This window comes from Schistocerca americana, chromosome 2 (genome assembly GCF_021461395.2).
Source record: "Schistocerca americana isolate TAMUIC-IGC-003095 chromosome 2, iqSchAmer2.1, whole genome shotgun sequence".
Taxonomy (NCBI): domain Eukaryota; kingdom Metazoa; phylum Arthropoda; class Insecta; order Orthoptera; family Acrididae; genus Schistocerca; species Schistocerca americana.
The window spans coordinates 346496382-347649814 of NC_060120.1; the positions used below are offsets into that span (position 1 = coordinate 346496382).

The 1153433-nt window shown below is 41.8% G+C and overlaps 1 pseudogene; it reads right to left on the bottom strand.

Annotated features, from left to right (window-relative positions):
- Positions 1-1134117: 1134117 nt before the first annotated feature.
- Positions 1134118-1134235, bottom strand: LOC124597252 (annotated as a pseudogene).
- Positions 1134236-1153433: the final 19198 nt, after the last annotated feature.

The window sequence follows — 1153433 nt, forward strand, 5'->3', positions numbered from 1 at the left end:
TGTTCCTATTTCTGTTTTAATTGTTCCTATTTGTGAGTCTAACCGTGTTCCCAAATTTAATATTGCACTCATCAACTGCTCCGTATGAACTAGTTCAAAATTCCTTTCGCCCCTAACATTTCCCACAAAACCAGCATCCTTCATCATAGCTGTAAGGCCATCTGTGTTCGATACTATCACAGAATCTTCTGTCGTTAATCTCGTATTCTGTGAATTTTCTGATTGAGAAAAATTTTGAAATGGTTCCGGACTATTTTCCCGACTTATTACATTGTTTTCCACTTCATTATCCATCATACTGTTTTCCTGTGTTGGCGAGTTCGCCATGTTAACAATTTCGTTGTTCTCACTATTCATCATTTTTGCCTTTTTCATTGATCGTGTAATCATTTACAAAATATACAAAACTCGTCACTGTACGAAAATTACACACAATGACTCCTTATCTCAAACAATACCATTCACACGAAATGTTTCCCTCAAACACGATTAACGATCAATTGAAATAATTGCACTAAATTGTTAAGCTCGTAGACAAGACAACACAAATTAAATTTTGAAAAATACCATTAGAAGAATGACAATTACCAAATCTACACATGCAAAATAGACTACAATTACTAAACTACAAATTACTACAACAATACTACTGTCTACTATTTTTAAAATCAGAAGAATTCCAAGGGACGATCTGAAGCAGCGGTCGCCGCGTGCATGGGGGCTTAACTATTATTAATGAAAATACTTTTTAAATTTTTAGTGGCTGTATGTCCGATTACGCAAGTCTCGTAAATGGTTGGCCCTGACTAGTTTTAGTACGCAATCTGACTGCATAGAACAACAACAAAGAATGAAATGAAAATTTCCTGTTAACACAATTAATTAATTAAGTCCCCAGCAACTATAAAACCTACAAAACCAAGGCACAAGTGTAATTGTTCTGTGTGTGGGGGTGTCACTCAACGTACACATCTGGCACGGTTCTTCTTCAATAAGACAAGAAATTTCAAATACCATTGAAACGTCCCCTTTGAACAATTTATATAGGACTGTGCTTAACCTGACACACAACACTTTGTTAGCGCAACGCAATCTGACTTTCAAAATTCCCTACAAAAGAATGGCCCTGACTAACATTAAACTATACCTTTCACAAATCACTTACCTCACAAAAATCTTCGCTGCTCAAGCTACTGCAATACAGCAAGCGCCACTACTGCCAGCTAAATAAAAGATTCAAACTACTAAAGGCACTAACTACTGATAGGGATAGTTAGCAAATGAAAGATATTAATAGAGAACAAACAATGTATTTACCTTAATATCATCACAAGTCATAATATATATATCAGTTCATGACAAATTGCAAACCTCCGCCATCTCTCTCCCCACATCCACCACTGCTGGCGGCTCACCTCCAACTGCGCAACGCTACGCGCTGTTCACATCCAGCTGCCGCTGCCCAACACTACAATGGCAGACAACAATGCAAACTAGCCACAGACTGCACACAGCCCAGCCAGTGATTTTCATATTGAGCGCTACGTAACGTTGCCAATAAGAAAACATAAACAGCCTACTTACATAGAGAAAACATAAACAGCCTACTTACATAGCCCCCATGCTCCCCACACAAAATTTTACAAATTTTTTTTGGGCAGTGGCCAATAATGATTTGATAAAATTTTTCATAATTACAATAACAAAGAAATCAAATGCACACACTTATTGATACAATGTTGGTCAAAAGCTAAAAATTTCTCACAGTCTGAGCAGTAAAAGAAAATGCACACGGAAGTAGTGGATTTCCATGCAGTCTTGAAGAAGTATTGTTGTCCTTCCAATGGAAAGACAGTGCTGACTCTCGACATGCAGACAGGTAATGGGCCACAACAGAGCAAACCCACTGCAGAGTCAGTCAAAGTTTTGATGAATATTGGTAGGTAGGTCATCACAGAGCAGACCAACTGTAGTCCTGGTAGAGATTACGGTATTGGTGGGCCACCAGAGGTGCAGACCCACTGCAGTCCTTGTAGAAATAATGGCATTGGTGAGTCAGCAAAGGTGTAGACCCACTGTAGTCCTTGTAGAGATGGCCAGCAGCCATCTGTTGTGACTGTGCAGGTGCACAATCACCATTGAAGAGTCTTGCGGATAATATAGCAAGTCCATAAACCACCACTTGTGCACTCACAACGTTTTTGGAATTGTCCTTAGAACCAGCAATGCTGTTATCCAGTCCCTTGCTGAATTATTAACACACGTGCAAACACTATCAGTCCCTACTTCTCACATATTGTCCATATACTATGACCAACAGAAACGTGTGCAGTGAAATGTAACTTACAAGTTAATAATATGATGAACTGGTGTCAATTACAATTTTATAACATAAGAATACAATAACAAAGGTACAAAACACATCATTAAAAACATAATAATACAGATAACGTTTGTAGTAATAGGGCCTTTACAAAAGAATAGAAATAAACATATACATCAGTGTTACAGGAATTATGACATAAGTAAATACATAAAAGATCAGAATAACTTTTGAAACATCAACTTTACACATGAGCATTAAAACAAAACAGAATTAATAATGTCTAACATCTTTACAAAGTAAATAACATAGTATCAGAAAAATTCTACAATGTAACTCATATCCGCTAAACACATAAAGACAGGAAAAACACAAATATACAAGAGTACACAAACACATAGCAGAATAACACAAGAGGAAAGGGCAGGGTTTGTTTTCAGTGTAACATTTGGTACTGCAGTCCAACCCAAAACTTCATATATCTTTCCTCTTATTTCATCCTTTGTTTCCACAAAAAAATTCTAACTAAGCATGCTTTCTGTGTTTATATGTTCACACATTTCGTACATCATTTTTATTTTCCATTATCTTACCTCATCATTTATTTCCAAGAAAATCCTACCTAAACCTGTTTTCTCAATGCATTTCTTCCAATTCATCGCAACTCATTCTCTTAGAGGCTACCCCCTCTTAAGCTAACTTAAATCTACTGAGCTCAGATGCTAAACTAAGGGACGAGGCAATGCAGCAGCACAAAACAATTAATACAAACAGCAATGAAAAGAATGCAAAATGGCAAAGCTAGCAGCATAAATGAGCAAAAGTCAAATTCAATAACACTATGCCTGGCAAACAGCAGCAACTTATACCTAAACATGACATAGCGCAAGCAGAAAAAATATTACACTAAAATGGCCATGTCTAATACCTATGTCACATCTTAACATTAGAGTGATGCATCACAATTTATTCTACGAAATAAATTACCAAATATTGTAAAGAAAATTATGTATGCAGTTCCTGTGAAGGGAAATATCTTTTTGTGCTCCCTCATTTTTTTGAAATATATCACAAAACTATTATTTACTGGATCTGTAGACAGAAAATATTTATATTAGTACATCTATAAAATTTTATTTGAACCAATGCAGCAGTGCAGCTAGAAACTAGATATCAAATGAAATAAGCAACTATGTACACAGCAAAGCATAAGAACATCGTTCAATAGCCATGTGGCATTTCATAAGTTAGTAGAAAAATCTCTCAACTAGAAAGACAGTAGTCATAATCAGGTGTATAGACATAAAAATATTTCTCGTCATTTCATTAGGCATCCAGTGTAATCATATGTTTTCAAGTTCGACCGTGTAGTTTTTGCGATGCTTTCTACAAAGGGATGTCAGAAGCGAGGTTAATGGCGTCTTTTTTTATTTTTTTTTCTACCTGTGCCGCTGAAAAGGGCTCGCAATAATGGCTTTTCCTCCAGGCAACTGGCACACCTGGCCGCTCCCAACGCATTACGTCACGGTCACTTACCTTTCTTACCGACATATTTACGACAGCAGTTTCCGCTACAATGACAGTCTCATATAAACATTTCACAGGTCGAAAATTTGCGTAACAAATGTGTAGAAAAAAAATCCTGTAAATATAACAGTGTTCAAAAAATTTTCGCCAGCATTGTGATACATTCACGCATATACACACATTTCATAACTCTTAAAGTACGATTCTTGGTTTCCAACATCCTGTTTCACAAGTCAAGAGTCCCTACCCACTACTCATTACTCCTTACCTTATTACACATATATATATATTCGTCGACACGCCAATCTTGCGACGACACTTCAATATTTCATCATAATAAATACATAGCATAACCAAATTCCTCATATAGCATCATCTTATTGATCATAAACATATCTCAACAGCATAATACACATTGTCGTCGTAATAATAACATCATAACACCTCAGTCAACTCTCAAAATCGTCGTAGCTTCCTCCAATAATTTCAAAACCTAAAAAAATTCTCTGCTCATTTCAATAGTGTCATCTACCTCAAACGTACTTTAAAAATCATGATCTCACACCAAATACATCATTCAAAGCTCTCATAGCATCACAATGGTTCCGAAAAAATATGAGCATTTCACAAAGTACAGACAAAATACAATTTCATAAGTGTGAAGTTATCCAACTGTGTAATTGCGTAAACATGTGTCACTGACATCATTAGGCATTTCAGTAAATATCATAAATTACGAGCTCCACAGTATGCTTTCAACAAGGAGATGTCAGTAGCGCGGACAATGGCCTTCCCTTTCTTTTTTTTCTACCTGTGCTTCTGACGAGGCACTCACACTAATGGCTTGTTCTCCAGGCGTCTGACACACCTGGGTGCCCACGACGCATTATGTGCAGGTGGTCACTTAACTTTCGTACGGAAATATTTACGACAGCAGTTTCCGCTACAGTGACAGTCATATATACAAAATTTCACAGGTCGAGAATTTACTTTGCAAATGTGTAGAAACAAAATCCTATGAATATAACAGTGTCCAAAAAAATTTTCAGTGGCATTGTGATACATTCACACATGATTCACACATGTACACACATTTCATAATTCTAAAGTACAATTCTTGGTTTCCAACATCCTTTTCCATAAGTCAGAGTCCCTAATCACTATTCATTACTCCTTACCTTATTACACATATATGTATCCATCGACACTCGTCAATATTTCGTCATTATAAATATGAAGCATAATCAAATAACTCATATAGCCTCAGCCTATTAATCGTAAACATACCTCAGCAGCATAATACACATCGTCGTCGTAAAAATAACATCATAACACCTCAGTCAAATCTCAAAATCGTCGTAACTTCCTCCAATAATTTCTAAGCCTAAAATAATTCTCTGCTCATGTCAAAAGTGTCAGCTGCCTCAAACGTACTTTAAAAATCATGATCTCATACCAAATACATCATTCAAAGCTCTCATAGTATCACAATGATTCCGAAAAAATATGAACAGTTTACAAAGTACAGACAAAATACAGTTTCATAAGTGTGAAGTTATCCAACGGTGTAATTGCGTAAACATCTGTCACTGACGTAGTAAAAAAACATGTTTATCTCTCAGTTAAATGATCAGATAGCTGTGTAATTTGTGTGTTAGAGAAATATGGTACCGATGTGTAAAGTTGTATAAGCAAATACCATATTAGCTAGGGCTCCTTGTGCTTGCCAAACACATGGTACACAAAGTAAGCGTGTACCCCCCTAAGGATTAATGTAATTATACCCTCAGGTGTTACAGATTACAGCAATGGAATGAAATGTATCACGGAAAACTTTCTTTGTAATTCAAAAATCTTTAAAAATAAGTGTTTTAAGTACAAAATTAATCACTGAAATGCGTGTCCTGTAGAGCTAAATGTGCATCTTGTTGTAAGATAATCTCTGTGGAAGTGTCGTAGTTATTTTCCTCCGAAAGCTAAGTTCTGCAGAAGCCAATGTACTTACCTCATGATAAACAAAAGTGAAATGCTTTGCGTAGAGATATCTTAGTTATTACGCTTATTGTTGTGATGATGAAAGTACTGTGCTGTAACGTATTGTTGTGCTATGGAAAAGGCTGTCTCCTTGTAGCTATACCACAAAAGTTACTAATAAAACATGTTTTGATTTCCAGAAGAATTCAGAAAAACTGTGCAGATATAAAACAGATACACTGCAAAAGCAACAATGTAAATTGTCACACATTAGTAACGTCGTGATATAAATCGTGTAGTTGTCCCATAAACTAACCACTGTGTCATCTGGTATCTCACTGAAAGTACTTTAAATACAGAATATATTTTCAAGTAAACCAAAATGTTGCATTAAAATCTCATTAGCAGTACTGGTAAATGTTCTAAGTATGTAAGCCTTATAGTCGTTCCATAATCATGCAACTAACAAGCAAGAATGTACACACACAATAACACTGTGACGTCTGTTCACTATAACAATGCATTCGTCATTTCTGTTTCAATAAGTTCTCTTGGTTCTTGACTGGATATTTCACTTCAAACATTGTTACATGTTAACAGATTCTAAATCTGACAAAGCATACTAGAAATGTGAAGTGAAAAGTTTGATGGCAAAGACAAAGTTAAAAAGCAGATTATCTTTCAATAAACGGTTTTACATGTGAAATCTGGTGTAAACCTTTACTCTTCATAGTACTCAGAGTTTGAACTTGAATGCAATTGTCATGCGGTATACGTCGGTAAAGAATACTGGAATTTTTCTCAAGGTTAGCGTCTATGTTATTTTTCCCTGAGCCAGCCGGCGCACGCGGCTGCCTGCGGTGCGAGTCATTGTCTGTCTCTTTGTTGGCGCGCGTTGTTATTGGGATTAGGAGACCTAACTTTCACAAATTCGCCTTGCCGAGAGGGCCCAGCTCTGTTTAAAGCTCGCCAGTTCTGATGGAATTCAGGTCTGTCGTTATGTCGGTAGTTTACATAGTTTCTTGTTTGTCGGTCATGTGGTGGAGAATTTCTCCCTGAATTGTAACTGCGCGCTGAACTGTTGCGTCTGAAAGTATTCTGTCTCCCTTGAGAATAATAGTTCTGGTTACCATATTGTCTGTTTCTATGATTGTTTCTGTCACATTCATTACTTCGGAAATGCGATCTTTCTCTGTAACTATTACTCTGCCAGTGGTTGTCATATGGGTGGTGTCTGTTTTGGTCACGATTTGTGTTGTGAGAATAGCCTTGTCGCGTCCAGTTATTATTTCTTTCATCGCGGATTTGCGACGGATGTGACCTGTAATTGTTGTGTTCCTGGTTTCGCGTTCCGCGATTGTCAGTGTCAATTTCTAATTCTTGTAACAGTCCCTGAAAAGCTTCAATGTCGTCTTTGTAACGTCCTGCTAAAATAATATGTCGTAAATGTTCAGGTAATTTGATTAAGCAAATGCGGATGAGTTCTGAGGGGCTGTATGGGTTTGACAGGTACTGATTCTTGTGCAACATGTCTTCAAAATATTTCACAAGACTGGAGAATTCAGATTGTTCGAAATGTTTCATCATTATGATACCATGTTTTACGCGGTCTTGTGTGGCTTGAGACCAATATGCTGAGAGGAAGGCATGGTAAAATTCTCCCTCACTGTGGCAATCGTGAATGACCGATCGCATTCTTACAGCTGGTTCATTCTCTAAGTAGCCACACATAAATTCTAATCTGTGTTCTAACGACCAGTTGGGAGGAAAACAATGAGAGAATTGATGGAGCCATGCTTGTGGATGAATGTCGTTGCCAGAATTCTTAAATGTTTTGAATTTACGTGTAGTAATGAACAGCTTATAGTCAAAATCATCATGTCGGCGAGTCGCATATCGGTCATTGTTAGGTCGTGTCGGCCGTTCCATCTCAAAATTCGGTGCACATTGCCAATTTCTTTCATAACTTCCGAAATGCCCTGTGTTATTATTTTGTGTCTGTTCCGTGTTTGTATGTCCCTCTTCCCGTATTGGGGCGCGAGTGTCCTCTGAAATACGTAATTCTTGTACTACTTGTGCCAACTGATCTTGCACTTCCCGGATTTCTCTTTTGTACTGTGTATTGATTTGATTTTGATTTTGTTTGAATTTTCTAATTTGTTCATACTCTTCAGTGTCCATGAAAGCTACAGGTGTTGTGTCATTCAGATCATCATCTACCTTTGTAGATAAGTTAGTGAACTGATCTGAAAGTTCGGCTACTTTATCCGATAGTGAAATCATTTCTTCTCTATGTTTTTCTGAACCAAGTTTCAGAGTGTCCATTTGTGTTGCAATCGTGTCTACTGTGACCTTTAAGTTTTCCTGAGTTTTTGCAAGTTGCATAACCGTATCGGTAGATGCAACTGAGTCAAATTTTGCTTGCAAGGTCTCATGATTTTCATGAACAATAGTTTGCAGTTCTTTTATAGCTGCTTCGTGATTCTGTAGTGCATTTTCATGACGCGAAAAAATAGGTTGGAAATGCTCACAAATTTGTGTTTTTACGTCATTACAGACTTTTTGACATTTCGATTCAATGTGATGTAACTCAGCAGTTAAATCCTCACGTGTTCGTTCAAGAGTTTGCTCCAATGAGTCTAACTTTTTAAGATTTTGTTCCATTGTGTCTAACTTTTGAAGCTTTTGCTGTGTTTGTCTCTGATTTTGTTCCATTGTGTCTAACTTTTTGAGATTTTGTTCCACTGTGTCTAACTTTTTAAGATTTTGTCCCATTTGTCTCTGATTTTGTTCCATTTGTTGCATTAATTGCAATAATAATGTATTAGTGTCTGGAATCTGTTTCTCTACGCTTTTCGGCAGTGCATTTGCACCGGCAACATTCACATTTTGACAAGCAGAAAATGCGTCTTGACTTATTTGAGAAAACGGTGATAACCCAAAACCTGAATCTACAGTATTTGCGAGATTGTTTCCTGTCATTTCGGATTCCTGAGGCGAGCTGTTGCCGACCGACCGTTCGATAATGCGTCCCTCTTCACTAATTGTTTCACTGTCCACGCCATTGTTTGCCGCCCGCTCCATTTCCCTATGCACAGTTACCAAATTACTACTTTGAATGTCTGTTAATTCATTACTCTGCGGCGCTAACACACTGCTTTCATCTTCACTGTCATTTCTCAGTTTACTTTGGAGCCTAGTATTACGTTTTTCACACGCCATTATTGTCACAGTATTTCACACGACAACACAGAAAAACACAATTTGAAGAGCAAAATAAAATAACGTAGCAATGGAAATAATGTCTAGTTAATTGCAGCTGCGAAATACTTGGTGCAAATCTACATGCATGCCACAACTGTTTTACTCTACAACAATGAAAAACTACAACTACAAAGGAGATTCTCTCTACAATTACGCGCTAGCAATAAGCAAAAGCTACACTAAATACACAAACTACAAGAAAAAAATCAGAAGATTCCAGTGAGGTATCCTCGGCTAAGGGTCGACATATGTAACGTCCCCTTTTGTACTATTTATATAGGACTGTGCTTAACCTGACTCACAATACTTTGTTAGCGCAACGCAATCTGACTTTCAAAATTCCCTACAAAAGAATGGCCCTGACTAACATTAAACTATACCTTTCACAAATCACTTACCTCACAAAAATCTTCGCTGCTCAAGCTACTGCAATACAGCAAGCGCCACTACTGCCAGCTAAATAAAAGATTCAAACTACTAAAGGCACTAACTACTGATAGGGATAGTTAGCAAATGAAAGATATTAATAGAGAACAAACAATGTATTTACCTTAATATCATCACAAGTCATAATATATATATCAGTTCATGACAAATTGCAAACCTCCGCCATCTCTCTCCCCACATCCACCACTGCTGGCGGCTCACCTCCAACTGCGCAACGCTACGCGCTGTTCACATCCAGCTGCCGCTGCCCAACACTACAATGGCAGACAACAATGCAAACTAGCCACAGACTGCACACAGCCCAGCCAGTGATTTTCATATTGAGCGCTACGTAACGTTGCCAATAAGAAAACATAAACAGCCTACTTACATAGAGAAAACATAAACAGCCTACTTACACCATTTATACTGACGTGATAAAAAAAATTAGAAATACTATAATTGCGCAAGAAAACCAAAATTACACTCTAATACAAGAACACACGCCAGATGCTTTGTTGACTGAACCTGTAATGACGCATTATTCAGGACACTGAAATAATGAGAGAGAAAAGAAATTTTTTTTTTTTACCTTTATTTATATTGATCAAAAGCACTCTAAACATTACAATCTCTCCACACCGACTCGCTACTACCACATCTCAACAAGAACTTTTCAGTATCATATCTCAGCAAGCACAGCCTACTACGAGTTCTCCCCAAGCACTGACTACTACGAGTTCTGCCCAAGCACTGACTACTACGAGTGCTCGACAGGCACTGCCAGTGGAGGCGGCTGAATAATACTCTTTGGCGCAATCTCTGGCGCTGTGGCTCAGTGTAGCCACCTTTCAAGCACCACCAACTTCTCTCAGCACAATAAATAACTTTCTAGTCCATTTACCATCCAGATTAACAGTCGGCATAATTGTTTCCGAATGCGTTGAAAATGTGCTTTTAGTTGATCTGGTACATATAATTTCCAGGGTTTCTTTCATGTGCGTCTTCTCTTCCAAAGCCAACTGGTCAGAGAATTAAGCAATTTCCATACTGAACGGTGGGATAAGTTTGCTTATCTCGTATAAAACTTTTCGAGCTGATTCCACAGTTTGCTTTGCATCGTCAAGTTGAAGCTTTGTTTAAAATTTCGTTATCCTATATTTCTCAGTTCTGCAGCCCTGTTTAACCTTATGCAATCAACAACTTCTTACGTTGAAATCACTGTAATGGATGTTGCACGCAATATTATGTGCATAACATAATAGATTGCTCTGATGCACATCCTGCAAGTTGTGTCGTGTCATTCTTGAAACGTGTAAACGTCAGTTTTTGTAACAAGTGCGTTTTGTCCTCCATTGAATACCGGTAGTAGTTTTGATGCACTACAGGGTCACATTGCCGCGGACTTAAGTGATATCTGTTCAGAATTGGTTGTTACTGTGCAGTGGATCATCTTCCATGGACGTAATTATGTTTAGTACCCTCTCCTAGGACAACTATTGTCCTTTACTGGATGTCACTGGAGACGGGGTTTGTAGCTCACTTTCCGGTAAAGATGATGAAGTACAAGGCCCAAAATCTGTTTCAATACCACTTTCACTGTATTCCTCATGTACATTATCCGCACAATGGAGCGTATAGTACACTACACATTCCACTGATTCACCTTGCAGAAACGCTAATATTTCATTTGCCACTTCATTCCCACTCTGTGAAATTCCTTGAGTTCCTTTCTGAGGAAATGTAAATTTTGGCAACTGTTGTTGTAGATATAATGCAATGTTTCCTTTTCTTCACTTAAAACTTTCAGGCTGATAGGCCGTGGTCGAAGTATAAAACTCTGCCCTGACGTTTCGGCCCCGACTGCGAGCGACTCCTCCCTCGAGCATGGGTGTGTGTGTTGGTCCTTAGGTTAATTTGGGTTAAGTAGTGTGTAAGCATAGAGACTGACGACCTTCACAGTTAACTCTTATAAGATTTCACACACATTCCCACTCCTACGACTGCGAGAGACATCCTCCGAGGTACAGCGGCGAACTGCGAAGAGAACTCGAGGAAGCGCTGATTATACAGGCAGTACAGAGGGCGCCACTGTCGATCACGTGGCGTCGGCTATGAGATTGTCTCTGGTAATGCCAACATTCTCAATTGAAAATAATCGATCGTCTCGCTTGCGGTGCAACGCTGACATTCAAATTTCATCCACTTTAACACCTTCGTCTTTCCTGTTAAAATTATTACTGTGTTTATCAATCTCGATAGCCTCTCTATACATGCGTGCATAATGATGCGAGGTTTTTGATATTTTGATATGACGCTCGTCTCGCTGAATTTTATTTCATGATCACCTTCCTGGTAAACATATTCTGCTACGGCCGATTTATCCGTGTGACCCAGGCGGCAAATCCTCTTATGTTCAACAACGGGCATTGTAGATTGCCAGTAGGAGACCAGCCAAATGGTATAGCTATGTCAGTGATACGTTCGTAGTATGGACACACGGAGCAGAGGAGTTGGATGCCTTCCTGACACATTTAAACAGCATTAATCCAAAAATCCAATTTACTATGGAGACGTAAAGGAATGGGCAATTGAATTTCCTATATGTGTCTGTGATTAAACGACGGGACGGGACGTTGGGCCATAAGATGTATAGGGACGCCACACATACTGATCGTTATCTGCATAAAGATTCAAACCACCTCCCTAGACAAAAAGAGGTGTAATGAAAACCATGGTAGACAGGGCGTACAAAATTTGTAAACCTGTTCATTTAAAACATGAGATTGAGCATCTACTGTCAACTTTCGTGAAGAATGGCTATGCTAGCAAGGACATAGATGGAGCACTTCACTCTAGGCAGAGAATCAGGAGCAACGACGAACAACAGTCTCCCAAGGGCAAAGTTTTTCTTCCGTTCATTAGTACTGTCACAGATCGCTTTCGGAAAGTTTTAAGCAAGTATGGGGTGGAAACTACACTCCTGGAAATGGAAAAAAGAACACATTGACACCGGTGTGTCAGACCCACCATACTTGCTCCGGACACTGCGAGAGAGCTGTACAAGCAATGATCACACGCACGGCACAGCGGACACACCAGGAACCGCGGTGTTGGCCGTGAATGGCGCTAGCTGCGCAGCATTTGTGCACCGCCGCCGTCAGTGTCAGCCAGTTTGCCGTGGCATACGGAGCTCCATCGCAGTCTTTAACACTGGTAGCATGCCGCGACAGCGTGGACGTGAACCGTATGTGCAGTTGACGAACTTTGAGCGAGGGCATATAGTGGGCATGCGGGAGGCCGGGTGGACGTACCGCCGAATTGCTCAACACGTGGGGCGTGAGGTCTCCACAGTACATCGATGTTGTCGCCAGTGGTCGGCGGAAGGTGCACGTGCCCGTCGACCTGGGACCGGACCGCAGCGACGCACGGATGCACGCCAAGACCGTAGGATCCTACGCAGTGCCGTAGGGGACCGCACCGCCACTTCCCAGCAAATTAGGGACACTGTTGCTCCTGGGGTATCGGCGAGGACCATTCGCAACTTTCTCCATGAAGCTGGGCTACGGTCCCGCACACCGTTAGGCCGTCTTCCGCTCACGCCCCAACATCGTGCAGCCCGCCTCCAGTGGTGTCGCGACAGGCGTGAATGGAGGGACGAATGGAGACGTGTCGTCTTCAGCGATGAGAGTCGCTTCTGCCTTGGTGCCAATGATGGTCGTATGCGTGTTTGGCGCCGTGCAGGTGAGCGCCACAATCAGGACTGCATACGACCGAGGCACACAGGGCCAACACCCGGCATCATGGTGTGGGGAGCGATCTCCTACACTGGCCGTACACCACTGGTGATCGTCGAGGGGACACTGAATAGTGCACGGTACATCCAAACCGTCACCGAACCCATCGTTCTACCATTCCTAGACCGGCAAGGGAACCTGCGGTTCCAACAGGACAATGCACGTCCGCATGTATCCCGTGCCACCCAACGTGCTCTAGAAGGTATAAGTCAACCACCCTGGCCAGCAAGATCTCCGGATCTGTCCCCCATAGAGCATGTTTGGGACTGGATAAAGCGTCGTCTCACGCGGTTTGCACGTCCAGCACGAACGCTGGTCCAACTGAGGCGCCAGGTGGAAATGGCATGGCAAGCCGTTCCACAGGACTACATCCAGCATCTCTACGATCGTCTCCATGGGAGAATAGCAGCCTGCATTGCTGCGAAAGGTGGATATACACTGTACTAGTGCCGACATTGTGCATGTTCTGTTGCCTGTGTCTATGTGCCTGTGGTTCTGTCAGTGTGATCATGTGATGTATCTGACCCCAGGAATGTGTCAATAAAGTTTCCCCTTCCTGGGACAATGAATTCACGGTGTTCTTATTTCAATTTCCAGGAGTGTATTTTCAGACCACTCAGGAAAATAAAAGAATATTTAAGATCGGCAAAAGATGCACGATACCCTTTGGCTACACCGGGGGTATATAAAATTTCTTGTAGTTGTGGACAGGCTTATATTGGTATCACAAAGAGAATTGTGAACACAAGAACATAAGAGGAATTGCCGCCTGGGTCACACGGATAAATCGGCCGTAGCAGAACATGTTTACCAGGAAGGTGATCATGAAATAAAATTCAGCGAGACGAGCGTCATATCAAAATATCGAAAACCTCACATTATTATGCACGCATGTATAGAGAGCCTTTCGAGATTGATATACACAGCAATAATTTTACAGGAAAGACGAAGGTGTTAAACTGGATAAAATTTGGATGTCAGCGTTGCACCGCAAGCGTGACGATCGATTAGTTTGAATCGAGAATGTTGGCAATACCAGAGACAATCTCATAGTCGACGCCACGTGATCGACAGTGGCGCCCTCTGTACTGCCTGTATAATCAGCGCTTCCTCGAGCTCTCTTCCTAGTTCGGATGGTGTCTCCCGCAGTCGGAGACGAAACGTCAGGGGAGAGTGTTATACGCTCCAGTATTTGAGAATGAGAGCACTTAGTGACTTTTAACAAATTTCACACATAATTTCACACTCTTGCCAAATCTTTTCTCGCTGGCAACCGCACAAAATGATAAAAGGAAACAGATTTATCACTCACAATGTTTTCGCTGTTCAAACAGTAAAGTTGCCGTATGAAGCATGAAGTTTTATTTTATTTCTCCTTTATTATTAATCATAATCGCAGCACATTCTGCATTCTGCAGGCAGTATTCGAATTTGTTATTTTGCGACAGAAAGATCAGAAGATATCACACCAAAAACTCTGAAACACAGAGATTATTGTACAAATACGTGTGAAATGTATTAAATATATGTAAAATATGTCTTTCCATGAGATATTGCCCCTCAACGCTTATCTATTCAAAAAATTTCATACTACCGTCTCCAGCTGCTGAGTGTATGAATAAGGTATGTTACCAGCAAGTCAAGAAGGTAATATAACATGCGTGAAATACGCCTGACATGTACATACGTGGGCAAAGCCAACGGTAAAGTGCTCTTCCTAAGCCCCTGGAACGATTTCAGCCAAAAGTGGTAAAAAAAAAAAAAAACAATTTAGGGTTGGTGGGGGGGGGGGCTACGGAAAGAGCAGAGATGGACAGAGAATTAGGGAGGGGTGTGTGGTGGAGGTGGACAGAGAGAGGGGCTGGATGATACAGCAATAGTGGGGCTGAAGGAGGAGGTGGACAGAGAGAGGCGGAAGGAGATGAACTAATGGAAGGTGGAATAAATATATACCTAAATAACGCCGGGAACTCAGCTAATTACGTCATACTCAAGAGACAGTTGTCTGTTTGTATATCCTGATAAAGCATCAGCATACTGCAATCATCTGCACTTCGACAGGTATCAAAAATAAACAATGTTTACAATGTGAAATGCTTTGCTATTTGAGGCAAATCAGATATTTTAACTTCTAAGTTCTTTGCTAGACAGAAACACAGTAATCAGCACTGTAGAATCGAAAAAGATAAAAACAGGACAGATATATGGAGAAGTCAACGGATAAAGTGAAGCTAATTCCTATTATTGAAGCGTATTCCTGGAAGGGCTGCTGTTTACTGACAGCAAGGCGGGATGCCTACACGTTGCTGTAAGCCGCGGTCATGTCATTCCCGGCGCAGGCAGTGGGCAGCGATTCCATTAATTGTGCCCTGACAGCATTCCGAATAGCTGACCGCTGACAAGCGCCGCCCACGTGGCAGGCGGTTCGCTCTCAACCGACAGGCATTCCGCCCACGCTCCGTAAGTGCGCCAAATGTGTCCCACATACATCGTGGGACGGGCGGCAGCCATCACTTGGAAAGCCTCTGTGCTCCAGTGACCTAAGATAGACTGCGACTAGAATAGCAACAAGTTCTATCTCGAAATCTATGTGCGAGTGCTATTTCTTTTCTCTTTTTTACTTTTTCTAAGTTAAATGGGTCACGAAATGAAAGCCACAGTGAAAATCTGATGAGGCTATGAGTAGAGTCACTAGTGCGCTGTCGACAGCGTCGCGTTGCTCTCCTCACTTCTGAGAGCGCAGTGAACACGTAAACATGGCTGTATCAATAGTCTCCGCCAAGTGCTAAGTGCGAGCTGTATTTCGGTTTCTTCATGCTAAGAGGTGCAATGCAGCCGAAATTCATAGACGAATGAGTATATGTATGGCAAAACTTTCATGAGTTACAGCAAAGTGCTGCAACGAGGCAGAAATTTTGAAGCAGGTTGTACAGATATTCATGATGCAGGAAAGGAATTGAGAGTCAACCAATGAGCTCTTCAGTGACCAAACAGCTGCAACGAAGGCGCTCCGGCAGCGTTTTCGATGGGAAGTGTTTGATCACCTACCACGCAGCCCGGACGCTGAGCCCTCGATAGTACACTCCTGGAAATTGAAATAAGAACACCGTGAATTCATTGTCCCAGGAAGGGGAAACTTTATTGACACATTCCTGGGGTCAGATACATCACATGATCACACTGACAGAACCACAGACACATAGACACAGGCAACAGAGCGTGCACAATGTCGGCACTAGTACAGTGTATATCCACCTTTCGCAGCAATGCAGGCTGCCATGGAGACGATCGTAGAGATGCTGGATGTATTCCTGTGGAACGGCTTGCCATGCCATTTCCACCTAGCTCCTCAGTTGGACCAGCGTTCGTGCTGGACGTGCAGACCGCGTGAGACGACGCTTCATCCAGTCCCAAACATGCTCAATGGGGGACAGATCCGGAGATCTTGCTGGCCAGGGTAGTTAACTTACACCTTCTAGAGCACGTTGGGTGGCACGGGATACATGCAGACGTGCATTGTCCTGTTGGAACAGCAAGTTCCCTTGCCGGTCTAGGAATGGTAGAACGATGGGTTCGATGACGGTTTGGATGTACCGTGCACTATTCAGTGTCCCCTCGACGATCACCAGTGGTGTACGGCCAGTGTAGGAGATCGCTCCTCACACCATGATGCCGCGTGTTGGCCCTGTGTGCCTCGGTCGTATGCAGTCCTGATTGTGGCGCTCACCTGCACGGCGCCAAACACGCATACGACCATCATTGGCACCAAGGCAGAAGCGACTCTCATCGCTGAAGACGACACGTCTCCATTCGTCCCTCCATTCACGCCTGTCGCGACACCACTGGAGGCGGGCTGCACGATGTTGGGGCGTGAGCGGAAGACGGCCTAACGGTGTGCGGGACCGTAGCCCAGCTTCATGGAGACGGTTGCGAATGGTCCTCGCCGATACCCCAGGAGCAACAGTGTCCCTAATTTGCTGGGAAGTGGCGGTGCGGTCCCCTACGGCACTGCGTAGGATCCCACGGTCTTGGCGTGCATCCGTGCGTCTCTGCGGTCCGGTTTCAGGTCGACGGGCACGTGCACCTTCCACCGACCACTGGCGACAACATCGATGTACTGTGGAGACCTCACGCCCCACGTGTTGAGCAATTCGGCGGTACGTCCACCCGGCCTCCCGCATGCCCACTATACGCCCTCGCTCAAAGTCCGTCAACTGCACATACGGTTCACGTCCACGCTGTCGCGGCATGCTACCAGTGTTAAAGACTGCGATGGAGCTCCGTATGCCACGGCAAGCTGGCTGACACTGACGGCGGCGGTGCACAAATGCTGCGCAGCTAGCGCCATTCGACGGCCAACACCGCGGTTCCTGGTGTGTCCGCTGTGCCGTGCGTGTGATCATTGCTTGTACAGCCCTCTCGCAGTGTCCGGAGCAAGTATGGTGGGTCTGACACACCGGTGTCAATGTGTTCTTTTTTCCATTTCCAGGAGTGTATTTTGGCACAGGGAACGAGCAGCCGACCAGCGTAGAGGATAGGCTCAAACCACCTTGTGGCTGCCTTTTATGACGAGAGTACTGGTAAGAGTCTACATCTACGTTGCAGTGACGACTATTTAGAGAAGTACCTGGAAGGTGCAACTAAATGACAAAAATAAAAAGTATTTGATTTTCGCTGTAGTTTCCATTTCGTAACCAATCGGAGAGAAAGTAGCCAATAGTTACTATTAAAATCAGTCTTGATTACAAATTTTGTGTTTAAGACTGATTTTAATAGTAACTATTAGTAATAACATTGATCACTGTCTGCTCCCACGACGTATTAAAAGTGCGAAAATATCCAGGTAACAATGATTTAATTTTCAAAGTTGTAGAAAACGTCAACCATAACGTGGATGGAAACGAAACATAAAAAACTCATTTTTTAAACTTAATAACGCTTCTGCTGAGTGACGTTCAACAAGATTTATACCGAGTCTATGTTCATTAAAGACACTCTTCTTCACAAGAGTCAGAGTCCTGTAGGGAGCAAAATCATTCAAGTCCAGCATGTAGCCACTTGAAAATTAGACAAGAATGACAGCAGAGCTCGCACCTCCTTTGGCGAGGAGGCCACGAACACTCTAAGTCCACAGCTGGAAACTTCCAGGGTCGTGAATGAAGAAGTGAACAGCAGTGACATCTCAGAAGTAGCTCTTGTGTGAGAATCCTGATTGAAGAAATCCTTGCAGAATCGGCGCCTGCCCCAGGAGGCTCACTCAGAGTGAAATGGTCTTGTCTGTCCTGAGTTTCTCCCTAAATGTCAGCCGGTACTAGAATACAGCTTGGCCTATTTACGATCATGTGTCTTGCAGAAGAGAGTTGGTCTGTACGGTGCCTGATATCTAGCTTTGGTCGCGTAATGGAACATTGTTATCTACCTTCCTGAAAACTGTCTCCAGTGTATTACGCATCTTTGAACCACTAAGGTGATGTCGGTTGCTAAAACTGTAGCCTCGATGCAACAGAGCGTTTGTGAGTGTAGAGTTTTTTGAATGTGTTGGAACAGGTGTAGCAGCATGCTTCGAATGGGATCTAGAGGAAAGGCCATAGGATTTTTGGGCTCAAGTTTGTGGATGGTATTTGTGGATGGTATAGGCTGTTCAAATTTGTTCATTGTGGCTGAGGAGAGGTGAGAATTTGATGAAAAGGTAATGGATATATATGGGAGAACACAAAACGTTCTGTTTCTAGTACGATGTGGGTATAAATATCATTTTCAAGTGACAGAAATCAATTCTCACATATCTGACTGTGGATTTTAAAATATTTTCTAAGAACTAACAATTGTTCGGTAGTGCTCCTGTACGCAGCGGACAAGTTACCTCGTCTTGCCGCTGCAACTGTGTGATTAGCAATATGACAAAAATATTTCAAAAGCAATACTGCGATCCACGTAGTGTGCACTGCATGGTCATAACTGCAGCAACTAGTGCCATGATCAGGGGGGGGGGGGGGGGGAGTGTTTGGTCACTAGCCTTAACCGGTGTACAAAAAAATGAAAGAAACCAACAAAGACTTTAATTTTACTTTATTAGCAAAACTGATACTTTAAACACAACCAATCTTTAAACAGACCTTAATCATTCCACAATGTCTGTATTCAATAAACACGGCTCTGGCCACAGCAAATATACGAATATTACTCTCAATATATGCATTCACAAATTTGACAAACTCCTTCCAGTACGGAAGCAAGCAACAACTACGTGCAACAAAAAGGTAAATTACCAAAACTCCTCAATTAACAGCAAGGTCTCCTCCGACGTTACTAGCACGATCACGACACGCTGCGCCCTCTTATGTCGCGCAGCTTCTCTCCGCCGCAGACTGCGTCCGACCACTTCTGACTCCTTATAACAACTGTTCCCTCGCTACTACTCGCGATAATAATATCTCAGATTCAGAGTTTGTGTAAGCAGACCATAGCAGAATTATTGGTCAACTTTGCAAAGAAGTGTATTAGCGTCTTAGTTTCAACTTTCCATGTATGCTCTAGCGATTAACTAATACTACACTGAAAGTTTCCCTTCTAAAAACAAATTCTACGACCTCTAATTAACGCTACCGGGAATCACCTTTCTCTGAAATCAGGACACCGAGTGACTTCTCTATCCACATGTGCTGAATACACGAAGTCACAGTTCACTAGAAATAAAAATTTTCTGAACTATCGATATTTCGACTTTTAGATAACTCCTCTGGTATCGACACGATCATATGTTTGAGAGAAAATATTGACATTAGGGATATACTTTCTAACAGTAAAATGCAAACAGTAAATTAAGGTATTTAAGTGACTAACACAGAAAACAATTCGCTTTACACTTAAAATACAGACTATTCCATTACGTGAAACTTCCTGGCAGATTAAAACTGTGCCAGACCGAGACTCGAAATCGGGACCAGGAGAGCTTCTGTGAAGTTTGGAAGGTAGGATACGAGGTACTGGCAGAAGTACAGCTTTGAGGACGAGCTCAGTTGGTAGATCACTTGCCCGCTAAAGGCAAAGCTTCCGAGTTCGAGTCTCGGTCCGACACACAGTTTTAATCTGCCAGGAAGTTTCATATCAGCGCACACTCCGCTGCTGAGTGAAAATCTCATTCTATTCCATTACGTTTCGGAATTTCAGTCGGATGTCGTCGAATTCTTGACACAATATTTCGGCTGACAACCGTTCAGCCATCTCCAGATGAGTGTTCGGCACCGGAGACTGCTAATTCTCGTCACTGTCTTTATACCAAAAAACTGGCGAGGAGACGCATACGCAAAGGCAACCGCTACATGAGTGACCGCTGCCGAGTTCCTCCCCTGCTTCGAATATGGCTTCATCTATGGCACGCCCATGAGTGATGATGATACTACATGCGCGCTGTCTGTCGAAATGCGGGCTTGTGGAGACAAGATTAAGATGTCAAATTAATAAAATTAGTTGTCACAGGACATGTCACTAGCCATAAAACGTTTCCTTTATGTAGAAGTTAAAAAAAATTAACCCGTTCTCACGCCTTATCCAGTTGAAATCACGGTTAATAAGATTTTCCGCCGAGGCCACGATTTCCGTGGCAGAATAACAAAGGAATGTCGTGTGGCGATCAGTATACCCTCCATAGATGGAACAGTATTCGAAGAGGGCTTGAAACTCGAGGAAAGTGGCTGATGTATCGGCTGTCTTGGAGCATGGGTGTCTGCGCCAAATTTTTGGCACAGAGTCAGCTATGTGACCTAAGAATCACCAGTGTTAGACACCCACCTGAAGATGGCTAAATGGTTGGCAGCCGAAATATTGTGGCAAGGAATCGACATCACTCAGCTGCAGTCCCCAAACTTCATCGAATACACTTTCCGCCAGGAAAATTTCAGAAATCACAGAATGCAGACTGTCGGAATGAAACATCAGTTAACATCATTAACTTTGCTGTGCTTTGGCCTGCAAGTCATGAAATATCTCTTAGTGTTTTTACAATACTTCTTGACTACGCAAGTTAAGCTTAATTTATCCAAAGCCTTAATCATCATTATTTTTAAATTGAATTTATTGGTTTGATAAGGACAAACAGAATCTCTGTGTTTAATGGTTGCCTGTATCTCGTTGATTACATTAATAAACCCTTCTGAAGGTTTTCATTTTATTTACAGGTGGATAAAATCTGGCTTATCTCATATTGCTATGTTATGTGAAGTATCGCCATACAACGTTGTTTTATTTTCTGCCACTACACTGTGGTGACAAAAAGGTCATGAGATAGAGATATACATTTGTGCAGATGGGGTAGTATCGTGTACACTAAGTGTGAAACGGCGTTTCATTGGCGGAGCTGTCATTTCTATGCAGGAGATCAAGTGAATTGGTTTACGACGTGATTATGGCCAACGAAGGGGAATATCACTCTGAACGCGGAACGGTATGCTGGACCTATAGACATGGGAAATTCAACTTCGGAATTCATTAGGAATTCGGAATTCATTAAGAAGCTCAATATTCCGAGATCCACAGTGTCAAGAGTGTGGCGAGAATACCGAATTTCGCGCATTACCTCTCATCACGGGCAACACAGTGACCGACGACCTTCAATTAAGGGCAGGGAGCAGCGGCGTTTGCGTAGAGTTGTGAGTCCTAACAGACAAGCAACACTGCGTGGAAAAACGGCGGAAATCAATGTAGGGCGTACGATGAACGCATCGGTTAAGACAGCGCAGCAAAATTTGCCATTAATGGGCTTATGGAACCAGACGACGGACGAGAGTGCTTTTGCTAACAGCACGACATAGCCCGCAACGCCTCTCATGAGACGTGACCGTATCGTTGGCCACTAGACTTCTGGAAAACCGTAGCCTGGTGAGTTGAGTCCCTATTTAAGTTGGCAAGTGCTAGTGGTAAGGTCCGAGTGTGGCGCAGACTCCTAAATGCAATGGATCCAAGTTCTGAACAAGGAACTGAGAAAGCTGGTAATGGCCCCATAATGGTGTGGTCTGTGTTTACATGACATGGTCTGGTCCTCTGCAAGTGAACCTACCATTGATTGGAAATTGCTACTTGGACACCATCTGCAGCCATTCGTGGACTTCACGTTCTCTAACAACGATGGTATTTTTATTGATGACAGTGCCCCATGTCACCGGGCGACAGATGTTGGAACTTTGTTTGAGGAACATTCTGGACAATTCGAGAGAATTATTTGGCGGCGCAGATCGCTAGACGTGAATCGCATTCAGTATTTATCGGTCATAATCTAGAGTTCTGTTCGTGGACAAAATACTGCACCGGCCTCACTTCCGCAATTATGGAAGTCTATAGAGGCAGAATGGCTAAATATTTAAGCTAGGGGCTTGCAACGACTTGTTGAGTTCATGAAACGTCCAATTGCTGCACTACGTCGGGCAAAAGGAGGTCCGCGGTGGTCTAGCGGTTCTAGGCGCTCAGTCCGGAACCGCGTGACTGCTACGGTCGCAGGTTCGAATCCTGCCTCGGGCATGGATGTCTGTGATGTCCTTAGGTTAGTTAGGTTTAAGTAGTTCTAAGTTCTAGAGGACTGATGACCACAGATGTTAAGTCCCATACTGCTCAGAGTCATTTGAACCATTTGAACCAAAAGGAGATCCGGCACGATATTAGGAGGTATTCTACGGATTTTGTCACAGTTTATTTTGTGACTGATTTACTGAGTGCAATGGACATGTGTGCCTGGGAAGAAAACTTTCCACTTTTCTCACTAGCAATGTATGCTACTGGTGTCGTCTCAATTCCTGTCTGTCTTCAGGACACGAACAGTGGGTCTCATTAGGAGTGGCGAGTATTTCCGTGGAGTTGGACAGTTTTGGACTCCTGTCTGCTCTCTGCTGTTGTTGATAGAGCTGGTACCTTTCCTTTACACTGGGCAGAGGACACAGTGCCACTGCTGCTGCCCCAGAGAATACCTGAGCATGACATTTTTGCGTCTTCTGCATGCCTATCGAAGGACGGGATGCCGTGGCGACACCTGACTGATATGGAAAATTCAACTGCTTTCGGCCGAAACTTTTGATGCTCTAAGGTCCAACCGAAATAGTGACCTATTATGAGATGCCTCTCTAATCTGCACCGATTGAACTCTGTCGTATCATTGTGCAAATAGCTCCCCACAAACTCATATGTAAAGTGAGAAGCTGTCGCACGACGGAAACTTTAGAACAGTGATAGTCCAGTATGTGGTCATTACAAAAATTAGTAGTAGGAGGGGAGTTGGTGGTGTTCATCTAGCAACTGAAATTAAAGAGTGATCAAAATAACCAAAATTTTGTTATAAACATAATTTCATTCAAAAAGTCGTGGTTTGATTATAACACAGCATTAATTCCAGATTATCGTAAACAACAAAAAACTGAAACATAAAATCTCTAAACAGGCTCAATCAGATGCAAATGTAATATGACATCGCCCATGGGTTATCGGGCAAAGGAAAAGATCAGATTATTGATTCACAACTCATCGTAAAAACAAGTAAATACATGACTCCCCTTGAAAGCATCGATCTGCTGTCACGTAACGAATGTCACATGTAAGCTGACAGAGTGCCGGGATCATCTATGAGTCCCAGTTACTAAGAGCACTTCGGAGACAAGATCCCATAAAGTAACAGGGTGACGTGCCACATATCCCTAAATGCTCTATGTTCCTGTCACCTTTGAAGTTTCCTCTCTCCTGCTATGAGGACTGTATATGTCACCTTTACACTGGGCAGAGGACACAGTGCCACTGCTGCTGCCCCAGAGAATACCTGAGCATGACATTTTTGCGTCTTCTGCATGCCTATCGAAGGACGGGATGCCTGCATAATGTGAGACCCCTCGTTGCATATGAGTCCAATCTGAAGATTACTGTCTCCAAATTTGCCTCTTTCCACTACTCCGATACTTCTTCCTCTAAAAGCCAGGAACTAAGTGAAACTGTAGTCTTTGTCAGGTGGCTCCCTGTTTTCTCGTCAAAGTCTCTGAAAAATCTTCTCTGCTCCCAGTTCTTCATAGATGCCCCACTGAAATACACTCGGCAATAAATCACTTTGTTTGTTCGCTGTTACTACAGTGATAAACGTCACAACAAAACTTTCCATCTTGAACATAACACAAAAAGGCGGGAAACTATATCGTCTGGAAGAAAATGCTCAAACAAAATCTTAACTGAACAAACTGAATTAAAATATAAAAACTACATCGATACCTTTATTGAAACTATCATGTATAAATAATTCAGTCAAAGATAAAACCACCAGTAAACAATACAAACACAAAAACGTCACATTGAACCATAGATTTACTAACCAGATAACAATAATAACAATAATACATAGCTTATAATACTACCATAGACCATATGTAACATAGAACGCACATATCCCTATCTTTGCCCTGTTAAGGCTTGAAACCAGCTTCTAAGTCAAGTGACTCGAGGCAGAAAGCCGGGTTCCTGTCATTAGGCGCTGTGAGAAGTGGAGTAGACAGTTACGGTATTTCTCATTTATAGCTAAAATCAAGGATTGATTTTGACATTTCCGCAAACGGTAGTGCTAATGTTACAGATGTAGTGGTGCGGTTAACCCAGTCTCTTCTACATTCCTGATCCTAAAGCAATGGATATAGTTTTTTCTACATGTCATGTAGTCATTTATCAAGTTTCATATCGAAGGACCAATATCCATCCCAAATTTCAAATAATGAAAATAGCTCTGCAAGGATTTTGAAAGAGTTCCCATTTACAATTGATATTTTCATCTGTTTGTGAAGTGTGTAGAGTCGAAAGAAGACTCCGCTGAGCGTATATGAAGGTCACTGATTATGCTGCTAATAGAAAGCACAAAATTTGATTTGTGACAAAATTACACTTTAGATGCAGAATCCTTACGGATGTAAACTTAGTCAAAATCTACAGATCTACAGTAACAACAAGCAAATTGTAGACAGTCTGTATTAACATTAATGTACCTATCTCTGTAATGGATTGTTATGTTCATCCCTACAGCAGAAATAATTCCAAGAGCCTTAAAAAGCGTTCTGCACAATGTTTAGTTACCTGCTTTACGCAATAACCTTGCTGCTCACTCCTGGTGAACAGACACTATGTACTAGACATGTCAAAACACTTTATTTAATTGAAGTGCCCTGCTCCAGATGATTCTTTTACAGTGAGTGAAAATATACCAACACCAATTCCGAGCACCCCCACCTCCTCACCCATAAAAAGCACCTTAATTTACATGGACAGCCATGTACACTCACAACACTTTGTATAGACATTAACCAAGCTTGATTCCACTGTGTTTGTTTTCATATTATTGTATATTTCTTATAAAGGAACTGCTCTCTCGGAAGAATAATGTAAACACACTTTTTTTTTTACAGGATCGTTGTCAGTTTCATAAATTCTTTGAGATCTGCAATAGGCTATATTACGTGTGTGTGTTAAGGTTGCAGCTTTTTCCGGTTAAGTGTCGGAGGGTTAGATTTCTGATGAGAACATTTTCACTTCCTAATACAAAAGATGGTAATAACAAAAGTTCTTAATTTATTACAGAATGAAAGCACTTATGCATAGCTTATATCCTTGTACTGTAGAAGTTCATTACTGTATCGCTTAACACAGATCATCTAGAATCAAATTTGTTTAATTCAATTTTTGCTGCAGAGGAACTCGGTGTGAGGGGCCAGAAGAAGAAAAATGGTGGAGTCATCTTACGAATTAGGGTGACAACACAGTTGTAAGGCGTAGAAATTTGGAAACTGATTTTCTGAATTACAAACTGAAATATATATATAATGCATTAGTTTCTAACCTCTCAGAAAAAGAGATTAAGAAAAATGCAGGAAAAATTTGCCAATTGCGACTCAAATTCATTAATTTATTTCACATAAACAAACTCGAGAACTGCAGTTCAGCTGTAGGTGAATTGACTTCTGCAGCTGTAGGTGCCACCATATGTGTATGTAATTCTGTTTTCAAAACAATCCCAGAATCACTGATTATTAAATAAAACTACTTTTGGTGTGGACACTTCTTTTCAGAGCATGGTGAAGCTTCTTGCCTTGGAGTCTCACTTCATCACATAGCCTTATTTTGCAATACTCCATCAGTACAGCTTTTTTTAAGTTGATGTATGTGATTATGTAGCGGAGGACTGTTTGGAACATGGTTATTCAGTTGAAGGAAAGGATTATCCCTTATGTCCTGCAAAGAGAAAGATTTTTCACATGAAAAGCGGACATTTGCCTAATACTTTCTGGCCCACTTTGCACAGATAAACATGATCTTTGGGCATAACAGATAGTCCACCTCTACTTTTCCTGTTCAAGATACTGGTGAAATTTGACAAATGTGGCTCTCCAGTTTTGGGTCAGTTTCCTAACCAAATGCAAAGTGTAAGAAACAGGATGAGGTATGTAAAACATAGTCGTTATTTATCAAAATGGCAAAGCAATCAGCACTGGCACATGTACCAATCTCAATGTGTACGAAACACCTCTCTGCTGGATTGCTTTTCTGCTCGTCCACGACTTATCACAGCATTAAAAACACTTCCAGCAGGTCTTCAGTGAGTAGATATACAAGTATGGATGTCCTTCGTAGTGCAGATCTGCTTCTGACAGCGTCATACAAACGAAAGATGAATGTATTCTATTAATTATGCATATAAAATCTGTTATTGTTGAGTGAACGAGTTAAGTTCCCTCAGAAGATTCTTTTAAAATAAACTGGTAATGTTGTACTTCGGTGTCACTAAGTGACAAAAGTCGTAATATATTAAAGCTTATTTTGCTTAAATACCAGACCTTATGCGCAAAAGCATAACTAAACTTTTCACAGGTTTTGCCGAGGACTTGTAAGAAAAGTAATGTTGCCTGCCAAACTGATATCTACATCTACAGGGATACTCTGCAAATCAAATTTAAGTGCCTGGCAGAGGGTTCATCGAACCACCTTCACAATTCCCTATTATTCCAATCTCGTATAGCTAGCGGAAAGAATGAACACCTGTATCTTTTCGTACGAGTTCTGATTTACCTTATTTTATCGTGGTGATCGTTCCGCCCTATGTAGGATGGTGTCAACAAAATATTTTCGCATTCGGAGGAGAATGTTGGTGATTGGAATTTCGTGAGAAGATTCTGTCGCAACGAAAAACTCTTTTATTTTAATGATTCCCAGCCCAAATCCTGTATGATTTCTGTGACACTCTCTCCCATATTTCGCGATAATACAAACATTGCTGCCTTTCTTTGAACTTTTGTGTTCCACAGTGGGAACGGTTTACTAAAAGACTCACAGTGCAACAAAAACAAGCCGGCCTTGGTGGCCGAGCGGTTCTAGGTGCTTCAGTCGGGAACCGCGCCACAGCTACGGTCGCAGATTCGAATCCTACCTCGGGCATGGACGTCTGTGATGTCCTTAGGTTGGTTAGGTTTAAGTAGTTCTAAGTTCTAGGGGACTGATGACCTCAGATGTTAAGTCCTATAGTGCTCAGAGACATTTGAACCATTTTTTTGAAAAAAACGGGTATTCATGGAAAAATTTTAATTTGTTGCATTTAAACGGAACTGTCGGTACATCTAACCTGGAGGAACGATTATCATCGCACTAAAAATATATGGAATTTCAGTGAGATCAGATTACTACTATATGTGTAACAGGAATAAGGCAAATTGTTTGCTTGTTAAAATCAGTGATTGATTTCAGCTATAAATGAGGAAAACTAGAAGTGACTACTCCTTACAGTACGTAATACCAGAAACTCGGCTTCCTGCTCCGAGTCTCGTGACTTAGATGCTAGTTTCAGTGTTTAGACGTTACGTTCAGTCTATATTACATATAATCTAAGGTGTTATAGCATAGACCATTGATAACATAGACCGCACACGCACTCACGCACCAGTCTCTGCCGTGTTGACGTTTGAACTTAACATCTAAGTCACGTGACTAGGAACAGAAAGCTAAACTCGTTGCAGTAAGCCTAATCTTATTAAGCGCTATGCGAAGTGGAGCTGACATTTTTTCTTGTTTATACCTGAAATCTAGCATGCGTTTTAACAATGAAACGACTTCCCGTACTCCTATTATACGCCGTGTACTAGTACAGTTAACTTATTTTTTTCGAAATTCCTAATAATAATGTGATGGTTATCATTATTACACGTGGCCATTTGAAAAGTATTTACTATTCTTTTCATAAACGACAGAATTATTGTTGTTTGGTGAAGGCATGTTTTCGTTGCACTATCAGTCTCCATTTGCCGCTTCCACAGGAGTAGAAGACGAACTATTGGTTTGGCAGACAGCATTAATGTTCTGACACTTCCTGAGCAATATGTATGAAATATTTTATTACGCTTTTATAAGAAATGAAATCCGTTTAAATCCATAATAAGCACTTGTATTTTATGACTCTTAAAAATATTGTACAAAATTCCTCTAGGAATATTAACGCTCTGTCATTTTAAAACGTTAGTCTTTCATCCAGTTTTACATCTAGGGATCAACATACATTCTAATTTTCAAATCATGGAAATGTCTGCTAGTATTTTAAAGTAGTTCGCTTTCAACGCTGAAATTTTGGTCAGATTACCTAATCAGCAAGCTACAAAACAAGACTTATCTGAGTATATGTGAAGGTCATTACCTCCACTTCTAGTACAAAGCCCAACATTTGATCTGTAAAAAGAATATAAAAAAGTGTGCACTATAAATGCGTAATGACAGTACTCGGCTTCGTACCAGAGTCACTTGTCTTGGATGTTGGTTTCAGTAAAATGGCGTCATGCACAATGTATGTTATCTGTGATCTATAGATAACAGACCCAGTGAACAATACAAAGATGACAATATGACACAGACGATATGACACAGAGACCCCCAATATGACATAGATATGTAGATAAATAAATTAGAGAAGTAATCGTTGTATATCGTTACCAAGCGATCAACAGAAATTGTCAATTTTAAAAACGATTCAGTCATGTCAAAAAATAAAAATATTAATAAAACGCCATCAACTTATTAACATATAATAAGTATAGACAGCATCAGTGACATCAGTGAGCTAAAGACATAAGTACTTCCAAGATGTAAAGACTGTAATGTAATTTGTAAACGCTCACAAATTGTGTACAAACGTCTTATATGATTTCAGGTAACTTGAAAACGACTGTGCTGTCGGAATGAGCTCACAGCCATAAGAACAGTGAATAAAATATTATTACAGAAGTGTTATTGGTTAAAATTATTTAATAGCTTTAAACGATGTTTACAAAGCTGCAAGCCCATGAGAAGTAAAAACATCAGGTTTCCTTAATTGATGATCTCTGCAGTCATTTGTATTACCCACTTTCATAACAGTTTGAACTAATCGAGAAAAACAGAGAGAGTCTGTCACTTGCTAAATGAATTATTAAATGGAACGACAGTCTGGCAACGGAATGACGCACATCAGTAGCATGAGGTCCCCCACCACCGAGTTTGGCGCAAAGAGACCAGCCAATAGAGGACGAACTGTTGAAGAGGAATATCAACTTAGTGTGCGTTAATGTACGTTTTGTACACAGATGGAGGGAAATTTCTGCTGCTTTACCCTATTTATTTCGTACAATAAGCTATATTTCGTCACATTGGTAGCAACATTGAGTTGTCACTTCCACGGAGATTCTTATCTTAGTGAACAGTTGACAGTTTTGAGCCAAGGTTCTGGGCGACATGTCTTCTGGCCGCCATCTGGTACTGACCGGCGCACGCTAGCTGATTTTGGGGAAATGTAAACTCGCATTTGTGGTGGAATGATCCATATCCTGAGTAGTTTGCTACTTACTTATTTTGGCATGTAACATCTGTTACTTAAGTGATCATAATTTGTGGCTCCCCTTCGTCCTATTAACATAGAATTCGCTAGGAGATCTTGTGTTTTCTATGTACAATCTTCAATATAATTTAGCACCTCCCCAAAACGTTTGTGTAATTTTGTAATTTGATTCGAGCTTTCGAAGGACTTCGCTCTCTGGTAGTGAATTATGTCAGTAACCAAGAGCAAATAAATATATATTACTCTCAGTCTTGACTTACATATCGAGATCGATTTCACTTGATTTTTATTGTGCGGTTTCACTCCCAGTGACTCTGCAGAAGCCAATCAGTACCCTTTTAGAATTATAGGTGACCCTTTAGTTGTTCTTTACCAGACATAATTTCTTCAGGATTTGACCACCAGAGTATTCTGTGTTTTTATCTCCAATATTTTGCATTCGAAGATTAGGTGCTGTTCCATCACCTTTAACACATAGCCTGCCTACTGGCTTTCGTTTACATACCTACGGTGTGTAGGTGTTCTTGAAATTCACATGGCCTTTCACTAGTCTTAACTTGAATTTAGGCTGTCTCCCGTTCAATTGGGAGATTACAGAAGAGTATTAAATCAAGACTCATTACTTTCCTACAACGTTTTCTTTGTTTGCGAATCACAAATAATAAATATAGCTCAGAATATTCCAAAGCTATTGGTTTCACTATAATTACGTTTTCGTTGTGCAAAGGGGCTGAAATCAACGATTAGTTACATAAAAGTTCATGGAAGGTAATGAGCATTGTACTATCTGGTCTTGTAATGTTTATTTATTAGAGAAAATGGTTTCGATTTCATTTTGGTCTATAGCTATATTCTGTGTTGTCTCATGATACTACGCTAACGAACTGTAAGACAGACATCACAACTTTCAACTGTCACATTCACACTAAGGTTCTTTTCGTACGTGTATCCTACGAAGATGAGTATGATGCATCGATTAAGATAAATGTAAATGTCACGTGACTGGGGCCTTCCGTTGGGTAGACCGCTCGCCGGGTGCAAGTCTTTCGGTTTGACGCTACTTCGGCGACTTGCTCGTCGATGGGGATGAGATGATGATGATGAGGACAACGCAACACCCAGTCCCTGAGGGGAGAACATTTCTGACACTAACTCGCGCTGACAATTCAGCTACCGGGGGCGGAATATCGATTAAGATTATAATGCTTTTGCTTGCTTCATCTTTGCGGAATCAGGGCTTAGAGGAAGTGTTCGGCTTTATTTGTCCATAATATTTTCGTTTAATGCTTTGCGATACTTGATATTTATTGTGTTTTGGCGTCTTTCTCTTATATGTGATGTTCGCCTCAGATTGCTCTATCTGGATACTTTTAAAAGCACGATTTTGATTGACAGTTCTCGCTGTAATAGACGGTTTAATTATAGTCAATGTTAGTTTGTCCCTCCATCCATGTAATTTCTACATTCTTCCCGACATTTTCCACTTCCATTATGGTTTATAAAATATCCACCACCAGTGGATTAATGTTCTAGACAATGGCTGACGTCTTTACGTAGTGGACCAACATTCTGCAGTCCGTGATCATTAGAAGGTTCACTCTAAGACAAAAAACGACACATCACGAAAGATTTACCCAAATGTGACGGAAATCGGTATATGTACGTGTATAGACAAACGAATGAATATAGTTTCAGAAAAAAACTGGACGACATATTCTACAGAAAGGCTTCATAAAGTGTGCAAGCCAGTAACGCGTCGGTTCATCTCTGTCCCGTACACAGGCAGTTATTCGCCTTGTCATTGATTGACAAAGTTGTCGGACGTCCTCCTGAGGGATATCGTATCAAATTCTGTCCAATTGGCGTGACAGATCTTCAGAATCACAAACTGGTTGAGATCTCGTCATAAAACTCCAAACGTTCTTAGATGGAGAGAGATCCAGCGACTTTCATGTCATTGGTAGGGATTGGCAAGAACGATCAGAAGCATCAGTAACTCTCGCCGTGTGCGGCGGTCATTATCTCACTGAAATGCAAGCCTGCAATGGCTTGCCATGAACGGCATCACAGCGGATCGTACAATATCGTCGATGAATCGCTGTGATGTAAAGATGGCGCGGATGAAAACCAAAGCGGTCCTACTGGGAGAGGAAATCGGGCCGCAGAGCATCACTTCTGGTTGTCGAGCAGGACGGCGAGCAACAGTCTGGTTGATACCGCACCACTGTCCAGGGCGTCTCAGACGCGTCTTCGACCTGAAGTCCCATTGACTGGAGTAGAATGATTCCCACTTCGGACTGCGCCCCAATGACCATCGGAAACGTGTCTGCAGACGCTCCGGACAGCCGTAGGATACCAACCTTACAGTCGCCCGACGCCCCGACGACCAAGAGTCTGGGGTGCTGTTACTGTCCACAGCAAGACCAATACGAGGCACTTTCGCAGCACAGCGTTAGTCAACGACATTCTACGCCCCCTTTTGCTGCTCTTCATGGGAAGCTATTGTAGGCCTACATTAAAGCAAGATAATGCCCGCCCATGCACGGTGAGAGTTTCTACAGCTTGTCTTCTTGCTTGTCAAGCCCCACTCTGGCCAGAAAGGTAGCCGGTTCTCTCCTCAATTGAGAACGTTTGGAGCATTACGGGCAGTATCTTATAACCTGCTAGGGAATTTGACGATATAAAGCACCATTTAGCAAAATTTGGCACGATATCCCTGTGCAGGACATCCATCAACAGTATCAAACAATGTAGAGCAGCATAACTGCTTGTATAAGGACCATAGGTGGACCACCGCGTTATTGACTTGTTCAGTTTGTGAAGTTCTTTGGCTTGGATAAATTATCAATTTTTGTCTGTAATTGTAATCATTTGTTGGTTTCTACATGAACATCACATCTACCGATATCCGCCTCATTCTGATAATTCGTTCGTGGTGCATCGTTTTATAAGTCTTAGAGTGTATTTTACTATGTGCTTTTGTATGTAATATGAAGCATCAGGTACAGCTATGACTTCTGCAGAAAAACTAGAGCTCTCACTTGGCAACAAAATCAATTCTTTGTAAACACTGTTCTGACACAGGAATGCACAACGTACTCTGTCACTAGCTGTGATTTTAGAACCGTGAAGGGGCGTCTAGGGATACTTTGGGAAATTATTTGAAACGCAGTATTTTGTTGATTGCCGTACTCTATCTAGTATTTTAGTTCGGAAGTAGAAAACGTTGACTGTTGAACTTATGTCCAAGTAAACAATATTTAAGAAGAAAACGTTTAAGAGGTGAGCAGGAGTAGCACGAACGTCTACAAGTGATTACAATAGCGGAAATATAAAAACGTATACAGTTGTATTGCAATAAAGAAAACGTATGTTTGTCAGTAGATGCCGTTCTCACAGATATCGTGAAATTATAGCTGGAAAACGTTAATTTCATTGCAGTAGACATTAATGGTGTTCCCTAAGTAGCGTATACACACGTCTGTCACGAAATCAAATGGTTCAATTGGCTCTGAGCACTGTGGGACTTAACATCTGAGGTAATGAGTCCCATAGGCTTAGAATTACTTAAACCTAACTAACCTAAGGACATCACATACATCAATGCTCGAGTCCGGACTCGAACCTGCGACAGCAGCAGTCTCGCGGTTCCGGACTGACCCCCCTAGAACCGCTCGGCCACAGCGGCCGGCGTCAGGAAATCAGTACTACTCAATGCAAAAAAGTCTGCTCTTTGCCGAATAATCACACTGACTTATGCGTGCCCCGATTCCTGATGTCCTGTTTTCCAATGTACATTTTCCTCTTGTGCATACGACTTCCTAACACAAGAAACTGTAAACAGCCTTGGAAGCGAGCTGCAGTGTTTGCAGGTGGGTATTTCGCGCTACGGTGCGCCAACTGTTGGACCTAAACTAAAGCAGCTGCGCATTCCCATAGACGTAACGGTCGCCATAAAACTAGCTCGATTAAACCGTGGTCTCCGCCCAGCACGCCTTTGTTCGTTAACGGCAGTTAACGCCCGCAATACCGGCTACCTGTGATCACGGACGTACACACCTACACCACTTCAAACGTTCACAGTTGCAGTTTCGCTATGTGTAACGCATCGTTAAGCATCACTAATTAAGGTGAGCCGTTATTTTGCGAATGTCTGCAGGAACATAACTGTCTTACCCGTTTACATGCAGAATGAACCAGAGCTCCATCGCCAGGCTTTCAGGGACACTTTCTCAGTAGTTCGGTATGAGGGACCAATTGTCGTCGGCCGCTCATTACAGAGTAATAATGAAATTATGATTATTCCGTTTCGAGCCCTGCTAAAAATTGCTGTTTTGAAGAGCGCGCCGCAGCGCGTAGTGTGAAAGCAGTCTCCCTGCGTTTCTGGCGGTAGCGCCGCTGTGGCAGTCGCAGCTTTGGTGTCTCCCTCTGGTGGGAAAGGAGAAAGGTTGCCTGTTCACGTGCATTTAAGTCGGTCAGTCTGGAGTCAGTCTGGGTTAGTCTCTTGTCCCCAGCTTGCTAGTCTGTCTCTCGTCCGAATTTGTGAGGCAGTTAGTGTCTGTCTGCCGTCCGGAGTGTTAGTATGTCTTTCATTCGGATCAACCTTTAAGGCTGCCTAAATGAGAATCTTTCCTCTCTGCCAGTAAGATAACTCATCGAGTGGTCCCCCTGTCGGAGCTTAGCTCCTGCATCTTAGTCTGCGCGTTAGGCCGCCAGTCTGCTCGAGTTTGCTCAGGCAATGGTCATTGGCGGTTGGATCGATCAGTTGGTCGGTCGCGTACTGAGGCACAAGATGACTTGTCCGTCTTGAGCGTCGGCGTATTTGAGGTCGCCACGTGAGTCCAGTGGGCCGCGGCGGGAGTAGTCACTTCGTGGTCGACACGAGAGCAACAGGAGTCAACCCACGACATCGGTCTGGCCAGAGCGAGCTGTGACGCTGTGAGTCGGGAGATCGGCGCGCCTTCCTTCGTCCGTTGAAGCGGCTGGCAGCGGACGGTTCGGGAGAGCGATTTAGGCGGCTCTGCGCAAGGTCTTGTCGAGAAATAGCAGTTTATTAAAAGTTAAGTTATTGGAGATATGTTGTTTGATTTACTCTTGTGAAATTCTACTTGTTTTCTTGGTCAGTCTCTCGTCCCCAGCTTGTTCGTCTGTCTCTCGTCCGCATTTGATAAGCAGTTAGTGTCTGTCTGTCGTTCGGAGCTGCCTCTGTCATGTTTGTCGGATTTGGTGTGTTAACGGTTTTATTGCTTGGAGTGTAACGGCCTAAAACCTGAAATATGTTTTGATCTTGCCTATCATCTTGAGAGGCGGTATCTGTGTACTGCAGAGCATGTTAATTTGTCTGTCGAACCTTGTAGAGTTTTATATAAGATTCCATTTTATAGGCTTTTATTTAAATGATCATTTTAGTATATAAAGTTGCCACCCTTTCACCGTCAGACTTTTCTTAGAAGTTAAAATCAAGTGGCACCTTCGGTGGAAAAATTAATATTTTAATTGTTAGTGTTTTATACCACTTCCACCGCTTCTACGGGGGTGCATAGTTTGTGTGCTGATGTAAATAGTGAAAACTTTTAGTTTAAAGTAATCTGGTGTGTTGCAGATTTGCACCAGTGTAGTCTTTCAGAGGCTGTTGTGAGCGGTCGTAACTACGGCCGTGTCAAGAGGGAGCGGCAAGGTTCTCTGCCCAATAGGTCATACAGTCAAAACTTGTTTCTTTCTGTCTCTGAATAAATTGTAACTTGATATTTAGAGAGTGCTTTCTGATTGTAATTTTAAATCTGTTTCTGTTTTTAAAGAAAATGCTTTTAGGTACTAGTAAAGTGAATAAAATTCCCATTTGTTAAAAGCAATTTGCTTGTGATTCCATCAGTTATTCCCTGGCAACTACTTCCACGCTTAAATAGTGTGATTAAATGTGTTAATGTTCTTGATGAATCGCTAGTAAATAAAATAAATTCTTAAGAATATTCTTTGAAAATAAATCATGGTTCAGGTTTGTTACCGAAGTCGCTCTTCTTTCTGTGAACTTATCCTCATATCAAAGAAAATGAGTGTATTATGTAATCAACGTAACACGGAAGGACTCGGTATCTCGTATAGGCCTGTGTAGAGAAGCAAGAGTTCTGTGATGAGGTTGCCGTCTCTGAAGAAACAGCTCGGCATAATCTTACTGTACCGCTCTCCCATGGCATTCAGTGAACCCACACCCAAGGCCTAATCTTAATCACTAAATCCATCCCTACTGCTATCACTGTCAATGTATAACCAACACTGCCTGAAAAAAAACCCGAGGTATAACTCAGCAACGCTTAATGCAAGCTCTATGGTGTTGACTAAGGTGGTCGTTAGTACCGTCAGCAGAAAGTACCGTGGGTACCAGGGAAAAATTTGTTTCCGGTCAATATAGAAAACACATACCGTAGACGTTTCTCCTGTTGTGTTTTCATTGCGGTCTGGATAAAGAACTAACTAGGGCAAGAACTCAAACGAAGTGGAATAACTCTGTAACGAGCCGTCAGAAACCATAGGTCCCTTCTATCAAATTTCTCAGAATGTATCGTTGAACCACCTCTGAATGTTTTCGGTGGTCTTCTAGTTCGCCATGTACATGCGTGCCTTAATGTAGCAAATGTTGCAAGAATTCATATGACTCGCAGAGTGCTGCTAACTTCTCTTAATTTAAGACATGTAGACAACTTGTAAGTCTGATGTCTTAAATTTTCCTGTCTCATGTAGTTGTCTGTATTTAGCGTGTGTACAGCGTAGAGTGTAAGGCAAGGATGTAATCTTTCGCAACTATTGTTCAGTATATACATCAAAGAATCAATGACGAAAATAAAGGAACGGTTCACGAGTGGGATTAATATTCAAGGTGCAAGGTTATCAATGATAAGATTCACTGACGACTTTGCTATCCTCGGTGAAAGTGAAGAAGAATTACATGATATACTGAATGGAATAAACAACCTAATGAGTACAGAATATGGATGGAGACTCAATGGAAGAAAGACGAAAGTAATGAGAAGTAGCAGAAATGAGTACAGTGAGGAACTTAGCATCAGGACTGATGGTCACGAAATAGATGAAATTAAGGAATTCTACTACCTATGCAGCAAAATAACCAATGACTGACGGAGCAAGGAGGACATCAAAAGCAGACTAGCACTGGCAAAAAGGGCATTCCTGGCAAAGGGAAGTCTATTAGTAAGAAACATATGCCTTAACTACAGGAAGAAATTTTTGAGAATGTGCATTTGGAGCGCAGCATTGTATGGTAGTGAAGCACAGACTGTGGAAAAACCGGAGCAGAAGACAATCTAAGCATTTCAGATACGGTGCTAAAGACGAATGTTGAAAATCTGGTGGACTGATAAGGAAAGGAATGAGGAGGTTTTCCACAGAATCGGCGAGGAATGGAATGTATGGGAAACAGCGAGAAGAAGAAGAAGAACTGGATGGTAGGAAAGCTGTTAAAACATCAGCCAATGACTTCCACGGTACTATAGCCCTCTATACATGGTAAACATTGTGCATGAAGACAGAGATTTCAATACTTCCAGCAAATAGTTGAGATCGGAGGTTGCAAGTGCTCTCTGAGATGAGGAAGTTGGCACAGCTGAGGAATTCGTGGCGGGCTGTATCAAAACTGTCAGAAGACTGTTGACACAAAAAAGGCGCGGTGTCTCGTTTTTGTTGTGAATGAAGAAGAAGAAGAAGAAGAAGAAGGAGAAGAAAAATATGATATTGAAGATTTTTGAGTAATGTCAAGTGTAATACCACCACCCCTGGTGAGGAGGTAAAGCAGTCAGCATTTTACCGTATCAACATTCATATAACTCCATAAATGCTCTATGTGCTCTTCCTATATTGATAACATTGAAATAATTTGTTTCATACAGCGCTGTGTTTGTGTATGTGTGTGTTCATGTCGATTCCGGCCGTTCGTTAAGTTTCCCTGGTCTTGGTTTCTATGCAACATGTAAGCGCCACAAAGGGGAAGCAATGCGGATTTTTGAAGGGATTTATTCATACACGCACATCCCTGCGAGGTCTTGATCTGTTGGTTGTGTCGGATGCGAACATGGGTCGTTCATCTAGTAAAGAGGCCCGGTCGCCGCGTTGTGGTTGGCGATCCCTTATTGTGGAGTGCGTGCCTACGCCATTTGAAGTATCACTGCTTCTCTCAGCCCACGTGGTAGAGTGTTGCGTCTTCTGAGTCGGGAAAGTACACTTTTCAGCGGCCTTGGCAGTCGATGTGGTCCTGCCAGCATTCCTTACTTCACCAAGGTAAGTCATAGAAGTACATGGTGAACACCTTGTCTAGCGTTTCATTTAGCGTTAGATGAGATATGCTAAAACTCCTGACTTTTACAGAGCCCATGTCACTAAAATTTACGTTCTCAGGCATAATTACGTGTAGCTTTCATTAGTGGCCATTATTTTGGCCCTGGTTGTTAATGTGGACTAGCATTTATGGTAATCGGAACACCCATAAGTTATTCTTAACATTAGAAAAAGGGCTCCGGTTTCGTCCAGTTTTATTTACATTAGTTCCTGATTGAGTATAAACTTTGATTGTATAAAACTGTAAGTCTTTTATTTTGAATGTTTATGAGTTGAACTTGTTATAAAACATCTGTCTTTCCATTTGTCTGTTATTTTTAAATCTCTTCTGTATTACATGGTCACAGTTTGTCTTGATTTAAATTTACTGTTCCAAGGTCAGAGAACTGTGTGCAATCTGTAATTTCTTTCTGTTACATAATTTTAACACGGATTCTGTCTACGTTTTAGAGTGAGCTGAACCAAGGTACTGTGTGGTGTAGGCTGAACATCAACCAGTATTTTATATTGGTTAAAGCATTCGTTTTCATCTTTCTTATTTTTTAAATCTATGATTCAGATGCATTTGTTTTTGGTCATTTGTGTTTTATCGTTTTAAATTATCCACTTTCTTTTTAAATTTAAATGTCGTAAGTTTCATTCAAACTTTAATTACAGTATTTTAACATCTGTTTTGCAAGTAGTCAAAGTAATTAATAACTTTTAATTATTTTCTGATTTTATGTAGGGCAAAGTGTCAAACGCTTCTGAGATTTAAAAATCTGCAAAAAATGGAACTGTGGTTAGATAACCTTGCGTCAGTTAAATTACCATAAGTTTCTGTAACTTCGTGGTTATTAATATTTACAATACTCTAAGCTGCTGAGCCAAAATAAAGAGGTTAAGGTTTCGTAACTTTTATACAGAGCACCATATCACTTGCAGATTCATGTTGCCTGCCATTTCCTTAGTAGAAGAGTGTGGTTTTGATATGTGGGGTATTTATAAATAAGAAACACTCCTGGTATGGAAAATAATGTGTTTTGTGTTGACAAAGTGTATTGCTTGGTCGTTGGTTTCAGGTGACTGTAAGGGTGGAATCTGCGATGGAGTGCGAGTTGTACTGGGAATGTCCTACCTCACTAAAATGCAACTGTAAAATGAGTTCCCAATACATGGTCTACCCATAGAAGTCCACACTTGCGCAGTGCACTGGACCACCAATTCTATATTATTACTGGCAATATTGGCAATGTAGGTGCTACCCTCATTGTGTACAGTAGTTTACTTTCCAGGGTACACGTGAATGTTGAACATTACAGGAGACGTCATTTTCACGTTCAGAGATCTTTAGAATCCAGGCACACTTAAACCACTTACGTAGACACGTACATAATTTAAGCCTGGAGCATACTGACTCCTTGTTCCTCAAGAACTTCGCGATTAAATCAGTCACTTGCAACTTGGTACCAGTTTGCTGCACTGGCAAGATGCCACAGACCCGATTAAAGTTGATGGCTATCCTCTTGGCCCAATTGTCCAAGGAGACGGTTTTGAAACCGCTTCACCAGTTTCCGAATGTCCCTACCAACAATTTAGAGGTCACGAATAGCTGATCAAATTCCTGTGTGCCAAGCTTTCTGCCGTTTCTTTCCTTCTAAGTGAAGAAATTACTCAATCTGACGCTGCAGCATGAACGGATACGTCAAGGAATATTTTTATTGATAAACCTATGTTTGAAAATACTCATACGACGTGAAAAGTTTCTATAGATGATAATGTTTCTGTTTTTATTAGGGGACGTGGTGTTACTGCGAAGTTTAAATTGGCAGATGATTTGACTTTGTATAATATTACCTATTTATAGCACATCGAAAACGTATGGAACTTAGAGACATTACAATAGATCAGCTTACGGCTGGATGTTTGGGCCAACATTTCCGACGTATGTGTAACCGACCCAGCGCTTGGTATTATCGAACGATGGTAAAACTAACGGGCACTGAAACACAAGCTGGTATTGGAGTCTGCCCCCATGCCTGATCTCCACAACAGTTTCAGTTTGTTTGTTGGGGTACAGTATTTTACAATTCTTTATCTTAATCAGGCTTATCATCAAGTGCCTTTGGCCGAAGAATCTGTCTCTTACTGCACTTACGTACAGACTGAAATTTGTTCTAATATAATCGTGTCGCTTTTTGTTTGGTCACGGCGCAGCTGTACTGTTACGTACGCTGCATTCAGTTTTAGATTAAATTAAGTTTATATCCATTTACAATAATATTCACACGTAGTAATGTGTGCGGTTGACAGGGGATTTCAAACTGATTTCATGTGTTTAGATTTCCAGAAGGTTTTATAGACCATTCCCCACAACACACTTCCACTTTAAATCCGAACATTTTTAGGTTAGGCTTTACCGTGACTGTTACTGACATTAAATGAAACAACAAGTTTACTGTTACCAGTAACCGTTTTATTCGTTTCCACGACGCGTTTCGAAGGTTTAAATCTCCATCATCGGGTGGACTTAAATTCGTTACCCGGGTTCCCGGGTTCGATTCCCGGCGGGGTCAGGGATTTTCTCTGCCTCGTGATGGCTGGGTGTTGTGTGCTGTCCTTAGGTTAGTTAGGTTTAAGTCGTTCTAAGTTCTAGGGGACTTATGACCACAGCAGTTGAGTCCCATAGTGCTCAGAGCCATTTGAACCATTTAAATTCGTTAGTATTACATTTGTGTGGGTGTTGTGTTACGATTTTTGGAGGAACTTGTGGCACTGCCTAGTGGAGAAACAAGACACTATTTCAGAATATGGTTTAGGATTACTTTTGACAAAAGATTAAACTGATATCTAATGGTAAACATCAAATAAGTAAACTAGAGTACCTCCAGTGGTCACAGGTTGCTTTTGCTGTCGTAACACATCACATGTATACTGCCACATTTGTAAACAAATATGGCGTCTGGAATCAGCTGGTGCATGGTTCGTATAGCAGAAGAGAAGATGTAACCGCAAAGTGCAAAGAATATACATCGTAACAACATTATTACAGAATAATTGTTTAAAGCATTTGGAGGTGTTAGTTTTGAGGTGTCGAATATATGTGTGTGTACTTCAGGTGGTACATAAATCCAATTTGACAAGTTAAACAGCTAAACATTCGTACTCGTTTATACAAACAGGTGAAATATTAAAATGGCTTAAACTTCATACTTGTTAATAACAAAAGGCATTACTGCCTTCAGTCGTATACACAGTACAAAACCAGTATGCGTTATAGAACATACGCAAATCAGATAGCAAGTGGAAGACCTCATAGGCCTCCCCCAAATCACCACGGAAATACAACCCAAGGGTTGAAGGTGGTGAAAGTTCTTATTTTCAGGAATACAAAAATAGTTAAATTTACAAATGCACGGACCAACTGTGGTAAGCGAGAATTACAATCAAATGAGCATTAGACTTAAAGACGTTCACGATGCTGATTCACCATTGATGCATCGGCCAAACAGCGGCCAGTAGAATGATCCGAAAAGAATAACAAACGCCATTTAATGATGACAGAGTAGCCAACTTCTTGACACGTCATCAACACATTAACATCCACCATACATGGAGTTCAGGAAGTTTCTTGCGTTAGGCCGAAGTCAATCACGGACGATGTAGGTTGTAATGTTAACCAACCAAGCCAACGAGGAACTTGCAAATACGAAATACAGCGTGTAGCCTCGTCACCACACATATAGAGTAACACACCTGCTCCTCAGTAGACGTAGGTGCCCGCGAAGTAAGCACAGCCGATCCAAGACACCACGGCACAAGCCACGATTCCAAACCTGGCTCCGTCCAACGACTAAGTCCTTGCCGACCCATAGCCAATTGCACCCTGAGCAGACAGCCCAGCTGCGGGATGGGTGAGCACTTAAATAGTCCAATCATTACTGCCGAAGTTCTACTACACTGAACATCAGAGAAGCTGTAACTTAGCAGCGCAACCAAATAAGCCCAACGAGTACCAGAATTTATATCAGGGCACGTGCACGGCTCAAAACTAGTACTTCAGGTAATCCGTATGTGGGGGATATTTGAATACTCACTAAACCATCATGAATATCAAGGAGCATCTGACTTGGACTAGTTGGAACGCCGACGTAAGGAAGTTTGTTCGCCAATATCAGGAGTACAGAATGGATTCACTTAATTACACTATCTACCAGGGCTTCTTAATTTTAGTCGAGTAGAGAAGCATATGGATAAGCTTTGAAACGTCCAACAATTATACATAAGACTGTGCTTAACCTGACACACAATATTTTTAGCGCAACGCAATCTGACTTTCAAAATTTCCTACTAAAGAATGGCCTTGACAAACATTAAACTATACCTTTCACAAATCACTTACCTCACAAAAATCTTCGCTGCTCAAGCTACTGCAATACAGCGAGCGCCACTACTGCCAGCTAAATAAAAGATTCAAACTACTGAAGGCACTAACTACTGATAGGGATAGTTAGCAAATGAAAGATATTAATAGAGAACAAACAATGTATTTACCTTGATATCATCATATGTAAATATATCAGTTCATGAAAAATTACAAAACTCCGCCATCTCTCTCCCCACATCCACCACTGCTGGCGGCTCACCTCCAACTGCGCAACGCTACGCGCTGTTCACAGCCAGCTGCCTAACACTACAATGGCGAGTATTACAACAATGCAAAGCAGACACAGACTGCCCACAGCACAGCCAGTGATTGTCATACAGAGGTGGCGTTACCAATAAAAAACCTAAACAGCCTACTTACAGCTTTTTGTTGATTATCGGAGGCCCATTCCCGTACTAAAACCTGCAGGAGGTACACATTTGTGGTGGTTGATGTATCTAGTTGCTTCGTTGAGCTACTTGTGAGTAAATCTACACTGAAGAGCTTCAGAAACTGATATAGGCATGCATATTCAAATAGAGAGATATGTACGGTAAACAGGCAGAACACTGCCCTGCGGTCGGCAACGCCTGTATAAGACAAGTGTCTGGCGCGGTTATCATGATTTAAGTGAGTTTGAATTTGGTGTTCTAGTCGGCGCACGAGCGATGAGACACACCATCTCCGAGGTAGCGATGAAGTGGGGATTGTCCTGTACGATCATTTCCCAAGTGTAACATGAATATTAAGAATCCGGTAAAACATCAAATATCCCATATCGCTGCTACTGGAAAAAGATCCTGCAAGAATGGCACCAACGACGACTGAAGAGAATCGTTCAACGTGATGGAAGTGCAACCCTTCCGCAAATTTCTGCAGATTTCAATGCTGGGCGAACCATTCAACGAACCGCCATCGATATGGGCTTTCAGAGCCGAAGGCCCACTCGTCTACACTTGATGACTGCACGACATAACGATTTACGCCTCACCCGGGCCCGTCAACTCCAACATTGGACTGTTGATGACTGGAAACATGTTGTCTGGTCGGACGTGTCTCGCTTCAGATTATATCGAGCGGATCGACGTGTCGGGTATGGAGACAACGTCATGAATCCATGGACGCTACACGTTAGCAGGGAACTGTTCATGCTGGTGGAGGCTCTGTAATGGCATGACGCGTGTGCAGTTGGAGTGATATGGGACTGCTGACACGTATGTAAGCATCCTTTCTGATCACCTGCATCCATTCATATTCGTTGTGCATTCCGACAGACTTGGGCAATTCCATCAGGACAATGTGACACTCCACGCGTCCAGAATTGCCACGGCGTGGTTCCAGTAACACTCTTCTGAGTTTAAACACTTCCGCTGGCCGCCAAACTGCCCAGACATGAGCATTATTGAGCATATCTGGGATGCCTTGCAACGTGCTGTTCATAAGACATCTCAAGCCCCTCGTACTCTTACGGATTTATGGACATCCCTGCAGGATTCCTGGTGTCACATTCCCGCCAGAACTACTTCAGACATTAGTCGAGTGCATGCTACGTCGTGTTACGGTACTTCTCCGTGCTCGCGGGGGACCTACATGAAATCTGGCAGGTGTGCCAGTTTCTTTGGGCCTTCAGTTTATAACAACCTGGATTAAATTTCAGCATTTGTGAATAATACTTTGCCTTTTCCTCACCTAGTTTTCTAGTAATACAACTGCCTCCAGTGCTGTTTCTCTCATCACGATCATACCTTATTACTCCCCACCATAATTTGCAGAACGATCCAGTTTTAAATTTAAATATGCCGTTATTGTTTCTCACTGTCAATCTCAGGCAAATCAGGACGATTCTATCAAGTTCCTTAATTTGGCTTCCATTGCGGCTGTGCATCAAAATCTTAGGACGACACCCACTAACTATCCATCCAACTCGTCTTTAATCTATGGTCGATAAACGGACATTCTGTCTGGACATTAATTCCAATGACAGAAGAGAAAACTGTCAAGCTGCTAAGAACAATATTTGCCTTATTATCAGGATAGAGGTTGCAAGGTATAACAGGAGCAGGCGTACTATCTCGCTATAGGTCGGTGGTGTAGTTCTTTAAAAAAAACTTCTTGGCACTTAGTAACGGTAGTCAGCAGCTTTCAGCCAAGACGCTTCTCCTCTGTGGATGGTGGTATAACGTCGTGAAGATTATAACCCCAGTCAACTATCTTGTCAAAACAGAGCCACAAAGGTTAAGGCACATATCAGAGATGGCGGTTGGTGCTGAAACTTCCAGTTTTGAAATACATTTTTTCAGGTGACTGTCAACATCATCGATGTACTTGCGGAAATGCGTGGTACACACTGTGCTGTCGTACAATACGTTTATTCACATTCGGTTTCGATCACTGATCGTCTTCACAGTGGTAAAATATTGTGTTGTACATGCTAGAAAAGACGCTATAGCTGACTTTCAAATACGAAAGAAAGATGATTCAGTCCCTAACAACGGGTTAAGCACGCAGAAAACAATGAAATCATGAAGCCATACAAAAGCAGTAAGTGCACAGCCCCATTGCTCAGGCGCGTGTTTGACATATGAAGTCGTCAAAATGTTTCTCCACTGTGAAGATGACCGTTGATCGAGACCGCTTTTGAATATTGAAAAATTTCGACTCTTAGTTACAAGATACGTAGTATCAAAATATTATATTAAATAGGCGGATGAAAGAAAACCTTATCCGTCCGCTATTGGCTTCTTTTCTGGGAAAAGGATAAGTGGATGAATACTACAAAAAGTCTTCAGTTTCTTCTGTCTATCCGAATTTTTTAAACTCTGCTCAAAAAAATGTTGTAATCGGGAAATCATACCACAATTTGGGCATTGTGAATAGTCGGTACTAGAGGGTGGCAGCTAAAGTTGAGAAATGTTTTCCTGCTAATTTTTCTGCTTTCAAGGTCGGTAAGCAGGTAAAGGCATATTATGTAGATAAAGGCAGCAGCTACATTCTATTTTTATTGTATACAATGAATGAACGGTTGTTAAATCCATAAGTTATTAGTGTATCCATAATTTTATAGCTGTTTTATTATTTCATAGAAATTGCAGGAAAATTATAAATCTTTTATAGCAAATGAAACATTGCACTTCATTGCTACGTCATTTCATAAAATATTTCGAGACTAGTGTTGGTGCCATTCTGCAATACAACGAATACCCGGCAACGACGGCGAGAAATTATACTACAGACGATGATGGGACAAGTCTTGCACACTGCACGTACGGGCATACCGGTACCTCAAGCAACGAGGAGGAGGAGATCAGTGTTTAACATACAGTCGTCAACGAGCTGATTAGAAACGGAGAACAAGCTCGGATTAGGCTAGGATGGAGAAGTAATGTGGCCGTGCGCTTTAAGAGAAACAATACAGCCACTTGCAGTAAGCGATTTAGAGAAATCGCGGAAAACCTAACCCAGGATGCTCGGACACGGGTTTCAACCGTCGTTCTCCCGTATGCGAGTCCAGTGCGCTAATCACGGCACGCTATCCCACTAGCGAAAGGAACGACACATGGCAAGAGGGACATCATTGTCCCAACAATGCTGTACCAAATCTTATGCCACGTGTTTGTTACTCGTTTCTGTCGGTATTGTTATTACAATAGCACTGATCGCTTTTTTCACTTTCTGTAACAAGGCAATATTTCAATATAGCGCACATATTACCAGTAAGGATTACCCCAGGTTCAAAATAAAAAAAAAGTTTACTTTTACGGAAAATTTCAGCCCTGCTGCTGTGGCTAATTTCTAGTTCGGCATTTTTACTTAGTTGTTAGTAAGAAATAAAAATCATATAGTGGAACCGAGACCTAACAAATACCGAAAACTACCAGTTAACTGAACTAAAATACCGGTATCGGTTTTAACAGGCTGGTTTTTTCCATCCCTAGCACATACAAGTCACTTGTGGTTAGTTCTTGTGGTCGGAATGCTGGACCACGTGATATTCCATAATTTATTGGGTCATGTCCTAGACATTATTCCCTATTAAAGGGATTGGTGGATGGGGCGGAGGCGGGGGGGGGGGGGGTGAAAAATTGAGCCATGTCCCCACACTGATCTATTTTTCTTTGTTTACCAAACCGCCACTCAATGATTTTATGGGGCACGTTGGTTCCATTTTTCCGCATGACACCACCAAGCTCTTTAATGTGTTTTTACCACGAGCTGCTTTATGTGTAATGGCTATTTCTACGAACAACTGAAAGGTAACGCCATGGATAGTCCACTCACTTCATATGCGTCCAGTTTCTTTATGGTACATTTAGAAACACGGGTTCTGGGCTTAGCATCTTAAAAACAAAATGTGTACTACAGGTACGCGGATAACACCTTCGTTGTGTGCATCCATGGTGCAGAATAGCTCGGTTACTGTCAAATCACCATCCAAGCCGTATACTTGTAATGCGCATATGGAAGTAAGACTGAACAAAGATCAAGACACTCTCCGATGATTTGCCAACCTAGAATAGCATTCGACATTGTAAAATGTTGCAAGATGCTTGAAATTCAAAGAAAAATTGGGAGTAAGGTACGGGGAAAGATGGGTAGTGTACAACGTATACAAGTACGAAGACGGAAGAGTAAGACTGGAAGACCAAGCAAAAAGTGCTCGGATTAAAAGGGATGTACGAGAGGGTTACGGTTTCTTTCTCCTACTGTCCAATCTATACATCGAAGAAGCAATGATGGAAAAATGGTGCAACAGTAAGATTAAAATTCAATATGTAAGGATATCAATGACATGATTTGCTGATGACATAAACATCCGCAGTGAAAATGAAGAAGAATTACAAGATCTGATGAATGGAATGAATAGTCTAGTGATTACAGAATATGGATTAAGAGTGAACTGGAAAAAGACCAAAGTAAGTAATAAGAATTAGCAGAAATGAAAATAATGAGAAATGTAACATGAAAATTGGTCACCAAGAAGATAAGGAATTCTGCTACCTTGGAAGTAAAATAGCGTGAGATCAACGATCCAAAGTGGACTGCCGGCCGGGGTGGCCGAGCGGTTCTAGGCGCTACAGTCTGGAACCGCGCGACTGCTACGGTCGCAGGTTAGAATCCTGCCTCAGGCATGGATGTGTGTGATGTCCTTAGGTTAGTTAGGTTTAAGTAGTTCTACGTTCTATGGGACTGATGACCTCAGAAGTTAAGTCCCATAGTGCTCAGAGCCATTTGAACCATTTTGAAAGAGGACATGAAAAACAGATTAGCACATGCAAATAAGGCATTCCCGGCCAAGGGAACTCTGCTGGTATCAAACATTGGCCTTAATTTAAAGGAAGAATTTCCGAGAATATACGTTTGAACCACTGTTCCGTGTGGTAGTGGATCATGGACATTGGGAAACCCGGAACAGAAGAGACTCGAAGCGTTTGAGATTTGATGCTTCAGAAGAATGTTGAAAATTAGGTATGATAAGTTGAAAATAAGATAAGAACTGAGGAGGTTCTCCACAGAATCAACAAAGAAAGGAACATGTGGAAAACACTGACAAGAAGAAGGGTCAGAATAACAGGACATGTTGAAACGTTCCCTTTGAAAATTTATACATGACTGTGCTTAAACTGACACACAATATTTTATTAGCGCAACGCAATCTGACTTTCAATAACACCTACAAAAGAATGACACCGACTAACATTAACCTATACCTTTCACAAATAACTTTCCTCACAAAAATCTTCGTTACTCGAACTACTGCAATACAGCGAGCGCCACTACTGCCAGCTAAATAAAAGATTCAAACTACTGATAGGCATAGTTAGCAAATGAAAGATTTCAATAGAGAACAAACAATGTATTTACCTTAATAGTCATAATATATATAGCAGTTCATGACATCCATTCTTACAAATGTACTGTTTCTAATAGACACACCTCCAGATTATCCATTCTCAAAAATCCGCCATCTCACTTCCCCATATCCACCACTGCTGGCGGCTCACCTCAAACTGCGCAACGCTACGCGCTGTTAACATCCAGCTGCCCAATACTACAATGGGAGATAACAATGCAAACTAGCCATAGACTGCACACAGCACAGCCAGTGATTTTCATACAGAGCGCTACGTGGCGTTACCAGTGTAAAAACCTAAACAGCCTACTTACATAAACACACATGCAAACACTAACAGTCCCAACCTCCCACATATTGTGCATTACTATAACCAACAGAAACGTGTGCAGTGAAATGTAACTTAATTTGAAGAACTGGTGTCTATAGAATTATAAATTTACAACATAAGAATACAATTACTAAGGTACAAAATACATCATTAAAGAACATAATAGTACAGACAACATTTGTAGTAAAACAGGCTTTACAAAAGAATAGAAATAAACATGTGCATCAGTGTTACAGGAATGATGACGTAAGTAAATAAATAAAATAATCAGAATAGTTTTCGAAACATTAATTTCACACATGAGTATTGAAACAGAACAGAATCAATAATGTGTAAACATCTTAACAAAGGAAATGACATATTATAAATGCAAATTATATTTGAGGATAACAATATTCCTCATGATAGTGAATGTAGCTTAGTACTAGACAAATTCTACAACATAAATGTTATTAACTAAACACATAAAGACAGGAAAGAGACAAATACACAAGGATACATAAACACATAGCGGAATAATACGAAAGGAAAGACAGGGTTCGTTTTCAGGGTAACATTTGGTACTGCAGTCCAACCCAAAACTTCATTCCATATATCTTTCGTCTTCTTTCAACATTTGTTTCCACCAATAAATCCAATCCAAGCTCGCTTTTTGTATTTATTCATCCTCTTTCGAAATAATTATTCTTCATTGTACAGCATCTTTTCTTTTACAAACTTTTTTTCGTATAACTTCTCAATGCATTTCTTCCAATTCATCATAACTCATTCTCTTATATAGCCTACCCCCTCTTAAGCTAACTTAAATCTACTGAGCTCAGATGCATAAACTAAGGGACGAGACAATGCAGCAGCACAAAACAATTAACACAAACAGCAATGCCAAAGAAAATGCAAAGTGGCAAAGCAAGCAGCGGTAAATCTAAATTATCAGAGCAAACACTACATTACAATTAATATGAGCCAATGTGCAGCAACAAGAAAAATAAATCAGTAGTAAAACTGGCTTAACAGAGTAATACAAAGTGACATTCAGAGCACTATGCCTGGCAAACAGCAGCAGCAAATGCTATAACTTATACCTAAACATGACAAAGCTCAAGCAGAAAAAATAGTACACTAAAGACAACAATGCAGATAAGGGAAATATCTATTTACGTCGTAATATCTATGTCATTAAAGTGGTGCACCACAAGAAGTTACTCTACCAAAGAAATTACCAAGTACTTGAAAAGAAAATTATGTATGCAGTAACTGTTATTAATCCCTTCTTATTGTTCTTTCCTTTCCAAGTGCTCCGTTTTCGAAGAATGTGGATCATAAAATTATTCTTAATAGATCTGTTTACAGAAAGTTTCCACATCAGCAAATGCATTTAATTTTACTTTATAAAACAAATGCTGCAACTCAGCTGGAAACCAGATATCAAATGAAATAAGCAACTATGTACAAAGTAAAGCATAAAAATATCATTCAGTAGTCATGTGACATTTTATAAGTTAGTAGAAATTCTCTCAACTCTCGTAGAAAGACACTTGTCATAATCAGGTGTGCAGATGTGAGAATACTTCCCATCAGTTTATAAGCATTTCAGTAAGTAGCACAAAGTATGCGCTCCACCATATAATCATATGTTTCCAAGTAATGAGCGTGTCGTATTTGCGATGCTTTCTACAAAGGAATGTCAATATCGAGGTTAATGGTCTGTTTTTTTCCACCTAATGGCTTTTTCTCCAGGCAGGTGGCACAGCTGGGCGTCCATGACGCATTACGTGAAGGTCACTTAACTTCCTTACAGAAAAATATACTGCAGCAGTGACAGTCTCACATAAAAAAATTTCACAAATCGAAAAATTACAGTAGAAATGCGTAGAAACGAAATCTTATGAATAGCAGTGTAGTGATACATTCATGCATGGACACACAAGTCATAACTCTTAAAGTACGATTCTTGGTTCCCAACATCCTTTTACACAAACCAGAGTCCCTAACTTCTATTCATTATTCATTTACATATAAACACGTAATCACATTCCTCATATACGGTAGCATCAGCTTATTGATCATAAACATACCTCAAAAGCATAATAAAAATCGTCGTCGTAATAATAACATCATAACATCTCACTCAAATCTCTAAAACGTCGTAGCTTTCTGCAATAATTTCAATAGTGTCATCTACCTCAACCGTACTTTAAAAATCATGATCCCATACCAAACCCATCATTCAAAGCTCTCATAGTATCACAATGGTTCCGAAAAAATATGAACAGTTCACGAAGTACAGACAAAATACAATTTCATAAGTGTGAAGTTATCCTACTGTGTAATTACCTAAACATCTGTCACTGACATAGTGTAAGTAGGCTGTCTATGTTTTCTTATTGGCAACGTTACGTAGCGGTCTGTGTGAGAATCACTGGCTGTGCTGTGTGCAGTCTGTGGCTAGTTTGCATTGTTGTCTGCCATTGTAGTGTTAGGCAGCTGGATGTGATCAGCGCGTAGCGTTGCGCAGTTGGAGGTGAGCCGCCAGCAGTGGTGGATGTGGGGAGAGAGATGGCGGAGTTTTGAAATTTGTCATGAACTGCTATATTTATATATGATGATATCAAGGTAAATACATTGTTTGTTCTCTATTAAAATCTTTCATTTGCTAACTATCCCTATCAGTAGTTAGTGCCTTCAGTAGTTTGAATCTTTTATTTAGCTGGCAGTAGTGGCGCTCGCTGTATTGCAGTAGCTTGAGCAGCGAAGATTTTTGTGAGGTAAGTGATTTGTGAAAGGTATAGTTTAATGTTAGCCAGGGCCCATTCTTTTGTAGGGATTATTGAAAGTCAGATTGCGTTGCGCTAACAAAATATTGTGTGTCAGTTTAAGCACAGTCCTGTATAATTGTTCAAAGGGGACGTTTCATATGTCGACCCTTAGCCGAGGATACCTCACTGGAATCTTCTGATTTTTTCGTGTAGTTTGTGTAGTTAGTGTAGATTTTATTGTAGAGAGAATCTCCTTTGTAGTTGCAGTCTTTCATTGTTGTACAGTAAAACAGTTGTGGCATGCATGTAGATTTGCACCAAGTATTTCACAGCTGCAATTAACTCGATATTATTTTCAGTGCTACGTTAATGTGTTCTCTTATTTTTGATCTTCAAATTGTGTTTTTCTGTGTTGTCGTGTGAAATACTGTGACAATAATGGCGTGTGAAAAACGTAATACTAGGCTCCAAAGTAAACTGAGAAATGACAGTGAAAATGAAAGCAGTGTGTTAGCGCCACCGAGTAATGAATTAACTGATGTTCAAAGTAGTAATTTGGTAATTGTGCATAGGGAAATGGAGCGGGCGGCAAACAATGGTGTGGACAGTGAAACAATTAGTGAAGAGGGAAGCATTATCGATCGATCGGTCGGCAACAGCTCGCCTCAGGAATCCTAAATGACAGAACACAATTTTGCAAATACTGTAGATTCAGGTTTTGCGTCCTCACCGTTTTCTCAAATGAGTCAAGACACATTTTCCGCTTGTCAAAATGTGAATGTTGCCGGTGCAAATTCACTGCCGAAAAGCACTGAGGAACATGTTTCAGACATCAGTGCATTGTTATTACAATTAATGCAACAAATGGGACAAAAGCTTGAAAAGTTAGACACAATGGAACAAAATCTTCAAAAGTTAGACACAATGGAACAACACCAGAGACAAACACAGCAACAGTTAGACGCAATGGGACAAAATCTTCAAAAGTTAGACACTACTCTTGAACAAACACGTGAAGATTTAACCACTGAGTTACATAAAATCGAATCGAAATGTCTAAAGGTCTGTAATGACGTAAAAACACAAATTTGTGAGCATTTCCAACCTATTTTTTCGCGTCATGAAAATGTATTACAGAATCACGAAGCAGCCATAAAAGAGCTGCAAACTATTGTTCATGAAAATCATGAGACCTTTCAAGCTAAAATTGACTCAGTTGCATCTACCGATTCGGTTACGCAACTTGCAAAAACTCAGGAAAACTTAAAGGACACAGTAGATACTCTGAAACTTGGTTCAGAAAAACATACAGAGGAAATAATTTCACTATCGGATAAAGTAGCCGAACTTTCAGATCAGTTCACTAACTTATCTACAAAGGTAGATGATGATCTGAATGACACAACACCTGTAGCCTTCACTGACACTGAAGAGTATGTAGAAATTAGAATATTCAAACAAAATCAAAATCAAATCAATACAGAGTACAAAAGAGAAATCCGGGAAGTACAAGATCAGTTGACGCAGGTGATACAAGAATTACATATTTCAGAGGACACTCGAGCTCCAACACGGGAAGAGGAACTTAGAAATACGGAAAAGCCACAAAATAATAACACAGGGCATTTTGGTAATTATGAAAGAAATTGGCTATGTGCACCGAATTTTGAGATTGAACAGCCGACACGACGTAACAATGACCGACATGCGACTCGCCGACATGATGATTTTGACTATAAGCTGTTCATTACTACACGTAAATTCAAAACATTTAAGAATTCCGGCAACGACATTCATCCACAAGCGTGGCTCCATCAATTCTCTCATTGTTTTCCTCCCAACTGGTCATTGGAGCACAGGTTGGAATTTATGTGTGGCTATTTAGAGAATGAACCAGCGGTAAGAATGCGATCGGTCATTCACGATTGTCACAGTGAAGGAGAATTTTACCATGCCTTCCTCTCAGCATATTGGTCTCAAGCTACACAAGACCGAGTAAAACATGGCATCATAATGATGAAACATTTCGAACAATCTGAATTCTCCAGTCTTTTGAAATATTTTGAAGACATGTTGCACAAGAATCAGTACCTGTCAAACCCATACAGCCCCTCAGAACTCATCAGCATTTGCTTAATCAAATTACCTCAACATTTACGTCATATTATTTTGGGAGGACGTTGCAAAGACGACATTGAAGCTTTTCAGGGACTGTTACAAGAACTGGAAAGTGACACTGACAATCGCAGAACGCAGGAGCACAACAATTACAGGTCACATCCGTCGCAATTCCGCGATGAAAGAAATAATAACTTGACACGACAAGGCTATTCTCACAACACAAATCGTGACCAAAACAGACACCACCCGTATGACAACCGTTGGCAGAGTAGTAATAACTACAGGGAAAGATCACCTCTCCGTGGTAATGACTATCACAGAGACAATCAGAGAAACAGACAATATGGGAACCAAAACAATTTTTATCAAGGGAGGCAGAATAACTTTAGACGCAACGGTCCAGCGCGCAGTTACGATTCAGGGAGAAATTCTCCACCACTTAACCGAGAACAAAGAAACTACAGGAACTACCGACATGACGACAGACGATATGATCGTAACGACAGACCTGAATTGCATCAGAACTGGCGTGATTCAAACAGAGCAGGGCCTTCTCGACAGAGTGAATTTGTAAAAGTTAGGTCTCCTAATCCCAATAACGGCGTGCGCCAACAAAGAGACAGACAATGACTCGCACAGCAGGAAGCCGCGTGCGCTCGCTCGCTCCGAAAAAAATAACATAAGACGCTAGCCTTGAGAAAAATTGTAGCATTCTTTACCGATGTATACAACATGATAATTGCTTTGAAGTTGAAACTCTGTGCACTAGGAAGAGTAAAAGATTGTACCACATTTCACATGTAAAACCATTTATTGTGAGATAATCTGCTTTTTAACTTTGTCTTTGCCATAAAACTTTTCACTTCACATTTCTAGTATGCTTTGTCAGACTTAGAATCTGTTAATATGCAACAATGTTTGAAGTTCAATATCCAATCAAGAACCAAGAGAACTTATTGAAACAGAAATTACGAATGCATTGTTATTGTGAACAGACGACACAGTGTTATTGTGTGTGTACATTCTTGCTTGTTAGTTGCACGATTACGTAACGACTATCAGGCTTACATACTTAGAACATTTACCAGTACTGCTAATGAGATTTTAATGCAACATTTTGGTTTACTTGAAAATACATTCTGGATTTAAAGTACTTTCAGTGAGATACCAGATGGCACAGTGGTTAGTTTATGTGACAGCTACACGATTTTATCACGACGCTACTAATGAGTGACAATTTACAATGTTGCTTTTGCAGTGTTTCTGTTTTATATCTGCACAGTTTTCTGTTTTATTCTGGAAAGTAAAACATGTTTTAGTAGTAACTTTTGTGGTATAGCTACAATGAGACTGCTTTTTCCATAGCACAACAATACGTTACAGCACAGTACTTTCTTCATCATGGCAATAAGCGTAATAACTGAGATATCTATACGCAAAGCATTTCACTTTTTTTTATCATGAGGTAAGTACATTGACTTCTGCAGAACTTAGCTTTCAGAGGACGACAACTACGACACTTCCACACAGATTATGTTGCAACAAGACGCACATTTAGCGCTACAGTACACGTATTTGAGTGATTAATTTTGTACTTAAAACATTTATTTTTAAAGATTTTTGAATTACAAAGAAAGTTTTCCGTGATACATTTAATTCCATTGCTGTAATCTGTAACAGCTGAGGGTATAATTACATTAATCCTCAGGAGGGTACACGCTTACTTTGTGTACCATGTGTGTGGCAACCACAAGGAACCCTAGCTAATATGGTATTTGCTTATGCAACTTTACACGTCGGTACCATATTTCTCTAACACACAAATTACACAGGCTGTTTATGTTTTCTTATTGCCAACGTTACGTAGCGGTCTGTGTGAGAATCACTGGCTGTGCTGTGTGTAGTCTGTGGCTAGTTTGCATTGTTGTCTGCCATTGTAGTGTTGGGCAGCGGCAGCTGGATGTGAACAGCGCGTAGCGTTGCGCAGTTGGAGGTGAGCCGCCAGCAGTGGTGGATGTGGGGAGAGAGATGGCGGAGTTTTGAAATTTGTCATGAACTGCTATATTTATATATGATGATATCAAGGTAAATACATTGTTTGTTCTCTATTAAAATCTTTCATTTGCTAACTATCCCTATCAGTAGTTAGTGCCTTCAGTAGTTTGAATCTTTTATTTAGCTGGCAGTAGTGGCGCTCGCTGTATTGCAGTAGCTTGAGCAGCGAAGATTTTTGTGAGGTAAGTGATTTGTGAAAGGTATAGTTTAATGTTAGTCAGGGCCCATTCTTTTGTAGGGATCATTGAAAGTCAGAACGCGTTGCGCTAACAAAATATTGTGTGTCAGTTTAAGCACAGTCCTGTATAATTGTTCAAAGGGGACGTTTCAGTAGTAATTCTGTCATAAAGAAATATGGTACCGATGTGTAAAGTTGAATAAGCAAATACCATATTAGCTAGGGCTCCTTGTGCTTGCCAAACTCATGGTACACAAGGTAAGCGTGTACCCCACCTGAGGATTAATGTAATTATACCCTCAGGTGTTACAAATTACAGCATTCGAATGAAATGTGTCACGGAAAACTTTCTTTGTAATTCAAAAATCTCCAAAAATAAATGGTTCAAGTACACAATTAATCACTCAAATGCCTGCCCTGTAGCGCTAAACGTGCATCTTGCTGTAAGATAATTCTGTGGAAGTGTCGTTATCGTCCTCTGTAAGCAAAGTTCTGCTGAAATCAGTGTACGTACCTCATCATAAACGAAAGTGAAATGCTTTGCGTATAGATATCATAGTTATTACAAACCTTACCGTGATCAAGAAAGTACTATAATGTAATGTATTGTTGTGCCAGGGAAAAGGCTGTCTCATTGTAGCTACACCACAAAAGTTACGACTAAAACATGTTTTCCTTTCCAGAATAATACAGAAAAACTGTGTAGATATAAAACAGAAACACCGCGAAAGCAACATTGTAAATTGTCACTCATTAGTAGCGTCGTGATAAAATCGTGTAGCTGTCACATAAACTAACCACTGTGTCATCTGGTATCTCACAGAAAGTACTTTAAATCCAGAATGTATTTTCAAGTAAACCAAAATGTTGCATTAAAACCACATTAGCAGTACCAGTATATGTTCTAAGTATGTGAGCCTTATAGTCGTTACGTAATCGTGCAACTAACAAGCAAGAATGTACACACACAATAACAATGCACTCGTAAATACTGTCTAAATATGTTCCCTAGATTCTAGGCTGGATAGTTAACTTCAAAACATTGTTACATGTTAACAGTTTCTCAGTGTGACAAGTTGTACAAGTAGCACGATGTGAAAAGTTATATGGCAAAGACTAAGTTAAAAAGCAGATTATCTTTCAATAAACGGTTTTACATGTGAAATGTGGTGCAAGCCTTTACTCTTCCTAGTATGCAGAGCCCCAGCTTTAACGGAATTATCATGTGGTATATGGTACATCGATAAAGAATGCTCAAATTTTTCTCAAGGTTAGCGTCTATGTTATTTTTCTTTGAGCCAGCCGGCGCACGTGGCTGCCTGCGGTGCGAGTCATTGTCTGCTATCTATTTGTTGGCGTGTGTCGTTATTGGGATTAGGAGACCTAACTTTTATAAATTCACCTTGTCGAGAGTGCCCTGCCCTGTTTGAATCTCGCCAGTTCTGATGCAATTCGTTACGATTATGTCGTCTATCGTCATGTCAGTAGTGCCTGTAGTTTCTTTCTTGTCAGCAAAGTGGTGGAGAATTTCTCCCTGAATTATCACTGCACGGTGGACCGTTACGTCTGAAGTTATTCTGTCTCCCGTGATAATAATTATTTTGGTTCCCATATTGTCTGTTTCTCTGATTGTCTCTGTGGTAGGCACTAACACGGATAGGTGATCTTTCCCTGTAATTATTACTACTCTGCCAACGGTTGTCATACGGGTGGTGTCTGTTTTGGTCACGATTTGTGTTGTGAGAATAGCCTTGTCGTGTCCAGTTATTATTTCTTTCATCACGGAATTGTGACAGATGTGAGCTGTAATTGTTGTGTTCTTGTTTTTGTGTCCCGCGATTGTCAGTGTAAATTTCCAATTTTTGTAAGAGTCCCTGGAAAGCTTCAATGTCGTCTTTGCAACATCCTCCCAAAATAATATGTCGTAAATGTTCAGGTAATTTGATTAAGCAAATGCGGATGAGTTCTGAGGGGCTGTATGGGTTTGACAGGTACTGATTCTTGTGCAACATGTCTTCAAAATATTTCACAAGACTGGAAAATTCAGATTGTTCGAAATATTTCATCATTATGATGCTATGTTTTACTTGGTCTTGTGTAGCTTGAGACCAATATGCTGATAGGAAGGCATGATAATGTTCTCCTTCACTGTGACAATCGTGAATGACCGATCGCATTCTTACAGCTGGTTCATTCTCTAAATAACCACACATAAATTCTAATCTGTGCTCTAATGACCAGTTGGGAGGAAAACAATGAGAGAAATGACGAAGCCACGCTTGTGGATGAATGTTGTTGCCGGAATTTTTAAATGTTTTGAATTTACGTGTAGTAATAAACAGCTTATAGTCAAAATCATCATGTCGGCGAGTCTCATGTCGGTCATTGTTACGTCCTTTCGGCGGTTCCATCTCAAAATTCGGTGTACCTTGCCAATTTCTTGCATAATTTCTAAAGTACCCCATGTTATTATTTTGTGGCTGTTCCGTATTTCTATATCCCTCTTCCCGTGTTGGAGCGCGAGTGTCCTCTGAAATATGTAATTTTTGTATTTCTTGTGCCAACTGATCTTGTACTTCCTGGATTTCTCTTTTGTGTTGAGTATTAATTTGATTCTGATTTTGTTTGAATTTCCTAATTTGTTCATACTCTTCTGTGTCAGTGATGGCTGCAGGTCTCGTGTCAGTCAGATCATCATCTACCTTTGTAGATAAGTTAGTGAACTGATTCGAAAGTTCGGCTACTTTCTCTGATAATGAACTAATTTCCTCCATGTGTCTTTCTGAACCAATTTTCAGAGTATGTATTGCGTCCTTTAAGTTTTCCCAAGTTTTTGCAAGTTGCGTAACCGAATCGGTAGATGCAACTGAGTCAATTTTAGCTTGCGAGGTCTCATGATTTTCATGAACAATAGTTTGCAGTTCTCTTATGGCTGCTTCGTGATTCTGTAACGCATTTTCGTGCCGCGAAAAAATAGGTTGAAAATGCTCACAAATTTGTGTTTTTGCGTCATTACAGACTTTTTGACATTTCGATTCAATGTTATGTAACTCAGTAGTTAAATCTTCACGTGTTTGTTCAAGCATTGTGTCTAACTTTTGAAGCTTTTGCTGTGATTGTCTCTGATTTTGTTCCATTGTGTCTAACTTTTGAAGTTTTTGCTGTGTTTGTCTCTGATTTTGTTCCATTTGTTGCATTAATTGCAATAATAATGTATTAGTGTTTCGAACCTGTTTCTCTATGCTTTTTGGCAGTGCTTTTTCACCGGCGACATTCACATTTTGACAAACAGAAAATGTGTCTTGACTCATTTGAGAAAACGGTGAGGACCCATAACCTGGGTCTACAGTATATGCAATATTGTGTTCTGTCATTTCGGATTCCTGAGGCCAGCTGTTGCCGACCGATCGATCGATAATGCTTCCCTGTTCACTACTTGTTTCATTGTCTACATCATTATTTGCCGCTCGCTCCGATTACCAAATTACTACTTCGAATGTATGGTAATTCATTACACAGTGGGGCTGATAAGCTACGCTCGTCGTCACTATTATTTCTCAGTTTACTTTGGAGCCTAGTGTTACGTTTTTCACACGCCATTATTGTCCTAATATTTTATATGATAACACAGAAAAGCACAATTTGAAGAGCAAAAATAAGAGAACACATTAACATAGCACTGAAAATAATATCTAGTTAATTGCAAGCGCAGCTGCGAAATACTTGGTGCAAATCTACATGCATGCCACAACCATTTTACTGTACAACAATGAAAAACTACAACTACAAAGGAAAGTCTCTCTATAATTACGTGCTAGCAATAAACAATAGCTACACTAATTACACAAACTACAAGAAAAAATCACAAGATTCCTGTGAGGTATCCTCGGCTAAGGGTCGACATATGAAACGTCCCCTTTGAAAAATTAAACATGACTGTGCTTAAACTGACACACAATATTTTTTTAGCGCAACGCAGTCTGACTTTCAATAATCCCTACAAAAGAATGGCCCTGACTAATATTAACCTATACCTTTCACAAATTACTCACCTCACAAAAATCTTCGTTACTCGAACTACTGCAATACAGCGAGCGCCACTACTGCCAGCTAAATAAAAGATTCAAACTACGGAAGGCACTAACTACTGATAGGCATAGTTAGCAAATGAAAGATTTTAATAGAGAACAAACAATGTATTTACCTTAATAGTCATAATATATATAGCAGTTCATGACATCCATTCTTACAAATCTACTGTTTCTGATGTACAAACCTCCAGATTATCCATTCTCAAAAATCCGCCATTTCACTTCCCCACATCCACCACTGCTGGTGGCTCATCTCCAACTGCGCAACGCTACGCACTGTTAACATCCAGCTGCCTAACACTACAATGGCAGACAACAATTCCACAGACTGCACATAGACTGCACACAGCACAGCCAGTGATTTTCATACAGAGCGCTACGTGGCGTTACCAGTAAAAAAACCTAAACAGCCTACTTACAATGTCTTAAGACATCAGCGAGTAACCTCTGTGGTACTAGAGCAGATATGCTGCCATTATTAGGCGCATTCCAGTTACACGCACGAGACATTACAAAGAAGTGTGACAACTTAATGCCGTTCAGGCAAAATAAAGAGGTTCAATGGTGGTAGTGTGTCTACTCAGTACGCTACTACACCGAGATCCATGCTCTCTGACATTTAAAATATGAATAATTGATGTTAAAAGGAATTTTCAATTTTTAATTTCACTATTCGGATAAAGAACAAAATGACGGCTTAAGAAGATAATAATTTAGCATCGTTTTGAATGTTTTGGGATTTTCCATTTCCTGATTTTGTCAGTAGTGATTAGGGAGGTTGGAAGGGCTCATTGATTATGTAAGTTATTCTTAAAAAAATTTATTAAAACCAAATAACACATAACAATTCTCAAGCGCACAATATTAAATGACAACAATTTATTTCAAGATTGCTTACAAAAATATTATTTAACGCAACTGCCCAGCCACAAATGTCAACTAATTCTCTGACACAGTGTCTTCAATAAATACTTTTTAGACTGTATTTACTTGCCAAAATTATATTTGAATTCAACTACACAGGACATAAGAACACATAATTATCGGGTGCAGTGCATAAAATGAAAACAGTTTAGTTTAAATTTATTTAAGACCAGTAAAACCGATTCAGCTGCCCAGGGACCACGGCCATTTGACTCTGTAGGGGCCTGGATTGAGATCTCTCTGGTATCGGGATGATGGAGCGTGCAGTGCGATGAAGCAAGCCAATCGGCACATTGGGCGCTACTGATGCAACATTAGTGAAACAAGAATTTATTACCTTGAAGCATTCAGATATGCATGGTTCTCTGTCCGCCAAAGAAAAGTTCAGCTCAGCAAGCCGGAGGTCGAAGTTGCCAAATCTTGTAATCAGTGTCTGCGAGGTCGGCAGCTCACATGGACTGAGTACGGCTTACCAGAAACATAGCAGTCTAGAAGACGGAAGTCATCGTGGCCAATGGTAGCAGTATCCCCCTCCCCCCCCCCCCCCCCCCACCAACACCCCACGACCAGGTTCCGCCTCATAAGTGCTGTACTACTATGTAAAGACGGAGTCCAATGCTCCGAAGCCTGAGAATTTACTGCTGCCTGTATGAGGCAATGACGTTACGTCTGGCCATCGTATGTAAGAACACAAATGAGTTACACACATTGGGCGACCGGGCAATGATTGAAATCATCCGACAACAGTGGCCACTGCTACTGCATGTATTGCCCTAGTATGTCTCCGGTCAGACCAAAGCTGTCAGCTTATTCACACTCTATTAATGTAGTCCCCCTAGTTGCTGATCGAAAAAGGCACCACATATGTATGTAAAGTGGCAAGAAGCAATCAGTTCTTCAGTGCGCGGTGCCAAAGGTGATGTTACTGTTGACAGTGCCTCTAAAGCAGAGTTTCTAAACACGGTTCCTTCACAGAAGAAGAAGAGGTAAAGAATCCAGAATTAGAAACACGAACAACTGCCAACATGGGTAACTTAGAAGTAGATATACTCCGTGTGTCAAAGCAGCATAAAACGCTTAAGGAAGAGATGGCTTCCGGTACATATTGTATGCCAGTCAGGTTGCTTTCAGAGTCTGCTCATACAACAGCTCCATACTTATCACTTATATATAACTGCTCGCTCGTAGAAAGATGCGTTCCCAAAGACTGGAAAGTTGCACAAGTCACACCAGTACCCAAGAAAACAAGTAGAAGTAATCCGCTGAATTACAGACCCAAATCACTAACGTCGAATTGCAGCAGGATTTAGAGACATACGCTGGTAAAACTGCCTAATATCGTGTAGGGCCCCCACGAGAGTGCAGAAGTGCCGTAACACGACGTGGCATGGAATGGACTTATGTCTGAAGTAGAGCTGGAGGGAATTGACACATTGAATCCCGCAGTGCTGTCCATAAATCCGTAAGAGTACGTGGGGATGGATATCTTTTCTGAACATCACGTTGCAAGGCATCCCAGATATGCACAATTACGTTCATGTTTGGGGAGTTTGGTGGCCATCGAAACTGTTTAAACTCAGAAGAGTGTTCCTGTAGCCACTGTGTAGCAATTCTGGACGTGTGGGGTCTCGTACTGTCCGGCTGGAATTGCCCAAGTCTGTCGAAATGCACAATGGACATGAATGGATGTAACGGATCAGACAGGAAGCTTACACCCGTGTTACTTGTCAGAGTCTGTCTAGAGGTCTCAGGGGTCCCATATTACTCAAACTGCACATGTCCCATACCATTACAGACTCTCCACCAGCTTGAACAATCCCCTGCTGACATGCAGGGTTCATTGATTCATGAGGTTGCCTCCATACTCGTGCACGCCCATCCGCTCGATAAAATTTGAAACGAGACTTGTCCGACCAGGCAACGTGTTTCTAGTCATCAACTGTCCAATTTCGGTGTTGACGGGCCTAGACGAGGTGTAAAGCTTTGTGTCGTGCAGTCACCAAGGGTAGACGAGTGGTCCTTCGGCTCCGAAAGGCCATATCGATGATGTTTCGTTGAATGGTTCGCACGCTGACACTTGTTGATGGCCCAGCATTGAAATCTGCAGCAGTTTGTGGGAGCGCTGCACTTCCGTCACGTTGAACGATTCTCTTCAGTCGGCGATGGTTCCGTTCTTGCAGGATATTTTTCCGGCCGCTGCGATGTCGGAGATTTGGTGTTTTGCCGGATTCCTGATATTCACGGTGCACTCTTGAAATGGTCGTGCGGGAAAAACCCCACTTCATGGCTACCTCGCAGATGATGTGTCCCACCACTCATGCGCCGACTATAACGCCACCTTCAAACTCCCTGAAATCTTGATAACCTGCGATTGTAGCAGCACTAACCGATCTAACAACTGCGTAAGACAGTTGTCTTATATTGGCGGTGCCGATAGCAGTGCCGTAATCTGCCTGTTTACATATCCATGTATTTGAATACGCATTCCCATACCGGTGTCTTTGGCGCTTCAGTATACAGGGTAATTCAAAAAGAATACCACAACTTTAGGAATTTAAAACTCTGCAACGACAAAAGGCAGAGCTAAGCACTATCTGTCGGCGAATTAAGGGAGCTATAAAGTTTCATTTAGTTGTACATTTGTTCGCTTCAGGCGCTGTTGACTAGGCGTCAGCGTCAGTTGATGCTAAGATGGCGACCGCTCAACAGAAAGCTTTTTGTGTTATTGAGTACGGCAGAAGTGAATCGACGACAGTTGTTCAGCGTGCATTTCGAACGAAGTATGGTGTTAAACCTCCTGATAGGTGATGTATTAAACGTTGGTATAAACAGTTTACAGAGAATGGGTGTTTGTGGAAAGGGTAAAGTTCTGGACGGCCGAGAACGAGTGATGAAAATGTAGCACGCATCCAGCAAGCATTTGTTCGCAGCCCAGGAAAATCGACTCGCAGAGCTAGCAGAGAGCTGCAAATTCCACAATCAAGTGTATGGAGAGTCCTACGAAAAAGGTTAGTTATGAAACTTTATCGTCTGAACGTCAACTACCCGAGGCGCCAGGCAGCCCGTGACAGAGCACTTCATCACTGGCCTCCAAGAAGCCCTGATCTTACCCCCTGCGATTTTTTCTTATGGGGGTATGTTAAGAATATGGTGTTTCGGCCACCTCTCCCAGCCACCATTGATGATTTGAAACGAGAAATAACAGCAGCTATCCAAACTATTACGCCTGATATGCTACAGAGAGTGTGGAACGAGTCGGAGTATCGGGTTGATATTGCTCGAGTGTCTGGAGGGGGCCATATTGAACATCTCTGAATTTGTTTTTGAGTGAAAAAAAAAAACCTTTTTAAATACTCTTTGCAATGATGTATAACAGAAGGTTATATTATGTTTCTTTCATTAAATACACATTTTTAAAGTTGTGGTATTCTTTTTGAATCACCCTGTATACTGTGCTCGAGTGTTGTGAATCACCTCGAAGAAAAAGATATATTGACGAATAGCCAACACAGATTCAGAAAATGTCGTTCTTGTGAAATACAACCAGCACTTTATCCTCATGGAATAATGAGTGCTATCTATAGGAGATGTCAAATTGATACCATATTTTTAGATTTACAGAAGGCTTTAACACCGTTCTTAAGAAGCCACTTCTAATTAAACTGCGTGCCTGTGGAGTATAGTCTAGTTTTGTGACTGAAATAGTAATTTTCTGTCAGGAAGGTCACAGTTCGCAAGAAATGACGGAAAGTCATCGAGTAAAACGGAAGTAATACCTACCGTTCCCCTAGGAAATGTTATAGGTTCTCTGTTTTCCAGATGTAAGGAAACGATTTAGGAGACAATCTGACCAGCCCTCTAAAATTGTTTGCAGATGATGCTGTCATTGCCGTCATGTAAAATTATCAGATGTTGAAAACGAATTGAGAAATGATTTAGAGATGATACGTGTGTGGCGCAGAAACCGGCAATTGACTCTAAATCACAAAAAGTGTCACGTCATCCACATGAGCGCTAAAGTTAATCCGCTGCCTTTCAGTTACACGACAAATCACACAAATCTAAAGGCTGCAAACTCATCTAAATACTTAGGAATTACAGTTACAAATAAATTAAATTGTAAGGCTGACGTGGATAATGTTGTGAGGAAAACAAACCAAAGAATGCAATTTATTGGCAGAACACTTAGAAAATCTAACAGGTCTACGGAAGAGACTGCTTACACTATGCTTATCCACACTCTTCTGGAGTGTTGCTGTATGGTGAGGGATCCGCATCAGAGACGACTGACAGAGGACATCGAAAAAGTTCAAAGAAAGGCAGCTCGTCTTGCATTATCGCGAAACAGGGAAATAGTGCCACAGATATGATACGTGAATTGGAGTGGCAATCATTAAGACAAAGGCGTTTTTCATTGCGACGGGATCGTCTCACCTGTTTTCTGCTTCCATTGCGAAAAAATTCTGTTGGCACCCACCTGCAAAAGGATAAATGATCATCACGATAAAATGAGATAGATCAGGGCTTGCACATAAAAATTTATGTGCTGGTTTTTTCCGCAGCGCCGTTTAAGGGGGAAACGGTAGAGAAGTAGCTTAAAGATGAATCGGTGAACACGCTGCCAGGCACTTAATTGTGAACCGCTGACTAATGATATAGATGCAGATGTAGGTCGATGACTGAATGTGGCATACTTTTCCAGGCTCGTCAGCTTGTCTTCACCACCGCTCCATTTAGCAAGAATGGCTTTCAGGGCTTCAGCTTCTCTTTCCGCCATACCAGCAGGCTGATAGTAGTTATTCTGAAACGTTTACTGTTTCTTAGAAAATCAAGGGGTTCGAATGATTTGTCGTCTTCTGCCTGCTGAGGACAAAATGGCTCTGAGCACTATGGGACTTAACATCTATGGTCATCAGTCCCCTAGAACCTAGAACTACTTCAACCTAACTAACCTAAGGACAGCACACAACACCCAGTCATCACAAGGCAGTGCTGAGGACATTTTGCTGACTTTACCATTCAAGACTCTTGCTCGTACGAGGTAAAGCAATATCTCCTGGGTTTGTTCTACTTTTCGCAATGTCGGCGTTCTGTCTCTTTACCGTTTTGATTGTGACATGGGTCGTTGGCTTGGACTGCGTTAGTTTGGTGCTGGCTGAAGAGGACTTTGAGACAGTTTACATATGTGTACAACAAATTTCTGCTGTGTTACATCTCACCTTCTTTAAAAATTCCGTCTCGATTGGTTCTTAGTTTGCCTCTGAAACAATCTCTTGAAATTCATGTTGCTTAGAGAATTATACACAGTATAATGCTGTGTTACTTCAACGTTTGAAAAGCTATTTCGCAACTTTTTTGTCTGTTCTTAATACTATACTGTCTCTGATGAGTCCCGTTCCTCTACACAAGTTTGCAATCTTTCTCTACGTTAAACTTTTTCATTCTTTATTACTACTATTTAGCTACCTGACAAGTATTTTATGGATTGACGTGTCAGGTGTGTGATTGGTATTATGCTACCAGCAAAAGTAAAATGCACACACTGTTAATAGAACATCAAATTTGAAGATGTTGTCAACCATCTTTTTTTAAAAAAAAATTGTGTTAGGGATTTAAGACACGTACTTATTTCGTACTTATTTCTTCTTTATTTCAGTTGAGTGCTAGTTTCGGCTACCAATCTACCCATCTTCACGTTCAGGATATAAAATATGTATTTCCATGTTGCCAACAACAGCTTACAGGAATGCACATAATACTGTAACAGGCTTCAAAAGTATATACTCGAATTATATACCATAAGACACTCTTCATTGATGTTCGAGCAATTACGGCTTCACACATTAAAATCTTTCTTATAATGCCAACATCCAAATATGACAAGTAAATACAGTCTTTCAGTGTTCGTGGCCAGTGTAATTGAACGATGGTCTTAAAACTGGAAACATGCACTTATATAGAGAAGAGACAGTGAAAATAAAACAATATTTGCGTGAGGAATTATCCACTAATTTTACTGATTATAAAAGATAGCATCTTACCAAAGGCGTTATGCCTTTACAATTAAGCAAGTGACATCATAGACGCTGAATAGCCAGAACATAATGACCAAAGATCTGCTATCGATATAAACCCGTCCAGGCGATAGCAGCGTCACCTAGCGAGGAATAACAGACAGACGCATGCACAGTGCATAGTGAACCTCCTGTCCGTGTGTAGAATGTAGAAGGCGCACGATCTATCTGAGTTTGACGAAGGGCAGATTGTCATGGCGTGGAAGGTCGGTACAAGCATTTAGAAGAGTGCTGTGGTGCCTTCAACACGTGGCGAATCCAAGGTGAAACCACATCCAGACGTCGTGGGGTTCGGCGGCCATCCCTCATTACAGACGTCGGACGTCGTATGCTAGGCTGACTAGTAAAAATGGACAGGCGGCGACATGTGGCGCAACTAAAATCAGATCCTGAAGCTGGGCAGTGTACCAGTGGGTTTGCCCACACAGTGCAACGTACACTCCTAACGATGGGCCTCCGCAGCCGGCTACGCAGCATGTGACAATGTCAACACCACGCAATTGGCAACTACTACAGCAATGGCCACGTGACCATCAGCACTGAACGTTGGAGCAGTGACAAAACGTTGCATGGTCTGATGAATCCCGATACCTTCTTCATCACGGCGCTGGGAGGGAGGGAATCCGCCGTTTTGCAGGGGAGCAGCTCCTTGACACCTTTGCTGCGGGACAGAGACAAGCTGGCGGCGGCTCCATTACGCTGTGAGGATCATTCACGTGATCATCTGTGGGTCCAGTGGAGCTCGTGCAAGACAGTACGACGGCCAAGAAGTACCGTACAGTGGTTGCACGCCACTCACACTGCTCAATGACGATCGTATTTCCCAACAGCAGTTGTATTTTTCAGCAAGGTAATGCGCCACGTTACAAGGCCCGGTGTGTGATGGAGCGGTTTGACGAACGCAGTGGCAGGTTCAGTCGATGTGCTGGCCTCCCAATTCGCCAGATTTGAACGTGATCGAACACATCTGAGACGTGGTTGAACGTCGCATTAGAGCTTATCGCCCCCATCGCCGGAATTTTCGGTAATTAGGTGACTTGAGTATGCAAGTGTGGTGTTACCTACCAAGGCCTCACTGCATCCATGCCACGACGCGGCGCCGCTGTTATCCGTGCCTAAAGTGGACATTAGGTTTACACATAAAATACACACGTGTGGCCGGCGCTGTGGCGAATGAAGCGTAGCGGTCACTGGATACTGCCATGATACTTGCGGCGTAGCCGGTAAGTGGCGTTAGCATAATACATAGAATGGACATGTTCTAATGACAATTTAAGGAACAAGATGCTAGGGTAGCTAAAAAATGGTTCAAATGGTTCTAAGCACTATGGGACTTAACATCTGAGGTCATCAGTCCCCTAGACTTAGTACTACTTAAACCTAACTAACCTAAGGACATCACACACATCCATGCCCGAGACAGGATTCGAACCTGCGACTGTAGCAGGCGCGCGGTTCCGGACTGATTCGCATAGGACCGCTTGGCCACAGCGGCCGGGTAGTGTAACTAAAATATAATAGTTGACATCAATAAAGCTCTTCTTATAGTTAAACCAACAGAAGCTTAACAATAACCACAAGCATGATAGGAATCTGTTGGCGTTATATAATCCAAGTCATATAATTTCATGTAATACTTTAACGCTTTCATACTTTGCGGTGCATTGCTGGCCTTAGCCAGTTTCAATACGTGTCTACGCAAGAAACGAATTTATAAGAAACATCGTCAACGCACAAAGCTATGGGAGACGTTTGAGGTAGAAATAATGACTGACGTGTGATAGGCATGTGGTAGAGTATGGTACAAAGTTAGTCACAGACTCATAGATTTCTGTAAGGGATGTCCAGAAACGGCACATGGAATGTATACGATTACGATAACTTCCAAGAACCTGAACACTGAACTTTTTTATCTACACTTGATAAACGTCAAGCCAAAGAGCTAAATGCAGTTTTTATTGTCTTCTTTTTTGTCATGTCTCCTTATATTCTTTACATTGTCTTATATTTTGTACTTCTTAATTTTAATAAATCGAATCTGTGGTTGTTACATAGTACCGGCGAAGGAATAAATATTGCCTGGTATTGTTTCAACCTTTTTTTTAGTATCATCATGTATTATGAGTGAAGCTCTTTTAACCCTGGATTCTTATTAAGACATGTACCACAATATGCTTTAGAAATTCCGTTTATTAAAAATGTGAGTTGTCACACGGTCTACATCCTTCCCAGGTTATTACTTGCATCATCAATGAAGGAAAATTGTCTGTCAACTGATACTCATCACCTGTGGCACATAGTGTTGCGTGTTGGCGATGTTCCTGATAATTTTGTTCGTTGTGTAGATATGTGTTGAAAATAAAAAACATTTAAAAGACACTTTGAGACAATGGCTAAGGCCGGCAAATCCATTGGAAAGTATCGATGCGATAAAGTATTAGATAAAATTATATTCCTTGGTTTATATAGCACCAGCAGATCCCATAATGCTAGTTATCGTTAAAGTCCTATTGGTTTAACTATAATACGAGCTGTGTTGAACTCTTTAATTTTAATTACATCAGCATCTCGTTCCTTAAATTGTTATTAGAAGATGTAAGTTAAGTAGCCAGCTGCTTGTGCCACTCAGCAGTCTTCGCCTCGAGCGGCGTGTCAATACCTAGGGTCCTTTAGTTTCCATTTTGCCGCAGTACCGGCGAAACAGTGTATACCATGATACGCCTAATGTTGCGTTTCTTGAACATTGTACTGGGCATCAGCTGCCATTCTAGTCACATGTATCACGTCATAGCAAGAGCCATACGATGACCTTGTAACCTCCCCCTCACTTATCGACCTTAATGACAGTAAAAAATTAAACCGCGTGTACCTAATGGAAATTTGGGAAAAAGCAATCGTCACCGAAGTTAATCTGTCGGTATAGAGGGAGGAAAGGGTTACATCTAAATGAAAGGAAAAATGCAAATGAAACTGGTGGAAATTAATTTTGAAAAGGGGTAAAGTTAATGAAGAAAGTAAATGTGCGGCCGTTACGTTAACAATTAACTAGCGGTAATTAGTTATTTGAGATTTGGGGGAAATTACGGTCGCCAGTCCTAAGGACAATTACTATAGTAACTGAAAAAGAAAGGTAATTACACATATAATTAGCACTAGAAGCGTGGCAACTGAAGGTTGACACGTGTAGTGTGAAAACTGAAAGTTTGTCAGAAGTAATAAATTTCGCTGCACTCTGACTTAATTTAGCAAAAGAATTAATAAAACCGGACAACTGAAAGTTAACTTAGTGACTGAAATTAATAAGAAGCTTTCTTTCTTAAGCACATCGAAATTCAGTAGAATACGGTTAGTCTTGGACTACCTCAACAATCATTTCAAAAGCTACTTGAATGTACGCAATTTAGAAATAAGAGATTTAGCTTTGAACTTGAATTAAATGATTCCGAACAATTAACAACAGTAAAATTTAGTACGTGCCAAGCTGAGCTGCAGTCACAGGTAAGCTAAAATACGCTAACAAAACTCGCACTCTTAATTTGTGCTTGCGTAATCTAAATATTGTAGCCAGCTATGAATACTTAAACTGAACTTTGAAATTAAAGCAGTGAAATGGAATTATGCTGGCGTTTGAATTTCAACGACACTCGGGTTCATTTCTGAAAAGGAAGGGACCCTGCTTGGTAATGCACTTGGGACAATGACCAACAAAGGTTCATGCTAAGTAGCTGTAATCTTGTGATGCAACAATTTTAAAGGTTTGAAAAGCTGAGGTCTGCCATACAGTTCTAAAACTTTACGTGCTTCCAGTCTTCCTTGTTGGTTGATTGAAGGTTTGAAGCCGTCGATCGAGGATGTGGCGACAGTCACTCATTGTCGGCCGTCGCTGTTGCAGAAGCTGGATGTTGGCGCGCCTTCTTCTCGACACAGTCACCAGACGAAACGGGCTCTTGATGTGCGCCAGCTAATGCTTCCCGTCCGCGACACCATGTCAGAAACTATCATCGCAAGTCGAGCGCAATTACATGCTGCCAAACCCCGAAAGCGCGGCAACTCCGGGGAGCTTCACACCACACCCCTGCTCCACCCGCTGCTCCAGCCAGACTCTCACTGCTCTGCTCGCGCTCCACGCGGCAGAGTTAACACTACCAAAGATCCTACACACTTTGATTCTTCACACGACCTATCGATGTAATCGTTCGATAGCAGTTTTCCCTAGGCAAGACCCAGCGTAAAAATACAAATAATATTTACGAAACAAACCAATTATACATCGACATAAGTGCATAAATATATATATATATATATATACAAACAGTAAAACAATTACAATATATAAAGAGACAGAAATGTCATATCTTGAGGTAACAAAATAAGGAAAAAAAATAATGGTACAATAGATGGAAATAGGAGGATATGCATTTCCGGCGTTACAACCTCTGTTAAGAAATGAAGTTATTTTCTAGGTTGCAGCGGTATAACCCCTTTGGCATGGCCAGATCTTAGTAATTATGCAAGTATTGTTTTATTCTGATTGCCTCTACTCTACATTAATGTAAGTTTTCAGTTTTGTGACCATCGTACTTTTCTATTGGCCATGAACCATTAAATGCTGTTTCAAGTTGTCATACATGGGTGATCCGTTTTTAGAACTATTTTAACGATGTGTGAAGCTGTAATGGCACCGACACTAATGAAGAATCTTTTGTTGCATATATGCTTCAATTAATTCGTTTATATACTCTTGGAGCTTGCTAGAATATTATTTGCAGTTCTGTAATTTATTGTGTGTTGCTGACAATGAAAAAATCTTTTTTATGTCCTAGATCTGAAGATAGACAGACTGTTTGCCGCAGTCAGTCCAAATAAAGAAGAGTTCATATCTGATCTCGACTTGGTGTGATTCAAATATCTAACGTAGTAGAACTGAAACAAGCTGGTAGAACCAAGCTGTGACTGGCAGTAAAATGCAAAGGATCGTAATGTTACAATTTTGTTTACATCTACAGTTTTGTATGTCCTGGAACAATTGTTTTGCCGACATTCATCATTTTTTATACTCTGCTAGGTTGCGTAATAAGCGTACTATGCCAGGGTTCAAGTTCTGGTGATGAATGCCAGGCTCTGTGTGGGCAACACTTTTAACGGTTTTTCCGGCCAAGTCAACGCGTTTTGCAACTGGATCTTTGTCGCACTTGTATTTGTAGCTGGAAGACGAAATTGTGCTCCTGCTGTATCATACGTTGTACCATTTATTAATATACCACTGTTTCTTAGATCTACTTTGGTCATACCCAAGAGTTTTCCATTCTAGAACGGTTTACAATGCCAACTTCCGGTGCTAAAATGAATAAATCCAAGGTGCTTCCACAGTCCCAAAATATGGGTGTAGGGCTAGCACTTTCTTTGACTGTCTGATACTTCCATTTACGCTAGTAACAGCTGTACCTCACATGCCTGTGCGTTCGTACATCGCTCTGGCTAGACAAATCGTTAGGCTTTCTGTTATACAGGACTGTTTCTCTGCTAATGATATGAGAACGTAAGCTTCCCTTTGTTTCGAGATTGCTAATAGTTCTTGCCTTTTTAGTTATATCTACTTGTTGATCGTTCCCCTTTTCATCAGCTAAGTGTGTATGGTAAAACACTTCTATTGTGCATTCACGAATACCATCTGAAATTGAATGGATAGATGTAGTTTTCTTTCCGAATTAACTTAATGCACTGCCTGAGTCTGCGTTCTTTCCAAGCTACACTCCTGGAAATTGAAATAAGAACACCGTGAATTCATTGTCCCAGGAAGGGGAAACTTTATTGACTCATTCCTGGGGTCAGATACATCACATGATCACACTGACAGAACCACAGGCACATAGACACAGGCAACAGAGCATTCACACTGTCGGCACTAGTACAGTGTATATCCACCTTTCGCAGCAATGCAGGCTGCTATTCTCCCATGGAGACGATCGTAGAGATGCTGGTTGTAGTCCTGTGGAACGGCTTGCCATGCCATTTCCACCTGGCGCCTCAGTTGGACCAGCGTTCGTGCTGGACGTGCAGACCGCGTGAGACGACGCTTCATCCAGTTCCAAACATGCTCAATGGGGGACAGATCCGGAGATCTTGCTGGCCAGGGTAGTTGACTTACACCTTCTAGAGCACGTTGGGTGGCACGGGATACATGCGGACGTGCATTGTCCTGTTGGAACAGCAAGTTCCCTTGCCGGTCTAGGAATGGTAGAACGATGGGTTCGATGACGGTTTGGATGTACCGTGCACTATTCAGTGTCCCCTCGACGATCACCAGTGGTGTACGGCCAGTGTAGGAGATCGCTCCCCACACCATGATGCCGGGTGTTGGCCCTGTGTGCCTCGGTCGTATGCAGTCCTGATTGTGGCGCTCACCTGCACGGCGCCAAACACGCATACGACCATCATTGGCACCAAGGCAGAAGCGACTTTCATCGCTGAAGACGACACGTCTCCATTCGTCCCTCCATTCACGCCTGTCGCGACACCACTGGAGGCGGGCTGCACAATGTTGGGGCGTGAGCGGAAGACGGCCTAATGGTGTGCGGGACCGTAGCCCAGCTTCATGGAGACGGTTGCGAATGGTCCTCGCCGATACCCCAGGAGCAACAGTGTCCCTAATTTGCTGGGAAGTGGCGGTGCGGTCCCCTACGGCACTGCGTAGGATCCTACGGTCTTGACGTGCATCCGTGCGTCGCTGCGGTCCGGTCCCAGGTCGACGGGCACGTGCACCTTCCACCGACCACTGGCGACAACATCGATTTACTGTGGAGACCTCACGCCCCACGTGTTGAGCAATTCGGCGGTACGTCCACCCGGCCTCCCGCATGCCCACTATACGCCCTCGCTCAAAGTCCGTCAACTGCACATACGGTTCACGTCCACGCTGTCGCGGCATGCTACCAGTGTTAAAGACTGCGATGGAGCTCCGTATGCCACGGCAAACTGGCTGACACTGACGGCGGCGTTGCACAAATGCTGCGCAGCTAGCGCCATTCGACGGCCAACACCGCGGTTCCTGGTGTGTCCGCTGTGCCGTGCGTGTGATCATTGCTTGTACAGCCCTCTCGCAGTGTCCGGAGCAAGTATGGTGGGTCTGACACACCGGTGTCAATGTGTTCTTTTTTCCATTTCCAGGAGTGTATTATTCATCCTCTGCACGGTACCTTTATATACTGCGATAGTTCTGCAGTCAACGTCGTATATTTTTCAACTGCGTAGTATGTCATTATACTGTCGATCTAGTAGTATCCCGTATTGCCCACATTTGTTCTACGATATTACTTAAGTTTTGTGTATATTCATTGTCTGCTGCGTTGAATACTTTTCAGTAACTTCCTTACTGCATCCAACCATACTCTGTTGTTCCTGATTACCGTCTGTCATACTGTTTTTGTCAACTCGTTTAATTGTACTCTCAATTTCGCACATGAAATTCTTAGCTTGAGATGTTTGTTTTTTACTTAATCCAAATAATCTTCTTTATGCACTTCCTCATTTAATTCTGTGAAAGTCTATTGTAGCCTGCGTACGTCTTTTCCTATTTCCCACACGTCAAAGGTTGGTCTTAACGACTATCGACAAATTGTTGATGGTACATACGGTTGCCTGGAGAACAATATCACAAAACTGAGCGGTTGTTTTGAGCTATATTCGGTACTCCTTCCTTGACAAAGTGAAGTGTTATCAGGGCTACCACAACCATCACGTACGCCATAGTGTTATGACAACTAAGGGAAACGAATATTTCCTCATTATCTTCCGTTTCCGAAAATTTCTACATAGTGAAAAAAAAAGAAAATAAACTCTATTCTACTCAATACAAAATTTAAACTCTATCTATATGACTGTCAGTAAATACACAACAACACTTACAGATAACGAATGTACAGCAAACTCTAACACAATATAAAAAATCTGATCACAGCCTCTCATTTCGCTATTTGAGTGCATAAGGCATATTTTGTATCTCTTGATCGTCATTAGATACGTGTTTCGTCTAGTGTTTGGATGGTTTGTTCGTGACTGGTGCCACTGAGGGAATTTGTGGTGTAGCGTTAACAGATCCGCTGAATTGTTTTACCGTCCTTAGGTGAACATCAGATGTTCTCATTGCAACTTAACATTTACCAGTGATGTCATTTCAGTCACTTGGTTTGGGCTGCGATATGAGTTAAAATTTTTTATGGTTTTACCTTTTGTTGTATATGGGTTTGTTAATAGTAGCCACTGACCAACTCCATATTGTAGTAACTTCAATATGTATCGGCCTGTCTGTTCCGAGCATTATAAATGCTTGTATTTGCTCTTTTGAAATGGCGCCAACCTTCACGCAGGGGTTAGTAAGTAATGGCCCTGTAGCATTCAGTAATTCGAAGATCAATAAATAATATGCGACGGACTATTAATAAGACGATAAATGTCAAACACCTGCGCGAGAGATAAATACACTGTGGAATTTAAGCATCTCCGAGCCAACTCGATAACAAAGTTATACAGACTGTATTAAGCTACGGCAAAGAGATAATTATTCCATGTTGGACATTGGAAGAGAGATGTTCTATGTCGGATTGAGAAGAGGTGGTCGGCAGCCGCCATTAAGGCAGTAATCTATGTTTTATGGTATTGAAGAAAATGAATACACATAAAAGCACAAAAGGAGTATCACGTCTGTAGAGTTCATAACCCTTAATCATTTTAAAAGAAATATTCAGTGATTATAAAGACGCAAGTCGTTCGGAAGTGTTGTGTGGTTTGATGGTGCGAACCTGCACTTTTACACGGTTTTGGGATTCGTCGAGAATATTTCTCCGAAGACCTAAATAATTTCACGACATAAAGTTGGACGCCATATTCCATACACAAGACACAACATAGCACTTGGCTGTACCGATCGATTTCCGTAGAGCGATGAATTATCTATAGCGATTTCAGGTGGAGAAGTTCCAGTAAGGAGACGGAACGAGATATGCTGCTGCGAAACGCATATGGTATTACCGTATTCTTTAACTTACGGTGACCAGTAAGCAATATGGACTTCATAACTACCGCAAACATAAATAAAAGGACTCCACTTAAATAAAAGGAGCAAACCGTGGAAAGGAATCGCTGAACCAAACCATAAATAAAAATCAGTAAATAATAATACACAATCACATTAATAAAACTCTCATTAAATAATAGAAAAAATTAAAATCATATGATGAAACATTTTAGCTGGTGTAAGATTTAGAACTGTATGCTGAAATTATGAGTACTAGGTATATGTCCCAATTATCATGATAGCTATTACTCGAATCAAAGTGACTGAACGTATGGAAATCATCCTGTTTCTTTCGTTTATCCAAGTGCTTGCGGATGAAAAGGACTTTTTCTTAACTTGCTAACGTGAAGCAAATGATACAACGGTTTCTGTAAATCTAATATGAAATTAGCATCTTGATCATTTATTATAGTTTCCGTTACTTCAAACTTCAGGATCCCATTGTTTATTAAGGATGCTGCTACTGTGCTAGCTTGTTGTTTGGGAATGCTGCCACTTCAATCTACTGGGAAAACTGGTCTGTTAGTGTTAATATTTTGACTTGTTCCCTGCTGGCTTAGTGTTAAATAATTGTAAGACATCCAGTCCACCGAATGGTTCGTTCTCCTCTGTTAATCTTTGCAATGGAACTCCTCGATGGCTAAGATCAGCCGTTTTTGTGCAAAGCCTACAGTTTTAAAATACTCTTCCGCATTAAGTTTCCAAGTTTTCCACCAATGTATTTTGGAAACTCTCCAAATGTAGTAGTGCGACCGCCAATATGTGCTAAAATGTGGTCATGCACTTTTTGTATTTCTTCGTCCCTGCACGCTGTTGGTACGACGTGTGTTCTGCACTTTGTCGACGTGCAGAGTAAGCCAAGTGCATTAGAAACAGACTGCAGTTTAAATGCGTGACACTACTTCACTTGTTTCTGCCTTCTGCCATTCAGCTAGGCTTTTAGCTACTGGTTGCAGTACTCCGATTTTTCTGCTCATTGTGTCCGCAGTTTCTGGGCCCATATCCTTAGTCTACTAGCATGATTCCTCAATCCTAACAACCGTTTTAGAAATGCATGCTTCGTTACTACTTTCTAATTTTAGCCATGTGCATAACAATGGAAATAAGTAATTCCATAAATTACTGCTAGCATCCGCTTTTACGTTATGGAATAATTCCATTCTTCCTTGCTGAGTTGTCTAGATGCATAGGCCACAGCATGTTCTTCTTTACCTTCCAAATTTAGACTGAGGATGCACCCCAGTGCTCTATTACTAGCATCACACAAAGTGATGAATTATTTTTCGAAATCTGGGGATACCAGTACTCCATCTGAAGCCATTATTTTCTTCAATATCTCAAATTCTGTTGGACATTCTGTCGTAGATTAGACTTGTACACTTCTTTGCAACAACTGATTGAACAGTTTGGCAATTTTTGTAAAATCTGTAATACATTTCTAATAATAATGGCACAGGACTAGAAATGACTGAAGTTGTCTGTTTGTTTATGGTACTGCAAAGACGCAGAATACCACACTAAGACGAGGATCAGTTTTTACTCTGGCACTTACCATGTGGCCAAGGTATTTAACTTTTGTTTGTGTCAGTTGGCAATTATCTGCGCTGCGAGTCTTATGTCCTGTTTGTAGTCTAGTAAATACTTCTTCCAAATAATGTGTTCTTCCATATCTCTCGAAAACACGTTGATGTAGTGTAAGTACAGCATATACTTCTTGGGTTTTAATCCACAAAGTACAGCATCCATCAGCCTCTGAAATGTAGCTGATGCATTTTGAAGTCCAAATAACATTCGTCAGTCCTGGTAGTGAACTGATGGATTTGTGAAGGTAACTTATGGTCTATCTGCTGGAACTACTTCCAGTTGGTGGTACCTTCTTCTCATGTCCATTGTTGAAAACCGTTTGATTTGACCCAAACTGTTCAATTTCTTGTTAATATTGAGAACAGAATATGCACCAGCGATGGTTTTGGCATTCAGGTACCTGTAAAAGTAACAGGACCTATACTTCTTAGTAGCATCTGGTGACTTTTTTGTGGTGATGTCATTTGCTGCCTGCGAGCTTTCGTTATGTTCGGTTACATCCTCTGCCAGTTTCTGGTCAGGAATTTCTGTCATCAATAGTTGTAAATGCTTGGAACCATACTATGGTTTCCAATAAACTGGGGCGTTTTGTTCTTGTTCATGTGATATAGTGAAACGTGCATCACTGGTAAAGGATCATTAATGTTAATTAAATCTAAAAATTATAGTAACAATACTTCCATCGCTTACTGATCTTTTCCTTGCAAGTGATTCATTTTGTTACGTATTGCAGATGCATTAACTGTTTGCTTGAGGCTCTACGCATCACATGACCTGTCACTCTCTTCTTAGTCCAATGAAAATCATCACACCCTGTAGTAGACTGACCTCGTCCATGCCAAAATTATCTAGGCTAACAGTAACCACTGTCCCTCTATTTATATTACTAATACGTGCTACACTTCCGTGTACAAAACAAAGCAGAGTATCTAACTCTTCGTTACTTTCTAGTGTTTCAGCTATACACCACACTTCCTTGGGTACATCAGTATCTAGAGGAACGCAGTCTCACTTTCTTGTACCTGGTGCTACATTATCATAGGAACAAATCTTTAGCTTATGTGCTCGCAGGTTAATTTGGTAACACCATCATGACTGGTGTGCCATGTGAAATTGACTCACTTGCAGTTTTTGTTCCTAATGAAGAAAAAGTTCCACTGATTGCAATTGACCGCTGTAAAAGATCGATTTTATCATGTTGTTTATCCTGAGGTGTAGTACGAAAATTGCAGAATAACCTACACCAACGTTTGGCAACAGTTTCATGTACTCTCGTTAACTGTTGGCTCCACTGTTAAAGTCAAACAGTGTTGTCCATAATGACTGCAAGCCATTGTCACGTACCCCACGTATACGCAGTGACCTATGTTTCTTCCAGTCTAAGAGATCCAGAATTGACACGTGCGCACCTGTGTCTACTAGAAACTTACGTTCCTTGCGCAGTACTATGCCTTACAAGGCGAATTCCATCGTTTTATAAGTATATGCAGTATTCCATTTTACTAGTCGTGCCTTCCGACAGGCAATCTGTTCCTGTCTTTAACGGTCGCTTTTTGTCATGATGTTCCCGTGTTCCTCATTCCTGCACACTCAAGCCTTATGAAGACTTCAGCACACTCGTAATAATCTGGTTGGGGACATTGTTTCTGCAGATGACCCTTACGTCCGCATCCGTAATACCTGACTTCAAAGGCGAAGACCCTATGGTCATTACTCACTTCCGTAGAAGGCGAGGGATGTCGATGGCTGCTTACAGATACTAGTCGGGGCAACAGCTGTTAGCATCCCTCACGAATACTGCAACCGGTAGACTACACACCAAACACTATCATTTATAGAATGAAAAATCCTCTTCAGTTTGTAACACCAGAGCTCCATAGCTCTACTGACATAAATTTTTCTGTTTTATCTGTTCTACCTTCTATCATTAAGATATTGTAAATATTGTTTGATTGCATTAATAGCACAAAGTGTTCACTCTTTTCTTTGTAAAAACTTTGATGTCATAGTTTGATTCTATGCAGTGTAGTGTATGTATCATATAAATTCTTTGTCTCATTTGGAGGGAGACAAAACTTAATGGATATAATTGTAATTTTTTTAAATAATTTTTTGTAGAAATGTCAATATATGCAAGTGTTATGTTTTATTTAAAATATTTGTTTGCTGTTATGTAAACTGCTGACCGTCACTTAGGGTTCTTAGTTATTTTGTATGTAAAAGGTGTTGTGGTTCCCCTCCAGAACAGACCTGAGTAGCGCGCGCAAATTGTGGTTGGCATAGGAAGAGGAGGTGGATTAAGAGTCAGTCGGGGACGAGCTACCAATCTATCAACTACTCATGTAAAAGTTGTGTATTGTGCTGGTTCCGGGAGAGGCTTTTCCTGACGCTTTCCAATGCCTCGGATGGATGGATAAGGAGCTGGAACTATTCTGAAATTGGTATCTATCATCGCCACCAAGAAATGACAGAGTCCAGCAATTCTACCTGAAAATCCATCTACCAACATGCAATAGCCATCACATTGAGCAATCACTGTAATGGAACACTACAGTAACGTACAGTGAAGGATCAGCTCATAGGATGTTATGGTGTACTCAAATATAAGGTAATACATGCATGAATTTATGTACCAAACTTGACTTTTTCTTTGTCATAACACCTCTCAGGTTCCTCTCCGTTTGAACTAAAGTGATTACCGAGTGTCCTTTATTGAAAGCATATTAAAATTAATATGACAATAGAGTGTGCTAAATTTAATATTCTTTGTTGAAAGTATCTTACAGATATCTCAAATTTGTGTTTCACTGAAGTAAAAGTTCAGAACTGTAACTGTTGAGAGTTATTTGTTCATGCTTGCTAAGTACTTGTTTCTCTAATGTATGGAAAGTATGTTTAGTTTGCTCTGCTACAGTGGTCAAGATTAAGGGCCCCCTCCATTGAAAGTAGTTCAAGTGCACAAAGTTACTTAAGTATAGAAAGTTTTAATTACTCTTGCTATTCAAGTCAAATTATGTACAATATTGGGTTCCTCTTGTGTATTGAAAGTGCATATTAATAGTGTAATAGGATCCACAGTTTATCCTTTATGCTCATGATAAATAACAATTAATAGAAAGGCCACTATCTATGAAAATAGTAACATCTTTATTGAAAAGACAGTAAGAAGTAATTTGTTAGTTAAATCCATTTCATTTTCATTCTTAGTAGAAAGATATTAGTAGTGAGAGACTTAATCTATGCACAGTAACTAAATTTGCTGTGAATCATATCCATATTTCGTGTCAGATAGGAACTTGTTTGAAAAGTAATACTAAACCTATGTCCAAGCTACGATTCTACAGTGAATATTAAGAGTAACGTTATTGAGACCATTCAGTTTGACTAAGTCGTCAACATAATAGTGTGTTTTGTTATCTGTTGTATTTATGCAAATAGTTCGTTCTGATCTGTTAACTCCAACCTTAACGTGAACATACTGTATTCAGGTGACAGAGTTCATTGCACTTGCGTGAGGCAAAGTATAGGTTATGTTAGTTCGTTAAAGTTACTCATACCTATTTTCTTGAACTAGAATGTCAATCATTCTCTTGCCTAATTAGGCTGGCGACCGTTTTCCTTAGTCTTTGAACAGTGTAGATAGGTAAAATATTGTTTGTTACTATATAAATATTTGCGTAATTCTGACTTTCACTTCCGATAAGCCACCTCCGTTAGGTTCAACACGGTCAACATAACAAAATTGCTCTTAGAGGGTAACACTGCTCTGCTTCTTTATACTATAATTGCTTGAATAAAAATAATTTCATTATACGAACTACCTCCAGCTTTGAGGTTATAGAATAACAGTAGCGGACAGGAGTGTTTGCTTTTCCGTGACAGGACTATTTGTTCTGTTGGGGCATAGTACCTAATAAAGCAAATTTGGTATTTGATTACACAAGCTACGTAAATGCAGTTATAGTGTTATAAGTTGTCATTAATTTCTTAATTTATTGCCTGACGGGTTACGAAGCCTAACGCTTCATCTTCAGGTTCCACCAAATAATTATGAAAAGTTAAATGTGTGACGATTGGTCCCGTCAGTCATGTGGGGTCTCGTCCATGTCAAACAAGTGCTTGAAAACGTAGGACATGCAATCATGACGCCCACTAGAAGGTACGACACATGTTGAAATTAACTCCACAAGAATGAAGGCTACATAATACTCAGATGCAGTTCTGTAAATAAAAGCATTTCATTTTAAATAAATTTCACGAAAGTAGAAATCTGTTTAACTGCCAAGATGGTACATAATTCTCATGCACAATGACTAAAATAAAAAGAAAATCAAGATTACATCTATCTACGAAAAGTAAAATTGAATTTACCTACCCAGGCTCAGTAACATACAATTCTCAGGAGCAGTATCTAGAATAAAAGCAATTACTTGTAAATGTATATATCAAAAGTGAAACTCAATACAATGGCTATGCCCATTGCCACTTAATTCACAGGGCTGTGAATTTCATTGCTCACGCAATTCGCAGGTGATGAAACTTGGATGAAAGCAATTTGATTTTAATTTATGTATGGGAAGTCACATTAAATTGAACTTCCCAGATACAAAGCGATATATTCTATGATGTAGTACCTTAAAAAGCATTTTTGCTCTTTATTTATTAAAAGTAAAGTTGAATATAACTGCCTAGAACAACAGCACATGTTCCTCCAGTACGTTGTCTTAAACATAACAATTTTGTTTCTTTCTTTACAAAAATTAAATTGAAATTCACTATCCATGCACAATGGATACATAATTGTAGAGGCTGTAAGAGGTATGCGATGTATGCGCTGCCTGCAACAGGCAAGATTTAGGAGAGTCTCTGACCAGAGAGCAGCATGTAGTTAGTTGTTGCTTGTCGCTAGTCGGCAGTAGTCTTCTGTAGTCTGCGTGAGTCGGTAGTAGTCGGCACGTGTCTGCGCTTGTGTGCAGTCTGCTCTGGTCGGGACTCTGGAGGATGAGTATTATTGTAGAAGGTAAAGAAGCAGCCTTGTGCATATCTAATAATGTATATTAACTGTCATTTAATTTCTTTCAAAAAATGCCCCAATAATAGTTTTTATAATATAAAGTAATTTTTTTAAAAAAAAAGCATTCATTTCAATTTAAAGATTTTATCCAATGAATAATTAATTCCTTTCACGAGTCACTAAGCATAGGGCAGCACTGCACAGAGCTGTGCCGAAAATTTTGTAGGTAAGAGCAGATATATTCGCAGTTTTATTGAGGTAAGAATTTTTGCTATTTTATTCAGAGTACAGGGCAGTGGCGCAGCGTTGCTGTCGTGATAAAATTTACCAGGTTACTGAATTTTTTTTGTTATTTCCTGGTTTAGGAATTGAATTTTGTGGTTACGTTAAATGTGAATGCATTTCTGCACAGAGATTATAAATGGGAGCCAATTTTGTTAAGAGGTTACATTATTTAAAATTCATTTAATTATTATTTCCGTGGCGAGGTTACACATGGTTCATATTTTAATTTTAAATATTATTGTGCGGAGGTTACACTTGCCGACATCCGGCCAGGATCGTATTTCTTTGTGAATCTTCTGAGAAGTAGTCATATATCTGCTCTTATTTACTTAAATGTAGTTTGCATCTGGCGCAACACATTTACTAATTTGCACTCTTTCTTTCATAGATCATCGGTAATTTGTTGCTCTTTCTTATAATTGTGTTTGCTGCATTTTGCATTGTCCTTGTTTCATTTGTGATTAATTTTGATTAGTGAAAATGCCGCAAAAAACTGTTAACAGTACATCGCGATGTATAATGAGTGAAATAGCCGACTCGAATAATTTGACCGATAGTACTAGCGACACTCAGTGTAACGATGATAATCCCCTAATTGTAGACAATCAGTGCGTGCAGACCACTAGTAATGATTTTGATCCTAATGATCAGCAAACAAATTCAATTGTGTCCACTGTTAATTTAACGACAATTGATGACGCGGCACGTTCTGTTACAATGAACGCTGCCCAGTTTAACACACCCGCTTTGCAAAATTTATGTAGCGAACAGAAAAATTTTCCTAACGAAAATGAACAGTGTAATCAGAATACGTCAGATTTATTTGATTCCAAGGTAGTGACTAACAGTGCACATCCGATTGGCAAACCTTTTCAAGAATTACAGAATGACCAAATGGTTACAGAAAACGTGACAATTGCAGGCATGCCATCAAACAGTACAGAGAATAGAGCCGCTAATTTTGGCTGGGATCAAGTTATGGCACTATTGCTACAAATTAATGAATCGTACAAACAGCGGAATGAAAATTTCAAACAACTTAATGAAAAATACGACAAACTTAATGAATCGTGCAAACAATTAATTGAAAGTTTCAAACAGCGGAATGAAATACTAGATAACCATTTCAAACAGTCGACTGAAAAACACGACAACCTTAACGAACAGAACAAACAACTCAGTGAACAGATTACAGCTGTTACCGGGCAACGTCATGATACTAAAGAACAATTACGTGACGAAATTAAGGGTTGTGCTAGTAACAGTAGTGAAGAAATTAGAACTGTTGCACAAGAATTAGGTAATAGACATGCAGGCACAACAGAATCAATTAGAGATGAAATTAATGCAGTCACTGAACAATGTTCAGAAAACGCAATACAGATATGCAACGAGTTTAATTTAAAGTCACCAGAATTTTTACACACTCTGGATACGGAAGTCGATAAGAAATGTGGACAACAGAACAACCAAATAGACTAACGTATTAAAGTGACAGAAATGAAAAATATTTCAGGCACTAACATGTCACAGCATACGGCACATTCCGAACATTTGTCACACTCACACAGCCAGTGTAACTTAGGTAATTTACAGAGACTACATGACTTAGAATACGAAGTGACACAGAGAAACAAATTGTTATGCAATCCTGAACCTGTTCACACATTCAGAGACGATAACGTTCATTATAAGCAATTTTTATCCGTAAGAAAATCTAAGGTATTTGAAAATGACAGAACACAAATTCACGCTTTGAACTGGATACGACAATTTGCTCTTCTATTTTCAACAGCATTGCCTGTAATGCAGAAACTAAAATTTATTTGCAGCGCGTAATTAACCTCAGGGAATTCACTACGCTTTAATGAATATGTGCCGTAGCGTGCACAGGGCCCCGAGCCATAGTAGTGCTGTTTCATCTTTAGTTTTCTGCACTGCTGCCTTCTCTTCTACTATCCTTTACATCTATTAAAACAGCGCTTCAACTATCGATCCATCTATAATTATGAAAGAGTAAAGAAAACCCGATAAGACAACTTTTACCGAAAGTGACAATTTTTCATTAGACGCTCCAGAAATGACAACCACGAGAACTTCAATAACAGACAAAAATTTAATCATCAGTATGTGTAAGATTATCAGCAACAGGAACCACGTTTTGGTAACAATAGAGGTTTTTCACTGCAATAGCAACAAAACCAACCGGTTAGCATACCTAACCAACAATGTAATGTACAAGGTCAACCAAGCTTTAATGTTTCGCCGCCTACACGTATAGCGTCAGCTCCAACAAATAGTAACGCACAGCAACAAGGGATTCAGTATGTACAGAAAACACACCATTTCAATTCCTCTCGCAATGCACCGTATAGGAATGACTATCATGTCAGACGTCAAAGTAATGAGCACAATTTTCAGCGTACGTTTAATAACAGTCAGTCTTTTCAGCAGCAAAATCATCCGCAACAACATATTATCAAGAATGAACCAGACAGTAGATATCATCCCGAACTTAATACGTCAGGAAGAAATAACAGAACAGTTCAAATAGTCGAAATGCCACAGCATCCTCTCGCAAATAATAGCACGTCAGATAGAATTTGACTAGATACAGTACTGGTGGCATCTTCCAGTAACGCAAGCAATACTTTTGACACGCAGAATATTGTTCACGAAAACGTTATTACTTTTGACGACATCTGAGACACTCTTTTGCAGGAAAGACCAGTTATTCAAAAAGCTATTTCACACCCTGTCATCGAAGTAAAAATTGGATCATCCAAATTTTCAGCAGTAACCAATTCTGGATCTCCTATGTCAGTCATAAATGAAGAAACTTTCAACGAATGTAATAAAGAGAATGCCTATCCTACGTTACCATTAGGCAAAACTTAAGTTAAAGGAGCAGTATCTAGTAAAGGAGTAGATGTAAAATTACAGACACATTTATAATTTTATATTGCATGTCATACATTTCACTCAAATTTTTGGATTGTTCCCTTATTGACGACAGACGTTATTTTAGGTACGAATTTTCTGGTACAGCACGACGCAATTATTGACTTTCAAAACTCCTATTTAATGTTAAAGGATGGAAACGTATAACTGGCTTTAGAATTTCAGCAATCTTTATCTGCGGAAGAACAAACAATTAATCGTACAGAGGTCATTTCCACATCAAGTAACATAGACCGTCATTCCACATTGTTCACAGATACGTACGTACACAACTATAATACTCCAGACGAAGCCGACTATGACGTTATACAGATGATTTCTGATAAAGTTAAACAGAGCAGTGCAAATACAGACGACGAACGCACGCAACTACGCAAAATTCTTTTACAGGAAGCTCCAGTTTTTGACAACGTGCCTGGTACTATGTCCGTTTTTATGTATCAATTTCAAGTTAAACAGCGCGATACGTTTAAAGCCAAACATTATCCCATTCCGCATATTTACAGAGAACAAGCTAAGAAAGAATTGCAAGCTATGCTTGGCCAAGGAATTATTGAACCGGCAGTTAGTCCGTACATAAACCCGCTCCATATTGTTAAGTAAAAGGATGGTTCACTTCGCCTCGTACTAGATTCGCGGCACATCGATGACATTATTATTAATGAAACGGATCGCCCTCAAACACTAGAAGAACTTCTACAGAAATTTCATGGTACTGCTATTTATTCCACATTAGATTTGAAATCGGGATTTTGGCAAATTCAACTCCATCCGGACTGCAGAAAGTACACGGCTTTTCTCTGTTTTGGTGACTGTTATCAATTTTGCAAATTACCGTTCGGCTTAACTATCTCTTCAGCAGCATTTATTCGCGGTTTGAATACAATACTTCCGACAGAACTTAAAGACAGAGTCACAACGTATGTAGACGACATTCTTATTGCAGAAGCTAACTGGTCTGAACACAATCTAATTCTTGAACAACTGTTACGAACTTTTCGTGCACAAGGACTCACAGTTAATCTCAGTAAATCGCACTTTGGCAAAACTTCTATAAAATTTCTTGGACATGTAATTTCAGCAGAAGGCATTGCGCCTAACCCGAAAAGACTTCAAGCTTTACGTGACATTACTGTTCCTACGACTAAGAAACAACTACGCAGCTTTTTGGGTTTAAATAACTTTTTTCGTAAATTTATTCATTACTCTGCTTTAGACACCCCTAGATTATGTCAATTGACAGGTAAAAACACTAAGCAAGCACATTCTGAATTTATGAACATGAAACATGCTTTGTTGAATGCACAACTTTTATCACACCCACATCTTACTAGAAATTTTTCCATTGCCACCGACAGTTCTAACACCGCTTTAGGCATACACATTTTTCAGGAAATTGAAGAAGATGGCACTACAGTAATTAAAAATATTGCCTTTGCGAGTCGCATTCTGTCATCTGCTGAACGCAATTATTCTGTTACAGAACTTGAAACATTATGTGTTGTTTGGGCAATTACGAGAATCGGCATTTTCTTTATGGAAGACATACGACCGTTTACACAGACCATAGAGCGATACAGTTTTTACTTTCCGCTAAATTTACACATGACAGATTAAGTAGATGGAAACTTTATTTGCAGGAATTTAATTTTACAATTGTTCACATTCCCGGTACACAAAATATTGTAACAGACGCACTATCCCGTTCTCTCAGCAACAATCAGCAAGACATCGCAACCAACTTCTGCAAAGCAAATTTCAGCGTCATGTACATTCAACAAGTTGCATTTGAGAATTTCATTTCGTCGTCATTACAAGACATAGCACAAGAGCAGAGTAAAGACAACGTATGGAAAGAATTTAAACACCTTTGGCCAGATAAGAATAATGTTACCATTAGAAACCATTACACTGTACGCAATGACAGTCTGTTTCGCCGCTCTCACCCTGACAGCAACAATTAGATATTATACATTCGTGACGAACTTGTTAACAAATTAATCTGGTATACACATTTAAGTTAGGCACATTACGGAGCCAGAAAATGTTTTCTTATACTGAGACAGAACTGTTATTTTACCAACATGGAGAAACGTATTCGACGAGTTTTAGCATCATGTAAAATCTGCCAGAAAGCTAAGTCAGATACGACTTCACATATTCCTCCATTACATCCCATTGTACCTGTTAAATTGAGACACATGGTTGCTGTAGACATTTCTGGTCCGATTCCCAGAACTAATAGAGGTTTTTGCTACATCTTTGTCGCTGTTGAACTCACTTCAAAATTTGTTACCCTCACTCCGTTACGCAAAGCTACTGCTAAAACTGTTTCGAAAGCATTTGTAAAACATTTTCTATTTCATGTAGGGCATGTATTGAAAGTAATTTCCGACAATGGATCACAGTTTCGATATGCTGTATGGACACGTATGTTACGAGCTAGAAACATTTCTCCGATCTATATATCGAGGTACCATGTTTCTTCGAACCCTTGTGAACGATTAATGAAAGAAATTGGTAAACTGTGTAGAATATACTGCCATAAAAAACTTATTGATTGGGACACACACATACTCTCATTCCAGGATGTAATTAATTCCATACCAAATGAATCTACTGTGCTATCTTCATCTGTTATACTGAAAAATGTTGAACCACCTAACAAAATTAAAGATTTAGTAACCTTTCCTACATATCGTCGACTACGACACCATGAAATCATTGACATTGCGCTGAACAACATCAAACGTGCCGCAGAGCGCCGGAGAAGACAGCAAAAACAGGTTTGTACACGCTGTGACTTTCACATTGGACAGAAGATATTAGTACGCACACATTATTTATCTAATAGAGGAAAAAGGAGATGTAGAAAATTTGAGCTTCTATATGCAGGTCCATATCGAATTCGCAGCATTCCTCACCCCAATGAAGTATACGTCGAAACTCTGAGAACCAGAAAAACCAAAGGCAATCACCATGTCTCCAACATCATACACTTTATTGAATGAACATACTTCATGATTTATCACACTGTAATGCCATTTCCTGATTTTTTTATGACCACTTATGCAATATATTCACATGAACACTTACTTATGATTATCGTATTTTTTCTTGGCGAGTGCCCGGCAAGGTAAGGTTAACAGGTCGCATTTCTTGTCGTTACGCATCAGACCGTGTACATTTTTCCAGATGAACTTACACATTTTATGACCACTTATGCAATTATATTTATGTGATTACTTACTGATGATTATCGTATTTTTTCTTGGCAAGTGCCCGGCAAGGTAAGGATAGCAGGTCGCTTTTCTTGTCGTGACATATCAGACCGTGCACATTTTCCATTTTTTATGTATGTGTGATTGTTTTACTGTTTTGTTTGTATGCACTATGAAATATTTAAGATGTAACAAACACCAGTTGACTTTGACATTATGCCTTATGATAGCTCAACATCGTGACTATTTTACAATCTTTCTTTTTTCTTTTTTTTTTTTTTTCCTGCTGCATTGTGATACTCTGTGTACAATTTTGCATCTGAACACTGTCTATGTTTTTGACATATTACGTTTTCTGTCATGCTATGCTGTATGCTCAATTATATCACTAGAAACCAGCTTTTATTAAATGGGTATATGATTTAAATGCAAGACATTAATCATTGTTCATCATGTTCAGAAAGAAATAACGTGTAAAAGAAATAAGTTAAACAGAAATGGGAATTTCACCTTCGCAATGCACGAAAGAAGATACAATACCTCGTCACGAAGAGTAAATGGATCAGAATTAACAAGCATTAACAAGAATATACTATACACATCGTATGATAGCAGTCTTAACTAATTTTTTCTTTCAGAATACGAGGCGATTGATGCAGGCTGTCAGACAGAACTACACATCTTAGGTTTAGTGATGAAATATGCTAGAAATAAGGAACTCTATACTATGAATGGTTGTATGATGAAGTGTCTTTTTGCAGATGATAATGAATAGTGATGAAGAATATAGTAATATGAATAATGAAGATTTTCTTTACAGGTGATGATAATAATGGAGTTATGGTGAAATGAATAATGAAGTTTTTGTTTACAGGTGTTGATAGTGATAAACTTTATATGGCCACTAAACACGCCACTTTTAAGTTTTTCTTTGCAGATGAGGATAATGTTGAAGTTTATGTATTTATGCTACGTAGTTATTTAAGTATTTGTTGCAGTTCGTCTTGACAGTATGTCTTATGTCGCATGGTATGATGACTGAAGGTTTTGGAAAGGACAGCTAGAGAACATATATATTTAATACACATTTCATTACCTGTTAATTCGAAGTTCACTACTTTTCAGCATAATATGCGTCTCTTCTTTCAGCTTAATAATCCATTTTGTATTTTTTTCAGGAGAAGCTATTCATGAAATTAATGTGCTATAAGCAGTTGGTCATTAAACCAGTTCCAGTACTTGCATTTTTTTACCTATTTGTGTGTGTCATTCATGAATGTGATCACATATACTCTATTTGTTTAATAACCTTGCTACAGCTGACTCATGACGAATGACGTTACACATCTTCATTTGCAGCAGTAAGTCAAAAGCAAATATTGTTATGCCCCAGAAATTAATTATCGATCCCAACACAATGCATTGCTAGCACAAAAAAACGTATTACCAGTCCCAAATAATGCTACCAATTTAAAAGAGTTATGAGTAATCCTGTATGATTTTTTTTCAACCACAGACTTGAGTAATAAGTACAGAGTGTTACATTTTAATTATGCTTTATGTCACTTAAATGATGAGTTCTAAGTAATAGTGAATGATATTTTCTAATAATGCATGCATGCTCTACACTCTTTAACTCTTGTTTTAACTGATGACTTCTGATGTTTTGTAACTGGCCAATGAGTGCCAATAATGATTTTTAAATATGTCATATGTCACTTGAATGATGAAAAACGTTTTGTAATATTCAATACTTGCTGACCAATGAATGCCACTGTTTCCTATACTTAAAATTTGTATTATGTCACTTACATGCTATATATATGAATACCAGTAGCTTGATACTACACTCATTAACTCCTGGTGATTTGTAACTGGCCAATGAGTACCAATAATTATTTTTAAATATGTCATATGTCACTTGAATGATGAAAAATGTTTTGTAATATTCGGTAATTGCTAACCAACGAATGCCACTGTTTCTTATATTTTAAATTTATATTATGTCACTTTCATGCTATATATATGAATACCAGTAGCTTGATGCTACACTCATTAGCTCCTGTTTTGAATGATGACTTCTGATGCTTTGTAACTGGTCAATGAGTGCCAATGTTCTCTGCAAATAGATAACTTACGAACATTATTCTGTAATACTTCATACATGGTACAGAAATGTTCAGTAACTGGGCGATGAGTGCCTCCAATTAATCAAATCAGTTGATAGACTAGTAAATATCAATGATGACTGGCTTAAGACTTAATGTCCTTCACCTTCTACATCTACATCTACATCCATACTCCGCAAGCCACCTGACGGTGTGTGGCGGAGGGTACCTTGAGTACCTCTATCGGTTCTCCCTTCTATTCCAGTCTCGTATTGTTCGTGGAAAGAAGGATTGTCGGTATGCCTCTGTGTGGGCTCTAATCTCTCTGATTTTATCCTCATGGTCTCTTCGCGAGATATACGTAGGAGGGAGCAATACACTGCTTGACTCTTCGGTGAAGGTATGTTCTCTAAACTTTGACAAAAGCCCGTACCGAGCTACTGAGCGTCTCTCCTGCAGAGTCTTCCACTGGAGTTTATCTATCATCTCCGTAACGCTTTCGCGATTACTAAATGATCCTGTAACGAAGCGCGCTGCTCTCCGTTGGATCTTCTCTATATCTTCTATCAACCCTATCTGGTACAGATCCCACACTGCTGAGCAGTATTCAAGCAGTGGGCGAACAAGCGTACTGTAACCTACTTCCTTTCTTTACGGATTGCATTTCCTTAGGATTCTTCCAATGAATCTCAGTCTGGCATCTGCTTTACCGACGATCAACATTATATGATCATTCCATTTTAAATCACTCCTAATGCGTACTCCCAGATAATTTATGGTATTAACTGCTTCCAGTTGTTGACCTGCTATTTTGTAGCTAAATGATAAAGGATCTATCTTTCTGTGTATTCGCAGCACATTACATTTGTCTACATTGAGATTCAATTGCCATTCCCTGCACCATGCGTCAATTCGCTGCAGATCCTCCTGCATTTCAGTACAATTTTCCATTGTTACAACCTCTCGATACACCACAGCATCATCCGCAAAAAGCCTCAGTGAACTTCTGATGTCATCCACAAGGTCATTTATGTATATTGTGAATAGCAACGGTCCTATGACACTCCCCTGCGGCACACCTGAAATCACTCTTACTTCGGAAGACTTCTCTCCATTGAGAATGACATGCTGCGTCCTGTTATCTAGGAACTCCTCAATCCAATCACACAATTGGTCTGATAGTCCATATGCTCTTACTTTGTTCATTAAACGACTGTGGGGAACTGTATCGAACGCCTTGCGGAAGTCAAGAAACACGGCATCTACCAGTGAACCCGTGTCTATGGCCCTCTGAGTCCCGTGGACGAATAGCGCGAGCTGGGTTTCACATGACCGTCTTTTTCGAAACCCATGCTGATTCCTATAGAGTAGATTTCTAGTCTCCAGAGAAGTCATTATACTCGAACACAATACGTGTTCCAAAATTCTACAACTGATCGACGTTAGAGATATAAGTCTATAGTTCTGCACATCTGCTCGACGTCCCTTCTTGAAAACGGGGATGACCTGTGCCCTTTTCCAATCCTTTGGAACGCTACGCTCTTCTAGAGACCTACGGTACACCGCTGCAAGAAGGGGGGCAAGTTCCTTCGCGTGCTCTGTGTAAAATTGAACTGGTATCCCATCAGGTCCTGAGGCCTTTCCTCTTTTGAGCGATTTTAATTGTTTCTCTATCCATCTGTCGTCTATTTCGATATCTACCATTTTGTCATCTGTGCGACAATCTAGAGAAGGAACTACAGTGCAATCTTCCTCTGTGAAACAACTTTGGAAAAAGACATTTAGTATTTCGGCCTTTAGTCTGTCATCCTCTGTTTCAGTACCATTTTGGTCACAGAGTGTCTGGACATTTTGTTTTGATCCACCTACCGCTTTGACATAAGACCAAGTCAGTACATAGAACTTTACTTTCGAATTCATTGAACGCCTCTCGCATAGCCCTCCTCACACTATATTTCGCTTCGCGTAATTTTTGTTTGTCTGCAAGGCTTTGGCTATGTTTATGTTTGCTGTGAAGTTCCCTTTGCTTCCGCAGCAGTTTTCTAACTCGGTTGTTGTACCACGGTGGCTCTTTTCCATCTCTTACGATCTTGCTTGGCACATACTCAACTAACGCATTATGTACGACGGTTTTGAACTGTCCACTGATCCTCAACACTATCTGTACTTGAGACAAAACTTTTGTGTTGAGCCAACAGGTAGTCTGAAATCTGCTTTTTGTCACTTTTTCTAAACAGAAAAATCTTCCTACCCTTTTTAATATTCCTATTTACGGCAGAAATCATCGATGCCGTAACCGCTTTATGATCGCTGATTCCCTGTTCTGCGTTAACTTTTTCAAATAGTTCGGGTCTGTTTGTCACCAGATGGTCTAATATGTTATCGCCACGAGTCGGTTCTCTGTTTAACTGCTCAAGATAGTTTTCAGATAAAGCACTTAAAAAAATTTCACTGGATTCTTTGTCCCTGCCACCCGTTATGAACGTCTGAGTCTCCCAGTCTATATCCAGCAAATTAAAATCTCCACCCAGAACTATAACATGGTGGGGAAATCTACTCGAAATATTTTCCAAATTATCCTTCAAGTGCTCAGCCACAACAGCTGCTGAGCCAGGGGGCCTATAGAGACATCCAATTACCATGCCTGAGCCTGCTTTAACCGTGACCTTCACCCAAATCATTTCACATCTCGGATCTCCGTCAATTTCCTTCGATACTATTGCACTTCTTATCGCTATAAACACGCCTCCCCCTTCACTGTCCAGCCTGTCTCTGTGGTATACATTCCAATCTGAGTTTAGGATTTCATTACTATTTACGTCTGGTTTCAGCCAACTTTCTGTCCCTAGTACTATATGAGCGTTGTAACCGTTCATTAATGAGAGCAGTTCTGGGACCTTTCTGTAGACGCTCCTGCAGTTTACTATTAGCACATTAATGTTGTTATTCCCTGTTGCATTTTGCCTACTCCTACCTTGCTGCGTCTCAGGAGGCGTCTTGTCGGGCCTAGGGAGGGGATTCTCTAACCTAAAAAAAACCCCATGTGCACTCCACACGTACTCCGCTACCCTTGTAGCCGCTTCCGGCGTGTAGTGCACGCCTGACCTAGTCAGGGGGACCCTACATTTCTCCACCAGATAGCGGAGGTCGAGAAATTTGGACCCCAGATCTCCGCAGACTCGTCTGAGCCTCTGGTTTAAGCCTTCCACTCGGCTCCAAACCAGAGGACCGCGATCGGTTCTGGGAACGATACTACAAATAGTTAGCTCTGATTTCACCCCGCGAGCGAGGCTGTCCGCCTTCACCAATTCCGCCAACCGCCTGTACGAACTGAAGATGACCTCTGAACCCAGACGGCAGGAGTCATTGGTGCCGACATGAGCAACAACTTGCAGTAGGGTGCACCCAGTGCTCTCTATCGCCGCCGGTAGGGCCTCCTCCACATCTCGGATGAGACCGGGCGCTGATAACCTCGCTGTTGTGCGCCCTAAAACACTAATCATCATCATCATCGGATGAGACCCCCCGGAAAGCAGACAGAGTGAACACTGGCCTTCATCCCCGACCTTCCCGCTATTTCCCTAAGGGGCTCCATCACCCGCCTAACGTTGGAGCTGCTCGGACTTTGCTGAAGGAGCAGCCACATGTCCACTCACAGGCAGTGCGGGCGATGCCACACGGCCAGCCTCCACATTGACCCTCCGCCTCGTGCGCCGCGAACGCCGCTGAACCCGCCACTCCCCTTGGGGAGAGGGTGGCCCAACCGCACACAGTACACGCGAAGATGTCTCGACAGTAGGGACAGTGGGTGAAGCATGTAACACCTGGGGTGTACCTTGCGACGTACCAGACTCCCCACTGCCGCTACACTCCGAGGCAGCAGCCTGAAGACGGCTGACCGCGGTCATCAACACGCTCAGCTGTTCGCGAACAGTGGCCAGCTCCTCCTGCGTCCGTACACAGCAGTCACACATCCTATCCATCCTAAGGAATCAATTTACTGAAGAGAGTTAATCAACCTTTAACTAGACTGCTAATTCACTAAAGGCGGCTGTTTATTCACTAAACTGTGGTTGCTAGGCACTTCTTGTAGAAAACAATGAAAATAGCACTACCTGTCTGTGGACTGTATTGAAAACAAACACTAGCACTACTGGCACTATGGTTGACTAAAGGGACTCTCTCTGACTGTCTTCAAAACAAACACGAAATCTATGGAATTATTAATAGCACTCGACAATTAAAGCTTCCTATAAGCAAATACACACGGAAGAAGAAGTGACAAGTAAGAAAAATACAGATAATACTTAAATTAAGGTAGCTCGCTGCACAGCAGACGTGAAGCAGACCGCAGTTACGACGACACTCTGATCTAATTACCAGAAATTACTGTAATATCCGTTTGTCCTGTCTATCCTCATGCTCATGGAGCGCTATATTTGGTTATTGCACTAATTATACGTTGGTGTACCTTACAAGAACGTAGTGTTGACACGACATGCTGTCCACCACCTTGAGCAATGGAGATGTTATTATGGTCCCACTGTGTACCTAATGTACTACCAAAATGATAACATGGAATATTACTACGACATTTCAGTGTCTTGGCTACATTGATTAATACTTCAAGGAAAAGAACTTCAGATTGTCTCACTTGGTGTTGAGCTTCTGTAGAAAGATATGGACTTTCAGTGCAGCTGCGTGCAACCTAATGTGCCACAACCATGATGCAATCCTTCCCTTTCCTATCCTAGTTCTTGTAAAATAGTAAAAAAAAAAAATCTACAGTGCGTGTGCACTTTTGATTTGTATTCACTACGTATACATTTTGTGATTTGCTGATATATTCTGAACTACAGTGCGTGTACACTAATGTCATTTGTTAATATGATTTTATCTATTGCGTATACATTTTGTGATTTCCTGATATATTCTGAACTACAGTGCGTGTGCACTTTATGTCAATTGTTAATGTGATTTGTACTCATTGCCTATACATTTTATGATTTCCTGGTATGTTCTGTACTACAGTGTGTGTGCACTTTTGCCATTTGTTAATATGTTTTGTACTCATTGTGTATACATTTTGTCATTGCTTGATATGTTCTGTACTCTGTGCATGTGCACTGTGTTATATTTCATGTTCTGCACTTATATATATGTATATATTCTGTGATTGTAAACTTAGTTAATTAGGGAAAATTTGTTGCTCATGGCAAGTCCAATTGACTCACCACCGCTGCGAAATTTTTGCTCCCCCCAGTGGAGGGTTATGTAAGAGGTATGCGATGTATGCGCTGCCTGCAACAGGCAAGATTTAGGAGAGTCTCTGACCAGAGAGCAGTATGTAGTTAGTTGTTGCTTGTCGCTAGTCGGCAGTAGTCTTCTGTAGTCTGCGTGAGTCGGTAGTAGTCGGCGCGTGTCTGCGCTTGTGTGCAGTCTGCTCTGGTCGGGACTCTGGAGGATGAGTGTTATTGTAGAAGGTAAAGAAGCAGCCTTGCGCATATCTAATAATGTATGTTAACTGTCATTTAATTTCTTTCAAAAAATGCCCCAATAATAGTTTTTATAATATAAAGTAATTTTTTTTAAAAAAAGCATTCGTTTCAATTTAAAGATTTTATCCAATGAATAATTAATTCCTTTCACGAGTCACTAAGCATAGGGCAGCACTGCACAGAGCTGTGCCGAAAATTTTGTAGGTAAGAGCAGATATATTCGCAGTTTTATTGAGGTAAGAATTTTTGCTATTTTATTCAGAGTACAGGGCAGTGGCGCAGCGTTGCTGTCGTGATAAAATTTACCAGGTTACTGAATTTTTTTTGTTATTTCCTGGTTTAGGAATTGAATTTTGTGGTTACGTTAAATGTGAATGCATTTCTGCACAGAGATTATAAATGGGAGCCAATTTTGTTAAGAGGTTACATTATTTAAAATTCATTTAATTATTATTTCCGTGGCGAGGTTACACATGGTTCATATTTTAATTTTAAATATTATTGTGCGGAGGTTACAAGGCCACTGGTTTTACTGAAACAAATTTAGTTTAACTTATTTTAGCCAAAGAAGCAATTAATTTCCCTCCCTGGTTCTCGACCGCTTTAGACCCTTTGCCTTAAATAAAGGCAATTTATTTTTAATTTATTTAACGAAAGTAAAATATAATTTCACTGCCTAAGCACAATCGCCTCATAATTCTCAGACCTAATGACTTTATCGAAAATAAATTAGTCAAAATTTATTTACCAAATGTAAACCTGTATTTAACAACCCTGGCAGAATGGCCACATAATTTTCGGGCATAGGGCCTCAACAAGAAACGATGTAGTGTAAATTTAATTGCCAAAAGTAAAACTGAATTTGAGGCCTGAGTCTCTCCCGGAGTATATAACGTTCAAAGTAACTTACGAAAGTGCAGCCGGATGACTTTGTCGACAACGGCCGATATTTCGACAGGAACACACTCTGCAGTTTTGTAGCCGTTGTTGACGACGTCATCCGGCTGCACTCCCGTAAGTTGTTTCAATATTAAATTAACCTGCGTGTACAACGGTCTCATAATCCTAAGACACAGTGCCTTGAATGGAAATATAATTTTTTTCAAATGTTTTTAACAGTAGTGAAATTGAAATTAACTACTCAGGCACGATGGGCGCAAAACAGGAACTGTAACGCAAGAGGCTATCCCTCAGTTATTGAAATTCTTAATGAATTTGAATGGTTACATTCACAACACGACGTCGCCTACTGTTTCAAAAGAAACGTAGTCTTCTCCAGATTCGTCCTGGCTTTCAGATAGCATCTTTAGGATCTCTGTTTTCAGGCCGTACAGAAGAACCCTGCCACACAGTGTTAAGGCTTTCAGAGAAGAGGTGAATCCATAGGTTTCTGTCAGCTGTGGTCGTTACCGGCGGTCGACGCACTGTTGCCCCCTTTCTGGTCGGCGGCAGACGTCGTCCTCTCCATGTGCTTCTGGTTCCTCCACAGTGCACAATGGCACAGAATAGACAGTATACCGTCTTGTTCTGTGGAAATGGCCTCGCGGCCTCTTCACGCCCGTGCGACGCTACGCGCGGCTACCGTGAAATCAAAGTTGCGCAGCTGGCAGCCGCGGAGCAGTGCCATGTTCATCACGGCACAAATCTGAATATAAATCTCTAAAAACTAGTTTTCTAGTATTACGTTGGTGAACTTCGCAGTTCACTTTTATTATTACCTACAGCTAAACGTACTGGCCAGTGTGTGTAAGATTCCAAAGGACTGTGAAGAGGCTTCTGTGAGATGTCTGGCTAGCAGTTTTGCGATGTTCTTACTGCACACTTCCGTAGAGTAATAATTTGTCCTTGACTTTAGCTGCAGAACTCCAGAAGATTGGACGGTAGGACAATATAAATTGAAAGCATTCAGGAGACCACCTCCGCAGGGCAACTCAGCGAAAAAGATTTCTACATTCAATGCAGAAGCCTCATCAGTCTTTTCTTTAGGCTAAGGACCAATCATAGCACACATCATGGAAATACAGTGGAAAAGTTTCCCACAGCAATTTTGTAAATCTATAATGACTGTTCCTTGAAGATAAATTAATAAAGCAAATCACTAACGAAAATTCGTAGTTCGATGTCGTTAGCAGTTACTTTTTTTATTTTTTCTTGTTCATGAATTTCATTTATTTAAAAACAGAAATATGTATTCCTTGCGTCTCGTGTTTAACTGTATACCAGAATTTCTTACTATTTATCTATCCATGAATGAACCCAGCGTACTCGTGGAAATAAGATGCTCACATAGTCGTTCTGTTATGCCGATCAACATTCTAGCCGCCATCGTAAAGGTCAGACGTCAGCATAGTGGATTTGCCACTTCACTAGCTCCCCTTGAGTTCTTGCATAGTGATATTCATTGTACTGCAGTTATCAGCTACATTTTTGGCTTGAGTTCAGTGCTAGAGATGATGTCCAACGCTAACAATCTTTCTGAATTGTATTTATATTGTCCGGTAGTATCAAACGAAGGGCACTAATTAAACTGTGGCAAGTGGCAACGCGACGCTGTGTCCCTCCGGACGCTGTTATTACGGCCTCCCGAGACATGTCTGCCTAGTGAACTCCATCGTTCCGCTGGCAGACTACTTGTACTGGTAACAGACAAGAATATGGCAACCCGTATCCATCGTTGCGATTCACGCTTTTGGGTCGTTCGATAGGCCTCTCGTAACCTCCTCTGTGAGGTCCTTAGTATGTGAGCTTCTTGGAAATGTATGGCATTGCAGCGCTCAATATCGTGTCGTGGTACAGCTCACTCGCTGGAATCTCCCGACTGCAGTTTTCCCTTATTTGCTGTCAGTCTTGTGTTAATAGGTCACCGATGTACATTACACTGTTCAATCATATTAATGTGATCACCGGTCAAAAGCCTGAATAACCACATTTTGCAGCGCGGATCGCTGCGAGATGCGCAGTAAGAGAGTCGGTAGGTTCTGAAATGTACAAAAAGGGGTGTGGAACCATGACAACTCTATTTTCATGGCCGTCTGCGCGAGGTTTACCGACTGATGATCCTCGATTGAGTTTAAATTTGGGGAGTTTGGTGGCTAGAGGAAACCAGTAAATTAACCCTGGTGCTCTTCGAACCACGCTGGTACAATGCGAGCTTTGTTAGATGCTGCGTTGTCCTGCTGGTAAATGACACCGTGCCGAGGAAACACAACTGCATGTAAGAGTGTAATGGTCCCCAATGAGAGATACATAGTTGTGTTGACCCATTGTGCCTTGCAGAATGACAAGATGACCCAGAACAGCCACGAAAATATTCCCCAGGTCATAATGCACGAAGGATTTTCACTTTAAGACGTCTGGCACCGTTCATGTCAATGGTCATCTGTCGTCACACGATGGACGTCCAGTTGTGGTACTGGCGTGAAAATTCAACCTTCTTCGCAGATGAAGAGTAGTCGGCGTGGGTGCATGAACCAAGAGTTTCACCTGAGGCTCCTAAGCATCGACTTTTGCTGAAGGTCTTTGGTAGCCCTTGGTCCATCTAGGTGGCGAGTTGCTGAACTGTTGCATGTGTGTTCGCCCATACATCTCCGTGCATCTGCCGTTCAGCCCCGTCATCTATCCCCTTGGGGATCGGTATTGGGTAGCGTCAGTTTGCCATGCAAGGTAAAACGCCGTGCTAAACCTGCAGGACAGGACAGGTAGTTTAAATTTTGGAAAGACGACAATATTAGCGGCTGTCACTTACTGTCGAACATACAACTTTATTAATTTGACCAAACATTAGAAGAATCAAGAAAACTAAAAAAAAAAAAAACAGCATTAATTTTTGGATGTGCCATACAATCTCATGCCTTAAGGGCAAGCCCACTTTAATTTAAAATCGGCTGAAAGCCAATAACTTAATACTCAAACCAAAATCAGAAATCTAAAAGGCAGAAGGCCTTACCTCAAATCAGTTCTTTCAATTAGGCTGAAGGCCCTAACAATCTCACACTTTAAGAGCAAAACAACTTTAATTCAAAATCGGCTGAAGGTCCATCACTTAAGACTCAACAAAATTAAATGTTTTAAAAAGGCCAAAGGCCTTACTTAAAATAGTTCTTTAAATTAGGCTGAAGGCACAAACAATCTTACACCTTATTGGCAAAACAACCTTAATTAAAAATTGGCATACAAGCCATACAAATACAAACAACAAGAACAAATACGAAAAGGCAGTACACCCAACGGCGCTCAGAAGTTTCCGAGGGTCGGCCGGAAATTTAAACACTAACGCTCGCTTAGGTGAGACAGGCAGTCCGCCCAACCATTCTCGATCTGACGACAACCCAAACGACAGACAGTCAACGGACCCACCGGCAAGATAACTTCTCCTCCACCCAACCAGCACGCAACAGGGAGTTCAATGGAACAACGTAGAAGGTATTGGCGCCCACAACCAATTATACATTGAGCTGTCAAACTACACAACACCATGCTGGACAGCGACAACACGATGAGGAAAATACACTGCCTGAATTTACGTCTACGGCCAAGGAAGGTAACCGGAACGTTAACGGTCACAAGGCAGAAGATTCCGCTGTTGCACCTCAATTCAATATAACCAAGAACAGTTAAACTTCACTGGAGGGTGGCTAAAATTTGCCAACTTGAAAACACACGTTGTTGCTCGTGGGAATGTCCCAACAGCCGACAACGAACTCCAAACGACACAGTGTGAACAGTCTTGACATGCTGGTAGGTTAAATCGAAACTCAACTTTCGTGTCCAGGATCGGTGGCCACGGACCTCGTAGCAATGGGAACAGCACCACACACTCCGACCGCGCGTGGACGCCGCCAGCGACCTCGACCAAACTACGCAACGCGGAGATTTCCTCGCTGCTCCACGACAACCGACCAACTGCTCGTACACAGCAAAACCGGGAACTATAAGCGCCAGGCCAAAGATAGTACAAGGTGCGAATATTGATGCACCCACCGCTGCCACTTGCGGAGAGAGAGAGGATAACAGCATAATCGCGATAACCGCGGGAGACTAAACACAGAATAGCAACCAAGGTTTAATCCAACGCATAACATGAGCCAGCCACGGCTCACACGGTATACTTTAACCAAGGCTGCACGCAGAAAGTTCACAAACCAAGTAGTTTCGGAAATGCTTCTACTCTTGTCCCGAAAGCTGACGATCATGCTCATTTGGACTGTAAGACCACTTTTCTACACATTATTTCTTTGTGTGTAAAATTTTGTGTGTGCTTGTGCAGAGGAAGATGTAATTGATTATCGATTAGGGACCAAAGACTCAATATGGCAAATAATTACACAATCTGTGCAAGTAAACGGGGGCACCGCCATCAGTTTTTTTTTCGAGGCAGCTAGGAGGTGCCTGGATGTTCGCTTTTTTTTTTTTGTTTTATCACCCTGATCTTCGTCATCTTTACTTGCGAATAGTTACCAATACATTAAGCTAATTTTCATTCAAGCTGAGTTTGAATGCTTTTCTTAGAATAGCAGTCCGCGTATTTATGTTAATAGTTATTGTGCTGCTAGTTCCATTTTTCACCTTATTTGTCGGAGGGATGCAACACTTCGACGTGGCACCGAAACGCCATTTTCGTGACTTTGTTACTAATTCGAAGGAGCAGTTATAAGGTGGCGACATGCAACTTGCATTTTCAAAAATTCTATCGGTGAATATCTTTAGTTGCTTTGCACCCAACACTAGTCTTGGAAAACTAAAACGTCTATTCTTAAAGTGCCTCAGAATTGATTTACTGAGCCGAAGTGGAAGCCAACTCACAGAACGTTCAATAAATCGCTCCATTTCGGCATTAAAACAGCCTGTCGTCTGTTACAGGTTATTGCTCGCTGGCGTCGAACATAGGTGCTCGTCACATTCATGTGACTCAGCAATGTATTTTGCACTCAAGGCTGTGTAAGTAGAATCGACATGCGCGTCGCACGCTTAGTGAAACCGAGCTTCTATATGATTTTGTTGCGACTGAAATAAACTTATTTGATACCTTCTCGACAGAACAGTTTCCAAACGTACAGCGTCTCCTTCCACTTGTGGTAAGTGGGCCATGTGCGGTTGTCCCGTCTCATTCACTTCTCTCTTTAATTTATGAACTTGCAGTGCATCAACCAATAGTTTTAACATATGCAATATTAACCGTTCCTTCTACGGACGCTTCTCACAGCTTACTCTTGGGGACTTACCACGCACCAAAGGCACCCAGTTCAAAGTAGTAATCACATTTACTAATAATTAAAACTGTCTAAAGGGAGCTATTACGCTAGTGGAGGCAGTCAACTACGATTTGTGGCCTGAAAGTACCAGCACAGTGGTTACTGAAATAGGAGCTAATAAGACTTGTTCAGTGTTTGTTTGAGGTTTACGGGCGCTAAACAGCGGGGTCATCAGCGCCCAGACTTGTTCAGAATGAGAAATTCGTTTCACTGGGTTGCTAATACATGGAATTGCTTAATTACAGCAGAAAAATTACATAGTATATGTGCATCACACATGCAATCCTGTGTGTGATGGAGCCATTTGGCTGTCAAGATTACAGAAGGCACGAGATATACTAGTACAAAAGAATTTTCTGAGCATTTAGCAATGAGTTCCGTAGATGTGACGGTCCTCTAGTTGTTTGCTATGCTCGTCTCATGTGTAGGTTGGAGGCCTGGGATAGCAATACCTGGAGCAACGAAGCCTGGAGGTGTGACACAGCTGACTACTTTTACACGGCCTCTGGTTCCTTCACCTCCTCACCCTGTCTAGATGAAAGTTTAAACAGCCTCCCTGGGGATTTATGATGTTTGCAGTCTTTCCTGTTTTGTACTTTTGAATATTTCATATTGTGACTTACATCTGGGAAGCGGATTTCCCACTCCTCTCCGTCCTACATTTCAAGGATATTAGTCATCGTCAATTTTATAAAAGGTAATTGGGATACTGTGTCTAAAAGCTGCTACCAATGGAGGCGATCTTCAGTAGGTTATAAGCTCTTAGACCGTGCTGCATTTTGCGAACATCAACTATCACAAATTTTACTGCAGTTACTTGTAATGCATTTAATAGGAGGTAGAGCCCATATGCAGGATGATAGTGGAAGTGAACAGCTGTGACTGTGTGCCTAGTAAGCAAGACATGCCACTGTTAGACTGAAGTGTCCTCACGAAATGACCAGAATGAAAAAAAATCGAGGAATTAGAACTAACGCACGGGCTTACCGACAGTCATTTCTCCAAATGCAGTTCGCAAGTGGAACAGGGAAGGGAGGTAGTGGTAAAAGAGGTACTCTCCGCCACAAACTGTCAAATTGCTTGCGGAGTATTGATGCAGATAAAAAAAAATACATAAACATAGCCACTTGTTACACCCCAGGACAGCATCCCCAGCAGACACTAAAATTTCATCGAAATTGTACCTTGGCAGCTGCCAGAAGGTGAAGCGCCGGCGTCAGTGACCAATAGATTGCAGCTGGGGAAAATGGTGAGCGAATTGCAGCAGACAAGGAAACTCTCGCAGGACAGAGGAATTACTGCGCTTCCAGGCCTGCGAGCGAGGCGGAATGACATGGAAGCAGAGAGATACCGTCATACTAGTGACAAAGCAGAGTTTTTTGAGCAAGGCTAGGTACAAAGCAACGTTAAGTGTCTCTGAGCACTATGGGACTCAACTTCTGAGGTCATTAGTCCCCTAGAACTTAGAACTAGTTAAACCTAACTAACCTAAGGACATCACACACATCTATGCCCGAGGCAGGATTCGAACCTGCGACCGTAGCGGTCGCTCGGTTCCAGACTGTAGCGCCTAGAACCGCTCGGCCACACAGGCCGGCGCAACGTTAAGTATTCACGTGTCAAGCAAGCAGAAAAGAGCCTCTGAAAAGTGCAGTTTTGAAACTCTGAGGTCACAAGGAGAGCTGACTGCGGGAGAAAAACAAGACACATGATGTCTTAGACATTGTTACCACTGTAGGGTGCGCGGGAACCGCCAACAGAAATGCCCCACTCGTCTTAACAAAGGTCTGACTGCTGAGTACTGATTGCCGACTGCACAGTACATAGTCTCAGCTGTTGTGCCTGTTGTAGCCATTCAGCGGGTGGGGAGGCTGTGGAGGTCGACCCTCAGCATGACTAGCTGTCTCTGATCGTCTATGGAATCACGAGCGTTGCTGAAAGGACACTGCTGTTACCACCTGCACTGCCAACTTCCGAGTTAACACTGATCGGGCGTGGATTTCGCCATTACTTATAGGCCTGCTGGAGGCCTGAACTGCGTGATCTGGGCACTCTCCGTCATCTGCCTTCGAGAGGAGAAGCCACTCATTTTGCTCAACTCGTTCTTGTGGCAGACACTGATGCTGCCAGGTCCTGTTGTTTCCTGAACAGAGGATGAGAACCGCCCCATGCAAGCTAGGGAGTATTTCAGGTGGACCTGGTGTGAGACTTCTGAGTGCAGATTTGCGACATCAATGAGAGCAGTTTTGAGATCTATATCTAGAACTGCAGGCCGCCAGGGGCCGCTGCACCGGTCACCACGTGTCGTAGTAGCCACCACCCGACGCTTCACTTCGCTGGCCATATTGCAAGTCGAGCGCACGACAGCTTCCCACGCTGACGAAGCGCTGTTCTGCCAGCCCATCTGTGGCTTGCAGAGCTTTGGATGACAGACTTGTATTATGCCTAATAAAGGTGTTATTGTCAACGCCGTTTTCTTGGTGCTCTCGAGCGTAACTGGGTCCCCACCATCGTATCCCGCCCGGCTCTGTCCTGACGACAGTTGTTTATTTGACAAGTGATTCTGCTGTAACCTCAAACTTGTGCCGGGATCTAAGCTAGATGGCAAAACTGCCAATGCTGGCAGATTACAGTAGCAACAGGCATCCACCACCGGCATCGTTACGCTTGCCGGAATACATCTGGAGTAAATAAATACACAGGCCGGGGTATACACTCTGATATGACAACCTGTATACCCGCCAGACTGCATAAGGCTTTGCTGAAACTCGCAGCACTAACATCGTCTCCAGCGGTGCTAGAGCGACTCGACTACTTTCTATACGCGAGTGACGTGCCGAACAGAGACGTAAACTTTTGCCCCAGTATGAACTTAAGAGACCGCCCGACACCAGGAAGGCCAGTTTCATCTGCGTCGTCAGTTCAGGATCGCCACTGCTCGAGCATATTCACGAGCATGCAAAGTGTAACCAGCGTAAAGCCAGCATATTCAACGCCGACCACTCCAACATTGGACTCAGATTACATTCCATCCATCCAGCAAGTTGCTAAGCTGTCATCAGCCTGTCTCACCCACTGCCCCACTAGATCCTTCAGTCTACTAACAGTAAGCTACCAGTTGGTTAGATTCAGTACTGAACTTGCCGCCGGGCTTTGCCAAGCAAGGAAAAGTAATCGTAACTTTGAGACTTTACTGAAAAGTGATCAGTTACATTTCACTGAGCTTTGTCCTGCAAAATGAAAGTGTCATTACATCTGTCTCTAAGATGGTCGTACGTTGTGTTCCAAAAATGAACAGCATAGAGACAGAGGTAATGACTCTTTCTGCAGGACCTGACCATCATTTTGCAGGACAATGCTCAAGCACGTACAGTGGAGGCTGTTACTGATTTGTTTGACTGATGGGGCTGCTAAGTGCTATACCACCTACTGCACTCCCCTGCCTTAAGCCCTCGTGAGTTGATCTCGATTTATAAACTGAAGGAAACACTTCACGGCCTTCGCTTCAGAACTGCTACTAATTCGTCGGGCAATAGACCGCGCCGCCCGAACTCTCAACTCAACTGACAGTGCTAAGAGTATCCTACGACTTCCACATCGCTGGCAACGGGTTATACACAATACTGGTGACTAATTTGAAGGTCAGTAAAACTTCGAAAAACGTATCTATTTTGTACGAGCAGTAAATAAATAGTTGCCACTATTAAAGTTCCTACCCTCGTAGTCAGTTGAATTCCAAATTACTAGTTGTTTATTGCTTCAATTAAATCATCATTGGCTTTAATAAGTGTTGTTTATGCATTTTCAGCAGGGGATATCAGTTATAATATGTATTTCTTCTTGGTAACAAGAAATTCAACCCAAAGGGATCTAGTTCGCATTCTCACTACTAGTTACCGTTACAATACCATTTTCACTATGGACAGTGTCATTCTCGATATTCCCCCATGAAAACCACAAAAACTGATGAAATCTATTAAATAAGTAACTGTTTCTTATCACTCAACACGCTTGTTAGCCTTATATACTTGAGTGAACTTAAATCAGAACACTACTTCTATAATTGCTCCATTTTACATATTTTCGTCTAATTTATTAGTTAATACTTTCTGTCTCATCCTATTTTAACTCCTCTACATGTCTATCCCAGACTCCTCTTTTGTAATCATCAACATTTCTTCCGACATCAGAACTGTGTGTTTGTTTCGGTTTGACTATAGTAACACGCTGGCACGATGAGAATGCATCCACATTCGATAAAAAATAAAAAATAACAAAACCCTCTCATTGTCAGCACAAGAGTCTCAACGAATGCACGCCTAGTTACCACGAACTATGTCGCGCAACACATGCCACGCTCACTAGCCCAAGCAATATCTTCACATCGCAAGCAGAAGTTGAAGGTAATATTGCAGTGCACAGTGTGATCTCGTCGTTAGTAGATGTTGTAGAGATAAAATGGATGGCAATCCCCAAATTTTTAGAATATTTTGTGACATCGTTATATATGGTAGTGCTCCTTTTTCATATTGACCTTTGACATATACACTTGGTAGAAAGCCAAATTTCACTATTATTTTCTGTTTGTAGGCCATTAACAAGAATAGTTTCCCTATTTTAGCGCGTCATGTGTGTTTCCATCCATTATCCTTTAGCAGAAGCCTGTGCCTTTTTTTATTTTCATTCCATTTGTTATATATTTGTTATTTTAAAATCTCAGTTTAGAATGTTTCAAGTTTGATTAACATTTCTGCACATCAGTAGTGTCTACAGACCAGTAGATGTATGTAAATCATGCCTTGTAACTGGCGACAGCAAAGCTGGTCACAGAAAAAATTGTAATATTGCTGTCAGTAAGCTTCGAATAAACTGTTTCGCATAAACTATCTGAGGATATTTTCTGTAATACCGTTATTAACACCATTTTCACAAAGTAAATAACATTTGTTGTAAGAAATACTAATGACGTGCACACGTTTGTAGGTCATTTGTTTTAGGAGCGCTAGATTATTAAGTCCATGGGAAAAGATTTTCTAGGTGATAAGACTAAAACTGAGAAAAGTCAAACGTTGTGTGTTACCTCTTCAGTCTTAAAGCTGACAACGTAAAAAATACCTATAATTTAGGTAAGAAATAGAATTTTCGTAATAATAACCCTTAAGGGCGACTAATCAACGAAGTTCATGTTTCAATTTTCTATATCAATACCTTGAAAACTATTAGTATGGTCTTCAGTTCAGCATTGGTTTGAAACATTTCTCCACGGCAGTCTACACTGTGAAAGCCTCTTAATCTCTGTATAACTGCAGCAACCTACATCTATTTGAACCTGCCTGCTGTATTCAAGTCGGATCTCCCTTTAAGACTTTTACCCCCACACTCCCCTCCATCACTGAATTAACTCCTTGATACTTCAACATACTTCAGGTGATCCCTTCCCTTCTTTGGTCAATTGGTGCCACAAATTCTTTTCATCCACAATTCCAATAAGCACTTCTCCATTAGTTATCCGATATACACTTATAACTTTCTTCCTTTCGTAGTATCTCATTTCGATATTTATATTCTCTTCTGGTTACATCTGTTTATGGTCCACGTCTCACTTTCTTAGAAGATCTTTAGAAACACTTCCCGACACTTAAATTTATATAGGACTAGCGAGTTGAGCCAGATTCTCACGGGTAGTAATATCTGCTCCTGGACGAATTGTCTAGTCTAGTGGTAACAAATTACATACACCGTGTGGTTATAATTTAAGTGCACTGCTCATAGAGGTCCAGTGTGGGCTGCAATTATCGTAGGCAGCGAAACTTGATAGTACGCTAATGCGTTAATGTGGAACCGATTTACGTTAAACAAAAACAAAAAAAAATGTTCAAATGTGTGTGAAATCTTATGGGACTTAACTGCTAAGGTCATCAGTCCCTAAGCTTACACAGTACTTAACCTAAATTATCCTAAGGACAAACACACACACCCATGCCCGAGGGAGGACTCGAACCTCCGCCGGGACCAGCCGCATAGTCCATGACTGCAGCGCCCCAGGCCGCTCGGCTAATCCCGCGCGGCTGTTAAACAAAAAGTAGTTACAATTTTGGCCACCAGGTGTCAAATTGGAGCTGTGATGGGAAGAAATGTTTCCTTATGTAATGGATTAGGAACAGGACGTGGACAAGAAAGGTCAAACAACTGTTGACTTTGTTATTAACCGCTGCTTATTCAGTTTGTCCAATATTGGCACCGGAGACGTCGACGAGATGCAGCATCCGTAAAATGACGTGATGTACAACACCAGATTTATACCTTTTGATCAGAATTGGAACTAATTTTCTCGAGCGTACATCGGTTCCTCTTTGAAGCATTAGCATATCTACAACGTTTCGCTGTCATACGATAATTACAGCTCACACTCGACCTCCGTGAATAGCTGAATTGTAATCTCGCGGTACAAATCTTCCACCTGAATCGGTCTATGTGTCATGCAAAACCTCCCCTACTGTAGTTTCTCAGATTAGCCTTCACAGACAGGTAGAAAAACGCAATGGTAACCTTAATTCATAACATGTGTAGATAAGGAATATAAATAAGCGTCGAATTTTTTAAAGTAATCCACGTACAAACACAATCAGCAAGTCTTTATTCCCACCGGCAATAGCACAGGCGAGAACAAACAGACGGATTACCGGAAGCGACGAAGCGATGGAGCGCGCACTTGACGTACCGCCCCATCGATCCTCGATAGCGTCTGTGTTCCGGTGCAGCAATCGCTGACGGCGGCCAACCTTTCCTTCGGCTTCGTTCCAGTGCTCTGGTGCTCCCTCATCGCTATAAATTCCTTCCAGGACCCGCAGCTGTCTGGAGGCTTAGGACGGACCGAAAGGAGAGCCTGTAGCTGTGGTAGAAGCCCGCGGGGAATAGGAATGTGCCAAAGGGAATCGTACCTGATCAGCGCACTCGTTTCTAGAGGATAATCGAGTCTAGCATGTGAATTGTCTCGTTACGTCCGTTAAGGGGACCCAGACCATCCCGTGTCCGTCCGTCTCATGAGTAGGAAATAAAAATATGCTAAAAAATATTTTTGGTGTTTCATAGTTGGATATATATAATCAAAGTGATGTCAGTTCATTCATAATTACTTTTTAGGTAAAAATTTTCATTCCTGGAATTATAAAACGAATCCTTTTATCCACCTGTGTCGTTAGAAATTTTTTTACATATTATGAAAAGGCTATGGGAAAATTCGTAAACTGATATGTTGCGGAAACACTGGAAGTTTCAGGTCTTTATTCCTAATTATTCATTTAAAAATATCTCTTACGCGAAAAAAAAGGTTGCCAGAAATGGTGTCTGATGAATCAGCTTACAGTTTATTATAGTCTTGGACGTCAGAAAGGATTTTCTGAGTCTTTAGACAATATTGCACCTTCACTTTTCTTTAACAACTTTCGCACACTGCCTCTCCATACTTTGTTTCCTTTCAGCAGCCAACTTCCTCTCATTGTCAATTAATTACGTAGTAGTTATCATCGATTTTGGAGAGCACATGCCTCAGGACTATATTTTTTATTGTATATGACAATGACGTCATATATCAAGAACGGTAGTGTACAACGTACTGTGTCTACAAATCTTGAATTCTTAGATTTAGTACGTCCAAAGAGACCACGGGAATGGGGCAAATGCAACTGAGGATCAGAGTATGTTTCCCCGCGGGGTCAGGGACTTTCTCTGCCTCGTGATGACTGGGTGTTGTGTGATGTCCTTGGGTTAGTTAGGTTTAAGTACTTCTAAGTTCTAGGGGACTGATGACCATAGATGTTAAGTCCCATAGAGCTCAGAGCCATTTGAACCATCAGAGTATGTTTACACGTACCACCACAGTCCATCAAAATTTCTCATGGACTGAATGAGGCCAGGTTTCAGAGATCTGTCTGACGAGTTATTGAAGAAATGTCATTATAAATGAACAAAATTTCACAATGAGAGTATGGACTATATGATTTACACGAGCATTCTGGTCCCCAGATCCGTACAGAATTTTTTGCACTCGAGTCATAGTTTAAAGTCTCCTCATGCATAACCTCATTGTTGTTGGTGCTATTGTGCGTAGTAAGACACTAATATTCCTCTACTTATAGACCTTCCTGGACGATTCTTCGTTTTAGGAACACAATTCGTGCTGGACGTGCAGACCGCGTGAGACGACGCTTCATCCAGTCCCAAACATGCTCAATGGGGGACAGATCTGGAGATCTTGCTGGCCAGGGTAGTTGACTTACACCTTCTAGAGCACGTTGGGTGGCACGGGATACATGCGGACGTGCATTGTCCTGTTGGAACAGCAAGTTCCCTTGCCGGTCTAGGAATGGTAGAACGATGGGTTCGACGACGGTTTGGATGTACCGTGCACTATTCAGTGTCCCCTCGACGATCACCAGTGGTGTACGGCCAGTGTAGGAGATCGCTCCCCACACCATGATGCCGGGTGTTGGCCCTGTGTGCCTCGGTCGTATGCAGTCCTGATTGTGGCGCTCACCTGCACGGCGCCAAACACGCATACGACCACCATTGGCACCAAGGCAGAAACGACTCTCATCGCTGAAGACGACACGTCTCCATTCGTCCCTCCATTCACGCCTGTCGCGACACCACTGGAGGCGGGCTGCACGATGTTGGGGCGTGAGCGGAAGACGGCCTAACGGTGTGCGGGACCGTAGCCCAGCTTCATGGAGACGGTTGGGAATGGTCCTCGCCGATACCACAGGAGCAACAGTGTCCCTAATTTGCTGGGAAGTGGCGGTGTGGTCCCCTACGGCACTGCGTAGGATCCTACGGTCTTGCCGTGCATCCGTGCGTCGCTGCGGTCCGGTCCCAGGTCGACGGGCACGTGCACCTTCCGCCGACGACTGGCGACAACATCGATGTACTGTGGAGACCTCACGCCCCACGTGTTGAGCAATTCGGCGGTATGTCCACCCGGCCTCCCGCATGCCCACGATACGCCCTCGCTCAAAGTCCGTCAACTGCACATGCGGTTCACGTCCACGCTGTCGCGGCATGCTACCAGTGTTAAAGACTGCGATGGAGCTCCGTATGCCACGGCAAACTGGCTGACACTGACGGCGGCGGTGCACAAATGCTGCGCAGCTAGCGCCATTCGACGGCCAAAACCGCGGTTCCTGGTGTGTCCGCTGTGCCGTGCGTGTGATCATTGCTTGTACAGCCCTCTCGCAGTGTCCGGAGCAAGTATGGTGGGTCTGACACACCGGTGTCAATGTGTTCTTTTTTCCATTTCCAGGAGTGTATTTTGGAATTGACATCTTACAGCTCAGGAAAGTTATTAGTAAGTAAGTTGTGAGTTGATGATATTTCGATACTTTTTTACACACAAATGACTCTCTGGATGAGAGATATTTACGTCTTTGTGTTAATACGACTACAGCACGCTAACTATTTTCAGTCCATCTGAGAATATCCTCTAACAAAATTTATTTCAGCGTAATTCTACAACAAAAAACTCTTTGCTATATCGCACAACATTAGGTTGCGTTAAATCTTCGAACTCGCCATAAATATTGCAATTCTAAATTTAGTTACGTGTAGTTCTTTGGTAGAAGAGATTGTGACGGAGGTATGTGAGTAATTATTCTGCATACGCTCTGACAGTGACTACACCTAAATAAGAGGGTCATTCAATAATTAAAGAGACAAACTGGTTCGGGGAAAAATCTGTTAGTAGGGCAAGTTTGGTACTTTGTTGTCATAACTGGGATGAGCCATGATAAGCTGATGCATCAACATTGTTTTCTTTATAACCTTAAAAAAAATACATTTCAAGATAGTGAATCAGCTTGGAATGTCCACATTAGTTGAGCAATTTTCTGTTATTCGTTTTTTACTTGCTGAAGGCAAGAAACCAGAGAATATAAACTGCAGTATGCCTAAAGTTTATGGTGAAGGTTATTTGAATAGTGCAAATTCTTGCAAGTGGGTAGGGCGCTGAAGACCTTGCTGTCGTCCGCCCAAAAAAAACCCTCTACTACTATTACTGCTACTACAAGTGGGTAGAGCAATTCAAAAATGGTCGCGACTCAGTGGCTGACGAACATCGTTCTGGCCGACCTGTTGCAGTTTCAGTTCCCTCCCTTGAAACTCGAATTGATACCCATATTCGTACCGACAGCCGTGTGACTTTGGAAATAATAGTTAATAAGTTTTAAGTAAGTACTGGTACCGTTCATAACATTATCTGTAACACGCTGAAGTACCGCATAACATGTGCAAGATGGGTCCCAAAGGAGTTGACACGGCTACACAAGGAAACAAGGTTGAGAGTGTGCACAGAATTAAAGGAACGTTATGAAAGAGAAGATGAGCACTTCCTCAACAAAATTTTAACTTGTTATGAAACGTGGACGCATTGTTATGCGTCAGAATCAAAAAGACAAATCATAGAGTCGAAGCACACCGACTAACTTGTCAAGAAAAAATTCAAAACCCAGTCATCATCGGGGAAAAGTCATATTGACGGTGTTATGGGATGCTGAAGGTCCAGTTTTTTGTGATTATCTCGAAGAGCAACGGATAATGAACAGCCAACACTACTCGGATTTGCTTTTAAACAAGGAGAAGCGAGCCTGAGAGGGAGACGCTGTGGATCTCAGAGGAGAGGTGTGATTCTCCAGGAAGACAGCGCACGCCGTCATATTGCTCAACTAACCCGTGAAACCAATGATAAAATGGGCTGGGACGTACTACCTCACTCCCCTTACAGTCCTGATTTATTACCTACTGATTTCCATTTGTTTGGTGCATTGAGGGAGCCTTTATGTGGGAAGAGGTTCTAGGACAACGAGGACGTGAAAAAGTTTGTGGTAAATTGGTCCAGACTTCAAGCTAAAGAGTTCTTGGCAGCCGGAATATAAAAGCTTGTAGCCCGTGGAACAAGAGCATAAATGCTCAAGGGAATTATGTTGAAAAGTGGAAAAAGTATTGTTTTTTATGAATAAACGAAATTCTCCAGAGCAATTTGTCTAATTATTGAATGCCCCTCGTATAAGTACTATCTGTTGCTCGCAATGTAGTGCACAGATGCAGAAGAGTATGGATGTCATAGTTACATGTGGAAATTGCGTTATTAGTGGCAGTATCCTAGTAGTGGTGTGTGGTGGTGACCGTATTAGTTCTCTGTGATCAGTTTTGCTACAGAATATTGCTATGTTGTACGTATATCACTTCTTTTAACAGTAAACGTTTATATACACAAATCAACCATTATATCACTGCATAGTAAGCCACAACAACGTGCAGATGACTGTTATACAGCTTTAGAGAGGTCGGAATTGATGAAGATAATTGACATTTTGGTCATTTAACAGGAGACGAGATGGAAATTGCTTCTTATTAGTAAGACTCTGTACCTCGTAAAGCTGAGCTCAGTGGTCGACTACGCACAGCATTCAGCACCGTGGCGGCTCTTTAATTATGCATTCGCTGAATCTAACGAAGTACAGAGAAGCTGTTTTCGCAGCTCTCTCTCGCCGGCTGTGTCGCTAACAGCTGTAATACTACATTTAATTTGTACATTTTCAGCAGCTCAAGCGTTCAATTAGCGGAACACTTTGTGGCTCTACTGAAAAGGTTTTAATCCCTGGGCCCGAAGGAATTCACAGCTGCGTAAGAGCGGATAGGACCATTCGTTTATCACAGCTAACCGTAACAAGTTACTAAGTTATTGGGACATTGACATTCCTCTCGCGTACCTGTTATGATTGTTAGCTGCTACCCATCAAGTTACATATGGTCTTCATTATTCCCGTACAGACATACTCGTATAAATAGACGTGAAAACACAAAGCAAGGGCCAGTACTGTCACAAAACCAATCTCCTGAGCGTAGATAAACATATATGGTCTTAATATATGTTTTTCTTCATTAATAAAATTGTGAACCCACAATAGAATATTTTGAATCGAAGTCATCACACACTTCATGCGAGTAAAATGTCAAACTGCTCAAATGTGATCTGGCATCATAAATCAACCAGCTGAGATTCCAAAAACATCTGCCGTGCGAAACGCTATTTTTGACATTTTGAAATCCATGGATTAAGGCAGTCTGGAAGGTGCAGTATTTCTTGACCTCCGAAAAGCATTTTCATCAGTATCACACAGACCCATAAAGTCGACAGTACGATTGTATGTGGTATCGTGCGAAATTTGCAAATGGTTTGATGATTTCTTTGCAGAAATGTCGCTGCGTGTTGTCTTGGATGGCAAGTCATAAGCAGATGTGGAAGTAACTTTAGGCACACTCCAGGGAAGCATGTTACAATCCTCGCTGCTCATATTGTACGTTAATGATCTAACAGACTGTATCAATAGTATCCTTATACTTCACGCACGGGCACTGAAGTGAAAGGTGTCTCACCGTCCAATGGGGGCAAAGCGGAAGAGGATCGTCATTTAAAAGATGTCGATGGCTAAAAGGACTGTGCCCAATCCGTAGTTAAAATTACCTCCTCCTGACGATAAGGCCGGGAGGAGGAGGTCCTAGCACAGGTCAGAGGTTTTATGTCCTGTAATTCACTATCGGGAAGTGCAGATCAATATGTGTGTAGCCGGCCGGAGTGGCCGTGCGGTTCTGGGCGCTGCAGTCTGGAGTCGAGCGACCGCTACGGTCGCAGGTTCGAATCCTGCCTCGGGCATGGATGTGTGTGATGTCCTTAGGTTAGTTAGGTTTAATTAGTTCTAAGTTCTAGGCGACTGATGCCCTCAGAAGTTGTCGCATAGTGCTCAGAACCATTTGAACTAACCAATATGTGTGTCATAAAAGAGCAACAGGATGACATAATACGGTCTGCAGATAGGCAAAGGGAACCATGTGAACAGCGGGCCGAGGAAGAGAGACTGCAGCCTCTATATTGGCTGCTTCGTCCACGGATACGAACATGCCCTGGGATCCAGAGGAATGCCACAGAGATGGCCCCCAAGTGAAGCATGTGGAGGTAGTCCTGAATTTGTTGGACAAGAGGGGGGAAGGGATAAAGAGATCGGAGGTTGAGAAGAGAGCTGAGCGAATCTGAGAATATAATATACTGTATCCGCTTATGGCGATGAATGTGTTGGACAGCCTGGAGAACAGCGTAAAGCTCCGCAGTAAAAACAAAATACTGGTTGGGAAGCCTAAATGTAATAGCGGTGTTGCCAACAATATAGGCACTCCCAACAACAAAGGTGGTCTTTGAACCGTCAGTGTAAATAGAGCAGCAAATTCTCGACGCCGAACGATAAACTGTAAGGGGGAGGCGGGGGGGGGGGGGGGGAGGTACTATTGTTGGGAAGCTGGCAAAGGTCACAGAGAAGGCAGGTCTGGGGGCGAAGCCAAGGTGGCACTGTACACCCTCATTTGTCAATAAAATTTTAGGAAATTGGAAGGGAAGGGAATGTAGCAGCTGACGGAAGCGGACTCCCAGTGTTAGTACAGTGGAAGGGCGGCCTGGATAGACTAAATCCAAGCCGGTGTCGGAAAAAAAGGCATGGGTTGGATGAGCAGCATGGAAGACAGATGACTAGCGTAACGACTCAGAAGGGCAGCTCGCCGATTGAAGAGCGGAGATTCAACAGTCTCGGCATTAAGGCTATCCACAGAGCTGGTGTAAAAAGCTCCAGACGCTAAACGCAATCCACGGTAGTGGAAGGGTCTAGACGCCGAAGAATAGGTGGCCGTGCAGAGAAGTAAACTATGCTTCCATACCAGAATGAGATTTTCACTCTGCAGCGGAGTGTGCGCTGATATGAAACTTCCTGCCGGATTAAAACTGTGTGCCCGACCGAGACTCGAACTCGGGACCCGAGTTCGAGTCTCGGTCGGGCACACAGTTATTCCGCCAGGAAGTTTCATATGCTTCCATAGTCCAATTTCGAGCTCACCAAGGCGCGATATAGGCAGAGGAGGATCACTCGGTCCGCTCCTTAGAAGGTACCACTCATAACACGGAGAGTGATGAGGGATCGCAGACAGCGAGCAAAAAGATATGAAACGTGGGAAGACCCGCGCGGTTTTCTGTCCAACGTAAGTCCCATTAGTTTGGCGACGTCCACAAACGAAAGGTCAACATGGCCCAGATGTAATGAAGGCAGATAAAACTCCGTACGACGCCAAAAATTTACACATACGATCTTACTGGGAGAAAATCGGAAGCCAGTATCGATGCTCCATGAGTGGAGGGCATCGAGACATCCTTGAAGACTTCGTTCAGGAAGTCTGGTCCATTGAGAGCTGTGATAGAATGGAATATCTTCGACAAAGAGGGAGCCCGAGACATCGGGAAGGAGAGAATCCATAATTGGATTTATAACGATGGCAAACAGTAAAACACTTAGCACTGAACCTTGGGGCATCTCGTTTCATCGGGAGGAAGTACGGGAGATCGCAGTGTTCACCCGCACCTAAAATTTGGGCTTTGTCATAAACTCACGGATGAAAAGGGGTAGCCGACCTCGAAAGCTCCAAGGGAACAGTGTGACGAGTATGCCTGACTTACAACACCTCTCGTATGCCGTCTCCAGACCACAAAATATAACTATCATTTGGTGTTTCCTAAGGAAGTTGTTCATGACATATGTGGAGAGAGCATCAAGATGGTGAACTGCAGAACGATGCTTTCGGAAGCCGCATTCGGCGGGTGTTAAAAGCATTCGAGACACCAGCCACCTGCCTAAACGGCAATTTACCATACGCTCCAAAACCTTACATATACTACTCGTAAGAGAGATTGGGTGATAGCTAGAAGGGAGATGTTTGTCCTTTCCAGGTTTCGGAACAGGAGTGACGATAGTTTCCCGACATCATCTGGGAAAGGTACTGTCGGTCCAAATTCGAGACAAAGGCGAAGGAGGTAGCGCAGACTATGGTATGATAAATGGAGCAACATTTGGACGTGGATGCAATCTGGTCCTGGGGCGGAACAGCGAGAGAAAGAGAGTGTGAGTTGGAATTATCGCATAGAAAAAAAAGATGTATTACAGCTTTCGCGATTTTGAGAGGAGAAAGCAAGAGGTCGCACTTCCGCTGCTCGTTTCTTTGGGAGAAATGTGAGTAATTTGCAGAGCTCAGAATCTGAGCAACTGTTGACCCATTGAGTTAGAAATTGCGAATGGGTCCACTAAGGTATCTCGCATGACAGTTAGCCCAGAAATCGGGGAGAAACTAGATGTGCCGGATAACCGTCAAATTCGACTCCAAACTACACATGGGGGAGTGAATGTGTTAAAGGAGCTTGCCTCCTTGCTATCGTGTATGATGCGACGGCATCGCGCACGTAACTGCTTAGAGCGGATACAGTTGACCAACATGGGATGGTGGCGGAAAACGCGAAGAGCATTCCTGCACTCACGTATTGCGTCAGGACATGCCTCGTTCCACCAAGGAACTGGGGCTCGCTAGGGCAAAGGGGAGGTACGAGGTATTGAACGTTCTGCGGCTGTAAGAATAGCTTCCGTAACATGAGTGACTTGATCGTCGATGCTAGGAAATTGACGGTCATCTAACGTTGCTAGAAAGGAGTATATTGTCCAATCGGCTTGGGAAAACTGCCAGCGTCTTGGGCCCATAGATGGCAGTTGTGGCTGTAGTCGAAGTACACAGGGAAAATGATCACTCGAGTGTGTATCAGCAACAGCAAACCATTCAAAGCTCCGAGCTAGCTGAACAGTACCGACCAAAAGGTCCGGATGAGAGTAGGTGGCGCAGACAAAAATGTAAGTTACCAAGTGTTGAGGCAAACAAGATCCTCTTGGTGGAAGACGTCAATTAATATGGAGCCTCTCGGACAAGGACACAGAGATCCCCAAACGGGGTAGTGGGCGTTGAAGTCCCCAACCAGCTAATACAGGGGTGGGCGCTTAACAAGGAGGTGAAGGAGATCAGATCTTGCCATTGGTGTGGTGGATATAATGTATATGGTATAAAGACAGAAAGCGTATCCCGAAAGGGAAAGATGTACAGTGGTAGCTTAGAAAGGACTGTGTAAGAGGATTTGGTGATAATTGGTAGTATAATGGAGGGGAATCATAAGTCCACTGTGTGCTGGAGCGCCCTCAACAGAGGGGAGATCAAGCCAGACTGATTGGAAATGAGGGAAGACAAAAGGATCATGGGGATGTAGCTTTGTTTCCTCAATACAGAAGATGAACAGGGAGTAGGATCGTAAGAGGATCGACAATTCATCCCTATTGGAGCGAATTCCAACGATATTCCAATGGATAATTGGCGTAGAGTGGACAGAAAAGAGAAGAATCTCACCACAGTTGCCGTCAACTCAAAGACCGCTGAGCGCCGGCAGCCGATGGCGTGAAACAGCATTCAGTCAAAGGCAGAAGGTCCTGATCCATAGGTTGTTAGGGGACAGCTCCTGCCACCAGTGATCGGCTGGATGATCGGCCGCCAGCAGTGCGTTGCGGCGACATGTAAGATGGCCGAGGGCAGCTACCATTGGGTGGCGCTGAGAAGAGACATGCCATGGCAGAGAAGGAGAGGAATTTTGTTTCTTATGAGCCTTCTTGGAAGCAGGACGTTGAGATGAGGGAGGAGTTGTGAGGTTTGGGTATATAAAAAATCTTCACTAGTACGCTCTTTTTTGGAAGTCCAGGCGTCCGATTTTGGGGTCCATGGTTTGGGAGGAGCTGATGAAGGTTGAGCCTTACAGTAATCAGGTGATAGTGGGGAGGTTCAACAGGTGATCTTGCTGATCTGGCGACCATGGCGCTAAAGGTGAGATCACAAGTCTGCATGACTACATCAAAAAAATGCCTCTGAGCACTATGGGACTCAACTGCTGTGGTCATAAGTCCCCTTGAACTTAGAACTACGTAAACCTAACTAACCTAAGGACATCACACACATCCATGCCCGAGGCAGGATTCGAACCTGCGACCGTAGTGGTCGTGCGGTTCCAGACTGTAGCGCCTTTAACCTTTCGGCCACTCCGGCCGGCTGACTACATCCTTAGCAGGTCGAGGAGAGGTGAGGACAGTGCTATATTTACCACTTGGTAGCACAGTAAGCTTTCTACTGGCGAATAACTTATGAGCAGCAAAGGTAGACACCTTTCCCTTTCCTTTTTCCTAAATAACTCGTTCATCTTTAAAAAGAGGCCTATCTCTAGAGGAAGCAACGTGGTCGCCCATGCAGTTGATGTAACAAGGGGATTGACGTGAACAATCAGCCTCATGGGCATCCCTGCCACTGGTAACGCATTTGGCCATATTGGAACACGACTGACTGGTTTTATTAAACCTGTGACACCGATAGCGACACGTAGGGTTGGGTATGTAAGGGCGAACTGAAATTATCTCTTTTCACACTTTAACATTCGATGGAAGTTGATCACTGTCAAACGTCAAGAAGAGAGTGTGGGTAAATACCAATCCCTTTTGAACCCTTTCCGTGATTCGACGTACAGCCATTGCACTCAGATCAGATGGTGGTTTTCTAATGTCCTCTTTGGATAATCAGTCGAGCGATGTTGTATAAACCACCTCGCATAGAAAGTTAAAGTACGGCGCACTTCCACCCAGACTGGGGAGGTGTATAGCAGTGTAGTTCGAAGAAATTTATGTGGCTGGAGGGCACCGTCTGTTTCTAACAGCAAGGTGCCATTTTGTAACCAGGAACAAGACTCTACAGGACCCGCAGTTGCGTCAACAGCTTTCTGAATAATGAAAGGTTTCCTTTCTTGGAAAATCTGTCAGAACGAGATTTGTGAGATAAAAGAAGACTAACCACGGCTTACTTTCCTAAGCGTCCGCCTCCGGACATAGGCGCAAAACATACTCGCAAAGAGAGGGAGAAGGGGAAGGGAAGGGGTGGGAGGGGGGGGGGGAGGGAAGGATCGGGGATAGGTAGGGATGTGGAAAGGGAAGGTATCCATCCCACAAAGGAAAGAGAGCTGCACTAACTCGAGGTCCCATGCTCGCCACAAAGTGTGATAAAGTTGTTACAAATATCTGTGAAACAGAGTATTTGTATCTTCTTTTGCTAGATTTTTACAGCTCTCCAAATTGCTATGCAAAATATCTACCAAATATTAGAGCCTCTCTCTTACACAAATGCCTTACTATTGGTTCAAATGGCTCTAAGCACTATGGGACTTAACATGCGAAGTCATCAGTCCCCTAGACTTAAAACTACTTAAACCTAACTAAACTAAGGACATCACATACATCCATGCCCGAGGCAGGATTCGAACCTGCGACCGAAGCAGCCGCGTGGTTCCGGACTGAAGCGCCTAGAACCGCTCGGTCACTGCGGCCGGCCGTTACTATCGTAGTAAATGAAAATTATTTCCTCTTCTCTACAGTATTAGACTAACTGCTTGCACAATGTAAGTGTTATAATGTTAGTGGTGTTGTGGGGGAAAGGTACATAAAGCTCCGAAAATGTAAGTTACGGGAAACATGAATCAAAGATTTGACAGTGTCTGATAAGGCCTTACCTTACCTGAGTGAACTAGTGCAACCATGTACATTCTCTTCTTCATCCTGAAGAACTAATCTTAGGTTAACCTGATTTTCGAACTGAGCAACAATAATGTCAGCTGCACTAGTTCTTCTATTATCGATTTCCTTCAATATCGACAGTGTGAAAGCTCCTGGATCAAATCCTAGCCTCTGTAGAGTCCGTAGTCTGCCAAGACTAGCACAGTAAAAAACTAAACAAACATCATATCCTGCAACTTTATTAGTAGTTGTGGAAACAAATGTTGTCTACAGACATGGTTTTCTATCAGAGAGTTGTAGCTTTCATTTGGATTTTGAAGTTTGCCATACGCACAATTTAGTAGAAGTTCCGGATCCGCTAAATACTGAATTATTTCCCAAATTGTGAGCACATAAAAGTAGAAGAAACAACTGCGGGAAGAAATGAGGAAACACAAAACAACAAAGGGAAGTGGCCCCGTGAAAGCTTTGTTAATAATTATTTTTATGGCACTTAGCAATGGAATTGGAGCGTAATATTCAGGAATTGAAATTTAAATGCCATGAAGTAAACGAAGATCCAATACAAAGTTTTTCACAAGTTTGGTCGCTTACGCGGTTTGCCAGCGCGTTTCACATCTAGTATAAGCATTTTAAAATTGAAAGGCCCAGTTTCGGAAAAGATTTTTCGTCCTTACTCTAATGATGAAGACAGTTGAGCAAATTCGTCTCTCCCGAAGAAGAAAGTTAAAAGATATACAAATTTCAACAAAGCCTGGTTAGAAAACAATGGTTCTTACACACAACTGATGAAAGAAAAGTCTGTCATTTGTCCCACTACGTTTTCCATACTATTTGAAGGAAAAGAGCTGTAGTGGATAATCAGACTACACAAATCATATTCTGGCACAACAGCAGCGTAGTAAAAATAACAAAATTAAAATTGTATTTTTGAGGAAATATACGGTTGGAGATGATGCCGCGATACACGCTGAAGTTACATCTCTTTATCATGGTGAAAAATACGGCCGTATCAGCAGTTCATTCGAAGAGCAATAGAAACAGCTCTATTCCTTTTCTTCAGACAGTAATAGTGCACCTAAAACTTCACGTGGAAGGGCTTCTTTGCCCATACACCTTCAAAAAAGGTTTTTATTTTTCTGTCTCCTCAAATGATTCAAACCGAGGAAATATAAAACTTTTCGTTATGCATTTAAGGACTTCGGTGTTAACAACAGAATTTTTGTGAAGTCGAACGATGACTAATATGGTATACGCTTTTTTGTTGTCTTTCGAACCATCTTGCTTGAGATAGGCGCCGTGAGTCTGGTTCCTCTACGGTTATCTGGCTGATAATGACGAACCTGACCAGTACAGCCTAGTGTGTTCTCAGAGCACGCAAGTCTCACGACCACATCGATGTCACATGGCCACGGGAGATTTATATTTTTTAATATTTTTTTATTTTTACTATTTTGTTATTTTAATTTTTTTAATTTTCTTAAATTTTGTTATTGTTTTCTTTTTACTGTTTTGTAGTTATGAACGATATATTCGTATACGCGTCAGACTATATAAGCAGACACATGACAAATAAACATAAATATTTAATACAGTGCACAAAATAACAGCAAACTTACATATGATACCGAACGAAATATTAAATATTGTGCGGAGGTTATGATAATAATGTGCGGAAGTTGTGTACATTACACAGATAAATTTACGGAACGAGAATATTACATAAACTTCCTCAAAATCTTATAATATCGGAAGTTGAGCGATTAGCGCAACAAACAATAAGCTATTGAAAAGCATATATACTAAGAAACTGCCGTTGGAAAACCCCACGTGAATAATTTTCGAACGACAAGTTGCAGCAAACAATCCGAATTAAGTGTATAATAGACGGAAGAACTGCGAAACAATGTCTGCACGCAAAATACAATCAACTTTTCAACCCAAGACGAAAATATTCTAAAAGACAGCATAGTAGTTTTTGAAGAAAACGCAGTAAAACTTTTTCTGCTCTTTAGAAAGAAGTTGAAACTTTTTTCTCACAATTATTTTTATAGCAATTTTCGGTTAGCTTAACTTTCTCCGTTGTTATCGATTAAGCTTCAAACAGAACATCATTTTGTATATGGCTGGGCATAATTCTCACTTCGTATATGCATTGTCTCGCACTTTCAAAGATTTTTGGATGACTTTAAGCCGCTGGTGAATAAAAGCTAATGTATAAACAATGAAACGATAATCAACGGCCCGCCGGGGTGGCCGAGCGGTTATAGGCACTACAGTCTGGAACAGCGTGACCGTTATGGTCGTAGGTTAGAATCCTGCCTCGGGCAGGGATGTGTGTGATGTCCTTAGGTTAGTTAGGTTTAAGTAGTTCTAAGTTCTAGCGGTCTGATGAACTCAGAATTTAAGTACCATTGTGTTCAGAGCCATTTGAACCATTTGATAATCAACTGCAATAATCAGTTTTTTAATTATATCCAAATGAAGCGATTACTATGTAACGCATTGCTACGAAACACAGTTTCATGAGAACGCCCATGATTTTTCGCACGTAACATCCGGACGATGAAATATTTTTGCGAAGTGTTCTTATAATTACCGTTCTTGTCGTTGTGGTCTTCAGTCCAGAGACTGTTTTGTTACAGCTCTCCATGCTACTCTATCCTGTGCAAGCTTCTTCATCTCCCAGTACCTACTGCAACGTACATCTTTCTGAATCTGTTTAGTGTAGTCGTTTCTCAGTCTCCCTCTACGATTTTTACCCTCAGTGCTGCCCTCCAATAGTAAATTGGTGATCCATTGATGCCTCAGAATATGCCCTACCAACCGGTTCCTTCTTGTAGTCAAGTTGTGCCACAAATTTCTCTTCTCTCCAATTCTATTCAATACCTCTTCATTAGATATGTGATCTACCGATCTAATCTTCAGCATCCTTTTGTAGCAACACATTTCGAAAGCTTCTATTCTCTTTTTGTCTAAACTATTTGTTGTCCACGTTTCACTTCCATACATGGGTACACTCCATATAAATATTCAGAAAAGACTTCCTGACACCTAAATCTCTACTCGCTAAAAACAAATTTCTCTTCTTCAGAAACGCTTTCCTCGCCATTCCTAGTCTACATTTTATGTCCTTACTACTCTGACCATCATCAGGTATATTGCTCCCCAAATATCAAAACTCCTTTACTACTTTAAGCGTCTCATTTCCTAATTGATACCCTCAACATCACACGATTTAATTCGGATACATTCCATTATTCTCGTCTCGATTTTGTTGATGTTCATCTTATATCCTCCTTTAAAGACACTGTCCATTCCGTTCAACTATTCTTCCAAATCCTTTGCTGTCTCTGACAGAATTACAATGTCATCGGCGAACCTCGAAGTTTTATTTCTTCTCCATGAATTTTAATTCCTACTCAGAATTTTGCTTTTGTTTCCTTTACTGCTTGCTCAATTTACAGATTGAATAACATCGGGGATAGGCTACAACCCTGTCTCACTCCCTTCCCAACCACTGCTTCCCTTTTATGCCCCTAGACTCTTATGCCGTCTTGTTTCGGTACATATTGTAAATAGCCTTTCGCTCCCTGTATTTTACCCCTGCCACCTTCAGAATTTGAAAGAGAGTATTCAAGTCAACATTGTCAAAAGCTTTCTCTAAGTCTACAAATGCTAGGAACGTTGATTTGCTTTTCCTTAATCTATTTTCTAAGACAAGTCGTAGGGTCAGTATTGCCTCACATGTTCCAACATTTCTACGGAATCCAAACTGATTTTCTCCGACGTGGCTTCTACCTGTTTTTCTATTCATCTGTGAAGAATTCGAGTTAGTATTTTGCATCCGTGACTTATTAAACTGGTAGTTTGGTAATTTTCACATCTGTCAAGACCTGCTTTCTTTGGGATTGGAATTATTATATTCTTCTTGAAGTCTGAGGGTATTTCGCTGGTCTCATACATCTTCCTCACCAGATGGTAGAGTTTTGTCAGGGTTGGCTCTCCCAAGGCTATCAGTAGTTCTAATGGAATGTTCTCTACTCCCGGGGCCTTGTTTCGACTTAGCTCTTTCAGTGCTCTGTTAGACTCTTCACACACTATCATATCTCTCATCTACATTTCCATAATATTGTCCTCAAGAACATCGTCCTTGTACAGACTCTCTATATACTCCTTCCAACTTTCTGCTTTCCCTTCTTTGCTTAGAACTGGGTTTCCATCTGAGCTCTTGATATTCATGCAAGTGGTTCTCTTTTCTCAAAAGGTGTCTTTAATTTTCCTGTAGGCAATACCTATCTTACCGCTAGTGATATATACCTCTATATCATTACATTTGTCCTCTAGCCATCCCTGCTTAGCCATTTTGCACTTCCTGTCAGTCTCATTTTTGAGACGTATGTATTCCTTTCTGCCTGTTCATTTACTGGAATTTTATATTTTCTCCTTTCATCAACTAAATGCAGTATCTCTTCTGTTACCCATGGATTCCTATTAGCCCTCGTTTTTTTAACTACTTGCTCCTCTGCTGCCATCACTATTTCATCTCTCAAAGCTACCCATTCTTCTTCTACTGTATTTCTTTCCCCCATTCTTGTCAATCGTTCCCAAATGCACTCCCTGAAACTTTCTATCACCTCTGGTTCTGTCAGTTTATCCAGGTCCCATCTCCTTAAATTCCCACCTTTTTGCAGTTTCTTTAGTTTTAATCCACAGTTCATAACCAATAGACTGTGGTCAGAGTCCGCAATTGCCCCTCGAAATGTTTTACAATTTAAAACCTGGTTCCTGGATATATATTTTTTACTTCCTCCTACGTCACTTTAACCCATCTCAGCACATGCTATTAGTTATCGTCTTATTTTATGTGCATTTTATGGAAAACTTCAGACCACTATATCTTGGCAACGGATAAATCTTCCACAAGACGACTGGACGACCGTTAATTACACCTTTACATTTTCATAAAATTTGAACCGATGTGAACATGTTTGAACACCGAGGTGGGGCACATAAAAAACTCACAAGAAGGTGTTATTTGCACGTAAAATCCGAATGCAGCTATATGTCTGAAAGCAAGTTCCCAGTTTAATCAGAAGAATTCTTTTTTTTTTTTTTTTTACTTCTTTCCGTTTGAAGCCATTCCACTCATTCATTTCTCTGCTACATTTAGCTCGATTTTGAACCATTGTATCTCGAAGGGAATGAAGATTATTGGACAAAAAAGTCGTTCTGACTTTATTCATTTATCTGCCTCCATGCAAAGTTTGAGTCGTATCGTACATGTTTAAAGTATAGAATTGAAGCTCTCTAAAAACCTCCCAGAAAAATGTGTTTTCGAACGTAAGATCTAGATAATATAAGACTTTTTCAAAAGGTTAAAACGCATATAAGATCAAGGTCTCATACACTGGTGGACTAGATTTTGACCATCTGTCTCGCTCCCGTTCAGAGTTATTTAAGGTGACTCTTTTCGCAGGTAAATGACGAACGGTGCACATATAAATGGCGCCATCAGGTGAGCACTAATTTCAGTCTTATTAATATATTTCGCAAAAGGAATTAATTGATTCCCATGATTTTCGTGGGCGCAAGCTCCGGTTAGTTGTTGAAACCTTGCCTAATATACTGTTACATAACTACAGTAAGACGTATTTTCGAACGGCTATACAAATGCCCGCTGGTGCTGGCCAAACCACAGAACTTTTCACACCATGGTTCTAGCTCGAATAGGAATGGATCACCAAGAGCTTCCCCTCCCAAAGCAGCGATTCTGCACCCGCCTTTTTTCACACGTATTCGACAGCTTCCATCGCGCTTGAAGGATCTGTAGAGGGTAAAAACTGGACAGAAAGACAAAGACAGACATTTTTCTAGTAACTGGGAAACACCTCCAGAGAATCATCTAGGAACACAGTGTATGCAAACCATTGACTAGAGGAGACATGATGATGTGTGTGTTGTCAAAAGAGTAGTGAACACTTCTTTCTCTTTTAAATGGATTGCTCTGTCGTATTTAAAAATTTGGCTTCATGTCCTACTGATTTAGGCGCCAAAATTCAGAATCTTGAGGCCCCACTGTGAGAAACCAGGTAATTTTGAGGATAGCCTGCTAACAGCCTTAGTAGAGATTAGTAGAGGACGCGATCAAATCGATTTAAGGAGACTGAAAACTGCGAGTTTTAGTGGTAAATTCAGTAGTAAATAAAGCAATACCTTTAAATACAGATGAGGTGTTCTTAAGTGCTACAAAAAACAGCTGTTGTCCTCAGATCTGTCCAAAGAATATCGTCCATGGTACTACTTGAGACGTAGGGACCAAAAGCTTTAGAGGAAGAGAGACGTTGGAATATTTCTAAGAAACAGTCTCGGTCATTCAGTGTAGGTGGTAGCCTGAGATAAAAGGTTTGGAACAGGAGGGAATGCCGCGGCCGGCTGCACAGATCAATCAGTGAAGTCATGACTAAAAAAATACAAATACGCAGTACGTTATTCTTCTGTAAAATAAAAACCGTGCAGACTACATTAAATCTAAATATATCGAAAATAAAGCTGTGATGTAATGATGAAACAGTACCAAGTACATAATTAACGAAAAATTCTTATTTAAAGTATCCTAGTCAATGCGTGGTTAATTATTTTCTCTACGATTTTTCTTTGATAAAATTATCTTTTTCTCTAATTAGCGTTCTAGAGACGAATGGCACTATATTGTGCAAAGATTTTTCTATTACCTTTCTTGTGGTGTGCTCAGAGTTCATTTCCCTTGTACCGATTGCTCTCATTTAACCTATCATCATAAGGGCTCTGGGGTCAGTAATACAGGTATTTCAAAGGCATGTGAATATATATATAAAAGCACTCCGTCTTCAGGTCACGTGTGGCCTACCGGGACCATCGGACCGCCGTGTCATCCTCAGTGGAGGATGCGGATACGAGGGGCGTGGGGTCAGCACACCCCTCTCCCGGTCGTGATGATGGTATTCTTGACGGAAGCCGCTACTAATCGGTCGAGTAGCTCCTCAATTGTAAAAAAAAAAATTATTTCTATTGTGTACTTATCATATCGCCGACTTTGACACGTGTTTGAGTTTAAATTCAATTTCATGTGAATTGATAACTGAAGTTCATCAGTGCATTAACACGATTAATTTCTAATAACGGTAATCTAATGCAACCATCTCCACAGAGTTCCAGACTGCTTCTGAAGTGCCACTAATTGAACGTTTGCCGGTCACTCTGTCAGTTTCTGTTTGCGTGGATATTAATTTTCTAATAAAGCACCTAATCTTATGTGCTATTTAATATCAAATTTTACACTCCTTAATGCTTTCGTCGGATCAATTTATGATTAATATTTCGATCATAATGTTGTACTACGTTTTATTGTGGCTCAATTGGCACTGGGAACTGTCATTCTTGCAAGTATTAGACCCACATATCTATACGCATTTGCGACACGACTGACTATTGTGTGACTACTCGAGCGCAGCACGTAATTCTGAATTAATATATATATGTCAAAGAAGGATTATGAGGTGGAAGAGTGTTTTAGTTGCATTCTTAGACTCTTCGTATGTGATATGGCTGCCCATGGGCATGTGTAACCAGCCATTTGTTGTATGTCTCAAAAAGTAGTAACCTCGAGCGAAGACAGCCGACCAGACTGCAATGTAGGCTTATGAAAAATTGTTCGCTTCAGGAAACGTCGAAATGAAATAGCGTTTGACATGAGAAATTAATCATAGGTAGAGCCAGTCATATCTTACGTGAGGGTAGTAGTGTGGAGACACGTGGAATGATACGATCGCATATTTCAGTTGTACATAGAGCAAATTCAGATTTATGTTTATTCCAGAATGCTGGGAAGTGAAGTTGATTTACAAAAGGTCCTTCTTACAAACCAAATAAACTGGCTATCGTGAAATATTACTCAAGGGCTTAGAACTCATATAAGGTTTCACTTACGGGAGACAACTGATTTATGTACGGAAGTGTGGCTTGAATTATTTTACTCGTTGGTACTAGAAATAACGGTAAAAAATGCAGAAAAAACTTAATGGACGGTCACTCAAAGAATAATGAAACTATAACTCTAGAAAAGCACCTTCAAAAATTTTTATAACAGCGTAAAGGATGAAATTTCTCTATATCACTCTTCTGGTCCACCAGATAATAATCCTTCACACACAGACATACGTCATAACCTACTACCAAATTTCATCCATGCACAGAATAGAAGAAAGCCTCAGTATGTTGCAACATAAACCGAAGCAAACGCGAAGTTAGAACTATAGTTACAGTAATTACCATGTGTTTCCTTAACTGATCAGGCGGTCGTGCAAAATACTCTCGCCTTAAGGTCTAGGAGTGAACTGCAGAATTTACAACATAGTGCATTTATATTTATTCTGCGTTTCCAATACATGTAGTACTAGTTATTTGCCATTCGAAAACTGACGTAATCGCATATCAGTACCATGAATAGATCGATCTCTTTCACGTTGTCTTGAATATTCGTAAATGAAAAGTCGTTTCTCAGTGTCAAACACTGAAACGCCAAAGAAATGGTGTAGGCACGCGAGTTCGAATACAGAGATGTGTAAAAATGCTGAATGTGGTGCTGAGGTCAGCAACGCACATATGACACAATAAGTGTCTGGCGAAGTTGTTCGATCGGTTACAGCTGCTACAATGGTAGGTTATCAAGATTTAAGTGAGTTTGAACGTGGTGTTATAGTCGGCGCACGAGTGGTGGGTTACAGCATCTCCGAGGTAGCGATGAAGTGGTGATTTTCCCGTACCATCCTTTCACGAGTGTACCGTGATTATCAGGGATTCGGTAAAAAATCAAATCTCCGACGTCGCTGTGGCGGGAAAAAGATCCTGCAAGAACGGCACCACGTACGACTGAAGAGAATCGTTCAACGTGACAGAAGTGCAACCCGTCTGCAAATTGCTGCAGATTTCAGTTCTGGACCATCAATAAGTGTCAGCGTGCGAACCATTCAACAAAAGCAACACTGATATGGGCTTTCGGAGCCGAAGGACCACTCGTGTACCCTTGATGACTGCGTGACACAAAGCTTTACGCCTCGCCTGTGCCCATCAACACCGACATTGGACTGTTGATGACTGCATACATGTTGCCTGATCGGATCAGTGTCGTTTCAAATTGTATCGAGCAGATGGATGTGTACGGGTATGGAGACCACCTCATGAAACTATGGACTCTGCATGTCAGCAGGGGACTGTTAAAACTGGTAGAGGCTCTGTAATGGTGTAGGGTGTGTACAGGTGGAGTGATATGGGCACCCTGATACGTGTAGATACGACCCTGACGGGTGAAACATCACCAGCATCCATTCATGTCCATTTCTCATTCCGATGGACTTGGGCAGTTCCAGCAGGACACTGCGACACCATACATGTCCAGAATTGCTAGAGAGTGACTCCAGGAACATTCATCTGAGCTTAAAGACTAAGCACCCAAGACATGAACACTTTGAGCATATCGGGGATGCCTTGCAACGTGCTGTTCAGAAGAGATCTGTACCCCTCGTACTCTTAGGGATTTACTGACAGTCCTGCAGGATTCATGGTGTCAGTTCCCTGCAGCACTACTTCCGACATGAGTCGAGTCCATGCCACGTCGTGTTGCGGCACTTGTGCGTACTCGTGGTGGCCCTACACGATTTTAAGTAGGTATAACAGTTTCTTTGTCTCTTCGGTGTATATGTGCACATCAGCACAGTAAGAAAATTTAGAAGTTTTATCTTCTGCATTCTTTTCTAAATCTGGTGTCTTACCACGATTATGGCCTTTACATTAACGAATGGAGTTTTATTGGCAGAGTTGCAGGAAACAGTTTTCCGACGTAAATTGTAGGTACGGTAAGCAGTGGATAACGGGCCCATCGAAATAAATAGGAGTGGCACTTTTTCTTCCGGAGAACCGCAAACTTCCATTTCTGAAACGAGCTGAGTGTTTCGTGAAGACGCCAGAGTTTTCTTTCTCCGCCTACTTCGGAGTGAAATAAATTTCTGAAGCCTTTCCGAACGGCATAAGCGGATTATCTGAGTGGAGCACTAAGCGGAGATCCTGGAGGCATCTCCCGTCAACAGCGGCCGCCGCCTCGTAGCGGCGCAGGGATGCTTTGTTTTTTGTCGCAGCTGTCTCTGCCCGTTAAGTTAGCCACCAGCCATAAGAAAATACATAACATAAGGTGAGAGGCGCGAGATTTAGCATTATAGTAAGACACTGCGGTAAGAGTACGCTGGTGGCTAAATGTACACAGGGTAGATCCACGCAGTTGGCTAGACTGTTGACGGCGCTGCCACATTCGGTAATCCTCACTTGAAGATCTTTAAGCATCCCACTAAGAGGAGCTAAAGGCAAGTACTTAAACTTCAACTGCCTGCTGTGAGCATCAGTACTGTAATTATTACTACGAATAACCACTTTACGAAGTACTGTAGGACGCATCGTGTACTGATGGTACGCGAAAACACTGCATACTAGGTGCTTCAACTGCCCCCAACTTTGGTTTTTATGAAACCCGCAACGCTTTCAAAAACCAGGCGTGAGATTTTCATATTCTCTCGCATTCTACACTTAACCTATTAGTCCTACAGAAAAAATAAATGAACAGGACCTTTTTGACCCCTTTATAGCAAATGTAATGTGGCTAAAGTTCGTAGTGGGATGCGTTTTCGAGGGAGCCGACGGGTTTCGAGTTATTTAAGAAAAACGAATTTACAGCTCACTGTTGTAAGTTTTCGTTGAATAATTCGAAAACAACGGCCTCTAGTGGAAACGTATGTTGTTGTTGTGGTGGTCTTTAGTCCAGAGACTGGTTTGATGCAGCTCTCCACGGTACTCTATCCTGTGCAAGCTTCTTCATCTCCCATTACCTACTGCAATCTACATCCTTCTGAATCTGTTTTATGTATTCATCTCTTGGTCTCCCTCTGCGACTTTTACCCTCCACGCTTCCCTCCAATACTAAATTGGTGATCCCTTGATGTCTCAGAACATGTCCTACCAACCGGTCCCTTCTTTTAGTCAAGTTGTGCCACAAACTCCTCTCCAGTTCCATTCAATACCTCCTCATTAGTTATGTGATCTACCCATCTAATCTTCAGCATTCTTCTGTAACACCACATTTCGAAAGCTTCTATTCTCTTCTTGTCTAAACTATTTATCGTCCACGGTTTACTTCCATAGAACGCTACACTCCATACAAATACTTTCAGAAACGACTTCCTGACACTTAAATCTATACCAGCAAAAAATTTAACTACATTAAATTTCCTACAAAGGAGTCCTGTTCATTTTTTTATGTAGGACTAATAGTTTGCTCGTAACGGGCAAGACAATATGAAACTTTTCCTCATGGTATTTGAAACCGTTACAAGTTGCATTAAACCTATTGGTAGGGCAGCTTGATCACCCTGACATGCATCGTCTGCACAAAATGCAGGTATGTTTCTGATGACTATACAGGGTGAACATTAATAAATAGGACAATCTGTAGGGACAGATTCCTGCCTGGAAATGGATAAAGAAAGATCGTAGGCACATGTGTGCAGGAATGTGTCGTTTACACAGTAGATGGCGCTGCCGAATGAGAAGTTTGCTTGACCACCTGCTGTGTTCCTTATGTATTGCACGCTGTGTGATTTACACAGCGTACTAACAGCAGCAGAATGCTCCAGTACTCATATCGGGTACAAGCCAATATTGTGTCTGTGTAGGCCAAGCAGATGGAAACGGTCGAGAGGCAGCACAGGTGGCCTCACTAGCACCAACCACATCACACAACATGTCAAGCACTTTTTGGGCGTTTGTGTGATCATGGGTCCTTTCAGACAGACGAACATGCAGAGAGGCGTCACGCTGTGCGTACACCACATCTGGGTAGGGTTCTACAGGGCAATGAGACGAACCCTAGTACAAGCTCCAGGAAAGGGGCCGAACAACATGATGTTAGTCAAAATACAATTACGTGTGTCCTGCACGACAACGGCGACATGTGAACGCATTCATGGATTCCTGTGGTGGTCACTATGAACATCTCCTGTGACGTGGATGCGATGCAGCTATGTACTGTGTTCCCAGGCGATTTGTTATCGTTGCACGCACACCGTCAATTTCCGGACACAAGGTCATAGGACCTTGGTGTGTCTACAACAACAGTTGGAGAAACTATACTGCCAACGGCCTGCTCAACTTCATTTACATTTCACATGGTGAAAATGTTTTCTGTCGTTTGTATGTAATAAAGTACACTAAGATTTAAGTTCTCCAGTTAATTGCGGAAAGAAGGTTTTCCTTCGCACGTCACAGTACAGTAAATTTTCAACGTAACTGTTCGAGTGGGAGTTCTTTGTCTGAACGATGCTGAAACTAGCAGTGATTTTGTAAAATGCTACCTTGGAGGACAGGAGTACACAACAGCTGTTCATTGCGTATTTCTAGCCCCAGAATATTTCCTTCTTTTCCATGTCAATTTAAAATTTTAATGACTGACGAACTGATAAATGTTTAGAACTCTCACGAAAACACTCGACCCCTTGTGGAAGCAAGAGCTGAATACTGCTATATCTCTTGTTGCTATCAGTACGATTTCTGCACTTTCTCCGGTCGAGGTAAAATGAGGGACGAGTGAAATGAAGTGGAGATCCGTAGAAATTTAATGGATCGTTACCTCAACGTACCATTTACTGAAGATGTGGGAACTCATCTTCTGAGGACTCGCTGCAGTGCGGTTTATGAAGTGAGAATGCTGCACATACAAAGGTGGTGCTGCTCTTACATCTTACTAATGCTCATGGATACTCTTAAAATTAGTCAGCCAAGAGCACAGACTTAAATTGGTGCCACGCGGGGTAGCAGCACGGTCTAGGCGCCTTGTCACAGTCCGCGCGGCTCCCCCCTTCAGAGGTTCCAGTCCTCCCTCGGGCATGGGTGCGTGTGTTGTTTTTACCGTGAGTTGGTTTTTTGCTAGATTAAGTAGTGTGTAAGCGTAGGGACCGATGACCTCAGCAGTTTGGTCCCATAAGACTTTACCACAAATTTCCAAATTTAAATCTGCTGCCGGCCGTTGTGGCCGAGCGGTTCTAGGCGCTACAGTTTGGAACAGCGCGACCGTTACGGTCGCAGGTTCGAATCCTGCCTCGAGCATGGGTGTGTGTGATGTCCTTAGGTTAGTTAGGTTTAAGTAGTTCTAAGTTCTAGGGGACTGATGACCTCAGATGTTAAGTCCCATATGCTCAGAGCCATTTGAACCATTTGAACGGTACTATTCCATTAGAGGTAACTAATGATGGCACAAGTGTCTGTGACGTAGCGTGGTCCGTCCAGAGTTTCCGTCAAGATCAATCACGACATCTCGTGGAAATCGGGTTTTCTGCCGGATATCAGCGTCTTCCAAACACAATATTTCGACGTCATTACTTAAAGTCTTCATCAGGTGTTCCCTGAGACTGGCTGCTTACTGGACCGGGTCGCATATTTATGCCTGCCCGGAGCCTGGTTTCCTGTCTGCCGTTCCCTAGTCGATCCGCGCCCGCGAGTCGCGTTATCCTGCGGCTCAATCGCCGGCAAAGAAATTACATCATAAGATCAATCGTGACCTTAAGTCATATCCGATGGCCTGCAACCATTGACGATTTGAGTAACGAGGCAAACCGTCTCCAAAACTTTCAAAAAATGGAACTTCTTCCCAGGTAACCACTATACTCGCCTACGATGGCCATCGGTTATATCCCTGTGCAAATGGTTCAAATGGCTCTGAGCACTATGGGACTTAACATCTCTGGTCATCAGTCCCCTAGAACTTAGAACTACTTAAACCTAACTAACCTAAAGACATCACACACATCCATGCCCGAGGCAGGATTCGAACCTGCGACCGTAGCAGTCGCGCGGTTCGGGACTGAGCGCCTGAACCGCTAGACCACCGCGGCCGGCATATCCCTGTCTTATATCTTTTTTAATCCGTCCACTTCGTTCTTGCTCTTCCACTCTTCTTGTCCCTCTTGGTCCTTGCAAATGTTGTACATTACCTATCTTTCCCTGCAGCGTACCCATCATTTTCTCAGAATTTCGAACATCTTGCTACATTTTACGTTGTTTAACGCTTTTTCCAAGTCAACGTATCCTATGACAGCGCCTTGGTTTTTTTTTTTTTCAGTCTTACCTTCCATTATCAGCCGCAACGTTTGAGCGGCCTCTATGGCGCCTTTAGTTTTTCCAACACCAAACTGATCATCATGTAAGAGAACCTCAGTGTTCTTTTTCGTTCATCTGTATATTATCCTTGACAGCAACATGGGTGTATGAGTTGTTGAGCTGAATGTGCGATAATTCACGCACCTGTCGGCTCTTGCTATCTTCGGAATTGCGTGGATGTTGTTAGATCGGTTACTGCTGCTAAAGTGGTAGGTTATCAAGATATAAGTGAGTTTAAACATGTTGTAATAGTCGGCGCACGAACGAGGGATACAGCAAATCTAGGGTAGCGATGAAGTGCTGATTTTCCTGTACCACCTTTTTAAGTAACGTGGATATCAGGAATCCGGTAAAACATCAAACCTCCGACGTCGCTGTGGCGGGATAAAGATCCTGCAAGAACGGGACCAGCGACGACTGAAGAGAATCATTCAACGTGACAGAAGTGCAACCGTTCTGCAAATTGATGCAGATTTCAGTGCTGGACCATCAACAAGTGTCAGCGTGCGAACCATTCAACTAACATCACCCTTGATGATTTCAAGACACAAAGCTTTACGCCTCGCCTGTGCCCATCAACAGCGACATTGGACTGTTGATGACTGCAAACATGTTGCCTGATCGGATCAGTCTCGTTTCAAATTGTATCGAGTAGGTGGATGTGTACAGGTATGGAGACTACCTCATGAACCTATGGACTCTGCAGCTCAACAGGGGCTGTTCAGGCAGGTGGAGGCTCTGTAATGGTATGGGGTGTGTACAGTTGGAGTGATATAGGACCCCTGATGCGTGTAGATACGACCCTGGCAGGTGAAACGTTCGTAAGTATCCGGTCTGATCACCTGCATCCATTCATGCCCATTTTGCATTCCGACGGACTTGGACAGTTCCAGCAGGACAATGCAACGCCACACATGTAAAGAATTGCTACAGGGTGACTCCAGGAATACTCTTCTGTGTTTAAACACTTCCGCTGGCCACCAAACACTCCAGACATGAACACTATTGGGCATACCTGGGATGCCTTGCAACGTTCTGTACAGAAATCTGTACTCCTCGTACTCTTACGGATTTATAGACAGCCCTGCAGATTAACGGTGTCAGTTCCCTCCAGCACTAATTCAGATATTAGTCGAGTCCATGCCACGTCGTGTTTCGGCACTTCTGTGTGCTCGCTTGGGCCCTCTACGATATTAGGCAGGTGCACCAGTTTCTTTGGCTCTTCAGTGCATTATTGTAACGTGTAAAAGGCGGTGGGAGCGAATTACTAACTTTCATTTGTGTATTTAAAAAATAGAAAGACACTTCTAAATGTTCAGTATGTAGCCATATTTACAAATTAACTTGTGATATGAATGTAAAATGACTCGTTCCACATCAGTGCGATTTATCCTGTCAAATGATCCATGGAACACGAAACCAAATAACAAACTAACTTATGTCTGAAAAATTCGGTCGCCTCTGCGGATGATTTTTATTCAGAATGGAAGCAGTGGCGTATTTTGAACCCAAAGACATTATCCATAGACCATGTATGAATACGGCACCAAATTTTGCTCGCTCAGTGGCAGGAGTGGGTTGAAGGAATGGGAAAAAACAGTGTGTGTGTCAATCAGTGTGCAGCTGCTGTGCACTGTTGTGGTTTTCGTGGTTACAGCATGTTCTAGAGACAAACTTTGGATGACTTCACAAGAGGGAACTTGAGCAAGGAAGAACTGTGATGAGCGGAGTTCTGGAATTTGGCACTGCTTACACAGCTGTTTCACGTGGATGGAGACAGTTTTGAACCACAATCGAGGCAGAGGAGGCGGTCGATCAGGGTGATCTACATGAGCAGTTGACCACTGCGTTATGTAGCACGCAAGAAGGGACATACCCCAAATAGCGGGTCCAATTAAAGCCAAATATAAGAGGCACACAATCGCACGCTCCGCAATTGCATGGCGACTGGATGAGGGTGGTCTCCTTGCGTGACAAGCAGTGTCTTGAGTCCCGTTGACGCCAGCAAATCAGCGACACAGTTTGTGATGGTACGTAGAGCAAATTGAGAGGACCGACTAGGATTGGGGCCGCTTCCTCTTCTCTGATAACAACAGATTCAGTCCGAGTAGAGATTCTGGACGCACCCTCAGAGGCTAGAATATTGTCCAAATGATCGTTTTTGTGGTCTAGGTGTTACGGTATGAGGAGGTGTAATTTTCAATGAGCGTTCTGATACGCAAATCTTTGAACACCATATACTCACCACTCAACATTATTGTGACTCCCTCTCATGTGCGTCTTTCCAGAAGTGCTTTAGGGCCTGATTTCATTTTTACAGACAGCAATGCGTAACCACATAGATGAACTCAGGTGGGCGGACTTCTTTCTACCAGAATATATTCAGCGAATGGACTGGTCTGTCGTTTCACCGGCTCAAAGCATATCGAACACATTGGGGAGACGTATTGCTAGCAGGTTCGTACACGCCATCGATCGTCCAGCAATTGTCAGTCATGCTGGTGGGGGAACAACAAGAACTCCTTACAAGCCTTGTAGCCAGCATGGGAGCATTGTGGTCTGTGGTGGTTAAACACCCTATTAAGAACCCTGTCCTGGCTTTTGTAATGACCAGGGGACTATTATAATGCGCGGAGACGTCAGTGTAAATTGTCTTTCAATAAAAGTTTCATTTTATCGGTGTCATTGCGCATTTCTTTTAGCTATCGTCTGCACAATGCAGTAGCAGTTCTTTCTATGTATGGGCCAAGTTTCATCGAGCTATGTTCTTTGCATGACACATAACGCGAAAATTATTTTCTGCGTTAGGTTTTGCATACCAGCGTATGATTTGATTGATAACTTAGATACCACTTTACATTTACGATATAAAGCGGAGAAGAACGTACACAGGTCGATTAATGGGATGGTGGCCTTTCGCAGTGATGTAGCCGTCAGTGGGGATTGTGGAGCAGTGTGGTGTTTAAAAGTATTTGAAGCTTAAGATGAATCAAAGCGGGCGATGTAACTGTAGTTCCCATATTACCGCTCTGGAAGGTGAAAGTTACACCTTGAAGTGTAACACTAACGATGCACATAGATTCGACGTATTAGCTGGGGCATTACAGTGAGTGAGAATCAAAGCAAAACTGCCAAAGTACAGTGTAAGTAACAGAAGCAGAACGCTAGAATAGCGAAGTCGACAACACAAACTCGACCTACCATGTAACAACGATGATTAACCTGCATCTATAAATATAATCCGTGAACCACAGGAAAGAGTGAGAGGGATGTTTGAAGAGCAGCCGGAATTTGGAGAATAACACGCTTCGGCTGTAACAAGAAAATTTCTTCTGGCGCCTTCCATGTTTGTTTAATATTTACTGTGACGCCTTTGCTCTAATTAAAGACACCTGGGATTTTCTGAAACGTAAAGAACATTATTTGGAAAAAGTAAGCGATAGCATGTTCCCTCGAAGGAAGTTTGTTTCTTAAAGTTGTTTTTGGATAACGTCACTTCCACCTGAGCAGAAGCACAGAGAGAGTTTTAATGCTCCACAGACCGCTGTTCCATTTACATAGCGATTTGTGCCAGACTTCGGTACGTGACTTTCCCTAACTCTCTCACTCTCTCCCTTTCTGTGCCTTCTCTTTCCTTAATGATATGCTGTAGCCGTGCATCGAGATCTTTCACAAAGTTTTCTGAAAGCTTTCTGGTCTCTGAATAATGTATTACCTCAGACATATTATTTTTTATGGTTTCCGCTGCGGAAATAACACTAAGAGGAGTTTGTGCGATAAGAAAAAATGTAGTAATAACTGTTTGTAAGCAGTTCTGATACGAAAGGGAAAATTGAAGACGTCTTCAAGCCACTTGTCTTCTTCGATTGATGGACTTTCACAACCTTTTGAATACGAAATCACTCTCATTTAACACGTTGTACTGAGAATCGGCCAACGGACTCAGCATTTAAAGATGACATTGCTAAAGCTGGAGAAATTAGTTACAATGTACAGAGTAACAGCTAACCCTGTGTTCTACCATAACTTCAAGATATACAAGCAAACCATATATATAAAGGAAACTTCGCTATTTATCATTCAAATGATCGTTACACACGAATATGAGGTAAGTACCTCACCACACTGTTCTACCACTCCTGTAAGAGATTGCAGACCCTTGTGTTTGTCCTTACTCTGGACCGACTTATGCAGCCAGTTACAAGATGACCTGCAGTTTAACATGGACCCTCAAGCACCTTGTTGTTTAACAGGTCAGTGACGGAGGTGAAAGAAGTGGTAAGTAGCTGAAACAGAGCTAGGACCGAATGGAGAGTGAGCTCCTGGATTCTGAATTTACTGACAGTTGCTTACACAGCAACAGAATCACGAAATGTAATGATCATGCGACAACCGTCATTTGTCACACTAACAGTTGTTTAACCCATGCTGGACCAACACTGTCATCCCGATTTTCTGCTCTCTGCGAGACGTAGCCTCATAACTTTTTTCGAAATAATTTGTTTTGCGTTTGGTTGACATTTTGTTTCCCTCCTCTAATTACAAGCCCATGCCATAATCACGTTCTCTGTCTTGCTCTTACGTAACTTATTTCGTTTTCTATTAAATCAGGTAGGCTATACGCTACCCTAAACACTCGACGATAACCCTTAACATAACAACAAACAAAAGTAAAAAAATAGAAGCATCTCTTGTCTGTCTGAATCCTGACGTTTTCCAGAGTATTATGTATTTCATAATGTTTCGTACTGCAGCCGAATGACATCCACATCTTACCAGTTTATCTCGGCTGGCAACCAGGCAACCAATTTCAGAACAATTTTACCCTGGAGCTGAGATAAGCCGTGGCTGCTTGACCACTCTTCCGTCTAGTTTGACTCCGTCAGTTCAATATTGCCCTATGAGAGACGTACAGGCCCTTTCGTACAGTTTTTGTTGCATGCCTGCCCTCTTCGTAATTCCGGGCTCACTAACGCCTGAAGATGACTCATTGCAGCGCCGAAACTAGTAGCTACGCAATAAATAAGATAATGAGGACGGCTGTAGGCATTTCGTTTTCTTACAATAGCGAACGGCTGTGGTCCTCTAGACCTCCAGACAAAAGGATGGATATACAAAAACTTAAATTCAGTCGTCAAACATAAAGAATTGTTTAAAAATAGTCGCGACTCAGCAATGGGCCCGATCTCCACTCCATGGAATAGAAAATGAAACATGTGTACGGAGATCTGTGAAATGTCTTCGGAAAGCAATTAAAGTAATCACCGGATACCATCCTTTAATCAGTAGAAAGACGAGACCGTGATTAGTAAGTAATTCCGCCAACCATACTTACACAAACTTTTAACAATTGATTCTTAAAGGATTAAGTCGTAACCTAGATTTTCGACGCAGAACAAACTATCGAATGTCTTCTGGAGATTCAGTGGTCAGATCTGTATTACTTGCTGGGTTGCGAAGACAAGTGTGACAACCATATCCGATGTACCTTCCATGCATTATGCATATGCTCTGAAAAGTGTAGGTTTCGTCAGTCGGACATGGCATTGTGTAGATTCCTGTGTTCTAGAAACCCAGATCATATGTTACCAAGCGGAGGAATGTTGCCCACATACGGGAGAAATGTCCCGGACGTGAACAGCTCCTTATCCTGTTTATTTCGTAATTAGTCACATTCACTCATCGCGGCTGATGTGCTAATATCTTACGAAGTCCACATGTTTCCCTTGAACAAATATATTAAGTAATCAATCTCCATTGCAAGGCTGTCCCTATCAGACGTCACATGGGCCTAGTGCACCAGTAGTTTGTGAAGGACGGTGGCAGCTAAGCGCCTGCAGGTAAATATGTGAGCTTAAGGTGATCGAAACGCCTTAACAACCAGCCCCCTTTCCTACTGACTAAGACTTCTAGAAATGGTATGTAGTGACCTGTTCCCACATCCACCACAAGTAGGATACTCTTGTTTATGTAATTAAATGCTATAACAATTTTGACAACACTTCCCTTTTGGGAGGCCTCACTAGAAATGTATCATCAACACATCGCCTGGATTTTGGCTTCAATTCCACCGACACGAGTGCCTTCTTGTCGAAGTCTTCCACAAAACAGTGTTCTATCGGAAGTGACACGGTGTTGTCAATGACAACAAGCCCAGTTTGTTCCAAATAGACACTGTGAATAAAAATGAGGATAGGACATGAAGAAACTGCGCTTTTTCAAACTTAGTGTCAATGGGTGATGACGAATCGGTGAGAAGGACCGCAACAAAGAGGGAGAAAACATCGAAATGTACTAACTTTAGTCGTAGCCACTTATCCCTATTAGTAAAATCAAAAGAAGTGCGCATATGGTGAAAGCATCTCCCCTAAAATGGTCTCAGTAATAAAACGACATTCTTCGCTAGGTTGTACGTTGGTGCACTAATGTTGGGCACAATTTGTCGTAAGGGTAAACTTTCCGTGTGAGCTATCTGGAGAACTTGATGGCCAGAACAACAAAGTCAACATGTGCACTTGCCTTATCCTCTTGAAATTTCATTTCACGACAATCTTGTGATGTCTCAGGGGGCAACATCACATTGAGTACTAAAAACCCACGAGCACGTCGTCTGTGCTCTTGACCCTGCAACATGCAAATAGGCACGATTGACAGTAACAGTTGCGCTGAAGACAGAAGGTGCATGCACATGGCATCAGGTATCTGAATAGAACACCTCTGGCAACCACTTATTTTCCTGTTAGGGCTATAACTGCAGTGTGTGGCATTACGATGACATCCTCTCCGTAATTAAAAGCCCGATTGTCTTACGGTATACAGGGTTTACTTTCTATGAGTAAACTGAATTGCATATTACCAAGAATTTGGTTCACATTCACCTTTCCTAAAAAATTAATGTAAACTGAAGAGCTGAGGGAAGAGCATAGTGACAGTAGGGGTGGCATGATCACCTCAAAGTGCAGTAATTGACCACAACACGTCACAAATGTAACGCCTGTGATCCAAATTACAGGCTATGTGAGACTGATGAGTATGTTGTGAACTGAATGGCACCTCGTATTATATTGCTAGGTTCTGGGCCCGTGTGACGGTGATGAATGCACTGTGGTTAGATTCCGTCGTGAAACTGTAAGCTGAACTAGGATTTACGTGGTAAGATGACGTACTGGCACTTCGTTGTCCTGTGTCGTCGTCGGGTGCCTTCAGGTGTTTACCATCACTTGCGCTCATGACCAAACCCTTCGATGACTTCTCAGCAAATGATAAAGAGATTCTCACCCGATCTCTCTCTCTCTCTCTCTCTCTCTCTGTCCCTATCTCTCTCTCTGTCCCTCTCTCTCTCTCTCTCTCTCTCTCTTCCTCCTCCTCTCAGCTTTCTCAACAATTGGCCCTCGACGTTTCCTAAGATCTGGATAAAATTCTTCATCTCGCCAAACGAATTATTTTTTAGCGACTTTTGTTGCCCTATGATAATATTCACCTTTACCCACACTGAAAACATATTAGCTCCCAAAATGTGTGTAGCAAAAGTGTTCAATTATAATGCTTAATGATCATTGTCTCACAATTGTCATAAATCTCGAAAAGAAAAAAGAAAGACCGTTGGTTCTAGGCTTGGCCTTCCCATTGTGCATTGTCGTTGCAGGATTGTCAGCTTAATAAGTGGAAGTCCTTCCTGCAATTATGATGGCTGGTGGAGACTAGGCTAGTGTGCCATTGTATCACGATATCTTCCAACTTGACCGTTGCCTCGACACCCTCCCATCCTCTCAGTATATGTGCTATCGGCCGTAATTAAATTTTCTATCACTGATTACCCCAGCTCTACGTATTCTCGGTCGTACGCCACAGATCCTTTGCTACGATTTAGACCATATCTTTGATTCTATACAATGACAGGCGTCTAGAGACAACAGCATATAAGGGACGCTCAACTACCGAGCAAACAGACAGATGTCACGAAGGTCACGCTACTGTGATCCCTTGCGGCTGTAGTCATCCCTTGGAACCCTGAATTACCAAGCGAACCGATAAATGTCTGTGGTAACGCCGTGGTTTGTTTTTTGTGATGTAAACTACGGTATTTTTGCCGATTAATTCAATCAACAGCTTAAGAAAACCGGTTAGGCAATTCGGATTTCTGAAATGTGTCTTCTACTGTGGAATATATATGCATACAGTTTGAAAATTCACCGGAAATCTTGGAACTCTAAATAAATGCTGCTGCTGAAACAATGGTTCAAATGGTTCTTAGCACTATGGGACTTAACATCTGAGGTCATCAGTCCCCTAGTCTTAGAACTACTTAAACCTAACTAACCTAAGGACATTACACACATCCATGCCCGAGGCAGGACTTGAAACTGCGACCGTAGAAGCAGTGCGGTTACGGACTGGAACGCCTAGCACTGCTCGGCCACATCGGCCGGCCAAGAGTGCTGTAATGCAATTCATAAAAACTTCGGTTTCCCAAGTTAAACGAAATTATGATGTATTAAAAGGGGTTAGCGTGTAGCAGGGGACCCCCTACTGAAGTTTAAGTTGTTGTGACAGGCTGATATGTAACCTAGCCCAAACTGAATCCGTCATTGTATAAACGTCATGAGCCAATTTTCTTTTACAAAAGTGACTTATCTATTGGAACTGTGTGGCGATGGGTAGCCAGATTAATACATACGGTATTAATACATACGGTAACAATCGGGTTAGCAATTCACCACAGAATATCCAAAAAAGTTTTACAGTGAAATTAATGAAGTTTCTAAACGCAGTGGAAAGGAAAATGCTCATAATATCTGTGGGGTGAAGATGTCTACAAGCAAAATTTACCTATTCCAGGATATCTTTTATTTGAAAAAGATATGGGCCAATGCTTCCGACATACGGAATTTTAAACCTAATCACTCACATTATGAAAGGTACCATGACCGCGAAACCAAGAAAGCTGGAAATTAAAGTTGCTCATTTCTGTACCATTGCATACAGAAAAAAATCCAAAAGGATGTGAATGAGCTTCACCTGATCTCCAATAGGTGTTCCAGTTGGGACAAGAATAGCACACTGATTCAGTTTTGTTTAAATCTTGTATCAGTTGAATCATAGAAGAAGATGAAACATTACTTCCCTATAATAGAAAATAACTCTCTACAAAATGATGAAGGTGGAACTGTAAAGAAGTTGGTGAGCCATCATCCAAGGACCGACACTGATGATCCAGAACATTATGACCACCGACCTACTATCGATATAGAGCCGCTCACGTGATAGCAGCGTCATCAACGAGGAATGACTGCTGGACAGAAACACGCTCGGTGCATGTCGTATCTGTGAGAGTGCTGTCCGTGTGTAGAATGGGGAGGCGCGATATCTTTAGGAGTTTGATCGATGGCATATTGACATGGCCCGGAGGCTCGGCATGAGAATCTCGAAAACTGCAGGACTTGTAAGGTGTTCGAGGAGTGCGGTGGTGAATGTCTTCAACAAGTGGCGAAACCAAGATGAAACCACATCCAGATGTCGTCGGGTTGGGCGGCCAGCCCTCCTTATTGATGTCGTACGTCGTAGCTGGGCATACTGGTAAAACAGGACAGGCGCCGAACAGCAGCGGAACAAACATCGGAATTTAATGCAGGCAGAGTACATTTGTGCCCTAATACACAATGCACCGAGAGCTCCTAACGATGGGCCTCAGCAAACGACGACTCATCCTTGTGCCAATGTAAACACACGACATCGGACTGAGACTAAAATGGTCACATGACCGTAGGAGATGGACGTTGTCGCATTGGCAGAGCGTTGCATAGTCTGATGAATAATATTTCTTTATACACTTCTAAATGGATGCCATTTAAGTATTATGCACGTTATCTCGGGCAAGTGAAAACAGAGAAGCTGAGAATCTTGCACTTCCCAATGAGTTAGCATATCGAGAAAAACGGGGGCCCATCAATGCCATAAATATAAAAGGCATATTGAAAGTGATAAGATATATGGCACCTCAGTGTATTAAGTTTCATGTGCAATTGCAAGAATGTCCAAAAGCAGGGGAAACAGGAAATCGTAATGATGAAGAAGAAGGGTAAATTGTGTTATCGTGTTTTGCTTGAGCACTGTTGCAGTAAGTGCAGCAACAGCTCGAATGTGAACAAAGTAATAATAGTCTCCTTTGATTATGCAGTTCTCCGTATGTATAGATTTTGTGATAAAATCAACACTTTTCCAAATATCGCAGTCATTTATTGTAACAGATATTTGTGCACTGGAAAAAGGTAATCAGTCAGCGATTTTTAAATTTGATTTCAAGCTAAACTATAAATTACAAAACAGAAACATACAATGATACAAAATCCTTGAAGACATTGAAATAAGAAATACACAAATGGCTTATCCTGAAGGAAGTTTTTGCCTTCTGCTGTAAAGTTTTGCTTTTATGACTTATGAACTTTTTGAAATGACCAATTTCATTATAGGGTAGATTGGGACGTAATAGTTTCGGTTGTGAGTCGGCAAAGCCAACGAATATGAATGCTAAATTAAGCTTGTGGCAATAGCTGGACCTGTTGAGTTACCTAATGTTTAGTTTGCGTTAGATGTGGCCCTTTTTAGTACATTTGACGAATCTTTAGCCATAAAAACTGAAATTGCTAAGTAAATTCAGATATTATGTAGTAGACCTCGGACACGTTTAAGGTGTGGGGTCTACAACGTTATTTTTACCTTAAAAGAAAATCTTAAAAGCGCAAGTACGTAATACAGATGGAAATATTCATGTATTTTGCAGTTTGTAATAAAGGATATATTTTGAGAAGAAATGTGGGCGTATGAATACAATACCAAGATTTACGATGTGGAGAAATGTCACACTATTCGCGTTAAAAAAAAAAAAAAAAAATTCAACGTAACTAGTGTGTTATTTCTTCACATCAGCATTCTTCAAAAGCAGTTGCTGAAAATGATGAACAAAAACCTAAATTACGAAATTGGTGTTTGGGTGTGGGTGGACATGTGTGAGGGGAAATGCTGACCTAAACGGCACTCAGAGTTACCGACAGAGACTACAGCTTTCAGTTTCAGCAAGCAATTTTGACGGTGACTTTGGTAGAAATGAAAAAAAAAATAATAATAAACAGGGAAGTCGACATGAAGTTTGCCGGACAAATCCGATTTGTGACGAAACCGAACGATAGATCCATTGGACACTTTCAATTGTGCCACTTAACTGCAGTTGCTGTTGTTAGAAAAGTGGTTAGCGCCCAGCCTGAACGTGCATCGTCTTCCTTTCAGTTCTTGCTCTAAAGGGGATAGGCAGGCTGATAGCTTGTTGATGTACAGAATATCTAATAACAAATTAATAGTTACATATGCAGCTCTGAAACAGGAAGGGTATTTACAATGTGCAACGGATATTTATGTAGGCAGGTAAGTCGCTATTTTTTCCGTCGTTATGTCGATATATCGATAAAATTCTTCGATACATCAACTCTCGCTAACAATATATTTTAAATATGAATCTATCGGACTTCCAGTATTTTTAAAAATATCAACAGTCCTAGTTATAATCCTATGTTTGTACACCTTACTTTTCTTAAAACAGCCGACAACACAAAAGTTGTGTAACATACCACGTGTTATGAAACGACCCCTTAAAAAAATTATGAATTACTGTGCTGGTAAACGTCTACGTTATTTGATTTTTAAACAGCTGAGCAGAACTCAACGAACTCAAACAGTTTTCTCTTTACTTACTCTGACCATCACTAAACTGACACACAATATTTTTAGCGCAACGCAATCTGACTTTCAATGATACCTACAAAAGAATGGCTCTGACTAACAATAACCTATACCTTTCATGAATCACTTACCTCAGAAAAATTATTTTCGTTACTCGAGCTACTGCAATACAGCAAGCGCCAATACTGCCAGCTAAATAAAAGATTCTAACTTCTGAAGGCACTAACTACCGATTGGCACAGTTAGCAAATGAAAGATTTTGATACAAAACAAACAATGTATTTACCTTAATAATGTTCAAAAGTCATCATATATATCTATACATTCATGAAAACCATCTCTACAAATTTCTTTTTTCTCTCGGACACACGTCCAGACCGTCCGCTTATAGTAAACTCTCAAAACTCTGGCACCTCTCTCTCCAAATCCACCACTGCTGGCGGCTCCCCTTCAACAGCCCAAAGCTACGTGCTGTTCACATCCAACTGCCCAAAACTACACAAGCGAATATTCCAACAATGAGCCCAACCAGCCACAGACTGCACACAGCACAGTCAGTGATTTTCATACAGAACTCTACGTGACGTTACCAACAAAAAAACCTAACCAGCCTACTTGCAGTTGTAGTTACAGAGCATCCCTTTATGCAATGTGCAACAGTGCCCTTCGACTGCCACTCACAGAAGGCAAAGAGATTTAGGACTTTTTTTATCACGTAGCAACAGTTAATGGATATAGGACACAAGACATAATGCGTATGTTTACGGAAATTAAAGACAAATTTACACCACATGTAATGAGAGTAAGAAGATTAAAGTTAAGAAAAGTTTCATTACTTTGAGCTACAGAGGGAGTTGGGAGAAAATAATTGCCAAATTATTTGGTTAAGGCATAGAAAAAGCAGGAGAAAAAAATACAAATATAGTAGTTCGGCGGTGAACAAGTTTAAACACGCAGAAAGGAGTAAGCATAATTAGGCTGGACATGGCGATGAATTGAAATTCGTTATCAGGAACAATGCGGTCACAATAACCGGATAGTGTTTGGAGCGCAGATAAAAGAAAGCAAAAATGAAATAAGCACAGCAGGTGAACGAATGAGGATATTAAACAGTCTTTATCTGAATATGATCCAGGAACTGCAGATATATATTAAAAAAAAAAAGCTGTTGTACACATAGTAATTATTATGAAATTTTTATAGACATGTTTTAGACTTACTTCGGGATGAAGCAGGACCTCTGTCATAGAACGGCCTACTGGCGGTTGTGAAACCGACACCCTGAAGAAAATTTCATCGGGGTGCTGTTTTCAACATGGAACATACTCCCTAAACTTTTATCGAATGGAAGGAAGAGAAGACACAGTTTTTAAAGTTGTTTGGATTTTTATTGATCGTAAAAACATGTTGCTAAGGCTAGGAAACCCTAATTAATATTTTGCGTATAATGCCTTGGAACTTTTTATGCATCATTGATCTCTGTATGGTACTTTAATCTATGTAGAGGTCATTCTATAACTCTATAGGTGATGCAGACCAACAAAAAATTTAAAAAAAAACGAAATATAAAAATGTTTTAAATTTTAGTTTGTTTACAAGGCGTTTCAGACGTAATACTTAATGACTTTTTTATGTATAAAGTCCTTCAATATTGTAGTTTTCATGCGTTTCAAACTGATAGAGAACACTCTTTAACGCTCAAGGCGTTTGCACCAATCAAATCAATGCACCCAACCTCAAACCACACGCCTTATTACTATCAGTAAGTGCTTGTATACACTGAAGAGCAAAAGAAATTGGTACACCTGTCTCATATCGGAATACACGATATACATGAATGGATGCACGTCATCAGACAGGATTCTTTCCCATGTCACCTGCCAGAGTGGTATCTAGATGTATCCGGAGTCCCATATCATTCGAGCTCCACACGTTCCATACCACTACAGTGCTTCAACCAGCTTGCACAGTCCCCTGCTGACATGCAGGGTCCATGGATTCATGAGGTTGTCTCCATACCCGTACATGTCCATCCGCTGGAAACAATCTGAAACGAGACTCGTCCAATCAGGCAACATGTTTTCAGTTACCAACAATCTCAGCAACAATCCAATGCTGGTACTGACAGGTCCAGGATAGGCGTAGATCTTTGTGTCGTGCAGTCGTGAAGGATAGACGAGTGGCTTTCGGCTTCGAAAGCCCATAGCGATGATGTTTCGTTGACTGTTTCGCACGCTGATACTTGTTGAGGACCCAGCATTGAAATCTGCAGCAATTTGCGGAAGGGTTGCTCTTTTGTCACGCTGAACGATTCTCTTCAATCGGCGTTGATCCCCCTCTTGCAGGATCTTCTTCCTGTCGCAACGATGTCGGAGATTTGATTTTTTACCGGATTTCTGATATTCAGGTACAGTCGTGAAATGATCGTAAGGGAAAATCACCACTTCATCGCTGCCTAGGAGATGCTGTGACCCATCACTTGTGCGCCGACTGTAACACCACATTCAGAGTTATGTAAATCTTGATAACCTGACTCTGTAGCAGCAGTAACTGATCTAACAACTGCACCAAACACTTATTGTCTAACATAGATTTTTCTGCCTGTTTTCTGTATTCTGTATTTGAATACGCATGTCTATACCAGTTTCTCTATCGCTTCAGCGTAATACGTTCCGAATAGCTTCAGTACAGAAAGTTAAAATGTGTGTAACAAGTACTCTCATTGATATTAGCCTACCTGTCTACTGTTGGGTTAGACTGACGGACGAAACACAAAGTTATCCAATTTCCTCAGTACTCGACAGCTTCAGACTTACCATCCTGTGGCACCATGCTTCGAATCGGTACGACATGTGGTATGTTACACACTTTTTTGTGTTGTCTTCAGTTGTCAAAAGAATATGTAAGCTCTGTAACCATAGCTTTAGAACAGAATTGTAATTATTTCATTGTTTAACATATGTGAAAATGGGCGACAGTGTTTGGAATGTGTAATTTGGAAATAAAGAGCAACCATCTGCTGACTGAAAAATTTAAATTTTTTTGGTGTACATAAAAATCGCTTCTTAAATTACTGAGTATCAAGTGCGGTAAAAAAATTAATGTCTAACTGAAGCTGTAAGGAAAGTTAAATCCCTCGCCATTCGATAGAAAACAGAGTTCACATCGTGTACACACGCCGCACTCTGTCTCTTTTGAGTTTGAAGGTGCCGCGTAGCACCGGACTAATTACGTCGATATGTCTCACGTTCCTCTTTGGTATGTGGGTTATCAACTGAATCACGGTCACGTGGAAGTTTCCATTATCTGTTGTTTTCATTTCATTAGGAGTCAAGCGGAAACGTTTATCACGAGGCCACTGTAAATACACGTGCAAGGTATATTTGCCTTTTATACTGATATTAAAAGACAACCATGCGTGATAAGCTATGATTGACAACATTCAGCAAAAATGATGTACAGTTCAGTAACATTACATACATTTTTTAAAGAATGATTAAATTGCATTGTCACACAAAAAGAATGTGATTAATTTGTAAAAGTTTTCAAATTAAAAGACTCTAGGTTGCGTCCCAGGACGATAGCGACGTTGCGTTTCGCACAATGTACTCCCATGACAGGCAGCTGCGTGATGACGGCGTCCAGCGACAGTAACGATGATGATTCTAGCGACGACCTGGGTCACGACAGTAACTAATGTGATGACTGCGATGACAGTGACGACTCTGAACTGGCGGCGGCGCTGAGTAACACAGGCTCTGAGTCACTCGAGTGCCTCATGATTTTCGATGATGACGGCTGGCTGCCGACCATTAAATACTCCTTCCTGCCACTGATGTCTGTGGTTCTTCTTCCAGAGCAGGTCGATGGAATATTCTGCTGTTGCTCGGCTGGCGTAACTGACCCGATTACCGCCCTCGGTGTTGACACCCTAGCATTCGGCAAGCTGCTGCTTTTCACGCCGTCCGCTAGTCGATGACATAGCGTTCTCCTTCATGCTGCTTAACTCAGCGCTCTGCCGGCCCACTTGCATCATTTAACCATACCAATGAACTGCGCAACAGAACGTAGCATATATACAACTTATAGCTCCCCATATTCCTTCACATTTTAACTAGCTTCATTACTGTAAAACTCATCCCGTTTAAATAACTCCATGGCTCTAATCATTCGACCCTCTTCGCATGTTATGATCATCGCCAGACCATTAAAACTGCGTGAAAAGCGTAATACCGAACTGTAGAGAACAAGACGTAGGTATAAATGTAAATAATGTAACGATTCCACGTCTGCCGATGATGATGGCTTATGTGTGCATGCGTGTGTGTGTGTGTGTGTGTGTGTGTGTGTGTGTGTGTGTGTGTGTGTGTCTGTGTGCGAGACAAGGAGCAGCCCGCTACGCAGTAGCTACAAAACTAATGCATCTGCTGTCGCCCACAAAAAGTTATATACAGCCAGTGGTTACAGAGTTCGACGTAATTTAATAATAACAATGCTGCGGGGTGCAATTATTTTAGATGTGATATTAAGAAAGATAAATATTAAACGATATATGAATTATGCAATGAAAAGAAATTTTATTCACAATAGAGAATCCAAAAGAAGTGTTACCCCGTAACATAACGTATTTACGTATTTCACCTCTGTAGGAGGTTAGATTTGTTATGCGTAGTTCAAACGTGGCCAACAGGACACTAAGTGGTTACCTAGAATATGAAACTTACTGTTATCGATCAGCGATGTTACAGGATCAGTGACAGTCAGACGCAAACTAAAATAAACTGGAAAATGCGTCACCACCATCTATGACAGTATTTCATTGTTAACAACTACCTAAGCTTAAATTGGGCGTAAAAGTACGTGATTTATAGTAAATTGAAAGTGAGGTTGCGTAATCCAAATGTAAGCTATAACGTTACAAGTAAAATACAGGTTAAGCGTTCCTGTGACCGTAAAAATAAAATAAAATAAAATAAGAAAAATAAAAAATTAAATGCACATAAGTATTTGACACTTTAGAATTATGAAAAAGTGGCGATAACAGAAATTACCAAGGCGTCAACGGTTATTTTGGAAGCAAGAATGGGATGGATTATTGTTTCCTGTCAGTTGACACAGCTTGTACAATGAAATATTCACAAGTATTTGTAATAATGTCTAAAATATGGCATAATATGAACGCCAATTGCTTATCTAGGCAACAAGACACAGTCTAACTGTTTCATCTTCAGTAGACAAAATCATAGGAGTTGGCGCTGGACGGACATTGGCCCATCCTATAAGTAACAGAACAATAAAAAGTTTCACTAAATATCACAGACTGACTGAACATCATAAGTATTTGTACAATTATAAAAAATCCTGACAGCGCGAAATCGATAACTAGTTGCGAAGGGATTGAGGCATGCTGGAACTGTTTTAGCCTCGATTCGAAATCACACACTGACTTGTGGTGGTTCAACACTGGCCCACTGAATAGGTAAGTGGGTCATGACATTTGCACCATCATTCTTGTCGTCTGAAACTTTATATTACCCATTTGTCAGAGATTTAATGATGATCGAACAACGATAGAAAGCAGTCACCTGATAAATAAATATATTTTCTCAACTTACACGTGATCGTAGCCTGTTTTTATTAAAAACTTTTAGTCTAATTTTCGATCGCTGTTTCCCAGGCACAATGTTCCAAAAGGTGGTAGTTAATTTATGCTGTCTTCTTATCGTTATTAATGTCGGTCGTTAACTGTGACACTGTTCATGCTGAAGGCCCAAATGAAGATATAACGTGCTTATTTTTATTAAAACAGGGAATAATGTCTAGAATTTGACCTGTTTTGTCCATAGCTGCTTGTTTAATAGTACACTGGACTAAAGGATTACATCACAATTCACGAAAAAGGTGGTGAAATTGTAAAACGATGGATTCATAGTTTCCAATTTAGGTTTTCCGTCGTTCCGCTAAAGCGCTTAACACAAATGCTGCGATAAATTGGTTGAAAAGGACATGGACAATTTCCTTCCATATGCTTCCTGCATCTAAGCTTCTCCTCCGTCTCTGGTGACCTAGCCATCTACGGAACGATAACACCTAATCATCACTCCTTTTCCGCCCTTCGGAATTGAATATTAACTAGTTGTAAGAGGTCCGAGCAGATGTAATTTCGATGTATTGCTCATGCGCTGCCTGCGATATGCAAGGTCTCTGACCAGAGAGCAGTGTTGACTGCAGTAGGAACTGTGTAGCTGTAGCAGTAAATTGTTGCTAGTCTGGAGTCCGCTCTGGCCTGGTCTGGTGTATCGTGTTGGCTGGCCCGGTCGCTGTGCAGCGATGCCGGAGCCTGAGTATTATTGTATAAGGTAAAAAGCAGCCTCGCGCATATGTAGTAATGTTATCTCAAGTCGCATGTAAATGTTTTAAAACTCTCGTAATAATAATCTTCCTCATAAAAAGTAACTTTTAACAACCATTCATTTCAATTTAATGAATTTACTAATTTCTCCCATCCATGATCATCCCGATTATTGCAATAGAAAAATCAGTTGCTCCCTTTCATAAATGACAGATAGGTCGGCCAGCATTGCACAGAGCTGTGCCGGAAAAATTTATTGTAAGAGCAGATATATCCGGCGACTTCGTTGAGGTAAGAATTTTTTCCTTTTTTTATTCAGAATGCTCTTTCAGGGCCATGACGCAGCACTGCTGTCGTCCAAAATTTACCAGGTTAAATTCACAGTGAATTATTGAAAAGTCATAAGTGAGCGACAATTTAATTGAGAGGTTAGTTACAATGTTTTATTACCAGGTTACTGAATTTATTTTTTTTATTGGGACGTTACACTGAATGTGATCGACATAATTATAATTTTTACTGTTGTGAGGTTTAGGAATTTTTCTGTTGTGAGGTTACGCTAAATGTGAATGAATTTTTTGCTTAGATTAAATCAGAAAGAATTTTTGTGTGTAGGTTAGTGAGAAAGAATTTAGTAGTGAGGTTACAAATGAGAAAGAATTTTGTGGGAGGTTACACCGAATGAGGATATTTAAAAATATTATTTATATTAAATTATTGTGGGGAGGTTACATAGTCTCTTTTGTAAGGTATAATTGTATAAATCAGCCGCATGATAAAAGATGTAAATTGTTTGTAACAATGCGAGGGTAGGATTTATTTGGAGAAATATAGTACATTTATGACGATAGTGTCGGCAGTGTCGAAAGGATTATTAACAACTGTTCCAAAATGTTCGTTATATACATATATATATGTGTGTGTGTGTGTGTGTGTGTGTGTGTGTGTGTGTGTGTGTTTGCGGCAGATTACTCAGATCTTCCGTGAGAGAGAGTTCAGAGTGTAGAGGTCAATGCATTTACCCTGCTGTTGACAGATATTCTCGGTAGTAGTTCGCAGCTGTTAACTGAAAAGAGTCGATGAAATAGTGGTTTGCAAGACTCGGCATGTCTGGCATTAAGATATCAGTGTTCCATAGTGACGACTATAGGAATTGGACAAAGGAAATCGAAATTCTGAAAATGAAGGTATGTTGTACAGTGTCTTCAAGAGCAAAAACGAGCACGAATGTCACGGATACTTGGGAAGAAGAAAACCTGACTGCAATGAACTAAAGAAATTTTATACATTCATGACTATGACATCCACTACAGTAGTACAATTTTTTACTGATTGAGGTCTTTGCACTGCAAAGTTTCAGGGACTCGGCCCCATCTTCAGACCTATCTACAAATAGCATGTCAAATCGTCTATGTCAGAGCTAACTTACAAAACACATCTGCTGCACATCATTCATCAGGTTTAATACTCAAATATTTCATGCGACAAGCACCTTACAGGTGTAACTGGCGTAAGACACTGTCATACTGAAAGAGCTGGCGAAACGGCATGGACAGAAATGACCAACCAATCAAATGTCTATGTAGCGCTGTTACTGGAAGCCCGCATGCAGGTAACAAGTACCACAAGTACTTAATAGGGGCAGAGAAGGATGAAATGGTTATCGAGAAACTTGCCGAATTCTTTGAGCTATATTGGGAACTTAACCAACATTTTGAGAGGAAAATCACATGTTTCGATGCAATAAAAAATAAAATTTTAATGATAGATTTGAAGGACAAGGATGGAAGGTGTAAAATGGAATGCATTTCACGCTGCAAATGAAACCAGTACGAGCTACCAGAAGTAGTGCTGTTATAGATGTGGCAAACAAGGGCGTTTGAAAAGGGACTGTCGGTAGTAATGAGCAAGCAGACGTTCATGGACTTGTGACATCATCAAGGACGAGGTCGAGAAAATAGTTAGGTGATCAAAATGAATTAAGAGAAGATTCAGACAACTCTATGGCGCTATAGGTACAGACACACAGATAGGGAGAGACAGAAAAAGAGAGAGAGATAGAGAGAGAGAAAGAGAGGAAGAGGGAGAGAAAGAGCGAGTCACCGACATGTAAAGCGATTTGAGGTTGCAGTCATAACACAAAAGCATTTTTCGAGCTTCTCACGAAATTTGTTATCAACTTTTTTCTTCGTACATAGGCGAAGTTAGCAGAAAAATCGCAGATCCATTTCTAAGATTGTCCACTTTTTATTTCAGAGTGGGATACCACAGAAATATTCTGGGCATTGCATTGGACGATACTGTCTAAACTGCACAAGATTTCTATAAGCCAGTTTCATGTCTTCTTCCTCTTTATAATTACTCAAAATGTCTGCCTTTGAAAAATTATACACTTCTGGGTGCATTAATGGCGGGCAGCGGTGGTCAGGGTTGGGCATCTGGCAGCAGACTGCCAAGCCTGATGAATGCCTGTCTGAACTCGCCTCCCAAAAAGGTCAGCGGTGGTGGTGTGTAGAGTGTGTGGTGAGGCGATATGGCTCTGTTAACTGCAGATCGGCTTATGGCAGGCTCACGAATTAGACCACAGTATTTAACTTTTACAGGAAAACTGTGGTTATTGGCAGTCGATGTAACTATGCTGTATAGAGTTGGAGAGAGAAAACGTTCATTACACACTGAGGTCAATTCGGTTTTCAATTCATTTCAGTTTATTGCCACAAAATTTAGACCTGTTAACTGCAATCTCTAAATAGGGCATAGATATTCAATAATCATCGTGACATACAATGTTCTGTATTATGTATGTAGGAATACATCATGTTTACAGCAGTCAGTGGCAATATTAATGTAGCGACAAAACAGAACATTTGAAAAATAATAGTGAGATTAAAAAATAACAAAATAAAAGGAATTAACTCATGTTTCAAGTGAATGACTTCCAGGTTGTATTACTAAATATTTTATTTGGTAGTCTCGGAAGAACTCGAGCTTTGTTGACTATCTACTTCTAAACCTACTTCTAAACCTACTTCTAAACCTACATTATTACACATCGCCCACATTGGTACGTGCATGTCTCGGCAATCCTTGAGCCTATCCATGTGGCAGGCCATAGCTTTCTTCCTTTTCTTTTTATTTTTATATCATTTTTCTTATATATATATATCTGTGTGTGTGTGTGTGTGTATTTGAAGTTTTCCTTAATTGAATTTATAAGTGCGTGTCGTTATCTAATGTCCTGATATCCAGAGCGTCCACTTGATCTCAAAGACTGAAAGTTAAGCAGCTGGTATTTGATATTCGATGTGCTATCATACCATACTGGCTATAGTCCATAAGTTTTGGTTACTTACAGTTGTTTGCAGCTAGCAGTCTAATGGTCCGCTGTCTCTTTCTACTCCTGAAAAAAATGCATCATAGAGCGACTGATCAGTGGATCCTTCCTCTCCAGATTCACAGATTGGTGTGTTACTACATACCACTCGATGCACTGAGATGACAGATGTAATGGGATAGAGATTTAGACATATACAGATGGCAGTAGTATGTTGCACACGAGGGAAATTAAGGATCTTTGTACATGGCGTGGTAGTTAGTCCTAGGCGCACAGGACATTCCATTTCGGAAATCGTTAGGAAATTCAGTACTCCGAGATCCGCAGTGACAAGAGCGTGTCCATAGTCACTGCAGTGACCGACAGCCTTCACTTAACGAGCGAGAGCAGCGATGTTTGCGTCGATCTATCTTGCTCCCAAACAAGCAACAACGGCATAAAATAACTATGTAAATCAGTGAGGGACGTACGACGAATGTATCCCCAAAGATAGTGTGACGAAATTTGGCGCTGACGGGTTATGGCAGCAGGCGACCAAGGCGAGTGCCATTGCTGACAGCAATGCCTCTCCTGGGCTCGTGACCATGAGTCCCAACTTCACTTGGTAGGAACTAATGATAGATTTCGAATACGACCCAGACCCCACCCAAGCTGTCAACAAGGCCTGTTGTGGCTCTATGATGGTGGGGGCTGTATTTACAGGGATTGGATTGGATCCTCTGGTTCTAATGAACCGGTTATTGACTCCAAATGGCTATGCTCGGTTGCTTTGAGAACTTTTGCAGCTATTCATGGACTTCATGACCCCTAACAACGATGGAATTTTTATGAATGACAATGTGCCACGTCATCAGGTCACAGATTTCAGCGATTGGTTTGAATGAAGATCATTCCGGAGAGTTCAAGCAAATGATTTAGCCACCCTGATTGCTAAGCCCATTGAACATTTACGGGATATAATTAACTGCTCAGTTGGTGCACAAAATCCTGCACTGGCAACAGTTTCGCAGTTATGTATGTCTATAAAGGCAGCATCGCTCAATATTTCTGCTGGCGACTTCCAACATCTTACTGAGTCCACCCCACGTTGAGCTGCACTATGCCAGGCAAAAGAAGTTCCTTTAGGATAACGGGAGATATTCCATGGCTTTTGTCACCTCAATAAAGTTACTTGAATGTGTATTCCTTCAAGATGTGTTCCTGTTCTTTGAAATGTGGAAGCTATGTATGATGACACCATAGAGGTGGAGATTCAATACATGCATCAGAGACTGCATTACATTGTCCTTCATTATACACATCTAGAACGACACATAGATTTGAGATCATACACTTCGTATCGTACAAGCGAAATATGGTAAATATTATCTTACCGCAATTTTTTCCGTCCTGGACTGATTTGTAACTCATGTAGAACTGGTGGAAACCTGCTTACTAACCATTTTACATGAGATAATATTATTTCTTGAATATGCATGCGCAGTTTCTCCTCCACCTTCACAACTTGCTGATTCAGCAGGAAGGGGCTATAAAAATTCGTCTGACACTTGAAGCAAGCTGCCATCATAAGCATCAATATTGTTTAGTGCTTTTTAAACAGGAAACAACAAAAAATTTTAAGCCTTATATACATGTATATTACTACTCACAATCTTACATCTTTCAGTTACTCATTCTTCCTCCTCAAACGCTTCTGATTATACATTTTATTCACGAAGTCACTTCCAACCACAACGGGAAGGTTTCATACAATCTCATCTCTTTGATTAGGTTTCATTGCCTCATCAGTTTAATTACATGACATACATTTATGTAATGGTGGCACTGAGCAACCATAAGGTATTGCTACAATGGCTAATGCAAAGATAATAATAGAAATGTCCTCGTATCTTTAATTCAACCAAAAGTTCCATGAATTATTCAGATACTAGAAATCTTATTCACTTAAGGAAATTATTTTCAGAGCACGAAATGTAAGTTAGCCTACAGAACGTAAGGGCAGCTGCGGTATTGTCATGCTGATAATGTTTTGTGATAACGTTACATTACTGGCTCACACAGAACGTGTATTACAGACTCATGACTCAATTTTCGATTCTGAAATGTATCCTGATGATTAAGTGCAGTCTTGATGTTCCTCATGGGATGAAAACTTAGGTTCAGTAATGGGAGAATTGATCAATAGTAAATCATTTCCCGTTTAAAAAATATATGTTGTGCTAAGTATGTGTCTCTCTGATGAATCATACATGAGGACAGTCAGACCATGTCATAAAATTATTTTCTTTTGGAAATTTTTCTTTTTACAAAGGGAGCATCTTACCTCAGGACATTTTTAAGTAGAATTTTAATATCCTTCACTACACGTAAAGGACTTTGCTTATTCATTTTCATTTTAGATTTTTTTCCCAGACTCCATACCATCACAGATGCCACGTTCAGTGAATTGTAATTGTTCTTTCACCATAACAAGTTTCAATTTTACATTAGTAGCTTTGAGTTACACATCCCATGCAGAACCATGTGAGGTCACATAATAGGTGAAATCTGGATCATATATTTTAAGACAGAGTGTGCAAATGTTTACAAACATTGATATGTCCCCTTTTGACCATTTATACATGACTGTGCTTAACCTGGCACACAATATTTTTTAGCGCAACGCAATCTGACTTTCAAAATTCCCTACAAAAGAATGGCCCTGACTAACATTAAACTATACCTTTCACAAATCACTTACCTCACAAAAATCTTCGCTGCTCAAGCTACTGCAATACAGCGAGTGCCACTACTGCCAGCTAAATAAAAGATTCAAACTACGAAGGCACTAACTACTGATAGGGATAGTTAGCAAATGAAAGATATTAATAGAGAACAAACAATGTATTTACCTTGATATCATCATATATAAATATAGCAGTTCATGACAAATTTCAAAACTCCGCCATCTCTCTCCCCACATCCACCACTGCTGGCGGCTCACCTCCAACTGCGCAACGCTACGCGCTGTTCACATCCAGCTGCCCCTCTACAATGGCAGACAACAATGCAAACTAGCCAGAGACTGCACACAGCACAGCCAGTGATTTCATTTTCATACAGAGAGCGCTACGTGGCGGCGGCGTTACCAATATAAGAACCTAAACAGCCTACTTACATAAGAACCTAAACAGCCTACTTACATAGCCCCCATGCTCCCCACAAAAAATTTTTACAAATGGTGTTGGGCACTGGCCAATACAGATTTGACAAAAATTTTTCACAATTACAGTAACAAAGATATAAAATGCACACACTTATTGATACAATGTTGGTCAAAAGCTAAAATTTTCTCACAGTCCATAAAGATAGTCCTGATCATTCATCATAATAGTAATTACAGTTTCTCATTAGTAAAAGAAATTGCACATAGAAGTAGTGGATTTCCATACAGTCTTGAAGAAGTAGTGTTGTCCTTCCAACGGAAAGACAGTGCTGACTCTTGACATACTGACAGGTAATGGGCCACAATGGAGCAAACCCACAGCAGAGTCATTCGAAGTTTTGAAGAATATTGGTAGGTAGGTCATCACAGAGCAGACCCACTGGAGTCCTGGTAGAGATTGTGGTATTGGTGGGCCACCAGAGGTGCAGACCCACTGCAGTCCTTGTAGAAATAATGGTATTGATGGATCATCAAAGATGTAGACCCACTGTAGTCCTTGTAGAGATAGCCAGCAGCCATCTGTTGTGACTGTGCAGGTGCACAATCACCATTGAAGAGTCTTGCGGATAATATAGCAAGTCCATAAACCACCACTTGTGCACTCACAAAGTTTTTGGAATTGTCCTTAGAACCAGCAATGCTGTTATCCAGTCCCTTGCTGAATTATTAACACACGTGCAAACACTAACAGTCCCAACTTCTCACATATTGTCCATATACTATGACCAACAGAAACGTGTGCAGTGAAATGTAACTCACAAGTTACTTAATTTGATGAACTGGTGTCAAGTACAATTTTATAACATAAGAATACAATTACAAAGATACAGAATACATCAATGAAACATAATAATACAGATAACATTTGTAGATAATAGGGGCTTTACAAAAGAATAGAAATAAACATATACATCAATGTTACCGGAATTATGACATGAGTACATACATAAAAGATCGGAATAACTTTCGAAACATCAACCTCACACATGAGCATTAACACAAAACAGAATAAATAATGTCTAACATCTTTACAAAGTAAATAACATATTATTAATGCCAATTATATTTGAGGATAACAGTATTCCTCATCATAGTGAATGTAGCTTAATATTAAAAGAGGAAAAAATTCTATGAAACTACACAGAGACAGGAAGAAAACAACTACACAAGGGTACACAAACACATAGTGGGATAACACCAATAGGAAAGGATAGGGTTCGTTTTCAGTGTAACATTTGGTACTGCAGTCCAACCCAAAACTTCATATATCTTTCCTCTTATTTCATCCTTTGTTTCCACCAAAAAAATTCTATCTAAGCATGCCTACTGTATTTATATGTTCACACATTTCTCACCTCAACATTTATTTCCAAGAAAATCCTACCTAAACCTGTTTTCTGTACTTTTTTTTGTATAACTTCTCAATGCATTCTTTACCTATTCTCCATAGTCAGTTTCTTATATAGTCTACCCCCTCTTAAGCTAACTTAAATCTACTGAGCTCAGATGCTAAACTAAGGGACGAGGCAATGCAGCATCACATAAAACAATTAATATAAACAGCAATGAAAAAAAATGGAAAATCGCAAAGCAAGCTACACTAAATCTAAATTACCAAGCAATTCAACATTACAACTAATATGAGGCAATGCGCAGCAAACAAAAAAATAAATCTGGCTTAGCAGATTAACACAAATTAAAGTTCAGTAGCGCTATGCCTGGCAAACAGCAGCTTATATCTAAACATGACATAGCTCAAGCAAAAAAAATAGTACACTAAAGATAACAATGCAGATAAGGGAAATGTATAATCACATCTTAATGTCTAAGTAATTAAAGTGGTGCACCACAACAACTTATTGTAAAAGAAATATTACCATGTACTTGAAAAGAATATTATGTATGCAGTTACTGTTACTAGTCCCTTCTTATTGTTCTTTCCTTTCCAAGTGCTCCTTTTTTGAAGAATGTGGATCACAAAATTATTATTTAATAGATCTGTTGACAGAAAGTGTTCACATTAGCAAATGCATTTAATTTTATTTTATGAAACCAATGCTGCAACACAGCTGGAAAACAGATGTCAAATGAAATAAGCAATTACGCAAACCAAAGCATAAAAATATCATTCAATAGTCATGTGGCATTTCGTAAGTCAGTAGCTCTCAACTCTCGTAGAAAGACACTTGTCATAATCAGGTGTGCAGATGTACGAATATTTCCCATCAATTCATAAGCATTTCAGTAATTAGCACAAAGTACGAGTAACCATATGTTTTCAGGTAATGAACGTGTAATATTTGCGATGCTTTCTACAAAGGAACGTCAATAGCCAGGATAATGGCCTCCCTTTTCTTTCTACCTGTGCCGCTGAAAGGCTAATGGCTTTTTTTTCGGGCGGCTGTCGCACAGGTGGGTGCCCGCGACGCATTACGTGCAGGTGGTCACTTAACTTTCTTACGGAAATATTTACGACAGCAGTTTCCGCTACAGTGACAGTCTCACATAAAAATATTTCACAGGTCAAGAATTAGCGTTGCAAATCTGTAGAAAGAAAATCCTATAAATATAAGTGTCCAAGTAAAATATTCGTCAGCATTGTGATACATTCACGCATTTACGCACATTTCATAACTCTTAAAGTACGATTCTTGGTTTCCAACATACTTCTTATTCCTCATATACGGTAGCATCATCTTATTGATCATAAACATATCTCAACAGCATAGTACACATCGTCGTCGTAATAATATCATAACATCTCAGTCAATTCTCAAAATCGTCGTAGCTTCCTCCAATAATTTCAAAACCTAAAAAAAATTCTCTGCTCATTTCAATAGTGTCATCTACCTCAAACGTATTTTAAAATCATGCTCCCTTACCAAATACACCATTCAAAGCTCTCATAGTATCACAATGATTCCGAAAAAATATGAACAGTTTACAAAGTACAGACAAAATACAGTTTCATAAGTGTGAAGTTACCCAACTGTGTATTGCGTAAACATGTGTCACTGATGTAGTAAAAACGTTTGTCTGTCTCAGTTAAATGATCAGATAGCTGTGTAATTTGTGTGTTAGAGAAATATGGTACCGATGTGTAAAGTTGTATAAGCAAATACCATATTAGCTAGGGTTCCTTGTGGTTGCCACACACATGGTACACAAAGTAGGCGTATACCCCCCTGAGGATTAATGTAATTATACCCTCAGGTGTTACAGATTACAGCAATGGAATGAAATGTATCACGGAAAACTTTCTTTGTAATTCAAAAAATCTTTAAAAATAAATGTTTTAAGTACAAAATTAATCACTCAAATACGTGTACTGTAGCGCTAAATGTGCGTCTTGTTGCAACATAATCTGTGTGGAAGTGTCGTAGTTATCGTCCTCCAAAAGCTAAGTTCTGCAGAAGTCAATGTACTTACCTCATAATACACAAAAGTGAAATGCTTTGCGTATAAATGTCTTAGTTATTACGCTTATTGCCATGATGAAGAAGGTACTGTACTGTAACGTATTGTTGTGCTACGGAAAAGGCAGTCTCATTGTAGCTATACTACAAAAGTTACTACTAAAACCTGTTTTACTTTCCAGAATAAAACAGAAAACTGTGCAGATATAAAACAGAAACACTGCAAAAGCAACATTGTAAATTATGTCACACATTAGTAGTGTCGTAATATAACCGTGTAGCTGTCAAAGAAACCAAATACTAAGTCATCTTTAATCTCACAGAAAGTACTTTAAATCCCAAATGTATTTTCAAGTAAACCAAAATGTTGCATGAAAATCTCATTAGCAGTGCCAGTATATGTTCTAAGTATGTGAGCCTTATAGTCGTTACGTAATTGTGCAACTAACAAGCAAGAATGTACAAATACAACACTGTGTCGTCTGTTCACTATAACAATGCAATCGTAATTTCTGTTTAAAAATGTTCCCTAGGTTCTAGACTGGATAATTAACTTCAAACATTGTTGCATGTTAACAGATTCTAAGTCTGACAAGCATACTAGTAATGTAAAGTGAAAAGTTTTATGGCAATGACAAAGTTAAAAAGTAGATTATCTTTCAATAAACGGTTTTACATGTGAAATGTGGTGTAAACCTTTACTCTTCCTAGTACGCAGAGTTTCAACTTCACCTCAATTATCATGTGGTATACGTCGGTAAAGAATACTGGAATTTTTCTCAAGGTTAGCGTCTATGTTATTTTTCTCCGAGCCAGCCGGCGCACGCGGATGCCTGCGGTGCGAGTCATTGTCTGTTCCTTTGTTGGCGCGCGTCGTTATTGGGATTAGGAGACCTAACTTCTACAAATTCACCTTGCCGAGAGGGCCCAGCTCTGTTAGAATACCGCCAGTTCTGATGACATTCACGTCTGTCGTTTTGTCGGTACTTTACATAGTTTCTTGTTTGTCGGTCATGTGGTGGAGAATTTCTCCCTGAATCGTAACTCTGCGCCGAACTGTTGCATCTGAAGTTATTCTGCCTCCCTTGATAATAATTGTTCTGGTTCCCATATTGTCTGTTTCTCTGATTGTCTCTGTGATAGTCATTACTACGGAAATGCGATCTTTCTCTGTAACTATTACTCTGCCAATGGTTGTCATATGGGTGGTGTCTGTTTTGGTCACGATTTGCGTTGTAAGAATAGGCTTGTCGTGGCCAGTTATTGTTTCTGTCGTCACGGAATTGTGACGGATGTGACCTGTAGTGATTGTTTTCCTGTTTTCGCATCCCGCGACTGTCTGTGTCAATTTCTAATTCTTGTAACAGTCCCTGAAAAGCCTCAATGTCTTCTTTGCAACGTCCTGCTAAAATAATATGTCGTAAATGTTCAGGCAATTTGAGTAAGCAAATGCGGATGAGTTCTGAGGGGCTGTATGGGTTTGAAAGATACTGATTCTTATGCAACATGTCTTCAAAATTTTTCACAAGACAGGAAAATTCAGGTTGTTCGAAATGTTTCATCATTATGATGCCATGTTTTACTCGGTTTTGTGTGGCTTGAGACCAATATGCTGAGAGGAAGGCATGGTAAAACTCTCCTTCACTGTGGCAATCGTGAATTACCGATCGCATTCTTACAGCTGGTTCATTCTCCAAGTAGCCACACATAAATTCTAATCTGTGTTCTAACGACCAGTTGGGAGGAAAACAATGAGAGAATTGATGGAGCCATGCTTGTGGATGAATGTCGTTGCCAGAATTCTTAAATGTTTTGAATTTACGTGTAGTAATGAACAGCTTATAGTCAAAATCGTCATGTCGGCGAGTCGCATGTCGGTCATTGTTACTTCGTTTCGGCGGTTCCATCTCAAAATCCAATGCGCCTTGCCAATTTCTTTCATAATTTCCGAAGTGTCCTGTGTTATTATTTTGTGGTTGTTCCGTATTTCTATGTCCCTCTTCCCGTATTGGAGCGCGAGTGTCCTCTGAAATACGTAATTCTTGTATTACCTGCGTCAACTGATCTTGTACTTCCCGGATTTCTCTTTTGTACTGTGTATTGATTTGATTTTGATTTTGTTTGAATTTTCTTATTTGTTCATACTCTTCTGTGTCAGTGAAGGCTACGGGTCTTGTGTCATTCAGATCATCATCTACCTTTGTAGATAAGTTAGTGACCTGATCCGAAAGTTCGGCTACTTTCTCCGATAGTGTACTTATTTCCGCCATGTGTCTTTCTGAACCAATTTTCAGGGTATCTACTGTGTCCTTTAAGTTTTCCTGAGTTCTTGCAAGTTGCGTAACCGAATCGGTAGATGCAACTGAGTCAATTTTAGCTTGCAAGGTCTCATGATTTACATGAACAATAGTTTGCAGTTCTTTTATGGCTGCTTCGTGATTCTGTAATACATTTTCATGACGCGAAAAAATAGGTTGGAAATGCTCACAAATTTGTGTTTTTATGTCATTACAGACCTTTTGACATTTCGATTCGATGTTATGTAACTCAGTGGTTAAATCTTCACGTGTTTGTTCAAGTGTAGTGTCTAACTTTTGAAGATTTTGTTCCATTGTGTCTAACTTTTTGAGATTTTGTTCCACTGTGTCTAACTTTTTGAGATTTTGTTCCACTGTGTCTAACTTTTTAAGATTTTGTCCCATTTGTCTCTGATTTTGTTCCATTTGTTGCATTAATTGCAATAATAATGAATTAGTGTCTGGAATCTGTTTCTCTACGCTTTTCGTCAGTGCATTTGCACCGGCAACATTCACATTTTGACAAGCAGAAAATGCGTCTTGACTTATTTGAGAAAACGGTGATAACCCAAAACCTGAATCTACAGTATTTGCGAAATTGTGTCCTGTCATTTCGGATTCCTGAGGCGAGCTGTTGCCGACCGATCGATCGATAATGCATCCCTGTTCACTACCTGTTTCACTGTCTACACCATTGTTTGCAGCCCGCTCCATTTCCCTATGCACAATTACCAAATTACTACTTTGAACATCAGTTAATTCATTACTCGGTGGCGCTAACACACTGCTTTCATTTTCACTGTCATTTCTCAGTTTACTTTGGAGCCTAGTATTACGTTTTTCACACGCCATTATTGTCACAATATTTCACACGACAACACAGAAAAGCACAATTTGAAGAGCAAAATTAAGAGAACACATTAACATAACACTGAAAATAATATCTAGTTAATTGCAGCTGCGAAATACTTGGTGCAAATCTACATGCATGCCACAACTGTTTTACTGTACAACAATGAAAGACTGCAACTACAAAGGAGATTTTCTCTACAATTACGAGCTAGCAATAAACAAAATCTACACTAATTACACAAACTACAACAAAAAATCAGAAGATTCCAGTGAGGTATCCTCGGCTAAGGGTCGACATATGAAACGTCCCCTTTTGATCATTTATACATGACTGTGCTTAACCTGGCACACAATATTTTTTAGCGCAACGCAATCTGACTTTCAAAATTCCCTACAAAAGAATGGCCCTGACTAACATTAAACTATACCTTTCACAAATCACTTACCTCACAAAAATCTTCGCTGCTCAAGCTACTGCAATACAGCGAGTGCCACTACTGCCAGCTAAATAAAAGATTGAAACTACGGAAGGCACTAACTACTGATAGGGATAGTTAGCAAACGAAAGATATTAATAGAGAACAAACAATGTATTTACCTTGATATCATCATATATAAATATAGCAGTTCATGACAAATTTCAAAACTCCGCCATCTCTCTCCCCACATCCACCACTGCTGGCGGCTCACCTCCAACTGCGCAACGCTACGCGCTGTTCACATCCAGCTGCCCCTCTACAATGGCAGACAACAATGCAAACTAGCCAGAGACTGCACACAGCACAGCCAGTGATTTCATTTTTATACAGAGAGCGCTACGTGGCGGCGGCGTTACCAATATAAGAACCTAAACAGCCTACTTACATAAGAACCTAAACAGCCTACTTACATAAAGAAAACATAAACAGCCTACTTACAACATATCTGTCGTAAGCAAGGCTCCGGTTTTCAAATATAAAATTTACAGCAGCATAGCGGAGTTGCAAAACCTAGACCCTATTTGGAGAGACATAAAGAAATTTATATTACAGGATCGAACCATTGGTTTGAGTGATAAGTACCAATTAAAGGATAACGTCTTTTCCTACAGAAAGTGTTGAATCTGACGTGTGCTTTGTGTACATTCCACAGTTTGTGTAGAAAATTTTACCTGGTATACACACTTCACCGGGGGGCGAGAAGGCATTGGAAAATGTGTTGCAATCATAAAAAAAATATTGCCATGTCCCTAATTTGAATCACGAGAACCTGCGACATTTGTCGGAAGGCAAAGCATGTAAATAGGTCCTGTAGAACACAACTACATCCTGTAGTCTCCTCATATCCACTATAGTTAGTATCTCTAGACATAACTGGATGTTTACCATACTGTAAGAGGAAGGTTAAAATATACGTCAGCTGTAAATGACGCATTCTGCAAGTACTTAAAACTGTAACCTATGACAACATCTACAGTAGTGCCTATTGTCAAGAATATCGTGAACGGCTTCATACCAGAGGTAGGTAAGCCGAAGGCTATTTTCATAGATCAAACAGCATACCTTACTGGGTATCGCTGGAAATCTTTCCTTAAGGAACAAGGAATAAGAAATGTCTTAATATCACGCTTCCACGCAGAATCAATCCCCGTGGAACGAATATTTAAAGAGTTCACTAAATTCTTTAGATCCTATATCCATAATCAGCACACTAAATGGGCATATTATGTTACAATATTAGAAAGAGTCCACAATAATCTACCTCACACTGCGACTGGCTACACACTGAAGTACTGTTAGACAAAGAGGGAAGAAACGAGTGGATTACACCTTTACCTCAACTGCGAAAACCAGCAAGATCCAAACAAAAGACAATGGACGAGGTTTTTTCAAATTCAACGAGTTGTGCTCAGATTAAGAAATTAGAATATGACAGGAGTGTAAGAAATGGACTAAAATTTTATATCGACGATTTGATGTTATTGTTGAACCACGCTAAACCGTCAGCCTTAAGTAAGACAAATAACAAGTGGTAACCGCTATATGCAGGACCGTACAAGGTAAACAGTGCCTCACATGGGTGTAGTTATTTACTAGCAGATGTAGAAGTTAATAACATCAAGGTTTTTCTATCCATACGAGGATACTAAGTTGAAGCATAGTACTTACAAGTGATATCACACGTCAAAAACAGTTTTACATCACCCCAGTTAACAGAACTCCTGGCGTTGACGTTGACTATGGATATTGTATCACAAACACAGTCCCTTTGACTGTTCAGAGATATCACTAAATCCGCCCAAAGATGTAAACAACCATGCATGAACGGCGCTTATTAGACGGAGGGGGTCCGACAGCCAATTAGTTCCAGTCATTCCACCAGGAAGGAGGTACACGGCTCGCTTTGTCTGTAGTTCAACCATGCCTAGACGGTGAGTACCGCGATTCGATCGCCTCCGCATTGTTACTCTGTGCCGTGAAGGGCTCTCAACAAGGAAGTGTCCAGCCGTTTCGGAGTGAACCAAAGCGATGTTGTTCGGACATGGAGGAGATACAGAGAGACAGGAACTGTCGATGACATGCCTTGCTCAGGCCGCACAAGGGCTTCTATTTCAGTGCATGACCACTAGCTACGAATTATGGCTCGGAGGAACCCTGACAGCAATGCCACCATGTTGAATAATGCTTTTCGTGTAGCCACAGGGCGTCGTGTTACGACTCAACCTATGCGCAATAGGTTGCATGATGCGCAACATTACTCCAACGACCATGACGAGGTCCATGTTTGCAACCACAACACCATGCAGCGCGGTACACAAGTGCCGAATGGACTGCTCAGGATTGGCATCACGTTCTCTTCACCGACGAGTGTCGCATTTGCCTTCAACCAGACAATCGTCGGAGACGTGTTTGGAGGCAACCCGGTTCAGCGAGTGCAGCAAGGTGGAGGTTTCCTGATGTTTTGGGGTGGCATTATGTGGGGCCGACGTACGCCGCATAGAAGGCTCTGTACGATATGTGAATGCTGTCCTCCGACAGATAGTGCAACCATACCGGGCACATATTGGCGAGACATTCGTCTTCATGGACGACAATTCGCGCCCCATCGTCTTCCTTCGGGATAACGACATCGGTCGACTAGAGTGGCCAGCATGTTCTCCAGACATGAACCATATCGAACATGCCTGAGGTAGATTGAAAACGGCTGTTTATGGACACCGTGACCCACCAACCACTCTGACGGATCTACGCCCAATCGCCGTTGAGGAATGGGACAATCTGGACCAACAGTGCCTTGATGTGAAACTTCATCTACATCTACATCTACATCGATACTCCGCAAGCCACCCAACGGTGTGTGGCGGAGGGCACTTTACGTGCCACTGTCATTACCTCCCTTTCCTGTTCCAGTCGCGTATGGTTCGCGGGAAGAACGACTGTCTGAAAGCCTCCGTGCGCGCTCTAATCTCTCTAATTTTACATTCGTGATCTCCTCGGGAAGTATAAGTAGGGGGAAGCAATATATTCGATACCTCATCCAGAAACGCACCCTCTCGAAACCTGGCGAGCAAGCTACACCGCGATGCAGAGCGCCTCTCTTGCAGAGTCTGCCACTTGAGTTTATTAAACATCTCCGTAACGCTATCACGGTTACCAAATAACCCAGTGACGAAACGCGCCGCTCTTCTTTGGATCTTCTCTATCTCCTCCGTCAACCCGACCTGATACGGATCCCACACTGATGAGCAATACTCAAGTATAGCTCGAACGAGTGTTTTGTAAGCCACCTCCTTTGTTGATGGACTACATTTTCTAAGCACTCTCCCAATGAATCTCAACCTGGTACCCGCCTTACCAACAATTAGTTTTATATGATCATTCCACTTCAAATCGTTCCGTACGCATACTCCCAGATATTTTACAGAAGTAACTGCTACCAGTGTTTGTTCCGCTATCATATAATCATACAATAAGGGATCCTTCTTTCTATGTATTTGCAATACATTACATTTGTCTATGTTAAGGGTCAGTTGCCACTCCCTGCACCAAGTGCCTATCCGCTGCAGATCTTCCTGCATTTCGCTACAATTTTCTAATGCAGCAACTTCTCTGTATACTACAGCATCATCCGCGAAAAGCCGCATGGAACTTCCGACACTATCTACTAAGTCATTTATATATATTGTGAAAAGCAATGGTCCCATAACACTCCCCTGTGGCACGCCAGAGGTTACTTTAACGTCTGTAGACGTCTCTCCATTGATAACAACATGCTGTGTTCTGTTTGCTAAAAACTCTTCAATCCAGCCACACAGCTGGTCTGATATTCCGTAGGCTCTTACTTTGTTTATCAGGCGACAGTGCGGAACTGTATCGAACGCCTTCCGGAAGTCAAGAAAAATAGCATCTACCTGGGAGCCTGTATCTAATATTTTCTGGGTCTCATGAACAAATAAGGCGAGTTGGGTCTCACACGATCGCTGTTTCCGGAATCCATGTTGATTCCTACATAGTAGATTCTGGGTTTCCAGAAATGACATGATACGCGAGCAAAAAACATGTTCTAAAATTCTACAAGAGATCGACGTAAGAGATATAGGTCTATAGTTTTGCGCATCTGCTCGACGACCCTTCTTGAAGACTGGGACTATCTGTGCTCTTTTCCAATCATTTGGATCCCTCCGTTCCTCTAGAGACTTGCGGTACACGGCTGTTAGAAGGGGGGCAAGTTCTTTCGCGTACTCTGTGTAGAATCGAATTGGTATCGCGTCAGGTCCAGTGGACTTTCCTCTATTGAGTGATTCCAGTTGCTTTTCTATTCCTTGGACACTTATTTCGATGTCAGCCATTTTTTCGTTTGTGCGAGGATTTAGAGAAGGAACTGCAGTGCGGTCTTCCTCTGTGAAACAGCTTTGGAAAAAGGTGTTTAGTATTTCAGCTTTACGCGTGTCATCCTCTGTTTCAATGCCATCATCATGGTAGGTTAAAACTGTGTGCCGGACCAAGACTCGAACTCGGTACCTTTGCCTTTCGCAAGAAAGTGCTCAACCATCTGAGCTACCCAGCACGACTCAGGACCCGTCCTCACAGCTTCAATGCTGCCAGTACCACGTCTCCTACCCTCCATATCAGCGCACACTCCGCTGCAGAGTGAAAATCTCATTCCAGTGCCTTGATGAACTTGTGGATAGTACGCCACGGGGAATATAGGCATGCATCACTGCAAGAGGAGTTGCTACTGGGTATTAGAGGTACCGGTGTGTACAGCAGTCTGGACTAACATCTATATATCGTAAAGTCAGATTCGAGTCTGCGAACCTAGGCACAATGATTCAGTAATCGATTATTTAACATGGTGTGTATAAAAGAACTAAACATTGTATACTATTGTATCATATACGGACCTGTACACAAAAACATGTTAATCACTCTCGTCTGTGAGAATCTTGCAAAATAAAGTTTCTTACAAATGCGTCGATGTAGAGTGAATTAAAATGGACTTTTATAAGAAAGCTAGTTGGTGGCTCAGAAATGTGTTAAATGTATGCTGAGACTGCACAAACAGTGGTTAGTGAACTTGGTGCAATGTGAACTGTGTTCTGGAACAGAGTTACGACGATGTCACGACGTCAAAACACGGCAGTGACGACCAGAGTTTCAAACTTGAAGCGTGCGAAACTACTGTGAAGTGACATTACGTGAAGTGTGCGCAGTGCTTTCTTTAATGCATGAAGTCCGCGGGCAGCGGTTTCGGAGCTGCTGCGAGTTTTGCGCAGTCAACAAACAGCGTCCCTCGCCAACAACAGACGCGACGGTGTAAACAGTTTAAGGTAGCGGCGCTGATTGTTTTGCAGATAGAAAATGGCAGAGGAACCCTCACTAGTAGACGAAAGGTAAATGATTTCCTGCTTTTATAGAAACTGTTTCATTGTTTCTTTATTTATACGCGAAATGCAAAATTGGTATCAAAAACTGTGAGACAAACTTACTACAGAATGTCACTATACAAGATTTATGGACCCGTGACACCCGAGTCAAGCAAAATCTTTCAGAACTGGTTCTGTGCTAGAAAATAACCAGCCATAATGCGTTTTACCCACAGCGCTAATGTCAGAGCTAGTGAAGAACGAAATGCCGTATTCTGGGTTTATTTCATGCGCGTATCTGACTGAGTGGTCCACTATAAGTAGATTCCATTAAGCATGAACGAGTCGGAGCAATACGAGACATCTACGCCAGCACCCAAGCAGACCGCAGCTGAGGGTCTTGGACTCGTATACAGAAAGTACAATAGGAAGTTGAAGGAATCTATAAAGCGAAATTTTATGCCGCCATAACAGCACACTGTCACAGATTTAGTGAATCTTTCTATTTTTCCATGTTTATCGCAATTGCAGAAACATGACCTAGATTTATTGAAGCCATTTCTTGTTGCTATTAATGATTATAAAATGTGAATCGTAGATAGACTGTGTAACACAATATTCAAAGAAAAATTAATTCTACAGTTAAAATTACAAGTATCATGCACATCACCCAGAAATTTGCCTATAAAATGGCAGTGATCTCACATCTCTTTGAACGAAGTGTTCCTTGCACATGTGGCGTATTTCTGCTGTTTGAAAGGCTCCTTTTCCTCCTCCTACTGCCAGCGTAATATACTGCTTGCTTTACCGTAGGTAAGTTTTATGCACTCTGCAGTCGGATACAGGACTTTCCTAAACAATTCCATGCAGTCAGCATCTGAGTATACATCACTGAAATTGCACTGCATGGATAATACAATTCTGTTCTATTTGTGCTCGTGAATTTCGTTATTAAAACCTGACTGCAGCAAGCATTCAATGTTTGACAAATGGTAACTTTTATTGTTTGTTATACGACTCTAATTTTGAGAAATGTTTTTCCCCTTTGGGGGTGACACTTCTGGCTGGTTTTAATCACGAATTATCAACGAATTGTGGAGCCAATTTCTCCCTGGAATTGAAGTAGTATAAACGATGCTCAAGTACACTAAGTGAATGCTGATTAGCAGTAATTCCACCACAGGAATGGTTAATATCTGTGTCTGCTATAGGTATCATAAAAAGACTCCAATGCTTCTCACGTTCCTGATATTTAGAGACAAGCAATGGAACCACTTGAAACTCATTTCCTTTGTACTCTTTTGTCTCTCTAATAAAAATTCGTCCATGCTCAGAGTACTGACTACCGTACATATTAACAGAGATAGGCAATTAAACAGTTTTCCTCGCATGTTTCCATAAGATTCAATTCAGTAGAAATGTTTGAAATTTTTTTATATTTCTGAATAAGGAGTACCATTAGATCCACAGTTGACCTGGCCGTTTGCTGAATAGAAATCGGCTACAACTGACCCCTTTAAACAGTATTTATTGTTGTCCGACTGAACGTTTGTCAGGGCTTTTCTATTTCCACTAATTTCGGAAATTTTCTGTGCTTTCCGGCATAAAATACTTCATTTACATTATAACGAAGGTTCATGGTTTAACGCTTACACAAAATCCTGAACTTCTTAAGTACCCATATTGTTAAAAGTACGTCCGTGACAATGGTTGCTACCAGTCATTGATCTCGTAAGACAGCAATAGGGACGTATTCTTGCTGTTCATATATACTTCCCTAACACCACCAGGCTTAGGCAGTAAGTATTTACAGACATTTCAAATATTTATCTTAACACATTGATTTAGCTTTATAACTTTTTTGGTGAAAATCAGGGAAAATGCACAAACGATATATTTGGGCTCTTCAAACTCCTAATTATTGGCTATTACGCCAGTACTTATACGATTTTTGAAAGCAAAATCAACACAGACCTATTGCAGACAATAATCATTTATTTCAACACACTTTATAGTTGGCTCAACCATTATCTATATTTGTATAAGGCACTACGTTCTTCATCTTAAAGTCACTGATGGTAGTTGTTACTGCGTAAAGTCAGGTGCCGGCAAACCAGTCGGTAACAGTAGAGAAGAGACGGCTATGACAGGCGTCAGCCAATCACACGTTGACCGACCCCTCTCCAGGAAGCCAACGCGACAGTAGCGGCCCCTACATGAAGAGGACATAAACGCCTCGACTGACTGTGACGGCCCAGTTGAATAGCAGCTTCAAGATTAGCGAGTTCTATAGCGGCATCAACACAAGACATTTCGCTTGTACTCTCTATGTAGCACAGACTCGGAATTGTTTACACTGAAGAAGATAGATTATGCCGTATGTTGCCCTTTGATTACGAAACATGTGTGTAATTGCAAAAGTTATAATTATCTCTATTCTTATTGTAATAAACTCATTAATATTATTTGTTTGATTGTTTATCCACCGAACTGGATATGCAGGCTTCCTAGACACCACAGTAGTGTTTACAAAGTTCAGCCTAACAAGAGACTTCTCTGTCGGCCGTCTTTGTCGGTCTTCTTTTTCATCAATCGGGCACTAGCCACCATAGTCCTTCGATCACTGCTTGAACTAATACCAAAATGCTGCTCCTTGTAGATTCTGAAGTACTGAATGAAAAGTATGTCTGTTTCAGATCAACTAGGTGAATTTGGGAAAGACATGATACACTGTCCAGTCAAATTAAAAGCGTATACCAAGAGGACAAAGTGATGTGTTACACTGCTTGCGGGGTACATGCGTGATTCGAAGAGCACCAGAATGAGTTTACCATACTTACCTGGTCACTAGACTCTCCAGATTAAAACCCAGCCAAGAATTTGTGAGACCACCTCGATCGGGTAAAATCACATCATAAGCCTGAATAACTGTCTATTGCATCTCGCGACGTGCAGGAAGAGAGTCAGTGAGATTCTGGAAGGGAACGACAGGGACGTGGAGCCATGTCGACTCCAGTGCCTTGGCCAACTGCCCAAAGTTTCTAGGCCGAGGATCATGGTGCGAACAGCCCGATCGAGATGGTCTCATAGATTCTAGATTGGGTTTAGATTCAGGGAGTCTGGTGTCGAGAGGAGTACAGTTAACTCATCGTGATGCTCTTCGAACCACGCACGTACGCTATGAGCTGTGTGAAGAATTATGTGGTCCTTATGGTAGATGCCATCATGCCGATGGAAGCAAACCGCATATGGGGGTGGACATGCCGCCAAGGATGGATCCAATGAGCTTTCAAGAATGGAGAGATCACTCAGAGAATTCCACGAAAACGTTTCACAGACCATGTAAATGGCCATCTGTCGCCACTCAGGCAGACGCCCAGTTACTGTATTGTCCTGCAAATCACAGTCTTCGTCGACCGTGAACAGGAATCAACATAAATGCATGAACCAGGCGCCTACTGGACAGGCACTGTGGTGAACAGTCGTTGAGAAGACACTGTTGTTAGCCCCTTGGTGCATGTGGGCGGTCAGTTGCTCAATCGTTGCATATCAATTTGCCTGTGCTCATCTCTGCAGCTTAATTCACCCCTGTCATCACAGTTGCCTTGGCGCCCGTTTCGGAAAACACGATTTTGTTATGCACGGCATAGTTTAACCATGGAAATATGAGAAAAGATTACGAAACAACTAACATTTTTCACCCTTGGCCCTAAGACCAATGATCATAGCCTTTCCACTTCAAATAAATTGCTCCGATTCCGCATTACGACAGCTGCACTGTTTTCTGAGCCACCCCAACACGCTTTATGTACCTTCCATTGGTAGTGCTGCCGTATGTTGTCTGTGAGAGGTTATAGCACGTTAACGTTGATTGTAGGGGGTGATCACATTAATGTGACTGTATAGTGTAGCTGCATTCACAGATATGACCAGTTCTGAATAGACTCGAAACTCCTAGAAAGAATACAACTAACAAAAATGTTTAACAAATGTCTGAATAACTGACTGTAAATGGTCTGCATAAGCAGAAATGCTTCAAGATGTAGGGGAAGAATAAGTAGGTGACAGATGTTAGTCTTGTATTTTTCCATTTTTTCGTAGAGTTGCTGCACTTGTCACAGCTCTCCCTCTATCTCCTTGCGGAAACCTGAATATTAAGTAAGAAAAAGGCATATTGCGTTACAGTAAGTAATTGGAAAGTGAAATGTGTAAGACTGTTAATAGTAATGTATGTGACAGAGTTACGTTTCTTGGTTGCAGACGTATCCTCATAAGAATAAACACTGAACGATAATAGCGGCTATGGTGTCATGACAACAATACCTGTGTTGGATGGAGTCCCCACTTTTATCACCCCACCTTGCTGCTGAGTCATGAATTTCAGAGGGGGGGGGCAGGGTGGATCGTCGATTATGCACATTAACATAATTTCTTACTTCATGTGAAACACCCAGTCAGCAGGATTCACCTGTTCCAGTTATGTCCTGCCCTGTTGCAACAGGCCTAAAATTTACAGTATCTCCTCTCGTCAACGTAAGTTACACATTTTCAAGGAACATGTTCTTGGGATTAGGCAACATATGCATAGTATTTCCAGCTCTCTACTGACGTAATATTCTTCTTCCACATATCAAGCAACAGGAAACCAGTATGCACATAACTTAAACGCAGAAGTTGTCCCTCTGTTACATTTGCCGTTTTTTAGCAATATTTATAATGTCGCAGTGAAAGTAACCTTGGCTGTCTAATAATCACCAACACGGGAGCGAATCTGTCAAGCTTTGTTAACAGTGTCTTATAACCAACACTTGTTGCCGACCAGTGCACCGGCAGCTGTCAGGCATCTGCCGCAGTTTCCGAGCTGTCAGAGATGGCGTGGTGCTCTGTACAGTACATTTTATGTTACAAAGAACTAATTCAAGGGAAATCGTGGCGGAGCAGGACATATCAGTTACTCATAGAAGACTTAAGGTTCAACAAAGCTGTCGTCCAACCTTTTTCAGAAGATGGATATTTGTTCGCGGGAGAAAATGGATATATATTCACATTAAGGGCCATTCTTTTATTAATGGTTTATTTGGGTGAAACGTCATGGCAGACCTACCGGTATAAAGACTGTGCCCCACTGCAAACTGCAATGTATGAGCATATGGAATAGGTTCCCAGATATGTGAGTGGCTCTTAAGTAATGGAATCCATTATGTGGTACTCGACGGCGAGTGGCTCTTAAGTAGTAGAATCCATTATGTTGTCCTCGACAGTGAGTGTTCGTCATACATAAGGGTATTGTCAGGAGTATCCTAAGGTAGTATGAAAGGATTGCTATTGTTCTCTGTACATATAATTGATGTGGCACCAAGGCGGGCACCAATCCGTGGTTGATTGCTGATGATACTGTGTTGTATGGGAAGGTGTCAAAGTTGAGTGACCGTAGGAGTGATAGTTGGCTCTGTATGTAGAAAACTGTAAGTTAATGAGGAAATGTAGAAAAACAAAGTCATAATGTTCGGATAGAGCATTAGTAGCGTCCGACTTGAGATAGTCCCATTATTTAAATATCTGGGCGTAATGTTCAAAGCTATATGGAATGGAACGTGCATTTGAGGCTTGTGGTAAGGAAGGCGAATGGTTGGCTTCGGTTCATTGGGACAATTTTGTGGAAGTGTGGTCCATCTGTAAAGGTGATCGCATATAGGACGCTGGTGCGACATTTTCTTGAGTACTGCTCGAGTGTTTGGGATCCGCAGCAGGTCGGATTAAAGGAAGATATCCATACAGCACGCTAGATTTGTTACCAGTAGGTTCGACCAACACGCAGATACTGTAAAGATGCTTTGAGAGTTCAAATGGGAATCCTCAGATGGTAGGCGACGTTTTTTCGAGGACTACTATTGAGAAGATTTAGAGAACCGGAATCTGAAGCCGACTACAGAGTGATTCTATTGCCACTGACATAAATTTCGAGAGAGGGCCACGTAGATAAGGTCCGAGAAATGAGGGTTCATACAGATGCATATAGACAGTCATTTCCCCTCTCGCTCTCTTTGCAAATGGCACAGAAGGGAAATTAATAGTAGTGGTACAGGACACCCTCCACCTCGCATCGTGCATTGACTTCCAGAATATGTAGATGTAGATAAAAAGGTAGCAGGTAGTTTTGTGTTGTTAGTAGAGAAGCAGCAACGGCAGAATGGTTCACTCAGGAGAGCTCAGGACTTCCTCTGCGAACTAGTTACTGGATGTCACCTGAGTAACAAGCCCATCACAGACATTAACCCTTCTAACACTGCCAAAATCAAATGTCGCTAATGTGTATTGTAAATGTAAAGTAACAACAACTGAATCTAAACCAGGACGAGGCTGACCTCATGTACTGACAGATAAGGACGGTCAGACTTCGTGGAGCCTAGCTGTAAAGAATTGCTTGAAACAAGCAGCAGAAACCATTCGTGAGTTCCGAAGTGCTACCGCAATCCAGTTCAATAGCCGTACACAGGGAGTTAAAAAGAAAGTGGTACAGTCGCTGAGCAGTTAACGCCTCAGGTGTCAGTGGAGTGAGGTAGAGCAGGTGTGGAAGGTCACAGATTGGCGATCCAGTACACCAAATAGCGTAACTGTTCTCTGCTAAGTGTGTATTTCCAAAAAATAATGTCTAAATCCTACCTCAAAACAATAATCCATTACGGGCTTGTTTGTTTTTGTAATAGTTTGTGGATCCCTAGACAGGGTTAGAGGTTGTGGATCAGAGTTGGATGGTATAAGCAGAAACAGCAAGTCACGCCCGGTAAGCAATAGGTGTAAAACATTTGGTTAAATACCGAAATCATGGCAAAACGTCACAAAACCATTAAAATTCTGTTATGACATGTTCTTCCTAGATATCTGTGTTTATACTTACAATGTAGTTGAACTACGTCATTTCATAGAATAACTGGTTGAGATTTTACCTTACCTATCATGGTGCAAGTACAGATCAATGATTGAAGTCATTTTCATAGGCATATCGAAGACTCGTGTAAAGCTTTGTCACCTGTACTGGAGAAAAACCAAGTCAGTATGGAATGTTCTTGTAGTGGTGGAGGAGCTGAGAGTGGTGATAATGGGTGTTGTAGTTTCAGAAAAAAACAGTTTATTGCAGTTTGGTTATATTTTGATAGACATTTTTGATATGGTTTGGCAGACTTTTGATACACTTGTAACCTCTCCCTTACTAATCGGCCTATCCTACTTGCGATGTAAAATATGACCGTGGATCGCGTGTATACCTAATGGAAATTTTCTAATTGGATAAGGCTATCTTTCCCGAAGAAGTGATACCGATAAGTAGGGGGAAAGTGTACAACCGATCTTTCTGATAGAAAAGTCTACTAAAATAAAAAAGTAATTAAACCGAACAGGGCTACAATTTGGAAAAATGAAATTTATTTTGTGCATTCACTCACGAACAACACTGGACAGAAAAGGGGTACCACTGATTATGTATCCAAAAGTTACATTAATGAATGAAAAGGAAGTAATTGCGGTCGCCAGCCCAATAGGGCCATTTACATCGTAAATCCTGTACAAGATGATGGGAAAGAAAAACATTTATTATTAAACACTGACGTGGCAACTGAGGGTTTTCACATTTTTTGACACTAATTTTAAGTGAGTATGTAATGATAAAGAAAACTGTGAAGTCACATTTACGTTAAGTTTGTCATTAAATTTAGAGAAAGGCAATCGAGTAACGATTGGAAAATATCCAGTTAAACTGTAAGTTAGTACTAAACTTCGTTACGTGAATAACGACTATCAGAGACCTCAACATAGCGTCATCAAAGAAATTTAGAGTAAGGCAAGCACTTTTTACTTTGCAGTTACTTAATTGTCAAAGTGGATTTCATATTATTGTCTGAACAACTGAGTCATTTTTACTGGCTTCAACAGAATTAAATACTAGAATGCGTACCAAACCACACAGCCATGTGCTCCAAGCTATATGTAAAATAAATAAAACTTCCGCCCTCTTAATTTGTGCATTTTCTTTAGATTTGGATTTTTTCCAGTGATAGGTTCTCAAACTTCGGTTAGCATATAAGGAAAAAAGGGAACAAGGACCCTGCTTGGTAACAATGTCTGGTGGCAATAAGGACACAATCGCCCTGCATTTAACTGATTATTATTTAAATAAAGTTCATTAATCAAATCACATTCAGTTGTGCTGCTGATTTAGCCGTTAATACTTTCTACCAATGAAGAGTCTAACTTCAGTGCTGTGCGTGCGACGAAACTCTGAACCGACGACGAATCTGTGTTTCTGGAACTGCTGCTGTTGTTGAAGACGGTAGCATCTTGTGGGGCCGGGGCTAATTGCAGGAACGGGACATCGTAATTAATACAGCCTCTTCCACCCGTCCACTGTCCCTCCTGCTGCTAGTCATCTGGCCGGCGCGCGTACATGATGCCGCCGAAATGGTACTCTCTACTGCGAGAGCGTCAACACCACACTTCCGCACACTACAAGTGCTGGAACCCGTCTCTCGCTCTCACCGCGCGCTCTGCGCAACAACAACCTACCCAAAGATTTTACAACGCACAAGCACTGCTGTTATCGTTGCTAGTCGATGGAAATAACAATTCCTTTGGCTTTTCCCCCAGAGCTTATAAGTTTCACAATAAAACACAGATAAATACAATGAAAAGTCAAGAGACTTCAACTTATATGTACACATACAGTGAAGCAATGTCCTTACTTATTAAAAGAAAGCGTTTAAATTACAAATATTTACATACAATTCAAAAAAATTATACATCTCTGTAGCAAGTGCCATGCATCCTGCATTTTCGGCGTTACGCACCGTTAACCTACCACACACTCAAGACCAAGAAAAGTTTAGAAAGTATGCTCTCTCTCCATTCAGTTTCAATTACCCACTTGTAAACTACGTGGGGCTCCATAACACTGACTCCAACATACACAATATAAGTATCAGATAGTAGCGTTATATTAAAGGAGGCGAAACATACTTCCCATAACCAAGTACAGCATTCTCCATCAGGTATAGATATTCCTGAATTAGAGTGGTTCACGCAATACTTTTTCCAAAAGTATTAATGAGAGGAACCAATGTATCAAACAGACTTTACTGTTTCCTAGTTATGAAATTACTCTCCTAAGCACAGATAAAGTGTTATGTGTTCCAAAAAGTAAACTGGAGCAACATGACATGAAGTCATGAAACGAGAACTAGGTATACGGCGAAGACAACTGTGACTGAAAAAGAAAGAAGAGCGAATTGCAGATGTGCGAGGAGAGTTTACATATTGCTTTAAATATCGTGTATGGGGAAATCTAGTTATGATGGGGGAACTATTTATATTTACATTAAACTGGAATGGCTAATGGACATATGTTGGAGTACTGACTGAAATCGGGACCGATGACCTCTGCAGTTTGGTCCCTTTAATTCTTAAACCAACCAACCAACCAACTGACCTGCGTTTTTTTTGGGGGTGGGAGGGGGGGGGGGGGTGAGTGGACTGATGATACGTATATATGTATTAACAGTACACCTGCTGTCATACCAAGGACTGCCCTAATGCAGTTACGCATTGTAAGCCCTAGGAATTATGCACCTTGAAGGATGCAGAGCGCTGTATTGATGTTGACTATTTCCAAAGATTTTGAGATCAGGCCTCTTAATGGTGTTCGTCCTGAGTGACTTTTAAGGGCCAAATCCTTCCAACAGAGTTACTGAAGTCCCCATTACAGGTTTGCTAGTTCAAGCGCATTTTGGATGAGGTCTGACTTTATTGTATACATACATCTTTAGGATCACACACACATAGAACGTTTCAACTTTTGGTTGTATGCTTGAAGGGTTGCTCATTCTACTATTTCAGTCAGTGTCATGCACACGTTAATAGTGGAGGAGTGGTTTAATAATGATGCAGAAAATGAGGACCATGCTGCAATGTTATCGGCTGAGAGCATCACGATATCAACCCGATGAGATGTTTTGTTGACATGACAAGTTGTCGAGAGCAGCGGTTTGAAACTCGAGTAATTGGGTAAAATGCCTTGAAATTATTGGAAGACATGGTAAAATTTCAAAAATTCGTGGAAAATACGTAAAAATGAGTAAAATAAAACCAAACTGAGGGCACATATACATTCACCAGCGTGTAAGAAACTCATTCTATTCCTCCAACAGTCTGACTGACAACTGATGGTGCATACTATCCATGCTCTATCGGTATAAGTCTTGCACAATACACACTGTTGCACGTGTGTTTATGCACTGCTAACCATAAAAAATCAAAGATGTATCGTCAAAAGTGATGATGAACACTAGACCACCAAAATGGTGATAATATAACTGGGTGCGATATGAGGAACAAGTGCTTTTGGTCTCTTTGAAAACAGAACACTGAGACATTTGACACCCAACTACTGTGGAAGATGAGAATAAATGTAGAGGTTATTACGTTTGGACAGCTGTTTGGAAATGTTCCACAGTGCTGCATGCTCTTCTAGTTTCCATATGCTGTGATGTCTTTTAAACATTTGTCAAGATAGAACTCCCCCTCTATTTTTCATTTTCACTTTCCTATGTATGTGTGTTATGGGAGCAACACACCTTACAACATATGATGTCCGTCTTAGTGTGATAGCCAATTAATCGAAATGTGTTAATGTCAGTTTGGCACCTGACGAAGACCTCAAACTCGTAGTATGAAAAGAGAATGGATGGCGATGTACATATGGCGATGTACAAAGCTGTAGTCATACACTGCTTGAATATATTACAGCCAAAAATAATGTGTCGAACTGCTTACGATAGTACAACACAGGAAGCCTCTATTTTGATTGATGGTCTGTGGGATATGGTCTTCTTCCATTACAGGTGACAAAACGTCGCACATGTCTCTGGAAGCGACCTCGATTACTGGCCACCCTCCCCAATGGACCAATACGTGTATATTTAGTGGTATTTCAACATAAGCTCGATATCAGCATACAGACAGCATTTGATTTTGATATATTGGAAGAGAGAGATGCTACAAAAGTGTTATCGAGTTCTCTACCAGGTGATATTAGTGAAGTTTTTATGCTTTCTGGTTTTACTCTGTTAGATGTTAAAAAAATAATGAGGAGAGAGAGATGTGAAATGTTGCTTCCTGTTAAATGTAAAAATGAATGTGGTTTTTTTCTCCAACATGCGAATAGATAGCGTGAAAAATACTGACTGTATTGATATTTCATGTAACTGAAGTTCATGTAATACCCACGTGCATGACTTCCACACACACACAAATTTTTAATGTGAGGATCAGGAACTGAAAGAAATCGGTTGTGTCTGTTCCAATGAAACTATGATTGCTTTATTATCATTGTGAATGATGTTTTTCGATTATAAGAGGTAAGGTGACGTCAGATACAACTGTTCCACTGAAAATTTCCGTTAAACAACAGCTTATAACACAAATGTTTCGACATACTGAAGGTTCTCTGAAATTAATGTTCTCATTATTACTCAAATGGATTTCCTGAAATAACATGGACATTGTGCGGTGATCGGTAGTTTCCACAAGAAAACAGTGAATGTTTTCGATTCATTTCAGATGTGTTATCAATTTTGTACAAAGTAGACATGTACAAGAGATGTGTAATAGGTTATTACATGTATCAGATGTACTATTATAGAGCTCTGACCTCAGCAGTTATCTCATCGATTATCCAGAAGAGTATTGTAGACCAAGTTGGTAATTTTGCTCAGTTGGATGTTACAAAATAACGAGGATAGGGAGGGACGTGAATTGTACCATACTTTTTGTTTCAGACATAGTGCTAGATACCGTTAAAGCCGCTGTTTTGTATTGATATTTGTGCATTTGTGCATCTGGAATGTAGGGAATACTCATATACATGGCAATTTAGTAAAAACCTTCCACATATACTAATTTTTGGTGTTCGGAGAGAGCTCAGGCTATGGGAGGCTGGTGGAAGCGGCCAGCAGTTGGCAGTGGGTGTGGGTGGGCATAAGGCAGCAACATACTGAGCATCGACTGCACGCTGCGGCCACAAGGCTGCTGGTCACAGTACACAGCCCTCTGGCGAGTGCAGCCCCTGGTGCTGCCTCTTTCTTCTGCGAGATGTAGTCGAGTGCCATGCCACGCTGCTAGCCATTCTTCTTCCGGAGAGATGCCTGTGACAAAGAGTCAAGTACTACATTACTGTTCTAGGGGTCGCGATCTCCCAGTAATAAATTTAATCTCTGCCACTCTGAAACAATATATCATTGTTAACCCAACACTGAAAAAACCACAAAGCCACCAGCAGATGAATCTCCTTGTGCACCATCAGCAAGAGGTTATAATACTCCTGGGGAAGCAGAACCACTACCAACGTTATGATCCAGATACAGGCTGGATACAGTAATCATTGTCAACCTCACAAATGCAGAGCACCTGAAATGGATGGACTCTTTGTGTGTCATAAGTGACAGAACAGGCCTGGAAAATCCCTGGCAAGGGAGGAGGGGGGGGGGGGGGGGCGGGAGGAAAGAGGTGGAGAAAGGGAGGTAGGAGGCGACCTAAAACTTGTTCTAAGTTTCTTAGTCTGTATCTACACATCTAGGTGAAGACACATGCACTGTCCTGGTGAAAGGTTTTTTTTATGGTTGCATGATGTCTTCCTGTAGAACCAAGGGCGGGATGTACTCGTAGTATAAGATAGTCATTGCTGTTGCATGTTATTTCTTCTATTTAAAAGAGTTTCTCACTTGTAAGCTCCTAAGGTACACTGGATCCTATTGCAAAAAAAGATATCTACCTATTCCAGATCATTCACTCAATATTAGTTATCATGCTGTTTGTTCCTACCAGCATTACGTTATTGGTGAAGTCTTCTACTCACCATAGTGTGTATAACTTACTGGCTGAATGTATTTTTAGGCACGGTTGAATGGTGTTAAGACCTTATACTACAGTTATGTTCAACGTAGGATTCAATGTTCTGGTTCCAATATTCATTGTAGCAAGCAAATGTTCATACCTCAAAAGTGAGTTTACACTTATTTAGCTGATGATTTCATTGATTTTCGTACTGTGTACGCTATTTGTATTGTTGCAACCACAGTAGCCATTTTAGAAGCGTAGGACTATTCCCTTTACATAATATGAGGTGAGGTCTGTCAGTAAAATAATCACTGTAGCAAGCAGAAGAATCACACTGGGAGAATACATGATAGTAATACTTCGAGCAGAGAATGAGTGTTTACGTTAATGCGGCACTTTTTTCAAGCAAATGAGCAGACTTTACAGCAGTTGAGCTGTTAAGATTGACAGCACTTCAGGCAGACACACTGTGTGTTACTCCCTTCAGAGCTAGTGACCTATGTATAACTCCTCCACCTCCTTTTTTTTCACTGTCTGTAAAGCAGGAAACTCACCTTACCACAGTACATGAGAACACACACACACAGCTTTTACACCGTACAGTCGAGTGTCTGAAACCTCTGGCAGACAGCCTTCGGACAGTTTACCTGAATAAGTGGAATAAATGTGAGCGCCGATGGGCTATAACGACATCCAAATGCAGTAGTGGAGGATAGCAACTGTAGAGACTGCTCTCCACCTGTTGGAGGCAGAGCAGGCAGATCGGCGCGCAGTGAGATGACTAGTAAACAGTTCCAGGTGTATCTCATTTATGTGGAACACATTAATTCAATGTTTTTCTTACATGAGACTGATTTCACTTAGCCAAGGTCCACTTGCAGACAGTGCTAGTACATTTAGAACATTTGAAAGGCGCCGCTGTTGATGGCTTGCTTCTTTCTTCATGACGGCTAATGAGGTATTTCACTATTGTTCCAGGCGGTGGCGGGGGTCGGATCGTGGGTCGGGGGCGCGGGGGGGGGGGGGGGGAGTCTTTTCGAGAAATATATTGAACAACTTGTGGGAAGCGTCTTGTTCTTGAGTCTTTTCTCCATCTTTGACTCTTTTATGCAGATCGGAGATTTCACCTCCAGCTGATTTTATCTCTTTGTGTTCCCTCAGTGACAGGTTAGAACATGCATCGAAAACTGGTATCCCTACTTACTGGGAGTCAGGAGGGAGGGAGGACCAACAAGGAGGAAGGATGATGGGAGGTAGGGAAGTAGGGAGGTAGGAAGCAGAGTAGGTAAGACAGGTTCTAAGCATCTAAGTCTGAATTCATGTAGCTACGTAAACACAGGTGCAGCTGCCTCCACTCTCTCCTGAAGATGTCTTTTGGGTTCAAGTTTTGTGACAGTTGTGTGATTACAATAATTCTCTTCAATTGCCGGTGTACCATGTGTGTTGAATTATGCTCTGTTGCTTATGAGTGATGGTTTTTTCACGATAATTTTGATGTGTAATTACAGAAGCAAAGCATTTGCCATCACTTATGGTACCATGTATTGTTATTCCTACACTTCAGTTTGCTGCGCTATCGCTTGTTAGCACATATCTGTATACAGCTTCCTCAGTAGCTGTTTCACTGGCAGATCGGTAGGAGACTACTCTTTCAACATTTTGGTGATAGTTTGCTGTCCTATCCCTTCAACCATGTATTACAAGTGTTACAAGTTCCTCAGTAGCTATACGCATGTAGATCAGTACGAGGCTATTCTTCATACACTTCTGTAATTGTTTGCTGTCCTACCCTTCTTATCACGCATTTGCAACTATTTCAGTTGTACGAGTTTTATTGTGTCACCACTTCATCGATGTTTTTCGATGAGTATCTTTTTATACTGCACAGACAGTTCTTAAATACATTCCTGGAAATTGAAATAAGAACACCGTGAATTCATTGTCCCAGGAAGGGGAAACTTTATTGACACATTCCTGGGGTCAGATACATCACATGATCACACTGACAGAACCACAGGCACATAGACACAGGCAACAGAGCATGCACAAGGTCGGCACTAGTACAGTGTATATCCACCTTTCGCAGCAATGCAGGCTGCTATTCTCCCACGAAGACGATCGTAGAGATGCTGGATGTAGTCCTGTGGAACGGCTTGCCATGCCATTTCCACCTGGCGCCTCAGTTGGACCAGCGTTCGTGCTGGACGTGCAGACCGCGTGAGACGACGCTTCATCCAGTCCCAAACATGCTCAATGGGGGACAGATCCGGAGATCTTGCTGGCCAGGGTAGTTGACTTATACCTTCTAGAGCACGTTGGGTGGCACGGGATACATGCGGACGTGCATTGTCCTGTTGGAACAGCAAGTTCCCTTGCCGGTCTAGGAATGGTAGAACGATGGGTTCGATGACGGTTTGGATGTACCGTGCACTATTCAGTGTCCCCTCGACGATCACCAGTGGTGTACGGCCAGTGTGGGAGATCGCTCCCCACACCATGATGCCGGGTGTTGGCCCTGTGTGCCTCGGTGGTATGCAGTCCTGATTGTGGCGCTCACCTGCACGGCGCCAAACACGCATACGACCATCATTGGCACCAAGGCAGAAGCGACTCTCGTCGCTGAAGACGACACGTCTCCATTCGTCCCTCCATTCACGCCTGTCGCGACACCACTGGAGGCGGGCTGCACGATGTTGGGGCGTGAGCGGAAGACGGCCTAACGGTGTGCGGGACCGTAGCCCAGCTTCATGGAGACGGTTGCGAATGGTCCTCGCCGATACCCCAGGAGCAACAGTGTCCCTAATTTGCTGGGAAGTGGCGGTGCGGTCCCCTACGGCACTGCGTAGGATCCTACGGTCTTGGCGTGCATCCGTGCGTCGCTGCGGTCCGGTCCCAGGTCGACGGGCACGTGCACCTTACGCCGACCACTGGCGACAACATCGATGTACTGTGGAGACCTCACGCCCCACGTGTTGAGCAATTCGGCGGTAAGTCCACCCGGCCTCCCGCATGCCCACTATACGCCCTCGCTCAAAGTCCGTCAACTGCACATACGGTTCACGTCCACGCTGTCGCGGCGTGCTACCAGTGTTAAAGACTGCGATGGAGCTCCGTATGCCACGGCAAACTGGCTGACACTGACGGCGGCGGTGCACAAATGCTGCGCAGCTAGCGCCATTCGACGGCCAACACCGCGGTTCCTGGTGTGACCGCTGTGCCGTGCGTGTGATCATTGCTTGTACAGCCCTCTCGCAGTGTCCGGAGCAAGTATGGTGGGTCTGACACACCGGTGTCAATGTGTTCTTTTTTCCATTTCCAGGAGTGTATGTGGCAAACAGTTTGTTATTAGAACAGGTGTCTTTTCGATGAGATTTTCGGAAGTTTTCCTATGTATTTATCGATTTTTGAGGTTTTTTCTATATGTGAACAACTGTTTTTCCACGAGAGGTTTTCCTGTGATCCCGACAGTTTTGAGCAGCTGCATTTATTTGAATTTCAAACAGCTAGGTAGTAGGGTAGCGGTTGTTCCCCACTAAAATTGAGGACATTCTTCTAGCAGGGTAATAAATATATAAATAAATGAATATAGTTCCCAAGACAGAGCCTTACACCCTTTCTCTCCAGCAGCTCAGCACTGGCTTCAGTCTTTCTCCTAGCAGTCGACAAGTGGGGGAGAGGAGGGGAAGTGGGGAAATGGGTCAATGGGTGAGGAGTGGAGATGTGGGGGAGTGGGAGGAGGGGTGGCTACAATGCACATAGCATCAAGTGAACATTAGTCCACTACTCATGTGTGGACGAACGCTTCGAATTCTGAGTGCCTCAGAATACCTTGCAGAGTTTATAGATAAGTCTTTAAGCATGAATTCCAAATGTATCACAACTTGAACATCCCAGAATAGTGTGGACATGACTTTGCCTGCTGATACCATGTGCTTCAAGTTTTTTGGCGCTGCTGATCCTGCATGGTGGAAGTCTGTTGATGCTCTCTTGTTATTGGAATCAAAATGGCGAACCCAGTTTTCATCACCTGTCAAACGGCAAAAGAAATGGTTGACAGATGATCAATCTCTTCCGTTTCAGGTCAGGTTTGAGCATTCGAGGTACCAACCATACAAACAGTTCTCTGCACAGCCATGTTTGATACTACAATTCAAGGTCTTGCAGAGGGTAGCATCTTTCGTCAGCCGAGCGGGAAAATCGACCGCCTGATATGCATGACGTGTAATACTTCAAGCGATTTTGAGAACAAAATAAGTATATTCGGAGGCATTACTTTTCAGCGCGCTGTCGAAAATTGTAATCGTAGCTTTATGTCACTACCTCCTGAAAAATGGAATTGCAATAAGTGTGTGAGAATGTAAAAACGAAATGGTTCAAATGGTTCTGAGCACTACGCGACTTAACTTCTGAGGTCATCAGTCGCCTAGAACTTAGAACTAATTAAACCTAACCAACCTAAGGTCATCACACACATCCATGCCCGAGGCAGGATTCGAACCTGCGACCGTAGCGGTCGCTCGGTTCCAGACTGTAGCGCTTAGAACCGCACGGCCACTCCGGCCGGCAATGTAAAAATATTACACATGATTTGTGACATATTTAACGTGACACATTCATACGGAAAATGTCCTTCTGACTGGCTGGATTAAATTCACGTTCATCTGGAAAATATATTATCTTGAGTTCGTATGATCTGAAGTACGATGTAGCTTTTCGAGCGAACATGTAAAAAAACTAAGCGAATGTATAAAATGGAAATTTATACTGCATACCCTCTCTTAGTGCATTAATGCAATGCTCATCGTAAATGAATTCCACTTATCCATATATGGTAATAGCAGAAACATTCCATGCTGAATATCTTTCTCAAAATCTATCATGATTTGCTCACATAAGATTGAGATCAAGAAATAATTATCGTAACTGCTCGTTCTGTAGAAATATAAAAACTAAAACTGAATCTTCAGTGTATGTGTGAGACATGAAGTTGATGAATTTTATCGTCTGTATTTGTGAAAAAAAGTAATTATAAAAATGGATTTAATTTGGAAAAAGATTAAAGAATTTAAGCTCTGCATATCCCATTTCATACATAGTCAGACTGCAAGTGATAGATTTTTGTTTGAAATATCATCTTTCTTTACAATGATTTAGTGAACCCAGCAATGCTTCGCAGATGCTAAATATATATTGGGGTTGGATTTATGTCTTAATCGTCACGTTGTGTCACAGTAGGACACATTACGAGAAGAGTTGGAAAATTTTACCATGGTGTAGTTTTTATCTATTCTACGTTACAACATGGAATGAAAGTTTGGGCAAGCATGAGCATAACTTGCAGTGACTTGGTTGTCTCATCGTTGCCTCTCTTGGCTAGTCTCATTATTTCTCGTAATTTTTGTCATATGTGTTGTCATAAATCCCATTATATATTCTCCAACTGATGTTTTACGTTTGAAAATGACGACGTAGTTCTTTGAAACCGGTAAAGCAACCCTTTTTAAAGAAAAAATTTTATGTACTGTGACTATGGTTTCACTATTGTAGTGTGAAATTAACATTTAAGTTATATTTTTGTCACCCTCCTTACAACAATTATGCCAGAATATAGAATATTATTAGTGCCCAGACGAAAGGAGACGAGATTATCACGTTTGCGACTTTTCGCACATGGAACCGATCCAACTAACTTCACTATGGATCAGAAACGCCGTACGGTCTCTTCGATGTGTTTGTCGCAGTTGAAGATGACCGCCAAGGCCTGATCATGAGAATACGTATATAAAATATCTGTGGGATGCACTACGAATATGAACTGAGCTTGCCTTTCACCACGACGAGGTTTCCAGGCAGCCACGTAACTATTTCACACAAATGTAAGCGCGGTCAGTCGCACTCTTCGACTTTAACATTCTTACACACATGCCACAGGCGCAAGAGATAAAGAGCTTTAATTATGTTCGTGTGCTCAACTATCCTCCTTCGAATCGCGTGGTAGCCTCCGTTTCTCCAGCAAACTACAGTAAATTGCTCTCAGACTCAGAATTACGCCCCTCTCATACTCTGTATACAGTCCTACATAGTGTTCAACAAAGGACTCCAAGATTTTGAAATTAAATTATATGAGAACTGAGATCGATGTAAGAATTTACCGACAGGTTTGTTTCATGTGAAATGTGTATTAATTTTGTACAGGAATTGCTAAATAATAGTTACCTAAGCCGCTAACAGATGGAACTTATGGACCACAAATAGTAACAGAATCTGTATACCAATTTGCCATCTGCCAGCTTCTTTGTAACCACATGACAGAGCTTTTCATAATGCACACAGCTGGCAGTAGAGTGGTGTTCCAACTGAGCAATGAATCATGCCCACGCCATGCTCCAGCGTTTACTGTGTGGCGCTGTGGCGGTAAGATGTTCCTTAATTGCAACACAAGGTTCACTACACATCAATTCCCGCATTTAAAAAAATGGGGGGGGGGCGATAATGCATTTACCGCAGACGAAACGGCATCGCAAATAATAACTTTGGAAAAATGCAGTGATACCTCTAACCACAAAAATGAGGATTTTAAGAACGCCAAAATCTTCATTCACGATTCCATTTATGTGCAAGTGATATGTGAACCAGATGCAGCCAACATCGAGGCTTTCATTATCAATTACTGTGAGATTCTGATTCGCAAAATCAGCCCTTAATGCCACAGCGGCTACATGGATAACCTGGTGACGGGAATTTTAATAGAAACGCTCCCAGACGGTCTCTCAGTATTGCATGTGTGCTGGTAACGTCAAACGAGCTGCAGTTCTTGGAGCAGATTTCGCGGACGTTGCGAAGTAAATCAAAAAACTGTGACGAAATCTTCAGAATTAATTACAGTTGACCTGCGGTCATCATTGCCCGCTGGATCATGGGTGTCCAACCCGCGGCTCGAGGGCCGCATGCAGCCCAAAGAAGTTATCTGTGCAGCCCAGGAATTGAGTAGCTATCACGAGACCAGAAAAAAATCTATAAAATTACAGTTATGTGAGGCTATGATAAACGAAATGTTTTCGATCTGAAATTCTCGCCACACGAATTTGTTATTTCGTTAATGCATCCAGTTTTTCTTTTCCCTGAGCAGTTATTGTTAGTAGTGTTGTAAAGTGCATTGCGTGTGGCCCAAAAGTACACGTCTTCATCCAATGTGACTCAGTTAAGCTTAAAGTTTGGACACCTTTGCTGTAGACTCTCAGTCACGCTACCCGACCATTCGAGTTTTACGAAGCATTTCCAAAGGATTTTTGTGTCAATTTCTTCTGGAAGAAAAACTCGTTTTTGATAACTGCATCTCATTGCCAGAGCAATGTGTTTTAACCCACGACATTCCAATAGCATAAACATACGTTCTTCAGTGGAACAAATGATTTCAGTCTCATCCGACACACTAACCTACTTTCTCGTTTCAGCAGCGGAACTGATCGCTCGAGGGTTCGGAATACTATTTATGGGCACTACATGTTGCGGTTACAGCGCCATCTGCCACACTAAACATACTGTTTGTTTCATTCTTATATCGAAATTTATTTTCAAATTACTTAATTTTAAAACCTGAGATTTCCTTTTTGCACACTCTGTTTATGTATCTCAACTCCATATGCCTTTACTCTGCTAAGTGAATTTAATTTATTTCTGTCCGTCATCATTACCTCAGTATCTTCCATTCGGCATTCGTGTGATGATTTACGTGTGATGATTTAAAGAAGACTTCTTGTTACGATCTTCGCAGTGAAACATTTTCGGAAGACGAAAACCGGTTTCGGTGAGAGTATTCCTCTTGATATTGACGTTTTCAGAATCAGTGCAGAGAGAGAGAAATGTGTTCTCTTGTGAAGATGCAAAGGGGTTTAAATTGAAGAGATAAAAGTCTTTCTTTTCAGAGCTGCGAAACCCCTTTCACATTGTCAAGAACATTCACTATGATATCAAGTTACAAGAGCTGGGCGCTGGGCCAAAAGAGGCGATAACCCCGTTAACCGCATCTGGCACTTCCCCTCGGTCTGCTCTCTGCTCTTAATGTCGGCTTTCTCACACTGCTGGCTCCAGCACGAATGGGCGATGTAGGTTTTAAAGTTGACAGGAGAAACTGTTACTCGCGACCTCTGATTTCACGTGTGCATGTGTTTCTGCTTATGTGGGTATGTACTGTCCATTTGTTTATATTCCGGCCATTTTTTACAAGCAGTAGTTGCAGTTATATATATATATATATATATATATATATATATATATATATATATTACCACCCTGTGGTTTCACTCAGTGACTAGAAGAAACTATCATGGAGTTCGGAACCCTAAAAGTTATCATTACCCAAAACTTGCTATTAGAAGTTGTGCCCCAAACGGACCAATTATATCTTATTTCTTAGATTTTATATTAAGTTATGGAATTTTGGCCTCTCGCCGTAATTCTTGTGTTCTCCTAGAACGTTAAAGCACAATAACTTTCTCTCTGGAAACACTGGGATATTCCACAGACTTCACGAAATGGTCTAAATGAAATATAACGGTACTTACTAGTATTATGTAAATGTCTCTCATTCCACGGCTTGCTTGAAAAATGTTGTTTAATACAACTTTGAGTTAATAATAATTTTGCTTAAAGCTTCAGCCCAGTGTAACAAAGTTGGGAGCCCTTATTTCCTTAAGATGACGAGATTCAGGGATGAATGCCGTAGTATTTTAACTGAGCCTGTTTTCCTTCACACCAAAGAGAATTCAGTAGCGCATTGGGTTCAAGCGATACAGACATGTGGGAATACTTGCATAGGAAAGGTGGTAGGCCCACCTGCGAAGGCAAAGAGCGGAAAAAACAGGTCAACGCGGGGGAAGCTGCGTGTTCCCATAACGTTGTAGACACTATTGGCCTTTGTAAACATTTCGCCTTACTAGGAATACATAGGGAAAATCGCTTTCGGAGGTGTAGATGTCAAATGAGGACACGAAATATTCTGTTAACTTGTCAATTCAATTCAAATTTGTGTAGTCCCATACTGTTAAACGTTTGTTAATGATCCTTAGTGGGTGGGTGTAGTTGGTAACTACTATTGGCGTAAGGTTGTCTGGAAGTGGAAGGACCGGGCCAAATGCAGATTGAACTGCATTCGTATCAAGATTTTTGTTTACATTCATCGGGAAAAATAGATTTACCAATTAGGTCATCAGGACCTTTACATATTATGACAAAACTATGCACAAATTTAAGAACAATTACTGATAACCGATCAACGATATTATAAAATATTTTAGTCAGATCAAATACCAAAAGTTTGAGTTAATTCATATACTTGCTCTCAACTCTCCAAAAGTCATTAATGGGCACATGAAATATGGAAGTTTAAATGTGCAACAAATGTTATTCTCTCTCTGAAAATATACAAATTTTGTGTGCCATTGGTTACTACCGTCGAAATATTTGAAGCGAATTTCAGTAAGAGAAGCACGACAATATTTCGGCAATTGAAGTTATGTAACGATCTCTTCAAAGATTCTATGGAAACAGTCTTCAAAATAAGGAGACCACAGACATCTTTAGAATGTGTCTCAATAAAATACAACGAATAAAAGAGGTTCACTTAAAAAGGAGATATTGAAACGACATAAGCAATTGAAGTTGCTTGATATGAAACCATCATACTCCGGGCAATGTGATCTGGACGAAAGGACCCGAAATTACACAAGGAAGGCCCGGTACGCTCCTCACCACACTCCTTCGCTTCTAATCAACACACCCCGACACACAAACATTCAATAATAGCCCGACTAACAGAGAAGTGATTTTTAAGTAAAGCAAGTGAAAATAAACTCATCAGATGACACACTGGCAGAGCAGACAAAACATTTGCAAAAAGTAGCTGAAAGATAATAAAGTAACTGGCCAAAGCAAGTACCCTCACTTACACCCGATAGTACAGGAGGTCAATGGCTAACCGAGATTGAGCTTCAAATCACGACACGAGGCGGAAGCGATAAATACTTGACAGTCGTGCGGGATAGGAAACATAGATGGGTGTAAGGAAGACTGGAACGATTGAGGTGATGAACCTCACCTACGTAAACACAGGCTCAGCTTTGAAGCATAACCGACCAAAATACAAGCAACAAGATTTGCCTCAGTGAGGAGCACAAGCTTGCAGACTCAGAATAATTAAAGAAAGCGACTTTTCAATTTAGTACACAAGGTACTAAGCAAGAAGAATGTTTTGGACGTCATAATTAATGGCACCGAACATAAAAGAAAATCACGAAACTTCAATAATTTGAAAATCACAATCAAATAATTACTCTATGGGAATTATCAAATGGAAACTATTATATACGTTAGCGATTGGAGCAGAAGAAATGACTTAAAATTCGTGTTGGGGCAAGGACTCGACCGCGGGTCTTCCTGCTAGCAAAGCAGAAATGCTAACCATTACACCACCACAGCACGCTGGTCTACAGTGGTGCGCAAACTACCCAAGTTGAGTGCCCTCCTAACACAAACTTCAATTTTTGCTTATTTCACCCTTACATTGTCGGTACTGCCAGGGCTCTCCGACACTGGAGTAGCACCCCAGCGTTGGATGTAATGGGAAAGTCCTGTACATAAGTGATCTTATAGATCTTTTAATACGAGCGACAGACTCCTCAAATCTCCTGGCTAGACGCAAGAACAGGGAACAACAACAACAGTAGTCCAATGTGGAAGCAGCAGGTCACAAACAGGCACGGGAAGCAAGACAGTACCGTTTATCACGCTCACGCGCGGGAGGAAGATCAGTCTTTACGAACGCCGCGTGGTCTCGGCACCGAAGCTTCGAACTGAAAGTATTTCTTAAGAGACATCATAATCGCCGTTGACTGTATAAAATATTTATTGTTACTATAGTAATTTCGGCCTTATGGCCGTTTTCAAGTAACACTGCAAAGGTACATTCTGTCAGAATATAAAACTATCTGACACGAGTACATGTCGTCGTCAAATGGAGCCTTTTGACTGTAAGAGTCCCACAGTCTGAGAACGTGGTGTTACGATATGGGGATGTTTTTCGTGCTCTCATTGCCCCTGAAAAAACAGTAAATACGGAATGATATGAACACATTTTCAGCTTACTGTAATGCATAGAGCTCGGAGGCGATGATTGTTTCTATCAACATAACAATGTTCGTTTTCATAGAGCAGCATCTGTGAAGCATTCTTCTGTGGACTAGAAGATTACTAAAATGGACTGTCATAACCTGTCCCGACTAGAATCCCTTTGTGATGAGTTAGAACGTCGACCTCGCTCCGGACTCCGGCTTCCTATCCCACTTCTCTGGCCACGGCTCTTGAGGAATAAAGGGCTGCGAATCCTCCAGAGACATTTACACACGTCACTTCGTTGAAAGTGTATCTTTCAGACAGTAAGCCATTATAATGGTGAAGGGTAGGTACATACCATAGCAATGTCCACTATTAAATTTCCGAATAGTTATGATCAGAAAGCGTACCTGCATGAGTCCTAACACAACGTCTAGCGCTCTTTATTTATTCGGTGTAGCAAAACAAAACAGATCCAGGTTAACGTGTTTCAGTATCGTGTTTGTTAAGTAGTGTATGTCTCAATGGTGAGTGCAATTTGACCAGTTCAGACTGAGAATACTTCAAGTTCGTAGTTCTGAATCAGACCACTACAACTATAGTACGGGTAAGTGATTTCTGACTTCGGCTTCGCATTTGAGAGATTTTAGATTCTGCGAACTAGTGACACACAGTGATAGGCTATTGTCTGCCTTATAATGTTTCCTGTTGTGACAATAGTTCCTGAATCTGTAGGTGAGAAGAAACTTAATGTCGAAAGCAGTTACATCTTGTCAGAACGATAAAGAGCTCCGCAAGGCAAGTTGAACCCATGTTAAATTAAGTTTAGGGGGTCATTTCTTATTTGGCCTTTTAATTGAACTCCAACTAACTTTCATCCTACTGCTGATTCTCTCTTATGAGTACTTAGCTTATAGTTTCAGAGGTAAGGTTTGAGTTTAGGGAAGCACTAGGGAAGCAGATGTCTGAGGTCAACATCTTCTGTGTTCCTGCTACTCAGCTCCCGAACATTTCTATCACGGCAAACACGTATACCGATGCACAGCTGATTTTGAGAGTGTTGTGGGCCTCACCAGTGTAAAACCAACTTATTAGCTAACATTTCCTACATAATTTTGTGGTCAGTTATGTTTTTTCCAGGCCTAATCTTTTTGGGTACTTATTTAACAGAATTCAGAGCATACATGAACAAGAGCGCTGCTGAAGGTCTACTATGTTGATAATACGTTGTTCAATGAACCTTGACGCCAGTGGTCGGTCTGTTGGCATGTAATTTTGACCAACTGTGTACACCGAATCATCGAAGTTACTGTACATTGACACGAAGAAAAATGTGACTTCAATAATAAACAACTGCATTATGTAACAGTAGCTTCAAGTGAGCACACTAACCCGTGGTCTAGGGGTAAGCCGGCACGGTAGCTCAGCGTGTTCGGTCAGAGGGTTAGATGCCCTCTGTAATAAAAAAAACTGAGTTTATCGATGAACAACGAACTTAAACGGATGTCTTACGACGTCCGCCCCGAGCAGATGCAACGAACAAAAGCGAACAGATTGAGATTTAACAAAAAAAAAAAGGGGGGGGTAGCGTCTTTGATTCATAATTAAAACGTCTTCGGTCCCGGGTTCGATCCCCGCCACTGCCTAAATTTTGATAAATAATCAGCATTGGTGGCCGAAGACTTCCGGCATAAGAAGTCAGCCTCATTCTGCCAACGGCCTTGTTAAAGAGGGCGGAGGAGCGGATAGAGGTTCAGGGCACTCTCTTGTCCTAGGGGTGGGAAATTGCCCCTAAAGGCGGAAGAATCAGCAATGATCAACGACATGAGGCTGCAGAAGGCAATGGAAACCACTGCATTAAAGACACGTAACGTGTATCCACAGGACATGTGGCCTGTATTTGAAGAAGTGTCATGATGATCTCTCCATTGGCAAAAGATTCCGGAATAGTCCCCCATTCGGATCTCCGGGAGGGGACTGCCAAGGGGGAGGTTACCATGAGAAAAAGATTGAATAATCAACGAAAGGATAACGTTCTACGAGTCGGAGCGTGGAATGTCAGAAGCTTGAACGTGGTAGGGTAACTAGAAAATCTGAAAAGGGAAATGCAAAGGCTCAATCTAGATATAGTAGGGGTCAGTGAAGTGATGTGGAAGGAAGACAAGGATTTCTGGTCAGATGAGTATCGGGTAATATCAACAGCAGCAGAAAATGGTATAACAGGTGTAGGATTCGTTATGAATAGGAAGGTAGGGCAGAGGGTGTGTTACTGTGAACAGTTCAGTGACCGGGTTGTTCTAATCAGAATCGACAGCAGACCAACACCGACAACGATAGTTCAGGTATACATGCCGACGTCGCAAGCTGAAGATGACCAGATAGAGAAAGTGTATGAGGATATTGAAAGGGTAATGCAGTATGTAAAGGGGGACGAAAATCTAATAGTCATGGGCGACTGGAATGCAGTTGTAGGGGAAGGAGTAGAAGAAAAGGTTACAGGAGAATATGGGCTTGGGACAAGGAATGAAAGAGGAGAAAGACTAATTGAGTTCTGTAACAAGTTTCAGCTAGTAATAGCGAATACCCTGTTCAAGAATCACAAGAGGAGGAGATATACTTGGAAAAGGCCGGGAGATACGGGAAGAATTAGATTACATCATGGTCAGACAGAGACTCCGAAATCAGATACTGGGCTGTAAGGCGTACCCAGGAGCGGATATAGACTCAGATCACAATATAGTAGTGATGAAGAGTATGCTGAAGTTCAAGACATTAGTCAGGAAGAATCTATACGCAAAGAAGTGGGATACGGAAGTACTAAGGAATGACGAGATACGTTTGAAGTTCTCTAACGCTATAGATACAGCAATAAGGAATAGCGCAGTAGGCAGTACAGTTGAAGAGGAATGGGCATCTCTAAAAAGGGCCATCACAGAAGTTGGGAAGGAAAACATAGGTACAAAGAAGGTAGCTGCGAAGAAACCATGGGTAACAGAAGAAATACTTCAGTTGATTGATGAAAGGAGGAAGTACAAACATGTTCCGGGAAAATCAGGAATACAGAAATACAAGTCGCTGAGAAATGAAATAAATAGGAAGTGCAGGGAAGCTAAGACGAAATGGCTGCAGCAAAAATGTGAAGACATCGAAAAAGATATGATTGTTGGAAGGACAGACTCAACATACAGGAAAGTCAAAACAACCTTTGGTGACATTAAAAGCAACGGTGGTAACATTAAGAGTGCAACGGGAATTCCACTGTTAAATGCAGAGGAGAGAGCAGATAGGTGGAAAGCATACATTGAAAGCCTCTATGAGGGTGAAGATTTGTCTGATGTGATAGAAGAAGAAACAGGAGTCGATTTAGAAGAGATAGGGGATGCAGTATTAGAATCGGAATTTAAAAGAGCTTTGGAGGACTTACGGTCAAATAAGGCAGAAGGGATAGATAACATTCCATCAGAATTTCTAAAATCATTGGGGGAAGTGGCAACAAAACGACTATTCACGTTGGTGTGTAGAATATATGAGTCTGGTGACATACCATCTGACTTTCGGAAAAGCATCATCCACACAATTCCGAAGACGGCAAGAGTTGACAAGTGTGAGAATTATCGCACAATCAGCTTAACAGTTCATGCATCGAAGCTGCTTACAAGAATAATATACAGAAGAATGGAAAAGAAAATTGAGAATGCGCTATGTGAAGATCAGTTTGGCTTTAGGAAAAGTAAAGGGACGAGAGAGGCAATTCTGACGTTACGGCTAATAATGGAAGCAAGGCTAAAGAAAAATCAAGACACTTTCATAGGATTTGTCGACCTGGAAAAAGCGTTCGACAATATAAAATGGTGCAAGCTGTTCGAGATTCTGTTAAAAGTAGGGGTAAGCTGTAGGGAGAGACGGGTCATATACAATATGTACAACAACCAAGAGGGAATAATAAGAGTGGACGACCAAGAACGAAGTGCTCGTATTAAGAAGGGTGTAAGACAAGGCTGTAGCCTTTCACCCCAACTCTTCAATCTGTACATCGAGGATGCAATGATGGAAATAAAAGAAAGGTTCAGGAGTGGAATTAAAATACAAGGTGAAAGGATATCAATGATACGATTCGCTGATGACATTGCTATCCTGAGTGAAAGTGAAGAAGAATTAAATGATCTGCTGAACGGAATGAACAGTCTAATGAGTACATAGTATTGTTTGGCAGTAAATCGGAGAAAGACGAAGGTAATGAGAAGTAGTAGAAATGAGAACAGCGAGAAACTTAACATCAGGATTGATGGTCACGAAGTTAAGTGAGGTTAAGGAATTCTGCTACCTAGGCAGTAAAATAACCAATGACGGACGTAGTAAGGAGGACATCAAAAGCAGACTCGCTATGGCAAAGAAGGCATTTCTGGCCAAGAGAAGTCTACTAATATCAATTACCGGCCTTAATTTAAGGAAGAAATTTCTGACGATGTACGTCTGGAATACAGCATTGCATGGTAGTGAAACATGGACTGTGGGAAAACCGGAACAGAAGAGAATCGAAGCATTTGAGATGTGGTGCTATAGACGAATGTTGAAAATTAGGTGGACTGATAAGGTAAGGAATGAGGAGCTTATATGCAGCATCTGAGAGGAAAGGAATATGTGGAAAACACTGATAAGGAGAAGGGACAGGATGATAGGACATCTGCTAAGACATGAGGGAATGACTTCCATGGTACTAGAGGGAGCTGTAGAGGGCAAAAACTGTAGAGGAAGACAGAGATTGGAATACGTCAAGCAAATAATTGAGGACGTAGGTTGCAAGTGCTACTCTGAGATGAAGAGGTTAGCACAGGAAAGGAATTCGTGGCGGGCCGCATCAAACCAGTCAGTAGACTGATGACCAAAAAAAAAAAAAAAAAAGCTTCAAATGTTTCAGAGGCATTACAAGTTCGCTGTAATCACGTCTTCGTTTATGCACAACTACATATCTGTTCCCTGCATATAATTGTAGATAATTTTTCGTTAATCCTTGGTTAGTATAGGAATAGAAACTTCTAGATATCGGCCTGAACCAGTCAGTAGTACATTCGTCAAACAATAAATATTGCACCTCCATTGTCTTGATATTTCAGGCCGAGGGAAAATGCATAGCAGCTGCACACAACATCGTAAGAGATGAGTGAGGTCAAGGGCCAGCTACATTTTGTGAGACCATATAAGTAAGTAAGTATTTATTTGCTTATTTATTTTTTATTTGATGGTTGAATTCCTCGATACTTGTCCATTGGCCTCATGCCGAATTTCTCACAGCAAAGGAAATAGAAATTGTTATTGAAGAATTGTGACGAGGTCGTGGTATCCTCATGTATGAAGAATATGGTGCTACGCAGATTTGCTGTGTGAACTTTGGTTGTACTGAGATAATTGTTAAAAGCCATAAGTAAAACAGTTTCATTCAGAACCCTCCACACAAAGAGATGTATTGGGAGAAGGGACCATATTTCTGAGTGAATTAGATGAATGATCATAATCCCAATTACAAATACTGAGTTCCAGTTCAAGGTAGTGTATATCAATTGTTCTTCAAGCTCTGTCAAAACTTTCTCTTGTCCTGATGTTTCTGCGATAACACGTAGTGCCCGAGACAAGTGGATGTGGGCAATTATTCTTCAATCAGTTAGATGATACTTATAACCTATTTATTTACTGTTGTAAAACTTTCGTCCAAAAACTCTTGCAAAAGATATTTCGATAGCTGCTGTTGGCCATATTAATTTTATCATTATAAATTTATTAGTTTTATCATTATAAATTTTTATGCTACAAAGTGTTTTAAATATGTGCACAAATTTCATCACATTTGAAATGAGGATTACAAAATAGCCCAAGGCCCGTCTTATTGGGTCTTCCAGAGTGTAAAAGATATGTCGAATACTTTTGCCTTAACAACATGAAAAAGATTAAAGGATGACCACAAATTAGACTCGTTGACATCGACCTCGGCAAAGGGAGCCACTGACTCAGCTGGACAAAGACATCGTCTGAATCTTTTCTTATCGCTTGCAGTCCATCACAGTATGTCCATAGCACACACACATCGTGCATTATGTGCATTATCTGAATCTCATGAGAACTTATTTTCACAAGCGCTTACGGACTCGTTCTGTTAAGCTTTTCCATTAATGGCTGAGGTTTATCTCCTGTGGATGTATACAGAACAAAGCCGTCAGCTAAACGGACGTGACTCTTGCATGATCAATTCGTTATGTATTCCTGTGTGTAAGTCAGGAATTCTATCATTTCTGTTTCAGTTCTGAATTTTCCTCTACCCTGACGAAGTTTAATGCTCCATGTACCACCGACGTCGACAGTATTAAGTACACTAATACAGTTTTGATCTGTCTTTGTTGAAACAGAGTCAAAACTTTCTGAGAATCTATCAATTCGAGGCCATAGTAAACGATAACCATACCTTTTCTTTACAATTTTATTCGTAAGTTGCAAATAATTCCTTATGATATGTAAAATTGTAAATCTAGCTCTTTTCATTGCTTGATTAAAGCCCTTTGTCCATCCACAAGACAATTCCACGTTATTATATCGTGCCCAGTCTGTGTCCAATTAATAAACAGGAACCAAGCCTGGAACGATTAGAGTTAGGTTTTTAATTTATTAAACCTAAATGTAATTTAATTGTAAGCCGTGATTTGTGTAAAATCGTACGATAACATGCTGGTGCATTTGTGAAGGAATAGTCTCACAGTTAGAAACAAGATTTGACTTTATATATTTGTCGTGACCTTTGCAGCAGTTTCGATGGTGCATTTCTCACCTTATTACCTTGGTAATTTCAATTACAATTACCGCGTCCATCTTCCGCAAGGTGCTGTGTGGTCTGTGGCGCAATCTTTCCACGACCAGTGTGTGTTGGAAGAATGAGAGTCGTAAACCTTGTTAAAGCTTCTCTGTCAGTAGACACAAGTCATCACCACAGATGGGATACAGCTTAGTCGCCCGCATTCGCAACATTTTCAATCTATGCACCAATATGAGTCAGAACAGTTCGCAGATCTCGACCGCTCTCAATACGGAATCGTTGTGGTGAGACTGGTTTTCTCTACAAACAGCTGTGTAGTTCATAGTGGAGGGTATTTGCTGCTGTTGTTTCACACACTTTCTTCCCCACTGAACTCAGAAAAAGAGCGTTGGAGAAATGACTGTCTGTAGCTATTCTCATACGAGCACTCATATGATTTGTCCTGCTCTCTTTTGGCAACACACGCTGTGCTCCAGGACAATCCTGTTGGTGCCGCAATGGACGCGTCTAAGGGAATTAACCAGCTCTGAATGCCGCTACCCGATCCTGTGGCCGAGGCTGAGCCGCGACCGTCTACATCAGGTACATCGTCACTGCAGAAGAGGAGGGCGACAACACCTGACAGCGCCCAGAGTTCGCGTTGGGGGAAGAAGGCGGAAACGACCCCCTTAACAGCTGTTGACGGTTTCGTCATGCCAAAGAAGACGACGAGAAGAGCTGCTTCTTTCATCATACTAGCAGAAAGACTCACAAACCTTGCCAAGTCATGGGTACCAACCCAGAGACCACGACAAAGGAAGCAAGACCTCCGCCAGCCGTCGTCCTCTTCGATAAAGATTACGACGAACTTTGTTGTCTCCTCAAATGACTCGTAGGGATCCTATGCCTAAGCAGTTAACTGTACGGGAACGGCCCTTTTTGGGTCTCTCAAATACGCCGTTGCCTACAGGATGGTCATTGCAGCCTTCTGCGAAAGCAAGATGCCCTTCTACACCTACTCGTTCTCGACGTACAAAGTGCAGAGGATCGTTTTCCGCGGCCTGCCGCACAATTTCAGTCTAGACCACGTGAGGCAGCACTTAGAAAACATGGGCTCTGGCTTCGGCCTAAGCTGTCTCCAGGCTCCCATCGCCGAAAACTCATCGAGAGACGCCCCTGGTACACGTCGTCACGAATCACATCCCAGAGGATCGATGTATCCACTGCATCACGTAGATCAGCACCTCCCCCGTCACGCTGGAACATCTTCAGTTCAATAGAAGCTACCCACAGTGCTGAAACACCACTGGTACACGTCATCACGAATCACATCCCAGACGATCGATGTATCTGCTGCCTCACGGGGATCAACACCTCCCCGTCACGCTGGAACATCTTCGATTCAAGAGAAGCTACCCGCAGTGCTAAAACGCCACTGGTACACGTCGTCACGAATTACATCCCAGACGATCGAGGTACCTGCTGCATCACGTGGATCAACACCTCCCCCATCACGCTGGAACATCTTCGATTCAAGAGAAGCTACCCACAGTGATAAAACGCCACTGGTACACGTCGTCACGAATTGCATCCCAGACGATCGAGGTATCTGCTGCATCACGTAGATCAGCACCTCCCCCATCACGCTGGAACATCCTCGATTCAAGGGAAGCTACCCACAGTGCTAAAACGCCACTGGTACACGTCGTCACGAATGACATCCCAGACGATCGAGGTATCTGCTGCATCACGTAGACCAGCACCTCCCCCGTCACGCTGGAACATCTTGGATTCAAGAGAAGCTACCCACAGTGCTAAACTCGCACAATGTTGTACACGTCGCCCGATGTTGCTCCATGCCGATGCAGAGTGTGAAATGCGCTGGTAGCAGTGCCAGTAGCGACTGCAAGCAACCTAAGACCGGGCAGGGTGCAATAGGACACACGACGCCAGCTACCGCGGTTGCTTCCGTTTTAAACAACAGCGGCCAAAAGCACAGGTCAACGCCCGTGAATACTCTCAGCCATCAGCCCTGTAGTGAATTTTGCTGTGCTGCCTGCTGCCAGCCTGCAATTCCGGAGTCACATAGGTCAGCAGAGGCGTCTAATGGGTCACCAGCATTTGCCGCGAAGAATGGACAGCCATAACATTGGCCCCCTCTGCTGCCTGTAAGAGTAGGCGAAAGAAGACATCCCCACTAGAGGAAGTAGGTGGCGGAAGCAATGCCTCTTCTGCATATCTGACTATACTGCTACCTGCTGTAGTCCCTGCTACTGTTGAAGATAGTAAGACACCCGTCCCGCTCCTCCCCAGCAGGAGGAAGTAATTGCCAGTATTCCACCACTACTGTCGCAGCAAAATGAGTTACAGGTGGAGCAAGGAGTCGCCACATCTCTGTGAGATGACATACGATCTCATCTCCACAGCAATCAAAGAGGCCATCCAGGCTGCTATCACTGGATCCCTGTAACTTCACCAAAGCCTGTATTTTACGACAACTGACCATCTGTGGGTGTGTGTGTGTGTTTGTGTGTGTGTGTGTGTGTGTGTGTATGTGTGCCTGTGTGTGTGTGTGTGTGTAATGCCGATGGCTTCCACACACAACACAGGTAATTTCATCAGTTCCTACTTCAGAAATCCATCGGTGTCTGCCAGGTGATAGAGACACAGATCAAGTCAAGTGTGCATGTTTAACCTGCACCTGGACCGACAGCCCTACAACAGGCAATGGGATGACAGTTAACATGTACAGCTCTCTCACTCGCCACCTGACACACCTCCTGCTTCAGCAAGAAATTGGGACCGCCACAGTTGTCATCACTGTGTCACACCACTGCGTCACCTTCACAGTGGCTCACTGCCTGGTAATTTTGAAATTCTTTCTCCTCCAGGCAAAGTCTTCGTCAGAGAGAATTCATAGCGAAGCACAAAGCGTCGAACTCCTGCCTGAAGAATTTCTATGGCACATGGCTGCTCCACACCACTGAAGACTTGGTGCAGTTGTGGGTCCTACTGACTTTACCATCTATCTGAGGACAGATCACCAATTAGTCATCCTCGATGTGAGAGCTCATCAAACGACTACCCTTCATCATCTCCAAGAGCATGTGGGTAGTCTTCTGCCCATGGTCTTTAATTTGGAAATCGTTATGGTTCTAACACCCACCACAATTATGGTTGATAACAGAGTTACTCTCTGAGGTCCTCACTATTGGACTTACTCCTGCTGAGATCGGCTGCGATGCATCGTTAAGCCATCTCACATACCAGGCTCTGGAAGCTGCTGCCACCATGGCGTTGCCTCACTGCTAGATCTTCCCAGACAACTGCAGACAACTGCAGTCTGCACATCCTCGTGACAATCACTGTAGGAACGATTCATTTTGGGAGTGTCGCTGGATGCAGATACCAGTCACCAAATGCTGGATGTGGTGTGAGATCAGTGCTACCAGGACAGGCGAAACTGGCTTGATATGCTTCGTGTCAGTCAAGGAACTGTGTGGTCAGCCATGAAAGCCCATCTCCGCTATTGACACAGTCAGCCGCCACTTCAAGTCAGTGTCAATGTCATCAGCAAACTATCAGTAAAAGCCAACATCCTAGCCAGCGTCTTTGAAGCAAACTTTAGGCCGATCGCTGAACCAATCGATCCTGTTCACGTCGTCTTCGCTGAGTGGCAGCTCCCTATCTTCATAGTGGCTGTTGATGAATAACAACAACAGGTGGAAACGTTTGGCGCAGAAGAGGTGGCACCACCTCTTTGTCATCTCAGCCTGAGGGAAGAAAGAGGATCTGACCAATTCACCAACCAGCTGCTGCAACTGATGCCCCTTGCTGCAGCGATCATCACTAATGTTCTCCAGACTGGAGTTGGCAGCTTGAAAGAAGTCTGATGTGGCTGCACTTCTTCCTGGCAAGTTCCATCCCATGAACAAACTGTTTGAGATGATCTAAATGTGTCATCTCCTGCAGCATGTCACCACTGGGAGTATTTCGCAGCGGCACTACTTGACATCTCGAAAGTGTTTGACTTGGTGGGGCATGAGGGACTTATAACCAAGCCCTTCGCTATCGGAATGATCACGTTCAGCTGATTTGGTCTTACCTGGGGGGGGGGGGGGGCTGCATACAAATTATCAACACTGATGATCTACAGAGGGAGTCGTATCCTTGTCAGCGTAACTCAGGGGTTCCTGTTCGCCTCTACACCCTGGACACTGCTGACATTACAGAGACCCCTCAGGTGCAGGCATCCCTCTACGCCAACGATACGTCGCTCTACTCAAGGCATATGAACGCCGTCAATGTCCAGTGCGGCCTTGAGCGCGCCTGTGATGTTTTCACCCAGTGGGCCCAGAAATGGAGGCTGAAATTTAGTAGAGTAAATATGTGGGCCTTGGTCATTGCACATCAGCCAGTTCCTAGAGGGACAGCAGTGCATTAAGACCACACTAGTGATTATCATCTACAGTGATCTCACCTAGTGTCTGCACTTTAACTCCTTCGACGAGAAGGCATCAGGATGACTATGGATGCTGGCAGCGATCTTCACCAATGTTCTCCAGACTGGAGTTGGCAGCTTGAAAGAAGTCTGAAGTGGCTGCGGTTCTTATTCCCTACCTTTGAATAAGCAGCTGTCGTCTGTGATATCGCTGTGCACACACAGCTTCAGCAACTACAAAACCTGCAGAACAAGGTGATCTGGCTCGCAGTCCACGTGCTGTGCGGTTTGAGGACGGAAAAGTCTTTTGGGTGAGTCAGGTGGCTCCCTGCCGAAAATGCTTTCGTCAGACTCCACAAGTCTTCCACCAAAGGCTGCCCACTTGCCACATTCACACATTCTCTCGTTAGAACATGCATGTAGTGTATGATCACCACTCAATAGTCTCACCTCCTTCGTGTCTAAGCCTCTGGTAGTGACCATACTGAAGCCAAAACACCAACAAAAAAAATAATGCTGAATTTCGTCAGGATTGGGAGGTGAATAGATAGATAGAGCGATAAGTTCCACAGATGAAACGTGAAAGGAGACCAGCGTACCGAAGGAAGAGGTGGAAGTTACGTCGTCCATTGAACAACGTGTTTTTCTGGTACTAGAATACCAGTTCTATGGCAACAAGGTTGCTCAGTTTTGAAACACGATTTTATGTTGCAAAAAACACCCATCTCCGAAACCATTCACTGGGTCTTCGCTAAATTCCAAAAGAGAGGCAAAGTTGCTGATGACTTCGCGGGGAATATTGATCTCGGGCAAACTAGAATTACTTGTGAAAATGTCGGCACACTTTCCGGAATTATTCAGCGAAAACCAAGGAAATCCGCCCGGAGAACTGCAGTAAATATTGGTTTGAAACGTTCCAGCTCACAGAAAATACTGAGCCAGAGCCTACAGATGTTTCCATTCTGTAACCAAAGCCACCAGGCTGGTTCACAGATGAAGCACACATTCACCTCAATGGGATCGTGAATAAACAAAACAGGCAGTCCTGGTGTTCCCAAAATCCCGTTTGCGTGAATCGTAACTACTGTATTACTCCAGAGTTACTGTCTCGGAAGCGGTATGCATCACAGGATCTATTGGCCTTTTTTCATGCGAGAAACTATCTCAAGCGAACGTTACATTGCAATTTTGCAAAAATTTGCAGCCACGTACTCACACGATCTGACACCTTTTGAGTTCATCTTTATGGGGTACATTGAAAGACATTGTGTACTGGAACCAACCCACCACACTGGGCGAACATCTGAATCCATTTCTGCTGAGACACTACAGGATGTGAAGGCAAATTTCATTGTTCATTTGTGCCGTCTCCAGACTGCAAGTAGCAAACATTTGAAAGAGATTGTTATGTAATTGTCCAAGTCTTAAAGCATCGACTGCCCAACGACGAGCACAATGTCGTGAAACACCATCAAGAGGGCACTGACCTGCACGCCAATGGAAATAGCGGGTAGCACCACACCTCCAGGAAGAAATTCAGCGTCCCCTTGTCAGGGCTTACTTAAATTACCCAGCCATCGCTGGTAGAGTTCAGTCCGGTTGGAGACTTCGAGAGCATCGGTACTGACTAATAAGAACACGATACTTAGTCCACGCTCTGCTAGAAATAACAGAGTGTAAATGTAGTTGTATGTAGGACAGAAGTTATGTTTCTTTCCTTTTTAGAAATAAAGTGTCCTAATAATCTGCCAGTGTTATGTACAGATCGATGTGGATCGCTGCCTTCGGCCCTCGCAACTTCTCACCTTCCTTGTTTTGTTGTTGCTGACTCCCATAATAGTCGACACAACAGTAATTGCAAAGACTGCTGGTAGAGGACGAGGTTAGCTATGCACTCTGATGCTATACGAGCTGCACAGCGTACAGTACCATCTCTCAGCAGTTTTTAGATTTATTTCTAAACTAAAACTTTTATCCATTTTGGATGACGAACATTTATTTCGAAACTTCCGTACAAAATACTATAGCTTGCGCAATAACCACACCTTTTTTTGCACTCATCTGTCGATCTGAGTTTTTTGAGATCTTTAATTTTTTAATCAGCAACTCCTTCTCTCGACAACCTGTACCAACAACATTTTTTCTAGCTTTTCAGAACAGCGTCTGTAAAAAGAAGACTAACCGTATCCATAACAATATTATACTAGCTGAATCAACTGTTAACTGTCAAATAACAAGCTTCACATTTTCAGGTTCAAACATTTACAAAATGGTATATAGAGTAACGCTCCAGAATAAGACACAGCAATGGCATGTGTATGGTATCGTGTCTTACTGCGCAGAAAGCCCTGCTCCCGGCAGCCCTCCTCTACCCCCACTCCCGACATCACCCTGGTCGAGCTGCCGTGTTATTTGCCGCCACTAGCACCCCTCCAGTTCTCCCTGCGCTGACAGATTAATGGTCACTTCGCACAGACACAAGCGTTGCTTCCAGAGGTGCATCTCCTACATTAGGGCTGGAAATTTATAACTCCATCCCAGAGTTTGAAATTAAATCCCGTAAGTCGGGAAAGAAGTTACTAACAAGTTCATATTTTTTCTTGTAATTTTTCCTTATTTCAGTTTCTTAACTTGTCGCGATGCCAAAGGTAAACGATTGACATCTATATTAAAGATATTTTAAACCGTATATCGGACTGAACATCTTAGTAATGCCTTCGTTGATCCATTATGGACTGTGGGACAGCGGCTGGCATGTATTTATTGATGCAATAATTTTCCAGCAGCCGTATGTATTGTAGAAATTAATTTTATGACCTTCTTATGTGGTACCAGTTTTGGCATTACAGTGATGCCTAATGCCGAAACTGGTAGCACATAAGAAGTTCATAAAATAAATATCTACAATACATACGGCTGTTGGTAAATTATTGTGTCAAGAAATATTAGAGATGTGTGTACATTTAACGCAGTATATACAAAATCCGCTGTGCTGAGTAGGTAGCAGTCTCGAGTTCCTATTAAAAAAATAATGCAATGAGAGCCAGCATGAACTAGATATTTCTTTTTACTGTAGAGGAAGATAGGAGTAAGCAAAGACAAAAGCCTCGAATTGCCAATAGTAAATGTGGAAGGCTGAATATTTTGTGGGAAGTACGAGTATCACCGGTCACACTAAGAGGCACCACAGCACGGAGGATGCTGCTGATCGAAGTTATGGCACTGAGTACTGTTTCCTGCTTTACATATGAACACACATTCATTTCATGCAGAGTAGTCGTTCACACAAGAATATTTTACCCCCACACCTCTTCTAGAATTACTTACTGAAATCAAAGCAGTGGACTTTGATTATGTGTAATACCGATAGAGAAATACATTGGTACATTAAAGTAGGTTTGCAGTCTCTAACTTTCAGAGGATGAGGGCTCCAGTAATGGTTAAAAAGAAGAAAAGAAAAAAAAGAAAGAAAGAAGATGAGGGCACAACAGAAAACAACACATAGCTGGTCATGTCATAAGACTAAATGTTTCCACGATATTGTTTTCTTTTTTTAACGATAAATACAAATTCCATCACGTATGATGAAAATGACCACGTATAAAATTGGCTTTCTTTCTTTGTGCTTGGTATGTCTACATCTACATACATACTTCGCAAGCCACCATACAGTGAGTGGCGGATGGTACTATAAGTAGGCTGTTTAGGTTTTTATATTGGTAACGCCACATAGCACTCTGTATGAAAATCCCTGGGTGTGCTGTGTGCAGCCTGTGGCTAGTTTGCATTGTTGTCTGCCATTGTAGTGTTGGGCGGTTGGCTGTTAACAGCGTGTAGCATTGCGTAGTTGGTGGTGAGCCGCCAGCAGTGGTGGGTGTGGGGAAGTGAGATGGCGGATTTTCGAGAGCGGGTGATCTGGACATGTGTCCATCAGAAACAGTACATTTGTAAGACTGGATGTCATGAACTGATATATATATATATATATAATATGACTTTTGGACAATATTAAGGTAAATACATTCTTTGTTCTCAATCAAAATCTTTCTTTTGCTAACTGTGCCTATGAGTAGTTAGTGCCTTCAGTAGTTTGAATCTTTTATTTAGCTGGCAGTAGTGGCGCTCCCTGTACTGCAGTAGTTCGAGTAACGAAGATTTTTGTGAGGTAAGTGATTTGTGAAAGGTATAGGTTAACGTTAGTCAGGGCCATTCTTTTGTAGGGATTATTGAAAGTCACATTGCGTTGCGCTAAAAAACATTGTGTGTCAGTTTAAGCACAGTCATGTATAATTTTTCAAATGGGACATTTCATATGGCGACCCTGCCAGGATACCTCACTGGAATCTTCTGATTTTTTCCTTGTAGTTTATGTAATTAGTGTAGCTCTTGTTTACTGCTATCATGTAATTATAGAGAGAATTTCGTTTGTAGTTGTAGTTTTTCATTGTGGTACAGCAAAACAGTTGTGGCATGCATGTAGATTTGCACCAAGTATTTCTCAGCTGCGTGTTCAATTAAGTAGATATTATTTTCAGTGCTATGTTAATGTGTTTTCATATTTTGCTCTTCAAATTGGGATTTCCTGTGTTGTCGTGTGAAACAGTGTGACAATAATGGCGTGTGAAAAACGTAATACTAGGCTCCAAAGTAAACTGAGAAATGACAGTGAAGACGAAAGCAGTGTTTTAGCGCCACCGTGTAATGAATTAACTAATGTTCAAATCGTGCATAAGGAAATGGAGCGGGGGGCAAATAATGGTGTAGACAGTGAAACAGTTAGTGAACAGGGAAGCATTATCGATCGATCGGTCGGCAACAGTTCGCCTCAGGAATCTGAAATGACAGGACACAATTTTGCAAATACTGTAGATTCAGGTTTTGCGTCGTCACCGTTTTCTCAAATAAGTCGAGACACATTTTCTGCTCGTCAAAATGTGAATGTTGCTGGTGCAAATGCACTGCCGAAAAGCATAGAGAAACAGATTCAAGACACTAATACATTATTATTGCAATTAATGCAACAAACGAAACAAAATCAGAGACAAGCACAGCAACAAATGGAACAAAATCAGAAACAATTAAAGAAACACTTCAACAAACACATGAAGATTTAACTACTGAGTTACAGAAAATCGAATCGAAATGTCAAAAAGTCTGTAATGACGTAAAAACACAAATTTGTGAGCATTTGCAACCTATTTTTTCGCGGCATGAAAATACATTACAGAATCACGAAGCAGCCATAAAAGAACTGCAAACTATTGTTCATGAAAATCTTGAGACCTTGCAAGCTAAGACTGGCTTAGTTGCATCTACTGATTCGGTTATGCAACTTGGAAAAACTCAGGAAAACTTGAAGGACACAGTAGATACGGTTTCAACACAAATGGACACTCTGAAACTTGGTTCAGAAAAACACGCTGAGGAAATAAGTTCACTATCGGAAGAAGTAGCCGAACTTTCGGATCAGTTCACTAACTTATCTTCAAAGGTGGATGATGATCTGAATGACACAAGACCTGTAGCCTTCACTGACACAGAAGCGTATGAACAAATTAAGAAATTCAAACCAAATCATAATCAAATTAACACGCAACACCAAAGAGAAATCCGGGAAGTACAAGATCAGATGACACAGGTAATACAAGAATTACATATTTCAGAGGACACTCGCGCTCCAACGACGTAATAATGACCGACATGCGACTCGCCGACATGATGACTTTGACTATAAGCTGTTTATTACTGCACGTAAATTCTAAATATTCAAGAATTCTGGCAACGACATTCATCCACAAGCGTGGCTTTATCAATTCTCTCATTGTTTTCCTCCCAACTGGTCATTAGAGCACAGGTTACGATTTATGTGTGGCTATTTAGAGAATGAACCAGCTGTAAGAATGCGATCGGTCATTCACGATTGCCACAGTGAAGGAGAATTTTACCATGCCTTCCTCTCAGCATATTGGTCGCAAGCCACACAAGACCTAGTAAAACATAGCGTCATAATGATGATACAATTTGAACAATCTGAATTTTCCAGTCTTGTGAAATATTTTGAAGACATGTTTCGCAAGAATCAGTACCTTTCAAACCCATACAGCCCCTCAGAACTCATCCGCATTTGCTTAATCAAATTGCCTGAACATTTACGACATATTTTGGCAGGACGTTGCAAAGACGACATTGAAGCTTTTCAGGGACTCTTACAAGAATTGGAAATTGACACTGACAACCGTGGGACGCGAAAACAGGGACACAACAATTATAGGTCACATCCATCACAATTCCGTGATGACAGAAATAATAACTGGACACAACAAGGCTATTCCCACAACACAAATCGTGACCAAAACAGACACCACCCGTATGACAACCATTGGCAGAGTAGTAATAATTACAGAGAAAGATCGCATTTCCATAGTAATGAATGTGACAGAGACAACCATGGAGACAGACAATATCGGAACCAAAAGAATTATTATGAAGGGAGACAGATTAACTTCAGACACAATGGTCCTCTGCGCAGTTACGACTCAGGGAGAAGTTCTCCACCACGTAACCGACAAGAAATTAATTACAGAAATTATCGACATGACGACAGACGATATAATCATAACGACCAACCTGAATTTTATCAGAACTGGTGAGATTCAAACAGGGCAGAGCCTTCTCGACAAGGTGAATTTGTAGAAGTTAGACCCCCAAATCCCAATAACGACGCGCGCCAAAAAAGAGACAGATAATGACTCGCACCACAGGCAGGCACGTGCACCGGCTGGCTCAAAGAAAAATAACATTTACGCTAACCTTGAAAAAAATTTTAGCATTCCTTACCGACGAATACAAAATGATAATTGCTTGGACGTTGAAACTCTGCGCACTAGGAACAGTAAAGGTTTGCACCACATTTCACATGTAAAACCCTTTATTGAAAGATAATCTGTTTTTTTTTTAACTTAGTCTTTGCAATAAAAGTTTTCACTTCACGCTACTAGTACAATTTGTCACACTGAGAAACTGTTAACATGCAACAATGTTTTGGAGTCAAATATCCAGTCAAGAACCAAGAGAACTTATTTAAACAGTAATTACGAATGCATTGTTACAGTGACGACACAGAGTTATTGTGTGTACATTTTAGCTCGTTAGTTGCTCGATTACGTAACGACTGTAAGGCTCACATACTTAGGGCATATACCAGTACTGCTGACGAGACTTTAATGCAACATTTTGGTTTACTTGAGAATACATTCTGGATTTAAAGTACTTTCTGTGAGATTAAAGACTTAGGATTTGGTTTCTTTGACAGCTACAAGATTATATCACGACGCTACTAATGTGTGACACAATTTACATTGTTGCTTTTGCGGTGTATCTGTTTTATATCTGCACAGTTTTTATGAATTCATCTGGAAAGTAAAACATGTCTTAGTAGTAACTTTTATGGTATAGCTACAGTGAGACAGCCTTTTTCGTAGCACAACAATACGTTACAGTATAGTACTGTCTTGATGACGGTACTGTAAGTAATAACTAAGATATCTGTACGCAAAGCATTTCACTTTTGTTTATGGTGAGGTGAGTACATTGACTTAGCAGAACTTTGCTTACAGAGGACGATAACTACGACACTTCCACAGAATTATCTTACAGCAAGACGCAGATTCAGCGCTACAGGACACGCATTTCAGTGATTAATATTGTACTTAAAAAATTTATTTTTAAAGATTTTTGAATTACAAAGAAAGTTTTCCGTGATGCATTTAATTCCATTGCTGTAATCTGTAACACCTGAGGGTATAATTACATTAATCCTCAGGGGGGTACACGCTTACTTGGTGTACCATGTGTTTGGCAAGCACAAGGAACCCTAGCTAATATGGTATTTGCTTATACAACTTTACACATCGGTACCATATTTCTCTAACACTGAATTACACAGCTATCTGATTATTTAACAGAGAAACAAAGTTTTTTTTACAATGTCAGTGACGCATGTTTACACAATTACACAGTTGGATAATTTCACACTTATGAAATTGTATTTTGTCTGCACTGTGTGAACTCTTCATATTTTTTTGGAGCCATTGTGATACTATGAGAGCTTTGAATGATGTACCTGTATTTGGTAAGCGATCATGATTTTTTAAGTACGTTTGAGATAGATGACTTTATTGAAGGTCTTGAAATTAACGAAAGAAGCTGCGACGATTTTGAGATGTGATTGATCTGTTATGATGTTATTATTACGATGATAATGTGTATTATGCTGTTGAGGTATGTTTATGATAAATAATCTGATGCTATATGAGGAATCTGATTCTGCTATGTATTTATTATGATGAAATATTGAAGTGTCGACTCAAGATTGACGTGTCAACGAATATGTATATGTGTAATAAGGTAAGGAATAATGAGTAGTGGTTAGAGACGCTGATTTGTGAAAAAGGATGTTGGAAACCAAGAATCGTACTTTAAGAGTTATGAAATGTGTGTAAATGCGTGAATGTCTCACAATGCCACCGAAAATTTTTTGGACACTGCTATATTTATAAGATTTTGTTTCTACATATTTGTAACGCAAATATTTCGACCTGTGAAATCTTATTTGTACCAAACTGTCACTGTAGCGGAAACTGATGTAAATATTTCAGTAAGAAAGGTAAGTGACCTTGACATAATGCGTTTTGGGCACCCAGCTGAGAGATAGTCGTCTGACAAAAGAAAGCCATTAGGTGGAGAAAAAAGGAGCCCATTATCATCACTATTGACATTTCTTTGTAGGAAGCATCGCAAATACAACACGCTCAAACTTGAAAACATATGATTACACTGTGGAGCTCTTAATTTATGATATTTACTAAAATGGCTAATGAAATGATGAGAAACATTTTACATCTATTGTCTTTGTAGTTGAGATATTGCTCATTTTGTTTAATATCTAGTACCTAGCTCCACTGCAGCATTGGTTAAAATGAAATTTTATAGATGTACTAATATAAATATTTTACAGATGCCTACAGATCCGGTAAATAATAACTTTATGGTCTACTTAAAAAAAACAAAGGAGCACAAAAAGACATTTTCCTTCACAGGAATTGCATACATAATTTTCTTTTCAACTACTTGGTAATATTTTTCGTAGAATAAATTGTGGTGCACCACTTTAATTACATAGACACTAAGATGTGAATATACATTTCCCTTATCTGCATTGTTGTCTTTAGTGTACTATTTTTTTCTGCTTGTGGGTTTGTCATATTTAGATATAAGTCATTGCATTTGCTGCTGCTGTGTGCAGGCATAGTGCTACAGAAATTCGCTTTGTATTACTCTGTTAAGCCAGTTTTACTACTGATTTATTTTTCTTGTTTGCTACATATTGCCTTATATTAGTTGTAATATTGCAATTGCTCTGTTAATTTAGATTTACTGTTGCTTGCTTTGCCAATTTGCATTTTTTTGTCATTGCTGTTTGCGTTAATTGTTTTGTGCTGCTGCATTGCCTCATCCCTTGTAATATTGCAATTGCTCTGTTAATTTAGATTTACTGTTGCTTGCTTTGCCAATTTGCATTTTTTTGTCATTGCTGTTTGCGTTAATTGTTTTGTGCTGCTGCATTGCCTCATCCCTTAGTTAAGCATTGAGCTCAGTAGATTTAAGTTAGCTTAAGAGGGGTAGACTATATAAGAGAATGAGTTGCGATGAATTGGAAGAAATGCATTGAGAAGTTTTACGAAAAATATTACAGAAAGCAGGTATCGATAGCACTTTTTGAAATAATGAAGGACGAAGGGAGATCTCCAAGAAGTAAAGAAAGTTATGTTTGCAAGATACTGCAGTAAAACAAACCCTGTCCTTTCCCTTTCTGTTATTCCCCTATGTGTTTGTGTGGTGTCACCGCCAGACACCACACTTGCTAGGTGGTAGCTTAAATCGGCCGCGGTCCATTTAGTACACGTCGGACCCGCGTGTCGCCACTGTGTGATCGCAGACCGAGCGCCACCACAAGGCAGGTCGCGAGATACGGAAGAGCACTCGCCCCAGTTGTACGGACGACATTGCTAGCGACAATACGGACGAAGCCTTCCTCTCATTTGCCGAGAGACAGTTAGAATAGCCTTCTGCTAAGTCCATGGCTACGACCTAGCAAGGCGCCATTAGCCTTACCTAGTTTGAGATTTATTGTATAAATGTCTCAAGAAGAACGTGTAAACCAACAAAGATTAAAAGTTAAGTATAAAGCAGCTACGTACTTTTCTTGCTACCATTCAATAGTTATCCTGTTCCAGACTTGACGCCAGTTGGCGTGTGTGTACGCGTGCCTTTCGGCTCCCTTCTCAATGTGGCGTAGCTAGCTTGTTACGCCACAACAGATTGGCGACGAGAGAAGTGTTCTTTCTGATTGCTTACATTTACTTGTGTCATGGCTTCGCCAGATGTACTGTCCGAATTTTATCGCTTGCAGAATCAGCAGACGCAGGCATTATTGGATGCCCTTGGACAGCTCGTCCAGGGTCAATGTGCCATTCAAACCGATGCGGCAGCCGCCGCTTCACCGCTACCGCAGCCACAACTCGCAGTTGCACCGCCTTTTAGGCACTACGATCCAGCACAAGAATCGTGGCCAGAATGGTCCCGACAGTTTGGTTTTCATCTAGCTGCCTACAGAATTCAAGGTAATGAGCGGCAGCCGTTTTTGCTTTCTTGTGTCGGTGTGTCCACCTACCGTGTTTCCCCGACGCGACGTAGCAACTCTGTCCTGCGAAGAAATTTTGTCTGCTTTAGATGCCTATTTCAAGGAAACAGTTAATGTGGTTGCAAAAAGGTATACTTTCTTTCGTACAAAACATACGGCCGGTCAAACTAATAGGGAGTGGGTAGCAACATTGCAAGGACTTACTAGGGACTGTGCATTTGAATGTGACTGTGGCCTTTCTTATTCAAATACAATGGTGCGTGATGCAATTGCACAGAACGTTTCTGATGTTCGCATATGGGAGCAAATTTTGAAACTAGTTAATCCCTCCCTTCAACAAGTGATAGACATATTGGATAGACAAGACACACTTGACTGTGCTCAGGAATCTTTTGAAACTTCGCCAGCAGTGTGTAACGTTAACCGGCCCGCTGGACGCGCTGCGCGGCCCGGTAACCTGCCCTCGCGCACTTCGACGCAGCTGCCGCCGCGCTCTAAACCAGGTGTGCCGCGTCAGCACACAAATGCAGTGAAATCATGCCCGCGGTGTGCTACTAGACATTCGCGTGAACATTGCCCATCACGCCAAGCTATTTGCTTTTTCTGCAATAGGAAAGGACATGTTCAAAGTGTTTGGCAGAAAAAGCTCAGATCAGACAATCACAACCATTCCAGGCCCTTTGCTTCGCGCCGCAATCGAACCAAGGACACTCAAGCTCGTGGACCTTCGCCCTTGGACATTCATGTAGTTACTTCCACCCCGTCCAGTGCCACTTTCTCTAACAGTGACTGTGTTCATCCCACAAAAAGTGTGCGTTGACGTCGCCGGAAATCACATCAATTAGCAAGTGATGCTGTACCTGTATCAGTTCACATTGCACAAAACAGTCGCTCTTGTCGTCAGCAGGACAATAAACTTTTTGTGGACTTAGACTTTGACGGCAAAGTGATACCATTCCAGCTCGATACCGGCTCTGCAGTATCATTGCTCAATCCCGACACGTACAAACAACTGGGCGCACCTCCGTTGCGTGCCGAAAATGTTAAGTTACATAGTTATTCAGGACAGCTCATCCCTGTGTTAGGACAGTGCACTCTTCTTGCAACATACAAGGGACAAACAAAACTTGTGTCATTTTACGTTCTTCATTCTTCTACTGCAGTGAACTTGTTTGGTTTAGATTTATTTCATTTGTTTAACATGTCTATTGTAAATCAGGTACTATCAGTGAATCAGACTGTGCCTTCAGACAGTGTTTCTCGTCTGTGTGAAGAATTTGCAGACATTTTTGCACCGGGCCTTGGTTGCGCTACGAATTATGACGCACATTTGGAACTGAAAGTCAACGCGCAACCGAAATTTTTCCGAGCGCGCAATGTTCCCCACGCATTGCGTGATGAGGTCGCAAGAACATTAAATGATTTAGAATCACAAGGTGTGGGTGCATGTGCGCAATGCCTCTTCTCTTTCAGCTCCGCTTCATTGCTTACGCCGTACAAGTGTTCCGTTCGTCTGGACGACGGAATGCGACCGCGCCTTTCGCCAGTTGAAATCGGCGTTGCTTTCAAATGCTTGCCTTACGCCATTCGCTCCCCAGAAACCCCTTTTGTTGATGGTAGATGCATCGGATTTCGGGATCGGTGCTGTGCTTGCGCACAAAGTTGGCTCGCATGATCGCCCTATTGCCTTTGCGTCAAATTGCTCTCGTCTGCGCAAAGAAATTATTCCCAGATAGAGAAAGAAGCTTTGGCTCTTGTGTTTGGTGTTACTAAGTTCCATGATTTCTTGTATGGTCATCACTTTACCATCATCACAGACAACAAACCTCTGACATCGCTTTTTCATCCGACCAAGCCTGTACCTCCACGTACAGCGCAGGAATTCATTCGCTGGTCTATTTTCCTCTCGCAGTACCGCTACGATATCTTGTATCGGTCCACTGCTAAGCACGGAAACGCCGATGCGTTGTCCCGTTTGCCTGTTGCTGAGGATAGAGCATTCGATTCTTCCGAACTTGCTTGCATGTTCATTGATTCGGAAACCGATGAAGTGGTCGAATCGTTTCCGATTGATTTTCGTCGTGTAGCTACAGCCACCGCTGCTGACCCTGTCCTTGCTACCGTTTTGCGTTTTGTTGCTACGCAATGGCCTTTGTCAAAGTCTCGGATCGAGGATCCGTTGGTTCGCCGATTTTTTGCTCGCAAGGAGAGACTTTTTGTTCGACGTGGTGTTTTGTTGTTGCGTTCTGATAACGATCAGTCCAGAGTAGTGGTCCCACGTTCGTTACAGTCCTCTGTTTTACGGCTTCTTCACCAAGGACATTGGGGTATAGTGCGAACGAAACAACTTGCTCGTCAGCACTGTACTTGGTTCGGAATCGATGCTGCGATTACGAATATGTGTTCTTCTTGCATGACGTGTGCCGAACAACAATCCGCGCCGCCGCGGAAAGTCTTTGCATGGCCAAAAGCCACTTCCCCTTGGCACCGCTTGCACATTGATTTTGCTGGTCTATTCTGGAATGCTAGATGGTTGGTTCTGGTAGATGCCTTCAGTAATTTTCCTTTTGTTGTCCGGATGTCTTCCACGACGTCCTCCGCCACCATCCAAGCGTTGTCTGCTATCTTTTGCATTGAAGGTCTTCCGCAGACTATTGTTTCCGACAATGGCCCACAATTCATGTCCGCAGAATTTCAGTCATTCTGCCAGGCCAATGGTATTCAACATCTGACATCCGCGCCGTTTTCGCCTCAGTCAAACGGTGCCGCTGAGTGATTGGTCCGGACTTTCAAGTCACAGATGTTGAAATTGAAAGAGTCGCATTCTCGGGAGGACGCATTGTTGCTCTTTTTGTCTTCGTATCGCTCTCAGCCCCGAGATGGTCGCTCGCCGGCTGAGTTGCTCCACGGTCGTCCTCATCGAACCTAGATGTCTTTGCTGCATCCGCCGCATCAGGTTCCTGTGCAGCGGCATACTCCTGCTTTTGCTCCAGGCGACGTTGTATTTTATCGCAACTATCGCGGTTCACGGCGTTGGCTCGCAGGGCGCATTCTTCGCTGCCTCGGCCGCGCGATGTATTTGGTTTTGGGGGCCTCTGGTGAGGTGCGTCGGCATCTCAATCAGCTGCGCCTCTGTCGTCGCACGGGTTCTGCCGCTCCCCGTCTGCTTTCAGCGACGATGCCGTCCGGTCAGCGCCCTGGGGACCCATCTACTGGCTCGCCTCATCCCCAGGTGTTACCGACGATGCCTTCCATTTTGCCCCATGGCGACGCGCCGCCGCAGCCGCCGCCGCCGCCGCCTGTTCTCCCGCCCGCGCCGCCCGCATTCGACGCTTCGCTGCAGCCGCCAAGCGCCTCCCTGGGTCACGCGCCGCCGATCGCTTCTCGTGACCAGCTGTCCTCCGCCATGGAACTCTTGCCTGCTCCGGACCACATGACGTCTTCGCGTGTCGGATGCCCCAACGCAATGGAGGTCGACCCTTCGGCCCCTCCTGTCTCTTTACAGGCGCATACACCGCATGTTGACGTGCACCCTGGACTAGGTTTTCAGGCGTTTCCTAGCTCCCCTCGGACCGAATGGCCGGGTGCGGGTGGCACAGCCTCGCCTGTTGTTAGGCTCCCCACCTCATCGCATACGTCAACATGGGGTCCTCCCCACGGCGGGCGGAAGCCTCATCACACGACCGTTCGCCGATTTGCGGGGGAGGAATGTGGTGTCACCGCCAGACACCACACTTGCTAGGTGGTAGCTTAAATCGGCCGCGGTCCATTTAGTACATGTCGGACCCGCGTGTCGCCACTGTGTGATCGCAGACCGAGCGCCACCACAAGGCAGGTCGCGAGATACGGAAGAGCACTCGCCCCAGTTGTACGGACGACATTGCTAGCGACAATACGGACGAAGCCTTCCTCTCATTTGCCGAGAGACAGTTAGAATAGCCTTCTGCTAAGTCCATGGCTACGACCTAGCAAGGCGCCATTAGCCTTACCTAGTTTGAGAGTTATCGTATAAATGTCTCAAGAAGAACGTGTAAACCAACAAAGATTAAAAGTGAAGTATAAAGCAGCTACGTACTTTTCTTGCTACCATTCAATAGTTATCCTGTTCCAGACTTGACGCCAGTCGGCGTGTGTGTACGCGTGCCTTTCGGCTCCCTTCTCAATGTGGCGTAGCTAGCTTGTTACGCCACAACAGTTTGTGTACCCTTGGGTATTTGTGTTCTTCCTGTCTTTATGTGTTTAGCTAATACGATTTATGTTGTAGAATTTTTCTAGTACTAAGCTACATTCACTATGATGAGGAACACTGTTATCCTAAAATAATTTGCATTACTTGTATGTTATTTTCTTTGTAAAGATGTTTATAGACATTATTTATCTGTTCTGTTTTGTTGCTCATGTGTGAAGTTGATGTTTCAAAAGTTATTCTGATCTTTTATGTATGTACATATGTCGTAATTCTTGTAACACTGATGTACATGTTTATTTCCATTCTTTTGTAAAGCCTGTTTTACTACAAATGTTATCTGTACTGTTATGTTCTTTCATGATGTATTTTGTACCTTTGCTATTGTATTCTGATATTATAATATTGTAATTGACACCAGTTCATCAAATTAAGTAACTTGTAAGTTACATTTCACTGCACACCTGTTGGTTATAGTATATGGACAATATGTGAGAAGTAGGGACTGTTAGTGTTTGCACGTGTGTTGATAATTCAGCAAGGGACTGGTTAACAGCACTGCGGGTTCTAAGGACAATTCCAAAAACTTTGTGAGTGCACAAATGGTGGTTTATGGACTTGCTATATTGTCTGCAAGACTTCTAAGGACAATTCCAAAAACTTTGTGCATGCACAAGTGGTGGTTTATGGACTTGCTATATGCTCCGCAAGACTCTTCGATGGTGATTGTGCACCTGCACAGTCGCAATAGATGGCTGCTGGCCGTCTCTACACGGATTTTAGTGGGTCTGCATCTTTAATGGCCCACCAATGCCATTATCTCTACGAGGACTACAGTGGGTCTGCATCTTTGATGGCCCACCAACACCATTATCTCTATAAGGACTGCAGTGGGTCGGTACCTCTAGTGGCCCACCAATACCATAATCTCCACTAGGACTACAACAGGGCTGCTCTGTGATGACCTACCTACCATTGTTCTTCAATTTCGACTGATTCTGCTGGGGGTTTGTTCTGTTGTGGCCTATTACCTGTCTGCATGTCAAGAGTCACCACTGTCTTTCCGATGGAAGGACAACACTACTTCTTCAAAACAGCATGGAAATCCACTACTTCCGTGTGCATTCTCTTTTACTGCTCAGACTTTGAGGGGAAAAAAAAAAACACTGCGATTTTACTGTGATGAATGATCAGGACTGTCTTAATGGACTGTGAGAAAATTTGACCTTTTGACCAACATTGTATCAATAAGTGTGTGCATTTGATATCTTTGCTATTGTAGTTATGAAAATTTTTATCAAATCATTATTGGCCACCGCCAAAAACAATTTGTAAAATTTTTTGTGGGGAGCATGGGGGTTATGTAAGTAGGGTGTTTAGGTTTTTATATTGGTAACGCCACGTAGCGCTCTGAATGAAAATCCCTGGCTGTGCTGTGTGCACTCTGTGGCTAGTTTGCATTGTTGTCTGCCATTGTAGTGTTGGGCGGTTGGCTGTTAACAGCGCGTAGCGTTGCGTAGTTGGTGGTGAGCCGCCAGCAGTGGTGGGTGTGGGGAAGTGAGATGGCGTATTTTTGAGAGCGGGTGATCTGGTGATCTGGACGTGTGTCCATCAGAAACAGTACATTTGTAAGACTGGATGTCATGAACTGATATATATAATATGACTTTTGAACAATATTAAGGTAAATACATTGTTTGTTCTCTATCAAAATCTTTCTTTTGCTAACTGTGCCTATGAGTAGTTAGTGCCTTCAGTAGTTTGAATCTTTTATTTAGCTGGCAGTAGTGGCGCTCCCTGTACTGCAGTAGTTCGAGTAACGAAGATTTTTGTGAGGTAAGTGATTTGTGAAAGGTATAGGTTAATGTTAGTCAGGGCCATTCTTTTGTAGGGATTATTGAAAGTCACATTGCGTTGCGCTAAAAAATATTGTGTGTCAGTTTAAGCACAGTCATGTATAATTTTTCAAAGGGGACGTTTCAGTACCAAGCACCACAACTTGTCGCTTTCTTTCTTGTTCCACTCATATGTAGAGCGGCGGAAAAGTGACCGTCTGTATGCCTCCGTATGAACTCTAATTTTTCGTATCTTATCTTCATGGTCACTAAGAAGAACGTATGCTGGTGACAGTCAGCTTCAAATGAAGGTTCTCTAAATTTTCTCAGTACTGTTCTTCTAAAAGAATGTCTTCTTCCCTCCAGGGATTCCCACTTGAGGTCCTGAAGCATACCCGTAACATTTGCATGCTGATAGAAACTACAGGTAACCAATCTAGCTGCTCACCTCTGCATTGTTTCGATGTCTTCTTTCAATCCGACCTGGTGTGGATCCCAAACATTCGAACAGTACTCAAGAATAGGTCCCACTAGCGTCCTACGCCCAGTTTCCTTTTACAGATGAACTACACTTTCCTAAATTGATGCCAACAAACTGAGGTCGACCATTGGACTTCCCTACCGCAATAGCAAATGCTCCTTCCATTTCGTATCGCTTAGAAACATTACGCCCAGATATGTAAACAATATGACGATATATGCGTCAATCAGGACACTACTAATGATGCATCTGAACATTACGGGCTTGTTTTTCCTACTCATCTGCATTAACTTATATTTTTCTACATTAAGAGCCAGCTCCCATTCATCAAATCATCCAGAAATTTTGTGTAGGTCATCTTGTATCAACACACAGCCACTTATCTTCGACACCTTCCTATACACTACAGCAATATCAATGAACAACCGCAGAGTGCTGCCTACCCTGTCTGTCAGATCATTTTTATACATCGAAAACATCAACAGTCCTATCACCACATCGTTTTTATGTATCGAAAACATCAACAGTCCTATCATACTTCCTGTGGCACTCTTGGTGTTACCCCAGCCTCCAATGAACACTCGCCGTTGAGGACAACTTACTGGTTTCTATTACTTAAGAAGTTTTCAAGGCAGCCAAATATCTGGGATCCTGTTCCGTATTCACACACCTTCTGTTGTATCCTGCCTATTAGTCAAATATAGCGTGCCTAGGAAATGTGCTTCCTCGGATTGCTAGACATCAATTCAAGAAAATCGTATTAATGATCTTTATTACAGAAAATAGATGGCAGTAATTAACTTGGTATTTATACAAACGGGTCGCAAACAAAGGACGACAGACAAAATAAGAAATCTCTTCAGTACAGCAGTTTCGTAATACAACAGAAGTAATATAGTTCTGCTATACAAGTGCGTATTCTTGAAGCCGCTGACAAAGTTGGCGAACTGCTAGTCTTCACCTGGGCCACAGCCTGGTGGCGCGGCGCTTATGTCCTCTTCGTGTCGGGGCGCTGCCGTTTGTTTGCCGTCCTAGAGTGGGGTCGGGCCACATGCAATTGGCTGACGTCTTATTCACAACCCTCTCTGCTCTAAAGTTCCCGACCAGCGTGCTGGCGCTCGACTTTACGCCGGACGCCTTTGTTACCAGTCTGCCCTGAGGTAGTGTGTCGAATGCTTTTCGGAACTCTAGAATTATGGAATCTGCCAGTTGCCCTTCATTCTTAGTTCGCTGTATACTTTACGAGAAAGCCAGCTGGGTTTCGCACGAGTGATGCTTTCTAGGGCCATGCTGACTCGTAAACATGAGCTTTTCGGTCTCTGAGAAATGTATTATATTCGAATTCAGAATGCGCTCTCGAATACTGCAACAAACCGATGTTAAGGATATTGATCTGTAATTTTGTGGCTCCATTCTTTCACCTTTGTTGTGTACAGGAGTCTCCTGCGCTTTTCTCTAGTCGCTTGGCACATTGCAGTGGTCGAGAGATTCGCGATAAATGCAAACTAAGTAAGGTGCCAATTACGTAGAGTACTATTTGTAAAACGAAACTCGGATTCCATCCGGATCCAGCCACTTATTTGTTTCCAACTTTTTCAGTTGTTTCTCTAAACCAGGGATCTTTATGTCATTCATACAGGACTCTGTGCGACGGTCAAACGACAGTACGTTTGTACGATTCTCTTGTGTGAACGATTTCTTAAACATGGAATTTAATATGAAATGATAATTAAGTCGACACCCTAGCTGCAAACAGGCGTTGGTATACATCATTGGGGACATGTTGAAAATGTATGCCCCAAACAGGACTCGAACCTCTCCTGCTTATATGGCGATGCTCTATCCATCTGAGCCACCGAGGGCACAGAGGATAATGCGCCTGCAGGGACTTATCCCTTCTAAGCTCCCGGTAAAATCCACATTCCGCACGTGTCCAACACTACATTCATAGGGCGCCTTTTAGATAGACCGTCTGCCGTGTAAGTTGGAGATCCCGGATTCGAGTCCCGGTCGGGACCCAAATTTTCAAGATGTCCTCAATCACGTATATCAACGCCTGTTTGCAGCTAGGGTGTAGATTTAATTAGCATTTCACTCTAGAGAAGATGCACAGTCATCAATGGTATCTGTTCTTTTGGGAACAGATACTACGTTCATATATGGAATTTAAAACTTCGGCCTTTCTGTTGCTATCTTCTACTGCCAAACAAGACTGGCCTACAAGTGAGTGGGTGGAATCCTTAGACTCGTTTGCGATTTTACACAGGACTACAGTTTTTTCAGGTTCTCCGCCAGATATTTAGCCAAGGAATGACGGTGCAAGGTATTGTATGCTTCGTGCATATATCTTTTCATAGACACACGAATCTCTGTTAATCTGTGCCTGTCGTCATTTGCGCCTCCCTTTTTGAAACGAGAGTGCGACAGTCTTTGCTTCCTCAGCGTTTTCCGAATTTCGTTATTAAACCACTGTGGGCCTTTTCTGTCCTTAATAAACTTACTTGGCACATACTTGTCCAGACCACGATTTACAATCTGTTTAAAACTAGCCATAATTCCTGTATTTCCATCATTCTGGATCTAAATGATTGCAATTGATTGTTTAAGTGAGATGCTAACAAATGCTTATCTAAACTGTTGAAACAAAATACATGTTTCATACTCGAAATCACTCGCAGACGATGAACAAACAATATTGTCTTCAAAAGAATACATTGTCAAGCCATAGAATGGGCCTCGTAAAAGCACTCTATCGGTAAGTATCGTGCGTGGCATCATACATCGCATCCACCTCAAATCGTTTGAATAATTTTGAAACGGAATCTTGTTGTGTGATTAAAAATCCGTATGCACTTTACTCACTACTCTTATTTACACTAGTTGTTGTAAAATTCAACATCAAAATATCTCGGTACTTTCAGATTCACGTAATAATTTGACGTATCTTGTTAGTGATATTTTAATTCTGCATCGAAACTAATCTTTCAGCAGTATTTGAGAAAACTTTGGTCGCTAAAATTTGAAAATTATAAAGTAAGCTGTTAATCTCTCATGTTCTGACACGAAGTAGTTTTAGTGTTTCTTTCATTAAGTAGAAGGTTTATTGAATTGTTCACTACGTTTTACGGTCTTGGTGTAAACCGCTTAGTATGTCGTTATGTACAAGGGTTGGAGAAAATTATGGAAACACCGCGAGAAATGCGCGCTTGAACATAAATGCAGATGCTGGCCTAGCCTGCAGATTGTGCTGTTGTAACTGACCACGTACGGCAACTGTCAAACGTCTTCAATACGTCGCAAGTGTTATTCGTGCCAAGAACAGTGTTTTGTGTAGTTGTGAGTACATTACGTAGGACCTAAGTCTGCTCCAACTGGGTGAATTGTTGGTGCTTCTGTAGCTAAAGTGTTCGATGCTTTAAGACTTATGCCACATACCTATGCCACAATTTGGAAGAAGGTGTGTGTTCAACGATCGGGATAGACGGTCATTGAAGTGGACTGTGTCGAAAAATAGTTGGATGACAGCTGTATAAGTCACTTCAGAACTGAGTGACGTACTCGCAAAATCTGTCAGCACCAAATGAACACGAAGGGAGCTCCGTAAGCTGGTAACTGCAGGGCATACAGGAATTCTAAAAACACATCTCAGTGATGCAAATGCCCTTAAGAGGAAAACGTGCTGTTGAAGTAATGAAACCTGTACTATAGTGCATTACAAGAAAGTCGTTCCTTTCGATGAGTCTGCTTTCACACTGTTTCCAATTTCTGGCCGAGTTTACGTCTGGCTTACGCCGTTCCAATCGTACGGGGCTGACCGCTTGTTACCAAGATGGAAACATAGCGCGGGTTCTGTGATCATTTAGGCAGCCATATCATGGTATTCTATAGGCTCCAGGAGTTACTCTGGGTCACGTTACAGGCAAGGACTACATGAGCATTCTGGCCGGTCGGGTCGCTCCTAGTACTGTATTTGATCCCCAAAGATGATGCTATGTTTCAAGACGATATCGCCACTATTCATACAGCCTGGACCATTTTTGTGAGAACGACGAAAAATTTTCGCCTCTCTCCTCGCCATCAAAATCACCACATTTCAATGTTATTGGGCTTTTGTGGTCTACTTTGCTAAGAAATTGACGTGATCGCATTCCACCTCCATTATCGTTAACTGTACTTGTTCGTACCCTTTCTGAGGTGACTAGAAGCATTTTGAACGACAGTGGTTTTCTTACATCGTACTATATACGGTAATGTGTTATGTTTTTCATGTTTCCGTATTTTTGTCCCCGTCCCTTTACTTCTACGTATCGTTCACAATTAAAACATACAGTTTTTCACAATATATCGATGCTCCCATGAGGAAAGTATATCAAGAATTTTCCACCTCTGAACATAGATCCTCGCTTTAACCAACAATTTTTTTAAAGAAAAGAATCCTTTGAAATTGAAATATTATAAAAATGAACCTTATCAGATCATTTTAAATAAAATTAACAACATGATTTATAATGAAGCAAGTTAAATATTTATTGCTTTGTTAAACAGGCATTTACGTTTACGAATAATTACAGAAAATTATACAAAAGCACTCTCAAAAAGTGTTCTTACCCAGAAAAATATTACAGTGCCTTGAACTGATCTTAAGCTATTCGTTACGTTTTTGTCACTACGATCGCTCTTTCACTGCATAGAAGAACTTATGCTAAATAACGAAACGCACTGTTCCTTGCCTGAATCTCAGCAAGGGAAGACTGATAAATTTTAAACATCTTCTTCACCATACATAACTGTTCTCCAGTACTTTACATAGCAGCAGTTGACGTTTTTGAAAACATTATAGATCAAATACATTTTAGTTGTTTAATTATGTAGGAAACAATATATTTTTTCACGGATTCAAACTGTGCTTTCATTGCCTTTTTTTTTTTACAGACATCGTTACTTGATCCAGTGGCACTTAGGAAGTGATGGATTAACCTACATTCCGTCGGATCTCACATTCATCACCTTCATAGCCAGCAGGAACGAATTACAGAATGAGTCAACAAGTATGTTACTACTGCCTTATTGTCTACTGTACGCATTGTAAATACAGACATAACTTTGTAAAAAGATACGTAACAAAGGTGCTGTTTCGTGATAATCCAAATATAATCATAAACACTATGGAAACGATAAAATGATCATGTAAAAAACGCATAATAGATAACTGCAATGAGGAAGTATAGTAAATAAGGAAATATGACAAAAGGAAGTGAGAGTTCTGCTTGCGTCACTGTGTCAGATGGTTCACTAGAAAACGCACATCTTCCTAAAGGCAGGAGAACAATGCGCCACCCACATACTGAACATATCTCTAGTTCGAGTTTACTAAGTTGACAAATGGTCGTTTAAAACGACTCTCTAGGACAAATGGGTAAGCAAATATATCGCAGCCTCCGTTTCAGAAACTACAACTCATTGAACAATGGCCTAAAAACGTTTATGGATAAAAACCACCCAGGAGTGGGATGTTACGCTTTCTCACTATTTGTGCCTTTTTGAACATAGCTGACCGTGAATTATTAGAAAAATGAAAGTTATCAACGATTTAATCACAAGTAAAGAAGCTTTATCTGAGGTGCTGGAAGGTATGTACCCCTTTCCCGATACCCACTCCCATAAGAAAACATTCCCAGAAATATGAAGTGTCCCTGATGACTTATCATGCTGGGCGCGATGAATGGGACAAAATAATCTTAGCAGATATATTCTGCTAGTTGTGGGGGACCCACCTGAGACCACACCCGTCAGTTTCCCTCCACTGTTTAAAAATTTCTCCTCCTCGTTGTCCATAAGACTGGAATATGTATACCAGTTGCTGTACTACTGTAAAGTTTCTGTTTTAGATGCGGCTCTGTTGAGGGAATATCATGCCACAAGTTTCAAGACCTCTGTGTCTCGTATGCAACAGTAATTGTAAGAACTTTGTCCGTGAATATCTGTACAAGAAACTTTGATTTTGTCTCCCGATGACCCCAACAGGCCATCGGTTAAAAACTGATCACAAATCAATTGGAAAAAGAGCTAAAACTATAGTTCCATTATTATGTATGAAATTACTGCTACGAAGTAGGTATGTGTAACCTGAGAAAACCAAGAGAAAGACTGGAATGAAATATTCACTCTGCAGCGGAGTGTGCGCTGATATGAAACTTCCTGGCAGATGAAAACTGTGCGTCGGACTGATACTCAGACATGACACCTATGCCTTTCGCGCGCAAGTGCTCTACCAAATGTCGGTGGGCACACAGTTTTAATCTGTCAGGAAGTTTCAAGAGGAACACTCTCTGACGTTGCTAGTCTTTGAGAATAACACTTAACGACGTTATCGATACTTGAGAAAATCATCTCCTGTTCAAACAAATTCGTCAGTCTCAGTTGGTCCCATCGTGGCCAGGAGACTTTGGCTGGTTAAGTAATTGTCAATGTCAATAAAATTCACCAACAGCCATGTACTCAAGGCTACCATTATTGACAGTTCATTATGCCGTCTTCACGCCCCATACGCTTCTATCCAAATAAACCAACTTGTCGTATACCACCATAAATAACTGGATGTTGTGAATTCAATCGTTATACAATTGCTCAGCTCATTATCTCAGTCACTGTCACGTCTTAGATTGAAGCAATTGTATAACAATTGAATTCACGATATTCAATGATTTATGGCGCCATACGACAAGTTCTTTTATTTGGATAGAAGCGAATGGGGCCTGAAGGTGACATCATGAAATGACGAAACTGGTAGCCTTGAGAATAAAATAAAAAAATATATTAAAGTACATGGCTGTTGGCGAATTTTATTGACACTGACAAATTCTCCAGTGGTTGTGTAGATGGAGTTTAAATGTAAACTTCAGATAACAGTGTTTCAGGTTGTTAAAAGAATAAAACAGGAATCACCTCTATTAACTGCTGTAGGTTTATACTAACTAAATGCAGTGAAGAGAAAATCAATTATAGTAGTCGTAATGCCAGTCGCTGAGTTACTGAGATGCCCAGAAAGCAATTTTGATCGTCACTTTGACGTATGCGTGATATCTGCAGTTATACACAGTTGACCGACGCAAAATATTATTCCCGAAGCTTGTTCACGAGTTCATTGCCCTCTATGAGCAGACACACATGGTAAACGAACCATTGCCCTCGAAAGTAACAAAAACAAATATTTCGATGGCGCGATATCAAATTACCCCACCTTCAATATTCAGTTTATTTGCTATTCGATTGTTTTCTCCCCCAGGAATACTTAAACGTCTAGTAATTCTTTGTTATGAACTGTAGTTTATGAAACGGTATTATACACAGTTTCATTCTGAAAACTGTCAACATGATTTCTGGCAATAAACGACATTCCGTTTTCGAAAAGGATGACTGCTTACTATGAGATATTATTTTTTTTATTTTTGACAAAATCATTTTTATGACTGTGTCATAAAAAAGGGATTGTGTCACAAATAATAAATGATACGTAATAATTTGACTCTTCTGTGAACGTTGTCCGTATCTGCACAGTGAATCGGCTGTACTCCGAGCTAATTATCATAATTTCATTTTATCATCATTGGCACAGTTCGTGTTGGGAACACGCTGCAGCCGGCCGGAGTGGCCGAGCGGTTAAAGGTGCTACAGTCTGGAACCGCACGACCGCTACGGTCGCAGGTTCGAATCCTGCCTCGGGCATGGATGTGTGAGATGTCCTTAGGTTAGTTAGGTTTAAGTAGTTCTAAGTTCTAGTGGACTTATGACCACAGCAGTTGAGTGCCATAGTGCTCAGAGCCATTTTTTGAACATGCTGCAAGTAAATCGGGTTAAGGAATATAAATGTTTAAAATGTGTGGTTTATAGACTGCTGTCATAGAGTTATATGGAAAAATTAATTGTTCCACTGAGGTAGGTAACCTTGATTCATTGTTGTGTCTTCCTCATTATTTTGGAACGAATTGCTGCAAGCTTCCCACTAATAATATCTGTGCGGATAAAATCTCAACCTCAGATATTTAACAAGCAAACCCTACACAAAACAGTACATATTTAATTAATACTACTTTCTTGTTGAGAATACGCCCTCTGTACTCGTGACATGTTTTTGACATAACCGAATTACTTTTAGAGCGGTAACGGTGGTACAATAGACAAGACGTGGACTCTGATTATAGAAATGTAAGACTTTAAACACTGATTATCTCATCCTAATTCAGGATTTTCGTTAATTCCATACATATTATCAGATTAATACTGGGACTGCTCCTTCATTTACGCTAAGCCAAAAGTCTCCTACTCCCTTCTTCCGCCTTTTCTGTCGAGCTGAAACGATGCCTAGTTTCCAACTTCGGCAAAATAATAAACACTAAATCTTGTGTTTCTTTTCTTATTTAATTTCTTCGTAAATGTTGTTACAGTGACATCTGGCGGTTCATGACTCGTCAGTTTCATAATTCTTTCAGGCATGCATTTCTGTACATAGTTGGAGAAATATAACAAATTCATGCGAAACAGAGACCACTTTGTGTGGAATTACTAGAATGAAGTTCATGCACTGGTGAATTTTCGTCGAAGCAACTCTCTTGATTTTTTTCAGTCACTTCGGGAAATACCGGAACTGAACTGCTGATTTCAATTTTGTTTCGAGAAGAATTTCTAATAATCTGAACAATACTTCAACAGATACCTTGTTCATGAATCATGATTCGTAAAAGAAAAGGGATACAAACTGCAACAGAACCATCGAAATGCGTGTAAAAGTTATCGAAATTAGGATTTCGCAATAACAGAGAATTATTCTTGACATCCAAAAATAACCATCCTGGGAATGGAAGGAGAGATGACTTTTGAACGCTGTGTACTTTAATTATAGCTGTTTTAACTTTATGCATACTACAGTAGAACTGGTGGCTGGAGAATAAAATCGTGTGAAGCTTCATGACAAGATTAACATTGTAAAAATTATTTTATGAAGCAACACAACGAAATGACGATATCACTAACGAGACCACTGATGATGAGCAGAGGGGTTCTAAATTACGGTAAGGTAGTACGTCTGGTATGAGAGCTTAGTCGCAGTGGTGTGGACTCCTACGATCACAAATCATTTCAGGGCTGCTATGCAGGAGGAAACCTCACATTCTCGCTAAATAATTAATTACCTGAGAGACAGTCAAAAACTCTCAGCAGTCCCTCTTTGTCTGCAATTCCAGTGGTATGTTCATCAAGTGTACTCTGGGGCAACTGATCTGCTTGCCGCTTTTATTTAACTAATGTTACGCGTTCATAAATGTATTTACCTAAACATTTGGTTCTCTTGTATACATGTAAGTTTCACTTCCAAATACAGTGTGATGTCTCCCTCATCGTAGGTCACAGTAACATAATCCACAGTTCACCACTGTGCAGACGTCTCCAAGACATAGACACTCTGCAAGACGTTCTTTAATTTCTACAGTAATAAACTTTAAAATGCAACTGGAGGGGTCGACGAAATACTAAATTCTGAGATTCGAATCGCTTCCATCCCTTTTTTGTCTCCCCTATGTAGACACCATTGCTAATACCAAGAACGTCGCTGCTCTGGATGTTTCTTTGTCGTTAAACTTACCCCCTGTGAAACCTCGAGAGAGAATTCACACAGCATTCGAAGCCTGGCACTGACTTCATCCTACGCCCTTTCACTAGGACATGAAGCTGCCGCCGACTCGCTTGATCCGATCGCAGTGGCAGTGTGACATACCTGCACTCACTCTCTCCATACATCTCTCTTTCTCTTTCTTTTTCTGTCTCTCTCCCACGCTAGGGCAAACACACACACACACACACACACACACACATATGAAGGGACGGACGGCGAGAGAGATAGATTGAGAGAGAGAGAGAGAGAGAGAGAGAAAGAGAGGGACAAGGAAATAGGAAGGGAGGGATAGAGGGAGAGTGGAAAATCGTGTAGGGCGTGGGGGAGGGACGGTGAAAGTGGGAGAGAGAGAGAGAGAGAGAGAGAGAGAGAGACAGAGAGAAAGTACGGAGAGATGAGGCAGAGAGAGAACCAGAGAAAGTACGCGGTAAGGACAGGGATAAAAAGATCAGGACAGAGATAAAACTCGTACATAAAGGAAGGAACTGTAATAATATTTTTAAGAAATATGGAGTTTTCATCGTCACCGTGACTCATCCACACATCTTTAACGGCTGAGAAAACGGGTAAGTGACAGTCAACTATGATTTGTATCCCTCAAGGAACTGTCTTGTTCAAATGGTTCAAATGGCTCTCAGCACTATGGGACTTAACATCTGAGGCCATCAGTCCCCTAGACTTAGAACTACTTAAACCTAACTAACCTAAGGACAGCACACACATCCATGCCCGAGGCAGGATTCGAACCTGCGGCCGTAGCAACAGCGCGGTTCCGGACTGAAGCGCCTAGAACCGCTCGGCCACAACGGCTGGCTAATTGTCTTGTTCGGTAAGTTAATATCAACATTAATTTTGGACCGCTCCTGCTTTGACTTTCCTAGTTGCTGAACCGATTTCACTCTGTTCTCCGCTTTTATGGAAAGTACGCTTCAATTGTCAATGACAATGAAACTATCACAGACTGCTATGCAAAACGTAAGCACGAGATAGAGTAACATGATACTTAATCGGTGAAAATAAACGAAAGTAGGGAAGCATGTTGCCAGAGGTGTGCCAGTAGCGCACAGAAAATTAGGTGTCACGGGGCCTGCGGTCAATGCTACGTCACAGTATTGTCAAATGAGGTTGGTCTCACAACACGAGGCATCTGAAGAAATAGGAAAATTCAGTGAGCAGCTACGGTGTACTATACTGGTGTTTTTCATTACATCATGATCCGGAGACAAAGTCTGAGAGACTTCACTACGGGAAGAATCATCGGTAAACCGGACGTAAGTGTAGCCCATGTGTTGGGTATTCCTCAGAGCACTGTTTCACGAGTTTGGTTAGCCTTCAGAACCACCGGCACTGCAGAACGATGGAGAGGAGTAGGTCGACCACGGCCAACTACAGCATTAGCTGACGGCTACATTGCGCTGTCGGCAAGAAGAGACCCAAGTCAGTCAGCGATTACAACTAGAGGACTCCAAGTTGCGCAGTCCCCCGTTGCACAGGGCCACGGCGACGGCATCGGGATGGTCTCTTTGCTTGAAAACAGGTACTTTATGGTCCATTTAGACTCGCACATCGAGGCACCGTTTGCGATAGTGCCAATAGCGTAGGGACTGGACCAGCAAGGAGCAGGGTCTTGTACCCTCCCCGGATGCAAGCAGATACAGTACGACTTGTGATTTTGGATGTACCGTCATATGGCGAGAGGTGGGAACACGGAATGCATCCAGGAACATTGTCAAACTTGGTGACTTTGGTGGCGCAAGTGTTACTGTTAGGGAAGGCATAATGTTGCATGGGCGCACTGACCTCCAGTTCTTTGAACACGGTACGTTCATCGGTCAATATTATTGTGACACTGCACTCCCTCTCCTCGTGCGCATTTTCTGGGGTGAATTCGGTCATGACTTCATTTTTATGGATGACAGTGACTACTTCGAATAGCCCATGTGGAGGAGCTCCTTCACCGCCAGGATGTTCAGTGAATCGACTGGTATGCCCCTTCCCCCAGCTTCAACCCGACTGAGCACTTGTGGAATGCGTTGGGTAGACGTATTCCAACACGTCCATGTGCATCACCAGCCATCCGGCAGCTGTCAACCGCACTGGTGGAGGAACAGAACTTTCTCCACAAGAACTCCTTACCAACCACATGGCCAGCATGGAGGAAGTTGCTGAGCATGCATTGGCATCCGCTGTGGTAATACGTCTTATTAAGAATCAAGTCCTGCCTTTTGTAACGCCCAGGAGATCATCACAAATCGGGGCGAATTCAGTGTAACGAAAGTCTTTGAAAAAATGTGTCATTTCTACCCGTGTCGATGAGTGTTTCTTCCAGTTCCCTTCTGTACTATGGTGTAGCATTTGTTTCTATATATGGTGCAAGTTTCATCGAGATATGCTACTTTTCTGTGACGCATCGTGCAAAAGTTACTTTCGTTTCAAGTTTTGCATGCCAGGGAAATTCTAGCACAATGTTACATGGGATTGAATGCCAAATTTAAGTAAAAATTGAGGAAGACAAAACAAATACCATTCGGTAGATAGGAAAAGAACAAATTTTAAAATATCATCCTATTCTACTGGCATAAGAGACAGAACCAAAAAATTAAGGTGCACCGGAATGAAATACAACTGTAAGAGAGGACAAAGGTACAAGCAAAGGACAGTACATATATCTTACACATTGCCGGCCGTGGTGGCCGTGCGGTTCTAGGCGCTTCAGTCCTGAACCGCGAGACTGCTACGGTCGCAGGTTCGAATCCTGCCTCGGGCATGGATGTGTGTGATGTCCTTAGGTTAGTTAGGTTTAAGTGCTCAGAGCCATTTGAACCATTTGAACCTTACACATTCATGGAAAGTTTTGTGAATGTAGCTGTCAGGAAATCATAAAATTTAGGAACAAACACAACTGTATATGTCAGCCACTCAAAAAACTTAATAATAGATGTGATGAGGGGCAAAATAAATCTCTATTACTGACGAAACACATTAAAACATAACAACAATACAGTATCCAAACTTGTAATACATATTTGTGGAAGTTTGATAATGACTGGGTGCACAGTTTTTATGAAATTCTGAAATGAAATTATTCCGCTTTAGACTGTTACAACATTATTTACTGCTATTGCAATTTTGACACATGGTCTTTCCTGAGAATTCTGGAAACAGTCAGACGTCAAATATAACACACGTAATATGGAATGTCAATCTCTAATATATGGACCCGATTTCATGTGGATGGTGAAATGTGTGCACAGAATGGATAAAAGTGACACAAATGCGCGTTGTGTAAGGACGAAATCCGCAAATGACAGTGAGAATATAGATTAAGTGTAGATGAGAAACATGAAATGACTATAAAACCAAATAAAAAAGTACCCACAAAATACAACTACAGAAAAACGCCTGAAATCCCATATAGAAATGAAAGTCACGGTTGACATAGGGAAAACAAGCGCAAGTAATACATAAATGTAGGAATGAAACAGTTACTAAGTAGTAGTAAACGTAAAGCGAAACGATTTTATTTAAAGAAAGTAGTTTTAGTTTACCTGTCGCACTAACTTGAAAACCTGAGAAATGTAGTGGGTGGTTATAATTAAACTTATGCTGCTTGTCCAGTGCAGACGGGAAATTTTTACCTTACGGACACCCAACTTTATAGGGATGATGTTGAGACTGGGTGCTGCAGGATTTGAATTGTTAGTAGTGTTAGTGTCATGACTTGCCCTTAGGATCCGGTACTGGTCCGCCCACTTACTGTTGAAATACAAGCAACAGTGTACTTTATACTTGCAGATAGTCAGCATGGGTCTGGGGAGGTTGCTGCTGCCCTTCACGAGTATCGATACATTAAGAGAAAGAGGAGAGGTCATCATTACGCACTGTGGTTGAAGAACACGATTCAGAAGTTCTAATGAAATGAAATGTCGTGTGGCTAGGGCCTTCCGTCGTGTAGACCGATAGCTGGTGGAAGTCTTTTGACTTGACGTTACTCCGGCGACTTGTGCGTCGATGGGGATGAGATGATGGTAATGAAGGCAACACAACACCCAGTCCCTGAGCTGAGAAACTCTCCGACCCAGCCGGGAATCGATCCTGGGCCCCTTAACATGACATTCCGTCCCGATGACTACTCAGCTAACGGGGCGGACGGAAGTTCTAATTAAGTGGTAGCGATTTGGAAATTCCTCCGACCAATGGCACCGTAAATTACTTAAGAAGTTACTGTTGCCATGGTTGAAAATGCTGGACGCAACGTGCTATCATCAATCAGTGGACAAACCGTTAATGATGTGCATAGCGAGGGAGGTACCTCGCTTCCCACTTGATATATTTCATACGGCGGTAGATCCATATTTCATGCGGCCCTGTGAGTCTTCTCGTTCGTGATCTGACGACAGGCAAAACTAGCGAGATACATGTGAGGCAGGTCCAACAGGCTAATTAGCTTTCTGCTCAGGCAGAACTTCCTTCGGTTAGAGTGGGTATAACATCCACGATATATATATATATATATATATATATATATATATATATATATATATATATATATATAATTGAATGAATATGATCCACACGTTCATATTTCACGAGTGAAATATGAACGTGTGGATCATATTCATTCAATTATGTAATTATTTCTTAAAAAGGTGATGATTATGTAAAACAGAGACAATATTTGTCTCACACTCTTTGTTAATCTATGTCATTCTTTTCTTTTCTTTTGTACCTTTTTGTCGTCTTCTTCTGGTGTACATCGCCGACGCACGACGCGAATCGATTTGAGGTCTGTTAAATGAAAAACGGTTAATGTAAAATTAATGTACTTTTATGTTCATTTGCCCCTCCCCATGAACCATGTACCTTGCCGTTAATGTGGAGGCTTGAGTGCCACAGCGATACAGAAAGCCGTACCGTAGCTGCAACCACAACGGAGGGGTATCTGTTGAGAGGCCAGACAAACGTGTGGTTCCTGAAGAGGGGCAGCAGCCTTTTCAGTAGTTGCAAGGGCAACAGTCTGGATGATTGACTGATCTGGCCTTGTAACACTAACCAAAACTGCCTTGCTGTGCTGGTACTGCGAACGGCTGAGAGCGAGGGGAAACTACGGCCGTAATTTTTCCCGAGTGCATGCAGCTTTACTGTATGGTTACATGATGATGGCGTCCTCTTGGGTAAAATATTCCGGAGGGAAAATAGTCCCCCATTCGGATCTCCGGGTGGGGACTACTCAAGAGGATGTCGTTATCAGGAGAAAGAAAACCGGCGTTCTACGGATCGGAGCGTGGAATGTGAGATTCCTTAATCGGGCAGGTAGGTTAGAAAATTTAAAAAGGGAAATGGATAGGTTAAAGTTAGATATAGTGGGAATTAGTGAAGTTCGGCGGCAGGAGTAACAAGACTTCTGGTAAGGTGACTACAGGGTTATAAACACAAAATCAAATAGGGGTAATGCAGGGGTAGGTTTAATAATGAATAGGAAAATAGGAATGCGGGTAAGCTACTACAAACAGCATAGTGAACGGATTATTGTGGCAAAGATAGATACAAAGCCCACGCCTACTACAGTAGTACAAGTTTATATGCCAACTAGCTTTGCAGATGTCGAAGAAATTGAAGAAATGTATGATGAAATAAAAGAAATTATTCAGATAGTGAAAGGAGACTAAAATGTAATAGTCATGGGTGACTGGAACTCGGTAGTAGAAAAAGGGTGAGAGGGAAACGTAGTAGGTGAATATGGATTGGGGGAGAGAAATGAAAGAGGAAGTCACCTGCTAGAATTTTGCACAGAGCATAAGTTAATAATAGCTAACACTTGGTTCAAGAATCATAAAAGAAAGTTGTGTACATGGAACAATCCTGGAGATACTAGAAGGTATTAGATAGATTATATAATGGTAAGATAGAGATTTAGGAACCAGGTTTTTACTTGTAAGACATTTCCAGGAGCAGATGTGCACTCTGACCACAATCTATTGGTTATGATCTGTAGATTAAAACTGAAGAAACTGCAAAAAGGTGGGAATTTAAGGAGATGGGAGCTGGATAAGCTGAAAGAACCAGAGGTTGTACAGGGTTTCAGGGAGAGCATAAAGGAACAATTGACAGGAATGGGGGAAAGAAATACAGTAGCAGAAGAATGGGTAGCTCTGAGGGATGAAGTAGTGAAGGCAGCAGAGGATCAAGTAGGTAAAAAGACGAGGGTTAGTAGAAATCCTTGGGTAACAGAAGAAATATTGAATTTAATTGATGAAAGGAGAAAATATAAAAATGCAGTAAATGAGGCAGGCAAAAAGGAATACAAACGTCTCAAAAATGAGATCGACAGGAAGTGCAAAATTGCTAAGCAGGGATGGCTAGACGACAAATGTAAGGATGTGGAAGCGAGTATCACTAGGGGAAAGATAGATACTGACTACAGGAAAATTAAAGAGACCTTTGGAGAAAACAGAGCCACTGGAATGAACATCAAGAGCTCAAATGGAAACCCAGTCCTAAGCAAAGAAGGGAAAGCAGAAAGGTGGAAGGAGTATATGGAGTGTCTACACAAGGGCGATGTACTTGAGGACAATATTATGGAAATGGAAGAGGATGTAGATAAAGATGAAATGGGAGATACAATACTGCGTGAAGAGCTCGACTGAGCACTGAAAGACCTGAGTCGAAACAAGGCCCTGGAGTAGACAACATTCCATTAGAACTACTGACGGCCTTGGGAGAGCCAGTCCTGACAAAACTCTACCATCTGGTGAGCAAGATGTATGAAACAGGCGAAATACCCTCAGACTTCAAGAAGAATATAATAATTCCAATCCCAAAGAAAGCAGGTGTTGACAGATGTGAAAATTACCGAACTATCAGTTTAATAAGTCACAGCTGCAAAATACTAACGCGAATTCTGTACAGACGAATGGAAAAAGTAGTAGAAGCCGACCTGGGGGAAGATCAGTTTGGATTCCGTAGAAATGTTGGAACACGTGAGGCAATACTGACCCTACGACTTATCATAGAAGCTGCATTAAGGAAGGGCAAACCTACGTTACTAGCATTTGTAGACTTAGAAAAAGCTTTTGACAATTTTGACTGGAATACTGTCTTTCAAATTCTGAAGGTGGCAGGAGTAAAATACAGGGGGCGAAAGGCTATTTACAATTTGTACAGAAACCAGATGGCAGTTAAAAGAGTCGAGGGACATGAAAGGAAAGCATTGGTTGGGAAGGGAGTGAGACATGGTTGTAGTCTCTCCCCGATGTTATTCAATCTGTATATTGAGCAAGCAGTGAAGGAAACAAAAGAAAAATTCGGAGTAGGTATTAAAATCCATGGAGAAGAAATAAAAACTTTGAGGTTCGCCAATTATATTGTAATTCTGTCAGGGACAGCAAAGGACTTGGAAGAGCAGTTGAACGGAATGGATAGTGTCATGAAAGGAGTATATAAGATGAACATCAACAAAAGCAAAACGAGCATAATGGAATGTAGTAGAATTAAGTCGGGTGATGCTGAGGGAATTACATTAGGAATGAGACACTTGAAGTAGTAAAGGAGGTTTGCTCTTTGGGGAGCAAAATAACTGATGATGGTCGAAGTAGAGAGGATATAAAATGTAGACTGGCAATGGCAAGGAAAGCGTTGCTGAAGAAGAGACTTTTGTCAACATCGAGTATAGATTTAAGTGTCAGGAAGTCATTTTTGAAAGTATTTGTCTGGAGTGTAGCCATGTATGGAAGTGAAACATGGGCGATAAAAAGTTTGGACAAGAAGAGAATAGAAGCTTTTGAAATGTGGTGCTACATAAGAATGCTGAAGATTAGATGGGTAGATCACATAACTAATGAGGAAGTACTGAATAGGATTGGGGAGAAGAGAAGTTTGTGGCACAACGTGACTAGAAGAAGGGATCAGTTGGTAGAACATGTTCTGAGGCATCAAGGGATCACCAATTTAGTATTGTAGGGCAGCGTGGAGAGTAAAAATCGTGGAGGGAGACCAAGAGATGAATACACTAAGCAGATTCAGAAGGATGTAGGTTGCGGTAGGTACTGGGAGATGAAGAAGCTTGCATGGGATAGAGTAGCATGGAGAGCTGCATCAAACCAGTCTCAGGACTGAAGACCACAACAGCAACATGTTTATTTGCTGGTAAAAACAAATAGAGCCAAATGCGTTAAAACTATTTATGATTAATTACTGAAAATTCACTTCCTCATTTAATTATAATTTTGTATCAATTGTTTTATCATAGCTGCAAGAAGCGCAGCCATTGTTAGTTGCGATTATATAGCAACTTCGTCTGTACTTGTAGTTGAAAATAGCATGGGTTGTGTTAAACTTATTTGCAAAACAATTTAACAATTTTTTTATTGGTGGCATCAATTTAAATGATTAACTATTTATTGGGAAAAGGAAAATCTTAATTAAAAGTGAAATCCTCTATCATCTGTTGGCCGCCATCTTAACTTTTATTACTGTGGCAAATTTAAATTGCTTGAAACTGCAAGCAATATTACGATGTGTAAGAAATAAATGTGCAGCGGTGGTACTGAATATTTATAAAGGAAAAAAGTTAATCGAATCAGACTGCATTTTCTAAGAACAGTGGTGATGGTGTTTATTGTTGAACAAGATTTCATTGCTGATGTATGTGGCCAAAATTAAACTACGCACGAATCACGGAGAAAAATATTTCTGGTAGCATACGCCAGTGTTGTGTACAGTTGGTATTCTGTGGTTCCTTTTCATGATCAGTTTGCTAAGAATAATTAAATCCATCTCTAATTTTAGTGATATGGACACAGCTTACAGTCAACATTATTACACTGTGTCAGGTGGAATTCTTGGGTAGTTTGAACCAACTAATTATCCAGGAGAAGTTGTAGTTTGAATAATGCATTATACATGTGCATAATATTGTCAGTATCATTTACAACACCAAATCAATGCAAGTGGTAAAAAGAAAAAAAAAGAGAGAATTCAAACCGCAGAATACCATAGGGTATCATATTATCCATATTCATCGCACTTGTCGATGTTGATGATACTCAAAAACTGCCACTCTGGCGCCCGAACAGAGACCACCAATGCACAATTGCTCATTTACACCGCATGGGTTCTAATATTTGTTAAATCAGATAACTTGCATTAATATAACTTCTGAGAAGAAACAAAACGACATCTAAATTGAAAAAGTTTGCGCAAACCAATAGGACTGAGTGACGAAATTCTGCGCATGCGACTCAAATGATGATGTTTTAATTACAGTTTCGTTCAAGAACCATTCAGAGACAATTAAAAAAGAGTTTAAATAATTTTGAAGTGTGTTGTAACTGACGTAGGTGACGAAGTCTGCACATGGTCATATATCAAAAGAAAACCATTTATACAAAACTTACGTCGTTACACTACACAGGTTCCTGGCGTTATGATCAAGCTCGTATCTTGTCTGTCGTATCCGATGTCTCACTATGGCGAGACTGGTCCTCTTCAAAATTCTGTCCACTGCAGCAGTTCGAATGTGGAGCTTGACTACTGCAAAGCGAGGAATCACCTCCTCGTCCCGGCAGCGTTGTAAAATGCCACAAAACTCAACGGATGTGATCTCTTTTTCCGCAGTTTTTCTAGCAGTCTGTACAAATTGTAAATAGCCTTTCGCCCCCTGTATTTTACTCCTCACCGTAGGAGAAAGCTATGTGTCTTCGGAGTCTTTCGCGACGGCTTACATGATTAAACGTTCTCGGTTTTCCAGCCGCGTCAATTCAAATAAAATGCTCGAGCTTTCGATGGCCATCTCCGCCATCGTCGTCAGGAGTTCACTGACTGCCGGGACTGTTACGGTCTCTCGCTTATATAGGCACGATGACATCATCAGCAGCCAATCAGATGGATCCAACGTGGCGCGCGCGCGTAAGTCGACCTGGACAGCTCGTGGCAGCACCGGTGACGTCAGGTGGCGCCAGGGGGAGGCGCCACGTTTGAAACTGCCGCTTCTCTTCAGACGTCGTTCTTTTCCCTAATGCTTTATTTATGCCTAAGGTCAAGAAGAAATCAAGTAAAACTTTCTTTAGAATCTCGGCACGGCTTTCTTTACCTTCGGACACTTTGTTGGGTAATGGCAATTTATTTAGGAGAAACAAGCGAGAGAGCCCCGTTTGGTGTGTTCTCTATTAACACTATTAAAAATCTCTATTAAAGGCACTCTGCTACGTTCTCGTGAGCCATATAGCTCTGGACGCCCATGGTCCCTAAAATTATTACCCATCCCCCTTGGTTCCTACTATCCGAGTAAATAAAAAATATACAAAATTCCTTCTGACCAATAACAAAATTTCTTCCATATAAATCCCCTTTTAGTTATCTTTGTCCTTTTGAAGTATCGGTAGATAATTGTAGAACACTTGTTTAAACTTCCTGTTATTTCTTTAAAATAACACGTAACTATCACGAAAAACTTCACATGAATAAACTATGAACGCTCTTCCGTATGTAACATATACTAAATATTAACTTATTTTTGGAACGAAGGGTTTAATTTGATTGACACTATATAATCCTTTAATTACACCTGATGAAGGTTCCATAAGAAGTAATGCTTTGGGATGTACAATCTTGTGTACAACATATGGACCTTCAAAGATAAAGAAGAATTTTCTACATTCCTTATTGATCTTCGAACTTTTAAGATGAGATCGTACTAATACACGATCTCCCTTTCTCGTTCGGATGGATAATTCGTTGAATAACATTTTTCTTTCCTTTACATAATACGGTAACCTACTAATTAGGACTTGTATTAAGTGACTTTCAATAATCGGCTCTCCAATTAATTTAGCACGGTTTAAATGCCATTCGAAATAATTCCTATAACCTTTCCACCGTTTAGAATAAGGAGGAGGGTCTAACAACTCTAAAGTTAAGTGTTGTTGTTTTCCTCTTTACCAATAATTTTGTTTAAACAGCTTAACGAAATCATCCCAGTCTCTAAATTCAGTTCTATGCAGTACTGCCCATTCCGCAGCTTCTGCTTCTAAGTGTCCTATTACAAATTGAATCCGTTTTTCATTACTCCACTTAGGAGATAATGAAGTTTCAAAAGCTTTTATAAGGATTATAGGGTGAAGTTCGCCTCCTGGTTTGACTACAGGAAATCGACTTGCTACATTTGAATTTGTCGTTATATCATCCAAACATTCTGCGAGAGACATAGTTGGATTTTGTTTAGATTGCAGAGACGGAGTTGCGTCGGATTTGCTTGCCATGATTTCTTTATTTGTATTGTTGTCGTCCGAGCTAGCAAACACGATGCGACTGTTGTCTCTGATTACGTTATTGCTTCTACTACTTGAAATGTTTTCATTATTATCTAATTCCGATAACCGTTTAGTAATTTCCTGTATTCGCATTTCTGTATTGGATACACGGTTAGCTAATGTCGATTCTTCACTGTGTTCACGATGGGAACGCTCTGTACCTTCGTCAGTGTTATTATCTTTGGAGGTCTCAAGGTTACTGCATATTTCGGTAATTAAGAGTTTCATGTTTTCTATTTCAGTATGATCTTTTTCTACTTGATGAGTTAATGTCTCTAATTCTACATTATCTATTGAAGAAATCTCTACAGGATTGGTAGAGACCTCTTTAATAAATTCTAATAATTCTCTACGAACAGTTTCTGTTTGCATAGAAAATTCATCTCGTAACTTATCGTTATTTTTCTCTATTTCATTTACAACTAAGATATTGACATTATCTAGTCTCTCGTTTAAGTCAGTAATATCATTTCGCATGCGAGCTTTTTCCTCACGCGATTCCTGGATATGTTCTTCTAACCTTTTACAATTATCAGCAATCTTATTACTAAGTCCTACTAGTTTTCCTGCATTTCAACTATAGAAGCCTCTATTTTATCACTTACTTCTCGACTGGTTTCATTAAGATATTCCTGTAACCTGTCTGTCGATTTTGTTAGCTCCCCTTTAAGTTCCTCTTTTAATCTAGCCGTAGATTCTTCGTTAGACTGTTTTAATTCCTCTTTTAATCTAGCAGTAGATTCTTCCTTAGATTGTTTCAATTTAGCGATCGCCCTAAAAAGGGATCTCATGCTCCTATCGGACATAGATTGCTCTTCATCTGACATTTCACTTCCCGACATTATTGTAAGATATCAACTAGTTACACACGCAGACTCGTAATCAACAATCCTGTAAAAGCACACTCTCTATGTACAATACTCCACTTCCAACTTGAAACAGACTCACCGGACACTAATATTGGGGTTTGTAGTTCTCGGTGATCAGTGTGCTGCTATGGGCTGCAGAAGTAACAGCCGTCGATGCAGTCGCTGAGATGCTGCGACCCCGCTTCCGCAACCGGCAGGACGCTGAGACGCTGAGTCGAACACCGGGGACATCACTGGCTGCAAACACGCCCGGCCGCACCGTAGACAGGCGAAGCCCTCAGCAACACTCTAATACCAGCCGGAGGAACCCCCCCCCCCCCCCAGCTGACGTACTGGACCTGTTAGTTTAGGGAGAAAAAGGCTGTCGGGGTTTGCAGCGTTCAGCTGCTGCCCAACAGATGCGCCTTCTCGTGGAATAACTGCGTGACCGTACTGCTTGGCTGCGCTCCGTCAGATGCCCACACCCACGAAGTCGCCGCTGGTGAAGGCTCCATTAAACTCGCGTTGACTTCCGAAGGACTCTTGATGTTTTAATTGTTTCGTACCTGTGTGCCTTAGTTACACACAAGTCCTGTTTATAAGGTCGCCACGGTGTAGTGTAACGACGTAAGTTTTGTATAAATGGTTTTCTTTTGATATATGACCATGTGCAGACTTTGTCACCTACGTCAGTTGCAACACACTTCAAAATTATTTAAACTCTTTTTTAATTGTCTCTGAATGGTTCTTGAACGAAACTGTAATTAAAACATCATCATTTGAGTCGTATGCGCAGAATTTCTTCACTCAGTCCTATTGGTTTGCGCAAACTTTTTCAATTTAGATGTCGTTTTGTTTCTTCTCAGAAGTTATATTAATGCAAGTTATCTGATTTAACAAATATTAGAACCACATTGCATAAACTTTCAAGATTCAAACTCGCGATGAATATTGTCAAAAATTAATAATCATGTCAAATAAATCAGTCATCCTTCTTCCTTAATATAATTCTTCATAAATAAACTCTCGGAACACGTATTTAAACTTTTGTAGTATACACTACTTTATTATCTTCATACATGTAGGCGTGAACCTGAGCCTTGACAAGATAGGACTGAACATTTACACATGATTAAAGTTTCTATGACGTCATTGTTGTACAAACATTACGAAATCTCAAATTTTTTAATTTTTAGAAGCACGACGCAACAACTCGGTTGCAGGATCTTCTGTTGCTCTTTCGACCCGCGACGTATAGTGGCCAGCAATTTTCTCTCTGGTCCCGGCAACGAAGATGCTGTCTCCGTTCGTTGCGCCGCCCTCTCCGTACATGAAACATAACAAATAAATACAAAACTTTAGATAATTCACAGCCATTACAAATATTACAAAAAAATACATAAAAAAACTAAATTAAACTTATATTCATCTGCAAACTGGGCTGACACTGGTGGAGGGGTGACGCTTCATTTTCGCGTCCCACTACACCTGCTTGAGTGTCCTTGTCTTCAACATTGTCACCATTCGATTGGGACTTGGTGGATGTAGCTACGGCAGCGCAACAACATGCAAGTTTATCCAAGGCAACGTCGAAGCAATGTGCCAAGTTCGACCGACTGGATCACGGAAGAACTGTTGTGAAACCCGATAAGGACCATACCACGGTTGTTAATCTTTCCAACTAAGAACTGGACGACGGCTCTATATCAGCGCTGAGTAAAGGCCTCAACTTTTCTGCAGCTCCACGACGTCTGCCAATACTGGATATAATTAGTGGAATAGAGCAGTGCATTAGGAATCTTTCGCACGATACAGCTGAGGACGTCAGGCTAACTACCAGCCATATTCTGGCGAAAGCTAAGCCACCAAAATCTAATATAAGCCAGGAGGAACGACGTTGATTACGGTTATTACGTGAGAATGAAGACTTGGTTGTCTTGCCAGCCAACAAAGGGAATTCTACCGTGGTTCTGAACTCTTCAGACTACCACCTGAAGATGCTGCATTCATTAGAAGATCCCACGTACCGCAAGCTTAGTCGTGATCCCACACAGGCCATTGTCAGAAAGACGGGGAAGTTATTGAGGGATTCTGGCTTACCAGATGAAATGGTGAAGAAATTAACGCCCCGTGCCGCCAGACCTCCCAGGCTTTATTGATTACCAAAGATACACAAGGAAAGTGTTCCTCTGAGGCCCATTGTTAGTGCAATCAGTTCGCCCACCTACAGACTTGCTAAACATCTGGCAGGATTATTAGCACCAAAATTGGGACGTTGCGAACACCATGTCCTCAACTCGCAGAAATTTGTTGAGACACTCAAGAGAATGAAGATAGGCCCAAACGACCTAATGGTTAGCCTGGATGTTGTGTCACTTTTTACAAGGGTGCCAATACAAGATACGCTGGATCTTTTGGCCCAACATTTTCCATCTGGAATCATGAAGTTGTTCCATGACGTCGTAACGACAACGTACTTTTTGTACTGCGATGAATATTATGAGATGCCTGACGGCACAGACAGCCATGGGGTCACCACTGTCTCCAGCAGTCGCAAATTTCTTCATGGAGCACTTCGAGGAGCAGGCTCTGCAAACTGCGACATTACGGCCGTCTTGCTTTCTACGATACGTTGATGACACCTTCCTAATATGGCCTCATGGTGAAGATTCACTACGGCAGTTCGTCGATCTTATGAATGGTGTCCGTCCCAAACATTAAATTTACTGTCGAGATGGAGAAGCACGGCAAGCTACCATTCTTGGATGTTTTGGTTGAGTGGAACACACTGATCGGTACTTGAACGCCAATAGTTTCCACCACCCGGTACACAATAAAGCTGTCCTTAACACGTTGGTTCATAGAGCCAAGATTATCTCTGACGACCAGCTACAGTCTGAATTGCAGAACTTAAAACGTGTTTTCGGGGAAAATGGATATAGCAAAAAAGACATCGCAAACGCTTTCAAGGGCCGCCGACGAAAGACAGCTGGTGAATCAGAAGAAGAGGCCAAACGGACTGTATTCCTGCCATACTGTGGATCAACTAGCAGTAAGTTAGGACGTCTGCTGCAGAAACGTGGGCTAAGACCAGTGTTCCGTCCCGGCCCCAAGATACGAGATATGTTGCGCCCTGTTAAAGACGACATTGCTCTCCGAGTGTCGGGTGTGTGTGGTGTACCTTGTGAATGTGGCAGCATGTACATTGGACAGACAATTCGCACGGTTGCGGAGCGTTGTACTGAGCACAAGTGCCATATAAAACGAAGGGAGCTTGATAAGTCGGCCATAGCGGAGCATTGACTAGGAAACGGATATAAAACACAATTCGAAAATACAAAAATGTTGGTTCGTGCATCTACATATTGGGACTCCGTTATAAAGGAAGCGGCTGAGATTCGCTTAAACAGAAACAATTTCAACAGAGACCAGTGATACACACTCAGCAGGGCATGGGGGCGGGCGTTGGACATCGAAAGAAAGCAAAGACAGATGCGCGACGCGGGAGCGGCAGTTTCAAACGTGGCTCCTCCCCCTGGCGCCACCTGACGTCACCGGTGCTGCCACGAGCTGCCCGGGTCGACTTACGCGCGCGCGCCACATTGGCTGCTGATGATGTCATCGTGCCTATATAAGCGAGAGACCGTAACAGCCCCGGCAGTCAGTGAACTCCTGACGACGATGGCGGAGATGGCCATCGAAAGCTCGAGCATTGTATTTGAATTGATGCGGCTGGAAAACCGTGAACGTTTTATTCATCAGATTCTCTTGTAGAACAATCTGTTCACATTCCTACTCAGTCATTAGAGAATTTAATTACCGATGATAATTTTGTAGATGATGTTCCAACAGGTAGTGAGACTGAAGAGCTGCCGAAGCAAACTGGCACTCCACCAGTCAATCAGTTAGAAAATAGAGACACTATTTGTACCGACCCAGGGGCACAAGTGCACAACGCACAAGCTATGCCGTTACAGGATATGTTAACAGCATTATTCGAAAAATTTCGGACCCAGCAGAGGGAAGAAAGGGCTAGAGAGAGACAGGAACAAGAAATTTAAGACCAAGAAAGGGAAAGGAAATTTGTTGAAAATATCAACAACATATTTCTTAAAAGAGATGAGGAAATTGTCCGCCATATCAATCAAACTTTAAACGAACGGGATAGTGGAATTACTAGTCATGTGAAACAAGAGATCGATGCAGTGCAATACACTATCGAACCATTAGTGAAAATTCCAGTTCAGGTTAGCAGCCTTCAAACTGATGTGGATAAACTTGAAAATAGATTCAAAGCTGTCGAAACATTGCAGGAAGATGTTCCTTCCGTAATTCATAGGCAAGTCAAAACCGGGATTGCCAGAGCGATGTATCCTGAAAAACGTAACCCACAAATGCAGCAATAACAACACTAATGCTGATAGGCAAACGTACACAGAACATTCTACACCAAAGCTTGTTGTACCGCAAAGAAAACCAGACTTTGGCAATCAAATTATTTTGCCACAGCAATGCGTGACAGCAAGAAACATGATAACAAAGCAGAATGTACTTGTAAAAAGGTAAATGCAACACCTGCAAATGATAGCAGTTCCATGCAACTAACAATTCTGACGCATGAAGAGAATCTTATCAAGAATCGGCAGTTTCAGATCTTCAATGAAGAAAGCAAAATAAACGTACGCCCTGTTGTATTTATCCGTAATTTCAAAAGTGTTCTCCCAAAATTAGTGTCAGAAGAACAAAAGATACAATTTGTAGTATCACATATCTCTGGTGATGCGTCATTATGGGCATTAAATGCCGCAGAAACTTGTAAAACCTTTCATGACTTTGAAAAAGCGTTTTTAGATCAATTTTGGTCAGCGCCTATTCAAGAGCGACTTCGTAAAATAGTATACAATGCCGAAGTCTATAATCCGAAATCAGGTCATTAAGGAAGTATTTAGAAAAATATGTTAACATGACCAGATACTGGAATGAGCCAGTTACCACTAGAGATTTGTTACGAGTACTAAAAGCCAGACTACCAATCCACATTAGAGAGAAACTGTTCAATGCTACAGGCACCGACTTAAAAGAATTTCTGTCTGTTATCGATTTCTTGGATCTTGTGCAGGAGGACGCCAGAAAAACTTCTGATGTCACCAGCAATACAAACAGTCCTAACGGAAAGAATTCATAGAATTCAAACAAGGTAAATAGGGGCGAAGCTAGTCCTAAACAAAATAAAAATAAATCTTATGGAAACAGCAATTACAACAATAACAGTAATAGAAACCAATACAACCAAGACTGTGGTTACAACGGTAATAATAACAAGGATTATAGGAAAGCCGAAGAATACCAAGTGCCGAATGGTAATCCAAGACAGCATCACAATCAGAATTCAAATTTTCATAGTGACATTAATAAACGAAAAAGACGGAATGACCACAGACCAGACAGTCCGTACAAAGATAAGCCAAAGAATATGCGGGGACATAACGAATATTGGCGGCAACCAGGACCAAGCCATTGGCAACCATCGCAAGGTTCTTTTAATACAGGCCAGCCGGTAAACTAGGTCCAAGCTATTCCGATGTCAAACAGCCAATATCCACCGTGGTGGGATACAAGCAGGCCACCTCCAACTACAACAGAAAATTCGCAAAATGTGAAAATAACAGAGGTACTTTCTGACACCAAACAAAATTCACAGAAGCCGACAAACTAATTGCGGTCCCTGTAGGCCTTCGCCAGGCGACCGAGGGCAACAAGGAAGGCAATAGGTCGAAGAAGCAGAATATAAACATGATTCGATATCAGGATGGAAATAAATTAGAAGATGAGCTATGTCAAGAACCTGTCATTTCTGATAAGGTAGAAAAGGAAATAATTCAAGTAAATGTCACCGGGAGTGTAATGGGATACCAACTACAAATCTGCTCGATACAGGTGCAAATGTATCCGTAATGAATACGCAATTTTTCAAGAAGGTTTCGCAACTAGGAAAGTTACCGATCTTACCCGTCGCAAGTTGTAAGGTTATTGGAGCATTGGGAAATAAGACACAAAGCATAAGATTCCAGACACAGGCGGAAGTTACCTTAGGAAATGATCGCTTGACATGCACGTTCCTATTCATAGATAACTTACCGTACCAGTGGTACTTGGAGTTGAGTTCCTTCCGGAAAAGGAAGGTATAATTAATCTTGCCCGGGGGAGGTGTGATCTTAATCACCAACAGCGACCGATAACTTTGATGTTGAATCGGGAGTTCGGTGCAAACCTTCGATTAATGCAAAAGGTACACCTTTCTGTCTGTAAACAGAAGATGTTAATGTTGAACAAAGAGCACCCGCAGATACGTAGTCTACATCTACATCTACATCTACATTGATACTCCGCAAGCCACCCAACGGTGTGTGGCGGAGGGCACTTTACGTGCCACTGTCATTACCTCCCTTTCCTGTTCCAGTCGCGTATGGTTCGCGGGAAGAACGACTGTCTGAAAGCCTCCGAAATAACGATGTACCAGCGATGCGAATGATATCGTGGCAACAATATGAGAAAAAATAAAGGAGACAACTAGCCTTAATACTTCTGAGGCTAAGCAATTGACCGAATTATTGTCTGAATATCATGAAGTATTCGCTGAACAACTTGGTATCATAAAAGATTATCAATGTAAAATGAATGTATTCCCGCACAAGACCTATTGTAGAGCAGCTTACTCGGTTCCCTGGACGAAGAGGAAGGGACTATAAAGACACGAAAAAATGTTTGCAATAAAATGTTTGTGTTTGGAAAGGACTAATAAGAGGTTCTAATGTACCGAACATTAATAAATGTGATGTTTAGTTTTAATAATGCAGTGATATTATATGTTTGTTAGTTTGTAGATTTACACGTCAAGTGTCACAATATAATATTCTTGAATTATTTGTGGAAGGAGTAAAGAATCTCCATGATAAACACATTTTAATAAAAGAAGTCAGTATCTTCACAAAAGTTCACTTAAATATTATTGTATTAGATGTAATAAATTTTATTATCTTGTATGCAGCGTACATATCAATGAAATGCATAAAATAATTTAAAGGATATTGAGTCATATAGTCCCATACATGCAACGAGAGCTGGTCATGTGTGAGCTGTGTGATCCTGTCAGCCACCTCTCGAATAGTATCTGACTGTGTACTAATTAATGCACACATTTCAATATGAAGTCATATAAAATGACTTATCAGGGACATTCCGGTTAAAAGAAGTCAAACATGGATCTCTGTCCCAAGAAATGATAAAATATGTGTATTTGCCATGAACATGGAAATGTACTGTTATCTCGATTGTTCGAGAATGATCTAATGATCACAACAATGTAGCAGATTCCTAAAGTTTTATACTGTGTGACGTTTACGTAACTGGATAAAATTTTGATCTTATTATTCAGTCATTGTAATGCGAAAATATGTGCAAATATACCAGACCAATTTTCATGAAAGATGTCGTTCGCATATAGACTGTGTGTAAGTACTATGGACATATGCTCACAGCAATCAGAAACTTGATCTGTATCTTACAAGAACGGCACAAAAGTCTAGTGGACACTGATTTATTTAGCAAAAAATGTGAACAGTGATAAACTGTGATCAAGAAACCTTAAGAACACTCATGTAGTGTTCAAGGTAACAACAACGCTATGGACGTTAAGTTCTGTTGCCTATATTTGCAGTTAAAAGGAACTCGTGACCTCTAATAATTCGATTCGGAGCGTCTTTGAGGGTAAAATATTATGTGACTGACTGTAGAGCCAGCCGCGCCGCACAAAAACAATGCAACGTTGCCTTCGCAGCGCGTTGCGAGAGAGAAAGTGTAATCACATTCTCCGAGTATACACAAAGCACGCTACGGACACGTGTGTGATTAACAGTGCCGTGATTGAAATGTGCATATTGTGATGAATTCCTAAATGAATCACTACATTGTATTGAACAGTGTCAAGATACAGGACAAAATTAATTCCTTCTGTGTGAGTGCGAGTGATATGGACACTAACAAACTTTCTCCACAGGATGGTAAGAGTGTTTATCTTGTCACTGACACATGTATTTTGACATTTCATGTACCCGTCTTGAATTGAATGACGAGGCACAAGAGAATCCAGAGCTGCTGCAGGGGTAGTTCCGGCCGGCAGCAGATCGCAATCACGACGCAGCCGACGGCAGTTGACGCTACGCCGACGCGGCCAGGGGCGGACTGGCGGCAGTCACCACCTGACTGCGTTCCGACGGGTGGACGTGGAAGAAATTTTTGTCATACACAAGAAATATATTAAAACTGTTAAAAAAACGTCATAAAACTTCAATGTATTTCGCACATACGACAGAAACATAAATTCGTGTTCCAGTTTGTACAATCTCAACTATGTCAAACCTGACTGTAAATAGTAGGTGAATGTATTGTCTGGAAGCCCCTTGGAGGGCTTAGATCCCGGTTTTCCGATTCCAGCTAACCCGAATGTGGGGGGGAATAAGATAATCTGGGAAGTATCCGAAGCAATTTCCGAGGCAATACAGTCACGGAGTTTTTTTTTTGTTGCTCAATTCAGATACAATTTTCTGTGACAAGTTACATTGAAGTCAAATATTCGGACATTAAAAACAATGAATCAAGTGGATTATGTGGACTGATAAAAAGGGTGGTGAGAAATAAACATGGCGAATAAAATATTTTTTTTATCAGCCCAAGGGGCAATATAACATCCACGACATATATATATTTTTTTATTACCAGTGGAATATGAACGTGTTGATAATATTCATTCAATTATGTAATTATTTCTTAAAAGGATGATAATTATGTAAAACAGAGACAATATTTGTCTCACCTTCTTTGTTAATCCATGTCATTCTTTTCTTTTGTTTTGTACCCTTTTGTCGTCTTCTTCTGGTGTACATCGCCGACGCAAGACGCGAATCGATTTGAAGTCTGTTAAATGAAAAATTAATGTAAAATTATTGTACTTTTATTTTCATTTGCTGGTAAAAGCAAATACAGCCAAATGCGTTAAAACTATTTATGATTAATTATTGAAAATTCACTTCCTCTTTTAATTATAATTTTGTATTAATTGTTTCATCATAGCTGCAAGAAGCGCAGCCATTGTTAGTTGCGATTATATAGCAACTTCGTCTGTACTTCTGGTTGAAAATAGCATGGGTTTCTGTTAAACTAATTTTCAAAACAATTTAATAATTTTTTTATTGGTGGCATCAGTTTAAATGATTTATTGGGAAAAGGAAAATCTGAATTAAAAAAGAAATCCTCTATCTTTTGTTGGCCGCCATCTTAACTTTTATTACAGCGGCAAGTTTAAATACTTGAAACAGCAAACTTTCAATACTCCGATGTGTAAGAAATAAATGTGCACCGGTGGTACTGAATATTTATAAAAGAAAAAAATTAATTGAGTCAGACTTCATTTTCTAAGAACAGTGCTGATGGTATTTATTCTTGAACAAGATTTCATTGCTGATGTATGTGGCCAAAATTAAACTACGCACGAATCACGGAGAAAAATATTTCTGGTAGCATACGTCAGTGTTGTGTGCGGGTGGTATTCTGTGGTTCCTTTTCATGATCAATTTGCTAAGTTTAATTAAATCCATCGAAGACAAAAAAATGATAAAAGCTCTGATGTACGATCTGTAATTTTAGTGATATGAGCACAGCTTACAGTCAACATTATTACACTACGTCAGGTGGATTTCTTGTGCAATTTGACCAAAATAATTATCCGGGAGAAGTTGTAGATTGAATAATGCATTATACATGTGTATAATACTGTCAGTATCATTTACAAAATCAAATCAATGCAACTGCTAAAAAAAAAAAAAAAAAAAACAGAGTGAATTCAAACCGCAGAATACCATAGAGTATCGTATCATCTATATTCATTGCACTTGTCGAAGTCGAGGGTTGAGAAGAGGCGACGGCTCCCTATCGATTCTTTCCTGCCTTCCTGGTCGTATGAGTCTATGGCGCCACATATCGATTCTCCTTGTGAAGCAACAGCTCTGGCACTGCATCGAGGAGGCGGCGGAACGTGGAGGGAGGGAGTAGGACGAGGGCTGCAAACAGCTGGGCGCGGCGGACCAGGACGATCAGTGGCCCAGCGGTGTTTCTGCCCTGGCAGTGTTCAACGTGCCTTCGTCTTTGGCACCGTTCATGCACAATGGTCGTACTACGAGAGCTTCTGGCTTTGCCCGTCTTGGTGGCTTTTTTTTTCCTGAAGGGCTGAATTTAATGTGATTACTATTCCAGCACCCTTTTTCTATTTATTGGTACTTTTTATTAATTGTGTATTTGCGCCTTTCCGTGTCTGACTTAGGGTGGTTTTCTGCCTTATTTATTGCATCTATAATTTGATCATGTAAGTCCAGTTACAGTGGCCGAAGGCAGTTATTTTACTAATGTTATTTTTCCTTTTGTTGTATTGGTCATTACTTTGAGGGTTGTCCAGTTTAATATAAATGCTGGTGATAACTCTTTTTTTTTAACAAGAATGTTGTTGATTGAAGTTTAGTCACTTGGTATTCTTTAAACAATTTTGCAGTGTAACTGGGTCAGAGTTTTCTTATGGAAACGTGAAATTCTGAACTGAAATGTTTAATGAGGCATATGAACAGCTAAAGTCTGAAAGTCAATTAAATTTACTAGTTGTATTTTCTGCTACCGGTTACTTAAGAACTTGCCTTTTAATATTTTTCTTTGGGGGAGTGGATTTAAGCCTTATATTTCTAATAAATGAGCAAGTTGTGCTATAGATTATCTTGCTTGAAGTGTTGTATAAGGAGCTAATGTCAGTAAGACTGTTCGTTTCCAGTTCTGCAGAGGTAAGCCCATTCCTCCTTCCCTTATTGTAATTCACGCCAGCAAACGATTTGGTGACCTGACTGTTAATGGCTGTATATGTGCCGGGTTTCTGATTACTATTGTGACTAGCCAATTTATTCAAGCTTGGCGCTGCATTGAGTTCTCATGTTCTCTTTTCTTGAATAAAGATCTTTGTTACGAGAGTTACAGATAAGTTTCTACTCTTTGGTATGTTCTTGTAACGGCTTCATTTATAATCATTAAACCCCTTCTTTGATGTCCGTCGGTGAGGCCTGGCACGGAGTTGGCGTTCCAAAACATTCCAAAGGTGTTCTATAGGATTCATGTGAGGACTGTGTAGGCCACTCCATTACAGGTTACAGGGATGTTACTGTCGAGTAACCACTCCGCCACAGGCCGTTCATTATGAACAGGTGCTCGATCGTGTTGAAAGATGCAGGATTCCCGAATTACTATTCAACAGAGGTAAGCGAGACGGTTCTTAAGACATCATTGTAGGCCTGTGCTGTGATAGTGCCACGCAAAACAACAAGGGGTGCAAGCCCCCTCCATGAAAAACAAGACCACACCATAACGCCACCGCCTCCGAATTTTACTGTTGGCACTACACACGCTGGCAGATGACGTTCACCGGACATTCGCCATACCCACACCCTGCTATCGGATCGCCACATAGCATACCGTGATTCGTCACTCAACACAACGTTTATCCACTGTCCAATGGTCCAATGTTTATGCTCCTTACACCAAGCGAGGTGTCGTTTGGCATTTGCTGGTGTGATTTGTGGCTTATGAGCAGCCGCTCGACCACGAAATCCAATTTTTCTCACCTCCCGCCTAACTGTCATAGTACTTGCAGTGGATCCTGATGCAGTTAGGAATTTCTGTGTGATGGTCTGCATAGATGTCTGCCTATTGCACATTGACCACATTCAACTGTCGTCTGTCTCTGTCAACGGACGAGGTCACTTCTGTGCTGTACGTGCCCCTTCACGTTTCCACTTCACTATCATATCGGAAACAGTGGACCTAGGGATTTTTAGAAGTGTAGAAATCTTGCGTACAGACGTATGACACAAGTGACAATCAATCAGCTGACCACGTTCGAAGTCCGTGAGTTCCGGGTAGCCCCCCATTCTGATCTCTCACGATGTCTAATGACTACTGAGGTCGCTGACATGGAGTACCTGACAGTAGGTGGCAGCACAGTGCACCTAATATGAAAAAGCCATGTTCTTGGGGATGTCCGAATACTTTTGATCACATAGTGTATAAACAAGGTTTTAACTAAGGTGCCTTACAACATATTTCCCTTTCGTTAATCATTTCAAACTTTTTATCGGTATGTTTTATGTGAATATAAGATGTGTCGACCCGAATTCTTCTTTTATGACAGTTAAGATGTGAATATTTAATTACTGTAATTTAAAACTACATACAATAAAATTTACTGTCTAACTGTAATATTAGTGAGGAGATACATATTCTTAATTAACTGTATAGTACCATTAATTTCAAGTTTCGACATGTGCCTAGCTGAAAAAGATCAATTAACAAATCAAAAAGTGACTTTGGCACTAATTCTAACGTTGCCCAAAAGTTGTCACGAAACAGCTTGCCACTTTCAGCATTTCACACGTTAACGTACACAGACACTGGCACATTAAACAGGGGGGACGACACTGATAAGTTGGCCAAAAGGTGCCGACGGTCGTTGCCATCTGCTGCCGGCTGCTAACTTTAAGCCGATACTACACGACAGACCCGTCGTATACAACAATTTAGCATCAGCGCCCCAAGCGTCCAAGTCTGGTACTGCTAAGGCATTCTTTCGAACTATTTCACTAGTGGTTGTCAAACTGCGACCCGCGGCCCGCATGCGGCCTGGATTAAGTATTCGTGCGGTTCGTGACTCTCAGTCGTATTTTATAACAATATTCATGTACAACAATATGCATATACAGTACACATATATAACAATATACATATACAAGTCCAAAAAACGTCAACTAAGTTAATAGCTTCTTAAAAGCGTAGTTTTCCTACTCATCAACAAACATATATACTTACAGAGACACTTGTATTTGAAAGTGTGCTTGATTTTAATTGACGCTCAATTAATTGTACTCAGCAAGACACTGGAAGTCCCCTGCAGAAATACTTAGCCATTCTGCCTTTATAGTCGCCTATAGTAGCGAAAGAGTTGCGAGCTCAGGATTTTGTGCATGAACTCACCTTTCGAGTATGTTCCATAAATGTTCAATAGGATCCATATTGTGCTATCTGGGTGCCCAAATCATTCGTTCGGACGGCCTCAATGTTCCTCAAACCAATCGTCAATGATCAGTAGGACCATAGGATTCAGTCAAATGGTTCAAATGGCTATGAGCACTATGGGACTTAACTTCTGAGGTCATCAGTCCCCTAGAACCTAGAACTACTTTAACCTGACTAACCTAAGGACATCACACACATCCATACCCGAGGCAGGATTTGAACCTGCGACCGTAGCGGTCGCGCGGTTCCAGAGTGAAGCACCTAGAACCGCTCGGGCACTGCGGCCGCCTAGGATTCAGTCCATTTCATTGAAACACAACAGACATCATTATGGAGCCACCACCTGCCTGCACAGTCACTTCTTGGCAACTTGAGGCCATGGCTTTGAGGGATCTGCGCCCTACTCGAACCTTCCCATCAGCTCTTATCAACTGAAATCGGGACTCGTCTGACAAGGCCACGGTTTTCCAGTCGAATTGGGTCCAAGCGATGTGGTCACGAGCCCAGGAGAGGTGCTGCAGGCGGTGTCGTGCTGTTGGCAAAGGTCGGTCGTCTGCTGCCATAGCCCATTAACGCCAAATTTCGCCGCACTGTTATGACGGATACGTTAGTCGTACATCCCACATTGATTTCAGTGGTTATTTCAAGCAGTGTTACTTGTCTGTTAGCACTGACAATTAGCCGCAAACGACGCTTCTCGATAGTTGTCCGTGGTGGGTGGTAATTCCTCAGATCTGGTGTTCTTGGCACGCTCTTGACACTGTGGACCTGGGAATTTTTGATTCCGTAATGTGTTCCAAAATGGAATGTCTTATTAGTCTATCTGCAACTGCCATTCCGCGTTCAATGTCTCTTCATTCCCGTCATGTGGCCACATTCACGTCGGAAAACTTTTTGCATGAATCACCTACGTAAAAATGAGGGCTCTGCCAATGTACTGGCCTGTTATACCCTGTGTGCGCGATACTAACGCGTCTGTACTCGTATATGTCCGTATGGCAGTCCCATGACTTTTGTCACCTCAGTGTACTTGTATACTAAATTGACTGTAGCGAAAGAGGTTAGAGGATCTGCTAGAAAGATGCGTTAGGTGGGTTGCATAGAAATGAGGTGGAAGTATAATTTTGAGTGTGATGTTGCGTTCCTGGATAAAGCAACATGTTATAGCGATTTAAAAGGTCTCTTATAGGTTCCTCTTTTCAATCAAACATATTCCTAATACGGGATTTCGGAGTTTTATGCGTATTACTCAATTATTCAGGCATGTGCCTGTAATTACTTACACACATAGCTTTCTACGGCTGAACAATACACGCAATTTAGTAACCTTGTAAAGAGGAACATTTCATTATTTTATAGAAAATGTATATGATCGACCTTAGGGCAAAGCTTGCGTTCAGTACTAGCTTGTTCAGAGATGATTTGGTAATCTCATAAAATTCATATTCTGAAGAATAATAGTTTTCGTAAATCGGTTGCGTATTGCGAACGATCAATAAAAGGCTGTGGTGCACTCGAAGCGATTGTCACTTTTTACCACTGGCCCCGTACGACGCTCTCAACAATAATGGTAACATTGCGATATTTACTCGCGTCGAGTGTTCTTTCTGAGTGGCTGCGTGGGCTGTTTCCAAGTACTGCGTGCTATTTAACTAACATCTAAGAGACTTACTTGCTTTCGAAGGCTGTCTGGACGTAACGGAATTTAACAAGAAGAAATAGAGCCCATAGCAGACGAGATTCTGTTGAGGAACATGTAAGTGAGCAGTCAACGCCTTTTCTCAGACTTCACATACACAAGCAGTGATGTTCTGATGCGGACGTGCACTATACTCTACTACTGCTGACCGCTGTCATATCAGTTGCTTAATCAAAAGTATAAATATTTTTTTAAGGTTCAGTCGTTTCAGCGCCATTTCACAGGTTACACCGATTCCTTCCAGTGATCCAAGTTAAATGTTCAGACTACGAGAGTAGTTTCACAAAACAGTCTCGTTTCGTCCTCCACTGACGCTTACGGTACGTACGCTGTAATCATTGGAACATTAACATGAACTATGTTCTTTGGACTTCTGTTAATACAGATGGATTTCTTTTATTGTCATGCATATTGGACAGCCATCGAGATATTGTAAATACGTTCTAGGTTAATTTAAACAAATTATATACATTATCTCTCATTTTATGGGAATATAAGGTTTCTCATTTTGTGCTTCGTGACTTATTGACTGTATTAATACGTGTATATTTTGTATAACTGATAACTGGCTCTGTATTTGTAAGACGTCGTTCTATGTGTGACGTGATTACAATAAGCACAAATTTTAATTTCTGGTGCAACAGATAGCCAACAGCGAGAAAACTTCCGATTCTCTTCCAGGAATGAATCTGTCACTCTGCAACGATGTACTTGCTGCAGTACAACCAACAGTGAAGCTGAAATGCTGTGCAAACCACTGACTTGAAACCAGAGCTGTGCCTTCCACTAGCGTCGGCGTTACCAGCTGAGCTCTCCGAGTATGTCTTCTGCCTTAACTTAATGCTTCCGTTTCATCATTCCTCACTTTGAAATTTCGTCGCAGAGAGAAAACTTTATTTCCCTACTACGATTTTTCGTGAGAATTCAAAAGGCAAAGATCTGGTTTCGAATATGGCATACACAGTTTTAGTATGCCTGGCAGTGAGAGAAACTGTTGCTTGCTTTTGTAGGCCAGCCTCAGTGACAGAATCGAGAAATGTTCACTTCCGTTGAATTCCATGGTGCACAGACATGCCGCAGAGTGAAGTGGTCTTTCCTCTGTTCTCGATTACCTCGTGGCAGAGTTGGCCAATTTCGCAGGGACTTCATCTAAGAGCTTTCCTTTCCATGTGCAGCTTAAGATATCTCACCATCTGTTGTCCTACTCCGTAGCGCCGTGTGAGGTGGCATAATTTGGTAAATACATTTTTTCAGTTTTCAGTCCTCATGTCAACCAGCTTCAGCAAAATCTTAGACGCGTTGTTTCCGCTATTAATGATTCCCATCTACGTGCATGTATAGCTCATTAGTCAAGTAAGAGTGCAAAACATAAATGCAGTCAATAGATCTCCCTGGATACTACAAACTGATTTTCCCAAAAGCCGAGAAGTGTTGGTATTGGAGTAGGCATATAATTCATATTTATTATCTTTGGGTATGTGACCTTTCTCTTAATCTTTAAGGACCTAGATAGAACCTTATAGAATTTAGTAATATATCGTCATTATGACGTATGGCTCGGTAAACGCTGTAACAATATCAGCAAAGGCCAACGTCTGGAAAGAGATGGTACAAGTGTGTGACAGAGAGCGTCAAATGCCACTCGTCTGACATTAGTGATTTCTTTAAAGAGTCTATGGTGGAGACAGACATAGTCATCCTGGAATTTTAATCAATTTATGAGCTTCTGGATCATTTTACTGACTGCAAGCGAAAACAAACAAACATTACACAAAGATAATTTTTGTTTTTCATTGGCGATATTACATTAAAACAACAGATATCAAGAGAAACAATGAATCTGCACACGTAGATGAAACAACGATGTCAAACAGATAGTATATGGACAGTCGTTGTGAATTGTTCCATCTATAAATGTATACTTACGAGGAACCGCTTATTTCCCAGAGAAATTTAACACACATTGCAGTGTGATATAATTCTTACCACCCGTATCTTCCTGTGTACTACAAAAACTGCTCTTAGCAAAATATATATTTGCATAGTATTACACTATGTTTCCCCGTCTCCGAATTCTCCGTTGTAGTAGTCATGTGGAAACAAAAAGCAAGAAAATCAAAATGAGGTGGCACTAGAAAGAAAATATTCATCGCGCTGCTAGGAAAAAAATTATGGAAGATCACTGTCACGTAAAGCGAAAAGTGCTCGAAAATTTTCAGTTCGTTGGACAGAAAATAATTAAAACCGTTACCGACCTCCTAATGAATTTTGAGCAGGCATGTTAGGTACTGAATTACCTCACCCAGACGGCAAAAAACGAGAAATGTTTCCGCTAAAGCAAGAGCATGTATTTCACACTCCCGTAAGTGGAAAAATCCGTTCACTGTAGCCATACGCTGATGTGGGTCGTTATGCTCATCAGACCAGCAACTCTAGTATTGTTATCCTGCTCGACACTGTAGCTAATTTTCTATGTTGTATATTGAAGATTGTGTCCTCTTTGACAGACCAGTGCGAGAAGGGGAGACAGGAGGAAGTTGGAAAATCGCGATGTAAATTAATATAATAGGCTGCGAGATCCATCACTGTGCAATTACACTGAAGACGAGAAACCCCTGGAAACAGTAACAGCCGTAAAACACAGTCAAGTAACGATCTGGAACGACCTACATTGTAATAATCACATAAAATAAGCAGTAGGAAACGTACATGTAAGACTGAAAAGCGGAATCTTAAGGAAATTTTGAGTAATTAATCCACGAAGGGAAAAAGCTAAAAATCATTTCTTCGATTGATTTTTGAGTACAGTTCCTTAGTCTGGGACCCTTACCCAGTTAGGTTTCTACACCTAATGGAGGGATGCGCGTTTTATCACTGATCAGTTTAGTCGACGGAGAATGTAGCGGAGGATCTCAAGAAACAACGGTGGCAGGCGTTAGGAGAGAAATGTTGAGCATCGGGGAGACGTTGACTGCTAAAATTTCGAGAGGATGATTCCAGGAATATTCCGACGCAATATTACTCCCTCCCAAAGGTGATCAGACGCTTCAGTGTCAAAATTATATGCAGAATAATAAAGGTTTTAGTCGCCTACGATCGCTTTACATCAAGAGGTCAGGAGCTACGTTGGTCACGACTGTCAAGCTTCAGCCCGCAGCGACGTTAGAGCCGTGTCACCTACGACTCCACTGGAATGGTCTCAGTCAAATCTGAATAGCGACGATGGCTTCGCAAATCTCGGGATACTGGCAACAACTCTGTCCCCTCACGCCTCAGCAGTAGACTCTATGTGCTACCCTTTTCTGAGAGCACATCAAAACCAGCAATGGATAGCTCGTCTAGTACTCTGAAACTGATTATTTGTTCCGGTACCCAAGTCTTTTTTCAAAGGCGTCGGTAATACCATATTGCCTTATAGCGCAGTATTTCCTCGACATTGGCTTATCCAGTCTCTGTTGATCCGTTGTGGACGTGTGACAGCGGCTGCTCAAATATGTAACGAACAAATTCGTTAAACAGCCTCGCAAATGGAGAAGTTATTTTAGTTTTGCTATTACTTTCGGCAATTTTCTGCGCCATCTTTAGGTCCCATATGCAGCTCAAAAATTTATCGGTTTTGGCACACTGGGGTTTTTGGATGTCGCGTAGTTTCAAGTGCTTCCTTCGAAAACTTGACTGGAACTCAATATCGCCGTTATTCTATGTCAAAAGAATAGTTTCTCAGCAGCATCAACTACTTTTGACGTTGTTATGCAACTGTTTTCCCCAGTACATGACAAACCAAATAGGAATATTTATTAGTCACCACCCATAAATATCAAATCAGAATAATTAATTCCAACAAAAAATGAAATATATATCAGTACTTACTTAACATATATGACAGTTTCCCATACTGAGATGAATGTTCATCCATATAAGAAGCAACTATGAAAGAATCTTGCACTGGACTGTGAGCGAGCGGGTATGCAGTAGGTCATAAAATTAGGCCGATAGACCGCCCCAGAGATCTCACAGAAAGGACTAGGACACCTGTGAGGGTCATTGTCTTGTGGTCGGACTTATCGTGTTTTGATGAACGGCTATGGGCACCGGAAGCTAAAACTCAACCAGAAATTGTGTGTCCAGGCTGTGACGGGATAAAAGAGTCTGTTCTTAACGAGTTGTGTGTGGAAAAGGGATACTTGCCATTTTTGGCAGCATCCCGAAAGAGTGATTTTGTGGACAGCGTGGCAGAAATGCAGGAATTAGTCGAAATACACAGACCGCTATAAATAACATCTGAAACAGGAGTGAGGAACAGGTAAGTTAAGACATCTTTGAGACTGTGGAACAACAGACCAGACTAGGGCCCTGCAAGACAAAATGTTTAACGAAATGCCAAAAGTGCTACGATTGGGTAACGTAAGTAATTTAAAAGTGGAAGAGAAAAACATGGCAGTGTTTACAGAATTCCGTTATTATCGGGCATTGAGAAAAACAGACAGTAGGTCATAATTTTTCAGCACTGTTGAATACATGGCTGGACATCAATTTAACGCCATAAATGTATACAGCATCGGCGGGTACTTAAATGATTAGCGTTACAATTTTCTGGGACGGGTAGAACGGATCCCAGAGAACATTATTGTTTTCGTCTGTAGTGTTGCTATCAGGTTTGGTAGGTTATACACTAAAGAGACAAAGAAACTGGCACACCTGCCTAATGTAGTGTAGGGTCCCCGAAACACGTAAAGGTGCCGCAAACACGACGTGGCATGAGGTCCACTAATGTCTGAAGCAGTGCTGGAGGCAACTGGCACCATTAATTCTGCAGAGCTGTCCATAAATCCGTAAGAGTACGAGAGGGTGGAGATCTCTTCTAAAAAGCTCGTAGCAGGGGATCCCAGATATGCACAATGATGTCCATGACTGAGGAGTTTGGTGGTTAGCGGAACTGTTTAAACTCAGAAGAGTGTTACCGGAGCCACTCTGTGGCATTCCTGGACGTGTGGGGTGTCGCATGGTCCTGCTGTAATTGCCCAAGTCTCTCGGAAAGCATAATGAACATGTATGGATGCAGGCGATCACACATGCTACTTAAGTACGTGTCACCTGTCAGAGTCGTACCTAGAGATATTAGGGGTCCCGTATCACTCGGACTGCACACGCTCCACGCAATTTCAGAGCATCCACCAGCTCGAACAGTCCCCTGCTGATATGGAGGGTCCATGGATTCATGAGGTAGTCTCCGTACCCGTACACGTCCATCCACTCAATACAATTTGAAACCGGACTCGTCCGACCTGGCAACATGTTTCCAGTCGTCAACAGTCCAATGTTGTTGATGGGCCCACGTGAGGCGTAAAGCTTTGTGTCGTGCAGTCATCAAGTGTACACGAGTCGGCATTCGGGTCCGAGAGCCCATATAGATAATGTTTCGTTGAATGGTGGGCACACCTGTTGATGGCCCAACATTGCAATCTGCAGCAGTTTGCTGAAGGGCTACACTCCTGTCACGTTGAACGATTCTCTTCAGTCGTCGTTGGTCTCGTTCTTGCAGGATCTTTTCCGGCCTCAGCGAGGTCGGAGATTTGATATTTTGGTGGATGACTGATGTTCACGGTACACTCGTGAAATGGTTGTACGGAAAAATCCCCTCTTCATCACTACCCTCGCTCGTGCGCCGACTGTAACACCACATTAAAACTCACTCAACTCTTGCTAACCTGCCATTGTAGCCACAGTAACCGATCTATCAAGTACGCCAGACGCGTGTTGTCGTATATAGGCGTTGCCGATCGCAGCGCCATATTCTGCCTCTTTACAAATCTCTGTACCTGAATGCGCACGCCTATACCAATTTCTTTGGCGCTTCAATGTGTAAGGTTGCAAACAATCAGGTGTTGAATGATCACAGTGATGGAAAATAAAATACTATATATGGGTATGAGACAGCGTTATCAGCAACTGACAATGTTTGGATGGGGCCTCATTTGTTGCTCTCCATTTGGTTGGCGGTTCAAAAAATTCAGTTTCCGGATTTTTCGGGTATCTGGATGTGCTAATGCCCCTATAATGGACCTCATTGGAATGTGAGAGAAAGTTTACTCGTAGTGAAGGTTCTAGATGACCATATATGACCATCGCAAAGGTAGATTCCCGCACTGCGCACCAAGCATATCGTAACCACTTCATATCAGAACGTGCTATCGGAGAACAAGTGAGGATATCTGTGAAGTATCCCTTTAAAACAGAGTGGATGAACTGAAATGATTGTACTTAATTCTTCCGAAGGCTAATTGTTCGGGAGTGGAGTACATCCCAGTGACCACAGCAGGCGTGCAATAGCAGAATCTGGTCATTAACGTATCAAGTTTCATTAATTCTGGAGTATCCTGCAGAGCTAAAATATGTTACCTGCTGGTACTACTTTTTCCTTTCTAGTCAGGTGGAGAGTCATTAGAGGGGGGCAGAAAAGGTTGGTGATGGTGGAGCGTGACATTATGATGTACGATGCAGGAGAATACTCTCAGATGACAAAAGTCATGGGACAGCGACATGCACATATTCAGATGGCGGTGGCATCACGCACACAAGCTATAAAAGGGCATTGCATTGGCGGAGCTGTCATTTGTACCACGGTGATTCACGTGAAAAGTTTTCGAACGTGATTATGGCCGCACGGTGGGAATTAGTAGACTTTGAGTGCGGAATGATAGTTGAAGCTAGACGCATGGTACATTGCATTTTGGAAATCGTTGGGCAGTTCAATGTACCGAGATCCACAGTGCCAACAATATCATATTTCAGGCATTATCTCTCACGGTGGCTGATGAAGTGGACAAAGGGCGTCACATAACATCCGAGAGCAGCAGCGTCTGCTTAGAGTTGTCAGTGCTAGCAGACAAGCAATATTGCGTGAAATTACCACGGAAATCAATGTGGGACGTACGATGAACGTTTGCTTTAGAACACTGCGAGAAAAGTTTGCATTAGTTGGATGTGGCAACAGACAAGCGACACGAGTGCATTTGTTAACGGCACGACATCTCCTGCTGCGCCTCTCTTGGGCTATCGGTTGGACATTAGACGGTTGGAAAACCGTGGACTGATTAGATGAGCCCCAATTTCTGTTAGTAAGAGCTGATGTTACGGTTCGAGCGTGGCGCAGATCCACCGAAGCCATGAATCCCAGTTGTCAACAAAGCACTGTGTAAGCTGGTGGTGGCTACATAATAATGGTGTGAGCTGTCTTTTCATGGAATGGACTGTCTCCCCTTGTCCAACTGAAAAGATTATTGACTGGAAATGGTTATGGAGACCATTTGCAGCTATTCATGGACTTCATGTTCCCAAATAGTGATATCATGCCAATGGACCTCATTTGCTCGCGACTGATTTGAGGAACATTCTGGACGGTTGGAGCAAATGATTTGGCCACGCAGATAGCCTGACATGAACCACATCGAACATTTATAGGGCATAATCGAGAGGCCAGTTCGTGCTCGAATTCCTGCACCGGCAAAACTTTAGCACTTATGGACGGCTATAGAGGCAGCATGGCTCAATATTTCTGCAGGGGACTTCCAACTACTTGTTAAATCCGTGCCACGTCGAGCTCCTGCCCTACGCCGGGAAAAAGGAGGTCCGACACGATTTTACGAGGTATCCCATGACTTTTGTCACAAAGAAAAACAGTAATCGGTCTTCGTGATAGGACATTTAGACTGCAAGGTTCGACTTATTAAAAATGCAGATGTGTATGCAATGGCGTGCGGATGGCATGCAATCGGCACGTCACCAAGCATATCGCTTCTTATGTTCTAAAAAACTATAACTTGGAAAGAAGCTTCACACATAATTAGCAAAGAATAGTGGTGCAATTTCTAATAAATAAATACATAGTTCAGGTTAATTATTACAGGGAGGCAAGAAAATGGCTTACATACATTCTGCAAGACATGAGACTAGAGAGTGACAAGAATGTGGCTACATTCCTTACTTGGTTTTAAAACAAAGCATAATCGAAAAGCAATCACAGATACATTCAGTTCAATGATATGACTTAAGTATAACCTGAAATTATGTGATCTCTAACCTTATTAGATACGTTAATATATTACAACGCCTTTTTTGAATGGCTGAAACAAAGTTTGTGACACATTTTGAAGGAGTCATTCAGCTACATTATTCGATGGTTCTCTTGAGACAATATTGGTACGTAGTAGTAATTATGTACCTACATTCTATCAGATGTGATATTATTTGCCAACAAGTATTCCGGATATTTAACGAAGAGTATTAGACAAGCAATCCAGACGATTTCTTTAAACAGATAACTATTACATACTGTTTAGCATTTTCGTAGTAATTTGAAAAGATGAGCCTTCATGGTATGCGGTTCACAATTATTCACACAACACAATGTATTTTGATTTAGAAGTCTTGGAATACTTGTAATTCACTTTACTTACTGCAAATGTTTTATGAGACTTATCATCAATGCAGATTTTTATCAGCTTACATCTGTAAGCAGCGTGATGGTACTATACATAGCACCGAGCGAGGTGGCGCAGTGGTTAGACACTGGACTCGCATTCGGGAGGACGACGGTTCAATCCCGCGTCCGGCCATCCTGATTTAGGTTTTCCGTGATTTCCCTAAATCGCTCCAGGCAAATGCCGGGATGGTTCCTTACAAAGGGCACGGCCGACTTCCTTCCCCGTCCTTCCCTAATCCGATGAGATCGATGACCTCGCTGTCTGGTCTCCTTCCCCGAAACAACCAACCAACCAACCAACCAACTATACATAGAAACGACACAATAAAAGAAAAGTTCTGCTTCTGTTTCACGAAGAAAATATGGTACAGTTTATGAGAGGCTGTGTTGAAAGGCTAGTTTGGTTTTGCGGGAGACGGTGACCAAGTTTGATGGTCTCAAGGATCTGGTTCAGGCGACGTCGTGGGCTGTGATATGTTTCATGTTAATGATTAGTTTCTCGACAGAAAGGTCATCAACCCGAAGAATTGTCAGAGGTATCTGCTCAGTTCTTCTTGCATCTTACGGTTGCTTGAGACCGTTCCGCATTACCAACAGAAATGAAATACTTGTACGATGGAATTACTACTACATAGATTGTGACCCACACAGGTTATACTGAAAGAAATTATTGTCAGGGTACAAATGAAATTTCTGTTACATAAACATAAGGAAGGAACTATACCTTTACATATCAGCTGAATCTGTGTTTAGCATTGGGAGACATTTTAACGTTTCATATATAAAGCGTTGTCCAATACATGGTGTCTTAAAGTTTGTGATGAACGACGTCATAGAGTCAACATTATTTTTGTAATTAGTGTCCACAACACGCAAACTTCGTAGTATCTCTGTTGGATAAGTCTTGTTGATTTCAAACACGTGTTCTATTCAGTAATGACAGCGCGCTGAGAGTTTGCAGCGACAATGAGAAAAGGCATTCCGTCACACAGACGTCTAGAACACACCAATGGCTCACTGGTTCATGAGTGTCGAAACGGTCTGGTCTTCCGTGTGACTATTTGGTGAAGCGTGCGATCGGGTGTCCTTACAACTGGATAACATCACCATCGTTCTGCACCAAACCAGAATTAGACGGTCTTTTGCTGAGTTCATCCGTAGGAAGCGTAAACTAAGTCAAAAAGCATGAGCTAGTAGTTTCGTTTTGTAGTCAGGACAATATTATCTACTTATAGGACGAAAGTCAGCTTTTCCGTAGAGTGCTAGATCAAATCAGTAAATGGAACACGGAAAGCGAAGTGACATGAAAGAAAAACACATACTTACAACTCGCGAGGAGCTAAGAAAATTGTACTGATTCAAAACTGGCTTCCTTTACTGAGCCAATATTTACATTGTTTTGAAGAGTAGTAAAACTGAGTCATTCTCTTAAAGTTAACTTATAGTAAGATGACAGGCTAATATTTACAAAAGATTTGCATATTATAGCACTTTTTTTTGTCCCGAGTCTTTCTTTTACTTGTTAAAGAAGTTCTGGTTCAAAATGGTTCAAATGGCTCTGAGCACTATGGGACTCAACTTCTGAGGTCATTAGTCCCCTAGAACTTAGAACTAATTAAACCTAACTAACCTAAGGATATCACAAACATCCATGCCAGAGGCAGGATTCGAACCTGCGACCGTAGCGGTCTTGGGGTTCCAGACTGCAGCGCCTTTAACTGCACGGCCACAAAGAAGTACTGGAAGAATACGTTTAGTTGTAAGCCACGTAGCTTTACTACTAGCACTGAGCACTGCAAACATTACAGTATACTATTCATATTGTGGGGAATTAACACAAATATATCAGTGTCTTAATTTTCTCTTCTAAGCACAAATACGCAAATCCCCCAGGGGAATAGCACAGTATCATTGTTACCTAGCAATAAGAATCAGTGAATCTTCCATTCAGTTCGTAGGTTAAAGTAATTGCATCATAGCCTAATTAGCACTTAGATTATGGGTCTTGAGTTACTGTGAGCGAAGTGTACAAACTAATACCAAAGAGTCTTTTGCTTTACTCTTCTTACAAATACTATTTACGCATTTATATTCTTCAATAAATTTCTTAATAGCCTAGGCAGCACAACGCCCAAGAAGTAATTCATCCAATACACATAGTCCATAAATAGGAATTTTCTGCGACTAGATATTAACTTTATTTTTCTTTTTCAAATAAACGTCCAATTGCTAGCATCATTAAATTCCTAACTGTCTCTCAGCCCAGAGAGACATCGTTCTCATACATGCCACATAGGATTCTACTGAAAACATTCGTTAAACCAGTCACAGATTACAAATAGTAATAATTATTATATTAAACATAAAACATGACATATCATGTAAATAGGATCTTCATTTACGTAAGAATTTCTTGAAGTCCTGATGGGCATGCAGTAATAAAATTTTATTGGTTTTAGGATATGCCAGCGGATAACTTCCTTCGTGTGGAATCCCCACGCTCTTATAAGGACCAATGTGCAAATGTTGCTATTGAGAGTGTCTTTTGCAAAGTAGTGAAGACTTCAGGTAAGTCCTTAACAGAATATATTCTCGCACCTGACATCTATGCATTTGTCTGAATCATTTCTCATACCAGATTATTCTCAGGTGGGCCATCTTTGTGAGTGTGACTAAAGCTTTTATTACTTTCTCTTCCCCAGAATACTCTTTTATGCGTAGAGGTGCAGAGCAGAGGACCTGCCCATTCATACTTCTCCTTCGTTCTACTCATGAGTTCTGCTAGGGTGAAATTTGTGTTGTAGTGTGGGAAATTGTTCACTACCGGTTAAAAGAGTTCTAAATATTATACCCATTTGGTTTTATTACTGTATACATAGATCATAATGATCCTGTTACACTCTAAAAATATATGTACAACTGGATTTCCTTCAGATTGAAAGCATGATATTAGTATCTGTTTAATCTCATATTCGTGTAAATACAATTTCTGTATTTCACTAATGAAATTTAGAGTGTTTGATAGCAAGGCACGCCAACTGTTGGTATATAACCGTTTACTATTCTTTTATCAACTTGACCTGTGGCAGTAGACTTTGTAGTATCTAATCTAACATACTTAGTGAAAATGTCTTATAGTGCTACCAAATACTTGACTTCACCTCCTACTGTAGGCAAAAGTCCTGTGACATCAACTGAGATTACTTTCTGACTCTCTACAGAACAGGATATTATTCTGTAAATGTCAATGTGGTTTTAGGTTATCTGTAGGATTTTGTGAAAATAATACCTTAACCTTATGCTAGTAGAGATCAGCATTCTGTAGATCACCCATGTTTCTACTCATATATTTTATCTTAAAACTCATAATATTGGTGGTAATTGCTATCCCTCATTAGTAGCCAGTGGGCTGCTCTATAACCTATGTGTATTCTGGCAGGGCCTTGTGATATTATTGGATTTCAGACATTTTGCATATGAGAAAAGGACAGCCACCGAGCTGTAGTTTGTAGTGATACTAAGCATGACAACACGAGAGTAAAGAAACGAAATCTGTTTATAACGTGCGCTTATACCAAGACGCGCGGCCAGCGTTTAAAAGGTACTTTTAAACACTATGACTCGCTGGGCGCAGATATTTAAAATCATTGCCGCTGCGCTTGATAGCAAGAAGCTGCGAAACAGAAGAAAGAACAATTTATCTTTTGTTAGGAAAATTCTAGAGTCTTTATAGTGAGTTGTACTTCTGGCCGCCGATATGTTAACATGTACTTCATTACCTTTGATGTTTGATTGCCGACTTGTTAAGACGTGTTGTGTAGCACCGCTACAAGTTATATTTCATTTAGTGTGAAAAACCACGTTATCACCAAGAAAACAAAAACGCTTTTGTAAACCTTGTGACGATAAAAAATACTTACGCGCACGCCAGGACATTTAATTTTTACAAAATATCACACATACAAAAGCAGCGATTGTTGGACTGTTCCACGTATGAGAAAAACATAAAAGTGTAAGTTTTGTATTCATTGTAAATTTGTTAATGTTTATAGTTTAACGCCTTTGTTCTTTGAGAATATATTGATGCTTCACTGTACAGAAAATCTATGCTTATTCTTTTCTTTAAATTAACCACAAATAATGTTAATGTTTAAATGAACTTTGTTACAGGTTCGCTCTTTATCGCGGTGTCTCGATTGTACACTCCTGGAAATGGAAAAAAGAACACATTGACACCGGTGTGTCAGACCCACCATACTTGCTCCGGACACTGCGAGAGGGCTGTACAAGCAATGATCACACGCATGGCACAGCGGACACACCAGGAACCGCGGTGTTGGCCGTCGAATGGCGCTAGCTGCGCAGCATTTGTGCACCGCCGCCGTCAGTGTCAGCCAGTTTGCCGTGGCATACGGAGCTCCATCGCAGTCTTTAACACTGGTAGCATGCCGCGACAGCGTGGACGTGAACCGTATGTGCAGTTGACGGACTTTGAGCGAGGGCGTATAGTGGGCATGCGGGAGGCCGGGTGGACGTACCGCCGAATTGCTCAACACGTGGGGCGTGAGGTCTCCACAGTACATCGATGTTGTCGCCAGTGGTCGGCGGAAGGTGCACGTGCCCGTCGACCTGGGACCGGACCGCAGCGACGCACGGATGCGCGCCAAGACCGTAGGATCTTACGCAGTGCCGTAGGGGACCGCACCGCCACTTCCCAGCAAATTAGGGACACTGTTGCTCCTGGGGTATCGGCGAGGACCATTCGCAACCGTCTCCATGAAGCTGGGCTACGGTCCCGCACACCGTTAGGCCGTCTTCCGCTCACGCCCCAACATCGTGCAGCCCGCCTCCAGTGGTGTCGCGACAGGCGTGAATGGAGGGACGAATGGAGACGTGTCGTCTTCAGCGATGAGAGTCGCTTCTGCCTTGGTGCCAATGATGGTCGTATGCGTGTTTGGCGCCGTGCAGGTGAGCGCCACAATCAGGACTGCATACGACCGAGGCACACAGGGCCAACACCCGGCATCATGGTGTGGGGAGCGATCTCCTACACTGGCCGTACACCACTGGTGATCGTCGAGGGGACACTGAATAGTGCACGGTACATCCAAACCGTCATCGAACCCATCGTTCTACCATTCCTAGACCGGCAAGGGAACTTGCTGTTCCAACAGGACAATGCACGTCCGCATGTATCCCGTGCCACCCAACGTGCTCTAGAAGGTGTAAGTCAACTACCCTGGCCAGCAAGATATCCGGATCTGTTCCCCATTGAGCATGTTTGGGACTGGATGAAGCGTCGTCTCACGCGGTCTGCACGTCCAGCACGAACGCTGGTCCAACTGAGGCGCCAGGTGGAAATGGCATGGCAAGCCGTTCCACAGGACTACATCCAGCATCTCTACGATCGTCTCCATGGGAGAACAGCAGCCTGCATTGCTGCGAAAGGTGGATATACACTGTACTAGTGCCGACATTGTGCATGCTCTGTTGCCTGTGTCTATGTGCCTGTGGTTCTGTCAGTGTGATCATGTGATGTATCTGACCCCAGGAATGTGTCAATAAAGTTTCCCCTTCCTGGGACAATGAATTCACGGTGTTCTTAGTTCAATTTCCAGGAGTGTATTTAGGGGACCATTAATGTGTTCAATTTCCGATCTGACAACTTTTTTACAAAATTTCACTGTTTTGCATTTATTTCCAATTTTTTTTAATTATTCAAATAGGTCCCTTAGGTAATTTCATTGAAGAGTCTGATTGCGTGAAAGCAAACCGGGTTAAGAGGTCATTTGAGAAACTATTTTCGCGCAATCAATCTGTACGTCTCCTGAACACAATCGAGAACCGACGCATCGGCGATCATTCATTAATTTTTCTCTCTTTTCAAGTCGTACCAAAAAACGGCCAAGAAGAACTGCCGTGAGTACGAAATCTAGTGTTAAAGGTTGCATTCTTTATCTTGTCGGCAAACATTGCCATAAATTATCATCATCAATGTTATATTTGGTTAAATGTGAAAGAAAACCTTTTAACGCTAGATGTGGCGCCCGAATAGGGACCTAACTAAAAAACTAATTTGTTCTTTTTATTTTCATGCTACCATCTGGAGAAAATTGGAAGCCAAAACCAGTGATTAAAAAAAACGACGCATATGCAGAAAATCGCAGTAAGAATCCACAACAGCAATAAATAGCAGCGCGCAAGACAACTAATGTGAGTACGATTTTTCGTTACGTTTGAAGCTTTGCGTACCGAGCATTCAGTCGGCTCGTGACATTCACTCTCTACGCATTTTTCCTTTTCCTCAAGCAATTTAATTTCCAAATTTCTGTTTCCTTTTGCTATTAGATCCGCCTCTATCACATCCTTTCGCTTACAATAGTTAGAAATAGTTAGCATGAATTTCCATTGTTGTGCATTTTAGTGAATCACAATGGCCGCTATCTGTGCCAGTTTCAGTGCTCTATAAGTGTTTTTCATTTATTTTATCACTCCCGTTGCCATATTGGCATTTTCGTGCGTCAGAGTTTCAATTGTTTATAACGCGCAAGCAATATCTGTGAAATCAGGACGCGAAATCCTTGGCGCACCTGACAAGTGAAAATCATAATAAAAAAAATTATCTTTTCTAGCTCGTTCAGTGTAACTACTTTAAATTTACGATGGCTGATGAGCAACCAAGGCAACTTAGACCGCGCGCGGGTGTAAACAAACCTGAATCTCGTAGTGAGGGAACAACAGACGACGAAGCGACACGTGAGCTGTCGGCGCCACAGACCGCGTCGCAGTCACGTGAATGCTCGCTGTCAGATATACTAAAATTGTTTGCTGATATGAAAACCAGTTTTGAAGCAAACATGGCACAGCTTACAAACCAAAGTGACAATCTTGGAACGCAAATCAGTCAGCAGGTTCAACAGTTTAGAATCAAGGATAGAGGACATCCAAGCACAAATCAAAAATTCGAATGACACCATGGAGAAAAAAATTAAAGCCATTATCACTGCTTACGCAAGCGAGCTAAACGCAAGCGTACACGCAAAAATTGATAGTCTTCTTTCGATGGTGGAATCCGCCGAGACCAATATTGGTAGCAAGTTCATAGATATGCAGGCCCAAATAGATGTGTGTAAATCAACCGCGAGTGACTCTTTGAAACATTACAGTGATGTTTCAAAGAGAGTAAGCCAACTGACAGAAGGTGTCAACCACGTTGGCGAGCGAGTTGAAGACCTTGCTCAACAAATATCCGATGTAAATATTGACAAAAAGATCGCAGATGTCAACACCGGTATAAGCAATACACTTAATATGGAATTTGAAGAGTGGATGCAATCCAAAGAACAGTACATTATCAGCAAGGTACACGCTGAACTAAAGGGTACGGTTAAATCTGCTACAGCAGAAATCTTAACCGCTCCCGGTACTTCTGGTGACACTTTAACCAGTGAATTAGGTGAAATCAGACGAGCATTTAGCCACGATCTTCCGGAATGGAAAGTCAGCTAAGCAATGATATAGATCAACTGAAACGACAAGTTACGGAATTGCAAGGTGACAATCAAAGTGAGTATTCGCTACCGCCAGAACACGATAATCGTCAATATCCCGAGTGTCAGGTACAATTCTCACCAACAGTAAATAATACGCGTGACGAAACTTCTACGTCACGTTGTCATGCCGATCAACTAACACTCGTTGAACAAATGCGAGACGAGAGTGTGCTAAAACATAGAGTTTTTCAGCCTTTTATATCTGAAAAACGAAATATACATCCCATGGTATTTCTAAAATCATTCACAGGTGCTTTTCCAGAATCATGGAACGACAGGCAGCGGATACAGTTCACTTTAGACTATGTACACGGTGAAGGATCAATTTGGGATACAGAAATAATAGATAAATGTCACACCTATGCAGATTTTGAAAAGCATTTTTTGAATAAATTCTGGAGTTCAGGTATACAACAAAGACTCCGAAAGGAGGTTTACAACGCCGAACCTTTCAAACCAAAGGAGGAGGTTTGAGACGTTATTTTGAAAAATATCTACGTAAAATTCAGTATTCGGACACGCCCATTTCAACCAAAGATGTAATCATGATCTTAAAGTCAAAACTTCCTGTGTCAATAAGAGAAGAACTAGTTAATGTGAGTGAAGAAGACCTAGAAGCCTTTCTTTCTGTTCTTGACAATTTGGATATGATCTATGAGGATGTGCGTGCGAGCGCGCGGAATAATTATAATAATGGACCGCCCGCTCCGCAGCAGCACATAACAAATTGCGTCAATGGAATGTCGTACCAACATAACACGGGACAACCAAACGCTCAGCCTTACGCTAATCATAACAGTTTCAACGGCCGTAATGGAAAACAATATAACAAATATCCACACCAGAATAGATACAATCCGATTTATCAAAACACACAGCAACAATACGGTAATTCACCGATAAATCACAACGGTAATCACCAGTGCCAGAACAACAAGACGAATAATGGAAATCGTCACAAGGGAAAGAAATGGAACAATTATAACGGACCACAACAGTACAGTCAGCCGAGTCACTTCACTCCCTGTCACCAAATGAATTTTTCAAAGCCGAAAAATGCGACATTTTCTCACCAACCCAACCAACAGTTCAGGAACAATAGTCAGGACAATTCGTCGCATGCTTTTCCTGACACCGCCGGTCATAATAGCCAAGGAAATCCGACCATTTTCTACACACAGGCGAACCAAGCACCAAACGCGATGTCAAATAACACGCAATCAAGAGATGCACAAGTCGTAGGGGATACGAACGCAAATTTTCGACCTGGTAGGTCGCAACATACTAGTCAAGTAAAAATAACTGACATTTCAGCTCCACCCCAGTCGGAAAACCATTAGCAGCTTCTTTAAGCCTCCACGGGGAAGTTGCGGAACCAATAAGCTCTCATATCTTCATTCCAACCTAAGAAAAAAAGGCGCATGACAAACACATTAGCAAAGTCTTATCGTATCGTATAAATGAACGAATGCTATTAAAGACCCACTTCAAACCATCTTCGATTCATCATAGGAATCGCAAGTGGCAGCACTTGTATGAAGGACCGTATATTATATTAAGTAAGCCGCAGATTGGTTGCTATCTATTAGCTGACCCTGTATCTGGACGAATAAAAGGATTGTTTCATCACGCAGACTTGAAGAAATACCGATTCAACCATTGAAAATATCTGTTAAGTTAAGCTGCTGAAATAAAATATATACACACTATAAGTTGTCATACTATGTGTGAAGTACCAACGTATGTATGAGTAATGCACAGGACTAACACCCTGTCGACCTGCCACAACAAGATAAGTAATTTATGTGAGCACCTGAAGTAAATCACATGTATTGTAGGAGAGCAAGATTTGCCTTAGATGTAAGTTAGTTTTAAGTTGCTTGAGCCATGAACGGCCACAGCCGAAGGAGCTGACAAATAAATATTATAGTAGGGACGTGCTAAGTGCCACCTGCTATCACTAGTTTTAAGTATAGCAAAGCTCTCTCCTCTTGAATGAAATAAATTAAAATGATCATTTAGACCAGAATGATTGCTCGTAGGTTAAAAAAAATTGATTAAGGTCGCTCACTCGAATGACGTAAATGTTATGTTATGCATAAGGAGCGTGTGACAACAAATTTTATGAGACCACCTATGAAACGCAGCAGGCAAAAAGCAGCAGCTTAGCATATAAGAATCAAGTAAGTCAATAACGATCCAGGTAGCAGGAAAGAAGTGCGCAACTCAATTATTTTATTATAATACGGAGAAAACCGTATACGCACATAAGAATTTTACGACACAGTGCAGTTGAAATACTTACAAAGCTCATTTATAAATAAACTAATTTAGTACTAGAAATATCTATTTCAGGTCCTCGAGATACAGCGATTTTTTTTTAGAAAACCAATTTTACGATACATTGAACATAAGACAGTTAACGGACATAGTTCACTGCTAATGCATGGTTTAAGTAATTTTAGATATCCATAGAAAATTGTTTAGAGAGCTGGATCAGACGACACTGAAACTACTGTATCGATTTAATTATACTATTTGTCATGAAAAACTAAGGTGATAATAATTTATGTTAAGCTCATCATATCATACGTCATTAACACTGTGTCTTCAAATCTCTTCACTCCATAAAAGTCTTTTGTTTTTTCCTCTAACCAGTATCCTTACCATCCTACCTTATCCAGTAGAGAAGTGAATTTTACGGGCTGGTTGCATGATTGGTACATACAGGCTATAGGAATGGATAGTCGTGACACATTGGTTGTCGACGGGCTATGCTCATTCTCCGCAAATTGCGAGTTCAATTAAAATTTGTTATGTGCAATTGCACGACAGGGAACACCAAGCTTCCCAATTTCCCTAACGGTAGTTTGAACACGAACTGTTCATCACGTAAACGAAGCCACATTGGCTATGTCTTCAAACTAACGACGTAATAGAGAGAAAATAAAAGAGCTGAACTTTGAGAAAAGAATAACTACTGTAAAAAGAAAAGAATAACAAGATTTCGAACAAAGTGTAAACCTAAAGTGCCTTGGAAGCACAAACTACGAACAAGAGACACGCTTTTCGTCAGGCCTCGTAGTCACAGAGACCAAATTTTTCTTTGTAAATAATTTTTAGACATGATATGTATACTAAATGTTAACTGTATTTTGTAGTAAAAATGCAGTCAGTAATAAATGGACACGTATGTGCTGGAGACAATGGAGAACCCCTATCCATTGTGTCCATCGTTTCATAAAAGTTACTATAGTTACTATAATTTTGCTAAACTTATCTCTGACTCATACTCATTCTTTAGAAATGTTTAGTTCTTATTAAGTCACAAACACTCTCTCTTTAACCTTAACGATGTTTCACAGATATTTGAGTCCATTCACTCTCTCTGCGATTAGAAATAATTTCTAATGACCGATTCATTAAACACCTGAAATTTCTTATTGAAATTCGCTCGCCATCCGTACAAATTAACATACTAACATAGGTGACGTACATTCAATATAAGTAACTAACAAGCAACAGCAAAAAATACACTAAAATAATCATTATTGACCACTGTAAAATAAAAGAAAACGTAATGACCAAGCTACAGAAATGGGTACTCTACATCGGTGAAATAGAAACAAAGTTAACCCTACATAAAGGTCACCTGACGTCTGTTCTTAGACATGTGACAAAAATAACCGAATTATATACAAGGTTTTAACTAAGGTGCCATACAATATATTTCCCTTTCGTTAATCATTTCAAACTGTTTATCGATATGTTTTATGTGGTTGTGAGATGTGGCGACCTGAATTCTTCTTTTATGACAGTAGGATGTGAATATTTATTTATTGAAATTTAAAACTATATACAATAAAATTTAGTATCTGACTGTAATAGTAATGAGGAGATACAGATTTTGATTAACTTTATAGTACCATTAATTTCAAGTTTCTACAAGTGACTAGCTGAAAAAGAACAGTTAGCAAATCAAAAAGTGGCTTTGGCACTAATTCTAACTTGGCACAAAAATTGCCTCGAAACAGCTCGTCACTTATAGCATTTCACACGTTGATGAACATAGGCACTGGCACATAAAAACAGAGGGGACGACACAGATAAGTTTGCCAAAAGGTGCTGACTATAGTTACCATCTGCTGCCGGATGTTCACTTTAAGCCGGTACTTCACGACAGATCCGTCGTATACAACAAGTTACCATCAGCACCCCAGGGGTACAAGTCTGGTACGGCCAACGCTTTCTTTAGACCCATTACCTCAGTGGTCGTCAAACTACGATCCGGGGCCACATGCTGCCTGAATTAATTGAAACTATAGTGCGATTAATATTGTATTGCACTTGGCAGTTAACAGAGCGTGTTGCCAGTATCGGACTGGGTCAGTCATATCCTGCAGTCTAGTGTACTTTGCGTAGTTGCCATCTGCCCGTCATGCGCTCTGTTGTAACGATCGGTGCACCACAGCAAGTGGCAACGCAGTGCGTCCATTCTATCCGCTGACAGGTACAAAGCAACTTTGACAAGAGACTGTAGATAATTTCATGGGCATTTCCCCAGTATTCGAATGTTATGAACGCGTAAGCACCTTTGTACTGTTTGAAGTTATAAGCGTGCAGTGTCATCGGAGATGCTGTTGCGCGCGGAGGCTTCTGCTTTGCAAGATTAGCGGTAGATGATGTTCTCTGTTAATCTCAACTTGAGGCGTTATAGTCGGCTGTAGTGTGTCATGTGCAGGGGTACGGCATAGGCTGAGTGGTACGGTTGCAGTAACATTCTGAGGCAGTAGAACTTGTTGATTTACTGATTAATTATTTGAGATGTTGAAACAGATTGAAGCATTTCGAAATGAATATTTTATCATGATTATTTTGATGAGTAATAGAAGAGTATTTAATTTAAGGTAATTGATTTCAGCTTCTGTACTTTATTGCGGCAGCTTGCAGTTACGCATTCTTAGTTCAGACATCCAGAGACATGAGTATAGGGAAAGATAAACAAGCATGCATAATTTTCAATTTGAATTTTGGGGTACAAATAACTGTTGATTAATGACATTTCTAATGTTACATTTTTGAAAATATCTCATTTGATGTTGAAAACCACTTATGTTTATCCACTTTAATGTTTTTGAAGCAGAGAAAGAGATGATTTTTCAATACAGAAAATTTCTCATCAGCAAACTAATTACATTTGATGTTATAATTTATGCCAAGTCACTATCCGCTTCCAAAGTCCATGCCAAAATATCAGTTATCAATTTTCCTTATTCAGATTTGTTATGAAACAAGTAGATTTGCTTTTTTTTTGTAAAAGACAGTGCGTTGCACCAGGCGCATCTCAGTAGTTAGTTGCAGCTTGTGACGTCTCCTGGCAAGACATTTGCAAAATCGGTGTAATATGTAAGAAAAAAGAAAAATTTATCTGTATTATTATTATTATTATTTCATTTCTGTATGAACGGCTGTCTGTTATGTAGAGTCTGCAAAAAAGGAAATAATCCTTTTTCATTTTTGTGTTTCTGCAATATTTATGTATCTATATTCTGCGAACAACATCTGTGGTCGGCGAGTGAGGAAATCGAAGCAGACAAAGATAATTGAAAAAATTAACAAAGATAATTATTAGCGTACTGAATTCATTATAATAGTGGAGCCCGAAAAGTTACTCTCTCTGCCTTCTTGTAGCCGTTGAAGTTGTAAGAGCATGTGACGCTCGCTTGAATGCTTGGTTAGCTTTATTTTGTTCTTTGATCGAGAATGATGCCATTGGAGGATGATGTATAAAAAAAGTCTGTTCTTTGAATTTATGTTGATTTTTTAAAATGTAAATTGTTAAAAATACTTGTATAAATTTATTGCTAGCTTGCCCAGTATTTCATTCCACATTTTTAGCCGTTTCCAGCATATTTAGAATTTTTCATGAAGCAGAGCTGCGCAGCGATCGTGGGAGCCGCTACCGCGGCAAATTCAAATTATAATTCAATGAAAGCAGTTTTCCCGTAATTAAGAGGGCAGGTAATGGTACATTACAATTATTTCTTTCAGCTTCCCAGAGACCTCAGAGGTGAATTGCGGATTTTATTATGTCAATTTCAGGTGGATATGGGCAACTGCTATTTCAATCTCAGTGACTTAAAAATGATTTACGTAAATCAGAGTGCTAAGACTTTACTTGTGTGATATCAAAGACTGCTGTGCCGAAATCTGTTCTGCCGAATAATAATATTAAAATCAGATTTCATTTCTTGTGTCATGCTCTCGTGTTAGTCGTGGCAATCAATAGTGTTCATATGTTAAAAAATCCACTGCAGCTTTTATGTTTAGCGAACATAGCATACTGTAACTTCTGTACGTGTAAATAAGAGTAATTTTCAGTGCATTTCAGAGATGAAGGCAGAGAAGGACATGTTTAGTTTCATAATTAGTTGCAGTAATGATACCGTGTTCTATTTCTAACAGGCCAGATCAGGGTTATATGAAAATAGTTTGCAAACTAAAGATCACACATTCACAGCAGGAAATCTTTTAGCGTTGTGCGTATTCCCACATAATAGGTCCAGGTGCACAAAGTTAAAGTTTGTCAGCTACAGAAACTAATAGTGAGAATCGCATGTTAACTTTTGTGCTCGAAATAATATGCAATATACAGTTAATTAAAGTGTTATGCAACATAAACTGCATATAAAATCAAAAATGTGCGGTAGGGAAACGCGACAAGCTCAGCAGATTCGACGCACTTTCAAGGTAAGCGCAGTGTAACGGTGTTTCCATTGTGCAAAAGGTAAGCGAAAATTAAGTAATAAAAAAAGGAAACCTCAAGTTTTTCCAGGGCCAATTTATCAGTTTAAAAGGTTACAGGTTCCCACTGTTGAACTCAGATAGTATGATTGCCACTACCGATGTTTAATAAAGACAGGATACCACGTAGGCACTTTAAACCTGTTTTCTCGCACACAGACTCTGCAACACATTCTCGCAGCTGAGTTCATATTTTAAAGTTTACGAGTTCCTATGTTGAACGTTTAAATAAGCTTCTAGATAGCTTATACTGCCAACAAGCAAAACTTCTAATAACCACCAACCATCATGCTATATTTATTAAGATAAATTTCAACTTTAATCACACTATAATAAGAATTCTGTCTCTCATGATAGTTAAAGAATCCGTATTTAGAAGACACTATACATATTCTATACAATTGAATACGGTTTGTCCACCATTAGTTGACGGTTGGCGCAGTCTTCCCGGCTGCCGACTGGAGAGAAGCGGTGAGTGGAGGCAGTGTCGGATGCTTGCAGCATGCCGATACAACTAGCCGCGTTTTGTGCTTATCACGAAACCGGAGGCGGCACTCGCGGAAGTACCGCCCGCTTTAAGTGACACTTCCGTCATATCAGAAATCACCTGCTTTGATAACATATTCATTCTCGAGAGTTTTACCTACAACTTATGTATTATTTATCTATAGCTAGTAATGAAAGTAGTTGGATGTACAACTTACGACACTATGAATCGAAAGTCAAAAACTGATTTTTGGAATCTGTTTCCACGTCGTATTTATTAAACACAGCACGGCAGTACTGTTTACAAAGTGTGATTAACTGTGCATCAAACAAATGGCAGAATGATGTTCACTAAAGATCATTGTTATTTGTATTTGATTCAATAGCATCATCATCATCATCATCATCACCACAGCATGAGGGCGTGCTATTGACGGTAAATTAATCGATGGCCATTTCCATTATTCCAATTCGTGTACAATTCTCTAGCTGGCCCTGCGGTTCTAGGCGCGTCAGTGTGGAACCGCGTTACCGCTACGGTCGCAGGTTCGAATCCAGCCTTGGACATGGATGTGTGTGATGTCCTTATGATAGTTAGGTTTAAGTAGTTCTAAGTTCTAGGGAACTGATGACCACGGATGTTAAGTCCCATAGTGCTCAGAGCCATTTGAACCATTTGAATTCTCTTGCTCCAGCTGCTCCACCTATCTGCAGTAATCCTGCCAGTCCTGCCCCGAAAGCGAAAGGAAAGCAGTATTAACAAAAGTCTGGAGTTTTTCCTTCGGCATGTGACCAGTGATATTGTTCTCCCTGAAATTGTGTTTCGTTTCGGCTATTTTAAATCAATCGGTTTTAGATCGCAGTTGTATGGCGGTAAAAGGACTACTTTATGGCCCCCGCTCTCAGTGATTTTATCCACGACGTACACTTTCACGGCTGGTTTGTTTTCCTTTTTATACAACGGTTCAGTTTTCCGCATTGAGTCGCACTTTATCTGTCTCTCTCGCAACCACTTTAACATTGTAATCCTGAAATCATATCTATTAGGCATTCTGTTGGACATCCTGCTGTGGTATGATGCATCGTCGACATAGTCACAGGAATGAGTGGAATATTTGAACCAACATATTGGCAATCACCCCCCCCCCCCCCCCCTCAACTTCTCTGTCGACATCCGGTAGTTCCGTCAACATCAAGAAGTTCGCAATTTAGTGAAAACAGTGTCTTGCATGAAACTTCTTGAAAAACTAAAACTGCGTGCCAGACCTGGTTCCCATATTCGACTCCCGGTGTGGCATACGGTTTTAGTTTGTCAGGAAGTTTCAAATCAGCGCACAGTCAGTGGCAGGGTGAAAATTCGTCCTAGTTTCTTGCATCTTGCTGCAAGCAATTGCCGAATTTGTCCTTTTCTGGAAGTTATTCTCAAACTTACAGAGGTTGTGTGTGTTCAGTACCGATACGAAAATGTCAGCGTGGAAAATGAAAATGGCACAATGACAGATGGCAGGAAAAATGTGTCATTGGAACCCTTAAACACACACACCAGTCAAGGAAGTGGGAACTGAGTTTGCCAATCAATTTCTTTCACCAGAAGGGAAAGCGGAATGGCAGTATAGACGTCTTAAAATTTTAGCAGTTTTTTTAATGTTACCGTAAATGTAAATGCATTAGATTTATGATAAAAGCAGTAAATATTGCTTGCAAAATCGAAGAGTAATTAAAAGACAATTTCTTGGTGAGATATCGCGACGCATTATTGTTTCGTTATCGAATGTTTGACTATACAATAGACAAGAGATGTTCGAAATTCACGTAAAAATCCTAAAACCTTTTAATATAAGTGAAATTATCCGATTTCAGTTAACTGAATACTGTTTCTTAGTAACATCAATATGTATTTGTGTTTCGGCACGATTTTTATTCGCTAATAATAATGAAACAACAGAGAAGACTGCTTTCGTTTTTAAGAGTATCTGCTCTTCTGCAACAAGTACTTACAGAAAGTTCCTGAAATAAACTTGCCTAGTGACCTGAACAAGTACACTTGAGTAAGATTTTGTTTTAACGTAAATACCTCAGCAAGTGCTTACAGAAGTTGATGGCTAGTAAACACAAGCCTTTCGTAATACTTCGCGTTTAGTGGGAGCCTGACGCTGAAAGCGCTCGGAGACAAATGAATATGTGGCAAGTGGTGTGTATTTTCTCCGCTTCTGGCAGCACTAGCGCAACCGTCAAATTATCGCAGTCAAATATTGGGTGCAAATATAGATGAGAGAGAGAAAATAACACCACAAGACACAGTAATTGAATAACTTTTATACTTAAATTTAGTGGGAAAGAATATATACAGCTGTCGACTGTACCTGACTCCGTCGTCGAATCAAAAATATACTGCACGTGTTCTGTATGACTTCGTACGCAGTGGTAAGGAGTCGTGGGTTACAGACTGCTGCGTCAACTGTCTTCGTAGGGAAGCTGGACAGGAACAGAAATGATTAGTAAACAAGTACACAGCGGGCAGTAGATTTACTTTTATTTCTCTAAATGTACGAAGACACGATAGTGTACCAAGAAAGACAGCAGCAACAACGATGTTGACGGTGCTGCGACTAGGCGGCGTCTGTGTAGCTTCGCGTAGTGGCGATATGGCTCTGGGCACGTGTGGCTGCGTCGCTGCCGCCGGCCGTCCTATATTGCGGTGCCAGACGGCGCTCAAGGCACTGAGCCGCGGGAGGCGTGGCGCGGCGGGCGCAGGCGATTGAGTCCGCAACATCCTGCGCGACTGCAGTCAGCGTCAGACCGAAACTTGCAATTTCTTTGCTATTTGCGCCCGTGGGGACGTGATACCACAGGAGGAATTAAAGAAGGCGTACAATAAGTTGGCCGGGCACCACAGGAACAAACTAGATGCAGGGACACGTGGATTTTTCGTTGCAGGGTGGATCGTGATTGATACGGTGGGGGGTGGGGAGAGGGGGAGAAGGTTTTCTTGTTAGTCTTCCCGTACTGCCTACTTATGGGCGTACTGATAAGCTGCAACAGTATGAACTTAAAATGCAACTAATTTGGATTCGCGAGTGTGAATTATAGACACGGTCATCTTCAAACGTAGACCGTATTTGTAGCAACGAACATGAAGTTGAATGAAAGCTGTTGTAATATAATTCCACGAATGTAATAAAAATTACATTCAAAACATTTGGTAAACATTTCTGGTCGTGTCAATTATTGTACAATGCATTTAAATATAAATATCGTGGAACCTTCTCGTCTCCTCTAAATCTCTTTTGTTACGCAACCTTCCCTTCTACAATAACCTATGAAACCTTCCTTTAGGATTTCTATCTCTTGCTTAGTAATAATAAATGAAATCTTCCCTTTGAAATTCATTCTCTTTCTCAATCTTCGCATACACATTTAAATGCTGCTTATTAAAGCTGATTTTCTGATTATTTCGACGAAACACTGAATGTGTCGTCGTCGTGACCCTCAGTCGTTACCTGCAATAACCCAAAACTGATCCTTACCTTTTTTACTGTTACTGGATCGCCATCTGACTGCTACATCAAACTGCGACATGAATATACTTACTCTGTTTTACTATAGTCTATTAGCAGCTGGTGGGCTGTCATAATAAGTGGCTGTATTTTTTACCAAAGCTGACGTTATTCTTTAATAGCAAAGTTGACGTTATTCTTTAATTAATTTGACTGAAGTTACGTAATTCATAGTTAAACTTTTTCTTGGCAACAATGAAATTTTGCGAAGTTTTACGTTGATGGCTTTTGAGATGGATTATAATCAGTAATGCAATATTGCTGCAAAAATTAATTATATTCTGAATGAAATGATTTTACAAACGTTCAAATGGGACTTACTTTTTACAATAATCTTACAACTAGCATTGCGCAAACATACCTTCAGTAGTCTTGAGTTTCTCAAAACAAAATTCAATAATATTAGTTCCTATTATGATAATAGTTAGCTGATGTCTCTGTACATCCGTTTATAATCTCTTGTAAATCGTACCTGGTGGCTGGTAGGCACACCGCTCCTCTCAACCTCTCGCTTCAGACCTGCTACCGACTCGCTTCACATCTCGCTTACTACTGACTTCTTACGAACGCTAAAGTGCGGTCTCTTCCACCAACAATGCTTTCTGGTGCAGACAGTCCCTGCTACCATTACAAAATGTATCAATCCGCGATCTTTCCCGCTCTTTTCTTGAAATGTATCCATACGCGGTCTCTCCCGCCCTTTTTAAAATTACATCAATGTGCGGTCTCTCCTGCCAGCAATACTTTGGCGCAGACATTCCCTGCTACCACAATTATTCCCAAGGTGACGAATATTAGTTATTCCTACTTAATCCTATTAATAAAATATAAACATCTTTCATAAATTGTAGGTTGACTATAGAAATATACGTCCACTGGGTATCCTTAAGATTTTCCTACGTCGTTAAGTCATTTGGACTTACGTAAGGAGTAAATTTGATTATAGATAATAAGTAAGTTAGTGATAGAATATTTCTTTCAACAAAACACATACATATACCGTCATAAGAATTTGTTTTCCCAAGTCTAACAAAGAGGTTATTCAAAAGAGTATATATCAAAATATACAAATCATATGAGTCAGTAAGTTGGAAGTGTACATCAGGTAGTAAAAGTTATTTATATCTCTAATAGTAATGGATGGAAAAAATTAGAACATAGTTTGTGTTTCATTAGAATCTGTTTCTCTGGTAAAATTGGCATCTATTAGTATCATCTTCAAGGAAGGGAAAAAAAGGAATTTGGTTAGCATGGTCAAAGCACTGGCAACTGGCTGTGAATGCACTCAAAAGTCCGATCTTTCCCTCACGTAGCACAACACCAGGTTTCGCCATGTGATTCCGTTGTCTGTTTGATCCATAGTTTTAGTGTAACCAAACACTAAGTTAACCGTCGAATTGCCTGAGTTGCCGCAGCTACGTCAGGTACGAGTTCCAACTCCAATTGTCCATTAGTAGTGATGGTGTGCATCTTGGTGTGCAAGCACCTATTGACGTACATCATGACTGTGGTGTGCATCTTGGTATGCCGACACCTCATAGAAAACATTGTAGGTTGAAGTAACGTGGTTCACTATTCACTTTGTTTGTGCTCCATAACCACGGGGATGCACAGGAATTAAGGTACAGGTATAAGCATTTTGTCTAAAGGTTCACAGATATGGTTGATACCGTTATTACCAAATTTTATATCATCACTTTCCTCTGATCTCATAAAAATTATCTTTACCGTATTCTTATTTTACATTTAAAAGGACAAAATGTGTCACATTTTTCATCTGTAGTGAATTCAGCCTACAGTATATATGACATTACGTGACAGTCAATAACATAAACAAATATTCTTGTAAGTGGAATTTAGTAGTACGTTTAGGCATCAACGTTTTAATTAAAATAGACAAGTTCCTTTATACAAACTATGTCAATTTCTGTGACTTTAGCGGATACACTTCCTTTAAACAAATCATAATCTCGTGCTCATATAAATTATTACATAAAGACACTGTTATATTACTTCACAGGTTGTGAATTCACAGTTTTTCAAATTTGAAAGTACATTTTGGCAAACTATGTCACTTTCTGTGACTTCAGTATGTTCGGTAATGTGGTGGTCAGTTACGAGTCATGTTGTCAGTCGACTATAAATTATGTTTGAGCTGTGTAGCACACACCGTCATTGTTATGTAAGAGAAAACGTTTGTATTTTAAGCAGAGTGCAAATCGGTATGCTGACATTTGGCGTGATCTGTTTTTCTTATGTATGTATCTGATGTAAAAGATATCATGTTCAATGCAGAAAAAAATTTTCGAATCGGGAAGTACATATAGTAAGCAATGTAATGTGGTTTCTCCATCCGTAGTGCTGCGTTGTTCTGTGTTCCCGAAACTGTAAAATGTGTTCCTCCCATGCTGTATGCAGTCTGTGGCAATAAAATCTACATAGTTTCCTGATCTCTTTCATTATTATTTCTGACGGGTTAGAAGAACTGTGATATCTTGGTATGTATATTGGTGTTATGTTCTTACCCTCTAACATTTGTTTCCATATGTCTGACCTAAACTGTGGTTCGTTATCTGAAATAACCTTTGTACATGTCCTAACACTGATAGAAAATTTCTTACAAATACTCTTGATACTGATCTAGCTGTTGCTTTCCTTAGTGGAGATAATGTTACAAATTTGGATGTCAGTTCTATGGCTACTAGAATATAACTATAAACTTTATTTGTTCTGGGGTTTTGACCGAAAAGATCTACTGCTGTCATGTGTCTTAACGTAACTGGTATGATGGGGTATAGTGGTGGATTATGTGATACTGTTGATGATTTAGCTTTCTGACATATCTTGCAATATGCTATAACTTTGCGAATGTGTTTTTCCATGTTGTTGAAGTGACAATTTTGTCGAAAAATTAGAAAGCATTTCCTAGCTCCGTAATGTCCCTAGCTTAGGTGCGTGTACCATATCAGTTTATTTCTGCTGTTCTCTCTCTATGTGTTTATTTCTGCTGTTCTCTCTCTATGTCCTGTAATGCTGATGATATAAAGTTTTCGAAAGTTATTTGTTTGATATACATGATGCTATGGTTGTTGGGGCAGAAGGTATTTTCTTTCTCTAGTCATTTATGGTGTATAGATCTCGATAGTGCGTCAGCAACAATATTCTACGTGTCTGGAATGTGTACAATAGTAAAGTAGAACTCTTGTAGATATAATTTCCAAAGGCTTAATCTATCATGCGTAAGTTTGCCTGATAGTAGAAACTGGATTGATTGGTGTCTTCCATACAAATAATGACGTAATCTCTTAAATACCCATACTACACATAGCGTCTCTAATTATGTTAATGAATAATGGCGCTCTGCTGGAGAAAGTATCCTGCTTGCAAACCCAATATGTTTAACGATTGTGTTACCTTCCTCCTCTACTTCCAGGAAAGTAGGTACTCCTAGTGCTGTAGTTGAACTATATGTTGCAATGGAAAAGATTTGCGTTCGGTCAGGATGTGATAACAAAGGTGCCCTTAGTAACGCTTCTTTCAAATTCTCGAATTCACCTTCAACGTCTTCATTCCATAACCAAATTGTGTTTTTACTTGTGAGCTGGTATAGCAACGGTGTGTCTAATGCTTCATAATGAATGAATTTTCCAAAATAATTAATAAGCCCTAAAAAGCTCCGTAGTTCCTTCTTATTTGTTGGCACGTTGATATCTTTCAATGCTTGCAATTTATCGGAGTCTGGTGCAATACCTGTTTGTGAAATGATAGACCTAGAAATTTTATTGAGGATTTTCGAAATTCAGATTGACGGAGGTTTATAGCTACACCGTTCTGCTCGAATTTATTCAGTAATTGTTGAAGAGTGTGGTTGTGCTGTTCCCATTTTTCTTCTGTGATTAGAATGTCATCTACATAAATTATGTAGTAATTTTGTTTTTAGGATCCTGTGGGAGAACTGTATTCATGGCTCGTATATAGGCTGCAGACGAAAGCGTTAGTCCAAACAGAAGTTTACAAAATTGGTAACATTCAACAAAGCAAAGGAATGCCGTATCCTTTCGGCAATTTGGATGCAACTTGATTTACCAAAATCGTGATTTGAGATCGAGGGAGGTATATATAGAGGTGCCGTGAAACTTTTGCAGTAACTCTTTTAACTTCTGTGGTCGGTCAGTTTCTGTAATGATTATTTTATTAACCTGACGTGAATCTAAAATCTAAACGAAGTGATCCATCCTTCTTTTCAACGATGTGTGATGGATTTATATATTGGCTTGCTGCTGGTTCAATTATACCCTGCTCAATCATTGCTCGTAACCCTTTCTTAACTTCCTCTGTGTGTATATGCGGGATTGGATAATGCTTTGCTTTGAAAGTCTCGTGTGGTTTCACCTGAAATTCGTACATGAATCCTGTCATCATTCCTGGAACATTGTTAAAAACTGTTTTATGTTGCACAAGAATGTTTTCTAATTCTGTGCGTTCTGTGTCGTCTTTTGCTATACTGTCTCCACCCTTGCGTGTAATTGTCTCTAATACATTATACTCCTGTTCCTCTGCCATGTCGTTACTATGTGTATTTGTGTATAGTGTGAGATAACAATCGTTATCTTTAGAATGAGCAATAATCTCGATCCTGTGCATATTTTCTTCTTCTGAGAATACTGTGTTTTGAAATCTCACTACCACTTCACTCTCTTCCTTCTGTAATATTAGGTATCACGATTTGAAGTTAACCTTTGCGTTGTACTGTATGAGAAAATTCATTCACAGTATTATATGAGTTGTTAAATATGAAACTATCCAACAATTGCTGTGAAAAGTTTGCTCAGCAAAAACAAACGTTAGTTGTGGCTGTCTTTTGACTTCAATGCTTTTTCCTGGAAATGCTCCTTTAACTTTAGTTTTGTTTAACGGGAATAGTTAGTAATCATTATTGCTATTGCAACTGTTGAATGTGTCTTCGTTAATTACTCACATTAGTGAGCCTGAATCATTTATTTCTAAAATGTTTTATGACTTTAAATTTATCTGGATTATTGGGTGGCATATAGTTTTCTGCATGATCGGTTTTTCGTGTAACAATGTGTCTTGCATGTTGTCGAATGTAATGGCATTGCCGGCCGGAGTGGCCGTGCGGTTCTAGGCGCTACAGTCTGGAACCGCGTGACCGCTACGGTCGCAGGTTCGAATCCTGCCTCGGGCATGGATGTGTGTGATGTCCTTAGGTTAGTTAGGTTTAAGTAGTTCTAAGTTCTAGGGGACTGATGACCACATCAGTGCTCAGAGCCATTTGAACCATTTGAAATGGTATTCTCTATCGTTATCTTTCCTCTGTCCTTATCCATGTTCTGACATTTCATTTTCTGTCGGGGAAGGTTGTGTGTTTTCTATGAGCTGTACTCTTCTACCATTCTGATTATTAGCGGTAGGCGGCGCATGAAATCTTGTGTCTGGTACATTCATATGATGACTTGGTTGTTGTGCACTCTTTGAATTTCTATGAAAATTATCATTGTAGAATGTCCTTTGCCGTCGGTGTTCGTTTTCTCTCCTTCTGTCGTTATAGCTGTGGTTATACGGCGAGGCACGCGTGTTTCTCTGAAAAGGCTGTCTTTGTTCATTTTGTGTATTTTGCGGTTGACCCGTGTAATAGCTTGCAACTGTCGCATTATCTGGGTGATGAATCATGTGAAAGTTTGACTGGTTTGGCATTTACTGCCTATATGTGTCATTTTATTTGGATGACTTTGTTGCTGTCTTGAATTGTAGTGTACATTGTTACTATACTGCTGTTCATTAAATCCCTGTGTGTATTCTCGATTTAAATTTTCATTTTCACTGCAAAAGCCTTTATTACGATTGTTATGGCCAAATCATGTTTGCTCAAAATTAACATTGTTTGTCTGGTTTGTGTTATGTCGTGAAAAGTTCTTCTTAACAAACGCATAATCTGCCTGGTGTACCTCTAGCAATTGCAGGACGTTTGTAAATGCGTACACACTGTCCTTTTGCTTGCCTGTTAATAGCGACATTTTTAATGCTCTAGGATGCGCATTAACTGTATGGCTCATTGAGGTATTGGCTTTGTTCAAGCATATACTCGAAAAATTGTGTGATTGTTGGGAAAGAAGAATTCTCGAAATTTGGTAGACTAATTAGCCGATCTTAAATGTTACTCTGTGTGGTATCTGACCAATATGCTGCTAGAAACGCTTCCTGGAATGCTTCTACTGAAAAACACTGTCTAGAAATTGGTTACATTCTTCCCGCTGGTTGCCCTTCAAGAAAACTAATAATAAATTCTAGCTTATGTTGAACTGGCCATGACGGTTGGAGTGCTGTATTGAATTGTTGGATCCAGCTGAGTTGATGTATTTGCGTCCTGTCGTTTTTAAATGTTTTAAACTTTCTCACTGAAAGGAAACGCTTGTGGTCGAAACCGTCATGTCTTTGTTCGTAATTATTTTCGTAATGTTGTGCATATGAATTTATGTGTCTTTTTGCATGATTAATATCTCTTACTCTCTGAATTCTACCGACATTATATGTATTGTTCATCTGAGGCATGTCGTAATGGTGTATGTTCTATTGGAATCGATTGTTTGCAGTTGTTTCTTGTGTGTCAGCTATCCCTTGCTGTATAGAGAATTGATTTTCTGATGTAACAAATTATTACATTATTCTTGGTCTCCGATTGTTTGTTGCACATTTGTAATTTGTGTATCTTTACTATTAGAAATCCGTTGAACTGAGACTAGTGTACTGTCATCTGATTTACAGTCATTGTTAGTAACTAACAGGTCTATTGTAGCATTGAGTGCGTTGATCTTTTCTGTCAGTTCGTTTCGCAATTTACGATTACTTTTGGTTACTTTCTTAAAATCTGGTTTCAGATTTTCTGGGTCTTGATTCATTTCTATGTGTTTTATTTTGTGAGTTAGTGTCTGAACTTCTTCTGTTTATTTATCCCTAATATTCTGGATTTCGGTCTCTGTAGAAATTTTCGCCTCAATTGTGTGAGACTGGATTTCCGTGAGCCTCTCTTGTATTTGAATATTGTCTCCTTAACCGTTCGATTTCTTCCGAAATCGAGTGTTTATGATTGTCTACGTAGGTTTTTCCTTGAGCAAACACTTTCTTTTTGTCGTCCTGTCGCGCTGTTTAGTAACTGTTTGTAATAGTTCTTTTCGTTCTTTATCCTGCGATCGCACCAGTTTGCGGTGACTTGTAAAACAGTTTTCTGTGTGATAGTTAAAACGTTCATCAATGTGAGCGTTTGTTTAGAAAAGTTCTCTGTCATTGTTTCTCGTATGCTAACCGCTAATGCTTCTTGTTTATCTGTTATTTCATGAATCTTGACGTGTAATTCTTGGTTTTATTGTGAACATTTTCCGGCGACTGCTTGAATTTCTACCTTCATTTAGTTTTTTAGGTCTTCTGATTCTTTTGCCGTTCTGTTAAAGTTTTGATTCATCTTCCGTTTCATTTATAGCAAAAATGCCATTATTGGATCCGTTTCGGATTGACTTCTGTGTGTATTTGTATTCGTTGTTTACGGTTGTACATCTATGCTCATTTGAACATCCTCAGACGATTTTAATCGTGTCACCTCTTCCGTTGTTTCGGAACTTTTGTCAATAAAACTGTGGTATCTGCTACGCAGATTGTGTAGCTGTGTACCGTTTGAATCTGTTTCGGCACGTAGTAGAGTTACACTGTTTGACTGCATTATACTGGTTTCGTTAATGAAACTATTATGTCTACTACGCGTAATTTGTGGCCGTGTAGCGCATGTTGTATTTAAAAACAAATTATTTTGCGTTAATGTCTCATTATCAGTTGGCATTTCTGAAGTTGATTGTTCATCAAAAGATTCCATATTATTACTACTCTCGAATGTCTGTTCACCTAACGTTTCACTATCGGGTTTTACAAACGTATTATTTCTGTCTGTTTCTGAAAAAAATTTCTCGTCAATATTTTCTATACTTTTATCACTTTGAGAACGAGTAATTATTCTGTGGGACATTGTCTATAATTAGCACACGCAACAAAATACAGGGTGCTATAAAGTTTCATTTAGTTGTACATTTGTTCGCTTGAGGCGCTGTTGACTAGGCGTCAGCGTCAGTTGATGCTAAGATGGCGACCGCTCAACAGAAAGCTTTTTGTGTTATTGAGTACGGCAGAAGTGAATCGACGACAGTTGTTCAGCGTGCATTTCGAACGAAGTATGGTGTTAAACCTCCTGATAGGTGGTGTATTAAACGTTGGTATAAACTGTTTACAGAGAATGGGTGTTTGTGCAAAGCGAAAAGTTCTGGATGGCCGAGAACGAGTGATGAAAATGTAGCACGCATCCAGCAAGCATTTGTTCGCAGCCCAGGAAAATCGACTCGCAGAGCTAGAAATTGGTTCAAGCACTGTCTGCAGCTGATAAGATTAAAAGAATCGATTTCTGTGATTTTATCCTTGCTCAAATGGAAACAGATGAATCCATCGTTTCAAAGATTGTGTTTAGTGATGAAGCAACTTTCCACACTAACGGGAAAGTCAACCGTCACAATGTCTGTATATGGGGCACTGAGAATCCGCGGGAAACAACTCAGTATGTACGTGACTCGCCTAAGGTGAACGTTTTCTGTGCCATTTCAGCCAATAAAGTTTTTGGTCCCTTTTTCTTCGAAGGTGCTACTGTAACTGGACTACAGTATCTGGAGATGTTAGAGAATTGGCTGTTCCCCACAGCTCGAACAAGAAGCACAACAATTCATATTTCAGCAGGATGGGGCGCCACCACATTGGCACTTATCTGTCCGTAACTACCTGAACGTCAACTACCCGAGGCGATGGATCGGCCGCCAGGCAGCCCGTGACAGAGCACTTCATCACTGGCCTCCAAGAAGCCCTGATCTTACCTCCTGCGATTTTTTCTTATGGGGGTATGTTAAGGATATGGTGTTTCGGCCACCTCTTCCAGCCACCATTGATGATTTGAAACGATAAATAACAGCAGCTATCGAAACTGTTACGCCTGATATGCTACAGAGAGTGTGGAACGAGTTGGAGTATCGGGTTGATATTACTCGTGTGTCTGGAGGGGGCCATATTGAACATCTCTGAACTTGTTTTTGAGTGAAAAAAACCTTTTTAAATACTCTTTGTAATGATGTATAACAGAAGGTTATATTATGTTTCTTTCATTAAATACACATTTTTAAAGTTGTGGTATCCTTTTGGAATCACCCTGTATATCATTGTTCAAAGCGGATTCAACACTGAACAACCACTTTTCAACGTAGAATCTATAGAGCAATCAGAATTGTCGATGGGCTGTGAATTTAAGGTATACACTGTAGTATAAGCGTTGCTCCACTTAACACTAGCTTATTCATACTAATGTTACAGTCAGTATATTAATTTTCACAGTAGATTCAATAAGGAGTCTCACTGATTGGATGCCGCCAAGTGAAACCTTCCCGTCTCCTCTACATCTCTTTTGTTATGCAACCTTCCCTTCTACAATAACCCATGAAACCTTTCCTTAGGATTTCTATCTCTTGCTTAATAATAACAAATGAAATCTTCCCTTCGAAATTAATTTTCTTTCTCAATCTTCGCATACACATTTAAATGCTGCTTATTAAAAGTGATTTTCTGATTATTTCGACGAAACACTGAATGTGTCGTCGTCTTGGCCCTCAGTCGTTACCTGCAATAACCCAAAACTGATCCTCACCTTTTTTACTGTTACTGGATCGCCATCTGACTGCTACATCGAACTGCGACATGAATATACTTACTCTGTTTTACTATAGTCTATTAGCAGCTGGTGGGCTGTCATAATAAGTGGCTCAATTTATTACCAAAGCTGACGTTATTTTCTAATAGCAAAGCTGACGTATTCTTTAATCAAGTTGACTGAAGCTATATAATTAATAGATAAACTTTTTTCTTGACAACAATAAAATTTTGCAAAGTTTTACGTTGATGGTTTTTGGGATGGATTATAATCAGTAATGCAATATTGCTGCAAAAATTAATTGTATTCTGAATGAAATGATTTTACAAACGTTCAAATGGAACTTACTTTTTACGATAATCTTACAACTAGCATTGCGCAAACATACCTTCAGTAGTCTTGAGTTTCTCAAAAACCATAATTTAATAATATTAGTTCCTCTAACGATAATAGTTAGCTGATGTCTCTGTACATCCGTTTACAATCTCTTGTAAATCATAGCTGGTGGCTGGCAGGCACACCGCTCCTCTCAACCTCCCGCTTCAGACCTGCTACCGACTCGCTTCAGATCTCGCTTACTACTGACTTCTTACGAACGCTAAGGTGCGGTCTCTCCCGCCAACAATGCTTTCTGGTGCAGACAATCAGTGCCAGCATTACAAAATGTATCAATCCATGGTCTTTCCCACTCTTTTCTTAAAATGTATCCATACGTGGTCTCTACCCCCCCTTTTTAAAATTATATCAATGTGCGGTCTCTCCTGCCAACAATACTTTGGCGCAGACATTCCCTGCTACCTCAATTATTTCCGACATGACAAATATTAATTATTCCTACTTAATCCTATTAATAAAATATAAACATCTTTCATAAATTGTGGTTTGACAATGGACAATAGGAATATACACGTCTTACAACCGCTACTGTAATTAATCGGTTGACCATTCGCTCACACAGAAACACGTGATCAGGCAGTTAACAGTGTCACAACCTTAGGGGCGCTAAGGAAGGCAATCTGAAGCAGAGGACAACCGATACGAATTGTTCCATATGGTGCTGCTTTTTAACGATTATTATCTGTGGGCCAAAAGGACCACGTATTGTGCCCTTTGTGTAGCTAGTCTGTTGGCAGCTCATAACATAATAATTTATGCAGATTTTGAATTAATAATAAGATCGATAAATTTGCATTCCGATGTGCCATTCTAAAATGTCAGAATTGGCTCTTGAGCAAGAAAGCTTGACAGCACTGTATTACTTGCATAATGGGGCGATGGCACATATTGCTATTGATGTAAGACGACGTCAAACGCGCCAGTACGGTCCAAAATGAATATGTGATGCAGAACCTCTACTTCTGCCTCCGACATTACGAGCAGCGTCAGTGGTTCGAATCATTAAGCAATTAATTTCTGTTGTAATATTCACTCCACAGTGCGTAACTATTCCATGTTGAATTTTTCTGCAGCTGCATGGCTCCGTTGCGTAATTATCTCACGGTGGCATAGGTGAATCTCGTAGACTGTAGGCTAATCACCTTCGGAACTTTTCTAAGGCAAGTGCAGCCGTGGGTCAGTGGGGCGCGTGGAGGCAGGTATCCCGACAGAAGTCACAAACTTTTTCTCTGAATAGAGCGAGCAGCACAGCATGAGAGTCCACCAACTTCGTCTTATAACGCCCTTATAACGAGCCATGATGCACACATAGCGTTGAGCAGAATGCCGGTCAACTTTACAACCTAGAGCTATTCCGTCATGGCACCATTCAAGAGAATTTGGCTTCTTGTGGCCGGCAGCCTTCCTACAAAGTGGGAGAGTGGGACCCTGCTGCCAGATAATGCTTTTTCGTGCAAAGAAAAATAGACGATTTCGTTCTCGAATTTCTTCATTTCCTTTAGCGAAGTGCTTCTCCAAGTACAGTGAATGGCCTCTCATGTCGTAGAATACGCGGGGAAAAGCTCCATTGACTGCCAGTAAAAATACACTACCAGAGAGTGATACACAGCAGGCAACTTACAAAGATTTATAGCCGCGGGAGTCCTGCTGTCTCGCTGATAGCTTATTATGTTTGAAGGATGATAATTTTACGCTTAACGGTTAGGAATTGTGTTTACGGAAACCTACACCATTGGCAACTAGTCAGAGCTTTCCTAGGAGGGGAGTTCGGCAGTTTTCTTACTAACATATTCGTTGGCATAAATTTTACAGGCCCTTGATACTGGCGAAAATAGTTTACGTGAGCTTCGGACGTACACTGTGCAGACAGCGCTCTGGCTCGCCAGTCCTGGGTGAGCACTCAGGACAGTTCTGTGGAAACACAAAAGAGTCCTCCACCTGCGTGACACCACGCTATTCTCCAGCTCCTTTACTGAATCTCGCTGGAGACCTGGTTATTTCCGAGGGATTAGACGGTAATCCAGCGGTCAATCTGCATACAGACGTCAGCTCTGCTCCACCCTGCAGCTTAAGTCATGATTAGATTCTGCAGCACAGGCAACCGCGAATGTGAATTATAATCATTTGGTAGGCATGTGCTTCGGACGAAATTAGAGTCCGGGATCTCGACACATCTGATTAGGCTTTACAGGCTCATTAATATCCCAGTTACTTACGGTAGCTGCTTGTGACATGCTATGCCTTCTGATAAAATCGGAACAATCACTGTGCCACCACCGCAATCATTTCCTTTTATCAACAAACGAAAATTACTGAACCTTCTGACAGACCGTACATGGAAATTACGTCTTCTACAGATATAAAAGGCTTATCCGATCCATCTTCACCTCCCTCCAGTCCCATCACACAGTCTTAACCTGCCAAGAAGCTTAAATAAGCTCATACTTCGCTGATGTCGTATCGTTCAGTCTGAAGATGGCCTGAAGATTCACAGCCGAAATACCACCAGAGATGAAGAAGTGGTCTGCTTGCATTCCCAGAACTTCGTGGAACAATAAAAAACAACTTTAAAAAGTTAGTTACGGTCGCAGTTTCGAATCCGGCCTCGGGCATGGATGTGTGTGATGTCCTTAGGTTAATTAGGTTTAAGTAGTTCTAAGTTCTTGGGGACTGATGACCACAGATGTTAAGTCCCATAGTGCTCAAAGCCATTTGAACCATTTTTAGAAAAGTTACACTTTAAGGAAGACATATTGTAATAAGGTCAAAACCGGTGTACAGCCTTCCATGAGTATCACTACATGTCCAATGAATGTTTAACTGAGACGAGCATGCAAGGATTGAATTACATGTGGTGAAACAAATCAGTAATTTCCACAAGCACTTCAGGTCTGGTAGTAATGGAGTAATACGAGCGGCTACAGGTTTAACAGTGAATAAGGAAATAGAATTACTATGAACAGTATCGTAGTCAAAAGAGACGAGGATGCAACACTCGCGGCAGCTTGACAAACGTGATGTCTTACCGCCAACAGCCGCTGGTAAATCTTCTTTATTGAGCAACCAGTTTCGGTTCAAGGATACTCATCAGGTTCATAAAACATTTACATCATACTAAGCGATATAATTGAATGGCAAGTAACAAAATACATGCATTCGTCGCCATTGTCAAATAGTACCATCAATTTTATCGTCAGTCGTAAAAATGTGCCAGACTGTGTACTCATTTGCATTATATAAAAACTCAGCATTAACGTTACGGAGGCATTCTACATACTGTAGTGTTTCACGGATTTTATTGTTTTACACAAATGACCTTCTAGATAATCAAAAGTTGCGAATTGTGTATAGTTTCCAACACGAAGAGCAGCGAATAAATTGTTGAAGAGGAGCCTGGTGGAGGTAAACTGATGGTTCAGTATGAACTGGTACGAATGTAATTCAACATGTAATGGAAAAACAGTTGCGAATATGGACAACCATCAGCTCAGTCACGGCAAATGTGAAAATTTGTGCCGGACGGGGATTCCAACGCGAACTTCTCGCTTATCGCTTAGACTATCCGATCACGACTCACGACCAGATCCAAAATCCATATATTGTCAGGCATGTGTCTACAACCTGGACTGAGTGCATTCACTATGAATATTCCCACAAACGGGAGGCATTTTAATTGAAAGTCGCTTGCCAGGTGTCGGCACAGAAATGCAATACTCCAGTGCCCGTGTTGTTCAGGAATATGATGGATGTTCCTTCGGACACGCAGATTGTAGACTAATTGTTGACGACATATCGAAGTATGGGTCTGCCCGTGAAGCGTGCTCGGATAGCCAAATTTAGGGCGACCTCTCGCAATAGGCGGGATATCCGGATTCGAGTCCCACTCCGGCACAAATTTTCATTGTCGTCATTCCATTATACAGCTGATGGTTGTCCGTATTCAAAACTGCGAATACATTTCATGCATTTCATAACGGCTGCAGTCGCCGCTGTGCCTGTTCCTCCGGACAGAAGAAACATTGAATTGTATATCTGAGCAACACAGGCAATGCAATATCATATTCCGTCAAACTGTCTGTTCATTATCTCTCGTAGCTCTTCGCACGAATGGTTTTGAGCAGCGAAACACTCACGCAATGAAGTACAGACTCATACTGGAACATTCACTTTGAAAGAGATGTAAGTTCGTTTGTAGTCTATAGTTGTGTCGCCGCTAACATGGTTCTCCGCGAACGTCAAATCAGATTGAGTGGCAGGTCGCTCGGCCTTAACTACGTTCCAATTATGCTACCATGGAAACAGTGACGTATAATGTGTTACGTGTCGGCCAGGCGCAACGAACCCTTGTTAATACAATTATTTTCCGTGACCCTTCAACGAGAGAGCTTTCTGAACAAATGAGATATCGTACAGTTTGTGCTTATTTTAGTAAAGGTCAATGTGTTAAAAAGGCAGCCTCGGGCGTTTGAATACGACCCCCGCCCCATAATGAGAAACACGAAAAGCAGCGCCGCCGGATGAAGTAAAGTATAAACACGCGTGCCAATCTACGGCAAGAAAAACATTGATCGGCACCGGCGTGAAGTATAAGTAGAGTTACTGTTATTAATCAGTTAATCATCTGCTCACACAAGCGACACAACAACACATCGTCAAGCAATTAAGGTATCGCAACTTTCGGTCGCTGAGTGTGGTAGAAATCTGAAACAGAGAACAGTTGATATGAAGTGTTTCGAAATGGTGCCGACTTTTAACGATCAGTACTTGGGGGTGGGAGGACAATATTTTGCAATCTTACTATAACTAGTCTATTGGGGTCTCGTAACATGCTATGCAGGTTACTAATTGTCAATAACAATATCCTTACGTATGCGGCCTGAGATGCCACCTCACAATATCAGTATTGGAGTTTGAGCAAAGAAGTTTGACGTCCACTGTGTTACACGATACATCTGACGTGTAGATCTGCACCAGAGTTCCAAGGGTACGTACCTGGAATTGCAGGTTTGTTTTGCCGCTGAGAGTGAAACTTTCGTAATGCTGCTTTTTACTCGTATGGAACATGAAATTACTTTTTTATTATTCAGGATTATGCACTAGAGTGTTCTTTTTATGTCAAACTGTTACACGCAAATGATTAAATTTACGTTTCACAGAATTTGGGACATGGAGGACGCAATTATGTATGCAGCACCTGTCGTGATAGTGGCAGCCGTAGTCGTTAGGGGAAGGTCAGAACGACGACGTAATGCCAGGAATATGAACCGCGTGCGATCCTGGCTGGGAAGGATAGCTGACGGCAGGAACGTTTACCTCCTGTTAATGAAGGAGTTGAGGTCCGAAGAGTCATAAGAATTCAGAAATTTCGCCCAAACGGATGTCTCTTGTTTTGAGAAGCTGCTGTCGGCTGTAAAAGGATTCGCGTAAATGACACAGTAACGACGGAACCACCACACACTCGTTTTGCACGCTTTTACCGTGCCTGTGCCCCGTCTCTTAGTCTCACTTTTTTTAGCTCGGTACAATAGGGCGACTGCAAAGATGCAGTCCTCATTCGTCGCAGCCGACGCAAATGCTTTGATTCTTGTGGCTACTCTCTGAATTTTAGCCTTCCTGGCATGCTGAAACAACACGCAGGATGTAATTAAATCGAACACGTATGTTATTTTAACCATTTACGGTGATACGTACCTACACACAATGAAAGTAGAATTATATGCACATATACGTAAAATATATAAACTCAGAGTTAAATAACTTCAGACGTACCTCATTGTGGCACGGCATACGTAGGTGATGATATAGACATCTTTCCTTGCCGCCGGCCTCAATAAATACGCTTATACTTTATTTGTTCCTTTCCTTTTCTACAATCAGAAACTGTCATTAGATTTGTTGTTTTCGCAACGGAAATACAAAAGGGATACTTGCATTTGTTTTATTACTTTATTTATAAAAATTATTGACAGAGTGATGTGTGGAATAACTCGCGCGAGAGCCAAAAGAATTCTCAAGCCTGCTGCCTAAATATGGGAATAATAATAAGCAGAAATCTCGGTCGAAATACTGAGCTGTCCGCAAGCGCACATAACCTCTCTGCTGCGCAAGCGCGAATCCACGGCAGAATACAACGGTTCCTATTTCTTCCTGGAGGGTAAACCGTCTAGTGAAATCGCAGCTTCACCCGTTCTGCCGCTAGGTAACAGGCCGTCTACACCTGACTTGTACACGTTAGATTAGATTAGATTAGATATACTTTCACTCCAATTGATCCATAGTGAGGAGGTCCTCCAGGATGTGAAACAAAACCAATAATACATGACAAATATTTACAACTGAAACAAATAAGCTAATGTACCTTCCACAGGTCCCAAGTGGAATGATCGTCACTTTTTTAATGAACACTATATGAAAGAATCATTTTACAAACACTAATGCACTTAATTTGAAATAAAAAAAGCTTTTTTTATTTATGAGATAATAAATATATAATAGAACTACTACAATACTTATTTACAATGAACAAGTTTCTGCACTGAAATGGTGCAGAATTTAGATTGTACTTACTTACACACACACATACACAAATCAGTTGGTTCCACTGAGAAATTCATCAATGGAGTAGAAGGAGTTGGCCACCAATATCCCCTCTATTGTACCCAGCGACTGTGGATACAGCAGGAACTACACTGTGTTAGCGTACCTGCATGTAGCGAAGTAGGCACGACTACCTTTGTTCAACTTACGCTTTGACGTGCGGTATATCTGCGTCATATCGTTTGTTAACCATTTATACGCATATTTTTGAATTTACTATTTACCATTCGATCGCGGCACGGAAAATTTCACATTATCACAGTCCTCCATATACATTAATACACTCACACGAGCCAATGAATCCGTACTGTACACACTAGTACCGTTGCGTCGCATTAATTTTCACGGCGATCGAAAAACGATACATTCAAGATTAATGTGCTGAATATCAGTTAACGACGAGAAAATTCATTACAGTATTTCCAGCTTAATTTGATAGTATACCGTATGCACTCAACAGTCCGCGCTGTCTTGCACATACTCGTACACTAACCAGCCAGGACATTACGACCACTCACCTAATAACCGAGATGTCCACTTTGGCACAGATAACAAAGGCGGCGCGTCGTTGCATGGAAGCAATGATGTCTCGATGGGTCGCTACAGGCAGTTGGCACTACATGTGGCTTTCCAACAGACACTATTGGCTACCATCGTGACACGGAAGAAATGAGGCTTTGGTACTGATAGGTCACTGAAAGGAGTTACCACGCCATCTGCACACAGAAGTCATCTAATTCCCGTAAATTCCGGCGAGGGGGCAATGAGTTTCGATTTCACGTTCAGTCAGATCCCAGATGTGTTCGAACGAGTTCAGATCTGGCGAATTGGGAATCAGCATATCAAATGAACTGGCCACTGTGTTCCTCCAACCATTACATCACATTCCTGGCCTTGTCACATGGCGCATTATCTTGATGAAAAATGCTATTGCCACCTGGGAACATGATCGTCCTTGGCAGTCATGGTGCCTTGCACGAGCTCCATTGGGCCCATCAATGCCTAGGTGAATGTTCCCCAGTTCGTCTGTAAGAGGATGGAATTGCGCAGTCCCATCGGCATGATGAAGACTGCCACGGTCCATGTTTGTGCTTCTCCCATAGTCTCTTTTTTCTCCCATTGATTTACAGTATATCCCACTGTCATCGTCTCCTCTCACTTACACTGTGTCCTGTTGTGTTTCTCCCCCGCTGTCTCCACCACACTAAGGCAGCTCCAAAAATTCTTGGGTATCCAATTTATTTTTTCCCATATACTCACGTGTTTAAAATTTTGGCGCATCTATATGAAGTTCGCCGCTCTAGAAGGTTCTCGACCACGAAACTTATGCATGGCCTTATCACATTTGTGCTTTTCATTTCCACAGTCTGCTCTATTCTTTTTTCCCACTAATCTATTTCTTTTCTATTGTCACTGTCTCTCACTGGCTGTCAACGTCTCCTCTTTCTTAGGCTCCCACTGCTATTGTCTCCAATCCCATCTCTCTCTCTTTCACTGCCACTTTCCCTCTCCTACCATCACTATCTCCTCTCTCTTTCTCTCCCACTACCACTGCCTCCTCTCTCTTAACCCGTCACTAGCTCTCTGCAAATCTCTTTCGGTATAAAAAAAGTGCAAGTACGTTCGCATTCCAAAATTTTTGGTGAGGAAGGCGGAATGAAGATTAAGAAAGCTGGTTCCCAACTTTTCAGTCAGAATCTTTTAAAGAGGAACATGGCTTTTCTGTGCTTCGGCATGAGCAGTTTGCCCGCTGGTTCCCTTGTTTTAACTGATCCTTAAGGGTGTGCAGCTTATATAAAACGAATTCTAGAGGTCATTAAAGCTTTAAAATTTTGTTTATATACTTGAACACATTAACATACTTCGATATGCATAACGTACAAATAGGTATGCATAACGTAAGGTTAACAAAAAAGTGTTTCCTTTGAAATTTTTCTCAATGCTTTGCTCATCGACTGCAGTTCATCAAAAACTTCTATCTTATTATATGTATCGTAAAAGAGAGTAAATTTTGTTAGAAAATTAATATATACTGATGTTATAGTCCTCGAAATTTTACACTTTAAGCTCTTTTCTTGCAAGTTAACACTGTTTTAGCCCTTCCTTGTCATTGTGGTACCAGTTTGGGCGTATTTGTATGGGTGTGAAGTGCTCTTACACAGGAACAGGCCGTCTTATCGGCGAAAATTGCTGACTAAAAGCTCAGTTTGATGATCTCGTAACACTTGCTGTGAACCTAGATCCCTTGTGATGTGTTCATTATGTCAATTAATACTAAATGTATTCCTCAGACAGGAAATTAAGTGCTTATTTTACTTGAATAAATAAGTTACGTTTGAACCTCTAGATCTCGGTAACAAACAATGATATAAAAAATATTTTAAGGTTCCTCAGGAAAATCATCTTAAGAACATCTGGTTAAAATTTCGATGATTTGTCATGAATAGAAATGACAGAAGTGGCGATCCCCAAATCTGGTACGTTTGGTTTTCCGAGAGTGTCTTGAAATGCACATAGATTTTCAAAAATAGGAAAACTGTGTTTTTAGATGAGTGTCTAAAGAATTTGAGCCACTTGCTGTGGTTATTTATTTAGATATTTACCACCTATAGTGTAAAAATGGTTGAAAACTTTTTCTCGCAGTTGTCTGCCCCAGTACGGTATATTTGAAGCTTTAGATCTCGATAAAGGATAACGATATTGAAAGGAGTTTCGAATTTCCCTGAGAATATCATCTGAAATGTTTACATTTTGACCCTTTACTGTAGGACAAATGCAATATGCCCGTTCTTCCGTTAGGTACACAAACTGCCAATAAACAGGCCATGGCTATCCAAAACACATGACGTAATATCTCTGTGGTCAACAGAACCACTGAAAAATCGCATGTTTGCGAGTGGCTTTTTGGTACATGTTGGTACCATGCTCTGTCGAGCACGGACATATTTCAAGCAGTCCGTGATTCTCCCACGTCTGAAACTCTTAGAAAATTGTCTGTTAACTCCGAGTCTCCAGTATTTACTTTTTTTAGACGTAGCTAATGAAGCTGTTTCCTGTGTTTTCTACGACACGTGACGCGGTTCACCCTGCGTGGAGAGGGCGTCTGACTAACGGCACCTGGCATTCAAAAAGGGAACATAGAAATTCCAGAACCAACTGAACTATTTCTCTTCCCATGAAAAAGACGTATCTCTGTCTGCGAGTGGCATCCCACTCTCCTCCCTTTCTAGAAAGTCTGCCGTACACAGAAAACTAAATTATACAGAGTGGTGCTCGAACCAAACAGCTTTGGCTTGTAAAATTGCCGGTATTTAGCACAGAGACTGGTTTTCGTCACGCCCCCCTCCCCCCCCCCCCCCCCAATCTGCTGCCTTTGCCTCCGCTTCCGCCCCTCTGCGTTTCCATCCCCTCCTCGCTGCATTCCACAAAGCGCTTGGCCATGAATGGCCCTGACGCCCCAGTTCCCTCCGTCTGCCAGCTTATAGCCAGGAAAGGTCAGGACGGTGCTAGATTGTAGATGGCCCACACTAATGTTCAGTCTTTACCAGCCAACATAACTGAGTTCCGCTGAATATTCCAGGATCTCAGGTTCCACGTAACACTCCTGTCAGAGACGTGGTTGAAGCCGAGTATCCCTTCTGGCTTTGTAAATTTTGATGGCTACGTCTTTCTGAGACATCTTTATTGAAATTAAAACTTTAAATAGAACATGTCTCGTCTTTGTTATATATAATCCCCCTAAAGTTGGAGAGCTCTATAGTTTTCAATCTGCACTCTCAAATCTAGAATGCCTGTATGAACACGTAATAATTGCTGGAGATGTGAACATAAATTTCCTAACCAACAGTCCGTCAGCGTCAAAATTAACGCGCATTCTTTGCTGTTCACATCTTACACTTATCCCTCTCGTGTCTTCTCACCATACAGTAGACACTCACACGTTTATAGATATTTTCGCTACTAAAATTCCGAATAGAGTTATTCACTCAGACCATATCTCGACTCTTGGCCTGTCCGCCCATAATATAATATTCATGACCTACTCGCTGCAATGCCCGAATACCAAACTGCAAGTGGCTACTTTTAGGGATTTTAAGGGCATAAATATGTCTTAGATTATAACTGACTCCTATGATATATCTTGGCAGGCAACGTCTGGTAATAGTTCTGACATAAATAACGGCGTGTCTCATTTCACTGAGAGCATCAATGAATTATATGATAAAGATGCTCCTTTAAAAAGAGTGAGAGTAAGGAGGAAACCTGCTCCATGGCTCACAGATCATCTCAAACACCTATTGAATGTCAGAGAAGCAGCATATAGGACATAAAAATGGCACTCGACCCCTGATAACTATTCCACCTACAAGCAACTACGCAATCGAGTCAGTCAGTCTTTGAGAAATGCAAAACTCAGATATGCCTACTCACTAACTGAGGTCATTCACAGGCCTGCTGTGTTGTGGAAAAATCTTCGACGCCTAGGTATAGGCAACCCTAAATCTGCTGATGAACCTCTCTTTACAACTGAGGATCTAAATGATTACTTTGGCACATCTCCATTCGACCAATGTATAAGGGCTCGAACCATAGATGCCCTAGGCCTTATCGTTTCAGTATGTTGTACAACAGAAGTGACATCTTTAACCGCTCTCTGACGTCCAGCATTTTTCCTACAGCGTGGAAGAAGGGGCTCATAAAACCATTACCAAAGAAGGGATCTGCCAAACTACTTTCTGATTACAGGCCCATTTGCATTCTACCAGCACACTGTCCAAGGCGTTAGAATACACAGTCCACGAATAGGTTAAGAATCATTTAACACTGAATAACCTCTTAAATGAATACCAGTCTGGTTTCCGGCAAAATCGCAGCACAACGACTGCTCTTGTAAAAGTGACAGGTTACTATTAAGTGCTTCCTGGACTCCAGCAAAGCTTTCGACAGTGTTGACTTTGACATTCTGTTTGCTAAAATGACGCGTCAAAATTTTTCTTCTAGCGCTGTACGATGGTTCCACTCATACCTTACATCCCACCAGCAGTGTGTAATGGTGGGTCCTAGAAGTTCACAGTGGAAGGATGTTGTATTATTTAAATCACACCTAACTGGAAGAGTGCAGAAAGTTGAGATAAACAGTTCACATAATATGCAAAAAACTGGTGATTTCTCAAACTGGGGAACAATAAAGAATGGGGTGCGGTAGTGTTCGGTCTTGGGTCCTCTGCTGTTCTTAATATATATTAATGAAATGCCATTCTATATTCACGAAGATGCAAAGCTGGTACTTTTTGCCGATGATACAAGTATAGCTATCACACCCGACCGAAAAGAATTAACTGGTAAAATTGTAAACGATGTTTTTCAGAAAATCATTAAGTGGTTCTCTGGAAATGGGCTCTCATTAAACTTTGACAAAACACAGTATATACAGTTCCACACAGTAAATGGATCTGCTGAAACGTTTGAGTTCAGCTACTTATGCTATTAGGGTCATTGCAAATTTTGGCGATATACATCTGAGTAAATTAGCCTACCACGCCTATTTTCATTCTCTGCTATCGTATGGCGTCATATTCTGGGGTAACTCATCATTGAGTACAAGAGTGTTCATTGCACAAAAGCGCGTAATCAGAATAGTTGCTGGAACTCATCCAAGATCGTCCTGCAGACGCTTATTTAAACAGCTAGAAATCTTCACTGTAGCCTCACAATACATATATTCACTTATGAAATTTGTTATTAGCAATCCGAACGAATTCAAAAGTAATAGCAGTGTACATGGTTACAAAACTAGGAGAAAGGATGATCTTCACTACTCAAGGTTAAATCTAACTTTGCCTCAGAAGGGGGTAAATTATGCTGCCACAAAAGTCTTTGGTCACTTACCTAATAGCATCAAAAGTCTGACAGATAGCCATATAGCATTTAAAAGGAAATTAATAGAATTGCTTAATGGCAACTCCTTCTACTCATTAGATGAATTTTTGGATATAGTAAGTGGGTAATTTCCCAACCCCACAATAAATAAATAAATAAATAAATAAATAAATAAAAAATTTAGTGTCATGTAATATTTAGTCTAATGTAATATCTTGTATAGACACCTTTTATTAACCTGACACGTTCCACATCATTACGAAGTGTCGTATTAATGATCTATGGAACAAGTACTAATCTAATCTACCTACAAGGATCAGTATTGGGCCAATTATTTTTCTCATTATATGTTAATGATGTGTCAACTACTCTCTCCCATTGCAGATACCATCTATCAGTCACATCTCAGTGCAAGTCCAGGAAACCTGCACGCAGCCATTGATCAAGTAAATGGTGACTTATTTGCTTTATCAGAATGGTCGCTGAACTTAGGTCTGAAACCAAACGCTTCCAAAACGCAAGCAATCTTAGTTGCCCACAAAAGATTTGTTACAACACAGCACAGAGAATCTCTTCCATGCTTAATTTTAAATGGCACCGAAATAACCTTTCCTTCACTTGCAATAACTACCACTTAGACTGGAATGAACACACTACTGTAGTCTGTAAGGAAGTTTCTGAATCCCATCATTGTCTACAGAAATATAAAAAAGTATTTCCATTCGATCTTAAGAAGAAGCTCTTAAAATCTCTAACACTCCCTTTTCTCCACTATGGCGATGCTATTTTCAAGGACTTTCGCACGGAAACTCTCGCAGGCTTGAACTGGCGATGAATGCTTGCGTACGATGCATTTGTGACGTTCGTTATTACGATCATATCACTCCAGCCTGTGAACAATTATCGTGGCTACGTGCTGATAAACATAGGGACTACCATACTTCATGTTTACTCCATCGTCTTCTCAATCATCAGACTCCCTCTTACATATCTTCAGCCATTACATTACTATCTGAACAGCACAGCAGAAATATTCGTTCTCAACAAAGTAAGAACCTCTCAGTACCCCCACGCAACACCGTAATGTTTTCTAAATCATTTTCTGTATCCACAACCCTGCTTTGGAACAATCTTCCTCAAAATATCAGATAAATTAAATCACTTCCAGGCTTCAAAAAGCAGCTAATGGCTCACATTCTCTCGCAGTAGCTATCTCTCCCACATACTGGTCTGCATCCCACAGTCTTCAATCACCCTCCCCCTGCAACTTTTTCCTTCTCCTCGCTTACAGAGTTATCTACTAAAATCAAGTCCTCTCCTAACAGCCACTATTATTGTCATTCCAATTTTCTTGTTCTTCATCCTTACTTTTTCTGACAACAATACTAAACTTGATTTAAGTTGTTCTAAACTAGTCTATATTACTTTTAATGCACATTCTTTTATTATTATTGTTATTATTGCCATTTATCCTTACTTTCATTATTGTCAACTATTATTATTATTTTTATTATTATTATTATTATGCTTATTACAATCTCTAAGATTGTTATCACTTTCATGAATGCTTTGGTAATATGTGTTGTTCCTTTTCAGATGTAAGAGAGGGCCCTAAGGCCCTAATCTGGTCAGGTTAAATAAGCAAATATATACATAAATAAATAAATATTGGTCTTTTACGGTGAAGTCGAAGGATTCTCATGCGGCGCTGCTTACGGTATTCAGTTAAAAAGTTCATGACAGCTGGTGTTTGAGTGACTGGCCTAAACAAAGTAGATAGTTGCTACCTACCCTGCATGGGCCACACCCGAAACGTCACCCTCCCCCTTCCCTCCCCGCCCCCCACCACCGCAGCGGAATATGGCCTGCAGTCATTGAAACTCCCATGTCCCTTCTTCAGCTCATTGCGTAACCCAGACATCAGCTTCAGAAAGATTGATGAAATAGCTACCCAGTGTGGAGAGAAATCACAAATGGGGAAGGACTGGTCAATTGTTACAATCGTTGTGGTTGCTCATAATCAGCAATGATATATTTATTGAGTACAAGATTGTCACACGTGCAAAAACTGAAAAAGAAATGACATAAAAATGATGCCAGTCAGTCCAGAATTGACTAATGCATTTCAAGTGTACATATTGCATCTTAATTGAGTTGAATTCCGTCCATCACGCATACACGCTAAGAGCGCATACTAACCATTCTTGTCCCTACTGCCATTTTCCTAATTTAACGGCTTAAACACTGACTGCTGGGACCGCAGCCTACCAACTGAAACCAGGCCGCAGTCTATTAGCCAATGCTCAGCCATCTTTGCAGCGTCAGTGGACACGACATCCACAGCCACACGTCCGTGTGAGGAAAGTCACGCGGACTCCCATCGCGTGATAGACTGACTTACTGATTACGCCACGCCAGGCCATTGACCACATTCCACATATTTCGACACAGCCTTCATACAGGCTGCCTTCTGCGATTTTCAGCATGTGGAAACGAGGTATGAATCGCCCGGACCACCCCCTCACAGCTGGACCGTCGGATGACGCACAGCACGCCTTTATCAGTGTGCTGGGGTTTGAGGATCACCTACTGTGGCCTGCAATCTTTCTGATTCAGATGTGCTGAGCCATGTCTATTGGTGTTCATCAACAAAAAGTTCTGTCAACAAATTGGCCTATTTTGTCGCCAGTGTTGCAGTACTTGTGTCTGGATACCTGCTGGAGATGGAAACGTATGCGCTATGGAGCGACGAAAAGAACAGAAGTGCAACAGCAGTGGCGTTCAGGCGGAAGTTTTTAAGTAAGTGTCTTTCCCTGAGAAAGCAACAACCCAGTAGGCAATTCAACATCTGCTAAATGAGGTAGCTAAAGTGAGAGCTGACAGTGAAGTATTGTGTAGAAAAATGATCCGTCTGGAGGGTGCAAGAAGGTACGGGTCATCTTCGGGCATGTCGTCCTTTACGCTGGCACCTCACTAGTGGCACCATTTTCCAGTACATCTGGGGAAGGTATTTTGTATTCATGGATAGTTTGCCTACGGCTGCGAAATTTAGGAACTGGATTGATGAAGAATTGTTATACGTAGCTCGTTTAAAACTGGTAGGGGATGGTAGGACAAACATGATATTCGATGAGAAATTGCTGACTTGCAGGATGGGTTCTAGATAGTTACAGGAAGAAGAATATCTCACTACATTATCGTTAAAAGCTTAATGGTGTAGCGAAGAAGCAGGGAGAATCAATAGAATGTTTTGTGGACCACACTTGGCAAATCAGTATTAACATGTATGATTTAATGTATGATGATCGTGGCAATAAAGATGTTTTGCATGACAGAACAACGGGCGCTTGATGCGTTTTTGAGGAGCGTGCCGTCCGAAATGTTACGGGAAGTGCGTATGGAGTTTCCGAGAACTATGGACGAGGCAGTGGCACTGCGGTAGCTTTGAATGTAACTGATTCTCTAACTAGACCAGGGGAAACGTGTAAAGTGGATACTGTGTGTAATAACTTTCAACGTTTCGGTACGGAACCACAATGTCAGAGGTGCAAGAAAGTGGGGCACTCTGTTCAGAAATGTCCACAGGTGCATAGCGTAACACTCGAGCCTCTGCGTTAACAAGTACAGGGGGTTGTGTGACCACTGTGCAACGCTCCAAGTTCGACTACGGGACACCCCGGTGCAAGATCAATGGCAGACATAGGTCTACTCGGCTATATAAAGGGAAAGTCGTATAAATTGTTGTTGGACACAGGATCAAAGGCATCCGTGGCTCGCCAGGGTATACTGAGTGCACGGAATTTGAACCCACAACGCTGTAGCTTGAGTGATGTGGGTGGTGAGAGTGTAAATTCTCTCGGTTCCACGTTGTTGTTTTTCCAGGTGGGACGGAGAGACTGCTGAATACTTTGGGAAGCTCTGCCTCCCGTGGGCGTCAGCTTTGACGTCATTCTGGACTTCCTGAGTAAACATCATGGTAGAGTCGATCTGCAGCAGTGCACTGTGGAGCTGGATGACACATTGTTGCTTCTCGGTTTTACGGCCGCAACAGCCGAACTGGTTTCAGGAACACTCGTGAATTCAAGTAACTATAAACACAGTCTCCTATACTCGACTCGCGGGATATGATACCGAGAGGTACAGGAAGACTGCTCTGGATGAAAGTAGGAGCTGATGTGCCGATGAATATTGTGTGTGCAGTAGAGCCTTGGCCAAAGAACAATGTACAGGAACCAGTTGCAGTGTTTTGTACAACGAAGTTTGCCACACGTGCAGGAGTTACACGTTAGTTTTACTCGTATCATAGATAATTTTCGTTCAGAGGGGACGAGGCTATCAAAATAAATCCTGATAGCTAATTTAGAGGCTTTAGAGGATGAATTTGAATAGGATCTCAATGTAGAATTTGAAAAGCTGGGACGGTCTGTCGATTTAACTGCACTGAGTGGAAAAGTGTCCTATTGGAAAGGACGTGAGACAATAGATATCGATAAGCTATTAGAATAGTATGGGGCATTGCTTAACCCACCTGGACCATTTATAGTTACACCTTTGAAAATTTGCAATGAGAACGTGCCGCCAGAATACAAGAGACCATACCGTGGCCCCTCTATTAGGAACCTGTAATGGAGGAGTTCATGGAACAGCAACTTGGGGATGGTATCATAGGAGAATGTACCAGCACTGGTAGTAACTGTACCTAAGAAGTCTTCAGACGGGAATAACACTTGTAGGTTCTTCTGTGATCACAAATTTCTAAATGAGGGAACGGTCATCGATGCATTCTCCATGCCTGTACTGTAGGGGAGCCAAGTATGTACGTTCTTCCGATAGGCACACAAAAATGATCGCTAGGCCAAGGACACTTAAGACACCTTATCTATGTGACCAAGAGAACCCGAGATGTGACCCCACGAGAAACCTCATTTTCGCACGCAGGTTTTAGGAACAGATGGTACTGTACACTGTCGTGCACGGAGCGGTAACTGAAACGTCAGTCTCTGGGAATTTGCGGAGTGGTTGAAAATTTTGACTGGAGAAGGGAGGAATTCACAGTGAGTGGCGGAAGAGTTTTGAAATTTCACAACATTTGACATTTGATTCTGTGTACAGACGTCTTTATTGAGAGGGGGGGGGGGTTGGGGGAGGCAAGATCGGAGTTCGGATTCTAAAGGGCATTTTTCTTTAGGAGGTGAGAAGTTGCCTCCAACGATGGAGATGCCCGTGAAAGTCACTCTACTAACTCATTGTCACCAACGATTCTCTTGACGACTAACTACTGTACAGGAAATGATATTTTCTTACGTCAACATGCTCCGAGATGGCTACAGATAAATCGAACTCCGGTGTGTATCCATCTTTAGTGATGTATACAGATCATTATCCGTCAAGGAGACAGCATAATTCGGCACAGAAGTATCTGCACTGGTAGCTTTGCTGTACGATTAATTTTAGACGCCAAGGCTCAGATCTGTATCAGTGATAGATGCTCACTGCTACAAGAAATACGTGGAAGGAATCAAAGCAAAACCAAACGCAGGAGACTGCTGAGTACAACAAACAGAACAATAGTTGACTTGCATGCCATGCTCGTATAGAAATATAAAGCTCGACTGTATTTGCCTGCGTAGGCGGTGCTAGTATTGTGAATTAATGTTAGAGTTCCACCCACGCCGCTCCCTGGAATACTCCAGCAATTTGTGCCGTGCCAGACATTGTTTTAGCCAGCTGCGGCAATGGTGACGGTCCGTAATTGGAGCTGCACGCGTGCGCGTTCTCAAAGCCACGTCTCGTTACTCCATTGTTACCGGGCCCCTGTCCAAAAGGCCGACCGTTGTTTGAAATTCAAGGGCCACTACACGGCTGCAGCTCAAACGAGGTTAGTCTCTTTCCTCCCCGCTGTACTGTTCGTAGAAACGCCGTGTCATGCAGGATTATGTTTAACTGACTGGAGACACACAGAGGGGAAATTATTTTTAACTGCTGGAATTGGATCTGCAATATTGCAGGGTTTTATCACAAAGGCCTTGTTTATTACACAAAGCAGTTAAACTATGTTTCAGTGATACTTCTGCGAATTCACATCGTACATAACAGGAATTCTGTAATAGGAATCCTACGACATTTACCATTTTTGTTGTTACTGAATGCTTTAGGGTAAGCAACGTATTGGTGCCCAATCAACGCATTAGTTTGTAGCGCCCAAATAAAACTATTCTGAAGTGGGTGTTTAACTAGTAAACCTTTTACTGTTAATTTCCCGTGCATACACTAATAATCACAAAAAAATTATCTCCCCGAGTGTGCGTGAGTGGCAGACAGCTGAAGTATAAAACGGGTAAGAGGCGGCCGCTCACGTTTATCCACCATCTCCCTACCCAATCACCTGCTCCTCAGACGAAAACGAACGCACGTATTTTAGAAAATATTCACTGACTCGCCTAAAAACCAGATAGTTTAGTATCAGTAAAGTTATCTAAAATAGAGAAATTCCTCTGACAGATACTAGGTAACATTTAATATGGTTATCTTATAGTGTAACGTATAGGATTAATTTGCTACTTTATGGTAATCTGAAATTTTCTAGCTAATATTTGTTGTGGAATTACACTAGCACTAGCAATAATTAAAATTATTATATATACTTCAGCTCCCATTATTAATTAAAATTGAGGGAAACATTTTTTCAACCAGTCTGTCACTCTGCAAATCGAATTTATAAATGCCTGTATAGTGGGTTGTGTTGAAGTACACTGCAAGCTACATACTTTTGCATATCTGTTGAATTTTCTATTAGATAACTGATGTATTAATACTTACCTCCAGAAGGTCATCGGTAAGTGTGAATCTGTGACTCAGCTCACATTAAAACAGAAGGTATTACCTGTTATATCAGTGCAAAGTGTATGACTGACTATTCAACTATGCCAGTATGTAGTAGTTACCTGACTATAAAAGCTGTTTTTCTGGTATAGTCATTTGACAATTACAAGCTCGTTTAACATTCACTGGTAATACTTAGAACGTGGATACTGATGTTTTCATGCTGTGTAATAGATCACTCCGACCACTAAAAATAGTACTAGTCGTTCAGAATTACTTTAGGATTGATAGCTCCGAAGGAAATGGTAGGGTGGGACTGGTGCAAGCAGCACCGCATGGTCGCACCATGTCCCACGAGTCCTATGGCCACTGCAACCACAAGCTGTTCGGAAACCTTAACCACCATCAATAACCTCCGCTTTCATTATGCATGTGTCTCACGCAGCTTGTTGGCCTTTGTCATCCTTGTTTGTGCCCTATTAAATAGTGTATATTTTTTCCTTACAGTTTAGGGATTTTATTTGTCATGTCATGTTAGTGTTATATATTGTATGTTGTCTGATACTGAACTATGCTAGAAGCAAATTCGCCATTATTGTGAGTGGATAAACTAATGTCGCTCGGTTTGTTAAGCGACTGAGTCACGAAGACAGACGAGAGAAACGGTTTGCACGTGTTTAGCGTTCAATAGTCATTATCATCATCATCATCATCATCATCATCATCGACATCGTGGATTAGCCGTATTGGTATGTTCAGTCCAAATTTTGTGAATCTATTGTCTATCATACATAATAATTGAGTACTCTAATTTGTTTTGTATCTCTGTAACATCTGTAAATTGCTCATCATATAGTTCTTGCCTAATATCACGACAGTTTTTATAATCTTGTAGCGATTATGCGTGTATAGAATAGAGAAACATAATTTCAGTCGATTAAATTTGTATTATTTCGTTATAAATAGGAATCCAGCCTTCACATAACTATAACAGGAAGACAAGAGCTGTAGTTTTGCATAGTCTGAGTACGGTGTCCTTTCGAAGGTTAAATTTTAATCTTTGTGGCATTTTTCCAGGTAAGTGTCTAAACCTTTGAAGTTTTACTTCAATACCGATCCAGTATCCTTACGATGACACTGCAGACGTTTACATTCACTTTCCTGTCACTTAAAATGTTTGCTCTTGTCGGTTCTAGCTCTAAAAATGCCGCCACTTTAATTTCACGTGTGGAAATAGCGACAGAAATACTCGGCTGTAAATCCAAAACTTTGTGCGGTTCCTGGTTGTCTATTCTTGGGAGTCTTCGCCTAGAGCGAATCGCTTTTTTAAAATAAAAATAAATAAAACTTACTCTGATGTATTAACCATCTGATGTATTAACCTCCTACTGTTAGGCACTTCCCATGAAGAGGAATGGACAGTTCTAAAAAGGAAAGTCACAGAGTTTGGAAGGAAAAACGTAGGTAAAGGGAATATAACTGCGATGAAACCATGATAACAGAAGAAATACTGTAACTGATCGACGGAACAAAGACGTACTAAAATGTTCAAGGTGATTCAGGAATACACTTAGGAGCGAAATAAATAGGAAGTGCAGAGAACCTAAGGCGAAATGGCTACGTGAAAAATGTGAAGAAATCGAGAAAGAAATGACTCTCCGAAGGAGTGACTTGGACATATAGGAAAGTAAAATTAAAAGCAAGAGCGGTACCATTGAAAGTGCAGAGGGAATTCCATTATTAAATGTAGAGGAGGGAGCGGATGGATGGAAAGAGTACATCGAGGGCCTCGAGACGAGACAGAAAAATTAACAGGAGTCTGTAGGGAAGATACATGGGATCAAGTGTAAGAATCAGAATTTACAAGAGGTCCGAAGATTTAAAATCAAATATGGCAGTTGGGATAGATAACATTCCATCGGAATTTTTAAAATCGTTGGCAAAAGAGGTAATAAAACGATTATTCACGCTGGTGTTTCGAACGTATGAGAATGCTGCTATCCCATCAGACTTGCGGGAAAACTTTATTCACACAGCTTCGAAGACTGAAAGAGCTGACAAGTGCGAGAATTATCGTAGAATGAGCTTAACGGCTCATGCATCCAAGTTGCTGACAAGAATAATATACAGAAGAACGGAGGAAAATTGAGGATCTGTTATTAGACGGGCAGTTTGGCTTCAGAAAAGGTAAAGGCACCAGAGAAGTAGTTCTGACGTTGCGGTTGATAATGGAAGCAGGACGGAAGAAAAAAAATCAAGGCACGTTCGTAAGATTAGTTGACACAGAAAAAGCGTTAGACAATGTCAAATGGCGCAAGGTCTTCGAAATCCTGGGAAAAATAGGGGCAAGCTATAGGGAAAGAGGGATAATACGAGTAACGGGTACAAGAACCAATATGTAACAGTAAGACTGGAGACCAAAAACAAACTGCACGGATTAAGAAAGGTGTAAAGCAGGGATGTAGTCTTTCGCCACTGCTGTACAATCTACATGTCGAAGAAGCAATGACGGAAATGTAAGAAAGTGAGAGGAGTGGGACTAAAATTCAACGTGGAAGGATACGAATGATAAGACTGGCTGACGACGTTGTTATCTCCCGTTATAACAGCCGCTCAAGTCACCACCATCACCACCTACCATCAAATGAGGTCTGAAGATGGTCAAAAACTTACTGAAAACGATTACCACAAAATGACTGTTTTTGCAGGCCGAGACTGTTTGTGCTCATTTCTAAAGTAATTGTTGCCAGATCGCTGTTCACCGTGAGAAGTATTCTCAAAAATCACCTAATAGTAATTGAGGGTAAAGAACAAACCCCCAAATAAGAACGTTTATGGTCAGTAAATTCACACAACAGTTCCGTCCGATTAAGTAAACTGGAATTTGCTCTAGCCTCCAATACAGTGGTTATCAAACACACTAAATAAAATAAATAAATAAAGTAACTCGAAGACACAGGCAGCGTTCACAGTTAAAATTAATTGAAGATGAACACCACAGTAACTCACACACAATTACATACACATGCAAAATTACAACTTCTGCTGAACAACCAGAGAAAATAGAAACATGATCCTGACCATTGCAAAACAAAGTTAAAGTCACTAACGAATGCACCCAAAAAACTTCATAGTATTATGGTGAACGACTCGAAAAATTTATATTATTGAAAAGCGCGCATCTGATCACAGCTCACACCAGCATGGGTTATACCTTTTCAAATCCAACCCAAAGAGTGCGAAAGAGGAAGATGGGTGCCGCACTTACAATGCATTAATCCTTCCCTCCACTGAAACACTCTGCATCCATGTCAAATAATGACTTTACGTCATCAGCAACCCAGTATACAACTTTTTACACATAAATTGCAAAAATCTGAATGCACCACTAGCCAAATTGTTTATAAAAAAATGTTTCAAATGGCTCTCAGCACTATGGACTTAACATCTGAGGTCATCAGTCCCCTAGACTTAGAACTACTTAAACCTAACTAACTTAAGGACATCACGCACATCCATGCCCGAGGCACGATTGGAACCTGCGACCGTAGCAGCAGCGCGATTCTGAACTGAAGCACCTAGAACCGCTCGGCTACATGGCCGGCTTGTCTATCAATCTTGGTACCTACGTGCGGTAGTTCGCGCAATATTTATCGTTAAGCAAATGTAAGGTTTAGTTGGAAAAAAAATCAGTACGTGACTGCCGCGCTGTTAATTACTACAATAAAAATGAATATAGCACACTTTTCTTACAGAAATTCTCCTCGTATTTCTACTACTGAAAGCGGAATTAATGTAGCTTCAATAGTTTCTAAGGCATGGGTAAATCTACGCAATTTAACCAACAATTAATTAAAAAGGACAATCAAAATTGTAAATGTTACGCAATAAATTTTGTATTTGATGTGTAATTATTCCTGCGAACACACGCTGTCCTGCTAATTGTGTAAGTTAAATTAAAAAGTGTCTCACAGGTTAACCAATTCCGATGTGATACGTGTGAGTAGTTCAGTCTATGCACGTTAACGAGCTCGAGAGCTTGTCTGCCTGATATCTTTTGTACCATAAACACACCGACGGAAAAGAATCGCAACACCAAAAAATTATTGATTTAGAGCAATGAAATCTCGGGAAGACATTCGTCTGCCTAACGTATTTCAGTGATCAACACTGCAAGATCACAGGTGGTTGTGGGATCTAGATAAGCCATTGCAAATGTGAAATACTGGTACATTAATAACTGATGTAAGCACTAGACGTTGAATGCATGCATTCAGACGTGCGTGCATTGTGTTGTATAGGAGTCGGTGGTCAGTTTGAGGAATGTAGTTCCATGCCAGTTGCACTTGCTCGGTCAAGACAGAGACAGTTAATGCTGTATGTGGATAACGCTGTAGTTGTGGTCCGATGATGTCCCATATATGTGTTCAACTGGAGACAGATCTGATGATCGAGCAGGCTAAGGCAACATGTTGACACATGTAGACCACATTCGGTGACAACAGCGTCATGTGGGCAGCGTTATCCTGCTGGAATATACCCAGTCAAATGCTGTTCATGAATGGCAACGCAACAAGTCGTATCAGCTGATTGACGTATAATTTTGCAGTCGGGGTGTGTGGGATAGCCACGAGAGTGCTCCTGCTGTCATATTAAATCGCACCCTAGACCGTAACTCCAGATGTGGGTCCAGTGTGTTTAGCACGCAGACAGGTTGGATGCAGTCCGTCATGTGGTCTCCTTCTAACCAACACTCGGCCATCACTTGCAACAAGGCAGAATCAACCTTCACCAGAAAACACAACAGACCTCCCTGCTGCCTTGCAATGAGCTTTCGGCTTGTAGTCACAGGAATGTACGCTACATTGTGTCTGACTCGGAGCTGTCCTTGAAATAACCGATTTGCAACAGTTCGTTGTATCACTGTTGCGCCAACTGCTCATCAAAATGCTGCTGCGCAAGCGATTTCAGGGCTCGACGTAGCACGTGGCCGTTCTGAGGCCGGTCCTCTTGCGGCTTTATTTGCCGTGGCCACCGCTGCCAGCAATCGTCTACAGTGGCTACATTCCTGCCAAGTCTTTCAGCAATACCGCCAGCTTTTCGTAACGCTGTTGAACTACCACATTCAAGCTCTGTGAGGTGTTAATAATGGTGTCTCTGAGGCCTTAAAGGCACTCTTAACTAACATCAGGTCATCACGTCCAATCTGAAAGGTAACAACCCTACCGACCGCCATATCATGTAAAACCTGATCTGAATCCTCATACTGACGCTACTAGCGCCACTCTTATGCTACTGGCGTGGAATTCAAATAGATATCATCTTCCAGATGCAGAAACAAGCTTACCAACTTCCTTTCATGTTGCACAACTCTTTGTTGATGCAGCGACTTTTTTCCGTCGGTGTTTAAAAAGGTTATTAATTGTATATATATGCAACGCTACAGAATCGTATTTATCTGCTCCTTAATCTGACGTATCATACTCCTATGTGCCCATCACAGTTAAATGCTGCAGGTGGGCGAAGGCAGCCAATATAACTCATAACCATATGATTCCTTTGTGTGTGTTAACGAGCGAGAGAACTGACATGACGTTCGTTTCGTTTGCAATTGACGTGACCATATAGCACGCCCAGCCACTCAACTGGGAAACCCCTGAATGCGATATCGTAAAAGGCCAATGCTGTTTACGTCATTCGACGCTCCGGATATTGTCTACCATGCAACTACAATTCTCACTGCTAATGGCCACGGTGGGCGGGACAGGAGGTACCCAATGACGAGAACATCATGAAGCTAAGGAGCGTAGTTCAACTGCTTGGTCGACGAGTAACTCACAAATGGTTCAAATGGCTGTGAGCACTATGGGACTCAACTGCTGAGGTCATTAGTCCCCTAGAACTTAGAACTAGTTAAATCTAACTAACCTAAGGACATCACACACATCCATGCCCGAGGCAGGATTCGAACCTGCGCCCGTAGCGGTCTCGCGGTTCCAGACTGCAGCGCCAGAATCGCGCGGCCACTTCGGCAGGCAGTAACCCACAAGAGTGCTACAATGCTAGTGGGTTGATACAAAACAAAGCAATGGTAACCTTAAACAAGACAAACATTGCATTATGGGTACAACAAACAGCTTCCGAAGTTGAGATTTCGGCAGAAAGGAACCCAAGGAATTTCGCAGAGAGAGAAAGAAGTGACAGACGAGATATCAGCGTTTCTGCAAGATGAGTCAGTGGTATATGTAGTACCGTGTAAGCTCGACTGTCCGGACAATGCACATGAGAAGTACAATCGCGGCGATACGTGTTTAACAAGTGAAGAGTGGCCGAGCGGTTCTAGGCGCTACAGTCTGGTACCGCACGACCGCTACGGTTGCAGGTTCGATTCCTGCCTCGGGCATGGATGTGTGTGATGTCCTTAGCTTAGTTAGGTTTAAGTAGTTCTAAGTTCTAGGGGCTGATGACCTTAGAAGTTAAGTCTCATAGTGCTCAGAGCCATTTGAACCATTTTTTTAGTAAGTGAAAATGATACTGTAAAGGTGACGAATCACGTAGCTCATCATCATTGTCGGACAAGGACCCACAAGTCCAGTCTTCAGTGAAATACAGTAAAGGACAATCGCTGTCCAAGGTGTGGGTACGTGGGAGATCATCCACAGCATAGTAAAAAAAAAACTATGAATAGATTTCGAGAAAGTCGGCAGAAATATGACTGTGTAGTGCATAAGAAAAATTAAGGATATTCAATGGAGAACAAGGCATACCTGGTGTTTGTGCGTTCCAAGAATGCTCGCTACAGTTTACAGGATGTGATTGTTAGCTACTACGTTATGCTCATCACATTGCGGCCGAAAGAGGTTACAGTCATTTCAAGGGAAGCAGTGGGTGGTTGCACAACATCAAACAGTGCTACAGAACTGAAAGACGTAAGATAACGAAATTTCGAAAAAGCGTCAACTGGGCAATGAACAGCAAACTGCGAAATCAACCCAAAAATTTGTAAGAGAGATAAACTAACTTATCTCATAGTTCAATAAGGAATTTATTTTCAGCTCTGACCAATCGGGATTTGAAGAGGAAATGCTTATGAAAAGAACGCTGGAAATTAGAGGTACCGAGAGAGTTGTATCAAGATCAGCTAACATCAATACCTTAACCCTTTTACATATGATTATCGCGAATGTTAATCTGGATGGCAAATTGGCTACAAAATTATTTATTGTGTTGCTAGAAGTTGGAGATACTCTGCCTCGTTGCGCGGTCTACAGTGCCTTGCCACGGTGCACGTGGCTCCCCCCGAAGGAGGTTCGAGCCTCCCTCGGGCATGCGTGTGTGTGTGTGTGTGTTGTCCTTAGCGTAAATTAGTTCCAGTTAGTAGTGTGTAAGCCTAGGGACCGATGACATCAGCAGTTTAATCCCGTAGGAGCGTCCCACAAATTTCCAACATTTTGCTCTGCCTCCCACAGTTGTTACTCGTGTGCGTGTTCTCGCAAGGGCAGTAGGGAATATTTACGTCACAGCAAGCAAGAATGGCAAAATTGACGTACGAAAACTACACTTATGGTATGACAACTGCTTTTGGCCAGAAGCTGGTCAAAGTAACTTGCCTTAGCTAGATTCCTGTTCTGCGTATGAAAACATACTCCTTCAGAGCAAACTACCCCTCCTGGAAAGTGTGTGACATTGCAGTACATACTACCTGGAACCAATGATCAAATTCAGGATCTGTATGTTTCTTCCGTGCCTATTACACATGTTACCGTACTATCTGCAGCTACCTCTTAAAAGATTGCTCGTTTCACGATAAGCTCCACGACAGGTTGTTTAGCATTGGGCTGCTTGTCGGCACATTCCATCAGTTCTCATCACCCCGATACAACATTGTTATTCTATTATCATTCTTTGAGACTGAGTACCTAGCTGAACGTCCTGCACGGTTTGTAGCTTCGAAGGAGTTCGCCTTCGGTCTTGATGGTCGGAACATTTTTATGAATGTGACACGCCATTTTTCATTAGATGCAAGTTAATGGTTTGTTATGAACATTTATTGAACGTCGACGGTGTCTTTTATGTGAAATGCAATACGTACATCCCATAAAAGATCGATCTCTGCACCTCCCGGACACTCACTTTCTGTCGCCCTCCTGATGCACATGGCGAGTCATTAGCGGCTAACACACTAAAGCGCCGAAGAAACTGGTATAGGTATGCGTATTCATATACAGAGAGATGTAAACAGGCAGAATATGGCGATGCGGTCGGCAGTGCCTATATAAGACAGCAAAAGTCTGCTACAGTCGTTAGATCGGTTACTGCTGCTACAATGGCAGGTCATAAAGATTTAAGTGAGTTTGAATGTGGTGTTACAGTCGTCGCACGAGCGATGAGACATAGTATCTCTGAGATGGCGTTGAAGTGGGGATTTTCCAGTACAATAAAAAAATGGCTGTAAGCACTATGGGACTTAACATTTGAGGTCACTAGTCCCCTAGACTTAAAACTACTTAAACCTAACTAACCTAAGGACAACACACACATCCATGCACGAGACAGAATTCGAACCTGCGACCATAGCAGCAGCGCGGTTCCGAACTTAAGCGCCTATCAAGGTTCAGTCACATCGCCGGCCCCGTACAATAATTTCTCGAGTGTACAATGAATATCAGAAATCCGGTATAACATTAAATCTCCAACATCGCTGCGGCTGGGAAAGGACCCTGCAAGAGCGACGAATGAAGAGACTCGTTCAACGTGACAGAAGTGCAACACATCCACAAATTGCTGCAGATTTCAATGCTGACCCATCAACAACTGTCAGCGTGCCAACCATTCACCGTAACATCATCGATAAAGGCTTTACGCCTCGCCTGAGCCCGTCGACAGGGACATTGGACTGTTGATAACTGGAAACATGTTGTCTGGTGGGACGAGTCTCGTTTCAAATTGTACCTAACGGACGGACGTGTACGGCTTGGAGACAACCTCATGGAACCATGGACCCTGCATGTCAGAAGAGGACTGTTGAAATTGGTGGAGACTTTGTAATGAGGTGGGGTGTGTGCAGTTGGAATGATACGGGACCCCTGATAAGTCTAGATACGACTCTGACAGGTGACAAGTACGTAACCATCCTGTCTGGTCACCTCCATCTTTTAATGTCCATCGTGGATTCCGAGGTACTTGGGCAATTCCATCAGAGCAATACGGTATGCCACACCTTCAGAACTGGTACTGACTGGCTGCAGTAACACTCTTCTGAGTTTAAACACTTCCGCTGGCCACCAAACTCTCCAAATACGAACGTTAGTGAGCATACCTGGTATACCATGCTACGTGCTATTCAGAAGAGATCTCCACCCCCTCGTACTCTGACGATTTATGGAAAGCCCTGCAGGATTAATGTGTCACTTCGCTCCACTTCAGACAGTAGTCGCTCCTATACCACGTCGCGTTGCGGCACTTCTGCGGACTCGTGGAGGCCTTACACGATAATATGCAGGTACCAGTTTGTTTGGCTCTTCAGTGTATTTTTCCTGTCATTATTGTTAATAATACAACGTTCATGAAACGGATTGTTCACGGTCATTACCTGGTTCACCAGAAATATATCCTACAAGCAAGGGAAACCTGATAGCAACGTTGAACTAATGGAAGGGGGGATTATTTGAATTTACATCTATATCTACATCTATGCTCCAAAAAACACCATACGGCGAGGCGGGAGTCACTTCATAGCCATATTACCTAAATTCTGCCCTATTCAGTTCACATATTTCTGGGATAATGCCGCACATACCTTTATACACGTTGTATGGTTCCTGATGTGGGCGGGCGTTTTGCCTTATCTAATGCATGTTAATTTTATACCAAATGTTTGTCCCATGTGTGTGAGGGCTATTGAGCGTACAACAATGAAATTTCTACCACACGTTAGGTAGCTACAGTGTCTCATACGTAACCTAAAAAAATTTCTTTAAATTGCTTTTTTTCCAAAAATTTGCAGAAAACGAAAGGTTCTAGAATTCTGACACATTTTCTTCAATTATATTTATAATTATAAGAAAATAATACAAGGGAGATGGATGTTATTTAGACTAAAGTATCTTTATTAGTTCTTCAGGAAATGGCACTTTTGTAGTGAAATATGTTCGGACATAATATCGAGAGGTTTTAAAAAGCGCCCGGATTAAGCTGCGTCGGAGAGAGGTGGAGCTGATAGCGTCAGTTACGTTTGGAGCGAAATAGCGTTTAGTCGTAATTGACGCTGGACGCCCCACAGCATCATGCGTACGCTGGCAAAGCATTTAATCAAAACGGTATTTCGTACCAGCTAGCACGTCGTGCATTCCGCAACCACTTCAACATTAATCGGAATCGGCTGGTTCCATCTGCCTCTGCGATTATAAAGTGAGTTTAGAAGTTTGAGGAGAAGGCGTCATCGACATAGAAAAACACCGGTGACCAAAAACTGTGCGCACACCTGAGAACATCGAACGTGCAAGAGTTGCCATTGAGAAAAGCCCTCGTCGCTCATCTCACTGCTCACTGGCACAGCGCTACACTTGGGTTTTCTAACAGAACGGCAAGCAGAATTTTAGCCCTGCAATATCCAAATGGTTCATACCCTTAAAGAAACAGATTGAGCCGAAGCCGGTGCTGCTTAGAATTTTTCAACATGATTAATCAAGACGAGGACATTGTAAACCGTTTGTGGATGAGTGATGAAGCTCACTCCCATCTCACCGGCTATGTGAACAAGAAGAACTTTCGATTTTGGGGTGTAGTCAATCCTAGAGATCTGCATCAGCAACCACTGCACTCCGCAAAAGTTACTGTGTGGTGCTCCGTGTCTTCATTAGGGATCATAGGGAAATACCTTTTTGAAGATGGCCTTGGCAATGCTGTAACAGTGACTTCGCAGAGATACGCAGACATATTGGAAACCTTTTTTACTGCCCAAGTTGCACACTACGAAGTGAACGATGAGACGTTTTTCCAGCAGGACGGAGAAACCTCCCACATTGGTCGAGTAAGCATGAATATTGTCAACCGTTTGTTTCCAAATCGTGTGATCTCCCGAAACGGAGATACTGCATGGCCCTCTCGTCCACCGGACCACACAACATAAAACTTTTTCTTGTGGGGTTATCTGAAAAGCAAAGCTTACCAGTATAACCCTCCGCAAAAAATTGAAGCCCTGAAGGAGTGGGTCCGACAGGGAATTGTTCACACCCCACTTCATGGTGCGGCTGGAGAAATGTGTGCATCCAAATGGACGCCATCTTACCAGAGTTATCTTCAAAAAATAACCAATGTTTTACTATTCCAGAAAATGCTTTTTTCATTTATTTTAAGATTATGCAATAAAAACGACAAATGGAGTGTTTCTACTTAACAGCCTTTTTAAAATCGCTATTTATTATGCCTCATCCTGTGTACCTGGGATATTACTTGTGAAGAAAAGGAGCTGAATTTACACAATTACAGGTGATTGAAAATAGCTCGATGCATGTGTTTTGCCTTTTCTGCTTCTAGTGTGTCCTTCAGCTTTCCTTTACAACACTTAGTTAATCGTCTTCCGTTTTTTGCCATTACTGTCACTGATCTTTCGGTATCTAGTGTAGTAGTGCAGTGTATGTTTGGGCAGAGAATTTGCTGACATCAACATCAGAGCTTTCTTATCTGTGGAGTCATATTACAGCTAAAAAAATTTGCATGTTATACTTCGCTGAGTGCTGCATCAGCACTTTCTTATCTTCAAGACCATTCCAGGAATCGTGACTTCCTGCCACATACCACGATCAGGGAGGGCAGGGGATGGAAGTGGAAGGGAGGGGAGAGATGGCAAGGGGATCGGAGGGGGGGACGGGGACGGAAGGGGGCGGCTCTGCAGCCAAATACAGCAAAGTAAGTGAAATTCCTAAAACTTAGGTACATTTGCATTACTAACATCAAAAATTGGCTTAAGGAATGGTTCCCCAGTCACATTGTGATTTTTTTTCCTTTATTGAATTTCGATTCCCCCCAAAGGGGGACAGCTAGCAGCAGCTTGGTACGCTGCTCTTCAGCCTACAGAACTTTTAAAACATAAGAAGAAGATAAGAAGCAATAAAAGGAGGCGATAAAACGGTGACTTAAATTGTAAAACGGCGGAAAATTGCGGAATGTTAAAATATAAAACAAAGGGTGGGCGATGTTAATAAAATACACAGGAAGCAGGCAGGTAAAATAATAGACAGACAATTAAAAAACATGGCGAAAGTCTGATTTCTGTTCGAAAGAGATATAAAAATCACACCCAGGGACAGTATGATGTCTGTTCGTAACACTTGGGAAAAGATGCACAACACTTAACAGTCACTGGAAACACTGCACTAAAAAGTTGGCGCGAAGGTGACACACCACAGCCGTCGGCAGATGGGGGGGGGGGGGGAACTGGACAGATGAGGGGGAAAAGGGGGGAGGAGAGGAAAAAAGAAGGGGGGGGGACCGACGGAGGGAGAGGACTCATAAGGAGAGGCAGGGCAGACGCGAGACGGAATGGGGAAAGGCAGAGGAGGGAAACGCAAAAGGACTCAGGGTGAGAAGGGAGGCAGAGAGAGGGTAGGCAGGGAAAAAGCAGGATGGAAGGGGAGAGGAGGAAGCCCAGGAAAAGGACAGAGGAAGGAAAGGGGAGGTGAGGATCAGAGTTGATAGGAGGGATAAATGGAGGGGACAGAAGGCATCATCCGGGAGGGGGAGTTGACGAAAGCCGCCTTGGGAAAGGAGATGAGGGGTGTAGAGATGGAGGGTATGGGTGACACAACAGTGTGAACATCGGGAACTTTACTTTGAAGCTATATATCATTCAACATGGAATACTGGAACGAGCAGACACCATTTTTCTCTATAAATATTTATACACCATTTGTGTATAAAATATTAATCACTAATTAGAAATTTGCAATTGTTGAAAATAAGCATTACCTTAAAAACTATCCCATAAACACTGAAAACATTAAATAAAAATTAAATCCTGTTCACATCTCAGTTCCTCCTGTCAACATCATATATCTGCACTGAAAAATCGACCTTCTTTCTATCCCTCTACCACACCAGCAGAAGGCTCCATAGTTGTAAAGGACATTGGTTGTGACACGAGTAAATGGTAATGTAAGTAGTCTATTTGTAAGTTAGTAGCTCTATAGACTATATTAGTGTAAGTAGCCTGTTTGTATGTCGGCAGGCAACGCTATAGACTGTATTAATGTCGCCGACAGCGCTCTGAGCCCTCAGCAAGAGATTCTGTGGTTGGACGGACTATCAGTTAGCGAGCAGACAGAGAAGGGTTTCGACGTGATGTCTTAGTGGAGACTCAGTGTTGGTAGGACAATCATAACCTCTACAACGACTGCTGTGGGGCTGCTCTATGGTGACCCACTAGCTCTACCAATATTCTTCAAGACTTCGACTGATACTGCTGTGGGTCTGCTCTGTTGTGGCCCATTACCAGTCTTACTATATCAACTGAAATCTTCATGTCAAGAGAGCACGGTGCTTCGGCGGGGAGGACAACACGACTTCTTCAATACTGTATGGTTGTCCACTACTTACTTGTGCATTTTCATATACTGCTCACCCTTTGTGCATAAAACTGGCGTAAACTTCTCTTCTGTTGAATTATCAGAACTGTCTTTTGGGACTGTGAGGAGAATTTTTACTTTATTGACGAACAGCATATCACTTAACCTTTGAGTGCATCTGATCTATTTGATGTTGTTAATATAGAAAATTTTAACAACTTAGTTTTGGCCACTGCCCAAAACACTTTGTAAGCAGCATGTTTGTATGTTGGCAGCGCTATAGACTATATGAATGTAAATAGCCTGTTTGTATGTTGGCAGTGCTATAGATTGTATTAATATATCAGTGCTCTGCACCCTCGGCAAGAGATTCTGTCGTTGGACGGACTAGCAGTTAGCGATCAGACAGAGAACGGTTTGGACATGATGTCTTAGTGGGGACTCAGTTTTGGTAGGACATGCATTGTAAAATGAGGATGGATGTAGTTGATAATGTTTGGGTAGTGGAATTATTGACAACTACATAATTTTAGGACCTGTATGTCACATGAATAAGGTAAAATTTTCTAAATACATTGCTTGCTCTTCAACAAAATCTTTCTTTTACTAACCATATGGCTCCTAGTAGTTAGAGTCTATAATAGTTTGAGTCTTCTTATTTAGCTGGCTGTAGTTGATGCTTGCTGTGATTGCCGTAGTTCGTGGTATGAATATTTTCCGTGAGGTAAGTGACTTATGAAAAAGTATGGGTTATTGTTAGGATTTCTTGCAATTCAGGGCCATTCTTTTGAGTTAATTATTTGAAGCCATGTAGTCACTGGATAGCAGTCAGACTGCGTTGGGCTTGTATATTGCGGGTAATAAATGAATAGGTTAAGTTTGAGTTGTCTTTGCCTGGGAAAATTCCGTAAGTCAGTGTTGAAATGATAAAAATAAGTAAAGTGACAGTAGTTTCACTTTCTCAGTAGTTTCAGTTACACTCAGTAGTTGTTACCAGCAGATGGCTCTACAGTTTAAAACGCAACAGAGTCTTAAATATTGCAACACTCTAAAATGACTGCAAAACACGTCGTCAGCGTAAGGAGCGCACCGAGGATCGAGGGCTCAGTTGAGGTTAGTAGATGAGAAAACCCTGTGAGACTCACATCAAGTAATGAGATTTCGTAGTACTGCTAAAATACATCTGTAGTCTAAGAGGTAGTGCGAGCTAAATTACACATATACACAAAATTACTGTCCAGAATGCTAACATATGTACTACAATGCTAGATTTCAATGCCTAATAAGAGTCGAAATTAGAGAATGTAGGCGCAATAATTCACTGTCATTGAACTAGCCTGATCAGACTTATAATACCAGAAAACACTTTTTAGCTTAAATACTACGTTAGGAAGGCAAACAGACAGAATGAGCTTAACTACATAGGCCTACTCCTGATGTAAGTCACAACACAACCTTGAATTAAATATATCTCCATTTAAATCTTTCTGAAGGAACAAAGATAAATATTCACTGGCAACATTAGCTACTGATTGCCAGTTATTGCAAATGACACAGGCCGACTGGAGGCTGTACACAATAAGAGCAGTTTGCAGTGGGAATGGTCGCTAAAAGCCTTATAGATTGTATTTTAAGTATAGTATTGCTGACAACATTCCAAAAACACGTCACCAATACGAAGAGTGCGATATTCACCTTGGAGCGGTGTTGAAATACGTAAAGTGTGCATTATATCCGTGTCACTGCATTTCCATAAATTATGGCACACAAAAATTAAAAACCTGTAATCAATTACACCACCACAAACAGACACGTAATTGTCTTATTAGTATAGGAAGCAAGAAAAAAGGTTTTTTACTAGCAGATATTACTTAGACTGCAGAATAACGTGTATTGCTTGTACGGCACGACCAAAGACGGTAACAGTGAGAGATGTGATACATCCAAAGTCCATCTCAGAGACAATACGTTGGAAAAATTACTTATCATACGTTGTGAGACGTCTCACACCTTGCAAGCAAATGTTAAATATTGTCACATCTAAATTTTCTTGGTAACTCATTACATATATATCGTAATGTGAGTTAAATCGCTACGAAAATTTTATTTCGTTCACCTGGCAGGCACAACGAGCCATCATGGCAGTCTAACGCCTCAATCAAGGCATTGCTATAAATTATAAACAAGCTGCACAACATGTTTTGAAGTGAGGTTCTCTATAAATATATGCAGACATAGATCCACGTAAAATTTTCAGGAATGCAGAGTGGTGGGACAGATCTCCCTTCCCTTTTCCTATTCTGTTTCCCCTTCCCTTTCCACCTCTCCTCCCTTTTCCTATTCTGTTTACCCTCCCCTCCCCTCCCCTCCCTTCCCCTCCTCACCACTCAGTATGTGGCAAGATGTGATGTGTCAAATGACTTTGGAAGTAAGGAGTTGCTGATACTACAGTCACAAAATAAAACATGCGTATTTACCTCAGCTGTAATATGATGGAACAAACAAGGAGGTATTGATGCTGATGTCAACCAATTATCCATCCTAACATACACTGCCCAGCATGCGCAATATTCTCGGCTGTAATATAACAGAACAAATAAGGAGGCGCTGATGTCAGCAAATTATCTACCCTAACATATACTGCTCTACTGCCATCTTGCACTCTACAGTCGTCACAAAATGCGAAGACCTCAGGGATAACCACTAATTTTTGTAATACCCAACACTCTGCAATACTTCTACAGCTGCCTGTGAGAACAGCATCATAGACTCCTATTTTTAATGCCTGCACACCTGTTAACACAGTATTTGGTAGCCGATTCCAGACGAAGCTGATGAGACACTGATTTGGATTCAGTGTTCGTCCATGCAAACACTTTTTCAGTTGCAATCCGACTATGAAAATTTTGATTCCATGACAGCCTTGACATGGTTACCAACGAGTTCCGTACATTAATTTAGAGACTGTTGAAATTTTGTTCGACAGCATGTATTTTTATTATCTGTATCGCTTATAAATGCGTACTTTCAACGTGTCCGATACTTCCACAGAATGTACAGTTCAAATCCAGTTTATATGCCTATTTATCTGCAGTTACGATTAATTTCTGACACTAACATTAAGAAGTGGTTACACATTCGGCGCGATGGACATGATCCGGTTTTGTGTTACCCGATCAATTACATTACTGGCCATTAAAATTGCTACACCAAGAAGAAATGCAGATGATAAATGGGTATTCATTGGACAAATATATTATACTAGAACTGACATGTGATTATATTTTCACGCAATTTGGGAGCATAGATCCTGAGAAATCAGTACCCAGAGCAACCACCTCTGGCCGTAATAACGGCCTTGATGCGCCTGGGCATTGAGTCAAACAGAGCTTGGATGGCGTGTACAGGTACAGCTGCCCATGCAGCTTCAACACGATACCACAGTTCATCAAGAGTAGCAGCTGGCATATTGTGACGAGGCAGTTGCTCGGCCACCATTGAATAGACGTTTTCAGTTGGTGAGAGATCTGGCCAGGGCAGCAGTAGAAGATTTTCTGTATCCAGAAAGGCCCATACAGCAACTGCAACATGCGGTCGTGCATTATCCTGCTGAAATGTAGGGTTCCGCAGGGATCGAATGAAGGGTAGAGCCACGGGTCGTAACACTGTTCAAAGTGCCGTCAATGCAAACAAGAGGTGACCGAGACGTGTAACCAATGGCACCCCATACCATCACGCCGGGTGATACGCCAGTATGGCGATGACGAATACACGCTTCCAATGTGCGTTCACACCGATGCCGCCAAACACGGATGCGACTATCATGATGTTGTAAACAGAACCTGGATTCATCCAAAAAAATGACGTTTTGCCATTTGTGCACCCACTTTCCTCGTTGAGTACACCATCGCAGGCGCTCCTGTCTGTGATGCTGCGTCAGCGGTGATCGCAGCCATGGTCTCCCAGCTGATAGTCATTGCTGCTCCAAACGTCGTCGAACTGTTCGTGCAGATGGTTGTTGTCTTGCAAACGTCCCCATCTGTTGACTCAGGGATCGAGACGTGGCTACACGTTCTGTTACAGCCATGCGGATAAGATGACTGTGCCGGCCGCGGTGGCCATGCGGTTGTAGGCGCTGCAGTCCGCAACCGCGGGACTGCAGGTTCGAATCCTGCCTCGGGCATGGATGTGTGTGATGTCCTTAGGTTAGTTGGGTTTAAGTAGTTCTCAGTTCTAGGGGACTGATGACCTAAGATGTTAAGTCCTATAGTGCTCAGAGCTATTTGAACCATAAGATGACTGTCATCTCGACTGCTAGTGATACGAGGCCATTGGGATCCAGCACGGCGTTCCGTATTACCTTCCTGAACCCACCGATTCCATATTCTGCTAACAGTCATTGTATCTCGACCAATGCGAGCAGCAATGTCGCGATACGATAAACCGCAATCGCGAGAGGCTACAATCCGACCTTTATCAAAGTCGGATACGTGATGGTATGCATTTCTCCTCATTACACGAGGAATCACAACAACGTTTCACCAGGCAACGCCGGTCAACTGCTGTTTGTGTATGAGAAATTGGTTGGAAACTTTCCTCATGTCAGCACGTTGTAGGTGTCTCCAAGGTCGCCAACCTTGTGTCAATGCTCTGAAAAGCTAATCATTTGCATATCACAGCATCTTCTTTTTGTCGGTTAAATTTCGCGTCTGTAGCACGTCATCTTCGTGGTGTAGCAAATTTAATGGCCAGTAGTGTATCATTGAGCTTCTGACACGGAAATTATGGTAGTCTGTTGTCAGCCGGGTAAAACTTTTCTTGCTGTCAAAGCTCTGAAGGGAAGCCATCTGGAAATTTTCACTTCGTGTTAGTTCGAGAAATTCCACTGTAGAATTTGCAGTTATCATCGGTTCTTGCTCCTATTTTCTTCTCACACCTGCTGCTGCAAGACTGCTTGCGAGTAACTTTTAATGCTTTTGCTCTTTTCTAAAAGAATTTGCCCAAAACCAAGCAATTATTTAGTTCTTCCCATCTCTACAGAACCCATTGGTTGATAATACGCGACATCATTCATTGATTACACTAGAACTAATTTATTAATGAAGACGTTACTTGATAACAAAAAACGGTTTGAACTGCATCATAAGTTTTCACTTACCTACTGCTATAGTAAAACACTAAAACAGACGGTTCAGAGGCCAGGAGATTTTAATGTGTCTCATTAATGTCATGGCATTTTGTTTGAGATAAGGAGAAAGGCTAAATGTTTTCGTGGCAATTAACTCACATTCTAACATTCTCCGTGGTCCATGCATAAATTGGGTGTGTCAGTAATGTATAACGGACAGTCAGTATGAAAAGCAGACACATGGGAAAAAAAGTAAGTAAACCTTTTGTATTTCAAATTGGCCATAACTATTAATACATTTATCTATCTCTGAGACAAGATAGACAACGCCTTCATGGAAGAATGTTTTTGGTTGCCTACGAAACCATGATTCCAACCCGACGTGCACTATTTGTACGAAGCCAATCCACGTCCAAAAATTTCTTTTTTCATGTCTTCAGAGATATGGGATTCGCATGGGGTTAGATCGGGACTGTACGGAGGATGTGTAAGAGCTTCACAACGAAACTTATCAGCGTACTTCCTTCAATGTAGAAATCAACTACATGCCTCGAATGAAGTGAACACAGATTTTAATCGTGGTCTCACTGAAATATTTAGCTCAATGTCAATAATAATGTATATTTAGACAATTCAGTTGTAGCGGATAAATGGACTCAATTTATAGTTATTTCGGTTAAATTCATTGATCCAATAAACGCAGCTGTGGGTTTTGACACATAGGCTACATGTTAAACATCAAGAATTCAACCATGATACAATCAATTCTTCTTTCTTTGAGTTAATTTTGTTAAGTAGGCTGTTTAGGTTTTTATGTTGGTAACGCCACGTAGCGCTCTGTATGAAAATCACTGACTGTGCTGTGTGCAGTCTGTGGCTCGTTTGGATTGTTGGAATATTTGCTATTGTTGTGTTGGGCAGTTGGATGTGAACAGCGCGCAGCGTTGCGCAGTTGGAGGTGAGCCGCCAGCAGTGGTGGATGTGGGGAGAGAGATGGCGGAATTTTGAGAGCGGATGATCTGGACGTGTGTCCATCAGAAAGAGTAAATTAGTAATATTGGATATCATGAACTGATATATATATATATATATATATATATATATATATATATATATATATATATATATATGATGACTTTTGAACATTATTAAGGTAAATACAATGTTTTTCCTCTATCATAATCTTTCATTTGCTAACTATGCCTATCAGTAGTTAGTGCCTTCCCTTCAATAGTTAGAATCTTTTATTCGGCTGGCAGTATTGGCGCACGCTGTATTGGAGTAGTCTGAGTAACGAAGATTTTTGTGAGGTAAGTGATTCATGAAATGTATAGCTTACTGTTAGTCAGGGCCATTCTTTTGTAGGGATTATTGAATGTCAGATTGCGTTGCGCTAAAAAAATATTGTGTGTTAGTTTAGGGAATGTCTGAGTACGTTCAGTTTTGCTCAGCTGTTTGAAAACCAAATAACGTAGAGGTTTTCCAGCAATGTCATTTATAAAATTTTTCTAAGGGGATGCTTCAATTTATATGACGACTTCGAACTGTTTAGCAAAATTCGGGAAGAGCAGAAAGTATCATAAATAATTTTGTCGATAAGCATTTTTCCTTTAAATATCGTACATTTCAGAGATTAATAGTAAAATTAAGAAATAGATAGACATTCAGGTCGTGATGCTCTGGCTATTGTATATTTTTAAGGAAATACGTTACGCCACGTGTCACTCTATACATTTCGGTAACAGCGGCGTATCAACGTTCTATTACTGTGTCGTGATTAAAACGATAAAATTTTAATCTGCAGATATCCGTTTCGAGTTCTGTCCTTTATGCAAATTTTAATTCATTGTGTGCAATGAATTACGAGCTTAGGACGACAACGGGAAACTGGGCGATCAGAGGTATTGATAGAATTGCATGTCATTATGTATATGGCTTAACGATCGCTGGATGAAGGCAAACGCTAACAGCCTCCATTATGTATCACACCGTAAATACACCACAGTTTGATGATGAACTCTATCTTCGATTGATAAACGTGTCATTTTCTTAGCAGTACCTTAATCTTAGGTGTTAAACACGGTTCTAAGTAATTTCCACAGTTACTACCACATAATTAGCAATAACTATTAGGAAAAATTCTTGTGGCGTACTATCAGGCGAATTGAAATCTGTAGCGTACTTACGGAAACTTGTAAGTCAGTTGCATATTCTCCTTCGAGAAAGAGCACTGCAGAGAAAATATTCATCGCTAAATCAGATTAGTGAACGCGATTTACCCCACCGTGTTTTCAGTCGCCTAAGAACGCTGTGGAAACACAGTCTTCTCTAAATCAGATTACTGTAAGTGGTATTCCACAGCGATAGAGATTTTGATTGGCAACTTGAAGGTCTCGAAGTCGGATAGGTATTCGGAGTTTCTCTTATCAAGTAACGTCTTCATCAAAAAATTAGTTTGAATGTAACCTTTGAGTAATTAGAGAGGTCGGTATTAACATGAAAAGTATTCCGTGTATATAAGAAGAACTAGTAATTACCTGTTCTTGGGCAACTTCTTCTAAACCTGAACCGAGAGCATTAAAATTTGTGGAGCTATTTAGCATGTCGATAAGCCAGAGCTGGTGAAAAGCAATGGTGTCGGACAAAATGGCAACAGAACCTGATAATGAACACACTGACCACTTTGGAATTTATCTCATGGATGTCAGGCAGTTAGAACTTTCATAGTGTAGCGCATCATTCCTTACAACATAATCATGAAGGAGTTAATACGGACTTCAGACGGATACTTGTTTGATACGCGCAAGGTGTGAACTGCCTTCCCACTTTAAGCATCCATTTTCAATAGAAACAAACAGACGGCCTTCACTTCTAGTAACGTCAAATGAAGAACGTCGGTTTACACCACAATTCGGAATCAGCATTCAAGATTATGTCCCTCTCTAGCGACTGGGTCAGACTGATTTAAGCCGACCCATGAAAGAGACAGACGTCGCGGCAAACAGAAACTCTGTCGCTAACAGTCTTCATTAAACTAGAAATGGTGTTTTATTTAATGATCCAGTCGTCATGTAAGACCACAGGCCATATCTTTAATTTGTTCGAACTTGAGACGTCGAAGATTTTGGTGCTGGCCTGGAATTCGGATTCGGGTCTCTCTTTTCTATATGGATCGGACCCTCTATAGACAATAGAGTTCCGAATTCTGTTGCTTTCCCCACGATTGCGAACTCGTCTAGGACTCCACCAAGGCTCGTTTCTGGGTTGGAACCCTTGTTCTGCACAAATATAGTTATCATTTCTTTTCAACCCTAGGATTTTAACATCTAACTGCTGGTGACAAAACAAAGTCTGATGTGTATTCCCTGCTAGAAGATTCCAGTCAGGCTAAAATAACTGTATCGTCATTTCAGGTTTAAACATTTAGCTACTGGTGAAAAAAATTTGTATGTAACATCTGGCTGTGCTTAGTTACGAATACTATTAGGTGCCGATTTCGAATCTCTGCTCACCACACATCAGAGCATTTCGGTATTCAACACGTGCACTTCTTTGTTACCTCTGACTGAAACTACACTACTGGCCATTAAAATTACTACACCACGAAGATGTCGTAATACAGAAGCTAAATTAACCGACAGGAAGAAGATGCTGTGGTATGTGAATGATTAGGATCTCAGAGCATTCAGACAAGGCTGGCGCCGGTGGCGACACCTACAACGTGCTGACATGAGGAAAGTTTTCAACCGATTTCTCATACACAAACAGCAGTTCACCAGCGTTGCCTGGTGGAACGTTGTTGTGATGCCTCGTGTAAGGAGCATAAATGCGTACCATCACGTTTCCGACTTTGATAAAGGTCGGATTGTAGCCTATCGCGATTGCGGTTTATCGTATCGCGACATTGCTTCTCGCGTTGGTCGAGATCCAATGACTGTTAGCAGAATATGGAATCGATAGGTTCAGTAGGGTAATACGGAATGCCGTGCTGGATCCCAACGGCCTCCTATCACTTGCAGTCGAGATGACAGGCATCTTATCCGCATGGCTGTAACGGATCTTGCAGCCACGTCTCGATCCCTGAGTCAACAGTTCGGGACGTTTGCAAGACAACATCAACCTGCACGAACAGTTCGTTGACGTTTGCAGCAGCAGGAACTATCACCTCGGAGACCATGGCTGCGATTACCCTTGACGCCGCATCACAGACAGGAGCGCCTGCGATGGTGTACTCAACGACGAACCTGGGTGCACGAATGGAAAAACGTAAGTTTTTCGGATGAATCCTGTTTACAGCATCGTGATGGTCGCATCCGTGTTTGGCGACATCGCGGTGAACGCACATTGGAAGCGTGTATTCGTCACTGCCATACTGGCGTATCACCCGGCGTGATGGTATGGGGTGCCATTGGTTACACTTCTCGGTCACCTCTTCTTCGCATTGACGGCACTTTGAACAGTGGACGTTACATTTCAAATGTGTTACGACCCGTGGCTCTACCCTTCATTCGAACCCTGCGAAACCCTACATTTCAGGAGGATAATGCACGACCGCATGTCGCAGGTCCTGTACGGGCCTTTCTGGATACAGAAAATGTTCGACTGTGTAGTGGGACGAAATTAAGCGTCACCCATCCACCAAAGTCAGCCCAGTTTGCAGGTGACTATAAGTTTAATTTAGTTTTGTTTATGTGTTTTCTTATTATTTGTAATAAATGTGAATTATCTAAAAGTTTGTATTTTTTTATGTGTTTCATGTACGGAGAGGTCGGCGCAACGAACGGGGACAGCATCTTCGTTGCCGCGACCAGAGAGGAAATTGCTGGCCGCTATACGTCGCGGGTCGACAGCCAAGGAGCAACAGAAGATCCTGGAACCGAGTTGTTGCGTCGTGCTTCTAAAAATTAAAAATGAAGTTTTATACTCTTTTTGTACAACAATGACATCATATAGAGCTTAATCTTATTGAAATGTTAGTCACTGTCTGTCAACGCTCAAGTTCACATCTGTATGTGTAGGAAGCTAATAAAATAGTGTATGCTACTAAAGTTGAAACACGTGTCTTGAAGATTTATTTATGAAGAGTTATGTGAACGGATTAATAATATATTTGACAAGATTATTGATTCAGACAGCGTTGGCCGAAACTTTGAATCTAAAAAGTTTATTTAATGTGTGATTCTGATATCGATTAGATCAAGATAACGTGTGTCGATATAATTTTCTGAGGAGAAACAAACGAAATTTAAATTCGAAAAAGTTACGAAAACCAATTGGCCCAAGTGATGTAATTCTCTGCACACGACTCAACTGATGTTTTACAGTTTCGTTCAAGAACCATTCTATGACAATTTAAAAAGAATATGAATCATTTTTGAAGTGGGTTGTAACTGACGTAGGTGACGAAGTCTGCACATGGTCATATATCAAACGAAAACCTAATACGTCGTTACACCGCACCGTGGCGACCTTAGAAACAGGACTTGTGTGCAACTAAGGCACACAGGTACGAAACAAAGCATCAAGAGTCCTTCGGAAGTCAACGCGAGTTTCTTGGAGCCTCCACCAGCCAGCGGCGACTTCGCGGGTGTGGGCATCTGACGGAGCGCAGCCAAGCAGTACGGTCACCCAGTTGTTCCACGAGAAGGCGCATCTGTTGGGCAGCAGCTGAACGCTGCAAACCTCGACAACCCTTTTTCTCCCTAAACTAATAGGCCCAGTACGTCAGCTGCGGGGCGTTCCTCCGGCTGGTATTAGAGGTGTTGCTGAGGGCTTCGCCTGTCTACGGCGGTGCCGGGCGTGGTTGCAGCTAGCGACGTTTCCGGTGTTCGACTCAGCGTCCTGCCGGTTGCGGAAGCGGGGTCGCAGCATCTCAGCGGCTGCATCGACGGCTGTTACATCTGCAGCCCATAGCAGCACACTAATCATCGAGAACTACAAATTACAATATTAGTGTCCGGTGAGTTTGTTTCAAGTTGGAAGTGGAGTGTTGTACATAGGAAGTGTGCTTTTACAGGATTGTTGATTACAAGTCTGCGTGTGTAAATAGTTAATATCTTACAATAATGTCGGGAAGTGAAATGTCAGACGAAGAGCAATCTATGTCCGATAGGAGCATGAGAGCCCTTTTTAGGGCGATCGCTAAATTAAAACAATCTAACGAGGAAGCTATTGCTAGATTAAAAGAGGAACTAAAACAGGAATTAAAACAGTCTAACGAAGAATCTACTGCTAGATTAAAACAGTCTAACGAAGAATCTATGGCTAGATTAAAACAATCTAACGAGGAATCTACTGCTAGATTAAAAGAGGAACTAAAACAGGAATTAAAACAATCTAACGAGGAATCTACTGCTAGATTAAAAGAGGAACTAAAACAGGAATTAAAACAGTCTGACGAGGAATATACTGCTAGACTTAAAGGGGAGCTAACAAAATCAACAGACAGGTTGCAGGAATATCTTAATGAAACCAGTCGAGAATTAAGTGATAAAATAGAGTCTTCTAAAGTTGAAATGCAGGAAAAACTAGTAGGACTTAGTAATAAGATTGCTGATAATTGTAAAAGGTTAGAAGAACATATCCAGGAATCGCGCGAGGAAAAAGCTCGCATGCGACACGATATTACTGACTTATCCGACAGACTAGATAGTGTCAATATCTTAGTTGTAAATGAAATACAGAAAAATAACAACATGTTACGAGATGAACCTTCTATGCAAACGGAAACGGTTCGCAGAGAATTATTGAAATCTATTAAAGAGGTCTCTACCAAACCTGTAGAGATTTCTTCAATAGATAATGTAGAATTAGAGACATTAACTCATCAAGTAGAAAAGGACCATACCGAAATCGAAAACATGAAATTTTTAATTACTGAAATATGCAGTAATCTTGAGACTGCCAAAGATAATAACATTGATGAAGGTACAGAGCGTTCACATCGTGCGCACAGTGAAGAATCGATATTAGCTAATCGAGTATCCAATACAGAAATGCGGATACAGGAAATTACTAAACGGTTATCGGAATTAGATAATAACGAGAACATTTCAGGTAGCAGAGGTAATAACATAATCAGAGACAACAGACGCATCGAATTTGCTAGCTCGGACGACAACAATATGAATAAAGCAATCACGGCAAGCCAATCCGATGCAACTCCGTCTCTGCAATCTAAACAAAATCCGACTATTTCTCTCGCAGAATGTCTGGATGACATAACGACAAATTCAAATGTAGCAAGTCGATTTCCTGTATTTAAACCAGGAGGCGAACTTCATCCTATAGTCTTTATAAAATCTTTTGAAACATCATTATCTTCTAAATGGAGTAATGAAAAACGCATTCAATTTGTAATAGGACATTTAGAAGCAGAAGCTGCGGAATGGGCAGTACTGCATAGAAATGAATTCAGGGATTGGGATGATTTTGTTAAGCAGTTTAAACAAAATTATTGGTCAAGACGAAAACAACAACACTTAACTTTAGAGTTGTTAGCCCCTCCTCCATATTCTAAACGGTGGAGAGGTTATAGGAATTATTTTGAATGGAATTTAAACCGTGCTAAATTAATTGAAAGTCATCTAATACGAGTCCTAAGTAGTAGGTTACCGTATTACATAAAGGAAAGAAAAATGTTATTCTACGAATTATACAAAACCTTAATAATGGGGACGAAACAGTTAACACCCGGGGTGTGTGGTTATATTTTAACGACTTGTTGTATTGGAAAGCACAGAGGGAACACCAGAGATGGAAAATCTGCATTCCGAAAACTGTTGTGGACGAGTTAATTACTTATATTCATGAAGGTTACGGGCATTTTGGAATTCATAAATGTATTAAACATCTAATGAAGTATTATTATTTCAAAAATATGTCACGTATTGTGAGAAGTATTATTAGGGCTTGTGAAACCTGTCGAAAGGTTAAAGTTAATAACAAATCCAAGCGTTATAAATTATATGCTGTAATTCCTCGAGGTTTGTGGGATCGACTGTCATTAGATTTTTTCGGCCCTCTGCCTCGGAGTTCAGGAGGATTAACATATGTGTTTGTTGTAATGGAATGTTGGTCCAAACATGTGAAACTGTATACTTTGAAACGAGCGAATACAGCAAGCGTTATACGCTGCCTCACCCGAAATTACTTTGTTAACTGGGGCATTCCTAAACGACTTATGTCTGACAACGGTAGTGCCTTTATTAGTCAAAGATTTCAAGATATGATAAGACAATATGGAATCAAACATATCTTAATTTCGAAATATCACCCTCAAAGTAATTTAGTAGAAAGAGTCATGAAAGAATTAGGACGATTATGTAGAACTTATTGTGCACATAAACATACTCGGTGGGCCAAACTAATGCCTGAATTCGAAAAGATATTAAATGACTTGCCTCACCTACCGACGGGATTATCACCTATAGAAATTTTAGGCAAACGAATTATAGGTGAGCCTTTACTAGCTGCTTTACCTTGGCCACCAGTAAATGAGATCCAACAATGTATCCCAGACGAAAAAGTTTGCGAACAGATTGTAAAAAATGCCGAACGGAGAATTAAAAGTTATAATCAACAGGCTATAGAACCCTCATTTCAGGTAGGAGATCTTGTGTTAGTACGATCTCATCCTAAAAGTTCTAAGATCGGTAAGGAATGTAGAAAATTCTTCTTGATCTTTGAAGGTCCATATGTTGTACATAAGATTGTACATCCCAAAGCATTACTTCTTATGGAACCTTCATCAGGTGTAATTAAAGAGTTATATAGTGTTGATCAAATGAAACCCTTCATTCCTAAATAAGTTAATATTTAGTATATGTTACACACGGAAGACGTTCATAGTTTATTCATGTGAAGTTTTTCGTGAGAGTTACGTATTATTTTAAAGAATGAAACAGAAAGCTTAAACAAGTGTTCTACAATAATCTACTGGTACTTCAAAAAAAGAGAAAGATAACCAAAAGGGGGATTTATATGGAGGAAATTTTGCTCTTAGGTCTAAAGGAATTTTGCGTATTTTAAATTTACTCGGATAGTAGGAACCAAAGGGGATGGTTAATAGTTTTAGGGACCATGGGCGTCCAGAGCTATATGGCTCACGAGAACATAGCAGAGTGCTTTTAATAGAGGTTTGTAATAGTGTTAATATAGAACACACCAAACGGGGCTCTCTCGCTTGTTTCTCCTAAATAAATGGCCATTACCCAACAAGGTGTCCGAAGGTAAAGAAAGCCGTGCCGAGATTCTAAAGAGAGTTTTGCTGGATTTCTTCTTGACCTCAGGCATAAATAAGGCATTAGGGAAGAGAATGACGTAAAGTAAATAGTACTATTAGTTATTGTGAGAAACTTATTAGTAATATACATTCTTGAAAAGAATAACTCTAGTAAATAAATGAAACTGAAACTAATCTATCACAATTTGAACGCTCTGTCCTAATGTACAACGTTAAAGAACGTACTAAATTAGTATTTATTAGCAACTATTAACTGAAGAGGAGCAATCTCCCTATATTCGGTTACGAATTACCATAAGAGCACAATTAAGAGTAAATGACAAATAGTCACAACGATATCGTATTAAAAGGTTTAAATCTATCTAATAGCAAGGACTCTAGGTTACGTAAAATGTGAGGAAAATGTATTAACAGTTAAATATTGTATATTGAACAGTTTTAATTCGGGTTAAAACCTGACAAACTGAGCTTGTGGGTGGGGTATGTAGTGGGACGAAATTAAGCGTCACCCATCCACCAAAGTCAGCCCAGTTTGCAGGTGACTATAAGTTTAATTTAGTTTTGTTTATGTGTTTTCTTATTATTTGTAATAAATGTGAATTATCTAAAAGTTTGTATTTTTTTATGTGTTTCATGTACGGAGAGGTCGGCGCAACGAACGGGGACAGCATCTTCGTTGCCGCGACCAGAGAGGAAATTGCTGGCCGCTATACGTCGCGGGTCGACAGCCAAGGAGCAACAGAAGATCCTGGAACCGAGTTGTTGCGTCGTGCTTCTAAAAATTAAAAATGAAGTTTTATACTCTTTTTGTACAACAATGACATCATATAGAGCTTAATCTTATTGAAATGTTAGTCACTGTCTGTCAACGCTCAAGTTCACATCTGTATGTGTAGGAAGCTAATAAAATAGTGTATGCTACTAAAGTTGAAACACGTGTCTTGAAGATTTATTTATGAAGAGTTATGTGAACGGATTAATAATATATTTGACAAGATTATTGATTCAGACAGCGTTGGCCGAAACTTTGAATCTAAAAAGTTTATTTAATGTGTGATTCTGATATCGATTAGATCAAGATAACGTGTGTCGATATAATTTTCTGAGGAGAAACAAACGAAATTTAAATTCGAAAAAGTTACGAAAACCAATTGGCCCAAGTGATGTAATTCTCTGCACACGACTCAACTGATGTTTTACAGTTTCGTTCAAGAACCATTCTATGACAATTTAAAAAGAATATGAATCATTTTTGAAGTGGGTTGTAACTGACGTAGGTGACGAAGTCTGCACATGGTCATATATCAAACGAAAACCTAATACGTCGTTACACCGCAACTGCTGCCCTGGCCAGCACATTCTCCAGATCTCTCACCAACTGAAAACGTTTGGTCAATGGTGGCCGAGCAACTGGCTTGTCACAATACGCCAGTCACTACTCTTGATGAACTGTGGTATCGTGTTGAAGCTGTATGGGCAGCTGTACCTGTAGACTCCATCCGAGCTCTGTTTGACTCAATGCCCAGGCGTATCAAGGTCGTTATTACGGCCAGAGGTGGTTGTTCTGGGTACTGATTTCTCAGGATCTATACACCGAAATTGCGTAAAAATGTAATCACATATCAGTTCTAGTATAACATATTTGCCCAATGAATACCCGTTTGTCGCCTGCATTTCTTCTTGCTGCAGCTATTTTAGTGGCCAGTATTAACTACCTTCTGTGGTTAATTTACAGGGACTATCGGTGCTAAATAGAAATCCTCGTTCAATACAATAATCTTAGTCATTTTCTACCCCGGATTTGTTAATACTAGTCAAAAACTACGACAAATCACATCTTTCCTTCGCATAGTCAGCAATGACGATCTCTGCTATTATCGAGCCTCTGCCTCACTCGAAAGCTTCATTTAAATAGAAACTGCTGTAGATACTGGGCTTCAATCCAGAGCCAGAACAAAAAGTTCGTAATGCCACTGAAAGTTGCAGCATGTTGTAAGTACCTTCTCATGAACACCCTAGATGTTTAGTGTCACTTTTTGCTAGATAACAACTGCAATAGATGATTTTCGAGTTACACATAGATCTATGTGCCATCACTGTAGTGAAATTACCGGTAACAGGCTTTTTGATGTTGACGTTTCTGTAGAGCGCTTGCCGCTGTTACCCAATTTGCGCCTAGAAAGCAACTGTATCAGTAATTTGTAGTTGTGAGTTCTGAAAGATCTTATGGACTCATAACGTCGCACACTATCATGAAGCAGAAATAAACCAAATAGAACTTATTTTAATCCATTCACTGTTTATTATTAGGATTTTGGTAATCAGTATTTATTACTACAAGTTATGAACTATTAGTAGCGGTGTTAGACTTGTAAGAAAAATAAAACGCAATACCATTCTCTATAAATTCTGCAAAACCTTAGTCACGCAAAATTACATTACACTTGTGGCACATTTCATGGCGTGTACATCTTCTGATGCGACCATTGAGAATAATAAGCTGACCTTGTCGGGTCGCACAGGGTCATAATCAACCCCGTCGGCGTACGTGAGTTTATTGAGTTTTTTACTGGCTGGTTTGTTTATGCAAAACCACTCGCCCCACGAACGACGGTTAGTTACTAGTTGGAAGACCTTTCAGAAAGAAAAATTCTTCGGTTTGTCGTGGACTTTATTAGTCCAGATATTCTTTCGAGAACTGTTATTCATAAAATTTTGTTGTTTCGATTAAGGATTATCGAATGCTTTAATCGGTAAAGTTACAGTTGTTCGTTGTCTTGGATACTAATGAGTGTGGTGGTGATTTTAAATGTCACTGATTATAATACAGTTGGTCTTACAAGCATTCAGGACTGTCGCATCTCTAACAACGGGTTTCCTAATATTTATAATATCGTGGTATTAATGTACATGGGGATTGACTGCTATGAAGTATAGCGTTCCCTGTTGTGGTAACCATTCTGGTTACTCGTGTAAAAACTGGTTCACATGACTCTGAGCACTATGGGACTTAACATCTGAGGTCAGCAGTCCCCCAATAACTTAGAACTACTTAAACCTAACTAACCTAAGGACATCACACACATCCCTACCCGAAGCAGGATTCAAACCTCCGACCGTAGCGGTCGCGCGGTTCCAGATTAAAGCACCTAGAACCGCTATAGTGTCCTCTGCCGGTCTCAGTAATTTGTATAAATATCAGACCCATCCAGATCATCCACAGCACGCACTATGTACCTACATGTATAACTTGACGTTAATACCTTAATCAGAATATTTTATGGTAAGTACGGCTGGTACGCATGGCGGTTAATCGTGAAAATACTTTCTTCTTTATCTTATGTTGTGGTAGACGTCTTACAGATTTAGCTTCAGCAAAGTGAATTTCGTTGGTTACACCCTGTTTTAATTTTTAACAGATCTGAAGATGGCTGTAGCCGAAAGCGGTAGTAGTGAAGTGTAAAAGCTTTTGTACGATCCAGACGGACCTGTAAATTAAAGTGCATTCTGTACAATCAAACGACTTTTCTGTGTAGTCAAACGACTATACCGACAAGAGATTAGCAGACCTACAGGAAAACTACGTTACGTGTGCTGCTTGCAAATCAGATTGAACGTATTTGAGGTCGTTCAGATACTTTCGAACATAGTAGTACTACCCTGAACAACGTGCAGATTTTTACCGGTGGATTCACACTGTGATTCTTCAGTTCACATTTCGTGAAGAAAGCTTTACGTGTTCGCACCATATCTTACCGTTGTACGGAATTAATCAAAATATGACAAGAAGTGATATGAGTAATGCCTTCCTGATGTTCATTATTAATCTTGTAATCGGATATTGTTGCAATCTTTCAGATGTTGTAGGACGCAGCCATTTATTTCATCAAGCTGGAATCACATTTCTCTCACGTAGAATATGTCAGACACCTACGCACACGTATTTCTTTTTATGTCTATATAAGCAATTTCGATGACTTCCCCGACATGTACTGTAGTTTCAGGCGAGATTTGTAACTACGAATTTTTCCTTGTATCAGCCACGAACTTCCGTTCTGCGATAAATCTCTAGGGAATTTTAAATGTGCATTTACATAATGATCTGCACTAGACCGTTCTGCGTGAGTTTTTCTAATTACATCTCGTGTTCGGTTTCCGTAACGATATTCTACGGCGGTGGAACGGTCATTATTTCGTTATTTCCCTAACGCGCTGTGAAGCGTCTGAATAATGTATAGCCGCAGGCCTCTAAGGCACGCAGAAACCAGAAAAAGGAAATCATGTTAGAGTTTCGACCACTCAGCGACGAGGAAAGAGGGAGAAACTGGAATGAGCTCAAAGAAGGAGGAAAAACGTCTGAGAAGCCTTCAAACCACCCATCCGTTTCGATTTAACGCAGTCGGGGAGTACTTGATTCGCGCTAGTGGGCTCGCCAGACTGGGCCACAGGATTCGAACGCGAGGCCTGAATGCACTTCGGTAAAAGTATTCGAACCCGAGGCCTGAATGAACTTCGGTAAAAGCAAGAACAGAATTTGGAGGCGTTTTATATCAGCCTTGGGAAGCCATTGAGCTTGATCTGCTATCTACTTTGTTTTCATAATCATTCATGTACTTGTATACGAATGGTATGATTGAAAGTGGCCTTATATATCTTATATCTGTTACATCCGTGCCGGCCGGAGTGGCCGTGCGTTTCTACGCGCTACAGTCTAGAACCGAGCGACCGCTACGGTCGCAGGTTCGAATCCTGCCTCGGGCATGGATGTTTGTGATGTCCTTAGATTAGTTATGTTTAATTAGTTCTAAGTTCTAGGCGACTGATGACCTCAGAAGTTAAGTCGAATAGCGCTCAGAGCGATTTGAACCATTTGTTACATCCCTGGATGAAGATGAAACTACCCACAAACGGTGGACTTTATAGGTTAACAGGCTCCTCCGTAGCTACTCCTTGTGACCGACGGCCACTCAAGTAGTGTCCACCTGGAGAACTAGAAAAAAAAAAAAAAAAGAAATGGGAATATAACCTGCTGCACAGGAGGAAGAATGTCTTCTTTGGGAAGCCACCCCGAGCATATCATCTCCAGATACGCCATGCTATTTTCTCACCTCTACTGCCATTGGACCCTGATTACATCGTTGCATTCCTCTCCACTTTGTTGAATTCTTTGTCTCGCCCTGCAGTACTGCCACGAGACTTTGTCGGAAGTGCCTGTTGGCTTCTGTCTCGGGTTCTTCGGCAGACGGTCGTCTGATGGTTTTTCTGACGTTTCTCCAGTACTACTGTCTGGCATTGTCGACGTTTCATCTTCCATTGCTGGTGGTGAACTGAAGCTGAGCAAGCGGCCGCACACTATATGTACCTGGCCTTTCTACCATACATTCCCAGAGTGACGGACAGCATCGGCCGTATATTGCGCAAACATGACGTCAAGACTAATTACAAACAGACAAATAAAATCAAAGAGTGTCTCAGATTGGCAAAGGATGAAAAGAGACCCCACTTGCAATGCCAGGAATATACCACATACCATGCACAATCGAAAAATTTATCTTGGAATAACTGGATGATCGATCAACACGAGGATTACAGAACATAAACTATATTGCACTTTGGGGTAGGAGGAGAAATCGGTTGTGACAGAGCACACGCTGTGTGAGACCGACGAGGTAGTAAGTTAGCCGCACGGAAGCTCTGGCTGTAGAGAAGAACTGTCACACCTGCTTGTCCAGAGAAGCTGTAGAAATACACAAACACGAGAACAGCTTCAACAAGAAAGAGGAAAGCCTCAATGTACGGATGTGGCTTCCTGTGCTGCAGCGAACGACCGTTGCAGGTAGAAAGACGAGAACCACACCGGAAATGACCACCGAGAAGCCCTCGGACGTTGGCTCGAGCTCGGCTTCAGACCACCACCACCAATGGAGGGTGAAGCTTTGACAATGCCAGCCACTCGTCCTGGCGAAACGTCAGAAAAATCATCAGACGAACGCCGGCCGAAGAACCCTTGACAGAAACCAACAGGTAATTTGTCAACAAGTGGCCACGAAAGACTTAATGATTTTGTCGTAAGTGCTCCATGACAAGTTATAGACTGTGAAACAATTGCTCAGGTGATTGTGCTGTACTAGTCTATGTCATGTGGGAATATTTTAACTTTTTGATGCCGCCCAGACAGCATTTTCGGACCAACATTGAACATCTTAGGAATTCAAGTGCAGATCTTCCCGATTTTCTTATTTTTAGTGAGCTTGAATTTTCCCAGAAATAAGACTCTGGCCATTCAGAATGTAGTCATATTTTATCCTGAGTGAAAAGGTTAGCTGTAAAAATGCTGTAAATATTTTCTGTGGGTTCCAGCACTGTGCATTGAACACATAGAGAAAAAAGAATGAAACTGAAGAAACTGGTTCCCTAGGGGTAAGACAAATATTAACTCCAGTGGCGAAACCTTGCAAGTGTACGAGGTCATGGTTCTGTCAGCACTGGAACGTTCCCTCTGTCTCGTCGTCGGAGCTTGAATGGGAGCGCGTGTTGACCAAATGGAGGTGGCTCCTACACCGTTCTCGACCCGCTACACCTCACGGATCTTACTACTCATCGTAATCTGCGACTTTAGCGCTGTCCAGCGGCAGTTCCTAGCTGCATGTGGAGCATAAAAAACAGAATTTCTTACGAAAATTGACGTACCAAAAGTAGCTGAGTTAACTCTGTCAGTGATTGCCGAAGAAGAGCGGAGAAAATCGTTGAGAAGGTGCTGGATTTGTCGAGGGCTTGAACAGCGAATTGCTGGTAGAGGAACACTACAAAACTTTGTACAAGTATATGAGATTCATACTAGTCAAACTTATTCGTTTAATGGACATTCATCGAATTTTAGGTTTTAACGAATACAGTTAAAGTATAGTGCCTAATATCATATTGCGCATGCAGGACATCCGCTTTCTGGGTGTTTTGTTGACTACAATCACTCTGAAGTAACATATTTCATCTCATAGATTTCAAGCTCGAGATTAATTTCACAATTTAATTTGTATATTTACCGGCAAGGTAGAAAGATGGGGCGCTCCATAAAACCAACAGACCGGTTAACATATTGTCAAAAGCTTCCCGTGTGTAACTTGTGTTTACTTTCTGACACAGACTAGAGGGCATGTTAAGACTTCTGGCCACCAGGTAAACATTCTAGGCATTGGTCTTTGCAACAATACATGCAGAAAATACTTGGTTTATAATAAATTACGCCGAATGTTGCTATAATACTTCTATTAAATTAAGAAGAAAGACCGAGCATTTTTTAAGGAACAGGAACGAAAAAAGAAAAAAAACACACACTGTAAGGTGATGCACGCGAATCTGCTACTTTAGTCATAACAGCCTACGTCTTATGACACTGTTTCTTTTTTTCCGGGCCTCCATCCATCGTACAGCCTGTCCTTGGGCTCGCCTAATTATACCTTCATTGGCTAGCTTCCTTCAGCTGTATTTAGATTTCCTTAAGTAACTAAATTATTCTGTTTTGAATTTAACTAAAAATTTCAACTTTACTCTTAAAATCAAAACCTTCTTCGCTTGAAGGTATCGTATCTAATTTGTAGCAATTTAGAAAAATTAAAATGATGTTCTTATTTCATTTGAAGTAAGGGAATTAAGCTATGTAACTACATGAACTCTATTCTTCCTCTGAAAAGTAATTGTTTGGTGTTTCCCTTTTTAAACATCATTGTTTGTGTAAATATGTGCGAATGGGCCAAGTTTTTCTTTTTTCCGGTTGCTGCTAACAATTTTGTCCACCACACGTAAGTTGAAGCAGAAGGGGGGAGAAATCAAAGGAGAAGGAGAATAATACTGATATCAGCTGGATTGGGACATTATGCGGAATCAGTGGCGACGAGTGAAAATGTGTACTGGACCGTGATTTGAACGCGGGATGTCTCGCTTACTAGGTAGGTGCGTTAACCACTGTGCCATCTGCCACACAGTGTAAGCAGAACTGCGCGGACTACCCCGGCACGCCTCGTGGTTGTCATATACCCATCGATCGCCACGTATCCGCATTCCCTCTCCACTTCCTTCATGCCCGCTACTCTGAGATTCCCGCAGGTGGTCGGGCCGTACTTGTGCATCAGCACTGAAGAAGGTAGATTCATTACCCATCTAGGCGTCGTGTCTGTTTTTCGGACATGTCCAAAAGAACACATAACACGCATTCATATTATTGATGTGTGTCTGTGGGCAATTGATCCATCTTTTTCCGGGATGGAGTACTAGTTAACGCAGCTGCCCAGTAAGCAGTAGATCCTAGGTTCGAATCCCGTTCCAGAACACATTTTCGCTCGTCGCCGCTGATTCCGCGTAATACCCCGATGCATCTGACATCAGTAATCCCTTCCCTTTCATTTTATTTTTCCCCTCCACCTCCAGTTTTCGTATAATGTATCACAACTGCGGATTCCACGAGGTGTCTATTCTTTCGGACATGTCTGAAAGAGCATACACCATGCATTCATATAATGTTGTCCCTTTCTTCGTGCAAAGCACACTAGTACAGCCTCATATCCATCGTTCATGACTTAACGCCATGCAGTATGGTGGGCTTGGCAGCACTCGTGTTCTGTTTCGAAGTAACAACGGTTGCATCTCATTGGCGACGTTCTCTCCACGAGGCAAAAATCAGACATGCCAGATTCCTTATTCCACGCTCCGCTCAAGAGAAAGACAAGCCTCGAGATTACGTCACAGCTGGTGACAATGAAGGTCTTACGAGTGACAGCAGGTGTCTTCGACAGGGAGCAAGTAACTATTTCAGATGAGGTTCATTATACTTAGCAACGCGTTTAAATGCCTACAAGCTCTCGATAGCAGACGACAAAGATGAGACCTCTAGTGCATACCTTTTCGTTGACACATTAATTTTCTGGGGGCCCTGCATGGGGCCGAACGTTGGCGAAGTATGGCGGACAAGGCGACTAGTGTGACGTTACAAGTTCGTTGCAGAGTCCGTGTTTCTCATGGCCCACTTGCGGGTTCTGACGACGGGTGACAGGACGGCTTTGTTGATGTTCGACGCTCGAGATAAATTATGTGATGCACAGTTCCACAGATTTACTTGGAAGCGTTTGTTTTGAACCCTGATTCATCCTTCACGCTGCCACAAAATTATATCAATATAAATAATTGTCACCAGATGCTCCTGGACCCGCTTGACAGAATTAAAACTGTCACCACTTCTATACCAGTAATAAATGACCAGCAGCAAACACAATAATTTCAAGAGACTCTCCGATTCGACGTCTAGAATGGAAAACGGGCACAGCGAACACTCACAGTATGTTCTCCAACTGATTTTTGGTAATTCCCGCCGGAAATATCCGCCATAGCCAAAACAGGACAATTTAAAGTCCAAAACAGAAATAGACACGCATGAACACAACACACTTCAAGAATACATGAAAGCAAACGGATATTTATTTTTACCAGAGTACAGAAAACCCACCTAGCAAACCAATTAATGAATACGCCGCATTCCACGCTAGCGAATGGAAGCCCTAAAAGCTTTCCCAACTGACATAACAAATTCGTTGGTCACTGATAATCACTGACTCTCATCTTTGTACACTAAACAGTCTTCAAATTTCACCTGCGGCTCAGAGGCCAGCGGCTCACGTAAGACACCTAAAGGCTGAACGCAAAGTCTTTTTCTTTACGAGCTCCACGAAATTTGTTTCAACATTTCCCCTTTCAATCAGTTACCCTGGGAATATTGTTCAGCCATTTCTGCTGCTGCTATTAGCACTCTTCTGCAAATAATTACTTCCGCCCTGACTATTGGAGGTTTGTTCCCTACTGAAGATGAAAACTGGTGCCACCATGTAAAAATATCACCCTCATGGCAGCATAGTGGCCCCAGTATAAACATTTCTCAAATGTCACTTAGAAGAGTGTTCCTGGAGCCACTCTGTAGCAATTCCGGACGCGTGGGGTGTGCCATTGTCCTGATGGAATTGCCGAAGTCCGTCGGAATGCCCAATGGACATGCATGGATGCAGGTGATCAGACAGGATGCTTACGTACGTGTCACCTGTCACAGTCGTATCTAGACAGATCAGGAGTCCCATATCATTCCAGCTGCACACGCACCACACCATTACTGAACCTCCACTACATTGAACAGTCCCCTACTGACATGCACATCCCTGGATTCATGAGGTTGTGTCCATACCCGTAAACATCCATCCGCTCGATACAATTGAAAAGAGACTTGTCCGAGCAGGCAACGTGTTTCCAGCCTTCAACAGTCCAATGTCAATGTTAACGGACCCAGGCGAGGCGTAAGGCTTTATGTCGGGCAGTAATCAAGGATACACGATTGGGCCTTCGGCTCCGAAAGCCCATATCAATGATGTTATGTTGAATGGTTCACACGCTGACAGTTGTTGATGGCCCGGCACTAAAATTGCAGCAATTTTGGAAGGGTCTCACTTCTGTCACGTTGAACGATTCTTTTCAATCGTCGCTGGTCCGTTCTTGCAGCATCTTTTACCGGCCTCAGCGATGTCGGAGATCTGATGTTTCACCGGATTCTTGATATTCACGGTACACTAGTGAAATGGTCGCACGGAAAATCCCTATTGCGTCGCTTCCTCAGAGATGCTGTGTCTCTTTGCTCGTGCGCCGGCTGTAACACCACGTTCAAACTCACTTAAATCATGATAACCTCCCATTGTAGCAGCAGTAACCGATCTAACAACTGCGCCAGATACTTTTTGTGTCATATAGGCGTTGCTGACCGCAGTGCCGTATTCTGCCTCTTTTCACATCTCTCTATTTGAATACGCATACCTATACCAGTTTCCTTGGCGCTTCAGAATACTATTGGCAGTGTTTATGTTTTAACGGTCTAGTATGAAATGTCCTTTAGATATGAATGAATCTCTGTATTGCGTAGTAGACCATTAAACACAGACACTGCAAATGTAGAAACTATTATTCATATTTATTTTGATTTTTTACAGAGCATAACATACGTGCCATGCATGACCAGTCAGGCAACGTATCAGTCTCTTGACAGGTTAAGAAATCTCATTTTTAATCTCTCCCTGATGTTAGGGAGAGACATTGATCAAAAGCTGTTTTCTTCAGTTCAGCCAGCATCTTACATTTGCAAACTGTAGAATACGTTCGATGAGCTTCCCAGACAGACTTGACATGTCGAAATGTTTCTGATTTTACATCTCTTTTCACAAATACACAGGATGAGTCAGGCAGACGTATTTTGTGGCCATTTTCAGTTGTGTGCTTGTAACACACGTAATCTCCCCCCCCCCCCCTCCCCAGATCCCCCCTCCCCACTGCGGTGTTCACTCCTTCATCATGTCATTGGTTTTATCATAATTCATTTTTAGATCATATTCAGAGCAGGCGAACTCAAGTTCACTAAGTAAAATTTAAACTCCCTCTAAATTAATTGCATACAGAAAAATATTATCAGTAAATCTCAGGTTATTTTATCTATTTCCCAGATCTTTGATGTCCTTTGCTTTCCAATGAAATTTAGACTTTGCACTTCCTACGATTCATGATAATACTTTTCGAGATATAGTCACTTTTCTTTAAACCATTTTCGGTGTGAAATTTGTTAATATCTTTAACAACACCCTGTCTCTGTGCAGGTTTTGTATGTCTTACGTAAGATTTTAATATATGGTGGATGTTATGCCTTCAGTATTATATGCATTCAAGCAGACAACCAAGAATGGAGAAGTTAAAAAGCTGATGTTCTGAGACAAATACACACACCAAAAAAAGTTTTTCATCAACTCGATTCCGAGAATTCCGGAACCTGTATAGAAAATTGGAATAGAGATCAACATGACAATCATTTCTGCTCTTTTATTGCTCATGAAAACAAACATTGCATGTTGTACCAACATACAGCGAGACCTTCAGAGGTAGTTGTCCAGATTACTGTACACACCGGTACCTCTAATACGCAGCAGCACGTCCTCTTGCATTGATGCATGCCTGTATTCGTCTTGGCATACTATCCACAAGTTCCTCAAGGCACTGGTGGTCCAGATTGTTCCACTCATCAACGGCGATTCGGCGCGGATCCCTCAGAGTGGTTTGTGGGTCACGTCGTCCATAAACAGCCCTTTTCAATCGATCCCAGGCATGTTCGATAGGGTTCATGTCTGGAGAACATGCTGGCCACTCTAGTCGAGCTTTGTCGTTACCCTGGGGGACGTCATTCACAAAATGTGCACTGTGGAGGGGGGAATTGTTGTCCGTGAAGACGAATGCCTGACCAATATGCTGCCGATATGGTTGAATTATCGGTCGGAGGTTAGCATTCACGTATCGTATAGCCGTTATTGCGCCTTCCATGGCCACCAGCGGCGTAAGTCGGCTCCACATAATGCCACCCCAAAACAGCACGGAACCTCCCTCCATCTTGTTGCACTTACTGTACAGTGTGTCTAAGGCGTTCAGCCTGACCGGATTGCCTCCACACACTCTCTGACGACTGTCTGGTTGAAGGCATATGCGACACTCATCGATAAAGAGAACGTGATGCCAATCCTAAGCGGTCCATTCGGCATTTTTTTGGGTCCATCTGTACCGCGTTCTATGGTGTCGTGGTTCTATGGACCTCGCCATGGACGTCGGGAGTGAAGTTGCGCATCATTCAGCCTATTGCGCACAGTTTGAGTCGTAACACGACATCCTGTGGCTTCACGAGAAGCATTTTTCAACATGGTGGCGTTGTTGTTAGGGTTCCTCCGAGCCATAATCCGTAGGTAACGGTTATCCACTGCAGCAGTAACCCTTGGGCAGCCTGAGCAAGGCATGTCATAGACAGTTCCAATCTCTCTGTGTCTCCTCCATGTACAAACAACATCGCTTTGGTTCACTCCGAGACGCCTGGACACTTCCCTTGCTGAGAGCCCTTCCTGGCACAAAGTAACAATGCGAACCTCATCGAACCGCGGTATTGGCTATCTAGGTATGGTTGAACTACAGACAACATGAGTCGTGTACCTCCTTCCTGGTGGAATGACTGGAACTGGCCGGCTGTCGGATCCCCTCCGTCTTGTAGGCGCTGCTTATGCATCGTTGTATACATCTTTGGGCGGGTTTAGTCAAAGGGACTGTACCCGTGATAAAATATCCACTGTCGACGCCTATCTTCAGGAGTTCTGGAAACTGGGATGATATAAAACTTTTTTTGATGTATGTATGTTACATCCAACAAGAGTAATTACCCATGGTGGACGCAGAAGCTGCTTTTAAATCAATGAAAATTGAAGGTACACATATCAAGCAGAAGTATGGAGATCAGAGCGCCATCCACTGCATTTATAACATCAGTGACATAACTGTGTCTTTCAAATGCGATCAGTTTCCATCCAGATAAAGTTGCTGTAAGTAAAACTATTATATAAAAACGGAAAAACAAACGGCGTAGACCATTTAACATCAGCATCAATGCTACCAGGATGAGGATGTATGAGAAAGTGGTAACACAAATTTGAACCCTTAATTTGTTTGCAGGCTCACAGTTTGGCTCTAAGAGAGGAACATCAACAGAAAATATAATTTATTCTCTTTTATGAGATGCATCTGTAGGAGGAAATGATAAATTGTGGACAGTAGTTATCTAATTTGATTTAACAAAAGCATTTGATTTTGTTGAACATGTCACACTTTTGCATAAGTTGGAACATAGTGTGGTCAGCGGTATAACTGAGTGCATGTTCATTTCATGTAAAAAAGTAATAAACTGAAGACTGTCCTCCATTTTAACAACAATGGCATGAATTTGAATGTCTTAATATTTTTGTTCATGGCTTGAGCAGCAATCTTAAGATAAAATCTTCTTGTAGAAGTGATAAACAGCCAATCAGTCGCAAAATGGAAGGTTTATTAAAACCCCTTTACAATAAGTTCAACGTTTGTAGAAACTACTTCTTCAGAAGAAAATATTGGCAACTGGGTTACGTGTTGTGACAGAGATACTTTATAATATCGCCGAAAGGTGTCAGCCAAATATCAAATTTCAAGTCCATGCTAATTGAAACGTGCACAACACGACTGTTGTCAGCTGGTGTTTCCTCACCTGCGTACAGCTACTGTAAATTGGTGAGGAAGTACCAAATGACAAGCATTTTGTGCATGTTTTGCATTGTTATCATCTGATATTTTCTTATCAATTTACAACTACTGTACATTGGTGAGGTACTACCAAATGACAACAAACATGTTGTACATATTTTAATTTTACTTTTGACTGACTCCTTTAGGTTATATTTTAACGCACCTATGCCACAAAATGTAACCTATTCTTCAATTGTTCTTTTTGAAGATGACGTTTCTATTAACGTTGAGAGCCTGGTAAAGGGGTTTTAATAAACCTTCCATTCTGCAACTGACTAGCTGTTTGACACTTCTACAAGATGATTTGAATGTGATTGTCGTGTAGTAACGTGATGAATTCAAACAGATTACGTTCCAGTTCCAGCACGTTTCTTAAAATACATTCATTATTTGCCGTTGAACAACTTCTTTTTCAAAAATGTTTATACTTGCTGAAAACAGCTGTGTAATTTGAGAGACGTGAGATGTAATGTAAATGATGCATCAAATAGGTCTACAATAGTTCGTAGCTTATAGGAAAGAGTGTGTCAGAAACGGTGTGCATTTCATTTTGCCGCAGCTGAGGTCCACAGATGTAGATGTAAAATTTTATTGTAACGGCTTGATGAAATAGCCATACATTTTTCACTGAAAGGACTGAAGATATGTATCACACTCACCCTAAATACTGATATCTTAAGTACAAGAATAATCTTTCCTGTTTCTTAGTTTATTTTGTATTTCTTCAGTCTATCCAATTGCATGTCTTTTTTTTTCTAGTTTGCTGATGCACAAAGAAATTTCATGGCCCCCCAAAAGGACTGTGAAAATGCCAACCTATAAACCAGCTTGTTTGTTTTATTGCATTCTGAGAGGGAATCCAAGTTACGTTACTTGCGGAGTTTCTTGTTATGACTGACAACTATTTGCAATTTCATCTCCACTTGTGACTTACGGGGTCATCCGATGTGTCTTCTGGAACCCTGTATACTTGCTTTCTTGGTCCAGTTAACAAAGATTCGTTCACATCTTCGTTTACTCTTAATTATTTTCAGCGCATGTTTGAAACCAGGGAATTAAAGTCAGTTTTTGACTTGTTTGTTGCCAACCAGATGTTTTCTTAAGCCAAAAATCCAAACATTTTCCCCACACCATGATTTTGCTTCCCGATATCGACATCATTTCAGTTGTCATCAAGAATTCCACCAAATCCTAACTGATCTGCGCGTTACCTACTGCCTCTTACCATCATTGTTCCCTGGCTTCATCCTTTTTCTTTTCAAAGGTATGCGGCCAACGGTGGGGTCCGTAAGTATTGATCAGCGAGGTGCACCAGGAAATGTCGTTAAATATGCAAATATCGACACCACTCTTCCTGCCACTCTGACTTCATACTGCTGTCAGCCTACACCGACAGCCCTTTCATACAAGCTCTGATGTGAATTGCGTTCTTCTCTCGAGCTTCTCAAAGCATGCAATTCTTCGTCCGTGGCAGCGAACACTTGGAAAACCCGTCAACAGAAAAACGAGCTTGTTCACGTTAGGAAACTTGTAAGAAGCTGTTAAATTCTTTTAAATCTCAGTTTTAGGAATAAGTGTTCTTTTACGATTAATTGTTAGTGTCCGTTGATGTTTGATGTTTGTCGAAGATTGTTCTCATTGGAAGATAAGAACAGAACTCTCCGTTAACTCGTCAGATGTTTACTATCATGTACAGAGTTTTACATTATGAACACTGATTTTCAAAACTGCTGAAATAGAATTAATGTTGTAGGAATCCTTAATAATAAGCTTAGGAAGCGGATATTTCATTCACTAATATGTGGACAAAAATGACTATTCGGACTCTGTAATTTTCCTGCATTGGGATACCTTTTCTATCTTTCCGTAAGTACAGGGTCCCGGCAAAAGTTCTTCCGTTCTTCAAAAGGCAGTTACAAGGAAACAAAAAAAGAAGCAGGGTAAATAATTTCATTTGTGAACAACAAATAGAATGCCATTTTACATTACTTAGTTTGACACATTGACGACGCCATCACGGAAGCTGTCCATAATTCTTCAAATCACTTCCAGTGGAATGGCAGTCACAAGGTGTTGAATCAGGTGACCCTGGGGGCCAGGGGATGTCTCCTCGCGAAGAGAGGAGACGTCCAGGAAACAACTCTCTCAAAATTTCTAGAGAACGCCTAGAAATGTGGGCTGTAGCTCTGTCTTGCTGGAACCACACTTTTCCATCTGCGTGGTCCCCAAAAGATTGGTTTACCTTAGGCCGGAGGAAGGCCTCTATCAAGTGACAGTATCGATTTGAATTAACCGTTACCGTTACGCCATCTTCTTTGACAAAATGTTGACCCCACGCACCAAATTCAGCAGTGGCGTACCGAACTGTTATACGATGACTCTGAAAGTATCGTTGGTGAAGTTTCTGGGGGTTTTTCGCTGCCCAGTAACTGAAATTTTGTTTATCTGCAGTAGCTGACAAAATGTTCCAACGTGTCTGAGTTCCTAAGGGACCAAACTGCTTAGGTCATCGATACCTAGGCTTACACACTACTTGAACTAACTGAAACTAACTTATGCTAAGAACAACGCACACACCCATGCTCGAGGGAGGACTCGAACCTCCGGCCGGAGGGGCCGTGCAGTTCGTGACATGACGCCTTAAACAACGGGCCCACTCCGCACGGCGTACCTGACAAGTGGAAGCAGGCGTCATCAGGAGAAATAAAACAGCACCAGAATTTTCTTACACATAGCTCTCCTAGTTTCAGAATCCCTCTCACTTAATTCTTGGGTATCATTTTGTATGGGTGCATGTGCAGAATCCTTCTTACACTTCTATCAGACAACGCCAGGGCAGCTGAATGTTTAAGTAAAGCTTGAAGATTGCTGGACGAACTCTCTCTAACGCGACACATTTTCCGGCATTGTTACAGTCCGAGGTCGGCCAGTAGATTTTGTCATCAATGGAGAACCTGATTTTATAAAGTTTGCTGCCCAAATTCGAATAATTTTTCTCTCAGTAACAAAATCATGTCGGGCAAGTTCGAACCGAATGCGGGTTACTCCCTGAATAGCACTCCCAGAACCATCACTACCAGTATAATCCTACACCACAAACGCACAACGCTCACCTAGATAGCACACTGTGCTTAACGTGCGTGGCACGTACACAGCTATCGACCGATACCTCATCCATATCAATAAACTAACCCCAACTCACACAGCAGCCTCTCCAGATATGGGTGGTCTTTCTGGCAGACCATGTACTAGCGCTTATAATACCAATTATTATTTTTATTATTGCATACGTACAATAAATTTATGACACGAGCAGATGAGAGCAGAAATACGATTATTGAATTGTCATACGATTTTAATTTCCAGCTGGCTTTGCAAAATTCCAGTGTACAAAGGAGTTCAGCGGAGTAGCTGGAGAACTCTTTATATAACATTGAAAGAACTCAGAACTGAACTTATGGCTTATTATCGATAAGGAAAAAGGATATGTAATGAACATGAAGGACATCTCCACACCAAAAATTAAACCAAAATTACTGTGTAAATAGGGGAGCGACAATGTAATGTGCCACAAAATATATAATTTTAGAGCGATAAGCAAATGTAAAAATAAAGGTTTGATGGGGTCGGGTACCATTCATCATTATTTTCGGCTGATACTGGATCGAACGGGCAATGCTAGTATTGCATCACGGCTTTTTTCACTTGGTGGTTGAGAACTTGTGACCAGATTAGCAGAAAATGTGGCCACCCTGCTGCTACCATTTAACAAACAGTCGTAACTTGCACAGTGTTCCTTATTTGCCGAAAAATGGTTCAAATGGCTCTAAGCACTATGGGACTTAACACCTGAGATCATCAGTCCCCTTGACTTAGAATTACTTAAATCTAACTAACCTAAGGACATCACACACATAAATACCCGAGACAGTATTCGAACCTGCGACCGTAGCAGCAGTGCGGTTCCGGACTGAAGCGCCTAGAACCGCTCGGCAAAAGCGGCCGGTTACTCAAGAATGACATGTTTCGGCCGTGTAAGGCATCATCATGTCATCTCTTGGAGGCGACGACAGACATAGCAGGGCAGGCCGGGACATTGCGTGCGAACTGTAAACACAGCCGTACAATACGCTGGCCCTACATTCTGCAGCCTACGACTGTTTTTTTTTTTTTTTAATAATACTGCAGCCAGTATGGCATAGTTTCGCGAGAAGCTGCAATTGTTGTGTGCTGACAGCCAGAGTCGCTGACCGGGTCTCACAGTGAGACACACACCACATATGTAACTTCGGCGATGCTGCCCGGGCTGTAACACCACTGAAGCGTGGAAGCAGCCTGTAGCGATGGGTTTACCACACGTCCAGGAATGGCACCACACCCTTTGTGTGATGACGAGTGATGGCTTGGCAAAAGAGTGATTGGTCCAACCGCCATAAATACTGCCCATTTCAACTATGCAGTGTATGTTACTGCTTGCAAGTACTTACGAGATATACCCCAAGCCAGTCATCGACCTGATATGATTCGTCTAGCTGCTTCTACTAGTCGCTGGCTTAGCTGGCCGCTGAACTACTGGTGTGTCCAGGCCTGATGCCGCCGGAAGTCGAACTGGTGCCTCCCATCTGGGTGGCCAGCTGCTGGATGACACTATCTACTTCAGGAAACCTACCTCCGTACCAATGGTTTACACAGGGGAATGAATAGTCCCAGAACATCTGCCTATCTTTGCGGGCACCCTGTACTACCGCAAGGTTGCCCCAAGTAGCCAATGTCGACACGTCCTGAGTAGGATCCTCGATTCAATCTTGTGGGTTCGAGAGCTTTCCGCATTGCGCATCTGCCCCAGACAGCACGACTGACTAACACCTTCTCTAATCCGAGGTTTCACGCTTTGTCTTCCAGTCTTACTGTCCTCTCTTGGTTCTAGTATATATTGTGTATTACCTACCTTTTACTGTAGCTTACCCATATTTTTCTTTGTATTTCGAACATATTTACAGCATTCTACGTTGTCGAACGCTTTTCCAGGTCGACAAATCCTATGAACGTGTCCTGATTTTTCTTCAGCCTTGTTCCAGCCGGCCGCCTTGGCCGAGCGGTTCTAGGCGCTTCAATCCGGAACCGCGCTACTGCTACGTTCGCAGATTCGAATCCTGCCTCGGGCATGGATGTGTGTCATGTCCTTAGGTCAGTTAGCTTCAAGTCTAGGGGACTGATGACCTCAGATGTTAAGTCCCATAGTGCTTGGAGCCATTTGAATCTGATTTGAACCTTGTTCCATTATCAACTACAGCGTCAGAACTGCTTCTCTGGTGCCTTCATCTTCCCTAAAGTCAAACTCATCATCATCTAACAGACTCTCACTTTTCTTTTCCATTCTTCTTTACATTATTCTTGTCAGCAACTTGGCTGCGTGAGCTGTTAAGCTGATTGTGCGTTAAATCTTGCGCTTGTCAGCTCTTGCAATACTCAGAATTGTATGGATGATATTTTTTCGATAGTCTGATGGAATGTCGCCAGTCTCATACACTCTACATACCAGCGTAAGGATTCGTTTTGTTGCCACTTACCCAAACGGTTGTTTTTGAAATTCCGTGGAATGTTATATATATATATATATATATATATATATATATATATATATATATATATATATGCCTTCTGCCATATTTGACCTTAGATCCGTTCATCGTAAGAACAAGCCTGATGTAAAGGAACTCAAACGCGATGATTGGTCAGAAGCCGTAGCACACGTACACTGGTGTTGTTACGCTCTTAAGAGTAGGTCCTACTTATGTCCTAGGTATATTATTACTAAGTTACGTTAAATGAAACTTTAGATACTCAAATATATTAACAGCCATCAACGTTTTTCATAATCACGGTTTAGCTACGTAGTTTATATTTCAAAAACTGTGTACAGTCACAGACTCTGCAGCGTTCTGCACTGATTGTTGCGCTGTTAATGCGCAGTACGAAATGGCTGAGGCAGCTATCTGTTCCGCAGTGAAACACGCGCGTGGAATACGGTTGAAAAGTGCCGAGAAATAGGCCGTCCTTAACGTTTTTCAAAAAATTTAAGGAGATAATCGGCTTTGAAGTTTTACCAGCTACTACAGTGTAAGTAGGCTGTTTAGGTGTAAGTAAGCTGTTTAGGTGTAAGCAGGCTGTTTAGGTTTTTATGTTGGTAAAGACACGTAGCGCTCTGTATGAACATCAAGGACTGTGCTGTGTGCAGTCTGTGGCTGGTTGGCATTGTTGGAATATTCGCTATTGTAGTGTTGGGCAGTTGGATGTGAACAGCGTGTAGCGTTGCGCAGTTGGAGGTAGAGTTGGATAACACGATTCTTTTTCCTGATTCGATTCCTACGATTCAATCTCTCGTTGCGAATCGATTCCTACGATTCGTTCACGATTCTTTCACGATTCATTCTAGTCTGCGGTGGCACGGTTCTTACGGAATGCAGAAAGTTCTACATCTTACTCACAGATGGCAGGACATGTCTGAAATTGTCAGTGGGGTTAGAATCGAACTGTGTCATGATAAGATATGCCAGAAATAGTTTGTTTATGAGTAAACATGCATATGACGTTACAAGTGTGATTCTCCATTTATACGTGTAATGCCTTAACTGATGAAAGGTCACGTTTGATTTGATCGCACCTATTCTTTTATTTCAGTATGCCAGGAAAGAGGAGTTGATTTGTGCGAAAGGTGGTGCAAAATTACGTGGTATGCCAGTTTGGTTGTGTGGCTTGAACGTATCTAACTACAGACGTCTGTTTTACAGTAACAAAATCTAGCAGTGAGGCAGACGTGGTTTGGCTCATATCATCCTATGTTTTTCTGTGCTAAGATATATTATATATATTGTAAAAATGACTTTTTACGAAAGAATGGAACTATGTAGGTGAACTCAAAAAGCAAAACCAGTCTAAATACAAAATTTCATCCAAATCGTCAGGGCCGTTTTCGAAATACGCGAAGTATAATACATAATCCAAGTGCTATTGCTCGTGTGTAAAGGTGTGTGTGTGTTTTGCATTGGATCTGCACCAAATAAGAGGAACGTATTTATTCATCACACTTGGATTTCTTGATTTTAATCGTGTGTATTGGGAGCTGTGTACTCGCTGTATATCGTTTGTGTCATCACTAGTTCGTGTATTACTCGCACAAACTAAGCTGACGTCGGCGCGGTAGCTGATGGTAGCGATAATTAATGGGAAATTGGGAAGTGCCTTTTCGCTCGTTCCCGTCAGCCACCACCAAGTGTCAGCTTGGTTTTCACGAGTAATATTACGATCCACGAACTTCGTTTGTTTGCTCCGAGCTCGCTTTGTTCACAGGCATCCTCCACTTGACTGCCATCTGGCGGTCGTAATCATTCGGCGCGAATCGGCATGATTCGGAAGTTGCCTTCGAAGCATTGCGTACTAAGAATCGATGAATCGTTGGAACTTGCAATCGTCACGACTCGGAAACACGCAATCGTTCTTACGATTCTTTTGAACGGCGATTCGTCCGTATCACGATTATATTCTTACGATTCTTTATTTAGAGTCGTTCAAATGAACGACTCATTCACGAATCGCCACAACTCTAGTTGGAGGTGAGCCGCCAGCAGTGATGGATGTGGGGAGAGATGGCAGAGTTTTGAGAGCAGATGATCTGGACGTGTGTCCATTAGAGATTGTAAATTTGTAAAACTGAATGTCATGAACTGATATATATATATATATATATATATATATATATATATATATATATATATATATATATATATATAAATTACTTTTGAGCACTTTTAATGTAAATACATTGTTTGTTCTCTATCAAAATCTTTCATTTGCTAACTATGCCTATCAGTAGTTAGTGACTTCAATAGTTAGAATCTTTTATTTAGCTGGCAGTATTGGCGCTCGCTGTATTGCAGTAGTTCGAGTAACGAAGATTTTTGTGAGGTAAGTGATTCATGAAAGATATAAGTTATTGTTAGTCAGGGCCATTCTTTTGTAGGGATTATTGAAAGTCAGATTGCATTGCGCTAAAAATATTGTCTGTCAGTTTAGTGATGATCAGAATAAGTAAAGAGAGAAATGTCTGAGTACGTTCAGTTTTGTTCAGCTGTTTGAAAATCAAAAAACGTAAAGGGTTTATCAGCACAATCATTCATAAATTTTTCTAAGGGGAGGTTTCAACAGTTGATACGAAACCCCATGTCGTACGTGGAACGCAGTTGACAGCTTAATGGAATGTTAACCAAATACAGATTATCGTTCGTAAATTCAAATCATCTCACTGTCATTCTCTTTCTCGTTCAATTTGAAATACCCACGTCTAGTAATTATAAAACTCATCATCATTTTTATGAATAACGCACGTCTTCTTGTTTCTAATTACATATTGGAAGTGAAAGTCCTATTTTCATTTGAAATACAAATTTTTGATTATCGATGTTTTATGAAAGACTGTTCACAAAAGTTGCTTAAACTAAGAAAACATAACAATTTAATTTTTTAAGGCAAAACTGAAATACCAAATCCTCTTTGTTTGGGCTATGTCCATCGTTTTATGCCACAGAGGTAGATAAGTATCGTGGAAACATGAAAAACAATCATTTTCACAGCATCCAACACGTCATACAAATGCTCAATTTTTATATTTGCTTGTGGACCATTACAATATGAACCCAACAGAACTGATATGGAGCCAAGTTGCGGGATTTGGCCCGAGAAGTAAAAAGACTATTAAGCTGCCAGATATACTGGAACTAAAGCACGCAGCTTTTTCGCATGTCCCTACCGAACGCTGGCGGGATATAGAACGGCTCGTTATAAAAAAGAAGAGAAAATGCGGCGCATGGTTGCCTTTGTGGATTCTGTTATTGATAGGCTCGTTATCAACGTAGCAGGTGACACTTCCAGAACTGAAATTTATTTCTCGGATTCGGGTAAGGAAAGAGCTAAGAGATTATCAGACAACTGAATGTAATTAACACCTTCAGTGGCTTCAGTATTCAACAGTACGGTGAAATTCCTGCAGTATGCTTCTGCATTACACACAGCTCGCTCAGAAAAATTAGCCGATGTTTAAGTTAGAAATCTTCATCTCTCTGGTTTGTGAATAGAATACTACGTCAGGTGAGAATGAATGAATTTTATCCGTTCCGTCTGGTCACATAAGAAGCGCGCGGTAGTGCAGTAGTTTCTCCGAATATTGTTTTATTCTCTTTAAAAATTAAATGACATTCGAAGCTATATTGTTTCTTTGCTCGTCTCTTTTTACGTCTGACCTGCAATTGCTCAAATAATTGCAGGTTAATTGGACCGCTGGCTGCCCAATGCTGTCCAAGTTCAATGCACTGGTAAAGCTGTTGTCCCGCATTATCGCTCAATCTATGTGCGTGTAACACAGCATAAAACCTATCCTGATGATCGTACTTGACTGTACTGGTCACAGCTTGGCTTCCGCTCCACGTGAAACAAAATCCAATGCGATTCAAGCAAACGCGGAAGAATACATGGCGTAGTGTTTACATTAGGTTTATTGTTATGATGAACATAGTATAGTCCTTCCCCTCATAGAGACCTTCAGTGTACTCTTTCCACCCATCCGCTCTCTCCTCTGTATTAACAGTGGAATTCTCATTGCACTTTTACTGTTACCGACTGTAATTTATTTTTCGATTTCTTCACATTTTTCATGCACCCATTTCGCCTTTAGCTTCCTTGCCCTCCCTATTTATTTCTTTTCTAAGTGACTTTTATTTCTGTATTTCTGAATTTCCCTGTACATGTTTTTCCTTTCTTCTTTCGTCGGACAGCTGAAGTATATCTTCTGTTGCCCATGGTTTATTTGCAGTTCCTTTCCTTCTACTTCTGTGATTGCCCATTTAAGAGACGTCCATTCCCCTTCAGCTGAACTGTCTACTGAGCTATTCCTTATTGCTGTATCTAGAGCCTCAGAGAACTTCAAAGGTTTTCAGAAAAGACTGTGAGATTCCAGGTGATGTAACTTCTTCAGGCTCCATGGTTTCAAGGAATAAGATATATAACGGCTCTTTAATGATGAAAAAAGGAAAGTATAACGAATTTTACACCGATCCCACATTTGTTGATTCTAACGATTCACCTCTCTCCATGTGAGAAGGCAATCTTCCAAATAGTTCCATGGTACCTCTTAAGAACGCCGACATTTAGAAACCACAAGCCCCGATTGCAAAGACAAAAATGTAGAATTTTACATGCATAATGAAGAACAATAAACAAGAAATTAAAAAAATAAACTATGAAGTATGCAACACTAATTGTGACTCAAAAGGCCATTGAGGCACCGTAATTGGTCAGCTATCGCATTGCCCAAGTGGACGAAGAACACACTATCGCTGAGAATTTAATACAGCCGTTTGTGACAGGCATAACACAACTTACGCTGGTCGAAAATGCTGCAAAGGATGGTTCTACAGTGTCGCTTTTGAATGACACTGTTTCAAGTCAAATTATTGATCTCGCAAGCTATATTGAACAAAGACTTGTTGGTTGTCTTCCACAAAACAGATTAATCTTGGAAATGGATCAGTCGACTGATGTTGCTGGACTGACCACCTTTTGTTGTCATATAAGTTTCTAATAAAACCATTAATTCGAATAATATTCTTAAGGCCTTACCCAGAAATAGCATCTTCTTTATCGCAAAATTTTGCCTATGCAGGATACGGTGGGTGGAACTGCAGTTTCCTGCTTCACAATTTGCTATCAATACCAGTCCTGTTGCTTTGCCAGTCATTGCTGTCCAACTACCGAAACAGTTGTTCCAGTCGAAATGGTTTATTTGAAAGAGTTGTTAATAATCATAAAAATTTCATTTCCGGTAGCATTTGTTAGCAGCGACAGACACATAACCAAGTGCTTCTGCGGTGGGGTATCGCACAATTGAAGGATTAATCGCGAAAACAACCAATGTCAAGAAAATGAAATGTTCAGGAGAAGCAATAAATTGTTCAAATGTGATAATATTTTCATACATTTGCTCACAGGAAAGAAACAGTATGTTGATGTGCTTGACGTTGAAATTTTAGAATTATTCTCTTAAACAACAAAAAATATACTGACATTGATTATTTTTGCTTAAATTGTCACAAAAAAAACATAATGTCCCTTAAATTCAACTTTTAATGTAGCAGAATCTGTTATTACAGTTGCACATTTAATTCAAAGGCGATATTATCATAGATTCAATAAAGCACTACGTGTTATACATTATTTTATAGTTTTTCCTACTTGTTTTCCTTGCATCACGAGGTACCGGATACGGATTAAGAAAATGATACAGTAATGTCATGGTTCACTAATATGATTTCTATCGGTGCACCAATCACTGTTGTCGTCTTCACATACATCAGGACCCCGTGGGCAATATATTCCGAGCTCTCTTCCAGCTGTATGTAGAAGAGCCTACTTTCTGGCTATCAAAGGAATGCACGCATTAGTTTTAAGTCCTGCAACTTTGCTTTTGGAAAACGAATGGAACGTCCGTGCAGTGTGGTTAGCTCTACGCTTTGAGAAAACACATCTTCTCTGCGAACATCACACTCGTCCCAGTGGCCACAGAACGTATTCCGTTTCAAAACAAAGGGCCAGTCCTGAGTCACAACAGCATCAAATGAGGATGGTCAGTTGCGGCCACTACTCATTACTTCGTTCCAGCCACTTGGTACTTCAGGTGAAGTAGCTCTCTTTTTCTTCTCAATTAGTGCAAAGTCTTGATAACTGGGAAGGAAGGAATGACCCCTCATCGGAAAAGACATGAGTTATTTTCTTGAAGAGATAGAGTGGGTGAACTTACATGAATTGGAAATAGACTATTGCACGATTTTTATTCTGACCAGAGCACCTATCACTCTTCAGAACTAAAAGATAGGCAGTGATGGCTTTGCTGTTAAAATAATGCAACAACATAGATGTGACTTCTTTTACCCCCTTTCTTCCTACTGTTTCAGTGTAAACCTATGTCGTTGCACTGTGATCTGCTAAATCCTGTACACCAAACACAAAATTCCAGAATGGCCTGCAGAAGAATACATCATTTGTACATATATGCGGTAATCGCAGGTTCTGCATGAAGTCAAACAAAATTACCATGCAAGTCTCTGCTGTAGCAGCTTGTTTGTACGCTCTCTTCATTTCAAAACATTTATCTGCCCTCCTCTGATGCCACCATTTCTTATGAATTAATACGTTCTTTTCTTCATGGTCTGATGCACTTTCTATTTGTAACTGTAACGCATCGTATGTGCAAAAAGTACCTATCCTGGGAATACCGAGTTTCATGTTAAAAGCATTGAAAACACAATAATAAAACTGCCATGGCGCATTCAGCACATTCTGTCCTACTTCATCACGGAACACTTTGCGTATAAGGCTCACGTTCAAGCATTCTGTTAAATACGGTCTGTTTGGGAAGTCGCGACGGGAATACCAGAACTGTCTGACCCTGAATGGCTGTATATGTCTTGTAATAAGTATAAGAAATACACCAGGAGCTTTGGTTGGTCTTCAAACGTGCTTACTTCTCATTACCTATAAGAAATGCTCGATCCTTCTTAATGTTGCTCTAGTTATTCCATTTAGCATTGCAGCACACTTCGCCCTCAACGACAGTAACACTTACTTTATAGTAATAGGCGTAATAATGGTTATAAGCTAGGTCAGTTTCCCTTCACACCGACGTCTATTCTGTTTTACGTCCTAAAATGATATGAGAGGTAAGAATCCTGTTGGTTCTTAGATGACAGGCCATTGAATGGTGCTACAAATTCTTCTCGGTCCTCAGGTTCTATCGCTATAAACCACTTCATTCTCTTGCACCTGAAAATGTATCAGAATCATTACTAATAATAACTACCACATTGCTTTACCATATGTGAAACGCAGTGATTACTGATAAATGAATCGCTCACTACTGACCCATGAGCTTTGTAATCGAGCACACATAACCTTAAAGTTACCAAGAAACCTACCTGCTTACTTGCCATCGTCATCTCCTGTTACTGTTTTAGGAGTCGAAAAGCCTTTGTTGCTTCGATAAGACACTCCCTTCACTGTATATGCTTTTATCCCAGCACATTTCTTCTGTCTAAAAGTGGCCATGCAACACTACACTGAGGATCCCTCTCAACTTTCGCGATAATGCAACGGTAACAGCTAATGGCTTGAACGCAAGATGGCAGAACATGCTGTAGATTGCACGCAAAAGCAACCAATTGCGTCTGACTCTGTTTGATCTTCCTGGAACGTCAACTGACATTGGTCGTTTTTACATAACTGCCAATATATATATTGTCCCTGTAACTCAATGACTACAGATGTTTTTGTATAACATGTGATATGCATAGAGAGAGGAGCATCTGTTATTCCGATACTACTAATGATCTCATTTTTAAGATTTTATGACATTGGTTGTTTTTGCCACAAACCCTTCATTTGTTTTAAATTAAAAGGCTTTTGAGCAATGTGCCTAGCAATTGAGACTAGATTTTTTAGTAGATATATTTGAAAAATATATGCAAGAAGTTGACCGAATTGTTGGACATCCTCCTGAGGGATAGCATGCCAAATACTGTCCAATTGGCACATTTTATCGTGAAAATTCCAGGCTGGTTGGACGGCGTTGCCCATAATGTTCCAAACGTTCTCAATTGGGGATAGATCTGGCGACCTTTCAACGTAAGGTAGGATTTATCAAGAACGAAGACACGTGGTAGGAACTCTCGCTGTGTACGGGGGACATTATCTTGTTGAGATGTAAGTCGAGAATGGCTTCCCATGCAGGACAACACAATTGGTCGTGGAATATCGTCTATTTACCGCTGTGCTGTAATGCCACCGTTGATGGAAACGAAAGAGGCTTTGGGATGACTTGTAGTGGCACCCAAGACCATCACTCCTGGTTGTCAGACGGTATGGCAGGCGACAGTCAGATTGGAATACCACCATTGTCCAGGGGTCTCCGGACATGACTTTGCTGGTCGTTGGGGCTCAGTTCGGAGCTGCACTCATCACTGAAGACAATTGTACTCCAGTCAATGAGAGTCTAGGCCGAGGTCGTGCATGAAGACGTCCCAGACAGTGGTAGGATACCATCCTGACTGTCACCCGCCATATGGTCCGACAACCTAGATGGTCTGGGGTGCCGTTTTATTTCAAAGCAGGACCTAGGCCAGCAAGGTTGATGGATCTATCCACCGTTGAGAACTTTGGAAGAGTATGAGCAGGACACGCCACCCATATGCGGAATTGATGTTGTACGCGCCAGTTCGATGGAATTTGGCCGGATGTCCCTCGGGACAATACAACAACTCTGTCAGTCAGTGCCAAGCCGAATAACTGCTAGCATAAGGGTCAGAGGTGGACCAATGGATTACTGACTTGCTCAATTTGTGAAGTTCCTTATCTTGAATGAATCATCCAATTCTTCTGACACTGTAATCATTTGTTTATCTATTCATGTACATCACATTACCGATGTCCCTTGCGGACAATTCCTTAGTGTTACGTCCTTTTTTGTCGTGTAATGTTGCTCCAGTGTCTGTATGATATACGCGCATCGTTTGGAGCGTATCTTCCTGAAGAGGAGAATATAAAGCTGAAAATGAATTCATGGGTTTAGAATCCCTTTGTACCGAAGCCTAGAAATAACTCAAGCGAAAACTATGAATGCTGCTTAGAAATGACATCAGTTTCAAGCATGGAATCATGCTTCGAAACAATGTTACTTGGTGCAGGGTTCATGATGAACATCCACAACTTGGCACACAGACTCTAACAGTTCTTCTTCTGTTCACAGCAAACATACACATGTCAAATGAGATTCTCAGGATAGGCGGCTTGATAGATAAAATACCACAGTACAGTGTACGGTGAACACGACATACGTCTTCAACTCTGTTCTATAAAGTCTGACATTAAACAGTTGGTCAAAAATAAAATTAAAAAGAAACTTCTCACCTTCCATTATTTGCAAATTTTTTCATTATTTTACAGTAGAATCAGTACAGTATTATTTGCTACTGTGTTATTGTTTGGTGCTTTGTATGTTGTTGTGGAAGTCAATAGTGTATAATGTGCCTGTTTTTGGATGGTTTCCATTAAATGATTATAATTAAAGAATAAACAGGAAACCAGGTTTTCCTTATATGCAGGAGCCCTAAATCATTTAGTATTTCATGTGGATTCCGTAGTTAAAAACATTTGAGGGCTACTACTCTAGGTCACCGTCTGACTAGCTGTGGCACTAAGTTTAAAGGTTGAGGGTAGGCCATGGCGTACTACAACCAGTAAGACCAAGCCTAGCAAAGTACTGTGGTGTTTAAACCAACCTTTCGTTTGACGAAAGCTTTGCGGTGCTTCAGAAGAGACGAAATGGGAGGACCTACATGAGTGTGTGCCATTTCGACTGGCTTGCCTGCCACTGCTGCACGCCTCTCCTTCTCCCCGACACCTTGCCGGCAGTAGCAGTCGGTCCCTGCCACGGGTTAACGATCGTGGCCGGCTGCACAGGCCCGCCACAGACTTTTACAGCCGCCTGATATGGGTGCCGTTGGCCACAAAAATCAACAGTAATTGTACAGCTAGCGATCTGGCAACGACATGTTACGCTATAAAATCCTATCAAGTGGGATACCACTTTTAAAGAAATTCATGTTACCACGATCACCTTCTTATAGAACAATACTGTATTGACGACAGGTTTTGGTAGACCTTTCTAGCAGAAATAATATCTCAAGAATAGACGAAAATATACACTTATTACTTGTAAATGTCAAAGTAACGTACAGAAAATTCCGCAGTGCTCTGGTAAGAAAAAATACATTACTGGCCATTAAAATTGCAACACCACGAAGATGACGAGCTACAGACGAGAAATTTAATCGACAGGACGAAGCTGCTGTGATATGCAAATGATTAGCTTTTCAGTGCATTCACACAAGGTTGGCGCCGGTGGCGACACCTACAACGTGCTGACATGAGGCAAGTTTCCAACCGATTTCTGATACTCAAACAGCTGTTCACCGGCGTTGCCTGGTGGAACGTTGTTGTGATGCCTCGTGTAAGAAGGAGAAATGCGTACCATCACGTTTCCGACTTTGATAAAGGTCGGATTGTAGCCTATCGCGATTGCGGTTCATCGTATCGCGACATTGCTGCTCGCGTTGGTTGAGTTCCAATGACTGTTAGCACAATATGGAATCGGTGGGTTCAGGAGGGTAATACGGATCGCCGTGCTGGATCCCAACGGCCTCGTATCACTAGCAGTGGAGATGACAGGCATCTTATCCGCATGGCTGTAACGGATCGTGCAGCCACGTCTCGATCCCTGAGTCAACAGATGGGGACGTTTGCAAGACAACAACCATCTGCACGAACAGTTCGACGACGTTTGCATGAGCATGGACTATCAGCTCGGAGACCATGGCTGCTGTTACCCTTGACGCTGCATCACAGACAGGAGCGCCTGTGATGGTGTACTCAACGACGAACCTGGGTGATGAATCCAGGTTCTGTTTACAGCATCATGATGCTCACATGCGTGTTTGGCGACATCGCGGTGAACGCACAATGGAAGCGTGTATTCGTCATCGCCATACTGGTGTATCACGTGGCGTGATGGAATGGGGTGCCATTGGTTACACGTCTCGCTCACCTCTTGTTCGCATTGACGGCACATTGAACAGTGGACGTTACATTTCAGATGTGTTACGACCCGTGGCTCTACCCTTCATTCGATCCCTGTGAGACCCTACAGTTCAGCAGGATAGTGCACGACCGCATGTTGCAGGTCCTGTACGGGCCTTTCTGGATTCAGAAAATGTTCGACTTCTGCCCTGACCATCTAATTCTCCAGATCTCTCACCAATTGAAAACGTCTGGTCAATGGTGGCGGAGCAACTGACTCGTCACAATACGCCAGTCACTGCTCTTGATGAACTGCCCTATCGTGTTTTAGCTGCATGGGCAGCTGTACCTGTACATGCCATCCAAGGTCTGTTTGACTCAATGCCCAGGCGTCTCAAGAACGTTATTACGGCCAGAGGCTCTATGCACCCAAATTGTGTGAAAATGTAATCACATGTCAGTTCTAGTATATATTTGTCCAATGAATACACGTTTAATATCTGCATTTCTTCTTGGTGTAGTAATTTTAATGGTCAGTAGTGTATATCATAACTTAAAACGTCGTACCCACATTCACAGCTGTTTCATCCAAGCAAATAAATCAACGCCTGAGAGAACGTCTTTCGAATGTCGGCACGTGTATGCACTGCGGCACACACACACAGTCCAGTCACATTAATGTTACCACAGCCCATGCCGATGTCAACGTGCAGTAACCACTCACAGACGGCTGGTGGGCAGCACTAGCAGTGCACGGTATATAAAGCGTGTCAGGATCTATCTACACCTACATCTACACGATTGTTGTGCAATTCACAACTGAGTGACTGGCACAGGGTTCATCAAACCACGTTCCAGATATTTCTCTACCGTTCTGCTCTCAAACAGTGAGCGGGAAAAACTAACACAAATCTTTCTGTGCGAGCTCTGATTTGTCTTGCTTTATTATGCTTATCATTCTTCCCTATGTAGATGGGCACCAACCTAATATTTTCACATTCTGAGGAGAAAGTTGCTGACCGAGATTTCATGAGAAGATCCTGCCGCAATGAAAAAAGCCTTTCATTCAATAATTGCCACCGTAATTCACATATCATACTTGTGGCTCGCTCTTCTCTATTTCACGATAGTGCAAAAGGAGCTGCCCCTATTTGAACTTTTCCCATGTCCTCCGTCAATCATTTCTGATGCAGATCTCATGATTCTCTGCAGAAATCAAACACAGCTGCATTTACAATTAGTACGTACTTCGCAGTCCTGTGTTTCTCAACCTTTGCGAGGCCATTATCCCTGAGTGCAATCAGATATAACCTAGTATCCCTTCCCCACCCCCACCATTAACGTCATCAGCATCAGTGCCTAACTAAATATTAGTATGAAAAAAAAATTTCTGTTTGAACAGTTTTATTTTTAGAATGAGGAAACATAGTTCCTGTAGGTGTTTTATTATATGATGAAGTAATGATTTAGGTTATTTCCAACAAATTTTTTTATAGAATGATGAAGCACTTAGCAGTGCACCACGAGTGGAACCCATAGCTCCTCTTCAGAAAAGAAAGCTAACTATCCGCACAGAGGGTAAACACCTGTTAGAAAATATTCTTCCTTTGCACCATTCCTCTACCTAGCGGCTTTTGCTTCATCCGCACGATACACCACATTTAAAACCAACTGAATTAAAATACGTCCACTTCACTTAATTTTTGTAAATTACTTCGTTTCTGGACTCCTTACTTCTGAATTGGTATACATTGGAAGACCTCGGGATGCCAAAGCTTTATGTCTGACAACTAATAATACTGATTATAAGACTGTGAAGGCCCTGCAGCAATTTAACAATCATTACGTTGTTACTGTTGGGTCGTGCCATCAATTAGATGGGTCATCTGTTGCCAAATGAATAACGAAGAAATTTATGGTCCAATGCGAGAACTACCTACATCTCAAAGAATGCATTTTAATGAGATATTAAAGCTAATGCGATGTATGCGTCTTATTTTTACTATCATAAACGCAAAACACGAAGTAAAACGTTTGCGTGTAGAAAGTGGTGTATGTGCGTAGATGTTCATCCATTGGTTTCATAAGCTTTAACCTCACCCAAAATGTGTAACGGTTTAATGTTCGTGTTTGAAAAGAGATAAGGATTGGCGACTTAGTAATCTGTATCACAGTCTTACGAAATAGTGATAGTAAAGAACTATTTTTAAAAAAGGAGTTTGGTTTCGAAATGGTAACATATTAGAATTCTTTTTTTTTATTGCTCTTAGAAAATTTCGTTTTCCCCCTCACGAGGTGATCACCCCCATGTTGGGAACCACTGCCGCAGTCGAAAACAGTGGTCCTTCGGAAGTTGTTTGCGTTACATACTTCACTTAAAGGTTTATGGGATGATTTTTGGGGTGATTATGTACTGACAGAAAGAACGTTACTAATCCAGCAGTGAGCCACCAACCTCAGGCTAAATGGTAATGTGAGAAGCGGTTTGTAACGAGTTTTGGATTCTAGCATGTACAGCAATACCAGATTTGTGAGGGGCAATATGAACGTTTTACATTTATAGATTTTTAAATTTAATATAGTTACTTACATTTATGAAGTACATACATCAAGAAAATAGCATTCATTTAAGTGCCAAGTGTAGGCGAAGAGTGAAGTCAGCATCACTGCTCTAAAATATCGAGCACCGTGGGTGAGTGGACCAAGTACGCTCCCAAACAAGAGTCACACCACATGTCTGCGGCATTAACCCTAGTGTGCAGAATTTTCACAGGAAAAGGAAAACAGATTCAGGTGGGTGAAAAATCAAACGAATGCAATTAAACTGTAATGAGCCACTGAAGAGTAAGGGGCCAATATACAAAAATTCTCAAAAAGTCTTTGAACTACGTTCTGATTTCTGTCGGTGGAGATCGTGTTCGGTGTGAATAAAAAGGAGCTCCCGTCTAAGACCTGGAGGCCCCAGGAATTTCGACCTGACGCCGTGTCATTCTCTGCCATTCGGCGTCATGCAGATGCTGTATAATGTGGGGCTAGTGGTGAGTACACGGCTCTTCTGAGGATTCTGCCAACTTTCCAGGAATTAGAGCTGCTGCTTCTCCATCATGTGGCTTCTCGGTTGGCATCACGAGTCTGAGTGCTCCCACCAAGGAAAAATCCTTAATAATACAGTGAATCGAACTCACGTCCTCCTAATGGCAGCCGTCTACGATGACGATTCATATATGGAGGCGGACGTTCACAGTGTATAGCTTATCAATAAAGGGAATTAGGTCACCCAACGTACGACATATATCTCGAAAATAAAGTTTCAAAGTATGTACCAGGACAGGAAGGATATTGCCACGCAGGCAGTCACAGTGCATGACGTCAGCGCTGTAGTACGGGTAAGAGATGACTAACCAGATTGTGACTGGTTCGAACATTTATTGACAGGCAGAACCCTCCTGGTTTAGGGGTCATCTACTCTTTGGTAATATCTGTTTTTCCACCAAAAACTTTAATTTGACCGTTACTGTTTATTTTATGTATTAACTGCTTTGCGGATTGTGTTATTTGGAATCCATGACACTGCCCAAATGATACAGTTCTGTATCTTAAAATTCTGTCTGGTTATATATGTAGTAACATCCAGCTGGATGGCGAGAAAATATCGACTTGGTAAAAAACAACAGCCAATTTCTTAACATTCACTGGGTGACAAAAAAGTGAAGTACGCAGAATACATTTCCTTCACGCACATGGCGTCGGCGGGTACGTTAATTTATTAGAGTGCTGTTACCAGGCCTAGTAATGTAGATAACGGACATAAGTAGCGCCAGCCGTTTGGTGATGATTGTGAACGACACGAAGGTGCTGCCTATTACTGGGAGACAGCGTTATCAGCACTGAGGCAATTGAGAGGACCCTCATTTTGGATCTCCATTTGGAATGCTTGTCAAATAATGCAATGTTAATATTTGTGGAGCACTAGAATGTGACAGTGGCCCGATGTCTCGCTAACAAGAGAACATGTAGACAGGCATACTCGTCCTGGAGGTTCCTGTCGACCACGTCTGAGCACCACAACAGACGATCTGCATATCGTGCACTAAGCACATCGTAATCCCGTCACATCTGTGCGTGCCATCCTAGGACAAGTAATGAACATTGTGTGTCATACCACACCACTGGTCGTAAACAACTATCAGGTGGATTAAATTCGGTCCCCAAGGGCAAGCTACTGTTAACGCAACACAAACGGCTGCATTTGGCATGGTGCTGTGACCGACAAACGTTGACTGGTCATGAGTAGCGTCGCATTGTGTTCAGGGATGAATTACAGCTATGACCTACCTTAGATGATCATCGTCGGTGAATATGTCGCCCAACTTGGAAGAGTCAAATTCTCCCAATGTTTTGGAGAGTCCCAGAAGTGTTTCTTCTAAAGAGACGCTTCCACTCCAGCTACAAAACCTTGACTTCTACCTATAGTTGCCTTTAGTATTGTTAAAAGCGCAACAGAAACCATTTACAGCAACTACCTTTCTCTAAGATTTTATTCGTTTTTCCCATAAGTAATAGTTTCTTGCCAGATTTAATAGTTACAGACAAATTTTTGGTTTCCAGTTTCCATCTGCTAGACGAAGATCACCTCCGGCTGTTCGAAACTGGTTACGTCTTTATGACATGCTCATATGATTGCGTCGAAAAAGATAAGAACAGTAGAAGTGTGTTCAAAATTTATTTAAACAATTGACTTGCGTTATTTTCCGGTAAGATACTGTGGCCCTGGTGCAGCCGCTATAGGTGTCACCAACGACCAGTCGCGTGTAACACGGGTTTGCTTATATTTTTACTGCAACACTTCTGAGTTAATCTTACTGTCGGTGTTGCAAAGTATTTTATTTGAACTTTTACCTGTGCAAGTGAGTACTCTATGGAATCTGTTGGTATTTTAAGCGTTTATCTGGAAAAGACGGGCACATAGGGGAAAGTAGTTTTGAATTAGCTCAAAGCTGAAAGTTTAAGCACACAAATTTCTTTAATGAAATAGTGCAAATAATTGGCACCCTGCCCTGATCAGTCACAAATTAGTCATATAGTAATGAAGAAGTAAGTAAAAGCAAGTGCGTATTAAAAAAAGGTATTTTGTTTTGAATAGTAGTAACAAAAATTAGCCTCGCTGTAGAACATCGATATCATTATGCACAATTTCGTTGCTTGTACATCTTATAAAAACAGACATTGTCTTTGTCAGATTAATTTTATTTTTTAAATTTATTTATTTTACAAAACTTCTTTGAAAACAGTGCTAGAAGTTATATGGTCATAGTAAACATTTTGGCTGTAAATGTCGTTAGCACAAACATAAACGTACTGGATGTGCGAACTTGTGAAAGAGCCACGTATAAGTGTCCATGAGAAAAAAACCGGTTCCAGTAATGCAGTCCTGCCTTCTGAAGCGTCTGACCTTGTGATTTATTAATGGTAATAGTGAAAGCTACTTTCATTTGTAATAGTAGTTTTATCGTTTGGAAAGGCGTGGTTTTATCATAAGGTGCGAGGTTATTGCAGGGTATGAGCACAGTTTAGGCGGAGTCGTTGAATATAGGAGTGATGTACTCGTCTAAATGAGTAACTACTAATCTTGCACTATTAATTAATCTCTGATTAGCCTTAAGCCTTCTAATTTACATAAAATCTTACACCATTAATTAATATCTGATTAACCTTAAGATTTCTAATTAAAATAATAGTAGCATTTTTATTTAAAAGCAATTGAAGAAGTGGTGAACTGCACGGATTTAAATAGTTCAAGAATTCTATGGGGTATAATCTAAAGTTATTTATTTCTTCAAGTTGGACAAAATCAGAACTGATGTAAAGCTTCGCCTTTTCAGGAAAAAAATTGGAAATTACGTATTCATTAATTGTTGTATAATCATATAGTTTTTACACAGAGTCGCCGTTGAACAGAACTGAGATACTATTTATTCATAGATTCCTGTGGCATTGAATACGAGGGTAATAAAAATATCGTAATTACATTTGTTAATAATACTAAGCTTAGGAGAAGTATAACATAACATAGCAAAATCTGTAAAGTAATGAAGAATGAAGTTATAAAAATAAAGGTACAGATTAATGGTACTGACGTAAGGAGAAGTAAAACGTAACGTTGCAAATGGTGTAAAGTAAGGGCGACTTCAAAGTTACGTAAAATAAGTTATAAATTAAGTTATAAAGCTACAGGTACTTGACTATAATGATGACCGTTGATGTACATCAGTTTATTCGCGCAATGTACTACGCTTACTTCATAAAAATAAAGAACTAGAATCTTTGTTTTGCATAATTGTGACATATGATTGTCAATAGATGGTGACATCTAAATTCTTTACGCCGACGCAATGACCGAAATCGCTTGATACACTACACTTGCGTAAAAAGTCTATACCACTGCAAGACCTATCGTAAATGTAAGTTATTCCGATTGTAAATAGATGACGTCCTCTGCATTACGTTTATAAAAAATGGTCTCGAGATAAAGTTTCTTACAAAAACAATATCTCGAAGCTATTTCTATATTTTTCGTCATTGGTTGTGGACGAAATTTTTAAAATTATTCCTCAATCATTAATCCTGAGTGAGTAATATGGGAAATGTGACATAACGACGAAAAAACACATTTGAGAAATAATACACATTATTAGGCTTGCAGATTGAAAGGGAAATTAGAAAATGTTGTGATGGGCAAAGGTAGCAGCAGAAAGAGGAAATACTGTGAACAGAGGTGCCATCATGCCTCGTTCGATTTCCTATTTCGTTATCAGCCACTTCAGTTCTTAGTTGTTCACAGAATTATTTTGCGATACTTGAGTACTGTAAATGTGTGGCTGGTGGCTAAATGATTGTCAACACTACACGACAAACGTTCCTGGGTGATATTCTGATCCGATTCTAAGATCCTTTATGTCACTTATCACAACTTTGACCTCTGTCATTGATTTGTTTACATGAAGTAGGACGAGTAGAAGCGTACTTACGAGTCACGTTAAACTGTAGTCGTCAACAATTTCACAAATTCCTCTTCGTTTCTCCATCCTTTACAATCACCAGCTATACCCTTGGCTGCTTTCTACTGTCTATTTATTAATCTAAGCTAAGCTGTAGGTCCTCCCAGAATTACGATATTTCAGTGTCTGTGTTGTTAAGAGGAACGGTACAATGTTACTTTGGACATCAATGAATGTCCGAAGGAACAAGCACCGAGACGACCTTATGAGATGCATGAAATGTATTCGCAGTTCCGAAGGAACATTGGATTGTTTTTCTTAAGAACGCATGTAGTCGGTATCGTATTTTTCTGCCGATACCAGGCAACGACTTTCAACTGAATTGTCCTCTCTTGTACGGGAATTACGTAATGAGTGTACGATTACAGGACGCAGGAACGACGACATGTGGAGTTTTGGATCTGGCTGTGAGTCGTGCCCGGATGGTCAAACTTTTAAGGCGACCGCTACCGTAATGTGGGAATTCCGGGTTAGACCCCAGGTCAGGTAGGAATTTTCATTGTTGTCGTTCAAATACACTTAAATGGTCGTTCGTATTCGCTGACTGGGTCCGTCATGTCAGACGTCATTCACCACCTCCTATACTTTCGGGTTGAGGGAAGCATTACTCCATATTTCGTAACTAGCAAGCAATGAAATACACTCAGCCTTATAAATCGAAGAAGGTGATAAAGTGGTTATACAAAATGTTGCCTTTTCTTAAATCTTAAAGCGGTTTCATTCTTTCTAACCAAAGTTTGTGCGTCTGGCGGGATGAAACGTTTTGGCAAAACGGAAAGTGGCCTAGCGTATATTGATGGCGTAGGTGTGTGCGTTCTGAAGCTTGGAGAACCCAGAGAGTTGGCTTCTCGCCAGACGGGCGCCGGTAATAGGGAGCGGAACTGTGTTTGCCCTTCTGGAAAGAAGGGAAATATTTACGCAGCTGGACGTGACCCGCCTCTCTGCTCGCCTCCTTCCCCTTCCTGTTTCTCTTCCACTCTGACGCTCCAACTCGCCCCGGAGATGTCTGCACTGGGCCTCACCTTAGACGTGATGTTACCACAAGGTTTTGCGGGGACACGTACGGCCGGCGCCTACAGACCCACTGCACAAGCCACTGTATAGTGGTTGGTGAGAGGTATTCCGTATCACAGTTAACCGCTTCCTCCCCAACTCCATTAGTCTACTGAGTCACGGGACCGTGAATCTCTCTCTCTCTCTCTCTCTCTCTCTCTTCTCTCTCCCCGTATGCTGTAGCGCTACCACCCACTTCGGTAGCCTACTTACAGCGGTGAATGGTGTCTGAGTTAACTGTCTATATGTTGTCCAGTTGGTTGGTAGCATCCGCCAATTTCAGTTCAATTAATAAATCATCTGCCATAAATTCATGCACATGCACAAAGAAATAATATCGAAGTGGTAAGCTACTATAAATTACTGTAGCCGAGAATAACTGTTTAAGTTTATTGAAGAAAAATCCATAAATTGTGATCACTGGAGCTTATTGTGAGCACCATTTGATATTAGCAACAAAACCATGCACCGAAATATTGAAAGTCCTCCAATAGTGTTGGTAACACTGTATGGTCTAACCGCTCATACTCCAAGTAAATCAGTGTCAATGAAACAGAGTATAAATTGAGCTCTCGACTGTTGCACTACAAAAATAATCAGTGTCCCTTAACAGAGTATAAATATAACACCCAACTGTTTGTCGTACTATGAAAACAAAGTCCCAAGAACGGCTAAGACCAATAATAACATACTCCTCCTGATCCACCAGCCAACAAATATCAAGTGCCAACTGCCCGTCATACCACAAGTCCAAACTAAGGTTAACTCGCAAAAATTCCAAACACTCGACCAGTATCCACAAATGGAAATACGAGAGCTATTCGTTAATGAATGTCCGAACAGTCGCGAAATGAAAACTACAGTGAAAATCCGGTGAAGCTTTGTACAGATTTGTTGGACAGTGTGTCTCGTCTGCCCATCGATCGCGTCACGTCGCTATTTTCAGCTTTGGACGCACAGTGTGAACGTAAAGATGCCTAGAACAATAGCGCCTCCACCGAGTAGGAGTACCTTTTGAAACATTTCACCGGGTTTCATGTAGCCCACATAAGGTTTCATGCATTACCTTCTTCATGGCAATTGCTGGCCGCACACTGCAGGGGCGATGAAGACGCTCCTGCAGCGCAGTCTATGGGGAACCTTTGCTCATCTCGACTTGTCTCCCTCTGAGTTTCATCCCTGATCACACGAAACAATGGGTATGGAGACAACAGTGTGGCACAGACAATGTGCTGCGGAGCAGAGTGGAGAATTCGCGAAAAGCACAGGCTTCTATGACGAGGATATTGGAAGTTGGACAATGCTACAACAAGTGAAAGGCAAAGGTCCCGAGTTCGAGTCTCGGTCGGGCACACAGTTTTAATCTGCCAGGAAGTTTCATATCAGCGCACACTCCGCTGCAGAGTGAAAATCTCATTCCAACAAGTGAATAAGTTTGAGCTGTGGCTGTATAGGGAAATAGCTGAAAGCAGTACCAAACAGTTGCGCATGAAGCATTTTTGATTTTCAACGTGTTTTCCACTTCACAGCTGATTGGACCTTAATAAACGAATAGCCCTCGTAATACAAGCTCTCAGAAATTTAATGAAGTCCACGAAATCACAGACTATAGTATGAACTCGTAATTTTTGCAAGTAGTGAGGGCACACACGTGAAACTTTGGAGTTCACACCAAAACGGGCGAGCCATTCGTAGTGTAGTGTGACACAAGTATTGCCTCGGGAGTGGTCATAAACTGAGTCACTGCTCCACATGCGTGACATGTCGTGACACGCGTGACATATATGTGTGACTTATCTCTTACAAGATTGTATGTGGAATGCTAAGTTTGCTTTAAAAATTGCATAATAAAGTTTCCTTTAACATTTTACTATGAAGTACTGCTAGAAGAATTCAGAATTAAATACTTATTCCACACATTACCTTGTACACAAGGCACTGTTTCAGTCTCCGGTGTAAGGGCGGGTGATGGTGGCGAAGAGGCAGGTGCTGCACTAAAAAAAAGAGTTCGCTCTTCAAAGTCAGACCAGCCCTTAAATACCCATAGTCTGGACTTGCCATGACTATCGGTGATGAGACTCACCGGTCGCCTCAGTACGAAATCATGGATTCTGTGTCTTCAATGCTAACTGAAATCTAACTACATAGGAGAACGAACGTTTTCATACTGATTAATTCAAGAAGTGGCATTTAGTTGTGGAGTGGATATTTCGACCACAATTGATAAAAATATCTGGAATGATTGCAAAATTTAATTCAGTTATTAGGAGCACTTAAAATTTATCAAGTACAAGCAAAGTGGCACTGCACTCCAATTGAAAATGACGATCTGTTTCTGCTATTTCAGTCGGTAACTTTAGCTTCTATACTTCTAAATGGCTAAATCGGGGCATGGTTACCCAATCCCACTAGAAGAATGCCTTTCTAGCGACTTCCAGGGGTAACATAAATTTGATTTTCAGTATTTCTACAGCTACGGAACGTATATAGAAATTTAAAATTCTCTCGTGACCTACCTATTAAGGGCTGTAACCTTCTGTTGAAGTTTTAACTCAGTAACGCAAATACCCCAGTCAGAAATTGTGTTTGAGGCAGGAGACAGCCTGACTCACGATACGCAAGTTACTCATGTTTTATTCCCCCTGTATTTGAAGTTGCGAGTACTTAGCGACTTCTAAAAGGCTTTACACATAATTTCAAACCCTTTCGAAACATTTCTAGTTGACACACCACACAAAATGATGAAACAGAAGGAGTTTGTAGATTCTTACATTTCCGATGTCCATGTAATAAGCCACGCGGAGTAGATGCAAGGTCTCAGGCGCCTTGTCACGGTTCGTGCGGATCTTCCCGTCGGAGGTTCAAGCGCTCCCTTGGGCATGGATGTGTGTGTTGTCCTTAGCGTAAGTTAGTTTAAGTTAGATTAAGTAATGTGTAAGCCTAAGGACAGACGACCTCAGCAGTCTGGTCCCATAGAAGCTTACCACAACTTTCCAAAATTTCATGTAACGAAAGTTCAGCATCAGGCATGACGTTACAAATTAGTGTTGTAGTATTCCTTAGGAAAACTTTTCATTTGCTAAGATCGCAAAGAAGAATCAGCGATTCCTAGTGTCCACCAGTCAAATGGCTATCTTCAGATCTAAAAATACACAGATGGCTATTTGCCGACATTCATAATAGGAAGAATAGACGAAATGATTGGTTCTACAATAGTTTTAAGAGGACAAACTACATAATAGAAGACAGTGTCTGCATCGATTACTAATAATTCACAGTAATCGGAAAACATTATGTATAATTCGCATCTCAAAAAGTGTATCTACAAAATATACTTATTACACTGGTTATGCACCATATCATTGTCCAGTATAACAGATGCAATGTATCGACGTAATGAGGCAACGTAAGGACCCGTGTAGTCTGTTGGAAATGGAAATACCGTGTGGCTAGGGCCTCCCGTCGGGTAGACCGTTCGCCTGGTGCAAGTCTTTCGAGTTGACACCACTTCGGCGACTAGCTTGTCGACGCGGATGAAATGATGATGATAAGGACAACACGCAGCCCCTGAGCGGAGAAAATTTCCGACCAAGCCGGGAATCGAACCCGGAACGTTAGGTGTGACATTCCGTCGCGCTGACCACTCAACTACCAGGGGCGGATGTCTTGTCTGTTGACAGTATTGGATGAAGCTATCCAGCTCAAAAAAGTATGCAGACTGACTGATCTTGTGTACACCGATGTCTGAATCACTGAAGCTACCACCAAATTGCAGTTCAGGAAATATGCAATACTTTTGGAGAATAATATAAAATAATAAAAACCATGCAGTAGCTTAAAAAGTAGATGTTTTATATATAGAAGCATGAAAGCTGCACACGTAGTTAGAGCCAACGGATGATATACGTGATAAAGACTAACATTACAACAGTGCGATACATTGGATCAGATGTATATATATTTAAACGTAAGGTGATAATAGTACTATGCTTAAAATTGTGAAATAGAAATACAATGCACTTTTATAAATTTCCATTGTAGTTCATCGTGGCTACGAAGTTTTTCACGTCGCAGTCCTTGGATAAAATTTCCATTTGTCGCACCAGATTTGAATAAAATTCCAAGCTTTCCGCAGTATCCATCATCATATTCGTCAGGTACTAAAACTGACTGTCATGAGCTGTTTTTTTCTTCTTTATTGTAATTACATCCTCCTGCCCCATGTGGGCAGGGTGAGCTGGCAGCGGCACATTGACGCTGTTCTTCAGCCAAGCGAAACGAACAAATATAAAACAGGTTTAAAAAATGACTAGGGGATAAAACATGAATGAAACACACAGGACGAGGATAATATAAATTGGAGACATTGTAACAAGTTAAATCCACAGAGAGCATGAATTAAAACCATACTGGATGAAGATGTTGATGAAACATCAGTGTTACTGTATAACGTGTTGAAATGGAGCTCACAGCATTAGAAATCCACATGGCACAAGCACATTTTAAAACACTATACTTGTAGTGGAACACCAATGGAACTCACGAAGCACTTCTCAAGTTGCAATGGGAAGGATCTGCCAAGGGAGGTGTGCCAGTGATAAGGGGAAGAGCAGGGAGAGGAGAGGGGGTGTCAGAGGATGGGGAGACTGGATGGGGCGGCAGGGGAGGAGGATCTGACAGTACACCAAGGGAGATGGGATGGGGGCTGGGAGAGAGAGTAATCTGATAGGGAGCGCAAAGACAGGGAAAGGACAGGGGAATGAAGAAGTGAAGCTTGGTGGGTAGGAGGTAAGATGCAGCAAAGGGAAGGGAAAGAGGGGGAGCCCTAGGGAGGAGGGGAGAGGAGGACTAGGATCAGATTTGGAAGGAAGGATAGACATCATGGCGAAGCTCATCTTCAGGGATGGGGATACAGGAAAAGTTTCTGAGGGCTAGGACATAGAGTGTGTGGAGGTGGGTTGGACACAGTTGTATAGGTGTGGTAATGAACAGGGATTGGAGAGATGAGGAGACACCAGGCAGTCTGGGATATCGACTTTGTGGATGGCTTAGAGGATGCAGATGTGTTTGATGTATGTAAGGGGACATGGGAAGCTGATTAGGTCATAAAGGAATGCAGGGCATTCAAGGATCTGGAGGATTTATAAAATTTAGGAGAAGCAGAGATCCATGCAACAATGGCATAATAGAGGATGGGATGGTTTAAGGATTTGTACATATGGAGGATGGTGGAATGATACAGTTCCCAAGTCCAGCTGGACATGAGTTTCAGAGGAGAATCTGTTGTGGGTTTTGTGTTGGATGTAAGGTTTTTGAGGTGAAGTGGCAGTCAAGGGTTTTTCAACGTGGGAGTAAGGAGGACAGGATGGTCATAGATGGTAACGTAGAAATTAAGGAGCCAGAAGGAAGGGTTGGTGCTGCCTATGACGATTGCCTGGGATTTCTAACGTATGCCTTAAAGGGTCACTGGTTTCACCAAGTGGTGAACTGCTTAATGTGGGTCTGTAGCGAATGTTGTGACCATTGTAGGGTAGGATGGAGGACAAGGAAGGTGGTGTCATCTGCATATTAAAGGAGATGGACAGGGAATGGGGGTGGGGGGTTGAGAAAATCAGCAGACAAGGGAGAGGAGAAAGAACAGATCCTTGGAGCATACCTGTGTTGGGGTAGAAGGTACAGTATTTGGTGCTATGAATGGTGACATAGGAAGGATGATGCGAAACAAAGGATGTGATGAAGTGAACATAATAGGAAGGGCATTGACCTGAAATTTGAAAAGGAGACCGGAATGCCATACTCGGACATAGGTGTTCTGAAGATCTAGGGAAATAAAAATGGCGGAGGGACGGGAGTTATGTAGGAGGAAGAGGAGATGCGTGTGCTTAAGTAGCTAGTCTTTGGCAGAGGAGAATTAGAAGCCACTTTGGCTAATAAGAAGAAGGCGGTGTTGCTGTAGGTGGTGATGGATACGATTGGGGATTATGGATTCGAAAACCTTGCTGAACACCGAGGTGAAGCATGTGGGATGGTAGGAGGAGGTGTCAGAAGGGGATTTGTTTGGTTTAGGGAACAGTAGGACGTGGGAGGCCTTCCACGGGTTGGGATAAAAGCCCAGTGGAGAGGATGTGTAATGGGAATGTTTAATTCTGCCTGCAGCATATGGTTCAAGTACTGGAAGCTAGGAGCGAGTGGCAGGACACTGGTATCGGTACATTCATGGACAGTGGGGAAGCGGGACTAGTCAAAGTGAGGATCGTCGGCGATGGAAAAGACGTCAGAGAGGTGGGATGCATGAGGATATCAGGGGCAGTTATCACAGATGAGCAGGTAATGTGGGGCGTGGTTGCTGCCAGTAAGGTGATAGAAGGCGGACTAGTCTAGGCGTTTCTTCGCTGTCAAAAGGCTACAGATGGGTCTCTGTATTTGACAGTGGCGAAGAAGTGTATCCCGGTCACGAGTTTAGAGGAAGGAATGGTAAAGCTCGCAGGATTTGCAGAGAATGAGTACGGCCCTGAGAGGGGAAGGGTAAAGCAATGGGTATGGATGGCTTTGGTAGGAGTGTGGGTTATCACAGGGCCAGACAGGGTGTCCTGGAGGAAGAACGAAGTATGGGTGATGTCACATGGTGGTGGAATGTGAGGGGTGACTTCAGATCTGGTTGTCAATGGATTCCCTGTAGGCATTCCAATCGCCCTGGAGATAACCGTGTGTCGTGAGGTGGCGAAGATCCCTCTGTTATTCCCTCTAGGACAGCATCCGATTGGCTGGATTACATCATGATACCACATATAGCGATAGGGGGCACTATGTCCGCAGATTTTGCTTGCACTCTCTATCCATCGCATCAGATGGTGAACTGCGGGAAATATACCTCTGTGTACTTTCCCTGTCACGTACAAGTTTCCATGCATTGCTAGATGTGTAGCCGGTGTCTCAATTGAAGCTGTTTTCATGAAGTCTAATTGCAACAGCTTCTCTGATCATAGAGTCCCAATAGTTCGAAGTGCGAGCTAGTATTCTCGTTTGTTCAAACATGACTTTGTGCATGCTTAACAGGGTATGCTCCGCCACCGCTGAAATCCTACCCTTCAACGGTCCCAACGTACCCTCCAAACCCACCTTGACCAATTCACCGTTTGGTGCAACCAGTGGTTCCTCCGTGTTAATCCCTCCAAGACCCAGGCGATCATCATAGGCCGCACCACCCGCTCCTTCCGCCTCCATGATTTCTACCTCACCATTTACGGCCATCCTATCCACCTCACTCCTAACCTCAAATACCTTGGCCTCACACTCGACCGCCACCTCACCTGGACTCCCCATCTCCTTACCATCCAAAACAAAGCTCACAACCGCCTCCGCCTCCTGAAACTCCTGTCTGGCCGGACGTGGAGTCTGCATCTTTTCACCATCCTTCACACCTACAAATCCATGATCCGCCCCATCCTTTGTTATGCCAGCATCGCTTGGATTTCCGCCCCTCCCCGGTTCTATAAAGCCCTCCAAATCCTCCAACGCCATGCACTCCGCCTTGCCTTCCGCATCCGCCTTCCGTCCCCCACGCGCATCCTCTATGACCTCATCCCCTTCCCCCACCTTCTCCTTTTCCTTGAACACATCCGCACACTATATATTGTCCGCCGCCTTGATCCCCCTCCCCCCTGGTGTCTCCCTTCCTCTCCACTCCCAACCAGTTGCCGCGCCTTTACCGTTGTGTCCCTCCCTCTCTCCATCTCCACACCCTCCATCTCCTTTCCCAACACAACTTCCACCGTCTACCACTCCCGGATGATGAGCTTCGCCCTGACATCTACCCTTCCTACCAACTCTAACCCCCTCTTCCTGCCTCCTCCTCAGGTCTCCCTCTCCTCCCCCTCACTCCTTCTGAGCGGATTTCCCCTCCTACTCCCCGTCCATCTCTTGTGCCTTCTTTCAGTGTCTCTGCGCTCCCTCCTGCCCTGTCTTCCCTTTTCCTCTCCCGCCCCATGTGTCTCCTGCCTCTTCGTGAACCCACGGTTGCCCCTCCTCGCTTCATCCCGCCGCTTCCCCAGCTGCCCCATGCTCTCCCCTCCTTTTCCATCCTCTCTGACCTTTCCCTCGGCAGGTCCCGCCTGGTAGTTTTATTCTTCGTCGTGTGTGCTCCAAGTGGGTTTTAAGTGTGTTGTTTCGGAGTGTTTTTAATCCTGTGGCCAACTTTTAACCTGTGCATGCGCATCCAGTGTCTTCTCTGTGTTTTAAGAATCGCCAACTGTGTTTTTTTAACTTTCTGGTGACTTTTTTAACTGTCCCCAATGAACTTCTACATGTCAGTGTATTTTTACCTCCATTTTCTCCCCTTACTCTGTTTTATGTTCCCCTTTTTTACCTCCTTATGTATGTATTATTTTATTCTTGTTTTAGTTGTCATGTCACTCGGCTGAAGAGCGGCGGATTGTGCTGCTGACAGCCCTCCCCTGCCCATATGGGGCAGGGGCATGAAATCACAATAAAGAAAAAAAAAAAAAGCCACCGCTGAAAAAAAAAATATATCTCTTGCGAACAGAACCCAGACTGTCGCCGTGTTTTTTTAATTGTCTGTCTATTGTTTTTCTGCTTCCTGTGTGTTTTGTTAGCTTTATCGACCCTGTGTTTTATGTTTTACACTCCAGAATTTTCTGCCATTTTTACCTTTAAGTCACCGATTTTATCGCCAACTGTTATTATTTTTTATTATCTTCATCTTTTTAAAACAAATTCTGTAGGCTGAAGAGCGGCGTAATAAGCTGCTGCCAGCCCGCCCCCTATAGGGGGAATCGAAACCCAATAAAGGAAAAAAAAAGGCCACCGCTGATTTATCCAAATGCTTGTATTTAAGGCGATGTTAATGTTTGACTTAAAGTTCGGCGATTGTCCGTGTAGACTGCCCCATATAATTGTTGCCACACTCGCAAGGAATATTATTAATTCCTGGCACTCTCAGATCGAGAGTATCTTTAACAGGTCGCAACATGTCTTTAATTTTTCTTGGTGGCCAGAAGCCTGGCCTGATTTCTTGCCTGTTTAGGACTTTACTTATCTTACTAGTTGTTGCACAGCATAATGGGAGCCGCACTATGTGTTAGTCATTTTGGTTTATTTCAACAAAGTCGGTTCTTAGTTTTCTCAACAGCGTTTATCTAATGTTAGTGACAGAATACCTGTTCCTTATGAACACCGTCTTCAAATGCTTAATCTCGCAACCGAGGTAATCCACGTCTGAAACAGTTCTAGCTCTCAATACTAAGGCGTTCAGCATACGTCTCTTCTGAGCTAGGTGGTGGAAGCTACGCCGGTTGTCATACAGATCTGTATGCGTTGGTTTTCTGTACACAGAATGGCCGAGTTCTCCATCTGATTTCTGTTCAACTAACACATCAGAGAACGTAATTACAGAATGTATGTATAGCCACCTCGGTTGCATAAAATTGTTGTCAAATTGACGATGGTTTCGACAGCTTCATCAGAATAAAAATTACATAGGATTACATGTAATCACACCATGGGTGAAAAACATCTGATGAAGAGCGCCTTGGTGCTGTCGAAAACATGATCAATTTGACAACAGTTTTATGCCACCAAGGTGACTACACATACATTCTGTATTTAAGTTAAATCACGGTTTAAAAATTCAGCATCAGAGAACGATAACTTCTCGTACTTCCCGTCCTTCTCCAACTCGTCTGCAATTCTTATGTTAGGATGTATGCCACTCAGATGATCAACAAACAGCAGCAGCGCCTCACTGCCATGTGGCGAGACTAAAAAATTTATCTGCAGCGTAGCTGAAGAAGCAAGATGGCTGGAGTGGAGTAGTGTTCAAAGCTTGTCCTTCAAAATCCCACTGGTGACAGTTTTGAACCCATGTCTTTTCCATCAGTAGTTTCATAATAATTTTCACCGGGCAGAAAGTACGTGGTCGTCAAAATGTGGCGAAATAATTTCTAAATTTCTGGGGTGAAATGAGTGCCCAACAGTGTTAAAGGTTCTTCGACTGGTACCTTCGATAAGGATACATGGTACTTACAAATGGTGGAAAAATCGAATTTTTTATGACTTTATTAAATTCTATAGTCTTTCCTGCTTACATTGATATATACATTATAGGGTTCCAAATGAAAAATGACCTATATATTCATAATTTTGAGGTTACGGTCATGCATGCCGCCACGCCCCCTTTATTACTGTTACAGAAACCAGTATTAATTCGAAAAGAACTGTGAACTTTCTGTTTCCAGCGATTATACGTAGATACATTGCATATGCTGGTAACAGTGCAGGATTCTAGTGTCTGCAAATGATTATCTGTGCCAGTATTTACTTTTGTTTCGCTGAAGCAGTTTGTTCACGTGTTACTGAATGTTTGTCGCCCAAGCGCTACAAATAATTGTGGAAGTACATATCCTTTAGTGTGCAATAAATACGAACTATGCCACGCATCAAGAAATTCAATAAAGGGAAATGCCGTCGTAACCAGTTCACAAACAAAGCAAGCCTCCATCTCCCAGATTATGAACTCTGTCCCAAAATATATTCCTACTACCAACTCTGAATCTATCCCACCCTCTCCACCCCTAGGAGCTCCCTCCCTCTCCTCTCTCACCTTCCACACCTCTCCCTTTTCTCCTCCAATTCGCTCTTCATTACCTTTCCCGTTGAATCTCGCAGGTCCCAATGGCACCTACCCCTCTCTCCCTGTACTCCAGTAGCCATCCCTATCACTGTCACTGACACCTCTTACTAGCCCTCAGTTCCCATCACCATCTCTCTCCTCTCTCCCTCTGTAACTATTTTTCCTTTCGCCTATCGTCCCATAGCAGGTCCTTCGAGGCATTTTTGTTCGTGTTTTTAGTGTTCTTCATATGTTTCTTAATGTGTGCTGTCTGACCATATTTCTATTCCTGCTTTTAAATTATTCAGCCAGCCTTATTAACTTAGTCTTTCACGACGCTTATATTTCCCAACTATTCTAAAATTATTGCCGTTATGTCTCCATGTTCATATATTAGTGTCTAAGTATTTGTAGTCCCTTGGCTGAACAGCGGGATGAGTTCACTACTACCAGCCCCCCAAGCCCACGACTGGATATGATGAACCTGCAGTGTAGAGAGTTCTTAGTGACAACTGAAAATTTATGTGAGGCTGGGACACGAACCGAGATTCCATGCGTATCACCAGCGTTCTCCTCAACCACTATATTTCTGACTACGTCTCCAGGCCAGACTCAACCATTCATTCCCATAGGCGTCTTCACCTATTATTTCTGAAATCGAACACGCTTCCACTAAAGATCCATAATCATCTCGCCATGGCTACTAGATAATAAGTATCTCTAAAAAGGATGAGATAAGGAAAAGACAAGTAAGGTAAAGGCAATACAGTAAGGATCAAGTGTGCCAGTAATACTGAAGGATAGCAGTTGTGCTTCATCTTTCACTACAATATAACACACAATATAGCATACACTGCAGCAAGCAGCGAAATGATTGTGACCACTGAAAGATTAAGTGTTAGAGAACTGTAGTCAAGAACCATCTAAAATCCTGGTAACAACTGCTACATGTCTTAGTAGCCAAAACTGATCATTCAGTACCTGACTCACTTCTGTTTCAAAGATAATAAAAGAACGTAAAAAAGGGTATCAGTAACTATCAGGGTTAATCAAATGTAAACGAGACAGACAGATAAAAAGTGAGTGAACTGTTTATTATTTCAAAAGTAATCCCATTGTGACAAACGACAGTCGATGCCTTCGTTGCGAAACGTTTAACATGAGTAGTAGTATAGTGAGGTTATGGATGCAATTTTGATATAAAATTAATGTGCAAATTAATTAAATTGATCATTTTATCACCCCCACCCACAACCACCCCTGACCACACCCAACCCCACGCCCCAGATGACGTCATGTGTTTTTCTCAGCCTGCAAGTGTACCCAAGCCCCCTCCTCCCCTCCCCCTTCACCAACCACAACCTGACAACTCAAACATACCCCATTGGCGAAAATTTTGACTTTTGGCGGGAATTTCGAATTTTTGTAAGAGTTTCTAATTTTGGTGGAATTTTCTAATTTTGGCGGGAATTTCTTTGTCCCAGGGCTCTGCTGAAATCCCACCCCACAACCACCCAGGAATTGATGGGAAATTAAAGTGGCAGCACCGTTTCTGGGACTCGAACCCTGGTCTTCCTGGTCAGAAAGCCCAAGTGTTACTCCCTAACACAATTAAACCACCAGAGGCGCTAGGAATTGACAGGAAATTAAAAATAGTCGTGCCCTTTCCGGGACTCTAACCATGATTCTACTGGATGGAAAGCCCAAGTGCACCCCTAACAAATGGAAACAGTTCAGATGCGGAAGAGGGAGGTTAGTTTAGTGTACTTTATTTATTTTGGTCGGACAACTGGCACCAAGATCGATCTTAATTACGTAATTAATCACAAAGATCGGGCCTAATTGCACAACTATATCTATAGCGCTAAAAAAGGATGGTATAAAAACCAAATACAGCTCAAAACCTCATGATGTTATCCTGTTGGGAAAAAATTTCGCAATATCACTCGAAACTAGCGACCGACACACTCAAACTTTACCCTACTCCTACAAGGTGGCGAGAGAAGGCATGGGTGTAAGGTACTATCTTTATTAATTTGGCAGGAACAATGTTCAACAGACGAGATGCTGGAACTGTACAGAAGTGTATAAAAAGTGTATTGCCTGTAAGTATACAGTATCTATCCCTGTTTGACATGAGAGTTCGCTACAAACCCCTGCTCAAAAATCACCCTGCAGCCGAGATAACCGGTTCCAATAAACGCTACCACAGTTGATGGAAAAAATGCGTCACAGTTCTAATTACAATCTAGGTACTATCTTTATTAATTTGGCAGGAACAATGCTCAACGGACGAGATGCTTGTGCTGGACAGAGAGGTGTTTAAAAGGTATATTACCTGTAAGTATACAGTATCTATCCCTGTTTGACATCAGAGTGCGATACAGACCCCTGCTCAAAAATCACCCTGCAACCTAGATAACCGGTGCCAATAAACGCTACCACAACTGATAGAAAAAATGCGTCACAATTCTAATTACAATTCGAAAGTGTTGTAAAAAAACAGTACTCGTAATAAGTGGGTCATAAAGCTACACATGCACTGGGGAAAATCGTCGTCCTGAGAGACTGCAAAGGGAGTGGTAGTTGGACGTGCGTTTTCCTCCATATGCGTCCACAAACTGTCGAAAATCGAGGCCCTCTTCCTCCGTCCTTCCACCACAGCTCCGTCCTACAGGGTGGGTAGGACACAGGCTTCTTGAAACTGCCAGCTGCTCCACCTACTACCTCACAGCATGGGCAGGTTGCCGTCTGCATTCAGCTTTCCATCATTTGGCCGCCACGTTAAAAGATGATGGTCGTATACAACACAAAGGGAAATTTAGTAGCATAATCCTGCCCATCTGGAGAACACTCCAGATAGCTATTTCAAAAGTCAGCAGGTTGCGAAACAGAAAGCCCCTTCCGCCAATCTCTGCTGGACTATTTAACATCAACGGGACTCCTATAATAATGCAACTATTGAAAAAGGAAAAAACCATTCATGACAATAATAAATGTACTCTTTACACGTAAATGGGCAAAGTCCATTTTCTTTTAGTTTTATGAGCAAAATCGGATGAAACTTCGCCTATGTTGATGCAAAAACTAGCGATCACCACAGAATGTGTTCGTTGTTTCGAAACCCTCATCACAGTAAAGAAAAAGCGATAATTTAAATTCCTAAGAAAAAAAATAATGAACTATATCTAGCCATTCCTATCAGCTTGTTGAACAAATTACAGGACCTGAGAGCATCTCTCGTGATCAGTGTCTGTAAATAAACTGTCATGAACATGTGTGTTAAGTCATTTCAGACAACCTTTCACACCATTGTCACACATGTCGGAAAAAAACACATTCATTTTACGTTTGACAACAAGAAGCTGTAATTCAAGAGAACATAGTGTTATGTACACTATGACAGGTCCTCTTTCACCAATGTGGGGCTGTATCATACTAGAGTTTACGAAAAAAATCGAGAGGGACTGTCTCGCCCTGTGTAGGTGGGAGATTGAATTTCATTAAAAGATATCACTACAAAAAAATTTTAAAAAAATGGAACTAATGTCAAGAATTATTCTGTGGTGCCCTAGCCACCTCTTACATGCATTCCATGCACAAGTCGGTACGTCATTGATTTGAATTTCGTAGGCTAATTATTTAAATTGTTCCTGAGAATGACTTTGCGTGGCGAATAATTTTTTTTTTTCAGCGGTCGGGTTACACTCGCCAAGTAGGACAAGTGGGAATCCATGAAGCGAAGGCGATGTTCTTTTCGAGGAACACTATAGAGAAATGACATCTGATCACAGACGGATTCTACAGCCCACAAAATACATTTCGCATAACCACCACGCTATTAAAAACACGATCTTAACACCTATATTACCACTACCCTGACCGCAATTTGGAATCAACTCTATTCATTCAACAACATATTTACGTTGGATCCTGTAGAGACGTATTTTAATGATTACAGGCACTGGTGAATCATATTCGTGCCACTCTCGTATCTCGAGTCACCTTTTTCGAAACTATCTGCTAAGGATCCCATACGGCAAGAAATCCAGCGCTGTTTTTAGACAGTCTCTCTGCATCTTGTAACTGCTCCTAATTATCTTCTCTGCCCTCTCTGCAGCTTAGTCTATGTGATAGTCCTGATTCAAGTCTGACCTGTATGAAAGTAGGGAAGTGCTATATCTAAGACTTTCTGCATCCTCTGGGGAAACGAGATCAGCTGAGTTAATGCGACACGAGCGCGTAGATTTTGCTACTGCATTGCGACACATCTCCATACTACAAATAGGTAGTCCGAAAGAAATCTGTGTCTCTCAGGGTGCACCCATGTCTATCACCCAAACATATGTGGCTATCCTATTTAATACAAGGGTATTGGTTCATTGGAGCAGGTGCTTCGTCATCATAGTCGTTTCCACAGACAGGTGTAAAGTACTGTAAGCTGTACTGTAGGCTGACCATATGCAGCAGACTATCAATCACACGGGAGGGTTCCTTTATTGCTTCTTCATAAGCAGTTTAACACATTGTTTTCTTTGGTTGTAACACGCCCAATCAGTGTACCCTGCTATACACTTTGTTTTTTCTACCATGACTTAGAGATCCGTGTCAGCTGCTGCTAAACGGACATTAACATGTTTCGATCCTCTGGGTCTCGCAGAAAAATGAACATCTCATGGCATTAACTATACAGCTGCCACAACACGGACTGGTAGAAATAAAACACAGAGACGATGTTCCTCATTGACAAAACTGTGGAAGACATTGAAACATATGGAAACTGGAAGAGTTTGCTGTACTGTAGAGCGCTTACAGCAGCTATTCGAATGTGATGGCCTGTACAGTTAATCTCATCTTCCCACCGACCAGGTAGAAGATGTCTCGGTGCTCCGTTTCGAAAAGCATTGTTCCTTCATTTTGCCGTCATGTACGTGATTACTGTTCCAGTGTTCACTATGGCTGGAAGGTGCTGTTCATAACACGCATGAGGTACCAAAAACAAAAAGAGGTACTGTTATTTTAGTTTTGAAAAAAAAATGAAAACATGTGGGGAGCATCGCTGCAAATGGAAATAGGACGAGTTTCTAGCAATGAGGAATGCTTTCAAGAAACTGTATTAAGGTGATGACCTCCACATTTAATCCCATCTTAAACAGCGATAAGTAGCAGATATCCAGTGTTCCACCAAGGATCCCTCCATCTCAGTGGAGTGTTGTCAATCACTGTGCAGCAATCAACAGCATACCCAGGGGGTGGTCAGGATAGGAAAGATACCATTGATGTTGGGCGATGTGCTGTAATACACACCGCAGTGGACAGCGAGATCAATTTTATCCAGAAGTCGGAGAGAGCAATATCTACCACATTCTGCAACCAGTGAGCTGAGTAAATGCTGAGTAAATGCTGTAGGACCGTGTTTTGAGCACTCGGTGGAAGTGGAAACTTGTTGTCGTTGTTCCGCCACCCGTGTTCGACGTGTAAGGTCAGCGCCAAATGAAACTGCTCCTGCAACATGACGACAGTACGAATTGTTACGGTGGTATTTCTCATCGTGAATATTAGGAGACTCAACAACGAAGCAGATCCGCGTCCCTCAGGATCCATACACGTCTATCACTCATACATTCCGTCATCGTTATTCTGTACAATCATGAACAGAAATATTACAAACTGTAAAAGCTACGTTAATTTCAACCAATAGATTTTAACGCATCTCTCTCCACCGATATATCGAAAACGTATAACGTCCACGTGCCGGCATCGGGCATATGGAGCGATCCCATTAAATATACAGATATACAGGGTGTTACAAAAAGGTACGGCCAAACTTTCAGGAAACATTCCTCACACACAAAGAAAGAAAATATGTTATGTGGGCATGTGTCCGGAAATGCTTACTTTCCATGTTAGAGCTCATTTTATTACTTCTCTTCAAATCACATTAATCATGAAATGGAAACACACAGCAACAGAACGTACCAGCGTGACTTCACACACTTTGTTACAGGAAATGTTCAAAATGTCCTCCGTTAGCGGGGATACATGCATCCACCCACCGTCACATGATATCCCTGATTCGCTGATGCAGCCCTTGAGAATGGCGTATTGTATCACAGCCGTCCACAATACGAGCACCAAGAGTGTCTACATATGGTACCGGGGTTGCGTAGACAAGAGCTTTCAAATGCCCCCATAAATGAAAGTCAAGAGGGTTGGGGTCAGGAGAGCGTGGAGGCCATGGAATTGGTCCGCCTCTACCAATCCATCAGTCATCGAATCTGTTGTTGAGAAGCGTACGAACACTTCGACTGAAATGTGCAGGAGCTCCATCGTGCATGAACCACATGTTGTGTCGTACTTGTAAAGGCACGTGTTCTAGCAGCACAGGTAGAGTATCCCGTATCAAATCATGATAACGTGCTCCATTGAGCGTAGGTGGACGAAACTAAAATGAGCTCTAACATGGAAATTAAGCGTTTCCGACAACATGTCCACATAACATCTTTTCTTTATTTGTGTGTGAGGAATGTTTCCTGAAAGTTTGGCCGTACCTTTCTGTATATGAGGTTGGAAAGGTTGGAAGTGACTGGTTGCATTCGAGTACAGTGCTGTACTGTGCTGTACAACCAGAAAAATAGTGCTTTTGTGTTAGGTTTTGGCAACTGTACTACATTTGCAAGTAATTTTGTAACATGGAACGAGTGTGAACTAAGGATACAATATTTTCCTTTTCGTCATGGCAGCAGTGTACTGTATGTCTATTGGGGTAATAGTGTCACGGGAGAGTTGACTGCTGTCTTCGATGTTTTCTTGGAAGAAGAGAGAACCATCTGCCTCTAAACTTACTTGTATATGCGTTAACGAGGGGTAGCCATGTGTTCTCAGCTGCCTTGTCACGGTTCGTGCAACTCTCCCCGTCTGAAGTTCGAATCCTCCCTCGGGCATGGGTATGTGTGTTGTCCTTAGCGTAAGTTACTTTAAGTTAATTTAAGTAGTGCATAAGCCTAGGGACCGATGACCTTAGCAGTTTGGTCCTTTAGGAACTTCCCACAAATTTCCACAACGTGCATTAAAGAATGGCAGAGTGTGTATAGAGTGATAAGGTGAGATGGAGCTGTAACGAGGTAGGCTTCAATGGTAGACTGATGTTGCATTCTAGAGAGAGAGAGAGAGAGAGGGACATGTCGCTACAGGTCATTTGACCATTCTTTTCGTTGTGATGTCGGGATGCATCAGTTGTGTGACATAACCTGCGTTCGGCTCGCATACAACTGCGTGTTCTGTGTATGACTTAAAGCAGAGTCTACTTGCCATCGTTAACAGCAAACCTGTAGGTCATCAGAGGACTTCCATCCTATTTCGACTCATTCCTCCAGACGAACGAAGATTTATGCGAGGCACTCCATCCCACTGCCACATCTCGGTCATAAAATCGAGTCTTCCGTTTCATAACTACGGTGATGCACAGTTAGTGACAGGTGTTTGTGAGGTATTACAGTCACAGTGTATACATCTGTTTACAGAGTTAGTGGCTCTATGACATGTAATTTCACACCTCTACTATGCGTTTGTCCCTTTCTTTGTAAGAGGTTATTTTCCGTTACTAACCGTCATTTTATGTGGGACTGATGCAAGCATAGTATAATTTCTGAACCACGATCCCATGTGAATAGTGTGGGCTTTACACCTCTGGAGATCTATATTGTACGTGTATCACAATGAATCAAGGTTTAAAGGATGTAGTTTCTCATTTTACAGTTGATCACTATTGTATGGAGAAACCTGCAAGGAGAATGTATGTCATGCACTGGAAATATATTTCTTACATTGGGATAGTAACATACGACTAATAGGTCGGAAACCGCAACTATCCAGCATTATAGTGTGTTTTAAGGGCAGAACATTGTAGCCTCATAAGTGCATGTATTTATGTTCTGTCTTATCAATATCTTCTTAGTAATGACGCCAGACACTAGATCAATACTTTAGAATTGCTAGCGCAGTTGATTTACTCAAAAAGCAGCCAACTCCATCCGTTTGGAGCTCCATCATGCATAAAAACCAACCGTTTCGTCTTCTTAACCGTCTGTTATATGATCACAACAATTTCGTATCTACTGTACACCGATAAGGGGTGCTAACGTCCTCGACATTCGCACATCTGGAGGAATCTTGTGCTCTTGGATGAGTGCGGAACAGCAGTTGCAGACTCGGTTCGCACTGTTCCTACACGTAACGCAGAATGTAGCGGTCTACTTCTGGTCAGCTGCAGGCAGCGATCGTCAGAGACAATGCGAGGAGATCTTTCGGTCTCTCATTTTATCCTAAGAATGCGAGAATTCCCTGAGACTCCCATCCACACAGAAAAATATCGTAAGTTACGCACCAAGATCGAAGTGCTAGAGATATGTAGGTCGCTGAAACTTCCTGGCAGATTATACTGTGTGCCGGACCGAGACTCGAACGCGGGACCTTTGCTTTTCGCGGGCAAGTGCTCTACCAAATGAGCTACCCAAGCATGACTCACGCCCCGTCCTCACAGCTTTACTTCTGCCAGTATCTCGTCTCCTACCTTCCAAACTTTACAGAAGCTCTCCTGCAAACCTTGCAGAACTAACACTCTCGAAAGAAATGATATTGCGGAGACATGGCTTGGCCACAGCCTGGGTATGTTTCCAGAATGATGTAGGTCGCTGTCTGGTATACTTTGGTTTATATGTTCGAGAATTTATGTTGAATGAACGTACTACACAGTCATCTACTACATTCGCTATGGCACTCGCAAAGTAGAAAGTAGTGGAGGTGCTGTTTAGCGATGATACAGAAATTGGTAAGCATGCTGCTGCGTCATTGGTTGATGTTGAAATTACGATAAAATTGCTAAAATTTATCGTACTATCAGCTGTGATGCTTATTATTATAGTACATCGACGGTGTCTGGTACGCTGTTGATTACCACATAATGTGATTTCCGCCGCGCGATGTCTAGTTTCCTGGGACCAAACGTGTTAATGTCAGTTTTAGAATCTGACATAGACGTTAAAGTCGTAGTGGAAAAAAGTATGGCAGTATACAAATCGTTAACAGCAGAAAAAGCGGTGTATCAAACAACGAAATAGGGTAACGCAACAGCGACTAATAACACGTGGGAGAAGGTTCTCATACAGTACACGCGATGAAACATTACACCGGTCTGTGCAAGCGGTATCGATCACTAGCCACATGGTCCAATGGATAAATAACTGTTTATTTAATAGGATCGCTGCATATGTACGATGCTGGCCCGTAGACGGTTTTTGTTTTCGATATATCGTAAGGGAGCAATGCGGTAAATAACTATCGGATGTAATAAACGAAAATTTTATAGTTCGTAATTTTTCTCTGCTGGATAGTAAAGAATAACGATGATAGAATGTTTGGGTGATAGTCGTGAATGAATACTGAGGGATGCAGATCTGCTTCAATGTTGAGCCTTCCTAAGTTTCGCGATAGGAAACATGGCCGTAATTGTTCGTTCTGTCGTCATGTTGCGGGAGCACGCTTCATTTGGCCCTGACCTTACACATCGTACGCGGGTGGCGGAGAAACGACAACATGTTCTCACTTCCACTGGCTGCTCAAAACACGGTCCTACAGCATTAACTCAGCTCACTCTGTTTCGACGTAGGTTGTGGAATGTGGTAGATATTGCTCTCTCCGACGTCTGGGTAAAATTGATCTCGCTAACAACTGCGGCCTCTATTACAGCACATCGTCCAAAATCAATGGTATCTTTCCCATCCTGACCGACCACTGGGTATGCTGTTGATTGCCGCACAGTGACTGATTGACACCACTCCGTTAAGATGCAGGGAACCTTGGTCGAGCACAGGATACCTGCTACTTGTCGCTATAGAACTAGGAAATTAAATGTAGAAGTCATCATTTTAATACAGTTGTTTGGAAGCATTCCTCATTGCTACAGACTCGTCCTATCTCCATGTTCTCCGATGCCACCAAAGGTTTTTATTTTATTTATTTATTCTTTTTTTGCCAATAAGGTAACAGTACCTCTTTTTATTGGTACTATCTCTTGCTGGTTGTGAACGGCACCTTCCAGCGATGGTCAACACCGGACAGCAATCACGTACATGACGGCAAAATGAAGGAACAATGCTTTTCGAAATGGAGCACTAAGACATCCGCTACCCTATCGATGGGAAGATGAGATTAACTGTACAGGTCATCACATTCGAATAGCTGTTGGATGACGCGTTCATTTTTCTGCGAGAGCCAGAGAATCGAAACATGTTAATGTCGGTTTAGCAGCAGCTGACACGGATCTCTAAGTCATGGTAGAAAAAACAAAGTGTATAGCAGGGTACACTGATTGGGTGTGTTACAACCAAAGAAAACAATGTGTTAAACTGCTTATGAAGGAGCAATAAGGGAATCCTCTCGTGTGATTGATAGTCTGTTGGATATGGTCATCCTACAATACAGGAGATGAAACTTTACACAGGTCTGTGGAAACGACTTTGATCACAAACTGCCTTCTCCAATGAACCAATGCCTGTATATTTAATAGGATCGCCACCTATGTTTGGGTGATAGACGTGAATGCATCGTTAGAGGCAAAGATGTCCTTTGGACTACCTGTATGTAGTTTGGAGATGTGTCACAATGCAGTAGCTAAATCTTCATCCTTCCACCATGCTAAGTTTGATGTGTAGTCTTCCTAATTTTCCCAACAAGAAACACAAGCCTATCTCTTCTACTACCTCGTGTTGCAGGGAAAAGCTTCTTCGTCGGTCTAATTACCCACTGTACATGGTTGATGGAGCTATGACACCATATTCCCATTTCCACTGAGTAGTCAAAACGTGCTCGTGTTGCATTAACTCAGCTCATCTCGTTTCCCTATAGGATGCAGAAAGTCTTAGATATAGCGCTCTCTGACTTCTGTACAGGTCAGACATAAGTCAGGATGATCACATAGCTGCAGTGAGGGCAGGGCAGATACTTAGGAGCAATTACAAGATGGAGAGGGATTTTCTAAAAAGAGTTCTTGGTGTATGGGATCCTTAGCAGATAAGTTCAAAAAAGGCGAATCGTTTCGAGATACGAGAGTGGCACCAATGTGATATACCAGTGGTTGTAATCATTAAAAGACGTCTCTGCAGGATTCAACGCAAATATGATGTTGAACTGATGATTCTTGACTTTCGGTTCATTTTTTTTTTTCTTTTTTCTTTTCGTTGTGGCGATATCTATTAACGAAATTTCAATCCTCCTCTTTCACAGGGTGAGACAGGCTCTGACGATTTGTTTCGTAAACGCTAGTATTATATAGCATTGTATTGGTAAAAGGGGACCTGTGATATTGTACAAAACAGCTACATTGTCTTGAATTACAGATTCTTGTTATCCAACGTAAAATGAATTTGTTTTTCTCCGACACGTGTGCGAATGACGTGAAAGATTGCCTGAAATGTTTGCATAATACATGTACATGTCAGTTCATTTACAGATATTGAACGCGAGAGATGCTCCCAGGTTGTTTAATTTGTTTAGCAAACCGAAAGAAATTGCTAAATGTAGATTATTACTTTTTTTCCTTGAAGTTTAAACTGTCGCTTTTTCTTTACTCTGATTATGGTTTCGAAATAACGAGGACATTCTGCGGTGATCGGTAGTTATCGCATCAAAATAGTCGAACTATTTTCCTGATTTTACGCAGGTTGGGCATGTATCAGCTGATAATTTGTGATTGGTGGTGGTACGCTTCGCTGGACATCACAAAATAATAAGATGCGACTGCAGCCGAACGTAAAAACCACTCCGATTTGGCTCATAAAACTAGAAGAAAATGGACTGTAACTATTTTCATGGAATGAGGACATTTATTTCTTTCCTTTTTTAATAGTTACTTTATTATAGGAGTCATGTAGATGTTCAATAGCCCAATGCAGAACGGCGGAAGGGTGTTCCTGTTTCGCAAGCAGCCAACTTTTGAAATAGTCATCTGAAGTGTTCTCCGGATGGGCAGCATTATGCTACTAAATTTCCCTTTGTGTTGTCTAGGACCATCGCCTTAAGGTGGCAGCCAGATGGTGGAAAGCCGAGTGTGGACAGCGGCCTGCCCGTGCTTCGAGGTGGTAGGTGGAGCAGCTGGCTCTTTCAAGACGCCTGTGTCCCTCCCCCCCCCCCCCCTCCATAGGAGGATGGGGGGTAGGGAGGTGGAGGGAGGGAGGAAGAGGTCCTCGATTTTCGGCAGTTTGTGGACACCTATCAAGGAGAACGCACGTTCAACTACTGCTTCCTTAGCAGTTTTTTGGAAGACGATTTTTTCCAGTGCAAGTGTTGCATTATGACCCGTTCATTACGAGTGATGGGTTTTTCACTACAATTTCGAAGAGTAATTAGAACTGTGATGCATTTTTTTCCATCAGTTGTGATAGCGTGTATTGTAATCAGTTACCTGGGCTGCAGGGTGGATTTCGAGCATGCGTCTGTAGCGAACTCTGACATCAAACAGTGATAGATATTGTATGCTTACAGGTAATACACTTCTTAATCTCCTCTCTGTCCAACACCAGCATCTCGTCTGTTGAGCATTGTTCCTGCCAAAATGAATAAAGATAGTACCTTACACCCCTGCTTTTTTTCCAGCCAGCTTTTAGGAGTGAGTCTGTCGCTAGTTTCGAGTGGTATTGCGAATTTTTTTCCAGCAGGATAATTACAGTTGTATGATATCGTCAGTTTTTGAGGTGGAATGCACTTTTATGCCGTCCCTGTGTAGCGCTATGCATGAAGATGCGTTATTATTCCCGATCTTTGTGACTAATTACGTAATTAGGCTCGATCTTTGCGTCAGTTTCTCGACGAAAATAAAGTAAACTAACCTAACCTTCCTCTCCCGCATCCGGTAAGTTTCCATGTGTTAGGGGGTGCACTTGGGCTATACATCCAATAGAATCAGGGTTCGAGTTCCCTAAAGGGGACAGCCAATTTTAATTTACCACCAATTCCAAGCGCCTCTGACGGTTAAATTGTGTTAGGAGGGTACTCTTGGGCTTTCTGACCTGGAGGATGAGGGTTCGAGTTGCGGAGAGGGTACTGCCAAAATTCGAAGTTCTCAACAAAATTCGAAATTCCTGCCAACATTCAAATTTTTTTTCAATAGGATAGGTTGGGAGGGGGGATGAAGGGAAAGGGGGGAGTGGGTCGAGGGGGCTGGGGCACACGTGCAGGCTGAGGAAAACACGTGATGGCATACTGGGGCAGGGGTGGTCGTGGTCGTGGTCGAGGGCGGGGATGGGCGGTGATGGGTGGGGGCAGGCGGGTGTGGGCGCCGGTTGGGGTGATTAATTTAATTAATTACCATATCAATTTCATGCACCCGTAACCCCACTATACTACAGCTGATGTGTACCTCTTCGTCTGAAGCAAATTGATGTCGTCGATTTGTTTCTTGACAGCTCGAAAGATATCGAAATCACGTCAAGAGTGTTTAAGTACGTTCGACGTTACCTGAATGACGACATTCCAGGACGCTGGATTTTTAAGAGGCGAAGCAGAAGATGAACTTCCTCGCCGGTGGCCTCGAGGTCTGCAGACCCCACACCTTGTGAGTTTTATCGGTAGAGTTATGTAAGAGACCACGTTTTCATTCTCTCTATGCCCGACACTCTTCTAAGTCTGTGAAATAGCATTGTTGAAGACGTGAATTCGATGTTTAGAGATCGGCTGCTTCCCGTGTGCTAGGAAATGTGCCACCGTTTTGATATTTGTTGCCCACATTGAATACATAAAAATATGAAGTTTTCTCTTTCCAAGAATGTTGTAATTGTCTTTATATCTTTCTTATTGTGTAAGCAACAAATGTTTGAAATCTGTTCCTGCTTTTTGAATAGCCCTGTATTTCTGGACATGTTCTCCTATCCTGGATATGTTGCTCAGGACACCTTCTACAGAACCTCGATGTTTGTCGGAATCGTGTTGTTACTCCCTACATAACAACGAATGGGACTTCCAGAAATAACATATAGCAGAGGCATATATTATTGATTTAACAGCAGTGACAAAATTTTAAAGGTACAGTATTAATTTATAAATGGGTCATTTTATGAAAATACGTTGGGGGTATAACTTTGACTATAGCATTAGGGTCATTCAATAAATACTGCCCCGAATTTTTACAGCCGTTAATATACTTAGGAAAACGTCATGTTACGAGCGTCAAATCCGATGCTTCTGCTGCACGTGGGCAATGTTTCGATTTTCGAACAATTCCGAGAGATTGAAGAACAGTAGCAAACCATCAAATTGGTGCCGATGGAATACTCCCGGGACAAGCAACGTGCTGTAATTGAATTCTTGGCTGCAGAAAATTAAGCGGTGTTGAATATCCAAAAACGTTTGTGCGTAGTATATGGTAACGATGTTGTTGATAGGATTATTGTTAGGTTATGTGTAAAGAGTGATAAAGCTTCAAGAATGGCAGAACCTCAGCTCAATGACTTCACCATTCACCCTATTAGGGAAGACCTGGCGCCCTCAGACTATCATCTGTTTTGACCACTTTAGGTTTCTCTACGAGGTACACAATTTCGAGGTGGTGTGTGTGTCATTCTTACACTGAAAACAAGGCTACGACCAAAGGGTAGAAACTGACACCAAACTGGAATGTATACATTTATACAATACTGGCGTAAGGCTATAGAATAATGGAGTTTATGTAGAAATACAACAGATGTAAAACAAATTTTAAATGATACTGTGAAAAAATCCTAACTCTAAGGGATAAGGATGTTCAGAAAAGAACTCTGGGACACCTTTAGTGAACTACCCACATGAATACAGATTTAATTACGACCAAGAGTTTTTGATATTTAAATATTCAGTTTCACACAATGCCTTGCTTGTTTCTATACAGGATAAAATGTGTGTAACTGGCATGTAACGGAAAACAGTACTGTATCTATTCATGGTGTCTAACTGTCATATACATATCATGATTTATAACAACATCTACAAAAATTTTGAACGTGATTTCCTGGTACTACTTTGCATGAAATGTAAATTCACTTTTCCATCCATGTCAAGAAATAAATACATCGAGCGTAGACATCTGACATGTAGGCGACTCTGGAATTCATCAGATTTTCCCCCATCACTGAATATACAGTGGACAAACCATTCAGGCGAATTGTTCCACATTTGTAGACTATACACAGCGCATTCTGTTGGCGTACCTTTCAATTAGCCTGCTCATTGAGTGAAGCGACGGGCAGAAAAGAGCCGATTCCAACAGGCGCTGCATCGGACGTAATCGGCTGCTATGCCTTCGATTAATTAACTCTAATGTCCGCAACACAGTGTGACGGAATCAGATTCAAAATGCCATTTGCAACGTAATCCTCGGTCCCATTCAAAAGAATTTAACCATGGGGGGATGGGGTGAGTGCGAAAATATGTAAAAATTAACAGGAGCTCTGCACAGGCTTCTGTTGAGTGTAATGTTCCCGGAGAAATTTCCATTAAAGGCCTATTACATGTTCAAGTACAGTACAAAAGGCTTTTGCTTAAACAAAAGTGATAGGGATTCATACTAATTTTTGCACATAGCACAGTTATTCCTTCTCAAATAGCTGAACTAAACTGTTCAGAACTTTTAAAAGTAGCGTAAGAAACGATTTTAGTTTTACGACGGATATGTTTACAGTATGTATATTGCTTCTCATGGAGAAAAATCAGTTTTGGAGGAAAACACGTTTTAAATAAGCTGAGTGTATCTTTATACTACACAATTGCCGTTATATTTTCACGTAATACAAGACGTTTACACACATCGTATTAAAATTTCGGTGTTAACCAGTTCACGTCTTTCGAACACATAAATACAATGGCAACAATTGCCCTGAGACGTGATGAATAATGCTCGTTACGGATCTCACTAACTCTGCTTGTCGGCGCAGTAGATGCATAGGGTCCATACGGAAACGTGTGCATGTTTATATTATGCTGCAACTTGTGCAGGTATAGCACTGTGTGGAACGTTCTCGAAACCCATTCTTGACTTTAAACAGTTTGTCATTTCATCTGCTTCTGCCTTATACATGAATTTACTCCTCTTCAGTTTTTTCATCTACATCTATATAAATAATTCGCAAGCCACTGTGCAGTGCATGGTGGAGGACAACTGTTCTGACGAGCCAAAGAAACTGGTACACCTACCTATTAACGGGTATGGCCCCCGCGAGCACGAAGAAATTCCGTGAAACGACGTAGCATGGACTCGACTAATGTCTGAAGTAGTCCTGGAGGGAATTGGCGCCATGAATCCAGCACAGCTGTTCATAAATCCGTAAGAGCACGACACGGTGGAGATCTCTTCTGAATAGCACGTTGCAAGGCATTCTAGAAAGGGGTTGGGCTGGGTTCTTTGGGGGAGGAGACCAAACAGTGAGGTCATCGGTCTCATCGGATAAGGGAAGGATGGGAAAGGAAGTCGGCGGAGCCCTTTCAAAGGAACCATCCCGGCATTTGCCTGGAGCGATTTAGTTAAATCACGTAAAACGCAAATCGGGATTGCCGGACGCGGGATTCAACCGTCATCCTCCCGAATTCGAGTCCAGTGTGCTGACCACTGCGATTCTAGAAAGGCTCAGTAATGTTTATGTCTGGGGAGTGTGATGGCCAGCCGAAGTGCTCAACTCAGAAGAATATTCCTGGAGGCACTTTGTAGCAATTCTGAGCGTATGGGGTGTCGCATTATCCTGCTGGAATTCCCCAAGTCTGTCGAAATGCGCAATGGATATTAATGGATGCTGATGATCGGACAGGATGCTTACGTACGTGTTACCTGTCAAAGTCGTATCTAGACATACCAGGGGTCCCGTATGACTCAAAATGCACACACCCCACACCATTACAGAGCCTCCACCAGCCTCAACAGTCCCCTGCTGACTTGCAGGGCCCATGTTTTCATGAGGTTGTCTCCATACCCATACACCTCCATCCACTCGATACAATTTGAAACGAGACTTGGCCGACCAAGCAACATGTTTCCAGTCATCAACAGTCCGATGTCGGCATTGACGAGGCCGGGCGAGGCGCAAAGCTGCGTGCTGTGCAGCCATCAAGGGTACACGAGTAGGTCTTCGGCTCCAAAGGCCCGTATAAATGATGTTTCGTTGAATAGTTCGCACGCTGACACTTGTTGATGGCCCAGAATTGAAATCTGCAGCAATTTACGCTAGAGTTGCACTTCGGTCACGTTGAACGATTCTTTTCAGTCGTCGTTGGTCCTGTTCTTGTAGGATCTTTTTCCGACCGCGGCGATATCGGAGATCTGATGTTTTACCGGATTCCTGTTTTTCACGGTACACTCTTGATATGGTCGTACTGGAAAGTCCCCACTTTATCGCTCCCGTGGAGATGCTGTGTCCCATCGCTCGTGCGTCCGCTATAACACCACGTTCAAACTCATTTAAGTCTTGATAACCTGCAATTGTCGCAGCAGTAATCGACCTAACAAGTACGCCAGAGACTTGTCTTATATAGGCGAATTCTGCCTGTTTATATACCTCTGTATATGAATACGCATGCCTATACCAAGTTCTTTGGCGCTTCAATGTGTATCGCGAAATCAGGAGCTTTTAATGACTACAGTTGTTGAGAGTCCACGCAGGCTGCAAGTGTGGGGAAAGCCATGTGCTAATATTTGTATATATTGTGGCAAAAGTCGTGTATTACAGCACGTCTCATAGCGTCCTGGTGTACCGATAGAGGTGATAGCGCCCGGCCACAAAATGTATGAGGAACGACGGTAGGGCCAAACTCTCGAGTGTCATAGGGATTTTAAACCCCATGGATGAATAATGAAGACTTGTAAAAGCCATTACTGTACTTTCAGTTACATATTGATGACAGTCTACAAGTGTGGAGATACTAATGCGCCGGTGCAAGTTTGACAGAAATTACATTGAACTGTATTAAATACTGAATTGTAGGATATTCAGCGACTGAAGACACGTGTGGAGAATTGGCACATTACTATTTGTATTTGTATGTGTCTGTAAAACTTTTGTCGTGGTAACTTTGACATAATAGCCTCATTTCAAATGGTTCAAATGGCTCTGAGCACTATGGGACGCAACATCTGAGGTCATCAGTCCTCTAGAACTTAGAACTACTTAAACCTAATTAACCTAAGGAGATCACACACATCCATTCGCGAGGCAGGATTCGAATCTGCGACCGTAGCAGTAACGCGGATCCGGACTGGAGCTCCTAGAACCACTCGGCCACCTCGGCCAGCAATATCTTCATCATCTTTTTGATTCGAAATTCAACTTTCATTGTGCACGAGATGAAAAAAAAATGGAAACGTCCATGTAAAACTGAGCCTTTAATAAACTTATTGTGAAACACACGCAATAATTGCATTGATTTACGAACAATATACAACACTTGAGTTACAGCAGTTTGTGAGTGTAATTTATAGTCTGGTGTTTATTGAAGTGATATCATTCTACAGCCATTGTCCATTAAAGTCTAATTGTAAGCAGACAATTTACTTCAAAAGGGATGCATAATATCTATGAAGTACAATTTAAATATTTTTTGCTAATTATATAATCTCTGCGACTACGGCAAACTGTTAGATTGCGCACTGGACCCTAAATTCGTCATAGAAGCAGTCCTCCAGTATTTAACTCAGATTTGGTCATGGTCTGACCCAGTTACCGAAATCAGATATTTCACTGTAAGACGTACCAATGAGCAATATAGATTCAGATTACAATGTAAGAGTGATGAAGAGTAGGCTGAAGTTTAAGAGATTAGCTAGGATGAACCAATATGCAAAGAAGTGGGATACATAAGTACTAAGGAATGACGTGATACGCTTGATGTTCTCTGAGCCTGATGATACAGCAATAAGGAATAGCGCAGAAGGCAGTACAGCTGAAGAGGAGTGGGCATCTCTAAAACGGGCAATCACAGAAGTAGCAAAGAAAAACACACGTACAATGGAGGTCACTCCGAAGAAACCATAGGTAATAGAAGAAATACTTCTATTACTCGATGAAAGAAGCAAGTACAAAAATGTTCAGGAAAATTCAGGAATGCAGAACTACTACTTACTGAGGAATGAAATAAATAGGAAGTGCAGGGAAGCTAAGACGAAATGGCTGCAGGGAGAATGTGAAGACAACGAAAAAGAAGTGATTATCGGAAGGCAAGTCAAAACAACCGTCAGTGAAATTAAAAGCAGGGGTGGTATCATTAAGAGTGTAATGGGAATTCCACTGTTAAATGCAGAGGAGAGAGCGGGTAGGTGGAAAGAGTACACTGAAGGCTTCTGTGAGGAGGAAGATTTGTCTGATGGGATAGAAGAAGAAATAGGAGTCGATTTAGAACAGATGGGCGATCCAGTATTAGAATCAGTACTGGAAAGGTCTTTGGAGGACTTAAGATCAAATAAGACAGAAGGGATAGATAACATTCCATCAGAATTTCTAAAATCATTGGAGGATGTGGCAATAAAAGGACTATTCACGTTGGTGTGTAGAATGTTTGAGTCTGTCGACATACCATACGACATTCGGAAAAGCATCATCCACACAATTCCGAAGACGGCAAGAGCTGACAATAGCGAGAATAATCACATAATCAGCTTAACTGCTCATGGATCCAAGTTGCTGACAAAAATAATAAACAGAAAAATAAAAAATCTAGGATGTGTTAGATGACGATCAGTTTATTTTTAGGAAAGATAAATGCACCAGAGAAGCAATTCTGACGTTGTAATTGATAATGGAAGCAAGACTAAAGGAAATAAAGACACATTTATAGGATTTTTCGAGCTGGAAAAAGCGTTAGACAGTGTAAAAAGGTGCAAGACGTCCGAAATTCTGAGAACAATAGGGGTAGGCCATAGGGAGTGACGGATAATATACATTATGTACAAGAGCCAAGAGGGAATAATAAGAGTGGATGACTAAGAACGAAGTGCTCGGATTGAAAAGGGTGTAAGACATGGATGTAGTCTTTTACCCCTACTGTTCAGTTTGTGTGTCGAAGAAGCAATGATGAAAAAAAAAAAGAAAGATCCAGGAATGGGATTAGAATTCAACGTGAAAGGATATCAATGATACGATTTGTTGATGACATTTCTTTCCCGAGTGAAAGTGAAGAAGAGTAAATTAGACGATCTCCTGAATAGAATGAACAGTTTAATGAGTACAGAATATGGACTAAGAAAGACAAAAGTAATGAGAAGCAGGAAATATGAGAACAGCGTGAAATTTAAAATCAGGCTTGACGGTCACGACATAGATGAAGTTGTGGAATTCTACTACCTAGGCAGCAAAATAACCAATGATGGAAGGAACAAGGAAGACATCAAAAGCAGACTAACACTGAAAAAAAGGGGATTCCTGGCCAAGACAAGTGTACTTGTATCAAACGTAGACAGTAATTTGAGGAAGAAATTTCTGAGACTGTACGTTTGGAGCACAGCATTGTATGCTAGTGAAACATTGACTGTGGGAAAACCGAAACAGAAAAGTGAAGAAGCATTTGAGATGTGGAGCTACAGACGAAGGTTGAATAGTTGGTGGATTGATAAGGTAAGGAATGAGGAGTTTCTGCGCACAATCTGGGAGGAAATGAATATGTGGAAAACACTGATAAGGAGAAGGGACAAGAAGATAGGACATCTATTAAGATATGAGGGAATGACTTCCATTGAGCGCTCCTATAGGTGTCAAAAACTGTAGAGGAAGACAGAGATTGGAATACATCCAGCAAATAATTGAGGACGTAGGTTGCAAGTGCTACTCTGAGATAAAGAGATTAACACAGGAGAGGAATTCCTGGCGGTGTTATATTAGTAATTTTCGCCACACAAACATTAATATACGTTCAACAGTAAACGCCTGATGGCCTAAAGTTATTGAACAATTGTAAAGTAAAAGAAATGAACCATCGCATAGCAGCGACAGAATCTATTATTCTTTATCTTTGCCGTTCTTGCCCGGTGCCTGTAAAACTCTATGTACATGTATCGACTAATGATATAAAAAAGAATTCTGTTGTTTTAAGACAAATGAGGCATTGGGCGCCTCACCTTTTACTGTTTGTATTTCATGAAAGGCGGACGCGAACTTGCTGCGTTCCGCATCGGTATTTTATATTTTATGTGAAAATATTCGGTAAATATACTGTTATTTTTCCAATGAGAAAACATGTAGTATCTTGTAATTGATTACGAACAGACAGCATTAAGAGGATGTTTTGACTGTTAGGTACAAAGTATTTAACCACAATGGTCATCTATTGTAATGTAATATGAAATGGTACGTAGCATTCAAAAACATGTGGTAAAGATAAGTGTGCTTATTTTAGAAAATTAACCTTGATGATATCCATCTCCTTATTTACTTAAATGATAATTATTTTGTGTTAGTTCATCACCAGAAATTACGATCACGCTGATGGGCAGAACGCAGCATGAGGCAGAAGGAAGATTATCGTTTTCCTATTATTTATGAATCACTCTTTTTTTCTAACTGTGTAGGGTTGCATTTCTTTAAAAGTCTATAAATTCTCTGGTCCCTTAGTATTGTTCAGGGTATGACTTCATCGCGACTGTAAAATAGCACAGAAATGTTAATGTTTCTTCCGAACGATCTCAAATAAATAAATCTGTTGCCCTTATTCAAAATAATCCAACCAGGTGTTTAATACTCAACGTATGTTATTATAATAGTGTAATCAGTCCCTGATTCTGTTGCTAAGTGGCCCACCAAAATATTCACTTTTTCGACATTTTTCGAAAAAATATGAATTGACAATTCTTGCCGGCCGGTGTGGCCGAGCGGTTCTAGGCGCTTTAGTCTGGAACCTTGCGACTGCTGAGGTCGCAGGTTGGAATCCTGCCTCTGGCATGGATGTGTGTGATGTCCTTAGGTTAGTTAGGTTTAAGTAGATCTAAATTCTAGGGGACTGATGACCTCAGATGTTAAGTCCCATAGTGTTCAGAGCCATTTTTTTGACAATTTTCTTTTCGCCCCCCCCCCCCCCTCCCAGAAAAACGCTACACTGGGCTGCATCAAACCATTTAGAAGACTGATAACTCAAGAAAAAAATCAATTCGACAGGGAATATTTATTAGGCTCCTTTTTCTGGGCGCCCATATTTGGTTCGGACTTTAAGCTCTCGTGAAGCCAGGAACGAAAAGATGTTATTGGAGCAATCAATTAAAAGACATATTTTTAAATGTACATCCCGATAAGCTGACCGCCACACTGGCAATCTCTCCTGCCAGGGATATTCAGGCTATTAACGGATTTGAGGGCAAATTTGAGTGGACGAACGTGAATAGCGGCGGAATGGAAATTGCATACAACGATCAGCGGAACAGCGGGTGCTGCGTTGCTTTTGTCGATGAGGAGTGCAGATGAACACATCCCTCACGACGTCTACGGAAGTTGTGCGCTTGGGGCAACCGACGCAGCATTAGTGGTCTAACGCCGATTACACACTGGCGATTAGTTAGCGTGACTTGTCCGGGCAGCTGAGTCGCGTTCATCATTTGACAAACCACGACCCATCCTTTCACACTCGACGGTCTGGAGCGCGGTTTGAGAGAGAGGGGGTAAGCAGTTGCCACCAAGCAAAAAACGTGCTAATTTTATTATTTGTTAGCATTTATCCTGAACAAGCAGCTTCACCAACGTTGTGTTAACGATTGGTTGTTCTTCTTTCGTGATACAGAAACGACTCTTGGTATGGATCTTTTCACCATTGATGTAGAATACCTTCCTATAATTTAGGATCCAGGAAATGAGAATTTTAACAATGAGATCGAAAAACATAATGCTCTGGAGAAGATAAAAGTTGTTCCTTTATTTGAAAATAATACTGTATAAAATAAGTGGACAAGTGCGAATAGGACTCATGCTGCGAGGGTTCAAAACAAACTTAATTGTACAACAGATAGTTCATCTACTGCTTTTGATAAGTGAGGTTGCATCAAAATAGGTGGCATAAATGGCCGTACCTTTTGAATGCTTTGCCTTTGAGTCATAAATTGTTTACACCGCCAACGGAACGTTGATGTTAGTATTTGACAAGTCATGGAATAGCTATGTGCACATACACAGATGGCAATAGTGAAATGCGATAGGAAAGGTACTGAGCCATAACGAATTTATTAACGTTTCTAAAAACACTAATGAATTTATTTTCAAAATCAAACATCCAAGAATAACATTAACTGAAAAGACTAAATTTCACCAATCAACTGCTGGCAAACACCTCAAAAGGGCAACAGTATAAAATCACTTACTTTCAGTAAAGAATATCACACGAAGTAAAAAACAATACATTTACATTACAAAAAGGAAAACATATGATCAAATGATTATGTCACAAATATCAACCATCGGCTATTGCCAGTAATTATCAAAACGCCCTTGCCTTAGAAGTAGCCAAAATGACTGACAAAGGTGGTTCAAATTTATGACGATAGAGGCAGTGGCAGAGGCAACGCCAGGAGCAACAACCCCTCCTTCTCTACTAACATAGGACGGCGGTTGCCGCTACCACGGCACTAGAAACCTAAATTCAAAATTTCAGACATAATACTCAGGCATCTTTAAAAACATCACAGTTATCAAGAGATACAATCACATGTCCTATAACACAGACACACGCGCAAATTATTTAGTAAAAATTAAACATACTACAAATGAAGAAATTCTTCATTACATTTCTTTTTGTGGATGCAAACAATTTAGTAAACAGCTCGAGCTCGTGATACTAGCCAATAGGTAACTATAGACATGCCTCCGAAATAAGATAGCTACACTACTGGTCATTAAACTACTACACCACGAAGATGACGTGCTACAGACGCGAAATTTAACCGACAGGAAGAAGATGCTGTGATATGCAAATGATAGATTTTCAGAGCATTCACACAAGGTTGGCGCCGGTGGTGACACCTACAACGTGCAGACATGAGGAAAGTTTCCAACCGATTTCTCATACACAAACAGCAGTTGACCGGCGTTGCCTGGTGAAACGTTATTGCTATACATTGTGTAAGGAAGAGAAATGCGCACCATCACGTTTCCGACTTTGATAAAGGTCGGATTGTAGCCTATCGCGATCGCGGTTTATCGTATCACGACATTGCTGGTCGCGTTGGTCGAGATCCAATAAGTGTTAGCAGAATATGGAATCGGTGGGTTCAGGAGGGTAATACGGAACGTCCTGCTGGATCCCAACGGCCTCGTATCACTAGCAGTCGAGATGACAGGCATCTTATACGCATGGCTGTAACGGATCGTGCAGCCACTTCTGGATCCCTGAGTCAACAGATGGGCTCGTCTGCAAGACAACAACCATCTGCACGAACAGTTCTACGACGTTTGCTGGAGCATGGACTATCGGCTCGGAGACCATGACTGAGGTTACCCTTGACGCTGCATCACAGACAGGAGCGTCTGTGATGGTGTACTCAACGATGAACCTGGGTGCACGAATGGCAAAACGTCATTTTTTCGGATGAATCCAGGTTCTGTTTACAGCATCATGATGGTCGCATCCGTGTTTGGCGACATCGCGGTGAACACTCATTGGAAGCGTGTATTCGTCATCGCCATACTGGCGTGTCACCCGGGGTGCCATTTGTTACACGGCTCGGTCACCTCCTGTTCGCACTGATGGTACTTCGAACAGTGGACGTTACATTTCAGATGTGTTACGACCCGTGAATCTCCCTTCAATCGATCCCTGCGAAACCCTAGATTACAGCAGGATTATGCACGGTCCTGTACGGGCCTTTCTGGATACAGTAAATGTTCGACTGCTGGTCTGGCCATCCCATTTTCCAGATCTGTCACCAACTGGAAACGTCTGGTCAGAGATGTTGGAGCAACTGGCTCGTCACAATAGCCGGCCATAGTGGCCGTGCCGATCTAGGCTCTACAGTCTGGAACCGCGAGACGGCTACGTTCGCAGGTTCCAATCCTGCCTCGGGCATGGATGTGTGTGATGTCCTTGGGTTAGTTAGGTTTAAGTAGTTCTAAGTTCTAGGGGAATGATGACCTCAGAAGCTGTGTCCCATAGTACTCAGAGGCATTTTTTTCGTCACAATACGCCAGTCACTACTCTTGATGAACTGTCGTATCGTGTTGAAGCTGCATGGGCAGCTGTACCTGTACACGCCATCCAAGCTCTGTTTGACTCAATGCCCAGGCGTATAAAGGCCGTTATTACGGCCAGAGGTGGTTGTTCTGGGTACTAATTTCTCAGGATCTATGCACCCAAATTGCGCGAAAATGTAGTCACACGTCAGTTCTAGTATAATGTATTTGTCCACTGAATACCCGTTTATCATCTGCATTTCTTCTTGGTGTAGCAATGTTAATAGCCAGTAGTGTTTATTAAACAATTTTCACTGACCATAAACTACAATTCGTAAATCAGAAGAATTACATCAGCATTCTATAGCCTTAGATTCTGAAATCTGTTTGGAATAGGGACAGACACAAGCCCACACACATTGGAGGAAATGGACTCAAGCAGTACCAGGCAAAACTTTCATAAGTAACATATTTATATATGTAACAACCGGCAACCAGGATAAGGAGTCAAACTAGCCGCCAAGTGACGTGCACACTAAATGGATACTCACCGTGAGTTATCGTAAAATCCAACGCCCATTGACAAACGTTTGCTTAGAGAGGGCCGAGAGAAGAATGTAACAAGATTACTCATAGTCGGAAACCCACGGGTATCATCCAGCAGACGTCACCGCGTCCAGTAACTGCAAAGGTCGCACCGGCCTCCAACCCGGCACCACAATGGACACGAAGTGCTTGCAACTTCAATAGCAAAAGACACTCCGAATACTGTTGTCCTGCCGGAGCAACTTTTAAGGAGCCATGTTCACGGCTGCAACCACCACTCAGCCCTCGCCAAACCCACATAGAGCAAAGGTACCACTGTTGGCAACGGACCACAGCAGACGCTTGGCTATAACACGCCGCCTCACTTGCGCTCTTCGCTGTCCGTGTCAGACTCTCCACTCCGCCAGGTCGCCGCAGCCCTTAACTATCATGTCCTCCGTCCTGCCCTCTACCGGTGACAGTAACACTCCATGTGCCCTTGCAGCTAGAGGGATTCCGGATCCGCGGAATCTACGCGAAATTAAACGCGGGCGCACGGCACCAGTAGTATCGCGAGCATAGTTATAAAAGGGTACTGCACTGGCGGAGCTGACATTTGTATTCTGATGAAACATGTGAAACGGTTTCCGATGTGGTTTGGCCGAACGAAGGGGATTAACAGAATTTGAACGCGGAATGGTAGTCGGAACTAGATGCATGGAACATTCCATTTCGGAAATCATTAGGGAATTCGATAGTCTGTGATCCACTGTCAGTAGTGTCCCAAGAATATCAAATTACAGGCGTTACCTCTCACCATGTACAAATACGGCCTTCACTTAACGACCGAGAGCAGTGGCGTTTGCTTAGAGTTGCTAGTGGTAACATCAAGCAGCACTGCGTGAAAATCCGCAGAAATCAATTTGGGACGTAAGACGAACGTATCCGTTAGGCTAGTGCAGCGAAATGTAGTAATAATGGGCTACTGCAGCAGATGACCAACGCGAGTGCCCTTGTTAACAACAGGAAATCGCCTGCAGCGCTTCTCTTGGACTCGTGACCATATCGGTTGGACTCCAGACGACTGGAAAACTGTGACCTAAAAAGATGAGTCCGGATATCATTTGTTGAGAGCTGATGACACGATTCGAATGTCGATCACACCCTACGAAGTCATGAGCCCCAGCTGTCACCAAGGCACTGTGCAAAGTGGTGGTGGGTTGGGCTGGGTTGGATTGTTTGGGGTAAGAGACCAAACAACGAGGTCATCGGTCTCATCGGATTGGGGAAGGACAGGGAAGGAAGTCGGCCATGCCCTTTCAAAGGAACCATCTCGGCATTTGCCTGGAGCGATTTAGGGAAATCACGGAAAACCTAAATCAGGTTGGCCGGACGCGGGATTGAACCGTCGTCCTCCCAAATGCGAGTCCAGTGTGCTAACCACTGCGCAACCTCGCTCGGTAAAGTGGTGCTGGCTCCATAATGGTATTGACTGTTTTTCCATGGAATGGACTGGGTCCTCTACTTCTAGTGACTGACAATGGTTATCTTTGGCTATTCGTAGACCATTTGCAGCCGTACATGAATGTTATGTTCCCAAAGAACGATGTCATATCACCAGCCAACAGTTGCTCGCGACTGGTTTGAGAAACATTTTGCAAGGTTTGAGCAAATGATTTGGCGACCCAGATAGCCCGACATGAATCCCATCGAACATTTATGGGTCGTAATCGACCAAAACACTCTGCATCGGCAACACGTCAGCAATTATGGACGACTGTAGAGGCAGCAAGGCTTAATATTTCTGCAGAGACTTCGAATGACTTGTTGAGTCCATGCCACGTCAGGTTGCTCCACTGTGTCAGGCAAAAGGAGGTCCGACACGATATTAAGAGGTATCACATGACTTTTGTCACATCAGTGTAATTCTACTTGATGCCAATAATAGTTCCTGAGAAAAAGATATCTTAACAGACAGAAGGTAAAGAGATAGCAAGAAACATTTTATGTGATATAACTACAGATTAACAGTTTTCGGTTTATTTTTTGTTTTACTGTGAAACCTTGCTTCTTGCCAAATTTCATGCTATGTGTCATGAGAAATACTTTATAGATTTTGAAGAGCAAGTTTCCAAGTGTGACTAATCTTGACATAAATGGCCGTATCCTTTTATTGCACTGACTTAGAAGCTTAAAGCTTTTACGCCGTTCCTGAGAAAAAGGGGTCAAAACAAAAGAAGTGACACATGGAAATCCTACGATTGCTGCGTTTTTACTGGCTGAATTATGGAATCCTAAAACCCAATTTCGTATGTATTGCTTTATTACTCATGAGATTACCTTTTGTATCTTGTTCATTTACCAAGGAACAGCACCTTAAGCGCAGGGAAAATAATCTGCGAATTTGTCTGGTATACTAGCGGCGTTGCGGCTTTGTATATGAGAGGTATTCCGTACGTCTTCGAAACCAATTGTTTCTAAACTATCATTCAGCTTGAATCAATCTCTTTTGCGGACAAAATTGTGCACAAAAGCTGCATGCTGTAATTGTCACTGTGTAGAACTGATGTTGTACATTTCTGCGATGAAATATTTGCCATTTTGTAGCCATTTCGTAACAGGCTCGCACTACCACAAAGCTCTAGCCGCAGAGCCTCAGTGGGGTGGTTTAATGGCATGTCCGGCGTCTCCACTGCGCGAATCAGTACCACGACGTCGCGCTTTCCAACGACTGAAACGCACTGATGAATCGCCGCCAGCTGTCGCCATGGTGAAAGCGGCAGAGATCGGAGTTTCTGCGGCGTGGCTGTTGTATTTACCGAGTGGATTAGAGCAACTTGCGTGATCGCTTGTTCACAGTTGCCCGGTATAGCTAGTCCTGTGCCTGGTGGGTTTCTGCCTACTGGGCTCTGCAATTAACAGGGCGAGTCGCTGGCGCGTTTAGGAACTATCGGCAGCAAGGGATTTAAGCTTTACAAATAAAGGCTTGACCTTTTATTAGAAAAACATTTAATGGCAACACGATCAAATTTACCCCTTCAAGATGGAACTTCACCATTAATGGAGCAATTATCATTCTTCCATGATCATACTGTTATCTCTTGATCTTCTTTTAGATTTTTTGCTTTAATCTTTTTATCTTTTTTAGAGCTGTTTATACTTTGCATATATATTCTTATTCTCAGCATGGGAATTATTATTCTGAGGTTTATACAGAGATATCGAAAAAATTCAATTTCACCCATACATTACTTTAAAGCATTCTATCACATTTGTATTAATAACATCGTTATTAATTATATTATGTGTAATTAACTTAGAGGCGTCGCTAGCAAGTGGCGCTCAACGTTAGCCTTAAAACAATACTTATTTTTCAATAATACAGTAAATCTACTACTTGAACTAATTAGTGGTTCCTACTTATTCTACATTCAACTGCAGCGATGCTACAGGCAGCAAAATTTACAGTTCCAATAACAAACAGACAAACAAACAAACAGAATATACTGATAAAAGTAACACTATTGTATTTATTTCTATCATATATTCCCTGTAGCGTTACAGGTTGTGCCAGTAGATATAGAAAACTATCACAGCCTGTCGGCCAGTGCTCATTGACCTAATACCAGTGGGCTTGCCCTTGGCATTGGGCTGGCCCTAAACCTTTATTATTCGTTGTAGTCCTCTGTAAAAGACAATTTTGCAAAAATATCCTTACTACTGTAATTCTGCACAACTACTAAACTAAGAGCTTGTCAAATTCATTAAAACAGTCGCACCTTCTTCCTCGTCCGAGAAGAGGCGAATTCCATCATTAATGAAGGCCAGTCCACGCCCCAGCGGCAACGGACAGACGCGAACTAGCTACATCTTCTATCTTCTAATAGTGGTCGTTTTCCCATAGGAATTCCCTCAAGATCATCAGTGAGATTTCATTAGACAAGCTGTTTAATATATGAAAAGTTTCCTCTCGTCTAAGTAGGTGATACGTGTCATTATTAGGAAGTTTGGCTGCTATATCATGATATGTGGGGCACTCGTAGACAACGTGGCCGGAAGTGTCCTCTACCGCTCGACAGCCACACGCAGGTATATCCCGCTTCCCGAACTAGCTTAAGCATGCCAGTTACGGTTCACGACCCATGAGGAAATGAAGCAATCCCCTGCTTGGATTGAAGTACTTTAATTGCAGACGTTCCCTGATGTTTGGCACCAGTCGGAAATCCTCCTCCTAGATTCCTCTGCTTCCCAAAATTCTTACCAAATCTCTTCCCCCTCCTCTTGATCATTATTCGATCCACAACCTGAACTTCCAGAACATCAGCAGTCTTCTCAGTTTTCTCCTTTTTAACCCAATACCTTACAGCGTGTTCCCTTAGTTTCAAATCAAGGAGGCAAAGCGCCATTAGCACTAATAAAGCCCCACCTGGGGACGTTCTGTACACTCCAACACAGTGAAATATCATAAATCAGCTGCACTCTCCTCACAGCCATGTGTTCCCAGACACCGGAGCTGTAACCAGCTGTAGACACCTGTGTACTGTTATGGTACAGCCGGCCGGAGAGGCCGAGCGGTTCTAGGCGCTACAGTCTGGAACCGCGTGACCGCTACGGTCGCAGGTTGGAAACCTGCCTCGGGCATGGATGTGTGTGATGTCCATAGGTTAGTTAGGTTTAAGTAGTTCTAAGTTCTAGGGGACTAATGACCTAAGATGTTAAGTCCTATAGTGCTCAGAGCCATTTGAACCATTTGTTATGTTTCGATTTAATTAAGTTGGAGGTGGATGGAATCTCTTATGTCCAATCCCAATCAGCGTTCTCTGGGTTATTATGTCTATGTCGGTTGCAAAGTTCCAGCGCTCATCAATAATAATTCCCAGATATTAGGCCTCAAGACACCGAAAAACTGGGGAGCCATCGATTCTGACCATCGGAATCCTTACCAGCTGACCTTTTAATAGTATGTATTTCGACTTATTTGGAGCAATATTCATTTTGGTTTTTCTTTGGCACCATTCAGAAAGCAGAATCATTGCCATTTGTACTTTAGGCTCAAAATACTCGTGGCTACAGTCACCGACCAGCAGGAAGCGCCTGTCCGCATAATCCTTTGTAATCCTTTTACTGATACTCCCACTAGGGGACGATAGCCAGAGATCCCTTCCCTCACAATAGCCTCTGAAACTACTACAAAGCGGCCCTGGGCATTCTATCTCCCACAAGCAGAAGAGTGAAGGACAACAGAGGTGCCACTATACACAACATCATGCCAGCTATGTACCTGCGCAGCACAGAGCCACAGACCTCTGGCGACAGGGCAATTGCGTCACACGCCTATTACCCTTCCCGAAAACCAAACTGCTTGCCATCTCTCGCAGCGCTCGGTGTAATGCAAGTCTGTCAGCAAGCAGGTCTTCAAACAGCTTCCAAACACGTATGCAGAATACATATAGCCCTATTAGACTTGGCTTTTGCTCGATCCGTATCTGGACTTTTCTTGATTATAACCATATTGTAGTGGCACCACCGTTTAGGATAAGGAAACTTAGTTTTGTGCGATATTCTTAGCACAAGTTGCAGCCAGGTGCAGGCCCGATTGCAGTGAGTTACGCATACCAGCAGCTGAGAAGGCAAATAGAAGTCACAGGAGTGTAGAAATGCTGGAGAGGGCACACAGTAGTTTTAATGGCCCAAGTCGCAGACAGAAGGGGCCACTGGCCAACCTAAGCATTATGTGTACATGACGCGAAGCGGTGCACTTGGCAAATCAGAAGCGCACAGCCAAGTATAAGTAGGTGCCGTTTTATAAGGAGATTCAATCAAGTGTGGCAGCTTTCCTGGACGGCGGAGCATGTCACACCACACAGCAGCTGATCAGGTGCCAGAGTCCACGGCAGGTCGCTAGCTCGACCCTCTAAGGCCAACGTGGGGTCCATAGCCAGCCAGCAGCGGGCCACTCCTCAAATCACTAATGCAGGCAGTCGTCCTGGCTTCCAACACACGCCGGAGGCATTCCAAGGCCAGGGCAGCAGATTCGGACGCCAGATCGCGAGCGCTTGTCGTCACCGCGTCCTTAGCCACATTGGCGAAGGGACAAGTGCAGATCATCTGGAAGTTGTCAGCGAGCTGCTCGGTGGCTCCTCGGAGCAGCGCAGAAGCAACGAGGACGCAGACAGCTGAGTTGGCAGGGATGCAGACCGCCAAGTCAACTGCGGCATCCTGACGATGCCGCAACTCCGCTGGCGTACAAGGTCGGCTCGACACAGCATTGCATTACATGGGCCACTGGGGTGCTTCCTCAGCACTGCGGGGCCCAGTGACACAGTCCAAGAGGAACGAGGGCATTGTAGCTACAAAACAATAAAGCACTTGGAAAGTTCTCGCCGAGTTTTAATACGGTACCTTCTGCCACCAACCACTAGATTTGGTGTCAAGATACCAGACGTCGTATGTCCAGTACAAAGTTCGAGCCCACCACCTGCATTACAGTCACAAGATGTGGTGAGGTTTGACCAGTTTTCTTTTCAGTATGGGACGTTTTCTTGGCTTTTTTCTTGTTTTTTTGAGTATGGATCCTGGCAAGCCACATTTTAAATATTTTGCTTAGGCATATTTGTTTCGCAGAATATGTGTTAGTGTATTTTGTGCATTAAGATTTATTATTTTTTCATGCCATTTAATTACTTTTGAATTGGTTTGAGTATTATGTTACTGAGTGTGATGATACGGAGCAGTAGGAAGTCAGGTTGTTCTTGTACTTAAATGTTTTATTTTGGGACTAACTGGGAACAAAAGTAACAAAATGGCAGAGTCGAGGACGCGGAGTGTGTCGGAATCAGAAGCGGTGCGGATTTTCATTGAAAAGGTAGCACAATTGACAGAACACAGTATGCAGTTGAGAAATGAATTCACATCTAGAAGTGAGCGGGAAACCACATGGAAACAGTCATTGTTGTCTAGGATGCCACAGCAAGAGATTGATGCAGCTGCCGTAAGTTTGATTATTCTGTTTTGTGGCAAGGCATCTGCGGATGTGCGTTCATTTGTGGTGGACTTGGAAATTCCAGCTGTGATGAATGGTTGGTCTGATGAGCAGTTGTTACATGTAGCCAGATTAGATTAATGGCGAAGCGATCAACCACTAACTTTCGATAGAACTGCATTGTGTGACAAAATTAAGCATTTGAAAGGAGCAGAAAGAGAGCAGATGGAAGAATTATTGTGGGAATTTGAGGATTTGTTTTTTCCACAAGGGCCGTTAACAACAACTCCATTAGTTCAACATAGGATACCAACGGGGAATGAAGCACCTGTTTACCGTAAACCATACAGAATACTGAGGTATTTGCAGCCGATTATAGAGGATTCCATTGATCAGCAGATTGTGGACGGTATCATAGAGCATAGTAATAGTGGCTGGGGTGCGGGCATTGTCGTTGTGCCTAAAAAGTCTACGGATGGATCTAAGAAATACAGGTTCTGTTGTGACTACCGATACCTCAATAATAAGACAGTAACGGACGCGTACCCCATTCCAAACATATCGGAGCCTTTGAATCACTTTGTACAGTACCAGTACTTTCCTACAACGTATTTGACAAAAGGTTATCGTCAGTTAGAGGTTGTTCCAGAGGATCGTCCAAAAACTGCTTTCGCTATATCTGGAGGCAATTAACAGTACATCAGAATGCCATTTGGTTTGAAAAACGCTCCGGCAATGTTTCAGAGGTTGCTGGACATTATCTTAAGGGGTTTGAAACCACGGCAGTGTCTGGTCTATTTGGATGACATTATAGTGCTTTGAAGTAGTATGGAGCAACATAGACAGCGGTTAAGGGAAGTCTTTATGAGGTTAAGAGCAGCTCGTTTGACCTTGAGCGTGGAGGAGTGTCATTTCGCATTAGAAGAAGTAAAATATTTGGGTCATATTATCACTAAGGACGAAGTACGAACAGATCCGAGTTTGGTACAGGCTGTAAGGGAGTTTTGGGAACCTAAAACAGTTAAGGAAGTGCAGTCATTCATCGGAATCTGCAATTTCTAACTAAAGTTCGCGAAGGGTTTTGCAGATTTAGCACAGCCGTTGAAGCAATTGTAACGGAAGGGTTTGAAATTCGAGTGGACAGAAAAGTGTCAGAAAGCGTTTGACAAACTGAAAGAAGTGTTAACATAAAGTCCTGTTTTTGTGTTTGCAGATTTTGAAAAGGAGTTTATACTAGCATGCGATGTATCGAATCAAGCATTACGATGTGTTCTTAGTCAGGAAACTGATGGGAAAGAACATCCTGTAGCCTATGCGTCTAGGCAATCGAATGCAGCAGAGAGTAATTACTCAAAAACAGAGAGGGAAATACTTCGCGTAATCTATGGAATCACATATTTTAAATGTTATTTATATGGGAGAAGATTTCTGGTAGTGACAGATCATGCTTCGTTAAAGCGTTTGTGAGGGTTGAAGGATTCGTCCACTAGACTCGCTACATGGGCTGTGAGGCTTAGTGACTTCGACTACGAGGTGGTGCACAAGCCTGGGAAGAACTATGGTAATGCAGATGCACTGAGTAGGAAGGTGGCAAAAGTAGAAGTCATAGGTTATGACCTAGCGGTATGGCAAGAATTGCAGGACGCTGACAACGATTGTAAATTGTATCGAAAACAACCACAATTTAATATGTACGACGGTCCTCTGTGCAGGGAAACTAAGTTAGGGCCAAGAGTAGTAGTGGCAGCGAAGTTGAGGGATGATGTTTTAAAGGATGCACATGATCACGTCTTATCTGGTTATGGAGGGTGTAGAGCGACGAGTTGGAGAGTGGCGGAGAGTTACTGGTGGAGAGCTAGGAAAGGTTATGTGGATCAGTATGTCAAGAATTGTATGCCAGTGGGCAGAGAGCAGACGTCAGTCTGTAACAGATACAGCTACAACGATTACCGGAAGCAACATGTTCATTCTCTTTGCTGGGGATTTATGTCTTAGGACCTTTTAGGTGAACTCTATCGGGGAACAGATTCCTTCTGTCAATGATAGACCATTTTTCGAGGTATGTGGAAATGGTGGATATCTCAAATCAACAGGCAGCAATGGTCACGCAAGAATTAGTGAACAACTGGATTTTGAAGTTTGGTGTACCAGAGACAATAATTACTGACCAAGAGACCAACTACATGTCGGATGTAATGAAGGAACTGTGTAAATTGTTGAACGTAAAGAAGTTGAGGACGTGCGCATTGCATCCACAGCCCAACGGAAGGACAGAACAGGTACACAGAAGAATAGGGAAGATGCTAAGTTTCTATGTCGATTCTCATCACCATCAATGGGATGAGTATTTGAAGCATATTGTATGCGCATACAATGCAAAAGTCCATACAAATACCGGTTTTTCTCCATATGAGGTAGTGTATTGGCGAAAAATTCCGTCACCATTTGATTTAGTGAAGCTACAGAAAAGATGGGCCGATGAATCTGTACGTCAGTTCGCAAGAACAATTCGGGATGTTTGGAAACGGGTACAAAAGGCGAATACAAAATCTTTGGAAAGGCAGGAAGATGCAGTAAAGCGGAAAGGAAGTTTACCGCAGTATTGAGTGGGGCAATAGATAATGCGTTCCAGCCCCTATACGCGAAAAGGGAAAACGAAGAAATTCATCACCAGGTATCATGGGCCGTACCAAGTTGTTGAAACCACATTCCCCGCTAATGTTAAACTTCAGCAGCCAACTTGAACGACGATAGTACACATTGGGCAGTTACGGCCATTTAAGGGTGGCCCGGATGTGATTCCAGGCGTGTCAGAGGAAGGAAAGAGGAAGAAAGAGAAGAGTGAAAAGAGGTGATAAGCACAGAGAAAACTAGGAAGATAGAGTACATCATGAAGTACCGTATGCTTGATCCAGAAATTAGTAAAGTATTTCTAGTTTTTATTTGTTTTCTTGTTGCGTATCATTGGGTTTGCAAGGATTAATTAGGCATTCTATTTTACAGGGTGTTTCAAAAATGACCGGTATATTTGAAACGGCAATAAAAACTAAACGAGCAGCGATAGAAATACACCGTTTGTTGCAATATGCTTGGGACAACAGTACATTTTCAGGCAGACAAACTTTCGAAATTGCAGTAGTTACAATTTTTAACAACAGATGGCGCTGCGGTCTGGGAAACTCTATAGTACGATATTTTCCACATATCCACCATGCGTAGCAATAATATGGCGTAGTCTCTGAATGAAATTACCCGAAACCTTTGACAACGTGTCTGGCGGAATGGCTTCACATGCAGATGAGATGTACTGCTTCAGCTGTTCAATTGTTTCTGGATTCTGGCGGTACACCTGGTCTTTCAAGTGTCCCCACAGAAAGAAGTCACAGGGGTTCATGTCTGGCGAATAGGGAGGCCAATCCACGCCGCCTCCTGTATGTTTCGGATAGCCCAAAGCAATCACACGATCATCAAAACATTCATTCAGGAAATTAAAGACGTCGGCCGTGCGATGTGGCTGGGCACCATCTTGCATAAACCACGAGGTGTTCGCAGTGTCGTCTAAGGCAGTTTGTACCGCCACAAATTCATGAAGAATGTCCAGATAGCATGATGCAGTAATCGTTTCGGATCTGAAAAATGGGCTAATGATTCCTTTGGAAGAAATGGCGGCCCAGACCAGTACTTTTTGAGGCTGCAGGGACGATGGGACTGCAACATGGGGCTTTTCGGTTCCCCATATGCGCCAGTTCTGTTTATTGACGAAGCCGTCCAGGTAAAAATAAGCCTCGTCAGTAAACCAAATGCTGCCCACATGCATATCGCCGTCATAAATCCTGTGCACTATATCGTTAGCGAATGTCTCTCGTGCAGCAATGGTAGCGGCGCTGAGGGGTTGCCGCGTTTGAATTTTGTACGGATAGAGGTGTAAACTCTGGCGCATGAGACGATACGTGGACGTTGGCGTCATTTGGACCGCAGCTGCAACACAGCGAACGGAAACCCGAGGCCGCTGTTGGATCACCTGCTGCACTAGCTGTGCGTTGCCCTCTGTGGTTGCCGTACGCGGTCGCCCTACCTTTCCAGCACGTTCATCCGTCACGTTCCCAGTCCGTTGAAATTTTTCAAACAGATCCTTTATTGTATCGCTTTTCGGTCCTTTGGTTACATTAAACCTCCGTTGAAATCTTCGTCTTGTTGCAACAACACTGTGTTCTAGGCGGTGGAATTTCAACACCAGAAAAATCCTCTGTTCTAAGGAATAAACCATGTTGTCTACAGCACACTTGCACGTTGTGAACAGCACACGCTTACAGCAGAAAGACGACGTACAGAATGGCGCTGCATTGTCTTCTATATCTTTCACATCACTTGCAGCGCCATCTGTTGTTGAAAATTGTAACTACTGTTATTTCGAAAGTTTGTGCGCCTGAAAATATACTGTTGTCCCAAGCATATTGCAACAAACGGTGTATTTCTATCGCTGCTCGTTTAGTTTTTATTGCCGTTTCAAATATACCGGTCATTTTTGAAACACCCTGTATATGTGTTTTGGAGTATTGTGAGCCTGCTAATGGCAGCACTCCTTTTGAAGATGGAGGAAGGGTGATGGTGATCCCTGTCCTCAGGTCACATAAAAGGGAAGTGTAGTGTCTGACATTTGTCGAGTGAATGTTGGAGGAAAATAGTTGAAGCTAAAAATATGGAGCACGTGCACAGTGCAGTTATTTTTAGCCAGCGGGAAAGGAATAGACTGTCCAAGGGACATCATGGAACCAAAATTGAGCTTGCAACGGTTCGGGATGCAATGGATCTTCTCCACCTACGAGAATTTGGTAGTAGTAGCAAGTTGTTTTTAGCGTGGACTATCTGCAGAAGCGAATAGTATAGAGCTCGAGGGGAACGGAATTTTAATCAATGGAACTAAGTGTAACATAATAGGACCAACCTTCCACCTTCCAGCGTCAATTTCAGGAGTCAAGCAATTGAATGGTACACACCCACAGCTGTACTGGCCAGATGCCACTTTAGAGTTTTTGCCACGGCAGAATCTGCCTTGTTAAATGAAACTCTGGAGCCAGATCTGTTGAGATCCGTAAACCAGTTCATTTTAGAGCAAGACGGGTGCATATCAGCTGAGCAGCTTGTTCAACATGCCGCTCAGTATAGGGAAAGGCAACGGCAAATAACGATCATTTTGAGCACCTCTGTGCCAAGTGTCATCGCAGCCTTAACACTGTTATGTGTTGTTTTCTTTCTGATCAGCCGCAGAGCTAATTCCAAGAGGGAACCAAGGGTAGTCCAAGTCCCAGTGGACCCAGGGTGAGACGAGTAGGTAAGGGGTTGATCGAGCAGTGGTGGTCCAGTAAGGAATTTTTACATTTTGTTTCATGTCATGGTTTTAAGGGGCACTAGACCACATTTTTCTTGTAGTAAGGAAATATGACATAGGTGTCAACCCAAACAACTTAAGAGCTAGTTAAAGGTCGACCCGGGGACAGGGTCTTTCTGAAGAGGGGAATAATGTAGCGGCACCACCGTTTAGAATAGGGAAAGTTAGTTTTGTGCGATATTTGGAGCACAAATTACAGCCAGTTGCGGGCTGGATTGCAGTGAGTTACGCATACCAGCAGTTGTGAAGGCAAATACAGGCCATAGGGGTGTAGAAGTGCGGGAGAGGGCACACACTGCAATTTTCATGGCTTAAGCCACAGGCATAAAGGGGCCACCGGCCAGCCTAAGTGTTATGTGTATGTGATGCGAAGCGGCGTGCTTGGCAAAACAAGGCGCACAGCCAAGTATAAATAGGTGCAATTTTCTAACGAGATTCATTCAAGAGTGGCAGCTCTCCTGAAGGCGGGGCATGTCACACCACCAGCTACACACAGCAACAGATGGGGCGCCAACATTCCAGTACACGGCGGGTCACTGGTTCGAACCTCTGAGGCCAACATGGGGTCCATAGCCAGCCTGCGGCTGGCCACTCCTTGGCTCACTACCTCAGGCAGTCGTCCTGGCTTTCAACACACGTCAGAGGCATCCCGAGGCGAGGGCTGCAGATTCAGACGCCAGATCATGGGCGCTTGTCGTCGCCGCGTTCTCAGCCATGCCAGCGAAGGAACACGGTGCGGACAATCTTGCAGTTGTCAGCGGGCTTCTCGGCGGCTCCTCGGAGCGGCACAGAGGCAACGAGGACAGGGACAGCTGAGTCGGCAGGGATGCAGACTGCCGAGTCAACTGCGGCATCCTGACGATGCCGCAACTCTGCTGGCATACAAGGTCTGCTCGACACAGCATTGCGTTACATGGGCCGCTGGGGTGCTTGCTCAGCATTGTGAGACCCTGTGACGCAGACCAAGAGGAACGAGGGCACTGTAGCTAAAAAACAATAAAGCACTGGGAAAGTTCTCGCCGAGTTTTAATATGGCACCTCCTGGCACCCATCCACTACAATATTCACCCACTTCGAGATCTGGGGGAAATTGCCCATTCTGAGACATTCATTATATGACAATTTCGTAAGAGGTGAAACTGCTTCGGGGGGATTGGGGAGGGGGGGGGGGGGATGGGGAAGGAATTGTACTACCTCTACCACAATACCGTCGGTCCTTGGGCTTTATCTCTCTTCAAGGATTTTATCTTGCGGTCGTCTTCCAAGAAGGGAGAGACCAGCGTAGCATTGGTATATTCTGATTGGTCCCGTACTCTGATCCTTCTATGTTCTTCTGTGTCTGCCTGATTGTCATCGTCAGCCAACAGTGTCTGGAGAAGTACATCAGCAGTTTCCTGCCAGGTATCCTCCATACAGCCTCCGTCGCTGACGATATGTAACAATGTTGGCGATCTTATCTTTTCCCATACGAACTTGTAGGTGCGTCCCAGGGGCAATGGCTATTTGGCTTTGCACATAACGCTCCCAACTACGAAGTCAGGTTGCTCTCAGTTGTTTATGGAAAAGCTCTTTAGCATCTCTATATTACTGGAACCAGTGCAGTTTTTCTGGCCAAATCATACTTCTTTGCTAGTAATTTCTAGCCCTTCTCACAGACCGAAGTTCAGTAGACCATGGCGAGGGAGAGGCTGCTACGGCGCACCTCATTGCTGTTACGGCCACCCTAAATGCTCTAATAATTGCAACAGTTCCTCGGCATACGCATCCACGTCTTCATCATCCTCCAGAAATATCGGAATGTCACGCTCCTTTGCCAGGCGTTCCCAATCGGTCCTGTTATAATTTAATTGTGTTTCGCCACTAACGCGTCGAGAGGCTGAGCTGCCGAGGGATCATTGGTCGCTTTTCTACGGAAGGAGCGTGAGTGCCGTCTACACGCTGAGGGTCCGTCAGCTGCATCCCCAACACATAGGCAACTGATCAAGCCACCTGTTGCACTCCATGTGCTACTGACTACGTATAAGGAAGTTTAAAACGTGGTTTTACCAACTGAACTAAGGAACTGAGGAAGGTAAAGTAGATTATATGAGTGATTAAATTATAAATGTGGGCCGGCCGATGTGGCCGAGCGGTTCTAGACGCGTCAGTCTGGAACCGCGAGACCGCTACGGTCGCAGGTTCGAATCCTGCCTCGGGCATGGATGTGTGTGATGTCCTTAGGTTAGTTAGGTTTAAGTAGTTCTAAGTTCTAGGGGACTGATGACTTCAGATGTTAAGTCCCATAGTGATCAGAGCCATTTGAACCATTTGAACCATAAATGTGGTTCTGTCACATTAACGTGACAGCTGGCTATCCAAAATTTGGTTATTCAACTAACATTTGCAGTGTGGACGTGCATGGAGAGGGTCAGTGAGGTTCTGGAAGGTACCGTCAGGGATTAGGAGCCCTGCCGACTACAGTGCCATAGCCAGCTGCGCTAGGTTTCTCAGCTGAGGATCCATGGCGCGAACAGCCCGATAAAGGTGGTCCCAAAAGTTCTCGATTGAGTTTAAACACGGGAAGTTTGGTGGCCAGAAGAATACGATGAACTCTTCCTGGGTTTCCTCGAACCACGCACGTTCGTTGCATGCTGCGCAAAATGTTGCATTGTCCTTCTGGTAGACGCCATTACCCTAAGGAGAAATCAAAACCCAAGGAGAGAAGGATACTTGCGCCTTCCAGGATGTCGAGATCACCCGGGAATGCCACGGAAACGTTCTCCAGACAATAACAGACCATCCTCCGAACTGGGCCATAAACGGCAACTGATGTCTGTCCGATGCAGCACACACCATGCGTCATCTGAAAGGCCACCTATCGCCACTTAGTGGACATCCACTTGCAGTACTGGCGTGCAAATTCCAACATTCGTCGTCTCTGGACAGCGGTCAGCATGGGTGCATGAACCAGGCGCCTGCTGCAGAGGCCATACACAGCCACGTTCGCTGAACGGTCGTTGAGGAGACACTGTTCGTAGCCCCCTAGTTCACCTGGATGGTCAGTTTCACAATAATGGCACGTTTATTCTCCTGTACACACCTCTGCAGCCGTCATTCACCCCCATCATCTATGGCCCACAGATGCCTCAACACCAGTTTTGGATAGCGCTGTTTCGCCATGCAAGACATACTTTAACGAAGATGGCACAGGACAGTTTGCAAACTTAGGCGTTTCGAAAATGATGCCAGCCCTCACCCAAAAGTCAATGATCATACCTTTTTGCACGTCAGATAAATTGCTCTGTTTTTGTATTACATCATTGACTACACTGTGTGTCCCCGACACTTTTTACAATACCCTCCACTGTTAGTGCTGCCACCTTCTATCTGTGAATGGTTATTGCCCGTTGTCGTCGAACGGACGCAGTGGTCCCATTGTCTGTGACATGACTCTGCATATGATGGAAAAGATAATTTGTAATAGATGCTGAAACTATAGGAAGTGTCTGTGATACGGACCTGAGTGATAAGACGTCTGTTAAATCAGAGGCGGCGGAGACTAGTAAAAGGGAAAGTGACTCTGTGAACGGGGAAACTGTGAGTTTACTCCGTGCTATAAAAATCTTGTTTAGGCAACAATGATTTAAGCTAGAATCCAAGTCTGAATGGCATCCGGTTACAGTCTTATGACCAAGTGACTGTTAATAAGTTTGCTAGAGAAGAGCTAGAATTTGATCACCAAGCCCTTGTTAATAAATTTGAACGTAGAATTAAGGAACTGAAGGCTGACATGGAAACCGATTTTCAAACTCAGACTCATGAACTAAGGAAGTAATTCAAAGAATATTTTAGTTCAATTCAACAAGCTGCTGAAATGATCGTGTACGAGGTACAGGATACATACCCTGAGAATTTTTTTTTTTTAATTTAAGGAGAATATCTCTGCGGTTGTATTTAATTTAATGGGTGGTACTACTGCACATGTAAATGTGTTGACGAAGGAGTGGAATGAGGCTATTGATACTATTGAAACTGAAGGGTCTGAATTAATGAACTCTTGTGAAATAGCACGTATGAACAAATCTGAGAAACATTACCCATTGATTTAAGTACAATGAAATCTAATGTGACACAGCAGGTGGAGGTAGTGGAGAATAACTCTCTAAAGCAAACTGATGAGCTTTATTCAGGGCAAAAAACCTAGCTGGTAAATTAAACAAGTCCGAATGTAATGCATTATACATATTAGTCCAACGCTTAAGAACGAGTCAGTAAATGACAGTAAACTAATAGTACTCAAGCTAATTACGTAAAATCATCTGGGTGGAATATACTGAGCCCTATTTTTTAAGTGAGTCGAGGGAATATTAGTCAAATATTGCCAGGATGTTAAGAGTTTTTGATTTAGTGTTGGTTGTTTAAGAGGAGAAGATCAGAATTGGCTTCTCAATACCAAAGCGAATTTAAGACGTTGTGTCCAACGAGTAAGTCCTAGCGAGTATTGTAGAAAATACGACGACAGGACAGGTTACTGTGAAAAATATTTAATCTGTAAGAACTATGCCGGTGAGTGCTTCAGCTTTTAGAACAGTGTGCCTCAGGGAGGGAAGACTACTAGTGGAGACTCTAAAGTGAGTACGGGATTTAAGTGTTATTGTACTAAGGTGTGCGAGCAGCGATTTCTAATTAATTGGAACATTAAGTAAATAATGGACATGCTTTGCGTGAGGTGTATGTCAATAATTCCCCACTGTAGTAACGCCTGTTGGTGGTGGGACTTTACGTTTTATCACTATGCTGCGATATGTAGATGTACTGTATTTGCGAATAAGTTGTGAATTATTTAATGAATCGGTAACATTTATGGACTTAAGACGCCTTTACTGTCTCAGTCGCGGTTGGGGTGATCTTACTTCATGTGATGTGTCTCAAGTTGACCAGGCACCAAGCTGGGACAAGGGATTTTGCTTGTTTCCCAAGTTGCTGATTTTAGCTACACAGTCAGCTATTTTGGTTACTTCCTTATAGCCAATAACCTTATTTCAACTATTGTTTGTTATAATGAAGGTGAAGAATGATGTTATGGGAGTTGTTTCATTGCATAGTACAAGAATTACTGATAAGTATCAGATGTACTGACTGCAGCAGAAGAAGTTTTCAGTGTTAAATGTAATCGTTGGATTGGCAAACAAACATTAACTTGACGCCTTAACAGGCGCAAAAGGCGTTGCTGTTTGCTGAAATTTGCGATGACCTGGATGCAAATGAACATTTGAGGAATATCTGGAAGCGTTCGTTGATTTTATAACATTCTCAGAAACGTGAATAAAAAAATGTTTTTCGTTGAACTAAATGCAGTTAGAGAAGATTATGATAAAATTATAGGGACTTACTTAGCCTCATTTTTAGTGCAGTGTTATTACACAAAAATATTTTAATAGAATTTGAATATTAGGGATTTACATAAAGTAAAGAATATGGTGGATGTTCAGTATGCAGTAAGTTGTGCTTGGAAATTAGCTGTTAAGTGTAGCAGTTGACCTGAGGCACACGCGGTTGAGTGTCAGCCAAAGATTTTCTCACTGGTCGTGGAATATATAGCTGATAATGATTCCAGTGAAGATGAATATTTTTTCACTACTTCAATAATACCACGATGGTTATTAACGTTTGGTTGTGATAAGAATGAAGCCTTTATTTTATGTTTGAATTCAAAGCCGAATTGAATTGACTTATTACTCTTAAATGCCTAGAGTGGACTCCTGACATTAACTGCTGTTGACTGAAAGAACTCTAACATAGAAGCGATGAATAATAATACTTATGAGAAAGCTGTTTAAGGGACCTGTACTGGGAACGGAAGCCTTATTTCGACTAATAATAAAGATGTGATGTTCAGCAGGAGTTATTTATAAGGCTACTTGAAAAAGAACTTGACACAGCTTGCTCATAAATCAGTGTGACGGAGGAGCCAAACTGTATTTACGTACAGTAGAACGTATTCTAGGTTGGAAATAAACTCAAACAGATATTTGTGGTGGTGTGGTATCGTACTTCCTGCGGTATTAACCAGGCACAATAAAGTGCACTATCTGTTAGTGTACAGGATGAAAGAATGTATGAAGTTAGTTTATAAGATGAGTACTTGTGAAGAATGGCAGATGAATGACAGGCCAAAGATGTAACCTTAATTGATACTCGTTTCAGTCATATCGTAGTTCAAGGTGAGAAACGATATGCTGCTTTATTATGTTGAGAAGAGAATGATAGAGAACAGTACCGATAAAAATGTTGAATTTACATACAACGGAAAGAGGTGTATTAAATGGTAATTATGACTATTCTTATAGATTTAACCTTCTTATGGAGCCGGCCGCGGTGGCCGAGCGGCTATAGGCCCTCAGTCCGGAACCGTGCGACTGCTATGGTCGCAGGTTCGAATCCTGCCTCGGGCATGGATGTGTGTGATGTCCTTAGGTTAGTTAGGTTTAAGTAGTTCTAAGTTCTAGGGGACTGATGACCACAGATGTTAAGTCCCATAGTGCTCAGAGCCTTCTTGTGGAAAGAGCAATATCTCCCCGTCTCTAAAAGATAATCGTAACTACTTGTGGGATAGGACGATGTTTGTAAACGTATTCCCAACATTTGGGGTGAATTGATAAATATTAGTAATGTATGCTGTGTTAGGTAAAGCTCAGACTGTGCGTTTATGTTTTTGGTAGAAGCAAATACCTATGTGTTTACGGTAATTTCGTCGTGTGAAAGCCAATTTCATTGACCCATATTGTAATCAAATTAGGTGTCGGGACGTAAATAATAGTTGAATTATCCCAATATTACATGCGAATGGAGCCACTACATTTTTTATTTGCATTTATTTAGATGTAGGACGAAGGATTTTTTACTCAGAAATCTAGGCGACTTTGCTTTGTATTGGTGAGGAGAAATGTGAAGGTCTGTATAGTGCAACCGTCACAGTTCATTATTTATCATAGGGTATAACGTAAAATTTGGAGCTTTTAATGACTACGGCGTTGAGAGGCCAGACGGACTACAAGTGAAGGGAACCCCAAGTGCAAGTATATGCGTAAGGTTTGTAGCAGAGCGAGCCTGACAGTATCCTGATGAACGAGCAGGGCTACGAACCCGACCCCCAAAGAGATTGGTGATACTATTATCGAATAATAAAGTTAAGCCACTATTGCACTTCCAGTTACATGTTGGTGATTGTACTGAATTTTGGACAGACCAATGCCCCATGGCAGTTTTGTTAGAAGCTACATTCGACTGTATTTAGTACTGAACTATTAGATAGCCGGAAAATAAAGAGGCACAATACTTTTATTGATTTACGAACAATATACACCACCTAACATGCAGGAGCCTGTGACTTTGTGAGTAGTCTGGTATTTAATGAAGTGGTATTCTGCAGTGATTGTTTATTGACATCTCACTGATAACAGTTTAGTTAGTTTGTAGTGGAGAAATAATTACAAGTTAATTATTCTTGATAATTGATTTAATGCTCGTGAGAAGAAGAGACTGGTAGACCGTTCGTATTGAAGTAAATTCATACAGTGCGCAATGAGATAGAATTTTAAGTCAGTTACAATTGCTTAACTGAATCTTACGGTTTAAGCTGTGGATATTTATTAGGTCACTTTTTCTGGTGTCCGTATTTACTTCTGACTTTACAGTTGTTGTGTGGCCAGGTTCGGGAAGGTGTTGGTTTTAGCCATCAATTCTAGAATATCTTTTACATGTACCTCCAGAAAGGCAGGTCACCGCATCGGTTACGACCCTAGAAGCGCTCTAACTCTTACGACATTTCCTAACGTGCCTGCCTTATACGGACTCCAAAAACGAGTAATATTGTAGACTTGGTCGCATTGACGTCACCGGTTCCCATTACAGTTGCACCGCACTGTCCCAGAACAGTTCAATGAAATCTAAGCTTTCCGTAGCCGCACTATAGCTGACATTGTCGTTGATCATTTAGAAAACGAATTTTTCACTAATAACCCCGCAACAGGCAATAACGTTCTCTACTATTACCGGTATGTGGATGGCGTTATTTTGTTAGTTACAGAAGATCAAAGCGATTTTAATGGCACAGCTGAACAACTGAGTGTGGACTCACCCATTAATGAAGTGGAGCGCTAAAATAAAGGAGTACTCAATTATCCCGACATTTCGTTTACAAGACAAGGGGGTCTGTAGCATTTTACTATGTACAGAAAACCGACCCCTGCATACTTTGTTATTGACTAAATCTTGGCAACCTGAAAGAATCAAGATGGCATGTTTTTTACTTATTATTCATAGGTTGTTAAAACTGCGACTAAGCGAGCAGGAGAGTAATAAGGAAATCGATATTATAGAGCCAATTGCAATAAGCAACGGTTATCCAGTCTCAACAGTTACTAAGTTACCACTAAAAATTAAAAGACGATAACATTATAATGCCAGTGGTAGACAATTTCGCAATACTAGTTTGCCTAATCCGTTTACGACTAATGGCATATTCGCCTCAGACTGAGGTACCGTCAGCCTCAAGATACACGGCAGCAGGTATACATAAACTAAAGTACGAAAAATGTTTAAAAGTTTACATATGTTAAACAGGAGGAACGTTTGAAATACGCTTCAGAAAGCACGCAATTCACAATAACAAACAGCGTTTGGTGAGTGCCTTGTAACACTTAAACAAACTGTTGGAACTTTTGATACAAATATGGGAGTGACGCACACGGAACCTAAGGGACGTCTCCTGATGAAGTTGGAAGAAACTGAGATTTATGCGCACCGTTTGCAAGAGTCTAGCAACACATTAAATTAGCACAACGATGTTATTAATAATTTAGTGCGTTTTTAGACGCTTTGAAGGTCTCTTCCTTCTCGCCGTATTGCACGTGTGATCAAGAGCCCCACTCAATGAGAAGAGACAGCGACAGGCCATCCTCTCACACACCGTCCTAACAGCAGGCCGGCGCGCAAACTGGCTTCCGTACATCCTGCAAGAGTGTGCGCCGCGCAACGGCACCAAGCAGAAGCAGATGCAATTAACCATAACTTGCACACTCTGTTCCCTGTGACTTAAAATGCTGCACATTATTTCACTCTTATAATTTACTGTTTTATACTTTCAACATTTTTAAAAATTTTAATATTTAATGACACTTCATGCTGTTCTAAGTGTTCTACGTAATTATGCTTCTGTAATTTTATGATCTTTATGTCTTTCACTATTTATACATTCACTGTTCTAGGCCTCTACCTTTAATATTTCAACAAACATTTTTATACTGTTTTATTGTTTATGGTGCCAGAGTAGGTCCTTATTGGTTTATATTTTTAAGTTTTACGCTTTTAATATCTTAAGGCAGGTACTTTTAGGTACTTTAGTTCTACTTTCATAATCTACTAGTTTATCCCTTTTTACATTTTTACAGAAGGTTTTAACACAAGTTTCTTTACAAAATTGACTTTTTACAGTTTCAGCCTAATACGTTCTTTTGTTTAACCCGTAGTATCCCTGCCACTAATACTCTCTCCTCTCTCTCACTCAGTCCTCCTCAGTTCATTTTCTGATTTTGCTATCTTATGCTACTTACATTTTACATATTCGTTGTTGTACACCATTGGTGTTTCAACGAAAATTTTTACGTAATTATATCTACTATAACTTTAGCAACATCCCTCTTGTTAAACTCTTGACCTTCTCACCGACCCTCCTTACTTCTCTTCCACTTCCTCCATCACCTACATTCCATTTCCCTTTCCTCCTCGCTCTCCTCCTTTCCCCTAGCTCCTACATACATTTGTTTGAAACATAGAGTACCGTGGAAAAACACACTACTCAGATATGTGCTTCTTAGTGTAGAAGATCGATTGCTGATGCAATTACTTAGGAAAATTATTTATGTACACTTTATTTTTTCTTCTTATTGTAAGATATTAGATGATACGGGTTTAGTTTAGCCTTGTTTTGGATCTGAAGATGATCCTAATTCATGGAAACATGTAATCTAATTATGAATGTGTAGCTGAGCCTGAACAATAGATGAGAATTATCTTAAATATCAGTACCTTTGCTGACTATCAAGGCACCGATATGTCTACAATACAAACATTTTTTTCAGTCTATTGATCAATGTTATTATCTCAAGATTACCACTGTTAGGCATTGTCACCATCATCACATCATGTTCATTGTTACACAAAAACCACTCTTACAGAAACACTGTCTATTTCAGTATCGCATGTATAGCGAAACTGAAAATATTTTTATATGAGGGGTTACTCTGGAACGACTAATTCGATCTACAGACGGGTGACAGTGCGTAAAATTGGTAGTCTTGAGACTATAAACACCGATCGACAGACTGGATTAAAAGTGTTGTTTCTAGATAAAAAAGATCATGGCTCACTCCCAAATGACAAGTATAGTTTTCTAATACGTGTGAATTCCTAAGGGACCGAACTGCTGACGTCATCTGTCACTAGACTTACACACCACTTAAACTAACTTATGCTAAGAACAACACACACACCCACGCCCGAGGGAGGACTCCAACCTACGGCGTGAGGGGCCGCGCAATAAGTGACATGGAGCCTCTAACCGCCGGCCACTCTGTGCGGCCAAGTATAGTTTTGAAAAATAGGTTAAATGTTACTGGAATGTTCAGTGGAGGGGGAAAGCTGCAGAGGACGTCACGTTGTCACTTTGCATGTGGACGGTATCCGATAATAGAATGGTTGGCTTGAAGAAGAAGAGCGACATCAGACCACTGAAAGTCACGACGGGAGGAAAAAAGACTGTCAGGGAGGTTACAGTTTATAGTAATTGAAGGAGAGTCATCGAGTAAAATAGAAATGATTTCAAGATAGTGTTGTAGGCCTCTGCTGTTCCTTATCTATATAAGTGAATTAGGAGACAATATGAGCAGTCGTCATAGGCAATTGACCTTAAATAATGAAGAATGTGAGGTCATTCACAAGAGTGCTAAAAGGAATCCGTTAAACTTCGGTTACAGGGTAAATCAATAAAATCTAAAGGCGGCAAATTCAACTAAATTCCAGGAATTACACTTACAAACAATTTAAATTGTAAAGAACGTATAGAAAATGTGGGGAAGGCGAGACAAAGACCGCCATTTCTTGGTAGACCACTTAGAAAATATAAAACGCCAAAAAAAGACTGCCTGTACGACACTTGTCCGTCCTCTTTTGGAGCACTGCTGCGCGATGTGGGATCCCTGCTAGATAGGATTAACGGAGTACATCGAGAAAGTTCGAAGGGCAGCACGTTTTGTGTTATAGAGGAATAGGGAGCAGATTGTCACGGACATCATACAGGATTTGGAGTTGACATGATAAAAACGAAGGCGTTTCTTGTTGCGGCGTGAAACGAAATTTCAATCACCAACTTCCTCCTCCGAATGCGAAAATACTTTGTTGACACCGACCTACATAGGAAGAAAGGATCATCATAATAAAATAGCGGAAATCAGAGCTCACACTGAAAGATAGATGTGTGCATTTTGTCCGTGCGCTGCTCGAGATTGAAATAATAGAGGCCACACATTTAAGTGTGATCTGCAGAGTATCCGTATATATGTGAATGTAGATATAGTGAGAAGAATGACATTCAAAAGAAGACTGCTCAAGTGACTTGCAAAGATAATGTAATATACTTTCCTATTAATCCCAGTGAGAAATGTTACTTCTTTTCCACAAATTTACTTTCACACATTGCAATTGGCTATCACGGTAGGATATTTTCACATCACAGATTTCCTGTGAATCGGTAATGTAGTAGTCGGACTATAGTCTTTGGTTGTACTCTATTCGCTTTCGTGAGACAACCATTTTGTGATCAGTAGCTTCTTATTTTAACAGCCGCGCTTACTGAGACAGAGTCTAGGTAGATTTGGTACAGTGTGAACGGCAGACATCTAAGAATAATTATTTGAGAACTACTGATGTTACCTGAGTTTTTGATGTTGACGGAACTGACTCTCTTGTGAAGAAATTTTGATGTTCTCACATTTCGTCCCTCCTTCCAGCCATGTACCGCCTTGTGAGCACAGCGTCTGAGTTGCGAAACGGTCGTTTGCGGGGATACTTTTCCAACGACCTTTTTTTACTTCCGCGCTAATGGCGGCTATTATTTCTCAAGTGAGCGCGTTTTTCTTTTTCTGTATATTCCCTGCGGCATTGCACCTGTGCACCCCTATTTCAATGAAAACTGCTTACATTACCGCCCACAGAGAAAGGTAAGGAAGGTTGGAATGAAAGATTACAAATTAGAGTGATATGGTTTATGGGTGGGTGAGAGAGAGAGAGAGAGAGAGAGAGAGAGAGAATTGTATCAGTAATTAACAACATAACATTTTTTGGAGTCTTCAGATGCATTCACTAGTGTTTTCTAGAGTTGACTATGGAATTTTTTATTGGTTTGTTTCATACTACTTCCTTCTAAGTTGTAGAAGACAAAGAGCTAGCAGTAGAAGAGGTACACTATCAGAGCTAGCAGAACAATTTTCAACTATAACTTTCGATTCGATTGTTACCAGACCAGGGTCTCTAACCTCAGATTGACACATTTACCATTTTCTGTCATCCATAAAAGTTTGTAAAATCATCACGGAACCACCCTTCGTCGTGAGGAGTTCAAAGGAAATTTGTGTTCTAATTTAGGTCGTTTACACCTGCGTCATATTTTCTAAGGTAGATATTCCTGCCAAGTGCGCATACTTGGATAGAATAAATATTTAAATTAAGGAAATTGGGCTGTGAACCATTTTCGTATATGGCTGGAAAGGAATAACGTAGACCACCAAAAACCGAGGCCCGTGTTTTAGATTTGATCGTTTATACAGTTCCCATCTGTCACGAATGTATATTAAAATATATTAGAAATATAGATACAGTAGCGAAACAGGGGCAACTAATCCCCACAATTTGGATATGGTCAAAATTTTCTCAGCTAAAAGTCTGGATAAAAGTGATCTTTACGAATCACTAACAGCTGTCAGTGGTTCAAAAATGTATACAGTGTGCAGCTAGAAAAACTCTTCTCTTTTTCGAATGTAGTTTTTATGTTTTGGCACTCCACGTTTGTAGCCTGTGGACGTTAGTTATTACATAACATTTATAAGAATATTTGGCCAACGGCCTTGCCGCAGTGGTAACACCAGTTACCGTCAGATCGCCTTGGGTAAGCGCTTTCGGGCTTGGCTAGCACTTGGATGGGTCGCCGTCTGGGTCAGCCGAATGCTGTTGGCAATCACAGTGCAGTCAGCTCTTGTTAGGCCAAATGTGGAGCTACTTGACTGAGAAGTAGCAACACCGATCACGAAAACTGCCAACGGCCGGGAGGGCAGTGTGCTGACCACATGTCCCTCCGTATCCGCGTCCGGCTACGCCTACGGGCTGCGGATGGCAGACCAGACGGTAGTTACACTTTGGCCTCCACGGCCTGTTCGGACTGTGTTTGCTTGTTTACATATGAATATTCAATGAAAATAGTGCGGCACAAGAGAATTACTTCAAAGAGATAATCAGATTAAGTGGTGACTATATCGGTTCTGTTGTCCTACCCGTCAATTCTTCCCGTACACAAAGACAAACGATAGCTTACCAGAATATCTGTCTTCGTGACTATGGAGGCATCGAGTCTTCAGAGAGTGTCTCAGTTGGAAGGTGTTGTAGAGTAAGAGACAGGGAGACGGTCACAAATACTTAATAGAAAGGCCAAAATTCAATTGATTTTATGTATTTGACTACTAAACTTCACAGAATGCTGGGCACTCTTCATAGGATCGGATGGCTCCAATCTATAGTTACGGGTTTTTCTTCCTATCACATGTCCACCAAGGAAAAAGGTATTCATAAGAGAAATTTGTCAAAGACGAATGAAATGTTCGTCCAGCCCTCAAGGATTCCTAAATAGTATATAAGTGGCAAATAACCTTACGAGGAAGGTGGGAAATATTATTGACCTTGAGAGAAAAGAGATTCGGATTCAGAGAGAGGCAATGCAGCAAATGTTCCCCAAGCAGCATAGGCCGTGTGGTGCGCAGTCAGGTCGCTGATTACGTGCGCTCGTTATTCACACGATCGCGGTGCGACTGATTTCTTATCTATATGACTTAGCGCAACTGACTCCAAAGTAATGAAGGCCATTACATGCAAAACAAAGATAGTGGCAGCTTGCATGTCCTAAGTAATAGTCCGTACATACTAAGCAAAGATGCAGCAACGCGCTTAGAGTGGGGCTGGAGAACATTTCTCCATTCATTTCATTACCGTGAAAAATATAGTTGATGTAGTCAACTTTCCTTGGGGGCTACGATGACCCGCTCCAGTTGCATTTTACGTGGTGGGTCAGGGAGATTCCCGGAGTCTTATGTTGACCGTTCTGAACTGACATCTCTGAGACACATTCGCAATGAAAAGGTCTTCCTCCCTGGCAGCGTGGTTGTGACGCTAACTCGGACTAAACGGCTCCTTTCTTCGAAGATGTACACCATCTTGGAACTTCCTGAAACAATAAGGTTGGCAGATATTAAAACTGTTTTAACCACAGTATTAAAGGTCATCACAGCAGCGTATAGTCAGACTCACAACATCTAGAAAAATTGATAATATAGTGGAAATTTCTGTATCAAGATTCCCAACTTATTAAATATGCGTGGAGGCGATCTGTTATTGTGGCCATCAAATTGTAATTTCTCTCCTGCACGAATCTCTGATAGAATCTTAACTAAACTGTTCCTTTCTTGGAACTTCCTAAAACAATATGTGTGGTGGGTGATAAAATTCTTTTAACCGAATCATCAAATGGTCCTATATCGCAGTAACATAGCGAAGTTCAGAATATCGAAAAAATGATATTACGGGGGAAATCTGTACATCAAGTTTCCCAAAGTATTAAAAATACGTGAAATATTAATGCCCCATTACTTATACGTGAAACATCGAGGGAAAATGCTAGGTTTACGCTATCAATAACATAAAATACCTGACATCGTTTCTCCTGGACAGTATATGTTTTCGAGAAGGCAAATAGATCGAAATTTCTTTTAAAATAAGAAGTCTTTAAATACTAGCAATATGTTATGTATTAAAGAACAATATATTTGTTTTATTTATTTAAGCCACTACGGCATTTAACACATTGTAATTGGTCTTTGGTAGCCATAGATACTAACAAGTAAAGTAGTCGGAGCCTGTATACTCTTCATACATCAAATCAATTGAAAGCAAGTTAATTACCCTTAGAACAAGGGATGACCTAAGCGTGCAGCATGCTATACAAAGAAACAATGGTTATTCCTTAGTAGGAGAGGTATGTGTCAATATCACCACGGCAATCTGCATACCCACCATTAAGATAGAGCGACAATAACCTCGCACGAAATAATTCTGAGCTTATTATGACTAGTAATCACTTATTTACGTATCACGTGTAACTAATGCTATAAAATTCTTCTTAATGTAAGGATCTTTTAAATCATACTTATACTGAGTACAGTTCCCCTGACGATGTTTAGTGAGTTTTTCCAAAGGATGACGCTTAAGGTAAATATTATCATGTAGTGTTGTTTTATACCAGGCCAGTAACAGCTAACAATACCGTAAAAACCTTAAGACTCCATTACCAAACACTGACAAACATCCAAATGTGAAAGATAAACGGCATTACGGAACATCTATTGAGATGGCATACGGTTATTTTTCTGGAGGCAGAGATATTTCTACCTAGGAGTCAAAATACTTTACGCAAATACCGATATTTATCTCCACATTTTAAATGTGTGACATCCAGCCTTATTAATGGTGCTAATGATTTTCGTTTTATGACAACGTATGACAACGCCGACTCTGCACTCACAAGCATGACGACAATGGGTGCCATTCAAATATAATATGTGTAGAATGTAGTATGGCATGATGAGCCATCACTGAATTTTTGTTCAGATACTTGAAAATGATATAAGACGGAAAATATAACAGTAGCACAAATAGAGAAAAAGTTGCAGCTGTGAGAGGTATCAAATCATTTAAACAATACATCACAGCTGTGGACCGAAACTCAATGAAAATTATCCATCTCAAATAACAATTCGTCCAGAAACAAAATAAGAAATGTATCAATCAAATGTTTTTTAACTTGATGATCATCGACCAAGTTATCGTTTCGTCAAGAAACAAAAAAAAAAAAAAAAGATTTATGAATCAAATGTTTTTTAGTTACCATGAGAAAATCAACCAGCACGAGTTCCTTTCTTGTTAATTTGTGTTTTTATGAAGATGCGAACAGCAGTAATTCTTCTTTAAATATCATCCCCATATTCTTCTCCTCGAGACCTTTTCAAAAATGTATCTCAATGGACCATTAAAGTAAACATGATGTTATTAAAACCGGAATACAAATGTTGCCCGACTGCTGTGTAACTTGACGTTTGTAACCCCAGGCAAAGCAAAGGGACAAAGTTGTCTCTGCGCATGCGCAGTGTGTAGTGTACTCGGAAATTTAGAACTCCACACTCAGCACAATCTATAGATCATTGACGTCATAGACACACTCGCGTCACGGTTGGTTACTGATTTACACGCAGGCACGAAAGGCGCACGAACTTCGAGCAGTCGATTTTGATCAGAAAGTCGCTCGTGTAAAAGGAGCTTAAGAGCTGCGTTTAAGCGTGAAGCCATTGGGAGGCAGAATGGTGCCCTGTAGCCGGAGAACCATCAGCCGGAGACGTCTACCAACTTCACGGTGCCTAACCAGTTGTATGTCGCTCACACCTGGTACTGAGCACCTGCTGAGGCACCCCCTGCCCTGAGCGGGAACCATTTACAACTGCACGCTTGTCTCTTAAGTCCACCGTCACTCTATCTCCGACTAGGGACTTGGGCTCATCGCTGAAGGCTTGCTTGATTCGTGCACGAAGCTGGGCATCTGCACCAGCGAAGATGACCGACTTCTGTGAAGACTGTTGTAGCAGCAACCTGGTCGCCTGCCTGGGACCTGATGCTGCGCTTCTTCACTTGCCTGAATGAAGACACCGTGATTCTGCTCTGCTGCCGCGTGCTTGGTTCGACGGCTCTGAGAGCGGGCCTTGTCTCTGAGGTTGCGTGCTTTCAGCACCCTCTCCACACTCCGGGCTGGACTCCCTCCCTGGCTGCTGACCGTAGCACAACAGAAGAAATTCTGTACCTACAGTGTACTGCTTGTATGATTCATCAGCGCACATACATCTGGCCCCATTAGATCGTTGCCTCATTAATGAGCTCACCACACCATCACAAGCTGCAATGGGGTAGCCAGTTATACCCTTGGTTCTGACCCCGGCTACACGAGACTGACTAGAATGTCCTATATCAGCACACAGTAACCGTTCCCAGGACGGCCTAGCACTTCCACTTGCCGAAGATGACACTAAAAAGGAAACACAAATAAAATGCATACCAGGCCATGAGTCAACTTTCTTCAGTTACTCGTAAAGGAGTATAATGAACTTTAATGAGGAGAAGGTAAAAATACTCCTCGTCATTGGAATATGTAAGCTTACAGAACAGTAAGTCCAATAATTTTTTTCTCAATTACAATGCAGGTAAATATATTTAAGTGATATGTTGTGTACAGTACAGACAGTCCTTGATTAGATATTGTATCATGAATGTGTTTCTTTTGTTGTGGTTAAAGGAAGGCGAATACTACTCAGGTAGAGGAACTTGGTTCAAATGGCTCTGAGCACTATGGGACTTAACATCTATGGTCATCAGTCCCCTAGAACTTAGAACTACTTAAACATAACTAACCTAAGGACAGCACACAACACCCAGCCATCACGAGGCAGAGAAAATCCCTGACCCCGCCGGGAATCGAACCCGGGAACCCAGGCGTGGGAAGCGAGAACGCTACCGCACGACCACGAGATGCGGGCGTAGAGGAACTCTACAGACAGCGACATCTTGACAATTACCTGCCTTCGCGACGGATGTTTTATCTTCTTCCTGTGACGCTTCTCGAAAATGGAAGTTTCGATGAAAGGCAGCGCAGAATTTCACGTAAAGCTAGTACAGATAAGGCTGTCAAAGTTTTTCACTTCTGTCCACTCATGTGCACACGTCATCCAGAACAGAAGAATGGAATTCCCAAAAACCAACATACATCACGTTCTAAGGCATCATCAGTTCCATTCTTATCATGTATACTTACTCGAAGAACTGCACGGGAATGTTCTGTCAGTAGGTACAACTGCATATCCTCGCTTTCTACAAGTTCATCTCTGTTACTGATTAAGTTCTTCAAACGAAAAATAGAGAAATAAAAGTGACATAGATTATTGCTCTAGCAAAAACCTACATCTTAGGTAGTTGGAACATCATCATTAATGGAGAGTTAATCTCTGATGTGGTAAGCTTGATACTACAATTGTTAGCTCAGTGGTAACCTAAGCAGAAGGGCAATTGCCAACTATCTCACATGAATTGCTCCTCTTCTTCTGGATGAAAAATCCCCGTGAGAAGCATCAGGTTATGCCTTTCGTGTACGTCGAGTTCTGAACTGAAGATGTGCCAGGAAGATTGATCGTGGAGGTACAGCAGCTAAAGAGGAGAAACAGAACCGAATTTTGCTGACTTCTCACTCACTCCAGCAGGCAGTACTGTAAGCAGCGATGAATTCTTTCATCGAACCCGTGGACCAGTGTGTTAATGTCCATGGTCACCAGTTTGAGCATCTTTGAACGTATCTTTTCTTTGTTCATAATGGATTACAGTACTATAAAATAGTGTTAAAGATCCTCGTTTCTCTTTCTTATCGCGTTGATTGTTGTGCCTACACGACTACGTTATAAATTTTTTTTTAAAGTCTGGAGGAGAGGTATTCGATTACCGAATAGAAAAATGTAGAGCCCTATTTAAAGAAAGAGATACTGCTGTTCATATCCACCCCAGTCCTACACACATCAAAAATAGTTTTGCATCACCTCGGTCCCGAGAGTTTTGGAACCTTTACAGAAAGCTGTAATACAGATCAACATAAACATCATTCCCGCCATTTTTATTGTTCATAAAACCACACACCACGATACAGCGAGACCTTCAGAGGTGGTGGTCCGGATTGCTGTCCACACCAGTACCTCTCATACCCAGTAGCACGTCCTCTTTCAGCGATGCTTACCTGTATTCTCATGGCGTACTATCCACAAGTTCATCAAGGCACTGTTGGTCCAGATTGTCCCACTCCTCAACGGCGGTACAGCGTAGACCCCTCAGAGTCGTTCGTGGGTCACGTCGACCATAAACAGCCGTTTTCAATGTATCCTAAGCATGTTCGATAGTGTTCATGTCTGGAGAACATGCTGGCCACTGTAGTCGAGCGTTCTCGTTATCCTGAAGGAAGACATGTGGACGATGGGGACGCGAACTGTCGTCCATGAAGACGAATGTCGTGCCAATATGCTGCCGAGATGGTTGCACTGATTTGCACCCGTGGTCGGGGAGTAGCGTCTTTGATCCACAATGAAAACCTCTTCGGTCCCGGGTTCGTATCGCACTGCTTCTTAAATTTCGATTAATAATCAGCATTGGTGGCCAAAGACTTCTGCCCTCATTCTACTAACGGCCTTGTCAAACAGGGCGGAGGAACGGAAAGAGTTTAAGGGTACTCCCTAATCCTAACGGTGGGAAACCGCCCCTAAAGGCGGAATAATCCTCAATGAAAAACGGCATGAGGATGCAGAGGGCAATGGAAACCACTGCATTAAAGACACGTAACGTGTATCCACAGGACATGTGGCCTGTAATTGAAAAAGTGTCATGATGATCTCTCCATTGGCAAAAGATTCCGGAATAGTGCCCCATTCGGATCTCCGGGAGGGGACTGCCAAGGGGGAGGGGGATTTACCATGAGAAAAAGATTGAATAATCAACGAAAGGATAACTTTCTATCCGTCAGTCGGGGCGTGGAATGTCAGAAGCTTGAACGTGGCAGGGAAATTAGAAAATCTGAAAAGGGAAAAGCAATGGCTCAATCTAGATATAGTAGGGGTCAGTGAAGTGAAGTGGAAAGAAGACAACAATTTCTGGTCAGGTGAGTATAGGGTAATATCAACACATGCAGAAAATGGTATAATGAGAGTAGGATTCGTTATGAGTAGGAAAGGAGGGCAGAGTGTGTGTTACTGTGAACTGTTCAGTGACAGGGCAGTTCTTATCAGAATCGACAGCAAATCAATACTGACAACGGAACTTCAGGTATACATGCCGACGTCGCAAGCTGAAGATGAAGAGATAGAGGAAGTGTATGAGGAAATTGAAAGGGTGGTACAGTATGTAAAGGGGGGTGAAAGTCTGATAGTCATGATGGACTGGAATGCAGTTGTAGGGGAAGGAGTAGAAGAAAAGATTACAGGAGAATATGGGCTTGGGACAAAGAATGAGAGAGAGGAGAAAGTCTAATTCAGTTCTGTAACAAGTTTCAGCTAGTAATAGCGAATATTCTGTTCAAGAATCCACAGAGGAAGAGGTATACTTGAAAAAGGCAGGCTGATACGGACGATTTCAGTTAGATTACCTCATGGTCAGACACAAAAAGAAAATGGTTCAAATGGCTCTGAGCACTATGGGACTCAACTGCTGTGGTCATCAGTCCCCTAGAACTTAGAACTACTTAAACCTAACTAACCTAAGGACATCACACACACCCATGCCCGAGGCAGGATTCGAACCTGCGACCGTAGCAGCAGCGCGGCTCCGGACTGGAGCGCCTAGAACCGCACGGCCACCAGGGCCGGCGGTCAGATACAGTTTCCGAAATCAGATACTGGATTGCAAGGCGTACCCAAGAGCAGATATAGACTCAGATGACAGTATAGTTGTGATAAAGAGTAGACTGAAGTTGAAGACATTAGTCAGGAAGAACCAATACGCAAAGAAGTGGTACACGGAATTACCAAGGAAGGACGAGATGCGATTGAAGTTCTCTAAGGCTATAGATACAGCAATAAGGAATAGCGCAGTAGGCAGTACAGTTGAAGAGGAATGGACATCTCTAAAAAGGGCCATCACAGAAGTTGGGAAGGAAAACATAGGTACAAAGAAGGTAGCTGCGAAGAAACCATGGGTAACAGAAGAAATACTTCAGTTGATTGATGAAAGGAGGAAGTACAAACATGTTCCGCGAAAATCAGGAATACTGAAATACATGTCGCTGAAGAATTAAATAAATAGGAAGCACAGCGAAGCTAAGACGAAATGGCTGCAGGAAAAATGTGAAGACATCGGAAAAGAAATTATTGCCGTAAGGACAGACTCAGTATACAGGAAAGTCAAAACAAACTTCGGTGACATTAAAAGCAAGGGTGACACCATTAAGATTGCAACTGGAATACCACTGTTAAATGCAGAGGAGAGATTGGATAGGTTGAAAAAATACATTGAAAGTCTCTGTGAAGGGGAAGATTTGTCTGATGTCATAGGAGAAGAAACAGGAGTCGATTTGGAAGGGATAGGGTATCCAGTATTAGAATCAGAATTCTTTGGAGGGCATATGATTAAATAAAGCAGAGGGGATCGATAACATTCCATCAGAATTTCTAAAATCATTGGGGGAAGTGGCAATAAGGCGGCTATTCACGTTGGTGTGTAGAATCATACAATGAAGGCTTTCACGACCGGATTAGTACTTTCAACTCATCTTCGGTGACGTCGTCAGACCCGAATACTTCTGAAGTCTCCGGCGAGGTGGGTAGCTCGCGAGACGCTATCACGTTCTCCACTCACCTGCCTGTAATAGGCTGCATAGATGTGTGTCCATAATCAAGCAAGAAGCCGAATTTAGCCGGCACATTCTGGCGTCATACATGGCACAGATTGAATTGTGATAGCCTTAATTAGGACTTTTAGTCTCCTGATTGGAATATAATCTAAACAACTGGCGACTGTTTGTCTTTAAACTCATTTGCATTGCTAGTTCTTGCATAAACATACTGCTACCAGTAAACGTCATGTGGTCTACGCTTACCCTACATTCGGAAGTTGCTAGTGGGAAACTTGCTGCACAGCGGCGGTGCACAGTTATCCTCCTACGTCACCGAGTTGCGCAGGTGCGTGCCGGGGCGGAAAATTAATTTCAGGTCCGCTAAAGAGAAGCGGCGTTCGATAATGGTGTTTAACACGCCATTCCGCCGTCCCTCTGCTGGGGGAAATATTGTTTCTTTAATACCAGAGGTGTTTCCTCGTTTCAAAATGCGAACTGCAGCGTGGCTCCAGCCGGAAATAATGAAACGCAACGGACAAACACTGAATATTCCCATCTGTTCGTTAACAGTTCGTGGAGTACCTATTTGACTATGGAACCATTTTATTAAAAAAGACATGTAGTGGCCCCACACAGTTTTCTTCACATCCTAGGATTTTTCCCCTCCGCCGGGCGGTCAAAGTAAAGTTATATTCATCATTTGGTATTTACGATTGTTTCAATTCTACATTCTTTCTGTCCAACAATAAACTTGTTTCCTGACTAGTAAAGTACCCTCTACTTAAAAATCAAAGCTGTACCAACAATTCGTTACTCACAACTCATACTTTCCATAGTTACACATTCATGTCGATGAAATTAAGGGAAATTTCTTTTCTACTAAGAGAGGTATACTTGTTAACAGGGCAAGAATACAACATATGTAATATCAAGAACTCTTAATTTTAAATTCTTATTTGTGTTTAACACGCCCAATAACAGACCTTTTCATCCTTTAAAAAATCTTCATGAGTGAGTGAGCTTTAAAACTAAGCCTATTTAGTCCAGTTTCTCAGTTATTTTACTACAACTGCATTGAGTTATATTAAATTCATGTTGAAGGTTAGCTGCCAAACTGAGCAGTAGGATCTGAATTATCTTTGTGTTTGGTAAAGTAACATTTTTTAAGGATGTCACACTTCTGCAGAGTTTAGTGTAGTCCAAGAACATTCTCAGAGAAATAAAGGTGTTAACTTCCAGGCCAGTTTTATGTATAGTTAACAGTAGCAGACCTGTTACATGACGATCCTTTTTGCTTTAGAAAATGTAAAGGTTCAAGAGAGACAGGCTTTACATTGTGAGTGATGATTTTTAAGACACTTTCTTATGATTTGACGAGATAGAAAAGATTCGATAATGTCAAATGGTGGAAGACACGGCAAAACATCAATGAAATAGAAAAATAGTTGTATGTTGCAGGGAAAGACGGGCAAAAATACGGTACGTTCAGGAACCAAGAGAGAAAAAGAACAATGGAAAATAAAGACAAAGTGCTAGGATTAAAAGGAATATGCGCACATCAAAAAAAAGTTTTGCATCACCCCAGTTCCCAGAACTCCTCAAGATAGACGTTGACTGTGGATACTGTATCACAGACACAGTCCCTTTGACTCTTCAGAGATGTTACTGAACCCTTCCAAAGATGTAAACAACCATGCATGAGCGGCGCCTATGAGACAGGGGGGGGGGGGGGGGGGAGGTCCGACAGCTGATCAGTTCCAGCCACTCCACCGGGAAGGAGGTACACAGCTCGTGTTGTCTATAGTTCAACCATGCCTAGACGGTCAATATCGCGGTATCCACATTGATACTTTGTGCCAGGAATGGCTATCGACAAGGGAAGTGTCCAGGCGTGTCGGTGTGAAGCAAATCGAGGTTGTTCGGACATGAAGGAGATACGGAGAGACAGGAACTGTCAATGACACGCCTTGCTCAGGCCGCCCAAGGGTTACTACTGCAGTGGATGACCAATAACTACGGATTATGGCTCTAAGGAACGCTGACAGCAACGCCACCAAGTTGAATGATACTTTTCGTGCAGCCACAAGACGTCGTGTTACGACTCAAACTGTGCGCAATAGGCTGCATGATGCGCAACTTCACTCCCGACGTCCATGGCGAGGTCCCTCTTTGCAACCACGACACCATGCAGCGCGGTACAGATGGGCTCAACAGCTGGCCGAATGGACCGCTCAGGATTGGAATCACGTTTTCACCGATGAGTGTCGCATATGCCTTCAACCAGACAATCATCGGAGACGTGTTTGGAGGCAACCCAGCCAGGCTGAACGCCTTAGACTCTTTTCAGCGAGTGCAGCCATGCTCTCAGCAGCTGCGACTGCGATCGCTCTCTGCTGCCGCCATATAGGATGGCCAGCGGCAGCTACACGGTCCAGGATCAGTCGCAGTCTTCGAAAGTCTGCCGTCTTAGTCAGTCTTCGAGAGTTCGCTCTTGCATTGGTATTAGGAGCCTCACACATCACGATGCTCTTCAGTTGCTTCTTGTAATAGCTGGCCGTTATTGTTGTTCTTCATTTGTAAAATTTCTTCGCATGACTTGGAGAAAGCTATTAGTAAAACTAAAATTTACTGTGTTTACATGTTCGATAATCATTTCTCTCCCTGACCTACTTCGACCGCTGCCGCACCACTCTGTAACCCATCTCACCTAATGGTTGTGTACGAACTAGTACACAGAATATGAGTCATGTGTTTAAGAATACGTTACCGTCGCAAGTAAATGTGATGAGGCAGGTGAGATGCCGCATGACCTCTCACAGAAATGAAAACAACAAATAAACGGATGTAAACTATGTCAAAATTTCCAAAATGGAACGCAAGAGGCTTAACATATGCTACCTGTGTAGAACAAGTAGGAGGTACATACTCCCGGAGGTCCCTTCGTTACAAGTCGCTGTTGCAAACTGACCGCGACACATACACAAATTTGACTACAGCCAACAGACAAGTCATTGACCGCACTGAAAGTTCGTAGTTTTGTCAGAAAAAAATATTGGACCGAGTGAGCATATAACTCGCATATCCCGCTTCGCAGTCCAAGACTGTGACCGCACAAGCACGACATACCGATCATTTGCACATATTAAATGTAGACCGTTTAGTGTTTCTGTTTTTATTATTTTTTCGACAGTTCAGTACACCTTCGTCCAGTTTTCATGCTTGATCTGTGTTCAGGTTTTGATAGGCTATCCAATGGGCTAACTAAACACTAAATCTGAGGGGAAGCTCGATAACCTTGTGAAGTGAATAAAGTCATGGAATGCCTCCTAATATCGTGTTGGACCTCCATTCGCTCTATGTACTGCAGCAGTTCGATGTGGCGTGGACTCAAAATGTCGTTGGGAGCCTCCACAGAAATACTGAGCCATGCTGTCACTATAGCCGGCCATTATTGCGAGAATGTAATCAGTGCAGGATTTTGTGCACGAACGGACCACTCGATTGTGTGATTTTCGATGGAATTCATGTTATACGATGTAGGTGGAGGATGTATGTGGCAAAATCATTCCCTGGAACTGTGCAGAATGTTCATTAAACATATCGTGAAAAGTCGTGAAACGATGACATATCATCGCTGTTTGGGAACATGAAGCAAATAATGGTTGCAAATGGTCTCCAAGTAGCTGAACATAACCATTTCCTACCAATGATCGGTTCATTTCGACCAGAGGACCCAGTCCATTCCATGCAAATACAGCCCATAACAATACTGAGTCTCTATCAGCTTGAACGATGCCTTGATTATAACCTGGGTCCTATGCTTCCTGGGGTATGCGCCACACTCGAGACCTGCTATCAGCTCTTACCTGCTGAAATCTGGACTCATCTGACCGGACCATGTTCCTCCAAACGTCTAGCGCCCAACCGACGTGGCCACAACCACAGGAGAGGCCCTGCAGACGATGTCATGTTGTTAGAAAAGGCATTTAAGATTACGAACAATGTCTGCTTCAAGTCTGTATGTCAGGATGTGCAGTATCGGCGCGTTTCGGTGTTTCAAGCGTCAACTTCACCTTGCATTTCTCGGGATGTAACTGATGTATTAAGATGCAACCAACACCATTTTTTGTGATTCACATGTTATTTATTGCGTAAGCAATAATACGGTGTGGCCATTTAAAGAAAATATAGGATAGTGTTGAAAATAATGTTTGTTAACGTTTTAGAATGTCTCGTAGTATTTACTATCATGAGCTGCTATCTTACGTTCATACACATGAAAGTTGTTCTTTTAATATCTATTTTTGCTCCAGAGATATTTGATCTGAAACGGTTACGTAGACTTTGGCCCGCTAGATGGTGCTGCCATAGGTCAAACGGATATCAACTGCGTTTTTTTAAAAATAGGAATCCCCATTTTTATTACATATTCGTGTAGTACGTAAAGAAATATGAATGTTTTAGTTGGACAACTTTTTCCGCTTTGTGATAGATGGCGCTGTAGTAGTCACAAACGTATAAGTAGGTGGTATCACGTAAAATTCGGCCAGTGCGGACGGTATTTGTTTCGTGATACATTACCTTTGTTAAAATGGACCGTTTACCAACTGTACGCAAAAGGTCGATATCGTGTTGATGTATGGCTATTGTGATCAAAATGCCCAACGGGCGTGTGCTATGTATGCTGCTCGATATCTTGGACGACATCACACACGTCTCCGGACCGTTCGCCGGATAGTTACGTTATTTAAGGAAACAGGAAGTGTTCAGCCACATGTGAAACGTCAACCATGACCTACAACAAAATATGATGCCCAAGTAGGTGTTTTAGCTGCTGCCGCGGCTTATCCGCACATCAGTAGCAGACAAATTGCGCGACAATCGGGAATCTCAAAAACGTCGGTGTTGAGAATGCTACATCAACATCGATTGCACCCGTACCGTATTTATTTGCACCAGGAATTGCATGGCGACGACTTTGAACGTCGTGTACAGTTCTGCCACTGGGCCCAAGAAAAATTACGGGACGATGACAGATTTTTTGCACGCGTTCTATTTAGCGACGAAGCGTCATTCACCGACAGCGGTAACGTAAACCGGCATGATATGCACTATTGGGCAACGAAAAATCCACGATGGATGCGACAAGTGGAACATCAGTGACCTTGGCGACTTAATGTATGGTGCGGCATTATGGGAGGAAGGATAATTGGCCCCCATTTTATCAATGGCAATCTAAATGGTGCAGGGTATGCTGATTTCCTACATAATGTTCTACCGATGTTACTGCAAGATGTTTCACTGCATGACAGAATGGCGATGTACTTCCAACATGATGAATGTCCGGCACATATCTCCCGTGCGGTTGAAGCGGTATTGAACAGCATATTTCATGACAGGTGGATTGGTCGTCGAAGCACCATACCACGGCCCGCAGGTTCACCGGATCTGACGTCCCCGGATTTCTTTCTGTGGGGAAAGTTGAAGGATATTAGCTATCGTGACCCATCCACAACGCCTGACATCATACGTCAGCGCATTGTCAATGCATGTGCGAACATTACAGAAGGCAAACTACTCGCTGTTGAGAGGAATATCGTTACACGTGTTGCCAAATGCATTGAGGTTGACGGACATTATTTGGAGCTTTTATTGCATTGGTTTTTACAGGTAATCACGCTGTAACAGCATGCGTTCTCAGCAATGATAAGTTCACAAAGGTACATGTATCACATTGGAACAACTGAAATAAAATGTTCAAACGTACCTACGTTCTGTATTTTAATTTAAAAGAACCTGCCTGTTAACAATTGTTCGTCTAAAATTGTGAGCCATATGTTTGTCACTATTACAGTGCTGTCTATCACAAAGTGAAAAAAGTGTTGCAACTAAAACATTCATATTTCTTTACGTACTACACGAATATGTAATAAAAAATGGGGGTTCCTGTTTAAAAAAACGCAGTTGATATCCCTTTGACCTATGGTAGCGCCATCCAGCGGGCCAACCATAGCGCCATCTGGTTTCCCCCTTCAAGCTAGACAAGTTTTGTTATTTGCAGTTTTTTCGTTTGACGCTTATTTCGTGAGATATTTGGCCCAGTCACGATCAATGGAGCACCATATACCATTTTCAACACGTTCGCTATTGCAGCTGTACGGTTCAGCGCAAATCACACCGCAGTCCCTATAACAAGGCATTAGAACAATGTATGAATAAATGGTCTCTAGCGTGGGAACGATGCATTTCCAGACCACACGAAAGTTCACTAGACTGTATCGTCTCGTCGATCAGTCCCTAGAGTTTTTACACGGTAGGAAAAAATTACGATATAAAATATGATTGAGATGCGTCCGGACGTTAACGGCGAAGCACCACGTGTAGCAGCCAAATAATCCCTCGAATCATCAATGTGACTTCCTCCAGCTGGGGAGACAAAGTCACCCGCAAGAAACGCCGATAGTTTCGGCTTGTTAAGGGACGTCGAAGGAATACGGGTCTCAAAATACGGTCGCCAATTATTACGGCCCCCACATTCCAACTGCACTGATGCTGGTGATTCGCTATCACCATAACATAGGGACTCTGCATATTATCGCACAGATGACTGTTACGAAAGTTGAGGGTACCACTCCTCGTACACGTGTTCTAATCTGTCAATCGAAAGCATGACACACATCCAGAATCGTTGTTGCCTGGTGAAGAAGCTATAGACTAAACTTCTCTCGATGTGGAAAGTCTGTCGCTAGTAAGCCCTGCACACACTGTAAGTGATAAGAGTATTAACTACTGTCATGGAGAATGTTAAACAAGGTGGTGTGGCTTACCCTGTACTGTCAGGCCAACTGCCTGGTAATGGCACGGCGGTCGCCTTCCACAGTGTTAATCATATTTTCCTCCAAGTCTGGTGTCCGAACATTTAAGATACGACCTTCATGCATTCCTGCTTCCTGAAATGACTCTGTCTCAGACAAACGGCGAAACACTGTTGCAAATATTGAATGCTGTGGTTGTTATCGGTAGGGATAGTTCTCGTGATACAACCTTGATGCCCACCTCCCATTGCCGTTTACCTTTCCGTAAATAAACACAATGTCGGTAAGCTCTTGATTCTAATTGGGAACCATTTTGTACAAAGCTGTATCACATCCACTACAAGATGAGTCGGCAAAATAAGTGAATCGGACACAACATTACCAACTACTGTGGCACTAGGGGTTGCTAGGCTATGACGTATGAGGAAAAGTACCACCCTCTAGTAGGAAACAATGCATACTATGACTATGGCTGGATGGTACAGCGCGTATTAGACCGCAGTCTCTGTAACAAAGTGTGATTGAACAAATGGTCTCTAGCAGGGAAACCACGCATTTCCGGACGTAAGTCCACTAGTTCTTTTTTGTTCCGAATCCTCTCCGCGATCAATCTCTAGAGGTTTTACACAGTTGAAAAATCGCTCTCTAGATGCACGTGTCCTATAGTTGCAATCGTATTTCCGCAGATGAGATATTTTATGTAATATTTTACTCCACGTTCAGTTACCTCGATGTCTAGCAGCTCAGCGTTCATGCGAAAAATGATAGAAGTGAATCTATTATGATCTATTTTTAGTGAAATAATTTCAGAAGACTTTTTCAGTAATCGGCCTTCTGTCTATCATGATTCGTTTTGGAGCAAGTATAATTAATGAGCGCATGTATAATATTCCACCGGAGTTTCTAAAATAATTAGGGAATGTGGCAAGCAAATGAATATCATCCGGGAAACTATCACACTATCAACTTAAGAGCTCATGTGTCTAACTTGGTGACATTACTAATGTGTTGAGTAACGGGAAATAAAACTAAAGGTCTGTTGGATGACGATCTGTTTCCGTTTAAGAAAAGTAAAAGAACTAGTTTTGACGTTTGTCAGGAAAATAAGTGTATGATATAGGGAACAATATGAACAGGCAATACACCTGTGAGGTGTTCTATCGATATTAACGAAATTTCGTGATGAAGTGAAAGAAAGGAAGAAGTGCAACAAAATGAGCACACCTTATAAACTGCAAGTAAACTGAAGACAGACGAAAATAACTAGCAGTAGCCGGCCGGGGTGGCCGAGCGGTTCTAGGCGCGTCAGTCTGGAACCGCGCGACAGCTACGGTCGCAGGTTCGAATCCTGCCTCGGGCATGGATGTGTGTGATGTCCTTACGTTAGTTAGGTTTAAGTAGTTCTACGTTCTAGGGGACTGATGACCTTAGAAGTTAAGTCCCATAGTGCTTCGAGCCATTTGAACCATTTTTGAACTAGCAGCAGCAGAAACAAATTTATTGATAAACTTAATATGAAAATTGGAGACAACCAAGTAGACGAAGTGAAGGCATTCTGCTAGCATGGAAGCATAATCACATTTAACGCATGAAGAAGGACACAAGCAGACTAGCACAGGCGAAGAGGGCATTCGTGATGAAAGAGGTCTAATACTATCAAACATAGATCGTGCTTTGAGGAAGATATTTCTGAGAATGTATGGAGCACAGCATACTACACACATCAAAAAAAGTTTTGCATTACCTCGGTTCCCAGAGTTCCGGAACCTGTACAGAAAATTGGAATAGAGATCAACATAAACATTATTTCCGTCATTTTCATTATTCATACAAGCCACACATTGCTTTTTTTTTGTACCACCATACAATGAAACCTTCAGATGTGGTGATCCAGACTGTTGCACACACCGTTACCTCTAATACCCAGAAGCACGTCCTCTTATTCGTCGTGGCATACTATTCACAAGTTCATCAAGGCACTGATGGTCGAGATTGTCGCACTCCTCAACGGCGACTCGGGGTAGAGCCCTCATAATGGATGGTGGGTCGCATCGTCCATAAAAAGCCCTTTTCAATATATCCCAGGCATGTTCAATAGGGCCATGACTGGAGAACAAGCTGGGCACTCTAGTCAAGTGATGTCGTTATCCTGAAGGAAGTCATTCACAAGATGTGCACGTTGGGGGTGCGAATTGTCGTCCACGGAGACGAATGCCTCTCCAATATGCTGCCGATATGGTTGCACTATCGGTCGGAGGATGGCATTCACGTATCGTACAGCGGTTACGGCGCCTTCCATGACCACCAGCGGCCCCACACAGTGCTACCCCAAAACACCAGGGAACCCCCACCTTGCTGCATTCGCTGGACAGTGTATCTAAGGCGTTCAGCCGGACCCGGCTGCTTCCCAACACGTCTCCGACGTGGTTCCAAAGACGAACCAGCTATGAACGTCTGGAGTGAAATTACCCGTCATGCAACCTATTGCGCGGAGTTGAGTCACAACACGTCGTCCTGTGGCTGCACGAAAAGCATTATTCAACATGGTGGCGTTGCTGTCAGGGTTTCTCCGAGCCATAATCTACAGGTAGCGGTCATCCACTGCAGTAGTAGCCCTTGGGCGACCAGAGAGGCTTTTCATCGACATTTCCTGTCTCTGTATATCACCTCCACGTTCGAACAACATTGCTTTGTTTCACTCCGAGACGCCTGGACACTTCCCTTGTTGAGAGCCCGTCCTGGCACAAAGTAACAATGCGGATGTGATCGAACAGCGGTATTGACCTTCTAGGCGTGGTTGAACTACAGACAACACGAGCCGTGTACCTCCTTCCTGGTGGAATGACTGGAACTGATCGGCTGTCGGACCTCCTCGGTCTAATAGGCGCTGTTCATGCATGGTTGCTTACATCTTTGGACGGGTTTAGTAACATCTCTGAACGGTCAAAGGGAATGTGTCTGTGATACAATATCCACAGTCAACGACTATCTTCAGGAGTTCTGGGAACCACGTAGATACAATACTTTTTTGATGTGTGTAAGATACTGAAACATGGACTGTGGGAAAGCCAACAGAAAAAAGAATCGAAGCACTGATATGTACTACTATAGAAGGACGTTAAAAGTTAGGTGGACTGGTAAGGTAAGAAGTGATGAGATTCTCCGATTATCTTCAAGGAGAGAAACATGTGGTTATCATTATTAACAAGACGGGTCAGATTGGTTGATTTGGTTGATATTGGGGGAGGGGGTCATACAGCGATGCCATCGGTCCCATCCGATGAGGGAAGGATGTGGAAGGAAATAGGCCGTGCCCTTTCAAAGGGCCTGAAGCGATTTAGGGAAATCACGGAAAACCTAAATCAGCATGGCCGGACGAGGGTTTGAACAGTCGTCCTCCCGAAGTCGAGTCCAGTGTGGCAACCACTACGCCACTTCGCTCGGTGGACAGATCAGGTTAATAGAACATGTGTCAAGACTTCTGCGGTACTAGATGAAGCCACAGAGGGTGAAAGCTATACAGATAAAGGCAGCGACGGGAATTTATCAATCAAATAATGGAGCACTTTTCGTGTGTTCTACTCTGAGATGAAGAGGTAGATACAGATAAGGAATTCTTGAGAGGCTGCGTCAGTGCAGTCGGGAGGCTACTAAAAAGAAGGAAAGAGTGAAAGATTAGTGGCTACTTTATTCAGATCTTTACCAGACAACATATCTTACTCTGTGTAGTACATAGAATTCATCCTCGCAGTTCCAGTGGCTTTGTAAGCGCCTCTCGCACTTTATTGGTGCAACATTACTGTTTTGATTATGATATTTGACCGTGTTTTTTGTACCTGTACATGACACATAAAACGTGTGTGGTGCCATTATATTTTCAGTAAAGCCTAATCGGAGCAAGTGCAGCTTTCGATGGCACGTAGGCTGCAGCCGTTCACTGTCCATACTATAAAGGTCATGCCGGGAAGTGTGAACTACAAACTTAGTAAGGATGAGTTAGAATTAAGTACCAAAAACTCACTAATCATCTAGCATATATGCCGAAAATCCTTCAATAAAATATCCAATTGGTCATTTAACAGGTGATTTTCGCATGCATATGACCAAATTAATTCATTTTTGTCAGAGTAAGCACAGAAAATTTTTAGCAACCTGCTACTGGAATAAATATTATGAGCACTACCGCCATTCTGTCGGTTAAACCCCTTCATACACAAAAAGCACAGTTATGGCTGGTAATGTTGCTGACGTTTCTGAGTGATAATTTCACTAATATCCTGATCACAATTGTTCTACGCGAATACGAGCAACATGGCTTTTCATTTCAATGAAACACTTTCTTCCGATTATTCGCATTATTCAAACAACATTGCAATAAAGAATTAGCAGAATCGTTCCGACTTCTGGCATAATGTGGTTTGCATTACTTCAATAACATAAAAAATAATCCTACCACCAAGAAGTTGTGGGAAATAAACGAAATTTGGTAGGTATGTTTCTAGATGTGAAAGACGACATCTGTTTAGATTTCGCGCCAGTCGAACAAGAGGGGCGTTAGTATCCTTTCGTGATATTGTAGAAAGTCTTGGCAGGATGTAGTCACTGTTCATGACTGCTGGCAATTGTGCTGACGAGAATGTACGGTCGCAAGACGTCCTGGCTCTGGAAGTCCTCATCACACTACCGGGAAGCAAGACCGTGTTTGGCGTGTGACTGTGATGAATCGTACTGCGACTGCAGCAGCAATTCGACTAGCACTTGACACCAGAGTGTAACAAATCGATTACACTACGGACACTCCGAGCCAGACACCCTGATGCGTGCATTGCACTCACCCCAAACCAACGTTATTTGCGACGTTAATGGTGCCAAGACAGGACTCACTGGGGAGCAAGGTGGAGGTCTATTGTGTTTTAAGATGAAAGATGCTTCTGTCTCGGTGCCACTGACGGCCGTGTGTTGATTAGATGAGGCCAAAAGGGCCTGCAACCAACTTGTCTGTGTGCTAGACACACTGGACCTGTACCTGTATCTATGGTCCGGGGTGCGGTCTCGTATGAAGGCAGAAGCACTATCGTGGCTATCTCAAGCACCCTGACAGCAAATTTGTACGTCAATCTGGTGATTCGACCAGTTGTGCTCCCACTCATGAACTGCATTCCAAGGGATGTTTTCCAACAGAATTCCGCTCGCCCACAAACCGCTATTGTAACAAAATATGCTCTACAGTGTGTATAAACATTGCCTGGGCCCGCTCGACCACCAGATCTGTCTCCAATCGAGCACAACCGGCACATCATCGGACGACATAACCTTTCCTGTATTGGCTGACCTAGTGCAACACGTTTAGAGCTCTATCCCATAAATTGACATTCGGTACCTGTACGAAGCAATGCATACACATTTGCACGCTTGCATTCAACATTCTGAGGGCCACACCAGTTATTAATGTAACAGCGTGTTATATATGCCTAGGCTTTTCTCGCGCTTACATGAACCAGTGATCTTGCAACGTTAATCACTTAAATATGTTACCTAGACAGAAGTATTTCCGAAATTTCATTTCTCTATGTAGATTATTTCTTAATATTACAGTTTGTTTCCTTCAGAGTATACTGTGCTGTGTAGCTGCTAACGAGGTTCATGACACACGCTGAACGTCTGCCTTGTTTCCATCATGGCGACAGTGACCAGCTCCAGTGATCATGCCTCACCCCAAGTTACAAGTACCAGGGTTCTGCTTACATGTTCAAATGTAGAGTAAGCTAGGAAGACAGTACAGTCACAACATCCCCACTGAATCAGTCTCCCACTTGTTGTCAACCATCATGACGAGTTGTCAAACAACAAGTAAATTTGCCTTTGTCTGATCACATGCATTCACATTCAAATAATTACTGGCAACTCTGTTAACATTTATGCCTGGTGTCAGTGTCTCATCCACTGCTGCCTCGATGGTGCCTACTACAGCAACATTTGCATCCACTACTAACGAAGAAAATTATGGGATCATTTGTCCATCTTTACGTGCTCATCATTAGAATTATCCACCACTAACCCATTCACCACCAGATGGCCCCACATCATTAAATTCAGATACCAGTATACCCTCCAAATTAATGTTAAATTTAGTGCCACCACCTCACTCCCATACATCACTACGTGGTACATATATTCAATCACAGCCCATAAACCACTGCCCTGCTGTGCCCATAGCCTGCTTTGGTGACTACAAAGGAGTCCTCGAATTCACTTGCTGCTCGGGGAAGGTTCTAAGGCTGCTCCTAATGCAATGGTCACCCCCAGCACCCAGAAATCTGTCTCTTTAGCTGAGTTTAATTCTACTACTGCTACTCAGGTCATGAAAGCACTGTGAGATCAATAGGTGGTTTACCCTTACCGTAATAGTCCATAAGATTAATATCGATCAGGGAGAATATAGATACACCTAGGGCGAATGAAGCTGTATGATAATCGCCGAAACAAAATGAAAGGGGAGGTGCCTGATGGGTATTACCACGACAGTGGCTAGCCCGGAAAGTGCCGCCGTCTTTCATTGCTCCACACTCAACAGTAGATCATTTTTCGCCGTTTGTGGCTCAGTTAAGGCAAGGTATAGTGTGACACAACATAAAGAAAATGTCTCAATTACAACAACATAATAGCCACTAATCGTGGTGAAGCAAGAAAGGCAGAAACCATAGAGACAAATATTGCCAACCTCACAGCCAATTCTACTCTTATACCTCACGTGATGTTCAGTCATTCACAGGTATACCCATGTGTACACACGTCCTCTCTTCCAGTTGCAAGAACGTTGAGCTCTACTGGGTTTTGCCCATTGTCAGTTCCATGGACCATATCGTCTGGCAAACATCCAGACTTAACTCGTTAACAATTCATAGTTTAATAGTGCCCAGCGCTAACACACACATTCGCTAGTAGAAGAAAAAGGGTAAATCCTTACAAAGGATATTCCTCCCTATGTGAAAAGTGACCACATACATTCAGTATTGTCCTTTCGATCTTTCATTCATGGAACATGACTATTCATCAACCTGCATTCACCTTTCATTAATACATGGAGGACACAACGTGTAGCTAGATTTACAAAACGTGTGTCACAATTTATACACGAAAAATATGTGGTCTTACAACACTAACAGTGAGTGAGAAACTAGTGAGGAAACTTACGAAAATAAATTATCCAGGGCACACAAAAGAAACAAAACAAATGAAATCTGATAGTAACGTTAGATGAAAACACAAAATCAGGACCGGCCGCTTTGGCCGAGCGGTTCTAGGCGCTCCAATCTGGAACGCGCGACCGCTACGGTCGCGGGTTCGAATTCTGCCTCGGGCATGGATGTGTGTGATGTCCTTAGGCTAGTGAGGTTTAAGTAGTTCTAAGTTCTAGGGGACTGACGACCTCAGATGTTAAGTCCCGTAGTGCTCAGAGCCATTTGAACCATTTTGAACAAAACTAGAACTGTTTATAGCAGGGACTGACCGACAGTGACCAGTTGTGGCTCAGTGGTTACCAAAACAAAAATGAGACCTACTTAAATGTATGACAAGGAGGCAAACAGACAATTACAGTGTGCAATGTTCATCAGCGAGGCAGATGATGACAAGAAACAAAGTGTCACAGAACATTTGTACATACAACAATGAAATCCATTTTTTGTCTTCGGTTTATGAAATCAGTTGTGGATGGTAGTGTTCTTGGGCTCAACCTACCTCGTGTAGCTGTCAACAGAATTGTTTTACACAAGAAACTACATAACACAGGCTGACGCCACAGTAGTCTTGGTGAGAGTTGCAGGTAGTCTTACAGACCAGGCCCACGTGTGGGCTGGTGAGGGTGGACTTCGGTGGCAGTGATGTAAGGCGCTAGACACACGTGACGCCCCAGCGATACCCCTGGCTGCTGCGGGGTGCAGGCGGTCATACAGACCACTCCCACATGAGGACCAACTGCACACATGACAGCCACCGATTGTCACACTGTGTTACCTGACGTTTGCACCCAGCTAGCGCGCCGACGGTAGGATCAGGTACTACCTATCGTGGAGCTGCGAGGTGCAGTGACCTGAACAGACAGCAGGCGGTCACATGGAGCACGCCCACTTGTCGACCAACTGTCCGGCAGCATTCAGGAGGCTCTCCAGAACGTCCTGCAGCCGATGAAGACGCCTCTCCGTGGGCGTTGTTCACGGGTAGTCGTGTAGACAGCTGTGTGCCCTGGGCTCCCCTCTTTCCAGCTCACGCAGCTAGTCAGGCCAGACCACCGGCTGGCGTCATCTCGTTTCACAGAGAGTGAAAGTTCATGGCAGCCGACAGCGGTTCGAGCTCGGGGAACCCCCAGCGTCACTTCTCTTGTGTCACCTGTCGCCAGTGGCGAGCGTAGCACTTGGCGGCCATTGTTCCCTTCTCCCGGTAGGGTTGGCCCTGGTTGTCTGCCTGTCGCAGCATTGTCTACCGTGCTGGCTGCCTGGCGGGTTACACCACCTGCTTCTCTTGCATGGCCTTAGCCTCATCCCGAGGTAGCCAGTTTCTCGTCTGACCTTCTGGTATCTCCTCGTACCTCCTTGAACAGCGCCTGTACAGTCATCACTGAAACCTAATTGGTACACTGACTGCACCTTTTACAAAACCTTGTACATGGTTGCAATAGCGTGTAACTAAAATATTTCCAATCTAGATAATACTAAAAACACTAAAAAGATGAAAATATTTGTTCACGGATTACTACCGTGTATACAGATAAAACATAATACAAAAATGTGTCACTTAGCAATAGATATAAAAAGTTACAAAACTTACTGTAATATCTAATAGTAGACAGGTGTACCCCTTACTAATAACGCCTTACTAATTACCTTATATGTAAACTAGCATGCCTTAGACTTTAATTGTACTTAAAAACTATCCTCCAACACCTTTTATACCCTAAACATTCAGGTATTCACAGTGGTAAATACAAACGAAGACCAAATCTAACATTCAAAACTAAATGATTAAGCCCAACATGCAACAGTAAGTCTAAAAACGCAGTCTTCCTACTTGGTGGCGGCTTCTGGGAGATCTGTAACCATTTTAACGACAAGCACAGGGGTCCACAATAACGAAACAAAGGGGAAACACAAAAAGACAGTGAATACAGGCAGTACAACCTGCGTGAAGGGAAATAAAATTTCGATACTTATATGTCCATCTGGCCCGACCTGCGACAGCCGTGTTACGAAATGCTGTCTCTCCCGTCTCGCCGAGATATTGATGTTACGACGGCAGTTCTACTCTGATTCTCCAGGTTTCTATGATTGTTATTAGGTATCCCTGTAACCTTGAGGGCGAAATGCGCAGCGGACTCAGAAACTCCTCAAGGAAAGCGGGAAAAACGTCCAGACATGTTCAATTATACCAAGAGCCACGAAACAAAAGCAATAAAACGGACTATTGCTACAAAAAGACGTAACTGATATGAATGAGAAATACGCAGTCCGGTCCCGTGTTGTTGTTGAGATGCGACTCACTATTCCCCACTATTTTTTCTCCACGATGAAGTTGCACCCACACACGTATTTAAACGTGGAGGTGACACAAACCTTTCACAACACGGAAGTATGACCCCAACGCACAGCGGCGAGGGCGGGCTCAGCGGCGTCCTTTGCATTTCAGGAATCCGAATTCAGCACATGCAACTGAGGCGTGGCTAAGCACACTCGAAAAAACACCACTAAAACTGTCGCAACGCTCAAGGGCCCATACTCACTCGAAACCGATCAGGAGATAGGTGCAACGCAACGAGTGCATGTCCCATTTACTGTCATTACAGGGCATTCGTAAGAGTGGTAAGCACCCTACAACTTTACCAGAGACACAAGACCGACCCAGGTTTCACACATGCTGACGATACCCCCATCAAGGACGCAACGGGCGAAATCACCCATGTATCAGTCATGACCCCAAAAAGAGAATGCATTCGCCCAAACATCTGTAAGTACCACTTATAATAATGGCATTCACATTCCAGCTCAGTGCTCCATGAGAAAAGCAGTAACGGAAAAAAACGGAAACAAAAAGAGCACAATTTGAAGATGAATGTGATGCTGCAAAATGACATAGATGAAAATACAGTAGTCAGACACAAATGTCCATTACAACCCTGTTTACACTCAACCCTTCTAACAAAACAGAAAACCTATATAACAGCTAATGTTTACGCAATTACATTAACAAAACATGAAAACCACAATAACTAAAACTAAACAGATGTGTGCTGCATTACGAAAACCCTATCCTACTGTCGCAGAAAAGGTGAGTGTGTGTGTAGTGTTTATGATACTAGACTGTTGCAGTATCCATAAATATCAAGAATCACTGTACTGGAATGTTCTGTAACTGTATATGTACCATATGTGTTCTGGCCGGAGGCAGTTCGCTCCACCCTCTTGTATGTGCAAGTGCTGAATAAGTGAAGTTAGTGCTCGTCATTCATCTAATTACAGCTTCTTCTACGTGACATTATTCTGGTGGAGATACTGGGTATTGGAACTTGTGATAGCGCTCATTATCGACGACACAGTGGCTCCCATCAGGCGACGACAGAGCCGCCGTTTACGTGACGAGAAACCCGAGTTCGAGCCGTATTCAACAGATCGCGATGTATCGGAGACAGAAGAAGAAGAGAACGTTACGATCACAGCAACTGTGTGCCACCACATGAGACTTCCTTAAGGGTTCTCTGGTGACGATGGCCAAGATCCAAACAAGTGGCTGAAGCTATATGAGCGTATAGCCAAATTTAACAAATGGGATGACACAGTGTGTTTGTGTAACGTATTTGTCTACTTGGCGGGCACTACCAAGCAATGTATGAGAACAGCAAGGAGAAGTTCACAAGCTGGGAAGTATTCCAGGCGGAACTGCGCAAGTATTTCGGCGTCAAACAACGACAGAAGTGAAAGGCTGAGGATAAATTAAAATGCAGGGAACAGCGTCAATGAGAAACTACAGCATGCTACATTCAAGACGTCTTGAAGCTGTGTAAAATAGGGGATCCTTGAACGAAGGAGGAAGATATGGTTGCACATCTCATGAAGGGTGTTGGTGAGGTCATGTATCAAGCCCTACTCCTGAAGGAGGTTTCGACAGCAGACGACTTCATGAAATGGTGGCAGTATATCGAGAAAATGCATCAAAAAAGAATTACATGCAAGACGTTCGAACGTCTTGTCTGTGATGGAGGAAGAAAGTGATTTCACAAGTGTTCTTCGTCAGATAGTGAGGAATTTCAAAAGGTACTTGGATTGCACGGCGACTAAGAAACCGAGACGCTTCAAGAGTTCGTAAGGGATGAAGTGGAACAGACATTGAACTCAATCTCCCGCCCTTCATTTCCCTTTGAAACGGTGAAAAAGTCGAACCCAAGCGGAGTTACGTTCCTATAATGCCGCATGAGGAACTTGTCTGGGCACCAAGGAAGACTGACGTCTGGAGGACCCAGGATAACCAACCAGGATGTTTCCACTGCGGACGACCGGGAGATGTGGTGGCTGTTGTCGAGAAAGGCGGCGGATATTTGATGACGCCTGCGCCAGAAGGCAGCAGACCGATCTTAGTCGACACCAACACCGGGACGTAGGTCACCATCGTCACAAGCTAGCCACTGGAGAGGACGCTCCCCAACACGCCGATCAAGGTCTCCATTGCCGCTTAGAAGCTCCAGCCGATCACCTAGCTGCCGAAACCTGGAAAACTAAAGGGTGCGACCTTCCTTGGAGGTGAGGCCGCCGAAGAGAAACCTCCTCAGCCGTCGATCACTACGAAAATGATAGGAAACTACGTCGATATCCTCCTGGATAGCCGACCAGCCGAAGCTCTTTGGAGAATCATATTCTGTCATTTCGGAGAAGAACCGTCGCCGGTTGCAGAAAACCGTATTCGCCGACAGCAAAACATCTCTGCTGAAGGTGGCTTATGGGAAATATGTAAAACCTACAGTAAGATGTACCATTCGTGTGGGTATAAGTGGCCATAAGCAGCACTTAGAATTCTTCGTCTTACAAGAGTATAGTCTTTATGCCATTCTCGGATGGAACTTCTTGAAAACTTCTCAGGCAATTATAGATTGTGGTCGCTCGAAGATTATGCTAGACGAGATGAGATACTGTGGGCAGGAAGATGCGCATCCGAGTGTGTGGAGGCTATGTGTGCTAGATGAAGCGATCATTCCAGAAGTCAGCACTAGAAAGGTAGCTGTCACGTGTCATGCCATGCGTCAACCCATGGATCTTTTAGTGTAATGTGAGAGAAGCATACCACTGAAGAATAACTTGGTCATCCCAGACTCTGTCGTCTCGTTTAAGAACGGATTGGGTGAATTGTGGATAGTTAACTGTCGTCGAGAACCGCACGTCCTTGCAAGACACATATACGTAGCAAACGCTGAGCCGTTAACTGAAGAACAGGTGAGCGTCATAGAAACCTCCCATGCCGAATCTGTGAACGAAATTAGCGCTACCACTATGAGTCAAGATCTTCTAGCTCGATTATCACCAGATCTCACTACGGAACAACAGAAGAAGCTACTTTCAATTCTTCAGGAGTTCTCTGAATGCTTCAATCCACAGGTGAAGAGCAAATTAGACAAATCGATGGTGAAGCACCGTATTAGCACTGGAGACCACCAAGTGAAGTTTTCGGATACCGAAGTTTTATCTACAATGTTAAATTACTATCCACGGCTATATAGAGAAGCTATCGAAATTTATAAACATCACGATAATTTTAATAGGAAAGAGGAGGCTATGAAACTTAGCGATATATGGACAGTGGCTCTACAAAATTGCTAACAATTTTTATCTTGGACAAGGTGGTAATCGATAGTCAACCTTATCTTTGCTATGGATTATCAGTGGCTCTACAAAATTGCTAACAATTTTTATCTTTGACAAGGTGGTAATCGATAGACAACCTTATCTTTGCTATGGATTATCACTGCTCATCACGTGTCACCTGAACCACGCCCCCCTTTCCCACAGTAGGTATAAGTCGCTCTCAGACACCCGACCAGTCAGTCGGCAAGACTCAGCGGAGCAGCGCCTCTGAGGAAGTGCAGCGCAGTTCTGGACGAAACGTAAGGAGCAGAAAAGTTCTTGGACCACGACCTCACATCCCGGAAAGTATATCAACAGCCATGTCACCCGGTCGTGAAAGCCTTCATTCTACCATCAACCTATAAGCCACAGAGCATACAGTGTGTCAGCAACGATACGACGAATAATTCGCGACGAGGTAGAGAAAATCATGAAGAATAACATCATACTGCCTTCGCAGAGCCCATGATCGTCACCAGTGGTCCTCGGCAAGAAGAAGGATGGCAGCTGGCGTTTTTGTGTTGATGATACACTAGATTGCCTGAACGGGGCTAAGTTATTTTCAACTATGAACATGTACTCGGTATGCTGCAAATCGAAGTTGATGAGGCTGATCGTGAGAAAACTGCATTCATCACCACCGAGGGCTTGTATGAGTTTAAGGTAATGCCGTTTGGTTTGTGCAATGCACCAGCAAATTTTGAAAGGATTATGGATAATATTCTAAGGCACCTGAAGTAGACGATGTGTCTTTGTTATTTAGATGACATTATTGTGTTATCATGGATATTTTACGAACATATAAAAAGACTGAGAGGCGCTCGTAAGTGTCTCCAACAAGGCAGCATGAAACTTAATCCAATAAAGTGTCTCTTTGGAGCAAAAGAGATCAAAATACTTGGATACCTTGTGTCTAACGAAGGTGTGCGGCCAGACCCAGAAATGGTGAGATCTATTACGGAATTTCCTATTCCTAAAAGTATTATAGATGTGAGAAGCTTCCTCGGATTATGTTCTTATTACCGTCGTTTTATCAAAGACTCTTGTATCCAAGCCAGGCCACTACATGAGTTGTTAAAAGCTGATGCTAAATTTATCTGGGATGGTGCTCAACTGGATTCTTTCGATGTATTGCGAAAAGCTCTGAAGACTGGCCCTATACCTGGTCTGTATAATGAGAGAGCACCTACAGAACTACACACAGATGCCAGTGGGTATGGGATCGGTGCTGTTCTGGTGCAAATTTCGGATGGAAACGAGAAGGTTATAGCCTATGCTTCTAGAACACTTACAAAAGCCGAGAGAAACTACTCAACCACAGGAAGAGCATGTCTTGCTGTGATCTGGGTCATGTGCAGATTTCGACAGTATCTCTATGGAAGGCCATTCACAGTTGTTACAGACCATCATTCACTTCCTTCGTTGACAGGTCTTAAGGATCCAACAGGACGACTCCCCAGGTGAGCACTACGCCTTCAAGAGCATGACATTACCATAGTGTACAAAAGTGGAAGAAAACACCAAGATGCCGACTGTCTCTCAAGAAACCCTGTGCAAGACTATCAAGACTTTGATGAAGATAGTTACTCTCTCGCTGCACTCCATGATCTCTCTGCTGAGCAGAAGAAGGACGTCAACATATCTCAGATTATGCTCGCCTTAAATCGGTCAGAGGATGTGAAAGGACAAATTAAGATAGTTAATGGATTACTTTGCAAGAAAAACATTGATCCGTTTGGAAAGAGCTGGCTACCAGTGATTCCTAAACACATGCGCTTAGATGTTCTACAGAAATTCCATGACACACCTGAGGCCGGACATTTAGGATTTACTAGGACATCCGGTAAAATACGCAAGAGATTTTTGTGGCCAGGTTTATTTAGGAGAGTCCGTTACTATGTGTCGCACCGTCGAGAGTGCCAGAGGAGAAAGGCAGTTCCTCAGAAACCACCTGGCAGACTCATACCTATTCCACCAACCGAAACGCCTTTCCAGCGTGTTGGGATTGACCTCGTCGGACGATTTCCAACGTCTGCTAGTGGCAATAGATGGATTATTGTTTGCACTAACTATCTGACACGCTATGTCATTACAAAAGCCGTGAAAACTGTCGAAGCGTCCGAGGTAGCCAAATTCATAGTGGAAGACATTGTATTAAAACACGATGCCCCAAGGTCGTTAATTGAGGATCGAGGGAAAGTTTTCCAATCGAATCTTGTGACAGAGATAAACCATCGGTGCAACATTACTCATCACATGACGACTTCCTACCATCCGCAAACCAACGGGCTTATTGAACGCCCTGTTGTCTACCAGCCTGGTGACCTCGTCTGTATCTTCACTCCTGTTCGGAAGGTTGGTCTCTCTGAGAAGCTCTTCAGGCGCTACTTTGGACTTTATAAGGTTCTAAGACAGTTGTCTGATTTTACTGATGAAGTTAAAGACTTCGACCCCGACACAAGTCGACGTCCCTCGAATGAAGCGCTGTGAGGATCCTGCAACCAGGGTAAATTCGAAGCTCCATGGACAGGCAACAAGCGGAAAGGTTACGAAGAGCGTAGCGGCAAAAGAAGTTCTAAGAAGATCGCCGCCAGGGCGAGAATCAGTCATCGGGAGTCGGAGTACGCAGGACCGATGACTCTTTCCCGGACTATGAGGACGTAACACCGAGACGCTGTTCTCTTAAGGAGGGAGCAATGTCGCAGAAAAAGCTGAATAGCACCGTCACTGTGCTGTAGTGGTTATGATACTAGACTGTTGCATGGAGGGTCGTGAGTTTAAAAGTTCACCTGAGCTGTAAAATTTTAATTTTTATATTCGGTTCGAGGACATTCTAGAAGTATCCACAAATATCAAGAATCATTGTACTGGAATGTTCTGTAGCTGTATATATAGTGTATGTGTTCTGGCCTGAGGGAGTTCGCTCCGCCCTCTTGTATGTGCAAGTGCTGAATAAGTGAAGTTAGTGCTCGTCATTCATCTAATTACACCTTCTGCTACATGACACTATGAAGTGATTAACGTAACAAACGTGGTGATGGCGGATCCACCTTTTCCTCTTCAGTGATTCCAATTCCAGGGCGTCCTCACACTCACAGTAACCAGCCTCATCTTTACATAAATTCCAGTTATGTTCCCCTTGTCTGTTGCCAACCAACCTGAGCTCATGTTAATGAAATGATACACAGATGAAGATTCTGTTTATATGTTTGTTATCTCTTGCCCTTGATATTAGTTAGTAAATCTCTTTGTGATACCACAGGTTCTTGTTATTAATTTTGCAACGACATCCATTCTCTTTTTTTTTTTTTGTCATCAGTCTACTGACTGGTTTGATGCGGCCCGCCACGAATTCCTTTCCTGTGCTAACCTCTTCATCTCAGAGTAGCACGTGCAACGTACGTCCTCAATTATTTGCTTGACGTATTCCAATCTCTGTCTTCCTCTACAGTTTTTGCCCTCTACAGCTCCCTCTAGTACCATGGAAGTCATTCCCTCATGTCTTAGCAGATGTCCTATCATCCTGTCCCTTCTCCTTACCAGTGTTTTCCACATATTCCTTTCCTCTCCGACTCTGCGTAGAACCTCCTTATTCCTTACCTTATCAGTCCACCTAATTTTCAACATTCGTCTATACCACCACATCTCAAATGCTTCGATTCTCTTCTGTTCCGGTTTTCCCACAGTCCATGTTTCACTACCATACAATGCTTTACTCCCGACGTACATCCTCAGAAATTTCTTCCTCAAATTATGGCCGGTATTTGATATTAGTAGACTTCTCTTGGCCATAAATGCCTTTTCTGCCATAGCGAGTCTGCTTTTGATGTCCTCCTTGCTCCGTCCGTCATTGGTTATTTTACTGCCTAGGTAGCAGGATTCCTTAACCTCATTGACTTCGTGACCATCAATCCTGATTTTAAGTTTCCCGCTGTTCTCATTTCTACTACTTCTCATTACCTTCGTCTTTCTTCGATTTACTCTCAAACCATACTGTGTACTCATTAGACTGTTCATTCCATTCAGCAGATCATTTAATTCTTCTTCTCTTTCACTCAGGATAGCAATGTCATCAGCGAATCATATCATTGATATCCTTTCACCTTGAATTTTAATTCCACTCCTGAACTTTTCTTTTATTTCCATCATTGCTTCCTCGATGTACTGATTGAAGAGTAGGGGCGAAAGGCTACAGCCTTGTCTTACACCCTTCTTAATACGAGCACTTCGTTCTTGTTCGTCTACTCTTATTATTCCCTCTTGGTTGTTGTACATATTGTATATGACCCGTATCTCCCTATAGCTTACCCCAACTTTTTTCAGAATCTCGAACAGCTTGAACCATTTTATATCGTCGAACGCTTTTTCCAGGTCGACAAATCCTATGAAAGTGTCTTGATTTTTCTTTAGCCTTGCTTCCATTACTAGCCGTAACGTCAGAATTGCCTCTCGCGTCCCTTTACTTTTCCTAAAGCCAGACTGATCGTCACCTAGCTCATTCTCAATTTTCTTTTCCATTCTTCTGTATATTATTCTTCTAAGCAGCTTCGACGCATGAGCTGTTAAGCTAATTGTGCGATAATTCTCGCACTTGCCAGCTCTTGCCGTCTTCGGAATTGTGTGGATGATGCTTTTTCGAAAGTCAGATGGTATATCGCCAGACTCATATACTCTACACACCAACGTGAATAGTCGTTTTGTTGCCACTTCCCCCAATGATTTTAGAAATTCTGATGGAATGTTATCTATCCCTTCTGCCTTATTTGACCGTAAGTCCTCCAAAGCTCTTTTAAATTCCGATTCTAATACTGGATCCCCTATCTCTTCTATCACATCAGACAAATCTCCACCCTCATAGAGGCTTTCAATGTATTCTTTCCACCTATCTGCTCTCTCCTCTGCATTTAACAGTGGAATTCCCGTTGCACTCTTAATGTTACCACCGTTGCTTTTAATGTCACCAAAGGTTGTTTTGACTTTCCTGTATGCTGAGTCTGTCCTTCCGACAATCATATCTTTTTCGATGTCTTCACATTTTTCCTGCAGCTATTTCGTCTTAGCTTCCCTGCACTTCCTATTTATTTCATTCCTCAGCGACTTGTATTTCTGTATTCCTGATTCTCCCGGAACATGTTTGTACTTCCTCCTTTCATCAATCAACTGAAATATTTCTTCTGTTACCCATGGTTTCCTCGCAGCTACCTTCTTCTTACCTATGTTTTCCTTCCCAACTTCTGTGATGGGCCTTTTTAGATATGTCCATTCCTCTTCAACTGTACTGCCTACTGCGCTATTCCTTATTGCTGTATCTATAGCGTTAGAGAACTTCAAACGTATCTCGTCATTCCTTAGTGCTTCCGTATCCCACTTCTTTGCGTATTGATTCTTCCTGACTAATGTCTTGAACTTCAGCCTACTCTTCATCACTACTATATTGTGATCTGAGTCTATATCTGCTCCTGGGTACGCCTTACAATCCAGTATCTGATTTCGGAATCTCTGTCTGACCATGATGTAATCTAATTGAAATCTTCCCGTATCTCCCGGCCTTTTCCAAGTATACCTCCGCCCCTTGTGATTCTTGAACAGGGTATTCGCTATTACTAGCTGAAACTTGTTACAGAACTCAATTAGTCTTTCTCCTCTTTCACTCCTTGTCCCAAGCCCATATTCTCCTGTAACCTTTTCTTCTACTCCTTCCTCTACAACTGCATTCCAGTCGCCCATGACTATTAGATTTTCGTCCCTCTTTACATACTTGATTACCCTTTCAATATCCTCATACGCTTTCTCTATCTGTTCATCTTCAGCTTGCGACGTCGGCATGTCTACCTGAACTATCGTTGTCGGTGTTGGTCTGCTGTCGATTCTGATTAGAACAACCCGGTCACTGAACTGTTCACAGTAACACACCCTCTGCCCTACCTTCCTATTCGTAACGAATCCTACACCTGTTATAGCATTTTTTGCTGCTGTTGATATTACCCGATACTCATCTGACCAGAAATCCTTGTCTTCCTTCCACTTCACTTCACTGACCCCTACTATATCTAGATTGAGCCTTTGCATTTCCCTTTTCAGATTTTCTAGTTTCCCTACCACGTTCAAGCTTCTGACATTCCACGCCCCGACTCGTAGAATGTTATCCTTTCGTTGATTATTCAACCTTTGTCTCATGGTAACCTCCCCTTTGACAGTCTCCTCCCAGAGATCCGAATGGGGGACTATTCCGGAATCTTTTGCCAATGGAGAGATCATCATGACACTTCTTGAATTACAGGCCACATGTCCTGTGGATACACGTTACGTGTCTTTAATGCAGTGGTTTCTATTGCCTTCTGCATCCTCATGTCGTTGATCATTGCTGATTCTTCCGCCTTTAAGGGCAATTTCCCACCCCTAGGATAAGAGAGTGCCCTGAACCTCTATCCGCTCCTCCGCCCTCTTTGAGAAGGCCGTTGGCAGAATGAGTCTTCGGCCGCCAATGCTGATTATTTATCAAAATTTAGGCAGTGGCGGGGATCGAACCCGGGACGGAAGACGTATTTGATTATGAATCAAAGACGCTACCCGTAGACCACGGGTACATACCCATTCTCTTTAACTACTATATCATTTATTTTGCTGTGGGTTCGAAGTAATGAAACTCAGGGGTAATCCACACAGGGGTCACTGATTAATGTCAGATTTTCTTGCGTTATCGATAAATGAGGTACCTCTCGGGTATGGTGGGTATGGCATTTCAGCCATTTGGCAGACGGAGAACTGCCGTCAACCTTAGGCTCGCTTGTATATTGGCGACCCTCCAGTGAACGAATTTCCCCCTCGGTTTCCTCTGACAACAGTAATCAGCCCATAATTACATTCATGTTTTTATTTTAGTGTTTCAATTCTTTTTTTAGTTCCGCGGTAGTACTTAAGGCTGGCGCGAATGTGAAAGGATAAAATTGCTGTATAACATATTTATATGTGTTCGTTTTTGGTTTTGTTGTTTCTGTACCAAATCCACGAATTTGGCAGTTCAGCGTTGTTACCTGCGTTGAAACAACTCTTTTTTGGTAAGGTAAAGGTGTGTTTTGTTTAGTATATTTGGGAGTCAGATATTATTAGGTGTTCTTACATATGCATAGTTTTCGATTTGTGTTGCGTTTTTTTCTTGTTCTCTTTTCGGGTCAAGCAAAACCATTTTCTTTTTTTTATCCAGCGTTGTCGTGAACGTCGACGAGGAGAAAAGCGAAGTTACTTCGTGACCAAAATCTAGTAGGCACGGGAAATCCGTTGGAACACGCTAATAACGGCGACATCAACTCTTCTGGTGACGTGTTGGACGGGTTTCGCATGGAGCAGTCAAGCCCAAACACATATGATAGCCACTCGGTGCCGATTGATGATGCGGGATCGGAACAGTGAATTAACAGTGGTTACGAGTCTGATGACGGAGACGACTGTGGCCATTTAGACTCATTAGCCACGAGTAGAAATTCGGAAGGGGAAACAGAAGGCAGACACACAGTGTGACGCCAACGGAGCAGCACTCGGGAATCACGGGTTGCTTTGCCAATGGCAGGCACGCATTATGAACCGGAACCTGACCCGGTCATCGTTCTCCTAGTTCAGCTTAAGAAGCGGATAAATACTCAGAAAGAAGACGAAGGGAGGATGCGATTGCATTAAAAGAGCAGATAAGCGAACGCATGGACGAGTTTGGTGCAAAATTTCCTGATGTACGAAAACTCGGGACGGAGGTGAAGAAAGACGTTCGCCTTGCCTGAATAAAAACAGCAGGTGCGAAGAAGATTGCTCTTGCTGCTGACATCCGTGCAAACCGAGCGAAATCCGTGGCAAAAAAAGTTCGAAAGCCTTGGCGCAGGGAAATAAGGCAGTGATCGCCAACATGGAGAATATTGCCAAAGTAAACGATAGACTAGCTCAATAAGAGGAAAAGTTGCAGACAAAGACTTGGAGACCTCAAGCGGTAAACAGTTACGCGGCTGTGAGACTTCAACGCCATGAGTGATACCATCTTACGGTTCACAGAGCAGTGCGACGCAAGCCACGTCTTCTGCCGAGTGTTTTGCGCACTCACGCGATACTTCTCAGCCGATTGGTAGGAAAACGCCGGACACGTTCCCGCAGAATTTTGGTAGATGTGACGGCCACAGAGGAGTCGCATCATCTGGACCAAATCACTGTGACGGAATCTGACAGATTGTCAAGTGCGAGAGTCGAACCTACGTTCTACCAGAAGCATGTTCTGTCCGTCCTAAAATTTCAAAATTTTAGCGAAAATGGCTGCGGTTTACATCCTAAAATTTGGATTGGACAATTCGCTCGGTCGTTACCATGTTCATGGCCACTCATGGAATTTATTTGCGTGCATATCAAGGGAACGGCCACCGAAAAAATGCGAGATGTCGTGGTCAAGTGCAGCACATCCGAAGAGTTCAACTACGCTACCTATTGGCCACGAGAAATCCAGGATAAAGCAAAACAGGAGATTATGATTTGGCCAGAACTCGAATCTTTGGGATACAAAGGGCAGGTAAAACTGTTTTAGTCGTTATTAAAGAAGAACCAATTCTTGGATGCACCCTGCTGCCCGTCGGAAATTATTCTTATCTGTTTCTCGATGCTCCCCATGCAGTATCAACAGGCACTCGTCGGTAGGTGCGGAGAAAACACTGAAACTTTCAGATGTCTACTCAGCGAACTGGGATTGATATATAAGAGCCAGAATGTAAGGGATAAACTCAGAAGCAGTGACAGCAACAACCAGCAACTGCATAAGAGAAAGGATTGGCGCACAGAGCGCCAAGGTCCACAGGGAGGGACAGATGAAAGAGCACCTCAACCCGACAGCAGAAATTACGGGTAACAGAGCCAAGCAGGGGGTAATGTACGGCATTACGATCATAACTGGCGGAAGCGGCCACAGGACCAACAAGCTTCTGGATGTTGGCGCGGTCCACACAGGAATCAGCGGGTAGGAGAGGCGGTTGAGATTCGTCCCCCCAATCCCTCTCACAATTCCAGGGGGACGCAAAAGAGATTATTTTAAGCAACAAACTGGTTTGTTTGCGAAAACATGTGTTATACATAGGGGACGTCTACTACATGAAGCGGGAAGACGAACTAAGGTACAGAAGGAACATAGGCTCCAGACAGTTCTTCCATCTTCTGTTACTTTTATGCCTCAAGTATTTAATTGAGAGAACCATCTAGTAAAATGTCCACATGTATAACATCTCGACTTATGTCAACATCAGCAGTCCACAAGAAATCGTGTCGTCTGTAGTGGAGGATACACATTCTTCAAATAAATTCCTTTGTTTGTGAATCTTTTTACCTCCATCTTCCTAATCTACCTACTGAATCGCGATATAACTGACCGTGATCGCGTAAGTGTAATGAAATTTTACAACTAGTAAGGCTATCGTTAGCAAAGGAAAATAATCCCGTCTAGTGCGAGGAAAGTATACAACAGAATCTATTCTAAACCTGATCCAAATACTGAAAATAATTTTGAAATTGTCGGAATTTAAATCAATCGCTCACAAACCACACAGGAGAGGAAATGGTATCACGTGATATTTAATACAACAAATAGTGATTAGCCAAAAAAAGGGTACTGAAATAGCTGCCAGCCTATTAGGCAACGAATATCCAAAATCCTAAGAAAGAAAGGTAATAGCAAAGAAAATTAAGCAAGTAATCACTGGCGTATCAACAGGAGTTTGTCCCGCTTCTCCATAACACAACAAGTGCGGAAATAAATGAATCAGAAAGCTCTGAGTCTGCAGTTATTTATTCTGAAGTATTAAATTTTGCAAACAAAATTAAATAAAGTTGCTGATTAAAAAAAGACTGATTGTACCTGATACTTTGTCACGTAAGAAATGACTTTCAGTAACCTCAGCGTACAACGGACTTGGGTCGAGGTCCGGTGAGCCGGCCAGTCTGTGGATGGTTTTTAGGCGGTTTTCCGTCTGCCTCGGCGAGTGTAGGCTGGTTCCCCTTATTCCGTCTCAGCTACACTATGTCGGTGATTGTAGAGCAAACAAGTTCTCTACGTACGCGTACACCACCATTACCACACAAAGATAGGGGCTACACTCGTCTGGTGTGAGGGGCCGAGCCGCACAATAACCCTGAAAATGTGTTTCGGTGTGAGGCGGCGGAGGGTGAAGTAGACTGCAGTGGTCGTGGTGGGGTTGTGGTCCACTGCGGCTGCGGCGGGGACGGAGCCTCTCCGTCGTTTCTAGGCCCCCGGTTAACATACAATACAACCTCAGCGTAACGTAAGATAAAATTTGCAAAAACGCAAGCAGTTTATATTTAATTATTGAAAGATTGTAGTGAATTTACTTTTAGCAAATGAACTACTGACTTACTTTTAACATAAAACAACAAAATACATACCAAGCCAAAAGAAGTCACTCGCTAAGCTAAATACAGACTACATGTAATTGTGTGCACCTAATTTGTGCTGTGTCCTTAGTTATCAGTTTGCCAGAGAAATTTTACGTCCCTTTAAAAAAGCGAAGTTAATATTCAAAATTGCAAATTAGTTAAGCCTCTGCTATGCAATACAAGAATGAACAGTTGCTCAGGCAGCAAAATTTAGACTGAAACTGGTCGTTAGCACACAAACAAAACTGGCAGTAAACAGTTAATTAATTTTCATATTTTTACGACACTCGGTGATTGCATGGAAAGAAAAGGAACCTTGCTTGGGAATAATGTCTGAGGACAATAACAACACAATTGCCCTACAAGTTTCAACAGTTGTAGATTGCCCTACAAGTTTCAACTGTTGCAGATTGTTATTCAAGAAAGTTATTCATTAAAGTTTGTAAAAGAAATGTCACTTGCTAATGTCTGTAAAATATGAGTTATACTCTGTCAGTTAACAGTCTTACAATGTTGTAGCTGTGTGGACGCCGAAGAATGTGGCCGACAACAATGCTGAGCTGCTGCTGCTGCTGGTTGAGAACCACGAATCGTCTCCAGAGCCACGGATAATTATGGGACAGGCAGTAGTTATAACTACAGCTTTCTCCGTCTGTCCATTCCGACCAAACTCTCAATACTCGCTGGTTAATAAAGTAGATTAGCCTGTATTGTCACCATCATAGCTGAACACCGCGTCTGCGGGGGCACCCAACAAGTAGACCGCACTGTTTCAAGTCTAAGGCTGCTGTGACTTCTCAGCGTTCGCTGCGCGACCGAGACCCCCAATATGAAAACGTAAACAACGACACAGCATCTGCCACTTCGTCGTTGGTATCGATACTTTTAAACAAAGTTCCCTTACCGATTACCCAGCAATGCATCATATTTACGATATAAGTACAATCAATTATGTACATACACAAATAAATACACTATTACATCCATTACATATTAAATATAGTTCCTGTAATAAGGCGTACATAATCAGAAATAGCAGAATATTACAAATTATCATCAGATATGAAACTGCGAAACATTTTAGACGGTGCAGAAGGTGTTTTACCAGCATTTTCGGTGTTACAAACTCCGACAGATTTTTTTGGAATTTTATGAAGAGTTCTGTTGATGACAAAAACGTGACGAATCGAAGCCCTGGCCTCTGAATGTCACCATCTTTTTTCTTCGTCAGACGGCTTAAGAGTAAGAAATTCACCAACAATATTGAACAGTTCATGAAAAGTGAATTTTCTAATATACTTTCTCCGTTGATTAGTTTCTAAGGAATTCATTTGGGCTACTGCCTTTCGCATAAATAGATGAGTACGGCTGCTTTAAGATGATGCAAACTCTGTACTGTTGTAAAGGATCCACAGCTTTACAACCGCTTTTCTAATGTGTCTCCAAATTCCAGATGGTTTCACCATCTCTCGTGTACCGGAATGGCAACGAACAATAAGAGCGTCGAATAACTGCAGTTTAGTCAGGTAACCATTCCCCGTGAAACCAAGTATCCTCCAGCTATTCAATCACATTTAGTGCCACTAGACACCTTCCTTATATTTTGAGATACTCGTGAAAGCATTCTTTACTTAAAGGGCTTACGAGATAAGTCTCCTTTTTCTTAATGCATGTTGTAAGGCGCTAGAAGAAAAAGAGTTGACAAAGTTTCTCGCCGAAAGAGTGGGTATTTCCATGCTTTTAGGCACTGATTACAGTGAAAGGGAAAGTTGAGAGCTGTTCTTCTTCGCTGCCTTCTCCATTTAACTTCCTTCCGCGGGCGTGTTGTAATTTTTGAGCTGACGTTAAGCACTGGCGCCGGCAGCGATTTTCCTAACAAATGAGAGCCTTCACAGCGCTGCCTGACTGTGATTCTGCACGCGAGAAGTTCGTGGGGGAAAGTCGTAGGCGTCAACTCCCGAAATTTATGAGGTTCTACTGGTCTATGGTAAGGTTTGAATGGAACCACTATGATGTAAATGTAATTTTTCGTTGCATCTAAAAATACTGCCACTACGTAAAGCCATCGGCACACGGACCGAGCTTTCGAACGTCTACGATAAAATGCCGAGGTCAACGTACTGCTGAACACTCAGAGAGGATGAGTCTTCTGCATGCGGTACGTGTGCCTCAAAGTGATACACGCGATCGCCGTGCGCTCCAAATGCAGTTGTCGTCTCTATCTGGCCCGCAAATCACACTGGCAGTGCACATCTCCTCCCTTGTCGACAGGCTAGTGATGTTGTTCTGCCTGAGGTACATATACATATTGTATTATAAAAATATATGTACACACACACACACACACACACACACACACACATATATATATATATATATATATATATATATATATATATATATATATATAAGGTTCAGAAACCCTTACGGTCAATTAACAATCGCTACGGGGCAAGAACCACCTACCTATCATAGTTCATGAGATATGACGTCATAAAGAATGAAATGCGTGAAAACTGCCACATCATGCATGGAAAGTCAACTCCCGAAATTTATGAGGTTCTACTGGTCTATGGTAAGGTTTGAAGGGAGCCACTACGATGTAAATGTAATTTTTCGTTGCATCTAAAAATACTGCCAAGAAGCTCCTGCAGTCGAAGCAAACGATGGAAATCGAAGACACTGGGCAGTGCAATCGACAACTTCTTTCAGCTGCTAAGCGCAAACAGCTGTATGGGCAAGGAGGAGTCTTCCATGGAGCTAGAGGAGGAGTTGCCATAGAGACGTTTTAAAGTTTGGGTCTACGAGTATGTTATTCATGGTCGGTATGGCTTAATAAGTAGAGATGCTGACTTGTGGAGTAATAGGTGATGTGTTGCTGGTTCATGTCTCAATGGATCCAAATACTTATTTTACTAACCTTCGCGTTTTGGTATATTCATTTAGCAGAAGTATATTCTATAATATTCGACAGTACGTCAATAATGTGTTCTTCCTTGTCTGCAAGAGAGCTTGTATATTACTTGCAGTGAGATATTTTGTACTTTCTTGCTTCAAGTATTGTATTTACATGTGTTAAAGAGCCTGCCACTAAACAGGAATTGTGATCAAGTAAGAATGATCTTAGGATTTGACTAAAATGTGAGACTAATAAAATCATATTTATCATATGGGAGAAATATTGTCGATTACTATCGCACTATATGTGGAACGTTTCCTACTGCGTCAGGCAAAGAATTGCAGGGAAACGTACGACATAAGACCGCATTCAACCTGTTTGGCTATAGCACTCCTCCCACGATTCCAGGCCAAAGGTTTAACTGAGCGAGGTGGCGCAGTGGTTAGCACACTGGACTCGCCTTTGGGAGGACGACGGTTCAATCCCGCGTCTGACCATCCTGATTTAGGTTTCCCATAATTTCCCTAAATCGCTCCAGGCAAATGCCGGGATGGTTCCTTTGAAAGGACACGGCCGACTTCCTTCCCCGTCCTTCCCTAATCCGATGAGACTGATGACCTCGTTGTTTGGTCTCTTCTCCCAAAGAAACTGAAGGTTTATGTCAAAGCGCTCCTGAAAGCCACGTTCACAGAAGACTCGCGATTTGTGTCGTGATCAGTAATGGCCGTTGTGGAGGTTGAAAACACCTTCTTAAGTGAAGATAGTTTCGGCAATCCATATCACGTTGTAAGGTGCAATATTTTTGGATCACTTATTCTAGGACTGAAGACAACTGTGTAAGCTGAAATGGCATGTTCGATGTCGCAATATTAGTACAAAATTACACGCTTTTACACAGTTTTCAACGAGACAACAAAAAAAAACAGTTGTCAACATAATGCATATCAACAACATCAAAAAGCGAAATAATCCTAAACACAACAATGTTAAATATTAACTCTCATAAAGTTAAATTTTCCTAAACACGACAATAGTAAAGTTTAACTAGAAGTTTCTTTACAAAATTGTTCCTACACTTACGTTATGATGTTGGTCAGTACTACGAAAATCGTCTGATTCCGGCTCAAAGTTCGGTAATATTTTTAGGATGACAATCAAGTCTACAGTGGATGGTTAGTTATGTGACAAATAGAACAAAAGATTTCGGACGGTCGCTCGAGTTTACAGTGGACGCAAGCTGGTGAACCAACTAGTTTACACCTCTGCATGGGGTATTTACCTTAAGCTGCGAGGAGCTGTCGTCTGCTAGGCCGCTCTCTTCCGCTGAAATTCCTATAAAACTAATTACACCTTTGCTGAATTTTCCAGCAGAAACTTTTCCTATGTTTATCGTTATGCGAGAGACCATGTACATATCCCTAGTCTTAGAATGTGGCGATATACACGCGCATGGTTGGAGCAGTGTGCATATTATAATGCCTTCTCAGTTGTTGCAAGAACAATTAACTAATTGGCTGGTTCATTTCTCAACAGTTGGAGCTAAACGATGCTACAGCTAATTTCTATCTGGATATCAGCTGCTGTGAACGCAGTGTCCACACAAATTACTCCTTTGCGTTGTACAGTGCGTTATGTGCTCGGTTCTGCACTTGACACCAGTTCAGAGAAGAGTCCACGAAAATTTCCATCTTGTCTTACTCATAGCCAAACTGTCTCCCCACCTGGGTTCTTTCGTTCTTCACATCATGGCTTTTTTCGACCAATAGGAGCATTCCTCTTATTTGTGGAAACTGTCTCTACCAATTGCAAGGTCCCTACCATTAAACTGCGACAAAACTTTGGCTCTTTTCTCCTTCCTAGCGCGTTTCTGCCAATCGGACGTTTTGTGCCCGTTCCAGACACCTAACGTGTGTACCACTCGCTGGACACATGATCGAAAATGCATCACTGGTATTGTTTCGTATCCATTTTGAATTCCGAAACGCAGTTTTCTAAAAGCTTTCTTTCCTGTCCTCCCTCAGATGGGCTGTTGTACTCGCTCTCCCCTTTTGAGTCACCTGGTCAGTCGTTGACTTTCCGCCTGGGACACTCATTTAAGTGGATTCCGTGGTACCCCCTGTAGCGTGGCCTTGCCTCTGTATTGTCCCTCTGAATTCCAAACTATAACGCCTCTTACTGCTTGTTTCACCTTCCGATCAGACATGCATTATACGAACGGTTTGTTAATTACTGTCTATTGAATGTCATCCCTTTTTGCATTCCGTACTGCTAGGCAAATTTGCTCATTACCACCAAATTAAGTTAGATGCCATATTCACCTTCCCATTGCGATGTATAAAGCTCTCATGTAAGGTGTGAATCTGTCCTTCATTTAATCTGCCACTTTACAACGTTAATTATAAAATGTTTGTTATCTTCCACTTGTTGCTAAACTGTACTCGTCATTTAGTAAGCGATTGTTCGAAATCACACCACTAAGGAGGTAAAGTAGGAGATGCTACTAAGGTAATTTTGAAGCTAGAACTACAAAAATTGGTATATGAGTTCTCTATCAGAATCTTCTGACCGCTGGCGTTGAGTTAAGGTGCAATGAAATGGATGCAGTTCTTCATCGTGCAACACTTCAATAACTATGCTGTGAGATAGCTGGAACTACATTGGAATATCACAGACACTTCCCCTAGGTGACTGGTGGATGGCTTCAAGAATTGTTACTTCTGTTTGAGGAGTACATTTAGACCTTGGTCAAACTCTGTCCATTACCTGTAGACGAAGATTACCGGTTTCTCGTTGGCTTTGCTCCAGACGACGAAAATTTGTCTTCTCAGAGCCACTGAGTGTACCATGCAGCACACTCACGAGAAGCAGCAGCTTGGTTATCGGATGCACCCAGCACCGTAAACGTATCGCCGTGTTCATCGTTTCTGAAAGTGATCGGGAAAATGCCTACATGAACTTGACAGGACCAGTTATGGTTGTTAATTCCGCTGTTTGTAGACACATGGATGCACTTTAATGGATCCCGCTATCATGTGATAAGCTATTGTTACGGGACAAAATGATTTCCTACTTATAAACTACGAAAACGAGGGGAATGACATCTAAAATCCAAAAAAGGGACCGGAGGAGCATTGAAACCATAGTTTGATGGTGGATCTGCATTTGCGGTCTACTGAGTGAACTGTGACGACTGGTGTGGGGTGATCTTTGTACATTCCGATGTGTTCTACGATGTGCTAGTGTTGCCAGCTCCTCGTTTTCATACATGTGTTTTCAATATGCAGCCGATCGGTTACACGATAAATCAGTCAAATATAAAGGCTGCAAATTCAACTAAATACATCGGAATTACAATTACAAACAACTTAAATTGGAAGGAACACACAGAAAATGTTATGGGGAAATCTAACCAAAATGATCGGTGTGGGGTCCTTACCAGATAGAACTGACGGAGAGTATCTAAAAAGTTCAAAGAAGGATAGCACCTATTGTATTATTGCAAAATATGGGAGAGAGTGTCACTGAAATGATAAAGGATTTGGGTTGGACATCATTAAATTAAGGTGTTTTTCGTTGCGACGGAATCTTCTCACAAAATTCCAATCACTAACTTTCTCCGTCGAGTGCGAAAATATTTTATTCACACAGACCTACACAGGGAGAAACGATCACCACTATAAAGTAGGGAGATGAGAACTCGTATGGAAAGATGTAAGTGTTCGTTCTTTGCTATACGGGATTGGAATTATAGAGCATCGTGGAGGTGGTTCTATGGACCCTTTGCCATGCACTTAAATGTGATTTGCGGCGTATCCGTGTAGATGTAGATGTAGTTGATGTACTAGACAGATGTTTGTCTTGAGTCTGGATGAGGACTCGCATGCCGACTTTCAAGTGCGGCATTTAGTTCAAAATGGCTCTGAGCGCTATGGGACTCAACTGCTGAGGTCATTAGTCCCCTAGAACTTAGAACTAGTTAAACCTAACTAACCTAAGGACATCACAAACATCCATTCCCGAGGCAGGATTCGAACCTGCGACCGTAGCGGTCTTGCGGTTCCAGACTGCAGCGCCTTTAACCGCACGGCCACTTCGGCCGGCGCGGCATTTAGTCTACACCCTGTATAATTCTGGCTACTATCGATATGCCGTAGTTGCCCAGTCTAAAAGCGTCAGCAGGCTCCTCGCATCTTCTCGAAAAATTTCCTAATTGCTTGTCCTGTATATTTCACTTCCCTCGTTGCACACTGTATTTTATTAACATCTGCATACTCAGATTTACGTATTATGTTGATGACTTCATGTTTTCAACTGTATAAATTTTTTGCTGTAAAGCCAACTGGATGTTGTATGGCAAACAATATTCGCCAATCTAATTATCTCCTGCTGTTCCCTCTTTCCACTTCTCCTTACCCCTTGGGGTTAGACAGCTTGGCATCAGTACATCGTTCTCATTATTTATTGATTACTGTTTAATTATGTTTAAGTCATTAAAGTATCTGCTGTACTTACTGGAAAATTATTGATTCTTTTCACCAAGCTTGTAAACGCCACTTCATTAGAAATTTGTGGGAGCAAGACTGGCTGGGATTCACAACACCTGTTGCAGGTTTGCTTTTCAAGAAGTTACAGGGCGCTTTCAGACACTTTTAGACTGGTTAACTACGGCAGATCGGTGGCTGCGAAATTTATCTGTGAGTGTAGTCACCCCCTGAAAGGCATAGAAGAGGTTTTATGATATATGTGTATAGGATAGGAAAGAAGCTCGGCCTATCTGAAGGACTTGAAATAGGTACCTGTGGCACTATTAAGTCGATAACGCCCTCACTGGCGTCTCACAGTTAGCAATGGAAATGCAAGTTTCCGACAGACGCGGACAGCGGCCGCGTGGTGCCCCAGCAGATCCAATGACGCACACGTGCTGAGCCATGCCTTCGTCGGGTCTCACTGCGAGCGTCCTCTGCTGCTGCGATATAGGACGGTCATTGGCAGTTACATGTCGAGTCCCAGTCGCAGCCTTCAGTCTTAGTCAGCTTTCGACACTTCTCTTGTGCACTAGTAGTGGAGTTTCACACTGCAGGGCACATTGAGCTAGCTTCTTGAAATAGCTGATCCTTATTGCTGTTCGTTCTTCTGTCAAGTTTCTTCACAGTGCATGGTGAAATTTAGAGGTTAAGTGAAACTTCTATTTACTGTATTTACGTGTTTGCTAATATTTCCTGCTCCTGTCCAACGTCCCTACGGCGACAGATGTTGCACCCACTCTGTGGCCCACCTATCCTTACCATTGTGTACGAAGTACTATACAAAACAATGAACTTAACACACAACCTGGCGAGAATGCTTTCTTCAACAGGTTATTGGATGTTTTTTTAAAGACTGCGTTAACACAATAGGTGGGAATTTTGTTGGGTGTGTAGTAACACGGATAAGCGGAGCTGAGAATCTTGTGTTGCTATCTTTAAAGTAAGACTAGAACTTCATGTCCGGATAATTTTATTTTGATCTTTTGTGGTTTTGAAGTGCATGTTTATCACTTAACTCACGAAGTGTGATCTCTCAGACAGTGCGAAAAGTTTCAAACTCGCTCTCCAAGGCCAGTTGTGGAGGAATACTTCTACACTCTGGCTACTCTCCTTAAATTGCCAAGCCTACGATGTCTTGTATTCGGTTGCGTTATCAACTTCTGTCTTTATTGCTGACACGTGTTACTGATAGGTCTCCTAGACCGCGCCTCGTGAACTACGTACCGGTTTTCTTCAGTACGGTACTGTACAGCTCAAAATGTGTTGCCACGAATATGTCATTTTTAACTTTCCCGAGTTTGATGACATTGTTAGTCGGTCTATGGAGGAAGGTATCAGTGATATAGATCAAGAAATAAACGAAAAAAAAAGACGATTTAACATTAGCCTGTGCTCACAGTACTGCTATGGGACAAGAGTATGATTCAGAGGAAGAGCTTCAGGAAAGTTTGACGGGGATGTGTCTGTTACTTTAATGAAATATATAAGTGGTCTTTTAAAATCAAATGTTTCCAGAGTTTTTGTAAGAAAAATTTGACAGACTTTCTTTTTGTTCCTATCGGTTGGAATTTTTATGCGCTAATTTAAACCCTGGAATTTACTTTTATTTGGAAATTTATTTGCTACAGGGATAGTACAACTTTCCCGAATGTAAATTCTGTACTCTAACAGTCTATTTATGTGTACTATTTAAAAGAACCACATAAAATTATGTGCTTTTGTTTGATAAATAGTAAAATGCTGCAGCTTTGTTTAGTGCAGTGAAATAAACTAGAAGCATTTAAACAAAACTTAAATAATTGTAAAAGTAGATGCTATACAGCATAAATTAAAAATTTCAAATAAATTTTGCCTTAAATCTCGACCGCTGCCTTACTTGCATCGACAGTATAGTCTTCAGGGATTCTTGTTATTTTTTTGTATTGTTTTCCCTTAGGAGATTTTTATTTTGTTCAGAAATTGCAACTGTTTCTAAGGTTTGCATTCTAATAAACCTAATCTAATAATTCTGATAAATTTAATTCTAATAAATCTAATCTAATAAAACATGGTCATTGCCGAAAGTACTTCTTATCTGAAAGCTATCCTGACAGCTAAAGTGGGATGTCTTCACTAATCTTGCCACATAATTTCTTGTGGTGATATTTCCATTGTAACTTTCATCCCTTAAAACGTATTTATTTAGAAGTAAAATAACTATTTTCATAAATATCAGTTTGAAAATGCCTCATTAGTCCTTTACTAATCATTCATTTTCAAGAATAGTTTCACGCACTATTTTACCCTATCCATGGTTGAATTTATAGAAAATCTGAGGCATGCTTTTCTTAAATTTCTTAGCTAGAAACCTACAAGCGGCTTTCGTACTTTTTGGTTTCACAATTGCCTTAATAGCGATGTAATTTTAAAAAATCATCTCATCCCCTACTTCATTCCCTTAGGGGTGGAAGTTCGAACAATCCTGTACTGAATTATGCTTACAATAAAAGATCAACACTCTCTCCAGATATCAAGCGCCTTGCTTTAGTGGTTTGGTCTGGGGAATGATGAATCAATGAATCTGTCAGGAGGTATTTCACCCCCTTGGAGATTAAATTTGCAAAAATACTGAAGCATGAAATTTCTTTATTTCTGATTGGGAAGTCAAACATTAATTTCCATACATGTAGCCTTAACATTGCTTTATTGGGACGTTAATAATAATTTAGAATCCAAAAAATCTGACACCACTGTTTTATCTCCTTAGCTGCACAATTTCCAGAAATACTGAATCAAGTACTTTAACTTCTGATAGAGGATCCAAATACCAATTTTTGTAGTTCTAGCTTCAAAATTATCTTAATAGCATCATATTTTCAAAAAAACCTTTGGTCCCCTACTTTACCACCTTGAGGCTGTAATTTCGAACAATCCCTTACCAGGCAATGCCTACAGTATAAGATCAACACCCTCTCCGAATTTCAAGTTTCTATCCTTAGCAGTTTGGGCTGAATAATTATGTGTCAATGAATGAGTCAGGCCCTGTTTCACCGCCTTAGGGACTGAATTTCTGAAATCATTTAAACATGATATTTTTTTCATTTATAACTGTGAAGTCAAATATAAATTTTCATAGATTTATCTTCGAAAATGTTTTCATAAGAAAATGTTTCCATAAAAATGTTCATTCCCTTTATAACACTTCAAGGGTTGAATTTCCAAAAAAAGTCTCTATTGACCTCGATGTCGAAGGGATGTAAAACGCATTCCTCTTTTTTTAAATTTCCATAAACACTGAAACTTTAACCAAGAGGTCAAGTATCAATAGAAAACACTTTCGTAGTTCTTTAATCATCACTTTCTTCTTAAAAAAAGGAATCACCTACTGTTTCATCCTGTGGGGATTAATTTTCCAAAAATGTTGTAAACGTATTTTTTTTGTTTATGATCGGAAATCACCTATCAGTTTCCGTAGCTGTAGCTTCAAAATTGTATTAATAGAGACATATTTTCAAAAAACCTTTCACATTCTCTTCCCTTCCGGAGTGATGCTTACAGTGGAAGATCATCACCCTCTTCAAATTTCAAGTTTCTATCCTTAGCACGTTGGGCTGGGCAATGATGAGTTAGTCAGTCGGACATTGCTTTTTAAATGTAAGAGATTAAGTTTGCAGACGGATAATGGGAGCTTGACTCCCTAAACATGTTGTTGCGGATCATTTTTATAAGAGTACCAGTTGTATGTTAAAATATTTTAACGACTATCTTAAGAACTGGTACCTTCAGTCCTAAGGATGGCCAATACTATAAAACTTCAATAAATTGTTGTCTTAATACGGTGAGGTTTACCAATGATCACTATCACACACTAGTTGTATGTGAAAGTTGTACTCGAAGTAAATGTTGAACTGGGACAGAAGAAATAGGGTCCGACTGATGTTGACATATTGCGACTTGTCACTGAAGGGCGATATGTTGGCCTATAACATTCCATGAAAAGATGCGTTACAGCATCCTCCTACTGCGAGAGTCACAGCAATATTTTTAGCCTATGAGACATTACATTCTCTGTCGCTTCTTGCTTACAAAACTGGATACTTGTAACAGTTTACTTGTTCCAGTCAGTAAAGTGTGTGAAGTTTTGGAAGAGTAAGCGATGCAGAATTCAAGCATCAATCAATCATAGTCTCATTCAAGAGCTCTACCTTCAGGAAATAAAGCAATAGGAAGAAAATTAAGTCTAAAGACAACGGATTGTCTAAAACGTCTCCATCGAAGCGAATACCGACCTCGAAAGCCATCTTTATACAACCACCGTGGTTGTCATTCTAAGAGCGAATGTAGGAATTTTGAGAAAAGATGTTTTAACGGTGTTCTGGCATATACGTGATTGATTTGGTTCACACAAAACATACACTATTGGAAATTGAAATAAGAACACCGTGAAACTTTATTGACACATTCCTGGGGTCAGATACATCACATGATCACACTGACAGAACCACAGGCACATAGACACAGGCAACAGAGCATGCACAATGTCGGCACTAGTACAGTGTATATCCACCTTTCGCAGCAATGCAGGCTGCTATTCTCCCATGGAGACGATCGTAGAGATGCTGGATGTAGTCCTGTGGAACGGCTTGCCATGCCATTTCCACCTGGCGCCTCAGTTGGACCAGCGTTCGTGCTGGACGTGCAGACCGCGTGAGACGACGCTTCATCCAGTCCCAAACATGCTCAATGGGGGACAGATCCGGAGATCTTGCTGGCCAGGGTAGTTGACTTACACCGTCTAGAGCACGTTGGGTGGCACGGGATACATGCGGACGTGCATTGTCCTGTTGGAACAGCAAGTTCCCTTGCCGGTCTAGGAATGGTAGAACGATGGGTTCGATGACGGTTTGGATGTACCGTGCACTATTCAGTGTCCCCTCGACGATCACCAGTGGTGTATGGCCAGTGTAGGAGATCGCTCCCCACACCATGATGCCGGGTGTTGGCCCTGTGTGCCTCGGTCGTATGCAGTCCTGATTGTGGCGCTCACCTGCACGGCGCCAAACACGCATACGACCATCATTGGCACCAAGGCAGAAGCGACTCTCATCGCTGAAGACGACACGTCTCCATTCGTCCCTCCATTCACGCCTGTCGCGACACCACTGGAGGCGGGCTGCACGATGTTGGGGCGTGAGCGGAAGACGGCCTAACGGTGCGCGGGACCGTAGCCCAGCTTCATGGAGACGGTTGCGAATGGTCCTCGCCGATACCCCAGGAGCAACAGTGTCCCTAATTTGCTGGGAAGTGGCGGTGCGGTCCCCTACGGCACTGCGTAGGATCCTACGGTCTTGGCGTGCATCCGTGCGTCGCTGCGGTCCGGTCCCAGGTCGACGGGCACGTGCACCTTCCGCCGACCACTGGCGACAACATCGATGTACTGTGGAGACCTCACGCCCCACGTGTTGAGCAATTCGGCGGTACGTCCACCTGGCCTCCCGCATGCCCACTATACGCCCTCGCTCAAAGTCCGTCAACTGCACATACGGTTCACGTCCACGCTGTCGCGGCATGCTACCAGTGTTAAAGACTGCGATGGAGCTCCGTATGCCACGGCAAACTGGCTGACACTGACGGCGGCGGTGCACAAATGCTGCGCAGCTAGCGCCATTCGACGGCCAACACCGCGGTTCCTGGTGTGTCCGCTGTGCCGTGCGTGTGATCATTGCTTGTACAGCCCTCTCGCAGTGTCCGGAGCAAGTATGGTGGGTCTGACACACCGGTGTCAATGTGTTCTTTTTTCCATTTCCAGGAGTGTAGATCATACGATTCAAAACATGGCACCCTTAAATCTTAATATAATGTGCAGAAAACTGTCTCCTTCTACAGGGCTGTTCTATATAGAATGATCATAATTTTTCATGGTCATAACTTCTCGCGCTAAAATTTAATCTTATGATATTCTGTTAGCTTAATGTGCAAGAAACACGCCGTAGTAGTTTCATGGTTGGGACTCCTGAATCCCGCAAGGCAAGGCAAGGTCAGACATGTTCAGTATCACCTCCTGCTGCACGCGAGGAACAATATGCGACTTTGAAATTTTGCTTTCGTCTCAATAAATCTATACAATGTTGCAGGAGGCCTATGGAGAGTCTGTTCTTCCCTACAGCACAGCTCGAAGGCGGTTTAAAATGTTTAAAGAGGGGAGACAATCAGTTTCAAAGGAAGGTGGACTCGGTGCTCCAGTTACTGCTCTAACGGATTGGGTGCTATGCACACGTTGGTGACAGAAAAATTATGCATGACATCTGTTTGCACGATGGGTTCCAAGACTGTTCATTCCCGAACAAAAGGACATTCTCGTGCAGGTCTGCATGCAGTTCAAGTTGATGTTGGAGGAAGATCCGGAGTTTCTTTCAAATGTAATCACTGCTGATAAAACTTGGCTAGATTATTTTGACCCTGAGAGCAAACAGCAAAGCTCGGTGTGAAAGTCTCCATCATCACTAACCCCAAATAAGCAAAAGTAGTTGCTTCTGCTGGGAAAGGTATGGTCATCTCATTCTTTGATATTCATCGAATGGTTTATCAACATGTACCAGCACGCACATAAGCAACTGGACAATACTACAGGGATGTCCTGAAAACATTGTAATTCTATATCAGACCAAAAGACCACATTTCCGAGACGCAGGCTGGATGCTGCACCACAACACGGCACGGCCGCATATTACCAGTGTTTTTACTGAATATCTTGCAAAAATCAACGTGTAGTGCATCCCTCACCGTCCCTATAGTCCGGATGTAGCCCCATGTGACTTTTTTCTATTCCCTAACGTGAATAAGCGCCTTCGTGGGAGGCATTATCAATCATCAGAAGCGGTGGTGAAGGCTGCAAAGGCGATTTTGAAGGGCCTCTCAAAAAATTGTTTCCAGCATGTATTTGAAGACTGGCAGAAACGCTGGGACAAGTGCATCGCATTCATGAGAGACTACTTTGAGAAGGACCATCAAAATTATGAGGATGAGTAACGGTATGTTGTCAAAAAGGTGTGATCATTCTTTATTGAACAGCCCTCGTACTTCCTGTTATTCGATGATGGGCCTTCGTTGTCGGTCTCCTTGTATCCATTTGTCTTTTTGGAACATTCTACATGGAAATTAATAGTAATTTGCACTGTCATCAGCAGTAGACTCTCACCCATCTTGCGCTTTTTTTCAGTTTTTTCTGTTTATTCTTTTTCTGTTTCATCTTATTCTCTTTCAGTTTCATTTTTCCTTCAAGAAATTATATCCAAAGATTTTCCTTAAAAACTTCATTGACGTTGTCTAACGTCCTGTTATATGGTATTCGATTTCCATTGTTCCTTCACTTCCATACGTCAGCATTAGAATTGCCATTGTGATGACTTCGCCCGTGTAACGGATACTGTAGTGCAGACTTATATGGTCAAATGTCGGTAAATAAAACCCATAGATACATAATGTTCATATGCGTGGTGTCTGTTCTTTTGAACTTGTCCGAGGGAACAGACACCACATATACCTGTAACTACGACGATGATGACCAAAGATCCCTTCAGTGCAGGTGAACATCACGCTGAACTCTATTGGAAACGGTGAAACGGCGCGAGTAATAAGGCTAATGTGGGTGCATAATGTGATGGAATATTTAGCTTAAACATTCATGTATTTTCAAAGGGACACACCTGTCGATAATTTGTGCATCATACAGTAAATAAAATAGATTTTATATTACGTCAAAACTGCTCAGGTAGGAAGAAATTCGAGTATTAATTACTTAAACTGCGTAGCATATCAAATTTAGGAGACATGCTCAGGTCGCACTAATAGTGGCACTAATGCCATGTTTGGAATTTTGTAACATTAAAACGGTACTGAAAACATGAAAAGGCATGTGCAGAAAAAAGCAGCATTTACTTAACAATTTTGTGTTTATGACTATGAACAACAAGTATCCTGATCAAAGCAGTTGAGCTATTATAAATAGAAATGCTAAATTGTTTTTGTATAGAATGTGATCAATACACAGATGTACTCACTCCGTCTTCAGGCCACGAGGGGCCTACCGGGACCACCCGACCGCCGTATCATCCTCAGTGGAGGATGCTGATAGGAGGGGCGTGGGCTCAGCACACCGCTCTCCCGGTCGTTATGATGGTATTCTTGACCGAAGCCGCTACTATTCGGTCGAGTAGCTCCTCAATTGGCATCACGAGGCTTATTGCATCGCGAAAAGTGGCAACAGCGCATGGCGGCCTGGGTAGTCATCCATCTAAGTGCCGTCCACGCCCTACAGCGCTTAACTTCGGTGATCTCACGGGAACCGGCAATACACAGATGTAGAGGTATTGATTTAAAATTACCAGCATCTGACTTCTATTTTATCAACTTCTGAATATTTATCGGTGACCCTCTTGCATAACAACTATGTTGACTTTGGAAAGGTTGTAACCTCCCCCTTCCTAATCGGCCTTCTTGATTGCGATATACCTGACCGCGACCGCATACGAATAATGAAATTTTACTGTGAATAAGGCTATTGTTACCGAAGGAAAATAACACTTGTTAGTTGAAGGAAGGTGTACAACAGACTCTCCTGAAGGAAGAATCTATTCTTAATTTAAGCTAAATTTAGATGATAATTTTGAAGTGGGTGGAATGCAGTGCAATCACTCACGAACCGTACAGGGGGGGAAAAACAGTACCACGTAATATTTACTACAAAAATCACTGATAACATAAGGAAAACACTGAGTAGCTAAAATGAAGGGATAATTAAACGGTAGCCAGCCCACTAGGGTAATGTATCTCGAGAATCTTGAGAGCGGTAATGGCAAAGAATTTTAAGCAAATAGTCACTAGCGTGGCAAAAGAAGGTCCTCACGCTTTTACAAAGCTCAACATTTCACGAGAAAATAAATGAATCAGAAAGCACTGAGTTTGCAGTACCTTATTCTGAAATACTAAATTTTCAAAGTGACATTAAATGAAATTACTGGTTAAATAAATAAATGGCTTAACTTGAACTATGTTAAGTAAAAAAATAACTTTCAGTAACCTCACTGTAACGTAATGCAAAATTTACAAAAAGGAAAGCAATAGAACTGAATTTATTTTAAACAAATGAGTAATTGATTTTACTTTTAAAATAACAACCATAAAATACGTACCAGGCCAGCAGAAGTCACTTGCTAAGTTAAATACAGAACGCATGAAATTGCTCACTCTTAATTTGTGCTGTATTTTTTGCCATTAGTTTCGCCGGTGATATTTTACTTTACTTTAAGTAGCCTCTGTTATTCAATACAAGAACGAACAGTTTCTGAGGCAGAAAGCTTAGACTGAAACTAATAAGTACCATATACAAAAAACTGACAATAAATTTTTAACCAGTTTTAATATTCTTAAGACACTCGGTGTTTGCATGGAAAGGAAAAGGATAGCTAACAATGTCTGAGGACAATGACAACACAGATGCCCAACAAGTTTTAATTTTGCCAGTTATTATTTAAGTTATTCACACTTGGTGAAAGAAATGTTGCTGGACAATGCCTCTACATTACAATGTTTGTCAGTTAACAGTCTTACGACGTTGTAGCTGTGCGGACGACGAAGAATGTAGCCGACGACAACGCTGAGCTGCCGTCGCTGCTGCTGCTCGATGAGAAGAACCCCGAGTCGTCTCCAGAGCCACGGATAATTATGGGACAGGCAATAGTTGGAATTGCAGCTTCTTCCACCAGGCTATTCCTATCGTGCTCTCAATACTTGCGGGTTAACGTATCAGGCGCGTCTGCACTGGCGCGACCATACGCTATGTGATCAGAAGTATCTGGACACCTGGCTAAAATGGACTTACAAGTTCGTGGCGCACTCCACCGGTAGTGTTGGAATTCAGTATGGTGTTGGCCCACCCTTAGCCTTGACGACAGCTTCCACTCTCGTAGGCATACGTTCAATCAGGTGCTGAAAGGTTTCTTGGGGAATGGCTGCTCATTCTTCACAGAGTGCTGCACTGAGTAGAGGTATCGATGTTGGTCGGTGAGGCGTGGCACGAAGTCGGTGTTCCAAAATATCACAGAGGTGTTCTATAGTATTCGAGTTAGGACTCTGTGCAGGCCAATCCATTACAGTGATATTATTGTCGTGTAACCACTCCGCCATAGGCCGTGCATTATGAACAGGTGCTGGATCCTGTTGAAAGATGCATTCGCCATCCCCGAATTGCTCTTCAACAGTGGGAAGCAAGAGGGTGCTTAAAATATCAATGTAGGTCTGTGCTGTGATAGTCCCTAGCAAAACAACAAGGGGTGCAAGCCCCCTCCATGAAAAACACGACCACACCATAACACCGCCGCCTCCGATTTTACTGTTGGCACTACACACGGTGGCAGACGACTTTTACCGGGCATTCGCCATACCCACACCCTGACATCGGATCGCCACATTGTGTACTGTCATTCGTCACTCCACACAACGTTTTTCCACCGTTCAATCGCCCGATGTTTACGCTCCTTACACCAAACAACGCGTTGTTTGGCATTTACCGGCGGCCTGACGTGAGGCTTATGAGCACCCACTCAACCATGAAATCCAAGTTTTCTCATTTCCAACCTAACTGTTATAGTACTTGCAGTGGATCATGATGCAGTTTGGAATTCCTGTGTGATTGTCTATTACACATTACGACCCTCTTCAACGAGGTCTGCTAGTACGCTTTAGTGCTGTACGTGTCTCTTCACGTTTCCACTTCACTATCGCAACGGAAACAGTGGACCTAGGGATATTTAGGAGTGTAGAAATCTCGCATACAGGCGTATGACACAAGTGACACCCAATCACCTACCAAGTTCGAAGTCCGTGAGTTCTGGGGAGCGCCCCATTCTGATCTCTCGCTATGTCTAGTGAGTACTGAGGTCACTGACATGGAGTACCTGGCAGTAGGTGGCAGCACAATGCACCTAGTATGAAAAACGTATGGTTTTGCGGTGTCCGGATACTTTTTTTGTCGAAGTACTTTTGGTGTCGAAGTATTAAGCAATTTTAACGCCTATGTTTACAATTTAGTTCGTGTGGAACGTAGGTGGAACCTAGAACAACGATAAACCACGAAGAGCAGTTAAGGCCTTTCTTAACTTGTTTTCATTAATTTCACAAAATCCATCACCTACATAATATTTCTGCAGAAGTGTGATACTGAACGCGGAGAAATTATCTACGCATTTTCGACCTCTGCGATATCGTAAAGAACGAGTGTACTATGTCCATATTTTTCTTGGACATAGAGGAATCTATTGTGCTGAACCCACTTCAGGCGTGACTGAACATGCAAATTCTACCGATATTTCGAGGGATGGACACAGATTGTACAGAAAAATGTTCTGTCTGTGAGGCTTCGTTTCTTATACACAAATTTCAACGGGGTCTTCTTTTCATACATTTTTCATGTTTTTTCTTTCACATTTACTGCCTACCCGTATGAAATTCAACATTTCACGCCTTTAAAATATTTTGTTGCTTTCCAATTTTGTCTTTATTACAAAATATTATCGTTACTTGCCACAGACTGCTTTACACAGAATTTGTGTTCAGAAGGACCAAGCGGAAATGTAGCCAAAGAAAACTGTTATTCACACAAACATAAAAATTTTGGTAATATTAGATAAAATATGAGAAACATTTTTGTGCTTTAGCAACCAGGGTAACACTAGGTGGCAGGTGAAAAACGCTGTCTTTAACAAAAATATCTTTTCTGATGCTTCATATTGCAACAGAATTGAAGAGTATTTTATTGAGATAGCACGTTTGGAATTAGACATTCTTTAAGAAAAATACCTTTCCTGGTGCCATATTTTGCAACAGAATTTAAGAAGACTTTCTTGAAATAGAATGTTTGGAATTAAGGCATTGTAGGATGCTGATCATCAATTTTGGGGAAAGCGAAGAAGGAAATGAAATGTATCATGGATTTATTAAGAAAAATGAGAACATGTATATTACCGGATGGAGAGAAATGGCTATGAAGAAGGTCTGCTGAGAGTCGTCGTCAGAAGGAAGAGATACGTTACAGGAATAGGTGGAAGGACAGCATAAAATAGTTGACGTAGGTTTTTATACAGAACTGGAATGGAAGGGGTGTAAGATCAGTGATTAGAAGCTGTAAAACAAATATTGAAGAACTAGGTATATTAACAACAGGGAGATGAAAAGATTAGCACAATATAGGAGGAGCAAAGGGCTGAATCCAACCATCCGGAATAGTTATGTGAATAAGAAAAGTATTGTTTCTTAGGGCAGCTAAAAAGGTTTAATATAGAGAAAACAGGGATACGGAGAAATGTTCCAACAGATGTGGTATATATGCTGCTACTTTCTCTTCTCTTTGTAACAATTTAATATCTGATATTTCATTATTCTGTGCTCTGATTATTCGACGATTCATTTTTGTGGTTAAAACATCCCTGTTTCAATGATGCGGCCGACATAGGTTTGGCGTTCTAGACTGAATAACAATATGTTCGTCCGTGTGCGCTCGTTAAAAATACGAGGACGGATAAAAAGTTATGGATACAAGCAGAGAGAGTCTTAAGGCCGTTGACTGCAGCGCCTCGGTATAGAAGACACGACAGAGAATGTCTGAGAGAGAAAGGTAAAGTGTCTGGTCTACCTACAGCAAAAGGAAAAACAGACAGCAACTCTATAGGAGGAGAAAAAAGGGTGATGCGGAGCAAGAGTAAAATGGAAAGGGAGGACTAGGCATAATTTACGTAGTCGTAATCTTCTTTACGCGGTGTACTGTGGTGTTAAGGGGCGAAACTGTAGTCCAGGGATCATTACGGTATTTTGTGCTCCTCTTCTGAGACGTAATTCCTTGCTTGCCTGGCTGCCTCTGCTTTAAGTGCAAGTGTTTTGGTAGGAGGGAATTCGCACGCCTGCGTTTTCCAGGGAAGGCATTTGCGCTTGCATTCTAGGTATACCACTACTGGGATGACACGTGCAACACACACACACACACACACACACACACACACACACACACACACACACATGTGCGCTCGCGTGCGCGCACACGCTATATTCTCTGGCAGGCAATTTTCAGCACGTCATTACGTACCCTTTCACGCGGCAGCTATGCGTGTCGTGAGCGTGGTCCATTTACTCGCCCAGGGAATAGGAGAGTATTCATCTCTCCGTTCCCTCACTCCGTGGTCTCCTATCTCCCGTAACCTCGCCAGATATGTGGGTAGTACCACAGGTTTTGTTGACGCAGCACTCTTTAGAGAAGAACGTTTACAGAATGGGGATAGACAGCACAAATAGGATGCATACAAGGAAGTATTGCGAAATAGCATCGTGAATATACAGACAGTTTCACACTTGTGTTACGATGCCCTCACTGGGGGTTTGGGCGTGCGGTTCTCCCGTGCCTCTGAATCATGACCTCCTAACAACTAATCTTCCAATAAAGCCTAACACGCAGCCGATACAGCCTCTTGACTACGTAAGAAGGAGTGAAAGAAGTGTGCTGCTCCGTATTTGTTCTCTTCGTCGTTTTTTGTTGACAGAGGTCTATACAAAAAATGCGGGTTCCTTTGTTAGCTGTCATTGCCAGTAAACCTGATAGGTAATTAGAAGAATACGTCTGAAATAATGATAGGAGTTGTAGTGATTCACTTGTTGAATTTGCCTCCAAGATTTGTAAGAGACACAGCATGACTGAGGAGGAGAAACTGTCTGAGTTGCTGGCAGGGCGGACACAATAAATCAAAGACTTAAGAACATGACTAAGCAAGTGTTTTATGTTAGTACTAGCTGAGAAACACAGCGTTGCTCGGGTATTTATCTATAGCTGTGCCTGACAATTTTCATACGTGTAAATTATGTCTGACTTAAAAAGCTTCTTTTTAAATTATCTGAAGTGGTGTAGTAGCGGACATGAACTAAGAACTTGTTAGCTCCACTAAAATGGGAGAGAGCCACATACAGTATAGCTGGCCGTGTGAAAAGTATCGGACGCTAGGGTACACACCTGCAACTCTCAGCATCTGACCTTGTGCTTTATTTATGGACATAGTGTAGCATAAGCTCATCGGGAATTGTAGACCCACATGTTTATTAAAGCGAAACGGTGAATTGCTACAAGTAAGTGGTATTCGAGGTATAGAAACTCGCTCACTTGCACCACTTCCCATCTACGTTTCTGCTTCTGTGACGTTGCTTTGGAGAGAATGAACGGTAAGGCCGTGTGATTGAGGGATTCTGAGGAGCGATATAATGCATGATGCTCTCGATTATGGAAAGTTTACAAAGAGGGAGTTACAGCCTGATATTCTCTAGCGGCAGTAAGTCTCGCCTCACGATTTACATAGGGTTCTCGAGACTGCATAGTTCTCATTCTTTTAGCGATTAAGGTGTATTCAGAAAGATTCGACGGCTTTCCAATCATTTTTACTTGGAACCAAAACGAAATAGAAATGAAATGACTAGGTACCCAAATCACAAAGCAAACGTAATAAACTCGTTTCTGCTACCAAAGAATATAAGTACAGCCTAATGGAAGAAGGAAATCAGGAAATCCGTATATCCTAGGCAAGTAAATTCGCTGTTAGTTCGTATTTGTTAAGAGAAGGGTGTTTAAAAAGAACTAACAGCGTCATTTCCTGTTTCTTTGGTGTACTAAGAAACTAAAAGGGAAAAGTCAGTGAGGTTGGAAATTATGCGTAAAGTTACTTGGTAGTCGCTAAGTGCTCCCATTCTCAAATAGTGAATGAATATAGTCTGGGTAATTTGCACGACATGAGTTAAGCTGCCTATGTACGCTGTTTCTGACTTCAGTACTTGTCTTTATTCTCGTTCTTTATCTTAGCAGTCCATCTAATTTTCAACATTCTTCTTTGGCATCACACTTCAAACAATTATCTTCCATTTCGGTTTTACCAGTGTACATGATTTCCTACCATACAATGCTGTGCGCCGAACGTACATTCTGAGAAATTTCTTGTCAAATTGTGGCCTATATGTGACACCAAGAGGGTTCTCTTGGCCAGGAATGCTCTCTTTGTCTGTGCTAGACTCCTTTTTATGTTCTTGCTTCGACGGTCACGGGTTACTTTGCTTCCTAGGTATCAAAATTCCTTAACTTCGTCTACCTCAGTGGTCATCAATTTTGATATGAAATTTCTCTACATTCTCATTTCTGCTGCTTCTCATTGCTTTTGTCTTTTTCCAGTTTATTCTTAACCGATATTCTGTACTCATTAGATTGTTTATTTCTAGACCATTAATTTCAACAGATCCTGCAAACCTCCTTCATTTCGACAGAAGGCAGTAATGTCATCAGCGATTCTTAACAGTGATATCCTTTCACCCCGAATTTCAGTCCCACTCTCGTTTCCGTCATGTATACATTGAAAACAGCAGAGGCGAACAACTAAATCGCAGTCTTGTGCCCTTTTCAATGCGAGCACTTCGTTCTTGGTCATACATTTTTATTGTTTCCTTGTGGTTCTTGTGTATATTGTACATAGCAAATACACTAAGTACACTTTACAAACTTTTCATACCTTATTTTCGATTTATATTCAACCACTGTATCACTTTGGATACTCACGCTTCACTGTTTCCTTTTTCTTCACTCACTGCACTATTTTTTTGGTTCTTCCCTTTGTCACTGATAAGAAATTGACGTTAGAACCCATGATGGGCCTTGCTTTATGTACCCCTACCAATGGGTAGCCCCTCCAATGGCGAATTCCAGAACTTACCAAGAAGGCTAAGAATGGTCGACAATGTTCTAGAATATTCCACAACATTAGAGAATATTCTGCAATGTTCCACGATGATCTGGAATGTTTCGAGATGTTCCATAACATTCTGGAATCTTTCAGAACGTTCCACACTATTTCCGAACTTTCCAGAACATCCCGGATCATTGTTGATACATAACAGAACATTCTGGAATGTTGTGTAATGATTTCGAAAACTCTCGAATGTTCTTGAATACTCGCGAATGTCCTGGAATGTTCTTGAAATTTCTAGAGGCTGTATAGCTTCAAAAGGACGCCCTTCAGGTGAAAACAGGAACTTCCTTCATGGATGGGGGATAGAGGACTGCCACAACATATAGCTCCCTTGATCGGACTGGGACTTGTTTCTGAGTTTTAGCGGCAGGCACATTGTGCACTTAATAAATATATATTTATTGTTATTATCATAGGATCCGAATATTGCGCTTAAACAGAAGAAGATAATTTACCTTAATATATATAATATTTACAAATGAACTGAGCTGCTCTAATATGTTAACGATTTTACCTGTCATGAATACGGAACTATGTGTTCCATTCCGATTTGAAAATGTCTTTAACTTGTAACTGTTTTTGACAAGACTTCAGGTTAATTCAATGTAACACACAGTCTGTTACACATAGCGTTGATATTATTTTCTCTACTGGCAAAAATATGAACAGAATAGTTGTACACAGGTAAATGAGGATGTTGTACCTTGGAAAATGATTTCACATTTAGAAAAGCCTTAATTTTGAGGAGTGGTTTTTATAATTTCAGAATTCGACCGCAGCATACAGAAAGTGAATTACATCGATTAAAAATGGAATAAAAATACATTGAACTTCTGTTACTGGACTGGCTAGAGCGGACAGTTTAAGAAGCGTAGCACGGTGCAGCTCTCTTCCCACACAGAGTTATCACTCTGGTGGCAACAGCAGTTATAAATAACCCAGCTGTTCGTTGAGTCGGTCTTACTTGGGCGACAAATGAGGGTACGCCATTTTATTCTGATTCATATCTATGCCAGGGTTTATTAATCGTACTGTCTGTTATGTGGTGGCACGCAAGTCTTTCGGTAACTGGTCACCAGATCGACGGTCACAGCAAACTTCAGCATAACTGAATTGTGTGCGTAGGAGACATTTTGCTTAGTTAGGTTAGAGGAATGATGAGAACACAATTTTTATTGGACACAGCTGTATAAACATCTGTGACAAATGTGTACCTCTTTGGGGAGAGATTTTTTGGAAATTTCTGGTACGGTCTCATGGGACCAAACTGCTGAGGTTATCGATCCATAAGCTTACGCACCACTTAATCTAACTTAAACTAACTTACGCTAAGGGCAACACACACCAGGATTCGAATCACCTACGTGGGGAGCGGCGCGGACCGTGACAAAGCGCCCTAGCCCGCGCGGCTACCCCGCGCGGCAGGGGAGAAGTTGGTTGACCCACCACGGTATACGTTATATGGTAAGAGTGGTAAGGCCGTATATCCACTGGGATTGATGACATTGAGTTTTCAGGTGCAAGAAAAGCATTTCGTGGAGTGTTTGGAAGTTTCGCGTCATGTAGGGGATGGCTACTGTACGATCTTACGTTTGGATTTCCTGGACAACCACCAATTTATATTTGACCTTAGGCAAAATACCGTAGAACTTGGTGGAACATATCTTCACCCAGGAGAACTGTTGTCAGTACCACAGTACCACAGTGCCACAACGTTCGCCTTTTGCGAAAATAACATGCGTGTAAGGCCACTAAAGATTAATTCGCAAGATAAAGTACAGCAAGGTACAGGAAACCTGCTGTGGAGTATTGTAGGGAGTGATTTACTAATGAACGTGTTTTGTTTGGTTGGGCCCCGACATGATGACCACGCATACTTGTGTCCACGTTTATGGTACATGCAGGGCTTGGATAACGATGAAAGCGACAGAGGAAAAAAAAAAGAAAAAAAGAAAGACAGCCGTTGTCGAAGTGGGAAGAGTACACAAGGTAATAAGTGGGTCGTGCGGTCGAACCTATAGATAAACATTTTTTTTTTATTTGTTTTCAATATTCACGCTATTTACTCTTCATATTTTCATAAAATGCATGAAAGGGAAGTCAAAGGAAAAGTTGTCATTAGAAATAAATTTCCTGGAGGGAGAATGAGGCGTAAACGAAAACACAGTGTTCCAGAAAAATTGACGTTGTATGTCAAGAAGCTTCGTAGCCCTAGCTAGCATTGCCCCAACGGCCAATAGGCCCATATCGTCTCCATCGGGAACTCGTCGTTCGCATGCAACTGCTGAGGGCTCCTCAAAGGGCAAAATAAAAATAAAAATAACGTAATACGAGCTCCCGTACATTTTAATTGCAATCCTTGGAATCCTCGTGGATTCTGCAGATACAATCCTTTCTTGGAAATTTATTTGCCGGCTGTTGTGTCCGAGCGGTTCTAGGCACTTCAGTCCGGAACCTCGCTGCTGCTACGGTCGCAGGTTCGAATCCTGTCTCGGGCATGGATGTATGTGATGTTCTTAAGTTAACTAGGTTTAAGTAGTTCTAAGTCTAGGGGACTGATGATCTCAGATGTTAAGTCCCATAGTGCTTAGAGGAATCTGACCCATTTTTGGAAATTTATTTCCAATACTAAATCTTTATTTGACGTCCCTTTTCATGCTCTTTATGAACACACTAAAAATACAATGTAGGAAGCATTATTTCTGTTTACTTGTGGAGTAAGTTACATAAAAATTTAAAAAAAAGTAAAAGGTTGTTGTTTAGAGATTTCATCCCTAAACCTTCAGATTACCGTTCTGTACTGCTTTCACTGTGACAACGGATGTCTGGAAACTCCGCAAAACATAAATGACTCACGCCAGTGCGAATAATTCTGTTTCCTGATAGTCAGGCTCCTACTTTCGTCACTTTCATTTCTGACCAAGCCCTGCATATACCATAAATTTGGACGGATTGATGATGATTACGCATGATCCTTTTGTGAGAGAGAAGGCAAATTACATAAAGCATTGTGCTTTTTGCCCAGGAATGTTTCACATGTATGAGATACAGATGGTCAGCAAGTAGTGACCAACGGAATATATCAAGTTGTGTCTGAAAACTTTTCATCGGGTTATGTTGCATGTCTACTTGGAGATTTCGGAAGGAAGTGGTCTGGATAAGGTACAGTCAGACCCTAAGAAGAAGCAAGCCACTGGTCTAACTGCCTTACACGAGAAAGGGAAACATTGTGAAGGGGCTGAAAAATTAACGATGGAGTAGATGATGTTAGGATGATGATGATGTTTGGTTTGTGGGGTGCTCAACTGCGCGGTTATCAGCGCCAGTACAAAGTCCCAACCTTTGCTCAGTCCAATCTCGCTACTCTCAATAATGATGATGAAGTGATGAGGACAACACAAATACCCAGTCATCTCGAGGCAGGCGAAAATCTCTACCCCCGCCGGGGATCGAACCCAGGACCCCGTGTTCGAGAAGCGAGAACGCGACCGCGAGACCACGAGCTGCGGACTAGATGCTGTTAGGGTTTGATGACCTGTGTATTCCAGCAACACCAGTAACACAACACAGTCACAACAGGGAATGATTCCATTGTATACCATAAACCATATTGTGAGGGCTTCAACAACCACAGTCAGTAATGGAGGAGTTCATTAATCAACAGTCATGCAAAGCAACAGTGTTACTCAAGAAAGTACCAGTCTTAGGAAGCATGAAGTGAGATGGTGCTGCAAAAATGTATAGGTGAAAACAAATCTTGCTCTTTTTGCTGTGACTACAGATATCTTAATAGTCATAAAATTACAAATGTATACCCAGTGCGGAATAAAACTTCGATAATTCGGTTCAGGGCAAGTACTCGCCCTCAGGAAGCATGAGTGGCGATGTTGCTGGAAAAACGTACGTGTGGAAATAAAGCCTATCCTTTTTGCTGCGGCTACAGATATATTACTAGCCAAGTGTACACCCAGTGCCAAATGTAACTTCGATAATTTGGGGACGGGAAGTATTTTTCCCCCAGGGTTCCATGGAGTGGACACCATCAGCTAGACGGTTCTAGACGCTACAGTCTGGAGCCGAGCGACCGCTACGGTCGCAGATTCGAATCCTGCCTCGGGCATGGATGTGTGTGATGTCCTTAGGTTAGTCAGGTTTCATTAGTTCTAAGTTCTTGGCGACTGTTGACCTCAGAAGTTTAGTCGCATAGTGCTCAGAGCCATTTGAACCAGCCATCAGCTAGAAATGACGTTGGAGGAATGGCTATAAATGGCATTTATTGTTCTTTCATGACACTATCAGTATCATCATATGCCATTTGGGCTATAAAATGCGCCAGCCACATTGCGGCTTCTGCTGGATAGAGTTTGACAAGGATTTAAACCATGGCAAAATATAGTATTTTTAGATTATATAATTATTTTTGTGAAGGTTGTGGAGAAATATGTGTTACAAGTAAGTGAAGTATTTAACAGGTTATGTGCTGCACACCTGACACTACGTGATCAGTTACGATGGAGTGCAGACAGATACTTGTTTAGCAAAAGCCTTACAGGATTCTCCAGTACCTCACACAGGGGAAAAGATACAGTCATGTTTGTGTTTAGCAAATTACTACTGAAAAATACTACAGAAATTTTCAGAATCCACATCCTTTCACTTGGGTCTTGAAGACAGTTGTAAAATTCCAATGGACAACATATCTTGGAATTGTCAATGTAAATAAAAGTCACCAACAGCCGTGTATCTTTAAGGTATTACTTTGTTTTATTCAGGAGGTAACCGGTTTCAGCATTTCATTATGCCATCTTCAGGCCCAATACGCTTCTATCCTGAAGATGCAATACTGAAATGCCGAAACTGGTAGCCTTCAGTATAAAACAAAATAACACCTTAAGGTACACGGCTGTTGGTGAATTTTATTGACATTGACGAGTTGCTTTACCAGCCGATGTCTCCTGGTCATGATGGACCAACAGAGATTGAACATCACTTGAAGGTGTGTAACAAAATCTGACAGATTTATACACAACTGCTCAGGTGCTGGTTTCTACAAATCATGAGAAAAAGTTCGTACCGAAGGATCCATCTAGGAGACTAATGCACTGAGCACTTAAACCAAGCCAATTCGCCTTCGAAGTAGTTCATAAACTGGTTAGAATGTAGTAATCCAGATGGCCTCTGCAGGAAGTTTGTTGTGTTACAGACATTGGGTCACCCCACTATGGAACGGCATAAGCTGCTTACAAAAACCGGAAACTTTTTTCGAGACAGCCACAGTACACTGTGGACGACGGTGTGTTACACAACTGAACAAAACTGAGATTGTGTGTGGTGGTTCCGTCCACAGTGCGTGAGGAAATATAGAAAATAGGCTCTATATTGTGTATTATCATGCTATCGAGATGGAAGGACCACAGAATGGCGTGTTGTCGAACAGGTCTGCTGGTGAACATATAAACAGGATATGGAGCTATACGTGAAGAACTGTGAAGCGTGTACACAACAGGCTGAATTAAGTTATCAGCGTCTTCCCCTGAAAAGTTTTTCAGAGGGTAGTAAGCTGTTTGAAACTAAAGATTTGAAAATCCTGGGACGCTTGTAACACTGTTATGCAACCAGTCATCTAATTTAGAGAGCTTTGCTAATGTATGTTTGTAACGTACGTAAAGAACTATGTGAAATGTATAATTTACTAAATAATATTTTTGTCATGGATTAATGGAATGAAAATGTTTGTGTATGTAATTTTGCCGGTCGGAGTGGCCATGCGGTTCTAGGCGCCACAGTCTGGAACCGAGCGACCGCTACGGTCGCAGGTTCGAATCCTGCCTCGGCCATGGATGTGTGTGATTTCGCGATTCTAGGCGTCAGAGTCTGGAACCGAGCGACCGCTACGGTCGCAGGTTCGAATCCTGCCTCGGGCATAGATGTGTGTGATTTCCTTAGGTTTAATTAGTTTTAAGTTCTAGGCGACTGATGACCTCAGACGTTAAGTCGCATAGTGCTGAGAGCCACTTGAACCATTTTTGTATGTAATTTTATATATTTGTGCAAGTTGTCATTTGTGTAAAATGTTACACACTTAATGACAATGCGTAGGATATATGTTATGTAAAAGATGGGGTACTTTTGTACTGTACGGAAGATACAGTGGGGTGCGTGAAAGGTGGCTTGGGTTTTTCGTTTACTACCTGTAGAGAGAGCGGGAACGAGAGGACTCAGTCTGTAGGTAGCAGTGAAAGAGGCAATACTCGGACGGAGAAAGCGATGCCTTTCCTGGGACTTGTTGCACCCCGTAGCCTCAGATAACGACTTCTCAATTATCAGGGCCCTGGTACAAGTGGTTGGGCTATGTTATGGACGTTAAAACGACGCAAAGAAGAATTAATCAGTCTATACTTCGAGACACTTGTACGCCACAACCTCCGTAGTGTAGCTGCCACTACTGTCCACCGCACCCAACGACTACAACCAACAGATTTCGATCTCTATAATTAGAACTGTAGAATTGTGTACGATTGATTCAAAATTAGCAGTTTTTGAATAATTATTGCGTTAGGTCCTTCCCAGGTCTTTGATTATTCCGAGTAAACCTGTTCTAAAAGCATTTCAAATGCTATATTCAGTACCTACAAGCACTAATTTTCATCTTTGAATAAATGTCAGAAAATAATTGTTGTGGACTAGCTTCTGAAGTGCACGTAAGAGTACTGGATGATTTACATAGCAGAAGTGCTGAAGTGAAATTTTGCTTAAGTACTCAACTGCATGTTTTCAGACAAATTTAACGATTGTAATGCTCTTTGCGGTAGTAAATAAAGTGAAAAATGAGGAAATAACTTCTGCTAAAAGGACGAAATTGTCATGTATAAATACTGAGATTTCGCAAGTTTAAGTTTTGAGTAAAGTGCAGATAAAATTCTTTCAGTTATAAATGAAATTCAGTAAAGTAAGAAGAGTTATAACAAAGAAAATTGCCAATGTGACTCAGTAACACTGGAGTAGGAGTGCATAGAATACTGAATGACAATATAGAGTGGCAGCTCCCTACCTTTGTCTTTTGACAGACCATTTGTTAAGAGAAAGGTGTAGCAAAGTGTCTTGATTAGATCAAATGTTTGTATTATGCTTTTATAATATCCAAGTATTTCATTTGTCGGTTATACAAAATGCAACATAGAAGTCCCTCCACTGGCCGGACTTTTTTAGGACAATGTGATGATTAAAAATTGGCAGCCTTTCTTGATAGAAACTGTATATTCATGTGGGTGTAGTAGGAAAAAGATTTCTTTATCTTTCTCATAACCATGTCCTGAAAACTTATATTTATTTGCGAAGCTACAAAACGGTAAAAAATAGGTGAAATTTACTTCTTCTGCTTCCCTGAAACTTAACCATTTCTTTGCCTTGAAAGGGTGGTAACCGTAAATCCATTAGACAAACCACTTAATGAAATTGGTACAGAATGGACCTAGATTCAGTACTATTCACTTTCTACTGCGTTTCTATCTAACAGCTAGGGAACTCCTAGGAAAAGAACTAATAGTCTAATTCTATATCTATTAGTCATACATCACTATAAATTCTGTACAAGGGGTAACATGATGTGATAATTGTTGAAAGTGGGCACGTTTATGGCGTGTATACTACTTACACAATTTCTCGTAAAATAGTTTTATACATTACTTTCCTCGTTATAGGACTATACGCTCTTTTTTTGGGTATACTGTTACACGCTCTGGGTAAACACTGACTGGGAATCGCTACATACTGAACACAACAGATAACTCCTCGCAGTAATTGATGTTATGTGGCAGCTTAGATGAGGAATAAGCTGAAGTTTAAGAGACTAATGAGGAAGAATCAATGCACGAAGAAATGGGATACGGAAGTACTAAGGAATGGCTGGCTCTCAGCACTATGGGACTCAACTGCTGAGGTCATTAGTCCCCTAGAACTTAGAACTAATTAAACCTAACTAACCTACGGACATCACACAAATCCATGCCCGAGGCAGGATTCGAACCTGCGACCGTAGCGGTCTGGCGGTTCCAGACTGCAGCGCCAGAACCGCGCGGCCACTTCGGCCGGCTACTAAGAAATGAACAGATACATTTGAAGTTCTCTGATCTATAGATATGGCGACAGAGAACAGCTCAGTAGGCAGTTCGGTTGAAGGGCAACAGACATCTTTATAAAGGGAAATCACAGAAGTTGACTTGAAAAACGTAGGTACTATGGATAACAGTGGAAATACTTTAGCTTATCGATGAAAGGAGGAACTACAAACAGTGTGGAAAAGTCAGGAATACAGAAATAGAAATCACTTGGAAACGAAAGAAATAGGAAGTGCATGGAAGCTAGAGCTAAACGGTTGCATGAAAATGTGAAGAAATCGAAAAAAAAGTGATTGTCGGAAGGACTGTGCCAGCATATAGGAAAATCAAAACAACCTTTGGTGAAGTTAAAAGCTACATTAAGAGTCCAATGGGAATTCCGCTGTTAAATACAGATGAGAAAGAGGATTGGTGGATTTGTCAGATGTGACAGAAGAAGAAACAGGCGTAGATATAGAAATGATTTGGATCCAGTATTAGAATCGGAATTTAAAAGAGCTTTGGAAGACTTAAGACAGAATGAGTCAGAAGGGGTAGATAGCAATGCATCAGAATTTCTAAAACCATTGGGGGAAGTGACAAGAAACAGACTACTCACGTTGGTGTGTAGAATGTATGAGTCTGGCAATATACCGTCTGACTATTGGAAACATTTCATCCACACAAATCTGAAGACTGCAAGAGCAGACAAGCGCGAGAATTATCGCACAATCAGCTTAATAGCTCGTGTACCCAAGTTGTTGGCAAGAATAATATACAGAAGAATGGAAAAGAAAATTAAGGATGTATTAGATGATCATCAGTTTGGCCTCATGAAAGGTAAATGCACCAGAGAGGCAGTTCTGTCGTTACTGTTTATAACGGAAACAAGATGGAAGAAAAAACAAGAAGCGCTCATAGGATTTGTTGCCCTTCAAAAAGCGTTCGACAATGTCAAATCGTGCAAGATGTTCCAAATTCTGAGAAGATAGGGAAAAGCTTTAGGGAAGAATAGGTAACGTGCAACATGTACAAGAATCAAGAATAAATAATAAGAGTGGAAGCCCAAGAACGAAGTACTCGGATTAATAAGGGTGTGGGACAGGGAAGTGGCCTACTGTTCAATATGTACATCGAAGAAGTAATGACGGAAATAAAAGAAACGTTCAAGAGTGAAATTAGTATTCAAAGGGAAAGGATATCAACAATAAGATTCTCTGATGTCATCGGTATCCTCAGTCAAAGTGAAGAAGAATTACATGATCTGCTGAATGTAATTAAAAGCCTACTGAGCTCATAATATGAATCGGGAGCAAGCAGAAGAAAGACGATAGTAGTGAGAAGTAGCTGAATTGAGAGCAGCGAGAAATTTAACATAAGGATTGATGAAGTTAAGCAATTCTGCTACCTAGGCAGAAACTAACTAATGCCGGACGGAGCAAGGAGGACCACTGGCTAAAAGGACATTACTGGCCCAGAGAAGTGTACTACACTCCTGGAAATGGAAAAAAGAACACATTGACACCGGTGTGTCAGACCCACCATACTTGCTCCGGACACTGCGAGAGGGCTGTACAAGCAATGATCACACGCACGGCACAGCGGACACACCAGGAACCGCGGTGTTGGCCGTCGAATGGCGCTAGCTGCGCAGCATTTGTGCACCGCCGCCGTCAGTGTCGGCCAGTTTGCCGTGGCATACGGAGCTCCATCGCAGTCTTTAACACTGGTAGCATGCCGCGACAGCGTGGACGTGAACCGTATGTGCAGTTGACGGACTTTGAGCGAGAGCGTATAGTGGGCATGCGGGAGGCCGGGTGGACGTACCGCCGAATTGCTCAACACGTGGGGCGTGAGGTCTCCACAGTACATCGATGTTGTCGCCAGTGGTCGGCGGAAGGTGGACGTGCCCGTCGACCTGGGACCGGACCGCAGCGACGCACGGATGCACGCCAAGACCGTAGGATCCTACGCAGTGCCGTAGGGGACCGCACCGCCACTTCCCAGCAAATTAGGGACACTGTTGCTCCTGGGGTATCGGCGAGGACCATTCGCAACCGTCTCCATGAAGCTGGGCTACGGTCCCGCACACCGTTAGGCCGTCTTCCGCTCACGCCCCAACATCGTGCAGCCCGCCTCCAGTGGTGTCGCGACAGGCGTGAATGGAGGGACGAATGGAGACGTGTCGTCTTCAGCGATGAGAGTCGCTTCTGCCTTGGTGCCAATGATGGTCGTATGCGTGTTTGGCGCCGTGCAGGTGAGAGCCACAATCAGGACTGCATACGACCGAGGCACACAGGGCCAACACCCGGCATCATGGTGTGGGGAGCGATCTCCTACACTGGCCGTACACCACTGGTGATCGTCGAGGGGACACTGAATAGCGCACGGTACATCCAAACCGTCATCAAACCCATCGTTCTACCATTCCTAGACCGGCAAGGGAACTTGCTGTTCCAACAGGACAATGCACGTCCGCATGTATCCCGTGCCACGCACCGTGCTCTAGAAAGTGTTAGTCAACTACCCTGGCCAGCAAGATCTCCGGATCTGTCCTCCATTGAGCATGTTTGGGACTGGATGAAGCGTCGTCTCACGCGGTCTGCACGTCCAGCACGAACGCTGGTCCAACTGAGGCGCCAGGTGGAAATGGCATGGCAAGCCGTTCCACAGGACTACATCCAGCATCTCTACGATCGTCTTCATGGGAGAATAGCAACCTGCATTGCTGCGAAAGGTGGATATACACTGTACTAGTGCCGACATTGTGCATGCTCTGTTGCCTGTGTCTATGTGCCTGTGGTTCTGTCAGTGTGATCATGTGATGTATCTGACCCCAGGAATGTGTCAATAAAGTTTCCCCTTCCTGGGACAATGAATTCACGGTGTTCTCATTTCAATTTCCAGGAGTGTAGTATCAAACATTGACCTTGAGAAAGAAATTCTGAGAATGTGCGTTTGGAGCACAACGTTGTATGGTAGCGAAACATGAACTGTGCGAAAACCCGAACAGTAGAGAATCGAAGCATTTGAAATGTGGTGCTACGGGTGAAGGTTGAAAATTAGGTGGGCTCTTAATGTAAGGAATTAGGAGTGTATGGAAAACACTGAAAAGTGAAGGGACGGGATAGTACGACAGCTGTTAAGACATCAGGGAAAGAGTTCCATGGTACTAGAGGGAGAGATAGAGGGCAGAAACTGCAGGGGCTGACAGAGATTGAAATATATCTAGCAAGCAATTGAGGACTTAGATTGGAAATGCTACTCTGAGATGAAGAAGTTGGCACAGGAGAGGAATTCATGGCGGACCACATCAAACCAGTTAGAAACCTGGTCAGGTGAGGCACAGTTTCAGCCAGTAAGAGCTGATGATAGTGTTCAAGCTTGGCGCAGGGCACACGAAGCCATGGACCCAAGCTGTTAACAAGGCGCTGTGCAAGCTGGCGGTGGCTCCATAATCGTGTGGGGTGTATTTACATGTGGTGAACTGGGCTCTCTGGTGCAACTGAATCAATCATAGACTGGAAATGTTTATTTTTGGCTACTTGGAGACCATTTACTGCCATTCACAAACTTCACGTTCCCAGACAAAGATGTTATTTTTATGGATGAAACTGCGCCATGTCACCGGACGACAATTGTTAGTGATTGGTTTGAAACATATTCTAGACAATTCCAGCAAATGATTTGGCCATCTAGATCACCGTACATGAATCCCATCGAATATTTATGTGACGTAATCGAGAGGTCTTTTCGTGCACTCTATACTGCACTGCCAACATTTTCGTAATTAGTGGACGGCTGCAGAGACAGCATAGCTCAGTATTTCTGTAGGGGAATACAACGACTGTTTGCGTCCAAGCCACATCGCGTTTGTGCACTACGCCGGGCATGAGGTGGTTCGACACGATATGGAGCTATCCTAAGACTTTCGTCTCCTTAAAGTACATGTAAAATATATATTAAAGCACAAACACCTGACAATAATGAAAAAGAAATAAAACCTGCAACACATCCGACAAGTTGCTTATTAATGTGGCCCTTTTATCAATAGCCCTGTATCGAGGCATCATTACGCATCCGCGTTTATCTGCACCACACATTGACAAGACACACCGCCCTCAAGAGGTACACTGGAGCACGTTCGGTGGGTGGACATGCAGAATCAGTGGCCTGGTACGGCGGTCGGCACTAACACACCTGACCGGCTCTGGTGTCAGGTAACATGGCGGCTGGTTATGACGTCAGGCCATTCAGCCGCGCTCCTCTGCCTCGTCGTCGCATCTGCTTGCGGTGGAAATGGTCCGTGTTGTCGATCACGACCAAGAGAAGCTGTCAACAATTTCGAGACAGTCGGGTAGAGAGGATAATCCGTCACAACCTCCACCTTTCCAAAAGGCATATAGAACACCGCATTATTACGGGGGGCTGTATTCCGCCCTTCCTCGAATGTAACAGTCATTCGAGACAGTTACACTGTCCTTACCGCTTAAGCTTATATGGCAACCATCTTACTTCTGTTTACTTTTATGTTATGCATATCTAACTGGTAACTGAACAGCTGCGTTTCCCACTCCACTGTCAAAAACTGTGAAAATAGTAAATTTTAGCACTGAAAGTGAAGAGCGTCCTGGAGACCAAGTGAAGTCACAATTGCGGAAACTGCAGAAGCTGCTCATTCCATGGTACTAGATGATAGGATAACTGATAGCAGTGACCCTGGCCATATTCCGTGAAATTGTGAGGTTGCAGACATGAAGAAACTCTCATCCATATGAGTTCCCATATGTCTCAGTGCAGGCGAAAGGCATCGATGAATGGTTGTCTCATAGTCCATTTTGATCGAATGTCACCAGGATGCTGTGGGATTTTTTAATCGCCTCGGCACCATGGATGAGACGTGGATATACACTTTTGATTCAGAGAAATAGTGGTCCGGCAAGACCCGAGAAGTTAAAAAAGCCGCAAAGATCAGGAGACAAGTTGCTCGCATCCGTCTTTTGGGATAAAGAAGGAATCCTACTTATTCGCTACTTACAACATTGTAAGACCATCAAGGGAAAGTACTGTGTTGAACATCTCGAAAAACTGAAACAAAAATAGGCCTCTAAACGTCGATAAAAGCTGAGAAGGGCATTTTTTTTCTGCAAGACAATGCCCTCCTCACAAGGCGGCCAAGACGTAGCAGCGATTGGCAGATTGTCACTTTGAAATCCTCAAACATCCACCATTCTCACCTGACTTGGCCCCCTCGAATAACTGTTCCCAAACTTCAAGAAACATCTCAAAGGGAGAGAATTTTTGAACAATAACGAAGTCAAGAAGCGCAGTAATAATTTTTATTTTAAAAATTTTTTTGATTGGTTAAAGAAGTTGCAACAAATATACGGTAAATGTGTTGGGTTCAAATGGAAAGCTGTGCGGAGTGGACGCGCGGTTTGAGGCGCGATGTCACGGATTGCGAGGACCCTTCCGCCCCTCCGGAGGTTTTGTCCTCCCTCGGGGATGGGTGGGTGTGTTGTCCTTAGCATGTTTAAGTAGTGTTTAAGTCTAGGAACCGATGACCTCAGCAGTTTGGTCCCTTAGGATCCCACACGCATATGAACATTTTTTTCTCAGAGGGAAATATGTTGAGGAAATAATTGTTTTTCAAGTCCAGAACAGCACTGTTCTTTATAAAGTCAAAGAATTATGGGCACCCCCTGGCATACCAACACTTCTGTGGAATTTCTGACACCATGATGATACTCACAGTAGAGAAAAATGAGGTGCGTCTAACTATAGATAGATGAGAAAAGAATATCACAGTGTAACAATGCTTCAGCCGAACTAAATCCATCAAAGCACACTTCATTTTCTTTTTTATTCGACGCTGTGCGTTTTGGTAACGTGGTACCACCATTTGTTCAAATTTGGGGGTAAATCAGACATAATATATTAAGGATGTCAGTGGTTCTAAAGACTGATAAAATCTGAATGATCCTTGTCACCTCACGGCCTCATGATCCCCGCCAGTCACAGGTTTGTTATACGTATATATTTGTCGTATCCAGATTAATCAAAACGAAATGCATTTGTAAAGTAATCAGTGAAATTAGATTTCAGTTACCTTTATACTGAAGAGCCAAAGAAACTGGTACACCTGCCTAATATCGTGTAGGGCCCCCGCGACCACGCAGAAGTGCCGCAACACGAGGTAGCATGGACTCGACCAATGTCTGGAGTAGTGCCGGAGGGAACTGACACCATCACTCCTGCAAGATTGTCTATAATCCGTAAAAGTAGAAGGGAAGGAGATCACTTCTGAACAGCACATTGCAAGGGATCCATGGGTGTCGTCAAGGGATCGAGTAGTCGGCGCGAGAGCTATACACAGATGATCAACAAACTAAAGCGTCAGACGTTACAAGAGAGGCGTTATGCGTCATGTAGAGGTTTGCTGTTGAAATTTCGAGAGGGCACTTTTTGGAAAGAGTCGGACAACATATTGGTACCTCCCACACACATCGCGCAAAATGAATACAACGATAAGATTTGAGAATTTAGAGCTAGTACAGAGGTTTATCGACAATTAATCTTCCCCCGAGTCAGGGAAGGAGGTATCAGTAGTACCAGAAGTACCTTCCACCACACATCGTCAAGTGGCTTCCGGAGCACTGATTTGATGTAGATTTCATGTCGTTAACTGAATAAGAAGAACCAACACGCAAAGCAGTAGGGTACGGAAGTACTAAGAAATGGTTAGATACACTTGAAATTCTTTAAGGCTACAGAAACTACGATAACGAATTTCATACGGGAGGCTAGTGCGGCCTATTCTTGACAACTACTCTACTGTTTCGGATACGTATGAGGTTGCGTTAAAAGGAAGACTGTAACCTCCCCCTTGCTAATCGGTCCATTGGACGCCGATATAATTAACCTTGATCGCACAGGAGTATGAAATTTTATAGTGAGTAAGCTATCGTTACCGAAGAAAACAATACCTGTTAGTACAAGGAAAGTGTACAACAAAAAAATGGTTCAAATGGCTCTGAGCACTATGGCACATAACATCGGAGGTCATCAGTCCCCTAGAACGTAGAACTACTTAAACCTAACTAACCTAAGGACATCACACACATCCATGCCCGAGGCAGGATTCGAACCTGCGACCGTAGCGGTCGCGCGGTTCCAGACTGAAGCGCCTAGAACCGAAAGTGTACAACAGGCGCTTCTGAAGGAACAATTTATTCTAGGCCTTATCTAAGTATAACTACTAACGGTGTTTTGAAATGGGTGGAAATTTAGTGGAATCGCTCATGAACCACACAGGGGAGAAAAGGGTACCATGTAATATTTTTAAACAAAAATGGTGATAATACAAAAAATACTGATTAGCAAAAAATGGATAGTTAAACGGTCGCCACCTCACTAGGACAATGAATATCCACAATCTTAGGAGATCTAATTGCAAAGAAAACTAAGCAAATAAACACTGACTTGTCAACAGAAGTTCGTCACGCTTTTCACGCCGTTCACGGGAAGATAAATGAATCAGAGCACTGAGTTTGCAGTTATTGAACCTGAAATACTAAATTTTGAAAGTAAAGTTACATGAGTTGCTGGTTAAGTCAACGACTGCCTGCAACTGGAACTTTGTTTAGTAAAAAATTAATTTCACGAACCGCAGCATAACCTAATGCACAATTCGGAAAAGGCAAGCAAATTACTTTTGATTATGGAAAGATTGAACTGAATCGATTTAATGTAAATTAGGCAGCCGAAGTCACTCGCTACGATAAGTACAGAATCAATGAAATTGCACACTCTTAATCTGTGCTGCATCTTTACTTATTAGTTGGCCAATGAAATTTTACATTACTTCATGTGAGTGAAGGTAATACTCAAAACAGCGAATTAGTTAAGCCCCTGTTGTGCAGTGGGATCCTTACAAGAAAGGACTGACGGATTACATCGAAAAACTTCTAAAAAAGTTTTGTATTATCGCGAAATATTGGAGAGAGTGCCAAAGAAATGATACAGGATTTGGGCTGGAAATCATTAAAAGAAAAGCGTTTTTCGTTGTGACGGGATCTTCTCACAAAATTCTAATCATCAACTTTCTCCTGCGAATGCGAAAATATTTTCTTGACACCGACCTCCATAGGGAGGAACGATCACCACGATAAAATAAGGGAAATTAGAGCTCGTACGGAAAGATATAGGCGTTCATTCTTTCCGCACGCTATACGAGATTGGAATAATAGAGAATTGTGAAGGTGGTTCGATGAACCCTCTGCCAGGCACCTGAATGTGATTTGCAGAGTATCCATGTAGATGTAGATGTAGAAAAATTTAGATTGAAACTGGTCCTTAGCAAACAAACAAAACTGGCAGTAAATGGTTAATCCGTTTTCTTATTCTCACGACACGGCGATTCCATGGAAAGGAAAAAGGACCCTGCTTGGTAATAATGACAGAGGGCAAAGACAACACAGGTGCCCTACATGTTTTAACTGTTGAAGACTATTATTGAGGAAAATTATTAAAGTTTGTGAACGGAATGCCACTGGGTAACGCCTGTATAATATTAGTTAACGGTCTTACGATGTTGTAGCTGTGCGGACGACGAAGAATATAGCCGACGACAATGCTAGGGCTGCCACTGTTTCTGCTGCTGCTGGTTGATAACCACAAGTCGTCTTCAGAGCCACTGATTGTTATAAGACAGGCAATATTTACAACTGCAGCTTCCTCCTCCTGTTCACTCCTACAGTGCTCTCAATACTTGCGGGTTAACGATTTAGTTGCGCCTACGCTGGCGCGGTCATAGCTGCACACCGCGTCTGAGGGAGCGTCCTACAAACACTTTCGTACTCTTTCACAACTCAATCTGCTCGGCTTTCTCTCTGCTTGCAGTGCGACGGGGTCCCTCCCTACGGAATGATAAACAACGGCACAACTACTGCCGTATCGTCATTACCATCGGTACATTAAAAAAAGGTTCCCTTGTCTGTTACAGAGCAATTTACAATATTCACACTATAAATACAATCAATTTTATACATTCACAAATAAATACACTATTACATCCATTGTACATTGAGTATAGTTTCTGTAACAAAGCCTACAGACCCAGAAATAGAAGTACAATACAAGTTATCAAAGGATATTAAAAGGCGAAAAATTTTGGATAGTGCTGAAGGTATTTTATCCACAGTTTTGGTGTTACAAGACATCGAAACAACGTGGAGGGTAGGCGACGTTCATTTAGAGAAACTCTCTTCAGAAAGTTTAGAGGGTGCAGAACGATTCTTCTGCCGTCAAAATACATTTCGTGTAAAGACCATGAAGATAAGATGCAAGAAATTAGGGCCCGTAAGGAGGCATATGGACAGAGGTTTTCCCCTGGCTCTATTAACGAGTGAGACAGGAAAGGAAACGACTGATAGTCTCTCTGCTGTGCACCGAATGGTGGCCTGCGGAGTATGCATGTAGATGTGATATTATCGTGTTCTTATACTGTATCTAATAAACACGCCGCCACCACTGGCGACTAACCTATCAGTGTGATTAATATTTCAGTCTCAGCGTGGGATTTCGTCGCTATTCATTTCTGATGTCAACCAACTTTCTGTTCCTTTTACTATGTGAACGTTATAGCCTTCAATAAGCGATATTACTTCTGAGACCTTTCCTTGGATGCGATATTGCAGTGGCTGTGTTATTCTGAATTACGATGCAATGTTCCTTTGGGTATGCATGTACAAGGTGCGACAATAAAGTAATGAGACTGATGTGAAAAAAAATGTTGGTTACCGTTTTAGTCAAGTTTAGTGTTACCTCCTTCAAAGTAGTTCCCTTCTGAATGCACACACTTTTTACAGCGCTTCTGCCATTGATGGTAACATTTCTGGTACTCATCTTTTGTAATATCCTTCAAGACCCTCGCCACAGCTTTTTGGACATCTTGTGTTGTTTGAAAATGGTGTTCCTTGAGCGCCGTTTTGACTCTTCGAAACAGAAAAAAGTCGCAAGGAGCGATATGTGGTGAATAAGGTGGCTATGGTAGTACTGAAATTTGTTTTGAGGTTAAATATTGCTGTACTGACAGACCAGTATGGGGGGGGGTCATTATCGTGATGCAGAATACAATTATCAGCAATGTTGACACGGACACGAAGAACTGTTTTACGAAGTCTTTCTAAAATTTCTTTGTAGTAATATTGGTTAACTGTTTGTCCAGGAGGTACCCACTCTTTATGAGCGATTCCCTTGGAATCAAAGAAGCACACATGCATGCATTTCACTTTTGACTTTGTCATGCGACCTTTTTTTGGTCTGGGTGATCCCTTTGAGCACCATTGGGAACTTTGGCGTTTTGTCTCTGGATCGTACTGAAAAAACCTACTTTCATCACCAGTGATAACAGGGCTCAACAACTCTGGACTGATTTCTGTTTCCTCTAACAGATCGGCTGCCACATTTTCCTGTGTTTCTCGCTGTTGTGGTGTGAGAATTTTGGGGGCCATTTTATATAAATCTTTCTCATACCAAGATCTTGAGTTATTGCTAGACGAACCGTTTCTCGATTGATGTTCAGTTCTTCTGCAATCATTTTCACAGATAATCTTCGATCAGATCGTGCGATTTCACGCAACCTGGCCAAGGTGACATCCGCCTGTGGGGTTGATGGTCGTCCACTGCTGTCTTCATCTTCAACATTCGTTCTGCCATCACTTAATATTGTACGCCAACGAAAAACTTGAGCTCTAGACATAACCTCCTTTCCAAAAGCCTCCATTTCAGTGACGAGAGACACAAACACGTGTTAATCTATTACAGCACAACTCACGACTGAGCTGTTGCATAGATGTGCCGCTTGGACTAGAAGCAGCTTATAGACCAAGGTCTTCAGGGTTGCAAGATCGTGCAAGGAAAATCAGTCTCATTACTTTATTGTCACACCTCCTATGTCCAAAGGAATATTCCATTGAAATTCGGAATAGTGCAGGCACAGCAATTACGTATTTATCCGCTGACACTAGGCAAGTGATTTTAAAATAAAATGTCTTCCCTCTACAGTAGTACACGTAATAGATGTACGACTACCGGTAGTAGACACACGGCTGACGACATATGGAAGTTTAAGGCTGCCCTTGAGTTGTGCTCGGATAGCTTGACGGTAAGGCGGACCGCTCGCGATAAGCGAGAAATCGAGGTTCCAGTTCCAATCTGACACAAATTTTTATTGAGGCCGTTCCATTATACAACTGATGGTTGTCCATATTCGCAATTACGATACATTTCATGTATTTCATTGGATAGTCCCACAGTTTACTGATAATCATATTAAGCTTCTGTATATCCGATCTGCAAGTTCGAGCATTCTCTATGGACATTATGGCTGACGTAACTTCGATTTTGACAGGCAATTCACCTCTGATATCCACAGAATCGGTGAAGAAAGGCCCGTATGAAGAACGCTGACAAGAAGGAAGGAACACATGCTGAGAAGTTTGTGAATAACTTCCATGACACTAGAGGTATCTGCACAGAGTAAAACTGTTAGGAACGACAGAGACAAAAACGTGTCGAAGAAATAATTGATAATTGAGGAGGTAGGGTGCAATACAGGTCTGTCTACTTGAAGAAATAGAATAATGAAAAAAGTCCACTGTTAGTCCTATTTGGTACAGGTGCGGCGCAAATGAGCTGTCTTCTACGATAATTCGCTCGTTACTTGGAGGATGGTTTTTTCCAATACCCTTCTAAGAAAGCACCTATACCAACTCAGCTTTCGTGATCGTTCCGTTCTATTTTCCGATAATGGATTAAACCGAAGTATTTGTAAGGGTTATTCCGAACCAGCTATGGCTCATCGAATTGTTGTCGTACAATATTATGTATTACAGTATTTCGTTTTGTAATTTCACATTTTTAGATTTCTCATAATGTAAATCAGGGCTCGATTCCTCTTGGCCGCGTGGGATTAGCCGAGCGGTCTAGGACCCTGCACTCATGGACTGTGCGGCTGGTCCCGGCGGAGGTTCGAGTCCTCCCTCGGGCATGGGTATGTGTGTCTGTCCTTTGGATAATTTAGGTTAAGTAGTGTGTAAGCTTAGGGACTGATGACCTTAGCAGTTGCGTCCCATAAGATTTCACACACATCTGAATATTTTTGATTCCTCTTGTGTTCATATTTTAGTAGGGCGCTCTTAGTTTTTATTCATACGATTAAGTGTTTCGGCAATAAGGTGTCAGAATCAAAGGACAACAACGTAGTATGCAGCACCGCATCTCGAAATGGCCGCCAATGTGATTTTCCAGGTGTGGCTGTGGGTTTGTATAACAAATGGGAAGGTTGTACAGCGCACTGTGTAACATGATGAGAGCCAGCTCGTGTCGGCAGCATACAGCAGCCGAACTCCAGCGGTGCGCATTTCGTTCTCGGTGTTAGTGGGACGGCCGCCTCCGTGGCTAATGTTGAGGTGAGGCAGTCGGCGCCCTGTCACGCTCTCAGGCCGCCGCTCGCGGAAGGCGGCCATTAGCAGGCTGCCAGCCGACGCCCGGCATCGCACTCTGCGCGATGAGGCCCTGGCAAGGCCGCCTGCCGCCCTGCACTGTTGTGCTGCAGTGTTGGCGCCTGATGGATGCTGCCGAGCAACGCACCGGTCGGACAATGGCGGCGCCCGGAGCCTCTCTGACAGCTGCAAGCAAACTTCCCTCTCTCGCTCCGACTATTAGGTATACAGCAAACTACGCCCTAAACACGCGTCTCACCTACCACATAGTTCGTCTGCTCTGCTTAAAACAGCCACTGGCACGCCGCTCCAAGTTTCACGCTCCAATACTTTACAGACACGGGTGAAGAGTACGAATGGCCTGTGAAAAAGTTCGAAACTTTTCCTAGTCCTCATTCGCAATGTTTTTTACACACACAGACAGCACGACGTGCATCTTGCGAGTTGATCCTCGCTCTGTATCTACTGGGTACACTTTCGACCCACTTACGAAACCAGTTACTGTCCTGAGGGCTTAGAGATATGTACGAGGTGCGTTCAATAAGTACTGCAACCCTCTATTTAGATTGCCAAAAATGGTTCAAATGGCTCTGAACACCATGAGACGTAACATCTGAGATCATCAGTCCCCTAGAACTTAGAACTACACTACTGGCCATTACATTTGCTACGCCAAGAAGAAATGCAGGTGAAAAATGGGTATTCATTGGACAAATAATTATACTAGAACTGACATTTGATTACATTTCCACGCAATTTGGGTGCATAGATCCTGAGAAATCAGTACCCAGAACAACCACCTCTGGCCGTAATAAAGGCCTTGATACACCTAGGCATTGAGTCGAACAGAGCTTGGATGGCGTGTACAGTTACAGCTGCCCATACAACTTCACCACGATACCACAGTTCACCAAGAGTAGTGACTGGAGTATTCTGACGAGGCAGTTGCTCGGCCACCATTGACCAGACGTTTTCAATTGGTGAGAGATCTGGAGAATGTGGTAGCCAGGTCAGCAGTCGAACATTTTATGTATCCAGAAAGGCCCGTATACGACCTGCAACATGCGATCGTGCATCATCCTACTGAAATATAGGGTTTCGCAGGGATCGAATGAAGGGTAGAGCAACATCTGAAATGTAACGTCCACTGTTCAAAGTGCCGTCAATGCGAACAAGAGGTGACCGAGACGTGTAATCTATGGCACCCCATACCATCACGCCGGGTGGTGCACCAGTACGGCGATGACGAATACACGCTTCCAATGTGCGTTCACCGCGATTTCGCCAAACACGGATGTGACCACCATGATGCTGTAAACAGAACCTGGATTCATCCGAAAAAATGATGTTCTGCCATTCGTGCACCCAGGTTCGTCGTTGAGTACACCATCGCGGGCGTCCCGTCTGTGATGCAGAGTCAAGGGTAACCGCAGCCTTGGTCTACGAGCTGATAGTCCATGCTGCTGCAAATGTCGTCGAACTGTTCGTGCAGATGGTTTTTGTCTTGCAAACGTCTCCATCTGTTGACTCAGGGATCGAGACGTGGCTGCACGATCCGTTACAGCCATGCGGTTTAGATGCCTGTCATCTCGACTGCTAGTGATACGAGGCCGTTGGGATCCAACACGTCGTTCCGTATTACCCTCCTGAACCCACCGATTCCATATTCTGCTAATAGTCATTGGATCTCGATCAACGCGAGCAGCAATGTCGCGATATGATAAACCGGATCGCGATAGGCTACAATCCGACCTTTATCATAGTCGGAAACGTGATGGCACGCATTTCTCCTTCCTACACGAGGCATCACAACAACGCTCCACCAGGCATTGCCGGTCAACTGCTGTTTGTATATGAGAAATCGGTTGGAAACTTTCCTCATGTCAGCACGTTGTAGGTGTCGCCACCGGCGCCAACCTTGTGTGAATTCTCTGTAAAGCTAATCATTTGCATATCACAGCATCTTCTTCCTGCCGGTTAAATTTCCCGCCTGTAGCACGTCATCTGTAAGTAGGCTGTTTAGGTTTTTTTATTGGTAACGCCACCTCTGTATGAAAATCACTGGCTGTGCTGTGGGCAGTCTGTGTCTGCTTTGCATTGTTGTAATACTCGCCATTGTAGTGTTAGGTAGCTGGCTGTGAACAGCGAGTAGCGTTGCGCAGTTGGAGGTGAGCCGCCAGCAGTGGTGGATGTGGGGAGAGAGATGGCGGAGTTTTGAAATTTGTCATGAACTGCTATATTTATATATGATGATATCAAGGTAAATACATTGTTTGCTCTCTATTAATATCTTTCATTTGCTAACTATCCCTATCAGTAGTTAGTGCCTTCCATAGTTTGAATCTTTTATTTAGCTGGCAGTAGTGGCGCTCGCTGTATTGCAGTAGCTTGAGCAGCGAAGATTTTTGTGAGGTAAGTGATTTGTGAAAGGTATAGTTTAATGTTAGTCAGGGCCATTCTTTTGTAGGGAATTTTGAAAGTCAGATTGCGTTGCGCTAACAAAATATTGTGTGTCAATTTAAGGACAGTCTTGTATAATTGTTCAAAGGGGACGTTTCATATGTCGACCCTTAGTCGAGGATACCTCACTGGAATCTTCTGATTTTTTTTCTTGTAGTTTGTGTAATTAGTGTAGATTTTGTTTATTGATAGCGCGTAATCATAGAGAGAATTTCCTTTGTAGTTGTAGTTTTTCATTGTTGTACAGTAAAACAGTTGTGGCATGCATGTAGATTTGCACCAAGTATTTCGCAGCTGCGCTGGCAATTAAGTAGACATTATTTCCATTGCTATGTTATTTTATTTTGCTCTTCAAGTTGTGCTTTTCTGTGTTATCGTGTGAAATATTGTGACAATTATGGCGTGTGAAAAACGTAATACTAGGCTCCAAAGTAAACTGAGAAATGACAGTGAAGACGAAAGCAGTGTGTTAGCGCCGCAGAGTAATGAATTAACTAATGTTCAAAGTAGTAATTTGGTAATTGCGCATAGGGAAATGGAGCGGGCGGCAAACAATGGTGTAGACAGTGAAACAGGTAGTGAACAGGGAAGCGTTATCGATCGATTGGTCGGCAACAGCTCGCCTCAGGAATCGGGAATGACAGAACACAATATTGCAAATACTGCAGACTCAGGTTTTGGGTTCTCACCGTTTTCTCAAATGAGTCAAGACACATTTTCCGCTTGTCAAAATGTGAATGTTGCCGGTGCAACTTCACTGCCGAAAGTCACTGAGGAACATGTTTCAGACACCAGTGCATTGTTATTACAATTAATGCAACAAATGGGACAAAAGCTTGAAAAGTTAGACACAATGGAACAACACCAGAGACAAACACAGCAACAGTTAGACACAGTGGAACAAAATCTCAAAAAGTTAGACACAGTGGAACAAAATCTTAAAAAGTTAGACACAATGGAACAAAATCAGAGACAAACACAGCAACAGCTTCAAAAGTTAGACTCATTGGAACAAACTGTTGAACAAACGCGTGAAGATTTAATTACTGAGTTACATAACATTGAATCGAAATGTCAAAAAGTCTGTAATGACGTAAAAACTCAAATTTGTGAGCATTTTCAACCTATTTTTTCGCGGCATGAAAATGTATTACAGAATCACGAAGCAGCCATAAAAGAACTGCAGACCATTGTTCATGAAAATCACGACACCTTGCAAGCTAAAATTGACTCAGTTGCATCTACCGATTCGGTTACGCAACTTGCAAAAACTCAGGAAAACTTAAAGGACACAGTAGATACTCTGAAACTTGGTTCAAAAAAACATACAGAGGAAATAATGTCACTATCGGATAAAGTAGCTGAACTTTCAGATCAGTTCACTAACTTATCTACAAAGGTAGATGATGATCAGAATAACACAACACCTGTAGCCTTCACTGACACAGAAGAGTATGAACAAATTAGAAAATTCAAACAGAATCAAAATCAAATCAATACACAGTACAAAAGAGAAATCCGGGAAGTGCAAGATCAGTTGGCACAAGTAGTACAAGAATTACGTATTTCAGAGGACACTCGCGCCCCAATACGGGAAAAGGGACATAGAAATATGGAACAGCCACAAAATAATAACACAGCGCATTTCGGAAATTATGAAAGAAATTGGCAAGGTACACCGAATTTTGAGATGGAACCGCCGAAACGAAGTAACAATGACCGACATGCGACTCGCCGACATGACGATTTTGACTATAAGCTGTTCATTACTACGCGTAAATTCAAAACATTTAAGAATTCTGGCAACGACATTCATCCACAAGCATGGCTCCATCAATTCTCTCATTGTTTTCCTCCCAACTGGTCGTTGGAACACAGATTAGAATTTATGTGTGGCTACTTAGAGAATGAACCAGCTGTAAGAATGCGATCGGTCATTCACGATTGCCACAGTGAAGGAGAATTTTACCATGCCTTCCTCTCAGCATATTGGTCTCAAGCCACACAAGACCGCGTAAAACATGGCATCATAATGATGAAACATTTCGAACAATCTGAATTCTCCAGTCTTGTGAAATATTTTGAAGACATGTTGCACAAGAATCAGTACCTGACAAACCCATACAGCCCCTCAGAACTCATCCGCATTTGCTTAATCAAATTACCTGAACATTTACGACATATTATTTTGGCAGGACGTTGCAGAGACGACATTGAAGCTTTTCAGGGACTGTTACAAGAACTGGAAAGTGACACTGACAATCGCGGAACGCGAAAACAAGGACACAACAATTACAGGTCACATCCGTCACAATTCCGTGACGACAGAAACAATAACTGGCCACGACAAGCCTATTCTTACAACGCAAATCGTGACCAAAACAGACACCACCCGTATGACAACCGTTGGCAGAGTAGTAATAATTACAGGGAAAGATCACCTCTCCGCGGTAGTGACTATCACAGAGACAATCAGAGAAACAGACAATTTGGGAACCAAAATAATTATTATCAAGCGAGACAGAATAATTTCAGACGCAACAGTTCAGCGCGCAGTTACGATTCAGGGAGAAATTCTCCACCACGTGACCGACACGAAAGAAACTGTGTAAACTACCGACAAAACGACAGACCTGAATTCCATCAGAACTGGCGAGCTTTAAACAGAGCTGGGCCCTCTCGGCAAGGCGAATTTGTGGAAGTTAGGCCTCCTAATCCCAGTAACGACGCGCGGCAACAAAGAGACAGACAATGACTCGCACCGCAGGCATACACGTGCGCCGGCTGGCTCCGAGAAAAATAACATTATATCTGGTACTGCTAATGAGATTTTAATGCAACATTTTGGTTTACTTGAAAATATATTCTGGATTTAAAGTACTTTCAGTGAGATACCAGATGGCACAGTGGTTAGTTTATGTGACAGCTACACGATTTTATCACGACGCTACTAATGAGTGACAATTTACAATGTTCCTTTGGCAGTGTTTCTGTTTTATATCTGCACAGTTTTTCTGTATTATTCTGGAAAGTAAAACATGTTTTAGTAGTAACTTTTATGGTATAGCTACAATGAGATTGCCTTTTCCGTAGCACAACAATACGTTACAGCACAGTACTTTCTTCATCACGGCAATAAGCGTAATAACTAAGACATTTATACGCAAAGCATTTCACTTTTGTGTATTATGAGATAAGTACATTGACTTCTGCAGAACTTAGCTTTCGGAGGATGATAACTACGACACTTCCACAAAGATTATGTTGCAACAAGACGCACATTTAGCGCTACAGTACACGTATTTGAGTGATTAATTTTGTACTTGAAACATTTATTTTTAAAGATTTTTGAATTACAAAGAAAGTTTTCCGTGATACATTTCATTCCATTGCTGTAATCTGTAACACCTGAGGTTATAATTACATTAATCCTCAGAGGGGCATACGCCTACTTTGTGTACCATGTGTTTGGCAACCACAAGGAACCCTAGCTAATATGGTATTTGCTTATACAACTTTACACATCGGTACCATATTTCTCTAACACACAAATTACACAGCTATCTGATCATGTAACTGAGAGATAAACTTTTTTTATTACATCAGTGACAGATGTTTACGCAATTACACAGTTGGATAACTTCACACTTATGAAACTGTATTTTGTCTGTACTTTGTGAAATGCTCATATTTTTTCGGAACCATTGTGATACTACGAGAGCTTTGAATGATGTATTTGGTATGGATTCATGATTTTTAAAGTACGTTTGAGGCAGATGACACTTTTGACATGAGCAGAGAATATTTTTAATTATTGGAGGAAGCTACGACGATTTTGAGATTTGACTGAGGTGTTATGATGTTATTTTTACGACGACGATGTGTATTATGCTGCTGAGGTATGTTTACGATTAATAGGCTGAGGCTATATGAGTTATTTGATTATGCTTCATATTTATAATGACGAAATATTAACGAGTGTCGATGGATACGTATATGTGTAATAAGGTAAGGAGTAATGAATAGTGGGTAGGGACTCCTGACTTGTGAAAAAGGATGTTGGAAACCGAGAATCATACTTTAAGAGTTATGAAATGTGTGTAAATGCGTGAATGTATCACAATGCCGGCGAAAATTTTTTGGACAACGTTATATTCATAGGATTTTCTTTCTACAGATTTGCAACGCTAATTCTTGACCTGTGAAATATTTTTATGTGAGACTGTCACTGTAGCGGAAACTGGTGTCGTAAATATTTCCGTAAGAAAGTTAAGTGACCACCTGCACGTAATGCGTCATGGGCACGCAGCTGTGTCAAACACCTGGAGAACAAGCCATTAGGGTGTGCCTTTCCGGAAGCACAGGTAGAAAAAAAAAGAAAAAAAGGCAGGCCTTTATCCTCGCCATTGGCATTCCTTTAGAGAAAATATTGCAAATGCGACACCCTCATTACTTCCATTAACCTTGCTATTGACATTCCTTTGTAGAAAGCATCGCAAATATTACATGCTCATTACCTGAAAACATATGATTACTCATACTTTGTGCTAATTACTGCAATGCTTATGAATTGATGGGAAATATTCGTACATCTGCACACCTGATTATGACAAGTGTCTTTCTATGAGAGTTGAGAGCTACTGACTTACGAAATGCCACATGACTATTGAATGATATTTTTATGCTTTGCTTTTTGTAGTTGCTTATTTCACTTGATATCTGGTTTCCAGCTGTGTTGCAGCATTGCTTTTATAAAATAAAATGCATTTGCTAATGTGAACACTTTCTGTCAACAGATCTATTAAATAATTATTTTATGACCCACATTCTTTAAAAAAGGAGCACTTGGAAAGGAATGAACAATAAGAAGGAACTAGTAACAGTAACACATAATTTTCTTTTCAAGTACATGGTAATATTTCTTTTTACAATCAGTTGTTGTGGTGCACCACTTTAATTACATAGATATTAAGATGTGAATATACATTTCCCTTATCTGCATTGTTGTTTTTACTGTAATATTTTTTCTGCTTGAGCTTTGTCATGTATAGATATATTTTTTATATTTTTTATATTTTCTGCTGCTGTTTGCCAGGCATAGTGCTACTGAATTTTAAATTGTGTTACTCTGTTAAGCTAATTTTACTACTGACTTATTTTTCTTGCTACTGTACATTGGCTCATGTTAGTTGTAATGTTGCATTGCTTGGTAATTTATATTTACTGTAGCTTGCTTTGCAATTTTCCATTTTTTTTTTTTTTGCATTGCTGTTTGTGTTAATTTGTTATGTGCTGCTGCATTGCCTCGTCCCTTAGTTTAGTATCTGAGCTCAGTAGATTTAAGTTAGCTTAAGAGGAGACTATATAAGAAACTAACTATTATAAATTTATAAGAAATGCATTGAGAAGCTATCAGAAAATGGTCTGGCAAAATAAAAAGGATACTGTACAGTGGAGAAAAACTATTATTGACAGAGGATGTGAACAGAATACAGAAAGCAGAGAGAAAAACTATTTTTGACAGAGGATGTGAACGAAATACAGAAGGCAGGCTTAGATAGGACTTTTGGGAATAATGATGAATGAAGGGAGATCTCCAAGAAGCAAAGAAAGTTTTGTTTGCAAAATACTGCAATGAAACAAACCCTGTCCTTTCCTTTTGTGTTATCCCACTATGTGTTTGGGTACCCTTGTGTATATATGTTCTTCCTGTCTTTATATGTTTACCTCATCAGACTTTTGTTGTAGAATTTTTCTCATACTCAGCTACATGAACTATGATGAGGAATACTGTTATCCTCAAATATAATTTGCATTAATAATATGTTATTTACTTTGTAAAGATGTTAGACATTATTAATTCTGTTTTGTTTTAATGCTCATGTGTAAAGTTGATGTTTCAAAAGTTATTCTGATCTTTTATGTATTTACTTATGTCATAATTCCTGTAACACTGATGTATAAGTTTATTTCTATTCTTTTGTAAAGCCCCTATTACTACAAACGTTATCTGTATTATTATGTTTTTAATGATGTGTTTTGTACCTTTGTTATTGTATTCTTATGTTATAAAATTGTAATTGTCACCAGTTCATGATATTATTAACTTGTTAGTTACATTTCACTGCACACGTTTCTGTTGGTCATAGTATATGGACAATATGTGAGAAGTTGGGACTGTTAGTGTTTGTACATGTGTTAATAATTCAGCAAGGGACTGGATAACAGCATTGCTGGTTCTAAGGACAATTCCAAAAACTTTGTGAGTGCACAAGTGGTGGTTATGGACTTGCTATATTATCCGCAAGACTCTTCAATGGTGATTGTGCACCTGCACAGTCACAACAGATGGCTGCTGGCTATCTCTACAAGGACTACAGTGGGTCTACATCTTTGATGATCCATCAATACCATTATTTCTACAAGGACTGCAGTGGGTCTGCACCTCTGGTGGCCCACCAATACCGTAATCTCTACCAGGACAACAGTGGGTCTGCTCTGTGATGACCTACCTACCAATACTCTTCAAAATTTCGACTGACTCTGCTGTGGGTTTGCTCTGTTGTGGCCCATTACCTGTCTGCATGTCGAGAGTCAGCACTGTCTTTCCATTGGAAGGACAACACTACTTCTTCAAGACTGCATGGAAATCCACTACTTCCGTGTGCATTGTCTTTTACTGCTCAGACTTTGAGAAAAACACTGCTATTCTCCTGTTATGTACGATTAGGACTGTCTTTATGGACTGTGAGAAATTTTTAGCTTTTGACCAACATTGTATCAATAAGTGTGCATTTGATTTCTTTGTTATTGTAATTATGAAAAAAAATTTCAAATCTGTATTGGCCACTGCCCAATCCAATTTGTAAAATTTTTTGTGGGGAGCATGGGGGCTATGTAAGTAGGCTGTTTAGGTTTTTTTGTTGGTAACGCCACCTCTGTATGAAAATCACTGGCTGTGCTGTGGGCAGTCTGTGTCTGCTTTGCATTGTTGTAATACTCGCCATTGTAGTGTTAGGCAGCTGGCTGTGAACAGCGCGTAGCGTTGCGCAGTTGGAGGTGAGCCGCCAGCAGTGGTGGATGTGGGGAGAGAGATGGCGGAGTTTTGAAATTTGTCATGAACTGCTATATTTATATATGATGATATCAAGGTAAATACATTGTTTGTTCTCTGTTAATATCTTTCATTTGCTAACTATCCCTATCAGTAGTTAGTGCCTTCCATAGTTTGAATCTTTTATTTAGCTGGCAGTAGTGGCGCTCGCTGTATTGCAGTAGCTTGAGCAGCGAAGATTTTTGTGAGGTAAGTGATTTGTGAAAGGTATAGTTTAATGCTAGTTAGGGCCATTCTTTTGTAGGGAATTTTGAAAGTCAGATTGCGTTGCGCTAACAAAATATTGTGTGTCAGTTTAAGGACAGTCTTGTATAATTGTTCAAAGGGGACGTTTCACATCTTCGTGGTGTAGCAATTTTAATGGCCAGTGGAGTGCATAATACTAACTAACCTAAAGACATCACATACAACCATGCCCGAGGCAGTATTCGAACCTGCGACCGTAGTAGTCACGAGGTTCCAGACTCAAGTGTCTAGAACCGCTCGGCTACTGGAGCCGGCTTAGCTTGCCAGAATACTATATTATTCCCTACTCTTTTGACTATAATATGCTATTTTTCAATACGACGACCTCACGCCACCTTGCAGGGGGGGCCTGTATGGCCGCACGTACCATCCTACTGGTCGACGTCGGAGCCAACGTCTTGCTGCATCAGTAACCTCCCCATTATGCCCGTACTGTTTCACTCAGAGTTCATCCCTTATTGGGCCAGGCAGATGGGAAGTTGGGATGTGCGAGATCCGGGCTGCAAGGAGAATGAGCAAGAACAGTCCAATGAAGGTTTGTGACCTGGTCCTGAGTGTAGCACAATACACTTCCGAATTGTTGCATCAACAGGGAGACCATCAAACAGAATAACTCCTTCAGAGTGGCAGAAGCGCGTCGCCATGAATTCATTGGCTGAGGATGCGGCTTTGAACTTTTTGTTCGGAGGGGAGGTGGTGTGGCTCCGATGTATGGATTGCTGTTTTGTTTCCGGTTCCAAGTGATGAACCCGTATTCCGCCTATGACGACGTTCCATAAAAAGTTGTAACGATAAGTCACGTAACACGCAAGGTAATTCCCCACAGATGGTTCTTTGTTGCTCTTTATGGCTTTGTGTTAGGCAGTGAGCAATCCACAACTTTTGAGTACCCCAACTGGTAGTTGAGTGTGCAGCACTACGAACAGAGACATCCAATTGTGCACCGAGGTGTGTGATTGCGCTCCTTCGATCACCTCGAATGAGAACGTACCCACGTTCTAACAGTGCAAGAGTCACAACTGTTCGCGGCCAGTCAGCACCCGGGAGATGGACAGGTTTGCGCGATCTGTTGCGATGATGACAGACGCCTCTTCCGACGATCCACCGTCCTTGTTATTGCTGCCAAGCGTCCGTAGACGTTTTGCTAGCGCTTGTGAATATATATGATCCTATGCTTTTCCGCTAAAGGAAAGTAAATAGCTCTCTGCTTGAAACGCATCTCCGTTAGAGACATTACTTTGAAGCCTACTGATAGTGCCGACACTTGTTGGAAGTTCATGAAACTGTAAACACTGAAGCGAGAATGTTCCACTATGTTCCGCAACACATTCCGCGGTTTTCCATCCTAAACTGGTTGAGAAAAATATGTGGCATTACTTACTGAAAGCCTTTCGTATGTAACTAATAATTTCCTTTGTTATTAGCGTTTGCATATCATACACTGATCCTGGGAGCTTTGTCACGGAAGTTACCCCCTATTTGAGTTAGCAGGTAAATGTATACAGTAGCTGTTAGTGATATATTAAACCTACAACATTCTTTTTAAAGGTAAAAACTAAGAGCTTTTATGTTCAGCATCCTAATGGATTCAGTCTACCGACAGAGTTTGACTAAATCTTGGAGGTATTTTAAGACCGCTTAGGAACTCAGTTCGTCACTATCCCATACATACACACGCAAGCCTGTTATCTTGCCATTCTGAGGACCTTAGCATAGTAAATAATTGTAGTCACGGTATTTTCTTTTTCAGTTCATACACTCCGTCATGTTTAATGGAACAAAGATCTATATCCAACACAAACTTGTTCTTAACCTAGATACATGATCTTACCAACTTGTCATGGATACATCAAAAATCTATAACATCTGGTCATGACACAATCATATTAATCAAAGGACATCAGTAGATGATAGTTAAATACGCCTATAAGCATTCCGACGTTTTTATGAGTCCGAATCTGCCAAAGTCTCTCGTGTGATTTATAACAAGAAGTAAGGATTCTTAGTGCCAAATTAATGGTCATATACTAAATGAAGGAACGTGTATAAAATTCTTTCAATTCCGACCTGATAATAAGTTACAACTGAAATACGTACATAAACTAATCAAGAAGGTCAACTCAGAACATATTTTCCTCAGCAGCTTCTCTCACTGTAAAACATTTTTGTTAAGATGCTCCACAGCTTTATAAATAGTAGACAGCCACTGCTCAATTTGTTCCGTACTGGGCGACAGGATTCACTCAAATACCATTTTCCAGCCCAGATGCTTCTTAGTAGCAAGAATTCTAGTGCGAGGGTGTTCAACATCTGCCTGTTTAACATAATACAAGAAATTGAATATATCCTCCAATTCAAGAGCAACATTAAAAAAATATTCCACGAGCCATTCTTTCTGCGACTCATGGCGGGTGCTGAAAAGTAACACCTCTGAATTCTTTATGTGAAAACTCTTCAAGATTTTTAAATAATACAGCCGGCCGCGGTGGTCTAGCGGTTCTAGGCGCGCAGTCCTGAACCGCGCGACTGCTACGGTCGCAGGTTCGAATCCTGCCTCGGGCATGGATGTGTGTGGTGTCCTTAGGTTAGTTAGGTTTAAGCAGTTCTAAGTTCTAGGGGACTGATGACCACAGTAGTTAAGTCCCATAGTGCTCAGAGCCATTTGATTTTAAATAATACACACGTTGTTAACATTTTACATTTTTACTCTTCATGTCTACATGTTTATTTCTCAGTGCAGTCTTCCTGGCGACTATTACGTTTCTGCCAATGAAAGATTAATTTGTTGATACCGTCACTGGAGAATGTTTCACTTTGCTGACAGAGCCAGAACCTCACTTCTGCTAACACCGCTTCATCACTATCAAAGTTAACTTTTGGAAACAGATGTAAATCGGATGGGGCTAAGTCGGGAACACATGGAGGATGATCGATGGCAGTGAATCCCAAGGCGTCCAATTGTTGCAGGTGTCGCAGCGCTCCCGTGTGGCCTGGCGTTGTCTTGCTGAAGGAGACAGTGCCCCGTGTGTGGACGAGGTCTTCGAATTCTAAACTCGATTGCAACGCGCTGTTTCTCACGCACTGACGTATTTACGTTACACTCCACCATGTTATGTACTACCTTTCGGAGCCGTCTAACGGCGGAGGGATGCTAATATGTAGTCATGAAGAATGAAGATGTAGAATATTAATAACGTATGTTACATTTCAGGGCATTATGAGTTGTCACATAAAAAATTCGGAGGCATTATATTTCAGCACGTCTCTGTATATGACTATCACAATGAAGGATTGAAAAGTTTTGTTATCTACTTGGACAGAAATGGCTTTTTGTAAAGCTACGTAAGTGTAACTCAGTATTTACAGACACAAGTAAATATTTTATTTGAAGAGTAACATGATAATCAAGTAAATATTAAGCTACATAGCTGTACAAAAAGCAGTATAAGTATCATATGAATCATAGAACATACTGCGTATAGCTTAAGAGATAGCATATTTTTCAAAGTAGCAACATTTTTCTAATTTACTTCATTTCATGAACAACACTATGCACTTTAGTGAGATTTTATTCTTTGGTGTAGTATAGACATTAATATTTCTAAGGTTCTCTTCCTTGTTCTCAACGTATAGGGGAACACGAGGTAAAGTGGCCACTCCAGATAAAGTTAAACTTTTACCAAACCATGGACGTAGAAGCTCACCGCTTTCAAATTTTCAGTCTTCGTATTGCAAGGGATTCCCCTAAATAATTTTAAGTGATAAAGGAAGAAACATATTGCATGCATTTTCCTCAGAGCTTACACAGTTACCTGTTATCTCTCGCTAAGGTTGTAATGTGGCGAGTTCGACTGCAGCAGCATCCCTTGTTTGTTGTTCCTTTTTCCAGACATATCTTCTAGGCATCTTGATGTCCTAGTGGCTGAAAGAGTAACAAGCGTCTACGATAGGCTGTTTTCAATCGAATTTTCGTATTGGCCCTAATATTTAACTTTAAGTAGTATAAACTTATTCAAAATTGTCACAAACGATAAAATTTCCAATGATACCTCTGTACATAAAAGGGTTTAGAAGTTGGTCTCATCAGTAGTATTATGTGTGATACATGGAAACAACTCTTATTGGTGTAAAAACCTTTGCCATTTTTCCTAGCACGTAGCATTTTTCCCGACCGACACTATTTCGGCGCTAGCGGTTCACAGTTGAAGCTATCAGATCGAAAGAAACAACAAGCAATTGATTTGTAGGTCAAAAGACGTTATTGAAACACAGATGTTGTAAATAAAGTAGTACCCTACCTGTAAGTGACGTAACACGAATAATATAATGACTTACCTTACATCAGACGACCGAAAATTAGTGAAGTTTTACTGAAAGCGACACTGATCAACAAAATTTGTGTTTTTTGATGTCGAAAGAAGTATAATGGCTGATACTTAAGTCATTTGGTGCTTTAAAATATTTTTACAGAACTTCTCCATCACCCGCAGCTTGTGAGTAATCACGTTAATAACTTTTCTGGTAGATATACATTTGAGTAATTGTAAAATCTTAGTTGTAATATATTTTACCCACCTAAAATGTATGTGACGTAGCTTTTCGACTATACTTTCCTTGAAGAATATCCCTCTTCATTAGTCCACCAACATATCCGGTGTCCATTCTCTCTGATAGTCCGTATTTCATTTCAGCGATGTTATGTAGGAAACGCTCACCATGTTTTCCATTGACTGTACCGAGGTTGCCAAGGAAGAAATCAAGATGAGAATCCAACACGCGCATTTTCAATGAAATGTTATATTCCAGGACCTTGTAGTACTCAGTCAATTCACAGACTAGTTCTCCATAATGTTCTTCTAGCGTATTTAACAAACTTCAAAGTTGTGAACTTTTCGTAAGTCTGGCTGGCAAATATTACCGCTTTCAGTTTCACTTCACTGATCTTTGGTAAGCTCTTTTATAGAAATAGAAATGCACTTATTTTAAGATCCACTGATTCCCAAAAATTAATAATCAAACCTGGTCTGAAATGTAATTGAGATAATACATTTTTCCAGCACTTACATGTGGTTGATGAACCATATTTGCCGATCATGAATTGATTGACTCTCTTTTCGTCAGATTTTCTTAAAGTAATTATTGAGTCTAACTCTTTTACTACATATGTACCAGAAGCAGAAAATCTTTGTGTAGCCAAGATGTAATACAAGACGTATCACTCTGCCGTGAGTGGTCATTATATTGAGCACTGAATAGCAGGGGTTGCATGTTCATGTAGTTTTCTGTCGTATCATAGATCATTACCAGCCCCAACATCTCAGAGTTGGTAACAGAACACACATTTCCTACAGACGCTGAGTGCAGTCGCCGGGTCCAGTCGCGTGGCGACCCGGTAGATCCTGTGATTCGCTCTCACTGATCCACGTTTTAGCGGCTTCGACTACGCGTAGCTTCTGCTGCTGCCATATGAGGTGGCGGTGGCAGCTACACGGTCCAGTCTGAGTTGCAGTCTTCGATAGTCTTCTGTCTCAGTCAACCTCCGACAATTTTCTCGTGCATTAGTAGCGTTAGACTTACGCTGCAAGACGCTCTGTAGTTCGCTTCTTGATGAAGCTGGACTTTATTGCTGTTTGTTCTTTCGTAAAGTTTATTTGCAACGCTTGGAGGAAACGACAAGTTAAGTAAAATTTCAGTATACTATATGTAAGTGTTCGCTAATCATTTCTGCTTGTGTCCTGCTGCCCTACGTCAACAGTGGCTGCACCACTCTGTAGCCCACCTCAACTTACCGTTGTGTACGAAGTATTACACAACAGTTTCCTTCGTACCAAGTATGCGAGATATAGGAATGGATGTAGCAAGACACTTTTAAAGCTGGTTTTCGAGGGGTCAATGAACAAGTGTCAGTCTTGAGGTTTATGTTCGACATCCAGAGACTCCATCAAAGAATCATCATTATTATAGAAAATTAAATCCATCTGTTTAGAAAATAGATGCTTGATTTCTTTCTGGCGTTGTTGGAAAGAGGCTGCTTTGGTACCATCCTGCAGGAGGTGCCAGCCTGTCAATATTGTAGTCAATTTTAGGTAATTCAAGATCACGAACAAAGTTTTCCGTGTCAGAAAGCGAGGTTTGTTTGTAGTATTGCATAAAACCTTGGTCATTCTGTTGTTGTAATTCACTAATTTCATCAATATTTTCCAAATCTTCAACTGAGTTTTGTCGTCTGGTGGTGTTGGCATAGTAAGGCTAGTCCATGAGGCGCGGGACGACTTGCTGATTCTAAAGACGGATCTTAACAGTATGTTTGGACTTTGAACTAATTCCATATATATTTGTCAAGCTGAAGTAGCAGTCCGTTACATGATCCTTAGGTTCCCGCCATATCATAGGAATTGCAAAAGGCCCACGACGGCCTACTTTTAAGCAGCCAGTTAATAGTGTTACACATACGACACAAAAGATTTCTGCAGCCCAAAACTTATTCTGATTTATTCTACTGTCAAAATAACACTCGCAAGCTCTCCTAATTACAGGAGTCACATTTCACACATGCACTTTTAAACTCAATTTGCCCCAAATGTAACAAAAATTGCTTATATCGTCAACACATTTGCGAGACATGTTCGTCCTTCTGAATCCTAGTCCTTACACTTGTCAACTCATTTCTAAAGAACAATCATGATTAGTTTCTTTCAATACGTAAATCTTCCGATCCCCTGGCAGTTAAGTGAGACACTTACCATCTGTAACTGAACTTGTTCCTTATCAGTAGTTGGGGCAAGCCTTAGCCTGGACGGGAAAGCAATTATTGCGAAAAGAAACCCTCATTATTAAGCGTTGTTGTCATTCCTGAAGTCTCAGTCAACAATCGCCAGATGCAAATATGTCAATTGTTGATCTAAATGAATAAAATTATGTCCCTTTAATCACTGCATTGAGTATCCTGCGCTAACAACCTTAAAAACAGATTCTCTTTATTAGTACAAAAAAGTTGGCGGGTGATGGAACTTTCCTAACTTGGTTTTTGGATTTGGCAGATGCAAATGTAAGGGGCATTCGAATGAAACCCGGTAACGATTTTATTTACTCAAAAATGTAGTTAGACAGTACACATACACAACAACAGTCGCCAGTACTGTTGGCACATCTATCGCATTGCGACACTAGCCCGTCGATTCCATCCTTGTAGAAGCTAGTAGACTGCTGTCGGATCCAGGACTGGACCCAGTCACACACTTCGTCGTCCGTTGCTAATCGATGTCCCCGAATAGCTTGTTTTAGAAAACCGAAGACATGAAAGTGACACGGTGAAAGGCCCGGACTTTATCGTGGATGCTACAGCGTTTCCCATCGAAACTGGTGCAATGTCATCTTCACTGCATTTGCTGTGTGTGGGTGGGCGTTATCCTGCAGGAGGATGACGCCAGTAACCTATAGATCTCGTCCACGGTGATTCTGCGGTTGTCGGAGACTCCAGCATTTACTTCCGCAACCATTCCCGGTGTGATGACACGATGAGCCTTTCCAAGGCGAGCATCGTCTTCCAGTCACCCGCGCCCCTGAAAGAATTGCTTGCGCCATTCCACAACACTTGAACGACTCAGACTATACTCATCGTACACAGCCTTCATCCGTCGATACATTTCACGGCCTCCAACTCGCCCCGCCTTAAAAAATCGAATCACTCCTCGTTGTTCCTGCTCACTCCCCTGCATGTTCGGTAGTGGACGATAACTTGTGTGACCATCTCATCTTCGGCGTGAAAACGGCGCTATGCAGCATCAAACGGTGCGCACGCGTCAGTCTATCTACCAATAGATGGCGCCAACCCGCCTGCAGTTACGTGGTGCCACCTTACGTGTAAGGGAAAGGTTGACGCACTGACCAGGTTTCATTTGAATGAACCTCATATATAAGAATAAGCTGCGGAAACTTCTTTAACATATTTACTGTTGAACAGTGTAGTTGACAAACTTTCTCTGTTAAATTAACTGACAACAGTAATGGCGTATTTAGAACTATTTTGACCATTACCAGCAGCCAGCAGCACTGTTCAGAGCAAACAATATGTGATGGGATCGTTGTCCATCCTAGCCGCTTTACTCAACCTTCACTTACCTCTACTTGTCCGACTTCCCTGAAGGGTCTCTTTCTTGGTAGGATCTATGGAACATAATGAATGAATGGATAAATAAATGAGCAGTTACTTGTTGTGTGATGGATCCGTGTTTCTTCTGCAGTTTATTCGTGTAACCTTACATTTAATGATGTTTAAGGCATGGTGTCATTTTTTATAAAAAGTACCAAGTTTTCCTCAGTTAAATTATAATCTCTCAGTGATTAATGACGTGATTCTTCACCAGGGAGAGGAAGTACAGTGTCGATCATGTAAATGCCATGTGTGCCCTAAATCACGATCTATTTGCACGTCGTCCACTTTTTCAAGAACATTAGGAAAATAAAAGGTAGTGGTTACACTGGAAGGTTACACTCACCATAGTTTCATATTCATTTCCAAGCACTGTATGACTTCTGAATATAACATGAACACCTCCAATAACGAAACAAAAGCTACGGCATTAATGAAAATCACCTATAAGCTCTAAAATTGTAATCAACAATGTAATACTGGCACAGGTACCTAGCTGTCTGCATCTCGGATATGACGTAGAGCGAAATTTTAGTCGTGAAATTTAATGTAACCAGTGGAACAGTTAGAACTTCGGTGTAAAAGAATAATAGTTTTGGAAGAGACAGAGGTGAAGTCTTACAGAGTCATGGCAGTACCTACTATATGGATATAAAACCGGAACCCGCGAGGAAGAATATGAGGAAGACCCAGATTGTAGGAATGAGATTTCTCTGTAGTGTTAAAATGCGCACTAGAGAAGACAGCTTCAAATATAAAGGCACTAGGAATTAATTAGAGATTGATTCGATGCACAAAAAAATAGATCTCAAGAGGAATAAATGGTGGGAACATATACACAGCATGCATGAAAGTTAAGTTAACATATGCTTGAATCCAAACCTAGACTGACAGAACTGAGGGGATGCCCACGGAAGACATGGCTGGATTTCGTTGGTCAGAATGGGTAAAATCAACTAATCCATCAATGGAGATGAAGAAACTGTAAAAAATGTCTGGATTCAGAACTCACGTACTTAAATTATTGGCTCAAGCAACTATGTAAGGTGCGTGTACCACGCTGGAACGACTTCACGCAGCCGTGATTTTTGAACAAGAAATTAACAATATCTGTTAGTATTATAAATACGACGAAAAATACACCTACCCACAAGGAGGAGGAAATTCCATTCACTAGCCTCAAGTGTATCGGTAAGTAGCTTCAAGAAATAAAATCACCTGTTTGATGCGGTATCGATGGTGTTAATGCCGACAACACACGGTCTGCTTCGTGCAGCCCACATTATCACAGAGGATGTGACGATCAAACGGGTCGCCAGCAGGCACCACCCCGAGCCATGCCTTCGACGAGGCCTGATGTTTTCCGATAGGTGGTGATACGAACCCCATCAGAGGACGCTGAGTTCGTACCTACTCACTGCATGCGTATATGGTTGCACATGTACGTCTATGTAAGATACCACTAACCGAGTTTCGACTCCCAGATGCGAAAGACCCGCAGTGAGATCACTGTCAACGTTACATGACGCTATTAGTGTAGAAAGTGTTGACAGTTAGAAACATATCACACACTAACTGGAACAAAGTCGTGTGTATACTTTATGTACACTTTTCATTATTCCGCACATTTTACAAGCCAAACTTAGCAGACTAAATTTCTAGGCAAGTGCAGTGAAATGGTTTCGCTCCTAACTGACGTCTCGCCAACAACGCATTATGTGCGGCACCTATAAGTCACAGAGGGGCAGGTAGCGTCATGATCCGCCAGGGTTTGGTATTACACCTTATACTCTTTATGTTGTATGTCAATGACGTGTCATCTGTTTTTTTTTCCTACCGCAAATACCACCAGTTGGCTCAAGACCTCCAGTTGTATCTGACAAGTGAAAAACCAATAAACGTGAAGACAGTTCTCGAGAGTATCAACAGTGACCTGTGTACACTAGAGAAATGAGCACGAAATTTGGGGTTGAAGCTCAACCCGTCCAAACCCCGAGCGGTACTGGTTGCTCGTTTTTGGCTCATTATCCCGAATTATCGGGAACCCCTGCTATGTTTAATCCTAAATGGAGTAATCATCAACTTCTCTCACTCTGCAAAGAGTCTGACAATAATAACTGATGAAATTCTAAATTGTATTGAGCACGTAACTGCAATGTGCAAGAAAGCATCAGCACCTCTCAATGCCCAACAAAAATATAAAATGCTCTTACCTCTTGGCCGGAAAAATAAATTTGTACACACACTTATACATCCCATTATTACTGATTTATTTTGTCATCAGTCATCTGACTGATGTTTTCCTGTGTTTTCCTTTTCATCTCAAAGGAGCACATGCAACCCACCTCCTGAGGTATTTGCTGGATGTCTCCCAAACTCCGTCTTCCTCTAGAGTTTTTACCTTCTACGGCTATCTCTATTACAACGAAAGTCATTCCCTGATGTCTTAACAGATGTCTTATCAGCCTGTCTCTTCTTCTTGTCAGGGGTTTTCTTTGTGTTCCTCTTCTCCCCGATTCTGCGGAAAAATTCGTCATCCATTACCTTATCAGTCCGACTAATTTTCAATTTCTTCTCAGAAATTTCTTTATCAAATTAAGACATATATTTTATACTAGTAGACTTCTCTTGGCCGGGTATGCTCTTTTTGCTTTTTGCTTTTTATGTCCTACTTGCTTCGTAGTCCGCCTCGGTAGCTGAATGGTCAGCGTGACGGATTGCGGTCCTAATGGGCTGCGTTCAATTCCCGGCTGGGTCGGGGATTTTCTCCACTCAGGGCCTGGGTGTTGTGTTGTCTTCATCATCATTTCATCCCCATGCGGCGTGCAGGTCGCCCAATGTGGCGTCGAATGTAATAAGACCTGCACCAAGGCAGCCGGATCTGCTCCGTAAGGGGTCTGCCAGCCAATGACGCTAAACGTTGATTTACATTTTCCTTGGTTCGACCGCCATGGGTTATTTTGCTGCTTATGTAGCAGAATTCCTTAACGTCATCTACGTCATGAACACCAATTATGACGTTAAGTTTCCCGCTGTTACCATTTCTGCTTCTTCTCACCACTTTCGTCTTTTTTCGTTCTACTCTCTCTCCATATTCTTTACTCATTAGACTATTCATTCCATTCAACACATCTTCTAATTCTTCACATTCACCGAGGATAACAATATCAACAGTGAATCTTATCACTGTTATACTTTCACCTTCAACTGTAATCCCACTCTCGAACTCTTTTTTTGTTTCCGTCGTTGCTTCTACGCCTTTCGTATAAATTATCCCAATTTTTCTCAGTATTTCGAATACTTTACACTTTTTTGCACTCTCAAGCGCTTTTTCTCTCAAGCGCTTTTTCCGGGCCGACAAATCTTATGAAAGTATCTTGTTTTTTTCTCCAGTCTTGCTTCCAGTACCAACAACATCATAACTGCCGCTCTGATGCCTTCACCATTCCTAAAGCCAAACTGATCGTCATCAAACATATCCTCCATCTTATTTAATTATTGATTACAGCGATGCTATTATTGATTACAGCGTGTTATTCTGCAAAGCCTTTCTCATGAGACCTCACAGCGATTGGAACTGATTATGAACGTCTGTGTTCGTTAATATATCTCTATTCGACTCATTGATCATAACTCACTACCAATACATAGCTATCATTGGTGTGTGCAGCCAAGCCCAGATATTTCGATACCGTCTGCCTACTCCACTGCTTATCAACGTACACTTTACCCCATATCTCTCCTCGACCTTAACGCTCTTGTGTGAGCAATATGGCAGAAACACCTGTTCCCATCACAGCAAAATCCTTTGTGTCCCGTTCCACACTTAGCTGGTGCAGTCTCCTTAAAAAAAATTCCCAAGAACCCTCTACATCAAAAATTTTATTTTTCTATTTTGTTCACCTGCAAATTGTTTTCATTTGTGGCACTACCTTATTCTTATTGTTGCTATTATTATTGTTGCTATTGGCACTATCAGTGGCAGTAGCAGCAGTACAGGTACTACTATTATTAACTTTATTAGCTCGTAATCAATATTATTTACTCACATTGTAACTAAAGACACTAAAATCATTTTAATACCATTTGGCACATTAAAATTATTTCTTAAGTAATCATGATGCATAAAAGGCACTGTATTTTTGTATTTTTGAAGCCCTTCTTTGAATTAAGATATCATATCAAGTAAATAAATAAATGTATTGACATTTTATTCATGTATTAAACGTTTGGAGTTTCCACGGTAAGCTACGCTACTTTCTAACATTTACAGACGTTACAAGAAAAGTAACCGAGATAGCTTAAATAATAGAGGAGTTTTGCTGTCTTTGATTTTGTAACATATCGATACAGAACTTATCACTTACCGCCGGCCTCTGGGAGTTAAATAGATGATCCCGCACTTTCTATGATTGGAGCATTGTCTTACTGTATAACGTGGACAATGCCCCAGCGATAGTGGTCACGCGCCATCTTGCGTGTTCAGGAGTGCCGTTGTTGGCTACAGCACGGAGCGGTCGCGCGTGCCACGTAGCGAATAGATACTATGAAGAATTTCCTAGAAAGTATAATTTACTTTTGAAAGTGTCATGTCGGTTCTTAGGAGAAAAAATTTTTGCATAATTTTGTTATTTCTCGGAAAGCCGTCAGGCACTATTTTTGAGATTTGAGGTTGAAACGGTGTCGTGTCCATTATTCAGTAGTTTTCATGGGGGACATAGCAAAACGTAAATGAAAAGGTTCGCGTGATTAGTGCTTACCTGTTTGATTAATGTGGAAATGGAATGCAGCAGTGTGACGTATATCAGGTATAACTGTTCACACAGGACGGGGTTAGTCTAGGCATCGTTAGGTAAGTTTGTTGTGTGCTAAATGGAGAACAAAGCAATTTTACTGTTATTATTTCAAAATGATGTTTCCCATTTCTGAACTGAACAAGGTTAATATTTGAAAAGTATAAGAGACAAATGTTCATGTTAGGCCCATGATTAGGTTTATTTCCTAACGAAGAGTGTTTTATATGTAACGTTCAATCTCAGGCCCAACAATACAATAGCCGCTAAAATTAATCTACTGTACTCAAGAGATTTATAACGAGTGATTTAGTCATGGAATTCTGTCATACGTGATTATATCAGTGAGGCTAAAAAAATAGTGTCAACCTTATTGCCATTTCCGGACACGTACCAAGGAGCACCAGATAAGATACGAACTTGATTAAGCACCTATCAGTCATAGAGCTTCTGAGATTAAGAAGATCATCTGGAACATTTTCATCAATCACGAAAACCAATTTCGCCAATATATATCTCAATTATAGAGCTACATTTTGATGCTTGCCTGAAGTTTACATTGAGATCGTGCAACAGATCACTGAGTTTCGCGATAAGATTCATTAAAAAGTTCTGGAGAGCTTGTACGTGGCATGTACTGTGTAACCATGAGGACACAGGCCGTTTATTTTACGAACTGCTCGCAAACATTCGACAAAGAGTGAAGTCCTAACGTATTAACACAAATAAAGGCTTTGTTTCTACCTGGTGTTGGATGCATGTATTGTTCCCTCTTGTACAACGTCCCTAGATTTGAAGGAACGCGACTAAAGAGGCTTGCAGCTCAGATGAACAGTGTAGATAAGTGACTAACAACAAAAGGAAACACTATACAGGGTGAAGTCCAACACCGCATTTTACATTAATATACTGGCTTCTGCCAGCTAGAAAGTACCTCACGTGGCCTTGTATAAGCTAAAAAACACACTGATGGATATGAAAACAGTTACATTACTGATCTAGGACCACAACTTCTCTATGTGTATAAACGGGCAAAAATAATGAAGGACGTGAATATGGATAGATCACCACATCAGGAGATGTATTACTGTGTCCTCTAAATAAGTATGTTACAGACAGGGGATTACATATTATAACTTTCATTGTTTTGATGGCTCAATTATTTTTTTGTGTCATTCATTTTTATTGTTAACTATCCTTTTCATTGCAGCTTCAATCATGTATGTGTTCAACACACAGACCTTTTACTGAACACACCTTCTCCTCTTCTTCTTTATGTCGACCTCATCCTCCCGCTACCTGTCTATCTAGTCATCAGCACCTCTTTCTCCATTCCCTCCAGCTCCCCTCTCTGATCATATCTTTCCCCCTCCCTCCCTCTGACCATAACACCCTCCCCACTCTCTTTCCATCTGGACCTCCCCCTTTTCCATCTCCGCCTGCTCACTAGCCCACAAACACCTTTCACCAGCCACCAGCCTCATGCATCTAGCCTCCTTCCATAACTCTGTGCATCCCTCTTCCATCCATCGCAACCTGCCCACTGATGTGCACTGGCACATGTAATCCTGGAAATACAATTTAATAAAGAAGGGCACTCTCACAACATGTCTGCCATGCAGGGCAGGCTACACATCAAGGACTTAAAAATCAACTACTTGCCATTGATGTATAGTTTGCATGCAAAACAGGTCGACTGGCCTGCAAAACTGGTTGATTTGGAAGGCTTATACTGTTCCCATATAAAATTCCTGCTGTGCAGGGTGGCCTATACGCCAGGGGCTGGAAAAAAATTGTTTTTGCTCATATTGCTGTTAAGAAGAGGTAGGAGTTTATAAACGGCGTAATACTGATACTCGTTAGACCATATTTGGTTGAAATTGTTCTGGAAGGGGAAATCCTGGACACACACACACACACACACACACACACACACACACACACACAAATGCACTCTACTTTATATATATATATATATATATATATATATATATATATATATATATATATAAGAGGTAGTTCAGATGCCGACAGTTCTTTGAGAGTATCTTATTATCCTCTTTCCCCCCCAGGAACGTAGTCATTAAAGCCATACAGTATATACACTTAATGGAAATATCTTTACCAATATTCTCTGAACTTTTTCTAAACAATAAAATACAAATAAAACAATATACATGACAATGACAGTAGGTGCAATTGTCACAAAATTCTTTAATGAATTAGTGTACTAGCTTTATTGAATAGTCTGAAATTTGCGAAAACTCTGTTCTTGAAAAATTAATGTTTCTCCTCAATCTGCAAGTATAGAAACTGGTAGGGTTATCACGTAACACTAGTGAGAATTTCCTCGTTGCTGTGCACGTCGACTGCAGGATCTTTGTTGTGACATTGGCTGCTTCCTCTCCTGCCTTTTATGTTAAAATGCCTCTGATCTTTCGCTGAAATTCCAGACAACTCGCCACATTTCCATATCTACGCAGCAGGCATGCTTGTATTCCGAATACCTGCTCCTGACAGTAATAATTCATTAAATAGCCAATCCACGGCGTTATCTGCTATATTCCCACACGCTTCGGACTTTGAGAAGTTGATAAGTTGTAGACCCAGCGAAGAAAATACAAATTCTCTCTGGCGTCTCTCACTGCGCAGGAATTGTATTGCTTCAAATTTGATGGTGACAATCTTCGTCGACATCAAGGAATCTTCAATTTCAAAATGAAGTCAAACTTTTAGGGGAGACGAAGGCTTGAGTACGGTCAGGATTCTCATATTAATGTAGGTTGCAGTAATTATGCAGAGAGGAAAAGGCTTCCACAAGTTAGGTTAATGGAGGAAGCTGCATCAAATCCGTCTAAGGAAGTAACACTACAAAAACAACAGGATTAGAGTTTTGCGACGAGACTCTGAAATCTGTAGAAACGATTTTGAAGTGGAGAACTTCTAAACAATTGAAGACACCCACAAAATGTTCAGACCTAGTAACACAAACCTGAAGTTTGTAAAGTTGCTTAAAATATCCATTCCTCCAATGAAAACCTAACCAATAATAAGGTGGAGAACTAAGTTTATTGATCGCGTTACGAAAAAGCGACGAGTACAAACTCTGGAGCAATGCCTTTTTCTCAGTATATACAACGTTTGTGTATATAGTAAATATGAAGAAATACTTTGTGAAGTTCACCAGATGTGAACTACATGGTCATGTAAAAGGACCTGATAAATCTCAGCTTTTTCGTGTTGCAGCCTATAATACAATAGTTTTGTTTCGTGCTGCTTCTGTCAAGTGATAGCAGCCTTGTGAATGATTCAAATCATTTTGCAGATAACGGTTTCTAATCTATAAATGAAGTTCTGAATAGGTAATATTTGAACGTTATTTGACTACATTTATTAAATTTTACTGTACAATAATATTAATGTAAAAATGAAGTAATATATGTAGCCTTATTTTCGTACAGGAAATATATTCGTGAACCTACTGACCCATTTCACACCAACGCGAATTGTTGACGATATGATTCATGCGACATGCAACTACACTGGTGGGCAAAAGTAAAATTTTGCATGATGCGTCACTGCCAAGAAACTCGATGGGGCTTGTACCATATACAGCAAGAACTGCTACAGTGTGGTACAGATGGTGATTGAAAGAAATACCAAATGACACGAACAGAAACGACTCTTTCTTGTTCAAAGACAGTAATTACACTGGTCACCGCGATGTATGATGTTTCCCTGGACAATACAAAAGGTGAGGCATGCTTCTTAATAGGTGTGTGGTCACCATGGACGGCAATGCATGCTCTTCAACATGCTCCCACGTTGAGAACAAAGTTGGTAAAGAAGGTCTTGTGGCAGACTTTCCATTCCTCCATCTACGTGACTGACAATTTCTGGATGGTTACCGGTTCATGTGGACGTGTTGCAATACATCTACCCCATCGCATCTCAAACTGATGTGATCCGGGCAAAGAGCATTCCAGTCTAGTCGCCGAAAATCCTTTCGTTTCAAGAGCTACAATACGTGCGCAGTTCAATGTGATCGCGTACTGTCATCCAAAAACGTAAGTCAGGGCGTAATGCACCCCTGTTGCACATGGGGAAGAAATATTATGTCACATTAACACTGATTGGCGACAGTATCGTGTTCAATGATTCGGACGGCAATACACCAGTGTAATATCACGCCTTCTCTGCCAGTTGCTCACTGATCTGGGTCTATAGTCAGAGGGAAGTGTGCACCGCTTCATCAACCGAGAAGCGGTGGTGTGCGTAAGACGCCTGCGTAACCTCATATGGCGAGAGGTGGGAACATGTAATCCACCCAGGGACACAGTCGAACATGAACGTTTCGGTGCCCCATGTGTTATAGTATGGAGAGGAGCAAAGCTCCAAGACCTTACTGGCCTCTAAATCTTTGAAGACGGTACACTCACCGGTCAACGTTATTGTGACATGGTACTCAACCCCCATGTGTGTCTTTTGGTCCTGACTCCCATCAACTGGATGACAATGCGCGTCGTCATCCAACACTGCAAATGAAACAGCTCTCGGAACGACAGGACATTTGGCGACTAGACTGGTCTGGCCGTTCTTCCGACCTTAATGGGATCGAAAACGTGTGGTACCCATTGGTGAGAGGTGTTTAAACGAGGATTCAGTAGTTGTCAGTCACCCCGTTGGATGAACGGTACACTATAGCAAAAGAATTCCTTAGCAACCTTGTGGCCAACATGGGAGCACATTGCAGAGTTTCATTGCCACCCGTGGCGATAACGCACCCTATTAAGAACTAGGTTTCGCCTCCTGTGATGACCAGTGGCCATCATAAATCACGGTGACATCAGTGAAATTACTGCCTTTGAATAAAACGTTCATCTCTGTTCGTGTCATTGCTTATTTCCTTCAGTAAGCTTCTGTATTATACTGTAGCGGTTTTGACTATGTATGTTCCAAGTTTCATTAAGGTATGTTACTTGGCAGTCGCGAATCACGTGAAAGTTTTTTCGTCCTCACATTTCGCAAATCAATGTAAAATCCTTCATCTAACGTAGAATAAAAAAAAAAAGAAAAAGAAAAAGGTGTAGACATTTTAAAATGTTGAACAGAATTTTTACATGTAAATTGTTGTTATCGAAAGGTTCTTGTAAGTAATGAAATCATTGAAGATACATGATTACTTGTAGTAGATATACCTCTCCCTCTCTCCCCCTGTGTGTGTGTATGTGTGTGTGTGTGTGTGTGTGTGTGTGTGGGAGAGAGACAGAGAGGGGGGGGGGGATGGAGAAGGGGGTAAAAGCTGTAGGCATAGGGGAAGAGACAGAGATGGTAATTAGCTTATTTCATAATAGATTAATAACATTTTCAATAATTGAATAAAATGGCACAACTGATTTTAGGGACGAACTTATTCTCTCACTCAATACAAATTTTAAGCTGGTGTTATCAGAAACGCAGGCAGGTACAATATAATTCATGTCATAAAACTTAAGCTGCGAGTACTGCTCCAAAATCAGGTGGCAGCAGAGAAGCTTACACTCACGAACGGTACTGTCGCTTTCAAATCATCGCCTACTGCTTTTGATGAACTGTGTATGATAATGGGCCGCAATGCTGGTGCAGACCGTCTTATGGAGGTAGCACGCTGTGTTGTGTTGGGAGCGGCAACGTGCTAGACCACACTATCATTATTCAATGTACTGAACCTCAATTTATTTATTAAAACAACTGCGCAGTTTAAAACTGAACAGTGCAAGTGGAGGCCACCCACGCATTAAGTTAAGAAAACAGTTAAGGTGTAAATCCAAAGACACTCTACTGAACAGCAATAAATATACATTCCAAAAAACGAACCTCAGTTCCAAGATATTCCTAGAGTCTCCAAATCTAAATCAACGTCCCATCAAGGATTAACACAGTGGCTCTGACAAAGGTCAGGTGTTGTTCAAAATAAATCCCCGAAGGAAGACGATTTTTCTTCCAGATTAGTGAAGATTTTACAAGGCATCAGCAAAAGTAAATTGAATTATTTTATATAGAGCAAGCATTTATAAGATACAAAGACAAACTAAGCCAGTTTACCTAGGCATCACGGTACTTTAAATGTGCTCACACTCTAACATTCTCTCGAAATGATTGAATAACAGTGATAAGACGTACAACCTTTCAAGAGACGTCCCGTGTTTGATATTCCCGCACCTCCGGTTCCACCGTATGATTTTGGAGATTTCATCATACAAGCGCGGAACTAAACGCCTCCTGAAAATTTGGTGAGCAAACAGTGCCAGCATGGAGGTCAGGGCGATACAGTGTGCACTGTGGAGGCTGATGTGAGAGACGATAGGGATTTAGAAAAGGAGACGTACGTGGGGGAGGAGGGTGGCAATGAAAAGGGAAGACCTGCCCGCAGGCTGGGCGACTGTCAGCTGGTTGCAAGGGCGGCCGTGTCGGCGCCCACGTCGCGCCGGAAGCCCAGTCAGGGGACCGCGGTTTAGCTGCCAATTAGGCGGCGCGTTACGCCGTTCACAGCGCCCGCCCCCTGCTGCCTCGCTGCTGACATTTCCTTTCCCCCGCGGATATCTGGAAAAGAACAGAAAAGCCTCGTCTACACCAGAGCGAGTGGAAGTGGACTCAAGCGAACATTCGCAGACAATGCGCAAGTGGTCAATAACATTCGCTCGTGTTCGTGAGCTCGGAAACGGCGCAACGTATCGAATTTCTTTCCTAACATTTATGAGTCAGTACAACCTGCCCTGTAACATCCCTACAAGCATTTCACACATTTTGTGACCACCCTGTACTTCTACAATTGCTCCATGTTCGTAGAAAGCCAGCTTCTGACTTCTAGGCTCTTCTACTAACCGTAGTTCTCGCGGTAATTCTATATGCGCTTTTCATAACGCCTCCACATATTGCTTGGATGATAACAGAACTGGACTCAATTTCCCATGCAGTCCAAGCTCGTTAACTGCACTCTTGCAGCTCACCTACTACCTGCTATTGACTGCAACAGTTTCGTTAGCGTTATTCATGTCAAAAATTATCACCCAATCTTAAACTACCTCTAAATCCCAGTTTAGAGCCCTCGCTGATGCATAATCTGTTAAATCTGTTGTTAATTGTCTAAACACGCATGTGTTGCTCAGCTTGCTGCTCTTCAAACTTAAAGACCGTGTGGAATGCCACTCTACAGTCCTCTTCCGGCTTCTGTTGTCTTATACAGTCCACTCACATTGTTTGCGTCTGCTGTACTAAATTTTTCTTGAATATCCATTCTCCCGCATCCCTCGATCCCGTTTTTCCCTCCGTAATCCACATGGTAATTCTCCTACTACAACCTGCTCCGATCCTTCAACCACACATACGCCACGTGTAACTTCTTATGCTCTCCTAACCAGACCACCTACCTGACTACCTCATTAGTATTTGCTAACTGCCATCAATCCGAAAATACCTTCTCGAGTCTCCTTATTCGATTCTGTAATTCACATACATTAAATACCAAACTTAGTGTCCACTTGTCACTAGAGAATACCACATCCCGCTGCCTGGAAAACAAAGCTACCATCCACGTGATGATCTCGTAGTGGCCCACGCCACACAAAGTAAAGAGACGCACCACCACCGAAACCAGCATTCCTCTTTCTGGCCCTCGCTGAACGGCAACTTGGCGACAGGGAGCACTATCATCTCCTCTCTTCTCGGAACCCCATTTGAGTTCTTGAAGCATCACCGTAACACTCACGTGTTGTTTGAACCTGCCGGTAACAAATCTAGCATTTCGCCCCTGAATTCCTTCAATGTCTGCCTTCTATCCGATCTGATACGGATCCTAAACACACGAGAAGTACTCAAGAATAGGTCACACCAACGTCTTGTATGCGGTCTCCTTTACAGATGAACCGTTCTTTCCTAAAATTCTCCCTATAAACCGAAGTTGACCGTTAGTCTTTCCTAACACAGTTATCACATGCTCGTTCCACCTCTTGTGGCTTTGCAACTTTACGCCCTGATGTTTAAGCGACTTGACTGTTCAAACAGAACACTAACGATACTGTACCTGAACATCACAGGTTTGTTCTTCTCGCTCATCGCAGTGGTTACACACTGGACTCGCATTCGGGAGGACGACGGTTCAATCCCACGTCCTGCCATCCTGATTTAGGTTTCCCGTGATTTCCCTAAATCGCTCCAGGCAAATGCCGGGATGGCTCCTTTGAAAGGGCACGGCAGACTTCCTTCCCCATCCTTCCCTAATCTGATGAGACCGATGACCTCGCTGTTTGGTCTCTTCCCCCAAAACAACCCAACCCCCTTCTCGCTCATCCGCATTATTACATTTTTCCACATTTAGGGCTAGCTGCCACTCATCACACCAACTAGGAATTTTGTCTAAGGCGTCCTGCAGCCACGCAACTTCGACATCTTCCGTACACCACAGCATCATCAGCAAACAACCGCATATTGCTTCCCACACCGTCCGCCAAATCGTTTACCTATATGGAAAACCACAGTGGTCCTATCACGCATCCCTGGGGCACGCCCAACGATATCCTTGTCTCTGTCGAACACTCGCCGTCGTGGACAACATAATGGGTTCTATTATTTAAGAAGTCTTCGAGCCACTCACATTTCTGTCGACTTATTGCGTATGCTCGTACCTTCATTAACAGCCTGCAAAAGGGCATTGTGCCAAATGGTTTCCGGAAATCTGTCCGTTGCCCTTCATTCATAGTTCACAGTTTATCATGTAAGGAAAGACAAGCTAAGTTCCTCACGAGGGATACTTTCTAAAAGCATGATGATCCGTGCTCATAAGCTTCACAGTCTCATGAAAGTTTAATATATTTGAACTGAGAGTATGTTAAAGGATTCTGCAGCAAACCGAAGTTAGGGAAATTGGTTCGTAATTTTGGGGGCCTTTTACTCTTCGTATGTACTGGAGTCACGCACGCTTTATTTTAGTTACTTGGGACTTAGTGCTGGGCGAGAGATTCACGATAAATGGAGGCTAGTTAAGGGCCCAATGACATAGAGTACACGTTGTAAAACCGAATTGGGGTTCCATTTGGACGTCTTAATTTATTTGCTTTCAAAACTTTTTCAGTGGTTTTTCTACGTTTGGGATGCTTATTACTATGTCGTCCATAAGGGAGTCTGCTCGATGGTCAAATGACGGTATGTTTAAACGATTCTCCTGCGTAAACGATTTCTTAAAGATGAAATTTTAAACATCGGCTTCCGTTTGACGGTCTACAATTGCCACACCAGACAGGTCAACAAAGAGCTCAAAAATGGTTCAAATGGCTCTGAGCACTATGGGACTCAACTTCTGTGGTCATAAGTCCCCTAGAACTTAGAACTACTTAAACCTAACTAACCTAAGGACATCACACACATCCATGCCCGAGGCAGGATTCGAACCTGCGACCGTAGCGGTCGTGCGATTCCAGACTGTAGCGCCTTTAACCGCTCGGCCACTTCGGCCGGCACAAAGAGCTCAATAGCAGCCTTAGACTTGCTTAGCGATTTTACATAGGACTAGAATTTCTCTTTCTCTCAGGAAGCAAAGGCAGTTGCACTCGCGGTACATGAAAGATCTGGAGGACTGGCAAAAGTTAGTAGAGATTCGTACTGCAGTAAAAAGAGCGATGCGCGAAGCATACAACCACTACCACCGTCAAACCTTAGCAAAAGATCTTGCTGAAAATCCAAGAAAATTCTGGTCTTACGTAAAATCGGTAAGCGGGTCGAAGGCTCCCATCCAGTCATTCACTGATCAATCTGGCCTGGCAACGGCAGACAGCAAAACGAAATCTGAAATTTTAAACTTAGCATTTGAGAAATCTTTCACGCAGGAGGATCGTACAAACATACCGCCGTTTGAGTCTCGTACAGATTCCCGTATGGAGGACATAGTAATAGACATCCCTGGGGTTGTGAAGCAGCTGAATGGGTTGCAAATAAATAAATCGCCAGGTCCTGATGGAATTCCAATTGGGTTTTACAGAGAGTACTCTACTGCATTGGCTCCTTACGTAGCTTGCATTTATCGCGAATCTCTTCTCCAACGTAAAGTCCCGAGCGACTGGAAAAAAGCGCAGGTGACGCCTGTATATAAGAAGGGTAGAAGGACGGATCCTCAAAATTACAGACCAATATCCTTAACATCGGTTTGTTGCACTATTCTTGAACATATTCTCAGTTCGAATACAATGAATTTCCTTGAGACTGAGAAGTTGCTGTCCATCCATCAGCACGGCTTTAGAAAGCATCGCTCCTGCGATACGCAACTCGCCCTTCTTCTTCTTGCGAACCATGGATGAAGCGTATCAGACGGATGCCATATTCCTTGACTTCCAGAAAGCGTTTGAGTCGGTGCCCCACTGCAGACTCCTAACTAAGGTACGAGCATATGGGATTGGTTCCCAAATATGTGAGTGGCTTGAAGACTTCTTAAGTAATAGAACCCAGTACGTTGTCCTCGATGGTGAGTGTTCATCGGAGGTGAGGGTATCATCTGGAGTGCCCCAGGGAAGTGTGGTAGGTCCGCTGTTGTTTTCTATTTACATAAATGATCTTTTGGATAGGGTGGATAGCAATGTGCTGCTGTTTGCTGATGAGCTGTGGTGTACGAGAAGATGTCGTCGTTGAGTGACTGTAGGAGGATACAAGATGACTTGGACAGGATTTGTGATTGGTGTAAAGAATGGCAGCTAAGTCTAAATATGGATAAATGTAAATTAATGCAGATGAATAGGAAAAAGAATCCCGTAATATTTGAATACTCCATTAGTAGTGTAGCGCTTGACACAGTCACGTTGATTAAATATTTGAGCGTAACATTGCAGAGCGATATGAAGTGGGACAAGCACGTAATGGCAGTTGTGGGGAAGGCGGATAGTCGTCTTCGGTTCATTGGTAGAATTTTTTGAAGATGTGGTTCATCTGTAAAGGAGACCGCTTATAAAACACTAATACGACCTATTCATGAGTACTGATAGAGCGTTTGGGATCCCTATCAGGTCGGATTGAGGTAGGACATAGAAGCAATCCAGAGGCGGGCTGCTACATTTGTTACTGGTAGGTTTGATCGTCACGCGAGTGTTACGGAAATGCATCAGGAAATCGGGTGGGAGGCTCTAGAGCAAAGGAGGCAATCTTTTCGTGAATCGCTACTGAGGAAATTTAGAGGCTGACTGCCGTACAATTTTACTGCCGCCAACTTATATTTCGCTGAAAGACCACAAAGATAAGATTAGAGAGATTAGGGATCGTACAGAGGCATATAGGCAGTCATTTTTCCCTCGTTCTGTTTGGGAGTGGAATAGGGAGAGAAGATACTAGTTGTGGTACGAGGTACCCTCCGCCACGCACCGAATGGTGGATTGCGGAGTATGTATGTAGATGTAGATGTAGATGTGTGACGATGATAGTTGTTGTATGCTTCGCGCATAGATCTTTTCACAGGTGTGCGAATCTGTACGAACCTTTGCTTGACGTCATTTGTGGGCTTTCTTTTGAACCGGGAGTGTTACAGCCTCTGCTTCCTCAGCTTCTTCCGAATTACGTTATCAAACCATGGTGGAACTTTTTCATCCTTTATCCACATACTAGGCACGTACTCTTCAGATACGGTTTATAATCAGTTTGAACTTTCCCTATAATTCGTCTATGTTCAACTTACAGAAACTTAGTGATGTCAGTTTACTGCCTAAGTGAGATACTAACAACTGCTTTACTACTCTGTCTAGCAGAAACACACTCCTAATTTTCTTCACTGATTTATTAACTTTCGTAATCATAGTTGCTAGAATGACATCATGATCTCTAATCCGAGTCTCTATACTGATATCGTCGATAAGGTCAGGCCTATTTGTATCTACAAGGTCTAAGATATTTCCGTTGAATGGCTGTTCTCTAGAATTGTCACAGTGGCATCAAGTGGCCGGTAAAAACATCAAACAGTTAACTTGGTTTCACCTATACTTGTCATAGGCGAACAGATAACTTCAGTCACACTCAACTTCGACCTCAATAGAGACAATACTTTTGTGAATTGCAAGGAACACTCCCTCTATTATGGCATCTAATTTGGCTTTGCGATATACATTCTATGACTCGCTAAATATCTCACTGCTTTCCATCAAGGATTTCAGCCACCTCTCAGTCACAACAATAATTTGAGCGCGAGAACTTTCCTGGAGAAAATTTCGGGCACTTTAATACGAATACTTCCTCAGTTTACTGATAAAACTTTGACAGTCAAAGTGTCTTTATTCTGATAGCCGTCTGATTTCCCTTACTGCGTATAGTCTGGCGAGCATTCATTAGAGCACCCCAAACTACCGTCTCGCCAAAAAACCCTCTTGTGCATCCCAAAAGTACTCTGCTACCCGAGTGGCTGCTTCCTTTCTCCAGTGCACTCATGACCTATCTAGGGGAGTCCTACAAATTCCCACAAGATAATGCAGGTCTAGAAGTCTGGAGCCAAGACCGACACAGAGTCGACGAAGCCTTTGGTAGAGACCATCCACTCTGCTCTAAACCAAAGGACCCATGTCAACTCTGAAAACAATGCTGCAAATTTCGAGCTCTGCTGCACCACACGCGCGAGGCTAGCAGTCTTCACCTCCACTGCCAACTACCTGTATGAACTGAGGATGGGCTCAGAACCCATGCGACAGGCGTCGTTGGTGCTGATGTGAGCACAACTTGCAGACGTTTGCACCCTGCACGCTCGATGGCAGCAGGCAAGGCCGCTTCCACACCTCTGATGAGGCCCTCAGCAGACACGCCGAGTACACAATGACTTTCTTTCCAGCCCTGTACGCTATCTGCCTAAGAGGCTTCATAACACGCCTAATATTGGAGCTTCTGATAACTAGTAAACACCTTCCCCCACGTGCCTTCCCGGACCCTGCTGAAGGAGCGGCCACCTGACCATTTACAGAGTGAACGGGCGAATCCAGCGGGTCAGTCTCCACATTGGCCCTCCGCCTCGGAGACGCGAACGCGTTGCGAACCGCCAGTCACTCTGGTGTGAGGACGGATCCACCGCTTGGATCCACTAGGAGGTGCCTCGGAAGCTGAGCCCATGGGCAAAACAAGCCACGCATGAGGTGTGTATTGCGACGCGCAAGATTCTCCGCCACCGCTACACAGCGTGGCAGCAACCTGAAGGTGACTAAACGTAGCCAAAAGCGCATTCAGCTGTTCGCGAACTGCAACCAGCTCCTCCTGTATCCACGCACAGCATGCCTACATCCTAACCATCCTAGCAAGACTAACTGAAGAAGTAAACTATAAAAGCTGACAGAATCCCAGAAATACAATTTGCTTCCATCTAGACGTGTCACCAATGGACGCTGATAGGTTGATGAACTTAATGAACTATGAAGCTGGTTGTTCAGTGAGAAACTACTGCGCTACGGAGTGACTGAATTTACACTTCTAAAAACGCGATATCGGAAGCCTTAAGGAGAAAAACACCCCAGAAATTTAATAAATACAGTTCGATGAAAACACAGACATAGATAAACACTTAACCTGTCGCTCTGAAGACGTGTATTAACCGAGATCTGTAGCCTGACTGACTGGCTTACTAAAGTAATGGATGGTTGCCTTCAAAACAGAACAAATGAGCAACTACTGCGCTACAGAGTGAATGAATTTATACTTACAAAGACACGACATTAAACCTCTTAAACAGAGAAACACGCACGAAATTTAATAAATATAGTACGAGGAAAACACAGAAAATGAAAAAACCCTTAACTTGTCCCTCTGTAGCTGTAAGTCAGCCGAGAGCTGGAGTCTGACAACAAACTTCAGGATCAGTTTAGTTTCTCGTCAGCTCAATCCACCAACACTATACTTCCTCCTACGATTACACTGGTCAACACTCATTTTCTTGCCAAGGATATTTGAGTGGCTTTAGGACGGGTTAGTGGTGCTGAGGACGAATATAGCAACCATTTATGCAGTTTGGCTCTAGTTTTTGAGATAATGCATGGTTTATTCAAAAAATTAGAAAAAATTGCTAATACTGAACTCGAGCGCTACAAACTACAATGAAAAAAGAAAATAATCTTTATAAATAGCTTCTATGAAAACCTGATAGGCATTTGTCCACGTATAAAACGTAATTGAAAAGTTTCTCTATAAGTATATCATTTTCCGTCCATGACGAACCGCTTCCTGCACGCTTTCCTTTTATAGGTCTCTTCAGAACAGTCACGTTGCAGATTCCGGCAATAATCTGCCATCATATGCCTGTCCCATCTTCCTTTATATCTTTCCTCTATTCCTTTCATATCTTGATGGAACCGCTCTCCTTGATCCTCACTGAAATCACCTAGATTACGAGGAAATCGATCCAAGTGGCTGTGAAGGAAGTGCAATTTTATGCTCATGTTAGCTCCTAAGTTTTGAAAGTTAGTGAGCATGGTTTTGACCAGTTCCTCGTAATTGGGAGCTTTATGATTGCCCAAAAAACATTTTACAGCAGCGACAAAACTGTTCCAGGCCGATGCTTCAGTGACAGTCATGACACTTGTAAAATTGGTATCGTTGATGAGCCTGCGAATTTGAGGACCATCAAATATTCCTGCCTTAAGTTTTTCACTACTGAGTCCAGGGAACGTATTGCAGATGTATGTGAAGCAATTACCATTTCTGTCTAAAGCTTTGGTGAATTGCTTCATTAGTCCTAACTTAATATGTAATGGTGGAAGAACAATCTTGTCCCTACTAACCAGAGGTTCATTAATGATGTTTGCTTCACCAACAGCCATATGTTCCCTTGGAGGCCATGTTTTCTGCTTCCAATGTTCGTGCTTTGCCCTACTATCCCACATGCAGATAAAACATGGGTGCTTTGTGTATCCACTTTGTTATCCAAGCAAGAAGTTCACCATTTTCAAATCAACACAAATCAACCACTGGTGCTGCATATACTGAATTTTCTGCAGAACCATCTTGATGTTAGCATATGCTTCACAAAGTTTTGTTGAGTGGGCAATTGGAATAGATGCGTAACGATTGCCATTGTGTAGGAGAACACATTTTAAACTTCTAGTGGAACTGTCTATGAAGAGACGCCAGTCCTCTGGTCTATATTCCGGCAGCCCCAATTCAAGTAAAAGTCCAGGTATATTGCTGCAATACACTATAACCTCTTCTTGGTTGAAGTATGGAAGAAGGTTTTCTTCTCTCGTCCGGTAAGCTGTTATTTTAACACTTGGATGAAGACAGTTCTTTTCCTTAAGCCTGGATGCTAAGAGTTCTGATGCTTGCTTTGAAAGATTGAGTTCTCGTATCAAGTCACTGAGCTCCTTCTGGTCGAACTGCTGGGGTTGTGTCTCACGTCCTTCGTATTCCGAACCACTACTTGTACATTCCTCGCCGTGCACATCGTCATCTGATGATGTTAGCGTGGGTAATGTTGTGAAGGTTGGTACAGGAACATCGTTGCTTTGCACCACCGGTCTTCTTGCTGACTCCAAATCGGGATATTCCCACTTTCGTTTTTTGAACCTATTAAAACCTTTCACATTAACAATGCAAAAATAGCAATCATCTGTATGGTTCTTCTGCTCTCGCCATACCATAGGCACTCCGAAGTTTAAGCTTTTCCTTTTCCGTTTTGTCCACTGCCGTAAGCACTCCACACAGCATTTACAAACTTTATGGGGTGCCCACGCCTTGTCTTGATCTCCAAGTTTAATTCCGAAATATGCCAGATACGCTTCCTTCACAAAAGGAGTGATATTCTTCCTGCTCTTTTGAAGAACGTATTCACCACAAATGTAGCAGAACTCATCTGGATGGTTCACGCAAAGACGGCGTGAAGAACTCATGTTTTCCTAAAACAAAATTGCACAAATACTACATATTATGCAGAACTTTCTTGTATTTTCATGTCAATCACATCCAACAAACATCATTAATTGTTTTGTGTGAAATGAATACTCACCTCTTATTTGCTACGTCACGATGAAAAGGTTCTATCTCCTTGAAGCTGCACTGCACATGTGTGTGACTTTCGACCATCGCCATGTTTCTTGTTTACACTGAACGCTACCTATCGGCTATTGCGGGGATTACCTCGGCCAACAAATGAATGTCGAGTACCGCCGAATTCAAATCTGCACAACCCTCAATATCTTCAACACACGCACCGCACAACAGGACTGAACATATGCTGACAGTGTGATGTTTGCATGATGTAATCCTCAACCACACAGATGCACTCCCTGAGCACAATTGTTTAATAAAGATAGTACAATATCACTAATTAAAAAACAGGTAGCAAATACATTACACCATATATGGACCCTGCAGTCGATATTATCCACATGAAACTCTCATTTCCACAAATAGCCTATATCTCAAAAACCAGAGCCAATTTGGAAAAAGTACAAATATACTCGGAATGAGTATCATAACAATATCCCATTTTCGTTCAAACTTCCTTGGCAATGAAAAAAAAATTTTATTTTGTAGAGCTGTGTTATCTCTCGAAGAAACCTCGAAGGTGTAAATTGGAGAGAATCAAGCTCACATAGGGACTTATCAGCAACCGTTCTTGTTACAAACCATTGGCGAGTGGAACATGAAAAAGAGGGAAATAGAAATGGTACACGAAATGCCCTCTGCCACACAACAAACAAGAAAGTGCGTTAATAAAGCTTTGTCATAGAGCTCTAAGCTCTGCTGAAAGCTTCAATTTTAGGTCATCGGGAAATGATGGTAGAAAACAAAGTATCGTACCCAGAGCCACACACCAGACAAAAAAGCGATTTAATATTGCATTATCATCTAATTCTGAGTTATGATGGAAGTATCAAGTGCCTGGCTCATCGGGAAATAGTTGTAGTAAACAAAGTACCCTCAGCCGCACACCAGACAAGAAAGCAGGTTAACGTCGAATTGTCATCTATTTCTGACCAATGTTTGAAGTTTCAAAGCTCCAGCTCATCGGATTGTTAGTTTAAAATCAATTGCATAATTTTTACCGAACAAACAGACAAAAAAACAACCTAAAGATAACTGTTAAATGGCTAATATAGCTGGCAAAGTGGTACTAGTAGAATGTGTATTACCGGATGACTCACTACGAGATAATTTCATTAACACTGAAGATACTCAAATTAGTGGACATGTGGATTTTGATTCAAACATATCAATGCCAACTACAAAGACTACGAATTTCCAGTAATTGGAAATGCAGAACTCCCGTTTCGGCTTCTTGTTAAAGCTCGTGCAGGGAATCAGTCCTGATACAGAAAACATAGATGCTGTGAATGGCAAAGTAATAAAACATACACTGCGCGTCCAGATATGATTAAGTGACGTTTGAAATAGATTCCCGATGCAAAAATGTCAAAATTGAAATCGTGACCGTGAAAACGGAATTATCTGAACACAAAGAAACATTGTCAGCAGTCAGCTAACGAAACAGGTAATGTCGTTACTCAACAAAATATCGAGACTGCTAATATGAAACCACACTTTGTCACAAAACGAAACAAAATTTCTGAATTGTTGACGGGCTTTCAGGCAGTACGCCGCACTCGGAACTAAATATAACAATATTAGTGATACCGTCCTCAATCATGACAACTTCGTGGAAGCGCTTGACCATAAAACATGAAAACAGGAAGTTAAGAAGTTATCATAACAGAAAAATCACGATTTTATAGTAACGACATTACAGCACAGAGTTAACAATTACACCAATTTGCAGAAATTTTAAGAACTCCCCCCGGAAATTCGAGGACACCAAGTTACTTTATGTAAACAATTTGGTAATTCTTTTTCAAACGCATATTCCGAAGAACAAAACATAAAAACACATGTAAGTTATTTCAAAGATTAACATACAGGGGAAAGCGAAGCCTCCAAAACATATAACTCTTACCAATAATTTGAGGAGGTATTTTCATATAAATATTGGTCTTAAGGCTTCCAGCACAATCTGGAAGTTGACATAATGTCGCCAGTGGTATATGATCGAAATAAAGCCACAATGAATAGAGCATTGTGCCGGAATTTCAGTCTATAACTTCAAGTAAATAACCCTGTTACTAGCAGATAAAGACCCTTCCCTATAAGATAAGAAATTTAAAAAAATTTAAATAGTCTTAACAATGTTTTTGAATGTAAAGGAACGCAGGGGTAAAGTTCAGGTCCTGGAGAGTTGCAACTGAGCACACAAACGACAGCTATTTGCGTAGATTGTTATGAATATACTTCTTAAATACCTTCACGTTATGTATTATTATTATTATGCTAAGGCCAACAGCAGGGACTTTTCATAGATAATTCCCACTATAATGACGTCAACACACTAAAGGAAAAATGCAACTGCGTATCGTATACTGTCCAGTAATACCAAACATTAAATACCATAAATTCATCGAAACAAATCTCCAGTTATTTTGTCTAAACACTTATGTAAGAAGTAGCGCTCTAGAACTGTTCCTATGACGGAAATAATTAAATTTTCTTATTCGTAGCCTTTTGGAGGAGCTAAGAATCACTAGTACCAACACGCGTCAGACTGCTCTTTAACGTAAGTCGCAGATCTTAAATGCACTCGCTTCCCTACTTATCTTTTAGTAAAGTCACAGCAAGGACTAATATATTTTGCTACTATCTTACTTACACATACAACGTTCACCAAAAATGTGTATGAATTTTGACAGATACAGCCTGCAATCTATTTTGTTTCTACCGCCACGTCCGTCAATAACATAAATAACGTCACTGTCTTTATGGTGCGAACTACGTTCGTAAGTTTTCAACTTTAGACCAAAAATACACCAATAATTCGTATTTTTGTACTTTAAATAGGTAACTCACTTTCACGTCCTTTTAAACAGAAACTATAGCCCTTATTTTTTTATAATTATTTTACCAAGTAAATGACCTTGAAGTGAAAATTAGTAAATACTTGGGATCACCTCTCTTGCGTCATTTGCCATTCAAGAATCTCTAACTGTGACAGCTCTTTTTCATTTTTGATATTCCATAGTGTAAGATCACGTTTCTATCATAACGAATAATTTATCTTAAATAGCAGTTATGCAGTTATTTAGTATCTTTGGCCTTCTCGGCGGATCTTGATGATAAAATCCTCTCGGGTTGACAGCCGAGTCAATGTGATGTTCTCCAGCAACATTTCAGCAAGTTTCTTACTTGCTGCCTTCAGGCGAAGTGTCGGGTTCACGCTTGCTTGCTCACTATATACTTTCCCCTCCTTGGGGAGGTGTATGGAGGAGTTCATAGCCTGTTGGCTTTTACTCCAAAATGGGTATTTTGAGTGTGTGAGAGTCTTTGACTGTTTTGGCTGCCTTTTTATTGTGGTGCTGTTATTGGTTGTGTCTAGTACTTGCCTGAGGTTGGCGAGATGTTGGGTATTTTAAGGATTAAGGATTGGTATTAGGATTTGGAGATTTTTGGGATTTTTCTCTTGGACTTAGTCGTCGAAGACTGTCATGAGGTGTTTGTGCTTATCGTAGGACATATCTTACCGACCTAAGGAGTGGACAAGGTTATTTCCAGATCTGGAAGAGCTCTCGTAGAAAGCCCTTGCGCCAGGTGAGTCGGGATCCATGTAGATGCAGGTGAAAGGAGGGGCGTTGAAGGGGTCCACGTCTCCCAAGTCTCCGGGTGATCAGCGTAGCCTGTGTCTTTTCAGGATTGTTGGTGATGCGCCAGTGACGGGCTCAGGTTTCTGTGTTATCTAAAACCCTTTGTAGCCTATGAAAGGCCAGATCCTTATTAGCATTACGAGTGTAAAAGGCGGTGTCGGCAGCGTACTGTGCGGTGTGCACCAGGGGGGGGGGAGGGGGAGGCGGGTGTCCGCAGTCTACAGACTACAAAACGGGCCCCAGGACCGATCACTGTGGCACACCAGTACGAATACGCCTTTTGGTGGAGGTGGCTGTTTCTACCTTCACAGAGAAGGTTCTATTCGTGAGACAGGATTAACCTGACTATGCTCCCGGGGAACCCCTCTGTGTATAACTTGTAGATAGCCCTTTATGCCATACAGAGTCGAAGGCTTTGGATACATCTAGTAGCACTAGCCCGCAGTAGCCTCTGTCGTTGAAGACCTCTGTGGCTGCTTCCACCAGTCGCATAATGTGTTGTGGGGCGGAGTGCTTATGTCAGAATCCGAATTGGAAATCCGGCAGAAGTCGCTCGTTAATGATGTGGTCTCGTATGAGAATAAACAGGAGGAGCTCATAGATCTTGCTGAGAGCTGGCTAGAGGCTAATCGGCCTGTAGTGCTGCGGGAATACAGGGTCTTTCCCTGGTTTGTGTATCGCGACGACTTCGCGAGTTTCCAGACTGCTGGGAACTTGCGGGTACGAGTAATCTGGTTGGAGAAGTTCGCGAGGTGTTCGATATCCGAGGGCTGGAGGTTTTTAACTAGCTGGTTGGTGACGCTGTTATGTCCTGGTGCCTTTTTTGTAGGGAGGGACCTAATTACTTTTGCCACGTCTTCGGAAATGACAAGTGGGGGTTCGTTCTCTGGGTTCTCCTCAGCGTTGAGGAAGACAGTCAGTTGACGACGGACGACCTCTTCAAGTTCTTTATCCTGTTGTACTGCTGCTTGAAACTGTTTCTCAAAGGTGTCGGCGAGGGCATTGGCCTTTTCAACACAGTTGTAGGCCAGACCCCTCCCGCCTTGCAGTGGCAGCAACCCAGCACATCTTTTGGTAAATTGTTTGGTTGCTTGCCACAGTGTGTGATCGTCTACTTTGAAGGCTGTGAGGCGGTTTTACCATTGCTGGTTTCTGTGCTCAATGAGCGCTACCTTCAGTTCTCTCCATAGACGATTGAGCAGCCTCCTGGTGGCCTGATTTCTGGTTATCTTCCACTCTTCCGCCACTCAGTTCTTGCGACGGATTTGGGCCAGTAAATCTTCCGGGAGCTGTACTTGGGGGGGGGGGGGGGGGCATCCCTTTGTGGGGGAGTGGCATCTTCCGCTGCCTGCAAGATGGTTCCTGTAGGGTCTTGTAGCGGGTTCTGACGCTGACGCTGAAAAGACGAGCCTATCCTTGGCTCGAGGTAGTGCAGTTTGGAAAAAATTTGGCATTCCTGCGGTTCCTGTAAAAGAGAGAAAAATATCTTACCACTCTTGTTGATTTGTCCTTGCTGGTGTAACCTGTAAAGGAGAAAGACACACTCTGATGGGGGATTATTAAAACTTAATCCCTCAGCAGGTCAGGCCAACGCGTGGTTGGCCTGTGATGAGGTTGTTGGCCCAGCCCACGGATGAGCCGGTTGCGGGAGTGTCTCGATTTCTCGTAGAACTTCCTAGCGATGGCGTGGAACCTGTCTCGGAGAGGCAGGATCCCGGTGTCCTCGTGGAGTTGGCGCATCGAGAAGCGCCTCGGAAGATGCATAGCAGTCTTCAGGCCGCGGTTCTGTATCCTCTGCAGAGTCACAGTTTGAGCATCTGCGGCTTTCCCCCAGGCCACGGCCGCAAACTCTAACAGTGGACGGACCAATGTTAGGTATAGCGTGATGCCACGTTGCAGTGGCAATGACGACTGCGGGTTTAGCAGCGGATACAGGGCGCGAAGGCGCCCTATTGCTCTCCCTTTCACATCACGGGTGAAGACGACTTCCTGGCTCTTCATGGCTTGAATTTCAGTCGCTACTTTGTTGCCCATGAACCTAAGGCGTTGCACCCGCGCTAGAGGCGGTTCATGTTGCGAGTGAACAGGGCCGTACAATCCGCGTACAGCACCAGTTCGACTCCTGTCACTTTCGGGGCGTCGGCAGTGTACAGGGAGTACAGGGAGAGGCCGAGGACCGACCCCTGCGGCACTCCCGCACGTATCTGCCGGCCTGTGGACGTACCGACGTCAGGCCTTCACGTGGGTGGTTCGTTCAGACAGGTACGATCGCAGAAGCATCATGTAGGACGTCGGTATTCCTTGTTCAAAAAGTTTGAACTCGAGACCGTCGTGCCACACCGAGTCAAACGCTCGGGAGACGTCGAGGAACACTTCCCCAAGGTATTCCCTTGTTTCCAGTGCCCTCATCGTCGGTTCTGCCAACCGCAGGAGCTTGTTGGAGGTGGCATGTTCTTCTCTAAACCCGAAATGCTCGGCCGGGATGATGGCCTCCTGGGTGACGTGTCGCATCAGTCTTCTCGCGTACAGCCTCTCGAAAACCTTCGGGAGGAACGGAAGCAGGCTGATGGGTCGGATGCCTGGATGCCTGGCGTGGGTCCTTGCCGGATTTAAAAATGGCCACGACCTCCACGTGTTTCCACGCAGAAGGGTAGCCACCGGAGGATCTCGTTGAAGACATCGACAAGTTGTTGGTGTAATCTCGGCGGAAGGTTATTCAGCAGGAGGTTTGTGATGCCATCGCTGCCTCCAGCCTTCTTGGGGTTCAGCGAGCGGAGCTGCACAGCAACTTCCTCCTCCGTTATAGGCTCGTAACGTCGCCTTCCTCCCTTGCGGCGCGGAAGGTTGGTAGTTGCTCGTATACCCACCATATGTGATCATCGTCGGTGATGTCGGCCACCAGTGTGAAGTTCGCCGCAAATGCGTCAGCCGGAACGCTGGCTTTCGCGTCAGGATCGGTGGCGAAGTCGTTCCCGACCTGTAAGGGCGGTATTCGCTGTCGCCGGCGTAGGAAGGATTTGCCACCCTCCATGCACTGCCATCCTCAGGATTGAGGGTAGACACAAGGACTTCCCATTCCTGGTTCCGGTGTTGCTCGACTGCTGCCTTAATTTCCCGTCTCATGCGGTTTAAGCGGCGCCTCGTGTCTGGTTGTCGAGTGAGCTCCCAATCACGAAACAGTCGGTTCTTCTCAGTGATCGCGTCCAGAATAGGGCGCGGTAGCTGTCACTAGAAGTCTTGCGGTTCTTGGCAATGTGGCAATGTCTCGGCGTGGCTTCCTCTGCTGCTCGGAGTGTTCTTCGGGTGAAGAATGCTAGGGCGGCGTCTGCCCCTACCTTAGCGGGGTTTGGCGCGTCCTCGAGCACTTCGAGGGCTTTCGTCTGAAAGTGCTTCGCGTCGACCCTGTGATAGCTCGGACGACTCTGTGGAAGAGAAGCTCCGACCACGTCGAGACCAAAAATGACCTGTACGTGGTCGGGGGACAGGACGTTAGGCGTCTCGGCAGTCGCGAACTGCCCGATTCCCTTAAGAAGAGCAATGTCGAGCACGTCTGGTTGTCCCCGTACAGAGAAGATCGTGGGGTCAAACGGCCCCACGGTGATCGTGCCGTTGAGGAGAACAACGCGGGAGAGGCGGCGCCCGCTGCGGCTGACAGTTCGCAAGTTCCATTAGGAGTGTTTCGCATTGAAATCCCCGGCAATGAAAACTCGCCACTCCGGCGACAGCAGGGCGTCGAAGTCGGCTTCGTCTAGCGGTCTACCAGGCTGCCGGTACACCGACACGAAAATAATCTTTCCGGCGGTGGTGTTGAGGGCCACTCCTGTGGCCTCCAGCGCATTGAACGCCGGCAGTTGAACCCGGTGGTGGCACAGAGACTTTATCACGTAGATGGCAGTGCCGCCCCCGTGGGCGGCTCTGTCATCTCGGTAGCAGCAAAAATTTGCTGCTTGCACGTCGATCCCGGCTTTGAGGAAGGTCTCCTGCACAAGGCAGATGTCGACCGCCTCGTCCCGTAGAAATTGGCGAGATTTGCCCTGCTGGCGGTGGAGGCCCCTAGCGTTGAATGTGCAAATGGTTAACCCATAAATATGGTCGTTATCCATTTTAAGGCTGGATTCTCCCGGCGGTGGCCTGGAGGGCCGCCGTCACTGCTCCCACGAGCACCGGTAGCTGACTCATCAGCTGGTTGAGTGACCCTTTCGGGAAGGTTTGATCCCATCGCGACGTTTCCCGTAGTCGGCAGCGGAGCGGCGTGCTGGGAACACCCTACGCGGGCGGCAACCCTCCTTGCAGCCGCGGACGCCGGCAAGCCGGCCTCCCCGACTGCAGGCAGTGCCGCCAGCGAGGGCAGCTGCGACGGCTGCTGTGGCGGTGCGGCCTCCCCTGCGAGCCCTGGGCTCTCGAAGCTGCGGCTCGGGCTTGCGCGGTTGGCGCCCTTCCCGCGCTTGAAGGCGGCGCATCCTCGATAACAGGCGACGTGGTCCCCGTTACAGCTGCAGCACTTCGGCGTGTCTTCTTTCTTCTTGGGGCAGTCCTGCGACTGGTGCTCCTCGGCGCACTTGCAGCAGCGCTCAGGCATCCTGCAGTATTTTGCCACGTGGTCCATGCACTGGCAGATGAAGCACTGGGCTCGTCTGCCTTTTGCGCTGAGTGGCTCGACTTTTACGTCGAACTCGGCAATGTTTTCAACCTGAAAAATGTTTCCGGTTGTCATCATTGTCGACCAGTACCACTAGGAACAATGGCACGTCCCTGTGGGTCCTGGGCGACCTCATCAGGCCGAAGTGGCGGGTCTGGAAGCCAAGTTCCTCCAGCTGCCGCGTAGGAACGCCGGTTCCATCTTCAGCGGCAGGTGTCGAAAAACGACCTTCAGCTGCTTCAGCTGTTCCATGCTCTGCGTAAAGCAGTTCCACTTCTCGGTTTCACAGAGCTGCATGAGTTTTGCGTGGTCCTCTACGCACTGCTCTAACCTTGTACGTGTCGGTCCCCGCGATCATCTTTCGCGGTTTTACGACGGAGTAGAGCTTCTCTCGCAGCTGACTGTAGCCCTCGCGCCACTGGATGGTAATCAGCGGCGGGCAGATGGTCGGTTTCATCGCCACAGTCGGTGTGGTCCCGTCCCAGTCGGTCTCGCCTACTTCCGGCAGATCTGCAAACCGGTTTGCAAAAGCAAAGAGTAATTGAGTAGTTAAAATCCGGTTATATTGTTTTTTCTAACAAACCAGAGTTAGTGATAGACTGTAAATACAAATTACATGTTAAGAACCATGAGCCAGTTAGAAGCAAGCCATATCCTATTCCACCAGTAACATGTGAAGCTGTGGAGCACGACATTAAACCAATTGTGGAACAATAAATCATAGTGCAGTCAGATAATAAATATTTCATTCCCATCCACATAGGCGACAAGGAAAATGGAACAGTCACATTGGTATTGGATAAGTATGCTGTTAACAAAATTGTACTTGTACTATGAGCGTAGGCAGAAGACTTGAAGGAACTCTTATATAGATTAAAAGTATTTAACAAGCTGATATGGGGTACCTGGCAGAAGGTGGCAGCACAACGCACCTAATAAGAGAAATGTATGTTTTTGGGGGTGTCCGGATACTTTTGATCACATAGTGTAAGTATGTCTTCCATCCATTCTGGCTGACCGCAAAAATCGTTTTCAGTCTCTTGTAGACGGAGAAGATATGTGGAAAGCACATAGACACGATTTGATTATTATCCGTCTCCCCACATGTGGTGCATCGATCAGGGAAACTGAACTGAGGAAGTGTTCCGAATAAAAAAACTGGGAACTCGTTAGGCACTAACAGGACACCGATGAGAAATGTGCCAAAACCAGTGCCAGAACGCGAGCGAAGGAACTAAACTGTGAATGTTAGCCACAGTAACCTAGAACCTGACGGAAGAAGGTAAGAAGACGACACTACATCGTCGTTACCACCGGCGTGGCGCTGAAGTGTGCATCATCGCGGAGCTGCGTGGACCTGCAAGTTACCTGCATGCTACAGCGCGCTTCCCGATGCCCAGGCCCCCTGGAGCTACTGCAGTATTTTGGACACATTACAGAAATGGGACAACAGGAAGAAGTAACCACTGCAGATACTAGGAATCAACAAATTAACTGTATAAACGAATATATTGGCAATGCGGTCACTAACCCAGAAAAATTTAACTGAATGAAACAAATTAACTGGTTTCAGTCAGATCAGAAGCAGATGAAGTAAAGACTTACTCTTCGGCATGATGGTAGTCTGAAGGCTACAGTTACGGTGGAGAAAGTGGAGTCAGTTTTTCGGTGGAGTCGTTAGTTGAGGGGGGGGGGGGGGCTGAGGGAGGGGTAGCAATAATAATGAGGCCAGGGAACTTACTACCTGTATTGACTTGCCACAAACTGCAAAAACAGACGACAGTATTATTGACAGAAGTGTTGAGCAGGAAGGCAGTTGCTCAGAGGTAGAGAGTAGTTTAGATTATGTGCAGCAAGCCGGCAATAGATAAAGTCGTCAAGTGCTTTGATTTTAAATTGTTTGACAGGTTTGGAAAGGCAGTTGCGAACGTAGAGGTGGATGAGCCCGTTAATCTAAGTGTAAATGTACATGAACCTTAACAAAATTACTTCAGCTGGAGACTTTCGTGAGGAACGTGTTCAAACTGGAATAAGTCACCGTATCATAAAAATTAACCTCTCAGGAGTATCAGAGCGCTGTCTTCTTGATAGTAGCAGCAAGGCAAGTGCTTTGTCCCAAGAGCTCTTTGATTCTATTCTTAATAAGAATGAGTTCAATGTCGTGAAAGCTACTGGTTTAGGAATAATATGTTCTACGGGAAAATCTGTAGACTGGTGCAGCATGAATCTTTGATAATAATCGCTATAGGTGACATAACAATCCCCCTTCCAACGGAGCATGGAACCTGCCGTTTGTGAGTAGGATTGCGTGCCTCGGCGATACAGATAGCCGTACCGTAGGTGCAACCACAACGGAGGAGTATCTGCTGAGAGGCCAGACAAACGTGTGGTTCCTGAAGAGGGTCAGCAGCTTTTTCAGTAGTTGCAGGGGAAATATTATGGATGATTGACTGATCTGACCTTGTAACTTTAACCAAGCGCCCTTGCTGTGCTGGTACTGCGAACGGCTGAAAGCAAGGGGAAACTGCAGCTGTAATTTTTCCCGAGGGCATGCCACTTTACTGTATGATTTGTGTAAAATATTCCGGAGGTGAAGTAGTCCCCCATTCGGGTTTCCGGGCGGAAACTACTCAGGAGGACGTCGTTGTCAGGAGAAACAAAACTGGAGTTCTGCTGATCGGAGCGTGGAATGTCAGATCCCATAATCGGGCAGGGAAATGGATAGATAAAGTTAGATATAGTGGGAATTAGTGAAGTTCGCTGGCAGGAGGAGCAAGACTTCCTGCCAGGTGAATACAGGATTATAAATACAAAATCAAATAATGGTAATGCAGGAGTAGGTCTAATAATGAATAAAAAATAGGAATGCGGGTAAGCCACTACGGAACGCATTATTGTAGCCACGACAGGCACGAAGCCCACACCTACCACAGTAGTACAAGTTTATATGCTCCCCAGACAATCAAGAGAGTGATGAAATGTATGATGAGAAAAAAGAAATTATTCAGAGAGTTAAGGGAGACGAAAATTTAATAGTCATAGGTGACTGGAATTCGATAGCAGGAAAAGGAAGAGAAGGAAAAGTAGTAGGTGAATATGGAATGGGGCTAAGGAATGAAGGAGGAAGCCAGCTGGTAGAATTTTGCACAGAGCATAACTTAATCATAGCTAACACTTGGTCCAAGAATCATACATCCAAGAGGCCTGGAGACATTGAAAGGTTTCAGATAGATTACATAACGGTAGGACAGAGATTTAGGAATCAGGTTTTAAATTGTAAGACATTACCAGGGGCAGATGTGGGCTCTGACCACAATCTATTGATTATGAACTGCACATTAAAATTGAAGAAACTTCAAAAAGGCGGGAATACGAGGAGATGGGACCTGGATAAACTGAAAGAACCAGGGATTAGGGAATGATTGACAAGAACGGGGAAAAGAAAGATAGTAGAGGACGAATGGGTAGCTTTGAGAGAAGAAATAATGAAGGCAGCAGAAGATCAAGTAGGTAAAAAGACGAGGGCTAGTAGAAATCCTTGGGTAACAGAAGCGATATTGAATTTAATTGATGAAAGGAGAAAATATAAAAATACAGTAAATGAAGCAGGCAAAAAGGAATACAACCGTCCCAAAAATGAGATCGACAGGAAATGCAAAGTGGCTACGCAGGGATGGCTAGAGGATAAATGTTAGGATGCAGAGGCATATATCACTAGGAGTAAACAGATATTGCTTAAAGGAAAATTAAAGAGACCTTTGGAGAAAAGGGAATCATTTTTATGAATATAAAGAGCTCATATGAAAATCCAGAACTAAGCAAAGAAGGGAAAGCAGAAAGGTGAAAGGAGTATATAGAGGGTCTATAAATGGGCGATGTACTTGAGGACAATATTATGGAAATGGAAGGGAATGTAGATGAAAATGAAATGGGCGATATGATATTGCGAGAAGAATTTGACAAAACACTGAAAGACTTACGTCGAAACAAGGCCCCGGGAGTAGACAACATTCCATTACAACTACTGATAGCCTTGGGAGAGCCAGTCATGACAAAACTACACCACCTGGTGAGCAAGATGTATGCAACAACCTAAATACCCTCAGACTTCAAGAAGAATATAATAACTCCAATCCCAAAGAAAGTAGGTGCTGACAGGTGTGAAAATTACCGAACTATCAGTTTAATAAGTCACGGTTGCAAAATACTAACACGAATTCTTTACAGACGAATGTAAAAACTGGTAGAAGCTAACCTTGGCGAAGATATTTGGATTCCGTAGAAATGTTGGAACATGTGATGCAATACTGACCCTACGACTTATCTTAGAAGATAGATTAAGGAAAGGCAAACCTACGTTTCTGGCTTTTGTAGATTTGGAGAAATTTTTTGAAAATGTTGACTGGAACACTATCTTTCAAATTCTGAAGGTGGCAGGGGTAAAATACGGGGAGCGAAAGGCAGCAGTTACAAGGGTCGAGGGGCATAAAAGGGAAGAAGTGGATGGGAAGGGGTTGTAGCCTATCTCCGATGTTATTCCAATTATAAATTGAGCAAGCATAAGGGAAACAAAAGAAAAATTTGGAGAAGGAATAAAAATCCATGGAGAAGAAATAGAACCTTTGAGTTTTGCCCATGACATTGTAATTCTGTCAGCGACAGCAAAGGACCTGGAAGAGCAGCTGAATGGAATGGACAGTGTCTTGAAAGAAGGATGTACGATGAACATAAACAAAAGCAAAACGAGGCTAACGGATTGTAATCGAATTAAATGAAGTGATGTTGGTGGAATTAGGTTAGGAAATGAGACACTTAAAGTGGTAAATGACTTTTGCTGTTTGGGGAGCGAGATAACTGATGGTGGGCGAGGTAGAAATGGCATAAAATGGAGACTGGCAATAGCAAGGAAAGTGTTTCTGAAGAACAGAAGTTTATTAATGACTTGTATAGATTTAATTGTCTTGAAGTCTTTTCTGAAAGTATTTGTACGGAGTGTAGCCATGTATCGAAGTAAAACATGGATTGTAATGACGAGGTACTGAATGTAATTGGGGAGAAGAGGGATTTGTAGCACAACCTGACTAGAAGAAGGGATCGGTTGGTAGGAAATGTTCTGAGGCATCAAGGGATCACCAATTTAATACTAGTGGGCAGCGTGGAGTGTAAAAGTCGCAGAGGGAGACCAAGAGATGAAGCCGATTCAGAAGGATGTAGGTTGCAGTCGGTACTTGCAGATGAAGAAGCTTACACAGGGTACAGTACCATGGAGAGCTGCATCAAACCACTCTCTAGACTGAAGACCACAACGACAACAACAGCAACAATAACATATGAATAGATCATCCTGGTTTTACAGTGTTAGAATTAAGTTTCAGTATGTTCATTGCTGCAGACCATTTAACTAAATATCAGGGAAATATTGACTTTGATCAGGGCCGCTCTGTGTTAACGTGACCAGATTCTGAAATAAAACGGAACCTTTCATTGAAAATTATATGGGCAGTAATAATAAAACATGGGAACAGCCTGTTAGAGTAATGAGAAATAAGATATACCTAAACCAAGATACTGAATTCGGGAATAATGTGCAGTATGCTAATGCGGAGGAGAACTATATCCTAGAAGAAATAGTGGCTAAGGTATAGTCAAACTCAGAAGACTTTCATTGACAACAGTCCATAGATCAAATTTCTGATAAATACCAGAAATATGAGAGAGAATTAGGTCTACAAAACATTGTAGATCTAAAGTCTACAAAACATTGTAGATCTGAAGCCTTCCAAGACTGACAGTAATTAGGTTCTACAGAGCGTCTGACACTCTTTGGCGGATACACAGTTTGGTGTAGGGTCAGGTTTCAGGTCGATGAAACTTTATTCCCCTTTCAAGTTAAATTGTCTTCTTCTGCAAAAAGACAAAATGAGGTGGCTGGTCGGTATTTGTATAAGTGGGTTCACGACGAAACTTTTATGTGAGAACCGATGCCCACCAAAAACTTGCATCCTGTCTTGTGGCCTGTGATGAATCGCAAGGACGGCTGACGATCCAGAGCGATTACTTCCGACTGTCGTTCAAAACTGGGGAAGGCATATAGCGAGACCCGCTTGTGTGACTGGTCTCTGAACTTTTTGTGGTACCAAGACAGGTCTGTATGACCTGCATCGTCGGCTGTTAGGGAGTTATCTGAGGAACAACTTCTCGATTTTCCACGGAATCGTCCTCTAGCGTTCTGGTCGGAGAGCAGTACTGCCCTCTGCCTAATCAGAATGTTAATCTTGTTGATAAGACTGTCATAATACGCTAGTATTTCCTCCAAGGTCCTATTACATGCCGTCCTTGTTCCAGGGCAGGAGGTTGGTAGGATCGCGTCCTGGCCGAGTCCTGGCCGCGTCCTGGCCGCCAAGGGCGCTACAGCGTCCAGTGACATGTCCGTCTGTGACGCTATAATGGCCTTCACCCGTGCTGACAGGCAGCTGCTTCACAATATGCACAGCAATGCATCAGGCACCGTGCATGCGTCAACTTGCTTCTTAAATGACAGAGATACTGGGACTGTCTTTTGTCGCCGATGTCTTCCTGTGTGAGAAAATGCCATACTCGTTCCTCCTGCGAAGCGGAATCGCCTCATATTAACTCGGCCCTTAGCTTCGTGTACGAGCTTATGTTCGGAAGTGAAGTTATAATGTCTTGAAGATCGGCTGCGTAGCGGTGGTCCAACTGTCTAACCACCAGCTCAAATTTAATGGAATCTACGGTCACTTCGGCGGTGGCCAAAACGGGGATAGCCAAATTGCATGTCTTGATACTGCTGGTTTGTCCGTCGTTTCACTAATTTTTGATTCTCGAAGGTTCGCCGCTATACGTCTCTCTGGCTGGTGTATTTTCTGTAGCTGTGATCACGTAGCCATCACCACTGTAGCAATTCTGTAGGTTGTTAGGCTTGCAAACTCGATATTGTCTTCTGACCACTGCGAGAATCATATACGAACGAAAGTGTGGTTTTGGAGTAACACTTTATTCCGATAAATCGCAAGCCTTCACATTCAGGCTCCAGTTCTAAGCTGAGCGGCTAGTCAGGTGTTTATTTCTTTCCGTATTTTTTTCGCTGGATATTTATTAATTTTCGAGAGTGTTTTTCCACTTACGAAGTTTAATCTCGCGTTTTTGTAAGTCTAAATTCATTCAGTCTGTAGCGCAGTAGTTGCTCATTTGTTTTGTTTTGAAAGCAACCGTCCATTCGTTTAGAAAGCCAGTCAGTCAGGCTCCAGCTCTCAGCTGATGTACTTCTACAGAGCGGAAAATTAAGTGTTTATTTTTTCCTGTAATTTTCCTAATAGCGTATTTATTAATTGTCGTGCATTTCTCCTGTTTAAGAAGTTTCTTTTCGCGTTTTAAAGTGTATAGCGCAATAGTTGCTCACCGAACAGCCAGCTACATAGGTCATTAACGCACCAGCGTCCATTGGTGACATGCCACGAGGACAGCAAGTTGCATATCTACGACTCTGCCCGCTTTTTAGTTTACTCCTTCAGTTAGTCTTGCTACGAACGGTAAGGATGTGTGCACGCTGGAGGAGCTCGCCGTAGTTTCCAACAGCTGAATGCGCTTCTAGCTACGATCAGTGACCAGGTTGCTGTCTCAGGATGTAGCGTTGGCGGAGAATATGGCGCATCGCAGTAGACACCTCAGGTGTAGCATCTTTTGCCCTTTGGCTCTGCTTCCGAGGCACCACCCAGTGCACCCGACACGGTGGATCCGCCCTCACAGAAGGTTGAGTGGCGGGTGGTAACGCGTCTCCGTCCCTCGATGCCTTTGACCAATGTGGAGACAGTACGCCTGACCTCGCCCGTTCACCATGTGAGCGGACAGGCGGCCGCTCCTTCAGCAGGAACCGAGCATTCGCACGGCGGGTGGGGCTTACTGTTTAACGAGAGCTCCAACGTTATGCGCGTTCTGGAGCCCTTTCAACCTGTGTCACACGGGGCGATTGCTACCACTCGCAGCAAGTGTTTGCCACTTCGTGTATACGCTACTAGCTTGTCACACTCAACTGTTGGTTTGCACGAGCACGAAGTAGCCAGTGGAGCCTCATGAGTGTACACAAAAAAATGGTTCAAATGGCTCTGAGCACTATGGGAATTAACATCTGAGGTCATCAGTCCCTTAGAACTTAGAAGTACTTAAACCTAACTAACCTAAGGACATTGCACAAATCCATGCCCGGGGCAGGATTTGAACCTGCGACCGTAGCAGTCGCGCGGTTCCGGACTGAAGCGCCTAAAACCGCTCGGCCACCGCGGCCAGCAGTGTCATACAAAGCTCATTCCTCGCTTATAATATCGAACAAACATATTCGGATAGTTTTCAAACGATTGACTCATTCCGCATGTGCTGAGCTGGGTAAACATTTGTTCAGTGAAATAGAAAGGCCACGAAAGAAACGAAAGTGGGTTCGCCACGACTGCATTAGTCGAAGAGACAAAGCGGTTGTTCCTGCATTAATTTTGAGAGAACTATCTTTGCCTACAGAAATATTCTACAGTTAACAGAAGGAAAGTTTGATGAATTACTTGAATTGGTTACTTCTCAATTAATGAAAAAAGATTAGCTGATGAGAAATGTGATTCCATGTAAGATCAAATTAGAGATCGTCTTGCTTTATTCAGCAAGTGGTGACAGTCTGAAATCTTTGCAGTATTTATTCAGAGTTTCCTACAAGACAATATCTACTTTTCTGCCAGATGTTTATCAAGCCATTTATAATGCCTTAGCACCATTCATCAAGGTAAGGTTTTGAGCCGTGGCGAGCTGTCGTAGTGTTATTTTGTTCACGTATCGTTGGGATCGATTGTGGTTGAGCTAAGCTATCTTTGCTTTTCGCGTGTCTTATCTTCCGGGTTGGCGGGCGAAGCGAATTGGTTGTTAGCCTTCGACGGGTAACCCCCGGAGACCTCGTGACATTCGCTGGGAGACGAGTGTCAACGGCTGCCGAACGAGCAGGATGACCGTTACATGTTGTGGTGTGAAAGTGGTTGGGCGTTTTGGCGACATGGGCAGCTTGGAGATACAAGTTCTGTGACTTCGCCGAGAACAACATTTGAAGTGAAGCGGTGAAGCTGTGGAACCCGCTCCCTCTTATTGTGTATGTGATATGAATTTAGTGGACGTAATTGTGTTTTGTTGGCCGACGCAGTCAGGGCCATTTAAAGTTTATTATTGAGGTGAGACTTTCATTTTTTTTGGTCATCAGTCTACTGACTGGTTTGATGCAGGCCGCCACCAATTCCTTTCCTGTGCTAACCTCTTCATCTCAAAGTAGCACTTGCAACCTACGTCCTCAATTATTTGCTTGACGTATTCCAATCTCTGTCTTCCTCTACAGTTTTTGTCCTCTACAGCTCCCTCTAGTACCATGGAACTCATTTCCTCATGTCTTAGCAGATGTCCTATCATCCTGTCCCTTCTCCTTATCAATGTTTTCCACATATTCCTTTCCTCTCCGATTCTGCGTAAAACCTCCTCATTCCTTACCTTATCAGTCCACCCAATTTTCCACATTCGTCCATAGCACCACATCTCAAATGCTTCGATTCTCTTCTGTTCCGGATTTCCCACAGTCCATGTTTCTGTACCACACAATGCTGTACTCCAGACGTACATCCTCAGAAATTTCTTCCTCAAATTAAGGCCGGTATTTGATATTAGTAGACTTCTCTTGGCCAGAAATGCCTTTTTTGCCATAGCGAGTCTGCTTTTGATGTCCTCCTTGCTCCGTCCGTCATTGGTTATTTTACTGCCTAGGTACGAGAATTCCTTAACTTCATTGACTTCGTGACAATCAATCCTGATGTTAAGTTTCTCGCTGTTCTCATTTCTTCTACTTCTCATTACCTTGGTCTTTCTCCGATTTACTCTCAAACCATACTGTGTACTCATTCGACTGTTCATTCCGTTCAGTAGATCATTTAATTCTTCTTCACTTTCACTCAGGATAGCAATGTCATCATCGAATCCTATCATTGATATCCTTTCACCTGGTATTTTAATTCCACTCCTGAACCTTTCTTTTATTTCCATCATTGCTCCCTCGATGTACAGATTTCATAGTCGAACTTTAAGGTGGTGAGGAAGAGTTCAGTTGGCCTAGTTAAATGGTGGCCGTTATCTGAAAGTTTTCTCAGAAATTTTATTAGTGCTTTGTGTCTCTTGCAATCAAATGATCTTATGTTGGCGTTTTCAAAGCCTACACTCTATTAATACAGTTGTCCATGTGTAAAATACTTAAGGTCAAAGTTGCGATTTTGTCAGTAGTGTAACGTGTTTCTTCACACGCATAACCATATAGCGAGTCAAAGGTTATGCCGAGTGTTTCTATGGTTCGGAGTTATTGGAATGTCTTTGTGATTCGGGCAGAAACTTTTGATTGTGCCAGCGCCTTGGCGGGGAGTGAAAAGTCGTCCGAGGTCTAGACCTGGCAGTGTTTAAGAACCTAGCAACTACCGGGAGTTGCTCACATATCGCCTTACAAAGTTTAGTATTTATCTTCCTTCTGCCAAGGCGGGTTAAGCTGGTAGATATATAAATGTATGTTGTATGTAACCTGTTCGTATATGAACCTGTTTCCTTAAATATTACCGATAGGCAACTGGCTAATCCTTCAGCTGCATACCATCCGCTGAGTTCCTTGTGCAGCTCTTTCTAGTAATTTTTTTATTAACACGTCTGAGCACGTGAACATTTAATTTTAAAGATCAGTGTTTCTGCTGTAGTCTTTTAAGTGGTTATGTCATGTTATGAAATTGGATCTTAGCTTGGCACTAGTGTTCAAGTGTCATTATGTCACCCCCTTTACCGGTATTTCTTTTTATTATATGTATTTTGAGGGAAATCCTATATGAGAGTTTGAATTTCTGAAGTTTGTCAGTAATTCTGTTTTTTTAACGAGGGACTGTTTATTTGAGTACTGAGTACTTTGGGTTTCTAACTGTATTTGCAAAGCTTTATCTAGTGGCTCGTACACAATTTGTAATTGTCAAACTCCTTAAAAGGCGCAATGTCAATAAATTGTCTTCATTATAAATTGTGACTATCAACCATGATTCCATCCCTCTTCCTCTTTTATGGTATTTAAGATATGCTGTATAAGTGTGGTACGATTAAGGAAATCACGTACCGGATTTATTTACTTAGCTTCTTTAATCTAGATGTATTACTCTAGGTTAAGTGAAGACATGCATTTGAATGCAAACTTTATTCCTGTTACTTACATTTTTTAAAGTTTTATACGTTTAGTTTTCTGAGTTACATTAAGAAACAAACAGGCATAATACAAATAAACTTGGACCAAGAACTATAAGATCATTTTGTAACGTTACTGTAAAATGTTCAGAATCGCCTGTTGGATAGTGCTGATATCCGTTTGACTGGATTGTGGGTGTTCATCCGCATTGAAAACCATGATTTCATTAGTGTTTCCGTAGTCAATTTCGTACTAAGCATAGGGATCAGGCTGTCAAGTAGGGCCACTTGATGGGCAACCATTGAATGGACTGCATGGTTATGACCGAGTAACTGAAGATGAACTTGTGTGTCCATTTTTGTACAGAGAAACCAAGGTATTCAATCTTTCTTGCGTGATGAGGCTTTTATATTGTTTTCAAGTAGAACAAAACTTCTCGTCGGAAGTTTTCTCAGCTGAGATGCAATGTACATTGAAAAATGATCGTATTCATCTTGACTGCCATCTTGTGATGTCATTGCTGCGATTTCATGCACTTTAGCATTTTATTGGTTCATAATTTCCAGGGAACCAGATTGTCCTTTCATCCTTTCAAAATGGTTCAAATGGCTCTGAGCACTATGGGACTCAACTGCTGAGGTCATTAGTCCCCTAGAACTTAGAACTAGTTAAACCTAACTAACCTAAGGACAGCACAAATATCCATTCCCGAGGCAGGATTCGAACCTGCGACCGTAGCGGTCTTGCGGTTCCAGACTGCAGCGCCTTTAACCTTTCATCCTTTTTTTAGGTGGCTTTGGTGATGCTGTTAACTGCTCGATGCCGACTGTTGAAGAATAATCTGACTGTGACACTTGAACCATATTATATCCTTGGTGGACAGTAGCAGGCAGAGAATTCTCACTGATAGGAACTTCATCCCTGTAGGCACCGTCATCTGTCATCACAGACATATCGTGCTTTGAATAAATAACAACATATTAATACAGATGCACATTTACAATTATCAATTAGAATTTTAGTACGTGAATTTACTTTCAAAACTTATTCTTAAGAATTTTCTTTATTTACTAGCGATTCACCAAGAACATTAACACATTTATCCACGCTATGTGAGCGTGGAAGTAGTTGCCAGTGGGTGACTGATGAAAACATCAAATTTCTTTCAACAAATGAAAATTTTATTCCTGAAAGCTTTCTTTTTTTTAAGAAACAGATTTTAAATTATAAGTAGAAAGCACCCTCTAAATATCAAGTTACAATTTATTCAGAGGCAGAAAGAACAAATTTTTGACTGCATGAGCTTTCGGGCTGAGAACCTTGCTGCTCCCTTTTGACACGGCCATAGTCTCGACCGCTCACAACAACCTCTGAAAGACTACACTGGTGTAAACCTGAAACACACAAGATTACTTTAAAAAAAAGTTTTAACAACTCACACGAGCACTTAAATTATGCACCCTGTAGGAGGGATGGAAATGGTGCAAAACACTAACATTAAATGGTTAACTTCTCACCTAAGGTGCAACTTGATTTTCTTAAAAAAAAAGTCTTACGGTGGAAAGGTGGCAACTTTATATACTAAAATAACCATTTAAATAAAAACCCATGAAAAGCAGTCTTACATAAATATACAAAGTTGGCCAAACACATATACCGCCTCTCAAGATGATGGGCAAGATAATACATATTTTAGGAATTCGGCCGTTACACTTCAAGCAATAAATTGGTTAACACCGAATCCGACAAGCCGGCCGAAGTAGCCGTGCGGTTAAAGGCGCTGCAGTCTGGAACCGCAAGACCGCTACGGTCGCAGGTTCGAATCCTGCCTCGGGCATGGATGTTTGTGATGTCCTTAGGTTAGTTAGGTTTAACTAGTTCTAAGTTCTAGGGGACTAATGACCTCGGCAGTTGAGTCCCATAGTGCTCAGAGCCATTTGAACCATTTGAATCCGACAAACTTGACAGAGGCAGCCATTAACGTATGGCAGGCTGACAGACAGACAGACTGACAGACACTAACTGCCTAACAAATGCGGACGGGAGACAGACGAGCAAGCTGGGGACGAGAGACTGACCAATAAAACAAGTAGAATTTAACAAGTAAATGAAACAACATATGACGAATCACTTAACTACTAATAAACTGCGATGTCTGGCGAAGACCTGGCGCAGCACCCCCAAAACGCTCTCCCGAACCGTCCGCTGCCAGCCGCTTCAACGGACGCAGGAAGGCGCGCCAATCTCCCGTCTCACGGCGTCGCAGCTCGCACCGGCCAGAGCGATGTCGTGGGCTGACTCCTGTTGCTCACGTGTCGGCCGCGGAGCCACTACCCCTCGCTATACGGCGCGGCCCACTGGACTCACATGCGCCGACGCTCGAGACGGACCAGTCCTCTTGTGTCTGAGTGCGCGACCGACTAACCGATGGATCCAACCGCCAATGACCATTGCCTGAACAAACTCGAGCAGATTGGCGGCCTAACACATACTAGCACTCCGGACGACAGACAGGCACTGACTGCCCCACACTGAGCCGGCTGACCAACTGCCCGACTCGCCTCCTAGCGAGCTCATGGCGCCACTTAAATGAACGTGAACAGGCTACCTTTCCCCTTTCCCACCAGAGGGAGACTCCAAAGCTGCGGCAGCCACAGCGGCGCCACCGCCAGTAACGGGGGGCGACTGCTCCACACTACGCGCTACGGCGCTCTCCTCAAAACAGCAAATTTGCCACGGCTCGATAAGGAAGCAGGATCAATATACAGTAACTAATGGATACTTAGCCTGCTTGAGTAAATTAAAAACTTCACCATAAATAATTTATTGTTGAGTGAAATATTACATTACGGTTGTAAATGTTATGTGTAGGTAGGTGAAATGTCCGTTGGACACTATGAACCGGCAGTATACCCGAGGATTGTTCGAGCAACAAATACGTCGGGAGAAACTGAAGAATCACAGGACCAATATTGTTTTCAATTTTTTTAGGTTCCTGGCAATGTTGAAGATCGGTAAGCCATCTAAAAGTCATTTAAACGAAATGGAACTTCCGTTATTGCTGTGGCGCTTTAGGCGCAAAGCGTATTGCCATAATGCGTCACAAGTAACAGCACTTAACTTTTTACGACTACAAAGGTTTAAAGAATTGTGCTGTTTGCAATAGTCGATGCTGAGTACTGATTGAGATACATAGATGTCGGATGTGATTGAAGAGCAACGGACAGTAACATATTCCGAATGCTTAAACTTAATGTTTCACTTGAGAAGAATTTTTCATTTGGCGGGAAGCTGGACTTTGTGTGGGAGGTGGCGATTTTCCAGTTAGAACAAACTTACTGAAGCCAAACAGCCATAGACAACTTTCACTGGAAGAACAAATTTTTAACTATCGCTTGTCAAGAGCGCGACGAGTCGCTCAGAATCGTTTCGTATCTCTCGAAAGCCAAATGATCTCAAAATTGGGACAACAGAGGTGCTCGTAAAGGTAACATTGTGCCTTGCGCAACTGACTGCGCGAGACGGCTGCGAAAGACGAGTTGAGGAAGGAGATTTCAATACAAGCGAAATTAGCTCTGGGGAGTAGAGGCAGGAGATGGTAAATCCATTTCCATTAATTACTTGGACTGTCGTGAGATATTTATCTAACCTCTGTTACAATGATTCAGAATCAGTGAGGAAAAGTTACTCTAAGGCCATCACACCTACAATATTTGTGCTGTGAAAACTGAATTCAGTGTTAAATTGTTAATACTATTCTTAGTTCATATTTAACAACATACAAGCATTGTTTTTTAAAGAACAATACTTGAATAATACAATGTCACTACTCAAGACGGATAAAATATAGGCTTCCCCCTTATAGTTGTCCCATACCAAAGGGGCAACATGGATCCGTGAATGGACACTGAACAGACGGTTATCTTCAGTTTGTTGGAGCAATTGATCACCTAAAAACGTGACGCCTGTAATGTACAATTATTTGTAAAAATTTTAACTTACGAAATTAGAGCTGGACTGACGACCACTCATGACATTTCTCAAACCGCAAGCCAAATTAACTTGAGTTTATGTACGTTTTCAGCTCCCATGTCACTTTGTTAATTCATTTCTATATGTGCCCTTAATATTCTTAATTTTTTTCTCAGATGTTCTTCAGAAGGAATTTTCACCCAGTTTCATTCAGTTCTACATATAATCTTCTATAACTATTTCGTCGCGCATTCTTCCCCTTGTAATTACTGTTATATGTGCCCACAGCCCTTCACATTTCCGATAAACATCCAAAAATTTTAACACGCCGTTGCCTGACCACTTGTACATACTTCCTTTCCGGTTCTCCATCGATATGACCAAGAAACATACCACCCCCACAGCTGAACGGGAGGAGGCAAGAAAAATCAAGGAAGCTTTGATTGAAAACTGTCAACGTAGTACAGACCAGTTCCAGAGAATACTGTTTATCAACACGTACATTTTATCCAAGGCCTACTACATAGCACAGGTTCTCCCCATTCCATAAATGGTGACGAAGACGATCATGTCCACCTTAGCAAAGTTCTTGTGGAAAACGGAATTGTTTCGAGTGCGGGTGAAAACAGCAGTTTTGGATCCAAGCAATGGAGGAATGAGTCTAACCGACATCAAGTCTAAAGCGATGGCATTATATGTCAAACGAACATGGAGCATATTGTGTAACGATCCAGGGTGCATTACAGCAAAACTATACGACATTGTAAGGCCATAAAGTACAGAGCCGCCGATAAATATACAAAAAATAAGTTTTAAGCTAAAACACATTAGGGAGTATTATCTTGGACTACTCTATCTCAGCAAAAAGCTTTTAAACTCTAAAAACGTTACAGCAAAGGCTATTTTAGCTGAAAGACGGAAACATGAAAAGAAAAATAACATAGAAACTAAATATTCTGGAACAGCATGGAATGTGGTCTGGAAAAACATCAGTAGTGATGTTATTTCGTCTGACGTGAGAACAGCGTGGTACAAAGTAGTCCTCTACGGTGAATGTTCATCAGAGACAAGGTTATCCGCAGGAGTGCCCCAAAGAAGTGTGACATAACCGCTGTTGTTCTCTTTATACATAAATGTTTTGGGGGACAGGGTCGGCAGCAGTCTGCGGTTCTTTGCTGGCGATGCAGTGGTGTACAGTAAGGTTTCAAAGTTGACTGACTGTAGGGAGATACGACTTAGACAAAATATCCTGTTGTTGGGGAGCAGTAATACTAGAGTCCTGCTTGGCACAGTCATGTCGTTTAAATATCTGCGCGTAATGTTGCAAAATAATATGAAGTGCAATTTGGATGTGAGATGTGTTGTAGGGAAATCGAATGGTCGACTTTGGTTTATTGGGAGAATTTTAGGAAAGAGTGGTTCACCTGTAAAGGAGACCGCATATAGGACGCTGGTGCGACCTGTTTTTGAGTACTGATAGAGTGTTTGGAATCCGCAGGAGTGCCCCAAAGAAGGAAGACATCGAAGTAACTCAGAGGGGGTCGGGTACATTTGTTACCGTTAAGTGCGAACAAAACGTAAGCGTTACGGAGATGCTTCGGAAACTGAAATGAGAATCCCTGTATCGAAGACGAAGCCCTTTCCGATAACCACTATTGAGAAAATTTAGAGATACCGCATTTCAAGCTGACTGCCGAATGAGTCTGCTGTCGCCAACATACTTTACGCCTAAGGACCACGGAGATATGATACTAGACGTTAGGTCTTATACGGACTCACATATAATACAGAGAGCCGGTTTTCCTCGCAGAGTTAGTGAGTGGAACAAGTGGAACATGAAAGAAGATGACTATTGGTTGCACAGGGTACCCTCCATCGCTCATCGTATGGTGACTTGCGGGTTACCTATGTAGGTGTGGATGCAGACAGCAAGAAAATGCGATGTACTCACTAACACAACGCGTTTTACTCGGTAACCAAATGAACGAATAAAGATGGTAAAGCAAAAAATGTCGACAACATTAAGGTCATACAACTCCTCACTGCAGCAAGGAGAAGGCATTTCACAACGCTTCAGGCATTCAGTGCGTGATATCTGTTGACATCTGTCAAACGATCAGCTGGCCATGTGAAGTCTGCTGTTGTTGTCTCTTGTCGTCGCTACGGGATTTTCAAAGGCGGCATGACCATAGCTTGGGGCGCTGTACACAATTTGTTTCATCGAGTCTGGATTACAGAAAGAATGATATCGTTATTTTTATCTAAAACCATCTTATCTGTCTGCTTGTCTGTTTGAAAACGCTAAATTCTTTATGGGGTTTTTACAAGTAACTTAAGCATAGCTTCAGACATCAAAATCGGATCACAGAAAAATATATCATACTTGAAATTTTTTCCTTACTAGCGTCATAAATGTCTGTTATTTTTTCACAACTAACCTGCTGAACCAAAATCGATGAAATTAGGTACGGAAACAGCTTCAACCCCGAGAAAGAACATAGCCCACCTTACAAAGTGTGTAGTACAATGTACTTATTGATTTGAAAAATATTACGCGATGTAGGGAAAAAGACCTATCTTCGAAAAAGCTGTTTACACTTTGACTTGTTATCTTTTGCGAAAATGCGGTTTTATGATTGATACATGCCACGTGATACGATTCAAAGCAATGAATACAATGCTTATACAATCTTCAACATATCACATCTCTTTTATACTTTTAGAAAATTAGCTACAAGTAGCTTATTTCTTGTTGTTTTTACACGGGTTCACGACAAGCTTGTTTCGACATTTGTCCCATTTTCAAGCGTTCGTCTAGATGGAGTGACCATCCATAAGGTATTATTTTTTGATGACAGTGTGTTCCATTGATGCTTTGAAAACATAAAGCTGAATGGAACGATCTGCCATTGACAACCGTCACAAAGTAAAACGAAATTTCGAGAGAAGATAAATAGATGACCTATTTTAACAATGTAGTAAAGAAAATAAATTAGGTTCCAAGGTGGTTTATGGGGACCTATGCACAAACAGCAAGAAATAAACTATTAGCAGATCTTTTTGTAAAAGTATGTAGAAAATGTTATATTATGACCTTATGCAAGCTGTGGGACCAACAGAAAAAGTTATTTAATCTTCAGCATGTTTAATCCATACTTCCCACTTTTTATTCCATAATATACATATTATACAATAGACACTTCAGTAGCACCATGCATTGATGCACGCTCCTGCCCATGCCCGTCTGGACGCACTGCTAGGCAGCGACGATGAGCATGCCGACGCATCGTGCACTGGGACATCTTGGAAGGGGGCAGAACGGGGCAAACATCAGGAACTATGCTGATGTTACTGCATGTACAGTGGCCTACTAATCATCACTCAACTGACGAAACTACTGATATGTGAATGCAGCTGCGATTAATGACGAGGCTTGCGTATACTCCATTTTTGCTTAGCTCTCTCACAAACAATTTTCTTTGATATTATGCATTTGACACATGGCTCGACTTACGTATATTCGTAGCTGCTTCTGCTATACGAGTATTTCTGACTGAGGTCTTTGAGCAAGAGTGATTTCACCCTATGTCTAGCAACGAGGTGGTCGCCACAAAACTTGGAAACGTGTGATAAGGTCTTATGGGAACAAACAGCTGAGGTCATCGCTCCCTAAGACTACACAGTACTTAATCTAACTTAAACTAACTTACGCTATGGACAACACACACAACCATGCCCGAGGGAGAACTCGAACCTCCGACGTGTGGAGCCGCACGGACCGTGACAAGGCGCCGTATATCGGGCAACTACCCCGCGCGGCATGTTGTCGCCACACATGTCATACTTGCTTTGAAGGGAAACAGGCGTTCTTCTGCAGTCGATTCCGGTGTTTTCCTCGTGTGTCTCACGTAGTAAAACGAGTGACTGAATTATCTTACGCTGAGAGAAAGAGAGGGAGTCATGCGTGAAAACGCTATACGTTTCTATTCTGGAAGTTATTGATTTATTGGCCACGGTTCGGCCGCCGTATTGCAAGTCTTTCTCGTTGACGTCACTTCGCCGACTTGCGTGTCAAAGATAATGAAAATAAGGACGAAGGACACACAGCACCCAGTCCGCTGCCGGGAATCGAACCCAAGCCTCTTGCCTCATATGCGGTAACCCTACCGCTGTGTTACGGAGGCGGACTGTGGTAGTGATAATATTAATAAACGGCTCCTCTATGTATGCTTATTTTACAGCCCATGTTAACGTGTTTCTTTATTTTCCGATCTGCAGAGTTACACTAGAAGAGTATAATTTCTTAGACAATATTATCGAACGAGTAGAAGAGTGACACTCGCGATCATTATGGGCCAGATTCCATTCTGTTCACGGGTGGTTTGTGTTTCGTGACCAGGTTTAGCATTCCGGTATTTCGTTCGCCACAAGGTTTTGCGTATCATCTTTTTCAAATCTGCTTTGTGGATTCAGTCTTTGTATCATCGTGCTGAGAGTACAACGTAGACAAGGTAACATCAGTATGATTGTTCTCTGTAGAATACCTCACCCTCCAGCTGAAAAGGAAATTTCATGTCTTTACTGCTACGAGGGGCGTTTAGAAAAACCGTGCAAAAAGAAAAACTACTTACGTGTTTGGGGCAAACCTTTTTCATTTTTAGACATAGTCTCCTTTGAGACTTACATACGTCGTCCAACGCTGTTCTAATTTGTTGATCACATCCGCATAATAGGAATTGTCCAAGTCTGCATAATAGCTATTAGTTGCTGCAAACAGCTTCTCATTTGAATAAAATCTTTGTCCCGCCATCCATTTCTTCAAATTGGGGAAGAAATAATAGTCCGAGGGAGCCAACTCTAGAGAATAGGGGGGGGGGGGGGGATGTGAAACGAGTTGGAATCCTGTTTCCATTAAGTTTGCGACCACAACTGCAGATGTGTATGTTGGTGCATTGTCGTGATGGAAAAAGACTTTTTTGCGGTCCAGTCGCCAGCGCTTTTCTTGCAGCTCGATTTTCAAACGGTCCAATACCGATGACTACGAGGTGCATTCAAGTTTTAAGGCCTCCGATTTTTTTTCTAATTAACTACTCACCCGAAATCGATGAAACTGGCGTTACTTCTCAACGCAATCGCCCTGCAGACGTACTCATTTTTCACAACGCTGACGCCATGATTCCATGGTAGCGGCGAAGGATTCTTTAGGCTGCTGAGGCAATAGCAGCACGGCTGGTGAATGTGCGGCCACGGAGAGTGTATTTCATTGTTGGAAAAAACGAAAAGTCACTAGGAGCCAGGTAAGGTGAGTAGGGAGCATGAGGAATCACTTCAAAGTTGTTATCACGAAAAAACTGTTGCGTAACGTTAGCTCGATGTGCAGGTGCGTTGTGTTGGTGAAACAGCACACGCACAGCCCTTCCCGGACGTTTTTGTTGCAGTGCAGGAAGGAATTTTTTTCTTCAAAACATTTTCATAGTATGCACCTGTTACCGTAGTGCCCTTTGGAACGCAATGGGTAAGGATTACGCCCTCGCTGTCCCAGAACATGGACACCATAATTTTTTCAGCACTGGCGGTTACCCGAAATTTTTTTGGTGGCGGTGAATCTGTGTGCTTCCATTGAGCTGACTGGCGCTTTGTTTCTGGATTGAAAAATGGCATCCACGTCTCATCCATTGTCACAACCGACGAAAAGAAAGTCCCATTCATGCTGTCATTGCACGTCAACATTGCTTGGCAACATGCCACACGGGCAGCCATGTGGTCGTCCGTCAGCATTCGTGGCACCCACCTGGATGACACTTTTCGCATTTTCAGGTCGTCATGCAGGATTGTGTGCACAGAACCCACAGAAATGCCAACTCTGGAGGCGATCTGTTCAACAGTCATTCGGCGATCCCCAAAACAATTCTCTCCACTTTCCCGATCACGTCGTCAGACCGGCTTGTGCGAGCCCGAGGTTGTTTCGGTTTGTTGTCACATGATGTTCTGCCTTCATTAAACTGTCGCACCCACGAAAGCACTTTCGACACATCCATAACTCCATCACCACATGTCTCCTTCAACTGTCGATGAGTTTCAATTGGTTTCACACCACGCAAATTCAGAAAACGAATGATTGCACGCTGTTCAAGTAAGGAAAACGTCGCCATTTTAAGTATTTAAAACAGTTCTCATTCTCGCCGCTGGCGGTAAAATTCCATCTGCCGTACGGTGCTGCCATCTCTGGGACGTATTGACAATGAACGCGGCCTCATTTTACAACAATGCGCATGTTTCTACCTCTTTCCAGTCCGGAGAAAAAAAATCGGAGGCCTTAGAACTTGAATGCACCTCGTAATATGCACCTCTAATAGTTTTACCCTTTTCCAGATACTCGATGAGAATTATCCCTTGCTAATCCCAAAAGACAGTCGGAATATTATTTTCGGCCGAAGGACTAGTCTTCGCCTTTTTTGGTTCAGATTCTCCCTTGGGAACCCATTGCTTAGATTGTTGTTTGGTCTCAGGAGTATAGTAATGTACCTATGTTGCATCCACAGTGACGGAGGTCCTGCGGATTTTTCCTGAACAGCTGCAAATCATCCTTGTAACGCTTCACACGATTCCGTTTTTTATCAAGCGTGAGAAATCGCGGAACCCATCTTGCAGATAGTTTTGTCATGTCCAAATGTTTATGCAAAATATTATGTCCCCGTTCATTCGAAATGCCCACAGCACTAGCAATCTCACGCACCTTAACCCTTCTGTCATCCATCACCATATCAGGGATTTTATCAATGATTTCTGGAATCGTAACCTCCACAGGGCGTCCAGAAAGTTCACCATCACTTGTGCCCATATGGCCACTCCGAAAATTTTGAAACCACTTATAAGCTGTTCTAATCGAAGGTGCAGAGTCACCGTAATGTTTATCCAGCTTCTCTTTAGTCTCCTTAGGCGTTTTGCCTTTCATAAAGTAATGTTTAATCACCACACGAAATTCTTCTTCGTCCATTTTTTGACAATCACTCGACTTCCTTGATTCACACGAATGCCAAACACAAATAAATAGACCAATATAGCTGAAACTTGCTGTGCGTTCTTTCCAAAAATGTTACTAACTAAACATGACTTTGATACGTGCCAGCGGTATCATCTCTCGGACTTTTCAAATGCCCCTCGTATTTAGTTCCTTATGTTAATTTAAGTAAAAATTATTCTACTATTTTGCAAGGCGGTAGTGCTGAATAGTCTGGAGGCTTGCCCTGACGTCTAATGCAGAGGTATTTACTGAATTGTTTTCATGTTTCTGGTCGACCTACCATCCTGTTCTGGGTAGTTAATTCAAGTATCAATGATTTGTTTAGCATAAGTAAGTAATTGTCGGATTACTGAATGTAAGTTGGCCTCGAGAATTCCAGGGCAACGTTTCGCCATCTTATTACTTGCGAGAACGTTACGTTACTAGGGCATGATCATCAATACATTATTTCAGATGCCATGAGGATTTCCACAGCATTACGTATTTGTATCTGTGATGAATTATTGCTGAGACTAGTCATATCACATAATAATATTATTATGTGTGGGTTTTATTCATATGTAAGGAGGACACATTTAGTCAGCGCTGTTTCAAGTGGAATTTTAATGTCCGATGCTAGTATCCGTTGCACCTCCAATTAAACACACGCCATACTAACTACGATGCTCCACCTTCCACGAAGACATTCCATGAAATTGTGGTACAGTCAGAACCAACTAATAAATGGTCTGTAAAGTTCATGTTGAAAAATCATGCAAGTTGTAAGAGAAGTATCACATATTTTTCTTTGAAAAATGGTGTGAAATTAGCTGACTTTAGAATATTAGCGTGTTGAAAAAATACAGTAGAGGGCCCACCTGAAAATTATTGACGCAGTTCTTTAAATAGGCTACCACTTCAAACATTTGCACAACTGTTTGCATTCATTTTCTCGTGGAACATGGTACGGAACTACAGTATATCAATGCATTCACTTGAAGTTGTAGATTGCAGAAATAACCAACACAATCATAAAGCCTGTTGACTAGCAAGTGGTAATTAAAAGGTGCTGTGACAGTGCACTGTATTAAAAAGTGCATTTCTATCCATACTAATTTTATCTTGAGTATGAATGAAACCATTCACAGAGTCCAAACATCTTAACCCATTGGTACTGGAGCGCTCGGTGACTTAGTTTTTTATCCAGATTATGCAAAACAGGCTAATCTAATGATAGTATAACCTGACCAGTATTATTATTTTTAACAAAATTTGTAATATGTTTACATCTCAAATAGTGATTCAAATACGACAGATATTGTAATTTGAAAAGTTTATCCACGTGAAATGAATAATTATAGTGGGAAAAGTGGAGAGCTTCTGACAGTTATTTAGGAACCAGACTTCATTATGGAACGTAATAGGATAGTCGGAATAGACAAAGGTCCAACATAGCAAGTTTAGCATTCTGGCACGAAGTAACAATGTGAAGGAATAAAATTGAATAAGGAAATAATATGTAGTATCTCTGTCAGGTCAACCCCTTAAATGACAAAGCTACCCTGTGCCTTGCCAGACTCCCAGGCCTCTCACACGCAGAACACAGCAAACAACTGGACGTCCGTCACAGCTACAGTCTGTAAGCACCCCGGGGGTTTAAAACCTCCATCGTAACACATATGATTGCTGCGCACCGTGTTGATAACATGCAGGGACGTGGACCGGCTATTGTATGACTGTTTGCCTAGCTACCATGTATCTTGCTCTTCTCTGTACTTGCTCTCTTGATACTGCCATCGCCAAATAAAGTTAACCCAGTTATTTATTAACTACTTGCAGGTTAGCGGAGTATTCACACAATGAGGACAAAAACTATCTCGTAATTATCCAAGTACAGGTGGGGCGGAGGTGACTGACACGTTTCGACCTTGAACACTGCACATGTGCAGTAGCTTGTATTGGGTAGCAGAGAGGCGAAGGATTAAAGAGAGAATGTCATTTCATAAGCCGGTAGCAATGGTGCGTTTGAATGTGTAACACCTTTACCTTAGTTCGCCGTCATTGTGAAACTAAGTCTGCAACGGAAGCGCAGCTTCTTTTTTAGACGACACCTCAGTGTTGACGTGGTCAGGTACAGTCTCGGAATAGCGTTTTCGATTAGGTTAGAAAGCTGTAGACAGCGGTAGTCTATTCGATCTGAATTATCGAGCTCCGAGTGCAGTACACACACTGGAAACTTGCGGAGAATGAGGGAAACCTTTGAACGTAGTCCTCGAAGCTCGGCGCGCCAGCAGTCTCGCATTTTCGAGTTGACTTGAAGATGTTTTATGCAGAATGCTTAGGAGACCAAATTTAATCGTTACAAACTGCAAGTTGCTCAGAAACGTAACACCAAGGACCAGGAAGTACTAGTTACTTTCTGCACTGCCATGACCGATTTACTAAGCTAAGATCCTCATTTCTTGAGTAATTTATTAATCTACGGCGAAGCCCATGTCCATCTCTCGAGCTTCGTCAACAAACGGAGGATGTGGCACAATGTAATCCGAGCATGCTTTGAAGGTCATCGTTATTTTCACCGCGCTTACACGAAAACTTTAACAGCTCACTACCTGCTCTCAGTTGGGCGTTTAATACACAATACTTGGCAGTAATTTTTCATCAATATACGCTAAAAGACTCCATGTAATGTCGATTTTCTTGCGCAACAGTTGGCAAACGTGTTGCGACATATACCTGTACACGAAAAAATGTACCAAAATCAGGCTGTGCAAAATCCACCGTTATCATGTAACTGCAAAGTAATAGATGTTACTCTATTGGTTCTGCAAACAAATAACTGATTATTTTTGTTAAAATGTATATAACTGCCACTACATTACGATTTATGAGCCATGTGCATGCTTTCTCTGTTTTGGGGTCACTTTGATCACTGTTCATTGTTACTCCAAGATTACAGTTACGCAATTTATTAAACAGTGTTCATACCAATGACACTGTGGAACTAAGGAAAACACACATTAATTACCAGTATGAAGAGGAAGGTTCATTTCTGATTTTTAATGTGCCTACAACTAAGAATAACAACTCTCAGTCATACATTGCTCAAAATGCAAGCAATTGTGGTTCAGTAGTGATTCTGGGAGAACAAATAATGCCAAATATCAAACTTCCTGGCAGATTAAAACTGTGTGCCCGACCGAGACTCGAACTCGGGAAGGTAGGAGACGAGGTACTGGCAGAAGTAAGGCTGTGAGTACCGGGCGTGAGTCGTGCTTCGGTAGCTCAGTTGGTAGAGCACTTGCCCGCGAAAGGCAAAGGTCCCGAGTTCGAGTCTCGGTCGGGCACACAGTTTTAATCTGCCAGGAAGTTTCATATCTGCGCACACTCCGCTGCAGAGTGAAAATCTCATTCTGGAATGCCAAATATCTCGGGAAACAAGAAATGAAATTTGTTTGGACCAAAGTACCAGATATTGCAGAGATAAATGAAGAACAGATAATATTAATTCATTCACCAATGAATATTTTGAGGCGAAATTTATGCCTAAGATTGGTGAAACTGAAGGTATTATGCTCACAATATTTGCAACTATATATGCGGTACTCCATCTTAGTACCTTCCACTACATTTATAATTTCAATGATGGATCACACTGTTTGATTTATGTACCGTTCCAGCAGGTTTCTCTTTTAGGAAGCCTAATAAGGCACTTAAGAAAACTTTAGATCAATTTTCTTATTTCTGGGTGGTCAAAATTTCAGTGTATTTTTGAAATATTGACCACAAATGGAATGATAACTGACAGCTGTGATGGAAGTATAGGTCGGTCGATGTAATCCCAAATCCTTTAACTTTGACCACCTACAAAATGGCTCTGAACACTATGGGACTTAACTTCTGAGGTCATCAGTGCCCAAGAACTTAGAACTACTTAAACCTAAGTAACCTATGGACATCACACACATCCATGCCCGAGGCAGGATTCGAACCTGCGACCGTAGCGGTCGCGCGGTTCCAGACTGTAGCGCATAGAAGTGCTCGGCCGCTCCGTCCGGCGACCACCTACATTTTTTCCCATTACTTTCTCTGCATTTTAGAAAATGCAGTGTACTAATTAGTACGTAGTCTTCTCATACAAGCTCCTATGTTTTCCAACATAAATATCGTATACTTTGAGAGCTATGATAAACGCATTTGGATCTGAAAATCAGTAAAAGTATACCCAATTCACGGCACTGCTCTTCAGTTAACCCTAAAGACTGCATGAAAAGCTGCTTCACTCTCCCGAAGTGACAGTTCGTGTGAATTCAGTGTATTTGGAATTGTAGGCCCATAGTTTTTTAAGAATGAACACGGAGAAACATTATGCTTCTACGATGGAAAACTTTGTCCAGCCTTGTTTACGTTGACCCGAAGGTCCTTTAGTTTAAGCAAGGTAGTGCCAACGGCTCACACCCCGCGAAACAGCGTGGCTGTTATTCGTGGAATGTTTGGAAGTATTACCTCTCTCGTTTTGGAGACTTCACTTACTTCTTCAGTCACTCTGCCTTGCCGTCAAAAATGTTTGCCTTGGAAATTCGTGAAAGACCGCACGTTCCGGAGACATGTAGTGAGTATTCAAGAACTCAAATAAGCCATTGCTGATGAAACTGAGACTATCTACGGAGTCGATCTACGGAGGCGCGTGCACGACACGTTCCTGAAGGGCCTACAACAGTGCACTGATTTAAATGAGGCCATCTTTCTGTCATAATTTTCAAGCAGAGAGGTTCTGAGCTTTGAATAATAAGTGACGTATTTCATAGTATTTGTATACTATTTTATTTTTCGTTTCCTGTTTCCTTTTCATAATCTATGGTCATCTGTACTGTGTCAGCCGGCTCGGCCCCACTCTGTATATTCTACAAGTAAAATACAGTAACGTGGGCTGCAGTTTTCAAAACTATGTTGACCACACAATCGATGCAACTATTAACTGATACTTCAGCCACACGATCCACCTGGAGCACGATGAAATCTATTGTGGTGGCGTCTGGTCCCTCAATTGAATTACTAACGTCACCCTATGTCATTGTTCTGGCAGTTTGCACTAGTTTTGACAGGTGGCACAGTTCTAATTAATAACATTAATTAACCCTAACAATCGTATCAATTATTTTCACGTATCCACACTTGTCCATTGAGCACCGGCTGACTGTTGATTTCGAGGCACTATATACGAACGAAAGTATCTCCACTCTTGAATTTTAGTCACAAAGACCATAAATCTCTCTCAGTTAGATCATTGCATTACGACCAAGTCCACGTGTGTACGTCCCGTAACTGTAACGAAGCGGCCGATAGTTCATATCGTGACATGTCACAGGAATGTGGAAGTTTCACTTGCCGTAATAACTCAATGGTACTGAGGGAGTTGACATTGAAATAAAATACGTAACTTTTGTGGTGAAAGGCTTAGCCGTTCTTATGAAATACGGAAATTTGCGATTTTGCAGGCCACAACTCCGACACTGCCCGTAGCGCCTACCACAACAGCTGACGAGTGAGATTCTAACAGTTGCGCTCTGCTTTATCGAGAGAGCCGACTATCGGTGTTGCGGCAGGGCAGGAAACGATGCTATGGTACGTTTATAAGACTTCATTACTGATGTGTAAGAAACTGCTTTTATGCTCATTTTTCGTAACAATCGCGCTTTGTGTAATTTCGTGAAAGCCGAGAATAGCACAGAATTGAGTTACTAAGTGGCTGGACTCTAACTGTGGCTACTTTCCTGTGATTTCCGTTTTCTGGTGAAATTAACAAAATTAGTGTGACTGAAACGCAATGTGATGACTTTCTTTTTCTAACCTCAGAGACGTAACCTCTCAGTTCGCTAAGCTTTGTAATATTACCTGTGTGTGTATACGTGCGTGTGTGTTTGGAGCTTACGGGAGCTCAATGGAGGGGTTAACAGTGCCCTTACACACATTAAAACAAACGAATCTGGATAAGATTACGAAAATGTTATAATACACTGAGAAGGAAACCTATAAAATGACACTCGTGCAGTCACTCCCACCTCATTCCTGTTGTCCAGACAATGTACTATTACTTGACGGCTCACAAGTCAAATGTGAGGGTACAAAATTTAAAGGTCGAAAGTACAGTCTGCCTTTAGATTTCGGGAAGACGTATTTAATAACTACAAACTAGTGAATGTAGTAAATTAACTGGTACAATATTTCCCCACCTTTTTGAACTATTTCCTACGACTAGTTTTAAGATTAAGATACGCAACTTTGGCTTCAATCTTCCACCTCTGCTTGATAAGTTCTAACAAGTAAGATGAGTACACCGTCGACATGCTGTACAATTAATAATGCATTTCTTTCATCAACTGATCTGGAAGCATCTAAATTCCACACTTGCACAGACCAGTCAGTATAACTCAGAGAAATGATTACCAATCTTGACGATGCCGCCTAATGTAACAGGAGAGAACATTACCTATGACGTAAGCTGGTTATGAAACAGCGGGTAAAGGGTCTGCAAGTTGTTCAGTGTGGCTCCAGGTCACGGTACGGCCAGCAGGGATTGCTCAGGCTGCTATGAATAAATTGTTAGCCACCTACGAGATTTTTGGTCCGGGTATAGCCTCGCAATGTGAGTTAGATGCGGTTTTCAGCTCTCAAGACCCAGATGCAGGAAATAGAACGGTTCGTAATCCGGTTAAGTCAGCAGCAGGAACAAATTGCTGGCTTGGTGGAGTGCTCCAGAAGTGTAGTGGACCTCACGACTGCTAACGAATAGCCGGAATATACCACGTAGTGACCTCTCTAGCAGATGACTCGGACCATAATTTGAACAGGCGAACTATCACAATGCAATTTCGTATAATGGAAATCAAAGCTACAAGTTTGTTCAGAATACGATTAACAGGAGCATATGCAGATTGTGTTCGAAATTCGTACAGTTCACTGGAGTTGTCTGTTTAACGTCATGCTGGGCATCCGAATGTGTAGAAGCGGAGGCAAAATCAGTCTACATCGCAGTGAGAAAATGAAGAGATATCAGGGAAATTGTAAAACGTTTAGCTGTGCTGAAGTCTACTGGTATCTCTGACGATGTTGAATGGAAAACTGAGGATAGAGGTAAAACGCGAAGCATTATCCTGCAAAGGTTGCACTTCCCTCATTTGTTGCTGTTCTCCAGTCTAGTTTATCATCTGCCAGTGTCTTCTTCCCTGCAGCAACCTGAACTCTGCATACATTGAGGTGACAATAGTTATGGAATAGCGATAGGCACATATACAAATGGCGGTAGTACCAGGTACATAAGATATGAAAGCGCAGTGCATTGACAGAGCTGTCGTCGCTACTCAGGTAATTCATATGAAAAGGTTTCCGACGTGAATATAGCCGCACAAATTAGCAGACATTGAATGCGGAATGGTAGTTGGAGCTATAAGTATGGGACATTCCATTTCGGAAATCGTTGGGGAATTCAGTATTTCGAGAACGACAGTGTCAAGTGTTTGTAGAGAATACTCAAATTTCAGGCATTACCTCATACCACGAACAACGAAACGGACGACATCCTTCACATAACGACCGAGAGCAGCGGCGTGTGTGTAGAGCTGTAATCGGTAACAGAAAAGGAACACGGTGTGAAATAACTGCAAAAATAAATGTGAGGCGTAAGACGAACATATCCGTTAGGAGAGTCGGCGAAATTAAGCTTTAATGGGCTTTGACAGCCGAAGACTGACGCGAGTGCCTTTGCTTACAGCACATCACCTTAAGCAACCTCTCCTGGGCACGTGACCATATTGGTTGGACCCTAACGACTGTGAAACCGTGGACTAGACAGATGACTCCGATTTCAGTTGGTAAGGACTGATGGTAGGTATCGATTGTGGTACAGACTCCACTTAACCATGGACCCAGGTTGTCAACAAAGCATTTTTCTAGACGCTGATGGCTCCAGAATAGTGTGGGCTGTGTTTGCATGAAATGAACTGGGTACTCTGACCCAATAAACTGGTCATTCACTATAAATGGTTATTTTCGGCTACTTGGAGACCAGTTTCAACCATTCATGGACTTCTCACACTCAAACAACAACGGAATTTTTGGGAACGAAATTTCCCAGTGTCATCGGGCCACAACTGTTTGTGGCTGACTTGAAGAACTTTCTGGACAAGTCGAGTGTCCGACATGCATCTCATTTAACATTTATGGGACGTTATCGACATGTCAGTTCGTGCACAAAATCCTGCACCGGCAACACTTTTGCAATTATGGATAGCTGTAGAGGCAGTATGGCTCAAAATCTCTGCAGGAGACTTCTGACGACTTCGTGAGTCCATGTCACACCGAGTTGTGCACTACGCCAGGCAGAAGATCCGACACGATATTAGAAGGTATCCCATGAGTTTTGTCACCTCATTGCATATTTGAATCTATTAACTGTAGGGAATCGTTGGTGCCTTTGTGTGTGCTATCAATTGTTTCTTTCATTTGGTCATGTTTTTCAATTAATTTCGATTCCGTACCTCTGAGTTAGTCTACCCCTCTAATCTGCAGAATCCTTTTTCATCACATTTCAGTATCTTATCTCCTTTACATTGGAAGATGGCCGTTAGAGTCAGGTATCTTCCATATATGCTGCTTTTAGGTAACATTGTCTAACGAGCACTCTTTGCTGTCATATGCGTCGCACATTGATCGACTTCCGCATATCCATAACTGCTTTAACTGCAGGTGCGTATCTCCCTAATTCTTTGAGGTTAGAGAGGCTTTGACCAATATCTATCGAGTGGTCTTCACACTTTCCCTGTTGGTTTTAAAGGAAAATAAAGCGTTTAGTTTCACACCTATTCAATTTTGTCCGCTCTGTTGTGAATTTCTGGTTTGCTTGAGCGAGATATGGTGTGAAAACAAGCGTATCTGCATTAAAGCATACTGAGAGACAGGGAGCCATGCATGAAAACAGATGTGGGCTCGTATTGACGAAGTGATTATAACAAATATATACAGGTCCTTTCTACGCACCTATTCCGCAACACAAGGTTATGAGTTTATTTTATGACCTGCCGAGGTATGAGGGAGCAGTGTGGTTGCTTAGGCAATGTTATCAGATGAGTAGCAGAGTGACAGTCGCAGTGACGATAAATGTAAGACAGATTGGGTTTAGTTTTATGTGTTTTTTCTCATTTCTGTTCGGGTTTAGCAAGCAGATATCCCATTTGGTCGAAAACGCCGCCTACAAAAACAGCATTTTCCAGTGCTCATACTTCGCGGTCTGTGGTTTATAAAACGGTCAAGTGTTTCGGACAGCCCTCGGTTTAGCGACTGCTTTTATATCCAACAGATGGATCGTTTTGGTGTCACTACCCTACAGTACAGGGTCAAAGTATGAAAATTAGACACTTCCTCCTATTCAGGCAAATGGAGCAAATAGGTTTGCTCTTTCTGCATTTGATGTGGTCTACGGTGGGTCTTATGGGGCTTATGGAAGCACCATTATTCCATGATCGGTTCCTCGGAAGGCTCCACAAAAATGATTTTTACTATATTTTCGCCGTCACTGGGGGACGAAAACTAAGCCGAGAGATCCAAGACACCTGTTCACACAAAATGGCTCAAAATTTTACGATGTATTCCTAAAATCCCCATCTCAAAGAACCATGAAAATGTTGTTGATATCTTTATCCGTTTCCAAGACACAGAGGTTAAGTTACCTACTTCTGCACGTACAATCCGGTATGAGACGAAATCTAAATAATAACAGCAGACAATTGCTCACATTTTAACAGTGTCTTCCCTAGGCATTTATCGAGATGAGCCATCTCCAAATTTTCAAAAATCTTCATGCGTTATTTCAACTTCTCATAAGTAAACCATCTAAATTTTGCTAATCGTACATTTCACAGACCTGCTTCAAACCAATCTTAGTGAAGATCAGAACAACAACAACAACATTTGCTTTCATATGAGTTACATGCCCCGCTGCAGCAGGGAAAGAAGCGAACCAGCGGAAAAATGCTCCTACAACAGCAGAAAAAGGCGAATATGTTTCTGATTCTCTAAAGGACCCTGCTGTCTCATTCTACCTTTCTCAGAACTTAATAAATTTTTCCAAAAACATTTGGCATACAAACATATTCGCACATTTTATGCTGAAAGAGGAGAATACAGTGCCAGTGTCAAAAAGACGGAAAAGCAGTGACTGGTGAAAGACAGTGGACAGTGGTTTTGCTGTAGAAACAGTGAAGGAAACAATCACAGTGTGAGAGAACGAAAGGGACACAGTGGCAGTGGAACACAGTTGACAATGCCAGAACAGTGTTAAGGAAAGAGTGAGTAGACAGTGACAGCGAGAGAGGAATAAAAAGGAAGAGAAAGTAGAAGTCGCTGAGAGCCAGTGATTGCGAGAGACATTGTATAGCAGTTACAAGGAGGGAGAGAGAGAGAGAGAGAGATAGAATGAGAAGAGACACCCGCAATAGGAAGTAAGGAATGAGATATTAGCAGAGGAAGACAGTGGCCGTGAGTGGAAACTGTAGTAGCAGGACAGAGCGAAGGAGACTGTGGCGTGACACTGGAGACAATGACAGAGAGACACAAAGAGATAATGACAATGAGGTGCGCTGAATGAGTGAGTGAGAATGGGCAACTGGAACTGGATGTGTATGAGCCACATACAGCAAACGAGTGAGTTACAGTTAGGGGAGGTTGTGTGAGACTGAGGTGCGTTGCATGTTAAAATGTTAAAAAAGGACAAATATGTTCTTATGCCAATTTTCTTGAGAAAATTACTGAGGAATGTAGACTGAGGCACCTGGTACCCCACCATTTAGTCATAGTCGTCTAAATAAACAGGGACACTAGGAACATTATTCCGCTGGCAATTTCAAAAATTTTTCATTTCCACGTTCTGGAGCCGTTCTTTGTATAAATGTACTGAATTCATAACGAGAGTCATGTAACATTATTTTCACTGTTTTCTGTGGAATCCTCGAGAATCCTTGTGCTTTTTGGGATCAAATAACAGCCTTTAATTTAAAATAAAACCTCCTGCCCTTAGTTCTGTTTCCTTCCTTTCACAAATTTAATTAAAGGAAGCACGATTTTGCGAGATGGGAGTGTTGAGTAACCGTGAGGCTTGCTCTAACATCTTATGCTCATATGATTACAGATATATACCCGAGATTTAATTCTGTCGATAGTGTTGGATAGTAGCCATCCACACAAAAATATGTGGACATCGAAGAACCAACACTTTTCAAAAGCTACAATAGTCAAAACATGGTACGAAGTCTTTGAAGAAATACTGATAGAAGGAAGAAAGACAAAATAAATACATATTCGAACCCAGGGGATTATATATTATTTCGGCTATGAAGCTGGAGAATTTCTTCATTCCTTATCTTCTCAGACCACCTGATTTTCAACATTCTTCTATTTCACCTACTCGCTCTCTCCTCTGCTTTTAACAGTGGAATTCCTATTACAAACTAAATGTCACTACCCGTACTTTTAATCTCATCGAAGACTGTTTTCACTTACCGATATGCTAAATCAGTCCTTCTGACGATCATTTCTTTTCAGATTTCTTCACATTTTTCTACGATCATTTCGTCTTGGCTCCCTGCGTTTCCTACTTTTTCATTCCATAATGGTTTGTATTGCAGTATTCGTGGCTTTTCCTGAAAACTGTTCTATTTCCTAGTTCCGCTGTTCAGCTGAAGAATTTTTTCTGCTATCCAAGGTTTCTTAGTTCCTTGTACCTATGTTTGACTGTCCAATACGTGTGACTGCCCATTTTAGAGTAGATCTCTATGATGGGCCTCACTTGTCTGATGACGTGACAGAAGGAGAAAGAGTAGTTGATAGGGAAGAGATAGAGGACCCAGTATGACAATCATAATTTAAAAGAGCGCTGGAGGTCTTAAGGGCAAACAAGAAAGAATGGATATACAACATTCCACGGAATTTCTACAATCATTGGAAAAAGTGGCAACAAAACGACTCTTCACCTTTGTTTGTAGATTGTATAAGGCTGGCGATATACCATCAAACTTTCCAAACAACATGAGCCACACAATTTCGAAGATTGCAAGAGTAGACATGTGTAAGAATTATCGCTCCTGCGTTCAAGCTGCTTACAATGATAACACACAGAAGACAGAAAAATAAGATTGAAGATCAGTGGCACAACGCTGCTGGCAGTTAAGTCAGTTGCACTGTATTTGTCAATCTGGAAAAAGCGTTCGACAACGTAAAATAGATGTTCGAAATTCTGAGGAAAATATGGGTAAGCTACAGGGGAATACTGGTAATGTATAGTAATATACCATATGCACAAGAGCCAAGAGGGAATAACAAAGAGTCTGAAACCAAGAACGAAATGCTGGAATTAAAAATAATGTAACCCAGGGATATGATCTTTTGCCCCAAACGTTGAATTCATACTTCGAAGAAGCAATCACAGAAGCAAAAGGAAAGCTCAAGAGTGGGATTAAAATTCAAGGTGAAAGAATACCAATGATAAAATATGCTGATGACATCACTATCCTCAGTGAAGGTGAAGGAGAATTACATGAGTTATCGAATGGAATGAACAATCTAATGAATACTGAATAGAAATTAAGAGTAAAGAGAAGAGAGACGAAAGTAATGAAAAGTAGAAGAAAGGAGAGCAGCGAGAAACTTAACTTCAGAATTTCAGATCACTGAGTAGACGATTTTAACGAATTCTGCTATGTAGGCAGCAAACTAACCCACGGCGGCCAGAGGACATACAAAGCAGACTAGACCTGACAACAGAAGTCTACTATTTTCAAATATGGGCGTTAATTTGAGGAACAAATTTCTAAAAATCTGCTTTTGGCACACAGCATTGTATGGTAATGGAATATGGACTATGGGAAAACTGGAAGAGATGAGACAGAAAGAACCACGCCGCCACACGTGCTTCATCGGTGCGGGAAGCACTAAAGTCGTAGTATTCTGAATCCGCGGTCTAGAGAAAGATTTTATTTGATCAAACAGTGAACGTTTGTGAAAGAATTTAGTGAACCAGTACCAGCAAAAGTTTGAACGGAACCCGTTTCGAGTTGCAAGAAAGAAGATGATACGCAACGGCTGCAGTAGCAACGGGAGCGCAGCGAAGCAGCAGATGGCATCTTTGCGGTGGCGGCGAACAGTACAACGGGGCAGGCAGCACGGCCAGCCTACACGACGAGAGGGGGCGCGGAAACTGTTACGGCAGCCGTAGGTGATCGGAGTCAGTTTCAACACGCCGAGGCGCAGCATTCGACAAAAGATAAGTCAACTTTGTTACATCTGTTGTGTGTGTGTGCTGAAAGACTGAGAAACATGGCAAGTGATAAAGATTTTGTGAATAAGGTGAAGGAGGAAGAACTTTCATTCAGTGTGAGTGCTTCACACGTTAGCACACCTGAACAGAGAGAAGGAGTAGATTTTAAAATAAAACGGGATGTTTTTGATGATTTTTCTCCGGACAATCCAAGCCAAAGCACGCTCCCAACTCCGTCTCTTCAAGCTCCTTTCCGGCCGTACGTGGGGTCTGGACCACTCCACCATGATCCACACCTATAAATCCCTCATCCTGGATCTCTGACCCCCTACCTTTTACAACTCCCTTCAGATCCTTGAACGCCATGCTCTCCACCTCGCCTATCGCATCCATCTCCCTTCCCCCACGCGGATCCTGTACGACCTCATTCCGTTCCCCCACCTCCTCCTTTTCCTTGAACGGATACGGATCCTGTACACCTCCAGAAAACTCGATCCTCCTCACCTGCTTGTCTCCCCCATCCTCTCCCACCCACGCCCGCTGCCGCGCCTGTATTCCCACGTCCCACCCAGTCTCCATCTCTCCACCCTCCTTACCCTGTCCCAAGGTAGCTTCCGCCAGCTCCCCCTCCCTGATGATGCCCTCCACCCCTCCATCTACCCCTCCTACCAACTTTGATCCTCCCTCCCTCTTCCTGTGTTTGCTCCTTTGGGCATCCTCCCTCCCTTCTCTCCCCCTTCCCTCCCCCCTCCATTTCTCCCCATTCCTCCCCCAGGCTTCCCCCCTCCTGTCCCTCTACTTCTCTTCCCATCTCCTCAGCCATTGGCATCTTTGTTCTCCCCTCTCCCCCCCTCCCCTTCTTCCCCTCTTGGCAGGTCCCCGGACTCGCACACGCTACATGGACATTCGCGTGCTGGAGATCATCGCCATTACTGTCTCGTGTGTGTCGTTGTGTTTAGTGTTCAGTGTTCACCGTCACACTCCATCGTTCACCAGTGCCATCGACATCTTCAGTGTTTGTGCGTCGTGTCAACAGTTTGTCATGTGGATTGTCATCATGTTTTTTATGTTCAAGTGTCTACTGTTCTTTCCCTGCCGTTTTGTTCCAACTCATGTGTCTTCTCTGTTTTACCATTGTAATATCTTGGGCTGAAGAGCGGCGTATTGTGCTGCTGCCAGCCTACCTGTTTTTATACGGGTATTAAAATCACAATAAAGAAAAAAAATGATATTTCTATGTTATTTATGGACAGTGGAATTGAGTCTGCTGCGGGTACCAAATCTGCTATAGTTCCGGTGGAACAAGGTAAACAAGAAACAGAGATGCCAAAAATGGAACTAGGAAGTATGCAGGAAACACAAGGACTATCTAATTTGGCTGAAAAAACTAATAGTAAACTTGAAAAACTTGACAGTGGTTTTACTAAAAAGTTAGTAAACTTGATAGTACGTTTAGTGAAACACTTGAAAAGCAGACTGCTGTTTTAAAAGAAATGTGGGAAAATGAACTGAAGTCGTTACAAAATAAAGTAGATGACAAAATTTCTCGAGTTGAGAATAATTGCAAAAGGTCTGTTAGCACTGTAAAAGGTGAAGTAACAGAGGTTTTGAATAGAGTTGCTATTGGAAACAAACAAAGAGTAGATGAAATTAAAGAAGACATACAAAAAGTACATGTTAAAATAGCGCCTGTGGAATCTGTATGTGAAACTGAGCACAGAGTGTTAGCCAGCAAAATCAGTTCCGAATCTGACAAATGTATGAATGAAGTAAAAACTTTGTCAGAACGAGTGGATGAGACTGAAAAAAATGTTCTTCAGCTAACGAACCAAGTAGAAGAGGTGGAAAGTAGGTCGGAGGAGCATGACAGAAGACTATGCCAAGTTGAAACTAACCTCAAACATGGAATTAACAGTAGTGGGTGTAGTTTTGTGGTAGAATCATCTGAAATTTCATATGCCACTAACAGACAGTTTCTACGTTTCGATCCAACAGGAAATGTGCATCCAAAAGAATTTTTGAATGATTTTGAAGGTGTGTTACCTAGTTTGTGGCCAGACAAACAAAAAATAGGTTTTATTACGTCAAAATTCTTGGGAGAGGCCAGAACTTGGGGGGTTATTGCTACTGAACAGTACAATACTTTGGATAGATTTAAAGAGGCATTTTTAAAAAATATTGGGGTAAGCAAAAGCAGTTGGAGTTATTAAATAGCATCTGGGTTGGGGAAAAGTTTAATCCCACAAGGGAAAGTGTAAAAAAGTTCGCGTTAAAGTGGGTGACAAATTTGTCATACTTAGACAACAAAATCGAGCCAGAGCAAATTGTTATGTGTTTGGAAGGTAAACTGCCTATGCACTGGCAGAACAAACTTATTTCAGCGCCGAGGGATGACGTGCGTAAGTTCATTAGTCATTTGGAGAGTGTTGAGAAGTTATTACATGAGGAGGAATATGCAAATCGTAATGACAGACCACCAAATAATGCAGGACTGCGACATAATGTAAACATTAACAGAACTGGCGTGTTCCGTGGAAACGGCAGGGGCAGAGGTGCTGGAAGGTGGCGCTATCCTGCAAATGATAGGCGAAGTAATGGAGAACAGGTGCACGATTATCGATCGTATTCTCCAGTGCGAGAGAATGATGTTGCGCAAAGGCAGCAGCAGAGAGGGGTAAACGCAAGAAAGGATACTGAATTACAGAATCCGTCAAACTAAATGACGTCTGTGATAGGGCTAGCATTTACCAGATGGGAAGTAGTAGTTTGAGGCTGCTATCAAAACCTTTTGTATGTGTTAATAGTAACCAGACTGGGACTGTAAGGGAGGTACAGGAGAAGGTAGTAGCAACAGACGAAACGGGCTACGTAAAAATCTACGTTTAATGGAGGTTTAGAGAATTTTTTTGGATAGGCATAAACAAGATAAACACTGTATTACAGACGAGATGGATGGTGTATTAGTGGAAGATGTGACAGAATCCGACTGCAAGAAAGTGGTTAGCAGCCAAGTTGAGGCTGAGTCATGTTCTGAGGAAGGAGAAAGTACAGAGACTGCAGAATTACAGGGAGTTAGTGATGCCAGTGTGGAGGAAATATTAGTGTCTATAAATGACGACATTTGTGAGGTTATTAGGGAGAAGCAGGAGGATGGTGACCAAAGTGGAGAAAGGGAAGAGAGAGAGGCTATAATGGAGAATGGCGAAGCGCCAGAAGAGAGTTTTGAGTTGTCACTAGTGGATAGAATACTTAGTATTGGTGAGAAAAGTAGTTAAGGTGATTCTGCAAATATCTGTGTAATTTCCAGAAACAGGCAAGGTTTCGATAGAAGAGAGGTTGTGAACGATTTGTTGGAGGAGGGTGCTGATACTAGCAAGGAAAGGAAAGTATTGAGTCAACCAATAACTATTCTGCAGGTGTGTGATGAAGAGATACAGTGTTTAGCAGATACAGGTAGTGATTTATGTGCTGTGAGTGAAGGTTGGTTAGAATCATTGCAGAAAGGGAATGATCTTGTAATTATGCCAGTAATGGGGGTACAGAGTATTGTAGCTACTGGAAAAGTGAAGAAACCTGTTAGACATGAAGTTCTGTTGCCAGTGAAAATAAATGGGGTGGAAACATTCCAAAACTTTCTTATAATCCTTGAGCTGTGTATAAAAATGTTGATTGGTGTAGATTTCTTTAATCATTACAAAGGGAGATTAAATTTTAGAGAAAGTTTGATAATTTTTGAAGTAAATGCGAAAGATGTGGTCGTGCCATTTTTCGAAAAGACTATGTGATCGATGAAGAAGTAGCCAGTATACCAGTTAGGTATTGTAGAAGAACAGAGGATTTGGGAGACTACAATGAGTATGGAGATGATGTGGGGGTGGACGCTGCGGAAATGAGGGTGGTACAAGAAAAAAATAGAGCAAAACGTGAAAGAGGTGCCAGATTTATAGGAGGATCAAAGGGAACAGTTAAGAGTAGTGTTACTAGATCATAAAAATGTTTTTTCTGATAAACCTGGCTTAGTCAAGGGGTATGAATGCTACTTAAATGTAAAAGATGACACTCCTTTTTTTCAAGAAACCTATACCTTTCGCTGAAAGACACGGGGAAGCTGTTAGGGACCTTATACATAATATAATTAAATGGGGGATTGTTGAATAGGCTGTGAGTGTATATAATAATCCAAACATCGTGGTTACAAAGAATGATGGATCTGTAAGACTAGTGCTGGATGCTAGAGATTTGAATAAAGTTGTGTTACCAGAAAGTAACCAGCTAGAAAACATTGATGAGTTGCTGCAAAAATTTGTGGGATCTAATTATTTTACATCTATGGACGTGACCTCTGGTTACTAGAATCTGCCGCTGGCTAGGGAATCCAGAAAATAAATTGCTTTTTTGTTTGAAGGCAGATGTTATCAATATAAGGTGGTACCCTTTGGTTTGAATATACGTGTGTGTGCTTTTGTCAGAGCCATGTCATAAGTGTTGGGGGATGAACTACTTACAAAAATAGCAGTCTATGTAGATGATATATTAATTTCAACTGACACATGGGAAGAACATTCTGTTTTGTTAAATAAAGTTTTGGATGCTATTGAAAAAGGGGGATTGAAATTGAAAAAAAAATGATTTTACTAAGAAAGAATTAAAATTTTTAGGTCACATCATTATTGGGAAAGGAATAATGCCAGATCCAGAAAAATTGAAGGCTATTATGGAATACAAAGCTCCGAATAGTAGAAAGAGTTTAAGAGGGATGTTTGGATTATTTGGATTTTACAGGCATTTTGTACCAGTGCAATTATTTAACGCAACCTGTTTAAGAAATTTGTTGAGAAAAGATGTACCATACAAATGGACCAAAGAATGTCAAACTTCATTTGAGGAACTAAAGAAAGCCTTATGTGAAAGCCAAATACTTCATCATCCTGATTTTTCCAAACCTTTTTGCTTAATGGCAGATGTGTGTGGATATGGGATTGCAGTAGAGCTGTTTCAAGTTGGTGAAGAAGGAGATAACGAGGTTCATAAAACCATAGCATTTGCGAGCAGATCATTGCAACAGTATGAGAAAAATTGTTGCATTTCAGAACAAGAGGCATTAGCGATTATCTTTGGATTAGAAAAATTTAAACAATACCTGTTGGGACATAAAGTATTTGTATACAGTGACCATAGGGCGTTGACATATCTGCAGACATGCAAATTAAAAAAAACCATGCTAACTTGGTGGTCTCTATACTTGCAACAATACGATCTGGAAATTAAGTACATAAAAGGATCTGGGAATGTGGTGGCTGATGCATTATCCAGGGGGATAGAAGATAATGAGAATAAAGGAAATATGTTGACAGACAATGAAGGGGTTCATGTATTTGCAACTGTGATGAAGATTGAGGAGGAGGGACAGTTGAAAAAAGTGTGTAAAGAATTAAGAAGGGACAATTTGAAAATAGTAAAAAGTTATTTAGGTAATCCAGCTTATCCATAAGTTGCCTAATATTATAAGATGCATCAAGGGGTTTTATTCTGTCAGAGAAAAAATACTGATAGTCAATGGAAGGTTTGTTTTCCTGATCAACACGTGAATTCATTAATTGACTATATTCATAAGAAGTTTGGGCATTATTGGGCCAGAAAATGTGTAACTAAACTCAGTGAAACTGAAATTTTTAATAATATGTGGAGACGAGTAAAAGCAAGGGTTGAAGTGTGTGACAGATGTCAAAAAGTGAGAGCTAATAACAAAATAGTTCAAGGAGACATGTATAGACTTGAACCACAGAATATATTAGCCTGTGATTTGTTCGGTCCTTTGCCTGTGTCTCGAGAGGATTGTGAATACGTTTTTGTGTTGGTGGATGAGTTCACAAAATTTGTGGAACTATACCCATTTAAGAAGGATAATGCGAAAGTGCTAGTAAATCGTTTGCAGAAAGAGTATTTTGAGGTGGTAGGAGTTCCAAAAGCTATCTTGTCAGACAGTGGTCCACAGTTTGTCTCCAACAAATTTAAGGAATGTTTAGAAAGCAGGAACATTGAGCACATAAAGATTTCAGTTTATTTTCCGCAAGGAAACATGTGCGAAATAATTATGAAGGAGTTGAAAAGGTTATGTCGTACTTACTGTCATAGAAAACATACGGCATGGGCCCAGTATATAGAATATTTTGAGAAGGTCATCAATAATATAAAGCATGAGGCTACAGGGTTCGCTCCTTGTGTATTGATGTGGGGGATAAAACCAGACGATTTGCTGTTTGACTTGGTAGAGTTTCCAATTATTGTACACGTGGCACTGAGTGTAAAAGAAAAAATTGTTAGAGAAAACATTAAGAAAAAAGCATTGGAACGTAAAAGACACCATTATGCTAAGGCTCCACTGACAAGTTTCCAAATTGGAGAATTGGTATTTGTTAAAACAAAGGGAGAAATCAAAAAAGGTTACAGCAGAAACGAAAAAGTTCACTGATGAAAAATGGGTCCTTTTAGAATTACTGAAAAATCACACCCAAATGCATATAGATTAGTGTACTGGAAGTTGGGGAAACCTTTGGGTTCAAGAAATATTATTGATTTAAAAAGATACATTAGTCCTGTGGCAGATGTGAGTTAAGCTTGGAGGTCTCAGAGGGCATTGCAACCTATGCAATGCTAGGTGTTTGACGAACACCAGGTGCTCAAGTTACTGGCAGTGCTATTTCATTTTCCTTTCATATTGCCAGTCTTCCTCTTCTAATCATTGTGAGCTGAATCTATCTTCTGTAATATTCTACTCCATCAGGGAAGGTGTGTTTGTAGGTGTAAGATGGAGTCATGGGAATAAGATGAAGCAAGTTTTGTGGTGAGAGAGATGGGGGTCAGTTTGTGATTGAGGGCTGAGTGACATGTACAAATATGAGAATAGCCAGACGTGACAAGGGCAGTCAGTAAAGGAGATCAGGTGAAGAATATTTTTTACGAGTATGAATGAATGTGGAGAATATATGTATATTTTGTAAATAAAATTCTTGATTTCTGTTACATAGTGGTGAAACTATGAGGAAGAAATGACGAAAAAAGACACTACATAAATAGTGATAACTATGTACTGTAAAAATGTTTGTAAATAATTGCTTTATAGGAAATGTGTTTTTTTACCATTAAATATTTTCAAGTTAAACAGAAAAAATTAATATAACCTTTGCTTGCTATAGCAACTAGTTTTTTTAAAAATGCATTAAGTTTTTGGGAAAGAAGTAAATTTTAGAAAGAATTTTCGAATAGATTTGATCTTGCTGATTTGAATAAGCAATACTCTGTTAATTTACTTTCATTTGAATTAAAGTTAAACTAAATTGCAAAAAAATGTAAATAATCTCCTATACTATAAGTAATCGTATATTCGGATGTATATAAAGGAAGTAGGCTTAGACGGAAGTATGGTTTCAGGGACAGCAATGCATGTAAACCATGGAGGGACCAATAAGTGGAGAAGGGAGGTGTGCTATGGACGCTACAATGTAAGATGCCATACTCAAGACTCACGGAAAAATGTGTGAAAAAGATGTGATAGTTATGTGCAGTTTTTTTAAGGTAGGACAAAATACTATTATCAAATAGTAGGACACCAACTACAGTGCCTGAAAAACGACATTCAAACAGTAAATGTAAAAAGTCATTTAAAAAGTTAGGAATGTTTTTGAGAGATTTGCAAAAAATGTTTTCAATTAGGAAAGGATTATTATCAAAGAAATTAAAGATTTTAGACTATGTTAGTTATAGACTGCCAAGTCCGAAGTAACAGAGTTGTGATTTTAGTCTGTAAGAATGAGAATATGTTTTGTGAAATATTTTGTAATTTTAAATCAGGATCGATATTAGTATGATTTTAAAATTTTTTGGAATCAAATTTTATAGGGGGTGCGAGGCAGAGCGCCGTATAACGATCCTGCCTTGGAGGCGGTTAAGTGGGAGATGTGTCTCAGAGCTGGATAGTGACAGATGGTGAGGCGAGACTGCACGCGCACATAGTTTATGTATCAGCAGATAGAGGACAATATTGGATAGGTGGACTGTGATTTTAGTTTCGATTGTGCCCACTAGAGTGCACTAAAGTAATAGAATGTTTTCCATAAACTGTTCTACTATTTTCATAAAGTGTTATTATGTCTTTTTGCGTATGTGAAATGTGTTTTAGTAGTTTGAATGATGCATGAGTGTGGTTTAAGGTTAATATGAAGATAAGTGTTTAACGAGTTATGTAGTAGGATTTAGTGTGGGAACATTTCGAAGAAGTATGGATATGGACAAAGGGGATTTTTGTAGAATAGATTTGTAAAGTAAGTTTATGATAAAGGGAAAGTTAATTCAGGTATAAATAACAATAGTAAATAACTTTATGCATAAGAAAACCTTCAGCATATTATATAATTACGTCGGTGAAAAATGCAGTCGTTAGGTTTGCTATTTCGCGATTGGTTATTGATGAAAAGCGCGGACTGACGCGGGAGAATGTTGTTTTGCTATTGGCTGTTGAGTAAACTGACCAATGGTAAAGCAATATTCTTCGTGCGCCTTTCTCTGCTGGTAGACAAGACTTAGAGTTTTCTAGAGAAGAGTCGGAGCCTAGCCATGAAACAGTTCGGACGTGTGTAGTAGTAGTTCCGATGGAAACGATAAGTTGCCGGATCTAGCAGTGTTTCATACATCAAAAGTGTGGTAAAGTGACGGCATAATTATTCCGATGGGCGTGTAGAAATTTCGGAATTTTTAAGTGAATTTTGTGACAAGAAAAGATATATATTCCGCATGGCGTATTGAGCAGGTCGGTGGCTAAAAACTGTGACTGCATTAGGTACCGACAGACTTAACATTTGGCAAGCATTCTCAATCAAAAACAATCAGTATTTTTGTAGCTATTACGTTTTCGGGAAATGCAACACCATAAACTTGCTAACGTCAGTGAAAGGGATTGTGAGTGACTGTGTTAAGACTAGCACGGGCTTGGCAGTGATGCTTGTTCACCTAAGTTTCGGAATATATGACTTGAGGACAAAATTTCCAACCTTTCATATCTTGTGAAAAATTTCTCCCGAAACGTAGGTTAGTGGCTTTAATTGCAGCCTGGTTCACGTCGAAGTACAGTAGGTTTCGCTCGGCTTCCCTACTGATGAAATTCTGAGACAATGTTCACAGGTAGGTGCAGGTTCGTCGTAAGGGGACACAAAGAACCGCGCCGCCGCACCGCCTTGAAGGGATATAGCCTTATCGCAATGTGACAGTCATGTGAAGCAGCGGTGACTTGTGTATTAGTTACTTGCTGCGTGATTGACAAACATTTGCAGCCTTCTCTCTGCCACACGACTGCATGTTTGGATACCATTTGGTAGAACACACTCATTCGTAATTGTGCTCATCGTAAATAAGTGCCGGTAACATCTAATGTTCTGTATTATATGAGGATGTCAGTCAGCTTATTACGAACCACTTCTTAACTATTAAATGCACACAAATGCTGCTGTATCATCACGCCGTCCCGTTCATCAGCTGAGTAAAATTATTTTCTTTGTACAGGAAATCACACAAACATTCATGGGGATGTACTGCGTAGGAGAACACCTGAAAAGCGCGCTATACACATTAAACACATATAATTCCCCAGAAATTTGGAAATAGCGCTATAAGAAACCTTTCATTTATAGTTTCAGATCAGGCAAGTAATACAGGTTGGAGGGGAAAGTTAGAGGGTAATCACTTGTACTGTGAATCGTTGTATGCAGTATATGTAATAGTGACATAAACAGTTTAAGGAACTTCATAGCATAGTTCCTAAAATACATTTCTGAAACGTACATGAACTCTGAAACAAAGCTGTCTGGGGAATTTTCGTTCATGCTGCAACCGTGTACTGTAAGAGACTTACAGTTTATTTTTCAACATCACAATAATTTGGAGTTTTATGCTTCTACTGTAGTTTCAAATCATAGAAACTAATCAGATGTTCCTGTAGTTATCAGTTCTTTCAAACAAGCGACTGTTACTGCATCTGTGCTTGTTAAAGAAACATCAAGCTCAGGAATACGTACATAACAGCCACGATTCTCTGATCTCAACTTATACCTGTTAGAGAACTCTTGCCAAATTCATATACTCCTGGCCACACTTTTTTTTTTCAAATGATTGGTCAAAAATCTCAGTGGTGGATAATTACTTAGCTGTAAGTGTAACAGTGAAATAATAGTCAAACTGTACTATTTGTCATGGTATCAAGTAATACACGCGGTGTGAAATCTTATTTTTTACGAAACTGGAAAATGTCATTTTCCCAATGTAAAGTTCCTGATTTACTTCTTAAATCAAAACATTAGAAGATTCAGTCTCACTTGAAATTTTGTGACAGTGTATAATATTTATTCTCTTGTTTTACCCATCGCTCTGAAGTAGGTTCTAATGATGGTGTTACGTTCTTTCAAAACTAAAACAGAGCGTCTTCCAAATTCTATTCAATATGTTTGTTAAAATCAGTATTTACTTATGGCCCTGTGACTGAACATCTGTTAAGATTGAGAGTAACATATCTGCACAATCGAAATGATTGCTTTGATGTCAATTGCTGGATGCAGACCTCCTATAGACATTTTCATTCATTCCACCATTTAGCTATACTCCTCCATGTTGCTATTACATATTTACTAATTTCATCCACTGCCTTCCAGAACTTGTCTCGTGACATCCAGTATCTAAATTCCGTGGTCCATTTGGTACCTACTTGTTTGGCGGCACGTCTTTTCGTGGTATTTGCGTGGGTCAACATCAGCATATGAGAAAGAAGAGCGTGCTAAACATTAAACTCCGCTATTGTTTTTTTCTGAAGCATGGTAAACATTCATCTCGTTCTCTTTAATTAATTAGAAGATGTGTCTGCATTATTTTTGTTGAATACGATTTCTTTCCATCATCTGCTACATAGTTATTGCCTGGAAAGCTGTGAGTATATACTAAGATAAAATTAACACACTCAAGTAGAGGTTAATAGTTATTGAGTACTTTCTCACGCTATTTTACAATACAGATCTATAGTGTACGGTTAATGGGTGTGTTAATGAGAACAACAGATGAAATAATCTACTAAAATCGAGTTTTTATTTGAGGTTACCAGCAGTAAAGCGTTTGTAATGTGGGAAACAATTGTAGAGTACATGATACGCTAAAATTTATACAAAACGTTGTCATTAATGACACAAATCACTGATTAGCTACTTTTTTTTCATTAAATGTGCTCTGACCTACATGTAACAAAACTGACATGTTGGAGCAAACATAAGTATGTACTAGGATAATAGTGTGGTCAATAATTCCGATGTTCTTTTCCAAAAACTATGAAAGAAACGTACAGAAGTGACAAATATTTTGTCAGTCTGACTGTATATTTTTTCTGCAGGAAGAGCATAACCAGAAAGAACCACATCTGTTTATTTAAAAGTAACTGCTATTTATTGACTACTTTCTACGTGCTGCGATGCATCTACTCCAGCGTGTGAAACCGAAGAAACATCTCACACCTGCATTTATTTGCGGTACAGTATGCAGACAAAGCTTCTTAGAGTGCGCGAAACCACCGTTGGGCCTACCACCTACTGAAGAAATTTTCCTCACGCGTCAATGCGCAGCCAAGTATGTGGAATTTACGTAGGGAGAACTCACCTGATCAACAAGTAATCTATATGCACTTCATAATTTCTGAGAGAAACGTTAGGACGGGAGATGTACTCTTCCTGGAGAATGTGATGTGTTGGAAAGTGACAACATGGAGGAAATGTGTTGTTGCATTCTGGAACACATAAGAGGTGCGTTTTTGTAATGTGTAGTGTTAGACGTTTCAGAAAGCTGCCAACATCCATATAGAGCTTATGGCACCCACCACAATTTTTTGAACATTTGGTGCAAGTACCATTGCATGAGTCCAGTGTAAAGGCCTAATAGGTGATACACCTCTTGAGCAGCAAAGACTCAACTTTATTTCTTGAACCGACAAACAGCAGAGACGGAGTCCTTACTGGAAATGGAGGAGAAAAGGTACCATGAACATGCGTTCAAAAATCCGGATATAAACGGTGTGCATGCTACGACAACAAATCGTTCTGGAACACAGTTCAGAACTGCATGACGCTCATGTCACAACAGATGTTCAAAGTGGCCTCCTGGGGATGCAGTGTCATGCAGGATACACGTAATTGTACTTTGGCTTATACCATGTTGGCAGGCAACTTATCTGGAACTTGTATTAGGGTCTGTTTCAATATCCTGTAGAGTCTGGTCCTCCGAATCCTGGTCCTCCGAATCTGGTGTATGCAGTCTTCCGCCTCCCTGCACGTTCATCTGTCTGAAGGGATGCATGATCACCCAAACGCTTGAAATGCAGCTGGATGTGTTTTGTGCCTGTGAGGTTACTTGTTTTGGTATACTCGTGTGCCTCCTAACCATTTCCATTTGATTAGCCATACACAAACACCATCTCAGCATGTTCCCCAACATGAATACTGGGTCCTTCTACTGCTTATAGTATGTTGCGTCAGTCATAAACCTGCAATACACAAGTAAAACGCAGCATATGGTAATAGGAACTGTCATTCGTCAGCACCATCTACCGTGGCGTATGAGCCAAGCATCTTACCCTAATTATCATTCCACTAGTAATGTCTGAACTCGCAGTGGGCCCAAGTTCACTACACAGCCTGGTGTGTAATAGACTGTTCAGATGTCATGACTACACTCACACCACTAGCAGACATCTACCTGTAACTTTCAGGCTTTATACTGGGTACAGACTCATATGACTTTTGGTCACTCGATGCATTTTACCCTACTTTCATTTAACACCAATATCAGAATAACAAATGAGTATCACACGAATATTGGCCAAAATGTCGGGGACGCAGTTGCAAAATACGAAATACAAAATCCCAGTTTCTGGCTAGGAAATTATAACAACAGGTGAATGATAAAAATCAGTAGGACAGTGAAAAAATAAAGAAAGTATCTCCCCAGCAGTTTACTAGAGAGATCTTCTGATAAGTATTCCGACAAGATGAATAACGTTTTCTCCAACTATCGACCATAAACATGCAGTATTTAGCTGTAATGTTTTTTTGTTTATTGCTATTGAAATTTCAACACTTAGTGAACACTCTAAAGGTTCAAAAATGGTTCAAAGAGCTCTGAGCACTATGGGACTGAGGTCATCAGTCCCCTACAACTGAGAACTACTTAAACCTAACTAACCTAAGGACATCACAAACATCCATGCCCAAGGCAGGATTCGGACCTGCGACCGTAGCAGCAGCGCGGTTCCAAACTCCTAGAACCGCTCGGCCACCGTGGCCGGCGAACACTCTAAAGGCATACAGTCAACAAAAAAATTCACAATGGTTAAAAATTAGGTAACAGGCATAAAGAACTGAAAACGTAAAATTACTTACGTGGGTTTTTGAAGCCCACTACATAACATTAAGTTGTGAGAAGCTGTCCAGCAGTCTAAGGCCAAACACATATAGAGGTAAAATTCCACATGTTGCAGACACTAAGTGAGCAACTGCTACACAGCAAATAGCTAACATAAAAGTAGAAACAATATGCACTATATGCATGGAAGTACAATGCCCATGTAGCCAAATTGGTGGATGGAATGTAGTGGCAGCAATGTGACAAAGACGAGCACATACAGTTGAGTGATAAATTGGCAGTACAAAGATGTTATTATGTGGAGTAGATACCACGTTGTTTGTAGAAAGTGTACATACAAATGATGAAAGTGACAGATATATATACCCTGCCAAAACAAATGCAACACCCTCAAGAATAAGGTCATTTATTGACAAGTGAGGTGACAATTACCACATGTTTATAAGTGTAGAACAGTCTGGGCAGTATAGTTGGCACTGGTTACTTTACCCTGTAGAAATACCATATCTTACTGCAAGTTGTAACTGACGCCCCCTCGCCCCACTCCAGCTATAAAGTCTGGAATGGGACCTGTGTGTTGTGGGTGAATGTACTGAGGAACAGGCAGCTCATTAGATCAACGCCATACATGAGTACATCCATCACTCGCATACAGACAAAACCCACTGTCATTACTGAAGACCTCAGAGTGACATTAAACTCTCCAGTCGTCTCTTTCACAACATCAGAGTAGCCATGCTTAGCAGTGGCGTGATATGAGCGGTAGTCTGACCTGAGGTACACGTGAACTTAATTCTGCTGGAAGCAGACGTTTCCCAGTGGTCCCTGATAATGAAAAAGGTGAAACATTTGCCAGGATTTTGTCAATGGATAGTGTTCAACTAGCAACTGCTGCTCGTACAATGTCTCGATTTTGACATGCATCAGCAATATGTAGTGCAGATGTCCAGTACATGATCTACAGGTGTGGAAATATTCCACAGACTACTGTCGAAAGCATCGAGACACCACCAACAGTTTGTGCCTTACATGTGAAGCATTCTGCAAATACGTCCACCCAGCTTCTCACAGGCCAACAGTGCATCAAATGACCCTGTCCAAATGGAGGAAACTATTCAGCAGGAGCACATAAACGTCTGTGGGGCTTTCTCTTACCATAACATGAATGAATGAAACGTTGTACACCTCTAAACTAAGCACAGTTACTGCCTGCTTAGCCAAAACACAGGCTGCACAGACTGACCTCCTGAGTGGCTTCTTATTGCTGATGACCAACACTGACACTCCAATCCATCACCATACACACATTATACCCTGATGCCACTGAACACACACCTTGAGGGTGTTGCATTTTTTCTGGCAGGATATGAATTTAAACGTAATAAATAGAGCCAAGGATATTAATTAAAAGTAGCTAATACCCAAATATCTGGGACGAGACAAGTAAGACCATCATGGTTTGATACTGAATGCGAAATAGTAACTGAAGAAAAGAACAAAGCATATAGAAGGACACAGCGATCACACTGTACAAGGAGGATGGTAGAAGAATACAAAGAAAAACAGAGGATTGAAAAGAGGACTCACCAAAGAAAAAAGAATGGATGAAAGCAAGTGTCAAAGAAATGGAGCTCATGAGAAGAAAAAATAAAATAATAAAATTCTACAGAGAGGCGAATGCGGCACAGAAGCATTTTGGCAGCAAAACAAGCTTAATAAAAGATGAGACAGGGAATATAATAAGTGAAGGGAAGAGAATATGCGAAAGATGGCGCATGTATTTTGATAGTCTCCTCAACCCTAGAATATCTATACCAGAGAACCCAAAAGACACGAATGGGGAAGAGGACCTAGGCAACAACACTATCCCACCAAATATAGAAGAAATGAAAACTGCCAGGAAAAAATTGAAAAACAACAATACGGCAGGGACAGATGGTATTCCAGCAGAACTGTTTAAGCAAGGAGGCAGAGAGCTGGAACAGAGCCTTCTGAAAATGGTCACCAGAATGTGGGAAGAGGAGAAAATGCCCCAACAATGGAAAGAGGGTACCATATGCCCCATATATAAGAAGGGAGATAAGATGGAGTGTGGCAATTACAGAGGGATCACACTACTTAATTTGGGATATAAAATACTCTCTAATATACTATTCGACAGAATACTCCCAATCATACAGAGGGAGACGGGGCCGTACCAATGCGGATTCCTTCCTGGGAAGTCAACCATAGATCAAATATTCACCTTAAGACAAATCCTAGGAAAAACAAGCGAATACAGAGTTGACACGCATCACCTCTTTATAGATATCAAAGCAGCTTATGATGGCATAAATAGAGAGCAGTTATATCAAGCTCTAGATGAATTTGGTATCTCTAAAAAGTTGGTAAGGCTGGTGAGAATTACAATGAGCGAAACACAAGGTAGTGTAAGAATAGGAGGAATGATGTCCAACACATTGAGTATCAAAAATGGAGTGAGACAAGGGGATGCATTGGCATGCCTTCTCTTTAATGCCGCCCTGAAGAAGGTGATGAGAAACGCAAACCTTCTGAACAGAGGAACGATCTTCTATAAGTCGGTGCAGATACTGGCCTACGCAGATGACATTCATATAATAACAAGAAGCCAAACAGCAATGGAAGAGACATTTACAGTTCTTGAACAGGCCAGTAGGAGCATGGGGTTAATTATTAATGAACCAAAAACAAAATATATGGCAGCTGGAAAAGCACATAGAGAAAATATGCCAAATGTAATAATAATGGGCAATTATACATTTGAGGGAGTTGAACATTTCAAGTATCTGGGCTCGACAGTTACACATCTAAATGATACCTCCTTTGAAATTAAGCAGAGATTAATACTGGCCAACAGAGCCTATTTTGCCCTAACAAGACTTCTGTCCTCAAGGCTCCTGACTCGTACCACGAAATTAACTATGTATAAATCACTTATACGACCAGTGCTTACATATACCTCTGAAGCCTGGACATTAACAGCTAAAGATATTGAAACACTGGATGCATTTGAAAGAAAGGTACTTAGACGAATTATCGGCCCAATCTGTGAAAGATAAAGATGGAGGAGGGGATACAGCCATGAATTATATACCATATACAAAGACCAACCCATCAGAAGGATAGTGAAATCATTCAGACTGAGGTGGGCGGGACATATGGCTCGCATGAATGATACAGAAGTACCAAAAAGAATATAACAAGGAAAGCCAGAAGGGCACAGAGGATGTGGTCGACCAAGAGCCAGATGGGAAGATGGAGTAATCGAAGATCTTAGGAAGATGGGCTATAGAAACTGGAGAGTATTGGCAAAGGACCGAGAGAGATGGAAGGAAATTGTAGAAAACGCCAAGGCTCATCATGAGCTGTAGAGCCAAGTAAGAAGAAGATGAATACCCAAATATCATTTTTATGAAGTTATATGTTTCAGAGAAATATTAAATCCCAACTTTATCTACATTAATGAAAGCAGGCTGGATCAATGAATTAAAATTTGTACCAAAGCCAGGATCTGTACCCAAGACTTCCGCTCACTGGGCAGATGAGCTAACCACTGCACCATCCTGATACTGCGGCTATCAGAATTGCACAGATTACGCTAATATATCCCCACTCACTCCCTCCCCCCCCCCCCCCACACACGCAGTAAAATCTGCAATTCACATCTCTATCATGATGTTCCACTTCTTAATTCCTATCAATAATTCTGAGGCTATACAACACTGGAATAGATCCTTAGCACTGAACAAAAAGGGGATTATCCTTTATTAATATATCACCTATGACTGAAATACAGACAGGATTATCCCAATTTCACTCCATGCAAAGGTGCTATTCCCATGTTGAGAGCCTCTGCAATACTATAATGAGTTAAGAAGGAGAATATCTTGATGTGCTGAGGCAGGAACTGGATTTTGTATTAGGGGAGGGGGAGATGTACTAGAAAAATCCATGCAGCTGTGTTAGATGCAGTGCCAGGGTGGAGCGGTGGTTAACATACCTCCTCTGTGAGGAGAAGACCTTAGTTCGAATGCTGGTCTTGGTACAAATTTTAATCCATTGCTTTGGCCTGTGCTGATTATTATAAATATAAGTAAATGTAAATCTAATTGTAACCCCACATCATATAGTAAAAGCGAACTGACTTGCCTAGATCAATAAATAACATTTTAAAATATGAGTATAACAAGGTCAACAATCTTGAATAAAACTGAAGGTCCACATATATAAACAATGTGCATACCGCACATGTGATGTATTATACAGACATTTTCATTAAAGTGAATGGTAGCTACATACATACTTACGCTTACATTTAATCCCAGCTGACATCATATATGAACCATGTGCATACCATGCATGTGATATATTTTAGAGAAATTTTCTTTAAAGTAAATGGTAGCTACATACATATTTACATATACATCTAATCGCAGCTGACGTCATATGTTCAAAATAAAGTGACTGTCTAGTTATAGTAAACAGTTCCAGGGGATCCAGAATGTACATGAAGTCTAACAGAAAGAAGAAGGTTCTTTTGCTAGGTAGTTCTCACGTTAGAGGTGTGGGCCAGCAGATGCAGGAAGTGCCAGATCACCGGCATTGTGCAGTGTAGTGCAGGGTTGGCTCAAGTGACTGACACCATGGGGGAGTTATGTAGGAATTTTACAAAGGAGGATCAGGTAGTGATAGTGGGTGGAGCAGGGAACAGTCATGATAGGGGCAGTTAATATGATGTAGGTGGTGACCCAGTAAAGATAGCTACTCAAACTGGTGGCACTAATATGAATTTCGTGTAATCGTTTCAGTGTCATGATTGGCCTCACCTTAATGCGGCTGTTAGGCGCGTTAACATGGGATTGGGGATGGCGCTGATGGCAGAGGGCATTGGTCACATCTCAGTGGTGCCAGATGGGTCTATCAGTATATTGGGATTCACTAGGCATACCTTGCACATCAATAGGTATGAAAAGGGGAGGCCGGCAAAGCTTATAGGTGCCAATGTAGTGGGTGCTGGTGGTGGTGGTGGGATCACTCATGGAAAAATTCCTGTAGTAGTTGGTGTTAGAGATGCACCTTTTTTAGATTGACATCAGCTGATAGGTATACCCGCTTAAAGGAAGACCCTCTAAGTAAAGGTTCACCTTCTGAGGATATAATGTTTCCAAGTAGAGAAGGAATTAACATATTTCATCAAAACATAAGAGGTATTAGAGGTAAAGTTAGTGAACTGCTTATAGATGTTGACTCTGAAATTGTTGTTATATCAGAGCACCACATAAATAATTTGACAATTCAGAGGCTTCCCTTACCAGGATATAAGTTAGCTGGCTGTTTCTCAAGGAGTTCCTAGCGGAGTGGGAGAGTGGCTATGTACTTAAAAAACACTATTCCATTTGAGTCCGTAGATGTATCACGACACTGCACTGAACAGATTTCTTCATGCTGTGCAGGAGCAGTTGAATTTAGTAAAACTAAACTTCTAATTGTTGTTGTTTACATGACCCCCAACTCCGACTTCAGAGCATATCTACTCAAGTGAGAGAGGATTCTTGATTCACTTTGTAAGAAGTACCAGAAATTAGTTATATGTGCTGACTTCAGCATTAATTTTTTATATGATAGTGCAAGTAAAGGGATGTTGGTAGATCTCATAAATTCGTATGACCTGATTCAGACTGTATTTTATATTTCTATTCATTATTCATTACTAGAAAGGCATTCTGTTAGTGAAAGGGTGAATGGCGTTTCAGACCATGATGCGCAAGTTGACACTAAAAGTCTTTAATACTCAAACAAATGTCATATTTAATTACAAACTATTTAGGAAAGTGAATCCAACAGCAATTGAGAGGTTTTTAAACCTCGTCAAGGAACAAGAGTGCCAGGATGTTTATAGTGCTGATAAAATGGATGCTAAATATAATTCTTTTTCTTAAGGCATTTCTCATGCTCTTTGAGAGTTGCTTTCCACTAGAACGTTCTAAATGGTGTACTAGCACTAACAGGCAGCATGGGTGGCTGGCTAGTGCAAGAAGAATATCTTGTAGAACACAGCTGGAATTATATCAAAATGTTAGAAGTAGTCACAATCAAGCTACAGTAGCCCATTACAAACAGTTTTGTAAGGTGCTTAAAAACGTTATTAATAAGGCAAAGGGTATTTCGTATGCAAATAGAATAGCGAATTCACAGGATAAAATTAAAACCATATGGTCAGTTGTGAAGGAAGTGTCTGGTCAGCAGCACAAGGTCGATGGTATAAAGTTAGTTCATAATCAAAATATTTCTGTTAATGATAAATCAGATATGTGTACAGAACTTAACACTCATTTTCTGATCATTGCTGGTGATTTAAATTAAATATTTAGTTTCTACAGAGAATCATATAACTTTCTTGGAAAATGCCACTCCAAGATTGATGTCTCAAACACTCCTCTGTGATACAGACGAGAGGGAGATTGAGTCAATTAATTAAATCACCGAAGACTAAGAATGCTCATGGTTATCATGTAGTGTCTAGCAGAATATTAAAGTAAACTGCTACACATGTTAGCTCTGTATTTAGCCATTTTGTAATTTTTCCTTTAGAAATGGTCCGTTTCCCGAACGATTAAAGTACTCAGTAGTAAAGCCGCTTAATAAAAATGGAGCAAAGGATAGTGTAGATAATTTTAGACCTATTTCTATGCCACCAGTGTTTGCAAAAGTTTTTGAAAAGGCAGTGTATGTGAGGATAATTGATCATTTTTTATCACACAATTTGCTATCAAATGTACAGTTCGGCTTTAGAAGCCATTAAGAACTGGAAATGCCATATTTCTCTGTGAGGTACTGGACGGGTTAAATAAAAGGTTTAGAATGTGTGGCATATTTTGTGATTTAACTAAGGCATTTCATTGTGTTGATCACAAAATATTGATCCAGAAGTAGGACCGTTACAGAATATGGGGAGTAGCTCACAATTGGTTCACATCTTACTTTAGCAACAGACAGCAAACTGTCATTGTTTACAATATTGATAATGGCTGTGATGTTGGATCTGAGTGGGGTACAGTCAAGTGGGAGATGCTGCAGGGATCAGTGCTGGGGCCACTCCCGTTCCTTATTTATATAAATGATATACCCTCTTGTATTACAGGTAACTCTAAAATATTTCTCTTTGCTGATGACACTAGCTTGGTAGTAAAGTATATTGTGTGCAACAGTGGCTCAGTTTCAAATAGTGCAGTACATGACCTACGTTCATGGCCTGTAGAAAATAAACTAAAGCTGAATCACAGTAAGACTCAGGTTTTTACAGTTTCTAACACACAGTTCCAAAGCCGGACGTTTTAATTTCACAGAACAGACTTATGATTAGTGAAACTGAACAGTCCCAATTTCTAGGTGTTCAGATACATAGTAAGCTGTTGTGGAAATCCCACGTTCAGGATCTTGTTCAGAGACTTCATGCTGCCGTTTTTACTATTCGAACGGGATCTGAATTGAGTGATCGTTCGACACGACAATTAGTCTACTTTGTTTATTTTCATTCGCTTATGTCGTATGGTATTATATTTTAGGGTAACTCTTCCCATTCTAAATGGATATTTTTGACACTTGTCGACCCCTGTTCACGAGTCTTGGTATTTTGACATTGGCCTCTCAATATTTATATATTCCTTAACCTCATTTCTTGTTAAAAATATTAACTTATTCTCAAGAATAAGCAGCTTTCAGTCGGTTAATACTCGGCAGAAATCTAACCTGCATTTGGGATGGACTTCCTTAACTCTTGTGCAGGAAGATGTGTAGTATACTGCTGCATCCATTTTCAAAGATCTTACCAGTAATCCACGTTCTTTCAAATCGAAACTGAAGTTTTTCCTCATGGGTCAGTCCTTCTATTTTGCCGAGGAGTTTCTTGAAAAATTAAGCTGATTCTTGTTCTATTGTTGATTGTGTTTACATAAACTTATGGACCTACTTTTTCTTTTTATCTCTTATTACTTTTATGTTGACATTTCATGTACTGACACTTTCCATGACCTTGGACATTTGTTCCTCAATTTGATACTACGGAACTTGACGTGTAAATAAAAATAAAAATTAAATAGTATTATGAAAGATGCATGAAGAGTTGATAAAAAAAATCAGTAAATGTGAGGAGTGATACCACTATCAGGTTGGTCGATAATGGTCAATTCCATGTTTTAAAAGATGTTTTTGAGGACATTGTAGGTTGCAGTCTTACGTTACGCTACAGAAGCAGGGAACTAATGAATTTCGCAAAGAATGTCATCTACTCATTCATCGTGCCCTAAAATCCATAAAAATTGTAAACCTGAGAAATTTTTGAGTGTTTGTTGCCAAATCTCCAGTAGCGAGTGCTGCGTCAACTAGTCTGCGTTGTCGCCAACGCAGTAATTTGCTTGCCGTGATAAATCCAGCATCGCTGTCACATCTATTCCCATACCCTTTCAGCTTGCTCGTTTTTTTTCCACATGGCGCCAGAGCGGCAGCAATTCCCTCCCCACTGTTGGCTCTGTCCCGTCATTCACTCAGCAGGCAACAGGAGGGTCGCTTTACTTTTTCAGCCACGTGCCGGTGACCCAGAGTCGTTATAGTCCCCAGGCCACGAGATCGCTGTCACCACCGCTGCTGCCGCTATCGGCGCCGGCGTTTGAAATGTAAATGCTGGCAGCTGCGAGTCCTGCCTGCCTGAATTTGTCATCGCCTCGCGTCGTGTCGGTGGGGCAGACAGCCTTTCCGTATTCCGATGCCGGCGTAGGCGGCTCCCGCATCTTGCTTACAGAGCCCCTGCCTTTCCTCTCCACCAACCACTACGTCAACACTGGCGTAGCTACAGCTAACCAGTTTCCCCTGGGCCATTTTCGTATCGTCCTTAAATACCGCTCTCTGTGCTCTCTTGTCGTGCGCTCTCCCTACAGTAATCTCTGACTCGGCACAGATACTTTGTCAAATCTCCACTCTACGATTTTTCACGTACAGCATCTTGGACCTTCCGCTATACATCCTGAGCCTTTAGCTATATATGAACAATTTTATTTCTGAGCCGTTTCCGCTCATTTCAAGCATCGTCACTACAAAAAATCTGACTCGATGTCTACGTGATTTTGATTTTTGACTTCACAGCTTTTCCTCCAGTTACGATGCGTGTAATAAGTGAAACATGTTAAGAAGTAAATCAATCACGTGTCTACTATCTGCACTTCTACACTACTGGCCATTAAAATTGCTACACCAAGAAGAAATGCAGATGATAAACGGGTACTCCTTCGACAAATATATTATACTAGAACTGACATGTGATTACATTTTCACGCAATTTGGGTGCATAGATCCTGAGAAATCAGTACCCGGAACAACCACCTCTGGCCGTAATAACGGCCTGGATACGCATGGGCATTGAGTCAAACAGAGCTTGGATGGCGTGTACAGGTACAACCGCCCATGCAGCTTCAACACTATACCACAGTTCATCAGGACTAGTGACTGGCGTATTGTGACGAGGCAGTTGCTCGGCCACCATTGACCAGACGTTTTCAGTTGGTGCGAGATCTGGAGAATGTGTTAGCCAGGGCAGCAGTCGAACATTTTCTGTATCCACAAAGGCCCGTACGGGACTTGCAACATGCGGTCGTGCATTATCCTGCTGAAATGTAGGGTTTTGCAGGGATCGAATGAAGGGTAAAGAGACGGTTCGTAACACATCTGAAATGTAACGTCCACTATTCAAAGTGCCGTCAATGCGAACAAGAGGTGACCGAGACGTGTAACCAATGGCACCCCATACCATCACGCCGGTGATACGCCAGTATGGCGATGACGAATACACGCTTCCAATGTGCGTTCATCGCGATATCGCCAAACATTGATGCGACCGATGCTGTAAACAGAACATAGATTCATCCGAAAAAATGACGTTTTGCCATTCGTGCACCCAGGTTCGTCGTTGAGTACACCATCGCAGGCGCTCCTGTCTGTGATGCAGCGTCAAGGGTAACCGCAGCCATGGTCTCCGAGCTGATAGTCTATGCTGCTGCAAACGTCGTCGAACTGTTCGTGCAGATGGTTGTTGTCTTGCATACATCCCCATATGTTGATTTAGGGATCGAGACGTGGCTGCACGATCCGTTACAGCCATGCGGATAAGTTGCCTGTCATCTCGACTGCTACTGATACGAGGCCGTTGGGATCCAGCACGGCGTTCTGTATTACCCTCCTGAACCCACCGATTCCATATTCTGCTAACAGTCATTGGATCTGGACCAACGCGAGCAGCAATGTCGCGATACGATAAACCGCAATCGCGATAGGCTACAATCCGACCTTTATCAAAGTCGGACACGTGATAGTACGCATTTCTCCTCCTTACACGAGGCATCACAATAACGTTACACCAGGCAACGCCGGTCAACTGCTGTTTGTGTATGAGAAATCGGTTGGAAACTTTCCTCATGTCAGCACGTTGTAGGTGTCGCTACCGGCGCCAACCTTGTGTGAATGCTCTGAAAAGCTTATCATTTGCATATCACAGCATCTTCCTCCTGTCAGTTAAATTTCGCGTCTGCAACACGTCATCTTCGTGGTGTAGCAATTTTAATAACCAGTAGTGTACATCCACTGCGTATATTTTTATAGATGGAGGACATGCATGCATGTCTGAAAGAAAATTGCATCGACAACACAGACTATGCCAATCGTATTTATATGCCAACACCAGGCAAGCAAACTTTCCATTAAAATATCTCTCCTTTATGGAAATATACCTAATGGACGTACAAGTGCAGGTTGTAGACACATGGCTGACTACATAGGGACGTTTTGGTCTGTCGGTGAAGCGACCTCGGATAGCATAATTGTCAGGCGACCGATCACGACAAGCGGGAAATCCGGATTCGAGTCGCGATCCGCTACTAATTTTGACTGCCGTTATTCCATGATACAACTTATGGTTGCCCATATTATAAACTGCGAATACATTTCATGTATTTCATAAAGGCTGAAGTCATAGTAGTGCCTGTTCCTTTGAACACACGTCCGAAGAAATCGTACATTTGAACAACACCAGGCACTGCTGTAGTGCAAGACGCTTTACTTCAAATATCTAAAGGCCCTAAGCATTTACCTTTATAAGGACTTTATGATTATGACGATACGATATTGCAGTATCTATGTTGTTAAAAGAACGATGCAATGTTTCTTTGGACTTGCGTACATGACCGGAGGAACACTACGTCGTACTCCTTAACACGGACATTGCAATATCATATTTACGCCCGCCTGTAGCAGACCACAACTTTCAGTTAAAATGAAATTACAGTTATATTAATACCTTCCGCTGCTGACGGGCGTTGAGATATATTAACGGGGACAGATGAAAATGTGTGCGTCGACCGGTACTTGAACCTGGGATCTCCTGCTTACATGGCAAGCGCTCTATCCATCATAACCACCGAGGGCACAGATCTTAGTGCGACTGCTGGGACTATCTCGCGCACGCCTCCCGCGAGACCCACATTCTCACCTTGTATGTCCACACACACATTCGTAGTGTCCCACCCCAACACAGTCATTACTCGTGGAAGACATTCTTACCAAGTCCCGTAAGAGTTCGGGGAATATGTGCTCACCCGCACAGAAGAAGGAGGTCATGGCCGGTATTGCCAGAATTATATATTTATATTGATATGGTGCCTGTTCTTTCTGACATGTCCCGAAGAACAGGCACCATATTTTTTAACGTAGGGGCCAGGGAGGAGCAGGGGAGGGCCACGCTCTTAGGTGTAAAGAAACCGACCCTCCTAGAGGAGACAACTTCGATTAAACAGATGGAAGGACACATTACAAAACGTGGAGACAAGGGTCCATTGCCATAGTGAAGCTAACTATGTAAGGGAAGACTACCCCTAAAGAAAATAAGGTGTGCCGTGACAAGTAAAGGTGGCAGCCCCATCACCTAGCTACCCTGGATATAGGTCGATATCTTCTAACAGAGGAATTGCAACGTTACTGCCAAAAATCAAGTAGAAAAACACATTAATCTTTTGATGACAACCAGAACGAAGAAAAATGTTAGGGATTAAATGGAGTGGGAAAGTGTTGAAAATAGCCACATGTACTGTTAGATTAACGAGCACTAAAGAACGACAAGAAATGAGGGAACTGAACACTGAAAAATTCGATATAACTGGAATATCAGAAACAAAGAAGAAACTACAAGGCTCTAAAGAAATTAATAGTTATATTACGATATACAGTGGAGTACGTAGAATGTACAGGTAAGAGTAGGAATTGCAGTTATGATCAAAACTACCCATAGCAAATGGTTGCAATCCTTTATGTCAATAAATCAAAGATTAACACATTTAGGAATAAATATGTAGGAGAAGCTGGTGAATATAATTGGTGTATATGCACCAAAAGAGGGAAAGAGAGAAGAAACGCATGCAACCTACAAATGCTTTCAGACGACACTTAGTGGAATACCCAAATCAAAATATTTAACAACGTCTGGAGGTTTCAATGCGAGGATAGTAAATCTAGCATTAAATGAAAACATACTAAAATCTATAATGCCGATCAGTTAAGAGATTTTTCTGTTTCGAACCACAAGATAATCATAAATTTACATGAAACGTTATGCATACTAGATCTACAATGGACTATGTTATTGTAAAGTCATCCAATTAATAGAAGACACCAGAATCTACAGGATATTGTGTTATTGGTGAGCATTTTTTGATAATACCAAAACCAGGAATCCCACTGTACAAAAATAAAAGCACAATCAAAAAGCGAACACGAAAAGAAGTCTGTAGAATACATTTACTAAAGATCCAAGTATTAGATGGCTATATAGTAAACGTTTAGATGAAGAACTAAAACATATGCAAGAAAAATAGAATATTAATGAAGAGTAGAAAATATTGATAAGAATAATGCACATATCTCCTGGTGAAGCTTTAGCGAAAAGAATAAAATATAAAAACAAAAGGTGACTCCCAATCTGGAACCATGAATTAGCAAACTCATTAAAGTACAAGAAATAGGCCTACCTGAAATATCAACACTCAAAGAAACGTAAACACTCTATCGACAATAAACGACACTCAGCAGCGTTCAAAAGAGAGATGAGAAAAATAAAACTGAAAGCTAGTAACATTTTCTGAGTGAAATGGAGCATGATGTACATGGGAAACAAACTAAAACCTACAGGATGCTGAAATAACTTAATAAAGATGGAGAGATGGTTCAAAATTTCAGAAAATAATCGTTGGATTATTTCCAAAATTTATGGAGAGGTGATGAGGAGAATGTGAAAATCAATTAATGATGAGCATGTTGATTTTATATCAATGGAAGAAATGAACGTTGTGTTAAAAACATTTAAAAGAAGAAAATCTCCAAGGGAACGCAAACTAATTGTGGAATTAAAATATGCTTCAGAATCTTTACTCATGAAACTATTGAGTTATGTAAGTACTTGTTGGAAATACAGCAACATACCAGAGAATTGGCAAACTGCAATTATTATCCCATCATTTAAAAATGAGGATCACAGAAAATCTGAGTGTTATCGAAGTATTAGTCTTCTGAACTCTGGATACAAGTTGTACGCAAAACTGATAACAAATAGACTAAAGGTAGTTTCGGACACAGTTTATTGCTGAAGAACACAATGGGTTTTGGGTGGGAAGATTTTGCTTTGTTAGACAATGTTTTTCCACTCTGTCAAATTATTGAAAAACATATAGAGTACAATCAACCCGCATACAAAGCCTTCATTGAGTATGAGAAAGTATTTGAAATATTTCTTCTTGTTGTTTTAGTATTCACTCCAGAGACTGGTTTGATGCAGCTCTCCATGCTATTCTATCCCTTGCATGCTTCTTCATCTCCCAGTACCTACTGCAAACCAACATCCTTCTGAATCTGCTTAGTCCATTTCTTGGTCTCCCTCTACGATTTCTACCCTCCACGCTGTCCTCCAGCACTAAATTGGTGGTCCTTTGATGCCTAAGAACATGTCCTACCTTCTTATAGTCAAATTGTGCCACAAATTTCTCTCGCCCCAATTCTGTTCAATACCTCCTCATTAGTTATGTGATCTACCCATCTAACCTTCAGCATTATTCTGTAGCACCACGTTTCAAAACCTTCTACTCTCCTCTTGTCCAAAATTATTTATCGTCCATGTTTCACTTCCATACATGACTACATTCCATACAAATACTTTCACAAACGACTTCCTGACACTTAAATCTATACTCGATGTTTAAATTTGTCTTATTTAGAAACGTTTTCCTTGCCATTGCAAGTCTCCATTTTATATTCTCTCTACTTTGACCATCGTCAGTTACTTTGCTCCCCAAATAGCAAAACTCATTTACTACTTTAATTGTCTCATTTCCTGATCTAATTCCAGCAGCATCACCCGATTTAATTCGACTACATTCCATTATACTCGTTTTGATTTTGTTGATGTTCCTCTTATATCCTCCTTTCAAGACACTGTCTATTCCGTTCAACTGCTCTTCCTGGTCCTTTGCTGTCTCTGATAGAATTACAATGTTATCGGCAAACCTCAAAGTTTTTACTTCTTCTCTATGGGTTTGAATTCCTACTCCGAATTTTTCTTTTGTTTCCTTTACTCCTTGCCCAATATACAGATTGAATAACATCTGGGATAGGCTACAACCCTGTCTAACTCCCTTCCCAACCACTGTTCCCTTTCATGCCCCTCGACTCTTATAACTGCCATCTGGTTTCTGTACAAATTGTAAATAGCCTTTCGCTCCCTGTATTTTACCCATGCCACCTTCAGAATTTGAAAGAGAGTATGCCAGTCAGCATTGTCAAAAGTTTTCTTTAATTCTACAAATGCTAGAAACTTAGGTTTGCCTTTCATTAATCTATCTTCTAAGATAAGTCGTACGTACAGTATTGCCTCGCGTGTTCCAACATTTCTACGGAATCCAAACTGATCTCCGCCGAGGTCGACTTCTACCAGTTTTTCCGTTAGTCTGTAAGGAATTCACATTACTATTTTGCAGCCATAACTTATTAAACTGATAGTTCGGTAATTTTCACATCTGTCAACACCTGATTTCATTGGGATTGGAATTATTATATTCTTCTTGAGGTCTGAGGGTATTCCGCCTGTCTCATACATCTTGCTCACCAGATGGTAGAGTTTGTTCAGGGCTGGCTCTCCCAAGGCTGTCTTAATGGAATGTTGTCTAATCCCAGGGCCTTGTTTCAACTTAGGTCTTTCAGTGCTCGGCAAACGATTCATGCAGAATGACATCTCCGATTTCATCTTCATCTACATCCTCTTCCATTTCCATAATATTGTCCTAAGTACATCACCCTTGTATAGATCCTCTATATACTCCTTCCACCTTTCTGCTTTCCCTTCTTTACTTAGAACTGGGTTTCCATCTGAGCTCTTGATGTTCATACAAGATGTTCTCTTTTCTCCAAAGGTCTCTTTAATTTTCCTGTAGGCGGTACCTATCTTACCCCTCGTGAAATATGCCTCTACATACTTACATTTATCCTGTAGTCATCCCTGTTTAGCCATTTTGCACTTACTGTCGATCTCATTTTTGTATTCCTTTTTGCCTGCATCATTTACTGCATTTTTATATTCTCTCCTTTCATCAATTAAATTCAATATATCTCCTGTTACCAAAGGATTTCAACTAGCCCTCGCCTTTTTACTGACTTGATCCTCTGCTGTCTTCGATATTTCATCCCTCAAAGCTACCCATTATTCTTCTACTATATTTCTTCCCCCATTCCTGTCATTCGTTCTCCAATGCTCTCCCTGAAACTCTCTACAACCTCTGATTCTTTCACATTATCGAGGACCCATCTCCTTAAATTCCCACCTATTTTCAGTTTCTTCAGATTTAATCTTAAGTTCATAACCATTAGATTGTGGTCAGAGTCCACATCTGCCCCTGGAAATGTCTTACAATTTAAAACCTTGTTCCTAAATCTCTATCTTACCATTATATAATCTATCTGAAACCTTCCCGTATCTCCAGGCCTCTTCCATGTGAACAACCTTCTTTCATGATTCTCAAACCAAGAGTTAGGTATGATTAAGTTATGTTCTGTGCAAAATTCAACCAGGCGGCTTCCTCTTTCATTCCTTACCCCCTTTCCATTTTCACCTATTACGTTTCCTTCTTCTCCTTTTCGTACTATCGAATTCCAGTCACCCATGACTGTTATATTTTCGTCTCCCTTCACTATCTGAATAGTTTCATTTGTCTCATCATACATTTCATCAATCTCTTCGTCATATGCGGAGCTAGTTGGCACGTGAACTTGTACTACTGTGGTAGGCGTGACCTCCGTGTCTATCTTGACCACAATAATGCGTTCACTATGCTGTTTGTGGTAGCTTACGCGCACTATTTGAGTTTGTATTTATATCCCTGTATTCGCCTGACCAGACGTCTTGTTCCTTCTGCCATCGAACTTCACTAATTCCCACTATATTTAGCTTTAACCTATCCATTTCGCTTTTTAAATTTTTTAACCTACCTGCCCGATTAAGCCATCTGACATTCCACGCTTTGATCCGTAGAACGCCCGTTTTCTTTCTCCTGATAACGACGTCCTCCTGAGTAGCCCCCTCCCGGAGGTCCGAATGGGGGACAATTTTATCTCCAGAGTATTTTACCCAAGAGGACGGCATCATCATTTAACCATACAGTAAAGCCGCATGTTCTCGGGAAAAATTAGGGCTGTAGTTGGCCCGTCCTTTCGCCGTTCGCAGTACCAGCACAGCAAGGCCGTTTTGGTTATTGTTACCAGGCCAGAGCAGTGAATCATCCAGACTGTTTTCCCTGCAACTACTGAAAAGGCTGCTGCCCCTCTTCGGGAACCACATGTTTGTCTGGCCTCTCAACAGATACCCCTCCGTTGTGGTTGCACCTACTGTACGGCTCTCTGTATCGCTGAGGCACGGAAGGCACCAACGGCAAGGCCGGTGGTTCATGGGGCAGGGGGGTGGTTGATAAATTTAACAGAGTTAAATTAGGAAAATTTTTGGAAAAGACTGGTATATCTCAGCATCTAATAAGTGTAACGTGTAGTATGGATATACTTAACAAAATCAAAGTAGAAAAGGGAAGTTCCTTTGCGAGAAACATTTGTCAAGGAGTGAGACAAGAGTGTCCTTCATCACTCACATTATCTATTTTTTTACATAGACGACGTTATAAAGATATGGCAGAATACAGTAGACCTTCATTATAAGCTTCATAATAAAGTTATAAATATACTTCTGTTTACAGATCTTAGTGCATAAAAAAAATTGCAGAGATCAATTTGGTTCTTGCATAAAGTAGCAAATGATTCTAATAGACACTATCTCAAAGTAAAACTAAGATAACGGTATTCCATGGTAAGGAGCATTTAGGAGCAAAAGTTATAATTGATGATAAGCCGCCAGGACAGATAAACAGTTTTAAAAACCTGGGATGCAATGTATCATATACCATACACAAAGATCAAGAATATAAACTGCAATACTGCAAAAATTCCCGCAGGAGGTAGGTATTGTAAATCGCACGCCTCTCAAAAAAGTTAAAAAAGTGACACTACTAAGTTTTTATAGTGTGATGTCACTGCCAGTTGTAATTTATGGGTCACATTCCTGGGCCCCTAATCTCCCAGACAAAGGAGGAATAAGGCAGCAGAAATGAGACCCCTAAGATCAGATAAAAATTAAGAATGAACTGTGTGTCGATAGTATACATCAGAAAATAGTGGAGTACAGAAAGAAATGGCATGAACACATTCAAAGGAAAGGCAAGAACGAATACCTAGTGTATAAATACACAACTCAAGGGAAAAGGAATGTTGGGTGTCCTATGAAAAAATGTAAATATCATCTGCAATCTACTTGAAACTGGAACAGATAAGGACGCCTAAACCAAAACTGGATATCATGATGATGATGATGACCAATTATCAGTTAACTGATAAGGAATGGCAAGGTCAGTGCATCATGTGGAGCTGAAACTCCAAAACGTATCTTTTGGAACTGGAATGAAGTAAAACCTGTCTAATCTGCAGTTTTAGTTTGTCATGCATTAGCAAAATAGAAATCGTTGGAACGGAAGCATGACGTTTTATTATGGCATTCCTAATGAGATTTTTTTCTCCGCTGTTCGTCATGTGATGAATAACATATCAATGTTGCAACATTCATTCATGTGCCGTGTTTGAGTGTAAAACAAGAGCTGTAAATCATTGTTGTTGTTGTTGTGGTCTTCAGTCCTGAGACTGGTTTGATGCAGCTCTCCATGCTACTCTATCCTGTGCAAGCCTCTTCATCTCCCAGTACCTACTGCAACCTACATCCTTCTGAATCTGCTTAGTGTATTCATCTCTTGGTCTCCCCCTACGATTTTTACCCTCCACGCTGCCCTCCAATACTAAATTGGTGATCCCTTGATGCCTCAGAATATGTCCTACCAACCGATCCCTTCTTCTGGTCAAGTTGTGCCACAAACTCCTCTTCTCCCCAATCCTATTCAGTACCTCCTCATTAGTTATGTGATCTATCCATCTAATCTTCAGCATTCTTCTGTAGCACCACATTTCGAAAGCTTCTATTCTCTTCTTGTCCAAACTATTTACCGTCCATGTTTCACTTCCATACATAGCTACACTCCATACAAATACTTTCAGAAATGACTTCCTGACACTTAAATCTATATTCGATGTTAACAAATTTCTCTTCTTTAGAAACGCTTTCCTTGCCATTGCCAGCCTACATTTTATATCCTCTCTACTTCGACCATCATCAGTTATTTTGCTCCCCAAATAGAAAAACTCCTTTACTAATTTAAGTGTCTCATTTCCTAATCTAATTCCCTCAGCATCACCCGACTTAATTCGACTACATTCCATTATCCTCGTTTTGCTTTTGTTGATGTTCATCTTATATCCTCCCTTCAAGACACCATCCATTCCGTTCAACTGCTCTTCCAAGTCCTTTGCTGTCTCCGACAGAATTACAATGTCATGGGCGAACCTCAAAGTTTTTATTTCTTCGCCATGGATTTTAATACCTACTCCAAATTTATCTTTTGTTTCCTTTACTGCTTGCTCAATATACAGATTGAATAACATTGGGGAGAGGCTACAACCCTGTCTTACTCCCTTCCCAACCACTGCTTCCCTTTCATGTCCCTCGACTCTTATAACTGCCATCTGGTTTCAGTACAAATTGTAAATAGCCTTTCGCTCCCTGTATTTGACGCCTGCCACCTTCAGAATTTGAAAGAGAGTATTCCAGTCAACATTGTCAAAAGCTTTCTCTAGGTCTACAAATGCTAGAAACGTAGGTTTGCCTTTCCTTAATCTTTCTTCTAAGATAAGTCGTAAGGTCAGTATTGCCTCACGTGTTCCAGTATTTCTACGGAATCCAAACTGATCTTCCCCGAGGTCGGCTTCTACTAGTTTTTCCATTCGTCTGTAAAGAATTCGTGTTAGTATTTTGCAGCTGTGGCTTATTAAACTGATTGTTCGGTAATTCTCACATCTGTCAACACCTGCTTTCTTTGGGATTGGGATTATTATATTCTTCTTGAAGTCTGAGGGTATTTCACCTGTTTCATACATCTTGCTCACCAGATGGTAGAGTTTTGTCAGGACTGGCTCTCCCAAGGCCGTCAGTAGTTCCAATGGAATGTTGTCTACTCCTGGGGCCTTGTTTCGACTCAGGTCTTTCAGTGCTCTGTCAAACTCTTCACGCAGTATCGCATCTCCCATTTCATCTTCCTCTACATCCTCTTCCATTTCCATAATATTGTCCTCAAGTACATCGCCCTTGTATAGACCCTCTATATACTCCTACCACCTTTGTGATTTCCCTTCTTTGCTTAGAACTGGGTTTCCATCTGAGGTCTTGATGTTCATGCAAGTGGTTCTCTTTTCTCCAAAGGTGTCTTTAATTTTCCTGTAGGCGGTATCTATCTTACCCCTAGTGAGATAAGCCTCTACATCCTTACATTTGTCCTCGAGCCATTCCTGCTTAGCCATTTTGCACTTCCTGTCGATCTCATTTTTGAGACGTTTGTATTCCTTTTTGCCTGCTTCATTTACTGCATTTTTATATTTTCTCCTTTCATCAATTAAATTCAATATTTCTTCTGTTACCCAAGGATTTCTACTAGCCCTCTTCTTTTTACCTACTTGATCCTCTGCTGCCTTCACTACTTCATCCCTCAAAGCTACCCATTCTTCTTCTACTGTATTTCTTTCCCCCATTCCTGTCAATTGTTCCCTGATGCTCTCCCTGAAACTCTGTACAACCTCTGGTTCTTTCAGTTTATCCAGGTCCCATCTCCTTAAATTTCCACCTTTTTGCAGTTTCTTCAGTTTTAATCTACAGGTCATAACAAACAGATTGTGATCAGAGTCCACATCTGCCCCTGGAAATGTCTTACAATTTAAAACCTGGTTCCTAAATCTCTGTCTTACTATTATATAATCTATCTGATACCTTTTAGTATCTCCTGGGTTCTTCCATGTATACAACCTTCTATCATGATTCTTAAACCAAGTGTTAGCTATGATTAAGTTGTGCTCTGTGCAAAACTCTACCAGGCGGCTTCCTCTTTCATTTCTTAGCCCTAATCCATATTCACCTACTACGTTTTCTTCTCTCCCTTTTCCTACACTCGAATTCCAGTCACCCATGACTATTAAATTTTCGTCTCCCTTCACTATCTGTATAATTTCTTTTATTTCATCATACATTTCTTCAATTTCTTCGTCATCTGCAGAGCTAGTTGGCATATAAACTTGTACTACTGTAGTAGGTGTGGGCTTCGTATCTATCTTGGCCACAATAATGCGTTCACTATGCTGTTTGTAGTAGCTTACCCGCTTTCCTATTTTCCTATTTATTATTAAACCTACTCCTGCATTACCCCTATTTGACTTTGTGTTTATAGCCCTGTAGTCACCTGACCAGAAGTCTTGTTCCTCCTGCCACCGAACTTCACTAATTCCCACTATATCTAACTTTAACCTATCCATTTCCCTTTTCAAATTTTCTAACCTACCTGCCCGATTAAGGAATCTGACATTCCACGCTCCGATCCATAGAACGTCAGTTTTCTTTCTCCTGATAACGACATCCTCTTGAGTAGTCCCCGCCCGGAGATCCGAATGGGGGACTATTTTACCTCCGGAATATTTTACCCAAGAGGACGCCATCATCATTTAATCATACAGTAAAGCTGCATGCCCTCGGGAAAAATTACCGCCGTAGTTTCCCCTTGATTTCAGCCGTTCGCAGTACCAGCACAGCAAGGCCGTTTTGGTTATTGTTACAAGGCCAGATCAGTCAATCATCCAGACTGTTGCCCTTGCAACTACTGAAAAGGCTGCTGCCCCTCTTCAGGAACCACACGTTTGTCTGGCCTCTCAACAGAGACCCCTCCGTTGTGGTTGTACCTATGGTACGGCTATCTGTATCGCTGAGGCACGCAAGCCTCCCCACCAACGGCAAGGTCCATGGTTCATGGGGGGAGGCTGTAAATCATTATGATTTGTAATCTCAAAGGTTCTGTCAATAAACTGTAAATCATTATGATTTGTAATCTCAAAGGTTCTGTCAATAAAACTGTTAAAAGAAGTGGTCAGCGAGAGAGACTACCGTACGGAGGATCCGGGTTCGATTCCCAATACTGAGGCGGTTCTTTCTTCGTCGGAGGACTGTAACGGGCTACACTCAGCCTCGTGATTCCAGTTGAGGAGCTAGTTGAACGAATAGTAGCAGCTCTAGGTCACGAAAACTGACAACGTCCGGGATAACGGTTTTGATTCCAGGCCCCTCCATACAGCATCAAATGACGACACTGGCGGAAGATGACACGGTGGTGGATCGGTACCAAAGGGCCGCAAGGGCCTGTGGACAGAGTCTCCATTTACAACTTTTAAAAGATCCACCATTTACCGCACACTCAGAGGCTACCGTTTTAGTGCATCCAGTTCGTAAGGCAAAATATTTGAAGAGAGCTGGTTAACTTAAGGCACAATAAATCTAATATAACCATGAGAATTCCCATTTTTGGAGTCTTTGCTTATGGCTTGGTACTGCCTAGTGACAGCATGGATATGCCAACGATAACAATAACTATGCAACCAACAAATTGACAACGACAGTTGTTGTGGCTGCATTTCTACTTCACACTGACTCAGTTACATTCAATAGCGAGTAGGTACCCACCATCTTCACTGTATTCAATTTTCTTGTTACATAAAGTACGATACAACAGGTTATAATAACAACGGTCTGATTTCCATTTAGCATCGCCGCCAAAACCAAAATCCTGTATGTTTTCATAAAATGTAATGATTTTCTCTTGTCACCACGGACGGTCGTGAGCATTTTGCACCTGAAACCACTCTTCGTTCAACTGACGACAGTATCCTCAAGGTAAAGTATGAACTATCACAAGTATTGCTAGCTATCCACACGTTTGCTTCCAACGGCTGTTTGTGTCTCAGAAGAGGACGCTTATCACTTAGCTTCTCTTATCACCGTCTCAATGAATCACTGCTGGCCTAGCTACCATCCCTACTAAAATATACATTAATACTGCAGATGGTATTGTGCAGGTTTTTAACAGGATCGGAAGAGGAACTTTTTTTATGGATACTTGTATATCTCTATTTGTCTTTCAAAATATTAAAAGTACTTCGTAAATCCAATTCGTTCCCTATCCCTCCCACTCCATGTCCATTAAAATTTTGTGTGTATCGTGTAAGTGTAGCAGTATTAACGTCACTATGTGGGTGCAAATCAAGTTTGGTTTAAATTTACGCTGTAACGGTCTGAGCGTTAATTACCCATGAGACTGGACGTGCTGAATCTACATCTACATCTACATCTATACTCCGCGAGCCACCTTACGGTGTGTGGCGGAGGGTACTTATTGTACCACTATCTGATCCCCCCTTCCCTGTTCCATTCACGAATTGTGCGTGGGAAGAACGACTGCTTGTAAGTCTCCGTATTTGCTCTAATTTCTCGGATCTTTTCGTTGTGATCATTACGCGAGATATATGTGGGCGGTAGTAATATGTTGCCCATCTCTTCCCGGAATGTGCTCTCTCGTAATTTCGATAATAAACCTCTCCGTATTGCGTAACGCCTTTCTTGAAGTGTCCGCCACTGGAGCTTGTTCAGCATCTCCGTAACGCTCTCGCGCTGACTAAATGGCCCCATGACGAATCGCGCTGCTTTTCGCTGGATCATGTCTATCTCTTCTATTAATCCAACCTGGTAAGGGTCCCATACTGATGAGCAATACTCAAGAATCGGACGAACAAGCGTTTTGTAAGCTACTTCTTTCGTCGATGAGTCACATTTTCTTAGAATTCTTCCTATGAATCTCAACCTGGCGCCTGCTTTTCCCACTATTTGTTTTATGTGATCATTCCACTTCAGATCGCTCCGGATAGTAACTCCTAAGTATTTTACGGTCGTTACCGCTTCCAATGATTTACCACCTATGGCATAATCGTACTGGAATGGATTTCTGCCCCTATGTATGCGCATTATATTACATTTATCTACGTTTAGGGAAAGCTGCCAGCTGTCGCACCATGCATTAATCCTCTGCAGGTCCTCCTGGAGTACGTACGAGTCTTCTGATGTTGCTACTTTCTTGTAGACAACCGTGTCAAAAATACCTCTGTCAACAGCTCACTTCGAAGTTGCGTAATAGGGCTACAGGGAGGTGGATGTTCCTTCTGCGACACCCAAGAAGGAATTGGCAGGAGTTTAGCCACTGCACATGATTATGGCATTGGTGGTCACGATAATGTACGAAGACCGGGCGGAGAACGACCACGTGGCATTACCGTGAGAGAATACCATCGTGTTTGGCGTCTGTGTCTGGCGCATTGTACGGCATCTACATAAGCAATTTTGGCAGCAATTTGCACCACAGTGCCATACCGAACTGTTATAAAACGGTTATTTTCAGAATAGCACCGAACCAGACGGCCTGTATTTTACATCCTACTGACTCCAAACCACCGCCACATGCGACTTCAACGGTCTGAAGGGAGATCTTATTGGAGGGCGGGATTGGGGTATGTTGAGTTTTCTGATGAAAGCTGGGTCTGCCTCTGTGCCAGTGATGGCCGTTTACTGATTAGAAGGAGGCCAGCTGAGAGCCCGCACCCAAACTGTCGGCATGCTGGACACATTGTCCAACGTACAGTTACTGTCTGGGGTGCGATTTCGTACGACAGGGAGAGCACTCCCGTGACTAAATCACGCACCCTGATTACAAAGTTGTACTTTAATTTGGTGATTCGACTTTCGCGCTGCCATTCATGAACAGCATTCCAGGGGGATTTCTAGCAGGATAACGCTCTCCCAAACCACTGTTGCAAACCAACATGCTGTATCGAGTGTCAACATGTTGCCTTGGTCCGCTAGATCACCAGATCAGTCTCCAATTGAGCACTTATGCGGCATCATCAGATGAAAACTCCAGAGTCATCCACAAACAGCAGATCGAATACGGAATCACCTATAACCACAATGTTAAATTACAGCTAGTACAGGGAATATTTTCTCGTAAACTGATAGAGAGGTTACATTCTTACGGTATGTGCCTTGACATGTTGTAACAATACTAAAGCAATAGCTTTTTGTCAACGTAATTAATTAAGAGATACATTTTATTGACCTTATAGTAATTTCTTCCGTCTCTTTCCATTACATTATCACCTCTAAATCTGTTTTAAATCTAGTAATTCCAAAATCATTGTTTCATTATGTACAAAAAATCCATGTGACTATGTCATAAAATTTCAGACGTCTAGGTTCAACAGTACCTGAAATAATGTTCCCAGAAGATGTAAATAGTGAGCTTATGGGAAGCGGAGAAAGAAGATTAAAACATTGCTGTTCCATAGTTAATACCCTCATCATAGACTTCATAGACAGCCTCAAGTCTTCTTTCGGCACCCCTTTGTACCTGTTTTGCTATTTTCACTAACGTCTTAGCATATTGTCTGCATGCCTTAGTCTGTGATGATCTAAAGTCCACATAGCACGTATTGTGCAGGAACCAACACGCATTTCAAACGTTTCAAAGATCTGACAGTTAGTAATATTTCCAAGATTGAAGGCGGCCACCGGGTCATACACTACAAAACGCAATGTATTATTTCCAACAAACACTCGTGAGGTAAGAGTATATCACACTATTCACGAACTATTGGAGGCTGATAAACTGTGATGATGACTGTATTTCTCCCCAGTTATTAGTCCCCTATTGTATTTACAACAGCTCTTTTCAGCTCTGGGGCACAAACCGTGTCCGGATGCTTATTATGGATGTGGTGTGGAAACAAAAAGCCCACATACCTTCCCTCATTTCTTCGAGATTGTCTGTGTTTTGCCTGATTGCTAAGTCATACCATTTATGGACGTGGTCTATCATGGAATGAGTCAATTTTCTTTTCCCATCCAAGCTCTTCCATCACCTAGTTTCTTTTCCTTTTATAACTGCTTTCAACTCTCTCCGCCTGCCCCTCATTCTCCTCTGCCTTTCTGTATACATTCAAGTTTTCTTATATTTACACTGCTCCCATACGGTTTGTGTGTGTGTAAATTCCTAAGAGACCAAATTGCTGAGGTCATCGGTCCCTAGACATACACACTACTTAAACTAACTTAATCTAATTTATTCCAAGAACAACGCTCACAACCATACCGGAGGGAGGACTCGAACCATACGGTTTGCTTTACAAAACTTCTTTGGATGCTTTAGAGTCACCATCTTCCAGGTCCTGGTCATACCAAACACTATACCTCTCAGAAGAGCGATGAAAACCCCAGCAGCCTCAATGCCACCACTACTACCATAACAATTAGCACTTAAGTCATCACCATGAGCATTTTTCAGCGTACATATGCATTTGCAGTATTTGGACATTATTGCAATATCAATAACCTTACCACTGTCAACGCTAGTTGCTGTGACAACAACATCTTTGGAGGTGTGACCCCTTTCTTGACATATGCTATGAAAAGCTACTGTGAGGTCAGATTATCATCATTTTCTTTCACTGCATCTTCCATATCTTCCCGCTCTGACTTCAGTGTTACATCTTCAACTGCACATCCTAGTACGTAGTTGTAATCATCAGACTTTGAACGAGCATTGGGAAGATTCAGAACACCACATAGTATATCTCCTGCTGCTTTGTCCTTACCAATTGCTCGCAACCCATTTACTAACCTCATATTTACACTATAAAATTCACGTTTCTTGTTGAAACAGAAATACAGCTATATTTACAAATAATGCATATTAAACTAAACTGGGAAGCCAGTCCAACATAGGGTTCTTCTTTCAGAGAGACGTTTACTTGACTTTCTTGCAGCACACAGTGTCTTCAAGAACTTCGTGCATTATGCTCGTAGCAATGACTTCACAAACTTCCTTCTCTTTATCAAATAAATTATATTTCTCTTCCAAATCTCTGACGTTTTTATGAGAAGCACTGTTTTCGTTTGGAGTAAATTCATTCTGGAAATCGGAATTGGACACATATTTTTCTTGCCTTGCTTTCCTAGTGAATCACCATTTCCTTTCTTTTGCCGGTTCACACGCTTTTTAAACTCTTTTGCTCTAGCTCTTGGCATCTTCACAGAGGAAAATGAAGCACTAAATACGAAAAAGCTCGACACAATAACTTCTGTATAGTACATTGTACATAAGCAATCCGAAGTCAAAAAACAGAGTAACTCCATGAAACCAGAGACAAACTTTTTCGGACAAATACTGTATAAGGAGTCGCTGGTAAACGGTATATTTCAAGTCATGTCACATGAAGATATTGCCAAAAAATTTATAGCCAGCCATGACAGAAGTGTATCCAAAAGTGCAGTACCCGGTCTCACAAATCTGTAAAGATAAAATAGTTATAATTCTAGTAGAGCCATTTATGATATGTCATTTTAGAGAGGAAACTTGGAGGAATCTAATAAGCCAATAAAAGGAAAATCGATTTTTTCACCCAAAATGCGGTTCTGTATCCCCTTACGTCCCAGTACAGAACGCCTGAGCGCAACAGGCCATTTGCAATGGCGTATCTCGCGCTTACATTAAGCTGTTGTCTTGCAACGTTAATTGCTTTAATATGTTACCTATACAGATCTATATCCGAAATTTCGTTAGTCTAAACTAACTATTTTTGGTTATTGGTATTTCTTCCGTCAGTGTATTTTTGTGAATAGTTATAAGCTGTTTCATCACAATTTTTGGTTTTGGCGGCGATGCTGTCGAACCGAGACAATATATAATATTATTCGGCGTCCGAATTAATAGGAAGGGCAATGCCTCACTCGAGTGTAGTTGTGGAATCTTGTGAATGCCAATGTACTGTGAATGAATTTCGTACAAGGTGGGGACGTTTTCTACGAACTTAAACTATAGTAAATACGGCGTCTAGTAAAACTGTTTTGACGCCCGGAACCTTTCCCGTGATTTTTGCAGTGAGAACAGAATCTCACTATGGCAAGTGGCACTTAGGCACACGGTTAGGAACTTAACTGCTGTGATATTTATACCTTGGGAGTGAAGCTCCCCACCGGTGCTTTCAACCTATATGACAATAAACTGCAGAGGCATTATTAAAGAACCAAAATTAATCAAAAACTGGCGGGAGCTTTACACACCTATGGCACGGTTAAGAGATTAGTGTAAGATAAAAACGGATCAGCTACAAAGAAAACTACCCTGGTGCACTTCAGGCCATAACAGATAACTTTTATACAAGAACATAAGGAAGCAAATTCTCTGAGAAGAAAGAATTTTTATAGTCGCTTTCTCGAAAAGGTTCGTATATAACGACGAGAGATGGTTTCAACTTCTCTGGCATTTCTGTATTGCAGTAATGCTGGACACTGGCTTCTCCATTTCTTTATCTTACAACAGATTGGGGGGGGGGGGGGGGGGGTGGGGAGTGGGACGTATGGAGATTTACGACAAGGCAGTGCTACAACCAATACTCGTGTACCTGGCATGAACTCTGTACCTAAGATTTTTGATCACTGCGTAAACAGTGAAGGATTGTGGCCTTCGAAACAATCTGATCGAAATAGTTGTGAGGAGGGTATAGTTTTTCAAAATGGTTTCATTTCAGGCAAGCAATTGAAGGTGATAAAAAACATGAAATTAATATAATCGTTATTAATAGTTCGTCAAAAAGTGCAGAAAATTTTTCACTCGTCCTTAGGAAGAAAAGAAACAATTTTAACTGTATTGTACGTAGAAATAGGAATAAAAAACAATTATAATCAAAATTTTTCTACTTAAATAGAATAACAGTTTTCCTAGTTATGGTGACCACATTCAGATAAAATTGTATACATCAAATCTTTCAAACAATTTCATGTTAATTAACGTCCTTTTGGAATTATTGCAGTTTCTTCTCTGTAGCCATTTTCATATGTCTCATTATTAGCTTTTGGTAATTACATCCGTAGCATGCCGCAGCACAATTCAAAATCACTACCTTATTACACCTTCCATAGATCAGATGAATTTTTTTATCTTAATAGGGTGACGCGTGTATACGTTGATATAACGTTCACTATATGGTCATTTGTTGCGTATGATGTTCTTCATTTGTGACTATTTACTATAAGAAAATAACGAATCATTTAAAAATGCTTAAATAGACGTAATTTCAGTAGTGTTCAAAAAGCATTAAAGCAACAGTTCGCTAGCCAAAGTCTGATCATTTAGATAAATAAAATTGGATTTGAGGTCGCTGACGTGCTACCCTGTGTGTTTACCTTCAGTTTCACGTTTACAGAAGACAGTTACACTAGGAAACCACAGTAATTTTTCATGCTTGATTACATTTGTTACCAGGTGGTATATCTATATTCCAGAACCATGGTTCGGAAGCTACTGCAATTACAGTACTTTGTAAAACGGAAGAAAAACGATATTTTGTTAGAACAGTTAATTACGGTAATTAAGCTGTAATTCACTCAGCATATTGGTATCGAAGTAAGGTGCCGGGAATCTCATGAACACTGAGGAGTGCTACCTATCCCTCAGAAAGTTCCCGCAAAATCCTATTAGAACCACTTCGCTGATCAGTGGAGCGTTAAAGTGCTCGCTTTAATTCAAGACTTTGATAGGCGTCGGAGCAGCACAAGGATCTTCACCAAGTTTCTCGATTACACATCATGTCTAAGACAGACTCAGATTTTCTTCTGTGTCATGAAAAACCTGTATTTCATTTACTGAGTATTACCGCTGTTCTTTTGCGTTCTATATAGGATTAATTTTTATCAAGCTATAACTGTTTCCTCTGAATAAGCAAGGCCCATAGACAGTGTCACTTCCAGAAATGGGTGAAGTAATTCATTAATTTTTGAGTGTTACTTATCCTCCTAGAGCCTTATCAGATTTTCCTTTCAGTTACAAATCGACGACAGAATAAACAAGAAAGATTCTGTTCAAGATTATTGCTTTGAGACTACACGAAGTGATGCAAGATATGATTAGCACAAAAAGTCTGACAAAATTCGAACTCCAACCTATTACAACAAGATACCAGATGACAGTCGACTTCTGTATTTTGTACAGGGTGGAGAAAAATTGTGTCACGAAATTTTAACCCTGGATAGCTGATGCCAGTAGGAAACAAAATTAATAGTGTTGTACAGATCGACAAAGCACAATTTTTAAACTAGGGGAACTTGGCGCCACACGCTCCGAGTGGTCGCGGGATTACCCTGTTGCCGGATGTTCTGGACACCGCACCACCGCGAATGCTTTGCCTGTCGTGATGTATCCAAGGTGCCCCGCACGCTCGGTGGTAGCGCGCCAGCCTACCACTCTGAGTGCCTGAGGGCAAATGCGCTGGGGTCCCGACACATCTATTGTAGTTTCATGATAAGATGTACCGGGAACAAACCCGTCAACAGCTGTTAGTTCACGTACAGAATGCCTTTTACAAATTGTGTTGGCCCTGAAAAATGCCTTTTCTGAAGCTAGGACATTGTTTACGTAATGCACGTGATGGAACTGGCGACCTCCTGACGCCACACAAGCTTCGTAACGCCGAATGGTGTTCTGCCGAACTCTTTCAAAGATTCCTGGCATTGCCCTCAGGTCATTGGCGGCTTGTTGAACGCGATCCATTAATTCCTCTTCGTTTCTAGGCAGTTCGCGTAGAAGTGGGTGAACTAGAACCTTGGAGAATCCCCATAGGAAAGACTCCGGTGCGTGAGGTCTGGTGATAGCGAGGGGCATGTTCTACGAGCGCCTCTGCCAATTACCCGGCCGTTACTGTTACGGCTGGGCGCCCCATCATGCCGCAACCGCATGCGTATCCGTAGGTCCAGGGGAACATCTTTCAGCACGCCGGGTAGAATTTCTTGCATAAAGTGAAAGAAATTTGTCCAAGTAGGTCGAGGAGTTAGACGGACCGACCCTATCAGGTGGTCACGAACAATTCCTGCCCACATGTTGAGCGACAATCGATCCTGGTGTCCGTGGACGTACCTGACGTAAGGTTGGTTGGTTGGTTGGTTTGGGGAAGGAGACCAGACAGCGTGGTCATCGGTCTCATCGGATTAGGGAAGGATGGGGAAGGAAGTCGGCCGTGCCCTTTCAGAGGAACCATCCCGGCATTTGCCTGGAGCGATTTAGGGAAATCACGGAAAACCTAAATCAGGATGGCCGGACGCGGGATTGAACCGTCGTCCTCCCGAATCTGACGTAAGGCTTACCCCTTGACCAGTAATGAACGTATCGAGTGTTGTAAAGGCCATCTCTACAGAAGGTACGCTCGTCGGTAAACAACCCAACGCCGGGTAAGTCGGGATCTCGAGCAACACCTCGCAGAAACCACCGGCAAATCCTTTGCCTGTGTTCATAGTTCGCCACAGGATTTAGGTCTTGGACAGGGTTGAAACTAAACGGATGCTGGCTGTCATCCCTCAAAACCTCCCAGACTAGCCGATGAGTGACCCCTATGTCGTGTCCAGCCGCTCAAGTACCTGTCGTAGGTACTTCCTCGAAGCGCTCGAGGTCTCCTCAAATGCAGCATCCCGCCGTGTTCGAGGTCTTCCAGCATCACCATGATATCCCGCTAACGAGCCTGTTTCGCCAAGTCACAGGTGAATTGCTATAAATGTTTGCGGGAGTGGGTGGCGTCTTGCTGGATACCCTTCCTCACACAACCGTCGCGCTCCATGCTCATTACTATCGGCTAGTCCATGAACAAAAACTACATAGCATTGTCCTTCAAACGAATGCTGTGCCTCCATGCTTACTGAATGAATAAATTGCTGGTGACGTGTGTGTTCTCCGAAGCGAAGCTTACGTGTGAATGCCTCTGACGTGAGGTGGAGACAAAGAGAAAGATCTATTTGACAGGTGTGTGTATCACGTTGGGACCGTGACGGGGCGAGGGACGTTTGTATGTGCGAACCGACAACCATAGCGCTACCCGTCAACCGACGAAAAGTAACAGCTCAATCCCACGGCCAATCGGACGGTGTGGCGCCAAGTTTCCGCAGTTTAAAAATGGTGCGTTGTCGACCTGCACAGTATTAGTAATTTTGGTTCCTACTGGCATCAGCTATCCAGGGTTAAAATTTCGTGACACAATATTTTTCCACCCTGAATATTGGGATACGTGAAGTCCATAACTCAAATGCCAATACCCCAAACAGGTCCATGCTACTCTCAGAAATTATCGAGAAAATAGACATGAAGGCTTTCGGAGCCGCTTTAATAGCCTAAAACATGGACACAATTTCCGAAAGGCATCTTGCCGTGTCAATTCAGGATAAAACCTCAAGCTTTCGATGGTTACCTCCATCGTCTTTGTCAGTAGGTGCAGTAAACTTTATTACAACAGCAATTAATATACGATCAGAAAGCATAACTTTAGACCAAACACCCTTATTTCTTTCGTCTAAAGTTATGCTTTCTGATCTCCGCCGTAACGTAAACACTGCGACGAATATCTGTGGCACTTCTCTGCATCGAGAGCTCGCTTTCAGCCACTGCTGAGATTGTATCCGCTGTCAAGGTAGAAGATTTTCTCACACATTCTTGTTTCTACTTTCCTAACTGAATCCCGTTATGTGGGAACCTGGGACAAAATGTTTTCGGCTATGTATGACGTGGTATGAAGTTAACATTCTCAAAAAGAAAGGAGTCGTGAAAATATTGAGCATTCACATGATGACCCACCGATTGCATTCCTTCCCTTTCACGGCGCTACTTCCAACAAGACAATCAGAGGCCTGGGAAGACGAGGTATCAGATCTATTGTCTGTTCTCGTAAGAAGGTAAACTAGATGCTACCACCCATTAAGAATAGTTTCGGTTTCAAGATCCCTGGGATTTACAACAACTATTGTGAGTGTGGAAACATTTACATTGGTCAGTCCATCCTCACCGTTTCCGATCGCTGTGCGGAACATCAATGACATATTAAAAATAGAGAACTGGAGAAATTTGCCGTTGCTGAGCACAGTCTCACAAACATAAAATACTGTTTGACGAAACAAAAGTTTTGTCCCAGGCTCCCACATGCTGGGAAACTGTAATTAAAGAGGCTGTAGAAATAAAAATACGAGTGAAAACCTTCAACCGTGACGGCAGATGTAAACTTAGTGGTGCATGGAAACGAGCTCTCGACACATAGAAGAGCCAAAGATGTTCGTCGAATTATTTACCCTACGACGAGAGGGCTGGCGCCACCAACGCAGACGTTTACACCATCTGTGGCTGCCTGACATAATTACTGATCAATCAGATGCCGTTTGGGCTATATAAAGCCATCGCAACAGCTGTTTTGACAATCAGTTGCTTCTGTCGAAGACGATGGAGGTAATCTCTGAAAGCTCGAGGTTTTGCTCTGAACTGAGGTGGCAAGAAGACCGAGAATGTTTTATACATGGGGCTTTTATGTTCATTTCCCATTCGATGTAAATTTTAAGAGAAAGTACCTTGTTATACGAACATTTTAGTACAGTGTAAAATACATAAAGATAAGAAAAATTGTACTTTCAAAAATGGTTCAAATGGCTCTGAGCACTATGGGACTTAACTTGTGAGGTCATCAGTCCCCTGCAATTACTTAACTAACCTAAGGACATCACACACATCCATTCTCGAGGCAGGATTCGAACCTGCGACGTAGCGGTCGCGCGGTTCCAGACTGTAGCACCTAGAATCGATCCGCCACTCCGGCCGGCAACTGTACTTTCATTTCTTTACTTTAAGTGATCTCTTATAAAAGATTTGTAATCTGATATTGCTAGTTGGATTGAATACTCAATTTCTGTGCGCGATATTTAATTGCGACTAAGACGAGACGAATTTTTTATAGAGTGAAAAATATGTATTAATTGGCTGATGAATTATAACCGATGAATTTTAAATTTAAATAGCTTACCGGTACGTATTTTAACTGAACAGAAAAACAAATAATGTCCGGCGTGGGAGTCGATCCAGTGATGTAGCTATTGGCGGTCTTCAGTGCCACCGATCTTTTACAATTTTTGTGTATTTTACGATCCACGGAAATATTCGCGGAAAATCAATCTTCGTTGAAAAATATTTTCTGGCCAGGGAACGAACCCAGGTAAGCCTTCTACCACGAGTCTGCAAGCCATGCTTTAGTATATTAAAAACTCTTATTGAGGGTCGAAAAACTTAAAAAGTTAAGGAGAATTTTTGAGAGTTGTTTCGGGTTACTGCCGGGCAGGTATTTGGTTTCTGAACTTCACGTACCGTAAATACAAGAAGTTATTGAAATCGAATTTTATTAGTCTAAATAAGACTACAGTATTGGGGAGTAGCAGAAATGAGATTAATCGACGAACTTAATGTCAATATTGCAGACATACTGTGATGTGAGAAAAAAATCATGCGATAGCGATATACACGTATAAATATGGCGGTAGCATCGCGTGCACAAGGTATAAAAGGTTACTGAACCGGCGCAGCTGTCATTTGAACTCCGATGATTCGTATTAAAATGATTATGACGTGATCATGGCCACGCTATGCGAATCAGCAGACTTTGAACGCTGAATGGAAGGTGGAGCTAGACGCATAGGACATTCCATTTCGGAAATCGGTAGGGAATTCAATGTTCCGAGATCCACAGTGTCAAGAGTGTGCGGAGAATGCGAAATTTAACGCATTACCTCTTACCACGGACAACAAAGTGGCCGGTGGTGCTTAGAGGCAAGCGACAGTGAGTGAACTAAGGCAGAAATCAGTGTCGAACGTACGGCGAACGTATCCGTTGGGAGTGTGCGATGTAATCTGGCGTTAATGGGCCATGGCAGCAGATGACCGACGGGACTGCCTTTGCCAACAGCACATCACATACAGCGCCTGTCCAGGGATTGAGAGCAAACCGATTAGACCGTAGACTACTGGAAAATCATGGCCTAGTCAGATGAGTCTCCATTTCAGCTGGTAATAGCTGATGTTAGGCTTTGAGTGTGCCGCCGACACCACGAAACCATAGGCCCACGTTGCCAACGAGAATCTGGTGGTGGCTACATAGCAGTATTGACTGTGTTTACATGGAATGGAGTGAGTCCTCTGGTCCAACTGAACAGATTATTTATCAACTGGAAACATAAAGTCTGTGTATGAGTCCGCGATCATTTTATTTTGAGCACTTTTATTTTTACGACTCCGTCTTGTTCACATAGATTTCTTTACACTTTATGACCGGTTTCTGCTTATCACCATCTTCAGATCTGTTGTAAATATAAATATTGTGCAAGCGACCAGGTTGAATTAATTAAGATTAAATTTATACAAGTCTTAGTGATGCATGAAATATAAAATATAAAATATTTATAGCCATGTAGGGCTGCCATACATACCGTTAAAATAATCTGATACTCATCGTCAAGTTAAACATGTGCATGCTAATACTCAGATTGCGTCGGTATTTATGCAAAAACCTAATGAAGGCAGAGGGTACTTTAGCCAGAGTACATAGTAAACCAGTGTCGCCGATATAAAGATTAAAATGCGGTATTAACTGTCTTAAGTTTAAAAAAAATTTCCCTCTTGGCTAAACGAGTGCGTCATTAAAAACATATACTGATATACTATATGTGAAATTAGACTCATTCTTGAAATCCATAAAAAGTACAAATAATACACAATACAGCCATTAGCCTGGTTAGGTAACATACAACTTTTATGAATGCAAGTATAAAAGGTATAAAATGAAAAAAATCAAAAATCAAAAAACCTTCTATCTTAAGATCCGTTAACAGTGAACGAAAGCATAATACAATTAATAAATTAGTGACCCTTAGTTTAAAATAGAAAATTGATAATCGATATCATATTAGAGTGCGGATTGGCGTGTGCCGGCCGCCGGCGACAAGGAGACTGGGCCGTCCCCCGGGAGCTCAACTGCAGGAAAACAAGGAAGTGATGCAGGGAAGCCACGACATATTCGCCATCGATACTGCATCTGGTATCTTCCTTCAATTTGACCTGGCACGGATTCCAGACACTCGAGCGACCTGTATGATGTCTCCTTTACTGGTGAACTACACTTTCCTCCTTTCTCCCAATAAACCGAAGTCGACCATTTGCCTTCTCTACAACTGTTCTCACAGGCTCGTAGCATTTTATATCGCTTTGCAACGTTACGTCCAGATATTTAAACGACTTGACTGTGCCAAGTGTGACACTAGTAATACTGTAACCGAACATTACTGGTTTGTTCTTCCTACTTATCCGCATTAACTTATATTTCTCCACAGTTAGAGCCAGCTGCCGTTCATCACGTGAATTAGAAATTTCGTCTAAGTGGTCTTGTATCTTCCTTCAGTCACTCAGATCAACACTTTACCGTACACCATAGCACCATCAGTAAACAACCACAGATTTCTGCCCACACTATCCGCCAAATCACTTACTTGTGTAGAGAACAGTAATGGCTCTATCACATTTCCCTGGGGCCTCCAGATGATACCATTTTCCCTGATAACCATGCACTGTCGTGACGACCAACTAGGTTCTATTACTTAAGGAGTCTTCGAGCCACTCACATATCTGTGAAATCATTCCATACGCTCGTACCTTCGTTAACAGCATGCAATGTGGCACGTGTCAAATGCTTTCCAGTAACGTAGAGATACTTTCTAAAACCATGCTGATTCGAGCACATAAACTTCTCAGTATCAAGGAAGTTTATTATATTCGAACTGAGAATATGTAATTCTTCGGGTCCTTTATTTCATCCTTCTTATTTACTGGAGTCACCTGCGCTTCTTTCCAATCGCTTGGGACTTTCTGCTGGACGAGAGATTCACTATAAATGCAAGCTAGATAAGGGGTAAGTGCCGTAGATTACTCTTTCTAAAACTGAACTGGGATTAAATCCGGACGCGGTGATTTATTTACTTCCAGATCTTGCAGTTGTTTCTCTACGCCAGGAACTACTGTGTCGTCCATACGGGAGTCTGTCCGACGGTAAAATGACAGTATGTTTGTACGATTTTCCTGTGTGAACGATTTTTCGAACGTGAAAGTTTTAAATTTAGGCTTTTGTTTTGCTATCTTCAACTGCCTCAGCAGACTGGTCAACAAGGGACTGAACTGCAGCCTTAGACCAATCAGATGCTGGTAACTCCGTATATCTTGTGACAACTACAGTCTTGGTTGCAGCATTGGTTTTATTGCTATATACAGGGTGGTCCATTGATAGTGACCGCGCAAAATATCTCACCAAATAAGCGTCAAAAGGAAAACCTACAAAGAACGAAACTCATCTAGCTTGAAGGGGGAAACCACATGGCGCTATGGTTGGCCCGCTAGATGGCGCTGCCATAGGTCAAACGGATATGAACTGCATTTTTTTAAAAGTAGGAACCCCCATTTTTATTACATATTCGTGTAGTACGTAAAGAAATATGAATGTTTTAGTTGGGCCACTTTTTTCGCTTTGTGATAGAGGGCGCTGTAATAGTCACAAACATGTGGCTCACAATTTTGGACGAACAGGTGGTAACAGGTAGGTTTTTTAAATTAAAATACAGAACGTAGGTACGTCTGAACACTTTATTTCGGTTGTTCCAATGTGATACATGTACCATTGTAAACTAATAATTTCTGAGTACGCATGCTGTTACAGCGTGATTACCTGTAAATACCATATTAATGCAATAAATGCTCAAAATGATGTCCGTTAACCTCAATGCATTTGGCAGTACGTGTAATGACGTTCCTCTGAACATCGAGTAGTTCGCCTTTCGTAATGTTCGCACATGAATTGACAATGCGCTGACGCATGTTGTCAGGTGTTGTCCGTGGATCACGATAGCAAATATCCTTCAACTTTCCCCACAGAAAGAAATCCGGGGACGTCAGATCCGGTGAACGTGCAGGCCATGGTATGGTGCTTCGACGACCAATCCACCTGTCATGAAATATGCTATTCAATACCGCTTCAACCACACGCGAGCTATGTGCCGGACATCCATCCTGTTGGAAGTATATCGCCATTCTGTAATGCAGTGAAACATCTTGTAGTAACATCGGTAGAATATTACGTAGGAAATCAGCATACACTGCACCATTTAGATTGCCATTCTCTAATGCAGTGAAACATCTTGTAGTAACATCGGTAGAACATTACGTAGGAAATCAGCATTCACTGCACCATTTAGATTGACATCGATAAAATGGGGGCCAATTATCCGTCCTCCCATAATGCCGCACCATACATTAAAACGCCAAGGTCGCTGATGTTCCACTTGTCGCAGCCATCGTGGATTTTCCGTTGCCCTATAGTGCATATTATGCAGGTTTACGTTACAGCTGTTGGTGAATGACGCTTCGTCGCTAAATAGAATGCGTGCAAAAAATCTGTCATCGTCGCGTAATTTCTCTTGTGCTCAGTGGCAGAACTGTACACGACGTTCAAAGTCGTCGCCATGCAATTCCTGGTGCTTAGAAATATGGTACGGGTGCAATCTATGTTTATGTAGCATTCTCAACACTGACGTTTTTGAGATTCCCGATTCTCGCGCAACCTGGCTGCTACTGATGTGCGGATTAGCCGCGACAGCTGCTAAAACACCTACTTGGTCATCATCATTTGTTGCAGGTCGTGGTTGATGTTTCACATGTGACTGAACACTTCCTGTTTCCTTAAATAACGTAACTATCCGGCGAACGGTTCGGATACTTGGATGATGTGGTGCAGGATACCGAGCAGCATACATAGCACACGCCCGTTGGGCATTTTGATCTGAATAGCCATACATCAACACGATATCGACCTTTTCCGCAATTAGTAAACGGTTCATTTTAACACGGGTAATGTATCACGAAGCAAATACCGCCCGCACTGACGGAATGTTACGTGATACCACGTACTAATACGTTTGTGACTATTAGAGCGCCCTCTATCACAAAGCGAAAAAAGTGGTCCAACTAAAACATTCATATTTCTTTACGTACTACACGACTGTGTAATAAAAAATGGGGGTTCCTATTTGAAAAAACGCAGTTCATATCCGTTTGACCTATGGCAGCGCCATCTAGCGTGCCAACCATAGCGCTATCTGGTTTCCCCCTTCATGCTAGGCGAGTTTCGTTTGATGCTTATTTCGTGAGATGTTTCCCCGGTCACTATCAATGGACCATCCTGTATATTCATGAAGCGCGTTTCTTCTAATAAAATGCATCTTTAGATTCACCTACATTAATTACAGCTGCATTAGAAAGGTCTGACCTTAACTTGCAAGTGGAAAGACTATAAATTTAATTGTTCTTTTTTTTTAACTCTCTGGTGTAGTGTTGATAAGTGGGTATTTTTGGTTGCCACGATTAGGACGTCGGAATAGTAGACTTCCCTTGCCACAAATAAAATGAATCGAAGCAATTATGTACACACGTCATGTGTTAAAAGCGTAATATCCGATAACATGTGTGTGAATATAACAACATATGGAAACATATGTAGAACAAAAGCAAACTGGTGCTTTTCATTTATTACATATGGAAAAATTTATAGGGGTTGGTTCTACGATGGCTGCGGTCCATATGAGTAAGAGAACGGAATATGATGTAAACTAGCTACGTTTCAGGTCTGTGTGGTATAGACCAGTGCATACAAGGTAGGATCCGGCCTGTACATGGTCCTTCATATGATAAATAAGCTGGAGGCACCATTCTACGTTCTCCGGTCTGATTAAACTATATTGAGCACCGTGGCACATCGTACCCATTCTAAGAGTCCGTTTTCTATCGGAAGGTAACGTTGGTACACCGTTAACTAAGTTGCATAGTTCTACGATTGCTGGTTCGAGCTACGGACAATGAGGCGCACCTTAATTTTTAAACAATTAGAAAATATTTTTATCACTTTTATTATTAGATAGCAAGATCGGACTAAAAAATAACAGAAAATTTCTTATTTTATAAAACCGAAATGACCTTTAAAGTCCCTGAAAATCATCTGAACTTTCTTCTTATTCCTCTTTGTCGTCAACGTCTTCCTCTTCATACATAAGATGGTCTTCACTGCCATCGTTACTTATGCCACAGTTCTTTAAGGACCTAGCAATAATGTCTTCCCTCACTCTAGACCACGACTGTTGTATCCACTGACACACTTGTTCGATTGCAGGTCGTTTCAAAGCTCCCTTCAGTGTGAATTCAGTTGGTTTTTATCCATTTGTTCCATTCCTCTCTCATATACACTGTAAATGATTTATCTATCGAGATATCAAGAGGTTGCAACTGTGAAGTAATTCCTCCCGGAATAATAGCAAGCTTTGTATTTCCCTGTCTCAAATTCTCTTTCACAAAATTTTTCAAACCACCACGAAACTGATCTCGCACAAGTTGAGACCTTTTATTCAATAAAGCACCTTTCCTTCCCTCCCACACTCTGTTAATCCACAATTTTATACCAGCCTCGTTCGCCCACGCCTTTTCATGTACATCAACAACTCCTGACCGTATTTCAGAAGTTTTTAGCATTTTTTTGGCTCGAAATTCATCACTGGACTTAGTACCGTCAGCATAACATGAAAGAACAACAGTGAAGAACAGTTTTTATGTCCAGTTCTTTTTATAGATACAGTTTCAGCACCTTCCATGGCAACAGTTCTGTTACTCGGCACATCAAATGTCAGAAGAGTTTCGTCCAAATACACTATTTTGCTTAGTTCCACATTGGTTTTCTTTCGATTATCGGTTAAAGTTCAAGGACTGTAATGACCCTTGCTTGGCTAGACAATGTTCTGGGTTTGTGATGGTGGGGCGGGAGGGAGACAGTTTTAGTGAGCTTGTGAATCCCTGCAACTCGTGTTTGTCGCATCGGTGCAATGCTGCTGCTAGTTGAATCCAATGTTGCCAGGTAGAGACAGTTTTCCTGTGGAATCTAAAAACTGTCATTTTTAAGACAAGCTTGAAGTTTAAACCAAAGACTAGATATTTTTATACTAATTTAGACTATAGAACGTACCTGAGTTTTGGACGCAATTTCTCGATGAAAAAATGCGTATTATAACCCTTAAAATATGTGTACACGGAATTAAATTCGCGAAGACTTTATGCCCTGGTATCGAAATGTCACCTGTTTACTAGCCGTGCTAGCTGCAAGATGAAATTGAGTTGCACCGTCATACATTCACCCATCTGCGGCCAAGTTACTATTTTGCATTGGCCGTCGATATCTGTAAGAATATAAGTTTGAGGCTAGTTTGATAACTTCTTCTTGGTGAGTCTTTTTTTTTTCTTTGTCTTAGCGCATAAACTACTGGCCATTAAAATTGCTACACCAAGAAGAAATGCAGATGTTAAACGAGTATTCATTAGACAAATATATTATAGTAGAACTGACATGTGATCACATTTTCACGCAGTTTGGGTGCATAGATCCTGAGAAATCAGTACCCAGAACAACCACCTCTGGCCGTAATAACGGCCTTGATACGCATGGTCATTGAGTCAAACAGAGCTTGGATAGCGTGTACAGGTACAGCTGCCCATGCAGCTTCAACACGATACCACAGTCCATCAAGAGTAGTGACTGGCGTATTGGCCAGTTGCTCAGTCATCATTGACCAGACGTTTTCAATTGGTGAGAGATCTGGAGAATGTGCTGGCCAGGGCAGCTGTCGAACATTTTCTGTATCCAGAAAGGCCCGTACAGGACCTGCAACATGCGGTTGTGCATTATTCTGCTGAAATGTAGGGACTCGCAGGGATCGAATGAAGGGTAGAGCCACGGGCCGTAACACATCTCAAATGTATCGTTCACTGTTCAAAGTGCCGTCTATGCGAACAAGAGGTGACCGAGACGTGTAACCAATGACACCCCATACCATCACGCCGGGTGATACGCCAGTATGGCAATGACGAATACATGCTTCCAATGTGCGTTCACCGCGATGTCGCCAAACACGCATGAGACCATAATGATGCTGTAAACAGAACCTGGATTCATCCGGAAAAATGAGGTTTGGCCATTCGTGCACCCAGGTTCGTCGTTGAGTACACCATTCCAGGCGCTCTTGTCTGTGATGCAGCGTCAACGGTAAACGCAGCCATGGTCTCCGAGCTGATAGTCCATGCTGCTGCAAACTATTAGTAACGATTACATTAATTTTGTGTTTCTTATCATCTTCAATTGGTGACCTGAAATTAAACCATTTGAAAAACTGTATCCTCCTCATAATTATTTCGATCAGATTGTTTCGAAGACCACAACACTTCACTGTTTACGCAGTGATCAAAAATATTACGTACAGTGTCCATGCCAGGTACACGAGTATGGTTTGTAGCACTGTCTTGACGTAAAACTCCATACGTCCTCCCCGCCCTGCCTCCACCAAATCTGTTGTAAGATAAAGAAATGGAAAAAAATATTGGTTTAATATGAATATCGAAAGTAATATTAAAAGTTTTGCCTCTCGCCATACATTAACTGCGTGACACACCTGTTTTTGAAATATTTAATGGAACCACATGTACAGTAGGGACTACTCGGCATCCCTTCATGCCAGTGTCCAGCATTAGTGCAATACAGAAATGCCAGGGAAGTTGGAACCATTTCTTGTCGTTATATACGGAACTTTTCGAGATACCAACTATAAAATTTCTTTCTTCTGATGGAGTTTGCTTCCTTATGTTCTTGTATAAAACTAAACTGTTGTGGCCTGAAGTGCACAAGTATAGTTTTCTTTGAAGCTGATACGTTTTTATCATAAACTAATCTCTTAACCGAGCTATAAGTGTGTAAAGCTCACGCCAGTTTTTGATTAATTTTGGTTCTTGAATACTGCTTTGCAGTTTGTTGTCAATTAGGTTGAAAGCACTGGCGGGATAGCTTCACTCCCAAGGTACACATATCACAGCAGTTAATTTCCTAACCGTGTGCCTAAGGACCACTCGCCTTATTGAGCTCCTGTTCTCACGCCTAACTAAAACACAAAAAATTGTGGGAAAGGTTGCTGACGTCAAAACAGTTTCAGTAGACGCAGTACTTATTGGGCTTTAAGTTCGCAGAAAATGTCCCAACCTTGTCTGAATTTCATTCACAATACATTGGCATTCACAAGATACCACATCTACACTCGAGTTAGTCATTGCTCTTCCGATTCATTTTGGTCGCCGTATAATATTATATGTTGCCTCGTTTCCACTTAGCATCGCCGCCAAAACCAATATAATTGTGATGAAACAGTCTATAATAGTTCACAAAATACACTGACGGAAAAAATACCAATAGCAAAAAATAGTTAATTTAGACTAACGAAATTTCGGGTATAGATTTGTATAGGTAATATGCTAAACCAATTAACGTAGCAAGATCACAGCTTACTGTAAGCGCGAGATAAGCCATAGCAACTGTGAAATACTTCACATCAATTACCAATGTAACCACAAGAATGTTGAACGCAAGCATGCAAAAATGCATGCATTGCGTTGTACATGTGTCGGTTTGTGCGATGGGGTCCTAAGCCTGTTGCGCTCAGGCGTTCTGTACTGGGACGTAAGGGGAAGCAGAAGTGCTTTTTGGGTGAAAAAATCGATTTTGCTTTTATTGGTTTATTAGATTCCTCCAAGTTTCCTCTCTAAAATGACGTATCATACATGCCTCTACCTGAATTATAACTATTTCGTTATTATAGATTTGTGAGACTGGGTATTCCACTTTTGTAATACACTTCTGTCATCGCTGCCTATAATCTTTTTGGCAGTATCTTCATATGACATGACTTAAAATGTACCGTTTTCCTGCCACTCTTTATACAGTATTTGTCCGAAAATGATTGTCTCTGGTTTCATGAAGCTACTCTCTGTTTTTTTGACTTCGGATTGCTTGTATACAATGTGCTATACAGAAGTTATTGTGTCGAGTTTTTTCGTATTTAGTGCTTCATTTTCCACTGTGAAGATGACTAGAGCTAGAGCAAAAGAGTTTAAAAAGCGTGTGAACCGGCAAAAGAAAGGAAATGGTAATTCACTAGGAAAGCAAAGCAAGGAAAATATGAGTCCAATTCTGATCTCCAGAATGAATTTATTCCCAATGAAAACAGTGCTTCTCATAAAAACGTCAGAGATTTGGAAGAGAAATATAATTTATTTGATAACGATAAGGAATTTCTTGAAGTCATTGATACGAGCATATTGCACGAAGTTCTTCAAGACACTGGGTGCTGCAAGAAAGTCAACTAAATGATTCTCTGAAAGTAGAATCCTATGGTGGACTGGCTTCCCAGTTTAGTTTAATATGTATTGTTTGTAAATATAGCTGCAAATTTCAGTTTTAACAAGAAACGTCAATTTTATAGTGTAAATATTAGGTTAGTAAATGGATTGCGGGCAATTCGTAAGGGCAAAGCTGCAGGGACTATGCTATGTGGTGTTCTGAACCTTCCCAGTGCGCGTTCAAAGTCTGATGCTTACAACTACGTACTAGGATCCGCAGTTGAAGATGTAACACTAAAGTCAGTGCGGGAAGATGTAGAAGAAGCAGTGAAAGAAAATGATGACAACATGACCGCACAGTAGCTTTTGATAGCATATGGCAAGGAAGGGTCGCACCTACAACGATGTTGTTGTCACAGCAACTAGTGTTGACAGTAGTAAGATAATTGTTATTGCAATAATGTCCAAATACTGCAAATGCATATGTAGACTGAAAAATGCATATGGTAATAACTTTGTTGCTAATTATTGTATTAGTATTGGTGGAATGCAGGTTTCTGGGGTGAAAAAAATTTGTCATCGCTTTTCTGAGAGCTATAATGTTTGCTTCGTCCAGTACCTGGAAGATGGTGACTCTAAAGCATTCAAAGAAGTTTTGTAAAGCAAACTATATGGGAGCAGTGTAAATATAAGCAAACTTGAGTATATACGGAAAGGTAGAAGAGAATGAGTGGCAGGCAGAGAGGGTTGAAAGCAGTAATAAAAAGAAAAGAAACTAGGTGATGGGAAAAGCTTGGGTGGAAAGGAAAATTGACTGATTCCATGATAGACCACATTCAGAATTGCTATGGCCTAGCAATCAGGCAAAATACAGGCAACCTCGAAGAAATGAGGGAAGGTAAGTGGACTTTGTATTTCCACACCACATACACAATAAGCATCCGAACACGGTTTGTGAAAATAGCTATTGTAAATAAAATAGGGGACTAATAACTCGGGAGAAATACAATCATCGTCACATTTCACCATCCTCCAACATGGAAAAAATAAAGCCCATCTTCAGATATGTGGCTGACAGAAATGATCTGATGAAATATCTTCATAGGAAAACGCAGAACCGCAGCAAGTTCTTGAATAGTGTGACATACTATCACCTCGCCAGTGTTTGTTGGAAATCATTCTGGAGTGTATGACTCTGTGGCAGCCTTCAATCTTGGGAATATTACTAGATGTCAGATCCCTGAAATTTTGAATGCGTGTGGTTCCTGCGCAATACGTGCTATGTAGACTTTACATCATCACAGACTAAGGCATGCAAACAATACACCAAGACGCTAGTAAAAAAAAGTAAAACAATTACAAAGGGTTGCCAAAAGAAGACTTGAAGATGACTATGAAGTCTGTGATGAGGGTATTAACTATGGGTCAGCAATGTTTTCTTTCTCCGTTTCCCATACGTTCACTATTTACTTCATCTAGGAACATTATTTCAGCTACTGTTGAACATAGAAGTCTGAAATTTTTATGACATAGTCACATGGATAAGACCGCATGCACACCGCCAGAGAGATTTGCTCGCTGCTCTGTCGCAACCGACCAACTGGCTACGCCGGTACACAGACAGCCTTCGTCTGCTCGGCGGAAATGACAGAAGCTACACACAGTTCCACGTAAACACTTACACCAGGAGCTTCGACAGTCCTAAAACCAATCGCCGTGGAACGACAAGGAGAAATTGCAAGTTACACACGCACAGAGTTTCCAAAAGCCGTCGGCGACCAAATACACGTCGTCCGATCAGATAACCGACCGAACGACCAACTAAGGTCGTCCCCACTCAAGTTATGAGTTTCGGCAATGGTCGGTGGTCGGGCGAGTCTTGGCTGGCCGGAGCTTACTACAGCTCCAACCCAACTCAATGTCCGTATGGCATTGTTGGCCGGGGGTCTCAGTCGGGTTCGGCCGCCAAGTGCAAGTCTTATTTCAGTCGGCGCCACATCGGGCGACTTGCGGCCGATGGTGAGGATGAAATGTTGATGAGGGCAACACAACACCCAGTCCACAAGCGGAGAAAATCTGAAACCCGGCTGGGAATCGTGCATGGAAGGCAAGCGTATTACCACCCAGATAAGCAGGCGGACTGTGTTGCATAACGTGTAGTCTACTATAGCGTACCTAATGATTTTTTGTATGTCATAGGATATGGAAGATGTAATCGTATCCACTATCACGTTCTGTTCGCTTTGTTTGCTTAATGGACGAAACAAAGTGTTGTTAACGTCTATAAGAAGTCTTAATGTTTATGTAAAGGTATCAGGAAAAGAATGAAGTACACAAGATACCGCACTGCGGAGGCGTAAACTGATGCAGTTTGATGCTTTAACTGAAAAAAGACATTTCTTGCCACAAACACGATTCGAACCTCGCCGAGTCTGCGTATCATTCCCCACTGCATTGCCCCTTGTCACTGTGCTAATGGGACAGCTCCAGCACAGTACAGAGTTCATACTGCCTGCATGCAGTTACAGAGTTGCCAGAGCTTCACTTTTTAAATAGCGTTTCAATGAAACCTATTGGTGTGACCAGCTATTGCTACATTTTTCTCTAACATTGGGATAGTAAATCGCATGCCCCGCGCCAAGTGCGGCATTTTTTTCTTCACCCTGTAAATTGGCAATTTCATTGATAGCTGAAAAGGTTACAGAACTTACCGAGTTGTGTAGAGGTCAACGCCATTTGACCCATGATTTGGATAACGTATTACCATGCTCATTTGTTCAGGGGCCAATCGATATTTAAAGAAACCGTTATAATTTTATGCTAAATTGGAGCGTCTCTCTGAAGGCCATTGCAAATGAAGTTAGAAAAATACGGGCACCGCAGTTCAGTATTTCTTTCTTAAGAACTGGGCATTAACTTTAACCGTACTTCTCATGCTAAGCAAGACTCACAGTATCTTTGCGACGACGGAGATGAAGTATGATAATATGGATTGGTTTGGGGATCCTGGGCTGACTAGGGAAGTCCAGGCGAACGCTTGCGTCAGGATGAAAATCCAGGTTCGAGCTCTGGCCCGACAGCAACTTTTATTGTCACCAGTGTCCAGTACGTCCAAAGTTCACTCATAGTCAGAAATTCAAATACGGTTCTTCTATATTATAATTTTAACAGAAAAGAAGAGGCACTCAGGTAGATTTAAATATTGATGCTGCCTTTGCAACAAAAAGAGTTCACTCGAGAGCGATATCACCAGCAAGACATAACCATTGTGTATCACTCGATGTATAGTCCTGCCGTCTGTATAGCTCTATGAAGCTGGGGCCTTCTTAAGCTTACGATACGGGTGCCAGTTCGTCTCTGATGATGTGTTTCATAATTAGGAGGGAACGTCAATGAATGTTATTATAAATCGACCACAGCCTCTCAACGAGGCAGTTAAAAATATTCATATCTACTAAAACGTAGATGTCGTGTGACTAGGGCCTCCCATCGGGTAGCCCGTTCGCCGAGTGTAAGTCTTTGGATTTCACGCCACTTCGGCAACTTGCGCGTCGATGGGGATGAAACGATTATGATAAGGACAACACAACACCTAGACCCTGAGCAGAGAAAATCTCCGACCCAGCTGTGAATCGAACCCGGGCCTTTAGAATTAACATTCTGTCGCGCTGACCACTCAGCTACCGGGGCAGACATGCTTACTGCTGAAAATTAGCATTAAAGTTCTCTACTTACTATATTGTGGATAATGTACAGAGTAAATTTATAATACCTATTTTCTCTTATACGAGACTAAGAGCTAGTTAGAAAGAAGGAAATAAAGGTCATCGAGCTGCCCAAAACGAAAGTAATTTTAAAAAAAATCAGTTGAATTTTCACTCAATAAAGATTTCATGCAGTTTGAACCGCGATGTTTACAAGCCTTCGATTTTTTTAACGGTGACATTTTAATATTCGACTGCTACAATTGGTTATTTACAATACCATTATACAGTTGAAAGCGACAGTGGTGCGTTTCAAAAAAGTTTCATGTTTTGTGACTCCACCCAAGATACAGGACGCTTCTCAGCTTAACTATAGTTTACACAACAGGGTACTAATGAGTGATTATCCCAATAACACTGAAAGAAAGTCAAAGTGCAGTGCAAATCCTTTTTACCATGCATTTACAGCTTTCTTGGAATATTTAGGTATGCTGTGACTATAGTACGTGTTTTCCAGGTAACAAAATATTAACGTTGTGTTGTATTTGTCAAATTACACTTCTGAAGCCTTGAAAACTTTTCATACGTGCAAGATAGTATTATCATTAATTAGACTGAAACATTTACAGGTCCACTACTGAAATCGGCACACTGTCCAAATATAGAGAGGTGCTTGGATCTGCTGACTTAATAAACTGCCGATAACGAATAAATCATTCTTATTCATTGACTCTGCCTTAATACTGTGTAACCCCCTCTTGCTTCCTAGGGAAATTTTCTTTGTAACTAAAGTTCTGATATTGTGATGCAAGGATACATTCAGAAGAGAATTTAAGAAAAGGCATGTGAGAATATATGATTTCAGGATGACATGTCTGCACTTTGCATAAGACGAACAACGTTCCTGATCTTAGAACTAATCTTCCTCCAACACGTAGTTTTGCTGGAGACTTTATTTGCCACACTCAGAACTCGATTTATGAGTACACCACTGATTTTATGTATTCATTGCATACTTGAGAAACAGTGCAACAACTGGATAATAATTTTAAATCAGAATGACTGGCCGTTTTATTCCTCATGTAACAGCCAGTGCAATGCAGACGAATGGACGAATTCCGTGAATCATTACAACAACATACGACTAACAGTCGCTAGTCGATATGAGTCTTCTACAAAACTTGTGCCAACCACAATACTGTCCACTGTTCACTCCGTACTATTTTATTCATATCACCCGTCTTTCGACTGGTCCTTTTCTTATCCTCCTATTATCCCCAACATCATCGAAAAGATGTCTGAAACATTCTAAACTTTGTCTGCCCCAATAACCGCTTCTTTCCGCTCAAAGATATTTCTGAATGCCTTGGCACACATCCTACTGATATCTGAAGAATTTCCACGAGGATTCTCCACGATTTCCTATACTCCTATACTTATCTTACCATTTCAGCGAACATATTAGACAGACGTGTTCGATAATTCTATTCTAGAGAAGCCATTACTAGTAGTTTCCTTTATGTACGTATTCTTTTTAGTACCTCTTCGTTTCCTAGTAAAACGTTTCAGTATGTTTTTGGCCTAAATTTTTATTCTCATAATTCATAATGTGGCTATAAAAAGAATTATGATATTGATATATGTTCAAAGATTGTATTTAACGTACCGAAACTTTTAGAAGCTGTAAAAGTGGTGAATGTAAAGCCACTGACAGAAAAGGAGAGAGAGAGATGCTCTTTTATCCTGTGCTTGTAGTATCACCTTTTAGTCGTTGGCGTTCGAGCTGAGTGGATGTAAGTGTATATCAATAATCGCGCGATAAAGGTTATTTATATCAGTTGTGTCGGCTCAGTTACTAATTCATGCTATTACCTCGTATTTTAATGATTTATGCTGTTTTCTTCAAGTGTTACAAGCAAAATAGGCGAGATTGGAGGCGAAATATTCGGACACGAAGGGTAAGACATAATTAGTGGCCTTTCTTTAATTACTTTTCAGTTAAGTGCCAGAGCCCCGCCTTAGATGTTCATTCCGATCATTTCTTGGCTGTTAGAAATTTTTCGCAATTAAAACTGCCCAGGTTTTATCGGATAACGTTTCCGAACAATGACGTCTGCCGTCCTACTCCGTGCCCAAATACCACAGGTCTGCAGATAAAATTAAAGAGAGTGGAGCTCAATAAGGTAAACTGCCGTGTTAAAGCGAGGAATTTTCCTGTGAAGCACTATGTTGTGCTCTTTTCAGCAAAATAATCCATCCTCAGTGAACGTTCCCTCCGTGTCGCGGAAGTTCTACTATTTATAATTTGCCTTATTTGTATACAAATTCTTGCTGCTCCTTTGAGTAATGCCTCGTCTGGCTTTCATTTACTGAACTGGGGAGGTAGGGGGGAGTTTCACACATTTCTTTCGCATTAAACAACGGGCATTCATTCCATTTTTCTGTCAATTATATTTCACTTCTATTCAACACATTGTACAGTTATACTGTTTCAAAAACTTCGTCTCAATCGTAGAGGAGTATTTGTTGTCAACATATCTGCCTTACTGAATGATTTTTCCTTCGCGGGAGACAGCAGTCGTGTAGAACATTTTCAAAAAAAATTTCCGCCCTTTCACTGTGTATTTATATTGATTACCTCATAGAATCATGATATTGGCTTTCTAGCTGCTCTCAAGTGGAATTTGAAATCTCAACACGTCCGAAATGCCTAATTAACAATTATGTGGTCTTATAAACCAGCCACCGTATTAAAGGAAGTGAGTACATAGAGACAAGTAATAAGGTTGAATTTGCGCCTCGAAAATAAATATTAACAAATTTTAATGCCCATTTGATAACCAATACATTGCTTTGACCGGCAGTCGTCACCTCCATACATTATTATGCACAATTTTAGCCATATTATGTGTCTTTCAATGGTTCAAATGGCTCTGAGCGCTATGGGACTCAACTGCTGTGGTCATCAGTCCCCTACAACTTAGAACTACTTAAACCTAACTAACCTAAGGACATCACAAACATCCATGCCCGAGGCAGGATTGGAACCTGCGACCGTAGCAGTCGCACGGTTCCGGACTGCGCGCCTAGAACCGCGAGACCACCGCGGCCGGCCTATGTGTCTTTCTATGTACTCACAACCTTTAATACGATGACAGATTTGTAAGACCAGATAAACATTATTTCGACGATGACATGTTATTAACAAAGACCGAAAACTTTTTGTGAATTCAAACAGAACTTGAGAATGGCTGTAAAGCCGAAATCTTTTTTTTTTTTTTTTTTTTTTTGTGAAGTAAATGAATGCAAATTTACAGTCGTACGGTGGAAAGTCCTTTCAACAAATTTAAAAAAATTGCATGCTTGACCATCCCCATCCTTTAATGATTTAATGATATCGCCCTTTACTTGAGATAAAGCTGTACGGTTAGTTCCGTTTCAAATTAGTTATGTAACTTCTATTTTTGCTTTCCAGATTTACTTATTTAATCACGATTGTTGTTTCCGTTGTGCTTCCTTGCTATCGTACTTGAAATATTTGTTCTTAACCAAACCATTGTCACAACTGCATCTTTTCCGCAACTGCACCCATTTTCCAGTTCCTCTGAGACTTCCTTAGTTTTTCTATGAAAGGCTAAGCTTCTATCACTCTTGCTGTTTTACATCTCTTCTGAAAGTTGTCTTGTTTTTCCTATTGCTTCTTTATTTAATAAAGGACGCCCTTCAGCCCTACCGAGAGCTGTTGGCGTAGTGCCTCCGGCTGCTGCGTGGCGTCCTGGCTAAAGCACACACGTCGCTGACGTCGGCCTCGCCACGTACGGTACATAAACCGCCGTACTCCGCCATGTTACAGCCTCCTCCGTGGAGAACGACGAGTTATAACGCCGGCGAGCAGTCGAAAATTAAATTCCATAAATCCACCGACAACTTGTTTAGCCGTGCTGCCTTTTTTCTCTGACTTCTCAGTTTTTTATATGAAGTTAACTGTATTCCCGTTACGTCATATTTTTCGTTCTGTCAGCAACAGAGTATGAAGTTTTAATGAAATCCGGCGTTCTGAATATTGATAGAAGGAGATAGGTGTAAGGTGGAAAATGAATAAAGTTATGATGAAATTTGAGGAATGGTCGTTGTTCGTGGGATGTGAGACGTATTCCCATGTGCACATCTTCAAATAGTTCAAATGGCTCTAAACACTATGGGACTTAACATCTGAGATCATCAGTCCCCTAGACTTAGAACTACTTAAACCTAACTAACCTACGGACATCACACACACTCATGCCCGAGGCAGGATTCGAACCTGTGACCGTAGCAGCCGCGAGGTTACGGACTGAAGCGCTTAGAACCGCTCGGCCACAGCGGCCCGTTGTGCATCTTCACTTTTAGAGATTCTAAGAATATTTTTCATAACTGTGAAATATCTGAGGTCTTGAAGATCACATTAAAAACTCATAACGAGACTGTTATTTCCAGTTTACCATAGTTCATGAAACCATATACCGAAGTGCAGAAGTCTGACATTTACTGCCGAAATGCAAGGTTTTTTATGTGAAACATTCACTTCATCTCTGTGCATAAGTGTAAGCTATATATGTTCCATGGCATATTCCGCAAACTGCTTTTGTCACTCCTTGGCAGTTTTTCTCCTACATATCTCTATATAGTCCCAATAAATCAGTCCTTAACACCGTAGCACAGATACCATCAAACTCTCCTTTCTCATCGTAAGAATCTTCAAAAACACATTAAGTACTCCGGTGCTGAAGAATTCTGTACAAACTCCACCAATTCACTGTACATGTGCCTTTTTAATATGGATTTCTAAGCAATTTTTCACACGTTTCGCATGTCTGCTGTATCACATAATAGAGCACCTGATTGTTTTGTGCAGTAAAAATCCAAGAATAAAGGTGCAGAAGATTTTTCAATAGTATAGTTTCAGTTAGCATAAATTTTCGTAATAACGACAGAAAAATCCTTTCAATATCATGAATGAAAACCCCCATATGGGTTACTATTTTCTTTTTGTATTCATGATTACGAGCACTTTCGGTCTGACAATCAGATTTCTTCAGAGCTGGTGCTATAAGGTTTAGCTTACCACTAGTGGTAATAATGAGGTAAAGCAGTCATTATTACGAGATTCTGTATGTACAATACTTACGTTTGTCGATATCCTAATTACATACAGTAACTTTTACTGTTCACAAGCTTCATAATAATATGTTTTGTAAATCGAAGCCAAAACACAGCTTCTTTTATATCTCTTTTATCAGTATTTCTGCACGCTGTTTAATTTACGATGTACGGGAGTCTCATTTCTATGTCAATTTCTTTTTCTCATTCAACGCTTTTCTCTCAGCGATAATATAGGGTCTTCATTTTTCTCGATGTCACGTAACTTCATTTTTGTGGCTCGTTATCATTACCATTGCTACACCACCGTTTTAAACTGGAGAGGATAGAGATTTGTCGTACCGAACATCAACCCTGGCAAGCATTTCAACCGGCATTTATTTATTTATTTAATCGTATGGTGATTTTATACAATACACAGTTGATATAAGGCAAATGATTTTATACAATATACACATGATATTAGACAAGATTAAACCATAAAGTCTGTGTTTTTCAACCAGTTAATTAAGCTGGGTCTGAGAGTGAACAAGTCATCGGGAATTCCAGAGTATGAATGAAGTGGACAGCGTTGGACTAAATGTTCAATTGCCTGCTCTTCTTGATTACATTCACACATTGGTGAACTGATCCAGCCCCATTTGTACTTGAAGTACCTACAAAACCATGTCCAGTCCTAAACCTGTTGAGGCGGCACCAAAGGTTCCTCGGTAGGTCAAAACCTTTTGGCTTCTTTATGGGATCAAGGTGATGGGCTCTTGTTCCCAGTGTTTTTGTTGGTCATTCATGCTTCCAGCTTTCATTTAGATCAAAACCATCAGCGATGAGTTGTCCTGCAGTAACACTTGCTGGTCTTCTTGATCGCAGTCGTTGCTGTGGCGGTTGACAGAATTCCTGGTGCAGTGGTAGAGAGGATGATGCAGAGATTTCCTTGGCCTACCTCAGTAGAGCTTATTTCCGCCTCAAGTGAGATGTTATTCCAGAGTACAGATCAGAACAGGACACGGCTCACAAGGGAACTAAATGATAATCGCATTTCTGTATGTTTTTGTGTTCGTGGTATCTGAATTTCAGAACACAAATATCAGTAACAGAAGCAGTTAACATAAAAAATTCTCGAGGATATCGACTTTGAAGTGTTCCAACCCTCTACAAAGTGCTAAAACAGCCAGTTTTTGTAGAGAGCTCTCGTGGCTGCGCGATGGAACGTTCGCCTACCACGTGTTTGGCATTAGTTTGATTTTGCAGCACTGCCAAAATTTTAAACTAAGGTGCATTTTTCCATGAGCATTTCTATGAAGCTTATAATACATAAGGATGACGAAGAATTTAACATGTAATTTTTTATTTAAATAATCTGTTAGAAATAAACCAGTTATTAAGAATTATATTTGCAGTGAGAACTGGATCTATTTGAGTGATTCATTATTAAAAATAAAAAAACGTCCATTTTCAAGGAAATAGCAAATGTATATCTGTTAATCAATATATATGTGATGAATTTTATATTTAAATCACGTAGGTATTAAACTGAACCCAAAAGAAACGGATAAATTAATGACTGAAATGAGAAACGAACCAGAAATTGGCATTCTCGAGAGCTACCGTATTTTTTCAACTTTATGTATTTTAAACTTCAAGGAATTTCTAGTAGATCATATATCTATCTGTTTATAAATTTGATCAACCCACAGTCGAACCTATAACCTCTGCGTGGGCGGCGAGCATCGCACTATGCATGTCAGTTACTGCATGATAGTGTTTCTTGTGGTACATCAGGTTTCAGTCCAACCTGCTTGCCATAAGAGAATTGCATAGAACTAGGATTATTTTTATTGTTGCTGTTACTACTAAATTTCTTGCTTAAATTGCCTCTGATGCAAGCGCAAGTTATTGCACGAAATTGTTATTGGTGATGTAGTTAGTTTATTGTACAACCCGTGGCTAATACGAGCATTATACGAGCATGGTTGCATCGACAAATAACACTAATCTAGTCAATGTATATTAATTCTTATATACGTACACGACCCAGGGAACTGACAGAATTTTGGAAAAAAGGTTTTTTACATTTGAACAGATGATTCTACTGCCTACAGAGAAGAAAATTGATCCCAAACACAGCAAAACCCTCCAAAGACCGTAGCTTCGTTCAGGAATTGGCAGGTGACCCTTAAAACAAAAAAAACTAAAGTGTTGTTCATAAAAGGTAGACGGTTCGATTACTACATTGTTATACGATTTCAGAACGATCACTGAAAGCAGTCCAATACATATAATTTATAAAAGTATACGTACGAACCTACTGAAAGTGGAACAACCGTAACTAATGGCCGTAGTGCAGATGTAATACAGCTTCACTGGACGAATCCTCAGGAAGTGTAGTAGATCACTAAGGAGGTAACTTACAAACCAATATTTGAATATTGCTCTTCAGCCTGGGATAGGATTGATAGAAGAAACACTGAAGAACCGATGAAAAGCAGAGAGTTTCATTAGAGGTTCTTTTTTATGCCTCAGTCTTCTGAATGATTTGATGATGCCCGACACGAATTCATCTCCACTGCCAACCTCTTCATCTCGGAGTAGCAACCTAAGTCGTCAACTACTTGCTGATTATATTCCAGTCTCTGTCTTTCTGTACACTTTTTACCCTCTATAGCTCCCTCCAGTACTATGGAAATTATTCTCTGACGTCTTAACAGGTGTCCTATCGTTATGTACCTCCTTGTTGAGAGTGTCTTTTTATATATTCCTTTCATCGCCGTTTCTGCGGAGAACTTGAACATTGCAGGCTTTGTCAGTCCAATTAATTTTCAGCTTTCTTCTGTAGCACAACATCTACAATTCTTCGATTCACTTCCCTTCCGGTTTGCCCACAGTCTTTGTATCACTGCCAAGGAGTACTGTGCTTTAAACATACATTTTCAGAAATTTCTTTCTCAAATTGGTGACTATGTTTGATTTTCCTAGACTTTACTTGGCCAGGAATACCATTTTTGTCCAGTGCTTGTTTGCACTCTTGAACCATTCTTTTGTTTTCATCGTTGCTTCTTCGACGTACAGAGTAAAAAGATGGGGCGAAAGACTAGCCTAATTGATCGTCATCCTCAATTTTCTTTTCCATTCTTCTATATACAAATCTCGTCAGGAACTTGGATGAGTGTGATGATAAGCTACTCTGAGATAATTGTCGCACTTGTCGGCTCTTGCAATCTTCGGAATTGTGTGGATGATGTTTTTCCGAACGTCAGACGGTATATCACCAGACTCAGAAGTCCACACACCAACGTGAATAGTCGTTTCGTTGCCACATCCCTCCATGATTTTAGAAACTCTGACGAATTGGCATATATCTCTTCTGCCTTATTCGACATTGTCTTCCAAAGCTCTTTTAAATTCTGATTCTAATAGTGGGTCCCCTATCTCTATCATATCGACTCCTGTTTCTTCTTCTATGACGTCAGCCAACAAATTATTCCCCTCTTAGAGGACTTCAATCTACTCTTTCCACCCAACCGTTTTACTCTTAATGACACCGCCCTTGTTTTTAGTTTCACCGACGGTTGTCTTGACTTTCCTGTATGCTGAGTCAGCCCTTCCGACAGTAGTTTCTTACTCGATTTCTTCCTTTTTCCATACAGCCGTTTCCCCATAGCTTCCCTGCACTTCCTATTTATTTCATTCCTAAGTGACTTTTATTTCTGTATTACTGAATTTCTGGAACACTTTTGTATTTCTTTCTTTCATTGATCAACTGAAGTATTTCTTTTGTTACCCACGGTTCCATCGCTTTTTTGTGCCTATGTGTTTCACTGCAACTTCTGTGACTGCCCTAATTAGAGGTGTCAATTCGTCTTGAACTAAACTACCTACTGAGCTGTTCTTCGTTGTAGCATCTATAGCCACACCGAAGTTAAGAGTACCTCTTCATCCCTTAGTACTTCTACATCCTACTTCTTTGCTCATTGATTCTTTCTGAGTAGGCTCTTAATCTATAGCCAAGTCTTTGTCGCTAATAAATTATGGTCTGAGGCTATATCTGCTGAGGTTCATTTAGAAAGAGCGGAAACGTCACGGAGGTCCTCTTCCAACTCCAGTGGCTGCGTTCTACAGCACAGTGCAGTTTACTGTCGAAATTTTAACAGCATATGTTCGTACTAAAGAAACGAATGTATTGCTTCCTACAACGTATATGTTGAGAAAAGACCACGAAGATAAAATCAGATTATAGGTCACACGAAAGATTGCCAAAAGTCGTTCTTCCCACGAACCGTTTGTGATGAGGGACCTGACTGTCATACAAGAAGTACCCCCAGCAACATAGTTCAGGGGTGCCTTTGGAGTGGAGATGTAGATAAAGATATCGAATTAAGTTACAAGGTAACTCACATTCAAGATAGAATTCGCTGACGCTACGTGTTACACATAGCTTTAACAAGTAGAGCTAAGAGAAAGTAGCACAAAATGAAGTTGAATAAAATCTATGTAAATCCTTTAAAGGATAGTTAGGGATAGCTACCACATAGCATAAGACCAAAGAACATAGGCAGATATTTAGGTAAAAAAATTGAGGAGATTAAAACTACATCTAAAAAGTTTACATATTTAAATGAAATGAATGTTTAAATCGAAACCATGCTTAAGTAAGTAACAGGTTATGTAAGCTATTACCATCTTTTGCAACTGCAATAAAAGACCAGAAGCTTTCCTTCTATTTTAAAGGATCTTCTGTGGTTATCTACTTTTTTTTACTTCATTCTTAACTTTCTTCCACAAACTTTTGTTAAATATTTATACACAGTTCTGTCACTGACACGATGTATATTTCCGATTTTTGTTGTGTAGGTCCACTGTCAACCCGCCATTTCGTGCACCTTGTTTTCAAGTAAAAGGGAGAAAAAGCAAGAAAACAGTATGTTGAGTGACTTACATATAAAATAAAAGAAACTGTTTGAGCGAAGGAAGGAAGTTAAGGACATCGGAACAGGTAAAAGGAAGAAAGCTGATCCCCTCTTTGTTATAAAAGCAGTCTAGATCGCTTGATAATTTTTTGTATTTATTGCGCCATTTCGGCTACTGCCGGCATAAGATATAAGAAAAGTTAGAATTTGCGAAACAGTGCTCACTGTCCGTATTGAAAATCTATGGGTAGTCAGGGCGTCAGCTACCAGCAAATGTCTCCTGTTGGTTAACACCCCAAGTAGGCATACTTTTTTCTTTTAATACTGACACTGAGCATTGTTTTCCAATTTCAGAGTTTTTTGATACATCATAACAGTAGTAGCTGAAACGGCGCAAATAATAAAGAAATCTGTTGAGCTGTCTCGATGCCGGCCGGAGTGGCCGTGCGGTTCTAGGCGCTACAGTCTGGAACCGAGCGACCGCTACGGTTGCAGGTTCGAATCCTGCCTCGGGCATGGATGTGTGTGATGTCCTTAGTTAGGTTTTATTAGTTCTACGTTCTAGGCGACTGATGACCTCAGAAGTTAAGTCGCATAGTGCTCAGAGCCATTTGAACCATTTTTTGAAGCTGTCTCGATGCTTTTATTCATAGTATGATTGTAAAGATCGAGGACTCATACAATAAATTTATCTCCTTCATTAAAAAACTGATCTCCTTTTTAAATTTAAACGGATCAAACTTATCTTTGCCTTATTACCGCTCAGAAGCTGTTTGCAGCATTCAGACTATTGCTGTAGCCTCAGATAGTCCAAAGCAAACCATGCTCCTGCATGCAAGATTATTTGGTGGTTTTCAACTCTTGGAAATATCTTCTCCAGATCGTGGAACGAGTTTCAGTATGGCTTTGTTGTGTCCACATTATTCCTTCGGAAGTAATTTAATATTCAGATTTTCACGACTTCTTACTCCTGCACAAGTTTGAAACTGACTTCCAATTTGTCTGATTAGTGACTTGCTTTTCCCACTTATGGGGCTGATTCTGGATAACCCTTGTTCGTTCACTGCCACTTGCATGTGAAAAATTGACAAATAAATGAATGAGGAAAGAAACTGGTGTGGTGGACATAATTACGACCGTAGTGGAAATCAAATGGAAATGTGTTGGATTTGTAGCGATAGAAATGGTCCAGGGATATTTTTCCATGGATTTCATGAGAAGAATATGCCGAGATGACTATCCGACGGCCTTAGACGATATTGTAATACGTGTAGGAGCAGGACCGACTGTATCGCTGAACCACGAATACGTAATTCATCGAAATTTGCTACAGGGGGCCGCTTTCCAACAGTAGACGACAAATGCCTTGTAGTTATGATGACTCGTATTGTTTGGATGTTCAGGACATGAACACCCAAAATTCTCACATGTTTCAGACAACAATACGGGTTACTGCACGTTTCATCAAATATCCGGTATGAGTAGTTACAGTTACGTCTATTATTCATTTCATTATATACGAAGGCGTGCTGAAAAGTAACGCCTTAGAATTCTTTAGATGAAATCTCTTAAAGCTTTTTTAAAAAAAATAAACATTATTAATATTCTGTATCCTCATTCTTCACGTTTACATATTTATTTTTCAGCTTAGTTACCTTGAGGACGAACACATTTCTCCAGACGAGAGACCAGTCTGTTGATACCATCACTGTAGAATGTTTGACTTTTATCGATGTAGCCACAACTTCACCTCTGCTTGCACCGATTCATCACTATCAAAGTGAAGTCCTCGAAGGTGTTCTTTAACTTTTGGAAACAGCTGAAAACCAGATGGGGACAAGTCGGGAATGTATGGATCACGATCGAAGACAGTGAGACCAAGGCATCGGATTGTTGCAGCCGTCGCAGCACTCGTGTGTGGTCTGGCACGGTCATGTTGAAGAAGTGGTGGAGTGGGGGTGAGGGGGGCGGTGGTCCATGCATGAACGAACTCTTCGAATTCGAAACTCGATTACAGCTTACTGTTTCTCCACACTGCTGTAGTTTTACGTAACACACCATAATGTTACACGCTGCAATTTGGAGTCCTATAGAGGCAGAGTACTCTAAATATGTAGACATTAAGAATGAAGATGCAGAATTTTAATACCCCTCGTTTTATTTAAAAAGCTTTAAGAGTTTTAGCAAAAAATTCCTAAGGCATTACTTTTCAGAATGCCCTTGTATATTTACATTCTTTTCCCCATCACTCACTATGTGAAACGGTCATAACTACGTACTTCATTTTTTGCTTTGAATCATTTTAGAGATTTATCCCAGGGCTGTGCAGTCATTGCATCACCTTTCCAGCTGTTAAGAGTGACAATAGGCACCATAAGCTTTATGTCTTCTATTAGTAGCTCCTCAATTATCCTATTAAATCTTTTAAAGTTTTCCAGCGAGAACATTTTCACAAGAATAAGAATCGAAAATAGATTTTCTGCATTGTATTCAGAACGTCTTATCCCTCAGCTAAGCAACCAGATGTTTTCCATTAGATACATAATCCTCATAGTATCTCCTGCTTTAAGTCGAATTACTTTCAAGTATTTATCCTGAAATATGCCCTGATTTGAAATGCCCTCTGGTATGAACACATAATACGAGAACGCTGTCTTGTTACTCTTGTTCTAAAGAAATATAATAAGTGAAGAAAAGGAGTCGCTTACTGCGTCCAACGTGATTTTTAAATTCCATGAATGTGTTAAGTTCTGATCAGCACATGCCGTAACATTAACATCCTTCAAGTAACTCATCTTGTAGCCAAGCCATCTTGCAGCCAAGTTTACCCCAGTTTTATAGCCTAGTTAAAGAAACAAACACCGTCCGGACAGGCCTCGGAGGCCCAATCGTACAAACCGACCGCCGTGTCATCCTCCGCTGTTAGGCGTCACTGGATGTGGATACGAACAGGCATGTGATCAGCACACTGCTCTCTCTGCCGTTGTCGGTTTTTGTGACTAATGCCGTTATTTCTCAATTAAATAGCTTCTCAATTAGCGTCACAAGGGCTGAGTACACCCGCTTCTCAACAGCACTCGGCAGACCCAGACGGTGAGCCATCCAAGTACTAGCTAAGCCCGACAGCGCTTAACTACGGTGATCCGACGGGAATCGGTCTTACCACTCTGGCAAGGCCGTTGATGTTAGCCTAGGCTTTCTATCCACAAATCTGAATTTTCAAGTACACAAGCACTCACGTTCTATACAAGGAGGAGAACTGCCAGCTCCTTCTGCATTTCCAACTGCGGACTTACTTTCCGTTCTGTAAAGAAATGCGAGGAAAATAGAGGAAGCGTATTGCTCTCTGCGGTTTTTGAAACATATTTAATGAATACTGTGACAGTTTATAAATAATCCAATCTTTGCTGAAAGCAGAAAGAACATTACGTGGAATGACTTGATGCCTTTTTCAATGAGAGACTCCACCGCTAAGGTATCAAAATTCTGAATTAATAACGAGGGCTGACGAACGAACTTGTGGATCCTTTAGTTGGAAAATATATTACAGCATTTAAAGCATAGTTCCACGACCATGTTGTACAGTCGTGCTCAAAAGTATCCGAACGACCTGAATTGAATTTCGCCTGATTCGCATGCAACCCACATAACGCAACTGTTTAGCAGCTCCTCTAATCGCTCTTCGGTACAGTCGTTAGACTATTGAAAATGGTTCCAACAATTCACCACTAGAAAAAACTGCTCTGTATCGCAATAACTCAAGATATAAAGCTATACCACAAGTATCAGGGAACACATTATCACAGATAAGACTGTCATTAAGGCTTGTAAGCTCGCATTTATTACAATAAATGACATACCTGAAATGTTACGACTCTCAGTATTACGTCAGATAGTTAACGCACGATATAAGTTCGTCGTTTTCATGATTTCCTCTTCAAAGTAACATACCGTACTTATTATTTAACACAAAAAGACATTAAAAATGTAAGTTATTCACGAGCAGCTAGTCAGAATATGTATGAACTTCAAATGACACGACGAACCGTCTCGTTCTGCATATGGATTCAAACCCAGCTCAAGCAGACTAGGCGAACATTTCGTGACTGCAAGAAACTAACAATCCTTCCTGACTATGCATGCAGAGAGCGATATACCTCGATTTTAGACTGTTTCAGTTGGCAAACATTAACTTTAAATCACACAACATAAACATTTTTAACGGACGGAAATTCCTATCCAGCATCTATTGTCCCTGTTAACGAACTACGAGGGATGGTAAATATTGATTTTTCACGTGTGACTTACTTGAAATGCCGTGAGGTAAAGCTTTGTGTTAGACAGGGATTCGAATCCAGAACCTAATCAAATTGTTATCGAAGCACTATCAACTGTGCATATCGGATTTTCTGGGCAGTAGCTAGATGTTTTAAGTAAAATGACGAGACGAAACATTATTTTTTTCCTTCCCAGGACTCCAACCCGACACCTATCGCTGTTATATTCTAGAGAAAACTAACGTTAAATATTGGTTAGTTACACCAGCAGCGACATGTGAGCATGTTTGAACTAGACGAAGAGTTCAGTGCTGACTGGGAATCGAACCCCACACATATCGTTGTTGACTACACACAAAGAGACGTCAGCCACCGAAATTTTCTGCACCAGCATTATTGAGCTTACAGTTATCTCGCAAATAAAATGCCACCGTCACGTTACAGGTAATATAGAAAATACTTTTCTGGCGTATTTTGAGGCGATGCGCTCTCCCCATACATAATACAAAAGTTTCGTGATGCATCTGCTGCCTGGCCGTCTATTAAACCTGAAAAGAACAAAATGTCACAGAAGTTAGCCCTTTTTGACATGCGACTATTTTGTGTTGAGAAGTGAAGGGAATTATGTTCAAAGTTCCATTAGATCGATAATTTCAACAGATTGCAGATTTGCGTTTTAAAAAATGTAGCAGTGAATGTACTCATACTCGGGACGTCTTATGCACAGTGCACGACGCTTACCATTACGCTACTAGCCGACATGCAGATCTGGCACCTCCAGAAGTCAATAACACTTCCTCCAGAACTTCCGCATTCCACAGTGTTGTGAGATAATGCATATGACCGGATCTAGACTTCTGAGAGACAGACAGTTACAGCTTTTCTTTTGCACTGCACGACGGTTTCAACTAACAGATAGCGCAATAGAGTAGCTCAAGTAGAAAGGAACACTTCCTATTTAAATTTCTGCACCCTACGCTGTTGGCAGTTCTGTGTAGGTGGCAGTTATGTGATTTTATTTCGGTGATTACAATATAGAGTCGAATGTATGCATTGGGTAACTGAGGCAGGTAGTTCATGGCGATTCGGTCAATCAAGTAAACGAATGTACTGAACATGCTGCAAGCCACTACATGGAGCCTCTGTGTCAGAATTCTGATCCCACGTGGCGCAATGGCGTCATGAGCAGACGATTTGGTGGTCTGTTAGATTGATAATAGGTTGATATATGTATGGTCTGGGTTCGATTCCAACTTCTGCCGATGATTTTTGATAGGGAGGGACAGATTCTATTCTCTTCTGGCTACGCCAAGTGAAGAAGGTGTAATGGCATTGTGGTCTGAAATTCACATTAATCATGATATTCCTTCTCTACCATGTAGACGTTAGGTTGAACCACAATAAGGTCAGGAGTGGGGACGTGTAGAAACTTTATCACCAGTAACCTTTATTATTCTAGTTATTTATTTCTAGTGACGAAACAAACGCTATGTAGGGTACAGGACGCTTGTTACATATTTTATTTGAGCTTCTGTATGTCGATAAAATTGGTTCTGAACTGCGAATGCAGCTCAGACCGCCCTCAACGCGGAATTTGATCCCTTCGTGATAATACAGCTCGACTACAATATGTTGTTGGTTCAAAACTGCAGATTCCTCAACATTTCCACATATTGCGCTTGAATGGGTTCGAATCCTGGCCCAGCACTAAAGTTTTCATAATGTATTATCAAGCTCTAGCATAAGAACACCTATCTGCTAGTAGATAATAATTTTCATTTTTAAAGTATTTTCATTCGTTGTCAGCACTAACGATATCTGACGTTTTTGACTCCCAGTGAGACATAGAAATATTTGCGAGATAACTGTAAGTTCAAGAATGCTGGTGGAGAAAATTTCCGTAGCTGACGTCTCTTTGTGTGTTGTCAACAACGATATGTGTGGGGTTCGAGTCCCAGTCAGTACTGAACTCTTCGTCTAGTTCAAACATGCTCACATGTCGCTGCTGGTGTAACTAACCAATATTTAACGTTAGTTTTCTCTAGAATATAACAGCGATAGGTGTCGGGTTGGAGTCTTGGGAAGGAAAAAATTAATGTTTCGTCTCGTCATTTCACTTAAAACATCTAGCTACCGCCCAGAAAATCCGATATGCACAGTTGATTGTGCTTCGATAACAATTTGATTAGGTTCTGGATTCGAATCCCTGTCTAACACAAAGCTTTACCTCACGGCATTTCAAGTAAGTTACATGTGAAGAAGCAATATTTACCATCTCCGTAGTTCGTTAACAGGGACAATAGATGCTGGATAGGAATTTCCGTCCGTTAAAAATGTTTATGTTGTGTGATTTAAAGTTAATATTTGCCAACTGAAACAGTCTAAAATCGAGGTATATCGCTCTCTGCATGCATAGTCAGGACTGATTGTTAGTTTCTTGCAGTCACAAAATGTTCGCCTAGTCTGCTTGAGCTGGGTTTGAATCCATATGCAGAACGAGACGGTTCGTCGTGTCATTTGAAGTTCATACATATTCTGACTAGCTGCTCGTAAATAACTTACATTTTTAATGTCTTTTTGTGTTAAATAATAAGTACGGTATGTTACTTTGAAGAGGAAATCATGAAAACGACGAACTTACTTCGTGCGTTAACTATCTGACATAATACTGAGAGTCGTAACATTTCAGGTATGTCATTTATTGTACGAAATGCGAGCTTACAAACCTTAATGACAGTTTTATCTGTGATAATGTGTTCCCTGATATTTGTAGTATCGTGGTATAGCTTTATATCTTGAGTTATTGCGATACAGAGCAGTTTTTTCTAGTGGTGAATTGTTGGAACCATTTTCAATAGTCAAACGACTGTACCGAGGAGTGATTAAAGGACCTGCTAAACAGTTGCGTTATGTGGGTTGCATATGAGTCAGGCGAAATGCAATTCAGGTCGTTCGGTTACTTTTGAGCTTGATTTTACATAACATACTTATGCGAAACAGACGAAACACTAAGGCACAAAGAAATCAGTGGGCGTCCAGAAGGTACAGAACGCAGCATGTCATTCTCAATGGAGAGAAGTCTTCCGAAGTAAGAATGATTTGAGGTGTGCCGCAGGGGAGTGTCGTAGGACCGTTGCTATTCACAATATACATAAATGACCTTGTGGATGATGCTGTGGTATATCGAAAGGTTGTAACAATGGAAAATTGTACTCAAATACAGGAGGATCTGCAACAAATTGACGCATGGTGCAGGGAATGGCAACTGAATCTCAATGTAGACAAGTGCAATGCGCTGCGAATACACAGAAGAAAGATCCATTATCATTTAGCTACAATACAGCAGGTCAGCAACTGGAAGCAGTTATTTCCATAAATTATCTTGGACTACGCATTAGGAGTGATTTAAAATGGATTGAACATATAAAGTTGATCGTCGGTAAAGCAGATGCCAGACTGAGATTCATTGGAAGATTCCTAAGTAAATGCAATCCGAAAACAAAGGAAGTAGGGTACAGTACACTTGTTCGCCCACTGCTTGAATACCGCTCAGCAGTGTTGGATCCGTATCAGACAGAGAAGATCCAACGGAGAGCAGCGCACTTCGTTACAGGATCATTTAGTATTCGCGAAAGCGTTACGGAGATGACAGATAAACTCCAGTGGAAAACTCTGCAGGAGACGCTCAGTAGCTCGGTACAGGCTTTTGTTGAAGTTTCGAGAACATACCTTCACCGAGGAGTCAAGCAGTATATTGCTCCCTCCAACATATATCTCGCGAAGAGACCATGAGGATAAATTCAGAGAGATTAGAGCCCACACCGAGGCGTAACGACAATCCTTCTTTCCACGAACAATACGAGACTGGAATAGGAGGAAGGACCGATAGAGGTACTCAAGGTACCCTCCGCCACACACCGTCAGGTGGCTTGCGGAGTATGGATGTAGATTAGAATGGATTTACTGATGCCAGCTCACTACATGGAAATGTGATGAATTCCAATGCCCTAGTATTTCGATGATTTCATGCAAACCCGATTCTGTACCGGGCTTTCTACAAAGCCATGAACGCGTCGACTCAGCATTTAAAGTGCTCACTAACGATCTGAAAATACCGAAAATATTTCCACGCCTAGCCTTGCAAGAAGAACTAGAGAACTGGCGCATGTACAACAGACACCGCCTTCAATTCCACACACTTGCTCAGCTATAACAGCGTCTTACCACTCCTTCAGCTATCATTAGCTTCCAACCAAAATTTGTGTATTCAAACTATTGCACTGTTGTAACTAAATGTTACTGTCAGTTCAGCCCAACACCCACGGTAGCAGAAAATGGAATGGAATTTCTCTTACTGTTCTTTATAAGGAGGCAGTATATGCACGCTAACAGATATCCAACATACACTGCAGAAACACAGGGGCGCTGGAACATAAATGTGGCAACACAACTTAAAAGCGTATATCTTTTACTAATGTAGAACATTTAAAATAAATGTCCTTAACTAGAAGGTAGCTTGAACCATGGCACTTGAAGTCCTGCTCCTAATAGAGTTGAATCTAAATAACTTAGCTGTCTCTTGGTAATGTATTTAGTCACTATGAAAGTACTTCTCCGACAGCTGGCTGTAACCGTTCCTTGTAAGTGATGGCAGGAACACGTGAGGCAATACTGACCTTACGACTTATCTTAGAAGAAAGATTAAGGAAAGGCAAACCTACGTTTCTAGCATTTGTAGACTTAGAGAAAGCTTTTGACAATGTTGACTGGAATACTCTCTTTCAAATTCTAAAAGTGGCAGGGGTAAAATACAGGGAGCGAAAGGCTATTTACAATTTGTACAGAAACCAGATGGCAGTTATAGGAGTCGAGGGACATGAAAGGGAAGCAGTGGTTGGGAAGGGAGTAAGACAGGGTTGTAGCCTCTCCCCGATGTTGTTCAATCTGTATATTGAGCAAGCAGTAAAGGAAACAAAAGAAAAATTCGGAGTAGGTATTAAAATTCATGGAGAAGAAATAAAAACTTTGAGGTTCGCCGATGACATTGTAATTCTGTCAGAGACAGCAAAGGACTTTGAAGAGCAGTTGAATGGAATGGACAGTGTCTTGGAAGGAGGATATAAGATGAACATCAACAAAAGCAAAACAAGGATAATGGAATGTAGTCGAATAAAGGCGGGTGATGCTGAGGGAATTAGATTAGGAAATGAGGCACTTAAAGTAGTAAAGGAGTTTTGCTATTTGGGGAGCAAAATAACTGATGATGGTCGAAGTACAGAGGATATAAAATGTAGGCTGGCAATGGCAAGGAAAGCGTTTCTGAAGAAGAGAAATTTGTTAACATCCAGTATTGATTTAAGTGTCAGGAAGTCATTTCTGAAAGTATTCGTATGGAGTGTAGCCATGTATGGAAGTGAAACATGGACGATAAATAGTTTGGACAAGAAGAGAATAGAAGCTTTCGAAATGTGGTGCTACAGAAGAATGCTGAAGATTAGATGGGTAGATCACATAACTAATGAGGAAGTATTGAATAGGATTGGGGAGAAGAGAAGTTTGTGGCAAAACTTGACCAGAAGAAGGGATCAGTTGGTAGGACATGTTCTGAGGCATCAAGGGATCACCAATTTAGTACTGGAGGGCAGCGTGGAGGGTAAAAATCGTAGAGGGAGACCAAGAGATGAATACACTAAGCAGATTCAGAAGGATGTAGGTTGCAATAGGTACTGGGAGATGAAAAAGCTTGCACAGGATAGAGTAGCATGGAGAGCTGCATCAAACCAGTCTCAGGACTGGAGACCACAACAACAACAACATGGCAGGGTATATGGCTGCTATAGTGGAATGTCCAAACCCAGTTACGGGTACAACATGGCAATATTCTTTATTTACAAATAAATAACAGCATTACACGCTGGTAAAAGGGTCGACATCCAGATTACAGTAGGAGGTGTTTAGCCCAAAAAAATTTTAAAATACAATGCATACAAACGTAAAGAAAGAATAGATATATACAGGGTGGTCCATTAATCGTGACTGGGCCAAATATCTCACGAAATAAGCGTCAAACGAAAAAACTACAAAGCACGAAACTTATCTAGCTTGAAGGGGGAAACCAGATGGCGCCGCCATAGGGCAAACGGATATCAACTGCGTTTTTTTTAAAAATAGGAAACCCCATCTTTTATTACATATTCGTGTAGTAGATAAAGAAATATGAATGTTTTAGTTGGACATGTTTTAGTTGGACCACTTGTCTCGCTTTGTGATAGATTGCGCTGTAATAGTCACAAACATATGACTCACTATTTTAGACAAACAATTGGTAACAGGTAGGTTTTTTAAATTAAAATACAGAATGTAGGTACGTTTGAACATTTTGTTTCGGTTATCCCAATGTGTCACATATACCTTTGTGAACTTATAATTTCTGAGAACGCATGCTGTTACAGCGTTATTACCTGTAAATACCACATTAATGCAATAAATGCTCAAAATTATGTCCGTCAACCTCAATGCATTTGGCAAGACGTGTAACGACATTCCTCTCAACAGCGAGTAGTTCGCATTCCGTAATGTTCGCAGACGCATTGACAATGCGCTGACGCATTTTGTCAGGTGTTGTCGGTGGATCACGATAGCAAATATCCTTCAACTTTCCCCATTGAAAGAAAACCTGGGACGTCAGATCCGGTGAACGTGCGGGCCATGGCATGGTGCTTCGCGACCAACCCACCTGTCCTGAAATATGCTATTCAATACCGCTTTAACCGCACGCGAGCTATGTACCGGACATCCATCATGTTGGAAGTACATCGCCATTCTGCCACGCAACGGTAAAACATTATGTAGAAAATCAGCATATATTGCACCATTTAGATTGCCATCGATAAAATGGGGGCCAATTATCCTTTCTCCCATAATGCCGCACCATCATTAACCCGCCAAGGTCGCTGATGTTCCACTTGTTGCAGCCATCGTAGATTTTCCGTTGCCCAATAGTGCATATTATTCCGGTTTACGTTACCGCTGTTGGTGAATGACGCTTTGTCACTAAATAGAACGCGTGCAAAAAATCTGTCATCGTCCCGTAATTTCTCTTGTGCCCAGTGGCAGAACTGTACACGACGTGCAAAGTCGTTGCCATGCAATTGCTGGTGCACAGAAATATGGTACGGGCGCAACCGATGTTGATGTAGCGTTCTCAGCAACGTCGTTTTTGAGATTCCCGATTCTCGCGCAATTTGTCTGCTACTGATGTGCGGATTAGTCGCGACAGTAGCTAAAACACCTACTTGGGCATCATCATTTGTTGCAGGTCGTGGTTGACGTTTCTCATGTGGCTGAACACCTCCTGTTTCCTTAAATAACGTATCTATCCGACGAACGGTCCGGACACTTGGATGATGTCGTCCATACCGAGCAGCATACATAGCACACGACCGTTGGGCATTTTGATCACAACAGCCATACATCAACAAGATATCGACCTTTTCCGCAAATGGTAAACGGTCCATTTTAACCATTTTAACACGAGTAATGTATCAGGAAGCAAATACCGTCCGCACTGGCGGAATGTTACGTGATACCAAGTACTTATACGTTTGTGACTATTATAGCGCCATCTTTAACAAAGCTATCGACTTATTTGACATTACAATGCAACTTCGTACACACGTACATGAAACTAACGATTTACTAACAAAGATTTGGTAACCACCCACACCATACAACAAATATTGTCTTTCAAAAGAAATAACCGAGCGGGGTGGCGCAGTGGTTAGACACTGGATTCGCATTCGGGAGGACGACGGTTCAATCCCGCGTCCGGCCATCCTGAATTAGGTTTTCCGTGATTTCCTTAAATCACTCCAGGCAAATGCCGGGATGGTTTCTCTGAAAGGGCACGGCCGACTTCCTTCCCAATCCTTCCCTAATCCGATGACACCGATGACCACGCTGTCTGGTCTCCTACCCCAAACCAACCAATCAAAAGAAATAACTTTATCTTTTAGTAAAGCATATGCTCAGACTATTGACAATCAACTGTAACGTAGATTTCCAATTGCCGTTCGAAAGAACGATGAACAGATGCAATTACAATGGACGATCCGGTAAAGCATGAACTTTCCAACCGACGACACATATCGGTCATACACTGCATCTTTGAGTGCACCCCAAAGAAAGAAAACAGGAGGAGTAAAATTGAAGGATCTCGCAGGCCATTTGAGAAAAGAATTTCATCCTATCCAACGTTCAGGAAAGTTCTCATTCAGTATTTGCGTTGCAACACGGGACGAGTGAGCTATACAACCGACATGTTGCGGCACATACACTGTCGAATATCCAGTGGTACCTCTTCTAGAAAAATCGGTAAAATGTTCGTCAGAAAGTGTGCGTACAAATGCTCATTTAGAACGCCTGAGATTAAGAAAGGTTCCTATGATGCCGCATAATACATTTACTCTCCACGGTCGTTGTTGTTGCAACTGACGAAGGCAGTGTGGATTTTCGGCTACCCAGAAGCGCATGTTAGAAATGTTCAAATGCGTGTGAATTCCTAAAGGACCAAACTGCTGAGGTCATCGGTCCCTAGACTTCCACACTACTTAAACTAACTTATGCTAAGAACAACACACACACACCCATGGCAGAAGGAGGACTCGAACCTCCGGCGGGAGGGGCCGCGCAGTCCGTGACATAGAGCCTCAAACCGAGCGTCCACTTCGCGCGGCGTGCATGTTAGACAAATTTACGTTAGTGTGGTTGGTAAACGTTGCTTCATCGGCTAAGAGCACACGATAGAAAAACTTAGGGTCGTCTCTCAGTTGCTGGAGAGTAAACCGACAAAATTCTGTAAGACTTTTGAAATCACGATCTGATGTAGTGACAGATGATAGGGACGGAAATCATGTAGACGCAGGATGCGAATGACACACGTCAAACTGATTCCACATTCCTTGGCATATGTCTGGTACCACTGTACAGATTCATTAGCGTCGTAGCCAGGACAGCTTCTTCGTCTTCTATGTGAGCTACAGTCTTCTTTCTTGTCTTCTTTTCGATTTTCAAGTCGCCTGTCCGCAACAGCGGGCAGCTGCCTGGCGCGTCGGACTTGGGCGATCCTGATAGATAGCATTATACCGGCGTACTGTTTTTACTGCATTTGTTTACATTCTCCTCATATAACTAGTGTATCTAACTACTTGTTATTGGTTTACATGTCTGCACGCAACAAATCTTGAAGCATAAATGAGCGCCTGTAGTGCAGACAAATAGACAGGCAAATGTCTTAACATTCTGACAGCGTAGCGCGAGATGTCTGCTTGGCGGTGTTTGCACCGTTAACGCCGATTCCGGCCACTCTGCTCTCAAATTCTAGGACATTTCTCGAAATTTTTACGACAGGTTAACAAACGCTTTATAATTGTGCATCTACATCTACATCTACATCTACGTGATTTCTCTGCTATTCACAATTAAGGGCCTGGCAGATGGTTCAATGAACCACCTTCAAGCTGTCTCTCTACCGCTCCACTCGCTGTAAAAACGAGCACTTAAATTTTTTGTGGGAGCCCTGATTTCTCTTATTTTATCTTGATGATCATTTCTCTCTACGTAGGGGGGTGCCAACAGAATGTTTTCGCATTCTGAGGAGAAAACTGTTGATTGAAATTTCATGAGAAGATCCCGTCGCAACGAAAAACGCCTTTGTTTTAGTGATTGTCACTCCAATTCACATTCATGTCGGTGGCACTATCTCCCTATTTCACGATGATACAAAACGAGCCGCCCTTCTTTGAACTTTTCCAATATCATCCGTCAGTCCCACCTGATACGGATCCCACACCGCACAGCAATATTCCTGGATAGGGCGGACAAGCGTCGTGTAAGCAGTCTCTTTAGTAGACCTTTGCACCTTCTAAGTGTGAATCCCAGTCTTTGGTTTGCTCTACTCACAAAATTATGTATGTGATCGTTCCTATTTAGGTTATTTGTAATTGAAATCCCTAAGTATTTAGTTGAATTCATAGCCTTCAGATTAGCGTGACTTGTCGCATAATCGAAATTTAGCGGATTTCTCTTAGTACTTATGTGAATAAGTTCACACTTTTCCTTATTCACGGTCAACTGCCACTTTTCACACCATACAGATACCTTATCTAAATCAGTTTGCAATTCTTTTTCGTCATCTGATGACTTTACAAGACGGTAAATGGCAGCATCATCAGCAAACAATCTAAACGGCTACTCAGATTGTTTCCTATGTCGTTAATATAGATGAGGAACAGGATATTACTTCTGTTTCACTCGATGTCTTTCCGTCTATTACTACGAACTGTGACCTTTGTGACAGGAAATCACGAATCCAGTCGCACAACTGAGTGGATATTCCATAGGCACACGGTTTGGTTAGAAGACGCTTGTGAGGAACGGTGTCGAAAGCCTTCTCAAAATCTAAAAATATGGAGTCAATTTGACATCCCCTGTCGATAGCACTCATTAGTTCATGAATATAAAGAGTTAGTTGTGTTACGCAAGAACGATATTTTCTGAATCGGTGCTGACTATGTCTCAGTAAAAGGATTTCTTCGAGGTACTTCATAATGTTCGAATACAGGATATGTTCCAAAACCGTACAGCAAATCGACGTTAGTGATACGGGCGTGCAATTCAGCGGATTACTTCTATTTCCCATTTTGGATATTGGTGTGACTTGAGCAACTTTCCCGTCTTTAGGTACGGATCTTTCTGTGAGCGACCGTTTGTATATAATTACTAAACATATAGATACTGCATCTGCATACTCTGAAAGGAACCTGACCGGTATACCATCTGGACCGGAAACCTTGCCTTTATTAAGCCAGTTAATCTGCTTTGCTACACCGAGAATATCTACGTCTATGATTCTCATCTTAGCAGTTGTTGTAATTACCTTCTCAAGAGCTATCGAATGCAGTTATAAAAGTATACAGTTCCACTTAAAGAAACTTAGTTACTTCAATATCTCCGTTGATACCAGCGCTAAAAATATGAACCAAACAAAAAAATTTGTGACCGTCGACGCTCTAACATTTGCGTTTCGATGAGTGTAACCGTTTATGAAATAAAAGGGTTTTTACGTCTCTGTAATGGTAGACATTAATTAAGCGGGCAAACTGAGGAGACGGGCTTCTGAGTGGAAGCATAGGTCCTATGAAAATTTGTCCGGAAATGCAGGCAAATGCATCGTTGCCACGGTAGAGGGCGCAGACGAATCAAAGTTCCTCTGGCCACATGCCGTGTGTCCCTTGTGTGTTGCAGGCTGTGTGATCAATGCGGCGTATTATAAGCAGCAGAATGGTCCGGTATTCATGTCGGAAAAAAAGCCGAAGGGGTGTTTGTGAACAGCCAAGCAAATGGAAACGGTCGAAAGGCAGCGCGGCTATACCGGAACAAGTACCCTCTCAGATAGCAACCACATCGCACAACATTTGCAGTCCTTTTTTGGCGTTTGGGTGATGACGGGTCCTTTCAGAAGACGAACGTGCAGGGAGGCTGTGGACTGTGCGTGCACCAGATTTGGAGGACCGAGTTCTATAGGATATTGAGACGAACCCTAGTACAAGCGTCAGGCAAGTGACTCACCAACACGATGTAAGCCAAAGTACGAATATGTGTAACCTGCATGACAACTGCTACGATCTCTATCATCTGCAACAAGTGCAAGGGCTGACGGCACGAGGTTATCACAATTATGGGATGAAGCAACCTTTGCCAGAATTGGAATCGTCAATTGCATACCCGCTATCTGTATGTTATACTGACAGTCTCACCAGCAACGGTTCAGCATCGATGTGACGGGTGGGATTCTTGGGGACCACTTACTTGGGCCAGTTATTATTCACAACGCCTCTATAGGGGGAATGTACCTGGACTTCCTAAGGAATACTCCGCCACGGCTGCTGAAGAACGTGCCTTTGGCAATCCGACAGGTCATGTGGCTTCTGCAAGATGGAGCACCACTTTAACTTCCACATCACAGTTCGCTACCACCTCAGCAACGTCTTCGCCGGATGTTGGATAGGACACGGAGGCCCTGTAGCATGGCCTGCTAGATTGACAGACTTAAACCCCCTGGATTTTTTACCCATTCTTCTTCTGAAAAGCATTTTGTATGATGAGCTTTCTCTTGATGTGCAGAGCCTTGAACAACATGTTCACGATACCTGTGACACTATTTGGAGAGAGACAAGAACGTGCGAAAGAGTACGGCAGTCGATGATGCGACGTGTGAATGCCAGTACTGCACCCCACGGAGGACGCTTTGAGCATCTGTCGTGACGTGGAAGCAGTGCAGCTCTGAACTGTGTTCCGGGAGGATTTGTTGTCATTGCACACATACCATGCGTTCTGAGACATATGTTCGTGGGTCCTTGCTTTCCCCCATTTCCAGTCAGCAATCCATCCCAGTAGTTTCTCGTTTTTACTAACGTTCACCCTGTATATGCCTCACTTCAAAACAAGTTAGTAATCATTTACAAGACCTTGTTAATGGGAAACTGGGTGGTGTCACAAGTAGAATGTTACTTCTTAACTAAATTTACCATTTAAGTTCAGAAACAATAATTTCAAGAATCGTAAGCAGAACACATATAAAAAGGAGATTTAAGGATAACAGAATTTAAAAAATTATTTAATAGAAATTAATATGGAGAAAATCTTTTAGGCAACAGCTTAATTCATCAAACCTCTGGTCAGATGGCCCAGTAGAATCAAAGCTCTTAATTCTTTTAATTTAAAGTATTACGACTTACAAACTGTAATTTAAAGAGATAGCGCTTTCCTAACAACATACAAATACATCAGTTATGATGCAATTTCACTATGCGCCCTTCAGAGAGCTTAGGCCCTCCTGACTGCACTGGACGGCGGCAGTACCTGAGGCAGCACCCGATTCGACACTGACAAAGTAAGTCCCACACTACAACATGAAAAAAGAAAACAAGCAATTCACAGCGAAGTGTGTCGGACTCACCAACCTTTATAAACCATTCATATAAGACAATAAACCTCCCAAATAGCGAATGGAAGAAAAATTTTTTTAATAAATCTCAGCAGTGGCAGCTGTTGCGGTTCATATGGACAAAAAACTACAACACAGGAAAGTGAAAATTAATGAAACCACTACTTCACCTTTCTTACGTAACCACAACCAAAGCAGGCACTCGTTCAGTCTTCAATTATATTAGACAGATCACGGAAGCATTTGATAGTGAAGAAACAGACTAGCCTAAGCAACACCAGTTTGCTGTAAGGCGATTCTTACAGTGATTATAAGCATTCTTCTATTAAAAGCATAATAAGAATAACCATAGAATTATTGGCAGTTAGAACTTACACTAGCTACACACAAGAACATTTTAAATATTAATTGCCCTTCACAAAGATTGCCAAACCAGTAGCACTACATAAGAGACTGAATTCGGACACTGCTGAACCAGAACAGTAAGGAATTACAGCACGGTACGATTTCTAACGAGAAATGGGCCGACAACAACTTAGAAGTCCGGGGCACAGTAGTGTAGCAGCAAACAGCTACCCCACATGAAAGAATGCAGTCGGCAGCAGCAGCGAGAAGACCGAAGACGCCGTACGATGCCACAGGACAAGACACGGTCGTTCAAAAATGGGACTTAACTGCTGAGGTGATCAGTCCCCTAGAACTTAGAACTACTTAAACCTAACTTACCTAAGGACATCACACACATCCATGCCCGAGGCAGGATTCGGGCCTGCGACAGCAGCAGTCGCACGGTTCCACACTGTAGCACCTAGAACCGCTTTTTTTTTTTTAATCTCATTTTGTTCTATATTGTTAGATGACTTTGTTCGTGGCGGACGTCCGATGACACTCGTTCAGGTTGTTCGTTGATCCGTTCACTCAGTTTTTTATTACAGAGGGTAGCTAATCCCTCTGACCGAACACGCTGATATACTGTGCCGCCGGAACCGCTCGGCCACTCGGGCCGGCGACACGGTCGTACCCAGGCGTAAACTGCCCTCGCACAGCAACGGCTTCCACCGTGAACACTGCCGACCCCAGTTCCGCTACTCCAAGAAGGCCTCGGGCCACACAGTCCCAATGAGCTATGCCCCCCCCCCCCCCCCCCCAACACCGACGCCACCTTGCTCCAGCGCTGGCCGCTGGCCTCGACCACAGTTGCTCTAAAATCTGCATTTGCCATGCCACGAAGATATTTTACAGATCATTGCATCATACAACATTGTTCTCTTGCTACTGAAGATTGTCACTGCATTCACCTTCGGGTAACGTAATACTTAACAAGTTTGTTTGTGTGGCCATCCTCCGCAGGAAGCATATAAATACTTGTTTTGCAAATCAAACTGCCTTTTCCTGCTGCTAGTTACTTTATTTATCGCATACGCGTTTCGCCTTCTCCTGTTCTAAGGTATCACCAGTGGGATCTATAACGATACAGTTTTGTTAACTACAGATTACTTGATCTTGTAAAAGTATGTATTGACCAGTGTTTGTTGAAGTATTCGAGTATGGGTTGCCGTCTCCCTCAATCAACGTCTTCTCTTTTGGTCTCTAAAGACATTCGTCTATGTAACGTTAATTTCACTTTTCGTAAGAGTATAGGGAAGAATCTCTAGAACTCCTATTTTCATTTATCTGTATCACTTACTATTAAATTTCAGAAGTAGTGAGATTGGTTACGGAAACATGCCTGGTTTACTTGCCATTCTATTTGTTAAACATTTGTTGTGGAAAATTGTTACAGTTTCAGCTTTCAAGCCTGTAAATATGCAGTTTGTATTTTCTTTGGAGAATTATGTATTCTATGTAAACACATGTTCTCGGTGGCTAAATATAGCACAAACTCTGGAGTCCAAATAAAACAAATAAAGAAATATTCGAGTAATAATGTTGAATGAACCGTGTTCCATCTTAATTCACTGACCTTGATAGGTATTTGTATCTTTTACCAGAATTGTGCTAGGTAATTTAAAACCTCGGTTTGCAGAGCAATTCCAGAAAGATGATACACACACACACACACACACACACACACACACACACACACACACAAACAAACAAACACACATAAACAAACACACATAAACACTAAAGGCTAGTGTCGTCACATAACCAAAGATGACTGATGTCATAAAATTAATAACCAACAGCTGAGAAAGCATTAACTCTGTCCCTCTGGTTTTTGACAAGGGAGAGAACGCATGACTTAAACAAGAACCTCCATCTCATTTTATAAGGTTACTTGCTAATATAATTTCAACTGCCTCTTTCATAACGCTATCCAAATAGCTGCATGTACAAGCCAGAATCATCATGTTCTTATATTTCATAGGATGACTGGCGCCAAGACAATGTTTTCCAATAACAGATTTGCTTAGTTGTTGCAAGAGTGTGTGACGCTTATGCTTAGTTCAGCAGTCCTCCATAGTTCTCAGACTCTGACCAATATGTGACGTATCACAACTGCAAAACGTTGGTAGATAACCGCCTTACAGAAACCAAGGTAATTCTTCATGAAACATAAGAACCCTAATCTTAGATGTCGAAAAACATAATCAGTCCTGTTGAAAATGTTCCAAGCGTATGGTAAAAGGACTGTAGACTATGGTGTCACTTAGGTATTACCATCACTCACCCGGAGCATGGTTGGTCAATAGGGCAACAAATGTATAATCAGTCTTTTGCTATAACCATTCTGAGGGTGGGCAAGCTCAGCTGACAACCTATCACGACTCGAGACGGTGTGGGCCCTATGAGCTGAGGTAGGGTCGACCTCTTCACGCTGACCAACACGTCAAAGAACGGAGGCCATCCTTTTACACATGTCAAACAAACATTCAGGGGGATTGAATATAGGTGCCTTGTGATATCGTTCATTTTCTTACTACCATGAGGCCAAACAAAAAAAGCATCTTCTACATATCTGAAAAAATGCCAGGTTTTTAAACTGCCAACTCCAAATATGTGACATATCACAACTGCAAGAACGTTGGTAGATAACCGCCTTACACAAACCAAGGTAACTCTTCACGAAACATGTAAGAACCCTAATCTTAGATGTCGAGAAACATAATCAGTCCTGTTGGAAATGTTCCAAGCGTATAGTAAAAGGACTGTAGACTATGGTGTCACTTAGGTATTACCATCACTCACCCGGTGCATGGTTGGTCAATTGGGCAACAAATGTATAATCAGTCTTTTGCTATAACCATTCTGAGGGTGGGCAAGCTCAGCTGACAGCCTATCACGACTCGAGACGGTGTGGGCCCTATGAGCTGAGGTAGGGTCGACCTCTTCACGCTGACCAACACGTCAAAGAACGGAGGCCATCCTTTTACACATGTCAAACAAACATTCAGGGGGATTGAATACAGGTGCCTTGTGATATCGTTCATTTTCTTACTACCATGAGGCCAAACAAAAAAAGCATCTTCTACATATCTGAAAAAAATGCCAGGTTTTTAAACTGCCAACTCCAAGGCATGTACTTCGACATCTTCCATAAACAAACTGGCAATAACAGATGACAAAGGGATTCCCATCGCACCTCCAGCTGTCATTGTACTGGTCACTCAATAAAAAGTAAATGGCAGGCAACTCTTATCGAAAGAACTTCGATAAATCAACAACAATCCTAACCTCAATTAACAGTGAAGAACGAGACAAAGCAAAGGGAGAGAAGACAGAGACCAAGTCAAAACTTTTTAGAATATCAGCATTCAAATACAGTCTCTGTAATAGACAGACGAAACTCACCAAATTACTAACATTGTATGGTGGTAGGATTATTTTTTCTCCTAACATAATTTTTATGTCAACAGATCGATTCTATTCACCAAGTCGACGAATTTGATATCCCACACGCCATACTTTGCATTGAATCATGTTATCTGCGCAGTACAGAGAATAATTAATTCATGTATGTCTCACACGATCTCAGTAGGAAGAAATCCGCCTAATGCGCAATATTGATAGACAATTATCATTTCTGTAGCAGTGGACTGATGTGTAAGCGGGGCTGCTCAGCCGACCCGGGGACTGATGACCTCAGAAGTTAAGTCCCATAGTGCTCAGAGCCATTTGCACCATTTGAACCAGCCGACCCTCGCACAGCGGCATGAACTCAACATAGGAAAACCAGCGAACCCTCACCGCGGGAGGTCAGTTAGGTACGAGAGGCGCGGACCGCGTCTGGATTTTTCGGCGGAGATAGCAGCACAACAATGAGTCACCGTTGGGAGAGTCTTCTGACACACACTTGCGCTGAAGTAAACTTTTTAACGCAGCAGGGGATCCATCTGGGTGGTTTCAAAGAATAAAACAGCCATTCCATTTATACGGAAATGTAAGAATGCAGAAAGTGTGACATCAGTTTGACATAATCAAAATTCACGTGACACTTGTGTATATAGTCTCCATCTGTTTCACATTCCACTCGCCACCGCTGATTCTGCTTAATGTCCCATTGCAGGTGGCAGCAGTGATCCCGTTTAATTTACATGTAATGTTTCACAGCTACAGATCCCGCATGGCGTCTGTTCTTTTGGACTTACCCGAAATAATAGAGACCTCACAATCATACCATTGTAAAGTTTCAGAGCAGCTATGAAAAAACTGGAATCAGTTTATCGCAAGTTAGAAAAATTTCTTGTAACATGAATGGACATGAAGGGCGAAAGGCCAACAGAGATAGGAGAGGTATATGGGTTTAGTGCTCTTATTGCTACAGTGTCAGATAATTTAATGGACAGCACAGAGCAAATTAGCAGAATATGGAAAACTACATAGATAATATTGCGGGGAAGGCGAAACGAAGACTGTCTTTTGTTGTTTGTTGGTAGAACACTTAGAAGATGCGACAAACCCACTAAAGACACAGCCTAAATTACACTTGTCCGTCCTCTGCTGGAGTATTGCTGCGTAGTATTTTAGGTGACAAAATAAGACAAATGTATAAAAAATTGTGTAGAACATAATGTAATGCTGTATCTTCAAAAACAATGAGATCGTTCAGTACATTATTTCAAAATGTGTTTGATATCATGAATAATATTACAGCAATCAATACTGAAGTTATGTTGTTCTATATGTAGATGAATAGGTGCACTTCTCATGAACCCTTTTGACTCATGCACATGTTATACATATGTCGCAACTCCTGCGTTTTCCATTCATGAGTGTTTTTAAATTCTATATTTTCTAAAAGAATCTGCCTGTTTCTCATTTGTGTGTTTCTGTAGATACAACATGAAAGTGTAAATATTTACTACTTGATAAAAAAATTTTGAGACACAGGTGTTTTTGACATGCTTCCATATATCATCTAAATATGATAACAGATTATTTCCATAACTGAAGAGAGATCATGTTAAATAGATTGGTTGTGTTTGTCTTTCAGTTCAGTAAGTAGTTTAAACAAAAAGTTTGCTCATCTCCTTGCATCTCCATTATCGTGTTTAAGGTAAGTAGTTAGTAAAGGTAATTTGCATTTCTTAATGTTGATGTTCCGAGAAACAACCTTTAAGATAGGATAATAATTTGTGTCATTAATGTGTACTGTAAATTAACAATGGAAAGATGTAAATTATATATACATTCACAGAGAAATTTGATATTACCGGAATATATAAGGGCAAAAAATTTATTTAATAAGAGACTTTGATACATATTGTTTTAAGAGAGTTGGGGAGTACGAATGATATCCCTTGTGAGGATGCGAGTTTATATTGAGAATTTTACGTAATTCTGTGTGGCGTTAATCAACACCTCAATTGTTGATTCATCCAAGCTCAAAATTAACTCAGAAAGGGAAGGATATTTTAGGTGACAAAATAATTTTTACCACCTAATATAATTTTTATGTCACCACAACGATGAATTTGAAACCACACAGGCCATACTTTGCTTATAATAATGTTATTTGCAGAGTTTTGAGAGTAATCAATTCATGCATGGCTCACATGAACTAGGTACTAACAAATTACCTTATTTGCATGTTGATAGACAAGTATTGTTCCCGTAGGAGTGGTGTGAAGTGTAAGTGAGGCTTTCCCGCTGACGTGGGAACAGCGACACAAAACGCAACAAAGGCACGCCTTATTACAGTGAACCCTCACTGCGGAAGATCGAAAAGGGACACGTGGCATGAACCGCATCTGCCACTTTGGGCGGGGATAACCATAATGAGTCACCGCTGGGAGAGTCTTGTGACGCACACGTGCACTGAATAAACATTTAACGCAGCATGGGATTCATTTGGGTGGTCTCAAAGGAGAACACAGCCCTTCCAGTTACATGGAAATGTAAGAACATAGAACGTGTGTCATCAGCTTGACATAATCGACATTCATGTGGATCTCACACGTTAGGGCATAAGACCTGCACCTGCTCTGTGAAAGCCTTTTAAGAAAGCACTCAGCATCGCAGCAGGAGGTGACTTTTGGCACACAGACATGAACACAGCTGTGTGAGTCACCAGATTTTTGTAAACATTCAAACATCATGTGACAGGGCGTGAGCAACGCATGAAGCCCACGTAGACAGCTCCTGTTTGGGTAGAGCTTATTACTAAATGATAGAATACCGAACGCTCATTAGACAAGATGAAACTAGCGTTGATCCCAGTTTGCTTCTGAAACGCCATTGGCCAAAAAGCGACGAAAGTTGCAGCAAACGTTCTCAATGGCCGACAGTATTTTTGACAGGAGACAAACCCACAATACAGTGGGATATGGCTGCAGCAATTTAGGCAATTACGGGTGACTAATTCAGAGGGCTATCTTCCAAGGAGCGCCGTGTGCGGGACGGAGAGCACCCTGCTATGTAGTGGCTCCTGAAGAAACATTTTGTTGTGAACACATGTATGTTTTCAAGAGGCTCTGTTGTCTCACAGTATCTGCGGTTTGTAGATTACGAGCTACGAGCTGTGTTAATTAAGTTCTGCAACAGTGTATACGTCGCTCAGCCTTATCGAGTAGATATAATTTGTTGATTTAGCCAGGAAAAAACATAGTTTTTCGCCTCTCAGAAATTTAAGACAGTTTACGACTATACAGTCAGTCAGGGCAGGAGTAGAATTCTCAGCCCTACTGGTTCACAAGGCGTTGACGCATCTGACACTGACACATGGCACAGCTGACCGTGACTGCCCTTAGCGGTGCAGTATGAACAAAGTAAATACCGCGTAGCTCAGGCGCTGAAGTGTGGTAATCACTAGAGTGCATTAACTGCAGATCTGCTTTTGTCCATATCAGCCATATATTACGTGAATGTGTTCGTGGGGCGAGGAAGGCATTCGGCAGATGGACGAAACTGTCCAGCCACAACTGAGTAGTCAGTGTACAGTCAATCGTGTGATTTTATAACACTGTCCGTGTAATGTTTTGGGGGTTAACTTTGTTGTGTTCAGTGTGCTAGAAGTTACATTAGTATTTGTTTTTCTCTTGAGATATGGTAGTGTAAGAATTGTTTAACTTGCTTGAAGTTAGGTTCATTAAGGTTTCCTTGTGTTAATTTTACAGGATCGTCTTAAGTACATAGGATTTCCTTCCATTGCCAAATACGCAACGTGAACCCACTGTGTATGGTGATTATTTCAATAAAAATATTTAGTGCGGATAATAGTTCGTTTTTTTGATCGAACGTAGAGGTTACTCCTTTAGGTCATAACAGCTATTATTCTGATGTCTAAATTCTGATGTCTAACCGTCAGTGTGTCTGGGACCTCCTTACCAGGCACCAGGCAGGGCCTGGGTTCCCAGGCACTTTAAACTCGACAGAGCTGTCCATAAATGATAAGTGGTAAGGAAAGGTCATACCAAACCGGGAGAGTACGTTAGAAAATTTCTCACGCCGTCGTATTAGTGGGCTTAACAGAGTAGCAACGTGTTTTGGTTGGTTGGTTGTTTCGGGGAAGGAGACCAGACAGCTAGGTCATCGGTCTCATCGGATTAGGGAAGGACGGGGAAGGAAGTCGGCCGTGCCCTTTGAAAGGAACCATCCCGGAATTTGCCTGGAGCGATTTAGGGAAATCACGGAAAACCTAAATCAGGATGGCCGGACGCGGGATTGAACCGTCGTCCTCCCGAAAGCGAGTCCAGTGTCTAACCACTGCGCCACCTCGCTCGGTAACGTGTTTTGCTACACGAAATGTTTCAGCACCGATATTACAATCGGCCTAAGAGGAACCCCTTCCTTGTGGACCTTCAGAAGGTCACAACACAGCGCAATAAGAATTAAGACTATTGATGGTCTGCTGTGACAAGGAACTTTTCTTCAGTAGGCTCTCATTGTTCCTGTCAATACTTTCTGGGAGATAGCACTGATACTACAAAATGCTGAATCAAGTAGTAAACACAGAAACTCTCGAACGCAATCCCACTTGTTCAAAAGAAATCTGACTTTGTCCTTGCCTGCAAGTAAAATGACAATATCTTGATCAACTCCAAGTGAACGTAAGGCGGCCCTCTCTGCTGTTATATTACTCTTGCGTGGACGCGTACCAGGTAATACATGACACGCTTCCCCACTATCCTACTATGCAACATCAGGAGTATGTTGTTTAAAAACAGTATGTTCAACAGAGCTTATAAGTCCAACCACTGTCAAATGCTTGGACTTCGGTGCAAAACTTAACACTTTCACTAGTATGGGTAACGCTGTGTCTCCAAAAGTTTTCTCTGTCAGAATTATAAGAGAATGTCGAGATACAATATTAGACATCTTTTCGTTGAAAAATTTCAGGGCATGCACCTGTCAAAATATCGGCGGTTGTTGGCGGCTTCACCCTGCTACATTACCGTAAGTTATTTGACCAAGAAATGTGTTTCGAGACTGGCCAGTTTTAGGCCTATTCTCCTCTCCCCAAATTATAGTCACTTAATCAGTAACCACAGTGAAAGCTCCAGTAAAACTTAATACATTATGATTCCACTACACGATCGTACCACGCTAACGTGGCCACCACCTGTGTTCGGCGTGAATGTGCAATAACCACTCACACACGCAAGTGGCAGCACTAACAGTGGAAGATATATAAGTGTGTTGGGGGATGGGGCAAGGACGAAAACAGTGGATTCGTTGTAGTTATGCGGAAACGGAGCAGGTTATCTGATGTCCAAAATGACATGATCATAGAGTCTCAAGCCAGTGGTAGAAGCAGTTCCGAAACGAATAAGTTTGTTTACTGTTCGTGTGCCAGAGGACCTACGGGAAAGTGGCGTTATCCAGAACTGGCACCAGAGGCCTTAGATCACAGGAGTGAACGACACAAGTGGAGATGTGTACGGACTCCGAGACATGAGACTGTAGGGCAGCTGATCATCCAGATGAACCAAGGAGCTACCAACAGCGTTTCCTCAACAACCGTTCAGCGAACGTTGCTCGTATGGCCGTCCGCAGCAGGCGCCAGGTTCATGCAACCAAGCTCACTGCTGTTCATCGATGGCGAAGGCTGGAATTTGCATGCCCCTACCGGAACTGAACGTCCACTCGGTGGCAGGTTGCCTTTTCGGAGTTCAAATGGTTCAAATGGCTCTGAGCACTATGGGACTAAACATCTGTGGTCATCAGTCCCCTAGAACTTTGAACTACTTAAACCTAACTAAGGACATCACACACATCCATGCCCGAGGCAGGATTCGAACCCGCGACCGTAGCAGTCGCGCGGTTCCGGACTGAGCGCCTAGAACCGCTAGACCACCGCGGCCGGCCCTTTTCGGAGTAATCACGTTTTATACTCCATCGAACAGATGGCCGTTGGCGTTTATGACCCTGTGACAACCGTCGGAATGGTCCAGGCCAGAGTAGAGAGCGTTGTGGTCTGGGGAATGATGTCGTGTCATTCGCTGGGTGATCTGGTCATTCTGCAAGGCAAAATGAATCAACAGAACTATGCATCTACGCTTGGGGATCATGTCCACCTCTACATGCCGTTTGGCGTCAGCCAGAAAGACAATTCAACGCCTCACCCAGCTAGCAGTGTACGTGCTTGGTTCAAAGAGCACCATAATTGGTTTACTATGCTCTCCTGACCACCAAACTCTCGGATTTAAAACCTATTGAGAATCTATGGATCCACCACGTTCAGGCTGTTCGCGTCATGGATTCTCAGCCGAGAAACCTAACGCAGCTGACGACGGCACTGGTGTCGGCATGGCTCCACATCCCTTTCGGTATCTTCCAGAAACTGATTGACTATTCCCTGCATATCCGCACTGAAATAGGTGGTTATTCAGGATTTTGCCAGGTGGCCACATTAATCAGACTAGACCTTGTATTTGTGCTATTAAAATCAGAAGTTGCATTATTTTACTTCAAGTATAAGAGATTCAGTGTCGCTATGTACAACTCTCGTTCTGTCTCTAAGAAACTGTAAGTGTTTATAGTGTTCATAGTAGATAACATAATGGCTTGGTATCTATTACAGAATTACTGTCCTTTAGCAGCGATATTTTGGGGCCACCTTCTGTCGAAATTATCAGCACCTGTCCCCTGTTAAGTGGTGCAGTGTAGCTAACATTATTCTTTATACGATAAAGCAAGCAGTGCACTTTAGTGTGAAGTAGTTTGTTGCCACTGAACTAAAATATATATCAATTCTCCTTACTATAACACTAAAGTGCCGTTAAACATGCTAATCCGAGAGGATTTCGAAGTTTTATCGCGTAATGGACAATGGTATCGCACTGTAATTTCCAATTTGGTGAAACAGAAAAATCAAACGGGCTTTAATCTTGGGAGTTAACGAAAGTGGTAAAATTATAAATGAAAAAAATGAGTGGGTGCCAGCCCAATTAGGCACATTAATTCAGAAATATATATTTGAAAAAAATGAATACTCGTTATTGAAGTTAGTTTTTCCTTTGAATAGCAAACAGAATACAAACTGACAAAGTGAACTATGTACTGTGTGTATCAGCAGTTACCAGTAACACATACAACAGTAAATTATGGGGAGCAAATTTGCACCAAGTTCATACTAATGACAGCCACACTCAAGAGCATTACCTAATCAAATTCTGAAATGTCACTGCATGAAGTGCAGAACTAAATTTGGACCTGAGGGGGTTCTATCTTGACTGACATAAAAAACACAAATAAAGATGAGTAGCATCATAATTACACTGTATAAGCTCCTCTACATATAGCAGTTTTCCTTAGTAACAGTAATAGTTCAATTTTTTCTTATTAGGCGAGAATATGATGTATACACATGAACTAGTATAGTTCCACTTGTCAAAGCTCTTTAATTATTACAACAGTAAAGACTAACTCTAAAAGCCATTCATTAACTTCACTTCGAACTGTTCATAAATTACTTTGCAAGACAGCAGGCACACCACTGTATTTAATTAACTTCAAAAAAGTAACCTTTCATAAAGGGTACCAAAAATACACCGTCTTTAAAATTGTGCATAATTTTCTTCTATCAAAACTATCGTAAATCTTTTCATTAAAGATTTATATGTGCTTGAATTTTAATTACCTGTGAAGCAGGTGTTCTTTGCAATAATATTTACACAACCTTGCACTGTGTTCCTACAAAACCATATTTTATAATAAACCAAGGATAGTTTAACAAAAACCTATCTAACTTCGCTTTTGTGGTTTTAGCTTTAACTTTTACTACTACTTTTACTTTAGACAAAAAATCGGTTTTAAACACATGAATGCTAGAATTGTTCATTTGAATCACAATACTCGGTTTTAGTAGCACTTAGGTGAGGACCCTGCGTAGGTTCGTGATCAGGATTGTAAATATGGTTCCGGACAAGACTTTGTGATTTATGTGATTATTATTGAAATAACGCAAAAATTAACTGGTCCATGCCCATATACATTGTTTAACTGAATGTATGAAGTGGCGAAGGCTGGCGGCAGGCGACATGGCGGGTAACTGTACTCAAGCCTCTTGATGTACGAATGCTCTATAAATCTCTTCTTGGCGTCGGATTTTCAACATATTAGAGCCATTCCATTATGCCGTGAATACCAACTAATAGCCAGACCCACATGCGAGGCAAATCCCTTATAATGTAGCTTCCAATTGCCTCTCTTAGCACCGTCGAAGTGTACCGTGCTAAAGCTAGCCACATACTGCGTGTCGTTCAAACAAATGAGCCACTCAGTTCGACCGCCAAACCCACCTTTTATATCACGTCATGCCACTTCCGTTGCGGAGGAACTTCTCTACAGGAATACAAGTGCCCTAAGCATGAACCAGCTTTTAACCAACTTTTTCCGTTTGTAAACATATTTACATTATAATAATTTACCATTTCAACATATTATTTTGCTTTTTTCATACATACATTACAAAACTCTAATTTTCTTGCCGTAGATCAAGGAGTTTAAACAACGCAGAATACACACTTCATAAATTTCAGATACACAGTTACATGATATAAACCTACTTCTATTCGATATAAGTGTTACATTACCACTAGCTATTTTGCTAATATTCACGAGTGTGTACAGTTGTTTTCGTGTTCGATTTCGAAACTTTCACTTGGGAGTGGAGTTCAATTAACCGGTTAGTTTACTTTGTTTAATATATATTTACAGGCTAACTATGGTAGAGATGGTGTTTATTTGCACGATCACTGCTTTTATTTTTCAAGTAACATACCGTAGTTTCAGTTTCCGCTCGAATAACATTACGTCCTTTCAATACTCAACCCGTCAAGTGACGAATTGCAGTCTGATTACTTTCCATTGGCATACACAATCTTGATAAAGGGGTAACAGTGTAGGGTGGACCTGCTTTTGTAGTAACCCCTAGAGCAGTATAGTCCGACCCCTTTTTTTTTTTTAAAAAAAAAGAGGTGGAGCCCCTCCACGCCCACACCGGCATGATGGCCAACACTAAAGGTCTACTGCAATCTCTGCATAAGGGTTAGTATTCACTAAAGTGAGGTGTCGCAGGATGTGGGTACTGCGATGTCTGCGTTCGTCTGGTTAGGATTAACCATTAATACGCGCTCATCTGGAGATAGATTGGTCGAAATCTGACGAAGGGTAGCGGTTTGAAGGGCATAGGTAAAAAAGTGCCAAAGCAAGAGCCCAGGGGAAAAAAACCTCTGCGAAAGTTAGGTCGGGCGGCAAGAGCAGTAGCGGTTGTCTTGCTGCCTGCGATAGGTTGTATAAGGATAGGCTTTGTTAGTAGTGGGTATCATGCATGTCGATACTTTGACGTTGTGCGTTTGTGCTGCTCGGCGGCTGGCGCTGGGTGCTGGTACAGAGTCCTCGTTCAGCGTCCTGCAACCTGCAACAGTTAGGTTTGTTATCGGTCTTGTGTCCGATAGGTCATATACCGGAGGCACAGTGTGAGGGAGTGTTGGCAGATTGTTCGTGCGTCTGTGGGCGAGCTCGTCGGTGTCCCTGCTGTGGCCTGTTGGTTGGCTCTAATAGCAGCTGGTAGTTGCCAGTCAGTGTTGCTGATATGCAGGGGCTTACCGGCGTTTGTCGCTGTTTGCGTATGTTAGTTTACCATAGGTGGTTATGCCCTAGCTAGCAGTGTCTTTGGCCGCTTGTGTTTCCACCTGTGGTTGTGATCGTAGTTTCCCAGAGTGAGGATGAAAGGATTGTTCGAGTGTCTCGAGTTCCTGTATAGTCGTGTGGCGTGTTTCTTGAATACTTCCTTGAGGGTATCAAGGCGGTATTCATGGTGAAGATCCACGGTGCGTGTTTAGCGTGGAGCATTGCTGATGATTCGTAGCACCTTGTTCTGTATGATCTGCAGGCGGCGCAGTCGTGTGGGAGCTGCATATCCCCAGACGGGAGCTGCGTACGTCATCCGACCCCTTTTTGTAGTGCTTTAGCCAACTATGACGTCAGATACATCACTTTGCCTAATATACACAATTTCGGTATTATTATTCTCCGCACTGGCTCCACCTGTGCCAACTCTCTAGAAACCCTCACTGAAATAATTTTGCTATACTGATATTATAATGGAAGACGAATGGGGATGTGCTAAAGTTATTTCACTGTTTAAAAATGGGGAGAGAAGTAATACAAGTTATACAGGGGAATTAGTCTTCGAAATGGTTCTTATAAAATCTACAGTAAAATAATCAGTGAAAGGCTTCGAAACATCTCTTACTCAGTTTTATTGGAATAACAAGCAGCTTTCCTTAAAGGAAGATCTTACGCCGACAATGTTATCCGTTTGAAACAAGTTACACAAGAAAGATTGAAATTCAATTTGGAGACATACCTAGAATTTATCAACTTTGAGAAGGTATTTGATCGCGCCCAAAGAAAAAATTTGTGGCTAATAATGGAGAAAAGAGGTTTCTCCAGACATCTGATAAGAGTATCCCAAGGTTAATACAAAAACACCAGAATAAGAATACATACTGGTAATGAGGTGACACCAGAAACAGAAGGAAACCCCGGAGTAAGGCAAAGCTGCAGTATGTCATCTACACTGTCCAACATCTAATCCGACGATGAAGGACAGAATACCTAGGACGTAGGAATTGGATCAGGTTAATTTCTAAATACTATTCTTTTTGCCGACGAACAGATAAGCATACAGAACAATGAAGACAAACTACAAAATACGGTGTGTAGATTGAACAAAACTATAAAGACATCAACAACATAAAAGGCCTTTTAGTAAAATGCCCCAGCAGCACTAAAATAATCATCAACAATATAATAACCGGTGCCCCATTTCCATTATCTAAGATGTGATCTAATTCTTCAAGAAGAGGTAGACATATGTAGTGTTGGCTCAAGAGCCAACACCGTGTCGCTACAGGAGACCGAAATGCACGCGTGAGGTCTGGAACAGGACTATGTCTTGAGAATTGCAATAAAGTACGAAAATCTTGTAATACTTAACTTTAATCCATAATCGTAGAACATCTCTCGTTACGGTACATGCTTCATAATATTAATTATCAATTGAATACGGCGCCTTGCTAGGTCGTAGCAAATGTAGCTGAAGGCTATGCTAACTACCGTCTCGGAAAATGAGAGCGTAGTTGTCAGTGATCCCCTTCTGGCAAAGTCGGCTGTACAACTGGGGCGAGTGCCAGTACGTCTCTCTAGACCTGCCGTGTGGTGGCGCTCGGTCTGCTATCACTGACAGTGGCGACACGCGGGTCCGACGTATACTAATGGGCCGCGGCCGATTTAAAGGCTACCACCTAGCAAGTGTGGTGTTTGGCGGTGACACCACAACGTACATAAGTAAATTAATACGTACCAAGATATATGTGGCGCAATAAGAAGAACACTGAAGAGTTAAACGATAAGACAAACCTAAATGGAATTTATTAATGATATGGGGCATTGATATCAAAAGACCTAAGATAACCTGAAACATCAGAAATGAAGTTCCTTAGGTAGGGAAAAGACCGTACAAGGGAACAGATAATAAGAAATGAAGAAATAAGGAAAGAACTGGGAATACAGTCATTAAACGAGAGATGAATCTATCGAAAGCCAACGAAAACGGGAATGGAAAGAGGACCGTATGTAATGCGTGTGTCACCTCAGATAATCCCTCGATAAGCAGTGGAATATAGTTCTATTGGGAGAAGGAGTGTGGGAAGACCGAGGAAGAGATGGTGAGTCCGGGACAGGCTATGAGGATTAATTCTGTATTGACGGAAGAAAAAGAAGAACGAGAAATAATTATACGAACGTGATATCTCTTGCCAAACGTATTTTGCTGATCTTTTACTTCTGGCATCCTCCGGGGCCGAAGAAGAGTTCAACCGACTGTTGTTAAGGGGTGTTTACTAAAACCTCGTTTTACTTTCTTTTTTGCGATAGTACTGCTGCGCTAAGCCCCTGGATATCTCCAAACGCTTTGCTTACTCCCGGGCATGTGTGATTTTCATTTTCACCTGGCGCTCTGTTGGCGCAGCGCTACAGCGTTTGAACACGGCCGGCGGGCAGTCTAGGGAATCTAAAATTCAGATAAATGTTGGTGCAGTGTCCATTAGCCCACTGTAAATTAAGCAGAGCACATGATTAGACGATGCTCCAGGTAAACTGTCCTCTTCTTACTTACGTACCTCTAGCGTTAGGAAATCTGTGGGGTCAATGGTATATCAGTGCCACGTCTCGGACTATCTGCGATTGGACAACATGTGAAAGAATAACTGGCACTGAAAGCTGTGAGTGTGACGGACAACTTTCAAATATTAACAAAATTTTTATTTCTTAAAATAAATTTCGATAAATAATTTTCTAATAAGCTGAAGCCACCTTCAACCTCAGGGTCGGTTTGTACGCCGTAGTACAATGCAAGGTATTGTTCTATTACAGACGATATGCCCTAGGCTCCCTCCGACTTTCGAAGTAAAGTACACGTCCCGTTACAGTGGTTCCTACCACTTAAACTTGGCTCCGAATGACGGAGACTGTTGGCGCCTTTGACATAGAGAAATCACTCTTCTGAGGTGAAAGAAGCGGTATTTTGCAGGAACCGCTTATGGATGCTTGAGGATTGAACATAAAATCATTTCATGTGTGTTCCTACAATCATTTTGCCAGGGTCATATACAGATTATTTAAGAGTTGACAACAGCGGTAACGAGTCACATCTGTGTATATTCGTCAATTAAATTTATCAAGTTTTAACTAAAAAACCTTACATTTATTTATTCGAAATCAAGCTGTTACGCTTGCGGCGTTTAAATCATGTATTATTGACCGAATGCTATCGACTCCTGATATTTGCTGAGAGAATTTCCGGAACATCCTTCTTCAGCAGCTTTACTCTCTCCTCGCGTCCACCATTCATTAATTGTGGCCATGCTTGCTTCAGGTTGCGTGATTGTGCAAAAATAGTTATTTGCATTTTTATGCTACCATTCAAATATATTTATTTTATGTACAACTTAGCTACAAGCGTTTCATACATGTTTTGCTCATCATCCGGTGTTTATGCAAACAGACTAAGGCATTTTATCTTTCAGTAACAACGGTATACATAAATGCCTGATGATAACCAAAACGTGCATGAAACGCGTCGGAGTACGTCAGTCTGGACACAAATAAATAAATTTGTCTGATAGTAGAGAAACAAAAATAGTGAAACATTCGTCATCCTGCTTCATCTAGCGAGGAAATTCCAACACTGATTGTTCTCATCAATTTTCATGACACTGAAATAACAGCCGGAAATTGCACTGATGCAACAGCTTTCTCTTTTTACATCTAAACTCTCTGTCCGCTTCGTATTCCGTAATTCCGACATTTTTATTGCAAAATGAGATGAATTTCATAAAAGCCGTCATGGCATTAATATATTTCAACACGTTGTTGCTGCTGGAACTGAAAGCATGTTACAGAAGGTCGTCCCATACTGAATTAAACAGATGTTCGCAACTCACAAACCTGTACGAGTCTTACGCATCGAGTCAGAGTACGTTCTTCAGGTCCTATTACTCAAAATGTGCTCTGTATACTACTTTTTTTCGGAGAATCGCACATCCTCAAAAAAAAGGTCTCAACTTCTTATATGTGGAATGTAATCACAATAAGTATTTCGGGAAATATAAAACGGTATTTCCCCAGAGGATTTAAACGGAGTGACAGATTTTCCACTCAGTTATCAGTTTATAACTTAGCCACTAGGTTAAAGATACGATTCATATTACGTCCCGTTGTCGTATCTAATACCGTGTCTAGATGACGCAGTGAAGATTCTTTTTGTTTCGATAGACGTGTAAAGAGAACAATTTACGAACATTTAACAAAGCGAGAAAAATTACAATTCCGTAATAGATGTAGGTGGCATTATGTGAAATAAATGTAAAATTTTCACGTTGGCTATATGTCTACTTTGTTAGAATGATTTCGATATGAAATGTAATATGTTAATATCATACGATCAGGACACTGATGCCTTTGAAGAAATTAAACGTACTAAACTGTTACAGAAACATCGAATGGTGCCATTTTATTGTCGAATCCTTGAAAAATCTGGTGAATGGATGTAGAGTTAGCATTATCAGGGAAGAATCACTTTTGAAATCGAAACTGTGATTTGCTAAGTATTTTATTACTACCAAGACGGGACACTATTCTAGAGCACATCAATTTCTCAAAAAATTTAGATCACTGTTCTCCTGTAAAACAAGCTAGTAACAAATTGTCGTGATTCCTATCACCTTTCTTACAAAAGAGTTTAGCAATTTCGTACTTTAATATCCTTGGAAAAATGCTTTCACTTAGTGATTCATTACATATTTAGTTTAGTAATGCATTATATTCAAATTTGGAATGCGTTATAGGACAATAACTCTTTCAAAAGTTTTGGGAATACAGTGAACTCCAGATAACGAGCTTTAACTTTTAGAGAGTATCATTTTCATAATTTCTGATCACAAAACTTGTAGGAAGTTGTGTTCTTAACATACTTCTTTGATTTTCCTTTGAACCCCTTGACTCTCTTTTCTCTATGATAAATAAGATAACTGCTTGTTGTGAATTAGGATTTGTCACTTTCTCATTATCATGTTCTCAAATCTGTTGTCCTGACTCCTGTTTTACTATGTTCCATATAGATTGAAATAAGATAGCTACATTATTAATTTCAGAAATTTCATATGTAATGAGCATACGTCTGAACTTTTTTTTTTTTATAATCTGTGGTAGATTTTGTCTTCTACCACTACACTGGGACTTCATTTGTTCTCGTTAACAGACAAGTTTCCAGTTTCCATTTCCGAATGATTCATGGATTTTAGAATGACTTTATATTATCTTCGGTAGTTAGTTCATTACCATAAACACCTATAAATAATGACAAAAACTTATCGTGGACTAGTTGCATTAAATTTTTATGTTTTCCATGCCATGAATAAAATTTCAGTTCTTGCACCCATAATTATGGTCACTACTTGCCATTATGTTTGCTCAGCGCTGTGTGGCAATAAATCCTTGACCCTAATTGCCTGCTTATCATGATCTGAGAGAGCATTAACTAGTGAGTAGAAGTTCATTTGCTTGCTCAGACATTACTCTGTAAGTAAAATAACAGTTATTGTTCCTTATAAAATTAATTACTGAAATATGGTTATATGGTAGCCCAGCGGTTCTAGGAGCTACAGTCTGGAACCGCCGACCGCTACGGTCGCAGGTTCGAATCCTGCCTTGGGCATGGATGTGTGTGATGTCCATAGTTCTAGAGGACTGATGACCTCAGAAGCTGCCTCGGGCATGGATGTGTGTGATGTCCTGAGTTCTAGGGGACTGATGACCTCAGAAGTTAAGTCCCATAGTGCTCAGAGCCATCTGAACCATATGGTTGTGTGCTCCAAATACGTTTTCTTATAAACATGTGACTTGTATTTACATGCCAAATTACCCCTTTTCCATGTTTACTCTGCGAGAGAAGGATACTAACGGATTACTAATCATGTTTAACTTCTCCACCCAAGAGTGTTCTTATAGGCATATATTATCATTAAAAAACAAACAAGAATCTCATCTAGCTTATTCCTTAATCCTCTGATACAGTTATAAAATAATTTAATATTACTTCTTATTAATTGCATTGCCGCTACTCTTTAGTGATTTATCCTGTACAACACTATCATTCGCAAGCAGCCTCACAGAGTATCCGCTGTTCGCTCAAGGTGCTTTACGCGCATGTACATTGTAACAGTAACGCTCCTAAAATGCTCCCTAGGGGTAAAGCCTATGGTAAATTTATATCGGTAGATTTACTTCCGTTTTCCTCTGTTCTAGAAATCAAGATGCAGAAGGCAATGGAGACGACTACATTGTTTTTGTTGTTGTGGTCTGCAGTCCAGAGACTGGTTTGATGCAGCTCTCCATGCTACTCTATGCTGTGCAAGCTTCTTCACATCCCAGTACCTACTGCAACGTATATGCTTCTGAATCTGCTTGGTGTATTCATCTCTTGGTGGCCCTCTACGATTTTTACCCTCCACGCTGCCCCCCAATACTAAATTGGTGATCCCTTGATGCCGCAGAACATGTCCTACCAACCGATCCCTTCTTCTAGTCAAATTGTGCCACAAATTTCTCTTCTCCCCAATTCTATTCAATACCTCCTCATTACTTATGTTATCTAATCTTCAGCATTTTTCTGTAGCACCTCATTTCGAAAGCTTCTATTCTCTTCTTGTCCAAACTTTTTACTGTCCATGTTTCTATTCCATACATCGCTAAACTCCATACAAATACTATCAGAAACGACTTCCTGATACCTAAATCTATACTCGATCTCTTCTTCAGAAACGCATTCCTTGCCGTTGCTAGTCTACATTTTATTTCCTCTCTACTTCGACCATCAACAGTTACTTTGCTCCCCAAATAACTAAATTCATTTACTACTTTAAGTGTCCCATTACCTAATCTATTTCCCTTGGCATCACCTGATTTCATTATACTATATTCCACTATCCTCGTTTTGCTTTTATTGACATTCATCTTATGTCCTCCTTACAAGACACTATCCATTCCGTTCAACTGCTCTTCCACGTCATTTGCTGTCTCTGACAGAATTACAATGTCATCGGCAAACCTCAAAGTTTTTATTTCTTCTCTATGGATTTTAATCCTACTCAGAAATTTTCTTTGGTTCTTTTACTGCTTGCTCAATGTACAGATTGAATAACATCAGGGATAGGCGACAACCCTGTCTCATTCCCTTCCAAAACACTGCTTCCCTTTCATGACCGTCGACTCTTATAACTGCCATCTGGTTTCTGTACAAATTGTAAATAGCCTATTGCTCCCTATACTTTACCCCTGCCACCTTTATAATTTGATAGAGAGTATTCCAGTCAACATTTACAAAAGCTTTCTCTAAGTCTACAAATGCTAGATACGTAGGTTTGCCTTTCCTTAATCTATTTTCAAAGATAAGTCGTGGGGTCAGTATTCCCTCACGTGTTCCAGCATTTCTACGGAATCCAAACTGATCTTCGCCGAGGTCGGCTTCTACCAGTTTTTCCATTCGTCTGTAATGGATTCGCTTTGGTATTTTGCAACTATGACTTATTAAACTGATAGTTTGGTAATTTTTACATCTGTCAACACTTTCTTTCTTTGGGATTGGAATTATTATATTCTTCTGGAAGTCCGAGGGTATTTCCCCTGTCTCCTACATCTTACTCACCAGATGGTAGAGTTTTGTCAGGGATGGCTCTCCCAAGGCTCTCAGTAATTCTAATGGTATGTTGTCTACTCCCCGGGCTTTGTTCCGACTTCATCTACATACTCTTCCATTTCCATAATATTGTCCGCATCGCCCTTGTATAGACCCTCTATATACTCCTTCCACCTTTCTCCTTTTCCTTCTTTGCTTAGAACTGGGTTTCCATTTGAGCTCTCGATATTCGTGTAAGTGGTTCTCTTTTCTCCATAGGTCTCTTTAATTTTCCTGTAGGCAGTATCTATCTTACCCCTAATGAGATATCCCTCCACATCCTTACATTCGTCCTCTAGCCATCCCTGCTTAGCGATTTTGCACTTCCTGTCGATCTCATTTTTGAGACGTTTGTGTTCCTTTTTGCCTGCTTCATTTACTTGCATTTTTATATTTTCTCCTTTCATCAATTAAATTCAGTATATCTTCTGTTACCCAATGATTTCTACTAGCGCTCGGCTTTTTACCTACTTGATCCTCTGCTGCCTTCAATATTTCGTCCCCCAAAGCTACCCATTCTTGTTCCACTGTATTTCATTCCCCCATTCCTGTCAACCGTTCCCCAATGCTCTCCCTAAAACTCTCTACAACCTCTGGTTCTTTAAGTTTATTCAGGTCCCATCACCTTCTTGCAGTTTCTTCAGTTTTAATCTACAGTTCATAGCCGACAGATTGTGGTGAGAATCCACGTCTGCCCTTGGAGATGTCTTACAATTTTAAACCTGGTTCCCAAATCTCTGTCTTACCATTGTATAATCTATCTGAAACCTTCCAGTATCTCCAGGCCTCTTCCATGTATACAACCTACTTTCATGATTCTTGAACCAAGTGTTAGCTATGATTAAGTTATGCTCTGTGCAAAATTCTACCAGGCGGCTTCCTCTTTCATTTATTACACCCATTCCACATTCACCTATGTTTCTTTCTCTTCCTTTTCCTACTATCGAATTCCAGTCACCCATGACTATTAAATTTTCGTCCCCCTTCACTATCTGAATATTTCCTTTTATCTCATCATACATTTCGTCAATCTCTTCGTCATCTGCGGAGGCAGTTGGCACATAAACTTGTACTGCTGTGCTAGGCGTGGGCTTCGTGTCTATCTTGGCCACTATAATGCGTTCACTATGCTGTTTGTAGTAGCTTACCCACACTCCTATTTTTTTATTCATCATTAAACCTTCTCCTGCATTACCCCTTTTTGATTTTGTATTTATAAAACTGTATTCATCTGACCAGAAGTCTTGTTCCTCCTGCCACCGAACTTCACTAATTCCTGCTATATCTAGCTTTAACCTATCCATTTCCCTTTTTAAATTTTCTAACCTACATGCCTGATTAATGGATCTGACATTCCATGCTCCGATCCGTAGAAGGCTAGTTTTTTTCTCCTGGTAACGACATCCTCCTGAGTAGTCCCCATCCAGAGATCGGAAGGGGGGACTATTTTGCCTCCGGAATATTTTACCCAAGAGGACGCCATCATCATTTAACCATACAGTAAAGCTGCATGCCCTCGGGAAAAATTACGGCTGTAGTTTCCTCTTGCTTTCAGCTATTCACAGTACCAGCACAGGAAGGCCGTTTTGGCTAGTGTTGCAAGGCCAGATCAGTCAATCATCCAGACTGTTGCCCGTGCAACTACTGAAAAGGCTGCTGCCCTTCTTCAGGAACCACACGTTTGTCTGGCCTCTCAACAGAGACCCCTCCGGTGTGGTTGCACCTAAGGCTATCTTTGTCACTGAGGCACGCAAGCCTCCCCACCATGATTCATGGGGGGGGGGGGGGGGAGGGGGGCGGACGACGACTACATTAAAGACACATAATGCGTATCCACAGGATACGTAACCTCTTATTGGAAAAAGTGTCTTGACGATCTCTCCATTGGCGAAAGATTCTGGACTAGTACCTCTTTCGGATCTCCGGGGGGGGGGGGGGGGGGGGGGCGGTTAATGTGGTAGGAAAACTAGAAATTCTGCAAAGGGAGACGCTAAAGCTCAGTCTAGATATAGGGAAGTGAAATCGAAAGAAGACAAATATTTCTGGCCATATGAGTATAGTATAATGTCATCAGCAGCAGAAAATGCTATAACGGGACTGTGATTCGTTATGAACAGGTGGGGCAGGGAGTATGCTACTGTGAACAGTTTAGTTATAGGACTGTTCTTATCAGAATCGACAGCGAACCAATACCGATAAAATTCGTTCAGGTATACATGCCGACGTCGCAAGCTGAAGATGAAGAGATAGAGTAAGTATATGAGGATAATGAACAGGTAAAATTCAATACATTCAATACATAAGGATAGCTGAAAATCTAGTAATCATGGGGTATTGGAATGCGCTTGTAGGATAAGTAGTAGTAGAATTAGTTCCAGGAAAATAAGAGCTTGTAAATAAGAACGAGGGAGGTGAAAGAAAAATAAGTTCTGCGATAAATTTCAGCTAGTAATAACGAATACAAAAGGAGGAGATATAGTTGGAAAGGGATGGGAGATACGGGAAGATTTAAGTTAGATTACATCATAGTGAGGCATAGATTACGAAATCATATGCTAGGTCGTAAGGAATACCCAGATGCACCTGTAGACTCAGATCAAAATATAGTAGTGATGAAGAGTGGGCTAAAGTTCAAGAGTCAGAACAATCAATGTGCAAAGAAGTGGGATACTGATGTTCTGAAGAATGAAGAGGTACGCTTGATGTTCTCTCATGCTATCGATACTGCTATAAGCAATAGCTCAGTGGTCAAATCAGTAGAAGAGGAATGGACACCTCTAAAAAGGGCAGTCACGTAAGTTGGAAACAAAACCGTAAGTTCAAAAAAGGTAACAGCTAGGAACTCTTGGGTAACAGAAGAAATACTTCAGTTGATCGATGACAGAAGAGAATACAAAACCGTTAAGGGAATTTCAGGAATACAGAAATACATGTCATTTAGGAATGTAATAAATGAGAAATGCTGGGCATTTAAGGTGCAATGACTGGATGAAAAATCTGAGGAGACCGAAAAAGGAATGATTGATGAAAGGACTGATGCAGCATATACTGAAGTGAAAATAACCTTCGGTGAAACTAAAATCAAGGGTGATAACATTGTCAGTGCAGAGTCAATTCCACTGTTAAGTGCAAAGGAGAAAGCGGATAGGTGGAAAGAGTACATCGAAAGCTTCTGTCAGAGAGAGGACTTGTCTGAAGTCTTGCTAGAAGAAGAAACAGGAATCGACATAGAAGAGATAGGATCCAGTATTAGAATCAGAATGTAGAAGAGCTTTGGAAGACTTAAAATAAGATAAGGCTCAAGGGATACATAACATTCAACCAGAATTTATAAAATAAAGCAGCAACAAAACGACTATCCACGTTGGTGTGTAGAATGTAGAAGCCTGGCGATATACATTCAAGTTGCTGACAAGAATAATACACAGAGAAATGAAAAAAGGAAGTTCAGGATGTGTTAGATGACGATCGCTTTGATTTAGGAAAGGTAGGGAGGCAGTTCTAACGTTGCAGTTGATAATAAAACAAGATTAAAAAAAAATTAAGACGCATTCATAGGACTTGTCGACCACGGGGAAACGATCGGCAAATGGTGGAGGATGTTCCTAATTATGAGAAGAAGAGGGTAATTTACAGGAGAAGACGGCTACTACACAAAACGTACAAGAACCAAGAGGGAACAATAAGACTGGAAAACCAAGAACGAAGTACTCTCATTAAAAAGGGTGTAAGACAAGAATATAATCTTCCGCTCCTCCTGTTCAATGTACATACGAAAGAAGTGATGGCAGAAGTAAAATACAACAATGGAATTAAAATTCAAGGTGAAAGGATATCAATTGAAAGATTGGCTGATGACGATGCTGTCCTCAGTGAATGTGAACCAGAACTGATTGAAATAAACAGTCTAATGAGTACTAAATATGCATTGATAGTAACTCTTAGAAAGATAAAAGTATTGAGAAGTAAGTGATGCTAGAACAGCGATAAACTTAGCATCGGGATTGGTGCTCACGAAGCAGATGAAGTTAGGGAATTCTACTATCTACGCTGCAAAATAACAAATGCCGGACGGAACAAGGATGACACATAAAGCAGACTAGCATCGTAAAGAAGGCTATTCCTGGACAAGGGTACTGTACTAGTATCAAACATAGACTTTAATTTGAGGAAGAAATTTCTGTGATTATACATTTGGATCACAGCATTGTATGGTAGTGAAATATGGACTAGAGTAGAATCGCAGCATTGAGATGTGGCACTATAGAAGAATGTCGAGGTTTAGGTGGGCTGAAAAGGTAACGAATGAGGAGATTCTCCGGAGAATCGGCGAGGGAAGGAACATGTGGAAAACACTGACAAGAAGGAGCGACAGGAATGCTGGGGGAAATATTTTTACAGTGGAATGAGATCCTCTCATGAAAAATCCTGACCGGTGGGTTATATGCGTGGTTGTGGGAGTAACTGGGTGGCGTGCAAAGTTCACCTTTTTATATATTTCTCGAATGCATCGAAAACTGCAGATCTAGGGAAGATATTCCCCAGCACAAAATTAAACATCATATGTCTACGAAAAAGGTATTTTTTTTATTTTCTCAGCTGATGGATGGATCGCAGATTTTGAAATATAATGTTTTAATAGTAGGAAACTGATGTTTATTGTGAAACGAAGAGGGTTAACAACAAACGATATATGTGCGTACCACAAATAGATGCAGTATAACCGTATAAGGGAGTAATTTGTGTTCTGGGGATGGAACGGGTTGGGAAGGTGGGAGTGCATATTAGGAGCCTAAAGGGAAGTAGGTCACCCGATTGATGACATACACTACCCTCCTTCATAGGTCTGCAAAATGAGAAGCGATCAGGCAACTCCCCATTCTCTCTACTCCTCTACATCACAAAAGCAGTTACAGTGAGCACAGATATGACTTGCTATAATACAAACGGAAGAAAAGCGTAGGGACAAGTTTTACGTAAATAGCTCTACACTGTTCTCTAATGCTAGGGGGCAACTGAGCTTTAGTTACCCTTTACGGCAGTGCCGCGGCATTCCGGGAAAGGCATTTTCCACCACCACCAATACTGCTCGCTTTTCAGTTTACACTTCCTGTCTGGCTGACTTGTGTAAGCAGACGAAATAACTTCACTGAGCTCGTGTTTGTAGAGTGGACTTATTTTCAGTTCACTGTGTACTTATTTGCAGCTGTTAAGTGAATTTTTACGTAAAATACTTCCATGTAAATAATGGTTGAGAAGTGTTTAACTTCTAATTGTGATGTTGTCAGTAACCTATATAGCGTTGGTGGGAAAGAAACTGGGTTGACAAATGTGGCATTTTGCTGCTGTCTGTCACTGACAGCAAATTGTTAAGGCGAATAACTACATTGTCGTCATTTGGTGGTGAATTTATGACTTATCTAAAAGTTCAAAATGGTTCAAATGGCTCTGAGCACTATGGGACTCAACATCTGAGGTCATCAGTCCCGTAGAACTTAGGACTATTTAAACCTAACTAACCTAAGGACATCACACACATCCATGCCCGAGGCAGGATTCGAACCCGCGACCGTAGCTGTCGCGCGGTTCCAAACTGTAGCGCCTAGAACCGCTTGGCCACCAGTGGCCGGCCCCTAAAGTTACTGCGCCCCTCTCATCACTAATTTTGTAACTTTTATTCTGCATGAATTTCTTCCATTCAGGAATCATTAGAACGTGCAGAATGAACTGCACTTACTGAAGGCACTTACCACACATCCACAGTGGATCTTGTAAGGTGGATGTCAACATGTCTGATGGAGATGGGCTGTTCGTGTTTAAATCAAGAACACTAAATAGCTGTAATGCATTGCTTAACTTGTGCTGGAATTTCTTAAGTTCTGTAATACCTAGGTGACCTACTTCTGTTACGGAGGGAGAAAAATTAAGCTTCTGGAGCTCTTCAGGTGTTGGGAGAGTTGAGCTTAAGGTGATGCATTTGATACTCTCACTATGCGAAAGGTATTCCTCATATTATAAGTGAAGACAATGAAATTTATGATATCGAATACATATTGCCGCATATTACACTCTCGGAAGGCTCTTCAGTGGGATGGACAGTTGACGGCTCCAGCTGTTGGGTTTTTTTACGTAATATGTCTTTTAACAACTAGAAATAAACACTCACTTAGTAACTTAAAAATACCTTCACTACATACATACGAGCCCAGAGAATTTATCGTGTCTAATCACACGAAAGAATCGGAAAGGAAATGTTGGGAGCGTATAGCCTGTTGGTAAACTGAAGAGCGAGCAGCACACGTGGTGGGTAAGGTTACCTGTACCGAAAGAATGCTACAACTATCGCACAGGTTGATTGAGTATCCTCTAGCATTTAAGAACAGAGCGCAGAGATTTGCGTATATTCTGCCCATGAAAGTCTCTTGCGTTAATTTTGTTAATAATTCATATTTGTATTCCATGATCTGTTAGCTCTGTTCGCCGAAAATAAACACGCCCAGGAATGTCTGCACATTGTGTCGCCAGTGATCCACAGGACAAGCTGCAGAAGTCTCGGTATAAGTTCTGAAACACCGTGTAGTTGCTTCTTGTTATGTAGTGCGATTGAGAGACTAGGGAATTGCCTGGTCGCTCTACAATTTGCAGACCTATGATGAAGGTATGAGGATGACAATCCGTCGACCTACATTTCCTTCTGCTTCTAAGCTCCAGCCCCACCTTTCAACCCTGTTACACACCCAGAGTCACTTTATATCTTAATACAGTCTTGTACACTTTGCTGTGACACAAAAGTTTAATCTGAACCCACTTTACTTAATAATGTACATTAACTTTATACCATTAAAACTCCATTTTCTGTCACTTGAAATTCTTTCACTCCCTGCAGCAGGGTGACCATACATCCGTGATGAAGAATGAGTAGGACATTGGTTGTAGGAAATGTAATATTCATTAATTTAATACTAGAAAATATCTTCGCTTGTAGTCGCGGTTCTCGAGTTGGTAAAGAAAAGCTTAAAACAGTGACCTATAAATGATCCCTATCACTACATTCATACCCCACCGATCAGGATTTATGATATGTTATTCATTACAATCCCCCCTAACACCGTACAAATGTTTGCGACTACACGAATTTCTTCCCCTGATTTTCTATTATTGATGGAACTAACCACAGTAATAGAGCTAATCACAGGACGGAACCACGACGATGTCAACCAGCGCTCGAATATTTATTGCCTTCCGTATTCCATAGATGATCACAATAAATTGAGTTTCATACCGTCGATGTTTGCTGAATATGTGCTGTTTCCTACAGGGAAAACTATTGTTCAGAAATGTCGGTGTTGTTATCTGATGACAAAAATATTTGCTGTTGATCAACTACTTATAGCTGATAACGAGTACATTTTTAACGCAATTCATATATTAAATAATACCTCCAAGACTCAAAAATTCAAAAGCCAAAGTCATTGATATTAATGTTCAAGATCGGGGTCCAAGCAAAATCATAATAAACGACCAGAAAATACAGTGAACTAAATCAGTTTCTTGGGAAATACTATTCCTTTCACAAACGGAAAAGAATTACAAAGATGAGGAAGGAAAGTCTACTAAAGCGCAAGAAAAAATGGCATTACCTGCTAGCGAGATCTCGACAATAACATCTGCAAATAAACCAAGGATGCAAACTGCAGAAATGAGATCTTTAAGCGGAACGTCTCACTATAGACTCTCTGATATGAAGTACAACTATCGAACAAAAACTTAGGCTTAAGCTCAAAAGTGAACAGCTTTAGGAGTGTAGAAATATGTGATGAAATTATATCACAAGAAATAATGAAAATGGAATACCTAAAATCGTAATGAATTAATGACCAATACGGAAAAGATACATAGGTAGACAATGGAAGAAATGGACAGATCAAATAATAACCAACCACCGACAATTAACTCACTGAACAAAAGAACGTACCAGGCAGAAGTAAAAAACCTGTAGAAAGAAGAAAAAGAAGAAGTAGCAAGAAGAAATAACGTCATAATGCATAAACTTAAGAATTTTTCCAAAATTAAACAGCGGAACGATATCAGGGATGTAGGGTTATAGTTGGATGTAACTGCCAATGACCCTTCTGGAATATGGAAATGATTGATTATTTCCAATCACTTCGAACGCTTAGTTCTTTCTGCGGCATATAGAAAACTGCTATTAGAAGACAGGAAAGTTCTTCCGCATGGTCTATATTAAATTGTATACGCAGATATTCCTTCAAATCCAGTACCCTTCCGTCTGTTAAAAGAGTTTAACTGATATTATATATCAAGGTCACTTGCGTCGGTAACTAGTGATTTTCGTCGAGTTAAATGAGGATCTGTACGATGATCTTCCTCACTGAAGCAATTGAGGAAAATGGTACTTCGTATTTCGGCTTTGTCTCTCATTTTACGTTTCTTTACCTTTCTGGTTACTGAATTTATTGAATTATTGAATTTACAGATTGAACACGAGACAACACTTGTTTGAATCTCCTGTCTAATCGGTAGACAGAAACTTACTTGATTACATGTGGGACGCTTCAGCCATGGCTTTTCTTGCGTTAATTTTCGCTGCGTTTTTGCCTTTTATTTCTCTATGAGGCTTTGGCTGTATTTATATCTCAGGTGAAGTTACTTGATTTTGAAGCACCTTTCTAACTCAACTGTCATGTCGCGGTTGGTCGGGCCAATCCATCACAACTTTTCTGGAACATGCTTATCGAAAGTGAATTGTTCAATATTCCTGAATTTTGTCCATTTATGATCAATGTTTTCAGTCTCTGCCATGAATGTAGGATTCTGACTGCATAGACAATCAGAAATATGTTTCTCCTTACACTTACTAACCAGAAATGTCTTCCAAACTTCCTTCTACACTGTTCCCCACAGTCATTGATGCTATAGGCTAAATTATATTATGAAAACTCTTTTTTTTTTTTTAGCTCGCTTTCTTGTCTGCCTGTCTGCCTTGTCGACCGCTACGGTCGCAGGTTCGAATCCTGCCTCGGGCATGGATGTGTGTGATGTTCTTAGGTTAGTTAGGTTTAAGTAGTTCTAAGCTCTAGGGGACTGATGACCTCAGAAGTTAAGCCCCATAGTGCACAGAGCCATTTGAACCATTTGTCTGCCTTGTTTGTTTTTTTAAAGTTGATTTTAAACTTACTTCCTGGTGAGATAGACACCGAAATATTAAACATAGCTCAGAACTGGATGACGGTTCAATATTAAACCCTCCCCTATCGTCCGTCTGTCGACAGGGTTGAGGTGGGGGTACAAAAGTTCCGTAACCCCTGAAATCTCAGCTGACCTGCGGGACCAGCAATTGTGCAGATAGTATCGCAATACGTTTCAGGTGATACGTGAGCCGAGGGTCACAGCTTTGCTGAGAGAGGGGGGGGAGAGGAGATTGGAAGAGAGAGGGTAAGGAGCAGATGACGTTTCCAATATACACTGATCAGAAAGGACATGATGGCCACCTACCTAATAAGCGGTATGTCCACGTTTGGCGCAGATAACGTGGAAGCAATGTGGCTTTGGCAAGTCGCTGGAGGGAGTTGGTACCACATCTGCAGAAACAAGTCAGCTAATTGCCGTAAATTCCAAAGAGGGGGACGATGAGCCCTGACACTACGTTTAATCACATCCCAGTTGTGTTAGATCGTCTTCAGATCTGCGAGATGGGCGGGGAGACGAGGCGGAGAACATCAATGGGAACTCGCCATTGTGTTCCCCGAACCACTCTACAACACCCCTCGCCTTCTGACATGACGTATTATTTTGATGAAAAAGGTCTCTGCTGTCATGAAATACGGTCATGAAGGAGTGTATCTGGTCTGCAACCAGTGTGAAATATTCCTTGGCCGTCATGGTCCCTTGAATGAGCTCCACTGGAACCATGGTCCCACCCTTAATATTTTAGCAGAGCATAATGGAGCTTATCTCCGTCCCACAGTACAGGAGTCAAGGAGCTCTTGCCCCACCCACACCCCCTCATTGGCATGATAAGGGGTTCATGGAACCATGAAACACTCCTCCACTGCACCAAAGTCCTTTGCCGATAATCATATGCCAATTTCAAATGTAGTCGACTTCGTGGTTTTAACATTGGCACGTGTATACATAGTCGGCTGCAGACATTCATCTTTCAGAGTGTTCGGTGCTCTGTGTGTTCAGACGCACTAATACTACGCCCAGCAGTAAAGTCCGATGTTAGTTAGACCGCAGTTCGCCACCTGTCTTCCTTTACCAGTCTGCCCAGCCTAGGGCGTCCACAATTTGTAATGAGGGGTGGTCCTGAAACCCAAGACGTCGGGATGTGGTTTTGCCTTGGTTTCGTCACGTGCAGAAGACACTCACCATAGCACTCCTCCAACGCCCAACAAGTCGTGCAATGTGCGAAATGCTCGTGCCAGGCCTCCAGGCCATCACAATCTGCCCTCGATCAAACTCAGGTAGATCGCACACGTTCCCCATTCTACACACGGACAGCTCGCTCACTGATAATACATTCACCGTGCTTGTGTCTGACTAAGACTCATTTCTCGCCATATGACGTTGCTATCGCCAGGACTGGTTTATGGCGACAGTGAGTCGGTGGTCATAATGTTCTGGCTGATCAGTGTAAGTGGAATAGGCATACATGGGTGAAGCAGTGGATAAGAAGTATATATATATATATATATATATATATATATATATATATATATATATATATATATAATTTGACAATCAATTTTATACGCTTTTGTGAATTTCCCCTTCTCTCTTTCTATATATATTTATACATATACATATACATACAGACATATATATATATATCAAGAAAATTGGCAAAGGAGCTGCAATATTTGGCATGGCTTTTATTGTAAATAAGGACACCCTTGACTCTGTTATAGACATGAATCAAATCAGTAACAGACTAATGACCATGCGAATCAAGCACACCAACAAAATATATACATTTATTAATGTTCATGCACCTACCAACATTGCCAACAAAAAAGAACCGGAGAAGACAGAAAAATTTTGGGAAAAACTCGAAACTGAAATGTCCAAAATTCCAAAGGAGGATGTAAAAATTCTTCTAGGGGATTTCAACGCGCAAATTGGCAAAGAGAGGAAATATAAAAAAACAGTCGGTAATTACCCTGCACACAAATTCACAAACAAGAACGGCATGAGACTCATCGAGTTATGTCAGCAAAACAACCTAAAAATCGTGACAACATCACTTCGAAAAGACCCCAAGAAACAAAAAACATGGAGAGCACCAAACCTTCAGCTTGGTGAATTTCAAATAGACCATGTTGCGATCTCCTATGACTTCCAGAAAGAAATACACGACGTTCAAATCCGCAGAGGGGCAAATATAGATTCTGACCACTACCTTACCAGAGTTAAAATTAAATTCACTCCAAAAAGGAAACGCCAAAGGAAATCACCACTAATTCCCAAATTTGACTTGAAAAATATCAAGGAATCAGAAATTACAGAAGCATGGGATAAACAACCAACAAACAACTGGAAAGATTTCCGAACGAAAATTATACAGAAAGCAAGAGATTTGATTCCGTTAAAGAAAATATCCAAGCATCCATGGTGGAATTCGAATTGTGATAACGCATTAGAAGAGAGACAACAAGCCTTTTTAAATTACAATTGTGACAAATCAGAAACCACACAACAAACATTTTTCAAAGTGAGAAAACAAACAGCTAAAATACTTAGACAAACTAAAAGAAAATACCTTAATGAACAGCTAAACACAATTGAAGAAAACTTTAAGAACCACAACACTCAAGATTTTTATAAAATATTCGCAAATCAAATCAAAGGATACACTCCACAAAATCTCTGCTTCCGGAAACAGAATGGAAAATTGGCACTAACTAACAAAGAAAATTGCCAAGAACTAGCTAAATATTTCTCACAACTCCTAAATTGCCCACAACCAAGTACAAGATTCCCCAGATTACAACCAGAACACACGAATGAGACTTCACTACCACCATCTCAAGAAGAAATTTATAGTCACATTAGAAAACTCAAAAATAATAAATCATCGGGAGAAGATGGAATTGTAGCTGAACTACTGAAAAACCTTGGTCCAAATTCGTTAAAAGAGATCACTAGCATCATCAAAGAAATCTGGCAGACAGAAAATATCCCAGAGGAGTGGAAGTGTGCACTAATTCACCCATTGCACAAAAAGGGAGAAAGATCAGACGTAAACAACTACAGAGGCATTTCACTTTTACCAGTTACCTACAAAATTCTATCTGCATGTCTCCTAAAGAGGGCACAAGAACAACTAGAACATACAATTTCAGACTACCAAGCAGGCTTTCGTCCTAATAGATCATGCCCGGAACAGATATTCAACCTTAAAACTATTTTAAAGATTAAAGCAATCAGGTCAAAACCAATAATCTGCACATTCGTTGATTTCAAAAAGGCATACGATTCCATAGACAGACAGTCTCTATGTCACATTCTCGAAGAACGAGGCCTAGACACTAAAACCCGAAAACTAATTGAACAAACACTAACAGAAACCAAATCAAAAATTAAATTCAGAGGGGAAATTTCGGAACCATTCTCAATAAAAACAGGAGTAAGACAAGGAGATGGGATCTCACCACTATTATTCAATATAGTTTTGGACAAAGTTATGAAAGAGTGGGAAGTAACACTAAGGAAACAAAGCTTTTGGAAGCCAATTGAACTAGGAAGAGGTAAAGGAAAATTGAACATCCCTTATTTAGCGTTTGCAGATGACTTGGCAATTATAACTGACAGTGAAGAAACAGCAGTAAAACAAATTGAGACACTTAAAGAATGTGCTGAGAAGGTTGGCCTGCAAATCTCCTTTGAGAAGACAGAATTCATCTGCTCAAAATTAGATATTTCGAAACTAAAAACAAAGTATGGTGAAATAACTAGAGTCAAGCACTTTAAGTATCTCGGTGAAGTTATTGAACCAACAGGACTTGAGAAAATAGCACAAAAAAACCGATTACAGAAAATCAAGAAAGCATTCGGACTTATTCAAAATATATATAACAAGAAATGTCTATCAAAAGGCACTAAAATCAGACACTACAACACAGTCATCAAACCAACAGTCACATATGCAAGTGAAACACTCTCCCTGAAAAGAAAATTAGATTTACACGAAATTAAGAAAGTAGAGAGAAAAATTATTAGAAAAATCCTAGGACCACGATACACACAAGATGGATACAGGCTGCAGACTACCGAGACAACCGAAAAAATATCAAACATCGAGGTAGATATCAGGAAGAGGCGGATGAAGTTTTATGGACATATAGACAGATTACCTGGAAACAGGTTAACTAAACGTCTATTGGACTATATGACATCACTTAAGGCAACAATACCCTGGGTAACTGAAGTTAAGAAGGATTTGAAAAAGGCAAAAATTGACATAACAAACACATCAGACCGGGATACATTCAGAAGAAAAATCGACAAGTGGAAGTTTACTCCAGAGACGGAATCTAAACCTGTCCGACCAAAGTGGACCGAAGAAAGGAAGAAGGCCTTTGGGGAGGCAATGAAGAAATACTGGGGAAATAAGAAGAACATTAAGAAATGTTAATCACCTGCTTATCGTTCTCCCATGGGGACATTCGCTAATAATATATATATATATATATATATATATATATATATATATATATATATCGAGTATATATATTAGAAAGAATAAGAGAGGGTAACATCATCAAAACGTATAAAATTCATTGTCAAATTTCAACATACAATACTAACATGCAGTAAATAATTACATAAATCAAAATAAATTTTTAATATAACATGATTTTGAAATGGACTAAAAAGTATAAAGAATTTCTCCTACCCCATACACGTTATTTTTCCGACTACAGATTGTCCTGAAAATTTGTGCTTGTGAATTTTTAATAGCTATGCAAATACTTGTAAGATTTCTAAGCAAAATTGTGGGGTGCATGCAATATATAGTAGTTATGTGGTGACATTTTTGCATAAGTTAAGTGTTTCATGTGGCTTACATTCTTCGTTATAAGTGTTTCGAGTATTTTCATAGCTATTAAAATTTTCAGCAGTATCTATATAGAGCTAAGAATTTGTATGGTGCTAGGAGAAATTGTTTTACACTTTTTGCTCTGGTTTAAAAACGAGTTGAATTTTAAATATACTATTTCCATTAACCTGATCGAAAAAGCAGGGCTATTTTTCGAGCAGAAGATCTAAAACACTACCCTCACTGTTGGTCCTTCGATTAACTGCGCAAGGTAATTTTCAGCCAAATAAGGAATTATTAGCGAAATCACACTAACCCCTTTAATATCTGAGTCTCCTTGTTTGTATTCAGTAGCTAGTGGTCTGATGGTTAGCATAACTAGTTGTAGTTTGCGTGGTCACGTTTCGTTTCCATATCACGGATTTTTTTGCTCAGGGTTGGATGTCTGTGTCATCCTAATCATTTAATCTCATCTGCATCACAAAGACGCTCAAGTCGCCGAAATTGTATCAGACGGTAACGACTGCACCAGCTACCCGAACATCCACAGTCGGACTCTTCTGGCCAATAATACCACACGATTATTTTATTTCTTTCCCACTCTGTAGCTGGTAAGTTCAAGTCACACCCTCTCCCCCTGGCAGAAGTAAAGCTGTGGGACCTGGCGTGAGTTGTGCTTCGGTAGCTCAGATGGTAGAGCACTTGCCCGCGAAAGGCAAAGGTCCCGAGTTCGAGTCTCGGTCGGGCACACAGTTTTAATCTGCCTGGAAGTTTCATATCAGCGCACACTCCGCTGCAGAGTGAAAATCTCATTCTGAAAAGAAGAGTTGTTATACACAAATTCAGAAACATCGAGACAAGTATATTTTGTAGTAAACTGCATATAGATGGTTCATTGTTTCCCTAGTAAGGAATTCTGAACTGTTCGTGAAGAATCTGGAGTCCTTACCATACTGTCTCTCAGTCTGTAACAAGCAGTTAATAGCAAGTGGTGATTTTAACGACGATTTTCTGAAGCACTGATAGGAAAAATGATCTGGAAACCTTATTTCGAGCCTACATTTAAATCTCCATAATTAACTATCAAACATGCTTGGATGAGGACACTAAGAACTTATTTGATAATATTTCTCTGATAAAGCTCAGAGGAAGAAAATAACTATAACCCCAGCTACAGATGTTCTCTCTGATCATGACGCACAGTTAGTTAGGCTAAATAACTTGCTTTATTGGAAATCATCACAATAATCTTGTCTCCAGAACAAATTTTTTAGATATAGTTTAGAAGATATGACGTGGGTTGGAATTTATAATGAACCAAATTCTGACATAAAATTTAATCTGTTCCCGGGTAAACTCATACCGTTAACTGAAATTACCTTTCATCCTAAGCTAATCAGAATGAACATGGAAAACCATCAACCACTAGAGGGATTAGTATTTTCGGAAAGGAAAAGGGTTTGATCTGTTGACAAGAAGAAGCAAAGGTCGTACAATACCTCTGCACTACAAAAACTTCTAAAAATTGCTATGAAAATTTTTACAAATTAAGTAACATAAATTAAATCAGAAATCAGTAATTGCAATAACGGACTTAAGAAATTGAATGTAGTGAATCGAGAGACAGAACAACCAGCCATAGTACAGGATAATACCATTATTCAATTCAATCGAATGGCTATAAATGATGAGTCACAGGTAGCAAGTGTAGCAATCATAAGTTAAATATAGTAGAAAATATAGGAACAAACAGTTAAAGAATATGTTGAGCAAATAAAATTCTACAAAATGCAGTTATATTTATTTATCACTAATTTTTCCTTTTGATACTGATAAAATCATATATTGTCTGAAAAATAAAAGCTCATTTGCATTTGCTGGTTTTTTTCCATTAATGAGCTGTGTCTTATCGAAAATATGTAATACACCACAAATTCAAGGCAATTTCCTAGAGAGATTAAAATGTGCAGTTGTTAAACTCCTCTGTAAGAAAGGCGATAGGAGAGGTTTCAATATCTATGGACATATTTCATTACAACCACTACTTTCCAAATTCTCTGAAAAGGTGATGTATTCTAGAATATTATCCCATCTGAGCAACATGGATATCCTCAGTAAATAGCACTTAGGATTTCAGAAGAGTCTCACTATTGGAAATGCATTTACACGTCCACTCATCGTAAATTATGAGCATCATATAACAAGATAGCACTGGTTGGTATTTTCTTCGGCCTAGCTGAGAGATCTGACATTGTGAATCACAATATTTCCTAAATACTCTGACGTTTATGGGATTGATGATGTATGCAACCAATGGATAGCGTCACAGCTAAGCAAAAGAATGCAGAAAGCTCCACTTAACATTCAACCACTGGAGCCCAGATACCTTATTCTGACTAGGGAGGAATCACATAAGAGGTTCATGAAGGCTGCATCTTGGGTCCACTGTCGTTCCTCTTATAAGTAAACAATCGTATGTCCAATACGCAAGAAGCAGTATTAGTTCTGTTTGTGGATGACACTAGTGTAGTGATCAATCCAAACATACATACAGCTACAAAAGGAATGTCAAAAAGTGTTCTTGAAAGTATTCTTGACTTGTTTGCTGTAAATGTCCTCGCCCTAAATTTTCAAAGACACCAAGTTTTCAATTCTGCTCCTCTAGAAGTTCTACATCATATATAAGATTAACGTATAGTGGAGAAATAATAAATAGTGGGGAAACTATGATCAGCACGTAGCCACATTTATTGTGCTCCGATGGAAAGTGAGACTTGTTATCCGTGTCACGTCACTGGTTGCACCCATGTGACATTCTCCCTACGCCGTTTCGGACTGTTGTGACTCCAGGTTACAGATTTCCCTGTCCGAAGACAGAGATATAGCAGAAACTGTTTGTAATTCTGATATTGTTATCTCAAAATTGGGCCAAATAACCTCTACGTCTTCATTAGCACATTATTTACGTTGTATAACGAGCCGTGGCGGGCTACCTCTTTGAACTCTCGCCCGCGCGCATGGCGTACGTCACTTCACGCGGCTCGGAGATTGTGGAGCCAGTGGGCCTGCTGGAGCCGTGGTGGGCGGCGAGGGGCGGCAGGGGATCGCATGGGCTGTCGGGGTTTCGAAGCCGGACCGGAGGGTGAGAGCCGCGCAGGGCCCGTGGGCCGCAAGTGCCCTTCGGCCTAACTTGACGTGTCATGGAGGGACTGGTAGCATTATAAACGTATTGTCTATTTTTTTTAATACACTCCTGGAAATGGAAAAAAGAACACATTGACACCGGTGTGTCAGACCCACCATACTTGCTCCGGACACTGCAAGTGGGCTGTACAAGCAATGATCACACGCACGGCACAGCGGACACACCAGGAAACGCGGTGTTGGCCGTCGAATGGCGCTAGCTGCGCAGCATTTGTGCACCGCCGCCGTCAGTGTCAGCCAGTTTGCCGTGGCATACGGAGCTCCATCGCAGTCTTTAACACTTGTAGCATGCCGCGACAGCGTGGACGTGAACCGTATGTGCAGTTGACGGACTTTGAGCGAGGGCGTATAGTGGGCATGCGGGAGGCCGGGTGGACGTACCGCCGAATTGCTCAACACGTGGGGCGTGAGGTCTCCACAGTACATCGATGTTGTCGCCAGTGGTCGGCGGAAGGTGAACGTGCCCGTCGACCTGGGACCGGACCGCAGCGACGCACGGATGCACGCCAAGACCGTAGGATCCTACGCAGTGCCGTAGGGGACCGCACCGCCACTTCCCAGCAAATTAGGGACACTGTTGCTCCTGGGGTATCGGCGAGGATCATTCGCAACCGTCTCCATGAAGCTGGGCTACGGTCCCGCACACCGTTAGGCCGTCTTCCGCTCACGCCCCAACATCGTGCAGCCCGCCTCCAGTGGTGTCGCGACAGGCGTGAATGGAGGGACGAATCGAGACGTGTCGTCTTCAGCGATGAGAGTCGCTTCTGCCTTGGTGCCAATGATGGTCGTATGCGTGTTTGGCGCCGTGCAGGTGAGCGCCACAATCAGGACTGCATACGACCGAGGCACACAGGGCCAACACCCGGCATCATGGTGTGGGGAGCGATCTCCTACACTGGCCGTACACCACTGGTGATCGTCGAGGGGACACTGAATAGTGCACGGTACAGCCAAACCGTCATCGAACCCATCGTTCTACCATTCCTAGACCGGCAAGGGAACTTGCTGTTCCAACAGGACAATGCACGTCCGCATGTATCCCGTGCCACCCAACGTGCTCTAGAAGGTGTAAGTCAACTACCCTGGCCAGCAAGATCTCCGGATCTGTCCCCCATTGAGCATGTTTGGGACTGGATGAAGCGTCGTCTCACGCGGTCTGCACGTCCAGCACGAACGCTGGTCCAACTGAGCCGCCAGGTGGAAATGGCATGGCAAGCCGTTCCACAGGACTACATCCAGCATCTCTACGATCGTCTCCATGGGAGAATAGCAGCCTGCATTGCTGCGAAAGGTGGATATACACTGTACTAGTGCCGACATTGTGCATGCTCTGTTGCCTGTGTCTGTGTGCCTGTGGTTCTGTCAGTGTGATCATGTGATGTATCTGACCCCAGGAATGTGTCAATAAAGTTTCCCCTTCCTGGGACAATGAATTCACGGTGTTCTTATTTCAATTTCCAGGAGTGTAGTTGTGGGCACGGGTGGTTATCTAAAGACGGAACATATGTGTTGTTCAAATGGTTCAAATGGCTCTGAGCACTATGGGACTTAACTTCCCCTACAACTTAGAACTACTTAAACCTAACTCACCTAAGGACATCACGCACGTCCATGCACGAGGCAGGATTTGAACCTGCGGCCGTAGCAGCGGCGCGGCTTAAGAATTCTTAGAGTACAGTACTTACGAACATGCGAACGTACTGCACAAGCTCGACCTGCGTCAACAGTCTTCTGTGTGGTACTGTGTTGTACGCGTTATGAGATCTACAATATGAGATCTGCTTGTTGCCATTGATCTATGGTTCGCAGCGTATCATACAAGTGGAAAGAACGCTGTTTCAAGTGGAGGTTAGCCGTGAAAAGGAAGTTTATTACATTCTAATTTAGAATATGCTCAATAATTTGTAATTTTATCTGTCCACTCTTTTACTCCTTCTTATGTAGAGGAGATATCTGCGCTTTTTGGCAGTCCCTTGCGACTTAGCGTTGGGTTTTGTTGGTTTTGAGAAAAGACTTGATTGTAGGATATTTATAATTTATTAGGGAAGATTTCGAGAAAAAAAACCGCGTTACATTGGTTCAATTCTGTTTCCCCACCAAATACGACGTTTCACGTCGATTTAACACTAGTTTCACAAGGCATCTAGACTAACTTCCTTATTATTCGCACACGTGGAGCAAGTGACGAAAGTGAAGTGCGGCAGATGTGGAGGCGATGAGCAGGTCCAGCAGCAGATGGCTGGCTGCCCGTCCCTAGTGGACAATGCCGCCGGCAGATGGCCAGTCTGGGAGGCCTGCACGCCGCCATCTTCCCTGCCAACTGCCCCTCTGACAGAGCCTGCTCCCCAGCCACTCTGCTTGTTTACTTATTCAACACTCACGACACCGAGTCCAAGGCTTCCCCACACTCACGCATCCTGCTCCTACAAGTCACTCATCTCTACAGAAGCTGGTGTCCTGGCCCCAATCTTGACATATTCGGTCATGTAAGCCGCTCTGTGAACAATAATCAGATGTCATGTATAAATCCACCACTGCTATTCATTTTGCTCTACAGGTACGACGTTTCAGACCTGACAAGAGACAAAACACAAGTGAATATATAGTCAATAATGTGATTCGCCCATTACGTTTCTTGCTATTGATCTTCCTGTATATGTCTCTATGTATGCTGGCTGTATATCAATATAAAAGATGCTGCGAGGCGAAACCGGGAAAACTGTGGAAGACAAATTAGTAAAAGTGAAAAAGAATGAACCATTGTAAGACAGGTTCGTGCAAGAAAGGAACATATAAGGATTACAGCAGAAGATCAATGCTTAATGTCCTGATTGTGAGAAATATTGCCGCGCGGGGTAGCCGCGGGCTCTCAGGCGCCTTGTCACGGTCCGCGCATCTTCCCCCATCGTTCGAGTCCTCCCTTGGGCATAGGTGTGTGTGTTGTCCTTAGCGTTAGTTAGTTTAAGTTAGCTCAGGAAGTGAGTAAGCTTAGGGACAGATGACCTCAGCAATTTGTCCAATAAGGCCTTATCACAAACTAAAAACTGAGAAATATTAATATCGAATTGAGGCAGATGTCCATAAAAGCGAACATCGGAGATGTAGAGTTGTAAGGATGCGAAACATGGAACATGAAACATGTGTAAAATCGAAGAAGGTAGTACAAGAAACATTTGATATGTAATGATACAGAGATATGTTGAAAGTTAAGTGAACACAGTGAGTATGAAATGAAGCAATACATCCGGTGCTGGTTTCCTACAAATATAATTCTTCGAGTGCTTGTGTAGCACCTCTTGATTTGGAGATGTAAAGGTTAATACATGATAGAAAGTGGTGATGATTACCAAGTTTTGATATGTGCTGTTTCGTAGCAAATGCCTTCTCATACATAATTATTTTCTGGTAACGACCAGTGTATTATCCATACTTCCTTTAATAAAAGATGTTTCAACTCATTATTGGGTATGGCTTTGCACTCTGATATTTAACTACAAATCTCAATAACGAAAATTAGACTACAGTATCGGTACGGTTGTTGTTATTTCTGAATTTCTTTTACTCCACACTTTCTCTTTCAGTTTCGATGTGGAACCTTCATTGGCCTTTGCTGGTACTCCTACCATATGCAACAACATAATTTACTAGGAACTCACGGGAATATGTCAGCATCTATCGTATGTGCAGCCCTGTCATTTTGCATGTACTGACGGCTATAGCGCATGATCTCGATGTTTCTGCAATTACATTTTGAGTTTTTACCTTTTCATTGGTGACCCTCTACGATTTTCAGATCTTTGCCACATTAACTTTATAAAACGTTTTGTTCTCCATATATTGGATGCAAAGTCGATATTATTTCGTTTGTATGCATGATTCGAACCTGCGACCGTAGCGGTCGCGTGGTTCCAGACTAGCGCCTAGAACCGGTCGGCCACTCCGGCCGGCCTTTAATTCCAGGCGTCACGTTTTTGCTAATCACTTTCTGTTTAGTTAGAGAGCCTGTGTTGAGAATGGCAACAACAGAAAAATTTCCACCCATCGCCCTACAATACGCATGGGCAAATTGCCGCAATACTGCCTGGGCGAATGGGTGGTTGTCACTAGGGAGAACAAAGAAATTTAAAAAAAAATACTAGGTACCGTGCCAGGTCGACGTGAAAATACAGGTCCCCACAAAACCGCCTGTTATACATGGCAGTCACATGAAACTGTTTAAAGGAATGGTAGAGGGGATACCTCAGTATTATGGGCAACCAGCTAGGAGGGGAAAGTTACCAAGGGTAAAAAGAAGGAACCTAGAATTGGCGAGCAAAGTAAGGTGCATGATGTGCTGTTAGTTTTTCATGCCGTTATCGGTGATACTGTTTTCTTGTGGATTGTACGTTATCGGAAGGAGTAAGACCGGTAGGGCTGAGAATACTCGAGCTTTGGGGAAGCAGAATGACGTGTCAGATGGACGGATTTGCAATTTCTGACTATGCTCACAGGCTCATCTGTTATGACATGTTATGGAATACGTTATATTGAGCAGAAGATATCAGAGGTATTACCTGCTCAAAATGACACACTCGACCAAGAGCTTTTACAGTTCTTGGAGAGATCGATAGAATCCCAACAAGGGGGAATTTCAGTGGAAAAAATGTGGCAGCATGTACACCTTTATGGGATGAACAGCCACCAGTTGTGGCATGTTTCTAGCAGGTTTTTACGTACTGTATTTCTGGGTAAGACCCAAGAGGGCACAGGCAGTGGGCGTGCCAACACACCAATTAGCAGTACAATGACAGGCATTTTTTGGGGAAGCAGTTAGTTTTAATGTATTAATTAGTGTATGAGGGCATGACAGATAAATGGCTGTAGTAAAGTGAGCGGAAGTCCTGTATGGTGAATTCGGGAGATTGTCCTCAGTATATAAATCATTAGCGTTGTTGATTGGGAAACGTAAATATACTTTCAAAATCCTTTCTTAAACAATTTATTTTATTTACTAGCGATTCATCAAGGACATTAACACATTTAATCACACTAGGTGAGCATGGAAGTAGTTGCCAGGAAGTAACTGATGGAAAATGAAATTACTTTCAACAAATGTGAATTTTATTCCTAAGAGATTATCAAAACCAGATTTAAAATTATAAGCAGAAAAGCACCCTCGAAATATCAAGTTACTATTTTATGTAGAGGCAGACAGAACAATACTAACAGTATGAGCCTTCGGGCTGAGAAGCTTGCCTGCTACCTTTCAGCACGGCCGCAGTCATGACCGCTCACAACAACCTCTGAAAGAGTACACTGGTGCAAATCTGCAACACACCAGATTACTTTAAACTAAAAAATTTTTAAAATCTCACAGAAACACGTAAACTATGCACCCTGTAAGACGGATGGAAATGGTACAACAAAAAAAAATGGTTCAAATGGCTCTGAGCACTATGGGACTCAACTGCTGAGGTCATTAGTCCCCTAGAACTTAGAACTAGTTAAACCTAACTAACCTAAGGACATCACAAACATCCATGCCCGAGGCAGGATTCGAACCTGCGACCGTAGCGGTCTTGCGGCTCCAGACTGCAGCGCCTTTAACCGCACGGCCACTTCGGCCGGCCAAATGGTACAACACTCAAATTATTTGCCACCGTAAGTGCAGCTTTTTAAAAGGGTGGCAACCTTATAAACTAAAATGACTATTTAAATAAAACCTATAAAATGCAGACTTACATAAAATGTACACCATGCTCTACATTCATACACATCACTTCGCAAGATGATAGGCAAGATAAAAACATAATTCAAGAATTCGGCCTTTACCTTAATTTTATAAATTCGTTGACACCGAATCCGACAAACATGACAGAGGAAGCTATTAACGTATGGCAAACCGACAGACAGACAGACACTAGCTGCCTAACAAATGCGGACGAGAGACAGACGATCAAGCTAGGGAGGAGAGGCTGACCAAGAAAACAAGTAAAATTTAACAAGTTAATGAAACTACATATCACAAATCACTTAACCTTTAATAAACTGCGATGTCTGGCGAAGACCTGGCGCAGCACGCCCAAAACGCACTCCCGAACCGCCCGCTGCCAGCCGCTTCAACGGACGCAGGAAGGCGCGCCGATCTCCCGTCTCCCGACGTCACAGCTCGCACCGGCCAGCCCGATGTCGTGGGTTGACTCCTGTTGCTCTCGTGTCGGCCGCGAAGCCACTACCCCTCGCTATACGGCGCGGCCCACTGGCTGCCACGTGGTGACCTCGCATGAGCCGACGCTCAAGACGGACAAGGCATCCTCTGTTTCAGTGCGCGACCGACCAACCGATCGATCTAACCGGCCTTAAAGGTAGAACCGATCGACAGACATTCTGGCACTCCAGACGGCAGACCAACATTGACTAAGCAGTTCACTCGGTCGGACCCACCCCCGCTGAGGAAACATGCCCCCAGGCTACCCGACATCCCTGCCCCGGTAAGAGACAGACCTACCGATCAATCCAACCGCCAATGTCCATTGCTTGAACAAACTCGAACAGACTGGCGGCCTAACACATACTAGCACTCCGGACGACAGACAGACACTGACTGCCCCACACTGACCCGGCTGACCAACTGACCAGTCTGGCCGAGACTGAAAGACTTCCTTTGCCGAGCTCATAGCGCCCCTTAAATGCACGTGAACCGGCAACTTTTCCACTTTGTCACCGGAGGGAGACATCAAAGCTGCGATTGCCACCGCGGCGCCACCGCCAGCAATGGAAGGCGACTGCTTTACATTACACGCTGCGGCGCGCTCTTCAAAACAGCAAATTTTACCACGGCTCAGGGAACATACCTTCTGCTTTCCAAGAAGGGAGGAGGTAGGCTGCACCACGAATAATTACGGGAATTCTTGTAAAAGGGACGTAGGGAAAAATGGCATATAAATAAGCGCTCCCGAAGGCTCAAATCAGGCAGTGGTGTCGCCATTGTGTCCACGTCTACAGCTGGAGAGAATGACGATTGTTTAAGTTACAGACCAGCTGAAACCGCCACCAACCTCCGCTACACGGACGCGCCATAGCTGTGGCGGGGCGGGCCGCATCTTGGGCTGCATCAGCGCAGGGAGCGAGAATGGTGCTTGTCTCCGCTCTATGGGTGACATCCTCTGGCGGATTGCAAGCTGCCGTCTACAGGGGCGGGACGGGGGCGTGAACTTGCCGACTCCGGAGTGCAAAGCTGTCTGCGGACGCTGACTGAACTGTCCCAGGTGGAAGGCCTGAGCCGCTAAGGCTCAGTACAATGACGGCGTTCGGCTGGTTCCCTTCGGCGCTCTGCATGGGGTCAACAAATTGCGCTTGAGGGAGCAGCCAATCGTGTTCGGGATACAGGAGTAACAGAAACATGGGGCGGCCACCTAACCTTGGTGTGAGGCTTGGAGACCGAACGCCGGCGCCACAGATTCTGGCATTAACATTGGCGCTGAACCATGCACGCACGCTACGGGTTCCCATCACTGGCGGTCAACCAAAGGGCACCTGTGTACCTTCGATGCAGTAAAGACATTGACACACTTGCCAGCGTTTCTTTTCATACATCAGCATGAGCCACCCCTCTCCCAAACCATACTTCTCGGTCCTTCTGACATATTACAACTCCCGAGCTCGGGATTTATAACAACAACTTTTCTCAGTAGAAATTCTTGAGCTGTATGTAGAACAGAAAATAGCTGAATTTTATCCCTTATTACTGCATATGTATGCATTTTGAAATTATTTTGTCGCTGTAGACATACTGGTGGAAATGTGCATCTTACAAGCAGCATGACCAATACATGGAAATATACTATGCCCAAGTCTTTGGTAATTGCAATATCCCAAAAGACTTCACTTATATGAGCAAAATTTTAAGGCTGAGAAACCAGCCTTAAAGTGACTGTGCCACACAGAGGAAGTGAAGGTTAAAGTGAATGTGGGTCTTCTTCCAAGGCTGACACTCGCTTTCTTCATCATATTCTCCCTTCGTCTGACCACTGCTTCTGTTCTTCACATGACACCTCCTTGCAGATGGAACCTAGAGGTATATGAAGTTAAACTACAACAGGAAGTTCGTCAGACGTGTTTGTACTTTGCGAGAAGTGGCAGTTTCGATCAACATCGATTTCGGAGCCCCTTTATTGATGTAAGGCCACTTGTTATATTATCTAGAAATTTTTTGGTGTAGGGTGACGGCATCATAGCACAGGTGCCTTCTTCCATTTTAAGAACCAGGAAAACTTTTTGACACGACGGTGTCCTCTTACCGCAACTGTTCCTCATTGTCAGCAGAGCACGTTCAGAAGAGCTTCTCTCACAGGTTCTTTTGTTACATAAGATGTGAGTTAACTCCAGCAGCCTACCCCTACCTGCTGCGAGTTGCATCTGAAGAATTAGTAGGCTCCATAGAGCTCCCATGAGGATATACGTAAGATAAGTAAGAATAGGTAGTGTCGGTTGCTACATGGTTGTTTATTTATTTAGTTTATGGCGGGTTTCACTCTCAGAGGTGCATCATCAGACATCGGGTAAAAACACTCGAGGACTACTGACAAGTGTAGGGCCTACAGAAAGTCCCGCAATGACCAAACATGGCACGTCATCCAATAAAATTTACGGGATACATTAGTCAGTTAAAGACACTTGAGCACCACTGGTAAAATGCCGTGCCATTTTTTCTGATTACGGGACTTTCTGTCTGATGATTCTCCTCTGAGAGTGATGTGTCACAAATTAAACAAATGAAAGAAAAAAAAAACATTTTGCAACCGAGACTGCCTAGTCTTTCTTGAACATCTCAAGATGTTACTGTTCCATTTGCCAAAATGATGAGTATTGTGATTCTGAGGTAACGGAACCGAACCAAGCAGAGTCCCGCTTCATCTCAACAACAATTAACCATAGCAGAGCGCATCACATCTTCCGGTGTATGTTACTGAGGTTTTCACCAACATCACGATTCAGGCGGTTAAATAAGATCATCATTCCTAGTGACACACAATGTTCCACTGCCGTGTCGCATGGTATTCACTGTGGGGTGCCTGGAGATCATGTTTACATAGAACTGGCGGCGTCCTCCAACGCCAGTTCAGAAAACCCAGGATGGTTAAACCCATACAGTTAGCAAAAACTGGCTCCCAGATGTACTCGCAATTTGGCATGACCTGTTAGGCAAGTTTGGCTTATAGAGTTCCAAGGACGCGAAAAGCATTAACGCCCCTCCCCCCCCCCCCCCCCCAATTTTTGAGACCCCCATATAACTCCTGGAGCCTTAATTTGAGGAGCTGCTGCATATAACAATGTTAACTGTTCAAGGAAGCCTGAATGATTCGAAGTAGTTCAAATGCAGAAACTTGGTGTCACACTGGTTACGACCAGGTTATCAGATGGCAGACTCTACACTGAGGTGACGAAAGTCAAGAGGTACCTCCTAATAATGTGTTGGACGTCCTTATGCTCGCTGTACCCCAGCAGTTCGACGGGGCATGGACTCAACAAGTCGTTGGGAGTCCCCTGCAGAAACACTAAGCCACGCTGCCTCTCTGTAGCCGTCCATAATTGCAAAAGTGTTGCCAGTGCAGGATATTGTGCACGTACTGACCTTCCGATTATGTGGCATACATGACGGACAGGATTCATGTTGGGTGATCTGAGTGGCATAATCTTAAGTTTGAACTGTCTATACTGTTCTTCAAACCAGTCATGAACAGCTGTGGCCTGGTGACACGGCATACAGCCATCCGTAAAACTTGCGTTGTTGTTTGGGAATATGAAGTCCATGAATGGGTGCAAATGAACTCCAAGTAGCGAAACATCACCGTTTGCTGTCAACGATCGGTTTAGTTGGACCAGAGGACCCAGCCCATTCTATGCAAACACAGCGGACACTATCATGGAGCCATCATTACGTTGCACAGTGCCTTGTTGACAACTTGGTTCTGCGCCACACTGGAAACCTATCATTAGCTGTTACCATCTGAAATTAGGACTCATCTGACCAGGCGACGGTTTTCCAGTCGTCTAGTATCCAACCGATATGGTCACGAGCTCAGGATACGCACTGTAGGCGATGTCGTGCTGTTAGCAACGACACTCTCGTCGATTGTCTGCGGCGGTAGCCCATTATCGCCAAATTTCAACGCACTGTCCCACTGGATACATTCCGCCTACGTCCCACATTGGTTTCATGCGGTTACACTACTGGCCATTAAAATTGCTACACCAAGAACAAATGCAGGTGATAGATGGGTATTCATTGGACAAATATATTGTACTAGAACTGACATGTGATTACATTTTCACGCGATTTGAGTGCATAGATGCTGAGAAATCAGTACCCAGAACAACAACCTCTGGCCGTAACAACGGCCTTGATACGCCTGGGCATTGAGTCAAACAGAGCATTGAGTCAAACACAGCTTGAGTCAAACAGAGCAGCTTCAACAGGACACCACAGTTCATCAGGAGTAGTGACTGGCGTATTGTGACGAAGAAGTTGCTCGGCCACCATTGACCAGACATTTTCAATTGGTGAGAGATCTGGAGAATGTGCTCGCCAGGGCAGCAGTCGAACATTTTCTGTATCCAGAAAGGCAGGAACAGCACGTGCAACGTGCGGTCGTGCATTATCCTGCTGAAATGTAGGGTTTGGCAGGGATCGAATGAAGGGTAGAGCCACAGCTCGTAACACGTCTGAAATGTTACGTCCACTGTTCAGATTGCTGTCAGTGCGAACAAGAGGTGACCGAGACGTGTAACCAATGGCACCCCATACCATCACGCCGGGTGATAAGCCAGTACGGCGATGACGAATACACGCTTCCAATGTGCGTTCACCGCGATGTCAACAAACACGGATGCGACCATCACGATGCTGTAAACAGGATTCATCCGAAAAACTGACGTTTTTCCATTCGTGCACCCAGGTTCGTCGTTGAGTACACCATCGCAGGCGCTCCTGTCTGTGATGCAGCATCAAGGGTAACCGCAGCCATGGTCTCCGAGCTGATAGTTCCTGCTCCTGCAAACGTCAACAAACTGTTCGTGCAGGTTGATGTAGTCTTGCAAATGTCCCCATCTGTTGAGTCAGGGATCGAGACGTGGCTGCACGATCCGTTACAGCCATACGGATAAGATGCCTGTCATCTGGACTGCTAGTGATACGAGGCCATTGGGATCCATCACGGCGTTCCATATTACCCTCCTGAACCCACCGATTCCATATTCTGCTAACAGCCAATGGATCTTAATCAACGCGGGCAGCAATGTCGCGATACGTAAACCGCAATCGCGATAGGCTGCAATCCGACCTTTATCAAAGTCGCAAACGTGATGGTACGCATTTCTCCTCCTTACACGAGGCATCAAATAACGTTTCACCAGGCAACGCCGGTCAATTGCTGTTTGTGTATGAGGAATCCGTTGGAAACTTTTCTCATGTCAGCACGTTGTAGGTGTCGCCACCGGCGCCAATCTTGTGTGAATGCTCTGAGAAGCTAATCATTTGCATATCATTGCATCTGCGTCCTGTAGGTTAAATTTCGCGTCTGCAGCACGTCATCTTCGTGGTGTAGCAATTTTAATGGCCAGTAGCGTATTTCAGGAAGTGTTGCTTGTCTGTTAGCACTGACAACTCTACACAAACGCCACTGCTCTCGGTCGTTAAGTGACAGGTAACGCCTGAAATTTGATATTCTCGGCACACTGTGGATCTGAGAATATTGAATTCCATAATGATTTCCGAAATGGACTGTCCCATGCGTCTAGCTCAAACTAGCATTCTGCGATCGAAGTCTGTTAATTCCCGTCTAGGTGCCATAATCACATCGGATACCTTTTAAAAAATGTGCGTGTCAAATCTTACGGGACTTAACTGCTAAGGTCATCAGTCCCTAAGCTTACACACTACTTAACCTAAATTATCCTAAGGACAAACACACACACTAGAACCTCCGCCGGGATCAGCCGCACAGTCCAGGACTGCAGCGCCTTAGACAGACCGGCTAATTCCTCGGGGCGGAGACCTTTTCACATGAAACATCTACAGTTCCTCCAGTGCTGTATTGTACGTTGTGTGCCATCTGCATGATGTGTGCCTGTCGATGTCCCACGAATTTCGTCACCAAAGCGTATTCTGAGCTAGAGGCTCCTCAAGATGATATTCAGGGGCTGCTTACTTCGACGCCAGAAGAAATACAAGACCGTATTGATTCTAGTGGGGTCACACTCGCGCTGAGGTAGATGATGTACATCAGTGAAAAATGGTATCATTTATTTCTCGTTATGTGAAGCACTCAAAGCTAGACCAGTATCGGACTCGTGCGTCATTTTCATCCAGTTCGGCTCGTTGGTGGTGCCGGAGGGGCGACGGTCGGCCCTCGTCGCGGTCTTACCAGAGCTCGGTGGCCTGTCCCCAGGGAGAACAGTGCCGCCCGGCGAGGTGGGCTGGCGGGAAGCGACTCCCCGTGCCGTAATTACGTTTGCCCGGAGACGGCGCGGGGCTTCGTAATCTCTGGTCGCGTCTGAATGCAGGCGCGGCGGCCACGCCTCGGGCGTTCTGCCCACCCACCAGATAGCGACCCGTAACTCGAGGCGCTCGTCCCACTACGTATTGCAGCAGTAGCCAGTGCGCTGAGCTTGCAATTCATGGAGATCCGTTGTCCGTGTACTGATTTCATTTGGCTGGTATTGACACAAATAACGCATCTTACGTCATAGGTCTCCATACTATAATAAGATTAACAGACGGATGCGTAGGAGTCCTCCAGGGCGGGAGGGGGCTGCAACAGGGGCAGTTCCCCCTCCTGGAATGTCGAGCACAAACTTTTCATTCATTACATTATCTTCAGTGTTTCTGTAAATGAGTGACTGTAGCACATTTAGAACGCTGAAGGAAAAACTTTGGAATTAGCAAGTATTACAAGGTTACGCAGAAAACTAATTTCTCCGCATTTCTTATGTGACAACTCTTGGAGTTTTTTAAGCGAAACAGACTTTATTACTTTCTACATGTGCAATCTTCTTGTTTACATACACTAGCGGAAAAAAATCGCAATAACAAAAAATAATTAATGCAGAGCAATGAAATTTCGCGAATACGTTTGTATAAGTAACGTACTTAAGTGAATAACATTGCAAAATCACAGGCTAACAAAAACGCGAGATAAACCATGTAATACTAAGGGGTGTAACCGCCAGAATGTTGGATGTAAGCCTGCAGAAGTGCATGCATTGCGTCGTATAAGTGCCAGATGTCGGTTTGTTATATGGAATTTCATGCCTGTGGTACTTCGTCGGCCAACACAGGGACGGTTAACACTGAGTGTGGATGAGGCTAGAATTGCCGTGCGGTAATGTCCCGCATGTGCTCGACTGGAGACAGATCTGATGATCGAGCACACAAAGCAACGTGTCGACACTCGGTAGAGCAAGTTGTGTTACAACAGCGGTATGTGAGCGAGCGTTAATCTGTGGGAAAACACCCCCTGGAATGGTGTTCATGAATGGCACCACAACATGCAGAATCAACTCCATGTTGCAATGGTTCTTTATTTACGTGACCATTACGGCACTCCAACCCCAGTTCTCGATACCAGTAATATCATACTACTTTTCTGAGAAGTAACAGACATATTTTTGTGACAATATTCACATTTGGTTTTATTAATGTATAGGAACTCCGATGTATCGATATATTACAGTGACATGGTTCTTGTGTGTATTCATTTCTGTAAAACTGTTATAATCTTTGACTTACTTGTAACCGTTTTGGCGCGAATGCGCACAGAGCAGTCTTTGTTTCACTTTGCAGAAGTTAAGTTGTTATTTCGCTTTATAAAAGAAAAAAGTATTGTGTTTGGTTAAAGTGGAAATTAAATATATGAAGCTTGATAAAAAACTGTTTTCTTGATGATGTGACAATTAAGAAGTAGTATATGTGAATTTACAAGAATTTTAATAAAATTGTGGATCGTGAACACCAAGTCTAAAATTATTTCTACCATACCATTGTTCTGATCTGGGATTGTTTGATCATTAAGAATTTCCTGAAAAACGCATTTGTTAGGTTTTCAAATACTGCTAAAATACAGATCTGGACCTTCTAGCAGTCAAAGTGGAATCACTCTAGAATCAACAAGATCTGCCATAACAAATTCGACGAAATCTACGTGGGAATCCATTCAAGATAAGTGCCAAAATTAATGGCTTTTTTACAGTAACTTCATTATTTCCATTCTGACGATACCATCCACAGTCAATAACTTTGTTGTTGCCCGATAAAGCGAACAAATGCTGCGTGAGCAACATTATTAATCTGATTTCTAACCTACTTTGCAAGTGGTGGTATTGTTAGAAGGTGTAGGTGCTGTGTATCTAGGATACAGACAGGTTGGTTTCAGGCCCTCAACAACCCCCGTTGTAACTAACACACGACTATCACTGGCACCGAGGCAGAACCAGCTTTCATTAGAAAACACAACAGACTTCCATCCTCGACTCCAATGATCTCTCGCTTCACGCCACGGAAGTCGCAGATGTCGGTCGTTTGTGGTCAGTGCAATGCACGCTACATGGAATCTACCTCTCAGCTGCCCTTGAAACAACACGGTTGTGACAGTTCGTTCAGTGACTGTGATGCCAGTGGTTGTTCAGATTGCTGCTGCAGGTGCAGTACGACCCTCGAGAGCAGCCATATTTCGAACACGATGGTCTTTCCTCTCATTAGTGCTACGTGGCCGTCCGGAGTCCAGTCTTCTTTCAACCTTGCATTTTCGTGACCGCCGCTGCCGACAATCAGTGGCTACATTCCTGCCAAGTCTTTCTGATATCTCAGAAGCAACATGCAGCTTCTCGTAACGCTATTACACAATCCCAGTCGAACTCGGTGAAATGTTGGTAATGCAGTGCTTGTCACCTTAAATCCATTATTGACTACTATCGACTGACAACGTCCAATCGCCGGCCGGAGTGGCTGTGCGGTTCTAGGCGCTGCAGTCTGGAGCCGAGCGACCGCTACGGTCGCAGGTTCGAATCCTGCCTCGGGCATGGATGTGTGTGATGTTCTTAGGTTAGTTAGGTTTAATTAGTTCTAAGTTCTAGGCGACTGATGACCTCCGAAGTTAAGTCGCATAGTGCTCACAGCCATTTGAACCATTTGAACGTAAAATCTCAAACGTAACTAGCGCTGACGACCGTTATAGCGTGTATTCAAAGTGAGCTAGATTTATATCTACATAGTGGCGCTACTAGTTCGAGTCTTATGTGAGTGGTGCGAAATCTACATCTACATCTACATTTATACTCCGCAAGCCACCCATCGGTGTGTGGCGGAGGGCACTTTACGTGCCACTGTCATTATCTCCCTTTCCTGTTCCAGTCGCGTATGGTTCGCGGGAAGAACGACTGTCTGAAAGCCTCCGTGCGCGCTCTAATCTCTCTAATTTTACATTCGTGATCTCCTCGGGAGGTATAAGTAGGGGGAAGCAATATATTCGATACCTCATCCAGAAACGCACCCTCTCGAAACCTGGCGAGCAATCTACACCACGATGCAGAGCGCCTCTCTTGCAGAGTCTGCCACTTGAGTATATTAAACATCTCCGTAACGCTATCACGGTTACCAAATAACCCTGTGATGTATGTGAATAGACGTAACCTTTCATATGTAGAAACCGCCTTACTAACATTTGTTTATGTTGTATAACTCCTTCTCAGTGTTGCGGTTGTTTTTACCAGGTGTACCGGTATGAAATGAGCGTTAAGATACAAATACGTCGATAGGGAACATTTGTTGTGAACGAGCCTTAATTTTTTTTTTTTTGTTCGGTTGGTATGACATCTGACAAAGATATTTAGTATACATCAAGTCATGGAACAAACAACATCTTATGTTTTCATCGTGTTAACAATGTCGAATTTTGTACAATAAAGTGATGGTTTGCGGAAAGCGGAAAGCATTAATTTTTTTGTTTTCATTTGAAAAAAAGTGCTGCAGATTCGCATCGAATTCTTGTCGAGGTGATCATGCTCTATCAGAAGCAACATGCAAAAGATGGTTTCAACGGTTCAGAAATAATGATTTTGATGTAAGAAATGAAGAACGTGGAAGACCACAAAAACAGTTCGAAGACGCCGAATTGCAAGCAATATTGGATGAAGATGATACTATGAATCAGAAGCAAATGGCAGCAATGCTAAATGTTGCCCAACAAACAATTTCTGACCGTTTGAAAGCTATGGGAAAGACCCAAAAGTGTCGAAAATGGGTGCCACATGAATTGAATGAAAGACAGATGGAAAACCGAAAAACCATTTCTCAAATTTTGCTTCAAAGACATGAAAGAAAATCAATTTTGCATCGAATTGTTACTGGCGATGGAAAATGGATTTATTTTAAGAATCCTAAACGGGAAAAATCATGAGTTAATCTGGGACAACCATCAACATCGACTGCAAAACCAGATCGATTCGGCAAGAAGACAATACTCTGTGTTTGGTTGGATCAGAAAGGTGCGGTGTATCATGAGCCTCTCAAACCCGGTGAAACTGTGAATACTAATCGCTACAGACAACAAATGATAAATTTGAACTATGCATTGATCGATAAAAAGACCAGAATGGACCAGAAGACATGGCAAAGTAATTTTTTTGTACGACAATGCGCCTGCACACAAAGCAAAACTTGTTCAAGATACAATCAGAACACTTGGCTGAGAGCTGCTACCCCATCCGCCGTATTCATCAGACTTGGTCCCTTCCGACATCCATTTGTTTTCATCAATGGGATACGCATTGGCTCAGGAACACTTCGATTCCTACGAAAAAGTCGAAAATTGGATGTCTGATTGATTTGCTTCAAAAGATGAACATTTCTATTGGTGTGGTGTCCACAAAAAGCCAGGAAGGTTGTCAAAATTTATAGAAAGCAACGGACGGTACTTTGAATAAAATGTTTTTAATTTTCAATTCAAAATTAGTGTTTCATTTTCACAAAAAAACGCTCATTTCATACCGGTACAGCTGGTACATCAGTGTACTTGTAGCCCTCTGTCGCTGAAGGACTCCGAACTGAAGCTTGCAAAATGGCATTGTGTAACAGTATCGGTTTTTGAGAGACCCTTAGTAAACTGATATCACGAATTCGAAGACTTCAACCACACACAGGGTACTTTCACCTTCAAAATGACAGTGCCAGAACACACACGAGCGCTGCGGCACGAGCAACAATCCGACACCTTCTGTTCACTGTCATCGATCATCCTCCAGACAGTCCCGACTTCGACCCATCCGGTTTTCACCCCTTTCCAAAACATAAATAACACCTTTGATGACGTCACTGTGATAGTGATGAAGTGATGCAAGCAGAGGTGTGGTTGCGGCTCTTTCAACAAACATTATGTAGTGACGGGATAAATAAAATGGTCTACTTCGCAGAAATGTGCTCGTCACAAGAAATAAATACGTTTGCTTGAAGAATAAAGATGCAGAATATTAATAACGTTAGTTTTATATAAAAAGCACTGAAAGTTTTCACAAGATAGATTCGGAGGCATTACGTTCCAGCACGACTTCGGATATAATTTGAGTTACTTTAATTGTCAATCTGCTCATGGGAAATTACATCGTTTTCTTGTAGTGTTGGCAACTTTGGGGCCGACTGAAGTCATGCAAAATGTCAGCCCAATAAAAACATTGGTGAAATGAAATCCCTAACTTTTCTTTGTCGCTTCCTCAAACGGCTCTAATCGACCTGCAGAAAGTGAAAGTTGGAACACCCAACACAGTATAAACGTCGAAGGAGCTCATCTGCTCGACATTCATTCCCAGTTCCCACACCGGCCGAGGTGGCCGAGCGGTTCTAGGCGCTACAGTCTGGAACCGCGCGACCGCAACGGTCGCAGGTTCGAATCCTGCCTCGGGCATGGATGTTTGTGATGTCCTTAGGTTAGTTAGGTTTAAGTAGTTGTAAGTTCTAGAGGACTGATGTCCTCAGATGTTAAGTCCCATAGTGCTCAGAGCCATTTGAACCATTTGAACCAGCTCCCACAGGGACGCCGTTTCCCCTACTACCCACTCTAAGAGACTAATTACATCGTAGTTTACTACTTGTCCACGATAATCAAGATCTGGCAAGGCATGCAGAGAATCAATTCAGTTTAACTCGACAGAGCGACTATAACAGTCTCTGCAGAACTCTCTGCGTTGTAGAAGAGTTCGTCTATCCACATCTGTGAACCGAAATATCAGAATGAGATTTTCACTCTGCAGCGGAATGTGCGCTGATATGAAACAACCAGCTGGTAGAGCACTTGCCCGCGAAAGGTAAAGGTCCCGAGTTCGAGTCTCGGTCCGGCACACAGTTTTAATCTGCCAGGAAGTTTCGAAATATATCAGTCGGAAACACGATATGCGTTGTAGGAGAGTTCGTCTACCCACATCTTTGGACCGAAATATATTAGTCGGAAACATGATATGTCATTTGTTGCTCTAGAGCGTGAGCTGCTTACAATGAGCGATCAGCAGCTGACGCTTGAGTTTGTAGTCATGTCAATATTCTCTGAATTGTTATGATTACTAAAGTACGACAATGAAATGGAAATAACAACTCAATACAACGCGTGCACAGTATCTGAGGTAGTGTAGCCTTAAAAGCGAATATTGTCTGACACCAAAGTGCCATCAAATGAAAAGGTAATAATATTTAGCTTACAGTAATTCTGTCGTGAAGGTAAGTAAATGAATTTACGCTAGTATGCACGAATTTATGCGCCATTTGGTCACATAAGGCTTCGCATGTCAATTACTAGGCTGTAAATCAGCCGTATTTTTTTCCTATGTTTGTCAGTGAGTGAATTTTTTCTGATATTTTCCCTGTGCGACCACCTCATACTTCATGTCCTACTTTCTTCTGCACTTGGATGTATTGTTCCGCGAAAAACTAAAGGTTGGTGCATACTTTCAAAAATGGTTCAAATGGCTCTGAGCACTATGGGACTTAACTTCTAAGGTCATCAGTCCCCTAGCACTTAGAACTACTTAAACCTAACCAACCTAAGGACATCACACACATCCACGCCCGAGACAGGATTCGAACCTGCGACCGTAGCGGTCTCGCGGTTCCAGACTGTAGCGCCTAGAACCGCTTGGCCACCCCGGCCGGGGCATACTTTCAGGCGACACCAGCAGACGATAGAGTGACTAAGAGATAAATAAAGAATAATCTTTTCAATGCCTAATGCCATAATGAGTATTGCAGCGCCGGAAAGCATTTCATGTGTTGACATACGGGACGTTCCAAATTTTGTCGTTAAGTACAACAGAGATACGGAGGGTGTAGGGTGTACAGAGATCACCAAAATGAGAATAAAATATCACTCCCGTTGACTTAATTATCTACTCAGAAATAAAACGCAGTAATAATGAAGGAACGCATGCTTTTTTATTAATCATCTGTTACATTAATATAAGGATCTTACTGCGAAGTGTTAACTTCAAAACTGGTCTATTACTCATGAAAAACCAGGAAACATATATTCTCATCTCTCTACTATGGTCTTTAAACGTCTTTAACTAACATCTCGATGTTTAGAGTGACGTGACTGGTCATTAAACGCACTGCACCAGTCAGATGAACATCAGTAAGACTAGACCTAAGATTCGATTTTGATTTCATTGTTGAAAAAACCTTTCACACTAATATGTACTCCCGAACATATTGCACGCTCGACCAGTGTTCGAAACAACTACGGAAACTGTTCTCGAGGGGATTTCTTCTATAACATTTCAGTAGCTTCTGCAGTTTGAAACCTCTACGGGAGCACGCGCCTGGACTGAAATTCAGTAACCTCCATCTCAACTCCTGGAGACACTCTTTCAACGTCCACAGCTAAATGAGGCGCAAAAACACTAAAATCAAGTTTATAGTGGTTTAAGTCACTAAATCTACTACTAAAGTTTGCTAACAAAGCCTGTAGCGCAGTAAGAAATTCATCAAATTGTTCGCTCAGTGTCTGCTTTTCAACTTTTATTTCCATTATAACTGGTGCAACATTCGAAAAGTGCGCTAATGACGTTTCCGAAAGTTACTTTATCCCTAGTTTAAATAAAAATCTAAAGCCGCTGTCAAAAACTTCGGTAATCAGAAAGGAGATTCCAAAAGTTATGCAATACATTTTCTTTTTCTCAAAGCAGGTTAGCTTTCTTCAGGATTCCAAAACGCAATATTATCCCCCCCCCCTCCCATTATTTGGCTATGTAAACTATTTTTCAACATAAACTCCATTCAGTGCCACGGCCTTATATGCCTACCTGATACCACACTAATTGTCGACGCCAGAGCCAACATCTTGCTGCGTCAATAACTTCGTGATCATCCACGTACTACTGTCCGCACAGTGCAACCTTTATTGAACCAAACAAATTGAAGCTGTTTGTAGTCTTCTGTTAGGTGGCAAGGGACTCTGCAGTCAGACACCTTTGAGTACCCCAGCTGGCGTCAGCACCATCAACAGAGATGCTTAGCTATACTACGCGCTTTTAGTTGTGATCCATTTATCAGCTCTTGTGAGAGTGTCCACACGTTCCAACTTTGCAGGAGTCACACCTGTGTGTGGCCAGCCAGCATGCTAGGGTCGGACACGTTTGCACGACCTTTCTGGCTCCCCCTCCGGGTTTCGCCATAAACTGAGCTAGTTATCCAAAACCTCCCAAAACTTTTCTACTCTCATATACATCTTCAGGTCTAAAATCATTATTTCATATAAAAGGTTAATGCATGAAAATGAATTTAATATAATTTTTAAAAAAGGTGGATGTAAGAAAATAAATTTAATATGAATACCATGATCACATTGCTTATTGCCCAATTTACAGAATCAAAATAAAATAATAAATTATTCACAGTAAAAAATCCTTCGGCGCCATTTGAAGGAAACCTGGAGGGTTTCTTTCTTCTTGATGTTACTCTCTTTATTTCATTTTCACCCTCCAGGTTATTTTGCTGTACGTCACTGCTGTTCTGTGACTTTGATTGCGTCTTGTCGTCCACTCATCATCTTTTCTTCTTGCTACATCTTGTCATCTATCTCTGGAATAGATGAAAGAGCTGCTGATGACTGATGTTGGCACCTTCTCCTTCATGGGCTTGAGCGGTGAACGAGGATAGCAAATTACAATAGTGATAGTCGGCCAAACCAATTCTATAGCAATTCAACTTTTTGCCCTGCAGGGCAAAGCATAAGCGCTGGCAATCTATATATATATATAGTTGGTATTCAAGTTTCAAAGTACCTTCTAAAAACTCTACTCTTACGAACGAATTTTGATGAAAAAAGCTAATATTGTTCACTTTACTATATTCTGTAAATAGAGAATCCATGTGAAAAACACGTAAATGAGAGTGTAATCGTAAAAATTAAGTTTAAAGAAGAATTATTTATGCTTGATAGGTTCCGGGGAAATACGTCGGATAATATTGTAAAAACCGCACAACATTTCAGCGAGACAACTGCCCGCCATCTTCAGGTGCTACTGTCGCATCGCTGAGAAGCTCGCCAGTTTATATGTAGGCTTTCTAGAACAGCGCAGGCGCCAGCGGGGGCATAATGTCATCGAAGACCAATCGTAGACGGCGCCGAATACCAGAGGCCTCTGCTGGAGAAACGGGTCGCGGTCTGCGGAAGCGCGCCGCGGCGCAGGAAAATGCGGACGGGAGCGACGGACCCCGATCGCGCACGCGAGGTGTTGGCGCACGATTTAAGCATCTGCGCTGAGGTTTCCCATCTGTGTTGACTCGGTGCAGCTGCTAATCTGCGGCTGACGATTCCTTAGTGCCGCCAAGGCTGGCTCCCAGGCTTTGCTCAGGAGAAACCCCGTGTCTCTGTTTATTAGGTCACTGCTTACACGTATTTTGACCGCCTCTTGGTTGATGGAGTCCCATTATGTGGAAGCATACGAGAAGATCTTGGTTTCCTCATAGTTCATGCCGTGTCCCGTGTCAAGGCAGTGTCCAGCAACCGCAGATTTCCCTGGCTGACCCAACCACGTGTGATGTTTATGTTCGTCGCATCTGTCTTTAACCATATGACAGGTCTGTACTAATATCTAGATATGCTTTCAGTTGTGTACCCCGTTTAAAATCGAGAAATGCCTCATATCCTTTGAGAAAATTATTTGGAGGATTAATATTCCACATCTCCTGCGGAAAAATTTCGTTTCTTCCATTTTTGAAGTATATGTTCCGTAGGTTAACGTGATGGGATAATGAAGAGTCGAGTAACTGATTATATTCATTATTTTTCTGAAATGTAACAAATACAAAATATGACAAATTAAATTCTACTGAATAATAGTAATTTTTAATATCAAGTTCAAAGTTAATCTTACCACTCAGTCCTGCAACTTATGCAGTTTGTAGTTCAAGAGTGCCTTTTATTTCAATTTCAGCCTTATCGTAATCAGACCACCGACGAATAGAATCTCCAGCTCTTGATGAGCATGTAAAACGTAATGTTAAACCACCTTTCCACATAATTTCATTATAATCCTTAAAAATCCAACAATCACTGATACTGTATAAAGCACATCATTTTTCTTGCTCTTTACTTTTCCATGATTAATAATATCTCCTTCTATACTTATTTTATCAGCAAGATATGGACTTAAGTGTAGTAAAACTGATGAGGAAATAAAAGGATGTTTGATTCTAATAAAATATTGTTTCCTTTCTTTATAGTTATATAATCATATAGGTTTCCTACATAATTATGAATTAATTTTTTATTGAATTCCCATCATATGTTGGATAATCAATACCATTAGCTCCAAAAATACTGAAGTTCAAGTATAACTGAGCATGATTAGGATGCATCCATCTATGAAATCTCTGGACACTTGCTGGGTACATTTAAATTATTTTTACTTTTCTCATTCACAGGGAATGAGTAGAACTGATAACTTCCGACTTTGTTCATGATTTATGAAGGAAAAAATAATTATTAAGACATTACTGAAACAACTGTTATGTAGGCATCATTGAAGACAATCAAATTGTCATTCATATCAGTTATAGTTATTTCTTAATTTTGAATTTGATAAAAAAAACAAATATTTACAGAATAATGTGGTTCACGAATTACTGGTCCTCCAAATTCTGCATAAGGCTTGAATGAGGAAATAATATTAGTTTCTCAATGAAAATTATCAATATGCTTTACAAACATCCCATCAGCCCAATTAAAATTTATATTTATTAATTCAAATATAATAAATATAGGAACATTGTTAGCAACAGTCTTTTCATTAGTTTCAACAATTTGGTTACTAATATAAAATACACTTCCATTACAATCTTTTATGTCCATATACAATTTTGTATCACTCTCGATAGTAACTCTGTTTAAAATTTCATCTGCTTTAATGTGAATATTCGTTTTTCTTCGAATGAACAAATTTTTCCAAATTTTTTCTAACCATACTGACCAAAATGAATTTCTATTGTTTCTCTGTCACAATATAGTTTATTATTTTTCGATGTAATATTTGGAGTTAAAAAAGTTGGAAAAGTTAATCTTTGTTTAAGAATAAATGATTTATCACTCAACCGAAATGGATGAGTCATTTCTATTAATAAACACATATTGAAATACATAACAGATTGGGAACCAAAAATAAAAATTCCAGAAAAGACACCAAAAAATACACATGGCAAAATTATATCAAATTCTATTTGATGTGAAATCACAGGACCAAGTGGTTGTGGAAAAACTATGTTAATGATTGACTCTTACATTCTAGTTCTGGGAAGGCACAATTGGAATAAAATTAATTATTTGTACATCTATTCTAAAAGTATAGTCCAACCAATATAACAAGAATTTACAAAAAGGTGTGAAATATTGTAGATAAGCATAAAAAAATTGCTGCTTTTAATGAAAATAATAATGAAATTATTCCATTAGAAGAATGCCAACAGAATTCTACATTAGTATCTGATGACTTCATTGTTGACAATTATGATATAGTTAGAGAATATTTTACTAGAGAAAGACATAAAGGAATAGCCTGTTTTAATTTAGCTGAAACTTACTCGAAAATACCGAAACCGTTAGTCCAAGATAATCTCGATTTTTAAATATTTTTCAATAGGGTAATACAAATTTAAATCATATTTATCACAAATTTGTTGGAGGTGTTTTAAAGTTTGATGATCTTACAGAAATGTGTAGTGGTGGAAGTTCTATGGAACCAAACTGCTGAGGTCATCAGTCCCTAAAATGTGTAGTAAATTTTGGAATGATGAGTTAGGATTTTTTACAATAGATATGACTAGAAAACCAAATGAAGGTAAGTTCTGAAATAAAGTACAACATTTCATAATAACATAAACATAAATGTAAACATAAACATAAAAGATTTAACATAAATGTACAAATGTTTAATTCATGTTTTTTCTTCCCTAATAAATATTTGCGACATATGATGATGAAGTTATTAAAGAAGCTTAACGAAATAGAAGACTAAAAGAACAGAAAGAAACTTTAAAAATGTAAAAAACAACCAAGAACAGTCTGAAAAATATATAAAATAAAATCAGCCAATTATTGATGCTGTTGAACAAGTAACACTTGGAATCGAAGGTTTACATGTTAATGTTCTGAAAGCAATTGAAGAAAACAGAGAAGTTGAAAAACACATGATTCCATATTGTAATCATGTAGAAGATTTTCGAGATGTACCACCAATTAAACCATTACACAATTGATCTGATGATATTCCTGGTAAATATTACTTTACATTAAGTGAATCAGAAATTCAAAACGTTTTGAAGAACGAAAGCTCTTCATTCTTCAAAACGTTTTTTGTTTTCTCCGTTTTTTTCGAGAAAATGGAGGGGTGCCTCTTCCATAAGACACAAAAATGCAGCCCAAAAGAATGCAAAGAAGAAGGAGCAGTAGGAACGTTAGAGATCCTCCTGTGGAATATAGAAGGTCTAAAAAGTGCAACCAACACAGCTCCAACAGACTTTCTGCAAGGATATGACACAGCAATCTTAACAGAAACATTCTTAATCGAAGACTGGCAACACCCAGAATTTTACTGTACTCATCTCCATGCAAAACAAGGCGACAGAGGAAGACCCAGTGGTGGAGTAACTGTGCTCATAAAACCGGAATTAACGCCAATAACTGCAACTATTAAACAAGAATATACACTCCTGACAGAAACGAAACACATTACAATTGTATCAGCATACTTCCAACCGAACAAAACATGCATTGATATAATAGATGAAATAGGCCAGATGATCACTCAGAGTAAACATAATAAACCACTAATTATTGCTGGAGACTTACATTTCAGAATGGAAGTACAAAAGTAGAAAGCATAAGTAACAGTGGAAAAGTTGCAGGAAGAAAGCTTTATCCTGTTAAACAATCCCAACATACCTATGTATATTTCCCACAACAGCAAAAGTACGATAGACATTGCATTCATAAGGGGACCAATCAGGGCTAATACATCACCTCTCTGGACTGTAGATCACACACCACTTCGGAAACATATCCCTCTGGAAATAAATATCTAAGGAGCATGGCAAAAAACGCAAGAAAGGGAGGAAGAAGCACTCTCGAGAGCAATAGACGTCGGGAAAGTGGAAGCAGAATCCGATCATAGAAAACAAATCTAAATGTTAATAGACAATTCGCGACTAGATGAAGCAACAGAAGCGATAGGAGAAGTCCTTAGACAAGCCGCCAACCCAAGATACAAAAGAAGAGCGAAAAAATGGTTGAACATAGCTCGTTACAGTCTAACAAAAGATGTACAAGGAAGTCTACATCAACCAAAACAGTGCGCAGAGAACCCTATACTCCTCAGAAATGACGATGAAAAACGAAGCATCTATAAGAAAACTCTAATGGAAAAGAAGAGATCATTCTGGCAAAAGAAGGAAATAAACTAGTGGAGGAAGCCTCAAAAGACGCATATATTGTGCTACGCCCCAGAAAACGAGCGGAAACATATTACATAGATATGAAAATATGGGAGACACACTTCGACATCGTACTGAATAAGGAAGGACTAAGAGGGAGACTGGATGGCTGCAAACAACTGTGGATTGGATCCCATTGACCACAGAAGAGATCAAAGATGCCATTAACAGCACCAAGAATAAAACAGCTGCAGGCCCTGACAGACTTTATAGCGAATACCCGAAAGACACTGCCCAAATACTAACGCCAATGTGGACAAAACTCTACAATAAACGTGTAGAAACAGCCTCCATTCCGGAATAGTGGAGACAGTCAACAGTAAAAGTGCTTTATAAAGGGAAAGGAGACCCCAGGGACCCTAGTAAATATACAGGCATAGCCCTAGAAAACCTACCTTTCAAAGTGATCACAAAAATAATAACAGAAACAATAAAGCAAATAATCGACGAACAACCCTGAAAGCCAAATGGGATTCAGAAAGGGAAGATCAACTCTGACAGCAACAGAACTTCTGTTAAAGAGCGTATGGGAAGCCCTTGAAGACAGAGAAAAGTTTTATGTTGTATTCATAGATTTTACAAAAGCCGTTGACTTTATAAACAGAAAATTAATGACCAAAAAACTAGAGGAAACCCTGGAAAAAAAAACATCTGGACACGAATTATAAGCGCAATACTGCAATGGAACGAAGTAAGATTATCAGACAATCTCTCACTATTGGAGCCGATACTCCAATCAAACGGAGTACTACAGGGAGACCCACTGAGTCCTCTGTTATTTATCCTTGCAGCGGAAGAAATTGTAAGAATACCTCAAAGGGAGGGTTTAGTCTCATATGCATATGCAGACGAAATTCTAATAGGTGCAAAGAATATTGCAAAGTTACAAGAAGTGATAAACGATATGGAAGATTGGTGTGTCGAACACGGCTTCGAAATAAATGTGGCGAAAACAGAAATGATGGTACTCAGAAATGAAGGAAGAACACCTGCATCAGCTGAGATCTCATATGAGAGAGAAAACTGAAGATTGTACCAGACCGCAAGTACCTAGAGGTTACAATACAAACAACTGCAAAACGTTTCACAAAACATGTAACAGTGAAGGCAATGCAAGCAACAATGGCAATACATGAAATACAATACATCAGATCCCTTAGCCTAGAGACAGCATTGACACTATTCAGAGCCAAAATCTTCCCAATACTGATGTACGGCACAAAAATTATTGGACCACATCTTACAGTGAACAACCTAACAACACTAGAAAGAGTGACAGTGACCTATATAAAGAAAGCAATAGGAGTGTCCAAAACAACACGATCAAGCCTTGTATACCTGCTGGCGAGGGAACCCTTCCTCATTGAAGACCTTCGGACAATCCTGATGCTACCCAGTAGCAACACCTTGGAAAGTCTACTTAAAACATAGAAGAAAAAATGGAAGACATACCTCCAGAATTTTACAGCGCAGGTGTCATGATTGACCGAACATGGACAAAGGAAAACTTCGAAACGTGATCACCAGATTGGCTGTCCATGGTTTCTACCACCTTATTTGCAACAACACGTCATATCATGAACCATACAAAATGTGTGACTGTAAACTGTGTCACCAAATTTACAAATGTTACCATATAGAACTCTGTACCAAAAGGACAGGAACATTAAGTGACTATGCAAATCACAATATGTCAAATTTCTAATTTATCTTATTATTATCACTGTACATTGAATTTGTATGGCTATTTGGCTGCAATAAACTTATTATTATTAAAAAGTTTTGAAGAATTATGATGAAGAGAGACAATGTCAAGCCACTGTTAAAAATATAAAGGAGACACAGTCTGTCAGTCATCAGGATGATTCTAAAGAGATAAATGTTGCTGATAGAATGTTAAAGTAGATTAATAACAGTAGAGATAAAGTTTTTGGTCTGAAACCTATAGCCAGCCAGGGTGGCCGTGCGGCTCTAGGCGCTACAGTCTGGAACTGGGCGACCACTATGGTCACAGGTTCGAATTCTGCCTCGGGCATGGATGTGTGTGATGTCCTTAGGTTAGTTTGGTTTAATTAGTTCTAAGTTCTAGGCGACTGATGACCTCAGAAGTTAAGTTGCATAGTACTCAGAGCCATTTGAACCATTTTGAAGCCTATAGGGATGCTTAAATATGTTGTTTATTTACAACTTGAATCAATGGAGATAATTTAAAAATTGGTGCAATGACATCTGAGGGAACAGATGGATTGACGAGTCTTTTAACGAAAAAACAGATTACTATGGATGATATGGGGCAATGGCCTTGCGGCAGTGGATACACCGGTTCCCATCAGATCACTGAAATTAAGCGCTGTCGGGTGTGCCCGGCAACTGGATGGGTGACTGTCCAGGCCGCCATGTGCTGTTGCCATTTTTCAGGGTGCGCTCAGCCTTGTGATGCCAATTGAGGAACTACTCGAAAGAATAGTAGCTGCTCTGGTCACAGAAAACCATCATAACGACCAAGAGAGCAGTGTGCTGACCACACGACCCTCCTATGCGCATCCTCAGCTGAGGATGACACACCAGTTGGATGGTTCCAATGGGCCTGATGACGGAGTGCATGGATGATATGGGGAAAAGTTTGATGGTGTAGATCTACCAAATTATGCAGATATATTATTCAACTCAGGAACACTGTTTTCTGAAAATAACCCAAATAAAATAAAATCAAGTAATAGTAAAATATACAAACATCTGAAAAGCAAAATGTTGATGACTATTTCCGATACTAAAGAGGACAACTATAGATGCTTCAGATATTCACAAATAAACTCACCTGAGAAAAAAGGGGAAGGCTTAGTAAAGAAACATAAAGAAAAACCAGTTGATATGTTTCTGTGAATGATGTTAGAGGATTAGTTGGTGGGTTAACAGAAATTCATTGAAAGGAATTAGCTGGAAAAAAAATTATCACACTGAAAATGTTGGAATAAAACAAGTTAACAAATGAATTTAGAGATCTTTTAATCAACAACCTAAAAGGAATCCCATATTTAATTAGATTTTGTATATCTTCCTCATACTTTTTGGAAAAGTGAAAAACATCGAAAAAGATTGGTCAATTATGTTTTAAATAATTTACCAATGTCAGAGAAGCATTTGCCTGGATGTTCCTACTCTGGACCTTTTACTAAATTAGAAGAAAGATTAGATAGAGGAGATCCACATATTAATGCATTAGATGAAGCTTGCAACAAGTATGGCATTATCTATTGTGATAATAAAGATTTAGAAAAAAAACATGAAACTGGAAAGAACTTCATTTAGCTGCAAAAGAAAGAGTGCGCACAAGTGATGCATCAACTGGCGAAAAACTAGCTGCAGCATCTGTTAGATGAATAATGTTTGGAAGACGAAAATTAGGAATAGGCGCTATGACTGCTTCAGCTGTCGCTGGGTGTAGTCCTTGGCCTGCTTCAGCTGGCACTGATTTGGATTTAGACCAAAATGGCTGGGGATTGTGAAATATATTAAAAAACTTTTAATCTAAATAAATGGCTAACTCTTCAACCGACTATGCTCTGCTACCTAGTGTCACAACTAAACCAAAATCAATTAAATTTAAACTGAATAATGATTAATTAGAAAGCATTGAACAATTTTTAACTGATGCTCAAAAAAGAAAGAAAGAGGAAAATATTTGTGCTAATTTTACTCATTACTCAATGAATTCCAGTTGTCAAAAAGATTATTGAATATCTAACAAAAAAGAAAGATTGTGCTGGATTAACAAAACACAAACGTGGATTTTTACAAATAGTTTTTCTTGTATTACCATATCTAGCAACTATTGGTTCACTTGCAGCAGTAGTCAGATGTAGAAGAACAAAAAAGACATAATAAAGCAATGGAATGGAAAGGAGAAGAAGGAAAAAAAATTCGAAGGAATGATTAATAAATATAATAAACCACTATCAAATTTCGATGTAGAATAATTAGTTAAACAATTAAAAATCAAACACTTTCCAGGCGTTTTTACAGTTCATGAATTGCCAAAAGAACCAATCGATAATGAACATGGAATAGCAAATTTAGATACATCTGATCCCCTGGGAAACTGGATATGTTATTAAAAAAGCAATGACATAAATTAGTTTTTGATTCTTTTAGTGCTAATATACCAAAACAACTAATTCAATATTTGGGAAAACATTATTTGTACTACAATAGAGAAAGAATACAAAATTTTGATGAAGTAATGTGCGTTCCCTTTGTTTGAAACAATTCTGTGATAATTTTTAATTGAATGATGTTTTGAGTTTAATAAAAGGGCATTTTTGGAAATAATAAGCAATGCAATTTTGAAATAATAGGCGATAGAACAATAAAAACCGGACAATTGGAAAAAATAAAAATTGAAATAGATCCGAAAGTAGAAAATATAATTAAATAATTCCATAATGAATCACAAACCCTTTTTAAAGTAACTAAAGAATATATTTATTTTAATGCTAGAAGATTAGTGGATATACAATATCTAGTAAATGGTTATGATGCAGTTACCATACAAAATTTAGAAAATGAATATGTTAAAAAACCTGAACATAGAATTATTTTAACACATTTCAGAAATTATGTCACATCTGCACAGCTTAATAAAAAATTAATTTTATTCATCAAGATAACTGTAATACTATAACAAACTTTTTTACAAAAGAGGAAGTAGAAAAAGCTTTTATAGATTATTTTTCAAAAGGCAGGTTTAAGTCAATTAAATAATCTTCAGAAATGAACGTGTGAAAAAGATGAACTGAAATTTGATTTTAATACTGGTACAGAAATACTGAAATACGCATTTGGGTATGATGTAAAAATCAAGAGAATTACTTTATTTGGAGCCACTGTAAATCCTAACCTGTCACCTACTGATTACAAAATAGAGAGATTAAGATTCAGTGTTGATGAATTGTGAATTTTATATCTAACACAATTCAGTAATCCAACACTTGAAATGAAAAAGAAAGATAAAAATCTTATATCTCTAAATGAATCTGTTAAACCTGTACCTGTTTCAGCTGAATTAATCATGTTTGGCGAATTACTCTTAGATGTAATGATGATGACAGAATAGAATCACAATAAATTATATGATTAAATTTTCAATTTATATAAATGGAGTATCACAATCATATCTGTTGCTTATGGTGTAAAAATTCACTGGGACTCATAATCCTCATAGACTCACCACTAGAAATGGACGACAGAGGACTGAAGGTCTTTGCACAATATGTAAAAGTAAAAAGAGTAAGTCTGTAAAAAAAATTTTGCAGGTGATATAAATATTCGTGTAGAATGAATTACATAAACCAATGAGAAAAAATTGTAAATGAAGAAATGTTGCTTCATTCAGTATTGATGATTTATGGCAATCTCATGTAATTGAAATGGACTCAGGCAATCTGAGAGGATTATCTAAATTTAATAAAGGATATAAAAACTTTATTAACTGTTATCAATTTTTTTCAAAATTTGCTTGGGCTATTCCAATTGACGATAAAATGGGTTAAAATGTAACAGAGGATTTACAAAAAAATTATTAGTGAGAGAACTCCAAAAAGTTTATTAATAGATAGTGACTGAGATTTCTATAATAAACAATTGTAAGAACTCATGAAAAGATATAATATTGATAATTATTCAACCATTACTGAGTTAAAAGCATCTGTTGTTGACAGCTTTATCAGAACACTAAAAGAAAATACATGGAAAAAGTTTCTCTTCAAGGAATTTATAAATGGGTTGACTTAGTCTCGAATTTGGTAGATGAATACAATAACACAAACATTCAACAACAAAAATGAAACCGATAGAAGTCACTGAAAATAATTATAAGGTAGGTAGAGTTGAATGTAATGGTAGAAATAAATTTAAAAAAGGAGATAAGATGAGTATTAGTAAATTCGAAAGAATTTTTGATAAAGGATATACTGCCAAATTGCAAACAGAAATTTTTGAAACTGAATTACTTATTCATTCTTATCCAATCACATACAAATTGAAAACTTCAAATGTAGAAGAAGTTAAAGGAAATTCTTATGAGTATGAATTACAAAAAACAAAATATCCAGATGTATATCTTGTTGAGATATTTTCTGAAAGAAAGGAGGTAAAGTATATGTATTTATTTCCAATAAATGGCTAGCCTAAATAATCTGGAAGTCTGCGAACTGAAAGCTTGAGCAGAGCAACTTATTCAAATGATTCATCTGATGTATAAAAAATTAAGTTTTGGACAATTAAATGAGTTGTATTTTACAATTGAAAAGAATGGAAATATAGTAGATACTGATTATATTAAAAAGGAAAATTCATTTAGTGAATATATGTGGAAACAATATCGAAGTGTAAAAAATTATCTGAAAATTTCGTTACAGAATTTCAAGATGAATTTGATCGGAAGTATATATCAACATATCAAAATTGTCTGAAAATTTTATAAGAGAATTTTAGCATAAATTAGATTGGAATGATATATCATCTAACCAAGTATATGTCTGAAGGATTAATTACACAGTTTCAACATAAAGTAAATTGGTTGGTTGGTTGTTTTGGGGAAGGAGACCAGACAGCGTGGTCATCGGTCTCATCGGATTAGGGAAGGATGGGGAAGGAAGTCGGCCGTGCCCTTTCAGAGGAACCATCCCGGCATTTGCCTGGAAAGATTTAGGGAAATCACGGAAAACCTAAATCAGGATGGCCGGACGCGGGATTGAACCGTCGTCCTCCCGAATGCGAGTCCAGTGTCTAACCACTGCGCCACCTCGCTCGGTCCAACATAAAATAAATTGGGAAGAAATGTCATGTAGTAAAAAAGCGACTGAAGATTTTATCACTGAATTTCAAAATAAATTAGATTTGGAAGGCATTGCATCTAATCCAAAATTAACTTTTAATTTTATTAGAATTTTAAGATAAAGTAAATTTGAGAGGTATATCATACACACAATAATCGACTGAAGATTTTATGACAGAATGGTATATCATACACACAAGAATCGACTGAAGATTTTATGAGAGAATTTCAGGATAAACGTAACTGGGAATTAATTTTAAAGTATCGAATGATATCAGGTTCGCTATTGCATAAAATACTTTATCCTTTGAACTAATTGAACAACCTGACAATGGGGAATGTTCTATAAGTTCAAGTAATAAAAATCTACAGGTTGTAAAAACAAAGTATAATAACTTTTTTCTTAAAGAATGTATTGATGAACAGTTAAAGGAAAGAAATAATTATTCAATGTGTAGAAATGATATTAAAATAAATATTAAAACTAATATAGGTTTCGAGTCTGATGATGATTATATAAAAATTGTAAGTGAAAATAACTTTTTGGCCTTAGAGTACTTACATCATTATCCATTACTTATAAAGTGTAATTATTTAAAATTTTAAAATACTTATGCCAGCTAATAATTCTTCAGGTTTCCTTCATTATTTGATAGAAATTTATTGAACTGGTATTGTAATTAAGTCTTAAAATATCTTCACAATTTGGGTGTCTTTCTTCGATTCTGTATAACTGTTTTTGTAAATTTTTTTCATTGTGTTATAATTACATAATAAGTATATTCACATTCATCATCGAATAATATTAAAAGAAAGAATGTAGAACTTAAATTTTCATTAACTGTTTGAGGAACAACATCAGTTAATAATGTTTTTGTTTCTTCATTTCTTCTATGGAAGTTCTTATAGACTACTCCATTTAAATTTTTAATGATATCTTCTTGAATTCTATTTAAATTTTGTAAGTGAGTTATTTAAGGTTTATACATCTCTTTAATTTTTTATTCTCCATCTTTTCTAATTGAAGGTACAACTTCTTCATAAACACCGTCTTGGAAATTTTCTACAAAAGGCATCTTCAATTTCATAACTAAAGAATATACACCAAGTTCACTGATAAATTTTGATGATTTTGTATAAATTTAGAAGGAATGATTTAATCACAACTGTGATTTGCATAATTTTTCTAATACCTTACTTCAACATGAAATTTTACAGCAACTCAAGAACGATTAAATCATAGAAGTTAAGAACTTGATTTCCATAAAAGCATGTATTATTCATTTTGTCAATAATCACAGAAACATGCTTATTATTATATGTAATTTTGTTTTGAATAAATCTATAATTGGTTCAACTTACAAGCAAACTTTTTATCAGGAAAAAATATGTTATATTATTTTAAGTGTATATAAATGAAGATACTTCTGCTATTGCTGTTTTTCAAAATAGCAGTAGTCAATGAAAAAACAAATCAGCTAAATGTTTAATTGACTTTGGTTACATGGATATTCCATCAACAAAAGGTATAACTCAAGTGAGTGATGATATATTGGGAGATTCATTAATGTTATTTCAACTACCACACCTTCTTGATATAACTGGTGAGTTATTTGAAGATACTATAAAATTTACGAATCATGCTTTATTAAACTACACCATTTATTAAATGGTATAGTTAAGTCTAATTCAGAAAGGACATGTAGCTGATACTGCATTTAAAAACAGATTATAAGCTATTAAATTTGAAAATAATATAAACTCAACAGAACCTAACCATTTCTTAACTGCAACAAAACCAAAAATTTTGAATATTCTTAAGACAATTTAAAAATAAAACATTGATTGAAAATAACATTAAAACGCTTTTGTGAGTACCAGATGCAGATTGAGAGAAATATTATGGAATTTCAAAGAGAGATAATCAAACAACTTAAAATTGTAAAAATTATATATTATTCAGAATGGGTGATTTTCAAGCGCCTTGGATCAGGATGGCCATTAAATAGAATTACGGGTTTGCAGTTAGGAATAAACAGGTATATGCCACTGAGAAAATCGACTTACATTGAATTGCCAGATAAAATAAGAAGTAAAAGGCATGTATTGTTGTAAAAAATAAAGATCGAAAATATTTTCTTTGGGTTGTAAAACCAGCATTATATCATGTAGATAAAAATTCAGGAAGATTTACAAAAAATAAAGATGTTGGTCTTGATCTTTATTAGAAACTGGAAAATATTGAATTTTTGTAGTGGTCCATCATATTGCAAAAATTAAATATAGATTTAATGTGTATATCAACATCTATTCATCTCATGAAAAACGTCAAATTTGTCCATTGAAAACTGTGAAAAGGAGGAGAGAAAACATGTAAATCTCCTTTATTTTAAGAGTAAAAGTAATTCACATTTTTGTTGGATAAAAGACTGATCTCATCTTGCTTGTGCTCAGTTAATAATACACAAAGAGATAAAATTTATTTGTGATATGTGTTAACTTCATTTCTCTAGCAAAGGAAAACTAGGTAATCACACATCAACTTGTTTAATTAACACACCAATAAAAGTAGAGATGCCATGTGAACAGTTCATATGTTCATTTTAAAAATTATCTACACAAAAGTTCTATTTGTTATTTATGCTGCTAGTGAAAGTTCACTATTGAAGATGGACAACTGTCAACTCAATCCAGGAAATTTATATAAAATGAAATATCAAAAACATTGAACAAGTAGGTTCTGTTACTATATTAAGTATCTTAATGGACATTATACAGATCCTGTTGTTTGAAATGGAGCAAATCGTCATAAGTAATTTATTGGATGCATATAAATAGAGGTTGAAGAAGCTGGAAGAATATCTTCTAAAATTGAAGAAATGAGTCCATTAGGCACCTGAAAAAATCAAGACATAATAAATCTAAAGTTTGTATACCGTGTGGATGTCATTATACAAGAAATAAAAAAAGGTTTGGCATTATTATCATTTGACTGAAAGGTACTTTACAGTTAAAACACCCAAGGTTTGTATAAACTTATTTACATAATTTATCACAAGATGAATTTCATTGTTTGTGAAAGAACTTGAGTATGATAAGAAAGAGACAGATTTAATACCCCAACAATAAAGACAGATATATTAGTCTTGATAAAAGGACAGAAAGTTTCAGAATGAGATTTATTGATACATTTGAATTTATAGCCTCTTCACTTGACAAATTTTCATCAAATTTAAAGACATATCAAATGATATAATATTAAGAAGTTTTTGAAAGCAGGATTATTCGATTTAGTGATCACAGAAGGTGAATATCCACATGTTTACATGGACTCTGGGAAGAAATTTGAAAGAAACTCAATTACCATCATAAAAAGAATTTTACAATAAACTGAATGACTGTGAAGTAAGTGATGAAGGCTATAAACATGCAAAATTGGTTTGGAAAATATTTAATATGAAAAATCTGGGTGAATATCATGATCTGTAGCTTAAAATTGATGTACTATTGTTAGCTGATGTTTTGGAAAATTTTAGAAAAACTTGTATAAAAACATATGATTTAGATCCATTTTGGTATTTTACTGCACCCAGTCTATCCTGGGAGGCAATGAAGAAAATGACTGGACAACCACTAGAATTATTACATGATTATGATATGAGTCTTTGGTTGTGTAAGGAATAAGAGGTAATATACTACAAATTTGCAAAGATATGTAAAAGCCGATATTCAATATATGAAAAATTATGATGGAAGCAATTTATATGGCTATCCTCTGAGTCAGCATTTACCACATTCTGGATTTGAATGGGCTCAACCAAATAATTTTAATTTGGATATATTTTAGAGGTAGATTTTGAATATGCAAACGAACTGCATGATTTACATAAAGATATACCACTCTCTTCTGTAAAAAATTTGGTGCAAGTTACTAAAGAAAGCAAAATAATAACCACTCTGGAAAACAGAAATAATTATGTAGGTCACTATAGAAATCTTAAATTATACCTATCTCTAGGATGAAGATAAGAAAAATTTACAGAGTTTTAAAATTTAAACTATCTGATTGGTTGAAGAAATATTTAGACTTGAATACACAAATGGGGATGGTGTCGAAGATGATGGTGAAAAGGATTTCAACAAATTGATGAATAATCCTGTGTTTGGTAAGCCAATGGAAAATATGAGAAACAGAGTGGACGTGAAATTAGTATCGGTGTGATAAATCAATAACAAAGCCAAAGTTTGCAGAAAGAACTATATTCAATGAAAATATCCAACTAATCACAGTAAAGTACTCCTCATCTCCAGTCAACCTAAGTGCAATATTATACAGGGTGATTCAAAAAGAATACCACAACTTTAGGAATTTAAAACTCTGCAACGACAAAAGGCAGAGCTAAGCACTATCTGTTGGCGAATTAAGGGAGCTATAAAGTTTCATTTAGTTGTACATCTGTTCGCTTCAGGCGCTGTTGACTAGGTGTCAGCGTCAGTTGATGCTAAGATGGCGACCGCTCAACAGAAAGCTTTTTGTGTTATTGAGTACGGCAGAAGTGAATCGATGACAGTTGTTCAGCGTGCATTTCGAACGAAGTATGGTGTTAAACCTCCTGATAGGTGGTGTATTAAACGTCGGTATAAACAGTTTACAGAGAATGGGTGTTTGTGCAAAGGGAAAAGTTCTGGACGGCCGAGAACGAGTGATGAAAATGTAGCACGCATCCAGCAAGCATTTGTTCGCAGCCAAGGAAAACTGACTCGCAGAGCTAGCAGAGAGCTGCAAATTCCACAATCAACTGTATGGAGAGTCCTACGAAAAAGGTTAGTTATGAAACCTGAACGTCAACTACCCGAGGCGATGGTTCGGCCGCCAGGCAGCCCATGACAGAGCACTTCATCACTGGCCTCCAAGAAGCCCTGATCTTACCCCCAGCGATTTTTTCTTATGGGGGTATGTTAAGGATATGGTGTTTTGGCCACCTCTCCCAGCCACCATTGATGATTTGAAACGAGAAATAACAGCAGCTATCCAAACTGTTATGCCTGATATGCTACAGAGAGTGTGGAACGAGTTGGAGTATCGAGTTGATATTGCTCGAGTGTCTGGAGGGGGCCATATTGAACATCTCTGAACTTGTTTTTGAGTGAAAAAAAACCTTTTTAAATACTCTTTGTAATGATGTATAACAGAAGGTTATATTATGTTTCTTTCATTAAATACACATTTTTAAAGTTGTGGTATTCTTTTTGAATCACCCTGTATATCTAATTTGGTAAAGCTAAATCAATTACTTTAAAAGATAATTAAAAACATCATCCTATCATTATTTGTAGCCAATAATAGCATAGTTCCAAAAACCCAAGAAGTAGAAAATAGCAGTTTTGTTGGTGGCAAAATTAGCATCCCAAATCTCAACCAATCAGAGCATACCTTTAAGATGATGCATAAAACTTGTGTCAGTTTACTTTATTTCTGACATACACATGAAATCATGCCTCTTCTTTCTAGTAACCCCCTCCTTACCTCCAACCAATCATAGGGCACTGTTAAAAATACCAGATGATGGGAACCAACTAATGTGTGCTTTATAGTCCCCTTCCCTCTTCTTTCCAGCGAATCAGAACCTGCTATTTAAATAGTGTGAGAGAATGACGCCAGATGCGTAGTAAAAATTATGGAACCTTACCATGAAAATCAAATATACTCATCGTCTCCTAGAAAGTCAAAGATATTCTTATTTTTGGGATAAAAATGATCTCCAGATCCTGATTTAATATCAGAATTATTCAGTACAGGCAACATCTTTTCTTTTGAGAGTGTGTTCTGACATGATGTAGTTAAAATGGCTTGTTACAGGCAAAACTAAATAAATACATAAATAAAGAAGAAAATGAAAAGAGAAAAAATCCTCACTGTTGCACGAGTAACGAAATACAACTGAAAACTTACGTTACAATCTCCTCTGTGTGTACATTTCTGAGAAACCGTACATCATAATTTGAGGTACAGGCTATTTATCAAAGCAAAATCCAAAGCAAGTACCTTCAGAACTCAAACATTCTAACAATAATTTCAATGAAAAGGAAACTTTAATACAAAGCTATTACAAATGATTGAAGCGATTTCATAAATTCACTGTAGCTCCATTCATTGACATATGGTCACGACACACTACAGATACGTAGAAAAACTCATAAAGTTTTGTTTGGCTGAAGCCGCACTTCAGGTTTCTGCCGCCAGAGCGCTCGAGAGCGCAGTGAGACAAAATGGCGACAGGAGCCAAGAAAGCGTATGTCGTGCTTGAAATGCACTCACATCAGTCAGTCATAACAGTGCAACGACACTTCAGGACGAAGTTCAACAAAGATCCACCAACTGCTAACTCCATTCGGCGATGGTATGCGCAGTTTCAAGCTTCTGGATGCCTCTGTTAGGGGAAATCAACGGGTCGGCCTGCAGTGAGCGAAGAAACGGTTGAACGCGTGCGGGCAAGTTTCACGCGTAGCCCGCGGAAGTCGACGAATAAAGCAAGCAGGGAGCTAAACGTACCACAGCCGACGGTTTGGAAAATCTTACGGAAAAGGCTAAAGCAGAAGCTTTATCGCTTACAATTGCTACAAGCCCTGACACCCGATGACAAAGTCAAACGCTTTGAATTTTCGGCGCGGTTGCAACAGCTCATGGAAGAGGATGCGTTCAGTGCGAAACTTGTTTTCAGTGATGAAGCAACATTTTGTCTTAATGGTGAAGTGAACAGACACAATGTGCGAATCTGGGCGATAGAGAATCCTCACTCATTCGTGCAGCAAATTCGCAATTCACCAAAAGTTAACGTGATTTGTGCAATCTCACGGTTTAAAGTTTACAGCCCCTTTTTCTTCTGCGAAAGAAACGTTACAGGACATGTGTATCTGGACATGCTCGAAAATTGGCTCATGCCACAACTGGAGACCGACAGCGCCGACTTCATCATTCAACAGGATGGTGCTCCACCGCACTTCCATCATGATGTTCAGCATTTCTTAAACAGGAGATCGGATAACCGATGGATCGGTCGTGGTGGAGATCATGATCAGCAATTCATGTCATGGCCTCCACGCTCTCACGACTTAACCCCATGCGATTTCTTTCTGTGGGAATATGCGAAAGATTCAGTGTTTAAACCTCCTCTACCAAGAAACGTGCCAGAACTGCGAGCTCGCATCAACGATGCTTTCGAACTCATTGATGGGGACATGCTCGCCGAGTGTGGGAGGAACTTGATTATCGGCCTGATGTCTGCCGAATCACTAAAGGGGCACATATCGAACATTTGTGAATGCCTAAAAAAACTTTTTGAGTTTTTGTATGTGTGTGCAAAGCATTGTGGAAATATCTCAAATAATAAAGTTATTGTAGAGCTGTGAAATCGCTTCAGTCATTTGTAATAACCCTGTATATATACCACATTTTTAAACCGGTTTGAGAATTATAAAATAATTTCTTCCAGTACCATACAGATTCCTAATCTCAAAAAATGGTTCTGAATATTAGTGAATTTTTAATAGTTATGAAAATAGTTGTAAGATTCAAAACGAAAAGACAAGTGAGCGTCCTATACAAGTGTCAGTTATTGAGTAGTGTGATATTAATGAGGTGAACTACTCAAGCACCAAGCATCTCTTGCACGGATTCCACGTTTTTCGTTTTAAATCTCATAATCACTTTCCTAGCTATTAAAAATTCGCATTCATTAAGTTTCAATACTATCTATATGTGTTTAGGAGTCTGTATGAAGACATGAAAAATTATTTTATACTTTTTAGTCTGATTTATAAATCTGGCATATTAAAAATTCATTTTTATTTAAATAATTATTTCCTGGATTTTAGTCTTGATACTGTGGGATTTATAAATCGATATCAAACAGTTTTACAAGGTTAAAACAGAGGACCATGGTGAATTTATGGCTATTTCAGGTTCTCTTCACCTGACACAACTGTTATGTTGCTTGCTGTTAGCAGCAATCATTCTTCCCGCAAACCGTTCGTAACTGGAACAGTTACCTCGTGTTCCATTTCAGCTAAAAGGGTATATTTCTTTTGGAGGAGGAGCGATGTATTTCTACGAATGTGAAGTTTGAAGCAGTTATTTGGCTCCAACTGAATTTCAGTACAGTACCGCGCCAACGTTTATTTTTCATTATACTGCTATATGCACCATTCGCAAATACTGTGTCAAAAACTTCTGTCAAAGGAGAGCAAATGTTTGCACAACTGTCTTACTAACGAGATGCCCTTAGTATCCCTAACCTGACACCAAATAAGAGTATACGACGTCTTAGTAACTGATCCCCACCACAGTATTCACACACGAAGCAGAGAGCTTTGTTCGCACAGAACTTTCACGTCATCTATGGAAAGAGTTGTCTATTCTTCCCCACTTCACTCGATAGAGAGAAGACCCGGTTTCATTACTTTCACAGCAATCTATTTGTTTAGTTGTGTTATGTATTTTTACCTCCTACCTCGTGAAACCTTCAATGATCTGGCATTTCGTCTTTCCTCCTCAGAGTACAACTGTAGTTTTTAGACCAAACGTTTATCACTATTGCAGCCAACATTCTAAGCGCGACTTAGTGTCAACTGGTTAATAGCTGATTAATCTTTTGTATTTCTTGAGATCAATGGTTACACTTTTGTGAAAAATAAACAGAACCAATGAAGTATGGATACTTACAGTAATCATTAGATTTCGCCAGATTCAATTTGTTAAATAAATGAAGTTGCCAATACTATTCGTTTTTCAAACTTCCTGACTGACGATAATTCTCTGCTGGACAGAGAGTGTAAACTGAGACTATGGAACTTGCGATCACTGCTGCCGACTGAGTAATCTAAGCATGACTCACGACTGTATTCGTGGCTGTACTTCTGCTAGTACTTAACTTCGATTCAGAATGTAGTATTTAATTTTAAAACAGTTCCCTGCATTGCGGCTAAGTATTTACTCCATAATATCCTTTCTTCTAGGATTACTACAAGGTAGGCAGGAAAACGTATGCTGTGCTTGGAGAGTAGGCGAGAGTACAAGTCAAGATCTGGAGCTAGGTCATGAGGTGTGCCTGTATAGCTCAGTCGGCAGAGAGTTGTGGGCGGGATGGAAGGTTATGGGCTGGATTCTGTGTCCGGTGCACAATCTTAATCTGACAAGAAGTTTCAAATCAGATCACACTCAGCACCAGAATGGACGATTCATTCTCTGAAGCACAGATTTCGGTATGAATCTAGACTAACCAGGCGTATCCTACTGGTGAAAATCTCTCGTGATAGTAGTCAGTTGACAATGCTGATATGATGCTACGTTTGGAGGAGTGATCTATTTACCATTTTCTACGCATTATTTCAGCGTAGTAGAGAGATACTGCGGTTGTCACCCTAGGTATGCGTGAGGAGATGCTGTTCATCTTCGTCTGCTGAACAAGCGTCCTTAGCTCTCAAAGTACGCGTTTTACAACCCATATTTTCCGGATATTTATTTCTTCCAGAATGAGATTTTCACTCTGCAGCGGAGTGTGCGCTGATATGAAACTTCCTGGCAGTTTAAAACTGTGTGCCGGACCGAGACTCGAACTCGGGACCATTGCCTTTCGCGGGCAAGTGCTCTACCACCTGAGCGACCCAAGTACGACTCACGCCCGGTCCTCACAGCTTTACTTCTGCCAGTAGCTCGTCTCCTACCTTCCAAACTTTACTGAAGCTCTCCTGCGAACCTTGCAGAACTAGCACTCCTGAAAGAAAAGATATTGCGGAGACAGGAAGTTTCATATCAGCGCACATTCCGCTGCAGAGTGAAAATCTCATTCTGGAAACATTCCCTAGGCTGTGGCTAAGCCATGTCTCCGCAATATCCTTTCTTTCAGGAGTGCTAGTTCTGCAAGGTTCGCAGGAGAGCTACTGTAAAGTTTGGAAGTTAGGAGACGAGCTACTGGCAGAAATAAAGCTGTGAGGACGGGGCATGAGTCGTGCTTTGGTAGCTCAGATGGTAGAGCACTTGCCCGCGAAAGGCAGAGGTTCCGAGTTCGAGTCTCGGTACTGCACACAGTTTTAATCTGCCAGGAAGTTTCATATTTAATTCCTGTTTTGGTTCGTACTACCTCCTCCAAAAATATGGAAACCAAAGAGACTTAGGCAGAAGAGAGATGTTTCACAGTGTTTCAGACGAAAATGTACTCATAGCTCTTAAGGTGTGACTTTTAGGGCCCATTTTCACCAGTCATTTATTTGTTCTCTTGGTCCATTCTACACCACTGAAAGTTTCCTTCACTATAATTGAGCTGTGCGTGGCTCATGATTGTGATCTGTTGTTCCTGCATGTCTGGAACTGTGAGAATATATATATATATATATATATATATATATATATATATATATTAGTTTTGTGTTAATGTCTTCTAGCACCACTATCCTTGGTCACTTTCGCTGGTCCGTGGGTAGCTGCATCAGCGTTATGGGTAGTACGTTCGTGTTACTATCTCTGAAGCGATTGTATTTCTGGGTTCTGCTCTGACAGGAAAAGGGGAATCGGTGGAGTGAGTCGGTGCAGTGAGTCGGCAGAGTCACTCGGAAAGCAGACTGTCGCATGTTAGTCAGTTGGCTCTGACGCTCAGTCGCGTTTGGGTTGTGGGCTGCGTCGGGTTTGTCGTTACTCGGCTGTTGGACGAGTTGGCAGTCAGTAGCAGGCAGGTCCGCACGTTGGAAGTACGCGCCATGACCCTGGTCGACGCAGACGGAAGGCCACTGGTTTGTCGGTCGGCTGGTCGTCGGATGGTGACATGTGGTACGCTGAGCTCTGACACCAGTATCAATCGGGGAATAGTTGGCACTCAAGAACGGTCGGGTCTGTATGGTGTTAGAATTCACCGGGACCGCTGATGGCGAAAGTGGGCTGCCGTTGGTCGTTTGCTCGGCCTGTCGTCTCGCTCGTCGACGCCTTGGATCCTTCGGACGAACACCATTTTCCGAGTCGGGATGTGGTGGACCTTGTTGGTCCGTTGGAACTGAGCAGCGTCGTAATCTCCACAGCGCGAAGCCAGGCCTGGCCTTTTGGCGGCGTGCAAGCGCTGTTGCATTTGGAGGTGCTAGCTGTGTGAGCGACCTTTCGCTTTCCTCCGAAACAGGATCCTCAAGTTGAGTAAATAGTTACCTATTCTTAAAATTCGACTGTTACGATTTGTTCGTTATTTGGGGTTTGCTGTTTCCTCAGCCGTTGACGCGTGTGATAACTAGTGGTGTGTGTTGTTGCCTAGAACCTGCAGCTTTCTTCCGTATTGGTTTGACAGTTGTGACTTGCGTTTTCTGTATTCTTTAAACTTGTTTGAGTGGTCTTTGATGCCTTGGTCTTGGTGAAGCCGAGTTTGAAGTTATAGGTATCTTGGTTTACTCGTCATCCGGCGATATTTTCCGTTATTTATGCAGTTCGATCTGACGATTGCAATCGGTTCGATTGTCGGTCGGTCGTGAACCGTCTCTAGGTTATGCTGCCTTCTCGTATCTGACCTTAAGCCTTGGCTGCCTGTCTCACTTAACTACACCCTTAAGGGACCTTCTCAGGTCGACCCTGGAGTATTTTCTGAATATCACTCGTGATTGTTTTAGTTTGTGTTTTTCCCCTTTTTCTAAATTTGTAAGTACTGTGCTTGGCCTTCTCTAGTGTATTAATGCTGTTTTAATTGATTGAAATCAGGCCTTCAGCTGTGTTTTATTTAAAATTCTTGTTTGCTCTGTATTTAGGCTTTCAGCCGCCTTGTTTTAAAATTTGTGGCTTTCAGCCGCACAGTGTAAATGCTATGGAGTCGCCAATCAATAGCTTATCTTAAGGTTTGTCTTTAATTATTTTGAATAATAGTTTGGGCCTTCAGTCGTGAAGATATTTCATGTTTTCTTTATATGGTTTTCTGTTTACTGTGTAAATGCTTGTCATTAAAGGTTGCCTTTTATTATGTTGAAATATTATTGGGCTTTCAGTCGGGGCAATAATTTAAATTTTGCTTAATATGGCTTTTAGCGAAATTTGTAAATGCTTACCTTTTATAGAATTGCCTCTGCTGATCTGAAATATTATTTGGGCCTACAACCGAGAAGATATTTTAATTTTACTTAAGTAAGGCCTTCAGCCGTTTGTCTAAATCCTTGGGTTTTAAAAGGAATTATTTAAACTTTATTATTGAGAAGTTGTTTTAAAGAGAAAATTGTGCATTGTTTTGTGTAACTAGCAGTAACTGATCTTGGCCCTTCCCAAAAACTGATCCTGATCCGCTCTGTACTGCCACTCCGGATTTCAATAATGTTAGCAACAACAGTACTGGTAAATGTGTTCCTATGTCAGAGTTATCGGAACCATTTTCGGCGATAACCTTCGACTCGGTCGTTCCCGGACCTGGCCACTCACCTAAGATACATTATCCTTCTCCATCATCTCTCAAAATTTGGAAATCATCACCATGAGTGTAGAATGAACCAGAATTGTACTGACAAATTTTCAGGGGTTGTTGAGGAATACCCTCTGAGTATTTTCGTGTCAGGGACCCACGGTCTCCGGGAGTCCGTTACAGAGATAGCGTATTTCGTTTGGCTTCTTGCGGGAATTAACTTTGTATGTGCGTTGCACTGAAAAGAGTACACAACAGTGCAAGGGCGCCCATTCAATAGTTTCTAGGAAGGGGCACAGATCGCGTGTTAATATTTTGGAAGGCGAACGGGGAGTCATACAATTTAAACTTTCACGACCAAAAATGTCACAATAAAATTTTCAAGGAGGGCCGTGTTCGAATGGATTTAATATTAAAGCCTAACGTTTCGTCTCCATGTTTGAAGGACACTGTCAACAGGGATCGTAGCTTCTTTGATGGTCCGATTCACGCCCTGCCTTGCAACTGATAGTAACGGGTACACGTACTTCCGCTCAGAGGAGGACAACGCATGTTTTGAATACCCAGGCGCAATTGGCCGTTATCGATTGCAGCTGTTTGAAGTTGCTGTCACTCTACGTCTTCAGCACTAAGATCCAAACATCACACAGTTTTATGCCCTCCTCCTTTCTGTTCAAATTCCTGGGGTATTTTACAATCTCTGTGGCCTCTGTGTATAGCGTTTCATGGTACCCGCTTTTGGCTGCCAGTACTTGAGTCCCATCAAAGTGAATGTGGTGATCTCCTGCCTGCTAATCCGAAGATTCAGTTTACCACGGAGGAGGAGGCAGGGTGAAGACATTTTCTTGATGTGATAGGTTTCATCAAAGAAGATGGTAGCTTAGGACACACAGTTTACCGAAAATCCTCGCACACAGACCGTTATCTACACAGGGATTCAAACTACTACCAACAGCAAAAGTGAGGCGTCATAAAGACGTTGGTGGATGGAACAAGGAACATGGACGAACCAGAGCCCGGAATTAAAACATCTCACCAATGCATTGCTCAGTAATGGTTATTCGCCGGCTGAGATAAAAAAAAAAAAGCGCACGTACAGACCACCACGCAGAAATCGTAGCAAGGAACAAGCGCCTGTGAAACCAACTGTTTTCTTCCAGTTCTTAAAGGGCGTTACCGACTGCATAGGAAAAATATGGGAAAAACGGAGCATCATCATAGCCTACAAACGCATCTGTAAGATACGTAATCATCTAAAGCTGACCAAGGATGTTCGAAAATCGTTGCAAAAACAGAGGAATTAGAGGATTCCGACTGGTTGTGGGGAGATGTATGTGAAAACTGCAAAAAAAGAACGGTCGAAAAACGACTAGAAGACACACAAGGGCAATTACAGAAGGAGGAGGGGAGACTGTTTGATCAGCTGTTGAGGGATATGTTTGCAGCCAGGAGGCCACCTTATTCATTTTGATAGGAAGTAAGTACTGGCAGTCACAGGCTAACACCACGTAAGGCTAAATTGAGAGGTCATTAGATATTGTAAAACACCCCAGGAATTTCAATTGGAAGGAGGAGGGCGGCAAATTGAATAAAATTTGAATCCCGATGCTGAAGAAGATGTGCACTAGTCATCCGCTGTGGTGAACAGCAACAGCGCAAGTCGCCAGTCGACAATGGTCATTTGCTCTTGGGTGTGACGTCAGGCCACGATGTATATTGCTGCAGTCAGCAGCGAGCCAGGGTGTGAATCGGACACTCAAAAAAGCTAAAATCTCCCTTGAAAAAGCCTCCACAGGTGGAGACGGTGCGTTGGGTTTCAATGTTAAGTCAGTTCTACCCATGCATAACAGCCCCGAATATTTTTAATCGTGACTGGTGATTTGTAAACAGTACTAATTAATACTCTTTTAAAATAGGGAATGGTAATGTCAGTTGCTGTGCTCCCACGTTAAATTTCATACATATGCTCATTGTTTTTCTTTTTAATCGGTATATCAAGAAAGTTAATTTGTTTTTTCTAGCACCTATTCAATTGTTTGTTTCGTATTTTTATATACCTTGTCGATGTCAGTATGAACTGTTTCAATGTTTATTTGTGGTTCATCTATGAAGCAGAGTATGTCATGCACACACCTGAATTAATATCATACGTTGTGTTCTTTCACTACTATTTTTTTGGAAATGAAATGTTCAATGTAGTTTATAAAAATGTCTGCTAAGGCTCCTGAAACTGGGGTCCCCATTGGAAATCCATCTTCTTCTAGATAAAATTCGTTGTTGAATTGGAAGTAGTTTTGTCCTGTTACAAGCTTTATTAATGCATTTCATTAAACTGTTCATCAGGGAGTAGAATACGTATTTTCAGATTTTTATAAATAATGCCTGTTGATTCTGGTAACAGCATGTTGGAATAAAGGTTTTCTGAATCAAACGAGAGGAACGTTGCTGTGTCTGGGATCTTTGTATCTTGGATTTGTTGTATTAGCTGTGTAGTATTTTTAATGGTTCTGTCTTTTTGTACACTCAGGTCATCAGACAGTATTTTTAACACGTATTCTGCAAACTTGTAAGTTGGTGATGTTATGAAATTGAGTGTGTATACATCGGGAAATTTCGATTTCTTGCTCTTTTGTTGCCTTCGGAGGACAGGTGCAGTGAGACTATTCTTCGTCAGCATTCTTTTATCCATGTTATTCTGAATAATGCCTATATTTTTCAGCGTGTTTTTCGCTTTTGTCCGAAATTTCTGTGTTGGACCTGATTTTAATTTTATAATATTATTCTGAGAGATAAAATTCTTGTATTTCTTAACGTATTGGCTTTTGACTATAAGAGCTATTCTCTTCTCCTTGTTTGCCTTTGAAATGATGTCATTTTCAGTTTGAAGCCTTCTCTCTTGTTTTTTTATTGTTACGGTTTCTGTGTTTGTGTTTTTTTTGTGTTGTGTTTTCGTATTGGCTACTGTATTACGGATTTATATTGACACTGCTGTTTTCTCCTCCTGCCTCCCTTGTCAATACACTTTGTGCTTCTGTAGTTAGATTTTCTATATGGTCTTTATCTACTTCTGAATTAAGGTTTATTTTAATCTTTTCCCCAGCAGGTGTCTTTCTTTACTTTTTATTTGCGTGTCTGTAAGGGTAACTAGTATTGTGTAGAATTTGTAAGTGTGTTTTTGTTTGTTGATTGTGTTGTGACGAATCTTTCTTCTATGAAATATTTCCTTTCTTTGTACAGAAGTTTTTGTGTGCTTTTCGACCTTGTTCACCAGTTGAGAGAAAACTGCAGTATTATTAACGATTTTTGCAAGTTGCAAATGTGTCTTATATAACTCGTAATTTAACTCTTATTTCGTATAGGAATTTTATTTTGAATGTTAAACACATTTTCCGGGCAGCATGCATTGCATTTTGAGCGCTGGGTAAACAGTTTTTAATTTTACATTGATATGTTTAGATACAAGGTCTTTATGTTTGCATATGATGTTGACTTTTATGTGTTGTATGGTTTTATGAACGTTCAGGTGAAATCTTCCTAATTTTTGGCGTAGACAACATGGAAATTCGTGCCATGGCGTCAATAATTAGCGTGTTATTGGCCACCGTGCGCTGCAAGCACACAAATATTCATTTTATTAATAAAAACTGTCATTTTTGTATTTGTTCCAGACGTTTTTGCCTTTAACTTTAAGATTTAAGATTTTAGATTCAGTTTCTTTCCATAAATCCAAAAAATAAGATAATTCTCGTCGGTGTGGAACACGTCAGAAGTATAACATAAAGAACCATAAAACATTGAAATAAAATACTTACTACCTGACCGTTTCTCAGGAGATTGTCAAAATAGTTGAATACATTACAGTAAACAGGAACTGCTAATATGTACAGAATTAATACATTGTCAGAATGAAACATGATTATGCGCTTTTAATTAATGTATCATACACAAAATACCTAATCTTGACTGTCATGACCAAGTGGTGTCTAAACTGAACTCCAAAACATTTCTTCTTAAGCTGGTCTAACTGTCCCTGATAAGATATTCATCTATACAGTAGAAGGAGCTGCCTACCAAGAAGTCTTTCAAACTCTATTTAAATCGTACTTTATCTGAAACAAAGTTTTTACTGGTTTCATTTTCAGTGGAGTCCAGAGTTATAGTTTCGTTTTGCTGTTGGTATTAGGAGATTATCAAACACTTCACCTATTGTTTTTTACGTAAATAAATAATTACCCACAGTTATTTCAGTTTTTGGCTGGTGCCTGCATTTTCTCAAATTTAGTCACATGCTGGAGGTCGGATTGTAACTGTACATACGAAACGTAAGTGCATTTTCGTTTTACGAAATTTTTTCTTCACAATTTCATGTTCTTTACGAAAACTGCTATGCGGCACTATTAGCGGTCTGTCACTAGTTGTAGATTCTTACCTGAAACTGTGATTTAAAGTGGCAACTATTGTGGGTTCACTTTATGCCTCTGCCTGTTTGGTTTTTGTACGAAGACCTCGCCAACCTAATAGGTTATATGCTGAAAACTTACGTGTGTTCACTACTGTTCTCATCATATCTGTGTTTGTGTGTGTGTATGTGTGTGTGTGTGTGTGTGTGTGTGTGTATGTCTGTGTGTGTTTGGATGTGTATGCCAGAGAGAGGGTCTGTGTGTATGTGTGTATGATATTTTTCTATAAAGGTTATTGAGGGAAAATCGTAGGAAGTTGACTATAAATGTAATCACTGTCACAGAGTGGTTGAGAGTTTTGGCGTTCAGTTGATTTGAGTTTTACTTTAAATGATCTGCGGAGGATTTCACGGAAGAGTGAGTGGAAAGGGGTTTGGTGGTATTATTGTGATAATAATCCTCTTTTGGTGTATTACTCTGTTATTTTGTCTATTAATGTAACATCTGAGTTGTTTGTCATGTGTTTTTGATCATTCAACGAGATTACCTTTCTGATTTGGTTTTTTGTATGTTGCAATTATCTTTAAGGGTTAGTAGTGTTTCTTTATGGTGGAATCTAGTTACTTTCATGTGTTCTTCTCTAGGGACTGGTTCGTGATTGTGTACTACTAGGTGTTCTGCAAATGTGGAAGGATTTGTCCCATATTTCTAGGCTCTCATTTGTTCTTTGCATCTGACATCAAATGTTCGGCCTGTTTGTCCTATTTATCTCCCATCACAAGTGTTACACTGTAATTGATATCATCTGCTTTATTGTATATATGTTTTTGTCAATTTTGCGGTCTATTTTTGGATAGAATTGTCTGTTGCGTATGCTACACTTATGCCCTGGCTTTTGAAAATGTTGACGATGTTGTGTGTGATTTTGTGTTTGTACCGAAAATAAAAGATATAAAAATCCAAATGAACAGATTACTCAAATTTCAAAGACACTCGTGACAAAACGAAACCACTTCCAATTCAATAAAGCATTTTTTTTACAACAAGATGGATTGTAGGTGGTCTCACCAGTTTCAGGAGCCTTAGCAAATATTTTTACAAGATACACTGAACAGATCTTTTTCATAAAAATACAGCATATTATATTACTTCAGGGATATGGACGACATACTCTGCTTAAGAGCTGAACGACAAACAAAGACTGAAAAAGTGCGTACTGATATTAGCAATGTATATAAAAATAATTGAAAGAGAACAGAATAACCAAATTAACTCATTGAATATAACAATCAAAAAATAAAACAATAAGCGCGTGTTTGAAATTTACTGTGAACACACAGCAACTGACAGTATCATTTCTCAATACTCGAGCCACCCACACTGACAAAGGCAAACAGTATTTCGACACATGTTCCATGGACTCATCACAGTGCCACTCAACTAAGAAAGCTACCAAAAAGAACTTGACATAAAGATGCAGATAACGAAAAACAATCGTTACAATAGTAACATAGCCACAAAGCTAAACAACAAGAAAAAAGTGTTTTTTATTTGCAACGCGTTTATTTCTTTGCTTCCTATGTACGATGGCCATGCAGAGAAACTTGTTGTTTAACACAGGTTCAATTTCATTTGTTGATGCGTCATCGTTAGTACCATCACGTTTCAGAAGGTAGAGCAAAAGGAGCTTTTAATGATAAATATTATTCCATTTAAAGTTATATTTCTACACTGTAAATGTTGCCACCCAGTCCATTCACATCAATGTGAAAGCCTGAATGAATACCTTTTTGTGGCGTGGACTGTTGCGAGACATGCAGTAAGAGTGTCAATGAGCTTCTAGAAGGTACCTAAAGATACGTGGAGCCATGCCGACTCCAGTTCTGTGGTCAGCTCCAGTATGTCTTTCGTTTGCGGATCCATGGTGCGACCAGCTGATCGAGATGGTCCCACAGATTCTCGGTTGTGTTTAAATGCGGATAGTAGCCAGAGGAAGACGGTGAATTCATCCTGGTGTTCTTCTGACTCTTTACGTACACTATGAGCTGTATGGCAGACGGCATTATCCTGCTGGTAGACGCCTTATACCTGAGGAAGAACAAACTACTTGTAGTGCTGGACATGCTCCCACAGCATAGATGCATACTTGTGTTGATCCGTTGGGGCAGCCACAATGGCGAGATAAGCCAGGGAATGCCACGAAAATATTTCCCACATTATAGCGCTCCGTCGTACGACCTGAATCTTTCCGACTATCCAACAGCCATCTGGCCTATGTAGCATAAAAAGTGATTCATCAGAAAAGCCCACCTGTCGCCACTCATTGGACGTCCAGATGCGGTATAGGAATGCAAATCCCAGTCTTCGTCTCCAATGATACTTAGCAACGGTCACTGAACGGTCGTTGAGGAGACAGTGGTGGAAGCCCCTTGGTTCTTCTGGTCAGTCAGTTGCTCAACAACTGCACGTCTATTCACCTGTACACAGCTCCGCAGTCACCGTTCACCTTGTCGTCTAAGACTTGTGGTGCACTGGTTTTGGATAACGCCATTTAGCCATCCACGTTGTACCGTAACTAAGCCAACGGTTTACAAACTTAGCGTTTCGGAAATGCCTGAAAGCCAATGATCATACCCTTTCAGACGTAAGATAAATCGCTCCGCTTCCACATTAAGACAACGACTTCTCTGTTTTCTGCGTCACCCCCCCCCCCCCCCCAAACGCTTTATGTACTCGCCAATTCTAGTGCTGCCATCTGCCGTCTGAATGGTTATTGCACCATGATGTCGAAGATATTCGGTGACTGCATTAATGTGGTCCGTGTATTTATCGTGAAACACAAGTGATTACTGAAACGTTCTGGGAGTTATTTACTTATTTATTATTGTAATTTACTAGAACATTGTGTGTATCTTTAAATGGCAGCAATTCCTGGTGAAGCAGGTATTTCAGCTCCCTGTGTATTTTCGCGTTTGGTTAATAAACTTGCATCAGTGTGGGTCGTTAATTCTTCGTCTTCTTCCCAAAACTATTACTTGATTCTAGGCTCTACGTGACAGTGTAACGGAATTTTCACCCACCTCTCCACTATCCACTTGACTGTAACAATATAACAATAATGAATCTCTCGGTCTGTCTTTGTATCAGATACTGATAATGCTGTCTCATAGGAACACTCAGGCATCTCTGTGCCCTCCATAGCGATTAATCAGAATATGATGCTCTTCCTTACTCTATGTCTATGACTCTTATTTACGTAGCTGTATTTACATGTCGTTAATGTCTACACCACCTTCATCACAGTCTCAATTATTAAGCGAGAAGTCTACGTGTGTTAACTAAATCTACTCGTACAAGAGGAGTCTGGTGCCTGGGTCATGGTCAAGGCAATAAAGTGGATTGCTTGTCATTTCCGCAAAGTCAGCCGGCTCCGGTGCAGAATTTAAGACACTTGATCAAACGCAAAACCTAGGACTGGGGTGTTCAGTATCTAGGAAAATATATTTCATCAAACTTAATTCAGTTAATTTTCTTTTCTACTAAGATTAGTTCAGGAAAATTACGAGGAACTGGATAAAATGCAGATAATAAAGCAAGTGAAACATAATTTAGAACTGTTACTGTATGTCTTAACAGACAGTAAACGAAAGCAGATGTATCAAAAAGACAGGGTAGCAGAACACAAAAAATAATTGAAGGACCTGTGATTGTCAACATTTAACTTTATGCGTACTATTAATACATTTTAATTCATTATTTGTCAAGTAATATATTGGTATAAGAAGACATCTCTGAGATCTTGCCTTTTCGTGACTGTGACAAATTTTAAAACAGTTAGACACATCTACACTAGAAACAGCTGAAATTTTAATATAAATTTTCGAATAATTCGACGCTTCCAGAGTATAAAACCGAATATTTTGAAGGAAATAAGTCCCCCACTTATATTTTTGCAATCACAAAAAAGATTATATTCCACTTTCTATTTCTCTGTGTTGTCAGAAAGAAATAAGACCAAAGCACATTACAAAAGAAACAATCCTGCGTTCTTATAGGTAAAATCCACACACGAGCAATGTCATCCTGTAGACTGATGCAGTAGTTACAGAACAAAGATAGCCAGCTTTGAGAAAAGGCTCACCTATCGCAGGACAAACAGCTTTGCTCTTAGGGCTGACTTTTCGCTTTGCAGACATTACCAGAGGGCAAACTGTACACTTGTTACAGTTACGTGTTAAGGAGTAGTAATTATGTTGATGCCTCTTGTGCTGTCCACAAACCCAATTGAGTTCAACTGTTTACGAGATATCTCGGAATTTACTAGAGAACTGTTTTTTTCTGTCCGGAGATGTTCAGCACTTGCAAATACCGGCGAAATCAAACCTTTATTCATACATGATGAAGCAGGTTTCCTTTGAGACTTAATTAAAAGCAAAATTTTCCGGGAAAATTTTTAATTAGAGAGATTTTAAGAGAAAAAATCATAAGTTTTGAAGTAGGCAATACGTTTTTCTCTCTTAGGGCTAGGGTTACATTGTTCGAGATCACGATGCACTACAAAATAAAACATGCAGTTCCAGTGAAAATATGTCACAACCATAGGGAATTCTGGGCGTAGAAATCGCGCAAATTACACGAAATTTTTTGTGTACACTATCTGATTATACAAACTAAAGATACAATTCTGGACTTTAAACCTTCCACAAATACTGATCGACCCATCGCAGCACTGGCGTATATTCAATTCTGTAGTAGCAGAACGATATACCAACGTAAGTACTTTCGTAATAACTGAATGTCCCGACCAAATTCAGGCATGGTTGTCTCAAGATGTGATTTCTAGCTGTTTGTCTGGATGATCCAGCTGGGTACAGAAATCATGTCAGGCGGCCATATCAACAGCTAATTAAACGCCGAAATTTTTCTAGACCAATGGCAAGTGGTGTACGGTTTGAACTGAAAAAAGAAATTTCCAGAGACAAGTCGAAAATAGCGGTCCACTTACACCAGCAGCGAACCATCTAATAACTTTGAAGAAGGAATTGGATGGAGTAGTTTATGTGGACTCGATGGATGATTTATACGAGCCTTTTGTTTCTGGGAGGATCTCGGAAAATGAGTGACTCTCTGCACAAAATGTTGCGCAAGTACGTTAATAAACATTTTGTAGCAATTGGTGCAGGCGTATTTTAATAAATATTTTTAGCAGCGTCATAATAGTGACAATGTTCAAATCATTATTGTTTCATGTGGTTAAGCAATCTGTATGGGATGGAATGATGGAGATATGCTGACCTGATGGTTTCTAGTTAAATGAAGATCATGATCTTAGAATTTAATTCAGGATGACTTCTTTCGTTAGCGATTTTCGAAGTATGATGAGTATAAAATCAACCTATATCTAATAAACACTCGCGGGTTTCCAGCCTGGCTGAAGGCGTTGACATATGGCGACGGTTCGACGAGTCACGATCTGTCTCCTCTGGTCAATCGTCAAGTTATTATGGCTGTCCCTCTGTACGTGTGCAAGGGGAGGCTACCCCTCCTCGTCGGTTGGAGGGTGGCTGCTTGGGTGGGAAGGGGGTGGGTGTTGAGGGGAATGGGCTGATTGGGGTTAGGGCAGGGCAAAAGACTGCTTTCCAATCTCTTCTCGGGCGTTCTTGATTCCATCTTCATAGCAGCAGTTAGAGACGCAGCTCTGCGATTTCCCGATTTTTTTACACACACATCCACACGTGTTACTGCATATCCTTGGTACATGTAGTTTCGGGGTTCTTTCACAGAACAATAGCATTCGTCTATCGAGATGGCTGAAAGACTCAGCCATCTGGGCTGAGTTTGGCACCACACAGGAAACAAAAGCGAGGGACATGCTACCTTCATCTTCTTCATGGCTGACAGAGTATTTTCTGACCTTTTATAGTCTTACAGTTTCCACTGCACTCATGTTGACAGAACGCTTCCTTCAGGTGCTGTAGTGCGACTTGGAGGCCGTTCTTTTCATGAATGACAAGCGCCCTTGGCAACCGTGGTTAGGACTGCGTGCTGCTGCTTAATAGGATGGCTGTTCATTCATCTCAGGTATAAATCATTGTTGGACTTCATCTTGCAACCTACGTGACCTGGAGTACTTTCTGTCTTCTTTCTCATTAATATATACAGGAAACGAAGATATCAATTATCTTTCTGTTCCATCAAGAATGTAATGATTTCAGAAATTATGTTTAAGTTATCAAGTAAATCATCTAGCATGCCATGCTCCCATCTCCCATACCACAATGCTGTCATTGATGTGGTGGATAAACTCTTTGGGTGTGATCTGGGCAGTTTAAAGCGCCAACTTCTCAAAATGTCTCATGGAACGATTTATAGTTCCTGGATCCCAAATGCGAAGCGCCTTCACAGCTGCATCAAATTGTTCGTAGAACTGCCCAAGACTAGAATCTCAGGAAACATTATGGATCGAGCTCGAAACCTCTGGATTTCAAGGCTGGCTCTTTTCGCGGATCCACGTTTTTGTTTCATTTCTTTTTGTTGATTCTTCTTTTCTTCCTTCGACTCGCTGTCTTCTTCTTTCTTGGTATTGCAGTAGTCACCACTGAATATGTCTATCATCTTTGTTTCTCAAATGCTATTTTTAAACGTTTTGTCCTTGTTTGTAACATATAGAATTTCTTGCTCTTAACTTAGATGGTTGAAATGGCTCTGAGCACTATGGGACTTAACATCTATGGTCATCAGTCCCCTAGAACTTAGAACTACTTAAACCTAACTAACCTAAGGACATCACACAACACCCAGTTATCACGAGGCAGAGAAAATCCTTGACCCCGCCGGGAATCGAACCCGGGAACCTGGGTGCGGGAAGCGAGAACGCTACCGCACGACCACGAGCTGCGGGCTCTTAACTTAGAGTCATGGTACTTATTACTTACTGCATGTTCATCAAAATTACTTCCTGCTTCCTTAGTATTCATGATTTTTATCTTCCTTCAACATGGAAGGAGAAAACGAGAAGAAGAAAATCGATTTCCCTCATTGGCTTGTTTCGGTAATAACTTCGTTGGTAATATTAATTATAATTATTTCAAGAATTTAACCAAAGATTCATTATTTTCAGTTATATGCTTATATTTCAGGTTTCATCGACCCACTAGCTAGGCAAGTTTTGAAATTATTCTTTTACGGAATCTATGGCTTCATCCTTATTTTGTAATGATTCTCCAACAGTGAGTTCTGAAAGTTACGTTCTGCCGGGTGGGATCCTTTATAATGGAATGCATCAAATGACCTGCTGGGAGTTATCACTATTTTGCGGGAGGGCTGCTTACATCAAAAGAATGGGCTACAGAAACTATGGCGTCACATGAACTGCAGTTTGGATTCTGTGCTTCCTATTTAAAAAAAAAAAAAGTCAGGAGTCCGGACGTCAATTGGTAAAAACGGAGACTTTGTAGAACGATTTTGTTATCCGTCTGTCTCTCCGTCTGTCTGACTGACTGTTAACACTCCTTTTTCCCAAGAACGGATAGAGGTATCAGGTTGAAATTTACGTCAGAGGCAAAGATATACGTTCCCTTGCCGGTCTAAAAATTTAAGCTTTTGTGTCAATGTAGTTAAAAGATAAGGCCAGTTATGTCACATATTTTAATGCAAACTCACTCATCAAAAACTATAGGTTATTTCCCATTGAGGAGGAGGAGGAGATTAGTGTTTAACGTCCCGTCGACAACGAGGTCATTAGAGACGGAGCGCAAGCTCGGGTGAGGGAAGGATGGGGAAGGAAATCGGCCGTGCCCTTTCAAAGGAACCATCCCGGCATTTTCCTGGAGCGATTTAGGGAAATCACGGAAAACCTAAATCAGGATGGCCGGAGACGGGATTGAACAGTCGTCTGCCCGAATGCGAGTCCAGTGTGCCAACCACTGCGCCACCTCGCTCGGTCTATTTCCCTTTGACCTAGAATCAAAAAATTTGCATTACACAAGGTCCATTGGAAAGGTACAGGCGGAAATCCTAAAACTGTTAATCTGTAATTAGATAACACTTTTTTTTATTAGCTGTGTGTCTGGATGTTAAGACAATTTTTTCTCGGGAGCCGGTAGAAGTATCAAGTTGAAATTTATGTCACTTACGAAGGTCTACGGTCCCTTGACGGAGGTAAACAAGCTTCTAATTTAATGCAGTATAGGATACGGCCACATATATCGCAAATTTTGATACACGAAAACTCGCTTATCAAAATCTGTTAGTGAACTGTGCATACAGACGTCGAGCGTCGTGGTCGAACGCTAATGCACGTGCCTGGAAACCAAGACGTCGTAGGATCGGATCCCGGTGGAACCGCTGGCTATTCATTCTTCGTCTTAACCTAGCCTTCACCTCTCAGCGACATCAGGAGTCGCCAGAAATAACACGTGGTCTGGATTCCCCGGCTGGATAACTAGGGTAGGTTGTGGACATGCAAGTAGCCGAAGCACCGTTTCTTAGAAAGACCTGCACCGGGCCACAAAGCCACACGAAATCATTATTTACATACATAATTAAATTTTTAGGGAACTCTCAGAGAGTAAGTTATACTCGCACTTGTCCGGTTTGTTTACCGTGATGCCAGTACTATTTAAGTCACCACGTCGTGCCAGTATCATCTGACAGGCGTAGATAAGATAGAGTTCTGGAATTTTGCCTGGACAGCTGTCAGGACTTTCTGTCGGCATTATTGTATTCGGCTGGAAGTATGTGTTTCTCGTAATCCACAAAGCTTTGTTTTGTGTTATCCGCAGACCAGGGATATTCTACGGCCAATAGCGTGCGTGTTGTGTAGTTCACAAGGGAGGTTTGCTCCATGGACAATAGTGGAATCGCTTAGTATTCCCAATCACGGACGGACCACGTACGTAGCTTTATTACTAATGACCCTTGCGGCAAAATACAGTCTCTATGTCATATGTCATCGATTTTTGTGACAACACCTAAGAGCATATGACTGGAGAGGGATGAACTGCATATGAGCTTCGAGGTGAAATCATTCTTCATGGAGGTGCTCTTCTTAACACTCCTGCTGCATCACTTACAGCGTAAATCAAATTTTCTCTGATCTATGTTAAAGATCGCTTCCAATTTATCAACTTTTTTCGCCGATAAAAAAGACGTGCCATGTACGCACACTTTCGTAGCAACGAACCGTAGCGTGATGCGGTGATCGCAACATCTCCCTGCGTGGGTAGTCTCCCGCACAACGCCAGCGCAGCGTTTGCATCGTACATTCAACACCTGGCATCTGCCGTGTAACAAGTAGTAAAAGGTGAATAATGATCGTAAACAGTTTTCTGGGCAGTGTCTTTTCCGTGTATATGTTGTGTGACCGAATACGTAGCACGTAACTTCAAACACATTACACGTGTCATTATCCGTGTGAGACTGCAGCCAGTACGAGCTTCTCATTTGTGGTGTGTCTCTCTCTGTAATCATGCAGCGCGAGGAAGCCAGTGCAGTAAGACGTGAGATCGAAACCAATGTTTACACACTGAAGAAACGGAAAGGTCTAAAAAGCGAAGTATGGAGTACATTTCTGTTGACTGTAGACGAAAGCCGGCAGAGGTAGCCGAGCAGTTCTAGGCGCTACAGTCTGGAACCGCACGACCGCTACGGTCGCAGGTTGGAATCCTGCCCGAACCGCGCGACTGCTACGTTCGTAGGTTCGAATCCTGCCTCGGGCATGGATGTGTGTGATGTCCTTAGGTTAGTTAGGATTAAGTAGTTCTAAGTTCTAGGAGACTGATGACGATAGAAGTCTCATAGTGCTCAGAGCCATTTGAACCATTTTTTTTATAATTTTGTTTTTGTTGCAAACAAGTGAAAAGTATGAGAAGTTACGTCGGTAAATGTTCTTTGTATGCTTTCTTTATGAAGATGGTTGCTTCTAGATTACAAGGTCAGCACATATTTAATGTTTCCTATTAATGAAAGGAAAAATATGTCTTGTGTTTGGAAATGAGACTTGCCTTCTATCCACCATTGTAGTGAAATATCATTTTACATTCCAAGTGCTTTATGAATTTCGCTGTGTGACGTACCCGTTCTTGGAAACGTTACTTTTGTATTAAAAGAGGGAGAGAGAGAGAGACAGAGATACATATATTTAGTGTGTGTGTGTGTGTGTGTGTGTGTGTGTGTGTGAGAGAGAGAGAGAGAGAGAGAGAGAGAGAGAGAGGGGCGTTGGATTTGTACAGTACAGTGCGGCGAGCTGGGGCGAGGCGAGGTCAGACGTCAGCGGTGACCGGTCATGCTCGGTTATCCGCGTGTCCGGAATCCGCATAACAGACATGAGGCGAGTTCGTGACCGAGCTGAGTCGTGTGGGGCCGGACACGAGTGTCTCGGTGCCCCCGTGAACAGGCGAGCTGTGACCGGTCAAACATTGAGCGTTGCAGCACTCTAGTATAGAACCCACCTTGTGACGAAATATAAAAAGGAACTGTAATCTCCACTCAGAGTTAACCACGGTTAGGATCGTAAATGCTATATTTCATGAGGAGCTTTCAATAAGTAATGCAACGCATCTTTTCTCTGGAAGAAGGTTGGTTTTATTCACAATTCCAATACACCATATTAGTCCCCACTACGAAACCCTAGTTTTCAACATAATCTCCGTTCAGTACGACGGCCTTATGCTACTTTACTGGGAGGGCCTCCATGCCCTTATGGTGCCACTTCACTGGTCGACATCGGAGCGAAAGTCTTGCTCCATCAATAACGTTCCCACCATCCACGTACATCCCGCGGGTGCGTCCTTCTTTCAGTCAGACAGAAGTAAGTAGGAAGGTGTGAGATCCAGGCCGCAGGGTGGATGAGGAAGAGCGCTTCAGTGAAGTTTCGGAGCTCCTCTCGGGGGCGCAGACTAGGGCGATGGGTTGCGTTTTCATGGGGAACGAGAGGTTCGCCTTTTAGTGGCGACAAACACGTTGAAGTCGATCCTTCAATTTCCTGAGTGTTTGAGGCCGGCCGACACGCAGGAGGTCGGACAGGTTTTGGCAACCGTATTGCAATGATGACAGACGCCTCATCCGGTGACTCACGGTGATTTTGTTCATTGTCAGGTCTCCGTAGACATTCTGCAAGATCATGTGATCATCAGTGACTCTCTGGTTTCCCACGAAAAGAAACTCAATGATCCGGCCGTTGTGGCCGAGAGGTTCTAGGCGCTCCAGTCGGGAACCGCGCTGCTGCTACGGTCGCAGGTTCGAATCTTGCCTCAGGCATGGATGTGTGTGATGTCCTTAGATTAGTTCGCTTTAAGTAGTTCTAAGTATAGGGGACTGATGACCTCAGATGTTAACTCCCACAGTGCTTAGAGCCATTTTAACAATTTTTTTGAAACTCAATGACAGCTCTCTTCTGAAATACACCTCCATTACAGACGCCATTTTGAAGGCTACAGATATCTCCGAAACCTATCGTAACTTCGTGAAACTGTAGAAGCTGTCGCCGGAACATTCCACGATGTTCTACAACAAATTCCGCAGTTTTGCGACCCATATTGTCTCAGAAAAAGAAGTGTTGCATTAGTAATTGAAAACCACTCGTAATAGACGGAAGTTGTATTACTTCACATAACAAGATACTGCTACACTGAATCAAAAACTCATTTATTTTGTGAAGTAAAACAGCGTTCCATTTAGCCTCTCTGCCCAAAACCATTTTATAGTTTTCCATGCGATTCTGCAAGGTATATCTTACCTGTAGGTCGTGTTTCCACAGATTCTAATATAGGGGCGTCATTCGTACCGCAGCAACCTCTACAATCGTCCTAAAATAAGGAACTCAGACTCTTTAACCTGCTTATCAGATAGGTGAATAGTTGGAGGGATGCTGCCGGTGGGTTATGGTGCGCGGACGGGTCGTAGGTCCTACTTGGATAGCTCGGTCGGAAGAGAACTTCCCAGTGATAGGCAACGGTCCCACGATGAAATCCCAGTCCGGCAGAGAATTCCAATTTTCAACCGAAGACACCCGTTTTTCTCATCCTTAAAATGTCAGTTCATTAAACTGCAAGGGTCTCAGTATTCATCTCCTGTTCCAAACTCTTCCTCTCAAAGAAGCACTTATAACCTATATATTGGCCACGACATCTTGGAAGATGATTTTTGCAGTGTCTGTGTGTTTATGGGTTGCATTTTTCATATGACTTGTCAAGCCAATGGCAGCACGGCATCACTTGCCGCAATTGTCACAAGTGTATCTGGCTGCTGAGGCAGGAGCAGTGGTAGCATTGCGAAGCTTTTTCTGCCTCAATCTGTCTAACAAGCCTTCATCATGCTTCGACATTCCAGATGATATATCATCACGCCACTCTGGTCTCATGGTAGCCCGTGCCTCCCATCTGTTTGTGTCGATTCCAAAGCTCTCCATATCTCGTTTACAGGAGTCCTTGAACCTCAATATAGGACGTCCTATAGGTCTTTTAGCTATAGAGATCTCTCCAAGCATCACCTCACATGGTAATCTGTCAGGATCCATACGGTGAACGTGTCCCAGCCAACGGAGTCGTCTCTGCTTCAAGATAGCTGAAATACTGTTGCAGTTAGTTTTAGATAGCACTGCTTCGTTGGTCACTCGGTCCTTCCACGTTACTCCGAGGATGGATCTCAGGCACCACATGTGGAAAGCATTAAGGCGACGTTCTTGTTTGGCATGGGTAGTCCATGTTTCCGATGCGTACAAATGGATGCTGAGGACTAAGTTTGATATACAAGAATTTTGGTGGTCAAAGGGAGTTTGTTGTTTTTCCAAACACATGTAGAGAGTTTGCCAAAAGTTGTCGCAGCTCTTCCAATGTGAGGATCAATTTCCTTGTCAATAGACATGTTTGATTTTATAGTAGATCCAAGATAGCAGAAGTTATCTACGACTTGCAGAGTAGTGCCATCTAGTGTGATATTCGGCTTTGTGTGGCATGCGTGACTAAATCTTGATGCTAGCTCTTGCAGCTCTGCTGTGGAGTTCGCAACAATTGCAGCATCATCAGCATACAAGAGTTCACGAGCGACTATCTGGTAGCGCTTTGTTTTACTCTTCAGAAGACTGACACTGAAAAGCCTTCCATCTTTCCTAGTATGCAGATGTACTCCAACATTGCAATTCTCGAAAGCCACTTGGAGCAGACCCGAGACGAAAATTCCAAAAAGTGTAGGTGCCAACACACAGCCTTGTCTTACGCCACAGTTCATACTGAATGGTTTAGATGTACTGCCATCGAAGATCACAGAGCCACGCACATTGTCGTGGAAAGATCTTATTAAAGACAGCAAAGTTGGGGGACATCCAATTTTTTCCAATATGCTGTAGAGTCCCTCCCTACTGACGGTGTCAAAAGCTTTGTTGAGGTCAATAAAAGCCACATATAATGGCACTCTGTGTTCGCGACACTTCTCTTGTAGTTGGCGCAAGGTGAATACCATGTCACTTGTGGATCTGCCAGTTCGAAATCCATACTATGACTCAGGGTAGATCCAAGCAGCCAAGGTTTCCAGTCTCTTCAGGATTATCCTTGCATACGCCTTTCCAGCAATGCTCAAGAGAGATATTCCTCTATAGTTGTTACAATTACCTCTGTCGCCTTTTCCCTTATAGATTGTTACTATATTTGCATCTCGCATGTCTTGAGGTACTGTGCCTTCTTCCCAGCACTGAAGTAGGATTTGATACAACGTCGGCAAAACGCAGTCAAGTTTGATGATTTTTGCTGGTAAGTTATCACGGCCTGTACTCTTGTCTAGCTTTAGACTTTTAAGTGCGAGTTTTAATTCGTCAACAGTGGGGGGATAATCAAGCTCAGACTACTGGGTAAGTTGGTAAAGTACCCAAAGCTTCTGAAGAAATGTTGACCTCTTCTGAGTATAGTTTAGCATAGTGCTGCGCCCATCTATCTAGCTGCTTGCTTTTATTGTTGATTGTGTCTCCATTTAGATCTTTTATTGCAGCGAACTTCCTGCTTGTTGTTCCAATGGCCTTTTTGGGGCCTTGATACATGCCACTATAATCTCCTTTGTCTCGGCAGATCTGAATAGCTTTACAAAGGTTGGTCCGCTATCTATTTGCGCAATGGCGAGAAACTCGTTGCAGATCTGCTTTGTAGGCCTTGTATTCAGCTATTGCTCGTTGGTCTTTAGGATTGTTTATAACCTGTATATGAGCATTACGTTTCTTGTCTATATATGGACGCAACTCACTTTCACATTCAGTAAACCAGTCACTTTGAGTCCTACCCTGCTTCCCAAATGTTCCGATAGCTGTCTGCATAACATTTTCTTTAGCTAGATGCCACATGTTTTCGGCCCTCTATGCAGTTATAAATTACTCAGGATTCAGTTTCATCTCAATTTCTTCACTGAACTTTTTGTGTAGCGCATCACCTTGAATGGCTTTGGTGTTGATCTTCACTCTTCGACAAACGCTCTCAGCTGTGTGAATCTTCTTTGGTGTGAACCGTGATTTGTTCATAACTAAAGAGTGATCAGTATCACAGTCAGCACTGTGATATGTGCGGGAATTATGGATATGACGTAGGTTGCTTCTTCTGGTTATGATGAAGTCGAGCTGATGCCAATGGCCTTAACGTGGGTTTCCGTGTTACTTTGTGCACGTCTCTGTTCTGGAAGTAAGTGTTAGTGATGCATAGAGAAAGAGAGGTGCAAAGTTGCAGCAGCCGCTGACCGTTCTCATTCATATTTCCAATGCCGTATGGGCCAATGCAGACGGTCCAGTTGTTCCATTTATTCCCAACCCTGGCATTAAAGTCTCCCAGTAACATGAGTTTATCTGATCCACGAACATTCTCCAGGCATTTCCGCAGGTCTTCATGGAACATGTCTTTGACTTCGGGTGGCGCTGCCATAGTGGGGGCATATGCAGAGATTAATGTGACGGGGTCCGATGTCTTTGATCTCAAAGTTGTTAATCATTCAGATATAGATTTTGGTTGTTCGCAGAAGCTGAGAAGACTGTTTCGCACTGCAAAGCCAACTCCGTGTTCACGTCTTTCTCCAATTTCTCTCCCTTTCCAGAAAAAGGTGTAATTATCTTCGCGCAGGCTGCCTTCTCCAGAGAGACGAGTTTCCTGTAATGCACCCACATCAACGCGAAGACGCAGGAGTTCTCTGTCAATTATGGCTGTTTTTCTGACTATAGAGGCAGCATTTGTAGGAGTGTCATATCCGGGTAACATAGTTCTGACATTACAGGTGGCAAATCGTGTTATTGAATAGTTGGTTTTGCTCATATGAGCTACTTTATTGTTGTTTTTTCCAGGTGCCTCAATAACCCACCTCGTATCAAGCACTGCGAGATGCTTGCTGCTCCATACACCCATAGAAGCGCAAGGTGGGGGACGGACTGGTACCTTACTGGCTGGGGGCTGCCCAGCTTGAGGCGGGCGGTAACCAGTCAGTTAGCCGCAATGGGCTATCCCAGCGACGAGAGTCACCCCTGGCGCCCGCACTCACGTCCCTCAGCGCAAGGCTTAAAACCGGTAACTGCGACTCCCCATGTTGTTATCCACACTTTTGCAGGTGCAGGTGGAGTGTCCTCTCCACAGGCACTGCATCGCCCCTGGGTCGTATTTAAAACCCACGAATTTGCCCAGCGTTCATAGCTTTCTCTCGACCCAAACAACTGTTTCCACAGTAGTGACGGGTCGCTACGTGTGGAGCTGAGTGGGTTGTTGGAGTTGACGACTTGTTCAGGTTGAACCCTACTGTCGCCTACGGCTCTCCGGATCCGTTGCCTCATCCGCCAAGCATATGCACCGTGCCAGAGGTCTCCTCCTCCGCCGCAGCTGCCGTAGGGGACTTCACCCACAACCTTGGGCTAGGCTCCTGCATCAAACCCCGCAGAACTGGGGTGAGATAGGAAACTGAAAGACACCGTCAGGCCTCGAAACCTAATAATATTGGAGTCAAAAAACAAGAGTTGGCCAAGGGAGGCCGACAGGAAAGAAAACAGTAGGGGTCTGACACAAGTAAGTGGAAGCAATGTCAGACTCAGCTCAGGGCCCTACGGATGCCACCCGCGAACTTCTAGTCCCCTTGGGAATCTTGTAACCTACGTCCTCCATTATTTGTTGGATGTATTCCAACCTCTGTCTTCCTCTACAGTTTTTGCCCGCCAGTACCATGGAAGTCATTCCCTGATGTCTTAACAGAAGTCTTATCATCATGTCCCTTCTCTTTGTCCGTGTTTGTGTGTGTGCGTGTGTGTGCGTGTGTGTGTGTGTGTGTGTGTGTGTGTGTGTGTGTGTGTGTGTGTGTATTGAATTGAAGTCTTAACAATCGTACCCTGTAACGGATTAAATGACTCAGAAATAGTATCGACTCTCCTCTCTTCTCCGTTTTCCTGTGACACAGCAATATTGTTTCACTCACTCCAATAATATTACACTTGCCACCCTGTAACAGATTGTTTACCGTCCTCCGTGAAGCAGAGTTATAGAAATAGGTTAGTGACTTGAGGGACAGTGATTATATTACCACATGTTACAATAACTCTGCCTAGACATGCTGATGTAACATACCCATCAAAAGCGCTCCTGGAAGGAGCCGACGGTGATGTATGGCCATACCAACTCCACTAGTTTCACGGCTGAAGATCGACTGCACGAAAATTACGATTCACGTGGTCACGCAGATTCCCGGATCGGGTTAAACCCGGGGAGTTCGGTGGCCAGGGGAGTACAGTAAAATCATCTTGGTGATCTTCGAGCCACACACGTACACTGCGAGCAGTGTGACACGTTACATTGTCCTTCTAGTAGACGCCATCGTGCAGCGGAAATATAAACTGTGTGAAGGGGAGGACATGGTCTCCTGGGATAGATACGTACATGTGCTGATACATTGTGCCTTCAGGATCTCGAGAACACCCAGGGAATGCCATGAAAACATTACTCACAGCTTAATGTTCCCTGCTCCGGCCTGGACACTTCCGACGATTCTTGCACGACCGTACTCGCCAATGGCTATCTGTAGGGCCATGAAACGTGGTTCATCCGAGAAACTCACCTTTCGCCTCTCAGTTAACGGCTGGATGATGTACTGACATTCAAATTCCAGCCTTCGTCGCCAGTGACCAATAGTCAGTATGGGTGAAAGAACCATGCTCCTATTGCGGAGGTCCATACGCAGCAACGTCCACTAAATAGTCGCTGAGGAGGTACTGTTGGTGATTGTTTGGCTCATCTGCGAGATCAGTTGCTCAACAGTTCCACCTATATTCGCCAGTACACATCTCCGCAGCCCTCGGTCGCCCATATCTTCTATGGGCCTTGGTGCATCAAAGTTGTCTCTGCGCCGATTTTGGAGGCCGCGATTTTGCCACGCACGCTGCACTTTAACCACGGCGGCGCACTAATAGTTTACAAACATGGCTGTTTCGGAAATGCTTTCTCCCTTGGCCAGAAAGTCAATGATAATGCTTTTCTGGACGTCAGATAAATCGTTCTGTTTCCGCCTTACAACAAGGACTGCAACTGTTTTCCTCGTCCCTCAGACACGCTTTGTCTATCCTCTGAGGCTAGTATTTCATCCTGCCGTCTGTGAGCTGTTATTGCACGTTGACGTCGAACACATTTGGTGGTCACATTAACGATGTCCGTACATTTATCTTGTAATACATGTGATTTCTGCATAGATCTGGGGTTTATTTACATGTGTAATATTTTAATTTACTTGAGCACTTTTTACGTACACAAATGGTCGCAATCTCTGCTAAAGCACGTAGTTCAGGTCCCTATATATTCTCTCAGGTGCTCAATAAATGCGGTTCGCAGCTCGTGGTCTAGTGGCTAGCGTCGCTGTCTCTCGATCACGGGGTCCTGGATTCGATTCCCTGCCGGATTGGGGATTTTCTCCACGCGGGAACTGGGTGTTTGTGTTGTCCTGATCGTTTCCTCATCATTCGTGAACATGGCGAGATTGGACTGAGTAACGATTAGCAACTTGTACGAGCCCTGATTGCCGCCCAGTTGAGCGCCCCACGAACCAAACATCAGCTTGAGTCGCTGGTTCTTGTTCACGTCCTTGTTCTCATACTTATTACTTGATTCTGGAATCTACATGATAGTGTAATTAGTCCTCTCTTCTATGCAGATACTTGATTGTAACAATAATGAAGCTTCGTAACTGGTCGGCCAGGGTGGCCGAGCGATTCTAGGGCATGGATGTGTGTGATGTCCTTAGGTTAGTTAGGTTTAAGTAGTTCTAAATTCTAGGGGACTGATGACCTCAGATGTTAAGTCCAATAGTGTTCAGAGCCATTTGAACAATTTTTGAAGCTTCGTGACTGCGTTTCAAACGCTATCAGATGTTGGGGACGTTGTCTCACATGAACACCCAGACGTCTTGATGTCCTTTACAGTGATTACTCAAAATATGAGACTCTTCATGGCCCTTATATACCATACATGTGCTGGTAACAATATTAAACACCGACAAAACTCACTTTGGTGGCCTTTCTCCTTGTCACACAGAACTATCTCTCTAATCGCTTACATACGCGACTATGTTGTGTACGAGTTTGACATCTGACCATGTCTTCCGGGTGGTTAATTTTTTTTTTTTTTTTTTTTTTCAGGCAGTGAAGTTCAAATTCACAGACTGATCTTAAGAAATAGGAACTCCAGATGAAATGTGCTTGCGACAGTATTTCGTCATCACTGTTATATAAAGTGAATGGTAGAACGACGGTGAAGGGATGTAAAGAGATTAATACTGGATATAAGGTCCACCTGTTATGCAAAACACTGTTTTTTTTTTCACATGGCCAAAACACGTTTGAGCACCTGTTTGCCATCGTCAGTATGTTTTCTTTATTCACATGTATGGAATTTAAATATATTTTAAGTGATAACTATTACCTGACCACAGTATCATTGTACTTGGTAGTAACGGCCAGTAAGCTTACCGTGAGTTTTTATCACAATATTTCACGAGGACACACTGAAACACTTCTTAGCATATGCGCAACGGTCCTGAAAGCATTCACAGTGAGACGCGTTTCCTTAGCAACTGTACTTGTTTATCATAACGTCACCGCATGTTTCCAGTAACGGCAGCAGGAGGCCAAGTGCAATGATATCGTTGTCAGGCAGCAATCTACGAAAATTATGCCTAAAGACAGTCCGCCTGCCTACCTGAGTGGTAATGTGCTTGCCTCCCATGCTCTGGGCCCGGGTTAGATTCCCGGCCGGGCTGGAGATCTTTTCCGCTCAGGGACTGGGTATTGTGTTGTCATCATCATCATTTCATCCTCATCATCGGCCGCAAGTCACCCATTGTGGCGCCGACTGAAATGAGACTTGGACTTGGCGGCCGAACACGAATGGGAATTCCCGGCCAACAATGCCATACGATCATTTCATTTGATGCCTAAAAACAGTCTTCATTTGTTGTTATCTTTAACTCAGTTTTACATTATATACTCATGGAGGACCCCGTGCACATTGTCATGTATTGGTACATTGTCATCCGCAACTAAATGGTGTTATGTGAATTTGATTAGAGAATCAACTCGTCAGTTTATTATATGTAAATGTAATTTCATTTCTGTCAAGGTAATTCGCACCTTTATTGGCTGTTACTTACGTTTTTCTCTGGTATATCCTTATGCATATGCGTCCTCACGAGTTATTCAGAACGACACACACAAATCCTACACTACTGGCCACTAAAATTGCTACACCAAGAAGAAATGCAGATGATAAACGAGTATTCATTGGACAAATATATTTTACTAGAACTCAAATGTCATTACATTTTCACGCGATTTGGGTGCGTAGATCCTGAGAAATCAGTACCCAGAACAACCACCTTTGGCCGTAATAACGACCTTGATACGCCTGGGTATTGAGTCAAACAGAGCTTGAATGGCTTGTACAGGTACAGCTGCCCATGCAGCTTCAACACGATACCACAGTTCATCAAGAGTAGTGACTAACGTATTGTGACGAGCCAGTTGCTCAATCACCATTGACCAGACTTTTCAATTGGTGCGAGATCTGGAGAATGTGTTGGCCAGGGCAGCAGTCGAACATTTTCTGCATCCAGAAAGGCCCGTACAGGGCCTGCAATATGCGGTTGTGCATTATCCTGCTGAAATGAAGGGATTCGCAGGGATTGAATGAGGGGTAGAGACAAGAGTGGTAACACATCTGAAATGTAACGTCCACTGTTCAAAGTGCCGTCAGTGCGAACAAGAGGTGACCGAGAAGTGTAACCAGTGGCACCCCACACCATCACGCCAGGTCATACGCGAGTATGGCGATGACGAATACACGCTTAAAATGTGCGTTCACCGCGATGACACCAAACGCGGATGCAACTATCATGATGCTGTAAACAGAACCTGAATTCATCGGAAAAAATGACGTTTTGCCATTCGTGCACCCAGGTTCGTCGTTGAGTACACCATCGCAGGCGCTCCTGTCTGCAATGCAGCGTCAAGGGTAACCGCAGCCATGGTCTCCGAGCTTATAGTCCGCGCTGCTGCAAACGTCGTCTAACAGTTCGTGCAGATGGTTGTTGTCTTGCAAACGTCCCCATCTGTTGACTCAGGGATCGAGACGTGGCTGCATAATCCGTTACAGCCATGCGGATAAGATGCCTGTCATCTCGACTGCTAGTGGTACGAGGCCACTGGGATCCAGCACGGCGTTCCGTATTACCCTCCTGAACCCACCGATTCCATATTTTGCTAACAGTCATTGGATCTCGACGAACGCGAGCAGCAATGTCGCGATACTATAAACCGCAATCGCGATAGGATACAATCCGACCTTTATCAAAGTCGGAAACGTGATGGTACGCATTTCTTCTCCTTTCACGAGGCGTCACAACAACGTTACACCAGGCAACGCCGGTCAACTGCTGTTTGTGTATGAAAAATCGGTTGGAAACTTTCCTCGTGTCAGCACTTTGCAGGTGCCACCACCGGTGCCAACCTTGTGTGAATGCTCTGAAAAGCTAATCATTTGCGTATCACAGCATCTTCTTCCCGTCGGTTAAATTTCACATCTGTAGCACGTCATCTTCGTGGTGTAGCAATTTTAATGGCCAGTAGTGTATTAATTTTTTGCAAAATTTCGGTTGTAAATAACATTTTTCACTCTTCCAAAAATCAGAGTAAACGTCGATGTTGTGAGTCCAGTCCCAGATGGGATTCACTTGCTCTCAAGTATGTTTGTCAACAAATTTTAATTTTCTGTACTTTCTCTCTATCCTCGCGCGCATGTGTGTGTGTGTGTGTGTGTGTGTGTGTGTGTGTGTGTGTGTGTGTGTGTGTGTGTGTTTGTGTGTGTGTGTGTGTGTAGGTGGGTGCGTACGTGCGTGCGCTTTTTTGCTGCTTGTGCTGTCTTTTCTGTAAAGTTCTAACATTCTTTTAACGTATTTAATAATGTGCGTTTGCATAGTATAGTGTATTTATGTATGATATGGTTTTTTTCCCTTGTGCTAATGCCTTCTGTATACGAACGCTTTCTTCTGTTGTTAGTTTATGGTACAGGCTGTGATCGGATTTTAGAATTTTTCAGTCCGTTTCTAACTTAGATGAGTGGCGATTATCGGCTGTTAGATGGTCAGCAAATGTACTATTGGAGCTGGAACATTTTAGAACTATGAGGTCTAATGAATATCTTGTTTTAAAGTTCCTGCATGTTTGTTCCATATATACTGAGTGACAAGAGTTGCGTATGAGTTCCTACACAGAGCTTACAAAATTTATGGGATACCTCCCAGCATCGTGCTGGAACTCCTTTTGCCTGGCTTAATGCAGCAACCATCGGAAACGTTCGTCTTACATCCGACATTAATTTCTGCAGTTATTTCACGCGGTATTGCTTTTATGTTGACACTGACAACTCTACGCAAACGCCACTGCTCTCAGTTGTTAAGTGAAGACTGCCGGCCATTGTGTTGTCCGTGATGAGATGTAATGCCTGAAATTTGGTATTCTCGACACGCCCTTAACACTGTGCATCTCGAAATATTCTACTCCACAGCTATTTCTGAAACTGAACGTCACATGCACTTCTAACTGCCATTTCGCATTCAAAGTCTGTTAATCCCAGTCGTGCAGTAATAATCATGTCGGAAATCTTTCCATGTGTATTACCTCAGTGCTAATGACAGTTCCGCCAAAGCACTGCCCTTTAAACTTGCGCACGCTATACAAACACCATCTGTATATGTGTACATCGCTGTCCCATGACCTTAGTTTGTATGTCTGACTTGTCGATTTTATCTGTAGGTGTTTTCCTGGGTTCTCAGCTTTTTGTGTGTTGATTTATCCCTCCTGTATCATATTTGGAGTACCTGTTTCTTCAGTTCGTTTCCTATGCTGTACTACTTTATTATTATAGGTGAGAGTATGTGCCATTTATTCGTGTTTTGTTGCTGTGTTGTGTCTTGCATGCAGTCATTGTCTGTGTGTTGCGTTCTTTTGTGTTGTGCAAGGTCTTGTGTGTATGCGGCTTGTTCAATCCTTTTCCATTTATATACATGTTGGTTTTGTTCCTCGGCGATATGGGTTTCATAACTATTTACATCGCCATATTTTGTCGTGTATGTATGTATGTGTATAATTTCTGTATATAGCTCCGTTTGCTTATAGGTGTTCCGTTGGTTTGTGAAGCATGAATCTGAAGCGTGCTTGTTAGTGTTTCGGTGGGTTGTCTGATACTCTGTAAATGGTCCTGCTCGCGGTTTCCGGTTTCTTGAATATTGTCAAGTCATGAGCATTGCTTATTCTTGATGTAGTCATATCCATAAAATTCAGAGTGTTGTCTGTTTATGTTTCTAATGTGGATACTTAAGTTTGCATATGGCAATATCCATCTTAAATGGAATGGATAAGTTGTTGAGCTTAGAATCCTCATATAAGGCCTTGGCGAATATAAGACAAATACAATGAGCTGTACCAGAAACGAATTAACACAAATTATCGAAGAAATAGTGGAAGAAGGAAAGGAACTTTACTATCCAGGAATAGTGTCTCTACAGAACAGCTCAAGTACTGACATGAGAGATTCAAAAAGACCGATTCCCGGAGTGTCAGGGATTTTCACCTGCCACGAGATACCTGGGTGTTTGTGTTGTCCTCATCATTTCATCATCATTCATGAAAGTGGCGAGATTGGACTGAGCAAAATTTGGGACTTTGTAAGAGCGCTGATAACCGCGGAGTTGAGCGCCCCACAAACCGAACATCATCATCATCATCATCATCATCATCATCATCATCATCATCCAAAAGACAGTGACGATTTTCGCCAAGGGATGGCAAAGGGTTATACTTTTTAGGTGAAATAAGGAACGAATGGAGTTGGTAACTCGAATGCAGCAGAATGAGGTTAGGCAATATGGAGAGAGGAGTGGAATAAGAGGGTAAACTTCCAATAAATAACCAAGATAGAAAAATGAAATATAGACCATTCAGAGCGCAATACAATGAAAAATGACAGTTTCGGTGCAGAAGATCTTTGAAAGCAATATCAGACACACCTGGTAGCTAAAAAGCCACAACTTCCTGCCGTCTCTTAGTTGGAGCCGAATGTTGTTATTTTGAAGGCGTGAAATTTCTTTTTCTATTACATCACATTACGAATTCCTTGTAATAATTCTATGCTTCTTTCAACAACGTACTTCCAAAAGGTTCGTTAACACTTCTATCGAGTTCTCTCACCGATGAGAGTGATATGTTTAGAAGAAAAAAGGAGACTCAATAAGTTGGAGGAAAAGAGCCGAAATAAACGTTGTTTAAGTTGCTGATGGTTTGTGAAGAGTGAGCTAAGAAATTCTTTTCTCGTTCTGCCCTTCTCGAGGGAATTCCGTTCTGCAGACGTGCTGTAATTTCCAAGCCGTCGTTAAGAGCGGTCGCTGGTAGCAATTTGCGTAACAAATGAGTCTCTTCAGACATCACAGCTGGCTGAAAGTTACTCCGGTTGCGCACGCAAACTTCAGTTGTAGGAACGTCGCGCAAGGCATTCGGTGAAAGGGAGAGAGGTTTCACTTCCTACGGCACGTCTTTCAGAAGCAGTATGCCATGCATAAAAATGTTGCTTGTGACACAGTACTAGAAATGCACATTGTTATTTACAGTTTGAGTTATTTAGCGGTTATTGTAGTTTCCTGAAATCTCCGGAAAATGTATACCTCTCCCAGCAGACGCGATTTAACAGACCTTAACGAACATTATTTACGGCTCATTGCACATTTTTCCGCTTCTAAATTTTCCGTGATACAAGATAACTCACAACTAATTTCAAAAGGAGATGTTAACAGCGCCTGCAAACAGTAACATTTAACATTGAAGGTATGCAACCGAATGAAACAGGCCTATATTCCAATTAATATTTATTACTTACACAAGTGTCGGGACACGGTGTGCAAAACTTTACGCTTGTACAGTGTGCTTACGAACGCAGAACGAGGTTCGACCTGTCTTGACTCTACTCGGTATAACTCGTCTTTGGTCGGTCCTTCTCCGTATAGTGCGATATTGTGTTTAGACGTGCGATGCGACACTTTCTTCCACGTTTTGGTGCGGCTCAGTATGGTCGGCGGGACTCTCTCTCCATTTCGGGAGAATCGTGGTGTAAGTAGTTTCTATCTTTCTCTATTAGTTCGTGTTATGAAGGCAAATTACAGGCTCAGTGGCTGTTTGTGCAAAAACATGTATTCGGACAATCTGTCGACGCAGTCCTTCAAAATTGAATAGGTATCACAGAGGATAAGGATGATAACTTTTAGTATCCGTTGTGTAGTCGCATTATTGGCGGGTATCACAGATTTCCTATGAAATGGCATTTCAACTAACTATTGTGGAAAACATTCGGCAATATGATGTTATGATAGCCTGAATGATCTAGACACCAATCAGCACATTATCGACCTTTCGCGATCACATCGTCCGCGCGTCTGAATTCCTTGCTGGAGAGCTCAAGTGAAAACAGGCATGAGGGCCTGCGTACACCAATAACGGCTCCTTGAACACACAAACCCAGTATTAATACACAGTTCACTAAAATACTAAAACCAACATCCAAGCACTGGGTAGCACCAAAGAAGAAATGTTAGATGTTATACTGTAACAACTGCAGTTAATATTAAATGAATAATTCATTAAACAATCTCCAGTGATGTGGAGCTACACTTGACACATTTATAAACCGCAACTAGCTCAAGGTGTTAATGACTAGACAACCCGCACGCAACCTCAAATTCCAAAGCATCGTTTGACGGCGCAAAATTATTACTATTATAGTTGCCAACAACTAAGATGTTTGCAATTCCAATTTAAATTAGTGGATGAAGTTTTATACAGAGAATAAATTTTGATTCATAGAATTGACTGCTTAACATATTAAGAGTCGATGAATATCGGTCACACTTATAATTCAAGACAAATGCACCAGAACCAGAGCACAGCGCAGTTACATAGACTAGCAATACCAAGTATCTCAGACCCACGTCCAAGTGGTTTAAGAAATGACTAGCGGAAATCAAAGTGGCTGCACAGAGCAGTCACATCGACATGTTCCACCACAAAATGCCTCACCATTTAAAGTTAACATGCACCCCAGGGTAAACACCTGCACTCTCCTCAGGATTTGAGATAGACACAACTCTTAAACACAGCCTATGTTGACTGGTGACTGCTTCTGCACTCCAGTTCCGCTCACTGCCAGACACAGGCACCGGAATGACAACACAGTGCATCCTCGCAGTACACCAAGCGCCAACTGGCTACTCGCGATGCTCTGTGCACTGTGTTCCCTCTGTCATTGCCGCCGACCGAGTCTCCATCTCTCCCCTGCCGAGTCTGCAGCACTGCCCATGACCGAGTCTCCTCTTGCGAGTGGCTGCCGTCCTAGATAGAGAGCGCTAGCCAACCATGACGCCGTAAAGCAAATATCTTTGACAGATAAACTATCCTGCCAAGAGCATTGCAGGAAGTCACTGCTTATGTACTTTCACTAATTAATTCATAAAACTTTGTTAACATGAGGAGGAAGCATTCAGGATTCACACTCATAGCAATGGAAGTTCAAAACATAACAAAAGGATTTTTTTTTTACATCTGAATTTTCATCATTTTTTCACTTACTATTGGTTGCATTTGTTGCAATAGGTACACTTTTCTTCATAAGTAAGAGAGATTCTTTTCCACAGCGTACAAACCATACTTAAGGTGTGTGAAAGTCTAGAAGTTTCCAAATCTATTAAAAACAGTTGTAAAAGTTGATATAATTAACTATAAATAGTTTAAAATATAACAGCTCATTCATTTTTTCATAAATCAAATAAATTATAAAGTTTCATACACCTATACGTATGGTTTGTATGCTGTGCAAACTTCATCGAAGAATCTCTCTTACCTATGAAGAAAAATGTATGTATAACAGTAAATGCAGCCAATAGTAAGTGAAAAAATGATCAAACTTTACATGTAAAGAGAAATTGGTTTGCTATGTTTTTGAACTTCCAATGCTATGAGTGTGAATCCTGAATGCTTCCTGGTCATGCTGACAAAATTTTATCAAAATATTTGGAAAAGAGTAGACAGTGGAAATTAAAATGCAGTGTGGCACTTCTCCCGCTTCAAGTCGGTCTGTTTGACGACCTACTACCTTAACTTTAATTGATTTTGCTTTAGCTCTTCCACTACATAGTGAAGTACAATCAACACTGACGATATTCATTTATATGCACAAAAGTTTTATCAGGATTACTATTTTTATACTCCATAATCATCAGCATTAAGATCCAGAGTTATACTTAATTTTCTCTTTCCATACACTATTCTTCTAACTGCAGTTGCTGCTATTTTTTCTCCTATTGAAGCATCAAAGGTATGCATTCTTCCCTTTATGACTAGTTTTCTAAATCTTTATTATATCAGTATGCAATATCATGTTTTTGCTAGCTTCATCTAGAGGATCAGGTCCTTGATTACCTCTAGCTATTCTTTCTTCTAGTTTTGTTCCTGCACCACAATAATTATAAGCAGGGAGATGCATTCTGAATGGTAATTTATTAAATAATGTTTTAACTAATCCTTTTCCATATGTTTCACATTTTCAAATCGTTTGTGGCAAGTTATTCAAAAATTTAAGTAGACACGGCATTCCTATTAGATTATTAATGATAAAAACCGCTAAACTTATCTATTATCATTTGTGTTGTTCACACTTTCTCATTATAATAGTTTTTATTCCCAGTTAATTATTCTCCTGCTAACCTGGTGATTAAATCTCTAACATTGTTAATCCAAATGCCATCATTTGGCTTTTCAGCATATTTCTTTATTAAACCTTCACCTGTTTTGCATCTCAAAAATCTGAGCTTGGAAGTGGTTGCCTGTATTTTGGAAAATAGTTTTTGCCATTTCTTTTATGAAGCTTTTAACCTTTACTTGATCTTATTTTATTTGGAATATTATCAGTTTATAATGCACCTGAATTGAATAATATATCCACATAATTTGATAAATCAACAGCATACAATTTTTCACATATCATCCATAGCAATGTGCTTTCAGTTATCAGATTCATTAATTCATCAGTGCCTTCGTAATTTTTTCCCACGAATAGTTAATTTCTCTCCCTCAAATTTTATTGTTAAATTTCCAACTTATTAAAACATACCAACAGATTTCAATCGAAAAATTTTATCTTCACTATGATTAAAATAAAAATTTCTTCACTCATATTTATTTTCTACTTTCACTTCAAGCTTTAGCTTCTTTTCTGTTTTTAATCTCTTGCTTATACCTCTTAAATGCATCTTGTGTTTCTGATTCACTTAATTTATAATCATACAAAGCAGGATGATCATCAGACCATTCATATCTTGGAGTTATTCATTCTAATACGTCGCCATGACGATACAGAAGCATTTGTTTTTCAGTCTCTATATTTTCTTCAGTAGCTTTCAATGTGTCATCACCTAAACCTTCGATTCCTTCTGTAATATTTTCAATTGGATCAACAATAGGTTGATCATCTTTTTTATACTTTTTGCATACTGTTCATGGTTATTTTTCCAAAACTTGACTCGTTCTTTCAATTTTCAATTTTTTTCTATTTTGCTTGGTTTTCTTAACAACTTTCAGGTCATGTTTCGAAAGCATTTACTAAGAACAAAAATCGTTGATGACATCTATTTTTATGTAAGAATTTATAGAAGTTAAAAAGATAATACATTCTGTTTTTACAGATATCAAAAAATAGGAACTACATGTTTATGGCCCCATTTAGCTTCTTTATTAGCTTATGAACAATTGGTGTAATGTTGATAAATTTTTTCTAATTTTTCATGTTGTGTTACATAGTCTAGAGCTCCTCTAATTTCAGTTGCATATTCATGTAAAGGGCGATCATCATGGTATAGCAGATAAGCAATATCATCTTTTAAATAACTCATTAAATATGGAAATCTTTTATACTGCATTTGTGTTTCCCTTTATTAGGTTTCCCAGTTATATCTACTGTAAAAAATCCAAACTGATCATTCCAGCAACTGCTACACATTTATTTAAAAATCGTTAAATTTTGAAACACCACCAACTCACTCATGGTGTGCATGATTTAAACTTGTATCATCTTGTCTAAAGATATTTTTACAGATTTAGATTATCCCTTACTAATCGTTTTAAGATTTTTGAATATGTCTGATCTAAATAAAAACTAGCTATTCCTTTATGTCTTCTTCTAGGAAAATATTCTCCAACTACATCTTGATTTTCAAGAGTGAAATCATTGAATACTCAAAGAGAATAAATAATCTTCACAGTGTTCTGACTGTGAAAGTTCATCATTTTTGTAATAAATGTAGTGACCTTCTCTCTGCTTTTATCGCCAATTTTTTTTATAAATTTTGATAGATTCTTGGTATTTCAGTTAATGTAAAGTTTCTGAATACACATATGAGTGATTTACCTTATTCTAGTTCTAGAACTAGAATATGATTGTCAATCATTAATGTTGTTTTTCCAAAACCATTCAGAGCTATTGTAACACATTGAACAGAATTAGGCAAAAGCTGCACGTGTTTACTTTTTGATATCTTCTATGGAATTCCTGTCTTTGGTTCCCAATCAGGTAAGTCATTGTTCTCAGAAAAATGAGGAAGTTTTAATAATGTTGCACAGGTTGGTTTTCATGCAACATTTCTAACTCCAAGTATTATATGATAAAATAATAATATATATTGTGATGAAAAAATTCCAGTTGACTAATACAGTCTGAAAAACTTGAAAAAATTTTTTCATTCAAAAAAGTCAAATATTTACATTCAAGCAGATGAAATTTTAAATATAATTACTACCAAGAGTGATGTTAAAGTAAATATAGATGTAAATGATAGTATTGGAAGTGTACTTGGATGAAGTAATCAAATTATTGAAGCTAATAAAAAACTGTTGCTAATGAGTAATGACTATAAAATTTTATTTAGCTGATGGAATGTTTGTGAACGATATAATCACTTTCATTATGAAACTAATATTATTGGTTCATTCAAATGTAAAGCTGAATTTGGTGCACTAATAATTCATGAATCACACTACCCTGTATATATTCCAATTTTTAATACTACATAGGAATTAGAAATAACTGTAACTGAAGGAAAAGGTAATTTGACTGACTTCAATGGTGGTAGTGTATCTGCTATTTTAGAAATGGCTTAATAAATTTCTGTCATTACGAAATAATGAACAAAATGGAGGACTATGAGTTCTACTCATTCTCTGTGAATGAGTAATCAAAAAATAATCTAAATATTCCTAACAAGGATACATAAATTAACATAAATATAGAAGATGGATGGCTTAGTCCTAATCTTGCTCAGTTGTACGTCAGCTTCAGTATTATTGCAGCTCATGGTACAGACAATCCAACTTATGATGGAAAATCTAATACAAAATTAATTGATTAATTATGTGGCAAAGCTATTTGATTTTATTACCATAAAGAAAGTAAATGATTCTTTGTCTAGAACAGAGCATCCTTTTATTCCATCATCATTTTTGTTGTATTCGACTTCATCCCTCAATAATAAAATAAATCTGGAAGGAGATACACTTGATAATGATAAATTAAAGAGAATGGATACGCTTGGTGGTTTCCTTAGGGACTATAAAGAAATTTTATGGGAAGGGGATCTTACTGTAATTTTTACAGTCAGTCCCAGATGCTCTTCTTACATGGCCTGACTACAGTAACACTGAAGTTGAAGTCAAAGATACACCTTTGAAAGAAGATAAAATTGTAGAACAATCTATGGAAATTCGTGTACATATTGTAAAATATGAACCGAATTATGAGCTGCAACTCCAATATCTTTCTATGAACTACAAACACTTGAGATAGCTCAATTAAGTGGACAAAAAATTCGAGTTAGATCTCACAAATTGGTATAAGTTAAGAGAACTTGATACACCTTATTTCATTTTTGTTCTATTTCACACAAATTCAAAAAATAACCACTTCGCTAAATCATAACCATGTGATCATGTAAAGCAGCATAACCTGCATTTGAAAAACGGAAGAAAGTAAGTATCTCCTGTACAAGTATGGAATTTAGAACTACCAAATAATTATTTGAAAGACGAAAATGCTTTTCCCTGTTTTAAGCAAGTTACTCAATTAAAAGGAGATGTTGATATAAATCCTTATAATTTTTATAACAAATATATATATATATATATATATATATATATATATATATATATATATACACATATATATGTTATTAATATGACACAAAAAATATGTTGTTATGAGTCAAAAGAGAGTGATGAAACTGATGGGTAAATTCAACAATAAGGTAGCAAAACACCCATTTCTCTTTATATAAACGTGTGGTAACAAAGATTTGACATGTCATTCTTAACACAGATTACTTATGGAAAACTTTTAACTGAAAAAATGTGTTTCTAATTATATCCAATTTTATTCGTTATTATTTTTGTTAATAGGTATTTTCATGTGGATTATGTTACCAACTTGAAGTTTTAAAATTTGTTAATATTTGGCTGAGAAATTACCGAAAATCGATCTATTTAGCAGGCCCGCTGGTTGGATATTGTGTAGCTCCGATCTCTAGTGAGCCTCGTGGCAGGCTGAAGTTTTTACATCCATCTGGTGAGGTCAGAAGTCTGCTCTGTGCTATCAAACCACATTTTTCTGGACGGCTTTAGCAGCTGAAGGTGGTGCAGGAAGCTGCTAACAGATATCTCATTCTCGTTCTTCAGTTATCTTCATTCCTCAAATACCAACCATACATACGATTGGTGAATGTTATCGTCTTGCCTGTGAGGCACAGCTGAATAGGTATAGGATTGGTTCAGCTGGCCAGTGCTATTGTTATTTGCTATCACCATCCACTGATCGGGACCATTTGGAAAGAAGAGGAAGACATCTGCCGTCAGCAGTTCTACCATCTACACAAGTTGTTGCCAAGACGCTGCCAGAAGAAGATGGGTAGAAGACAGTTAGCATCCAATTTTCAGTCCAACAAAAACATTCAGCAAAAAAAGGAAAAAATGGTAGGGTGAAATGAAGTAAAGAGAGTACCATTCATGAGGATGTCTCCATACCCATACACGTCCATCCGCTCGCTACGAGACTCGTCCAACCAGGCAATATGTTTCCAGTCAATAACAGTCCAATGTTGGTGTTGACGGGAAGAGGCGTAGCGTAAAGTCTTGAGTCGTGCCGTCACCAAGGGTACACGAGTGGGCCTTCGGCTCCAAAGACCCATATTGATGGTGTTTCGTTGAATAGTTCGCACGCTGACACTTTTAAACGGCCCATCATTGAAATCTGCAGCAATTTTCGGAATAGTAGCACTTCCGTCACGTTGAACGATTCTCTACAGTCGTCTTTGGTCCCATTCTGGCAGGATCATTTTCCGGCAGCAGGGATTTCGAAGATTTGAGGTTTTACTGGATTCCTGATATTCGTGGGACGCTCGTAAAATGGTCGTATGGGTAACTCCCCTCTACATAACTAACCCGGAGGTGCTATGTCCCATCGCTCGTGCACCGCCTATAACTCCTTCTTCAAGCTCACTTAAATCTTGATAACCTGCCATTGTAACCGACCTGACAATTGCGCCAAACACTTGTTGTCTTATACAGGCGTCTCTGACCGCAGTGCCGTATTCTGCCTGTTTCCATAGTTCTGTATTTGAATATGCATACCTGTATCTTGGGCGCTTCAGAGTAGGTTTTAATTTGGAATGAAAAAACTTCTCTAACAATTTTAAATTACTCCTCTCATGCCACTCATGCATCCACTTCTACTCCTCTTTGAGCTATTTGACCCCATGGTGTACGGTTAGTTTCACTGATTAGTAATCTAAGCGCCCTTGGTCCTGAGTTGGAATCCCGCCACAGCTTAAATTTTGATTAATAATAAGCATTGGTGACCGAAGAGTTCCGGTATAAGAAGTCAGCCTCAGTCTTCCAACGGCCTTGTTAAAGAGGACGGAGGAACGGACAGAGGTTCAGGCACTCTCTTGTCCTAGAGGTATTTAATTGCCCCTAAAAGGCGAAAGAATCAGCAATTATCAAAGGCATGAGGATGTAGAAGGCGTTGGGAGCCACTGCATTAAAGATACGTAACCTGTATCCACACGACATGTGGCCCGCAATTGAAAAAGTGTCATGATGATCGCTCCATTGGCAAAAGATTCCAATATAGTCCTCCATTTGGATCTCCGGGAAGGGACTTCCAAGGCGGAGGTGAGCACGAGTAAAAGATTGAAAGATCAAAGAAAGGACAACGTTCTAAGAGTCAGGGCGTCGATTGTCAGAAGCTTTAACGTGGCAGGGAAACTAGAAAATCTGAAAAGGGGAATGCAATGGCCCAGTCTAGATATAGCAGGGGTCAGTGAAGTGAAATGGAAAGAAGACAAGGATTTCTGGTCAGATGAGTATGGGGTAATAACAACAGCAGCACAAAATGATATAACGAGAGTAGAATTCGTTATGAATAGGAATTTAGGACAGAGAGTGCGTTACAGTTCAATGATAGAGTTGTTCTTATCATAATCAACGGCAAACCAACACAGACAACTATAGTTCAGGTATACAGGCCAACGTCGTAAGCTGAAGATGAAGAGATAGACGAACTATGTGAGGATATTGAAAGGGTAACACAGTACGTAAAGGGAAATAAAAATCTAAATGTCCTGGGGGACTGGAAGGAGTAGAAGAAAAGATTACAATAGAATACGGGCTTGGGACAAGGAATGTGAGAGGAGAGAGACTAATGGGGTTCTGTAATAAATTTCCTCTACTAATAGCGAATACTCTCTTTAAGAATTACAGGAGGAGGATGCATGCTTGGAAAAGGCCGGGTGGTACGGGAAGATTTAAGTTAGATTACATCATGGTCAGACAGTGATTCCGAAATCAGATACTGGATTGTCAGACGTACCCAGGAGCACACATAGACTCAGTTCATAATAGAGTAATGATGAAGAGTAGGCTGAAGTTTAATACATTAGTCAGAAAGAATCAATACGCAAAGAAGTGGGATACATATGTACTAAAGAATGACGAGATACGCTTCAGGTTCTCTAATGCTATCGACACAGCAATAAGGAATACCTCAGTAAGCAGTACAGTTGAAGAGGAATGGACATCTCTAAAAAGATCCATCACAGATGTTAGAAAGAAAAACGTAGGTACAAGAAGGTAACTGCGAAGAAACCATGGGTAAAAGTGGAAACACTTGAGTTGATCGATGGAAGGTTGAAGTACAAAAATGTTCCTGGAAACTCAGGAATACAGAAATACAAGTCGCTGAGAAATGAAATTAATATGAAGTGCAGAGATTCTAAGAGAAAATGGCTGCATGAAAAATGTGAAGAAATCGAAAAAAAAATGATTGTCGGAAGAACAGGCTCAGTAGACATGAAAGTCAAAACAAACTTTGGTTACGTTAAAAGCAAGGGTGGTAACATTAAGAATGCAACGAGAATTCCATTGTTAAATGCAGAGGAGAGAGTGGATAGATGGAAAGTATACACTGAAAGCCACCATGAGGCGGAAGATTTCTCGATGTGATAGAACAGGAAACAGGAGTCGACTTAGAAGAGATGGGGGATCCAGTATTAGAATCAGAATTAAAGAATAACTTTGGAGGACTTAAAATCAAGTAAGGCAGAAGCGACAGATAACACTCCATCCGAAAATATTGGGGGAATTGGCAACAAAACGACTATTCACGATGGTGTATAAAATGTGAGTCTGGCGACATCTTGACTTTCGAAAAAGTATCTTCCACAAAATTCCGAAGACTGCAAAAGCTGGTAAGTGCGAGATTGATCGCACAATCAGCTTAATAGCTCATGCATCCAAGATGCTCACAAGAATATTATACTGCAGAATGGAAAAGAAAATTGAGAATGTGTTTGATCAGTTAGGAGTTAGGAAAGGTATAGGCACCAGAGAGGCAATTCTGACGTTGCGGTTGACAATGGGAGCAAGACTAAAGAAAAATCAAGATACTTTCTTAGGATTTGATAACCTGGGAAAAGCGTTTGACAATATAAAATGGTGCAAGATGTTCGAAATTCTGAGAAAAATAGGGGTAAGCTACAGGGAGAAGAGGGCAATATACAATATGTACAAAAGGCAAGAGGGAATAATAATGGTGGACGACCAAGAACGAAGTGCTCGAATTAAAAAAAGGTGTGTGGCACGGATGTAGCCTTTCGCCCATAGTGTTCAATCTGTACATCGAGGAAGCAATGATGGAAATAAAAGAAAGGTTCATGAAAGGAATTAAAATACAAGGTGAAAGGATATCGATGATATGATTCGCTGATGACATTGCTATCCTGAGTGAAAGTGAAGAGGAATTACATGATCTGCTGAACGGAATGAACAGTCTAACGAGTACACAATATGGAAAGACGAAGGTAATGAGGAGCAGTAGAAATGAGAACAGCGAGAAACTTAACATCAGGATTGATGGTCACGAAGTAGATGAAGTTACGGAATTCTGCTACCTAGGCAGTAAAATAACCAGTGATGAGCGGAGTAAGGAGGATATCAAAAGCAGACTAGCAATGAAAAAAGGGCATTCCTGGCCAAGAAGTGTCTACTAGTATCAAACATAGGCCCTAATTTGGCGAAGAAATTTCGAAGAACGTACGTCTGGAGTACTGCATTTTATGGTAGTGAAACACAGACCGTGGAAAAACCGGAACAGAAGAGAATCGAAGCGTTTGAGATATGGTGCTACAGACGAATCTTGAAAATTCGGTGGACTGACAAGGTAAGGTATGAGGAGGTTCTACGTAGAATCATAGATGAAAGAAATATGTGGAAAACAGTAATAAGGAGAAGGGACAGGATGATAGGACATTGATAAGACATGAGGGAATGCCATAACACTGGAGGGAGCTGTAGACGGCAAAAAAATGTAGATGATACAGAGATTGTAAAATATCCACCAAGTAATTGAGGACGTAGGTTGCAAGTGCTGCTGTGTGATGAAGAGGTTGGCACAGGAGAGGATTTCGTAGCGGGCCACATCAAACCAATCAGAAGACTGATGACCCAAAAAATAGCTTTTCATTCTCGTTGACACTACTCTACTCACATCTATTCTAATCCTTACAGAACTGAAATTAGCTTTGAAGAAATACACATATTTGTGAATGAAATATAATGTGCACACTTCATCAATTACATTTTTTGACGTTGGTAATGGAGAGTCACTTTGAGTGCTTCGTTAAGCATGGAATTTAATGTTTTGGTTAAGTGATAGCCAACTGCCATTAAGTAACTCGTGTGTCTACTGGTTTTCGTCATGGACCATTTTCTGTCAACGTTAAAACTGTAAGCAAGTAATATAACCTAAGAAGAATATGGATATAACATATGTTTATGTATTTATAAGGTGAAAACAAATCATGTAATTGCATACTTCATCCTCCTTTTTGGCTGTCACAATCTCTAAGTTGTTTTAGTAAGAGTCCACCATCAGTAGCCAAATATGGCACGAACACACTACAGGATGATTAACGTTAAAGGGACGGAAAATCATGCAGGAACATACACGCATGAAAAAAGGGGAGCAATCGTCTACACCATAGCATAACAGATGGTAAGGCCTGTGATGTATCCGCTGACGATAATGATGTAACTGTTTAACAGATAAGCTTTTATCAGTCGCTAGGAGCTAAGTAGAAAGTCTCTACTGGACATCTTTGGTAAGATAATTAGAGAAGGAGTGTTAGTTATCAGTGCTAACATTACTAGATAAAAAGGAATGAAAAACCATCGTAATAGTGGAACTTAATAATAGAACAAGTACAGCCGTACACACATCATAGAAAGGTGCAAAATAGTTGATGGTGAAGTTACAGTGAAAATCATGACATAACTAGACTGTACAATAGTTAGTGGCTGAGCCATGACAAACAAACCTTATACAGTACACAGAGGCAGGTTTTGCAGGGATTAAATAAAGATCTGCATAGTGTCATATTTGTCAGTACAGCATGGTTAAAATAACTAAGACGATTTCGTTCACAGGTTACATGTTACATAGAATCCTTCAGTAAAGTCCGGTTTATGGCTGTTAAAATGCTGCGCTGTGTACGAGGTGCGCCCATTATTCCGTTTGTAATCTGTGTGATATCTCGAATTTAGTAGGGAAGGAAATCGTCACAGATGTCATATTTTATAACCTTCCACGATTTACTAATATGCCATGACTTGATAACATTAATGGAAATCCAGGTAGTACTCAGCTATAAATTATAAGACGTAAGTCATTTTAAATCTAAGGCTCGCTATGTATGTGAAATGAGATATTTAGTCATCTTGAATCATGTTTATAAGAAAATTACTAAGATGCATTGCTCAAGCTAGAATCAACTTCACATCCGTATCCTTTGTCAGTTTTTTATAGAGCTTGCAGGTAGTCAGTCTTTTTATTCATGTTAATCAGTAGTAAACGAAGATGAGAGCCACATGAACAACTCAACGGAGCGCAAATGACCTCTAACGTGCCACCACTGTTAACTCCGGTTGAAGGAAACTTACGAACTTTTAACCACCAGATTCTTTCGGCGTGAAAATAGAAATAATTACTCAAAATCTGAATTATTCTAACACTAATGATTCTCATTTGTAACTATTATTGTGCTATTTGTATTCGCATTCGCATGTGCTACAATAGAATGAGGGATAGGAATTTCCCGTGTGAATCCCTATACTGTTGGGGTCCTTTGACAATATTCAATCAAAGAATGGCAATACAAACAATAGAATTTCAAAGCATTGAAAATAACTTTAGCACAGCATCGTTATACTGTATTTTGACGCAAAGAAGCAGCACGTTAATTCTCGTGGCGAGATTTTGTTTAAGTAACATTGCATCTTTAACCACCAGATTCTTTCAGCGTGCAAATTGAAATAATTACTCAGAATCTGAATTAATCTAACACTAATGATTCTCGTTTGTAACTATTATTATGCTATTTGTATTCGCATTTGTTATCATCTGAACAAGGACATTGTGTATCTGTTGTTTTATAGCTTGTGTGGTACTGTTTCTGCATCTTTGTGTGAGTACTGTTCGCTGAAATTTCGAGACATGCCTCGTATATTTCTTCATCACTTAGGAGATTAGTGCAGTCGCGCTATTGTGTGAATGAGGGGCAAACGGAGAAAATGTAAGGATATAGGATTTCTTTGCCACATTTGTACTCAGTCCAGGTAGATCAATCCTACGCTGTCGAATAGTTCAGTTTGCTCAGTAGTCGCGCAAGGAACCTGTTGCATCATTTTTGACTTTCCTTGTACTATATCCTGGTGCGTTGACCCTCCAGTATCGAACAGTTCAGTTTTACCTACAGTCGCCAAAGGAACCTGTTGCATCATCGTCTCGGTTTTCCACGTACTGTGTCCTGATTTATCGCACATTAAACTCATTTGAAGAGCGTCTTCTAACGAGGAACAAGCCATCATTGACACTCGGTCACTAATTGCTAACAAAGACGAACTCCACCGTGGATGACTGACTGGCGATTGAGAGTTGCTTTGATACCCAGTGCCACCAACTTATATTGGTGGGCAAGTTGTTTCCTGTGACACAAGAGCAGATTCTAAACACGCGCCTCATATTCGTTGTTTGTACAGGTCCCCACTTCGACTCAAACATTCATATCCAAACATTGGTACCTAATACGAAAATATTCAAAGTTCTGAATAATTTCGAGCCTAACTTTTTATCGTACATTAAGTTGCGAAGCATACAGGACGGAACTAGATCTATTACACAAACACGTCTTTGTATTCACTTTTAACACATTTCACAGTAAGGTTCTGTATCTGACTTGCTGCTTTTGCAGCAGCTGTACTTTGGCTGGAGGGGCGACTCGCCCTTTAAGTTGGTGGCTCGCGGCGCTCAGATCCAGACCACTTAGCGTAACTCTGGCCGGTGTAGTGCTGTCAGTGTGAGAACGTCTGGCTGCCCGGAACTGCAGACAGGCCCGAGAGCAACTCCGTAATGAGCTTCAGGGGTCAGGGGCGGCGCGAGGCCGTCAGACAGCTGACAGTCGCAGCAACACTGCCCGAGGGGCGCCGCTCTCGACGGCTCATTTGTCTCCGTAAAAACGTCTGATAACCAGCGGGCAGTGCTGCTACTAGCTTCGTGGATAATAAGTTAACGTATACTTGAATATGCCTTGAAATTCTGATTTCTTTCGGCTGACGCTGATCGTCAAATTAGAAATAGGAAAAAATTGAATATGAATTTGCTAGAAGTTATATTCTGAAGTTTTTAATGTGGAGTGTAGCCTTGTACGGGAGGGTAACGCGGACGATAACCAGTTAAGAAGAGAATAAAAGTTTCTAAAATACGGTGCTACTTATAAATCTTGAATATTAGATAGATATACCGAAAATCCAATGTGCAGACATCGAATCGAATTTGAGAAAGGAAGAAATTTATGCATAATTTTATTACAAGAATGTATCGGTTCATAGAACGCGTCCTGAAGTATCAAGGCATCGTCATTTCGGTAATGGAGAGAAGTAGGGCGGGTGTTATAGTGGGTATGTGTAAGACACCCGTATGTTCGCCGAATCGAAGTCGGTAGTTTCTAGTCGGTTGTTCTAGTTTCGTTAGAGTGCGGGGGCATTATCTTGTTATTAGGCAACAATTCTTCAGTGACTGTTTTCTGTTTACTTGAGCACAAGCCATATGATTTTTTAGAAAGATTAACGTTTTTCTCCTGGACTGTTACTAAATTTTTACTCGCTTTCAGCATGCCTTATGGCAGTGGGCAGCAAACTACTACAATTCAATGAAACTACAAAATCTGCACACAAGTATTTTTTTTTTTTATTTAAATGACGACCAGTTTCAGACTTTAGTCCATTATCACCCTTTCATGTAGAGCAGAATGTACAATGTTGCAATAAAATTTTCAATACAATTGGTCAATCAAAGTACAGGTACGACAGACGAGATGTGGTACATAACCATCTGGTCAGGCGTACTTGACACTGATTGATCTTATATATTGTACAGGATAATAGTAACATGGTATACTCTATTCTACAGGATGACTTGATAGCGGATGAAAGTCTGCACCAGGTCTTTGTTTAAATAAAGACAAAGTTCTGCGAAACTTTGGCAGGTTTGTCACTTCGTTGTTATTAACTGTATTTACGACACGATTACGATGCCCTCTTAACATTAATGAATCTGCATTTTAATAGTGAACCGTAACGAGAGACAGGCACAGTAGCGGGAAACTTATTCCTAAATACATAAAAACATTTTCTAAGAGTCCAGTCCGCCACACGAATACAACACAGTAACCGAAGGCAGAATCTAGTGTGTGCAACAGTAGGATAGGAAGACTTGTAGGATAATGTTAGATAATGCCTATGAAAAATGCAAATAAACAGAAAGTGTCCAATTACAAGATTAGAAGAGGACCTCTTGAGGACAACATAAGGCGTAAATATTCACGCGTAACTGATAACAAGATACATAAAATGGGACAATCGGGTGCAAGCAGTAGCAGAGAATGCAAACTGAACACTTACAAGGGGATTTTGCGGGCTGGTCCTCTTCTGTTGTTTTCATAGGTGCGCAGACATCAAGTTCCTAAACCATTACGAATAAATTATAAAAATAAAAAGAAGTATCTTGGAATATGAGATTTCATAACACTTTCAAGCACAAAGCAGTTCTATAGCGTATTCACCTAAAGCCAAGACGAAACGAAAACAGTATCACGTGACTGACCACTGACTGTTCCAATTGAAAGTAGGGGTGTCAAAAATCCTTCGAGCAAGCTGTGCAGTTGGCCGTAGGGATAACGTAACAGCGAAGGGTGCGTGACTCGTATTAAGCCTGTTACAAAATGGGCTACAATGTAATGAAAGAAAATGTAAAAACCTGACAAGCTGCGTAGCAGACTCAAACGCAAGAGATTTTAGTAACAGTACCAGTTACAATACTCTTAAAACAACGATAAAACTAAATTCATTCTGTCCAAACTGAACTCAATTGATTCCTGTTTAGAAGAAGACGCTCTTCTCTATAATGTAGTCTAATTTTCACATCTGAGTTTTAGCTTCTTTCACCACATGGACACATTTGTACCACCCCTCTGCAGTCATTGTTCTCGTTGCTTGTTCCAATAGTACTTTATTTCTGGATTTTGTATGTTCTGTTTTTTGCTACAATACAGCCTTTGAATCCGTCCCAAAAAACTCGATGGTGTTTAATTCACGGTGGTACAGAGGAATTCGAAGAACAGAATTCCCTGCATTCTTAGCCGTTTCATTTACTGCGTACTCGTTGTGGGTTATTCCTTTTTTTGCTTTTTTATTTATTTTATTTTATTTTTTGCAGTTTTCAGTAGTTCCTTCTTCTTCACACCGTCTTTAAGAGCGATATTATTTAATTTTTAGCCACTCAGGTATATTTTGCTAGTTGAAACTCGCACTAGGAACATTTTCTTTTCGAAGTGAATGGTACAGCGCGTCATCGAGAACAATAACTGCATTTTCCTCAAGCCAAGGAAGAACATGTTGAAACTACTTCTCAAACGTATCAGCGATCATCTCCTCCTCTCCCCTCTTCTTAGATTCGAGAGTCCACACACAGCCTTCGACGAAATATGTTCTGCTCGCAATGTGTGCGATAATCAGGCGTTTCAAATGGCTCAAATGGCTCTGAGCACTATGGGACTTAACATCTGTGGTCATCAGTCCCCTAGAACTTAGAACTACTGAAACCTAACTAACCTAAGGACATTACACACATCCATGCCCGAGGCAGGATTCGAACCTGCGACCGTAGCAGTTCCGCGGTTCCGGACTGAGCGCCTAGAATCGCTAAACCACCGCGGCCGGCAATCAGGCGTTTCCCTTTACCTAGTGGACCCGCATTTCCGGGGGATAATACAGGGAGAAATGTTTGTTTAGAGGATTATATGGAGTTACCTGCCCAGACGTTACTTCAGGTACTTCCTGCTTTCAACCATGCCTTATCCAAATAGTAAATGGGTATACCTTCATCTTCCAACAATGTAGCGGTTTGCCTACATAAAATTATGTCGTCCTAGTCTATTAACATGCTATTACGTCCATACTGAACATATTTAAAACTCATTTCTTTTAATAACTTATAAAATGTAATTAACGAAAATTACCCAGATCTGGATCTCCGTTCACAGCAGCAAGCATGATGCGAGATTAAAGAACCCAAATTCAAACTAGAGTTAACTTAGTAACTTAGGTGGCACATCCGAAGCACATGAAAAGTGAACTGTTCAGATTACGGATCGTGCTACCGTAGTTTGCAAACCCTACTTGTGTTCCAAGTCAGCACAGTGTTATGAAACAACAATAGTTGGCCGTATGCTCCCATCTTCGGCGATCTTTGACAACATAGCTCTAAACTCCATCCCTGACTCCAAAACTTTCTTTCTTCCTGGCCAGCTTCCAACCTCTCAAAAAGTACTTGGGCTGACGCAACACCATTGCCAATGTGACAGCCGAGAAATGCCACAAAATTGTCAAAAACTCAGGGGAAAGAAAGCAAACAGCACCTTCTCTGCATACAAGACAAATATTTTCCCTTCACGATGTTGATACAAGACTGAAACTGTTATTTCGATTGATCGTTCCGTCCGCACCGTTAAATGCCTGGCAGAGGATTCATCGAACCACCTTTAAGCTACTATCTACCGTTACATTCCCGAAAAGCGCGCAGGAAAACGAATATTTAAATCTTTCGGTGCCAGCTTTGATTTCTCTTGTTTCATTATGATAATCATTTCTCCCTATGTTGGTGGGAGCGAACAAAATATTTTCACACTCTGTGGCGAAAGTTGCTGATACAAATTTCGTGACAAGGTCCTGCCGTAGCGAAAAACACCACCACAATTCGCTTACCATGTTCGATTGACCCTCTCCCGTATTTCGCAACAATACAAACCGAGCTGCACTTCTTTGAACTTTTTCGATGTCCTCCGTCAATCCTATCTGATGCAGAACGCAGACCACACAGCCGTACTTCAGAAGAGGTAGGACAAGGGTAGTGTAAGCAGTCTCTTTAGTAGACCTGTAGACCTACTACATTTTCAACGAAATGTGCAGAAATAACTTACGTAAATGGCGCTATTTGTAATTCGATGATGATAATAGTAATCGCAATCTTCCGTTATTAATATAATTACCGTTTCCGATTGTAGATGATTAATTTCAGCTCACACCGGATAATATGGGTTTTTTTATGGGACTTAACTGCTAAGGTCATCAGTCCCTAAGCTTACACACTACTTAACCTAAATTATCCTAAGGAAAAACACACACACCCATGCCCGAGGGAGGACTCGATCCTCCCACTGGACCAGCCGCACAGTTCATGACTGCAGTGCCTCAGACCGCTCGGTTAATCCCGAGCGGCAGATAATAAGTAAATAATTCGGTATGAAGCTAATGAACAGCTCTTTACAATGATAAGGTCATAAAATTTCAGAAGGGGAAATTATAATAACAACAATGTGAATCTATGGCTCTGTAGCAATCCTAATTTTAGTCTCCCATTCCTCCTCTAATTCCAACACGTCTTCTTCTAATTCTTGCGAATCGAGACCTCGTTGTCCGCGTTTGGTTCTTTTTTGTGTGTTCTGCTGCAATTAAGGGTTTTTATTCAGTTACTTTGTCTTGATTGCAAAGAGGAGAAATAGTGTACAGCCATTGACTGCTTGCAGGATCTGGATATTCTTTCGAGCAGGGTAGCCAATTTCCTGAGGAGAGTTTCTTCGATAATACGTTACTTTATTGACTGACACCTGATCGTTTACGTCTTTCCCAACAAAAGATAGTGTGTTGTTGGTAATTAATGAATCAGCGTCTTCCACAGTTGGATTGGAAGCTATGCCTACATTGGCAATTTTGTCCGTCAACACTGATATTAAGCGATCCTTGTTGTTCGAATAAGAGAGGAAGTGAGTGACATGTGTTACTGTCGTTTCGTTGAAGGTTCGATCTGCAGAGCTGTGTTATTGTACTTCTCGCTCGCTCGTTCTCCTTGGTGCCGGTGCTCAGTTTGTCAGGGTAACCATCAAACAAAACGGAGCTTGAATTGTACTACGACTGAATGACGGAAACCTACGTGTCAGAGATACCTGAAAATGATTGCCCACTGTGCCAAACAACTCGATGCAGCAGGTATCCACCGTTAATAACATCATTACGTCACTGTCAGAATCATCGGATCATTTAGGTGTGAATGCCTTGTACAGTGTCGATTTCACAGCTGCCAGAGCAGGTGACCAGCGTAAGGGATCGATGTTCCCCCTCGCGAGGAGGAGGTCAACGCCATCGTAGAAATGTCTTACGCGTCCATCACGGCAAATGTCGACTACCAACCACTCCTACAACATTGTGAGATTGCTGCACGATGGAATTCAGCAGTGGATGTGCAACAAAGTATGGTAAGGGCGATTGATTTTAGGTCCCGAGATTGCCTGAAATCAACACACGCTACACGCCGTAAGGTTGATGCGAGGAGTGTTTTTTAAGTAAGTACCGTTTTGAAATCAAAAAAAGACGTGCTAAGGTATCTCAATAATTTTTTTTACATGAAAGCCTGTACCTTAATCTACTTTTCTACGTAATTTCCGTCAATATTGAGGCACTTGCCATAACGTTGTACCAGTTTTTGAATACCCTGCTCATAGAAGTCTGCCGCCTAACTTGTTAACCACTGCCTCATCATTGCTTTGACTTCATCATCGTCTTGAAGACGCTGACCACCCAGGTGTTTCTTCAAGTGCAGGAACAGATGGTAGTCACTGGGCGCAAGATCGGGGCTGTACGGAGGATGATGAGATCTTTGGTCTGTTTCGCCACATGCGGACGGGCATTGTCCTGCAGCAAAACGATGCCCTTGCTCAATTTCGGTGGACTGTTGCTTTGATCCTGGTGTGACATAGGCAACCCATGTTAAATCTCCAGTAACAATTTGGCTTAAGAAATCATCACTGTCGTTGTGGTACAGCTCAAGGGAAGTCAATGCACTGTCTAAACATTTGGTTCTGTGCACATCCGTCAACATTTTCAGTACCCAACGCGCCCACAATTTTCGGCAATTCAAGTGCTCGGTCACAATGCCATACAAAACACTACGAGAAACATTAGGAAAGTCATCCCGCAAGGAGGAAATCATAAAGCGTCTGTTTTCTCTCACCTTATTGTCCACTTCCTGCACCAAACTTTCATTAACGACTGAAGGACGCCTACTCCGTTGTTCATCATGCACATTTGTGTGGTCATCTTTAAATACTCTCACCAACTTTCTTACCATTCCATCACTCATAATTTTTCTCCATAAACTGCACAAATCTCACGATGAATATCTATCGCTTTTAGGCCTTTAGCACTTAGAAATCTTATAACAGCCCGTACTTCACAGTCGGCGGGACTCACGATTATCGGAGGGATCTTAAACACACAGTACACAACGTAAACAAGGAAGAATCAGACTGTAATGGCATCAGTGCGTAGATTAAGGTACAGGCTTTCATGTAAAAATAAAATTATTGATATATCTCAGCACATATTTTTTTAATTTCAAAACGGTACTTACTTAAAAAACATGCCTCGTATGATGGACAAAGTCACTGTGACGTACTTTGTGAGAAATGTAAGCCATTTTTTTCATTAATAGTCAGCTTTGTGCACAATTGCATAGTTTCCAAGTTATAAGCGTAAACGCAATACTGTCGCAATTTTTTAAATTATTTTTCCCTTTTTTACTCATTTCTGAGGCAAAATGTTGATGGAATTTTAGAAGTAGGATTCACCATATTCGAAAACGCACAGAACGAAACTCTCCGCTGTTTGGGCTTCCTAAGGACAATATGTATGGAGTAATAAAGGCATACGAAATCCCTTGCAACGAATAAATGTAATGCAGACAAGCAATACTATTTAATCTCTAGAAATGTTAAAGCATTTTGTTTTCTATTTCATGTGTCACATTTGTGTTGCATTCTCTATGAGATTTTTCTTTATTAGTTTTTGGATTGGATCTACCTTGAGTAGAACACAGTTGCTCTTTTCTTCTATTAACCAGACGTATATCGCTGGGGTTTTAATATCAACAGTGGGCTTTTACCTTCGTTTTCTTAAACAGGTTCAAAAAAAAAAAAATGGTTCAGTGGGACTTAACACCTGAGGTCATCAGTCCCCTAGAACTTAGAACTACTTAAACCTAACTAACCTAAGGACATCACACACATCCATGCCCGAGGCAGGACTCGAACCTGCGACCGTAGCGGTCGCGCGGTTCCAGACTGAAGCGCCTAGAACCGCTCGACCACCCCGGTCGGCTCTTAAACAGTAAAATTGCACTTTACTAGTTGTACAAATAAAAACTGGAGTTTTAAAGAAAGTATTTAATATTTGAAAAGCAGAGAAGATTTTGTATATGAGCCGTGCTGCAGCTCGCGTTGGTACCGTTGCCGGGTTTTCCATCGTTTAGTTGGTGTAATTATGGTTGTCGTCTTCTTATTTGTTCATTGGTGCCACTCCGTTTACAAGCGTTGTCTGTCCGCTAGTGGCAGCAGCGGCGGTTATCGATATCTGGTAACGGTGCTATTATCTTTGGGGCGACGTTATGGTGTTTCCGGTGGTGTGAGTTGGCAGTTCGGTTGGGGACGGACGAGCAGCCTGGTCCGCGCAGCGTGAGGAACACCCAGAGACCACTGGCGGCACGCATGCACTGCCGGATGGAAGGGCTGTAGTCGCGAGGGGTAAAACCGCGTTGGCAACCGGACCCAGGAAGTTTGAGTGGATCTTAATTCAGTTAGTGAAACCTTCACCATTGTGAGATCTCGCCATTTGCTTGCGTGTTGCTGCTCGCAGTGTCGCCAAGACAAAGAGCAGCGAGTGGAGCATTTGGGGAAGGCGAGCCTAATTAGCCTTCCTCCACTTCTTATTATTAATTGTTGCATCCTATATGTCATTATTTGTGACGTTCAACCAGTGGTATTATTCCTGCCTAGTGGCCGCTAACGCCCCAGTTACCTGCCCTGGAGAGTAGTGTATGTTACGGCACTGTACTTTTCCTCGCCTTGCCCTGCTGACCGGTAAGGCGTGTAGTTCGATGGCTTCCTTGATTTGTGGGCCAGGTGGTGTGCTTTTTTTCCCTACTCTGGCAGTAGTGGTTCCTTTCTGCTTGTGGATGCTCTAAACAGTGGAGTCTGAAGATGTAGTGCTGACCGCCAGTTCTGGCTTGGGTGTGTTAGTCCATCGTTGCATTGGTCATCGAACGTTAGGTAAATTCGGCAAATGATTGTTGGTCGTGCATTTAAACTGCCACTTGTCTGAGTTACCATCTCGTGAAGTGAATGCAACACTTTGCTGCCTGTCTCATCGCTTGCGAAATTTTGAGGGATTTCCCAAGTCGATCCTTAGAGCAACATCTGCGCCCCCCCCCCCCCCCATCTTTTTTTTTTTTTTAATTTAATGATTGTAATTTCAAGTTTGAAGATGTTTAACTGGTTCTTAAAGGATGGCTGTTCAGGCCTTCAGCCGTGAAACTGTTTTAAATTATCACTACTGGGGCCTTCAGCCGAGAAATAGTTTTGAATTTGTTGTCATTAAGGCCTTCAGCCATGGAACACTTCTTAATTTATTGTCACCTTTTATTTGTTGCTGTTTCCAAATAAAGTGTACGTGATTGAAAAATAAACTAACCAGCTGCAATTGGTTACGGTGCCATCCACAATCGTGACCCAATCCTGCCTTCCTTGGTAACAGGTCTCAGTATATGCACATTATTAGCAAATGCTGTAGTTACGTTTTACGCTGCAGTTATTTTTCTTGCATAGACCATGTAGAACTTAATGCAGAAAAAGCTATTTACCTCGAAATTTCACGACTGGAAATGTCGTGATTAGGTGTAACATTAATTACTTTTATGTAGAAGATTGTGCGATTTTGTGTGTGTCTGTGTTTACGCATGCAATTCTTCACTTTTCATCTCGTTTCCCCATTACCTTAAATGCAAACAACTGCACTTTTTGAACCAGGGTCGGCCAAAAATTCGACTTACGGGCGTTTCCCAGGCCCGAGTACCAAATCGTTCAGCTTCGCTTCACATTTCCCCCACTGCCGCACCACGCTGTCTGGGCGTGAGGAGGAGGAAGGGGGAAAACTGCGAACACGCTGCATTTAAATGATAGTGCAGTCGCACTGCATACGACTTCGTTATATAATTCACTTTTCTTAACAATGTTGGCCACAAAAAAGAAATTCAGTATTATTTAATTATTTTTAACTGTGGATGAAGCCAGACCAACAGGCATTACATGCATTGATAAAAAATGTTAGTGCATTGAGAATGGCTAGTTTCTAGCTGAAATCTAGATCTGTCAATAAAATTTAAAAAGGACTACTGGTACCTGAAATCTGTTATTTACAAGTCAATATAAAAGTCGCTGCGAGCAACAGCCTTCTGAATGGAAGGTAACCTGATGAACATATTAATCGTTCGTCCAGAAATGTGCCTCAGTAGCTTAAGTTTCATATTACAAAATACAGGCTTATGGTTCGATCCCCAGCTGGTCCTATGATTTCCTCTGTTACTTATCGGTTCTTTCACCGGTAGCAATGACAATAATTCCAAGATAAGTTGCACCATATTTCAGAGTACCTGTTAAAAAGTAGATCCTCCTCTATCTGGCTACACCTGTTCAGAAGTTGGAGGAAGACGACGGCACACCAACAAGCCTACTAAAGCACTGCAGAGCTGAAACCATCCCTCACTTTGAGCATAGATTTTGATTTACAGCGTAACAAATCAAACATAATAATGCGAATGGCGTCAACAGTTTGGGCTATAACGCACCAGGCAGCCGCAACGTTGAGCAGCCAATTTAGTTAGCCAGCTGACGGTCAGTCGCTACCAGTCAGTCGAGCAAAATAAACGTGAAATATGTGATGTCTTTTCTCCCAAGAAAATCTTCATCATGATAAAAATTATTTTTCCGTCATTTTACTTGCTTTATGCGCAGCGTATTACACGCTCACTTACGTAGATGTTGGACATACATGTAGTGACTCATCTATTTTAATACAATCAGTTTTCCATGAAAATCGCCTTAGTAAAAATTTACAAATATCGGAGAAAAGTCCCAATCAAACAAGGGAGTACCGATGCTGTGAGACATTGTCGGAGACAAGAAATTTGCTTTATCTGAAAATTTAATGCGTCCTTGAGAAGGAAGCAGTTTAACAAACAATAAAAGAAGCTTTAAAAACTTAATTTCTCGGACGAGGTGGTTTATAGAAGACACTCTGGAAAATGTATGGAGAACAGAAAAATTTTTATCACCCAATAGCTGTTCGAGATGAATTAGCAATTGCCGTAATAAATACAAACTGTGTTTTACAAAATTATGTGCCAGGAGGAGATGGATACAAATTTGACGACATACTGTACGTCCCTCCAGAAATAGAAATTCCATGAAGTCATACAAGCAGACGGCCACTGTGGCCGAGCGGCTCTAGGCGCTTCAGTCCGGAACCGCGCTGCTGCTACGGTCGCAGGTTCGAATCCTGCCTCGGACATGAATGTGTGTGACGTCCTTAGGTTGGTTAGGTTTAAGTAGTTCTAACTCTAGGGACCTGATGACCTCGGATGTTAAGTCCCGTAGTGCCTGGAGCCATTTTTTTACATGATCTGCCAAAAGTCATCACGACATTTGCTTTAGGATGCAAGGAAGGTCTCACTGCTTCGACAAGTGCACGGATACTGATGGTAACTGGGTAAGTCCTCCACGAGACAGCCAGCTCACAACTGGTGGCGTAGAGGCAGCTGGCTGTTGCAGCGGCCCGCCCTGCGCGGGCTACAATGCACGTAATTTTTTTATTGGCTGCCGCAGAGGGCCTGCCTTGAACGTTACGACCCTCCTGCTCTACTGACTCGGCCCCCTTCATCTGTTTCTGCACCTGTCAATACGTGTCCACTTCACACTGATGACGCAGCTCAAGAACCCCACTTAAGCAGCCAACGATGAGAATGCAATTGACAAAAAATCTTCAGCCTTCTATACCTTTCTTAGTGTGCTAACACCAGCGAATATGCTGTGTCTCCTTTGTATAATTACGCAATCCGTGGTTATAGTGCTACAAAATGCGTGACCCAAGCAAGAAATCCGAGTTTCCTAACGATTAACATCACCAGCCCTTTAATCTAAAGCCTCCTAAAACGTTTATGTAATGCTGCTGGACATTCAAAGTCATCCTAAGTGTTTCAGGATTAATACGAAGTAAGCCTTCGGTTAGAATATGGAATAATTTCTAGATCCGACATCTGTTTATGTAATTAAGCAGAATACTGACATACAAAAATTTCAGAAAAGGCATTCGGTTCGAGTACGTGACAGAGTTAGTAATATTGCAGCGTATTTGCAACTTGGGTGTCGTGAAAGCGTCAAGAGACGATTGTAAAACGTTTTTTGCCTTTCTATACCAACTGCAGTTAGCAGTAAAGTCTTACCCACAATTCAAAAACAAGTAGTTCTACTACTGTCCATGACCAAGGGTGGCCTACAAAAAACTTCAGGCCCGTAACAGGCAAAGAAATGTCAAAGAAAGCGGGTCATCAGTTTCGAATGAAATTATGACGTAAGAAGAAGGTTTCATTAGGAATGTGATTTAAGGGATGACGCCGAAGTGGAATCACATGGAATTATTTGCCAAAAACTCAGGCATTGATTATTTCTCAGCTTTTGCTGAAGAAGATTATGAGCTGAAAGTCATACATCAAAGTCATAATTAAAGACAAATTCGGGAGTGCATTACATACGTAGAATGTCTTTTCTCTATGTCACAATGACAAATCTCCGGCCGGCCGGGGTGGCCGAGCGGTTCTAGGCGCTACAGGTTCGAATCCTGCCTCGTACATGGAGGTGTGTGATGTCCTCAGGTTAGTTAGGTTTAAGCAGTTCTAGGGGACTGATGACCTCAGAAGTTAAGTCCCATAGTGCTCAGAGCCATTTGAACCATTTTTGAACAAATCTCCGTAAATCAAATAATCTGTCTGATGAGACATTTTATTCACAAGTAACCAATAAGTGATTCTATTCATGTAACTCAATAATGAAATAATAATTAAATGGACCCTAGCTGCAACCAGGAGTTGATATATTTCATTGGGGACATGTTGAAAATGTCGAACCTGGGATCTCCTGCTTACAGGGCAGACGCTCTATCCATTTTTTTTTTAAATCTCATTTTTGTTCGTTTTCGTTCGTTGAATCTGCTCGGGGCGGATGTCGTAAGACATCCGTTTAAGTTCGTTGTTGATCGATTAGCTTAGTTTTTTTATTACAGAGGGCTGCTGATCCTCTGACCGAACACGCTGAGCTACCGTGCCGGCAATCCATCTGAGCCACCGAGGACACAGAGAATTATCACGGGAGCGTGCAAGGGATAAGTCCCTGAAGGCGCACTACTCTTTGCGCCCTCGGTGGCTCAGATGGATAGAGCGTCTGCCATGTAAGCAACAGATCCTGTGTTCGAGTCCCGATCGGGGCACACATTTTCAACATGCCCCCAGTGAAGTATATCAACGCCTGGTTGCAGCTTGGGTGTCCTTTTAATTATCATTTCATCGACGCTAACTGTTCTTTCGGGAACAGATACTACTGCCATATATAGTTTAGACAAATATTTGTCATTCTCCAATGATGAATAGTAATCTGAATTCGTTATTCGGCATTCGCACACATTTCGCCCAAGTCTGGTGCTAAGTGAGGCGCATCGCGCATGTGCTCCCTGTAAATTCGCGACTCGTGTGCAAATGAGTGCAGGCGCGTGAAATCCGTGTGTCTCTAGTGGCTGAGTCAGCCACGTGTACATCGAAGCCTACGAGAAAGACAGGCCGCTAGCACAACTCAGCAAACAAACTACGTTTCGAGGCCCGTTAACTCGTAACTATGTGTGTACATACAAACGAGACCGCTATTATGGGGTCTTACTGTTATTGGTCCTACAATGATCGGAAGTCCACAGGCTTACTTATAATTTGTTACGGTTGTACTGAGGTACCATAAAATTAAAATCATGCTAAAGTGAAATGAGACTGAATGCTATAAAAAAGCCGTTATGACATCTACGTAGAATATTGATCTTAATTTAAATTTTGTTGTAGTACTGCTAATCAGTAAGACTTCATAATAGCAGATTCCAGTAGAAGATGCAATTCTCATTAGTACGTACACGCCCAGCTGCGAATTAACAGGTTTAGAAAGTCATGTTTGCTGAGCTGAGCGAGCGAGCGAGTTCATGTCTACCTAGCGCCATGCGCGCTGCGGCCTGTCTTTCTCATGGGCGTCGGTGTACATGTGCTGACGTATCTGTCATTGGGATCGGTGGTCTTCGGCAGCTTCCGCCAGCTTTCGTGAAGCGTATTAGTGCTCTCACTCGCACGCCATAGGCGCGTGCGGGCCAGGCGTGTAGGCCACGAGGTTACAGGCCTGTATTGCCCAGTGCCTTGCTGACAACTTAGTCCATGGCTTTGTGGGGCATTTGTAACACTCGAACGCATTTACCAACTGAAATAAGGATTCATCTGACCAGGCTACGGTCGTAGCATCGCCTAGGATCCAACCAGTATGGTCACGAGCCCAGCAGATGTGCTGCAGGCTATGTTATGCTGTTAGCAAAGAAACTTGTGCCGGCCATCTGCTGCATATCCCATTGACACCAAATTTTGCAGCACTGTCCTAACAGATACGTTCATCGTATTTCCCACCTTGTTTTCTGTAGTTCTTTCAAGCAGTATTTCTTCTCTGGAAATGCTGCTGCTCTCGGTCGTTAAGTGAAGGCCACTGGGTACTGCATTGTCCATGGTGAGAGATGATGCCTAAAATTTGGTATTATCAGCACACTCTTGACACTGTGGATGACGGAATATTGAATTCCCTAAAGGTTTCCAAAACTGAATGTCCCATTCAGTCTGTCAATTCCCATCCTGTAGAAATAATCACGTTGGACGCCTTTTCAAATGAATCGCCTGAGTACAAACGACAGCTGCACCAATGCACTGCCCTTTTATACTTTGTGGGCACTATACTACTGCCATCTGTATTTGTGTGTATCATATCCCATGACTTTTGTCTCCTCACTGTATAACCACATGTAACTTAACAAGTGTAGAAATGGTTTATGCCACCACCACTGAAAGTACACAAGCGATCCAGAGAGGTCCCAGTGTTAACGACTTTCCACTGAAAGTGATAAATTCTGTACCTGTCATTCTGCTCAAGAAATGTCATTCAATCTGGAGGTTGGTCTGTGTAGAATTAAGTACCTACATGATAACGAACCCTACACTTTCAACACCATTATTTCAATCACATGTGACAGTGACGCCATACAAATACTCATACATTACTAATGAAAAGAAACAGATCTGTGATTCTATTATCTGTTTCACTTCATTCCATGGTCAGAGTGGGTGTGATGGTTCAAGGTGATAAATCAGATAAAAAGCACTAGCTAAGTACTACCATTCATAAGCTGTTCGTCATACAGAAATCTTTACCAGTATCGTTATTCTTGCACATTTAAAAGAAATTTGTACTGTGTTCTTCTTATGGACACCTTTTAACTATTTGCCAACATGGCTATGTGAACACATTAGTGGATTACTGGTTTTGCCAATAAAATTGCCATCTTCAAATTTATGGAATTAGAAAATATCCCATGGTTACAGTCTTAAAGTTTCCGCCTCTTTAGCTGAGTGGTCAGCACTTATGACTGTCATGTAGAGGGCCCTAGTCCCATAACCAGCTAGGTCGGTGGGACTGGACGTTGTGTTTTCCTTATCATTTTATTATCATCGAGATGGAAGTTGCCAAATCTGCCGTTACCTGAAAAGACTTGCAACTCAGTCACACAAATTCCCTAGGTAAGGACTCCCAGCCATCAATCCTAAACAATCAATCCACTTTCCACAGGCTCAAAGCAATATAAAAACACAGTAGGGCATACATAAAAACTGAATGACAAATATTTATGTACCCCTAAATCCGAGAAGTGGTAGTTACATCGTACTAAGTTTGACACCACTCTGTCGCAGTAAGAATGTACAATGTGCTGTAAGACAATAGCACAAAATTCTTTTCATATGGACGAACACAATCCAAAGTCAAAACGCTACTGTCAGTACATCTAATAATTAAAAGTACATGAAAAGGTACCACAAGAACGTCGAGGCATTACAGTAACACTGCCAGATTTCCAAATGTACTTAGAATTTGTATGGCATGAAAACAACAGATACATGTCGCATAACGTCCTTTAACAGTATAATGCTATGTTGGCTACCATAGAGTAACTGACAGCTACACCTACCACACAACAGAGCTGCTAAGTGCTGAGATGTACCACCATATGTCGGTCCGCAACGCATGACATCAACTAGAAGAAATGGAATAGGGTCCCACATTAGCATAACACTAAAATTAACAACAGTAATTTAACTTCAGTGTAGTAAATCCAGTATTAACAGATTATGTCATACAAGAAATATAGTATAACAGAAATGCCTTTACTGGAAAACTACACAGTCCACGTTTGCAGGGACAAATAGGATATGACCTTATTGGTAAGTTTCGTAGCAAGTGAAGGACGACAAAGTTAATGACTGTATAACAGAAACCTCTAAAACAAGCTGCCTTGCAATGTGGAATAGCAACATAAATTTGATTTCTAGTATGGATTTTTTAAAAAGTGATGAACTCCGGCCTATCAATACATACGCATCAGTTTCCTGTCACTGTATGAGACAATCTTGTAGTTTGTTTACAGCCATCTGATACCATTTCTGAAAACACATAGTATGGTTAGCTGTATGAGGGAAGTTACGAGATGCTACACTTTTTATGCAACTAGGTTATACGATGGAGTGACACTTTGCTTTCACCTAATGAATGTGTCAGCACGAACAACAAATCATTATTTCGTTTATTTAGTAATTGTGGCAATATTTGATGGGTGCTGTGACTGGTGCTACTGGGATTACACATACACACACACAAATATATAGACACACGCACATATATACTGATCAGCCAGTGCATTATGACCACTGATCTACTATCGATATGAATCAGTCCAGGCGATAGCTGTGTCGCTGGCACCTGGCAAGAAATGACTGCTAGTCAGAGACATGCATGGCCCAAGTAGTATCATTGAGCGTCCTGTCAATGAGTAGAACAGGGAAGACAAGCTGTCTGTCTAAGTTTGACCAAGGATAGAGTTTGATGGCCTGGAGGCTTGGCACCAGTATTTTGGAAACTGCAAGACTTGTCGGTTGTTGGAGGAGTGTTGTGGTGACTTCAATATATGGCAAAGCGAGGGTGAAACAAGGTCCAGATGTCGTGGGGCACTGAATATTGGTGCAGTGAGAGAGCGTTGCATGGTCTGATCAATCGCAAAACCGTCTTCATCATTCTGATGGGAGGGCGTGAATCTGTCGTCTTCCAAGGGTGCAGCTCCTTGGCACCTGTACTGCAGGATGGAGATAAGTTGGCAGCAGCTCCGTTATACTCGGGAGAACATTCAGTTGGTCATCCATGCGTTCAGTGGAACTCCTGCACCATGACGGCCATGGAGTATTCTACACTGTTTGCAGACAACGAACACCTCTTCATTACGATCATGTTTCCCGATGAAAGTAACAGTTCTCAGCAAATTAATGCGCCATATCAGGCAGCCAGGAGTGTGATGGAGTGGTCTGAGGAATACAGTGGTGGTTTTCAATTGATGTGCTGGCCCCAGAACTTGCAAGAAGTGAACCCGATGAGACACATCTGGGATGTGATTGAACGTGGCGTCAGAGCTCGTCGTCCCCCTGCCCCCCCCCCCCCCCCCTAGAATTTAAGGGGATTCGGTGACTTGTGTGTGCACATGTGGTATCAACTCCCTCCAGTGACCTACAAAAGCCTCATTGCTTCAATACCATGTCGCGGCACCACTGTTATCTGTGCCAAAGGTGTAATTACTGACTATTAAGTAGGTGGTCATAGTGTGCTGGGTGATCAGCGTATATCTGCAATATGTATTATAATTATTTAGTTAGTGCTATGTCTTTTTGTCTGACATGCTTGACAGCTTCTAACGACCCTTTAACGCTAACTAGGTTTGCTGGTAGAGTCTCGATGGTGCTTGGTGGTAGCCTGTAGGAATTTTTGTTTCGAGTCTGAAAACGATGTTGCTCACTACTTACGAGAAGTAGCAATAGCAAAGGCAATAGTACTAACACAAAGTAACACGGCTCACTTTGGACGGTGTTTTGCAGGGTGTATCTTTTGGAAATTCTGTGGAAGATTATTATTTAGCTGTTTTGGTTTTATTATGATTAGCCTCCAGAGTGTTAGTATATATGTATCTGTGCAATGAGAACTGTTTTGGCAAGAGTTCATTCAGTATCATCTATTCATGCTGTTTTTTATTGCACTGTTATCTTATCTGGAAGCGGCAGTTAATTACATCAACGTAAGTGAATCCAAAAAAAAAAAACGTAGTTCCGACTGGTTGTTGACTTGCTTCCTGTTTAAATATAATTGTTGGATCGATATAATATCGGTAATTCCGCAAATCAATCGAAGAGGTGTAGAAAGTCTCATGGACTTCTAATCCAGATATAAAATAAAGTTACAAAGTCTACGTGAAAATATTCCTCTTTCTAAAGAAAAGGGCAGTTTTTTTCCGCTGGCAGAGCACTATTAATGATATAACATGAAACGACATTTTCGCTATCATGAACACCATTTAAGAAGATTGCCAACAGGACTGCAGAACATCTTATGTAGTTACTGACAGAGGTTCCATGCAGCCTGGCTGAGACTTTCAGAGATAATCCATTTATTTCAGCGCCGCAACTCCACCGTCTTTCGTCACAAACGTAGAGGCAGCGAATACAGGCATCTCCAAATGCTCAATTAAATTCCTGCAGTCCTACAAAGGGATAAGCTTAGTCTTCTTATACTCTGCCAAACATTTTACTAAATCTTGCCTTAAAGAAACTCTCGTAAACTTATTCGCGATGTCTGTGCCTGTCTGTCAGTCTAGGAACAAAATATGATGAATTAATGTTCGACATAGAAGAAGTGTAGCCCTGGAGAAACAGAGACTTTGGAGTGACACGTCTGCGGAAATCAGTAGAGGGTCGAGAGAGTGCTGCCTGCTGTTGTGCACGAAGTACACCATTACGATAAGTTTTTTTAAAAAAACTAACTTCATCAACTTCTTGATATTCGGTACATTACAGAACTGACCAAGCTATTGTCCTGTCTGAAGGTTGAATTTTAGTTAAGTGTTATTTGCTATCAACGAAATTCACGGACGAACTAATATCAGTGAAATATGTCAGAGTTAAGGACTGAGAAAATTTATTGAGGACTGTAAATGTAAAAAAGTGGCTCCGTGTTTACTAATACTGCGATTCTCTTTTCACAATTACTTGACATTACGGATAGTCCACATGGATACTCGTGAAACAATCCACAGCACAATTTCTTGGCTGTACGTTCTCATGCCATATTTCCTCTGTTGCTAGAGACCCACATATTGTTCAGCAATATTTATAGTCTCAGGGCTCACGATTTATCTATTTTGTACATTCATCTTCGTTAAAATTATTTTTGCTGCTTATCACTAATTTTAAATGTAAAATGATTGCTATATTTGTGAAACTACAATGATGCTTTTTTGGAGGAAGAGGAACAACAGTGTAATTACTGCCAACGCAGCGCAGTTCATCCTTAGATCGAGATAAGGATGATACCACACTTTCAGCGTACTGCAAGTTGTAACATTCTCATCATAGTCATCGTAGTCAAGTTCATGAGGCACGCAGACCTGATACTCTTAGTTATATCTATGTTGTATCGTCGCAGAAACAAAAGCAAATACGCACTATCTCCTGCCTCTATCAAAATTTCGGAAGATTTCTCTTCGCTGTAACGAAAATTTTGGAACTAACAATCACCGTCATCTCAATATTCGCAGCTGAGTTCAATGTGAGTGGTCTGAGCTCAAATGCCTCGCTCTACCCTTGAAGGTAGGGCGTAAAAGTAGCAGCAAAACATACACTGTAGAAAATAAGCGCAAAAAACCGCAACACCAAAAAATAATAAATCTACAGTCATGAAATTTAAGGAATACATTGTCATCGTGAGATATTTAAATCATTAACATGTCAAGATAACAGGTTCATACGAGCACGTGTTAAGCCTTTAGAAATGTGAAATGTCGCTGCATGAATAATTGGTGGATGCACCAGAATGTTGACTGCAGGTATGTAAGCGTGTATGTATTGTATCGTACAGGAGAGGGATGTCAGTTTGTGTGGTGGAGTTCCGTGGCTGTTTCACTTGGTCAGTTAATACAGGGAAGGCTAACGCTTGTTGTAGATGACGCAGCTGTTGTCTTCCGATGATGAGCCGTGGGTGCTCGACTGGAGACAGATCTGGTGATCGAGCAGGCCCAGTCAATATGTCGACGCTCTGTGAAGCATTTTGGGCTATAACAGCTGTAAGTGGGCAAGCGTTATCCTATTGGAAAACACTGCCTGGAATGCTGTTAATGAAGGACAGTACAATCACCAGATTAACGTATAAATTTACACTCAGGGTGCATGCGATAACCTCGAGCGTGATCCTTCTGTCATACGAAATTACGTTCAAGATCATAACTCAGGGTGTAGCTGAAGTGTGTCTAGCACATAGGCAGATTGGTTGCAGGCCGTCAACTGGCCTCCTTCTAACGAACATGCGGCCATCACTGGTACCGAAGAAGAACCAGCGTTCGTCAGAAAACACAACAAACCTCCACCCTGCCTACCAATGAGATCACGCTTGACACCACTGACGTCACTAATGGTGATCGTTTAGGGTGAGTGGAAGGCACGCTACAGTGCGCCTTCCTCGGAAATGTCCTTGAAATAACAGATTAGTAACAGTTTTCTGTACCACTGTGCTGCCAACTCTTACTCAGACTGCTGCTGCAGATGCAATACGGTGTGCAGGGCCATATGCCGAACACGATCGTCTTCTCTGGTGCCACGTGGCCGTCCGGAGACTGGTCTTTTTGCAATCGTATATTCTCTTGAGCACCGCTTTCAGCAATCATGTACAGTGTCAAAATTCCTGCCAAGTCCTTCTGCATTATTGAGGAGTATCATCCAGCTCCTCGTAGCCCTATTACACGACCTCGTTGAAACTCAGTGAGGTATTGATAATGGTGTCTTTGTCGCCTTACAGGCATTTTTGACTTACATCAATTTGCTACGTCCAGTCGCAAAGGAAACTAACGGTCCCAACGCTTCAGTGTGTATTTAAATCAAACTTGATTTGCATCCTCATAGTAGCGCTAATAGCGTCACTCAAAAGCGACTGTCGCGAAATTTTAATACACATCATCTTTCACATGTAGGAACACGGCTAACAACTTTCGTTTATGTCACAAATCTCCTTCTTTCCGTCAGTGTATTTTCTTAATCCGAATCCCTATATGAACCGGAAATAATGATCGCACTAAGAGAGGCATGGATCAACCCACGCTTCGCTAACGGCATTTTTACTTTTGTATTCACAATGGAGTGTGACTTGTGTGAATTGTCTCACAAAAGTGCAACCATTTTAAAACGTCAGCGTAGTTATTTTTTAGTGCATTGGTTGTACGCGATAACAGCTGTCCCTAAAAATGTAGCTCTGAGTGTTTCGATTGCTCATCTGCAATCACACGCTGTGTACGTAACTCTGGAACGTTCCATTTGGGAGCAATATGGGCTTTGACATGGTAATGGCTGGGATTGTGAGGGCTTAAGTATGTGATTTGGGAGTCACACACAATTTAAGAACACATTTCCGGCTATACATAACTACCACAAATATTAAGCAAAACAATATGAATAGATTAATTAGAATAAGCGCAGTAGCCATAGCAAACTAAACTGATTCTCTTTTAATTAACTCACATGAAATTACAGTCTCTAATTTTGTCTTCATACCTAAATTGTAAATTACACGGAACACATTAAGCCCCAGTTCAGACGCGTAAACTAGAAGTACGTATTAACTGAAAAGGACTACTTACTTGGGTATGCTAATGGTGAGTATATAAACACAATCGCACATATTAGACAGGAGTACAGCCACCTACAGTTACAACCTCGTTATGTGTATATCCGTTCTATCTCATATACATGTACAAATCGAAGTCCTCCTGCCGTGATTCTGTGTATATGTTGGGGATAATCTCCCAAATTACTATAGGGATTTTTATATGGTTTTCACTAAGAGAGATAGTGAATTACGAGAAATTTTGTGTGTATAATTTACAAATGTTTATCACAAACTGGCTGAATTGTAATGAACTCCTGCCACTGTGAAAAGATTGCAGTTGGATGGAAGAAGTCCTCGGAATCAAGGTAGCTGGTACACTGCTCCATACCAATCTTACGTGACAGAGCGCGCTTGGTATCAATATTATGATGTGGATGGTCCTTGGTATCAATGTTAAGTGACAGAGGGTGCTCTGTCCAATGTTGCGTGGCATAAGGTGTTTGTGGTGTCACCGCCAGACACCACACTTGCTAGGTGGTAGCCTTTAAATCGGCCGCGGTCTGTTAGTATACGTCGGACCCGCGTGTCGCCACTGTCAGTGATTGCAGACCGAGCGCCACTACACGGCAGGTCTAGAGAGACTTACTAGCACTCGCCCCAGTTGTACAGCCGACGTTCATAGCAATGGTTCACTGACAATTACGCTATCATTTGCCGAGACGATAGTTAGCATAGCCTTCAGCTACGTCATTTGCTACGACCTAGCAAGGCGCCATAGCATTTGATAATTAATATTGTGAAGCATGTACAGTAACGAGAGATGTTCTACAATTGTGGATTAAAGTTAAGTATTATATCAACTACGTACTTTACTTGCTACTATTAATTCCCTTAACTGTTCCAGACCTCGCGCCAGTCAGCGTGTAATTAAACGCGTACATTTCGGCCTCCTCTAGCGAAACAGTGTTGGTTCTTCTGCCAACACTTCATTGCTTGCAAGCAATGTTGCGGGAGGAGGGTGCTTGATACTATGTTGGGAGAGGAGTGTTCTCGATACTGATTGTGTGTGGCAGAGGGTGTTTCTTATTAATATTGCATCGCAGAGGGTACCATATCGACACTGCAGTTGGACGGTAGACAAGCGGCAGTAGCTGGCACCGCACTAGACCTGCAGTCGGGTGATGCTGCGTGGTGCTATGCCACACAGCTCTCAACATCGACAAGAAATGTCACTCCAAACGCCAGTAAAATGTCGAACAGATAACTTTTGCACCTCTTGAGAGCCTTTCTGGCATGTGCTGTTTGAAATATTTATGGTCTAAGAAAATAATAATATCAGTTATCTCAAATCGTTCTCTGAAAATTTTACGTAACTCTTCGAAGTGACCCAGCACCAAAGTAACTGCTATGCCAGATAATTGTTACTGCTATCCGGTGAAGCTGAGAGGAATACAAGTACGTATATAAGTCCCTCACAGGCAGTTTCTGTTTGTATAGTTGGGGTAACCTCAGGAACTACAGTAGGTGTTTTAATACAATTTTCACTGACACACATACTGAGTTAAGAGAAAGGTATGTGAGCATGGGAGATAAGTGTAAGACCACCTGACTGCTGCAGCCGGCTGGTGCAATCTTCCGTTACTGCAGGGGCGACACGAGCTTCAGGTGGTTGCAGAAACAACATGCAACGCAGGACACATCAGATGTTAAACTAGTGAGATCAGACTTTTTAATATACAATTATTTAACTGCAGAAAAGTATCCCACACAAAATGTAGCTCGCACCAAGTAACTAGGTTATGCTATCACTACTATACGTTTACAGCTGAATTTCTAAATTCGTAAATAAATTCAAAATCCACTGGTATTACACTATTCATTTTCTCTCTGTGCATCCACACGATCTCATCAAGGTACAGCGATTTGATGACACGAAGTCTGACATAACAATGAGATCAAATCACGTACAAACATTTATCTGCTCATTAATACAATACAAGGATAGCAAGACCATAATGCTAATGAGCGAACAAATAAGAAATATCGCACTGGATTCGAAAGACTACCTCAAAATTTATCATTTTTAGTTCATAAATGAAAAGCACTTTATTGTTTATGTTCTACAGGATTAGTTATTGAGATAACTTGTTTTCAAGTTACAAGGCCAACAACAGACTTTAAGCTACTATTGTTGTCCAAGAAATCACAATGTTTATAATCAGTATTGGGAAAGATGTTACTCATCTAGACTGAAGCCAAATACACAGTAAAAGTCACCTTTGAAGTATGGTGGTAAAGCAATTTAAAAGGTGAAGTTGAACAATAAATGAATATAAAGCGAATAAAGAAGGAAACATAAACACTAAACTCGAAAACTGTGCCCACATAACAGTTGACATTAATAGACAATACCAACAAAATAAGATAAAATTAGTACTCCACACGACTACTTCAAGAAGTATTAAGCATGGAAAGTGATACACAAACCATTTAAAATTGGCAATTATTTGCGAAGTGAAGGGGAAGAACTCGATCTGTTGGAAACCTTGGAAGTCAGCAAACATCTAGCCCACCATCCTCACTTAATCTTAAATGACCAAATATGTGCCCTCTTCTAAATTTCACACAATCATCTCAGTTTTCCATTACCTTCCACACTGTCTGTTCCTCCATATACCTCCTTCTACCTATTTGCATCTATTTATTTTTATTTTTATCCTGATTTTCCATTTGTAAGATATGTTTGGCTGCTACAATTGTTAATTCCTTCTTTTAATTTGTTTCTGTGTCCTGTGTCACTTCATGTGTTTAAAACCTCTTGAAGTAGTCTTACCAAGTACTAACATAGCTTCATTTTATTGGGTTTATTTATTAATGTCAGCTGCTACGCAGGCGCAGTTTCGTGGTTAACGCTTATGTTTTTCCTACGTGCTCCCTTTATGTCCCTTTATTGTTCAGTTTTTTACCTTTGAATTGCATTACCGCCACTCTGTCGAAGATTGCAATTACTGTGGTGTTGTGCCTCAGTCCAGACATGTAACGTCTTTTCCATTGTGTTTACGGATATTGCAACTTCTTTAGCGACAAGAGTCAGCTAAAGTATGATCAATGCCTTGTAAGCCGAAAACCCGCTAGCTTAATACATTAATCCTGAGAACACAATCAAAATAGTGCTTTTCAATTATTATCTGCATTCTACTCCGCAAGTCACGTAATGGTGTATGGCAGAGGGTACTTTCGGTTGTTCTGTCAAGAACCGACGGAAGAATCAGTTATCATTTGTAGTTAGTTGTGCGAGTGGTTATAGTAATCTGACCACAATGTTACATATAGTCCCTGACACCATATTTTGCCCAATAAGCTACTGGTGAGCCACACAGTCATTTGTATATACGGACTGACGAATGAGGGTCGAATAAAACCCATTACACAATCATGCCTAAACTTCAGTAACGTCCTGAAATGTCGTTCCGCAGATATATCTTACTAACTGTGTGTAGGAAGCTACAGCTTCCGCACTTGCATTGAAGCAACCAGATGAGCAACAAACATCAATTTCGGGATGGCCAAATGTCACTCGTTTCTGGTGTAATTTCGCCTCCAAAGCTGATGAGTACGTAATTTTCTATGTCCAGAAAAATTGTGACAAGTGCTTAATGAAAGTCAACAAACAAAACAACTTCACTCCAAGGGTGCCTACATGTAATCGCCAAGAGACTCTTCTGCTTTTCTGCTCGAGAGTTTAGTATTATGGTTTCATGCACACTCCTCTGCCAGTCCGAGAGCTAGTTCCAAACCTTCTGTCTTTTGGAATGTTTAGTAACGACGTTACATCTCCCATCTAAGGTAATTTTCTGAATTAACCAATGAACAGCATCCCTACATACAGAGAGACGATTACTAATTTTTACCAGGCTCAGTGCCAGACTGTTAACTACCGCCCCCACAAAACAGAAAAAGCGTAGTCCATAGTGGCGCCTGCATCTTACACAACACAGAAAGGTTCAGCCTCGGTGAAAACTTTTCAGCCAGCACTTCATGAACACGGACTGTAAGCGAAACATTGCTTTTGTGTTTCCATCATTGTCACGTGATGTCACTCCAGACGCCTGTTAAATGTGGAACACACAACATTTGTGCCTCCTCAGAGTTTTCCTTCCGTATAGCGTCTAAAGCACTTTAGTTAAATGAAAATTAAGATATTCAGCAAGCTGCCATTGTTCTGGGAATCTTAATCATATATCAATGCAATAGTTTATAAACACATGTGGGAACCTGCAGCAGGTAGCCAATTCTGTATAAAATGAAAGATTATGCAGCAGATTTCTTATTCAGAAATCCCATTTGAATCGTGGTTTTTCGTGAGAAAATCGTGTTCTACGTCGAGTAAGAAAGCGACAGGATCGTTGTCTACTGCGCTTGCATTTATCGTTCCACGTGACTAGCGCGCGAGATGATAGTCACATTTTTTTGCTAGGCCTTGCAGGATCGTACAGCAACATAAGAAGTCTTGAGTCAGGTCATGAGTTTTTATTCAACAAGACAAATATCAATATGGACAGTGTGGCAGTCTCTGTCGCTCTGACAGACGGTCAGCGTTGAGTGGCATCATTAGAAGCAGAGGTGGCGCCATGCCGTCTTTTTAGGTGAGTCTCAATCCAGCGCAAAGCTTCACGTGTGATGCTATGCGATACCAATGAGTACATAATACGATCACCTATGGTTTATCAATTCACTATTTTCGTCAACAGACGTTACTTTCCCGACGTTTGCAGGACAGTGGCGGGGCCTTATTTCAACAAGGTAACGATTGCTCACGTGTTCTCCTTGCCGTCGTGACCTAGCTTGATACAGACGTCGTTTTACTATTCCTCAACGGACACGTTCTTCATACACTCCTGGAAATGGAAAAAAGAACACATTGACACCGGTGTGTCAGACCCACCATACTTGCTCCGGACACTGCGAGAGGGCTGTACAAGCAATGATCACACGCACTTCACAGCGGACACACCAGGAACCGCGGTGTTGGCCGTCGAATGGCGCTAGCTGCGCAGCATTTGTGCACCGCCGCCGTCAGTGTCAGCCAGTTTGCCGTGGCATACGGAGCTCCATCGCAGTCTTTAACACTGGTAGCATGCCGCGACAGCGTGGACGTGAACCGTATGTGCAGTTGACGGACTTTGAGCGAGGGCGTATAGTGGGCATGCGGAAGGCCGGGTGGACGTACCGCCGAATTGCTCAACACGTGGGGCGTGAGGTCTCCACAGTACATCGATGTTGTCGCCAGTGGTCGGCGGAAGGTGCACGTGCCCGTCGACCTGGGACCGGACCGCAGCGACGCACGGATGCACGCCAAAACCGTAGGATGCTACGCAGTGCCGTAGGGGACCGCACCGCCACTTCCCAGCAAATTAGGGACACTGTTGTTCCTGGGGTATCGGCGAGGACCATTCGCAACCGTCTCCATGAAGCTGGGCTACGGTCCCGCACACCGTTAGGCCGTCTTCCGCACACGCCCCAACATCGTGCAGCCCGCCTCCAGTGGTGTCGCGACAGGCGTGAATGGAGGGACGAATGGAGACGTGTCGTCTTCAGCGATGAGAGTCGCTTCTGCCTTGGTGCCAATGATGGTCGTATGCGTGTTTGGCGTCGTGCAGGTGAGCGCCACAATCAGGACTGCATACGACCGAGGCACACAGGGCCAACACCCGGCATCATGGTGTGGGGAGCGATCTTCTACACTGGCCGTACACCACTGGTGATCGTCGAGGGGACACTGAATAGTGCACGGTACATCCAAACCGTCATCGAACCCATCGTTCTACCATTCCTAGACCGGCAAGGGAACTTGCTGTTCCAACAGGACAATGCACGTCCGCATGTATCCCGTGCCACCCAACGTGCTGTAGAAGGTGTAAGTCAACTACCCTGGCCAGCAAGATCTCAGGATCTGTCTCCCATTGGGCATGTTTGGGACTGGATGAAGCGTCGTCTCACGCGGTCTGCACGTCCAGCACGAACGCTGGTCCAACTGAGGCGCCAGGTGGAAATGGCATGGCATGCCGTTCCACAGGACTGCATCCAGCATCTCTGCGATCGTCTCCATGGGAGAATAGCAGCCGGCATTGCTGCGAAAGGTGGATATACACTGTACTAGTGCCGACGTTGTGCATGCTCTGTTGCCTGTGTCTATGTGCCTGTGGGTCTGTCAGTGTGATCATGTGATGTATCTGACCCCAGGAATGTGTCAATAAAGTTTCCCCTTCCTGGGACAATGAATTCACGGTGTTCTTATTTCAATTTCCAGGAGTGTATATCTCACACGTCGAAAACATACTGTTGTTGCCAAGAAACAGGCACGCGATGATTCACCAACCCCTATGACAGTTGTACTTTGCCTTGGAGGTGAATCAGCATGGAAGGTCGCACAAATGTCACCCAGACTCAGCTCTGCTCGGTGCACAGCCACTGTTGATGGCACAAGTGGCAGTTTGGTGTACTAAATTTTGCACTAGGTATACATCCTCACACCTATGTGCTCTTCCTGGTATACAGTGCAGGGTGAATAAGCAAATCTTCGTCATCTGTTGTCCTTCCTAGCGTTGCAATTTTAATCGGTATCAATATATGTCGTTAACATCAGTAATGTGAGTTTCGTTGCTCTGTCATGGGCGACTGGAAAGTTAACTAGTGTAGGACCATAGAACCGTCCGCAAAACAGATCTACGGCAGTTTAAAAGGGGCGGCGTCCCACAGCTAGCCAGCTAGCTGCCGCCGGAAGCCACTGTCGTCATCGCAGCGTACTTCCCCACAGTACACCATTGTTGCGAGACTCTGCAGCTCTGTGCATGTTCACCGAGGCTTGCGTGAAGGAAGTCCTGCGACTACCCCTAGTGATGTCACGACCTGAGCGTTACCCATAGGCCCAGGAGAGACACGGGCATCAGTTTATTTTGAGATTTCTGACGCGAAATTTTGGCGCATGCTTCTAGTCTGCTGCACACTGTACATTTCAAAGAAATGGTTCAAATGGCTCTGAGCACTATGGGACTTAACTTCTGAGGTCATCAGTCCCCTATAACTTAGAACTATTTAAACCTAACTAACCTAAGGACATCACACTCATCCATGCCCGAGGCAGGATTCGAACCAGCGACCGTAGCAGTAGCGCGGTTCCAGACTGTAGCGCCTAGAACCGCTCGGCCACACCGGCCGGCTCACTGTACATTTCATGAAGGTTGTGTAACTGCTGAAGAGAAACCTGTATTTAACACAGCTTCGAGGGGATTGTTTAAAAACATTCTTCATTTTCGGGCTTTGGCTCAACATGAAATCCTGGAACACAATGTAATGTCAAAAGGACGATTTTCACATCACGTAACACAGAAAAACAGACACCAAAAAAGAAAAAAAGCACACAAAAAGTAGATAACCACAGCACTACATATAAGTATGCATTTATTTGGAAGATTTCAGTACTATGTCTACTATTTGCTTACAAGGTAGTTGTTCCTTATTCTAGAATAATTATTTGCCAAAAGACACTGGTGTGCAGAACTTAAGGCGGATGTTCCACAATGTGCAACTGCCATGCATCATAGCTTGAAGAAACTTGGTCATATACAGGAAGATCAGTTACAGTATAGTACAGAAGTTAATTGAAATAAATACGCAATGAAACCAGCAGATATGACTTACTCATTGCCAATACTCAGTTCGCTCTGTTCCTCCATGGAGTTTATAGCTCTGTAGACAACGGCGTCCACGTTGCTAAAGTGTTTCCTGGGTTCAGGAAAGCATTTGACACCGTCCAGCACTGTCATTTAGTGAAAAACATACGAGCTTATCGAGTATCGGACCAGATTTGCGACTAGATTCAAGGTTTCCCTGCAGGTACAACTCAACATAACGCCCTTAACGTCACAAACTCGACAAATATAAAGGTACTTCCCGGAGTACTTTAAGAAAGTGTGACAGGACGGTTACTGTTTACAAAGTTCGTAAATGACCTAGTAGGAAGCGTCGGAAGCTCTTTAAGACTGTTCACAGATGGTGCGGTTGTTTATAGAAAAATAGGAGCTCTAGATGGCAGTATCGATTTGCAGATAGTGAATGGTGCAGGCTTTGGCTGTTGACCGTGAATTTGAATAAATATAACACACGTGCATGCACAGGTACAGAAACTCAATATTCTAGGACTACACTGTACACGACAAATTGATGGAAACATGTATCAAAGAGTAAATACCCAGAGCGACCTTAAATGGAATAACCACATTAAGCAAACAGGAGGAAAATCAGATGCAAGACTGAGATTCATAGAAGGAATCTTAAGGAAATGTAACGCATCTATCAAGGAATAGGCTTATAAGGCGCTTGTTCGATCGATTCTTGAGTAATGTTCATCAATATGGGGTCCTTACCATATAGGAATAATAGAACACGTAGAGACGATCCAACGAAGAGGGGCACGTTTTGTGACGATATCGTTTGGTCAGCGCGAGAGTGTTACAGAGATGCTCAATAAATTCCAGTGACAAACGTTACAAGAGAGGCGTGGTTCGTCACGGAGATGTTTACTATAGAAATTTCGAGAGAATTCTTTTCAGGAAGAATCGGACAACATGCAACTTCCTGCCGCATACATTTCGCGAAATGACCGTGACAACAAAATTCGAGAAATTAAAGATAGTACAGAACCTTACCGACGAGCATTCTTCCAACGCGTCATTCGCCAGTGGACCAAGGAAGGAGGAATTATTTAATAGTACCGAAGTACCCTCCGCCACACACCGTTGACTTACGGAGTATAATGCATACATAGATAATCGCACTAACGTCAACACGATTTGTGATGGCCGTTTAAACTAAACTAAACTAAACTCAGCCCATGGAGAGCCAACGGTCCCGCCCGGCCGCCGTGTCATCCTCTGCCTGCAGGCCTCACTGGATGCGGATACGTTGGGGCCTGTGGTCAGCACACCACTCTCCCGGCCGTACGTCAGTTTACGTGATCGGAGCCGCTACTTCTCAATCAAGTAGTTCGTCAATTTGTTTCAGAAGGGCTGAGTGCACCCCACTTTCCAATAGCGCTTGGCAGATCGGAACGTCTTCCATCCAGGTGCTATCCCAACCCGACAGCTTAATTTTGGTGATCTGACGGGAACTGGTGTTACCACTGTGGTAAGGCCGTTGGCGTGATGGTTCTTTGGACATTACTTAAGATGAGACTTGGTTCTTAATAGGGTTAGTGATTAACCCGGGCGGCAGTACATTCTCTGTTACGTGATCCCAGGCTGACAGCAATGATGGTGAGGAGTGCTTGTGGCAGGGCGTTCCATTTCTGCACACGAGCGGTTGACAGCTTCTGGGAGCCGATAGTGGACGTGAGTGGAGAAACGTCTCCCAAACGCAGCCCCACGTTCTCGATGGTATTTAAGTCGCAGGAATGAGGGCCAGTCCATTCACCGAAAATCTTCTCGTTCCAAGAGCTTCTGCACATGTGTAGATGTTAGATGCGGTCAGTTACCTCCTGCAGCAGACAGTAGTAGTTCGTCCTATACATGGTCCAGGTTTTCACAAGCTACTGAAACGTGATCACAAGACATGAGAACCTGGGAGTGGAACCACTGAGCGCATGGAACAATTCTTCGTACACGCTAGTACTAAGTACTTTTGACCATGTAAAGGCGAAACAGTAAATATTTCAGAGAAAGCAATAAGTCATAACCAGATTTAAAAATTACATTCTGATGGAAACATGCATATATTGATTAATCGTTTCTGATAAAGTAACTCCGTAACAATCAGTTACTTAATGAGAATACCAGATTTGTTTGGTTAAATGTTTACACAGCTGCAGTATTTTCAATTTACAAATCTTAATGTTTACGTTTAAAATACAAAAATAGCAAGCAGTATTAAAAATTACACACATAAAGAGCACCACGCGGAAACCAATTAATATCACATGAACAGTGAATGTTAATTCATTAAACAGTTTTAAAAAAAACGTACAATAACATCTAATATTAGCCCACTAGCTAGCCCACACTACTGAGACTCAGGTGGCCTGGATGACACCTCTACTGGATGCCATTCTGCAAACAGGCCGTCGTCCCATGGAACGTGCAAGCAACAACAAGAAAATACACTTCCGGAAACAGTAAACACCATTCAGTTTTCAATACTGGTTAAAACACGTACATGTTGCCCCCACAACCTTGTCTTTTAATCAACAACTGTAGTTAACATAGTATTTCAGGGAGCGATGAAAGTATTGCACAAATACATTTACTAATGGCCGGCGCTTTGCTTTTGCCTTGAATGAGAACATTAATTACGAGAGCACAGCTATTGAGAACAAGAAATGAAATGCTGTACAGATAATTCTGCTAGCGATGAGGACCTTGCCTTTAGAAAACACGAGCAGTGATTACCCGAAAAACACAGTCATTCAAGACACAAAAGATACCACGTAATTAAACAGATTATCCACAAACGGCTGCCTTCCAACCACCGTTAACCTTCTTTGACAAAATCAACATTGTATTCAGTGACCCAGAGACATGCACTCCATCTTTAAATACAGGGTGTTCCACATAAAACCGGTATGCCTTACGTACCATTTTATCACCTCTAGCCGAGTTGCTTGTGAAGTGGCAACATTGTCACGAAAGTTGACTACACTGCGTTTTATCTGAAAGCTGAGTACAGCTGTGTGTACGTGCTTTAATAATTGTGAGAAGCTCGTATTGTTGAGCTGTAAGAGAAATATGACAGTTTGCATTAGAACAGCGAATGGGTATTGTGGAGTGTTACATAAACACAGGCTCCATCAATAATTATAAAGAAATATTTCAAGTGAAGTATGCTGGTAGGAAATTCCCCAGAGCCAGCACTATTCAAGATCTGTACAAGAATTGGAGGGTTATGGGATCCGTTCAGAATGTGCAAAGGAATAGGCGACCGACAGAGAGGATCTCTGAAACTATAGAATTCACATGGACATTGCGAGCAATCCTCTCATGTCAGTAACGGGGTTATCGCAGCAGAGTTGTGTATGTCGTACATCGTGTAATAGTGTATTAAAAGATATAAAATTATAAGATTATCGTCAGAGTATGATACAAGAGTTGAAATTTGAGGATCAGAAAAAAAATTCATTATTGTAATTTGCTGTTACTATCAACCGCTAAGATCACTTTGCTTTACCTCACATCTAGGGCGCCTTGGCACGGTTCATGCGGCTCCCCCGTCGAAGGTTCGAGTCCTACCTTGGGCATGAGTATGTGTGTTGTTCTTAGTGTAAGTTGGTTTAAGTCAGATTAACTAGTGTGTAAGCCTAGGGGCCGATGACCTCAGCAGGTTGGTCCCATACTACTTACGACTAATTTCCATTTTCTTTTACTTCACATCAGATGAGGGCTGGTTTCATTTGTCAGGTTATGTAAACTCCCAAAATTGTAGAACAGCCCCACATATTCCATGTCAAGAATCTCTCCACTCAGAAAAGAGAGGTTTTTTGTATGCGTTGCCTATCAAGCTCATTATTGGCCCCATGTTTTTCAATTACACCTTAAACAGTGCCATATACAAGGTGCGACAATAAAGTAATGAGACTGATGAAAGAAAAAAGTTGCTTACCGTTTTAGTCAAGTTTATTGTGTCCTTCAAAGTAGTTCCCTTCTGACTGCACACACTTTTTCCAGCGCTTCTGCCATTGATGGTAACATTTCTGGAACTCATCTTCTGTAATATTTTCCAAGACCCCCGTCACAGCTTTTTGGACATCTTGTGTTTATTTGAAAATGGTGTCCCTTGACCGCCGTTTTTATTCTTGGAAATAGAAAAGTGTCGCAAGGAGCGATATCTGATGAATAAGGTGGCAGTGGTAGTACTGAAATTTGTTTTGAGGTTAAAAATTGCTATCCTGACAGAGCAGTATGAGTTGGCGCATTATCGTGATGCAGATTTTCAGCAATGTTGGCACGGACACGAAGAACTCTTTTAAGAAGTGTTTCTAAAATTTCTTTGTAGTAATATTGGTTAACTGTTTGTCCAGGAGGCATCTACTCCTTAAGAACAATTCCCTTGGAATCAAAGAAGCACACAAGCATGCATTGCACTTTTGACTTTGACATGCGAGATTTCTTTGGTCGGGGTGATCCCTTTGAGCACCATTGCGAACTTTGGCGCTTTGGCGTTTTGTCTCTGGATTGTACTGAAAAAAACAACTTTCATCACCAGTGATAACACAGCTCAACAATTCTGGATTGATTTCCGTTTGCTCTAACAGATTGCCTGCCACATTCTTCCGTGTTTCTCGGTGTGAGATTTTTGGGGACCATTTTTGCACAAATCTTCAGTTATTATTAGACGAACCGTTTCTCGATTGATGTTCAGTTCTTCTGCAATCATTTTCACGGATAATCTTCGATCAGATCGCACGAGTTCACGCACCCTGGCCAAGTTGACATCTATCCGTGAGGTTGATGGTCGTCCACTGCGGTCTTAATCTTCAACATTCGTTCTGCCTTCGCTAAACATTTTATGCCAACGAAAACTTGAGCCTTTCACATAAGCCCTTCTGCAAAAGCCTTCTGAAGCCTATCGTAAGTTTTCGTCGCGTTTACACCCAATTTAACGCAAAAAGAAATGCCATACCATTGCGCAATATTATGCGGTTCCATTTCTGTGACAGGAGACATAAACATGTGTTAACTTATTACAGTACAACTCACGACTGAGCAGTTGCATCAATCTGCAGCTTGGACTAGAAGCAGCTTATAGACCAAAGTCAAAGATATTGTGCCTACGCAAGCCTGCAGGGTTGGCACATCTTTCAAAGAAAATCAGTTTCATTACTTTACTGTCGCACCTCGTATCTATAGATCTTTGACTCTTTGTGTGCACAGTTAAAAGATGCAGAGAAGCTGTATGCAGTATTAGAACACAGTAGAGCAATAGCTCACACCTCCAGTCAAAGTAATGCCTACACCTCCAACGTGCTCCAAGAAGACAGACTTGTCAGTAGCTGCCTCTGGTCCCTGAGGTCCTGGACTTAACATTGTGTGATTTTTATTTATGGGGCACACTAACAAGCAAAGTGTATGATTACAATCCCCGCACAACAGACTGTCTTAAACGTGTCATTGTTAGAGAAATTAACAACGTCACGCCTGCAGAATTACAGTTTAGTGCCGCTAACAACATCACACGAGGTCGGAGATGCCTGGCTGCCCATTGCCACCACTTCCAGCGTCTCTTGTAAACAGGTAACTACATGCTTTCTAACGTTACTCTTACGTATTCGTAGTTCATTGTTAAATGAGTGTGACGAATATCAGTTTTATGAGGGAGACCCTGTACTCAAGAAACAACACCAGTCATGAAAACTTTGCCTTTACAAGTCTAAATTATTAATTCGCCGCAACAGTTCGTGATCCCGGCTTAGCACATTTTAGCTAGCAGCAAGGACGGAATGCCCGCAACGTCATTTAGAATAACGACTCACGACTACAAATCATTGATGAACAGTTACCAAACTTTCTAGAAATTCGGAGCACACTTTACCAAGGATGCTCAATGTTTCTAAAACTGAAGCCCATGTGTGCTGGTGCACCTGTTGGTGAGCAACAGGGAAAAGAGAGGCACCCACACACACTTGCTCGATCACTGTCTGACACGTCAGTCATACCGATCCACGTGTGGTTCTCAAGCGTACCTTCCCCAACACCGAACAGCAGGTCGCTCTTCAGACGTGCCCGCTGACTTCACGTGGCGTCCCTCCACGGGTCTCATGGCCCGTAGTAACACTCTCTCAGTCCATCACACGCGCTGGCCCATTTTTTTTTCCCCCTTGCTCGCGCGCATGGCGTACTCCCGTGCGGAACTCAGTACTGAGTAAACAGAGACTCCGAGTGTTCGTATCGATGCAGTGGTATCAACTATGCTACATGGCGGTGACACACCGTGAGTAAGTCACTTACATCCTTAAATTTAGGACACTAGTGCATTTTCCAAAATTTAGTAAGTTTTTGGAATTATTTCTTTCATCTCTTAACCACAAGTATATTTCTTAAGACCTCAAAGAATGACATATTTAAGAAAAATTTTATGATTGTCTAGATCGTGTACATTATAGAACAGTAAAATGTGATGACTAGTTTCAGTTACCGAGCGAGGTGGTTCAGTGGTTAACACTCTGGACTCACATTCGGAAGGACGACGGTTCAAACCGCGTCCGTCCATCCTGATTTAGGTTTTCTGTGATTTCCCTAAATCACTTCAGGCAAATGCCGGGATGGTTCCTTTGAAAAGGGCACGGCCGACTTCCTTTCCCATCCTTCTCTAGTCCGACGGGACCGATGACCTCGTTGTTTGGTCCCTTCCCTCAAATCAACCAACCAAACAACCAACCAAACAACCAACCAACCAACCAACAAGTTTCAGTTGGCTAGGCAACCATCATCAGATCACTCATGGTAAAATATCTGTCAGCACATAGCGTACTGAAAAACCTGCGACATCTGTAAAGCTTGGTGCATGTCTGTATGGGTAACACTCCCAATAAAAAAAAATTGAGTAAACCAACGAGGTAAAACCAACTTGTATAGAACCTACAGGAACAAACCAAATGCCGGCCGGGGTGGCCGAGTGGTTCTAGGCGCTACAGTCTGGAAACGCGCAACCGCTACGGTCACAGGTTCGAATCCTGCCTCGGGCATGGATGTGTGTGATGTCCTTAGGTTAGTTAGGTTAAAGTAGTTCTAATTTCTAGGGGACTGATGACCACAGCAGTTAAGTCCCATAATGCTCATTTTGAACAAACCAAATACGTTACACAAGGAGTGTATTACTAAGATAAAAATAGCAGTAACATACTAAAAGAAACATATCATACTAAATCATATTCCATTCAGTTATAAAATGTATACGTGATATCATTACATTGAGTAACTCGTCAAAGCTGACGGTGACTGACTTACAGCTGTACTTGTGAAAGCTTAGCCAAAAGTTGCCGGAAAAGTAGGTAGTTGGCATCCAAGTATACACGTTCCCATCATATGTCATGTATAAAAACACGAGTAATTAGAATATGCGTTAAAATATGTACAATAAAAACACTGACACAAAAAATATAAGAAAAATGTGTATAGGAAAAAGTGTGACAAAATAAAACAAGGCTTTAAAGATCGTGTGATCAATGTTTAATAGATAAGCTGCAAACAACATTGCCAGAAAACCCGACATGGTGTCAGCAGACAAGTGCATGACGGTAGCGGACGTTGAGTCCGTACTGCGTATTGGCCGTGATGTGGACCATCGCATTTCCCATGATGTGCTGAGTTACCGAAAAGTGTCTGCAATATAGTTACTGAGATACGTCACCCCAGATCACAAGAGAGCAAAAATGGGAATCACCCTTAAAGACTTGATGCGGTATGCACGAGAAAGGAATGAGTTCCCGTTCAGACTCATCATAGGTGCTGAGACGTGTGTACACCACTTTATCTCGGAATCCAAGGCCGCCTCGATGAAGTGGAATCATCACAGTTCACAAGGAAGAAAAAGTTCAAAGTGGAATGGTTATGGCCACAGTGATCCGGCATGCGACAGGTGTGATTTCTCTTTACTTCTTCCAGCAAGATATCTACACTGTGTACACTACTGCGACAGTCTCGCCATACACAGGTCCACTATTCGACGAAAGGGACAATGGCTCTTCAGTGAAGGTGTTATGCTGTTGGACGACAACGCAGGATTACGCACAGCAAGGCTCACACAGGATCACATTAGTCCATTCGGATCGGAAAGACAGTTTTGAGGTACCTGGCCTACAGTCTTGATCTTGCGCCGTCAGACCGTCACCTGTTACCTGCGTTGAAAGCCTCACTTACGGAACGTCACTTCGAAGCTAATGTTCAGGTGGTGCAGGATGTGTGAAAATATTCCTTGAGCGTAGGGCACCGAGTTTTACCAATTTCTTCAAATTGATTGCAAACTAATTGTCTCGATGTCGGTGGCGAATATGTCGAAAAATAGTACAATGTTTATAGTCCTTGTCATGGTGTATTTGTTTTTGGCAATAGTTTTCGTGTGAAAATCAGTGAGGAAACTTGATTCCGGAATATCCTTCGTACATGTCGATTTATAACATTAAATAAATAAAAGTAGAAATAAAGTTAGAAGACAGCTAATATGATAGAGCGTCATTGAGCCGTGGTAAAAATCGCTAGTAAATAAAACAAATTCTTAAGAATATTCTTTGAAAGTAAATCACGGTTCATTCGTGCTCTAGATATGAAGTCAGCGAGGGCCGCGGTTGAACACACAGGCGAGCTACAATAGATGGCAGAAGCCGCAATGAAGCTAGCGATCTTCCGGCCGGAGTTGTCACACCATCTCTCTTGTACACGTTTGCCAATAATACATACATTCGCAATAAATACTGAAGAGCCCTTCTCATTAAACTTCGGGAGCTCTCTTACTCGTTTCTTTTTCCATCCTTTTTTGAGATATCAGTCTTTGACTGGTTTGATGCGTCCCGCCATAAATTCCTCTCCTGTGTCAATCTTTTCATCTCAGCGTAGCAGTTGCATCCTTTCTCCTCAATTATTTGCTAGATGTATCCTAATTTCTATCTTCCTGTGCAGTTTTTACTCTCTAGTAGGCTACCATGGAAGTTATTCCCTGATGTCTTAACTGATGTCCTATCAACCTGTCCTTCTCAGTGTTTTCCATACATTCTTTTTCACGCCGATTCTGCGGAAAACCTCTTCATTCCTTGCCTTATTAGTCCAGCCAACTTTCAGCAGTCTTCTGTACGACTACATCTCAAAAGCTTCGATTCTTCTCTGTCCCAATATTCCCATAGTCCATGTTTCACTACCTTACAACACGGTGCTCCAAATGCACATCCTCAGAAATTTCATCCTAAAATTAAGACTTTCTTTGATACCACCAGAAATGCCCTTCGTGTCAGTGCTAGTGTGCTTTTTATGTCCATCTTGCTCTGTTTGTCATGGGTTATTTTGCTGCCTAGACGGAAGACTTCCTTAACTTCATCTGCTTCGTGACCTCCAATCCTGACATTAACATTCTCGCTGTTCTCATTTCTGCTACTTATCATCACTTTCATCTTTCTTTCATTTACTCTCAGTCTATTTCCTATACCCATTAGACTGTTCATTCCATCCATTAGATCATGTAATTTTTATTCACTTTCATTTATGACAGAAATGATTTGCAAGTCTTATGATTTTTATTTCTGTCATTGCTTGTTCCATCTACAGATTGAACAGTGGGGGCAAAAGACTACATCCCTTTCTTATACCCCTTTTAATCCGTACACTTCGTTCTTGGTCTTCCAGATATTGTTCCCTCTTAGTTCGTGTACATAGTGTATATTACAGATCTTTCCCTATAGTATACTCCAATTTTTCTCAGAACTGCGAACATCATTTTACACTGTCGAATGCTTTTCCAGGTCTACACATTCTATGAACTTATCTTGTTTTTCTTCCGTTTTGCCTCCATTATCAAGCGAAACGTCATAACTGCCTCTCTGATGCCTTTATCTTTCATTAAGCCAAAGTAATCGTCATCTAACAGATTCTCAATTTCCTTTTCCATTTTTCTGTATATTGTTCTTGTCAGTAACTTGGATGTGTGAGCTTTTAAGCCGATTGTGTGATTATTTTTGTACTTCTAGACTCTTGCTGTTTTCAGAATTGTGTGGATGACGTTTTTCCAGAAAGTGTGATGGTATATGACTAATCTTTTACATTCTACACACCAACGTGAATAGTCGTTTTGGCTCTGAGCACTATGGGACTTAACATCTGTGGTCATCAGTCCCCTAGAACTTAGAACTACTTAAACCTAACTAACCTAAGGACATCACACACATCCATGCCCGAGGCAAGATTCGAACCTGCGACCGTAGCAGTCGCGCGGTTCCGGACTGCGCGCCTAGAACCGCTAGACCACCGCGGCCGGCGAATAGTCGTTTTGTTGCCACTTCTCCTATGATTTTAAAAATTCCGGTATAATGGTGTCTATCGCTTCTGCTTGGAGGAATTCATAGCAAAGACTTTGCTGTTTTAAAATACACTCCTGGAAATTGAAATAAGAACACCGTGAATTCATTGTCCCAGGAAGGGGAAACTTTATTGACACATTCCTGGGGTCAGATACATCACATGATCACACTGACAGAACCACAGGCACATAGACACAGGCAACAGAGCATGCACAATGTCGGCACTAGTACAGTGTATATCCACCTTTCGCAGCAATGCAGGCTGCTATTCTCCCATGGAGACGATCGTAGAGATGCTGGATGTAGTCCTGTGGAACGGCTTGCCATGCCATTTCCACCTGGCGCCTCAGTTGGACCAGCGTTCGTGCTGGACGTGCAGACCGCGTGAGACGACGCTTCATCCAGTCCCAAACATGCTCAATGGGGGACAGATCCGGAGATCTTGCTGGCCAGGGTAGTTGACTTACACCTTCTAGAGCACGTTGGGTGGCACGGGATACATGCGGACGTGCATTGTCCTGTTGGAACAGCAAGTTCCCTTGCCGGTCTAGGAATGGTAGAACGGTGGGTTCGATGACGGTTTGGATGTACCGTGCACTATTCAGTGTCCCCTCGACGATCACCAGTGGTGTACGGCCAGTGTAGGAGATCGCTCCCCACACCATGATGCCGGGTGTTGGCCCTGTGTGCCTCGGTCGCATGCAGTCCTGATTGTGGCGCTCACCTGCACGGCGCCAAACACGCATACGACCATCATTGGCACCAAGGCAGAAGCGACTCTCATCGCTGAAGACGACACGTCTCCATTCGTCCCTCCATTCACGCCTGTCGCGACACCACTGGAGGCGGGCTGCACGATGTTGGGGCGTGAGCGGAAGACGGCCTAACGGTGTGCGGGACCGTAGCCCAGCTTCATGGAGACGGTTGCGAATGGTCCTCGCCGATACTCCAGGAGCAACAGTGTCCCTAATTTGCTGGGAAGTGGCGGTGCGGTCCCCTACGGCACTGCGTGGGATCCTACGGTCTTGGCGTGCATCCGTGCGTCGCTGCGGTCCGGTCCCAGGTCGACGGGCACGTGCACCTTCCGCCGACCACTGGCGACAACATCGATGTACTGTGGAGACCTCACGCCCCACGTGTTGAGCAATTCGGCGGTACGTCCACCCGGCCTCCCGCATGCCCACTATACGCCCTCGCTCAAAGTCCGTCAACTGCACATACGTTTCACGTCCACGCTGTCGCGGCATGCTACCAGTGTTAAAGACTGCGATGGAGCTCCGTATGCCACGACAAACTGGCTGACACTGACGGCAGCGGTGCACAAATGCTGCGCAGCTAGCGCCATTCGACGGCCAACACCGCGGTTCCTGGTGTGTCCGCTGTGCCGTGCGTGTGATCATTGCTTGTACAGCCCTCTCGCAGTGTCCGGAGCAAGTATGGTGGGTCTGACACACCGGTGTCAATGTGTTCTTTTTTCCATTTCCAGGAGTGTATATTTATTTACAACCGGCTTCGATCATTGATCATCTTCACAGTGGAAAAATATTGTGACAACTACATTCTCTACCTTATTTGATTTTAAGTGGTCCAAAGCCCTTTTAATTTCAGATTCTAATACTGGATACCCTATCTCTTCCAGCCAACTTCTGTTTCTTTCTCCATCATGTCGTCAGACAAGTCTTCTCCCTCACGTAGGCCTTCAGCGTACCCTTTCTACCTATTTGCTCCCACCTCGGCATTTAGCAGTGGAATTTCCATTTCAATCTTGATGTTACTGCCTTTGCTTAATTTCACCAAAGATTGTTTTGACTTTTCTGTATGCTGAGTCAGTCCTTCCGATCATCACCTATTTTTCGATTTCATCACTTTTGTCAGGCAGCCGACTCGCCTCATCTTCCCTGCTCTCCCTACTTATTTTATTACTAACTCATCTACATTTCTGTATTTATGAATTTCCCTGAACATTTTTGGACTTCCTTCTTTCATCGACCAACTGTGGTATTCCTTCTGTTACCGAGGGTTTCTTCACAGTTGCTTCCTTGTACCTACGTTTTTCTTTCCAGTATCTGCGATTGCCCTTTTTAGAGATGTCCATCATTCTTCAACTAGATGGAGGATAATCGTTATCGAAATCCAATATGTTACCACAATCCGATGTCTGATTTTGAAATCTCTGCCTGACAGTTATGCAGTCTAATAGGAATCTTCTCGTATCTGCTGGCCTTTTCCAAGTCTTCCTCCTCCTCTACGGATCTTGGACAGAGTATTTGCTGTTATTAGCTCCTTTCCTATAACTGTAAATCTCCGACTCCTCTTTCTTCCTTTGGGAGTATTGTGTGGCACCTCCGGAGTGCTTTCTTGCACTGTGTCATAATGTACTCAATGTAACGTGGTGAATTACTTAAAACTTGCACCTCAAATATTGCGGAAATGGAAGATGCTATTGATGTGGGGTTTTTATACACTGAATTGGTAGTCTGGGGAACAAAATAAAAAATAGAGTACTGATCGATAATACGAAGGTTTTCTGTCGAGTCCTTACGTCGATATATTTTCTTTAATGCCTCAGTTTACATTACTTGGACTTCAAACAAACTAAAATAGTGCTCAGTATATTATATTTAAAAAAAATTTCATGAGAGGCAAGTAAAGGAAGGACAAAGAAATCTGTGATTGCAAAAAATTGTAGTTACAGCATCCAAGGGGACTCTGCATGTAACTTTTCAAGAATGGATTGTAATTAACGCATAAAATGCTTGTTTTTTTGTTTCTTTTTTTTTTTAAACTTCGGGCACACTACATTAATTCGATTCCATTGTATATCACAAACTACTCTCCCCAATATTTGGAAAAATGGTGTATTATGTGTGATTTACTGCCGTACTGTGCGATGAGAGAGAACCTTTGTTGCATGTAAACCAAGTCTGTTTTTTTGTAGAAACTACAAAATAACCATGTAATTTTAAAAATTCGGCGTTTATAATGCGTACTAAATCCCTAGAAATTTACGGCTTGCCTTCTTTTGTCATGAATACCACTCCAGAACGTGTAAACCATCAACTGTAGTGTAATAAAGGTATCTAATTAGATGTAGGATGTTCTCGTGAGACGTGACAATTCTTTTCTGGATATTTGTTTCCATTCCCAAGCTTTTCTTTATCTTTTGTTTTCATGTCTTTTATGAAAATATTACTAAACACAATATACGGAGCCTTGTTTCAGTGTACTTGCAGTATCAGTAACGTAAAAATTGAAAATAAAAAAAAATCTGCATTGGATTCGACCCAACGACCTCACATTAACGTTCAATTCTCTTTCCGCTGCGCCAAACGGCGCATGGAAACTACGCTAATATGAGTCACTCATGCCCGATGCTCGCCAAAAATGCAATTTTATAAAACATTGGCCATCTGGAGCTCCCAGTTCTGTCACGTTCGTTTCTGACCAAGGCGTGCGTATACTATACATTTGGATGAAATCGTTGACAACGAGTAGGCACAGTGCCGTTGCGATCCAGTATCATATCCTACAAAAACATATGTTTCACTCAGCTGTGGTACAATTCTGGGGTTAGCATTTGCATTAACAAATTGCGCACGATATATGTTTATTCAGTTCTCTCTTTCGGAAGAAGGTGCAAATTATCTTCATGGTGTTAAAATCGGAGAAGTCTTTAAGCAGTACGCGTTTGTGTTGATGTGTGTTTCTCCGTATATTCCCGCAAACGGTTGGATTGCTGTTTTGCCAACTCTGGCATTCAAGTACGCGATTATTAAAAGATCGTGTCGTTGATTGTGTTGAATGATGAACTGTTGTTGTTCATAGAAGATATCCGTGTCTTAGTCTCTACCATCTTCCGGAGAATAAACATCAATCACCCACAGATGTCCCTAATCACTCCCAAAACTGGCTACTGTTATCCACTCATTAATATGTATATAATAGTCTGCTTTACTCTACTGTTTCGATCAAACACTAAAGATGCTCCTGCAGTTGCTCGTTTTACTTTCTCATCACCGCTCTACTGGCTGATTAAGTTTCCTCTACCCATAGGTTTTATGCAAACCACGACTTCAAAATCTATATCCCCGAGTTTTATATTTTAGCGCCTTTTACGCGCAAATTATTAGCCTTTCGGAAAAATTAATAGAGCCTTTTTGCAGGAAACTTAATTTAGTTAATTTTTTTACTGGGATATGTTCTCGCAGGAGGCGCGGTTCTGCAGTTGTTCAAGAAAAACCTGCTTGAATGTACATTTGTGCGTTTGCATTGAATACAGTAATTCGAAAACTACGGCCTGTAGCGAAAACGTATCCCAGTAAAAAATGTTACATTAAATTTCCTACAAGAATGTCCTGTGTATTTTTTCTATAGGACAAATAGTGTTAATCATCGTATTTGAAGGTATTGTGGTGTCGTAGAGGCCCCTTATTAGTTAGAGGGCCAAAACAACCGACACGCAACATGGGTTGCCGACCCCTTCCAGGAGCGCGGAGAGAAACATCACCAGCGTACAGAAACTATAACAGACTTTCCAAATAAACACGGAACTGCTTCGCCAGACAACATGTGACGGTGTTCCACCAATCGGAACTCATCTGACTCATGTACACTCCGCAGACCCGGCTTTATAAGCACGCCTAGATCGTCAAACCAGCAGCGTTTACCAACCGCTAGGAACAGTACATACACCGGACCTTGCATTGTTTTCACTTCCCGTAGCGTTACACATCTACATCTACATGGTTACTCTGCAGTTCACATTTAAGTGCCTGGCAGAGGCTTCATCGAACCAGTTTCATACTACTTCTCTACCATTCCATTCTCGAATGGCGCGTGGGAAAAAAGAACACCTAAATCTTTCCGTTCGAGCTCCGATTTCTCTTATTTTATTATGATGATCATATCTCCCTACGTAGGTGGGTGTTAACAAAATATTTTCGCATTCGGAAGAGACGGTTGGTGATTGAAATTTCGTAAATAGATCTCGCCGCAAAGAAAACCGCCTTTGTTTCAGTGACTGCCACCTCAACGCGCGTATCGTTTCACTGACACTCTCACCCCTAATGCGTGATAACACGAAACGGGCTGCCCTTCTTTGCACATTTTCGATGTCCTCCGTCAATCCTACCTGGTAAGGATCCCATACCGCGCTGCAATATTCCAGCAGAGGACGGACAAGTGTAATGTAGGCTGTCTCTATACTGGATTTGTCGCATCTTCTAAGTGTTCTGCCAACAAAACGCAGTCTTTGTTTCGCTTTCCCCACAATATTATCTATGTGGTCTTTCCAATTCAAGTTGCTCGTAATTGTAACTCTTAGGTATTTAGTTGAATTGAGAGCCCTTAGATTTGTGCGATTTGTCGCATACCCTAAATTTATCGGATTTCATTTAGTACCCATGTGCATGACCTCGCACTTTCCTTTCTTTAGTGCCAATTGCCACTTTTCGCACCATACAGAAATTCTCTGTAGATCATTTTGTAATTGGAATTGATCGTCGGATGATTTTACTAGACGGTAAATTACAGCGTCGTCTGGAAACAATCTAAAGGGGCTGCTCAGATTATCACCTAGATCATTTATGTAAGTCAGGAACAGAAGGAGGCTTTCGGCACTACCTTGTGGAACGCCAGATATCGCTTCTATTCTAATCGATGATTGACCGTCCATTACTACGCACTGTGACCGCTCTGAGACGAAATCACGAATCCAGTCACACAACTGAGACGATACTCCATATGCACGTAATTTGATTAATAGTCGCTTGTGAGGAACGGTATCAAAAGATTTCTGGAAATCTAGGAATATGGAATCGATCTGAGATAGTAGCACGTTGTATTTTGTAGAGTAGATTTTTGTCAGTATTTTTTTCTATTGTCTTGTTTCCTTGCAAGAGTTGTGGGGTTTTCTGGTTGTTCTTGCGTTTAAAACTTAGTGTATGCCAAGAAGTCATTTTTCTGCAATTATAATAAAGTGTGTTCAAATTGACTGTAGTTCTTTCCTGCCGACCGCAGGACACTACAGGTATTGGCGACGAGGATAAAACTTCCATTTTCGAATGGAGTGGGCTCCCCCGAGGAGCTTCTTCAGTCTTTGGTGGAAACTTTACAGCAGATTCAGCGAACGCCTACGCGTTCAGAAATTCGCTCTCACTCGCCTGCGTTACAAGAGGTACTTCATAGAGTTGATTCCATCGCAGGTAAATTGAACACTTTGGAAGTATCTCCACCGACGTTTCCGGGTTTCGATCGGTCCGTCGAACCGTGGACCAATTATGTCGAATGGTTGGAACAACATTTACTGGCATATGCGATCCACAACGAAAGTCGAAGTAAGGCTTTTTTTTTTTTTTTTTTACCAACAGTCGGTCCACAGCTGTATCGTTTAATTCAACAGTTGAACCCTGAGCAGTCCCCTCAGAACCTCTCATTTACTCATATTTAAGGCCTGCCTTTTTGAGTACTTTGACCCACAAATACATGTCACCTCCACCCGTCAGACTTTCTTTTCTTGTCGAAAGTCCCTAGATCAGACTTACGGGGAATGGATTACGAGCTCCAGGGTCCCTCCCGCAATTGTAAATTTCGGTGCACCAACGTTTCCTGCAAGCAGTCTTAGCCTCTTCATTGATTCGCCATATGTGGTGGTTTCACGCACCACACAAGGGTCTTCGGGCTGATATTTTTAAGTTACAGGACCCGTCCCGCGAAACCTGCCTCCAGATCACGCGTGCGTTTGAACAGTCTCTCTGCCTACAACCACCGCGTCTTGATCCAGCTGTTTTCACGGTTCGCCAATTGCGTAGCTCCGAGCCGGAGCTTCGTCGATCCGTTGGTCCACTCCGTGACGTCACCCGGCTTCCATCCTGTCCGGACTCACCAACAGTCGGAGTGCACGGCTTGTAGCCGAACGGGCCATATCGCCTTGGTTGCCAGGTTTCTCAGAAACATCGCGTAAATGCCACGCTTCCTGTGGACGCACGTGCTCGTCACGAATCGTCTCCTCAGGACCTGAACGCCTTGCATTCAACTGAACGCGAAGTATTCTCCATCATTCATCAAATGGGTGCCCGTTTTCTCCTTACCTTGAAGGCGGTGTATATTCTGGTGAACTGACACGGCATCATCCGTTTCTATTGTGGATGGTACCACACACCAACGCTTGGGCTCGATAGCTTTATCCTCGTACATTCGCGCCTTGTGCACTTCTAGTAATCACTCTATATCAGCCGACGTCGTTTTTTCCACACAAATCTCTTACAACGGTCGTTCCTTCACCGCTCAGTTTTTGGTGATCGGATCCCCCGGTGCTACTAACCATCTGGGAGTGGACATTTTTGGTCGTCTGGATTTATCATTGCAGAACGCCTTACAGGTGGTGTCAATTCCCTCTTCCCTCATCGGATGCCCTCCTCGCCCCGTTGCTCAGCAAATACGAAACGTTATTCTCATCCTCCACACCAGGGGTGAAAGGTTTCACCACGCATGTTCACCTTCTTCCATCTGCTGCTCCTCGTTCTTTCAAGGCCCGCCCGGTCCCCTTTGTTCTCCGAGATGGACTCCAGGTGGAACTTCGCCACTTACAAGACGAAGGCATCCTTTCTCCCGTTGCGCACGGTCGCTGGGCAATGCCTATCGTGATAGTCGAGAAGCCGAACGGTGCTTTGCACATCTGTGGTGATTTTACGGTCACGATCAGTTCTCAGTCTGTCATCGATGCATATCCTGCCATTGGTGGATGACATACTCACACGTCTTGCGGGCTCGACCGTTTTCGTCAAAACTGATTTGCGCGATGCTTATTTGTTGCTGCCGCTGGAAGAAGAATCGCAGCAGATCCTACTCATCAATACCCCCTGTGGCTTTTTCTGGTACAACCGCCTCCCGTTTGGCAGTGCCAGCTCCCCTGCCATTTTCCAAAATTATTTGGAACGCCTCACAAGCCACATGCCTGGGGCGGCCAATTGCCTGGACGATGTCAGTGGCTCGTCCGCAGTGGACGTAGCGGACAAGCTGAATCGACTCTTTCATGTTTTTCCAGAGGCTAACCAGCGTTGCCAGAAAGAAAAGTGTGACTTTTTTGCGCGAGAGGTCTGCTATCATGGGTTCACGATTGATGCCCGTGGCCTACACGCCTCTAAGAAGTATGCCTAGTTGATCCAAATCTGCCTCCTCCCACCAATGTGAAGCAACTGCAATCGGTCCTCGATAAAATCAACTTTTATCGTCGTTTTATACCCCACGCCGCCGAGATATCGGCGCTCCTGACGGGGTTATTGCGCGAGGGTGCACGTTGGGTTTGGGACACGGCGTGTGAGCAGGCTTTCACAAGTGTAAGTCAGCTCTCTCCCGCCCTCCTTCTCTGGCCACTTACGATCCTTCCCTGCCCCACATCGTCGCCGCTAATGCCTCGGACTATGGCCTGGGTGCAATCCTCTAGCAAGTGGTCGACAGCGTTGAGAGGCCGGTGGCTTTCATATCCAAAAAATTGCCCGACGCTCAAACCAAATATAGTGAAATTTAAAAGAAAACTTAGGCGCTGGTGTACGCCCTGACGAAATTCTACGATTTCGGGTATGGTCGTCATTTCACACTGCAGACCGACCACAAACCTTTGGTTTCTTTGTTTTACCCGGGTGCTGCAGTGCCCACCCTGACGGTGGGCTGCCTTCAGTTTGGGGGCTCTTCCTCGTATTGAGTACCGCACCTCTGAATGGCACGCAAACGGAGATTTTCTGTCCCTGCTGGAAAGGACCGTGAGTCTGACGCCTCCCCCTTGGTTTGTTTCCACGTGGAACCGGACGTGTATGTAGCTCTTGCCGCGCTTCCGTTGGATGCCGATGCGGTCCGGCGGGCCACGACCAGGATCAGACACTGCAAGTCTCTGCCACCAAATCGCTGCGAGTTGGCCGACAAGCCCTCGTAGTGTTTCAATGTGGAGGTCCAGTATTTTTGGGATCATCGGCATAGTCTCTTTTTCCGCAGTGGCGTCATCCTTTTGCATAGTGATTCGGACGTTCCCCGGGTGGTCATACCACACGCGTGCGCCGCCGTGTCACTACCCTGCTCCACGCACGCCATTGGGGCATCGTCCTCACCAAACAGTTGGCCTTCGGACACATTTATTGGCTCGGTTTGGATAAAGACATTGCCTTCCCCGTTCAGCCTGCACCACGTGCCAGACACGTCAGGCAGCAACCCCGCACCAGTATTTTTCGTGCCGGATGCAGTTGCCCCATGGGAACGTCTCTATTTGGATTTCGCAGGGCCGTTTCATGGTTCCCAGTGGGTCATTCTAATCGACTCCGGGTAGAGATACCCTTATGTCTCCCACATAAGGAACACCGACTCTGCTGAGACTATCAAAATTCTCCGGCCCCTTTTTGCTGTCGAGTAACTCCCCAAAACGATTGTAACAGATAATGGTCCACTGTTTACTTCGACCAAATCTAAGTAATTCTGTAATGCCAATGGAATTTCCCTCGTCCATACCACACCATTTCCCCCTGCATCAAATGGCCGGACAGAACGTTTTGTGCGGACGTTCGAGACCCAGCTCGATAAGCTGCTGAGCCATCACCCGCTGGAGGAGGCCGTGCTTCTTTTACTGGCTAAATATCACGCTGCCCCCATGTCGGTAAAAGTCCAGCGGAGATACTTAACGGTCCTCAGTTGCGCTCTTGCTTATCTGTCCTGGTTCCCGAGGCTTCTCACTCTCCCGCCCGCACGCCGACGCACTCGTTTCGCGTCGGGCAGAAGGTCTGGGGACTAACCTTCTCTCATCCACGGGCACGCTGGGCGCCTGTGGTCATCACCGAGCTCTGCGGCCAGGCCATGGCGTCCCTCCGGTGGGCCGACGGTTCCGCCACACGTCGACACCTCAACCAGCCCCGCCCTCGTTTGGCGGACCACGACGCCCCGGGGGAGCTGCCAGTGCCTATCGACCTCCGCTTCCGCCTCTGCCTCAGCCGCTGTCTCCGTCGCCTGCTGCCCGTGCTGCGTCGCCGCCACCCGCCTCTGCCGACCACGAACCAATGGACGTCGACCTTGACGCCCCTACTCTTGTGGACATTAGAGGACCCTCACAACCGACGTGCAAGCTGAGTTGCCGACCCCATTCCGGGATGCGGAGAAAAACATCGCCCGCGATAAGTAACAATGACCTTCCAAACGAACACGGAAGTACTTAGCCAGACAACATGTGACGGTGTTCCACCAATCGGAACTCATCTGACTCATGTAGCACTCCGCCGACTTGGATTTATAAGCACGCGTAGACAGTCAGACCGGCAGTGTTTACCAACCGATAGGAACATCTTCGGCCAGTACTTATGCAAGTCGTGGCATTGTATTCACTCGCAGTAGCATTGTAGTAGCATGTTGTGTTTTGTATTTCGTAGAGAAGATTTTGGTCAGTATTTTCTTCCATTGTTTTGCTTACTTATATGGTTTGCCACCACAAGAGTTGTGGGGTTTTCTGGATTTTATTGCGTTTAAAACTTAGTGTTTGCCCAGAACACGTTTTTCTTCAATTATAATAAAGTGTGTTCAAATTGACTGTTAGTTTTTACCTGCCGACCGCAGGCAGCTCTCCCTGTACATAATGGTGAAAGGACCTATTCCTCGGTATCTCTCAGTTTCTTTTTTCTGTTATGACATCGACATTGTCCTATTTCTTTAACAATATTTCGATTACTTCTGAGTCCTTAATACCTACTCCAACTCCTATTTTCCTTGTCATTATCTCAAGGATGTCCTTTATTTCATTTAGATTTCCTTTTCTATTGGTTGTTCGTTTACTCTTGCTCCATTAGCTTTCTCAGTCGTGCTGCAGCCTGTGCTCTTGGGTGGATAGTTGTAGCTGTGGATGGCGTCTCTGTCGCCTCTCCTCTTGTTGTTGTTGTGGTCTTCAGTCCTGAGACTGGTTTGATGCAGCTCTCCATGCTACTCTATCCTGTGCAAGCATCTTCATCTCCAAGTACCTACTGCACCCTACATCCTTCTGAATCTGCTTAGTGTATTCATTTCTTGGTCTCCCTCTACGATTTTTACAATCCATGCTGCCCTCCATTACTAAATTGGTGATCCCTTGATGCCTCAGAACATGTCCTACCAACCGATCCCCACTTCTAGTCAAGTTGAGCCACAAACTCCTCTTCTCCCCAATTCTATTCAATACCTCCACATTGGTTATGTGATCTACACATCTAATCTTCAGAATTCTTCTGTAGCACCACATTTCGAAAGCTTCTGTTCTCTTCTTGTCTAAACTATTTATCGTACATGTTTCACATCCATACATGGCCACACTCCATATAAATACTTTCAGAAACGACTTCCTGACACTGTAATCAATACTCAATGTAAACAAATTCCTCTTCTTCAGAAACGCTTTCCATGCCATTGGCAGTCTACATTTTATATCCTCTCTACTTCGACCATCACCAGTTACTTTGCTCCCTAAGTAGCAAAACTCCTATACTATTTTAAGTGTGTCATTTCCTATTCTAAATTCCCTCAGCATCATTCGACTTAATTTGACTACATTCCATTATCCTCGTTTTGCTTTTGTTGATGTTCATCTTATACCCTCCTTTCAAGACACTGTCCATTCCGTTCAACTGTTCTTCCAAGTTCTTTGCAGTCTCTGACAGAATTACAATGTAATCGGCGAACCTCAAAGTTTTTATTTCTTCTCCATGGATTTTAATACCTACTCTGAACTTTTCTTTTGTTTCCTTTACGGCTTGCTCAATATACAGATTGAATAGCATCGGTGAGAGGTTACAACCCTGTCTCACTCCCTTCCCAACCACTGCTTCCCTTTCATGCCCCTCGACTCTTATTACTGCCATCTGGTTTCTGTATAAATTGTAAATAGCCTTTCGCTCCCTGTATTTTACCCCTGCCACCTTCGGAATTTGAAAGAGCGTATTCCAGTCAACATTGTCAAAAACTCTCTAAGTCTACAAATGCTAGAAACGTAGGTTTGCCTTTCCTTAATCTATGTTCTAAGATAAGTCGTAGGGTCAGTATTGCCTCACGTGTTCCAACATTTCTACGGAATCCAAACTGATCTTCCCCGAGGTCGGCTTCTACCAGTTTTTCCATTCGTCTGTAAAGAATTCGGTTAGTATTTTGCAGCTGTGACTTATTAAACTAATTTTCACATCTGCCAACACCTGCTTTCTTTGGGATTGGAATTATTATATTCCTCTTTAAGTCTGAGGGAATTTCGCCTGTCTCATTCATCTTGCTCACCAGATGGAACAGTTTTGTGAGGACTGGCTCTCCCAAGGTTGTCAGTAGCTCTAATGGAATATTGTCTACTCCCGGGGCCTTGTTTCGACTTAGATCTTCCATTGCACTGTAAAACTCTGGACGCAGTGTCATATCTCCCATTTCATCTTCATCTACACCCTCTTCCATTTCCATAATATTGTCCTCAAGAGCATCGCCCCTGTATAGACCCTCTATATACTCCTTCCACCTTTCTGCTTTCCCTTCTTTGCTTAGAACTGAGTTTCCATCTGATCTCTTGATATTCATACAAGTGGTTCTCTTTTCTCCAAAGGTCTCTTTAATTTCCTGTAGGCAGAATCTATCTTATCCCTGGTGAGATAAGCCTCTACATCCTTACATTTGTCCTCTAGCCATCCCTGCTTAGCCATTTTGCACTTCCTGTCGATCTCATTTTTGAGACGTTTGTATTCCTTTTTGCCTGCTTCGTTTACTGCATTTTTATATTTTCTCCTTTCATCAATTAAAAGCTATTACCAAGGATTTCTACTAGCCCTCGTCTTATCACCTACTTGATCCTCAGCTGCCTTAACTACTTCATCCCTCAGAGCTACTCATTCTTCTTCTACTGTATTTCTTTCCCCCATTCCTCTCAATTGTTCCCTTATGCTCTCCCTGAAACTCTGTACAACCTCTAGTTCTTTCAGTTTATCCAGGTCCCCCCTCTCTCCTTAAATTCCCACCTTTTTGCAGTTTCTTCAGTTTTAATCTACAGTTCATAACCAATAGATTGTGGTCAGAGTCCACATCTGCCCCTGGAAATGTCTTACAATTTAAAACCTGGTTCCTAAATCCCTGTCTTACCATTATATAATCTATCTGAAACCTTCTAGTATCTCCAGGGTTCTTCCACGTATACAAACTCCTTTCATGATTATTGAACCAAGCGTTAACTATGATTAAGTTATGTTCTGTGCAAAATTCTTCCAGGCGGTTTCCTCTTTCATTTCTTAGCCCTAAGCTATATTCACCTACTACGCTTCCTTCTCTTCCTTTTCCTACTGTTTAATTCCAGTCACCCATGACTATTAAATTTTCGTCCCCCTTCACTACCTGAATAATTTCTTATATCTAATCAAAAATTTCATCAATTTCTTCATCATCTGCAGAGCTAGTTGGCATATAAACTTGTACTACTGTAGCAGCAGTGGGCCTCGTATCTATCTTGGCGACAATAATACGTTCACGATGCTGTTTGTAGTAGCTTACCCACACTCCTATTTTTTATTCATTATTAAACCTACTCCTGCATTACCCCTATTTGATTTTGTATTTATAACCCTGCATTCACCTGACCAGAAGTCTTGTTCCTCCTATCCATTTCCTTTTTTGAATTTTCTAACCTACCTGTCCGATTAAGTGATCTGACATTACACGCTCCGATCCGTAGAACGCCAGTTTTCTTTTTCCTGATAACGACGTCCTCCTGAGTAGTCCCCGCCCGGGGATCGGAATGGGGGACTATTTTACCTCCGGAATATTTTACCCAAGATGATGCCATCATCATTTAATTATACAGTAAACCTGCATGCCCTCGGGAAAAATTACGGCTGTAGTTTCCCCTTGCTATCAGCCGTTTGCAGTACCAGCACAGCAAGGCCGTTTTGGTTAATGTTACAAGGCCAGATCAGTCAATCATCCAGACTGCAACTACCGAAAAGGCTGCTGCCCCTCTTCAGGAACCACACGTTTGTCTGGCCTCTCAACAGATACCCCTCCGTTGTTGTTGCACCTACGGTACGGCTATCTGTATCGCTGAGGCACGCTAGCCTCCTCACCAATGGCAATGTCCATGGTTCATGGGGGACCCTCTCCTCTTAAGGGTCCCAATTAGTACAGATATCGAAAGGTGGAAGAAATGGCCTTCGGAGATGTACCATCTTCTGTTGTTCCCTACCAGATCTCTCACCTACTAATCTTCTGTGTTAGACGTCGGACTTACTTTCTTACGGCTAATGTTTCGCTGTCTAGCAAATAACTGATCGACAAGAAGAGACAGCAGCGAAGCTATGGGGTAGTGAAAGTCAGTATAGTCTGACAATGTATATATTTAGAAATGTACACGTAAATGAGAGGCAGCCGTTTCACCGAGTCCCTATACTATCTTTCACAAAAATGAAGGACTTGCTATAGAACTAGTGAAAAGAATAAAAGTTATAACTTTTGCTGAACAATGGCGAGCCCCAAGAGAGTGAGCGCAGAAATCAATTAACGTGAATCACTTTAACGAAAGAAGCTACCCGTGGGTCCCGAACACGATCACAGCAACGGGGATAGGGCGAAAATGCTTATCACGCTACACGTCGATTTGCAGCGCCCGTACCTCGCGGTGCAATCGTAGAAGCAGCACAGTGGCAACCATCGTAGTGTGACGGGCCTCGTAATTCTCAACATCACGAGTAGCTCGTGGATGGCTAACACTAGGCTGCTCCCAAGTAATGGAAAACTACACTTGCCACAAAATTGCTGTTCATTGCTGCATGATCGACCTTGCGATATCGACACCTTTAACGACTGCAACGAAATGTGCGGTAGAGCTAGCCTCCAGGCTAGTTAAAGACTCGTTCGATGAACTACAGAGCACCTCTGCGGTATAGGAAAAAAACTAACAGACGTTGGAGGTGTAACATTTCCCCCTGTTCTGGCTGACAGAATTGGTCAAATCGCTACATTTGAGTTGGTTGGCCCGAAATACCACGTATTCCAAGAACGCGGGAGGACTGTATATATCTTCGACACCATGTGGCTTCAACATTGATTCCAGATAACAGCCGGGAAAGCAAGCTGGATTTTACCATCTTGGGTGTTTTCTATATTAAATAAAAGGGGAACTCCAAGATTATCCTGCCCCTGCAACCGATGACCCTCTATGTAGAAATACCTCCGTACACAATACTTTGGTAGTGTGTGTGTGGTCCTACAAAAATAAATAGTATTAAATGAATAATTAAGCTTGACGATATGTTAATTAATCGACCAGTCAGAGTCTGGTATTAATGTACTCAGACATTTATTAGGAGCTGGTCTCTATGATTAGAATTAAAAGATTAATTTTATTACTCGCTCTTCCTTTGTGGCTGGGACTGGTCTGGATGGTTGCGTAATATATTTGACATAGCCATTCCGTTAAAAGGCATTATTTTTCTGGGTAGATGAATTCTTTAACTTCTTCTACATTATCCCCAATTGCGTTGTTAAGTGTACCACTAAAATAAATTTTACTGTATTTCAGTACTTACTGTTTTCTCTTTGGTTTACTTTGAATCCATAATCTGTTCTCAGTAAACTGTTTAGCCCGTTCATCACATCCACTAACTATTCGTCACAGACAGACCAAGGCGAATTTCATCATTGATAATCCTTGACTCTGAATTTAAACCTCACTCGTGAAAGTTCCTGTAATTTTCTTCGTTGGATCTTCATCGCCGAGATCGATCAGTCTTCATACCTGCTTGTAGAACTTTAAAGCTGAGCATTTTTATCCTGGTACTCAATTCTTACTGTTTACCCTTGATTCTTGTAAATATTATGTACTCCATGTCAATCCATTTAACATGTAACTATTTTTCTGAGGCCAACTCCCGTGCCGTGGTGGATACATCAGTACCCGTCAGTTCGTCGAAGTTCAGCAATGCTACACATGGTTGCTACTAAAATGGGAGACCACGCGGGCCGTCCTGTGTTGTTGACCTGGAGGGGTGATCTCAGCCTCGTGGTGCCAATTGTGGAATTTCTTGACCGTGTAGTAGCGGCTCCAGGCCACCAAAACTGACAACGGCCAGGATAGCCGTGTGCTGACTCCACGCCCCTCCAATTCACATTCGGTGACGCCAGTCGGTTGCGGTTGACACGGCGGTCGGTCGGTCCCGTTGGGCTTTCGATCGCCTTTCCGGAAGAAGAGTTTTAGGAATATTTTCCTGTGGATTTCAAACGTCTTACACCATGTTACGTTGTCAACACTTTTTCTTGTTAAACGGTCTTGAATTTTCTTGTGTCTTGGCTTATCTAGGGAGCGTAACGCCCAACTACCGTTAGAAATTGAAAAAGTGCTAAAGAAAAAGTGGAATGTCTTGCAAGCGGTTTCTTTGTTTGACTTACTTCACTCCCTAACGTTACGATTCCAAGTACGGGAAGTTCTTAGAGGTGTATCCAATGTTAACAGCACACATTATAGTTCGTTTGTGCTTCACTATGCGGATATTCAAAACCTGCTTGTCAGATGTGTAAGACTGATGGGAAGAAAATATGAGAAAATGAGTCGATTCGAGTGTAGATGTATATTTTCAGAACATCTTAATGATGAAAAGAGCAAGCGACCAACAAAATTAAATGAGGAATTACACGATGACAGTTTCAGTAATGCGATTACATGTATAATTCATATCGAAAGAAATATACCCGTTGTCTAACATGCCACACGAATACTACCTACTGTGACAACCCTTAAAGTTATTCACATACGCTTCGTAATAGTTGCTTGAAAAAATTATTCCAAGGCACGTACTGACATGGACAATCAACAAATATTTTTAATTTGTCATTTGTATACCTGAAACAACAGGCGTTATTGACGATCCACAGCCGCACTAAATTATTCGATATATAATGAACTTAATAAATTTCAAATAATTTCGTACAGATGGTGGATCGTCACTCTGTTCTTTCAAACATTCAAGTGAAGTATTACAAGCCTATACGACGATAACATCAGTGGCCTCGATTCCTAGTAGTTTCATTCACCCTATGCGGGAATCCAATTAATAATGTTGGCGAGCATTAGGTGAAGGCGACTACGGCTTAAAGGCGTAAACAACGTGTTATGTGGAGTTCACACTGGTTCAGGTATGTGCACGGATACAAGTGGTTAAGGCCACCGCTCGCGACAAGCAGACAATCCTGGTTCTAGTTCCTGTCTAGCACAAATGTTCAAGCATTATTAATAGGTAGTACATTTTTACCTAATACTGCTGATGTCAAGGAATTGGCAATCAGTGAATAAATTTCGAATCCATTTTAAACTTTTCCTCATTTAACCGAAACCCAAATTTTATTCTGCCGAAAGATCTGGTTCACGTCTGATAATGAGATACCTTCATGTTGAGGATAGATTTACTGTTATGAATCATAAGCCTGTATTTTGACTTCTATTGGAGTCATACTAGCTTTTACTTCAGCTCTCGGCTGATATATATCTACAGAGCGGCAAGTTAGTGTTTTTGGAAAAAACGACATTTTGTCTATGGAGAGCGTGATTTATACATTTGTAAAAATTTTTTTTTGTTTATTCATAGACCCAATCACATGTTTATGAAATAATCATAACTGGTTTCGGCCATACAATGACCATCTTCAGATGCCATAGGCGGCATACACATAAGCAGGATTGCAAGTTGCATATCTATGATTCTGTCTGCTTCTTCAATTACTCTTGCTTGCTTGACTACGATGTGTACATAATTCGTGCGAATGCAGAAGGAGCTGGCCGCTGTTCATGAACGGCTGCATGCGCTTTTTGCTACGGTCAGCCACATTCAGACTGCTGCCTCGGTGTCGCGGTGGTGGAAACCCTGGCGCATCACATTGGACACCTTAAGTGTCGCTTATTTTGCAACAGGGCTCTGCTTCTGAGGCAACTCCTAGTGTACCTGATGCGGTGGATCCGCCTTCACAGCAGGGTTAGTGGCGGGTGGTGATGCTTTCGCGTCACTCGTGGCTGACGGTCAAGTGGAGACAGGCTGCCCGGCCTCGCTCATTTATCCTTCAGCAGTATCCGAGCAGCACGTGGAGGAAAGGGTTTACTAATTATCAGGATTTTCAACGTTAGGAGCGATATGGAGCCCCTTAGGCAGATAGCGTTCATGGCTGGAAAAAAAGCCAATGTGCACTCGATACATCCGCAGAGAGCCTCACCCGAGATGTGGGCCTGTATCATGACTTCTACCTTCAGTCATGCCGCTGGCGGAGGTAGTGAAGACTGCTAGCCTCACGCGCAGTGTAAGCAGAGCTCTCAATCTGCACCATTATTCCCAGAGTTGGTCTGGGTCCTTTGGTTTGAATTAAAGCGGAGGATCTCAACCAAAAGCTTTGTCTACTCCGCGACGGTCTTGGCTACAGATTTCTAGGCCTGCATTGTGGTGTGGGGGTTTGTAGGAGTCCCCTTGATAGGTCAGGAGTGCACTGCACAAAGGAGCAGCTTTTCAGGTAGGAGAGTATTTGTGGAGCTAACATTAGCGTTTTCTAGGCTAGGTGGTTTGGACTGCTCTGATGAACACTTGCCAATCTACTCTGAACACAGTCGACTACCCTTGTTGTGTATAAAGAGATTTCGACAGTCAAAATTTTATCAGAAAACTGTCGAAATGTTCGTAATAAAGTTTCCGAATTTACTGCCCTCTAGGAAAGTTCTCGCATTCAAATTATTCTTGGAACCGAGAGCTGGCTGAAACCCGAAGTGGAAGGCTCTAAGATATTCAGGGAGTCCTGGAACATATCGTAGAGAGGTAAGGAATCTTAGGAGGGAGAGTGTTCATAGTGGTTGACAAGAATGTTGTATCATTAAGACTGAAACTGAATGTGGCAGTGAAGTTATGTGGTCGCGTATAACAGGTGTATGTGAAAGCAAGTTAATTGCTGGATGTTTTTACTGGCCACCCGACTCCGCTATGACAGATCCAGACTCATTCAAAGAAAATCTACAATCAGCAACGCGGAAATACTCAGATCACGCAATACTAGTTGGAGGCGACTTGAACAAACCGAGTATGTCTGTGGATTCAGTGCAGGGGCTACAGACAGACAGTCGTGCTAAATACTTTTGAACACGTTTCCTGAAAGCTATCTTGCGAAGCTAACTCTGAAGTCCACAGGCAATGGAAAGGTCGTAAATCTTGTAGCAACAAATACGCCGGAACTTATCAACAATGTTAGTATAGAAATGGAGATTAGCGATCATGAAATCATCATCGTAGCAACTATGGTTACGAAAGTTAATAGATCATTCAAGAGAGCTAGGAGAGTGTTTCTGCTAGACAGAGCAGTTGTCAGCATCTCAGATACTGAATTCACATCACTTAGTTCCAGTAAAATGGACGTAGAGGGATCATGGGCAAAGTTTAATCAGAAGTAATTCGTAGTCTGGAGAGTTATGTGCCGAGCAAGTGAATAAACAAATAAACTATGGCCTCAGTATGGTTTAATAACGAATTCATAAGATGCTGAGGAAGCAGAGGCTGTTGCACTCTCGGTTAAAAAAAGAGCGCGCAAATTACGACAAATAAAGACTAGTAGAGATCCGTGCTTACAACAACTACCACCGTCACACCTTGGCAAAAGGGTTGCAGAGAAACTAAAAAAATTTTAGTCCTACATAAAATACCTAAGCGGTACTAAGGCTTCCATTCAGTCCTTTCTTGATCAGTCTGATGTGGCACTTGAAAACACGCTACGGTCGCAGGTTCGAATCCTGCCTCGGGCATGGATGTGTGTGATGTCCTTAGGTTAGTTATGTTTAAGTAGTTCTAAGTTCTAGTGGGACTCATGACCCCAGATGTTAAGTCCCATAGTGCTCAGAGCCATTTTTTGAACTTGAAGACAGCAAAACGAAAGACGAAGTTTTAAATTTCACGTTCAAGAAATCGTTCACGCTGTAGACTTTTACAAACATACCGTCATTTGACCATTAGACAGACTCCCGTATAGACGACATTGTAATAAACATCCCAGGCGTAGAGAAACAACAGAGATCTTAGAAAATAAATAAATCATCTGGTCCGGATGGAACCCCAGTTCGGTTTTACAAAGAGTACTGTATGGCACTGGCCCTTTCCATTAGCTTTCTTTTATCGTGGATATTTCCCCCAGTACAAAGTCCCAAGCGACTGGAAAAAGCGCAAGTGACTGCAGTACATAAGAAGGGTAGAAGAACGGACCCACAAAATTACAGACCAAAATGGCTATCTTCCGTTCGCTGCAGAATCGTTTACCATATTCACAATTCCAATATAATAACCTTTCTTGAGATTGAGAAACCTATGTGCACGAATCAGCATGGTTCTAGGAAGCATCGCTCGTGCGAAACTCAGCTTGCCCTTTTCTCACATGATATACTGAGAACTGTGGATGAAGGGCAACACGCACGTTCCATATTTCTAGATTTCCGGAAAGCATCTGACACGGTGCCCTACTGTAGGCTGTTAGCGAAAGTACGAGCATATGGAATAAGTTCACAGATATGTGAGGCGCTCGAAGACTCCGTAAGTAATAGAATCCAGTATGTTGTCCTCGACGGGAGTGTTCATCAAAGGTATGGTAAGGAGTGCCCCAGGAAAGTGGACATGGAAGGAAGGCGGCGTTCTTCTCGTGAAACACTACTGAGAAAATTTAGAGAACCGGAATCTGAAGCTGACTACCGAATGATTCTGCTACCATCAACATACATTGTGCTTAACGACCACTCAAGATAAGATTGGAAGAATGAGGGCTCATAATTAGGGCTCATATGGAGGCATATAGATAGTCGTTTTTCCCTCAGTGGCTTGCGAAGTATCTATGTAGATGTAGTTGTAGACGTTCATATTCAAATTTTGATATACTCGTACATAAGAACATACAAAACGTTAACTGTATACCTTAATGAATTTAAAGGAAATATAACTGTCGATACGGAAGGAAAAACTGCTAGAAACGTGTAGTTTCTCACGAACGGAAGACAAATTAATTCCTGCTCCCCGTCTGTGCCGGCACTTCGTGAGCTCCGGTTCCACAGTGCACGGAGTTAATTGGTGCCGACGGCGGCAGCGTTGCTAATATCGCTGCTGCATTGGCGCAGCCCGCACAGACGTGGCAGCCATTTGTAATCCGTCCTCTTTTGTTCTGGTGGCGCACCGACAAAAGAGCAGCACGCAGATGCGTGCCAGGGAGGCGTGATGTCCTCCTCAATAGAGCGGGGTTTTATTCTGTTGTAATAGATCGTCTGAACAGTGTGCGCGCTACTGTTTCAAAAGTAACAGCTGCTCTAGCGATCGTTTCAGTGGAGGGAAGTGTCTCTCGCACTCTACTATACTGTTCTTTGCTTCTGACATTCCACTCAGCTGTAAAATTTATGACATTGATGGGTTTCGTGGTTGACAGAGTAAGACCTCATTCTGTCAGACTAACAGATACACGATCGAGAGTTCCGTTTCTATGGTGTCTGATAGATACCGAAAGAAGATCCCTATGAAACTCCAATCTTGTTCTATTTGGTTATTTCATCTTTCGCTTTAGTTTCATATATGAAAATATGAAAGCTAGCAAACACTCTGAATCAATTTTTGCCTTATAACGCCGTTGGGTGACTTCAGTATTCTCTTCACAACCAGTCTTTCCCACACGGCCTCACCGTCCTATGTGTTCGACACGTATATTGAACATCTCTGTGTCCACCTCTTCCTCCCTACGTCTTTCGATTCATATTCCCACTCTATGTGTTTATATCCTCTTCTCCAGTCTGTCTGTTCACATCCTCCTCCATTCTCTCTGTGACCATTTCATCCACCCCCTCTCTCTGAAAACATACTCCTTCCTCCTCCTCCTAAATCCTGTTCCCCCACTCTCTGCCCACATCAACTCCGTGTCTTGCCCCTGACATGTGGGCTACCCTGCTCTTGCTATTGCTCTGGCAATTTGAAACCGTTTCCACACAACATCTGTCCTGTGGCGCAGCCTATACACTGGGGCCGAAAAAAAGCAGTTTTTGTGCCCTATCTGTTCCCATTGGAGCTAGGAGGCTGTAATCCCTACAATACTGAAAGTCATGACACCTGCTGTTTCTCTGTGAAATTTGATTGAAGTCGATCAAGGTGTCTGGGAGGCGATGTTGGACACACACAAACACACACACACACACACACACACACACACACACACACGCACAAGCTGCTTTATATGTATTAGAGACAGATATATGACATTTATTTTTGCCTGAAAGAGTTTTAATGCGGTATACGAAACACATCACAATTCAGACATGTCCATGTCGTAGCAACTGCACTTCGGCTAGTTGTTGGCTATGTGAGCTCGCTGCAATGGGAAAGTCCACTATAGCCAGCCCCAATCAATAATATTGGGTAATAGAGAACCTTTGTGAAGTCTTAGCAAGTTCAGGGCTCAGCGCTTATTATGTCTGGACGTATAGATCTGATAATTTTGAGGAATAATTAGTTGAACTTGACAGTGGGATGCCGCGAAGCGAACGCGAATTTGGGAGAAAGACGAAATTCTGATTTTTATGTGTGAATTGTGACTTTTGAATTAACTAAAATCAGCATTGCGTATTGTGCGATAACAAGAACTGAACGTTCAAAGGGATTAAGTCGTGGGAATATTTGAACCATAATTCTGTCACAGACAATTAGTTTTCTAATCTTACCAATAACAGGTTTGGGTTGACTAGCATAAGCTGGCTATGACGACTGATTGTGATTGCGTGTGATTTTCGAAATTGTAACTTAAACCTAGTATGGACTTGGTGGTATTTTTTAAATGGGAAGTGGCAATGTATCGTGTGGTTATAATTAAAACTCCCCTATTTAATACGTTATAACACGGGAACTAATTACCGTATGAGTACAGAACTTGGTAGCATTAACGTCAAGGACATAGGGAAGTAGAATAATGCACAATCAATTCAATTGAAACGCTTTTAATGCGCTACTACGGTAAATCATACCATTACATACCGGTACTATTACTGCTATAAAAAGGACTCACTGTTGCGCCCATCAGCGTCCAGAGGAGTCTGAAAGCGCAGGATTGCGTTCTACACAGCAGAACGAAGCATATCTACATCTACATCTACATTTATACTCCGCAAGCCACCCAACGGTGTGTGGCGGAGGGCACTTTACGTGCCACGGTCATTACCTCCCTTTTCTGTTCCAGTCACGTATGGTTCGCGGGAAGAACGACTGTCTGAAAGCCTCCGTACGCGCTCGAATCTCTCTAATTTTACATTCGTGATCTCCTCGGGAGGTATAAGCAGGGGGAAGCAATATATTCGATACCTCATCCAGAAACGCACCCTCTTGAAACCTGGCGAGCAAGCTACACCGCGATGCAGAGCGCCTCTCTTGCAGAGTCTGCCACTTGAGTTTGCTAAACATCTCCGTAACGCTATCACGGTTACCAAATAACCCTGTGACGAAACGCACCGCTCTTCTTTGGATCTTCTCTATCTCCTCCGTCAAACCGATCTGGTACGGATCCCACACTGATGAGCAATACTCAAGTATAGGTCGAACAAGTGTTTTGTAAGCCACCTCCTTTGTTGATGGACTACATTTTCTAAGGACTCTCCCAATGAATCTCAACCTGGCACCCGCCTTACCAACATTTAATTTTATATGATCATTCCACTTCAAATCGTTCCGCACGCATACGCCCAGATATTTTAGAGAAGTAACTGCTACCAGTTTTTGTTCCGCTATCATATAATCATACAATAAAGGATCCTTGTTTCTATGTATTCGCAATACATTACATTTGTCTATGTTAGGGTCAGTTGCCACTCCCTGCACCACGTGCGTATCCGCTGCAGATCTTCTTACATTTCGCTAAAATTTTCTAATGCTGCAACTTCTCTGTATACTACAGCATCATCCGCGAAAAGCCGCATGGAACTTCCGACACTATCTACTAGGTCATTTACATATATTGTGAAAAGCAATGGTCCCATAACACTCCCCAGTGGCACGCCAGTGGTTACTTTAACGTCTGTAGACGCCTCCCCAGTGATAACAACATGCTGTGTTATGTTTGCTAAAAACTCTTCAATCCAGCCACACAGCTGGTCTGATATTCCGTAGGCTCTTACTTTGTTTATCAGGCGGCAGTGCGGAACTGTATCGAACGCCTTCCGGAAGTCAAGGAAAATAGCATCTACCTGGGAGCCTGTATCTAATATTTTCTGGGTCTCATGAACAAATAAAGCGAGTTGGGTCTCACACGATCGCTGTTTCCGGAATCCATATTGATTCCTACAGAGTAGATTCCGGGTTTCCAAAAACGACATGATACGCGAGCAAAAAACATGTTCTAAAATTCTACAACAGATCGACGTCAGAGATATAGGTCTATAGTTTTGCGCATCTGCTCGACGACCCTTCTTGAAGACTGGGACTACCAGTGCTCTTTTCCAATCATTTGGAACCTTCCGTTCCTCTAGAGACTTGCGGTACACGGCTGTTAGAAGGGGGGCAAGTTCTTTCGCGCACTCTGTGTAGAATCGAATTGGTATCCCGTCAGGTCCAGTGGACTTTCCTCTGTTGAGTGATTCCAGTTGCTTTTCTATTCCTTGGACACTTATTTCGATGTCAGCCACTTTTTCGTTTGTGCGAGGATTTAGAGAAGGAACTGCAGTGCGGTCTTCCTCTGTGAAACAGCTTTCAATGCCATCATCATCCCGGAGTGTCTCGATATGCTGTTTCGAGCCACTTACTGATTTAACGTAATACCAGAACTTCCTAGGATTTTCTGTCAAGTCGGTAAATATAATTTTACTTTCGAATTCACTGAACGCTTCACGCATAGCCCTCCTTACGCTAACTTTGACTTCGTTTAGCTTGTGTTTGTCTGAGAGATTTTGGCTGCGTTTAAACTTTGAGTGAAGCTCTCTTTGCTTTCGCAGTAATTTCCTAACTTTGTTGTTGAACCACGGTGGGTTTTTCCCGTCCCTCACAGTTTTACTCGGCACATACCTGTCTAAAACGTATTTTACGATTGCCTTGAACTTTTTCCATAAACACTCAACATTGTCAGTGTCGGAACAGAAATTTTCGTTTTGATCTGTTAGGTAGTCTGAAATCTGCCTTCTATTACTCTTGCTAAACAGATAAACCTTCCTCTGTTTTTTTATATTCCTATTAACTTCCATATTCATGGATGCTGCAACGGCCTTATGATCACTGATTCCCTGTTCTGCACTTACAGAGTCGAAAAGTTCGGGTCTGTTTGTTATCAGTAGGTCCAAGATGTTATCTCCAAGAGTCGGTTCTCTGTTTAATTGCTCGAGGTAATTTTCGGATAGTGCACTCAGTATAATGTCACTCGATGCTCTGTCCCTACCACCCGTCCTAAACATTTGAGTGTCCCACTCTATATCTGGTAAACTGAATTCTCCACCTAAGACTATAACATGCTGAGAAAATTTATGTGAAATGTATTCCAAATTTTCTCTCAGTTGTTCCGTAGGTATGCTGGCTACCTCTACTGATATGCTGCGCTTCGGACCAGCACATGTGTGAATGTTCTACTGGCAAACCCTCCTTCAGGTAGCACCACAAACAGAAATCGCAGGGAGTGAGAACAAGTGATCGTGCCGGCCAAGCATTTGGAAATGATCGGCTGATAATTCGATCGTTTCCAGATGTGTTCCGGAGAAACAGGTGAACTTCACGAGCGATATGTGGTGGGACCTCATCTTGCATGAACACTGCTGAGTTCAATGCGTCTCTCGCGTGTAGGCAGGGTATGACGTGCTGGCGAAGGATGTATCAGTATCGCTGGTCAGTCACACTGCACGTCTTGGGTCCTTGAGCGCCAACGTGTTCAAAAAATAATGAGCGAATGATGAACGTAGCCGCGAAGCCAAACCATACGGTGACACGTTCACCATGCAGAGGAACTTCATGCTCGGTGAGTGGAGGTGAAGATCCCCACACTCGGCAATTCTGTGTGTTCACCTCGCCCGTCAGGGACCAATGATCTTCGTCTGTCCATAGGATGGTCCAGGGCCAGCCTTCGTCAACTTCAATCTTTGCGAGGAAGTGGAGAGCGCACGTCGTTGTGCATTCTTGTGGGGCAAGTTGCTGTATGATATGCATCTTGTACGGATCCCATTTGGAAATGGTTCGAAGCACCTTCCGTACAATGGACCACGTGATCTTCACCTGTCGTGACACAGTACGAGCACTGCCTGACGACAGGGAATTGCATGCAGCGTTGTCTGCCATAGCAACAGAGATTTCATCAACCACCTGTGGTACAACCGATCGTCGGCCTCTTCCCGGAGCGTCGACCAGTTCTGCAGCTGATTCGAACTTCTTGATTATGCTCCACGCAGGTGGAGAAAGACGATTTCGTAATCATTTCAGCCAGCGATATTCTCGAAGTGCAGCTGCAGCGTTACTGTTGTTCTGATAATAGAGCTTCACGAATAATGGCCTGCTCCTTTTGTCCAATCTCATGTTGACACATGAACAAGTTCACAGCGACTGATCAGGTGTGTGAGACTATGAATCACGATGACTGATCAAGGTAGCCATAGTTGGAGCTGGACAGTGGCGCTGTGGCGCATGGACATCATGCACCCCATACTCTGGACATGATTGCTGCTAAGTTTGATATTCGTACGGTAATTAGTTTCGTATCACAACGTGTTAAATAGGGAAAGTTTAATGATAACCACTCGGTATCTAACATTCCACTCACAGCTTACCTTTCAATTAATAGCTCAGTAATCCCGAAACTGTAAAAACATTAACGCAACCTTTATATACAGTTAGTGAGATTGGTAATACTATAGCAGATCGAATCGACGAACATTAATTGCTTTCTAATAGGTTAGACGTGCGAGAGAGCTGCAGAAGGCGAGAAGATGACAACAGGTGAGTGAACATTTTTGAAGAACAAATAACCGCGCCACTGGAAGGGCGCAATGCGCCATGTTGAAGAGCAAATAAAGACGTTTTGTTGATATGGAAATATGCTCTGGGGATAATTTCTGTGGAAAGATATAGCGCAGATCGGATTGGTTTAAATGAAATCCAGGATACAATTAATAACGTTTTACTGCTTCTTACTACACAAAAGAGATGAAGCAGTGTAGCGCTAATAAAGGCGTCGATTGAGTTATTCACGTGTTCCATACTGTAATTCATTAACCTGTAAAAGGCTTCGTTTTTTAATTTTTGATTAAAATCAGCGTATCATTTTATCCAAGACAGCTACACAAATAGGAAGGTAGCAAGCGTTGAAAAACGTGATTAAACACCTCCTAGAACATTTAGTTTATAAGATTTATATTTTCAATTCCGTTTTAACTAACTGTTTTTAGATTTGCATAGTTTTACACCAAAATTCGAAATTGTTTAGAAGATTGTTGTGCTGCACATGACTGTTCTGTTGTTAATGAAGGCACACAGTTCATGAATTATGTTGATTACTGTTGCTCAAATTTGCAGTTGTTTGAAATTAGTTGTGGCGATACACAGTATGTTGAATTGAGTATAAAATATTTATTTTATTTACTTTTTTAGCATGCAACTAATTGCACCTTAAGATTTTTACGGTATTGTGTATAAAATGTTGTATGAGAGATTGGTGGTAACGTGAAGTTATTAAGCGACGAACATTCTTGAATTTTCATGTGAGGGGTGGGCCAAGGGCTTAAAAGCGTGGCGGCCAGCATTCTCTTTCAGATTCTTTGGAATAGTTTAATAGAGGCCAGATCTATGCTACTCTGAACGATGACCCGACCGCACTATTCTCAGTGACAAAAGGTCTCACGTCGCGACACTTTGAGAAGCGACAGTTCATTGGGGACTTAGAGATATTCTACTGTGGTCAGTACTCAGTTTTATTTCTGCCGCTTGCTCAGCAGGACTTGAGTTTTCGAGAGTTAAGCCAGTTTGTCCTGAGACTGACTTTTAACTCAGTTTGCCAGTGGGCTTTGGTTAATTGATTAATTTCATAACTAGTCAGCACTTACAGACTGCTGCATCTTTTGTCGATGTTTTTGGGTTACTTTATTTAGATTTGCTGCATCTACTATCAATTTAACTTTATTTTGAATCTAATTAGTGCATAGATCGGTTTACTAGTTTTACTTTTATTTAAAGCTACAATACTAGAGAAAGAACAATCATCCCCTAATGGAAGAAGAGCCGCTGTATTTTATTTTCGCAAAGGGTTGCCAGCCATTATAATATATTAGTGTATCAGAATGGTAAAACATATAAGTACAACGTCTGTAAATTGTATTGACTTGTCGGTAATACACTCCTGGAAATGGAAAAAAGAACACATTGACACCGGTGTGTCAGACCCACCATACTTGCTCCGGACACTGCGAGAGGGCTGTACAAGCAATGATCAGAAGCACGACACAGCGGACACACCAGGAACCGCGGTGTTGGCCGTCGAATGGCGCTAGCTGCGCAGCATTTGTGCACCGCCGCCGTCAGTGTCAGCCAGTTTGCCGTGGCATACAGAGCTCCATCGCAGTCTTTAACACTGGTAGCATGCCGCGATAGCGTGGACGTGAACCGTATGTGCAGTTGACGGACTTTGAGCGAGGGCGTATAGTGGGCATGCGGGAGGCCGGGTGGACGTACCGCCGAATTGCTCAACACGTGGGGCGTGAGGTCTCCACAGTACATCGATGTTGTCGCCAGTGGTCGGCGGAAGGTGCACGTGCCCGTCGACCTGGGACCGGACCGCAGCGACGCACGGATGCACGCCAAGACCGTAGGATCCTACGCAGTGCCGTAGGGGACCGCACCGCCACTTTCCAGCAAATTAGGGACACTGTTGCTCCTGGGGTATCGGCGAGGACCATTCGCAACCGTCTCCATGAAGTTGGGCTACGGTCCCGCACACCGTTAGGCCGTCTTCCGCTCACGCCCCAACATCGTGCAGCCCGCCTCCAGTGGTGTCGCGACAGGCGTGAATGGAGGGACGAATGGAGACGTGTCGTCTTCAGCGATGAGAGTCGCTTCTGCCTTGGTGCCAATGATGGTCGTATGCGTGTTTGGCGCCGTGCAGGTGAGCGCCACAATCAGGACTGCATACGACCGAGGCACACAGGGCCAACACCCGGCATCATGGTGTGGGGAGCGATCTCCTACACTGGCCGTACACCGCTGGTGATCGTCGAGGGGACACTGAATAGTGCACGGTACATCCAAACCGTCATCGAACCCATCGTTCTACCATTCCTAGACCGGCAAGGGAACTTGCTGTTCCAACAGGACAATGCACGTCCGCATGTATCCCGTGCCACCCAACGTGCTCTAGAAGGTGTAAGTCAACTACCCTGGCCAGCAAGATCTCCGGATCTGTCCCCCATTGAGCATGTTTGGGACTGGATGAAGCGTCGTCTCACGCGGTCTGCACGTCCAGCACGAACGCTGGTCCAACTGAGGCGCCAGGTGGAAATGGCATGGCAAGCCGTTCCACAGGACTACATCCAGCATCTCTACGATCGTCTCCATGGGAGAATAGCAGCCTGCATTGCTGCGAAAGGTGGATATACACTGTACTAGTGCCGACATTGTGCATGCTCTGTTGCCTGTGTCTATGTGCCTGTGGTTCTGTCAGTGTGATCATGTGATGTATCTGACCCCAGGAATGTGTCAATAAAGTTTCCCCTTCCTGGGACAATGAATTCACGGTGTTCTTATTTCAATTTCCAGGAGTGTAGACATTTATTAGGTAGGCTAGGGAAATACTCGATGAATACTGAAGTACTTGTTATTGTAATTTATCTGCAACATGCTCCATTACTATACTTTTTATACTACATGTATGTACTGTGTGGGTAGCCGGCTGGTGTGGCCGAGTGGTTCTAGGCGCTTCAGTCTGGAATCGCGCGACCGCTACGGTCGCAGGTTCAAATCCTGCCTCGGGCATGGATGTGTGTGATGTCCTTAGGTTAGTTAAGTTCAAGTAGTTCTAAGTTCTAGGGTACTGATGACCTCAGCTGTAAAGCCCATAGTGCTCAGAGCCATTTTTTTGTACTGTGTGCCTGTGCCTGTGCTTGCATGTGGAGTGTAGTGGAATGTTTGTATTGTACAATGATGACGATCATCATGACAAGAGAAGCAAGAGGGTGAAACCCAGTGGCAGCACGTAGTCTAGTCATAGTGAACAACAACAAAGGGGCCGCGAGGCTTCACATCCCCATCCAACGGACGAGTCACCATCAACTGTGTGACGTATCCTCACTACTTGAGGCCCTGGAGAGAGGTTTGGTATTTAACTCAAAACACTGGCGGAAGTCTGATCATCAGGAACTTCACGCCACCACCTCTCCTCTCCTTATCGGCCAAATACTGGCAGCGAATTTTTTTTTCTGTCACCAGAATTCGAACCGCCATACCTTCAGGTTGGGCGCCACTGCACAGGTGTACGCTAGCAGTCTCGGATACGGTGGTGGGTTTGTTATTGTTTTTACCCTTTTAAAATAATTGCGGTTTTTATAACATAATCTGTGAAAATATTTTTCCCAATTTTTTATGTAGCCATTCTGATGTATCACTCTGAGGACAGCTCCAAACTGTCCCTGCTGACAGACAGGAGAATTTTTGGGAAGTACCTCATTATTCAATACTGGAGTAAATGCCGTCCCCGAGAACCAGAATTGGTGCCCTTTTTGCAACAACTTAATCCTTCATTCGTACACGAGAAAAATACTCAATGAGCTGCGGTGGCTTTAATTTCGGCGGACATGGCACTCCGCTGGCGCCAGTAACTGCTTGGACTGCCGATATGCTGGAGAGCATGTGGCTGGCAAGTTGTTGGTTTTAGGGGGCTCCTTTTGTCCGGTACGAGTCTCGAGAAGCCGCGAGTGTTTGAATCTGTCGGAGCCAAGGTTTGTCGCATGGATTAAGAGTTGTTGCGGGAACAGTAGTGGAAGCCACGCGCGACTTGGGCAGCAAGGTTCTGGCCAACTCTGAAACCTTAAATATTACGGCACCTCAAAGGTCTCCTGTATGGATTGGAGGCAATAACACTCTTGTTTGGAATCCTGGAAGTCATCGCTCCTTCACACCTGAGTGGAGTTAAGTGTTGTTTTTCGTTGGTACTTGTTACCGTAAGGCTGAGTTCACACTGCCGGCCGGGCCGAGCCGAGCTTGGCCGGGCCGCCGCCCGCTTTGATATAAAACACATGGTTTTGAATTGCAGTGTTCACACTGGCGGCCGGGCCGCGCCGACACGGCGTGTGCCTCCCGGAGCCGAGCCGGTGACATCCCGAGTGTTTAATATTGCCGGCGCGAGCCGACCGCAGGCGCGAGCCTGTGGAGCAGCACTACAGCTTCTACAGTACACGCATCACACGTCTCCCTTCTGCTTTCATCACAAGTGTTACTGCACACGTCTTTCATTTTAAAATGTTACCTCACATTCCACTATCAGTGAGGAAAAATTACGTTTATTATAATGATACATGCGAAATTACTTTCATTTCATTTATTTAATCTACCGTATTTACATGCATTTACAACAGTAGCTTGCCAGCGATCGCGGCATTGCCGCCACTGAATAGTTCGCATTTACTTGTAAACGGAGACAGATACCAGTGTCACTGAGGGACGGAAATGTGTGCCTGCCAGATGACAATGCACTGTGAAGTCATGCTGTGGCAGTTCCTTATCAGTGGAAATAGAACCACTGAGTCAGAGGGCATTGTCTCAAAACTCTTCGCCTATCAATCTGTCTATCTTACAAGGTAATGAAAAGAATTCTGTGAGGTCATCAGTGGCTCCACATGATGAACCTTCACCACTGCCTAGCGCTGCATCATGAAGAAAAAAGAAGAAGAAAAAAGTTATAAAATTCTGAAGGGGTATTGCTGCGATTCTTCGTAGAAGGCACAGCAAGACATTACCCAAAATGACGAAGCTAATTACTTCCTAATGATTCTCAGGAGTCCCATAAACTCTCTTCCCCTCAGAGGTAAGCTTGGAGGTAGTGAATGCTGTACAAAGTTCTACTGCAAACCAAAAAGTGTGTACTAATGAATCTCACCTTATCGTTATACACAATTTTTCTTCTGCTGTTATACTTCTGCGAAAATTTGTGTTCTGTTTCGAAATTTTGTCTTGAATATTCTGGAGCACATACTGAAATGTATTATGATTCATTCTGTAATATGAATAAAATTTTTCAGGATAGTTTTTAAGTTCTTCATATAAAGAAAGAAACTCTCCTAAATGTCTTTCGCTATTTATGGGATGAATCCATAACCTCCTAGTTCTTCTGTACTTTAAAACTCGACGAGTTACTGCAGAGTCAAAACAATACCAATAAAAGAGTGAAGACATTGTTCTACACGACAGCACAGACTAGCTAAAGGCGAGCAACTGTTGACTGCAGCTGCGTTTTCTACTGACTTGCTTGTCAGCTGTCGAAGGGTGGGTATTTTTTTAAATTTATTTGTTTGGCCTCCGGTAGCTAACAGCCATTTAGCCAAAGAGTGGGGATTACCTTGACAGTGCAGCGCAGCCCGCCAAGGAAGAGAAAAAACAATGAAGAACAATGAAACACACGTCTCTGTCGATCTACAGTAGTTTCATTAACTTTCCATTATTTTTTCTGTCAAAGTAGACAACGAGACTACAGAATTGCGCTTCAGTTATCTTTTAGTTCGAAATACGAAATGTACATTATACTAATTGTAAAATGTTGATGACAAATAATTGTTTCATAGTATGAAGGCTTTCACGACCGGATGACATATCTTCTGGTAAACCTTCCGGGATGTAAGGTCGTGGTCCATGTGTTGCCGGCAAGACTCACCGGAGGAGAAACACCCCCCTCAAGATGTCCAGCGCAGCTCTGGACGAAACGTTAGGAGCTGAAGAGTTTCATGGACCACGACCTTACATCCCGGAAGGTTTACCAGAAGAAATAATTGTTTGCCTTTCGAGATGCAACGTGTGGCCAATTATAAAAGCATAGCAGATGATTGTCCAGTAACCGAGGGAAAAATTCTTATACATTTGGATTTATCTAGGCAATGAGACCATTAAAATAATACGAGGGACCGACACTAGGTCTTCGCTGATCACTAGTAATTAGTTTTTTTCTGCCCTGCATCATATGACTACACTAAACCAAGCTGTAACCGCGCGAACTCCGTGGCTTGCGGACGCGGCACTGACGCCACTGAATAGCTCGCATTACTTGAGACCAGAGACAGATATCAGTATCATTATCATTTCAAAAACTTTTTGGTACTTTTAGCTACATTTCATTCCCAACAATGTACGGTCTAAAACGGATCTAACAGTAAGCTACCCGCTACATAACTTTTTCACTGCAAGATTTGTAAATCAAGTGCACAACGTTGACAAATAGCATCATTTCACAATGACCGTTAAGAAATATGGAAAGATAAATGATTGAACACTAAGTTGAGATGTTACGCTACCACGTGTAGAAAAATCAGATTTTTTAGCCGCATACTTTCTTCAAAATCGGTTGGGAAGCGTTACGAAACTAAGAAATCACGCGAAACAAAAAGTAGAGTTTTTCTTTTTTCACGACGTAAGTAACGCTTTTAAGGAAAAAATAAGTTCATAAAACGATGTGGCGAAGTCTTCTATACCACTAAGAATTTTTAAAACACGAAAATCGGAGAAGTGTATTTCCTCCATTTCGCCGTCCCGGCTCGGCGCGGCGCGCAATGTGAATGCACTACACGTCGGCCTGAGCTCGCTAGGCCCGAGCCGAGCCAGTACGCGTCATCCCGGCCCGGCCCGGCCGGCAGTGCGAACGCAGCATAAGTCCACGTCTGTGTTTAAAGTGGCACTAGACAGGTCACATTAACGCACCTCTGAGTGATGGTGTGGGTGGTTATTGGTCAATGTAACTGATAATAATTTTTTGCTCCAAGCCATATTCCGTGCAAGTATATAAGTATTCTATGTTGTAAAATGAAATTGAAATTGTAACACAATCTGTGTCAACGGCTGGGGACTTTCTATAGATCAGTATCCCTAGTTGTCGAATTTGTAGTCGCTGATATTATACCTTGCTAATTTACAAGTAATTTTAAAGAATTTTGAACTTGTGACTTGTATGTGTAGTCACTTCTAGAATAAATTAATATTGCCTACATCCTAGACATTCTCGTCTGTAGCCTTATTTGGGCAGATTACTGTTCTCTTCTGAAGTGTGTTGGCAGCGAACGACGTGTTCCTGTTTCCTGCGCCCGGAGCAGAGACGTGTGTTCTTTCTGCTGAAGCGACATTTCCGTCGTCACATGACATCTAGGTTGGCCTCTACCACCCGCCTTGTGTTGGATCAAGTTAAGCAAATTTGATCGTTCGATATGTGCCACGGCGGGGTGTCACCAATTACTTCCGGAGCTCTTCATTTTCTCAGTGTTGTGAATTCAGCAAGCACATACGTTTTGATGCATGTTCTGCAAGTTCGAAGTTCTTTGTCACTATACTTGCTCTCTAACTACTTGTTTGAACGTTGCAACCATATTGCTAGTTCCGGAGCGTGTTAAGTTTTAGAGCCATCTACATGCAAATGCGAACTTTTGAGTCTTCCTTTTTTATCTACATTCATTAGCTAACTCCATTCGTTGTAAACCTTGCTTCCTTGTTGCCTGTTGACTGTGATAGCCGTCTGCTGTAATTTGCCACGTTTCCTTGTACTTAGGAAGACTGCATATTTGTTTAAGTGTCATTGTCAATGTTTCTGCTGGTGTGTATCAGCTAGAACTCACATTTAAGTTGTATGCCTTTCCAGCCTTTCTCGTGTTTCTGGGGACTGTGTATTCTATTTCTTAAGGGATTATATTAAGGTTTGTAGATTGTAAAGGGCTTTCCAACAGCCACAATCAGTGGTGCCACTTGTTATCCTTTCTGCATTTTGGATCGACGTTGTCTGGTAGTTTAAGGCGTTATCTACGCGTAGGAACTCTGTGTACGTTTAGCGGGAGTCATTTGTAATTCATTTTACAGGTAAAACTCAGTTTGTTGAACCAACTTGCAGCCACACCTAGTTGGTGTGACTTCTTACTGGCTTCCTGGTTTCAAGCCCTTTTCTCAATCGTATAAATTGTTAACGTTTATTATTAGTGAATTGATTCTGTTCAAGTTTTTTTTAAATTATTGTGAGCGTTGTTATTCCTTTTGACAGGATTTTTAATTTGTTATCAAAATAATTGTTGTTAAGCAATAAAGTGTATTCCCGGAAATGAGAAATGACGAAATATGTGGGTCAGCCTTCCATGTATTTTTCCTTAAAATTATCTCAACCTTCGTTGTGAGGTATCACACAGTAGTTACCAGCTGACAAAAAGAAAACAATTACACTTTGCTCCTCATCGTTACTCATTTCAATTCTCTACGTTACTTCGTAATATGACTTAATGATGACATTTATACTAGTTACAGGTACACATTCAGCTCACAGTGCTGAATGCTCAATCAGATTACGCAGCAAACAACACCTCACAGGCTATAAATACTGCTCTTTACTGTCACAATGAATTCATATTCATCAGCTGTTTCTTCTAGTCTACATAAAGTAATCGTCAAGTTACGATGAAACTCCCTCTTAACAGTTTCTTCCACCAGCCCACCATTTTGATACAGTATATCGTGGTCCAGACATCACACTGTGTGATTGGTGCACGTTCTGCTGTCCACTGAAGGTCACGTGGTACTTCTGACACCAGTTACAGCCGAACCCGAGGGTAGCGTGGGGCGGCTGCAGTGTCAGGAGGCTGTCAGAAGGATGAGGCTGGACGGTAGGCCGATGAGGCATAGGGAGAAGCGGCTCCCAAAATTAGCAGTGTGTTTTCAATCTGTACATTGGTTCTGCAGTATGATGGGGATATGATGACTCCCCTGGTACACAGGAGTATATCAGCAGTCAGTCATCAGGTGGCTAACATCTGTCCTACTGGTGGCACGTTCATGGGCTCCCTGCTTTGCTAATGTTCACACTCTGTGCAAGGTCCACAACGGCTGTGTTGCGTGAGCCACAGCACCAAAGTAGCGTGTACATGAATCTGGCAGAGGTAGCCAGTCTTCCATGAATAATCGCATCCAAGCAACCAATGTGAGCGGAAAGAGGCGAGCCCACCACGTTACCAGAAGGCGAGGCGGTTATGTGCCCATGGTGTGACCTAGTGCCTCCAGGCAGGAGTCTGGCTGCTTCTAGAGTGGACCAGCACCAGCACCAAGTCTCGTGGCCGGACTTGGTGCAGGAACCAGGTACACCGGCGGGGACTCATACTCTGGTGCCCCACATCGTCTCCTCATCTGGCGTAGCCAACACATCCTTGGGGTACTGCTGAACTCTGAATGAATCAGCTATAACATCAACAGTTATTTATACCAGATAGTAGTGCACTTGTTGTACTAATGCACTGTTCCTGGTCATTTACTAAGCAGCTCCATTGAAACCCCCAAAGATGGATAAGTCGCAATTCCTGCAACAATCATTACTGCTGCAATGGTAAGCTACTCCAAGCGAGGCTAGCCTATCTCGCGGTAATTTCACATGCTTCTTCTTTTAGCCGAAATGTTGACACAAAGCACTCACTGGTCACCGACAGCTGGTGCAATGCCCACTGCAGCTTCAACACCTATATACATACTCCGCAATCCACCATACGGTGTGTGGCGGAGGGTACCTCGTACCACAACTAGCATCTTCTCCCAGTGTTCAACTTCCAAACAGAACGAGGGAAAAATTACTGCCTATATGCCTCTGTACGAGCTCTAACGTCTCTTATTTTATCTTTGTGGTCTTTCCGCGAAATGTAAGTTGGTGGCAGTAAAATTATACTGCAGTCAGCCTCAGATGCTGGTTCTCTAAATTTCCTCAGTAGCGATTCACGAAAAGCGCGCCTCCTTTCCTCTAGAGACTCCCACCCGAGTTCCTGAAGCATTTCCGTAACACTCGCGTTATGATCAAACCTACCAGTAACAAATCTAGCAGCCCGCCTCTGAATTGCTTCTACGTCCTCCCTCAATCCGATCTGATAGGGATCCCAATCGCCCGAGCAGTACTCAAGAATAGGTCGCACCAGCGTTCTATAAGCGGTCTCCTTCACAGATGAACCACATCTTCCCAAAATTCTACCAATGAACCGAAGACGACTATCCGCTTTCCCCACAACTGCCATTACATGCTTGTCCCACTTCATATCACTCTGCAATGCTACGCTCAAATGTTTAATCGACGTGACTGTGTCAAGCGCTACACTACTAATTGAGTATTCAAACATTACAGGATTCTTTTTCCTATTTATCTGCATTAATTTACATTTATCTATATTTAGAGTTAGCTGCCATTCTTTGCACCAATCACAAATCCTGTCTAAGTCATCTTGTATCCTCCTACAGTCACTCAACGATGACACCTTTCTGTACACCACAACATCATCAGCAAACAGCCGCACATTGCTATCCACCTATCCAAAAGATCATTTATGTAGATAGAAAACAACAGCAGACCTACCACAAATCTTACTCTTCAACTAGTAGCTGTGCTACAATATTTGAACAAGTAATGCCAGAGTTATTTCACCTCATGGGACTGTAATAAACCCTTATTTTGACCATAAGCCTTTCACTTTATTTAAAACATTTACACTGATCAGTTTTTTGGGTCCTACATCATTTCAAGCGTTCTTCTACAAATAGGAGTTTGAATTTAAGCAGACTGGACTGCACTGACACTATTTTACTTTTTTAATACATCCCCATTCGCCTTTCATGCTTTGTGTGCCTGAGCAATGTAGTGTACTAAAAATCGAACGCCTGTGTGGGGAGCAACACTTGGAAACAGAGTAGGAACCAAAAAACTGTCCATAAAATACAGTTAAAATAAAGCAAACTGGGTATGGTCCAGGTGAGATTTATTAAAGCCGTAAAGGGCGGAATAATTTCCATATTATTTGTAAAAATGTGACTGTAGAAGAGAGATTTCAAATAAATGGTTAAATTAACAAATTGACTGTCTTATTAAAAACTGTACTGAATACATATATTTTTATGTGAGGGCTCAGTGTAAATCACAACAGAAGTATGCGCTACTATTGCATTCCAGATTTAAAATAGTAGTGTAGAAAAGCAGGTTAACTTGTACCACATTCTAATAAAAATGAATTATGACTCCAAAGACAGAAGAGTATAGTTGCTGGTACAAGCCTAAGTATGAAAAGAATTTAAACTGTCATACGCTCTGTTGAACAGTCACATTTATTTCTGCCGGTGTCACACTCAGTTCATGTCTAAAAACGTGAGTTACACGTACCTAACAAATTCAGACAGTATTCAAAGACACTGAAAACACATAACGCATTGTCACTAAACACAAAACGCTCTGAATGGTCTCCAAAAGCAACAGAAGTGCTGAAAAAAAATTTGGGTTGGAAGATCCGAGAAAGGCTTCCACTGGTTTCGTGAAGACCCGCTGCGCTCTCAGAGCACTGGCGTGGTCGCACCTCGGTGAGGCGTCTCTTTGTCCGTGGAAGCGCCTGTCCGTAATTTGTACTCTGTAAGCTTTTGTCGCTGCTCGTGCGGCGCGGAATCGCTGCCCGTCTATAGAGGACCGCCACGCCACGTTTGGAGCGAATTGCGTTCTCGCCTCGCTGCGCCACGCTCAAAGCTGCACCTCATTATGCTTTCATTACCGAGCGTCTGCTCCAGCGTCGTGTTGTTGTTTGGAATTGAGTACACATTTTCATGATGGATGCGCGGCGCTTGCCTTTGAAGAACGTGTGAGGTTCTTTTTCCGTTTTTCTCTTTTTCAGTCCGATGTTGCTCTCTTTCATGAAGATTACGAAATTATGAAAGCATGCATACACCCAGGGGCAAAGACAAAACGTCTCGATCTGACACAGAGAGGGCTTAATTCGTACGTGTTGTTACTGTTGCTGTGGTCCAATCTGAAGACTGTTCTGATGCAGATTTCCATACTTTTCTAACCTGTGCAAGCCTATTTATCTCTGATTAACAACTGCAGCCTACAACCATTTGTATCTGCCTACCTTATTCAAAACTTTCGTCTCCCCTGACAATGATTGCCACCCACATTTCTTTCTATTAACAAATCGAATATCTGATCCCCTCATTGAGTCAAGCTGTGTCATTAATTTCTCTATTCACCAATTCGATCCACAACATCTCCACAGACAACAAAAGACTTGGAAGATTAGCTCAATGAAATGGACAGTGTGTTTAAAGGGGGATATAAATGAACATGAACAAAAGAAAAACAATACTAATGGAGTGTAGTCGAATTAAACCAGGTAATGCTGAGGGTGTTAGGTTGAGAAACGAGACACTTAAACTAGTAGATAAGTTTTGTTATTTGGGCAAAAGAATAACTTATGATGGCCAGGGTAGAGAGGCTATAAACTGTAGAGTGGTAACGGCAAGAAAAGCGTTTCTGAAGAAGAGAAATTTGTTAAAATCAAATATAGACTAAAGTGTTAGGAAGACGTTTCTGAAAGTATTTGTCTGGAGTAGAGCCATGTATTTTAGTAAAACATGGACGATAAACAGTTTAGACGAAAAGAGAATAGATGCTTTCGAGATGTGCTGCTGCAGAAGAACGTAGGAGATTAGGTGGGTTGGACACAAACTAATGAGAAGGTATGGAACAGAACTGAGGAATCAAGAAATTTGTGGCTCATCTTGACCAAAACAGGGGATAGGTTGATAGAGCACATTCTGAGACACCAAGGGAACACGAATTTAGTACTGGAGAGTAGCATGGAGAACTGCATCAAAGCAGTCTTCGGAATGAAGACCACAACAACAACATCTCTGTCTGTAACTCGATCTCCCCATCCAATCTTCAAATATTTTCTGCAGCAACACTACACAAAAGTCTCTATTTTTTTCTGAACAGCTTATCGTCCACGTTTTATTTTCATGCAACGCTACACGCCAGATAAACATTTTTAGAAATGGTTAACTAGCATTTAAATTTATGCTAGGTGCTAACAAATTCCTATTTTTCAGAAATGCCTTTCTTCCTATGGCCTGCCTGCGTTTTATGTCCTCTCCAGATTGTTGTTATTCCTAGGATTGATGGTATGTATAGAGTTATTCGTTGGAAATAGAGATATTAATTGCAACAAGTTTCATTAAGGAAAGGATATACCGAGAAGTCCTGGTTAGAATGCCCTGTTACTTGAACAGGTTTCTACATGATTTTCTTGAATTTATATCACAAATGAGTCTTATTACATGTTTTTGCACCCAAAAACTTTTTCTCAATTTGAGAAGTTACACCAAAATATGATTCAATATGATATAATGGAATGAAATTAAGCAAAGTATGACCTTTTTTTATATTTGTATCTCCTACATCTGACATCATTCGCAATACAAATACAGACTTGTTTAAGGACATACCACAGAACTGTTGAAGCACCTAAACAACTCTGTGTTTGCAATGTGAATGATGTTAGATGTAGGAGGTACAAATATAAAAAACTTCGATACTTTACTTACTTACATTCCTTTGCTTTCTTTCATTGTCTTACACCATGTTGTTTTGTGGTCTTTAGTCCAGAGACTGGTTTGATGCAGCTCTCCATACTACTCTATCCTGTGGAAGCCGCTTCATCTGTGAGCAACTACTGCAACCTACATTCTTCTGAAGCTGTTTAGTGTATTCATCTCCTGGTCTCGCTCTACGATTTTTGCCCTCAGTGCTTCCCTCCAATACCAAACTGATGATCCCTTGATGCCTCAGAACGTGTCCTACCAACCGATCCCTTCTTCTAGTGAAGTTGTGCCACAAATTCCTCTTCTCCCCTATTCTGTTCAGAACCTCCTCATTACTTACATGATCTACCCATCTAATCTTCAGCATTCTTCTGTGCACCACGTTTCGAAAGCTTTTATTCTCTTCTTGTCCAAACTATCTATCGTCCATGCTTCACTTCGATACATAGCTACACTCCATACAAATACTTTCAGAAAGGACTTCCTGGCACTTAAACCTATACTTGATGTTAACAAATCTCTCTTCTTCAGAAACGCTTTCTTTGCGATAGTCGCACTACATTTTATATCTTCTCTACCTCAACCATTATCAGTTATTTTGCTTGCCAAATAACAAAACTCATCTACTACTTTAAGTGTCTCATTTCCTGATCTAATTCCCTCCCGCGTCACCTGATTTAATTCGAGTACATTCCATTATTCTCGTTTTGCTTTTGTTGATGTTCCTCTTACATCCTCATTTCAAGACACTGTTCATTCCATGCAACTGCTCTTCCAGGTCCTTTGCTGTCTCTCAAAGAATTACATTGATTTTAATTTCTACTCCAAATTTTTCTTTTGTTTCCTTTACTGCTTGCTCAATATACGGATTGAATAACATCGGGAACAGCCCTGCATCACTCCCTTCTCAATCTCTGCATCCCTTCTGTGCCTCCCGACTCTTATAACTGTCATTTGGTTTCTGTACAAATTGTAAATAGCCACCTTCACCTTCACCTGCCATCACCTAATATGTCATATGGGGTCATATTATGGGGTAACTCGTCAAACCGTGAAAAAGTTTTCAGAGTGCAAAAGCGTGTAATAACATTCATTTGTGGTGTAAATTCAAGAACATCATGTAGAAACCTGTTCAAAGCACTGGATATTCTAACTACTGCTTCTCAATATATATACTCCTAAATGAAATTTGTTATGGATAATATGTCTCTGTTTCCAACCAATGGCTCAATACATAATGTTAATATAACGAATTAGAACAATCTACATAAAGACCTACATTCACTTGACTTGGAACACAAAGCCGTCCATTATTCAGGAATACACATTTCAATAAATTTCCAGCAACCTTTATAAACTTGACTTGACATAAATCACAGTTTGAAAGACTTTCTGGTTGGCAGCTCCTACTACTCTGTAGATGAATATCATAACAGAGCCGTTACACCAGCGTCAGTCTGTTACATTTCAGTTTTGACAGCACTTCGTCACAACAGTCAAGATTAGGTATTTTTGTGTGATAAATTTATTAAAAGTGATTATTAAAAATGTTTAGTTTCAGTGTACTCATTCCGTACCTGTTAACAGTTCCAGTTTACTGTAATGGATACACATATTTTAACAATATCCTCACAAATTGTCAGTGAAGTGAATATTATATTCAAGTGCTCTATGCTTTTTGTGCTACACTTTCTGAGATGTTCAGCACCACTTTTGGGTCTATGGAACGAAAAGTGAAACTAATCTGTTCTTTCATTTTCCAAAACTAATACATGGCTGACTTGACACATGATCATACTCCTCTGTAAGGTGGTTTGTATGAGGGATCATCATCATTTTCTTGGTCCCTTGTCCCACTTCAACGCGAGGTTGGCACTGTTACTATGGATTTGGCTTTGTTAGTGTCAAAGAATGGATGGGTGCTCCTCCTGTCGCCAACACGTACCCCTCAGAATTTAAGTAGTGTATGCCAGCTGTCTGCGTCTAGTATAAGCCATGAAACAGAGCGAATGTTTTCAAATGTCTGTGAGACTTGTCCGGTATTCACATAGTGGGATGTGGAAAACCGCCTAAAAACCATATCCAGGCTGGCTGGCTGGCACACCGGCTCTCGTTATTAATCCACTGGGCGGATTCGTTCTGGGGCTGGCGCGACTACCCGAGTCCAAGAAGCAGCTAACCTGACAGGTGTTTGAAGGACACTTGATGGATAACATACAAAAGTGTTCTGTGCAGAATTGGATAATTGACGGTTAAAACGTGCAAATTAACTTACGCCATAGGTACATCGTAAGAGAGAGTACCTTTTCTAAGAGCCGGCCGCGGTGGTCTAGCGGTTCAGGCGCTCAGTCCGGAACCGCGCGACTACTACGGTCGCAGGTTCGAATCCTGCCTCGGGCGTGGATGTGTGTGATGTCCTTAGGTTACTTAGGTTTAAGTAGTTCTAAGTTCTAGGGGACTAATGACCATAGATGTTAAGTCCCATAGTGCTCAGAGCCATTTGAACCTTTTCTAAGAGGTGGGTCCGATATTTGATAGCTCTTGACCAATCGCAGTTTTGAAAATGGAATTCTCAACTGTGTTCTGACCATCTGATTTGTTCAGTGGTAGAAACATGAGGCTGTCAGTTCATGTCTTAAACGAAACAGCAAATAAACCAAATCTTGAAAGCTCACGAAACTGTACCAAAACCCTTATCCATAAATATTAACGTATTTAGGTATTGGCCCGCGCACGACAGTTCTGTTGATTACAGAGGTAAGGGGTCAATTATTTGGTTAGCCCTTTTCCTAGCGACTATTTGCATACCTACCAAAGAACGGGCATTCTGTAGCTATTCTGCAGTACAGGGTCAAAATCTGAACCTCCAGCCCAGGTAAATTGAGGAAATCGGTTGGTTCTTTTGCGTTAGTTGAGGTCTAGAGTGGATCTTCGGCGGCTTATAAAAACATCATTTGTTTATCGCGATTCCTGAGAAGACGTCGACGTGTCATAATTTTTGGATACAGAAAGTACCAATTGTTGGTATGACCATTTCTATAAGTTCTGTTCATGGTAGATATACATCTACATGATACTCCACAAGCCATCTAACGGTGTGTGGCGGAGGGTACTTCAGGTACTACTAACTAACCCGCCCTTCCCTTTTCCATTCGCGAATGGAGCGTGAGAAGAATGATTGTCCATAAGCCTCCGTGTTAGCACTAATTTCTCGAATTTCCTCGTCGTGGTCATCTCGTGTGGTGTATATGGGAAGAAGTAATATGCTGTCCGAATCTTTCCCCCGAAAGAGCTCACTCGAAATTACAGCCTTAAACCTCTTCGTGATGCACTACGCCTCACTTGTAACGTCTGACAATGGAGATTTTTGAGCACCTCTGTAACACTCTCGTACCGACTAAACGAGTCCGTGACGCTCTTCGTTGATCCTCTCTCTCTCTTCTATAATTCCTATCTGGTAATAGTCCCTGACTGATGAACAACTACCAAGAATCTGTCGAACAAGCACCTTATAAGCCACGCTGAAATTTTTACCCTATGTGTTAAGACAATATTCTGAGAGAACTTTGAAACTTTTTTGGACATCGTTATCCGTTACCGAGATATAGAGGTTTAAAGTTACCATACTGTTACACGTAAAATATGCACGTAATACCCGTTCTAAGGCGTAAAGTAGTTTTAAATGACGTAGTGAATGCACGACATGGGTTCTACAGTCATCGTAAGGCTTGTGAGGTCACCAAACTGCTTAGTAAGCATTTTTTCACCAATACAATTTTGTGACGGGCTGTCTCTGTACAATGGGCACTTCGCGCTTATACAAAGATGACTAAAGAAGTGATGCAGTGACAAAAAATGGGTAAACGTGTCTCTACATGCCTGAAGAAGCCAACACTTAGGTAAAAGTGGAAAGACTGCAAGTTCAATAAAATATTTCTGATAACATTTTAGCTCTTTTAAGATATAAATCATGAGTAGGTTGTTTCCAATGAGTTGCGAGCAAAGTACCCCCCAAAAAAATCAGGGGATATTGTGTTAAACTTTTATATTATATGCACTTATTTGTTGTTTATGTGTGCCAAAGTACATAAATATGTCGAATTACGTAAATAAACTATCAAACGTTTACTGACCTATTGATTTCGATTTATGTAAGCAACATACTCTGCTGCTGAAGGGACAAGAAGGAACCAGATGAAAACGCTATTGTCAGAGCCTAAAAATGCGAATATAGTTTTCTTCAGAAAACTGACAGATAAGTCGGGAACCAGTTGCCTCAATCCTCAATGGGCCTTCGTCATAAATAATTTTGTCCTGCGAACATTTTCGTTTGGTTTTTTTTTGTGCTGAAAGGGTGTAGCGGAGAGACAGTGACGGTGGACGAGAGAGGAGACAGTGTTAGTGGGAGAGAAAAACAGAGTATACAGTGTTGGTAGGAGAGAGAAAGTGGCAGTGAAAAGAAAGAGAGATGGATGAAGACAGACAGCGGGAGCAAACGACAGAGGAGATTGTGGGAATGAGAAGTACAGCTGAGTGAGGACCACAATGGGCTTGGGATGTATAGACCCTCCCAGATCTGCGAACTTTAACACGATGTGGAAGGCGCATTTTGGACGGAACGTTTGAACACGTGAGTACAGGGGAGAAATATTTGTCCAGCCCCACTCGCTCGCCGCACGCCACCAAAGCAGAATTTTTGATCTGCTGAGGTATGGTGGAAAGAGTGGCAGTGGAAAAGATAGAGAAATGGAGACAATGCGAGAGAGGGAGTGGAGACAGTGGCAGTGGGATCTATTGTAAATCGATAGGAGAAAAAGCGGGCAGTACGAAAGATATACACTCCTGGAAATTGAAATAAGAACACCGTGAATTCATTGTCCCAGGACGGGGAAACTTTATTGACACATTCCTGGGGTCAGATACATCACATGATCACACTGACAGAACCACAGGCACACAGACACAGGCAACAGAGCATGCACAATGTCGGCACTAGTACAGTGTATATCCACCTTTCGCAGCAATGCAGGCTGCTATTCTCCCATGGAGACGATCGTAGAGATGCTGGATGTAGTCCTGTGGAACGGCTTGCCATGCCATTTCCACCTGGCGCCTCAGTTGGACCAGCGTTCGTGCTGGACGTGCAGACCGCGTGAGATGACGCTTCATCCAGTCCCAAACATGCTCAATGGGGGACAGATCCGGAGATCTTGCTGGCCAGGGTAGTTGACTTACACCTTCTAGAGCACGTTGGGTGGCACGGGATACATGCGGACGTGCATTGTCCTGTTGGAACAGCAAGTTCCCTTGCCGGTCTAGGAATGGTAGAACGATGGGTTCGATGACGGTTTGGATGTACCGTGCACTGTTCAGTGTCCCCTCGACGATCACCAGTGGTGTACGGCCAGTGTAGGAGATCGCTCCCCACACCATGATGCCGGGTGTTGGCCCTGTGTGCCTCGGTCGTATCCAGTCCTGATTGTGGCGCTCACCTGCACGGCGCCAAACACGCATACGACCATCATTGGCACCAAGGCAGAAGCGACTCTCATCGCTGAAGACGACACGTCTCCATTCGTCCCTCCATTCACGCCTGTCGCGACACCACTGGAGGCGGGCTGCACGATGTTGGGGCGTGAGCGGAAGACGGCTTAACGGTGTGCGGGACCGTAGCCCAGCTTCATGGAGACGGTTGCGAATGGTCCTCGCCGATACCCCAGGAGCAACAGTGTCCCTAATTTGCTGGAAAGTGGCGGTGCGGTCCCCTACGGCACTGCGTAGGATCCTACGGTCTTGGCATGCATCCGTGCGTCGCTGCGGTCCGGTCCCAGGTCGACGGGCACGTGCACCTTCCGCCGACCACTGGCGACAACATCGATGTTCTGTGGAGACCTCACGCCCCTCGTATTGAGCAATTCGGCGGTACGTCCACCCGGCCTCCCGCATGCCCACTATATGCCCTCGCTCAAAGTCCGTCAACTGCACATACGGTTCACGTCCACGCTGTCGCGGCATGCTACCAGTGTTAAAGACTGCGATGGAGCTCCGTATGCCACGGCAAACTGGCTGACACTGACGGCGGCGGTGCACAAATGCTGCGCAGCTAGCGCCATTCGACGGCCAACACCGCGGTTCCTGGTGTGTCCGCTGTGCCGTGCGTGTGATCATTGCTTGTACAGCCCTCCCGCAGTGTCCGGAGCAAGTATGGTGGGTCTGACACACCGGTGTCAATGTGTTCTTTTTTCCATTTCCAGGAGTGTATATGTAGACAGTAGCAATGAGAGGGAGATGCCGAGTATGACGGCTTACCTACAGAGGGAGACTGGGTGAAAGGATTTAGAATGTTCTGTGTTAAAATGAGTGCCAAGACTCCTGGTTAGGAAGACGGAAAGAGGATTGAGGCAACTGGTTCCCCACTCTTCTCTCAGAATCTTTAGACGAGCAACACAATTACCTTTTCCGTGATCTGACATGAGCATTTTTCCGGTGGTAGCTTATATTTTTATATTTGTCAATACGTGTGCATTATATGAACTTATCAGTAATATTCGTCGAAAACAAAAAAAATGGCTCTAAGCACTATGGGACTTAACATCTGATTTCATCAGTCCCCTAGAGTTATAACTACTTAAACCTAACCAACCTAAGGATATCACACACATCCATGCCCGAGGCAGGACTCGAACCTGTGACCGTAGCACCAGCGTGGTTCCGGACTGAAGCGCATAGAACCGCTCGGCCACAGCTTGCCGGCCGTTGAAAACAATTTGTGAAGATACTTTAAAGCAAATAGCTGTAGGTCCAAATAAGAGTCACAAAAGACAGCGTAACTCCGGTATTACTTGTAAAACCGCGACTACAGAAGTCAAGCATGTAAAAGAAAAAGACCGCACGAATATGGTAATAGGTTCACTTTTTCTATGACTTTAAAAAACTGTACTAAGTGCACCCATTTTTGATGTGATTGCTCATCATATTATAATACCACAAGGGGGGTTCAATAGGTAATGCAACACATTTCTTTTCTCGGTCAGTTCAGGTTCAACAAGTGTGGAGTTTGTTTTGAGACATTGCGGAATAGTGCCGATTCAGCCCCAATAGTATCATGAAGTTCCGATAGATGGCGGCATAGCCTTGAAAACGGCGTCTGTAATCGAGATGCGTTCCAAGCAGAGAACTGTCATTTTCTTTTGGCGGAAAACCAGAGCATCGCGGATATTCATAGACGTTTGCAGAATGTCTGTGGAGACTTGGCAGGGAACAAAAGCACGATGAGTCGGTGGACTGTTCTTCCTCATCCATCTTACAGCCCCGATCTCGCGTCTTCCATCAGTTTTACCTAATGAAGGATGCACTCCCCGGGAAACGGTACGCGGGTAAGGCGGAGGTTACTGAAGCAGCTTATTGATGCAACAAGACGTTATCTCCTACTTCGACAAGTAAAATAGTACCATGTTATCATTCGGGACTTCCCAGTAAGGTGGCATAAGGCCGTCGCATTGAACGGAGGTTATGTTGAAGAATAAGGATTTTTTTTTAATCTTATGGGACTTAACTGCTAAGGTCATCAGTCCCTAAGCTTACACACTACTTAACCTAAATTATCCTAAGGACAAAGACACACACCCACGCCCGAGGGAGGACTCGAAACTCCGCCGGGACCAACCGTACAGTCCATGACTGCAGCGCCGAAGACCGCTCGGCTAATCCCGCGCGGCAATAAGGTTTTGTATCCAAAAGACTCTCCTTGCACACTGTGAATTACAGCCTCCCAGAGGTTGCCTAAAAAAAGAGGAGTCTTTGTCGTATGACTTTTACTCCAAAATAATGGGTAGGAAGTTGTAACTGGGAGAAGGGAAAAACTGGACTTGCCCGAGCAGGACAGGATAAAATAACTTGTATGTGCTAGTAGCTCTAGCGATGTTTCTTCTTGATCCTGGCTCTTGGCACCACATCTATGATGCATTGCCAACCCGGGGCGTGAAGATCAGGTGGAAATTAATCAGAGCTAGGTCTTTTCTAGAGATGGAGTTGTGCAGGTTTGCAGCTGCCCAACCAAAGTCGTATGGTTGGTGGGGAATAGGGGGTTTGGGAACATCGGGAGGGGTAAATGGATATGAATGGTAGAGGTACGGATATGTACTACCTCGCAGCGACTCCGCTAGCATGTCCATCACCAACTTAGCCGCTCGCGAGTTGTCCGGCAGCGCAGTGGTCATGTTTGCCATGTTTGGCATCCTCCTCTCGGACCATAGCAGTGACAGCAGCGACTTGTGCTGCCTCTTCGCCGTCCTCTTCTTCCGGCTGCTGTACCACCTCCTCCATTTCCTCGACAATCTCTCCAGCAACCTGCGTTTCCGCGTCGGCCAGAGGGGCGGTCTTCTGAGTTTCTGCATCTACCCCCTTTCTAATGGGGGTCAGCGCCTCTTCTTTGCCAGTCGCAAGAGTCAAGGCCCACCTGACGGCGCACCTCTTCCAGTTCCCCTCTCAGGGACGCCCTCTCCTCCGCCTTCGCGGAAACTATCGCAGTCGTCTTCTTCGCGGCGGCGCGGCCCGCTTCCCCTTCTTGGATAGGGGGGGGGGGGGGACGCCTTGCCTTGCTGGGCCACTTCTCAAGGTTTAGCGGCCTCAGTCTTCTTATTCCGCTTCTGGTTGCTCCAATTCTTTATGTAGCTGCAACGACGATGGTTTCCAGCGTGTGCGCCGCCGCAGTTGACGCACTTCGGAGCAGCATCTCGCGTCTTATTACAGTCGCGTGTATCATGTGCCTTCGCACGCTTTATGCACGCGACCGTACTGCTGCAGGACTTTGCTACATGGCCAAGCTGTTGGCATTTGTAGCACTGCTGCGTCTTCATCTTCTCGCACTTCTTTCCGCTTCGCACTTCATCGGCCAGGTGCTCCAGTAGGACGGTGAGACAGCGAGTCCAGCAGCAGTCTCTGCTGTTGCTATCACCTCGTTTCGATCCTATCACCGAAGAGAAATCGCCAGCAGTACCGGGAATTAATTCTGGATCTCTGCATAGCAGTCAAACAAGCTGACCAGTCAGTTTCTTTTCCTTTAACTTTGCTTCTTTTTCTCCAAATTTACTTGTTGTTTGTAACATAATGTCATATTACACGACTTGTTTTGCTTGTACTGGAACTTAAAAATAAATAATAACAATGCAAAAATATTCAGTTTCCTCATTTTATAAAGTAAATATTTCAAAGTAACTGTTTTCACAGTTATAGTTACTTATTTATCTTAAGATTGAATGGTCTCCTGTTTTGCAACTTGGGGCCGCCTATTTCTGACCTCTTTGAAATATCCATTAATAATAATACTGTAAGAGATTAGCATCAAAATTTCACAGTTAATGAACACAGTCTGATTTGATAACTTTAAAAATTTGTCATTTCTATTTATCTCCACAAACAAGAAATTGCCAGTGAACTGCACTATAAGAAGATATTGAAAGCTTTTACCACCATTCTGATAGCCATGGCATACGACTAATATCACGCAACACCATTTTTGTTTCCTTCTGCAGTTTATTCAGTATCGAAATATGTTATCATCTGGTTGCGTTTCGCCCTCTCATTCTTTCTTTGTGTGGACTGTTCTACTACATATCTCTTTGCGTGCACGGGATCAGTTCTCAAGTTTGCAGCGAGAATGATAAACACTTAAGCTGCGTATCAAGGTGTTTATAACTGGAAATTTACTATGAGTGGTTATTATAAATTAAAACGCAGTTTATTCCCAATTTACATATACTCGTATACAGTAACAATATTTTCCAAAATAGTAACTGCTCGTCTTTGATTAGTGATCATAATTTTACTCAGCTTAATATGTTGCTTTCTTCCATTCAATCATTACAAACTTGCACTCATCTGCATTTTGACTATTTATGTTTAGGATTCCGTTCCAATTTTTTTCCATGAAGTATCTATACATATATAATAACAGTCAAATACTTGTGTTCGACGAAACTTTAAAAATAATCGCATTATTCACAAGAAGGGTTTAGTTTTGCTGCTACTTTCTCGTGTTAGCTTAGCTGCAGAATATATCTACATCATTACAGAGCAGCGCTACAATATGAATAGCTGCTATTTGACTATGTGTAAATGACTTCTATATTCATATAATTATTCTTCTCTTGCTATACAAATCAATCACTTTCTGAAATTTACATTGTGTGTAAGTTACAAGAAATGCCTCTTGAGGCTCTAAAAATATTCAAATGTGTGTGGATTCGTCAGGGACCAAGCTGCTGAGGTCATCGCTCCCTAGACTTACACACCACTTAAACTAACTGAAACTAACTTATGCTATGAACAACACACACACCCATGCCCGAGGGAGGACTCGAACCTCCGGCGTAAGGCGCCGCGCAATCCGTGACATGGCGCCCAGACCGCGCGGTCACTCCGCATGGCGAAGATCTTGTAATGGATATCTTCTTGTGTATTCTTTATGTATGATATTTACTTTTGGACATTTCTAATCCAGTACTCCTCAACGTTAATTTGTGACAAGCTTCAAGTAGATAACAGTTTGCAGTAGCATTATTATTCATTGACTTGTCTTTTAATCACGAATTTCGTACGCATTTTAATCATTACCGCAGACGACACTGTTAACCATATCATATTTTCTTAACTGAAACAGTTTGACTATACAACATTCTTGCCTAATATATTATGAGAGATTGCTCTGACACGATTCCCAATAAGAATATGTTTTAGTTACTTTTGTGGCATTAACTAGTATGGAAATAAATTTCCTTCCAGTATTATTCTGTTGTTTTCCAATTACATCTACATCTAGATACATACTCCGCAAGCTATCGTATAGTGCGTGGCGAAGAGTACATTGTGCCACTACTAGCCATTTTCTTTCCTGTTCCACTTTGAAGCAGAGCGACGGAGAAAAGACTGTATATCGTCTCTCACGAGCCCTACTTTCGCTTATCTTTGTGATCCTCAGCGAAATGTACGTTGGCAGCTGTGGAGTCGTTCTGCTGTCAGCTTCCAATACCGGTTCTGTAAATATGCTCAATAGATAACATCGCCGTAACTCCAATGGTTCCCATGTTAAGTTCCCGAAGCATTTCAGTAACACTTCAGTGTTGATCGAACCTACCGGTAACAAATATAGCGGCCCACTTCTGAAATGCTTCAATGTCTTTCTTTAATGTACTTGGTGGGGATCCCAAACACTGCAGCAGTACTCAAGAATGGGCGGTACTATTGATCAACACGCGGTCTCACTTACATAAGAACCACACTTTCTAAAAATTCTCCCAATAAAGCGAGGTTCACCATTCGCCTTCCCTATTACTGTCCTCACACTCTCGTTCCATTTCAAATCGTTTTGCAAATTCACGCTCAGATATTTAGTAAACGTGACTGTGTCTGTTAGTACACTACTACATCTACAGCTACATCTACATCTACGTGATTACTCTTCTATTCACAATAAAGTGCCTGGCAGAGGGTTCAATGAAACACCTCCAAGCTCTCTACCGTTCCACTCTCGAACGGCACGCGGGAAAAACGGGCACTTAAATTTTTCTGTGTGAGCCCTGATTTGTCTTATTTTATCGTGATGGTCATTTCTACCTATGTAGATGGGTGGCAACAGAATGTTTTCACAATCGGAGGAGAAAACTGGTGATTGAAATTTCATAAGAAGATCCCGTCGCAACGAAAAACGCCTTTGTTTTAATTATTGCCACTCTAATTCACGTATCACGTCTGTGACACTACCTCCTCTATTTCGCGATAATACTGAACGAGCTGCCCGTCTTTTTACTTTTTCGATGCCATCCGTCCGTCCCACCTGATGCGGACCCCACACCGCACAGCAATATTCCACTAAGCAGTCCCTTTAGTAGACCTGTTGCACCTTCTAAGTGTGCTGCCAATGAATCCCAGTCTTTGGTCTTCAGATTTGTGTGACTTATCGCGTAATCGAAATTTAGCTGATTTCTTATAGTACTCGTGTGAATAACTCCATACTTTTCTTTGTTCAGGGCAATTGCGACTTTTCCCATCATACAGATATCTTATCTAAGTCATTTTGCAAGTCGTTTTGATCATCTGCTGACTTTACAAGACGGCAGATGACCGCATCATCTGAAAACAATCTAAGATGGCTACTCAGGCTGTCTCCTATGTCGTTAGTATAGTTCCGGAACAATAGAGGGCCTATAACACTTCCTTCCGGAACGCCAGATATTACTTCTGTTTTACTCGATGAATTTCCGTCTATTACTACGAACTGTGACCTTTCTGACAGGATATCACGAATCCAGTCACACAACTGAGGTGATACTCCGTAGGCAGGCAGTTTGGTTAGAAGACGCTTGTGAGGAACGGTGTCGAAAGCCTTCTGGAAATCTAAAAATATGGAATCAATTTGACATCCCCTGTCGATAGCACTCATTACTCATGAGTATAAACAGCTAGTTGTGTTTCATAAGAATGATATTTTCTGAATCCGTGCTGACTATGTGTCAATAAATCGTTTTCTTCATAATGTTCGAATACAGTATGTGTTCCAAATCCCTACTGCAAAACGGCGTTAGTGATACAGGCCTGTAATTCAGCGGATTACTCCTACTTCCCTTCTCGGATTACTCCTACTTCCCTTCCTGGGTATTGGTGTGACTTGAGCAAATTTCCAGTCTTTAGGTACGGATCTTTCTGTGAGCGAGTGCTTGTATATAATTGCTAAATATGGAGCTATTTTATCAGCATACTCTGAGAGGAATCTGACTGGTTTACAATCTTGACCGGAGGCCTTGCCTTTATTAAGTGATTTAAGCTGCTTTGTTACACCAAGGATATCTACTTCTGTGTTTCTCATCTTGGCAGTTGTTCTTCATTGGAATTCAGGAATATTTACTTCGTCTTCTTTGGTGAAGGAGTTTCGGAAAACCGTGTTTAATAACTCTGCTTTAGTGGCACTGTCATCAGTGACTTCACCGTTGTTATAGCGCAGTGAAGGTATTGATTGCGTCTTGCCTCTGGTGTGCTTTATGTATGACCAAAATCTATGCTATATTCGAACATTACGAGATTGTTTTTCCTACTCATGGGCTCTAAGTAACATTTCTCTACATTTAGTGGAAGCTGTGATTCATCACACTAAAAAAAGATTTTGTCTAAGTTATCTTCTATCCTTCTCTAGTAAGTCACCCACGACGCCTCCCAGACACTACAGCCTCATCAACAAACTGCGGCAGATTGCTGCTCAGATGCCCGTTAGAGCATTTATGTACTCGTATGCAGAGAACAGTAGCGATACTATGACACTTTTTGTCGCGCTCATCGCGATATCCTTGTCTCTGATGAACGCTCGCCGCCGAGGTCAACGTATCGGGCTCTATTACTTAAGAAGTCTTCGAGCCACTCACATATCTGGTAACACATTCCATACTCTCATACCTTCGTTAACAGTCTGCTGTGGAACTCCAAGTCAAACCCTTTTTGGAGACTAGGAATATGGCATCTGCCTGCTGCCCTTCATCCACGATTCGCAGGATGTCATGTGAGAAAGGGACATGGCATCCACCGAACAGTGGATGAAGGGCAACAGGCAGATCACATATTCCTATTACTACATACATATGTTAAACAGGCCACAATTCAGTCCGGTTATTTGAATGAAAGAGGTAGGTTACGAATAATTGTGTTCCTAGAGTAACAAGAAGGAAAATACTATAAAAGGTGTCTTGTTTTTCTTTGTCATTGGTCTTCTGACTGTCTCATGCGGCCCGCCATGAGTTTCTCGCCTGATCCAATCTGTTGATTTGAGAGTAGCACCTACATCTACATCCTCAGTTACTTGTTGTATGTATTCCATCTCAGTCTTTCCCTGTTGTTTTCACCCCCAACAGCTCCCTGCAGTACCATGGAAGTAATATCCCTATTTCTAAACACATGGCCAATCAACCTGTCTCCTCTTGCTGTCGGTGTTTCTCTATCGTTCATATTTTTCCAGATTCTGTGGAGGCCTTCCTCATTCCTTATCTTACCAGGCCACCTAATTTTCTCCATAGTGTCACATGTCAAGAGCTCGCTCCTTTTCTGTCCCGATTTTCCAGCAGTCCGTATTTCACTACCACATAATGCCAGATAAACATTTTCCGAAATTTCTACATCAAATTAAGGCCAAAGTATGATACTGGTTGACTACCTATGGGCAGGAATGCCCTCTTTGCCTTTGGTAGTTGCTTTTCCATGTTTTCTCTTTGCTTCGCCCTCCATGCGTCGTTTTCTTGCTTCCAAGGTTGCAGAATTTCTTCATTTCGTTTACTTCATGGTCCCCAACGTTGATACAGATAAATTCCATGAATGTGTCTTTATATTTCATAAGATTTGCTTCCATTATAAATCGCAACATCAGAAAATATCTTAGAAAGGTATAATGACTAAATAAAATGAATTAAATACTCTTTATTATGTTAAGAACACAATTATTGGCAGCCTAACACTCTTTGTCAATGAATGTAACTTCACATTTTTGTCTAATAATATTTTGTCCTATAAAGGTCACATTGTAAAAGATCATTTTCATACATAAAAAGTAATTCAAAACGGAACTGTGCCAATAAGCTGCTTGTAAAAAATAAATAAATAAATAAATAAATAAATTATGCCGACTAGTGTCGTGGGGCTGTAGACGGTGCCTTGAAGAGGCGATTGAGGGTACAAATCCTTGCAATGAATGTCATCCAGTGAAGCTACGAGTCTAAGTTACAGGAACCAACGTCTACTACTAAGTGATACCTTCTTCAGGAAAAGCGAGCTTCTATTCCGATGGAGCACAAGTGGAACTCTTTGCTGTAGATATACCGGGTGATCACAAAGTCAGTATAAATTTGAAAACTTAATAAACCACGGAATAATGTAGATAGAGACGTAAAAATTGACACACATGCTTGGAATGACATGGGGTTTTATTAGAACCAAAAAAAAAGTTCACAAAATGCCCGACAGATGGCGCTGGACAGCAAAACGTCAGTGCTTGCGCATGACAATCGTGTATAAAAGGAGCTGTAATGAGAGAGAGAATCCGATGCGCCAGCAGTCGCAGCATGTTGACGTTGCCTGAAAAGGCGCTTTTAGTGAAGCTGTATTATCAGGATGGGGAATGTGCTAGTTCAGCGTTACGATCCTATCGCCGTAGGAAGGGGATTCGAACGGGTAAAGGTTCGTTGACAAATGCAGCTGTGGCGAGAATGATTTCGAAGTTAAAAGCCACGGGTTGTTTAAACGATATACCCCGTAGTTGCCGACCGACCACAAGGCGTAATGCTGCTGAGACAGTTCAGGAAGAAATGGAGACTGTAACGGGTTCGCCTATGCTCGGGGAAGTCAGCGCTCGTGCAGTCGCACGTCGCACCGGCATTCCATACACTACTGTTTGGTTGGCATTTAGGCGTACCCTCCGATGCTATCCGTACAAAATCCATCGGCATCACGAAATGTTACCTGGCGATTTAGTGAAGCTGAGGGCATTTGCAGTGTGGCCATTTTAAAAGATGGCGGAAGATGACGATTGGTTGAGTAACGTGTTGTGGACCGATGAAGCTCATTTCACGCTCCGAGGGTCTGTCGACGCCCACAACTGCAGAATTTGGGCTACCGAAAATCCTAAAACTGTCGTGGAAACTCCATTGCAAGACGAGAAAGTCACGATATGGGTTGGATTTACCACATCTACCGTTATCGGGCCTTTTTTCTTCAAGGAAATGCGTGATTCTGGTTTTGTAACTGCTACCGTGACGTCTGAGAGGTACGCCGATATGTTACAGAATCGCATCATCCCCAGCCTGGCTGATAAACACCTGCTAGAACGTACGATGTTTATGCAGGATGGCACTCCACTCCATATTGCTAGGGGCGTGAAAGGTCTCTTGCACGCGTCGTTTGGTGATGATCGTGTGCTCAGCCACCACTTTCGTCATGCTTGGCCTCCCAGGTCCCCAGACCTCAGTCCGTGCGATTATTGGCTTTGGGGTTACCTGAAGTCGCAAGTGTATCGTGATCGACCGACACCTCTAGGGATGCTGAAAGACAACATCCGACGCCAATGCCTCATCATAACTCCGGACATGCTTTACAGTGCTGTTCACAACATTATTCCTCGACTACAGCTATTGTTGAGGAATGATGGTGGACATATTGAGAATTTCCTGTAAACAACATCATCTTTGCTTTGTCTTACTTTGTTGTGCTAATTATTGCTATTCTGATCAGATGAAGCGCCATCTGTCGGACATTTTTTGAACTTTTGCATTTCTTTGGTTCTAATAAAACGCCATGTCATTCCAAGCATGTGTGTCAATTTGTACCTCTCTATCTACATTATTCCGTGATTTATTCAGTTTTCAAATTTATACTGACTTTTTGATCACCCGGTATACTGTTTGATATTCATGTGTTGTGACCGTCTATGACGCTCTCCTGTTGGAATTAGTTTTTAAATTGGTATCGGCTTACTCTGTGTTATCGGTGGATGACTCCTGAGGCCACATGGTCCGATTCTTAATTAGTTCCTCAAGACACACTAACCAACCCCCAGCCGTTTGTAGGTAGTGTTCTGCTTCACACAGTATATAATGGTTAAGAACATGCATCATTTGTTAAACGATCACTACCTTTGAAAGAAAATAACTACTCGTCGTCGCTTCGCCACTACGTATGAGGCCAGGTAAATTTAGAACTGCCATTATACTTTCTGATGATTTGTTATACTGGTATACACTGATGTTGTAAACGAATTTTTTTGTTAACTTTGAAATGTGTCCGTCGGTTTGTTTCATATACTATAGCTCAACTAACTGGCGCATCATACTCGTTGCTCTCTATCGAGTCTGCCACTATGAATTCTTACCCTGACAAGATTGCATCTAAATCTCTCTGTAGTAGATGGGACAAATGAGGCGTTTTATTTCACTTATTGCTATAGAAACTATTTTATATTCCATTCTGCCTCGTTGCACATGTGATTGTAGCTGAATGTTTATACAGGGTTTTGAGAATTAACGTGCCATGGTGACAGAGCAATGAACGGGACCGCAATGGCGGGGACGTTACATTAAAGTTTCCAAATTCAATGACAACTCTTCCCCAACTGCTTTAAACAGAACGTCGTTTTAGGTGCGAAAGAGAGGTGTGGGGCCTGAGGGAGACAGGAGAACACCAAGCCCCAAGTGAAAGTGTGATTGGATATTTTCAAATCTAACGAACTTCTACCTTTTGAACAGTGGCGATGTCCTCGGAGCTGTGCGAGGTGGAAACGAGATAGTTTCAGACAAGGACGAACAAGTTACGATGGGAGCGAGAAATGTCGCTTGGTCATTTTCAGATTTCATGAATCTTGGGCTCCCACATCCCAGGGAACTTCACTAGAAGCAGTCCTTCCGAGTCAGTTAGCACTTGACTTCTGGCTGAACCGGGTGAGTATGCAGGCGCCCTCATCATAGCACTTCTGTTTACTCTTGGGAGGAAGCTATTATGTTATGTAAGTGTTCTTATTCTTTCACTTTCGGTTACGATTATTTAGATCCGTTATGTTGCATCCGTAGCTACCGGTAGCGTCTTCAGTCCCGACTTCAAAAGACGCCACCGCTTAAAATTTGATTAATAATCAGCATAAAATGGTATAACGAGAGTAGGATTCGTTATGAATAGGAAGGTAGGGCAGAATGTGTGTTACAGTTCAGTGATAGGGTTGTTCTTATCAGAATCGACAGCAGCCCGACACCGACAACGTTAGTTGAGATATACCTGCCGACGTCGCAGGCTGAAGATGAAGAGATAGGGGAAACATGTGCGGATATTGAAAGGGTAATACAATACGTAAAGGGAGATGAAAATTAATAGTCAGTGGGGACAGGAATGCAGTTGTAGGGAAGAGAGTAGAAGAAAAGGTTACAGGCGAATATGGGCAAAGAACAAGGAATGAGAGGGGTGAAAGACTAATTGAGTTCTGCAACAGATTACAGCTGTTAACAGTTAATACTCTGTTCAAGAATCACGGGATGTGGAGGTATACTTGGACAAGACTAGGTGATACGAGAATATTTCAGTTCAAAAATGTTCAAATGGCTCTGAGCACTATGGGACTTAACATCTGTGGTCATCAGTCCCCTAGAGCTTAGAACTACTTAAACCTAACTAACCTAAGGACATCACACACATCCATGCCCGAGGCAGGATTCGAACCTGCGACCGTAGCAGTCGCGCGGTTCCGGACTGAGCGCCTAGAACCGCTAGACCACCGCGGCCGGCAATATTTCAGTTAAATTACTCCATGGTCAGACAGAGATTCCGAGTTAAGCTACTGGACTATATGGCGTACCCAGGAGCAGATGTAGACTCAAATCATAATGTAGTAGTGATGAAGAGTAGGCTGAAGTTTAAGAGATTAGTCAGGAAGAACAAATACGCAAAAAAGTAGGATGCGGAAGTACTAAGGAATAACGAGATACGCTTGAAGTTCTCTATGGCTATAGGTATAGCAATAACGAATAGCTCAGTAGGCAGAACGGTTGAAGAGGAATGGACAGCTCTCAAAAGGGCAGTCACAGATTTTGGAATGAAAAACGTAGGTACTAAAAAGATAACTGCAAATGAACCATGAGTAACAGAAGAAATACTTCTGTTGATCGATGAAAGCTTGAAGTACAAAAATGTTCAGGGAAATTCAGGAATACAGACATACAAGTCGCTGAGGAATGAAATAAATAGGAAGTGCAGGGAAGCTAAGACGAAATGGCTGCACGAAAAATGTGAAGAAATCAAAAAGAAACGAGTGTCAAAAGGAGTGACTCAGCATATAGGAAAGTCAGAACAACCTTCGGCGAAATTAAAAGCAATGGAGCTACGGGAAATCCACTGTTAAATGCAGAGGAGAGAGCGAATAGGTGAAAAGTGTAAATTCGGTCCTCTATAAGGGAAAGATTTGTCTGATGTGATATAAGAAGAAAACAGGAGTTGATTTAGAGGGGACAGGGTATCCAGCGCTAGAAACGGAATTTAAGAGAGCTCTGGAGGACCTAAGATCAAATAAGGCGGAAGGGATAGATAATGTTCCATCAGAATTTCTAAAATCATTAGGGGAAGTCGCACCAAAATGACTATTCACGTTGGCATGTGTAATGTATGAGTCTGGCAATATACCGTCTGACATTCGTAAAAATCCTCTCAATTCCGAAGGCTGAAGAGCTGACAAGTGCGAGAATTACCGCATGATCAGCTTAACAGCTCATGTATCAAAGTTGGTTACAAGACTAATATTCAGAAGAATGGAAAAGAAAATTGAAGATGTGTTTGATGACGACCACTTTGGCTTTAGGAAAGGTAAAGGCACCAGAAAGGCAATTCTCTCGCTGCGATTGATAATGGAACCCAGACCAAAAAAGAATCAAAACATGTTCATAGGATTTGTCTACCTCGAAAAAGCGTTCGACAACGTAAAATGGAGCAAGATGTTCGAAGTTCTGAGAAATATAGGGGTAGGCTATATGGAGAGGTGGGTAATATACAACACGTACAAGAGCCAACAGGGAATAAAAAGAGAGGACGACCAAGAACTAAGTGCTCCGATTAAAAGGGGAGCAAGACAAGGATGTAGTCTTTCGTTCCTACTGTTCATTTGGACCTCGAACTAGCAATGCTGAAAATAACGGAAGATTTAGGAGTGGAATTAATATTCAAGGTGAAAGGACATCAAAGATACGATTCGCTGATGACATTGCTATCCTGAGTGAAAGTGAAGAACAATTAGATGAAACTTAACATCAGGATTTATATCACGAAGTAGAGGAAGTTAAGGAATTCTGCTACCTAGGCAGCAAAATAGCAATTACTTACCGAGCAAGGAGGACATCAAAAGCAGACTAGCAATAGCAAAAAGAGCATTCCTGGCCAAGAGAAGTCTACTAGCATCAAATTTAGCCCTTAATTTGAGGAAGAAATTTGAGGAAGAGTTTACGTTTGGAGCGCAGTATTTTATGGTAGTGAAGCGGACTCCGGTTAAATCGGAACAAAAGAGAATCGTAACTTTTGAGATATGGTGTGTAACACCTCGTATTGCTGCCTTTGTCACATTCACGATCAGCGAAAGTGTAATGTCTTTCCTGCGGCCAGCCAGTATTTTTCACCTCGTCGAGGTCCGTGAAAGCGAGGCGACACAACACTCTCTGTCAATGCAATTAATATTTGTTGATCTATAAGTTTAAATTAAAATTATTACCATCAGCTAGCGGCGTTGTTCAGCGGTTGCCGCCAAAGATGCTTATTAACAATTACTAGGGGCAGATTCGTGTTTCTAAATGAACTGATGTTTTTTATTTTGCTTAGCACGTGTGCACCGAATTTATTCCTTCAAAAGTTATAGGGTTCATTTAACACAGCTTATTTGCTACGAATTATTAGAAAGGATATTCATACTTAGGGCCGATAATAAATGTCTATAATCGAGAGTCAAAGAAATTTACTTTTAATCAGCCCGGCTTCCAGTGAGGTTGATTATTTCACGCAGTGTCGCATGAACTTAAGAGTTCAGAACTACAACGCGAAAAGCTCAGACACTAAAATCTGGAGCACAAAGACCCCAGACGATAAAGTCTCAAAGGCGCTAGAGACTAACAGACGCGAAAGACTAACAGGCAGGAAAAACTAACAGACATGAATGACGTTAATAATACGTGCGTTGGGTTTATATAATAGTTATGAAACAAAAGGGACATTATTTAGAAACTCTTTGAATAAAACACTTAGCTACTTTGCATATAATGCTCTATTCCATTGGTTTTTATTATTCTTTTATTGAATATTTCTGCTTTAAAATGAGAATTCGTGATTTTATATTAAATACGTGAACGGTTCATGGCCAGTTCGAAAAAATTTTACTTCCAAAAAAAGACCAGATATGTAACGAGGGGCTACACAGCCCCCCGACGATTATACATATTCAGATTTTCTCCTAGAGGGTTGATGGTGTTTCTTAATTATGTTACACTCTGACTTTGATTTCTAGTTTCTTTTTTATGGGCCAGTATTTTGGATCTTTGCTTGCGACCTTATTTTCTTCTTTTTCTCTTTTCTTCTTTCCTTCTCATGATACAGAGGCATTATCTTACACACTATTGTTGTAGTTGTCTTCAGTCCAGAGACTGGTTTGATGCAGCTCTCCATGCTACTCTATCCTGTGCAAGCTTCTTCATCTCTGAGTAACTACTGCAACCTACATGCTTCTGAATCTGTTTAGTGTATTCATCTCTTGGTCTCCCTCTACGATTTTTACCCTCTGCGCTGCCCTCCAATACTAAATTGGTGATCCCTTGATGCCTCAGAATATGTCCTACCAACCGATTCCTTCTTCTAGTCAAGTTGTGCCACAAACTACTCTTCTCCTCAATTCTGTTCAATACCTCCTCATTAGTTATGTGATCTGCCCATCTAATCTTCAGCATTCTTCTGTAGCACCACATTTCGAAAGCTTCTATTCTCTTTTTGTCTAAACTATTTATCGTCCACGTTTCGCTTCCAAACATGGCTACACTCCATACAAACACTTTCAGAAACGACTTCCTGGCACTTAAATCTATACTTGATATTAACAAATTTCTCTTCATCAGAAACGATTTCCTTGCCATTGCCAGTCTACATTTCTTATCCTCTCTACTTCGACCATCATCAGTTTTTTCTCCCCAAATAGCAAAACGCATTTACTATTTGATGTGTCTCATTTCCTAATCTAATACCCTCAGCATCACGCAATTTAATTCGACTGCATTCCATTATCCTCGTTTTGCTTTTGTTGATGTTCATCTTATATCCTCCTTTCAAGACACTATCCATTCCGTTCAGCTGCTCTCCCAGGTAATTTGGTGTCTGTGACAGAATTACAATGTCATCGGCGAACCTCAAAGTTTTTATTTCTTCTCCATTGATTTTAATTCCTACTCCGAATTATTATTTTGTTTCCTTTACTGCTTGCTCAATATACAGAATGAGTAACAAACCTGTCTCACTCCCTTCCCAACCACTGCTTCCCTTTCAAGCCCCTCGACTCTTGTAACTGCCATCTGGTTTCTGTACAAATTATAAATAGCCTTTCACTCCCTGAATTTTACCCCTGCCACCTTCAGAATTTGTAAGAGAGTATTCCAGTCAACATTGTCAAAAGCTTTCTTTAAGAATGAGATTTTCACTCTGCAGCGGAGTGTGCGCTGATATGAAACTTCCTGGCAAATTAAAACTGTGTGCCCGACCGAGACTCGAACTCGGGAACTTTGCCTTTCGCGGGCAAGTGCTCTACCATCTGAGCTACCGAAGCACGACTCACGTCGGGTACTCACAGCCCTATTTCTGCCAGTACCTCGTCTCCTACCTTCCAAACTTTACAGAAGTTCTCCTGCGAACCCAGCAGAACTAGCACTCCTGAAAGAAAGGATACTGCGGAGACATGGCTTAGCCACAGCCTGGGGGATGTTTCCAGAATGAGATTTTCACTCTGCAGCGGAGTGTGCGCTGATATGAAACTTCCTGGCAGATTACAACTCTGTGCTCGACCGAGACTCGAACTCAGGACCTTTGCCTTTCTCGGGCAAGTGCTCTACCATTTGAGCTACCGAAGCACGACTCACATCCGGTACTCACAGCCCTACTTCTGCCAGTACCTCGTCTCCTACCTTCCAAACTTTACAGAAATTCTCCTACGAACCCAGCAGAACTAGCACTCTTGAAAGAAAGAATATTGCGGAGACATGGCTTAGCCACAGCCTGGGGGATGTTTCCAGAATGAGATTTTCACTCTGCAGCGGAGTGTGCGCTGTTATGAAACTTCCTTTAAGTCTACAAATGCTAGAAAAGTAGGTTTGCCTTTCCTTAATGTATTTTCTAAGATAAGCCATAGGGTCAGTATTGCCTCACGTGTTCCAACATTTCTGCGGAATCCAAACTGATCTTCCCAGAGGTCGGCTTCTACCAGTTTTCCCATTCGTCTGTAAAGAATTCGTGTTAGTATTTTGCAGCCGTGGCTTATTAAACTGAATTTTCATTTTTGTCAACACCTGCTTTCTTTGGGATTGGAATTATATTCTTCTCGATGTCTGAGGGTATTTCGCCTGTCTCATACATCTTGCTCACCAGATGGTAGAGTTTTGTCATGACTGGCTCTCCCAAGGCCGTCAGTAGGTCTAATGGAATGTTGTCTATTCCCGGGGCCTTGTTTCGACTCAGGTTTTCCAGCGCTCTGTCAAACTCTTCACGCAGTATCATATCTCCCATTTCATCTTCATCTACATCTCCTTCCATTTCCATAATATTGTCCTCAAGAACAACGCTCTTGTATAAACTCTCTATATACTCCTTCCACCTTTCTGCTTTGCCTTCGTTGCCCAGAACCGGGTTTCCATCTGAGCTCTTGATATTCAAGCAAGTGGTTCTCTTTTCTCCAAAGGTATCTTTAATTTTCCTGTAGGCAGTATCTAACATACCCCTCGTGAGATATGCCTCTACATCGTTACATTTGTCCCCTAGCTATCACTCCTTAGCCATTTTGCACTTCATGTCGATCTCATTTTTGAGACGCTTGTATTCCTTTTTGCCTACTTCATTTACTGCATTTTTATATTTTCTCCTTTCATCAATTAAATTCAGTATCTCTTCTGTTACCCAAGGATTTCTATTAGCCCTCGTCTTTTTTACCTACTTGAACCTCTGCTGCCTTCACTATTTCATCTCTCAAAGCTATCCATTCTTCTTCTACTGTATTTCTTTCCTCCATTCTTGTCAATCGTTCCCTAATGCTCTCCCTGAAACTCGCTACACCCGCTGGTTCTGTCAGTTTATCCAGGTCCCATCTCCTTAAATTCCCACCTTTTTGAAATTTCTTCAGTTTCAATCTACAGTTCATAACCAGTAGATTGTGGTGAGAGTCCACATCTGCTCCTGGATATATCTTACAATTTAAAACCTGGTTCCTAAATCTCTGTCTTACCATTATATAACCTATCTGAAACCTTTCAGTATCTCCAGGCTTCTTCCATGTATACATCCTTCTTGCATGATACTTGAACCAAGTGTTAGCTATGATTAAGTTATGCTCTGTGTAAAATTCCTCCAGGCACCTTCCTCTTTCATTCCTTACCCCCATTACATATTCATGGACTACGTTTCCTTCTCTTCCTTTTCCTGCTATCGAATTCCAGTCACCCATGGCTATTAAATTTTCGTCTCCCTTCACTATCTGAATAATTTCTTTTATCTCATCATACATTTCATCAAACTCTTCGTCATCTGCGGAGCTAGTCGGCATATAAACTTGTACTACTGAGGTAGGCGTGGGCTTTGTATCTATCTTGGCCACAATAATGCGTTCACTATGTTGTTTGTAGTAACTTACCAGCATTCGTACTTTTTTATTCATTATTGAACCTAATCCTGCATTACCCCTATTTGATTTTGTATTTGTAACCCTGTATTCACTTGACCAGAAGTCATGGTCCTCCCGCCACCGAACTTCACTAATTCCCACTATATCTAACTTTAACCTATCCATTTCCTTTTTTGTATTTTCTAACCTACCTGCCCAATTAAGGGATCTGACATTCTACGCTCCGACCCGTAGAATGCCAGTTTTCTTTCTCCTGATAACAACGTACTCCTGAGTAGTCCCCGCCCGGAGATCCGAATGAGGGGTCTATTTTACCTCCGGAATATTTTACCCAAGAGGACGCCATCTTCATTTAACCATACAGTAAAGCTGCATGCCCTCGGGAAAAATTACGGCTGTAGTTTCCCCTTGCTTTGAACCGTTCGCAGTACCAGCACAGCAAGGCCGTTTTGGTTAGTGTTACAAGGCCAGTTCAGTCGGTCATCCAGACTGTTGAGCCTGTAACTACTGAAATGGATGCTGTCCTTCTTCAGGAATCACGCGTTTGTCTGGCCTCTCAACAGATACCCCTCCGTTGTGGTTGCACCTACGGTACGGCCATCTGTATCGCTGAGGCACGCAAACCTCCCCACCAACGGCAACGTCCATGGTTCATGGGAATAATATATATATATATATATATATATATATATATATATATATATATATATATATATATATATATATATATTACATGTTCCTTATATACTAAATTATTCATTACGGACTAACTTAAATATTTCAAAGTATCATCTAAATCTTAAATATTTCCATTTTCCTAACATTAAATAAATATTTGATTCATTTAATATGTCTGCTGAATAAGTCAATTTAATGTTAACTATAAATTTCGTTTTACATACTGGACAACTTGAACATTCACTCTATGTCTATTACTGAATAATACATACTATACTAATTACACATTCTAATCTATGTGTAGTCTTACGAATTTCATTAACGATCTTGGGACCTGTTTGTTGTACTGACTGCTGCTTTGACCGTGGCGGTCTGCGATGTCTATTCATCTCCCCGCCCCTGTACTACTGCACAGAATGACCATTTAAGTTCTGCAGGCCATCTATGCGGTTGGAACGGGGGGACATAGGGCATGTAGGTAATCTACGTCATCTTTTGTCGTGCCGCCTCTTCAGTGGCTAAGCAACATGACTTTTTCATTGTTGCCTCTTCTTCTAACTTGCAACATGTTTACATATGTTTTGCCGCCTCGTCAATGGCTAAACGCACAACGTGTTAATTATTTGACCCATTTTCCTCTTCTTGTAGCTTGTAACATGATTATATACGTCGTGCCGCCTTTTCAGTGTCTAAACAGCACAACGTAGTGATTATTTGACCCATGTTGCCTCTTCTTGCAGCTTGCAACATGCTCATCGTAACAATGGCTCTTCTTGCCCTCCACATCGCATAGCTTTCGATAATTACGCCATACGACGTGTAATTTTAGATTTTTCATTCTCTTCACCTTCCATTCGTCGATTCTTCGTCTCTATTGTTACGTTTCGTAAAGCGTTCTTCGGATTGCCTGCAGCTGCCGACTTTCTGCGGTAGGGTCTTCTTTTTCTTCAACTTCTTCATTTGATTCATACCGAACCTGATGTAGGCCTCCTTGATATTCTTGACTAAATTGATAATAAAATTTATGGTGGTCATCGACGAACAGTTCCCTTCTTGTCTTCGAGTGACGAACTTCTGGTGACTGGTTCTTGTTTGCTCGTTCCCGCACCGCCTGTACGTTGCAAGGACAGCGAACTCCCGCACTCGGCGCCCTCCGCTACGTCATGGGACGTCTCGTAGCTCGTAGTTACAGAGCCAGAAGATTACTCGGCCTATCACATGGCAGCAGCAGCAGTCTCTCCGGTTCTTTGGGCTGCGGCCTTGGCGTCGGGTAAGTTGTCTCCGTACATGTTCCAGAATGACGAATGAAGAACATGAGGAACACATATAGATATGACATGTAAACATAACGTCCGTTAATGTCAATCAATACATTTTATCCCCAGCAAACTATATTCATGTTCACTATGAATGCAGTCTTTTAACCTTTCTAATAGTTCACAGCATTCATTTTCCACTAGTGTCACACACTAACTGTTTGTACATGCGGTATTTCATTGTTTCACAATAATTCCTAACGCTCAAATCATTGTCATTTCAGCAGGTTATGCCGAGATTCTGTACTATTCAGTTACAGGCACAGCTCTTTTGAAATAATTGACACTTCACTGGGCAACCAGCACAACGAAAATTTAACATGCGAATAAATTCGATAACTCATTGTGTTTGTTCTTAATCTAAGGCTTCTGTTCCCCAACAGTTACACGTGAGGCACTCAAACAATTACAGAACCAAGTATTCACAAATTTCATTGTCACTAACTACTGTACTAATAAACGAAGAATACGTTTATATCCAGAACATTATTAAAACAATAAACTGTAATACTATCAAACCACAAAAAGAACTACGTAAATAAAGGCTCTCATTCAGTGTTCCATTAACTGTCACTAAGGGTTTCATCCAAAAAATTTATTGAAATCTTTGTGAGGAAACAAACACTGGGTCGCCCCCTTCATTAGCTAAAAAATAGCTTCCCTCGTGCGGAATGCGAATGATCCGGTAAGGTCCGCCGTAAATTTGTAGCCATTTCTTGTTTAACCTTATAAGAGTCAATGGCTTAGGGTGTTTTCTTATTAAGTCCATGTCGCCTATGGTATATGTTACAGTTCTACCCAATTTACGATCGAATTTGGCCTTCCTCAGTCGCGCAACATGCTTTAATGGTTCACGCACGTCGTCCAACAACGACTTCCTATCTTTGTCTGGCTGAACCAACATCGGTAATGGTTTAATCCACACATTATATTCGGGCGTGTTGTTTATTTTCTAAGCTGGAGTCTACTTTCAACGACCGACACGTAGTCTATGCACTTAAGTTGTTGCGTTCCAGTGTAAGTGCAAAAAAAAATGTGTTAAAGTCTCCAAATATTCGTTCAACTGGCGGCGCTTGTGCATGATATCGTGATATGCCTTGCGTCTAATTTTAACATTTGCCACCAGCCACAGGCCTAGAATAGCGGGAATGGATTTGGCCACTGAAAGACCTCACGACAAGTATGGGAGTGAGATTTTCATCAGATCCGGGCTCAACGTAACATCAGCCACAATGACAGAAGTAAATAACATTGAAGTACTTGCCATTCGAGCCCAGAAGTTCTCTGTGACGTCTGTGTACAAACCACCAGATGTGGACTTTGTTTTCCATGAACCAAACAATTTTACATATGTCCATATTAATTTTGTCATGGGCGATTTCAACTGCCATGGTGAAGCACGGGGATATAATGAGACTGATGACAATGGCGTACAGCTTGAATCCTGGGCTGACACTAATGACCTACAACTCATTCATGACCCAAAACAGCCAGCATCGTTCAACAGCAGAGTATGAAGAAGGGGATGTAATCCTGACAACATCTTTGTGGGTAGGAAGTTGGCAACACAATGCATGAAGCTTGTTGAAGAACCCATCCCAAGTACACAACACAGACCCGTCATTTGTGTTGTGAATGCCATGGTTAAACCAGAGGAGGTGCCTTTACGAAGACGGTTTAATTTCAAAAAAGCAGACTGGCAGAAATTTAAAGAACAATTGGACGAAGAGATTGAGAAAATCCCTCCTCGACCAGATGAGTATGGTAGATTAATCGATCTTGTGAAAGGAATCTCAAGGAAAAACATCCCAAGGGGTTGCCGTACCCATTACATCCAGGGTCTGACCGGCAGCAGCAAGGTCTTACTTGACAGGTACCAAAAGCTGTTCACTCAGGACCCCTTCAGCGAAGATACGTGGAGGCTGGGGAGGAACTAATGCAGGCTATTGCTGAGGATAAGAGATCACGGTGGTGCAAACTAGTCGAGAATCTTGACATGAAACAAAACAGTAGACGTGCATGGAAATTACTGAAAAACTTAAGTGGGGACCCAACTGACCACCAGCAGAAGAACAACGGGGTAACAGCAAATCAGATTACTAGCCAACTTCTGAAGAATGGGAAAACCAAAGGGAAAAGAGAAAGGGAAAGAGTTATGCCCCAAGAACAAAAAGATTACGGTCTCCTCAATGCTTCATTCACAGCAACCGAACTGGAAGACGCCATTCAGAGTATGAAACTGAATACGGCCGCTGGAACTGATGACCTTAGAACGGAGCAGATAAAACAGTTTGGGCCCAAAGCTCGAAACTGGTTACTGCAAATGATGGTCACCTGTATTAAAGAGCTGAATATTCCAAAACTATGGCTGCAGGCGAGAGTGGTGGCTTTACTAAAACCTGGCAAGGAGATAAAGGACCCCAAAAGTTACAGACCAGTGTCACTTCTATGCCATCTCTATAAGATACTGGAGCGGATGATTCTCAACCGGGTGGCAGAGACTATAGATGGAAAGCTCATAAAGGAACAAGCCGGTTTCAGAGCAGAAAGATCTTGTTGCGGGCAAATACTTAATCTGACGCAACATATAGAAGATGGGTTTGAAAAAAAATTTATAACTGGAGCAGCTTTCATAGATCTTACTGCTGCACACGACACGGTAAACCACAGAAAACTATTGCGAAAATTATATCACCTCACAGGAGAATATAGGTTGACGATGGTTATTGGTAGTCTTCTGCAGAATCGAAGATTTTATGTCTCCCTAAATGGTAAAAACAATAGATGGCGACTGCGGAAGAATGGCTTACCACAAGGAAGTGTACTTTCTCCCATCCTTTATAATGGGTACACTAATGACCAACCTATACCTCAAGAGGCAAGACTGTTCGTATATGCTGATGACACAGCTGTGGTGGTCCAGGGGTCCAATTTTGATGCAACATCTGGAAATCTCTCTAGAGCGCTTAGAGAACTGGCTCAATACTACGACGCCAATCACCTCAAGCCAAACCCTGACAAAACCCAAGTATGTGCTTTCCATCTGCGCAGTAGAGATGCTGGAGTTGAGGTCGACGTTACATGGCAATGTAAGAAGCTAAAGCACTGTCCAACAGCTAAATACCTTGAGGTTGTACTTGACAGAAAGCTTTCCTTCAAGCAGCATTGCCAAAACACCAAGGCTACAGTCTGCTCCAGGAATAACATCATCCGCAGGCTGACAAACTATGAATGGGGGGCTCAACCATCAGTACTGAGAACATTAGCACCTGCTCTGTGTGTTTCTGCAGTAGACTATGCAGCGCCAGTATGGGAAGCATCTGCACATGCTAAACAGGTTGATGTAAGTGTAAATGAGACAATTCGAATTGTTACAGGCTGTCTCAGACCCATACCAACAGGTAATTTTTACCTACTTGCTGGAATTTCCCCATCCGAGATCAGAAGGCAGGTGGCAGCAGACGCTGAGAGAACAAAGAAAGAAACAAATTCTCGACACCCACTGAATGGGCACGTCACTCAGGCTCGGAGGCTTAAGTCTACAAATAGCTTCATTGCAAGAACCAAGATCCTTGACGGTTCACAGGAAGATAATAGACTCCGTAAATGGGAGAATGAACAAACCGCACTGCAGATAATACCAAAAGAGCAAATGGCTCCTGGAAACAAACTTCCTTATACAGTGTGGAGAACACTAAATAGGCTGAGGGCTGGTGTACCCAGATGCAAAACTAATCTGTGCAAGTGGGGACTGCTGACTAACGATGACGACGTTCATTGCGGATGAGGAGAGGTACAAGACGAGGCACATCTGCTCATGTGCCGACTACTGCCGGAGCCCTGCAGTTTTAGTGACCTGCTACAAGCCAACGAAAAAGCCGTAGCGGTGGCTGACTATTGGAAAAATAAAACTTGATCTGGACACGGAAAAGTAAAGTAATTTGCTCCTTCCAAGCCTTACTGGTGTAATATGTTGTATTATCTGATAGAATAGCACTCGGCTAATCAACCTTAGGTCTGTGGTCTTTAATTAGGCTTAAAATTAGTAGATCTTATTGGGTACATTTTAAAGTATTTTGAAGACAAGTCGCAAAAGGCAATTACATATTCAAATCTACCTCTTGCAGTCGGAAGTTACTTGGCCCACGGAATGGGGTAAGAGACATCACAATGAGTTAGATGTGAATATACATCCATCTCATAAGCATAATCACTTATCACACCAGGTTCCTGATCGAAGACTTGCAAATATTCCTTTAACAAGCTAGCTAATTCATTCCGCTGTACTTCAGTTCGGTATTCAGATCCGACTAGTTTCTTATGGACAATATTTTCAACGTCCGATGAGTTGTCTGTTGGTAAACTACTTAATTCACAATTGTCAGTTAAATACAGTATATTAGTATCTGAATAATTCATCTTTATTCTCCGGTATAAGCTGCATGCAATCCCAATTTCTTCACCAGGTTCAAAACAATAATTCGCCCGTCATTGGCTAGGGTGCATATCCCTTTTAATAGATCAATTACTACTTTTTTGTCTCTCAGAAAATCCCAACCCTAGATGCACGGAGAAGATAGTATAGGAGCTAACAGAAGGTGCTTAATAGTTTTTCTCCTTTTGAAACCACTTCTACCTGCACCTGAGACTTCACAGAAACGAAATGAGCATGCAACGCACCTCACAGCGTACAGTTTGAAACTGGAATTTACAGATTCATTATTTATTAAAATTTTGACCACTGACTGTACCATTTCTACGTCCATCCCATCGTTGCATCTTAGCATTATTACTTCTAATGATGTTATGCCTTCCTCTTTATGGCCAGCCATTTCCGGAAAGCGTAAAGAGGCTGGCTAAAGTTTGTTGATTCAGTTGTCCTTTCGTTATTCCCTTCCTCTACAACACCCATTCGTACTTCATGGTTCTAAGTTGCCCATTCACGGTCTTGATTACATGGCCTGTTTTCAGTTTTATTTATCATTTGAGGTGGCATGTATTGCCCTCATGTCTCTACTACGTTTGCAGACGCTGTCCATGGAACTGCCGATTGGTTACTCCATTGGACATGAAAGTTAAGCAAAAAGATACAATCTTAAAGATCTTTATCTAAATCACCTATGCCTTGGAGCTTGTTAGTCCTAGTGACGAGGTGTAAAAAAGATTCTACCTCCAAACGTTTCTCAGATTCCGGATTTTTTTTATAGAACTGAGGTGGCTGAGGAAGTGGTTCACTGGCCTACTTGCACTATCAGCAAACGTGTAAACAGGTGAATTTTTATTATGCGCAGCTCTGCACATAATGCCCAGTTTATGACTCCACTGCGTAGATGCATTCCTTCAGTCTGTCGCCGTCAGCCCAGCCTTTGGCTGGCACCAAGGCAGGTAGCACAGCATTGTTCTGCTGGAGAAGTATCTTGACAAGGGGCTGCCCTATCTGCCCTGTGTGGCTGTGTGCCTGTTGGGAAAGATTTACTGAGGGATGGGCACGCCACCAACTAACTCCCAACATGCTGTTTCTACCAGCTAAGAACCATGAAAATACCTCAGGCTTCTAGCGACCTACCAGGCTCCATCAACATCTGCTCAGGCCATTAACTTTCTAAGAGACTCACTCAAGGTGCGAGATTACGTTTTCTTTAATATTCTGAAACTCGGCTTTAAATTGTTCTATGTGTTCAGTGTTTCCCGGTATTGATGATTCCTGCTTGATCGATTTAGTAACTGACTCTGCAGCATTCTGTACTTGAGATCGTACCTCCTCTCATTAGGTCTCTCTCCCTTCAGAGATTTCTTTCTCAATCCTTTTCGTCTGACCCGTTAAATAATCGCCAATATACTCTTGGCTTGTCAACAATAGGTCTTTTACTTTGGTCGACAGATCATCTATTCTGCCCGACTGCTCTTTAGGTATCTCTTTCACATCCTTTTCTAAATATTTACCGATCCCTGTAAGGCATCATGTCTGCTTCTCGCTGACTTTAAGCCAGTCTCAGTTTCTCGAGTTTCTTGACCAACATATCTTCTCACCAACCTATCGTCTCTTTCCTTATTTTGAGCCTCTAACGATTTAACCGCCTGTTTGATTTCATCTGTAAATTTTCGATCCTTTCGATCTCGTTCATAATTAGCCTGTAATATTTCGTCTTTAAGTTCTCGATCTTTCTGATCCCTTTCTTCCCTGTGTTTTCGTTCTTGTAACTACTGTTGATGATTAGCTTTTAATTTCTCCTCTTTAAATTCATGATCCTTCCCTTTTGCTTTAATTACAAAGTCAAACAAAACATCCAGCCCCACTTCATTTATAGGTTTACTCATTCTGCTAGGTCATACAGTGGAATCACTATTGGGTATCGATATTCCGACGTCGTTACTTTCAATCGTTTCCGTCGAAATCAACGATTCTATTCTGGTAGCATTCGATGATTAAAATTCTTCTGCCCTATTCATCTGTTCACGGACTAGGTTTTCTGTTCTATTATCATCCATGTCTGTTCCCTCCTTCTTAACTATATCTTCGTTCACAATCTGTAAATTAAATTTCAACCTAAAGGACTTCTTTGACATGGTCAGATACTACAGATTACTAACACTCAACACTAACACAACTACAGATACGCAACACACAAACACTGTCTAGCCTAGAATATAGCGACGAACTTTTCAACTTTGGAAAGACATCCACCAGCTGTTACATTATACTATGCGTATTTAATTGAAGCACAATGGGCTATGACTCAAACTTTAAATATTGATTATTACGGCAAGCTCCTCGTGTCAATTATTTCGATACGTCAGAATGAGATTTTCACTCTGCAGCGGAGTGTGCGCTGATATGAAACTTCCTGGCAGATTAAAACTGTGTGCCCGACCGAGACTCGAACTCGGGACCTTTGCCTTTCGCAGGAGAGCTCCTGTAAAGTTTGGAAGGTAGGAGACGAGGTACTGACAGAAGTAAAGCTGTGAGTACCGGCCGTGAGTCGTGCTTCGGTAGCTCAGTTGGTAGAGCACTTGCCCGCGAAAGGCAAAGGTCCCGAGTTCGAGTCTCGGTCGGACACACAGTTTTAATCTGCCAGGAAGTTTCATATCAGCGCACACTCCGCTGCAGAGTGAAAATCTCATTCTGGAAACATCCCCCAGGCTGTGGCTAAGCCATGTCTCCGCAATATCCTTTCTTTCAGTAGTGCTAGTTCTGCAAGGTTCGCAGGAGAGCTTCTGTAAAGTTTGGAAGGTAGGAGACGAGGTACTGGCAGAAGTAAAGCTGTGAGTACCGGGCGTGAGTCGTGCTTCGGTAGCTCAGATGGTAGAGCACTTGCCCGCGAAAGGCAAAGGTCCCGAGTTCGAGTCTAGGTCGGGCACACAGTTTTAATCTGCCAGGAAGTTTCATTTCGATTCGTACTTGGGTTTTGTGTCTTATGTAACACCTGTATGTGTGCCTCCCTCAGGCACGACGTCTATCGCTTTCAGTTCACCGTTGAACTTCCTTCCTGTCACTCTGGGCGTAGTTTCTCGAAGACAGCGAACATATAACACGAGCACTTTTACACGAATGGTTATTTCGTTCGTATACAGTCACTAAATTATTCGCAAAATCATATGTACAAACTGTATATAGTTGATTTGTAACCTTCGAGCCTCATGCTGCCGCGCCATTTGTGACGCCTCCTACTGCTGTCTACTACCACTTCCACGATCAGTGATGATGTAGTGTCCTTCTTCTACGCCCAGCCAGCATTCTTCACCTCGTCAAGATTGGTGGAAGCGAGCCGACACACCATTGTCTGACATAACAGTCAATATTTGTTGATCAACAAGTTTAAATTGAAATTACTACCATCTGCTAGCGGCGTTGCTTAGCGGTTACCGCCAAAAAAATCTGTTACTAGGCGGCCGATTCGTGTTTCAAAATGAACTGATATTGCGTAGCACATGTACACCGCATCAATTCCTTCAAAAGTCATAGGGTTCATATAACACAGTCTATTTGATATGATTTATTATAAAGTATATTCATTCTTGAGCCAGATAATAAATGCCTATAGTCGAAAATCAAAGAAATTTGTTTTTAATCCCGGATTCTAGTGAGGTTAAGTATTTCACGCATTGGGGCATGAACTTAAGAGTCGCGAATATTCAGAACTAAACGCCAAAAGCTCGGATACTAAAATCTCTCAGACGCGAAAGACTAACAGACGCGAAAGACGTTAACAATACATGCGTTGGGTTTATACAATAGTTATAAAACAAAAGGAACATTCTTTGGAGACCCTTTGAATAAATCCCCTTCCTACTTTTCAAATAATTCTCTACTCCATTTGTTCTTATTATTCTTTTATTGAATAGTTCTGCTTTAAAACGAGAAGTTGTGATTTTATATGAAAAATGGGAATTTTCGTTGCCAGTTCCAATAAATCTTAGTTTCAAAAAAAGACCAGAGATGTAACGAGGGGTTACATGCATTACATACAAACGTTGAAAATTAGTTGAACTGATAAGGTAAGGACTGAGGAGGTTCTCAGAATCGGCGAGGAAAGGAATTTGTGGGAAACACTCACAACGAGGAGGGACAGGATGATGGGAAATCTGTTAAGACGTCGAGGAATGACTTCCAGGTACCAGAGGGCGATGTAGGGGTCAAAAACTGTAGAGGAAGACAGAGACTGGGGTACATCCAGCAAATATAATTGAGGACGTAGGTTGCAAGTGCTACTGTGAGATGAACAGGTTGGCAAAGCAGAGGAACTCATGGTGGGACCCATCAAACCAACCAGAACACTAACTAAAAAAAAAAAAAAAATGAATGAAAAGAAAGAAAATGTGAAGAAGGTGTTCGGTATCTTTCGTAAGTTTCCTAGTGATTTTGGATATCATAATGGTATTGCAGGCATTCATTAGCGCGTTACGTACTATTTCTTCCCTAGTCTGTGTTTAGTGTAGGAAACCGTAGAGGAGCGTTTTATCTGAATGCAAGAAAGAAATATTTTTTTCCTTCTTGTCCCTAACGATTCACCTCATTTCTTCCTCAAATGAGGGCATTTCCGATACCTTTTAATTGAATACTGATTAATTAATTAATGTATGATGTATTGTGGGTAATTCTCGAATGTTGTGAGTACTAGCTAGTATTTGATTGCACTCAGGGGTGATGGTGTCAGGAAAATTGGGAACCACTGAACTAACACTCTGCACCACTCCTCTCCATGGTGACACTCACTTCATCCCTCACCCCACACCGCGATTAAAAATCAGACAAATTAAAATTTGTGCACTATACTTACGTCCACTGATTGTAAATCACATCAGTTGCGGCGAGGCAGTGCACGAGCATTAACTCACCTAAAGATGACGGCCAGCTGGTCTGCAGAAATATTGTGTCTGGACGACGAAATGATATGGCTGCAAACCCGTGAAGAATATCAGTAGTTATTACGCCGGGAAAGTCTAAGAAATCACACCATTACTGGACTTTACTTCTGAATTGGCGGCAGCTGGAAAATTTCAGGCTGCAAATGCCTCGTGTCTGACCACGTTAGTAATAAAATATTAATAATTATTAATAATTATAATACAATGTAACCTCTACGTAGTTACTATTGTATTGTGCTTTCAGTCAGTTTGTTTATTCTGCAAATTGAATAACTCTGAGAGCGCATTTTCATGAGATATTTAAGCACACGTCATGCATATTTTTCAATTTTACTGCCATAGCTATTAGAAGCATGTACAGTCAGAATTTGTGTTCTGTGTAGACTACGTATTGGTGCAGGGAAAACGATATTCATACATCCGTTTCACAATCTGTAACGTCCACCGCACTGTGTCACGCTTTAATATTCCTATCTGAATAAAATATAATTATTGGTACCTTAATAATCAGTATTGCAGTCTTACAAAGTAGTGATAAGGATAATGATCTTTTAAAACAAATATAATTTCATTACCGCTCAACTGAACCCTTTATTTACCCCACAGCAAATTAGGCTTTACCTCTTGCTGGGTAATCACTCCTAGGCTGGGAATCACTGTATCAGGGGAACAATCATTGCATTTTGATTCTTTGTTTTTTACTGCAGTTCATCTAATCAAGCAAAGACTCGCGTCGTCGATCACTCTCCTACCTCGGCTCGCATAATGGAAAATGAATAGTAGAGATCATATTATACAATGATTAAGTGTTAGGTCACTTCAGATCGAGCTATGCGCAACCTATCAGAAGTTAACGATGATTATTGAAGGAACAGGCAAAGAAACTGGCGAGGGGAATAGTGAAAAGCCAGTGCGGCAGTTCTAAGACTAACTTCAGTGCTCTATTTGCCTCCTCTTGCCTTAATAACACTTATTACACTGGTTAAAAACGTCATAAATGTACGTATTTTCTGGAGTGCTGCCCATCTTATTTCCCCCTCGCAACGGGCCTGGATGGCTGCCATGTATGCAACAAGTCACACAAAGAATACCTGACAAAAATGTCGTTCTCCAATTCACTGTTTACCGCCTACTGCCACAGCACATACCATATCGAACTGTGACCGGAATATCACCCCAGTATTAAACGAACAAGCGTCAGTGAGGTAAGCACAAAAATATCTTTTTCCTTTTCTGTTGTATCCAGGTTTCGAAGCGAATTGGTCCACTGTTCCGATGGCCAACCCGCAGTGTTTCGAGGATTTTTTTCAGGCTGAAGATGGTTCCTTGATCATTATGGGGGTGGGGGGGGGGGGGAGGGGTGTTTCTCGTGCAATGACTTCGGTCTGCTAGTTCAAGGTACCTTGAACCATGATGTATAACTCAACAATCTCGGTCGTAAGGGGTTGATCTTTCTATCATATCCTTATGATGAGTACGTTGAGGATTATCCCACCTTTCAATGTGGCAGCATTCGTATTCACAGTGCTCCACCGACATGTTTCTTTTTTGACCAAGACTTAGGCAATCTACTGCCACTCCACTGGCCCTCTAAATCGACCTATTTTAATCCCACAGAAGATGGGCTATTCAGTTTCTTCCCTGTAGTGGAGCGTAGTATCACCTCAGTAGTAAATTATTTGTCCACCACTAGTTAGCTAACTGATCATCATGAAACACGTCGCAGCATAAGGTTGTAGTTTAAGGTCGACAAAGGTTTGGTCGCCAATAGGCCACGAGGATTAGTCCGTTACTAATGCAAGATGTCTTGTTTTGTTTGTATCACGTACTATTTTTGTTAAGAAAGGGACAAAAAAGGCGTTAAAACGTGCGATATAAGTTATTTTTTATTTATTTTTCACGTTTTGCAAGATTATGTAGGCTATAACAGGAACGAAGCACACTGAACATAGTTCAGCGTATGGATAGCATACATTCCAAAGGAATGCCGTTTTTACTTTGCGATAAGACAATTTCTAGGAACCGGTTGCATATTCCATCGTAAACAACAGTTCATAGCTACAGTTTATTAGGTCTTTGGAGTACTTCCACGAACTATTGTGTATTGCTCACTTAGAATTTGGCTCAGGCAAGACTTTGTGTATTTTTATACTGGAGTAGTTGACACAAACGTTGTCTTGTAACTTTTTTGCCTTGAGTTTAATTTATGGAAAGATTTTATTTTGACGTTATACTGTAATTTGAAAAAAAAACAGTACTATTAATGTTACACATTAGGTGAATTTAATTCTTCTTGTTTCTAATAGAAGAGCCAGTTAGTTCACTTCCATCAGAAACATAAGATTGACGATAGTAGTAACGCATTTTGAAAGTCCACAGTTGATGTCAGGTATGCCAAGATTGTGTAAAACAAAGATAATATAATGATAAATTTGAATTCGCAAACTGGCACGTGTGAGTTTAATGACATCGTACAACTTCTTTCATCATTTAATCCGTCATCATCAGACAAATGTAGACCTCCAAATACCTGACGTTGAGGTATTTACCCACACGAATGATAGTGATGTACGAATTGGTCACTGGCAGTTGCATAATACAACCAACATCATATAGGTTCATACCTGGATATGCTAGTAGCAACAACTCTCACCTGCAACGTAAGTCATTCCTTCGCTTGATATTCTGTATACAGACTACATGTGCGACAACTCGGCTTACCACTACATCACCCACACAACATTTGAAATTTTTATACGTTAGGATGTAAACCGAAGTGATAATACCAAACAGAAAAAAAGTAAAATTAAGGTGGCACAGTGACCTAAGATGTCAAAACTCGACCAATAATTTTGTTAGCACTCTGACTGAAAATTAATGGCTCTGAGTACCTCGTAAGCTTTCCATGGACTTGTCAGGACTCTCGGAAGTAGAGATAGAGGTCGTCCATTTTCTCCCGAAGAGCTGCAGTCGCTCTCTTATGAAATTAATTGAGCATTTCGAGAGACTCTCAGCCTTCATTCGCCGTCCCCTTCACGGTCAAGTAAGACGCAGAAGTTCCTCTGCCGCAGATAAGCGGATTATCCCTGGAAAGCCACGATGAACTCATGAAAAGAACCCGTCAGTTAGATTCCAGACGACATCGAGGTCCTTATAATAACTCCAGTCTGTGAAGTATAAGTTGCAGGACGGCTGTGGGATTAGAAGTGCAATGTTTTATAATTTGTTCTTTAGTTAAAATCAAACATGCCCTCCTCTTGAATATCATTGTTGAGGTGTTACTAAATTAGCCGAAATGCGACATTTCATGAAGCTTATGGTCTGTAACATCTGGTGGATAGCGTATTTACCCAATATGGACACCTTTTTTAAGTCCGGGTTACTATTTTTCTCCACAGTAGCGCTGTACAGTCCATGTCCTGATCGCATGTCCTAATCATGTCTGTTTCTTTTTTTTTTACTACGGCAAACAACTACTCTCTCCACATCCACCTACAAGAAATATCAACGTGATCCAATACAAGAGGAATTTTGGCATTTAATGATAGTAGCTCGAGTGTCTTTGACATCACTCTAACTGAAATAAGCAGGACTGCATTGTAAGCTGTAAAGGCGGAAGTATTTTGTTGATAAGTGCAACAAAATCTGGTGTCGACAAATTAAAATAAAAATCGAAGAAGGATATTGACGGCAGTCAGTCAGTACAGTTTCGTTGCTTTTAATCCATTTTCTTCACAAACAACAGCAAAACAGCAGCAGCAAAATCTATGTGAATATTCAACTATTTGACGACAGAACGTTTAGCGTGACCAAAGCTTATGACTAGATAGTTGTCAGTAGGTCTCACTAAAGTGACTATGCAACCATCTGACTTAATCTGCTTTCCGCGGGGCCAGTTTATTGGAGGTAAAAGTTATTTTATCAGTTATCGTGAGCATGCAGCGTATTCTAATATCCCTGTAATTATTGTTTGTTTAGATGTCAGTACTTGAGGTGCAGATAGTGTAGTTATCACACCGTATCCCTGGCTGTTGATATCTCATGTCGAAAGCCGAGTTACTGTTTCATAAGCGACTGAGATGGCACTTGTTAACATTCAAGGGACCGGAAATTTTTGTTCCAACTTACCGCAGTGGCTGGGTATTGTGTGATGCCTGATTTACATGCAAAATTTAGTTTCGGTACAATCATTTGACTATACAATACGATATTTTTTCGGCTAGCTGTTTTGTGTTTGCATGTAACAGTAAACAAATTTGCATCTCATCAACTTGGCATCGTTTTTCTTTTAATCTTTCAGTGTTTGAACATAAAACAATTCTTCCCGTTATGAATCAATAATTTTTTCTGCATGTAGAAAAGTACCACTTTTAATAAACTATAATCGTACTGCAATTGTAAACTGCATTTAAAAATACTTATCATGGTAAACACCACATTACGGTGCGGAGCAATAAATGTATTATGCCACACAAACAAAATATACGCCTATTTCTGCAGTGTCCATTTGTTGAACTATTCGTTTGTTAATCTACTATCGCTACTGTACGCATAGTACTGCATCAAAAGCACTTTAACAATTGGCAAATATGAGGACTGAGTCATTTGGAGAGCTCGTCCTTTACAGCTACTATTGTTTCATATGTTGTATTTAACTTAGAGCCTGTATTCAAAGGTATGTTCCTAATACATTTTTAATGTGCGGTACTGCTTAAAACATTTCTCTCTATGAAGCGGAACTGTACAAAATTTGTAAATATATCATGCTTCAGTCCTTTCACTGTTGGCAGACAAAACTCTGCAGGCTCCGGTTGGAAATTACTTCATTCCATTATCCGAATTTGACACCGGTTTATGCTGATTTATGTCACCCGATAGCCATCCGAATGAATCTGTACGTGGCACGCTCCCTATTCCCCCATGTGAGCATATTAATTTACATCGACAGGTTCACAGAAGCGTCATGAATTGTTGAAATCGTTCTTCCACCCTGATTGCCTTTCCATACGAGGAGAAGAACGTCACATTTTCTACAGAAATCTATGTCACCTTACTTCATTCCTAATACTTTGACCTCTCAAACCATCATTCGAAGTGAAATTTATTCTTACAACTCCAGAAACCTATAAGACTTTGCATCACATAGCACTGACGTTGTATTTGGCTTACAGGGCAGTATTTTCATCTTTTTAAAGTTGGCGAGCGTAACTAGTGGACCCTGTCAAAGAGAACCTTTTAGGTGAATGTAAGTCATGTGCCTGAAGTTGATTTCCCACATTGGAATGCCAACAGCATTGCATTCAGGTGACTAAGATGCCAGAGACTATGTAGTTCTGAAATTATAGAACTTTTAAATCTACAACTGATCCTCTTTGCTCACAATATTCTGACACATGTCTGACGATAAGTCCCCGACCCTTCGACGTTACTATCCATTCAGCCCGGATTTCGCTCTTCGCAGCAATTTATGTAAATCTCGCGAACCAGTTGATGCCTTTTATCTGTGGAAACCAACGAATGACTTGCGTCGCGCAGAATCATCGCTGTGTTCGATGTAAAGTGTCTCCCAATCACATATTCAGTTGTGCTATCGATACTGTCCACATAAGATAAAAAGCTATGATATGGAATAATGTAGACATTTACGATGAGTGGCGAATACTCTCATCAATTCGGAATCAGCTTCATCTGTAAAGCATGTTAACCACACTTACAGTGAGGTGAAAAAAGCCGCAGGATAATAATATTCGCATATACAGACGGCGACAGAGTCGCACACACAAGGCATAATAGGGAAACGCATTGTTGGATCTGTCATTTGTATTCAGGTGGTTCAGGTGAAAAGGTTTCCAACTTGATTATGGCCACACGACGGAAATAACAGACTTTGAACACGGAATGGTAGAGCTAGAAACATGGAGCATTCCATATCGGCGAACATTCAGGAATTCAATATTTCGAGATCCACGTCGTCAATTGTGTGCCGAGGAATACCAAATTTCAGTCATTGTTCTTAACAAGGACAACGCAGTAGTCGACGGTCTTCCATTTAACGACGAAGAGCAGCGGCCTTTGCGTAGAGTTGTCAGTGGTAAAACATAAGTAATACTGGGTGAAATAACAACGGAAATCGATGTGGGACGTACGGAGAACATAACCGTTAGCACAGTGAGGCGAAATTGGGCGGTAATGGGCTATGGCATTAGACGACCGATGCTATTGTCTACGCTAAGAGCACAACATCGTCTGCAGCGCCTCTCCTGGGCTCGCTACCTTATTGGTTGGACCCTGGACGACTGGAAAGCCGTGGCCTGGGCAGATGAGTCCCGACTGGAGTTGGTAAGAGCCGATGGTAGGATTCAAGTGGGGCGCAGACCTCACGAAGCCGAGCATCCAGGTTCTTAACAAGGCACTATGCAGGCTGCCGGTGGCTTCATAATGGTGTGAGTTGTGTTTACATGGAATGAACTGGGTCTTCTGGTCCCACTGAATCGATCATTGACTGGAGATGATTATATCAGGCTACTTGGAGGCCATTTGCATCCATTAATTGGTTTAATGTTCCAAAACAACGATGGAATTTTTATGGATGACAATGCACCATGTCACCAGGTCACAACTGTTCGTGATTGGTTTGGAGAATATTCTGGACAATTCGAGCTCTCTATAAGAATACCGTCAAACATTTATCGGGCACAATCGAGAGGTCAGCTCGCGCACAAAATTCTGCACAAGAAACAAGTTCGCATAAATGGGGGGCTGTAGAGGCAGCAAGGCCCAATATTTCCAGCGACTTGTTGATCCCATGCAACGTCGAATTGCTGCACTATGCCGGGGGAAAGAAGGTCCGACGCGATATTAGAAGGTATCCCATGGTTATTGTCTCCTCAGTCTACAGAGATCGCTAACTGCGCTGGAGTATGTCGTACCATCACACAACCACAGTGAAACTGAAACCATCATGTAACTAAACTCACACCAAACGTATATCGGATGAAAATTGAATAGCAGTCTCTAGAGAGCTATTATGGGTGCTGAAGCTATGAAATGTCAGATCTGTTACACTGTCCACCTCTAGCCCAAAAGGACGCAGTCATATGCTGAAATTACACTATGTTTAAGTGAAAATCGTGTTGTCTTAGGAATTGGTCTGAAAGCTGTGTGAGCGGCGCACTGTCTTAGCCGGCAGTTGATGAGCATCTGCCTGCATTTCTAACTGTATGAAGTGGCGGCGGTTGCTCCAGACCTGCAGTTAGAAGCCGCATCCCTCCAGCAGTGCTTTGTGTTCTCTGTGTGGCGGTTTCAGTTTGACGGCAGCTGTGGAGTGCAACACAATGCGGCGTGACATCACCCTGCACAGATGAGGCAGGTCGCTAAGTGGTCGCGGTGTCCCACCGACAACTGAGGATTGTAGGAGCTCGGCCCGTCACTGTCTGTCCCAGAGAAGATTCTCCACCAGGCGTGGCACTTCTGAGAATAAAGATGCAGAGTGCATCCCTTTCCTATTCATGTCCCACGACATGCGGCAGTAGAGAGTGTTTGGTAACAGTGCAGTCTGTACCAGTTTTGTACAGTTTTAAAGTTAGGGTAAGTGGTCCAGTTTTCACAACCAGATGGCTTCCAATAATTTTAAATTTCAGCTAAATGAATTTCGCATTTTGAATGTAGGAAGAGTGAGTTTTATAAATATCTTCTCCCATGAGTGATGGCGCTTGGTTAAGCATCGTGGAAGGGGCCTTGAACTTGAGACAGGTCAGATTCAAACTTAGGATGACAATTGTGGGAGGGTCAGTCGTGAAGGGCAACTTTTTAACTTTTATGTCACAAGGCAATATCTTAAACTTTAATGTCAGAAGGTCAATAGCTTAAACTTTGGACAGCTAGGCTAGCAATATTTTTAATTTAGGGAAAGTGGGCTGCAATTCTGAATTTAATTGTATCAGTTTTAAGATTCGAACTGAATTGAACTGTGATATAATTGAATTCGAATTTAACTGAACTGAAAATGTTTTCACATTAAATTTGAATTGAACTGAGTTGAAAGGAAAGTAGGGCAGTAGGCAGGTCAGACTGGCTACTATCTGTTGGATGAAAACATATTTATGTAGCCAATAGACTCAGAATGGCATCCTTTGTGTAACAGGTTTCGTGTAACCTACATCGAGGGAAAACATCATTTGTCTTGGGTGAGAAAATGTCCTCTGTGTCAGAAATGGTACAGTGGAGTACCTTGGAAGACAATACTGTTTCTCCAAGAACCACTGGCTCGGAGTGGAGGAGAAAAACAAGTCCTAACAGGCAGTCTTGGACTTGTAAGGGAAACGTACATTCTTTGTTTCAGGTGAGTGATTCAGGAGAATACCCAGAAATTCTGGCAACTATGTAGACTGAGCTCGCATTCCATCAGGACAATGCGCCATCTTGAATTTTTTTAATTTCCCGCCAATTTATAGTTACAACAGCCCAGCTCCCACAGCAGCATCATATCTGGGGGTGGGAGGGGGGTGGGGAGGGAAACCCTACAGCACTGATGGGCTATTTTTTTATTTACCTCTATTTTTCATTTCCCAACATTTTATACATAAGGCAATTTGCCTGTTATGAGCAATCTGGCAACAAGGCATTATGCTGTCGATGACATTGTAGGCTAATGGGTGGGGGAGGGGGAAGGTGGTAAATTTGGTAACAATGAACTTAGGGCTCAAACATCACCTGTGTATCTACTTTCCGCAAGTGTTGGAATGAAATGAGTGAGTCAGTTTTCTTTTGTGGATGGAGATCAAGGGTTTGGTGTGTGCAATATTGACAGACACTTAAGAATAGCTGGTTGCCCATTCATCTGAAACTGCAGTCATTATTCGTGAAACGGTTGTTTTGAGCATGTTAGACAATTATTACCAAACATGTGCTGGTTGCTCATTGATGTAAACGAACGAGATTTTCAGTAACATCTCTAGAACAATACCATATTCATCACATGGTTGTTTGAAAACAATTGCTGAACATCACTAATGTCAGAACATTCATGGACTCATAGCGTCTAAACGAATCACCTATGTCTTTTTTCTCAAATACTAAAAGTTTTTCTTTTCATCTGAAGTAAATACTTTAAAATTTTATACTCGTAGTTTCTTCACTCCGTATATATCTACATCTACATCTACATTTATACTCTGCAAGCCACCCAACGGTGTGTGGCGGAGGGCACTTTACGTGCCACTGTCATTACCTCCCTTTCCTGTTCCAATCGCGTATGGTTCGCGGGAAGAACGACTGTCTGAAAGCCTCCGTGCGCGCTCTAATCTCTTTAATTTTACATTCGTGATCTCCTCGGGAGGTATAAGTAGGGGGAAGCAATATATTCGATACCTCATCCAGAAACGCACCCTCTCGAAACCTGGCGAGCAAGCTACACCGCGATGCAGAGCGCCTCTCTTGCAGAGTCTGCCACTTGAGTTTATTAAACATCTCCGTAACGCTATCACGGTTACCAAATGACCCTGTGACGAAACGCGCCGCTCTTCTTTGGATCTTCTCTATCTCCTCCGTCAGACCGATCTGGTACGGATCCCACACTGATGAGCAATACTCAAGTATAGGTCGAACGAGTGTTTTGTAAGCCACCTCCTTTGTTGATGGACTACATTTTCTAAGCACTCTCCCAATGAATCTCAACCTGGTACCCGCCTTACCAACAATTAATTTTATATGATCATTCCACTTCAAATCGTTCCGCACGCATACTCCCAGATATTTTACAGAATGCTACCAGTGTTTGTTCCGCTATCATATAATCATACAATAAAGGATCCTTCTTTCTATGTATTCGCAATACATTACATTTGTCTATGTTAAGGGTCAGTTGCCACTCCCTGCACCAAGTGCCTATCCGCTGCAGATCTTCCTGCATTTCGCTACAATTTTCTAATGCTGCAACTTCTCTGTATACTACAGCATCATCCGCGAAAAGCCGCATGGAACTTCCGACACTATCTACTAGGTCATTTATATATATTGTGAAAAGCAATGGTCCCATAACACTCCCCTGTGGCACGCCAGAGGTTACTTTAACGTCTGTAGACGTCTCTCCATTGATAACAACATGCTGTGTTCTGTTTGCTAAAAACTCTTCAATCCAGCCACACAGCTGGTCTGATATCCCGTTGGCTCTTACTTTGTTTATCAGGCGACAGTGCGGAACTGTATCGAACGCCTTCCGGAAGTCGAGAAAAATAGCATCTACCTGGGAGCCTGTATCTAATATTTTCTGGGTCTCATGAACAAATAAAGCGAGTTGGGTCTCACACGATCGCTGTTTCCGGAATCCATGTTGATTCCTACATAGTAGATTCTGGGTTTCCAAAAACGACATGATACTCGAGCAAAAAACATGTTCTAAAATTCTACAACAGTTCGACGTCAGAGATATAGGTCTATAGTTTTGCGCATCTGCTCGACGACCCTTCTTGAAGACTGGGACTATCTGTGCTCTTTTCCAATCATTTGGAACCCTCCGTTCCTCTAGAGACTTGCGGTACACGGCTGTTAGAAGGGGGGCAAGTTCTTTCGCGTACTCTGTGTAGAATCGAATTGGTATCCCGTCAGGTCCAGTGGACTTTCCTCTATTGAGTGATTCCAGTCGCTTTTCTATTCCTTGGACACTTATTTCGATGTCAGCCATTTTTTCGTTTGTGCGAGGATTTAGAGAAGGAACTGCAGTGCGGTCTTCCTCTGTGAAACAGCTTTGGAAAAAGGTGTTTAGTATTTCAGCTTTACGCGTGTCATCCTCTGTTTCAATGCCATCATCATCCCGTAGTGTCTGGATATGCTGTTTCGAGCCACTTACTGATTTAACGTAAGACCAGAACTTCCTAGGATTTTCTGTCAAGTCGGTAAATAGAATTTTACTTTCGAATTCACTGAACGCTTCACGCATTGCCCTCCTTACGCTAACTTTGACATCGTTTAGCTTCTGTTTGTCTGAGACGTTTTGGCTGCGTTTAAACTTGGAGTGGAGCTCTCTTTGCTTTCGCAGTAGTTTCCTAAATTTGTTGTTGAACCACGGTGGGTTTTTCCCGTCCCTCACAGTTTTACTCGGCACGTACCTGTCTAAAACGCATTTTACGATTGCCTTGAACTTTTTCCATAAACACTCAACATTGTCAGTGTCGGAACAGAAATTTTCGTTTTGATCTGTTAGGTAGTCTGAAATCTGCCTTCTATTACTCTTGCTAAACAGATAAACCTTCCTCCCTTTTTTTATATTCCTATTAACTTCCATATTCAGGGATGCTGCAACGGCCTTATGATCACTGATTCCCTGTTCTGTACATACAGAGTCGAAAAGTTCGGGTCTGTTTGTTATCAGTAGGTCCAAGATGTTATCTCCACGAGTCGGTTCTCTGTTTAATTGCTCGAGGTAATTTTCGGATAGTGCACTCAGTATAATGTCACTCGATGCTCTGTCCCTACCACCCGTCCTAAACATCTGAGTGTCCCAGTCTATATCTGGTAAATTGAAATCTCCACCTAAGACTATAACATGCTGAGAAAATTTATGTGAAATGCATTCCAAATTTTCTCTCAGTTGTTCTGCCACTAATGCTGCTGAGTCGGGAGGTCGGTAAAAGGAGCCAATTATTAACCTAGTTCGGTTGTTGAGTGTAACCTCCACCCATAATAATTCACGGGAACTATCCACTTCTACTTCCTTACAGGATAAACTACTACTAACAGCGACGAACACTCCACCACCGGTTGCATGCAATCTATCCTTTTTAAACACCGTCTCTACCTTTGTAAAAATTTCGGCAGAATTTATCTCTGGCTTAAGCTTTCTATCAGCGCTTGAAGTTCCGGTACTTTACCAGCGCAGCTTCGACAGTTGACAATTACAATACCGATTGCTGCTTGGTCCCCGCATGTCCTGACTTTGCCCCGCACCCGTTGAGGCTGTTGACCTTTTTGTTCTTGCCCAAGGCCATCTAACCTAAAAAACCGCCCAGCCCACGCCACACAACCCCTGCTACCCGTGTAGCTGCTTGTTGCGTGTAGTGTACTCCTGACCTATCCAGCGGAACCCGAAACCCCACCACCCTATGGCGCAAGTCGAGGAATCTGCAGCCCACACGGTCGCAGAACCGTCTCAGCCTCTGATTCAGACCCTCCACTCGGCTCTGTACCAAAGGTCCGCAGTCAGTCCTGTCGACGATGCTGCAGATGGTGAGCTCTGCTTTCATCCCGCTAGCGAGACTGGCAGTCTTCACCAAATCAGATAGCCGCCGGAAGCCAGAGAGGATTTCCTCCGATCCATAGCGACACACATCATTGGTGCCGACATGAGCGATCACCTGCAGATGGGTGCACCCTGTGCCCTTCATGGCATCCGGAAGGACCCTTTCCACATCTGGAATGACTCCCCCCGGTATGCACACGGAGTGCACATTGGTTTTCTTCCCCTCTCTTGCTGCCATTTCCCTAAGGGGCCCCATTACGCGCCTGACGTTGGAGCTCCCAACTACGAGTAAGCCCACCCTCTGCGACTGCCCGGATCTTTCTGACTGAGGGGCAACCTCTGGAACAGGACAAGCAGCCATGTCAGGCCGAAGATCAGTATCAGCCTGAGACAGAGCCTGAAACAGGTTCGTCAGACAAACTGGAGAGGCTTTCCGTTCAGCCCTCCGGCATGTCTTTCGCCCCCTGCCACACCTTGAGACGACCTCCCACTCTACCACAGGTGAGGGATCAGCCTCAATGCGAGCAGTATCCCGGGCAACCACACTCGTAGTCCGATCAGGGGATGCGTGGGACGAGCTGGCCGTCCCCGACAAACCCCCATCCGGACCCCCACAGTGACGCCCATTGGCAACAGCTTCAAGCTGTGTGACCGAAGCCAACACTGCCTGAAGCTGGGAGCGAAGGGATGCCAACTCAGCCTGCATCCGAACACAGCAGTTGCAGTCCCTATCCATGCTAAAAATTGTTTTGCAAAGAACGTCTGAACTAATCTACAGAGAGCGCAAACAAATCAACAAAATTTAAATGGTTATTAAAATACAAGATTGCCTAGTAAATGCAGTAATGCTGCTACTTGCGCACTGCTGACACTGCTCGGCGGCGGAAGGAGACTACGCGAAATTACACTATTCAGGTACTAAAACGCGATGCTACACTCTCAAATACTATAATACGCCCGAAATTTATGAATTAAAGAATGCAAGTACCAAAAACACGCAAAGAAATTAAGAATCAAACTATGTAACAAATGAGTGAGCTAGGAGTATACGACTTGCTGCTCAGCTACTTATCCAACGGCGGCAGGGAGCATACTGACTGTGACCAACCGACACTGGCCGTTCAAAACAAAAACAGAAGACAAACGACTACGCGAATTTACACTATTCAGGTATAAGTCATATCTTGCACATTGTGTGTGTGTATACGATACAGTACATGAGTTCTAACTTCAAAATGGTTCAAATGGCTCTGAGCACTATGGGACTTAACTGCTGAGGTCATCAGTCCCCTAGAACTTAGAACTACTTAAACCTAACTAACCTAAAGACATCAGACACATTCATGACCGAGGCAGGATTCGAACCTGCGACCGAAGCGGTCGCGCGGTTCCAGACTGTAGCGCCTAGAACCGCTCGGCCACCCCGGCCGGCGATTTAACTTCGTATTATGTTATAATAATAATGGTAGACGTTATAAGATCCTAATTATACATACATTAAATAAGAAGTACAATGCTATAGACATAATCTATGTACATCAGTAACTATTATACTAGTATTAAACTACAGAGAGAGAAGAAATGAAAACTTTGATGCTGTCTGTGGTATTGTAATTCTGACAGATACAGCTGTTGCATAACAGCAGTTCAGTGGAGTAGAAGGTCTCTTCAAAAGACGGGAACGGCACAAAAGTAAAACAAGATAACAGAGTGTAGCGAAATTACGTTAGTTGGTAGTGAGGGAATTGTGTTAGAAATGAAGCACTAAAAGAAATAGATGGGTTTTGCTATTTGAGAATCAAAATTACTTATGATGGCAGGATCAGAACGATTAAAATGCAGGACAGCAATTGGAAGAACATTATTTCTGAAAAAAAAAAAAATTTAACTTGTAATAGAAATTTAAATTTGAGGAAGGTTTTTTAAGTTATTTGTATGAATTTTAGCCTTCTTCTGAAGTGAAAAATAGACGATAAACGTTTCAAACAACAAGACAACTAAATCTGCGTAGATAAATAATGAGGAGTTACTGAATCAAAGAGAGGAATACTAATTTGTGTAAAAGAAGAGATCGCGTCATTTGACGCCTTCTGAGGTGTCATAGAATCATAAAGTTTCTAATGGAGGAAAAACTGACGTGCGTTGCAAAAACGCAGGCATGAGGAAGCTTCCATAGGATAGACTAACGTGGAAAGTTGCGTCAAGAAAGTATTACAACTGAAGATCGACAAGAATCAAGAAATGTGTAGAAGCACTTGAAAATTTATGAAGGCCTGAGTTGTATGGTACACAAGCATGACTAACGATCCGCCCCCACAGCTATACTTCCGCCAGTAACTCATCTCCTACCTTCCAGAGTTAATAAAAGTTCTCCTGAGAAAGTTCCAGGACTAGCACTCATAGAAGAAAGGAGTTTTAACTAAACACTGTTCCTTGCCTTCTTTCACAAATTTTATTATTGATACTGCACAACCTAGGTTTCCGGTTATAAGCCCATTTTCAGGAACATTAAAAATTCCCAAAGATGATAACGCACAGATGAAAATGATGATAAGGCAAAGACAGTCGCCCCAAATTCTTAATGTGTCCATCCATAGTTTAATGTAAAATTACTTCAGTGACCATCTTTTCTACACTAAGCCATGGGTCGATAGATTAAGTAGTTGAGACGACTATCTTTGCCACACCATCATATTTATCTATGCATTTTCATCTTTGGTACTAAGTAATTCACTTGGAAATGGGCTTATAATCCGAAACCTAGGTTGTACAGTAACAGCAATGAAATTTGTGAAGCAAAGCAAGAAATAGTGTTTGTTTAGTTAATTTACAATTTTTCACTAAGAACCCACAGTTGATTCAATTAAAAATGGGGTTTTAATTTACCAGGAGATTTAGTGTCAGCGCACTCTCTGCTGCAGAGTAAAAATTCTTTTATCCCCCAGGCTGTGGCTAAGCTGTATCTCCACAATATCATTTCTTCCATGAGTGCTAGTCCCACAAGTTCCGCAAGAGAAGTTCTTAGAACATTGAATGGTAGGAGATGAGGCACTGGCGAAAGTAAAGCAGTGATAATGGGTCGTTAGTTGTGCTTGAGCAGTTCAGTTGGTAGATCACTTGCACGGAAAGGCAAAGGTCTGGCATACAGTTGCAATATGCTAGGAAGTTTTAATGTTATGGTTATCTTGATTCACAAACATACATATTAACACAGTTAGTAATACAATTTATACTCACTCTTTATCTAGTATCTGCTGCTCGTTGGCTCACTACATCCTGCCTAACATTCGCCGAACAATTCAGCACCAGATAATACTCAACACGTTTAGCTATTTGACAGGCAATTACTATTTTACTCAGTAACAACAACTCTCACACCATAGTAATGAGAGTTGTGTACGTTGACGATAGTGTACCTAGGAACACATGGATTTTCTTGGTCGATGTTTCATTGTAGTATTACATTTTAGAATCTCATGAAGGAATGCGTATTAGAGATTGCTAGAAGCAGTTTTCGCGATTTTCAGCTGCTTCTGTTGTGGTGAGATATGCAGCATTTGTAAATATTTTAGATCCACACATTTAAATACTTTATGATGTGTAGAAGCCTTTTTGGAAGTTTTGTTAACTGTTCGGTTTCATAATTTTATGGAAGCTAAATTTTGTACATTTTTAAATCAAATTATATTATGTGTGGATAATTAAGTCGTACTTCGCCAGCCGTGCACTATATTGTACCTTAAAACAGGAAAAGATCTTCTACAGGGGAACAATTGATATTTTGAAATCGCCATGTTTTCTTTAATGCCCTACCAGTTTTCCTTGTCCTTAAAATGGAAATTTGTGCTACTGTTCAATGGCTTCTATTTCAAAACGTATTTAACTTGCAAATTAACTTACAGTTAAGTTAATTTGACTAACTGCTTAAACATACTATCAAATATTGGAATTATATTTAATTTCGATATAATCTTTGTTCCTAGGTACATTACAACACTGTACGTCGGAATGTGTTCTTGTATTTGGAAAAACGTTACGTTTACTGAGTAATTTTTGTAAGTTCAGAAAAAGCCTGCAGACACAAAAAGTGAATGCCATCATTTAAAAATAGAATAAGGAAATCTGCGAAACACCTACTACGTGGCTGCCTAGCGGCAAAAGCCCTGCAAGCGTTCACGCTGAAATACTCTACCTGCTATATACTATGAACAAGCAGCAACATATTGCTGCAGTTATCGATAAAACGTAAGACGTGTAAGCTGTGGGGAATCTTAGTAATCGCAGTAATGAATACAACCACTTCCGCAGAAAAGATGCGTTTAATGTGTGACACATGCGAGAAGAGGATCATAATTACCTAAGAAAACAAAAAAAAAATGTATGTGGAATATGATGTCGAACCCGTGGGCTTGGATTACGATCCCTATTCGAAGCAGCAGTAAGGTACTTACCAAATATACCAACGTTAAGAGATGTATTAAAATTGACTAACATTGCAAGAATGTATATAAATAGAAATCAGTTGCCGCATGTGTGAAAGATCATCACTCGAGAACGCTCGACAGATTTTGCTGATTTTTTTTATTTTTTGTGCCTAGTTGACAAGAAAAGACGTGTATGAAAGAAAACGTTTGGGAAATGCACAGGGAAAATCGCAAATTTTTAAGGTATATTTGTATAAACGAACTGTGACGGTCGGTTTGACAGTTCTACTGTCACATTTTGTAAATGAAATTTAGAAAAAAAGGTGACGTTCAGTTTGGCAGTTCTGCTGTCGCATGTTTTCAGAACAACAACAAATTCCGCACTGAACATTGACATTTTGAGAAAGTGAATACAACTGAAAGCCGTATTAAAATGTGTTATCGATCGTTATCATATCATTGCAAAACTGAATTGATGTCAATTCGTTGTAATGTGATGCTTTGTAAACATTTAACTGATTTCAGTTGGTGGTTTATTTATCTGGTAAAGAGTGAGGCGTTAACATGTCGGTCGGCGTACGCGTAAAGCAGGCCAACTACATGATCGTAGACTCATTGAGACTGATGGAGAGCGTAGACAGTGCTTGGAGGCAAATCGGATAATAATTTCTCAAGTGCGGTACAGTATGCGAAATACTGCCACTGAAGCTACAATCCTCACAGATTCAGCAGCAGGAATGCACTCTCTCACATACTGTGTACTAATGATTGAAACTGATTTACCAATTCAGTTTGACTTCTATTCTCAATCAAGGTTCCATTTGCAATGGCAATAAATGTCAGAGAGGGGGGGGGGGAGGAGGAATTGGGGACAGAAAAGGGGGGAAGGCAGAGATGATGGAGGAAGAGATGGACCGAGAAAGTGCGGGACAAGAGATGTATAGGGAGTGGAAGGAAGGTGATGGACAGGGATAGAAGAGAGGAAGAGAAGATGGACAGAGGGAGGAAGGAGTAAAAGAGGGATAGAGAGAGGGGATAAAAAGAAATTAGGACCTATATCCAATTCCCACAAATTTAGCATTGCAAAGTGTTGCCGGGTTAGCTAGTTGTTAATATTTGCCAACATTCACAAAGTATGTTAAATAACAATCAGGAAAGAACAACTGCAAATCGTACCAAAACAATCTCACACTATCTCTCGAATGCAACAATAACCAGCTGGCAACATACGTCTCATGGATTTGCGCGACAACCTCACATTTAACAAGCGATCTGTTTCGGCCATATTAACTAACTGGTGTCAGTATCTCATAGTTGCCGTTGTTACATTATGGAAGTGACCCATCTCGACTGCACTGGACTTCAGCGTGGCGTAAGTGGGCTATTTGCGTGATCTCTTATATTTTCCCCCCAAAATCCGGTAATTCTGGAGTGATATAATAGGTTTAACCTGTCTCCAACCGCATTCAAACTGACTTTAATGCAGTGCCCATATTCTTCTCGCTATAGTTTTTCAGGGTACCACAGTGAGAGAAAAATTTTCTCATGACAATTACGGAAGATGGAGATGTAATGAGAGTGGACAGAGAACGATGATCGAAAGGGCTGCTACAACAAATACGCTGTAGAGCAGATGAATCAATCGTGTGAAAATATTAATATCTGAATATCTCTGGAATACTCTGAACCGATTAATGTAAGATAGCTATAAAAGCTAAACCAGTTAAATGATTTTGTTCATTAACGTTACCAGCGGAAAATGATCCCATAGGATCACAAAAGATGTTAAAGTGCTTCTGTTTATTTAAAAGTCACACGGATAATCGGGATACAATCTGCCTCGTTCTACCTTTCTCAGCAGTTTTGAGAATCTTCCCGAAAATTTTGGCATGCAAACATATTCGCGCTTGAATGAGATTTTCACTCTACAGCGGAGTGTGCGCTGATATGAAACTTCCTGGCAGATTAAAACTGGCAAAGGTCCCGAGTTCGAGTCTCGGTCGGGCACACAGTTTTAATCTGCCAGGAAGTTTCATATTCGCGCTTGTCTTAATTTCCAACTCGGTTCAGATTCCCACAAGCTCCCACAACTGTAGCTCACTCACACCCACTAGTCCATCGCTGCAAGTCGCTCGAACCCATCCACTCCCAGTTGCCCTTCTCACTCACTCACTGAGCCCAATTCATTGTCATTACCTCTTTGTGTCTCTCTGTCATTGTCTCCTAGGTCGCAGCCACAGTTCCTTTCATTCTGTCCTACTGATAGTCTCCTCTCATTGAAACTCTCTCCCTCTTGCTCTCTCTTACTACTAATATATCGTTCTTTCCATCCTACTGCTGCTGTCTCTTCTCACTGTTGGTATCTCTCTCATCCTCGTTGTCATGGTCACATACTCTGTCATTGTCACTGTTTCTTACCCACTTTCACTTTCTCTTTCTCTTTATTCCTCCCCCCTACCACCGTGCCCCCACCCACCCTCCTGGCTATCTCTACTTCACTCTTTTCCTGGCACTGTTCTTTCACTGTCAACTGTGGTCCTCTGCCACTGTGTCCCTCACTTTCTCTCACACTGCCATTGTCTCCTTCGCTCTTTTTGTAGCCTGTAACACAACCACTGTCTGCTATCGTTCAGTATTTATTAGTTTTCCGTTTCTATGCCACTTCCCCTGTCTTCACTTCTCTCACGATAGAAAACCACATGCCAAAAATTTTTGGGAAAATTTTTAAATGCGCTGATGAAGGCACAATGAGGCAGCCTGTACACCACTTTTCAATCATTCTCTTAAATTAACTGGAATGTATTCACCATTTTTGCGCTTCGATAGGAGCACTTTTGCACTGGTTTCCTTCTTTTCTCTGCTGCAGCACGGCATGTAATTTACATGAAAAGAAACGTATTGATCAGTAAAATTTGGATTAGTTCTAACACAAATCTAATTTTACACCTCAGACCTGATTTTACGTGCAAAAAAAAAAAAAAAAAAAAAAAAAATCATGCCCTTAAGATCTACGACATGGCGTTCCCAGATGATTTCAAATGGTTCAAATGGCTCTGAGCACTATGCGACTCAACTTCTAAGGTCATCAGTCGCCTAGAACTTAGAACTAATTAAACCTAACTAACCTAAGGACATCACACACATCCATGCCCGAGGCAGGATTCGAACCTGCGACAGTAGCGGTCGCCCGGTTCCAGACTGTAGCGTCTACAACCGCACGGCCACTCCGGCCGGCATCCCAGATGATAACGGAGACCCTTCACAGCATATTTCTTCATGCTACGTCACTTTATAAACTACAATTTCGCCTCACACTACATTTCCCACGTGTATTTCACGTGTGCAAGTAGGGTAATTTTGAACCTTCGTATTTCATTAACGGATAAAGATGTGAAGAAAATTTTCAAGCCTATTCGAGATCGGCATCTCAGGAATACATCGTAAAAATTACAGCCATTTGCTGTGCATAGCCCTCTTGAAATCCGGATCTCGGTTTTCGTAGAAAAACAACAATTTGTTTGGGTTTTTCTCAACAATGGATAAATATTTTGGAAAACAAGTAGATGAACTTTCATATAAATGCTGGGGAATACACCGTTACAATTTGAGCAGTTTTATGTGGTTATTCATTATTTAGATTTCGCCTGATAGCGATAAAGATATAGAGAAAATTTTTGAGATTTTTCGGCATCTGCGTCTAATGAATATATCGCATAAATTTCAGCCATTTTTGTGTATGGGATCTTGGAATCCTCGGCTGGATTTTAGTCTGCTGGTGACGATGAAAACATAGTAAAGAAACGATTTTTTTGCGATTTCCGTGGAATCATTGATGGTTTAATGGTGCCTCCATAGGGTTGCATCAAGCCCACTGTAGACGACGTCAAATGCAGAAGGAACCAACCGATTAGCTCCATTTGGCTAAGCAGAAGGTATTCATACTTTGTCTCTATACTGTAGGATAGTGGCACTAAGACGATTATTCTGTTGGGCACACGTATGGTCCCTAGCCCTAGGCTATTCAGAACACTTGATCATAACTTTGTATCACTAACAGACCCCGAGGTACGGGCACCGGAAAATTCTGTTTTTATGCGCGGCATTGTGGAACATGTTAGATACGCATTCCGATTAAGAAACTGTGCTCCTTCATACGCTGAATGTCCGCTTCAGTGCAAGAATAGGAAAACATAGTGTTTCCTATTGGCTGGACCAATTTCCTTACACATCTTTTAACTAGCAACTAACAAAATTACATCTGCATACAGTAAAATTAACTCGAATCTTCGAAACCATCTAATTAAGAATTTTACTTTAAACATTCGCATTGCATTTGACAATTTGCTTCACATTCACGCAATGGTTTGTCACTGATTATTGGAGAAAATGTTTCATTTTATTTCGTCTGGTGAAATGTTGATAAAAGAATGTTGCCTTTATTGATATTAAATGAAAAAAGGGTCGTAGCCATGCAACCGGAAAGTTCCGCAACCTGTCAGTCTGTGCGAATAGAGGAGTAATTAATCCTTACTCCCTGCGCCTAACGAAATTTCGTGGGCCTCTGTAATACAGTGCGCAGAGTTAATTCGCACAGACGGCGGCATTGTAGCGAATATTAATGTTGCACCGTCGTGTCCCGCCAAACCGTGCCAGGAATTCTGGCTCTGGCTGCCTTTAGGCCACGTGGTGGGCGACAAAGCGGTGGGCTCCGGCAGCAGGTTCTGTCCCAGGCGACGCGTCATTCCGTTGTCTGAGGAAAGCCCTCGTCATTCAGTCTGCTACATTACGCTGTAGTTTTGAAGACAGCAAAAATCCTCACAGTCGTGCCAGTAGCTGGATTTTCACTGGCAGCGGCGTATGTCGAGGAAGGGGGAGAGCATAGTTTTCTCTCTTCGCATAAGAGTTCAGTTCGTAATATTGCTGCTTGGTAGAAGCATACTGTCGCGAGCCATACTAGCATAATACTAAATTAGTACTGTACTTATTGATTTCACTGATTTTACAATAATCTTGACCGTGGAAGCTTTAGCTAAATTTTTGGATAATTGATCGTACGTCTTTTAACAGAAATTTGTACGTCAATTTTAGTCTCGATTCCCTGTGATTTCACTGTCTTATTAAAGGGAATTAATACACAGTATATCTACATCTACATCTACATCTACATACTCCGCAATCCACCATACGGTGCGTGGCGGAGGTTATCTCGTACCACAACTAGCATCTTCTCTCTCTGTTCCACTCCCAAACAGAACAAGGGAAAAATGACTGCCTATATGCCTCTGTACGAGCCCTAATCTCTCTTGTCTTATCTTTGTGGTTCTTCTGCGAAATGTAACTTGGTGGCAGTAAAATTGTACTGCAATCAGTCTCAAATGCAGGTTCTCTAAATTTCCTCAGTAGCGATTCACGAAAAGAACGCCTCCTTTCCTCCAGAGACTCCCACCCGAGTTCCTGAAGCATTTCCGTAACACTCATGTGATGATCAAACCTATCAGTAACAAATCCAGCAGCCCGCCTCTGAATTGCTTCTATGTCCTCCCTCAATCCGACCTGATAGTGATCCCAAACACTCGAGCAGTACTCAAGAATAGGTCGTACTAGTGTTTTATAAGCGGTCTCCTTTACAGATGAACCACATCTTCCCAAAATTCTACCAATGAACCGAAGACGACTATCCGCCTTCCCCACAACTGCCATTACATGCTTGTCCCACTCCATATCACCCAAATAATCGACGTGACTGTGTCAAGCGCTACACTACTAATGGAGTATTCAAACATTAGACGATTCTTTTTCCTATTCATCTGCATTAATTTACATTAATTCATATTTAGATATAGCTGTCATTCTTTACACCAATCACAAATCCTGCCCAAGTCATCTTGTATCCTCCTACAGTCACTCAATGACGACACCTTCCCGTACACCACAGCATCATCAGCAACCAGCCGCACATTGCTATCCACCCTATCCAAAAGATCATTTATGTAGATAGAAAACAACAGCGGACCTACCACATTTCCATGGGGCACTCCAGAGGATACCCACACCTTCGATGAACACTCACCATCTATTACTTAAAAACCTTTGAGCCACTCACATACTTGGGAACCAATCCCATATGCTCGTACCTTAGTTAGGAGTCTGCAGTGGGGCACCGAGTCAAACGCTTTCCGGAAGTCAAGAAATATGGCATCCGTCTGATACCCTTCATCCATGGTTCGCAAGATATCATGTGAAAAAAGGGCGCGTTGCGTTTCGCAGGAGCGATGCTTTGTAAAGCCGTGCTGATGCATGAACAGCAACTTCTCTGTCTCAAGGAAATTCGTTATATTCGAACTGAGAATATGTTCGAGAATCCTGCAACAAACCGGTTAAGGATATTGGTCTGTTTTCATAACACATTAGTACGAGTACTGAGTGACACAATGCAACGCCACTGACTTTAATTATTGTGGCAGTGTTAACAAACTGTCGCCAACCCAGCTTCTTCTGGAGTTTTTGCGTAGATGCGCAGGGATTGGACAAAAACGTGAAAACACCATGTGAAATGCACGCTTGAACATAAACTCAGATGTTAGCAATGCCTATAGATTGTGCTGCTGTATGTGACCATAAGCGGCACCTGTGTAGAGTGATCAGTACACTGCAAGTGTCACCCTTGGTCACAAACTCTCTTCCGCGTAGCCGTGAATGCATTACGTTGGGGGTAAGTGAATTCCAACGCGGACAAATTGTTGGTGGTCGTATGGTAGGTGCTTCAGAAAAGGTAGCCGAAATGTTTAGTATTTCAAGATGCATCATATCGAAGAGTTATTCCGCATACAGGAAAAGCGGAGAAACGTCATCCACCAAGTCAAAACGCGGACGAAAGTGAGTGTTGAGGGATCATGACAGATGGTTATTGACGAGTATGTTTACGGAAAAGAAGAGGGCGACATCTGAAAAAGTCGCTGCAGTCGCACACGCGCCCCCTGTCATCACCTACACAGTACGAACGTCGCTCCATAATGTAACGCCCCAAGGACAGAAAACCGCAGTTAACAAACTCTGTGGAAGTGAGTCATCTTGACAGTGACGGCAACTATTGACGAAAAAATGTACACTGATAATATTTTGATTAACAGCTATATTATTCAAATACTGAGAATAGCATACAAAAAGGGGGGATAAAAGGAAAGGATCATCATAGATTCTTTATCAAACATCTGTAGAATACATTCAAAATCATATGAACGAAGGTTAAATCCAAGAAAGTAATTCAGTCAAAGATAACATTTACCATGAAATGGAGTTGTAGCCGCATCGAAAAGGAAATTCAATGCGACTACAATGCAACTCGGATATGGAAATGTTCAGTGAGTTAGTTGCTCTTGAGTCGCTGTAGAGTACTTTTCCGATAGTTGTCTGGATGCAAACGCTATTAGATTGTTTCAGTTTTGAAAATTTGATAATTTGTGAGGTAGAGACTGAAGTCTTGCTCAGTAATTAGACTGATGAAAGTTAATCTTTACCGTTCTCAACGCGACGGTATAGTAAGACGAGTGTTAGACTTCAATTGAGTGATATTGGTTTATCGGACTTAGCTTTCGTACTGTTGAACAGTTACAAACATCGAGAACAATGGATCAACGACGGAAAAACAATTCGTAGTCTTTGATAGGACACAGTGAAACGAACACACAAAGAAAGACAAGTACGCCGATTAGTCAAAAGTTGTCGTCAGCGTCACGATTACTGAACTGAACAGAAGTTAATCTTGAATGACATACCGGTGTGCGTGTGTTGTAGGGACAAACAATTAATTACAGAAAGAATACTAAGATCTGAGTCAAAAGGTAAATCTTACGTGTCACCTAACTCTTTAAACATTTTAAGTGACTAAGTGAGTACATGAATAATGGACAGTGAAGAGGGATTAGTTTGAACCAGTATTACGGCGTATTAAAAAAGAATTACTCCAGTGGAAGTTATCTCTGGAGTTACGTCGGACCGTTGTTAGTAACTGGACGTAGCAACAGCATAGCAATGGAATAGTAGACAGCAAATTTTCGTCCTCGCTGTGTATGATGTGAAAAACGACCGTAATGACGAAATCAGAAATCAAGATTTTATTTCATCACGGAACTAACCGGGCATAAAAGTAAAAATAAACGATTGCATTTTACCAGTTCGCACAAACTGAGAAGACTGTTGCGGACAGATAACAGAATATTTCTAAACCACGCGAGGAGTTGTGTTCTTGCGAGAGAGAGAGGTGCTGTTCCACGTCACACTGACGGGGACGAACATCGTTACGAGTCACGTCTCCTCCCGGAGAGAGAAGAACGACGGAAGTGACGTCACAACAAGCAGGCACCTGCAGGGCGAGATGGAACTCCATAAGCACCCGTCAGTGGGCAAATGCCCGCAGCAGGAAAACGTAATGCCGAGGCCATAAAATCTGGGCTATGGAGCAATGGAAGAATGTTATTTTGGGCCGGATTAGTCTTCTTTCACACTCTTTTTAACTCCTGCCCCAGTTTATCGCTAGACTGTGGGTTCGGTGGTATTTTGGACAGCTTACTGTGGTATTCCATATGCCTAGTGATCGAATTACTGCCAATGATTATGCACCCATTTTGGATGTTCAGGTCCATCCCACTGTGTAATGTTTGATGATGATGGTGAATTCCAAGACAACTGGGCTTCTTTTCACACAGCTCGCATCATTCTAGACTGGTTTTGTGAGCACGATGATGAATTGTCGCTGAAGTATACTTAGCATTGTAGAACACTCAGTATAATGTCGTTTATTGAAACTCAACTACACTTCTCGAACAATCACTATATACACCCGCAATGAAAACAAATGACATGTAGCCGACTATTCATCAAGAGCGTCGGTGAGGTTCGTCGGAGCTGGTCCTAGCTCGGCGAGGGACTGGCTGTACTGCTGCTGCGCTGGCCTTATAAAGCCAGCGGAGGTCGGCGGAGTACCCCAACTTTCCCTGTGTCTGTGAGGCGACCTCTGCAGAAAAAGGTTCGCATTAGTCTCTAGCAAGTTCTGTTTATTTTGAAGAATTTTTTCTCTCTTGGTTGCGCCTACAAGTGTTTGTGTATGTTATATGATACACAGCGGTGTCTTGAGTGTAGTCTGCCTGGCAGGGGCCGTCTGTGGCAGACGTAACAGTCGCACCTCTCTGACCACGAAAAACGTTCAGCCTTTGTGGCCCACTTTGGAGAGAAGGGTAGTTGATCGTTATCGACCTCCATCGTCGTTGACCGTTTTTTGCGAGAGGAATGGCATAAGATTCCTTCAAAACCATATAGGACCTGTATTTATCCGTTCGGAGACTATTGGAAGACCCGCCGGAGTGGCCGAGCGGTCCTAGACGCTACAGTCTGGAACCGCGCGGCCCCTACGGCCGCAGGTTCGAATCCTGCCTCGGGCATGGATGTGTGTGATGTCCTTAGGTTAGTTAGGTTTAAGTAGTTCTAATTTCTAGGGGACTGATGACCTCAGAAGTTAAGTCCCATAGTGTTCAGAGCCATTTGAACCATTTTGAACTACTGGAAGCCGTTTTGAATGTCAACAGATTTCCTACACCGTATTAGGCATGGTAATGTAGTTTCGGTGTTTCCGTATTTTAGCCGGATACCATGTAACGTAAGCGAGGCCGGCCGGTGCCGTTTCTGACATGGCCGCGCTTTTGGGAAAACTCCATGCTTTGCGAACAGGCGTGTGCTGTCCAAAAACAATGTAAGTATATAAGGAGAAGTAACAGTTTTTTCCGTTCTTCACTATAGCAGTGCTGCTATCAGAAAGGATTTTGCTGTATGTCGTTTATCCATTGGCTTCATCTAGCTAGGCCAACAAAACATTCCCGCCTTTCCTTAGAGCAGGGGATTTCCAGGAGCGACAGAGTATGTCACGTCGAAGAAACTTGAAGCGACAGAGTCACGTCGAAGAAACGTGAGTATTGTCCTTGCTTTACTGGGAGAGAACCATCATAAACACGCCTCCGCTAACGTAAGTTGTTTGATGCACTGCGCTACAATCCAATGTATGCTATCCCGGACAGGTTTTATCAGCGCCGCCTGCACCACTGTTTATGGGCGAACTTTAATCACACTTTGAAAGCCTCGGGGCAGCCATAACTTCCACAGAACAGTCTTAAATAAGGCGCACGCCGCATACTGAATTAAGCCAGAAACAAAGTTTCCAATAAAGCGTTTACTGCTCGCTTTTACAGCTTTTAGCGCACGCCTTGATCATAAACCGTAGGGCGGTAACAGCGTTCAGTGAAGAATAATTTGATACCGATATTATTTTAAAGAAAGCTCATACTTTCCTTATTAGAGGGAGCGTATCACCTCCTTTCCTACGTTCCGAACTTCATCAGATTAGTGTGTTAACTGTGTACCGGCAGGAATAATGGAAAGGTCATTAGAAATCACCCACCAACCCGTAAAGTTCTCCGGTTTATTAATCTGATTTATTCAGTTATTCGGTCATTATGCCATAATTTGTACCTTCTTCACTAGAGCATATGACACATCATTTAGTAATGACATTTCAGTATCTCTTCGCAAATAGTTTTTGGTCAGTCTGTGAAACATTTTTGGATAGCGTAATTGGCAGCACACAAACTACGACAGGCAATCTGCCGTTTGAACGAGTTTCAAATAGGTCGTGCACACCAAGTGTTCTCTCAGATTAAACTAACGTTATGGAAATAGTAATCCACTCTATGCAAAACTCAGCGATGTCGAACTAACAAAGCGGAATGCGAGCAGAAGAGAAGGACAAGTAATAAGAGATCACGCATCACCCTAACATCCTTGGAAGTAACTCAGAAGTTTTTTATTAGATTAAATGCTATTTCTCTATAATGTGGGGGATAACGTGGTATTGCTAATAAAGGTGTACATGGACAGGTTACAAGGGAGATGAACCATAGCTCAATCGAGAATTTTCAGGAAATGCTGAACTGGATGTCAATCCAAATTTCATATGTCGCTCCCAGTCCTCAGTAACATGAAAAATTTAAAGCTTTTCACTCGGTATTTCTCCCCTTTCGACTTTCGTTCCCTGTATGTGATTTTGAATACAAGGCTATACAATGTTATGGTATGAAGAAGTCGTCGAACAGAGCTGAGTCGTTCGTAAGGTATCCACGAAATTGTAACCCCGCGCACCACTTCACTTGATTATAATCGGTAAAGATTCTGCTACAAGAGCGCAGTTTAAAGGATCCTTTGTAACACCATTCATTTTCGATTGTGCTATTCTTAGTCTGAAATCAAAATTCAGTCACTCACTGCTGACTTCATCCTTTAGCTCTGTTCATACAGATCAGATTTAACTTTTATAGCGGTGGTCACATTACGTTTGTAGTTAGAAACATTTCAGTTTACGAAAATGTTCTGATCCGGTCCGATAGAAACCTCCAGTAATAAGATTTGAATAATTCAGCACAGTAATGTGTTACTAACGGAACAGAAAATAGGTTTTAACACACGGTCCGATAGTAATCTCCAGTTATAAGATTTGACCAGTTCAGCACACGAATGTGTTACTAACAGAACAGAAAATAGGTTTTAACACAGTACGTTTTCTCTCCATAAACTGAAATGTTCACCAGTAAGGAAGTTTACAGTTTATTGTAGCATTCCATGCTATCCTCTGCATAACTACTGCAACTTAAATTCACTCGGACATTTTTTACTGAAATAACCTGCCTTGATCCCCTGTAGAATTTTTAATACCCAAGCCCCCCTCATTGATTATCTTAACTATTCCTAGAAGCCCCCCCTCATTGATTATCTTAACTATTCCTAGAAGCCTAGGTGAGCTTCAGATGAAACTATCCCGTTTTTCATTCAAGTTGTGCAAATTATCCTCTGTCTGATTAGCACCTATTCATTAATTACTCTATTTAGTCATCTAATTTCACCATTCTTCCGTACTACCACATTTCAGAAGTTTCTATTCGCTTCATATTTGTACTGTTTCTCGTCCTCATTTCTCTTACATATAAGGCTACACTCCACACAAATACACTCCTGGAAATGGAAAAAAGAACACATTGACACCGGTGTGTCAGCCCCACCATACTTGCTCCGGACACTGCGAGAGGGCTGTACAAGCAATGATCACACGGCCGGCCGAAGTGGCCGTGCGGTTAAAGGCGCTGCAGTCTGGAACCGCAAGACCGCTACGGTCGCAGGTTCGAATCCTGCCTCGGGCATGGACGTTTGTGATGTCCTTAGGTTAGTTAGGTTTAACTAGTTCTAAGTTCTAGGGGACTAATGACCTCAGCAGTTGAGTCCCATAGTGCTCAGAGCCATTTGAATGATCACACGCACGGCACAGCGGACACACCAGGAACCGCATTGTTGGCCGTCGAATGGCGCTAGCTGCGCAGCATTTGTGCACCGCCGCCGTCAGTGTCAGCCAGTTTGCCGTGGCATACGGAGCTCCATCGCAGTCTTTAACACTGGTAGCATGCCGCGACAGCGTGGACGTGAACCGTATGTGCAGTTGACGGACTTTGAGCGAGGGCGTATATTGGGCATGCAGGAGGCCGGGTGGACGTACCACCGAATTGCTCAACACGTGGGGCGTGAGGTCTCCACAGTACATCGATGTTGTCGCCAGTGGTCGGCGGAAGGTGCACGTGCCCGTCGACCTGGGACCGGACCGCAGCGACGCACGGATGCACGCCAAGACCGTAGGATCCTACGCGGTGCCGTAGGGGACCGCACCGCCACTTCCCAGAAAATTAGGGACACTGTTGCTCCTGGGGTATCGGCGAGGACCATTCGCAACCGTCTCCATGAAGCTGGGCTACGGTCCCGCACACCGTTAGGCCGTCTTCCGCTCACGCCCCAACATCGTGCAGCCCGCCTCCAGTGGTGTCGCGACAGGCGTGAATGGAGGGACGAATGGAGACGTGTCGTCTTCAGCGATGAGAGTCGCTTCTGCCTTGGTGCCAATGATGGTCGTATACGTGTTTGGCGCCGTGCAGGTGAGCGCCACAATCAGGACTGCATACGACCGAGGCACACAGGGCCAACACCCGGCATCATGGTGTGGGGAGCGATCTCCTACACTGGCCGTACACCACTGGTGATCGTCGAGGGGACACTGAATAGTGCACGGTACATCCAAACCGTCATCGAACCCATCGTTCTACCATTCCTAGACCGGCAAGGGAACTTGCTGTTCCAACAGGACAATGCACGTCCGCATGTATCCCGTGCCACCCAACGTGCTCTAGAAGGTGTAAGTCAACTACCCTGGCCAGCAAGATCTCCGGATCTGTCCCCCATTGAGCATGTTTGGGACTGGATGAAGCGTCGTCTCACGCGGTCTGCACGTCCAGCACGAACGCTGGTCCAACTGAGGCGCCAGGTGGAAATGGCATGGCAAGCCGTTCCACAGGACTACATCCAGCATCTCTACGATCGTCTCCATGGGAGAATAGCAGCCTGCATTTCTGCGAAAGGTGGATATACACTGTACTAATGCCGACATTGTGCATGCTCTGTTGCCTGTGTCTATGTGCCTGTGGTTCTGTCAGTGTGATCATGTGATGTATCTGACCCCAGGAATGTGTCAATAAAGTTTCCCCTTCCTGGGACAATGAATTCACGGTGTTCTTATTTCAATTTCCAGGAGTGTAGTTCAGTAGTACTTCCTAATACTTGATTTTATACGTAACCTCAATAAACTCCTCGTTTTCAGAAAATCTTTTCATGCCATGGACTGTTGGCATTTTATATGTTCTTAACTTCCGTTCAATTATGCTCACTACATGACAGCACACAATTTTTTCTATTATTTTCAATTTCAGCTGATAGGCAGTAGTTGCCACCTTACCGCTTCTACCCGTAACAGCTTAGTTACCCCCTTCTTGATGTCCCTGCAGTATAGAACAGCTTTCCGTTACGTTTCTTTTCTGTTTCCTTATTATAATATGTTTTGCATTGTCGCTTGACATAAATCAACACACCGCTGCTGTGAACTATGTGGCTTTTGGAAACCAAAATGAACGTCAGTTTCACATCGGAAAGTTACAACAGTGAGTAATGTGATCCCCATTCCGTATCAATTAATAAAACCATAATCTTCTTATTCCACAACACATGAAGTTCCAAATCGTAAGCACAGATCCAGAAAAGAGATGCACCTTTTGCATTCGAGAATCGTCATAACTAAGACTTCACTGACTGGATACCAACAGATCATCCACTTTGATTTCTTGGTTCATTCCCTCACTGAGAGGCGGACTATGTTACGAAGTAGCTACGTGAAGACAACAACTTGCTCTTAAATTCACTCACACATTTGTGAGTTCATTAATTTCAATTTGTAATAAGATCTGGAATATTTGGAAGTATGCGCCACTGTTCTAATACTGTAACGAATAACACCATCCGTTGGTAACGTAAGTGAGTGTGTGCATGAAAATTTCGGTTTTGTTGGAGCACTTTAGTATTTGCTGATAAAATTCTTAATGTAGTCAATTATTTCAAACGTTAAGCCATACTCAAAAGTAGAATGCGTGCTGAAAAGAAACAAAATGTGTAGAACAATTATTGTCCTCGTACAAGAACTACACAGAGACTTCCTTCATCGTAACAAGTTCGGGAGTAATAGTGTGACGCAGTTGGTTCATCGGGGTAATTGCATGTGCACTTTGTGTAACTGTGACCATTCTGTAATGATCTGTGAGGTACCTGTGAAGGAATATTATAAAGTGACTGTAAATGGAGATCTATCAAAAACTGTGGTAAAAATTGAGATAACTATCAAAATTTGAGTTTCTTCTAGACAGAAAATTTAAAGTGTTACAGCTCATTCATTTTTTTTATTAAATAAATTCTAGAGTTTCGGACACCTGTAAGTATGGTTTGTATACTGTGCAAAATTCATCGAAGAATGTCCCTTACGTATGAAGAAAAGTGTACCTATAGCAACAAATGCAGCCAATAGTAAGTGAAAAAATGAGGAAATTCCAGCCGTGAAAAAATTTATTTTGTTATGTTTTTGAACTTCCACTGCTATGACTGTGAATCCTGAATCGTTCCTGGTCATGCTGACAAAGTTTTATGAGTTTATTTCTAAAAGTATAGACAATGGAAAATAAAATGTCCTGTGGTGCCTCTCCTGCTCCAAGACGCCTCGTTTGACGTGCTACCCCCCCCCCCCCCCCCTTAAAGACAGTGTAAAGAACTGATTTCTTTTTATTAATTCTTTTCACAATCCATCATTATATATTATTTTGGCAATCAAGTACAAAGTTACACTACGTTCGTGCTGTTAAATTATTCAGTTTAAAAATGACACTACATCACTTGTTTAGTTATTTGATTAGTCCATGAATAGTATTTTAGTGTACAATGCACTGTGGAGGGAATGACTGTTGTAGTTACTGAATTACTAAATTATTATGTGATTCAGTGATTTAACACAGTGCGTCGTTATCTACTGATTGTCGGCCTCCAGTTGACGTAGCTGTCTTGTTTCATTTTAATTACACATAATTATGTGAGTATGTAAGTGGAATATTATTACCACTCGAACTGAAATTTCGTTGTAGTTCGCCATCGGGTAGTCTGATGTCTTCATGGTCATATTTTCCATGATTCAATATCTTTTATAGTAAATTCCGACTGTTGCGTTGTATCTGAAATATGACGTCGCTGTTCAGGTAAACGAACTTTAAAACTGTTTTTAGAAAATGTTAAAAGCAGCTGATTAAAACCTGGTGATCTCGTACTGATGGTAAGTTCATCTGCGATAGATGTGGCATTAAATTACTTAAAGCCACCTGCTACTGTAATTTTTTTCTATTTTTTGTTGTACGATTGCACAATTTAGGTCTCTGACCATTACGAAGTATCTTTCTAAGAAATTCATCGACGGTACATTTCGCCTTACAGACGTTGTAGTGGTGATCTATTGAGGCTTGGTATCTAGTTCCAATTAATGCACGAGCAAGGAAAGGGATTTAGGATAGCAAGAGGAGCTGGTATTAGAGATTTTTTGGTTAGATATGAAAGTACATGCAACAAACTTCAAAATTCCACGATCACTTTAGTAGAGCGTTTATTCAGATTACGGTTTCGGCAAACAATGTTACCATCTTCGGTTCTGTATAGTACAGAATGAGTAAGCATAAAGCTACATAGCATTTTTAACGTAATATCGACAAGTAACATACCTTATGCAATACACTTCAAAACGGCTCGTCTATGTGTACAATAATTGGTGTCAGGCAATAAATAAACACTCCAAGAACATGCGTGGCCTATTGTATCGTCACGTCACGAATAAAACAATCATTACGTAAAATGTCGTATACAGTGCACCGAATATGCATGCTCAACCTCTCTTAAAACTTCCAAACAGACTGAGAATGGGTAGTAAAATGGCGGATACTTCACCAGGTAACACCACAGTAGCAACAAACTGCAAAACAGCGCGTTTCATGTAAAGCCCAGTAACAAATATAAATCCAAGTCCTTTTTACAATATAATCGGTATGCTTGCGACAGCTACCTTACCAATGTGTTTCTAAGCACTGCACATAAAAACAGGAGTTTCCGGTGCTCATATCTCGGGTTCAATTGGTGGATATCACTCGGGCTATGGACCATTGTTACACCTGACAGGACGACCGTTCCACTTTCACTATCCAACCGTACAGGATCAAAATATGAACATTACACACTTCCACCTGCATAGGCACATATAGCAAATCGATTAGTTCTAGTTTCATTTCATGTGATCTACGGTGGGCTTGATGTGTCGTTAGAGAGGCACCGTTAATTCATAGGCGGATCCTGCGGACGCCGCAAAATACAGAGTTTTCACCATATTTTCGCCGTCACCAGTTGACCAAGACTATGCAGAGGAAATAGCTGAAACTTTTTCGATGTATTCGTAAGATCCAAATCTCGGACAGCGTTAAAAATTTTCTTTATATCTGTATCCGTTTCCAAAACAGAGAGGTTTTCTACATGTAAAACCCGGTATAAGGTGAAACTTGAATAACAAATAACAACACAAAATTGTTCATAATTCATCGGTATGTTCTCTACGCATTTCTGTACAAGCGCCATCTCTCCGTTTTCAAAACAACCTTTATCTGTTACTCTTTATCCGTTATCGAGAAACTCTCTAGAAACTTGTTTTTTAGATACCAAATCCATGCCGCGGATTACGAAACAGGCATTGAACGGTTGTTTTACGATGTGTTCCTAAGATCACGTTCTCGAACAACTTTAAAAATTTTCTTCATATCTTTATCCTTTCCCAGAGGTTCAAAGCTACCCTATTTGTACACGTACTATATGAACGAAAGTCCGGTTTGAGGGGAAAACGAAGTTTATACAAAGTGACGTAACACGAAGGAATATGCTGTAAAGCGGCTCCGTTATCATCTGGAAACCCCATGCTGTAATAATAAACCACATGCGAAATTTTATTTGAGTAAACTCAGGTATGAGGTGTTTATTTTGTGTTATTTCAGTTTGATATAAGTAAAGTATCTAAATTCTACTGTCCAATACATCTGTTTTTCCAACGGCCTTGCCGCAGTGGTAACTCCGGTTCCCTCCAGATCACCGAAGTTAAGCGCTGTCGGGCTGGGCTAGCACTTAGATGGGTGACCATTCTGTCTGCCGAGCGCTGTTGGCAAGCGGGGTGCACTCAGCCCTTGTGAGGCGAGCTGAGCTGCTACCTGACTGAGAAGTAGCGGCTCCGAACTGGTGAACTGACATACGGCTGGGAGAGCGGTGTACTGATCGCAGGCCCCTCCATACCCGCATACAGCGACGCCTATGGGCTGAGGATGACACGGCGGCCAGTCGGTAACGCTGGGCCTTCCAAGGCATGTTCGGACGGAGTTTAGTTTTAATACATTCGTTTTCATACGAGTTATATGCCCTGCTGCAGCAGGGAAAAGGAGGGAGCCAGTCGAAAAATGCTCCTGTCGAAGTACCAAAAATGCAAATTGGTTCCTGTTTATTTGAAAGACTGATTGAAAAGTGTGGTACTAGCTGCTTCATTCTACCTTCTTAAGCATCTTTAAATATTTTTCCAAAGATTTTGGCATGCAAACATTCTCGCTTTTTTATTTCTGAGGGAGAAGGAGGCAGTTACAGTAGCAAAGAAACAGAAAATAAGAAATAGCTTATGATGGACATTGGTTGTGGTATAGAAAGAGAGAAGGGGACAACTGCAGTGTGAGACAAAGAGAGGACGCAGTGGGACTGGAACATAGCGAAAGTGTAGTACGAGAAAATGAGTGAAATGGACAGTGCCCAGGGTTTGGGACGGGAGGGGGGGGGGGATTAAAGTGAAAGAGAAAGTGGAAATGGTTGAGAGAGAGTGATAATGAGACACAGAGTATATGAAAATGATAAGGCAGAAGAGAGAAATAGTGTGGTACTGAGAAGCAAGAAATGAGATATCAGCATTAAGTGGGAGCAAGAGGAAGACAGTGACAGCGAGAGGAGGCTGAAGTAGTGGGACGGAATGAAGACAACTGTGGCTGACACAGGAGACAATGACAGAGAAATGCAAAGAGATATTAACAATGCGTTGGGCCGAACGAGTGAGTGAGAAAGGACAGCTGGGAGTGGATGAGTATGAGTGACATATATCAGTGAACTAGTGGGTGTGAGTGACTTACTGTTATGGGAGCTTGTGGGAGTCTGAGGTGTGTTCCATGTTAAGAATAGCGCAATTATGTATGCTTGTCAAAATTTTTGGGAAAATTTTTGAAGGTGCTGAGATAGGTGGAATCAGGTAACTGGTACCTCACTTTTCTGAGACAGCCTTATAAATAAATAGGAACATGTTCCCTTTTTCTGTACTCCGATAGGAGTATTTTTCTGCTAGTTGTAAACAAGAATAGTTCAAATCAGACTATAAATTTCCTTTTAAGTTTTTATGTTTAAAAATCCTTAAAAAAATTCTCTCCATAAGTCTTTGTTAACCATAAAAGAAAGTTCTGCATTACATAATTGTCATTCAGTACATCTTAATGAAGCAAAATGTATTGTCTATCAAAGTTAAATAGACCGAGAAACAAGTCCTTAAAGCACCACCTCATGTATACAGACAAGATACGGTACAGATATTTCATATTATTATATTAAGATGATGATGAGGTCCCATACTCCGAGGAACGTAGGGGACGATGGGGGAGACCCGCACCGTCGTACTAGGCAAGGTCCTATAGGACGCGGTTTACCATTGCCTTCCTCCAACCATAATTGGGATGATTGATGATTATGAAGACGACACAACAACACCCAGTGATCTCCAGGCAGGGAAAATCCCTGACCCCACCGGGAATCAAACCCGGCATCCTGTACGCGAGAAGCGAGAACGCTACCGCAACACTACGAGCTGCGGACTTACATTTATAGGAAGGAAGATTTATAATCGTAGTCAAAAACTTCTTATACAAATAACCTACAGTATACTGTACCGATACTAATTTCTATGTACAACGAAAGATATCGCTCGATGTCGAGTTGAATTTAATCAAACTGTAGGCACAGAACAGGACATAAATTGGTCTACATTATTACCCACTGATGTTGGTGTGCAAACTGTAAAAATTGTTAGTTCGCCAAACATGTCATTCCAAAAAATGTAAATATGCTAAATCTCATGTTAGAAAATTGTCGAAGTGTCTGTAGCAAGGTCCCCGAGTTACTTGAAACAAACAGTAGCAACGCCAATATTGTATTAGGTACCGAAAGCTGGTTGAAACCAGGCATAAATAGCAGCAAAATTTTGAACTCGGATTGGACAACGTTTAGGAAGGATAGGACTGATGCTATGAGAGGTGGTGTGTTCATTGCAGTTAAAAACTGTTTAAACGCAGTTGAGATCGATACTGGGTCGGACTGTGAAACAGTCTGGATAAAGCTGTCAATCAGACGAGGAGTGACCACTGCATTAGGATGTTTTTTATTGACCACCAGCATCCGCAACAAACGTCACAGAACGTTTCAGGGAAAGTCTGGAGTACGTAGGAAATAAATATCCAAATTATCCATTAGTTGAAGGTGGAGACTTTAATCTGAGGTCCATTGATTGGGAAAATTATACCTTTATCACAGGGGGCAGAAGCAAAGACTCGTGTGAAGTTATTCTAGGAGCGCTTTCAAGATACAAACTTGAGCAGTTGGTTAGAAAAACAACTCTAAATGGGAACATATTAGATATCTTGTCGACAAACGGACCTGATCTTTTTGGGGAAGTTAATCTGGAAGAAGGTATTAGCAACCATAATGTCGTTGTGGCTTCCAAGTCAGTGGAAGCTGCAAAAAAAAAAACGAAGAAACAGCGTAGAGTTTTCTTGTTTGGGAAAGCAAATAAATGTGTCATTAATGAATAATATCTTCATAGACAGCTCCAAGCATTTACCGCGACACAAAGATACTGAGCGTCTTTGGTCGCAATTTAAAGGTATTATCCACCACGTGCTAGAGAAATATATGCCTAGAAGAAGTATAGGGGAGGGAAAGGATCCACCTTTGTTCAACAAACATATTAGGAAGTTGCTGAGAAAGCAGAGAATTTTGCACAGTCGTTTTAAACGTAGTCACTGCCCCGCTGACAAACAGAACGAAAGCAGCTGTCAAAAGGTCAATGAGAGATTCTTTTAACGGAATTGAAAGCAATATTTTATCTGCAGATTCTAAAAATAACCCCAAATAATTTTCGTCGTACGTAAAATCTATGAACGCTACAAACAAATAAGTACCTTCTCTTGCTGACAGTACGGGTAATGTAACGAATGATGATAGACAGAAGGCCAAAATTCTAAACCTAGCTTTCAAAAACTCGTTTACGGTAGAGGACTGCAGCATCATTCCCCCTTTCAATTATCGAACAGACGCAAGGATGGCTGACATAGTGCTTAGTGTATCTGGGATTGTATAACAGTCCTTAGACGCCAGGAAGGCACCTGGCCTGTACGGTATCCCCGTAAGATTTTATGTCGACTATGCTACAAACATAGCACAATTCTTATCCATCATCTATCACAGATCATTGGAAAAGCGGAAAGTTCCACGGTACTGGAAGAAGGCCCAGATCATAGCAATCTACAAAAAGATTAGAAAATCGGATGCACAGAGTTACCGGCCAATTTCACTGGCATCGATTTGTTGTAGAATCATGGAACATATTTTTCCCTCACACATAATGTCTTTATAGACTGTGGGAAGCTCATCTGCAGAAATCAGCACGGTTTTAGGAAACAGCGGTCATGCGAGACACAGCTGGCCCTCTTTGTGGTCCCAGGTTAGTACCATATTCCCGACTTTCGAAAGGCGTTAAACTCAGTTCCGCAGTGTCGCTTGCTCCCAAAAGTGCGCGCTTACGGTCTATCCGATGACATATGCCGTTGGATTTAAAGTTTTCCAGCAGATCACAATATAGTAGTGATGAAGAGTAGGCTGAAGTTCAAGACATTAGTCAGGAAGAATCAATACGCAAAGAAGTGGGATACGGAAGTACTAAGGAATGACGAGATACGTTTGAAGTTCTCTAACGCTATAGATACAGCAATAAGGAATAGCGCAGTAGGCAGTACAGTTGAAGAGGAATGGAGATCTCTAAAAAGGGCCATCACAGAAGTTGGGAAGGAAAACATAGGTACAAAGAAGGTAGCTGCGAAGAAACCATGGGTAACAGAAGAAATACTTCAGTTGATTGATGAAAGGAGGAAGTACAAACATGTTCCGGGAAAATCAGGAATACAGAAATACAAGTCGCTGAGGATTGAAATAAATAGGAAGTGCAGGGAAGCTAAGACGAAATGGCTGCAGGAAAAATGTGAAGACATCGAAAAAGATATGATTGTCGGAAGGACAGAGTCAGCATACAGGAAAGTCAAAACAACCTTTGGTGACATTAAGAGCAACGGTGGTAACATTAAGAGTGCAACGAGAATTCCACTGTTAAATGCAGAGGAGAGAGCAGATAGGTGGAAAGAATACATTGAAAGCCTCTAGGAGGGTGACGATTTGTCTGATGTGATAGAAGAAGAAACAGGAGTTGATTTAGAAGAGATAGGGGATCCAGTATTAGAATCGGAATTTAAAAGAGCTTTGTAGGACTTCCGGTCAAATAAGGCAAAAGGGATACATAACATTCCATCAGAATTTCTAAAATCATTGGGTGAAGTGGCAACAAAACGACTATTCACGTTGGTGTGTAGAATATATGAGACTGGCGACGTACCATCTGACTTTCGGAAAAGCATCATCCACACAATCCCGAAGACGGCAAGAGCTAAGTGCGAGAATTATCGCACAATCAGCTTAACAGCTCATGCATCGAAGCTGCTTACAACAATAATATACAGAAGAATGGAAAAGAAAATTGAGAATGCGCTAGGTGACGATCAGTTTGGCTTTAGGAAAAGTAAAGGGGCGAGAGAGGCAATTCTGACGTTACGGCTAATAATGGAAGCAAGGCTAAAGGAAAATCAAGACACTTTCATAGGATTAGTCGACCTGGAAAAAGCATTCGACAATATAAAATGGTGCAAGCTGTTTGAGATTCTGAAAAAAGTAGGGGTAAGCTATAGGGAGAGACGGGTCATATACAATATGTACAACAACCAAGAGGGAATAATAAGAGTGGACGATCAAGAACTAAGTGCTCGTATTAAGAAGGGTGTAAGACAAGGCTGTAACCTTTCGCCCCTACTCTTCAATCTGTACATCGAGGAAGCAATGATGGAAATAAAAGAAAGGTTCCAGAGTGGAATTAAAATACAAGGTGAAAGGATATCAATGATACGATTCGCTGATGACATTGCTATCCTGAGTGAAAGTGAAGAAGAATTAAATGATCTGCTGAACGGAATGAACAGTCTTATGAGTACACAGTATGGTTTGAGAGTAAATCGGAGAAAGACGAAGGCAATGAGAAGTAGTAGAAATGAGAACAGCGAGAATCTTAACATCAGGATTGATGGTCACGAAGTCAATGAAGTTAAGGAATTCTGCTACCTAGGCAGTAAAATAACCAATGACGGACGGAGCAAGGAGGACATGAAAAGCAGACTCGCTATGGCAAAAAAAGCATTTCTGGCCAAGATAAGCCTACTAATATCAAATACCGGCCTTAATTTGAGGAAGAAATTTCTGAGGATGTACGTCTGGAGTACAGCATTGTATGGTACTGAAACATGGACTGTGGGAAAACCGGAACAGAATTAGGTGCACTGAGAAGGTAAGGAATGAGGAGGTTCTACGCAGAATCGGAGAGGAAAGGAATATGTGGAAAACACTGATAAGGAGAAGGGACAGGATGATAGGACATCTGCTAAGACATGAGGGAATGACTTCCATGGTACTAGAGGGAGCTGTAGAGGGCAAAAACTTTAGAGGAAGACAGAGATTGGAATACGTCAAGCAAATAATTGGGGACGTAGGTTGCAAGTGCTACTCTGAGATGAAGAGGTTAGCACAGGAAAGGAATTCGTGGCGGGCCGCATCAAATATCAAACCAGTCAGTAGACTAATGACCAAAAAAAAAAGCAGGCAGAGAGCGGTATGTCGTCCTGAATGGGGAGACTTCAACAGAAACAAGTGTAACAGCAGGTGTGCCCCAGGGCAGCGTAATAGATCCGCTGCATTTATGATTTACATAAACGATCTGATTGATGGTATGGACAGCGGCATTAGAGTGTTTACGGATGATGCTGTAGCCTACAGGAAAGTATCACACGAAATTTGTGGACAAATCAATAAGGATTTGCAGAAAATAATTGCATGGAGTAATGCCTGGCAGTTATCTCTCAATATTAGTAAGTATAACCTACTGCGTATAACAAAGCCAAAATCCCCATTAAGTACGAGTACAAAATAAATGCCCAGTCTTTGGAAGCGGTAACATCCGTCAAGTACCTGGGTCTGACTGTTCGAAATGATCCCAAATGGAACAATCAGATCATGTGAAACTCAGCTCGCCCTATTTGCCCAAGAAATTCACAGTGCCGTAGACACTGGCGAGCAGATCGATGCCGTATTCCTGGACTTCAGGAAGGCATTTGATACGGTTCCGCACTTACGTTTAGTGAAAAAAATACGAGCTTACGGAATATCGGACCAGGTTTGTGATTGGATTCAGGATTTCCTAGAAGAAAGAACACAACATGTCATTCTTAACGGTTCAAAATCTGCAGATGTAGAGGTAATTTCGGGAGTACCGCAGGGAAGCGTGATAGGACCTTTATTGTTTACAATATACATAAATGACTTAGTTGACAACATCGGTAGCTCCGTGAGGCTATTTGCAGATGACACGGTTGTCTACAAGAAAGTAGCAACATCAGAAGACTCGTACGTACTCCAGGAGGACCTGCAGAGGATTAATGCATGGTGCGACAGCTGGCAGCTTTCCCTAAACGTAGATAAATGTAATATAATGCGCATACATAGGGGCAGAAATCCATTCCAGTACGATTATGCCATAGGTGGTAAATCATTGGAAGCGGTAACGACCGTAAAATACTTAGGAGTTACTATCCGGAGCGATCTGAAGTGGAATGATCACATAAAACAAATAGTGGGAAAAGCAGGCGCCAGGTTGAGATTCATAGGAAGAATTCTAAGAAAATGTGACTCATCGACGAAAGAAGTAGCTTACAAAACGCTTGTTCGTCAGATTCTTGAGTATTGCTCATCAGTATGGGACCCTTACCAGGTTGGATTAATAGAAGAGATAGACATGATCCAGCGAAAAGCAGCGCGATTCGTCATGGGGACATTTAGTCAGCGCGAGAGCGTTACGGAGATGCTGAACAAGCTCCAGTGGCGGACACTTCAAGAAAGGCGTTACGCAATACGGAGAGGTTTATTATCGAAATTACGAGAGAGCACATTCCGGGAAGAGATGGGCAACATATTACTACCGCCCACATATATCTCGCGTAATGATCACAACGAAAAGATCCGAGAAATTAGAGCAAATACGGAGACTTACAAGCAGTCGTTCTTCCCACGCACAATTCGTGAATGGAACAGGGAAGGGGGGATCAGATAGTGGTACAATAAGTACCCTCCACCACACACCGTAAGGTGGCTCGCGGAGTATAGATGTAGATGTAGATGTAGACACAAGTAACGGGTAAGGCGACCACTAGATTGCGGTTTATTGGTAGAATCCTGAAGCGACGGCAATTGCTTACAATACGTTAGCTCGTCCAGTCTTAGAGTATTGTTCGTCTGTATGGGACCATTACAAGTTGGGTCTGATTCAAGAGATTGAGAAGGTCCAAAGGAGAGCGGCAAGATTCGTGACTGGTACATTTGAGGATAAGGGAGTAATAATGAACCAGATATCAGAATTAAAAACTTAATATGCAGTATAAGTGCAGCAGCGTAGATAGTATAAATAGAGTATGTTACGTATGGGAACGGAGACGTAAGCAAAAAGACGGGAGTGTGACGGCTAAATTGAAAGATACAATTTTTTTATGCTTCTTAAATTTTCCCAGTCCACTCTCGGGCCCGCGTACTGATTTTCTGTACAGGGCTAACGGTCCGCCCTAAATGACGAATTTGCCATAGGATTGCTGGACTCGATTACTGAACTATGTACAACATCCATAATATTGATGTCCACAACACCAGTAATATCGATGCCACTCAGATTCTTTCCCCACCTCACTGTAGTTGATGATGTCAGAGTAATTATTTATTTTTCGAAGCATACAGCCATCATTTTGTGCACTGGACGCTCACTGCTCTCATCTCTCGTCTTATGTATTCTAGTAGGTATGCTACTGATGTTACGTGAACCCGCATTACTTCATTCCCAACATATGATCTTAGTAGTTTTTGCAAAGACATCAAAACTCTTTCTTTACGATAAAAATTTAATACAGAATTACAGTGCAGATTTCAAAATTGTCTACTGAATAATCGTTCTACGGGATACATGTTCCCTAAACTACTGCTGAAAGAAATTGCACCACCCACCTGAGTTGAAAAATTTTCTTTGTAATAGAAAACTTCTTTCTGTATTATCATGATCGCGACAATGTGACTCCTACACATTTTCCACTTTGTGCGCATGCGTCAAAGAGTGTATTAAACATTAGCCCATGCTGACATTTTAACTTTACGGCAAAAGGAGTTTTCAGCACTGAAAGTTATTCATCGAATGTGGGTACGCAACACAGATGTCATTCGAATGGTTGGCCGCTATCGTGAGACTCAATAGACTGGAGAGCAGTCCCGTAAAGAACGCCACCCGCTTAATGTGGTCTGTAGTTTCTCTGATGAGCCTGTAGCATGACTACGCTTGTCGTTCTCGAGACAACTAACATCGCTGTTTAGATCCAAATAGCACGAAAAGTTTGGTCTTAGGCACCCATTATGAACAGTACAAAATGAGCATTACCATGTGGCATGAAGATCAAGGGAGCACCTGGAGTGGAATATAGATAATTGATGTGGGATTTTTACCGACGAGTGTGGGACCTAACTGATGTCTGATTATCGTAGTAGATTAGTGTGCAGGCCACCAAAAACCGAGAAGTGTTCCAGGTACGCATCGTTTTAGTAGGCAGGATCATCAGTCGTATTTTGGACTAGTATTATGCACGGACGTCGGAAGCGTCACATCACTGCCCAAGGTAATCTGTGCCGTATCAGAATAGGATCCTAAAAACTATTGTACACCCGTGCAAAAAAATATTACGGCGATGGGCTCATATTTCAAGACGATAACGCAAGAGGACACCACGATTACCCCGTGAACACCTTCCTCTACGAGGCAGGATCCTGCATCTTAATCCAGAACTACACAACTACTCCGTAGACCACCATATCGTGAATGGCAGAGAGTACCTTGCACTATTTCTAGTCATTTCCTGCCTTGTTTCAGTTGCAAATCGTGGGATGGGAAAACGACTGTGTAAATACATTCGCACGAGCTCTAACTCAACTTTTCTTCGTGGTCGTTAGGCAAAATGTGCTATGGCGTGAGTAGAACCGTTCTGCAGTCAGCAGCAAGTGCCACTTCTCTAAATTTTGTCAATAGTATATCGCGGTAAGAACATCGTTTTCCCTGCGGTGATTCCCGTTTGATTTCACGAAGCATCTCTTCGATACACACATATTGATCGAACCTACTGGTACGAATTCCAGTAGTCCGCCTCTGAAATGCGTCCTGGTGTGGATCTGAAACACTCGAGCAGTACTCAACAATGGTTGCACCAGTGCTGTATAGGCGGCGTCTTTTACAGATGATCTATATTTTCTGTAACAACTACAACACCAATTGTAACAACTGTGACGACTTCTGTTACTAAATGTAACAGTTGTGTTACTAAATGTGACACTTGTATCACTCAATGTAACTGTGTTTTCTCTTTTGATGCTGTCAATTGTCAGGATGAGCATTCTAAAGCATTCTGTCAGGGTGAAAATATTAAATAAATTAACTTTTCTCTCTTACAACATGTGGGCAGGGTGGGTTCTCCCTTGGCTCGGGTATGAGGTCGAATGAAACATCATTTTTACATAAGATAACTTTTATTGAAAGTTTCGTACAATTGTATCTTACTGGGACGTTCTGGTTCGGAGAGCGGCAGCCGTGTCGTTTGCGTAGCCTTCTGCTGCGACAGCGGCGGCGGCGGCGGCGGCGGCGGCGGCGGCGTCTGATTACGCGTAGCGGTGTGTATCTCGTGTCGCCGTCTCGCCCAGCTGACCGGAGACGCGCAGCGCGAGGTGGCCGGTTTTAACTATTGCGAGCGAAGTCGTGCATCGGATGATACCTTGGGTGTGGCGTCCCAGTGTTTCTCTTCTCTAAGCGGCCGCGTGTGTTGTGCGTCGACCAGCGGAGCGGCGCGGCGGGGCAAGGCCAGTGTCCCGAACTCGAACCACGGACTCCCGCTTGCCAGTCTTCGGCTGTCAGATCTTTATCCCAGCTCACAGGTGACTGCTGAGGTGAGGCCGTCTCCTTCCCGTCCTCACGAGTCACCTGGGTACGTAAAAACCAAATACCTTTTAACTTCTGTCTTCTGGCGCCGCGGCTGCTGCTTGCTATTCCATTACAGCGGCGGACTTGGTGCGTCTGTGCATGATGCAGTCTCTTCTTGCATGACGGTCTTCAGCAGCGAAACTGACTGAACACTACTGCTACTCTTCTTTTCTTCCTTCGTCTCTCGTCTTCGTCTCCGTTCTCGTCTCCGTCTTCGTCTTCGTCTTCTTCCCCGTCTTCATCTGTCTTCATCCGTCTTCATCTGTCTTCAACTGTCTACAACTGTCGGGCCCACCGCGTCTCGTGTATTTATTCACTTCAGTTTACTGGAGGTGAACGACTTCACGGCCATTGCCTCTTCTGTCACGTTGAAAAGCTTCTCGAAGAATCTTCTTGACCTCGGTCATTGGCTCTTGGAATGTAGGCGAGGGCCTTTGCTCACATGCGACAACTGAGAAACACGTGAGCCGGTCGGGCGATGCCCTGACGGCTGAATCGACAGCGCCCGCTTATGTGGAACTGCTGACTTCATGGTCATTGTCTCTTCTGCTGTTCTGCCCACTGAATGCGAGTATGTAACTCTCTAAACTAAACCAAGTTTTCCATTTATATTCTAATTTCTAGTTCACTTTGATTTCACTAATTTATTTACTTCAGTACCACTCAACATTCCTCCACCCTTCGGAGAAATTCGCCCTCGAATTTACCACTCAACATTCCTCCACTCTTCACACTGAAAAAGCACAAGCACTGAAAACTCTCGACTTAGAAGATTACACACGCTTCACATTAAGTATGTGGAAAATACTTTATCACTTTACAAAAGCACTGTACGGTCATGAATCACATAGTTCTTACATAAATGGTTGTAATAAGTGTAACAAATCTTGATGACAATGAATAAACAAAAAATAGATTTTGCACTTAGAAAATTACATAGCAACAACTGTTTAATCTACCCTATACTAATGCAAGAATATCTATTCTACAGTATTGTTTATTTTAACAAGAGACTGTTTAATAAAGAATGAAGTACAATAAACAAAATTAATACACTAATGCTCAAAAGTAACTGCTGAAGTACACCAGTTAAGAGTGTGGTATCCAGTTAACAGGGATTTGATCAAGTGTCATATTATGATTTGGCTTATTTTTTCGTCTTAAATAAAAGGAAACTGTACAAAGCAGAAACACCAACACAAAGGTTCCAGATATACCCGTGCCTAGCATTATAATTTTAGTTTTGTGTTCACCTTTTAATTTTAAGACATGTTGCATCATAACATCGGCATCAATTTTGCTTTGCTGTGAGTTTATGACTTCAGAAGGGAACTGTAAAGGGAGTCATTGAGGTAGGATAGGTTTTATGTAGGAAATGCTTGCATGGCGTTTTCTGAAAAAAGCAAACAACATGGTTATGAACCTACCAACCTAGTAAAAAACAAAAACAAAGAACAGAAGGAATACATTGTTAACTACAAGATCTACTTCTTTCTACGTTCAACTTTTCTTTCTTAAAAAATAAACCATTATAATTTATTAATTATTTACATTTGTATACTGTCCATAGTCTACTAAGATTCAACTAGGACATTCGCACCCTTGAACGAAGATTGTATGGTGCCATGTCTGTATGTTGTGCTGGCGTGGCCACTCTTTTTCCTTTACGGGAACTTCCTCCACCCTTCGGAAAAGCAGACACTATTGTTGAAGGAATTACATCTGGAGCGCCCTTAAAAGGTTTTAAACGACTTGCATGGACAATGGTAGTTCGGGTGGGCAGTTGTAATTTAACGTTGACTGGTGACGTGATCTCAATAATTTGATAAGGACCTCTGTAGTTTGTTACAAATTTCTTCGTTTTTCCTTTAGCTATGTAAGGAGTTGAAAGCATAACCCACTGACCGATTTTGTAATTTGGATATTTAGCTTGGGTATTACCTAATCTTTCCTGTCGTTCCAAAGCCTTTGTATTAGATTTTTGAACCTTTTTCCATACCTCCTTCATCATTCGACTGAAATCTCTTACTGTTTCTCCGACTTTTCCGTTTTTCTGCCTGATTACATCAAAAGGGGACGGCATTTTTTTCCCATAGACCACTTCATAAGGTGACATGCCAGTTGCTTCATGCGTTTTGGCGTTGTATACCGACACGATTATTGGTAAATACGTATCCCAATTAGAATGTTGTTCGTTAATATAATAACTAAGCATCTTGCCAATTGTCCGATGAACTCTTTCTGTGCGCCCGTTGCACTGAGGGTGTAACGGAGTTGTGCGTAATTTGCGTATTTTTAATAAGTGGCATAGCTGTTTCATTAATTCAGACATAAAATTAGATCCCTGATCTGTGATAATAGCTTCAGGTACGCCAAATTTAAGTATCCAGTTGTTAACTAAAGCTTGGGCAACTGTATTTGCTTGCTGATCTGGGAGACTCACCATAGCTAGATAGCGTGAAAAGTGATCGATAATTGTAAGAACATACTTATTACCAGCAGGTGTTTTATGAAATGGCCCGTAGAGATCGACTCCGCAGATTTGAAATGGACATGAAGCCTCGGGGAGCCTCTGTAAGGGTATTTTTGAACGAGAAAGTTCAGCTCGTTGTGCGCACGCAATGCAATTACGAACGTACTGCGCAACATCCTGCTTTCTGGTTTGCCACCAAAATCGCTCTGCTACTCGTCTTTCGGTTGTCCGCTGTCCTCCGTGTCCTGCAAGGATATGATCGTGGGCCTCTGCCATTATTTCTTGTCTAAGGTGTTGGGGAACAACAATTCGCGGTCCAAGTTTTGTTTTACGGCATAATACACCATCTTCAAAGCAAAATTGTTTTTGAGTTGCGTATTTTTTACATTCTGTATCCTCATCTTGTGCCTTTTTCCAGTCCTCAGTATCTCGGCCTGTTGCTTCCAAAAGTGCTATTTTCCGACTTAGGCAATCTGCATTTGTGTGTTTTTTGCCTGGTTTATGGATAACTTCGAAATCCATTTCGGAAAGACATAGGGCCCAACGCGTGAGACGACTAGATGGATCCTTTAATCCAAGCAACCATTTTAAAGCTGCGTGGTCTGTAATGACCTTGAATTTCCTACCATACAAGTAGCATTTAAAGTATTTGATACCATAAATAACACTTAACAATTCTTTGTCCGTTGTGGAATAATTTCTTTCTGCCGTTGTTAGTTGTCTCGAAGCATAGGCTATGGGGTGTTCCGTGCCATTAATATTCTGACTCAAAACAACTCCTACTGAATGACCACTTGCGTCACAGGATAAAATAAATTCTTTATTGTAATCTGGGTAGGCTAATACAGGACTGTGTGTTAACTTATCTTTAAGGGTTTGAAATGCAGATTCACAATCTTCAGACCAATGAAATTTTGCACCCTTTTTCAACAATTGGGTTAAGGGTCGGGCAATTTCAGCAAAATTTTGAACATATTTTCGGTAATACGATGCGAGACCAATGAAACTTTGTACTTCCTTAACGCGTTGTGGTGTTGGGAAGTCCTTAACTGCCGAAATTAATCGAGGATCTGTTTTAATTCCTTTTTCACTAATGACATGCCCTAGGTATGTAACCTCTGTCAATGCAAAACTACATTTTTCCATATTTAATGTTAATTTAGCTTTTCTAAGTCTCTGAAAAACATTACGCAGACGCACAGCATGTTCATTAATGTCTCTGGAGAATACAATAATATCGTCTAGATATACACAACATTGCTGAGTTTTGAGTCCTCGCAATACTCCATCGAGTAGTCTTTGAAAAGTTGCTGGTGCATTTTTCAAACCGAAAGGCATTCTTTTAAATTGCCAGTGGCCTCCAGGGGTAGAAAATGCTGTTTTATGCCTATCTTCAGGTGCAACTTCCAATTGATGATATCCGCTACGTAGATCGATTGTTGAAAAGTATTTACTGTTACCCAAACTGTCAATGATATCTGTAATGTTTGGAAGAGGATAAACATCTGAGATAGTTTGTTTGTTAAGGTGTCTGTAGTCACAACAAAATCTATATCGTTTCGTACCGCCGGGAGACTTCTTTGGAATAATTACAATATTTGAATTATAAGGAGAATCAGAATATTCTATAATTCCATCTTTTAGATGCTGTTCTATAAATTCATCCAGTACTGGCTGTAAGTGATGCGCAACTCTATAAGGCTTCCTATAAACTGGGGGGCTATTTCCTGTTGGGATCCTATGCTGTGTGATGTCTGTTGCTGGCAATGGACCTTCTGCATTAAATAAATCTTGGAACTCAACTAAAACTGCTTCTATAGTGTCTCTATCCTTTCCTTTCAAATGCTCAATCTTCTGGCGCAATGCGGTTTTATAGGCGTCTGGTTTCTGACCATCAGTAATATCTGACCAAATGAAATCTTCTTCTTCAAAAGTACTGACTGTAGCCACTAATATTCCCTTGTGCAACTCTTTGTCCTCCACTCCGAAATTGTCAATATGTACCGGTACTTTTCTTTCTCCCTCAACGTCTTGAACCCGTACAACACTCCTACGTACAAAACAATGTGATACATCTAATTCCTCATTTTCCTCTAAAGGCTCTATTAGACACACTGTAGCTGTAGGTACTTCGTGGTCAACGGTCATCCAGAGAAGTTTTCCTGAGCCAGATGGTATCTGATCCCGCGAATCAACCTTCAAGGACGTTGCACGCAGTATAGTTGATTTCGCCTTCCGGTTAGGGAAATCTTGCGGCAGAGGGCCCTTTGCAGCGGTGTCACCTAGCTGAAACACTATTCCGCTAAGTTCTACAGTTTGCTGTCTGAGGTCGATTTTAGCGTGATGTTTATTCAGGAAATCCAACCCTAGGATCGCGTCGTACCCGTCAGTTACCTTTGTTACCACTTCTACATCTTCCTGAAATTGTACACCGTGAATATAGAAAATCAATGATGTACGTCCTAATGACTTCACTGTACCTCCTCCTACTCCACTCAATCTATACCTTGGAGGGTCATATTTCTTTTCTCCCATACATTCATTACTTACTATTGATACGTTTGCGCCTGTATCCACCAGTATCTTTGCCTCTTTATCCTGTATGGTAGCAGATAACCAGCATTCCGCCTTCACATTCGCCTTAATGGCATGAAATTTTATTGGGAACGCCTGGCGGCGGCTCCGACATTCCCGTTTGAGTTTAACTGATTTCTATTTCCAAAAACTTTCTTAGACCGGCATTCCTTGAATGTGTGACCTATTCTTTGACAATTAGTGCATTCAGGTTGTCTGCAGTTTTTTGCTGTATGTCCGTGTCGATCGCACCTAAAACATCGTACTCCTGCTGAAAATATATTTCGCTTCTCCTTGTATCTGGTGGCAATGTCAATTTCTTCAAAAGCTGTCGCCACAGATACAGCTTCTGCTAAATTTTTAGGAAACTTTGCCCTGACACGACGGGACGTTTCAGGAGGTAACCCACGTAAAAATGTATCCAGAGCTCTATCTTCTGCCTCTTGTAAAATAACTTTATTTGCTTCATCACTAGTTGTCAACTGATAGGTGTTAATATTAACTTTTCTAATCCTATCTACAAAGCTTTCTAACGACTCGTTTTGCCTCTGAGTGATAGTGTTTAACTGTTCCCTATAAAATCTACAGCTGTTCTGTTTTTGAAAACGTTTAAGTAATCCTTTCTTCAATTCCTCAAATGTTGGAGCATTCCGTAATTCTTCATGGTATAAGACGTGTGCTTTAGCCTCTCCTGTCAATCTTAACTTTGTCATTTGTAAGAGCTGTTCATCTGACCATGATCCTAACTTTGCAGCTGCTACTAAATCATCAAAAAAGGCTGTTATGTCCTCGCCAGGTTTACCTGAAAAAGGATTTACTAAGGCTGCTGCTGAGGAATCTAGGGTGGGAGGGATTGAATTGGTTTGCCTAACCTCACTCAACTGTTTAAATAATGTATTATTATCATTTTTAAGCTGTGCTATTTGATTAACTAAGCTCTGAATAGCTTCCTCAGTAGAAACCGCTTGTGGTGCTGACTCTGACTTTGTACGATTTCGTGTCATCATTTTACAAACTGTTAGTTACACTATCTTACTATACTGAATTTAAAAGATGTTTAAATATTTCCGACAAACTCTTAAAATCATGAGAGAAAATACACTTCTAAATAAAGAAAATATTACGACTGCTATGCAAACCTCTATCCCTTCACACATTAAAAAAACTAACTGTGGACCTTTAGTGACTGTCATTCACACCTCATATTGAGCCAAGGGTTTTTTCTCTGACACCAAATGTAACAACTGAAACGGCTTCTGACATCAAATGTAACAGTTGTGTTACTAAATGTGACACTTCTATCACTCAATGTAACTGTGTTTTCTCTTTTGATGCTGTCAATTGTCAGGATGAGCATTCTAAAGCATTCTGTCAGGGTGAAAATATTAAATAAATTAACTTTTCTCTCTTACAACATGTGGGCAGGGTGGGTTCTCCCTTGGCTCGGGTATGAGGTCGAATGAAACATCATTTTTACATAAGATAACTTTTATTGAAAGTTTCGTACAACTGTATCTTACTGGGACGTTCTGGTTCGGAGAGCGGCAGCCGTGTCGTTTGCGTAGCCTTCTGCTGCGACAGCGGCGGCGGCGGCGGCGGCGGCGGCGGCGTCTGATTACGCGTAGCGGTGTGTATCTCGTGTCGCCGTCTCGCCCAGCTGACCGGAGACGCGCAGCGCGAGGTGGCCGGTTTTAACTATTGCGAGCGAAGTCGTGCATCGGATGATACCTTGGGTGTGGCGTCCCAGTGTTTCTCTTCTCTAAGCGGCCGCGTGTGTTGTGCGTCGACCAGCGGAGCGGTGCGGCGGGGCAAGGCCAGTGTCCCGAACTCGAACCACGGACTCCCGCTTGCCAGTCTTCGGCTGTCAGGTCTTTATCCCAGCTCACAGGTGACTGCTGAGGTGAGGCCGTCTCCTTCCCGTCCTCACGAGTCACCTGGGTACGTAAAAACCAGACTTCAAATACCTTTTAACTTCTGTCTTCTGGCGCCGCGGCTGCTGCTTGCTATTCCATTACAGCGGCGGACTTGGTGCGTCTGTGCATGATGCAGTCTCTTCTTGCATGACGGTCTTCAGCAGCGAAACTGACTGAACACTACTGCTACTCTTCTTTTCTTCCTTCGTCTCTCGTCTTCGTCTCCGTTCTCGTCTCCGTCTTCGTCTTCTTCCCCGTCTTCATCTGTCTTCATCCGTCTTCATCTGTCTTCAACTGTCTACAACTGTCGGGCCCACCGCGTCTCGTGTATTTATTCACTTCAGTTTACTGGAGGTGAACGACTTCACGGCCATTGCCTCTTCTGTCACGTTGAAAAGCTTCTCGAAGAATCTTCTTGACCTCGGTCATTGGCTCTTGGAATGTAGGCGAGGGCCTTTGCTCACATGCGACAACTGAGAAGCACGTGAGCCGGTCGGGCGATGCCCTGACGGCTGAATCGACAGCGCCCGCTTATGTGGAACTGCTGACTTCATGGTCATTGTCTCTTCTGCTGTTCTGCCCACTGAATGCGAGTATGTAACTCTCTAAACTAAACCAAGTTTTCCATTTATATTCTAATTTCTAGTTCACTTTGATTTCACTAATTTATTTACTTCAGTACCACTCAACATTTCCTAACTTACTCTCAACAAGCCAACGGCTTCCTATGACTGTCCTTACTTGGTCATGCAATTCATGTCGCTTTGCATCTGCACACCACACACTGACTAACATTTTCTACATTTAGAGCAAACTGCCATTGTTGTATAGTGGCCTGCTCTGTCTGCTGATAGAAACCCTATTCAGTATCCTTGGAAACAGTTAGGACTTACAGGGCGTGTCGCTGGCTTCAGCAGCAATGTCTTGTCCACTTTGTGGACACCATGCCAACGGGAAATTGAGCCGTGTACACGTTCATATTGATTACAATGCCTGCAGAACGTTTTTGGGTTTCGTTACTTTGATGTGGCTTCTATGACGTCTTGGCAGGTGACACCCCTGCCGCGCCCTGAGTGGGATTATAAGGGTACACACAGCTCACAGTAGAGGTCTGACTTCTAGGCATTCAGTGTCCGGGAAGGGGTCTCTCTTGATCCCAGCCTGAGTTTGCTGGCCGTAGAGGTCCACTCGCCTTGGGCGAACGGTGGATTTTTTTTTTTCCTTCGAAGAGCATGGCCACGCTTACTTGATAGTTGCCGCTTTCTTCTGCTCGTGCAGTAGTGGCATGCTGTTACCTGTTGCCTTGCTGTGTACCCGTTGCCACATATGCCACCCTTAATTCTCCTAGCACTAACACAAGAGAATTAAGAGCAGCATTTCTCGTGTGTGGGAACGTGTCTGCTACAGTTCTTGAAACTCCCTGTACTTTTGCTACTGAATTTTGTTTGATGTTCTTGACGTAAGCTGATATGGCTTGTAGTGCTGGCTGTTGTTTTGATCAAAGCCCTAAACATAGATCAAGAACCCAGTAATAAATATATGCCGGAGTTAAACGTTTATTCGATTGTAAGGTGGCTTCCATTTTACCTTGTTCTAGTAATTTTTGATAACATTTCTAGTGGAGAATAAAGGTTTTTCGTAGTACTTCAAAATGAATGTAAACAGCCTCGAACGCAAGAAACCTTTAGTTGTGTGGTTCCTGGTTTCGGTCAGTTATTGATCTTCAGACGCCACACCTGGATGGTATGCGGTGGCAGAGAACGGAGCCGGCATTACGAAGTCCACGAACGCCAACTGCTCAGTTGAACGTGGGCAAAGTTGAATCTGGTTACTTAGCGTTGGTTAATCCATGGATTCCAGTCCCTTTATTTCCTAGACTTCTCTTGTGAGCAATTACTTACTCTTGTTTATTTTTTGTAATTCTTACTTTCTTATTTTGAAATCTGTGTGGAAGTTACATATTCTGTTATCTTGAAAGTTTTTTGATGATTAAGGTGTACCCACGATTCGATTTCCAAGTAGACAAAATTATTCTCAGACCCAGGAGGTACTTCTGGGCGATTTTCTAATATTATAAAGTTCAAAGAGTTGTTTTAGTTTTTTTTAACGAGAGAAGGATTTCTCTGTACTATTATAGGTGGCGGTGCTGGAACCTAATGCTTTGGAGTTTCAAATGCGAAAACTCTTCAAGCTTTTTCAAATAAAACATATGTTTTTATAGCAACATAAGCACCCTGGTGATGAACACACCTCTTCCAAGGAGAGACCAGTTTGCTGATACCGTCGCTGTAGAATGTTTCACTTCGTTGACGGAGCGACAACGTCTTCTCTTCTAGCACCGCTTCATCACTGTCAGTGTGAAGCCCTTTAAGGTGTTCTTTAAGTTTTGGATCCAGATGAAAATGGGATGGGACCAGGTCGTGACTGTGAGGAGTATACTCGATGACGGTGAACCCAGATGTTGGAGCGCTCGTGTGTGGTCTGGCACTGTGTGGACGAACTCTTCGAATTCGAGACCCGTTTACAGCACACTGTTTCTCACACACCGACACATTTACGCCACGCAGTTCGAAGACTTCTAGCGACAGAGGGTTGCGAAGATGTGCACACGAAGAATGAAGGTATAGAATGTTAATGTTTGTTTTATTTAAAAAGCTTTAAGGGTTCTGACATAAAAACATCGGACGCATTACTTTGCAACATGCCCTAGTAGAAACTGTAATTTCAATTTTTGTGAACTTGTTTGGGTCGTTCCCGTGAGACTGTTTGCACTGTGGGGCGAATAAGTATTCTTCATCGATATTGACGTTAAATTTGACCTTTATGCTAAATATATATTTTAGAAGGAATATTTTCTTTATGCTCTGCACCTTCTCATTGCCAGACTCTATCTTTTCAGCAAATAATTTGGTTACAGTGGACACCGTTCAGCAAAACACTTGAAAGATGGATGTTACAGCAGCGAGTGTCAGTATTTAATCTCTTACTTTAGCTGGTCGGTCGTTTTGCGTATTAGTTAGCACAGGCATTATGCTAAGATACAATACTGGACCTTTTTATGTATTGCGAGAGGTATAGTTCATCTTTGTGTCTGTAGGGTGTTCTTAAAGTGGTCTTTGCATACATAGCCTAGCGCCATTCTGGGTTGCGAGTTTGGAGGAGCACATTGTCTTCTGATATGCTTGGATTGTGTCTGGTTTCGCATCCTGATAAATCGGGTGCCTGTTTGCAGCCTTTGCACTGCCGTAAGATGAACTTTGACGATGTGCAGTGTGAGCACATTCGTTGTATAAGAAAGCTATTCGTTTACGGAAATCTTGCGGGTCATGTCTAAATATTTTATTGGTTCACATCACGAAATTGAGGATAGAGAGTTTCATTGACACTTTGATGGACTAGAATCATGTCTACCATGTAGGGATCTGTACTTTGTGCTATGGTGTAGAGAGAAGGTTGCGATGTTTGTTACATAATTTGTTTCTCATTCATCAGAATGGTAGAACATTTCCTGTCATCACCCTCCTTATCAATTTGTCTTTGTGGATACCTTGATATGTATATATATTTTGCTCTGTTTGATTATTTCACATTTTGGAAACCTGTGTGCCACAAGATTTAAGAGCACATGCTATCGTGATTTACCCAGCTTTGGATTTGTAAAACGGTATTCAATTCAGTATCTTCTTGTCTACTACTTTCCAATTTCACCGGAGTTATGCCGAATCACACTGAGTAATGAGCTCGCGATCACTCGATATGAAACGTAGTACTTCCCTTCAACAAGAGATAGAAACTTAAGGATTTCTCACGGCACTTAATATCAAAACTAAATTCAATAGCTGTGGATATTATACGAGGGACGTTCAATAAGTAATGCAACACATTCTTTTCTCGATGAATTTCGGTTGAAAAAATGCATAATTTGCTGTGGAACATCCTGAAATATTCCGACAGGTCGATGCGTTATACGTAGCCTTCAATATGGCGTCTGTAACGGAGGTGGGTTCCATGCAGGGAGTTGCCATCTATTTTCTTTTGGCGGAAAACCAGAGCATCGCAGGTATTCATATGCGCCTGCAGAATGCCTGTAGAGACCTGCCAGTGAACAAAAGCATGGTAAGTGGCTGGACAAGGCGTCTGTCATCATCGAAAGAAGGTCGCGCAGACCTACCCGATATCCCACGTGCTGGTCAGCCGCACACAGCTGCACACTCGTGCAATGCTGGAACGTGTGGACACTCTCATTCAAGGTGATCGACGGATCACAATCAGACACCTTGCTGCTCAGCTGGACGGCTCTGTTAGTAGTGCCGGCGCACTCGTCCACCAATTGCGGGTGCTCAAAGGTGTGGTCCTGCTGGGTACCTCGCCGCCTAACAGAAGACCATAACGTGCAGCCAAAGACCATCTGTGACGAGTTGCTTGCTCATCACGAGTCTGTGGGTGACAGTTTTTGTCGAACGGTTTATGTCGCACTGGAAATAAAACGGCCATCTATAGAGAGGTGCCACACCACCTCTCCTGCGAATAAAAGGTGCAAACCCACACCCACTGGCTGTAACGTCATGACGACTGTCTTCAGACAGTCTGAAGTGATGTTCTGCTTGATGTTTTTGCTCATGGTATTTCCGGGTCGTCGTGTGTCTGGAGTTCAGTCGGGGACGGAGCGCCAGTGAGGCGCGGACAGCCAGTACCTGCCGACCGCTGCCCACACACATGAGCTGTCCGACGGAAGGAGATTAGAATGGGAACGACCGCCGGTTGGTCGTTCGGTTGGTCGTCTCATTGGACGACGTGTATTTGGTCTTTTGACCGTTTCCGGGTCTCGTCAGTTGGTCATCTTGCCGGACGTGGGTCGGTTCATTCCTCGTTCAGAGATGTCGTCGCCGATGGACAGGAGTTACCTCTGCATGGGTGGGTCCGAGCCAGTGTGGCCGGGTCGCCGTGTCTCCGAGTTCCGAACGGGCATCGAGTTGAGTCGGGTTGGAGCGGCAGTGAGCTCCGGACAGCCAAGACTCGCCCGACCGTTGCCGACACTCATAACTGTAATGGGGACGACCTTGGTTGGTCGGTCGGTCATCTGATCGGACGACGTGTATTTGGTCGCCGACCGCTTATGGAAACTCTGTGTGTGTGACTTGTCATTTCTCCTTGTTGTCCCAAGATCATTGGTTTTAGGATTGCCGGAGTTATTGCTGCAAGTGTTTACGTGGAACTGTATGTAGCTTCTGTGATTTCCGCTGAGCAGATGAATGCTGTCTGTGTACTGGAGTAGCCAGTCGGTCGGTTGCGACAGTGCAGCGAGGAATTCGGAATTGGTTAGGTTGTTGGTTGGTTCTTCAGCCGTCCCTAGGTCGTGCTGCCACCCGATTATTTCGTGTTACGCTTGGCTGCCTGTCTCACCTAAACTGTTGTTAGAGTTTCCTCCCCAGGCCGACCCTTGGAACATTTCTGAGCACCACTGTTCTGTTCTTTGTGATCGTGACTTTCTTTTGTCACAAGTACTGTGTCAGGCATTTAGCCGCATATTAATTTTGTCTGTTCTATGTTCAGTTTACGCCCTTCAGCCGAACCTTATGTGAAGCATTAGATCTTCAGCCGTGTTTTATTTAAAATCTTGTTTGCTCTGTATCTAGGCCTTCAGTCTCGTTTGTTTTAAAATCTGTGGCTTTCAGCCGTCATGTGGAAATTCTTGTCTGTAAGGTTGTCTTTAATTATCTTGAATTTTTAAAATGGCCTTCAGCCGTACTGTGTAAATACTTATCTTAAGGTTTGTCTTTAATTATTTTGAATAATTGTTGGGCCTTCAGCCGTCAAGATATTTCAAGTTTTCTTAAGATGGTTTTCTATTGTATTATGTAAATACTTGTCTTTAAAGGTTGCCTTTCAGCCGAGGAATAAATTTAAATTTTCCTTAATATGGCTTTTAGCCGACATTTGTAAATGCTGGCCTCTTAAAGAATTTCCTTTGCTGATTTGAAGTATTATTTGGGCCTTTAGCCGAGAAGATATTTTAATTTTACTTAAGTACGGCCTACATCCGTTTCTCTACATCCTTGCGTTTTAAAAGGAATTATTTAAACTTTATTATTGAGAAGTTACTTGGGCCCTCACCCGTGAATTTATCCTTGTTGTTTTAAAGAGAAAACTGTGCATTGGATTTCGAGGAATAAAGTTGTGTGTTCTTGTGTAACTAACAGTAACTGATCTTGGTCCCTTTCCACAACCTGATTGGCTCTGTCCTGCGAAACCAGATTACAATAGCCAAAAAAGTAGGGAATACTGAATAAAATCAACCTGCTTCCAGAAAAAAATGTGTTGCATTCCTTATTGAATGCCCCTTATATTTCGCCTTTCTGTGCAAGATCTTTCAAGAAAAAGGTAGGTGTAGACGTAGCTGGCTTTAGACATCTTGTATTTGTGGGAAATTATAACGGACTTCATTCACATGCCCACAGTACTACAGGCGCCTATAACCCACGTTGCCTTACACATTTATCACGCAGGATGAAACTTTGCCACGATTATTCTGGTTCGCGTAAATTCAGTTTCCTTTTGCTGTTTTCGTTATAAATCCTCGAAAAAATAAGTCAGCGTTCACTGTGTTGGTAATTTTGTGGGAACTCTTGGCTGTCAGAACCCTCTAGTAGTTTGGTTAACGGCTTCAGAGATTTTGTATAAGAGGACATGCCTTTAAATTCGTAGCAAGGAGACCAAGGAGAAACCTTACACATTGATGAATGTGATCTATCAGCAGATTTTGATTTCATAGATGAGCAAAGATGTGCACTCTTGAACAGATTACTTTTATTTTGGATACTGTATGGTTTTTATTACACATGAAAGTATTTCTTTTAGTTTGATAATACTTATTCTTTCATTTCCTGTTCCCGTTGAATCTAAGACCCCAAACATGCGAAGATTTTCAAGTGATGCAAAAAAATGTTTGAGCAGTGCATAAGTAAATGATGAATTTCATAATTTGATTTTATATTATGTATTATTATCTGAATTTCTGCACTCATCACCTGTTCATAAGCTATTTTACATTCTTTAAAGACTTATTATTCCACTTCACAGATAAACTGCAACTATGTCATTGGGTTGGGTTGATTTGGGGGAGAAGACCAAACTGCGAGGTCATCGGTCTCACCGGATTAGGGAAGGACGGGGAAGGAAGTCGGCCGTGCCCTTTCGAAGGAACCATCCCGGCATTTGCCTGAAACGATTTAGGGAAATCACGGAAAACCTGAATCAGGTTGGCCGGACGCGGGATTGTACCGTCGTCCTCCGGAATGCGAGTCCAATGTGATAACCACTGCGTCACCTCGCTCGGTACTATGTAATTTTATCGTTATTTGTTTATTATCAATAATGCTTCCTTTTATAGGATTAAAACGCAACTGCGTGGACTGGCCAAGAAAATATTCATTAGCTAGTACAATTGCGAGGAGTATCAGTTCTCTGGATGAAAAAAAATAACTCTTTTTCTTTAAAATTTGTTACGGAATCAATAAAATCTCAACCAAAATTCTCTTTTAAACTCAACGAACATTGAGGTTTTCGTGTGTAATAGGAGGAAACCCTGAGAACTCACTTTTAAACAGTCAAATTACGACCTTCGAAGGCAAAACAGCACTCTTAAATTCGTTTTCTCAACTATTTTTAAGATCGTTTCAAATATGATTCCAGTACAGGTATGTTAATACGAATGACAGCAAACGTAACACTTCACGTTAACTGTCACCTTATGGGTTTTTTTCTCTAAGCTGACGAACCCTGTTTTTTTTTCATTCAGTACCTACTGCGCTTAATTTTCTGAGTAATCGGTATTTATATCGTAGGCAGGGTTGCAATTTCAGTGTTACAAATACTCTTCGTAAAGAGGAAAGCTGAATAAACGTGCTGTCATAAAGGCCACGCTGGTGTTTCCATACCCAAGTACCTTCACCTCGACCGTCATTTCCTTTGTTTTGCTTGCAGCTGCCACAGTAACTCCGCCGAAATTAAATTCCTTCGCGTTATTTCTTGTACGAGAGAGCTGTCCCATATGTGTCGCGATTTATCTTCCTTTCCTCTCAGTTCATGCATTATTCCGCAACGCAAGGAAGCGCTGTCATATGACGCTTCCCCAGTATGTTTCCGTATGCCTACCCACCATCATATTGCGTACTGCATGTTGCGCACAGCAAACTTGGCTTATTAAACGCTACATCACTTTTACCTTCAGCCTCAAGGAGTCGTAATGGCATTAACATCACAGTCATAAGTTAAGATTTTTCATAATTTCTCTTAAACTAAGTTTATTTGTCGCAACGCACAAGTTAATAAATTCTGAACGCACACATTCTGACGGTAGCAGTTATGGTTTCGTTTTCATACTTGTTCGCTGCAATCCACTATCACCACTACCACTACCACCACCACCATCATCAGCACCAACACAATGATCTATTTCACATCAACTGCTTCTCTATACTTGGGTATGTATTTTCGTCTTCATTAATGTACATTCATGTTGCTTCTGCACGTTTCCCCACATGATCCACCTGCCTGCCATTATTATCTCATATTTTCTTGTCTCTCTGAATCAAATAATTAACTTCTTTGCTCACCTACAATCCATTTGTTTTCATCTCTCTTCGGTGTTGTCTGGGTTTTTCAATAAGGTCTTATTACTACAAGTTATGGCAACTAAATAACAATAAATCCAGAGAGGCTTTCAGTTAAATGAAACCTTTGGATTTGTTGCCCTTTCGGTGCTTTGTGTGTTAATTTCCTGCCCGGTTACTCTGTTGTTCTCAACAGACTGAGTAATCCAGTCGTTTCATTACAGAGAAATCCGTTCCCGTCACCAGGAATCAAACCTCAGGCCTCCGCAACAGAGCGCAACAACGCTATAACAAAAGAGACGATGAAGGTTTTATCATCCGACATTAATAATAAATTTATCAACACAGAAGAAAGGAATAGTGCTACTTAGCAATAGTGATCTCTCCCTCCGGCTAAACGTCATTCTTCTTCTGTTACCTCTGTTGATCAACCCAGTTCTTTCAGCAATGTGCCTTAAACCGTTCATTTTACTGTATACGGTATATTCAGCTTCCTTTCGTTCTAAGCTTACTGTACGAGGGATGTATTGTGCCTATGCCTTAGCTATTTCTGTCTGCAGCGGGTGCAATTTTAATCCTGGCATGAATATTGCGAATTTGAGGAAAAGAATAACTTTCATGAAGTAGCTCTTAACGAATCAACCGAGTGCTGCGTGTTAGTGTGTTTGTGTACTGAGTGGGCAGAATAGCAGTGTCATTTATGGTAACTGGCAATACTGTCTGAGAGGAAAGTGAGTAAAACGGCTAAAACTCTCAAACAAATATATAAATATAACTCAGATAAATTTGGTCTGTGTCCCACTCACATACATGTCCACATTCACAATACCATTCACTGTAAGTATTTGGTCCATATTAATGTTCTGAAATCTTCATAGTGGAATGGAATGATACACAGTCCAGACGCCGGCCAATGTGGACGAGCGGTTCTAGGCGCTACAGTCTGGAACCGCGCGATCGCTGAGGTCGCAGGTTCGAATCCTGCCCCGGGCATGGATGTGTGTGATGTCCTTAGGTAAGGTTTAAGTAGTTCTAAGTTCTAGGGGACTGATGACTTCAGAAGTTAAGTCCCATGGTGCTCAGAGCCGTTTGAACCATTTGAACAGTCCAGCCACATTAATGTCACCACGGCCTATGTTCGACGACAGCGTGCAATAACCGCTGACAGACGGCAGATGGCATCACTAGCAGGGGAAGATACTCAGGTTGGGTAACGGGTAAAAGTACAGATATTTTTTGTGTAGTGCCTTAAGATGTACACAAATCAATGTGTTGGTCGTGTTTTGTCTGCGTCAAACAGTCTTCCCAACAAGCACATGAAATAATTTACTAATGTCTTCTGCATTGTCTGTAACTGCACCACTAAGTAGGCTACACCCGTCGGCATAGACTAACCGTTTTCCGTCTCACTTCAGCCGCTGTCCTTGAGCCCCCAGAAAATTAAGCATTACCGGTTTGCTCTTTCCACATGTACTTGCAAGTACTAACCAATCTGAATACATACTACTCCTAATAGCTGTAATTATTAGCCTGCAAATGACGTGAATAACTGCGGAATGTCGTTGAGTACTCCGTCCTCAGTCACCAATAAAATTATCTGTGCTTATACCCGTGACACACCGTATAAAGTATGCCATGGGAAAATACACTACAGGCCATTAAAATTGCTACACCAAGTAGATGATAAACGGGTATTCATTGGACAAATATATTATACTAGAACTGACATGTGATCACACTTGGCCGGCCGGAGTGGCCGAGCGGTTCCAGGTGCTACAGTCTGGAACCGCGCGACCGCTGCGGTCGCAGGTTCGAATCCTGCCTCGGGCATGGATGTGTGTGATGTACTTAGGTTATTTAGGTTTAAGTAGTTCTAAGTTCTAGGGGACTGATGACCACAGCAGTTAAGTCCCATAGTGCTCAAAGCCATTTGAACCATTCTTTGATCACATTTTCACGCAATTTGGGTGCATAGATCCTGAGAAATCAGTACACAGAACAACCACCTCCGGCCGTAATAACGGCCTTCATACGCCTGGGCATTGCGTCAAACAGAGCTTGGATGGCGTGTACAGGTACAGCTGCCCATGCAGCTACAACACGATACCACAGTTCATCAAGAGTAATGACTGGCGTATTGTGACGAGCCAGTTGCTGGGCCACCATTGACCAGACGTTTTCAATTGGTGATAGATCTGGAGAATGTGCTGGCCAAGGCAGCAGTCGAACATTTACTGTATCCAGAAAGGCCCGCACAGGACCAGAGACATGCGGTCGTGCATTATCCTGCTGAAATGTAGGGTTTCGCAGGCATCGAATGAAGGGTAGGGTGGAACCATGGGTCGTAACACATTTGGAATGTAACGTCCACTGTTCAAAGTGCCGTCAATGCGAACAAGAGGTGACCGAGACGTGTAACAAATGGCACCCATACCATCACGCCGGGTGATACGCCAGTATGGCAATGACGAATTTTTTTTTTTTTTTTGGTCATCAGTCTACTGACTGGTTTGATGCGGCCCGCCACGAATTCCTTTCCTGTGCTAACCTCTTCATCTCAGAGTAGCACTTGCAACCTACGTCCTCTATTATTTGCTTGACGTATTCCAATCTCTGTCTTCCTCTAAAGTTTTTGCCCTCTACAACTCACTCTAGTACCATGGAAGTCATTCCCTCATGTCTTAGCAGATGTCCTATCATCCTGTCCCGTCTCCTTATCAGTGTTTTCCACATATTCCTTTCCTCTCCGATTCTGCGTAGAACCTCCTCATTCCTTACCTTATCAGTCCACCTAATTTTCAACATTCGTCTATGGCACCACATCTCAAATGCTTCGATTCTCTTCTGGTCCGGTTTTCCCACAATCCATGTTTCACTACCATACAATGCTGTACTCCAGACGTACATCCTTAGAAATTTCTTCCTCAAATTAAGGCCGGTATTTGATATTAGTAGACTTCTCTTGGCCAGAAATGCCTTTTTTGCCATAGCGAGTCTGCTTTTGATGTCCTCCTTGCTCCGTCCGTCATTGGTTATTTTACTGCCTAGGTAGCAGAATTCCTTAACTTCATTGACTTCGTGACCATCAATCCTGATGTTAAGATTCTCGCTGTTCTCATTTCTACTACTTCTCATTGCCTTCGTCTTTCTCCGATTTACTCTCAAACCATACTGTGTACTCATTAGACTGTTCATTCCGTTCAGCAGATCATTTAATTCTTCTTCACTTTCACTCAGGATAGCAATGTCATCAGCAAATCGTATCATTGATATCCTTTCACCTTGTATTTTAATTCTACTCCTGAACCTTTCTTTTATTTCCATCATTGCTTCCTCGATGTACAGATTGAAGAGTAGGGGCGAAAGGCTACAGCCTTGTCTTACACCCTTCTTAATACGAGCACTTCGTTCTTGATCGTCCACATTATTCCCTCTTGGTTGTTGTACATATTGTGTATGACCCGTCTCTCCCTATAGCTTACCCCCACTTTTTTCAGAATCTCGAACAGCTTGCACCATTTTATATTGTCGAACGCTTTTTCCAGGTCGACAAATCCTATTAAAGTGTCTTGATTTTTCTTTAGCCTTGCTTCCATTATTAGCCATAACGTCAGAATTGCCTCTCTCGTCCCTTTACTTTTCCTAAAGCCAAACTGATCATCACCTAGCGCATTCTCAATTTTCTTTTACATTCTTCTGTATATTACTCTTGTAAGCAGCTTCGATGCATGAGCTGTTAAGCTGATTGTGCGATAATTCTCGCACTTGTCAGCTCTTGCCGTTTTCGGAATTGTGTGGACGATGCTTTTCCGAAAGTCAGATGGTATATCGGCAGACTCATATATTCTACACACCAACGTGAATAGTCGTTTTGTTGCGATTTCTCCCAAATATTTTAGAAATTCTGATGGAATGTTATCTATCCCTTCTGCCTTATTTGACCGTAAGTCCTACAAAGCTCTTTTAAATTCCGATTCTAATACTGGATCCCCTTTCTCTTCTAAATCGACTCCTGTTTCTTCTTCTATCACATCAGACAAATCTTCACCCTCATAGAGGCTTTCAATGTATTCTTTCCACCTATCTGCTCTCTCCTCTGCATTTAACAGTGCAATTCCCGTTGCACTCTTAATGTTACCACCGTTGCTTTTAATGTCACCAAAGGTTGTTTTGACTTTCCTGTATGCTGAGTCTGTCCTTCCGACAATCATATCTTTTTCGATGTCTGCACATATTTCCTGCAGCCATTTCGTCTTAGCTTCCCTGCACTTCCTATTTATTTCATTCCTCAGCGACTTGTATTTCTGTATTCCTGATTTTCCCGGAACATGTTTGTACTTCCTCCTTTCATCAATCAACTGAAGTACTTCTTCTGTTACCCATGGTTTCTTCGCAGCTAGCTTCTTTGCATCTATGTTTTCCTTCCCAACTTCTGTGATGGCCCTTTTTAGAGATCTCCATTCCTTTTCAACTGTACTGCCTACTGCGCTGTTCCTTATTGATGTAACTATAGCGTTAGAGAACTTCAAAAGTATCTCGTCATTCCTTAGTACTTCCGTATCCCACTTCTATGCGTATTGATTCTTCCTGACTAATGTCTTGAACTTCAGCCTACTCTTCATCACTACTATATTGTGATCTGAGTCTATATCTGCTCCTGGGTACGCCTTACAATCCAGTATCTGATTTCGGAATCTCTGTCTGACCATAATGTAATCTAATTGAAATATTCCCGTATCTCCCGGCCTTTTCCAAGTATATCTCCTCCTCTTGTGATTCTTGAACAGGGTTTTCGCTATTACTAGCTGAAACTTGTTACAGAACTCAATTAGTCTTTCTCCTCTTTCATTCCTCGTCCCAAGCCCATATTCTCCTGTAATCTTTTCTTCTACTCCTTCCCCTACAACTGCATTCCAGTCGCCCATGACTATTAGATTTTCGTTCCCCTTTACATACTGCATTACCCTTTCAATATCCTCATACACTTTCGCTATCTGTTCATCTTCAGCTTGCGACGTCGGCATGTATACCTGAACTATCGTTGTCGGTGTTGGTCTGCTGTCGATTCTGATTAGAACAACCCGATCACTGAACTGTTCACAGTAACACACCCTCTGCCCTACCTTCCTATTCATAACGAATCCTACACCTGTTATACCATTTTCTGCTGCTGTTGACATTACCCGATACTCATCTGACCAGAAATCCTTGTCTTCCTTCCACTTCACTTCACTGACCCCTACTATATCTAGATTGAGCCTTTGCATTTCCCTTTTCAGGTTTTCTAGTTTCCCTACCACGTTCAAGCTTCTGACATTCCACGCCCCGACTCGTAGAACGTTATCCTTTCTTTGATTATTCAATCTTTTTCTCATGGTAACCTCCACCTTGGCAGTCCCCTCCCGGAGATCCGAATGGGGGACTATTCCGGAATTTTTTGCCAATGTAGAGATCATCATGACACTTCTTCAATTACAGGCCACATCTCCTGTGGATACACGTTACGTGTCTTTAATGCAGTGGTTTCCATTGCCTTCTGCATCCTCATGTCGTTGATCATTGCTGATTCTTCCGCCTTTAGGGGCAATTTCCCAGCCCTAGGACGAGACAGTGCCCTGAACCTCTATCCGCTCCTCCGCCCTCTTTGACAAGGCCGTTGGCAGAATGAGGCTCACTTCTTATACCGGAAGTCTTCGGCCGCCAATGCTGATTATTTATCATAATTTAGGCAGTGGCGGGGATCGAACCCGAGACCAAAGACGTTTTGATTATGAATCAAAGACGCTACCCCAAGACTACGAATACACGCTTCCAATCTGCGTTCACCGCGATTTCGCCAAATACGGATGCGACCATGATGATGCTGTAAACAGAATCTGGATTCATGCGAAAAAATTATGTTTTGCCAGTACACCATAGCAGGCGCTCCTGTCTGTGATGCACCGCCAAAGGTCTCCGAGCTGATAGTCCATGCTGCTGCAAACGTCGTTGAACTGTTCGTGCAGATGGTAGTTGTCTTGCAAACGTCCCCATCTGTTGACTCAGGGATCGAGACGTGGCTGCACGATCCGTTACAACCATGCGGATAAGATGCCTGTCATCTCGACTGCTAGTGATACGAGGCCGTTGGGAACCCAACGATTCCATATTCTGCTAACAGTCATTGGATCTCGACCAACACGAGCAGCAATGTCGCGATACAATAAACCGCAATCGCGACAGGCTACAATCTGACCTTTATCAAAGTCGGAAACGTGATGGTACGCATTTCTCCTCCTGACACGAGGCATCACAACAACGTTCCACCAGGCAACGCCAGTCAACTGCTGTCTGTGTATGAGCAATCGGTTGGAAACTTTCCTCATGTCAGCACCGGCGCCAACCTTGTGTGAATGCTCTGAAAAGCTAATCATTTGCATATCACAGCATCTTCTTGCTGTCGGTTAAATTTAGCGTCTGTAGCACGTCATCTTCGTGGCGTAGCAATTTTAAGGGCCATTAGTGTAGAAAACAGTACAGTCGTTGTCGTAATGCGGAAACGAAGCGATTATCTGACGTCCAAAATGTCATGATCATTGGCTTTTGAGCAAAGGGTGGAAGCATTTCCGAAACGGCTATGTTTGTAAACTGATCGTGTGCCACCATGATTGAAGTACACAGTGCATGGAAAAATGGCGCCATCCAAGCTATTTTGCATCATTAGCTGTAGATGACAGGGGTGAACGACGATGTGTACTGGAGAATTGACAGTTGAGCAACTGACCACCCACATGAACCAAGGGGCTGACAACAGTGTCTCCTCAACGACCGTTCAGCGAACGTTGCCGCGTGTGGGCCTCTGCAGCAGGCGCCTGGTTCGTGCACCCATGCTTACTTATGTTGATCCACCACGAAGGCTGGGATTTCCACGCCATTACCGGAACGCTCACTGAATGGAAAAAAGTGGCTTTTTCAGATGAACCACGTTTTATACTCCTTCATGTAGATGGACGTTGGCGTGTACAGCGTGAAACGCCAGAAGTCAAAGGGTCCGGGCCAAAGGAGGGAGCGTTGTGGTATGGGGAACGTTTTAGTGGTTTTCCCTGGGTGATCTCGTGATTCTGGAAGGCACAATGGGTCAACAATCTATCCTTGGGAATCACTTCCACACCTACGTGCAGTTTTTTTCCCTGTGCACGAAGGCTTCTTACAGCACCACAGTGTAACGTGTCACGCAGTCCACAATGTACGTGCTTGGTTCGAAGAGCATCAGGATGAGATTGCTGTACTGCTCTGGCCACCAAACTCCCCGGATTTAAACCCAGTTGCGAATCTGTGGGACCACGTACATCGGGCTCTTCGCACCATGGATCCCCAAACAAGAAACCTAGAGCAGTTGGCTACGGTGCTGGTGACAGCGTGGCTCCACACCCCGAGTTAGTAAACTCCAGAACCTCACTGACTCTTTCCCTGCACATTTCGCTGCGGTCCGCGCTGCGAAGGTGGTTATTCAGGTTTTTCATAGTCACTCATATTAATGTGACTCGACTTGTGAATATTAGTACTTTGATGGAACACCTTGGTTGTTTTGCAGGTTAATGAAATGAAAACATTTTAAAAAATGAGATAAACTTGTATTATTTAGTGACTACTTCAATTTGAAATCATAACTGAAACACAGAAATCAAAATAAAATTTAAAAAATAATAAAACATTATATATCCTCCTCATGAACCATGCGTGCCTCAGCGATACACATAGCCGTACCGTAGGTGCAACTACAATGCAGGGGTATCTGTTGAGAGGCCAGACAAACGTGTGGTTCCTGAAGAGGGGCAGCAGCCTTTTCGTTAGTTGCAGGGGCAACCGCCTGGATGATTGACTGATCTGGCATTGTAACACTAACCAAAACGGTCTTGCTGTGCTGGAACTGCGAACGGCTGAAAGCAAATGGAAACTACAGGCGTAGTTTTTCCCGAGGGCATGCAGCTTTACTGTATGGTTAAATGATGATGGCGTCCTCTTGGGTAAAATATTCCGGAGGTAAAATAGTCCCACATTCGGATCTCCGGGCGGGGACTACTCAAGAGGATGTCGTTATCATGAGAAAGAAAACTAGCGTTCTACGGATCGTGGAATGTCAGATCCCTTAATCGGGCAGGTAGATTAGAAAATTTAAAAAGGGAAATAGATAGGTTAAAGATGGATATAGTGGGAATTGGTGAAGTTCGATGGCAGGAGCAACAAGACTTCTGGTCAGGTGACTACAGGGTTATAAACACAAAATCAAATAGGGGTAATGCAGGACTAGGTTTAATAATGAATAGGAAAATACGAATGTGGGTAAGCTACTACAAACAGCATAGTGAACGCATTATTGTGGCCAAAATAGATATGAAGCCCACGTCTAGCACAGCAGTACAAGTTTATATGCCAACTAGCTCCGCAGATGACGAAGAAATTGAAGAAATATATGATGAAATAAAAGAAATAATTCAGATAGTGAAGGGAGACGAATATTTAATAGTCATGGGTGACTTGAATTCGGTAGTAGGAAAAGGAAGAGAAGGAAACGTAGTAGTGAATATGGATTGGGAGTAAGCAATGAAAGAAGAAGCCTCCTGGTAGAATTTTGCACAGAGCACAACTTAATCATAGCTAACACTTAGTTCAAGAATCATAAATGAAAGTTGTATACGTGGAAGAAGCCGGGAGATACTGACAGGTTTCAGATAGATTATATAATGGTAAGACAGAGATTTAGGATACAGGTTTAAATTGTAAGACATTTCCAGGGGCAGATGTGGACTCTGACCACAATCTATTGGTTATGACTTGTAGATTAAAACTGAAGAAACTGCAAAAAGGTGGGAATTTAAGAAGATGGAACCTGGATAACCTGACTAAACCAGAGGTTGTACAGAGTTTCAGGGAGAGCATAAGGGAACAATTGACAGGAACGGGGGAATGAAATACTGTAGAAGAAGAATGGGTAGCTTTGAAGGATGAAGTAGTGAAGGCAGCAGAGGATCAAGTAGGTAAAAAGACGAGGGCTAGTAGAAATCCTTGGGTAACAGAAGAAATATTGAATTTAATTGATGAAAGGAGAAAATATAAAAATGCAGTAAATGAAGCAGGCAAAAAGGAATACAAACGACTCAAAAATGAGATCGACAGGAAGTGCAAAATGGCTAAGCAGGGATGGCTAGAGGACAAATGTAGGGATGTAGAGGCTTATCTCACTAGGGGTAAGATAGATACCGCCCACAGGAAAATTAAAGAGACCTTTGGAGATAAGAGAACCACTTGTATGATCATCAAGAGCTCAGATGGAAATCCAGTTCTAAGCAAAGAAGGGAAAGCAGAAAGGTGGAAAGAGTATATAGAGGGTCTACATCTACATCTACATTGATACTCCGCAAGCCACCCAACGGTGTGTGGCGGAGGGCACTTTACGTGCCACTGTCATTACCTCCCATTCCTGTTCCAGTCACGTATGGTTCGCGGGAAGAACGACTGTCTGAAAGCCTCCGTGCGCGCTCTAATCTCTCTAATTTTACATTCGTGATCTCCTCGGGAAGTATAAGTAGGGGGAAGCAATATATTCGATTCCTCATCCAGAAACGCACCCTCTCGAAACCTGGCGAGCAAGCTACACCGCGATGCAGAGCGCCTCTCTTGCAGAGTCTGCCACTTGAGTTTATTAAACATCTCCGTAACGCTATCACGGTTACCAAGTAACCCAGTGACGAAACGCGCCGCTCTTCTTTGGATCTTCTCTATCTCCTCCGTCAACCCGACCTGGTACGGATCCCACACTGATGAGCAATACTCAAGTATAGGTCGAACGAGTGTTTTGTAAGCCACCTCCTTTGTTGATGGACTACATTTTCTAAGCACTCTCCCAATGAATCTCAACCTGGTACCCGCCTTACCAACAATTAGTTTTATATGATCATTCCACTTCAAATCGTTCCGTACGCATACTCCCAGATATTTTACAGAAGTAACTGCTACCAGTGTTTGTTCCGCTATCATATAATCATACAATAAAGGATCCTTCTTTCTATGTATTCGCAATACATTACATTTGTCTATGTTAAGGGTCAGTTGCCACTCCCTGCACCAAGTGCCTATCCGCTGCAGATCTTCCTGTATTTCGCTACAATTTTCTAATGCAGCAACTTCTCTGTATACTACAGCATCATCCGCGAAAAGCCGCATGGAACTTCCGACACTATCTACTAAGCCATTTATATATATTGTGAAAAGCAATGGTCCCATAACACTCCCCTGTGGCACGCCAGAGGTTACTTTAACGTCTGTAGACGTCTCTCCATTGATAACAACATGCTGTGTTCTGTTTGCCAAAAACTCCTCAATCCAGCCACACAGCTGGTCTGATATTCCGTAGGCTCTTACTTTGCTTATCAGGCGACAGTGCGGAACTGTATCGAACGCCTTCCGGAAGTCAAGAAAAATAGCATCTACCTGGGAGCCTGTATCTAATATTTTCTGGGTCTCATGAACAAATAAGGCGAGTTGGGTCTCACACGATCGCTGTTTCCGGAATCCATGTTGATTCCTACATAGTAGATTCTGGGTTTCCAGAAATGACATGATACGCGAGCAAAAAACATGTTCTAAAATTCTACAAGAGATCGACGTAAGAGATATAGGTCTATAGTTTTGCGCATCTGCTCGACGACCCTTCTTGAAGACTGGGACTATCTGTGCTCTTTTCCAATCATTTGGAACCCTCCGTTCCTCTAGAGACTTGCGGTACACGGCTGTTAGAAGGGGGGCAAGTTCTTTCGCGTACTCTGTGTAGAATCGAATTGGTATCCCGTCAGGTCCAGTGGACTTTCCTCTATTGAGTGATTCCAGTTGCTTTTCTATTCCTTGGACACTTGTTTCGATGTCAGCCATTTTTTCGTTTGTGCGAGGATTTAGAGAAGGAACTGCAGTGCGGTCTTCCTCTGTGAAACAGCTTTGGAAAAAGGTGTTTAGTATTTCAGCTTTACGCGTGTCATCCTCTGTTTCAATGCCATCATCATCCCGTAGTGTCTGGATATGCTGTTTCGAGCCACTTACTGATTTAACGTAAGACCAGAACTTCCTAGGATTTTCTGTCAAGTCGGTACATAGAATTTTACTTTCGAATTCAATGAACGCTAACTTTGACATCGTTTAGCTTCTGTTTGTCTGAGAGGTTTTGGCTGCGTTTAAACTTGGAGTGGCGCTCTCTTTGCTTTCGCAGTAGTTTCCTAACTTTGTTGTTGTACCACGGTGGGTTTTTCCCGTCCCTCACAGTTTTACTCGGCACGTACCTGTCTAAAACGCATTTTACGATTGCCTTGAACTTTTTCCATAAACACTCAACATTGTCAGTGTCGGAACAGAAATTTTCGTTTTGATCTGTTAGGTAGTCTGAAATCTGCCTTCTATTACTCTTGCTGAACAGATAAGGCGACGTACTTGAGGACAATATTATGGAAATGGAAGAGGATGTAGATGAAGATAAAATGGGAGATACGAAACTGCGTGATGAGTTTGACAGAGCACTGAAAGACCTAAGTCGAAACAAGGCCCCGGGAGTAGACAACAATCCATTAGAACTAATGACAGCCTTGGGAGAGCCAGTTCTGACAAAACTCTACCATCTGGTGAGCAAAATGTATGAGACAGGCGAGAAGAATATAATAATTCCAATCCCAAAGAAAGCAGGTGTTGACAGATGTGAAAATTACCGAATTATCAGTTTAATAAGTCACGGCTGCAAAATACTAACGCGAATTCTTTACAGACGAATGGAAAAACTAGTAGAAGCCGACCTCGGAAAAGATCAGTTTGGATTCCGTAGAAATATCGGAACACGTGAGGCAATACTGACCCTACGGCCTATATTAGAAACTAGATTAAATAAAGGCAAACCTACGTTTTTTAACGAAATTGTCGCAATTTCGTTAAAGAAGAATAATAAATTTTATCTTTTGCTTTTAAGTTAATTTTCTTTCGTGCGAACTTTGTTGTAGAACCACTCTCTTATTTTCGTGTGGTAATAAAAATTTTTACTTTCTTAAGAATTACGTACATTTAAAGAAAAAATAATATTTACGTGAACTCATATGAACTGGTTAAGAATATTAGGTTGAGAATTGAGTCCTTTAAATCTTTCGGCCTTGGCATACACTTTCCAGATGCAGTGGGTTTTTTGTTAAATATTTTTACTGAATTTTATCCCGGCACTAGCCATAGAACACAAGATTACCTCTATTAGCAGAAAATGTTTTAATTATTGCCAAGCCGACATTTATCACTGATCAAACCTACTTCACTATGCATTTGAGTTATTTTAAAGAACCAAACTGTTTAAATATCAATGTTAACTAACATTAACTATCCGCCTACGAATGCACAAACGTATAATTAATTCAAATTTTATCAGCCACAGGATCACTGAAAAAGAAGAACAATTTCTTAATTCACTATTGATTTTTATGCATCTGTTTCCGATTTACGGGTTTGATAATTTTTTAAATGTGCCGCCTCTGCTATTGTTGGTCGCGGCACAGCCCAGCAACACCGCTAAAAAATGCTGAAAAATTCTTAAAGAAATTTTATAGATGACGTGGGCAAGCTAATTTACATAAATAATTCACACTTTTGATAAACTCTAACATATTTAGATCAAACAACAATACAACTCACATTAATTCGTAACGCATCGTCTAATGGCGGCTAAGTCCAGACAGAGACAAAAGAAGTCTACACATTCGTAAAAAACTCTTTCACAGTGTCCTACCGCAATGACTTCTGAACAGAGAAGACCAAAGAATACATAATGCATTGTGCTTAAATAGTATTGCTGACTATTAACATTTCTTTGCAAATTGACGATATTATTCTCTTCTGGCAACATTTTATATCTCTGCTATCGCAAATACTGACATTTTACAATCACATAATAAATACAGAAAAATTCCTATCCTAAATACAGAGAAATATTACAACAAAAAATATAAGGAGAATAACAAATGTCTTTTACACCACATTCAGTAATATTTTTGTTCAATGATTACGATACATACAACTTGCCCAGAGCGGCGTATATGGTACAAATAAACTCTTGTTCTTTAATAACGTGAGTTTGCCAGGGAACGTTACAGTTTCTAGCATTTGTAGACTTATAGAAAGCTTTTGACAATGTTGACCGGAATACTCTCTTTCAAAGTCTGAAGGTGGCAGGGAGCGAAAGGTTATTCACAATTTGTACAGAAACCAGATGGCAGTTATAAGAGTCGAGGGATATGAAAGGGAAACAGTGGTTTATAGCCTCTCCCCGATGTCATTCAATCTGTATATTGAGCAAGCAGGGAAGGAAACAAAAGAAAAATTCGGAGTAGGTATTAAAATCCATGGAGAAGAAAACTTTTAGGTTTGCCGATGACATTGTAAATCTGTTAGAGCAGCAAAGGACTTGGAAGACCACTTGAACGGAATGGATAGTGTCTTGAAAGGAGGATATAAGATGAACATCAACAAAAGCAAAACGAGGATAATGGAATGTAGTCTAATCAAGTTGGGTGATGCTGAGGGAATTAGATTGGGAAATGAGACACTTAAAGTAGTAACGTAGTTTTGATATTTGGGGAGCAAAGTAACTGATGATGGTAGAAGTAGAGAGGATATAAAATGTAGACTGGTAATGCCAAGGAAACCGTTTCTGATGAATAGAAATTTGTTAACATCGATTATAGATTTAAGCGTCAGGAAGTCGTTTCTGAAAGAATGTGTATGGAGTGTAGCCATGTATGGAAGTGAAACATGGACGATAAATAGTTTAGATAGGAAGAGAATAGAAGCTTTCGGAATGTGGTGCTACAGAAGAATGGTGAAGATTAGATGGGTTGATCACATAACTAATGAGGAGGTACTGAACAGAAGTGGGGAGAAGAGTAGTTTGTGGCACAACTTGACAAGAAGAAGGGATCCGTTGGTAGGTCATGTTCTGAGGCATCAAGGGATCACCAATTTAGTATTGGAGGGCACCATGGAGGTAAAAATCGTAGAGGGGGACCAAGAGATGAATACACTAACCAGATTCAGAAGGATGTAGGTTGCAGTAGGTACTGGGAGATGAAGAAGCTTGCACAGGAGAGAGTAGCATGGAAAGCTGCATCAAACCAGTCTCAGGACTGAAGACCACAACAACATAATCATATATATCAAATGTGTTTAATAATTATCTATTCCACTCGTAGGCAGGCAATCAGCGTGCAATTACACTTTCAGATCGCATAGGTTGGCAATTGTTCCAACAGTAACTGCTTAGAACTTACACCGACTATCTCTATGCATAAAATGGAATTGTTGTGACTGACTGACTGACCCATCATCGTCCATATAAAATTACTAAGGACGGAAACTTGAAACTTGGAGACAGTATTGTTTATATACTGAAAGCATCGTTTAAAAAAGGGCTTTTGGAATTCCTTCCCTAAAGGGCGAAGCAAGTGATGAAAGGTTTTTCGAAAATATGTCGCTATCAAACATAAATTCGATTAAAATAAAACAAAAACAGTGCTGACCCCACAGTCAACGCAAGCAAAGCTGCAGTCGCTAAGGTATTTATTAATAACACGAAAGATCCAAGTTAATGGTGGCAGCAAACTAAAAGCCATTTGTATAAAAAATCTAAACTGGAAGAAATGCATAATGTTATTGATAATCACCCACACATGACGTTTCGGGGCGCCAGCTACGGTCGGTTATAAAATTTGTATCCGTTTAATCAGTATCGTCAAAATGTGGAAAAAATGCCATGTTCTTAGATTTTCGCGGCTCACAGATTGGGAAAGCCTGCTACAGGCGACCAAGGACCTCGGCTACGTTGCATCTTACCACTCCTTTCGGAGCTAATGTGCTACCAGTAAAAAATGTAGCAGCTTCAAAGACTGTATACTGACACCATGGTATGAGGGGCTAATTTGCCACAGTCGTCGGCGATCAGACGACGCTCTCGAGGCCGTCTGTTCGCCTTTTGTTTTGACTCTGCAGGCAGTAACTGTGTTGAGCTTAGAAGTGAACAATACATGTAACATCCATTCTCGGGTACAATCATGTTCAACCGACTAGTACGGACCCATGTTAAACAACTTCACTCTACATCTACATTTATAATCCGCAAGCCACCCAACGGTGTATGGCGGAGGGCTCTTTACGTGCCTCTGTCATTACCTCCATTTCCTGTTCCAGTCGCGTATGGTTAGCGAGAAGAACGACTGCCGGAAAATTGTCGCATTATGGACCTGCGACAAGCCGTGTGGACGTATCGACTGGTTGATGCACATGTTGGATACAATATATTGGTGGTGTGTCACTGATTTCAGCGGTGATCTGTGGAATAACCCTGCAGCCATGAATCAGTTCCTGCATGTCCACATAGTACATACACACGTCAAGATCGACGGCTTATGCGAGCATCGGTGGCCAAGTGAACATCATCCAAAAAAGAGACCTGGACATATGTTGCACCTGGTGTGACACCAAGGACCATTGGAAGCCGTCGCTGCAGTAGGACTAAGATCACATGTGACTCTGGATAGTCTAGAGCTGCCACCGCAATAGTACCATGCATGGATACTTTTGCGGTGAGAGCGTCGGCTGGAGAGTGGAATGGTACTCTACTGTCTTTAGTGAGGAATTTAGATTAGGTCTACAGGGTGTCATTAATAAAACCGACAGGGTGCAGGAACAGATTCCTGAGTGGGAATGGAGGGGAAAAAGGTCCTATGAACATGTGTTTCTCCATTTTCAGTCAGTAATCCGTCCCTGCGGTATGTCGGTTTCATTAATGTCCACCCTGCATATGCAAGTAATAGATGTACACAAGTATGGCATAAACCTGGTGAGCTGCCTATTACAGAGTGTGTTCCCCATGACACAAAGGTCCCATCCTAAACTTCATGGTGTGTGGATCAGCAGTTGCAATGCAAGTTGACTTTTGGTGTCTCTGAGGTGTACAGTAACCACTTCTCATCACATTTCACAGGCTTTTACCCAGAGCTGCTGCCATTTCTGGGTCAAGAAGGTGATGCGCTTTTTCAGCAGCACACATGGTAGCTGTGATTCAATGTGTTCTTCGTAACGTTCAACGACTGCCATGGTTAGCAAGTTCACCAGGCCTTATGGGACATAGTGATACTGGAACTTAGTTGTTCTCCAATTACAACACAAGGCTAAGTGTGGGGCGGCGGGTGGAATTAATTGTTATATAAATGTTCCTATTATTTATGCTGTCTTTTGCTGTTCTCAACACTGGCTCTCTAACTACAATATTGGCAACCAGAAAGTGATTAGCAAAACGTGAAGCCTGTAATTAGAATTCCTAGTGCCAACTTCATCTGAGAAATACACTTATAGCTACAGCTTATAGCTCTGAGGAATTAGGAGATTGTCTAGGATTCATAATCCAAAACGATCCTGTAAAAACGTTCGCTATATTCTGAAAGTCACAGATAAAAAAAAAAAATAAAAAAAAAGAATCCACACAATCCAACTACCAGAGCAGTTCAGAGTCTAATGCGCTGATACAACTATAACTGTCCAAATTAAATGTTTAAATGAATGCTCGCCATGATTTGATGATTAGGTTCATCAAACGCCACGCTAAATAGTGGTAGAATGTTTGTCCCGCGACGGCACATGAAAATACGACATACGCAAACTGAAGATAGGTCATTTAAGTCATCCCAGAATCAACACTTCACTCGAAAATGATTTCATGGCTATGCGTATCCCGAGTAAATACGACATCTGATGCTGTTTATAGCAATGATACCGACGCGACGCGACTCCCGACACAGATGGAGTGCTATTCAGCGTCTGGAGAGAACTGGGGCCTTACTTTCTCGCGCAGCGTTCTTATATATAAAGCCGCGGTGCGGACGGCTAAGGGAACGCCTGATCAAATCGGCTCTCCCGATTAGCCGCTGGGCTAGTAATGCACCACATTAAGTTATTGAATAAATCATCGCTTCCTTTGCTGATGGCCGATGAAGCTCTCAATTTAAATGTGCAATCAGCACACAGGTAAGTATTCATAATAAAAGTCTAACGTGGCTAAGTCAAATATTTTGGGCGAGAGAATTAATTTAATTACACTACACGCAGTAGACGAGCTCTGAACTTGCCCTATGGAGATATGCTATCGCTATAGTTTTATAGTTATTTAGTTGAAACTTCTCACATCTTTATGATTATAGCGGATCTCCATTCTACTTAAATTTAAACATCCTAGCCTTATTTATTAGCCTACTTAATCTATCTAGCTTCCTTAATTTTTAAGACAAAAACCAGAAACTTATGAATTTCAACTAAAATTTTAATTTGTCAGATTCAAAATACTGTTTCTACTAAATTATTATGAAAAAAGAATCTAAATACAATTTTTTAAGTTTCTAGCTCTTTTCTGTTGCGCCAATGATTTTTACAGAAAAACGTTCAAATTTCGAAAATGGTTAAAGTTGTTGAACTGACATTCAACACATATTGATTTAGTATTACTCATGACATGCTACAAACGTTTCAGGTTATTTACTTGATTTTTAAAGTATTGCGCAACATTTATGACGTCAGAGCTAGTTACAGCGGACTAGGCTGGCACACAATGGAAAGACTGATGAGAATTTTATACAGCGTGAGTAGGCTGCTTCCCTACATAAGAACACATGCGATGGTGTATCACAGGATACCTTTCAGCACCTATGCGATTGTATGCATGCGAGAAGGCTTGGGAAGATACACTGTGTCTTGATGTGACTGTTTGGGCATGCTTTATTCTGATACATGTGGTCGTTTTGGTCTTGATTTATTACACTTACTCCTACAATGATCACTTACGCCTCACATCACTTGTCAATAAAACGACCTTATGATAGACGGTGTTGCATTTTTTTCTGACAGTGTAGTTATAGAGGGTCGCTTGCACAGCAGTTAGTCCTGGAGACAACTACTCTTTACAAAACAGGTCACTAGTGTTTGAAAAAGGGTAGTAGCTAAAATGCTCATATGATGTTTATAATGCAACTTCTGCGAGTTGTTTGGGCATCTAATGCCAGTCTCTCTATTTCAGACTATGAGTTGAGATGATCATTAGTCTCATTAGTTTATACTATGTGAGTGTGCCCAGGATATCCTCCTCATGAAACCCTGGACCAAGTTCAACCAATCTGGCCATGTGTAACAGCGCTGTGGGATTTGTAATCTCCTAGTTCCAATATGAGCAGAGGTACAAGTAGAAACATTTTTTGCAGACCCTGGCATACAGGCTACCCCGCACGACAAGCATGCTGTGTGGAAACAGTATCAGCCTGCCAAAGAAATTTGTTTCTCAAGGTAGCTTTCATGTCAGGTCAAGAAACTGTTCTCCAGGACCCAAAATGTAGGCTGCTCTGTATGATGAACATATCAAGTTGGAGTAGTGTCAGCCTGCTTTATTGACCTGCTTTGCATAGTACCGAGCGAGATGATGCAAAGGTTAGCACACTGGACATGCATTTGGGAAGACAACAGTTCTATCTCGCATCTGGCCATCATGGTTTAGGTTTTGTCATTTCCCTAAATCACTCCAGGCAAATGCTGGGATGGTTCTTTTGAAAGGGCATGGCCGACTTAATTCCCCATCCTTACCTGATCCTACAAGACTGTAACCTCGCTGTCTGGTCTCCTCCATCAAAACAACCCAACCCAACCCCGTTGCATAGCAGCTTGGTACATCAGGGGCAAATAAATGATATTCAAGCCCCTGGTATGTAGTAAGCCCTGCATAATAGGCATGTTTTTTGAGTGGTATCACCTTCCTTTATGGAACTGTATTGCAGGGACTACACATGCTGATGAGCATCGCTGGGGACGGGGTTAAGATAGAGCTGGTGGACAGAATGAGGGAGAGGAAGAAGTTTACAGAGAGAGGGGAGGAGAAGGAAATCCGTGAGGGAGGTGGAAAGTGTCGATGGACAGTGTTGAAAAGGAAGAGGTAGAAGCATAGATGGAAAGAGAGAGGGGGGGGGGAGAGTATATGGTCATATTACGGGTGGAGGATGATATGATTGGAGAGAAGGGAATGGAGGGAATGGACAAAGGCAAGGAGAGGGAGAGATGAACAGACAGGGAGAGTAGATAGGAGGAGATAGACACATAGAGATGGGAGGAAGAGATGGAGACAGAAAGAGGGAGGAAGAAGTGTGTTCAATACATGTGTCGAACACATACATGGTTGAGTTTGTATACAGAGGTGGGGAAGGAAGCAGCCAGTCGCCTTGTTTTAAGAAAATCTGATGTAGGGAGTCATGGAAAACCATCAGTATGCCCTATAGCTTTTTCGATCGCGCTCCTCCAGAACAGGAATCCAGTGTTTTAACAACTTTTCACATGTCTCAGCTAATCTTTTCTAATGCTAGATCAGATAATTTTGCTGTTTGTTGAACTCAACTCATTGTCAAATGTCGTATTCCATGAGGTGTCTGATGCTCATAGCTTCTTATACTGTTTTTTCCTGTCTTCTTTTCTTCTTTGCCCTCCCCCTTAGTTACCTTCTTCTGCTCAGTTATCTGCCTCTTCCTCCTTGGTGTCTTCAATTTTAATTTTAAAAGTCAGCTTCCATCTTGTATTGTTTTGATATACGTGTACTACATCAGTGTATTTCTTTTCGACAGTAAGACTACACATAAGAAACATTCTTTTAAAATTTATTACTTACAATGAACAACTGCCCAGATGCTTATATAGTAGATTACTTGCTTCATTTAAATTCACTAAGTATTATGGTGTTCTTGCAATACATTTTGTCCCCTGTAAGTATTGCAGTGTATGACGCTTTCATAAGTAGGCTGTATATTATGTTCAAAGACTAGTTTCTTTAAATGCCTTGTAGATTTGGGGACAATATGACCAGGAGGTTCAAAGTTATCTTCTATCTGTTATTGTATTAAAATTTAAGATGTGTGATATGTACTTTCCCTGACAATAATCACCTGTGATTTTCTGGTGGTCGTCTACCAATTATAGAGTTGTGGATCTCGCTGCCCTCGAATGTTGGAGAATTGTAGTTCTCGGCCCATCAAGATTCTTTTTAGTAGAGACTGGCTCATATTGGAGATTACTGGAGACTAAGTTGGACAACAATAAGGAAGAGTAATAGCAGCGCACTTTTAATGGGAGACATCTCGATCTTACCTGACGTCATTCACAGAGTTTTAAACAAAAATGACGTCTAGTATGTCAACCAACCGTACATCTCACTCTGTACATTCTTGTTCACTTTGGAAAAGCACTTAACATATCAAATACAAAAGAGGAACACACAGGATACCCCATAAATTTTGCGAAATGTTTAGAAAGGTTGCGGAGGGTAGGAAATTGAGGACAGGAACCCGTGCACGAAAATGTCATCCAACGACACTACAGATTGTCGAAGTTACATGGGCTGGCAGCTGCAACTAGGCCAACCCTTCAGCAGGGAACGTGATTTTGCACGCTGATACAATTTATTTTTCTCCTGTATATGGAAAAACATATTTTTGAGGGCTCCAGGAGAAAAGTAAACTGGGTGGAAACCCGCGTTCTAAACAGTCATCCATCGAAGTCGCAGAGCACAGTATTCCTAGGAGCCCTGCCTGCCCTGCCTGCGCAGTAGCTAGGTCCATCTTCTCCCTGGCGATCGTGACAATCAGTGGCGATCATTGAATGACAAACAACATGGTGAGACGTTCCGCCTACGGTTTGCCAGCGTACAAAATCACGTTTGCTGCTGAAGGGGAGGTCTAGCGGGAGTCGCCAGCGGCTATGACTTCGATGTTCTATAGCTTGGGAGACTAACATGACTTCTCAATACCTCAGAGAAGGTTCTGCAGAAGGTGCTATGCGATAGATTACGGGAGAACAGTCTTATTAGTGGAATGAATTTGCAACAGTGTGGTTTCAAAATCAGGAAGTCAACAGAAGACAAAAAGACTTGTGAAAAGCGATCTGCATTAATATCTCGTAGCCGTAATGGTGGACATCATTGGGGATTTCGATCACTTATGGTGATCAGCGCTTTTTGTCCGCCTGAGGAACTTGGACTGTCCACGACCGTTGCGCAACTGCTGTAAGAACTACTGTGGGAACAGAGAAGCAGCACCATAATAAAATAATTTCAAAACGTTGCCCAAAAGGGTCCTTAAGAGGCCCTGTTTTATGGAATCTCTAGCCGGTACTAGGAAAGCTAAACGCTAATGAAGAAGTCGTAAGAGTAATGACATATGCCGAAGACCTGATAATCCTGAAAAGCTCCGGAAGCAACCTGGAAGACGGATGTAACATATTCCATCTACAATTACATCGGTGGTGCCAGGGAGTCAAATTGTCTGTTGCGCCTGAAAAGACACACCTGCTGTTAAAAGGGAATCTCCTGCGATACTCTATCACGAAATTAAGAGTAAGGTCCATACAGTCCGCCAACAAATACTTGGGCATCATCCTGGTCGAACGACAAAAGTATGGTTCATATATTGACGACAACATCAAATTATTAGTCTCACCAGTTACAAGCTGCCAATGCAAACAATAAGAACGTATCATAACGCTTTCGTAACTGCAATCACTGGCTAATGTATGAATGTTTCCGGCCACAGACTTCTCCTCGCACCACCAGGACGGGTAGTTAGCAGGGTGCAACGTGGAATACTTCCTCGTTTGACGAGAGCTTTTGGCACTGTGTCAGTTGAGGCGTTGCTAGTAATACTAGGAATATATCCATTCGATCTTCATATACGAGAAAAAGCAACGACGTATTAGCTGAAGAAAGGACAACATGAAAGGAGAACATCGTGAAGTGTTGAATTTAATATGAATACGGACCACAAGCAAGCAACAAATTCGAAGTCAGGTCTGTCACCTATGGCAGAAACGCTGGGATGATCACCACACAGCAAAACGCACGCATAATCTTTTTGCCAAATGTGAAAGAGAGACTGGAAATGAAACCCCTGTATCCCTCAAGAGGCTTGACTCACTTCGTGATTAGCCATGCGTCCTACGCCCCCTATTGGCATCTAATTGGCAAGAGACAGACCTCCGAGTGTCCCTGTGGTGGAGAAGGTACGCCAGAACATACCATCTGAGGATGTCCGCTGCATGACGATGTAGTTGGTACTGATTGGCAGCAACTGAATCGGAAGTCGCGATGTCAAGGAGATAATGCGTTGTGTAACATTCGTTCAGCGAATGTTTAAATCATAGCATCAAAGTCTGGTTGCCTTGCCAGATTTATTCAATTGGCAAGGCCCTAGAATCTGTGACATGTTGTTGATGCATACTTAATCTGAGACGGTTCTTAACACAAGCAAGAGTTCTGGATAACCTTTCTGCTTCCGCTATAATCACAGGAAGAGTGTAAAGTTACACATACATTCGGAAACAAGCTTAAAATTTCAAGCATGTACATCTTATTCTAGATGTCTAATGGCTCTCAGAGTAATATATTCAAAGTTTAAAGTATAAATTGTTTTCAGATATTTAATTTCTTCTTTTAATTGTGTTGAGACACCATTCTGGAATTCATTGATAAATATCTTTTATGCCTCAGCGACCTCATAGTCAGTCATTTTTGATTACTTCAATGAAACTCAAATGTTTCATCTAAAATCTTCACTGTTTTTATTTATTTATTTATTTATTTATTGTTCCGTGGGACCAAATTAAGGAGAAGCCTCCATGGTCATGGAACGAGTCAATACATGAAATTATAACACGATATTAGAAACAGATAAAATGAAATATAAAAAAAACATATTCAGGTGACAAGTCGTAAGTTTAAATGAAGAAAATCAACAATGTAGCACTGGAATTTGCTTAATTTTTTAGCTCTTCCAGGAGCTCCTCGACAGAATAGAAGGAGTGAGCCATGAGGAAACTCTTCAGTTCAGACTTAAAAGAGTTTTGGCTGCTGCCAAGATTTTTGAGTTCTTGTGGTAGCTTATTGAAAATGGATGCAGCAGAATACTGCACTCCTTTCTGCACAAGAGTCAAGGAAGTGCATTCTACATGCAGAGTTGATTTCTGCCTAGTATTAACTGAGTGAAAGCTGCTAACTCTTGGAAATAGGCTAATATTGCTAACAACAAACGACATTAAAGAAAATATATACTGTGAGGTCAATGTCAGAATTCCCAGATTTTTGAATAGGGGTCGACAAGAGGTTCTCGAACTTACACCACATATAGCTCGAACAGCCCGTTTTTGAGCCAAAAATACCCTTTTTGAATCAGAAGAATTACCCCAAAAAATAATACCATACGACATAAGAGTATGAAAATATGCGAAATAGATTACCTTTCGTGTTGAAGTGTCACTTATTTCAGATACTGTTCTAATGGTAAAAAAAGCAGCATTTAGCTTCTGAACAAGATCCTGGACATGGGCTTTCTACAACAGCTTACTATCTATCCGAACACCTAGGAACATGAACTGTTCCGTCTCGCTTATAATATGCCTATTCTGTCTGATCAAAATATCGGTTCTTGTTGAATTGTGAGTTAGAAACTGTAAAAACTGAGTCTTACTGTGACTTAGCGTCAAATTATTTTCCACAAGCCACAAACTTATTTCATGAACTACATTATTTGGTACTGTTTCAATATTACACACAAGATCCTTCACTATCAAGCTGGTTTCATCAGAAAACAGAAATATTTTTGAATCACCTGTAATACTAAAAGGCATATCATTTATATAAATAAGAAACAGCAGTGGCCCCAGCACCGACCCTTGGGGAACGCCCCACTTAACAGTGCCCCATTGGGACTGAACATCACTACCACTCTCAATATTGCGGAGAATTACCCTCTGCTTTCTGTTCTTAAAGAGGCGAACCAATTGTAAGCTACTCCCCTTACTCCATAATGGCCCAACTTCTGCAGTAATATTTTGTGGTCAACACAGTCAAAAGCCTTCTTTAAATCAAAGAAAACACCTAGCGTTCGCAACCTTTTATTTAATCCGTCCAAAACCTCACAGAGAAAAGAGAATATAACATTTTCAGTTGTTAAACCATTTATAAGACCAAACTGAACATTTGACAGCAAATTATGTGAATTTAAATGCTCCAGTAACCTTGTATATACAACCTTCTCGGTAACTTTAGCAAACACCGATGGCATAGAAATAGGTCTAAAATTGTCAACATTATCAATGTCTCCCTTTTTATGAAGTGGCTTCACTACCGAGTACTTTAATCGGTCAGGAAACCAACCACTCCTAAAGGAAAAGTTACAGATATGGCTGAGAACTGGGCTAAAATACATAGAGCAATACTTCAGTATTCTGCTAGATACCCCGTCATATCCATGAGAGTTCTTGGCCTTTAGTGATTTAATTATTAACTCAATCTCCCTCTTGTCAATTTCATGGAGGAGCATTTCAGGTAACAGTCTCGGAACACTTTTTTCTAAGAGCGCTATATGATTCCCTGTTGGGACTAGGTTTCTATTTAGTTCACCTGCTATATTCAGAAAGTAATTATTAAATACTGTACATATATGCAACTTATCAGTAACACAGACATTCCCACTACGCACTGATTCTATATCCTCTACCTGTCTGCAGACCAGGAACTTCCTTTACGACTGACCATACGGTTGTAATTTTATCCTGAGACTTAGCTATTCTATCTGCATACCACATACATTTTGCCTTCCTAATAACATTTTTAAGCACCTTACAATACTGTTTGTAATGGGATGCTGCATTTAGATTTTGACTGTTTCTAACGTTTTGATATAATTGCCACTTTGTTCTACAAGATATTCTTATCCCACTGGTCAGCTACACAGGCTGCCTGTTTGTGCTAGTACCCTGTTTTAAACGTTCTAACGGAAAGCAACTTTCAAAGAGCATGAGAAAAGTCTTGAGAAAAGCATTATATTTATCGTCTACTGTATCAGCGCTATAAACATCTTGCCACTCTTGTTCTTTTATAAGGTTTACAAAGGTCTCTACAGCAACTGGATCAGCTTTCCTGAACAACTGATGACTATATTTAACACGTGTTGCAGCACAAAAATCTTTTAAAGTTAAAATTTGTGCATCATGATCTGAAAGGCCATTCACCTTTTTGCTAACGGAATGCCCTTCTAGTGATGAGGAATGAACAAAAATGTTGTCTGTAGTTGTTTTACTGTTCCCTTGCACTCTCGTTGGAAAGAATATGGTTTGCATAAGATTATATGAATTAAAGAGGTCTACCAGCATCCTCTTCCTTGCACAATCACTTATACAATTAATATTGAAGTCGCCACATATAACTAACTTTTTGTATTTCCTATAAAGTGAACCAAGAACCTCCTCTAGCTTTAGCAAAAATGTTGTGAAATCGGAGTCTGGGGATCTATAAATAACAACAGTTAGAAGTTTAGCTCCGTTAAATTTAACCACACCTGCACAACATTCAAACACCTTTTCAGTGCAGTACTTTGAAACATCAATTGACTCAAATGGGATGCCGTTTTTCACATACATGGCTACTCCCCCACACCGCAAAGAGCTCCTCGAAAAGCTGCCAGCCAACCTGTATCCTGGTAAAGGAGGCCTCTGAATTATCTCCTTATTTAAGAAGTGTTCAGATATACCAATAATTTCAGAGTCAACATCTATAAGCAGTTCACTAACTTTATCTCTAATACCTTGTATATTTTCATGAAATATACTAATTCCCTCATTATTCGGATACCTAAGCATTGTCAAAAGTGATTCCCTTGTTAGAGAGACTTCCCTTAAGCAGGAATACCTATCAGCTGACTTCAATCTAAAAGAGGTGCAGCTCTAACACTCACTACTGCACGAATTTTTCCCTGAGTGATCCCACCAACCCCACCTATGCTGTCACCTATAAGCTTTGCCAACCTCCCCTTCCCATACCTGTTGAGGTGCAGGCCATGTCTAGTGAAACCCGTCCTGCTGATAGACTCCACCGACACCACTGAAATGTGACCCATGCTTTCTGTCATCAGCGCACCACCAAGTCTCATGTTATTACGCCTGACGGCTGTATTAAGATGAGGCCGATCGTGACGCTGAAACAGTTCCACGAAATGCCCATTCGTGTTGCCAGTCTGAGTGGCTATCTTTTCCAGGTCACCATCTATGTTATACTCCCCATCCCCATCAATACTATTACCAGCCCCAGCCACAATCATTACCTGATCCTCTTTAGTAAAATCCCTACATAACCCCCCTATGTTAACAGTCACCTGAGCCAACCCTGCATTAGGCTTCACAATGCTGGTGACCTGATACTCACTCCCCAGCACTTCCTGCAACTGCTGGCCTACACCTCTGCCATGAGAACTACCTAACAGCAGAACCTTCTTCTTCCTCTTCGACTTTGCAACTGTTCTAGGCACAGTAACTACTGAGGTCTGCTGAATACTTCCTACATCTACAGCTACTAGAGATTCCTCTCCACTAGACTCTGTCAGTTGGTCATATCTATTGTAAACACCAATAGTAAAACTATCTGAAAATCTTCTTCTCTTAGCATATCTCTTGCCAACAGGCAGCTCACATTCCCCAGCCCCCTACTCCCTCCTCATCCTATCTAACTCCTCCTGTGCGTTTTTCAACTGCACCTGAAGGGCACAGATCTTACGCTCCTGCTCCTCTATCAACTTACTCTTGCTACATAACCTGCAGTTCCAGGAGAGTATCTCACCAGAATGCCCACTGGCTTCCCCACTGCATTCCCCCCAGTGAAAATACTTCGAACAAGTCTCACACCGCAATCCACTACTCACGAACCTATGGCAAAGCCCACACTTCTCACTCATGGTAAAATTTTACTTTTTCTAAGTTCCGCTACTACAATAAGAAGATGTTAAAAACCTGACTACAATAATCACAAACTTACTCTACAAGGGAAGTAACTACTATTATTAACAGTATTAATAAACAACAAATGTGAATATAACAAAAGACTATTACAGACAGAGAATCAAACGTCTAATGACACAGTAACGGAGCTGAGAACAGTTCCCAAAAGGTTCTTCTGAAATTATTTCACCAGAAAACACCAAGAACACCGGTTGAAGACTACTAAAGTTCCTGAATAAACCAATATACACAAACAATTAATTAGTACTTAGCTTTCGTTGCGCCGCTACAGCTGCAACTGGTCAGCGCGGAATGTAAACACAGGCAAGAGGTTAAGTTGCTCGATACGAAACACTCACAAATATCAGGTCACAACACAAGAAAGGCAGAGGTGAATGAAGAAACCACTAATACGTCACTTATATAGTAAATATTATCACAAAACCCGTTAAAATATGTAGCTGAAACCTAAAAATATATGAAAACTTAGAGAGCGATCTCACATGCAGTAACTCGCCTATGACGTCACACCAAAGATCTCTACATACAGGGTTTCCAAGACAGGCACTAGATTGCCAATAATGACAGAAAATACATTTATCTTGAATCAAACTTCTGAATTCACGTCTGTCACTTCGCACCTGATTTCATCATGAAATGATTTCCTCTCTTTAGCGCGCACATCCGGAAAATCAAAATCGATATTAACTGCGCTGGCAACAACTTTAGATCAGGGAGAACGGGGTTCAAATTTTCGCGAATATATTTTAAGTCATGTAATAAGCTCTCAAAGGGTCTTATTTCGACATCAGTTGTAATATGTTGAGCTTGTGGTAAGTTGCTTCAGTAGTCAGTCGGTACCAATAATAATAGCGAAACTGATGTCATGATTAAACACTTGAATGATCTCACACAACCAAAACACCTAGTACTACAGGACATTTTTCAGCTCAAAAATTTTATTTACTGAGAGTTTCAACAACAATGGTAATCTTATCCAAGTGAGCTGCAATTGGTATTGTAGCGTCAACCCGAGCACTCCAACAGGTATCACACATGGAATATAATAAAATTCCCACACACACTGGTTCAGAATTTCCCATCGTTGTGAACTGCTTCTGAAGAGTAGGACTGTGCCTGAACACGACTCGAACTATTCGAACAGTTTATGCAACAGTTCGGAACATCTCTGGTTCTGTTCTTTATTTTGATGGGCCTGCGAGCTAGTGACTTTTGTTAGAACTATCACAATGACCTGTCTTAAAGTTTTAATGCGATATGGAACAACAAAAATAAGTGTGAAATACGCACTGAAATATCTTCTAGGTTGCTGGCCACGTGAAACAGCGGAAGCTGATAAACAAATTATTGTAATTCTCGAGCTTTCGTGCATCCTACGCTGTAACTTACTCTCGCGATAAAAATTCCAGTCACTTTATTACGATGCTGTGCATTTGTTGGGCATTTAATTCTTGATTACTTGTCTTGATTATTTCAACCGAATTTTGCCATCTTGTTCTGATAAAGTTTTTGTCTTTTATTCAAATATGTGAACAGGGATTGAAATGCTCATGTGCAACCTACCAAATCATTACCGCCTCTCTGAATCAATATGTATGAGAGTGCGTATTGTAAATTTGTTCAAACGCAATAGGAATTTGTACAGTGGTAGCATTGAATGAGGTTTCCACCACTGTTTCACGAAATTGTGAAATTTATGCACAACCATAGATTATTGTTACAGTTGGTTCGTAGTTTTTTCCTTATCCATTGCAATCGCATCGCGCGAGTCAAATGTCACGTGATTTTTCGAACAAGCTCGATACTGTATCCAACGCGGCGGCGTACAGGGAAATATTGAGTCTGTTCAAACGTGAGTATCGTTTCACCTGCGATACTGAACAGTTTGTGAAAACGTTGAATCGCTCCGGAAAAAGTATGTGTTTCATGATAACTCTCAGCTGCATGTACTACATACAGGGTTATGACATGCGCATACAGAAAATTTTGCAAGATGATTACACTACAAAATGTGCCTAAAGTTCTTTATAAGACTCTCTAATGTTACTTCCGTTATCATACCCTTGCCCGCGGCATTCACTGATAGGAACTGAGTGTGTCATGAATGTTGATCGCATTAAATGCGCAATAGCAACTCTCGTTTTCAGATCACAATTTACGAACTCCAAAAACCGTTTATTTATCAAAGAAAATATAAAGTAGGATAAATGTTGTTTGTCCTGTATGACTTGAATCAGGAGTTGTAGCAACAATAATTGAATAAAATTTCACATTTTCTCCCGGTTTCAAGGTGGAACACGTGAAATGATGGGCAGAACGAATACAAAATAATTCTCAGTATCACTTTACAAATAATGCACTTACAAACACTTTCAAGCTTTCTGTCGGTCTCTGACTTTGCTAATATGTCTTGCAAGAAGTGGATCACAGTGACTCATGAGCTCTAATATTCTGAGGAAATTTCCACTACGTGGATTTCCAGTTTTCTGAGCAGAACCCTGGATGCCAAGCCTCTTCGGCAAAGAAATGATGTCACATCAAGTAACGGGAGAGTTCCCTTGTAAGTTGGCTGTTCTACGGGCGAACAAATAAGAACATTAACTATTTACTTCCGAGAAATACAATCTCCAGCTGATCCCTTCCGTTTTCATTTCGTCACTTTTACGATTCCTCCAGGGCAACAATATACAAATAGAAATACTTTATCTATTTTTTTTACCTTGTAATGCAAAATATTTTCTGTATATTCGTTTTTTGTGTAGAACCACCTTGTGATGGAATCACAAGTGTCTTATCTTTGAATTTTGTTGACAAATCTGCCTTGTTATAACGATGTTTCATAGCTGTTGCCCTGTACATTTACTTGTTGTGAAAATGTTTCGGTAGGATGTACTATAAAATTTAAAGAAAGCACACTTTCGATTCCATTACAAGGTGGTTTTAGCGCACGATGTCTAAAGAAAATATTTTGTATTTGACGATAAATACGAAGTATGATTGTATCAGTTGTCCTGTATACCTCATAAAACTGAAGAGCGGAGGTGGAATTGAAGAGCTAGTGTGGCTATTGCTGGTACTGGGGTAGTGTTCTTTTATTTACTGTATGATACAAAATTTGTTTTACAATAGCAGCCTGATATTCCCCAACTTAGTACCGTGTGGGATTAAAACCTGGAGAGACTCAGGGCCTCCATGAGGTTTGGGCCCCAGGGATTTTGTCACCCCTGCCCCCCTCCCCTTCCAACCCCTTTCGTCGGGACTGGTCACATTAACGTGCCTGGACTGTGAATTTAGAGAATCGATGAGAACAGACTCACCAAGCAGATCTTCAAATATTTTAGGGGGAAGATATTAGCAAACACCTGGATTCAAGAGGTTAGAAAAAACTTCAATAACACAAAAGTAGAACAATTAACTGGAAATAGAGATTAACATCAGAATTAGAAAGATTCCGAAGCAGGAGAGAAACGGAAACTAGCGCAAAGTGGTCTGAAGTAACTAAAAAGAAACATATTGAAATAACAGAAGAATACGGGAAAAAAAGGAAGGAACGAGAATGGATTGAGAATTGAAATTCCAACGTGGTCCCTAGGAGACACTAATACAAGAAGAAGAAGTAGGGGTTTCATAGTAGCCGATGGTAGTACACCATGATTTTCAAGATATATATGCATAAAACTTCAAAAGGTGCAGGGTTAAAAGTTTTTCTTGGCAAATTGCTATAGGTTGTTTGTGTAGGTAACGACGACGCAACGCCAGAAAAGACCGAAGACTGCACAGCCGTTGCTTCATCACAGAGAACTCCTTCCGCAGGCAGGCGCTCTCTTGGGCAAGCGCCATTCTGGCAGAGGAAACGAATTTTGCGGCGGCCGCACAAAAAGAAAGAGAACGCAGCCAGTGACGGGATGAGCAGCGTCTCGTCTAGCCCGCCCGAAATGTTTGCCTTTCACGGAAGCGGGGCCATCAGCGGACGGGACTGCCACCGTTGCTGCGCTGGTCTCGTGGAATCTCAATCCGGCAGAAAGGGAGCACTACCACTGGAAGAACATGGACCATACAGCGCGGTTAATCAGGGCACGTTTCTGTACAGAAGAGCAGGGGCGTGACTCATTTCACGTTAAAACGTTCAGAATTTTTGGAAGCAAACTTACAGTTCGTCAGGACAGCTGATACGCATTACGTTTTGGACAGTAGTAACAGTAGTAGTTTTGTTCACCGTAAATCGCTCTTACAAAGCTGTGGAGTATCAAGCAGTCAAAAAGCTTATACTATGTCCCACCAGGTAAGAGGTGCTCTTCACCGACACCACAGAGCGAAACTCAAGTTAGAGAAGATACGTCCGAAAGAACAGACACCATGCATTCATATCATTAATTCGCCTCGGTAGCATTGAAACCACTATCTTCAGTTAGAATGCAATTTACGTTCGACCTACACCGGGAATCTAAAATTAGCGAGCATGGAGAACATGGATGGGACTTGGGATAGGTGGCGCTCGATGGGAATGTGGGTTGGTTGGGGAACATGCCGCAATAGTCCGCGCATTTGCGATACACTCTATGACAGGGCGGCGCATTGGTTAACACAGCTGTATGGTTAGCGCGAGATCCAGAGTTTGAGTCACGGTCCCGCACACATCTTCACTTGTCGCCAATGATTTCGCACAAAGTCGCTATGCAGCTAATATCATTAGTTCCTCCTCTTTCTTTTCCTTTCTCTCTCCTCCCCTTTCAGTTTACATAATATGAACCTTTTCTATTGCAACACGAGAATACTAGAGCCCTAAAGCACTCAGTGTTGACCGGTTACGGCTCGACTGCTGCATGGGGGCCCGAACCGCTTGTTACAGTCCCACTTGACTGATGTGCTCGCTCCATGTCAGATGTTTCGACTCCAGACATGAGAGTAACCGTGTATGACCAGTTATAGCTGAGGTGTCACCACACCTAAGCTCACTGCACTGCACTGCACAAATCAAAAGCCTCTTTTTTTTCCTTTCGCCACTGTTAACTTCGTGCAGCACGTGGGAAATAACTTGATATTTCATAACAATAAGACTCATTCCCAAACAGACTCATCACCAGACAGAGCATTTATTCCGCCTGTCATTTGCTGGAAACTACGAACACGTTAAATAAATAAAAACTAAACTCCGTCCGAACAGGCCTTGGAAGTCCCAACGATACCGACCGGCCGCCGTGTCATCCTCAGCCCACATGCATCACTGGATACGAATATGTAGCGGCACGAGGTCAGCACACCGCTCTCCCAGCCGAGTTTACGAGACCGGAGCCGCTACTTCTCATTCAAGTAGCTTCTCAGGCTGCCTCACACTCCAGTTGCCAGCCGGCCGCTGTGACCGAGCGGTTCTAGGCGCTTCAGTCCGGAACCGTGCTGCTGCTACTGTCGCAGGTTCGAATCCTGCCTCGGGCATGGGTGTGTGTAATGTCCTTAGGTTAGTTAGGTTTAAGTAGTTCTAAGTCTAGGGACTGATGAGCTCAGATGTTAAGTCCCATTGTGCTTAGAGCCATTTGAACCATTTTGAACCATCCAGTTGCCAACAGCGTTCGGCATACCGGATGGTCATCCATCAGAGCGCTAGCCCCTCCCGACAGCGCTTAGCTTCGTTTATATGATGGGGACCTGTGTTAGCACTGCGGCAGAGCCGTCGGCACATTAAATAAATACTATTCTTAATGTATAGGAGACGACTGTTTTTATTAGGAAAACGTATGAGGTACACAGTATGCTTACAGCAGTGCAATAACACACTTTTCAACTGTTTGCAAAAGAAGAAAATTTATAGTTACAGGTGAACAGCAGTATACGTAGAGCACTAATGCAGTCTGGCTGTGCGGATTCGACAATAATTAGCCAGTTATGCTAAACCACCGTTCACTAGGTGTGCTTGTTGCTCCAATACATAAGTAAGTCTTGCGACTGCAGCCCGTCCACGCAGATGCCATAAACGCTGAGGTGCATTAAAATATAGAGCCGACTTCATCTGCTGCAGAGGACATTTTATTCTTCCAGTCCTTGAAATATGTCTCTTTATGACTGACGATGACGCTGCACTTGAAGACTCTATTTAACAAACAAAAGGGAGAGTAGGATTAGAGAAATTATGTGGCAATCATGAAAGCATACCAGAAAAAATGTGTTTATATTCACGAAATATTATACGAATTATAATACATCCGTTTCGCTATGAAACAATGTGCTTTAACCGTACTAAAATCATTCTTTTTATGGTTGCATGTTGTATCCGAATAGCTTGCACACATCCTTCAATACTTTTAGGAATTTCCCCGTCATCGTCATCTACATCCGTTCCGTCTCCTTCAAAATTGGTCAAGACTTCTCTTCATTAGTCATCATTTCCCCCTTGGTTTATACTGTTTGATGGTTTTAGTGACTCTTGTATCTTGTATACGGTCAATATGTTCTTTCTATCTTAACTGCTATTGTTTTGTTATGTCAGCTATGTTCTGCATGTTCAGCTCGGCTGTTATCATTTCTCTTTTTATCCATCAAGGTGTATCTACACAGGTATCTAATGAAATTCACGAGCTTCTATTCTCTTTTCATCTCTTTTCTTAAGAGTCCAATTTTCGCATTTATAGAATAGAACTGGTATAGCCATAACATAAGAGAACTTTGCTAAAGTATCTCTGTCCACTTTTTTCCTAGTGTTCTGCGTAACTTTCCACAGATATAATTAAATAAGTCTAACTTATTAACCTGCTGTATGATCTGCTTGTCAATTTCAATATTAATTCTCATGGGCTAGTGTCCTAAAAATGTCATTGATTTTGTTTTTATGATGGAGATGTTCAGATTGTATTCTCTGGCGATTTTACTTAAATTAAATACAGCTTCTTGTAAGGCATTTTCATTCTGATTTACATTTACTTGGTCGTCAGCAAAAAGTAGTGTATTAACATCCACATCGTTAATTTGAAAATGTTTTATTGTCTGTAATCAAGTTCTGGTTACGTCGTTGATATACATATTAAAAAGATTTGGTGAGAGGGAACGTCCTTGTCTAACTCCTTCGTTTATTTAAGCCATATTACGTCTGCTGCCTGCTACATTTCTTCGTATTTTATTATTCACTTATATTTTCCGTATAGCTCTTACGAGTTGGAATCCCCCTGTTTCTTAAAATTTCCTGCATTTTGTTTCGATTTACTTTATCAAACGCCTTTTCGCTATCAACGAAGGCAGAAAAAGTTGGAAAATTGTATTCCTATTAGTTGTTTTCCGGTGAAGAGACAGTCCACGCATGATCTGCCTTCTCCAAAACCTCGTTGGGCATCATGTAATACAGTTTCATCTATTGGCGATAGTCTCTTTGCTAAAATTCTGGAGTACAATTTATAGCTCAGAAGGCTGACATTCATGTTTGTTTCCTTTCTCATAAATTGGACTATCTGGGTATATATCCACTTCGCCAGCACAGCAATCGAGTATCCTTATTTTTTAAATATTTGGAGCACATTTTATCTGTTCTGTATTGACTCTGGCGCACGCTTGAGTCTTCCTGTTTTTGATACACGTTATTTCATACTGTAGGTAATGAACTCCCAAAAGAAAACCAGGTATTCTGGGATACCTGAAGGTGACAGCCCCACCATCTAGCTACCCTAGCTACAGCCCTACGAGGGAATCATAATATTACTCAGAATCTCCAGGAAAAAAGCTGGGAATTTCCGGTTTTTCATCTATATAAGACAGATTGAGATGTCGGAAAGACAGACAAACAAAGCATTTTGTGTTTGGAAGTAATTATAACCTTCACGAGTAGAAAAGTCAGGATTCGGCTCTTAATCTCTTGTACACCCTGCCTGTATACATCAATTACGCTAGTTAATCACACGTCTATCCTTTCCTCGTACGATAATGAAACAGATTTATAATTGCAATAATTAAACTCACCTGGCAGTGATTGCCTTTGACACTGCAGATATGTAGGAGTTTGTGAAATCAAAGAAGAACTAACTAGATAGGAGATTCTTTTTGTGTCTTCTAATTCATCTGTGCTCCCTTTAACTGGCTCCTGGAAATCTTCAGTTCTTCATGCATCTTCATTATACTGAGTGTGTATGGAATCCAGCATGGTGTTCAAGCTGTTCAGCATCTGGTGTCCTCTTATTTCAAAGATGAGCAGAGACGACTTTCCTTCGCGTACCGTACAGCGCATTCTGCAGCATTTATTGCTGTTGCGAAGATCACGGCATTATTTAATAAGCAGCTACCTTCATGTGAAGTGTCGCTACGTGCTGTTATACAGTGATCAGCACAAAGAAGCCTTTTTTAATATTCCAAGGCCTTTATTATGTTGGCATCATGGTCGCAGACAAAAACAAAATTATGTGGCGTGTCAGGCGAAACGTTGCAATCAGTCATCCCATCTTCTGTATCTTTCATAATATTTACTCCTGTCATCTTAACGTCGGAGAAATTAGTTGTAAGTAAAACATTATTCACAAGAGATCAATCTGTGGTTACGTAATGTTCTGTAAGGCTCATATTATATACCTTATTTTAAGAATTAGGCCACTTACCAACAGCAGTAGAACATGTTTTACTAACAGTTTCCTTAGAAACCAGAAGTCTTATGCTATTTTGAATTGTATCAGTCTTCTCTTTGACGTGTCTACTTATAGTAGAGGGATGAGCATGACATCTGAAATGCTTATTTCTCGATAATGTGCACCTGGATGAAATAATTCTTGGCCTAGTTCTTTGAAACCTTCACCAGAAACAGCATTAAAAGTCTCATATATTTAGCACACATTGGAACAAACTTTGCTGTTATACTGCTCGTATGTTTTACCACTGTTGGTATTCATACACGAACTGTGTCAATACCAAAGTTTCGTGTAGCTGTGTTTCTTTAAAGTAGTTCCCTTCTGGAACCACAATAATGCAGATCAGTTTACGCACGATACATACCCAGTAATTTTCTGTTTTCGTCTACAGCTACCAGAAATTTTCCCATACATGTTTTAGACTCTCTCGTTTCTTTGATGTGTACGCACTGGTTTCAGTTTTGCTTCTTACTCCACTGGCCTCCTCGCGCTGCGTTATTACAAACATATGGCGAACGAGACGACTGTGATGCATGTAGTTGCGCACGGATAAAGAACCGTTTAACAATTATAGAGTCAAACGTTACGCAAGATTCGGCTAAGCAGACTCGCCGGGGAAGCGTTATCACTAAATGGAATACGGATATTATTTACTAAGGAAACTGCACATACGGAGAGAATCTACCTAAATCTCCACACACTGCCTTGCACTGCTAGTGTGGAAATCGACTGTTAGTCATCCTGTACGACTGTTGTGGCTTTGCTCTGGGAAAGGTCAATTCCCCAGCACGAGAACTGCTCGCTCTTTAATTAACACAAAGAACAATCGACTATACCCTCTCAAGCATTACCTGCCCAGCTCTTTTATGTGAGTATACAAAATAACTTCACTGTGGTCATTTGTAAATAGCGGAGAGACTTTCGTTTTTAAGTAAGCACTTATTTGTCGTAACTAAGAGTTTCTATGTAAAATATGTTCCTATCAACAGTGGCTGAGAAATTAACAGATGGCCTAAAAGTTAAGAGATTGTGTTTGTCGTGGTGACTGGAATGGCCATTTGGCACATACATAAATACAAAATCATATACGGATAGTGCGGCATTAAGTCCAGAAATGAATAAGTAAATAGGACTGTGGGTAAGCTTCCATGAACAGCACTGTGAGCACACCATGTAGATATCACCATTACAGTATAAGTCCATTACAGTACAAGTTTACCACGATGTTATTCCATCTCTATAATACAGACGCCAAAAAGGAAACCGATGAGAAATTTAGAGAGGGAGTTAAAGCTCAGGGAGAATAAATTAGAAATTTGAGGTTTACCGATGACACTGTAATTCTATCATAGACAGCAAAAATTTTGGGAAAGCAGCTGAATGGAATGGATAGTGTTGGAAGAAGTTATAAAATGTACATCAGCGTAAATAAAACAAGGGTAGTGGAATGTAGTCAAATTAAATCATATGATGCTGATTGAATTAGATTAGGAAATGAGACACAAAGTATGGATGAGTTTCCCATTTAGGCAACAAAATAACTGATGATGGGCGAAGTAGAGAGGACACAAAAAGCAGGTTGGGTATGGCGCCAAACGAATATCTTTATAAGAGAAGTTTGTTTACACACAAACTAAATTTAATCTTCGTATGCTTAATTTTGTAACAGCTGGTTACAGGGACTTCAGCTGGTCGATATGAAAGGAAAATTAAAACACTTGCATTTAATTTATTTATGTAATCAGTTTCGGTGTTGAATTACACCATGCAGAGGCCCCTCGACCAACGTAAATTGTGAGGAATACAATCTCATGTGTGGTCATAACAGGAGTAAATATATTTAAAAAAAAACGGAGACCCACGAACACTAGTTATTTAATATTGGCTGCGAATTGCCCTGAAGACGACGTAGTGGAACACCGAAACTGATTCCGTAAATAAATAAAATGCAAAAGAGACGACTACACGTGTTTTCATTTCATTTAACATAAATTTAAGTCTTGGAAAGTATTTTCTGAACCTAGCTGTCTGGAGCTTAGCCTTGTACAGAAGTGAAACGTGAACGAGAAACAGTTTAGACAAGATAATAGAAGCATTTGAAATTTGCGCGCGAGAGAGGAATGCGGATGTTTAGATGAGCAGATCGAGTAACTATGAGGAGGTACTGGAATGAATTCGGAGAAAATAAATTTATAGTACAACTCGACTATAAGAAGGAATCGGTTGATAAGGCACTTTCTGGGATATGAAGGGATCGTTATTTGGATAATGGAGATGGAGGAATCGTAGGAGGTGACCAGTAATCTGGTGCCATGGATGTGGCTTGCAGCAGGTATTCAGAGATGAAGAGTTCTACACACACTGTGCGGCTGGTCCAGGCGGAGGTTTGTCCTTAGGATAATTTAGGTTAAGTAGTGTGTAAGCTTAGGGACTGATGACCTTAGCAGTCCCATAAGATTTCACACACATTTGAACATTTCTTTACACACAACAGAATAGCGTTCACTGCTACGTCAGACAAGTCTTCGGCCTGAAGGCAACAATGACGACAATGGGATACTATGTTAATGCGTATTAACCTTTTACATTCATGTGTACAAACTTTGTACTGAGCATTACAATTTATTTTAGAGTTGAGTGTTTATTGCCTTTTACTTATGTCTGATTGCTGAATACTAGAATATTTTTACACCCTGTTTCAACTGAAATATAGCGCCGTGGGGCGTCGAATGCTATGTTGGATAACTACTGTAGGGCGCCGAGGTCAGGATCTAGCCGGTTCACTACCCCCGGACGCTGGTGAGTGAGCTGTGACTGGTATGTGACGGCCTTTCAGTCGCCCAGAGGCACCTGTAAAACATTTTAACGAAGTAAACCGTTATTACTGAAAGATATACAGTCTTACGTAATCCTTCAGGCTTTCGTGGCCGTCGTCACTGAAGTTAAAATCTTCTGGGTTATTAGGCCGCGTCATATTTCCACTAAAATGCCCCATGTTTCGACTCCTCTGCTGGGATCTTCCTCAGGATGTTATGGTGTTCACTACTGCTAGAACACTGTTCTAGTGGACACCATAACATCCATAGGAAGATAACAGCAGAGGGGCCGAAACGTCGATCATTTTAGTAGAAATATGACGCGGCCTAATGACCCACAAGATTTTAAATTCAACACACACTGTTCATTCTCAGATGACCTGTGGCGACGGAACAGTGGCATCACCACCTAGCGACGTCTCGTACGTGTGTCTGCGGGTGGCGTCGTCCGCTCTGGCCAAGGGTGCTAGCAGGTCCAGAAAATAGATGACCAGGGCACGCCTGATCATACGGTGGAGTGCGTGCAGGAGAGGCACCATCAGCTCTGCCCGAAGTGTGAAAGCCGCGTGAAGACACTGGAGTCACAATGGGGCCATCAGAAACGAGTACGGCTGGGAGCACCAAAGGCTGCCCACAGGAACGAAAGGCCGCTGCTGACAGCTGCGTGCCTACATGACGGCAGATTATAGTCTACTTCACGGTCCCACTGGTTAGACTACCAGAAGGCCCACTGGATGATTCACTGATGGCAACCACAGCCCTCCATCAGTCTTGACTCGAGCGGCGTTGCTACAGATCGTCGTGACTATGCCTCCTGCTTATGAGACGTTCTGTTCCATCAAAAATTGTAGACAACTAGATAAGCAGTAGTAGACCGTCATATGTTCCACATCCAGGCTGGACGCTTGGGAAATTTGCGAATCGCACACCAAAATAGGAGTAATAACTACACAGGTCTGGCGCTGCGTGCTACCCTACTGCGAGGCGGCAATGACATCACTTGGCCTGCATCTCATTTCCGGGCAGCTCCTCTGGTCGTCCTGGTTGTGGCTGGTGGATATCTCAACTTCGCTTTCCAAGAGTATTGGCAGAATATATTTTGCTGAGTGTACTGACTAGTTAATCTTGGATCCTACTTATGCCTTCTTACTGCACTCTGCGTGGTTATCACAATGACAGTATTCCTCTCTCTGTAAGATACACTACTGGCCATTAAAATTGCTACACCACGAATATGACGTGCTACAGCCGCGAAATTTAACCGACAGGAAGAAGATGCTGTGATATGCAAATGATTAGCTTTTCAGAGCATTCACACAAGGTTGGCGAAGGTGGCGAAACCTACAACGTGCTGAGACGAGGAAGGTTTCCAACCGATTTCTCATACACAAACAGCAGTTGACCGGCGTTGCCTGGTGAAACATTGTTGTGATGCGTCGTGTAAGGAGGAGAAATGCGTACTATAACGTTTCCGACTTTGATAAAGGTCGGATTGTAGCCTATCAGGATTGCCGTTTATCGTATCGCGACACTGCTCCTCGCGTTGGTCCAGATCCAATGACTGTTAGCATAATATGGAATCGATTGGTTCAGGAGGGTAATACGGAACGCCGTGCTGGATCCCAACGGCCTCGTTTCACTAGCAGTCGAGATGACAGGCATCTTAGCCGCAAGGCTGTAACGGATCGTGCAGCCACATCTCGATCCCTGAGTCAACAGATGGGGACGTTTGCAGCAGCATGGACTATAAGCTCGGAGACCATGCCTGCGGTTACCCTTGACGCTCCATCACTGACAGGAGCGTCTGTGATGGTGTACTCAACGACGAACCTGGGTGCACGAATGGCAAAACGTTCTTTTTCGGATGAATCCAGGTTCTCTTTACAGCATCATGATGGTCGCATCCGTGTTCGGCGACACCGCGGTGAACGCACATTGGAAGCGTGTATTCGTCATCGCCATATCGCCGTATCACCCGGCGTGATGGTATGGGGTGCCATTGGTTACACTGCATGGGGGCTTAATTATCAAATTTGAAAATAATTTTTATTTTTCGTAGCTGTATGTCCGATTACGCTGTGTCTCGTAAACGGTTGGCCCTGACTAGTATTATTACGCAATCTGACTGCATAGAACAACAACAAAGAATGAAATGAAAATTTTCGTTAACACAATTAATTAATTAAGTCCCCAGCAACTATAAAATCTACGAAACCAAAGCACAAGTATAACTGTTCTGTGTGTAGAGGTATGACTCAACGTACACATCTGGCACGGTACTTCTTCAATAAGACAAGAAATTTCAAATACCATTTATACTGACGTGATAAAAAAAATTAGAAATACTATAATTGCGCAAGAAAACCAGAATTACACTCTAATACTAGAACACAAGCCAGATGCTATGTTGACTGAACCTGTAATGACGCACTATTCAGGACATTGAAATAATGAGAAAAAAAAGAAAAGTAGTGTGTTACCTTCATTTAAATTGATGAAAAGCACTCTAAACATTACAATATCTCCACACCGACTCGCTACTACCACATCTCAACAAGAACTGACTACTGCCACATCTCGACAAGCACTCTTCACTACGACATCTCAGCAAGCACTCACTACTACGAGTTCTCGACAAGCACTCTCTCCGCTACTTCTCAATAATCACTGCCAGTGGAGGCGGCGAAACAAAACTCTCTGGCGCTGTGGCTCAGTGTAGCCACCTTTCATATGCCATTCCTCCACGGGCTAGAATTTGATGGTATTTTTGCCAGCATTGGTGGTGAAAATACCACCAAATTCGTCAAAAAAAATACAGACAAAAATAAAAGACAATATTAATACGTAAATATCACATAATTAGATAAAATTTTGGCTTCGCACTGACCTTTCAATAACCTAACACATAAAATACAGTAGGCAATACAAATTCTTTCATACATGTCACTTTACATGATAGTTTACACAATACACAAAAAAATCAGTTTATACAAATGTTCACATAAAATACTTTTAATTATTAAAAAAAAAAAATAGTTGATAGTTCCAACAGCAGCACCCAGCAATGGTCAACAGGTGCAAACACCAACAAGTGACATCATTTTAGCAAAAGCAGTTCCATCAATAGCACCCAGCAATGTTGAACAGGTGCAGAGACCAACAAGTGACATTATGTCAGTAGAAGCAGTCCATCATTGGCACCTAGTAATGTTGAACAGTTGCAGACACCAACAAGTGACATTTCAGTAGAAGCAGTTCCATCAGTGGCACCCAGCAATGTTGAGCAGGTGCAAACAGCAACAAGTGACATTATTTCAGTAGAAGCAGTTCCATTAGTGGCACCCAATAATGTTGAGCAGGTACACACAGCAACAAGTCACATTATTTCAGTAAAAAACAGTCCATCAGTGGCACCCAGCAATGTTGAGCAGGTGCAGACAGCAACAAGTGACATTATTTCAGTAGAAGCAGTTCATCAGTGGCACCCAGTAATGTTGAGCAGGTGCAGACACCAACAAGTGACATTATCTCAGTAGAAGCAGTTCATCAGTGGCACCTAGCAATGTTGAACAGGTACACACAGCAACAAGTCACATTTCTCAGCAGAAACAGTTCCGTTAGTGGCACCCAGCATTGTTGAACAGGTGCAGACACCAACAAGTGACATTATTTCAGTAGAAGCAGTTCATCAGTGGCACCCAGTAATGTGGAGCAGGTGCAGACACCTACAAGTGACTTCATTTCAGTAGAAGCAGTCCATCATTGGCACCCAGCAATGTTGAGCAGGTGCAGACACCAACAAGTGACTGCATTTCAATAGAAGCAGTCCATCAGTTGCACCTAGCAATGATGAGCTGGTCCAGAGAGCATTCCATAATATTCACTATCACTGATCACACTGTTCATCAGAGTTTATAAGCAGAAATTAAACATGTCCTAGTGGCACCAATCATGTAGAAAAAGTACAAGTAACAGTCCATAATATTCACTATCACTAATCACACAGTTCATCAGCAGAAATTAAACATTTCTAAGTGTCACACATCAATGTTGAACAAGTGGAGGTAACAGTTCATAATATTCACCATCACTAATCAGACAGTTCAGGCATGAACAATAGTTTGAATGCACATACAAACGCTTTTACAAAATTATTCTCAATGCTCTTACACTAAAGACACAAATTCTATTAAACACACAAATGATATTAGATAATTGTCATATTAACTATTACAAATACTCAAATATCAGTAAACCTGTAATGTTTATGGGTGTCAGTGCAAGCTACTACAAACAAATAAAATAATATTTAGGAGATAGGTGGGTAGGATTAGGAAAGGAAAACACACAAAACACACTCACTCATCTTTCATCCGTATTGAGTACTACTGTGTAATTAAATGGTGTTAACTGTGTAAATGCAATTCTGTCAAAATTTGATGTTCATCATGTGTATCAAGTAGTAGTGGCAGCAATGTATAACAGTCAATAATAGTTAGTCAACGTCATAGTCATCATGTCCAGACCAATGTTTGCCAAGCCAGATCAAAATGTACGGTTGCTGAACAACTGTCAGTGAGCCAAGATATGCAATTACTTCCTCTCTCCAAAAAAAAAAAAGTATATACTGCTTAGTGATTTAACAAAGTGTGTGTATAGACTATCTTCCTTCTACTTGAGTGTTCTAGTCTGCTATCTTCGTCCTCCTTGTTCCATATAGACCAACAAAAAAAAATATGCACCTCACTTACTTTACCTCTTATCCACCAAAACTCCAATAATCATCAGCATCACATAATCTCAATACTTCAATAATACCTCTTACGTCGATACATATAAATCTTATCATCAATATCATTTACCTTACCTCTTCTCCACAAAAACTCCAATAATCATCAACTTCATATAATCTCAATACCTCAACAATACCTCTTCAATACGTTGACACACATAAACCTTATCGCCAATATCATTTCACTTCCATAACAACTCTTTCCTCTAGTCAGTCTCCTCGAACAAGTACAGATAAAATCCTAATGCAAACCTCATCATCCCATACAATCCGAAGACACACTGTCAACACACAACCTCTGTGTAATCCATATGACCCAAATCTTCTACTCATTATAAATTATAAGATGGATTTTGGTTACCTTGTCCATCATTAAATAAAAGAAATGCATACATGACCTCTAACAGACTTAGTTCGAATAACTCTCAGTAATTAAGTACGATTACGGAGTGTGATGATCATAATATTTCACAGTGTGTACACCACTTCAAGAATTATGGCAAACAGAAGCAAACATGTGGAGTATTTCTTGTGTCAAGTGTCACTTCCTATTTCAATTGCTTACGAAAAATGCAGTGTAATAACTGTCAATGGTCTAAACCTAGTTTTGGTATGTCATGTCGTTAGCTTCCTTCCTATTAGTATAAATTTATACAGCTTCCATAAAACCTCCAGCTCATGTGACTTCTATGAAGTTTCTTGTACTAATGTCGTTTATGTCGAATTATAGCAGTTCATTCTCCTATCTTAAAAATATAAGGCACTGAGCGTAAGCAAAACATGCAATAGCGAGTAAATATACCAGTAGAGAACAGAATGTCAACAAGTGGATGCAGCACAATTCTTACAACGAGGCTCTGCCAAGCGAACAATCTATAATTAATACCATAGTGTGACCTAAACTCTATGTTTGTACACAGTATATCAGCATTTCTATATACCAAATTAAAGAGTAGTTATGACAACAAACAGAAATGTATAAATATGCAATCCATACGCATAGCAGTAAACATATATCTTACGTAATAAACAGGTCATTAGCATCATATCAGCATAAGCAAATAAATGTTCATATGTCATCTTAATAAGTAAACATGAAGGCGCAAGCAGATAAATCACAAAGTATAACTTACATACATATCAGCACAACTAATCAGGGGACAATTATAATTTAAATAAATAAGCACAGCAGACACATAATAAAAAAAATATGACATCATTGAAAAAGCATTGCAGCCAAGCGATGCATAATATATACAAATAACAACCCTGTTCATTAATAAAACATTGACAAAAATCAGCAAATGTACGCAAGCACGTCGCTTCACAAGTAAATTCATAGAACATGAAATTAGCATAAAGTATGAATCATGTAATCGCGAGCAGGAAATTATGTCTAAAGTACGTACCTAAGTGGAAATATGTTACCTGAAAAAATAAATTCAATTAATAGTTACCTTTTTAGTTTATTAGTTTCTTCTTGGAAATTACATTCTTTCTGAAATTTTCTCGATAGCAAGTCGTCTTAACGTCGGACACGCACAGAATTCACCTGAAGTTCTTAAATATTTTATAGAATCGTATCCTGAAAAATACTGAACGTTAATAACATAATTCATCAAGCCACTATAGCTTTATACTGAATTTAATCGGAGAAATTAGACTGTGTATTTGTTTACGGCTGTCAGTGCATTCGCACTGAGCGCTCGATCAGCTGTAGGCCCGTGACGTAGGAAGCAATTGTTTGCGGTCAACGACTGCCTTGTGCGGCGCGCAGACTTGACTGTTGCTTTGAGTATATGCCGCCGCCAAAACACAGCGCGGTATCCTTGTATTCTCTGCATGTTTACGTAAACTGTTGGTTTCTCGAAAGTATGTCATTCCACAAAAATTTTAACGTTTGATATATGATGTATTCCCTTAGAGCGTCGTGATTTAACAGTTTCTACTTCAACAGTGTTATCATGAATAATTTTGCGAATTCTATATGGACCGTTATAAAGCAGAAAAAATTTGCGACACAAGCCTTTTCCTTTGTGAGACAAACGATGAGACTTAATTAACACCTTTTGACCAACTGACAAGATTTTTAAACGACCAGGATGTTTAGCTGATTTCTCTCTTCTAGCAGCCGCAGATGCAATTTTTTGTAGAGCCAGGTTGACAACTTCAGAATGCCGCAGTTTCCGTGAAGGCGGAAAAGGAACGATTTCAGATATGTGATTTGTCGGTGCTTTGTTTTTTAATATCAGAATTGGCGGTAAAGAAGTTGAGTCATTAGGAAGTTCATTCAGAATGTTTTGAAAAATATGAAGATACTGATCCCAAGTTCTGTGATTCTGATAACAATAAAGACGACACAATTTATTGATTTCCTTCATCCATCTCTCTGAAGCGTTAGATTGAGGGTGAAAAAGTGAAATGAAGATTGGTTTAATTTTACGACGCTGTAGAGTACGAAGCCAAATTTTAGAACGAAACTGTGATCCATTATCTGATATAACCTTATCAACATGACCAACTTCTTTAAGAAAATGGTTAATGAAAGCATTAGATACTGAACGAGCTGTTGCTTTGCGTAACGGTGTAAAACACACATATTTTGATGTCAACTCCATTGCTACGAAAATGTACGCAAAACCATTAGTAGAACGAACCACTGGAGCGAACAAATCGACTGCAGCCATCTCCTTTAATTTCGCTGGAATGATAGGAAACAACGGTGCTCTGTGAGAAATTGTTGGCGGCTTAGCCTTTTGACATAATTTGCATTTGGCCAGAACAGATCGAATACGTTTTTCCATATTACTGAAGTAGCAATTTTCCCGTAATTTATGAAAGCATTTTCTGGGACCAAAGTGTGCATAACTGAAATGCGTATACCAAATCAGCTTATTAACCCACTCATCAGGAATACAAACTAACCAAACAGAGTTGTCGACCGATTTTCGTTTAAAAAGAACTTTCCAGATAGATCGCAAAAACAAGGTGTGGCCAAATTGTCCAATCTAACAAAGCGTCTAAGAAAATTACAGACACCAAGGAAACTACGAACATCACGTTTTGTGCTAGGTACAGCATAATTACGAATAGCGTCTAATTTTTTTGGATCAGAAAGAATACCTTCTGTAGAAATAATGTGACCGAGAAATTTCACCTGAGAACGACCAAATTCAGATTTTTCTAAGTTCAGTGCAGTGCCAACTTTTGCAAAAATACGTAATAATGAATCCAAAATTTTGTTGTGCTCACTCCACGAACGTTTAGCAATAAGAATATCGTCAACATAAGAAGTAATATTGTCACGAAGATAAACAGGTAAAATTTCATTTAAACTACGAATGAATGCTGCAGAAGATACAGTAAGTCCAAACGGTAATTTCCGAAATCACTTTTGGGTAAAATAGTCATATCCGGTTATTGTTTACTTACTCTCTAGATAGATTGATAGTCGAAGAGTTGTTTTGACAGATGCAAAGAATAGTAAAAGAGTAGGCAGCGGTGCAGAAAACTAAAAGGGAAATAGCAACACTACAGCTCGGGGCCCTATGCACGCTACGGCACATATTCACTTAGAGTAGTGAATCCTCTGAGGACATTAATAGCCGCACATAATTTCCAGTTTGGGACTTTGTGGCACATCTGGCGGAAGTGCGTACGTAAATTGATCTAACCATGAACATGGATGTATCTCATTCTTAGAATTACGAAAGATCTTAAATTTCCGAACAGTCAAAAAGTGTTTATAGTCAAAGTTTTCGCCTCGTGGCGACAAAGACCTACCGCGACTGTTCCAGTCCGAATGTCGATTATTGTCAAGTTCACGCACCTGGCGCTCTCTTGTTGCATCACGTAAATGAAATAAATTATTTTCTTCAAAGCCCTCTGCTATCTGTGATTCTAAATTTCTTTTGCTGTCTTTTCCTACGATTTCGCCTTCAATTTGTTTAACTTGCTTTTGTAATGCCCCAAATTCCCTTTTAACGCGTTCATTAAATTTTCCCTGATTTTCAACATGTTTATTTATGTTCTGATACTCTTCGGTTTCTGTAAATGGTAACGGAGCTGTATCATGCGAATCTCTGTCCCCATTTAAACTAATACTTATCAGTTTATCTGAGATCTCCTCAACTCTTTCCGATGAGTCACCTATTTTTTCTGTCTGTTTATCTACGTCTGCCGTAAGTGTCGCGACTCGGGTTTCGGTATTGTCACATTTAGTAGTTAACTGTTCATACTGTTGCGTTAAGTTATTTATTCTGTCATTTGGTACGGATTCCTCGATTCTCTTAAATATTTCCTCCTTATCGTGTGCACGTTGTAAATTTAACTCTGAAAATTTTTGTACTATCACGCGATCTTTTTCTTCCTGTTCTCTGTCCTGTTCCTCTTGTCTAATTTCTGTTGAAATTAAACTATTATTGTCAGCATTCAAAATCGGCTGTACTTTTTCTCTAATTTCTCTCTTTGATTCATCTTTCATGTTTTTGAAACATGTCCCTGTTCGTGAGCCTAACTGTGTTTCCATTTCGGTTTTACTTGTTCCTATTTGTGATCCCACTGTTTTTAATTCAGATATTAACTGTGTTTCCATTGTTCCCATATCAGTTTTTAGTTCAGATCGCAAAGTTCCCATCTCTGTTTTAATTGTTCCTATTTGTGATCCCACTGTTTTTAATTCAGATCGTAGTGAGTCTAACCGTGTTTCCATTGTTCCCATCTGTGATCCCAAATTTAATATTGCACTCATTAACTGCTCCATTTCTTCTGTCGTTAACCACGTAATCTGTGAATTTTCTGATTGAGAAAAATTTTGAACTGTTTCCGGACTATTTTCCCTGCTTATTAAATTGTTTTCAACACCATTATTCATCATACTGTTGTCCTGTATTGGCGAGTTCGCCATATCAACAATTTCGTTATTCTGACTATTCATCATTTTTGCCTTTTTCATCGATCGCGTAATCATTTACAAATCATACAAAACTCGTCACTGTACGAAAATTACACACAATGACTCCTCATCTCCAACAATACCATTCACACGAAATGTTTCCCTCAAACACGATTAACGAACAATTGAAATAATTGCACTAAATTGTCAAACGCGTATACAAGACAACAAAATTAAATTCTGAAAAAAAATACCATTAGAAGAATGACAATTACCAAATCTACACATGCAATATAGACTACAATTACTAAACTACAGATTACTACAACAATACTACTGTCTACTATTTTTACAATCAGAAGATTCCAAGGGACGATCCGAAGCAGCGGTCGCCACGTGCATGGGGGCTTAATTATTATTAAATTGAAAATAATTTTTATTTTTCGTAGCTGTATGTCCGATTACGCTGTGTCTCGTAAACGGTTGGCCCTGACTAGTACTATTACGCAATCTGACTGCATAGAACAACAACAAAGAATGAAATGAAAATTTTCATTAACACAATTAATTAATTAAGTCCCCAGCAACTATAAAATCTACGAAACCAAAGCACAAGTATAACTGTTCTGTGTGTAGAAGTATGACTCAACGTACACATCTGGCACGGTTCTTCTTCAATAAGACAAGAAATTTCAAATACCATTTATACTGACGTGATAAAAAAAATTAGAAATACTATAATTGCGCAAGAAAACCAGAATTACACTCTAATACTAGAACACAAGCCAGATGCTTTATTGACTGAACCTGTAATGACGCACTATTCAGGACATTGAAATAATGAGAAAAAAAAGAAAAGTAGTGTGTTACCTTCATTTAAATTGATGAAAAGCACTCTAAACATTACAATATCTCCACACCGAGTCGCTACTACCACATCTCAACAAGAACTGACTACTGCCACGTCTCGACAAGCACTCTTCACTACGACATCTCAGCAAGCACTCACTACTACGAGTTCTCGACAAGCACTCTCCCCGCTACTTCTCAATAATCACTGCCAGTGGAGGCGGCGAAACAAAACTCTCTGGCGCTGAGGCTCAGTGTAGCCACGTTTCAACACGTCTCGGTCACCTCTTGTTCGCATTGATGGCACTTTGAACAGTGGACGGTACATTTTAGATGTGTTACGACCCGTGGCTCTACCCTGCATTCGATCCCTGCGAAACCCTACATTTCAGCAGGATAATGCACGACCGCATGTTGCAGGTCCTGTACGGGCCTTTCTGGATACAGAAAATGTTCGACTGCTGCAATGGCCAGCACATTCTCCAGATCTCTCGCCAACTGAAAACATCTGGTCAATGGTGGCCGAGCAACTGGCTCGTCACAATATGCCAGTCAGTACTCTTGATGAACTTTGGTATCGTGTTGAAGCTGCGTGGGCAGCTGTACCTGTACACGCCATCCAAGCTCTGTTTGACTCAATGTCCTGGCTATCAAGTTCGTTATTACGGCCAGAGGTGGTTGTTCTCGGTACTGACTTCTCAGGATCTATGCTCCCAAATTGCGTGACATGTAATCACATGTCAGTTCTAGTATAATATATTTGTCCAATGAATACTCGTTTATCATCTGCATTTCTTCTTGGTGTAGCAGTTTTAATGGCCAGTAGTGTATCATTTCGCTGCATTAGCATCTTGGACACGTACCTCTGATGGTATGTAGCTGTTAACTATGTATTGCTGTCGTATTACATGGAATATCAGCGATCCTTCCTTCCTTTCATTGCGCCTGGCTGTTGTGTACTGATTTTCTTTGCTAGTCTCTTGCTCAACCATGGTTTAAAGCACTACGTTATGCCCGTTATTCCGAGGCGCTATAGCAATAGTACGAGTCCCGTATATTTTAGCGTAATTCAAAGTACGCAAATCAGTGCAAATTAAATATCGGTTTAGAAAAATTGTTATGCATGAAACCGATTACGTCACTATCAACAAAACAAACTTCTATCTATTAGTGAATAAATAAGGTAGCACACACTCAAAAAACTGAAAGTGTATAATGTAAATAGATATCACACATTCAACGAACTGAAGGTGCATATGTAAATAGATATAGCATGTCTCTTAAACTATGAAATTTACATCCAAAATTACAGTTTTCATAACTAAAGTAATTTGTACGGCTACAAGACTCTGACTGCTGGCGACCTTAAACATCAAGTCGCTCTTATGTGTGAAAGACAGCAGATAATCGGAATCAATGAACAACACAAGGACTTCTCGTCTTAATAATTCTTATGATTACTAACTAGAGCTAGTAATCATGTTAAAGTCAACCGAATACGAATATACTTTACAACAAGTGAGAGCATCCATTCTCAGTAGTTGAGAACTTTAAATAAAAATCCTTTTTAACCTTATTGATAATTACCATCAGGTTCTTTTAATATCAGGTTATACGATAATTTTCGCATTAATATTGTTATGTTTTGTTTGTCAGAATGAATGTAAATCATACAAGAACTCTCAGGTAGCCCTCCACAAGTGGTAGATATTTGGTAACATATTGAATTAGTCTCTAGTTTCTGAATTTCCTATCTGTATTGTATTATTCGATCACCTGATACACACTACCAGTATTCGTTTTCTGTCATTCCTCTCTCAAACTCGTCCGATCACTTCTTTGTCATTTTGACTTCTCCTCTTCTAACACTGAACTAAACATCCGTTTAACTGAATGCCCATTTCGTTGAAAAGAGTTATCCGTCTATCTGTTTTTCACTTTGAAACTATCAAACGCATCTCATATATTTAGCCTATGTTGACATTCTATTTGGCAACGGCCTTGCCGCAGTGGATACACCGGCACTTGGGTGACCATCCAGGCCGCCACGCGCTGTTGCCATATTTCGGCGTGCACTCAGCCTCGAGATGCCAATTGAGGAGCTGCTCGACCGACTAGTAGCGGCTTCGGTCAAGAATACCACCATAACGACAGGGAGAGCCGTATGCTGACCCCACGCCCCTCCTATCTGCATCCTCCACTGAGAGTGACACGGTGGTTGGATGGTCCCGGTAGGCCACTCGTGGCCTAGCGACGGAGTGAGTGACATTCTATTGCTTCATTCCTCGAAATGAGATGGGGTGATCAGAGGAATATTATAACCTTGTAAAGTCTGCGAACTGTGTTGTCCATCATGTGTTTCTAACTTTATAATGAGTGTCAGCTGTTAAAAAGTTAGGCATTATAAACAAGTGTGAAATAGTCAAGGCGTTCCTGGCAATAAAAAAAAAAACTATTTGATGTACATTATCGACAAGGAGAACAACACAGACTTATTTTCCCATATGCGTCGTGTTCATGCATTCACTGGGTACTTCATAGTCAATAGCGTTCATTGATTCATGGTTTTAGTAATAGATGTCATCGTCTCCTCACGTCCCGGCTAAAAGTGGAGAGTAATGCGTTTTCTGCCTTACAGCCTCTGACGTCGACTTTATCGCTGTCGGCCGTAAATCGACAGCGGAACAGCGACGGCGTAATGAGCAAAGTTACTTCGTAAACGACTGAACTCGCCCGCCGGCGAGTTTCCACAATGAGCCGACTCGCGTTGCGACCTACGTGCCGCGAGCCACGGTGTGCAGGGGCGCGGCGCACGGCCAGCTCTGCCTGCAACTTTCCGCGGTATCAACTGAGAGTGAGTTCCGGGTAACATCCTTTTAGGGGCGTAAATAAACGGTTTCTTTTTGGAGGCATGCTTTTGGGTGTACAGTTGCAGCTCACATCCGTCTATTGCAGCATTTATTACGTGGTGATGAATGTTTCTGTCTATTCATAGATTTCTTCTCAGTGTTAACATACAAAGCCGGCCGGAGTGGCCGAGCGGTTCTAGGCGCTACAGTCTGGAACCGCGCGTCCGCTACGGTCGCAGGTTCGAATCCTGCCTCGGGAATGGATGCGTGTGTTGTCCTTAAATTAGTTAGGTTTAAGTAGTTCTAAGTTCTAGGGGACTGGTGACCTCAGACGTTAAGTCCCATAGTGCTCAGAGCCATTTGAACCATTAACGTACAAAACACTTATGTTGCCTTACATTCTTCACCATTTCGTTCTACAGGTAATCTTTTTTTGTCCTTTATTCATAACGAGCTTATCGGTAGCTGCTTCGCCCGTGTAAAATTGATGTTCTGCACAGATGTTTTTGGTTACCATTATTAGATATTTGTGTTGATCACTGGACCTGGAAGAGCAGCTGGACGGAACGGACAGTGTCTTGAAAGGAGGGTAAAAGATGGACATCAACAAAAGCAAAACGAGGATAATGGAATGTAGTCTAATTAAGTCGGGTAATGCTGAGGGAATTAGATTAGGAAATGAGACACTTAAAGTAGTAAAGGAGTTTTGCTATTTGGGGATCAAAATAACTGATGCTGGTCGAAGTAGAGAGCATATAAAATGTAAACTGGCAATGGCAGGGAAAGCGTTTCTTAAGAAGAGAAATTTGTTAACATCGAGTATAGATTTAAGTGTCAGGAAGTCGTTTCTGAAAGTATTTGTATGGGTTGTAGCCATGTATGGAAATGAAACGTGGCCGATAAAAAGTTTAGACAAGAAGAGAATAGAAGCTTTAGAGTTGTGGTGCTACAGAAGAATGCTGAAGATTAGATGGGTAGATCACGTAACTAATGAGGAGATATTGAATAGAATTGGAGAGAAGAGAAATTTGTGGGACAACTTGACTGGAAGAAGGGATCACCAATTTAGTACTGGAGGGCAGCATGGAGGGTAAAAATCGTAGAGGGAGACCAAGAGATGATTACACTAAACAGATTCAGAAGGATGTAGGCTGCAGTAGGTACTGGGAGATGAAGAAGCTTGCACAAGATAGAGTAGCAAGGAGAGCTGCATAAAAACAGTCTCTGGACTGAAGACCACACCAAAAACATGTTGATCACAAACTGCAACATCTGAACTTTTCCAAATGTTCTTCTGAGAAAAAGCGATTCTGGTAGCTGGAGGCCAGGTTTTTGTTAGTCCAGCCTATTGAGTTCTTGTTGTGATATTTCCATAGAAACTTTCATACCCTAACAAAGAAATGGGTCAAATGGCTCTAGGCACTATGGAACGTAACACCTGACGTCATCAGTACCTTAGACTTAGAACTACTTAAACCTGACTAACCTAAGGACATCACACACATCCATGCCCGAGGCAGGATTCGAACCTGCGACCGTAGCAGCAGCGTGGTTCCGGACTGAAGCACCTAACATCGCTCGGCCACAGCGGCCGGCCCATCCCCTAACACATGTTTCTTTAAATTTAACCGAGAAATGAAATACCAATATTCATAGGTTTAGCTTAAAATTTTTTGAACATAACGAAATATTTTCCTAAAGATTTTTTTCATCCGTTTCACCCCTTAAGGGGTCGAATTTCCAAGGCAGAAGAACATGTTTTTTTTAATTTCTAAGAGAGAAGCTAAGAACAAATTTTCATAGATTTAGCTTTGAGAATGCTTTCCTAATGAAATAATTTCACAAAACCTTCTTCCCCTACGTTACTCCCTTAGGGTCTTGCATTTCCAAGAACACTGATACATTTTTTCCCCAACCAATATGTCAAGAACCAATTCTCATACACATATCTTTAAAAACGCTTTTGTTGTTCTTCAATAATGATTTCACTTACTATTTTACCCTCTTAGTGCTGAAACACGTCTTATTTTACTTCTGACCAAGGAACCAAATACCAATTTTCGGAGTTATAGCTTCAGAATTGTCTTAATATCGACATATTTTCAAAAAGCCTTCCGTCCTCTATTACACCCTCTTAGGAGAGGAATCTGAACAATCGATTATTCAACGCTGCTTGCAGTATAAGGTCAACCCTACCTCCAGTTTTCAATTTTCTATCGTTCGCGGTTTGGGCTAGGCTTCGATGAGTCAGTGAATCAGTCTGGCCCTATTTCAAATCCTTATGGATTAAATTTCCAAAAATAGTGACACACGCGTGTTTTTTCATTTCCAACCGAGAAAGCAAATAAAAGTTTTCAGAGCTTTAGCTTTAAAATGCTTTCATGATGAAATCTTTTCGTAAAACGGTTCATCACCTGTTTCACCCACTTTGGAGTTGACTTGAAAAAACAATTAGAGGCGTTTTCTCAAAGGGAAGCCAATTACAGATTTTCATAGATTTGGCTTCAAAAATGCTTGCTCAATATTTCCATAAAAGCTTTCTTCCCCTGTTTCGCCAGCTTAGGGGCTGAGTTTCAAAACTCACTGAAATACGCATGTTTTTTAATTTTTAACGGAGAAGTCAAATACAAATTTTCATAGATGTAGCTGTACAAACAAATTAGAAGTTCTTTAACAATGATTTATTTTCAAAATAACTTTCTCTCACTATCCCACCCCCTTAGAGGTTAAATTTCCCAAAAATGCTGAAACACATGTTTCTTTACTTCTGTCCTTGACACCTAATACCAGTTTCCGTACCTCTAGCTTCAAAATTGCCTTAATAGCGGCATTTTTCTTCTTAAATACCTTCCATCCTCTATTTCACCCCCTTAGGGATGTAACATCGAAAAAACTCTTCCTAAAGTTCGCCTCCATTATGAGTTCAATATGCTATGCAAATTTCAAGTTGGTATCCTTAGTGCTTTAGGCTCGGCGGTTGTGACTCAGTGAGTCAGTCAGTCGGTACATTGCCTTCCTCACATGGAGGTTTGTAAACGAAAGTTGGCAGGCGTGTTTCTACGTCTGAAAGGTGATATCTATTCAAATTTCTCGCCAGTCGCATAGGAGAGGCGCTGGTAGCACCATTAAGTGGATGCAGTTATGGTTTGCTTTAAATACACGGTCGTGAGAGTTAGTTATCTTTGAGACTGAACGTGGTGAGTTGATGTGAGTCAAGGTGACGAAACCGCTGTTATCAACACCTCACTGAGTAACAAGGCCACAAGAAGCTGGATGTTTCTTCTCCGATATTGCAGTAAGACTTGACAGGTATGTAGCCAATGTAAGTGAATACTAGCAGCGGTGATAACGAGAATGTACGGTTGCAGGAAGGCCGGGCTCTGGAGGTCCAGATGGCACTACCGAGTGGGAAGACCATCGTGTAGGCGTGTATGGCTCTGGCACACCCTGCTGCATCTTCAGCAGCGATTTGAGCAGCAGTCGTCACCACAGTGACGCAACGAAATATTATAGATCGCTCGCTTGAAGGATAGCTCCGAACCAGACGCTCTGTAGCGTGCATACCACTGACCCCAAATCACTAGCTGGCCGATGTGGCCGAGCGGTTCTAGGCGCTTCAGTCTGGAACCGCGCGACTGCTACGGTCGCAGGTTCGAATCCTGCCGCGGGCATGGATGTGTGTGATGTCCTTAGGTTAGTTAGGTTTAAGTAGTTCTAAGTTGTAGGGGAGTGATGACCTCAGATGTTAAGTCCCATAGTGCTCAGAGCCATTTGAAACCAAATCACTGCCATTTGTGACTTCATTGGTGGCAGGCGAAAGCTCATTGGAGGGCAGGGTGAAGGTCTCTTGTGCTTTCTGATGAAAGCTAATTCTGCTTCGGTGTCAATGATGCCCATGTGATAGAAGAGATACAGAAAATCGAACGGAGGGCAGCGCGCTTCGTTACAGGATCATTTAGTAATCCCGAAAGCGTTACGGAGATGATAGATAAACTCCAGTGGAAGACGCTGCAGGAGAGACGTTCAGTAGCTCGGTACGGGCTTTTGTTAAAGTTTCGAGAACATACCTTCACAGAAGAGTCAAGCAGTATATTGCTCCCTCCTACGTATATCTCGCGAAGAGACCATGAGGATAAAATCAGAGAAATTAGAGCCCACACAGAAGCATACCGACAATCCTTCTTTCCACGAACAATACGAGACTGGAATAGAAGGGAGAACCGATAGAGGTACTCAAGATACCCTCCGTCACACACCGTCAGGTGGCTTGCGGAGAATGGATGTAGATGTAGATGTAGACCAGGTGAGGGCCTGCGACTAGAAGGTTTGCGTGCAAGACACACTGGAGTTATGATCTGGGCTGTGATTTCGAGTGATAGCTGAGGCACTCTCACACACTGACTGCAAATTTGTGTGTCAGTCTGGTGATTCGACCTGTTGTGCTGCCATTCATAAACAGCATTCAAGGGGCGTGTTCCACTAGAATCACGCTCGCCTACATACCACTGCTTTAACCACCGTGCGTTACAGGGTGTCGACATGTTGCTTTGACCTGCTCGATCACCAGATCTGTTTTTAATCGAACACATATGGGACATCATCGGGCGCAACTCCAAGGTCATCCTCAACCAGGGTTACCCGTCCCTGTACTGACCGATGAAATGAAACAGGCGTGGAACTCCATCGCACAAACTGGCTTCCGGCACCTGTACAACACAAATCATGGGCGTTTGTATGTTTGCATTCAATATTCTGGCGATTACACCGGTTATTAAGGTACCAGCGTGTCACATTTGCAATTGATTAACATACACTTACATTAACCTATGATCTTGCATTTTTAATCACTTAAATACGTTAACTAGACAAACGTATACCAGAAATTTCATGACTATAATTATTTTTTGGTGTTGCGATCTATCATCAGTCAGTGTACATAAATTCAAGCCGCCTCCTCACGTTCGTTTATATGTCCAGGTTGATCTAAGGAACTGCTGTAGGGATTGTGATCCGGGTTCCAATAATAGATACACTGATTCACGGGGAATCTTTCTCTATATAGTTTCTAAATATTGAGGGGTATCTATGTAGTAGCCGGCCACTGTGACCAAGCGCTTCTAGGTACTTCAGTCCGGAACCGTGCTGCTGCTACGGTCGCAGGTTCGAATCCTGCCTCGGGCATGGATGTGTGTGATGTCCTTAGGTTAGTTAGGTTTAAGTAGTTCTAAGTCTAGGGGACTGATGACCTCACATTTCAAGTCCCATAGTGCTTAGAGCTATTTGAACCATTTTTATCTATGTAAAAAACAAAGCTATTCAGTGAATAAGTGAAAGGTATAAAATGAATATGGAAAAAGGTTAAATGGGGTAGAATTAGAAAGGTATACGTGGAAGAAGCCTGGAGATACTGACAGGTTTCAGATAAATTATATAATGGTAAGACAGAGATTTAGGAACCAGGTTTTAAATTGTAAGACATTTCCAGGGGCAGATGTGAACTCTGACCACAACCTATTGCTTATAACCTGTAGATTAAAACTGAAGAAACTGCAAAAAGGTGGGAATTTAAGGAGATGGGACCTGGATAAACTGACTAAACCAGAGGTTGTTCAGAGTTTCATGGAGAGCATAAGGGAAAAATTGATAGCAATGGGGGAAAGAAATACAGTAGAAGAAGAATGGGTAGCTTTGAGGGATGAAGTAGTGAAGGCAAGAGGATCAAGTAGGTAAAAAGACGAGGGCTAGTAGAAATCCTTGGGTAACAGAAGATATACTGAATTTAATTGATGAAAGGAGAAAATATAAAAAAGCAGTAAATGAAGCAGGCAAAAATGAATACAAACGTCTCAAAAATGAGATCGGCAGGAAGTGCAAAATGGCTAAGCAGGGATGGCTAGAGGACAAACGTAAGGATGTAGAGGCTTATCTCTTTATGGGTAAGATAGATACTACCTACAGGAAGATTAGAGAGACCTTCGGAGAAAAGAGAACCATTTGTATGAAAATCAGAAGCTCAGATGGAAACCCAGTTCTAAGCAAAGAAGGGAAGCAGAAAGGTGGAAAGAGTATATAGAGGGTCTATACAAGGGCGATGTACTTGAGGACAATATTATGGAAATGGAAGAGGATGTAGATGAAGATGCAATGGGAGATACGGTACTGCGTGAAGAGTTTGACAGAGCGCTGAAAGACCTGAGTCGAAATAAGGCCCCGGGAGTAGACAACATTCCGTTAGAACTACTGACAGCCTTGGGAGAGCCAGTCCTGACAAAACTCTACCGTCTGGTGAGCAAGATGTATGAGACAGGCGAAATACCCTCAGACTTCAAGAAGAATATAATAATTCCAATCCCAAGGAAAGCAGGTGTTGACAGATGTGAAAATTACCTAACTACCAGTTTAATAAGTCACGGCTGCTAAATACTAATGCAAATTCTTTACAGACGAATGGAAAAACTGATAGAAGCCGACCTCGGGGAAGATCAGTTTGGATTCCGTAGAAATATCGGAACACGTGATGCAATACAGACCCTACGACTTATCTTAGAAGCCTCGTAGATTAAGGAAAGGCAAGCCTACGTTTCTAGCATTTGTAGACTTAGAGAAAGCTTTTGACAATGTTGACTGGAATACTCTCTTTCAAATTCTAAAGATGTAGGGGTGAAATACAGGGAGCGAAAGGCTATTTAAAGTTGTACAGAAACCAGATGGCAGTTATAAGAGTCGAGGGGCATGAAAGGGAAGCAGTGGTTGGCCAGTGAGACAGGGTTGTAGCCTCTCCCCGATGTTATTCAATCTGTATATTGAGCAAGCAGTAAAAGAAACAAAAGAAAAATTCGGAGTAGGTATTAAAATCTGTGGAGAAGAAATAAAAACTTTGAGGTTCGCCCATGACATTGTTATTCTGTCAGAGAAAGCAAAGGACTTAGAAGAGCAGTTGAACGGAATGAATAGAGTCCTGAAAGGAGGATATAACATGAAAATCAACAAAAGCAAAACGAGGATAATGGAATGTAGTCGAATTAAATCGGGTGATGCTGAGGGAATTAGATTAGGAAATGAGAAACTTAAAGTAGTAAAGGAGTTTTGCTATTTGGGGAGCAAAATAACTGATGATAGTCGAAGTAGAGAGAATATAAAATGTAGACTGGCAGTGGGAAGGAAAGCGTTTCTGAAGAAGAGGACTTTGTTAACATCGAGTATAGATTTAAGTGTCAGGAAGTCATTTCTGAAAGTATTTGTATGGAGTGTAGCCATGTATGGAAGTGAAACATGGATGACAAATAGTTTGGACAAGAAAAGAATAGAAGCTTTCGAAATGTGGTGTTACAGAAGAATGCTGAAGATAAGTTGGGTAGATCACACAACTAATGAGGAAGTATTGAATAGGATTGGGGAGAAGAGAAGTTTGTGGCACAACTTTACTAGAAGAAGGGATCGGTTGATAGAACATGTGTTGAGGCATCAAGGGATCACCAATTTAGTATTGGAGGGCAGCGTAGAGGGTAAAAATCGTAGAGGGAGACCGAGAGATGAATACACTAAGTAGATTCAGAAGGATGTAGGCTGCAGTAGGTACTGGGAGATGAAGAGGCTTGCACAGGATAGCATGGAGAGCTGCATCAAACCAGTCTCAGGACTGAAGACCACAACACCAACACAACTGTATACAATGAAACTGCGGTTATCTTAAACTAATTAAAACATGCAAATAAGTCAACTCGCGGCAGTTGTAAGACGAATCGCATAGTATTAATGGTTTAGTATGCACTAATAAGCTCTGACTCTCACAATTCAATACAGTAGGTGGGAGTGTGTGGGATTTGCAGTGCATGGTTAACCGGCTATCCACATTCATCCACATTCATCGGCGTGTGGCTAAGTTAATAAAAGAAAGAAGGACCTGATTTAACCTGTGTGTAGAAGCTGCTGTATGGTGTACACAAGCAAATCAGCAAATGTGGGATACTTCTAATACTACAACTGAAAGTGAACGCAGTGTGAAGCAAACACTTTATTTATGAGTTAAGTTCACGAGATACAAGTACATTAACTCGTAATTCGATTGTGTTACTGGTGCCTGCTTCATTATTCTTGAATAACAGAAAGGACATAAAATACCTAACTTTGTAGTTCGTGAACAATAAAAATGTGTGTGAATTCCTAAGGGACCAAACTGATTGGGTTATCGGTCCCTAGACTTACACACTACTTAAACTAATTAAACTAACTTATGCTAAGAACAACACACACAGTCATGCCCGAGGGAGGACTCGAACCTCCAGCGGAAGACGAGGACAATAAATAATTGTCAAAATGAGGATAGCAGAATGAATAGAAACACACCCACACTTCGACAATCACGCTAGGAAAATATAGCTAGGGGAAAAGAACGAGAAGAATAGAAACCTATACTGTAAATACACGCAGTAGGCAAAAATGACATGCTCCCACAGCCAGTCTCATCAGTAGTAGAACATAAAAAATTCGCGGATTAAAATTCAATAAGAAAGTAAAGTCTCACATAGATTTTAGATTAGAATAGTGATTCAAACGGACAGCAGATCAAGGTTCAACACGGACCACAAAGGAACCACGTGACCGAATAGGTTAGCATGCAGAAAGATGCAAAACTCCACAATTAGAAAACTTTAGCGGTATCGACAAGAATTAAAAACGTAACGGAACACGGGATATAAAATATTTCGCTGACTGAAGCGTGCGCTAACCACATGGGTTGCAGAGCTACACAAGACATTTACACAAGGAATGGAACTTACAATATATTTAATGGGATGCGAATCAGAATTAATATAGCTACCCATGAATTCAGTTAAACTAATAGTACAATGGGAGCGAAAGAAACAGAGAAACGAGACGCTTAAAGCTCATCCGTTTACCAAGCACGTGGTCCATGATACTCAAAGGAACTCCGTGCAAATTCATTACAAAACCATTTCAAGATTTTCACATAGAAACGTGAAGTTAAATGAAGAGGGCAGAACCAGGTCAGAGAAGACTATTCATAAGCGAACACGTGGAACTCTCTACGATAACGACATGAAATAAGCAGGAAATTATAGAAAAAAATGAAAATCACGAAAAGGCAGAATTTGTACCATAAGAAACACACGCACATTCACACTAGCAAGCATCATTTGATCACACTCTAAGACGTGGCTGAACAAAGCGAACTTCCTGCAAAAAAACAAATGGTAATAAAAATCCTAATACTATCTGTCCTATGTGACTTATTCAGCATGGCAATAAAAGCACAAAGCTGCAGAAGAAATAGTCTGAAACTTCAGCTAGGCTGAAACTTGTACAATCTCAACAACATACAAAGCTTCTAAAGATGAGTTCTTATCATCTTCACACTTCGAGCCTAATCCACACCTGTTTGTTTCTCATGGCTTCCAAGAGCGTTCACGTAAAGGTACTGTGAGTTTTTCGTTTGATAAGTCGACGCGTAACGAGAACACGATGCCACTGCCGCCTACCGAACAGCCCCCCCCCCCTCCTCCCCCCCCCTTCCACTCCAATCCCTTCGGTAGCGGCGTCAGACCTCTTCCTGTATGTTACCAACATACAACAATAGCGTCCTGGTCAGGAGAACGCAAAACTCTTTGCCTGACCGTCAGACTACCCCCAAGTTTGCTACGCTGCCTCACCTGCAAACGGAAATGAGACCAAAGTCCACTATATTTGAAGCACAATACACAGCCATATTCACCCACTCTGACATTCAAATAGGAAAGGAATAGGAAAGGAACATAGTAATGCAACATCAAAACATTACAAATAATGCGTGGCAGGTAAAGGAAATCACAGATCATTAATAACTTATATACATACTTGTGCAAAAGAAGTAGTTACTAAGCAGATATGATCGTATTAATGAATGAATTGTGCCTGACAAAGCACACCAAGTTGCTCAGTCTTTCTCCGCACATGATTTATTAACTGCACCGAAAATGTGCGTTTCTCAAGGTTTGAGAACTGAATAAACTTGGTAAAAACCTTATGAATGGGCTTATGTAGACAGCTTTTAATATTTAGTAGAAATTGTCTGAATTGTGACGAATTAAATTTGTAAACACGACGCCACTGCCGCCTACTGAACATCTGCCTCAGCTCGAGTCAGCAGCAGTGCACCAAATTAGTAGAAAACGTGACCAAATTTGCATCTGGTCTGATGGTCTAGTGGTAGTTCCGGCTTGTGCGCCGAACGAGCAGGCAGTTATTTACTCATCCGCTCTGCCGCAGTGTCGCAAGTGTTTGGGAGTTTTTAACTTCAGTAATTTTTGTGCCTTTGTAGGAGTGCCATGTCGTTGTCTCCTCTTGTCCTTCGTTGGGTGTGTGTGTGTCTGAAATGGGCCTAATCCGCTCCTGTTTGTTTCTCATGGCGTCCAAGAGTGCTCACGTAAAGGTACTGTGAGGTTTTCATATGATGTGAGGTTGTCATTTGACGTGTAACGTGCTGCCTGGATCTTTAGAAATCCGTGCCTGGTTATCTGGTACTTTTCGTGTTACCTCGGACCGAGTGCATACCGCCTATTTTCTCAATGAGATGTATGTGTCCTTTGTGAAATTCGCGGATCCGCTTCAAGTAGACAAGTTCCTATTAAAGAATGGAAATCTTTCCCCTTACGGCATAGAGATGGTTCGATCAGTATGGTGCTCCTTGCGAATCTGGAGGTAAGGATATTTACCTTAACGAACATATGGTGACGTGGGAAGCATTCGCCTAGTGGTGGAGGAACCGTTATATCATCTGCTTCGGCATCAAACTCCGCGTCGCCGCTCTTGCATTACTTCTCTTCCAACAGCTGACGGCCATCAATTGACAACGCAAGCTGACGTAGTTCGCGCATTACATCAGAACTATGTGGAACTTTACGACGTGGATACACGTATCGACTTTCCATAAGTATCCCGCTCACACCCGAGCGGAAATCTTGACCGCCTTTCAACCAGACTATATCCGGGTATGTGATTTTCTTGCTTCTTGTCCTTCTCATCAACCATATGGATGGGCTCCCCAATGAATTCTATGCGCGTTTTTGACCCCTCTTGGGCGTCACATTTACGTCGATGTTGAAAGACCTGATAATGAGGCCGAGCTCCATTCAAGATGGGGGAAATGTGTTGATACCTAAATACCCTCGTCGTCATATTGTTGGCAATTTTCGTCCTCTCACATTAACAAATTTTGATTATAAGACAGTGGCGACGGCGGTAAATCGCGGGATGTCTGCCTTGGGGGGGGGGGGGGGGGGGGGGGGGGGGGACTGTCGTTGGCGAATATCAGAAGTGTCTTGAATGGCGTGCTGTGGTTTCGGTTGCCGCCGTTATTTATGTCCCTAGAGCCTTTTTATAGTGTAAAGCATGATTTACTGTTGAGGCTCGTGGGGTACTATCGAACTTCTTTACGGGCATTCCAGCTACGGTAGTTGTCAATGGGCAACTGATGCCCCGATTACCATCTGTCTGGGAGTGCCACAGCAGAGCCCGTTCTCAATATGTGTGTCTGTCTCATCTCAGTAGTCACTGCTTCGGAAGGCTCCGTCCCAGTTTCAGGGTTGCACGCTTTCTGGAAGGACACTCGCTGTTCGCACGTACGCCGATAATGTGATACTCTCCATCGACGTGCAGACATGACTCCCAGGCAGGCGATTATCAATGGTTATTGTCGTGCCTCAGAGGCGCAACTTAACGAGGGCAAAAGTAAAACCCGGGCCATCGGGAGTTACGGAAAACGGGAAGGACCGGGCCCACAAATCAACTTTTTAAATTTCGTGCAAATAACAATTTATTGCTAAGTTACAATTTAACTTAAAAGCAAAGAAATAAATACTGCAATTTAAATCTAAAGGGCACATTGTAAAAGATATATAACATGCTTTCAATAATAATAATAAGAACAACAACAAGAAGAAGAAAAGGTCCAGCAAGGTAAAAGTACATCTACATCTACATCTACATCCATACTCCGCAAGCCACCTGACGGCGTGTGCCGGAGGGTATCCTGAGTACCTCTATCGGTTCTCCCTTCTATTCCAGTCTCGCATTGCTCGTCGAAAGAAAGATTGTCGGTATGCTTCTGTGTGGGCTCTAATCTCTCTGATTTTATCCTCATGATCTCTTCGCGAGATATACGTAGGAGGGAGCAATATACTGCTTGACTCTTCGGTGAAGGTATGTTCTCGAAACTTTAACAAAAGCCCGTACCGAGCTACTGAGCGTCTCTCCTGTAGAGTCTTCCACTGGAGTTTATCTATCATCTCCGTAACGCTTTCGCGATTACTAAATGATCCCGTAACGAAGCGCGCTGCTCTCCGTTGGATCTTCTCTATCTCTTCTATCAAACCTATCTGGTACGGATCCCACACTGCTGAGCAGTATTCAAGCAGTGGGCGAACAAGCGTACTGTAACCTACTTCCTTTGTTTTCGGATTGCATTTCCTTAGGATTTTTCCAATGAATCTCAGTCTGGCAGCTGCTTTACCGACGATCAACTTTATATGATCATTCCATTTTAAAACACTCCTAATGCGTACTCCCAGATAATGTATGGAATTAACTGCTTCCAGTTGCTGACTTGCTATTTCGTAGCTAAATGTTAAGGGATCTATCTTTCTATGTATTCGCAGCACATTACACTTGTCTACATTGAGGTTCAATTGCCATTCCCTGCACCATGCGTCAATTCGCTGCAGATCCTCCTGCATTTCAGTACAATTTTCCATTGTTACAACCTCTCGATACACCACAGCATCATCTGCAAAAAGCCTCAGTGAACTTCCGATGTCATCCACCAGGTCATTTATGTATATTGTGAATAGCAACGGTCCTGTGACACTCCCCTGCGGCACACCTGAAATCACTCTTACTTCGGAAGACTTCTCTCCATTGAGAATGACATGCTGCGTTCTGTTATCTAGCAACTTCTCAATCCAATCACACGATTGGTCTGATAGTCCATATGCTCTTACTTTGTTCATTAAACGACTGTGGGGAACTGTATCGAACGCCTTGCGGAAGTCAAGAAACACGGCATCTACCTGTGAACCCGTGTCTATGGCCCTCTGAGTCTCGTGGACGAATAGCGCGAGCTGGGTTTCACACGACCGTCTTTTTCGAAACCCATGCTGATTCCTACAGAGTAGATTTCTAGTCTCCAGATAATTCATTATACTCGAACATAATACGTGTTCCAAAATTCTACAACTGATCGACGTTAGAGATATAGGTCTATAGTTCTGCACATCTGTTCGACGTCCCTTCTTGAAAACGGGGATGACCTGCGCCCTTTTTCCAATCCTTTGGAACGCTACGCTCTTCTAGAGACCTACGGTACACTGCTGCAAGAAGAGGGGCTAGTTTCTTCGCGTACTCTGTGTAAAATCGAACTGGTATGCCATCAGGTCCAGCGGCCTTTCCTCTTGTGAATGATTTTAATTGTTTCTCTATCCCTCTGTCGTCTATTTCGATATCTACCATTTTGTCATCTGTGCGACAATCTAGAGAAGGAACTACAGTGCAGTCTTCCTCTGTGAAACAGCTTTGGAAAAAGACATTTAGTATTTCGGCCTTTAGTCTGTCATCCTCTGTTTCAGTACCATTTTGGTCACAGAGTGTCTGGACATTTTGTTTTGATCCACCTACCGCTTTGACATAAGACCAAAAAAGGATTTTCTGCCAAGTCAGTACATAGAACTTTACTTTCGAATTCATTGAACGCCTCTCGCATAGCCCTCCTCACACTACATTTCGCTTCGCGTAATTTTTGTTTGTCTGCAAGGCTTTGGCTATGTTTATGTTTGCTGTGAAGTTCCTTTTGCTTCCGCAGAAGTTTTCTAACTCGGTTTTTGTACCACGGTGGCTCTTTTCCATCTCTTACGATCTTGCATGGCACATACTCATGTAACGCATATTGTACGATGGTTTTGAACTTTGTCCACTGATCCTCAACACTATCTGTACTTGAGACAAAACTTTTGTGTTGAGCCGTCAGGTAGTCTGTAATCTGCTTTTTGTCACTTTTGCTAAACAGAAAAATCTTCCTACCTTTTTTAATATTTCTATTTACGGCTGAAAACATCGATGCCGTAAGCGCTTTATGATCGCTGATTCCCTGTTCTGCGTTAACTGTTTCAAATAGTTCAGGTCTGTTTGTCACCAGAAGGTCTAATATGTTATCGCCACGAGTCTGTTCTCTGTTTAACTGCTCAAGGTAGTTTTCAGATAAAGCACTTAAAAAAATTTCACTGGATTCTTTGTCCCTGCCACCCGTTATGAGCGTTTGAGTCTCCCAGTCTATATCCGGCAAATTAAAATCTCCACCCAGAACTATAACATGGTGGGGAAATCTACTCGAAATATTTTCCAAATTATCTTTCAGGTGCTCAGCCACAACAGCTGCTGAGCCAGGGGGCCTATAGAGACATCCAATTACCATGTCTGAGCCTGCTTTAACCGTGATCTTCACCCAAATCATTTCACTTTCCGGATCTCCGCTAATTTCCTTCGATACTATTGCACTTCTTATCACTATAAACACGCCTCCCCCTTCACTGTCCAGCCTGTCTTTGCGGTATACATTCCAATCTGAGTTTAGGATTTCATTACTGTTTACGTCTGGTTTCAGCCAACTTTCTGTCCCTAATACTATATGGGCGTTGTGACCGTTTATTAATGAGAGCAGTTCTGGGACCTTTCTGTAGACGCTCCTGCAGTTTACTATTAGCACATTAATATTGTTATTCCCTGTTGCATTTTGCCTACTCCTACCTTGCCGCGACACGGGAGGCGTCTTGTCGGGCCTAGGGAGGGAATTCTCTAACCTAAAAAACCCCCATGTGCACTCCACACGTACTCCGCTACCCTTGTAGCCGCTTCCGGCGTGTAGTGCACGCCTGACCTTTTCAGGGGGACCCTACATTTCTCCACCCGATAGCGGAGGTCGAGAAATTTGCACCCCAGATCTCCGCAGATTAGTCTGAGCCTCTGGTTTAAGCCTTCTACTCGGCTCCAAACCAGAGGACCGCGATCGGTTCTGGGAACGATACTACAAATAGTTAGCTCTGATTCCATCCCGCGAACGAGTCTTGCCGCCTTCACCAATTCCGCCAACCGCCTGTACGAACTGAGGATGACCTCTGAACCCAGACGGCAGGAGTCATTGGTGCCGACATGAGCAAAAATCTGCAGTCAGGTGCACCCAGTGCTCTCTATCGCCGCCGGTAGGGCCTCCTCTACATCTCGGATGAGGCCCCCCGGCAAGCAGACAGAGTGAACACTGGCCTTCTTCCCCGACCTTTCCGCTATTTCCCTAAGGGGCTCCATCACCCGCCTAACGTTGGAGCTCCCAATAACTAATAAACCCCTCCCCCCGTGTGCCTGCTCGGACCTTGCTGATGGAGTAGCCACATGTCCACTCACAGGCAAAGCGGGCGATGCCACACGGCCAGCCTCCACATTTACCCTCCGCCTCGTGCGCCGCGAACAAGTGAAATTTGCAATTTAAATCTTAAGGCCACAGTTTGGAGAAATATGACTACAAGGTTACCGTTTTAAGACTACTGAAGTCCAACGAAACCACACTTAATAGTCATCTTGTGTAAGGTGTCGGCGCAGCATGGTCGCAAGAGGCAATTTTTAAACAAACAGTGGGATGGCTAATCCGGCAGATTTGGTGAAGCAGACGAACGAGGCTGCGAGCAACGTGAAGCGGCAATCCATACAACCCGATGAATTGCGGTGTCACAAACCAACGATGGGACGGCCACAGAGTAGCCCCACTTCACAGCCGGAGGCCCGCACTAGCTGGCGGATGTGACGAGGGCACAGCCCACCAACCGACCAAAACGCCACATACACCACTCGTCCAACAGCCAATTTCCTGTGTGGGACGGATACGGCTTTCGCAGACCAACGTAGCTCAAACAGCTCAACTCTCACATCGGAACCCGATGTCACAAAACATCTCGACTCTGACCATGTAACTCCGCTGTCTCAGACCAACTGACTCTCACCCAGAGACACACAACACAGCCAGAACTTCCTCCTAGGCCGACTTCGACCAATGATACTGAACAAATAGTAAATGGATAGCACACTCGAGCCAGTGGCGCCAGAGAAGACCCAAGCGAAGTAAAATATGGCACCACGGCTCGGGTTCCCATGGAGCATTGACCACGTGGGCCACTGCTCCGGATCTACATACAACACTGGGAGTTGTTATTGATCGTTGTCTGCTTGAAATGGCAACTCTAAGTTGGAAATCGGTTACTAATAAGGTCCAGGGGGCAAGACTTGACCATAAATGATGCTTTTTACCCATCTTCAGAAGGTATGAATTTTGGTACGAATCTGTTTGGTAAGGCATATTACATTCCACAACTTTTTCCCGCTTCCCTCCATGATGGCTCAGAAACTTAAGCAGTTGCCCCGTGGCTTTCCAAGAACGTGTCATATCTTAAGGTTGCGACAGGAGAGTGTGACAAAGCGAAGTTCCCTCGGCGGATAGGGCCTATCTGATACTAAGAAGAAGGCGTCCGCCTTATATGTTCTGTGAATCATATTGACGATCACTCAGGAATTATATACCCTTAATCTCGCTATTCACCTTGGTTCGTCCGGCACATCTTGATCCCCCTATTGACGTTGGTCGTCTGAATTTTAATATGAGACACATTCGAGAGTTAAGCGTAGCTGTGTACTGTGTATAATGTGGGAGCTGACATACTGCAGCGGTCGGTGTTGAAGACCAATTTTTTGTTGCCCCGCTGGGAATGGATTTCCAGCCCCAATCCCACTGAACAATTATCACCGTGAATATGCTGCAAAATTGTGTGCACCAACAACGACCTCCTGGTTTTAACAATGACACCGGCCTCCTCCTGGTATAGGGTGGTCAACAGTTAGATTTGAACCTACGAGCATCTACGTCGTATCCTGATTAGTGACAAAGATAAATGCAATAGGTATGCGTCCCTTGACAATTTGCAACACCGGTTTACTTGTATTCGCCTGGGAAACTGGTCCTCACTCTGGAAGTAGTTGGTTTCCCTCACTCGATATGTTGAATGTGATTATCTTACTGATATAATTGTCCGGCCAGCATCTTTATTTTATTATTAACACGACCGTATGATTGGTTGGTCACTTTGTGCATTATGTCGCTGCTGGTGAAGATAATGATGACCATTTGCCTTTTCGCCAGTTTATGTCTAGGCTTAATATCCCGATTGCAACTGCCCTGATATCGAGAACTCTTTGCCGACATAAAAAGGGAGGATGGGAGGAAGATTATCTTTAACGCCCCGTCAACATAGAAGTCATTAGAGACCGTGCAGAAGCTCCGATTGTGTCAAAGGATGGGGAAGAAAGTCGGCCGATCCCTTTCAAAGAAACCATTCCAGCATTTGCTTGCATGGGTTTAGGAAAATCACGGAGTGGGACAATCTGGACCAACAATGCCTTGATTAACTTCTGGGTAGTATGCCACAACGAATACAGGCATGCATCAATTCAAGAGGACGTGCTACTGGGTATTAGAGGGACCGTTTTGTACAGCAATCTGGACCACCACCTCTGTATGGTGGTACAACATACAATGTGTGGTTTTCATGAGCAATAAAAAGGGGGGAAATGATGTTTATGTTGATCTCTAGTCCAATTTTCTGTACAGGTTCCGGAACTCTCGGAACCGAGGTGATGCAAAACTTTTTTGGTGTGTGTAAATTAGAATATTATGGTGCCACCGGCAAAGCTGCGAATTTGTTTCAGTCTTATCTAACTAATAAGAAACAAAGTGTGTCGTTGAGAAATACCTGTGCAGTAAACAGTCTGTCTTCATCTAAAAAAAACTCCGTCCGAACAGTCCTTGGAAGGCGCAACGGTACCTACCGGCCGCCGTGTCATCCTCAGCCCACAGGCGCCACTGGATGCCGATATGGAGGGGCATGTGGTCAGCACACCGTTCTCCCGGCCGTATATCATTTTACGAGACCGGAGCCGCTACTTCTTAATCAAGTATTTCCTCAGTATATTTGCTGATTTGCTCCTTCACCCTCCATCTATCTCCTCCATCCCTCTCTCTCTGTCCACCACCTCCATCCCCCTCTCCACGCTTAGTACATCTCCTCCAGCTCCTCTCTCTGTGTATCTCGTTCCCCTCCGTCTGTTCATCTCATCGCCCCTTTCTGTGTCCATCTCCACCTTCCTCCTCGCTGCCATTAATAAATACGGACCTTAATCAGAAGCATATAGTTAAGGTAGAATATTCCAAATTTTTAGGTGTGTCCATTGATGAGAGATTAAATCGGAAGAAACACATCGATGATCTGCTGAAACGTTTGAGTTCAGCTACTTATGCAATAAGGGTCATTGCAAATTTTGGTGATAAACATCTTAGTAAATTAGCTTACTACGCCTATTTTCACTCATTGCTTTCATATGGTGTCATATTTTGGGGTAATTCATCACTGAGGAATAAAGTATTTATTGCACAAAAGCGTGTGATCAGAATAATAGCTGGAGTCCACCCAAGATCATCCTGCAGACATTTATTTAAGGATCAATGGATATTCACAGTAGCTTCTCAGTATATATACTCTCTTATGAAATTTGTTATTAACAACCAAACCCAATTCAAAAGTAATAGCAGTGTGCATAACTACAATACTAGGAGAAAGGATGATCTTCACTATTCAAGGATAAATCTAACTTTGGTACAGAAAGGGGTGAATTATACTGCCACTAAAGTCTTTGGTCACTTACCAAATAGTATCAAAAGTCAGGCAGATAACCAACAAGTATTTAAGAAGAAATTAAAAGAATTTCTGAATGATAACTCCTTCTACTCCATAGAGGAATTTTTAGATATAAATTTAAAAAAATATTAAAAAACACAAAAAATAAAAAAGTTGTTATAGTAACTTAAGTATGTTGTTAAATTAACTTAATTATGTCACATATTGGAAAATTTGACTCGTTCCACATCATTCCGAAATATCGTATTCAAGATCCATGGAACTAGTATTAATCTAATCTAATCTAATCTAATCTGTCTGTCAATCTCCTCCGCCCCTTTGCTCTCCACATTATCACGCTCGCCCCAACTGGATGCTGGTATTTCTTAAGCTCACAGTATTTTTTCCATATAGTAACTAATATGTGTATCAAATTTGGTTGAAATCGTTCCAGGGATTCAGGATGAACTTCCGACCTGTAGATTTACCCATTAACGCACGTGCCAAATATATTTCACATGTACTTGACATATTTCAGCAGTTGTATCTGTAGTGAATTTCGCATTGCAGTTTCATTTTCTCGCAGCTGCTCAATGTTGGTGATGTGGTATCTTCTGAACTATGTGCTGGTACATTCAGCGGCATACGTCCATACTAAATGCAAAGATTGTCGCGAATACAGTTAGTAATAAAGAACAAATCAATCAAAACGCCTTTCTTTATGTGGCAAGTTTACTGCATGAACAGCGAAAATGTAGTCAGCGATAAATTTATTGGGTATTAATAACCGCTTCAACCATATTTTGGTCCTTTACTATTGTACCACTATTGTACCACTACAGGTTTCGTGGCGCTAAAGCCACATCTTAAGGTGACACCGGTGGTGGTTCAGTAATAAAGGACCAAATTAGAGCTGAAGCGGTTGTCAATACCCAAGATGAATACTCAAGCTGTGGTTGCTCTGTGCAAGGTTATTTTCATCATTTTTTGTAGGTTGACAGCGAGAAAGTTTCTTAATGATTTGAAATATGTGTAAAGTTTGTCGCAATTCTCTTAAGTGCCCTCATTCTCAAATATATGCTGGCTAAAATAAGAGTATTCGCACATCGTGGGCTACACTGCTTTTGGAAGACCAACTCCACCATTTTGATATGCTGTTACCACCACAGAAATTCTTTCCAGGCGCTAAGTTACATATGTACCAAGTTTGGTTAAAATCGGTGCAGCCGTTTAGGAAATGCGAAGTCTACGTAGATAAATACGTACATCCATTTTTCTAAGGTGCATAGATTATACATATTTACAGTACTCTTTCAAGTTTTAACTGTTTACTCAGATTTTTTGACACAATACACATATCGAGAAAAACACAAATTGTATCACAGTCCGTATCTATTAGCTTCACCTTGCTGTAATTAATTAATGAAGTGCCCCAGGGCAACGTGATAGGTCCTTTGCTTTTTCCGATTTACATAAACGATCTGGTTGATGGTACTGACAGCGGCCTTAGACTGTTTGTCGGTGATGCTGTAGTCTACAGGAAAGTAGTATCACACGAATTTTGTGAACAAATCAATGAGGATTTGCAGAAAATAAATGCGTGGTGTAATGACTGGCAGTTGTCTCTCAATATTAGTAAGTGTAACCTACTGCGTATAACAAGGCGAAAATCCCCATTAATGTATGAGTACAAAATAAATGATCAGTCTTTGTAATCGGTAACATCAGTCAAGTATCTGGGTGTGGCTATTCGAAATGATCTAAAATGGAATGATCAGATTACACAAGTAACGGGTAAGGCGAACTCGAGATTGAGGTTTATTGGTAGAATCCTGAGGCGATGCAGTCCTACAACAAAGGAAATAGCTTACAATACGTTAGTTCGTCCAGTCCTATTGTTCGTCTGTATGGGACCCTTACCAGTTGGGTCTGATTCAAGAGATTGAGAAGGTCCAAAGAAGAGCGGCAAGATTGGTGACTGGTACATTTAGCCATCGCGAGAGCGTTACAAATCTCATAGGAAGTTTGAAGTGGGGCACACTTGCAGATAGACGACGCGCTAAACAGAAGGGGCTGCTCACTAAATTCCGAAATCCAATCTTCGCCGAGGATGTAGAGCGTATATTATTACCACCAACTTTCAAATCGCGTAATGATCATCATTCAAAGATAAGGGAAATAAGAGCTCGTACTGAGGCGTTCAGACAGTCGATTTTCCCTCGCGCGATCCGTGAGTGGAACAGAGGGAGGGAAATATGACTTTGGCGCGGATTGTGCCGTCCGCCACACACCGCTTGGTGGCTAGCGGAGTATATATGTATATATGTTGATATGTAGATACCCATGGAAACGTGGACACGTGTTGGTATCGACTCGTCCGTACTCTCCCCCAAAGTGTTGGCAGTGGCTGCTGAAATGCGCTGCCACGTGCCTCCACTACCGCCGCTGCAGCAGGACCTGGCGAGCTACAGCACTCCGCCTGGAACGAGTGATGCGTTCGCGGCAGTCAGGCAGCTGGTGTGACAGCCGCCCCCGCCCCCGCCGCCGCCCCCGCCGCCGACGTCGCCGCTGTCGTGTTTCACACGTCGCAGAGCCGGCGCTCGGACGGCGTCGCGTCGGCCGCAGCTGACCTGGACAGCCAATCAGCGGGATTGTGGCTGCGCTCCGACGCCGCCCCACTTCGGGCCCCGCTATCAGCGATACGTCCACCTGTCCCGTCCTCCGTATACGGGATTACCTGGCGCCAGGAGCTGCTACTGCACTTCCTCATCCGGAGAGCAGCGGACTTCTGCCTGGAGCGGGCTGTCAGCGGGTATACAGGCTGTTGCCGCCGCCGCTGCTGCTGGTCTGCATTTCCCTAATTTGTGCGTCGTATGTGATGCTTCTATTTTAGGGCAGGTGGTGTCACTGCGTCTGCTTCGTTCGGCGACCTTTTACTTCTTTCTTCTGCAGTTCGCCTCACGGGCGTTCTGCGTGGCAATATCACGTTAACGATATCCATAGCTAGCGCAGACCAAGTAGACCGACGGTGGATGAGTAGAAAACCTTGAAGGAAGTGGGCGGACTAGAAGCGGTGTAAGACAGAGATGTATACTTTCTCCTCTACTGTTAAATCCACGCATCGAAGAGGCAGAGGGGGGATTAAAATTTAGGGTGAGAGGATACCAATGAGAAGATTCCAGCGAAGGTAAGGAACAACTGCAGGGCTGCCGAATTAAATAGTCTAATGAGCACGCACTATTGATTGAAACTCAAAATAAATAGGAAAGTAGTAAGAAATTGTATAAATGGGATTACCAATAAATTTAACATCAAAATTGGTGACAATGAAGTGGACGATATGGAGGTACTCTGCTGCCTTGGAAGCAAAATAACATATGACACAGGAAGACAAAGACAAAAGCAGCAGTCTCGTGCAGGCAATAAGTCTCCTAGATGGATGGAGTGCGTAATTTCTGACAGCTTACGTTTGGAGCACAGCTCTGTATGATAGTGAAAGATGGACTGTGGAAGAGCCGGAAAGGAAGATATTCGAAACGTTTGACATGTGGTGCGACAGAATGATTTTGAGAATTAGGTGCACGGATAAGAAATGAAGAGGTTCTCCGCAGAATAGGCGAAGAAAATGTGGAAAATACTGAGAAGAAGAAGAGATGGGATGATAGGGCTTGTGTTAAGACATCAGGAAATGCCGTCTATGGTAATAGAGGGAGCTTCAGAGGGTAAAACTGTAGTGGAAGACAACAGATTGGCCCGCCGCGGTGGTCTCGCGGTTCTAGGCGCGCAGTCCGGAACCGTGCGACTGCTACGGTCGCAGGTTCGAATCCTGCCTCGGGCATGGATGTGTGTGATGTCCTTAGGTTAGTTAGGTTTAAGTAGTTCTAAGTTCTAGGGGACTGATGACCACAGCAGTTGAGTCCCATAGTGCTCAGAGCCATTTTTGAACAACAGATTGGAATATATCCAACAATTGAGGACGTATAATGCAAGTGCTACTCCGAGATGAAGAGCTTGGCACAAGACGGGGTGCATCAAATCAGTCAGGAAATTGATACCCAAACAAAAAAAAAGTAGTCCATTTCCAACCGACCTGAACTAGCCCAAGGGGTGTAAGGTCATTGTCACGCAGAGTAACATACTAAAATCTGTTCATACAGTTTTGTACTGTGTTATATTCATCTCTCTCTCTCTCTCTGTTCCTTTCTGTGTTACCAAGCTTTTACTTCATCGTACAGGGTCAGCTGTTTTCACGGTTTGGAAATATTCATTTTATTGTAACTTTGTGGTCTGATTCCTTTCCTATCGCCACAGTCATTAGTTAATCTGAGGTGTGCATCATCTAAGTATGAATCATACATACTTTGTCGTGAGTGTTATTGTATTTTAATTGTTTATATATTATAGTTTCTGAGGCTCTGACTGGGGCCCATTGACCATTAGGGAGTGCTGAGAATACATCTCCGTGTCGCTGCTCTAGATCTGCTATTGGCTGCAAAGCCCAAGCTGAAATACGTTATATGAAGTAGCATATGCCCAAGACAACGACTTTTATAATGTAACCCGATACAAATGTCACGTTTCTCCGCAAGTCCAAGCGCCCGATTCGCGTGTGCTTTAATTTTGAGCAAGCTGAATACATTGTGATAAAATAAACTATATTTTCCACCTAGGGTGGCTAATTGATCTTCACAACATTTCGTAATTGCAAGTATGAACTACTGTAGAGTAGAGTGAAAGTAGAAAGAAGGCTTAAAGCTTTGAGCTAATGTGAAGTAATTTTAGGGACTACCCGAGAAGAAGACAAAATTTTGTGATGTTAGGTGAATGACAAATGATGCACCGTGACCTGTCTGTGGTCTGTGGGCAACAAAGATGTTGCTGTCCTCAGTAGCATGGCTTACCTAGTACAAAACGTACAGAGAAGCAAGAGGAAATACACAATTCACTAACAGTAAAATTTGTGTATATATATGTCACAATTTATAGTTCAAGTGTGTGTAATGATGCAGTACAATGTATTACTTAATTCGGAGGATCAGCGATCTACACAGGATCAAATGAAGGCATATTAGAACGCAGGATGTCCCATTTATTTACTTTTTGTCCAGAAGCAAAATAAAAAAAGGAACAAGCAAATTTTCCTTACTAAGCAAGGGAATGTTAAACGGCTTGATTGTCTTTCTTGTATCTGTATTCGTTACGGAGGTATGAACAGAAGCACGTCTCTTTTAAATAACAGCCCATAATTTTTCGTTAATAGACTTTCTCTTCTCAAAACCAGTTCAAAAAGTATCACAGCGTACCAGCCACGTGAACATGACGTTATTAAAAACTAAATCATTGTGATTTGGAGGGAGCATACAAGATAAATATCAACAAAAGCGAAACATGGGTCACGGAATGCAGTCGATCTTAAGGGTAGTAGATTAGGAAACGAGACACTAAAATTAGTAAATGGGGTTTGCTGTTTGGACAGTAAAATAACTGATGATGACCGAAGTATAGAGAAAAGACAAAGTAGATTGCCAATGGCAAAAACGTTTTTCTGAAGAAGGGAAAATCGTTAACATCTTATATGGCTTTAAGTAGAAAGAAATCTGTTCTGAAGTTGTCTGGATTCTAGTCATGTACGGAAGTGAAACATACATAAAAAACAGTTTATATAAGAAGAGAATAGGGGATATTTAAATGTGGTGCTGCAGAAGAATGCTGAAGGTTAGATGGGTAGATCGCGTAACTAATAAGGAGGTGCTGAATAGAACTGGGGAGAAAGGAAATTTATGGCATGAACTGACTTAAAGAAAGAATCGGTTGATAGGACACATTCCGAGTCACTAAGGGATCACCAATTTAGTAGTGGAGGGAAATGTGCAGGCTAAAAGTCGTAGGAGGAGACCAAGAGATGAATACACTAAGCAGAGTCAGAAGGATGTATGTTGCAGTAGTTATTCGGAGATGAAGAAGCTTGCACAGGATAGATTAGAACCAGTTTACGGACTGAAAACCACAACACAAAACTGACTTTCGCACTCCGGGTGTAGGACACGACGCACGTACCTAGAGTAACGTAACTCGTCCACTTGCTGCAATTGCAAGTAAAACAATTGGATACACAAAGAAAATGCACATGGATCATTCAGTCAACCGTCTTCAATTGAATTTCTGCGTGAGTACCATGAATCCCAAGGTAGGGATGGTACCTAAACAACATTTGATTTATTCAATTTCTTATTTTGTTCTGGACAAAAAGTTGTTAGGTATGGGTATTATAACACCGTGTACAGTTCTAGAAAGCGAGGTGAGTAATATATTAAGAACAGGGGAGAATAGTAAATCATCTATACCACGCTGTATAAATCTGGAGCACTTAAAATATGGTGTGATAAAACTGTGAAACGAATAACACGGTTATTCAGTAAAATGTTACAGTGTGACACAATACCAAAGGAAATTGAGTGGGCTATATTAATACTATATTTAAGGAAGAAGATAGCAAAAGCTGCTCGAACTATCGAAGAAAATGTATAATAAACACATTTATGAGAATTTTTGGGAAACTAATTAAAAATAAGCTGTAAATAAATTTTAAAACACAGTAAGAACAAATGGTTCAAATGGCTCTGAGCACTATGGGACTCAACTGCTGTGGTCATCAGTCCCCTAGAATTTAGAACTACTTAAACCAAACTAACATAAGGACATCACACACATCCATGCCCGTGGCAGGATTGGAACCTGCGACCGTAGCGGTCACGCGGTTCCAGACTGTAGCGCCTGGAACTGCACGGCCACTCCGGCCGGCACAATAAGAACAATGTGGCCACACAGCTGGTACATCATGTGTACACCATATTTTCATATTACGACAGATCGTAGAGAAACTTTGGCAAAAATCAAAAAACATAGGATTAACTTTCATAGTTTTAGAAAAAGCGTGTGATACTGTCACGATAAAACTACTTTGGAAATCATTAAATATGGCAAACACAAGAGTCTATTATTTAAAATAATACAAGAAATGTACAAAGGTAACATACGTCAAGTGGAAATTGGTAGTACACTTTCACAGACATTTATAACAAGCAAGGGTCTGTTACAAGGCTGCCCCATGCCACTAACATTATTTAAAATCTATATAGACATCAGGACATGGTCTCGTAAATGCAATGGGATGGGGCTAGAAATTAAAGATGGAGTTTAATTACATCACCTACTTCTTACTGATGATCAAATAGTTATAGGAGAAGACAGGGAGGATGCATTATTATATATGTAGTCAATTAGCAATGGAATACAGAAAGTGGGAATTGAAGATGAATTACAAGAAAACAGAATACCTCACTAATGATGCAGATGACTTATGATGATGATGATGAGTCCCATACTTCTTTACAGAGCGTAGATGACTTATACACAGGGGGAAAGAAAATTAAGAAGGTCAATACTTTATGTTATTTGGGATCCATTTTATAGTGGAAAGAATTTCATTGGGATGCTCAACTCAGTGTTATGGAGCAGAAATATAAACCGATCCAAAAAAAAAAATTATACACAGATGGATACCAGAGAGCATATTAGGTACTAGAGAAATATGGGCCACATCTGGTTTTTGAGTACTGCTGTTCGAATTCCTTGCTAGTACCTCCCAGTTTTCCCCAACTAAAAGCACATGTCAAAAATGGTCCTTAAGACATATTACTAAGTAACACTTTTTTCGGTAATATCTCAGAATCATGAAATTTTACAGTATATGCCCTGCACATAGAGCGGAGGTGTCTACTGTATACTGTCAGCTGCTGCTTATCAACAGACTTAAGGTCTCTGCTGCACCTACACTAGATTTCTGAGGGTCATCTAGGATTTCACTGCCTGGTGAGATCACGGTCTTGTGATGTTTCTCATCATCAGCATGCTCATTAGTCTTTCTTAGACGAGGAATAATTGAAGCTGTGAGAGGCTTTGTTGCGGATTAGTAACCAGAGCATGTAGCAACGACGAATGGTTGTTTTCGTGGCAACAGACCCTATGCTGCGATAGGTGATTTGTCGCTGGTGGATGACTCAGGCTTATAAGAAAGGTGAGCCGTTTGCCTTCGCTTTTCATGTTGTACCTTAGTGACGAGTGTCATCACGTAGCACTAGAGTGGGTGCGCAACATGGCCCTCCCACCCGATTTAACAGCGCTGCATGTGCCGTCTGTCCCATAAAGAGACGAAGACAACGGCGAACTCGTGCGAGTGGAGGCATAGTTAACCAGATTGAACTCCACAGCAGCATGTAGAGTGATGTTATTCTCCATAAGGGCTGCAACAACGAAGTCTGCCTCGGTGTGTGTTTCTCAAATGGTTCAAATGGCTCTGAGCACTATGCGACTTAACTTCTGAGGTCATCAGTCGCCTAGAACTTAGAAATGATTAAACCTAACTAACCTAAGGACATCACACACATCCATGCCCGAGGCAGGATTCGAACCTGCGACCGTAGCGGTCGCTCGGCCCCAGACTGTAGCGCCTAGAACCGCACGGCCACTCCGGCCGGCTGTGTTTCTCATTTAGTAGCTTTGAGTATTCGTGCCGCCACTGAGCCACTGACCAGTGTATACTGAAGCATTTGGAGGCGCTGCAGTGTGCCACAGTGTTCAGGCTACCGTTGGAGGATAGGCATTGCGTGACCTGTGTGTTTGCAAGCTTGGCTGTTACGAGAGATGCTTTTATATAAACTTGCCAAGCTTTACTTGCTCCTTCAGTGTCGTGGCATTGCATTTGGGCTGAGGTTTCTCGTTATAATAATTAGAGTTTTCATGCCAGACTGTCAAAAATTTGTAAATCACATCGTTGCGTTTAAGAAGTGTTCCTAATTAATTTCAGCCGGCCGGGGTGGCCGAGCGGTTCTAGGCGCTACAGTCTGGAACCGCGCGACCGCTACGGTCGTAGGTTCCAATCCTGCATCGGGCATGGATGTGTGTGATGTCCTTAGGTTAGTTAGGTTTAAGTAGTTCTAAGTTCTAGGATACTGGTGACTTCGACAGTTAAGTACCATAGTGCTCAGAGCCATTTGAACCTAATTAATTTCTATATTATCTATTTAATATTACCAGCTTTGTAGATTTATATTTTTTTATAATTCTGACAGCTTATCCTTTTGTCCTTCTCCACATATTCTTATTACGTATGTTTTATCTGTTACATGTTTTATGCAAATTTTTTGAATGTTGTAGTTACCGTGTACATCTGTTTCAATTCCTGAAATTTCCCAGCTACGCTATTATACCAGACGTTGTGGACATTCAGCTTTGATGCTGTGGACATTCAGCTTTGATGACAAATGCAAGTTCTTTGTTGTATATTGGCTCAGTTAATACAGTTTTCTCTAAATTTCTTAAGTTCCAGTGAAGTTTAAGCCCTCCTGCTGTAGCTTGTGTAACTTTTTGGACAGCACTACTTTAAAAATTAAATAATTTCGTTTTTGGTCTGGCAGCCTGCCCTACCAGCTGCTCGATCTACTCCGTGGTGCATATATTTTTCAGGAATGACGTCTTCAAACTGCCAAAAGTTCCTATCTCAGTATTTATTTTTAATTATCATTTCAGTTATGATTCATCATAAAGTCGACGCAGTATTGTATGTGTATGACTGAAAATTTTAATTATTTCGAGCGTTGACTGCATGACATTCTATTTTCTGTACACATAAGGAAGTCCCCTATATGTAGTTTAGCTTATAACTGCAACCCCCCACAGCCAGCCCTCCAAACCCCTTCCCGCCTTCAGTTCCTTAAGGCTTCAAACGTCTGATTTCTCTACAAATAAGTAAATGTCTGAAATATTTGACATTAAACATTTATGAGTGTAGTCTATGTGACTTACCCTCAGTTCTCAGAAAAGCTAGTTTTCGATGCCTATCAGCGTCTGTGACATCGTGTTTTCTGAAGTACAAAGATGTAATTTTGCAAGTACACTCAATGATATCTGTGGATACTGTCTGTAAGATCTGTTGCGAATAGTGACAGCAATAGAGAAATAATAAATAAAAATGTCATGCCTGATACTGAAGTTTTACTAAAATTTTTTGAAAATTTTACCTTGTTTCTATTGGAAAGTTAGTGGTTATAAAAATTTTACATTTTTTATCATAAAACAGTGCCAACCACATAAAGATGTTTATATATTTACTTCTGACCTGTTTCGAGCACTGTTCTGGTCTCCTGCTATATGCCTCCTAGAGTGGCACCTGCTCCTCGCCAGCTTCCTCAGACTCCAATGGAGTTTGCGGTCTGAAGGTGACCAGAACAGTGCTCGAAACAGGCCACCAGTAAATATGTAAACATCTTTATACAGTTGGGACTGATATATTATGAAAAAATTTTACTGCATGAGCAGTGAAAATGTAAGCGTTAAACTATTTTCCTTTCATTACATTGTGGGAGGTGCACCGAGAAAAAATTTCGAAAACATGATAAAAAGGGAGGGAATCTTCTTGGAATTGGCTAAGTCCTCTAGATGAATATATTCTGAATAATGTAACCGCCGTGGCCTACACTGCCTCAAAACACAGAGTTTCTAATTTTAATATCTGGGTTGTTGCGTAAAACTCGTATTATAATATTAAACCTCTTAATAAGTATTTTACGATACCATTTTACGTTTGTAAATTTGGTCAATAATTATATGGTATACTGAAAATCAAATTTTTGTAGTCTCTAGAAGCCATTAGATAGCCAACCTGCCACTAGGATGGGGCTTTATCCGTATAGTAGTATAGATAATTAAGCATCTTACAACAGTTTGAGACGCCCTGCTACTTGCGGAGGACAGGACAGGTAGTTTGTGGAAAGGGGCCAAAATAAGCTGCTGTCAGTTACACTCGGACATACAACCCTTTATTCCAGAAGCAAAGTAAAATTTAAAAAAAACACATCTTTAGTTTTGGGACTTAATTAGTGGCTGAATGCACCGTACAATCTCAAGCCTTAAGGGCAAGACCATTTTAATTTAAAAACAGCTGAAATCCAATAACTTAAAGCTAAACCAAAACCAGAAATTTAAAAGGCAAAGCCTTATCTTAAAACAGTTCCTTAATTAGGCTGAAGGCCCAAAGAATCTGACACTTTAAGAGAAAAACTACTTAAATTCAAAATCGGCTGTCGGCCCAACACTTAAGACTCAATGACATTAATTTTAAGAATGCCAAATGCCTTACATAAAGCAGTTCTTAAATTAGGCTGAAGACCCAAACCATCTGACGCCTTAAGGGCAAAACAACCTTAATTTAAAAATCGGCTAGAAGCCATACAAGTACAAACAACAAGAACAAATCAGAAAAGGCAGTACACCCAAGGGCGCTCAGAAGTTCTGAGGGTCGGCCTGGAATTCAAACACTAATGCTCGCTTAGGTGAGACAGGCAGTCGGCCCAACCATTCTCGATTTGATGAGAACAGACAGTCAATCTACCGACAGGATAACCTCCACTTCACCCAACCAGCACACAACAGGGAGTGCAATGGAAATCGTAGGAGGTATTGGCACCCAGAAAAAATTATGTACATTGAGCTGTCAAACTACACACCGTGCTGGACGGCGACAACACGATGAGGAAAATACACTGCCTGAATTTACGTCAACAGCCAGAGCAGGTAACTGGAAAGTTAACGGGCACAAGGCAGAAGATTCCGCTGGCGCCCTTCGATTCAAGTAACCAAGTACAGTTAAGCTCCACTGGAGGGTGGCTAAAATTTGCCAAATTGAAGACATACATTGTTGCTCGCGTGAATATCCCAACAGCGAACAACGAACTCCAAACGACACAATGTTAACAGTTGTGACTTGCTGGTAGAATTCAAAACTCAACTTTCATGTCCAGGATCAGTGAGGCACGAACCTCACAGCAATGGGAACAGCACCACACACTCCGACACCTCATAGAGGCTCCACGTCAACCGACCGACTGCCCAGGCCCGGAAACGGTGAAAGGACCAAGTATACGTCGGCCGATGAGACGACCAACCGAACGACCAAGCAACGGTCGTCCCTCTCCAATCTCCCTCCATCGGACAGTTCACGTGAATCGCCAGCGGTCGGCGAGCACTGGCTGTCGGCGCCTCACCGGCGCTCCGTCCCAGACTTCATTGCTGCTGCGTCCCGACTGCACTGCTCGTCCATCCCGAACTGACTGCTGGACCACGACGACCCGGAAATACTATCGGTCACTCTAGAGATGGTACGACAGTGCACTTATCGATACGCGCTGCTGCTGACACTCATGGGCAAGTAAGGCAGGAAGATAGCGACGCCAGTAAATAGAATAAGAAAACGAGGCGGCAATACCGTAATAGAAGATGACAAACAATAAATGGAATAAACGCGAGCCGTGCACGGCTCACAGTCACTCACAACTTTTCTTTGCTTCTGCATCTCACTCTTTATGTGCAATGTGTGTTAAGCCAAAAATTTGTTAGTAAAATAAGCTAATGCTGCAGAGCAGTTTTTGATACATAAAATCTGCCACATGGGCGCGGACATAGCAGCTGTGTGGATGGCGCCAGTATCCCGTACGGGCGCACATTTACGTCTGCTGAAACGCGTTCTCCTTCACACTACGTGACAGACCACTGTAAGATAACCGTATTTTGTCTACTTGATGCAGCCGGAATCGATTTACAAGTGTGCCTTTACTGAACACGTTGTAGGGACATCAGACACTTGCTGTCGGAACTCTCTGGAAGAACAAAACGGATCTACTAACAATCTTCAAAAGCAGATTCCTTCTTTTTTCTTTCCTCCCCACAAAACATCAGATAACAGCCAAATAGGTTTCTGTACGTTCAAAAGGTTTTTACAAGAACAGCAAAGCCAAACATTGTCATAGATTGTAACATGAATAAGAAATGGTTCAAATGGCTCTGAGCACTATGGGACTTAACATCTATGGTCATCAGTCCCCTAGAACTTAGAAATACTTAAACCTAACTAACCTAAGGACATCACACAACACCCAGTCATCACGAGGCAGAGAAAATCCCTGACCCCGCCGGGAATCTAACACGGGAACCCGGGTGTGGGAAGCGAGAACGGACCATAAATAAGACTGGTGTAGACCACGTCAACAACATTACAGCGGCTACCCATTCGGAAGCAGAAATGAAATGCCGGAAAAAACTCTCTCTTCATTGTACTATGAATGATTTATGGTCGTACTTTCCAAGCGGCCGGAGTGGCCGAGCGGTTCTAGGCGCTACAGTCTGGAACCGCAGGCCCGCTACGGTCGCAGGTTCGATCCTGCCTCGGGGATGGATGTGTATGATGTCCTTAGGTTAGTTAGGTTTAAGTAGTTCTAAGTTCTAGGGGACTGATGACCTCCGAAGTTAAGTCCCATAGTGCTCAGAGCCGTTTTGAAGCCATACTTTCCATGATTTAGACAAAGTTTCTGGGCCTCTCCGTTGAATCCCTTTATTCGGAGAGTCAACTTTGATTCCTGCCCGCATCTCGTGGTCGTGCGGTAGCGTTCTCGCTTCCCACGCCCGGGTTCCCGGGTTCGATTCCCGGCGGGGTCAGGGATTTTCTCTGCCTCGTGATGGCTGGGTGTTGTGTGATGTCCTTAGGTTAGTTAGGTTTAAGTAGTTCTAAGTTCTAGGGGACTGATGACCACAGATGTTAAGTCCCATAGTGCTCAGAGCCATTTGAACCATTCAACTTTGATTCCAAGGTAGCAATAGAGAGCTTTCAGACTTCACAATCAACTTCTCTTTTCCTGTTCATGTATTTTAATTGGGCGTGAAATTCCTGACAAGATTTATGACAGTGCGTGTGTGTGTGTGTGTGTGTGTGTGTGTGTGTGTGTGTGTGTGTGTGGCGCGAGCAAGCGCGCCGATAGGCGATACAGGGAACTTTCGTATTGCGTATCGTGAATGTGTTGTACATTGAACTCTTCAGTTGTTTTATTTAAAATTTTGTTTGTTATGCAGGGCTTATAAGTTGTTGAAGGTTAAAGAAACCATGGTCTACAATAGGTCTTCAGAATGCAAGTCTTGCTAATAAGAATAAGAAGACTGGAAGCGAAGGAAACATTTGGAGTGCGGCGGTCAACTATTGGAAACAGCGCCACAAAATATACTCATAATTTCACAGAGAAATTCCACGTTGTCAACATCATACACTATGAACCTTTCAAGAGCAAATATCCAGGTGTCCACTGAAGAAAACACGCAATTTATTTGCTGTTCTTAGAACTTCAATTTGATAACAAAGTAAAGATGTTTTTATTCACCTACATGTTGATTTTCAAATCCAGTTCGTACCACATAACACAAAAAAAAATCCTGACTTTATAATTTTTGTTTGCGAGAAGCCAATTCCTTTAACAAAAATGTTTATTTTCGCTAGCACATTGTGTTAGGAATGGGGCAGACTGAGTTAGGAGTACGTGTTCTAAAATTCACAGATTCAGATTTTTCGAACTTAGCTGAATAATTTTAAACAGCGATAAACTTTTAAGGGGTTATTTCTAGGACTTGTAAAATTTTTTGAGTTTCCAGTCAATAGGAAAGACTACATTCGGAGCACTCAGCTGTTTTCAGTCGATTATGGCTCCTGCATGTATGATTCTCGTCTCCGCCTGACGCGTAGTAATATCGACGTGGCAGTTTAATTCCGCCACTTGGAGAAGTTGCGGAAAGGGAACCGAAGGAAGAGGCAGAACTCCTTTCATCTGTAACGGCCTGCTCTTTCGACCTCCCCGCGGGCAACAGTCCCGTGGGGTCCAGGCAGAACTTCCTCCATAGGACACGTGTCTTCGGGAAAGGAGTCCCGGCGGAGACCGTTTCCGACGTCGGCCGGCCTAACTTCGTTACCCGTCCGCGGATGTTCCGATGTGCGGACATGCTGCGGGCTACAACTGCCGTCCGTCTTCGGCTGCGCGAGCGTGTATGTGCACGATTGTGTGTGTGTGTGTGTGTGTGTGTGTGTGTGTGTGTGTGTATGCGTGTGTGTGTGTGCATGTCTCTGTAGACCTTTCCTGACCTTACTGTCAAGTCGATGTGTCCTCGAAGCAGAGAGTGGAAGATATAAATGTGTACACGGCGAGCAGCAGGGTATGTTACGTGTTCCCCCCCCCCCCCCCCCCCCAATCCCTATAAAAACAGATTATCTTCGCAGACAGATACAGATTTATGTATCACAAGAACACGTCGTGGATACTGACTGGTAGTAGCAAGTGTGTCCAGACCCGTTTCTAGTACCATCTCAAAGCTATTACTTCGTTCGCCGCTGCTGTTTTAAGCGTAAAAGTAAACTCCAATCGCAAGCCCTGACGGGCCTATTGGCTACGACCGACCGTCGTGTCATCCTCTCCAAATGGTGTCATTGCATGTGGTGGGTAGGGGCGTACGTGTAAACACCTCTCTCCCAGCTGTTATGGTTTCGTGGCACGCAGCCACTACTACTTCGTCAAGTACTCCTCAGCTGGCCTCTCGAGACTGAGTCCTCCAACAGATCAAAAACCCTGAACAGTGCCGGGAATCGAGCAGTGAGAAGCGAACGCCACTATGCTCTTGGCAGCTGAAAATGTTAGGTACGTCTGTGCTCTAAAGCTTCTCAGTAGCGCTGGACCTTCAAATTGCGGAAACTGCTAAAATTATGAATACAGAAAGTATTCGCACACACGTGACCGTTACCTGCCTGACAGCACAATGTGTACAGATCTCGCACGGACTTTTACTTTCTCACTTAAGTACCTATTATACACAGCTGGCATTTGGAGGTAGGGCGACAAAGAGTTTTTCAGGAAGTTTTGTTTTTTATTTTGTCAGAAACTGTGCCTCACTTCGTCCATCGGTTCCTCTTTCACGGAAGTAATGTATGTCTCGCCTTTGCCCCTGTTCTTCTCCGCAACCAAAGTAGTTCCTGGCTGCGGTCTTGGGAAGCGTGAGGAACACCACTCTCTCCTACTAGTGTGCTATGGCCGTGTTTGGACGTAGAATACATACGCGTTCTTCTTTCGCACTGACTGAAATAAATTTACTCAGACGAAAGTCCTAATTGTTAACAGGATATTCAAATGGAATAACCGAGAGTGGATTGCATCGTACAAGATCTGTTTCTATATTCTCGCTACCGGCTGCAGCTGTTGCGCCCCTGCTGTATGAAGTGTGAAGGGATAAGACCGCGCCGGTCAGAGTGGCCGAGCGGTTCGAGGCGCTACAGTCTGGAGCTGAGCGACCGCTACAGTCACAGGTTCGAATCCTGCCTCAGGCATGCATGTGTGTGATTTCCTTAGGTTATGAATGGGGGGCTTCATATGGTTCCCAAGTTGTGCAGCGACCGTAAACCATAAAATTACCAAATAAGCAGCAACCAGTCGCAAGATCATGTTTTCTTTATTTAATTTTGCAAATCGATTTCAACTGACTTACAGCCATCATAGGTGCTTTCAACGTATATGTTCCCTGACTAATAACACTGTCTTAAACAGACGTCAAACATAAAGTCGTCTGTTTAAGACAGTGTTATTACTGAGGGAACATATACGTTGAAAGCACCGATGATGGCTGTTAGTCAGTTGCAATCGATTTGCAAAAGTAAATAAAGAAAACATGATCTTGCGACTGGTTGCTGCTTATTTGGTAATTTTGTCATTAGGTTAGTTAGGTTTAAGTAGTTCTAAGTTCTAGGAGACTGATGGATTCAGAAGTTAAGTCTAATAGTGCTCAGAGCCATTTGAACCATTTTTTTGATAAGACCGCTCAGGCGGTTTGAATAAAAACAACGGCGCGTTTCGGAGTGATAACATATCATCAATTCCTAGTGAGTTTTTCGGAGCACGAACTTAACATTGGAGTTGTGTATTTTGTTTGCAATTAAGTGATGTTACGTTCTTTTCTTTTTGTTCTAAATACAACCAATATTATTCTCTGTGTTATAGGTTGTGTTAATGTGTAGTTCAAATAATGACACAGATAGCACATAAACTTAAAGATGAGGTCAGGGCATAAATGGGATGAAAATTACATGGATAAATCGTAAAAAAGTCTTCTTCAAACGACAATCTAGCAAGCGAGTTTCAGAAAGTTCATTATGAGACAGAGTTTTTCGGGAAGAGAAGGTGGTGACCATGAAACATGTTTTACAAAATATAAGCTTTTCCCTACAACATTCGGTAATGAACAGGATAAAATGTTGTAGAATCATGTTAACAAATTTATATAGCCATCTCATGCTTTTGGGTAATCGTGAGTTAGAAATCTAGTGTACAGATATGTCGAGTAACAGAAGATGAAGTATTCGTTTAGTAAATCAAAAATGAATGCGTCTAAAGACTATTATTGTGATTTTATGAAAAGACATGCAGACTTAATGTTAAGTACACATGTTTGCAGTGCTCTACAGGTTTCAGTAAGCAACAAGTTGACACATTTTTTTTTTTTTTTTTTTTTTACAAACTAAGTAAGCTGATGGACAAGTTCAAGTTTATAGCTATTTAAGATCAAGTTAAAACATTTTTGTGACGTCAGTATGTCGCACATCACAGTTTCATGTACGATACAGCCCTTCACAAATTTAAACAACCCAATTGCAAAGGCCTAAAAATATGTAAAAATTACGAATGTATATTCTTCCGAGTTTTATAGTTCGTATCATAGTATTATTTAGTGTGAAGGATGGTCCGACACAACCAACAGAAAATATAATATTTTCGAAAAAGCTTACTTGTCCTATACTACCCGATCTTCTCCTGTATAGCAGACACTGTCAACCACGAAACATTTAGTAACATTAATGAATCCTTCTCGATTCACATGCTTATTAGTCGAGGCCTGAAACCAAGGTTCACTGCGGTTTTAAAGTGCCATCTTCATATGAAAGTAGGTAGGATACTTGGATACATCTACATCTACATTTATACTCCACAAGCCACCCAACGGTGTGTGGCGGAGGGCACTTTACGTGCACTGTCATTACCTCCTTTTTCTGTTCCAGTCGCGTATGGTTCGCGGGAAGAACGACTGCCGGAAAGCCTCCGCGCGCGCTCGAATCTCTCTTCTTCTTCTTTCGATTTCGGCCATCTTTGGACCACGTTCAACAATTCACTTGCCCGGCTTTTTGATCTTTTTTTCTCTCTTCCCAATATTTCCTCATCATTTTCGAGTGGTTCCTCCTCCGCTCTTCCGACCATTTCCTGTTATTATTCTTTAGTTTCGTTTCTTCTGAAAACACTTAATTTCGTTCACTATTTGTCTAAACTTTTCCCTGTCCCTGATTGACTCACGGGTGACATTAAAATAGGCCAAATCCTTTTTCACCATCTGTATCCATTTATTGTTGGTTTTTTCGTTCCTGTTACTATGTTCAAACACTTTTCTTGTTAGTCTGTTTCCATCCATCCTCGACAGGTGACCATAAAACGTTAGTCTGCGTTTACGCATTGCCTCACTCACTTTCTCAATAGTTTTGTATATTTCCTTATTACTCTTTAGCTTGTACTCTTCTCCAATCTTTCTCGGTCCTAATATTTTTCTCAAAATTTTCCTTTCTTTCTTTTCCATGTTTTCTATTTCCCCCTTTTTGTTAAGAGTTAGGCACTCCGATGCATACAGGCATTCTGGTCTAATGACAGTTTTATAATGTCTTAATTTAGCTTGAATCGAAATGTTTTTTTTGTTATATGTGTCTTTGGTTTTTTGAAAAGCAAATTCCATTTTCCTTGCTCTCGCCTGGTTTGCACTCTTGTCTAAACCATTCACTTGAATTATTTCACCTAAATACTTAAATTTTTCTACTCTCTTAATATTGCCGTATTTAGTAATAAGATTTTTCTTGTTATTTCTATGATTAGACATATACACGGTTTTTTCAAATGAAATCTGCAGTCCAACTCTGGCCGAAACTTCTTGTAGTTTCTCCAGGTAGTTCTGAGCTATTTCTTCGTTTTCTGTAATTATTGCCAGATCGTCTGCAAAAGCTAAACAGTCCACTTCTATTTTTTCTTTTTTTGTTCCAATTCTGATGTCATTCTTGGTGCCTTTGAGTTCTTCTTTCCATATTCTCAATATCTTTTCCAGTACGCAGTTGAAGAGGATTGGGGATAAACCATCACCTTGTCTAACACCTGTTTTAATTTCGAACTTCCTTGAAATTTCACCCATAAATTTAACTTTGGCCTTACTGTTTGTTAGCGTCTGTTTGATAATTTGAATTGTTTTCGTATCGACCCCAAATTCTTCCAATACTTTCAGTAATGTTTCTCTATCTACCGAGTCGTATGCTTTTTTGAAATCTACAAATACTATTGCAAATCTCTGGCCTCTTGAGATTCTGTAACGAATTAGTGTTTTCAGGTTAAATATTTGTTCAACACAGGATCTACCTTGTCTAAAACCTGCTTGATATTCACCTATTTTTTTATCCAGAACTGGCTCCACGATTTGAAGTAATTTCCTTGACAAAATTTTGTATCCTACTGGTAGTAGCGAGATCCCTCTATAATTATTAACATTCATCTTATCCCCCTTTTTGTGTAGTGGGTGTATCAGGGCACACTGCCAGTCTTCAGGAATTCTTTCTCCGTCCCAGATCTTCTTAAACATATGTTCCAAAACTTGTGGGAGGTTGGTATCCATTATTTTTAGGATTTCTGGTACTATGGAGTCTTCACCTGGGGCTTTATTGTTTTTTAGACTGTGTATTATGTGTTTTATTTCTTCAGCGTCTGGAGGTTTTGACTCGGTATTAGTATTTCGGTGGTTTTCAAAACTCATTTTATCTTTGGGTGGTTCACAATTTAGTAGATTCTCGAAATATTTTGCTAATATTTCACAATTAGTCTTGTTTGTCAAACCTAGCTTGTTCTCTTCATCTTTAAAACATAAATTTGGGGATTGGTATTTGGTTAGCTGTTTTCTAAAAGTTTTGTAGAAATCTCTAGAATTATTTCTTTTAAAGTCTTCCTCAATCTGTTCTAGGTTATCCTGAAATTGTCTTCTTTTTTTATTACGGAAAAGCTTAGCTGTTTCTCTTCTCTGGATTTTAAAATTGTCAAGATCTTGAGGATCTTTTGTGGAGTTCCATTTCTGCCACAATTTCTGTCTCTTCTCCAGGTTCTCATCACATTCATTGTCCCACCATGGATGTCTTCTTACTCTTTTCACGAGACAATTTTCTTTTGCTATTTCAACTATTTCGTTTTTGATCTCCTCCCATCCCGCTTCCTTATTTATTGTGGATATGCCATCGCTATCTTTGTGCAATGCTCTTTGAAACCGTTGTTTAATTTCTTCATTTTTTAACGTTTCTGTGTTATATTTTGGAATTTTGTAAAAGGTTTTCTTCTCTTTTCGAAATGGGAGTGGTCTGAATTTAATCGTAGTCAAATAGTGGTCTGAATCAACATCAAGGCTTTTCAGCACTTTAGTGTTTTGAATTTCTTCTTGACAATGAAGTGAGATAGCCACATGGTCAATTTGGAATTCTCCGAGAAGTGGATTTGGTGATCTCCATGTTTTAGTTTTTCGGCTCAGCTTTTTGAAATGTGTTGTCATTATTTTCAAGTTGAAATGCCTACATACCTCTATAAGCCTTTCTCCATTTTTTGAAGTTCTTTTGTGACCTGGGAAGAGGCCTACTGTTCCATGGTATTTTTTCTCCCTTCCTATTTGTGCGTTAAAATCGCCTACTAACATTTTTATGTTCTTCTTTGAGCATCTATCCAGTTCCATTTCAAGTATCTCCCAAAATTCTTCAACTTTCTCCGGGTTATTTTTGTTGTCCTGGTTTATGGGTGCATGGCAGTTGATTATAGAGTATCCTTTGTTTTTACATTTAATCTCAAGAATGGATAGTCTCTCAGAACTCGAGTAGAAGTTAGTAACTGAATGTAAAATTGAGTGATGTACCAGAAATGCTGTTCCCAGGTATGGCATTTGTTTCATTAAGATTTTACCTGGTTTTCCTTTAAATAAACGATAGTTTTCAAAATCTAAAGCAGTTTCATCTAAAAACCTTGTTTCTTGTAATGCACATATTAAAATTTCTTTCTGGTTCAGCTTTTCAATCAATAATTTCAATTTTCCTACTTTAATTAGAGAGTTTACATTTAGGGTTGCAAACATAGTTGCTTTCTTAAATTTCAGTGTTGAGGGCTGCATACATGTTGGTTGGGGTCCTCCAAAATCCTTTGACCCCTTTGCATTGTTTCTACGAACAACGGAGGATTTGCCATTCGGTCTACCTCTTGGAGTAGTGTCTATCTTTGACGACGTTCCCATCATGCTTTGCAGTAATTGTTGGATAATAAATTGGGGGATCGGGTTGCCCCAAATCCGAAATTAAAACCAAGGTAGTAAGCCCTGGAGTTAGCTCTTCCGCTCTCTCTGCCGTTGGGAAATTGTTCCTCTTCCGCCATTGAGACCGTTGGCTGGGTTTCACCTAGTAACCCTAGGCAGGGGCCCTATGACAGGGTGCTACCATCTGGAGCCGGACGGACCCTGGTTTTTTTACGAGGTTGTTACTCCTCCCCCTCCACACTTCCCCATCCTCTTGTTTTTAGATGGGCCCGGGCTTGGGACCGGCTTGCGGCGGTGTTCTCTAATTTTACATTCTTGATCTCCTCGGAAGGTATAAGAAGGGGGAAGCAATATATTCGATACCTCAGCCAGAAACGCACCCTCTCAAAACTTGTACGCAAGCTACACCGCGATGTAGAGCGCCTCTCTTGCAGAGTCTGCCACTTGAGTTTGCTAAACATCTCCGTAACGCTATCGCGCTTACCAAATAACCCTGTGACGAAATGCGCCGCTCTTCTTTGGATCTTCTCTATCTCCTCTGTCAACTCGACCTGGTACGGATCCCACACTGATGAGCAGTACTCAAGTATAGGTCGAACGAGTGTTTTGTAAGTCACATCCTTTGTTGATGGACTACATTTTCTGAGGACTCTCCCAATGAATCTCAACCTGGCACCCGCCTTACCAACAATTAATTTTATATGATCATTCCAGTAGCTGCTACCAGTGTTTGTTCCGCTATCATATAATCATACAATAAAGGTCCTTCTTTCTATGTATTCGCAATACATTACATTTGTCTATGTTAAGGGTCAGTTGCCACTCCCTGCACCAAGTGCCTATCCGCTGCAAATCTTCCCGCATTTCGCTGCAAATTTCTAATGCTGCAACTTCTCTGTATACTACAGCACCATCCGCGAAAAGCCGCATGGAACTTCCGACACTATCTACTCGGTCAATACCTCAAGACAATATTGCTACACAGAGAATAATCCGAATTCATCGGTGAAATTCTCAAAGATATCTGCATCCTCATTGAGTATTGTGAAAAGCATAATTTTCTTTGATTCAAAATCATGTATTTTTTCGTGGTCGTCATCACGGCTGTTGTGCCAGTTTCTGCTTACCTGACATCCTGTTACACTAGACGTTTAGAATAATACGTGTTTCAGTTATTTATGCTGATCCATTTAGCGCCTAGCCGGCCGAAGTGGCCGTGCGGTTAAAGGCGCTGCAGTCTGGAACCGCAAGGCCGCTACGGTCGCAGGTTCGAATCCTGCCTCGGGCATGGATGTTTGTGATGTCCTTAGGTTAGTTAGGTTTAACTAGTTCTAAGTTCTAGGGGACTAATGACCTCAGCAGTTGAGTCCCATAGTGCTCAGAGCCATTTGAACCATTTTTTTGAGCCATTTAGCGCCTATAGTGTGGACGTAGAGGCTGAAACATTGTGCGTTAATGTTTAGTATTCTTGTTGATTACATTCTGTTATTGTTCTTACACCGCCACTCGTTTCTTAATTGTGGTCAGTTTAGGAGCTTTACATGTGCCGATTAACAATAAATATTGTACATTGGCAGTTGGTTCCACTGCACTCTGTGTTCTACATTTCCTTTATCAGTTGCTTTACATGTGCGTTAATGGTCGTTGGTGCGTGTGGACATTCTTCTCAACGCATCCCACAATTCTCGATTGGATTTCAGTCGGGGTAACGGTCAGGCCAATCCATTCGTCGAATGTCCTCTCGTCCCAAAAGTTCCTCCACCAGCGCTGTTCGATGGGGTCGCGCATTGCCACCACTTGAGGGAGGGTAGGGTGCCACACCTAGACCACCAAAACGAACATGTTAGACCGTGTCCTCTGTGCATTAAATGATAGCACATGTCGCCACATGATGATATGTCCAGCATTGTGGACCGTGATTGTTTTCGTGATCCAAGTATTTTGGTGTGAGGAGGCATAATGTTGCGAGTGCATTCTGACCTCCAAAGCATTGAATACGGTACACTGACAGGTCAACGTTACCATGACACTGTACTCCTTACCAGAGCGCCTCTTGTCAGGGTGGCATGCGGCCGTACCTTCACCTTTATAGACGACAGCATGGAACAGCAGTGGTGGATGATCTCAGGAACGATAGAATGTCATGGCCTGTCCGTTCCCCCGACTTAAATCTCATCGGGTACGTGTGGTATGTGTTGGGGAGACGTATATCAAAACATGAACCGACGACCGTCCAACAGTTTTCAACAGTGTTATTTGAAGAATGGAACGAACACCATACCACAAGAACGCCTTACCAAGCTTTTGGTTATTATGAGGCTACGTTGCAGACCGCATATTGCAAACCTTGGTGAACACACACCCTACTAAGAACCATGTACCGCTTTTGGAATGTCCAGGAAAACACTCTGAATCACGGTGACTTCGGTTTAAATACTGTCTGTGAAAAAAACCGACATTTCTGTTCGTCTCGTCAAGTATTTCTTCTGTAATATACTGCACTAGTTCCTGTAAGTGTGATTGAAGTTTCCTTGAGAAATTATGCGAAAGTTACTTCAGTCCTTAAAAAAAATTCTTTTTAATTTTAGTACTGACGCTTATTTACTGTACGTGATTGGAGGACTTTTATGTAGCTTTAACAATGAAATGATACACGAAGCCGGAATGCAATATTATTCTACCCTTGATTCGTAAATTGGCTTGTGGGATTTGAATAAGACCATTGAAAATATTTTTCCGTGCCGCCTATTAGGAATATCATCGAATTTCTTAAACGTAATGTCGAAAATTGCAGATTGGTTGTTCAGATAAACAGTATAGTTAAATGTCGGTGAAGCTGTCTCAAAACTCTCCCACAAAAACCTCTACTTTAACGTATGCCACTTGTCTCACAATATTTTTGATATTTAATTATGACAGGGATTACATAAATAATAAACATGACACTGAATAACATTTTGCTTTCATATTATGTTTTCAGCTTGCACTTATATCAATTCAGCAATGAGCAGCAACCAGAAACAGAACCGAATCAGCAAAGGAATGCGAAATGAATGCGAACGAGAATGCCAATGCGAACGAGAATGCCAATGCTAATGAAAGAGTCTACATTGTTTCGTCACTTATATATCAATTGTAAAAAAATCATTCTCGTTACGTTATGACGTAGTCTGTACTATGTCTCTACGATTTAGTTTCTCCTTGCTCTTAGATAAGCTTATCCACTGCGCTTGATCATAACTATTATTCCTTATACGTAACTAAGAAACCATATAAACTATCTAAACAAATTTAAATTTCAGAAAAGACCCGCCGTAGTAGCTAGTTTCAAAGATAAGCAGAATTTTACTCACCGTGAAATTCTCTAACTGAATACTTAATAGCATTCTCAAAATGGTTTTAATATGTTATGTAGTACTTAAATATCGAGAACTCATGATATTTACAATCGCAGAACAAAAGTTAACTTCATGTCTGACAACAAACAAAACATTAGAAAATGCTGTAAGTGGTTTATGGTTGCGTCTTGTGCACATTTCTTCTTGTGATTCTAAAATCAGCCACTAGTTGCAAACACTGACCAAGAAACATCATGTATTCCTATGTAGGCTATACTTCTAGGACAACTCTCTCCCCTAAATATTTATGAAATTGTTGTATAGCGGTTTTTCTTGGGTTCTTGCATAATTAGCCACGTAGTATGTACCCTTAATAAAATTGTGGCTCACTACAGTGCTTGTGACAAAATGACAAGCGGAGTGAAAATTCATTTACTAGCACGTAACGTACGACTCTTGAGAAACACATAAGTGACCACCGAGAATAAGGGCCACATATCTATTTTTCATATACTTATGTGCGAACCCTTCTGCGGCCAGAATAAGTCTTCCAAAAATTCTGGTGAGTTAGTGACTGCATCTTGCTGTAAAACGAACCAGTGTTTCGGTCGCCACTGGAAGTCACCTTTATCAGGATATGTTACGCAGTGACGCGGTTTTGTATCAACTCCAAATCTTGGGTACACTGAGGGTCCCACATTGACAAGCAGTACTCAATTATCGGTTCAACAAGCGTTTTTTAAGCTGCCTCATTTGTGGGCGTGCTACACTTCCTGAGGACTCTTCCAATGAATCTCATTGCGGCGTCTGTCCTGTCAGCTACTACTGTCATGTTGTCTTTCCACTTCAAAACTCTTCGCACGTGTAACATCGATATTTAATGGTTGTGACTGCTTGCAGTGACTCCTGCATTCGCTTAATCATATAATAAAGGATCTCACTGCCTATTTATAGGCTACATACACTGAAGCATCAAAGCAACTGATACAGGCATGCAATGACTCCTGCATTCGCGTAATCATATAATAAAGGATCTCACTGCCTGTTTATAGGCTACATACACTGAAGCATCAAAGCAACTGATATAGGCATGCGTATTCAAATGCACAGATATGTAAAAGGCAGAATATGACGCTGTAGTCGGCAACGCCTATATAAGACAACAAGTTTCTGACGCAGTTGTTAGATCGGTTACTACTGCTAAAATGGCAGGTTATCAAGATTTAAGTGAGTTTGAACGTGGTGTTATAGCTGGTGCACGAGCGATAGAACACAGCATCTCTTAGGTAACAATGATGTGGTGATTTTCCTGTACGACTATTTCACGAGTGTACCGTGAATATCAGGCGTCCGGTAAAACAAATCTCCGACATCGCTGCGGACGGAAAAGGATCCTGCAAGAACGGGACCAGCGACGACTGAAGAGACTCGTTCAACGTAACAGAAGTGTAACCCTACCTGAAATTGCTGCAGATCTCAACGCAGTGCTATCAACAAGTGTCAGCATGCGAAACATTCAATGAAACGTCATGGATATGGTCTTTCGGAGCCGAAGGCCCACTATTGTATCCTTGATGACTGCACGACACAGAGCTTTAGGCCTCGCCTGGGTCCGTGAATACCAACATTCGACTGTTGATGACAAGAAACATGTTGCCTGGTCGGACAAGTCTCGTTTCAAATTTTATCGAGGGGATGGACGTGTACCGCTATGGAGACCTCATTAATCCATGGATCCTGCATGTCATCAGGGGTTTGCTCAAAGTGATGGAGGCTCTATAATGGTGTGTGACGTGTGCAGTTGGAGTGATATGGGACCCCTGATACGTCTAGGTACGACTGTGCTAGGTGGCACGTACGTAAGCATCCTGTCTGATCAACTGCATCCATTCATGTCCATTGTGCATTACGACGGACTTGGGCGATTCCAGCAGGACAGTGTGACACCCCACACGTCCAGAATGCTACAGAGTGGCACCAGAAACACTCTTCTGAGTTTAGACAATTCCGCTGGGCACCAAACTCCCCAGACATGAACGTAATTGAGTATATCTGTGGTACCTTGCAACGTGCTGTTCAGAAGAGATCTCCACCCCGTCGTCGTCTTACAGATTTATGAACAGCCCTGCAGGACTTATGGCGTCAATTCCCTCCAGCACTACTTCAGACATTAGTCGAGTCCATGCCGCGTCGTGTTGCGGCACTTCTGCGTGCTCGCGGGACCCGACACGATATTAGGCAGGTGTAGCAGCTTCTTTGGCCATTCAGTGTATATTGTTGTGGCCCGAGCGACCGCCAGGTCATCTCTTGCGTCAATGGCGGCATTCTTTGCGATGTGGAGGGGCCGCTGCTGCCATTTTCCGTCAATCTGCAGTCGGATAGTGAACATCTTGATGCTCACTTTCGATATGTTCGCCGAACAGTAACATCCATGTTGATTCTGCTAACTTTCGGCTGGCGGTGCTTCGCTACTCCATTCTACTGCCGCGTAGACACGTCAGTCAGGCAAGCAGTCAGCGCACTGTGTGTAATCTACGGAGCTTGATATAATGACAAGCGAGTAGAGCAAGAGACTGTTGGTATTACACTGTTGTAAATTCAGTTTCCATAGGTTTCTCGTCGATGGCAATTAGACCTTAATTCTGAGAAGGATTACTTTGGTACATTAAACCGGCAGAAAGTCAGTAATATTGTGGAGAGACAGGCTGAAGAAAATTTGTTCGAGTGTCCCTCCAAACATATACACATCTAGTCCGCCGTTGGTGATACTGACACTCTCACAACTCAGGATTTGTTTCGAATAAGGAAAAAGTATTAATGCCACTCGATTACGCAAAACTTTCGAAGTTTCCCAATAACTTATCAGAATTACATGTCCGCCCCCAGGTAGCTGAGTGGTCAGTGCGACAAAATGTCAATCCTAAGGGCCCGGGTTCGATTCGCAGCTGGGTCGGAGATTTTCTCTGCTCGGGGACTGGGTATTGTTCTAATCATCATCATTTCATCCCCATCGACGCACAAGTCGCTGACGTAGCGTCAACTCGAAAGACTTGCACCCGGCGAAAGTTCTACCCGACGGGAGGCCCTAGTCACACGACATTTATTTACCGGAATTACATGAAGCACTGTTGTGAAACGTTCTCCACACAAACAGATGAGAGAATTTTTTATTCGTGAATTTCTCTGAAAAGAATATTGTGGCTCCTCATGAGTGGGTTTCTTCAAACCCATATTCTTGCAAATAGCGACTTTCCAACCATTATGTTGGCTGACTTTAGCAGTAGTTCTGAGCAGACTACTAACTGCTGTGAGACATTCCACTCTAAACTGAACTCTCTGTTTTACTCTTCCCATCTCAATATGTTCCACCTGTTGGTAACACTAAAGGTTGTTCATATAGTAGTTTACGTTAAAATGAGAAGCAAGAAGAAAACTACATCAATAACTACGTAAAAGAACAAAGACAAAAACTGTCTAATTCAACCATTACCCGGTACGAATATCTTCAAAGCATCTACCACAAGTTTCTCCTACCAGCATAAATCTGTTGCTTACGCCACGGTCGCAGGTTAGAATCCTGCCTCAGGCATGGATGTGTGTGATGTCCTTAGGTTAGTTAGGTGTAAATAGTTCTAAGTTCTAGGGGACTGATGACCTCAGAAGTTAAGTCCCATAGTGTTCAGAGCCATTTGAACCAATCTGTTGCTTATGCTTGTCAGCTGCAGCTTTGCTTGTACTTACATTATGAGATTATTAAAAAGGAAAACATTTGTAACGTTATGTACTACATGCTGACAGTCCTACGACTGTGTAAAATGGGAAGTGTTATGGCACTGTTGACAGATTATGGGAAATCAACACGTACGCTTAGGAAAAATAAGATTGCAACTAATGCCAACCAAGATGTCCGTTTCGGAATCAATTCGTGGTCAGCCGGAGAGACATGCTGTCGGCACACCGCTCTCCCCGTCATTGCCAAGTTTGTTGATCTGTAAGTAGGCTGTTTAGGTTTTTTTATTGGTAACGCCACCTCTGTATGAAAATTACTGGCTGTGCTGTGTGCAGTCTGTGGCTGCTTTGCATTGTTGTAATACTCGCCATTGTAGTGTTAGGCAGCTGGCTGTGAACAGCGCGTAGCATTGCGCAGTTGGAGGTGAGCCGCCAGCAGTGGTGGATGTGGGGAGAGAGATGGCGGAGTTTTGTAATTTGTCATGAACTGCTATATTTATATATGATGATATCAAGGTAAATACATTGTTTGTTCTCTATTAATATCTTTCATTTGCTAACTATCCCTATCAGTAGTTAGTGCCTTCCATAGTTTGAATCTTTTATTTAGCTGGCAGTAGTGGCGCTCCTGTATTGCAGTAGCTTGAGCAGCGAAGATTTTTGTGAGGTAAGTGATTTGTGAAAGGTATAGTTTAATGTTAGTCAGGGCCATTCTTTTGTAGGGATTTTTGAAAGTCAGATTGCGTTGCGCTAACAAAATATTGTGTGTCAGTTTAAGGACAGTCGTGTATAATTGTTCAAAGGGGACGTTTCAGATCTTGGAACCGCTACTACTCGGTCGAGTAGCTCCTCAGCTGGTATCGTGAGTCTTCATGTACCCTGTACATGTCCTCCCACCAAGTGGAAATCCCTGGCAATACCGGGAATTGAACCCGAGTACTCCACATGGCAGCCAACCGCGCTGGCCACTCATCTACAGAGGCGGACTTTATATCGCAAGTCAGCTGCAAACTTCCGCACCAAGCGTCGATTACCTGCAGTTCTTCCTGCACTTCACCACGGTTTTCTAGCGTCGTGACTTCTCTATGTACACAACAGCAGCGTCCGCTACTTACCTCATGAAGCTGCCGACGTTATTTACTAACTTGGTCCTGTCGCGTATCTTCGTGGGATCGCTGTGGTAGTCTGGATTTGACAGTGAATAAAACGTTCTCGGTTTTCAAGCCGCGTCAATTCCAATAAAATCCTCTAACTTTCGATGACCATCTTCGCCATCGTCTTCAGGAGTTCACTGACTGCCGGGGCTGCTGCTGTTTCTCTCTTATGTAGGCATGATGACATCATCAGCAGCCAATCAGATCGACCCAATGCGTCGACCCCGGCAGCTAGCGGAGATATTGCCCGTGGCAGCACCGGTGACTTCAGGTTTGAAACTGCTGCTCCTGTGTCGCGCATCTGTCTTTGCTTTCTTTCGCGCGACTGCTACGGTCGCAGGTTCGAATCCTGCCTCGGGCATGGATGTGTGTGATGTCCTTAGGTTACTTAGGTTTAAGTAGTTCTAAGTTCTAGGGGACTGATGACCACAGATGTTAAGTCCCATAGTGCTCAGAGCCATTTGAACCATTTTTTTTTCTTTCTTTCGATATCCAACACCCGCCCCCATACTTTGCTAAGTGTGTACCCCTGGTTTCTGTTGAAATTGTGGTTGTTTAAACAAATCTCGGCCGTTTCCTTTATAACGGAGTCCCAATATGTAGATGCACGAGCCAACATTTTTGTATTTTCGAATTGTGTTTTATGTCCGTTTCCTAGTTAATGCTGCGCTATGGCCGACTTGTCAAGCTCCCTTCGTTTTATATGGCACTTGTGCTCAGTACAACGCTCCGCAACCGTGCGAATTGTTCGTCCGATATACAGGGCTACTACAAATGATTGAAGCGATTTCATAAATTCACTGTAGCTCCATTCATTGACATATGGTCATGACACACTACAGATACGTAGAAAAACTCATAAAGTTTTGTTCGGCTGAAGCTGCACTTCAGGTTTCTGCCGCCAGAGCGCTCGAGAGCGCAGTGAGACAAAATGGCGACAGGAGCCGAGAAAGCGTATGTCGTGCTTGAAATGCACTCACATCAGTCAGTCATAACAGTGTAACGACACTTCAGGACGAAGTTCAACAAAGATCCACCAACTGCTAACTCCATTCGGCGATGGTATGCGCAGTTCAAAGCTTCTGGATGCCTCTGTAAGGGGAAATCAACGGGTCGGCCTGCAGTGAGCGAAGAAACGGTTGAACGCGTGCGGGCAAGTTTCACGTGTAGCCCGCGGAAGTCGACAAATAAAGCAAGCAGGGAGCTAAACGTACCACAGCCGACGGTTTGGAAAATCTTACGGAAAAGGCTAAAGCAGAAGCCTTACCGTTTACAATTGCTACAAGCCCTGACACCCGATGACAAAGTCAAATGCTTTGAATTTTCGGCGCGGTTGCAACAGCTCATGGTAGAGGATGCGTTCAGTGCGAAACTTCTGTTCAGTGATGAAGCAAAATTTTTTGTTAATGGTGAAGTGAACAGACACAATGTGCGAATCTGGGCGGTAGAGAATCCTCACTCATTCGTGCAGCAAATTCGCAATTCACCAAAAGTTAAAGTGTTTTGTGCAATCTCACGGTTTAAAGTTTACGGCCCCTTTTTCTTCTGCGAAAATTGGCTCATGCCACAACTGGAGACAGACAGCGCCGACTTCATCTTTCAACAGGATGGTGCTCCACCGCACTTCCATCATGTTGTTCGGCATTTCTTAAACAGGAGATTGGAAAACCGATGGATCGGTCGTGGTGGAGATCATGATCAGCAATTCATGTCATGGCCTCCACGCTCTCACGACTTAACCCCATGCGATTTCTTTCTTTGGGGTTATGTGAAAGATTCAGTGTTTAAACCTCCTCTACCAAGAAACGTGCCAGAACTGCGAGCTCGCATCAACGATGCTTTCGAACTCATTGATGGGGACATGCTGCGCCGAGTGTGGGAGGAACTTGATTATCGGCTTGATGTCTGCCGAATCACTAAAGGGGCACATATCGAACATTTGTGAATGCCTAAAAAAACTTTTTGAGTTTTTGTATGTGTGTGCAAAGCATTGTGAAAATATCTCAAATAATAAAGTTATTGTAGAGCTGTGAAATCGCTTCAATCATTTGTAATAACCCTGTATATGCTGCCACATTCACAGGGTACATCATACACGCCGGATGCTCGAAGAGCAATGTCGTCTTTAACAGGGCGCAACATATCTCGTATCTTGTGGGCGGGCCGCAACACTGGTCTTAGCCTGTGTTCCTGCAGCAGACGTCCTAACTTACTGCTAGTTGCTCCACAGTATCGCAGGAATGCAGTCCGTTTGGCCTCTTCTACCGATTCACCAGGTGTCTTTCGTCATCGGCCCTTGAAAGCGTTTGCGATGTCTCTTTTTCTGTATCCATTTTCCCCCGTTTTAAGTTCTGCAATTCAGACTGTAGGCGGTCGTCGTCAGAGATAATCTTGGCTCTATGAACCAACGTATTCAGGATCGCTTTCTTGTGTACAGGGAGGTGGAAACTATTGGCATTCAAGCACCGATCAGTGTGTAATGGTTTCCGGTACACTGAATGACCAAGCTGGCCTCCTGCCTTCCGCTCAACCAAAACATTCAAGAATGGTAGCTTGTCGTGCTTCTCCATCTCGAAAGTAAATTTAATGCTGGGATGGACACCATTCATGTGATCGACGAACTGCTGTAGTGTCATCAACGTATCGTAGAAAGCAAGACGGCCGTAATGTCGCAGTTTGCAGAGCCTGATCCTCAAAGTGCTCCATGAAGAAATTTGCGACATCTGGAGACAGTGGTGGTCCCATGGCTGTGCCGTCCGTCATCTCATAATACTCATCGCAGTACAAAAAGTACGTCGTTAGGACGTGACGGAACAACTTAATGGTTCCAGATGGAAAATGTTGGGCCAAAAGATCCAGCGTATATTATCTGCTGATGATGTCATCATGCCTATAGAAGCGAGAAACTGTAGCAGCCCTGGCAGTCAGATGAACTCCTGACGACGATGGCGGAGATGGTCATCGAAAGCTCGAGGATTTTATTCGAATTGATTTTTGACGCGGCTTGGAAACCGAGAACGTATTATTCATGTATGCCGTCGCGAAAGACTCCGAGGGCACATGGATTTCACAGTGTTAGTGGTAGACATTTACTGTCGCCATCGTTTCCCTTAGGGCCCGACCTGTCTTCATCTTGCGAAAGTATCAGAAGCTGTTCGGAACGTATGCGAAACATACAACTGAAGCGGCAAGTTATGTCATGTACTGGCATTAACTTAGTAGCACGGGAGATGATCGGGGGCTACCTATACTCCGCGAATCCAGGAAACTGAGTGCTAACGCGGGGATATTAGGGTGCGTAATGTTTATGTACTGGGTCATTCATAAGACCGACGAAAAAAAATTGCAACGCTAAGTAGGAATTGTGCTGCATAAACGAAAGGTGGTACGCGTGTTTCCACATCTGAAGGACGACGTCTAATCAAATTTCGCGCCAGTCGTTTAAGAGTGTCGCTAGTAGCCTCACTATGACGACACTGTTCAGGTTCACTTTAAATACACTCTGTAACGGTCGTGCGCGTTAGTTACATTTGAGATCGGACATAGTGAGCTGACGTCAGTCAGGAATGCCATCATGAACACTTCTGGAAATTGAAGGGGGTCGTGTGATAGGGCTACGGTAAGCTGGATGTTGTTTCTGCGGTAATGCAGACAGGCTTCGCAGGAATGTAACCACTTTCCAAGACTGCCGGTAGCGATGGTCAAGGGAATGTACGGTCTCAAAAAGACCGGCCTCCGTACGGCCACGTGAAACTACCGAGCGGGAAGACCATCGCGTTCGGCGTATGGCTCTGGCGCATCGTACTGCATCTGTAGCAGCAATCTCAGCAGCAGATGGCACCACAGACACACAGTGATCTTTTTTTTTCTTTTTTGATTCTTCAGACTTCTGATTGGTTTGATGCGGGCTGCCACAAATTCCTCTCCTACGCCAACCTCTTCATCTCAGAGTAGCACTTGCAACTTACCTCCTCAATTATTTGCTGTTACAAATCGATTATTTCAATGACAGCCCATAACCAGACACCCTGCAGCGTGCATTCCATTGAACCCAAACCACCGCCACTTGCGACTTCAACGGTGTCAAGCGAGAGGTCATTGGAGGGCTCGGTGGAGGTCTGTTCTGTTTTGTGGTGAAAGCTGGTCCTGCCTCAGGGTCAAAGATGGTCGTGTGTTGGTTAGGAGGACATCTGAGGGCCTGAAATCAACCTGTCGCCTGCTAGACACATTGCACCTACAATTGTAGTCCGGGGTGCGATTTCACATGACAGGAGCAGTACTTTCGTGGTTACCCCACGCACCCTTACTGCAATTTTGTTCGTCAATCTGGTGATACGACCTGCTGTGCTGCCATTCGTGAACAGCATTCCAGATGGTGATTCCCCACAGGATAACGCTCCCCTTGTACCGCTGTTGTAACTCAACATGCTCTGCAGAGCGTCGACATGTAGCTTTTGCGTGCTCGTTCACCAGATCTGTCTCCAATCGAGCACATAAGAACATAATCGGACGACACTCCAGCGTCATCCAGAAACAGCATTAACCGTAAATGAATTGATCGACCAGTTGCAATAGGCATGGAACTCCATCGCACAAACACATCTGGCACCTTGCAACACAATGCATGGACATTTGCATGCTTGCATTCAACATTCTGGCGGTTACATCGGTTATTAATACAGGAGCATGTCACATCTGCAATGGTTTATCTCGCGCCTATATTACTCTGTTATCTTACAATGTTAATCACTTAAATGTGTTACCTAGACAAATGTGTTCCCAAAGTTTCATTACTCTACATTAATTACTTTTTGGTGTTGCGATTTTTGCCGTCAGTGTACATTGTCAATAGTTATGGTCGTACAACAGTGCATTATTTCCGTAAGCCAGATGTTATTTTTCAATCTGTTAAGAAGCCCTTGCTGCGTTCTACTTACTTGGAAGTCTTGAATCACATATTTTTTCTGGTATTCCGTACGCTCGTATTTAATAAGTGAGCATAAAACGTGTTCAGCAGTTGTGAGCACTTTTTCGATGGGTATTGTTGCAAACGGGAGTTATCTGCGAATTTTTCCAGTCACTACGAGAGCATCGATACTTGTGCTACCTACGATAGACTGTTGCTGCAAAAGCAGCAATCAGTCTCGCATTGTCTACGCAGAATGCTGTAGGTACCCAGTCAGGTCTAATCACCTTTTCTTTGCTTAATTATTTTAGCTGACTCTATCCTACGGTCACTTATTTCGATTGTGTCATGTTGGCGTTAGTATGACGATTGAAAGGAGGAACCGCAGTACGCTCTTCCTCGGCGAAGCAGTTTTGGGAGAACGAGTTATTATTTTGGCCTACTATCATCCTCTATTACGATGTCATTACGACGACTGAGAGTGTGAAGATACGATTCCAACCCGTTTGTGGCTTAACTTACGACTAAATTTCTTTGGGCTGGTCTGATGTATGGGCAGATACAACTTTTATCACCTCACATATGGCTCTGTTTATTTTAATATTGACTTTTTCGTGTTTTTGTACGTCTACGGCGCTTTGTTTAAGCTTAAATCTGCGGAGAAACTGTTCTTCCTTTCGGAGAAGCATATGAGATACGGCGGGTTCTCGTAATTAGAGACTATTACTCTTGGATATCTTGGGCACTAATAGCCCGCTTCAGTTGCATTTAGTCCCTTATTACTGAATCACCATTGGTTTCGTGGTACTAAAAGACATCTTCAGGTGAACATCTGTATAACAATAAATCCAGATGGAATAACAACCCTGATCTACACACTGTTACGGTAAATAATCTTAATATTTTAAAAATTTCTAAAAAATATTAAAAACTTTTACACGAGAGTTAGTCATTACCACAACCACTTGTTGGTTTTTTATTCTGGCCAAAAATTAGGTCTTAATAGATTTCTTTTTTATTTTCTCCTTACCAATGAACCACTATGGTACGATTTGTTTGGGACCCATTCACTATAGCGGAATCCGGATTTTTCTATTCTATGACATACCGCCTTTTAGCGGTGTGTTCTTCTGATGGACAACGAGTGCTGGATAACAATGTTCCGAGCTTTAACGCTATAATGTTTTAGTCATGTGAGTACCAGCATTCTGATATTCTCACGTGAAAGTCTTCAATATTTCTTAAAAAATTTTAATATATTAAAATAATTTACCATATCAGTGTATATCTCATGGTTGTTACTCCTTCTGGATTTATTGTTATGCAGACCTTCACCCAAAGATGTGGCTTTTAGTGCCACGAAACCCGTAGTGATCCCATAATAAAGGGCAAAATATGGCTGAAGAGGATGACTACTCACAGCTGTGGTTGCGCTACCTGCAAGGTGGTCTGCAGATTACTATTGGATGTTCAATATATCGTGGCACGATCGCAGTGATTACCTATCACCCTCTCCTTCCAATTTCATATTGTCGCACCGTCACTGTGGTGAGTTCACAACTCACCTGGACTGTAAAATTTTAATTTCTATATTCGGTTCGAGGAAATTCTAGAAGTATCTACAAATATCAAGAACTATTGTACTGGAATGTTCTGTAACTATATATATATATATATATATATATATATATATATATATATATATATATATACCGTATGTGTCATGGCCGGAAGCAGTTCGCTCCACGCTCTTGTATGTGCAAGTGCTGAATAAACCTTCCTTATGTGAAGTTAGTGTTAGTCATTCATCTAATTACACCTTCTACTACGTAACAATTTTATTATTCCTTAAGGAAAGTAATAAAGCGAACTCTACCTCCCTGTAACGCTACAATCGAAACATTTAGCTATTTGCAGCCTCTTTTAGCCAAGAGACGGCGAGTAGCATTGTAGGAAACGCGGAGAAAATTCCGGTGGCCTACACGAGGCTCAGTCCCACGAGGATTGGCCGACGTTCGCAGTGAATAAGTAATTAGCCACGGGCGCGATTTAGTGCCGGGTTTTGTACCGGACTGTGAGTTATGTGTGTTGTTTCAGCGCCAGAAGTAGGAACCGAGGACACCTGTAATACGATTACACTGTCAAAATGGCAAATAAACTGCTGCGCTCACTGGAATCTCCGCCGCACTCAGCAGAGTTGGAAGACTAAGCTCTGCAGATCCGTAGTTCTCGTTGTACGTAACTGAGATGATGAGGGGGACTTCACCCGAAGTTCCTGTGCAGTGCGCTAATGCGATGAGAATAATACCACAGACGCACGAAATACGCTGCCACGAATATGAAATTAGCTAAAATACGTTTTGACTAACTAACGAGGAGTGCTAGAACAAGCTGTACTGAAGCAGATTAGACGAATGTAGCGTATACTCTGACTGGTGTCAGAGAGCAAAGACATGAGATGTAGCTACGTAACAGAAGCAGTAATCAGAAAATGTGTTGTACGCAGCTCGTGATTCGTGGCTAGCATTGCTCCCTCTGGATCACGGGGTCCGGGGTCAGATTCCCGGCCGGGTTGGGGATTTTCTCTGCCCGGGGACTGGGTGTTTGTGTTGTCCTCGTCATTCCATCATCATTTGTGAAAGTGGCTAGATTGAACTGTGTACAGATTGGGGATTTGTACGGGCGCTGATGGACGCACAGTTGAGCGCCCCCACAAATCAAACATCGTCATCATAAAATGTGTTGCGATGAGCTTTCGGGACGGAAAGTAAACTAATAACGGTAAACTAGGTTCGATCTGAGGGTGAACAAGTACAGGGTGGTCAGATACAGTCTGTAAAGTTTGCAATGGTGTTGCAGGGTAAGTTGTCCTGAGAAATAATTGTTAAGAAAAAAAAATTCCATACTTTACGTGGTTTCCGAATTAATTAGCATTGAAGTTAGCATAAATTTAATGGGCCAGTCAGATAATATTAGTATCAGTTGTTCTCATAGCGTGGATGATAGCATGCAAATCTATGAAACTTTTGGCTCAGGTTCGATCATTACTAGTGTCCGATGTGCAATTTTTGTATCGTTCTTTCGTTCGGTTTTAGGAAACCAAACGAAGAAACCGTTTGGCGACACTGTCTCTGGCAGGCCGTTTGGATTTGCGTGCGCTGCGGTGTGATCGGCTAAATTCAATGCAACGGCGCAACATTGAAAATGTTTTTCCTCACAGTTATTTATTAGCATAACCTATCCGGCAACACCCTTACAAGCTTTTCGCACAATTTCTGACCACCCTGTATAATAGCAAATATCGGTTAACTGCAGCATAGGCTGGTACATAATCGCAAACAGATTTGAAAACCGCAGAATTATACACTCCTGGAAATTGAAATAAGAACACCGTGAATCCATTGTCCCAGGAAGGGGAAACTTTATTGACACATTCCTGGGGTCAGATACATCACATGATCACACTAACAGAACCACAGGCACATAGACAAAGGCAACAGAGCATGCACAATGTCGGCACTAGTACAGTGTATATCCACCTTTCGCAGCAATGCAGGCTACTATTCTCCCATGGAGACGATCGTAGAGATGCTGGATGTAGTCCTGTGGAACGACTTGCCATGCCATTTCCACCTGGCACCTCAGTTGGACCAGCGTTCGTGCTGGACGTGCAGACCGCGTGAGACGACGCTTCATCCAGTCCCAAACATGCTCAATGGGGGACAGATCCAGAGATCTTGCTGGCCAGGGTAGTTGACTTACACCTTCTAGAGCACGTTGGGTGGCACGGGATACATGCGGACGTGCATTGTCCTGTTGGAACAGCAAGTTCCCTTGCCGGTCTACGAATGGTAGAACGATGGGTTCGATGACGGTTTGGATGTACCGTGCACCATTCAGTGTCCCCTCGACGATCACCATTGGTGTACGGCCAGTGTAGGAGATCGCTCCCCACACCATGATGCCGGGTGTTGGCCCTGTGTGCCTCGGTCGTATGCAGTCCTGATTGTGGCGCTCACCTGCACGGCGCCAAACACGCATACGACCATCATTGGCACCAAGGCAGAAGCGACTCTCATCGCTGAAGACGACACGTCTCCATTCGTCCCTCCATTCACGCCTGTCGCGACACCACTGGAGGCGGGCTGCACGATGTTGGGGCGTGAGCGGAAGACGGCCTAACGGTGTGCGGGACCGTAGCCCAGCTTCATGGAGACGGTTGCGAATGGTCCTCGCCGATACCCCAGGAGCAACAGTGTCCCTAATTTGCTGGGAAGTCGCGGTGTGGTCCCCTACGGCACTGCATAGGATCCTACGGTCTTGGCGTGCATCCGTGCGTCGCTGCGGTCCGGTCCCAGGTCGACGGGCACGTGCACCTTCCACCGACCACTGGCGACAACATCGATGTACTGTGGAGACCTCACGCCCCACGTGTTGCGCAATTCGGCGGTACGTCCACCCGGCCTCCCGCATGCCCACTATACGCCCTCGCTCAAAGTCCGTCAACTGCACATACGGTTCACGTCCACGCTGTCGCTGCATGCTACCAGTGTTAAAGACTGCGATGGAGCTCCGTATGCCACGGCAAACTGGCTGACACTGACGGCGGCGGTGCACAAATGCTGCGCAGCTAGCGCCATTCGACGGCCAACACCGCGGTTCCTGGTGTGTCCGCTGTGCCGTGCGTGTGATCATTGCTTGTACAGCCCTCTCGCAGTGTCCGGAGCAAGTATGGTAGGTCTGACACACCGGTGTCAATGTGTTCATTTTTCGATTTCCAGGAGTGTATTAGGGAGATCAGCGCGTAACTGAATGTTCTTTCATGACATGAGCGAAGAGCGGAGAGCAACTCCGTTGGAGGTCTGTACTGAGTCCCTCCACACTTCTCGTGCATCACACTCATTGAGGAAAAGGCGTTATGTTACCAATTACATCCGGAGTAGTGAGAATCGCATTCTCATTGCACACCTTGGTGCAAGGTCATCAAAGCTGGGATTCATTCGAAAAGATATCTTCGAAAACAGTTTATAGGAGCTTTATAATCGTTGCCAAATGCTGAGAGCCGCTGGCGGAGGCTACTTCGAAGAGAAATTTTTGTTTCCAGCTTACACATATCTTTTCAGGTTTCTGTATCTCAATCACTTCGTTGTCCGTCTGTCTGTCCTACTGTTAAGACCCTTTCGGTCCATGAACGAGAAGAGGTATGAAGTTGAAATTTATGTCACATGCTAAGGTCTACGATCCCTTGGTGGCGTAAAAAATTTAAGCTTCTAAGTTACTAAAATCAAAAGGATACGGTCATTTATGTCACACATTTAGATGCAAACTCACTTATCAAAACCTAAAGGTTACTTCCCGTTGACCTATACTCATTAAATATGACAAGGAGCAAGATATCAGAGTACACGTAAAGTAAAAAATCCGAAAATTATTGTTTTGTAATTATGTCACCTTTTTAACTTTATTCCCGTATGTCTCTCTGTTTGTCACTTAAGACTCCTTTTTCTCAGAAACGGATAGAGGCATCTCGTTGAAATTTGAGTCAAATAATGAGACATACGGTCCCACTGTGGTGTAAATAATTTCAGCTTCTAAAGCAGTGGAATGAAAAGCTACGCAGTCATGGACTGTGCGGCTGGTCCCGGCGGAGGTTCGAGTCCTCCCTGGGGTATGGGTGTACGAGTTTGTCCTTAGGATAATTCAGGTTAAGTAGTGTGTAAGCTTAGAGACTGATGACCTTAGCAATTAATTCCCATAAGATTTCACACACATTTGAAATTTAAAAAAAAAAAAAAAGAGAGAGAGCTACGGTCTTGTATGTCACATACGTTAACACTTGCGCGGCTGCATGTCTGAAATTTAATGGACTGTTACAGATGAACCACCTGCTTATTTGTCGGTCCTGGCTGATATCGGTAAATAGCGTGTCTAAAATCCTAGATTTCAGGGGATCGAACCTCCGTCGAACCACGGATGTGCCTTCACCACTCAAATATATGAGAAGTCGATAGAAATAACACTTGATTCCCCGTTAGACTGTAGGTGTGCTTCCCCGGGTTGGATAACTGGGGTAGGTTAGGGACAAGCAAGTCCAATAGAAAGACTTCCAAAAGGCCATAGATCCACACGAAATTATTATTATTATTGAGAGACATAATTAAATGCTGTTTATCACCTAATTAAATGCTGTTTATCACCTACTCTTTTCAACCTGTACTTGGAAAATATGATTGACCAATGCTCATTAGATGACAAAGGAGTAGAAACTGGAGGAAGAAGAGTAGGGTGCTTGAGATTTGCTGATGACATGGTCCTTCTAGCCACAGGGGAAAAAGAATTACAGGATTTGGTGGACACCATTGCAACTAACGGAAAAAAATATGGAATGAAAATTAACACAAATAAAACAAAAGTATTGGCAATAGGAGAAAATAAGGAAATAAAAATTGTGCTAAATGGAGAAACACTAGAACAGGTGCAAAATTTTAAGTATCTTGGAAGCGGGATAGACACCGACTGGAAGTGCACCACAGAAATTAAAACAAGGATAGCAATGGCAAAAGAGGCGTTTTATAAGAAAATGAGAATCTTCTGCAGCGGTCTGGACAGAGAACTCAGAAAGAGATTCATAAAATGTCTTGTATGGAGTGTTCTTCTATATGACGCTGAAACATGGACTATGAGGAAAAAAGACAGAGAAAGGCTGGAGGCTTTTGAGATCTGGACATGGCGGAAGATGGAAAGAATAAGTTGGATGGACAGAGTAAAAATTGAAGAGGTACTGAGAAGAGTGGGAGAGAAAAGACAGTTACCAGATGTAATAAAGAGAAGAAAAAGGAATTGGATTGGGCATATATTACGAAAGAATGACGGACTGATAAAAACAGTTTTAGAAGGTTATGTAGAAGGGAAAAGGAAGCGAGGAAGGAAGAGATTACAGATACTGGATGACATGATGGACGGTACAACGTACAACAGCCTTAAGAAGGAAGCAATGGATCGCAGAAAATGGAGAGGCAAAGGACCTGCTAATATAGCAGATAACTGATGATGATGATGATAATTAAATTTATTTAGAACCATCACTGTGCGAGTCGTACATTTCATAAAACTTTTTTGAGTATTTCTTAAAAAGTAATTCCAAGTGAGAATTTATTTTAATGGAACAGAAAACGTACCTAAGAAAACTGAATATATGTGAACAAAGACCCAGCAGTAGCTGTACCGCTCTCATTTCTGTACAACTGTTTAGGAAGTGCCAAGTAAGTGCAAACTATTATTATTATTATTATTATTATTATTATTATTATTATTATTATTATTATTATAAGGTTTAACTAAGAACAATCTTTATTTCCGTTAGGAAAAGACTTTATCATTAAGCACAAACCTCATATTCAATTATATTTGCTTGAAAGGAAATATTATAATTCCTAGACGGATCGATAGTTAACTAAATTGAGTATCTCAAATGACATCACAAATTGTTCTGACTGTGACTCTCAGACTGAAAATCTCCTTCGTGAACTCATATTTACTATGTGTTAGAATATACCACACAAATTTAATTGGGTGGAAATAAACATATTACACAAGCTACACGTATGAAGCACTCTAATGGTGAATATGACAGCCCTCTAATACCTCACCGAATTTGTTTCGCATACTTCTGTTACGAAGCAAGGACATATTTCAACGATATAAAACAAAAATTAGTTCTCTATCTCCGTGATTAATGAAATTGTCAAAATGCGTTATCCTTTCCTTCATGAGCCAAACTCCTCCAAAGTTATTTAAGATGAAACTCTTATGCACGTCACCTTGTAATAGTAAATGCTGAAACTGATGAAACTGTATGAAGGGCGATGAAAAATTTGTAGGCCTGTGTGTCCCGAATGCCGTAGTACGAATGGCATTCTAATGAAAGATTATTTCACAATATGAACAATTTGGAAGAAATAAGAGGAGAGGGAGACTTCAAGAGTTGAGCAGTAGATTTCATCTTCTTGTAGTAAACACCCTGTTTCAAAATGTTAATATAACGTGTTCTTGGAAGACACTGGTAGTCGAAGTTATCAGGTGGAGACAAGCAAGATATTGAAATAATGGACTTCAAGATACCCAGATGTAGATTTATTGTAGCGATGAATAGGACCCTTAAATTCTATAGTAAATCTGAAAACGAGTATACTTTCAACAGGAATACTTGTTGCTGGCTTGGGAATCGGAAGTAGTGGAAGTGCTGTGTACTCATAATCAATTACCTGAGTAATAGCTACGCATAGGATCAGCATCATATGGGAAAAACTCACCCTAAGCGACCTGATAACAATAGAAAAAGTCAAAGCTCTTTACATGAAAAGGATTCTAGGCATTGGGAAGTTAGCACCCTCAAGACTAACATATATATTGACCAAGGGAAGCTACTTCATCGACGACATCAAAATGCAGTATTGGCTGCCAAATACGAAGCCCTACGAGAACATACGTCAAACCCTCACCGAGTAGTGCACAGCCATCTGGCCCGATTTCTACTCCACAGACACCATACTGACAGACGAATGGAAACAAGCAAACTACAAGTTACGACACGTAGTAACGCGTTACGCCACGCATGGATTTCACCACAGACTCTGTCAAAACAAGAGATTTCACCAGCCGAACGAAAACTGTGTTTGTGATTTGTGTAAGAAACATTGTGAGAGATATTACGCTCAAAACTGCAAAATGAAAAAAAACCTCTACTGTAAAACTGGCTCTGGAATAATTATTCATTTGTAATTTGTATTTTCTCTTTGCAAATTGTGCGCTTTTCAATTAATAAATTACCTGAGTAAAAATATCAAGAGCAGAAAGTAAAGGACGAGTGGACTTTAATGAAGGAATTTATGAAGAAAACGCACTACAAATCTGGTACAGCATATCGTGAGCAGAAGGAAATACAAGTTTGTTAAGAAGTATATAGAAAGACAGAAAGATAATACGTATATAGTACCGGAATGAAATTAACAAGAAGAGCAAAAAGCCGAAGAATAGAGCAATAAATATTCTGAAATTTCGAAAGTGATAACCATAAGAATAACTGATGAGGTGTACAGAAAGGTGAAATTTAACCTCAGGGAAGAAGAAGTAACATATTAACCTACAAGGCGCCATAGGAGGAGGAGATAATGGGGGTGGACACCTACCCCTCCTTGAATCTGAGGTAGAGGCTTTTCAGTCATTACAAAATTCTAAAGCATTCTACGAATCTACGGAAATGCAGATCTAACACTGTGCAGCGGGGCATACTGTGACTTGAACAACCACATTTATTGCCTTTTTGTGGCTGTAGTTTCAGTGTTGTTACAGTCATCTAAATGTGCCGAAATAGTGTCCCTATTATCTTCTATCACTCTTCCTTGTACGGCTCATCAAGTTAAAGATCCCCCAGCACAGCACACTGAGGTGACAAAAGTCATGGAATAGGGGTGTTCGGAAATTCTCATTACGAACTTCTAGGACTTGTAGAGGGAAGTGAGTACATAATATTTTGAATAGGAACCCTCGTAACGTGTTCACATCTGCTTAGGGAAAGAGTCTCGGAGTTGCACTCCTGGTGTGCAGCGAGGTAGACAGGTTGACTTGTACAATATCTGTAACAACGTTGTCCGCAGCTCGTGGTCGTGCGGTAGCGTTCTCGCTTCCCGCGCCCGGGTTTCCGGGTTCGATTCCCGGCGGGGTCAGGGATTTTCTCTGCCTCGAGATGACTGGGTGTTGTGTGATGTCCTTATGTCAGTTAGGTTTAAGTAGTTCTATGTTCTAGGGGACTGATGACCATAGATGTTAAGTCCCATAGTGCTCAGAGCAATTGAACCATTGTAACAACGCTGGTGGTCGCCACATCGAGCCAGTGTTATGATGCATCAGTTCCAATCTGTACGAACAGTATGCTGGGTACTTTTCTGTTTTGGGATAATGTAAACACGTAATGTTTAAGTGTTAATACGAAAAATCGTGCTTAAAATAGCTCTGAGCACTATACGACTTAAATTCTGAAGTCATCAGTCGCCTAGAACTTAGAACTAATTAAACCTAACCTAACCTAAGGACATCACACACATCCATGCCCGATGCAGGATTCGAACCGGCGACCGTAGCGGTCGCTCGGTTCCAGACTGTAGCGCCTAGAACCGCACGGCCAACCCGGCCGGCAAAAATCGTGCTTAAGCGACGTTTCCTTCCTAATCATTCCCTATTAAATATACTACTTCAGGCCTAATACAGTTCCTCAAGCAGAAGTGGACGAGTTAAACTTATGAATTGAAGACGACATAGAGCGGAAATGATCCCTGCTCAAAATGCTATGTATTCACTCCCCTCTGCAGGTCCTAGAAGTTTGTAGCGGGCATTTCCAGACACCGTGTATACATGTGAATTTTAAAATTTTCCCGGCGAATTGACTGTTCAAACTGTTGACTGTTGAACCGTGTATACAGATGGCGATAGTGTCGCGTACATAAGGTATACAAAAGCAGTGCATCAGCAGAGCTACCATTCGTAATGAGATAATTCATCTGAAATGGTTTCCGACGTCATTATGGCCGCGCGACGGGAAATAACATAGTTCCAGCACGAAAGGGTAATTGAAGCTAGACAGAAGGGGCATTCCATTTCGGAAATAGTGAGGTAATTCAATATTCCGCGATCGGCAGTGTTAAGAGGGTGGCGAGGGTACCACGTTTCAGGCATCATCTCTCACCAAGGACAGCGCAGAGGCAGACGGCCTCCACTTAACGACCGAGAACAGCGATGTTTGCGTCGAGTTTTCATTGCAAACAGACGAGCAACATTGCTTGAAATAACTTCAGACGTCAATGTGGGACGTACGACGTACGTATCCGTTAGGACAGTCTGGCGAAATTTGACGTTAATGGTGATGGCAAAAGGCGACCGATGTTTGTACCTTTGCTAAAAGCACGATTTCGCCGATAGTGACTCTCCTGGGCTTCCCACCATATCTATTGGACTTAGGACGACTGTAAAACCTTGGTCTGGTCAGATAAGTCCCAATTTCAGTTGGTAAGAGATAATGGTAGGATTCGAGGGTGGCGCAGACCCCATGAAGCCATGGATTCAAGTTGTCAACAAGACACCAAGGAAGCTGGTGATGGCTCCTTAATGGTGCGGACTGCGTTTACGTGGAATGTACTGGCTCCTCTGGATATTTAGTTGATTAGAGACCATTTGGAGCCTTTCAGGGACGTCATGTTGTCAAACAACGATAAAATTTTTATGAGTCACAGTGCGCCATGTCACCGGGACCCAATTGTTCGTGACTGGTTTCAAGAACATTCTGGACAATTCGAGCTAATGGTTTGGTCACCCAGATCGCCCGACATTTATGGGACATAATCGAAAGCTTAGTTCATGCTCAAAATCCTGTATCCGCAACACTTTTGCCTTTCAGGGACGTCATGTTGTCAAACAACGATAAAATTTTTATGAGTCACAGTGCGCCATGTCACCGGGACCCAATTGTTCGTGACTGGTTTCAAGAACATTCTGGACAATTCGAGCTAATGGTTTGGTCACCCAGATCGCCCGACATTTATGGGACATAATCGAAAGCTTAGTTCATGCTCAAAATCCTGTATCCGCAACACTTTTGCAGTTATGGACGGCTATGGAGGCAGCGAGGCTCAATATTTCTGCGCGGGACTTCCATCGACTTGTAGAGTCCATGCCAAGAGACTTGCTGCACTTCGTCGGGCAAAAGGAGATCCGATAGAATATTAGGAGGAATCCCACGACTTTTGTCACCTCAGAGTACAAACAAAGCAGCAGTATACGTGCCTAGCGACTGTCCTCAATTCCAACAATGAAGTCCCATCTCTCTGTTGCACACCAGAGTCGCGACAGTTGTTAATCGCTTGTCTGTGGACGAAGACCCGTGATGGCTTGATGTTTCTGCACACAATTTTACACTGCAGAGAAAGTGTAGTAGACTCTCGACGACATGGCACTGGAGATGTGTACATCCATTCGTAACCTAAGCCTAAATGCACCATTCGTAAAATTGTACCATCTTCTGTTGTAGAAGGGAGAAAAGAGTCTAAAATTTCAACATAGAAAAGATATCGTTTTTAGGAACTGTGAGCTTCTCGAATTATACGGGATTGAACACAGCTCCACATGAGTCACAGATGTACGACTTTTTCAGCCCTCTGGCTTGGCACAGTTTCACCATAAGGTGACAAACGATAGAGACGATGAGCGCCTAGGTTCTGTCCTAGGGAGTTCACAGCCAATTGTTCTGGAAAATTTTAGGTTTATTTTGGAAAATTTTTCTCCTTCATCTAGTCGTATACTGACCTTGGGCAGCAATGTTTTCAATAAAAACTTTTTGAACATTAGTTATGCCAGTCAACAACAAAAAACAGAAATGTTTATAAAGGAATGCAATTCGTCTCTTGGGATAATCAATTGTAAACTTTTTCAGGCAACTTGTGTGTTACCACCGAAGTTGAATATATGTTTGTTATGCTTTATTCCCTGTTTCTCCATTTCTAGGGTATTAGTATGGGTGTTTTGCTGGTTATTTTTGGTGATATTCAGCAGAGTTTTCTCGATCACTTGGCTCTTTCTTCTTTCTGTTTCACATCTTTAATTTTCAGTTTCAACCTAACGTTTTTGGAATATGGAAAAATATCATTTCTGAATATTTTCTAGATTGATAGGTATATTTAATGATTCTGAACTCCGAATTTAATGATACGAGCATATAATTTGAAATCGTTGAATTAAAAGAGTAGCATCCATATTCATAGTGATAACATAAAAGGCTGTGTAATCTGATTATACTATTGAAATTTACTTATCGCTTGGACAGCAGTGCCGTCTACGACAAAAATTCTAAGGTGGTATCTGTTAATCATCTGAGATACGGTAAGTGTTGTGCAGTTCTTGTCACGCTTAGTTCGTTGTTTTGACCCACTGGATCGTATCAGAAATGGCAATTTTGAAATCTTGCCCCTTCCTGGAAAAATTTCTGACGACGGCCATGCATCATGTGGATAATTAATCTCTGTTAGATGCAGAAATAGGACGTAGAAAAGATAGGGTTGCATTAAAGTCCCATAGTATAAGAAATAAATGGTCCGCCCTGTTATCAGAGAAAATCGATACGGTAGAAATAGGTGATACATTTAACAGCTCAAAATTTAGTAGAGCACTGAATAATCTGAGGTCAGTCATGAGGAGTCGATGAATACCTTTGGAGATTCTAAATCAGAATTAGAGTTGTTTAAAACTTTTTTTTTCTTTTAGAAGTTTAATCATGGGAAGAGAGAATAAAGGAAGAAGCACTAATACGCGTATGAATAAGGCAGGTAATGTCTATAGAAGAAGCCTCCAAGGAGAAGGGACAGGTTACAGGTTAATGAAACATCTGATAATCTAGGAATATTTCAAATGATAATCTAGGAATAGTTAAAATGGCGCTGCAAGCAGCAGTAGAGACCAGAACATGCAAAACATGTTACATTGCAGCAGGGGCGGCCAAGAATTCAGCTTGTGAGACGTGCTCAACGGGACTGCACATTCCCCCCCCCCCCCTTCCCCTCAACACCACCTCCACCCCACTCCCTGCCACACCGCCAGGGCTAGCTGTCTCAGAATGAGGAGAGTGAAGATGGAGAAACTGCAAATGTGCTCCATACGACTTGGTTTAATGTTTCACATTTCTTAAAACGTAGAGCACAAAAAACAAATTTCTAGTATTATTTAATTATCTTTGGTACGCTGAAGACATAATATAATTTTTATTTCGTACAAACTGTCAGCATATGGATAGACGCAAACAGTTTCACAGATTTTACGTACTCAGGCTGCCGGGTAATCGTGACTTAGTTTCATAATCGAGAAAAGGTCTTTCACACATGTATGTTGATTTGTAGCACTTTTGCAACGTCACTGTGGAGGCATGGAAATGTACTTGACGAAAACAATGTTGACGTCGTGGACAATGTAATGTAAAACGACTGGTCTTTAAAACAGGAGTTACACTGCAGATAGATCTGTTACGTATGAACATGCACAGAGGTGTTTTCAACTAAAACGTAAACGGTCTCGAAAACAGCTCGAAAACAAATGTACGCCTGGCAGAGGCATCAAAATGTTTGGAAAGCCATCCTTGTAATTCTTTCAAGATCGCAGTCAGTCCATCAAGTTTCGGGTTTTCTTTGACGCCAGTGTGATTAGAGAATTGGACTCTGTTTTTCAGAATTTCTTCCTTCTACAGTACGATTTTCCTTTTAAATGCACCCCCATTGACTCAGAAACAAGCTGTTTCACATCCTGTGATGTCTTACTGTGGGCAGTGTGCAGTCAAATTTATACTGTGTGCTTGCAGTCCTTTTCCCTGCACGAATGGAAAACAGCTGGTTTGAAATCGTAAAATCGTTCCAGGCATGCTCCCTGACTAAACCAACGCTCTTTAGAGCAATATATAAAGTTTCTACACTCATCGTGCAGTTCCATCGGAAACAACTGCTACTGGTGAAGGAATAATGCGTTCGACTTCGGGAACTTTCCAGTTCGTACCACCAATTTCTTCACGTGCTCCAGGTGCGCAGAACTGAGACAAAGTGCTTCTTGATGAACAAAACAATGAATCCCATCCGTCGATCGTTGCCATTTTTGCTCTTTCATTGTCAACTAAATCTTTACGTTATTTCTGCATGGTTTTGTAATGACCATTCATATCAAATTTGTAGTACCCGTCTATTATGCGATTTTTTTTTTTTTTTTTTTTTTTTTAGGTAAACAGATACTGGACCTGTAAACGTCGTTCGTACCACGAGCAAATAGTGAAAGGGAAACAGCATTGACACCATGATTCCATGATTCTTCCGGGCTGAAGGGAGTTCAGCTAACAGAAAAATGCCGCACTGCAGTACTAAATGTAATTTATTCTGCACAACATGAACTGCACTAGAAGGTAATAAATAAAAACTGTGTAAATAACTTAAACCTACGGAGCACCAAGCATTCAGGTTTTTTACCAAACGAAACGTCGCGCTGTACTGGGAGAAGGACCGAGCAAACCAGAGGCAGGCCGAGCCTCCGCCCGCACGCGGTTGCACGTGGGACCCTCGTGGTGAACTGGGTCATGCCTAATCAATTACTTGTAAAAGTGGTCGCATTAGCAACATCTTTTCAAATGGCTGTAGAGCGCAAAACGGCACGTTTCAGAGTATAATTCCAATTCAAAGCATTACCAACTCACTCTCCTCTACATGTCGTTTAATTTTGTATCAAGAATTTCCGAACACCCCTTATAAGAACAATGCGCATACCGCAAGAGCCATGCACTTTAAAATCGAATGTAGCTATTCTGCAACACTAAAGCGCTTTACCAAATCATTTCAAAAGACGTTATAAATAACCTCGACGAGAACTCCCTGCATTTATAATGATGCAAATTTTCTTGAGAACTGTAACAATTTTGCTACTCTAATCTCAAATATCTGCAAATCCTTGACTTTAGTCTTCAGACACTTTTCACCAACGATTCTTTACAGCACAAAAAATATTTTATCGCATTTAAGGCCATTCGGCTTCGCCCGCTTAAACCGCACGACATTCTACGGGTATTTATCGCGTGTTGGCTAATAACCATGAAAAATGAAATCTCGCTTCAGCCGTATCAGGGTAATCGTAGCGTCAAACATTTTATCATTGTTACGTGAATATCTGGATAAGCCTACCAACGCCAGTTACTACTGAGTTCATTCAGTGCCTTAAGAAAAAAGTTCGCATTTTTACAAATATTATAAAATGGCAATAGCACTTTTATGCAATACCATAATGTGCAAGCAGATCATACATGTTGTTCGTCAAACAATGATTATATACTGCAATGAGTGTTCGAGCACTAGTAGTAAACGTTTCTCAAACAGTACTGCGAAGAGCCTCATCCACGTAACTGTCTACCAATGTATTCTGTACATAGTAAAACGTGGTACAACTTACAAGATAGCACATCTACTCCAAGACAGTATTCAAGTTGTAGTGTGTCCTTCCTTCCAAGCAGATATTAAAGTGAGATAATCGATCAAATGCAGCAAAAAGTATGAAATGCGTGAATAAAAATTTACCTCAGGAAAGACACGTTGCAAATGCGATGACACGATTCGGTCATTATTATAACACACATCAATAAGTAATAAGTTATCTTGTTATATTATATTATCTTCATTGTATTTTGTACGCCATCGCTTATCATCTTGCTTTTGATGTATCACGCCCTGTTGGCTGTTGTACATTGTCACAGTCTGAAAGCAACTTCACCGTGAAAGTGTTAAACTGACTTCCACATAAAAAGCGGTAACAGATGATAATTCGGGCTTCACAGAAAATTAGATTCGGCCTTTTAAGGATGTAGTATTTAAACGACACGACGCGATAGGCTATCGGTCGTTCTGCCCTAACCAGTGTGTACACAATTCGTGACACATTCAACTGCAACATAAAGCTCATACGATAAAATTATTACAGGTAGGCCATTACTAAAAGGTTTCTATAATGAAAACAGATCATTTACTGTCAATATGACAAATACGAGTATTATTCAATATGTGAGATAAATGAAAGAGCCCAATCACACGTATCTCCTATAGATTCGTCGGCAACTTCTGAAATGCGTTACAAGAAGAGGAAGGCTTCGCTCCCAAATTTTTTGTTTACAAAAAACTGAATGAGGTTTACATCTATGCTTTAACGTTTCTCGTATACACTGTCTTTCAAATACAACCAAAATTCATTCTCTACCCTTTGACGTTATATACATATTTTATGGCACATTTCTCTTGCAGATTAATTTTTTCACTGTCAGAAATGAAAAATATACATATTTTAAAAGATACGTTTCAAAGTTCGAAATTCTCATGGGCAAGGCTTACTAACCAAGTAAATTTTCACCACTGGATTTCACAGGTGAGTAGCATACGGGCTCACCAACGTCATGGGTGAATTCTATATTTGTTCCCAATGTCTGGTACAAGCAATGCAAAGCTATTACGCAGGTTATTCGAGCGCTGGGTAGGGATGCTAACATCAACAGCTCGTTGGTACGTTTTTTTTTTTTTTTTTTTTTTTTTGTTTCGTCGGCTGTTTTCCAACTACTTGCATCCTCTGCCCTTTGCGAAATTCGCCGTTAATCCACAAATACTGTAGCACACCATTACAGTATACGTATATAAACTGTTATGGGCGGGTCCTGTTAGCCGAGTAAATTTGGATCATTGGAATTTCACAGGTGAGTAACATATACTCCCGTCAACGGGATGGGAGAATTCTAAATTCATCTGCACTGTCTGACTGCGAAGTCATTACGAGGGTTATTCGACCGCTCGGTAGAGGTGCTTGGTTCAACAGCTCATTTTTTTTTTTTTTTTTTTTTTTAGTTTAGTCGACTATTTTACAACTACTAGCACCCTCTACCGTTTCCGAAAATCTCCATTAACCCTTTGAGTCTCAGTGGTGTCTGGAACCACCGATGCTATTGCAACGTAGAAGCATCTAGTGGGACACTGAGGTTATTTCTATGAATTTAATGCAGCATTAAAAGCAACAGTCGGCACGGAGATTGTGCTACGTGATTGTAGGAGGTTCTGACATAAGACTTTTTTATGGTGACCATACTGAGAAGATTATTGACAGTGAAAGTAAGTATACCCAAGTTATTGCAATTTAAATTGGGTGTATACTACTGCTTTTCTGAATATTTTGGAAATGAAACCACTGGGGCAGTAAGTAGTGATATAAAATGTATTAAATTTTAGGGCCTTTTTCTCTCGTTGTTTAGCAGTATGATTTGTTGTAGGCGTTATTAGTTCACTGAAGTACCGAGATTTTGGATTTTTCATAGGAAAACTGCGAATTGTCTTTCAAATGTATCCTACGAAATGATGAAAACTGACTGCCCTGGTGATTCTAAAGTGGAACGACCTCCTTAAAACAACTGATTGTTTACGTTTTACCAATTTCTTCTTGTATTCGTTGCTTACTATAGTAACAAACGATAATTATGTGAGAAACTTTAAAATTATGTATTTTTTCATAGTGTTTGGACTCACAGTACTAATCCACAAGCACACTAGTACAACACTACGCTATATGCACTCTTATATTCATCACAACTATCTTTACTCGTCTAAAAGAGCTACACTCCATCGACATGTACCGGTGCACGTCCCATCACTGTATATGATTTTGTTTGAGGATATTTCTGGAATCTAAGAACTTCTATGTCCGAAAGAACAGTGATTCAATAAGTGCTATCCGTATGCACCACATCTTGATCTTTTCATACACGAAATCTATGAGTTTCTTAATTTCCCTAAAATCTTTGATGTTAGGTACTTTTCTGTAGTAAATACAATAGCTGCCTATGGAATATGCAAACGGGTATGCGACTCGACTTAAAAAAATAAGCAGCTAAATGAGGAGACATATTTCATTATGTGTGAAGGATGTCTGATAGAACTGTTGCTGTTCATGCTACACATAAACGACCTGTAAGTCAAATGTCCTAAATTACAAAAGAAATTCTAAAAGAATAACATGAATGGCACATAGTTCAATAAAGACATGAAACACATCATTTGATTATTCTATTGGCAGTCACTCGCTGTAATGAATTGTTACCGTCAGATGTCTACATCCATTATGATTATTTTTGGGGAAAAGACCAGATAACTTAAGTTGTAAGGAAAGTAGATGGCTCTGAGAACTATGGGACTTAACTTCTAATGTCATCAGTCCCCTAGAACTTAGAACTACTTAAACCTAACTAACCTAAGGACATCACAAACATCCACGCCCAAGGCAGAATTGGAACCTGCGACCGTAGCGGTCGCGCGGTTCCAGATTGTAGCGCCTAGAACCGCTCGACCACCCCGGCTTCTCTTCAAGTCACATTAATCATGGAATGGAAACACACAGCAACAGAACGTACCAGCGTGACTTCAAACACTTTGTTACAGGAAATGTTCAAAATGTCCTCCGTTAGCGAGGATACATGCATCCACCTTCCGTCGCATGGAATCCCTGATGCGCTGATGCAGACCCGGAGAATGGCGTATTGTATCACAGCCGTCCACAATAAGAGCACGAAGAGTCTCTACATTTGGTACCGGGGTTGCGTAGACAAGAGCTTTCAAATGCCCCATAAATGAAAGTCAAGAGGGTTGAGGTCAGGAGAGCGTGGAGGCCATGGAATTGGTCCGTCTCTACCAATCCATCGGTCACCGAAGCTGTTGTTGAGAAGCGTACGAACACTTTGACTGAAATGTGCAGGAGCTCCATCGTGGATGAACCACGTGTTGTGTCGTACTTGTAAAGGCACATGTTCTAGCAGCACAGGTAGAGTATCCCGTATGAAATCATGATAACGTGCTCCATTGAGCGTAGGTGGAAGAACATGGGGCCCAATCAAGACATCACCAACAATACCTGCCCAAACGTTCACAGAAAATCTGTGTTGATGACGTGATTGCACAACTGCGTGCGGATTCTCGTCAGTCCACACATGTTGATTGTGAAAATTTACAATTTGATCACGTTGGAATGAAGCCTCATCCGTAAAGAGAACATGTGCACTGAAATGAGGATTGACACATTGTTGGATGAACCATTCGCAGAAGTGTACCCGTGGAGGCCAATCAGCTGCTGATAGTGCCTGCACACGCTGTACATGGTACGGAAACAACTGGTTCTTCCGTAGCACTCTCCATACAGTGACGTGGTCAACGTTACCTTGTACAGCAGCAACTTCTCTGGCGCTGACATTAGGGTTATCGTCAACTGCACGAAGAATTGCCTCGTCCATTGAAGGTGTCCTCGTCGTTCTAGGTCTTTCCCAGTCGCGAGTCATAGGCTGGAATGTTCCGTGCTCCCTATGACGCCGATCAATTGCTTCGAACGTCTTCCTGTCGGGACACCTTGGTTCTGGAAATCTGTCTCGATACAAACGTACCGCGCCACGGCTATTGCCCCGTGCTAATCCATACATCAAATGGGCATCTGCCAACTCCGCATTTGTAAACATTGCACTGACTGCAAAACCACGTTCGTGATGAACACTAAGCTGTTGATGCTACGTACTGATGTGCTTGATGCTAGGACTGTAGAGCAATGAGTCGCATGTAAACACAAGCACCGAAGTCAACATTGCCTACATTCAATTGGGCCAACTGGCGGTGAATCGAGGAAGTGCAGTACATACTGACGAAACTAAAATGAGCTCTAACATGGAAATTAAGCGTTTCCGGACACATGTCCACATAATATCTTTTCTTTATTTGTGTGTGAGGAATGTTTCCTGAAAGTTCGGCTGTACCCTTTTGTAACACCCTGCAGAATTCCACTCCATCACAATTAAATTTTCATCTGTCTTAACTCTCTGAACAATGTATTTTATCTCAACACATATTTATTCAGTCGGTTAACCACCCGCAGAGCTAGTTGGCAGATAAAGTTGTACTAATATGGTGCGTGTGGGTTTTATTTCTATCTTGTCTACGACAATGCATTCATTATGCTGCTCATTGTACCATACCCGGATTCCCATTTTCTTACTCATTGTTAAACACACTACTGCATTACCTCCATTTGATTTTGTATTTATAACCTTCTATTAACCTGACCAGAACTCCTGTTCATCCTGCCACTGCATCTAAGTTCAACCTAACCATAGCCATTTTCAAATTTTATAATCTACCAGCCCGATTAATGGATATAACATTCCACACTTCAAACCATAGAACGCCAGTTTTGTTCCTCCTGATTACGACATCCCCCTGAGTAGTCCCCGCTAGAAGATCCAAATGGTGGACTATTTTAAATCCAGAATACTTTACCCAAGAGGATGCTATCATCATTTAACCATACAGTAGAGCTGCATGCCCCTGGGAAAATTGGAGCTGTAGTTTCCTTTTGCTTTCAGCCGTTCATAGTACACACATCAAAAAACATTTAGCATCACCTCGGTTCCGAGAGTTCCGGAACCTGTACAGAAAATTGGAATAGAGATCAACATAAACATTATTTCTGCCCTTTTTACTGATCATGAGAACCACAAATTGCATGTTGTATCACCATACAGCGAGACCTTCAGAGGTGGTGGTCCAGGCTGCTGTACACACCGGTACCTCTAATACCCAGTAGCACGTCCCCTTGCATTGATGCATGCCTGTATTCGTCGTGCCATACTATCCACTAGTTCACCGAAGTACCGTTGGTCCAGATTCTCCCACCCCTCAACGGAGATTTGGAGTGGATCCCTCAGAGTGGTTGGTGGGTTACGTCGTCCATAAACAGCCCGTTTCAATCTACCCCATGCATGTTCGATAGGGTTCGTCTGGAGAACATGCTGACCACTCTAGTCGAGCGATGTCGTTATCCTGAAGGAAGTCATTCACAAGATGAGCACGATGGGGCCGCGAATTGCCGGCCATGAAGACGAATGCCTAGCCAATATGCTGCCGATATGGTTGCACTATCGGTCGGAGGATGGCCTTCACATATCGTACAGCCGTTATGGCGCCTGTTATGACCACCAGCGGCGTACGTCGGCCCCACACGATGTCACCCCAAAACAGCAGGGGATCTCCGCCTTGCTGCACTCGCTGGACAGTGTGTCTAAGGCCTTCAGCGTGACAAGGTTGCCTCCAAACACGTCTCCGCCGATTTTCTGGTTAAGGGTATATGCGACACCTATCGGTGAAGAGAACGTCATACCAATCCCGAGCGGTCAATTCCGCTTGTTGTTGAGCCCGTTTGTACCGTGCTGCATAGTGTCGTGGTTGCAAAGAAGGACCTCGCCATGGAAGTGGGGAATGAAGTTGCGCACCATGCAGCTTACTGCGCACAGTTTGAGTCGTAACACGACGTCCTGTGGCTGTACGAAAAGCGCAAGTCAACATGGTGGCGTTGCTGACAGGGTTCCTCAGAGCCATAACCCGTAGGTAGCGGTCATCCACTGCAGTATTAGCCCTTGAGCGGCCTGAGCGAGGCATGTCATCGATAGTTCCTGTCTCTCTGTATCTCCTCCACATCCGAACAACATCGCTTTCGTTTACTCCGAAACGGCTGGACACTTCCCTTGTTGAGAGCCCTTTCTGGCACAAAGTAACAATGCCGACGCGATCGAACCGCGGTATTGACCGACTAGGCATAGATGAACTACAGACAACACGAGCCGTGTACCTCCTTCCTGGTGGAATGACTACAACTAATCGGCTGTCTGACTCTCTCCGTCTAATAGGCGCTGCTCATGCATGGTTGTTTAAATCTTTCGGCTGATTTAGTGACATCTCTGAACAGTCAAAGGGTCTTTGTCTGTGATACAATATCCACGGTCAACGTCTATTATCGGGAGTTCTGGGAACCGGTGTGATGAAAAACATTTTTTTGATGTATGTACATACTTCTGAAAAGGCGCTCATTGGGACGCAGTTAAGTGCCACAATAACGTTGAGCGGTGAGTGTACCATGCTCAAAGATTTGGAGGTCGGTGCACTCATGCAGATTATGCCAATCCATCCCACTACACATGAACCACCAAAGCGATCATGTTTGCCAATGTTCCAGGGCTCACCATGTGTTCTTATCTATTACCATATCGTTCTACTTATGGTTCGCACAACATTGAAGTTGGTAAGGGGTAGTGAGTGTTAGGTGCATGCTAGAGTTGAATACTATGTTCTTCTTCTTGGTGATGCAAGGCCATTTATCGAGTTGAAGTTGATCAGTCGCAGGCGTTTTCGACAGCCTTTCTATGGGAAATATTGACTGCTACAAAGGAACGGTTACACAGATTCCTCATTAATGTTTCCCTTTTCTTAGTTTTCATACTTCTCCGATGATTTCCTCAAAGTTGGGTACCTTTTGATATCTTATTTCATAATGTTTACAACTCTAGAACGGAACTGATATCAGTCTCGTTTCAAATTTCTCCCCAGACCAGAAACTGCACCTTGTTTTGTGTTCTACAACGACTTCCTGATTCAGTTTAGGGATCGTGTTCTGCGTTTGACACAATGTTTACAGAATAATTTTAACTGTCACTCCAAGTCTCGCGTTGATTTCCGCGAAATGCAAATAGGACGTCTACCGCCAAAACTTCTCGGCAGTCTCTCCCTTATTAATTTCCTGGTGGAATTACAGCCGTTGGGAACAGCGCATTTGGTAGCAGCGATGCCGCTTGTCTCTCGATATTACAGTCTACCGCAGTGGAGCAGTCTACTGTAATTATAAATAATTACAGGATTGTTACACTTACGGTGACTTTACTCTTACATTCATTTACAAAGCACCTCTCACTGTCTGTTTTGCAATGCGTAAAATTAATCTCATTACAATACTTGTTTGCGACTCTGTCAGAAACGTATACATTGAAACTTCTGTACGATTATAAATCATAATATCGATTGAGCTAGAAAGCTGAAAGTTTCCTGTCTACAGTATTTGTGAACTATCGTTTCCATGTCACACTTTCTTCAGTAAGAATTCTAAGACACGGGAAGACTAACACAGCGGCATAAAAAAGGTACCCAGAATATGTGACCATGAAAATGAAAATCTATTTTAAAAATTGGAATCGTAGAGCAGCCACAAGTGCAATGTAACTTCTCTTTATTTTCTTGTGATTCACTCCACCAATCTTCACAGCTGTGAATATGAAGTGTGTTACACCTTCATAGATTAAATAAATTCATAGATTCGACTTACATACCTTTCCCACCTGCAGCTGAGGCAATTTTTATTTTAAGGAGTTGGAATGGAGAAAAAAAGATTCACATTTTCAGATTTTTATCTCATTTAAAATTTGCAATATTTCGAGTAAAATTATATATATATATATATATATATATATATATATATATATATATATATATATATTGTATATAATCTACACTGGTTAAAAATGTTAAAATTTTTACGTGCATTACTTCAAAATCTAATGAAATCGGCAATTTTTTATATATATGGCTTTGTTATAAAGGTTGAATTACGTGTTTGTATCGGTAGCACTGTCAAAAACAGTATTGTATCGTTTCTATCTTTGTACGCAACTATCCCGTTTGGCTTTAACACTGTGGTTATACCCGTTTATCCAGGTTCCAAATTCTGGAAGGGGGAAGAGAGTGCCGAGAATAAACGACTTTTGGAAAAAATTCCCAACATTTTTTTCTATTAAATTTTGTCATTCTTCGCAGGCTTGTGCTTTCAGGTTGTCTGATTAAAAGATCATGATTCTCGTCAAATATGTTGAAAGGCAGTCGGCTCCCGCTCTCTAGTTTTGTGCCCAAGATCATGGTATCTTCAAGTTAAAATATTTTCCACAAAGGTACCCCAGTTTTCGTACACCCGAACATAATTCCGCTGGATATCACGATATAATCCCTGATTACTTCTTCTGACTGTCTGAAAACACTTTTATGTGTTTGGGGAACCCATAAGTAACGTTCCGTCTGTTTCCTTTTTCTTTTTGATGAATCGAGAGAGGGTACAGTAGCATACATTAAAGTCTTTTGCAGTTTTTCTAATAGAATAATAGCCCTTTACTCCATTTCCCAGAACCAAAGTCGCTGCTCTCTGCATCACGTCTAAAGGTGTCAAATCTTTTTTTTTTTTGTTTTTTGTTTTGAGATTGTAATGACGCATTTCCTTTACCTGCAAGTAAAGATTTAGACGGAGTAAATGTGAAATGCAATATCAAGTAAAAGGAAAGCTTCACATTATCCAACAGTCATAAAAATTCGACCTAACCAAGAGCCTGGTAAGCTGCAACACCGTGTTGCAATATGCCCCTCTTCGTATTCCCATATAAACCACAAGTAAACACGCCGACAATGACTTTAAACTAAAATCAATTATTACATTGCTAAACTAAAAAGTGACTATTTATCACTTGTGAAATCTAATGTTTGTCACCGAACGTGTTATTATATACACACAGCATTTTTGAAACTATGAAGAGTTATCACCAATGAAGATTTCGATCAAAGAAAGAGAACACAAAAACGACTTCTCGCTCCGATTCTGATCATAACAGTGAGGATACTGCGCATTGGAAGTGCCTCCACACGATGGCAGCACCTGATGTGATACTTCATGAAAAAAATCAGGTATTGCAATTTACCCCTGTTGCAAACTGCCATCCTCTCCCCCGTATTTTATCTACTGAACTTTTGAAAATATCTCTGCGGAAGAAAGAACTAGGAGAAGAATTCTAGATGAATGGAAGGCCAGATACCTAAGAACATGCTAAAAAAATGTACCTTCCTTTGTCGTTATAAAATGACATTTCGATTGCACTATCGATCAGTTTAACCGTAATATACAGAGATACCGGAGAAATAAGATGTCATTAAGGTTATCATACGTACGTACCCCGACATTCTAAAGTTATTTAAGAGCAGGAAGACCCGGTGACCTATGTCAGGTGGCGCCGGGCGTGGCTGAGGCCACCACACAGAATGCTAAAGCGCTCGGGTATCCGCGTCGACAGAGGGCGCTCACTAATTCAGGCTCACACGAGAGTCGGTGGTGCCGAAATTTGCTATTCAAATGGCCCACCCGTGTGGTTTCGCTGCCGAGAACCTACGGGGGGCCAGCGCCTGTAGAGCGCGCTGAAAAAATAAAACAGGTGTTGCACCTGTCAGCGGCGCAAAGGCACAGGTAATCCGGAGTGAGGGGCGGGCCACAGTTCTGTTTCCCAGCATCGGGCTGGCAGCAGTTACGTCTCCCTCGTTCGGATGCGGTGCTGGTCGAATTAAATTGAATCGTGAATTTCGAAACAGGGCACATCCCAGGTCTGAGAAAAGTACATCTGTACGGTAATAAGATTTAAACTCTTTTTCACTTCTGTCTTCAGGAAAAGGGAAATATCTGTTTATTGTGTAGAGCAGAAATAATACCTGTCTTCAATAAAAATAGAACGTTCACATCTCTCCGAATTGAGCCATTGTCAAACTATGTTTGCTGATATTGTGAGAACTCCGACCGAACAGGCCTTGAAAGGCCCAATGGTACCGACCGGCCGCCGTATCATCCTCAACTCACAGGTGTCACTGGATGCATATGTGGAGCGGCATGTGGTCAGCACATCGCTCTCGCAGCCGTATGTCAGTTTACGAGACCGGAGCCGCTACTTCTCAGTCAAGTAGCCCCTAAGCTGGCCTCATAAGAGCTGAGTGCAAACAGCGCTCGGCTGATCGGATGGTCACCCACCGACGTTCTAGCCCAGCCCGACAGCGCTTAACTTCAGTGATCTGACGGGAACCGGTGTTACCACTGCGGCAAGGCCTTTGGCGATATAGTGTGAGAGAGTACGAAAATATTACTTCTCTTTCTGAGATGGGACGTACATTTGTCGTTAGTATCTTGTAATAGCACGTATGAGAAATGTTTTCTGTCTCACAGTATTTACACGCAGTAGGCTCACCTTTACTGGCCAGCTATTTCCACAGATTTAAAAAGTTTCATGCATGTCCCACATATTTGTTTTGCCTCAGTTGTTAATACTTTTGAGTTACATAGAAATTTCCGCCTGAACTGAAGAAAATTTGCTCTATATGTTGTATACAAGTATCATCCTTCTGAGACATACAGAAGGATACAGTGTTATAAACTGTACCACTTTTCGAATTGTAACAATAACATATATCTAGTACATTATCAGCCTGGTGATGTTGCATGATGGTCAGAATGTGTGTTTGGTCGTGTCTAGCTACTTGCACACCCAGTTCGACAAACAGTTGTTAACTGTGGCGTGGAGTCGTTCAAGTCTACTTAGTGCTCTTAGGAAGTAAATTTTTTTGTGAGCATTGTAGATATAAAAAGTCTATTTATAATTTACGCTACTGTGCAAAACTTAAAGACGAAAATATCTAACTGCGAAGTAACATACAGGGAGTGAATCAAACACATTAATATTCCTAATGCGGTGTTGGAAAACCGTTGGCATTCAAAACAGTTTCCATTCGTCTTCGAATGGATAAACACAGGTCCTTTACGGTTTTCAAGGGAATCTTACACCACCCCTCCCACAAACTAGTGAAAACAGTGGCAAGGTCAGTTAACATTGATGAGTCTATAGCTATCACAGTCCCGAGAAAGCCTCAATAATATTAATACCTGGTGACTGTCGAGGCCATGATATATACGATACATTATTCTAGTGCTCAGAAAACTAATCCTGGTCTATACAAGCTCTGTAAACAGAAGCCCTGTCGTCTTCCATCACAACTGAGGAACGATCATTGCGAAATGGGATGGACCTGGTAAGCCATAATGGTAACGTAATCCTAGGCAGTAACCCGACCTTGCAGAGTAACCATGGGTACATGGAATACCAAGATATGGCTGCCCAAATCAACACCGAACCCCCCCCCCCCCCCTACCTAGTTTCACTCTTGAAACGTAAACTCAGCTGTAAGTTAGGAACAGTGTACAATGCGACTCTGCCTTCCAACGGACGTTCTTCCATTACACCATAGTCCAGGTTTTAAGGCTTTGCCACCTAGAGCATTTGCATCACTGAAGAGTTTTGGAATTCGAGCCCACCCTGAAAATTCTTTCCTTTGGAGCTCCCTTCACATTATATATAATTTTTTCGTCAGGTTAGCGCGAACGCAATCCCGACTTTAAAAAAAAATGCGCCCGAGGGACGCCCGGCTTTTTTTTTCAATTTATTTATTTATGAACATAACATCATTACAATAATACATGAACAGAAAGATGTAATTGTGAACAGCAGGTCAATATTTTACATAATCGAAAACCTTTAAAGAAAACAGCTTTTTGGTAACGATTCTAAAAAAAATTAGTATGAGTTTTGAAATTTAAGCAAAAATTGAAATAAGTGTGTCATGTAAGACACTAAGAGAAAATAGAAAGCTCTAATGAGAAAGGAGAAACAAAAGGGATACTTCTAGGGAAAGTAACTGAAACATCCTCTGATAACCGTACAGTAACGCAATTGGTAGATTGTTGGCAAATTGTTCGCTGTACTTTTTGTGAACGGTGCAATCGTTGATGACATTCCCACGGGTAGGCCATGTACTGCACGGCGTCACTTTGTTGTAACTCAAAAATGGCGTAGGCAGTGTGACCCAGTAGCCAGGCCACGGCGTTGCACTTCGTTCTTGGGTGTCAGGAAAGAGAATCCACATTGGTGTCACACTGGAGGTGCAGTTGGTTGATAAGTCCCACCATCAGTCGGCATAACTCTCATACTCTCCACACGTAGCTGCGCGCTATACGATGTCTGGTGTCGGCATCCCCACACTGGCTGTGTTCGTTCGTCTGACTGAGGTGAATGTCTGCTAGTCGCTGCTTAGTCGGAAAGGTGTCATTGACGACTCAGTACCACAGCGAACTGATGCTCAATGGGAGGAACGGTTGTTAATATCAGTCCATATCTGCTTCCAGACGACCGTTGACATCTTGCGAACAGGGCTCGGGAGTGTGATATTCAGTTTTGCAGTGACTTTTTTGTCAGTCGCCCTCTTATTTCACGTCACATTCCTCTTCACTGACCGTCTGTCACTAAGAGTTAACACATTTTTTCGTCCGAGTTGTGACTTAGCGGGTACTATTTCTCCGCTTTCCTTGTTGACATTACACACTTCGGATACCTTGGATGTGGAAGCTCCTACCATACGAACACCAGGAATCCGCGCACGTTCGACGTCGCGTAGCTCCGACAAGGCACTCGGAACCACACAGAAAACAGTTCTGATCACAGCTGACTCTGGCAACATATTGAGGATACTGCACAGGTTCCGTTCGTGGTCGAATACAACAGCGAACCTGCAGGCTCTGCTAGCATCTGCTTTTGTGTTCGAACATGCATTTCTCGCTGTGTTTCTATATTTCTGTCCAAACCCTGTTGCTCGATGAAACTTGGACCATAGTGAAAAGAACTGCTCCAGTATTGAAAGAAACTACGAAGACGAACAGAAATACCAGGTTTTTTTTCAAGGACAAGAATTAAATAGGATCTATAATCACTATGGTCGGCAGTACATACTGTGAAACGTGTTCCCATGGCAGCCACGAGGTTGGTAAGGATTTTTCGGAGCAGCGCGTTTCATTCCTCGACCAGCACAGTTGATACCTGCTGGGTGGTCATTGGTGCATGTGGGCATGCTGGAGTACGTATCCTCAAAAAGCGAGCTCGATGGGATTTAAGTCGGGAGAACATGCAGACCAGTTCACTAGTCGAAAATCCTCTCATTCCAACATCTCCTCCACCGATGCAATCGAGCACTGTCTTCCATAAAAACTGAGAAGTGCGAGTAGGACTCGCCCTCTGGCGGTCCCGTACAAACTTAATTACGTATATGGGCAATAATAATAATTTCGTGTGGCTCAGCGGCCAACTGTAATCCTCCTATTGGACACCACATAGCCGACTTGCCTGTGCTTAACCTACCCCAGCTATCAAGTGAGGGAAGGAGGACCTACAGTTTAACGTTGTAGCCGAACCTCGTGTTGTCCCTGGCGACACGCCACATCGTTGAGACGTGAAGGTTATGTGAAAATGAAGACTGAGAAACCCGTGGTCCTAGATCGATATTCAGTCCCGTGACCAGTCAGTTATCAAGGACGCACCTCACCGCAGGACCGCAACGTCCGACATGTATGTAAATAGTTCATCTGTAAGTTTTGAAGAGTGAGTTTGCGAGTATCAAAGTATGACACTTATGACTATATCTTTTAACTGCATTGACGTAGAAGGTTAAATTATTTACGCTGCCGAGGGAACGTCAACCTTAGTATACGACATCAATTTCAGGTTGATATCCCTATCCCTTCCTAAGAAAAAGAGGTCTTTCCAGACGGCCGTGTCTTTTCAATACTTTGACTTAGAAACTTAATATTTTTTGCACAAGCAAAGGGACCGTAGAGCTCAGTACTTGAAATAAATTTCAACTTGATAGCACCCTGAGAAAAATTGGGTCTCAACAGTTTGACAGTCAGAAAGACAGATATTCGAACAAAAAATTATCCTAAAAGGATTCCCTTTTTACCTAAAAATGAAGTTAGATCCGAAAGCACCCCTGAATAGACGCGTATGGGAAAGGGGTACCGTGTCACAATAACGTTGACCGATGAATGTTATGTGTTAAAAGATCTGGAGTTCAGTATGCAATTGCAACATTACGCCTCTCCAGATTATGACACCTGGACGACTAAAACGGTCATGTTCTTCAGTACGGCACGTATCTTCATACGGCTAGAGGTGGGTACACGTAATCCGCACACAAACAGTGTCGAGCATGGCCGTTTTGGCGTTTCAGGTGTTATGGAGTGGGAAGGCTTCATTGTAATTATTGTCTTTGAACAAAATTGCTCTTTCTGTTCGTCTCATTCCATATTTCTTTTACTTACTTTCTGAACTACGCTGTAGTAGTTCTTTGTGTGTATCGTCTAAGTTTCACGGTATATAGCATACAACTATAGCACACATAGCGTTGAAACGTTTAAAAAATACCCTAGCCACTGTGCAGTAAAAAGTAAGTTTAAAAGGTATCGCGTCGTCCTGTAAATTGTACCGCCGCCTTTCTTATGTATTGCACTTGAACATTTTAAAATAATGTTTACTATACATGTTTTAACAATTTACTTGATCTAATAATCGATATGATAGCAGTATTTCTGTATGTCTCACTGCTATAAAGTTAGGTAGAGATAATGATATAATAATGCTTTGCCTGCATCCACGCGTCACTGGACGTTAAAGCTTTTAAGACAATTGCAACAAACCGACTGACAAATGGCTTACCACATACCCCGACAGTAATATCAGTCAGACAAGGATTGCTTATCTGAACATTCGACTGTACAAAATTGTGTCAGTGGCTTCTCCAAATCAGTAGTGTCGACACACGATCCACACATCTTTCGAGATTCGGACTAGATCCAATTCTTAACCGGGATCTAGAAATGAGGAAGAACAAATGGGAAAACAAAGAAGAATCCCCAGGGAAACGAAAAATTAATCGTAATTATGCAGTGCATTCCAAAATCCTTCAACTCCCACAAAACCAGCCTGTTGTAGAAGAGTGTCAGCAGGCCTGCACGAGATCTCCGTATTAAAACTCTACAAAGGGAATAAGAAACAGGGAAACAAGTGCTGCTGAGATGACCGACAGTCCTTACAAGATGTTCTCCCTGACAAGGAATATGTGAGAAACAAAAGTAGGTCTAACACAATCAAAACTGGCAAAACCAGAAATGGCGATATCTTTTCAGGATGATTCTGCAAGATCTGTGAAGTAGACCAGCAGGAAGAAATGATTAAGTGCATCAAATGTTGTGCATTTCTCGGTAACATGTGTGCGAAAGCACAGTAAGTGCGAATAGTACTCAATTATGTGAGCTGTACACCTGAATTCATAGCTATTATTGAAATGCTTTAGCGTAATTTCAAAAGTAACCTAATGTTTTTGATAATGGATAGGTCTTAAGGGCTCTAAATTTTTTCCAGTATCTTAAAATTGATATAACTATTGTTCAAACCAAATTTTTGTATTTCTTGGTACAGCTGAGAAAGATCTTTGGTAAAATTTATAATAAAAGTGGTACATTTTAGCAGACCTGCTTATACGAGATTTTATCACTTTGCAACTTTCATCCTATTATGTTCCTTTAACCGTGGAAAATTTATTTTCGAAACTTTGGTCATTTGTGTATGAGGGAGTGGAGCATACATTATTAGTATTACATTTAGACGATGTACCCTGGAACCTAACAGAGAGGTTCATTAATATAATATGTAGCTACTACTACACCACTAAAAGTTTCAGAACCTTTCTTGATGTTTCAATGTTGTTATTTTGATTCCTGGCTTTCATACTATGGTTAATGGCTAGGACACAAATCAATTCGCTGCTACAACATCTGACAGTACAGCATTGGACAATGGAAAGGGAAAAGAGCTCGACCGTATTAACTAAACACGTTTAGATGTCTCAAACCCTTTTCATGTACTAAGTGTCAGCTAGTTACCTTATGTTGTATTCTTACGTGTGACTAGTACTGGTACAGTGTTCAAGTCTAGGGCAAAATAGCTGAGAGATTTTTCTCCTTGCTTTACTATCTATAATAAGACAAGTAGTTTCATGCGGAATACGTAACAGCAAACTTAGATTATCAAACTGTGGAATTTCGAAGGTACGTTTAGTCAGACTGTGTTATGTTATCCCATGTGCTTGTTGTTACGTGAAGTTAATGTATTGTGCCTGTGAACAAGGACGGTCATTTTAGTCAGCCTTAAGGTCAAGACTGGCTGTGTTACAATCTTTAAATGTCATTCGAGTTTTACGAGAAATATAGACTGCTGATCGTGTTGGTGGATCGTTGATGGTTCAATTGTTTAACTGACTGTATCCACTAGCTTGCTTATAACCCGTGATTTTTTGCCTCATTACAACTGCTTCTACCGAGGCATGTTTCTTTGTGCTGCGTACCGGAGCGCACTGGAATCTGGGGATATGAGGAAGCAGTTCAAGTAGCTGACGAAGCCAGCTGGAATGTGACATGTGTCATCTGCCTGCAGGGAGTCATTTTGCTGTTGAATCACAGAGACATGAAGCTATGGGTTTGTGGTTGTCAGTGGCATATAACGTGCTGTGGTCTGTGAAGCCATCCATCCGGCGTTGGCGTAACTCCTACGGGTCACCCTGACGGGGTGGAACTAGTCCAACCCGCCTTTAAGCTGGACACAGTCCCGTAACTCCTGCCTGCATCCTCTAACAAGAGGATTCCTCCATATTTGATGCTGTGGTGAATTAATCACTATACACCTCAGAATATTTTGATAGGAATGCAGGAGCAAATCAACCCTCCTAGAAACACTGAGGTTAAACACGCGCACTGGTAAAGTATATCGCCCCAGTTTTCAAAACTACATTCCTGGAAATTGAAATAAGAACACCGTGAATTCATTGTCCCAGGAAGGGGAAACTTTATTGACACATTCCTGGGGTCAGATACATCACATGATCACACTGACAGAACCACAGGCACATAGACACAGGCAACAGAGCATGCACAATGTCGGCACTAGTACAGTGTATATCCACCTTTCTCAGCAATGCAGGCTGCTATTCTCCCATGGAGACGATCGTAGAGATGCTGGATGTAGTCCTGTGGAACGGCTTGCCATGCCATTTCCACCTGGCGCCTCAGTTGGACCAGCGTTCGTGCTGGACGTGCAGACCGCGTGAGACGACGCTTCATCCAGTCCCAAACATGCTCAATGGGGGACAGGGTAGTTGACTTACACCTTCTAGAGCACGTTGGGTGGCACGGGATACATGCGGACGTGCATTGTCCTGTTGGAACAGCAAGTTCCCTTGCCGGTCTAGGAATGGTAGAACGATGGGTTCGATGACGGTTTGGATGTACCGTGCACTATTCAGTGTCCCCTCGACGATCACCAGTGGTGTACGGCCAGTGTAGGAGATCGCTCCCCACACCATGATGCCGGGTGTTGGCCCTGTGTACCTCGGTCGTATGCAGTCCTGATTGTGGCGCTCACCTGCACGGCGCCAAACACGCATACGACCATCATTGGCACCAAGGTAGAAGCGACTCTCATCGCTGAAGACGACACGTCTCCATTCGTCCCTCCATTCACGCCTGTCGCGACACCACTGGAGGCGGGCTGCACGATGTTGGGGCGTGAGCGGAAGACGGCCTAACGGTGTGCGGGACCGTAGCCCAGCTTCATGGAGACAGTTGCGAATGGTCCTCGCCGATACCCCAGGAGCAACAGTGTCCCTAATTTGCTGGGAAGTGGCGGTGCGGTCCCCTACGGCACTGCGTAGGATCCTACGGTCTTGGCGTGCATCCGTGCGTCGCTGCGGTCCGGTCCCAGGTCGACGGGCACGTGCACCTTCCGCCGACCACTGTCGACAACATCGATGTACTGTGGAGACCTCACGCCCCACGTGTTGAGCAATTCGGCGGTACGTCCACCCGGCCTCCCGCATGCCCACTATACGCCCTCGCTCAAAGTCCGTCAACTGCACATACGGTTCACGTCCACGCTGTCGCGGCGTGCTACCAGTGTTAAAGACTGCGATGGAGCTCCGTATGCCACGGCAAACTGGCTGACACTGACGGCGGCGGTGAACAAATTCTGCGCAGCTAGCGCCATTCGACGGCCAACACCGCGGTTCCTGGTGTGTCCGCTGTGCCGTGCGTGTGATCATTGCTTGTACAGCCCTCTCGCAGTGTCCGGAGCAAGTATGGTGGGTCTGACACACCGGTGTCAATGTGTTCTTTTTTCCATTTCCAGGAGTGTATTATTTTTAAAATATATGACTTTCTCCCTCTGGGCCAATTGTGCCCAATGACGTGTCGATCATTTTCATATTTAAAAGACATTAAAATTTATTCATGGTTTTTGCACTCAGTCCCACTGGCAGCAATACAACCTGTATTGTACCCTTCCTAGTACCACGAAGATCAACATGACCCGATAAGCACATTGGAAAATCGTATCTTCCTGATTTTCAAAGCTATTCTTTTTCTCAAAAATATTACTTTCTCTCTCTGAGTCAATTGTATCCAGTGATGTTCTTTTCATTTTTACATTAACAATATTAAAATTTATTCACGATGTTGTTACTGAGTACCACTGAGCCCAGTCTACATTTTTTTTGTTTCTTAAATGTAATAATCATAAAAATAGAATCATTACTGTTAAAATGAACAACTTTAATGTATATTTTGATGTTAGTTCATTAAAATATTTCCAATATATTCGACGTAGCTTACTTGGGTACTATATGAACCTAGTGGCACTCAGTAAGACAAAAATATCCTGCTCCTACGAGGGTTAAGTTATGGACATATCCTCTGTTTTTGTTCGCGATGAATAGGGTGTGATAAAACATTTAATATCTAGTACAGTCTCCGTGCTCCAGTCTAAAATTTTAGTGTGTTGCAAAGCATCTGACTCACCCTTCTTTTATTCTAGCGATCAGTCATTCATTCATACCTGCTATACGGTTTTAGGTCATTACACTCAATAACTCTTTTTATCATATGTTTTAGAAATGACTAAAAGCGTGATTTTATACTACCATTGTCATCACCATCAAAGGATAGCTTTCTGCGACTGGGGGCGTGGTGAGGCACTGAGTAATTAGCCGTGAGCAAGATTTATGGTGGGTAACGTGCCTACCGCTGTGAATTATGTAGGGCTCGTAGATTAATCAGCGACGGATACCGAAAAGAGGAGGCATCTCTAATGTGATTACACTGACGAAGAACGAAGTTCTTCGGCGTCTTCTTTTCCCAGTGGACGTCTGAATCGAACCAAATCAGTCCTTCAGCTGACACATTTCCCAGGGTACAAACGATAAAAGATAGCTTAAAGATTCTTTTTAGTTTTTGCTACAATCATTGTCGTCTAATCTAAATGACCAATAACGTAAATAAAAATAATGTTATGTGAAATGACAGTAACTATTTTCTTTGATCTGTTACTCTTACTTCACATATTTTAAGCTGTTTAATTAAATACAAGCAACGATAAAAGATAACGACGTATCGCCTAAGTAACTGTCATGCCGGTAACAAAAAAAAATGCGAATTCCAACAGTCGGAGAATAAACATACTGGGCCCCTGCACCAGGCTTGCATGATATTCCCACAACAGATCGAACTGCCACCACGTCCATCACCATGCTTTGTGCTAACAAATAACTCCGCTTCAGATGATGAATCACAACGCTACTTAAAATGCCAATTTACGAAAAGGATAGATTGCTAAGCATCATATATCGGCGGATATGATTGGCAGACAGGCAGAACAAAATGACTAGTTAGTTGCAATCTATCCTTTTCATAATATTTTCGCTACTTAAAATGTTCCTTAGGGTGAAAATACTTTGCTCTCGTGTTATCATTTCCGTCGGTAATAGATATTGAATAAAATATGAAGGTCGCCTGCTGTTAAAATTGCGGAATAACATGTTATGGCACTAAGGTTATGTTTAAAGCGGGTCTGGAACTACTACGAGGTGCATTCAAGTTCTAAGGCCTCCGATTTTTTTTCTCCAGACTGGAAAGAGATAGAAACATGCGCATTGTTTTAAAATGAGGCCGCGTTCATAGTCAATACGTCCCAGAGATGGCAGCACCGTACGGCAGATGGAATTTTACCGCCAGCGGCGAGAATGAGAACTGTTTTAAATAAAATGGCGACGTTTTCCTTACGTGAACAGCATGCAATCATTCGTTTTCTGAATTTGCGTGGTGTGAAACCAATTGAAATTCATCGACAGTTGAAGGAGACATGTGGTGATGGAGTTATAGATGTGTCGAAAGTGCGTTCGTGGGTGCGACAGTTTAATGAAGGCAGAACATCGTGTGACAACAAACTGAAAAAACCTCGGGTTCGCACAAGCCGGTCTGACGACATGATCGAGAAAGTGGAGAGAATTGTTTTGGGGGATCGCCGAGTGACTGTTGAACAGATCGCCTCCAGAGTTGGCATTTCTGTGGGTTCTGTGCACACAATCCTGCATGATGACCTGAAAATGCGAAAAGTGTCATCCAGGTGGATGCCACGAATGCTGACGGACGACCACATGGCTGCCCGTGTGGCATGTTGCCAAGCAATGTTGACGTGCAATGACAGCACGAATGGGACTTTCTTTTCGTCAGTTGTGACAATGGATGAGACGTGGATGCCATTTTTCAATCCAGAAACAAAGCGCCAGTCAGCTCAATGGAAGCACACAGATTCACCGCCACCAAAAAAATTTCGGGTAACCGCCAGTGCTGAAAAAATGATGGTGTCCATGTTCTGGGACAGCGACGGCGTAATCCTTACCCATTGCATTCCAAAGGGCACTACGGTAACAGGTGCATCCTACGAAAATGTTTTGAGGAACAAATTCCTTCCTGCACTGCAATAAAAACGTCCGGGAAGGGCTGCGCGTGTGCTGTTTCACCAAGACAATGCACCCGCACATCGAACTAATGTTACGCAACAGTTTCTTCGTGATAACAACTTTGAAGTGATTCCTCATGCTCCCTACTCACCTGACCTGGCTCCTAGTGACTTTTGGCTTTTTCCAACAAAGAAAGACACTCTCCGTGGCCGCACATTCACCAGCCTTGCTGCTATTGCCTCAGTGATTTTCCAGTGGTCAAAACAGACTCCTAAAGAAGCCTTCGCCGCTGCCATGGAATCATGGTGTCAGCGTTGTGAAAAATGTGTACGTCTGCAGGGCGATTACGTCGAGAAGTCACGCCAGTTTCATCGATTTCGGGTGAGTAGTTAATTAGAAAAAAAATCGGAGGCCTTAGAACTTGAATGCACCTCGTACTTGTACGACCGAATAATATTCAAAAATACTTTTCCCTGTGTGACTAGACCACTTTGTAACACCATTTGTCATCTTATAATTCTAAATAAGCAGAAAGATGATATTATTAATTCATATTAGTACGAAAGGACCATATGGTTGAAATATTTTTTATTATATTGATTAATATTAATTACATTACTATTTTGACAGATTAATGTGTTGAATTTAGAATTCACAGCTTGCTAAATAACCTATTAAAAATAAAATCTGCCTTGGTGATAGAATATATTCCTATGGGTGCAGGTGTGTATTCAAGTGCATGTTGTCACACCATCTTCCGGCCATTGCTCCAAAGTCCGAATGTGATTCCACTGACTCACAGTGTTTACAGCTTACGTAAAGGAGCTGTTGTAAAACATAAGACGAGATAATCAAGTTACAGACATATTCAAGATGCTCCTAAGACGTTAAATAGTTCTAGCTGCAAATAAGGTGTGGGACTTTCTGAGTCATTGCTGATACTTACGAGCCACCGTATTGATGACAGACTGTACATTCTTCCGATTTTTGCGAAGATGTGAATGGCTACCAAGGAAACGAAACTTTGTAAGATATTAAATGCAGAAATATTCTCTGATTTTAAAAACTCCATTCAAAATACAGAGACTGTGGCATTAAAATATATCCACGTTACTAACTTAGGATGTTCTTCCCCAACCCCAAAGAAATCCTCTCTATTCGGTAGTAGTACGAGCCAAGGGAGCGCCCATTTTCATTATGATACTACTCGTTGTAACCTGCTGGTACAGCATTACGCGAAATACCAACTGTTAAGAAACACTGGTTTTTCTAATCAGATTCCCTGACGAGAAACCATATTTGCAATGTACAAGATTTAAGGGATTGGTGGTTGGTTGGTACAGGGCTATGCAGGGTTCTATTCAGAAAATGATGCTCGACGTTGTCATAAGATCCAGCCATGCATGTCTCCGTTCATGTCCATTACCTGAGGTAAATAAAGTAACACTTACAGACTGTGATCCTCCAATCAAATAGGTAAAGCACTGGCAAGTTAAGCAAAATCTGAAACAAACACGAATTGCCATTAAATGAATAAAATAACTGGCGTTGCTGATAATAAATTGCTCTAGAAAAAACCACAAATCTATGTTGCATAACGTAATAATTTATTCAATCAATCAGATTGAAAATATCGAGAAATGGTGGTACTACAATAATTCAGCTTAAGAAATACAAATTGTTAAATGTTCAGGTGTAGTTCAAATTGCGTAAATCTACATAACCAGAATGGTGGTAGACTCACAACAAATCAATAACTGTCACTAGTTCGCCTAACGTAGTCCCATGCTTTGAACCCAGAACAGCAAGTATATCACGTCAAAGGTCCTTAAAACACATCGTATGAGATTTCCTGAACAGATGAAGTTCATATGAACTCCCTGAATTAAAGCCCCACTTCCGATCATACACTGTCACACCTAGAAGTTGTCTTTCTATCCTGTCTCGACACGAAGTTCACTGTATCTCCATACAAAGTCTTTGACGCTCCATCATCTCTCAAGTGTTCCCTGCCGCAGCTTGACACAAAGTTATACCTCTTTCCCGTCTCTTTTTCTGACACATCTCCACCCCAAGTGTTTCAATCCTTTCTACATCTCTCAGAAATCCACAGCTCCCAAGAGCCACCCTACGAATTCGAATGTCCGCTCAATGAGAAACAAACGCTGCCGCTCCAAATAGCTTGATTAATTGAAATCTGTAAAATGGACCAAGCTTTGCATAGTAATAAAGTAACAGATTAGATGTATGACTTAAATTAAAGGAACATTTGTTCCTGCTTCAGTAGAGGCTGAACTTAAAATTGTACAAATGATTCAAATGGCTCTGAGCACTATGGGACTTAACATCTGAGCAAGTTCAATAGCGTAATTGGGCAGTGCAGAGTTATACAGCAGTATTTGGAAGCATTGCTTTATTCAGAAGTGTAATGTTGGCGCGCCACCTGCGCGCTGTTCCGCAGGTCCGCCGTCTCAGTACTCCTGGACTGCCGACACCGCTGCTGCGATCATCATGGCCGCCCGACGATGGATGTCAGCCGCGAACGCCCAGTCGCCGCTCGCCGAGGCGTAGAGACTGGCGCCGTTGCGCCTGCGTTTCCTGAGACTGTTACAGTCCCTGGTCCCCACCACCGTCCGTCCCGTTTGGCCCGCTCTGTCCGACGATGGGACGAAGGTGGTTGTACTGGTCACCTGTGGCCCTCGGGCCGCCGATGCTCCCAGTACAGGACCGCACTGCCGGCCGAAGTGGCCGTGCGGTTAAAGGCGCTGCAGTCTGGAACCGCAAGACCGCTACGGTCGCAGGTTCGAATCCTGCCTCGGGCATGGATGTTTGTGATGTCCTTAGGTTAGTTAGGTTTAACTACTTCTAAGTTCTAGGGGACTAATGACCTCAGCAGTTGAGTCCCATAGTGCTCAGAGCCATTTGAACCAGGACCGCACTCGAACCCGCGCCCTCCCGGATGCTCAAAAAAAATGGTTGAAATGGCTCTGAGCACTATGGGACTTAACATCTGAGGTCGTCAGTCCACTAGAACTTAAAACTACTTACACCTAACTAAGCTAAGGACACCACACACATCCAAACCCGAGGCAGGATTCGAACCTGCGAACGTAGCGGTCGCGCGGTTCCAGACTGAAGCGCCTAGAACCGCTCGGTCACAGCGGCCGGCACTCCTGGATGATGTGCCGCAACTTGCCGTTAGTGGTGCTTGCTGGATGGCAACACCCGTCGCCGTCTCCAGCGCTGTTTCAGCGTTGCTGCGCCTCCCGCAGCGTGCGCCACGCCAGACCCTGGTATGCCAGTTGGGAAGCGAACGTGGCCTATCCTGGAGCTGCTGCAGACCGCTGTCACTACCCACCTTTAGGCAGACTCCAAGTTCCCGGCTGCCGTTCCGTCCCGCCCCGGTGTTGTGTCCCCGGATGCGGAATACAGCCCGAACAAGTACATAGAAATAAAGAACAGGTTACAAAGAATATTCACAACATCGCTGCCAGATTGGCTCCTGCAAGCGTATACCAGCACAGGTCCGACCCGACTCTCAACTGACCGGGCACATACTTGTCTCTAGTTAAAATTGCCTGTCTATTTATACCGCTTTTCCTCTCGCTTCTGACGCAGTGTCAGAGAGAGACAGAAACTATGGCAGGGGTAAATTCCCATACGTCAGCTTCTTACAGATCGCGCCTTTACAGAATTTTAACAAAATTCCCCTTTTCTACGACTAAGAGTAATACTAGCGCAGCACGTCGAAGAAGCAATGACGGAAATAAAGGAAATGTTCAAGAGTGGAACTAAAATACAAGGTGAAAGTATATCACTGATAAGATTCGCTGATGACATTGCTAACCTGAATGAAAGGGAAGAAGAATTACGGGATCTGCTGAATGGAATGAACAGTCTAATGAGTAGAGAATATGGATTAACAGTAAACTGAAGAAAGACGAAATTAATGAGAAGTAGCAGAAATAAATTCGGCGAGAAAATTAACATCGCGATTGTTTATCACAAAGTAGGTGCAGTTAGGGAATTCAGCAAAGTAACCCATACCGGACAGAGCACGGATGACATAAAAAGTAGACTAGCACTGGCATAAAGGCCATTCCAGGCCAAGAAAAGTCGACCAGTATCAAACACAGGTCTCAATTTGAGGAGTAAATTTCTGTGAATGTACGTTCCGAGCACAGCATAGTCCGGCAACGATACATGAACTGTAGAAAAATGAGGAAAGGAGAAAAGCGAAGCTTTTGTATTGTGGTGTTAGAGAAGAATGTTGAAAATTAGGTGTACTGACAAGGTAAGGAACGAGGAGGTTCTCTGCCGAATCGGAAAGGAAAGGAATATATGGGAAACACTGACAAGAAGATGAGAAAGGACGATAGTACATCTGCTACAACGTCGGGGAATTACTTCCATGGTACTAGAGGGCGCTACAGAGGTTCAAATGGCTCTGAGCACTATGGGACTTAACTTCTGAGGTCATCAGTCCCCTAGAACTTAGAACTGCTCAAACCTAAATAACCTAATGACATCACACACATCCATGCCCGAGGCAGGATTCGAACCAGTGACCGTAGCGGTCGCGCGGTTCCAGACTGTAGCGCCTAGAACCGCTAGGCCACTCCGGGCGGCAGCTATAGAGGGTAAAAACTGTAGAGGAAAACAGAAACTGACATACATCCAACAAATAACTGAGGAAGTAGGTTGCAAGTGCAGTCGAAAGACTGATGACTCAAAAAAAAAAAAAAAAAAAAAAAAAAAAAAAAAAAAAAAAAAAAAAAAAAAAAGTGAGAGAGACACGTTAGCTCTATGTAGTAAATGGACCTTTAAATAGTTGGAGATGTTGTGAGAGTAACCGGGTAACGGGCCACAGCTTCCTGCTTCAGCCGGCGTTTACGTCTTCACTCCACAAAATATCCGCTTTTTAGCTATAATCTGCCACCACAGGGCTGCTCCTAATTTGTCTGGTGTACTGTTCGCGACGTGCTCCTCTGCACTTGCGCACAATGGACTCTGCGAGTCGAGCCAGCTCTCACTGCAGTAGTTAGCTGCACACACAGACAGCTTGCTGTATAATTAGCACGACCTGTTCATCAGCCACAAGTGTTTAATTACTCGGTTTACATGGCAAATTACACTTAGACTTTTACTGCAACAACTCACTGTAAACGAAGGCGGCACTACAAAACAATCCGTTTTGTTTGCTCGCAATTACTGACAAGTGGCTGATGCAGAGTGCGAAGGGGAGGTGAGAAACTCACAACCTGGCACAGAGAGGGCGTGGATATAAACGAAATTTGATTTTTATGACGTCGGTACATGTTACCACTCCTATAGTTTCATGTTACTGTATTCGAAGCGCTGAGAATCACAATGACCATAAGTACACCGTCGTCAATTTTATGACTGTAACATGTACAAATGCTCCTGGCATCAATTGATCTTACGGTGAACCAGCGCTATCAGTGTATATGAGCATCTGCGAAAAGCTGTCTCGCCAGTTTCTCTGATATTCACTTTCACAAGGGCCCAAAGCACAAATTTTCAATGCTGAAGGACAGCCTACACTGGCGCCCGTTTCTTCACGAAAGTTGGAAGCTCTTGAAGGAACGTTCTACCATAACCTCCTTCTCTGTGGTTTCAGTATGTAAAATGGACAAGTTTTCAAAAACTTTAAGAGCGTTACCGAGCTCACCACCAAACCAAAAGTTGATATACGTGGTAACATTGTACAGTTTAGAATGGGATTTTCACTTTGCAGCGGAGTGTGTGCTGATATGAAACTTCCTGGCAGATTAAAACTGTGTGCCAGATCGAGACTCGAACTCGGGAGTCCGCAATATCCTTTCTTCCAGTAGTGCTAGTTCTGCATGGTTCGCAAGAGAGCTTCTGTGAACTTTGGAAGGTACGAGACGAGGTACTAACAGAAGTGAAGCTGCGAGGACGCGGTGTGAGTCGTGCGTGGGTAGATCAGATGGTACAGCACTTGCCCGCGAAAGGCAAAGGTCCCGAGTTCGAGTCTCGGTTCGGCAGACAGTCTTAATGTAAAGTTCAGAAATTTTGCAATGAAGTTTTCAAAATCAAATGCAAATGGTTCAAATGGCTCTGAGCACTATGGGACTTAACAGCTGAGGTCATCAGTCCCCTAGAACTTAGAACTACTTGAACGTAACTAACCCAAGGACATCACACATATTCATGCCCGAGGCAGGATTCGAACCTTCGAGCGTAGCGGTCGCGCAGTTGCGAACTGAAGCGCCTAGAACCGCTCGGTCATATGGACGGCTACGAAGTTTTCAACAGGTTGCTATGAATTGTTGTTTAAACGTAAAATGTTCAGCGTTCGAGTCCTGATAGGCCACCATTTTCGTCGAGTCACACAGAGGTAGGCCACAGTTTGTTTTTGAGCCTCAGTTTGTTGATGCCTTGCAAAATCTGGTGCCCAAATACGTAGGTGATAGACAAATATCATCTATGAGACACGAAGACTTAATAAAACTACTATATCTCACTCTTGAAGTGATCAGACAGAGATATCCGAACCTCTATCCAGGAAAGGTGACTAATGAAAATGATGGTAGCGAGGACCATGAAGTGTTGGGATAGGTCGTAATTGTTGTGTGGTGCATTTAGTATCTGTTCCTTATGTTCTGATTCTAGTTTCACAATAATTACAAACTATACAACAGTCCAACAGACACTATTGCCACTAGCCCATGTATAAAAATTTTGCGGATTAATATTAATAGTAATAATACTAAATATTAATTAAAATGTCATAACATAGTTTAAATGGTTTATTTTATAGGAGATATGGGATTCTCATACTTAGAAAACCAGTCACACCTATGAGACTGGTGGTTTGCCTTATAAACTTGATCTTCACAAACACCTATTTTTGCCATAACTTTGTGCTTTGTGTCGTTACGTTCTCCAGTGCCTGAGTTACATGTTACTACAGGTATCGCGCTTCTCATTGTTTTCACCAACATTTGAGTATACGCATTACTGTGCCAGTTTGTGTACTTCAAGAAAGTTCCTTCCATTTTTTAAGAATTGACCTGCTGCTGCATGGGAGCATGCGACCTTATAAATGTTTATATAATAACTTATCACGACAGTTCACCTAATTATAATAGTATTCACATTACCGGTTTTGGCGATTTATCTCCATTTTCATATATTTATCCATTAACAGCTTCGTAATGACACAGAAATTAAACTGAATGTGAAGGTGAATGTCGTGTGATTAGGGCCTCCCGTCGGGTAGACCGTTCGCGGGGTGCAAGTCTTTCGATTTGACGCCACTTCGGCGACTTGAGCGTCGATGGGGATGAAATGATGATGATTAGGACAATACAACACCCAGTCCCTGAGCGGAGAAAATGTCCGACCCAGCCGGGAATCGAACCCGGGCCCTTAGGATTGACATTCTGTTGCGCTGAGCACTCAGCTGTCGGGGGCGGACAGAAATTAAATTTAAATGCAATACGAACGTAATGAATCGGTACAAAATTTCTCAAATGAATTCGCAACTGGGAGTAAGGACTACCATCAGCAGTAAAATGGAATGATGACAATGAAAATTTGTGCCAGACTAGGGTTAGAGCGGTCGCCTTACCTTTTGGCTATGCATTCACAACTTACAGCCAAACCTAAACTTCTATATGCCATCAACCGTGCGTGTACGACCTGAACTCGTACATCCATTATGTATATTCCAGTGCAAGTCAGGCGTACTTGAAAGTCGCTTGCCCGGTATCGGCAGATAAATACTATATTGCAGTGCCAGTGTTTATTCTGATTCTGATGATCAGAATAACACAGGCACTACAATATCGTACTATAAAATAAGGCAATTCATTTTACACTATGTTATCGCACTGTAAAAGAGAGTGATTCAGTCTCTTTTACCAAGTGATGTGATGTACAATCCATTGACATATTTTAGGTCATTTCGTGGTGTTCAGAATGCAGGGGTGCTTTTATCGTTTTCTCTGCCTCGTGATGACTGGGTGTTGTGTGCTGTCCTTAGGTTAGTTAGGTTTAAGTAGTTCTAAGTTCTAGGGGACTGATGACCATAGATGTTAAGTCCCATAGTGCTCAGAGCCATTTTTTTTAGCCAGCTTTTATCGGTTACACTGACGTCCTTGAATTGTTTCCTGCACCTATTCCCGTCAAAAGTGCGGTTAATAATTCTGTTTCATAAATTTCGGCCCTGTCTTTCTTTACATTAGCATCACTAACACTGTTGTAGCCACATTTTGTTGTCGACGTGCATGTCGTCAAAAGCCACCGAAATACCGCTAGTGTCAGTGTCAAAAGATACACATACTCAATTTCAAGAGTTCGTTGTATAATACTCCTAGTAAATGACAGTGTGCTCTCAGAGTAAATTTGATTGATGCACACTACACTCTTTCATCTGGTGGAGGCCCAGCATGCTGCCCTAAGACTAGCGGATAGTTCCACGGATTGGTAAGCTACGATGAACTAGAGCAATAGCGACGCAGATGACGACTGGAACCGAAACGTGGATGGCTCTCACCGGAATTATCTAAGAAACACACCATCACACACACACACACACAC